At 41.7% G+C, this 1,153,433-nt stretch overlaps 1 protein-coding gene, 1 long non-coding RNA gene and 1 pseudogene across 2 annotated transcripts; all 3 read right to left on the bottom strand.

The window, feature by feature from the left end:
* Window positions 1–51,445: 51,445 nt before the first annotated feature.
* On the bottom strand, window positions 51,446–51,588 carry LOC149445548 (U2 spliceosomal RNA; annotated as a pseudogene).
* A 25,621-nt stretch (window positions 51,589–77,209) lies between these two features.
* LOC149445547 (uncharacterized) lies at window positions 77,210–80,191 on the bottom strand. The gene is made up of 2 exons (XR_016306393.1): window positions 79,863–80,191; window positions 77,210–77,881 (listed from the first exon to the last, which is right to left on the bottom strand). It is a non-coding gene; the product is annotated as an uncharacterized LOC149445547 (long non-coding RNA).
* Window positions 80,192–297,929: 217,738 nt separating this feature from the next.
* Window positions 297,930–979,281, bottom strand: TMEM132C (transmembrane protein 132C). The gene is made up of 10 exons (XM_089653717.1): window positions 978,823–979,281; window positions 764,259–765,138; window positions 626,119–626,265; window positions 448,836–449,019; window positions 378,769–378,912; window positions 323,382–323,587; window positions 321,896–322,169; window positions 319,348–319,539; window positions 299,821–307,483; window positions 297,930–298,151 (listed from the first exon to the last, which is right to left on the bottom strand). The coding sequence occupies exons 1-9, from the start codon at window positions 978,911–978,913 to the stop codon at window positions 306,305–306,307; spliced, it is 3,297 nt and encodes a 1,098-aa protein (XP_089509843.1). The 5' UTR covers window positions 978,914–979,281; the 3' UTR covers window positions 297,930–298,151; window positions 299,821–306,304.
* Between the last annotated feature and the right edge of the window lie 174,152 nt (window positions 979,282–1,153,433).

The raw sequence follows: 1,153,433 nt of genomic DNA, 5'->3' as shown, positions 1-1,153,433 counted from the left end.
ATGTTTTGGATTCATGTGTTTTATTCTTTTGTCTCTGGCACATATTTCTGTTCTCAAAAAGGTTAACATAAATGAGGAGGGATACAATATGCAGGGCTAGCAAATGTGTACAAGGCATACTATACTTTCTTGCAAAACAGCTTATCTTTACTTGAATCCATTCAGGACATTTAAAATTAAATATAATCTGCACAGTTATTGCTGCACAAAAATTTAATTATCGGAAGAACATTTTTCCTATTGCCCCCCCAAATCCAACAGTAATCCTAGTTGTATTGTTCTCCTGGAGGGCCTGTGTGAACAGAGGTTTGTTTCAGAACTACTTTGTCTTCCCATACAGGTCTATGGGAATACAAAATCAACTTGAAGCAGGACAAATGCAAGTCAAAAGGAAATTAACTGCAGGTCATATGCACCTACTAATGAATCCTGAATGATCTCAGCATGTCAAATTTATGTCGAAAGTGAGCTCATTGACACAGCCCCAAGCTTGTCAATGACCCTACAGCAGCTCATAGATGATTCAATGTTCTTTCCTTCCACCGCTCCTATAGCGCCATTGTGTTCTGCAGGTGAAGGGGCGCCAGGAGCTATAGCCGCTGTAGACATGTAAAAAATCCAACAGGTTGGTTGTACACAAGTCAATCAATCAATGGGTCAACTTGGGTACAGTCAGCCTGCCCATAGATGGAATGAATCTCTGCCAGTCTCTGCTGAACAGGTCAAATTTTGATCCATGGCCAGCTTAACATGAAGGTTTTCTGGAAGTAAAAAGGGACAACGTAAGAAATGCACATACTCTCCTGATGGAAGCTAAACTGAGGCTATCATGCTAACCATTAAAGTGGTCTATTAAATAAACTAGGGATGCACCAAAATTTCAGTGGCTGATACGTCTTGGCCGAAAACACCCATCTTGGCCATAGGCTGATATGGAAAAAAAGTACCCATACAGGTGCCAAAAAAACCCCGCCCCTCGTCGCTGCCCACTCGCTGCCACTGCCACTACCACTGCTGCTCGGTAGTTCTCAGCCTTACCTGAGAAACCATTGAACTGGGCATAGAGATGAGTGAAAGAAAGATGGCCTCCACTCATCTCTATGCCCTTGGAGGACCAGAGTGATGTCACTTCCGGTTTCGGCAATTTGTTTTTTTAAAGCACTAGATCAATGCTTTTTTTTGATCCAATGCTTTACATTGCAGAGGAGAGATGTGGGGTCTTATTGACCCCATATCTCTCCATAAAGAGGACCTGTCACTAATTATTTGTATCACAAGGGATGCATGTGAAGTGGAAAATGGAACAGCCATTTTAGGTATAAATAAAATACATTGTTAATATGAAATACATTGGTAATGAAGCAGATGGCCTAACATCCTGTATTTCCTCTTTCTGTATGAGAAAACCAGTTCCACACCAATCTCACACCAATTGCCCTCCCCTTTAGTTGTAAGTTTGTTGTAACAGCCCTTGAAGATCTGTTAATCCAAAGAGCAACTGGAAGTAACAAGCATGTGGACAACTATTCGCATCTCAATGAGTTTCCCCAAAGACACAGATGGCTCTTCAAAGAAAGATCAGATAGCTAGGTACCACCCACTGTAGAGCATATAAATTGTATTAAAAGGTCCTAATGAGACAGAGCAGACATTTTTTTTAAACAATACTCTGTATTACTTGCTGCTCTCCTTGCATGCTTGTATAATAAATATCTTTTTTTAAAATTTGGCTTCAGCAGTCAAAGTTACTGAAACCCCTTATGCATTTCTTGTGATAAGAATAAAAGTAATTAGGGACAGTGCAAAAAAAACCAACAAAAAATCCATTAAATAAATAATAAAAAAAGTTTAAAGTGCCCCGTCCCCCTGTGCTCGCACGTAGTGGTGAACGCATACATAGGCCATGCCCACGTATGTAAATGGTGTTCAAATCACACACGTGAGGTATCGCCACGAATATCGGAGCAAGAGCAATAATTCTCGCACTAGACCAGCTCTGTAAGTTTACACTGCTAACCTGTAGAAATGTTTAAAGCATCACCCATGGAGATTTTTAAGTACTACAGTTTCATGCCATTCCACGAGCGTGCACAATTTTAAAGCGTGACATGTTGGATATCTATTTACTTGCCTTAACATCCTCTTTCATATTTTACAAAAAAATTGGGATATATATTTTTTTTTTGTTTTTTTTAATCAAAGTGTATTTTTTTCCAAAAAATATATATTCATTTTTAAAAACTGCGCATTTCGGTTTTCGGCCAAATGCATTTTGAATTTTCGTTTTCGGTTTCAGCAGCAGAATTGTAATTTCAGTGCACCACTAAAATAAACCATTAAAAGTGTTATGTTATGTCAGTTTTATAAGTGCAAAATAATACCTGTTGATCTTATCAACAATAGCATGAGCCTCTAAATTCCTGTGCCTCCAATGACTGTAATAAATTATTGTTCCAAGCTCCCTCTGTGAGCTATAAAACACCACCACTTGCTATGTTGCTCCTCCATAGATATCGGCGTACAGGGAGTAAGGATTGTTACCCTAGCAAGGGAATTGTGTCACTGGATCAGCAGGTGAAAATCACAAAAAAGGCAAAACTTAGCTAAAGGTAGTAAAGTATATTTGATTTTTGCTCTTGGATTTAGATATACACTTTGAGCTGCTTAATTACTTACAACATTTTTGTTTACTGCGAAGCCTACCTTAACAATGGATCGCCTTAACAATGTACTATAATTCTCTAGGAATTATAAGCAAACATCTGTTCTGGCCACCCAAAACATATATTTGTTGCATATATTATGAAAAAAAAATTCAGAGAAATATGAATTCCAGGTTCATGTCCCTTGTCTGTTTGCTGACAGTACAGATGTCACTTGCCTTTCTTGTAAGAGTTACCCGAACAGGATAGGTACTGGTTATTTATTTGTTTGTTGGGTTGTCACGTTGGAGCATGTATGGACTTTGGGCATATGGTTATAGTTAAACCTTCAAACCTAATTTATTTATGACTTTGTTTAATAATAAACAAAGTTGCTGATTAGCTGGGTGTATATATTATCATGGGACACATAATCTCCTGTATAAATTTGGTAATATGACTATAAATTGCTGTTGCAATATTCATGACCACTGTCCTCTAGTGAAGCCCACATTTCCAATGACAGTAAACTGTCACATATTATTTGCTAGGGTGACAGAGTTCAAATCTGTATTTCTCATATAAAAAAGAATAACCGCAAATTCCTACTGTATTAATATATGTTTTTTGTCAAAGTGGCATTAATAAAACTAACAAATGCAGACGTGCGGAAATTTAAGATTGGGGTGAGCCAGGCAGGCAGATGTAGAAGTCAGGGGTTAAGGAGAATCAGGCTTGTTCTGATCTGCCCATCATTTCCAGAGAGAATGTTTATCTAAAGGATGATCTGATTGCATAGAAATAAATATTAATGATTTACCGTGACATGTTACTATAACCTTAGCAGACTCCCTATTTAAACTAAAGCTGTCAGTTGCATTGCTTTATAATTCACTTCCACCTTCAGAAATAATTATTGGAGAAGAAGAGTGCATTATTCTAAGAAATGTGTTCCATAGTTGTAAAAAATATTTTAAGATTAGAACAGAGATATGCCAGAAACTGCACATTGCTTCAGCTGGTAGCACTCATATTGGCTTGTTAAAAAAAAAGTAGAAACCTGTAGTAACCAAATGGTTTAAGGCTCCATTCACATCTGAGCGTAGTGTTTTTCAGCGTTTTTGTCACGTTTTGTTGGGCATGTTTTTTGCAGGTTTTTGCATGTTTTCATACAGCGTTTTTAGGCATTTTTGAACTTTGGCATGTTTTTATTAGCCAATAGAGAAAAATATCATCTGTTACATCATTTGCTGCTAGGTTTTTGTTTTTTTTAGTTTTTCAATCAGCTTTAGTTTTTATTATTATTATTATTAATATTATTATTTTCTTATTACTTTGTTTTTTGTTAGGGTATGTTGTTAGTTAAGTTTAGGTTAGGGTTAGGATTGGGTTTGGGTTGGGATTAGTATTTTATTTGTTATTTTCTTATTATTTATTAATTATTTTATTTCTAGTATTTTACTTATAATTTTCTCATTATTTATTTATTGTTAGGGTAATAATAATAATGCTAATAATAATATTAATAAATAAATGTAAAATAAATACACAAATAAATAAAATAATCATAAATACATACTTGTAATAGTAAATTTGTATATTAATAATAAATAACCCATAACCTTAACCCAAAAGCCTAAAAAAGTAATAAAATAATAACAATAATTTATTATTGTTATTATTAATAATATTTTTCCGGGTGTTTATTTATAAATAATAATAATAATTTATTTCATTTTTTTAAGGTTAGGGGTTAATTATTATTTATTTATGATTTATGAATCATGATTTTTTATTTATATCTGTATTTATTATATTTATTTTACATTTATTTATTCATATACTAATACTATTTTTTCTTTAACATTTTTTAATTTGAGCAGAAAATCGCACAAAACACGCACAAATGCGTCAATTGCGCATTTCTATTCTTTTCTATGGGAATAAAAATATGCCAAAAACATGCACATCTGCCCTAATTGAGCTACAAAAGTAGCTCCAAAATGTTTTTGAGCTTCAGGCATTCTGCTTCAGGCGACTTGGAGTGGAGATGTAAACCATCCCCATAGAGTAATATTGATTTTTCCCCCCTGAGCATTTTGGAGCATCGAGCTTCACATTACAAAACGCTCAGGTGTGAATGCAGCCTTACCTTACTGAAGTTTCCTTAGTATAAGATACATTTGATTTGATAATTTTTGACTATTGTGCTTTTCTTATCAAATAAACCTAATTACCCAGTTACAAGCTGAGAAAAAGATTCATTTCATTAAGTTCACCTTTTCCCCCTCAACATGAAAAGACTTTAATCCTCAGAACCCCAAACCTAGAGCCAAGGTGAAAAAAAGTAAGATGTCAAGAAATGTGCTCTGATGGAAAAAAACAATTTTCTGATCCTCAAAGCCAATCTGATATTTCCCTAAGAAAACCCTACAATTTTATTTCTTATAAAGATAAGCAGCCATTTATATTGTGTGCTTTTAGAAACACATCCAGCAATATTTCAAACAATCTACTAAAATTACTAGAACCAATTCCTGTGGAAAGCTAGCTAACATATCCACAGCTTGTATGGTGAAAAACACCTTTTACAAAGTAAAACTCTTCTTTTCCAGAGGTCTTTGTGTCCTTTGTAGTGACCTTAAAGTGCACAACTTTCCATTGAGTTTACTATATGCCTTAATCAGATTATATAAATAGAAATGAGTATTAAGGTCATTAAAAAATATAAAGATAATGTTCATTGTATCTGCACTCAGTTTTGACTTGACCTGACTGAGGTTTGGAGTCTTTGGTGACCTGAAGTCTGAGTAAATTCCTCTTCATTGTCCAAGGCAGCAGGGTGAAGATGGACAACAGCATGCCATAAGAGGCTATTTGTATTTATTTGTTCTCTATTTCTTTGGACATTTTTGGATAAATTCCACAAAAGAATGTAGCAGCTACGGAAGGAAGCCACAGATCTTAGGTCATAGGAAAGTGTGTGGGCAGTATAGTGGCTGAACGATTAGCACTCTTGCCTTCTTACGATGGGATTCTGGTCTTGGTTCCCCATATTAGAAAGTATTTGTATAAATGTTACATATTTCCCTCATCATGCTGACTTCCCTTCACAATGGAAGATATCTAGTGGCACCATCATCACACACTTGGATCCTGGTACACCCATCTACAGTCCAATGAAGCCTTCACAAAAGACTGTGTGAAAAATAGCTCTACCTCCGCTGTGCAAACAAGGCCAAGTAACTCACCTTTGTATGAAAGCAACAGAGCTTGTGTACAGAAAAATAGTAGTAGGTGCTCTGGACCTAAAATATCAAATGTAAAATATGTAGATGTAATAGAGAGGAGTTTATTCTCCAAAGGCCTGGAGAGAGGTACAACTTTGTTTTAGAGATAAACATTTCATAAAGGGCAAATGGTTCACAAAGCAGTATAAGTTATTCCAAAAGCAAAAGTATCCCCCTTTCTGACTGGTCAAACCTAACTGAGGCATTGGACTAAAATTTTTAATAAGGAATGAGTCACTCCTAAGACTTTTTTAATTGAGCTTGTAATTTTTAGTTTTAGTTATTGATCTCTTTAATACGCTTTTTACAGTGCTAAGGTAATGCATATTAAATTAAATCTAGAGTTTCCCCAGGTGACTGAATACAAGACTACATAATGTACATAATAATAAAATGAATAAATAAATGTAAAATAAATACACAAATAACTAAAAATAATCATAAATAAATCCTTGAAATAGTAAATTAGTATATCAATATTAAATAACCCATAACCTTAACCCCAAAACCTAAAAAAGTTATAAAATAATAATAACAACAATATTTTATTATTATTATTATTATTATTATTATTATTAATATTGTTGCTATTATTATCAATACTATATTTTTTTGCTCGGGAGTTTAGTTATTATTATTATTAATAATAATAATAATAATAATAATAATAATTTATTTCTTTTTTTAAGTTTAGGGATTATTATTTATTTATGATTTATTAATCATGATTTTTTTTATTTATATGTGTATTTATTATATTTATTTTACCTTTATTTATTCATATGCTAATACTATTTTTTATTTAACATTTTTTTTATCTGAGCAGAAAATTGCAAAAAATGTGCGCAAACGCACAAAAACGTGTCAATTGCGCATTTCTATTCTTTTCTATGGGAATAAAAACACGCCAAAAACGTGCACATCTGCCCATCATGTGCAATATTTAATAGAGTTTTTTTAAAGAAAATACAAATCTGTGCAAAACCACTGTACCTTCCGCTTAAGCAAAATGTAGGAAATGGAGATCTGAATAATAGTCCACCTAGTTCCTAGACTTTGGATCTCATACTTCTCATGCTATGAAGTACAACTGCCGCAGGGGTTTTTTTTAATACCCTTAAAGACCATCCGCAATCGCCTTCCCCAATCCTACAGAATGGAGTTTTTTTTAAAAGTCTGCATATACATACTGTACTTTAGTTCCAGATCTTCCTGCTGGTCTGGTGATGACATGGGTCCGTCATCTTTTGCACTGGTGATGGGCAGTCCTTAGTGCAGTACTGAATTTTTAATAACAGGACAGCCATAGTGTTAGCGTATGGTAAGGTGCTGTAGGGAAAGTATAGGGAAATGTAATAAACTGCAAAAGGTAGTTTAGGGTCAGTTGGGAAAATATACATAAATTCTGATTGCTAGCTCTTTGGGCAATCAACCCCTTTCCTGTTTTTTTTTCTTAATATTAAGGGCTTTCTTGTGTATAGTTTTGTGGTTGATTGTGGTTGTGGTTGATTCAAGGCCAGCTGTTACTTTTAACTGCTGTCTTCTTTATAGAAAACTTATACCACTCATATTCGCTGCATTTACATACATTGGTGGTTGATTCAAGGCCAGCTGTTCCTTTTAACTGCTATCTTCTTTATAAAAAAAAACTTATATCACCCACATTCACTGCATATGAATATACTGGTTGGGCCTTATATCTATGATTAAAAGATTTGAAAATCTATGTATTAAGATAAAAAATGCTCCACTGTGTCCTGCCCCCCCCCCCATCCTTAAACACTTACCTAGTTTCTCTCACCGATCCAGAGCTGTCCCAGTTTCAGCACTGCTCCTCCACTTCCTGGTCTCACTAGAGATACAGGCAGCAGTGGGAGCCATAGGCTCCTTTTGCTGTTAGTCTCCCTCCTGTAAGGAGGGAGTATGTGGTCTACTGGCTTTGTATGTGTCTATGGATGCACATAGTCCTGCTCGAGAGCACGCCTGCACATGTGACCCCTTAGCATACGGCTTGCTGTGGGCAGGGCCGGTGCTAGACTATTTTGTGCCCTAGGCAAGACCAGCTACTTGCACGCCTGCACCCCCCCCCAAAAAAAAAAAGTTGTATTTCTAGTTCACCACTCCTAGCACACATCCTCTTTGCCCTCAAACTTTCCACCCTAGAATAAATACTCTCCCCCAAATCCCCCCTCCTAGCATAAATCCTCCCAATCTCACCTCCTAGCACAAATCCCCTCCTCCTAGCACAACCCCACAAAATCCCACCTCCTAGCACATATTCTCTCTAAATCGCTCCTCCTAGCACAAACCCCTTACAAATTACCCTTCCCAGAACAAATCCTTCCTCCCCCGTCCTAGCACAAATTCCCCCCAATCTTCTCTTCAATCACAAAATTTCACCAATCCCCTCTACTTGTATAAGTTCCCTCTCCTAGCACTACCCCCCATCCCCCCTCCTAGCACAAATCCCCCCCTCCCCCCCATCATCCTCCCTTCTAGCACAAATTCCCTAATCCCCTCTCCTAGCACAAATTCCCCCCCAATACCCCCTTGTAGTACAAATCCCACCCCAATCCCCCTCATAGTACTAATCCCCCCAATCTACCCCTCCCAGCACCAATCCTCTTCCTTCAATCCCACCACCTAGGAAAAATTCCCCCAAATCCCTCCTCTAGCTAAAACCCCTCCAAATTACCCTTCTAGGCATAAAATCCCCCCACCTTACACAAACCCCCACATTTTAGTACAAATTTCTCCCAACCCCTCCTTCCCCTCCTAGCTCATATCCTCCCATTCCTTCTCCTAGTACAAATTTCCCCCCGCCATCATCCCTTTTACAGCCTAAACCTCCCAGCTCTCTCCTGTCATTTCTCTTTTGCAGGCTGCTCATCCCTTGTCCCAGCCATGCGTGCGGGGATGAGGGAAAGTACTCAGCAGCCATGCAAAGTGTCCATGGAAAGACCAGCCTGGGGGGGCACAAATTAACTCCGGGGAGGGGGGCGTAGCACGCCCCAGCACCCATCTAGATCTAGGCAGTAGTGCTTCCTAGGTGGCTGCTTGTTTGCCTAGTGGTAGCATCGGCCTAGCTGAGGGGCCCCTGGAGGAAGGTGGAGTGGACAGCATTGCTGGGTCACTCCAGAAGAATAGGTTAGGGACCTCTCTGTGCAATACCATTGCACAGAGCAGTTGGGTATAACATATTTTTTATTTTAAGGCAAAACAATCCTTTATTATCAGTTTAAAACTCTCCCGTTGCTAGTCAATTTTATGCCTCTGTTTTCTCTGAAGTATCTTAAATGTTGTAGTAAAGTATCTACCTGTGCTTTTTGTCACTAGTAAATTTGGGCCTAGACTTGCCCATTAAAACTGTCCTGCTGTTCAGCCAATTCTGCCTCATTAAAATTTCCTGCTTCTGCCCAGTTTTACACTGCTATATAATTTGGCTAGTTTCGGTCTGCTGGTCAAAGCGGATCTGTTATTGTTTGATGACACGGGTCCATCATCTTTTGCGCTGGTGGTAGGCAGTACTTAGTACAGTACTGAATGTTCGATTACGTAATGACAGTACTGTGAGCCCATACCAGTATGATGACAGCTTTGACTCACAGGAAGTGGGCTGGATGACCCTGGAGGCAGGGGCGGACTGACCATTTGGAAACTTGGGCACTGCCCGAGGGCCCGGGGTCACTAGGGGGCCCCATGAGATGCCCCTGGTACCTTTTTCATAGGCTTTTTTGAGTTTGGGCAAGGACACAGGGGCCTCATGATTCCCTATTGCCCGGGGGCCCCATGAGTTGTCAGTCCACCCCTGCCTGGAGGAGCAACATTTTCTACAAGAGATGACTTTCTGTGGGGGACAGTGGCAGATAACAGGATATTTTATGATTACCTGGAATTCTGCTGTATTATACATTTTCAAAATGATAAATACTTATAAAGTATTTTTATATTAAATCAATAGTGTGTAAAACACTTAAAATAAAGAAGTGAATTGCTTCAGCATTTCTTTTCTGGAAAGAGCTAAAAGCTCAGTGTCATGTGTATTTTACGCCACCATTGACTTCCATATTAAATATTTCTCACTATAAAGCATTCTACTGCGTCTGTGGTGTCAGAACAATGTCTTTAGAAGCACGTAATAAACTTCCAAATAAAAATCATGGATTTTAATCAATTGCCTACAATATAAACAACCACAAGCACCTTTTCTAATAAAAGTAGTAAACAAACTTTAAGTTCTCGATAGAAGCTGAACTCTGCTCCTTCTAGCGTGAAGTGTTCATTACCAGAAAATAAACACTGAGCTCTTGCTAGTAAGAAATGATGATGATAATTTCAAAATCACATTTGCGGCAGTAAACAGTTCCTAGCTGCATAACTGTAGCTTAAAATGTGATCTTCCATCCCCAACTCCACTAAGCTTTCTAGTGCCAAGAATTTCTAAACACTTTAACTGTGCACACATTTTAAGAGAATGGAGGCTACTGCAGTTGTCCGAGTTATTTGACAATTTGTCACAAGCTAGTGTGACAGAGCCAGCACTACATTCACAGGCCATTAAATTTAAAGCAGAAACAATACAGCAGACCATATACATTCCTTTTTACCTGATGGCATAAAATATATATGGGTATTAATCAAGTCTTTAAGACCAATCCATCCAAAATATGATATTTTAGGTGGATAGGTGGAGGTGGGCTGGGCCTTTCCTTACAGTATATCTTGGATAGTACACCAATAAGCTCTCCCCAATTTACAGCTCTGTTCCTATTCACCTGCGAGTTTTGGGTGCTGTGATGCACTTTGCATTTTCCAAATCTTCCTGTTGCATTTCTCATAATATAAAATTATTAATTATCAAACAAATCTGTAAGGTACCCCCTCCAAAGTAGGGATCAGTGTTAATTTTGACGTCAAATTTTGATTTAGTTTTAGCCATAGATTTTTGACTAAAATGGTGTTTTAGTTATATTTTAGTCATCTGAATTGTTTTAGATATACTCGTATTTTAGTCGACTAAATTATCCAATACATTTTAGTCGACTAAAATCTAATAGATTAAATAAATTGTAATGCATTATTTAAGCATTTCTCTAGAATTTCCAAATTTATTATGTACTCCTGGAGTAAAAACATAGCAACATGTTAAGTTTTATGATATTAAGGTTTGAACATGCACTACAGACAGAGATTTAGCTGTTATAAATAAAACCAAGTTTCATAACCAAACAAAAATATTGCTTTTTGACAAACAGAAGTATAACTTTAAAATATAAAAAAAACACAAAACTGTAAATTCTGTTGGCTATAATGCCATTGCAGATTTTACCTGAACATATTACCAACATTAAATACTAAGAAAACATATAAGGAAAGCCTTGTTCTTATATTTTTTCCCTTTCAGCAGGTTAGTAGATGCCCTCTGCTTATTTTTATGTGGTAGTACAGTGTTAATTTTGACATATTTTGATCTAGTTTTAATCATAGTCTTTTGACTAAAATGCCATTTTAGTTTTAGTTGTGTTTTAGTCATCTGACTTTCTTTAGTTTTAGTTGGATTTTAGTTGACTGAAATAATTTTAATTTAGTTGATGAAAATATTTGGCAGGGATCAGGTTTGATGCTGCTATAGGTTCTTGGTGAATCCTGTGGATTTGAAATTCGTTGTCCTGGTGAAGTCTTCTGCAGATTCTTTGGAGAGATTTATTTTTTAAACTATGATGCCCTGTATGGCATTTGAATTATGGCTAGCAGGCTTGGAAGGGCCAATAAGGGGGTTTTGGATAAGCAAACTCTCTAACAATAAAAAGGAAGATGAACACAGGACATCCATGGTGTTAGTATAAAGAAAGCATAGGGAAATTTAAAAAATTGCAAAAGGGGAGTTTAGGGTCAGCTGGGAAACTGTACATAAATTCTGATTGCTAGCATTTTGGGCAATCAACATATTTGCTTTTGTACTTAACTACTTTCTTACCGAGCTATAGCTGAATGACGGCTACAGCACTGTCATCCAGTTCTGGGAGGGCGTCATATGACATCCTCCCAGAAAGCACCTACAATATGCTCCCGACAGGGTTCACCATCCCTGTCTGTGATCACTGTGTCCTTTGGATACAGCTGATAATATAACATGGTAAAAGCTGAAAATTGGCCTGAGCAGGAAGGGGGTAAAAATGCCCAGTAGGCAAGTGGTTAATTAATACATTTTTTTTTGTGTTTAATTCAATTTTGTTTTTGGATGTGGTTGATTCAAGGCCCTGTTGCAGAAAAAGAGGGAGAGAGAGACCCATATAGACATAGGTCTCAACCCTTGTTGATGGGTTTTACTGGTGCCACACCCCTTATTGAAAAGACACTGAAAAATAAGACCCTAACCAAAAATAAACTACTGGGGCTTTTTTAGGCACAATACCAACATAACTCCATACACAAATATAAAAAAGTATAGCTTTATTGGACATCACTAAAACCCCAACTGAAATAGAAAATTTGACCGTAGACATACTCAATAGATGAAAACATGCAACCATTGCATATTGTGACTATACAGAACATCAAGTTTGTTACAAAATGCTCCAAAATATTCCCATACATTATACAGTAGATGTGTATATAGCTTGTACGTAATTTCTTTGCAATTTTTCTCCCCATGCGTTTCACAGGACAAAAGCCTGCTTCTTTAGAGCTAGCGCAAAATTCTAAAATTACAAACAAAGTCATAATAAACAAAATTAAACGTATGAAAAACAAAAACATCAATCACCAAAATATTTACATCTACCAGAAGATGGCATCTAATTAATTATGGAATGACCAAAGAACCATGACCATTTGAATCCAAGAACACTCTTCCATCAAAATTGCAAAAGAAGTAAAGAGATATGGGCCAGGCGGGCAATTGGATTGAGCCCATTCTGTCTGAAAAAAAGAAAAAATGATATAAGTATCAATAAAGAAAAAATAAAAAATACTTGAAAACTACCCTGGTAGTTTCTTTTTGGTTAGGGTCATATTTTTCAGGAGATTCAAGACCAGCTGTTATGTTAATTGCTATCTTGTTTATAGAAAACTTATATCACTCACATTCACTGCATTCGCATACACTGGTTAGGCCTTATATCTATGATTAAATGATTCTAAAGTCTATGCAGTAAAATAAAAAATGCTCCGCTACCTGTCCTAGCCCCCCACCCCTAAAAACTTACTTGGCTCCTCTCACAGATCCAGCACTGTCCCAGTTACAGCACCTCTGCTCCACTTCCTGGTCTTATAGGAGAAACAGGCAGCAGCAGGAGCCATAGGTCTACTGGCACTGTGTGTATCTATGGATGCACACAGCCCTGCTCCAGAGTATTCCCATATGTGTGAGCCCTTAGCATACGGCTTGCTGAGGGACACCTTGAGGAAGGAGGAGTGTACAGCAGTGGGTGGGGGACTCTAGAAGAGGAGGTAAGGGATCACTCTGTGCAATACCATTGCACAGAGCAGTTGGGTATAACATTTTAATTAATTTAACGCAAGAAAATCCTTTAACATCCAATTTTACATCTCTGTCTTTTCTGCAGTATCTTAAATTTTCTAGTAAATTTTCTCCTTTCCACTCTGCAACTGACCAACTCTATTACAGAATCTCTCCCCTGTCCTACCCTGACCTGGCCACTTCTGTCTACAACAGTTCGCTTTTATCCACACTAGACTCACTTGCTCCTCTAACAACATGAAGCACCAGGCCCTGACCATTACAACCTTGGCAGACTGACGACACCAGAAATCTTAAACAACATAGTCGTGCTCTGGAGCGATTGTGACGTAAAACCAAATCTCACCAAGCATTCACCTTATATAAAATTGCTTTCTTAACATACAATTCCTTCCTCCATGCTGCCAAACAAGCCTACTTTATCACTCTCATCAACAGCTTGTCATCCAGTCCTCGTCGTCTCTTCAATACTTTTAACTCTCTACTTTCTTTACCTCCACCCAGTACCTCACTCACTGCTCACGAGATTACAAATCATTTCAAAAACAAGATTGATGCAATTTGTAGGGGCATCGCCACTGCACAGACATCCATTCCACTTAGCATACCTTATACTAAACCTCCCTCAACACTTTCCTCTTTTGACCTTTCTACTACCAAATAGGTCACTAACATTTACTACCTGCCCCCTGGATCCTGTCCCCTCACAACTACTACGGTCACCCTCTTCTTCCATCCTATGCTCCCTCACTCACATCTTCAATCTCTCCCTCTCTAACGGTGCCTTCCCCTCCCCTCTAAAGCATGCACACATCACTCCCATACTGAAAAAGCCCTCTCTGGATCCCAGCAACCTGAACAACTTAAGACCCATCTCCCTGCTGCCATTTACCTCTAAACTCCTAGAACGCTTAGTCTACAATCGCCTGAGCTCTTACCTCATTGACAACAACCTTCTTGACCCTTTACAGTCTGGCTTTCGCTCATTGCACTCCACTGAAACTGCCCTACTAAAACTCACTAATGATCTACTAACAGCTAAAACCAATGGCCACTACTCTGTACTCTTACTACTTGACCTCTCTGCGGCTTTTGATACTGTTGACAATCCCCTCCTCCTCAAAAAACTCCACTCTCTTGACCTCCGAGACTCTGCTCTCTCCTGGTTCTCCTCCTACCTATTGCAGCGCTCCTTCAGCGTTACCTATAACTCTGCCTCCTCCTCTCCACCTCCTCTTTCTGTAGGGATCCCTCAAGGTTCTGTCCTTGGACCCCTTCTCTTCTCCATCTACACCTCCTCCCTTGGTCACTTGATTAACTCCCATAGCTTTAAGTACCATCTCTATGCTGATGAAACACAAATCTATCTTTCTACTCCTCACCTCACCCCTTCAGTCTCCTCTCGCATTACTAACCTACTAAGCGACATATCGGCATGGATATCACTCCACTTCCTCAAACTCAATCTTTCCAAAACTGAGCTCTTAGTATTCCCCCCAGCCCGTACCCCCTCCCCTGACTTCTCCATCAAGATCAATAACATAATCATCAGTCCCTCCCCTCATGCAAGGGTACTAGGTGTAATCCTAGACTTCCATCTGTCCTTTCAGTCCCAAATCCAATTGCTGTCCAAATGTAGACTGACTCCACCTCTGCAACATCTCCAAGATACGGCCATTCTTAACCTCGGAAACTACTAAGCAACTTATCCACTCCCTTGTTATATCTCGCCTTGACTATTGTAATTCCCTCCTCATTGGCCTACCTCATCGCAGGCTATCCCCTCTTCAGTCTATCATGAATAATGCTGCTGACAGACTCATCCACCTTACTAACCATTCTGTATCAGCCACCCCTCTCTGCCAATCCCTCCACTGGCTTCCCATTGCCCAACGGATAAAATTCCAAACATTAACAATAACATATAAAGCCATTTATAACTCCAAATTACATCACTGATCTTGTCTCCAAATATCACCCAAACCGTACTCTCTGCTCCTCGCATGACCTCCTGCTCTCTAGCTCCCTTGTCTCCTCCTCCTATGCTCATCTCCAGGACTTCTCCAGAGCTTCCGCCATCCTCTGGAACTCTCTACCCCAATTTATCAGACTATTGCCTACTCTGCTCACTTTTAGGCGATCTCTGAAAACCTATCTCTTCAGGGAAGCCTATCCTGCCCTCAGCTAATAATGGAATCTTCTACTCTTCCTACCAGTCCATCATCCACAGTTACTACCTTTTGTACCACTAAACCCTCCATCCTAAATGTAGCTCCCACTGGGAAGCATACATGAAAATCTTACATCAGTGGTATCTAACACCTGTTAAACCTTTACTACACCCAACACTCGCCCAAGTGCTGGAGACAATGCGGAGAAATAGGAACGACTCTCCATGTACTTTGATCATGTAAATCTCTCACATCGTATTGGAATAGAGTATTCCAATTGATCTCCTCCATATCTGAAGTTCCAACGACTCCAAACCCAGCTTTAGCTCTCCTTCACATAGGAATACAAAATTTTCCCTCAGACTCTTGTACTATCATAATCCACGCACTAACAGTGGCAAAAAGCAATATTACTAAATTATGGAAATCTACCACATCCTCCTCGCTCTCAACCCTCATTGCTGAGCTTAATCTCCATTGTGAGATGGAAAAGAGAACAGCAATCCAAAATCTCTCATATCACAAATTCTGTTTTCAATGGTCTCGGTGGCTTCAAGACCCTAACTGCTCTGTTAAATGACAACTATAATAACATATCACCATAATATTGCCAACGCATCTGACTGGTGCTCTCCTCTCCCTCCCTTCTAGCTCCTCTCCCCTCTACGGTTTATCACATGTTCAACCATATAAAGTTCACAATGAGCTGAGCATACCTCTCAAGTATCCGTGGCTCTGCTACATCGTTCCCAGCTAAATAGTGGGAACCCGCTCCCTCTAATGTATGTTTATTTTCTTGATAATGCATTTTATTGTGAACATTTCTCGTTTCATATTTGTTTCACATGTTGTGATAACTTGTTTGTTGAAAATTTCTTTGATAAAAATTATTGGAATATAAACCCTCCATCCTAGATTGTAAGCTCCCTCTTGTATTGAACTGTATAGGAGCAAAAAAAACTTGGCTAAGGAGTATAGGAAAGGTGTCTGGAGAGCAAAGGAAATGTGGCTAGGGAGCAAAGGAAAGGTGGCTATGGAGTAAAGGAAAGAATTTAGATGACCGATCTACATAGAGCTGCATTGGCAAAGAAATGGGTAATTTTAAAACGTTCTGCCTGTCACTGGGACACCATACCAGTGCCTGTCATTTATTCAATCAAAACTGTGAAAACATTTTTTTCTAGAGTTTCAATTTAGCTAGGGAAGTAAAATATGTTTGAACTTTAAAGTTAGTGTCAATTTTTTTTTCTACTTTACGATGAAATTAGCCTTAATTTAACTGGTAAGGAAAGGCTGATGAGCACTGAGCACTTGTGTTTCCCCTTAGAATAAAAGCCTCTTCATTTTGGAAGAGTTGCATTAGTATGCTATGATTATAGTCAGCTTTATCCAGGGACTTATGCTTGGCTGATGAATATATGTAAGGATATGGTTTGTACTCCAAGCAGATGTTTCATTACTACTTTGAAAGTGTAATAGATGCCATACTTATTATGATAGATGGGAATGACAGTACAGTGCATCCTGTGCAGGTCTTGCCAAACTCTAGTTTCCACAGGCAAAAGTAACGGCAGGCTTCCTATACTCAGTAGGTTAGTCAGTGCAGTGTTAATACTCCTCATGTGTGCACTTATTACTTTATAAAATAAAAACTGAATGTAATTAAATGCTCCTGTCTTGGAGGAAAAAAAAACAGTTGAATGAAGGTCACGCATTTCTAATTTATCTGTGTCTGTCAAGTTTGAACAAAGCAGGTTAATCTATATAAAGCAATTTTTTTTTATAATCAAAGTGCATAGCAAAGCACATAGTAAAGTTTGAAGCAATTCTAGTTGTTTATTTAACGTGGAACTTCAGCCATACAAAAAAATATACAGTTGAAAAAATATGCTTACTGTTTTACCTGCCAAAATATTTTGTTACTTTGCTCAGCCAGTCTTCTCATTTGCACAGCTCTGCCATACTGCACAATTAGGATGATTACTGTATTACTTCCTGATTTCATTTTACCACTTTCCAGTTCGCCTCCCTAGTCACTGGACAGAGGCATACAACAAGTAATGACCAGAACTTCAAAGACCTTAATGTGTCTGACCAGCGAGGATCACACCTGCTTTGTAATTCATGGCCAGATGAAACCACACACCACCAAATTGGACATTTCACGCTGCTGTTTTGGAACCAACCTTCAAATTCAATAAATGTCCACAAAAAAGAAGCATTGCTTGCCATTGATGACTAATTCCTTTTCATATTTCTACCAACATTAATTGAACTGGTTGTGAGAGGCTTATGTGGCTTTTCTTTGTCTTTGCAATTGGACAAAGGCAGTGAAGCTGATCCATTGTCAGTAAATAGGTATTTTTGTGCAGTGGAAGATGCATGCAAATCGCAAGGCTAGCTGTACAGAATTACAAATAATAGAGTAGATATAATGACATTTAAATACATATTTATTAGTTTTCCTAGAGTTCTGCTTTAAGGTTTATATGTTTGTCTGTATTTACAAGTTAAAATTTACCTGTTTTGAATTGCAGTTTTTACCCTTGATTTGGCTACCCAGCACAGCATTATTTCAATGGTAATATAAAACATGCATTGGTCTCTGTTTCTTGTTTTCTGCCATTGTTAGTGGAAAAAAAAAGGGGTTGGCATTCAGTAACATAACTTTTTGTCTACTTCCCAATATATTATAGTATCAGTTGTGATATTAAAGTGTCATTAAACCTTAAACAAATTTAAATATGTTTACATGTAATATTGCATTACATACATATTGCCTAAAACATTATTACATTCATTTAATATAGAGTAATAAAAGCCTGTTTGATTCTGCCATTTAATTGCACTTCTCTTTTGTCTGTGTTCCCACTGTAGCATCAGATCCTAATGTTTGCTTGTTCTGGCTGTGTAAGTCAACTAAAACTCCACCTCCGCCATGTTATTCAACAAAAATAACAAACAAATCTTTTTAAAATAATGAAAAATAATTAAATCTAATAATGTTTGAGGTGCAATATCTGTTTTTCTGTTAGAAATTCTGTATATAGCCCTACAGAACAGACAGTGCACAGTCCACATGTGTTTTTATGTTTGCTTCACTGCAATCAGAAAACAGGAAACTTTAATTTAGAGAAAATACATTTAGTTTACAGTACCATAAATGCAGCTACAAACTTATAAACACTGTCATCTTTTGGTTGAATAATATAGCTCTACTAAATACCGATGTAGTTGTACAAAATACATAAACATTGTATTCCAACACCCCCACTCAACAACTACTCCTGACATTAGTCCCATTTTGGATCTCAATTCTATAATCTGTTTCTTGTATGCTGTTTTGTCAAAGCATCTGATTCACTTTTGTTTCTCATGGGTTTGAATTCTTTGCATCTCTTCCCATGGATCTGCCTCTGGTTTTAATGCTGCGTGAGCAACATAGGACAGACTTTTGGCTAGGATGCCTTTATTCCTTCTAGTGGATTTCCTGATTGAAGTCTCTTGTGGCCTGGCTTTTTCTTTTACAATATTTGGATTGTCTACATTAATTTCTATTTCTATGTCACTTTGTTGCTTATCTTCATGTGACACTGATATGGAATTTCCCTTTGAAGCGATTGTGTTAGTTCGTGAAATTTTGAACACACTGAAGTTTCATCGAAAAGTACACTTCTACTGATGGTTACCTTGTCTTTGTGTAGAATTCTGTATCCGTCTTGAGATTCGTTGTACCCTACAAGTACACCTTCCTTTGTGCAAGCATTCCATTTTGTACGTACGCACATAGGCTTTCCTTCCAAAGGTTTTTAGATCTTTTACATTCAGGGCTTTTCCATTCTACATTTCATATGGAGTATTCTCAGTTGATTTTCCTGGAGGTCGATTTTGGAGATAGCATATGGTCATAAATGCCTCCCCCAATTATGTGGTTGGCATATCTGCATCAAACAGCATCATGGATCTTCCACTCTCACACAGAGTACGGTTCATTTTTATGCAATCCTGTTTTGTTCTGGGTTGTATGGCACAGTAGTTTGAAATATTATGCCATGGTTTTTGAGAATTGTGTTATCACCTTTATATTCAGTTCCATTATAAATTAGCAATACACTGGGAATTTAGCAAACATTGGTGGCTTACTTGAGCCAATACTGTTCAAGTTTCTCTGATACTTCACTTTTGTTGTGTAACAGATATAGTGTAGTATACCTGGAGTAATCATCTATAAAAGTGAGAAGATACCCCTTCTTTCTTGGAGTCAATTTTTTCATTGAACCACAAAGATCTGAATGAATTAAGTTTTTAGCTTTGCTGTTACTCTGCTCTGGAAAGGTTTATCTTCATTCATTCACAGTCATTTTTCCTTTTATACATCTGGTGTGTTTCATTGTTTCATCACATGTACTAATTTATATTCCACTTGCATAGTCATTCTCAGTTAATTTCTTTATTATGTCAGGACTTCTGTGCCCAAGTCGTCTGTGCCATCTGTGATAGCAGTTTGAAGGTTTTTCCTCTTTGACAATAATAACCACCTCATTGCAGTTAAGCTCATACAGTGCACCTGTAATTTTAGTGTTTGCCAGTAAGATTTCACCTTTTGATGCTACAACTGTCATCTTGGAAGGTCACTTCTTTGCCTTGTTTTGTGAGCTAACAAAAAATTAGTTTCAAGAGCAGGGACGTACAGTACATTTTTAACAGGTATAGTTCTGGTGACACTTTGGATAATAGGACAGTAAAGAAAGCCATCTCTTATTCCTTCTGATTCCATTATTTGCCGCTGTGGTGATTTTTTCTGTTTTATTCTGGTCAAGGTGAACAAAGAAATTTCTATTTATTAGTTTATTTTGTTTTTGCATTCTAGCTTTCCAGATTCTGCAATCTGCTTTTAAATGGCCTTGCTTCTTGTTGCATTTTTCAGTTTTTATTCCCATTTTTCATCTTTAAATCAGACTCTGCTATTGATTCTCTCTGTCGTAAGCATATATTCATCCACAAGCATGCCCCTAAAATATTCCAATGTCAGTTCATCATCTGGACATGCACCAAATGCTTTGACAAGCATTACTTAACTTTCTGGTAAACCACTAAGCAATAGTGCTGCAACATGAAACATTTTTATTTCTTCTCCTATACCGTGTTTAACCTTTTCCAAAGTATACCTTATGTATTCCTGCATATCCTGGCCTTTCATCAGCGTGGTTTGGTATAGCTTTCTAATCAAATACAGTTTATTACTGAGATTAGTGAGATTAGCTCTTTCATGCACCTTTTGTAATTCTTTCCTTATTTCTTTAGCAGTTTCACACTTACATACAGTATCTGTATGATTTGATCATCTTTTATGCTAAGAGGGATGATGCTCTGAGCTTTCTAATCTTTCTCTATCCACTCTATCCACTCATCTGAAGGGTGTCCTTGCCTGACTGCATTTATACACTTCCATGTACTTTCTCTTATTAGCAACATTTTCATCTTGGATTTCCAAGACTGGTAGTTCTGGTTTGTCAGATTTGCAAATGAAAGCTTTGTTACATCTGTGTTACTGGCCATTTTCTTTTATTCTGTTGCAATTTTCTTTCTGTTGCTATATCTTGCACTTATTTGATGTAGCAGGCTATGACTGGGATTCCTATGCTTCTGGACTCCCAACTTGTTAGAAATTCCCTATATAGCCCTACAGAACAGACAATGCACAGTCCACATGTATTTTTCTGCTTGTTTCACTGCAACCAGGAAACTGGAAACTTTATTTTAGAGTAAAAAAACATTACTCTTAAGAACTTTCTTTTTTACTTGTCACGTGACTGCTACAGAGCTAATCAGTGCCGTGCTGGCCTGGGAAGCTAGTAGAGACTTCCTGTTTATAATGTGTGTACCATGAGTCATTGGAATACTTCATGCTCCTCTTCCTGATCTTTCCCTGTGGCCAGGAACATGCAGGGAAAGGTCACATAACTGTTGTAGAACTGATATGAAAAAGGTATTTATTTTTTCAAATATTATTTATTTTAGATTTATTTTTTCAATAGGAAGCAGAATAATTATGTAAATACATTTAGAACACTTATTAACAGATAATCAATGCAACCTTAGCAACCACCAATCAGGACAGTGCCACCAACAAAGCACTTTGAAAGGTATGCATTTAATTAACTAAAGAAACCCTTATTTGCCTTGTCAAAGCTGAGACACATTAAAAGTACTGCAATTGTAATTGTAAGAATACCCATTAACAATGCTCTTTTGTAGGTTCTAGGGATGGCATGGCAAGAAATCACAACACTTAAAGTTTTAAAATATTATATTATAAAAAGATTAAAAGTATCAACATACACATGTAGATCACAAAAATAATCATCATCATTCAAGAAGCACCGAGAGAAAATCTAACATGTATAAAGCCTTATATACATGTAATATCTTAATTATTATTAGTCATTAAATCCAGTACCTTGAATGGTCAATAATTACCTTCTCTATTTTGTGACTTGAGCCACATGCAAGTCACCTGGAGAACCGAGCTGTCAGGTTTCAGTGATAGTGAGCCTTTGTAGATCACTAACTCGGGATTCCCCCAGGCATGGAATCTAAGCCCCAGCCTATTTGTTCACTAAGGCCCCTGATGATGGGGATAAACTTTGCAGCAAGCTGGAACCAGGATGCAGCCTTCAGGTATGCCCAGCTAAAGATGCGGAGACCACTCACGTGTGCAGAGTACAAACGGCAGGAGACAGAAGGAAATCCAGGAAACAAGCCAAGGTCAGGGCAGCAGGTAAGCACAGATGGAAACCAAGGTTGGTACACAAGATGTCAGACACAGAATACATAAAACACTAGGTAAATAGGAGCTCAGAGAACTAGGAAGATGCTCAGGCAATACGGACTGCACTGAGCATGTCTTATGTAGGGAAGCAAACTGGAAGGCGGGCCATGATGTGATGAAAAGGAAAGGAAATATAAACTCACAGAAAAGCAGGCAAGACCCAAAGGTGAGCACAGAAGCCATACAACACATGTGAATGGAATCACAGCTCTAGGAGAACCACTGCAGCAGGAAGGTAAGAATTACATAGGCAGGAAAATGCATGCTAAATCGTGACAAGAGTTGACTTGCATATGGCTCCTGTAACTCTTCCCCTCTCTATCCTTTATGAATTTCCTCTATCCTTTATGAATCTTAGGGTTACCATACACATTAAAATTTGACCATATACTCAACATTAGATTTACCAAAACTATGTATTATGAGAACCTACCTAAGCTATCCAATAAATTTGTATTCAATCAGGCCTGTACACTACATACTTGAAGATTATGCTATTAGAGTTTAAAGTGTTTGGTGAGCTTACTTATGTATCCATGGTCTTTCCTAGAAATATATCTTTACTTGGCCTTTACCTATTGGCCAGCTCCAGGTACTAGAGCCCTCAAAGCTACTAGAGGTACTAGAAACTTTTGGTTCTACCATACAGCCATACTGCTCTGTGCACCTCAGATATTATAAGTTATTTTATTCTATTCATGGTCATATATTAATTTAATTTTCCCCTGAAGATAAAAAAAGGACATGAAAAGTCATGAAATAAGACCATTGATCAAGACCAAAAATCCCCATAGGAATATTTATTTTTATACAAGGACCTTTTCAAGGGTTGTTAGAGTTTCTGCTAGTTTTTCTGGTTTCCCCAGCCTGCTTCAACTTTTTCCATGAATTATTAGGCAGGACTGTCAGGGGCTTTCCAATCCATTTTCCAACAATGCATAATTTCTTGCTCTGTCATACACACTTTTTGAAACCTGGTTTTGGATTCCTATTGACTTGAACATTACTTCCCATTTGTTTAAAAAGAATCACAGACTGAACCACAACTGATCAAACTTTTCAGAGGTTTGACTACAACTCCATTCCCTTCTTTGCCTTTACATTTTTCTTTCTCATTTTTTTTGTTAGGAAAAGCAACAATTTGTTGTAGCCTGGGTTGCAGGCACAAGTGTTATTTTGAAAAATAGGGGAAATTTATAGAAACAACAAATGTGAGAATTTTTATTCCCCAATTTGTTATGCTTAAAATTTAGATCTGGATCTGGCAATGTACAACTGTAATGAGAGTCACTTTGGGTGGGGGGCCCATGGAACACAGCTCACTTTGGAGAGGTGGGGAGATCCCTGTCTCAGCTTTCCATATCCCTATTATGTGTAAGTCACCCTGTGCCTGTTAGGGGTGAAGGGTGATATGTCATAATATTGTGTAGACATGTATAGATGGGGTGGGGGTTGTTCATTGTTTAATGCCATGTGGTTGTATCCCATTGTTCTATTGTGTGTCTTGTTTGGGAGCAAACTATTATGGGATGTATGTGCTTGTGTATTGGCTTGGTGGGGGGTGTCTGCTGATGTGTCTCTTGTTGCTAGATGTGGTTTGCCCCCCTCCTGGCCGTCATTATGCAGGGAGGGGGATTGTTCCCTTGAATGTATATATCTTGTATCTGTGTTAAAATAAAGTAGTCTATTTCCTGATTTATTTCAAGACTGGTCTCGTCTAGTCTCGTATGGTCAGCGGTGGTGTCCGTGGAGGGTGTTCGGACGGGGAAGCGGTATTATAACGAAAGTCCCCAAGTACAGTCGGGGTCCGGTTCCGCTACAACAATCTTAAGAGGTTCTTTTTATCAGATCAAAGAAAAGCATGTTACTGTAGCTCTATCTTATGCTGGCCATACACATTACAATCTGATTGGACAATCTCTGTCCAGTTTCCTTTAAGTCTACCAAAACTATATTATATGGGGCTTACCAGTCCACTCAGTTTGTTTTCAATTATGCAGGCCTTTTTACTATATAGTTGTTGGTAAAACTAAAGGAGATAGTACAATTAGATTCTAATTAGAGATGAGCGAATTATTCAAAAATTTGGTTCGGCTGATTCGCCGAATTCGCCGAATAAATTCGCTTCGAGCCGAATATATTCGCTGCGAATTTAACTTATAAAAAGGGTGTTTCTAGGCTTCAGAGAGCCTTTATATTAGTGCAGAACTTTGTACCTTTAATTTAAATGCCCTTGGAGTCTGCTGGGGAAGAGAAATAATACTGTCAGTCAGTATGACATGCAGATGAGTGCCGTCGATCTTAGAATCACCGCACACTTCACTCATTTGGGCAGTCACGGGGCCAAAACCAGAGTGTGGAGCCACAGTGTGGCGGTGGAGGCAGCAGCAATGGGAGGCCATACAGCACCCTATCACAAAATGGAACCCACCAGCAGTGTGAGGAGACCTGAAAGTGGCACATGGCAGAGTGTGGCGATGGAGACAGCAGCAATGGGAGGCCGTACAGGGACCCATGACACACTCTGGACCTGGCAGCAGCATGAGGAGGTGGTACAGGGGCCCATGACAGATTATGGGCCTGGCAGCAGCATGAGGAGTCGGTACGGGGGCCCATGGCAGATTACGGGCCTGGCAGCAGCATGAGGAGGCGGTACAGGGGCCCATGGCAGAGTGGCGGAGCGTAAGCAGCTAAAATTGAAGGCCATACAGAGGCCTATGTTAAAAAGTCCCCCCAGCAGCAGCGTGGAGAGACGACTATCAAGAGTCCAATGGCAGAGTGGCGGAGCAGAAGCAGCTTCAATTGAAGGCCATACACAGGCCTAGGTTTAAAAGTCCCTCACAGTTAATTCCAATAACGAACTCTACTCCTCCGTGCAATCTACTTACGAGACCCTGGGCAGGTCTGGGTCCAATTTGTGGTAGAGACTGGTTTTGTTCAGCCATAGTTGAGCGAGTAATAACAGGTCTGTGCTGCCCTTTGGTGTCTGGCTTAATGCGCACAACACTGAACGTCCCAGCGTTTGTCAACGATTTGCCGTTAAGTGATGCAAACCCGCTGAACCACGTTCACGAGGAGCCGGTACAGGGGGCCATGAATCAGTATGGACCTGGCAGCAGCGTGAGCAGACGACAGAGGCAAATGGCGCAGGGTGGCGGTGTAGGCAGCATTATTCTGAAGCCATACACAGGCCTAGGTTAAAAAGCGGAAGCCGTCAGCAGCGTGAGCAGACGACAGAGACACATGGCGCAGGGTGGCGGTGGATGCAGCAGTATTCGGAAGCCAAACACAGGCCTCGGTTAAAAAGCGGAAGCCGTCAGCAGCGTGAGCAGACGACAGAGGCACATGGCACAGGGTGGCGGTGGAGGCAGCAGCAATGGAAGGCCATACAGCACCCTATCACAAAATGGAACCCACCAACAGTGTAAGGAGACCTGAAAGTGGCACATGGCAGAGTCTGGCGATGAAGTCAGCAGCAATAGGAGGCCGTACAGGGACCCATGACACACTCTGGACCTGGCAGCAGCAAGAGGAGGCGGTACAGGGGCCCATGGCAGAGTGGCGAAGCGTAAGCAGCTTAAATTGAAGGCCATACAGAGGCCTATGTTAAAAAGTCCCCCCAGCAGCAGTGTGGGGAGACGACTATCAAGAGTCCAATGGCTGAGTGGCGATCCGGGAAGTCAGCGTTGTGATTGCAGATGCAATGCAGCGATTCTATGAGGTGATGCCGTGGGTGCGAAGAAGATCATATACCGTCGTACTTCCATCCATAAGACGGAACAACCTGCGAACCGGGAGCTTTATTGCCCTGACCCGCTGAGCAGCTTCTGGGATACCCAAGAGGCCCATGGCAGAGTGGCGGAGCGTAAGCAGCTTCAATTAAAGGCCATACAGAGGCCTATGTTAAAAAGTCCCCCCAGCAGCAGCGTGGGGAGACGACTATCAAGAGTCCAATGGCAGAGTGGCGGAGCGGAAGCAGCTTCAATTGAAGGCCATACACAGGCCTAGGTTAAAAAGTCCCCCCAGCAGCAGTGTGGGGAGACGACTATCAAGAGTCCAATGGCTGAGTGGCGATCCGGGAAGTCAGCGCTGTGATTGCAGATGCAATGCAGAGATTCTATGAGGTGATGCCGTGGGTGCGAAGAAGATCATATACCGTCGTACTTCCATCCATAAGACGGAACAACCTGCGAACCGGGAGCTTTATTGCCCTGACCCGCTGAGCAGCTTCTGGGATACCCAAGAGGCCCATGGCAGAGTGGCGGAGCGTAAGCAGCTTCAATTAAAGGCCATACAGAGGCCTATGTTAAAAAGTCCCCCCAGCAGCAGCGTGGGGAGACGACTATCAAGAGTCCAATGGCAGAGTGGCGGAGCGGAAGCAGCTTCAATTGAAGGCCATACACAGGCCTAGGTTAAAAAGTCCCCCCAGCAGCAGTGTGGGGAGACGACTATCAAGAGTCCAATGGCTGAGTGGCGATCCGGGAAGTCAGCGTTGTGATTGCAGATGCAATGCAGAAATTTTATGAGGTAATGCCGTGGGTGCGAAGAAGATCATATACCGTCGTACTTCCATCCATAAGACGGAACAACCTGCGAACCGGGAGCTTTATTGCCCTGACCCGCTGAGCAGCTTCTGGGATACCCAAGAGTTTGGCTTCTGTGGGGAATATGGTTGAAAACTGAAACTTAAAGGCATGTTGACGGAAGGGCACCAGTGTCAGTGCTCCGGAGGGAATATAGCTTCAAAGCTGACACTTAAAGGTATATCGACGGTCAGAGACCACAGGAAGTGGAGCTTGCGTCTTAAATCGACTAAATGTGGCAGACGTGAAACGTCTACGGACCGTATATGAAACGGGTTGTTCCTCTTTCTGGAATAAGTGTTGGAAATGGCCACTCTTTTTGGTGTGGCGTTTTGTCTATTTAATTCCGATAACGGACTCTACTCCTCCGTGCAATCTAGTTACGAGACCCTGGGCAGGTCTGGGTCCAATTTGTGGTAGAGACTGGTTTTGTTCAGCCATGCTTGAGCGAGTAATAACAGGTCTGTGCTGCCCTTTGGTGTCTGGCTTAATGCGCACAACACTGAACGTCCCAGCATTTGTCAACGATTTGCCGTTAAGTGATGCAAACCCGCTGAACCACGTTCATGAGGAGCCGGTACAGGGGGCCATGAATCAGTATGGACCTGGCAGCAGTGTGAGGAGACCCGAAAGTGGCACATGGCGCAGGGTGGCGGTGGAGGCAGCAGTATTCGGAAGACATACACAGGACTAGTTTAAAAAGCGGAAGCCGTCAGCAGCGTGAGCAGACGACAGAGGCACATGGCGCAGGGTGGCGGTGGAGGCAGCAGTGTTCGGAAGCCATACACAGGCCTAGGTTAAAAAGCGGAAGCCGTCAGCAGCGTGAGCAGACGACAGAGGCACATGGCGCAGGGTGGCGGTGGAGGCAGCAGTATTCGGAAGCCATACACAGGCCTAGGTTTAAAACTGGAACCCAGCAGCATGAGCAGACGACAAAGACGCACATGGCAGAGGATGGATCTGGCAGCAGTATGAGAAGGCGGTACAGGGGCCTGTGGCACAGTGTGGTGATGGGGGCTACAGCAACTGGATGCCAGAAAGTGGCCGATAGGGCTATATACTGCATGGAATTATAAAGTTGTAAAGACAGCGGCCTATAAGGCTATACACACTATAACAATCATGACTTGATTGGCCATTGGCCTATAAGGCTATACACAGCATGAATATCATGACTTATTCTGAGAGTGGTTTGGAAGGCTATATACAAAAAGTAATTCATGAGCTGTCCGGACAGCGGACAATAAGTACATATATACAAATCAATTCATCAGCTGTCCAGCCAGCGGCCTCAAAGGCGACACATATAGAAAGCAATTCATCAGCTGTTCAGACAGCGGTCTCTAAGGCGACAGATATACAAAGCAATTCCCGAGGTGTTCAGGGAGTGGCCTGAACGGCTAGGTTATTACTAAATATATTTTTGTGGCCAAACATCGGCCTATAAATAGATGTCTACACAGTGACAAAAAATTATGACGCCAGACAGCGGCCCCTAAGGCGACAGATATACAAAGCAATTCCCGCGAGCGCACAGGGCCCACAGTGTCTGAGGATGGACGTTGGTGCAGAAAGGCAGAGACCAACTGACTACATAGGTGGTTTTTATAGTACTTTATTTTGGCCTCCCTCTCAGCAGGTGTGAAAAAGGCCACCATTTTTGAACGGTAGCGAGGGTCCAACAAGGTGGACAGCCAAAAGTCATCCCTCTGTCTGATGGTTATTGTTCGGCTGTCGCTACGCAAGCAACCGAGCATGCTATGGGCCATTTGTGCCAAGGAATGCGAGGGACTCCCTGCCTCCATCTCCACAGCATACTGCCACGGTGCGTCTGGGTCCTCTGTCTCCTCCTCCTCCTCTACCAGATGCTCCTGCTCCTCCACTCCTGTCCGCTGAGTGGAAAAACCACCCATTTCACTCAATAATTCCTGAGCACCAATGTCCTCCTCTACCTCCTCCTCTTCTTCCTGTCCTGCCCCCACAGGTGTCATGTGGCGTTGAGATCTGTGCGCCACGTCTACCGCAACCTGACCAGCCATTGTTAACAGCATTTGTTCCAGGACGTGCAACAGAGGAATGACGTCGTTCATCCCATAGTCCTGCCGACTCACGAATAGCGTGGCCTCCTCAAAGGGCCTGAGCAAGCGGCAGGTGTCACGCATGAGCTGCCAATGGCTGACATCTAAGTTACACAGGGGAGTACCTTTATCCGCTTGTAACATCAGGAAATCGGTGATGGCCTTTCGCTGTTCGTAAAGGCGGTCTAACATATGTAGGGTTGAATTCCACCTTGTTGCAACGTCGCAGATCAGGCGATGCTGTGGAATTCCGTTCTGCCGCTGCAGCTCAAGGAGGGTGTGCTTTGCGGTGTAGGAATGGCTGAAATGCATGCAAAGTTTACGTGACATTTTAAGGATGTCTTGCAGTGGGATGGTGGATTTTAGGAACCGCTTGACAACCAGACTGAACACGTGAGCCATGCATGGCGCATGGCACAACCTTCCTTGACGCAGAGCAGACATCATGTTCTTTCCGTTGTCGGTCAACATGGTTCCGATTTTCAGTTTGCGCGGAGACAGCCATCTGTCGATTTCTCTGTTCATTACACTCAGAAGTTCCTCCCCTGTGTGACTACGTTCGCCAAGGCATACCAGGTGCAGCACAGCGTGACACCGTTGCGCCCTGCACATGTGATATGCCGGTCGGGTAATGGGACTTGGCACGGGGGTGGCGGCTGAGGACACGGCGGAAGAAGAGGTGGTAGAGGCGGACATCTTTGCTGGACCAAGGACGTGCAAACGTGGAGGCAAAAGCGGCGTGACCTGTCCAAGTTGCTGGTGCGGCTGTGCCGGCACCACGTTCACCCAGTGGGCCGTAAATGACATGTACTGTCCCTGACCGTAGTTACAGCTCCACACGTCGGCGCTGCCGTGCACTTTGGCAGAGACCGACATGCTCAAAGACTGGCCCACCATCTCTTCTACATGTGAATGCAGGGCTGGCACTGCCTTTTTGGCGAAGAAATGCCGGCTTGGCACTCTCCACCGCGGCTCGGCACAAGCCATCATTTCTCGGAAAGGTGCTGAGTCCACCACTTGGAAAGGGAGGGACTGCAGCACCAGCAACTTGGACAGGAGGACGTTCAGCTTCTGCACCGTCGGGTGCGTGCTCGCAAACTGTTGTCTCTTGGAAACGGATTCCAAGAAAGACTGCTGACGGAATCCGTGAAGAGGAGTAGCAGGAGAAGGAGCATCTGAACGAGCGGAAGATGCCAACGAGCGACAACTCCCCTCAGCAGAGGTGTTGGAGCCTTGACTGGCTGATAGAGGGCGATTGACGTCGGGTGACGGAGCAAGTAACGGAGCGGGTGATGGAGCGGGGGCTGGGGCAGGCAGAACCGCCGTATCTTTATCACGGTTTTCCCAGGCCACCGAATGGCGACGCTGCATATGCTGACGCAACGCTGTAGTCCCAACATTGGCCCCCTGGCCACGCTTGACTTTCTGGCCACATAGTCGACATACGGCTACGTTTACTTCCTCGGGCGGCTTGACGAAAAATTGCCACACCGCCGAGTAGGAAACTTTGCCCCCGCTACTCCTCACTGGCTGACTGCTACTTCCTCCGTGCACACCGGCACCACTACTGGCCGTGCTGGTAGGCTGCAGTGGAGCTGGTGCTCTACTCCGTGGCCGTTTGGCTCCACTGACACTGCTGCGACCCTGCTGCCTCCTGGGCAACCCACCGACTGTTTTGCTCGCTGGCAAGCTGGCACCCTCTTCTCCTGATGATGCGGAAGCAATAGCCTGATGACGACGAGGCTGCCAAGTGCGATCAGCCTCATCATCATCAATTAGGGTCTCCGCGTCACTACTAGCTCCCTCGGCTGCGTGTGGGTCAGGAGACAGACCTGTCTCTAGACCGGCTACCGAGCCACTCTCCTCGCCAGTACTTCTTCGCCTGGCTGCTGAAGAGGCGGATGTCTCCCCCCGTTCCTGACCGCCCTCTGTTAGCTCTTCCTCACTGTACAATGGGGCTGAGCCCACAGCATGCGATACTTCGCTTGGTGAGGGAACACCAAAGGACAGGAGCAGGTCGAGGACACGTGATTTCAGTGGGCTTGCTCCCGGGCCATGCCAACTAACGATTGTGTCTGACGTACCCACCGACCGTTGGCTGTAGGTGTCAGAGGTGACCTGGGAAGAGGAAGATGACCGAGTCAACCAATCGATGGCGGCAGGGTTGTCGGTGGAGACACGACCGCTGGATGACACCGGGAGCACTGGCCTCTGGCTGCGACTAGTGCTGCCTCGACCCCTTCCTCTGCTGCCACGTCTGCTCGCTCCTGAAACATTGCCTTCTCTGCCACTCCTCTGCGTGTTGTCTGACATACTCTTTAATTCAATAAGCACACCAAAAATAAAAACGGATTTAACTCTTTGAACGTACAATAGTGGTTGTGAAGCAGAAAGTTAGTTTATGTACACAATCGGTCAATTGCAGCTTGCCGTTGGCTGGAAACTGTACGTTTAGGTCACTGGAATGCACTAATCACCCAAAAAATATTACCGCCAGCCGGCGTGTAAATGGATTTAACTCTTTGAACGTACAATAGTGGTTGTGAAGCAGAAAGTCAGTTTATTTAGCACAATCGGTCAATTGCAGCTTGCCGTTGGCTGTAAACTGTACGTTTATGTCACTGGAATGCACTAATCACCCAAAAAATATTACCGCCACCCGGCGTGTAAATGGATCTAACTCTTTGAACGTACAATAGTGGTTGTGAAGCAGAAAGTCAGTTTATTTAGCACAATCGGTCAATTGCAGCTTGCCGTTGGCTGGAAACTGTATGTTTATGTCACTGGAATGCACTAATCACCCAAAAAATATTACCGCCACCCGGCGTGTATATGGATTTAACTCTTTGAACGTACAATAGTGGTTGTGAAGCAGAAAGTCAGTTTATTGTACACAATCGGTCAATTGCAGCTTGCCGTTGGCTGGAAACTGTACGTTTATGTCACTGGAATGCACTAATCACCCAAAAAATATTACCGCCAGCCGGCGTGTATATGGATTTAACTCTTTGAACGTACAATAGTGGTTGTGAAGCAGAAAGTCAGTTTATTTAGCACAATCGGTCAATTGCAGCTTGCCGTTGGCTGTAAACTGTACGTTTATGTCACTGGAATGCACTAATCACCCAAAAAATATTACCGCCACCCGGCGTGTAAATGGATCTAACTCTTTGAACGTACAATAGTGGTTGTGAAGCAGAAAGTCAGTTTATTTAGCACTATCGGTCAATTGCAGCTTGCCGTTGGCTGGAAACTGTACGTTTATGTCACTGGAATACACTAATCACCCAAAAAATATTACCGCCACCAGGCATGTATATGGATTTAACTCTTTGAACGTACAATAGTGGTTGTGAAGCAGAAAGTTAGTTTATTGTACACAATCGGTCAATTGCAGCTTGCCGTTGGCTGGAAACTGTACGTTTAGGTCACTGGAATGCACTAATCACCCAAAAAATATTACCGCCAGCCGGCGTGTAAATGGATTTAACTCTTTGAACGTACAATAGTGGTTGTGAAGCAGAAAGTCAGTTTATTTAGCACAATCGGTCAATTGCAGCTTGCCGTTGGCTGTAAACTGTACGTTTATGTCACTGGAATGCACTAATCACCCAAAAAATATTACCGCCACCCGGCGTGTAAATGGATCTAACTCTTTGAACGTACAATAGTGGTTGTGAAGCAGAAAGTCAGTTTATTTAGCACAATCGGTCAATTGCAGCTTGCCGTTGGCTGGAAACTGTACGTTTCTGTCACTGGAATGCACCAATCACCCAAAAAATATTACCGCCAGCCGGCGTGTAAATGGATTTAACTCTTTGAACGTACAATAGTGGTTGTGAAGCAGAAAGTCAGTTTATTTAGCACAATCGGTCAATTGCAGCTTGCCGTTGGCTGGAAACTGTACGTTTATGTCACTGGAATGCACTAATCACCCAAAAAATATTACCGCCAGCCGGCGTGTAAATGGATTTAACTCTTTGAACGTACAATAGTGGTTGTGAAGCAGAAAGTCAGTTTATTTAGCACAATCGGTCAATTGCAGCTTGCCGTTGGCTGTAAACTGTACGTTTATGTCACTGGAATGCACTAATCACCCAAAAAATATTACCGCCACCCGGCGTGTATATGGATTTAACTCTTTGAACGTACAATAGTGGTTGTGAAGCAGAAAGTCAGTTTATTTAGCACAATCGGTCAATTGCAGCTTGCCGTTGGCTGGAAACTGTACGTTTAGGTCACTGGAATGCACTAATCACCCAAAAAATATTACCGCCACCCGGCGTGTAAATGGATCTAACTCTTTGAACGTACAATAGTGGTTGTGAAGCAGAAAGTCAGTTTATTTAGCACAATCGGTCAATTGCAGCTTGCCGTTGGCTGGAAACTGTACGTTTATGTCACTGGAATGCACTAATCACCCAAAATATATTACCGCCACCCGGCGTGTATATGGATTTAACTCTTTGAACGTACAATAGTGGTTGTGAAGCAGAAAGTCAGTTTATTTAGCACAATCGGTCAATTGCAGCTTGCCGTTGGCTGTAAACTGTACGTTTATGTCACTGGAATGCACTAATCACCAAAAAATATTACCGCCACCCGGCGTGTAAATGGATCTAACTCTTTGAACGTACAATAGTGGTTGTGAAGCAGAAAGTCAGTTTATTTAGCACAACCGGTCAATTGCAGCTTGCCGTTGGCTGGAAACTGTACGTTTATGTCACTGGAATGCACTAATCACCCAAAAAATATTACCGCCACCTGGCGTGTAAATGGATCTAACTCTTTGAACGTACAATAGTGGTTGTGAAGCAGAAAGTCAGTTTATTTAGCACAATCGGTCAATTGCAGCTTGCCGTTGGCTGGAAACTGTACGTTTATGTCACTGGAATGCACTAATCACCCAAAAAATAATACCGCCACCCGGCGTGTATATGGATTTAACTCTTTGAACGTACAATAGTGGTTGTGAAGCAGAAAGTCAGTTTATTTAGCACAATCGGTCAATTGCAGCTTGCCGTTGGCTGGAAACTGTACGTTTAGGTCACTGGAATGCACTAATCACCCAAAAAATATTACCGCCTCCCGGCGTGTAAATGGATCTAACTCTTTGAACGTACAATAGTGGTTGTGAAGCAGAAAGTCAGTTTATTTAGCACAATCGGTCAATTGCAGCTTGCCGTTGGCTGTAAACTGTACGTTTATGTCACTGGAATGCACTAATCACCCAAAAAATATTACCGCCACCCGGCGTGTAAATGGATTTAACTCTTTGAACGTACAATAGTGGTTGTGAAGCAGAAAGTCAGTTTATTTAGCACAATCGGTCAATTGCAGCTTGCCGTTGGCTGGAAACTGTACGTTTATGTCACTGGAATGCACTAATCACCCAAAAAATATTACCGCCACCCGGCGTGTAAATGGATCTAACTCTTTGAACGTACAATAGTGGTTGTGAAGCAGAAAGTCAGTTTATTTAGCACAATCGGTCAATTGCAGCTTGCCGTTGGCTGTAAACTGTACGTTTATGTCACTGGAATGCACTAATCACCCAAAAAATATTACCGCCACCCGGCGTGTATATGGATTTAACTCTTTGAACGTACAATAGTGGTTGTGAAGCAGAAAGTCAGTTTATTTAGCACAATCGGTCAATTGCAGCTTGCCGTTGGCTGGAAACTGTACGTTTATGTCACTGGAATGCACTAATCACCCAAAAAATATTACCGCCACCCGGCGTGTAAATGGATCTAACTCTTTGAACGTACAATAGTGGTTGTGAAGCAGAAAGTCAGTTTATTTAGCACAATCGGTCAATTGCAGCTTGCCATTGGCTGGAAACTGTACGTTTATGTCACTGGAATGCACTAATCACCCAAAAAATATTACCGCCAGCCGGCGTGTAAATGGATTTAACTCTTTGAACGTACAATAGTGGTTGTGAAGCAGAAAGTCAGTTTATTTAGCACAATCGGTCAATTGCAGCTTGCCGTTGGCTGGAAACTGTACGTTTATGTCACTGGAATGCACTAATCACCCAAAAAATATTACCGCCACCCGGCGTGTAAATGGATCTAACTCTTTGAACGTACAATAGTGGTTGTGAAGCAGAAAGTCAGTTTATTTAGCACAATCGGTCAATTGCAGCTTGCCGTTGGCTGTAAACTGTACGTTTATGTCACTGGAATGCACTAATCACCCAAAAAATATTACCGCCACCCGGCGTGTATATGGATTTAACTCTTTGAACGTACAATAGTGGTTGTGAAGCAGAAAGTCAGTTTATTTAGCACAATCGGTCAATTGCAGCTTGCCGTTGGCTGGAAACTGTACGTTTCTGTCACTGGAATGCACTAATCACCCAAAAAATATTACCGCCAGCCGGCGTGTAAATGGATTTAACTCTTTGAACGTACAATAGTGGTTGTGAAGCAGAAAGTCAGTTTATTGTACACAATCGGTCAATTGCAGCTTGCCGTTGGCTGTAAACTGTACGTTTGTGTCACTGGAATGCACTAATCACCCAAAAAATATTAACGCCAGCCGGCGTGTAAATGGATTTAACTCTTTAAACGTACAATAGTGGCTGTGAAGCAGAAAGTCAGTTTATTTTGCACAATCGGCAAACTGCAGCACCAACTGTGCACGACAGCCACCAAAAAAAAAAAGGGTGTATGTCACTTTAAATTTTCGATTCTTTGATAGCTGTGGCCCTAAGTAATGATTCTGTGTCCCTGAGTAACGATTCTGTGTCCCTGAGTAACGATTCTGTGTCCCTGAGTAACGATTCTGTTTCCCTGAGTAACGATTCTGTGTCCCTGAGTAACGATTCTGTGGCCCTAAAGTCTCTGTGGCCCTAACTCTGTCCCTTAATACAGACAGGTCTGTCTCTCTTGAATGACCGGAGGCTAATGGAGAAATCTAAGATGGCCGCGATTTATAGTGCTGGCTGGCTGCTGATTGGCTAATGCGATCACATGTCATGAATGCATTATGGGTCAGCACGCCTTGTCTGCGCGCCTTCCCAGAGATCCCCGCCCCATCTTCTCTGTCCATTTTCTCCGTGGCCACACATGTCGCCGCCATTTTTGGGAAAATTCGATTCGTGCATCCGAAGTTTGCTAATCTTCGGATTCGTCGCGAATAGAATTTTCGAATTTTCGAATTTTCGTCATGTTCGATTCGCTCATCTCTAATTCTAATGTGCATGGCCAGCTGTATACAGTAGATGCTAATGTTAGAAATCTGATTTCTTTTTATGAGGAGGTGAGCAAAACCTTGGACAGAGGGGTGGCGGTGGACGTGGTATACTTAGATTTTGCAAAAGGGTTTGACACAGTTCCCCACACACGGCTAATGTGTAAGATAAAGTCTATGGGCTTGGAAAAATCAGTTTGTAACTGGATAGAAAACTGGCTAAATGATCGTATTCAGAGAGTAGTGGTTCATGATTCATACTCTGAATGGTCTAGGGTTGTCAGTGGTGTACCCCAAGATTCAGTGTTACTTACTTTTTAATATATTTCTAAACGATATAGGGTCTGGGATTAAAAATACCATTTCAGTCTTTACAGATGACACCAAGCTGTGCTGTGGAATAACGTCCTTACAGAGTGTCTTCAACTAACAAGCTGACCTCAATGCACTGTTTAACCACTTGACCTCCAGAGGATTTACCCCCCCTTAATGACCAGGCCTCTTTTTGCTACTCGACGCTGCACTAATTCAACTGATAATTGCGCGGTCATGCAATGCTGCACCCAAACAAAATTTATGTCCTTTTTTTCACACAAATATAGCTTTCTTTTTGTGGTATTTGATCACCTGTGCGCTTTTTATTTTTCACGCTATAAACAAAAAAAGGCCAAAAATTTTGAAGAAAAACAATATTTTTTTACTTTTAGCTATAAAAAATATATAGTAAACTCAAAGTTGGTTATAAATTTAGGCCAAAATGTATTCTGCTACATGTTTTTGGTAAAAAAATCCCAATAAGTGTATATTGATTGCTTTGTGTGAAAGTTATAGCGTCTACAAACTATGGTATAGATACTGCAATTTACGTCATTTTTTTGCTATACAGCGCTGTGCTAGTTCAATGGACAATTGCGCGGTCATGCAATACGGTACATAAATTAAATTTACATCCTTTTTTTTCCCACAAATTGAGCTTTCTTTCGGTGGTATTTGATTGCCTGTGCCGTTTTTATTTTTTGCACTATAAAAAAAAAGGCTGACAATTTTGAGGAAAAAAAACAATATTTTGGACTTTTTGCTATAAAACATGTCCAGTAAAAAAAAAATTAAAAATCAAATTTAGTCATAAATTTCTGCCAAAATGCATTCTGCGACATGTCTTTGCTAAAAAAAAAACCCAATACGTGTAAATTAATTGGTTTACGTGAAAGTTATAGCGTTTACAAATGGCGGGAAAGATACTGGGATTTTTAGTTTTTTTTTATACTAATAATGGCGGCGATCAGCGACTTATGGTGGGGATCAGTGACTTATGGCGGCGATCAGCGACTTATGGCGGGACTGCGGCGGACATTCTGACATTGAGGGGTACTGACTTGGGGTCACTGACATCCCCAGTGACACCAATACAGTGATCAGTGCAAAACAAAAAAAACACTGACACTGTACTAATGGCACTTGGGAGGAAGGGGTTACGTTTATTTTTCAGGGAAAGGGTTAACTGTGTGAGGGGAGTGTTCTACTAGGGGGCGGGGGTGTGTACTGCAGGGAACACCGCTGATCGGGAGAGAGAAACTCTTCTGTCCCGATCAGCGTGTCCTGGAGCTGTCAGGGAACTGACAGAAAGCACAGCTACTGCAGCTGTGCTCTCTGTCAGCGATTTCCGCCGATCGCTGGGACATAGCCGGTAACGACCGGCTGTGACCCTGCGACTGACATCCGCGGCTGTGATCGGCGGGAGAGGTAGGGCGGTGGCGCGCTTCGCGCGTGCACCCTACCTGTTTACAAAACACACATTTTAAAACGTGCTTTTGCCCAGCCGTGCCGCCCTGCCACCGTATTTATACAGTGGCTGGGCGGCATGTGGTTAATCGGGTAACTATGTGGCAAATGAGGTTTAACCCCTTGGCGCCGACGCCTCCCGGGCCTTTAAGGGTTTCAGAAGCCGGGAGGTGGGGCAGGGTTTAGGGTCATGTGACCGCAGTGACACACCGTTAAGGTGGTCACATGATTAGGAAAGGTCCCGATTGAAAGAGGAGATCAGGAACTTTCCGTGAGTACCGGACATGTGTGCTGAGAGTGCGCAGGGCGCGCGCTCTCAGCACATATTTTTTTTTAATAGAACGCAAATGTGCGGCAGCTCGGCGTCTAGGCTCAGACGCCGGAAGGCCGCACATTTGCCTTATGCCGGCGCCAAGAGGTTAATGTTGATAAATGTAAATTTATACACTTGGGAGCTAAGAATATGCATGCATCATACATACTAGAGGGGTACAACTGGGGGAATCAATGGTGGAGAAGGATCTGGGAGATCACAAGCTTAATAATGTCATGCAATGCCAAGCTGCGGTTTCTAAAGCAAGCAAAATCCTCTCTTGTATTAAAAGAGGTATAGACTCCAAAGAGAGAGATATCATTTTACTGCTGTACAAATCATTAGTAAGACCTCATCTGGAATATGCAGTTCAGTTTTGGGCACCAATTCACAAAAAGAACATTGGGGAACTGTAGAAAGTACAGAGAAGAGCAACCAAACTGATAAGAGGCATGGAGGAGCTCAGCTATGAGGAAAGATTAGAGGAACTGAATTCATTCTCTCTTGAGAAGAGGAGATTAAGGGGGGATATGATCAACATGTATACATACATCAGTGGTTCATATAGTGAACTCTGTGTAGAGTTATTCACCCTGAGGTCATCACAAAGGACAAGGGGGCACTCTTTTCGTCTGGAAGAAAAGAAATGTAATCTCCAAATACGGAAAGGTTTCTTCACAGTAAGAGCTGTGAAAATGTGGAATAGACTCCCTCAAGAGTTGGTTCTGGCCAGCTCAGTGGATTGCTTTAAAAAAGGCCTGGATTCTTTCCTAGATACACAGAATATAACTGGATACCAACATTTATAGGTAAAGTTGATCCAGTGAATATCTTGCCTCTTGGGGGATCAGGAAGGAAATTTTTCCTCTGCAGGAGCAAATTGGATCATGCTTTGCTGGGTTTTTTGCCTTCCTCTGGATCAACTGTGGGCATAGGAGTATAACTTTTTTAAATGTTTAATGTCTTTTTTCAGCCAGACTAACTATGTAACTATGTAAGTATAACATGTTTGTTATTTTTTAAAGCCTGCCTTTAATATCACTTTAACAGAAACTGCTCTGGAAACACAAATGACATATGCCAGTTTATATTTCTTAAAACACTACTTTGTGGAAAAACTTGCCATAGCCATAGTTATTAAAACATTATCCGATTGCTCTCGTGGGATCAGGAAAGAATTTTTTCCCCTGCAGGAGAAAATTGGATCGTGCTTTGCTGTGGGTATAGGATTATAACTTTTTTTTTGGGGTAAACTTTATGGACTTTTGTCTTTTTTCAGCCAGACTAAGTATGTAAGTATGTAGAATAGAAGAGTTAAATCACCATGGATGCAAGGGTTGCTAGGGGTCCAGGGTATTGTATTGTATGTTGAGGAGGGTGGAGTGCAACTGCGGCCAATCTAAGATTACAGAGGCAGCTGCAGGGCACCAAACACAGCACTGAAGGGACCCTGCCGAAGCAAGGACTACTTTATATCTCCTTATTCCTCAATCACTAGACATAACGAATTTAACCCTTGCAGTGCTGTGCACCCCATTGCAATGGTGGCTTTTAGATGTTCCTGAAGTTAGACTATAAATAACAGGAAATAAAACAACATCATAGCAAACAGCAACCAATAAGTGTTCCTCTTGCATCCTGTAATACCATCAGTGGTGTATTTAGGTTTTGTGCTGCCCTAGGCAACGCGAAAATCATCTGCCCCCATGCCCACGGACACAAACCAACACCACTCACCTTATCCCTCCCTGGAGAGAGCCTGTCATTGACCAACAGCACCCCTGCCCCCCACCTGGTAGAGCCTTCCACTGACCCCCCCCCCTCCCCCGGCGATAGAGAGAAAGACACTCATCTTCACAGCTCTGAATATCCCCGGGAATGAGAGTCAGGCTCTACATACACCATCAAGCAACCCACAGCCTCTCTCGGATCCCACCTGGGTCCCATGGTGCACTTATCCCTGCTTCCATCCCTTCTTCTGGGGGGAGGTGCTGCCCCTGAAAAATGCTGCTCTAGGCAAGTGGCTTGTTTGCCTTGTGGTAAATATGTCCCTGAATACTATTACTGTTTGCTGCAGTATTAACCAGTAGCAGGATATTGTGTTATTTCAAATGTGATTTGGTGACATTGCTGCTGTGTTCAGTTGTATCAATTAGTAAGACATCAATATACTGTTTCATCTGTGATTGTGTGAAATTATTACTGTGTGCAGGTATGTTAAATAATAATAAAATAAAAATGCGCTTTTTTCATCTGTGATCCTGTGACATCACTGCTGTACATAACTTGTATCAGGATAAAGCCCAATCTAAATCTCACTCCTTTTTATCATTTTAAAGTACTTTACTATCCACTGTCATAATTTGTGACTAAGTTTTGTTAGGAAATGCCTTAAAATATATATTATTAATCTTTTAAAATGTGTCTTTTATGTCATTCTCACCTTTACTCTACACAAGCATTGCTGAGTGACAAGCACACCTCTTAGCAAAAATTTCTCCATACTGCTTTGTGTTGGAGGGTTCATCAGATCAATTCCATTACTAAGGCTAGGTTCACATACAGTATGTGTGGGTGGTGCGGCTGCAGATCTGCATGAAAATCAGTGCAGCCATACCACCCGCATAGAGGAATGCGGATTTGCTGGCGGATGCCATTAGTTCACTGGAAAATGCAACAGTGGTGGGAACTGAGGTTCCCGTGCGGGCTGCGTTTTCAGAAGAAGTGCAGGGACTTCTTCCCTGTGTGTCACGGGGCTCCATTCAAATGAATGGGCTCTTGTGCCCATGCAAAACGCAGCTCGCACTGCTGCATATATGTGAACCAGGGGTCAGAGCTGATTACTGAGTGCACTAGATCTAAAACTGGGCACACACAGGTTTTTTATATAGCCAGTGATTGAATGAAAAAAAAAAATAACATGACATATTTCCGCATCAGCACAAGCAATGTGTTCATCTATGGTGCGCTGACTTCAATAATGTTTACATGTTTATTACTTAGGAACAGGTTAACATCAGTTGTGATCCAATGAGATTACTATTATGTGCAGGTAATGTACAGAATACTCTTTAGTAACAGGCTAACTGGCGCTATAATATCTGTGATGTTGAACAATCACAACTGTGTGAAGGTATAATTATTCATAACTGGTTAAGTGTCCTTTATAATCTGTAATACTGTGTCATCACTACTGTGTGAAGGTAAAATTAATCAATAACAGATTACTGTTCTTCATGATCTGTGATAATCTGCTATCACTACTCTGTGTAGTTAAATTAAAAAGGAACAAGTAACAGGTGCTATATCAGTTGTAATACTGTGACATCACTAATATGTAAAGGTGCTTTATTTAGTAGCAGGTTAACACTTGCTATTTTTACTACTATCCCTTTTTTTTATAACACTGCGATGGGTTTTAACCACAATAATATCACTCAGCTGCTTCTTCACGTGTTCCATTCAATTCACACATTTGAGTTGCTTAGCAGCTTATGATGCATAAAAACTCTCATTCTGCTTCAATCTCCCACCTCTATGACTAAGCCCTGGAGGGGCGAAATGCATCAGTGGAGAAATGGTGTGGTGAGGAAATGTAGGCTGAGGCTGCTTCTTACCTCTACCCTGCATGAGCTGGTCCAGAAAGCAGTGTCCTTTCTTTTCATGCATGTGTTACTACCTGGAGGAGTGTACTGATACACCAGCACCCCGTTCTCCATGGATCTAGGGAAGGCTCCTTTGCAGCTTCAAGCAGTGCACCAAGCTCTTTAACCAGGTCATTGCACCACTGCTATTGTGTAAATCAATTAATTACAGATTACACATGTACTATATCATACATGATACTGTGACATCACTAGTGTGTGCACCCTCACATTGCCTCCTCACCAACTTGAAAAAGCCTCTGAAAAGAGTTCTAAACACAGATTGCCTTTCAAAGGTGCAGCAGTTTAGTTTAAGTCTACATATAGCCTAACAGGTTAGCATATACTATATGTATCCCATAAGAGTCGCTTGCACACCGGAGACAGTAAATAGTTCTTGAGCTTGTTTTTTTGGGTTTTATTAAGGGGTATTAAACTTGGATAGGGTTGAGGAATGCCCAAGGAAACAGAAACTCCTTAGCAACTATGTACAAGTCCACAGACAAACATTTTCTTCTTGGAGAGCTCTTCAGCCCTCATGGTTTATCACCTCTGACCCCAGATGAAATCTCCTCTTCACCCAGCTGCCTGAGGGAATCCCTGGGCAAAGGGACCCAGAAACTGCCAATTTTAAGACAAAAGTCCCAGATAGGGACTAGTCAGGTTTCCATCCAGAATACCCTCTCCCCTTATCTGGCCCACGGTGTGTGGAATTACTCACTCAGTCTTCTCCTGCAGGCTTGTGGGTTGGTGGCTGACTCTATGCCTTATGCTGGGCTGGCTCCTTCCCTGCTTTGCAGACTGTCTTCTCTTAGGGGATGGTTGAGGCTGAGAGATCCTCCCTTCCACCTCCTGCCTGCAGGTATGCCCCCTCCTGGACCCCCCTGGGGCCAAACTCCAGCCTTCACTCCATCTTCCACCTGACACTACTCCCCTGTTGACCAGGCTCTCTCATATTTAACCACTTGCCTACTGGTCACTTATACCCCCTTTGTGCCCAGGCCAATTTTCAGCTTTCAGAGCTGTCACACTTTGAATGACAATTGCGCGTTCATGCAACATTGTACCCATATGAAATGTTTATCTTTTTATGTACACAAATAGAGCTTTCTTTTGGTGGTATTTAATCACCACTGGGTGTTTTATTTTTTGCACTATAAACAAAAAAACAAGCAAACAATTAAAAAAATTTTTTTTCTTTGTTTCTATTATAAAGGTTTGCAAACAGGTACTTGTTCTCCTTCACTGATGTGCGTTGATGAGGCTGCATTGATAGGCAGCACTGATGGGCATTGATGAGGTGGCACGGATAGGCAGCACTTATAGGTGGCACTGATGAAACGGCACTGATGCTGCTGCACTGATAGGTGGCACTGATGGGCACTGATAGGCAGCACTGATGGGCACTGATGGGTGGCACTGACTGACAGCACTGCTGGGCACTGACTGGCGGCACTGCTGGGCAGCACTGCTGGGCACAGGTGGGTGGTACTGCTGGGCACAGGTGGGTGGCACTGCTAGGCACAAGTGGGTGGCACTGATGGGCACAGGTGGGTGGCACAGGTGGGTGGCACAGCTGGGCACAGGTGGGTGGCACTGCAGGGCACAGATGGGTGGCACTGCAGGGCACAGATGGGTGGCACGGCTGGGCGGCACTGATGGGCACTGATCATCAGTGCCCTGATGATCATTGCCGATCTGTTCTATGACAATTGCCGGTTAGCAGCAGTACTTTCCTTTCGCTGTGACAGCGTGAGGAAAGTGCAGCCGATAATGAACAACTGTATTTACCCGGTGAGCTGCTGTGTCATTGGACATAGCTGATCACGTGTTAAAAGGCTGCTGCGATTGGCCTTTTATCACATCACGTGATAAACTGTGGCCGTAGGACACAGCGATCACAGAGATTGCCAGGTGCGCTGCCCGGGGGCGCACGGGAGGGTGCGTTCTGGGAGGACAACATATGACGCTCTCCCAGAACTGGGTAACCACTCTGTAGCCGTCATTCATCTTAAGCACAGTTACCAAGTGGTTAAAGGCTGTCATGGCCCCATGCCAATACTTCTGCTTGGGGATTGGCCAAAATCCCTTAAGTATGCAGATCAGCCCCTCCTTACTCCCGCCCACTGCCTTCTAGAAACATCTAAAGCTTCTAGAGTAAGGGGAGATATCATGGAACTGACCTCAGCCCTGACCTAAAGTGAGTGAACCTGGCTGACTCATCCCATGCTAACTCATACCAGGCTGCTATCCAGCCTCTAAAAAAAAACAATCACCCCCTAGCTAACTAGATGGGTGCTACATGTATATTTGTGACTTCACTTGTGTGTGCAGGTACATTATATTGCCAAAAGTATTGGGATGCCTGCCTTTACAAGCACATGAACTTTAATGGCATCTCAGTCTTAGTCTATAGGGTTCAATATTGAGTTGGCTCACCCTTTGGGGAGGCTGTCCACAAGGTTTAGGGATGTGTCTATGGGATGTTTGACCATTCTTCCAGTAGCGCATTTGTGAGGTCAGGCACTAATGCAGTTTCCACACTAATTCATCCCAAAGGTGTTCTATCGGGTTGATGTCAGGACTCTCTGCAGGCCAGTCAAGTTCCTCCACCCCAGACTCGCTGATCCATATCTTTATGGACCTTGCTTTGTGCACTGGTGCGCAGTCATGTTGGAACAGGAAAGGGCCATCCCCAAACTGTTCCCACAAAGTTGGGAGCATGAAATTGTCCAAAATGTCTTGGTATACTGATGCCTTAAGAGTTTCCTTCACTGGAACTAAGGAAAAACAACCCCACACCATAATCCCACCTCCACCAAACTTTACGCTTGGCACAATGCATTCAGGCAAGTACCATTGTCCTGGCAACTGCCAAACCCAGACACATCCATCAGATTGCCAGACACAGAAGCATGATTTGTGACTCCAGAGAACATGTCTCCACTGCTCTAGAGTCCAGTGGCGGCGTGCTTTAAACCACTGAATCCGACGCTTTGCATTGCACATGGTGATCTATGGCTTGAATACAGCTGCTCGGTCATAAAAACCCATTCCATGAGGCTCTTTATGCACTGTTGTTGTGCTAGTCTGAAGGCCACATGAAGTTTGGAGGTCTTTAGCTATTGACTCTGCAGACAATTGGCGACTTTTGCGCACTGTGCGCTTCAGCATGTGTTGACCCCACTCTGTCATTTTACGTGGCCTACCACTTCGTGGCTGAGTTGCTGTTGTTCCCAGCTGCTTCCACTCTATTATATTACCACTAGCAAGGAAATTTCATGTTTGGACTTATTGCACAGGTGGCAACCTATCACAGTACCACACTTGCATTCGTGGCCATCTTGATTAAGGGAAACCGGCAGTGAAGCCTTGCGGCTTCACGTCTGGTTTCCCACTGCGCATGCGTGAAACGTGCTGCGCTTTGTGAATGGGCTGCAGTCCACTGGGATCTTGAAAGTGTCCCAGAGAGCTGAGGTTGGTACTGCACTTCTGACTCAGTTCGCCATTGCAAACCCAACCGGAAGTGGGAGTGGGTACCTATGCTCCCCCCCCCGAAAAGGTGCCAAATGTGGCAACAGAGATGGGGAGGAGAAGGCAGAAAAGTGGCTCTTCCACTTTTAGGTGGAACTCCACTTTGACACAGGAGCAAAAGTCCCTGTATTAAGTAGAAGCAATAGTTTCCCAGTTCTGCCATGTGCCAGCACAGAGAACAAGAGAGAGTTGTAGCTGCATCTTCCTGCTGTACCTGCTCTCCACTCAGATCAGAGCAGGAGAGAGGAGGGTTGTTGATAACCATGCAGGCTCTGCTCATGTAGTGTAATCACTGCGCAAGCAGAGTAGAATGGCAGCTGTCTACATATATAAATTTCTATACAGAAAACTGCCCTATTTCCTCTGTTAATTAGGTGCAGACCTGCACTAGTTTCTATTTCACTGATGCAGGCGGTGCAGACGGACCTGAAACAGATCTATCAGCTCTGTTAATGTGGTGCTTTTGACAGTTTCTTGTGCCTGAGAATTAATTGATAAATGAATAGAAAACATGTATTACAACATTACAATTTTTCAATTATATAATGAACAGAAATGAGCTATCCAGCTGAAATTGAATGAATGTTTGTCCCAAAAGGCTTATTTACAAAGCAGTATAAGATAATATAAAACATTTGCAGACACCTCCAATGACCTGTGCGCTTTTTTGAAGTCTGAGAATAGTTGATATAAAAAAGTTTGTAGAATCACGGTTTGTTGCTGTTTATAATCATCTTCAGAGAAAAACTCCTACAGGTATATTCAAATTATACACCATCTGTTGCTTAGCTATCTGTCATTTTTTTCTCTAGTGAACATATTTTCTGGATGTTGCCAATCATTTTCCATGATATCTAATCATCACATCTACTCGCCTAATTAAAGAAAATTGAAAAAGTGAACTTTGATGAGTTTACACCATAAGTTATATCCAATGCCAAGCACAATCTCTGTACACAGTCATTTACACAGGAACAGACTCCCATTACGATGATGTAAAGTACACATAGATGACAACCATTTAACCTGTGTGACCGTGTTACAGGAAGTGAATTAAATTCGCTATCAGAAGCAGCTAAAGGCCATCAGTAAATCAGAGTGTGCATGCACTGCTTTACAGTGGATGTTCTGAAAAGTGAAGTGCACCCCAAACAATTTCACAGCAGAGCAGCTAATGTTGATGAACCATTAGTATAGGCTGAGGAAGTATTATTATATCTGTATTTACTTGTGATTTTACACTAGAAAATTTAAGATGCTTCATAGACTTTATTTGACATGCACTAACAGGTCCTATTTTAGGTAGTGGTACAATGACCACAACCTGCTTTCTTAAATCTGAACAGACACAGCCAGGGGCGGACTGACAACTCATTTTTTTTTTTAAGTCCGCAAACGTGCAACTATAACGAAAAACCCGTAAGTGTTCACAAAAAAAGTGCAAGTGCAAAACACCACACGAAAAAGTGCACTTAGGGGTGTGCTTTGTCCTACCCCCGAAGGGGTTGGACCACTACCCTGATCCCCCGGGGCACGAAGCTCCTGACAGGGACAAGGTTCCCATTTGGTCCTCCTGGCCAAAAGGCCTGGTGGACCACCGTTCCTTGTGTCCAGCCGGAACCGGACACCCAGTACTTGGTCAGGGGGCTCTCCCGAAGAGAAAACCCCCTAGGGACAGGGGAGGAAGGAACCAAAAGGCCACACATCCTCCCCCTAGACTTCAGGGCAGGCCACCCTCCATCCTGTGAGAAAAAACACACACATAAGTAAAGAAAAAAGTGACAATATGTGGGAGTGTATAAATTAAATAAATAGAAAATAAAAAAGTGGTCGTGCCAAATTGTCAGGGCAGGGCTGTGGAATGGAAAGGTAGACCTAGTGGCAGGGTAATGCACTGGCTGACGACAACCACCACCAACAGACCGAAGTCTCTCAGGGCGCGGAGTCTAAGTCCCAGGCTAGTGCAAATCACAGGCTTATATGTACTCAGCCACACCCCTCTGGGGGATGGACCTCAGAGACCTGAAGGCATAAAAGATTCCCACCATGCTCAGCAGAAATCCAAGATGGATGCCAGCACATGGAGTAACATAACCTCTGGGAAAAGGTAGGACCTTGACAGTACCTCCTCCTCAAGGGCCCCTCCCCCTCCGCGGCTCAACAAAAGGTTTCTGAGGAAAGCGGGTATGAAAAGCGCGGAGGAGGGCAAGAGCATGGACATCCGCGGAAGGAACCCAGGAACGCTCCTCGGGACCATAACCGCGCCAATGAACCAGGAACTGTAATCGGCCGTGCACCAATCGAGAGTCCAGGATCCGGCTCACCTCATACTCCTCATGACCGTCAAACCGAATGGGACGGGACCGAGGCAGAGAGGTAGTAAAGCGATTGCAGATCAGAGGTTTCAACAGTGATACATAAAAGATATTGGAGATCCGCATCCCAGGCGGAAGGGCAAGGGCATAGGCCACCGGATTCACCTTGCAGAGAATGCGAAAAGGACCGACAAAACGGGGAGCTAGCTTGGGTGTGGGCACCCAAAGATTGAGGTTACGAGTAGACAACCACACCCGATCGCCGACCTGGTATGAAGGAGCGGGCAACCATCTGCGATCAGCCTGGAACTTCTGACGCTGAGCCGAGTCCCTCAAGGCCCTCTGGATCCGCCCCCATGAAGAACGCAGGGCAGCAAGATGGTTCTCCACAGCCGGAATGTCCTGTGGTGAGAACATCTCAGGTAATACCGCGGGTTGGTACCCATAGTTGGCCATGAAGGGAGACATCCCGGAGGAGGAGTTGACCGCCGAGTTCCTGGCAAACTCTGCCCAAGGCAGGAGATCGGCCGAATCGTCCTGATGGTCCGAGATATAACATCGAAGGAATTGTTCTAAGGCCTGATTGGAACGCTCCGCAGCCCCATTGGACTGCGGGTGGTAGACTGAAGAAAAGGAGAGACTAATACCCAACTGGGAGCAGAAGGCGCGCCAGAATCTGGACACGAAGTGACTCCCGCGGTCCGAGACAATCACCTTGGGCAACCCATGCAGGCGAAAAATCTCCCTGGAAAAGACCGTGGCCAGTTCTTGCGCTGTTGGTAATTTCCTGAGTGGAATACAATGGCACATTTTGGAAAAACGATCGACGACCATGAGAATGACAGTATGACCCCGAGACACAGGGAGGACTACAATAAAGTCCATGCCCAGGTGTGACCAAGGACGCTCCCCATTGGGAATGGGTTGCAGAAGACCCATTGGAAGATGCCGTGGAGATTTATTCTGGGCACAGATCGAACATGCCGCTACATAAGAGGCGATGTTGGCACGGAGAGTTGGCCACCAGAACAACCGAGAGACAACCCAAGACAACTGGTTCCTCCCCAGATGCCCGGCAGTTTTGGAGTTATGGTAGGTACGCAGCAGACGGGTGCGCAACCCCTCGGGTACAAAACATCTACCCTCCGGTCTCTCGGGAGGAGCGTCAGTTTGAGCCGCCAAAATCTGCTCCCCAAGGGGAGAAGTCAGACTGGTGCGAATGGCAGCCAGGATCTGATCCGGAGGTATGACCGAGGTTGGCTCAGAGTCCTCCCTGGACAACTCAGAGTATTGCCGCGATAATGCATCAGCCCTGACATTCTTGGAACCAGGCAAATAGGAGACCACATAGTTGAACCGCGACAATAACAAGGCCCATCTGGCCTGACGAGGTGTCAATCTCTTGGCCTCCGAAAGATAAGTCAGGTTCTTATGATCGGTAAGAATGAGGACCGGAACCGCGGAGCCCTCGAGCAGGTGCCTCCATTCCTTGAGAGCCAGAATGATTGCCAACAACTCCCTATCTCCAATCTGGTAGTTGCACTCTGCAGAGGAAAGCTTCCTGGAGTAGAACCCACAGGGAAGTAGGGGTCCATCGGGCGACCGACGTTGAGACAGGAGAGCGCCTACTCCCGTCTCGGATGCATCAACCTCAAGGACGAAGAGCAATCCAGGATTGGGATGAGACAGTATCGGAGCCGAAGTGAAGGTGGATTTCAGAGCCTCGAACGCTACGATGGCCTCGGATGGCCACTCGTGAGGATTACTGCCCTTCTTGGTTAGGTCTGAGAGAGGCTTTGCCAGCGTGGAGAAGTTCCTGATGAACTTCCGATAGTAGTTGGCGAAACCCAAAAAGCGCTGAATGGGCCGAAGACCATTGGGACGAGGCCACTGCAGAACCGCCGCAACCTTCTGAGGGTCCATGGAGAATCCCTCTGCAGAAATGATATAGCCCAAAAAGGCAACTTGGGATCGATGGAATTCGCACTTCTCAAGTTTACAAAAAAGTTTGTTCTCACATAATCGTTGCAGCACCCGTTTGACATCCTGGATATGGGACTCCATAGAGGCAGAGTAAACCAGGATGTCATCCAAGTAAACTACCACGCACTGCTGCAACAAGTCACGAAGGACATCATTTATAAATTACTGAAAAACTGCGGGCGTGTTACACAACCCGAAGGGCATCACCAGGTATTCGTAGTGACCGGTTCTGGTGTTAAACGCGGTCTTCCACTCATCCCCCTGTTTGATCCGTACGAGGTTGTACGCCGCCCTAAGGTCAAGTTTGGTAAAGACTGTTGCCCCCTTAAGGCGGTCGAACAACTCAGTAATCAAGGGAATCGGGTGGGAATTCTTAGTGGTGATTCGATTGAGACCCCTATAATCGATGCAAGGCCTCAATTCACCACCCTTCTTCTTTACACAGAAAAAGCCCGCTCCTGCTGGGGAAGTAGACTTATGAATGTGCCCCTGGGAAAGCACATCCGCAACGTACTCCTCCATGGCCTTATTCTCCGCAACCGAGAGAGGATACACCCTGCCACGCGGAGGAGTGGCACCGGGTTGCAAGGATATGGCGCAGTCATAAGGACGATGAGCAGGTAAGGTACCAGCGCGTACCTTATCAAACACGTCCTGGTACTCCCCATAATCGGTGGGCAATGCAGAGTCTGAGGAGGCATACAACACCTTAACCGGCCCACGGATGCACCCGGCCCCACACTGTGGAGACCACGAGAGAATCTCGGCCGTTCGCCAATTAAACGTTGGATTGTGCGTCTGGAGCCAGGGATACCCCAAAACCACCAAATAGTGCGGAGAAGAAATCACCTGGAAACAGGCCAACTCCCTGTGAACAGCCCCAATCGCTACTTCAACTGGCATGGTCTCGTGGGTAACCTGCGATGGTTGCAGGGGCCTGCCATCTATCGCCTCGAGAACCAATGGGCTAACTCGAGCCTGCAGGGGAATGGAGTGCTGGGCAGCAAACGAGCTGTCCATAAACAACCCGCCGGCCCCCGAATCCACCACCAACAGACCGAAGTCTCTCAGGGCGCGGAGTCTAAGTCCCAGGCTAGTGCAGATCACAGGCTTATATGTACTCAGCCACGCCCCTCTGGGGGATAGACCTCAGAGACCTGAAGGCATAAAAGATTCCCACCATGCTCAGCAGAAATCCAAGATGGATGCCAGCACATGGAGTAACATAACCTCTGGGAAAAGGTAGGACCTTGACACAAATTGTGCACAGACCAGGCCCTGAGGCCTGTAGCAAAAATTGCCCTGATCCTAGCCATAAGGCCTGGTCCTAAGGGCGCTGTGCAGAAAAAGTGGTAAATCAGTAACCATGTGCCACCTTCACACTGTGGGGTCCCACACCCAGGTGTTACTAGTGGCACCCCTGAGGCGACTACTCAGGGGGCACTGGTTTGCGGACTCTCTGCCTTCCCGACCCCTGGCCAGACAAGGTAGATCCGTTCAAATCAGGAGGTACTCGGTCCTTCCGGTCTCCTCGGGGGAATTACTCCCAGGTCCCAGCTACGTGTGGGCATCCCGGTTTCTGTCCCCCCCGGTACTAGCCTTCCAGACCCCCATCATACCAGCAGGGGTACTGTACAACAGCCATCCCCGCAAAGCTAGAATGGCTGGGAGCACCCCCACTGGACACTGATAAGAACAGATACTACACTTGATCTTAGCCAAAAGGCCGAGAAGCAACAAGTTCAAACCAAACCCAAGCTCATCCTTAAAGTGTTTTCTAAAGGCTTATATTTTGTAAAGAAAGAATAACAAACCTGTCTATACTTACCTGCTGTGTGCAGTGGTTTTACACAGAGCAGTCTGGATCCTTCTCTTCTCGGGGCCCCCGCAGGCTGTCCTGTCTCCTCCTGTCGGGTGCCCCCGCAGCAAGCAGCTTTCTATGGGGCACCCTCTGATCCGTGTGTCCATTCCTTCTCTCTTCTCATTGGCTCACTGGCTGTGATTGACAGCAGTAGGAGCCAATAGCGCCCGCTTCTGTCTCAGCCAATGAGAAGAGGGAGTCCCGGGATAGCAGAGACTCCAGTACACATTGCTGGATCGAAAGGGGGCTCCGGTGAGTATTAGGAGGGGGCTGGGGTTGATGCTGCATACAGAAGGTTTTTTTAACTTCATGCACAGAATGCAAGAAGGTAAAAACCTTGAGCCTTTAGAACCACTTTAAAAGATAATCACCTTATGGGTAAAAAATAATAATGCACATATTTTTGCAGGAAAATAAATGTGCATGTATTATTTTTTCCATAAGGAGCCTGGAAAGCATTGCACCCATGATCAGTGAGCAGACTCCTGCAGACAAGCCCTGCAGCTTTCAGCCTGTACCTTCATACAGGCTGACTGTTTACATCTGCAGAATTGTGAATGGACTATCAGGCCACTCATCAGCAACCCTGCAGTCCATTCAGAACTACAAGCCAAGGGATGAAAAAAAAAAAAAAGAGGTTAGAGATAAGATACAGCAAAAGCGAGGGGGGGGGGATACTACACTCACACAGAGGGAGTCAAGCTTGAGCTAATAGTCATAAAACTGTTGGATAATGAGTGAGGAATCCCATGTCCAAATTCAGGCCGTTATCTCTTGTGTCAAATAGAATTATCAGTCTTAGTTCAAAAGTTTTTCTTTCCTGAATGGATTTGAAATTTCCTTTAAGAACTAAAATATTGAGGTCTCCCATTGTGTGGCCTGGTTGTGCAAAATGGTGTATTACAGGTGTGCAGAGGTCATCTTCTTTATGTTCCTTGATGGTATGTCTGTGCAAATTCATCCTTGTTTGCAACTTCTGTCCTGTTTCGCCAACATAAGATCCTTTGTTACATTTTCTGCACTGGATAAGGTACACAACATTACTGGAGGTGCAGCTGTATGATCCGGAAATATTGAAGATCCCTTTTGAGTGTCTGACACTTTTTGATGGATTGATTTGGTTGCACAGTTTGCAGCGTTTTCTATTGCAGGGTTTGCTTCCATTATTTGTGACATCTTGATCAGAGGGAAGTTTCCTACTGATTAGTTTATTTCTGAGGTTGGGGGGTTGTCTGAAGGCCAGTATTGGGGGTTGCTGGAATATTTCTTTCAGAGTTCCATCCTCTGTTATGATGGGTTGTAAATCTTTGATTATTTTTCTTATCCCTTCTAGTGCTGGGTTGTATGTGGTTACTAGAGGTACACGGTTGTTTGTTTTTTTCTCTTTGTACTGAAGTAGATTTTCTCTTCGTGTTCTCAAGGCTGTGTTTATGCTGTTGTTGATAGTTTTGTCCTTGTAACCTTTCTTATGGAAGGCGTCTGCTAGTGTCCCGAGATGTTTATCTTTGTCTCTTGGGTCAGAACATACTCGGTGGTATCTAATGGCCTGACTGTGTATGATGGCACGTTTCGTGTGTTGGGGGTGGAAGCTGGAACTGTGGAGGTAGTTGCATCTGTCAGAGGGTTTCCTGTATATTGAGGTGTGAAGCGTATCATCCCTGATGTATACTGTGGTGTCTAGGAAGTTGGCGTGTGTGTTTGAGTATTCCATTTTTAGTTTGATTGATGGATGAAAAGTGTTGATCAATGAGTAAAATTGTTTTAGGTTTTCTTCACCTTCTGTCCATATGATGAAAATATCATCAATATAGCGATAGTATCTGTATGGTTTTTGTTCCATGCTGTTCAGGAATTTTTCCTCCAGGTCAGCCATAAATAAATTGGCATATTGGGGTGCCATTTTACTTCCCATCGCAGTACCCATACATTGAAGATAGATGTCTTTATTGAAAGTAAAGTAGTTGTGTGTAAGTATGAATTCAATGAGCTGTGTAACATCCTCAGCAGTGTATTTGTGGTTTGGTGAGGATGATAAGGATCTGTGACATGCAGCTTATCCATCCTTGTAAGGGATATTACTATACAGGGATGCTACATCCATAGTCACTAGAAGTGTATTAGATGTAATTGCTGTATGTTGTTGATCTTGTTCAGAAAGTCAGTTGTGTCTTGCAGGAAACTAGTAGCATTCATGACTAATGGTTTTAAAATTTCTTCACAGTCTTCAAATAGTGATGGCTAGTGCTGGGAGAAGATACATGCTCACTGTCACTGATGAAGGGGGGGGGGAGGCTGCAGCTGCTGGAACATGTTACATGTTCCGCCCTACATATGGGTGGAACATGTAACTATTACAAAAGGTGAGTTCATACTTTAATCACAGACCTCACACTACATACAAATCAGTCTAGAATAAAGTGATAACCAAACTAGTTTTAGCCCCTATTCATATACTATATAACAACATTTTATTAATGAGCATCATGATTGCAATACTGTAGATCCTTCTCTTCTTCTTTTTATTGGGTTTCCACATGACATTACTGCAAAAGAGCTAAAGAGATACACATATCCTGTCTAATTATCTAAATATCCCGATCCCTGACTTTATCTAATGCAAAAATGGGAAGAGCAAAACAGCCTCATACTGTTAAAATGCTTAAAGCTAGCTGACTAAACATTCAGAGTAGTAACTATATAAATGCTGTCCACAGATACAGAAATAGCTGTGGGCAAATCTTCTCACCTCAACTCTCTCAGTAAAAGTACATATATAAACATCAGAAGATTGAGGTCATTACATCTATGGGTACTTAATTATTGCAAAAGTATCAACTGCATTACAAGCCATGAAGACCAAAATCCTTACATCTAGGTGACTACAATTTCTAAGAAGCAATTCTCTACATAGATAAAGAAATAGTTGGGGATAGATCTTCTCACCTCAAATCTATCTGTGGAAGTATATACATAAACATCAGATGATTGTGGTCATTGCATCTATGGGTACTTTGATCATGCAAAAATGTGAAGAACAATACAGCCCATAGGGAAAAAAATATTTACAGCTGGCTAACTACGTGGGATCCTACATAGTCGAAACAGGGCATAAATTACAAACAATAATGAATTTACACAGACACACCATTTAAGTGGTTGTCATGTTTCACATGACTGTCATATGCCTTTACGTGTTCTTTGTATTTTGTCTCTGCTCCTCCCCTTCCTCTGGTTTAGTTCATGCTGTATAGATAGCCCACCCTTTTCCCAGTAAGACATTTCAGTTTCAAGCCTCATGTCATGAAGCAGATCACATTATGATCTGTTGACCTATCCGATGTTCATTGTTGTAAGATTCTCTAAGTTTATGGAATAAACTTCACAAGATCTACAAGGTGTCATCTGATTAAGTCACTGCCTGTGTTATTTAACTAAGATTGGAGTTATCGATATCTCATCATAACTGTAAGTTACAGAGATCACACTTTCAATGCTTAGATTGGAGAGACAGAATAGTGGTTGTAAACCCTTAGGCCCCATTTCACACGGGTGTTCTGTTTTTTTCATCAGTTCAGTCACGTTTTTTGCAAGAAAAAAATGGATCAGTTCACATCAGTTTTTCATCAGTTTTTCACCAGTTTACATCTGTTTTTCATTAGTTTACATCTGTTTTCCATCAGTTTTTTCATCCATTTACATCTGTTTTTCATCTGTTTACATGCGTTTTTATCTGTTTTTTTGTCAGTTTTTACCCATTTACATACGTTTTGCATCTGTTTTCATTTGTTTTTGTCCATTTACATCTGCTTTTTGGCCATTCTGTTTTTTAACAGATGAAAAAGAGGGTTTTCTTCTGTTCAAAAGAACGGGTCTGAAAGGGAACTACTCAGTTCCCACTATAGAGAAATGTGCTTTGTTCATATTTAATGTTAGAGGTTTACAACCACTTTGACCTCCCTAGCGGTATGATTATTTCAGATTTTTGGTGCTGAAAGCGGACCATTATTTTGCATGGAAATATGTAGTTTTTTTATTGTAGGCTGTAATTTTTAGGAATAACTCACTGAAATCTGTCTGAACAAGAGTCTATTAAACATCCCGGGTATGATAAAATTTGAAACACGAAATCATAAATTATAATTTAATAAATAATCATAAAAAATAATAATATAATAGTAATACATTTAATTCAATAATATAATCAAACCAAAAACACTGACATTTGAAATAGAGCGCCAAGTTCACACATTGCTGAGCAAAGTCGCAAAATCGTTTTCAGTGTCTGATGACGAATTTCCCCACGAATCATTATCACTTAATTCTGCAAGTGGTTCTGATTTACTATCGCTGTTCTCTAGCCGGTCTAAACCCGCTTTTGACCTAAAGGGACACTTTTTGGACGCCATGGACTTTTCTCAGTTTCCAGGCAGAAAGAACAGACAAAATGCAGGCAGGGCACAGGACAAAGCACTCGGGACAAAATGTATGTGAAATGGGTTGAAACAGCAATGTTTTACTATGTAAAATTTGTTTGGAAAAAAATGAAATTTTTTAAAATTTTCAAATTTCCCGCCGCCGGCGCCCGTACGTCCCGACGTCACGGGGACCGGAACACAGAAGCCAGATGCCGGCATCGGCCGGAGGAGATGGCCGGGGATGCTGCAGGGGACACATTGCGGGAGCGAAGGACAAGGTAAGCTCTGCAGGGAATCCCTATGCAGCGCCGCATGGTAAGCCCGAGTGTAGCTCGGGGTTACCACTTTTGGTACTGACATTTTACCCCGAGCTACACTCGGGAATATCGCCAGGGAGGTTAAAGAGTATAAGGAAGGTGATTTCTACACACCTGTAGGAGATCATTTCTTAAAACCAGACCACACTATGGAGGACAAGAATGTTTTAGGTCTTAAAGGGAACTTCAAAATTACTCAGGAAAGGAAAATGTTTGAACTAAGAATGATAATTCTTCCATTTAAAAAAGCGGATGTTAACCACTTGCCCTCCTGAGGATTTACCCCTCTTCCTGACCAGGCCATTTTTTGCGTTACAGTTCTGCGTTGTGATAATTGCGTGGTCATGCAATGTTGCACCCAAATTAAATTTACATCCTTTTTTCTCCATGAATTGAGCTTTCTTTTGGTGTTATTTGATCGCCTGTACATTTTTTATTTTTTGCACTATAAAAAAGAAAAAGACATTTTTGAGAAAAAAACAATATTTTTGACTTTTTGCTATTAAACATGTCCAGTAAAAAAATGTAAAAAATCAAATTTCATCATAAATTTGGGCCAAAATGTATTCTGCAACATGTCTTTGCTAAAAAAAATCCCAAAACGTGTAAATTAATTGGTTTACATGAAAGTTATAGCGTTTACAAATGGCGATATATATATATATATATATATACTGGAATTTGTTTTACTAATAATGGCGTGAACAGCGACTTATAGTGCGACTGCTGCAAGCATTCTGACACTGAGGGGAACTGACTTGGTGTCACTTACATCCCCAGTGACACCAATACAGTGATCAGTGCTAAAAAAAAAAGCACTGACACTGTACTAATGGCACTGGGCAGGAAGGGGTTAAAATGAGGCCCTACCAAAGGGTTAACTGTGTGCTGGGAGTGTTTTACTGGTGGGCAGTGTGTTGGGGCTTTACCATAAGCACACTGCTCTGGATGGCTGTGCTGTGCACAGCCATCCAGAGCAGTGTGGCTGAGCAGACAGGGAGGAGGACTGTTAGTAAACAAAGTAGCCCTCCTTCCCGTTGGAGATCCTCGGTAATTTCCGGGCACCGGCGGGTAATCACTGGCCGGGACCTGGTGTCTGACAGCCACAGCCACGAATGGCACGGGTAGAGCGCGCACACCCCCTACCCGGAAATGCAAAATCACGTGTATATATGTGATTTTGCGCACCCCTGCCACCCTGTAGCAGTATATCTGCTATAGGGTGGTGGGGATGTGGTTAACGGATGTGGACATTAACAGATGTAAACAGATGATCATCTCCCCTCCTAGCCCATATCCATCTCTCTACCTTATCTATCCAAATTTAATTACCTTTGCTGTGTATGATTGTGCACTTTTTTTCCCCTTAGAGATTGTCTTTTCATTATGCTAAAACATTGTGTGTTAGTACTGCTTGGACCTTGAAGAATAGGTTACACCTGAAATTTTGGATATTAGTGCAGATAAACAAATCTCCATGGACAGCATTCAATTGTTTTTATTTTTAGCTAGCAAACTAAAATTTCTTAATGTTAACTATAGAAATGCTCTACACATATCTCAACTCTATCAGTGAAATCACAAAATAAATATCAGATGTTAAATCCATGTGTACTTTGCAACACCTTTCGATTTCATTCAGATGAAAATTATATCCATGGACAGGTTAGCGCCACAGTGAAAGTGATCATTTTCTCCTGAAAAAGGTGTTGAGATCCCATATGCAGTGCTTGACCTAAACATGCTCACATCTATAACTCTAACATGCACAGAGGAACAGCATTTTGCTAAAAGCATATGAGTAAAATTACTAATTTATATCTTTTGTAATAGTATCAGTACCTTGGACTTATTTTCTAAGGGTGCAGCACAGTACCATCAGCTTGGAATGGAGAGGAGGCTGAATGAGGTAGACCTAGAGATTCAGAGTCAACAATGATTCAGTCCTCATGCACACTGGACGTTTTGATAACGCTGGTAACGTTAGCTGTGTAAAGTCACTTTCAGCTTTTTTTAGCGGTTTTGAATTAGCATTTTGCCGCATTTGTGTTTTTAGCATTTTTTAGCTTTTTTTGGTCAAAAAACAACCAAAAGTGCCGGTTTGCAGCATTTTACCGCATTTTTCACAGTTTTTCAGCTAAAAAATGCCTCTAGAAACCCACTAGTTCTGGGGGGTTTTTCCCAGCCAAAAAACATCCCAGCCAGAAAATGTTGAATGTGTGCATGGACACAGAGGATAACATGCTGGGGGGTTTACCGGCTGTAGAAAAAAACATCAAAAAACATCAAAAGCCAAAAACAGCAGCTGTAAAAATGTCAAGTGTGCAGGAGGACTTAGTCCTCCAGCACACTGGACGTTTTGATAACACTGATAACATTAGCTGTGTAAAGTTGCGTTAAAAACGTGAGTTTTTCAGCTTTTTTTAGCGTTTTTGCATTAGCGTTTAGCAGCGTTTTGCCGAGTTTAGTGGCGTTTTTCTTAGCATTTTTTTACCACAAAAAATTTTGGGGGGGTAAAAAAAGTCCAAAAACCCTGGTTTGCGGCGTTTTACCGCGTATTGACGCGTTTTCCAGCGTTAGAGCATTTTTACAGCTACAAAACTCCTCTAGAAACCCACTAGTGGGTTTTTTTTTCCAGCCAAAAAATGTTGATTACAGTCTTTGTGTGCATGGACACATAGGATAACATGCTGGGGGGTTTACTAGCTGTAGAAAAAAATGGTAAAAACTAAAAACAGCAGCTGTAAAAACGTCCAGTGTGCATGAGAACTTAGTCCTTATGTACACTGGACGTTTTGATAACGCTGCTAACGTTAGCTGTGTAAAGTCACGTTAAAAACATGAGTTTTTCAGCTTTTTTTAGCGTTTTTACATTAGCGTTCAGCGGCATTTTCCCACTTTTCCATGTTTGCAGTTTTTAGAATTTCTTAGCGTTTTTTTTTTTACCAAAAATAAAAAATTTTGGGGGGTAAAAAAAGTCCAAAAACGCCGGTTTGCAGCACTTTACTGCATTTTGCCGTGTTTTTCAGCGTTAGAGCGTTTTTACAGCTAAAAAAAACTCCTCTAGAGACCCACTATTGGGGTTTTTTTCCAGCCAAAAAACGTTGATTACAGTCTATGTGTGCATGGACACATAGGATAACATGCTGGGGGGTTTACTGGCTGTAGAAAAAAAGTCAAAAGCCAAAAACAGCCACTGTAAAAATGTCCAGTGTGCACGAGGACTTAAAGTTGATCTGGGTCTATTTGTGAAAAACCTAATCATTTCGTAGTAAGACATTTAACTCCTTGGAGGGGCGGACTGACCATTGGGGCACTCGGGCACTGCCCGAGAGCCCGGGGTCAGTAGGGGGCCCCATGAGATGCCCCTGGCACATTTTATAGGCTTTTTCATAGCCTTTTTTGGGTGTGGTTTGAGTGTGGACACAGGGGCCCCATGATCTTTTATTGCTCGGGGGCCCCATGAGTTGTCAGTCCACCCCTGACTCCTTGTCAGCATATTTCCAACTGAGGCACTTGTCAACTGAGGGTTAAACCTCTTGCTAACAAGCGACTAAAATCACACATGCAGCTGGGCTTCAAACTTGCTATCACTCAGCAAAAATGTTAAGTGCTGTAATAAAGCTAATCAGGAATGAGAAAGGCTCAAGCACAGGTAATTATCCAATGAACCTAAATCAATTGCTGCTTCAGATCAATAGGGTAACAACCTTTCAAGACCTAAGCAGACTCCTCTTGTCCTTCACAGATCATTGCTTTATATTCACATATCACAGCAGAGCTATTTAGTGTGCATCAATTTCACTACTGATGTGACTACAATGAGCACGATTTAATCAGACCTGTCTCCGTACACTGGGGAATTTCATTTCATTCTCAGTTCTCACCAAAAGCTCAGCTGATCAATATGGAAAAAGAGCAGAGGGTCCGGGTGGACTACCTATTTTTTTTCTTGAAGTCCTGCAGTGGAAAATAGATTTCAAGTTAGAAAATTAAATAAACTATGTGCATCCAACAACACTGAGTCCCTTGTGCCAAATGCTTAGGATTGAATTGTTAGTTACAATTGGGTTTGAATACAAGCAGCAGGTGTCTGCCTTTGGGACATTATGTTCACTTGTAGAGCAGGTGCGGTGCATGTCATAGTAGGTCATTAAACCTATCTATACTTAAAGGCCTTGATCATGCTACATCTCACTGAACAAGTGCTAGATTTTGGCCAGGAGCTAAAAGAGCAGCAGATGATCACTTGTCTGTGTATTATAGCATAGAAATTGCTTGTTCATTGTAAGAAAAGAAAACTGTATGCCAAAATCTCATTCCCATATTCCATTCGGTACTTCACAATAAACAGCTAAGGAACATACCCAAATGAAGAGCAGTCACACAGTACATAAACCTATTATGCGACAGGATAGTTAACTTACTGGGAGAGGGCAATACGAAGATAGGCTGTACATGGAAAGAAAGTCAAAATAAGCAAATGTACAGTAAACTATATTTACTCCAGATATTTGGTACAAACATGTTTTTTTATGCATTCTATTATTTAAAGCTTATAAAATTGTACGATGCAAGGAAGACATATATACGCATATTAAATAAGAACAATTACATATGAGTAAATAAATAAGAAAACAAAATTCACAGTATTAATAATGAATTGAAATGGTACAAATATTTTTACTGATATACATCATAAATATTTTATCTATCTATTCTGTTATACAAGGGTTGCCATTGAAGACTTCACTCTGAAAATACTAGTAGCGTGGTTATGTTGACCCTCTAACCAATAACCGTTACTTACAATAACTATAACTAGAGGGTAATGCTGACCCCCTGGCTTCATTCTTATAGGAGACTGACCAGGAACAAGTAAGCATATCAGGAACGTCACAGTCCTGGTTCAGTGACAAGTATTAAAGCTATTGAATCTGAATATCAGCCAAGCATGTACGAATATCAGCCAGCCAACTAAAATCTTCAGACAGCAAGGTCATCAGTGTTTTTCACATTACAGGTCTCCTTTGAACCTTTCTTGAATTATGCTGATATTTTTTCTATAAGTGCATAGCTGTTATTCTGACATTTGGTACAACCAGTACTTAGTGCAATAATCTCCCTTCCACAGTTGGTGGTGCCAATTGGGAGTGTAGATTAATTAAAAAAACCCTTGATGTGTGTTTCACATCCTTACCGCTCTAACACTAAAGAACCCCTTACATATTGTAAGATTAAACCAATTCTCATCCAACTTCATTGTGTGACCCTGTTTTTTTTGTAGGAGACATTGGGATAAATAGATTCCTCCAAATGCTAGAGTCACCATTTAAAGATTTGTATATTGTTGTGATCATATCCCCTCTTAATTATCTCTTCTCCAGGGAAAATAAGTTTAATGTTTGTAGTCCTTCCTGATAACTCCTCCTGCAGGCCCCTTATTAGCTTTATTGTCCTTCTCTAGACTATCTCTAGTTCAAGCACATTCTTCCTGAGGATTGGTGACCAGAACTGGACAGCATACTCAAGATGTGGCCGAACCAGATGACCAACTACTTGATGAAAAAGCATGAGTGGCTGCTACAGTAAAACCACCTGAGAAAAAAGGCCTTTTTTACATCTGAAATGAATAGGATTGGGCTACTGCTGATGTAAATCAGGCCAATTGTAAAAGAAAGATCAATTCCACATCTAAATATGTGTTGCCAGTGTATGCTGTTGCTCAGACTGTCCATGAAAATCATACTGTTATGTAACAGCACATACAGCTTTAATGAATCTCTTTAAAGTAATTCTAAAGGTTAATTTTTTTAAATAATAAAGATGTTATACTCATCTGCTCTGTGCAATGGTTTTGCACAGAGCATCCCTGATCCTCCTCTTCTCACGTTCCCCACCGGAGCTCCTGGCCCCTCCCCCTGCCGAGTGCCCCTAATAGCAAGCCTCTTGCTATAGGGGTACTTGAGCAGGCTCCCTCCTGAGCATGGACATTGTCAATTCACAAACACAGCTTGGTTTGCACCCGCCCCCTGTTCTCTCCTCATTGGCTCACTGGCTGTGATTGACAGTAGCAGCAGGAGGCAATGGCTTCCACTACTGTATGAGCCAATGAGAAGAGAGAGTCCTGGGACAGCTGAAGCTGCCGTACACATCGCTAGATTGAGATGGGGCCCAGGTAAGTATAAGGGGGACTGGGGGGGAGCTGCACCCAGAAGGTTTTTTTACCTTCATGCATACAATGCATGAAGGTAAAAAAAAACTTCTGCCTTCAGAACCACTTTAAAGCTGTATACGGTGTTGCAAAACAGTATTGTTTTTGAAAGATTTCTGTATTTGCAAGGTTGCCTGCTAAGATACATGATATTGTTTTTTGTATTTGTACAGTGCCCAGCTTTCCACACCTTTTTGTGTGAGTAGTCTGCCTCATATTTGAATTTAAAAATTGATGTGCCACCTATAGACTTCAATAGGATTTGTTGCCAATTTAGAAGTCACAGAATTTCAAACAGTATTTCTAGAATCCATGGCAAATCAACTGCCCAACTTTATTTGTAAACTGAACATTTTATGGATATAATTCATAGAGTTAAAATAACTTGTCTACTTTAGTGAATTAGGTTATGTCACTGTTATATCACCATACCACATTGTACTGCAACAGCTTTATCATGCCATTACAGCAAATTATGGTCACAAAAACATATCACTCTATAATAGCAAATTATATTAAGCAGCAAATGTACACCAGTCTCTGCAATATAATGAACCATGTAAGTCTAGTCATTACATGGATGGTTATTGTAACTACCCTTGTTACATTGGTGGTCAGTGTAAATAAATGTGTTATATTGTTAGTGAATGTGAATTGGCCTGTTACATTGGTGGTCAGCATTTGCTACTCTGCTTTATAGATGGTCAGTGTAAATTCCCCTTTTACTTTGTGATTAGTGTAAATGCCTCTGTGTAAATTTCCCTTATTATATGGTTGTCAGGGTAAATTAATTTATGTTGTTGGGTGAAACATTTCAATTTAATGTTGTCGGTTGGTAAAAGGCCCTCTGTTATTGGTGGTCAGTGGTTATTTACCTGAAATACCCACATACTGTTTTCCACACCATCTGTGCCATAATTATGAAATTACAGTTCCAAACCACCTACAGAACCACAAATGGTAACCTAGTTTCATTTGGCCACTAAGGCTCTGGGGCCCATTAGATGCAGGGAAAGCCCCTACCTGTAATAGAGTCCAGGACCTTAGAGGTCCCTTTATGCCTGCATGGGATGCATGGGCTGCACTGCTGATATGTGCGCCACTGTGTATATCAGAAAATAAGGACTTAAGCTTTATATTTAATCCAGCTTTATATAAGACATATGGATATATGACTAAATAAAAGGGTATATGATTATCTCTACTGATTTGTGTTCTGCCTTTACTGTCAAACACCCACATTCACAAGTCCTTCCCCTTCAGGGTTCAATTAATGCAGAACTAAATCTTCCTATCCTTTTTCGCCAAGGAAGCTGCCATCTTAGCCTCACCTCTGTTTGATCTGCGACTGCCATGGTGCTGCACATGAGATCAGTTATGGCACCAGACATTTGATGGTTTGACAGTTTAGTTTTTTTTTGCCTGCTAGTGTCATATCAAAAATTAAGAGTTTACTTAACCCTTCACGCCTAAGGGTAAAACAAATCTTAAAGACTAAGTAAAATTTTACAACTTTGACATGTGTTAGTAAAACCGTACATATCATCACAAGTACTCTGTACATCCAGGTGAATTATACCTTTTTTTTTTTCAGGACAAATTGGGCTTTGATTTGGTGGTAAATGGTAATGGATATCTCCTAATTTTTTTTTATTATCAATGGAAAACTGGCCCAAAATGTTTTTAAAAAATCAATTGTTAATTTAGCTGTGTGTTTCTTGTTACTATCATAACCTACCACCAAAGAACAACCCAAAATACATTTTCCAGCTCTTGATGATTGCAGCGATATCATATATGTGTATGTTATTTGTTGTTTGTACCTGTACTACAGCCCAGAAACAATAGTGCGCATTTTGTGGTCTGTTTTTTTTTTACCTAAAACACACTGACACTAACTGGCACGGATACCAATATAAAAAAAAAAATCCTGACCTTTTAACCTGACCTGTGGCATTGACCTTTGACCCAAACACTAACCCTGTCACTGAACTAGACCAGACTTTGATCTAGGTATTTTTTCTTTATTTTTTTTATATTTCTTTCTTTCTTTTTTCCACAAACAGTTGTTTTTTTTTCTTTGCAAAGAGAGAGAGAGATACAATGTATTTCTCTCCTCCATTCAGAGAGAAAAAACCAGAGGCTATCACAGCGATCATGTGAACTGGAATCAGGAGTCCCGGGTCCCGAATGTTAGAATGGGACCCGGGGCTCTCGATGACACCCCAGTCTTTGTGCGGCTCGCTCCCAGCACAAAGACAGGTACGCAAATATGCGGCCCCACGGAAAATAGCCCAGTTCTGTGAGGCCGCATAGTTATGTGAGTTACGTAGGCATCAAGGGGTTAAGTTATGAAAATTCTCATGCGACAGAATACAACTGCGGAAGTGATGTAATGCATTGTATTGCAATGCATTCTTTCGTTTTTGAGCATGCATGGTTTTGGTCTCTCGATTTTTTTTGGACGAATGCTGTACTGATTAAACAAAAATCATTTGCTCTGTTATCGTACAAGTAACATTTTTGTGCTTGTCCTTTTGGATATTGACACATGAACTGTCGTGATTGTCTGTCAAAAGATGTGTATTAACAATCAGATTATCATAAAATCCCTCCGAAAGCGATTTTTTTCATCTGATATGTCTCAATGTGTTTACGTGGCATTACCCTACTATTAGTACCCCTGAATTCAGTGACATCTTGTGACAAGTGGAGAACATAAGGCACACATAAGAATTTTGTTTATATCCATTTAAATGCATATGCCTCCATTGTGAGGACTCTCAAGATTTATAGAGTTAGGACCACAGATACTCAGGGTGCCGTGATGTGGCTCTGTGGCTTACGTATGTATTTGCAAATGTGTGCTAACTAAAGCCCTGATTTTAAACGCATGTTCTTAGATAGGTTAATTTGGTTTTTGATAGTTGGCTAACTGGCTGGCAGTTTGAACTGGCTTTCTTATCCCCCTCTTTTGATAAGTTATACTTATCCATGTTCCTTGCCGACAATAGCCATTATTAGACTGGGGTAGGCTGGCAAGTTGAACTGGATAGTCCTATTTTTTACTTTGTGACGCCTTCCGTTTTCACTGTTTAAAAAGCCAGTTATAGACCTGGGTAGGTGACAAGTTTTTTCTTTGCATGTTAATTTTAGAGGTTCAGTGGGTGCATTGGACACCCTGGCTGCCATTGTGCTACATGCTGGGTGTCAGGTGCGCTCCCATGACCTTAATGAGGGGTGGGCTCCCTCAGGTTCACCTGCCCTTGTTTCTATCCATTTAAATGCATGTGCCTCCATTGTCAGGACTCTCAAGATTTATAGAGTTAGGACCACAGATACTCAGGGTGCCGTGATGTGGCTCTGTGGCTTACGTATGTATTTGCAAATGTGTGCTAACTAAACCCCTGTTTTTAAACGCATGTTCTTAGATAGGTTAATTTGGTTTTTGATAGTTGGCTAACTGGCTGGCAGTTTGAACTGGCTTTCTTATCCCCCTCTTTTGATGAGTTATACTTATCCATGTTCTTTGCCAACAATAGCCATTATTAGACTGGGGTAGGCTGGCAAGTTGAACTGGATAGTTCTATTTTTTACTTTGTGATGCCTTCCATGTTCACTGTTTAAAAAGCCAGTTATAGACCTGGGTAGGTGACCAGTTTTTCTTTTTGTCTTTTTTCTTTACACATAAGTATTTTACTAGTGTGGTCCCACCAGTGTGATCCTTGTCCCCATCATAGCTTGTAATTTAAATTTAGTCCAAAAAAAGACCAATACATTTAGTTGATTGATTTTATTACATCAATAATCACATAGCACATGCAACTAATGTAAGCACCCACATTTTTATTGATATCAGCATTCTGAAATATTTCAACTGCTCTTTTAGCTGCTTGCCCGAAGTTCAATTTTAAAGTGGTCCCTACAATGTCTATACATCTTCTAGATCCCAATCACCTATTATAAAGTACTCTGGTACTTTTCTACATTTTTAATTTTTGTGAAGTAACAGAGTAAAGTTGGAAGAAGGAAATCATTTTATACTGATCTCTGTAAAAGGTCTGCCTATTGTTATTTTTTTCAATGATCATTTACTTGTCAAAACAAGGTAGAATTTTATATTTTGCACCCCCCCCCCAAAAAAAAAAAAATCACCTACCATACATTACGATTGTATCTTCTTAAATTCTCAACACATATTATTATTGACACATATCCCTTCAATTTGTTGTTTATTCTGTATCCACTATAACAAAATGCCAGATGTATGAGAGGAAACATTGATGCAGTCAATCAGCACAGCCAGAAAGCAAGGCTGAACTGTTCTGTCTGCGGAGAATGAAATAACTGCTTATTTGCTGCACAAGGAGTTGATTTGCTTAGATAATGATATTTATATGACATTATGACATCCATAGAAGATGATACATGGTGTCATTAACTTGGCCCATTCTAGAAATAAATATCTACATAAATTAACTGCTAAATCAAAATGGAGTGAGCTGGAAGTAAATGGGGTTTCCATTGAAAAATGAAACTTTGCTGTCTGCTATTTTCAAGCATGTGGGCTGGAGTGGAATGAACATGTGGGTAGGCATTTTCTCATATGGACAAAGCAGATAAAAACTGTTTTTTAATTATGCAACCAAAACAGTATTTATTTCAGAAGAGTTTAATATTCTTTAAACCCTTAGCTCATGTTGTGAGTTTCAAATGAACTGTGCTGTGTCTAACAGCTATCTTTTTGTAAACCACTTAGTTGTTTGTCCACCTCAATTTCTATGCCTTTGCATATTTATAGCCATTTTAAGGGGTATTAAACCCCAAACCAAAAATGTAATATGTTGCAGCTTATATCATGCAAATAGCAACTAAGAAACCATACTTTATATCAAAAGATACATCACATATTGTGCTTTAATGACTCAATAGAAAAAGCAATGATACAAGGAATATTTCTTTGCAAATAAATAAACAAATTAAGACTGAGCACAGCATGTCCTCATGAACACAGCAGTGCTGCCACCTCAATACCCCTCCACTGGAGAGACCCCTGCCGGCCACACTGACACCTCAGCCTCTGCAAACAAGTGTTGGTGTGGCCAGCAAGGGTTGCTTTGGTGGTGGGGTATTGAGGCAGCAGCAAGAGGACATGCTGTGCTCAGTCCTCTGAGCCTGTCCCAAGTTCCAGTTCCCCTCTATCCGCAGGGATGACTGTCCTCTCCTGTCCTACCATCAAAAGAAAGCCTAACTGTGAAAAAGTTATATAAATTTTGTTTGGGTATTGCATTGCATGACTGCGCAATTATCAGTGAAAGTAGCACAGTGCTAAATAGCAAAAAATGGCCCGGTTATGAAAAACCTTCTGGAGCTAAAGTGGATAAGCAATTACAACAACAATTTTGTTTTTTTTGGGATAAAGGTTTTACATAAATACATAAAAGCTGATCATTGTAAGCTCTCCTGTTGGTGGTAAATGGAATTGGCAAGCTGCAAAATAATAAATATTAGCTTTGGGGTTTAATACAACTTTAAAGAATATGTAAACCCAATATTTCATAGTCCTGATATGTGTTTGCTGTACCATATAATTGTATGAAAACGTATCCTGTTCTCTTTGTATTGCTTCCTATGTGTGAAATCCTTGGTGTTCCTGCCAGTCCCTCTGCTTTCCTATTAAAATCTGATCACACTAAGCAGGAGAGCACAGCATGGTCAGTCCTATAGCTGTTCCGGGAACTCAGTCTGCTCTCCTCCAATGATCAGGCTTGTCCTGACAAGCCCCTCGCCTGCACAGCTTTTCATTTGGAAGATCAGTGTCCTGCTGTTTCTCCTCCCCTAGCTCGTATGCAGTTGAGAACAGAATGAATGTGATCAGTTTTAAAAGAGGGAAAAAATAATTTGTAATGTTTTTATGATATCTGTACACAGATGTTTTGCCTTTCATTTATATTTTAAACTAAGTGGGTTGTTTTACAAGGTGAGGGTTTACAATCACTTTAGGGCATAAAACAACAAATAAAGGAGCGCTCCCAACCCTGTGGAAGTCAATAGCGTCACAAGCCCATGAATAGTTAAAATCGAAATTCACTTTAATGTTGGGTTAAAAAGCATGACATGTAGGAGTGCCCAGATTAATACATCACCAAGCTAGTGGAGAGGAGAAACACATATTCCCAGAAGCTGAGGATGACACATAGTCTTGGACCCAACAGTAGGTTGCTCAACCCAGGAGCCTCAGGGCAGTAAGAATCAGATCTGTGGAAGGGGCAAGTACCTGAAACATGTTATCATGATGACCGGCTTCTCTCATTTGGTTTGACATGGTTTGAGCACTCCCCTAGGCTTCCAGTTTGCCCTCACTAGCCCTTGTTCAGGCGGTCTCTCACCAGGTGTATAACATAACGTGCCATCTCAGTGATCCCAGCGGCTGCCATCTACATACCCTTCCCACTGTCCTGAGGTTCCTGGTCTCAGCAACCTACTGTTGGGTCCAGGAGCTGAGGTGTCATCCTTCAGCTTCTGGGAATATGTGTTTCTCCTCTCCACTGGCTTGGTGATGTATCAATCTGGGCACTCCTACATGTCATGCTTTTTAACCCAACATTTAATGTTTTAACTCAACATTAAAGTAAATTTTCAATTTTAACTATTCCTGGGCTGACTCTATTGACTTCCACAGGGTTGGGAGCGCTCCTTTTTTTGTTGTTTTGTGCTCATGTCTCATTGCTGGTCAGATGAGTTGTTGGAGCTGCCCATACTGTGGATATCTACTTATCCCCTGGCACCTTGTTATTTGCACCTTTCTTTATCACTTTAGAGCCCGTTCTCACTGATGCACTTTTGCGATGCTGGAACACACCTCTTCAGGGGGACAAAAGCACATCAAAAATGATTTGCCTTTAAACTCTGAGACTTCACATTGCTGCGTTGCATTTGCGATGTGGTTTGAAAAGTCCTTCATGCCTTTTAAAAGCACACCAAAGAGGCACTTTCCATTGAAGTCAATAAGAACCGCAACACAAATGCACCAAAAATGCACCCAGACCTAAATTTTTCTTATTTTCTTCTTCATTATGACTTTTCGTGTGTTACACACCACTGTCTACCTACTACGAACAATCTTTCTCTTGTCAAGATTGTAAAAAACTCCATGGAATTCAACTAATAACAGTTACTAATTTGCTAACATATTATATTGCTTATACTCTGTGATAAGACGCATATTCTCCTTACGTATGTATATTTCACACTGCAGATGTATACCTCACTATGTCACTTTACTACTACTATGTAAATGCTTGCAGTGCAGATATGATTGTTTTCTGACCTTTATTGTACTGCCGAATTCCTTGACCAGCAAATAAAGAATTTACAAAAAAATGCACCCAGGGTATGTATGTTTTTAGGTGCGGTTATGCTGGTTGTTAAGGAGCAGCGTAAACAGTGCCCCCCGCACAGCCTCCTTTCCCCTTGGTGCTTTCTAGTAGCTCAGTCCAGTCTTCCCCTGCTTCTCTTCAGCTTCTCTCCAGCCTTCCCCCACCTCCTTCCATCAGATTCTCCCCGATGTACTGCCCGCTGTCTCTCCACCTCCTCCCCCCTCCAGTGGTAGCATTGTTCCTGAGCTGGAACATGCTGACCACGGGAGAGGCATTATCACTGGTTGTTAAGCATGCCAACTGGTTCTGGGTCCTTAACAACCACCCGCCGGCATGTTTAACAACCAATGAATAGCTGGTTATTAAGAAGCTGGCCCAGATGAACAACCAGCTATTCACAGCTTTAGATGCTGCATGTAAAGCATTTAAAACGTGCTATGCATTTTATAAGTGCTGCAATGTAAAAATACATGTGCTGCAGTGTGAAAGGGACATTAAGTTTATTGTTCCACTTGTTTCCATTGGAGATCATTTTTACAATTTAGGCATTGACTTTTAGAATTTCACCAAGGATATTATGAATAAGCAGTAAGGCCAGGTTCATATCTATATGTGTCTGGTTTTGGTGTGTCTGATTTTTTAGCACATTTTTAATGGTTGTTGTAGTGCATTTACATGCATTTTCAATATTCTGTTGGGTATCACAGCACATGATGATGCCCAAAAAACTGACCTCATTTTTCAAACTGCACAGCACTGCACCACATAGATTTGAACAGCCTCACTATATATCATTGCTTCTTGTGACACATCTGTTGCTTTACTTTACAACACATGCATTACATTGCAAAGATGTGAGTCGGGCCTTAAATCGTATTTATGGTCAAAATGTGCAATCATATATTCATTTACACATTAAATATGTTATTTTAGTCTATTCATATTAATCTGAATGATCCTGCAGTCTGAAGACATACTTTTTAAAGAATTTTGTGCCATGTATTCACTATGTCCTGTGAGTAGGCACTGCTGTGTCACCCAATTCACAGAGCCTGCCTTCTGAACTACAGAGGTGCTGAGAGGAGGAGTTTCAGGAGGCAGAGTCAGTACAGGAATCGCTGCTTGCAGGAAGCAAGGTACCATGGGATATGTAGTCCTTACAAATGGAAAGTAAACAGCAGAGGAGAAACTGCTTTGGAAAGAGATGGCCAGAAGACAGGCAGAACTCATAACATGAATGGATATTTTTCAAGTAAGTTTATATTGGATTGTCAAATATAACTATTGTTTGTATTGTTATTACAATGCTGATGTTATAAAATTCAAGTTTATGCTGTGATTATAAAGCACCATTAAAGTATCTAAAACCAAGTATAAAAATGTATCCAACATTTAAACTTGCCACACTTCAGGGAATAGGCACATGGTGCCACATCCAATGAACCAAAACAATACACAGTGAAGGAAATTACCTCCAAAACTAACAGACTTTAAAGGTACTTTACTTAAATCACAATACACTAAATAAAAGCAAAATATTTTTTATATTCCACTAAAAAGTGGTGAACCTATACATAGCCACCAAATTTAAACATTTGAACATGTAATTACATAACAGTTGCATAAAATCACATATAGGTGCATTAACATTACTATGTCCTGCTGGAAGGTACCGACGCATTTTGCAGTTCACATCTGCTTAATCTGTCAAAATTATATTCTAAATATTTTAGATGGTCCTGTGACAACCCTGATGAAGCAGATGTGAACTGCAAAATGCGTCGGTACCTTCCAGCAGGACATAGTAATGTTAATGCACCTATATGTGATTTTATGCAACTGATATGTAATTACATGTTCAAATGTTTAAATTTGGTGACTGGTACTGGTTCACCACTTTTTAATGGAATATAGAAACATAGACTATAGAGTATAGATCTATTCTTGTCCCAAACATGTTTGAAGTTATTTACTGTTGACTGGCTCACTACCTCTGCTGGAACTTTATTCCAAGTGTCAACTACTCTTTCAGTAAAATAATACTTTCTGAGATTAGTTTAGAATTTTCCTCCAGTTAGTTTAAGGTCATGTCCCCGTGTGCTTGATTTTGGTTTCATGTTGAAAATACTGCCCTCCTGAATCTTATTCACCCCCTTGATGTATCTAAAGGTTTCAGTCATGTCTCCCCTTTACCTTCTTTCCTCCAGACTGTACATGTTATGTTCCTAAAGTTGCTCTTGATATGTTTTATCCCTCAGACCTTTTACAATTTTTGTAATCAGTCTCTGGACTTGCACTATCTTATCAATATCATTTTGTACGTCAGGTCTCCAGAACTGGACACAGTATTCTGAATGAGGTCTAACTAAAGATCTGTATGGAGGACTCAGGACGTCCTTCCTCCTGCTGGTGACCCCTCTAGTGATGCATCTTAGAATTCTATTCTCTTTCCCCACTGCCTGGTCACACTGCTCATTTTGCAATCATTTGAAATAAGTACCCCCAAATACTTTTCCTCTGAAGTGCTGGCCAACACTGTACCCCCAATTTTGTATTCTCTCAAGGGATTTTTTTCCCTGGGTTTAGAAACATTGAACTGCAATTTCCACTTTTTTGACCAATCTTTCAGCAATGCCAAATCATGTCCATGTTACAGACACCTCCAGGGATATCAACCCTATTGCACACCTTTGTGTTATCAGCAAAAAGACATACCTTACACAACAAACCTTTAGGTATATCACTTACATACAGATTAAATAAAACAGGACCTAATACAGACCCTTGTGGTACACCACTAGTGACTGGTATAATATAATAAATATTTTGCTTTCCTTTAGTGTATTGTGATTTAAGTACAGTGCCTTTAAAGACCCTTAGTTTTGGAGGTAATTTCCTTCACCGTGTATTGTTCAAGTATAAAAATGTATTATGTTGCAGCGTATCAGTCCTTAGTTGTGGTGGCTGCATGTGTCCTTTCAGGCTTTTTTCCTTTATTTTTTAACTGGTGATGTTGCCAGTAATACACTGCCTGCCCTGGGGTAGCAGTGCTTACTAATTGTACTGTATCTATAGATAAGCAGCATTATTGCTCAAGGACAATAAGGGTAATGCACACTGGGGTTAAAAAATAATAATAATGGGTAACATGTTACAAAAGGTGAACTTATCCTAAAATATGCCTCTAAACAACCTAGTGTGCATGGACACATAGGATAACATTGAGCTGCTTCTACAGGAAAAATGCTATAATCCTCTAGGAGCAGCTTTTTTTTTTTAAGTCAGTGTGCATGGACCCTAAGTGTGTGAGAACAAGAGAATATCTTCCTCCTTCCTCAAATCTATAACATTGAGTGAAGGAGTATTGCTGTCTGCAAATGGTGAAGGAAATTATCAACACTAAAATGTGAAAGAATGAAAAAAGATTGCAATTTGTATGATACACAGTGCTTTAGCAAACTAAATGAAAAAAAGGAAGGAATCAACTAACTGAGATCCATGAATTTTGAGAGAATGTAATGGAGAAGTTGCGACAGGTAAGTGGGTGGTAATGGAAGCATTTTGAAATGGAAAATGCTTATACTATCTACAGCATTCCTCCCAATACAGATTTCTGTTGCACTTACCTTGCCCAGATACTGCAGGTTTCAGCTACAATAGATGTTTAAATTTTACACAAGCATGTGATATTACAGCCTAATACAGACTTTCAATAATCTACTACAGCATGAAAAACCTCACTGTAACAACCTGCACATTAATTGCCTATTTTAATATAAGCAGGCCATGACATGGCATAATGCTTTCCAAAGCATTTGCATTCCTGATTCAGTATATACATATAAAATCACATTTTTCATTTTCTATTTTGTTTATTGAAAATGTTCTATACAGAGATAAAACTAAGAAGGTACATCTGGAATCAGTCATACATACTCCATAGAGCGAACAAAGCCATGGGGAAGATTTACTAAACTTGGAGGGTGCAAAATCCGATGCAGTTCTGAATATAGAAAACAATCAACTTCTAACATCAGCTGGCAATGAAACCAAGAAACCGATTGGTTTCCATGCAGAACTGCACCAGATTTCTCCAGGTTTATTAAAAACCACCCCCCCCCCCCCCCATGTCTTGCACTGTTGATAGCTAAGAAGCCTATAACAGCTGTATGTAAATTGGTAATATTGGCATTGTAAAATTATGTTTATATCTGTGCTTTACACCAGAAGTTATGAGTGCATGGATGGCCACAAGGGCAAAAAAGAATTGTGTTAATGACTCTGCACTACTTATAAGCTCTTTGGGTTTTGTTTTGGTTTTTTTTTGTGCTGAAAGTGAGGATGTATAAATAGGGCAGTATGTATTTCTGGATTAATGTGGTACATAATTTCAACACCATGGACAGCACAGATCATCAATTTATATTAGGTGCCCATGTCTTTTTCTATGGAAATCTAAGGCCAATCTATCCATCCACACATCTATCTATCTATCTATCTATCTATCTATCTATCTATCTATCTATCTATCTATCTATATATCCCTATGTCTGTAGCAGAATGTCTGCCTATTTGTCTCTCAGTATTCTTACATTTCCCAGGAGAAAGCATGATATCAATGACTATTACTCACATCTAAAGTGATAAAATAAAACATTTGAATAATAAATAAGGCACTGCAGTGCTTGGATTTTATTGCAACAATATGTATTACTGTGTAGCACTGCTAGACATTAAAAACCATTAATCAGCCACCGAGAATAAGAACAGTATTCTAGGGGCAAACAGGCTCTTCCCTGCTGATAATTCTCATTCTTGGCAATAAGTTTTGACAGAAAAACAAACTTAGCTTTTCGCTTCTTATTAAAAACGGTCCTTACAAGTCAGCTGTCTCCATACATCATGGAGATCTTATATTTTGTGTACAATGTGTATAACCTTAGCATCAAATAATAAGCGCAATTACAGGATTACATCATCACATAATAAAAACAACTTTATGAGAAACGTTAGTGTAAATATTGTAGACTTGAAAGCTTTAAAGGGGGGCAGAGAATGATCTGACCTTAAAGAGTAAGTGCACTTATGGACCAAGTGGCACTCTTGTATAATGGAGGAACCAGCTCTAAAAACCTGACAGGTTCTCCCCAATAGAGAGATTTCTCTTTACTTCCTGTTCCATTAATAATAAAGGAAATGGGCCAAATTCTTCAAGTTGGGAACATAGCAAAACAATTCTACTACTTCTTCAATCTGTCCAAAAAAAAAAAATAGTTTTGGTTGGAGTTACCCTCTTACATAAAACACATGTACATAATATAGTTTTCAATCTGCAGTTTTTGTGTCTTCTTGTAGCTACACAAGTGCATGTCATGAAGGCAAATTCCATTTGTCCCTGTAGCAGAGACTAGAAATGAAAAGTCCACTATAATGTACAATGGACACCTGCATGGACTGAACTGATGTTACATCTTGGGGAAAAGAGCTTTACTAATCATGCGCTGATAGCATACATCCTCTAGATATAGGCTAGTGGTTAGAGACTTTTAGAAACCAGTTGTTTTACTCAACTGGCCATGAAAAACATTAGGAGACAAAGAAAAATAAGAAAGATGACTATTATTACCTATAAGTGTATTCTAGTCCAATGTGAACATTAAGTCTTGAACCACATAGGGGGAGATTTACTAGAAACTGGAGAGTGGGAAATTTGGTGCAACTCTGCATAGAAACCAATCAGTTTCCAGGTTTTATGCCAAAGCCTAATTGAACAAGCTGAAGTTAGAAGCTGATTGGTTCTGAGTGTGGCAATTTTAGTAAATCTACTGCATAGAGTACATGAATCATAGCCTAATTCCCCACTTACATCTGGACTTCATTCTTCCATCTAACAATACCTATGGTGTAACTATTATGCCCTCTCCTTTTTGTCAGTAATCTGTTGATATGGAAACTCTTTTGGCAACCTACGAGGGATATTCAAGTCAAATGGGGATTTTTGAGTTTATATAGTAAAAGAGCAAATTTCAAGGAGTGGAAACTGCATTTATTTTCAACATACTCCCCTGCTACACATATACACTTATCCCAGCATTTAACTAATGCCTGGAAAGCTTTGGCATAAAGAGATTTGTCAGTACACCTGAACCATCCTAGGGCAGCCTACCTCACTTTGTCCTCAGTGCTGAAATGCTGACCTCCAAGGAACTCTTTTGGTGGCCAAAAGAGGTGGAAATCACTTGGAGTGAGGTCTGAGCTGTGAGGGGGATGTGGCAATACCTCCCAGCAGAGTTGCTGTAATGTGCACGTAGTGCAGTGAGCAGTATGAGCTTGTAGGTTGTCCTGGAGAAACAGGACGCCCTTAGTGATCAAACAGGATATTTTTTCTGCAGATGTGTATGCACATAATTTTTAATACAACAGTAATATTCACTGTTGATAGTGGCACCACAGGGTAGAAAATCCACATGAATAACACCACATTTGTCCCAGAAAACACTTGCCATCACTTTACCTACAGATGCAATTGTTCAAATTTATTTTGGTGGCGGTGAGTCCACATGTTCCCACTACTTTGATGGTCGTTTTGATTTGCCCATGTTCCATCACATGTATCACCACATGATGTTCTATGCATGCACTAACACTGTTGTCTGCCATCTTAATTAATAGCATCTGGACTGGCCCACAACATGTGTGCTACCTATAAGAAATAGGACACACTTGCCACTTACTACTGCATTTGGTACCACCATGCTGGCATCCCTTTTTATACCTGTAAAATTAAAAGTCCCAGTTTGACTTGAATGCCCCTCATATTTGTAATGTCTATGAACTATTCTTTAACATGTCTACTGTGGCCTTCTAAACTCCAATGTATGAATGTCATTACTAAGACTTCACTTGCATCAAAGCGGCTTTTGAAGTTTAAATCAGATTAGTAGTATGTAAAAGGGAGAGAGAGAGTATAACAGAACACACTTCAGGAACAGATTGATCTAACTCACATGTGAGCAGCTCTCTGAAATCTGACAGTAGAGCTGGCTGTGTAGTACTCTAATCAATAGATAACCACACTTTTAATGCAGATCCAATAGTTGTCTCTTGTATCTGCAAGCTTTTAAACCTAAGTTCAAAGTACTTTGGGAATAATGCAATTCAGACAACTAGATGTGTGATGCAAAATTCGACCTCTTTATTATTGATCAAGCTTTAAGTAATAAATGATAACACTGAATATTTCAGGAGGTTTTCATGAAGCACCAATTGGAATACAGAGAAAAGATTTCTGTAAACCACTCTATGTCGTGTCATAACAAAAATTCAACAGGGTAGTAACTTCTGCAATTTCTCAAAACAATAAATATATTGCCTGGATAACAGCATTCAAATCCTGCAGGAACATCTTGTGTGTAAAATAAACCAGTTAATAAGCACAAAGAAAAAGTTAGTTAACTATTAACCCTTTCACATCCTCCCGTTTGTCACAAAGTGACAACTGACATATTCACACTTCATACTGTTTATCAATATTGATTTACTGAACGTGCCATTGTCACCAAATTGGGAATACACTTTACAATTATTTGCCTCAAACTTCCTAGGACAGGTATCCATCCAAATAATCAGTCCCACCAATTACCGATAAGATCCTGTTTAATTCCTGAGGCCTACTCCTGTAAAGCCTTTGTGTGATTGTATAAAGGTGGCATGATCACTTAAATTAAAACAGCACATTCCTTCAAAATGGTCACAACCATAATTATTTTTAAGCAGTAAATAGTTTATAATCACTCAATTCTGAAGCACAGATTTACGGGTTCCTTGGAGGTCGAGCAACAATTCCTGCAAAGCAATAGAAGTATGATTAAGACTTTTTGCCATACTACATGCTAGAGCATTAACAGTTCTTGCATTATATAATACCAATGCTAACACACAAACAATACAGGTGAAACTCAAAAAATTAGAATATCTTGCAAAAGTTCATTTATTTCAGTAATACAACTTAAAAGGTGAAACTAATATATGAGATAGACTCATTACATGCAAAGCAAGATAGGTCAAGCCGTGATTTGTCATAATTGAGATGATTATGGCTTACAGCTCATGAAAACCCCAAATCCACAATCTCAGAAAATTTGAATATTACATGCAATCAATAAAACAAGGATTGCACATAGAACAATATTGGACCTCTGAAAAGTATAAGCATGTGTATGTACTCAGTACTTGGTTTGGGCCCCTTTTGCAGCAATTACTGCCTCAATGCGGCGTGGCATGGAAGCTATCAGCCAGTGGCACTGCTGAGGTGTTATGGAAGACCAGGATGCTTCAATAGCGGCCTTCAGCTCTTCTGCATTGTTCGGTCTCATGTCTCTCATCTTTCTCTTGGCAATGCCCCATAGATTGTCTATGGGGTTCAGGTCAGGCGAGTTTGCTGGCCAATCAAGCACAGTAATCCCATGGTCATTGAACCTGGTGTTGGTGCTTTTGGCAGTGTGGGCAGGTGCCAAGTCCTGCTGGAAAATGAAGTCAGCATCCCCATAAAGCTCGTCTGCAGAAGGAAGCATGAAGTGCTCCAAAATTTCCTGGTAGACGACTGAGTTGACCCTGGACGTAATGAAGTACAGTGGACCAACACCAGCAGATGACATGGCTCCCCAAATCAACACAGACTGTGGAAACTTCACACTGGACTTCAAGCATCTTGCAGTGTGTGCCTCTCCATTCTTCCTCCATACTCTGGGTCCTTGGTTTCCAAATGAGATGCAAAAGTTGCTCTCATCAGAAAAGAGGACTTTGGACCACTGAGCAACAGACCAGGTCTGTTTTCCTTTAGTCCAGGTAAGACACTTCTGACGTTGTTTGTTGTTCAGGAGCGGCTTGACAAGAGGAATACGACATTTGAAGCCCATGTCCAGGATCCGTCTGTGTGTGGTGGCTCTTGATGCACTGACTCCAGCCTCAGTCCACTCCTTGTGAAAGTCTCCAACACTTTTGAATGGCCTTTTCCTGACAATCCTCTCCAGGCTGCGGTCATCCCTGCTGTTTGTGCACCTTTTTCTTCCACACTTTTCCCTTCCACATAACTTTCTATTAATGTGCTTTGATACAGCACTTTGGGAACATCCAACTTCTTTTGCAATTACCTTTTGAGGCTTTTCCTCCTTATGGAGGGTGTCAATGATGGTTTTCTGCACAACTGTCAGGTCAGCAGTCTTTCCCATGATTGTGATTCCTACTGAACCAGACTGAGAGATCATTTAAAGGCTCAGGAACCCTTTGCAGGTGTTATGGCTTAATTAGCTGATTAGAGTGGGACACTTTGAGCCTAGAATATTGCACCTTTTCACAATATTCTAATTTTCTGAGATTGTGGATTTGGGGTTTTCATGAACTGTAAGCCATAATCATCACAATTATGACAAATCACGGCTTGAACTATCTTGCTTTGCATGTAATGAGTCTATCTCATATATTAGTTTCACCTTTTAAGTTGCATTACTGAAATAAATGAACTTTTGCATGATATTTTAATTTTTCGAGTTTCACCTGTAGATACAGCTAAGCTAGTGTAAACTGTGTAATATCTGATATACAATCTCGGTGTTCCTTCTTGATCTTATATCCTTCTCCGTAGCTTAAGGATGCTCAGGTTCAAAGTACAAGGCCCTGCAGTAACATTGCCTGGAATATGTGATATTTCCACAAGAAAACAACCATCCTAAAGGTATTTTGAAATGCTTAATGTGACTGGGCTGTGATAAAACATGATTACAGGTCATTGGGTTATGTACTGAAATACATGTTCTATTAGACTTACATAAAATCCTGTCATGAAGAGATAGGGTTGTTTGATGTGGGCCTTATGTAAATCTTAGATACCAATGCCAGGGAATCTCTTCAGAATCGCATGTCATATTGTAACATACACATCCTCTTGGGTGACATTCAACGTTTTTATACTAGTCATATTTTCCCAGTGTTTAAATGAATCTGGACAGTACTGAAAATATTCATACATCGGTCAGAACTGCTGTACATGTCACGGCTGTTATCACTGTGGGCTCTCAATAAGGTGGGTCCAGGACCTTGTGCTTATTCAGGGCTTTAACAGCCATGTGGTCTCCAGGCTTGAAAGGACTTGTTTGTTCCTGTGAGGGAAGCGGAAAAGAAAGAGATACATCACCATAGATGTCATTCAAAAGCCTTATAAGATTTCTCACATATGTTTATTGGATCAGCTTTAAATCTCCAGCTTTAAATCTCCAGATTTAAACACCCAGTCCATGGGGTAAGAAATGGTTTGCCCATTAAAATTTAAAAAGGTGACAATTTAGTTGTTTTGTTTGGTGTCATCCTGATTTCAGCCAACACTGCTGGCAGGTTAGTCTCCCACTTTCCTCAACTTACCCTTACTTGTCCTGTTCATCCTCTCTACCATTCCTGATCTCTGTGGGTGATAAGAGATGTGAAATTTCCACTAAATAACTATTAATTTGGCTACCTGTTAAGTCACTTTGGATGTGAAAGCTGGGCCTTTGTCTGAATCAACCACCAGAGGGCATCTCATCTTGGAATGATTTCCTTGCACTAAATTTTGGCCACAGTGGAGGCATCCTCTTTGTTAGTGATAAAAACCTCCGGCCATTTTGAAAATGTATCCACTATAACCAGCAGATACTTGCCTCTCTTGTTGTTAGGCATGAGTGAAAAGTCCATCTGTAACTCCTCAAAAGGAACCTGTGGTGGAGGAAAATGGCCATGTTGATCATACTGTTGTCCTGCATTATTGTTCCTTAAACAAATAACACACCTTCTTAACTGATCTTGCACCTGTTGTGACAAATTCTGTATATAAAAACTCTTATAAAGTCATCTGCCATCCTCTGTGCCCTATGCCATGAAACTGTACAATAAGCACTGGCGCACTGTGTTGAGGTATCCCTATAATCCCCTCTTTGGACATTAGACCATTCTGGTCCAGTGTTAAACCTTTGTATTTCCAATATTGAATATCCTCTTTAGTGGCTGTGTACTGTAATTTTTTGAGCAACTGTTGTTCCGGGAGCATGGGCGGCTCTAACATAGTTGAAACAAGACTGGCAGACACCTGTAAAGGCAACTTCTTTGGCTATATGGTCAGCCAATGAATAACCCAGAGTTATGGGGGTCATGTGAAGATGTGTGGGCTTTACATTTGATGACAGAAACAGTAAGGGGTTTGTGTATAGCTTCCAGAGGATCATTCACTAAAGATGCATGAGAGATATCTTTCCCATCTGCTGTAACAAATCCCCTGCACTGCCAAATTTTGCCAAAACCATACAGTACACCAAATGCATACTTGGAATCTGTGTAAATGTTAACATCTTTTCCTTCAAATAATTCACAGGCATGGGTCAGAGCTATGAGCTCTGTAGCCTGCGCTGAGGGATAAGGGAGGGGCTTCTCTTACCATACCTTATCTGGGATTTGGACAACATCATAACCTGACAAATAGGTGTTGTCATTAGGTCTTGTACATGAACCATCTAAAAATTATCATCACTGCCTTCTACTGGCTCTTGAAATACAGTATGTCAGCTCTGGGGGTAGTGTCTTCATGTATGACTGAGACACAATCATGTTCCTCGGGAGGAATGTTAGATTCTGACTTCAAACCGAGCATACCGTTTAAAACAGCAATTGGTCCTGAACTTGGAAAAGAGTATTTAATAGATAATATACTGCTTATATAATGACACTTTATAATTTTCCCAATAAATCTCTGCCTAACAAATTCACTGGACAATTTGGAATGACCTTTAAAGAAATATTTACAATGTGACCTCGTCCATAGGGATATATATATATATGTGTGTGTTATACATCTAATTTACCCTAATTGATGGAATGTCAGTGAAGTTTTATCTAGACGTTCTAAAGTTACACTCAGACTCTGAGAGAAGTAGACTGGAGGTTTTGATCAATACATCTGTTGTTGTAAATTATCTTTGTGGGACTACAAGAGAATACCAACCCACTTTTAGGAGATGGTGGGGGCTGGATTGCTCTTTTAAGAGCAGAACAAAGACTTTTTAGGGACTCTTTTTCAGAAGCCTAGAGGACATACACACACACACAGCTTTACACCACACACAATTACATATTATTATATACATAAAATTTTTATCTCAAGAACATAACTATATTTTTGGACATTATCTAAATATTCTGTATTCCAATATTTTATTTCTAATTTTATGCAATATCATTATTATTAAATCATCTTTTTGAGTTTATGCAAGAGTTGAAAGGACTTCCTATCTGAACATTTCTCATCAATACAAGTTAACAAAATATCGAGACAATACGATATTTTACAGCCTTGCTTACTACCTTTTTACTTTTTTCCTTATTGGTCCTGGGCGTCAGAGCAGCCAAAGTTTTCTGCATCTGGTCTAATGTCTTTCCCAATATAACTTTCATTTCTTTCCACTCTTTATTTATTTAATGCATTGATAAACTTGAACTTGACACTTCTTCCGAATAATCCCCCCATCACCAGCAATCAATGCCGAATGGCCTCCTTCATCAGTGAGAGATGGTGGGGGCTCTTGGGCTGGGGCAAAGTGTAATGAATGTCTTCTCCAATTATGTGAAAACAAATAATCTTTATCCTTAGGGAGCAGAGGATACACAGTATAATTAGGAAGTGCAGTGGCAGGCGTTAAATAAGTGTCAAAAAAAGGATTATTACTCTGTTTAGCTACTGGGGCAGAAGGGATTGCTGTTGGGCGCTTATATCCTGGGGCATACTTCAACCAAGTTTCAACCCCTCTCATATATTTCATATCCAACTCAGGATCTGGACCAAAATAGGGAAAGACAGTTTTGTCCCATAGCCCCTTTATCATATCCATATGAAAATCATCATTGTTCCCATCTCTGGGACAAGGACTGGCACTAACCATGGTCGAACTCCACCCCGCCAGGTTGTCCACCCACGGGACATCATAATAATAATAATCCCAAGGTGACACTCTAGCAACATACTCTGTCTCATTAACTGGTGGTTGGGGTTTTTCTAGAGATGATCCATTTTCCTTAGTTAATTTTTTTAACAATTTTCTTTCTCTTAACACTTTATGCAGTGGCTTAGGAGGATCTGGGTACTTCCCCTTACCTTGGGAGTTACCCATCATCACTGCAAAACAAAGAAGCAATGTTATGTGAGCTGGCCTATGTGTTTCTTTCCCGGTGATTACTCTTTGTGCAGGGTGAAGCTGTACTGAACTCACGTAGAGCTCCAACAAAATTCTTCTCAACTGCACAAGCACTTCAAGGCTTAAAATCACCTGGACAGATACACACCTATTTTGACTCCTTCAGATTGCCACCATGCTTTCACCTGTCCCAGGTCAACGGAGAAATCTCCTTGCTGAGTAGATAGTGCGTCTTGCAGTCCTACAGATACTTATAATACATCTACTTAACAGTTTCTCTAGTTGCAAGCGTATATAAGCCACCTAGAAGTGTGATTCAAAATTTGACTTCTTTATTACTGATCAAGCTTTAAGTAATAAATGATAACACCACATATTTCCATGAAGCACCAATCAGAACACAGAGAAAAGATTTCAGTAAACCACTCTATGGCGCGTCATAACAAAAATGCAACAGGGTAGTAACTTCTGCAATTTCTCAAAACAAGAAATATGTGCCTGTATAACAGCATTCAAATCCCACAGGAACATCTTGTATGTAAAATAAACCAGTTAGTAAGCACAAAGCAAAAGTTAGTTAACTATTAACCCTTTCACCTTCCTTCCACAGCCTTCATTCTACTGTCTTCTATTTTTATCCTGTTGTACTGCCTAAGAATTAAGTCCCAGACGATACCATAGGGAGCTCTTAGTAGATAGTAGAGGGACTCTGCCTAAAAGCTATGTCCCATTAACAGTAATTTCACCTGTTTAAACTACCAGACACTGATTACGAAGAGGCTTATTTATAAAATGGATACCATCATCTGCTTGCACTTACCTATGCACAACGTACCCAAACTTTATGAGCCATTAATAAAATGCAGACTGTGGTGTGATGCTCTCTCTGTTTATTGCAGCAGAGAGATCTCTGTGATTGAAGGAGATATAGTTGTTTAACTTTTACAGGTCATGTGCTCTCCTCCCAGTTTTATTATAGCAGACTTCTATTCATTTTTTTTTAATTATATCTTTTATTAAGTTTTTCATGAAAAAAACACATCAGTGTACCGTTTTCATCCAAAATAGACTTCTATTCATTTAACACAGGTACGCAGGATTCAGAATCCCAAAGCTTGCAGAGCACTAGACACATTAATAAAGCACTTTGGGTTGCTTTATAAATGTTGTGTTTTTCCTTATTTTCTTTAAGCAGTCTAATGGCTGCAGCATGTCCATGCCCTTTTTGTCCGTTTTAAATTCACTTCCTAGCTGGGCTGGACCAGTGAGATGTTGCTGTAACAGTGCAGAAGGCAAGGAATTCTACTCAGCTTTTTCTTATTGACAACAAGTTTTTGTGGTTTACCCCAGATTTCTTCAGCCAAGATGACATAGTAAAGCACCTGAAGAGACCCTATTTCATCGCACTAACAAACACAATGAGCCAGACACTCCTCACCTTCTGGATTGGTACAAATTCTACAGTTGCCAATCCTGTTTGTATTCCCTGATACCTTGCCTGTGCTGAGACCAAGACCTATGATCAATGATAAGCATATTTTTACTGATTTTATTTGAGTTGCTATTTTTATTTTTTTAATAAATACATAATATCTACCATACTGCACTGTGACTGTGTTTTATCTGCCATTACAGAGATCTTTTCAGTCTCCTGAAGATACTACATAAAAGTGTTCTGAATTCCTCAAAACATGTCCTCACAAGCTATAAGGATCTGTTTATGAACCATACATCACAGACTTCTCTGGCCTTTTTAGACTTTTCTCTGAATTCCTACAGTATATGCAGTTATGGGCTAAGAGCTCAAGTTTTCCCTTTGCACCATATCACTAACTATACATTGCGTAGTGATTGTACAGGTGGTTGGTAATGATTATGTAAAATGTGAACCCTTATTAGGAATGGTCAAGCTTGATATTATTATTTGGGTAGTTGAATGAAGGGGCAGGGGCACCACGTGGGGTATGAAGAAAGATCTAAAGAGGAGGATGCTGTAGAAAGTCGAGAGAGTGAAAAGAGAGTGAAGGACGCATAAGATAAAAAAATGGGGGTGAGGTATGGGGTCCTCTTCCAACCTACTTTGCCTGGGTGGATATGCTAGTAAACTGTAGTACAATAGCTTAATATATGAAATCAAAACTGACAGGATAGGTATAATTAGTCCAGGGTTGTCAGGTGTCTAAAAATAGTATGCAAAAGGATATCAGTAACTTTCTCATTGAGGAATATATCACTCAGTCTAGTTTTTACCATGATAAAGCAAAGTGAATGGTTCTTCCATTGTTTAGCAATTGTTTTGCATTGACATGATCACTGATGTAGCTTGGCTTGTAGATGGAATGAGCAATAGTTCTCTCATTTCTCCTGTGCTCATGCTAGTGGCAGTTTCTATAGCAGCACAGCAAAATGTAAATATATCTTGAGGAGTTGTTGCAATACAAACACATCCATAGTGTAGTGCAGACCTGGGACTAGTCTGGCTGTTTGATTCCAGGTTCCATTCCCTGATAGGCACATGGCAGCAAGGTATTTCTCAATCACTCAAGTCAGAGAACAGGCTTAGCATGTCTTTTTTGTGGTTTTATTTTTGATTATGGTGATACTCCAATGAACTTCAAACTGCTAGTAGAGGACATTAACGCTGAACTAACACTTCAGAGGGAAGGCACCCCCTTTGTGAAGTGTAGACAAACTGGTACTAAACAGGAACTCCTCAACAGGAATAGAGCCTGAATGTACCGGTAATAAAGTAAATCTTCAGGGTGAAGACACCCCCTTTGTGAAGTGTAGACAAAGTGGTGCTAAAGAGGGACTCCTCAACAGAATTACAGTCCTGAGTGCACTGGTTATAAGGTATATCTCTCATAAGAGGCCAAAGAAAGTCTCTAAGTCCAGAAGGCTAGTACTCATTGTGTCCTGAATATTGTATAAATGCCTGCAGTATCAGTCAGTTTCTGTCACATAAACATAATAATGATGCAGCGCTAATATAGACTAAAATAAACAATCATGGGTGATATAAAGTGTATAAAGCAGTATAAATATGCAAGGTCTAAGGATCAGAGCTATCGGTGATCACACAAGAGTGACCCCAATCCACATGGGGATATAATAAATCGTGACCCCCAAGTGCCCTATTGGGGCACAATATTAACAAACACGGATGTGAATCCCTGCTGAGGGATCAAAATAACACACCATGTGAAACACACATTACATATACATAATACAGTGACTAAAAAGTCCATATATCGGTGTAGTGATTTTCCTGTTTATGCAGGATGTGGATCTCAACACACCCTCAATGTGATCCCCAAAGGAATGGCTGCAATGGCCTCTCACCTCTACTTGATGACCCTGCAGGGCCACAAAGCAAAAAACCTCCTCTGGATCATTTTTTCATCAGCCAGTTTCTGTACTCCAACTGTCTATGTCCTGGATCCTTAGGAAGCTTTTTTTGCAAATGCTTCAGGAGAAGAGAACAGAGGTTCCTCAGCCAAAAAGTAGCCCCAATGAAAGATTCTTGCAGCTGCAGGTGGATTTCCTAGGGGTGCCATGGCCCTTAGTCTTTATCTTACTCTCCCAGGCACAAGAGACTCTGTTCTCAGTTTTAGCCTGTTTATATCCCCCTTAGCTGCCTGATGGTCACTCACCATATTAACCAGGGATTGATGAAGCATTAATATGCAGGCTGGAGTCTTAGCTCTCCCACCCATTATGCCCCAGGTCATATAGGGGGAAGTAAGGGGAATCTATACCAGGAGAGCCCAGGGCAGATGTAACTACACAATGCTTGCTCTCCCTAGCTACAGGAAGGCCAAAAACTAAGCTTTAACGAACTAGTAGCCTAATGGGGCACTGCAATAGTAAGAAAAAAAAAGTTGAAGCATTTCCCTGGAGCACTGTGAGTTTAGTATGCATTCACAGTCATGGTAATTCAGAATAAAACTGCACAGTGCATTATACTTGAATTGCAATATGGTGCATTGCTGTGGCGTTCATTCTGAATTTCACTCCAATCCATTTTTACATTAGTAGGCAATGCACATGCTGTGCAGCACACCACAACACACATGGTGTCTCAAAATAACACATAGTGTAAATTACCCATAGAGTTCAAAGCCAAAATCACATGGGTCCTTTAGCAGTCTTCTTCATCTTTTGTTACAGAATCATGACCTGTAGGTGGCTCTACTTACCCATGACAGATAACCTCAGATTAATAACTTTACCTATATTATATATAACCTGACCAATAACCCCATCATTAGCTAGCAAGGGAAATTTACACAGAAGCACTGCATGCTTAGCTAGATAAAATTTAAATTCTCTGGTAAGTCAATTAAATGTTAAATTGAAAGATTTATTCAATAGAATATTATGATTTAAGCATGTTTACCAACTTTGGCTGCCAAAACTCTGTTAAACCACTAGGATACTTGTACACATTGCAAAGGTAACCATTGTACTGTATATAAATAATCAAACCTGCAGCAAATTTATATTTATAATTTATCAAGTAAGTATCTAGTAAATAAAGGTAAACATAAGCATAGCATGTAGAAAATAAAGAAGAACTGGATGTGACAAAGGATATGTAGCCCTGGAGGAAAATACATTTTCCATTTCATTAATCGGTAGGGGGAAGATATTATTTCAGGGATGTGGTCCGCCATTGATCTGAAGGAAGCAAGACTGTCTAATAAAAATCATTAACTCCTGTGGACATAACACTGTTATACATTCTGCTATCAATCCAAGTTAAGAGCTGACAACAATTCTGTGTATTGAACTTGTGTTCACACAATTCATGTAATGGTGCCAAGGTCAGTGTTGAAGCATATAGTGATGTGTGAATAATTGCTGTATTCATTAACTATTCCATGTTAACCCTCTGTTATAGGATACCTGAGAGTTAGAGCACCATGCTGGCTCAGCCTGGGAATATCAACTCATGTTAAATGCATTTTTCTCCTAACTCACTTTCTAGTATATGGTTCAGACATGTAATAAGCCCTCCAGGTATTAACAGGAATATATGACTGTGTTGCACTGTATTTGACTTTAGCTCTTGAATTAATACGCATTTAAGAGGAATGTCACCTTCATTCACTCAATCATCAATATACTGAATACAACAGTTTTTTTTACATGTATCACAGATTGTAGAAAAGCACATTTGACAAGCTGCTGTCAGTAAAAATAAGTATAACACTTGCTTGTCTTTATAACAAATTGGTAATATAACACACTTATGACACTTTCCACTGGTTATATCTATAGTTTTTTTTCCTTAAAACATTTATTAATAACAAATTGTATCGGTAACATTTGTAATCCAGAATTATATAAATTAAATCACAACAGCAAAAAAATAAATTTAGAAAAGAAAACATGAATATTGGTATACAACATAGTACAATCAAATATGACCTATAGCTTTTACAATAGAGAATAAACGTGCAAGCTCTGTGCTGCAACAAAGTACATAAATCTGAGAAGTGGGTCTGTCACGCTACTAGTATAGGTACAAAGTGCATCCAATTATTCAGCTCTTTTATTAACTTACTTTGCTGAACATAGAAATATAATAGAGCTTTAGGAAGATAGAGAAGAAAGAGAGAAGAAAAACGGAGGGAGGAAAGGGAGAAAGAGGGTGTGTGTCAGTCCAACTCTCTCATTTGCAAAAGTGCCAATGTGAGCGCCAATGGGTTGGTATGCACATTCTAGCCACATTCGCCATGTGCATAGCAAGGGATTTGAAATATTCCCTTCGAGGAAGTGTGGAATGATGTAATAGATATTGAGACGGGGGGAAATCCATGGGCAACGTTGTAATCTGACAGATTATTTTATGGACCGGTGACCAAAAAGGTGTCAAAAGGTCACAACTCCACCAGATGTGAAGCATGGATCCTTCCTTTCTGCCACACTTCCAACAGAGGTTACATAGATACCGAGGGGTAATATTTATGCAGGACCATCTTGTCCTGACTTTATAGGCGTTTTCCTGAACCGCTACATTAAGTGAGCCTTTGTGCAGAGACTCATTAAGCTTTTCCCAGTTGTCATCTGGGAATGAGAGTTGGAGTTCTTTTTCCAAAGCCCATCTCGCTCTATCCGGTACAGCTGGAGAGTTTGTTAGCAGTATAGAATATATTGCAGAAATCAAATAACGTTGGGGGTGCTTTTGAGTACACAGGGATTCAAAGGCCGTTAGGAACCTAGCACACGGTTGGATTTATTTTGTAGGTTGTTAAAAATATTTGATATTGATATTTTTGTCTGTAGGTCCAGGATGAAAAAGCCTTCATTGAGGAGATTGATTCAAGGTATACAAGTGTGACAAATTTATCCCGAAGGAAGAAATGACTGCTCAAAACTTCTTTGTGGGGCCACTCTAGTTTCAGAAACGAGTCTGATAGCCCTGGAAGAAAATCTTTATTACTGTGGAGAGATATTAAGGGGCCAGTGCTGGAGGAAATAAGTGGAGCCTTACATGCCTCCTGAAAACTTTTGAGTGGGGGACTTATGAGAGGATGAGTTAGCATATTTTTCGGCCAATGTTGGGGAGGAGTCCAGGAGGAGTCACAAAGATTGTTGGTTCAAGTCCCTTTCCAGATCTACCCATGCTTTTCCTGTAGCATGGATACATCTGTCTACAGTATGAACTAGCTGGCAGGCTAAATAATATTTATGGAGATCCAGGAGGTCGATTCTACCTTGCAGTTTTGGGAGGGTAAGTCGGGAGTATTTAATGCAAGGTGCCAAGTTTTTCCAAATAAACTGGGAGCAGGAATTCTTATATATTTTAAAAAATACTTTTGGGAGAAGAATGAGAATAGTTTGCATTAAGTACAGCAATCTTGGAAGTATGTTAATTTTAATTAGCGCAAATCTTCCAAACCATGAGATATTGAGATTAGCCCACCGTTTGAGGTCTTCTTGAATTGTATTAAGAAGTAGTTTAAAATTTCTATCATATAGTTCAGAAAAAGAGGCTGGGATATGAATACCTAACAGCATGTTAACAGTAACATACCTAACAGTAACAGCATGGCGTTGCCAAGGAAATAGGAAGTATTCCTTACATTGGGTCACAACAGACTGCGGCAGAGAGATGTTGAGAGCATGAGATTTATGATAATTAATCTTAAGACTGGGGAGAGTATTAAAATGTTCCAATTCTCGGAGCAAAACAGGCAAAGAGATCTGGAGTGATTGCAAGAACAACATGAGATCATCAGCAAATTCAGCCACCTTGTATTCCCTACCTGCTACAGAAAGGCCCTTTTTATCTGGATGCGATCGAATTCTATTCAAAAAGGGCTCTAGTGTTAAAATAAAGATTAGGGGGAGAGAAGGCAACCTTGTCGGGTGCCATTGGTTATAAAGAAGGTCTCTGATATGTGACCATTGGCTTGGACATGAAAAGTCGGGTTGGAGTACAATACCAAAATATTGGCCAGCATCCTGGGGAGTAGACGAATTGCTTGGAGAACTTCCTGCATGCATGTCCATGCTACCCTATCAAAGGCCTTTTCGGCATCAAGGGACAGAAAAAAACCCTGGGTCTTACTAGATGTAAGCCAATGATGGAGGTTGAGCACTTTAATAGTGTTATCACGAGCCTCTCTTCCTGGAACAAAGCCCACTTGGTCTAGTCCCACCAGAGAGGGTAACAATGGAAGTAGTCTGTTTGCTAACATTTTTGCGTACAACTTTATATCTACATTAGGAGTGATATTGCTCTATAACTTTCAACCTTTCCTTCCTAAGGATTACAGTAATATATGTGCCTCAAAAAAGCTTTTGGGGAGAGAGTGAGAGTCTGGTAGAGAGTTAAACAGCTCCAGTAATTGAGGTGCTAGTTCCTCTTGGAAACATTTATAATACTGTAGTGACAGGCCATCTGGACCTGGGCTCTTCCCCAGTTTCATCTATTTCAAGGTATTTATGAATTCTTTCATGGAGAGGTTATGTTCAAGATCTTGAGCTACCTGTCGGGAGATAGCTTTTGGGCCATATTTAGCCAGAAACTGTCTGATCTTTTGGGTATGGGAAATGGAAGCAATATCTGTTTCCGAGCATAAATTGTAAAGACTCTTATAGTAGCATTCAAATTGGTGTACTATCTCTTTGCTTCTAGAGAGGAGCTTATCATTTTGCCCATGAAAGTGATGGATTTGGAGCTATGATCTTATCATCTGTACAGCCCTAGCCAACTGTTTCCCACTTTTGTTTCCAAACTCACAAAACACTCTCTGCCCCAATACATAGCGACGTCTTGTTTGTATGCCCAGCTCCTCTAAAAGGAGACATCATAGATGAGAAAGCTCCAGCAAGGTCTGCCTTGTGTAAGACAGTTTATGGAAATTTTTCAGTAAGAGCCTTGATTTTAGTTTGGCGGATTTTTTTTAGCTTGGGCCGACAGAGCCAATAGTTCACCTTGAATCATGCATTCTCCCGGATATCATCCATAGTGATATCCAGGAGATGTCAAAGGAGTCATTTTCCTCAAAAAAACACCTGTAGCCTAGAAGACAGATTAAGAACAGTTTCAGGATCCTTCAAGAGCGATACATCTAGTCTCCATATTTTGGTCTGCTTAACAAGATCAGAAAAAGACAGGGACATTGAGATAGGATGGTGCTCCGAGTGGAACATCGGCTCTATCGTAGCATATGTTAATAATGGAAGGTAAAAAAAAAGAGACTTGGCATTCGTTTGGACTGTACATTCACTAAAGTATTTGGTTTATACGTGTAGGTGCCCTTGAGAAAAATCAATACACCTTTAGTTTTAGCCTGGGGGGTGGTAGCGTGACACACTCGTGGGTAATATTTACTGGATAATTTGGGAATAGAGTCTGTTCTAAAATGGGATTCTTGAAGAAACAAGAATTGAGCTTTATGTTTAGAGAGAGTCAAGGATTTGGGATCTCTTTTCTGGCAAGTTGAGACCTTTGACATTAAGCGATAGCAATTTCAAAGTTAAGGGATGACTTCAGTTTTCTGAGTCAGTCATGATGTCAGAACCAATACCTGTGCGCTCAAAGAGAATCCCAAGAATCGTACTCTTGAGTTAGCAAGGAAATATACTTTTGCTGCACGGAGAGCTGGAGTCTGTGGGAGAGGAGGAGAGAGAGAGAGAGAAAAAAAAACAAAAAGGGGGTGGGTAGGGCAGGGGGGCAGGTAAAAAGCAAGCAGAGAGGGGTTTACTAAGAGAAGATATTATACCGGAGATGGAAATAGAAATACTATTTCCCCTGGAGCTAAGAAAAAAGAGTTCTGGACAGTCAGCAATCACCACAAGAGTTTGCTGTAGGGGGATTAGGGAAAGACTACGTCAAACAAGAGGCTGCACAGGTGGGGGATATGGATTGTAGTAGTGCGAGAGCTTATACAATGTTGTATTCTAGCGGAGTTCCTAGCAAACATATCAAGTTCTGTATTCTGAAACAATCTTTTCAATTAAACATACAACTTAAATGTTCTCATAAGATCTCATAATGTTCTCATGTGATAACAGTTTGATTGTGTGTTATAAGTCTAAATGCAGCTGGCGTTAGCCCTCTTGCAGTATGTAGGAGTGACCTACAACCAGATGTGCTCCATGGGAGCCTGAATAGGGCACCGCTGGGCAAGATCAAGCCCCTCATCATCCTTCTATTCCTGAGTATGTCAAGCATGAGGGTATATGTACAAGATATCTCTTCTGTTCGTAGGGTATCATGAGAAATAACAGACAGGTACAGATCACTTCCTTATGTAGCTGTAGGTATTTCAGTAGAAATATTAAATTAACAATACAACTGTCAGTACTCTTAGCAGGTAACAGGGTTTCTGCAGAACTTTGCATGTTAAGTGTGTTACCTGGAAATAACCGCTTATAACTCTTCAGAGAGAGTAAGGCGTGCAGACAGGATCCCAGTAAAAAGAAAGTCATAATTCCACAGTAAGTGGGATCATGAAAAAATGCCCCCAGATCTCCATAAAGCAAGGAAGGGGAGAGAGGGGATGGAGGAAGGAGGGGAGTGATGGAGGGAGGGAGGGAGGAAGGAAGGAAGAAAGGGGAGGAAGGAAAGGAAGGAAAGGGAGGGGATGGAGGGGAGGGATGGAGGGAGGAAGGACGGGAAGGAAGAAAGGTGTCACGATATAAGGTCAGGTTCAGAGACCAGTTGCTACAGCAGTTGTAAGGCTTACCTGAAACCAGCAGGATTGGTACACCAGCGGCCCACCCTGGGAATGACGCAGGCTCACCTGAGGTGCGGGGTCTAAGCATCCACCAGTCTTCCCCAGAGCTCCTAATGGTGGAGATGGATTTGGCTGCGTGTGAATGCCAGGTCGCAGATCTCAGGATCACCCCACCAGGGAATGAGTAGGCTGGAAACCAAAAAGCGGATCAAACAGTTCAGGGATCAAACAGAAGCGGAGTCAGTCGCAAGCCAAGGGTCGGTCACCAATGGTAGTAGATAGGATGAGGCAGAATCATAGTCAGTAGCAAGCCAAAGGTCGGTAACGTAGATGAAGACAGCAGCAGGAACAGTAAGCGGGATATTGGCTGGTAAGGCACAATAATCTGGCAACCAGGAAGTGCAGAGACATGGCTTTTATAGGAAGTTCATGGGAGGACCAAGGAGTTTAAGGTTCAAGACAAAACAGGGCAAAGGCAGGATCATCCAAAGAATTGTCAAGGGAGCTGTCCAGCATTCCAGGTGGCTCAGTGAGAAGAAACACTGTCTCTCACCGCAGAAGGCCCAGGTTTGATTCCAGGCTCTGACAAAAGGAGAGGAAGGAAAGGATGGAAGAAGGAAGGGAGGAGATAGAGGGAAGGAAGGAAGGAAATAAGGGGAGGGATGGAAGGAAGGAAGGAGGGAAACGTATGTGGGGACTATAATCTCTGAGCAAGTGCTCATTGTTCCTTAATCTAGGAGCCTATTTGCAGCCACCATTTGCACAGTATGCAGTAGCGGTTGGAAGAAAAGAAGCAAAGAAAAAAAGGGGGGGAGAAAGGGGTAAGGGGGAAAAAGGAGGGGAGGAGGAATTGAAAAAACATAGGTGGGTAAGGGGAGGGGAAAAAAAGGGAGGGGGGGATTAAAGAAAACTGTTAAAGGCTACAAGAAAGAGTCTGTGGCAGTCAGACAACCTGATTAAACATGTATTTATTGATCAGCATATAGTCACTGGTGTATGACTGGGTAAATCACTTAGCTGTGTAAGATCAGGCAGGGGATCAGCAAAGTCAGTCTTTCTGGCAGACAGGGGAAAATCCTGGGCTGCATCTGTCCGTCTCTCTGCGAGCAGGACGGGGGGCTGGTCTGGTAGGATCTAGGTGACGATGAGTGTGTGATCTTTGTGCTTTAGGTGAGGAATTACTAGAGACTGTCTTCCATGGTTCCGAGGGGAAGTAGAATGCATACCATTCCAGAAGTTCCATCAGAGGGCCATCAAGTTCATTGTAAAATGCAAGATCTTCAGGGGTGCAGAGAAGAGCAGTACGCCCCCTGGAGGTTGCAGTCAGGCAAAATGGAAATTTCCATCTGTATGTGATGCCTCTTATCCTAAGAATATCCAGCAGAGGGCTCTATGATTTTGCAGTGAGAGCTGGGATAGAGCTCGAAAAAGCTTTATCTCAGAGTCCTTGTATGTAATGTGGTTTCTTTCCCTTGCTTTTCACATGATTTCCTCTTTGAGTGGGAAGTTGACTAAGCAGCATATAATATCCCTCGGGTGTTCTGAGTCTCGGGGTCGGGGTCTCAGGGCTCTGCAAGCCATTTCTAGTTCTATAGGGGTATCTGGTGGTCGATCCATTAAATAATTAAAAATTGTACACAGTGTAGGCTGCAAGGCCTCCAATTCCACTGCCTCTGGTATCCCCTGTATTCTAATGTTATGGTGTCTGAATCTGTTGTCCAGATCTTCAATGTGTCTATGCTTGTCCAGGAGGGGGAGTAGCTAGGCATCATAGGTATGCTGAACTTGTCTGATAGCATCTGCATGAAGATGGGAGGCCCGTTCAATTTCATAAAGCCTGGATGCCATAGTTTGTATGTCTGCCCTCAGGTCACTGACTGCTGTTGTGACCATGTTCTTGATGTCAGAGGCCACTTTTTTGAGGTCAGTGAGGTTTACACACTTGAAGGAGCGTGGGTTGCATGGGATGTTCGCCAGTAGTTGCAGGCAAGTCTGAGCAGCTACTCGGGGAGCAGGAGGTTCTGGGAGGCCACATGGCCATCTGAGGCCTGTGTGCGGAAGAGCTCCGGGATATGTCTGGAATGTTGCGTACCTGGGTCATTTGGTGTCTGGGAGGTTGAAGCACTCCGCCTGATCTTTCCCATGGTCAGTCAGTATGCAGAGCTCTCTGGAAAGCAGTTATTGTTCCCCTGTTGTGCAGGAGCTCCAGAGCTATGCGGCCATCTTGGACAGTGGTCAAGTCTTTACCTATTTTTTTACCTTCTTACTTCTCACTGAGCACATCATACACTACACTGTCTCTTCAAGAGCAGAAATGAACGGCATCCTCCGAACTCATCTCTAGAAAAACTTCTACTTTACACCAATAAGTACTCTTATATGTATTGTAAAGGACACCAGGGTTGGATCCTGCCTGAATGGAAGGTACGTGTCTCCACTGCTTGTGTTTTGGTCTTGTTAAAGGGATGATATGAACACATTTTTGAGTACTCAGGGGTTCTCATCTATGCAAGGTGAGGGGTTCTTGGGTAGTCCAGTTGGAGAGGAGAGGACTGACTTACAGTGTGCTCAAATTTGGTAAATTCTCATTTTGCACCTGGAATTCAGAGGCTTAGAGAGACTTTGGGTGGGAAAGAACCTCCAATCCGAATTACAGGGACTTTGGTCCCAAAAGTGTTATTCTGCCTTCAGGGGAGGCCTGAAAAAGAGCAGGAATGAGTCAGCACCTGCTTAGGTGGTGGGATGGGAGGGGCAGGTCACAGCTGTGAGAAAGTGAGAATTGTCTGGTGACTGAGACAGTGTTTGCTGAGCTCCTGCAGCCTTTGTGACCTGTGGCAGATGAGAACCCTGGTGTGGAATGAGTATACTACTGGTGAGCTATTGTGTTGTATAAAGTATTTGATCCCTTTTAAAATATAGACGCCACATTGGCCTTATACTTATATGCCTCTGGAACAACTGTGGGTATAGAATTGTGTATATGGAATGTTTCTATTTCTGTGTGTGGTTTTTCTTTTTCTCTGTGGGTTGAACTAGACGTACTTGTGTCTTTTTACAAAAACTGTGTAAGTATATGTAAATATGTAATTAGTAATCTACAGTATATCCAAAGTGTACAAGAACAGAACTGTACATTAAAGACAAGACACATACCGAGGACTAAATATTAGAAAAATAGAAATAAAGTGTGTATATTAGCAAATTAATCAATATAAATTACAATGCCAAAAAAAAACTACAGCTGCTTTTTACTAGATGCGCAGGGATGTCATTAATTCTTAATGGCCCCTCCACACATCTGAAAACACAGTGCGGTTTTGGGTGTGGGAAATCACATGGTGCAAAGCACTATGCGATTTACATGCAGCTGAAATTTTAAAAAGGTGCAGGGACCTTTTCTTGTATATCGCAAGTCACACCAACTGCATATGTGTGAACCCAACCTTAGACCTCAGTTGCTATTCTGATCTATCTCCCTGGGCTTGTTTTAGTTTGTACTGTTGCCAATGGCTGGCAATATCCTCAATAATGACACATCGCAAATGGAGAACCAGCAAATTTTGTCCCAAGTTCACTGACTGATTGTTAGTGTATTCATGATCTTGTAGACAGTAATGCATTAATTTTAGGGTCCAGTGTTCACTAAATAAAAACACAAAATGTTATCTTGAGCAGGGGTGTATCATGAAATCAGTGGGCCCATGTGCAAGATCAAAAGTGGGCCCAGGCACTGATAAAGAAAAAATGCAGAAACATGGGTGTGGTTTGAATTACGCTTATGTGGCTGTGGCTTAAAATAGGTGTGGTTAAATAGTGTCTGAGATTACTTACATAGTGCAGAATGTGGTAATGTTAAATAGGAAATGTACAGTGTGGAATGTATGGCGGTGGGTAGTATGTACAGGGAAAGGAGTGTGGAGTGTATGGCGGTAGGTAATGGCAGGGCAATGGATGGTGTCAGTAGTTCTTTATTTTTATTATTATTAATTTGTTTTATTTTATTTTTTTTTTACAATTTTATGATTTTTTTTTCAATTTAATATTTTATTATTTTTTATAATTTTAAAAATTTTTTAAATTTTTTTGAAGTGCATGTCAGAATTTGTATTTATTTTTATTATTTATTTATTTTTATTATTTTTTACTATTTATTTTTGGATCATTTTTTTCACAATGATTTTTTGGGGACAGTGAACAGTGTCAGTATTGAAAGAACATGGAGCACTAGTATATATTAGGCTGTCATTAGATTGAGATGAATAAACAGAACCTGTACCCCCTTATATCATGTGTCCCTATCACAGTCCCACTTATATCAGATGTCCCCACATGTGACAAACTACTACCATAGGCTAAAGACACTTAAACAAACTTCTTTGGCTGCACTCATGAGTGCTTTTGCTGGAGGACAAAATGGGAAAGAGTTGGAGAGAAGGAAGAGAGATTTGTGGGAAGGAAGGGAGGGGGGGAGGAAGGAAGGAAGGGAGGGAGGGAAAGAATGGAGGAAGGGAGGCAAGGGAGGAAGGGAAGGAAGGAAGGAGATGGAAGAAGGAAGGGAAGGAAGAAAGGGGATGAAGGAAATAAGTTAGGTAGGGAGGGAATGGAGGAAGGAAGGAAGGAAGGAAGAGAGGGAAGGAAGGGGATGGTGGAAGAAAGGGGATGGAGGAAGGAAGGGAAGGAAGAAAGGGGATGGAGGAAGGAAAGAAGAAAGGGAGGGAGGGAATGGAAGGAAAGAAGGAAGGAAAGAAGGGAGGAAAGGGTGGGAGAAAGAAGGGAGGGAATGGATAGAAGAAAGGAAGGAAGGAATGAAGGAAGGGGAGGGAAAGAAGGCAGGAAGGAGGGAGGGGAGGGGAGGGGATGGAGGAAGGAGGGGAGGGATGGAGAGAGGGAGGAAGGAAGGAAAGGATGGAAGGATGATAGAAGGAAGGAAAGGATGGAAGAAGGAAGGGAGGGGAAGGAAAGGATGGAAGAAAGAAAGGATGGAAGAAAGGAAAGGAGGGGAAGGAAAGGATGGAAGAAGGAAGGGAGGGGAAGGAAAGGATGGAAGAAGGATGGAAGAAGAAAAGAAGGGAGGGGAAGGAAAGGATGGAAGAAGGATGGAAGGGAGGGGAAGGAAAGGATGGAAGAAGGATGGAAGGCAGGGGAAGGAAAGGATGGAAGAAAGGAAAGGAGGGGAAGGAAAGGATGGAAGAAGGAAGGGAGGGGAAAGAAAGGATGGAAGAAGAAAAGAAGGGAGGGGAAGGAAAGGATGGAAGAAGGATGGAAGGGAGGGGAAGGAAAGGATGGAAGAAAGATGGAAGAAGAAAAGAAGGGAGGGGAAGGAAAGGATGGAAGAAGGATGGAAGAAGAAAGGAAGGGAGGGGAAGGAAAGGATGGAAGAAGAAAGGAAGCGAGGGGAAGGAAAAGAAGGGAGGGGAAGGAAAGGAAGGGAGGGGAAGGAAGGGGATGGAGGATGGAAGGAAGAAAAGGGAGGGAAGGAATGGATGAAGGAAGGAAAGAAAGGGAGGGATCGAATGGCTGTAGGAAAGAATAAAGGAAGGGGAAGGAGGGAGGGAGGGAGGAAGGAGGGAAGGAAGGAAGGAAGGAATGGTAAGGAAGGAGTGGAGGGAAGGACCCATGTGGATGGCTACAGGTGAGAAGGAGGTAAAGAAGGAAGGTAGGAGTGGAAAGAAGGAAGGGGATGTAGGAAGGAAGGAAGGGGATGGAGGAAGGGAATGGATGAAGTAAGGAAAGAAGGAAGGAAAGGGAGGGAGGGAATGGATGTAGGAAGGAAGGAAGGAAGAAAGAAAAGGGTAGGAGGGAGGAAGGAAGGAACGAGGGAAAGTGAGGGAAGGAAGGAATTAAAAGGAGGGAAGGACTCGTGGATAGTTCATGGTGAGAAGGAGGGAAGAAAGAAGGGGAAGGAAGGAAGGGAAGGAAAGGAGGGTAGGGAGAAAAGATGGAAGGAAAGAAGGAAGGAAGGAAGGAAGGAAAGGAAGGAGGGGAGGGAGGGAATGGATGGAGGAGGGATGGGAGGAATGAAGGAAGGGGAAGGAGAGGGGAAGGAAGGAAGAAAGGAATGGAAAGGAAGGAGAGGAGGGAAAGACCCATTTGGATGGCTACCGGCAAGAAGGAGGTAAGGAAAGAAGGAAGGTAGGAGTGGAAGGAAGGAAGGGGATGTAGGAAGGAAGGAAGGAAGGGGATGTAGGAAGGAAGAAAGGGGATGGAGGAAGGGAAAGGAGGAAGGAAGGAAGGAAGGAAGTGGAAGGAGGGAGGAAGGAAGGACTGAGGGAAAGTGAGGGACAGAAGGAATTAAAAGGAGGGAAGGACTTATGGATGGTCCATGGTGAGAAGGAGGGAAGAAAGAAGAGGAAGGAAGGAAGGAAGGAAGGAGGGGGAGAGAGGGAAGGAAGGAAGGAAAGGAGGGGAGGGGAGGGAGAAAAGATGGAAGGGAATGGATGGAGAAAGGATGGAAGGAATGAAGTAAGAAAAGAAGGCAAGGAGTGGAGAGGAGAGAGGAAAGGAAGGAAGGAAGGAAGGAAGGAAGGAAGGAAGGAAGGAGGAAATGGATGGAGTAAGAAAGGAAGGAAAGGGAGGGAGGGGATGGAGGAAGGATGGGAAGGAAACGAGGGGATGGAGGAAGGAAGGAAATGCAAAGAAAGGAAGAAAAAAGGAAAAGGAAGGAAGGGAGGAAGGAAAAATAAAAGGGAGGAAGAAAGGGGTGAGAGAGAAGGAAGGAAAGGGATGGAGGAAGGAAAGGATGGAGGGGAGGGAGGGAATGGATTGAGGAAGGATGGAAGGAATGAAGCAAGGGAAGGAAGGCAAGGAGTGGAGAGGAGGGAGGAAAGAAGGAAAGGAAGGAAGGAAGGAAGTAAGGAAAGAAGGAAAGAAAGAGAGGGAATGGATGGAGGAAAAAAGTAAGGCCGGGGAGGGAGGGGATGGAGGAAGGAAAGGAAAGGAGAAGATGGAGAAAGGAAAGGAGAGGATAGAGAAAGGAAAGGAGAGGATAGAGAAAGAAAAGGAGGGGATGGAGAAAGGAAAGGAGAGGATGAGGGAAGGAAGGAAGGAAAGATAGGAAGGAAAGAAAGAAAAAAGAAAGGTAGAAAGGGGAGGGCGGGGGTGGATGGAAGAAGGAAGGGAAGGGAGGGAAGGCAGGAAGGAAGGAAGGGGATAGAGCAAGGAAAAAAAAAAAGGGAGGGAGGGAATGGATGGAGGAAGGAAGGAATGAAGGGGAGGGAGGGAGGAAGGAAGGAATGAAGGGGAGGGAGGGAGGAAGGAAGGAATGAAGGGGAAGGAAGGAATGAAGGGGAGGGAGGGAGGAAGGAAGGAATGAAGGGGAGGAAGGAAGGAAGGAATGAAGGGGAGGGGAGGAAGAAAGGAGGGGAAAAGGGAGAAGGACTCACATCGATGGTTCGCGGCAAGAGGGAGGGAAGGAGGGGAAGGAAGGGGAGGGAGGGAAGGAAGGGGAGGGAGGGAAGGAAGGAAAGGAGTCAATGGAGGGAGGAAGGAAGGAAAGGAGGAGAAGTAGGAAAGAAGGAAGGGAGTGGATGGAGGAAGGAAAGGAAGGAAGGGAAGGAAGGAAATAATGATGGAAGAAAAGGGAGTAGGGGAATGGATGGAGGAAGAAAGGAAAGAGAGGGAGTGGATGGAGGAAGAATGGAAGGAAGGAATTAAAAAAATGCCGGAGGAAAGGAAGGAAGGAAGGAAGGAAGGAAGGAAGGAAGGAAGGAAGAAAGGAAGGTAAAAAGAGGAGGGAAGGAAAAAGGCCAGAAGAAAAGGGAGGGAGGGAATGGATGGAGAAAAGAAGGAAAGGAGGGAAGGGATGGAAGAAAGGGGATGAAGGGAAAGGATGGAAGAAGGAAGGAATAAAGGATGAGAGGAAGAAAAGGAAGGAAGGGGATGGAGGAAGGAAGGAAGGGGTTGGAGGGAGGAAGGAAGAAAGAATAGGGAGGGAGGGAATGAATGGAGCAAGGAAGAAAGGAAGGTAGGAAGAAAGGAAATGGATACAGGAAGGAAAGAATGAAAGAAGGGGAGGGAGGGAGGAAGGAATGGAGGAAGTGGAGGTTAGGAAGGAAGGAACGGAAAGGAAAGAAAGGAAAGGAAAGGAGGGAAGGATTCAAGTGGATGGTTTTTAGCAAGAGGGAGGGAAAGAAGGAAAGAGGGGAAGGAAGGACAGGAAGTGAAGGAAAGAAAGGAGAGAATGGAGGAAGGAAGGAAGGAAGAAAAAAAGGAAAGAAAAAAGGAAGAAAAAAAGGGAGGGAATGGAGGAAGGAAGCGGAGGGAGGGAGGGATGGAAGGAAAGGAGGGGATGGAGGATGGAAGGAAGGGAAGGAAGAGGAAAGTAAGGAAGGGAAGGAAGAGGAAAGTAAGGAAGGGGAGGGGGGGAAGGAAGGAAGGAAGGAAGGAAGGAAGGAAGGAAGGAAAAAATGTCCGAAGAAAAGAGAGGGAGGGAATTGATGGAGGAAGGAAGGGAGGAAAGAAGGAAAGGAAGGAAGGAAGGAAGGAAAGGGAGAAAGGGAATGGATGGAGGAAGGAAGGAACAAACAAATGAACAAGCGAAGGATGCAAGGAAGGGAAAGGAAGGAAAGAAGGAAGGAAAGGAATGAAGGAAGAAAAAAAGGAAAGAAGGGAAGGAAGAAAGGGGAGCGAAGTTAGGAAGGAAGGAAGGAACGTAAAAGGAGGGATGGAGGAATGAAGGGAAGGAAGAAAGGGGATGAAGGGAGGGAGAGAATAGAAAGGAAGGAAAGGAGGGAAAGTCTCATGTGGATAGTTCCCAGCTTACTAGGACTTTCAGGAGCATCTCACAGCTGCCAGCTGCTCTGTACCCAATTGCCCACCCACACATCTTCTTCTCAGAAGCTGCACGGACTGGAATGTAGGTGGGGAGTGTGGGCAGGGGCATGAGACGGTAGAGCAGATCTGAGCTCTCCTCTTCCTCTGCCACTGTTGTGGAGGATCAGGGGAGGGGCTGAACACTGTCAGAAAAGACAGGGCATCAGAGTCCTGTGGCGGGGGGCCTGAGAAGCACACTTTTCTTTTTCTGCCCCACAACTCAAGTAGCAAAGAAATACTTGTGGGTATGGGGGAGCATGTGGCACATTTATGGCACAGTGCAGGCACTTGTTGACTGACCCAATGCTGCCACATGAGGACAGGGGTAGAGTTCACTCTTTTGTACAAATTATTACTAGAGAGGGTTGGAGCTTACACAGGGTTTATTTTCTTGCTCCCCATGGTTGAAAGTAGCAAAGGAGAAGTGAAGGAATGTGTTAAGCCAGCTTTTTCAACCAGGGTGCCTTCTGGGTTCTTCAGGGGTGCCTTTTCAAAATTACCCAAAATTGCTTAAAATTACCCCAAAATTCTCATCAAGCCTGCCTTTTTATTACCAAAAATCATAAGTTTTTTTTGTGCAGCAATACAACCTTTGGCACCGTGCGGGTCAGCTGCTGGCATCCTAACAACCAATGATGCCATTCTTAAGGAGGATTTTGGGCGCTTGCACAGCATCCTTCTCTGTTTCTCCCCTGCCCCCCTCTAGATTAATACTGGGGTCACTATAGCCGAGTGATGAGGAGAAACTGATCGAGAATAGAAATGCTGGAATAAATAAGTACCAATGTGCAAAGGTGTATTGGTTTTGTAAAAATAAATTGCCTTTAATGTTGGGTGTCCTACGTGCCTGAATGCATCTATGCAAAACTATTCATTTAGTGTTTTTACATTTTAAAAAGAGGTGAAAAAAAGTTAAAAAACATTGTTAACATTGTTATACAATATGCTCCCGAAGGAGGAGGCATTAAAGTGAATCAGTTAATTTTTCCTTCATGGGCAAAGTGCAGTATTTCTTTAAATATCTAAAAGTGAAGATTTTTTATTATGTAGCCCCAGTGGCTCCTCCATTTGGGCAATTTTCTTTGGATTTTGAGCTCCCAGACAGAGGAGATATTCTCAGGAAGTCTTTTGGAATCAAACCAACCCTGTTGCAGAAGTAATCGCTAGGCTTCCCTCTGGCATACGTGCTGTTTAACTTGTTAGCATCTGCTTTTGCTACACAGCAGCAGAGTTTTCTCCACTTTACATTGCTCATCAGTTTTCTATGTCAAACAGATTTTATTTATTTCCTCAGTGATGGTTCTGACAGCAGTCAACAGTGAGGAAAGCTGACAATCACTGAAGTCATAAAATAAGTCTGTCTGGCACTAAAAATAGATGAGCACTATAAAGTGGAGAAAGCAAATCTCCTGCAGTACAGCATTAGCAGATGCTAAAGAGTTAGACAGAATTCATGCTCGAGGGACATCTGCATAGCGAAGCTGCCTGTGTACGTCATCACTGCTGTATGAGGGTGCAATCTCTTAAGGACATCCAAAGATGCCATCACCAGAAAAAGAAAAAATGTGTTCCTGTAGAGGGGAGAAAAAAAGCACAGAGTAATCATGTTAAGGAAATTTCTAAATGTCCTTTTTTTTTTTTAAACCAAATCCATTTGTCTGTCCTTCCTAACTTCTGTACTTCTGTTTTTGTCTGATGTACAGAAGTTATTGTTATTATTAGTATTGTTATACAGAATGTAAATAGCACCAACAGTTTGTGCAATGCTTTACAATATACAGGGAGACAGTACAGTTACAATACAATAAAATACACTTGTTAAGGCAATTTCTAAATGTCCTTTTTTAAACCAAATTCATTTGTCCATCCTTCCCCCCAACTTGTAATTCTGTTTTTGCCTGATGTATAGAAATTAGTTATTTTTATTATTATACCGAATTTACATAGCATCAACAGTTAAAGCAGTGCTTTACAATATACAGGGAGACAGTAACATACAATAAAATACAGGAGGGTTATTAAAATGTTATTTATTTACCAAAATATTATGCCTACACTAAACCTTTCATCCAACCTCTAAATTATTCCACTTGTTACAGAATTTCCTTTGTGTATTACCGTATTTTTCTCTCCGTAAGACGCACTTTTTTCCCCCTAAAAAATGGGGGAAAATGTCTGTACGTCTTATGGAGTTAATATGGAGCGGCCAGCCCAGTATTCCTACAGCCGCTGTGTTAAAATCCGGGCCCACCGCTCGGCTCTGTGCAGCAGAACCTGCAGACCTCCAGCGGTCCTACCTGTTCCTTGGTCCAGCGGTGCCCTCACTGTCTTCTCTCCCGGGCGCTGGCATCTTTAGAGTGGGCACCTGGCTGTGACAGCTTGTGGCGTGAGAGGCGCCCTGTAGTCTTCTGGGACCTGCTATGTGTCCCAGAAGACTACGGGGAGGGAGGGGGAAGGACAACTCCGCGGAAGTGGGTGCGGGTACCTGTCAAATTCGGGAACCTGCCGCCTCCTCCCCAAAGGTCCGCAGTCTCTGGTCATCTCTACTATGTCTGCAGTCTCTGGTCATTTCCTCTAGTATGTCCGCAGTCTCTGGTCATTTCCTCTAGTATGTCCGCAGTCTCTGGTCATCTCCTGTACTGTGTCCGCAGTCTTTGGGTATCTCCTGTACTATGTCCACAGTCTCTGGTCATCTCCTGTACTATGTATGCAGTCTCTGGTCATCTCTACTATGTCCGCAGTCTCTAGTCATCTTTACTATGTCCGCAGTCTCTGGTCATCCCCTGGACTATGTCCGCAGTCTCTGGTCATCTCCTGCACCGTGTCCACAGTCTTTGGTCATCTCCTGTACTATGTCCACAGTCTCTGGTCATCTCCTGTACTATGTATGCAGTCTCTGGTCATCTCGTGTACTATTTCCGCAGTCTCTGGTCATCTACTGTACTATGTCTGCAGTCTCTGGTCATCTCGTGTACTATTTCCACAGTCTTTGGTCATCTGCTGTACTATGTCTGTAATCTCTGGTCATCTCCTGTACTATGTCCGCAGTCTCTGGTCATCTCCTGTACTATGTCTGCAGTCTCTGGTAATCTCCTGTACTATGTCCTCATTCTCTGGTCATCTCCTGTACTATGTCCGCAGTCTCTGGTGATCTCCTGTAGTATGTCTGCAGTCTCTGGTCATCTCCTGTACTGTGCCTGCAGTCTCTGGTCATCTCCTGTACTGTGCCTGCAGTCTCTGGTCATCTCCTGTACTGTGCCTGCAGTCTCTGGTCATCTCCTGTACTATGTCCGCAGTCTCTGGTCATCTCCTGTACTGTGTCCGCAGTCTCTGCTCATCTCCTGTACTGTGTCCACAGTCTCTTCTCATCTCCTGTACTATGTCTGTAGTCTCTGGTCATCTCCTGTACTGTGTCCACAGTCTCTGGTCATCTCCTGTACTATTTCCTCAGTCTCTGGTCATCTCCTGTACTATTTCCTCAGTCTCTGGTCATCTCCTGTACTATTTCCGCAGTCTCTGGTCATCTCCTGTACTATGTCCGCAGTCTCTAGTCATCTCCTGTACTATGTCCGCAGTCTCTGGTCATCTCCTGTACTATGTCCGCAGTCTCTGGTCATCTCCTGTAGTATGTCCGCAGTCTCTGGTCATCTCCTGCACTGTGTCCGCAGTCTCTGGTCATCTCCTGTACTATGTCCGCAGTCTCTGGTCATCTCCTGTACTATGTCCGCAGTCTCTGGTCATCTCCTGTACTATGTCCGCAGCCTCTGGTCATCTCCTGTACTATGTCCGCAGTCTCTGGTCATCTCCTGTACTATGTCCACAGTCTCTGGTCATCTCATGTACTATGTCCGCAGTCTCTGGTCATCTGTAGTATGCCTGCAGTCTCTGGTCGTCTCCTGTACTATGTCCGCAGTCTCTGGTCATCTCCTGTACTACATCTGCAGTCCATTGGTTCAGAATATTTTTTTTCTTGTTTTCCTCCTCTACAACCTAGGTGCGTCTTATGGAGCGAAAAATACGGTAATTCATTACTGCCAAGAAACAGAGAATGTGGAAGTGGTATGTCCTGAGGGTGTGAAAAACATATGTGCCAACATATTTTGTGCTAAACACTCTTTCTTTATCATCTCAGAAAGGTAGGAGGCATACTAGGGGTTTTATTTATTTTGGCACCATGCTTAACGTGGTATCAAACCCTCAATTTTTTAGCACTTTCAGCAGCTGATGTAATCACTTACTGACTATGCAGCTTCTTTATCTTTTAATCATTGCCAATGTTACTGTTTAAGCTGGTAACATCACTACTGCTCCATGTTTCTTGTTTCCAGGATGGCTCCTTGCTCTTGCAGCATCCTTTGGAGCCACACGTTCATGCTGGGACTAGAGTTGTGTCTTCCAATGCTATGTGTACCAATAGAAACACACAGTCTCTTAGCCTAGGATGACAAAGCACTCCCTACTCCACTGTCCTCCGTAGCTAATAGACTGGCTGTCCACTGGTAACTCTTTTCATTAAAGACTGGAAGTTCAAAGAAGCAGCACTAAGAGAACAAAAGCCAGCAGCACTGAAAGTTGTAAACTGCAAGTATGGCAAGAGGGAATTTTAAAAAAATAGTTACTAGGTATTTTTTTTGTGCGAAATGTGTTAAGCTAAAAAAAAACTTTGAGAGTGTAATATTATTTAAAGCATATCTTTAGCTAATAGAGAATGCTAGAACATCTGTCATTTTTTATTGCTTTCTGTTTCCCTCACTTTCTGTCTGGTAAAACCTCCTAGAAACAGAGGGAAGGCAAAGCCCCAGATAGCTGTAAACCCTGACAGGGGTTATAGCCTTTCATTATTCTACCCAAAATTTAGAAAAACTGTTTTGGGCATAGATGAAATTTAACTCATCAATTTCTATACTAGTTTTTTATGGTCAATTACTTGAATCACTTGCAGCCCACCCACAGTACATGTACTGTGGGCGGACGGCACAGACAGGCTGGGTGACGTACTGATACGTTGTCTAGCACATGCGCACAAGCGCGCCCCCTGGGACGCATAGCAGCGTTTGGTACCCAGCCGTTGTGAGGGGTATCATGTGATTGCTATGATCAATGACATTTATGTATGCAAACTCTCATGAGCAGGTTTCCATTCATGACAGCTTGATTACTGTTGTGATGTTGTGATTGGCCCATAGCTATCACATTGTACCTGGCTACCTGTACCATGGGATTAACTGTAGCCAATCACAGCACATCAACAGTAACTAAGCTAACTAACCCATTCATGACAGCTAAAACTATTGCTTATATCAGTGAACTTCACTGTTATGAGCAATAACCGTGTAAAATAAATCACTGATCACCCCCCAGAGTAGTACAGAATCACTATAGTGACAATGAACTTCTCTGATTAAAGTATGTAAAAAAATAGTAAAAAAAGAAAAAAATGTGAAATAAATACAATTTATTACATTTCTTTATTTTCTAAAAAAATGTGACAAAAAAATTACAACTTCAAAAATCTCACTATGCATTTTACTAAATACCTTAGACTGTTTATTTTGAAAACGTGGTCACATAGGGGGTATCTGTGTTGTTCTGGCATTTTAGGGCCTCAAGAATTGAGATAGGAAGCCAGTACATCAGGATTCATCAATTTTCAAATATATATACCATAGTTTGCAAACTCTACTGTATAACTTTCACTCAGACTAAATAATATACACTGGTTTGGATTATTTTTACCAAAGAAATGAAGCAGAATACATTTTGGCCTAAATTTATGAAAAAAGATTATTTATTTGAAAAAATTTATAACAGAAACGAAAAGAATATAACAGAAAAGAAAAATTAAAAAAAAAAAAACTTTCTGTATTTTTTTCTTTATATAGCAAAAATTAAAAAACCCTTGTGGTGATTAACTATCACCAAAAGAAAGCTCTATTTGTGTGGAAAAAGGATATACATTTCATTTGAGTACAGTGTTGCATGACCCAGCAATCGCCAGTTAAACTAGCCCAGTGCTGAATAACAAAAAATGCCTTGGGGGTAAAAACTTCCGGAGGTCACGTAGTTAATAAAGTCCATTCTCATCTTTTTCTGCAGTTATATGAATTTATGACATTAGGAAAGACACATAAATTGCCATGCTGCTAGAAAGAATACTATTTTCCCCAAGTGAACCATGATGATACATTATTGACTACAGATCATTGTGACAAAACAAGGTGGGGCATAGAAGCCAAAAAATTAATTTTGGTTGTTTCTTTTTTATCCATCTTAGCATTTTCTATGTAATTTTGATCATGGTGCAAGCAGGGGCGGACTGACAACTCGTGGGGCCCCCGGGCAATAGGGGATCATGGGGCCCCTGTATCCTTGCCCAAACTCAAAAAAGCCTATGAAAAAGGTACCAGGGGCATCTCATGGGGCCCCCTACTGACCCTAGGCCCTCGGGCAGTGCCCGAGTTTCCAAATGGTCAGTCCGCCCCTGGGTGCAAGTGTTTCATGTAAAAGGCAGGGCCATTACCTGTGGAGTTTATTGGAAGTGCAGGTGAGGACATACTGTATAGAAAAAAGGATAGAATGCCAAAATGTTTTTTTATGTCTGCTCAGCAATGGCTTACTTCATGTTTTTTTTAACTGGGAATGCCTGGGGTGTTAAGAGATGGAGAGAAGAGATTATGGCCACAATGTGAGCAGTGGCACATATTCACAGTGTGATTGTCACATGAGGACATTCGGGAACACAAGGGGAGGGTGGTAGTGTGACTATGTCTTGCTCTTGGCTGCTTAATGTACATAAGCAAAAGAAAGTTCACACTGTGTGCTTGCTGTAGACTTGAGAACACTGCATTTCAAGAGTTGGCTATTTCCTGTAATGCTGAATAATTACCTCCCTGAAGTGATTCTATTAATATAATCTACATGAGCAGATTCCTCTCTGGTGGCAAAATGAATCATGTTGGACTTGTCATGAATTTGGCTTTTAAAATGTAATGCTAAATTAACCTGTTCATGGCATGAAATATAAGAAAGCCTTGGTAAGTGTGCCAGCACATGCTCTACCGTATATGTTGTTTTGATGTAAGTAGCTGATTTTGTTAAAAATAAGAACTATATTGAATGCACTAGCAGAAAGCAATACCTTTATATATTTAATAATAATATGCTATAATATTACAACTCATAGCAAGTCCCATGCTTGTTTTCCCTGGCCTGTTTTACAAGAATATGCTCAAGGTAAATACGAAACTGATTGCTATAGATTAATCCTGATGATAAATTCATCATCATATTCTTTGCTCACACTGTATATTTCATCTCTAGAAATGTGCTTGCATTTGGTCATATTTATGCTATTGGTATATATTCAGTTTTGACTGCAGATTGTTGCTGTTCGTTTGGAATACACTGGAAGAGCCATACTTCCCCAGCCAGCTGTTAAGTAGCATACACTTTACATTAAATTCAGGTTGAAGCCTTTAACCACTTGTCATCCACAATAGAGCTGAATGACAGCTACAGCTCAGTCGTCCAGTTCTGGGAGGGCATCTATTGACGTCCTCCCAGAACCGGGCCCCCGGTTTAACCACTTGCCATCCTGAAAATTTATCCCCCCCTTAATGACCAGGCCTCTTTTTGCTATTTGGCGCTGCACTAATTAAACTGATAATTGCATGGTCATGCAATGCTGCACCCAAATTAAATTTATGTCCTTTTTTCACACAAATAGAGCTTTCTTTCGGTGATATTTGATCACCTGTGCACTTTTTATTTTTCATGCTATAAACAAAAAAAGACCAAAAATTTTGAAGAAAAACAATATTTTTTACTTTTGGCTATAAAAAATATATAATAAACTCAAGGTTAGTCATACATTTAGGCCAAAAATGTATTCTGCTACATGTTTTTGGTTAAAAAAAATTCCGATAAGTGTATATTGATTGCTTTGTGTGAAAGTTATAGCATCTACAAACTATGGTATAGATCAGGGGTCAAGCAGGGGGCCAGTTCACTGTCCCTCAGGCTGTTGGAGGGCCGGACTATAGTTTAAAAACAAAAACTATGAACAAATTCCTATGCACACTGCACATATCTTATTTTGAAGTGAAAAAACAAAACGGGAACAAATACAATATTTAAAATGAAGAACAAGTAAAGTTTAATCAACAAACTTACTAGTATTTCAATGGGAACTATGGGCCTGTGGACCGCTGCGGGTGTCTTTAAAAAATTAATGACACCCGCAGTTTTGTTCACATGTCAGTGTCTTCCCCATGTCACTGACCCCCACACATGTCACTGTCTTCAGCACATGTCACTGGCCCCCCACATGTCACTGTCTTCAGCACATGTCACTGGCCCCCCACATGTCACTGTCCTCCGAATGTCACAGCCCCCCCATGTCACTGATCCCCACACATGTCACTGTCCTCAGCACATGTCACTGGCCCCCCACATGTCACAGTCCTCCGCATGTCACAGCCCCCCCATGTCACTGACCCCCACACGTCACTGTCCTCAGCAGATGTCACTGGCCCCCCCACATGTCACTGTCCTCCGCATGTCACAGCCTCCCATGTCACTGACCCCCACACATGTCACTGTCCTCAGCACATATCACTGGCCCCCCACTTGTCACTGTCCTCCGCATGTCACAGCCCCCCCATGTCACTGTCCTCAGCACGTCACTAGCCCCCCACATGTCAGTGTCTTCCCCATGTTACGGCCCCCCCATGTCACTGACCCCCCCCACATGTCAGTATCTTCCCCATGTCACACCCCCCCCATGTAACTGTCCTCTCTCCAATCCATGATGCTCCCCAATACGCATCTTTGATCCATCTTGCTGGAGCATCGGTGGCTAGTGATCTGCGGGATGAGCGGCATGTGTAAGTGTAATTAGCGGTGCAGCATTAAAGGGGTTAACTGTGACAGCTCTGTGCTATCGTTGTTGATCGGCGATTGGCTACTTCTGCCGAAAAACATGACATGCGCAGATGTGTCAGGGAAACACATCGTCATAGGGGAACTCATCTTGCCGCTACACCGCCGTGAAAGTGAAAGTACGCAGGGGGATGCCGCCGTGGATCACAAATAGTACAAAACACCCGGCGGGCCAGATAGATGTCCTCGGCAGGCCGCATGTGGCCCACGGGCCATAGTTTGAGGACCCCTGGTATAGATAATGGAATTTACACAGCTTTTACTTTCTGACTGCCCATCACATTTCTAGAGGTGCTAAAATACCAGGATAGTTGAAACACTCCCAAATGACCCCCTTTCAGAAAGTAGACACCCTAAGCTATCTGCTGAGAGGCATATTGAATCCATGGAAGATTAATTTTTTTCCACATGTTTTTGTGGAACAAAACAACACACAAGCCATGGGTGTATGTGGAATTACACCCCAAAATACATTCTGATACTTTTACAGAATATGGGGATACCACATGTGTGGTAAATTTAATTCTTCTATTGACTCAATATTTAAAATTTAATTCTTCTATTGACTCAACATGCCTCTCAGCAAATAGTTTGGGGTATCTACTTTCCAAAAAAGGGGCATTTGGGGGGGGGCATTTTATGCCTAGCATTAGAACTTTATGCCACACATCATTCTCTCTTCTAACCACCTGAAGATCAAGCCTTTTCTGACACTTTTTGTTCACATGAAAAAAAATCTGTATTTTTTGCTAGGAAATTACTTTGAACCCCCAAACAATATATTTTTTTTAAAGCAGACACCCTAGTGAATAAAATTGTGGGTGCTTCAATTTTTTATGTCACATAGTACTCACGCAGCAATTTTTCAAATGCAAGTTTTTTGAAAAAAATACACTTTTTTTACTTTTAATGCACAAAAACACAATATGTTGACCAATTATTTGGAAAAATATAAAAGATAATGGTATGCCGAGTAAAAAGATACCAAACATGACATGCTTTAAAACTGTGCATGCCCCGTGCAATGGTGACAAACTGCATAATTTTTTAATATCCATAGGCAACGCTTTAAAAGCCTTTCCAAGCTACCATTTTAGATTTATAGAGAAGGTCAAGTATTTTGATTTGTTTAAAATTATTTTTACACTGTCCCCTTTAACGTCAATGGGCATTGTCATATATTCTTTTTTGAGAAATCTGCGGTCTATCAGGCATATTGCCTCTACCCTTACATTATCTAATTTCACCATTATCTAATTTCACCAAGATCGGTGTGATCAAATGCTTTCCCAGTTTGCAAATGGCGCTATCTATATCCTGCAAAACTATAGACTATATAGTCTATATAGACTATAGAGATGATTGGCACCATTCCGGTCTCCAATCAGCTCTATGGTCAGCTGGCAGAAACACCAGCTGCATTCTCAGGTTCCCCCAATGGCACGGGACTGCCTGAGAATTCCGTGGAAGGCAATGGGGGGGGGGGGGGGGGGCATCGTGCTTGTAAAAGCAACCTTGCAGCTAATTAGCCACTGGGATTGTTTTTACAAGAAAGCTGATCGCCGGGTGAAACAAATGATACCAAGATGATGCCTGCAGCTGTAGGCATCATCCTGGTATAACCATTCAAAGTCCAGTGATGTACCAGTACATCGCTGGTCCTTGTTGGGTATATATACTATGTTCTTTTGGTTTTTTTGTATGCAGCCTGTGGATTGAATGAAAAAAAAGAAGAAATCTCTGCCATAAAAAGTGTGTGGTATTCCCACGTTTAGGATATATCGCCCTGCATCCACTCCCTTCTAATGGTGGGCACACTCTTCAACGCAGATTTTTTTACTGGGGAGTATAGACATCTGCAAATTTTTGGTGAAGGTGATTTACGAGGGGCTGAATTTTGTGGAGCCGGTCAAATTCAGGGTCACCTCGAGGACAACAGAGTGTATTATCATTGAAATGCATAAAACACATTATACTCTCATATCAATGCCTGGCCACGGCAGCAGAGAACACGGCATATGATGAATCGGGTCTGTGGACCAATACAACCGCAATTGATTTTTTTTAGTTTTCTAGTAATGCCTTTGTTGAGGGTTAGGCCCAAAAAACTTTAAATTTGGAAACCGTAATTGGTTTCCATGTGAATGGTCTGGCAAGGTTTGAATTTGGGTTGGCGGTGATAAATTATTGTGCATATAAATTGATTTGATCCACAATCAATGCATAGAGGATGTTCCATGAAAAACAACTAAAAAAAAATCAAGGGGAGTATTTAAATTAAGTAGTGAATGGGTGCTGCAGAACTGGTGGGCTGCCAATCAGGATTTGCAAGCACATCCGGAAGGATACTAGGGGCTCTACGGGCCTTTGTGCAAATTCTTGGTGGTTGCAGGACAATACTTGTGCTCGCCACTGCACCAGCTTGTACTGCACTTATGGGAGTCATCATGCCACCAAGTGATACTGCAGTGCTTGTATGTGAAAGACCAGGATGTACTAGGCCGCTGGTGCTCGCCAGTTCACCAAAAGATAGAGCGGCACTAGTACTGGCACTCTGCTGCATATGAAAGTGATCAAAATTTACCGGCAAGTGCTAGCAGAGATCCTGCCTGATTCTGCGAGCACGGAGGTTTTGTGTGCAATGTATCAAGTGACAGTGACCTACTGACACTGCACTTGCTGGGGGGAGGGGGGGTGAGCTTAGGGGCTAAACGCAGGTGCTGACACGTGTCGGGGCCGATCCCGCTAACGCTGTGTTTTTGGTGACACTATACTAATATGTGTATGCCCAAACTGACAGGGAGGAGGGCTGTTGGCAAACAATGCAGCCCTCCTCCCTGTTGTCGCCTGTAATAACCGGGCGCTGGTGAGTAATCACCGGCTCCCGCCTGGACACCCGGGGCCACGATCGGGGGGTGAGTGTAGGGCATGGAAATGCAGAATCAGGTATATATACATGATCCTGAGCACAGGGGTTGCCCTATAGCAGTAAATGTACTGTGGGCGGTCCTTAAGTGGTTAATCACTTAGGCTGTATTTTTGTATTGAGAGATTTAAAGGGATAGCACACCACATCGTTGGTATGTAGTTCACTGAGCTTCCTGTCATTGTGTAACTGCTTGCCCGTATTGGAGGTATGACCAGACAGCTACAGAGACCGTGTAGGACAGCAGGACTGTGGCATTACACCCTTTGATCTGCTGATTGTGGGTGCAATGCTTTACAGACGCTTAACAAAAAAATAATAAATGCATATATTTTTTACCTACAAAAAAATGTGCATTTATAATGCACAGCACAGCCATCCAGAGCAGTGTGATTACAGTGAAGCACACAGACACCGCCCCCTAGTAAAACACTCAGTGCACACAGTTATCCCTTTGATTAACCCTCATGTTAACCCCTTCCTGCCCAGTGCCATAAGGACAGTGCCAGTGCTTTTTTTTGCACTGACCACTGTATTGGTGTCACTGGGGATGTCATTGACACCAAGTCAGTTCCCTCCAGTGTTAGAATGTCCACCGCAGATCCGCAGTCCTGCTATAAGTCGCTGATCGCTGCCATTACTAGTTAAAAAAAAAAAAAAAATTCCAGTATATATACCGCCATTTGTAAACACTATAACCTTCATGTAAACCATTTAATTTACACGTATTAGGATTTTTTTTTAGCAAAGACATGTAGCAGAATACATTTTGGTGTAAATGTATGCCAAAATTTGATTTTTTAAACATTTTTTTACAGGACATGTTTTATAGCGCAAAAAATAAAAAAAAGCACAGGAAATCAAATACCACATAAAGAAAGCTCAATTCATGGGGAAAAAAGGATGTAAATGTCATTTGCGTACAGCATTGCATGACTGCGCAATTGCCAGTTAAAGTAATGCAGCGCCGTAACGCAAACAATGGCCTGGTCAGGAAGGGGGGTAAATCCCCAGGAGGACAAGTGGTTAAAATTATGTAGAGTTTTTCATTTTAATATTACAGACTGTTATGTATTGGTCAGTGACCTAAAATCACAGTTAAACCATTTTAACTGTAAGTTTTTAAAGGATAAGTTCACCTTTCTACAAACAATTATAAATGCACATTTTCTTGCAGGTAAAAAAATGTGCATTTATTATTTTTTGTAGTAGGAGCCTGTAAAGCATTGCACCAGTGATCAGCAGATCGCTGATACCATGCAGGTCTCCTGCAGACTGTCAGTGTATCTGCTTGGTTGTACATTCCGTACTGGCAAGCTGATACTTCTGACAGGAGGACTCAATGAATCACCACAGAGCTCACAACGCCATGGTAGTTCATTGAGAACTACAACCTGACAGCCACTAAGGATATTGAGACTTGTAATCTATTTATTCACAGAACACCGTGAATGAATGACACAGCCATGTGGACGGAGACCCAGATGGCTGTGCCATTTTTAAAAAGTGATAGCTAGCACGGGGAACTTTTACCTAGAAAAATACACTCACCAGCCACTTAATAAGGTACACCTGTTCAATTGCTTGGTAACACGAATTGCTAATCAGCCAATCACATGGCAGCACCTCAATGCTCTTGGGCATCTAGACGTGGGGAAGACAACTTGCTAAAGTTCAAATTGAGCATCAGAATGGGGAACAAAGTGGATTTAAGGGAATTTGAACGTGGCCTGGTTGTTGGTACCAGATGGGCTGATCTGAGTATTTCAAAAACTGCTGATCTGCTGGGATTTTCATGCACAACCATCTCTAGGGTTTACAGAGGATGGTTCAAAAAAGAGAAAATATCTAGTGAGCGGCAGTTTTGTGGATGAAATTGCCTTGTTGATGGCAGAGGAAAATGGGCAGACTGGTTCAAGATAATAGAAAGGCAACAGTAACTCAAATAACCACTCGTTACAACCAAGGTATGCAGAATACCATCTCTGAATGCACAACATGTTTAACCTTGAAGCAGATGGGCTAGAGCAGTAGAAGACCACACCGGGTGCTACTCCTAACAGCTAAGAACAGAAAACGGAAGCTACAATTTGCATAGGCTCACCAAAGACAATAAAAGATTGGAAAAATGTTACCTAGTCTGATGTGTCTCAATTTCAACTGCGACATTCAGATGGTAGGGTCAGAATTTGGGGTAAACAAAATGAAAGCATGGATCCATCCTATCTTGTATCAATGGTTCAGGGTGGTGGTGTAATGGTGTGGGGGATAATTTCTTGTCTCACTTTAGGCCCCTTAGTACCAATTGAGCATTGTTTAAACACCACGGCCTACCTGAGTATTGTTGCTGACGATGTCCATCCCATTATGACTACAGTGTACCCATCTTCTGATGGCTACTTCCATGATAATGCTCCATGTCACAAAGCTCAAATCATCTCAAACTGGTTTCTTGAACATGACAAAGCGTTCACTGTACTCCAATGGCCTCCACAGTCACCAGATCTCAATCTAATAGAGATGTGATGGAAGGGGAGATTTGCATCATGGATGTGCAGCTGATAAATCTGCAGCAACTGCATGATGCTTGCCCACACTCAAAAAAAGCCTATAAAGGTACCAGGGGCATTTCATGGGGCCCCCTACTGACCCCGGGCCCTTGGGCAGTGCCCAAGTATTTGAATGGTCAGTCCGCCCATTTCCAACACCTTGTTGAATCTATGCCAAAAAGAATTAAGGCAGTTCTGAAGGAAAAAGGGGGTCCAACCAGATATTAGCAAGGTGTACCTAATAAAGTAACCAGTGAGTGTAAATATGTATTTTGGGCAATAATAAACAATGCATATGTATTATTCTGTATAGATTCTGCACTAGATTTATAATTATCTCACCCCCTTTCCCCCGAGGGTTTTGTTTTAATATACCTAGCACTGTGAAAAGTTATCACAAAATATTCCTGTGTATAAAGCTGTGTTACAAAGATTTTAAGATGCAGTAACAGCAAATGTTCTGAAGATGGAGAAGTAGTTCCAGTTAAGAGAGAAATCCCGTGAAGCTTGCTTGCAGTCCTTTAAAACACTGAACCTTATCCAAAAGCCTTATGTACAAATACTGCATAGAAAATGTCTGTCCATGCTTGTTCTGTATACACACAATTCAAACCTATACTTTTGTAAAATTTATCATCAGATAGTTAATGCTTAGCAAAGATTTCATACCTAATGCCTGGGATGTTTATGGGGTTTGACTGTATATGTGCATATTCCCCTATGCCAAGCATTGCGGGATAGTTTGCCTTTTTTTTTTTACATAAGATAGCAATGATAACAACAGTACACCACCAAAGATCATATTGAAAGCAGTAAAAAAAAACACAAACACAAAACAAAACAATAAAACAGCAAAACACATAAACAGAAGGAGATTGCTGTGTTAACAAATAGAAAGGTAAAGAATTATGTGATAGTTTATTATAAGATTATAATTTAGATGTAAGAGCGCCTTTAAAAAAAAGTCTCTTAGTACTAAATAAGTTAACAGTGTTTAAGAGACACACACACACCAATTCCATACATTTAATTTTTCTCATTTCTCTTAAATCTTTCACATACAAAGACTAATGCATTCTGCGCTGTCTGATGTTGAAAAGGGCATATTTGGAGGAAAGGTGCGATAGATTTTTTGTCTTCACTGATAAGACATCTATTTCAGACAGCATTGTCTCAGTGTACTTTCCTCTTACTCATTAGATATTTTTCACCATTGACTTTCCTGCTGTGAAGGACAATATCCTTCCGATTATCCATTTCCTATAGCTCTGCGTTCTGTCCTACATTTCAAGAGACACTTTATTTTGGCTAAAACTCTATTAAAGCTACTGTTTCTAATGTGTGTGAACAGGGAAGACAGATTGCGCTTACTAATTGTATTAATACTGAGAACTGAAAGTCATGAGTTCAGACTTTTAAAACTGACCTCATGGGATACTGCCTGGTACATACAGTATACTGTCAGAAAACTCCAGTTAGGCTCCAGTGCAACCTGGGAGTGTTTACAGGTCACACTACTTCACACAATGCAATGTGGTGCTACTGCCCGTCAAAGGGTTGCCTTCATGACTATGAAGAATCCACTAAAGGTTTCACTGAAAACCTGTAAGCTTACTTTGTAGCCTAAGCATGAGATTAAATTTTATGTTACCCCAACATTTCATATTCCTGATATGTGTCTGTTGTATTTAAAAGTATCCTGTACTTTTTGCATTGCTTCCCTTGTGTGAAATATCTGGTGAGCCTGCCAATCCCACTGCTGACCACACCAGGGTATGGAAGCACATCCATCCCTGTATGGTCACTTCTCTTCTTTGTATTCTACTTGGGAGTACAGCCTGCCTGTCCTCTAATGGTCAAACATGTGTCAACACGCCCCCAGCACAGCTAATCACTGGGAAGATCAATGTATTGCTGTTTCTCTGCCTCCTGCTGACACGCTCCTCCATGTAGTCTCCATCTTCACCTGTCTAAGCCTCTTATGCAGCTGAGAACAGGTAATGTGATTTTATATATATATATATATATATATATATATATATATATACACACAAACATACACACTGCTCAAAAAAATTAAAGGAACACTTTGGAAACATCAGATCTCGATGGGGAAAAATATCTTGCTGGATATCTATACTGATATGGACTGGGTAATATGTTAGGAACGTAAGGATGTCCCATTGTTTGATGGAAATGAAAATGATCAATCTACAGAGGACTGAATTCAAAGACACCCCAAAAATCAAAGTGAAAAAATGATGCTAGTCCATTTTGCTGAAATTTCATTGCAGAAACTCAAAATGGTACTCAGTAGTTCGTATGGCCCCCACATGCTTGTATGCATGCCTGACAATGTTAGGGCATGCTCCTAATGAGACAACAGATGGTATCCTGGAGTATTTCCTCCCAGATCTGGACCAGGGCATTACTGAGCTCCTGGACAGTCTGAGGTGCAACCTGGTAGCATTGGGTGGACCAATATATGATATCCCAGAGGTGTTCTATGGGATTTAGGTCAGGCAAACGTGGGGGTCATTCAATGGTATCAATTCCTTCATCCTCCAGGAACTGCCTGCATACTCTCACTACATGAGGCCAGGAATTGTCGTGCACCAGGAGGAACCCAGGACCCACTGCACCAGCGTAGGGTCTGACAATGGGTCCAAGGATTTCATCCTGATACCTAATGGCAGTCAGGGTATCATTGTCTAGCCTGGAGAGATATGTGCGTCCCTCCATGGATATGCCTCCCAAGACCATCACTGACTTCCCACCAAAACGGTCATGCTGATTGATGTTACCGGCAGCATAATGTTCTCCACGGCTTCTCCAGACCCTTTCACTTCTGTCACATGTGCTCCAGGTGAACCTGCTCTCATTTGTGAAAAGAACAGGGCGCCAGTGGCAGACCTGCAAAATTATGGTGTTCAATCGCAAATGCCAATCTAGCACTACGGTGCCGAGCAGTAAGTACAGGGCCCACTAGAGAACGTCGAGCCCTCAGACAACCCTCATGAAGTCTGTTTCTGATTGTTTGGTCATGGACATTCACACCAGTGGCCTTCTGGAAGTCATTTTGTAGGGCTCTGGCTGTGCTCATCCTGTTCCCCCTGGCACAGCAGAGCAGATACCAGCCCTGCTGATAGGGTAAGGACTTTCTACAGCCCTGTCTAGCTCTCCTAGAATAACTGCCTGTCTCCTGGAATCTCCTCCATGATCTTGAGACTTTGCCGGGAGACACAGCAAACCTTCTGGCAATGGCACATATTGATGTGTCATCCTGGAGGAGTTGGACTGCCTGTGCAACCTCTGTAGGGTCCAGGTATCGCCTCATGCTACCAGCACTGACCTTAGCCAAATGCAAAACGAGTTAAAAACAGTCAGAAAAGATGCGTATGTGTTTTTGGGGTTGTCTCATTGTTACCCATCTAATGCACCTGTTGTTCATTTCATTAACACCAAAGCAGCTGAAACTGATTGGCAACCCCCTCTGCTACTTAACTGACCAGATCAATATCCCAGGAGTTTAGTGGACTTGATGCTATACTCTGATTAAAAAGTGTTCCTTTAATTGTTATAAACAGACACACACACACAAACATTTTGCCATGCATTTCAATTTTATACTGAATGAGGTGGATTTAGTGAAAGACAAATAGACTGTGTATTTTGGAAGTGCAGTTTTACCCTGCAAGTTCAGTTACACTTGTTTTCCCCAGAACTTAATGAATGTAGTAAAACTCTGCTGATTTCTATCGTCCAATCATGTGCAAGCAAAATTGCTGTTTTTTCTGTCTGGAGCTCCATTGGAGATATTTTTATTCACTTACTGTACAATGTTGTCATCAAAACAGGAAATAAGGGAACATGTTCAACAAGGACACAAATAAAAATAAAAATATTTTTCATTAGTAGAGTAGATAAAAGCTGACCTCCTGTCAATTCTTTTTTTTTATTTGTGTAAATTCTTTTTTTTTATCATTTAGAAGGTTACATTGCAGATATGGTGCACATAGAATGCATCAACTGCATAAGTCTAGATGAGAAAATACACATACTATAGATAAACATTGAATCAATTCTCAATATTTTCAGAAAGTCATATAATGCAAAGAAAATAATTTAATTCTCCAATATCCACAGGAACCTTCCAAACAAATTTTATAATATATGCATGTCCCCATCAGAAGACAAATGGGGGCACAGAAAAGGAAGCAAAGCTCAAAAAATAATAGATTAGAAAGAGAAGAAAATAAAAAGAGACACAAACAACAGGATGGGGAATGGGTGGGGTTCATTAGGTCTTTAAATTTCCTGTCAGCTTTTTTTTTGTTGTTGATCATGTCCCTAATTGTCCTTCACTTTCCTTCTAGTTGGGGTTAACATTATTGATGAAATATCAGGCAGCAAAAAAAAAGTGACGGGATTAAACTTCAAGTGATTGTAATGCCTAATATTTCTTTAATTAAAATAACAAACATCTTATACAGTACATACCTGTACTATGCAATGCTTTTTCACAGGGTAACCCCAAACCTCCTCTTTTGGGGTCCTTCATCGGCTCTTCAGGTTCCTCCTCTTCTCTTCAAACTGTTCACCATGGGGGCACATGTGCGGACTTGCTCCAATCCAATGCTGCCTTTGTCCATTGCCACAGACAGTGTGGCTTGACCCCACCCCCCCACTTCCTCCTTATAACATTTGACTGACAGCTGCAGGAACCATTGGCGCCTGCTGTTGCCCGAGTCCCTGAGAGAAGAGGAAGAAAGGGGAGAGAAGACCAGGTACAGGCAGGGCAAAACGCTTGATCTCTGACAGGCTCAGGTAAGTGTTTAGAGAGGGAAGGAGGTGAAAGAGATAGTGGGGTGTTAAGGTAAAAAACACTCAGCCTTTACAACTATTTTAAGCTCTACATAAGGTTTGTCCTTGGGTAACAATTTAAAGAACTTGATCTGTGAACTTTAGAAATAGCAACAGATCAGTCATGTTTTCAAAAAGTCCATTTCATTATCTTGAATCTGAAAACAACATGTCTAGAAAAGCGATAGTAAAGTTTTAAAAAAGAACAAAAAATAGAAGGCCCCTGGAAAGTTAATGCCATACTAGCACATTATGACAGACTTACCTTTTAAATGGAGCTCTCCAGTAGCGTGCTGTCACCATTGCAGGTGCTTCCATCTTCGCCCATTCTTCCATCTGGGTCTCCGCTCTCCAGCCATTTGAATGGTTGGACAGTGAAGCTGTCACTCCCACGTATGTAAGTCACAATTGCGGCATGGTGCTCTGCACTGACAGTACACTTAGTTCTCCCTGTATGCAGAGCACACTGCACATGCACCAGTGATGTCAGTGGCTGCTGCCGCTGTGAGTATCTCCCAAATGGTGCAAGTTTAGGAGGTATTCATTGTATCTACAGGTAAGCCTTATCATAGGTGTACCTGTAGGTACAAGTGACAAATCAGAGTTTACTACAACTTTAAGATGAAGCCATGCCCACTTCTTTCCATCAGATTTGTGAAGTATGCATATTTTAAAATTAAGCATAAGTCAGTATACAGTTCCTTACTGTAATATCAGGCCTTTGTAACAATTGTTCGTGTCCACTTTTGCAAATTATCCTGGACAGCAAATATATTTGCCTTCTTGAGTCAAATATTAAAAGAAAGTGAGAGCAATTTCCCCAAGTAAATAAAAACTTGGTATTAGTCTTCAGTAATAAAGACATTTGTTTCTAATTTGCATATTCCACTAAGCTATAATTAATGGCACATATTAAGAGAGTTACAGTGCAAGCTGGCAGCAAGATTGCATAGGCTGCTATATATCATTGTCAATAAATATCATGCCACTGTTTGCAATTACTTATAAATAGCAATGGTTTGACATTTAATATGTTATTACATCTCAATAACTGTGAGCAGAACACATTTGTACTAAATAACATCCATATTACTCAATATCTCAATATTTTTTTAATAGTATTTTTTTCTACTGAATATCTAGGAATAATCAAGATTTGAGTAGAGGGTAGGAGGGGACTCATCTGACAAGTACCTAGCAATGTCTTTGCTATGCAATGGGGTTGATTTACAAAAACTGGAGATTGCAGCTGTGCATGGTAGCCAATCAGCTTCTAACTTGTTCAATTAAAATGACACTAAAGCTTTGTTTTGTTGTTTTTATGTCTATATTTACCTGCTCTGTGCATGGTTTTGCACAGAGCAGCCCTGATCCTGTTCTTTTTGGGACCCTGGCGGTGCTCCTCCCCCTCAAGCAGTGCCCCCAGGGAAAGCTGCTTGCCCTGGGAGCACCGCTGTATGCTTGTCCTCGAGCCGCTGCTCTATGCATCTATAAGTCACTTAGAGCTGTGGTTTGGCCCCACTTCCCCCCACTATCTCCTCATTAGTTCCATTAGTTCCCATGCCAAAGGGCTCCCGCTGCTGTCTCAACCAATGAGAAAGAAGAGTCCCCAGACAGCAGAGGCTGTTAAGAACGTCGCTGGATCGGAGGAGGCTCAGGTAAGGATTGAGGTAGGCTGGGGGGGAGGGGGAGGTGCTGCACACAGAAGGTTTTTTACCTTAATGCATGAAGATAAGAAACCTTGAGCCTTTACAACCACTTTAAGCTTTGCCAAAAAAAACCTGGAAGCTGATTCAGCTGTTCACTTAGCAAAGGGAATATTGACTTTGCAAAGTGGATGTTTTCTTAACTTTGTAACTACAGCAAAGTTGTGTTTACCTTGAATAAAACCAATCATTTGCAAGGAAAAATATAAATTTTTTTCGTGCACACAATTAGATGAGCTAAATGAGCATTTACTTTGTAAAGTTGACATGTTTTTTTTCTTCCAATCAAACTCAAAAGGAATCTGATATTCTTGTGCACTTCTGCCCAATCACCTGTGGCCAAGTCATTCCTCATCCCGCTGCTGCATATATACAAAGGCAAGAGGAAGCCCATTACATCATTGGTCTAATATGGCCACATAGCCTTAGTGGATCAATGCCATTGACCTAATACAACCATATGACTATATTAGATCAATGATGTCATGAGTATTATGCCCTTTGTATAGGCACAGCTGTTGGGTGGGGAATTCCCTGCCGCAGTTAATTGAGAAGCAGTGGGTGAGAGTTATAGCTTCCTTTTGGATTCCTCCCAAACCCAAGTTCAGCCAAAACCCTAGTTCATCTCTATTCCTTTAATAAACCAATCCCAGTCTCATCTGGCCTGGTTGTAGCCTAAACTATAGATCAACACTTCTATTGTAGGTAAGACTGAACAATTTAATAGTATTGGAAGTATACAAATCCAAGGGCTGATAATTGTGATGATTATGGATTACAGCTCATGAAAACCCCAAATCCACAATCTCTGAAAATTAGAATATTACATGCAATCAAGAAAACAAGGGTTGTACATAGAACAATATCGGACCTCTGAAAAGTATAAGTATGCATATGTACTCAGTACTTGGTTTGGTCCCCTTTTGCAGCAATTACTGCCTCGATACGGCGTGGCATGGAAGCTATCAGCCTGTGGCACTGCTGAGGTGTTATGAAAGACCAGGATGCTTCAATCGCGGCCTTAAGCTCTTCTGCATTGTTCAGTCTCATGTCTCTCATCTTTCTCTTGGCAATGCCCCATAGATTCTCTATGGGGTTCAGGTCAGGCGAGTTTGCTGGCCAATCAAGCACAGTAATCCCACAATCATTGAACCAGGTGTTGGTGCTTTTGGCAGTGTGGGCAGGTGCCAAGTCCTGCTGGAAAATGAAGTCGGCATTCCCATAAAGCTCGTGTGCGGAAGGAAGCATAAAGTGCTCCAAAATCTCCTGGTAGACGGCTGCGTTGACCCTGGACTTAATGAAGCACAGTGGACCGACATCAGCAGATGACATGGCTCCCCAAATCAACACAGACTGTGGAAACTTCACACTGGACTTCAAGCATCTTGCAGTGTGTGCTTCTCCATTCTTCCTCTGTACTCTGGGTCCTTGGTTTCCAAATGAGATGCAAAAGTTACTCTCATCAGAAAAGAGGACTTTGGACCACTAAGCAACAGACCAGGTCTGTTTTTCTTTAGCCCAGGTAAGACGCTTCTGACGTTGTTTGTTGTTCAGGAGCAGCTTGACAAGAGGAATATGACATTTGAAGCCCATGTCCAGGATCTGTCTGTGTGTGGTGGCCCTTGATGCACTGACTCTAGCCTCAGTCCACTCCTTGTGAAAGTCCTCAACACTTTCGAATGGCCTTTTCCTGACAATCCTCTCCAGGCTGCAGTTATCCCTGCTGCTTGTGCACCTTTTTCTTCCACACTTTTCCCTCCCACATAACTTTCTATTAATGTGCTTTGATACAGCACTTTGGGAACATCCAACTTCTTTTGCAATTACCTTTTGAGGCTTTCTTTCCTTATGGAGGGTGTCAATGATGGTTTTCTGCACAACTGTCAGATCAGCAGTCTTTCCCATGATTGTGATTCCTACTGAACCAGACTGAGAGACCATTTAAAGGCTCAGGAACCCTTTGCAGGTGTTATGGCTTAATTAGCTGATTAGAGTGGGACACTTTGAGCCTAGAATATTGCACCTTTTCACAATATTCTAATTTTTTGAGATTGTGGATTTGGGGTTTTCATGAGCTGTAAGCCATAATCATCACAATTATGACAAATCACGGCTTGAAGTATCTTGCTTTGTATGTAATGAGTCTATCTCATATATTAGTTTCACCTTTTAAGTTGCATTACTGCAATAAATTAACTTTTGCACGATATTCTAATTTTTTGAGTTTCACTTGTATAACTAAATATCCTAAATATCCCTTTTGGGGGGACTGGCCTCTTAAGTTGTCCATTATTTGGAATATTATATCTACTAATTTTACAGACAATATATTTTATTATACAATCTAAGCCTTCTCTACTCCAAGAATATCTAGCATCTATTTGAAAATTATATTAATGCAGCTAATTATTAATATAAATATACAGAGGTGAGTTTAAACTGTGGAACACACCAATAAATTATAGACAATAAATTCTTATCTTATGACTCATTCACATTATGAGAAACTTTATTGGGCATTATTATTGCTTTCTTTTGTATTATCCTATGCTATAGGAGAGATTTGGAGATATGAAAGGATATGAGTAAAATATGGCATGGTTGAAAATAACAATATTACAGCGTTCAGTAGTTCTGCAATAATAAATCTATCAGCTGGCATTTGAAGCAGGGTTAACTCATTTCTAGATTAATAAAAAATATCATTCTGTGGTGCTTTAAATTCACTCTTACGGACAGGGAATAAAATATTGTACACAGGATGATCTGTAGGGGCTTCTGACAGGTCATGATAGATAGACTGTGCAGTCCACTGGAAGGTTGGCTTGTAAAGGAAGGGAAATACTACCACTAATTGTGGATTACTAAATTATTTAACATTTGTGTAAACAAGGTGTCATGGTTCACATGGGCTGTAGCCAGCATGATCTCTATGTATAGCACTCTTTTTATAGTCACCATTTTACAAAATAGATTCTTAGCTTGAGAAACTGTTTCAGGAAACCTATCCTGAGAAAAATCATGAAGGATGACATTGCTGACTTCTCATTCTGGAAATGCTACTTGCCTGGCTGTCATGTGACCTCTGGCTTTAATACTTCAATAAGTCACTCACCCAACAAGCAAGTGGGGTTATTTACTAAAGAGTGCAAAATCTGGTGCGTAGAAACCAGTCAGCTTCCAGGTTTTATTGCCAAAGTTTAACTGCACAAGCTGAAGTTAGAAGCTGATTGGTTCCCATGTACAGCTGCACCAGATTCTGAGTGCACCAGTTTTAGTAAATCACTCCCAGGGAGTCCTGGCTGTACCCTTACTTTTTTCTAGGACAGCAAAGGCAGCCTCTTTGTTTCACTCAGAAAAAAAGTTTAATTTCAGGATAATGTGGGAAACCTACCCATTTACCACACCACTCACACCCCTTCCCCCCAATCAATCTCAACAGTAGCACCAAATACTGGCAGCCTTGAAGATTCTTTTCTGAGGCCTGGCTCCAGCTAAAGGAGTACTGTTTTGTTGCAAATAATCCAAGTTATTATCAATATGAAGATAGCCCTAGAAGGATCAGTGAAGGCTGAGATGGTGGAATTCCCTACTGAAATTTTTGTTTCATTTTGGATGCATTCCTTCATTGAATAATTCTGTTTCAACATATTCATTATTTTAAAACAATTCATTTTGCAGATTTAGTTTCGTATATTCGTTGGCCCGGGTCGATTTGAAAAATTTTGCAGTTTTTCTAGAAGATTGTTATATATTTGATATATTATCAGATTGGATAGATTCGAATCAGGATTCAATATTTTTGAATGTTAGTCCAACCCACCAAGAGAAATGGCATGAGCTGATTGGACAATATCGACTTATATCATGTGCATCCGAATTACCAAATGAAACAAAATTTGGATCCATTCATAATCCAAATCAGAATTATTAAACAAATTAAAAAATTTAATTCATTTCTTTATGACCACAAACTACTATTGCATCATGTGACATCATCCAAATGAAACAAAAGCATTAATCAATTTTGTTGTAATTTTTTTGAATTAGTTTACATTTGTTAGATTGGTACACATCCAAATCTCTGAAAATGAAATTTTCATCTAAAAAAGGAATCGTAATGAAACAAAACACTGTCTACTGTTGACCTTAGAAAACGTCTTTAACTCCATGCCAAACTTAATCCGTAAAATACCATTCTCAGCAATGGCACTCAGCCCTGGTTCACACTGTGTGGGCTGGTGGTGGGTGTGGGAATCACATCTGTTTCCGCACCCAGAACCACCCATAGTCAAATCTGCGCTGCTCTTAGAGACGCATGGGTCTGCCACGCATCTCAGCCAGAGGCATGTTTGCGGGTGTGGCAACTGCAGGGAAATCGCATGGTCAAAAAGAACAAGAGATTTCCTTTTGGCCAAGGTGCATGCACATTTTTATGTGGAAAACACAGGCACAGCAGCCCATTCAAATGAATAGGCTGCCTAGCCTGCGCAAACATGAACCTCATGGCCCGAACCAAGATTTAAGGTGGGAATACACGATTAGAAAATCGACTGATCGGTCATGCGACAACCGAGAGGCTTTCATTCATTGGTTGAAATCATGGGTCACATTAACCAATCTAAAAAAATCATTCATCAGGCAATACGTAGTGTTGACATCTTCCGTACAAGTGGAAGTGATGCAGTGTGCATGTGACCTTGTAGCCACGCCCTTCTGGCCAGAACGAGCGATATACACAACAATTAATAGCAATGAGTATAATATAGTTGATTACATTACGTATATACTTAAATAGTGATACATACAAAAATAATATGCATAATTCTGGTTTCATTATCTCATTAGGCCAATCTACTTTTAACATTTGGATTTTTTGTTCGTGTTTACGAAGATTCCTTGGACATAAACATCTGGGTCATCTTCTGTTTCCGCTCATGCGTGATAGCGCTTGATAGATTTTTTCCGTACGACTGTCATACCACAGCATAGAAAAATTTTCACTGTTGTTCAACCGGATTTTTTAGTTCACAATATCGTTATCAGTTAAAACATCCTGCTCATCATCGAAGAGAAAATCGTTCAATCAGTGGTTCCGCAAAATTTTTTCGGATGATTTTCTTATCGTGTGTACGGGGCATTAGGGAGAGTTTATCTATTTTAAAGATTAGTCATTGACAGAGCTGATTTCGGGCTAACAAACTTGCTAGCTCCAGCCGTCAGTGTGCCTTGCTTTGCCTAAAATAAGTATAAGTAACATAACTAAATTCAATTTTTAAAATATTTTTGTAGGTATTTGTCAGCTTACTATAAACATATAGGCAGGGAATTTACTAAAACAGTGTACCAAATCAAAGCCCTTTACATCCTTAAAAAGGATGCTGCTAAATTTGGTCTAGGCTTGTAGGCAGACATGAAAGAGTTAACATTTGAAAAAATCAGGATTATGATGTCAGTAGGCAATGTGGTCAAATTTACATATTCTCTACAATTATTAAGAAAAACATTTTGATTAAAATAAAACACAAACAGCCTTTAAATTGTTGATCATTGCACAGCGTATTTAATAATCAGTGCATCCAGTCCATTCTAAATGAACACTAACCTTAATGATATGCAGAGTTGTAATCATTACAAAATTTTATGGGAATGTTTTGATAAAAGGAAATGAATGTAACTGCAATTTTTGAGGCCAGGAATGATTTTTTTTTTTCAAATTAGGAGGCAAAATTAAAAGTAATTGCCCAGAGGGAGGGTTTGTTTTGCTTTCCTCTGACCCAAAATTGTTGGAGTTTGCAAGAGGATTCATTTGATGGATGTGTGTCTTTTCTCAGCCTAATTAACTATGTAACTCTGCAATGCAATATCAGCCTGCTAACATTGTGCCAAGTGGTGTTATCGCTGCACAAGGTGGGGTTTCTTTTTGTTTCTGTCTTTTGCAGTTAGCGTTCATGTCTTATTATGCAAAAGCTAATCATACTAGACTTACTGCTGTGGATAATGACATCTGTTGGTTAGCACTTAGCAAATATGTGTGTTTAATAAAGACAGTTAAAAATACACGCATGTAGGCCTTGTTTACACGAGCGTACTTAAGCATACACACGTGTGAGGGCCGTGTTTTGCCTACACAGAATGCACAGGTGTTTTGAATGTAGGCAGGTGCCTACTTTAAAATGTGTTTTGTTGCTGATTTGTATTTTTGTGTTGTGTATTTAAATTCTGGGGGTTAACAATGTTTGTGATGTGCATGTGCCACTTCCCCTGATGGAGGGCATGCTGTATATACCAGAAAAGTTACTATCGGGTGCACAGTCCAGGCATGAGAATGGTTGTGAGATGACCTATCTAGAGATGTGATCTGCATTGTCAGTGACCCACCCTTCAACAGGACCTGAGCCCAGGTTCCACATTTATGGGCTGTCAATGGGAGAGAGACTTTGCTTAAAACAAGGTAAAGAGCAGCAACATAAGACGGGGTGGAGAGTAGCCAGTAGCAGCACAGCTAATTATACTGTACAGTAAGGGCAGACCCTATTTTGCTTGAACATGCTATGCTGTTTATTGTAAAATTGTCTCAACGTGTAAAGAAGTCTACTCAGTAAGTCCCTGTTCACATTAGAATTCAGTACGGGAAACCCAAATTCCCAGTGCATTTCCTGCACCACATTCAAAATACATTGTTGTCACATTGGGTGCCAATGTTAAGTTAATGACACCCCAATTACAGGTCACAAACACAGTGTGTTAGCCTCCACCAGATTGCATGGTACAGAAGTACCGTGTGATCTGGTTACAATGCATTTTTTAAAGTAGTACATGCACTACTGTTGGTGCAGTCCAGTGTGATTCAGCCCATTCATTCTGAATGGGCTCAAATCGCACCAAACTGACCTGCATGTGAATCGCACAGGAACACGCAGTGCGTTCTTGTGAGACTCCTGGTGTGAACCGGCCCTGAACACAGTTCTTATGTCAAAAAGAGTTGCCTGGTCTATATTACTTTGAAGGGGCTTAAGTTTATTACTAATGGGTATATTAAAAAAAACTAAGATTTAAGCTAGGTACACACCGTCTGAACATGCTGAACTGGCCAGCATTCAGACCATATGTAAAACTGCCTTCTGACAGAAGCTGGCCTAAGGACCAGCTTTTGTCAAAGGGACATTCTGGAAAACCAGCATATGATCAGCGCTCCCAGCCAATAGCTAACTAAAGGAAAGTCTATCCTGCCCCCACCAAAAAATGGAAAATGTACATTCTTCATCAGCCCATCCCTCATAGTTACTTTCTTTTTATGTATGAATTGCCCCCTCTAGGTTGTAAACTTTCATAAGCAGGGCCCTCCTAACCCTCTTGTATTGAATTGTATTGTACCAGTACTGTCTCCCTTTATTCTGTAAAGCACTGTGCAAACTGATGGTGCTATATGCATCCTGTATACTGTACATTAAAATAAAAATATTAATCATAGCTGAATATTTAAGAAGTGTGCACATGTGACACAGCACATTAGATACAAAGTCCTATGTTAATCACAATTCATCAGATACAAAGTCATATGTTAATCACAATTCATCAGATACAAAGTCACACGTCACATGTTGTTAGCTACAATATCCTCTGTGCATAGATAAAAGGTACAAAAACTCATCCAACTCATCAGAGGTAAGGAGACAGAGACTGAAAGATAGATACAGATAGATAAATAGACACAAGAGGATAAAAAGCATGAGTATGAACATCAGAAATTAGCAACTAAATGTGATGACCAGGTAAAAAAATATGGACCCTTTAGTTAAAGTATATCTAAAACATTTTTTTTTCCTTTAGCAAGAAATGGCAATAGTTAAACCCTCTGTAAAGCATTTTGCCATCTATATCCCATTTGAGAGATAACTTTTCACTTCCTGTCTTGTAGACAGAGTAGTAAATGATAGAAAATCTCTCAAGGTAAATCCCATCTTATAGAGTAAATGCCAGAACAAGTGTCCCTCTTGGATGATTTTCTTTTTATTCCTGGTCTTGTGGCAACAAAAAAGAATTTTGGATTATCCCTCATTTTTAGGCCTTTGACACTGGTCAACAGGACAAACAGGGAGGGGGAATCTCCTTAGCGAGCACATGGACTTTAATGTGAATGTGTTTTTCTGATATGCTGTAGTGCAAGGATTTCTACAGTAGGCTGTACTCAGGAGCTTACTATTTTTCATCATCTGCTAGGCTGTTTCCAGTGATCCAGAGTAGGGTGACCAGTTTCCAGGGACAGTCCCTGGTTTTAAGAGGCTATACCTGGAAAAAATATCCTTGATTTCCTCATCAGTTAAAAGAATACAGTTGTGTCCAAAATTATTCAACCCCCACTGAAATTGAGTGTTTTGGCCAGTTTGACATTGCTTTTGATCATTCAGTCATCTTGCTTACATTTACATTAAAGAGGCACTTGTAGGTCAGACAAATATAACATAACAGTTATAATGAAATAACCACAAATGTCTTTTCTGTGCTCACAGCATTATCAGTTTTATTCAACCCCCAAGTGACATTCAATCTTAGTACTTAGTACAGCATCCTTTTACAGTTATAACAGCTTTTAAACGTGAAGCATAGCTTGACACAAGTGTCTTGCAGCGATCTACGGGTATCTTCGCCCATTCTTCATGGGCAAAGGCCTCCAGTTCAGTCACATTCTTAGGCTTGCGCACTGCAACTGCTTTCTTTAAGTCCCACCAGAGGTTCTCAATCGGATTTAAGTCTGGTGACTGCGATGGCCACTCCAAAATGTTCCAGCCTTTCCTCTGCAACCATGCTCTAGTGGACTTGGAGGTATGCTTGGGATCATTGTCCTGTTGAAAGGTCCAACGTCTCCCAAGCCTCAGGTGTGTGACGGACTGCATCACGTTTCCATCCAATATCTCCTGGTACTGAAGAGAATTCATGGTACCTTGCACACGCTGAAGCTTCCCTGTACCTGCAGAAGCAAAAAAGCCCCAAAGCATGATTGACCCTCCACCATGCTTCACAGTAGGCAAGGTGTTCTTTTCATCATAGGCCTTGTTCTTCCTCCTCCAAACATAGCGTTGATCCATGGGCCCAAACAGTTCTAATTTTGTTTCATCAGTCCACAGAACACTATCCCACAACTTTTGTGGTTTGTCCACATGGCTTTTGGCATACTGCAGTCGACTCTTCTTATTCTTTGGAGACAGCAAGGGGGTACGCCTGGGAGTTCTGGCACGGAGGCCTTCATTACGCAGTGTGCGTCTTATTGTCTGGGCTGAAACTTCTGTACCCACATCTGACAAATCTTTTCTCAGTTCCTCAGCAGTCACACGGGGACTTCTCTCCACTCTACGCTTCAGGTAGCGCACAGCAGTCGAAGTCAGCATCTTCTTTCTGCCACGACCAGGTAGCGTTTCAACAGTGCCCTTTGCCTTGAATTTGCGAATGATGCTTCCTAAGGTGTCTCTTGGTATGTTTAACATCTTTGCAATCTTCTTATAGCCATTGCCCTTCCTGTGAAGAGAAATCACCTCTTCTCTTGTCTTCCTGGACCATTCTCTTGCCTTCACCATGTTTGTAACCACACCAGTAAATGTCTAGAAGGAGCTGAGTATCACAGTCATTTTAAAGCTGCCTAATTGGTGCTTATTATGCTTGATTGCTGCTCGGTGACATCCACAGGTGTTTTCAATACCTGATGGAAAGCACCTGTATGAACCTCTGTTCTTCAGAGTGGTAGTCTTTAAGGGGTTGAATAATTGTGGCAATGAAGAAACCACATAAGAACCATTTACTACTGTATTACATAAACAATTGATGTCATTTTAGTTGCATTTGGGTAGTTACAACGTCCTTGTAGGATTTGATTCTGAATACAATTCCAAATGTACACTATAGTCCCTAAACCCCTTTACAGCATTGGGGGTTGAATAATTTTGGACACAACTGTATGTATTCAATTTCTTTCCAGCTATAATAATGGCATCCTTGGCCCTGGTGACTGCATGGTAATCCATCTTCGCAACATTTCTGTGATTGGCCCTTAACAGGAGGAAGAAGAGGAGGGTTGTGTCTGCTCTGGGCTGTTTCCAGGGTTGTTGACGATGTCACATGGTGATATTACGTGGTCTTAGCATAACAAAATGTAGGCTAATGCACATCCATATCACAACTTCAGTGCATAAAGGGTTAATTACATGAATATGGGTGTTGGTTACCTCAAGAAAGACATAGGAATAATACTTTATAAATAAATAATAGTCAGCACTCCAAACAGCTAACATTTTGATTGTCATATATTATTGAGAGAAAGCATTATATAGAGACATAGCAATACAATAGAGTACATGCACAAGATCTCCCCACAGTTCCTCTTCCTAGATAAAGACAAACTCCCAGCTATAAACATCATATACAATTCCATTAGAATAGGGAGAAGATCAATGCTAAAAGTACAGCAGTTAAAAAACATCAATACACATACCAGAAAAAAACCTTCAGCTGAAATGCGGACATTCAGGATCAGGCAGAGGTGGGAATCCCAAGTAAGATCCACTTGAGAAAGGGGTTTTTACTTTGAAACCTCTTTTTTTTCTAGTTTTAACTTCTCAAGTTGCACTTAAGGGGTTTTTACTCTGAAATGTTGTGATTTTATCTAATTTTAACTTCTCAAGTTGCACTTGAGAAAGGGGTTTTTACTCTGAAATGTGATTCCCACCTCTACCTGATCCTGAGTTTCTGCATGAGGGTGGTCAGTAGGGTGTTCCCAGATTTCAGTTTGAAAATACGGTCACCATTATCCAGGGGGCTTAGTCAGACAAGCAGCACAGCACGGTCTGACCCTGTATGTTTTGTATTTCTGTTTTCTGAATATGAGGTTCTGGGCTGGAGTTTTTGCCCTCCAGAGCCACTATGTGCTGTTTGACCTAAGATATGCTGGAGGACAAGGATAAGGACAATAGAACCACACTAGATCTGATGAAAACACAGGAATCTCTGTTGTACTGAATGCTACTTCCACCTGATGTGTGCATGGGAAGTGTGATCTCCTTCATCCAAAAACCTTCAGCCTAAGAAGTTGTTGCTATCATTTTGGTATTCCACCAACCCCTGTTACAGGTTTTTGTTCAATAAATCTTTAAAGTAGGCATTTTTATAATTTTGTATAGAGTAAATAAGGTTTATAACCGCTGTCAATTTTTTTTTTTTTTGCCATCTGTGACCCATTTGGGAGATTTTGCTTCCCCTCCTGTCCCATTGCCAAAACAGGAAATGAGAGGAAATTCTTACAAAGTGAGGGAATACCTCACTGTCACTAGAATGAACCCCCCCATTGAAGATTTCCCCTCTATTCCAATTTTGGTGACAACCCAAAATCTAAATTTGAGATATTGTTTTACTTTCACTCTAGGTGAAAATAGTAAACATGACAAAAGAGAGGGTGAACCTCCCTAATGGGGGCACAAACAGCAATGAAAACCTGACATAGGGTTCTAATTCCTGCCCACTCTATTTAAAACTGAAAAAAAGTTTTGCCTTTAGTTATACTTTAAATACTTTCATGAACTGTATTGCATTTTCTGTTCAAATCCTTGTGAGTGAGTACAATGCCTGTGAACAAGGTTATTTTTAATTGGGGGTCCCACTTGCATTACAATCCAGGACAGTAGTAACAGGCATGGCATAAGTGCACTCTAGAGAGAGATCTGACCACAGAAGATGCAGAGACACAAACAGAAATGTGTGCTATTGCACACAGGAGTCAATACTCTTTGGTGTAACATTTAAAGCCTTTTCTGACATAGGATGCTTAGAAAATATACTTATAGTAATAACATAATGAAATCTTTGAGAGTAAGCAATTATTATAGTCATTTGTGCATTTGTGCTTTTATTTCTGCATTCACGTGCAATATAAACATTTTTATGGGCATGGAAATTACATTCAGTTGGGTAAATCTAGCCAAATGATAGCTACAGAATATACTGCATCAGTACAGTATTACATATTGGGATGCCAACAGCATAAACACCCACACATTATCATTACAACATGGACTTTCCAGGCAGCTACTTCGAGTCTCACAATACCTTACAATAAACTCCGTTTTGCCTTGTAACTTGCAGTTTTGATGTGTGTGCATCCTACTGCATTGTGAAGTTACTGTACCTATATTAAAGTGCCTCTTGAAATATTCAGCAGAATAATATTTAATAGACACCTGAAGCAGATACTGTATTAATATTTATTGAAACTTGCATTATCACTTCATTTTTGCTGTCTAAATTTAATAAACAGAATTTTTTCAAAGCCCACCACTACTATGGATAAATTATTTTTCGCATTATTGGCAATTCAGTTTTGAAAACTAAGATGTGTGTAGGTTTCCAACACTCCTTTTCCCTAAGACTGCAGTAAGTGTGTGGAGAGACCCAAACCCCTGTGCAGCCCTCTGGGTTTTCTGTGTCACCCTTTTTTTTTGGGGGGGAGCATAAATGTTCCTCCCCAAACAGGATGTTGTGCTAAACCTAAGTAGGAGAATCAGAACCTTTGCTAAGTGGGGAAGTGGGTTCGATAATAAAATTGGCAGTGCCTTCACCCAGGATATGGCCTCAGTAATCTAATCAAAGTAATTGATTATAACATTAACCAGAAGTATATAGATGCACACTAGGTATAATACAAGTTTTTTTTAGAACAAAATATTAAAAATAATACATCCAATGTACAAACAGGTATTAACAGCAATGGGCTCAACAAGAGTTCAGGTGGAACTGTGCACATATACCCAGGTATATATAGATATTATTAAAGATACCTCGAAATGCACATTGCAGCAAAGTTCAATTGCAGGGGCCTCTGAGAATGATTGCAATACAGCATTATGGTGCCAGAGACCTGTAGACAAGATCAGCAGTGATGGGAAGATCCTCCAACTGTTGTCCAACCAGCCTGGAACATATCTTCTCAGCAGCAGACACTGTGGTGTGTCACTGGAATTCAGAGTCGACTATCTACTCTGTGTCTTTGTTCCTAGTATTTTCTAACAAGTCATGCACCTTGACGTTGAACTACCAGAAGTGGTCTTGAGATACCTAATCTGCCTCTAGCTTATGCTGATTATTGAGCCCTAAGCTAAAACTAGCTATAGAGTTCCAGAACAGAAGGGATAGGGTTACCTAAATTAACAAGATCTACATATAAAATCTATTGCAATAAACAGGTTCACCTACTAATATACTGGTAGGTGACTCCTACACAAATACACACGCACACAAACAGAAGCTAAGCACAACAATAGTAAACTATTAAACATAGGACCTAACCTATTAACCGCTTCCGCTCTGCCCTAAAGCAGAAATACTGCTACAGGGCGGCACGGGTGCGCAAAATCAAGTATACATGCATGATTCGCGCTCCCGTGGTTTTTGCAGGCTGCGCACCCCCGCCGACCTGCTGGTGCCATGATTTGATCCCCAAGGGATCAATCATCCGATTTAGGCCAGTGATGGGCGGCCTAAGTCAGATGATCAATCCCTGTCCTATCAGGGATCCTTCTGTACCTGTGTGTAGTTACAGAGGTACAGAAAATGATGACAACTTCTCTCTCTGGGCACATTCCGTCCCAGAGAGAGAAGAATCAAGACATACTGTATATGAGTAAAACAGCACACTTTTCACAGTTAGAACACTTTAGGACACATTTAACCCCTTTGATCGCCCCCCCCCCCCCAGTTAACCCCTTCACTGCCCTGTCACCAGTGTCATTAGTACAGTGTACAGATTTTTTGCTGATCACTGTATTAGTGTCGCAGGCGACTTCAGGCAGCGTCAGCGCCCCTCCCAGATAGCGTCAGATTGCCCATCAGTACACCAGTAATCACATTTAACCCCTTGATTGCCAGGAACACGTTCACATACACAATAAACCTCCATTGCTAGAATAGAGTCTGAACGGATCAATATCTTTGATTATATCAGCACTATACCAGTGTTCACATTAGTATAGTGTCCCCAAAAATTCAGCATTAGTGGGATCAGCCCCAGCACTTGCAAGGACCTGCTTTTAGCCCCTATGCTTACCCCCCCTCTCCCCCAGCAAGTGCAGTGTCAGTAGATCACTGTCACTTGATACATTGCACACAAAACTGAGTGTTTGCAGATTCAGGCCTGATCTCTGTTAGCACTACAAAAAATTGTTTTTGTAGTGGTTCAAGCAGTCCATGACAGCCAGGTGCTCTTTTTCCCATGAGTCACACTAGATACCTATAAATATAGTGGCCAAAATGTCATTGAAAAGGTACTCTAGTGAAGAGGCCTACAGGATTCTGAGTATGTCAGGTGAGAGTGAAGGGGAAGACTCCCTGACAGAATCAGCCTCAGAATATGAACCTGTAACAGCAGCGGCACCCTGAGAGATAGCTCAGACGATGGAGAAGAGGTCCCTGCTAAGATTGGGTGTACCCGACCTCATTCCCAGGTTGCTGAGATGTTACAATTGCATGATGACTCTCATATGCAGCAGAGTGTCAGTACTAGTACCGCTCTACTTTTTGGTGAACTGGCGAGCACCATCAGTGTCAGGGCTCCAGGTATGACCAGAGGTGTGTGGACTGACACAGGGAAATGCAGGCTTCAGGAGTGATGTATAAGAATATAATTTATTAGGAACTACACAAGTATACAACGCACAGTACAAACAAAACCAAACCTCCAACTAATGTCAGTATGTTCAGGAACACAGACAGGCGTAGTCAGGCTGGAGAGGTAGAGTGGTCAGGCAGGCCAGGTCAGGAACAATTAGGCAGACAAAGTACAAACAGAGCAGGCAGGAGAAAGGTCAGGAATAGCCAAGGTCAGTGCAGGCGGAGTTCGATCAGTGTCAGAGTCAAGCAGGGGAAACAGGCAGGCAGACAACAGGACCAGGTACAGGGGCTCATGGGAAACAAACACCAAGGCACTGACTGCAGGTCTGGCCATTGCTTAAATACACCTCCTGCAATCAGCCTCAGGTGATGGCTTGATTGCAGGAGTGAGATTCTGGCTGCTGAGAGCAACAGCTGGCCAGCACTGGTACTGCAGCCCACAAGGCAGGTGAGCCCCAGCACCACCTGTGCTGATCCCATTCCTGACAATCAGCCTAGTACATCCTGGTCTTTCACATACCAGCACTGCAGTATCACTTGATGATGTGGCAAGTCCCATAAGTGCAGTACAGACTGGTGTGGTGGCGAGCACAACTAGTATCTCGCAGCCACCAAGAATTTGCACACAGGCCCATAGAACCCCTAGTATCCTTCCAGATGAGCTTGCAAATTCCGATTGACAGCCCACAAATTCTGCAGCACCCAAACTTCCCCCATTCACTGCCCAAGCTGGAATTCAGGTGGAAACAGCAAACTTAAATACTCCCCTTGATTTTTTGGAGTTGTTTTTCATGGAAGATCTGTATGCATTGATTGTGGTTCAAAGCAATTTATATGCACAACAGTTTATCGCTACCAACCAAAATTCAAACTTTGCCAGACCATTCGCATGGAAACCCATTATGGTTTCTGAACTTAAAGTTTTTTGTGCCTAACCCTCAACATAGGCATTACTAAAAAAATGAATTGCGGTTGTATTGGTCCAGAGACCAGAATCATCATATGCCCGTGTTTTCTGCTGCCATGCTCAGGCATAGATATGAGAGCATAATGTATTTTATGCATTTCAATGACAACACACGCTGTTGTCCTCAGGGTGATTCTGAATTTGACCGGCTCCACAAAATTCGGCCCCTCGTAAATCACCTTAACCAAAAATTTGCAGATGTCTATACTCCCCAGCAAAACATCTGCGTTGTTAATGAGGAGTCCCTCATTAATTTTTAATTTTTATTGCATTCAAACATTTGCAAGCGTGCCAGATTTGGGGGTCAACATGTATAAGACCTGTGAGAGGGCAACAGGATATACATATAAGTTTCGGATTTACAAGGAAAAAGATAGTCACGTGGAGCCCCCGGATGCCCAAACTACATGGGGAGCAGTGGCAAGATAGTTTGGGACTTGGTGTCATCTTTTTTCCATATGGGGTACCACTTATACGTGGACAATTTTCATTCAAGCATGCCACAATTTAGACATTTGTACAATCTTGGAATTGGAGCATCTTACCCATCTTAGAAAGGGGGAAAAAGCCTGCTTGAGAAATGAGGAATTGCTCGCAGTGAAGTGGAAGGACAAACAAGATGTTTTCGTTCTGTCTTCATTCACGCAGACACGACCATCCAAATTTCCACGGCAGCTGGTGTTGTTGAGAAGTCCCTCTGTGTCCACAACTATAAACCTAACATGGGAGGGGTGGACTTCAAGATGATGAAGCCATACTTAGTTTCCCAAAAAGCCAGATGCTGGTACAAAAAAGTGTCTGTTTATTTATTTCAATTGGCTCTATATAATGCTGCAACTGGATGAAGTGAATCCTTCCTAAAATTCCAGGAAGAGATCATCACAGCCCGTTTGTATCCAGAGGGTGCTGTGGCCCAAACCCCCAACCCAGATGCAGTTAGGTGGCTGCATGAGGGGCATTTTCCCAATGCCATTACTGGTACCTCAACCCAAAGGACACCTCAATAAAGATGTTGCGTCTGTAGCAGACATGGACTTAGGCCTGACACCTGCTTTTTTTGTCCCTCCTGTCCTGCCCAACCTGGTCTCTGCCTCAAGGACTGCTTCCATCGCTACCACAGCTAGTGGAGTATATGGTACAGCACGGCACAGTTAAGGCACATATTTACACAGGGTCTCGAAAGATGCTAGGTAGTCAGGAAACTTCCTATCACAATTTGAGAGACCCTACAATCTGTTTTAAAAAGTAAAAAAAAAAGTAAAAAATACACAAAAAATAAAAAGTTCAAATCCCCCAAAAATTAAAAATTTTAAAAACTAAAAATAGTTATAGTTTTTTTTTTGTTGTCATCATTGTTGTTACTGTTCTACTGTTCTAATTTTACTGTTTTATTGGTACTGTTTTATTGTTAACCCTTGCTGTTTTCTTTGCAGAAATGCCATTCAGCTACAGCACTGACCTGTTGATTCTGACAGCAACAGGAAGTTGTTCTCAGAATATACATAAGTCAGTGTGGGCAGTGCTGTTGGATGAGATTTTTCATCCGCTGTTAAAAAAAGAGCATATATGCCGAAGCATGGGGGCCTGGGGTGGCCAGTGGGTGGATGGCCCCAATTCTTCGGCATATATATTTTATAATATTTTTGGCATATTTCATGTGTGCCCACCATTAGAAGTGGGTGGATGCAGAGTGGTATATTCTAATGGTGGGCATACCACACACTTTTTCTGGCAGAGATAATTCAATAAAAAAAGTTGTTTTATTGAGTTACTGTTTTATTGTTAATCATTGCTGTTTTCTTTGCAAGAATGCCATTCATCTGCAGCACCGACTTGTTTATTCTGAGAGCAACAGGGACTTGCTCTCAGAATATGCATAAATAGGTGTGTGCAGTGCTGTTGGATGAGATTTTTCATCCGCAGTTAAACAAAGAGCATACAGTTGCAAGAAAAAGTATGTGAACCCCTTGGGATTACGTGGAGTTTTGCATCAATTGGACATAAAATGTGCTCTGAACGTCATCTAAGTCACAACAATAGAAGAACACAGTCTGCTGAACATAATACTACACAAACATTAGATGTTGCCATGGTTTATTTGCACATAACATGTAACCATTCACAGTGCAGGGAGGAAAAAGTATGTGAACCTTTGGACTTAATAACTGGTTGACCCTCCTTTGGCAGCAATAACCTCAACCAAACGTTTCCTGTAGTTGCAGATCAGACCTGCACAACGATCTGGAGTAATTTTGGACCACTCCTCTTCACAAAACTGTTTCAGTGTAGCAATATTCTTGAGATGTCTGGTGTGAATCGCTCTCTTAAGGTCATGCCACAGCATTTCAATCAGGTTGAGGTCAGGACTCTGACTGGGCCACTCCAGAAGGCGTATTCTGTGCTGTTGCAGCCATTGTTTTGTTGAATTACTTGTATGCTTTGGGTCATTGTCCTGTTGCATCACCCATCCTCTGCGGAGCTTCAGTTGGCGGACAGATGGTCGTACGTTTTCCTGAAAAATGTCTTGATAAACTCTGGAATTCATTTTCCCATCAATGACAACAATCCGTCCAGGCCCTGAGGCAGCAAAGCAGCCCCAAACCATGATTCTCCCTCCGCCATGTTTTACAGTGGGGATGAGGTTTTGATGTTGGTGTGCTGTGCCTTTTTTTCTCCACACATAGTGTTGTGTGTTCTTCCCAAACAACTCAATCTTGGTTTCATCTGTCCACAGTATATTTTGCCAGTAGTGCTGTGGAACATCCAGGTGCTCTTTTGAAAACTTCAAACATGCTGCAATATTCTTTTTGGACAGCAATGGCTTCCTCCGTGGTGTCCTCCCATGTACTCCATTCTTGTTTAATGCTTTCCTTATTGTAGATGTGTCAACAAAAATGTTAGCATGTGCCAGAGATTTCTGTAGGTCTTTAGCTGACACTCTGGGATTCTTCTTTACCTCATGCAGCATTCTGCGCTGTGCAACAATTCTTGATCGTAGGTCTTCTGAGAGCTCTTTTCTGCGAGGCGTGGTTCACATCAGACAGTGCTTCTTGAAACCAGTAAACCCAAAACAGGTGTGTGTTTTTTAAGGGCAGGACAGCTGTCAGCAACACATCCAATATCATCACACTGATTGGAGTTAAGGTTGGCTCACTCCTGGCTCCAATTAGCTCTGGGAGAAGTCATTAAGCTAGGACCTCACATACTTTTTCCTCCCTGCACTGTGAATGTTTACATGTTATGTTGTGCAATAAAACCATGGCAACATCTAATGTTTGTGTAGTATTATGTTCAGCAGACTGTGTTCTTCTATTGTTGTGACTTAGATGACATTCAGAGCACATTTTATGCCCAATTCATGCAAAACTCCACGTAATCCCAAGGGGTTCACATGCTTTTTCTTGCAACTGTATATGCCGAAGCACGGGGGCCTGGGGTGGTCAGTGGGTGTATGGCCCCTATGCTTCGGCATATATATTTTTTGCCATATTTCATGTGTGTCCACCATTAGAAGTGGATGGAGGCAGGGCGGTATATTCTAGTAGTGGGCATACCACACACTTTTTACGGCAGAGATTTCTTCTCTTTTTTTCATTCAGCCCACAGGCTGTATAAAAAAAAGAACATAGCATATACACCCAACAAGGACCAGCGACATACTGGTACATCACTGGACTTTGAGTGGTTATACCAGGATGATGCCTGCAGCTTCAGGCATCTCCTGGTATTATTTTTTACAGCCAGCGATCGTCTTTCATGTAAAAGCAATCCTATTGGCTAATTAGCTGCAGGATTGCTTTTACAAGCAACTGGAGACGATGACCCCCTCCTCTGCTGCTTTCCACGGCCTTCTCGGGCAGTCCCGTGCCATTGGGGGAACCTGAGAATGCAGCTGGTGTTTCTGCCAGCCGACCATGGAGCTGATTGGAGACCTGAATGGTGCCAATCATCTCAATAGTCTAAGAAATCGGAAGATAGTATTTCATAACTTCAGTTTCGCAGGATATAAACAGTGGCATTTGCAAATTGGGAAAGCATCTGATCACATCGATCTTGGTGAGATTAGATAATGTAAGGGCAGAGAAGATATCTAGTCTCAAAAAAGAATATATGACAATGCCCATTGAAGTTATAGAGGATATTTGCATTCCCTGTGATAGCATTAAAAGTGATAAAAAAAACAATTAAATAAAAAAATAATTAAAAAATCCCCCCCCCCAAAAAAAGCACCCTCACCCCCTTACTTTGAATTCAAAGTAATTTGCTAGCAAAAAATACAGTTTTTTTTTCATTTCAGTGAGTGATGTGTGGCATAATGCTGGGCATAAAATGCCCCCACCTCCCAAAATGACTCATTTTTGGAAAGTAGACACTCCAAACTATTTGCTGAGAGGCATGTTGAGTCAATAGAAGAATTAATTTTTTACTACAAATTTTTGGAAAATGACAAAAAAATATTTTTTTTTTTACACAAAATTGTCACTTAAATGATTTACTCCTCATACATGCCATGGGTATATGTTGAATTACTCCCCAAAATACATTATGTTACTTCTCCCGAGTTTGGCGATACCACATGTGAGAGACTTTTTGGCAGTCTAGCCAAGTACGGGACCCCAAAATCCAATAAGCACCCTCAGGCTTTTAAAGGGCTTTTATTTCCTCATTACACTTCCTGACTACCAATCACAGCTTCGGAGGCCCTGAAATGCCAGGATAGCACCAACCTCCCCAAATGACCCCTTTTTGGAAAGACACCCCAAGGAATTTGATAAAAAGCATGGTGAGTATTTTACAGATCTTGTTTGTTTCCACAAGTTTTTTGAAAATTAAGAAAGAAAACAAAAACAGATTATGTATTTATTTTGTTATGTTTCAAAACCTTGTGAGAAAAACTGAGATCTGCAAAATATTCACCATGCCTCTTTTTAATTTCCTTGGAGTTTTTACTTTACATAAAGGGGTCATTGGGGGGTTGGTGCTATCCTGGCAATTCAGGGCCTCTGAAACTGTGAGTGAGGTAGTGAGGAAGTCATGGTCATTGGATTTCAGGCTCCTATATGTGTCTAGGCTCCCAAAAAGTCTCACACATGTGGTATCCCCATACTCGGTAGAAGTAGCAGAATGTATTTTGGGGTGTAATTCCACATATACCCATGGCTTGTGTGAGCAATATATAAGTTAAATGACAACTTTGTGTAAAAAAAAATATTTTTTGTCATTTTCCAAAAACTTGTGGAAAAAATAAATCTTCCATGGACTCAATATGCCTCTCAGCAGATAGCTTAGGGTGTCTACTTTCTGAAAAAGGGTCATTTGGGGTTGTTTGTACTGTCCTTGTATTTTAGCGCCTCAAGAAATGTGATAGGCAGTCAGAAAGTAAAAGCTGTGTAAATTCCATTATCTATACCATAGTTTGTAGCTGCTATAACTTTCACACAAAGCAGTCAATATACACTTATTGGGATTTTTTTTTCACCAAAGACATGTAGCAGAATACATTTTGGCCTAAATTTATGACTAACTTTGAGATTACTATATATTTTATAGCCAAAAGTAAAAAATATAGCTTTTTTTTTAAAATTCAATCTTTTTTTGTTTATAGTGCGAAAAATAAAATCGCACAGGTGATCAAATACCACCAAAAGAAATCTCTATTAGTGTGAAAAAGGGAACATAAATTTCATTTATGTACTGCATTGCATGACCGTGCAATTGTCAGTTAAACTAGTGCAGCACTGTATAGCAAAAAATGGCGTAAATTTCAGTATTTATACCATAGTATGTAGACGCTATAACTTTCACACAATGCAATTAATATACACTTATTGGGATTTTTTACCAAAGACATGCAGCAGAATACATTTTGTCCTAAATTTATGACTAACTTTGAGTTTACTATATATTTTTTATAAGCGAAAGTAAAAAATATTGATTTTTGTTTCAAAATTTTCAGTCTTTTTTTGTTTATAGCGCAAAAAATTAAAAGCGCACAGCTGATCAAATACCACCAAAAGAAAGCTCTATTTATGTGAAAGAAAGGACATACATTTTGTTTGGGTACAGCTTTGCATGACCGCGCAATTGTCAGTTAAATTAGTGCAGTGCTGTATAGAAAAAATGGCGTAAATTCCAGTATCTATACCATAGTATGTAGATGCTATAACTTCACACAAAGCAATCAATATACACTTATTGGGATTTTTTTTTTTACCAAAAACATTTAGCAGAATACATTTTGGCCTAAATTTAAGACTAACTTTGAGATTACTATATATTTTTTATAGGCAAAAGTAAATAATATCATTTTTTTTTCAAAATGTTTGATCTTTTTTGTTTATAGTGCAAAAAGTAAAAAGCGCACAGGTGATCAAATACCACTGAAAGAAAGCTTTATTTGTGTGAAAAAAAGGACATAAATTTGGGTACAGCATTGCATGGCTGCGCAATTACCAGTTGAAATAGTGCAGCACCGAATAGCAAAAAAAGGCCTGGTCAGGAAGGGGGGTAAATCCTCAGGAGGGCAAGTGGTTAATCTATTCAGGTTAGCAGCAGCTCTTACATGAACAGGACACATGGGCCCTGATTCACTAAGATGTGAGTCTATCAGCAGAGTCTGACCATTCAGGCAGACTCCGGTCAATCAATCAGTCGTCTGACCAGCGTCTAGCAAGCTCATTAACGAGCGTCTACTGACTACTTTGCCATTAGTGAATGAGGTATCCCGTCTGGCACATCTTTAGGTGCAATACCGGATATATTTGCTAGATGGCGCATAAGCGCGGGCTTTATTAACATTGGCGTTTTCCTGATAGAAAATTCTAATACAGCTGTACTATTACATTCTGAAAATTCTCTTTTGCTATGTTTTTTTTTTTGCTGTTTCTCCAAAATGATCAGGAAAGTATTGCATTTACTAATGAATGTCATACATTCTATATTCAAATGTTAAACATTTTCACACTTATATCTCAAATAATTTATATACTTCTAATTTCCCAATATAGTTATATATCTTCATTCTCTTTAATCACATAACTATTCTATGTTAAAGACAAGTGCAGCGCTATAAATGCATGTGATCAATAATGAACGCATGTAAAAACCAAAAAGTGCAAAGAATTGCAATAATGATGTAAACTGGTAAATCGTGCTAAAATAAGTTCATAGAATCATTCCTGAATAATGGAATGTCCTTCGTGTGAGAGTACCAACTCAGAGAGTGCCTATGAATGGCACGTGTGGTCTCTCCGTGACGGACAGTAGTGCATGAACTCGTGAAAGGTAAACCACCCTTGGGACTGGTCTACACTCACCAGAAAAAAAGTATTAATGTGCATGGGTTATACACATCACACATCTGGGGGTGCAGCGGTATGCTGGCAGCTATGGGTTAGTCATCCAGCTCCATCCATCCATCCATCAGGGTGGGTGCCCAAATGGTCCTGGGGAGGAATTAGCTCAGCCACAGGAGCCAGAAAGGTGCTCAATAGTGTAGTACACTGTCACAGGGGTGGATGACCTTTCACGAGTTCATGCACTACTGTTCGTGGTTACATTTATCTTGTGTAATACCATTTTACTAGTCTATATCATTTGACCAGCGCTCGCTTTATCATTTTTAAACAATGTAACTATTCTACATTATAGCTCAAACTGTGTTTCCCACAGTGGTTTAGTGGTTAGAGCTCAGAACTTACAGCACTTGGGTCATGGGTTCTAATCCCAGTCTTGGTAACATCCCAAAAAAATGGAGATCAATTTTCTGGGTTGTGGCAGGAATATTGATCAATCAATTATGATTTTGCCTAGTGACTAGAAAGTGGATGAATGTTACTTGCGTACTGTTCTTCTGCCAATTAGGTCATGTGCAAGTTTCATGCCGTGTATATTTCATTGTAACTTTTTTCTCTTTTAAATCTGTCTCCTTATACAACTTGACCCCCTCCCCCACCCCATCATCACCTGTCCCATATGCAAATCTATGGATCACCGCCCCACTCTTTAACTATCTATTTACTGATCAAGTGAATGTGTCTCATTTTCTATCAGCTACAGCTCAGATCTCACATTATTATACAATTGCTGATTGTATCTCACCACTAGTCTGATTGAATTCACAATTCCTGGTCAGTCCTGTTCCCTGACCTCTAATAACCTTTAGGGCCAGTTCACACTACATGTGTTTCAGTTGCTTTTTCAGCATCACAAACGCACAGAAAGAAGGTTATATGGTTGTCAATGTCATAGTTCACATCAGCGCTGCATTGTTTCTGCACAGAACTGTACTGGAACACATTGAAACGTCCTTGAATGTACTAAAACGCACATGTCCCTAACTACATTGAATACAAAGAAAATAGAAAAAAATAAGTGGAAGGGATACAAAAATGCAATGTAAACATGTCCAAAACGCATCCAAAATGTACTGGAACACACTAAACATGCATGCCAAAAGGGCATGAAAAAACCCCATCAGGAACACATCTAGACTGTTTCTATAGTGTGAACCAGCCCTTAGGACTTGTTCACAACATTGGTGGTGCAGAAACGCATGCAAGAACACACATTTTCCAGCACAGCAAAGAAATGCAATGCCCTATGTAGATGTGCGCAGGTACCATGATGAAAACGTTGTTGCAACTACACACGTCTATTAAAAACAGCCCCATTCACAGCCACAAATACGCATGGCACCACACTACTGTGCGGTTAGGTGCGACACACTTGGAAAATAACATAAAAATAAGCCAACATGGCTAAAACATATCTTGAAAATATGGGGACTCTGATATCCGGCGACAGTCCGTTCACGAACGAGAAGCAATTCTGCACCCTAAAACCAACATAGAGGAAAGGGATGGTCAAATTGCTGTGCTGCTTCCAAACCACCTCTGGCATGCCAGGGTCATTATGCAGGTCCTCGATGCCAGTTCTTGCCTGCGGCCACAAAATATCCACTGGCCACAAGTGAAGGTGAGTGGAGGACGTGAAGGTGGATTTCTACCAGCTTCAACCGCAAGCAGTACCACTCCTGAAAAATGAGAGCAAATAATCATTGACACGTCATCATGACAGTCAATTCTCAGTGCAGGCTATCTAGAGTGTCTTTCCTTTTTAACCATTTCAAGAGTTCAAGGAAACATTCTTGGAGCATCTACTGTGTTTGGAAAGGCCAAAGGCCCCCCCCTCCCCCAGGCACACTAATGCTTATGCAGGCCATAGACGGGGAGAAAAACAGCCGATTTTTCTTTTAAAAAATGAAAAATCGGTTGTTCAAGCGGCCGACGTTACCAGCAATGGTAAAAAAAAAATCGGCCGATTTTCATCCCGTCTACAGCCGGCAAAAAGTGTCCCTGCAGAGAGCTCCGCTATTTCTTTGACAGTTCTTTGACATTTATAGCGGTTGCAACAATGTATTTGTATCCATTTCGGATACAGATGTTTTTATTCGGAAACAAATAGATACAATGTTGCAACCGCTGTAAATGTCAAGGAACTGTCAAAGAAATAGCGGAGCTCTCTGCAGGGACACTTTTTGCCATACTGGAATTCCTCTCATTTTTCATCCTTCTTCTTCCTCTTCTTCTTCCTCTTCTTCTTCATCATCATCCTCTTCTTCCTCTTCATCATCTTCTTCTTCTTCTTCATCATCATCATCCTCTTCTTCATCATCTTCGTCATCATCATCCTCTTCTTCTTTTTCTTCTTTTTGTCTTCCTCTTGCAGGTCACTGCTCATGTGCAGATTTTTTATCAGTAAAAAAATCGGCCGATTTGCCCATCATTGCCGCGAAAATCGGCCGATCGGCAAATTCGGCCGTTTTTTTCCAACTTTACCAAAAAAAAAAATCTGCCAAAATACCGAAAAACGGCCGAACAAATAGCCCACTAACGATCCGAAAATCGGCCGATTTTATTTTCGGCCGAAAAATCGGCCGATTTTCGACCCATCTATGGCCTGCATGAGATATGGTGTGGCCCTAGGGTCAATGTGTGTTTAGAATACTTCCAAAATGCACATACAAAAACACTACATCCAAATGCATGTTGCATTTCTATAGCATGTTAAACAGAAGAATAACGCACTTCCATAATGTTAACATGCGCAAGTAAAAATAGACAAAATCCACATCCTTTTATTCTGGCTTCACATACATGCATTGTGGTCTAACACCGCACTCCTGGGCAAATCACATGCAATTTGTGTGCGTTGCAATTAGAGACAAACATTTTGCACACCTCAAATTGCACCGCATCCGGGCCAAAAATGTGCAGGACCCTTTTTCAGGGTATGCACATGGGTGTGAATAGGCATGCCATCCAATTTGGCAAATCGCAATACGCTTTGTGTACCAATATTGGTGTGTTGGTAACTTCACCTAGAAAGCCGCAGCAGGTGGCATGAAGGGGTTGCGGTTGTGATGCGGTGCAGCGCTTGCACAGAAAACACTGCAAATTTCACATCGCATCTGTGTGACACCAGAATGTGCCAATATGTGGCTTGACAAAGCACAGTGGTCAGTGCAGATTATTTTCAATCCATGTTTTTTTACACTTTTCATTCACTGGTTTAACTCAGGTGATCATTAATCACAATTATCTCCGGAGATCACATGCAGCCCCTCAACCATCTACACATATCTCTGGAAATCTATACAGATCTCCTTGAAAAAATGTCTCCTCTCCTCTTCGGAAAACAATTGTCCTCCACCTCATAAACAGGGGGACAGAGAAGACTTCTCCTTGATAACTAAAATCAGATGAATTATCTGTGCTTAATAAACATACACCAATACTGCAAATGCATTGTACTGTCCAAGGCATTGCACACGAACGCATTGCACACTAGAAATGTCAAATGCGTTAGTGTGTACAGTGCATGAGTGTAAAATGCTTTAGTGCACACTGCAGTGTACAACGCATTGCACACTGTAATACTCTGTACAAAGTAATACCGTGTACACCCACACATTGTAGACTGTAATGCACTGTACTCTGTCATGCAGGATGGAGCAACGCATTGCACACTGTGATACCGTGTACACCCACACATTGTAGACTGTAATGCACTGTACACTGTCATGCAGGCTGGAGCTACGCATTGCACACTGTGATACGCTGTCCACTGTCATGCAGAATCCAGCAACGCATTGCACACTGTAATACCATGTACACCAACACATTGTAGAATGTAATGCATTATACGCAGTATACATGTCCAGATATTCAAAGATTAGCCATGAAGGCCTAGCTGGTTACCTATTTGGCGACCGCAGATAGCCGAATAACGCTACACTGCATCCAGGCAGCTCTGGGAGGGTGTCATATGACATCCTGGCAGAACGCGCTCTCCATGATTGCTGTGTCCTAAGGACACAGCTGATCACGTGATGTGGTAAAGACCAATCACAGCGGCTTTTTACCATGTGATCAGCCATGTCCAATGACACGCTGATCACCGGGAAATGCATTTGCAGGGTCTTGGCTGCACTTTCATCACGCTGTCAGAATGTGTGGAAAGTACTGCCGAGAACCAGCAGTTATCAAAGCAGGGGTCGGCCCCGATGATCAGTGCCCACCAGTGCCACCCAACAGTTCCGCCCACCTGTGGCCAGCAGTGCCGCCTCATCAACGCACATCAGTGTTGCTAAATTACCAGTTTACCAAATGTTATAATATAAACAGACTTTTATTCATTATGAGCTATTTTGTGGTTTATCGAGCAAAAAGTGAAACTCACAGCAGCAAGTCAATACCACCCAAAGAAAGCTCTATTTGTCTGAAAAAACTGATACAAATTTAAGATGGGTACAATGTGGCATGACCGCACAATTGTCATTCAAAGGGTAACAGTGCAGAAAGATGAAAATTGGCCAGGACAGGAAGGGGGTAGGAGTATCCAGTAGGCAAGTGGTTAATATAATTGACCCATCAATACCCAGGAGCTAATGTACAGATAAGTAGCATGTGCACCAAGTGAGATTCTGCTAGGCCCCACCCACAAAATTACAATTACTTGTCCCTCACATGTTATAAACATATTTGCAATGGCCACAGTTACTTTACATATAAGGATCATCTCCTCAGTTGAGAACTGTGCTCTCGCCATGTCCAAATGCCAATAAAGTTATCAAAATTTTCAACCAACACAAAACCTCCAACCACTTCTCATCCACTTACACTCCCAACAACCACTTCCGGGTGCGCGCGCACCAGATGACGGACTTCCAGGAGGATAGCTGCTCGTGCGCCATGGGGGACACCTGTTTGGCGTTTATTTGTGCACGATCGCGCATATCTATGCACGATCGCTCATTTCTATGCACGGCTATGATAGCTTTCGCGAATGTGTGTTTTAGTGATTTTTTTCTTTTTAAACCTTGGCTAATATATATTTGTTGCCAAAGGCCAAAAATCAACATACAGTGGGGACTATTTTATTACTGTAAATCAAATTGTAGAAAACCTGTAGCTGGCTGCACAGTGAATGTGACATATTCATTAGTACATAACAATATTGTGGTGCAAGCAGGTTTTTTATTTTTTTGTTTGGTTTTGAAAAAGCCAGTTTGCACCCACTTGCATATTCACGCTCTTACAAGCTACATTTGAGCAGATTATATAAGTATACAAAGTAACTATTAAGGTTGTTCATATATTGAACATAAAATAAACACAAAAACATCGGTGAAACATTTATTGATCAAATATATCTTCATTTATTTGGTCAGCAGGAACAAGTAGGTACAGTCAATATCTTGGTGAGTCACAAAAATAGGATTGATGTGGCAAAAATAAAACACTCCTGCTCATAAGAGCTTACAATCTAAAGATACTTCTAATGAACTGTGTGTGCTCAGGTTATAGCAGGAAACAAAGGGGAAGATGAATCAAGTAACATTTTCGTGCACATAAGGTTTACTTACACAATCATTTAGTATAAAGATCCATTCACAAAAAAAGTCTACACATCAAAATATAAAGAAAACAAGACATATGTGAAAAACCCCTCCCACCTCTACAAACACCCTACACATACATTTGTCAGCAGGTTTGTAAGAAAAAAGCATTTGAGTCTAAATAAGCAAGCAAAATTAAAACAAGAGCAGATTTTAAACAAAACGATTGACATGTGTGAGGCTTTCAATGCAAAGAGAAAAAACACAATCATTGTGCAATAACACACAAACACTTTACAAGGCCAAAAATATGCAAACATTTCCAGCCCACTTCCAAACACAGCCTGAGTGGTGTCTGGGGCAATTCAGCACAAAATCTCTTCCTCCCCCAAACCACTACAATCAAGGACTTAGTCACAAACCACCCGGCCTAGTAACAGGCCAAATCACTCCCTACTGCACGTCTTTATATAAACTAGGTTGTATTTGGAGCGTGCCAAACAAGGCCCCACACCCAATTAAGCCACACCCACCACTGACCTTAGTTTGGTCAGTGAAAGTGTTTTCACCTGATGAATCCGCGTCCTACCTGCATTAACCCTTGGTATACAGGCCCCACAAATCAGAAAGATATATACAGTGAAATGTACGTGTGCAGCATACAACAGAACATTGAGCAGGGATGTGAAAGGGAACCCCAATTGGAACCTTTATTGCTACTATGGTCACAATTCCCTCCAGATTCTCGCATGAGTTAAGACAGTCACATGACCACATCTTGTATGCAATACTGAAAATGACAAATCGATTTGACTAGTATGGTGAATTTCCCATCAATTGGTAAAACACTCCAGAAATCAAACATCACCAAACATTACACTCTGGGCAAAGCTGATTTACAAATCATGCAACTTACAGTAAAGTTGACCATTTCAATGCAATTTTCAAGACATCTGACACAGATCTCTATGCAAATTGCCACTAAAGTAGTACATGTACTACTATAGAAATCAGTGTTTGAAACGCACCCATGTGGTCACTCTAATAGCAGACAATAGGGTGCGACTTTGCAGACGATTTACAGCTTGCATGTTGTGCAAATCACATGCCAAGTCCCACTCAATGAGCACGCTATTGGAGCGTGCATATTGTTGTGGTTCAAACTTGGTAGGAGCCGCAAGTAATAATAGAGTAATGAATACACTACTTTTCATGCAATTTGCTGAGAGATCGATGTCGAATGTCTTGCAAATTGCACTTGAAATCACCATGTACCCCGACTTTGAAATCATGCAACTTCTATGCAAGTCACATGATGTGACTGTGGTGTCAATAACACCACTTAGAAATCTGCTTTAATGTGACCGGGTAGCCCCCAGTAACATTGTTTGCGATTGCCATGCAATTGGCATGACAGGCGACTTGCAAATCGTAGACCAAGTCGCACCCTATTGGCCACTGTAGGCTCTGTTCACATCCAATTGGATTGTGAACTCGTGCAACTTCACTGTAAGTTGGACAATTGCCGCATCGGATTAGATGTGACAGTGGTGTTGGCCCCCAGTAACATTGGGTGCAATTTGCCATGCAGAGAGCAAGCTGCTGGCCATGCCAATCACATGACAAGTCACATCCAGGGTGTGCAATTTCAGGTGCGATTTGTGCATTGACATCGTACCTGATATTGGATATAATTAGAGATGAGCGAATTTCTCAAAAATTCGATTCGGCTGATTCGGCGAATTCCAGTGTGAAATTCGATTCGATGCGAATTTCTTCGCTACGAAGATGACTTATAAAAAGGGTTTCTAGGCTTCAGAGAGCCTTTAAATTAGTGCAGAACACTGTACCTTTAATTTAAATGCCCTTGGAGATGAGGAAAGAGAAGGAGAAGGAGAAGGATGAGAAGAAGGAGAAGGAGAAGGATGAGAAGAAGGAGAAGGATGAGAAGGAGAAGGATGAGAAGAAGGAGAAGGAGAAGGAGAAGAAGGATGAGAAGAAGGAGAAGGAGAAGGATGAGAAGAAGGAGAAGGATGAGAAGAAAGAGAAGGATGAGAAGGAGAAGGATGAGAAGAAGGAGAAGGATGAGAAGAAGGAGAAGGAGAAGGATGAGAAGAAGGAGAAGGATGAGAAGAAGGATGAGAAGAAGGAGAAGGATGAGAAGAAGGAGAAGGATGAGAAGAAGGATGAGAAGAAGGATGAGAAGAAGGAGAAGGATGAGAAGAAGGAGAAGGATGAGAAGAAGGAGAAGGATGAGAAGAAGGAGAAGGAGAAGGATGAGAAGAAGGAGAAGGAGAAGGATGAGAAGAAGGAGAAGGATGAGAAGAAGGATGAGAAGAAGGAGAAGGATGAGAAGAAGGAGAAGGATGAGAAGAAGGAGAAGGATGAGAAGAAGGATGAGAAGAAGGAGAAGGATGAGAAGGAGAAGGATGAGAAGACGGAGAAGGAGAAGGAGAAGCAGAAGGAGAAGGATGAGAAGAAGGAAAAGGAGAAGGATGAGAAGATGGAGAAGGAGAAGGATGAGAAGATGGAGAAGGAGAAGGATGAGAAGAAGGAGAAGGAGAAGGATGAGAAGAAGGAGAAGGATGAGAAGAAGGATGAGAAGAAGGAGAAGGAGAAGGATGAGAAGAAGGAGAAGGAGAAGGATGAGAAGAAGGAGAAGGATGAGAAGAAGGAGAAGGAGAAGGATGAGAAGATGGAGAAGGAGAAGGATGAGAAGAAGGAGAAGGAGAAGGATGAGAAGAAGGAGAAGGAGAAGGATGAGAAGAAGGAGAAGGATGAGGAGAAGGATGAGAAGAAGGAGAAGGATGAGAAGAAGGAGAAGGATGAGAAGAAGGAGAAGGATGAGAAGAAGGAGAAGGAGAAGGATGAGAAGAAGGAGAAGGATGAGAAGAAGGAGAAGGATGAGAAGAAGGAGAAGGAGAAGCAGAAGGAGAAGGATGAGAAGAAGGAAAAGGAGAAGGATGAGAAGATGGAGAAGGAGAAGGATGAGAAGAAGGAGAAGGAGAAGGATGAGAAGAAGGAGAAGGAGAAGGATGAGAAGATGGAGAAGGAGAAGGATGAGAAGAAGGAGAAGGAGAAGGATGAGAAGAAGGAGAAGGAGAAGGATGAGAAGAAGGAGAAGGAGAAGGATGAGAAGAAGGAGAAGGAGAAGGATGAGAAGAAGGAGAAGGATGAGAAGAAGGAGAAGGAGAAGGATGAGAAGAAGGAGAAGGAGAAGGAGAAGGATGAGAAGAAGGAGAAGGATGAGAAGAAGAAGGATGAGAAGAAGGATGAGAAGAAGGATGAGAAGAAGGATGAGAAGAAGGATGAGAAGAAGGAGAAGGATGAGAAGAAGGACAGTTCTGTGACAGTTTCTGTCTATTTCTGACAGTTCTGGGACATTCACTCCATACAGCTGTTTCAACCGCTGTATGGAGGGAATGTCATGGAACTGTCAGAAATAGACTATTAATGACAGTTCTGGGACTGTCCTTCCATACAGCGGTTGAAACATTGTATGTATTTGTTTCCATAAATGGATCCATTTATGGAAACAAATACATACAATGTTTCAACCGCTGTATGGAAGGACAGTCCCAGAACTGTCATTAATAGTCTATTTCTGACAGTTCTATGACATTCCCTCCATACAGCGGTTGAAACAGCTGTATGGAGTGAATGTCCCACAACTGTCAGAAATAGACTATTTATGACAGTTCTGGGACTGTCCTTCCATACAGCGGTTGAAACATTGTATCTATTTTTTTCCATAAATGACATTCTGCAAATACACTTAGAGGAGCGCTGCAGATACACTTTTTGCCGGCTTGGAATTAATCTTATTTTCATCCTACTTCTTCTTCTTCATCCTCATCCTCATAAGAAGAAAAAGAAGTAGGATGAAAATAAGAATAATTCCAAGCCGGCAAAAAGTGTATCTGCAGCGCTCCTCTAAGTGTATCTGCAGAATGTCATTTATGGAAAAAAATAGATACAATGTTTCAACCGCTGTATGGAGTGAATGTCCCAGAACTGTCATAAATAGTCTATTTCTGACAGTTCTGGGACATTCACTCCATACAGCTGTTTCAACCGCTGTATGGAGGGAATGTCATAGAACTGTCAGAATAAGACTATTTATGACAGTTCTTGGACTGTCCTTCCATACAGCGGTTGAAACATTGTATGTATTTGTTTCCATAAATGGATCCATTTATGGAAACAAATACATACAATGTTTCAACCGCTGTATGGAAGGACAGTCCCAGAACTGTCATTAATAGTCTATTTCTGACAGTTCCATGACATTCCCTCCATACAGCGGTTGAAACAGCTGTATGGAGTGATTGTCCCAGAACTGTCAGAAATAGTCTATTTCTGACAGTTCTGGGACATTCACTCCATACAGCTGTTTCAACCGCTGTATGGAGGGAATGTCATGGAACTGTCAGAAATAGACTATTAATGACAGTTCTGGGACTGTCCTTCCATACAGCGGTTGAAACATTGTATGTATTTGTTTCCATAAATGGATCCATTTATGGAAACAAATACATACAATGTTTCAACCGCTGTATGGAAGGACAGTCCCAGAACTGTCATTAATAGTCTATTTCTGACAGTTCTATGACATTCCCTCCATACAGCGGTTGAAGCAGCTGTATGGAGTGAATGTCCCACAACTGTCAGAAATAGACTATTTATGACAGTTCTGGGACTGTCCTTCCATACAGCGGTTGAAACATTGTATCTATTTTTTTCCATAAATGACATTCTGCAAATACACTTAGAGGAGCGCTGCAGATACACTTTTTGCCGGCTTGGAATTAATCTTATTTTCATCCTACTTCTTCTTCTTCATCCTCATCCTCATAAGAAGAAAAAGAAGAAGTAGGATGAAAATAAGAATAATTCCAAGCCGGCAAAAAGTGTATCTGCAGCGCTCCTCTAAGTGTATCTGCAGAATGTCATTTATGGAAAAAAATAGATACAATGTTTCAACCGCTGTATGGAGTGAATGTCCCAGAACTGTCATAAATAGTCTATTTCTGACAGTTCTGGGACATTCACTCCATACAGCTGTTTCAACCGCTGTATGGAGGGAATGTCATAGAACTGTCAGAAATAGACTATTTATGACAGTTCTTGGACTGTCCTTCCATACAGCGGTTGAAACATTGTATGTATTTGTTTCCATAAATGGATCCATTTATGGAAACAAATACATACAATGTTTCAACCGCTGTATGGAAGGACAGTCCCAGAACTGTCATTAATAGTCTATTTCTGACAGTTCCATGACATTCCCTCCATACAGCGGTTGAAACAGCTGTATGGAGTGATTGTCCCAGAACTGTCAGAAATAGTCTATTTCTGACAGTTCTGGGACATTCACTCCATACAGCTGTTTCAACCGCTGTATGGAGGGAATGTCATGGAACTGTCAGAAATAGACTATTAATGACAGTTCTGGGACTGTCCTTCCATACAGCGGTTGAAACATTGTATGTATTTGTTTCCATAAATGGATCCATTTATGGAAACAAATACATACAATGTTTCAACCGCTGTATGGAAGGACAGTCCCAGAACTGTCATTAATAGTCTATTTCTGACAGTTCTATGACATTCCCTCCATACAGCGGTTGAAACAGCTGTATGGAGTGAATGTCCCAGAACTGTCAGAAATAGACTATTTATGACAGTTCTGGGACTGTCCTTCCATACAGCGGTTGAAACATTGTATCTATTTTTTTCCATAAATGACATTCTGCAAATACACTTAGAGGAGCGCTGCAGATACACTTTTTGCCGGCTTGGAATTAATCTTATTTTCATCCTACTTCTTCTTCTTCATCCTCATCCTCATAAGAAAAAATGAAAATTGGGCTTAAGCCCATAAATATGCGCCCACGCCCAATAGTGAATCAGGGCCATGGTCTCAGACCTTCTCTCTCCACTTCCTTCTGATGTTTTCAACCCAACAACCCAGAGACAGAAAGTGCATACATAATACTGTAACAGGAATAGGAAATGTTGGGTTTACATATTCTTCAAGTCCACCTTTCTTGCTGTTGTGACCATCACCACTCTCTGCTCAGTGGGTATGTATTTATATTATTTTTGTTGCCCGCATTTCTCTTAAAATGTAGCTGTTCTACTATGATCTAGATTCTGGCACATGCTCTATCAGCTCTTCCTGATGACTTTAGTTAAGATAACTAAACTCAAGAATAAACAAATAATATATTGCAACTCACCAGTTCTTAGATGTGGTTTTTTCAGGTTACATTTTTCAACAAGTATAGAAAATACAGTACATGTTGATCTTACCAGTAATGCAATGTTCTTGTCACTTCTTGTGAGCTGAAATGGAACATAAAGCATAAACAATGTTATTTATACTCTGTAAACTTCCTTTCTCCCAACCCCCTATGCAATAAAGATGTACACGGGCAGACATGTTTGAAATCCAGCCTTGGTGACAAGCATAGCTCCCTTCATGGAATGTATCACCATGTATTGCATGTACCTTTGTGTTGTTTAGTATCCATTAATCACTTGCCCTCCAGAAGATTTATCCCCCCTTAATGACAGGTCATTTCTTGCTATTCGGTACTGCGCTCTTTTAACTGGTAATTACTCGGTCATGCAATGCTCTACCCAAATGAGATTTATGTCCTTTTTTCACACAAATAGAGCTTTCTTTTGATAGTATTTGATCACCAATTTTTTTTTATTTTTTTGTGATATAAATGAAAAAAGACCAACAATTTTGAAAAAAAACTATATTTTTTACTTTGTTATAAAAAATATCCAATAAACTCAAAATTAGTGACACATTTAGGGCAAAATGTATTCTGCTACATGTCGTTGGTAAATAAAATCCCAATACATGTATATTAATTGGTTTGTGTGAAAGTTATAGCATCTACAAACTATGGTTTATATATACTGGAATTTACACAGCTTTTACTTTCTCACCTATCACATTTCTTGAGGTACTAAAATGCCAGGGCAGTACAAAAACCCCTCAAATGATATATTGCTCAATCATGCCATGGGTATATGTGGAATTACACCCCAAAACAGATTCTGCTACTTCTCCCGAGTATGGGGATACTTCATGTGAGAGACTTTTTGGCAGCCTAGCCACATACACACCCCGAAAATCCAATGACCACTTCCAGGCTTTCAAAGGGCACATTTCCTCATATCACTTCCCCACTACCTATCACAGTTCTAAAATGCCAAGATAGTACAAACACCCCCCCCAAAAGGACCCCTTTTTGGAAAGTAGACACCCCAAGGATAAGTTAAGAAACACAGTGGGTATTTTGTAGATAACTGAAAAAGATTAAGAGAAAAAAAAATATACAATTTCAAAATATTTCTACGTTTTCCAAAAACTTGTGGCAATAAATGAGATCTGCAGAATACTCACCATGCCTCTTAGCAAATACCTTGAAGTGTCCAAAGTTTCGAAAAAGGGGTCATTTGGGGGGTCCTTCTACTATCCTGGCATTTGAGGGCCAACATTAGACGCTTATGCCAGACATCATTCACCTTTCTAACCAAGCTTTTTCTGACACTTTTTGCTTACTTGAAAAAACAGTTTTTTGCTAGAAAATTATTTAGAACCCCCAAACATTATGTATATTTTAAATCAGAGACCCTGGAGAATAAAATGGTGGGTGTTGAAATTTTTTTATCTCAGACAGTGTTTGCGCAGCAATTTTTCAAAAGCAAATGTGTTGGAAGAAATACACTGTTTAAAATTTTAATGCACAAAAACACAATATATTGTGCAATTGTTTGATAAGGTATAAAAGATGATGTTGCGCCAAGTAAATGGATACCAAACATGACATGATTTAAAATTACTCATGTCCGTGCAATGATGACATCCATAGGTGATGCTTTACAAGCGTTTAATTCAGATTTACACAGGAAGTCTAGTACTAGAATTACTGCCCTTGATCTGATGTTCACAGTGATACCTCACATGCACAGTGCACTCTCTGTTTACATACCGCCATCGGACCGTTGCTTGCATTTGCCTTTGTGCTGGGATGGGAGTGGGGTAGAATTTTTACACTGTACCTTTCATTTTGTTTTCTGATCACTTTTACTGTTATCACAGGGAATGTAAGTATCAGCAAACACAAATGCTCCTGCGCTTGGGGATGGACTCGATGCTACAACCACATTAAGAATGTCCTGGAACATGCACACCTTGCTGCCCTCAAATGGACCGGGGGAATCCAAATATACTGAATGGGGAAAGAACAAAAAGAGGGCGCACAGGCCTAGTGCATTACCATAAAAAATGTTTAATAAAAAATAATAAAGTAGGTGTTGTACTCACAAACGACAATATAGTCAAGGCACATCATAAAAGAACAGCTGGATCAACACCGCGCTGAGTAACAGTCCGCAATAGGGAGTTTAGACATCCAAAAGGCTGACGCGTTTCGAGGACTTGCCTCTTCCTCAGAGCCAACTGACCAAATGTCTGCTCCCTCTTTTATATGCTCACTACTAGTTAAACCAAAGGTCACATGGGCCGTCCTGGACACTCCCCTGTGCAGGTGGAGGAGTCACAGGGGCAATCGACATAGTGTAAGTAAACACGAAAGGTCTATAAAAAAAAATATATATATAAATATGTGTATAAATAAAACCATTGAAACTAGTGACAATCATAAAATCATATGAACCATAAGAAGTGTGCACAGTGAAAAATGAATAAATAAATGGAAAGTTACACATATATAAAAAATAATAAAAAAATAATAAAAATCCTTCCCTGGTGATGCACTGCACTGCTCGCCTTTAAATAAATGGATGGATGGATGAGCAACGCTACGAAGCTGCCTAGTGCTCTGCTTGCCATAGACAACCATGGGACATGGATTTAATATAGAGAGTAGATCTGAAACCCAGCAGAGACACTTATTAATTCATAGAGATGCAGCCTACAGGGTGTGTGCTATCATTCTAGTATAGTCATATGATGAGACGTAGGCATGTGTGGCAATGTAGTGCACCATGGATGGATATGCATATGCAATACTATATACAAGAACAAAGGAGATAAATCACTAGTAAAACATAAATGTTGATATAAAACGTTACAAAAAACTTCTTAATATGGCTCACAAAGTTTAAATAAAATAAAATTAAATAACTATTGTTACAATATAGTATAATATCTGGTGAAATTGGTATAGTGTATGGTATATGTGTGTATGCATAGACATGGAAGCATAAGAAATATAAATATATAGGAAAAGAGAAAAAAAAAAAAATTATAATAAAAATAAAAAATAAAAAAATAAAATTAATAATTATATGTACATCTTTTGTACATATAATTATTAATTTAATTTTATTTATTTATTTTTTTATTATAATTTTTTTTTTCTCTTTTCCTATATATTTATATTTCTTATGCTTCCATGTCTATGCATACACACATATACCATACACTATACCAATTTCACCAGATATTATACTATATTGTAACAATAGTTATTTAATTTTATTTTATTTAAACTTTGTGAGCCATATTAAGAAGTTTTTTGTAACGTTTTATATCAACATTTATGTTTTACTAGTGATTTATCTCCTTTGTTCTTGTATATAGTATTGCATATGCATATCCATCCATGGTGCACTACATTGCCACACATGCCTACGTCTCATCATATGACTATACTAGAATGATAGCACACACCCTGTAGGCTGCATCTCTATGAATTAATAAGTGTCTCTGCTGGGTTTCAGATCTACTCTCTATATTAAATCCATGTCCCATGGTTGTCTATGGCAAGCAGAGCACTAGGAATGTAAGTATCCCCTGTAATAGCAATAGGCAATGACTGGTATTCTTTTCTGAGAAATCTGGGGTCTATTAGACTCTAGATCTCTCCTCTGCTCTTAAAGCATCTCATCACACAAAGGTCAGTGTGATCAGATGCTTTCCCAATTTTAAAATGGCGCTATTTATATCACCTGCTAATTAGTGGCTAGGATTGTTTTTACATAAAAGCCGACCGCCAACCGAAAAAACGGCAGTAATACAGTGATCAGTGAAAAATTCTATATACTGACACTGTAGTAATGGCACTGGCTGGGTTACCAAAGGGTTAATAGGGGCAATCAAAGAGTTAAATGCGCTAATCTAATGTGTGCGTGTAAAATGTAGTGCTTTTACTCAGTGCCGTGTTTGTTCTTCTCTCCCTGGAGAGAAGAACGAACACGGCACTGAGTATAAGCACTACATTTTACATGCATTAGATTGATTCATAAAAGCTTTGTTGTCATTGTGATCATGTGATTGCATAACGATCACGTGATCACCGGGTCCTGATTACCGGGATTCCCATTTTGCTCTGTCCGGTGGACACAGCAGACGTGGGGGGGGTAGAGTTACATGCCCACTCGGAAGTGCAGTGCCCCCCTCTGTTGGCAAAAGACCAGCGACGTACGGGTACATCGCTGGTCCTGTAGCTGCCTCCCGTCTGCAGTGCATTGTGGACGGGCAGCCCGCAAGTGGTTAAAAAATCATCTCACCAGTATTTTTTCTGCATTTCCATACATGCTTTTTACTATTTTTTAATCTGCATTTTTATATAGTACTATTGATATATTTGGGCACCTAAAATGCATACAGTAAAATGCAGTACACTGAAGCATTGATATATGAATGGGCCTGATGATTTCTATGACAATTCTTCCTCTGGAACATGAACTGATTGGAAATGCAGAGCCATAAGAAAAGCCTAAATCCTACTGGTTCACTTAACTCAATGAAGGTGTCTGATACTTCAATCAACCATTTTTACTCACTAAAAAAGAAAAACAGTCTGTTGCTTTTGTATACGGTTCCAATGCCAGTGTACTTTTCTTTAACCTTTTACCTCTTGCTGCCACACAATATTACTTTAAGGCTACTCTCCAGCCTGCCACCCAACCCACACATTCACCCTCTAATTTCTTGTATTGAACAACAACAACAACAACAACAACAACAACAAAAATCCTACCTAAATGCCCCTTTTACCCATCTAAATCCACAGTCAGGTGAAGTTCCAGGCCCAAGTTGTATCTCTTCTTCTGTGTTCAGGAAGTGGGATCCACATCACTGCCTGCATGACATGAACACCACTATTGGCTGCCCAACTGCAGAGTCCTCTGAGGATCCAGAAAATAAGTCTACAACGATGAAGTCATCACTAGGTGATTGGCGGGTAGCAGCCAATGTAGGCATATTTGCACTGCTAGATTACTGAATAGGTTTGCCTGGAGATTGGCTTTAATTGTAATCTGTTTATGCATAAAACTCTGTCTTCTATGTTTACCTTATTTTTGTTCATACGTTTTACTATACTGTAGTATGTACTTGTTTTTCATGTTATATATCTGTATTGTTGACCCTTTGTTGCAATATTTTTGAACAGTGTTTCAGGAGATGATAGCGCCATACAAATAATTTTTAAAGCTGTATTAAACCCAAAAGCAAAAATGTATTATATTACAGTTTACCAATTCTGAAGAAGATGGCTGAAGTTGTTTTTTTTAGGCTTTCTTTATTTTTATTTTTATCTGGTGATCCAGCCAGTAAGTCTGCTGTTTTTCATCAGAACAAGCTCTCCTGCAAATGTAGTTTAGACATACCACTGACAGGTGCTTACAATGATCAGCATTTACTGTATTTATTCATGTAAAATCTTTATCCCAAAAGAAAGAAAAAATGGTTGCTGTAACTGATTGTGTAACTGCAGTGTGAGCTGGGGTTTAGCTTTAATTTGTTATGTAATGAAAATAAAAATGTAACCTGTGCAAATTATGTGAAAGAAAAATTAACTAACCCAGCAAACACCAAAGAGGATATCCTCTCTAGAGAACAGATCAGATAATGTGTTTACTATTAAATATGTGCAAAAATGTAATCAAAATATGGATAATCTAAATATAATACATGACAAAATGCGTCGGATGGAGCCTTCCCTGTGATGTCATCACGTACTACCTTACTGGAAGCTGGGAACTTTGATGCCACTTGGTAGTTATGTTGAATTTTTTAAAGATTTGTATGCTTGTAAGTATGATTATTAGCTGTTAAATGATGTTTTAAACCATCTACACCATGAGAGGTGTATTTTCCATTCCTATGCAACTATATTTGGCGTTCATCTGAAAAGTGGTGTTTTGAACTACCAGTGGCTGGATTGATGTGGAGGTTTCTGATTCTGGCACAATAACCAAAGCACTCACTGACCACTCTGTACAAGGGGTCAGTTCATCTGGTAAGCCTGCATGTTGCTCATATAGTGATGTTGGGCGTCACTGGTAAAGTCGAGAAGATCATTGAGTTTGGATTGCACACCTTCAAGGGGACTGTTATATAATTTACTTTCTTGGACTCTTCATTTCTTGGTTTTACACTGGATTATTGGTTCTATGATAATATATTGTATTTTTGGTTTTGGGTTCGATACTGCTTTAAAGATGATAAATATTCTATAAATTAATCAGTGATGCACACATTTATATTCTACTTCTTATCCTCTAACCCGTTTCCTGTTTAAGTAGAAAAGTGATGCATATCTGATAGGCTGCTTTGAGCAACAAAGACATCTTCTGTTTCTTCCAGTTTTTATATATAACTAGTAAATGTGTGCCCACTGGTAAAGGAGTTCACTTAGGCTACTTGTTTTTTTGGCAGACGACATTTTAGTTAGGCACCTGGAGTCACAAATATATAAAAAGACTGCTAATCTGTAATGTAATTTGGACATTGTATGAATATAAAATGTGCATAATCACAACAACTTTATTAATGTTACTATCTTTCTTTTGAATATCTTTTAAAGTGATACCCATCATCTGTAGAACAAACCCGACATACAGATGTAGTTTAAAATGATATCCATACAGTTATACTGACAAACAAAGCCAATCTAAAAATGCAAATCATCATCCATGACCCAGTAAGAATATGTTAGGAATATTTCACAGTGTGCTAGTTTTCCCACTGAGACAACCATTTAGACGTCCTTTGATAGAAAAGGTTCTTGACAACAATTGCGGTCAGTGGGAGATAAATTACATTTCATGCAGATGTATTTGAATGGTTTTCTCTTAATGTTCCACTGGACTATTAAAACTGTGTGAATGCTACATTTCTATTTAGTTTATTTTGATACACTTTCATAAGCCAGGTTTTGGGAGGAAGTGTACCTCTATTAATATAGTCTTAACAGTTATGCGTGACAATTGACTATGCTGAGATATTTCACACAATTCTTTTGGTTTATTTAACATTTTATAAAGAAATTAAAGCAGAATTAAGGTTAGGTTAAGATACAAGAGAAAATTAGCGCTGTAGCTCATAATAAAACAATAGTTTAATACGGATTCTATATTTGTTAATGGAAATTTACATATTGAATAGGTAACATTATCATGACTAGTATAACGATTGCCTTGAGGTTTTGTGGGAGCAAAATTTAAAGTGAAACTTTCAGAAACTCTACCAGTCTGCAGATATAAATTTCCAGTACTCTATATCAAAATATACAGCAACAGTACTTTTTTCACTAACTATTGTACCTTTTATTACAACAAAGTGATAGTTGAGCTTCAATCAAGTGACTTTGGCTTGGCTGAAATGATGTCATTGTTCTTCAGAAGGCAATAGGAAGATTTCCTCCTTCTTGAAAGAAAGGCATCTCTGAGAGTAAATAAATATATGTGTTATTTTTGCACATTACTTTGAATGCATTTACTTACATTTTATTTCGAGATAAAACTCTTTTGGATAGAGTAGACAAAAGGTCAACTCCCTCTCGGGTTTTTTGGCCATTACAGAGATTTTCATTTGCTTACACACTACAGAAACTGAGAAAAAACTTTCCCCAAAGTGAGGTTACAGTGGTCACCAGGACAAATACAGTGACTCCCCAAAGCAGAGAGCAATAAAAACCTGTTAAAGAGAAAACCTAAATACCAGTTACCAGTAATATATAAACCAATAATATCCCTAACAGTGATGGAGTGCATCAACCTTTCTGCTCTTTCTGGCAAATATGAAGTCCCTGAGCTTGATAACTGGTGCCTTTGTTAGTTATCCCATTTTCTGCACTCCTTTCCTAAACCCCAACATTTTTTGAGAAAAATGCTACCCTTAGATGAGGTTGTTCAGGCCTCTGGGGCCTTTTAACGCTCCTTATCCTACTCCTATCAGTTAGGTATGGATGCACTTTCCCACACTGTCTGTTAGACACTTAAAGCGGAGCTCCACCAAAAAAGGGAAGCTCCGCTTGTCTGCACCCTCCACTGCCACATTTGACACATTTTGGGGGGGAGTAGGTACTTGGTTTTGGCAGTTTGTCCCCCTACTTTCCCCCACAGTCTTCTGGGACATGTCACAGATCCCAGAAGACTATGGGACCAATCACAAGACATAGCGCAACTCGCTCTTGCGCAGTAGGAAACCAGCTGTGAAGCCTCAAGGCTTCACTTCTGGCTTCCCATACTTGCAATGCCAGCGCCGGGACCCCTCAGGTTAGTGAAGAACTACCTCGGGTGATGATGGCGCTGGACCCCTGGACAGATAATTGTCCTTATATTAAAAGTCAACAGCTACAGTATTTATAAATGCTTACTTTTTAGTTTTTTGGGGGAACCTGGAATGCCTCTTTAATTTTCCTGATCAGGCATGTAGTCAAGCTAGTCCTTTGCATAGCAGCAACAATCTACAGGCCCTATCACTGGACAATCACAGGGTACAACTTACAGGGTACCATAAAGTGAAATTTTAGTCAGAAAGTTTTCTTACTAAATGTGAAATGGACCTACAGGTCATGTTCATGGAAGCTCAGATTGATAAAATATTATTCTTTGCCCACAGGGCCTCCATCTGTAATAAATATTAGGAAATCTCCTATAAGATAGTGATTGGATGGTGGAGAACACCATCAATCCTAGCCAAAGTCTTTCCACAGCACAATGCCACTGGTTGGCACTGTGGAACACACACAGGCACCTACATACGTGTTTTTTGGGACTGTCCTGTGTTCAAACCTTTCTGGCAGCAAGTGACAGAGATAATTAAGCAAATTACAGGCTTTTCCCTGTTAGATAAGCCTGTTGCTATTCTTTTTGACCTCAAGCCAATGTCATGTAACCAATATACAGTTGCAAGAAAAAATATGTGAACCCCTTGGGATTACGTGGAGTTTTGCATGAATTGGGCATAAAATGTGCTCTGAACGTCATCTACGTCACAACAATAGAAGAACACAGTCTGCTGAACATAATACCACACAAACATTAGATGTTGCCATGGTTTAATTACACATAACATGTAAACATTCACAGTGCAGGGAGGAAAAAGTATGTGAACCTTTGGACTTAATAACTGGTTGACCCTCCTTTGGCAGCAGTAACCTCAACCAAACGTTTCCTGTAGTTGCAGATCAGACCTGCACAACGATCTGGAGTAATTTTGGACCACTGCTTTTCACAAAACTGTTTCAGTGTAGCAAATTCTTGGGATGTCTGGTGTGAATCGCTCTCTTAAGGTCATGCCACAGCATTTCAATCGGGTTGAGGTCAGGACTCTGACTGTACCACTCCAGAAGGCATATTGTGTGCTGTTGCAGCCATTGTTTTGTTGAATTGTATGCTTTGGGTCATTGTCCTGTTGCATCACTCATCTTCTGCGGAGCTTCAGTTGGCGGACAGATGGTCGTACGTTTTCCTGCAAAATGTCTTGATAAACTCTGGAATTCATTTTCCCATCAATGACAACAATCCGTCCAGGCCCTGAGGCAGCCCCAAACCATGATGCTCCCTCCGCCATGTTTTACAGTGGGGATGAGGTTTTGATGTTGGTGTGCTGTGCCTTTTTTTTCTCCACACATAGTGTTGTGTGTTCTTCCCAAACAACTCAATCTTGGTTTCATCTGTCCACAGTATATTTTGCCAGTAGTGCTGTGGAACATCCAGGTGCTCTTTTGCAAACTTCAAACTTGCTGCAATATTCTTGTTGGACAGCAATGGCTTTCTCCGTGGTGTCCTTCCATGTACTCCATTCTTGTTTAATGTTTTCCTTATTGTAGATGTGTCAACAAAAATGTTAGCATGTGCCAGAGATTTCTGTAGGTCTTTAGCTGACACTCTGGGATACTTCTTTACCTCATGCAGCATTCTGCGCTGTGCTCTTGCAGTCATTTTTACAGGACAACCACACCTATTGAGAGTAGCAACAGTGCTAAACTTTCTCCGTTTGTAGACAGTCTGTCTTACCGTGGACACATGAACATCAAGGCTTTTGGAGATACTTTTGTAACCCTTTCCAGCTTCATGCAAGTCAACAGTTCTTGATCGTAGGTCTTCTGAGAGCTCTTTTCTGCGAGGCATGGTTCACATTAGACAGTGCTTCTTGAAACCAGTAAACCCAAAACAGGTGTGTGTTTTTTAAGGGCAGGACAGCTGTCAGCAACACATCCAATATCATCACACTGATTGGAGTCAAGGTTGGGTCACTCCTGGCTCCAATTAGCTCTGGGAGAAGTCATTAAGCTAGGGCCTCACATACTTTTTCCTCCCTGCACTGTGAATGTTTACATGTTATGTGCAATTAAATCAGGGCAACATCTAATGTTTGTGTAGTATTATGTTCAGCAGACTGTGTTCTTCTATTGTTGTGACTTAGATGACGTTCAGAGCACATTTTATGCTCAATTCATGCAAAACACTACGTAATCCCAAGGGGTTCACATACTTTTTCTTGCAACTGCATACTGCAAAGTAGCCATTACTAGACGCAAAGCATTCATAGGGGTAACTCCACTACACAGACAACTATTCCACTTAACATACCTTAAACTAAACCAACCTCAACACTTTCCTCTTTTGACCTTGCTACTACTGAAGAGATCACTAAAGCTTTCTCTGAAGCCCATGTCACCACCTGCCCCCTACTGCAGTCACTCTCTTCTATCCTATGCTCCCTCACTCACATCTTCAATCTCTTCCTCTCTACTGGTGCCTTCCCCTCCCTTTAAAGCATGCACAGATCAAGCCCTCGATGGACACCACCAGTCTCAACAACTTAAGTCCCATCTCCCTGCCCCCATTTACCTCTAAACTCTTAGAACGCTTAGTCTACAATTGTCTGAGCTCCTACCTCACTGACAACAACCTTCTTGACCCTTTACAGTGTGACTTTCGCTTACTACACTCCACTGAAACTGCCCTACTAAAACTCACTAATGATTTACTAACTGCTAAAACCAATGGACACTACTCCTACTACTTGACCTCTCTGCAGCTTTTGATACTTTTGACTTACCCTTGCAACTCAAAAAACTCCACTCTCTTGGCCTCTGAGACTCTGCTCTCTCCTGGTTCTCCTCCTACCTATCGCAGCACTCCTTCAGCGTTACCTATAACTCGGTCTCCTCCTCTCCACCTCCTCTTTCTGTAGGGGTCCCTCAAAATTCTGTCCTTGGACCCCTTCTCTTCTCCATCTACACCTCCTCCCTTGGTCACTTGATAAACTCCCATGGCTTTAGGTACCATCTCTATGCTGATGACACACAAATCTATCTTTCTACTCCTCACCTCACCTCTCCAGTCTCCTCTCGCATTACTAACCTACTAAGTGACATATCAGCATGGATGCCACTCCACTTCCTCAAACTAAATCTTTCTAAAACTGAGCTCTTACTGTTCCCTCCAGACCATGCCCCCTCCCCTGACTTCTCCATCAAGATCAATAATATAATAATCAGTCCCTCCCCTCATGACAGGGTACTAGGTATAATCCTGGACTCCCATCTGTCCTTTCAGACCCAAATCCAATCACTGTTCAAATCTTTTAGACTTCACCTCCATAACATTTCCTAGATACGCCCGTTTTTAACCACTGAAACCACTAAGCAACTTATTCACTCCCTTGTTATCTCTCGCTTTGTAACTCCCTCCTCATTGGCCTACCTAATCGCAGGCTATCCCCACTTCAGTCTACCATGCCAGACTCCTCCACCGTATCAACCATTCCATATCTGCTATCCCTCTATGACAATCCCTCCACTGGCTTCCCATTGCTCACAGAATAAAATTCAAAACATTAACAATAACATATAAAGCCATTTACAACTTTGCCCCAAATTACATCACCAATCTTGTCTCCAAATATCACCCAAACTGTCCTATCCACTTCTCCCTCGACCTCCTGCTGTCTAGCTCTCTTGTCTCCTCCTCTCATGCTCATCTCCAAGACTTCTCCAGAGCCTTCCACATCCTCTGGAACTCTCTACCCCAGTCTATTCATCTATCGCCTACTCTGCCCCCTTTTAGGCGATCTCTGAAAATCTCTTCAAGGAAGACTATCCTGCCTTCAGAATCTTCTATCTCTCCTATTAGTTCATCCCCCACATTTATTACCTTTTTTTACTACCAGCTTCTCCCTCTTAAATTGTGAGCTCCAAGGAGCAGGGCCCTCCTAACCCTCTTGTATTGAACTGTATCGTTGCTGTATTGTCTCCCTTTATATTGTAAAGTGCTGAGCAAACTGTTGGCGCTACATAAATCCTGTATAATAATAATAATTGCTAGACGCACCTTACTAAGCAAAACATATGAACAAACTACAATCTCCAAGGTTATAGGCATTGTCTACTTCCCTACAGCTGTAATAAACATCATGCTAAAACAACAAATTGCAATTTAACAATCAAAATCCTTGCACAAACATCAAAACTTGCAAAGAGTATATCCAGTTATTCACTGCATAATTTTTCCCCCACAATTATATTCATACTATTTGTACGCCAACCAAAAGCACACACATTGCACACTTTCCATAACACTTCAGAGCACAATGCTCAGTATTTCTGCATGCTGTAGGTAGCATATGCCAAGGTTTCTATGATATTGATCTGATTGAATAAATGCTCAAAATATCCCTCTGTAAACAGTTGTTCATGGTTCCTATGAGTATTGATTCCTAAAGGAATTCTTAATGATACATTGGGTCCCCTTTATTTGAATATTATGCTCATTGATACCTGTATCAATATATGGTACCATTTTCAATTCTTTTAGATTTATAGCTGTCCAACACACCATAGCAGAGTCCATACCACTATATCAGTATAGTTATATGTATGAATAGTACAGTAACAGAAGAAATGCTCATGAGTCCCCAGGGGCATGTAATATTGAAACTTACATGCATGTCCACTGATAGGATTGTAGCATTCCGACAAATGCATATGTGTCAGCAGAAGTCAATATCCATGTAAATGTATGGTTTCTGGAAAATGCAAGTGCTGGTACATATGAAGTATATTTCCAGGAATTGCATTCCATCCATGAGGCAGTCAATATCCTAATTAGCCTTGCGGATTGTGGTTTATACATAATTTGCAGCTGAATTCCTGCAGTTCAAGATTTTGCAACCCTTTTAAAGTGTGTGCAATTATTTAAGATGTTTGTGTATTTTTGTGCTACTAAAAATATTATAATTTTATATTATACTGGTAACTGGAATCATAAATCTATTTGGGTTTTTCTTTTTAACAGTTTTAATTTGTAGTGGATTCAGTTTTTCTTTTGTATAATGTCAAGAGGTAAAATGATTACTGTGTCCTTACATCTCTATCAATAGCAATAAAAAAACATTCTATACCTTACTTATTCTATCGAAAAATTGGGCGAGATTCACAGCATGTGCACTGCATTTAATGTGAGCTGACATGCTTTTTTTTTTACAAGTAAGTTGCTGGACCGTTTTTATTTTCAAAACAGAAGTCAAAACATTTGAGTTGTAGTGCATTGCAACATGTTGCAATGTGTTGTGATGCATTTAATTGCAGCTGTTTCTATCTGAACCCAGCACACACCAAGGCAGCACATTGGTGTGAACTAGGTCCATTGAAAACCACACATTTTCACACATCAGTGCATTTTGCCAGTGTTGAGCAATGCTGCCTGATAATCAGCAATGGAATACACATTATGTAACTGACCCTTTAATGTCTCTGTCATCAACTTAAAAAATGCAAGTATAAGCACAGAAAAGTCAAGCATTTTAAAAGTTGACATGCAAGTCAGCCTAAGGTGGACGTACTTTAGGTAAGCTCCACTCCTCCTGTGTACTAATCAGCCTTAATCAACAAACCGGACCACTGGTTCCGGTCCACCATGCTTCTCTTTTCTATTGCCAGCTTCCAGGGACTCAACGATAGCCTGTTTGCAGCCAAGATGGCACCAGCTGCTTCCAATCGCCCGCTCACAGGGCTGTCAGTGTCTGTACTCCAGGGTGATGATGAGAAAGACAATTGAACTAACTCTCTTTCACCACACAGGGAAGCACCAGACTACAAAAATGTGATCCAAAATAGACCAGATGCTCCACAAAGCAATACAGTCCACCTCTAAGCAGATCACAGAGCACCTCCTTAAGGAGATCCATGATCTTGGCCAGAGAACTGCTCAAGTTAGAATGGATGACTTCTGTCTCCTGCTTGACAATCATGAAAAGGAGCATTAAACTCTGTGGGTAGAGAATGATACTTTGCACTATAAACTGAAGATCTTGAAAATAGATTTTACAGGTCTAATTTGCGCTTTTGTGGCATCCATCATAGCCAAGCGAGGGGAAATGAAACCTTTCTTGTTGATTCTACAACGGCATCACATCTCATATAGATGGGGTTTCCATTCCATCTCATCTTCACCTATCACAACTGAACCTACATAAGCTTCACTGTTTATGAAGTACAACAACAACTGAATGAATGCCACTAGTCACAATCCCCTACTAAGTCACCACCACAAGCAAACAGCACTGGTAGTGGCTCCCCTAGGATGCCAGACTTCCCGACTATTACCCAGAATTCCCAGGTGGCAGACACTCCATTACGCACTCACCAAGATCAACAATTTATATCCCATTCTGACCCAACTAGCTGAGAACTACATGAGTATTGCTACCTCTCCTGCATACCTGTTTGATGCAGATAACTGTCTAGCTTTGTTTCTGAAACACAACATTTGAGACTCCCTATTATTTGCTGTTACTTTGAGGGACATTGTTTCTTTATCTCCAACTAGTCCATACCAGACATTCAAACCCACTTGTTCATCTTTCACATATGGTGCAACTGTAATGGTCCTTTTCCCACCTTCCTCCACCCTTTATATACCCCCTTCTGCCCTACCTAGCTCTTCCCTTACCTTCCCTCCTTCTAAGTGCCTCTTGGAGGATCCCTTTTGCAAACTGGGATTGTTAGGCACCTCTAGGGCTGAACTTTGTTCTCTTTTGTTAGATTTATGTTTTTTCAAGCTACTGGCTGTTTTTGCTGGTTCCCTTGGGTCTTTTCCCCAAGCGCTGGCTTCTACAACTTCCTGCCATCCATTATACAGTAATAAAGCTTTTTTTTTACTCCAACGTCTCTCTGTCTTCCTTAAACCTCTTCTCAATACCTCCAGTGTATCCCCAAAAAAGCTCATATAGTGCAGTATCTTCCAAACTGTAATACACTTTCCACTTATGTGCTCACATGCGTGCATACCAACATGCATGTGTAATCACCAGTGACCAGTAACTTTGTGATTCCCTTTGGTCTAATTCCTTACTAAACAGAAAAAATAATCACACCCATCAATCCAAATCTCTTCCTCCCATCAACCACCCTTCCTATTCAATCCTCTTCACACTCAGCGTCACATATAAAAAAGGAACAGTCAATAGTGCATTATATTAAAAACTCTAGTGTTATTCAAGTCTTTAATATATTGTGCTCACACTTTCTTGTGCTTGTAAAAGGTACCAAACATGTGACCCTCCACAGTGCTCAATCCCCCATACACCAAAACACCTTGCCTCCAACAATCCCTAAGACAGAGTTGGGTGATTTTGCTTGCACCAAGCTGCTCTGCATTCACTTGCTCCACCGGGATACAAAATCTTCAAATCTCCATAAGTAGATTGCAGGCAGGACATACAGTAGACCTACTGATTGGTGCATGGATCAGAAAATTTGGTAAGAACCTTTGAGATTGACTCCACCGGATTGTTTACCGATTGAAGAAACAGCTGCATATATTTAAACACTGGACTTTTTGAATTTACATATCGAAATTGACCATGGGGTGGTATTATGCAGTCTAGCAGCTGTTAAGGGACAATTGAGTGCTGGTTAAATACTTTAAATATCTTTTACAATCCATGGATCCACTGGGGCAGTTACATGTTAGGTGGTTCCATCTACATTGCTGTAGATCATCTCAGCTTATGGACTCTCTCCTTCACCATGCCTAACCTACGAGTGCTGTCCCTCAATGTTAAACTAAAACTACATGCAATTTTTTTTCCATTTTGGATAGCACAAGGGAGGGTTATAACTCCTGTTTTTGCCATATGTGCCCCAATGGGGAGAGTTACCTTCAATTCCTATATCATAGCCAAAACAGTGAGAGAAAATGAAGAAAATCCCCCCAGATCACCAGAACTAATGTCCCCATAGGAAGATCTTCCCTCTTTTACTTTTCTGGGGACAGCACAAAAATTGGGATTTTTAGCTACTTTCACTTTCAACAAGTGAAACAAGTCAAATAGAGAGGGTGAATCTCCATAATGTGGGCACAGACAGTAATAAAAATTACAAGGGTTCTAATCCCTCTCCACTCTGTCCAAAATTAAAAAAAAAAATGTTGCCTCTACTAATACTTTAAGGGACTAAATTCTCCTAATAAACAAATTGTAGTCTCTTGCCACTTACAGTCCATGAGGCATCTAAAATCCCTCTGTAAAAAATACAATGTTTGCAAACCCCAGCTCCCAGATATTTCAGTGCTTGCTACCCCCAAGCTTACCTTGCCAACACCCATAAAATACAAAGGGGTGTCCTAATTGCGTTTTATAGATCCTCCAAATTTACCTGTTTAAAAGAAATTAAGGACCCTGAAGGCCTTTATCTTCTCCTAATGGGGACGTTCCAAGATAAGGACGTGACCAAAGTAACATGCTACACCCCTAATACCAACTAACTCCTTTTTTTTTAGATGCCTACTGAAGACTATTGGTCAACACCAGGTTTGTACACTCATTTTCTGCAGAAACTCAAGCACAGTTTTCTTTCCCTTTTTAAATTGATCAGACACCAATGCTGCCCCCCCCCTGGGCAAGCTACCCCACTGAGCACTCTTCTTACACAGCATGCTTTAGTCATTTGCTCATAATTCCTTCTCTAGTATCAACCATATTTTCCTCTCACATGCAATGCTTGCCTCGGTGATAGAGATACATATTCAACCAATTACGTGGTCAGACGTCCTCTCTCAAAAAAGTACGTAAAGCTCAACTTCAACTCTTAGAATGTGATTAGCTGAAAAAAATTCAGGCTTTTCAGTCCAACCCCCCAGGACACAGAAATTAGCACTTGAAGAGGCAGTATGCTTCTTAAATGTACTCCTTGTAGATCAAGCAGAAAAATCTATTAGATGTATGAAGCACACATTCTACCTAAAGGCTAACAAACGAGACTCCCTACTACCGTTCACACTGCGGCATGCCAACCTATTTTATCAATACTGGCAAGCATGCATACACAAGCACCCAAAAGTGTTCAACTTTTCCAACAACACTTACCTCTCTATAATTCCACTAATATCCTCTCTACAAATTAAATTTTTTTACAGATATTCCTTCTTCACATGCCTGAAGACTTTCTATAGGCAATGGATTCTCCTTTTTTTGGACAACAAAATTATGTTAGCTATAAAAACCCTGAAAGTCAATAAAAGACCAGAACAGTAAAGGTGCTCAGCCTCCTATTATCAATGATTACTGGATCTTCTTGCTCCACTTTTACGAAACGCATTTTACAATCTCCACAACCAACACTCTTTTTGACCAGAATCTCTATTAGCCTTCATCTCTATAATCCCCAAACCCAACTTCAATAATACCAATTTCTCTAATTTTCAACCGATCTTCTTGCTAAACAACAATATTAAACTTCTCACTAAAATTCTGGCCACTAAGGTGAACCAAGCCACAGTAGGCCTCATCCATTGAGACTAAATCAGCTTTATGCCTATTAAACAAGCTACTGATAATGACCATAAACTTGCTTTCTTATTTGAGACCTCTAGGAGATGGAGAATACCACTCATGTTCATTTCACTTGACATATGAAAGGCCTTCAAAACTGTGACCTGGCCTTACCTACTTTTCTTTTATTTTAGACAAAGGCTTTGGTTCTACGTTCCTCCTAAGGATCCTGAATTTATATAATTCCTCCTCTGTGTTTGTGAAATACGTGGCTTTTAATCCTACTCTTTCCCTAATATGCAAAGGACTAGGCAGGGTTGTGCACTGTCCCCACTTCTGTTCTCTATAGCTATCAAACCCTACTGTAACTTATAAGGGAATCCCGAGATGTAACTGGATTAGGGATAGCTGACAACCACTATCAGCTGAGCTTCTTTGCAGACAATGTCATTTTGACAATATCCAACCCAGAAATCCAGCTGCTGTCCTCTGATTTTTCCACCTCTGCTTTACTTTTATTAGTTTGAAAATTTCAATTTCTTTAAGACTGTTAAGTCTATCTGATCAGGTTCTTCATGGGAGGAAGTAGCTACAAAGATTTCCCTAGACTTGGTACCATTTTAACACAGCTTTTCATTTCCCATTGAAATTTCATCAGCGTCCTTGGTAAGGGCTTAACATTTTATAATGGCTGCTCCATTTGGAAGCCAAAGTGCCTCAAGGACTTTCTTAATGAGCTCAACATGTTTTATAGGCTTACCTCTAAGCCTGCATTAGAATTTAGGGCCATCAACTCTGCCACTTGGGCTGACTGATTTCCAGGCAACTTGCCTTGAAACAGAATTTCACCTTAAGTAGCAACAGCATATCCTAAAACTCAATGTAATAGCAGGGCTCATTGATAAAAACAGTAAGATTAGCATCTTTGGTGTGGGAGTCTTTCACCCACTCTGCTTCCTTGTAATGACATCACATTTCCTCATTGCAATCATGACTTCCTATTTCCAAACTTCCATTTTGTTATTATTATTTATTTTTTAACAAAATAGTAGCTGATTGTAAGGTGCTACAGTACATCTTTTCAATGTGATATTTAGAGATGAGCGAATCGAAGTATCCGAAGTGGAATTCGAGTCGAATATCGGAAAAATTTCGATTCGTGCCGAATCCGAAAAATAGCCTAATTCGGACGCGCGAATCGAAATTTTTCAGAAAATGGCGGCTGACATGTGCGGCGACGGAGCGGGGATGTCTGGGAAGGCGCGCAGACAAGGCGCGCTGACCCATAATGCATTTCTCAACTACATGTGATCGCATCAGCCAATCAGCAGCCAGCCAGCCAGCACTGTGTAATGGTCGAGCTATAAAGAGCGGCCATTTTGGAATTCTTCATTTGCCTGCAGTTATTGAACAGAGGCAGACCGCTCTGTACTAGGGACAGGGACAGAGTTAGGGCCACAGAAACGATAATTGGGGACAGAGAAAAGTTACTTAGGGACAGAGAACCATTACTCAGGGACACAGACTTGTTAATGAGGGCCACAGAATCGTTATTTAGGGACAAAGAAACGCTAGTTAGGGCCACAGAATTCATAATCAGGACAGACAGAATTGTTACTCAGTGCCAGAGAATTGTTACTTAGGGCCACAGAAACATTATTAGGGCCACAGAATTGTTACTCAGGGACAGACAGAATTGTTACTGAGTGCCAGAGAATTGTTACTCAGGGACAGACAGAATTGTTACTGAGTGCCAGAGAATTGTTACTTAGGGCCACAGAAACTTTAATTAGGGCCACAGAATTTTTACTCAGGGACAGACAGAATTGTTACTGAATGCCAGAGAATTGTTACTCAGGGACAGACAGAATTGTTACTGAGTGTCAGAGAATTGTTACTTAGGGCCACAGAAACTTTACTTAGGGCCACAGAATTTTTACTCAGGGACAGACAGAATTGTTACTGAGTGCCAGAGAATTGTTACTCAGGGACAGACAGAATTGTTACTGAGTGCCAGAGAATTGTTACTTAGGGCCACAGAAACTTTAATTAGGGCCACAGAATTTTTACTCAGGGACAGACAGAATTGTTACTGAGTGCCAGAGAATTGTTACTCAGGGACAGACAGAATTGTTACTGAGTGCCAGAGAATTGTTACTTAGGGCCACAGAAACTTTACTTAGGGCCACAGAATTTTTACTCAGGGACAGACAGAATTGTTACTGAGTGCCAGAGAATTGTTACTCAGGGACAGACAGAATTGTTACTGAGTGCCAGAGAATTGTTACTTAGGGCCACAGAAACTTTACTTAGGGCCACAGAATTGTTACTCGCACAGACACAGAATTGTTACTCGCACAGACACAGAATTGTTACTGAAGGCCACAGAACTGTTACTTAGGGCCACAGAATTGTTACTCGCACAGACACAGAATTGTTACTCGCACAGACACAGAACTGTTACTGAGGGCCACAGAACTGTTACTTAGGGCCACAGAATTGTTACTCGCACAGACACAGAATTGTTACTCAGGGCCACAGAACTGTTACTTAGGGACAAAGAAACGCTAGTTAGGGCCACAGAATTCATACTCAGGGACAGACAGAATTGTTACGGAGTGCCAGAGAATTGTTACTCTGGGCCACAGAAACTTTACTTAGGGCCACAGAATTTTTACTCAGGGACAGACAGAATTGTTACTGAGTGCCAGAGAATTGTTACTCAGGGACAGACAGAATTGTTACGGAGTGCCAGAGAATTGTTACTCAGGGCCACAGAAACTTTACTTAGGGCCACAGAATTTTTACTCAGGGACAGACAGAATTGTTACTGAGTGCCAGAGAATTGTTACTCAGGGACAGACAGAATTGTTACGGAGTGCCAGAGAATTGTTACTTAGGGCCACAGAAACTTTACTTAGGGCCACAGAATTGTTACTCGCACAGACACAGAATTGTTACTCGCACAGACACAGAACTGTTACTGAGGGCCACAGAAACTTTACTTAGGGACAAAGAAACGCTAGTTAGGGCCACGGAATTCATACTCAGGGACAGACAGAATTGTTACGGAGTGCCAGAGAATTGTTACTCAGGGCCACAGAAACTTTACTTAGGGCCACAGAATTTTTACTCAGGGACAGACAGAATTGTTACTGAGTGCCAGAGAATTGTTACTCAGGGACAGACAGAATTGTTACGGAGTGTCAGAGAATTGTTACTCAGGGACAGACAGAATTGTTACTGAGTGCCAGAGAATTGTTACTTAGGGCCACAGAAACTTTAATTAGGGCCACAGAATTGTTACTCAGGGACAGACAGAATTGTTACTGAGTGCCAGAGAATTGTTACTCAGGGACAGACAGAATTGTTACTGAGTGCCAGAGAATTGTTACTTAGGGCCACAGAAACTTTACTTAGGGCCACAGAATTTTTACTCAGGGACAGACAGAATTGTTACTGAGTGCCAGAGAATTGTTACTCAGGGACAGACAGAATTGTTACTGAGTGCCAGAGAATTGTTACTCAGGGCCCCAGAAACTTTACTTAGGGCCACAGAATTTTTACTCAGGGACAGACAGAATTGTTACTGAGTGCCAGAGAATTGTTACTCAGGGACAGACAGAATTGTTACTGAGTGCCAGAGAATTGTTACTTAGGGCCACAGAAACTTTACTTAGGGCCACAGAATTGTTACTCGCACAGACACAGAATTGTTACTCGCACAGACACAGAATTGTTACTGAAGGCCACAGAACTGTTACTTAGGGCCACAGAATTGTTACTCGCACAGACACAGAATTGTTACTCGCACAGACACAGAACTGTTACTGAGGGCCACAGAACTGTTACTTAGGGCCACAGAATTGTTACTCGCACAGACACAGAATTGTTACTCAGGGCCACAGAACTGTTACTTAGGGACAAAGAAACGCTAGTTAGGGCCACAGAATTCATACTCAGGGACAGACAGAATTGTTACGGAGTGCCAGAGAATTGTTACTCTGGGCCACAGAAACTTTACTTAGGGTCACAGAATTTTTACTCAGGGACAGACAGAATTGTTACTGAGTGCCAGAGAATTGTTACTCAGGGACAGACAGAATTGTTACGGAGTGCCAGAGAATTGTTACTCAGGGCCACAGAAACTTTACTTAGGGCCACAGAATTTTTACTCAGGGACAGACAGAATTGTTACTGAGTGCCAGAGAATTGTTACTCAGGGACAGACAGAATTGTTACGGAGTGCCAGAGAATTGTTACTTAGGGCCACAGAAACTTTACTTAGGGCCACAGAATTGTTACTCGCACAGACACAGAATTGTTACTCGCACAGACACAGAATTGTTACTGAGGGCCACAGAACTGTTACTTGGGGCCACAGAAACGTTAATCAGGGACACAGAATTGTTACTGAGGGCCACAGAACTGTTACTTAGGGCCACAGAATTGTTACTCGCACAGACACAGAATTGTTACTCAGGGACACAGAATTGTTACTCAGGGACACAGAATTGTTACTCAGGGACACATAATCGTTTAATTAAAGAGTATGTCAGACAACATGCAGAGGAGTGGCAGAGGAGGCAATGTTTTAGGAGCGAGCAGACGTGGCACCAGAGGAAGGGGTCGAGGCAGCACTATTCGCAGCCAGAGGCCAGTGCTCCCGGTGTCATCCAGCGGTCGTGTCTCCACCGACAACCCTGCCGTCGTCGATTGGTTGGCTCGGTCGTCTTCCTCTTCCCAGGTCACCTCTGACACCTACAGCCAACGGTCGGTGGGTACGTCAGACACAACCGTTAGTTGGCATGGCCCGGGACCTAGCCCACTGAAATCACGTGTCCTCTACCTGCCCCTGTCCTTTGGTGTTCCCTCACCAAGCGAAGTATCGCATGCTGTGGGCTCAGCCCCACTGTACAGTGAGGAAGAGCTAACAGAGGGCGGTCAGGAACGGGGGGAGACATCCGCCTTTTCAGCAGCTAGGCGAAGAAGTAGTGGCGAGGAGAGTGGCCCGGTAGCCGGTCTAGAGACAGGTCTGTCTCCTGACCCAGACGCAGCCGAGGGGGCTAGTAGTGAGGCGGAGACCCTACTTGATGATGAGGAGGTTGATCGCACTTGGCAGCCTCGTCGTCATCAGGCAATTTCTTCCGCATCATCAGGAGAAGAGGGTGGCAGCTTGGCAGTGAGCGAAACAGTCGGTGGGTTGCCCAGGAGACAGCAGCAGGGTCGCAGCAGTGTCAGTGGAAGCAGTGTCAGTGGAGCCAAACGGCCACGGAGTAGAGCACCAGCTCCACTGCAGCCTACCACCACGGCCAGTAGTGGTGCCGGTGTGCACGGAGGAAGCAGCAGTCAGCCAGTGAGGAGTATCGGGGGCAAAGTTTCCTACTCGGCGGTGTGGCAATTTTTCGTCAAGCCGCCCGAGGAAGTAAACGTAGCCGTATGTCGACTATGTGGCCAGAAAGTCAAGCGTGGCCAGGGGGCCCATGTTGGGACTATTTGGGCCATGTTGGGACAATGGGAGACCTCCCATTGCTGCTGTCTCCATCGCCACACTCTGCCATGTGCCACTTTCAGGTCTCCTCACACACTGCTGGTGTGTTCAGTTTTTTGACATAGGGTGCTGGCAGATTACGGGCCTCCCATAGCTGCTGCCAGGCCCCTAATCTGCCATAGGCCCCTATATACCGCCTCCTCATGCTGCTGCCAGGTCCAGAGTCTGTCATGGGTCCCTGTACGGCCTCCCATTGCTGCTGTCTCCATCGCCACACTCTGCCATGTGCCACTTTCAGGTCTCCTCACACACTGCTGGTGTGTAGAATTTTTTGACATAGGGTGCTGGCAGATTACGGGCCTCCCATAGCTGCTGCCAGGCCCCTAATCTGCCATAGGCCCCTATATACCGCCTCCTCATGCTGCTGCCAGGTCCAGAGTCTGTCATGGGTCCCTGTACGGCCTCCCATTGCTGCTGTCTCCATCGCCACACTCTGCCATGTGCCACTTTCAGGTCTCCTCACACACTGCTGGTGTGTTCAGTTTTTTGACATAGGGTGCTGGCAGATTACGGGCCTCCCATAGCTGCTGCCAGGCCCCTAATCTGCCATAGGCCCCTATATACCGCCTCCTCATGCTGCTGCCAGGTCCAGAGTCTGTCATGGGTCCCTGTACGGCCTCCCATTGCTGCTGTCTCCATCGCCACACTCTGCCATGTGCCACTTTCAGGTCTCCTCACACACTGCTGGTGTGTAGAATTTTTTGACATAGGGTGCTGGCAGATTATGGGCCTCCCATAGCTGCTGCCAGGCCCCTAATCTGCCATAGGCCCCTATATACCGCCTCCTCATGCTGCTGCCAGGTCCAGAGTCTGTCATGGGTCCCTGTACGGCCTCCCATTGCTGCTGTCTCCATCGCCACACTCTGCCATGTGCCACTTTCAGGTCTCCTCACACACTGCTGGTGTGTAGAATTTTTTGACATAGGGTGTTGGCAGATTACGGGCCTCCCATTGCTGCTGCCAGGCCCCTAATCTGCCATGGGCCCCTATATACCGCCTCCTCATGCTGCTGCCAGGTCCAGAGTCTGTCATGGGTCCCTGTACGGCCTCCCATTGCTGCTGTCTCCATCGCCACACTCTGCCATGTGCCACTTTCAGGTCTCCTCACACTGCTGGTGTGTAGAATTTTTTGACATAGGGTGTTGGCAGATTACGGGCCTCCCATTGCTGCTGCCAGGCCCCTAATCTGCCATGGGCCCCTATATACCGCCTCCTCATGCTGCTGCCAGGTCCAGAGTCTGTCATGGGTCCCTGTACGGCCTCCCATTGCTGCTGTCTCCATCGCCACACTCTGCCATGTGCCACTTTCAGGTCTCCTCACACACTGCTGGTGTGTAGAATTTTTTGACATAGGGTGCTGGCAGATTACGGGCCTCCCATTGCTGCTGCCAGGCCCCTAATCTGCCATGGGCCCCTATATACCGCCTCCTCATGCTGCTGCCAGGTCCAGAGTCTGTCATGGGTCCCTGTACGGCCTCCCATTGCTGCTGTCTCCATCGCCACACTCTGCCATGTGCCACTTTCAGGTCTCCTCACACACTGCTGGTGTGTAGAATTTTTTGACATAGGGTGTTGGCAGATTACGGGCCTCCCATTGCTGCTGCCAGGCCCTAATCTGCCATGGGCCCCTATATACCGCCTCCTCATGCTGCTGCCAGGTCCAGAGTCTGTCATGGGTCCCTGTACGGCCTCCCATTGCTGCTGTCTCCATCGCCACACTCTGCCATGTGCCACTTTCAGGTCTCCTCACACACTGCTGGTGTGTAGAATTTTTTGACATAGGGTGCTGGCAGATTACGGGCCTCCCATTGCTGCTGCCAGGCCCCTAATCTGCCATGGGCCCCTATATACCGCCTCCTCATGCTGCTGCCAGGTCCAGAGTCTGTCATGGGTCCCTGTACGGCCTCCCATTGCTGCTGTCTCCATCGCCACACTCTGCCATGTGCCACTTTCAGGTCTCCTCACACACTGCTGGTGTGTTCAGTTTTTTGACATAGGGTGCTGGCAGATTACGGGCCTCCCATAGCTGCTGCCAGGCCCCTAATCTGCCATAGGCCCCTATATACCGCCTCCTCATGCTGCTGCCAGGTCCAGAGTCTGTCATGGGTCCCTGTACGGCCTCCCATTGCTGCTGTCTCCATCGCCACACTCTGCCATGTGCCACTTTCAGGTCTCCTCACACACTGCTGGTGTGTAGAATTTTTTGACATAGGGTGCTGGCAGATTACGGGCCTCCCATAGCTGCTGCCAGGCCCCTAATCTGCCATGGGCCCCTATATACCGCCTCCTCATGCTGCTGCCAGGTCCAGAGTCTGTCATGGGTCCCTGTACGGCCTCCCATTGCTGCTGTCTCCATCGCCACACTCTGTCATGTGCCACTTTCAGGTCTCCTCACACTGCTGGTGTGTAGAATTTTTTGACATAGGGTGTTGGCAGATTACGGGCCTCCCATTGCTGCTGCCAGGCCCCTAATCTGCCATGGGCCCCTATATACCGCCTCCTCATGCTGCTGCCAGGTCCGGAGTCTGTCATGGGTCCCTGTACGGCCTCCCATTGCTGCTGTCTCCATCGCCACACTCTGCCATGTGCCACTTTCAGGTCTCCTCACACACTGCTGGTGTGTAGAATTTTTTGACATAGGGTGCTGGCAGATTACGGGCCTCCCATAGCTGCTGCCAGGCCCCTAATCTGCCATAGGCCCCTATATACCGCCTCCTCATGCTGCTGCCAGGTCCAGAGTCTGTCATGGGTCCCTGTACGGCCTCCCATTGCTGCTGTCTCCATCGCCACACTCTGCCATGTGCCACTTTCAGGTCTCCTCACACACTGCTGGTGTGTTCAGTTTTTTGACATAGGGTGCTGGCAGATTACGGGCCTCCCATAGCTGCTGCCAGGCCCCTAATCTGCCATAGGCCCCTATATACCGCCTCCTCATGCTGCTGCCAGGTCCAGAGTCTGTCATGGGTCCCTGTACGGCCTCCCATTGCTGCTGTCTCCATCGCCACACTCTGCCATGTGCCACTTTCAGGTCTCCTCACACACTGCTGGTGTGTTCAGTTTTTTGACATAGGGTGCTGGCAGATTACGGGCCTCCCATAGCTGCTGCCAGGCCCCTAATCTGCCATAGGCCCCTATATACCGCCTCCTCATGCTGCTGCCAGGTCCAGAGTCTGTCATGGGTCCCTGTACGGCCTCCCATTGCTGCTGTCTCCATCGCCACACTCTGCCATGTGCCACTTTCAGGTCTCCTCACACACTGCTGGTGTGTAGAATTTTTTGACATAGGGTGCTGGCAGATTATGGGCCTCCCATAGCTGCTGCCAGGCCCCTAATCTGCCATAGGCCCCTATATACCGCCTCCTCATGCTGCTGCCAGGTCCAGAGTCTGTCATGGGTCCCTGTACGGCCTCCCATTGCTGCTGTCTCCATCGCCACACTCTGCCATGTGCCACTTTCAGGTCTCCTCACACACTGCTGGTGTGTAGAATTTTTTGACATAGGGTGTTGGCAGATTACGGGCCTCCCATTGCTGCTGCCAGGCCCCTAATCTGCCATGGGCCCCTATATACCGCCTCCTCATGCTGCTGCCAGGTCCAGAGTCTGTCATGGGTCCCTGTACGGCCTCCCATTGCTGCTGTCTCCATCGCCACACTCTGCCATGTGCCACTTTCAGGTCTCCTCACACACTGCTGGTGTGTAGAATTTTTTGACATAGGGTGCTGGCAGATTACGGGCCTCCCATAGCTGCTGCCAGGCCCCTAATCTGCCATAGGCCCCTATATACCGCCTCCTCATGCTGCTGCCAGGTCCAGAGTCTGTCATGGGTCCCTGTACGGCCTCCCATTGCTGCTGTCTCCATCGCCACACTCTGCCATGTGCCACTTTCAGGTCTCCTCACACTGCTGGTGTGTAGAATTTTTTGACATAGGGTGTTGGCAGATTACGGGCCTCCCATTGCTGCTGCCAGGCCCCTAATCTGCCATGGGCCCCTATATACCGCCTCCTCATGCTGCTGCCAGGTCCAGAGTCTGTCATGGGTCCCTGTACGGCCTCCCATTGCTGCTGTCTCCATCGCCACACTCTGCCATGTGCCACTTTCAGGTCTCCTCACACACTGCTGGTGTGTAGAATTTTTTGACATAGGGTGCTGGCAGATTACGGGCCTCCCATTGCTGCTGCCAGGCCCCTAATCTGCCATGGGCCCCTATATACCGCCTCCTCATGCTGCTGCCAGGTCCAGAGTCTGTCATGGGTCCCTGTACGGCCTCCCATTGCTGCTGTCTCCATCGCCACACTCTGCCATGTGCCACTTTCAGGTCTCCTCACACACTGCTGGTGTGTAGAATTTTTTGACATAGGGTGTTGGCAGATTACGGGCCTCCCATTGTTGCTGCCAGGCCCCTAATCTGCCATGGGCCCCTATATACCGCCTCCTCATGCTGCTGCCAGGTCCAGAGTCTGTCATGGGTCCCTGTACGGCCTCCCATTGCTGCTGTCTCCATCGCCACACTCTGCCATGTGCCACTTTCAGGTCTCCTCACACACTGCTGGTGTGTAGAATTTTTTGACATAGGGTGCTGGCAGATTACGGGCCTCCCATTGCTGCTGCCAGGCCCCTAATCTGCCATGGGCCCCTATATACCGCCTCCTCATGCTGCTGCCAGGTCCAGAGTCTGTCATGGGTCCCTGTACGGCCTCCCATTGCTGCTGTCTCCATCGCCACACTCTGCCATGTGCCACTTTCAGGTCTCCTCACACACTGCTGGTGTGTTCAGTTTTTTGACATAGGGTGCTGGCAGATTACGGGCCTCCCATAGCTGCTGCCAGGCCCCTAATCTGCCATAGGCCCCTATATACCGCCTCCTCATGCTGCTGCCAGGTCCAGAGTCTGTCATGGGTCCCTGTACGGCCTCCCATTGCTGCTGTCTCCATCGCCACACTCTGCCATGTGCCACTTTCAGGTCTCCTCACACACTGCTGGTGTGTAGAATTTTTTGACATAGGGTGCTGGCAGATTATGGGCCTCCCATAGCTGCTGCCAGGCCCCTAATCTGCCATAGGCCCCTATATACCGCCTCCTCATGCTGCTGCCAGGTCCAGAGTCTGTCATGGGTCCCTGTACGGCCTCCCATTGCTGCTGTCTCCATCGCCACACTCTGCCATGTGCCACTTTCAGGTCTCCTCACACACTGCTGGTGTGTTCAGTTTTTTGACATAGGGTGCTGGCAGATTACGGGCCTCCCATAGCTGCTGCCAGGCCCCTAATCTGCCATAGGCCCCTATATACCGCCTCCTCATGCTGCTGCCAGGTCCAGAGTCTGTCATGGGTCCCTGTACGGCCTCCCATTGCTGCTGTCTCCATCGCCACACTCTGCCATGTGCCACTTTCAGGTCTCCTCACACACTGCTGGTGTGTAGAATTTTTTGACATAGGGTGTTGGCAGATTACGGGCCTCCCATTGCTGCTGCCAGGCCCCTAATCTGCCATGGGCCCCTATATACCGCCTCCTCATGCTGCTGCCAGGTCCAGAGTCTGTCATGGGTCCCTGTACGGCCTCCCATTGCTGCTGTCTCCATCGCCACACTCTGCCATGTGCCACTTTCAGGTCTCCTCACACACTGCTGGTGTGTAGAATTTTTTGACATAGGGTGCTGGCAGATTACGGGCCTCCCATAGCTGCTGCCAGGCCCCTAATCTGCCATAGGCCCCTATATACCGCCTCCTCATGCTGCTGCCAGGTCCAGAGTCTGTCATGGGTCCCTGTACGGCCTCCCATTGCTGCTGTCTCCATCGCCACACTCTGCCATGTGCCACTTTCAGGTCTCCTCACACTGCTGGTGTGTAGAATTTTTTGACATAGGGTGTTGGCAGATTACGGGCCTCCCATTGCTGCTGCCAGGCCCCTAATCTGCCATGGGCCCCTATATACCGCCTCCTCATGCTGCTGCCAGGTCCAGAGTCTGTCATGGGTCCCTGTACGGCCTCCCATTGCTGCTGTCTCCATCGCCACACTCTGCCATGTGCCACTTTCAGGTCTCCTCACACACTGCTGGTGTGTAGAATTTTTTGACATAGGGTGCTGGCAGATTACGGGCCTCCCATTGCTGCTGCCAGGCCCCTAATCTGCCATGGGCCCCTATATACCGCCTCCTCATGCTGCTGCCAGGTCCAGAGTCTGTCATGGGTCCCTGTACGGCCTCCCATTGCTGCTGTCTCCATCGCCACACTCTGCCATGTGCCACTTTCAGGTCTCCTCACACTGCTGGTGTGTAGAATTTTTTGACATAGGGTGCTGGCAGATTACGGGCCTCCCATTGCTGCTGCCAGGCCCCTAATCTGCCATGGGCCCCTATACCGCCTCCTCATGCTGCTGCCAAGTCCAGAGTGTGTCATGGGTCCCTGTACGGCCTCCCATTGCTGCTGTCTCCATAGCCACACTCTGCCATGTGCCACTTTCAGGTCTCCTCACACTGCTGGTGTGTTGAATTTTTTGACATAGGGTGCTGGCAGATTACGGGCCTCCCATTGCTGCTGCCAGGCACGTAATCTGCCATGGGCCCCCGTACCGACTCCTCATGCTGTGACGTTGCAACAAGGTGGAATTCAACCCTACATATGTTAGACCGCCTTTACGAACAGCGAAAGGCCATCACCGATTTCCTGATGTTAAAAGCGGATAAAGGTACTCCCTGTGTAACTTAGATGTCAGCCATTGGCAGCTCATGCGTGACACCTGCGCTTGCTCAGGCCCTTTGAGGAGGCCACGCTATTCGTGAGCCGGCAGGACTATGGGATGAACGACGTCATTCCTCTGTTGCACGTCCTGGAACAAATGCTGTTAACAATGGCTGGTCAGGGTGCGGTAGACGTGGCGCACAGATCTCAACGCCACATGACCCCTGTGGGGGCAGGACAGGAAGAAGAGGAGGAGGTAGAGGAGGACATTGGTGCTCAGGAATTATTGAGTGAAATGGGTGGTTTTTCCACTCAGCGGACAGGAGTGGAGGAGCAGGAGCATCTGGTAGAGGAGGAGGAGGAGGAGGAGACAGAGGACCCAGACGCACCGTGGCAGTATGCTGTGGAGATGGAGGCAGGGAGTCCCTCGCATTCCTTGGCACAAATGGCCCATAGCATGCTCGGTTGCTTGCGTAGCGACAGCCGAATAATAACCATCAGACAGAGGGATGACTTTTGGCTGTCCACCTTGTTGGACCCTCGCTACTGTTCAAAAATGGTGGCCTTTTTCACACCTGCTGAGAGGGAGGCCAAAATAACGTACTATAAAAACCACCTATGTAGTCAGCTGGTCTCTGCCTGTCTGCGCCAACGTCCATCCTCAGACACTGTGGGCCCTGTGCGCTCGCGTTCCGCTGCCATGGCAGCAGGGGAGGGGTGGGGTGGTAGGAGCAGTGGCAGCTCCACCAGCAGCGGCTGCCTCAGTCTGCAGTCGATGATGAGTAGCTTTCTTCACCAGCGCAGTGAGGAAACTACTAACCAGCCGCAGCAGCAGCAGCAGCATCAGGTGGACCTGGAGCAGGACCTCAAACAACAGGCTTAGGCCTACTTGGACAGCACCCTGCCAACCGAGGTAGACAATCCCCTTGACTACTGGGCAACGAAACTTGACCTTTGGCCCCAACTAGCTGAATTTGCCCTTGAAAGGCTGTCATGCCCGGCCAGTAGCGTGGCATCGGAGCGCGTGTTTAGTGCGGCAGGAGGTATTGCAACTCCGCGGAGGACACGACTGTCCACCCAAAGTGTGGAGAGACTGACGTTTGTGAAAATGAATCAGGCGTGGATTAGTCTGGATTTCAAACCACCAGTTCCTGACACAACTGACTAAATCCGCCATGAATCATGCCCCAAACATGTGCCACTTTCAGGTCTCCTCACACTGCTGGTGTGTTCCATTTTTTGTCATAGGGTGCTGGCAGATTACGGGCCTCCCATAGCTGCTGCCAGGCCCCTAATCTGCCATGGGCCCCTATACCGCCTCCTCATGCTGCTGCCAAGTCCAGAGTCTCTCATGGGTCCCTGTACGGCCTCCCATTGCTGCTGTCTCCATCGCCACACTCTGCCATGTGCCACTTTCAGGTATCCTCACACTGCTGGTGTATTCCATTTTTTGTCATAGGGTGCTGGCAGATTACGGGCCTCCCATAGCTGCTGCCAGGCCCCTAATCTGCCATGGGCCCCTATACCGCCTCCTCATGCTGCTGCCAGGTCCAGAGTCTCTCATGGGTCCCTGTACGGCCTCCCATTGCTGCTGTCTCCATCGCCACACTCTGCCATGTGCCACTTTCAGGTCTCCTCACACTGCTGGTGGGTTCCATTTTTTGTCATAGGGTGCTGGCAGATTACGGGCCTCCCATAGCTGCTGCCAGGCCCCTAATCTGCCATGGGCCCCTGTTGTCGCTTGTTGGCATATTCCGCTCGTTCAGATGCTCCTTCTCCTGCTACTCCTCTTCACGGATTCCGTCAGCAGTCTTTCTTGGAATCCGTTTCCAAGAGACAACAGTTTGCGAGCACGCACCAGACGGTGCAGAAACTGAACGTCCTCCTGTCCAAGTTGCTGCTGCCAGGCTCGTAATCTGTCATGCGCCCCTGTACCGCCTCCTCATGCTGCTGCCAGGTCCAGAGTGTGTCATGGGCCCCCGTACCGACTCCAAATGCTGCTGCCAGGCCCGTAATCTGTCATGGACCCCTGTACCGCCTCCCCATGCTGCTGCCAGGTCCAGATTGTGTCATGGGTCCCTGTACGGCCTCCCATTGCTGCTGCCAGGCCTGTAATCTGCCATGGGCCCCCGTACCGACTCCTCATGCTGCTGCCAGGCCCGTAATCTGCCATGGGCCCCTGTACCGCCTCCTCATGCTGCTGCCAGGTCCAGAGTGTGTCATGGGTCCCTGTACGGCCTCCCATTGCTGCTGTCTCTATCGCCACACTCTGCCATGTGCCACTTTCAGGTCTCCTCACACTGCTGGTGGTTTCCATTTTTGTCATAGGGTGCTGTATGGCCTCCCATTGCTGCTGCCTCCACCGCCACACTGTGGCTCCACACTCTGGTTTTGGCCCCGTGACTGCCCAAATGAGTGAAGTGTGCGGTGATTCTAAGATCGACGGCACTCATCTGCATGTCATACTGCCTGACAGTATTATTTCTCTTCCCCAGCAGACTCCAAGGGCATTTAAATTAAAGGTACAGTGTTCAGCACTAATATTAAGTCTCTCTGAAGCCTAGAAACACCCTTTTTTAAGTTAAATTCACAGCGAATATATTCGACTCGAATCGAAATTTTTCTACGAATTCGCCGAATCAGTCGAATCGAATTTTTGAATACTTCGCTCATCTCTAGTGATATTCTCAAGTGCTAGGAGTACCAATTTCTATTTGGTCAGCCTTGCTGCCAAAATGTATTAGACAGCATGTACTTCATGGGGAACAAAAATAACAAAGTGATTTCCCAATATATTACCCACTGTTTTTTATTAGCAATTTAACAGATGCTTCTACTGCCCTTAGGCAGATAACCGTGGCAACATGCCTTAATATACAAAAGCTCTTCAACCATTTTCATTAAATCCGCTCTCAGATGAGGGAAAATATTTAGAAATTCCTGCACCTCTGAGAAAGTCCAGGGAACATGGTGCATCACTCTCCCTGTATTTCTCTGTGTTGTTAGGTATTTCTTGGTCTCTTACCAGACAGTAATGTATATCTTTCTGTACATGTGAGTAATCCCAGTCCATTAGGGGTTTGGGAACTTGCAGAGTCCCACTTCCTTCAGGGGGTATAGTAGAAGGCTTTGAGGGGCTTCTGGGATCAGATTTACATCTGACGCCACTTCCAGTTCTAGACTCTGCAGTCTGGATACATTCACCCAGATTTTATTGCTGTTGTGCTAAATTGATCTCAGCAGTTATTTTTTTTTTTGGGGGGGGGGGGAATAGTGGCGCAGGAATGGAATTGTGTTTACATTTCAAAAGCCAGTTCACACCACTATTGGTTGCCTCCTGCTCTACTTTGTGCCATTCCTGTCCAACCTCCAGATAAGGTACAGACCTGCAGATACATTTTCCAACATACTTTCCTTTAAGGAGTTTCTATATGTCTACTTTTTACATGTTTCTTTTTAATTTCCTTTTCCTAAAAGCCAGTCCTTTTCACAATTCCATATGGGTCTGCCAACACCAGAGTGCCACCAGCAGACACAGCACAAGTTTAGGTATATGAGGGAGTCATTGTTTTACTGCAAGCAACTTAAGAAGCCAACTTTAAGGTAAAGGTTGCTTTTTACACCTTTTGTATCTAATTCTAGAGCATCAGGAGGAATAATTTCAGCTTCAAAGAGTGACCAGAGTGATCTAAGAGTATTGCAACCAAGAAATTTGTCAGTGTCATAAGGCTCAACTAAACATGGGTAAAACACCGAAGAAAGAGCATCATAGCTCAACTTCAGTAAAGGATGAGAAGAGGTCCAATCAATCTTGTCATAAATCTTTATCTCAATCTCAAAGAAAAATCTGAGCAGAATTCGCTACAGACCAGTGGGTGCTTTCATCAAGCAGTTTTATCAAGATAATATATAATAGAGTTCAACTGCCTTCCTCCACTATTACCTTGATGATCTACTGATGTGCCAAATTTGGAATGAAAGCCATTGCAGAGATGACGTTATAAAATATCTAACCTCCTTCAGATGGTCAATCAAAAAAAAAATGCTGCTTCAACCAAAACAATCAATTCAATACCTGGGTCTGATCAGCACAGTGCCTCTATCCCAATACAAAGGGAGTCTTATTCAAGTGAACAGTGTGTTGATCTGTTCATTTCTGTTGGCTTGCCATTGTCTACATCTTCTGGGTCTTTTATCAGCTTCTATCCCAACAGTACCTAGGACCATTGGCACAGGAGAAAACTCCAACTGACTTATTCCAAACAATTGAATCAGAAAGATATGGTTCTGTCCATTTGGATCTCCCAAAAAATCAAAGACAGTCTTATCTGGTGGACGATCGCTGACAATCTATCTTGTAGCAGGTCCCTTAAGCCTGGAGACCGGATCACTGTTACTTCAGCTGCCAGTCTCCAAGACATGAAGCACATGGTCATAGGAGAGAGGTGCAGGAGAGATGGCTAGCTTCAAGGTACAAGTTGTCAAACATTCTAGAACTTAGTGCAGCTTTTTTGAGATTGAAAAGTAATGCTGATGGTCGACAATTCTACCGTAGTCTCATATGTGTTGTAAATGTTAATAAACGACTAATAACTAACATAATTATTAGTATTGTTGGTATTGTGGAAACAGAAGTATGCAGACAGTTGCAGAACACAAACTCCTCCAATCCAAATTAATTTCCAATAGCAAAGGTTCTGTTTTAGAAAGCATAGCGTTTATTAGAACACAATGGTAGATGAGTGTCATTCAAAATACACAGTCCTCTTCTGTCATATCCTTGACAGCATATGGACACTCCACCCTTCCAGCATATATGCCCACTCTATATGAGCAGATAGGTGGCTTTCATGTATGCAAAAACATATACTAAATCCTACAGGTGAAACTAGAAAAATTAGAATATCGTGCAAAAGTTCATTTAATTCAGCAACTTAAAATGTGAAACTAATATATAGGTGTCACGGGTTCACCCACACGCCATGCCCACAGCGACTAGCTAACCGAGGTGTGCACGTGTGGCCATGACTTGGGGTAAGAGGGAATAAGGGGGACTTAACTTTGAATGTAAAAAACCGTATATAACACCAGCCGTGATATACTTTCACAGCCCGCACTACCTCTTGGCCACCACCGGAGGGAGACTCCACTCCAATCCAGATGGCTGACCACTCACTGGCAGATAAAAATCTTACATACAATCTGGTGCACTAATTAGAGTTGCGGAGCAGCTTAGCAATCACAGACCCTTCTAGGATTCCTCCAGCTATCCTACAGCTGAGTGTCGTTAGAAGGAAGTGGGCATGGTGCTGCACAGACAGTGTGTGCTGTGTGCTGTGTGAGGTCCTGCTAGGCCTCAGTCTGAGCCAGGGACTAAATTTCTGGCACTACCCAGGAGAGGATGGCGGAGCCTGGCCATGATCCAGGAGGAGGAGGAGGGACCCCTAGGGCTCCTAGTACCGGTCCTGACATGCCAGCTATTGAGGACCTGGGAAAAGGCCCTAAAGGAGGGGAATCGTATGCGGCTTATCGGGGCCGTGTGGCCGCCCATGTGGCAAGGATCAGGAAGGAGGAAGACAAGCTGGTCAGAATAAAAAATGACCTCCGGAAGTTCAAGTCATCATATGATCGTGTTTGGAGCACAAAGCGGCAGGCTATGAAGCCTGAGCTTGAGCGTATAGAGCAGGCAGTGTGCCAGCAATGTGATCTAGTGGAGACCCTGAAAGCATCCAGCAGGTTCATGCGGGAGAAATACATGAACGAGGAGTGTTTCAGGCAGGCCCCGTGAGGGGCCAGATCGGAGAGGCGGTGTCATCCGGGGGCCCGCCAGGTGAGGTTGGAGAAAGCAGCAAAGTTACTTCTCAGCGTGCTGGAGAATGTTTGATAACGGAGGGTGAGTCGGAACCCATCCCCCCTCAGCAACAGCGGCTAGATTGGGGATCCCAGGTGGAGCAGGAGGAGGAGGTTGGTGCCATGGAATTTGTGACTGCATTAGAGTCCCCCCTGCACAGACGGCAGTTCGCGTTTTCATCTGATGACACTGGTGATGAGGCAGACAAGTGCCCGAGGCCACTTAAGCTAAAAAAAGACTGAGAAAACGTTTTTTGTAAAGCGGGAAAAACTTCCCAGCAAGCTGGAAAACAGTTGCAAATCGCAGGAGGGGAAGGCGGTGCAGCCGCAATTGAAAGCCTCTCCGGCTACAGGGACTGTAAGTGATGTGTCGGACACTTGTTTGGTTGTGTGACAAATCTGCAGCAAATGCAAATATTGATAATATGGGTGCTTAATGTGAGGCCAAATTGGTTGGTGCAGTGTCTGCTGTGACCAGTATAGCCCCATCCCCAGCTGCAGGCCCAGTCTAAGCCCCAGCTGCAGGCCCAGTCTCAGCCCCAGCTGCAGGCCCAGTCTCAGCCCAGCTGCAGGCCCCATCCCAGCCCCAGCTGCAGGCCCCGTCTCAGCCCCAACTCCAGGCCCAGTCTCAGCCCCGGTTGCCAAGGGAGCCCTGAGCTATTCAGCGGCTTTCAAAAATAGACAGGGGGTAGCAAGACCACCAGAGGGTCAGGCAGGGGGATCACCACCAGCCATCAAAAGAAGAAACGTTGTCCAGCTAAAATGGGAAGGAGGAATCCCCCCCAAATAGAAGGGAGGTTGTTGACAGAATTCTTGATATGGGCTTCAAAGCAGTAGACATATTTGCTTTTATAGCCCCGGTGGGGACCGGGGAATATGACGTATCATTTGTGAAGCCGGAGTGCCTAGACTTGTTCTGGCAAAAATATGAAAAAGAGTGGAAGGGGACCCCCAGATGGGAGGGCCTGACCCCAAAAGTTGTTTCTAGGCAGCCCCTTGTCAAAAACGTTACAATCCTGGTCAGGAATGAGTTGATCCCCTCGGCAGACATTATAGTATGGCTAAATCGGTTTGGGGAAGTGTTAGCCCCCCTTAGAAAAATCTTGGACGATCGTGGGATCTGGACTAGGGGATGGTCGGCAACCATAAGGCTGCAGGTGGAGAATAACATGAGAATAACATGGTGAAGCATCTCCCATCTTCGACTTTCCTTGGGAAGGATAGACTAATAGCCTTTTATGCCGGGCAGCCGAAAGTCTGCCACCGATGTGGCAACAAGGGCCACTTTGCCTCAAGTTGTGAGGTCCTGAAATGCTCGTTATGCCATGGTATTGGTCACGTAGCTCGTGACTGTAATCAGATTCGGTGTAACCTCTGTCAGATTTTGGGGCATTTCTACAACCAGTGCCCTGAGGCATTGCATAATCTATCAGGTATTGCTGAGGAGTTGGCGAGGATGGATGCAGAGGAAGTGGGTGCGGGCCCAGCTCCAGATGCCCTGGTGCCAGGTGCACCATGTGTAACCCCTAGTGTGCCTGTAACCCCCCCTGTTGTGGTGTCTTCCCCCGTCTCTGTGTCCTCCCAGGTGTTGTCTGCCCCTCCTCGTGTGCCCCCCTGTTAGTTCCAAGTTGGGTGAGGCGGCTAAGGGGGCAGGGGTGTGTAAGCTATTTGTAGTCCCCCCACCAGTTTTGCTCCCACAGCGTCGCAGAGGTCGGACAGGGGGCTCAGCAGCATCTAAGGGTCAGGTGAAAGCTGGGCAGGAGAGCTTAGTCCCTGGGAAGGATGGAACAGCTAAAGAGAATAAGGAGGGTGTGTGGTCTTTTGTGGGGAAGGGAGGTAGAAATAGGGCAGTGCTGTCCCCTTCTTCTTCAGTTTCCTCACTAGAGGTTGAGGTTATATCTCTTGAGAATGAGTTTGGGGTTCTTTCAGGGGAAGAGGGAGACACTGGAGAGTCTCTTTCCCCCATGGAGGAGGAAGAGGCTGGAGGGTCCCTTAAAAGGACTAGACCCCCAGCTAAAGCTGAGAAAACCAAAGATAAGAAACGCTCATCTCAACTACCTTAATGGCAGTTCCCGCTCCGATAAAGGTGGCAACCATTAATGTTGCCAGCATAAAGTCTGTAAGTGCAAGAAGTACGGCCTTATTTTTGCTCAGCAGTATTGGAGCTGACATTTTATTTTTGCAAGAGACCAGGCTTACCAGCCTAGCTGATGTCCATCTAGCAAAAAGGGAGTGGAGGTGTGGTCCTTCCTTTTGGTCTCTTGCGGCTGAGCCTTACTGCGGAGTTGCAGTACTTTTTTCCGGCATGGTAACGTGTCGGCGGGTCATTGAGGTAGAGATTGGAAGGTGTATGGTCTTAGACGTCCTTGTGAAGGGGCAAGAGCTAAGGCTCATTAACATCTACGGTCGCCAGTCTACGTGGGTTAGGAAAAGCCTCTTTACAAGGATTAAGCCTTTCCTTTTTACGTCCAGGCAAGTTGTCTTTGGAGGAGACTTTAATACTGTCACTAGGCTTAAGGACAGGAAGGGCTCCAATGACAGGCTGGAGTATGACAGCGTTTTTTTAAATACGATAGTTAGGGAAGCAGGTCTGGAGGATGCCTTAATTAAGCGCAGCCCGGACAGCACGGGATTCACTTTTAGGCGAGGTAGATGTGAGAGTAGAATAGATAGGTTTTTTTAAAGGGGGACTCCGCTTTCTCGGCACCTGAATGTCAGGCAGTGGAGTTTTCCGACCACCTTTTGTTAACTGTGATTTTGAATGCCTCAGATACACCGCTGAAGGGAAGGGGTGTCTGGAGGATGAATTCGGCTCTGCTGGAGGATGAAGAGGTGAGACGATCCTTTGAGGAGTTTCTTCAGGCTCAGGAGACCATCCTGGATTTCTGCGGCAGTAAGTCGGAATGGTGGGAGCTTACCAAAGTATGGATTGGCAGGTTTTTCAAGGCCCTAGGTAAGAGGAAACAACTTGAGAAATACATTGCCTATCAGCAGTTACGGAGAAAGCTTGACCGCCTTGTCTCAGAGGGTGGAGATTCTGGGGCAATCTCAGAGGTTAAGCTTCTCTTTAAGATTATCAGTATGATCGGCATGCCTCTTTGGTTCTGGAGAGGGACTACGGGAAGTACCATTCACCCGACCCTTACCAGAATTGTAAACGGAGCATAGCAATTAAGACGATCAGCGGCCTGAGGGATAGTACAGGATCCCTGACGAAATCCAGGTCAGGGATCTTGGAGGTCTCAAGGGCATTTTTTGAGGATCTTTTGAAAGAGAAGCACCTTGACCGGGCAGGGATGTCAAGCTTCCTGGACTCTACACCAGGTTTGGAGAATAACACCCCGCCCACAAGTTTGACAAGTGAGATCACAGCTGAAGAGGTTGCCAAAGCGATAGACAGTCTGGCCATTAAAAAGACACCAGGGCCAGATGGGTTGACAGCGGAGTTTTTTAAGACTTTCAAATCTAGCTTGGCACCTCACCTAGTGGAGGTGTTTAACTGCTGTCTGGATGAGGGTTTGCTTCCTCCCTCCATGAGGACGTCAGCTGTGATCTTGCTGTCAAAAGGTAAGGACCCTACGTTGATTGAGAATTGGCGCCCCATTAGCCTGCTCAATGTCAATAGAAAGATCCTGGCCAAGATTCTTTTCTGGCGCTTGTTGTCAGTGGCAGACGGTGTACTTTTGCAGCAGCAGCACTGCTCGGTCCAGGGCAGGAGCACCTTTTCAGCGGTGTTAGCTGTCCGGGAGGCTCTGGAGCGGTGCAGGGCTGATGGCTGTGGGAAGTACTTGCTGGCGTTGGATCAAGCTAAGGCTTTTGATCTGGTCGACCACAAGTACCTCTGGCATCTCCTTGACAGGTATGGCCTGGAGGGGAGGTTCATTGGATGGCTTCAGGCTTTGTACAGAGGGGATGAGAGCTTCATGTTGATCAATGGTTGGATTGGGCGGCCCTTTGGGGTCAGCTCGGGGATGCGCCAGGGGTGTCCGCTGAGCCCTCTGCTCTATGCCTTTGCCATCGACCCCTTCATTAGAAGGCTAGATGGCGGGGTGTTGGGCGGGGTGCCGGTGGGCACTACTGGTGAGCCACCTTTGAGGGTCGTGGCTTATGCCGATGACGTATCTGTATTCATCTCTGGGACCGATGAGGCGCAGGAGGTGGTATCGGTGATGGAGCAGTATGCGGAGGCATCAGGCTCCAAGATTAATCATGACAAGTGTGAAGTTTTCTGGATGGGCAGGGAAGGTGAAGGCTTCGAGCTTCTGGATGCCTTCCCTGAGCCCCGACAGAAGGTAAAAGTGCTAGGCATCGAATTTGGCCCTGACAACTACAGCAAAACAAATTGGGAGTCCAGGTTGTCAGATGCTGATGTTAAAGTGAGCTGCTGGAAGGGGTGGCGGCTGTCCCTAAGGGAAAGGGTCGACCTAATCAAGACTTACTTGGTCCCTGTTTTCTTATATGTCAGTTTCATTTGTCTCTTGCCAGAGTCTCTCTACACAAGGGTTTACAGCTGCTTCTTCCATCTATTATGGGGGAACAGACTGAACCTTGTGAAGCGGGATGTGACTTATCAATCCAGGCGGGAGGGTGGCCTAGGTATGGTCAACCCAGTTGTTTTCTTCTCTCTGATGTTTATTAAACATAATCTTGGTAGCATGTTAAAAGAGAGACCGCCTGCATGGGTAGGCCTTTTCCAAATCTGGTTTAAGCCTTTTCTGAACTGTATGGAGAGAGGCCAGTGAGAAGCTTGAGAGTCAGGCATGGTAAGCTCCCGGCTTATGTCGCTCCATGCTTGAAGATACTGAGGCGGTGGTGTGTGACTGCGGAAGAGGTCAGATCGCTCCCTGGGAGACTCCTGAGGGAGAGGGTCGTGGCCTCTGCGTTTCATGCACCATTGGCCTTGAAGGATTGCCCAGGCCATATTTTGCGGGAGGGGCTACGTTTGTTAAATATGGAAAGGATTCCCTTGAAGTTTAGGGACCAGGCCTGGCTTGCGTTCCATGGCAAGCTCTATGTGAGGGGAAACCTGAAGTACCGTTCTCTGGATAACCGTGGTTGTCCGAGGAAGGAGTGTGGGGGCGAGGTGGAATCTATGGACCACTTCTTGCTTCAGTGTCCCTTCAACATAGAGGTGTATAAAGAGGTGGGGAGGGCTCTAGACATCCTCTTCCTGCACTGCATGTCTTATGCAGAGTGGGTATATGGGTCATTGGAAAGTCATACTGGTTTTGATTTGAGCACTCTTTTTCTAGTTTGTCTAGTGACCCGTTACTGCACATGGAATGCACGGTGTCAGGTTTCCATTCGGCAGAAGGTCCTTCCTGTTCAGGTGGTGGTGTGTGACATCCTTGGTGAGGTTGGGAAAATTCGGGGTCTAGAGAAAGACAGGTTGCGGCGAAAGGCCTGGATAGAGGCATGGAGGAACATCAGGCCTGTAGCTGCGATCTGTTGATCTCTTGGTGAGGTTGCTTTCCTGTTTTTCCTCTTCATTCACTCCCCTAGATTTTGGTATGAAGTCTTTTTGAAGAAAGGCTATGTGCACCTGAAAGTCTAGGTTCCTTAGCTTTGGTTGAGTAGATAAGTCATGTTTTTTAAAGCCATAAAGGCTGCTGTCATTCAGTGGAGGTTGCTTACCCTGCAAGGGGTAAATTTAATGCTTGATAAGTAGGCCATAAAGGTCTTGGTGATGTTTTTTACTTTTTTTTCTGCTTCTTACCTGCCCAGTTAGTAAAGCCATAAAGGCTGTTGTTATTCAGTGGAAAGTATATATCTGATTGAGGGAGATGTATCCTGTTCTTGTTTTTGTTTATGTTTCCAGATTATTGAATACTGTATGTATTTATTTTTTTGTATTTTTGTATAAAATGTAAGCTGGTTGCAAGATTTTATTTCAATAAAATATTTCCTGCTATCCTACAGCTGAGTGTCGTTAGAAGGAAGTGGGCATGGCTGCTGCACAGACAGTGTGTGGTGTGTGCTGTGTGAGGTCCTGCTAGGCCTCAATCTGAGCCAGGGACTAAATTTCTGGCACTACCCAGGAGAGGATGGCGGAGCCTGGCCATGATCCAGGAGGAAGAAGGACCCCTGGGGCTCCTAGTACTGGTCCTGACATGCCAGCTATTGAGGACCTGGGAAAAGGCCCTAAAGGAGGGAAATCGTATGCGGCTTATCGGGGTCGTGTGGCCGCCCATGTGGCAAGGATCGGGAAGGAGGAAGACAAGCTGGTCAGAATGAGAAATGATCTACGGCAGGCTATGAAGCCTGAACTTGAGCGTATGGAGCAGACAGTGCGCCAGCAATGTGATCTAGTGGAGACCCTGAAAGCATCCCATCCCATCCCATCCCCAGCTGCAGGCCCAGTCTCAGCCCCAGCTGCAGGCCCGGTCTCAGCCCCAGCTGCAGGCCCGGTCTCAGCCCCAGCTGCAGGCCCGGTCTCAGCCCCAGCTGCAGGCCCGGTCTCAGCCCCAGCTCCAGGCCCAGTCTCAGCCCCAGCTCCAGGCCCAGTCTCAGCCCCAGCTCCAGGCCCAGTCTCAGCCCCAGCTCCAGGCCCAGTCTCAGCCCCAGCTCCAGGCCCAGTCTCAGCCCCTGCTCCAGGCCCAGTCTCAGCCCCTGCTCCAGGCCCAGTCTCAGGCCCAGCTGCAGGCCCAGTCTCAGGCCCAGCTGCAGGCCCAGTCTCAGGCCCAGCTGCAGGCCCAGTCTCAGGCCCAGCTGCAGGCCCAGTCTCAGCCCCAGCTGCAGGCCCCGTCTCAGCCCCAACTCCAGGTCCAGTCTCAGCCCCAGCTCCAGGCCCAGTCTCAGCCCCAGCTCCAGGCCCACTCTCAGCCCCAGCTCCAGGCCCAGTCTCAGCCCCAGCTCCAGGCCCAGTCTCAGCCCCAGCTCCAGGCCCAGTCTCAGCCCCAGCTCCAGGCCCAGTCTCAGCCCCAGCTCCAGGCCCAGTCTCAGCCCCAGCTCCAGGCCCAGTCTCAGCCCCTGCTCCAGGCCCAGTCTCAGCCCCTGCTCCAGGCCCAGTCTCAGCCCCTGCTCCAGGCCCAGTCTCAGGCCCAGCTGCAGGCCCACTCTCAGGCCCAGCTGCAGGCCCAGTCTCAGCCCCAGCTGCAGGCCCAGTCTCAGCCCCAGCTGCAGGCCCAGTCTCAGCCCCAGCTGCAGGCCCAGTCTCAGCCCCAGCTGCAGGCCCAGTCTCAGCCCCAGCTGCAGGCCCAGTCTCAGCCCCAGCTGCAGGCCCAGTCTCAGCCCCAGCTACAGGCCCCGTCTCAGCCCCAACTCCAGGCCCAGTCTCAGCCCCAGCTGCAGGCCCAGTCTCAGCCCCAACTCCAGGTCCAGTCTCAGCCCCAACTCCAGGCCCAGTCTCAGCCCCAGCCCCAGCTCCAGGCCCAGTCTCAGCCCCAGCCCCAGCTCCAGGCCCAGTCTCAGCCCCAGCTCCAGGCCCAGTCTCTGCCCCAGCTCCAGGCCCAGTCTCAGCCCCAGCTCCAGGCCCAGTCTCAGCCCCAGCTCCAGGCCCAGTCTCAGCCCCAGCTCCAGGCCCAGTCTCAGCCCCAGCTACAGGCCCAGTCTCAGCTCTGGTTGCCAAGGGAGCCCTGAGCTATTCAGCGGCTTTAAAAAATAGACAGGGTGTAGCAAGACCACCAGAGGGTCAGGCAGGGGGATCACCACCATCAAAAGAAGAAATGTTGTCCAGCTAAAATGGGAAGGAGGAATCCCCCCCCCAAATAGAAGGGAGGTTGTTGACAGAATTCTTGATATGGGCTTCAAGGCAGTAGACATATTTGCTTTTATAGCCCCGGTGGGGACCGGGGAATATGACGTATCATTTGTGAAGCCGGAGTGCCTAGACTTGTTCTGGCAAAAATATGAAAACGAGTGGAAGGGGACCCCCAGATGGGAGGGCCTGACCCCAAAAGTTGTTTCTAGGCAGCCCCTTGTCAAAAACGTTACAATCCTGGTCAGGAATGAGTTGATCCCCTCGGCAGACATTATAGTATGGCTAAATCGGTTTGGGGAAGTGTTAGCCCCCCTTAGAAAAATCTTGGACGATCGTGGGATCTGGACTGGGGGATGGTCGGCAACCATAAGGCTGCAGGTGGAGAATAACATGGTGAAGCATCTCCCATCTTTGACCTTCCTTGGGAAGGATAGACTAATAGTCTTTTATGCCGGGCAGCCGAAAGTCTGCCTCCGGTGTGGCAACAAGGGGCACTTCGCCTCAAGTTGTGAGGTCCTGAAATGCTCATTATGCCAGGGTATTGGTCACGTAGCTCGTGACTGTAATCAAATTTGGTGTAACCTCTGTCAGGTTTTGGGGCATTCCTACAACCAGTGCCCTGAGGCACTACATACTCTATCCGGTATTGCTGAGGAGTTGGCCAGGATGGATGCAGAGGAGGCGGGTGCGGGCCCAGCTCCTGATGGGGCAACTGCTCCAGATGCCCTGGTGCTAGGTGCACCATGTGTAACCCCTAGTGTGCCTGTAACCCCCCCTGTTGTGGTGTCTTCCTCCGTCTCTGTGTCCTCCCAGGTGTTGTCTGCCCCTTCTTGTGTGCCCCACTGTTAGTTCCAAGTTGGGTGAGGAGGCTAAAGGGGCAGGGGTGTGTAAACTATTTGTGGTACCCCCGCCAGTTTTGCTCCCGCAGCGTCGCAGAGGTCGGACAGGGGGCTCAGCGGCATCTAAGTGTCAGGTGAAGGCTGGGCAGGAGAGCTTAGTCCCTGGGAAGGATGGAACAGCTAAAGAGAATAAGGACGGTGTGTGGTCTTTGGTGGGGAAGGGAGGTAGAAATAGGGCAGCGCTGTCCCCTTCTTCTTCAGTTTCCTCACTAGAGGTTGAGGTTATATCTCTTGAGAATGAGTTTGGGGTTCTTTCAGGGGAAGAGGGAGACACTGGAGAGTCTCTTTCCCCCATGGAGGAGGAAGAGGCTGGAGGGTCCCTTAAAAGGACTAGACCCCCAGCTAAAGCTGAGAAAACCAAAGTTAAGAAACACTCATCTCAACTACCTTAATGGCAGTTCCCGCTCCGATAAAGGTGGCAACCATTAATGTAGCCAGCATAAAGTCTGTAAGTGCAAGAAGTACGGCCTTATTTTTGCTCAGTAGTATTGGAGCTGACATTTTATTTTTGCAAGAGACCAGGCTTACCAGCCTAGCTGATGTCCATCTAGCAAAAAGGGAGTGGAGGTGTGGTCCTTCTTTTTGGTCTCTTGCGGCTGAGCCTTACTGCGGAGTTGCAGTACTTTTTTCCGGCATGGTAACGTGTCAGCGGGTCATTGAGGTAGAGATTGGAAGGTGTATGGTCTTGGATGTCCTTGTGAAGGGGCAAGAGCTAAGGCTCATTAACATCTACGGTCCCCAGTCTACGTGGGTTAGGAAATGCCTCTTTACAAGAATTAAGCCTTTCCTTTTTACGTCCAGGCAAGTTGTCTTTGGAGGAGACTTTAATACTGTCACTAGACTTAAGGACAGGAAGGGCTCCAATGACAGGCTGGAGTATGACAACGTTTTTTTAAATGCGATAGTTAGGGAAGCAGGTCTGGAGGATGCCTTAATTAAGTGCAGCCCGGACAGCACGGGATTCACTTTTAGGCGAGGTAGAAGTGAGAGTAGAATAGATACGTAAATGGTCTCTCAGTCTGGTTCAGTAGGAATCACAATCATGGCAAAGACTGCTGACCTGACAGTTGTGCAGAAAACCATCATTGACACCCTCCATAATGTGGGAAAGCCTCAAAAGGTAATTGCAAAAGAAGTTGGATGTTCCCAAAGTGCTGTATCAAAGCACATTAATAGAAAGTTATGTGGAAGGGAAAAGGGTGGAAGAAAAAGGTGCACAAGCAGCAGGGATGACCGCATCCTGGAGAGGATTGTCAGGAAAAGGCCATTCAAAGTGTTGGGGACTTTCACAAGGAGTGGACTGAGGCTGAAGTCAGTGCATCAAGAGCCACCACACACAGACGGATCCTGGACATGGGCTTCAAATGTCGTATTCCTCTTGTCAAGCTGCTTCAGAACAACAAATGTCAGAAGCGTCTTACCTGGGCTAAAGAAAAACAGACCTGGTCTGTTGCTCAGTGGTCCAAAGTCCTCTTTTCTGATGAGAGCAACTTTTGCATCTTATTTGGAAACCAAGGACCCAGAGTATGGAGGAAGAATGGAGAGGCACACACTGCAAGATGCTTGAAGTCCAGTGTGAAGTTCCCACAGTCTGTGTTGATTTGGGGAGCCATGTCATCTGCTAGTGTTGGTCCACTGTGCTTCATTAAGTCCAGGGTCAATGCTGCCGTCCACCAGGAGATTTTGGAGCACTTCATGCTTCCTTCAGCAGACGAGCTTTATGGGGATGCTGACTTCATTTTCCAGCAGGAATTGCACCTGCCCACACTGCCAAAAGCACCAAAACCTGGTTCAATGACCGGGGGATTACTGTGCCTGATTGGCCAGCAAACTCGCCTGACCTGAACCCCATAGAGAATCTATGGGGCATTGCCAAGAGAAAGATGAGAGACATGAGGCCAAACAATGCAGAAGAGCTGAAGGCCGCTATTGAAGCATCCTGGTCTTCCATAACACCTCAGCAGTGCCACAGGCTGATAGCTTCCATGCCACGCCGCATTGAGTCAGTAATTGCTGCAAAAGAGGCCCAAACCAAGTACTGAGTACATATGCATGCTTATACTTTTCAGAGGTCCGATATTGTTCTATGTATAATCCTTGTTTTATTGATTGCACGTAATATTCTAATTTTCTGAGATTGTGGATTTGGGGTTTTCATGAGCTGTAAGCCATAATCATCACAATTATGACAAATCACGGCTTGAACTATCTTGCTTTGCATGTAATGAGTCTATCTCATATATTAGTTTCACCTTTTAAGTTGCATTACTGAAATAAATTAACTTTTGCACGATATTCTAATTTTTTGAGTTTCACCTGTAGATCATTTCTTGCATAATACCCTTCCATCTTTCCTTGATATACAGTTTCTTTCCTTATTTACTAAGATGTAAAGGCAGCTGATTGGTTGATCAAATACGTTTGATCTTGTTTGTTAAACAAGAGTGAAAAGAGCATACCTGTAGTTTCTGAAAATAATAATTAAGGCCAACTGTAGCATTTATAACTCGTTTCCTAGGGCAGTAAACAATTGCCCATTTGACCAATTAAGATAAGGTTATGTGAAAAACAAAAATTAATTTTGAAAGACAACACAATGTCCAGAGAATGCAAATCCTTGTAATGAATCCTAATGCTGCATAACCTTCTATTTTTGCCACCAAGAACCTGTTTATTGCAATAGACTTTATATGCAGCGCCTGTTATTCTAATTAACCCTGTTCCTTCTGGTCTGGGATTCTATAGATAGTTTTTGTTCAAAGCTCAGTAACCAGGCATAGGCTAGAGCCAGGTTAGGCATCCAATGGCTGATTAGACTCATTAGGTAGTTAGTGGTCCTTTTTCATGGCAGATTAAATGTAACTAGGGACTAAGACGCAGTGTAGATAGAATGACTCTGAATCCTAATGTCACACCACTATTTCTGCTGGTGAGAAGCTGCATTCCAGGCTGGTGGGACAACGATTCGAGTATCTCCTCATTATTGCTGATCTCATCTTCAGGTCTTTGGCATCAAAATAGATGCCACATTGCTATAATCCTCAAGGATTCCTGCAAATGGACTTTGCTGCTTTATTCAGCTGGAGGTATCTTTATTAACAACTAGTTCCAAGGGTATTTACGGCACTCTAGGTTTGAAGTAAATGCTGGTTACGTCAAGCCGTAACCGGAAGTGTACATATCGCCATTTTGGATAGGGGGTCCAATGCAGTTTCGTTCACAAAATTACTATACAAAGAGATATTGATCCTGTAGTGTCCCAGAAGGACACAAATAAATGTAAGTGGGAGATTTTAAGAGTTTTAATAAAGTTTACAATGATTTGATATACTTTACCATCTGGAGCATTTTTTCCATTTTCACTGGTGCGTTTTGGAGTTTGGAGGAGCAGGAAGGAGTTGGATATATATACCAGCAAACCAGCCTGGGTTTAAGGGAAAGGCACGCTTTTGACCTGGCGGTTCGGGTCAACGTCCAAGTGGTGCATTTTGGAGTTTGGAGGTGCAGGAGGAGTTGGAGATTGATACACCAGTATACCCACCCAGGTGAAAGGGAAAGGCGTGGTTTGACCTGACGTTTCGGGTCAAACCCCAAGGTGAGCGCATAGGTGTGTTAGAGGTGGATCTAACACTAGGGGTCACACGATATCACTGGATAAATATATACAGAGAAGAAATTGCACAATAGCACTTGGAGCACGGAGTCTTAAAGGGACGGTTCATTAAGATTTATATTGGGACACTATTATTAGATAAACGCACAGTGGATAGAATGCAGATAACGCATGGTATTATGAGGAATATGAGGAAGTGTGCGTTATTGTGTTGTATTTAAAGCAGAACGTTTTGAGCACAAAATATGCATTTATATGGTATTTAATTATTGTCACAGAGCAAGATTTATGCATATTTAATATTTATTTATTTTATAATATTTTGCTGCATTTTATGTATATTAGTATTTGTATGTGGGAACACTGTATATGTTAGCTGCAATATTTTATTACTATTTTATTTATTATACGTATTTGGATAGGCATATTGCGCTGTAAGTTTTCACATTATATATACTGTACTTGTGGTTAAGGGTATATGCTGGCTTCTTCTCCTAATTACTTTGATTAAATTACTGGGTAATTTTCTAGGAAGGGAATCCCCTCTGCTCACAGAGGCCCTGTCCTAGGTGGGGGCACTGCCAATTTTATTATCAAACCTACTCTTCCACTTAGTGAAGGTTCTGGTTCTCTTATTTACCTACAGGTTTTGCTCAATATCCTGTTTGGGGAGGGCCATTTCCCATAACCCCCTAAAAGAGGGCTACAATATTTGTTTATTTTTCTTTATTGTTTTCTTCTTGAATTCTTCAGTCAATCTCACTGTCTTCTAATGTGCACACAGAAGCAGCATATCCAGATTGGTGCAACCTCAGTAAAACCATGGAAGCCATTCCTAAATCCCACCCTTTGGAGATTGCCTGTAATATTGCTATAGGCACTGGATCCTACATGGGGTGTTAACCTTGGCACTTGGTGCAACATGCTGAGTTAGCAACAAAGTACTATACATGTCCAGGACCAGGGTCCATCAATATGGCACACAGTCCCTGAACACCCCTTAGGGGGTATTCCCACTGTGATGGGAAAAGCCTGGACTTTATATACAGTCCAGCATAATGAACAGGTAAGGCAGAGTCACCCTCTTTATTTGCCCGCTACTATGTAAATGAGGCTATGTTTGGAATGTATCCAGTTCACATGTCAACTTTTCAAACTTGGCACTAAAATTCAACCACTCAGAGCTGAATCTCTGGTGGGGGACTAGGTGCTACATCACACCACTGCTCACACACTTTAACGCCACTGGCTACGAGAGCCCTTATAAGATACTCAAGTGCTTCCCCCTACCCTTCATTGCAGCATGGTTAACACGTACTCTGACAGGATATGCTTACCCTACCTCCCACAGTCTACTCCGTAAGTATCCCACAGGCAAATACCCTCACTTGTAGCTATGGAGGAGACCAGACAAAAGGCCCTCACAACACTCAATCTTAAAGTGATGATGCATCATTTGCATCAGAAAAGGATCCAGTTTTAATACCAGTCTCAGCATCCGCTTCGAGCTCTATTTCAGGCACAGGACAAAGGACCTACCTAACACCTGGTCACAATTTCTCTGACAGATTAGGGTTTTAATACAGCCATCTTTGTCCAGAGCTCAAAAACGCACTCCTGCTGCCGTTTGTCAACAGAAATTGGACTCTGATTATTTGGTCCTAGAGAACGCTGAGTCAGAGGGAAATGAACAGGACATTGAGGCAGTGTTACAAGAAGCTGCAGGAGATTTCTCTCCCCCATATTGTGAATATATTGAAGAGGGAGCTGCACGCAATATACTTTTGAATGCTAAAAATCTCATTGCCACTGTCTACAAAAACCTACAAAAGTTTGACTCTCATCTGTCATCTGACATAAAGACCTACAAAGATTTTAAAAGTATTCCCTGTTCATGAAAAAATAGAATGTGCAGTCTATGATGATTGAATCACTTCTGAAGGGTTTTTAAACCCTCAAAAGTCTTAGCTAAACTCTATCCAGTGGAAAAAGAGTTTGTAAAAAAGTAGTCTATTCTAGTGGTAGACCCTGACATCTCTGTCCTAAGAAAACATCTCATTGTACATATTGTAGAAGTTCCTTCTTTTAAAGATTCTGCTGACAGCATATTTGAGATGCTCTATTTTATCTGGCAGGCCCAGCCCTGCAATCACTTCTTGCTGCTATTTCTGTTTGTCAAACTGCAGCTAACTGGGCTAGGACCATAAATAACAACCATGATCCTGTTTTTCAGGACTATGTGGTTGCAGAGCAATTACAACAACTACCTTCCATTTTTCTTTTCTGTGTAGATGTCCTGAAGCATGTCATGAGACAAATATCCAAAATGTCTCTAATTTCAATTCGTATGTTCAGAATCCTTGGGCTGAAGGCCTGAACAGCAGAGCTGCCTGCAAAAGATACCTTACATGTTTGCTCTTTCAAGAAAGATGACTGTTTGGTGAGGCACTTGGCCTTTTTATAAAAGGCCACAGATAGGAACGTTTTGCTTCCTCATAAAAAGGTAACAAAACCTCCTTCTTCAAGAGCTCCTAGGTCCTCTAAACACAGAACACCTCCATGCTCTACCTAGGCTTCAACTTAAAAAAAAATACGTTCAGCACTTCGTTTTGGTACAAGGCCTAGCCAATAAAGGTAATCAAGCTCCCTTAGCAATGACAGGGCTCCCTAACTCCTAAGAGTGGACTTCTGCTACAGTTTGCTTCCCTCGGGGTGACAGAAATCCCAGACCTCTGGGTTCTGTCAGTGGTTTAAAAGGGGTAAAAGATTGCTCAAGGACACTCAGATTTTCAAAAGGCCCCAAGCCACCTCTTTTCACAGGAAGTGGTTGTACCAGTATCACCACAGGACAAATTCAAAGGGTTCTACTCAAAACTATTCATGGTGCCAAAACCAAACTGAGGTATCTATCTTATCCTGGACTTAAAAACCTTCAACAAATTTCTTCACATTCTAAAATGTTGTTTGGAATCTGCAGGGCCAGTAATTTCCTTTCTGAGACAAAGGGAACACATAGCATCCATGGACATCCAAGATGCTTACCTGCTTATTCCCATTTACCCATCACATCAGCAATTCTACTCTTTGCAGTGACAGATGACCACTTCCAGTTTGTCATGCTGCTTTTCGGCCTCTCTTCTGCTCCCAGAGTGTTCACAAAGATTTTAGCCCTTTCAGAACTCAGGGCATCCAGGTAACAGACTATTTATGGCCTTCTCCCTTACAACTCTCAGCCAGTGTCCGAAACACAATTCAGCTGATTCAGGCCTTTGGATGGGTGATCAACTTAAAAATCTTCTCTGAGGCCTTCTCTACACATAGAATATTTGGGTTTGATCCTGGACATATCCCAGGCAAAAGTCTTTTTTCCAGAAAAGAAAGTTATCTCTCTAAGAGCTAATGTTCGATAGCTGAGATCCAAAGGAAATCACACACTGTGCATTGCCATGAGAGTTCTAGTCCTAATGGTGGCCACTTTAAGGCAGTACATTTTGCTTAATTCCAATCCAGAATTCTTCAGCTGAACATTCTATCAGCATGAAAAAAGCAAGCTCTCTCCATAGATCTTCCTATGCTTCTATCCTCACAAACAAGGAAGCCCTTGTTCTGGTGGATCTCCACTTCAACAGTGCGAAAATACTTTCTTTCCTACAACTACAAGTTTCTTGCAACAGACAGAAGTCTGTCAGGCTGGAGAGCAGTCTTCCAACATATTACAATTCATGGAGCACAGTTAAGAGAGGTGGCCAAACATCTTATCAACATCTTAGAGCACAGAGCTGTCAGGCTGTCATTCCAGCACTGGACTCTCTTATTCAGGTACAGTTAGCCGCAGCAGAAGTATGTATCAATCATCAAGGGACATGGAGAGCCTGGCTGCCATGAGGGAGACAAGCCAGGATCTATCATGGACAGAAACTCATTGACCAGTGGTTTTTGCGGTCCACATCCCAGGTGTGGACAACTGGCAGATGGATTATCTCAGCCACCATGACGTGGATCAGAGGGAATGATCTCTTCATCCATATGTGTTCACTTTTATGTACTATACATAGGGGATCCTGGATATGCACATCCTGGCCTCCACATACAATGAACTTCCAGAACTAGGGATCCTTTAGTTCTGGCCTCAGATGCTTTATTTATCCCCTGTCTCAGTTCAGGCTAGTTTATGCCTTCCCTTCACTGGGTATTTTACCTTGCACAAAATAGAGCAATAGAGGAAAACAGAGATTCTTTTAGCACCAAACGATCTCAGAAGAACCTGATGCACATGTAGCTACCCTCCTAGATATGTGCTGGTTTTAGATAGATAGATTTAGTGTCTGTTTTGATAGGTAAACATAGTTACCACACTGTAGTCAGTGCGGCTGTGATTGTATGTTAGGTAAAAGCATAATTATACAGAGGTCCCCCTGCGCTCCACGGAATCCTTAACCCAAGCCAGCTGCTGTCACCTTTTACCATAGGATATGTGCAAATAACAAAAAATATTGTGATGAAGCGCTCAGCTTATATTGTGTATAAAAACAATTCATTAAATCCCCTCTAAACTATTAATAAATACCGTGATTACAACAATAAATTAGTGCTCAAATAAATATAAATCATACAAAAACACTAATGATCTATTACATGAATTGTGCCAGATCACACTCCTATAGGGCCACCTAGTGGCTAACTAAAACAAGTGAAATATAAATTAAAGTGATACCACTTGTTTTGTGCAAAGTGACAGGTGTATAAAATAAATAAATAAAAAACAGTCCAAATTACATGTAATACCAAACTGTGCAAATAATAAGTGTTCAATACACAGTGATTCACAACTTCATTCCATGCTTCAAACGTGCTCCTAGTGACACTCTGATGTGACTCCCCTGGATTAGCCAAAATGCCTCCTCACCTTCCAGATTCGACCCTTGCGGGTCACAAAGCCTTATGTATAAAGGATGTTATGTTATGTTATTCCACTGACTCCACCGACTTAACTAAGGTCCCCCTCCGGGTAATGAGTTCCTCTCAGTCAACTCTCCTCGCAATATGGACTCATATATACAGGGCATATATGTTGAGAAAAGAACAGACCTCCATAGTGCAACACTGTTTTAATGCACTTAAAAGCTCCAAAAAATTAACACTCACATGTTTTCCAAGTCACCAACACAGTTTCCCATGTGATATGGGTGTACTAAGGATAGGTGTACCAAAATGGCGTCCAAACCCGGAACCGGAAGTACGTCACTGCTAAACCGGAAATGCATCGACGCGTTGCGCCACGATCATGTGGCTTCTTCAGGATGGCGCATTGGGTGACAGGACTTCCTTTTTATACTATCAATTTAGTCCTCAAAGGGTGTGTATTATCCTCCATCTTTTTGAAGCCCAGTATACATGCAGCAGCCATATAAAGACTCCGCTTCCCCTGGTAACCTATTAGATCTACTATTACACTCCTAAACCGACTGTGTTCACTTACTAATTATAAAAATATACTTTATTAAATAAATTAAAAAATATATATAAATATATTCTATTCAATTAAAATTACCAATTAATAATAGAACTATATTAAAAAATATATATATAAAATACATATATATATGTATATAACAACCCCCCCCCCTCGGTGGATCTTAATAAAGATTCCCACAAAATTGCAGAATCGTGGACTTCAAATAGGCATTAATAAGTTAGCCAAAAGGAAAGATGCAGTAAGACGGGCAGACAAGGGAGGAGGTATCGTTGTACTCTCTAAGGGTTATTATTGTAAGGAATTACAAGCGCAGTTGGATGATGAGAGTACATATCAAAAACTAAAAAGACCCCACAAGGATATATAAGAAGGAATTGGAACAATTAATTAAAATAGGAGAAATTAAGAAAATATCAAATAGTAAAGAGAGTAAATATTTGGTACCGGAATTGTGCCGTATACCTGTGATTTATACAAATCCGAAGATGCATAAAGATCCTGTCAATCCTCCAGGGAGGCCGATCGTTAACGGGAGTCAATCGGTATTGGCCAGGTTAGGCCAATACATAGTGTGTGGGACCGCCGAGCGGCACCACTAGCACTCCACCGGTCAGGCGTGCCCAGAGCGCGGAGTCTAAGCCCCAGGGTACTTGTTCACCAGGGCCCCTGATGGTGGGGATGGACTTGTAGTACCCCGGGACCAGGTCGCCACTACTGAGCACACCTGTCAGTGGTAGGGGTGTTCGCCAGGGGCTCCAACCAGGGAGAGCCAGATGTGAGGAGGTCGGGTGACCCCGATGGGATGGATGGATGGCTGAGCAAGTGCGAAGTCAGACAGGCCGAGTTGGTAACGTAGAGGACGGTAAGGTACAAGGGAGCAGGCAGAGAATCGTCGGGTCACACGCCAGGTCAGCAACAGTAGGTCAGATCTAATGAGGGGCATCCAGGGAGAGAGGTCAGGCAAAGCAAGGGTCTGGGCAGGAGAAATCAGCAGGTCAAGAACAATCCGGGTCAAATAACTTACAAGGCACAGGTTCAGAATCACAGGAAGCAGGTAAGACCAGAAGGCAACGAAATGACAGCTCAGGGACATTTAAATATCCCGCCCTGCGCTGCCATTGGTGCCCAGCGGGCAGCCGCGGCTTCTACTGCGCATGCGCGAACTCGAACGCCGCGGCCGGCCCGGACCTAGTGCCCGTGTCCCTGCACAGGGCGGAGCAGTGCGCCTGCGCCGGGACCATCGCGGCAGGGATCGAGGGGATCCCTGACACATAGATATCTTTTTACAACCGTTGTTCCAGAATACAGTATCTTATCTGAGAGATACCAAACATTTAATTCAAATGATGGAAGAAGAAAAAGGGAGTAGTAATATAATTTTTGCTAGTGCTGATGCATCTTCGTTATATACGATCATCAACCATGAAGATGCAATAGAAGCCACTGGTTGGGGTCTTAGAGAACTCAGTAATTTAACTTGGACACAGTGAAGGTTTGTTAGTCAATGTCTTGATTTCTGTTTGAGCCATAACTATTTTTGGCATAATAATGTATTTTATAGGCAAATCAAAGGTGTGGCCATGGGAGCTCGCTTTGCTCCCAGTGTAGCGAATTTGTTTATGGCTCACTGGGAGCAGGAATCAGTATCAAAAGATAGACCTGTGGAATTGGCCATGTATAAAAGATTTATAGATGATGTATTCATCATATGGAAAGGGGATGAATTAAAATAAATTAATTTTTTGAATCAACTAAATGTTAATAATAAAAACATCAAGTTTACATGGAAATTTAGGAAACAATCCATTCAATTTTTAGATTTGGATATTCAAGTACAAGGGGCAACCATTAGTACTAAAACACACTTTAAAGATGTGGAAAGAAATGGGTACATCCCGGTGGAGAGTTGTCATTTTCCACCGTGGTTGTATAACATCCCCAAGGGTCAATTAATCAGGTTGAGAAGGAATTGTACATCCAAAGAGGATTATGATATCCAGGCCTCAGTTTTGGAAGAAAGATTTTTATCTAAAGGGTATCTGGCACCAGATCTTGAGAAAAATAAATTAGAGGTGGCGAATTTGGACAGAGATACACTCCTTGTAAATAAAGTTAAGAATGGAGAAAAGGACATGGTTGATCAGTTAGCGGTCATTTTAGATTTTAATTTGCAATATAAAATGATACAAAATATTTTTAAGGAACATTGGCCGATATAAAGATGGATCCCATATTAGGCAATATATTACCAGAGCAGCCTAAATTTATATACAGAAGAGCTCCCACTCTGAGAAGTAAAGTAATGAGGAATGTGTTAGATCCACCTAAGGATAATAGGAAGAATACCCTGTTTGATTTTACAGGTTTTTTTCCTTGTAAAAAATCTTGTGTTTGTAAAGTTACGAAAGGACAGAATCAAAAAAGGAATGCATTTACTTCCAGGAGTAATGGAAAATCATTTGATATTAAAGACTTAATTACTTGCAAAACTGAAGGGGTTGTCTATATTTTAGAATGCAGTTGCGGCCTGCAATATGTGGGGCGTACTAAAAGACCCTTGTGGGTTAGATTAAGGGAACATCTTAAAAATATCCAAAAAAGAAACCAGAAACACAGTGTATCCAAACATTTTGCCAGTCATCATGGAAAAGATCGCTCGGGATTGAAATTCTGGGGGATAGAACGGTATAGGAAACACTGGAGAGGTAGTCATAAGGTGAGAACAATAAGTCAGGCTGAGTCGAAATGGATTTTCCTTATGCAAACGCTGACCCCTAGAGGTCTAAACATAGAGTTTGACCTCAACTGCTTTATTAATGATTTTTAGTACTGCTTGGTTATTTTATTTATTTTATTAATTAATTTCATTTTTTAATAGTTAAAATTTTTTAATAGTTTAAGTTTTGTAATCATTTTTTTTATAATAAATTATTGTATATTTATGAATTTTATCTACTTAAACATGTGGTATGGGTGATACATAGGATATATTAAAATAGAATTATTATATAATATATAAAACGTTTTACATATTTCTTCATTATTCTTAACTTTGATCTTAATTTTGATCATATCTGCGATTTTAATATGTATATGGTGTAGTGGTCCATCCACCGGGGGGGGGGGGGGGGGATTGTTATATACATATATATATGTATTTTATATATTTATATTTTTTAATATAGTTCTATGTTAATTGGTAATTTTAAGCGAATAGAATATATTTATATATATTTTTTAATTTATTTAATAAAGTATATTTTTTTAATTAGGAAGTGAACACAGTCAGTTTAGGAGTGTAATAGTAGATCTAATAGGTTACCAGGGGAAGCGGAGTCTTTATATGGCTGCTGCATGTATACTGGGCTTCAAAAAGATGGAGGATAATACACGCCCCTTGAGGACTAAATTGATAGTATAAAAGGAAGTCCTGTCACCCAATGCGCCATCTTGAAGAAGCCACGTGATCGTGGCGCAACGCGTCAACGTATTTCCGGTTTAGCAGTGACGTACTTCCGGTTCCGGGTTTGAACGCTATTTTGGTACACCTATCCTTAGTACACCCATATCACATGGGAAACTGTGTTGGTGAATTGGAAAACATGTGAGTGTTAATTTTTTGGAGCTTTTAAGTGCAGTAAAACAGTGTTGCACTATGGAGGTCTGTTCTTTTCTCAACATATATGCCCTGTATATATGAGTCCATATTGCGAGGAGAGTTGACTGAGAGGAACTCATTACCCGGAGGGGGACCTTAGTTAAGTCGGTGGAGTCAGTGGAATAACATAACCAGGCTGAGATCCTTTATACATAAGGCTTTGTGACCCGCAAGGGTCGAATCTGGAAGGTGAGGAGGCATTTTGGCTAATCCAGGGGAGTCACATAAAAGCATAATTAGCTCACTGTACTCAATGAAGCTGTATTCTGCTAGTCAGGTCTGCTCAGTGTGTTCAGCTGCTGCTAGTCTGATAGCTTCCTCTGCATCAGAAAGCTTGAGACGTTTCTGGATGATAGGCAGATGGCAGCATGGATATTGATACAGCCCTGACCTATCCCAGAGAGGCAGGCTCTGATGTCATTCTGAGAAACTGTAAATGTTCAGCGAGCAGAATGAGCTCTGGGTCTTTTCCTGTAGAGAATTATTCCATCCTGGAGGGGGCATGCTGCCCTTCCAGGCAAGGCTAATATGTCTGCTGTTGTGAGGCTTCAGGTGGACAACCTGAGGGCCTGAATGCTGAGACCTGGGTACTGCTAAGAGCTGGCTGAGGGGGCTATCTACTGAAGATCTGGTCTGGTATCATGGACGAAAGCAACCAGCTGTCCTTGCGCTTTGTGTGTAGACAGACACTTCTGAAGGATTTTAGAGAGTTTGTGCTGCTAATATTCTCCTCTGGTGCTAGAGAGTCAGCTCTGGGTCTAGTTTAAGGGGACACCCCTTCTTGTGGGAACCCAAAATTCAAAGTTATCGGCAAATAAAATAAATGGTATTAACTGTGGGGATGAGTTGTTCGAGAAAGTAAAATTAAATTTTTAGCCATGCCTAATTTTGGTTGCAGCTTGCTCTATGTGTCACATGTTTTCTCCACTCCAGGTTGTCCCTCTTACTCAGCTTCTAATGTTGGAAGGTATATATCATAATGTGGAAAACCACAATGAGATATATAAAAATACACTCATTTTAGGCTATTTAGTGGCTAGTATTCCCTTCGCAGAGGCATAGCTGGGGAGGGGGCAGGGGGGTACATATGTACCCGGGAGCCAAGGTACAGGGGTGCCAAAATGAGACACAACCAGGGGCATATTTGCCATGAGGCAAACAAGGCATTTGCCTAGGGCGGCACTTTTTAGGGGGGCGGCGCGGTGCCGCTGCCCCCCCTTCCAATGGAAGGGACACTTAGTACAGGGGCGGGCAGCGGGCTGCAGTGTCTTACCTGGCTCCGTGTTCCAGTCCCACGATGATCCAGTCCAGGAGGCGCTGCTGGAGGAGGGGTAGAGAGGTCCACAGGTCCAGTGTCTTTTTTTCCCTGGATGCGATGTGTGGGCGGGATGACATGCCGCCCCTGTCATCTGGCCACACCCTCGGGATCACTGGACAGGCTATGGCAGCTTGTACCTCCCTCTGCAAGCGCCGCCTCCTCACCGGTGATTGGGCACCAGAACTGTATCTCAGGAAAGGCACACAGGCGGCCAATCACCTGCGAGGAAGCGGAGCTTGGAGAGGAGGAGCCGAGCGGCAGCACGAAGATTGAGTGAGGGAGCGGCCGGAGCAAGTGAAGAAGACAGCTGACCGGTAAGTGTGCCGTGCAGATGGTGCTGCTGCAACCAGGTATGCTGGCTGTGGATAGGAGAGGGAAGGAGCCTAGGCTGGAGAAGGGGTTAGCAAGGTAAGTGTCATTGGTGTCAGTGGGAGGAATAGTACCCCATCATTGGTGTCACTGATGTGATTAAACGGAGAGAGGGGGGCTGGGGCGCCAATTTTATAGATCGTCCCCGGGCGCAAAATATTCTAGCTACGCCTCTGTCCCCTGGCAATGGTACTAGGGTATCTTGAAAGAGAGGGTCATTTTTTTAGTTGACAGGAGTGTACAGTATGTCAGCTGTGCTAAGAACTTTACATGTTATTAAGGTAGTGAGCATCTTTTTACTGACCCTAATATCTTACACAGAGTGCCAACTTGCAGTCTGACATCTTTCTTGAATAGCATCAAGCAAATCATAAGCTACAGAGAGAAAAAAAGATTAATTTTCAACATTTGCACACAAAATTCAAGGACTACATGCGTTAACAAACCTCAAAAGAATTATAATTGCACGCTTCAATGTCTGGAAATTAAAAATTAAATTTCAATGGCTTGTGGGCAAAATATCCTTTCTTGTGTGTGATTCAGAATTAAATGGGTTTAAACACAGAACGATGGATGCAACTGGTCTAGTTTCAAACTTGCAAAATAATATACTCTAAAACAGGAAATAATACCTTCTGGGAAGGTGGACATTTCATTTTAATAATTTAAAATCATGAGATGCTCTAACCTTATCAATGCTTTACAGTTTTCCACCAGATTACCATACAGTACACTTAATTTGCAGAAATGATTGTGTCTCTGTAGATCCCCTTAGCTGGAATTTCCGTGTAACAAAGTGTGGTAAAATAGACAAAACTTGTAAACAATGCCATGGCTGTCTCTAAGAGGCTTGCATACAATATTAAACACATGGCAAACAGAGAGCGATAAAATGGAACCTTGAAGGATTTCACTGAGAGCAGAAGTGTCGATCAGCAGGTTTATTAAAAACACACTGGGGAGAGGGTACAACAGGCTGGTCTTCCTCTGCCAAAAAGACAAACAAAGGCTTCTTTTATATGTATCACATAATAATGAACTTTTAATTAAACTATTAAAATTCTATACAAAACACTACATGAATCACATCAGGATTTTACTACAAAATAAATCTGGTTAAATGTGACATTGACGTAGCATCTTTTTTACATGGTTTTCTATCTAAAAAGAGAAAAACATTTAAATTTAAGTGATACCCTTTATGGGCTAACTTAAGTAATTACAGATATAAGCATTTTAGATGCCTTAAATCCCTCTTTCAGGCTTTATAGATTTTTGGAATAGTTTCTTAAGGGGATCATAATTATGTGAATGCATTTTTACAGCAACACAGTTGAGTACTGTTCATGACACCTTTTTTTATGTACACTAACATTTACATTTTTAGGACAAGATTTTGGGCCTACCCTCTTTTTCCAAGGGCCAAGCGGTGCTGATATTTACAGTGTATGCAGAATTACAAGAAGGAGCAATAAAACATAAATATTTTAAGACATACAGCTGTTTTTTTTCTTGATACACGTGGAGTGGTAAGGTTGCTGTAAAGCAGGCATGTCCAAAGTCCGGCCCGCGGGCCATTTACGGCCCGGGGGTCGGTTTAATACGGCCCTCCAACAGCCCTCCCTGCTCTGTGTAATGTGGCCCTCCCATGGCCCTCCCTTCTATGGCAGACAGTCTTCTGCTTGAGAGCAGAGGGCAGTGCACATGCCTGACTGCGGCGCGTTCTCCCTGGTCTGTGTAAATGCGGCTGTCGAACGGCCCTCCCTTCTGTGGCAGACAGTCTTCTGCTTGAGAGCAGTGCGCATGCGTGACTGCGCCGCGCTGGGAGCGACAGAGGGCGGTGACATCAGGGCCGGGCTTCCAGCGTGAAGTGTGTTTCTCTTCCCCTCCCGTCTGCCGAGCAGAGACTTCAGCTCCAGCTACCTTTTTCACCCTTCACATTAGTGCAGGTATGTTTTTTTTAAATTTATTTTCAATACATTGTGAAAACTCAGCTGTCAGTTGATCTTAATGTTATGAAATGAAAAGTATGTCGTTTGCAATTAACTTGGCATAAAATAATTTATTTGCATTTAATTGTAATGGTTCAAAGAATGTTCGGAAAAATGTTCGGCCCTCCACCATGTTCACTTCATCCAATCTGGCCCTCTTTGAAAAAAGTTTGGACACCCCTGCTGTAAAGGGTTTAGCAATAGAGATTCAGATCAATTTAGATGTGTCATTGCAGTAATTGACACAAAAATAAAATGTCCAGGCACCACCTCAAGTGAAAGTCCTTTTGAATGGTCCATAAACCAGAGAAGCAATTAAATAAAACCATTAATGAAACACAACACTTGATACACTTGAATAGTAATGATTATTTTACATATATCTACAGTAATTAGAGCTTATGAGTGTGACTGGGTTAATTGACATGGATAAGAGGTTTATTTACTAAAACTGTGGTGTCTGAACAGATCCTATTGTATCTTATGTGCTGGCTATAGATGAGAGAGTATTTTATGTGCCTTGGATGAAAGTTTTCATGCCTGGGGAATGTGTGTGTGTGTGTGGGGGGGGGGGGGGGGGGTAGCTATGTGGTGTGTATTGTACAGGAAGTTTGTTTCTGTTTGAGTGGTTTCATTTAATTTTTTTCTGGGGTGAAAGTTGTTGTAGTTCTTGTGAGATTGTGAAAGATCCTTCACACTTGCAACCCAGATAATCAAAATATCATCAATGAAGCAGGTGTAGGCCACCCCTATCTACTAAGTAGAGGTCTTGGCCAAAGAAAAACAATAGCAGGATAAATGTAGCCAAGTAACTAGTACAGCAGGTTGGTCCACGTCTGGAGGACAGACTGCAATATCCATGGTGGCTTGGATGGTTCTTTCAGGTATAGGGCCTGAAAGGGTTAATAGTTAACTAACTTTTGCTTTGTGCCCACTAACTGGTTTATTTTACATACAAGATGTTCCCTTGGGATTGAAATGCTGTTATCTATGCACACAGTTCTTTTGTGAGAAATTGCAGAAGTTACTACTCTGTTGCATTTTTGTTATGGATAGCCATAGAGTAGTTTCTGAAATCTTTTTTCTGTATGCAGATTGGTGCTTTATGGAAGCCACCTGAAATATGCAGTGTTATCATTTATTACTTTAGGCCTGATCAATAATCAAGAAGTTGAATTCTGCATCACACATCTAGGTATTTGTGTTACATTGTTCCCAAAGCACTTGGAACTGTATGTTTGTTGTATGGAAGAGAGGGCCCTAAATTGATATTCCTAACAGAACTGGTGTCAGTGGGATAGGAGTGGCCATTGGAGGTAAGTGAGCATTTTTTGTCTTACTTTGCCCTGATTGCCCCCTATCTCGACCAAGCCTCTGTGCTGCGGTAGCACAAGCAATTGTCTGCTGGAGCTTTGGGAGCTCATGGGGTTAAAGAAAACCTAGGTTGATTTAAGAAAGTTTTGTATGTCCTCCATACAATCATACAGAATAGTGTGCTTATGTACACTTGCAACTAGAGAAACTGTTAAGTAGATGTGTTATAAGTCTCTGTAGGACTGTGAGACGCATAATCTACTCAACGAGGAGATTTCTCCATTGACTTGGGATAGGTGAAAGAAGGAGTCAGAATAGGGGTGTATCTGTCCAGGTGATTTTAAGCCTTGAAGCGCTTGTGCAGTTGAGAAGAATTTTTTTCGAAGCTCTACGTGCTCTATGTGAGTTCAGTACAGCTTCACCCTGCACCCGGGAGAGAAATACATAGGCCAGCTAGCATAACATTGCTTCTTTGCTTTGCAGTGACGATGGGAAACTCCCAAGGTAAGGGGAAGTATCCAGACCCTCCTGAAGTATTAAGAGAAAGAAAGTTGTTAAAAAAATTAAAAGGAAGATGGATCAGCTCTAGAATAATCCCAAATACCAGCTAATGAGACACGTAGAAACTATGTTGCCCAAGTGTCCCCTTGGGATGATTATTATGTTGTCCCATGGGTGGACAGCCTGGCGGGATGGAGTTCAACCATGGGTAGTGCCAGTCCTTTTCCTAGAGATGAGACAATGATTATTTTCACATGGATATGATAAAGGGGCTTTATTTAGGGGACAAAACTGCCTTTCCATATTTTGGTCCATATCCTGAGTGGGATATGAAATATATGAGAGAGGGTGCATTGAATTGGTTGAAGTATGCCCAAGGATATAAGTGCCCAATACCAATCCCTGCGCTTTCTGATTATATTCAGATGTATCCTCAGCTCCCTGAGGATGAGGATTATTTGTTGTCACATAATCGGAGGAAACATGCATTGCACTGTGCCCCAGCTCAAGAGCCCCCTGCCATCTTCCACTGCTAAAGGAAGCCGTTTGGCAGTGATCGGTGGTGATGTGGAGGATTCTTCGGAAGAAGAGCCAGGTTCAAGTTTATCAATACGAGAAATAAATAAAAAGTGGAAAGAAACTAAAGTTATGTTGGAAAAGACATTCGACCAGATGCAGCAAACTGTGGCTGCTCTGTCACCCAGGACCAAGAAGAAAAAAGGTTAAAAAAAGGCAAGGTAAGAAAAAAGGCAATGAAATCAGGCATATAGACATCAATGGTAAGAGCAAATAGTACAGGAGAGGGACGCAGCAAGTGAAGAGTCAGAAGACTCAACAGGAGATGTAGAGGTGAGTCAGCAGGAGCAGGATAAATCAGAAGAATTTGGTAACTATCATTTGAGGTCCAGAAAAGACACAGGAGATGACGAGGGAGCCACCCAAGCTTACCCCTACATCATTGTGGGAAGTGATGTGGTGATAAAGCCAATGAAAATGACTGAAGTTAATGGCGTTATAAAGGGTTGTCCTGATCCTTGGAAAAACCCCATTGCTGCTATTAACTACGAGTGGAGAACTGTCATGTAACATTAACAGATGTGGAAGGAGTTAACTGAAGAAATCCGAAGGTTTTGGAAAGATAAACAGTCACTAGCTACAGCAGTTGCTTGTAAACAGGGCAGCAAGGAATCAACTATGGAGTTCCTAAAAAGATTTAAGAAGTTCTGGAAAGAAAATGCAGGATTAGATTTGACAATGAGGAAATTAGGAATTATATGAATACTGGCAGATATGCAGGGGTTGAAACTGGAAATTTCGCTACTGATCAAACAGTTAGTGTTCGAGTGGACAAAACATGGATGCTAGAACATTTGAAGCCAGAATAATGGATAAAGATTCAGCAGGCTGTTTTGATTTTCCTAAAGCAAGTACAAAGGTTCATTTCCAAGGATTACAGTATTGTGATCCTAGACATGCCAGACCAAGAGATCAGATGGCACAGTTTAGGAGCAACACCAGGGGGAGGGTTAGAGGGGAAGAGTTTGAGTTTTTAATCCCAGGAATGACTGCTGTTTTTCCTGCAGCCAGTCTGGACATTGGAGAAATCAGTGCCCAAATGTGACACCACAGAAACAGAATATATCAAGTGTGTCTTCACAAGCTCTTTCACCACAAGCACCTCTCTTCATTCCTACTGCACAGCCTGCCATGAAATATCCCCTCCAATGCAAAAATCAACAACAATATGGCTGCCCGGAAGGTGTTCCCCTCATTCTCCCCCAGCTCTCTTCTGAATACGCTGAACAACCCTCTATATCTCTTTTAGAAGGTGTGATGTTATCTTTCTTAACTGATATGGGAGCTACCCATACATGTTTAAGGTCAGTGTGTTACAAGGGTGCTGTAATGGAGTGTGAACCTTCTATGGCAGGGGTGTCCAAACTTTTTTCAAAGAGGGCCAGATTGGATGAAGTGAACATGGTGGAGGGCCGAACATTTTTCCGAACATTCTTTGAACCATTACAATTAAATGCAAATAAATTATTTTATGCCAAGTTAATTGCAAACGACATACTTTTCATTTCATAACATTAAGATCAACTGACAGCTGAGTTTTCACAATGTATTGAAAATAAATTTAAAAAAAACTTACCTGCACTAATGTGAAGGGTGAAAAAGGTAGCCGGAGCTGAAGTCTCTGCTCGGCAGCCGGGAGGGGAAGAGAAACACACTTCACGTTGGAAGCCCGGCCCTGACGTCACCGCCCTCTGTCGCTCCCAGCGCAGCGCAGTCACGCATGCGCACTGCTCTCAAGCAGAAGACTGTCTGCCACAGAAGGGAGGGCCGTGCGACAGCCGCATTTACACAGACCAGGGAGAACGCGCCGCAGTCAGGCATGTGCACTGCCCTCTGCTCTCAAGCAGAAGACTGTCTGCCATAGAAGGGAGGGCCGTGGGAGGGCCACATTACACAGAGCAGGGAGGGCTGTTGGAGGGCCGTATTAAACCAACCCCCGGGCCGTAAATGGCCCGCGGGTCGGACTTTGGACATGCCTGTTCTATGGGAATAACCGGGGTAATAACCAAAACTTGGGAAACTCCACCGTTAGAGGTGAGCAATCCCTATGGGCGAGGTCACATTCGATCCCTATGGGCAAGGAAATCATTCTTTTAAGGTCATTCCGAATTGTCCGGTAAATTTGTTAGGCAGAGATTTATTGGGAAAGTTAGAAAGTGTCATTACAGTAAGCCCTGAAGGAGGTGTTCACATGGAATCCCCATATTGCTTTGTTGCTAGAGAGGCATTGGAGGAGGTAGATCCCAAAGTGTAGGCAAGGAATAAGTTGGATGTAGGAGTTATATACCTTCTACACCATATAAAGCCACACTGAAGAGTAACACACACCTAGTTTTCCAGAAGCAATACCCTTTGCTCAAGGAAATGTTGCAAGGTATCCAACCCATGATCGAAATATTTTTAAAAGAGGGAATTTTGACCCCTGTGATATCACCTTTTAATACCCCAGTTAATCCTGTTAAAAAGCCCAATGGTTCATACAGATTTGTTCATGATTTGAGGGCAGTTTATGCTCTTGTGGTACCAAGTGGCCCCAATTGTCCCAGATGTATCTTCATTGGTGACCTCTATTCCCTGCACAACGCAATATTACACCGTTCTTGATTTAAGTAATGCATTTTATTCTATCCCAGTTGACACAACTACTATTGGCCTTTACCATTGGTGTTCGCCAAGTAACCTGGCATCGTATGTCTATGGGCTATGTAGATTCTTCGGCGGTATATTCAATGGAACTCCATGAGTCCCTAAGGGGTTGGATTCCTCATCATGGTTCAGTGCTCCTATGGTATGTTGATGATATCTTGGTTTGTAGTCCAAGCAGAGAGGCATGTAAGCCGGATAGTTTGTCTCTGTTAGCTTATTTGGATGATGAAGGACTCAAGGTGGCGAGGCATAAAATTCAATATTGCAAAGAGTCTGTTGAATATCTGGGTTTCACTCTAACAAAAATGTATGCGCACTGTGAGCAAGTCAGGGATCCAAGCCATTCTGGGTCTGCCCCACCCAGTGACTAAGAAAGACATGCTCTCCTTTCTTGGTATGGTAAATTACTGCAGGCAATGTATACCTGACTGTTTACACTATGACAACATACTGAGGCAAAGTACTAGAGGTCGAGGCACCTGACCAAATAAAGTGGACCCAAGATTTAAAAGATGCCTACAAAACCTTGATGTCCTCTTTAGTTTCCTCTCCTGCATTGGGCTTGCCTTCTTACAAAGTTCTTTTTCCTGTGTATGCTAGAAACAATTGTAAAACCATGGCGGTGGTAGTCGCCCAGGAACATGGGGGGCCACGCGCCCAGTAGCCTATTTTTCCAGAGTAGTCCCTGTGCTGGTGCAAGGCATGCCGGAGTGTCTGAGTGCTTTGGTGGGGTGTGCAACGGGAGTGGAGGCATCCATGGCTATTACATTGGTATATAACACAGTGTTACATACCACACATCGTGTATTACAAATTCTGAAGAATCGTACTACACAACACATGGCAGCTCAGAGAACCAGTGGATATGAGGTTATTCTCACTTCTACTGTTAATTTATCTATTAAATACTCTTCTCCAAGTTCAGGACCTATTGCTGTTTTAAACGGCATGCTCGGTTTGAAGTCAGAATCTGACATTCCTCCCAAGGAACATGTGTTTCAATTATACATGAAGACACTACTCCCAGATATGACATGTTGCAAGAGCCAATAGAAGGGAGTGTTGATATTTTTGTAGATGGTTCATGCACAAGACCTAGTGACAATGTCTACTTGTCGGGTTATGCAGTTGTTCAACTCCCAGATAGGGTATGGGAAGCAAAGCCCCTCCATTATCTCTCAGCACAGGCTGCAGAACTTAAAGCCCTGATCTGAGCTTATTTATTATTTGAAGGAAAAGATGTTAACATTTACACAGATTCCAAGTATGCATTTGGTGTAGTACATGATTTTGGCAAGATTTGGCAGCGAAGGGGATTTGTTACAGCATATGGTAAAGGTATATCTCATGAATCTTTAGTGAATGATCTTTAAGAAGCCATACATAAACCCTGTAGTATTGCTGTTATCAAATGTAAAGCCCACACATCTTCACATGACCCCATATCTCTGGGTAATGCATTGGCTGACCGTATGGCCAAGGAAGCTGCCTCGCAGCCTTCAGAAGAGTCTGCCAGTCTTGTTTTTACTATGTTAGAGCCGCCCATGCTCCCAGAATAAAAATTGCTCAAGGAATTACAGTACACAGCCACAAAAGAGGATATTGAATACTGCAAATATAAAGGTTTGACATTGGACCAGAACGGTCTAATGTCCAAAGAGGGGATCGCTGGGATACCTCAGCACAGTGCACCGGTGCTTATAGTACAGTTTCATGGCATAGAGCACAGAGAATTGCAGATGACTTTGGAGGAAATGAAAAAGCGTTTTTGTATTCAGAATTTGTCACAATGGGTGCAAGATCAGCTAGAAAGGTGTGTTATTTGTTTGAGAAACAATAATACAGGACAACAGTATGGTCAACATGACCATCTTCCTCCAGCACAGGGTCCTTTTGAGGAATTACAGATTGATTTTACACACATGCCTCACAACAAGAGAGGCAAGTATCTGCTGGTTATAGTGGATAAATGCTCAAAATGGCCGGAGGTTTGTATCATTAACAAAGTGGATGCCTCCACTGTGGCCAAAATTTTGTGCAAGGAAATCATTCCAAGATAGGGATGCTCTCTTGTGATTGATTCAGACAAGGGCCCAGCTTTCACATCCAAAGTGACTCAACAGGTAGCCAAATTAATGGTTATTCAGTGGAAATTTCACATCCCTTATCACACACAGAGTTCAGTAATGGTAGAGAGGATGAACAGGATAATTAACTACTTGCCAACCGCAGATAGCCGAATGACGGCTACACTGAGGCCGGCTAGTTCTGGGAGGGCGTCATATGACGTCCACCCAGAACGCGCTCTCCTGCGCGCCCCCGGGGGCACGCACCCAGCGATCTCCGTGATCGCTGTGTCCTATGGACACAGCTGATCACGTGATGTGGTAAAAGGCCAATCACAGCGGCCTTTTACCACGTGATCAGCCATGTCCAATGACACGCTGATCTCCAGGAAATGCAATTGCTGGTTCTCGGCTGCACTTTCCTCAGTTGTCAGAGCAGGGATCGGCACTGATCATCAGGGCACTGATGATTAGTGTCCTGATGATTGGTGTCCAGCAGCGCCACCCACCAGTTCTGCCCACCTGTGCCCAGCAGTGCCGCCCACTAGCTCCGCCCACCTATTGCTAGCAGTGCACCCACCTGTGCCCAGCAGTGCCCACCAGTGCCACACAGCAGTGCCACCTACCTGTGCCCAGAAGTGCCACCTACCTGTGCCCAGCAGTGCCACCCACCTGCGCCCACCCACCTGTGCCCACCAGTGCCACCCACCTGTGCCCACCAGTGCCACCCACCAGTACCCATCAATGCAGCCCAGCAGTGCTGCCACCAGTCAGTGCCCAGTGGTTGTGCCAGTCAGTGCCCAGCAGTGATGCCAGTCAGTGCCACCTATCAGTGCTGTCTATCAGTACCCATCATCAGTGCCGCCTATCAGTGCCGCCTATCCGTGACACCTCATTAGTGCTGCCTATCAGTGCCGCCTATCCGTGACACCCCAATAGTGCTGCCTATCAGTGCCGTCTATCAGTGCTGCCTATCAGTGCCCATCAGTGCCGATTATCAGTGACCATCAGTGCTGCCTCATCAATGCACATCAGGGAAGGAGAAAAATGACCTGTTTGAAAAATTTTATAATAGAAACAAAGAAACTTTTTTTTTTTTTTACATTTTTTGCACACTTTTTGTCTATAGCGCAAAAAGTAAAGCGCCCAGCGGTGATTAAATACCACCAAGAGAAAGCTCTATTTGTGAGAAAAAAAATGATAAAAATTTCATATGGTTATAATCTTGCATGACCGCACAATTGTCAATCAAAGTGCGACAGCGCTGAAAGCTGAAAATTGGCCTGGTAAAGAAGGGGGTATAAGTGCCCGGTAGGAAAGTAGTTAAGGAGAAGTTGAGGAAAGCTACTGGAGGTACATTTGTTAAGTAGGAGACTTGTCTGCCCACAGTGTTGGCTGATATCAGGATGACACCAAACAAAACAACTAAATTGTCACCTTTTGAAATTTTAATGGACAGACCATTTCCTATCCCGGCCTAGGAAGTTTGAGGAAAATAATGGGTGGTTTGATAATAGCATGTTGGGGCCTAATTGGAGTGTGCTGTTGTATCCAGTGTGTTCACAATTTGGTGGCAATGGCATGTTCAGTAAAACAATACTGAAAGGTAAAAAATGTGAATACAATAGATGTCACTTTGTGACAAAAGGGAGGTTGTGAAAGGGTTAATAGTTAACTAACTTTTGCTTTGTGCCTGTTTTATTTTTACATACAAGATGTTCACTTGGGATTGAAATGCTGTTTTCTATGCACACACTTCTTTCGTGAGAAATCACAGAAGTTACTACTCTGTTGCATTTGTGTTATGCCTAGCCATAGAGTAGTTTACTGAAATCTTTTTTCTGTATTCTGATTGGTGCTTTATGGAAACCGCCTGAAAAATGCAGTGTTATCATTTATTACTTAAGGCCTGATCAAAAATAAAGAAGTTGAATTCTGCATCACACATCTAGGTATTTGTGTCGCATTGTTCCCAATTTACCTTGAACTGTATGTTTGTTGTATGGAGGAGAGGGCTCTAAATTGATATTCCTAACAGGGCCAATGGCAGTGAGCTTGTTTAGGAGAACAGTTGTGTCTTGACTGTAGCTGAGTGTTTCACAGATCTGAGGTTTTAAAGTAATTTTCCACCCAGCCCAAGATATATTCAACGAGCATACCAATAGCTGGGATTACAGGTCTGCCCGGGCTCCCTTCTTTATGGATTTTGGGACATATAAAACAGTCTCCTTAGTGTCAATTTACGATCTCTAATTCCTGAAGGTAGGCTTTTTACCATGTTTTCGGAGTTCTCTTGTAGGAATCTGTAGGATCCTCTTCTAATTTGGTGCAGTGTGTAAATAGCTGATTATGTGTTTCTGGTAGGTAGTCCCTGGTGTTCATTATGACTATTGCACCCACTTTGTTCTACGGAACACAGTAGGAGCAGAATCAAATGCAACAGGAGGACACAGTGAGAGGAGCACAGGTAAATTCCTCACACACAAAGTGCAGGAGTCTCAAGGCTCAATATAATATGGAATTTGCATTATACAGTTTTCACAGCTACCCTTGTGGTATTTTCCAGGACCATCGTCACATGGCAAAAAACATAAGAATTACCTGTAATTTTCATTATCATAGTTACATAGTTAGTCTGGCTGAAAAAAGACAAAAGTCCATCCAGTTCAACCATTAAAAAAAAAAAGTTATAATCCTATACCCACAGTTGATCCAGAGGAAGGCAAAAAAACCCCAGCAAAGCATGATTCAATTTGCTCCTGCAGGGGAAAAAAAATCCTTTCTGATCCCCCAAGAGGCAATCGGATATTCCCTGGATCAACTTTATCTATAAATGTTAGTATCCAGTTATATTCTGTGTATCTAAGAAAGAATCCAGGCCTTTTTTAAAGCAATCCACTGAGCTGGTCAGAACCGACTCTTGAGGGAGTCTATTCCACATTTTCACAGTTCTCACTGAGAAGAAACCTTTCCGTGTTTGGACATTAAATTTCTTTTCCTCCAGATGTAAAGAGTGCGCCCTTGTCCTCTGTGATGACCTCAGGGTGAATAGCTCTACACCGAGTTCATTATATGAACCACTGATGTATTTATACATGTTGATCATATCCTCCTTAAGCTCCTCTTTTAAAAAAATTCAGTTCCTCTAATCTTTCCTCATAGCTGAGCTCCACCATGCCTCTTATCAGTTTGGCTGTCCTCCTCTGTACTTTCTCCAGTTCCCCAACGTGCTTTTTGTGAATTGGTGCCCAAAACTGAACTGCATATTCCAGATGAGGTGATACTAATGATTTGTACAGGGGTAAAATTATATCTTTCTCTGGAGTCTATACCTCTTTTAATACAAGAGAGGATTTTTCTCGCTTTAGAAACCGCAGCTTGGCATTGCATGCCATTATTAAGCTTGTGATCTACCAGAACTCCCAGATCCTTCTCCACTTTTGATTTCCCCAATTGTACCCCCCTAGTATGTATGATGCATGCATATTCTTAGCCCCCAAGTGCATAACCTTACATTTATCAACATTAAACCTCATTTGCCACATAGTTGCCCAATTAAGCAGTGCATTGAGGTTGACTTGTAAGATGAAGACATCCTGTAAGGACATTATTCCACTGCACAGCTTGGTGTCATCTGCAAAGACTGACATTGTATTTTTAATCCCAGACCCTATATCGTTTATAAGTATATTAAAAAGTAAGGGTCCCAACACTGAACCCTGGGGTACACCACTGACAACCCTAGACCATTCAGAGTATGAATCATTAACCACTACTCTTTGAATACGATCTTTTAGCCGGTTTTCTATCCATTTACATACAGGTTTTTCCAAGCCCATAGACTTTACCTTACACATTAGCCATGTGTGGGGAACTGTGTCAAATGCTTTTGCAAAATCCAAGTATACCACGTCCACCACCACCCCTCTGTCCAAGGTTTTGCTCACCACCTCATAAAAAGAAATCAGATTTGTTTGATAACTTCTGTCTTTCATGAATCCATGCTATCTGTTGCTTAAAATATTTTTTACCAGCAAGAACTCATCTATGTGGTCTTTTATTAAACTCTCCAGTATCTTTCCAACTATAGAAGTTAAACTAACAGATCTATAATTACTTGGTAAAGATTTTGACCCCTTTTTAAACATTGGCACCACATTGGCCCTACGACAATCCAGTGGTACTATGCCAGTCATTAAAGAGTCCCTAAAAATTAGAAGCAATGGCTTTGAAATGATAGATCTTAATTCTTTAAGGACCCATGAGTGTATGCCATCCAGTCCAGGTGCTTTATTCACCTAAATACTGTCTAAAAATTTCTGGATCATATCAATTGTGAGCCAATGTGGATCATCTGGAGCTGTGTCAATACCATGCTCATTATGGAGAAGAGCTCCCCCATGCTCTTTTGTATACACAGAGTTGAAGAAGGTATTAAATAAATTTGCCTTCTCTTTGTCCCCAGTCACCCACTCTAGACTATTTTGTAAAGGGCCTACATGCTCGGACCTAACCTTTTTACCATTAATATATTTGAAGAACTTTTTGGGGTTGGTCGTGCTATCTTTTGCAATCTGTCATTCGTTTTCAATTTTTGCAGCCTTTATTTCCTTTTTGCATATTCTGTTATATTCTTTGTAATGTTTAAACGATGATAGCGTTCCTTCATTTTTATATTTAATAAAGCTCTTTTCTTATTATCTATAGCTTTTTTAACTATGGCCGTAAGCCACATAGGTTTGATTTTTAGCCTTTTAAACTTGTTGCCTATGGGAATATATTTTGCAGTGTGTTCACATACAGTCTTTTTGAAGAACTCCCATTTCTGTGTTTGTGTTCATTGATGCCAATATTCCCTCCCAGTCTAAGTCTTGGAGAGCAGATCTCAGCCTTGGTAAATTAGCTCTCTTAAAATTGAGCGTTTTTATTTTTATCGTATGTGCTTGCTGTTTACAGCTAACAATAAATTAAATCATGTTATGGTCACTATGAAAAATGATATGCTATCTATAATATATATAAATCCTCACTCACAAAATTATAAAATTAAAGTTAAAATAATACAAAATGAATGTCCAAATATAAATAAATACAAAAATAAAATAATGCCCTTCAAAAAGTATATGAATAGTCACTCAGTGAAAAATTCCAAAAAAATCCTCGTGTTGAAGCCTTCCAAATGGCTCCCTTGGCCAAAGAAAACCTCAAAAGAAAATAAAATTCACATAGTGCATTATCCCTGATAAACCATAAATTACACACACTGAATAAGCAAATGTGGTCTGTAAAAACCGCAAAAAACACGTGATCACTAATAGTGACAAAGTGAATTGATGTGTCAAAACGTGACAGTGAATCAATCAAGTGCAAAAAAAAACACAACCAACAGCAAGTGTAAATAACTGTGCCCACTTCTATTGTGTACGGAGTGAATACCCTTACCAAATGAAATAAACAACACGCCTGATAACCATCAGGACAAGATAATTCCACAGAATATGCTCCACCGAGGAGATCCTTTCAGGATATCATCACAGCCTCATGGATACATTCCTGATGCCATCTGGGTACAGCAACCTGCATATTCCTTTATCCTTCTAACATCAATCTCCAAGTTCCACCGATGCCCACCATATATGAAACAAAGTATAGTGTAAACCCATAATACACCAATAGAATATACTTTATTCTTATGCTTACACTTTACTCCATCTTTAAAAACGCCAAATTGTAATGACCAGACCTCTAGGAATGTCCTGGTATCCTCCATATGTATTTCAGAGAGGAACTGCCAGTATCCAAGATGGCCACTCAGTCACTTCCGGTTCCGTTGTGCGTCTGACGTTTTAGGATGAAAGTGTTTACTTATGCTATAGGGTATATTTTTGGACATAGATTTATTTAGGGGATACCGTATATTTAGATATTTATCTTATGGTCACTGCTACCCAGATGTTCTTTTATATGGACATTCATAATAAGCTCTGCATGGTTTGAGATTACCAGGTCCAGCAGAGCATCATTCCTAGTTGGGGCCTCTATGAACTGTACCATAAAATTGTCCTGTAGTAGGTTTAAACATTTTTGCCCTTTAACTGTTCCTGCAGTACCGTTACTCCAGTCAATTTCCGGGTAGTTAAAATCCCCCATTATTATCACTTTCCCAGCCCTTTCGATCTGTGCAAGGAGTGGAGTCTCCGCCTCCTCATTAACACTGGGAGGCCTATAACAAACTGCAATGATTACCTTTGTAGTACGCACCCCCATGTGCAGTTCTACCCATAATGCTTCAGCCTCATCACACTCTCCATCAACTAGTCCTCTTTCACACTTGCTCTGAGATCACTTCGCGCATAGAGTCAGACACCACTACCTTTCCTATTAGTTAAAATCCCCCATTATTATCACTGTCCCAGCCCTTATAGCTCTTTCCATCTGTGCAAGGAGCTGAGTCTCCACCTCCTCATTAACACTGGGAGGCCTATACCAAACTCTGATTACCTTTGTAGTACGCAACCCCATGTGCAGCCATACATCAGCCTCATCACACTCTCCATCAACTAGGTCCTCTTTCACACTCGCTTTGAGATCACTTCTCACATAGAGACACACACCACCACCTTTCCTATTTTCCCTGTCTCTCTGAAAGAGAACATAGCCAGGAATATGAATGGCCCAGTCATGTGAAGAATGAAGCCAAGATTCAGCAATACCAATTAAATTATAGTTCTCTTCATGCACCAAAGCTTCCGACTCACCTATTTTGCTTGGCAGACTTCTGTCATTGGTGAACAAACACTTTAATTAATTGACACCTTGTTCACATGTATTTTGCATATTTTTTATTTTCATACAAATGGTACCAATTCCACTGGTTGTTTGTAACATGGGAACCTTCTTATCATCTGCCATAGCCCTCCCCCATCTTTCCCCATTCCACCCACCAATAAGTACTGACCTCTGTCTGATCTAACTACCCTGTTATATTCTAATTCTTCCTCCCCCTCGATCCTAGTTTAAATACTCCTCCAGCCTTCCCATAAACCTCTCCCCCAGCACAACAGACCCCCTTCAATTTAGGTGCAAACCATCTCTAGCATATAGGTTGCATCCCAATGAAAAGTCAGCCCAATGCTCTAGAAACCCAAATCCTTCCCTCTTACACCAGGTCTTTAGCCATGCGTGGAGTTCTCTAATCTCCCCCTGTCTTTCCTGAGTTGTGCATGGCACAGGTAATATCTCTGAGAATATCACCCACATGGAAGAAAATTATATTTGAAATATATTTAAAAAATATTCTTCCCAAATATATAGACATATATTTGAAACACTACAATTTTGGCCATATTCAATATATTTCAAAATATATTTCAATATATACTGTATGTTAAAATGCGTTTTTATTACAAAATATATGAAAAATATTTTTAAAAATACATTTTCAAATATACTGTATGTCTTTAAAAATACAAATCTACATTTTTGAAATGCATTTACAAATATATTTAAAAATATATGCTAAAATTACTTTTTTATATGTTAAAAAAAATTCCAAGTGGAAAATTTGGGGATCTCTTGAAACCTAGCTAATCTCAGGTAAACCAAGAATGTTTGCTGCCACAACTGCCAGAAGAATTGTTTGGGATACAAAGAAAAACCCACAGGTAACCTCAGGCGAAATACAGGCTGCTCTGCAAAATGATGGTTTCAAGGCGCACAATACAATGATACTTGGAAAAAAAAAATTAGCTGCATGGTCAAGTTGCCAGAAAGAAGCTGCATATGTGGGAAATTAACCTTTAATTGCCATTTTAACCTGTGTGTGTCACCTTGTGTGTCTGTACCAAGGCTAAAGATTCCAGGGTATGTAAACATTTGATCAGGGCCATTCAGGTGATTTCTGTTATCATTATGATTTAAATAGGAGCCAAACAACTATGGGATAATAAATACCCCCCCTTGGAAGGGGGGACTGTACTGAGGGTTTGATGGGGTAGAAGTATTGTCAGGAGGGGGGTCACTTTTGGTTATATTCTTTTCAGTGGCCTGTGCATTACCCATTCCTGCGTCCTTTTCTCTGTGCGTTATGCACTCCTGAGAGTGTAGGTACAGGTACTATGGCATATACTGTATGTGCTGAATATACAGTGAAAAGACTTTAGTTTTATTTAAACTTGTCCCTTTACACCCCTCCCATTGTTAGCACAATTTGGCTAATCCACAGTTCAGCACAGGGAATTCAGTATTGTGTGGTGTGTGTGAGTGTGTGTTAGAGAAGAATGTTGAAAAATAATCAGCCCAGGGTGTCAGATATGTCATTGTTCTCAGGGTACAGTTACATAATTGCTTGTGGGATTACTGTGCAATAGGGTATTTAAAGTCCCTTCTCTGTGTGGTGTGGGATGCCTTATGCAGTAGATTAGAAATACTGATGTTGGGGAGAGTGGAGGATCTGTCAGACAGGCTGTATGGGGCCCCACAGTTTATAATAGCAACCATGAGAATACGAGTCCCTTTTCGTGTCTCAGTTGCTATTTCCACCAACCTGAGGAGTCTGTAAAATTATTTATCCATACCATACCAGACTTGCAGCATGATGAAGATTTGAGTAATGTGCAAGCCAAACTCTACTGACATGAAGGAAGATAGTGAGATGACCATAGAGGAAAAGGATAGCTCAGCCATGCTAGCAACAAAGCAAAGCAGACACAGAGCAGCAACAGTTAAACTGGCCATAGATGGTATATTTTTTTTAAAAAAAACCCTTCTTCACATTCAAGGCAGATGGGAGAATTACTCCTGATATGCTACTGGGTTCTGATAGCGGGGAGAGTTGCCCACTGTCACAACACGATGGTCAGTGTTGCTGGCGATGATGAACTGATTGTTCAAAAAAAACCTGACAGGGTAGTTGTACAGAAGTCAATCGATAGGTAGACTTCTGTAAAACTAGGGTGTCTATACATGAATCAAAATTTGTTGAGAGAAGCTGGTGCTCAGTGTGATGTAGTCTTCAATAAGCAGACTACTCTACCTCATGGTGGAGGATAAATGAGATGGCAGACCAATGGGTGACATGGATGGGAGAGCAGGAAAGCTCAGAAGAAGAAGCTGAAGAACATTAAGGTAGAACCCAAATCCACGCATAAAAGTGGCCACCCGCCCAAGTCTATAACTGGCTTATGAAGCAAGGACACATAAACAGGCATCACATAGTGAATAAGGGGGAGAGAACAATGTTCTTCGACAACTTGCCAGCCAGCTTGCTAACAACCGAATTAACCTAACAGTATGCGTTTCTAACAGGGGTTTAGTTAGCACACATTTGCAAATACATACGTAAGCCACAGAGCCACGAGCTCTGTGGCTTACGTATGTATTTGCAAATGTGTGCTAACTAAACCCCTGTTATAAACGCATACTGTTAGACAGGTTAATTCGGTTGTTAGCAAGCTGGCTGGCAAGTTGTCGAAGAACATTGTTCTCTCCCCCTTATTCACTATGTGATGCCTGTTTATGTGTCCTTGCTTCATAAGCCAGTTATAGACTTGGGCGGGTGGTCACTTTTATGCATGTTTGAGTTTTTGGTACGTGGGTGCACTAGGACCCTGGTTGCCATTGTGCTACATGCTGGGGTCCAGTGCACTCCTTTGCCTTTAAGAGGGGTGGGCTCCCTCAGGTCCACCTGCCCTTGATCTATCCATTAAATGCACATGCCTCTACTATGGGGACTCACAAATTGTAGAGTTAGGACCACAGATTATCAGGGTGCCGTGTCATGGCTCTGTGTCTTACGTATGTATTTGCAAATGTGTGCTAACTAAACCCCTGTTATAAACGCATACTGTTAGACAGGTTGATTTGGTTGTTAGCAAGCTGGCTGGCAAGTTGTCCAAGAACATTGTTCTCTCCCCCTTATTCACTAGAACCCAAATCCAGCCTCCTCTTCATTGTGGCCCTTTTTTACTGTGTTTCTGCTAACAACATTGTGATCTGCATTGTTTGCCAGTGCATGAGTTGCAGAAAGCCTAACACCTGCTTGGGTACTACCAGAATAACATAATCTTTTTCCTTTTTGTTGTAGGTGATACAGCAAACATGACATTTACAAAATAAAAAAGTATTGCTGGAACATGCCATTTATTGTCAGCTTCTGTCTTATTAAAAAAAACACAAAAAAACACAAAAACCCCTTAAAAGGTCCCCCCCAAATTAAACAGTTTTTTTCCTTTAAATGTCAGTGCTGCTGCAGCATTTTATGTACTTCACAGAGATGGGATTAGGGCCCCCCAGTGATGGTATTTATGAGTTGGACATTATTAATTTTCCACTTTAATTATATATATATATATATATATATATATATATATATATATATAAAACATATTTTAATTTGACAGATTCAGCTCCAATTGATTTCAGTGGGGCTTGGGTTCAAGTTCGGCATCTGAACATAGGTCAGATTGTCTCATCACAATCCATGAACTTTATGATGCTCCATAACACTATGCACAGCTTTACCATATTCTCCAAACCTGAAATTTAAAGGAATTCTGCGCGAATCAAACCTGGGCAGATTCACTTAGCACTAATATTAAATATGCTATAATTAATATTTACTTAGTATATTAAACGGGTTATTGTTAGCATGTTGTGTGTCTGTTGCTGAAAGTAACGAAGAATATATTAACACCTAAAACTCATAAATCAATATTCACAAAACAACAATACACCTACAGTACACCCAAACAGACAAGAGGATAGGAGTACAACGTGTTCACAGATGCTACTGAGCATTAAACTGCCTTGTTTCTCTTGTATCTTTTTTCTTACGTGTTTTATCTAGTCACAATTATTTAGGCCAGTTGTTCTCAAACTGTGAGGGTAATCTTATTCTTAAGACTTGCTGTTCAAGGTGGTGAGATCTAAAAAAAATACTCCATTTGTAATATATTTTAAAAGTAATAAGAGAGACTCTTTGCACATTAAATCTGTATTGGTTAAGATTGGTCCTGGCTTCCTCTTCTATTAATTTTGATCTGGATGATTTTTTGGGGTGGAATAATGTCATCACTTCTGCATTGGTAGTCTGTGAATGCTTTGAAAGCATACCTCCAAGGGCTACTTGTGAAACAAATTTCGGTTGTCAAAGCAAACATGAAGAAATAGGAGAGGAATCTGATGACACAAGTGAATACAGCATAATAGGAATGTATTAATAATCCCTCTACTATTTCTTTGAAGAAATGGAAAGCAGAACATGATCTAGTAAAATGTAAATTGAAGAATGAACACAGGTGTTTATTTCAAAGCAGCATTACTTTGAGGAGTGACATATAGTAGGTCTATAGCATGGGGTCAGCAGGCATCTGCATACAATGCAATAGAAAATTAAACAGACATAGTAGTCTCTTCTACTCCTCATATAGTAAATACATTTTGCCAATTTTATTTCAAATTATATGCCATCAAAAGGGCATATTCAGATGTACACTTTTAAATTACAAAAATTCTCCTTTTACTTTGGAAGAGCTGAGAAGGATGTTGGAAATGCTTCCTAAAAATGACACTACAGGGGATGGTATTGCACAGCACAGGCATACAAGACTTATAACCAAATTCTCTTGCCATCACTTTTGGATATTATTAATGCATCTTTTGAGCTCAGTTACCAACCTCTATGCATGAAGTCATATTGCTGCCTATATTAAAAGCAGGTAAGGATGTGATGCATCCAGATTCGTACCTACAGATATCCCTGCTTACAGCAGATTTTAAATTATTAGCTATAATGCTAACTATTCACTTGGTTGTAGTAATATATAACATTATAAATCCTGACCAGACATGCTTCATACATAATAAATCTACCACCCTTCATATTTAAAGCACCTTTTTACTAATTGTACTAATACCTTTCAATAATATGGGAATTGAAGCCCCTTTATCTTTAGATGCAACTGAAGCCTTTAATAGTATTAAATGATCAGATTTGTGGGTAGTAATACAAAAATACGTATTTAGGCTCGACATTTATAAAATGGGTTCAAACTTAATATCAGAATGCTTGTATTAGATTTAGAATAAATGACAGTCTCTTTAATTTAAACTACATCTTAAACTACATGACGCTTATCAAAGGTGCCCCATCCCTATTATTATTTGCGATAGCTATCGGATTGTTGGTGATGGCACACCTTGGATATTATTGGCTTTAAATGAGGTCCTATAGAATAAAAATTAACATTACATGGGGAGGACGTTCTATTATTTTTAGGTGCTAAAAAATGTTTTTTGTTTATTACAGGTATTTACGCAGCAAAAAAAATATTTACACAGGGCTTTAAATTTAATAAATACATATCACTCTCTGCCCTCAAGGGGCTTACAATCTAAGGTCCCTACCTCACAAACTAGAACAAATTTAGAACATGAGGCATTTAACATGTCTTTGGAGTGTGGTCAGAAACCTGCACAAGCACAGGGAGAACATGCAAACTCCATGCAGGTAATATCCTAGTTGGGATTCACCACGAGGACCACTATGCCATTGTACTGCCTACTGTGTTTTACAACATTATTATTATTGTCGTTATACAGGATTTATATAGCACCAACAGTTTGCTCAGCACTTTACAATATAACAGGAGACAATACAGCAACAATACAGTTCAATACAAGAGGGATAGGAGGGCCCTGCTCCCTGCTTACAATCTAGGAGAATAGCTATGGCTATAACTTCTATCTTGTGTCATTTTGTAGGATTATTAATTAACCTCCATGGCGGTATTCCCGAGTGTAGCTCGGAGTAAAGTTTCAGCACCACAAGCGGTAACTCCTAGCTACACTCGGGAATGCCATGCAGCGCTGCTCCGGGATCTCTTCTTAACTTACCTTGTCCTGCTCTCCCGCGATGTCCCCCCTGCAGTGTCCCGGGCCATTTCCTCCGGCCAATGCCGGCATCCGTCTTCTGGGTTCCATTCCCTGCGACGTCGGGACGTACGGGGATGGAACAGTGGGAAATTTAAAAATGTGAAAAAGTGACATTCACTAAATACACTAAAATCACATAGTAAAACATTACTGTATCAAAGCATTTCACATACATTTTGTCCCGAGTGCTTTGTCCTGTGCCCTGCCTGCATTTTTACTGTTCTTTCTGCCTTGAAACTGAGAAATGTCCATGGCGTCCAAAAAGCGTCCCTTTAGGTCAAAAGCGGTTTTAGACCAGCTAGAGAACAGCGATAGTAAATTAGAACTACTTGCAGAATTGAGTGATAATGATTTGTGGGGAAATTCATCATCAGACACTGAAAACAATTTTGCGACTCTGCTCAGTGATGTGCGAACATGGCGCGATATTTCAAATTTCAGTGTTTTTGGTTTGATTGTAATATTGAATTAAATTTATTATTATTATTTTTTATGATTATTTATTAAATTATAATTTATGATTTTGTGTTTCAAATTTTAACATACCCGGGATGTTTATTAGACTCTTGTTCGGACAGATTTCAGTGAGTTGTTCCTAAAAATGACAGGCCTACAATAAAAAAAAATACATATTTCCATGCAAAAAAATGTACCGCTTTGAGCACAGAAATACTGACATAATCAGACCACTAGGGAGGTTAGTAAGTTGTGGAGTAGTAAGAGGTGGAGTAAGTTGGTATTGTTACCTATAGATATAAATATGCAGTGCTAAAAGACAATGTATAATCACAAATTAGCGTAGTGATAAAATGCATTATAAAGCAAAGTTTCAATGGCATTCAAAGACGCTAAAGAGCATATAGAACAGTCTCATGTGCAAATCCTGGAAGGTGCATAAAGTGACAATTGTGATAAAATCAATAAAACCAAATGGTGTAAACATCCGTGACTCCTGTGGCTGTGAAAAATGGATATATATTGCACTAACCAGATAGCGCAATCACTTGCGCATTGGAGTATATAAGACCTACTCCTAGGTGCTCAAGATCTGGAACACTGCAAACGGATGAAGTCATCAGGGCAGTAGCAACCACCAGGTGTCATACATCCAGGACAGGTTACCAGTCTCCAGCTGTGCAGGTCTCAGCCACCAGGGGGATCATACACATATGCATATGTCAGGTCAGGAATCACCTTCAAAAAGGAGGGCAATTCTTAGATGTCATGGCTGCATTAGTTTCCTTTTTTTAGACTTTCTTTCAGAAATTTTCATCTCACAGGTGAGCACAGACAAGCCACACATGTGAAAGGGATCAGCACTGCAGCAAGGAGGTGATCTGGACAGTCCCTGTAATCTGATGCATTCTGCTGGAGAATTCATGCTGCGAAAAACAAGAGATTTGCTGGCTGGATTACCAGATGAAAATTTATGAAAGAAAGTCTAAAAAAGGAAACTAATGCAGCCATGACAGCTAAGTCCTGTCCTGGATGTATGACACCTGGTGGTTGCTGCTGCCCTGATGACTTCATCCGTTTGCAGTGTTCCAGATCTTGAGCACCTAGGAATAGGTCTTATATACTCCAATACGCAAGTGATTGCGCTATCTGGTTAGTGCAATATATATCCATTTTTCACAGGAGTCACGGATGTTTACACCATTTGGTCTTATTGAATTTATCACAATTGTCACTTTATGCACCTTCCAGGATTTGCACATGAGACTGTTCTATATGCTCTTTAGCGTCTTTGAACGCCATTGAAACTTTGCTTTATACACTCATTTTATCATTACGCTAATTTGTGATTATACATTGTATTTTAGCGCTGCATATTTATATCTATATATATCACATTTAGAGGTTTTAGAGGTTTTCCTTTTTATGCTGGCAGCTATTTAAACATTATTATTCACCCAGCGCTCGTTCATTTTCACTTTGGTATTGTTACCTATTGATAACCTAAATTCCCTTCTACCCAGCTTGGCCACATGTATTAAGATGTTTCCTCTTTTTTTAATATTAATGAGTGATCATTTCTACAAATTCCACAAATACCTCATAATTTTCTTGCGAAGATCATAAAGAAAACTTTTAGAATAATTAATAGTAGCTGTAGCCAGATCTAGGCTGGGACATTCTGCAATTCAGAGTCATCTGTTGCATAGACTGAGATCCTCTTTTTCCCCCTCTAGTGTTCAGCGCAGAGTAATCACAGAATTTCCTGCTAGCAGAGTGAGAAGTGTGTCTAAGAAGCAGAGGATCTTGGGACCTGTAATCCCATTGCCTAGAGAGACTGTATTCTTCAGCATTGTCTGAACTACATCTTCCAGAGGAAAGGAAAACCGAAGGTCATCCTTGGGAGGCAGATATATTCCTCTGCAGCAGCTGCGCTGGGGCTCTTGGTGTGGGGACTTGGAGGCTGACAGAGGGGGGGGGGGGGTGTTTCTTTCCCCTTCTGGACCAGGCCGCAGCTCCACAGCACAGTTAACCTGCTCAGCAGTCCAGCATCACCCAGCACCAGGGGGCAACCCTCAGTGCTCCAGGGACCGCAGTATCATCCAGAAGTGATGTCGGCCGCTGCTGGGCACTTTGCAGGCATCACTACCCAGGGTAGCGTATGTACTCTCCAGCGCCTCAGGATATGCACAGCCAAAAGGGAAGCCAAGGGTACCAGGACAGCGACAACCAAAAGGAAATGTTCCAGGGGTGCAGCCCTCCTCAGACGGGGAAATCAGCCACTGGATAGAGAGAAAAACAGGTGGCGCACACACCTAGTGCATTATCCAAGGTTTATTGTAGGAATTAAATCATAAAAACATACTCACAGACGAAGCATGTATCTAAAAAGCATAGAAAAATGACAATGGCCACAACGGCAGGCAAGGTGTTCTCACTGTCAGTGCGGTCAAATGGCTGACGCGTTTCGGGGACGAATCCCTTTCCTCAGAGCTGATGACCAACCTCTGATGCTGATGCACGATGAATGGAAAGTAAAGTGAGAGCCCTGCTGTTGATGCATCAACAGCAGGGCTCTCACTTTACTTTCCATTCATCGTGCATCAGCATCAGAGGTTGGTCATCAGCTCTGAGGAAAGGGATTCGTCCCCGAAACGCGTCAGCCATTTGACCGCACTGACAGTGAGAACACCTTGCCTGCCGTTGTGGCCATTGTCATTTTTCTATGCTTTTTAGATACATGCTTCATCTGTGAGTATGTTTTTATGATTTAATTCCTACAATAAACCTTGGATAATGCACTAGGTGTGTGCGCCACCTGTTTTTCTCTCTATCACTACCCAGGGTCTTGACTGGTTGTCAGGAGGCAATTCAGTACCATTCTACTCTGCCAGAAGCCTGACCCTCCACAGTGGAGTTGTGTCATCTCCCAGGGACCTGGTGAGTGGGTGCAAGCCCAACATTGTCCCTAACACAATATAGACACTGCATGCAGACACTGTTACCCCCTCTTTATCTACTTACAGGCTTCTGTTGGTTACCCTTTGCTATCCTATTCATTCTGCTAGTTGCCATTGCACAGTAATACTTTTGGGCCCCACAATAAGATTGCTGAAGGCCAAGGGCACACTTACCACAAGGACTCCTCCAATCAAAGAAGTAGGTCTACAGAATCTTCCACTGACTGTCCCTTTTTTTTAGTTGATGTAGCAATTGCTTACCTTAAGGGGGGCTTCTTGCCAAGGTTTCATAAATTGTGCTATATTGCTTTCTTTTCCCTTGCCAGCAGGACTTAGAGGGAGCTGACTGACTAAAAATCTCTTCCCCCTCTTGCTCCTGGAATCATAGGTTTATCTAAGATCTATTGGTCCTGCATTTAAGTCCATTGTCACGGCCATTCTGCTGTATATTTTTGTGACTTTGATTATATACTTTGCAAGTTGGTATATTCCCACAGCTAACATCTTTTATCTCCTGCTGACTTAATAATTTCTAGTAACGTATTATCTTGTAAAACTATTTCTTTGACAGTCTCTTGCACTTGGGTTTGCAGTATTCTTATTTAACCAGGTGTGTTGGGGGGGGGGGTCTGAGACTGTTCTTGGAGTTCAGGTGCAGAACAGAGAACCCAAAATCATCAGCAGCTCCTTCTGGGGTGAAGCTACATATCTTTAGAGGTATTATATGGAGGTAAAAAAAAACCCAGACTGAGTATGGACATTTTACAGAATCCAGGTGTTGAGAGTGGTAAAGCTACCCCTAAACCATAGATCTGTTATATATTTGCACAGATGCAGCATTTTGTCTGGATATTCCAAAATGTGGTGCTGCAAGATCACAAATTTTGGAATGATATTCTGTATGGTTTTATTTGATCAGCAGGATGGGATAGAATAAAATTTGTAATCTTTTAAATATGTAATGCTGGGTTTAGTTTGGTATCTTTTTTTTATATGGATTTGTATATTGGATTCATGGAACATATATTTTGTATTGAGGTGTTTTTTTAAGGAATAAATAAAATACAGATTAGAAAATCATGTATAACAGATCCCAGATGTTGAATTAGTCCTAATTTTTAATGATGGTGTATAACATACAATTGTTGAGGTTGATGTGTAATTAATAACTAGCATAAAGGCTGCTATATAGGTGAGTATAACTACTGAGAGTGCAGGGGGGTAGAGGCCCCCAGACATGCAAGGCTAGATGGGACCATGGGCATAAAAGACACAAATTGGGAACCTGCTCATCCACAGGACCGACATATTCAGATTAGAAAGGCATCATGAGTGGTAAGGGAATATCTATTTGGCAGTGCCTGCTTTATTATCACTGATCAAGTTATATTAGGCTATAAAGTTTCTTTAGAAATATAATGATAGTGATAATGTAAACATCCCATTTATACGTAGACTCATATACATATACTTAGTCTATATCTAAAATACAAGACAGCAACTGCTGTTATCACTCATGTACCACATAGACTGTTGACTGACTCTAAATGGTCACAAGTGGCTTGATGGCATAGCCCATGACTTGACAGTTTATCCATGAGAAGAATGGAAGATTTACAGTTGACATTCATCCTAAAGGATATACATGACAATAACTACAGTAACTTTACCCCCCCCCCCCCAAGAATTTCACTTATTATTATTTAGTATTAATATTAATATATTAATGATGGACTGTTAACATTAGGCAAAAGTCCATCAGGTAAAAAGCCAGTCACTAAATATTTAGTGAGCTAATTCTGATGGACTATAAAGTAAAACAAATTATGCAGCAGCCAGAAGGCAATAACTAATCATGCAGTTGTTTTGACCTTCTAACAAGAATTAGAGCTTCAACTATAGCACTATCCTAGTTTGTTTCTGCCTAATTTGTCTGTATGTAAAATAGTACCTTTTGGATTGCATTTGTATTAATTTTATTTAACATTTAACTATTGTATCTAAACTGATATTTGGCATGTGCTACATGTTATATTGCAAGTTGTAGGTCAGTTTGAAAGTCCTGTGCATTGGTGTGTACTGCATATTCAATCAGTGGACAATGTCAGGTAAATACCAACAAAAGCTGGCAAATCAGAAAATGCATTGCACAAAAATTGGTGGTGGAAAAATATTTACTAAAAGCCCTATGGTTCCAAGTTGGAGTGTAATACAAGCTGCTGAAAGCTAATATTTGAAACCATGGAAAGGGAGACTAACACTATTTACACTAGTACCTTGGGATCAACATGAATTTCTAGGATTGCTGTACATAATATTTATCTTCATAGAAGTGTTTTCCAATAGCATTCTGGTGGTGTCATAAAGCTACCCCCCAAGAACACTATACAACTGGCCACATAAAAGAAAAAAATAATCAGGAGGCACAGGTCAGGAAGCTTGAAATGCAATGTGCCACCCACTTTTCCTAATTCAAATAAAACCCACCTGCATCAAATAGGTCTCTCTTTTTATGTCAAATCTGAGCTGCATGGATAGCACAGCATCATATTTGCAGGATCACTCCTGCAAGCAGGTTTTTTTTGTCTGGAGCGCAGCGGTACTCAGTACTGCCACCTCCAGCTCCAGCCCTGTATTACCCACTGACTACTGTCTCTTGTAAACACAGAAGCTGCTTCCTATGCTGGATTCCGAGTTAATAGGTGACAGTGCCTCCTCAGTGCAGGAGGAATGGCTGTACTCGGCAGGACTGCATAACTAGCTAGGTGGGGTTGGGTGGGAGGATAGTGAGCTCTATATATTGGGGGAGAGAGAGGAGGGGGGAGCTCTGTACTGGGGGGAGTGGGAGGAGGGGGAGTTTTGTACTAGGGGGAGTGGGAGGAGGGGGAGCTTTGAGCTCTGTGTACTGAGAAGAGAAAGTAGGGGGCAACTCTGTACTGGAGGAAAGAGGGGGTGCTCTGTGTACTGGGGAGGGAGAGGAAGGAGGGAGATACCTGTCTTGGGGGGGAAAGGAGGGCTCTGTTTACTAGAGGGAGAAAGAGGAGAGGGGGCCCTGTGTGCTGGGGGGAGAGGGAGGAGAGGGAGCTTTGTGAACTGAGGGAGAAGGAGGAGAAGGGGCTCTGTGTGCTGGGGGAGAGGGGGAAGGTAGGAGCTCTGGGAAATTAGGGAGATGGAGAAGCTCTGGGTGCTGGGGGGGGGAGGGAGAATGGGTTAGCTCTGGGAACAGGGGAGAGGGACGAGGGGGGCTCTGTGTACTAGAGGAAGAGGAAAAAGAGGGAAGCTTTGTGTACTAGGGGGGGAAAAGCAGGAGGGGGTCTCCTCAACCTGTTTTCAATCCTTGATAAGCCTGGAAATAACTTAGATCATCAAATAAACATGATCAAGACTAAAGTTCCTAAAGTACATCTACACCTAATCAATAAAAGCTCATATAAGCTTTAATGTCAATGTATCTTAAGGTAAATTTTCATTATTTTTAAATCATTCATTAAAATGAATGGGAACACTGCCATGATGGTCCTTGTTTAGGCACTTCTTCTTGTAGGGTGATAACACTCTGTCCCTATCTCTCAAATGTGCTTCTTCCCCTACAGTTTTCTCCTCTTCTATTATCCTCACCTCTATCCTTTTTTTTTTTCTTTCTTACTTTCCTTTTTTTCCTGAGGGTACATAGTTAATTTACCTAACTTGTTGAAAGTCTTGCTAATTGTATTTATATCCCCTTAATTACCTGGTCTCAGTGCAGAGGACATCATTTGGGCTGTCTCATACCTTGTCTTGTAGCTTTAAAGTGATTGTAAACCTTCACCTTGTAAAACAACTATTTCAGTTTAAAATGAAAGGCAAAACATTTGTGTATAGATATAAAAACCATTATAAATACTTTGTTTTCCCTTTTTACCAGTGATCACATCCCCTCTGTTCTCAGCTGCATAAGAGGTGGGGGAGGAGAAACAGCAGTTCACTAAACTTCCCAGTGAAAGGCTGTGAGGAGTTGACATGTCAGGACATGTCTGATCATTGGAGGGGAACAGACTGAGTTGCCAGAGCTAGAGAACTGACCATGCTGTGCTCTCATGCCTAGTGTGGTCTGTTTTTAATAGGAAAGCACCAGGGATTTCACACAAAGAAAGTAATACAAAGAGAACAGGATACTTTTTCATACAAGTACATGGTACAGCAGGCACATATCAGGAATATGAAATGTTAGGTTTACACATTCCTTAAGTGATTTACACTTTTAATGTTATACATCACCATTTTTAGATGCCTCTACTTTTTGAGAATTTTGTATCATTATGCTTCTTAAATTGTGCGCAATTTTGTAATATTCGATGTTATGTGGTATGCTTATTTAAAAATATATTTAACAAGAAAACTTTATTAACCACTTGCCGCCCTGCCACTGTACATATACGGCAGCAGGGCGGCACTCGCAGGCAAAACCACGTTTTAAAACGTGTGTTTTGTAAACAAATAGGGGGGCGCGCGCGAGGCGCGCCGCCGCCCTATCTGTCCCGCGGATTACCGCCGCAGATGTCAGTCGCCGGGTCACAGCCGCTCCTTAGCGGCTATGTCCCGGCGATCGGCGGCAAACAGTGACAGAGAGCACAGCTGCAGTAGCTGTGCTGTCTGTCACTTCCCTGTCAGCTTGAGGATGAGCTGATCAAGAAAGAACAGTTTCTCTTTCTCAATCAGCCTTGTCCCACCCAGTACACCCCCCCGCCCCCTAGTAAAACACTCCCCTCACTCCTATAACCCTTCCCTGCAAAATAAAGTTCACCCCTTCCTCCCCATTGCCATTAGTACAGTGTCAGTTTTTTTTTTTTTTGCACTGATCACTGTATTAGTGTTTTTGGGGATGTCAGTGACCCCAAGTCAGTACCCCCCAATGTCAGAATGTCCGCCACAGTCCCGCCATAAGTCGCTGGTCGCTGCCATAAGTCCCTGATCGCCGCCATAATTCGCTGATCGTCGCCATTATTAGTATAAAAAAAAACCTAAAAATCCCAGTATCTTTCCCGCCATTTGTAAACGCTATAACTTTCACGTAAACCAATTAATTTACACGTATTGGGTTTTTTTTTAGCAAAGACATGTCGCAGAATGCATTTTGGCAGAAATTTAGGACTAAATTTGATTTTTGCATTTTTTTTTTACTGGACATGTTTTATAGCAAAAAGTCCAAAATATTATTTTTTTTTCCTCAAAATTGTCAGCCTTTTTTTTTTATAGCGCAAAAAATAAAAACCGCACAGGCGATCAAATACCACCAAAAGAAAGCTCAATTTGTGGGGAAAAACGGGATGTAAATTTCATTTATGTACCATATGGCATGACCACGCAATTGTCCGTTAAACTAGCGTAGCGCTGTATAGCAGAAAAAAGGCGTAAATTGCAGTATTTATACCATAGTTTGTAGACGCTATAACTGTCACACAAAGCAATCAATATACACTTATTGGGATTTTTTTTACCAAAAACATGGAGCAGAATACATTTTGGCCGAAATTTATAACCAACTTTGAGTTTACTATATATTTTTTATAGCTGAAAATAAAAAATATTGTTTTTCTTCAAAATTTTTGGCCTTTTTTTGTTTATAGCGTGAAAAATAAAAAGCACACAGGTGATCAAATTACACCAAAAGAAAGCTCTATTTGTGTGAAAAAAAGGACATAAATTTCGTTTGGGTGCAGCATTGCATGACCGCGCAATTATCAGTTGAATTAGTGCAGCGCCGAGTAGCAAAAAGAGGCCTGAGCATTAAGGGGGGTAAATCCTCAGGAGCTCAAGTGGTTAAACCCACAGTGGGCAACCCAACCATTTTCATATACAGACACCTCAATAAGGGAAAAAGCATCTGTCTGCAACATGGTTTTACCACTTGTGGGCGAAAGACACAAAGTATGTATAACTCTAGCCTAAACAATTTATTTTTTAGGTTTTTAAAAGAGTGGCGAAGGGTTAGAGCCTTTATAAAATAGAGGAGAAATATTCTAATTGGGGGTAAACACAATAATAAAAAGTTGACAGATATCAACCAGAGCAGTAAGTGAGGGGAAGGCAGACATTAATAATAGATTGTACAATATGTACATTTCCCCTCATTTACTGGCCAGGTGATGGGTTTTAGACAAAACAGGAAGTGTATATCTGCAGTGTACATTTGGACATGCTACCTCTGGGACCCACTATTTGAAATTCGAGATTCTGATCTGTGCAGAAGAGCCAGTTTAACAGCTTGCTACAATGATCATTAATAGTCATGCTAGACATTCTATACCAAACATTTATTTCTGATAGTAAAAGAAGTTTGGTTCAGGAAAGCTCTGGGCTGTGGAAATATATATGTGAAAGAACCCTCTGCTTAACTATTTCCCCAACCTCTGCTCCGGGTGGGATTGTGTTACAGCTGGCAAAAAACAGTGCTATATTAGAATGTGCACCACTAAAAACATTATTCGTTAATCAATAGTATACGTGATAACAGTGTGCTCAAACCAAAACTAAAAGTGACAGTGATTCGACAAAGTGAAGTCCTCAAAGAATCAAAATACTTCATACAATGTGTGCTGTATTCCACACAGTGTTTCTTCCACCTCAGTACACCATGGCCCTTGAATAAAAGAAAAGGCTCTCATTTCCAAGAGAGCCATGAAACGCATCAAACAGGTAAGTATGATCTTATCCAGAACTCCACCAAGCCTCCTTATGCCATGAACACTCCTAGGTAGGTAAGCACAACAGGTGAACAGGTAAGCATGGCTCTTCAATTTCTCTCCTCACTGCTCTAGTTGTTGTACCATTTAGCCTTTTATTCCATTTGGCTGGGACAGTATTAGATGTACATATTGGACTGGTATTCCTGAGTGGAGGTGCTCCCTTATTCAGATCTCAGTCAGAATGGAAACCTCAATCAATGATACAGGGTGGTCCCCACCCTTCCCATTCAGGCCAATGATCACAGTGACTGGAAGAGGGAAAGTCTTCAAATATGAACTTCCTTTCCAGCACTAAGTTGCCATGTGACTGAATATCAAAAACCACAAATGAAGCTGATGCTGAAGAATGTGAAAACCCTTACCAATATTCCATGTGTTATAGGAACTATTCACAATGCCCACCAATCAGTCCAACACCATAGGAGGAGCCTCTGCACGCCTTGACGTTACGCCACCGGATCAGGAGGTCCGGTGACCATCATTTATATTCACTGGTCAGTGTATTTAAAGAGCTCATTTACACCATACCTGTATAGGTACTCTAACCCTGTACGTTTACTGTTTTATCTTAATGATATATACTCAATAAATACTTTTTATAATACTACACTATGAGCGTTCTCATCTCTACTACCTGGCACTGAGCCTCCACATCTCAGCCCAGCATTCTAGGAGTCCACCCACGCAGGACAATTTGGGAAATTGGTCCAGATCTACTTCTCTGGCAGCCGTCACCCCATCCAGAGGGCACCTTTATCATCAGGCTATACCTTCATGGGACCTTTGGCTTCATGGAATTTCTGTGTGCACATTAAATTGCACTTCCGGTGAGTGGGCAATTTTTCTACACCTTCACGTTAGGATGCTGGAATATACCCATTTGGATTGAAGTCATTTATACTCCATCACTGGAATATACCTTTTTGGACTGATATTATATTACCTTGGACTGTTTAACATCCAGTTTATGGGATTTTTCCATTTCTGTCATATTTTGCCATACTTTAGACAGTGTGTTTTATTTGTATAGCGCTGCACACCCTATTTTCATGTCATATTCTTAGAAAGGCTTTGTGGTTCCTTTTTGTGCATCAGCAGCTTTTTATTGGTGCGCTCGCTAACTCACACATTTATAGTCCAACACCATGGCACACTTTCCTTAAATTATTGTAGTTACTTTAGCCTATAGAAATCTGTCCCTACTATGAAAGGGCTAATTGGCTATGTTTGACTCCAAGGCAGGGGCGGACTGAACATTTGGAAACTCGGGCACTGCCCGAGGGCCCGGGGTCAGTAGGGGGCCCCATGAGATGCCCCTGGTACTTTTTTCATAGGCTTTTTTGAGTTTGAGCAAGGACACAGGGGCCCCATGATCCCCTATTGCCCGGGGGCCCCATGAGTTGTCAGTCTGCCCCTGCCCCAAGGCCAGTCATTCCCCCTTCCTACATGTTTTACCATACTGACATTTGTTTTCCTGATAGTGAGCAGTTTTATACAAATAACCCAATTGTGTAGTGTGAACAGATTATATATAGCACAGACACCACCTAAATATTTTAGTTATAATTTTAGTTACATATAGTGCATTTTTTTCAACTTGCATATAGCTCTTTCAAACGTAGTAGCTCTCAATAGTGCCTAAATAATGCTTTCAGTGAAATAGGGATTTAGAAACAATACCTGTAGAACTGGGCTTTCACAAGAAATAGGCCTTTAAATGTAGACTCAGAAGATACAAATTGACCATCTGTTATTGTTAGCAGTTGCCTACGGTTAATCTGACAGCCATTTTCAAAATATAAAGGCAAAATAACTGTTGTCTCATAGTGCTCCCTGTTAACAATTAAAGACCTATAGACTCAGCTTTCCTTACAGTCTTGGTAAACTTGTAAATTAAAAAATAGAAATTATCAACCATAAGTGGAAAGTACTCTTCAGTTGCTCCCTGGAAGCAGCTGGAGAAAATCTACAGCCTTAACTTTTGTAGGCATATTGTTGAACATAGTTACAATGTACAGTATGCACCATATTTGTTCAATATATGGGCAGGCTTTGCCTCTTGTTCAGTAGAACCACACAGCCATTGTGCTTTACTAATCTGATTTCACAGCAGTCATTCTGGAAGTTGTCAGTGGATTTCCCAATACAGCTAGAGAGAGATACAGAGCAAATCCACAATTTAGAAAGTTTGGTGCTTCCCTGTCAGCTACTCCATGCATAATAAAATGACCTCATGGATTATTGGGTCTGCAGACTGAACTAGTGGCTTGTACGGACCCATTTTCCCATACAGCTGCTTTTCTGCTCATCCTTCAACCAGCCTGCCTAATTAAAATACCATGAAACCTCCCAAACATTAACCCTTTAAAATGCCATGAAAACTAATTTTGCTGATATGTCTCTCGTTATCCATAAATATATACATAAAGAAAATATTCTCTATTATATAATTGAATCATTATTATAACAAATATTATAATATGCATATTCTCCAAAAAGTGCCAATGTCCTCCTTATATAGAACCTGCTTTAGGAAACTTTAGTAGAAATACTGCATGAACCATGGGAAATTGCCAATTTCAATTAGTTTCTCTGTTTGTTTGCATCCCTGAGGAAGCTTAATATTTATGATTCGCTGCTCTTTGACATTTTTCCTTTTTCACTCTCATATTTGGAAGAAACATACTGTCCATCAAAACAGACAAAATAAACAAGCTGATGCTTTATTAATACAAATTAATACGATGTATTTTTTGAGCATTATACACACAGAGAGTCTGAACCATCACACAGGATGTTTTGCCCACTATTACAGAAGGCACTGTTTTGGGCCTTTTTTATAAAGCTTAATTTAAGATATGTTTTATACATTTTTTTTAATAGACAGACATATGGTCCTGGTACTCTATAATCAATTGTTTTTAAGTACCTAATAAGCTGCAGAAAAAAATAAACAATATGGTATCTTTTTTGCTTTTTACTCAATTTTTCAATAATATCCTCCCCAAAGTATGATTGGATAAAGATCTGCAGAGTTTAGTAGTAGTTGGGATGCTGGGAGATACTAAAAGCATCTCTAAGGCTGCATTACCATCTGTGCAACACAACATGATGTTTTTTTTGGTGTGTTTGTCGCAGAACTGCATAGGGCAGCCCACTCACGAGGGAATGCTACCTGCATTTGAGGTGCCATTATGAAACAATGGTACTGTAAGCATGAGGCACATGTTGCCACATTTGTAGGGCATTTCCAGAAATGCTTAAGTGTGAATGCACTTCGACATCCCACCACAAGTCAAACTTTTTTTCATTTTGGATTGGGTAAGGAAGGGTCAAAACTTTGGTCAAGTTTTTATTGGTAACATTCAAAATCCTGTCCCCACAGTCAGTATAGAAGGGTGAGCAGCCAATCATTGCAATGTATAGATCCAAATTCATGAAATGGTCAGCAATCCATAAACATAATGGAGGAGATTTACTAAAACTAGAGAATGCAAAATCTGGTGCAGCTTTGCATGGTAGCCAATCAGCTTCTAACTTCAGCTTGTTCAATTAATCTTTCACAAAAAAGTGGAAGCTGATTGGTTTCAGTGCAGAGCTTCACCAGATTTTGCACTCTCCAGTTTTAGTAAATCAATCCCAATGTATTAAAACTAGTGGAAAACACTGGAAAGCCTTCAATTGTTTTTGTGCTGTGCTGTGCATTGCTGGCTTTGTGCTTCTGCACTTTATGAGCCTGTTCATAGCAGAACACAGTGTGGGAAACCTATGTTCCATGAAGTTCAAAATGCACTGGATGTCAATGCATTCCTAAAGGCACTCAAATGCAGATTGCAAGAGCAGTGCATTTGCCTGCACCTGCTTCCACAGTACTAGGCAATCCAGTTGCAATGCACTTCTAAAAGTAGTGCATTTACCACTTTTGGTGCAAACCAGTGAGATTTCAGTCTATTTAAATGAATTGGATGAAAATCGCACCACACTGAATAACACAGAAATCACACAGAAACATGGACAATGTTCCTGTGCAATTCTGGTGTGAATAGGCCCTTAAGGAGAAATTAGTTACCTACAGGCATACCTACCTTTAATATACAGTTGCAAGAAAAAGTATGTGAACCCCTTGGGATTACATGGAGTTTTGCATGAATTGGGCATAAAATGTGCTCTGAACGTCATCTAAGTCACAACAATAGAAGAACACAGTCTGCTGAACATAATACTACACAAACATTAGATGTTGCCATGGTTTAATTGCACATAACATGTAAACATTCACAGTACAGGGAGGAAAAAGTATGTGAGGCCCTAGCTTAATGACTTCTCCCAGAGCTAATTGGAGCCAGGAGTGCGCCAACCTTGACTCCAATCAGTGTGATGATATTGGATGTGTTGCTGACAGCTGTCCTGCCCTTAAAAAACACACACATGTTTTGGGTTTACTGGTTTCAAGAAGCACTGTCTGATGTGAACCATGCCTCGCAGAAAAGAGCTCTCAGAAGTCCTACAATCAAGAATTGTTGACTTGCATGAAGCTGGAAAGGGTTACAAAAGTATCTCCAAAAGCCTTGATGTTCATGTGTCCACGGTAAGACAGACTGTCTACAAATGGAGAAAGTTTAGCACTGTTGCTACTCTCCCTAGACGTGGTCATCCTGTAAAAATGACTGCAAGAGCACACCGCAGAATGCTGCATGAGGTAAAGAAGAATCCCAGAGTGTCAGCTAAAGACCTACAGAAATCTCTGGCACATGCTAACATTTTTGTTGACACATCTACAATAAGGAAAACATTAAACAAGAATGGAGTACATGGGAGGACACCACGGAGGAAGCCATTGCTGTCCAAAAAGAATATTGCAGCACGTTTGAAGTTTGCAGAAGAGCACCTGGATGTTCCACAGCACTACTGGCAAAATATACTGTGGACAGATGAAACCAAGATTGAGTTGTTTGGGAAGAACACACAACACTATGTGTGGAGAAAAAAGGCACAGCACACCAACATCAAAACCTCATCCCCACTGTAAAACATGGCGGAGGGAGCATCATGGTTTGGGGCTGCTTTGCTGCTTCAGGGCCTGGACGGATTGTTGTCATTGATGGGAAAATGAATTCCAGAGTTTATCAAGACATTTTGCAGGAAAACGTACGACCATCTGTCTGCCAACTGAAGCTCTGCAGAGGATGGGTGATGCACCAGGACAATGACCCAAAGCATACAAGTAATTCAACAAAACAATGGCTGCAACAGCACAGAATACGCCTTCTGGAGTGGCCCAGTGAGAGTCCTGACCTCAACCCGATTGAAATGCTGTGACATGACCTTAAGAAAGCGATTCACACCAGACATCCCAAGAATATTGCTACACTGAAACAGTTTTATGAAGAGGAGGGGTCCAAAATGACTCCGGATCGTTGTGCAGGTCTGATCTGCAACTACAGGAAACGTTTGGTTGAGGTTATTGCTGCCAAAGGAGGGTCAACCAGTTATTAAGTCCAAAGGTTCACATACTTTTTCCTCCCTGCACTGTGAATGTTTACATGTTATGTGCAATTAAACCATGGCAACATCTAATGTTTGTGTAGTATTATGTTCAGCAGACTGTGTTCTTCTATTGTTGTGACTTAGATGTCGTTCAGAGCACATTTTATGCCCAATTCATGCAAAACTCCATGTATTCCCAAGGGGTTCACATACTTTTTCTTGCAACTGTACTAATTGCTTTGTATGATGTAGGATGGGAGCTGATGATTTTCAAGTGTGTATCAGCAATCAATAAATCACTTTTTCAAGCAAGGCACACCAGTCCCAGGAAAGACGCTTTTTTACGTTGGAGCATCATTACGTCACTTCCGGGTCTGGGAATAGCTAAGTGAAAGCGAGGCTTGAAGTTCAAAGCGGCCATCTTTAAAAACATATATGCCTGAAACACTGGTGCTGGTTTACATGCACCTGTACAAGTGAGTGGAATATTTTTGTCTATGTGATTTTGAGTACTACACTTAGATAAGCTTATCACTTGTCTGATTCATTCATTGGCAGGCAACATTCCCATGGGAGGAATATCTAAAACCAACTTAAAGTATATTACGGGAAAACCTATTGGAATTTCTTATATCTGGCTATAATTCATGGAGATTTAGAGGGAGAAAAATGGAGAATCCAACAAGAAAGGGTGGTTCCCTACATAACCAAAGGCGCATTTGACCACCATAACTGGGGTCAAAGGATCTGGTTAGTGAGTCATCTACACTTCACGGTTATGAACACGCGGTGAAGATCAGTCACATTTATTTTTTTATATTTTTTATATATTTTTTTACATTTTTTTTCACATTTTTTTTATTTTTTTTTTACCGTTTGGAGTTTTCTATTACTCTATTTTTGGGACAGTTACAAGAGTTGTCATTATATTCATGTTCTTTTATTATTTACTTCACATGTTCACTATTGTTTAAATTGCTATACAGAGGGGTTACAATATTTTTTTGGTCTAAGCACACATAACCACCCACAGCCACATCACACTGAATGCACCCAATCTTGTTTGATCTCAAAAGCTATGCAGGGTCAGACCTGGTTAGTATCAGGATGGGAGACCGCCTGGGAATACCAGGTGCTGTAGGCTAAAATTTGTTGCATGGACCAAAATTGAGATAACCCTCAGGTGGAACTAATCTTGTACTTGCACCATATGAAGTTTATTGTTTGGGCAAATGTAGCGCCTATCTATTTATATTTTATTTCCAGGAAAGAGCTCTGTTAGATTAGAGTTAAAGACCACACTACACAGAAGCACTTTGACTTGACAGTGTGGCTTCTACATAGATGTGTAAATATATGCAACTAATACGTGTAGCACTACCCCCTTAGGGGTTGCTGTTGATTTGGGTCCCCCTATAGTCCTGCACAGCCAGGCAATCACCATTCTCCACACGAGCTTGCGTTCAAAGTCAGAAATCAGTCCTTGAGCTTTTCTTTTGTGGTTTATTTAGGGGATTTAGAACTTTTCAGATATTTATTTGTAAAAAAATTTGAAAACCATTTATCATTTTCCTTCCACTTGACAAATATGTGCCACTTTGTGTTGGTCTATCACATAAAATCCCAATAAAAACATTTACATTTTTTGTTGTAACATGACAAAATGTGAAACATTTCAAGGGGTATGAATACTTTTTCAAAGCACTGTATATGGGTTGGATTGAAAGGTAATAAAACTATGTTGCAGGAGGGACTCAGAAAAAAAAAAACTGTTGTGTTAAAGGATAAGTTCACCTTTGTGAACATATAACATGTTACACCCATATTTAAGGTGCAACATGTAACAAGTTCAGCATATGCCTCCTCTCCTCCCGATCCCCCCTCCCTGTAACAGTGGGCTGTGGATCTTCTCCCTGTATCTGTCACAAGTCAAAAAGGGCACAGCTGTGCAGGGCTCTGCCCATATGGCTGTGTCATTCATTCACAGAGTTCTGATGGCTAGTAATTCTCAATTAACTACCAGGGTAATGATCAACGCTCCAAGTAGTTCATTGATCTTCTTGTCATTCATTAACTGCCTTCCCATATCGGAAGTACGGGCAGACAGCTACATAGAGGGACTTCAGAAGCCTGACATTGCACCCACAATCTGCTGATTGTAGTTGCAATGCTTTACAGGCTCCTAAAGAAATGATAATAATTAGAGATGAGCGAAGTATTCAAAAATTCGATTCGGCTGATTCGGCGAATTCGAGGAATAAATTCGATTCGATGCGAATATATTCGCTGCGATTTTAACTTATAAAAGGGTGTTTTTAGGCTTCAGAGAGCCTTTATATTAGTGCAGAACACTGTACCTTTAATTTAAATGGAGTCTGCTGGGGAAGAGAAATAATACTGTCAGTCAGTATGACATGCAGATGAGTGCCGTCGATCTTAGAATCACCGCACACTTCACTCATTTGGGCAGTCACGGGGCCAAAACCAGAGTGTGGAGCCACAGTGTGGTGGTGGAGGCAGCAGCAATGGGAGGCCATACAGCACCCTAAGACAAAAATGGAACCCACCAGCAGTGTGAGGAGACCTGAAAGTGGCACATGGCAGAGTGTGGCGATGGAGACAGCAGCAATGGGAGGCCGTACAGGGACCCATGACACACTCTGGACCTGGCAGCAGCATTAGGAGGCGGTACAGGGGCCCATGGCAGATTACGGGCCTGGCAGCAGCAATGGGAGGCCCGTAATCTGCCAGCACCCTATGACAAAATGGAACCCACCAGTAGTGTGAGGAGACCTGAAAGTGGCACATGTTTGGGGCATGATTCATGGCGGATTTAGTCAGTTGTGTCAGGAACTGGTGGTTTGAAATCCAGACTAATCCACGCCTGATTCATTTTCACAAACGTGAGTCTCTCCACACTTTGGGTGGACAGTCGTGTCTTCCGCGGAGTTCCAATACCTCCTGCCGCACTAAACACGCGCTCCGATGCCACGCTACTGGCCGGGCATGACAGCCTTTCAAGGGCAAATTCAGCTAGTTGGGGCCAAAGGTCAAGTTTCGTTGCCCAGTAGCCAAGGGGATTGTCTACCTCGGTTGGCAGGGTGCTGTCCAAGTAGGCCCAAGCCTGTTGTTTGAGGTCCTGCTCCAGGTCCACCTGATGCTGCTGCTGCTGCGGCTGGTTAGTAGTTTCCTCACTGCGCTGGTGAAGAAAGCTACTCATCATCGACTGCAGACTGAGGCAGCCGCTGCTGGTGGAGCTGCCACTGCTCCTACCACCCCACCCCTCCCCTGCTGCCATGGCAGCGGAACACGAGCGCACAGGGCCCACAGTGTCTGAGGATGGACGTTGGCACAGAAAGGCAGAGACCAGCTGACTATATAGGTGGTTTTTATAGTACTTTTTTTTGGCCTCCCTCTCAGCAGGTGTGAAAAAGGCCACCATTTTTGAACGGTAGTGAGGGTCCAACAAGGTGAACAGCCAAAAGTCATCCCTCTGTCTGATGGTTATTATTCGGCTGTCGCTACGCAAGCAACCGAGCATGCTATGGGCCATTTGTGCCAAGGAATGCGAGGGACTCCCTGCCTCCATCTCCACAGCATACTGCCACGGTGCGTCTGGGTCCTCTGTCTCCTCCTCCTCCTCCTCTACCAGATGCTCCTGCTCCTCCACTCCTGTCCGCTGAGTGGAAAAACCACCCATTTCACTCAATAATTCCTGAGCACCAATGTCCTCCTCTACCTCCTCTTCTTCTTCCTGTCCTGCCCCCACAGGGGTCATGTGGCGTTGAGATCTGTGCGCCACGTCTACCGCACCCTGACCAGCCATTGTTAACAGCATTTGTTCCAGGACGTGCAACAGAGGAATGACGTCGTTCATCCCATAGTCCTGCCGACTCACGAATAGCGTGGCCTCCTCAAAGGGCCTGAGCAAGCGGCAGGTGTCACGCATGAGCTGCCAATGGCTGACATCTAAGTTACACAGGGAGTACCTTTATCCGCTTGTAACATCAGGAAATCTGTGATGGCCTTCGCTGTTCGTAAAGGCGGTCTAACATATATAGGGTTGAATTCCACCTTGTTGCAACGCCACAGCATGAGGAGTCGGTACGGGGGCCCATGGCAGATTACGGGCCTGGCAGCAGCAATGGGAGGCCCGTAATCTGCCAGCACCCTATGACAAAAAATGGAACCCACCAGCAGTGTGAGGAGACCTGAAAGTGGCACATGGCAGAGTGCGGCGATGGAGACAGCAGCAATGGGAGGCCGTACAGGGACCCATGAGACACTGTGGACCTGGCAGCAGCATGAGGAGGCGGTACAGGGGCCCATGGCAGATTACGGGCCTATCAGCAGCAATGGGAGGCCCGTAATCTGCCAGCACCCTATGACAAAAAATGTAACACACCAGCAGTGTGAGGAGACCTGAAAGTGGCACATGGCAGAGTGTGGCGATGGAGACAGCAGCAATGGGAGGCCGTACAGGGACCCATGAGACACTGTGGACCTGGCAGCAGCATGAGGAGGCGGTACAGGGGCCCATGGCAGATTACGGGCCTGGCAGCAGCAATGGGAGGCCCGTAATCTGCCAGCACCCTATGACAAAAAATGGAACACACCAGCAGTGTGAGGAGACCTGAAAGTGGCACATGGCAGAGTGTGGCGATGGAGACAGCAGCAATGGGAGGCCGTACAGGGACCCATGAGACACTGTGGACCTGGCAGCAGCATGAGGAGGCGGTACAGGGGCCCATGGCAGATTACGGGCCTGGCAGCAGCAATGGGAGGCCCGTAATCTGCCAGCACCCTATGACAAAAAATGTAACACACCAGCAGTGTGAGGAGACCTGAAAGTGGCACATGGCAGAGTGTGGCGATGGAGACAGCAGCAATGGGAGGCCGTACAGGGACCCATGAGAGACTCTGGACCTGGCAGCAGCATGAGGAGGCGGTACAGGGGCCCATGGCAGATTACGGGCCTGGCAGCAGCAATGAGAGGCCCGTAATCTGCCAGCACCCTATGACAAAAAATGGAACACACCAGCAGTGTGAGGAGACCTGAAAGTGGCACATGGCAGAGTGTGGCGATGGAGACAGCAGCAATGGGAGGCCGTACAGGGACCCATGAGACACTGTGGACCTGGCAGCAGCATGAGGAGGCGGTATATAGGGGCCCATGGCAGATTACAGGCCTCGCAGCAGCAATGAGAGGCCCGTAATCTGCCAGCACCCTATGACAAAAAATGGAACACACCAGCAGTGTGAGGAGACCTGAAAGTGGCACATGGCAGAGTGTGGCGATGGAGACAGCAGCAATGGGAGGCCGTACAGGGACCCATGAGAGACTCTGGACCTGGCAGCAGCATGAGGAGGCGGTACAGGGGTCCATGGCAGATTACGGGCCTGGCAGCAGCAATGAGAGGCCCGTAATCTGCCAGAACCCTATGACAAAAAATGGAACACACCAGCAGTGTGAGGAGACCTGAAAGTGGCACATGGCAGAGTGTGGCGATGGAGACAGCAGCAATGGGAGGCCGTACAGGGACCCATGAGAGACTCTGGACCTGGCAGCAGCATGAGGAGGCGGTACAGGGGTCCATGGCAGATTACGGGCCTGGCAGCAGCAATGAGAGGCCCGTAATCTGCCAGAACCCTATGACAAAAAATGGAACACACCAGCAGTGTGAGGAGACCTGAAAGTGGCACATGGCAGAGTGTGGCGATGGAGACAGCAGCAATGGGAGGCCGTACAGGGACCCATGAGAGACTCTGGACCTGGCAGCAGCATGAGGAGGCGGTACGGGGGCCCATGGCAGATTACGGGCCTGGCAGCAGCAATGGGAGGCCCGTAATCTGCCAGCTCCCTATGACAAAAAATGGAACACACCAGCAGTGTGAGGAGACCTGAAAGTGGCACATGTTTGGGGCATGATTCATGGCAGATTTAGTCAGTTGTGTCAGGAACTGGTGGTTTGAAATCCAGACTAATCCACGCCTGATTCATTTTCACAAACGTGAGTCTCTCCACACTTTGGGTGGACAGTCGTGTCCTCCGCGGAGTTACAATACCTCCTGCCGCACTAAACACGCGCTCCGATGCCACGCTACTAGCCGGGCATGACAGCCTTTCAAGGGCAAATTCAGCTAGTTGGGGCCAAAGGTCAAGTTTCGTTGCCCAGTAGTCAAGGGGATTGTCTACCTCGGTTGGCAGGGTGCTGTCCAAGTAGGCCCAAGCCTGTTGTTTGAGGTCCTGCTCCAGGTCCACCTGATGCTGCTGCTGCTGCGGCTGGTTAGTAGTTTCCTCACTGCGCTGGTGAAGAAAGCTACTCATCATCGACTGCAGACTGAGGCAGCCGCTGCTGGTGGAGCTGCCACTGCTCCTACCACCCCACCCCCCCCCTGCTGCCATGGCAGCGTAACGCGAGCGCACAGGGCCCACAGTGTCTGAGGATGGACATTGGCGCAGAAAGGCAGAGACCAACTGACTACAAAGGTGGTTTTTATAGTACGTTATTTTGGCCTCCCTCTCAGCAGGTGTGAAAAAGGCCACCATTTTTGAACGGTAGCGAGGGTCCAACAAGGTGGACAGCCAAAAGTCATCCCTCTGTCTGATGGTTATTATTCGGCTGTCGCTACGCAAGCAACCGAGCATGCTATGGGCCATTTGTGCCAAGGAATGCGAGGGACTCCCTGCCTCCATCTCCACAGCATACTGCCACGGTGCGTCTGGGTCCTCTGTCTCCTCCTCCTCCTCCTCTACCAGATGCTCCTGCTCCTCCACTCCTGTCCGCTGAGTGGAAAAACCACCCATTTCACTCAATAATTCCTGAGCACCAATGTCCTCCTCTACCTCCTCCTCTTCTTCCTGTCCTGCCCCCACAGGGGTCATGTGGCGTTGAGATCTGTGCGCCACGTCTACCGCACCCTGACCAGCCATTGTTAACAGCATTTGTTCCAGGACGTGCAACAGAGGAATGACGTCGTTCATCCCATAGTCCTGCCGACTCACGAATAGCGTGGCCTCCTCAAAGGGCCTGAGCAAGCGGCAGGTATCACGCATGAGCTGCCAATGGCTGACATCGAAGTTACACAGGGGAGTACCTTTATCCGCTTGTAACATCAGGAAATCGGTGATGGCCTTTCGCTGTTCGTAAAGGCGGTTTAACATGTGTAGGGTTGAATTCCACCTTGTTGCAACGTCGCAGATCAGGCGATGCTGTGGAATTCCGTTCTGCCGCTGCAGCTCAAGGAGGGTGTGCTTTGCGGTGTAGGAATGGCTGAAATGCATGCAAAGTTTACGTGACATTTTAAGGATGTCTTGCAGTGGGATGGTGGATTTTAGGAACCGCTTGACAACCAGATTGAACACGTGAGCCATGCATGGCGCATGGCACAACCTTCCTTGACGCAGAGCAGACACCATGTTCTTTCCGTTGTCGGTCAACATGGTTCCGATTTTCAGTTTGCGCGGAGACAGCCATCTGTTGATTTCTCTGTTCATTACACTCAGAAGTTCCTCCCCTGTGTGACTACGTTTGCCAAGGCATACCAGGTGCAGCACAGCGTGACACCGTTGCGCCCTGCACATGTGATATGCCGGTCGGGTAATGGGACTTGGCACGGGGGTGGCGGCTGAGGACACGGCGGAAGAAGAGGTGGTAGAGGCGGACATCTTTTGTGGACCAAGGACGTGCAAACGTGGAGGCAAAAGCGGCGTGACCTGTCCAAGTTGCTGGTGCTGCTGTGCCGGCACCACGTTCACCCAGTGGGCCGTAAATGACATGTACTGTCCCTGACCGTAGTTACAGCTCCACACGTCGGCACTGCCGTGCACTTTGGCAGAGGCCGACATGCTCAAAGACTGGCCCACCATCTCTTCTACATGTGAATGCAGGGCTGGCACTGCCTTTTTGGCGAAGAAATGACGGTTTGGCACTCTCCACCGCGGCGCGGCACAAGCAATCATTTCTCTGAAAGGTGCTGAGTCCACCACTTGGAAAGGGAGGGACTGCAGCACCAGCAACTTGGACAGGAGGACGTTCAGCTTTTGCACCGTCGGGTGCGTGCTCGCAAACTGTTGTCTCTTGGAAACGGATTCCAAGAAAGACTGCTGACGGAATCCGTGAAAAGGAGTAGCAGGAGAAGGAGCATCTGAACGAGCGGAAGATGCCAACGAGCGACAACTCCCCTCAGCAGAGGTGTTGGAGCCTTGACTGGCTGATAGAGGGCGATTGACGTCGGGTGACGGAGCAAGTAACGGAGCGGGTGATGGAGCGGGGGCTGGGGCGGGCAGAACCGCCGTATCTTTATCACGGTTTTCCCAGGCCACCAAATGGCGACGCTGCATATGCTGCCGCAACGTGTAGTCCCAACATGGGCCCCCTGGCCACGCTTGACTTTCTGACCACATAGTCGACATACGGCTACGTTTACTTCCTCGGGCGGCTTGACGAAAAATTGCCACACCGCCGAGTAGGAAACTTTGCCCCCGATACTCCTCACTGGCTGACTGCTACTTCCTCCGTGCACACCGGCACCACTACTGGCCGTGGTGGTAGGCTGCAGTGGAGCTGGTGCTCTACTCCGTGGCCGTTTGCCTCCACTGACACTGCTGCGACCCTGCTGCCTCCTGGGCAACCCACCGACTGTTTTGCTCGCTGCCAAGCTGCCACCCTCTTCTCCTGATGATGCGGAAGCAATAGCCTGATGACGACGAGGCTGCCAAGTGCGATCAGCCTCATCATCATCAATTAGGGTCTCCGCCTCACTACTAGCCCCCTCGGCTGCGTGTGGGTCAGGAGACAGACCTGTCTCTAGACCGGCTACCGAGCCACTCTCCTCGCCAGTACTTCTTCGCCTGGCTGCTGAAGAGGCGGATGTCTCCCCCCGTTCCTGACCGCCCTCTGTTAGCTCTTCCTCACTGTACAGTGGGGCTGAGCCCACAGCATGCGATACTTCGCTTGGTGAGGGAACACCAAAGGACAGGGGCAGGTAGAGGACACGTGATTTCAGTGGGCTTGCTCCCGGGCCATGCCAACTAATGGTTGTGTCTGACGTACCCACCGACCGTTGGCTGTAGGTGTCAGAGGTGACCTGGGAAGAGGAAGACGACCGAGCCAACCAATCGATGACGGCAGGGTTGTCGGTGGAGACACGACCGCTGGATGACACCGGGAGCAATGACCTCTGGCTGCGACTAGTGTTGCCTCGACCCCTTCCTCTGCTGCCACGTCTGCTCGCTCCTAAAACATTGCCTCCTCTGCCACTCCTCTGCATGTTGTCTGACATACTCTTTAATTCAACGATTCTGTGTCCCTGAGTAACAATTCTGTGTCCCTGAGTAACAATTCTGTGTCCCTGAGTAACAATTCTGTGTCTGTCCCTGAGTAACAATTCTGTGTCCCTGAGTAACAATTCTGTGTCCCTGAGTAACAATTCTGTGTCCCTCAGTAACAATTCTGTGTCCCTCAGTAACAATTCTGTGTCTGTCCATGAGTAACAATTCTGTGTCCCTCAGTAACAATTCTGTGTCCCTCAGTAACAATTCTGTGTCTGTCCCTGAGTAACAATTCTGTGTCCCTCAGTAACAATTCTGTGTCCCTCAGTAACAATTCTGTGTCTGTCCCTGAGTAACAATTCTGTGTCCCTCAGTAACAATTCTGTGTCCCTGAGTAACAATTCTGTGTCTGTCCCTGAGTAACAATTCTGTGTCCCTGAGTAACAATTCTGTGTCCCTGAGTAACAATTCTGTGTCCCTCAGTAACAATTCTGTGCCTGTCCCTGAGTAACAATTCTGTGTCCCTGAGTAACAATTCTGTGTCCCTCAGTAACAATTCTGTGTCCCTCAGTAACAATTCTGTGTCTGTCCCTGAGTAACAATTCTGTGTCCCTCAGTAACAATTCAGTGTCCCTCAGTAACAATTCTGTGTCCCTCAGTAACAATTCTGTGTCTGTCCCTGAGTAACAATTCTGTGTCTGTCCCTGAGTAACAATTCTGTGTCCCTGAGTAACAATTCTGTGTCCCTCAGTAACAATTCTGTGTCCCTCAGTAACAATTCTGTGTCTGTCCCTGAGTAACAATTCTGTGTCTGTCCCTGAGTAACAATTCAGTGTCTGTCCCTGAGTAACAATTCTGTGTCTGTCCCTGAGTAACAATTCTGTGTCTGTCCCTGAGTAACAATTCTGTGTCTGTCCCTGAGTAACAATTCTGTGTCCCTCGGTAACAATTCTGTGTCCCTAAGTAACAATTCTGTGTCTGTCCCTGAGTAACAATTCTGTGTCCCTAAGTAACGTTTCTGTGGCCCTAAGTAACGGTTCTGTGTCCCTAATTAACGATTCTGTGAACCTAAGTAACGTTTCTGTGGCCCTAAGTAACGTTTCTGTGGCCCTAAGTAACGATTCTGTGGCCCTAAGTAACGTTTCTGTGGCCCTAAGTAACGTTTCTGTGGCCCTAAGTAACGATTCTGTGGCCCTAAGTAACGATTCTGTGGCCTTAAGTAACGTTTCTGTGGCCCTAAGTAACGTTTCTGTGGCCCTAAGTAACGTTTCTGTGGCCCTAAGTAACGATTCTGTGGCCCTAAGTAACGTTTCTGTGGCCCTAAGTAACGTTTCTGTGTCCCTAAGTAACGTTTCTGTGGCCCTAAGTAACGATTCTGTGGCCCTAAGTAACGTTTCTGTGGCCCTAAGTAACGTTTCTGTGGCCCTAAGTAACGATTCTGTGGCCCTAAGTAACGTTTCTGTGGCCCTAAGTAACGTTTCTGTGGCCCTAAGTAACGATTCTGTGGCCCTAAGTAACGTTTCTGTGGCCCTAAGTAACGTTTCTGTGGCCCTAAGTAATGTTTCTCTGGCCCTAAGTAACGTTTCTGTGTCCCTAACTCTCTCCCTCAATACAGCCAGGTCTGCCTCTCTTGAATGACTGGAGGCAAATGGAGAATTCTAAAATGGCCGCCATTTATAGCTCGACCATTACACAGTGCTGGCTGGCTGGCTGCTGATTGGCTAATGCGATCACATGTCATGAATGAATGCATTATGGGTCATGTCGCCGCCATTTTAGGAAAAATTTCGATTCGCGCATCCGAAGTCTGCTAATTTTCGGATTCGTCGCAAAAATTTTCCTAATATTTGAAACGAATTCCACTTCGCTGAGTTCGATTCGCTCATCTCTAATAATAATAATTGCACATTTTTTTACCTGCAAAAAATGTGCAGGTTTTTTTATAAGGTGAACTTATCCTTTAAGGATATTGGCAAACCTCACCCTATATGTTATTTTTTATTTTGTTCATAGTTCCAATTTAAAAGTGAAAAAATTGCATGCCATACAGTTTAATCTGCTCATAAGGTACTGTGTTTAGCTATGTTATGAATGGTATGTATCCATAGCTACCTGTGAATACAGAATAATATGTATAGGTTTAGCAGTACATAATAGTAAAAGTGCTGTATGGCAAGGTTGACACATTGTAAGGTAACATGTAATATGGATAGAGATAATAGGATTTGCTGGAGCATAATGACTGCTGTCAGTGTCCTATGTGTTTTCATGTAATATGCACTTTTTTAGACCGCCTATGTGTCAATCCATTACCTGAAAGAAAGGCAGGAATAAACTAGCAGCAGCAAACCATGTGAATGATTCTGAGAGTTTGTAATGAATAATAAACTATATATAATAACAGACTTGTGCCAGCTTTTAAGAAAGCATGCCTAGAGGCAGAATGAGTGAAATAGAGTTGTGCAACACGGGCCATTCTACCCATCCTGTTTAAAGAATAATTCAGCCAGGCACTGAAAAAGTCAATGTTGGCAGAAAATCACACAAAGTAATTCCACTTACCTTTTTCTTTACTGCAGGGAGATCATCTCTCAGTCTTGGTCTCATGCTGTGCTGTCACTTCAACAAAAACTATCCAGAAAGATATCTAAAGAGGATCTGCATGGCTAATTAACAAGCAAAGTGGCACTTGAGGAGCACAGCTGCATGCAATTCACTTGGAGAGCCATTGGACCCCTGAAACTCTGCTCTCTGTAAAGCTCACCATACACATTACAATCTGACCATATGATTGCCTTTAGACCTACCAATGACTTTGGCGTAACAGCCTGACTAGAGGCAAATTGAATGGATTGCTTAGCAAGGTCCTCATATTATACACATTTGGTAAAAAAATGTACAGTCAGATTGTAATAAGTATGGTGAGCTTGAAGCAGCTACTAACCAAGCTACTATGTTTTGTGGACTATGATCTTTCCTTCCCACCTCTTACACCTCACCTGGAAAATTCATTATAAGGCTGCCTTTTCTTATGTGTTACTTTTTTTTAACCACTAGACTGGTGGAGGGTAAATTGAGCTTTTACAAACCTTTTAAATAGATTGGCCAAAAGAGAGGTGCAGGAGGTAGGTGTAGGGTGAGTCAGTGTCTAAGTGAGCTTTTCCAGCACAAAGTGTCACAAGTTTTAGCACCTGGGGTGTTTTAGAAGGAAGTATGGTGACGAGTAGAGATGAGCGAAGTATTCAAAAATTCGATTCGACTGATTCGGCGAATTCGTGGAAAAATTTCGATTCGAGTCGAATATATTCGCTGTGAATTTAACTTAAAAAAGGGTGTTTCTAGGCTTCAGAGAAACTTAATATTAGTGCTGAACACTGTACCTTTAATTTAAATGCCCTTGGAGTCTGCTGGGGAAGAGAAATAATACTGTCAGTCAGTATGACATGCAGATGAGTGCCGTCGATCTTAGAATCACCGCACACTTCACTCATTTGGGCAGTCACGGGGCCAAAACCAGAGTGTGGAGCCACAGTGTGGCGGTGGAGGCAGCAGCAATGGGAGGCCATACAGCACCCTATGACAAAAATGGAAACCACCAGCAGTGTGAGGAGACCTGAAAGTGGCACATGGCAGAGTGTGGCGATAGAGACAGCAGCAATGGGAGGCCGTACAGGGACCCATGACACACTCTGGACCTGGCAGCAGCATGAGGAGGCGGTACAGGGGCCCATGGCAGATTACGGGCCTGGCAGCAGCATGAGGAGTCGGTACGGGGGCCCATGGCAGATTACGGGCCTGGCAGCAGCAATGGGAGGCCGTACAGGGACCCATGACACACTCTGGACCTGGCAGCAGCATGGGGAGGCGGTACAGGGGCCCATGACAGATTACGGGCCTGGCAGCAGCATGAGGAGTCGGTACGGGGGCCCATGACACACTCTGGACCTGGCAGCAGCATGAGGAGGCGGTACAGGGGCGCATGACAGATTACGAGCCTGGCAGCAGCAACTTGGACAGGAGGACGTTCAGCTTCTGCACCGTCTGGTGCGTGCTCGCAAACTGTTGTCTCTTGGAAACGGATTCCAAGAAAGACTGCTGACGGAATCCGTGAAGAGGAGTAGCAGGAGAAGGAGCATCTGAACGAGCGGAATATGCCAACAAGCGACAACAGGGGCCCATGACAGATTACGGGCCTGGCAGCAGCATGAGGAGTCAGTACGGGGGCCCATGGCAGATTAGGGGCCTGGCAGCAGCTATGGGAGGCCCGTAATCTGCCAGCACCCTATGACAAAAAATGGAACCCACCAGCAGTGTGAGGAGACCTGAAAGTGGCACATGGCAGAGTGTGGCGATGGAGACAGCAGCAATGGGAGGCCGTACAGGGACCCATGAGAGACTCTGGACCTGGCAGCAGCATGAGGAGGCGGTATAGGGGCCCATGGCAGATTAGGGGCCTGGCAGCAGCTATGGGAGGCCCGTAATCTGCCAGCACCCTATGACAAAAAATGGAATACACCAGCAGTGTGAGGAGACCTGAAAGTGGCACATGGCAGAGTGTGGCGATGGAGACAGCAGCAATGGGAGGCCGTACAGGGACCCATGAGAGACTCTGGACCTGGCAGCAGCATGAGGAGGCGGTATATAGGGGCCTATGGCAGATTAGGGGCCTGGCAGCAGCTATAGGAGGCCCGTAATCTGCCAGCACCCTATGTCAAAAAATTCTACACACCAGCAGTGTGAGGAGACCTGAAAGTGGCACATGGCAGAGTGTGGCGATGGAGACAGCAGCAATGGGAGGCCGTACAGGGACCCATGACAGACTCTGGACCTGGCAGCAGCATGAGGAGGCGGTATATAGGGGCCTATGGCAGATTAGGGGCCTGGCAGCAGCTATAGGAGGCCCGTAATCTGCCAGCACCCTATGTCAAAAAATTCTACACACCAGCAGTGTGAGGAGACCTGAAAGTGGCACATGGCAGAGTGTGGCGATGGAGACAGCAGCAATGGGAGGCCGTACAGGGACCCATGAGAGACTCTGGACCTGGCAGCAGCATGAGGAGGCGGTATATAGGGGCCTATGGCAGATTAGGGGCCAGGCAGCAGCTATAGGAGGCCCGTAATCTGCCAGCACCCTATGTCAAAAAATTCTACACACCAGCAGTGTGAGGAGACCTGAAAGTGGCACATGGCAGAGTGTGGCGATGGAGACAGCAGCAATGGGAGGCCGTACAGGGACCCATGAGAGACTCTGGACCTGGCAGCAGCATGAGGAGGCGGTATATAGGGGCCTATGGCAGATTAGGGGCCTGGCAGCAGCTATAGGAGGCCCGTAATCTGCCAGCACCCTATGTCAAAAAATTCTACACACCAGCAGTGTGAGGAGACCTGAAAGTGGCACATGGCAGAGTGTGGCGATGGAGACAGCAGCAATGGGAGGCCGTACAGGGACCCATGACAGACTCTGGACCTGGCAGCAGCATGAGGAGGCGGTATATAGGGGCCTATGGCAGATTAGGGGCCTGGCAGCAGCTATAGGAGGCCCGTAATCTGCCAGCACCCTATGTCAAAAAATTCTACACACCAGCAGTGTGAGGAGACCTGAAAGTGGCACATGGCAGAGTGTGGCGATGGAGACAGCAGCAATGGGAGGCCGTACAGGGACCCATGAGAGACTCTGGACCTGGCAGCAGCATGAGGAGGCGGTATATAGGGGCCTATGGCAGATTAGGGGCCTGGCAGCAGCTATAGGAGGCCCATAATCTGCCAGCACCCTATGTCAAAAAATTCAACACACCGGCAGTGTGAGGAGACCTGAAAGTGGCACATGGCATGAGACACTGTGGACCTGGCAGCAGCATGAGGAGGCGGTATATAGGGGCCCATGGCAGATTAGGGGCCTGGCAGCATCTATGGGAGGCCCGTAATCTGCCAGCACCCTATGTCAAAAAATTCAACACACCAGCAGTGTGTGAGGAGACCTGAAAGTGGCACATGGCAGAGTGTGGCGATGGAGACAGCAGCAATGGGAGGCCGTACAGGGACCCATGAGAGACTCTGGACCTGGCAGCAGCATGAGGAGGCGGTATAGGGGCCCATGGCAGATTAGGGGCCTGGCAGCAGCTATAGGAGGCCCGTAATCTGCCAGCACCCTATGTCAAAAAATTCTACACACCAGCAGTGTGAGGAGACCTGAAAGTGGCACATGGCAGAGTGTGGCGATGGAGACAGCAGCAATGGGAGGCCGTACAGGGACCCATGAGAGACTCTGGACCTGGCAGCAGCATGAGGAGGCGGTATATAGGGGCCTATGGCAGATTAGGGGCCTGGCAGCAGCTATAGGAGGCCCGTAATCTGCCAGCACCCTATGTCAAAAAATTCTACACACCAGCAGTGTGAGGAGACCTGAAAGTGGCACATGGCAGAGTGTGGCGATGGAGACAGCAGCAATGGGAGGCCGTACAGGGACCCATGACAGACTCTGGACCTGGCAGCAGCATGAGGAGGCGGTATATAGGGGCCTATGGCAGATTAGGGGCCTGGCAGCAGCTATAGGAGGCCCGTAATCTGCCAGCACCCTATGTCAAAAAATTCTACACACCAGCAGTGTGAGGAGACCTGAAAGTGGCACATGGCAGAGTGTGGCGATGGAGACAGCAGCAATGGGAGGCCGTACAGGGACCCATGAGAGACTCTGGACCTGGCAGCAGCATGAGGAGGCGGTATATAGGGGCCTATGGCAGATTAGGGGCCTGGCAGCAGCTATAGGAGGCCCGTAATCTGCCAGCACCCTATGTCAAAAAATTCTACACACCAGCAGTGTGAGGAGACCTGAAAGTGGCACATGGCAGAGTGTGGCGATGGAGACAGCAGCAATGGGAGGCCGTACAGGGACCCATGAGAGACTCTGGACCTGGCAGCAGCATGAGGAGGCGGTATATAGGGGCCTATGGCAGATTAGGGGCCAGGCAGCAGCTATAGGAGGCCCGTAATCTGCCAGCACCCTATGTCAAAAAATTCTACACACCAGCAGTGTGAGGAGACCTGAAAGTGGCACATGGCAGAGTGTGGCGATGGAGACAGCAGCAATGGGAGGCCGTACAGGGACCCATGAGAGACTCTGGACCTGGCAGCAGCATGAGGAGGCGGTATATAGGGGCCTATGGCAGATTAGGGGCCTGGCAGCAGCTATAGGAGGCCCGTAATCTGCCAGCACCCTATGTCAAAAAATTCTACACACCAGCAGTGTGAGGAGACCTGAAAGTGGCACATGGCAGAGTGTGGCGATGGAGACAGCAGCAATGGGAGGCCGTACAGGGACCCATGACAGACTCTGGACCTGGCAGCAGCATGAGGAGGCGGTATATAGGGGCCTATGGCAGATTAGGGGCCTGGCAGCAGCTATAGGAGGCCCGTAATCTGCCAGCACCCTATGTCAAAAAATTCTACACACCAGCAGTGTGAGGAGACCTGAAAGTGGCACATGGCAGAGTGTGGCGATGGAGACAGCAGCAATGGGAGGCCGTACAGGGACCCATGAGAGACTCTGGACCTGGCAGCAGCATGAGGAGGCGGTATATAGGGGCCTATGGCAGATTAGGGGCCTGGCAGCAGCTATAGGAGGCCCATAATCTGCCAGCACCCTATGTCAAAAAATTCAACACACCGGCAGTGTGAGGAGACCTGAAAGTGGCACATGGCATGAGACACTGTGGACCTGGCAGCAGCATGAGGAGGCGGTATATAGGGGCCCATGGCAGATTAGGGGCCTGGCAGCATCTATGGGAGGCCCGTAATCTGCCAGCACCCTATGTCAAAAAATTCAACACACCAGCAGTGTGTGAGGAGACCTGAAAGTGGCACATGGCAGAGTGTGGCGATGGAGACAGCAGCAATGGGAGGCCGTACAGGGACCCATGAGAGACTCTGGACCTGGCAGCAGCATGAGGAGGCGGTATAGGGGCCCATGGCAGATTAGGGGCCTGGCAGCAGCTATAGGAGGCCCGTAATCTGCCAGCACCCTATGTCAAAAAATTCTACACACCAGCAGTGTGAGGAGACCTGAAAGTGGCACATGGCAGAGTGTGGCGATGGAGACAGCAGCAATGGGAGGCCGTACAGGGACCCATGAGAGACTCTGGACCTGGCAGCAGCATGAGGAGGCGGTATATAGGGGCCTATGGCAGATTAGGGGCCTGGCAGCAGCTATAGGAGGCCCGTAATCTGCCAGCACCCTATGTCAAAAAATTCTACACACCAGCAGTGTGAGGAGACCTGAAAGTGGCACATGGCAGAGTGTGGCGATGGAGACAGCAGCAATGGGAGGCCGTACAGGGACCCATGAGAGACTCGGGACCTGGCAGCAGCATGAGGAGGCGGTATATAGGGGCCTATGGCAGATTAGGGGCCTGGCAGCAGCTATAGGAGGCCCGTAATCTGCCAGCACCCTATGTCAAAAAATTCTACACACCAGCAGTGTGAGGAGACCTGAAAGTGGCACATGGCAGAGTGTGGCGATGGAGACAGCAGCAATGGGAGGCCGTACAGGGACCCATGAGAGACTCTGGACCTGGCAGCAGCATGAGGAGGCGGTATATAGGGGCCTATGGCAGATTAGGGGCCTGGCAGCAGCTATAGGAGGCCCGTAATCTGCCAGCACCCTATGTCAAAAAATTCTACACACCAGCAGTGTGAGGAGACCTGAAAGTGGCACATGGCAGAGTGTGGCGATGGAGACAGCAGCAATGGGAGGCCGTACAGGGACCCATGAGAGACTCTGGACCTGGCAGCAGCATGAGGAGGCGGTATATAGGGGCCTATGGCAGATTAGGGGCCTGGCAGCAGCTATAGGAGGCCCGTAATCTGCCAGCACCCTATGTCAAAAAATTCTACACACCAGCAGTGTGAGGAGACCTGAAAGTGGCACATGGCAGAGTGTGGCGATGGAGACAGCAGCAATGGGAGGCCGTACAGGGACCCATGAGAGACTCTGGACCTGGCAGCAGCATGAGGAGGCGGTATATAGGGGCCCATGGCAGATTAGGGGCCTGGCAGCAGCTATAGGAGGCCCGTAATCTGCCAGCACCCTATGTCAAAAAATTCTACACACCAGCAGTGTGAGGATACCTGAAAGTGGCACATGGCAGAGTGTGGCGATGGAGACAGCAGCAATGGGAGGCCGTACAGGGACCCATGAGAGACTCTGGACCTGGCAGCAGCATGAGGAGGCGGTATATAGGGGCCTATGGCAGATTAGGGGCCTGGCAGCAGCTATAGGAGGCCCGTAATCTGCCAGCACCCTATGTCAAAAAATTCTACACACCAGCAGTGTGAGGAGACCTGAAAGTGGCACATGGCAGAGTGTGGCGATGGAGACAGCAGCAATGGGAGGCCGTACAGGGACCCATGAGAGACTCTGGACCTGGCAGCAGCATGAGGAGGCGGTATATAGGGGCCTATGGCAGATTAGGGGCCTGGCAGCAGCTATAGGAGGCCCGTAATCTGCCAGCACCCTATGTCAAAAAATTCTACACACCAGCAGTGTGAGGAGACCTGAAAGTGGCACATGGCAGAGTGTGGCGATGGAGACAGCAGCAATGGGAGGCCGTACAGGGACCCATGAGAGACTCTGGACCTGGCAGCAGCATGAGGAGGCGGTATATAGGGGCCTATGGCAGATTAGGGGCCTGGCAGCAGCTATAGGAGGCCCGTAATCTGCCAGCACCCTATGTCAAAAAATTCTACACACCAGCAGTGTGAGGAGACCTGAAAGTGGCACATGGCAGAGTGTGGCGATGGAGACAGCAGCAATGGGAGGCCGTACAGGGACCCATGACAGACTCTGGACCTGGCAGCAGCATGAGGAGGCGGTATATAGGGGCCTATGGCAGATTAGGGGCCTGGCAGCAGCTATAGGAGGCCCGTAATCTGCCAGCACCCTATGTCAAAAAATTCTACACACCAGCAGTGTGAGGAGACCTGAAAGTGGAACATGGCAGAGTGTGGCGATGGAGACAGCAGCAATGGGAGGCCGTACAGGGACCCATGAGAGACTCTGGACCTGGCAGCAGCATGAGGAGGCGGTATATAGGGGCCTATGGCAGATTAGGGGCCTGGCAGCAGCTATAGGAGGCCCGTAATCTGCCAGCACCCTATGTCAAAAAATTCAACACACCAGCAGTGTGAGGAGACCTGAAAGTGGCACATGGCATGAGACACTGTGGACCTGGCAGCAGCATGAGGAGGCGGTAAATAGGGGCCCATGGCAGATTAGGGGCCTGGCAGCATCTATGGGAGGCCCGTAATCTGCCAGCACCCTATGTCAAAAAATTCTACACACCAGCAGTGTGAGGAGACCTGAAAGTGGCACATGGCAGAGTGTGGCGATGGAGACAGCAGCAATGGGAGGCCGTACAGGGACCCATGAGAGACTCTGGACCTGGCAGCAGCATGAGGAGGCGGTATATAGGGGCCCATGGCAGATTAGGGGCCTGGCAGCAGCTATAGGAGGCCCGTAATCTGCCAGCACCCTATGTCAAAAAATTCTACACACCAGCAGTGTGAGGAGACCTGAAAGTGGCACATGGCAGAGTGTGGCGATGGAGACAGCAGCAATGGGAGGCCGTACAGGGACCCATGACAGACTCTGGACCTGGCAGCAGCATGAGGAGGCGGTATATAGGGGCCTATGGCAGATTAGGGGCCTGGCAGCAGCTATAGGAGGCCCGTAATCTGCCAGCACCCTATGTCAAAAAATTCTACACACCAGCAGTGTGAGGAGACCTGAAAGTGGCACATGGCAGAGTGTGGCGATGGAGACAGCAGCAATGGGAGGCCGTACAGGGACCCATGAGAGACTCTGGACCTGGCAGCAGCATGAGGAGGCGGTATATAGGGGCCTATGGCAGATTAGGGGCCTGGCAGCAGCTATAGGAGGCCCGTAATCTGCCAGCACCCTATGTCAAAAAATTCTACACACCAGCAGTGTGAGGAGACCTGAAAGTGGCACATGGCAGAGTGTGGCGATGGAGACAGCAGCAATGGTAGGCCTTACAGGGACCCATGAGAGACTCTGGACCTGGCAGCAGCATGAGGAGGCGGTATATAGGGGCCTATGGCAGATTAGGGGCCTGGCAGCAGCTATAGGAGGCCCGTAATCTGCCAGCACCCTATGTCAAAAAATTCTACACACCAGCAGTGTGAGGAGACCTGAAAGTGGCACATGGCAGAGTGTGGCGATGGAGACAGCAGCAATGGGAGGCCGTACAGGGACCCATGAGAGACTCTGGACCTGGCAGCAGCATGAGGAGGCGGTATATAGGGGCCCATGGCAGATTAGGGGCCTGGCAGCAGCTATAGGAGGCCCGTAATCTGCCAGCACCCTATGTCAAAAAATTCTACACACCAGCAGTGTGAGGAGACCTGAAAGTGGCACATGGCAGAGTGTGGCGATGGAGACAGCAGCAATGGGAGGCCGTACAGGGACCCATGAGAGACTCTGGACCTGGCAGCAGCATGAGGAGGCGGTATATAGGGGCCTATGGCAGATTAGGGGCCTGGCAGCAGCTATAGGAGGCCCGTAATCTGCCAGCACCCTATGTCAAAAAATTCTACACACCAGCAGTGTGAGGAGACCTGAAAGTGGCACATGGCAGAGTGTGGCGATGGAGACAGCAGCAATGGGAGGCCGTACAGGGACCCATGAGAGACTCTGGACCTGGCAGCAGCATGAGGAGGCGGTATATAGGGGCCTATGGCAGATTAGGGGCCTGGCAGCAGCTATAGGAGGCCCGTAATCTGCCAGCACCCTATGTCAAAAAATTCTACACACCAGCAGTGTGAGGAGACCTGAAAGTGGCACATGGCAGAGTGTGGCGATGGAGACAGCAGCAATGGGAGGCCGTACAGGGACCCATGAGAGACTCTGGACCTGGCAGCAGCATGAGGAGGCGGTATATAGGGGCCTATGGCAGATTAGGGGCCTGGCAGCAGCTATAGGAGGCCCGTAATCTGCCAGCACCCTATGTCAAAAAATTCTACACACCAGCAGTGTGAGGAGACCTGAAAGTGGCACATGGCAGAGTGTGGCGATGGAGACAGCAGCAATGGGAGGCCGTACAGGGACCCATGACAGACTCTGGACCTGGCAGCAGCATGAGGAGGCGGTATATAGGGGCCTATGGCAGATTAGGGGCCTGGCAGCAGCTATAGGAGGCCCGTAATCTGCCAGCACCCTATGTCAAAAAATTCTACACACCAGCAGTGTGAGGAGACCTGAAAGTGGCACATGGCAGAGTGTGGCGATGGAGACAGCAGCAATGGGAGGCCGTACAGGGACCCATGAGAGACTCTGGACCTGGCAGCAGCATGAGGAGGCGGTATATAGGGGCCTATGGCAGATTAGGGGCCTGGCAGCAGCTATAGGAGGCCCGTAATCTGCCAGCACCCTATGTCAAAAAATTCAACACACCAGCAGTGTGAGGAGACCTGAAAGTGGCACATGGCATGAGACACTGTGGACCTGGCAGCAGCATGAGGAGGCGGTATATAGGGGCCCATGGCAGATTAGGGGCCTGGCAGCATCTATGGGAGGCCCGTAATCTGCCAGCACCCTATGTCAAAAAATTCAACACACCAGCAGTGTGTGAGGAGACCTGAAAGTGGCACATGGCAGAGTGTGGCGATGGAGACAGCAGCAATGGGAGGCCGTACAGGGACCCATGAGAGACTCTGGACCTGGCAGCAGCATGAGGAGGCGGTATAGGGGCCCATGGCAGATTAGGGGCCTGGCAGCAGCTATAGGAGGCCCGTAATCTGCCAGCACCCTATGTCAAAAAATTGAACACACCAGCAGTGTGAGGAGACCTGAAAGTGGCACATGGCAGAGTGTGGCGATGGAGACAGCAGCAATGGGAGGCCGTACAGGGACCCATGACAGACTCTGGACCTGGCAGCAGCATGAGGAGGCGGTATATAGGGGCCCATGGCAGATTAGGGGCCTGGCAGCATCTATGGGAGGCCCGTAATCTGCCAGCACCCTATGTCAAAAAATTCAACACACCAGCAGTGTGTGAGGAGACCTGAAAGTGGCACATGGCAGAGTGTGGCGATGGAGACAGCAGCAATGGGAGGCCGTACAGGGACCCATGAGAGACTCTGGACCTGGCAGCAGCATGAGGAGGCGGTATATAGGGGCCCATGGCAGATTAGGGGCCTGGCAGCATCTATGGGAGGCCCGTAATCTGCCAGCACCCTATGTCAAAAAATTCAACACACCAGCAGTGTGTGAGGAGACCTGAAAGTGGCACATGGCAGAGTGTGGCGATGGAGACGGCAGCAATGGGAGACCGTACAGGGACCCATGAGAGACTCTGGACCTGGCAGCAGCATGAGGAGGCGGTATATAGGGGCCCATGGCAGATTAGGGGCCTGGCAGCATCTATGGGAGGCCCGTAATCTGCCAGCACTCTATGTCAAAAAATTCAACACACCAGCAGTGTGTGAGGAGACCTGAAAGTGGCACATGGCAGAGTGTGGCGATGGAGACAGCAGCAATGGGAGGCCGTACAGGGACCCATGAGAGACTCTGGACCTGGCAGCAGCATGAGGAGGCGGTATAGGGGCCCATGGCAGATTAGGGACCTGGCAGCAGCTATAGGAGGCCCGTAATCTGCCAGCACCCTATGTCAAAAAATTGAACACACCAGCAGTGTGAGGAGACCTGAAAGTGGCACATGGCAGAGTGTGGCGATGAAGACAGCAGCAATGGGAGGCCGTACAGGGACCCATGAGAGACTCTGGACCTGGCAGCAGCATGAGGAGGCGGTATATAGGGGCCTATGGCAGATTAGGGGCCTGGCAGCAGCTATGGGAGGCCCGTAATCTGCCAGCACCCTATGTCAAAAAATTCTACACACCAGCAGTGTGTGAGGAGACCTGAAAGTGGCACATGGCAGAGTGTGGCGATGGAGACAGCAGCAATGGGAGGCCGTACAGGGACCCATGAGAGACTCTGGACTTGGCAGCAGCATGAGGTGGCGGTATAGGGGCCCATGGCAGATTAGGGGCCTGGCAGCAGCTATGGGAGGCCCGTAATCTGCCAGCACCCTATGTCAAAAAATTCTACACACCAGCAGTGTGTGAGGAGACCTGAAAGTGGCACATGGCAGAGTGTGGCGATGGAGACAGCAGCAATGGGAGGCCGTACAGGGACCCATGAGAGACTCTGGACTTGGCAGCAGCATGAGGAGGTGGTATATAGGGGCCTATGGCAGATTAGGGGCCTGGCAGCAGCTATAGGAGGCCCGTAATCTGCCAGCACCCTATGTCAAAAAATTCTACACACCAGCAGTGTGTGAGGAGACCTGAAAGTGGCACATGGCAGAGTGTGGCGATGGAGACAGCAGCAATGGGAGGCCGCACAGGGACCCATGAGAGACTCTGGACTTGGCAGCAGCATGAGGAGGCGGTATAGGGGCCCATGGCAGATTAGGGGCCTGGCAGCAGCAATGGGAGGCCCGTAATCTGCCAGCACCCTATGTCAAAAAATTCTGCACACCAGCAGTGTGTGAGGAGACCTGAAAGTGGCACATGGCAGAGTGTGGCGATGGAGACAGCAGCAATGGGAGGCCGTACAGGGACCCATGAGAGACTCTGGACTTGGCAGCAGTATGAGGAGGCGGTATATAGGGGCCCATGGCAGATTAGGGGCCTGGCAGCAGCTATGGGAGGCCCGTAATCTGCCAGCACCCTATGTCAAAAAATTCTACACACCAGCAGTGTGTGAGGAGACCTGAAAGTGGCACATGGCAGAGTGTGGCGATGGAGACAGCAGCAATGGGAGGCCGTACAGGGACCCATGAGAGACTCTGGACTTGGCAGCAGCATGAGGAGGCGGTATATAGGGGCCCATGGCAGATTAGGGGCCTGGCAGCAGCTATAGGAGGCCCGTAATCTGCCAGCACCCTATGTCAAAGAATTCAACACACCAGCAGTGTGTGAGGAGACCTCAAAGTGGCACATGTTTGAGGCATGATTCATGGCGGATTTAGTCAGTTGTGTCAGGAACTGGTGGTTTGAAATCCAGACTAATCCACGCCTGATTCATTTTCACAAACTTGAGTCTCTCCACACTTTGGGTGGACAGTCGTGTCCTCCGCGGAGTTACAATACCTCCTGCCGCACTAAACACGCGCTCCGATGCCACGCTACTGGCCGGGCATGACAGCCTTTCAAGGGCAAATTCAGCTAGTTGGGGCCAAAGGTCAAGTTTCGTTGACCAGTAGTCAAGGGGATTGTCTACCTCGGTTGGCAGGGTGCTGTCCAAGTAGGCCCAAGCCTGTTGTTTGAGGTCCTGCTCCAGGTCCACCTGATGCTGCTGCTGCTGCTGCTGCGGCTGGTTAGTAGTTTCCTCACTGCGCTGGTGAAGAAAGCTACTCATCATCGACTGCAGACTGAGGCAGCCGCTGCTGGTGGAGCTGCCACTGCTCCTACCACCCCACCCCTCCCCTGCTGCCATGGCAGCGGAACGCGAGCGCACAGGGCCCACAGTGTCTGAGGATGGACGTTGGCGCACAAAGGCAGAGACCAACTGACTACATAGGTGGTTTTTATAGTACGTTATTTTGGCCTCCCTCTCAGCAGGTGTGAAAAAGGCCACCATTTTTGAACGGTAGCGAGGGTCCAACAAGGTGGACAGCCAAAAGTCATCCCTCTGTCTGATGGTTATTATTCGGCTGTCGCTACGCAAGCAACCGAGCATGCTATGGGCCATTTGTGCCAAGGAATGCGAGGGACTCCCTGCCTCCATCTCCACAGCATACTGCCACGGTGCGTCTGGGTCCTCTGTCTCCTCCTCCTCCTCCTCTACCAGATGCTCCTGCTCCTCCACTCCTGTCCGCTGAGTGGAAAAACCACCCATTTCACTCAATAATTCCTGAGCACAAATGTCCTCCTCTACCTCCTCCTCTTCTTCCTGTCCTGCCCCCACAGGGGTCATGTGGCGTTGAGATCTGTGTGCCACGTCTACCGCACCCTGACCAGCCATTGTTAACAGCATTTGTTCAAGGACGTGCAACAGAGGAATGACGTCGTTCATCCCATAGTCCTGCCGACTCACGAATAGCGTGGCCTCCTCAAAGGGCCTGAGCAAGCGGCAGGTGTCACGCATGAGCTGCCAATGGCTGACATCGAAGTTACACAGGGGAGTACCTTTATCCGCTTGTAACATCAGGAAATCGGTGATGGCCTTTCGCTGCTCGTAAAGGCGGTCTAACATGTGTAGGGTTGAATTCCACCTTGTTGCAACGTCGCAGATCAGGCGATGATGTGGAATTCCGTTCTGCCGCTGCAGCTCAAGGAGGGTGTGCTTTGCGGTGTAGGAATGGCTGAAATGCATGCAAAGTTTACGTGACATTTTAAGGATGTCTTGCAGTGGGATGGTGGATTTTAGGAACCGCTTGACAACCAGATTGAACACGTGAGCCATGCATGGCGCATGGCACAACCTTCCTTGACGCAGAGCAGACACCATGTTCTTTCCGTTGTCGGTCAACATGGTTCCGATTTTCAGTTTGCGCGGAGACAGCCATCTGTCGATTTCTCTGTTCATTACACTCAGAAGTTCCTCCCCTGTGTGACTACATTCGCCAAGGCATACCAGGTGCAGAACAGCGTGACACCGTTGCGCCCTGCACATGTGATATGCCGGTCGGGTAATGGGACTTGGCACGGGGGTGGCGGCTGAGGACACGGCGGAAGAAGAGGTGGTAGAGGCGGACATCTTTGCCGGACCAAGGACGTGCAAACGTGGAGGCAAAAGCGGCGTGACCTGTCCAAGATGATGGTGCGGCTGTGACGGCACCACGTTCACCCAGTGGGCCGTAAATGACATGTACTGTCCCTGACCGTAGTTACAGCTCCACACGTCGGCGCTGCCGTGCACTTTGGCAGAGACCGACATGCTCAAAGACTGGCCCACCATGTCTTCTACATGTGAATGCAGGGCTGGCACTGCCTTTTTGGCGAAGAAATGACGGCTTGGCACTCTCCACCGCGGCGCGGCACAAGCCATCATTTCTCTGAAAGGTGCTGAGTCCACCACTTGGAAAGGGAGGGACTGCAGCACCAGCAACTTGGACAGGAGGACGTTCAGCTTTTGCACCGTCGGGTGCGTGCTCGCAAACTGTTGTCTCTTGGAAACGGATTCCAAGAAAGACTGCTGACGGAATCCGTGAAGAGGAGTAGCAGGAGAAGGAGCATCTGAACGAGCGGAAGATGCCAACGAGCGACAACTCCCCTCAGCAGAGGTGTTGGAGCCTTGACTGGCTGATGGAGGGCGATTGACGTCGGGTGACGGAGCAAGTAACGGAGCGGGTGATGGAGCGGGGGCTGGGGCGGGCAGAACCGCCGTATCTTTATCACGGTTTTCCCAGGCCACCAAATGGCGACGCTGCATATGCTGCCGCAACGCTGTAGTCCCAACATGGGCCCCCTGGCCACGCTTGACTTTCTGGCCACATAGTCGACATACGGCTACGTTTACTTCCTCGGGCGGCTTGACAAAAAATTGCCACACCGCCGAGTAGGAAACTTTGCCCCCGATACTCCTCACTGGCTGACTGCTGCTTCCTCCGTGCACACCGGCACCACTACTGGCCGTGGTGGTAGGCTGCAGTGGAGCTGGTGCTCTACTCCGTGGCCGTTTGGCTCCACTGACACTGCTTCCACTGACACTGCTGCGACCCTGCTGCTGTCTCCTGGGCAACCCACCGACTGTTTCGCTCACTGCCAAGCTGCCACCCTCTTCTCCTGATGATGCGGAAGAAATTGCCTGATGACGACGAGGCTGCCAAGTGCGATCAACCTCCTCATCATCAAGTAGGGTCTCCGCCTCACTACTAGCCCCCTCGGCTGCGTCTGGGTCAGGAGACAGACCTGTCTCTAGACCGGCTACCGGGCCACTCTCCTCGCCACTACTTCTTCGCCTGGCTGCTGAAAAGGCGGATGTCTCCCCCCGTTCCTGACCGCCCTCTGTTAGCTCTTCCTCACTGTACAGTGGGGCTGAGCCCACAGCATGCGATACTTCGCTTGGTGAGGGAACACCAAAGGACAGGGGCAGGTAGAGGACACGTGATTTCAGTGGGCTTGGTCCCGGGCCATGCCAACTAACGGTTGTGTCTGACGTACCCACCGACCGTTGGCTGTAGGTGTCAGAGGTGACCTGGGAAGAGGAAGACGACCGAGCCAACCAATCGATGACTGCAGGGTTGTCGGTGGAGACACGACCGCTGGATGACACCGGGAGCACTGGCCTCTGGCTGCGAATAGTGCTGCCTCGACCCCTTCCTCTGCTGCCACGTCTGCTCGCTCCTAAAACATTGCCTCCTCTGCCACTCCTCTGCATGTTGTCTGACATACTCTTTAATTAAACGATTATGTGTCCCTGAGTAACAATTCTGTGTCCCTGAGTAACAATTCTGTGTCTGTGCGAGTAACAATTCTGTGGCCCTAAGTAACAGTTCTGTGGCCCTCAGTAACAATTCTGTGTCCCTGATTAACGTTTCTGTGGCCCCAAGTAACAGTTCTGTGGCCCTCAGTAACAATTCTGTGTCTGTGCGAGTAACAATTCTGTGTCTGTGCGAGTAACAATTCTGTGGCCCTCAGTAACAATTCTGTGTCCCTGATTAATGTTTCTGTGGCCCCAAGTAACAGTTCTGTGGCCCTCAGTAACAATTCTGTGTCTGTGCGAGTAACAATTCTGTGTCTGTGCGAGTAACAATTCTGTGGCCCTAAGTAACAGTTCTGTGGCCCACAGTAACAATTCTGTGTCCCTGATTAACGTTTCTGTGGCCCCAAGTAACAGTTCTGTGGCCCTCAGTAACAATTCTGTGTCTGTGCGAGTAACAATTCTGTGTCTGTGCGAGTAACAATTCTGTGGCCCTAAGTAACAGTTCTGTGGCCCTCAGTAACAATTCTGTGTCCCTGATTAACGTTTCTGTGGCCCCAAGTAACAGTTCTGTGGCCCTCAGTAACAATTCTGTGTCTGTGCGAGTAACAATTCTGTGTCTGTGCGAGTAACAATTCTGTGGCCCTAACTAACAGTTCTGTGGCCCATAAGTAACAGTTCTGTGTCCCTGAGTAACAATTCAGTGTCTGTGCGAGTAAGAATTCTGTGTCTGTGCGAGCAACAATTCTGTGGCCCTAAGTAACAGTTCTGTGGCCCTCAGTAACAGTTCTGTGTCCCTGAGTAACAATTCTGTGTCTGTGCGAGTAACAATTCTGTGTCTGTGCGAGTAACAATTCTGTGTCTGTGCGAGTAACAATTCTGTGGCCCTAAGTAACGGTTCTGTGGCCCTCAGTAACAGTTCTGTGTCCCTGTGTAACAATTCTGTGTCTGTGCGAGTAACAATTCTGTGGCCCTAAGTAACAGTTCTGTGGCCCTCAGTAACAATTCTGTGTCTGTGCGAGTAACAATTCTGTGTCTGTGCGAGTAACAATTCTGTGGCCCTAAGTAACAGTTCTGTGGCCTCAGTAACAATTCTGTGTCCCTGATTAACGTTTCTGTGGCCCCAAGTAACAGTTCTGTGGCCCTCAGTAACAATTCTGTGTCTGTGCGAGTAACAATTCTGTGTCTGTGCGAGTAACAATTCTGTGGCCCTAACAGTTCTGTGGCCCTCAGTAACAATTCTGTGTCCCTGATTAACGTTTCTGTGGCCCCAAGTAACAGTTCTGTGGCCCTCAGTAACAATTCTGTGTCTGTGCGAGTAACAATTCTGTGTCTGTGCGAGTAACAATTCTGTGGCCCTAACTAACAGTTCTGTGGCCCTAAGTAACAGTTCTGTGTCCCTGAGTAACAATTCTGTGTCTGTGCGAGTAAGAATTCTGTGTCTGTGCGAGCAACAATTCTGTGGCCCTAAGTAACAGTTCTGTGGCCCTCAGTAACAGTTCTGTGTCCCTGTGTAACAATTCTGTGTCTGTGCGAGTAACAATTCTGTGGCCCTAAGTAACAGTTCTGTGGCCCTCAGTAACAATTCTGTGTCCCTGATTAACGTTTCTGTGGCCCCAAGTAACAGTTCTGTGGCCCTCAGTAACAATTCTGTGTCTGTGCGAGTAACAATTCTGTGTCTGTGCGAGTAACAATTCTGTGGCCCTAACTAACAGTTCTGTGGCCCTCAGTAACAATTCTGTGTCTGTGCGAGTAACAATTCTGTGTCTGTGCGAGTAACAATTCTGTGGCCCTAAGTAACGGTTCTGTGGCCCTCAGTAACAGTTCTGTGTCCCTGTGTAACAATTCTGTGTCTGTGCGAGTAACAATTCTGTGGCCCTAAGTAACAGTTCTGTGGCCCTCAGTAACAATTCTGTGTCTGTGCGAGTAACAATTCTGTGTCTGTGCGAGTAACAATTCTGTGGCCCTAAGTAACAGTTCTGTGGCCCTCAGTAACAATTCTGTGTCTGTCCCTGAGTAACAATTCTGTGGCCCTAACTAAAGTTTCTGTGGCCCTAAGTAACAATTCTCTGGCACTCAGTAACAATTCTGTCTGTCCCTGAGTAACAATTCTGTGGCCCTAATAACGTTTCTGTGGCCCTAAGTAACAATTATCTGGCACTCAGTAACAATTCTGTCTGTCCCTGAGTAACAATTCTGTGGCCCTAATAACGTTTCTGTGGCCCTAAGTAACAATTCTCTGGCACTCAGTAACAATTCTGTCTGTCCCTGAGTATGAATTCTGTGTCCCTAACTAGCGTTTCTTTGTCCCTAAGTAACGATTCTGTGGCCCTAATTAACAATTCTGTGTCCCTGAGTAATAGTTCTCTGTCCCTAAGTATCGTTTCTCTGTCCCCAAGTATCGTTTCTGTGGCCCTAACTCTGTCCCTGTCCCTAATACAGAGCGGTCTGCCTCTGTTCAATGACTGCAGGCAAATGAAGAATTCCAAAATGGCCGCTATTTATAGCTCGACCATTACACAGTGCTAGCTGGCTGGCTGCTGATTGGCTGATGCGATCACATGTCGTTGAGGAATGCATTATGGGTCAGCGCGCCTTGTCTGCGCGCCTTCCCAGACATCCCCGCTCCGTCGCCGCACATGTCAGCCGCCATTTTCTGAAAAATTTCGATTCGCGCGTCCGAATTAGGCTATTTTTCGGATTCGGCGCGAAACAAAATTTTTCCGATATTCGACTCGAATTCCACTTCGGCTACTTCGAATCGCTCATCTCTAGTGACGAGCTGTTACCTGGAGGCAGGGCTGGGGCAAGAAGGGGGCAGAAGTGACAGCTGACCTGGGCGGCAGAGTATTCATGTGTGGGGAGGGGGGTGGTGCATGGTGAGCTGCTCCTTACTAATCACATGCAGAAAAAATCATCCATATAATACTTTGATTGTGAGTAGATGTGCTACAGCCCACAACACAGATCACTATCTCTGCCTGGCAGTCTTCAGAGCTTGCCCCAGGTCGACATAAAGAGTTCAGACCCTTGTTTTCTTAACCATTTTTCTGTCAAGGCACTCTTTAACATTCTGCACAATATCAAGGCACTCCTTTCTAAAGTGTAAAAACTAAACAAATAGCTTTAAATAACATAGCCACATTCACACACACAGGACACCCAACATAGAGGCCATTTATTCTTATAAAACCAATACACCATGACACTCTGATACTGACTAGTATTTCAGCTTTTGCTCTTCTCCCTCAGTCTATCTTCCTTACTCAGCTACCGTGACCCCAGTGCTAATGGAGAGAGATGGGGTGGGGGGTGGGGGGACAAGGATGCAGGTCCCCGACATCCTCCTTATTACCCAACTACATCATTGAATGTTAGGATGCCAGTGATTGGCCAGCATAGTTTCCAGGGTAGTAATGCTGCACAATAAAAACCTGTGGCTTTGGGCAAAGGAAGGCTGGCTTGTTAACAATTTTGGGGCATTTTTTAGACATTTTGCCAAGGCACGCCTAAGGAACTCAGGAGGCACCCCAGGGTGTCACGGCACCCTGAATGAAAAAGGCTGGTTTAAACTAAATGAATGGAGCAGACAGCTGTGGTATATGAATGGAGCTGTGTTATGAAAAGGGGGTAGAACAATTCTGTGTCTGTGCGAGTAACAATTCTGTGGCCCTAACTAACAGTTCTGTGGCCCTAAGTAACAGTTCTGTGTCCCTGAGTAACAATTCTGTGTCTGTGCGAGTAAGAATTCTGTGTCTGTGCGAGCAACAATTCTGTGGCCCTAAGTAACAGTTCTGTGGCCCTCAGTAACAGTTCTGTGTCCCTGTGTAACAATTCTGTGTCTGTGCGAGTAACAATTCTGTGGCCCTAAGTAACAGTTCTGTGGCCCTCAGTAACAATTCTGTGTCCCTGATTAACGTTTCTGTGGCCCCAAGTAACAGTTCTGTGGCCCTCAGTAACAATTCTGTGTCTGTGCGAGTAACAATTCTGTGTCTGTGCGAGTAACAATTCTGTGGCCCTAACTAACAGTTCTGTGGCCCTCAGTAACAATTCTGTGTCTGTGCGAGTAACAATTCTGTGTCTGTGCGAGTAACAATTCTGTGGCCCTAAGTAACGGTTCTGTGGCCCTCAGTAACAGTTCTGTGTCCCTGTGTAACAATTCTGTGTCTGTGCGAGTAACAATTCTGTGGCCCTAAGTAACAGTTCTGTGGCCCTCAGTAACAATTCTGTGTCTGTGCGAGTAACAATTCTGTGTCTGTGCGAGTAACAATTCTGTGGCCCTAAGTAACAGTTCTGTGGCCCTCAGTAACAATTCTGTGTCTGTCCCTGAGTAACAATTCTGTGGCCCTAACTAAAGTTTCTGTGGCCCTAAGTAACAATTCTCTGGCACTCAGTAACAATTCTGTCTGTCCCTGAGTAACAATTCTGTGGCCCTAATAACGTTTCTGTGGCCCTAAGTAACAATTATCTGGCACTCAGTAACAATTCTGTCTGTCCCTGAGTAACAATTCTGTGGCCCTAATAACGTTTCTGTGGCCCTAAGTAACAATTCTCTGGCACTCAGTAACAATTCTGTCTGTCCCTGAGTATGAATTCTGTGTCCCTAACTAGCGTTTCTTTGTCCCTAAGTAACGATTCTGTGGCCCTAATTAACAATTCTGTGTCCCTGAGTAATAGTTCTCTGTCCCTAAGTATCGTTTCTCTGTCCCCAAGTATCGTTTCTGTGGCCCTAACTCTGTCCCTGTCCCTAATACAGAGCGGTCTGCCTCTGTTCAATGACTGCAGGCAAATGAAGAATTCCAAAATGGCCGCTATTTATAGCTCGACCATTACACAGTGCTAGCTGGCTGGCTGCTGATTGGCTGATGCGATCACATGTCGTTGAGGAATGCATTATGGGTCAGCGCGCCTTGTCTGCGCGCCTTCCCAGACATCCCCGCTCCGTCGCCGCACATGTCAGCCGCCATTTTCTGAAAAATTTCGATTCGCGCGTCCGAATTAGGCTATTTTTCGGATTCGGCGCGAAACAAAATTTTTCCGATATTCGACTCGAATTCCACTTCGGCTACTTCGAATCGCTCATCTCTAGTGACGAGCTGTTACCTGGAGGCAGGGCTGGGGCAAGAAGGGGGCAGAAGTGACAGCTGACCTGGGCGGCAGAGTATTCATGTGTGGGGAGGGGGGTGGTGCATGGTGAGCTGCTCCTTACTAATCACATGCAGAAAAAATCATCCATATAATACTTTGATTGTGAGTAGATGTGCTACAGCCCACAACACAGATCACTATCTCTGCCTGGCAGTCTTCAGAGCTTGCCCCAGGTCGACATAAAGAGTTCAGACCCTTGTTTTCTTAACCATTTTTCTGTCAAGGCACTCTTTAACATTCTGCACAATATCAAGGCACTCCTTTCTAAAGTGTAAAAACTAAACAAATAGCTTTAAATAACATAGCCACATTCACACACACAGGACACCCAACATAGAGGCCATTTATTCTTATAAAACCAATACACCATGACACTCTGATACTGACTAGTATTTCAGCTTTTGCTCTTCTCCCTCAGTCTATCTTCCTTACTCAGCTACCGTGACCCCAGTGCTAATGGAGAGAGATGGGGTGGGGGGTGGGGGGACAAGGATGCAGGTCCCCGACATCCTCCTTATTACCCAACTACATCATTGAATGTTAGGATGCCAGTGATTGGCCAGCATAGTTTCCAGGGTAGTAATGCTGCACAATAAAAACCTGTGGCTTTGGGCAAAGGAAGGCTGGCTTGTTAACAATTTTGGGGCATTTTTTAGACATTTTGCCAAGGCACGCCTAAGGAACTCAGGAGGCACCCCAGGGTGTCACGGCACCCTGAATGAAAAAGGCTGGTTTAAACTAAATGAATGGAGCAGACAGCTGTGGTATATGAATGGAGCTGTGTTATGAAAAGGGGGTAGAATAAATCATAGAGGTTTGCTGTGCACTAGGGTGTGTACAGTATATACTCCTGAACCAGGCACTTTTTTCTTTGAGCTGTTCATTTTTACTTCTGATCACTGCACTCTGTATGTTACAAACTCCTGACCACTGCACTCTGTACATAACATACTCCTGACCACTGCACATTACATATTCCAAGCTTTTGAACTCTACATGTGGGTATGACAACTTGCATGCACATCGGGGGGTGGCGACTGTGGGGCGCAGTTTGGTATGTTGGCCCTGGGCACTGGTTAACCTTGTCCCAGCACTGCCTGGAAGTGCCTGTGATGAAATGTGAGTACAATGTTACCCTCTAATTTGCTTGCACAGGTCTGTTAAGAAAAGCAAAAAGTCACAACCAAGGTCTGGATTACATGTTTTATTCCAAGAATTCAAGATTACAGACTGTACCTTTCCGGTATTTATATTTATCCATTAGTTTCATCTTGGCCAAATAGAAGTCCATAGATTATGTAAGGCTTTCATATTGTGGACCCCATCCATTTACATAGATGTCTTTATATCGATATATATCTTAGGGTTATGCAAAACATGTTGACTTGCTGCTGCTCCAACATAACTGTGCATTAACTGTGATACATTTGTTACAAATATTGACATCTGCTTGCACCAGATATGAGGACAAATGAGGGACAGGTGACTAGGAACACAAGTATGTCAAAGTAGACCCCCCACCCAAGATTTCTATATCCTGTAGTCATCTATGTGCACGATTTTTCTCCTCTACCACTCTATTGCCTTTTAGTGAATATACTCGTGGTGGGACGTTGGTAAAATCTGCTGGGTTCTCTTTGGAAAATCTAATTCTATACAGTGATCTAGCAGCAGTACTACTTTTTCTTTGGGCCTTCTATCATGTTCCAGAGCCATTGTACCTTCCATAATTACCATAAAGCTTTTTGTCTGTATGGGCAAATAAAGGTGCATTCCATTTGCATTTGAGAATAGTTTGGGATGCTGCCTCAGAGTTCATTGATTTAACTGACCTGCAGTTGACTGCCTTCAAAGCTGCATCGGCTTGCTTCAAGCTGCTTTTGTATTCCCATTGACTTATATGGGGAGAGAGGCAGTTCTAGCTAAAACAAAAGCCCATCGACACAGACACTTACAGTTATGGTTTGAGACCTTCTCTCTGTGGCCATGGCTGTGATTTTCAATTTCAGCCTCATCATACCTAACACCCTCCAGGCAAAACTGCACTGGACAATTTCATATGAAAGGCTATTACTCAGGGAGTCACACAATAAGAAAATCAAAAAATAAATGACGTCTTTACTGAGACCCTTTGCATAATCTATCTCCTGCCTTTCTCCTTCATCAGTGCGTAAACTGTTGGCCCCATATAATAATGTCAAATAGTTTATTGATGAACACAACACACAGCTCTAATCTTTTAATGCAAATATTTATTTTTTATTAAAGTGTACATATAGCCAAAACATTTTGGTTTAGTTTTGGATCGAGGGCCAGTTCACACTACATACGTTTCAGTTGCTTTTTTTCTGCACATAAAGTAGGTTATATGGTTGTCAATGTCATAGTTCACATCAGTGCTTGCAGTTGTAGTTTGTTCCTGTTGCAGAAAAAAAGGCTGCATTTTTCCTGCACAGAACTGGTAGATCATAAGCTAAACCTCTTCAAGCTGGCCGAACGCAAATGTGAGGCCTCCTGGCATCTGGGCCTAGATGCCGAGGGGCAGCAAATTTGCGTTCTATTAAAAAAAGACATATGTGCTGAGAGCGCGCACCCTGGGCGCTCCCAGCACACATGTCCGGTACTCACGGAAAGGTCTCCCCTTTCGATCGGGACCTTTCCTGATCATGTGATGGTGTGTAACGGCGGTCACATGACCCTAAACCCCGCCCCGCCTCCTGGTTTCTGAAACGCTTAAAGGGCCGGGAGGTGCCGGCGCAAAGGGGTTAATAATGGCACGCAATGCCAAGCTGCGGTTTCTAACGCGAGCAAACCCCTCTCTTGTATTAAAAGAGGTTTAGACTCCAGAGAGAGAGATATCATATTACCCCTGTACAAATCATTAGTAGAACCTCATCTGGAATATGCAGTTCAGTTTTGGGCACCAATTCACAAAAAAAACACTGGGGAACTGGAGAAAGTAGAGAGAAGACCAACTAAACTGATAAGAGGCATGGAGGAGCTCAGCTATGAGGAAAGATTAGAGGAACTGAATTTATTCTCTCTTGAGAAGAGGAGATTAAGGGGGGATATGATCAACATGTATAAATACATCAGTGGTTCATATAATGAACTCGGTGTAGAGCTATTCACCCTGAGGTCATCACAGAGGACAAGGCGGCACTCTTTACGTCTGGAGGAAAAGAAATTTAATCTCCAAACACAGAAAGGTTTCCTCACAGTGAGAGCTGTGAAAATGTGGAATAGACTCCCTCTAGAGTTGGTTCTGGCCAGCTCAGTGGATTGCTTTAAAAAGGCCTGGATTCTTTCCTAGATACACAGAACTGGATACTAACATTTATAGGTAAAGTTGATCCAGGATATATCCGATTGCCTCTCAGGGGATCAGGAAGGAATTTTTTCCCCTGAAGGAGCAAATTGGATCATGCTTTGCTGGGTTTTTTGCCTTCCTCTGGATCAACTGTGGGTATAGGATTATAACTTTTTTTTTTATGGTTGAACTGGATGGACTTTTGTCTTTTTTCAGCCAGACATGTAACTGTGCTGGAATGTGGTTAAATGCACTGGAATGCACATGTCCCTATTTAAATTAACCACTTGACCTCCAGAGGATTTACCCCCCTTAATGACCAGGCCTCTTTTTGCTACTCGGCGCTGCACTAATTCAACTGATAATTGCGCGGTCATGCAATGCTGCACCCAAACGAAATTTACGTCCTTTTTTTCACACAAATAGAGCTTTCTTTCGGTGGTATTTGATCATCTGTGCGCTTTTTATTTTTCACGCTATAAACAAAAAAAGGCCAAAAAGTTTGAAGAAAAACAATATTTTTTACTTTCAGCTATAAAAAATATATAGTAAACTCAAAGTTGGTTATAAATTTAGGCCAAAATGTATTCTGCTACATGTTTTTGGTAAAATAAATCCCAATAAGTGTATATTGATTGCTTTGTGTGACAGTTATAGCATCTACAATCTATGGTATAGATACTGCAATTTACGCCATTTTTTTGCTATACAGCGCTGCGCTAGTTTAACGGACATTTGCCCGGTCATGCAATATGGTACATAAATGAAATTGACATCCTTTTTTTCCCACAAATTGAGCTTTCTTTCAGTGATATTTGATCGCCTGTGCGGTTTTTGCTATAAAACATGTCCAGTAAAAAAAAATTTTAAAATCAAATTTAGTCCTAAATTTCTGCCAAAATGCATTCTGCGACATGTCTTTGCTAAAAAAAAACCCCAATACGTGTAAATTAATTGGTTTACGTGAAAGTTATAGCATTTACAAATGGCGGGAAAGACACTGGAATTTTTAGTTTTTTTTTATACTAATAATGGCAGCGATCAGCGACTTATGGCGGCGATCAGTGACTTATGGCGGCGATCAGTGACTTATGGCGGCGATCAGTGATTTATGGCGGGACTGCGGGACTTCGGGACTGCGGCGGACATTCTGACATTGGGGGGTACTGACTTGGGGTCACTGACATCCCCAGTGACACCAATACAGTGATCAGTGCAAAAAAAAAAACACTGACACTGTACTAATGGCACTGGGGAGGAAGGGGTTAAGTTTATTTTTCAGGGAAAGGGTTAGCTGTGTGAGGGGAGTGTTTTACTAGGGGCGGGGGTGTGTACTGCAGGGAACACCGCTGATCAGGAGAGAGAAACTCTTCTGTCCCGATCAGCGTGTCCTGTAGCTGTCAGGGAACTGACAGAAAGCACAGCTACTGCAGCTGTGCTCTCTGTCAGCGATTGCCGCCGATCGCCGGGACATAGCTGGTAACGACCGGCTGTGACCCGGCGACTGACATCCATGGCTGTGATCGGCAGGACAGGTAGGGCGGCGGCGCGCCTCACGCGCGCCCCCTACCTGTTTACAAAACGCACGTTTTAAAACGTGCTTTTGCCCAGCCGTGCCGCCCTGCCGCCATATTTATACAGTGGCTGGGCGGCATGTGGTTAAAGAAAAAGAGAGGGGACAAAAATTACTGGAATGCATAAATAACGCACTGGAACGCATAAAAAATGCACCGTAACGCATCAAAAAGGCCTCACAAACGTGCATACGGAAATGCATCTGGAAGACATCTGGACTGCGTTTCTATAGTGTGAACTGGCCCTGAGTACGGAAGGTTAAAACTCCTGGTGCATAAAAGAGTCAAGTTACACTTTTCTAACAGTGCTTGCTGCTGTCTGCTCTTTAGACTGCTTCCAATACCACCTTTATGCCGATAACACCCAAATCTATTTCTTTACTCCTTACCTCACCCCTTTAATCTCCTCTTGCATTACTAACTTACTAACTAACATATCAGCATGGGTGTCACACCACTTCCTTAAACTAAATCTGTCTAAAACCGAGCTGATAATATCACCCCCCCCCACACACACACACTTGTACCCCCCTCCATGACTTTTCCATCAAGATCAATAATGCAACTATCAGTCCCACACCCCTCATGCCAGGGTACATTACTAGATGTAATCCGAGACTCTGAGCTATCCTTTCAGACCCAAATCCAATTGCTGTCAAAAACGTGTAGACTTCACCTCCTTAACATCTCTAAAATTCGCCCATTTTTAACTAATGAAATCACCAACCTACTCATTCACTCTCTTGTTATCTATTGCAACTCCCTTCTCGCAGGCTTAGCTCTCCGTAGGCTATCCCCTCTTCAGTCTATCATGAATGCTGCTGCCAGACTCAACTGCCTTACCAACCACTCAGTGTCTGCCACCCCTCTCTGCCAGTCTCTCCACTGGCTTCCGATTGCACAGCGAATTGCATTCAAAATACTAATAATAACATACAAAGCTATTCACAACTTTGCCCCATGCTGCATCACCAATCTTGTCTCCAAACCCACCTCATCTTATCACCAAAACCTTCCTCTCCGCTCCTTTTAAGACCTCCTGCTCTCAAGCTCCCTTGTCTCCTCCTCCTATGCTCATCTCCAGGACTTCTCCAGAGCCTCTCCCATCCTCTGCAACTCTTTATCTCAGACTGTCCGACTATCACCTACTCTGGATGCCTTTAGGCAATCCCTGAAACCGCATTACTTCAGGGAAACCTATCACACCTCCAACTAACAGAACATTTATCACTTCAATCAGCACATCCCCCCACAGTTATAACCTTTTGTACCACTTGCCCCACCCTATTAGATTGTAAGCTCTTTTGAGCAGGGTCCTCTTAACCCTCTTGAATTTAATTGTATTGTAACTGTATTTTCTCCCTTTATAATGTAAAGTGCTGCACAAACTGTTGGCGCTATAAAAATCATGTATAATAATAATAATAATAAAGGAAAATATCTGTTACGCCTACGCTAAACGCTCTTCTTCTACCTCCCCCCATAAATTTAGCATAGTACTTTCCACTCCTGCCAGTTCCTCTAACTAGAAACTTATTTGATTTTTCTTTTCATTTGAACTTGTATTACATTTTATTCATGCATAACTGAAGGATGATCTATATATTATATTGGTCATTAATGTAAACCCTACCAAATCACCCAGTAAGATTGCTCTAGTGTTAAAGTGATAACAGACCCCTAGATAAGCCCACTGAAATGACTAGCCTTGGGTGACAAAGCCAATCCTCGTACATAAGCTGTACCTGTTTTTCTGTAGCCCTCTCTTCTCTCCAGCCATTCAAAGTACACAGATTAAAGGCTGCTTCTCAGCTTTCAGGAGGCAGGGATCTGATGTCACACACAGCACATAGCACTGAGCTGATTGTAATCTAAAACTTGAGTGGGGGGGGGGGACGAATCCCCCAATAGGAGAACATGTACATCTGAGGTTGTCAATCACCTACTGTATGTTGGGGGTGGGGCCATCCCTCAGGATTGCCTTGTGTTAGATAAAACTGTCAAAAATGACTCATGAAATACAGAGGATGGAGAGAGCAGACAGGAACCAGACTAAGTGCAATAGATTGAGGCAAGTACACACTAAAGAAGAATATGCTTTGTTTGTTTTTTTTTTCATTTTAGGAGTTTACAACCACTTTACAGCATATCTAAAGCCAAAACACTTTACCTAATTTTGCTTAATTTGTATAGAGTAGAGAATGACTCAAACTCTTGTCCCTTTTTTTTGCCATCTGTGTCCCTTTGGAGAGATTTTCCTTCACTTTCTATCTGGAGATGCAACAGGAAGTCTGGGAAAGTATCTACAGAGTGAAATCCCCTTCTTAGACAGTGGTCACTAGAACAGGTGTTCCCATTGGACGAGTTACTTGTTACTTGTTTTGGTGACAATATATTACAATTATACAATTATATTTGCCATCAGTTTTTGTCTCAGTAACAATGTTCGCCAGGACAAATACAGAGGATGAATCTACCTAGTCAGGTCACAAACAGCAATAAAAACTTGACAGCTGTTCTAACTCTTGTCCTGCTCTTTCCAAACCTAAAAATGTTTTAAATAGATGTACACTTTAGGAAAAAATAAAACATCACATGTACTGTTTTAATTTTAACTGGTGTATGTATTCAAATTTGTCTTGTTATTTACCTCTAGTAATCCTCTGCACAGCTACACACAGACTGGGAGAGGGAGGCCCAGCATTGAGTCAGTTAGGCTCTTCTGTAGTGAACATGTGCTTACAGGGAGAACATTGGCAAGTGGAGAGAATTGAGTGAGCAGATGGATGACCTTATATCTTCTCTGTTGCTCCTTTATTGATTAGTCAGTAGGCTGGGAGGGGGTTGGTGACTAGGCTGTACTGCTGCTGCTACAAGAGAGCTTGAAGAGGTGTTTGTGCTTTCTGGCAGGATCTCTTGGATCAGATTGGCCCCTCAAAACTTCAAACCCCAAAAGAATTCTGAAAATTTACCTGGAATTCAGTTTTAACAAGCACAAAGAGGATGCTGTAAGAATAATGTAGGTTAGACAGAGATCATTTTTTTAAATGGTTTCATTTAAATTTATTTAATTTCTGTGACTTAGTACTGAAGGTATTTTCAAACTAGCTAGGCAAATACATGTTCATTAAAAGCACCCAACCACGTTACCGGAATTAAAAAAGAAATTCCTCCTTACCTGACGAGATGTTTAAAGCAAGTACAAGTGCAATAGAACTGTTTAAAATATATATTAAAAATAAAAAGATTATTGTTACAAGCTGGTTAGCAAACATTCTGAATAATTAAGTCTACTTGTGTAATATTCCCATAAAACTGCAGCAGAACGGTATTTCAGTATATTTTGGGCTTATGTGATGTTTTTTTAATAAGGCGATAAATCATCTGCAAAGTGCAGTAATTCATAGCTACCAAATTGCTATGGGTTACTAGCAGACTTTCATTGCTCTATGCACTGCTTTATTAAATAAGCAAGTAGGTTTTTAGTATATATATATATATATATATATATATATATATATACACAGTGCTCAGTAAGTTAATGGAACACTTTGAAAACACATCAGATCTCAAGAGGGAAAAATATCATGCTGGATATCTATACTGATATGGACTGGGTAATATGTTAGGAACATAAGAATGCCCCATCATTTGATGGAAATGAAAATTATCAACCTACAGAGGACTGAATTCAAAGACACCCTTAAAATCAAAGTGAAAAAATTATGCAGCAGGCTAGTCCATTTTGCTGAAATTTTATTGCAGCAACTCAAAATGGTACTCAGTAATTTGTATGGCCCCCACGTGCTTGTATGCATGCCTGACAATGTCAGGGCATGCTCCTAATGGGACAACGTATGTGGTATTTCCTTCCAGATCTGGACCAGGGCATTACTGAGCTCTTGGACAGACTGAGGTGCAACCTAGCGGCGTCGGATGGACTGAAACATGATATCCCAGAGGTGTTCTATTGGATTTAGGTCAGGCGAGTGTGGGTGCCATTCAATGGTATCAATTCCTTCATCCTCCAGGACCTGCCTGCATACTCTCACCACATGAGGCCAGGCATTGTCGTGCACCAGGAGGAACCCAGAACCCACTGCACCAGTGAAGGATCTGGCAATGGGTCCAATGATTTCATCCCGATACCTAATGGCAGTCAGGGTGCCATTGTCTAGCCTGTAGAGGTCTGTGTGTTCCTCCATGGATATACCTCTCCAGACCATCACTGACCCACCAACAAGATGGTCATGCTGAATGATGTTACAGGCAGCATAACATTCTCCATGGCTTCTCCAGACCCTTTCACATGTCTGTCACATGTGCTCAGAGTGAACCTGCATTCATCTGTGAAAAGCACAGGGCCCAGTGGCAGCCCTGCAAATTCTGGTGTTCAATGGCACATGCCAATCGAGCTCTATGGTGCTGGGCAGTGAGCACAAGCCCCACCAGAGGACGTTGGGCCCTCAGACCACCCTCATGAACTCTGTTTCTGATTGTTTGGTCAGAGACATTCACACCAGTGGCATGCTGAAGGTCATTTTGTAGGGCTTTGGTAGTGCTCATCCTGTTACTCCTTGCACAAAGGAGAAGATACCAGTCCTGCTCATGGGTTAAGGACCTCCTACGGCCCTGTCCAGCTCTCCTAGAGTAACTGCCTGTCTCCTGGAATCTCGTCCATGCCCTTGAGACTGTGCTGGGAGACACAGCAAACCTTCTGGCAATGGCAAGTATTGATGTGCCATCCTGGAGAAGTTGGACTGCCTGTGCAACCTCTGTAGGGTCCAGGTATAGCTTCATGCTACCAGTAGTGACACTTACCCTAGCCAAATGCAAAACTAATGAAAAACAATCAGAAAAGATGAAAACAAATATCAGTGGCCTTCACCTGTAAAACCATTCCTGTTTAGGGGGTCATCTCATTGTTGCCCATCTAGTGCACCTGTGGTTAATTTCATTAACACCAAAGCAGGTGAAATTGATTAACAACCCCCTCTTACTCCTTATCCTCTTACCCCCCCCCCCCCCTCCTGCTTAACTGACCAGATCAATATCCCAGTAGTTTAATTGACTTGATGCTATACTCTGACTAGAAAGTATTCCTATTTCTTTGAGCAGTGTATATATATATTTGCAGAGTCAAAGCTTCATAGAAAAGTAACAAAATAATTGGTGGTAAATATTATTATCCAGGTTTTTTTACGGAATGTATCTCAGGCACATGGAAATGCTGTATGCTTTGTTTAATTTGTGCACACTTGCACAATAAGCAGTGGAACAATTAGGTTCTCTAATGATAATTTTCCATGGAATGTAGCTCTCAATTCAAGCATGCTTTCATATGAAATAACTTATGATGTAAATTTAATAAGGTTGATAGATGAGGAATTTATATTGGTTGAATGATTTCCTTGCTTCACACATATGCAGCTTAAACAACACCGTGTCTCATCAATCAGCACAAGTTGTAAGATTGCATTGATTCTGACATTGCCATACATTAACTCCTTCATCAGCTACCAACAGGTTGCAAACACCGATGTCTTGATTTGTGTTGATCACACAGGGTACACGCTTATAAAACCACAATAACAGCCATGGAGGAAACCAGGCAACCTTTAATGACGTGACAAGTTGTATAATATAGATTTATTTATATATAAATAAATATTACATTCTTTCAGTCTACAATGCATTTTATTCATGACATGTTATTGTTTCTATTTGTGTTAGGTGGCTCTGTGACTTAACCTAAATGAGTATTTAACTACTGTATATTGGCTTTACTTATTAACAGTTTAGCAAACCAGTGATGGACAGCTTGGTGTACAAACTAATCCGAAATCCTCCTGCGCTATACAAATGGAACTACTAAACCTCTTCTCTAGCTGCCAGCACTCAAAACTGATACCAAAAGCAGTGTGAATAAATTGTAAAAAAGTAGTGCAGCGCTCAAAACAACTACAACTCAAGAATAATACAAATGACAAAAAAATCAACAGTGATATATATTAGTGCCAACCCTTAAAAAATAAAAAATTAAGTGCCAAACCATGACCATAAACATAATGTGCATACATTTAATAAATATTGCTTCAAAAAAATTGTCCAATAAGGAAAAAAACTTTAGCAGTGCTCACAAAGTGCCACACAAATAAAACCACATATGTGTATAAATAAAGAACAATGTCCTTTCGGTGAAAAGAAAAATATATATATTCATGCGACGTGCAGCTGTGATAATGAATAAAACCGTGACTGTGCCAAACTCCTTCCGTAAATGGCTAAATTGCCCCCTCACCTCCTCCTACTGACCCCGAAGGGCCAACAGGCTTGCAGGATCACCTGGATCCTTATTTTGTCAAGGCCAGCAGCTTCCTTCCTTCCCTGGATCTCCTCAGCAGGGTTCCAAAGAGCCCCTATTCAGTCAGGGCAGTCCTGAAGAGTAATAGCTCACCAATCCAGTGAGCCAAAGAAATACTCTCTAAGTGTAGTATTAAATCCACTTGTTTTATTTTCAAAGAGTAAAAAAGGATAACACTCACATTGCAGACAATCTTCCCTCCTCACTGATGTGTGGGTGTACTGCATGCGAATGGGACCTCTTGGGTGTAGCAAGATGGCGTCTCACGCCGGAAATGCGTCACCACGCACCGGAACTACGGACTCGCGTACCTACGCGTTACGTCACCGTCTGCTCGTGACTTCATCTGACCCAGATGAAGTCACGAGCAGACGGTGACGTAACGCGTAGGTACGCGAGTCCGTAGTTCCGGTGCGTGGTGACGCATTTCCGGCGTGAGACGCCATCTTGCTACACCCAAGAGGTCCCATTCGCATGCAGTACACCCACACATCAGTGAGGAGGGAAGATTGTCTGCAATGTGAGTGTTATCCTTTTTTACTCTTTGAAAATAAAACAAGTGGATTTAATACTACACTTAGAGAGTATTTCTTTGGCTCACTGGATTGGTGAGCTATTACTCTTCAGGACTGCCCTGACTGAATAGGGGCTCTTTGGAACCCTGCTGAGGAGATCCAGGGAAGGAAGGAAGCTGCTGGCCTTGACAAAATAAGGATCCAGGTGATCCTGCAAGCCTGTTGGCCCTTCGGGGTCAGTAGGAGGAGGTGAGGGGGCAATTTAGCCATTTACGGAAGGAGTTTGGCACAGTCACGGTTTTATTCATTATCACAGCTGCACGTCGCATGAATATATATATTTTTCTTTTCACCGAAAGGACATTGTTCTTTATTTATACACATATGTGGTTTTATTTGTGTGGCACTTTGTGAGCACTGCTAAAGTTTTTTTCCTTATTGGACAATTTTTTTGAAGCAATATTTATTAAATGTATGCACATTATGTTTATGGTCATGGTTTGGCACTTAATTTTTTATCTTTTAAGGGTTGGCACTAATATATATCACTGTTGATTTTTTTGTCATTTGTATTATTCTTGAGTTGTAGTTGTTTTGAGCGCTGCACTACTTTGGTGTACAAACTGCCTTTCCTTCCTTGGTGTGGGAATCAGGATAAAACCCAGGTCATTCAGGATTTGGGATATGGTACTCATTTCTGCCAGTTATAAAATATGGTCAGAGATGCACCATTTTAAATTCAGAAGTGTGCAAGCAAGGATGATTTGGGTGTAATTAGCTCACTTTTCCAAACTCAACAAATCAGCTTTCAACAGTTATAAGTTTTGTAAAGTTATTTTTTTTTGTTTTTGACAGAAAAGGTGATGGTTAAGGGACCCCTAGGAGAATTTTTGAGCCTGCCTCCAGTTGGGGAGAGAACCGTTCACTTTCTGTCCCAGAGACACATCAGGAAGTGTGTGGAAATATCTTCAAAGTAATCAGAATTCTCCTCTTAAGCCTTGTACACACGATCAGAAAATCGTACAACAAATATGGCTTTTGAAGCGATTGTATGATAATCTAATCATTAGTACACAGCTTTCGTCTGAAATTATTTGAAGGGAGAAGCAGGAAAATTTTTCGTGTACGATGCCAGTTCGTACGATTTTCGTTTAATCAGAACAATTTTCGTCCAAAAATACAATACAAATACATTACATCTCTTCCAGATTTTCTTTCTATCATACATGAATTTTTGTAACTTTAGTAACCACTTCATGTTCGATATGAGACTAGATTGCAAAAAAACAATGGACAATCATTTGTCAAATATTCTCATCAGGGCTTTAGACGGCTGTTATAGAACAATGGAAGTTTTACCCTCACCTCTTGTTTTTGTGACAACTTCAACATTTTAAATCTCTAGCCATTTTCTTTCTGGGTGACAAAGGTCACCATAAAAAAAGAGAGGATGAATATCCATCAGACAGCAATTAAAACATTTACGAGCTGTAGCTTTTTTGCTGATATGGGACTTGAGTAAATCCTACTTCAGAATCTACTTGGTGTGCTGCTTTTCATTTCATCATAACAATCAAAACTTCTCAGGGATTCTAATCCTGCCCTATTCCACCAAACATACAAAAAGTTAAAGACATTTTGGCTATATATACAATTTAAGTGCTTTAAGTGGCCCAAAGATAAAAATAGTCTGAATAGCTGCATTGTGTAAGTCATTGCCTTTTGCACAATGCTATTACATAACATATTTTATGCTGTAGAGTAGGCTTTTTCTATAATTTACCACTCAATGAGGTTGATTTATTAAAGGAGTAGAGAATTTTCACTTTGCAAAGTCAATGTTCACTTCAGTCTTCCAATTATGATACTGTTGCCAGCCATCCATATTTTCATGTACATTATGTGAAAATGCAGACAAAAACACTTGTCCATATAGTCTGTTTCTGAGATTTATCTACTTGTAAAAAAGTCTGGGATACCAGATTTGGAGCTTACTGGGCATGCATAGACTTATTTTTTACACCATAAATGTCCGTCTTCTGCTTATTCTCTTTCTACCCCACTCACAGGACAATAATCTGTTGTGCTGCCCTGAGGCGAGAATGTGTCATACGTATTACTTACTCTTTCCAGTTTTTCTGTACTTTCACCCAGCATCTGTCTTTCACTGTCCTTTTTCAAAGCTGTCTTTCCCTCAGTAATAGCGTGTGCTCTTGTAGTTTACTTATCCCTGCCTCAGTTTCATTCCTTACCCTGCCTGTTCCAGTGCTCTCTCTCTGTATGTTAGAAAGCTCCCTGCTGTGCTCATCAGTGATAATGTTATACAAAAGTCTGAAAATGTTATAATGAATTGGAGAAAAAAGAATAAAACATCCTTTTATTTACTATATATAGAACATTTTGGGTGTGAGCTTCCTGCATAGAGTAGAAATTTCCATATTCCTTGTTTAAAATAAAATGTAGAATCTTTAATAATGATAGCTTGAAATTAGAATTTCAGTGTATGTTTTCCAACAAAAGTTGTTCTATAATGTATTATAATGAATGCATGAGAATAGTTCTCTCACACTGGAGATAGTGGGTTATATAATATTTATCATGCAGTTTATTGTTAGGTAGTAATCATACCTTGGAACAAAGAAAGCTATACAAAACACTTTTTCAGCTGATGCTTATAGGAAAGCTATAATGGTGGGTCAATTTTATTGTAGTTTTTCTTAAATATTATAAGTTTAGAAATCCATTTTTATATTTTTTTTTTGCTGTATAAAACAATCTTTGTTCCACAAATAAAAATGTAGAATGTGACAAAGGACTCCCTGAGTACCATTTATTAGTTAACGATATCACACAGTAGACACTGATAGCTGTAAAGATCTGTCTGATACTGAGCCATCAAATAGGAAATCACTACCCTGAGGATTCACTGCGATTGATTTACTAAAGTATTATAAGCTGTTCACTTACCAAAGTGAATGATCACAGAGTTTAGTAAATCAATCATGTCCAAGCAAAAATCCAGTTTTTTTTTTCATTTTCCTCACATGATTGGGTATTCAAAGTGAACACAGGTTTTCTTGATTTGCAAACATACACTTTGCAAATTGAACTATGCTTTGCTCCGTAAGCAGCCTCTATTTCTTTAACAAATTTACCTCTCTGAATTATTTAAGAAAAAAGAAAAACAGAATGCTTTTTTTAATACAGGATACAATGATAAATGTCAAAAGTGTACTGAAGCTCTAGTGACTGGCAACATGTAAAATATCAATTTGAAATATTTAATATTGCAAGTTTAAATCTATATATTATATATACATACATATACTTTATAGTGTACTTTATAGTGTGCTAAGAAACCCTGTAGAGAGCAGAGAGACAGACACCCAGTGATGATTAGTACTAAATGGAGATACATACTGTGGATTAAAGAAAAGTAAGCCAGCCAGCAAATTTCATGTAAAACTTCCAGACAGAAAACTCTCTGGTGTGTCTACGGAATTCTGATAGTAGACTTTTTTTTGTTTCTAGTAAAATAGTGATCGTATATAAAATGGAGAAAATTACATTAATTTACAAAAAGGTCTAATATTCTGTCAGGGAAGAGAGCAGCATTGGTCATTGAAGTGGACTAAAGGAAAGGAATGATGCTGGTAGTTGTTAGTACTAAATACTAGTGTAGTGCCCTCCAGTGTAGCTACTTTGTTGAGTGTAGTTAGAGGCTTGCTAAAAGCCTGGGTGTGAGTCAGAGAGTTACTTCAGGACAGGCAGGAGGGCTCTACAGGTTACTCCTCTGGTGCCTCCCCCTGTTCTAGAAGCATGGAGAAGCTTCTAGAAGTCAGTAGGCGGAGGTGAGAAGGGGCCGATCTGCATATTTATGGGAGTCTGACCAATCCCAGGCAGTGTGGAAGACTGGCACATAAATATGAAAGAGCTTGGTCAACAGACTGGCCCATAAATATGAAAGAGCTTGGTCAACAGGGGACCTGGGAGGGGGCCCCAGAGAGGGGGGCCCCCAGAGAAGGAGGATCCTGCCTCCAGGCTGGAGGTAGGAGGAAATCTGAAAGAGGGTACTTTACTGCAGTCCACTGGGGAAGGACAGCCTACATATCCTGGAAAAAAACAGTCCAGTGGAAGGCTTTAGAGCAGTTCTATCCACAGCTGCAGGGCAAGGACAGTGTGCACACCTCTACACTCCCAGGGCCTATAGGGCCAAAGTCTGCTAGATGCAAGTTCTTGGCAAGTCTTCAGGGGGACAGTCTAATGCTTACCCAAACCCTTGTCCTGGGATCAGATACCATAGCCAAGTGAGCTGGTATTTTATTTACAAAGAGGACTCAGAGCATTTTGCTGAAAATCCACTCTGGGGACACCGTATTCCTAAGACGGGATTACTTTGCTAAAACTGTTGTGGTTCCAGCTGGAACACAGTCAGATATCTTTTTAAAGGCTTCAATCAAGTTAGGCATCCCATAACCACTTTACCCTATTCAAGCTGAATTCCCTAATAAATCCACAAAACAAGCCCATGGACTGTTTCTTGTGTCTGGATACCAGTTGGAAAATGCATGATGCCTGGCTATGCAGAAAATAAGGGGGACCCAAAGCCATCAGCTCCCAAGTGGGTAGCACTACACTAATAATTGCCTCAAAACATCAGCAGCGTTACTACTGCTGCTATTGTATAAACTGAAATTATAATAATTACACAGTAAACTTGATAATGTGTCTGTTAGAAGAGTTGAATGTCTGTAATCTTTGTCCTGATGCCTGTAAAAACAGAAAACATGAAGTTGGCCTGAAAGAACTATAGTCACACACTTTTATTTTATAATATCAGAAATGTAATAGCAATACAAATATTAGTTATTTTTGACAAATCCATTATAAGCTTACTTGAAAAATCTCCTTGCATATTGTGAGTGCTGCCTGTCTGCTGACCATCTCCACAATTTCCTGGATTCCCTGCAAGCTTTGTGAATTCTCCTCTGCCCATTCCTTTGTTTTTTTTTTTTTCAATTTCTAAGGACTACATATCCCATGTTACCTTGCTGCCTGCAAGGAATGATTTTTGTACTGATTCTGCTGCCTGAAACACATCTCCTCAGCACTTCTGAAGGGGGGCTTTTTGAAATGTGTGACACAGCAGTGCCTACACACAGGGCATAGTGAATACAATTTATAGAATTCAAGAAAGTAAATGTGTGGGATTTATCAAAAAAGTACCTCTTCAAACTTGAAGATATTTCAGATTATTAGAACTAGACTAGACATACTTGTGGTGCAATGTGGTAATGAATATAGAATTTTAGATTTTGGCCATAGATACACTTTAAATCATGTGCAAGCTAACATCATTTTGTTTCCTTACAAATAACTGGGTGGTTAAATAGAACAAAGATTCACCATATTCACAAAGCTTATGTAAACATTCAGTTTGCTAAGTGAACATTCTCCTCCCTTTTAGAAAATGAACTCCACTTTCTTTTAATATCTTGCAGATAAGAAAACGTGACTATTTTGCTCTTTGGAAATTAAGGATCCAAGTGTGTCTTACCAAACTCAAGTGTCTTGATTCCCACCAGGTGCCTATGCCTTCTATGAACAATAAAATGTTTGAACAGGGAGAGCACAAACTGTTATGTCATATCCTGAGTTTGCAGCTTGTGCTGTGGTGGTGTAACATTGTTATTCTGCCAAGATATGAAAGCAATATAGCATCTCCATTTTAAATCGCAGAATGAGTAATAGATATATTTGGGGATCATTTTAATTTACAAGTAAAGTCGCTGATCAGGTTTAGCTCTTCATAAATGTTTATTTTATCCCTGAAAGCATTCTCAAACACATGAGTTTAAAGATACATTGACATTGTAGCACCAGTAGGCCAAAATTGTTGACTCAGATAGCTGCCATGTCTTTCTTGAGTTTAGATACTCTGCCACTTAATGTAAAAGTGTTCAGTGAGATACCATCTCTGTTAGGCATCATTCATATCTGTGGACATGCTGTAGGCCATTGCTTTTTAAAACATGTGTAACATACAGAAACACATTGAAATAATCTACCATTGTTCTCACTACCCTAAACTGGGCTGGAGTCTCATCAGTTACTAAAGGTACTACAAGGCATCACTGCTCCCTACCCCACCTATTAAATGTATGCATTAACTCATTATATTCACATTAACAGCATCCACTAAAAAAAAAAAATTAATAATAATGTTCTTGTACCATTAGGTCTCAGATTGTGCATTGCTGGTAGGTCAGAGGATCATACAGGAAAATATGGTATTAGCCTGCAAATTGTTCAAATACTGCTTTGTTCAATTTTTTAAAAATGCACAGCAACCCAAAGCAGCCAATCAGATTTTACTCAACAAATGTCCAATCATTGACTGCATTTCAATTGCTTGTTATCAGTTACAAGGTCATACTGTACTATGTTTTTTTGCATTATGCAAGTAAATTCTGTATTAGCTGACTCCACTTGGATGTTATACTGAGACCTTGTAAGTGAAATATTAATGCTTAATGGGGAAGACATGGATAAATACTTTAAACGAGCAGTATATATGGACCATCATAAACAACCTTCCATGTAGGCCCTTGCAAAAATTTGGATAACACAAAAAACTTTTACTTACATAGCCTCCCTCCCCCATTTATTGTACATATTTACAGAAATGGGGCAAAGAATGCTTTCTAGGTTTGTGAAAATATTGTTTTACATATTGTCCTTTAGTTACATTTCTTAGAAATATAAAATATTTTTTTTCACAGTTTTTGTATTTTTTTTTATAAACTGTTTTTGGTACCTCCACTGTATGCATTATTTTTTTTTTACTTTATTATCTTATGAATTTCATATGAACATTCATATGCTGACTCATTCCTTTCCAGTCTTTACATCCATCTGATTTTCATTAACTTAGTATTTTTGCTCTGTCTTAGAAAACTATGCACATTTTGGCATCTATGTGTTAGAGAACACATGGAGTTGGTTGAACCCAGCAGTCCTTCTTAATCACAATAAATCAATAAAAAAAAACTTGAAGGCATTGATATTTGCAGAATATCTTCCCAACTGGCTATTTATATTTTATCTTTAAACTTCTGCATATAGTTTCTGAGTTCCTTGGATTCCCCCAAGTCCATATCTTGGCACACCCATTTAATATCATCTTCGTTGGCTGTCAATAATGACTTGACTGTTGGACAACTGTCATCAGCTGGGATTGTGGTGAAGGTAGTAAATTTTACTCGCTTTCTCTTTGAAGTTGGAGAATGCAAGGGATCATTTTTCTTGTTTTTAACAGTTTTTTCTGTTTCTTCTCCTGATCGATGTGGATGGCTCTGCACATTCTTTTGCGTATTACCATTGAAAAGATGATGACTCTCTTCCAAGGTAATCCCTCGGTCTATAATGGTTGTGTGCTCATCTTGCTGTGGGGATACATCTGGTGTGCTTTCTAGTAACTCTGTTTCATTACCCAGCCAAACCCAGTCATGAGAATGAGTCAAGTTTGCTTGTCCTTCCACGGGAATTTGCTTGTGACGATATTTCAGGGCAAATGTGGCACAGTTAATTAGGAAGACTAGGATTGCAAGACAGAAAACCCCAAGTAATGCATACATTCCAATCTCCAGATCACTCAGGCCTCTGTGTGCTTGCATGAGGTCATTGTCTTCTGCCTCTCCATTGATTTTCGGCAAGTCTACTTGGGCAGGAAAATTGGTAAAATCTATTGGGATGTTTTGCAGAGGGCTATCTTCAGAAAATCTGTTCCCATACATCCTATTGTTTAACACTGATCTAGCAGTAGTACTTCCTTTTCGTATGGCACTTTTATCACGTTCTAGAACAGAGCCATCATACCGCCCATCACTACCATAACGGTCTTGGTCTGTAATCTTCTGTCTGCGGTCACTAGTGTGATTTTCAATTTCCTCATCATCATACTCACTCCCACCAGGAGACATTGCATCATTTTGCCCAAACTTGACCTTGATATATCCATTTCCTACTGCAAGAACACTTTTTCTCTTAGATTTTTGGCAAGATTCAGAAATCATGAAGTCTACCTTTACAAGAGCCCCTTGTCCTTCCCCTTCTGCTATCACTATGGGCAATTTGAATAAATTACTTTGTTGAGTAGAGACAATGGATTCATCAAGGGATGTAGCAAATATGGAAAAGTCTTTGGAATCGTAGATATCAAGTGGTGTAACAACTCCATCACTGAACTGTATCCAAACACTGACCACTGCTTCCTAAAAGAGAAAGAATACATATCCTAAGCAAGTACAAAAATAGAAACACATAAAACAATTGATAACATTTAACTCTGCCTCATATTTATTAAATTACTGAATATGTGTAAATATTCCAGCATTCAATCAGCTCTAGACCCGAGCTTTATTTATGTATTTTCCTTTATTTTAAACGATCAAAGGTGCCCCCTACTAAAAATGCTAACACCCACAGGTACAGCAGTACAAATATAAACACTTATAATCCTGAAAAAGAAGGTCTTATATATGCCCTTGCATGGTTTTTAAATAACACTAGAGATGTACAATTTTCTGAAAAATTGTAAAGTCACGGGAAACAAATGTTTTTTCCTGTTTTTTTTCCTGGAAAAAATGGAAATTTTGGAAAACTGAAAGAAAAGGCGTGGAGAAGTTTTACAAATTGATAGTCATTTTGTTATATTGGAAGGTGAAATGCAGTGTACTGTATATACAGTAAAATAATTATGCTTGAAATAAAAGTACAGCTTATTCAGTAAATAAACTAAACTTGCTTTTTAAGATTGTATTTTTTATTACAAATGGAATAACAAGAACTGTATATGTTAAGGACATTTCAACTACAAATGATAACAGGTAACCACACCATTTCCCCTCATAATATGTGAAAGTTTCCTGCCAATATGCATTTTCAGTCATTGACAATGCTGTTCCAGAAGCATACACTGATCTTGCAAGAGCGTGCTCAGTGTTCTTCTGATTTCCAGATATCATTTTATCTATAAATTAAGATATTGTGTATTATTGGGAGGCTGTGGTTTGCAACACTTTCTTACTTGAAGATGTTGCTGGTGGAGAAACAGCAGAGTGTTTCTGGAATGAGAACTTTTTAAGGAAAAGCTACTCGCACTTTCATTATGGTCCTCATCATTTTATTCCATAAAGTATTTTTAATGTCTTTAGGGCACCTCTGGCATGCAAGGATACGTTTTGTCATCTTTGTAGCATTTGAAAAATAATATTTCTTCTCACAATATTTGCAAATTGCAGCTCTCAGCAGAAATTGCGCTACAAAGATGTTTGCCTCACCATATTACTGAAAGGAGAAAAAGACAAACCAATTTATTGAGCAGACTATAGCTAAACATTATGTTGTGATGGTGGAGAACATTAATAGGAATCATTTAAAGGTTAAAAAAGATAAACTAATTTGTCAGACAACTTTACCCTCTTACCTGTCAATTAGGGCCAGTCATCTATTGTATCTTGACAGTCATCTAACTTTAGGAGGTACAAGATGGAGCCCAAAAGCAAACTAAACTGGAGTCTTTCCCTTGCAGTGCCCCCTAGTACTAGAAATGCATATGAACTGCATTGAGAAGTACACTATTACTTGAGGATTTGCTTGTCTTCAACTGAGAGAACTTGAAATAATTTAAGATTTTACATGAAGTCTCAGAATTCGTTCATTAGGTCTCCTTGTTATATAGTTTGAATACCATGTCATAAATATATTACTTATCATTCTAGAAGAACATATTCCACACTTCTTATTTTCCAGTTATCTAAAAAAAAAAAAACGCAGAAAAAAAAATTTCCCCCCAATTTTTCCATTTTTTCTGTGCCTTCCCATTTCTAGTCAACACTATGGTGCGCCAGGATCTTCCACATCTCTGTGTCTGGGGAAAGTAATGCTACATTGGAATAGGGGGCACAGATGAAAGGTCTATGGATTCTTGGCAAGTACTGTATACACAAATGTGTAATTACAGAACACTGTATAAAGGAAGATGGATTCACTGTAAGATGAAGTTGCATGGTATCAGAGCACACAGTTGCATTACTGTGTTAAAGACAGCCATCTATTTCAGTGATAGCCTTAACCTTTATGGAATATTAGCATCTCTTCTAATCAGTTATTAGAAAACAATTATATGTAAATAATATTCAAATTGAATAAGCAATCTTTGTTTTATGACTATCTACTTCGGCTGTTTAATCAATTTATTCAATACAGTTGATATTTAATAAAATAAATACAATACTGAAGATTGTACAATGAAATAATGCTAACTTAAAGGGATAGCTCACATTTTCACAAAACTTGAAAATGTAAACAAACTCCTACCGCACACCCTTGGTACCCACTTCACTTACTTCCTTGGATGATTATGTTTCACTGGCCATGCTACCTGATGTAGCAGTCCAGGCATTTGAAAACAGCACCCATCTTTCCTCCGGGATAAAATCCTGGAACAAAGAAAGCTCAGAGAGATTCTCATTGGTTAGAGAATTATGATAGTACAGAGCCTCTGGGTTTTGTACTGCATTTTTCATATGCTCAGCCAGTTACACCAAAAGGCATGGGTGACAGAAGAAAATCATCCAAAAAGGTATGTGTGTGCAGAGGTTGTTGTGAGTTAGTTCTGCTTTTCATGTTTTGTGAAGGGGTGTACTGTTCTTTCAACTACTACTGTCACCCCTTTACATCACAGTAACACATATATACGGTATCCAGGAGAAAGGCTTTAAAACCTAGATGCTGCCTATATGTACATGTTCCTAAGTTTGTGCTGGGAGCGCAGTTGAGCATGTACTCTCAGCACAGAGGCCAGGCTCTCCCTGAGAGAAGTCCTAGTCCCCGATTACCGGATTGCTGTGATAGCCTTTAATTGGCCATTACAGTGATCATTACAGTGATCATTACAGTGATCAATAGCCTTTGATTGGCCATTACAGTGATCAGTAATATTGGCCATTTCAGTGATCATTTCAGTGATGAGTACACATAAATCATATGCTATTGATAGCTGTACTTTATGAATTTACTCGTTTATGGAAATCTCCAATGCAAATTGTATTTTAATGAATTTTAAATTTCTGCTGCCATGTAAAAGTGATCAGTAATAAATAATAATTTTGGTAAAATAATTGACTGCACAATTTATCAGCTAATTCAAGCTTGCTAAAGTAATCAATGATGAATACTGAAAAATATTGATAAATCCATACTAAATGTACACATTACCTTTTAAATAATAAATTCTGAAACATAAGATGTGAATTGAGGTATAAATTACAAATGTTAATTTGTGTATTTAAAGTCCAATTGAAGTCTCATTAAAAATTATATAAATACATTTATATAACCTGTTCCAGCCCGGCCAATAGCAGAATGATGTCCGAGCGGGACTCTCGACGATCCGGGGGGGGGGGCATCATATGATGTCTTTCCCTGATCGTTCCTTGCCATCTTGATAACAGCTCTGTGTACTGGCCGATTGCCAGTATCATGTGATCTGCTGTGACCAATCACAGCAGGTCACATGACAATTGTAAACAATGAATGGCTTCCTTTCATGCCATCCATTGTATACAATTGTGTCATTAACTGTGATTGGTCACAGTGATGTACAGACTGGGCCAATCACAGCCCATCTGTGTCATGTGATTAGTTGTAGCCAATCACAGCTAATCACAAAAAAACTGAATTAATCAAATTCATTCAGCTAAATGCTTGCTTATAGCAAATAAATTCTTTGTTATAAGCAACTTAATGGATAAAAAAAAAATACTGATCACTTCCCCAAAGTAGTACAGTGTTACTATGGTAACATTATACTACTCTATTATGAAAAAAAAAAAGTAATAAAAATTTTAAATAAATAAACTAATAGAAAAAAAAATTTTTTCCGTACTGTCACCACTCTACTACTCTCGTCACAGTGTATTATGAAAAAAAAGTAATACAAATTTTAAATAAATAAAATAATTGAAAAAAAAATTTTTTTTTTGTACTGTCACCAGTCAGTGTCCCTGATCACCACCACACCAGTTGTATGATGACACTGTACTGCACTGGTGACAGTATGTTTAAAAAAAAAGTGATTTTTTTTTTCAATTTCTTCATTTTCCAAACAATTATGATAAAAAAAATTACGACTTCAAAAAACTCGCCATGCCTCTTACTAAATACCTCAGACTGTCTACTTTGCAAAAAAGGGTCATTTGGGGGGATATCTGTACTGTTCTGACATTTTGGGGCTTCAAGAAATTAGATTGGCCGTCAGTACTTCAGGACTGATCGGTTTTCTGATATATACCATAGTTTGTGAACTCTATAACTTTCCTACAGTGTAAATAATAAATACTGATTTGGGTTATTTTCACCAAAGAAATGTAGCAGAATACATATTGGCCTAAATATATGAAGAACAATTATTTATTTTCAAAATTGTATAACAGAAACAAAGACAGGACAGGAAGGGGGTAAAAGTACCCGGTATTGAAGTTGTTAAAGTCTTGCCATTGGTTTGTTTACTAAAGCAGGTTAAACTTCCCTAAATCAGCCTGTCCTCTACAATTTGTCTGCAGATTGAGGCCACTGCACAGAGTGGGAGCAGAGGTCTCTCTGCAGTAGTCCAACACACTCCCCACTAAGACGGAGCTAAACAACCAGCATTGCTTATGCTCCCCGCTGATTGGAATGCTGTAGCTCTGTCTCATCAGGGGGGTGTGAGCCTGTTGACACATGAAGCATAGCAGTCCTCAACTCAAGATCACTTCTAGGGGACAGGCTGATTTAGGAGAGCCGGAGCTGATTCAGTAAGCAAACCAACAGTAGGACTTACCATTTTGCTGCACCTGAAAAGTGTTTATATCATTTTTATTGAGACTTCATTTGGGTTAAAAGTGTGTGTTAAGGGTATATCTACTTTAAATGTTTAGCTTTGGATCGGTTGGGAATGGGTTAGACCTTCTGTTAAGTTTTGTTGCCGTCAGTGTCCCTGCTAGGGCAAGCCACCCCTTTATTTGTCAAGGTGACAGGATGTGAAGGGAAATAAAACATTTTGGAGTTGTCACCAGAGCAAGCGGTGAGGGTAAATCAATGGCAACAAATGTTCTGCTGAGAAGGATGGATTGATATGGAGAGTCACTTAAGGCAGATGCTGCCCTGCATACACTCAGAAACTATCTTGGACTATCAAACTGTCAAAAAACACCCAAACAAACAATATTGGGGTTGCTCTCAAGAACAGCCAATCTAGATTCACCTATTATTTTACAGAAAAATCATCATGGTCACTATGGGCAACTCATGTTTTGTGCTAGTTTCTTTTTTTTGCAAAGAGAGATATTTATAAAGCTGTGAATGTGACATTCACCAAACATTCACTGCAGGGCAAGTGAATCAACCACTGTCATTCAAAACACTTACATCAGGAAGATTCACCTGCTGTGAATATTTTGTAAAAGTCACATATACAGCAAAGTCCCAATGTTTGATGAAAGTCACATATCCCAGTGGGTTGAATGCATCTCAGTCTTACAATACTGCTCACAGTCTTTAACAACAGTAGAAGCACTTCTGATTCTCATTTATCATCATGTTCGGTACATTGATTTTCAGTGTTTCACTACAATAGCTGCCACTATTTATTATCATGTTGTTTTCTCTCATTTACCAGAGGACTCTATAAAGCACTAGTGAAATCAGACAATTTTGCTTTGTTTAACTTCATTGAAATGCTGCTTTTCTTTAATTATGCCTTCTAGGGCTAGTTCTAAAATGGAGAATTCAAAGCTATCACCATTAATTTTTGGAGAAAAATCTAGCCCAGTAAATTAAAGAAATGTTTTTGGTTGAAGTTGATAGACATTAGACTCTTTTTAACCCATGTGACTGAGTAACTTTGGTTTTTAAGCAAAGCAGATGGAAAGTGAAAGAATAATTGCAACCATTTTTAGTAAATTTCCCACCAAAGAATTCACCACACCAAAAATTTAGAGCTTTATGACCCAAGTACTTGCTCAGCAGATTGCACTGCCTTTTCTTTAGTTGATCTGTTTTTGTGGTTCAGTTTTTTAATTCAAGCTTTACTTAAATTATTGAGTTGTTTTTACGTTATTAGATTGGCAATGGATTATTACTAGTTCAACTTCTCTTTTTGCTTCAGTCAAGTTTATTCCTTGAATATGCCTTAAATGTCTACATATTACAGAAAATTATAAATGTTTTGATTAATTCAGCAATACATATTAAATGGGAAATAATACAGATTTTCAAAATATTTGTTCCAAAAAGAGTGCTACCATTAACTGCAAGCATTACGTCAAAAACAATGGATTTGGAATGGCACTATTTAGCCACCATAAGTGGAACAATGTATTAAAGTGGAAATATAAGCAAAAAAAAAAATTATTTCTTTCCTTTTGGAAAAAGCAGACCAATGTATATTCCACTTTCAGCATAACAGTTTGTCACAACACCTGTAACCGTTACTTTTGCTGAACAGCTTCGCTTTCATGTAAAGGATAAGAAAAATGTAAAGACTTGTAAAACAAAGCATTCAAATTCATATACATAAACTAAATACTACAAACATTGGTGTTAACCCCATGCATTTACCAGAATACAGTAAAGTGGGTCTTTAAAGTGCAAGTTCATCCTTGCAATTCAAAAATGTAAACATCCAATGCATCACATGTACTGACACATACAATTTGTATATATGCCTAAAGAGGTTCTTAAAGTAAGCAGCTACAAATACTGTAGCTGCTGACTTTTAATAAAGAGACACTTACTAGCCTACGGATCCAGCACTGGCCTCAGATCCCCGTCGCCGCCATTTTTACTGTGGGAAGCTGGCTGCGATTCCTTGCAGTTTCACAGCCGGTTCTCCGCTGTGCATGCACGAGCTGCACTGTGCTTTGTGAATGGTCCTGCATCCTCCTGGGACCTGTGACATGTCCCAGGAGGTTGTGGGCAGGGAACAGTGGAGCACTTCCATTGGGATTGTCTAGGCAAAATAGATACCCGCTCCCTACAAAAAAAACACCTGCCAAAAGTGGAAGAGGAGGGGGAGAATCAGCAGAACTTCCCTTTTTAGGTGAATTTCTGCTTTAACCTTCCTGGTGGTATTCCCGAGTCTAGCTCGGGGTAAAGTTTCAGTACCAAAAGCGGTAACCCCGAGCTACACTCGGGCTTACCATGCGGCGTTGCACAGGGATTCCCTACAGCGCTTACCTTGTCCTTCGCTCCCGCAATGCGTCCCCTGCAGCGTCCCCGGCCATCTCCTCCGGCCGATGCCGGCAGTTGGCTTCTGTGTTCTGGTCCCTGCGAGCGTCGGGACGTATGGGGGCCGGAACGGCGGCAAATTTAAAAGTTTTTAGAAACTGTCATTCTCTTAGAAATGAATTTGACATAGTAAAACATTATTGTATCAAACCATTTCACATACATTTTGTCCCTAGTGCTTTGTCCTGTGCCCTGCCTGCATTTTGACTTTCTGCCTGGAAACTTAGAAAAGTCCATGGTCTCCAAAAAGCATCCCTTTTGGTCAAAAGCGGTTTTAGACTGGCTAGAGAACGGCGATAGTAAATCAGAACCATTTGCAGAATTGAGTGATAATGATTCGTGGGGAAATTCGTCATCAGACGCTGAAAACGATTTTGCGACTTTGCTCAGCGAACTTGGCGCTATATTTCAAATGTCAGTGTTTTTGGTTTGATTATATTATTGAATTAAATGTATTATTATTATATTATTATTTTTATGATTATTTATTAAATTATAATTTATGATTTTGTGTTTCAAGTTTTATCATACCCGGAATGTTTACTAGACTCTTGTTCAGACAGATTTCAGTGAGTTATTCCTAAAAATTACAGGCCTACAATAAAAAAAAATACATATTTCCATGCAAAAAAGTACCGCTTTCAGCACAGAAATATGGACATAATCATACCGCTAGGGAGGTTAATCCCCTTGTAGCATATTTTAAATAATTTATGCACTGCCACTTACAAATTTCCTTGATAATCTTATCTGATAGGTAAGAATAGTGCCCTTATCCTTACTAAGCCCTTTCACCAGAATTTTTATAATATAACATAATTACCCGAAATGCAGCTTCCCAGAGATCCTCCAGTCCATGCCTGGGCAAAATTACACTCACATCAAAAGAAGGCTTATCAACAGGTTTACAATCTGTGTACTGGATTTCCATTGTACTGATTGGGCTACAGTGCAGGGCTGGGGAGATTTTAAACAAGGTAGCCAGTGGCTTATTGGTTACCAGTTCTGCCTCAGTTTGAATCACTGTGGAGTCCTCAGTTTAATTCCTGGCCAGGACACTGTTTGAATTGTGTTTGCATGTCCTCCCTGTGTTTTCATGGGTTTCTTCCAGAGACTCAAATCTCCTCCTACACTCCAAAGAAATGCTAGTAGGTTATTTGGATCCTGTCTAAATTGGCCCTAGTATGTATGTGAGATAGGGATCTTAGAGTGTAAGCTCCTTGAGACTGAATGCACAGTATGTGAAGCATTCTGTAAATTGTCAGCACCATTCAAATACCTGTAAAATGTCAACATATGCTGTGTGGTCAAGGGTCACATAGAAATGAATGTTGGACTGCATTTCTACTATGCTATATTTAAAGTCTAGGGGAGGGGACCTTAAGATTCATGCATTAAAACTGAACTTTAAGAGAAACAAAAAAATCTCAGAATGCACTGCTTCTTAACTGAGAAATGAACTGTCCCATGAACTGTTAGTTATAAGTACATATGCTCACCAACAAAGTTTAAAAAAACAGAAGTGTAAAAAAGGATACACAAAAAAAAACTGTTAAGAAAAGAAGACAGATTACATCACAGAGAAAACAAACGAATAGAAGTAAACCTGAATATTACAATCAATTATACCTTTATACAAAAGGGAAGTACTGAGGCTCTTTGGATTAATTTAGTAGGTAAATAGGTTGATTACATTGTAAGGGAGTTTTCACTAAAGCTTAGAGAATGTGGTGTAAATTCACTTTGTAAAGAATACCGAATCACATGCATGGAAAAAAAAACCCCTGTATTTTTGTTTGCTCATGTCTGGATGATGGAAGTCATCAAAGCTTTACCCCATTCAGTAAGCTATGGGAAAGTTCCCTTGTAAAGTGAAAATGTTCTTGCAAAGTGAACAACCTAATTGCCTTTAGTAAATCATCCCCTCTGTGTTTTAGTTGACTTTTAAATGACCGAAAGCAGTAAAATATGCTATTCTGAGGATGCTATTAAGGAAACGATGGTAGTTAAAAGCAAGCTAATCTCCAAATCTGATGATTTTTTTTACATTCACCTAATTACATTCCATGAGTTACAATTGCCTAGATTTCAACCCTGTGTGATATTCCACAGATCACCCAGGTCAGAATGCAGATAGATGAATATAAAAATATGCAAGTCATTGGTTCTCCTATATTCGGGCATCAATAGAAAAAGTCAGAACTCAACTTTAGATTTTAAATTTCAGATGGAGGTAGCAAGCTCATTCATGAATTAGTTTTTAACAAGTGTTGTGGAGAAAAAGTCAATGTCTGATCACCGTGTTAGGAAAAACCTCCGCTTCAATGTAACATTTTGTATTGACTTGACAAGCAGTAAGCAGGTGCTTAATAAAGGTAACTGCCAGCAATGAAGGCCGACAATGCTATTTCCAATCAGGTAAAATGAGATGTAGCTGCTTAGTAATTAACAAACACAATCTGTCAGTCCTGCCACTAAGTGATCAGGATGAGGGCAGGCATCTCTTTCATTCCCCTTCAGATAAGCAGCTTCCAATCCATCTTGATCTGTTGATAGTAATTGGAGAACCTTGTCAGGAATAGGACTGGATTTATTGATGTGGTTCATAGGATTTGCAGAAACAGCTTTCTGAAGGACACTACACTAAATCATGGCAACTTTTTTATTTAAGTTTAAGGCCTTTCTATTGGGAATACGAGACACTTCAAGTGATTCCCAAGACATTCTTGTTATAGAAATTGTAAATGTAAAATGCCTGCTTACAGTTAATTTCCACATCGAATCATCTGTGCTTGTGAACAGTAAAATGACATTAAATTTATCAGTTACATCCTTCCTTAAGAAATTGTGCTCAATAATGGTGCTTAGAAATAATTATAGGTCATAATGTAAGATATGTCTGATAAAGGTAAAAATGTTCTTCTTCATAGTGTCCACTCAGTTTGTGTCACTTTTTTCAAGCAAACCAATCAAGCTATTTGATTGCTAAGAGCAATACAAAAGTGTGTCTTAAAATAACTCTATTGCCACCTAGACGATAAAAAAATGCTGCATGAAATAGAAGACTTTTAATGCTTATCTGTCCCGCTGCCTGTACAATTGATCTTCGTATTCTTCAAGTCAGTGTTTCTCAACCTTGTTTCAGTCAAGGCACCCTGTATAATTATGGACAGTCTTGAGGCACCCTTTAAAATTATGGACAGTCCTGAGGCACCCCATTCTAAAATGTGAAAAACTATTCTAATAGTTTTATATAACGCAGCAACATCCACACATGTAGGACACCCAACATTAGAGGCAATTTATTCTTCCAAAGCAAATACACTTTTTTACACTCATACTGACTAGTATTCCAGTGTTTCTTTTCTCCCTGTTTTTATCTATCACTGAGCTAATGTGACCCCAGCACTGATGAAGAGGGGCAGGGGAGGGTCAAACTAGGGTGCTGTGCAGGCAGCTGACATCCTCCTTATAAACTGATGATGTCATTGGTTGTCAGGACCCCGGCGGCTAGAAGGTTGTAAAGGGGTACAACGAAAACCCGTGGCTTTGTGTAACTAAAAGGCAGGCTTGTTCCACCCGCTGGCTTGTATGCAAGTTTTGGGCAATTTTTAGACATTTTGATAAGGCACCCCTGATGAAATCTCAAGGCACCCCAGGGTGCCTGGGCACCCTGGTTGAGAAAGGCTGCTTTAAGCCATAAACATGCTGATGTAACTGCTGTGTCTTGTAGTGGCATAGTAGTTAGTAGACAGCACCGAAAAGTGCAGAGAATTGCAGAGGAGAACCTGGCATCTGAAAGATTCTTCAGCAGCAGCATCTTTTCAAGACAGAGAAGGTCATTGACATGGGTACTTAAAGTGGAACTAAAGTACTCTTTAAGAAACAGTGAGCAGGCGAGCTTTTATTGCAGAAAATAAATACAATGTCTCTTCTGCGATAAATGCCTCTGCCTGCCTGCCTGCTCGCTGTCTTCTCTGGCATTGTAAATTGAACTGTGCATAGGTGGCTCAGCTTACCGTGTATGGTTGCCACCTGATCCATTTAAAACCGAACACATTAAGTGCACAGGTTCTGTGGCTGATTAAGGTGGTAACTAAACTCACTGAGTACCTTTTCTGCGATTAATTAGCCACAGAACCCATGTAATTAATATATGTTCAGTTTTAAAGGGATGAGGTGATAACCCTATTACTATGCTGGTCACTGGGTGTTGGCATGACTGGCTCCTGCACATGCTTGCATGTCATCCCGTGCCAGCCAATGAAGACCAGCACTCAGAAGAAGGTGCTGGCATCGGTGAAGGACCATTGGATAAGTGAGTATTTAACTTTTAGTTCCACTTTAACACTGTTGTTTCCTATACTACTAATGTTTTACTTTATTAAATTCTAAACTGTGCAAAAGAAAAGACATAGTTGTCTTATCCAAGAGGAATACTCTAAAATGTGACAGCATAGGTTAAAGAATACCATGATGCCCTATCTACCATCAGCCTTCCTACTGGACAGTGAAAACATTTAATGCCTCTTCTCATTCTACTCTTTTCTCCTATCAGCTTTCTTTGTCAGAACATTTGCATGCTCCCCATTCCTGTCTTTCCCAAGTTTCAGTACTTCTGTACAGGGGATTGCAACAGGCTGATACCAAGTCAAATTCAGGTACTTAAGCTAGTTTTAAAATGATTTACTAATTTTTATTGGTATATTGGTAATATCAACGTAAAGGCTTTTTCACAATCTTAATAAGACTGCGTTTCTGTTAACCTTCTTTGCCTAAATATGACATTCCTGAATAATGACTCTACCTGTCTGGGAGTGTGCAGCAGTTCCTGGGCCATGGAGGTGGCTACAACAGCCTTGTTATTTGCTGTGCTGGGCTGAAGGTAGAGTGACAGTCCAGAGACAAGTTGCACTCCGATGTCTGTTATTGTCACTTTGTCATCCAGCACTGTCACCGTCTTTTCTGCTAGGATGGAATCGGAGAGAGGGGACATCACCTACAATGCACAAAGAGACTGATTTAATAATAAGCAGGATTATCCATTATTTATAGATTCCTTCCCACTGAGCTAAAATAAACAGAAATCAGTATTTTCTTTGGCACTGTCTTATTATACAGTAATAAAAAATAGCAAATAATTTACATATAGCTCCATTTTCTCTATTTTCAAGAAATTTCTGAAAATATTTACTGTGGACATTTTCAAGTGATATGAATTTCTAATCAACAGAACCTAACAGTGATTCCCTTAGATGAAAAAAAAATTATAAATTACTTGGTGCTGTTCAGCTAATATTGTCTTTATTTAATTTTGGCTGTTTTCTCACCTTATAACCTCTATAAGCTACTGGAAAGTTATCTATAACATTAGTGTGGCACCCAGATCTGTTATTTACTGGCTGATTAGCTATCCCCCACTTTTTTATATGGAAATGCTTTGTTATTAATGAAACGTAATAGGGATACAATAGTTATCTTGTGCTAGTGTTGTTTTCCTCTGTAAAAGCAGTGGGGTTTGCCCTCTAGAGGATTTACCCCCTTCCTAACCAGGCCATTTTTTGCGCTACGGCGCTAAGTTACTTTATCTGACAATTGTGCGGTCATGCAATGCTGCAACCAAATGAAATTTGCATTCTTTTTTCCCCACAAATAGAGCTTTCTTTTGATGGTAATATATTGCCTGTGCATTTTTTATTTTTTTCACTATAAACAAAAAGACCAATAATTTTGAGACAATAACAATATTTTTTTACTTTTTGCTATTAAACATGTCCAGTAGAAAATGTAAAAAATCAAATTTTGTCATAAATTTAGGCCAAAATGTATTCTACTACATGTTTTTGCTAAAAAAAAATCCCAATACATGTAAATTCATTGGTTTACGTGAAAGTTATAGAGTTTACAAATGGTGGTATATATACTGGGATTTTATTTTACTTTTGCTAGTAATGGCCACGATTAGCGACTTATAGCAGGACCGCAGGACTGTGGAGAGTATTCTGACACTGGGGGGAACTGACTTGGTGTCACTGAAATCCCCAGTGACACCAATACAATGATCAGTGTTCATAAAAAGCATTGACACTCTACTATTGGCACTGGGCAGGAATGGGTTAACATGTTGGGCGATCAAAGGGTTAACTATGTCCTGTGTGCTGTTTTACTAGGGACTGTGTCTGTGTGCTTCACTGTAAGCACACTGCTTTGCATGGCTGTGCTGTGCACAGCCATGAAAAGCAGTGTGCATAAGTTGACAGGGGAGAGAATTGTTAAAACAAACAGTTCTCCCCCCCCATTGGAGATGCTTGGCAATCACTGGGCGCCAGTGAGTAATCACCGGCCAGGATCCGGTGATTGACAGCTGTGGCCGAGAATGGTGGTGCAGGTAGGGTGCTCTCCCTACCCGGAAATGCAAAATCACGTATATATACACACATCATTTTGTGCACCCATGCCGCCTTGTAGCAGTACTTCTGCTATAGGGAAGACGGGAAGCGGTTAAAGCTGGTTCGCTCTGTATCCAGTACAGCTGTACATGGTAGACAATCAGCTTCTAACATCAGCTTGTTCAATTAAGCTTTAGCAATAAAACCTGGAAGCTGATTGGTTTCTATGTAGAAGAGCACGAGATGCTGAGTGAACCAGCTTTACCATAGGTTCGCATCTGTGCAGATGGTGCTGCTGCGGATCCGCATGAAAATCCATGCAGCCACACCACCCGGACACAGAAATGTGGACCCACGGGCGGGTGCCTTTAGTTCTAATGGCATGCCGCCCGCACTGGAAAATGAAACTGTACTGGAAACCAAGGTTCCCATGCAGGCTGCGTCTTCCAAAGAAGTGCAAGGACTTCTTTCCTGCATGTCACGGGCACAGGAGTCCATTCAAATGAATGGACTCTCGTGTCCATGCAAAACGAGGCCCGCACGGCCGCATATATGTGAACCAAGGGTTAGTAAATAAACCCCAGTGTTCCTAAACTTTATATAGTTGGACAGATTGGGCAGGCCTTATTACCTGTTCCAATGGCTTAGACTGCTGGAGTTGGAAATGCAAGCTACTGAAAGGATTATAGTTGAGCAACAAAATATTGTTACTATAGTTTAGGATGTCTGTGAGTCACATGAGCATGCATTCTTGAAGAGTACAATCATGCAAATTAGTTATCCTGGGTTATTATATTTCTGGAACAGAAATATTTTCTTCTATCTATAACTTTGCCTTATGCACAAATGTGCACTCACTTTTTATTTTGTTATTGTTCCTTACATCTTTTATTGCTTATATACAGTACATGAAGTTCCATTATTCTATATTTGTGGTGTGCTTCTTAATAAAAACACCTTGCATACCTGTATTGTGGTCATTCCAACCTCCCGCCCAATTAGCAGTCTTCCGTCTTGTAGTTTTGCAATATGAGGCTCCTCCAGTTTTATAAAATCTGTCACCAAATCTGTCACATCAAACTGCCAATCAGAACTCAACAGAAAAACAAGCTGTCCAAGAGGGCCAGGGTCTTCAGCTACAAACTGAGTTAGAACCCGAACCATTGCATGTTGGTACTGAAGTGAACAACCTCTTCCTCTGCGCTCATCTTCATCGTCATCATCGCTGTCTCTTGTGGGCCTGCCGGATTATATTTTGATTATTACAATTATGCATTGTCATACTGACCAACAAAGAGAAAAACGATATGTAAATAAACCTAGGACAGTACCTTTAGGTTTGACACATGTAGAAAATCTGTCTTCAAATATTTCTAAACAAATACACTCAATCTTTAGATCATGTCAAATGTATATTCTGCACAGTTTACATTGCTTTGATATTCTATTGGCTCCTAATAAATTATTTATTGGTGTGCTCTGCATATTTATGGGCTTGTGTAGACAGGCAAATGCAGTATACTTTCAGGAACATGCAGCTTGCATTTGAGTTCCAGTACATTTAAGCTGAGTAAATTATGAGTTGCATTTCATATTTTTCTGAGCTGCTTTTGCAATCTTCTTAACTAGTATAGAAAAAAAAAGTTCTAAATCAAATAAATGTCCATGTAAAAAGGTCCTACCAACACTTAAAAGTTAAAGTGGTTGTAAACCTCAGAAATAAAATATGAACAAAGCTTACTGTATTTCTCTATAGTGTGTATTTGTATCAATTAGGAGCACCAAGTGTCATTTCTGTCTGCTGCTTTGTTCCTCTGCTATCAGCATGAATCACTTCTGGCAGGTTTTTCCTGGCAGAAGGGAAAAAAGGTGACAGGGGAGGGACCTCCAGCAGATTGATAGCCTCAGCTCTTTTCCTGTGAGCTGTGTGGAGGGGGGTGTTCCTTGCTTCCAATCAGCTCTGCAGAGTGTAACTTTAGCTCTCCACCCCCTTAAACTCTCAGAAAACTGTATATATTCTGGACTTTGAAGGGATGTAAACAAGAGAAGACTGCAGATAGACAGGTACAACTTATGTAGGAGGATTTGTTTCATCTCTGTGTATCACCTGAGGCCAATCACTTCAATGAGGGTTTACAACCACTTTAAAAGGTTGTAGTGAGATCTACAAAGAAAACATTAAATACCAGAATACCATTGCAATTTATATGCGCTGGTTATTTTTCATTATAGATTTATGGATGAAGTAATTTTGTTTTCAAATAAATGAGAATAAATTGTGAACAAGGATAAATATCTTTTTTGCTATATAGTCATATAAATAGTCATCTCTTCCATGTCTGCCTATCCCCAGTAAAGATTACATAACCAAGTATGACATAAAATACTGTGTATTTACTGTGTATGTTTGGTGTGATTGATACAAGATGCTCAAGAACAGAGACAGACCCACCTCCTGTTGAAAATAATGGGCACTCTCCATCCTTTAATCTGGCTGAGTTCAGTGTCAGAGATATCTATCTGTAGAGGCAATCGTGGAACCCAGATGGTAATCTGCAGAGATGCACTCAGATATTGGTATGTGAAGTTCACCATCACTCCGACCTTGCCCTTCATTTCCTTCCCATTGACAAAAACGTAGTCACATCTTTCTGAAACCTGAACAACAAAGCAATATTCAGATGGGTTGACAATAATAAGTGTTGCTTTCTTTATTTATAGCACGTATCTATTGTTCATACAGTATTTATGTATAAAACAAGTCTGTGTGGTATTATCATAGAAGTATAGAGCATGTACATCAAACTTGGTATGCAGTAGATTGCCCTAAATAATGTCTGATTTCTTAAAGCGTGAAGTGAGATGAAGCAAACCTATTCACTTCAAACATCCAATCCTATTAAGGGGATATAAAGGCCTTTTCAACTCAGGCCCAGAATGTTTCTATGCAATGATTTTCTCATAGATGAATGTTTTTATACATTATCCCACTTGTAACAAGATTGTGCATATATAAACACTTTACCTAATGTTCTTCCATTATCCCACTGAAAGAACACAATGGGGGAGATTTACTAAAATTGGGGCACACCCATAGAAACAAAGGAACAGCACTTGGTACACTCAGTCGTATTTGAATAATGACAGTGTGTACTCTCCAGCGCTGCAGGAATCAACTATGAATAACGTTTCGGGAATACAGCCCTCCTCAGACAGGGAAATCAACAACTGGAAAAAGAGCAAACAAGTGGAGCAAACATCTAGTGGATTATCCAATGTTTATTAGAAAGTCAAAAAGACAAAAACATACTCACAGATATAGCATGTGTGTAAAGCTTGAGATATGGAAATCGAGATGGCCACAACAGAGGGCAGGGTGTTCTGACTGTTAGTGTGGTCCCCCTCTGACGCGTTTCGGGGACGAGTCCCTTTCCTCAGAGCTATGTTTTTGTCTTTTTGACTTTCTAATAAAACTTGGATAGTGCACTAGGTGTTTGCGCCACCTGTTTGCTCTTTTTTTATATTTGGATATTGGTTTGTTTGCAGAAATGTCAACTTTAAAATGGTATTAAACCCAAAAACAAACATTTCTCATATTGCAACATACCAATTTTTAGATGTGAAGTCTACATTGGATTTCATACTTAGGATTTCTTTCTTTTATTTTCATCTGGTGATCTAGCCAGTAAGTATGTTGTTTTTCAACAGAACAGGCTATCCTGCAGATCAGTTAAAATAAATGATTAAAAAATGATTTACCACTGACAGGGGTGCTCACAATGATCAGCTTTTTTTGTAAAACCTTTATCCCAGAAGGAAAGAAACAGTTGGCTGTAACTGCTTATAAAGTATTAGCTGGAGTTTGGCCTCAATTTGTAAGTTTATTTAAATCTGCTAGTGCATCCAACACCACCCCCTCCCCAAGAGTGGCAATGCTGCTGTCCAAAGGTGTCATCAGGTGAATGGAGAAGGAAAAACAACCTACGAAAGGAAAACTGATGCATCAACTAAATCTAATAGTCAGTAAGCTGCATTATATTACATCATTGGTTTGGGGTTTAATACCACTTTAATATGTTCCTGCTATGAATGGGTGTGGAATGATTCGGTGTGGTGCTTAAAGCTCTATTTGTGTGAAAAAAAGGATGTAAATTTAATTTATGTACAGCATTGCATGTCCGCGCAATTGTCCGTTAAACTAGTGCAGCGCTGTATAGCAAAAAAATGGCATAAATTCCATTATCTATACCATAGATTGTAGACGCTATAACTTTCACACAAAGCAATCAATATACTCTTATTGGGATTTTTTTTACCAAGAACATGTAGCAGAATACATTTTGGCCTAAATTTATGACAAAATTTTAGTTTTTTTTATATTTTTTATGACAGAAATGAGAAAAGTTTTTTGTCAAAATTTTCAGTCTTTTTTTGTTTATAACGCCAAAAATAAAAAATGCACAGGTGACTAAATACCACCAAAAGAAAGCTCTATTTGTGTGAAAAAAAGAACATAAATTTCATTTATGTACCATATTGCACAACAGCATCATTGTCAGTTAAACTAGTGCAGCGCTGTATAGCACAAAATGGCATAAATTGCAGTATCTATACCATAGTTTGTAGACTCTATAACTTTCACACAAAATTTATAACTAATTTATGACTAATTTGAGTTTACTATATATTTAAAAAAAAAAAAACAAATATTGTTTTTCTTCAAAATTTTCGGTCTGTTTATAATACGAAAAAAAAAAGCGTACAGGTGATCAAATACCACTAAAAGGAAGCTCTATTTGTGTGAGAAAAAGGACATAAATTTTGTATTGGGTACACCATTGCATGACCGCGCAATTATCAGTTGAAATAGTGCAGCGCCGAATACCAAAAAGAGGTCTGGTCATTAAGGGGGGTAAATCCTCAGGATGGCAAGTGGTTAATTAACAAAATTTGTCTATAATTTGCTACATCACTTCAGGATAAGCATGATGAACACCCTATTGGAGTCAGTACTTATAGGTCCTTCCTTCGGGATAGCATTAAATACCGCGTTATATGTCACGTTATGTGTCTCTAATTCATATCAAGTTTGTATTGGCGTAAACCTTGGGTCTTCACAGGCTTTTTTGGCAGTTTATATTCACCTGTATTCTAGCAGATATAAAATAAAAAACAACAAGGTGATAATGCAATTCTCTGGAAGACAGCAACATGATAGAAAGTGCAACATTTTAATGAAAGTCTCTTTAACAAAGGAGCTACCAGCAGAAATGCAATTGCACAGCTTTGTGTGTCAGCAGCCTGATCCCGAGGTGTGACTAGAAGCTTGCACATTATTTATGGGGCTCCTGGTATGTTATGCAAACATAGACACTTCCAGCATTTCTCTGCTGAATTTCTAATGAGATGTACTTTGCAGAAGAGCAGGGAAGCAGCACTAGATATGGAAAGCCAATCAGCACAACTTTGTGACAAGATCTTCATCTGAAGAACAAAACATTGTGCTGTGATATGAAAGCTGGTCTTTTGTTATGTTATTACTGTATATTGACACTAAAAATACATAGCCCTTTTTTTTCCTCTTTATCCAGGGAATATGTCTCAATTCAAGGCAGTATGTCATTTATCACAGTGTATATGCAAGACAGGTTTATCTTTAGAAAGCACAGTGGTGTAACCTTTGGCCCGTACTAGAGAACATAATGGCGCATGGAGTGTTGCTAAGTATGCACATTGCTTAATGTGTCACACAGTTTCACTTACAAGATGAGTTGTTAGCTGAGACTTCAAATTTATTATCCTATAAAATATCCTATTCAAAGCACAGGTATTAAAAAATACTTGACAAAAGCTAGGTGGCACATGTGTCTCAGTTCTTTGTTTCAGCTGAATTTATGTGTAAAGAACTCCCTTAAAACTAATCTCAAGTTTAAAAAGGAAACACTTTCCCTACCCACTCCAACTGCCCCTAGATAATCCCTTTTTTTAAATATATCTAAAAGCCATAATTACTTACCCAGTAATTACACATTTCTGAGCTTCCAGAGGTAATGTGTCAGGCTGGGTCCCAATTCTTCCTTCTTCTGGTTTGTGTGGTGGAAGGGTGCTTCTTACAGTGTCCATACCACTTCCCTTAAAGTAGTTTGCAAACCTCTGGCATGAAAAATGAACAAAGCATAGCCTTCTATTGTGTGTACTTCCATGAATCCAAAGCACAGAGTGTGATTTCTGTCTGCTGCATTGTTTCTCTGCTATCTGCATATACCGTATATATATATATATATTTATTTCAGGTACAATTTACGCAGCACTTAACATATATATATTGTACATTCACATCAGTCCCTAACCCTCAAGGGGCATACAATCTAAGGTCCCTAACTAACATTCATGCATACACATAATATGGACAATTTAGACAGGAGCCAACTCACCTACCAGCATGTCTTTGGAGTGTTGAAGGAAACCGGAGCACCTGGAGGAAACCCACACAGGCAGGTGATGCCGTGGTTGGGATTCGAACCAATGACCCTAGTACTGCCAGGCGGAAGTGCTAACCAATTAGCCACTGTGCTGCCCCTATATATATATATATTATACATAATATTGCCAAAAGTATTGGGACGCCTGCTTTTACACAGACATGAACTTTAATGGCATCCCAGTATGACTATGGGAATGTTTGACCATTCTTCTAGAAGCGCATTTGTGAGGTTAGGCACTGATGTCGGACAAGAAGGCCTGGCTCGCAGTCTCCACTCTAATTCATCCAAAAGGTGTTCTGTCATGTTGAGGTCAGGTCTCTGTGCAGGCCAGTCAAGTTCCTCCAACCCATACTTGCTCATCCATGTCTTTATGGACCTTGCTTTGTGCACTGGTGCGCAGTCATTTTGGAACAGGAAGGGGTCATCCCCAAACTCTTCGCACAAAGTTGAGAGCAGGAAATTGTCCAAAATGTCTTGGTATGCTGACGCTTTAAAAGTTCCCCCTCCACCAAACTTTACACTTGGCACGATGCGGTCAGGCAAGTACTGTTCTCCTGGCAACCGCCAAACCCAGACACGTCCATTGGATTGCTAGAAAGAGAAGCGTGATTTGTCACTCCAGAGAACACATCTCTGCTGCTCTATAGTCCAGTGGCGGCCTGCTTTACACCACTGCATCCGATGCTTTGAATTGCACTTGGTGATGTAAGGCTTGTATGCAGCTGCTTGGCCATGAAAACCCATTCCATGAAGCTCTCTACTCACTGTTGTTGTGCTAATCTAAAGACCACATGAAGTTTGGAGGTCTTTAGCTATTGACACTGCAGACAGTTGGCAATTTCTGCGCACTGTGCACTTCAGCATGCGCTGACCCCGCTCTGTCATTTTATGTGGCCTACCACTTCATGGCTGAGTTGCTGTTTTTCCCAGTTGCTTCCACTTTGTTATAATACCACTAACAGTTTACAGTGGAATATTTAGTAGCAAGGAAATTTCACTGATGGACTTATTGCAACTTATCACAGTACCATGCTCAAATTTACTGAGCTCCTGAGAGCGACCCATTCTTTCACAAATATTTGTAGAAGCAGTCTGCATGCCTAGGTGCTTGATCTTATACACCTGTGGCCATGGAGGTGTTTGTAACACCTGAAGCCAATGATATGCAGAGGTGTCCCAATACTTTTGGCAATACTATATAGTATATATGCGGTATATATATATATATATATATATATATATATATATATATATATATGTATAGGAAGAAACTCACAGGACTTTTCAGGTGACACTAAACTCTGGCTTTAAAAAAACATGCTATTCATGTATGTATTTTTAACTCAAAAAAGTAGCTTACATTGCTTTCAAAACTTTTTTTTTTTGCTGCTGTGATCTAACTTTCTGTTAGAGGGTGACTATGTTCATTGTTCATGGTCCCACTGTATGTAGGAATGTAGCCACCCCCTCTTACTCAATCCTTTTGGAATATTTTTTAATAGAATAAGAATATTGTTTTGTGTCACTTTAAGGCTTCATGCATACCTGAGTTTTTTCAGGTGTTTAAATTTTTTTTTTCTCTGCCTCAAAATCCCCTCCATGTTACCCTATGTGTTAATGCACACTATAGTTTACATGAGTTTACAGGCAGTGGCATTTTAAGGCAAACACATCACTTTGCATTCACTTTGAAAAACAGCAAAATCGCCTAAACATGGCTAAATGCATCTAAACGCATGTAAACATATCTAAATGTTTATTAATGTCAGACAGTTTTACACTTTAGCACTTCTATTTCATTTCAATTGCCAGAATAAATTATTATTCTGGTCAATGAAATGAATAAATGTGCAAACACTTGACAAACCTAAAACACACCTAAACATGTTTTTTTTTAAAACACGGCTTAGGAGTGCTTTTGCAGTTGCTTTTCTCCTGCATGGAGAAAAGAGTTTAGAAGAGCCCCAGTGTGCACAAACCTAATTATCTTAGTGAATGAAGTGAAACAAAGTGACTTTGCAATAAATATCCAATCATGTGTAAGGAAAATGAAAGAAAAAACAGGACTTTTCTTTGCCCGATTGGAAGACTGAAGGCAGCACAACTTCACCTTTATCAGTTTTTTCTCTTTGCAAGGGGAATTTTAACTTAGCTTAGTGAATGAAGTGAAGTTGTGTTAACTTTCAACAATCAGTTAAAGGATAGATTCACCTTTAGTAACATGTTAGCAGCACTACCATATTTATGGTATAACATGTTACTATGCAGCAGCACCCTTCACTCTTTGACCCAGCCCCACCTCATGACAGCTGGCAGAGGTTCCTCTCCCCTGCAACAGCTGACATATTTTAAAATCGTCTCTGTTAATGAAAGCCATCTGCCACAGCAGCAGATGGCTTGTTGTTCTCAATGGACTGGTAGCATGCTAATCAGTGCTCTCATAGCCCAGTCACTTTTCCTATAGCTCTAAAATTAACAGCCTGTACAGAGGTACAGGCACAGAGCTGTAGGAAAAGAATGCAGGAGCCTGACATTGCACCCACAATCCATTGATCACATGTGCAATGCTCTGCAGGGTGCAGAATTTTAACTTATTTTTACCTCATTCGCTACAATAGGTGAAAATATACTTTGAAAAGTGAAAATTCACCATGAAAGTGAACATGCTCTGCTTCTTTAGTAAATCAGGGTCAATGTATCTCTTAAAGTTTGGGGTGGTTGCCATTTATTTGTACAGTCGGTGAATTGGTGTGGGTATGCACTGGATACCTTCAGCTGCCACAGTGCTCTTGCTGGGTGTACAGTGTTTCCCTGTACAGTTGCAAGAAAAAGTATGTGAACCTCTTGGGATTACGTGGAGTTTTGCATGAATTGGGCATAAAATGTGCCCTGAACGTCATCTAAGTCACAACAATAGAAGAACACAGTCTGCTGAACATAATACTACACAAACATTAGATGTTGCCATGGTTTAATTGCACATAACATGTAAACATTCACAGTGCAGGGAGGAAAAAGTATGTGAACCTTTGGACTTAATAACTGGTTGACCCTCCTTTGGCAGCAATAACCTCAACCAAACGTTTCCTGTAGTTGCAGATCAGACCTGCACAACGATCTGGAGTAATTTTGGACCACTCCTCTTCACAAAACTGTTTCAGTGTAGCAATATTCTTGGGATGTCTAGTGTGAATCGCTTTTTTAAGGTCATGCCACAGCATTTCAATTAGGTTGAGGTCAGGACTCTGACTGGGCCACTCCAAAAGGCGTATTCTGTGCTATTGCAGCCATTGTTTTGTTGAATTACTTGTATGCTTTGGGTCATTGTCCTGTTGCATCACCCATCCTCTGCGGTGCTTCAGTTGGCGGACAGATGGTCGTACGTTTTCCTGCAAAATGTCTTGATAAACTCTGGAATTCATTTTCCCATCAATGACAACAATCCGTCCAGGCCCTGAGGCAGCAAAGCAGCCCCAAACCATGATGCTCCCTCCGCCATGTTTTACAGTGGGGATGAGGTTTTGATGTTGGTGTGCTGTTCATTTTTTTCTCCACACAGTGTTGTGTGTTCTTCCCAAACAACTCAATCTTGGTTTCATCTGTCCACAGTATATTTTGCCAGTAGTGCTGTGGAACATCCAGGTGCTCTTTTTCAAACTTCAAATGTGCTGCAATATTCTTTTTGGACAGCAATGGCTTCCTCCGTGGTGTCCTCCCATGTACTCCATTCTTGTTTAATGTTTTCCTTATTGTAGATGTGTCAACAAAAATGTTAGCATGTGCCAGAGATTTCTGTAGGTCTTTAGCTGACACTCTGGGATTCTTCTTTACCTCATTCAGCATTCTGCGCTGTGCTCTTGCAGTCATTTTTACAGGACGACCACGCCTAGGGAGAGTAGCAACAGTGCTAAACTTTCTCCATTTGTAGACAGTCTGTCTTACCGTGAACACATGAACATCAAGGCTTTTGGAGATACTTTTGTAACCCTTTCCAGCTTCATGCAAGTCAACAATTCTTGATCGTAGGTCTTCTGAGAGCTCTTTTCTGTGAGGCATTTATTGAATCAACCAGTTATTAAGTCCAAAGGTTCACATAATTTTTCCTCCCTGCACTGTGAATGTTTACATGTTATGTGCAATTAAACCATGGCAACATCTAATGTTTGTGTAGTATTATGTTCAGCAGACTGTGTTCTTCTATTGTTGTGACTTAGATGACGTTCAGAGCACATTTTATGCCCAATTCATGCAAAACTCCACGTAATCCCAAGGGGTTCACATACTTTTTCTTGCAACTGTACCTTTAAGGAAGGATGGGCTCCCTACAGGCACACCTGCCCTTAATATCTCCATTACTCTATATGTGCTACAACTTGGGAGAGTTAGGACTGCAGTACACTGGAGTGTCGTGACATGGCCTCTGCAGCTTATGCATATATTTGCAAATGTGTGCAAACGAAACCCCTTGTGTTTAACTGTTAGAAAATGTCAATTGAGATTATTGCAGGCTGGCTGGTAAGTAAGCTGGGAATTTTTGTTTGTTTTTTGACATGTGTTGCCCTTCCATGTGCTCCGTGCGGCAAAGGCTATTTATAGGTTGGAGTGATTGCTATTTGTTTGTACAGTTGATGAATTGGTGGATGCACTGGATACCTTAAGTTATCATTGTGCTCTTGCTGGGTGTCCAGTGCATCCCTATACCTTTAAGAAGGAGTGGGCTTGCTCCAGGCATACCTGCTCTTAACCTATCCTTTACTATATATGTGCTCCAGCTTGGGAGACTCTCAAAATTATAGAGTTAGAACTGCAGTACACTGGGGTGCTATGATGTGGCCACTGCAGCTTACGCATATATATTATTTGCAGATGTGAACAAATGAAACCCCTTGTTTTTAAAGTGAACTGTTAGACTGGGTCAATTCAGTTTGTTGCAGGCTGACTGGTAAGTGAGCTGGGAATTCTTGTTCCTTTTTTGTCAGTGTGTCTTGCATTTAAACTAATAATACAACTATACATTTAATATGTATTTAAAATGGCAGCATGGATGGGACTAATATCGTTTGTGTCAATCAGCTTTTGTTTCCTGTAAATTAGTTTTCCCAGCCATGCATTTCTATTGGAATGCAAAATCTGCCTAAAGCAGGTCAAATGAATTTAAATAGGAGTTGAAGTTCAAATGCACCTTTCAATGAATTCTGAATTATTTCAAACTGATGCCATCAACACAAATCCAAAGTCTATCAACACAGGCCCTTCTGCAGCTGCAAAAGTTTTATGAAAAACACAGGAAAATTCATAAAGAGTGTCTGTCTAACACACTCTTTAAAATTCCGACATGCCTTCACATGATAAATGTTAGTGCGGACAACTGTTTTTTTTCTCTTGTACATAGGTGCATGAATCTGGGACATGCACTGAGTATGGAGGTGCCCATATGGACATTCTGTACTCAGTGCAACTGTGCTTCCTCCCCACCACTGCACCTGTCAGATGGTGCAGCAGTGGTAAGTTTTTTAACTGAGGTTGGAGCCTGATGGGGATTCAAAGACACAGACTGCTATTGGCTATAGCATCTGCCCAGTGCCTGCTGTCAATTACAAGGTGAAAACAGACCTGACTATTGTCTCAGCTTCCCCTTTAGGCTCTGCCCATGGCAGGCTCACTGGTTGCTAGAAGGCTGTTATTTGTGAAGCCAACAGTGTCCTTCACAATGAGTGACAGGGAGAAGGTAGAAGTGGCAAATTTGCTGTTCCTCTACACTGTATACAGGAACAGGCATCCTTCCTGTCTCTGTACACCAAGTTAAAGTAGGTCTTAATTACCTCTAGTTTATTTATCTTTGACCTGCAGGTAATTATACTTGAAGCTGGTGCATTAACAGCACCACTTTGTAAACGTAACACTATTAATAACTACCTGAACCTGTTGCACATGTTGGTAAAGTTACCAAATCGAGCAGTAGGGATTTTTGAATCTGGAGAAGGCCATTTTAAAAGGCCATAAAACCAGAAAACTCAAGTGATGAGAGATTTTGTCAATAATGTCTCAAGAATAACCGTAGATGTTGAATTATTTGTTTTACTGGATAATTGAAGCACAAACAGTACAAGCTGCAATCTTCCAGTTTTGTTTCCTAAGTTTCAGTAAGTAATAGACCCTTACTCTGACTCTACCCAATGCTTGCTGCTCGTATGTGCTTGTAATATAGTGCAACAACCCCTTGTCAACATATACAGTAGCACATGAAATTGGAAGAAGAAAGACATACTGTGAACTATTAGTGAAACTAGCAGCTAGAAAGTGCACTGTTTCTAGCATGGATAATTATAATGTCAAGATGCTAAGTGAGTGCAAAGCTGCCTTAAGTGTATTCTGTGAAATGACAACCATAAGCATCACTGTGAAATCTGTTCTCTTGAAATACATTTTTACAAGAGTTGTGTATGATGATACCATCATATTTCTAACTGGCAGCAAGAAATTAGGAAAGCACATAGGAGGATGGAAGGGCGTGAAAAGCAGCATTAGGAAGCCTATCAAACATCCCCATGAAATGAAACCAATGTATGCAATGTGACATAATGTGACATGCAACCTGCAAATTGTTTTTAGATACCTGTATATGTTCAGTCAAAGTAGAATATGGATTTACATGGATTGCTGAGCTCCTCTGTATGCAAAAATTAGATTGATAAATGTTTTAACAAATGTAATGCGTAGGGCTTTTTTTGCTTTGGGGGTGGGAGGGTGGAAGGTAATCACAGATACATTAATTCTGAATGGGAAAAAGATAGCTTGGTATGGAATGGGTTTTAAACTTGGTGACACAACAGAGAGTAATGAGGAAAAACGTTTTTTGAGGCAGTTATTGGAAATTTAAGAAATCTGTTAAAATTGTATGGCCTTCCCATCATAAGAGGGTTTATAATCTTGGTTGCATTAATATTGTTTTGGTATTTTTTAAGATGACTAAGGTGGTGACTGTTTGCTCTAGGAATGTGAGGGGCTGGGGAATCCGGTAAAGAAAATAGCCATATTTACAACGGCCTCCACTCTCAAAGCTCTGTCTGCAGGAAACACATCTCATTAAAGAGAAAATGACTAGACTGGAGCATAAGGGGTTTCTCTGTCAGTATTATTCAATATAAACCTCTTATTCAAAAGGACTGAGTATATTAATTCATTGGTCAGTGCTTTTTTCCTGCAGACAGACAAGAATTGATTGTCAAGGTCGGTATATATTTATGTATTGTTTATTAGCAGGTATTTCATGTATATTAGTAAATGTTTATATCCCTCCCCCTTTTAGGATGGGCAGGCCATATATTAGAGCTGTGCAAGCCTTATATACCTCACTATATAGGGTATTTGTCAAGGCGGATCTGAAGGATATTTGGTGGATATGCATCTAGCAAACCAGTTCTTTTCATGTTAATTGGGCATCTACTCTACTACACTTTCCAGAATAGATTTAGCTCTTGGGAATTAAAGTCTTCTACCACTGGTCACAGATATAAGATATATAGCTAGAGGGTTGTTGGATCATTCCCCCCTGGTCCTGTCAATGGGTTTAAGGGTGCGTCAACAGTTAAGAGAATGGCAGGTGAACCCCTTTTTGATTACACCTAAGGAATATATGATAGATACTCTGGGGGAGTTTCAAGAGTATAATAGAACCTCCGTACCTCAGGCAATGGCATGGGACTCTTTGAACGCTTTTCTTAGGGGGGTTTTAATTCAGCAGATTTCTAAGATAAAAAAAGCCACAAAGGGTTAGAAATTGTCAGTTATGAAAGAGATGTCTGAGGTAGAAAAAATACATATAGAAGATCCATCCCCATATAATCTATATAAGCGGTCTTAGATGCAGCAGATGTATCATACAGTATTCTTAACAAATTCTGAGAATAAAAGGTTCTCTATGAGACAGTGATACTACGAGAAGGGAAAAGGTACTGGACATATGCTGGCCCTTTTGGAAAGGCCTCATAATGCCACTACTACTATATCATTTATGGAGACTGAATCTGGAAGGGTTAACACATGTCCTGTGGACATAGTGGACAGTTTCAAAAACTACAATTCAGATTTATACAGCTCTAAAACCCACACTTGGAAAGGTAGATGGGAGGCTTTTTCCAATGTCTTGAGATTCCAATTCTTTCAGATGATGATAGAGGCATGTTGGAGGCTTCCATTACTATTCAGGAACTTTAATGTTCAGTGTCAACTTCTACTAAACATAAAGCACAAGGACCAGATGGGCTTCTAACTGAAATGTATAGGCAATACGGACAAATATTACTCCCAGAGCTTTTGCGAGTGTCAAACTGGGCAATTGATAAGGAAGAACTACTGCCACCCATGAATGAAGCTATGATTATAATGATACATAAAAAAAGAAAAGGTCCCCTTAAGCCCTCGTTGTACAGACCAATTTATTTGCTCTGTATGAATGTTAAACTGTTGGCAAGTGTGCTGGCCCCCAGGTTGAGTAAGGTCATACACACTTTAGTCCACCCATAAAAATCTCAATTTGTTCTGGGAAGGTCAACAGCTTTGAATATTAAGTGGGTATTCCTAAATTTACAAATTACAATGGATATGAAGGGATCAAGAGCCATTCTCTCCCTTGATGTGTCCAAAGCATTTGACAGCGTAGTGTGGTATTACGTGTCACTATCTAAAATTGGCCCCTTATTTATGAAGTGGGTGAGACTGCTGTATACTGCCCCAAGGCGAGGTTGAAGATCAATGATGGTTTATTTGAGTATTTTTCTTTGACCCCGGGAAAAAGGCAGGGGTGTCCTTTATCACCCCTGCTTATTGCCCTGTTCATGGAACCACTAGCGATAGCAATTAGAGCAGCAAGAAATATAAGGGGATTTCAGCGAGGGGCTAGTGAGGAAAAAATTGCACTATATACAGATGATATCCTCTTGTTCCCTGGGGACTCAAGCCAATCGTTGACTACAGTAATGGATACTATAAAGAGTTTTGGCTCTTTTTCTGGTCTATCTATTAATTTGGAAAAATCTACCTTACTCCCGTTAGATCCATTAAAAGAAGCATTGCCCAATAGTACTAGGCACTTAGAGGTGGTGGAAAGGTTTAAGTACTTGGGAATAAACATAACATCAAACCCTAAACTATATATTTGGAATAATTTAATACCTTTATTGGCTGTATTTAGAGAAAAATTTAAGGCATAGTTTTGCCTTCCCTTGTCAGTGGTGGGTCATTGTAGTTTAATTTAGATGGTGCGGATGCCCCAACTCCTGTATGCTTTGCATAATTCATCAGTATGGATTGCTGGAGTTTGGTTTAGGAAGATAAATACTTTATTTATACATCTGGTGTGGAGGCAGGGGTTGGCCAGGATGTGTCTCCAAGTTTTGCAGCTGCTGAAAGACAGGGGTGGTTTAGCTACACCACATCCTTGAAGATTTTTTTTTGGTGGCTCAGCTGCAGCACTTATGGGGCTGTGCATTGGGGAAGTGCACCACTTGTTATAGTCCACATGCATTACTGGCCTGCATGCTGCACACTACACTAGTTGAAGCATTGGAGGAAGGGTCCTTGAAGACTGAGATACAGTGCCCTATAATTCAGCTGTTAATGAAGTTGTGACGGACAATACATTCCCTGTTTGGTTATATAGGTGGTTCACAGAAAATGCCCCTATATAGAATAATAAAAACGCACCAGAGCTTGAGGTGCTAGAGAATTTTAACAATTGAAAGCAGAAGGGAGTGTTGAGACTCTCATAATTATACTCTTATAGGACACTGAAAACTTTTCAGGAGCTGAGAGAGGACTTTTGGCTTTCAAATAAGTGCATTTACCAATATTTACAGATAAGGCATGCACTGACAGCTTATTTTAAAACAATAGAGTTGGAATGGAGCAATGTGCCCCTTCTAAAATCTCTGGAAATTGGAAAAGGAACTGGACTTCCCATGTAGGGCAAGGTGGGCAGAAGATGTGGGGGGAGCTGACTGATGAACACGGAATTGTATATTAAAATCAGTAGATCTAATATCTTTGTCCCCATCACAAAAATTATTGCAGATCTTTATAATTCATAGGGCATATTGTACACCACGAAAATTGTTTTTATTTGGGAGACGAACAGACACATCATGTTCCAGATGTGGAGATCCATCTGGAAGTCTCATCCGTCTGTTTTGGAGATGCCCCAAATTACAGTACATAGATATAGGGAGGAGGTAGTAAATGCAATAATAGCATTTAAAGTAACTCTACTTGTGGAACCTATGTGTTAGGATATATGGATTATTAAGATGCCCCTTCTGCAACACAGATGGCAGTGTTGCGGTGTCTTTACCAGGCTAGAAAACTGATTGCCCAGAAATGGATAACTTCCTCTCCACCTTCTCACGCAGACTGGTCATGAGTGGTTAATAACTTGTTAATAAGAGAAAAACTTGCCTATGTGAGAAGGGGGTGTATCGGCAAATTTGAAAAGGTGTTGACATTGTGGGTGGGGGGCCCTGGTTTGGTACCTAGATTTGGGAATATTGGTTAATGTTTTTTTATTTTTGTTTTTTTCTCTCTTATAGAGAATTGCATTGTATTTTGCTATTTTTTTGTCTGATTGCTTGGGGTGGGTTTTTTTTTTTGGGGGGGGGGGTATGATAAAACAATGTATATAATATCATGTATAGTATGTTATGGAAAAGAAAGGGAGTTTGACAAAAATGATTTGATTAAAAAAATGTTTGCTGCTGCTAGAAAATTTATAAAGGTATTATTAAAAAAAAAAGGAAAAATACATAACTATTATCTGTAAGGTATCCCTAAATGACAATTTACCAATCCTGCTGGGAGGCTGCCTAACTTCACGGATAAATGAAAGTTTCCCAGAATTTCAGATGTGATGCATGGAACAGGGTAAACTTGTTTTCAGCCTGTCCTCAAACGTTGATCGTATCTAATTTCTATTACCTAGAACATATCGAGTCTGCTGGCAAAACTTCTCTTGGATTAACCTATTATTCTTTAAACTCTGCAGAAAATTAACCCAGATGTTCTGCAGGCTAAGCCATTGCTCTTCACTGACATAGCAAAGTGCTCAACAACAAATAAGGGCAAATTGAAAGATGTATACAAGTCTGTCAACTACTCAGTAATGGAAAACATGAATGCCCTATTACCATTCCCGCATTATGTTGTATGTCAATTTTACATGACATACACAAATTGAAAACAAATGAAACATTACCTTTTCTTTTTTGTAAAGCAGTGCAGTGCATTGTAATGCTGGTGCGTTGCCTTAAGCTGGCCAGACACCCCATAGATTTTCGGACAGATGTTTCTAAAAATATTTGTATGAACATTCGAAGAAAACTTCCATCAGTACTACTGATTACTTGAGGAATCTTGTACTTCAGAAAACATTTGCTTTTAACTTTTGATTTTGGAGTGAATGGTCTTTCCCAGAAAAAAAAACATATTCAATATTAGAAATTCATTCATTTAGGAAAAATTTGTTCCTTCTAATTTATTTGTCACTGTGGTTGAAAATGACTGTCAATTTGACCCTGCTAACAATTAGAGAATTGAACCAATGCTCTCAAAACAAAAATTTTCAAATGAAATTCTACTAGTGTATGGCCAGCTTTAATGTATCGGGATCATTAACAATCTTACTGCAAAGCAGAAGCGTGATCCAGCCTTAAGTTTCATTGCACTCATTACAGTTTGACTGTGCAATCACCTTACAACTATGTAGTACAAGGACCTGCCTAACTGGAGACAAGTTGTTTGTGTAGTTAAGGTAGGTCTTCATAAGATATGGTTCTGGTACATTTAAAGGTCATCAGATTGTAACACCAAATAGTGCAATGCTCCACTAGAGATCCATTGTAATATCCATGAACTCCCAGTTACAGGTGCAAATCCATAAAATCTGTTATCTCCAAACATTCAAGAAATTAGAAAAATGGAGGAAGTCACACACTATGATTAAAGCCACTGGTAAAAGTTTAGAAATGTATTGTTTTATCCAGTGCTATGCAAGTTCACCTGTACCGCCATCCTCTAATTTGTTCATTCTGCAAAGAGATTATTCATAGAAACATGATAGAGGATGGAAGGACGTGTGAACTTATATAGCATTTTTTTAAATTCTTTATTTATGGTCTTCAAGTTACACAAGATAAATCAATTCACACTTATCATCCAAAAGTGTCATGGTCTTTGGGATTAGTGCACATAATTTGACATCCTCAATATATAATAAATGAACAGTAGCTCACTCTGAGGTGTGTCAATTATATGTAGAACCAGAAGTCCATGGTATAGGAAAAACAACCAAAAAAAAAAGTGATCTTTGATTTGCTGAGGCACTAATTTCTTCCATAAGCTTGGTTTCAATAATCTTAGCGAACCACAGGCTAAATGGTCGAGCAACATTTTCTTTCCAAGTAAGGAGATGTAACTCTTTGAAGCATTAGGTACATACCATTAACAAAAATAACCAATTAATATAATCAGTATTGCAATAAAAAGTCCCACACCATGCAGTGTGCAAACAAAATCTTTTGGTGCTTAATAAATATCTTCATACAAATCCTCTTAGTGCTCCACCACCGTGTGCCAATATGAATGTACCCACCAACCATCCATGACCCCTTAATTAAAAGAAGGTCAAGTTCTCTTGTTTCACATGGGCTTTATATCTCAGTGGGTTTCTTCTCTATAGTCTCCCCATATTATTTCAATGTATCCATATTCGACAACCCCAAATCATCATAAGCCAAGAGAGGTAGATCTCATAGTGTAGTATTTTTATTAAGATCAGACAATATAAAAAAACAAGGGTGTACTCACATATTATGGTGGCCAGTACCTCGGCACTAATACACTCAGCTATGCTCTGCCACTGCCGTTCCATTCCTTAGAGCCGGCATGTGTCCAATCCCCGGAATCGGAAGTAACATCAAATTTGCAGACGGGCAAAGAGAAGGTGCTCAGTTTAATCTATAGCATTAGGTAAATGCAGCAACACAGAACGTAATAGCATCACCATGCATTTGGATGCCTGCTAATTTCAAGATCAATGTTTAACTTCCAGAAGTCTTTAAGAATTACTTAAGACCAGAAGACATGACCCTTCCTCCTCCTGGCATCTCCAGCATAGTGGGGAATTCTACAGGAATACTTTATGGAGAACCTTTAAGACCCTATACAACCTAAATAAAATTTGTTTACCTGTCTCTTGGGTTTTGCAAGAGATGGATGCTTTATGGTTTATTTGTATGATGTCTCTTTTTTGGTCAGAAAAGATAGTACCTGGGTCACGTTCCCAGTTAGCAAGGTACTGTGGGGGCAAGAGATTGGGAGGGTGAGCTAAGATATGGTAAGACTATGAGAGGCCATGAGGAACCGTTTCTGTCTATAGACAAAGTTTTTCAAACTCTGTGGGAGAGGGTAAGTATAACACTTTTCCCCAGTTGGTCACAAAGTGAGGTAGCTGCATTGCTTTCCATGTAGGAAGAGGGGGTTCAAACATAGCTTGAATTTCTGATTCAATGTCCCTTCCTGTGGAAGTGTAAAACTTGGAACCACTGCTCTTGAAGGGTAGCAAGAAATGACTACTGAATTCTGTATCGATGTTAATGTGGCTCTAATAGTCAAATGAGTGAAAAGATCACAGAGCATTATAGTGAAGCCATGGTAGACTTCCCAACAGGCACTTTGAAAAAGCTTGTTCGCATTGTGCTCATCATTTTCTACATTCCAGAGTACACCAATTTAAAATTTGGACCATATGTGTTACTCTGTGGTATTTGTGCACGTCCAGAATCCAAAGCCACCAAGAAATTTCAAACTAGTCAGCAGTTGCTGATTAAGCCTGGAGGAAAATCTACTAAACTCACATTTCAGCTGTCTGAGAAAAGACCCTGGGATACCTACTGGAAGGGTCTGGAATAAATATAAAAATCTGGGGAGCATGTTCATCTTAAGTGCACTACTGCATCCAAACCAAGACACTAAAATTTCTGACTTGGGCCATGAATAGAGGGAAATTGGTGGCAAAAATATCCTCGATGGCTGGTGTATGGAAGATCTCCAAATATCTGAGGTGTTTCGGAGTTCATTCAAATGGAAAGTGTTTGTAAGGATCAACTGAGGTAGGTTCACGTTCATTGCTTACGATTTTTGTAGGTTTACCTTGAAGTGGAGAGTGCATATTATGTCTGAAATTTAGTCAATAGGTTTGGCAAGGAAGTCACACATTGAAGGAAGAAAATAATAAATCATCAGTGTACCCTGCCACCTTATTTATTACAGGTACTATATACTATATAGCACCATCAATTTATGCAGCACTTTACATATTTATTACACAGTCACATCAGTCCCTGCCCTCAAGAAGCATAAAATCTAAGGTCCCTAACTCACAGTCATAGATACACATACTAGGGTCAGTTTAGACAGGATCCATGTAACCTACCAACATGTCTTTAGAGTGTGGGGGGAAACCAGAGTAACCTGAGGAAACCGACACAGGCACAGGGAGAACATGCAAACTCCAAGCAGGTAGTATCATAGTTGGTATTCAAACCAACTACCCTAGTGCTGCTAGGCAGAAGTGCTAACCTACAACCTATAGCACAGTGGGATTGTAGGGATTGCAAAGATTTCCTGGATGTTGGAGCTATTCCAGATTTGAGTTAGCAAGGGTTCTACTGGATGTTGGGGCTATTCCAGATTTGAGTTAGCAAGGGTTCTAATGCCAATATGAAGCTAAAGTAAATAATTGGCATCCCTGCCTAGTACCATTGTTAGGTTTGAAGGGGTTAGACATTAATTTTAATTGTTGCCATTCTACAGGAACATATCGCTGTTGTCCACTTCAGACAATTCTCCCCCAGGTCCAGGAATTTGAGGACTGTCCAAATAAAGACCCAAACCAGACCCCAATGCCCTCCTGCTGTTGGTAGAAAGAAGCATGAGTGATAGTTTCTTAGTATTTGTCCAGTGGATAGCATTGATAGTCCTAGTGGTATTTTCTTTTGCTTCTCTTTGTGGCACAAAGCCAACCTAGTCTTGATATGTACATTTTTGAATCAGGGGTAGCAATCTGATAGCTAAGATTTAAGTAAAGAATTTTAAATTGACATTCAACAAACAGTTTTGTAGTTATTACACTAAATTGGTCCTTCTCCTCCTTAGGAATTACAGTGATTATGGCTTATAGGGTATCTGCTGGGAACAACCCTCCCCCCCAAGAATAGAGTTAAAGCTCGCTGTAAAAGGCAGGGCCAAAAACTCCAAAAACCATTTGTAATATGTCAGGGAGAACCCATCATCAGGCTGGGGCTTAGTGTCCTTAAGGGCCTGCATTCATTCCTTAATGGTAATCGGTTCCCCAAGGGAAAACTCTCCTCCCCCCGACATTCATGACAGACCCGATTCAGCCAGGAGCTGGGCAATTCTATCTTGGTGCTCCTGAGAGCCATGAGAGGAGATTAAGGAAAATTAATTGTACAGCTCTCTGTAATGGGCATGAAAACACTCTGCATAGTAGCTCCCCTCAGCCAGACTACAGACTCAAAAGCTACAATTTTGCCCTCAGTGCATTAAGTGCATTTGCTAAGAGCCTCACTTAGAGCTGGCACAGTATGCTCACTCCCTTGGATTTCATATCTGGGTATGTGCTGTGATAGGCAATCAGATACCTAGAGTTGTCCAGCTTGGAGTAATTGTTTCCCTTAAAGCGTGTCTCCTGTAAGTATCCTATTTGATATTGCCCTCTCCAGAGATCCCCCCAAAACTCTAGATCTCTTTTCCAGGACATTCAGGCCTCTCACATTCCATGAAATCAGTCTAGCCGGAGGTCAAGACACCAGTTTACTGGCAGATGACCCTGAAGGTACAGTTTTGTACTGAGCACGTCATCTGCAAACTGAACACAAGATCAACAAGTGACTGAGGGGGAAAGGGTCATGACAGAAAAAAATCCTAAAGAGGGGAAACAAAAGCTGGGTCACCTTTGCACCTTTTCAAGAGTTCTGAACCCCATAGGGACTATGTAGGGGTAAAGAAAGTCTAGAACAAAAGAGCCTGTGGAGTTGAGTATGTAACACTAAGTATTATGAATACAACAAAGAACATTGAAAAACACCATATACAGTGGATATAAAATAGTCTGCACACCCCTGTTAAAATGTCAGGTTTCTGTGGTGTAAAAAAATGAGACAAAGATAAATAATTTCAGAACTTTTTCCACCTTTAATTAACCTATAAAATATACAACTCATCTGAACAACAAACTGAAATCTTTTAGGTGGAGGGAAGTAAAAATAAAAAACTAAAATAATATGGTTGCATAAGTGTGCTCACCCTTAAAATAATACTTTGTTAAAGCACCTTTTGATTTGATTCCAGCACTCAGTCTTTTTGGGTATGAGTCTATCAGCATGGCACATCTTGACTTGGCAATATTTGCCTACACTTCCTTGAAAAACACTCCAAATCTGTCCGATTGTGAGGGCATCTCCTGTGCACATCCCTCTTCAGATCACCCCACAGATTTTCGATCGGATTCTGGTCTGGGCTCTGGCTGGGCCATTCCAAAACTTTTATCTTCTTCTGGTACAGCCCTTCCTTTGTTGATTTAAATGTATGCTTTAGGTCGATGTCATGCTGAAAGATGAAGTTCCTCTTCATGCTCAGCTTTCTAGCAGAAGCCTGACGGTTTTGTGCCAGTATTGACTGGTATTTGGAACTGTTCATAATTCCCTCTACCTTGACTAAGGCCCCAGTTCCAGCTGAAGAAAAACAGATCCCAAAGCATGATGCTGCCACCACCATGCTTCACTGTGGGTATGGTGTTCTTTTGGTGATGTGCAGTGTTGTTTTTGCGTCAAACATATCTTTTGGAATTATGGCCAGAAATTCATCCTTGGTTTCATCAGACCATAACACATTTTCCCACATGCTTTTGGGAGACTTCAGATGTGTTTTTGTAAAATTTTGCCAGGCTTAGATGGTTTTTTTTGTAAAAAAAAGGCTTCCATCTTGCAACTCTACCCTATAGCCCAGACATACGAAGAATATGGGAGATTTTTGTCACACAGCCAGTACTTGCCAGATCTTCCTGCTGCTCCTTTAATATTTTTGTTGGCCTCTTGGCAGCCTCCCAGACAAGTTTTCTTCTCGTCTTTTCATCAATTTTGGAGGGACGTCCAGTTTTTGGTAATATCACTATTGAGCCACATTTTCTCCACTGTGCTCCATGGTATATCTAATGCCTTGGAAATTATTTTGTACTATTCTCCTGACTGATACCTTTCAACAATGAGATCCCTCTGATGCTCTGCAAGTTCTCTGCGGACCATGGATTTTGCTGTAGGATGCGACTAAGAAAATGTCAGGAAAGACCTACTAGAACAGCTGAACTTTATTTAGGTTTAATAAGAGGCACTTTAAATGATGGCAGGTGTGTACTGACTCTTATTTATCATGATTTTGAATGTGATTGATTAATTCTGAACACAGCTACATCCACCGTTGTAAGAGGGAGCATGAAATTGTCCGCAATGTCTTGGTATGCTGATGCCTTAAGAGTTCCCTTCACTGGAACTAAGGGGGTAAGCCCAACCCCTGAAAAACAACCCCACACCATAATGCCCCCTCCATCAAACGTAACATTTGGCACAATGCAGTCAGGCAAGTACCGTTCTCCTGGCAACTGCCAAACCCAGACACGTCCATTGGATTGCCAGACAGAGAAGCTTGATTCGTCACTCCATAGAACACATCTCCACTGATCTAGAATCCAGTGGTGGTGTGCTTTACACCACTGCATCTGACACTTTGCATTGCACTTGATGATGCAAGGGTTGGATGCAGCTACTTGGCCATAGAAATCTATTCAATTAAGCTCTCTACGCACTGTTGTTGTGCTAATTTAAAGGCCATACACAGTTTGGAGGTCTTTAGGTATTGACTCTGCGGACAGTTGGTGACTTCTGTGCACTTCAGCATGCACTGACCTCGCTCTATCATTTTACGTGGCCTACCACTTCGTGGCTGAGTTACTGTTGTTCCCAGTTGCTTCCACTTTGTTATAATACCCCAACAGTAACCATGGAAAACTTAGTAGCAAGGAAATTTTACGGATGGACTTATTGCACAGGTGGCAGTCTATCACGGTACCATATTTGAATTCACTGAGCTCCTGAGAGTGAGAGACCTATTCTTTCACAAATGTTTGCAGAACAAATCTGCATGCCTAGGTGCTTGATTTTATACATCTGTGACCATGGAGGTGATTGGAACATCTGAATCCAATGATTTGGAGGGGTGTCCCAATACTATTGGCAATATAGTGCACAATTATTGCTCACCATAAATTAGGATATTTTAATGTATTAAAATGCGTTAATGCGGAACAAGTTAAAGCAGAACTAAATTTAAGGAAAGAAATATGTCTAGTGGCTTGCAGACTTTCTTTGTCTCTTTTGCCATAAAAACTTCTTTACCTGTCTAATAACAAAGTTTTTATCTGTGTACACTGCCCATGGCACATGAAAGACGTCATCTGTAAGATGTGATAATGGAGCCAGACACTTGAACAATGTAAATCCAGAATGCATGTGCAGGAGTTACATCAACAGCAGTTATCCATCTTTTGTGTAAGGCAACAAGCCCCAAAAATGAATATTGCTCTGCAGAGGTTCCCGTATGCAAGTGAATGATTCAGAAAATCTTTTACATCAAGGACTGAAGTTTATTGATCATGAAATACATATAAATGTGTTTTGTGGTGCTAACATATACTGCAAAAATATACAGTATGAAAAAAAATAACAATATAAAAAAAATTGTAACACAACAATATAGCTATAGCATTTAAATGATATGCATGAGTATCATAATATATTATACGAAAACAGATGCACAAATGGCAAATGCTCAAGAGAACCATTGCATCTTTACCCCTTTAATATTATATATATACATATATATATATATATATATATATATATATAATGTCTACATCATTCTGTTACAACTGTTACCTGTTACTACTACAACTATTTTTACCCAAACAAATTGTAATTAGTATCATTAGTACGTTGTACTACTACTTTTCCTAGTACTATTACTATTATTTTGTACTGTTTTATAACCATGAACTCATGATAACATAGCCAGAAAATGGGATAGATGAATTGATCTTTTTCACACTGAACCAACATATTTTCACCTTGTAATAAATGATGCTGCACAAGTGGAGCTTAGACGTTGTACAGTGAAAATGGTATTATCTCATTGAACAGAAGTGTGTGAGCACAACCTGCCTTATTGAATCCCAGAGTGTGGTCATTCAAAGAGGGAGGAAGTCATAGAAAAGTAAAGATTATTTGTTTCAAATATCCTTCATGTATTTTTCAGACCCAGCAAGCAGGATCAGTATTTTATGCAAGCATGAACACAAATTGCCGTAGATTAGCTTTCTCTTCTCTCCCGCCTGCTTCTTGGAATCGATTGTCCATTAATGTATTTCTCTGTGTTTTTTATGAAGCCCTAAATCTGTTTTATATAGGCTTCTAGAAGGAGGGACAATACCATAAAACAAATGAATTGGCATATTTCAGAACTCTTGTACAACTTTTTTTTTTTCATTTCTGCGTGTGCTTTTTATTAAATGTTAAAGAACACAAGATTAAACCAATATTTTCAGAGAAAGACAAAGCATTTAAAATTCATTCTTAAAGAAAATTTAACAAGAATAAACAAAATGAGCAATAATGTAATGATATGCTGACAGTCTACCAGTAAGAAGCATGGCAAGTCACCTGGGAAATGGTCTTGAATAAAACAGCAATGTGTATACAAGGTCACCTGAGACAAGTCTCTTTTGTTACAATATAGATACTGCACATACTGTTTTATTAGCTTTAACTCAGATGTAGGTAATATAAATGTAGGTCATATATGATTTAATTTAAATTGTGATTGAGAACAAAATTCCATGAGTTGGATTCCAAAGGAGTTTCTTTTTTTGTTGCACAGAAAACCTTGAATTACTTGTATTCCTCTCAAACATTTCAGTATGACTTTTGTGGCACCAATAGCTTGGCATTTAATATGTTGGCATCAACATTAATATATATTTTTTATATTACATCAGGGATTTGTTTTGGTGCATACAATCTGCTACAAGTGGCAGTGCCAAATACATAAGGAAAATTAAAATTCTCACTTGTTCAGTTTATTGGTACAGAAATGTAATGTGCCATATTGTTTTAAGCTGATGCTCACAATGCCAAAGGCAGTTTGCAAGACATTTTAAGAAGCCAAACAACAACATTCTGCTTGAGAATACTGGAAACTATAATCAATTTGTTTGTTTTAAACATGTAATACAGACATGTCCAGAGACAAGATGTGAATGGATGTAAGTGGATGTAAAGTGGATGAAAAGCCAAGCTATAACTATTTTTAGAAATGTTCCCTTCCCCTCCTCCTACCTACCCTGTGTACCTATTTTTAATCCGTTCCAGTCCAGTCACATGATCCTGCAGCTCCAGCTCCTCTGTGTAAGGGAGCACTAAACAACAGCTGTGAATTCCAGGAGCCTTAATGTTACCCATAGGCTGCCATGGCCCAGCCATTGTCTGTGCTCCCTCCTATTCCCCACAGCAACCATACACTGACACAGGGGAGCTGAAGCTGTAAAATCAGTGACCAGACCAAAAAAAATTAAAAATAGGTATGTATACAGATTTCTTTATACAGGGTAGTCAGAAAAGATAGGTGTGTGTGTGTGCGTGTGTGTGTGTGGGGGGGTTGGGCTGCATTTTAAAGAATAGTTATAGCTTGGCTTTTCTTCCACTTTAATGTTAACTATTAATGAAATGTATTTCAATCTCCTCTCTATTGCTGTCCTCCCACAATAACCCATTTCTATCATCAGACATTTTGAAAAGACTGAGGACATATTATCAGTTTAGGGTGCCAAGGACTGCCCCCTTAAGTACTCACCCCAAGGACTCAGCCCGTCCCCACATGCCAGGGTGCAGGTATAATCCTGGACTCTGAAATATCCTTTCAGCCCCACATCCAATCACTGTCCAAAGCTTGGTGCATCAACCTTGACAACATCTCCAAGATACGCCCCTTCCTAACCAATGACACTACAAAGCTTTTAACTCACTCCCTGTTCATCTCCCGCCTTGCCTGCTGCAACTCCCTCCTCACTGGCTTGCCTTTGCATAGGCTAGACCCCCTCCAGTCCATCATGAATGCTGCTGCCAGACTCGTCCACCTTACCAACCGTTCAGTGTCTGCTACCCCTCTCTGCCAGTCCTTCCACTGGCTCTCACTCACCCAATTAATAAAATTCAAGATACTTACAACAACTTATAAACCATCCACAACTCTGCCCCTAGTTACATCACTAGCCTGGTCTCAAAATACCAATCAAATCGTTCTCTTCATTCCTCCCAAGACTTCCTGCTTTCTAGCTCCCTTGTCACCTCCTCCCATGCTCGGAGTGGACTATCTCCAAAAGACATGCTGGTAGGTTCATTGGCTCCTGTCTAAATTGTCCCTAGTATGTGTATGTATGAATGTGAGTTAGGGACCTTAGATTGTACCCCCCTTGAGGGTTAGGGACTGATGTGAATGTACAATATATGTGTGAAGCGCTTCGTAAATTGACGGCGTTATATAAGTACCTGTAATAAATAATAAATAAATTAATCTCCATATCTGTCCACTTTTAGATGATCCCTGAAAACTCATCTCTTCAGAGAGGCCTATCCTGCCCCCACCTAACAACTGTGCATGTATTTTGTCCATCAGCCCATCCCCCACAGTTATTACCTTTTTTATCTCCCAACCCTCTATCTTAGATTGTAAGCTCTTACAAGCAGGACCCTCTGTATCCTCCTGTATTAATTTGTATTCTAATTGTACTGTCTGCCCTTATGCTGTAAAGCGCTGCGTAAACTGTTGGTGCTATATAAATCCTGTATTATAATAATAATAAGGGTGCTCTGCACAGGCAAAGTGATAATGTAGAGAACAATGCAGAAGTCATCACGTCAGTGCCTCTCTGCCTCCTTAAAGCTTATTTCCACTTCTATATTTCTAACCTTTTAGATGTTTCTCAGGAGGAGATGTCATGGCTGACTGCAAGGTTTTTTAAACAATGTCAGAGTGATTTCGTCCTAAGTCTGTCTTTATAAACATACAATGCAAAACGCCCAGCTTTTACATGTTTAACCCTTTGTTAGGACAGACATTGTTAAAATCTAGCCACAATTGGTAATGAAGATCTGCCTGCACAGTACAGACAGGGTTAATTATGCCAAACACAGCTGTCCAGCCCCTCATAAACAAGGCAAATTATCTAGGATTTTTTACTTGCTGGAGGGTCCAGAATGCTGCATCAAAAACAATAAGCTATAATTTTATTTTTCTTAAGCTATGGTATATGAATGGGGAAGTGTAACAAATATAAAGTAGGTGTTCTCCCAACTTGGCTGCAAAACTGGAAATACACTTTAAAGCGGAGCTCCACCCAAAATGGGGAAGTTCCACTTTAAGGACTGCTCCCCCACTCCCCATTAAGGATTGGCACCTTTGGGGGGCAGGGGGGGGGGGCGGTTACCCAAATTTGACAGGTACCCGCTCCCACTTCCAGTCCGATCGCCTGGGCGATTGGAAACGGAAGGTGTCATCCCTCCCTCCCTGTAGTCTTTTGGGACACATGACAGGTCCCAGAAGACTACAGGACCATTCATGAAGAGCAGCGCTACTCGCGCATGCGCAGTGTGTACCTACGTGTAAAGCCGCAAGCTGTCACAGCCGAGTGCCCACACTAAAGATGCCGGCCTCCTGGAATACAAGACAACCTGTGAAACGCACTGGGGGGGAAACACCACGGGAACAAGGGACATGTAAGTGGCTTTTTTTTTAAAAGTCAGCAGCTTTAGTTTTTGTAGCTGCTGACTTTTATTTTTTGACAGGGTGAGTGGAACTCTGCTTTAAGGACCACCTAGCAGTGAGAGAGGAGATGACTGAAGAGAAAGAGGACCTCATACATGACAAAGAGGCCAGATAGCACATTACTGATGAAGAATAAAGCCAGCTTTATTGGACAGAAACAGATTCTTATATCAAGTATTATGCTATCTTTCATGATCTAAACAGAATTGAAAAGACAGATTGGGATTCAGATGTACAGTATGTTACAGGAAGAGCCACGAGAATAGAGAGACTCTGCTGCTGTGGAAGGCTGAAACAATTTTCTGTATTACACAACTTCCTCAAAGCTAAAGTTAGGTAAGGCGTTTTTTTTTTTTTTTTTTGCAAAATTACATTAGTCTAGCTTGGACGTATATAATTATACATGTGCCATACTTGCCAAGCTCTCCCTGTGTTCAATATGTAGCAGGGTAGCCACACATTGGGAAACCCAGAAGCTTACAATGATTGCTGTAGTAGAGGAGACTACTACAGTAATTTACAGTTTCTACAGGTATTGTGCATACTTACATTGGTCCAAGCTGGACTAATGTAACTATGCAAAAAAAACATAAGAAGCACCAAAATATTTTGAAAGCTAAACTCCAGGATTAAAAAAAATACCCTTACAGTTTGAAAGACCATTGGAACAATGTAGTAAAAGCTTGCTGGAGCAAGGAGTAGGGTAAGTATTGCAGTTTATTCCGCTATCCTCTATGGTCAATATGTAAAATCATATATTCATTTTTTCATTGTATTTTAATTATTTCTAGTCTACTCCTATTAATAAGAGTGATCTTGAATTTTAAAAACTTACTTTTTGAAGAATCCCACACATTTATTGCTTTGAATTCTGTGACACATATGCACTATTTCCTCTGAATATGCACTGCTTGTGTCACACATTTTACTAAGCCTGCCTTCTGAACTACTAAGGTGCTCAGAGGAGGAGTTTAACGGCTTTCCAACTGCACTATAGCCAAAAGACGGGGTCCATGAACGTCCTCCCACAATGCGCCCCCCCTGCGCACCCCCAGCACTGTCGGTGATCACTGTGTCCTACGGACACAACCGATCACATTACAAGGTAAAAGGCCAATCACAGTGGCTTTTAACACGTGATCAGCTGTGTCCAATGACACAGCAGATCACAAAGTAAATACAGTTGCCAGTTACAGCATGAGGAAAGTACTGCCGATAACCGGCAAATGTGACAGAGGAGATCTGCACTGATAATCAGGGTACTGATTATCAGTGCCCTGATTAGCAGTGCCTCCCGGCAGTGTCCAGCAATACCGCCCAGTAGTGCCACCCAGCAGTGTCCAGCAGTGCCACCCATCAGTGTCCAGCAGTGTCTTCCATCAGTGCCCAGTAGTGCCGCCAGTCAGTACCCAGCAGTGCCACCTGTCAGTGCCCAGTAGTGCCACCCATCAGTGCTGTCTGTCAGTGCCTCCAGTCAATGCCATCTGTCAGTGCTACCAGTCCATGCCTTCAGTCAGTGCTGCCCATCAGTGCCCTTCATTACTGCATATCAGTGCATCATCAATGCCTCCTCATCAGTGTCCACCAGTGCCCCTTCATCAGCGCTGCCTCATCAGTGCCACCTCATCAGTGCAGTCTATCAGTGACCATCAGTGCTACCTATCAGTGCCACTTCATCAGTGCTGCCTATCAGTGCCCATCAGTGCAGCCTATCAGTGCAGCCTCATCAACGCACATCAGTGAAGGAGAAAAATTACCTGTTTGCAAAATTTTATAATAGAAACAAAGAAAATCTTTTTTTTCACATTATTTGCTACTTTTTTGTTTATCTTGCAAAAAATAAAAACCCTAGTGGTGATTAAATTCCACCAAATGAAAGCTCTATTTGTGTGAAAAACATGCCAGAAATTTCATACGGGTACAATGTTGCATGACCGCGCAATTGTCATTCAAATTGCAACAGCACTGAAAGCTGAAAATTGGCCTGGAAGAGGGGTGCCTGGTAGGCAAGTGGTGAAGAAGTCAGAGTCAGTAGAGGAATCAATGCTTTCAGGCAACAAGGTACCATGGGATATGTAGTCCTTAGAGATTAATAATAGACCACACTAATGAGCAGAGGAGAAACCACAAAGTATACAGAGAATCCAAAAAGTTCTGGAAATCCTCTGAGCTATGGGACCTCCTTGCAAGGCAGGGGCAAGGCCAGACCCTAGTTTACAGACATGTGAAATTTTATCTGGTTGCCAACTGCTAGATACATAAGTACTTTTCTTCTTCTCTCCTCCATTCCTCTGTTTCTTATTTTTCCTCTTTTTTGTCTCCCCCCCCCCCCTTTTTTTCTCCCTTCCTCCCTTGCAGCATTAGTTTAGGATTTCAGGACTGATTTTATGGTTCATACCCACTGTTGCACTTTTGTATTCCTACCCTATTGGTGTCCATGTTGAGTAGTTCTCCTGGTGCTGTTGAATATAGCAGCTGCCAATATACTGCTCATCTCTGGGTACATTCGAGTATAATCTCCTTGGTCCCAGCATTATATATCTTATGTTCTGTGTGGGGGCCAAAGTATCTTGTGTGCCCTTGCTTTTGTGGTGCAAAAATGTATTTTCTTGCTTGCCATTTGTTGTAGTTTTATATGTTTTTGCTATTCTGTAAGGTACATTTGCATTTTTTTTTGTACCCTACAATCCTATTTTGTATTTGAAAACTTTAATGAAGTAAAACTGAACACAAAAAGTTGTGCGAAGAGATGGCCAGAGGTAGGCAAAAATCATGACATAAAGAGAGATTTATATGGTAAAAGTATACTGAATTGCCAAAAATAACAATTGTTTGTATTGCTATTGCAATGATGATGTTATAGTCATATATCATATACTCTGGTGCCCAGAGTGGGGCTTTAATTTAATTTTAAGAGGAAATTATTTTATTGTATTTTAGGTGTGTTGTCAGTTTATATGAAGTAGAAGTCATGGAAGCTGTTAATGTCACAGATATTTTATATTTGCTTACAGCGAGTGTAAGTTGTGCTTTAGATTTAATTGGTGGTGTTCTAAATGTAAAGTTTGCAATCTGGATTCTGCCTTTCAGCCACTACACAGTTACTGAGCTTTAAGTCATACAGTTTTGACCATCTAAGAAGTTATATGAGTTTTCAGCAGAAGGTTTGTTAAAGCCAGCTCTTTTTCCACTTTTTCCTTAATATTCTGGAAGGATAAGAGTCATTGAAGAGCTGTTGAGTCCTTTAGTGCACACAAGGGAAACATTTGAGGTGCTTAGGCTATTGTATGGTGTCTGCCAACCTCTGCTATTCTCATCAGCAGTTGTATGCGCTGGACAATTATATCCAGACACTCCAAAGGAAGACAGAAGCCAGAACACAGTGATATCACTTTCATTGCTACAACTAATAGTCATACAAACCTTCATGAGTCCATCTATTTTATGGCTATTGCTCAGCTTAGAGGAGTTTGTATAATATAAAATGTTATTTTATAATCTTTAGACTGCTCGTTCAGCACAGCCTTCCCAGCATTATGACTGTTATAGATCAAGCCTTTTAGAAGTGAATCAACACATGAGAAAAATACAGTAATTAGAGAAAAGGGTGTCTGTTCTTTGAAGTGCCAGTTCAAGAGAAACATTTCATTGCACTGAATTGGTGTGGAATTAAGAGAACATATAGTAGCTGCTAGCAGCAGAACATAAGAACCTCGGTTTACGATTAAACTAAGTTATCAAGTCAGTATGTGATTTAATCATATTTAGTGGCAGTTCACAGCTGCAGTTGTTTGGAACACATTTACAAGAGACATACCTTGTGACTAGCTGGCCCAGGGGTGTACTGTAGTGTCTCTTACATTAGAAGGCTTCTATGCGTTGGCAGGGTTTCAATGCCCCAATTCACAGCAGAAATCACTATAGGCTTTCGGTACGACAGAAGTTAAGTTTGGAGGTCTGTGATCCCTTAAAGCTGAACTCCAGCCAGACAGCTAAATACACCATTGATTGACATTCATAGATGTGATTTTTTTTTTTCCTGCCAAAGCATTTGTATTTTTATCCACCCAGGGATTTACAGAGTACAAAGAAACAACAGAGCCATCTTGGTGACCTACCTTTTCTCTGTTACAGTTTAGCACCACAGTTAGGACATCTCCCAGACAAAAGCAAGGAGCAGAAACAACTGGTTGAAGTTATCTTTCTGCTCTCTCCTCCTGTTAGTATTTCATTATCAGCACAAAAGAGTGCAAGGGTACCTGATTGATTCAAAGTACTTTTTCTCTCCTTTCCCAGCCCAAGTGCTTGCTTACAGGGATTGCAATGGCTGAAATCAATCAAATTTAGGTATTTATAATAACTGCATGAAAATAATTTTAAAGTATTATTTTTTACATTCTTAGTTTTTAAAATATATTTCTTTTACTCTATTTTATGTTGCGATACCCAATGTGTTGTGCAATCGTTGCATGTGGAGTGATGAGGTGCTTTTAAAAAGGTTTTTCTAATTTACATTTTATATTTTTCTTTTTACAGTTTTTATGTTTCTGGGCTTCTATTAGACTCCTAAAGTATCTGCCTTCCCAACCAGACAAGTATAGGACTGCGCTGTTTATCTGGCATTCTAGCCTGGATTTTGACAGCTCTGAAACTGGAAATACTCAGAGCTGACCTCTTTTGTAGTCACAGTCATCACAGCTTCCCCTACCCATTATCCTTACTTGATTTGTTGTGTAGAGAGCCCAGGAACCACCAAGGAGGAATGCCAGCAGGGGTGAGTCATGTAAAACAGTTGCCCAGATCACTTTAACATGAAAGCTAGGAGGTGGCTACACAAAAGAAAAACAATTTCACAGTGACTACTACATCCATGAAGTTGTTTACCATCTTCAGAATTTGTACATACCTGACATGTCCAAAGAGCTGAATAGGCTAAATTATTTTCTCCTTTGTTTTCTGTCTTAGGGTAATTCCATTGCTCTGCTGAGTCCCATGGAGATTCCCTTGTATGCAGTGTCCTGGCTGGGAGTATAGCTGTACATACACACATTGGGTTCATTTATTAAAACTGGAGAGTGCAAAATCTAGTGCAGCTGTGCATGGTAGCCAATCCGCTTCAAACTTCTGCTTGTTCTGCTCTGGCTCTAAAACCTGGAAGCTGTTTTTTTATGAAGAACTGCACCAGATATTGCACACTCCAGTTTTAGTAAATCAACCCCTATTGCCTGTGCGCACACAAACAGCCCTGAAGTTTAGACCTAGCCATGTAAACTCCACCCCTGCTCCTCCTTCCATGTAATAGAATGACTGTGGCTCCTGAGGCTGGGTGGATGAGGAAAAGGCATGACTCTAGGGTTGATTAGATATATAGTTCCAGAGAGGGTGAGCATATGACCTGCTCAGCCAGAAGTTCAGGGAAGCATTGCTGAGGGCTATCCTGAGCCAGCAGTGGTGACAGCTTCTATGTGCAAGTGCTTTCTTGCATAGGTAAACAAAAAGATTTGAGAAACTACCAGAAAAAGACTATTTGTGGATTCAACCGGAGTGGGGAATTTGTAAATACTCAAGGATAATGATTCAAACAAAGGAGAAGGTGACCAATGGTGCACGAAAACGTCTTTAATAACACAGACAAAATTAAAAGTATAAAAAGATCGTACCACACTCCACAGGTCCCACGTATGTAAATCCCTATAGGGGGAAACCCATTGATTATGAGGTAATAGTTTGGATGACTCACTTGTAAGCTATAACATATTCTATGCAGGAAAAAATGCACTTATAAACAGATGACTCCTACACCCAGACTTGACCAGCCAAGAGCGCCAGGATAAACCCAGCACCAGACCAATCATACATATGTGTAAATTAGTGTATTACAGTGAAGAATGCAGACAATGGTAACAAAACATCCCTCATACACTAAACTACGCCCTGGGGGCTGATACCTTTACATAAAGGGAAAACATGGTAAACCAAGAAATCGCCCCCCCCGCACTGGAAAGCATAAAGGTCATGATAGCATCCTGTCCTGAAGGAGTGACCACATGTAGTCCAGAGGAGGATGTGAATAATAATGTATAAAGGCACATGACCCCCTCAGGTGCTAAGCTGTGAGGCACCATCCAGGGGAGATATTAGTAGGCCACTGTAACCTCCCTCATACATGATCAGGTCAAGGACTCAGCTGAGAAATGTTGTGTATTAACGAATGTTCCTGAAGATAGGTGTGCTCTGAAGGTTTTGTTTTCATTTCGCAATCAGTGGGACACCTGCTGACAGCTGATGAGTTATCTGTTGTTAAGAACACCATGTCTGGCTTCCTTAAAAACCAGCTACCATGCGATAAATTACCACATGAAAATATGTGGTAATTACCACAATACAGATATTTTACTGCAAGATTTATTTACCGCAAAATTCTTAGTCAATTGCACATTTGCAAAAACTTTACCGCATGTGTTATTTTAATGCATTTTTTCAGTCATTATTTAACTCTTTGTGAATTGACTCCAAGGGCACTAACCTACTGTCTGTGTCAGGAATGGACTGGCCAGCAATAGTGGGACTCAGCTGCCTTATGAGCTGCAGTACCAGGGCTGGCCAGCGGGTGCTCCCAGCAATCAGAGACTCAACCTTGCAGCCAGTCAAACACCTGGAACTAATTATACTGGTGTATTTAAGGGACATTCAGACCTGCAGACTCTGCCTTGGTGTTGTGTTTCTCTTGGGCCCTGCATCCCGTTCCTGCTCCCTGTTCCTGTCTGATTCTCTGCTGACCCTGCTCTGATCCCTGGCTTGTCTGACCATTCTCCTCTGCCTGACCCTCTGTACCACGCTGCCCGCTACCTGCTGAACCTGGCCTGTGACCCCGACCATTCTCCGCTTGCTCCCCCTGTACCTACCCGACTGATATTGACCCGGCCTGCCTGACGACGCTTGCATTGTATGTACTGTTATCTGTGGGTGGTTGGTTGGTTTGTTTGCACTGTGTTATGTTTTAGTATTGCACTGTGTTTATGTTTGTATTGTTAGTGTTAATAAATTACATTGTTTATCACATATCTGAAGTCTGCGTTTCCCTGCGTCAGTCACACACCTCTGGTCATACCAGGGAGCCCTGACATTACACCAAGGCCAATCCTGACCAGAAGTGGCTGCACAGGGAAGCCATTTTGGTTTGTTGATGGGAAGGATGGATCTTGATGAGGTTGTGTATTTATATCTGCTAGTGTTTGATGACAGGGAGTATGCTTATCAAACTCTGAAGGAGTATACCCGGGATGAACTGCTAGAATGTATACGGCTCGCTCATGTTCTAGTAGATCAGGGCACAGAGTTCTCTGAGGTGCAGCCTTTGATTGAGGTTTGTGCTGAGTTGGTTTCATCTGGTACCCCCGAATGCAGGGATGAATTTTTGCCACCATTTAGTGCAGACCAGGTAGAGTCCCTGGTGTGGTTATTAGAGGATGATGTGGGTTACTTTCTGGAGCGTTATTCCACATGTTCACCACAGACACTAAGAGATTGTATAAACGCAGTGCAATCTTTGGTCAGACAGGCTTTGTGTAAGCTCAGCTTTGTTCAACCCATACTGCAGACATGGACAGATTTGTTGCACCCAGCCTCAGTCAGCTTACAAAAACCCAGTCCTGCTTCTAATCTATTTCCTCAAAACTCTATTCCTGCATTCCCAACAGCTCCTCCTGCCCTGCTATCTACCGCATGTCAGTACCCTGTTCCCACTCGCTGCACCTATCCTGCCTTTAACCCTGTAAAAAAGCCCTCTGTAGCAACTGCTCCCTCTCCTGTTCCATCCTCCAGTTCTTCTCTGTCTCCAGCTGCTCCATTCGTTTGCAGACCTGCGTTTACTTGCAGTGTTCCAGCAGTTAAAACCAGAAAAAAGCGAAAATTCTTTCCAACCAATACCATCCTGCCAGTATCCAAACCGGTGAACCTGCCTTCCGTGGTTCAGCCTGAAGCCTCTACTCAGCCTGATGCCTGTACTCAGCCTGATGCCTCTACTCGGCCTGAAGCCTCTACTCAGCCTGATGCCTCTATTCAGCCTGAAGCCTCAACTCAGCCTGAAGCCTCTACTCAGCCGGACGCCGGCATTCAGCCTGATGCCTCTACCCAGCATGATGAACTGATCCAGCCAGACGATCCAATGCCTGGTGACCCGGTGCCCACTGCCTTGCCAGATGACGCGGTGCCCGCTGGCAAGCCAAATGACCTGATGCCTGGTGACCCAGTGCCCGCTGTCATACCTGGTGACCCGATGCCCGCTGTCGAGCCAGACAATCCGGTACCTGATGACCCGGTGCCCACTGTTGTGCCTGTTGACTCGGAGCCCACTGCCTTGCCAGATGACGCGGTGCCCGCTGTCGAGCCAAATGACCTGATGCCTGGTGACCCGATGCCCGCTGTCCAGTCAGACGATCCAATGTCTGACCCAGTGCCCGCGGTCATACCAGTTGACTCGGAGCCCACTGCCTTGCCAGATGACGCGGTGCCCGCTATCGAGCCAAATGACCTGATGCCTGGTGACCCAGTGCCCGCTGTCATACCTAGTGACCCGATGCCCGCTGTCGAGCCAGACAATCCGGTACCTGATGACCCGGTGCCCACTGTCGTGCCTGTTGACTCGGAGCCCACTGCCTTGCCAGATGACGCGGTGCCCGCTGTCGAGCCAAATGACCTGATGCCTGGTGACCCGATGCCCGCTGTCCAGCCAGACGATTCAATGTCTGCACCAGTGCCCGCGGTCATGCCAGTTGACTCGGAGCCCACTGCCTTGCCAGATGACGCGGTGCTCGCTGTCGAGCCAAATGACTTGATGCCTGGTGACCCGATGCCCGCTGTCCAGTCAGACGATCCAATGTCTGACCCAGTGCCCGCGGTCATACCAGTTGACTCGGAGCCCACTGCCTTGCCAGATGACGCGGTGCCCGCTGTCGAGCCAAATGACCTGATGCCTGGTGACCCGATGCCCGCTGTCCAGCCAGACGACCCAATGTCTGACCCAGTGCCAGCGGTCATGCCAGTTGACTCGGAGCCCACTGTCGTGCCTGGTGACTCGGTGCCCGCCGCTTCGCCTGGGGGCCCGAGACCTGTCGCTCCGCCTGGGGGTCCGGCGCCCGCCGCTCCACCTGGGGGTCCGGCGCCCGCCGCCCCGCCTGGGGGCCTGAGACCTGTCGCTCCGCCTGACGGCCCGAGACCTGTCGCTCCACCTGGGGGTCCGGCGCCCGCAGCTCCGCCTGAGGGCCCGAGACCTGTCGCTCCGCCTGGGGGTCCGGCGCCCGCCACTCCGCCTGAGGGCCCGAGACCTGTCGCTCCGCCTGGGGGTCCGGCGCCCGCCGCTCCGCCTGAGGGCCCGAGACCTGTCGCTCCGCCTGGGGGTCCGGCGCCCGCCGCTCCGCCTGAGGGCCCGAGACCTGTCGCTCCGCCTGGGGGTCCGGCGCCCGCCGCTCCGCCTGGGGGCCCGATGCCTGTCGCCCCGCCTGGGGGCCCGATGCCTGTCGCCCCGCCTGGGGGCCCGATGCCTGTCGCCCCTCCTGGGGGCCCGGCACCCGCCGCCCCGCCTGGGGGCCCGATGCCTGTCGCTCCGCCTGGGGGCCCGATGCCTGTCACCCCTCCTGGGGGCCCGGCGCCCGCCGCTCTGCCTGGGGGCCCGATGCCTGTCGCCCCGCCTGGGGGCCCGATGCCTGTCGCCCCGCCTGGTGGCCCGATGCCTGTCGCCCCGCCTGGGGGCCCGACGCCTGTTGCCCGCCTGGGGGCCCGATGCCTGTCACCCCGCCTGGGGGCCTGATGCCTGTCGCCCCTCCTGGGGGCCCGGCGCCCGCCGCTCCGCCTGGGGGCCCGGCGCCCGCTGCCCCGCCTGGGGACCCGATGCCTGTCGCCCCGCCCGGGGGCCCGGTGCCTGTTGCCCCGCCCGGGGGCCCGGTGCCTGCTGCTCCACCCGGGGGCCCGGTGCCTGCTGCTCCGCCCGGGGGCCCGCTGCCTGCTGCTCCGCCTGGTGGCCCGCTGCCTGCTGCTCCGCCTGGTGGCCCGGTGCCTGCTGCTCCGCCTGGGGGCCCGGTGCCTGCTGCTCCGCCTGGTGGCCCGCTGCCTGCTGCTTCGCCTGGTAATCCGATGTGCCTCTGCCCGGAGTCCGGCCCGGAGTCCGGCCCGATGTGCCTCTGCCCGGTGTGCCTCTGCCCGGTGTGCCTCTGCCCGATGTGCCTCTGCCCGGAGTCCAGCCTGATGTGCCTCTGCCCGGAATCCAGCCCGATGTGCCTCTGCCCGGAGTCCAGCCCGATGTGCCTCTGCCCGGAGTCCAGCCCGATGTGCCTCTGCCCGGTGTGCCGCTGCCCGGAGTGCCTCTGCCCGGAGTCCAGCCCGATGTGCCTCTGCCCGGAGTCCAGCCCGATGTGCCTCTGCCCGGAGTCCAGCCCGATGTGCCTCTGCCCGGAGTCCAGCCCGATGTGCCTCTGCCCGGAGTCCAGCCCGATGTGCCTCTGCCCGGAGTCCTGCCCGATGTGCCTCTGCCCGGTGTGCCGCTGCCCGGAGTCCTGGTGGCCCGGTGCCTGCTGCTCCGCCTGGGGGCCCGGTGCCTGCTGCTCCGCCTGGTGGCCCGCTGCCTGCTGCTCCGCCTGGTGGCCCGCTGCCTGCTGCTTCGCCTGGTAATCCGATGTGCCTCTGCCCGGAGTCCGGCCCGATGTGCCTCTGCCCGGTGTGCCTCTGCCCGGTGTGCCTCTGCCCGATGTGCCTCTGCCCGGAGTCCAGCCCGATGTGCCTCTGCCCGGAATCCAGCCCGATGTGCCTCTGCCCGGAGTCCTGCCCGATGTGCCTCTGCCCGGAGTCCAGCCCGATGTGCCTCTGCCCGGTGTGCCGCTGCCCGGAGTGCCTCTGCCCGGAGTCCAGCCCGATGTGCCTCTGCCCGGAGTCCAGCCCGATGTGCCTCTGCCCGGAGTCCTGCCCGATGTGCCTCTGCCCGGTGTGCCGCTGCCCGGAGTCCTGCCCGGTGTGCCAGTCTTTGATATCCCGCCAGTTACCAGACCCGTGCGGTGGAACATTTTGCCCAGCTAGGACTGTTTGGAGCGTCCTGAGGCCGCTCCTTGGGGGGGGGTACTGTCAGGAATGGACTGGCCAGCAATAGTGGGACTCAGCTGCCTTATGAGCTGCAGTACCAGGGCTGGCCAGCGGGTGCTCCCAGCAATCAGAGACTCAACCTTGCAGCCAGTCAAACACCTGGAACTAATTGTACTGGTGTATTTAAGGGACATTCAGACCTGCAGACTCTGCCTTGGTGTTGTGTTTCTCTTGGGCCCTGTATCCTGTTCCTGCTCTCTGTTCCTGTCTGATTCTCTGCTGACCCTGCTCTGATCCCTGGCTTGTCTGACCATTCTCCTCTGCCTGACCCTCTGTACCACGCTGCCCGCTACCTGCTGAACCTGGCCTGTGACCCCGACCATTCTCCGCTTGCTCCCCCTGTACCTACCTGCCCGACTGATATTGACCCGGCCTGCCTGACGACGCTTGCATTGTATGTACTGTTATCTGTGGGTGGTGGGTTTGTTTGCACTGTGTTATGTTTTAGTATTGCACTGCGTTTATGTTTGTATGGTTAGTGTTAATAAATTACATTGTTTATAACATATCTGAAGTCTGCGTTTCCCTGCGTCAGTCACACACCTCTGGTCATACCCGGGAGCCCTGACAGTCTGCTTTTCAGTGAGGAAAGTTCACAAAAGTACCTTGTCTGGCAAATTTCATCCACCTGATAGATGTGACACCCATGCAAGTTTGTGGCCTATTCCAGTGCTCTGGCACTAAAAATATTTGTGGGTACTGTCTCTCACTCTAATGTTTATTAAAATAAAACTTACCTTAGTACACTGTTTCCTAACCAGGCTGTCTACATGCTCTTCAGCCTCTGTACAAAAAGTGTGGCTATTGTCTCTGAATTAATATTCTCTACTTTTTATTTCAGGATAAAAGCTACCTTGTCTCTTCCTCTTACACTGCGGCCTAATGAAGCAGCTTGCTATACAGTTTGGCAACTATATAATACTTGTGACTATTGTCTCTGAAATAATTCACTCTCATTTTATTTCAGGATAAAACCCTTGGCTCGCTCTACCTCTCAAAGTATGTAAGGTTCTTACATACTATCCTGTAACTGTACAATATTTGTGGCTACTGTATCTGAAATAATACACACTATGTTTTTTTTTTTCAAATTTAAATCTGCTCATCCCTCTCTCTTTCATTGTTGTCTAATCAAGCTGCTGACATACTATCCAGCCACTGCACAATAGACTCTAATGTTTATTTCAGTAAAGAAACTGCCTTTTCTCTACCTCTTACATTGTAGCCCAATCAGGATGCCTACATATGGTTCAGTAACTATAAAATATTTGTGGCTTTTGTCTGCATTCTAATTTTTGATTAAGGATAAAATATGCCTCTTCTATCCCTCTAACATTGTGGCCTAATCAAGCTGCCTACATACCCTCCAGCAACTGTGCAATATTTGCAGCTACTGTTTCTCAAATAATATACTCTAATTGTGATTATTGTTACTACTCATATATTATTAAACAAGCTCACAAACTATACTATGTTTTGCCACAGGCAATTGGTATGAAGTTTAGCTATATTTATAGTTAGTCAAATACGTAAATTCAGGCATGTTACCTTTTGGAAAATCTAAGGTGTCATAGCCAAAACAAACTAAAATGCATTATTGCAAGTTGTACTGAATTAAATTGGGGTGCTGCTGTATTCCAGCCAAGAAATAGTATAAAATTTAAAATACTAATTACACGTCCAAATTATGTCAAAATATAGTGTTGCTGACACTGTCTATGAAACTTTTACTGTTCCATAACATCACATACAGCGTATAGGCATTCCCCAAGCATGTGCTGCAATTATAAGGATTGCTGTTTTTCCCCATGTTGCCCCTTGCACCCTCTTGAACCCCCTTCTATAGACTTCAAAGGGGATCGGTTTTAAATTTGCCATTTTCGGACTTCACAATGAGTTTGACACATTATCTCATCCCTTACCTTCAATATGTAAGACCAGATGTGGAAATGTATTTCCTTCAAAATGCCACAACTTATTTGATACACTAACGATTTTGTCTTTGTTAGCACAAGTAAGGACTTTTAGCATCATGGAAGTAACAGCCTTGTTATACATGCTTACATTTGACATCACTATAATTCATTTTGTAATTACTTGACAACTTGTTTTGACTTAAAGTATAATACAGACCATAAAATGAACACATTGACTAGAATAGGAAAAGTGTATAGCAAGAAAAATTCTCATTCAATCACATAAATGCTTAGATGGCATATGGCTCGTCAATATATTGGTTAGCTGGTTAAGCAAGTACATGGTTAAACACGTCTACTTAATGCTTGGTGTAATAATAGAAAAGTTATACCATTTGACAATAGTGTTTGTTTTATGCTGTGCTTTGAAAATGAAAAGGAGCATGCTTCACTTTTGCTATTTAAATTTTATAAATTTGCTTTAACAGCATAAAATGTGATATGTAATCTACTGTAACTAACAAGATGTTAACTTTGAGGGTACAACCTATTCTGTGACAGGCTGTCAGTTTCCTTGTGTCACCAATCAAGTATGGTAGCACGTATTCTGAAACTTTCAAAGCATTATCCATCATTGTCATTCACAGCTCACCATGCATCATTTGTCAAAGCCATTTACATCACTAACAGGTGAACAGGGGACTAGGAATTGGTCACTTTTTAAAATGGACATCAATAAAAGGGATGCATAGTTACTATACATAATTTTATGTGCTTCAGCAGAAAAAGTGCATATATTGTATATATGAACATGATCATGCATACAGTATATGCACTTTTTCTTTTGAAGCATTTCTTTTGTGCATTAAAATGCTTTTCTGATTGCCATGGGCATAATATTTAATTTGCCTTAATGGTATTAAATTATTTGGTGCAGTGGTGAAAAAGGTCTATGGTCATTGTCTGTGACCATTATGTGGACAATAAATGTATTGTATTCCATCCTCATACAATATAATTGTAAAATGTATTAGGCAGGATTCTTACCACCACATTCAGATGACAATAAAAGCTAACATAGTGTATGTCCTTCCAGATAAAATGCACATTTTCTGGCATTTTTAAGGTGCATCTCTCCAAGAAATCATCAGTACACATATACACACAGTCTAATTTTTATTGAAACTAAGACCACTAAGCATGGTGGCTATATTTAAAGGAGACACAGAAAACAAAAAATAACTCCACTATGATAAAAGACATACACAGTGTATATGTAACCCCTTTAAACAAATCCTTTAGGAACCCATCCACAGCATGATATAATCTGATTCATTCAGACAAGGGGTCAACTATAATTGTGTCCCTAAAAACTCAAATAGTAACTATGGTAATAAGTGTTACTAAACCCACAACAGTAAAAGCAGCCTGTATATGCAGTAAAGCATATGCTTGTTATACTCACTGTGGAACCTAAGGGGTTAATCCTCTGCATTGTGTAAAGAGGCCATTTGATCCTGATTGCTCTGTTCCTCTCCTTGTTTAAGTGACCATCTCTTATCTCCTGATAAAACAGAGTGAACCATAGGCATCTTGCACATGCTCAGTTTGGTGTGTATTGCAAGAGAGTTGTTTTTTCTTGGGAAAGTGCATGTGATCAGAACAGGGTCAATCAGCACTGGTCAGACAGAGCTCAGGGGTTTTGTATCCTCCTAGAGCAGAAAATAAACTCCTCCTACAAGCTTTAGCTCTAACTGCTGGTGAGAAAAGGGATTTAGCAGTTTATATTTACTAAAATAATTTCATTCCCATGTTCTGTGTACTACGTGAATGCCTGGTCCTGGGTTTAGTAACACTTTAAGCAATCTTTTAGATCAAGCTGTGTTCTAGTGTACAGAATGCATGCACCAAAAAACAAGTGGAAGTTAAGCATGTTTCATAACAGTCCTTGATGTCTTCTCTAAGCCAAACTATTGAGCAAATCTTATCACTTAAAGTGACCCTGTAGCCAAGTCTAAATAAAATTTATCTTCAGTTGCCTGATGATTTTTCTGAAACCTACACTTCCAGAAGTGTCCATCCCCTGTGTCCTGTAGTAATCCAGAGGTTGGGAGAAGGAACCAGTAAGCACAGGACACACAAGAGATCTACACCCCAGTACTCTTTCACCACAATAAACCTAATACCTAAAGTAAACCTTTACCATTTAAAGTGGATGTAAACCCTTACATATACCCAGTGAAGTGACTAGCCTCAAATGATACACAGAGATTAAATAAATCCTCCTACATAAGTTGTACCTGTTTATCTACAGTTGTCTGTCCTCTACATGCATTCAAAGTGCAGAATGTACACAGGATCTCTCAGCTCTAAAAAGCAGGGGCGGGAGTCTGAAGTTATATCAGCGAGGAGAGCTCTGAGAGCTGATTGGAGGGAAGGGGCACACCCCCTTCCCACAGCTAACAGGAACAGAGCTCAGGCTCTCAATGGCCATCATTGCCGCAAAAATCGGCCGATCGGCAAAATCGGCTAATTTTTTTCCAACTTTACCGATCAAAAAAATCTGACAAAATCCAGAAAAACGGCCAACCAATTAACCCATTAACAGTGTGAAAATCGGCCAATTTTTTTTTTTTCGGCCGATAAATCAGCTGATATTAGACCCATCTATGGCCTGCATAAAACCTTTAGATTTCACTTGTACTTCAATGCCCAACTACACCTAACCCTTAAATTCATTGCTGAACGTTTTAATCTCAAGTTAATTATTACATTAGCATGAAATATTACATGTGCAGCAAAAAGGGTTAATGTCTTATGGTTTTTACGTTTGTAATTGATTATTTTCATAAAAACTCCCTGTACTAGTCTGGAGGCTACAAAGAAGAACTGCTGCTCTCACGCTCTTTGTTGATTGCAGAGCTATAGGCCTGACTAAGCAGGTGATGTATCACACCGCTGCAGTGAGACCACTGCTTACATACAGAAAGAAGCAGTTTTCCTCTGAAGTTTCCTGCCTAAGAGAGAGGATTTTTTACATGTGACGGTGATAAATTAAATGTTCAGTAAGCAGACACTTGCAAAATACAGAGCTTTAAGTGCAGAAAAGCAGTGACAGGTAAAAAGAAAAAAGGCTGCTGCAATCTTTCACAAATTAATCCAATTTTATCATATAACAATAAAACTGTAAAAAAAAGTTAATGAAGTGCTGTGGTCATTTGTGTGAGGGTATTAGCCCACACAGACTGATACAGTGTAAATACATGGGTCTGATACTAGTAGGGCTTCATGAGTAATTTAAACAATGTAGTTCATCACTTGCAGAATTTACCTGCCAGGAAGGTGAAGCTGTAAACCCTCTCCAGTTAGTTATCCAGAGGGTTCTCTTTGAAACCGTCAGGAATTCTTGGATTCATAGCAGGAAGCCATCTATAATGCAATATGGAGGCACCGTTCGTTCAGGGTCAGTGAGGTTGTGAATGTCCTAAGGAAACCGTGCATGTGAAATGTGTTCACAAAGATCTCCGGCTGTCACCCTGGACATGTTCCATGGAGAAAGATGCTCCCCTTCCTTAGCAGTATGAGTGCAGGAGAGCTTTTCTACCTTCTATAAAGGATCCTGTTAACCCCTCCATACTGTATTCCTCAATTTCTTTTGCCTGCCTATATTTTGGACATCAGTGTAATGTACAAAACGAAAATTCAGTGAAATTTAACACCATTCTTAATAATTTTATATATTGCCACTGATGTAAGATAGTGTAGAATTCAGCTTTTGGTGGATACTTGTGAATAGTTAAAATAAGGAACCTTATCTCAATATATAGGCCCTATAACCCCCTGCTAAAAGAACTATTGCCTTTGGCCCATGACATTAAAGTACTCACCAAATAATAGCTATGATGATACAAATAAGCCTAGCCTTATTTTTATGGGAGCAGGTTCATTAGAACTCAGAGCTGTGGAGCCAATCGCTCCAGAAGAGTCAACCCTGCTCATTTCTGAATTCTAATCTAAATGTTCAATGGATCCAAACACCACCTACCCCATTAGAAGCCCTTTTTCTTCAAGATATTTCCACCTACTCATGTAAAATCTGTCATTTATTCAATCTTACAATCTCAGTCGTACACTTCTTTCTCATTATATACAGTTACCTGGGAACAAGAGCTTGGTATTAACAGTACCCCAGAAGAATGGAATACATGCTTCATTAGCCAACAAAGCACAAGAGCAGAATTTTAGGTTGATTACTAAATATAAATATCCAGGCATAAATGTCCAGAAACTATGAATCTTATCTATCCCACCTGTTGTTGTCACCATAGAGTCAAGGGGACTATGATACATATTTGGTGGGAATGTCCTCCTATTAAAAATGTTTGGGCTAGGATCGCTAATTTGTATTACAGGTTTATGGGGACCAAAGTTGATAATATGCCTAAAGTAGTATTACTCTCTGTTATTCCGGGCCCTATTAAATCGGTTAAAAAAAGATGTCTTTAGACATTTCCTTTCAGCAGCAAGAGCTATAATTCCTCGACATTGGAAGTCTACTGTGATACCATCAATGGCAGAATGGGTGGTAGAATTAGATGCCATTTGGGATCTTGAATGTCTGCTGACACAGGAAAATGATAAAATAGAACAGTTTTTAAATACATGGACCCCATGGTTCTCTTTTTGTTTCTCTCCAGAATTCAGGACCTGGGTTACTGAATGAAAAAAATAATTGTATGGCTCCATGATGGAGACAATTCTTTTTCTTTTTTTTCTCTTTTTGTATAGATGTTCTGTCTGTTCCTTTTTTTATAGTTTATTCTGATAAACATAATTTGTCTAGAAGCCTAGAACACTCAGTTTAATTTTCCTTTTTCCGGTTTGATATATGAGATAGTTACTTTTTCTTTTCATCGGTAGATATCTTCATCTTGTCGTACGGAATGTCTTTTTTAAATTTAGTTTAAATCATAATTTAAAGAAAAATGGCATAGTGAGTGAACATCAAGTATAATATAAATTGCTCACATTTTTCTTTGTTTATGGACAATATATGATTTATCAGTTTGTTTTTGGCAGAATATCTTTCTTGTTCTTTGTTTTCTTCAATAAAATATATGGAATATATTGGGGTAGCTTGCCCCAAAGATAAAAAGATATACAATATGTGTGTATATATATAATTTAGACAATGCGGGCATACTGTAGCCCAAGTTAGAGTCATGGTAATAGGTCACATGCCACGGCTGAGGAGAGGTGGAAATAGAGAGTTAAAGAGAGTTAAAACTGAAACAGAAGAAATTGAGGTGAATTTCACAACTAGATACTAGTTATTCTAAGGGATTGAATAAAGATTATTATTTGCATTTGTTTTTGTAAGTGTTTTTGTAAGATGTTATATTTTTTTCTTACAGGTATCTATATGAAGTAACCAGAGACTCTGATATATTATGTATCTTCTGAATATTACCTGTCATGTTTGAATACATTGCATCCTAATTGAAATGATTCAGGTGTTGCTAATTTCCGGTCTTCAAGAGATTTGTTATATAATGATTGTGTTTGAATTTCTTTTCCATGCTTGTCATACCTGATGAGGGATCTTGACGGATCCAAAACTGTTGTATTTTGATGAGTTTCTAACTTTCTTAACCACTTCCCGACCGCCCATTGCATATAAACGGCCGGACGGTGGCACTGCAGGGTCGGGTGGCTGTTTATAAACGGCCTCCCAGCACCCTGCTTGTGCGCGCTCCCTGGGAGCACGCAGCACCACGATCCGGTGCCCGCTGTGTCCTCCGGACCCAGTGAAACACCGATCATCGGACGGGACCTCTGTACGAGGTCCCGATCATGTGATCATTGATTGGCCAATCAGTGATCACATGCAAAGTAGTAAGCAAGATGTCACTTGTGACATCATTGCTTACTACGTGTGAAATCTGTGAATGATCACAGAGGTCACATGGTACAAGGCTAATCACAACAGCCTTGTACCATGTGACAAGCTGTGACCAATCACAGCTCACTCAGTACTTCTCAATGAGTGCAAGAATGCAGACAGAGAGAAAAGAGAAATGATTGCTTTTACATCCTATATGGGTGTAAAAGCAATCAGTGTAAAAAAAAAAAATCTTCATCACCCCCCACAAGTAGTACAGTGTCACCATGGTGACACTGTACTGCTAGGGTGACAGTATGTAAAAAAAAAAAATAAAAAAAAAAAAATAATAATATAAAAAAAAAATAAAAAATGTAAAACAAAATGTTTAAAAATTATACTTTTTGGTTATAAACTAATTTGGATTTTTTTTTTTTTACTAAAAAGATAACGGAATACATTTTGGCTAAGATTTATGATGAAATATTATTTATTTGCAAAATTTTATAAAAAAACACTTTTTTTCAAAATTTTTTGACATTTCATTTACATAGCAAAAAAAATACAAATCCCAGTGGTGAATAAATACCACCAAAATAAAGCTTTATCTGTCTCAAAAAAATGGTAAAAAATTCATTTGGGTACAGTGTTGTATGACCACGCAATTGTCATTCAAAGTGTGATAGCGCTAAAAGCTGAAAATTGCCCTAGTCAGGAAGGGGGTAAAAGTGTCCGGTCTGGAAGTGGTTAATAAATCTACAAGGTGCTGCAGATTGGACTTTTTTTGTGCTTTCTATTTATTGGAGTTTGGGTGTTCTCCATTGTCTGCTTTGCACCTGAAGGATCAAGTTTTATACCAGGTGTGTGTTGTCCTGATCTAAACAATACAATTTTTCCTGAAAATTTCCATAAAATGGTTTAAAAATGTTTCAAAATACAGATTACGGAAACGAAAAAAAAAAAAAAGACAAAACTAAAAAGATAAATCACATTAGAGGTCAATTGACCTCTGCATTGCATCTCCTTGGGATTATCAAATATGTAGTAAAAATCTATTTGAATTCAGCATGGGTGATGGTTTCATATGGTCTTCACCCCTAGAGGTCTTTGGTGATTTTTTTGGATAGCCCAAAAATTCTTTCCTAATAAACTCCTCCTATGGACTTGACTATAGTGATCATTTAAAGGACATTTTTACTTGTCTTTATCTTTTGTCTCATTAGTACTGGTAAAAGAAAAAAACCTTGGAGTTAGTATATGGCTTCACTTCCCTGAAAGGGAAATCTTGCTAAGTGATTAATTACTGTACATTGGACCCATATATTTACAATGTATTGCTTAACGCTTGTGAGGTAATATCCTTACAGAGACAAGCACAGCACAGCACCTCAATAACGTTTTTGCTATTTTTGTATGATAGAAAAGTGATAAATTAAAGATATAGCAACAGGAAAACCTTTGACATTTACCTTTTTTCTGCACATTTAACATATCTGGCTAATAAAATTAGAACTGTCAACTGGGCATTCATCTGATCTTAACACTTAACCTGATTTTAACACTTACCTCTCACCTCAAACATATCACTAAACCTAAGCCATAGACTTAACTCTAATTATTTTTTACCTTAATACATTCTCTGCATGGCCGCTATCTGTCCTATCTCCACCCAAAAACTACTGAATGAATTAGTTTCATTCAGTAAAAATGCTTGCTTATACCAATGAAATTCATTAGTAAAAGTAATCATAATGTGTAAAAAAAAAAACAGAAATCCTGATCACTTGCCCAGAGTAGTACAATGTTACTATAGTATTTTAAAATATTTTATTTATTTTTATATCATTCAAATTTTTAAAATGTTTTTTTCTTTTAACCTTTTGCTATCACAAGGAGGCTAACAAGCCCCCTATGGGATAGCATTTGTGTAGGTGATAGGTCCTCTTTATAGAAACATTGGGGTTTATTTACTAAAGCTGGAGAGTCCAAAATCAGACTCCCTTCTGCATAGAAACCAATCAGCTTCTAACCTCAGCTTGTTCAATGAAGCTTTGGCAATGAAACCTGGAAGCTGATTGGTTTCTATGCAGAAGGGAGTCTGATTTTGGACTCTCCAGCTTTAGTAAATAAACCCCCTTGTGTCTCCCTGCCCTTCACTGCAGCTAATCCAGCATGGATTGTACTTGATTAGCTGCATTCTTGGCTACAGTAGCTGAAGAATGACAGCTATGAACCCAGAAGTGACATAATACACTTTGTGTCTGGGTCCATTAGTTGCAGGGGGGGGATCAGGGAACAGATCTTCCCTAAACACCTCCTGATCTCACTGTGGGAGCAATTGTTTTTGGTCCCAGGTTCCATGGAGCAACAGAAGAGCTTGATTTAACCTTTATATATTGAACTTGCACCATTCATAAATGTACAATGGTAGACAAAGCATTAATGGCTCATGTTGATAGGTGCTGTTTTTTTCTCATTGGAATGCACATGAGGTTCAGCTGAACAAAATTCTATTGACTTTAATGGAGCAATACCCACCATAATTCAGAGGCTGTGTGTAACCTACTTTGTTTTGTGCTGTATTTCTTTGGACACATGGGGGTTTATTTACTAAAGCTGGACAGTCCAAAATCAGACTCACTTCTGCATAGAAACCAATCAGCTTCCAGGTTTTATTGCCAAAGCTTCATTGAACAAGCTGAGGTTAGAAGCTGATTGGTTTCTATGCAGAAGGGAGTCTGATTTTGGACTCTCCAGCTTTAGTAAATAAACCCCATGATGTCCTGGTAAGGTGTGTTTATATTGTAGGCAAAGCAGGTCAAATGCAGCTTTTTTGTCAAAATCTGAGTTTTCTTGTCAGCTGCATGCATTTCAATGGAAAATGCAGCTTCTGACAAGAACGCCCACTGACATGAGCCCTAAGGCTAGTGGTCTAGAGGTCAAAGCAATATGACACAAGAACATAAAACTCTAAGCAGGAGGTAATGGTACGTTTTTACATGGCAGCAGTTGGTAGAGCAATCTGTTTATGAGCAGTTATTTTGTCTGTAATGGTTGTTTACACCATCTATTCTGTGCATTGCATACATGGAAAGCATTACATTTATAGAAAAGAAAAATGTGGGGATAGCCTAAATATCTATTTATTAATGAAATAAATATTGTAAAGCACTGCACTCACATTTTAGGCTCGAGACACACATTTATGAAGAGATTAAGCTGTATATAAAGAGCAGTATTTATCTTTTTCATCTGTTCCCAGTCACGCAAGATGAAACAGAGATTGATTTAAAAAGAATCTGCCTTGGGATTTTTTTAGCACCATTAAATGTATGGTTGTGTCATCTAGCCCAGTGGAATAGCAGATATTATTTTATAGCAAAAAAGAGTGTTTCTTTAAAGTACAATTTGACATGACATGACATGACTTCTGTAAATCCCAGAGGTCAGATTTTGATGAGCACAATGTTCAATATCCTCTAGGTAGGCAGGATATCAAATATTTTTCAACAAACAATGTCAAGCCAAGACACACATATATATCATTATGCTTAACTAAATAGTGGGGGCATTCACACATATTTAAATTAGAATTTACAAATATTTTCTTCTTTATAAAAAAAAACCAAGCATGAAGATGTACACTTCTAAGGCAGTTCTAACGTGTCACTGTCTCATCACTAGCTCCGGTACCTAGGACAATGCCTTATCCCTTATGTCACAGATGTTAAGCTACAGTATACATAGCTGAAACAGGACAGGAATGAAGATCATCATGCTCTGCTCTCCCAGTGCTGTAAATCCTTAGCAGCAATGGCAGTCTATTTATATATTCTTGTCCTTTTGGAGGCTATTAATCAATCCTATTTTTCAGAAGCTCCTAGATTGACTACTATGCCAACTGTCAAAGTGTTCTCAGCTTTATGTTGTCTTGCAGGCCCAATGAAAATGGTAAATACATGCTAATTTAGCTGAAATGTATTTGCAAAAAAATGTAAAAAGTTGTAATTAATTTTAAATGATCTATCTATCTATCTATCTATCTATCTATCTATCGATCTTGCTATCTTTCTATCACAGTGCGTAAATACAAAATTTTTCTTGTGATGTGCTGTATAGTAATGAACTAGAAATACACTAAACACTAATTGTTCTCTCTCTTGCTTCACTTATCCTTGTTGACTAACCTTCACTGGGTCATTTGTTTTTCTACAAGTGATATTATATTTGAAACACCCTATTTTAATCATACAATTGGAAGACTGGAGCTGCATCAAATGCATTGAGTTTATTACAAACAACCTTTGTGGCCTGTGAGGAGAATGCACTGGGCAGCGTTCATATATTTATCATGCAGACTCTTAGTACTGTACTTTTGAAATAACTTTTTCGCAGATGTAAAGGTTGGTTTATTTATTGACGGTTTTGTCTACCTTCCCCCATGATTATGAGTTATAGGCTATTGCAATTTCTTTGCCTAGTACTTTACCATATATATATATATATATATTTATATATAGACAGTTGTGTTCAAAATAATAGCAGTGTGTTGAAAAAAGTGAATAAAGCTCAAAATCCTTCTAATAGCCTTTATTTCCATACACACAAATGCATTGGGAACATTACACATTCTATTCTAAATCAAGACATGAAGAAAAATATATCAAATTTGTTTTGTTCCTCTAAAAAAATTTAAGAAAAGTGAATATTAGACTGTTCAAAAAAAAAGCAGTGTTTGTATTCTTCTTTACAAACGCAAACATTCACTATATAAATTGAAAAATGTTGGAAGATTTTGCTTTCCTTTGAATCGCTTAATTAATATTTAGTTGTATAAGCACTGTTTCTGAGAACTGCTGTACATCTGTGTTGCATGGAGTCAACAAACTTCTGGCACCTGTGAACAGGTATTCCAGCCCAGGATGATTGGACTACATTCCACAGTTCTTCTCTATTTCTTGGTTTTGCCTCAGAAACGACATTTTTGATGTCACCCCACAAGTTTTCTATTGGATTAAGATCCGGGGATTGGGCTGACCACTCCATAACGTCAATCTTGTTGGTCTGGAACCAAGATGTTGCACGTTTACTGGTGTGTTTGGGGTCGTTGTCTTGTTGGAACACCCATTTCAAGGGCATTTCCTCTTCAGCATAAGGCAGCATGACCTCTTCAAGTATTCTGATGTATTCAAAATGATCCATGATCCCTCGTATGCCATTAATAGGCCCACCACCGTAGTATGAGAAACATCCCCATATCATGATGCTTGCGCAACCATGCTTCACTTTCTTCACAGTGTACTGTGGCTTGAATTCAGTGTTTGGGGGTCATCTGACAAACTGTCTCCGGCCACTAGACCCAAAAAGAACAAACTTACTTTCATCAGTCCACAAAATGTTGTGCCATTTCTCTTTAGGCCAGTCAATGTGCTCTTTGGCAAATTGTAACCTCTTCAGAACATGTCTTTTTTTCAACAGTGGGACTTTGCGGGGGCTTCTTGCAGTTAGCTTGGCTTCACATAGGCGTCTTCTAATTGTAACAGTACTGACAGGGAACTTTAGACCTTCTTTGATCTTCTTGGAGCTGATTGTTGGCTGAGTCCTTGCCATTTTGGCTATTCTTCTATCCATTCGAATGGTAGTGTTTCGCTTTCTTCCACGTCTTTCAGGTTTTGGTTGCCATTCAAAGCATTTGCGATCATTTTAGCTGAGCAGCCTGTCATTTTCTGCACTTCTTTATATGTTTTCCCCTCTCCAATCAACTTTTTAATCAAGGTACGCTGTTCTTCTGAACAATGTCTGGACGACCCATTTTCCTCAGAATTTCAGAGAGAAATGCACTGTAACCAGCATGTACAACATTTGCTGCCTTCCTTCTTTAAATAAGGGCAATAATTGCCACCTGTTTTTCAAACAATGAATGACCTCACTAATAGAACTCCACACTGCTATTATTTTGAACATGCCTCTTTCAATTAGTGATGCAATTACACAGAATCAGCAGCATGCATGTCATGACTGTTGGGTCTGTTGGATTTCTATTACTCTACTACACCTGCTAGTAAATTATTTGCCATGTAGAAATATCATTTCTACCAAAAACAGTGATTTATCAGGTTAGTGATGTCTGACTGCTATTATTTTGAACACAACTGTATATATATATATATATATATATATATATACAGTTGCAAGAAAAAGTATGTGAACCCCTTGGGATTACGTGGAGTTTTGCATGAATTGGGCATACAATGTGCTCTGAACATCATCTAAGTCACAACAATAGAAGAACACAGTCTGCTGAACATAATACTACACAAACATTAGATGTTGCCATGGTTTATTTGCACATAACCTGTAAACATTCACAGTGCAGGGAGGAAAAAGTATGTGAGGCCCTAGCTTAATGGCTTCTCCCAGAGCTAATTGGAGCCAGGAGTGAGCCAACCTTGACTCCAATCAGTGTGATGATATTGGATGTGTTGCTGACAGCTGTCCTGCCCTTAAAAAACACACACCTGTTTTGGGTTTACTGGTTTCAAGAAGCACTGTCTGATGTGAACCATGCCTCGCAGAAAAGAGCTTTTAGAAGACCTACGATCAAGAATTGTTGACTTGCATGAAGCTGGAAAGGGTTACAAAAGTATCTCCAAAAGCCTTGATGTTCATGTGTCCACAGTAAGACAGACTGTCTACAAATGGAGAAAGTTTAGCACTGTTGCTACTCTCCCTAGGCGTGGTCGTCCTGTAAAAATGACTGCAAGAGCACAGCGCAGAATGCTGCATGAGGTAAAGAAGAATCCCAGAGTGTCAGCTAAAGACCTACAGAAATCTCTGGCACATGCTAACATTTTTGTTGACACATCTACAATAAGGAAAACATGAAACAAGAACGGAGTACATGGGAGGACACCACGGAGGAAGCTATTGCTGTCCAAAAAGAATATTGCAGCACGTTTGAAGTTTGCAAAAGAGCACCTGGATGTTCCACAGCACTACTGGCAAAATGTATTGTGGACAGATGAAACCAAGATTGAGTTGTTTGGGAAGAACACACAACACTATGTGTGGAGAAAAAAAGGCACAGCACACCAACATCAAAACCTCATCCCCACTGTAAAACATGGCGGAGGGAACATCATGGTTTGGGGCTGCTTTGCTGCCTCAGGGTCTGGACGGATTGTTGTCATTGATGGGAAAATGAATTCCAGAGTTTATCAAGACATTTTGCAGGAAAACGTACGACTATCTGTCCGCCAACTGAAGCTCCGCAGAGGATGGGTGATACAACAGGACAATGACCCAAAGCATACAAGTAATTCAACAACACAATGGCTGCAACAGCACAGAATATGCCTTCTGGAGTGGCCCAGTCAGAGTCCTGACCTCAACCCGATTGAAATGCTGTGGCATGATCTTATGAGAGCGATTCACACCAGACATCCCAAGAATATTGCTACACTGAAACAGTTTTGTGAAGAGGAGTGGTCCAAAATTACTCCAGATCGTTGTGCAGGTCTGATCTGCAACTACAGGAAACATTTGGTTGAGGTTATTGCTGCCAAAGGAGGGTCAACCAGTTATTAAGTCCAAAGGTTCACATAATTTTTCCTCCCTGCACTGTGAATGTTTACATGTTATGTGCAATTAAACCATGGTAACATCTAATGTTTGTGTAGTATTATGTTCAGCAGACTGTGTTCTTCTCTTGTCGTGACTTAGATGACGTTCAGAGCACATTTTATGCCCAATTCATGCAAAACTCCACGTAATCCCAAGGGGTTCACATACTTTTTCTTGCAACTGTATATATATATATATTGTGGCAGTGTGGTGTCCTGCCACGGTCAAAATCAAGCTGAAAACCCTGGATTCTCAACCAGGCAGGTTGAGGGGCTCCAGAGAGTTGATGTATTGCAGAGGAAACTGGCTTTTCAGTTTCCTCATTTATTCATTAAGTCTGTTTTGGGATCTGGAGCCTGAAGATTTCAAAGAGAACTGGGAGGAATGAAATCTCCAATCCTGGGACCAGGTTTTGGGAATGGCCAGGACACTGATTGCACAGGTGTGTGCAGGCCTTTTTATAGAGGCCTAACCATGGTTCTGGGCTCCACCCCGGCAGACAGGAGTCAGAAGGGTTCCACCCTGGCAGACGGGAGGTCTCTGCCTTGGAGTTGGGTGGAAGCCAGACTAGCTGTGTGCTAGTGGCCAGCTGTGTGCGAGAGCCATATTTTGGGAAGAGTCTGCAGGAGACAGACATAAAACTGCGTACAAGCCAGGAGGCTGAATACTGTTTAATTTGCTTGATGGTAGATACCCCTGCGTGGGAAGCATTTTTGTTTATGGAACTTTTTTCTTTTAAATAAAATTGGGCAAAAAGGCCCTTAAAGAAGCAAGCTGCTGTGTGCTTTAACAAGAAAAGCTCTACCATTGTGAAGCGAGTTCCCACAATATATATATATATATATATATATATATATATATATTCTTGTTTTTTTCTACCAAAGAGCAATGAAGTGCTATGTATTAGTTTTCTTCAGTTTTAGCAATCTAATAAAATCAAAAGATGCCAAAGACACAAAGTAAACTGTGGTGTAGAAGCCTCAAGCTTGACTTAGACATTTAATGGTGGCTGGACATGCAGGCATGATCCAAATGCTCAGTGGCATATATATTGGCAAACAAATAGAGCTGACTGAAGAAAGGGGAAGATATCAGGAAGTGGCACCAACTTATCATTGGGGAAAGAATAGCAAACATGTAAGGTTTTCTAAGTGAAAGATTATCTATTGACTATGGGCAATACACAGAACATTGTTTACCTGCTTAACTGCTAGATTTAGTTTTAAATTGATTAGATATCTGATATGATCATCTTATGCAGTATAGAAAGAAACTTCATCGGTTTCAGTCCAATTACTTTTACATTTTCAATTTTCTAGGAACAAGTAAACCAAAGTCAAAAGATTATTTCAGAATTGATTGAATGCTCCACATAATCAACTTGAAAAAAATAAAACATTTCAAAGCCTTCTGAAAACTTTTATCTTCAATTTGATTTGTCAAAATCCATCAAAAGCTATTTAATTGGTAGTTGATATATATTTGGTTAAGTTGATCAAAATATTGAAACAATTGTTCATCAAACTATTTGATGAGCATATTAGTTTTGTACACAATCATCAGATTGCAGTATCTGTTGAGACTGCATAGACATTGAGTTTCTTGAGTGGTCAGAATTATGGAGGTAAAAAAGAAGAAGGAAGGTAGGGGCAGAGAGACATGGAACTGCTCCAGAACACTGTAAAAATTCCTGTAGAAGGAAAAGCAATTTGAAAAATGTTTCTGAAGAGAAAGTACCAACAGGAATTTTCATGACTGACAATTTACATACATTTCCATTGTCAATGACAAGACAGAACTACTTACTTTAACAACATCTTCATCAGAAGACTTGCATTCCACCAGTTCAGATATGTCCATTACAGATCCATCTTCTTCAACTGAAACAACTTTAACTGGTACAGCCACTGTTTTTCCCGTTAGAATAGCAGTATTTAAAATCTCTGTGTCCTGGACAGAAAAAGAAAGACAAAAATGTATTTGTGAAACCATGAGCATTTTTCCATAAATATTTTCAAATTGTTTTAGGACTTTAGAAGTAGTTTTTTGTTCTGATCCATTATTTTGTAACACAACAAAATAAATTTAACATCCACTGTGGAATTAAGGCAGAATTCCAAGTTCTGCCTCTACTAAAGAAATGTCTTTATTGCACAAGCAGTGTATGGTTAACCTCCGAATAGCAGAGAAAAACACTGGGATGTATAACCATGAGTACAATAAACCATTCTTCATCCAGTATGTGAGGGGTTGACCCCAATAAGCTTCCTTTCACAACATGCAGCTCCTTCAGAGAAACTGAAAAAATCTCTGAATCGAGAATTAAAAACACACATAGCGGATGGTGCCAGCAAAGTTCAGCATTAAAACATTGATTGTATAATAAAAACAAATTGGTAGCACACCTGAAGAAGATTTGTGAAAGCGTGTACAGCGTAAGAAATCAGGACATCTAAGGAACACTGTAGCAGGGGCATCCAGTTAAGGAAATGTGCCGCACTGCCGCCGGCCACGTAGTCAAAGGAAGCTCAATGCACTTCTCATTTGGGAGTCCTCCCAACCAGAAGTGCAAGACAATACTGCACTTAGATGGCGTCCTCCATTGTGTGTGTTTTTATATTTGCCTCCATTAGACGTTATTCCTCCTCCAGGTTGAGTGATGCCCATCTTTATTCAACCTACTTTCTGTGAGCCTGGTTGGTCATAGAGAACCCCCTGGGGTTACATCATCATGCTGACCTGCGCTCAAAGTATTGCAGTAGAGAACAGGACTCAACATCATTACATGAGTGAGATTCTGAGAGGTCAAAATGCAAGGTCTACTTAGTATTTGGACCCCTGCCTCCTATGTAAAAACACTAAAAAGTATACAGAGAAATGTTAAAAAAAATATTTATCTTCCATCCCAGCTTCAACCCATATAGGTGAGGGTGATGTCATGGATCTTCAGTCAAGATTCTGGGAATTCTCAGGATCCCCTTTATGGTATTCTATGCTTTATCAGTGAAGGAGAACATGTTCTAACAGAAATATGGAGGATGCCACTGATTTGGAATAAGTATGCAGATCAGAAATTCAGGCTTTGCTCTGATGCCACTTGTTGAAGGCTAGTTCCAAGTGTGTATCTCTGGTGTTGCCAGAAACCATAGCAGCACAAAATGCAATTGATGCATGCAGTAAGGAGTGACTCAGAGTACATCATCCAAGTTATAAAAAAAAATGTGATTGCTTGCTATGGTTCACTGCACATTCAACATTTTGTGTTACTGTATTAAGTAAGCCTTTAAGTGTCAATTTGTCAGCATTCTAGAATTGTAGCTGTTCATTTATAGTTATAGATCTTTTAATTCCAGGGGGTTTCTCAAAAAGATCAGTTTTCTAGTTACTCGTCACCAGAAGAAAGCCAACAATAAGTGCGCACTTAGGCCACTGATGAGTGCTTTCACTTGGGTTTCTGTGTACATTGAAAGCAGAAAGGTCAAAACCTCCCTGAAGCTGTTAAAACAATTGAAAAAAACCCACATATTGTATAGCACTAATAATGGCCAACAAGCCTGAGACACCTACATGTTGTATGAATAAATGGCATATTTGTGCTATACACCAGCAGTTCTGGATGCACAATTGGCCACTGAGGCATAAAAGAATGATTTTCATTGCTCCATACACTGTCCATAAATGAGAAATAAACCCTTTGTTATTTTTGTATTTGTGATGGAAGTTATGATGCATAAATAGCTCTTGTTTTTAATAAGGCAAAGCTGTGCTTTACAGTATTCTAGCAGAAGGCTTTTTGATTTGATTCCTTTTGCCCCCCTCATCAAAACGCGACTGGTTATCCTGTCTAATATTACTGCAAACACAGCATGACTGACACACAGCAGTTTTATTATGCTAGAAAAAAAAGATATAATGTCTTAATACATAAACAGCACAAGTCAACTTGTAGTTCCTTGTTTATAATACATTGACCATACGTTGATTAATTCACAAGTTTTTTTTTACCCTATTGTTTTTTTATTTAATAAATCATCCATTGTGAAAGCAAATGATTTCATCTAATGCCTTCTGTAATTAATAAAAGGTTAGGCTGAGAATACCAATTAACACCAAAGGGTTAATGAAACAGATTGTTAACGAGCACTTAATATATGCATGCCTCCTACTCTTTCTGCTTTCCAAATCTACAAAAGAGATTTGTCCCACTTTCCTGCCAGCTCATAAAACTAATACGGTGTATAAGTGACATTATTATAAACAAAACCAGGATGCTCTTTACATGGGAGCTTATGTTACTCCAAGGAATAAGCCAATTAATTCTTAGCACTGGTATGCAGACAATTGCCATTCAGTGGTAGGCTGCAAAGCATTCAAGTGGGACTAATTTAGGTACTAATTTAACATTAACTTGGGCAGAATGAGAAAGAGAAGTGACAGCTACAAAACACAATCCGCCACAGTTTATGGCCTTAGGAATAATTTGGTTACAAAGTTACAAATCTCTTGGTAGAATGAAATTGTAGCAAATCCATCACATTTACCATTAAGGGTCTTTTTTCCTGTTATCTGTTTGTTATAAAAGGTAATTAGCATTTATTTCCATGATTGGTGCAATAAGCACTATATTTCCTTGCAAATTAAATCAAAATAATAAATCTATTTGTTAAGATATTGGGGGGGAAAATCCCATTAACTGACTTTTGCAACTACCCCCATTATTCCCTCATAATCCTGTTTATTTATTTATTATTATAAATAAAATAATCCTTTTTCTTCTATCAGCATGTTATTTGGGTGACAACGTTCACTTATCCAATCCAGAGGGGTGGATTTAATGTGGAAAACAGACTGTGCACTTTACAAGTGCAGTTGCTCCAGAGCTTAGTAAATGAGGTAAAGCTTCACTTTGTAAAAATACCCAATCACATGCCAAAAAAAACCCAGCATTTTTGCCTGCACGTGATTGGATGATGGAAACAACTGAGCTTTACCACATTTACTAAGATCTAGAGCAACTGCACTTGCAGAGTACATAGTTTATTTGCCTTTAGTAAATCCACCCCAATATTTATATTTAATGGCATGAGATATATGACAAAAAACAGGGCTGCCTATGATCAATGAAGCAGTAGAAAAGAAGACACAGAAGGTGACCCAGACAATATACATTTGGAATACATCACTTTGTGATCCAGCAAATAAAACACTAAAGGAAAATAGGCTGTTTAGCAAGAGATCTTTTAATGAGATTTTGCAAAATATATCCAATGACTTTAAAAGAAAATAAAAACTGTAATTTTGCATGCACATGATTGGATGAAGAAAGTTGATTGAGCTTCACCTGATACACTAAGGGAGAATACACTTGCAAAGTGAAATTCCCAGGCCTACAGGGATCTCCTGGGGCCTGCAGCCTTTCCTCTACATCTCATTCCATTCACCCAAGTAGTGTTAAACATTCTTAACTTGTTCATCTTAAAAATGCAGCTAGGGCCTGCATCCCACAAAAGTGAAAAAATACTAACCAATCCTCTATAAACCAATAGATATCTGTGGTTAATGAGAATCACCAGATAAAAAATCCCACACCGTCACTGAAATGCAAAGATGAAAGGTTCCATTTTACATGGTTTTATTTCATATTCACACCAGAATATTATTTTTAATATTATTATATTTTTTTATTTTTCATTTATGTTCTAAATAGTGTGACATTATGAAAGGAGATAACAATGAGTGGAGGTGCATGATTTCTTTTACATATGAGAAAGTAGGGCTAATCAAGTTTTTGCTTCTACCTGGTGCGTGTTCTGATCTCCCTTTTTGCTCACCCTCAGCTTTAATTAGGCCATATGTGGAATAAAAGGGAAGATCTGGGACAGATATGGGGCTCTAGCTTGGGACAAAGGGAAAAGCCTGTGGGAACTGAAAAACATTTATTCTGTTTGTAAAGTTTGCTGGACTATGGGGTTTGTTTGGGGCTGCCAGGTGATGCTTACTACCCATTAAAGTGGTATCTCTGCGTATCTAAGTGCCTGGTTGGCATTATTTTTAGTTTGTACTCTTTTATTTTACCTATGCTACCTTTTATCTAAAATGTGGCAATTTTTACACTTACTTGCTACCTGAAGGCTCTTGTGTGCATCCCTATGGAGTCTGAAAGTGCCATTTCTCCTGAAAAGGTGATCTATAATTGAGCAATCCTTTGCCATAGGTACAATTTTATTTTATCTTTCTCTTTCTTTCCTTTCTCCCTCCCTGTTTTTCTTTCACTTGTTTCACTCTTTTCCTCCCGCCAACAAGATGAACATGAGAGACATTTACCTCTCCCACAACTCTAGAGTACTCCACTCCACACACTGTCACTCCACCAGTTACATAACCTATGTGCATTCTTCTAACCCTGGGAATTTCTTGTTATCTGAAGGTTCTTTGTATCTACAGTGTATATCAATGCTTAAAACATCTCTGACACGTCCTGATTATGCGTGGATGTTTTGGGTGTATATGCGTTGTACTTGTTTTTTAAAACTTTTCTTGGTATTTAATATACCAAGCTGTGTATGGAGTGAAAATACAAAAAGGATGAACAGGTTGGTGTGTAATACTAGAGAGTTGTTTTTATTCTTGGAAGAGTGCATGTGATCAGCACAGGCCCAATCAGCGCTTTCCTGGCAGAGGGTCAGGGTCCTGCAGCCTCATAGGACAATCAGGGGAAAATGAAAACTCCTCCTACAAGCTTTAACCAGTGCTCAGCTGGACACTGATAGAAGTCACAAGACTACTCTAACTGCTGATGAGAAAAGATATTTAGCAGTTTATATTTACTAAAATAATTCCATTTCCATGCTCTGTATACTGTGTATAATGTGTAAGACCAAATATAGCGAATGCAGGGTCCTAGGTTTAGATCATAAGGCAGCAAATAAGAATTTATTGTTATTATCTCTCTCTGATATACAGTATATATACAGTCAGGTCCATAAATATTGGGACATCGACACAATTCTAACATTTGTGGCTCTATACACCACCACAATGGATTTGAAATGAAACAAACAAGATGTGCTTTAACTGCAGACTGTCAGCTTTAATTTGAGGATATCTACATCCAGATCAGGTGAACGGTGTAGGAATTACAACAGTTTGCATATGTGCCTCCCACTTGTTAAGGGACCAAAAGTAATGGGACAATTGGCTTCTCAGCTGTTCCATGGCCAGGTGTGTGTTATTCCCTCATTATCCCAATTACAATGAGCAGATAAAAGGTCCAGAGTTCATTTCAAGTGTGCTATTTGCATTTGGAATCTGTTGCTGTCAACTCTCAAGATGAGATCCAAAGAGCTGTCACTATCAGTGAAGCAAGCCATCATTAGGCTGAAAAAACAAAACAAACCCATCAGAGAGATAGCAAAAACATTAGGCGTGGCCAAAACAACTGTTTGGAACATTCTTAAAAAGAAAGAACGCACTGGTGAGCTCAGCAACACCAAAAGACCCGGAAGACCACAGAAAACAACTGTGGTGGATGACCGTAGAATTCTTTCCCTGGTGAAGAAAACACCCTTCACAACAGTTGGCCAGATCAAGAACACTCTCCAGGAGGTAGGTGTATGTGTGTCAAAGTCAACAATCAAGAGAAGACTTCACCAGAGTGAATACAGAGGGTTCACCACAAGATGTAAACCATTGGTGAGCCTCAAAAACAGGAAGGCCAGATTAGAGTTTGCCAAACGACATCTAAAAAAGCCTTCACAGTTCTGGAACAACATCCTATGGACAGATGAGACCAAGATCAACTTGTACCAGAGTGATGGGAAGAGAAGAGTATGGAGAAGGAAAGGAACTGCTCATGATCCTAAGCATACCACCTCATCAGTGAAGCATGGTGGTGGTAGTGTCATGGCGTGGGCATGTATGGCTGCCAATGGAACTGCTTCTCTTGTATTTATTGATGATGTGACTGCTGACAAAAGTAGCAGGATGAATTCTGAAGTGTTTCGGGCAATATTATCTGCTCATATTCAGCCAAATGCTTCAGAACTCATTGGACGCCGCTTCACAGTGCAGATGGACAATGACCCAAAGCGTACTGCAAAAGCAACCAAAGAGTTTTTTAAGGGAAAGAAGTGGAATGTTATGCAATGGCCAAGTCAATCACCTGACCTGAATCCTATTGAGCATGCATTTCACTTGCTGAAGACAAAACTGAAGGGAAAATGCCCCAAGAACAAGCAGGAACTGAGGCCTGACAGAGCATCACACAGAGGCCTGACAGAGCAGTAGAGGCCTGACAGAGCATCACCAGGGATGAAACCCAGCATCTGGTGATGTCTATGCGTTCCAGACTTCAGGCTGTAATTGACTGCAAAGGATTTGCAACCAAGTATTAAAAAGTGAAAGTTTGATTTATGATTATTATTTTGTCCCATTACTTTTGGTCCCTTAACAAGTGGGAGGCACATATGCAAACTGTTGTAATTCCTACACCGTTCACCTGATTTGGATGTAAATACCCTCAAATTAAAGCTGACAGTCTGCAATTAAAGCACATCTTGTTCGTTTAATTTCAAATCCATTGTGGTGGTGTATAGAGCCAAAAATGTTAGAATTGTGTCAATGTCCCAATATTTATGGACCTGACTGTATATATATATATATATATATATATATATATATATATATTATCCCAAGCAATGCGTTATTTAGACATGTATATTGTACACATTTTAAACTGTTACATAAAGCTTCATTTACAGGTAAATGCCCATTGAGCTATTTAAGAAATGCCTTGATGGATAAACATACTGGAATAAGAGAAGAAGATTCAAAAGAATCGTGATGAGTAAAATCAACAGAGTTAGAGGTAGTGAGGTGGGTGGTATGACAAAGGGCTCAATATCAGTGGGCTGTGTAACACAAGGATGATTCAGAGCAGTGGGTTTCGGTACAGAGAAAGTTTGGGTGTTGCGGTGGGTGATGAAAGAGAAGATTCAGATGCAACAGGATAGGCAAAACAAAAGAAGAATCAGGCTCAGTGGGGTGCATGATACAATACAAAATGTAGAAGTAGAGGATTTATTGGCACAAGTCACAACTAAAGGGTAGATAGGTTACCAATAAGAATGGGTATCAGCAGGTTGTGATGCACATTAGGATTTGAAAGGGAAAAAGTAGTCAAAAGAGGAGTTTATGAGATAGCATGACAAAGAGCCGCATAAGAACCTGCAAGACAGACAATGAAAATAAATCTATATTCGCTTTCAGTATATCTGGCAACCAGTTGACTGTCCAGTGAATGGGGAATGTTGCTATCAATATTATAACACCCATTATTTTTCACATTGCTTCAGTCTTAGGGAGTCAGCACCTTGGACAGCTCTTACACAAAACTCTTCCTTTCTATATGAAACCCTTTTGAGCAAATTGCTCTAAGGGGAAATATAAGTAAATCTTAGCATTTGCTTTTCTTTCTCAATCATATATAAAACACTGTAGAAATAAATAGTGAAGTCTTTAATTTAGGGATTGGCTGGTTTAATTTTTAATGAGTCTGAGCAAAGCAGCAGGAAAGTGAAAATGTGCCCAGGTTCTGTTTACTTTGTATAATTTATAATTCCATTCAATTAAATTGAAAGAAAGCAAACCAGCCATTTATATTGTTCATATTAGACAACCTAGCCTATTTATAAACTTAGTTTATTTACATTTTATAATTAGAAGCCAATTCCATTCAGCATATGAAACAGAGTAATCTTGACACTTATTTCTATAGAAATTTCCATTTATTAAATCAAGCGGCAAGCTATTGTGTTTTTTTTTCCAGAGAAGGTTAACATTACATTGTAAACAAAAGAAGAAAAGAAAGAAAGTGCCAGTATCTAAGCGTAGACTTTACTAATAATATATTAAGACATTCATATATATGCACTCACTGTGGTCAATAAACGCAAAGCATATCTGATGGTATGCAATAAGTTAATCCTTCCCTACGATCTGCTAGAGGCTTGACAAAGGGGTGTGGTTACCCCAAAACACACTGCCATGTCCCCCTAACCCATATGTTGTGTGTGATATTATCGTATTACACAAAACTCCCTGTATTGCTTTTCATGTTCCAGCCCAGAGAGACTGAACGGCTGCCTTCCATCCACCCAGCTGCTTCCTTGCCTAACTTTGTTTGGCCTGGCCACATCCCTGCAGATCTCTGCAAACCAGTCTCCACACACCTTTATCAGATTGTAGGGAAGGATTAATTTGATGCATACCATCTCATGTGCTTTGCATTTAGTGACCACAATGAGTGCATATATATATGAGTGTCTTATCATATTGTTAATAAATTCTACTCTTAGATGCTGACACCATCTCTGCTTTCCTTCTTTTGTTTACATTATAGTATGATTACCCATGTTCCTACCCCACTGCTGCAGCTGCCTTAACTCTTTTTTTGTCTTAACCACACTGGACTTTCCAAGGATTTATAATTGTCAACATTAGGGCTCATTCTGATGTTATACTCATTTTGCTCCATCTTTGCTATATGGTTTTAACATTACATTATGTTGCTTTATGTTACCTGTAAAAGAAACCTATTATCAAAAAGACCAAGTGGTCCAATAAGACATACCTTTTTTTTAATGTTGTTGTTCACAGAGGTGAACTGACAGGTCTGATAACACTGCTTATACCAGCTGATATAATAAAAGTAATGTTTTTTGTTACAAACTTGTCAGTTACCAGATTAATGTTACATTATAAAAAAAAAATATTTGTAGTGTCTGGGTACAGATTACTAATATACAGGATACTCCATCTTCTCTGCATCAGAAATATAAACAAAAGATTCTTATACTGATGTTTTACTACATTGTGCCATTCTGCTTTTCAACTCTGTGATCATACTTAAAGATAATAGGTTCATTTTAAATGAAGCTATTAGAAGGAACTTTACCCTACCTAGGTGTTTATTGTAAGAGTGAAGGTTTGCTATAAGAAAAAGTGAAATGGAGAAGCATATCAGGCCAGAAGGTACAGTTTATGGTCATTTTACAGGCTTGTGGAGGGAAGTGTGAGCTAGCTTCCAAGCTATAGACTTGAGTGATAATATAGGTTATAGTCATGAGATACTGTATTTGTAATGATATGACAAACACAAATTCAGTTAAAAGCAACAGAAATGTGTTTTCCTGCTGGGACAGCGAGACCTTCTCTCTGTGATAGGGGAAGGAATATTTTTCAGTAATAAATGTCTCCAAGCTGAAAGCAAGTTGAGCTAAAGATTGTAACTATATGACCCCTGTAAGGATTCCACTGAGGCTGCTTTATGTAAAGGACATCTGTACTGCCATTACTAACCTCCTTCTCTGAAAACATTGGTTGACTGGCTGTCATGATGATCTGGTATCACTGACCCAGAACCAGCATGTAGATCAGTCTGATATTACTTGCTGCATACTTTTTCCAGCTCAGACTTAGATAGTACTAAAGCCAAAGACAGTCAGAATACTATCCTTTTCAATCTTCTGTACTCCAGAACTTAATATCTAACCAACTGACCTCACAAATCCCTTATCCTGCCTTCTGGTCTCATAATTCACCTATAAAACCTTTTGTCTTCATGCATCACCTATCCAGTCTTATATCCCCATAAATCACCTATCCGGCCTCCTGGTCTCATGAAACAGCTATCCAGCCTTCTGGTCTTGTGAAACAGCTATCCAACCTTCTGATCTCATGAATCACCTATCCAGCCTTCTGCTCTCAAGAATCACCTATCTAGCCCTTTAGACTCACAGATCACCTATTCAGCCTTCTGGCCTCATAAATCCCCACCAGCCTACTGACACCATGAATCCCTTATCCAGCCCATTGTCCTAATGAATCACCTATTCAGCCTCCTGGCCTCACAAATCACCAATTCAGCCTTTTCTCCTCATGATTCACCTACCCACCCTTTTGTCCTCATACATTATATAAACAGTGTCCATCCAGCCCTCTAGTCTCATGAATCACCTATCCTCTCATACAGTATGTCCTCACAAATCACCTATCTGCTCTTGTGTCCTTATGAATCACATATCCACTCTTGTGTATTGATGAACTATGTATCCAGCCTTCTCTCTTCGTGAATCACCTATCCACCTTCTGTCCTCATGAATCCCCTATACAGCCTTCTAGTCTCATGAATCACCTATCCACTCATACAGTATGTCCTCATGAATCACCTATCTTCTCTTATGTCCTCATGAATCACTTATCCACTCTTATGCATTGATGAACCATGCATTCAGCCTTTTTTCCTCATGAATCACCTATCCGCCTTTCTGTCTTCATGAATCTGCTATCTGGCTTTCTGGTTTAACGAATCACCTATTCTCCTATACGTCCTCATGAATCACCTATCCACCCTTATGTCCTTATAAATCGCCTAACCAGCTTTGTGTGCTAATAAATCAGCCATCCGGCCTTTTCTCCTTGTAAATCACCTAGATTAGGACTGAACAAGGGTGCATTTCCTTCCGCATAAACAGACTACCTGGATAAAATGTAACTTTTATTAGATCATATAAAAGGCATGCATTTTAACCATAAATGTGAATTCCTATTGGCTGAGGTTAAGTAGAAAATATTGCACTCATATTGCATGCTTAGAGAGCAACATATATCTATGTGGATTTTGTCTTATACAATTAAATGTACAACTTAAAGTCTATGCTGTATGTAGCAGCCAATTAGCAACTGGTTATGAGGAGTATATGATCCTCATCCTCATGCTCTACATTTCACATGATGGTATACTAGCCTCTGTCTCACTAATGAAAATAAAGGTGAGATCCATCTATCTATGATTTGTAATGCAGGTACACTCATCCATGTGGATACAACACACCACTAATTGATGAGCCCCATATTCCACATATGCACAAAAATATCTCTCTAGATATGAGCACATCTGCATCCCAATAATCGTGGGTAATCCTTACCCCCAAAAAAGACAAAGTTAGGATTAGAAGAAAAATACGCATGTGATCCAAAAAGAAAAAATGCTCCCAAATCAAACAAAAACTATTTTATTTCTTCACCTCTGACGAAGCTCCATTTTTAAGGAGTGAAACATTTTGTTTTATTTGATTTGGGAGCACATTCTCTGTTTGGATCTCATGTGTTTTTTTTTCTCACCCTAATGTTATCTTTTTTGGGGGGTGAGGATTACCCAACGATATTGGGATGCAGATGTGATCATATCTAGAGAGGTATGTTTGTGGATATGTGGAATATGGGGCTCGTCCATTAGTGGTGTGTTATATCCACATGGATGAGTGTACCCGCATTACATATCATAGAAAGTTGGATCTCACCTTTATTTTCATTAGAGAGACAGCCTATATTTGGAGTGAGAGAGGCTAGTACACCATCTTGAGACATGTAGGGTATGAGGATGGAGATCATATCCTCCTCATAACCAGTTACTAATTGGTTGCTTCATACAGTATGGACTTTATGTTGTACATTTAACTGTATAAGACAATATCCACATAGATATATGTTGCTCTCTAGGTACGCAATATGAGCGCAATATCTTCTACTTAACCTCACCCTATAGGAATTCACATATATTTTTAAAATATATACCTTTTATATGATTTAATAAACGTTAAAATGCATCCTGGTGGCCTGTCCCGGTGCACAGGGAAACACACCCTTTTTCAGCTCTAATCTATAATTGCCAGATAGGATTGGATTGTTAGTTTATTATAGGCTGTGTTTAATTTTATAAATCACCTATCAAACTTTGTGTCTTCATGACCGCAAATCTTGAAGGAGAATTCCAGCAAAAAAAAAATGATACAAATGAATTGTTTCTGAAAAGATAAAACAACAAAACCAGTTTTTTCTGCAAAACTCAACTGCAATTCAGTTTTTTTTCTGGTGCTGGATCATTCTAATGGCTAGTAACATTCAACCAACTTCCTCTGAGCCCAGCTTGTCCTGGATTCACCCCAGCCTGTTACTGAACAGGGAAAGGAGAAGCAACACAGTAATGGTTTCTGCATGCATCTTGTCAGCATATGTACTGATTGACTCCTTGTACTGCTACTTTCTCTGCACTCTAGCTCTACTCTATAGGGACTGCAAGAGGCTAATACCAGGTCAAATTCAGGTACTAACACTGCTAGAGTTCAGCTTTAAATACATTGTTCTGTCCTCTGTTGGTTACTGATCAAACAAGGTAAGAAAAAAACATATCAAGAATTATCTCTGTAATCTAATGACCATTACAGTTGTCCATATATGTTGCTGTTGTGATCACTTTAAATACATTGTTCTGTCCTCTGTTGGTTACTGATCAAACAAGGTAAGAAAAAAACATATCAAGAATTATCTCTGTAATCTAATGACCATTACAGTTGTCCATATATGTTGCTGTTGTGATCACGGACTTCTACTTGCCCCATATCATTCCAATGTTTGAGTTCAGGACAGAAATTGTTACTTATCTAGCCATACATGTGTTTACTGAGCCCTGACAAAAATCCAGCAGTTTGAAAGCTGGTCTAAGGGGAAAAATCTGCTGTCTGTTAATCAGCTTCACCTTAAAATAATGATTTGTACTACACCACATTGAATTAGAATGTGGGGCTTTTGATGACCCTTTTTAATGGAAGCATCGTCACAATTGTATTAAGCATGTAGAAACATAAAGCATGTTTTATTTTTGTGAATAACGAACAATATTCTAATAATAGTAATGTATACTCTGAAGTAATAAATAAGGGAAATAAGATACAAGATTAAATGTTGCTTCTAAAGGTCACAATGCACAATGCTACTGCTGTGCTTCAGAATCTTCTCCAGAACGTTACAAAGACCATATTTTATCAGTGTCCAGTACATTATGTTGGTGCCTTTTTCTTGACCTAACTTCATTAGGAACAGCGCATACTCCGACTGGCCTATTTAGTGGATGTTCATCTGAATTATTACTTTTTTATTTATAGTTAGTGTAAGGACAGCCAAATAAAATAGGCTTGAAATCAGGAAATGTTGTGGCCTAAAGCTGTCTGCAATTTCAGAAGCCTGGCTCATGACATGGCATCTTTGAAGTACACACGGTTAATAGAAATGCATAGAAAAATTTATTCAAACTAACCAGTGCTTTGATGTACGGTATTAGAATTGCCTGTATTACTAAAATTCAATTACCTTATCAGTTAATATTAAAACTCTTGCTTCTGCCAAGAGAGAAAATATCAAAAGGAAAAAAATTATATATTTCTCAAGTCTTTTTTTCATAATTTAGAAAAAAAAATGTGGCGGGCTGAACAATGGGTAGAAAACAGTCTCGCTTTATTCTAAACTTGTACCATATTGCTTGTTGATCTTGCAAAGTGTGGACAAAGACAAAGTTTCTTGAAAGTCTTTAAGATTTTACAGATGGCTAACAAGGTAAATGTGAAAGGTTAGAAAAAATATATTCATCCTGAAGTCTAAATAAAAGCTTAATCCATATTTAATATTATACATTATAGGTGTGTCAGTACAAAAGGTGTGCAAAATATTGCAAAAAAAGTATGACTAGAAAAGATTCTCCCTGCCAGCACACTGCAGAGAAAAGGGGGCCTTGGTCTCACATGCATGTATTTTAGTAATTTTAAATAAATGCAAAGTTCTCACTCTAGGCAACATATAAAATAAGTTAACAAGCCACTAATTCTTTTAGAAACAAACACTGCACATATTCTGTCCATTTTAAGTAAATCATTGCCATAATCCAGATAACACCTCATAAGGTGAATGAGATTGCCTTCCTGAGGCATATACTGTGTAATTCCCTTCCAATTTCTTTCCTTCGTGCTGGTGGGTTGGGAATAATCCTCTTGCATCACAAGCAAGGGGTGAAACACATAGCTACTAAACAGATAAACTGTGCCTATGTCTGTATGCATGTTTTCAATTTTTGGTGCAGAGTAAGTTTAAAGCAATTCTGTTACTACTCTGATACAATTTTTATGATGAAAAGAAGAGCTGCCTGTGGATCAATCAAACTGTGGTTACTTCTGCTGATCTTATATCACTACCTTTTGCTAAGGTGATGTAGGTACTTGAGGAGGAAACATACATCACGGTTGGAGGTGTCAGCATCTGACACTCCTGGAAGTGTCAGATACAGAGGATCCTTTAGCCATCTCTCTTGCAATCTATGCAGCAGAGTGCAGCAACACAGGTAGCATGCCAGTTTACATTGCAGGAAGCTCTTCTTTTCATCTTATTATAAAATTTTACAGTCACTTCATGTTACAAATAACAGCATTGATACAAAGGTAAGAAAAGCTTTATGATGACTATTGTAATCATTATGACCAAATTGTAATATTCTAAAAATTCTTTTAAATTATTTGACTTGTAAAGGCAACTTTTGTAAGTGTGGTGTACCGGTTTCATCAATAAAACGTGGACCCATAAAGATGCTGGCACTTACATATGGTAATCACCCCAGAAGCCCCAAAATTAGGGGTCTAATATCCATATTCATCTTTTTGCAAAATCAAACCTTAGTCCTGCCCCTTCCACCTTTCAGTAAGACTGCCCCTAACATTGAAGGGTCATTAAGGAGGTGTTGGGGAGAATAATCCAATGACTCTCACAATTTGTTTGTTAGAGTTTTGAGGGTATACAGGATTTACTAATTCAGGACCTCAAAATGTCAATTTTCTATTTTGTTTGTTAGCTCAAAAAAAACCCAAAATAATTAATATTCATCAACAGGATGACTACAAAAAATAATATAATAATAATAATACTACATAAGGAGAAACATCTGCTGTCTCATCTTCCACATCAATGTTTGGCATCGAGGACAGTAAAAAGGAGGTAAAGAACACCTTTTCAGAAGAAAGTGATTCTCACTATTCCCCCAAGGGCAAGGGGGTCACAAGCGTTCATTTAAAAGAAAAGAATAACAGGGGTGTGAAAATGTTTTTAAAAATCTACTTGCCCAGGGACTAAATTGGGGTCCCAATCTACTTGTCCCTCATGACAGTCTACTTGTCCAGATAAAAAAAATAAATTATAACCAAAACGTATTTAAATCTTTCGGTGCTTTTAGGAATGTCTGGGACTTTTAAAATCAAAAGCAGCTTTATGGTGACTTAAACATTTAATATTTTTAACATTGCACTGTTTCTCCTCCTCCCCTCCCTGCCTCTCTTCAGCACCGCACCCAGGAACTAGCAGGGAGGAGAGAGACCTTGCAGTGTAATGAGCACCAATTGGGTGCTCGTCCTGAAAGGGAAATGTCGGGTTAACTCCATATCCCTTTCGCTTCCAGAGCCGTTTTTGCATTATTTGCTTACGTTTAAAAATCATTTTAGGTCTAAAAATTATTGAAGATTATATTTTCTGAAAGCAGAGACCCTAGAGCATAAAATAGTGGTAGTTCCAATTTTTTATGTTGCATGATATTACCGATATTACCGCAAAATTTCAGTAAAAGATACACTTAAGTTAATTTTAGGGCACAAAAAAGCAATAAATGACCCTATTTTTTGAAAAATATAAAAGATAAGGTTGCACCAAGTAACTAGATATTCAGCATGTCAAACCTTAAATTTGCATGCACTCGTGAATTGGCGACGAACTTTAGTACCCTATATTTTCTATAGGCGACACTTTTAAAACCTCTGATAGGTCATCAGTATAGTGTTATGGAGAATATCTCATGTTAGAATTGTTGCTCTCATTCTGGCATGCGCAATGATGAGTAACATGTGTAGCGCAATCGATGTTTTCATGCATATGCGCCCCAGTGTGTGCTTTTATGTTTGTATGTGCGTATATGTACATATAGGGAACAAAAAGTCCCTTACCTGATGATTTTTGATGACAGATTCTCTTTATTGAGACATCCAAGGTCTAAAAGAACCTGGATGTTTCTCCTGTGTTCCACTGAATGTAATGCAAAAAAGATCACACTGCATTACATTCTTTCCCAGCCTCGATGGCCGGGAATCTGTAAACGGGGACCCAGAAGTGACATCATAACGTCACTTCTGGGTCAGAACAAGAAGGGGAGGGAAGCTGAAGCTTCTGCTCTCCTCTCTCATCTCTACCTGACGGCGCAAGCTGATCTGGTCCTGGGCTCGCAGATGGGCAAGCGAAGCCTGGGAGACATACCGTGTGGGGGGAGTTACATGCGAGGGGGATTGGTGGAAGCTTGCACTGTAGGCTGTGTGAAAGCAATCGGGTATCAGAGCAGCCACCTGAATGCTTTCACCTGACAGGTGAGCCCTGCTGCTTGCCCACAGCAGGGCTAAAGGTTAAACAAAACTACCTACCCGGCGCTCAGAACTACATGTCTTGGGCCTCGGGCGATATAAATTCAACATCCCTGGAATAAGAGGGGGAAAGAAATATCAGAGCTCTAATAACACAAGAAAATCTTTTACCAATATTGTTCCAAATTTTTCTAACCGCACCTTAACGATTGAAGAATAAGCTGTCCTTTCAAAGGGAATAAATTTAACAATCTTTGATATATTTTCCACTTATTGCTGTCAATAATTTTGCTTGTTGATTGAAGAAACATTTTCTGCGCACTGAAGTTTTGAACTCTTCACAAGAATTTCCACAAGTTGTTAATCACCATCAGAATGATTTAGACTTTCAAGATGCTTGTTACATGATATGAGCTCTCTTGATGCCCGTGGTTTTTCAGGTATTTTAATATCGAATAAAATAAAAACTTCAGACCATGTTCACATTTCTTCAACTCAATGATTAGATTTTTATCTGATCCAATCTAGAGGTAAAAATGTTGATTTAATCCAAAAGTTAGTTGAACAAGACTTTGTTTCCCTAGCATGCGAACTAGAATGCTCTCCCAGGTCTTCTAGATCCAATTTAAATTTAACCAAAAAGAGTTACAAGTTCTTTAATCCCTAAAAAAAGAATCCACAAATTATGATTAAAGAAATAGACAAGAGAAGTGCTGTTGTCATGTTCAACACCTCAGATTATCATGAGGAGGCACTCCGACAATTGTCTGACTCACAAGTATATAAATCCTTGACAACAGACCCCATTATGATATATAAAGATCAGCTTGAAAACATCATGGAAGATGCTGTGAGTTTCAAAGTTCTGAAAATAGATGAAGCTAAAAAGTTAGTTTCCTCAGCTCCAGGCATTCCAATTGTCCACCATTTACCAAAGGTTCACAATCCAGGAATCTCTTTAAAAGGAAGACCCATTGTAGCTAGCATCAGTTCTTTGGGAAGCCTTTGGGCAACCTAATTGTCCAATTGCTTCAACCCTTGGTCACACAATTACCATCCTACGTTCAGGACACCAAGCATGTCATTCAAATGCTGGATGAACGATTTGAAGTGGTTAACTTGTGATGTATAGTCATTGTACTCCTGCACTCCACATTCTTTAGGCTTTCAAGCCTTGCAACAACACATGGAATTGTACATGGAATATGATCCAGAGATGAAATGATTTATTTTAGAAGGTGTCTCATTTCTACTAGGACATTAGCATTTTCTATTTGATCAGAAATTCTATCTTCAAAAACAAGGAACGTCCATGGGAACTAGGTTTGCACCGACATATGCTAATCTTTACATGACTAGCTGGGAAGAAATAGTTTCTTTATAGCACACAGAACCCTTACATACATCTTACATAGATGATCTGATCTTCAGTGTGGACAAAAAGTCACATATTTGAACACCAATACGGTAAACATGGCAGTCACCGGCGAGGAACAGTTAAATTCAATCAACTATCTGGATATCAACTTGAAAGGCTCATCTCAACAACATTGTATTACAATAACAGCTTTTAGAAAGCCAACTTCAAAAAATTCCATACTTCACGCCTCTAGCTGTGACCCTCGACATTCCAAAAGGTCAGTTCACCTGTCTAAAAAGAAACTGTTCTTCCATTAAAGATTTTGAAAATGAAGCGAAAATTATGTAAATTTTTTTCTTGGAACGTGGTTATAATAAATCAGTTCCAGAATATTAAATGGATCATCTCCCAATACCTACCAATATTATACAGTGACCTTGAATATAAATCCATTTTATTCAAATGAGTAACATTTTTGGGAAAAAAGGCAAGAACAATTGGAAATATAGTCTCTCTTTTTTTCTTCAACAATCACAATCTACTTGGCTACATACGACTGGCTTCTTATTAAATGCAACACACTGTTCTAGTTGTCGCTTTATTGGGGATTCATATATACAGTATTCACATCTTGTACAAATGGTAATGAGTATAACATCAAACAACTCATCAATTGTCAAGCTCAATTTGTGATATATATAATTCCTTGTGCAAGTGCAAGATCCAATATGTTTGTCATACCACAAGACGCATTTGCAACAGGATGCATGCCCATATATCAAATATACAATCAAATAAAGACACTAATATTGACAAGCACTTCAGATTACAACACAATTCAGATTTCACCTCTCTCAAAATACAAATTATAGAATGAGTTGATACTCCCATCACAGGAGATCGTCTTTCTCTTTCAACAGTATTCTGATTATTCAAATTGGAGACCTGTATTCCGAAGGGACTTAATTTCGAGTGGGATCTCACACACTTTGCATGTTCCCCTCCTATTGTCCAAGATGATGTCCTTGATTAGGACAACAGAGATTTGGTTTTATTCAATATTGATTTTTTTTATCATATTTTATTCACATTTATTCACATTTCAGTCATATAATCACCCATTTTGTTTATTTCTAGCATAGCATAATTAATTTCATTTCTCACATTTTATTTATCATTATAATTGCTTTCCATACTCTTTATTATACTTTTTATACATTTTTCATTCAATTCTTTATTCTTATTTTTATCATGCCTTCATAATTATTTTATTTTTTTATCCTTTCACATATATAATTTATACTGATAGATATCATTTGCACACCACACTTTTTTCATCAATTCATCACCCATTTCAATTTGGTATCACTCTCTTTTTTTTTTTTTTTAATTAATCACACACACACACACACCTGTCAAACATCACCAATCACAGCTGATGATGCAGATTATACTAGCTGCTCTTTCTGTCTTCCCCAACTCTGTGACCAAGCCCCAGTGGGCGGATTGAAACACTGAGGTCAACACTACTATTCACATCAGGATGCTGCCTCCCATCATCTGCATACCAGCAGGGTTATTCTCAGGTCTTCAGCTTCGAGCGGCGCTGCAAGCCTTATCAGTCATAATAATAATACTAATACATTGCATGTCAGTGAACAAGGTCTAATCCTCAGGTGTAAACAAACTAATGATGTAATATAATAAATTGATATTATTTATTTTTCTATCATAATGAACATAGCAGTAACTGTTGCAATCTAAATGATATTAGTCTGTGGCAAAAAACATTTAAAGGAGAGGGAGAAATTAAATTTTTTGAGTAAATTAAGTAACTAGAAAATGCATTAATAATAGTTAAGATAAATAAAAATAAATACAATATCCATAGAAAGAAGACACTGTTTTCTAAATGAAAAAAAAAAAAACGTGTTCATGGCCATGGTGAGAAACTTTCTATTTTTATGTCTTTTCCCTGTGAATTCCTATACATCAGCAGTGCAAGGCCCTCTAGCCTAAGCATTGTTCCTTTTAGAAACAAGAAATATTAAAAAGAATAAAATAAGAACGGTATTGCTCTTTTTATTACTATTTCCAGGGTGATTCTGTTGTGACTCCTCAGGCATACAGAAAGATGATATGCCACAACTGCAGCGAAGCTCCTATGTATAGCAGGAAAGTGAGCACATCATTAGTAGCTCTAAAACCGCTTATTTTGATAAATAAGGTGTTATCACATGTCATCAATCCAAGTCAGGAACATTTTTTCACCATTGTCATGCCTATATATTAAAGATTACGGCATAGTGTTCTCAGAGGAATATTCTCAGACAATACTTGTCAGAATCTGGGCTAAGGCTCCGAGTGTTCTGGGTAGCTGAAACAGCAGGTGAATTTGTGATTATTAACACACCTGATTAAGTAGAGAAGTATAGAAGTAGTATAGAAGTGGAAGCATAGTCAGAGATCAAGCCAATATCAGTATCCAAGGCTATCAGGTTTGAAATGGAGACCCATAAAGGGTGGTCAGTGAATCATTAGCCAAGGCTCCATAATAGTAAATAAGAACACAGTGTGGGAGTATCAAGAGCAAGGTACTGGCATAAGCCCTTTTGGTAAAATGGAAGTGCAAAGGCAGGGCGTAAAGTGGTTCTAAAGCCTAACCCACATGGAAGAAAAATATATTTGAAATATATTTTAAAAATATTCTTCCCAAATATATTGACTAGAGATGAGCGAATCGAACCAGGCGAAGTGGAATTCGTTTTGAATTTCAGGAAAAATTCGATTCGCGGCGAATCCGAATATTAGCATACTTCGGGTGCGCGAATCGGATTTTTCCCGATCAGCCGGCAAAAGTGTCCCTGCAGAGAGCTCCGCTATTTCTGACAGTTCTCTGACAGTTCCTTCACATGTACAGCGGTTGAAACATTGTATCTATTTGTTTCCATTTAGGATACAGATGTTTTTATTCGGAAATAGATACAATGTTTCAACCGCTGTAAATGTGAAGGAACTGTCAGAGAACTGTCAGAAATAGCGGAGCTCTCTGCAGATACACTTTTTGCTATACTGGAATACTTCTTCTTTTCATTCTTCTTTTCATTCTTCTCATTCTTCTTTTCATTCTTCTTCTCATTCTTCTTTTCATTATTCTTCTTCTTTTCATTCTTCTTTTCATTCTTCTCATTCTTCTTTTCTTCTTCGTGAAAAGAAGAATGAGAAGAAGAATGAAAAGAAGAATGAGAAGAATGAAAAGAAGAATGAAAAGAAGAAGAAGAATGAAAAGAAGAATGAGAAGAAGAATGAAAAGAAGAATGAGAAGAAGAATGAGAAGGATGAAAAGAAGAATGAGAAGAATGAAAAGAAGAATGAAAAGAAGAAGAAGAAGAATGAAAAGAAGAAGAAGAATGAAAAGAAGAATGAAAAGAAGAAGAAGAAGAATCTTTTCATTCTTCTCATTCTTCTTTTCATTCTTCTTCTTCTTTTCATTCTTCTTCTTCTTTTCATTCTTCTTTTCATTCTTCTTCTTCTTCTTTTCATTCTTCTTCTTCTTTTCATTCTTCTTTTCATTCTTCTTCTTCTTATTTTCATTCTTCTTTTCATTCTTCTTCTTCTTCTTTTCATTCTTCTTTTAATTCTTCTCATTCTTCTTTTCATTCTTCTCATTCTTCTTTTCATTCTTCTTTTCATTCTTCTTCTCATTCTTCTTCTCATTCTTCTTCTTCTTCTTTTCATTCTTCTTTTCATTCTTCTCATTCTTCTTTTCTTCTTCATGAAAAGAAGAATGAGAAGAAGAATGAAAAGAAGAATGAAAAGAAGAAGAAGAATGAAAAGAAGAATGAGAAGAAGAATGAAAAGAAGAATGAAAAGAAGAATGAGAAGAATGAAAAGAAGAATGAAAAGAAGAAGAAGAATGAAAAGAAGAATGAGAAGAAGAATGAAAAGAAGAATGAGAAGAAGAATGAGAAGAATGAAAAGAAGAATGAGAAGAATGAAAAGAAGAATGAAAAGAAGAAGAAGAAGAATGAAAAGAAGAAGAAGAATGAAAAGAAGAATGAAAAGAAGAAGAAGAAGAATCTTTTCATTCTTCTCATTCTTCTTTTCATTCTTCTTTTCATTCTTCTTCTTTTCATTCTTCTTCTTCTTTTCATTCTTCTTTTCATTCTTCTTCTTTTTCTTTTCATTCTTCTTCTTCTTTTCATTCTTCTTTTCAATCTTCTTCTTCCTCTTTTCATTCTTCTCATTCTTCTTTTCATTCTTCTTCTTCTTCTTTTCATTCTTCTTCTTCTTTTCATTCTTCTTCTTCTTTTCATTCTACTTTTCAATCTTCTTCTTCTTCTTTTCATTCTTCTTCTTCTTTTCATTCTTCTTTTCATTCTTCTTCTTCTTCTTTTCATTCTTCTTTTCATTCTTCTTTTCATTCTTCTTCTTCTTTTCATTCTTCTTTTCCTTCTTCTTTTCATTCTTCTCATTCTTCTTTTCATTCTTCTTTTCATTCTTCTTCTCATTCTTCTTTTCATTCTTCTTCTTCTTCTTTTCATTCTTCTTTTCATTCTTCTTTTCTTCTTCATGAAAAGAAGAATGAGAAGAAGAATGAAAAGAAGAATGAAAAGAAGAATGAGAAGAATGAAAAGAAGAATGAAAAGAAGAAGAAGAATGAAAAGAAGAATGAGAAGAAAAATGAAAAGAAGAATGAGAAGAAGAATGAGAAGAATGAAAAGAAGAATGAGAAGAATGAAAAGAAGAATGGAAAGAAGAAGAATGAAAAGAAGAAGAAGAAGAATGAAAAGAAGAATGAAAAGAAGAAGAATGAAAAGAAGAATGAGAAGAAGAATGAAAAGAAGAATGAAAAGAAGAATGAGAAGAATGAAAAGAAGAATGAAAAGAAGAAGAAGAATGAAAAGAAGAATGAGAAGAAGAATGAGAAGAATGAAAAGAAGAATGAGAAGAATGGAAAGAAGAATGAAAAGAAGAAGAAGAAGAATGAAAAGAAGAAGAAGAATGAAAAGAAGAATGAAAAGAAGAAGAAGAAGAATCTTTTCATTCTTCTCATTCTTCTTTTCATTCTTCTTCTTCTTCTTCTTTTCATTCTTCTTCTTCTTTTCATTCTTCTTCTTCTTCTTTTCATTCTTCTTCTTCTTCTGAGGATGAGGATGAAGAAGAAGAAGAAGAAGTAGGATGAAAATAAGAAGAATTCCAAGCCGGCAAAAAGTGTATCTGCAGAGCTCCGCTAAGTGTATCTGCAGAGCTCCGCTATTTCTGACAGTTCTCTGACATTCACTCCATACAGCGGTTGAAACATTGTATCTATTTGTTTCCATTTATTCTTCTTCTTCTTTTCATTCTTCTTTTCAATCTTCTTCTTCTTTTCATTCTTCTTTTCATTCTTCCTCTTCTTCTTTTCATTCTTCTTCTTCTTCTTTTCATTCTTCTTCTTCTTTTCATTCTTCTTTTCATTCTTCTTCTTTTTCTTTTCATTCTTCTTCTTCTTTTCATTCTTCTTCTTCTTTTCATTCTTCTTTTCATTCTTCTTCTTCTTTTCATTCTTCTTTTCCTTCTTCTTTTCATTCTTCTCATTCTTCTTTTCATTCTTCTTTTCATTCTTCTTTTCATTCTTCTTCTTCTTCTTTTCATGCTTCTTTTCATTCTTCTTTTCTTCTTCATGAAAAGAAGAATGAGAAGAAGAATGAAAAGAAGAATGAAAAGAAGAATGAAAAGAAGAATGAAAAGAAGAAGAAGAATGAAAAGAAGAATGAGAAGAATGAAAAGAAGAATGAGAAGAATGAAAAGAAGAAGAATGAAAAGAAGAAGAATGAAAAGAAGAATGAAAAGAAGAAGAATGAAAAGAAGAATGAGAAGAAGAATGAAAAGAAGAATGAAAAGAAGAATGAGAAGAATGAAAAGAAGAATGAAAAGAAGAAGAAGAATGAAAAGAAGAATGAGAAGAAGAATGAGAAGAATGAAAAGAAGAATGAGAAGAATGGAAAGAAGAATGAAAAGAAGAAGAAGAATGAAAAGAAGAATGAAAAGAAGAAGAAGAAGAATCTTTTCATTCTTCTCATTCTTCTTTTCATTCTTCTTCTTCTTCTTTTCATTCTTCTTCTTCTTCTTTTCATTCTTCTTCTTCTTCTGAGGATGAGGATGAGGATGAAGAAGAAGAAGAAGAAGTAGGATGAAAATAAGAAGAATTCCAAGCCGGCAAAAAGTGTATCTGCAGAGCTCCGCTAAGTGTATCTGCAGAGCTCCGCTATTTCTGACAGTTCTCTGACATTCACTCCATACAGCGGTTGAAACATTGTATCTATTTGTTTCCATTTATGGAAACAAATAGATACAATGTTTCAACCGCTGTATGGAGTGAATGTCAGAGAACTGTCAGAAATAGCGGAGCTCTGCAGATACACTTAGCGGAGCTCTGCAGATACACTTTTTGCCGGCTTGGAATTCTTCTTATTTTCATCCTACTTCTTCTTCATCCTCATCCTCATCCTCAGAAGAAGAAGAAGAGGATGAGGATGAGGATGAAGAAGAAGAAGAAGTAGGATGAAAATAAGAAGAATTCCAAGCCGGCAAAAAGTGTATCTGCAGAGCTCCGCTAAGTGTATCTGCAGAGCTCCGCTAAGAAATAGCGGAGCTCTGCAGATACACTTTTTGCCGGCTTGGAATTCTCCTTCTTCTCATCCTTCTTCTTCTTCTCATCCTTCTTCTTCTTCTCATCCTTCTCCTTCTTCTCATCCTTCTTCTTCTTCTCATCCTTCTTCTCATCCTTCTTCTTCTTCTCATCCTTCTTCTTCTTCTCATCCTTCTCCTTCTTCTCATCCTTCTTCTTCTTCTCATCCTTCTTCTTCTTCTCATCCTTCTTCTTCTTCTCATCCTTCTCCTTCTTCTCATCCTTCTTCTTCTTCTCATCCTTCTTCTTCTCATCCTTCTCCTTCTTCTCATCCTTCTTCTCATCCTTCTCCTTCTTCTCATCCTTCTCCTTCTTCTCATCCTTCTCCTTCTTCTCATCCTTCTCCTTCTTCTCATCCTTCTCCTTCTCCTTCTTCTCATCCTTCTCCTTCTTCTCATCCTTCTCCTTCTCCTTCTTCTCATCCTTCTCCTTCTTCTCATCCTTCTCCTTCTTCTCATCCTTCTCCTTCTTCTCATCCTTCTCCTTCTTCTCATCCTTCTCCTTCTCCTTCTTCTCATCCTTCTCCTTCTCCTTCTTCTCATCCTTCTCCTTCTCCTTCCTCATCTCCAAGGGAATTTAAATTAAAGGTACAGTGTTCTACACTAATATAAAGGCTCTCTGAAGCCTAGAAACCCTTTTTATAAGTTAAATTCGCAGCGAATAAATTCGCATCGAATCGAATTTCTTCCTCAAATTCGGCGAATCAGCCGAATCAAATTTTTGAATAATTCGCTCATCTCTAATATTGACATATATTTGAAATGCTAAAAATCTGAAGAATATATTTAAAAATATATATATTTTTAAAAATATTTTCTTTTTAAATATTAATTTAGTCATTTTAACATATATTTTTACATATATTTGTAAATGCATTCCAAAAATGCAGATTTGTATTTTTAAAGACATACAGTATATTTGAAATGTATTTGTAAAAATATTTTTCATATATTTTGTAATAAAAATGCATTTCAACATGCAGTATATGTGTATATATATATATTTATTGAAATATACTTTGAAATATATTGAATATGGACAAAATTGTAGCATTTCAAATATATGTCAATATATTTGGGAAGAATATTTTTAAAAATTATTTCAAATATATTTTTCTTCCATATGGGAAACATTTTTTAACTTAATCCATTCCTTGCATTAAGGGAAAACATGTTTAGGCATCAGCATCCACCCTCATCCCCCCTTTTAGTTACCTGAGTCCTCATTCGATCCAGCGCTGTGCATGTCTGCAGCTCTTCTCCCCCCTCACTTCCATGTCTCGCTGGCTTTGCTGGGGCACCAGGAGGCATTGCCTCCCAGCTCTGCCACTCAGAGCCAATGACAAGGGATCAGGGGGCGGGGCCAAGTCCCAGTGTATGTATCAATGGATACAGCAGCGGATCTCGGGAAAAAGCATGCACGAGTGCCCCCAGTGCTTCCTGTGGGGGCACTGGACAGAGAGGAGAGGCCAAGAGCACCAGAGGACCTGAGAAGAGGAGGTTTGTGGAAACTCTGTACAATTCCACTGCAAAGAACAGGTAAGTATAGACATGTTTGTTATGTTTTTGAAAAAAAAAATTACCTTTACAATCGCTTTAAACTGTAAGTTCAAGGGAAGAGAAATTAGTTCAGAGTTCAGCAAAGAATGTGGGGCTGAAAAAATATTGACGAGATTAAAGAGATCAGACAGGGAGCTATTCAAAGCTTTAGGAGGTTCAGTAGAAAAAGCCACTGCCAGACACAACATATCATGGGTTTAGGTCTGGATCCTAACAAAACTTTTTTCTCCAGCAAGAAATATGTACTTGTGTATTCTAATAAGAAACTCAGCTTAGATTAATTTATCCAATAGACAATGATTGTCTATCAAACAATGGAAAAGTTCACAGATTGATCCAGACTGCAAAACTTGCTTCCTCTCTTTTGAAAAAATCAGTTGACAGGCTGGGTTTTTATAGCAGAAGAGACCCTAGAGGTCTCTTCTGTCATAAATGTCCCCCCAGCCTGTCAGAGGGTACTGCGGTCTGAGCCATGCATGCACAGCTCAGTCCGCATTTACAGCTTGCTCTGTGTGCTACGGCGAAGTGACTCCTGTGTGCATGCCAAAGATTCAGAACCCAGAAGATAGACCAGGTTAAGATGGAAGCGCCAGGGACCAGGGGGAGCCATGACAGCCCAAGGCTGGAGGTCTCCTTTGCAATGCATATTAGTACATTATGTTTTAAACCTGCAGGGGCACTTTTTTATTTTCTTAAAGAGACTATACTGATGCTTTAAAAAAGACATTCAGCACAGGAGCTGATCCACACACATCTATGAAAAAGCTATCTCAGTTACTCCTGCTCAGCTAACAGGAGTGCTACTGTGCATGAAAGACAGAGATTATGCAACCTAACTACTTTTACAAGCCACAAAGACAAAAACTACAACAGTTATGCCAAAAAGCAATCCATCTTCTATCTGGAAGACAGGATTAGCTCCAACTAGAAGTAGTGTTGGAGCCTACATCAAGTTTTATAAAATTGGCCCTCTGCGAGGATCATGTCTCAGGAAAAAGAGACACAACTTGAGACATGGCCAAATCAAAACTATTTCCACTAGCAGATTAGGGAGGTGTATATATGAATAATTATTTCCAATCTGAACAGATTTACTAAATAAATTTACTAGAGATTGTAAAAAAATACTTCAAGCTCTTGATGCGGCCTTGGTGGGTATACTGTACCTTTGAAGGGGTCTTCGGGGACTTTGTTCCATAGGGATGGACCGTGCTAACTACTTACCTTGCACAAAATGCACAAAGCAGAATGGGGTTAGGGTGCAGTTCTAAAAATTATGCAGAGGTTACACTGATCTTGATGCAGAGCTTCTACTGCTGTATTTAAAGACATTGATATATTGATTGAAGAGCTGATTGAAGATCCAAGGTAAAATATTAAACTAGGTAACGAAGAGTGATTTTTTTCCATTGGAGAGAATAGGTCCAACACTGAGGACTCATGGAGATGGATAGGGTTAATGTGGGGACACCCAGAGGGTGTATCCTCAAAAGCTTTGCCATTGTCTAGAAACTGGAAGGTACCAGTCTTTAGGGTACAAATCTTGTGAGCTGCTATATAAACTATAACCCAACTATAAACCAAAAGCAATCTTTTAATACTATTGATATGAAAAAATACACATATTCTCCAAAATACCTCAACCAGTTGCCAGGTACCTAATATGATTCCCACACTACTAGTTGCAAACAATCATATGAACAAGTGCAGTGCTAGGTTTAAACAATATAGTGTATCACTAAATAAAAATTATATATAAGCATACTCCATGTGACAAAACGTATAGCAAAAATCATAAATAATCATAAGTAATCCAAAGTCTTTCACATTTGGTAATATAGTGTCCATTGTCTTTCAATATAAAATGTCCTTTGTCTTTAAATATAAGCCACCTTCAATGCCCAATTTGACAATCAAATGTGTTGCATGCATAAAACCACCACCACCAGATGTACCCTCACCTTCTTTTTTTGACTTCACAATATAGTTCGGTCAAAATGCACCTTTTTTCCCTTAATTGGACCAAGATAACTTCCTGGGTACAGCCAATGTAAATCTCCACAGTTATATTATCAACTGCCCCTTTACCTTCGCTCCATAACCTTTTTGTTAGGACCTGACCCTATACATTTTTGGTGGGTGTGCCAACATGCTTCTGGGTTTGGTCTGAACCAAACCTGTGCTCACTCCTAAACTTGAGTATCTCAGATGGCTTCAGGCAGGTTCAGATGCCACTCTTGCCTAAACCAGAAATCTGCACACATGGGGCCAGGTCCTAACAAAAAGGCTTTGGAGCAGAGGTAAAGGAATAGATGACAATACAACTGTGGAGATTTTCATTGTCTATACCCAGTAACTTATCTTGGTCCATCTAAGGGACCAAAGTAAAATGTAAAAAAAATTTTTTTTTCCAGAATTTGTGGTCTTTTTCATTTACATAATAAAAAAATTAAAAACCCAGTGATGATCAAATACCACCAAAATAAATCTCTATTTGTGTTAAAATTTATATATATTTCAGTTGGGTACAGTGCTGCATGACCGCGTAATTGCCAGTTAAAGTAGTGCAGTGCCGAACAGCAAAAAATGCCCTGGTCATGAAGGGGGTAAACTCTTCCAAAGGTCAAGTGGTTAAACATACAGTCAGGTCCATAAGTATTAGGACATTGACACAATTCTAACATTTTTGGCTCTATACACCACCACAATGGATTTGAAATGAAACGAACAAGATGTGCTTTAACTGCAGACTGTCAGCTTTAATTTGAGGGTATTTACATCCAAATCAGGTGAACAGTGTAGGAATTACAACAGTTTGCATATGTGCCTCCCACTTGCTAAGGGACCAAAAGTAATGGGACAATTGGCTTCTCAGCTGTTCAATGGCCAGGTGTGTGTTATTCCCTCATTATCCCAATTACAATGAGCAGATAAAAGGTCCAGAGTTCATTTCAAGTGTGCTATTTGCATTTGGAATCTGTTGCTGTCAACTCTCAAGATGAGATCCAAAGAGCTGTCACTATCAGTGAAGCAAGCCATCATTAGGCTGAAAAAACAAAACAAACCCATCAGAGAGATAGCAAAAACATTAGGCGTGGCCAAAACAACTGTTTGGAACATTTTCAAAAAGAAGGAACGCACCGGTGAGCTCAGCAACACCAAAAGACCCGGAAGACCACGGAAAACAACTGTGGTGGATGACCAAAGAATTCTTTCCCTGGTGAAGAAAACACCCTTCACAACAGTTGACCAGATCAAGAACACTCTCCAGGAGGTAGGTGTATGTGTATCAAAGTCAACAATCAAGAGAAGACTTCACCAGAGTGAATACAGAGGGTTCACCACACGATGTAAACCATTGGTGAGCCTCAAAAACAGGAAGGCCAGATTAGAGTTTGCCAAACGACATCTAAAAAAGCCTTCACAGTTCTGGAACAACATCCTATGGACAGATGAAACCAAGATCAACTTGTACCAGAGTGATGGGAAGAGAAGAGAATGGAGAAGGAAAGGAACTGCTCATGATCCTAAGCATACCACCACATCAGTGAAGCATGGTGGTGGTAGTGTCATGGCGTGGGCATGTATGGCTGCCAATGGAACTGGTTCTCTTGTATTTATTGATGATGTGACTGCTGACAAAAGCAGCAGGATGAATTCTGAAGTGTTTCGGGCAATATTATCTGCTCATATTCAGCCAAATGCTTCAGAACTCATTGGACGCCGCTTCACAGTGCAGATGGACAATGACCCAAAGCATACTGCAAAAGCAACCAAAGAGTTTTTTAAGGGAAAGAAGTGGAATGTTATGCAATGGCCAAGTCAATCACCTGACCTGAATCCGATTAAGCATGCATTTCACTTGCTGAAGACAACACTGAAGGGAAAATGCCCCAAGAACAAGCAGGAATTGAAGACAGTTGCAGTAGAGGCCTGGCAGAGCATCACCAGGGATGAAACCCAGCGTCTGGTGATGTCTATGCGTTCCAGACTTCAGGCTGTAATTGACTGCAAAGGATTTGCAACCAAGTATTAAAAAGTGAAAGTTTGATTTATGATTATTATTCTGTCCCATTACTTTTGGTCCCTTAACAAGTGGGAGGCACATATGCAAACTGTTGTAATTCCTACACCGTTCACCTGATTTGGATGTAAATACCCTCAAATTAAAGCTGACAGTCTGCAGTTAAAGCACATCTTGTTCATTTCATTTCAAATCCATTGTGGTGGTGTATACAGCCAAAAATGTTAGAATTGTGTTGATGTCCCAATATTTATGGACCTGACTGTATATGTTGCATATGTTTATATGTTATATATTTACCATGTCCTTTCTAAAGTGTTTTCCTTTTACCCTGATTGAAAATTGTTATATGCAAAAGATCCTTCAGACTTCGTGGTGACATACAACAATACAGTCTTCACAGAAATATAAAAAAGCTGGTGCCAGAATATAAAAAAGAGCACTTTTTTGAGGGTTAGCTTGCTGGACATATGTCTTTTTAATACATACTGTATAACTAACAAATATTTGTAGGAGCAGGAGCTCTGCCAACAAACATTACAAAATGCTGTAAGAATATGCGGTATCTGGACCTTCTATAAAGCAGTAGTAGGAAGTGCCTCCTTTTTCACTTACTATACCTGTGCTTTCTGAATAGGTCCACTGTCATGCCCTGCACAGAATTTCTATCTACCCTTCTGCCAAATGTTGCCTGGGGAGATATTTTGCTATGGGGCTTAGAGAATGGCAAACATATTTTTTGTTATCTCATCCAAATTCTGTTTATATCTGAGCTGGTTTTACGGAAGGGACCAGTATGAATAGATAAATTATCATAATAATAGAATGCAGATAAAAGACAACAAGACATAATGTATCAGTTATTTTTAATCACTGATATGCATGGTACATACCCAAACACATGTAGATGTACATGAAGAATCATTTTGTCCTTTCTTATCCTTTTTCTTTTAATACTTTTTTTTTCTTTCCCTTTCTTTGGGTAGAATAGACATTACCTGGATTTGGCGAGTGTTTCTGGAACAGTCATATTTCCCCTCTAGAATCAGTTCAGAGCCAAGTAAGAACAGAGGGCTCAATTTCAGGCTTCCTTCCTGCTATTCACTTGTTATTAAGCCTGTGTAGCATTAAACACTATCCCGAAGCATTGCTGGGGAATATGTAGTGCAGACAAAATGAAATGATTTCATAATTCATATTTACTCCCAGCTAACTACCGTAGCACAGCCTGAATTAATTATCTGCATTTGAAAGTGCAAACAAGCTAAATGCGATGACAAGGAAGGAAAAGCTGTATAATCTTTGAAGGATTGCGGCATAAATAAAAATTAGCCTCAAGACAATGTTAATTACACTTCTTCCATTGCAAGTAAGGTAATTGAAGTGTTCATTTTACAGCAAATAGCTTCGCTGTTCCAAAAGGAAAATGTTAAGTTTAATGTACTAATTAAAGGTATGGGGTGATAATAATGTGTGTGACAGATACAAAATAAATGATGCTATGAGTATATTTGTTTAGGTAATAGATAAGCAAGCATGTGGAAGAATCAGACATAGCTACACTCTATATAATCAGGGTGATGTGTTCAGGGAAGCTGAGAGATTTAATGGTGGCCAAACCAATGTGCCAGGTGATTTTGCTAATGTTCATTCATTAGATGCTGGTGAGATGTTAATACCAATATGAGCACTAGGTCAAATGGTTTGCAAAGCTGGGCCACTTTCCAGAAGATGAAATTGCCCTTGAAATTTCAAAAATAGCTGTTAAAAACACTTCAACTCTAGCATCGTCACAACCTGTATAAATATGAGCCCCACTTTGATGAGACAAAACTGAGTTTTTATTCACACAAACTCCATGATCACAGAATTAGCCAGTAAGCTGAAAAGCCCATTCATATAACAATATCAGGGATACGAACTCTTAAATACTCTTAAATAGGAATATAGAATTGGAAGTAGACTTTAAATTAATGCTTTGCTTTATAATATTTTTGTACATTGATATCTGATTTTTCTGTTCTTTTTTGTCACATCATCATAAAGTCAATCATAGCTAGACCAGTAGCATGCTTATTGGTTAAAACCCTGGAGTGAAGCTCAAAGCGCAGTATTCATAGCAATCAAATATATCCCTTTGAATAAAAAGTGATAATTAGTTATACACAATTGAGGTGGCAGTAAAATTGCAGGCCCCCGACATATATGGAGATTGGCAAGGGAACTGGAGCATGTTCCCGGGGTGCCAAGGCCTAGATACAAAACACTTCCCAGTGCATACTATTATATCATTTGGCTATGCTTCTTGTGGGTGATCTAAAATGACCTGCATTTCTATGACAGTGGATCCACTGTTTTTATCTTTTTCTGTTCTCACTAAATGTAATTATTTCAGCTCATCTAGCATCATGTACAGCTTAATCCCAAAATGTCATCTCTTACCAAATGTTCATTAAATATACAGAAATCTTTTGTTCCTTTGAAGCTCAGACCTTGGTGATTTACTTATCTATGTTGTATGTTCACCTACATGACTGCAGAAGGATATCTTGATTAGCCTCCAACACAAGATTTAAAAAGATTATAAACAGGGTTGCTAATGGTTTTTTTAAGATATACTGTATATGCAACATAGATCAGCTTGATGTTAATAATGTTATCAGCATGTGTTAATGTTTTAAATAATGTGTTTTGCACCCTAATTTGCAGTTCTCATTTACTGCTCCTTCTCACACTGTAAAGTTGGCCAATTCACTGAAAATAATTTACCCGCTGTGTAGCTGATATCTTATCCCAACAGTTGTTAAGCAGGGCGATTGAAAGAGGCTGAATCAAATGCAAAGCTCCCATTAATGATTAATCAATAAATCTCCATACCTGATACAAAAGAAACTATTTTAAGGTAAACAATGCAATATTAAATCAAGTATGTGCTTTCTCAAATAGGTTGGAGTTTAAGTGATTGTAAACCCTCAACTTGTAAAACAGCACATTCGGTTTAAAATAGAAATGAAAGGCAAAACATTTGGGTATAGATACAGGGTGCAGCAACATAACTTCCTTTTTTCAAAACGCAATAAAACCCATTTTATGAATCAGAATTGTTTTTATTGTCTTTAATAATGTAGGTACATATCTAAAGTTCTGTTTTACACAGTTTTGAAAATCATATCAGGTAGGTGACGCCCCCCATTGTTCATACACTGAATAAGTGAATTCAGACCGGTATGTGAACATGTTGGAGGAATTTGTTTTTCCACGACTTGATGAATTGGACTTAGGGGACATTTGGTTCCAACAGGATGGAGCAACGGCTCACACTTCAAGAGCATCAATGGCTGTTTTAAGAGAACACTTCCCGGAGCGCCTCATCTCAATAAGGGGCGATTTGGAGTGGCCAGCCTGCTCCCCCGATTTGGCCCCTTTCGACTTTTTTTTGTGGGGTTTTTTGAAATCCCGCGTTTATGTAAACCGTGCAAGGACCCTACAAGACCTGAAGGCCAACATCCGCGCTGAAATTGCCAACATACCCGCTGCTATGCTGGTAAGGGTCATGAAAAATGCCAGAAATCGGCTTATTCAGTGTATGGACAATGGGGGGCGTCACCTACCTGATATGATTTTCAAAACTGTGTAAAACAGAACTTTAGATATGTATCTACATTATTAAAGACAATAAAAACAATTCTGATTCATAAAATGGGTTTTATTTGAAAAAAGGAGGTTATGTTGCTGCACCCTGTATAAAAAACATTATCATTCCTTTTTCCTCTTTTTTATAAGTGATCACATATTCTCTGTTCTCAGCTGCATAAGCGATAGGGGAGGCGAAATAGCAGCACACTGAACTTCCCAGTTAAAGGCTGTGCATTGTGTGTGTGTGTGTATGTGCAGGGGGAAGGGGGGGTGTCAGGACAAGTCTGATCATTGGAGAAGAGCAGGCTAGAGAATTTACCACGGTGTGTTCTCCTGTTTTTAATAGGAAAACAGAGGGACTGGCAGGAACACCAGGGATTTTACACAAAGGAAGCAATACAAAGAGAACAGGATACTCTTTCATACAAGCACATAGTATGGCAGGCACATATTGCAGAAATAGTCTAGGGATTTTGACACTGTACAGCAGTGTCCATGTCCTGCTGGTAGTTCCGCAAGATCAATAGCAACGAAGCAGGCTGGTAGTAGGGTGCCAAGAGCTGGAACACTTTTTTTGTCAGATGGACTGATCTTTTTTGCATATTTCCAGACAGATATAATTTGGGAAAGTGACAACAGTACAGGAGCAAGGGCTAACATAAGTAAAACCACTGAACACCAGTGGAGGGGGTGTTTAACTTATTGTCTACCAGTGCCATTTATAAACATTGGTTGTAGACAGCTACACAATACCTGCTGCTATAGCAGCTAATGTCCTTTCACTGATCTCCCCTCTGGCAAATGAACACAGAAGCAAAAATGTATTACGTCACATCTGGGTTCAACTGTCACTTTCCCCTGCTGCTGTGGCCAGGTGAGGAAGCAGGAAAGACATGTTAGACCCAAGCCTCTCCCATGTGCACAGTTTGAAGGCATGGCATGTTGGGTATCTATTTAGTTGTCACAGCTAAATTTTTTTTTTTTCAGAAAATTGAGTAATATATTGTGTGCAATAGAATTAACTTTACTGTAATTTTATTAAATATTTGCATTTGATAAAAAAAATGTTTGCTAGTATCATTTTATATAAAAATAATTGCAACTACCACCATTTTGTTCTACAGGTTTTTACATTACTGAAAATGTATACTGTTTGGGGGATTTAACTAGTCTTCAAACCTAAAACGTTCATATTAATATTTGTACAAAAACAGAAAAATGGTCCTGGTAGATAAGTGGTTAATTATACTGCCACTGATTACCAATGTAAGGACAGTAAAGTGGCTCTAAAGGCTCAAGGATTTTTACCTTCATGTATCTATGCATGAAGGTAAAATACCTTCTGTGTGCAGCAGCCCCCCCAATCCTTACCTGAGCCCCCTCCAATCCAGCAATGTTCTTGACAGCATCTGCTGTCTGGGGACTCTTCCTCCTCAGTGGCTGAGACAGCAATGGGAGCCCATTGTCTTCCGCTGTTGTCAATCACAGCCACTGAGCCAATGAGGAGAGAGCGGGAGGCAGGGCTGAGCCGTGGCTCTGAGTGTCCTATGGACGCATAGCGCAGCAGCTCAGGGATGTGCACACAGAGATGCTCCCAGGGCGAGCAGCTTTCCCTGGGGGCACTGCTCGAGGGAGATGAGACAGGGGGGACCCGAAAAGAAGATGATCGGGGTTGCAAAATCACTGCACAGAGCAAGTAAGTATAGACATGTTTGTTATTTTAGAAAAACAAAACAAGCTTTAGTGTCACATTAATGGTACTGTTACTGATCACCAATGCAGGAAGAGTTAATAGTACTGCCACTGACTACCAATGCAGGAAGAGTTAATAGTACTGCCACTGCCATTTCTTGAAATCCCTTGATAGTGCCCCCCGATCAATAAGCTCTTTAACAACATGGTAAAAGATGTGTGTCAATAAACCTAAAGATTCACATATTTTGTCAAATTATATCAATATCTCTTATTGATATACACACCTGAGATACTGCCCTTCTGGGATGAGTGGGAAAGATAATTGGAACAAGAAGTCCCACTCAGTAATAAGTTAACAACCTTTACTCTCACTCACTCTGCATATATTAGTACAAAAATGCAAGAACTTGGTTATACATTTATTTCTAGATGGTACTGAACCCCACTTAAATTAGCACATACGACTAAGAGGGGCTTTCCCCAAATTGCTCGGGAGACTACACCAAAGTGGGAACATTTATGCATCTATGGAGGCACTGCCCAAAAATACAAACATTCTGGGAAGATATTTTAATATAGATAATAGAATATTATCTCTCTCAGTCAGTAAAGAGCCTCTTCAAATTTTATTCCATAATACAGAAATTCCAGTTAAAAGGTATAGAATCAGTGTTCTACCTTTTTTGTTAAATGCAGCCAAAAGTCTTATACCACGTTATTGGAGGAGTGATAAATGCCCCACATTGCTAGATTGGAGATCAGAAATAGATAGGATTATGAAGGCAGAATGTTGGGTTCATAAATGTGAGGGGAGTTGTGATAAAGTCTATAAGACATGGGCTACGTGGATCCAGCACTATTCACAGATGTAATTCAGAGAGAATGTATAAGGTTGCTGAACTTTGCTAATGCTGGCCTATACTGCACCAAGGAAGTAGTTGTTCCTATGGGTTGAAACTGTTATCCTGTATATCCTCACAACTGATAGATAGTGATAGTGCAAATGATTTAAAATGTAGGTATTAATTTGAATGTATAGTTGTACTTATTGTTCCCCGTCCCCATCTCGCCCCTCCCCCCTTTTCTTCCTTCTTCTTTTCTTTTCCAATTTTCTTTTTCTCTTTTTTTCATATATATACAGTATATATATTTACAGTTGTGTTCAAAATAATAGCAGTCAGACATCACTAACCTGTTCAATCACTGTTTTTGGTAGAAGTGATATTTCTACATGGCAAATAATTTACTAGCAGGTGTAGTAGAGTAAAAGAAATCCAACAGACCCAACAGTCATGACATGCATGCCACTGATTCTGTGTAATTGAATCACTAATTGAAAGGGGCATGTTCAAAATAATAGCAGTGTGGAGTTCTATTAGTGAGGTCATTCATTCTTTGAAAAACAGGTGGCAATTATCGCCCTTATTTAAGGAAGGAAGGCAGCAAATGTTGTACATGCTGGTTACAGTGCATTTCTCTCTGAAATTCTGAGGAAAATGGGTCGTTCCAGACATTGTTCAGAAGAACAGCGTACCTTGATTAAAAAGTTGATTGGAGAGGGGAAAACATATAAAGAAGTGCAGAAAATGATAGGCTGCTCAGCTAAAATGATCACAAATGCTTTAAAATGGCAACCAAAACCTGCAAGACGTGGAAGAAAGTGAAAAACTACCATTCGAATGGATAGAAGAATAGCCAAAATGACAAGGACTCAGCCAACAATCAGCTCCAGGAAGATCAAAGAAGGTCTAAAGTTACCTGTGAGTACTGTTACAATTAGAAGACGCCTATGTGTTGAACTTTGTTTTTTTATTTTTTTCCAAAAAAAGTTTTATTGAAATATGAAAGGCATAACAAGTCATATACAGATATGGATCTCAGTCCGCGCATGTACCTCTTACATGTTCTCCCGTAACGCAGACGGGACCAAGACATTTAATTAAATTGTAGATCATCCTGAAACAAAGTCCTACAATAAAGCAGATGCATAATATATAATAAAGTAGAAATAATGATAACAGTATGTGATTTAGAGAAGTATGATGCACACTAGTCCACTGTGTAGGGAGATCTCAGATAACAGGACTGTGAAGTGTAAGACAAAAGTGTCATCTCAAGGCATATACGTCCTATGTATCCGTATCTGAAAAATATAGGTTAGTTTTTTAGATAACCGTCACACCTGTACATGTATGAATACTCTGTTCCTTATGAAATATATGATTAATTAGAGTATGAAAAAGGTGTGAGAGAGAGAAAGAAAAGAGCGCGTAAATGGAAGAGGAATATGAAAAGTAATATCATAATGGGGTGGGGTGGAGCACAAAAGACAAATATATAGGGAAGAGGGGGAGGAAAAAAAAAAAGGGGGGGGGAAGGATGGGGTTTATAATTAAATAAGTGCAACCAAACCAGTCACATCAATAAGCAACGGCCAAACTGACACAGATTCTATCTTTAATTTAGGATACAGTTCGGTTAGACTCCATCTATGGAGCTATTCCTGAGGTGAAAGCTTTAAAGGCTTTCTGTGTCTCCAAATTTCTTCTTGTTCATTCCTTCATTAAACAACGATAAGTATTAGTAGTTTGGAAGTGAGTCCAACAAGTCCAAGTCTTCCTGAATCTCTCGGGGTGTTCCTTTGCCACTGAAATCAGCTCCTCCATTTCCGCGATCCTGATGATCCTAAGAAGCCACTCTCGCATGGTGGGAACATAGTCTGATCGCCAATGAACAGGAATACACTGCATTGCCGTGTTTATCATATGTAAGGCAAGCGACTTACGATAAGTCCTCACAGGAAGTGAGGAGTGATGGTGTAAAAATTGTGCTGGGGTAAAGTCTAGGGCAGTGGTTCTCAACCTTTCTAATGCCGCGACCCCTTAATACAGTTCCTCATGTTGTGGTGACCCCCAACCATAAAATTATTTTCGTTGCTACTTCATAACTGTAATTTTGCAGTGGGAGGAGTAGTGCCACGTCATTGGTGTCAGTGGGAGGAATAGTGTCCCATCACTGATGTCAATAGGAGGAATAGTGCCCCATCATTGGTATCAGTGGGAGGAATAGTGCCACGTCATTGGTGTCAGTGGGAGGAATAGTGTCCCATCACTGATGTCAATGGGAGGAATAGTGCCTCATCATTGGTATCAGTGGTAGGAATAGTGCCCCATCATTGGTGTCAGTAGTAGGAATAGTGCCCCATCATTGGTGTCAGTGGGAGAAATAGTGCCCCATCATAGGTGTCAGTGGGGGGAATAGTGCCCAATCATTGGTGTCAGTGGGGGGAATAGTGCCCCATCATTGGTGTCAGTGGGGGGAATAGTGCCCCATCATTGGTGTCAGTGGGAGGAATAGTGCCCCATCACTGGTGTCAGTGGGAGGAAAAGTGTCCCATCACTGGTGTCAGTGGGAGGAATAGTGCCCCAACACTGGTGTCAGTGGGAGGAATAGTGCCCCATCATTGGTGTCAGTGGGAGGAATAGTGCCCCATCATTGGTATCAGTGGGAGGAATAGTGCCCCCATCATTGGTGTCAGTGGGAGGAATAGTGCCCCATCATTGGTATCAGGGGGAGCAATAGTGCCCCATCATTGGTATCAGGGGGAGGAATAGTGTCCCAACATTGGTGTCAGTGGGAGGAATAGTGCCCCATCGTTGGTGTCAGTGGGAAGTATAGTGCCCCATCATTGGTGTCAGTGGGAGGAATAGTGCCCCATCGTTGGTATCAGTGGGAGGAATAGTGCCCCATCGTTGGTGTCAGTGGGAGGAATAGTGCCCCATCGTTGGTGTCAGTGGGAGGAATAGTGCCCCATCGTTGGTGTCAGGGGGAGGAATAGTGTCCCATCGTTGGTGTCAGTGGGAGGAATAGTGCCCCATCGTTGGTATCAGTGGGAGGAATAGTGCCCCATCGTTGGTGTCAGTGGGAGGAATAGTGCCCCATCGTTGGTGTCAGTGGGGGGAGGAATAGTGCCCCATCATTGGTGTCAGTGGGGGGAATAGTGCCCCATCATTGGTGTCAGTGGGGGGAATAGTGCCCCATCATTGGTGTCAGTGGGGGGAATAGTGCCCCATCATTGGTGTCAGTGGGAGGAATAGTGCCCCATCACTGGTGTCAGTGGGAAGTATAGTGCCCCATCGTTGGTGTCAGTGGGAGGAATAGTGCCCCATCGTTGGTGTCAGTGGGAGGAATAGTGCCCCATCGTTGGTGTCAGTGGGAGGAATAGTGCCCCATCGTTGGTGTCAGTGGGAGGAATAGTGCCCCATCGTTGGTGTCAGTGGGAGGAATAGTGCCCCATCGTTGGTGTCAGTGGGAGGAATAGTGCCCCATCGTTGGTGTCAGTGGGAGCAATAGTGCCCCAACATTGGTGTCATTATTTTCGTTGCTACTTCATAACTGTAATTTTGCAGTGGGAGGAGTAGTGCCATGTCATTGGTGTCAGTGGGAGGAATAGTGTCCCATCACTGATGTCAATGGGAGGAATAGTGCCCCATCATTGGTGTCAGTGGGAGGAATAGTGCCCCATCATTGGTGTCAGTGGTAGGAATAGTGCCCCATCATTGGTGTCAGTGGGAGGAATAGTGCCCCATCATTGGTGTCAGTGGGAGGAATAGTGCCCCATCATTGGTGTCAGTGGGAGGAATAGTGCCCCATCATTGGTGTCAGTGGGAGGAATAGTGCCCCATCATTGGTGTCAGTGGGAGGAATAGTGCCCCATCATAGGTGTCAGTGGGAGGAATAGTGCCCCATCATTGGTGTCAGTGGGAGGAATAGTGCCCCATCATAGGTGTCAGTGGGGGGAATAGTGCCCCATCATTGGTGTCAGTGGGGGGAATAGTGCCCCATCATTGGTGTCAGTGGGGGGAATAGTGCCCCATCACTGGTGTCAGTGGGAGGAAAAGTGTCCCATCACTGGTGTCAGTGGGAGGAATAGTGCCCCAACACTGGTGTCAGTGGGAGGAATAGTGCCCCATCATTGGTGTCAGTGGGAGGAATAGTGCCCCATCATTGGTATCAGTGGGAGGAATAGTGCCCCCATCATTGGTGTCAGTGGGAGGAATAGTGCCCCATCATTGGTATCAGGGGGAGCAATAGTGCCCCATCATTGGTATCAGGGGGAGCAATAGTGCCCCAACATTGGTGTCAGTGGGAGGAAAAGTGTCCCATCACTGGTGTCAGTGGGAGGAATAGTGCCCCAACACTGGTGTCAGTGGGAGGAATAGTGCCCCATCATTGGTGTCAGTGGGAGGAATAGTGCCCCATCATTGGTATCAGTGGGAGGAATAGTGCCCCCATCATTGGTGTCAGTGGGAGGAATAGTGCCCCATCATTGGTATCAGGGGGAGCAATAGTGCCCCATCATTGGTATCAGGGGGAGCAATAGTGCCCCAACATTGGTGTCAGTGGGAGGAATAGTGCCCCATCGTTGGTGTCAGTGGGAAGTATAGTGCCCCATCATTGGTGTTAGTGGGAGGAATAGTGCCCCATCGTTGGTATCAGTGGGAGGAATAGTGCCCCATCGTTGGTGTCAGTAGGAGGAATAGTGCCCCATCGTTGGTGTCAGTGGGAGGAATAGTGCCCCATCGTTGGTATCAGTGGGAGGAATAGTGCCCCATCATTGGTGTCAGTGGGAGGAATAGTGCCCCATCGTTGGTGTCAGTGGGGGGAGGAATAGTGCCCCATCATTGGTGTCAGTGGGGGGAATAGTGCCCCATCATTGGTGTCAGTGGGGGGAATAGTGCCCCATCATTGGTGTCAGTGGGGGGAATAGTGCCCCATCATTGGTGTCAGTGGGGGGAATAGTGCCCCACCATTGGTGTCAGTGGGAGGAATAGTGCCCCATCACTGGTGTCAGTGGGAGGAATAGTGTCCCATCACTGATGTCAGTGGGAGGAAAAGTGTCCCATCACTGGTGTCAGTGGGAGGAATAGTGCCCCAACACTGGTGTCAGTGGGAGGAATAGTGCCCCATCATTGGTATCAGTGGGAGGAATAGTGCCCCATCATTGGTGTCAGTGGGAGGAATAGTGCCCCCATCATTGGTATCAGTGGGAGGAATAGTGCCCCATCATTGGTATCAGTGGGAGGAATAGTGCCCCATCATTGGTGTCAGTGGGAGGAATAGTGCCCCCATCATTGGTATCAGGGGGAGGAATAGTGCCCCCATCATTGGTGTCAGTGGGAGGAATAGTGCCCCATCATTGGTATCAGGGGGAGCAATAGTGCCCCAACATTGGTGTCAGTGGGAGGAATAGTGCCCCATCGTTGGTATCAGTGGGAAGTATAGTGCCCCATCATTGGTGTCAGTGGGAGGAATAGTGCCCCATCGTTGGTGTCAGTGGGAGGAATAGTGCCCCATCGTTGGTGTCAGTGGGAGGAATAGTGCCCCATCGTTGGTGTCAGTGGGAGGAATACTGCCCCATCGTTGGTATCAGGGGGAGCAATAGTGCCCCAACATTGGTGTCAGTGGGAGGAATAGTGCCCCATCGTTGGTATCAGTGGGAGGAATAGTGCCCCATCGTTGGTGTCAAAGGGGGAGGAATAGTTCCCCATCGTTGGTGTCAGTGGGGGGAGGAATAGTGCCCCATCGTTGGTGTTGGTGGGGGGAGGAATAGTGCCCCATCATTGGTATTAGTGACACCAATGATTGGGCACTATTCCTCCCACTGACACCAATGATACTTACCTTGCTGACCCCTGCTCCAGCCTGGGCTCGCTCCCTCCCTCTCCCATGGTACAGACACTTACCGGTCAGATGTCTTCCTTCTCCGGCCGCTCTCCTCCTCTTCACTCGCTCGATCTTCGCGGTGCCGCTCGGCTCCTCCTTTCCAAGCTCCACCTCCTCGCCAGTGATTGGCCGCCTGTGTGCCTCTCCTGAGCTACAGTTCCGGCGGCCAATCACCGACGAGGATTGATCCCGTAGGTGTGTCCGGATGACAGGGACTGCATGTCATCCCGCCCACACCTGGAGACGGACAGAGGAGCGGTGTCTCGGTTCCTAAGGCCATCGGAAATATGTGTTTTCCGATGGTCTTAGGCGACCCCTGGGAAAGTGTCGTTCGACCCCCAAAGGGGTCGCGACCCCCAGGTTGAGAACCGCTGGTCTAGGGTGTATGTAGTTACTTGTGTGATTATGTCCAGAACTTTTCTCCAGAAGGGCTGTAGCAGCGGACATTCCCACCATATATGTAGAAGTGTACCTGTTGTCCGGTAACATCTCCAGCATAAATCCAGAACGTTAGGATCAAATTTATGAATCACAGACGGAACTCTGTACCATCTGGAAAATAATTTATAGTTGCTTTCTTGTGTAGAGACACATATGGAACCTTTATGCACGTGATCATAAATGTGGTCCCAGTCCTCTGGTGACATTGGAAGTTGTAGATCACGCATCCAGGCCTCACAGGTCTTCCGAGATTGAGATATATTGGCACTTTCAAGATAGGAATAAAGCTTGGATATCACATGCCTCTGGGGGAGGTCTGTAAAGCAGAGTTTCTCAAATGGAGTAAGTGGCCTTGAATAATCCTTTAGATGTGGGGAGTTTTGTAAAAAGTGGTGGATTTGTCTATACATCCAAGGCGTTAGTGTAAGGGATGGCCACGCCTTTGTAATGTAGAAGACGCCTATGTGAAGCCAAGCTATCTGCAAGAAGCCCCCGCAAAGTCCCACTGTTGAAAAAAAGACATGTGCTGAAGAGGTTACAATTTGCCAAAGAGCACATTGACTGGCCTAAAGAGAAATGTCGCAACATTTTGTGGACTGATGAAAGCAAGATTGTTCTTTTTGGGTCTATTGGCTGGAGACAGTTTGTCAGAAGACCCCCAAACACTGAATTCAAGCCACAGTACACTGTGAAGACAGTGAAGCATGGTTGCGCAAGCATCATGATATGGGGATGTTTCTCATACTACGGTGTTGGGCCTATTTATCGCATACCAGGGATCATGGATCAGTTTGAATACATCAGAATACTTGAAGAGGTCATGCTGCCTTATGCTGAAGAGGAAATGCCCTTGAAATGGGCGTTCCAACAAGACAACGACCCCAAACACACCAGTAAACGTGCAACTTCTTAGTTCCAGACCAACAAGATTGACGTTATGGAGTGGCCAGCCCAATCCCCGGATCTTAATCCAATAGAAAACTTGTGGGGTGACATAAAAAAAATGCCGTTTCTGAGGCAAAACCAAGAAATAGAGAAGAACTGTGGAATGTAGTCCAATCATCCTGGGCTGGAATACCTGTTCACACGTGCCAGAAGTTGGTTGACTCCATGCAACACAGATGTACAGCAGTTCTCAGAAACAGTGGCTATACAACTAAATATTAATTAAGTGATTCAAAGGAAAGCAAAATCTTCAAACATTTTTCAGTTTATATAGTGAATGTTTGAGTTTGTAAAGAAGAATACAAACACTGCTATTTTTTTGAACAGTCTAATATTCACTTTTTTCAATTTTTTTAGAGGAACAACACAAATTTGATATATTTTTCTTCATGTTTTGATTTGGAATAGAATGTGTAATGTTCCCAATGCATTTGTGTGTATGAAAATAAAAGCTATTAGAAGGATTTTGAGCTTTATTCACTTTTTTCAACACACTGCTATTATTTTGAACACAACTGTATATATATGTGATATATTGAATATTCGCACATTTATACTGTAAACTTATACTGCATAATTAATAAAAATATATAAAAATAGTACTGCCACTAACCCCCAATGCAGGGAAAGTTAATAGTGCTGTCACTGACTACCATTTAAAGGAGGTGGTTAATATTACTGCTACTGACAACCAAAAGAGAGGACCATTTTTGCTCGCAATGACCACCAATGAAAGTGGGGGTTATTCTTTCTCCCATGAACAACAGTACTGAGGGTTATTATTACATCCACTTACAACAATGCTAGAGGCTTTTATTGTGTCCTCTGACACTATCCATTGACACAAAGGCTGTGGGTTTTTATTGTGTCCACTGAAGTCAGTGCTGGGGGTTATTATTCTATCCACTGACACCAAGGCTGTGGGTTATTATTGTGTCCACTTATGTTAATGCTGGGGTTATTATTACTGATACTGGGTGCAAGGGGTTTTTATTGCAGTCACTAATACCAGTGATGGAGCCTATTTTACTTCCACTTTGTATTATTTTGTCTAGTAAAGCAAGGGGGTAAAGGTGCCACCTACTTTAATTTATGCCCATTTTTGCCTATGCTCACAGGTTCAGAGAAGAGCAACAGGTTTGTTTTATTCCCCCCACACCGGAAGTATTTAAATTAACTTTACTCCTTTGCCTCACTGTTCAGTGCTAGAAGGCAAAGGAAATACCCAATAAGATCATGTGACTCACTGGGCCAATCAGCACTTTTGCGCAGTCTTTAGCCCTGTGTCAACTACCACTCTTCCAAACTCCAAGTTACACAGGCCTTTTCTTTGCAGAACTTAGAGGTGGGGGTTAGTATAGTGAGTATATGCTGCTTGGGAAGGATCATTTAAAATGATTTTTATGTTTTTTCCCTGCATGGGTAAAGCACAGGTTTTCTTCACCATGCAATTACATGAAAAATAAACCTTTGTAGTAGAAGGCATCTTTCATCTACCTTGTGCTGAAAAAGTTTTACAAATCTAAATGACAATTGTAGTATACATTTTGAGAAATGAACTTACTTTGGTTTTCCTGCCAGTTTTGCTCATCCAGTTGTTAAGACGTGGTTGCTTTAAATGCTTAATATTAGGATGGATTTTACAGCCGTGTAATCTGTTACTGATGTCAGGAAGTAGACATTTTTAAGAATGATTTTAGGTGAAAACTTTATTGAGTGAAATAAATATTATATTTTATTATTTAAAGTTGTGACATTTCATTTACGAAAAAGAATGTCCTGCCTTGAAGTGGCATACCTGACCAGTAATGGATTTTAATGAGTCTCATTTTACAGTCACATTTCCATATCTCCTTTATTACTGGCAGCATTAAAAGTCAGGAGAATCCGACACATCCTGTTGTATTATTTTCAAAGGTTAAAGATATCAAAAGAAGTGTGGAAAAATTATCACATCCAGTGAAACAGGATATTGCTACAAGTTCTTCTGGATGAAAAAATGAAAGTGTGCCATGCAGATTAATATTTCCTTATTTTACTGGCGTTATCTATATGGTAATAGAAGTTAAATATTTTCAAATAGTTGTTCTTTACACTACCCAATTGCTCCTATCACCACCCTACTGTATAAGGAGTCTCTGATGGCTTACTACCCTGGATAAGTACACTAAATGCTTCACCATTCAGTACAATACTGCTACCTAGTGACCACTAGGAAAATAACACATGCATTTTGGTGCATGATACACCTGCATGGGTGTATGATTTGTGTCTGTACAATTTGTTCTATTAAAGTGTTTGAATATATTCGTGAAACAATACTTTGCTTGCTTGCAGTAAGCAGAAACTTTGCTATAAACCATCTATTATCTTCCCAATAATATCATTAGCTTTCTTTGCTACATCAGAGAGGAGTACATGCATTGTAAAGTGCTGAGCAGACTGTTGGCGCTATATAAATCCTGTATAATAATAATAATAATAATAATGTATCACCCACTACACACACCTAGCCAGTACACATAGCCAGTGTCCATTGATCTGGAAAGGCAGTGCCTTGGAATAATATTGCATGTTTAAAAATTTCCCGGAGCAGGAAATATACTAGAGATGAGTAGCCAAAATACAATATTAACCAATCTACAAGTCTAAAAGCATAGGCAGAAATACCATGTAAACCACTGGATGAGAGCCAAGTACCACTGATTACCAGTATTAAGAACTATAAAGCTACTGCACTATTTACATGTTGAATCAAATCATTATTATTTGTTTGCAAATTCTTTATTTAAAGTGGTTGTAAAGGCTCCAGGGTTTTTATCTTCTTGCATGCTATGTATGAAGGTACAAAATCTTATGTATGCAGCAGCTCCCCTAGACCCATTTAATACTTACCTGATCCCCATCTCGGTCCAGCGATGTGCATGAGGTCTCTCCCTCCTTGTTGGCTGAGACAGCAGTGGGAGCCAATGGCTCCCACTACTGTCATTCACAGCCAGTGAGCCAAAGAGGAGAGAGAAGGGGCATGTTGCTCTATGTGTGAATGGACAGTCAGAGAAGTGACTCAAGAGCAAGCCTGGTCGGATGCCCCCATAGCAAGCTTCTTGCTGTAGGAGCCCTCCACAAAAGGGAGGGCCCAACAGCACCAGCGATGGACCTGAGAAGAGGAGGACCAGGGCTGCTCTGTGCAAAATCACTGGACAGTAATGGTGGACCTGAGAAAAGGAGGATCAGGGCTGCTCAATGCAAAACCACTGGGCAGAGCAGGAAAGTATGACATTTTTGTTATTTAAAAAAAACAGCCTTTAATATCACTTTAAGTATAGTATACAAAGAAAAGAAGCATTAGAAAACATACAAACACTTGCACCACCACCACATGTAGAAGACATCAATTCCATAAAGGCAATGAGGCTGAATACAGTAGACTGCTGCAGGGACAGACAAGTAGAGAAGTTGAATAAAAAATGGAGACACACTCAGCTGCTAGAGCTAGAAAATAGTAATCATATTGTTTAGTATACAAAGAACTCTATAATTAAGTGCCTCCAGCACACGGCCATAACTGTGATATGGGCAGGATACTACATTTTCAGTTTTATGGAATATAGCAGAAGTAGACTTAGAGGCAGTAGACAGGGTTGTGGTGGTTGGGGGTAGCAGGAAGGTGGGGGTGGGGGGTTTATAATGGGGTTGGGACATGGGGTAAGGGGGGAAGCCATGTTAGCACAATTGGATGGAAATGGCAAAGCAGATTTTTTTTTTTCATTGTCTGCTACGGTGGGGATCGACAAGAGTCTTGCCCTCATCTGAGTAAACACAAATACTCCAATGAAGCTAAGTTTTGGAGTACCGTTCTCATTTGTTTTTAGCAGAAAGTACTAGGTCTTCTATCTGATTGAAATCATTATTATTTATCATCAAGCTAAACACAATTCAATTCTCCATGGTTTCTTTCAGCAGCATCGGGTATACCTGAATTAAATTAAAATGTTGCATGCCCTGGATCTGTCTGGATTTGTCTTGTCCAACAAAAATATTCTTACAGATTTTCACAAAAAAAAGACTTTTATATCTAACATGTTCTGTTTTCTTACTTATGGGTGTCACTTTTGACAAGCGTGTGGCAAGCTAATGCTGTCAAAAAAGATTTTGTTTTTATGTAGAAAAGAAAGCTTTGCTGCCTCCAGTTTTGAAAGCGTGTTGTTCTAGGTTTAAAGCAGACAAAATAGTTTTAAAAATAAACGCATAAACTTTAAATAATTGCCTAATTTTACTTGGAGCTTTTTATGTAACCAGCTTGTTATGATTCAGGACCACAGAAACTTCAGTAAAACAAAGCTAAGAAATTCCAAATGAACTTTAGCCCATCAGAGTCCCACCTGACATCATTGTCCCCCTTACATGAGGGTTCTCCATTTGTATCCCCCTTGGATGAGAGTCACCGTCAGCGTCCACCATTACTTCACACACTTTTAGCATGACTGGGAGCCTGGACAGCCTGGGAGAGTGTCAGTAGCAGCAAAGGTGAATCAGGTCTGGATAGAGCAAGTGCAGTTCTCCTGTAAATGCTTGGTCCTTGCAACTGACAGTACAATGACAGCATAGCTGGGGGAACTGGAGGAGTGGGCAGATGTTGGGGAAAAACAGAGACCCTAGACTTTATTATTATTATTATTATACAGGATTTATATAGCGCCAACAGTTTGCTCGCGCTTTACAATATAACGGGAGACAATACAGCAACATTGCAGTTCAATATAAGAGGGTTAGGAGGGCCCTGCCCCTTGGAGCTTACAATCTAAGAGGGAGGGGCTGGTGGTACAAAAGGTAGTAACTGTAGGGGATAGACTGGTAGGAGGAGTAGAAGATTCCATTATTAGCTGAGGGCAGGATAGGCTTCCCTGAAGAGATAGGTTTTCAGAGATCGCCTAAAAGTGAGCAGAGTAGGCGATAGTCTGATAAATTGGGGTACAGAGTTCCAGAGGATGGAGGAAGCTATGGAGAAATCCTGGAGATGAGCATGGGAGGAGGAGACAAGGGAGCTAGAGAGCAGGAGGTTGTGTGAGGAGCGGAGAGTACGGTTTGGGTGATATTTGTAAACAAGATTGGTGATGTAATTTGGGGCAGAGTTATAAATGGCTTTATATGTTATTGTCAATGTTTTGAATTTTATCCATTGGGCAATGGGAAGCCAGTGGAGGGATTGGCAGAGAGGGATGGCAGATACGGAACAGTTAGTAAGGTGGATAGGTCTGGCAGCAGCATTCATGATAGACGGAAGAGGGGATAGCCTGTGATTAGGTAGGCCAATGAGGAGGGAGTTACAATAGTCAAGGTGAGAGATAACAAGGGAGTGAATAAGTTGCTTAGTAGTTTCCAAGGTTAGGAATGGGCGTATCTTGGAGATGTTGCAGAGGTGAAGTCTACAAGATTTGGACAGTGATTGGATTTGGGGCTGAAAGGACAGATGGGAGTCTAGGATTGCACCTAGCACCCTGGCATGAGGGGAGGGACTGATGGTTGTGTTATTGACTTACCTGAATACCTGTGTGAGAGGCCACTGAGACTGGATAAAACTGCCTGCCATATTTGGCCCACAGCCCTTAGCTTGGTGTTCATTGGTACAGGGTGTGGAAGAGGTAGAACCTCTGTCAGGTTTATATTGCTGTCTGTGTTCTTACAGAAATTTCTGATCTGTTCCAGTTGGCATCTGTCACTAAACATAGGAGAGAGAGTGTAAACTCTCCCAATGATGTAACAGACAGTGAAAAAACCTGACACAGGTCCAAATCTATTCCCAGTTTACTAACAATTATTCAATTTTTTTTTAGTTGTACACTTTCCTCTTACTTTTTGTCCAGATACAACAAAACATGAAGTGAGGAGAAATCTACCCTACAGGCACAATGATAAAAACCTGACAGAGATTCTAACCTTTCCCCCCACAATCCAAAATCTCTTTCTTCTTTTGCAAATACAAAGTGGTTTAATTCTAGACTAATAAATTTAAATATATACAGTGTGTTTAAAAAAGAATGACCCGATTTCAAATAATTATATTAAATAATGAAAATGTGTTACAGTTACATAACACATTACAAACTATTAAGTGGGCCCTCAAGTTTCACTCACCATGTTATAAATGCTCTATATGCCCTCCAACTGCTGCATGGATAACATCAAGATGATAGTCGAATTCCTTCCCAACACATCTGAACGTTTCTTCTTCTACAGAAGTTACTGCAGTTGTGCTTCTGTTTTTGAGCCCATCCATGTCAGCAAGTAATGGTGGAACATAAACATGTTGTTGTACATATCCCCACAAGAAAAAGTCACAGGGTGTAATGTCTGGAGATTTTGGGGGCCAAGAGTGTAGTGCCAAGTCTTGGGGTCCCATGCGACATATCCACCGTTGAGGCAATGTTTCATTTAGAAACTGAAAAACTTGGTTGTGCCAATGTGGCGGTGCTCCATCTTGCTGAAAAATGAAATCCTCAAAGTCTTCATTGAGATGTGGGAAAACCAGTCCTTCAGCATTTCAATACAGGAATGTCCTATAACATTGTTTCCCTCAAAAAAGAAGGCGATAAATCTTTGTAAATGAAACCTCAAAAAAATGCATACATTTTTGGTAAAGCTCACTCATGTTGTACAAGTTATCGTGGTTTCTCAAGTCCCCATATACCAACATTGTGGTGCGAAACTTTACCGCTTAGATGAAACGTTGCTTCATCACTAAAATCTGTCATCCGCCATTTCATTTAAGAGCATGTAACAGAAATCTAAAAGTTTTCTTCTGTCTCTTACAGGAAAGGTTTGCGCCAGTTGCAGTCGGTATTGCCTCAGAAGCAAACGTCATCTTAGCACATGCCAAACAGTCGTATGAGGGATCACAAGTACTCAGCTAGCACAGCAAGCAGACTTGTGCAGGTTTCAATGAAAAGCCTCTTGAATTTGTTGCACATTTTCCTCTAAAGTGCATAGTCACTCTGGATTCTTTCCCTTACATAAACATCCTGATTCTTCAAATTATTTATACCAAGGACACGTTTTTGTCACTGCTGGATCAATCCCAAAACGCTGTCGAAAAGCACACTGCACTGTTATTACAAACTCACTCTTGCTGAATTGGAGAACACAAAACACCCTCTGTTGCATAGATGCCATCTTGTAAACGAATGAGGTTAGCTGTGTGGGTGCTAGTAATGATATTTAGCGATTTGAAATTGTAGGCCACGCCCATTCAAGTTGTGCAGGTTTCATTCACTGGTGCTGCGTGGTTGCATAGATTAAAGGTTTTAAAATTGGGTTGTTCTTTTTGAAACACACTGTACAATGATAATAATGCTATAACGTACCATAGTTCTCTGATCTCATCACAATGCTGGTTATCTTTCAGTACACTAATAATGAGCAAAGTAAACAAGGTTCAGCCTGAAAAGCATTGCATCTATGATCAGTGGATCAGGGCTGCAATGCCAGACTCCTGAAGGCGAGCCCTGCAGCTTTCAGCTACTGCCTTCATACAGGTGGATTGTTTACAAGCTGCAGAGCTTCTGAATGAACTACGAGGCTGCTCATCAGTGACTTTGAAGTCCATTCAGAAATACAAGCAGTCAGCTGCAATGGCTGATGGTAGTTGTAGTTCGTGCATTTACAGGAAACGGATGTGAAAGAATGACGCGGCTGTATGGATTGAGCCCAATTCAAATAGTGACATCAGGCGTAGGGAAAATATCCCCTGCTCACTGTTACATGGAGGGGGGAGAGGCTGGAGCTGCTGGAACATGTTACATATTCCACCCTAAATATGTGTGGAACATGTGTGGAACATGGAACATGCCTAGGCGATCGGAGCAGAAGTGGGAGCGGGTACCTGTCAAATTAGGGTACCCACTCCCCCCGGCCCCCCAAAGGTGCCAATCCTTAATGGAGAGCGGGGGACCAGTCTTTAAAGTGGAACTACCCCTCTGCTTTAATATTGGCATTCAACTGAGCAAAGTTTAGAAAACACTGTTTTGTAGAATGCCAACATTAATTGTAAAGATCAATGCATTTTAGTTTTTTTTTTTTGTGAGCTCAGATTATTTTGTAAGTGATTAAGGAAAGCTTCATCTTTTGTCTTCCTAGCAGTAAAGGCGTTATAATAATTAAGAAGTTATCATACACTTTGAAAGCTTTTGGACAAAAATGACAGATTTCAGTTTTAGTGCAGAAATGAGTATCTCATTTAGCTTTTATCGTCTATCCCTGCTATTAGCCAGAGTGGCACATTATCTTGTCAGTTCCTGTTATTGTAGACAACTCTCTTACACACTGTTACTCTCACAGCACTCACAGTTTACTTTACTATGCAGCGTATGCGGAAGCTTCTGGAACATCCTTTTTACACTAGCCTTACTTAAGTCCATTTGATTATTATTTTGATGAATAATGTGCACCTGCCAAGGTCTCTGAAGACAGCCTGTCTGATAAGATGTTTTTCTTAAATGTACTCTAAAATAAGCATTGACAGTGATAGGCATGCCATATGAGTCTTAATTTAATTTACCGCCTACAGCAAAACTACTTTATATAATATATACAAAATTGTTTAGCCGCATATTATATATTTCATAAAATATCCAAAACTTGATGTATACATAAGTCTATTTTCGCCGCCTTTGCTTTTTTTTTTTTTACATAAAACAATTTTACTACTTGCATGACACACCACCACAATGCATATGCCATGTCTCATGGCACACTGCATTGTAAAAAAATGGTCATGCATGTTTTTCTATCCATTGCAATACATTGGCAGCCCATTTCTAATCAACTGGCTGCCTTAAAGCAACACAAGTTAATGAATGGCATAACAAATGTTAACGCGTGTGCATTAACACACTGCAATAGAATGTTTTGGGGTTGTGGGCCCTATGAATGCCTGTACCTGCTCTAAATGTTTTCTATTATGCTGGAAAATTGATCTGGACACTACCTAAATGCCAAACACAAGTTAGTGTACTTAATCAGTTTTACAATATAAGTACTCATTTCTTGTTCAGGTATGAAGGGCCTGGGTGGGCAGGCTTTAAACTTCTGAGACTACTCAGGCCCCGTTCTCACTTCACTTAGCAGGAACTAGTGTTCCTGCTTACAATTTTGTGTGTGTGATTTTCATGCGATTGCGCGAGTCATGCATAGGACAGCCCATTCACATGAATGCACATTTGTCCTGGCAAAGAATCTCATGGACAATGTTTTGAAATTGAGCCAGGCACATTTATGCACATGTGTTTTGCCACACAACAATTAGGGCAATATTGCACCACATTTGGGGTGCTTTTTGGCATGAATGTCTCCCAAATGCTCATTTCATCTTTTGATAAGATTTGGAATCGTTGCGATTCTTAACCACCTAAGTGTAAACGGGGCCTCAGAGTTCACTGGCCTTTCTATTCCTATTGAGTTTTATGGGGCAAGGAGCAGTTCAAACATGAACAAAAGCCCACTGAGACAGGCCCTAAACTGTCATCCCAACATTTATATCCAGTTTTAGGCTTACAAGGTTCATAAGCTCTGGTTCTATAATTTTCTCACAAGTGAACAATAAATCCGCACATGAGGTCTTCCTCAGCATCATTTTAGCTTGATTTCTATATTTGACAATGACTACTTCTATTCTCATCATCATGAATACAGGCTTCCCAGCGACTCCCTGCTGTTCAATACATAATGCACCAGGGGACCCTGGACAGATAAAATATTATGTCATTAATGATCTTGCAACTATTGCCTTTATCTGAGCTCAGTAAAGCCACCGTGCCACAAGTCATGTGTTCATAAACCCCTGAGAACTTCTCACTGTTGCTGTTGATAAAGGGATTAAATAAGTAAATACTCCTATCTGCAGGAACCTTCGGGTTTGCTGAGAGTATGCTATAATTTAAAGTTAAGCTAAATAGGTTGTTTTATTAAAAAAAGTGTTTTAGGATAGGAAGAAGCAAAGCCAAACAAATACAAATATGAAATATATTTTAGTTTAAAAATATATATACAGAAGTAATGCAACCTATGAATTTTCCTGCAGTGTGAGTTATTATGTGGACATTTCTGGAGTGAAGGTGACTGTGTCCTCTGAGTCAGCTTTTTAAAGGAAAAGAAAATCACTGGAGTTCTGGGCACAGCACACTTATTGAACCTTGCGTTACCAGACCAAAGACAGACCTGTGATAGAGTTGGGATATCAAGCAATTAGTTTGTAGCTGTGGGATGCTAAAAATACTGAAGATCTATCAATTCCACTTAGGAATGTCCTAAATATTGGGGATGGAAGATTACAGAATGGTGATATAATAACCTGGTCTTCATCACAAGACCCCTTCATCAACGGGCTGATTTATAACTAGAGAACAATAACACAAAGTTAAGAGTTGTCACCATTAACATCCAATCAGGTTTTTCAGTACGCTTCATGGAAAAATGAAATAACAAATCTGATTGGTCACTAGATGCAGCATGTCCACCTTTGTGCCTATTTTCTTTTCTCTGTTTCAATGAGTCAGTCTCATTAAAACACACAAAGATAATCATACTTTCAATGACTTTGGATATTGACAAACGATATACTTCTTTGATCATCTAGGCTGTGTTAGTAGTCAGAGAAAGCAGAAAAAAAGTTTCCATTGAAAGATTTCAGTGTTTTGTCTTGAAGGTGATTTTTTTTTCCTTCTAAAACTTCTAAGATCTTATGGGTAAAAACCTACACACTCGCATAAGAATGCTAAGAGATAAAGCAGAAACAGACAGGGGAGTATTTACCACAAGGCAAGCTAGGCATTTGCCTAGGGCAGCATTTTTAGGGGAGCAGCACTGCCCCCTGCAAGAAGGGATATATGCAGCATAGGGAACAGGTGGGATCTGAGAGAAGCTGTGGGCTGCTTGATGGTGTATGCAGAGCCTGACTGTCATTCCCAGGGATGTCCAGAGCTGTAAAGGTGAGTGTCTTTCTCTCTGTCGCTGGGGGTTTGGGTGTTAGTGGAAGGCTCTCTCGGGTGGGGGAGATGATAGAGCAGGGGTGTTGTTGGTCACTGTCAGGCTCTCTCTGCGGGGGGGGGGTCTGATGTTGGTAGGTGTCAGGCTCTCTACTCCGTGGGGGCTTCCGATTTTTGTGTTGCTTAGGGCAACACAAAACCTAAATACACCACTGGAAACAGATAAACCATTAATCCAGCCAAACCATAAATCCAGCCAAGGAGATGAAAACAAATACAGCATAAAATTAAAAAGTAACTTTTGTTGCAATGTTACTTTTAAACAAAAGCTCTCCACCATAGGGACAGTGAAAGGAGAAGCAGCACAGTGATGAGCTAACCTCTCTGTCAATTTGCCCTTTCCTCCTATCAGCATACTTCCTGTCAGCACATGAACTGATTGGCTCCCTCTGCTTCTTCTTCTCACACTCCAGTCATGATACCAGGTCAAATTCAGGTACATACACTGTGTGCATGAAAAAAAAACACACATTTAAAGTAGAAGTAGGGCCAAAGCTCTTTTGACCCTACTTCTGTTAAACCCCACTGTCAGCTGACATTACTCAGTTGGTCCAGACTCTAATACCTGGATCCACCCTGATGCCAGGACCAGCAGCTGGCTCAACCTTTCAACGCACCGCTGAGAGCCTGAGACAGCTGCTCCTACATCCTCCACAGCTGGTTCTCTGGTGATTGCTGGAGGGGCAGAGAAGAGAACCGGCAAATGACAGTCACCACCTCTCCGCTTAGTGAAGACCGAGAACTGAGCGATCAGTGGTCTTTGATCGCTTAGTTCTTGATCTTAGAGGCAACGAGTGAAAAGATGTAGCATTGGACCAATGATGCATTCACCTAGGTGAGTATGATTAATCATTATGATCAAGAGCCCTGGAGGTGTGAAACATATCAGTAGGCTTTCTTGGGTTTTTTTGTGATGTGGTCTAACATTATAATGCTTTTAACAGTTTGAATAAAGAAGATGCTTTTTATATGACATTGTGTGCTGTCATCTGACTTTCTCTCTTTCTGTAGGTGAGTATGATTGTTATTTTGAAATCCCACACTTCTCTTTTGATAGTATATTAATGATAATGGAGATACTTTTATTTAGGTTTATTATATCTGCCTAGAGTCCAACTTTAATATTTTACTAAGAGTTATATGTTTCTTTTGTAGGCTTTGAAAGTATATATAAACTCTAACAATGAACGTCTTTCATTTGCTCCTTTTTGGTCTGTTAATATATCAATAAATGTGTTTTGTTACATCTGTTAATAAGTGCAAAATAAACTTGTTAATCCTGTCCTATGCATGCTGCAGTGTTAACTCAAACAACATTATTGATTATTACTAAGATTACAAAACACCTTCCCTAATGTTATGGAGAAGAGAGGTGAAGAGAGGAAGGTGTGCTGTAGTCCTAAAAATCTTCCTTTCCCACTGTTACAATGCTGCTCCTCCATAAAACCAGTACAGTGAGTGAGTGTATGTAATTTGCAGGATCACCAGGTGGAAATAAAGGAATAAAATGTATGAATAAAGAAAACTAATCTAGCCACCATATCTATAATGCAATATATTAAACTTTTGTTTTTGGGTTTAAATATTCTTTAATTAGCACTCTAATCAGTTTTTGCCAGAGAGTGTAGCAGGTGGAAGGCAAAAGCAGAATATGACTGAATTAAAACCAGTCAGTTTTAGAAAGTTTAAGCATGAGCCAGATTTTAGGTTAAAAGGCTCCAATTTTGCATTATTATTGTAATATTAAGAGATAGGTTCCGTAGGTTCTTTGTCTCAGTTGTTGTCATGTCTACCATAGTGTGACTATATTTAAATACTGTTTTTTCATTTTCTGGTTATAAAACAAAAGTTGAGATCCCATAAATAATTGCTAAAACTGAAGCAAAAAAATCTAGCTCTAAAATCTTTGTGACTAAGGAGCACTGATACAGCAAATGCACTTTCCTATTCATTTGTTTTAGGGCTTCTTTATATATTGAATTGTGGCATCCTTCACCAAGTTAACAGGCATGCACATATATTTAAGAGGCTATAGTACAGACAATGTACAGTTGGGATTACATCTTCTGTGTAGTACAGCACTGTGTCCAATAAAATTGTGCCACTCTGCTGTTATTGGGTGGGATTATATTTTCAGCACCTTTGGACCCAACCAAAAACTGAATATTATCTTCATTGGAAAACATAACCTACACATGACCAGTTAGCACATAAAAAGACCTAGGAATCAAATTATTGCACTCTTGGCTCTGTATCTAAAGACACATTGGGGCTGATTTACTAAAAGTGGAGAGTGCAAAATCTGGAGCAGCTCTGCATAGAAACCAATCAGCTTCCAGGTTTCTTGTCAAAGCTTAATTGACCAAGCTGACATTAGAAGCTGATTGGCTACCATGCACAGCCGAACCAGATTTTGCACTCTCCAGTTTAGTAAATTAACCCCATTATATGCACCAAATACTTTTATAAGACAAAACATTTTCTTGTAAATGTAGCAGCAAGAGTCAACAGTGTTCTGCGAATTGCCTGTTCAGAGATCCAAGCTGGGGGGGACCCAGAAGCTCTTCCCACTACAGGCTGCCTGCAGAAAGCTACAGGAGGGTTGGCTATAAAGCAGCAATGACTGGTCTTTATTACAGGATGCTCCTAGGCAAAGGCAAAATTTGACTTGTAAGGAAGGATGAATTCACTTCAGTGTAAGGGAACCAGTGCAGGCTTATGCTCATATGCATACTTTTGTGCATAGGAAGCATGTGCACGCTAGTGTGCGTGGGCACACAAAAATTTGCATGCACACTTTGCACTAGTATTGGCGCCCAGTCGCTTATATAAACTGAAGCACTGTAGAAGGAAGGTTGTTGAGTGGTCATCAGCCTGTTCCTGTTTATGTGAAACCTGGTCTACTGATTTTGCCCTACTGTGCATGATCTGGATTACCTCCCAACCTACAGTAATTCTGAACATTTGCCACTTCATTGTGACCTCAGTCTGCCTTCTGGACTATACTTACTGCATTCTGCCTTATACTTTGTCTGCCCAGCTGTTGCTGACTTTGTCCTGTTTCCCTGACTCTGTCTAGCTTCCTGATTTGGTACTATGCCGCTCGGCTGTTCCTAACCTTGGTTTGTGCCCCAACGCTGCCTCTACCTCCTGATCTTTTACTCCACTCTTGACTATGACTGCCCTGGGCAAGGGCATTAACATAATTCTTGTATCTGCACTGGCACCATGATGTTCCTGTGCTTGGTTTCTGCTCTGTGATCCTCAGTTCTCCACTTTATGCATCTGGCAGAGACACACATCTGGTACATCCTGAAACTTCACCACATATGCTATTCTTTGTCCTCTTACTCTCTGTCACTACCTTCAGGTGTGTTGGGCAGGAGGTGTACAAGAAGTCCTCTTATCTACTCAGTCTCTACCAGGTACATCATATTGACCTTTGATCACTATACAGATGGAGAAGAAAAACACAAAGGACAGCAGTAATACAGCAAGAATACACATGCCACTTGTATTTAGACAATATTTGTTTATCCCAGAGTTCAACTTTAAGGCATTCTGTGTTTGTAAAAAACAATACAATAGACATAATCAGATATGAGTGATGATCATATTACATAATCTAAGATGATGGACATGAATTGATATATGAACACTCAATATGTCAGATTGCCAACATCTCTTATTCTAATACAACATAGACAAATAGGTTTTCAATGGGACTTTAGAGGCAATACACAATCCAAACACAAAATTATCTTAAAACATAATGTAATGCATAGTTTATTTGCATCACAAAATAAAAACAATCATAAAATACATTTAGGCTGGCCTGTTTAAATATGTACAGTACTACAATACAGGATACCCCATTGTCGATGGTCGCATACTTATATACATTCTCTATGGTGCTTAACTTGCCTGCACCGTTGCCAAAGCAATAAAGGTTCGATGCGTTTCAGAAAAGTTCTTCCTCAGAGGTACCTTTTTGTGACTCTCCGCAGTACATGAGGAAACATTGGGTGCCCACTGATAACATCAGGTGGTGGCCTAAGTAAATGCATTGCATTAGCCTTGGTGTACTCTGGCTTGGTTCATGGTCAGAGAATGGCAGTTCAGCAACTGTTATTTGGTTTTGTTTTTAATTCATGGTTGTTTTTTCTTTCTTTTTGTACAATTTGAAAAAAATGGCATAACCCTACTTATCCCTGATGAAGGATTTTTCCTAAGCATGTCAGCTCTGCCATGGTTTGGCAATGGTGCAGACAAAATAAGCATGATGGAGAATGTACAGTATGTTAGTATCCAACCGTGGACAATGGGCTATCCTGTAACTATTGTCATATTGTACATATGTAAACAAGCCAACCTAAATGTATTTTATGTTTGTTTTTAATATGTGATGCAAATAAAGTTGGTACTACATTTTCTTTTAGATACATGTGTTTGAATTGTATATTGCATCTAAAGCTCCATGGGAAAGCTATTTGTCTAAGTTGACAAGAATCGATGATTCCACTTCATGTGAGCAAAAATGGCAAGTTACACATTTTCTCCACGTTTGTAGCAGTGATGTAGCTTTTTTTGCCCCAGTTGTGACACAGAAGGGTAAAACAATAAAATGAGTTAGTTTCACATCACAATGCAATTCTTTCCAATGTTTATAACTTGTGCCTGGAAAGGCATATGCCAGCAGTAGAGCTGGCATAAAATGGCATAATGCACGTCTCAGGTTCTTCCTGCCCCCCCCCCCCCCGTCTCTGTCCCCCCACTCTTTTTCGAAGTGCACTGTATACGTCTCTTTTCTCCCGTTTGCCTGAGGATCGCAGTCATCTACAGACCCCCGGGCCCAGTTTCATGCTTTCTTGATGACTTTTCAGCATGGCTACCGTACTTTCTCTCCTCTGAGGTGCCTGTCATCATCCTCTGCGACTTTAACATCCCAGTCAATGCTCACACCCCTGCCACCTCTCAACTACTCAACCTAACTTCCTCTTTTAACCTAACACAATAGTCACAATCCACCACCTACTGCAATGGCAACAGCCTTGACCTTGTATTCACCCACCTATGCATTCCCTGTAACCTCTCTAACACCCCTTTTCCTCTCTCTGACCACAACTTTATCAGCTTCACACTCTCCCTGCCTCCTACCCCCCATGCTTCCTACCAGCAAATCGTCACCTGTAGAAACCTCCATCTCCTCAGCCCTGACCTTCTTCACTCTGCTACTGTGCCCCTCTATGATGAAATTGCACCCCTGTCCTGCCCAGAGCTGGCCACATCTGCCTACAACAACTATCTATCATCCTCCCTGGATGCTCTTGCTCCTCTTTCTACACGCAGAACCCGGCCTCGCCTGTCTCAACCCTGGCAAAGAGATGACACCAGAAGTCTCAAGAGATGCAGCCACACTCTTGAGCGAGCATGGCGTAAAACTAAATCCCTTAAAGACTTTACCCTCTACAAGTTCGCTCTTCTTAAATACAACTCCAGCCTCCACGCTGCTAAGCAAACCTACTATAACACTCTCATCAAGACCCTCTCATCCAATCCTCGTCAACTCTTCTCTACCCTTAATTCCTTACTCCACCCCTCACTGCCACCACCCACCAATTTACTTACTGCACAGGAGATTGCCAGTCACTTCAAGAAGAAGATCGACACAATTCGTGATGAGATCTTCAGTGTCAAGCTTCCTCCTCTAACCAACAAACCAGGCTGAACACCAAACTCTACTCTCTCCTCCTTCAACCCTGTTACCTCCAAGGAAATTACCGATCTCCTTTCCAAGGCCCACTTCACCACCTGTCCCCTGGATCCTGTCCCCTCATGACTGTTGCAGCCTCCTTCCTGCTCTATCCTAAACTCTCTATCCCCCATCTTCAACCTCTCACTCTCCAAGGGCACCTTTCCCTCCCCACTCAAATATGCACTGGTTACCCCCATTCTCAAAAAACCCTCGCTGGACCCCACCTGTTTGAATAACTTAAGACCCATCTCCCTGCTCCCGTTTGCCTCCAAGCTTCTTGAGCACCTTGTTCACTAGCGTATGAACTGCTACCTCACCAACAACAACCATCTTGATCCCCAACAGTCTGGCTTCCGCCCACAACATTCCACAGAAACTGCCCTACTAAAACTCACTAATGACCTACTAACTGCTAAAACCAATGGCCATTACTCCATACTCATACTCCTTGACCTTTCCGCTGCCTTTGACACAGTCGACCACACGCTCCTCCTCAGTAAACTCCACTCCATCGGCCTCCGAGACTCTGCTCTCTCCTGGTTCTCCTCCTACCTTTCTCAGCGCACTTTCAGTGTCACATACAACTCCTCCTCTTCCGCTCCTCTTCCCCTTTCTGTTGGGGTACCCCAAAGTTCTATTCTTGGGCCCCTCCTTTTCTCTCTCTATACCTCCTCCCTGGGCCAACTGATAACCTCCCATGTCTTCCAATGTCACCTCTATGCTGATGACACCCAGATCTATCTCTCCACTCCCCAGCTCACCCCCTCAATCTCCTCACTGTACTGTCTCCCTTATATTGTAAAGCGCTGCGCAAACTGTTGGCGCTATATAAATCCTGTATAATAATAATAAGATGTGTCTGTGCATGCAGAGCACTTTGCAGTGAACGTTTGGGTAAAAAAGCTACAGTATATATTTTCATATGTTTCTCACACACAAGGCAAACAATTTGGTATTTTGATACGAAGCAGGCTGAGAGTGTACATACTTCCTAACCTGTAGGAATAGAGAAAGGGGCAATACAGAAAAAAAACACAAAAGATTCCCACTAAAAACAATAGACATCTAGTTCTTCAGACATATTTAATGCTTTACAATGGCAAGGAAAAATAAAAAAAAAGAATAAAATAAATCAAAATATTAAAAAAAATCCTTTAACTCCCCCCCATCTCACCACTAACAATAAAAAAATACAAAGGTAGTCAAAAAAGCTCCTGCCCATGTCAGAGTTACTCTTGTTGAATGTAGTGATGTCTACTTTTTGTAATTTCTAGATGCAGAATAAAACAATCCCCTAGAGATTCACTATAGCACTCAAATGTCTTGTATTGTGAGAAACTGTCAAGCTCTGAATGGTTAATTGTTTTATTCAGTCATAGAAAACAAGGTCTTGGATCAAGGATGGCTCCAGACATGTACTTTGATTTTAGGTTGGAATTCATCCAGTTACATCCTTTAAAGTGTAGGCCAAATAAACATGTCCAGATGTTTCCACAATCCTCAGATGAGACCAGTGGGTCACCTTACTCCACAAAAATGGTGAAATTAGGAAAATATAAAGCAGAGGTTGTCAGCATATGTTGTTGTCAAAGTGAATGCTCCTTTAAATAGAGTAATTATTTGCTGAACGTGTATGTACAACATGACAATATGTTACACAGCGTAACAGAACCTGCCTCCACTCTACCACAGAGCATTTACCATATGGTAGGAGTAAACATGCTCTTAATGAAGCCACTGAAGATTTAGCAATGAATCCATCTTAACAAGAGTGTGATTAAACAAGGGAGATATGCACTGGGGATCGCAGACTGCAATGCTGTACGTTAAGCACAAAGCATGAGAGAGAAAAACTACTAAAGTCAACCTAGAAAAGGTCATGCAATGAATCTCATATTAAAAGAGACACTTACTATGGTCAATTACTCCGAATAGCAAACACCACATGGGCATCTTACTAAATGATTTACAAAGATAATTAATATGTATCTTGTTCAAAGTTCACATTAAAAAAAACATAGGTACAGTGTTTTGTAATCCCAAATTATTATCCTGTATACATTGCTAAAATGCTATACAACATTCATGTAAATGTTTTAGAATGCAAACCTAAAATGCATAGGAAACTATCAGAATTCCAATTTCATTTAATAAAATATTGCTAAACGGTTAATTAGTTAACATATACATGAAGCAGACAAGGACAACTGACTTCTCAATATTACAGACTGGAACTGGAATTGCAAGAAACATGTATATAGTTTAAATTACATATACGTATTACTAGTATTATGCAGGTAACAAGTGTGGGTTGTGATAAGAGGAAACTATATTCTCTGGTTTCTTAAAAGGTAGCAAAGTGGGGCTCTGACCCGCAATAATGGTCAGATATCACCAGGAACTGCAAGTCTGTCCTACTGATTGTCTTGGGGTCTGCATGATCTATAGCAGTGGTGGTCAATTTAGAAAAAAATAAATAAATAAATAAAAAAAAAAAATATATATATATATATATATATATAAAAAGGGCCTCCCCTGTGGCCCCTGACACCACCATACATAATATTCTGTATATTTAGACATACTACAGCAAATGGTAAGAGTCTATGGACATGCTACAGATGTGGTGGCATCTTACATGACTGTTAGAGGTCAATCCTCTATACAGTTCAATGCTTTCACTTCCACCATGGACCAATGGGGTCCAGATGCTGCAAAATAAGTAGCAAAGGGCCTAATGTGACTCTTAAGTCACAGATTAGGCACCAGGGTTCTATGGCAGAATATGGGTGATGCCCAAGTCCATAACAGAAATGCAATGTTCCCAAACCTCTGGGAAACAAGAAAACATTTTTTTTTAAGACCAGTGTAGTCTATTCACACACCTAATGGCATAATTGAGCTGATTCAAATATCTACTATGTAATTATCTTAGGCATTCAGTAGATTTTATCTGTTCTATAAATGGAATTTGTAAAGAAAGGAATTACTTTTATTGCTTTTTCACAATTTACCAGCAATTATAAAATATGAATAACGTATAAACAAAATATATACTAAAAACAATATACACTAAGCCAGCTTTTGCTTATTATTAAAAGGAATCCTGTCTCCTCAATGAAAGAAAAGTGCTGAAGTGTCCCATTTCTTTTCAACCCAAATACTTGAAGCTGGAGCAGAATGTTGTCAAGCAAAATGGTTTTTTGCCTCATAAAATAAGAATGGAACATGTGGGATTAATGAAAGGACCTTAATACGATTTTATCCTGTTAGATTACTTTCAAAGACTCTAAATACCATAAACCATATAACTCCCCAAATCATCCTTTAAAGATGAATCTGCAACCAACTGTAATGTACTAGCAAATAATTGATTCTCTTGTATTTTGTTATGTGCAGCAAAGAATAGCTTGAGGGATGTCATAGCACAACTAATGGATACAAATGGACTGAATTTAGTAGGAGTGGAAGGTACTGGATACATGAAAGCAATGTCAAATACAGCAGGACATCAGCGTGCGTCTTAAGAGGGTCTCTGAATCCTAATTCACTGGTAGAAGGGTTGAAAATGAGGTTTTGAGGAACTTCACATTGGAAAATGTATCAAATTACTTTCAGGAAATGCTGACTCTTTGAGGATTATAGAATAATAAGTATACAATTTGTTCCTTGCTGTACAGAATCAACCTACAGCAGAGTTCTAAAACTTTTTTTCTCATATACCTTACCTGAGGGAGAGAAGCACATATGGAACGTGTATAATATACTAATAAAGACACAGACATTATCCACTTGGCTACAGATAAATATTCTGGAAAGTGTCACATCATGAGTGTGGATAATGATATTATCTTGACAACTGTATGTGAGATAGCCATTCAGAAATAAATGTTATTACAATAAATGAGTAATATATGCCATTTTATTTCTGTACTACTGAGACAGTTATTATTATTATTATTAGTTATCCTTGAATTGTAACAGTACCTAAAAGTGTTTCTATATGTTAATTAAAACATCGTCTTTGTTTGTCAGCTATCTGTAACAGCCTTGAAATACTCGTTGAGAGAAATAAATATTTAAAGGATAAGTTTAAATTTTGAACAAAGATAATAAATACACATTTTTTTGCAGGTAAATAAAAATGTGCATTTAATATTTTAGGTTGCAGGAGCCTTTAAACCATTGCACCAGCAACCAGCAGATCTTTGGTGCCATGCAGGTCTCCTGCAGACCTGTCAATATATCTTCTTGCCTGTGCGGGATGTATGGGCAAGCAGATACACTGACAGGAAGAATCAATGAACTACCACGGTGCTGTGGAGAACTCTGTAAATGAATGACGCAGCTGTGTGGGCAGAACCCTGCACAGCCACGCTCTATTAATAACACTGTTCAACAAATTTTTATTTTTTGCCAGTTTTGGAAACAAAAGGATCCATTTCTTAATGAATTTCACATTCTGAGTTCAAATATAACAATGAAATTTGTCAATTGGCTCTAGTTTTTCTGTAAACGGAAAGTTTTCTACTATAGGCGTAATGACTACATAATGCACAATAATTATATAGATAGATGTCTTTCCACAAATATAAAGCAAGTGATATTGACTACATAACAAAGCCTAAATGGCATAGTATATTGCATAGGATTACCAAGAAAAATTATAGCCATAAGCTAAGTTGAATCATTTTAATACTTAGGATTCTCACTAGTTTTGTCTTCAGTTTGTGTCGGTTTTGCTTCTCTTGGCTTTTCTCTTGTATTCGAGGAAAGGGCTATCTCTTACAACTGCACGTGACTACACGCTTCAGGTTCTTCCTCACTTGACTCAACCACGAAGGATTCTGGTGCTTTAGGAATTGGTAGCCCCTCTCCATGAGGAACTGGACGTATTGCCGATGGAATATTTGGATAGTGCACAGATAACTTTTTCTTCTTATTTAGCCCTTTTACAATTGGAGGCACCATACAAAAGTAACAATTACTAACATGATCTGTTGGCTCTCTCCAAATCATTGGCACAGCGAAAGGCATAGATGCCTTTTTTCCATTCAACCATTGCTCCAGTGCCGTCCCACAAGAATTGTAGCATATATGTGGTGCCCAGCTCTTGTCCTGGTCTCCTATCTTGCAGCCAAAATACAAGTTGTAGGCTTTCTTAATCATTCCTGTTATCCTCCTTTTTTGTGAGATAAAAGTTATTTCACCGCAGATATAGCAGAAATTATCTGCTTTATTCACACAAGTTCGAGGCATTACTGAGTAGCCTATATAAGCAGAAAACGAAATGTAAAGACGCTGTCGAACTACAATCAGCTACAGATACTGCAGCTTTTATGCAGTGAAGTGATGCAATTAAAGGCTAATATTGCATCATCTCAGTATACATGCAATTTTCTATTGGTCACCAGTATCAATTGCGCAATATGCAGCTGAAGTTGCATCATAATTTTGAATGGCTTACGTCATTAGATGGGTGAATATATCATGGAAACTAGAGCCAATCAACATTTTTTAGGGTCATTTTCGTTTTCAGCACCCCAAAATTATGTAAGATTAGCTAATTTTATGCCCAAAACTTTTTACCTGTTGAACAGTGTAATTGACAGGTACTATGGGGAACTTTTCCCCCATGCTGCTGTCACAGTGCCACAGGGAGGGGGGAGGGGGGAGGGGGGATCAGGTGGCGGCTGCAGCATTGGGAACATGTTCCATGTTCTACTCTAAAAATCGGTAGAACATGTAACATGTTCCCAAAGGTGAACTTATCCTTTAACCAAGGCCATGTCAATGGGCTCTTTCAGATTTTAGTTAAACTCCTAGTATATGTAAACACCTAGGAGAAGGATGTATGCTTACTGCAACAGGTTCTCCTACTGCCATGGGAGAGTGACAAATACAGTATATGAAGGAGCTTTGGGTGAAAGGATATTATCAGTAATGGAAGGCCATGACAAATTAACAGAACATTTGTTGGCTTGAATTACAAAAATCCTAAATTTAGACTCTTTTGAATTATGAAACTTAAGCCGAAGTTCATTCAACATTTTACACAAATCCCCCATGCAATTTCAGATCCACTGAATAGTACATAAAGAGCTCCTCCTCAGAGAAGGAGAGAGTACACTGCACAGGCGGAAGTGGCCACTAGGGGACACACGCTTGTAGCTTCCAGCACATCCTTCAAATGACAGGATGAAGGAGGATCAAGGAGCCATCACTTTCTGCAGATAGTCCTCCATAACTGCATATGTAACAGAAAGTAGAAGCAGCTTTAAAAAAAAAATAAGGAAAAAACTCTTAACTACGGACTGCCTTACTGCAGTCTTTCTTGTTTTGGATGAAACAGAGGAAGGTTAGGACCTTTATCAGGTTTTTACCACTATATGCCTTTCCAACCTTATGCTGGTGTCACAGGGACAGAAAGTGAAATTTCACCAGAGACACAGACAATGAAAAAAGCCCAGGGGTTACAATTTCGAGACCAGACCTACTATGACATGTATACAGTAAACATTACTGTATACATGTCGACACTATAATGGAGTACAGGGGTGCTGGGATATACATTACTGTATACATGTCATATCACTATAATGGAGTACAGGGGAGCTGGGATATACATTACTGTATACACGTCATATCACTATATTGGAGTACAGGGGAGCTGGGATATACATTACTGTACACACGTCATATCACTATAATGGAGTACAGGGGAGCTGGGATATACATTACTGTATACACGTCATATCACTATAATGGAGTACAGGGGAGCTGGGATATACATTACTGTATACATGTCATATCACTATAATGGAGTACAGGGGAGCTGGGATATACATTACTGTATACATGTCATATCACTATAATGGAGTACAGGGGAGCTGGGATATACATTACTGTATACACGTCATATCACTATAATGGAGTACAGGGGAGCTGGGATATACATTACTGTATACACGTCATATCACTATAATGGAGTTCAGGGGAGCTGGGATATACATACTGTATACATGTCATATCACTATAATGGAGTACAGGGGAGCTGGGATATACATTACTGTATACACGTCATATCACTATAGTGGAGTACAGGGGAGCTGGGATATACATTACTGTATACACGTCATATCACTATAATGGAGTACAGGGGAGCTGGGATATACATTACTGTATACACGTCATATCACTATAATGGAGTACAGGGGTGCTGGGATATACATTACTGTATACACGTCATATCACTATAATGGAGTACAGGGGACCTGGGATATACATTACTGTATACACGTCATATCACTATAATGGAGTACAGGGGAGCTGGGATATACATTACTGTATACACGTCATATCACTATAATGGAATACAGGGGAGCTGGGGTATACATTACTGTATACACGTCATATCACTATAATGGAGTACAGAGGAGCTGGGATATACATTACTGTATACACATCATATCACTATAATGGAGTACAGGGGAGCTGGGATATACATTACTGTGTACATGTCATCACTATAATGGAGTACAGGGGAGCTGGGATATACATTACTGTATACACGTCATATCACTATAATGGAGTACAGGGGAGCTGGGATATACATTACTGTATACACGTCATATCACTATAATGGAGTACAGGGGTGCTGGGATATACATTACTGTATACACGTCATATCACTATAATGGAGTACAGGGGAGCTGGGATATACATTACTGTATACACGTCATATCACTATAATGGAGTACAGGGGAGCTGGGGTATACATTACTGTATACACGTCATATCACTATAATGGAATACAGGGGAGCTGGGGTATACATTACTGTATACACGTCATATCACTATAATGGAGTACAGGGGTGCTGGGATATACATTACTGTACACATGTCATATCACTATAATGGAGTACAGAGGAGCTGGGATATACATTACTGTATACATGTCATATCACTATAATGGAGTACAGGGGAGCTGGGATATACATTACTGTATACACATCATATCACTATAATGGAGTACAGGGGAGCTGGGATATACATTACTGTGTACATGTCATCACTATAATGGAGTACAGGGGACCTGGGATATACATTACTGTATACACGTCATATCACTATAATGGAGTACAGGGGAGCTGGGATATACATTACTGTATACATGTCATATCACTATAATGGAGTACAGGGGAGCTGGGATATACATTACTGTATACATGTCATATCACTATAATGGAGTACAGGGGAGCTGGGATATACATTACTGTATACATGTCATATCACTATAATGGAATACAGGGGAGCTGGGATATACAGTACATTACTGAGTAATGAATATTCCAGCTCCCCTGTACTCCGTTATAGTGATATGACATGTTGTATACAGTACTTACTCCTAGTCCATCCGAGTCCCCCCCCGCAGTGGAGAGGGTGTCTCCTCTCAGCGGAGCCGAAGAAGCCGGAAACCGGAAGTTGTAAACCGGAACTCGGCTTCACAATGAGGCTTGGAGCGCAGGGGCAGTCGCTCCATGCTTCATCTGTGCTCGCTGCTCACCGCTCACCACAGAGGAATTTCTCCTTGCATTTGGCGAGTGGGCAAGCGGCTTTTTAAAGCCCTGTTCTAACCTTTTCATCCGTTATTTAAAATGGAAGCATTTAGAGCTGGAGTTGGTTTTAAGCAATAAAGGTAAAATCCTTTATTATTTTACAGTTTCAAAGTTTTGTTTAACGTGATGTCAAACTCAGATGAAACAAAGGTCCCAGTTAAGAGACCTAAATATTCAAGGAGATGCATTATTTCTGCTGAGGGCCATACCTACTTTATTAAAAAAAAAAAAAGAAAAGATTATGGCCCTTCAGAGCTTATAGTGGTTCTAAAGTCACAATTTTTTTTACATTAATGCATTACCCACATAAGGGTACAAAATCCTTTCACTAGCTGTTTGCTTCCCCGCTCCCTAAATATTTACCCAAGTCAAGTATTGATCCAGAGCTGTGCCTGTCTGCAGGCCTCACAGGGAAGACTGATAGAAGTGGGATCCATTGACTCTTGCTGCTGTCAATCTAATCCAGTGAGGAAGAGGCAGGGGGTGGGACCCACACCTATGGACACACAGCTGGCTTGGGAGTGATTCTGTATATCTGCTTCCATAGCAATCGGCTTGCTATGTGGGCAGATACAGAAGAGAGGGAACCAAGAGTACCAGTGGAGGACCCCAGAAGAGAAGGTTCAGGGACGCTCTATGCAATACCACTGCACAGAGCAGGGAAGCAGAAACCTTTTTTTTATTTCAGGTAAAAACATTACTATAATGTTAGAATCACTTTAACATTATAGTAAAATTACATCTTACAATATTTAATCCCAGAGAAGGATCATAAAACATTTCTTGAAATATTTAGTTGCAAAACTAAGTAGGAGAGTGTAAATCATGAACTCGAGAATTGCTGGGGGTGCATTCCTTTATTTTAATCCCTAAACCACTGAGAGAGGCAGAGAATGAGACAGAGCTGCATAAAACACATAAAACACCAGTTTGACATGACTGGTGATTAGCTTTCTACATCATACCCAGTTTTATAAAAATAAATACAAAAATGAAATAATGAAATCAATGTGGTTTTGGGTGATCATTGAGTATGTATTGTCATTTCTGCTCCAGCTTATGATATGTGCTATTCTAATTACAAAAACATTCCACCCAGAAATTACTAAGAAAATACTCCTTACCATAGAGAGGGGGACAATTCCCAGAATATCCTTCTGACTAATGAAGACCTCAGACAGAACCAGATCAGTTGTGAGTTTTCCAGGATATTCTAGCTGCCAGGAGATGGGCTGAGTACCGGAAAGGCTGCTGAAACTGGTGATCTCAAAGTTCATCTGTACGACCTCTGTAAACAGACTGTTACTCCTTCAAAAAAGCAAGAAAGACTTTATTAGCTGTGATGTCGGTCATTGTAAAAAGGAATGAAGACTTAAGTATCTTTTTATAAAGTTATTAAAGTCAGAATGATGGCATATCATTAAATGTTAACACACAAAACAAGTCAAAACCTAATGAGGGAAATTCATAAAGCATGTCTTTGACACTCCTTAGAATTCTAATCTGCACAACAAATGTTGGTGCGGCTAACACATTAATATACTTCTTGGAAGCAGGTACATGACTTTGGGACAAGCACCACATGCAGAGGTGCACTGAGGCTGACTGTTCACACAGACACTCTGTCCCCAGTACAGCAGCTGAGGATTTTTAAAACATGGTGGGCAAACCCCGATGGTAATTCAGAGGCACTAGTTACTGTCAGTTCTGCTCCTTCGTGATTGGCAGTGGACAACCTGACTATAGAATCCACAAAATGACTGCTGTCAATCACAAGGAGAGAGTGAGAACTGGTGGGGAACTAGTGCCTCAGGTTCCCCATCAAACCTCATACACTGTAAGTGTCACTGGTCACCAAGAAGCTACAGACTGTGAAGCTAACGGTGTCCCTAACAACCAGTGATAGGTGGGTAAGGGAGGGGTAGTGACAGCAAAGATGTTGCCTGCTTCACAGCGTACAGAGGCAGGCACTAGAGATGAGCTCCCAAATGTGGAACATTTAGGACTTTAGGAGTGGACCAACGCAACAGCTTCTAGCTGTCAATGGTTGCTAAGGTAGCAGAGGGTGCTTGCGCTTGCCGCGTCCTTACAAACCACTGACATCACCCGGCCCATTCGCTTACATGGTTGGGAATACCTACCATGAAAGCAAATGGGTGGGGATTGGTGAGGGTAACATCATTGCCTATATATCTCCACAATGATGTGTCCACTATTCTCGTTCCTTCCCTTAAATAGCTAATGGAAGCTCAGAGAGTGGAGCATCGGGATACGTCATAATTTTTTTCTTTTTTTGGCGAGTTGGTGGGCATCAGGTTTCATAACTGATTTGTGAGGAACATTTTGGGGATTTTAGTTTTTTTTTAAGGAATTGTCAAATGTTTGGGTGTCTTTATTCTAGATGCCTAGTATGGGTAAAAGAGGGAGGGGGTGCCACTACCTGCTCGGATTAAGGGACTGGTTCCCCAGTTAGAGGCTTCCTTCTAAACGCCATACCAGGCTCAGAAGGTGCACCTACCTCATTCATGCTTCACAGTTAATTTCATTCTTTCTGTATGTGCTACAGCAAACATGACTTTCACAAAGAAAAAAAAACAGCATACAGACCCCTCCAAAGTTCCGCAAAATACATAGCAGACCCTTTGAAGGGATCTATGTGTTCTTTAGAAGCTGACAATGAAATATAATTTGCCAGGAAGTTTAAACCATTTTTTCCTTTGTAATTATCAGTGTTGCAGCAGCAATATTTGTACATCACAGAGACGTGCCCCTCTACAGGCAGGATCATCAATGCTCCTGGCCAAATGTAATTTACCCTTTTTTTGGATTGGTACATGTTTCCCACAGTAGTGATGTCCACCACCCCCACCCTTCATCCCCCCATGGTATTTTTGTCATCCCTTGTCTATTAGCCCTGAAAATAAGCATTTTGCATTTGACAGATTCTGCTCCCATGGGGTAAGAGTTCAGAATCTGAATTTCTTTGAACTTTGACAAACCCTGCCTAAACCAATCCTAGGGCAACTCGACTCTCTGTCGGAGCACATTGCCTGTTTCCAAACATCAACTAACAGTAGGTATTAATTGCCTTCAGTTTCATTATTTATGAATTGGAGGGCAATTATTTTTTATTTTGGTGCAGTAAAAGTGGCGTCACTAAGAATATCTAAATTTTCCATGCTGAACTCAGTGCTGAATTACCAAATAGACAAAGTAGGCACCAGCCTATGGCCCCATGCCATTGAAGGTCCCTGCGACAATTGATTAAAATAATATTGATTTGATCTTAAAAGAAAATTACAGTGAAACTTTCTTAAATTGCTTACAAAAGATAGAAAAAATTAATCAACTCAAAGAAACTAAAACTTCACATTAAAGACGGTATAGAAAAAATACTGTATTAATGTAATGCACCCAAAAACAACTAAAGCAGAGTTCTGGTTAAAGTAAAAAAAAACCTAAAATTCAGCAGCTACAAAACTGTATCTGCTGACTTTTAAAAAATGGGCACTTACCTGTCCCTCAATCCCACGGTGTCCCCCCTTCAGCCCGTTTCCCTGGCCGCCTTGTGTTCCTGGCGCTGGCATCTTCCGTGTGGGCACCTAGCTGTGACACCCTGTGGCTTCACAGCTGGGTGCTCACTGCCCATGAGTGAGTAGTGCTGCACTTTGTGAATGGTCGCGTAGTCTTCTGGGACTTGTCACGTGTCCCAGAAGACTACAGAGAGGAAGGACAACTTCCACTTCCAATCGCCTAGGCGATATCAGTGGAAGTGGGAGCGGGTACCTGTCAATTTCAGATACCCGCTCCCCAAAGGTGCCAATCCTTAGCGGAGAGTGGGGACCAGTCCTTATAGAAGAACGTCCTCTTTTGGGTGGAGCTCCAATTTGAAGTGCATAAACTATAGACATCAGGTTCACATTATAGTTTGTCTCTTAAATGTTCATCTTCTTTCAGCTGTCAGTTTGTAGAAAGAATTTGGTGCAACCTGCATGTGTAATGTACAGTAGTGATGGTGATCTCCATCTAGCGGCCGACACACAAACTACTTAGTTTAATGTTATCCCACTAGAACGAACGCATGAGACACCTCTAGAAATATGTGGGGAGGAATCGGGCAAAGTTTACACTGCCTAGGGACTTCCACAGAGTTTAATCTGGAATTGGCTGTACTAGTGCATTCTATGGTTTACAACAATTTCCTTCATAAATCCCCAATGCTCCTGTCGAAAAGATCACATTAACCGAAGATTTACCCAATACATTTATTTGCATGCACCTTTATATTCTCTCTGCAGCACTGAGGGATATAATTATAAAATATCTGCATAGCCATTTGCACAGGCAATCTACATTTGTTCTGTGTGAACAGGGCAAAAACAAATGTTCTTTAGGCTATTTTCTCTTCTAAATGATCTTTCCTTATGGACAGTAGTAAAACACCACAGTATGGCCACTATATGAAGCTGAGGAGCATAGAAAATAAACACTTCTTTTTAACAACAGATGCAATTGTAATAATGCTAGAGAACTCTATAGGGAATTAGCAAATAAATGTAACCAATGGCTATTTTTTACATTCCTTCTAGCACTCTCTAGAATTGTTACACTGTGGGGTTGATATACTAAAACTTGGAGAGTGCAAAGTCTGGTACAGGCATGCATAGAAACCAGCTTCCAGTTTTGTTTTTTTTGTCAAAGCTTAAGTGAACAAGCTAAACATATAAGCTGATTGGCTACCATGCAAAGTTGCACCAGATTTTTTACTCTCCAGTTTTGGTAAATCAACCCCACAATCTCTTTTAACAAAGACCCATGTATTTTGTATGCTCCTTAGCTTCATCTAGTGGCAATAATGTGTTATTTTACTACTGCTCATAATAAAAAGACATTCATTTAGAAGACAAAATAGCTTAGAGAATATTGGTTTTTGCCTAATTCGCACAGAACAAATGTACATACAGATTTTCTGAATGAATGGCAACAATATTTTTTCTTTATAAATACACACTTAGATGTCTAGTTTTAAAACAAACTGGTAAATCACCAGATTCTGAGTGCATTGGTTTTAGTAAATCTACCCCAAAGGCTAACATAGAGCAGATTTTTTAAGCCCAGTGTGTATGAGGCCAAACTTATATCACCGACTTTGTCTTTCATCAGTTTTGAGAAGTGAGAACAAAACAGAATACAATAATACTTAATATTTCTAATGGTTTTCTGGTTGTGGATTTTATGCTGAAAACTGGATTCAACATATTATAATTATGGCTAGCTATTTCGCTTCTCATTAATAGCTTTGTGGGAATTTTTCATTCTATAAGCACTGGGAACATAAATACAAATCAATAGAACACAGCTGTTTAGCTAATTCCACAACAGCTCAGCACTAGGGATTCCACCAATACATCTTTAGAAACAAACAAGACTTTAAAGAGAAATATGCATCTTTTAAAACCTTGAATCAACATTTTCATATCAAAGGTACAATGAAAACCATCAAATGTAACATCAACCAACAAATGAACAAACAAGGAATTGTAGAAGGAAATAATAGGTACAGCAACCATGGCATTTTCTGAAACTCGTGTATGCTTTGCACTCGTGATGCCCAATTTCTTTTGCAGAAACTGTTTTGTTAATGTTGATGCATTTGGATATACAGTACTATCAACCACTGGAAACTATATTGCAATGTATGGCACAACCATGCAGTGTGTTGTAGATTGGACTTGGTTATGTAATGCAGCATTTCCCAACCAGGGTTCTGCGTAGAGTCCTCAGGGGTGCCGCAGCAAAAATTGTCTGTACACTCTAATTCGAGTGTGTTCTGTGCTAACTTCTGTATACAGACAGGAGGGAGAGAGCACAGCCTGTACCTCCTCCCAGCTCTCTCTGCTGCTATCTGTACTACTGCCGGAAACCCAAAAAGCTGTGCCTGCAGCCCACCCCCGTCCTGCCAACTGATGACCTCACTAGTTGCGAAGGACATGTCAGGCAGTCCATGCAGCTTTCTGGGTTGCCGACATGAGTACAGCAGCAGAAAGAGCCAAGAGGAGGTGTGGGCTGTGCTGTCTCCCTGCTGTCTGTACACAGGAGTTAACACAGGATCACTTTGATCGGATTGTACAGGGGTTGATAACCCAACCCCTATCTCTTCACCACTTTGCTCCTGCCCCGGCAGCAGAAATTATGAGTATGGGGTGGTAAACAAACCCTGTACAGTCTGATCTAAGTCACCCTGTGTACCGACAGGAGGGAAAAGAGCTGAAGGGAGAAGGGGGGGCACAGTCCACACCTTCTTCTGGCTCTCTCCACCTTTCTACTGCTTTTGTGGTGGGGAGGTTTGTGTTAAGAGAGGGGAATTAGGCTAGAAGGGGGATTTGGGAGGGGAGATTTGTGCTAGAAGAGGAGATTTGGGGGAGGGGAGTTGTGCTGTGGGGGATTTGTGGTAGGAAGGGGAATTTTTGGGGTGGGGGGTTTTGAGTTTGGAGGGAGGAAGATTTGTGCTGAGAGGGGGAATTTGGCCAGTGATATTTGTAGTAGGAAAGGAGATTTGGAAACGGGGAGATTTCTAATGAAAGGGGGGATTTGTGATGGGAAGAGGGGAATTTTGGGGGGGGGGTTGCGCTAGCGGGGTAGATTTCTGGGGAGAGGATTTAGAACCTACAGACCACTGAACTCTGCCTCACAAACTTCATTTTAGGGCTTGTTCGTAATAAGGCCACTGAACATCTATGTGTTGCATTTTACAAGTAAAACTACTTTGGATTAAACTGTCATGTCTTATTGGAGAGTTGAACTGTCTGTGGAGAAATGCTGATTCAACAGGCAATCATACTGGCCACACGGACTGGAGTCTATGGGAGAGATGCCAATGTATAATGCAGTCCTTGAAAACAGAACAGCATGTGTATTCCAATAAATATAAGGGGTTGTTTTATCACGTTCAATGTTCATTTTAATACCATTCACACACCTTTCCTTGCCTCTCAGTAATGTTCACATTATTTTATCATTGTCCGCAGGTAGGGCCCTATTTAGTCAATATGTGGCCCTGGGCACATCTGAAAACTGATGCCTTTTTGTGAACTCTTTGTATCATGTGACCACTCAAGAGTGAGCTCCCCTGCCCCCTCTTCCCCTTATAGTTTTCTTGTTGAATGTACCAAAAACAAAGGAGATCACAAAATAAAGATAAAGCTAACAAAAGTAGTTCATTCTGAAACCACAACTCTAACCCACCTGTTCTAGGCAAAGATACATTAAAGCAGTATTAAAAACAAAACCAAAAAATGTATATATTACAGCTTACTATTACTTAGATGTGGTAGCAGCATTTGTGTATTTTTAGGTTTTTCCCCTCTGTTTTCACCTGGTGATCTGACCAGTAACACACCGCCTGTATTAGAGTGCAGAAGTACTGCTACAGGAGAGCAGAGCTGCAAAAAAATCACGTATATATACACGTGCATAAAATTAGTGAAGCGCTATATCAACCTAAATCCTAATCATAAATAAATTCATGCCTTTTGTGCCACATGTCAGCATAATAGTGCTCAGTGGTAAATGACCCATAAACAGGAATGTATCCTTATTGTGAAACTATTACACAAAAATAGGGTGAATGTATTACCAGTGATATAAAATATCATGTGCATAAACAATATATTCACACCTAATAACCATTCAATATATTAACATATAAATGTGAATCAAAAAATGCAAAAAAAACATCCGTGAATGATCAAAATGTAAATTCCACGCAAGTGAAACTGTTAAAAGGTGATCTTCACTCTGGTGAATAAATCCTCAAATGGCAGCAATGCCTGCTCACCTCCACACAATGACCCACACAGGGCCAAAAGGCTAATAATCTCCTCTGTATCAGATCCTCATAAATATGCTCCTCATTCAGGGACCACAGGATAAATGGAGACTCCTCCCCAGCGTACCTAATCCGCTCCACCTCCACTCAATGGCATATAAGTGAGACACAAAAAGATCCTTCCATAGTGCAATATTGTTTATTGAAAATAGATAGAGTAAAATTGCACTCACATGTATTCCCCAACACATCAGCCTGTCACCACCTCCCATGGGTGTACTGCATGGTATCTGGGGAAACCAATATGGCCACTGCGTCCGGACATGCGTCACCTCGTGACCGGAAATGGCGTACCGACGCGTTGCATCACGTGCGTCGTGACTTCATCAGGGTTAACGTGTATATATACGTGATTTGCATTTCCAGGTAGGGGGCACATGCTCTGCCTTACCCGCTCTGCTAATGGCGGCTAGAGATGTCAATCACCAGGTCCCGGCCAGCGATTCCCGCCCGGAACTCGGTGATTGTCGGGGAAAGCTGACAGGGGACAGACTTTTCTGTGACCAACACAGGTTTCTCTCCTGTCAGCATGGACATGCTGTTTTGTATCTCTCTGCACAGCAGAAAGATACAAAACAGCATATCTCTCTAGTAAAACACAAACAGCACATAGTTAACCCTTTGATCGCCCCATGTGCTAACTCCTTCCTCAGTGTCGTTAGTACAGTGTCAGTGCTTTTTATTAGCACCAATCACTGTATTAGTGTCACTGGGGATGCCAGTGGCAGTTAGTTCCCACCCAGTGTCAGAATGCCCACCCAGTCCTACTATAAGTCGCTGATTGCCACCATTACTAGTATAAAAAAAAAAAAAATTCCAATATATATACCACCATTTGTATACACTATAACTTTCACATAAACCAATTTACATGTATTGGGATTTTTTCTTAGCAAAGAGAACTCTTAGCAAAGAGAATGTAGCAGAACTCAATTGGGACCAAATTTATGAAGAAATTAGATTTTTTTAATTTTTTATTGGATATGTTTTATAGCAAAAAGTCAAATACTGTATATATATATATTTTTTAAAATTGTCAGTCTTTTTTTGTTTATAGCACAAAAAATAAAAAATGCAGAGGCCATCAAATGCCACTAAAAAAAATATCTCTATTTGGAGGAAAAAAAATGACATACGTTTCATTTATGTACAACATTGCAAGACTGCACAATTGTCAGTTAAAGTGAAGCAGCGCCGTATCACAAAAATGGCATGGTCAGGAAGGGGGGGGGGGGGTAAATCGTCTGGAGGGCAAGTGGTTAAGATATACTAACAAATTGAAGCCAAATTCCAGCTAAAACTTTATATGCAGTAACAGCAAACAGTTTTGTTCCTTTGGTGCTAAAGATTGCACATCGATAAGTAAAAGTTTATCATTGTAAGAACTCCTGTCAGAGCTAAATGGTTTGTCTAAACCCTCTAACCGCTACATCGGTAGGGCAGCTTGTTTTTTTGAAAAGCAACAGACCTACTGTCCAGATCAACAGGTGAAAATAAAAGAAACAACCCAGACTTTCTTTGGAGGCTTTGCAGCTTTCTGTACACCGGGGGGGGGGGGGAAGTCTGGTGTTGCCTAATTTGCATCTCTGTTTTTATGCCACCCATTTGGTTTATATCCATTGGTGGCTTTTCCCCCAACAGAGCAAAGCAGCCAAGGCAGCCGAAGCGGCAGTGGTCTCCTCCTTTGAGGCTTAGGGTAATCTTATTTACAGATGAACACTTAACACTACCACAGGGACGGTAACTCTAAAGGACTCTCTGCGGATTTACAACCACTGCTTAAATATTTTAGATGAAGCCAAGCACCTCTGTTACCCAAACCAGCCATTATGGTTTATCCTCATTTGCCACACTTCTACGACCTACCAGATAGTCTGCATTGGGCTAGGTACGGTTTAACCTATCTTCATCAATTATATCAAGGGGTGTATTTAAAACTTTTATACACTTGCAGAGAGCTACATTACCCCCTGAGGAGGCACTTCAGGTACTTACAATTATGTCAAGTGGCAGAGGCACAGCTGGGACTCCAGGAGGCGCATTTAAGTAATTGTAAACTGGAGAGTGCACTTCTTTCATCTAATCACACACAACTTATTTCTACTTATTAATCCTTACTACTGGACAGACCTTCCGCCCAGCTAACTAAAGTACAAGAAAGGTGGCTGGTTGATATCCCAGACCTCTCTCCAGATGATTGGAAGGAGGTGTATGCCTCATATCACGATACTGTAATCTCTGCTAGGGACAAGCTCATACAATTATGATACTTACACAGAGTGTATTATACACCTATGCATTTATTTCTTATTCACAAATGCGCCACCTCCACATGTCATAAATGTGAGTCAGAACAAGGGGACAATTGCGCGTTCATGCAATACTGCACCCAAATGAAATTTACATCCCTTTTTTTCCCACTGTGGTATTTGATCGCCTGTGTTTTTTTTTTTTTTGCACTATGAAAAAAAGAGACCGACAATTTTGAGAAAAAAACAATATTTTTGACTTTTTGCTATTAAACATGTCCAGTAAAAAATGTTTAAAAATCTAATTTCGTCATAAATGTACAACAAAATGTATTCTGCTACATGTCTTTGCTAAAAAAAATCCCAATACATTTAAATTAATTGGTTTACATGAACGTTATAGCGTTTACAAATGGCGGTATAGATACTGAGATATTTTTTTTTATTTTTACTAGTAATGGCGGCATTCAACGACTTATAGCAGGATTGCGGTGGGCATTCTGACACTGGGGGGAACTGAGTTGTTGTCACTGACATCCCCAGTTACACCAATACAGTGATCAGTGCAAAAAAAAAGCTCTGACACTGTACTAATGGCACTGGGCAGGAAGGGGTTAACATGAGGTGTGATCAAAGGGTTAACTTTGTGCTGGGAGTGTTTTACTAGGGGGGTGGTGTCAGTGTGATTCATTGTAATCACACTACTCTGGATGGCTGTGCTGTGCATGTCTTTGCTTTGGATCCAAAGCAGTGTGCCTGAGCTGACAGGGAGGAGAACTTTTAGTAAATAAAAACAGTTCTCCTCCCCATCAGAGATCCTCGGAAATCACCGGGTGCCAGTGAGTAATCACCAGCCGGGACTCAGTGATTGACAGTGGCGTCTGCGAATGGCGGCGTGGGTAGGGCGTACGCACCCCCTACCCGGAAATGCAAAATCACATATATATGTGATTTTGGGCACTCTTGCCACCCTGTAGCAATATTTCTGCTATAGGGTGGACAGGAAGCAGTTAATCAGAATCACCCACTTTACTAACTAACTTATGAGGCAAGAGGATGTCCAAGGATGTTTACTAGATGCTGGGGTCCCTAGCTGGACACACAAGACACCAGTGGCTCTATACTACATTTGGTCTCTGACCCCATACCTTAGTTACCCTCTGTTTTAAGTCAAACCCACCCCTCTGTTCTTGATACTACTCATATTTGGGCTGGAAGTCAGAGTGTCATTTTGACTTTTGGGTCAACTACTAACACTGTGCCCTTCTTCTTTTTCCTTTAGTAACTTTTTATGATGCTGGGCACCTGGGTGGAAACACTCAGTCTAATAACATACATGTGTGCAGTTGTCTTATGTCCAATTGCTTACTCTGGCTTTCTTTTTTGTTACTTGTTTAATGTAAGTTTTTCTGATTGTGCATATTCATGGATGTACCTATTTGTTGCTCCGTATGTGGTGAATTTACAGGCTTGGATACACCAGAGCTGTGAAATTGTGTACACTATTTGCTACATAGTACTTTGCCACTATATTGGCTTGACAAGTATAATCTGTACGTGCAAATGTTTTCAATAAAAGAAAGAAAGCCTAAAAAAGAAAAGTAATGCAGATATCACATCTACGAATTGGTAAGCTCCATTGTATTAATTGTTTGCTTTTGTTTTAACTTTAATGTTTAGCTACTAAAGGAGTAAAAGGGTAATTTAGACCCAAAAAACAATTTTGGTCCCTGGGTGTACCTGGTAGTCCTACTCCCCCACCAAATATCCAGAGTTCTGTAAAATTACTGAAAAAATGATACTGAAACTATCCTGTAACAAAACAAAGCCTGAGAGCATTGCAGACTTTATTTATAAATACATTGCAACAATAATATTTTTGCAACATATTGACACTTGTCCTTTTAGGCGCAGAAAAATAAAGGTATTTCCTTTACCCTGGGTTCATACACAGGGGTGTATTTACCACAAGGCAAACAAGGCATTTTCCTAGGGCGGCATTTTTCAGGGGGGCAACACTGCCCCCCTGGAAGAAGGGATGGAAGGAGGGACACATGCAGCATAGGGACCAGGTGAGATCTGAGAGAGGCTGCGGGTTGCTTGACTCTCGTTCCTGGGGATGTCCACAGCTGTGAAGGTGAGTGTCTTTCTCTCTCTTCCTGGAAGGGGGCAGAGGTGTTGTTGGTCAGGCTCTCTCCATGGGGGAAGAGGGGGTGGCATTGGTTGCTGTCAGGCTCTCTCCTGGGGGGGGGGGTGACTTTTGTGTTGCCTAGGGCAGCACAAAACCTAAATACACCACTGTTCACACGTATGGGTGCTGAAATTGCATTGCAATTTATGCATGAATACTTTTCTGGGTGAATAGCATTGCAGTTTGAGTGCAATTTCACCAGAGGTGCGATTTTGCCTTCTGCATTCCCATTGACTTCAGTGCAAAATTGCCTTTCATTGACTGCAGTGCAAAATCACCTTCTATTGACTACAATGCAAAGTCGCATTTCACTGACTTCCATGCAAAATAGCCTTTCATTGACTTCAAGGCAAAAATCACCTTCCATTGACTTTAATGCAAAAACGCCTTCTATTGACTTCAATACTAAAATGCCTTCCATTGACTTCAATGCAAAAATGCCTTCTATTGACTTCAATACAAAAACGCCTGTTAATTGCAATTCTGTGTGAACAATGATCTCCATATGCCACTATACTCTATTACTTGGGAGTCTGGAACGTACCGATCCAGACTCACATAGGACCCTTTTTGAAATCACACTCGAAGAGCAAAGCCTGTGGATCGCATCAGTGTGAACCAGCTTAATAGGAACACATAATATCTAGCCTGTTATTCAAATCTGTGCATTTGAAAACGCATCCAAAATAGCACAGTTATGAACCAGGGAAAGTTCACAAATAAAAAAAAACAAATATATTTTTATTTTTTAAAATAAAAACTTACAAAATAATCCCTTTATCAACCCTTAGTTTTCCCCAACAAGCCCTGCTGAATTCATCCCTCTACTTATCCATTATTTTTCTGCAGATGATCATTTAACTTTTAAACGCTTTTGTATGTTTTTTTTTCCTTTGATTCCGTAGTGACACTTAAAAATAAATAAATAAATAACTACACACAAATTTAAACAAGCAAGCAAAGAAACACCTTTATTCATCTGAAAATAATTTTGCTATGTTTTGTACCAGAAACTTACTTTTAGTGTCATTAAAATGGGAACAATTATAGAAAATACTTTTTTTTAAAATGAACACATTCAAACTAGAAAAAAGTTAATTTTTTTTATTTTGTTATGTTTTGTTGATCTTAGATTGGATACATAACAAAATATTCTTTTGTAAAACAATATTGCTAAAACGCGTTATTTGTCCTAAAGAAAGCGATATACGCATTATTTTAACATTAAAAGCAATGAAAAAATAAACAATTTAATATGTTAAAACTGATCTGGTCAAAGAAGTGTATACATACATGAGTGGGGGTTTTAAAAAATAGGATTTTACCTTGTGAGTGATTAGATAACTGAAGAAAGGCAGCTTCAGTGGGCTAAGTGAACATTTGGGGGGATTTACTAAAACTGGTACACACAGAATCTGGGGCAGCAGTGTATGGTCAGCTTCCACGTTTTATTGTCAAAGCTTAATTGAACAAGCTGAAGTTAGCAGCTAATTGGTTACTATGTACAACACCAGATTCTGTGTATTACAATTATACTGAAGAGACGGAGAAGGATGGAGAAGACACTTCTGTCTACAGAGAGAAGATGCTGTAGGATCATATGTCTTGGAGTGTGGGGGAAACCAAAGTACCTGGAGGAAACCCGCACAGGCACAGGGAAAACATGCAAACTCTAGGTAGGTACTGCCGAGGTTGGGATTCAAACCAACAATCCTAATACTGTCAGGCAGAAGTGCCAACCATTTAGCCACTGTGCCCCCCCCCCTTTTTGGAACACCTCAGCAAATATCAATGTTACTGTATGGAAAAGACAATTAAAAAAAGTTTCTGCTGGAGTTCTAAAACACTACTTACTCCCTTAAGAAATATGTTCACAGGAATTGCCAAATAAAAAAAAAAGGAAAACTGCAAATTCAGACAAAACAAGTTCTTCAAAGCAGTATTAAACTCAAAACAAAAAAGACAATATTTTTAATCTTACCAATCATTAAATGTGTTGGCTGCATTCGTTTTCTTTTTTTAAGGCGTTTTTCCCTTTCTTTTAGCCTGGTGTTCTGGCCAGTAACACACATTCTGTATAAGAGTATAAGAGTGCCCCCACATCAGATGCAGGAGCACAGGGGCACCTTTATACAGCAGCATTGTCAATATGGGGGGGGGGTGCTAAATGCACTAGCAGATTTAGATACACTAAATCAAACTGAAGCTCAACTCTAGCTAATACTTTATAAGCAGTTATAGAAACAGTTTTTTTTTCTATTCGGGATAAAGGTTTTACAGGTATTTTACAATACATATACAGTATTTATAGATAAATGAAAGCTGACCATTGTAAGCACCCCTATCAGTGTTAAAAGGTTTGTTTCATCCCTGTAACTGCTACATCGGCAGGAGAGCTTGTTCTTTTGAAAAATAACAGACTTACTGGGCAAATCACCAGGTGAAAATAGAAGAAAGAAAACCTAAAATAGAAAACGAATACAGCCATCGCATCTAAGAACTGTTAAGCTGCACTACAATAAATGTTTGCTTTAGGGTTTAATATCACTTAAAATTACTGAAAAATTGTACTAGTATACATTTGTACAGATCCACAAACTAATGCCTGTTTTCATCCAGGCATATTGTTGCTACAAGAGATGTGTCAGTTGTAGCTGTAGTCATGATGAACAGTCTAAGAGTATCTTTTTTCAGCCATTTATCATGGACTGACACTCCTTATGAAAAAAATGTTTGTCTGTGTTGGCTCATACTTAAAGAGACAGACTGATATGTTGCATGTTAGATTTGAGACACAATACTGTATTGTCAAATGTAGTGGGACACTCCTCCAAATCATTGGATTCAGTTCCAATCACATCCATGGCACAGGTGTATAAAATCAAGCACCTAGGCATGCAGACTGCTTCTACAAACATTTGTGAAAGAATAGTTCGCTCTCAGGAGCTCAGTGAATTCAAGCATGGAACTGTGATACTATATATAACAAATAAAGAACCCTGCGCCACAAATTACACAACAATGCACATACAATGTACAAAAATGTCACAAAATAAATGACTAAGCTGCACCCCAAAGTGATACTAAACCACCATAAACCTATATAACCTCTGTAGGGGGCACTATATATAACCTATATAAAAGGTGCTATGTACAAAAAAATAATAGATATACAATATTATAGATAAGTGTCCTTATGTCAAAAAAGTGCTAAGTGCAATTAAATAAATACATATCCACAAAATTATTGTCCATAATTCATCATCATAAAACAATCTGTGAAAATATTGTGATCCGAAATATTGCTAGCTGCAAATTCTCCTTCTCTTTGCAGTGTCTGTATATCACCCAGTGGAATATTAGTGCTAAATAACTCACCAGCCAGACCTGACCTCTTTAGTTAAAAAGAAGGTCAACTGCGCTTGTTGGTATCTTTGTTGGATAAGGGAGATGCTTTTCTCAAGGTGAATGCTGCACTCTCCTTATATACTTCCGCATTATACACATCGGAACCCAAAAGTAGAAATCACATATATTGTAATACGTTTATTAAAATGTACAAATAAAACATAAGTAAAAAGGCTCACATTATTTTGTGCCTATACATTAGCAGCAGGTATACCAGCGAACAGATAAAAGACTGGCACCGCCGTATAATGGGTTCGGTGTGCGTTCCAGCACTAAGAAATTAAGGAAGTGTCGTGACCGGAAGTCAACGACCGAAAGTCCTGCCTCTAACATGTTTTCATCACTCTGACGTCATCAGGAAGCAGTCTGCTTCCTGATGACGTCAGGAAGCAGTCTGCTTCCTGATGACGTCAGGAAGCAGTTTGCTTCCTGACGTCTGACGTCATCAGGAAGCAGTCTGCTTCCTGATAACGTCAGAGTGACGAATATGCTTTAGACTTCCGGTTGTTGACTACCAGTCACGACACTTCCTTACTGCTGGAATGCACACCAAACCCGGTATACAGCGGTGCCAGTCTTTTATCTGTTTGCTGGTATATCTGGTGCCGATGTATTGGCACAATATTCCACTTTCAGCACTAATATTCCACTGGGTGGCATACAGACACGGTGCGGTGAAGGATAATTTGCACCTAGCAATATTGCGGATCACAATATTTCCACAGACTGTTTTATGCTGATGAATTATGGACAATAATTTTGTGGATATATATTTATTTATTTGCACTTTTTTGATATAAGGACACTTATCTATAATATTGTATATCTATCATTTTTTTTTTACGTAGCACCTTTTAAATAGGTTATATATAGTGCCCCCTACAGGAAACGTTTGACCTCTGTAATTGCAAACAAAGGCTTCTGTACCAAATATTAACACTGATTTTCTCAGGTGTTCAAATACTTATGTTCAGCAATGCAAGACAAATAAATTCTTTAAAAATCATACAATGTGATTTCCTGAATTTTTTTTTTAATTCTGTCTCTCAGAGGGGAAATGCACCTACAATGTGAATTTCAGACCACTCCATGATTTCTAAGTGGGAGAACTTGCAAAATCGCAGGGTGTTCAAATAATTCTGTTCCTCACTGTATATGTGGTACCGTGATAGGTTGCCACCTGTGCAAGAACGGTACTTGCCTAACTGAAATGTGTCAAGTGTAAAGTTTGGTGGGGGGGGGGGATTATGGTGAGGGGTTGTTTTTCAGGAGTTGGGCTTGGCTCTTTAGTTCCAGTGAAGGGAACTCTTAAGGCGTCAGCATACCAAGAAATTTTGGACATTTCATGCTCCCAACTTTGTGGTAACAGTCTGGGAATCGTCCATTCCTGTTCCAACATGACTGCACACCAGAGCACAATACAAGATCCATAAAGACATGGATGAGGGAGTTTGGGGTGGAGGAACTTGACTGACCTGCGCAGAGTCCTGACCTTATCCTTATAGAACACCTTTGGGATGAATTAGTGCGGAGACTGCGAGCGAGGCCTTGTTCAACATCAATGTCTGACCTCACAAATGTGGTCCTGGAAGAATGGTCAAACATTCCCATAGACACACTCCTAAACCTTGTGGACAGCCTTCCCAGAAGAGTTGAAGCTGTTATAGCTGCAAAGGTGGGCCAACTCAATATTGAACCCTATAAACTAAGACTAGGATGCCATTAAAGTTCAAGTGTGTGTTAAGGCAGGCGTCCCAATACTTTTGGCAATATATTGTATATGTTCTATACATTATTTTATACAAACACATATTTACAAAACAAAAATCAGCAAAACTGTGACATATAATGATAAAAACTGTTCTGATTTCTCCTTACTCTTATGATTAACTTCAAAGATTTTTCCACCTAGCTGCATAAATCTCTTGGTTCCCATTAACCGAGAACTATGTAAGGCATGCTTTGACAATCATTTCCCTAATTCAGGTGACAGAACAGTTTGCCTGCTTAACGTGCATGTGATTTCCGTGATTTTCTGAAACATCCACACACAAAACAGCAAAGGAGGAAAAGACGTCTGTCAGTTTCAGCAGTTTGTTTTTTTAATTATTTTCAAGATACAACAGATCTATAAACAAGAAAAATTTTGACCTGGGTGAACACCTGCTTAGATTTCTGCATCTCCATCATAGGCCATGGCCAGGGCTGCCAGGGGTGGCATAAAAAAACATGGACTGGCCAAATAATTATTGTTGCCTTATTGTAACCCTGATTTACTAAAGGAGTTTCACCTCATTTACTAATATAAGTGAAAATTCACTTTGCAAAGTATAAATTAAGTTTGAAAGAGAACATGTTCTACTTCTTAAAGTATAACTAATGGCAAAACTTTTTAGTTTTGGATAGAGTGGAGATGGATTAGTACACCTGGCTGTCTGTGCCCCAGTTAAGGAGATTCATACTCTATTTGTCCTGTTGATCACTGAAAGTGAAAGTAAAAGAAAACACCAATTTTTGTGTTGTCTCCTGAAAAGTAATAAAGGGGAGATCTTCCAACGGGGACACTAATTCCGGTGATCTGGGAGTCTCCAAGAAATTCCATTAATTTGCAGGAATTTCCCCTCACTTCCTCTTTGGTTATGGGTCAGGAAGTGAAGGAAAATCTCCACCATGAGTCACAGATGACGAAAAAAACTCTTACACTTGGTGGAATAGTTTACTGTGCACTGCTCTGGCTCCACACACATTTTACTGAACTGCTAGCAGAAAATGTTGACAGTGTGTCTATTCTTTTAGTAATCAGTTGTAAGTGTAGTGACAAACGTTTGACTTTTTTGTATCTTATGATCTGTTTGCCCCCAGGCTCAGCATGCCTTTTCTGCTTATGACATCTCATTTTGTTGTATGACACTAAGGCTACCCAGCCAAATGAGGAAGGAAAGGAACTCAATAGAAAGTTGGCCTAAAGCTGGCTGTACTCTAGTAGATTTTTGAACAGACATTCGTATGAACATTTGTACAAATTTTTTTATAACAATTCTCAGTACATTTGATGACTTGATGAATATCATTTGAATGTACTTCAATATTCCTTTGCTTTTAACATTCCATATAGGAATAAATGGACAATAAAGAATGAAAACCACGCTGTTAAAAATGTGTTCTTTCAAGAAAAATTCTCCATCCTGCTCCTTTGAGTTTTCTCACCACTGCAGACAAAAAATGAACATCAATTTGACCCAACTAAATGTTTAAAAAAACAAATGAATGTTCTTAAAATAAACAATTTTGAAGGAAATTCTACTAGTGTGTGGCCCGCAATATACTGCGGACGGGCAGCAACTACCGGTAAAGCAACGTTTGGGCAGGGGCAGACTGACTATTCGGGCATTGCCCAAGGGTCTGGGGTCAGTAGGGGGCCCGTTGAGAGGCGCACTGGGCACAATTCACTAAGCAGTATCTTACCGCATGTGAGTATGCGGTAGGATACCACGTAGAATTAAAAAAAAGTTTGAATTCACAAAAAAATGCTACTAAAATACAGCATGAGTTATCTTATCAAGTCATGGGGTATTTTAGTAATGAAAACCATGTGTTAATGTTTCCAGTGTCAGCGGGGTTCCCCACTGACAGCTAATGTAAAAGAAAGAATTTCCAGCAATTAAAAAAATAATAAAAAAACGGTGTGGGGTCCCCCCTCCATCCATACCAAGCCCTTCGAGTCTGGTATGGATTTTGAGGGGAACACCCATGCCATAATTTAAAACAAAATGGTGTGGGGGTCCACCCAAAGTCCATATCAAACCCTTTTCCAAGCATGCAGCCCGGCAGGTCAGGAAAGGGGAGAGGGATGAGTGAGCGACCCCCCTTTTTAACCATACCAGGCCACATTTCCTCAACGTCGGGGAGTGCTTTGGGGTGGGGAGCTCCCCCCAAAGCACCTTGTTCCCATGTTGATGAGGACAAGGGCCTCTTCCGCACAACCCTGGCCGGTGGTTGTTGGGTTCTGTGGGTGGGGGCTTATATGAATCTGGAAGCCCCCTTTAGCAAGGGGCCCCCAGATCCCGCCCCCCCATGTGAATTAGTATGGGATACATGGTACCGCTACCCATTCACAAAAAAAAAGTGTAGTGTGAAAAAAGACAGAGGGGGGGGGGCAGGAACCCCCCAAAGCACCTTCCCATGTTGAGGGCATGTGGCCTGGTATGGTTCAGGAGGGGGGGGCGCTCGTTTGTCCCCCCTCCATCCTGACCTTCCTGGCTGCATGCTTGGATAAGGGTCTGGTATGGTTCTTGGGGGGGACCCCACTCCGTTTTTTTTTCATTTTGGTGTGGGGGTTCCCCTCAAAACCTATACCAAACCCAAAGGGCATGGTATGAATGGAGGGAGGACCCCACAACATTGTTTTATTATTTTTAAAATAATTTTTAATGCCCTTTATATGCAGCTGAGCTGCAATATGTAGGTGGAATACTGTGTGGGTGTGGCTTGAGTGTAGGCGGAGACACAGGGGACCCCATTATCTCTATTGCCTGGGGGCCCCATGAGTTGTCTGTCTGCCCCTGCTGACGAGTACGTTGCTCTGGCTGTACTAATACAGGTGGAAGCTGCGCACCTGAGTAGGCGCACAGAGCTTCCCACCGCTGAACAGGACCCAGTGATCATAAGATCGCTATGCGATCACATGATCACAGTGTTAGCAAAGCTGTTATGAATCAGTCTGATTCATAACAGCTCTGCTTCTCTTCCTGGTGAGCTGTGATTGGCCCACAGCTCTCACACAATACATGGGGCCAATCATAGCACCCTGTACCATGTGACCAGCTCTAGCCAATCACAGATCACTATTATATTGAACTGTCAAGAACTTAACTCATTCATGAGAGTTCAAAGCAAGCTTTGCTTTGCAAGAGAAATAAAGAGTATTGCTCTGCAATGGTACTATGGTAATATTGCACTACTCTGATAAATGTTTTTTTTTTAATGTATAAAAAGTATATATAAAAATAAAAAATACTGTATTGAGATTTTTTTACTCTTTTTTTAAGGCTTTTTTTTTAAAACTACTTGCCGACGGCCTTCCCACATTCTGTGGACGAGCAGCGGCTCTGGGCACAGCAATGTAACCTTACGTTGCTTTTTATTTCGGATTGTGAATGCGCTTGTGCCCTCGCTGTCCCATATGCCATTCAGGGAGAGAAGAGAGAATACCACAATATGAATAAAAGCACTACATTTTATACGCACACATTAGATTAGCACCTTTAACACTATGATTTCCCTTATTAACCCTTTGATCACCCCGTCACCCAGCCAGTGCCATTAGTACAGTGTCAGTATATAGAATGTTTCACTGATCACTGTATTACTGCCACTAGTGACATCAGATAACGTCAAGGTCTGTAAGCTCCCCCCCCAGCCAGAGTCAACTAGTGTTAGATTGCCCGCACACTATCGCACTCAAGTATAGGTCACTGATCACCGCCATTACTAGTATAGTATTTGTACGGATCAATATATTGATTACGAAAAGAACAATACTAGTGCTTCCTTTGTATAGTGTCCCCAAAAACGCAGTGTTAGCAGGATCAGCCCCATTCACTGCCAGCACTAGCATTTAGCCACTCAGCTGCTTTTCACAGAGGAGTTGGCAATTCACATGGAAACCTATCATGGCTTCTGAATTTAAAAACTTTTTGGGCCTAACCCTCAACATGGGCATTATAAAAAAGAATGAATTGCAGTCATATTGGTCCACACACCCAATTCATCTTATGCCCATGTTCTCTGCTGTTACATATATGCCCAACATTGACCAGCAACATACTGGTACATTGCTGGACTTTGAGTGGTTACACTGGGATGATGCCTGCAGCTACTGGCATCAGCTTGGTATTGTTTTTTTCAACTGGTGGTCAGCTTTCATGTAAAAGTAATCCTAGTGGATAATTAGCTTCTGGATTGTTTTTACAAGCAGCGGGTAGGGACACCCCCCCACCACCACCTTCCATGGCTTTCATGGGCTCTCCCGTCCCACAGGGTAGTCCGAGAATGCAGTTCCACTGGCTTACCATAGAGCTGATCAGAGACTGGAATGGCTCCAATCATCCATCTCTATGGTCTAAGAAACCGGAAGCTATGAGCATTTAACCATTTCTGTTTCTCCGGATATTAACAGTGCCATTTTTAAACTGGAAGAGCATCTGATCACACTGATCTTGGTGTAAGCAAATGCTTTAAGGGCAGAGGAGAGATATAGAGTCTAAAAGACCCCAGATTTCTCAGAAAAGAGTACCTGTCACTGCCAATTGCTATCACAATATATTTACAGTCTCTGTGATAACAATAGATATGATAAAAAAAGTAAAAAAGAAAGGGACAGTGTAAAAAAAAAAAAATCAAAATTAAACATTAAAAAAAAAAATCACCCCCGTCCCGCCCCGCCCTCCTTCCCGTGCTCATGTGCAAAGCGGCAGTCGGTATGTAAACAGAGATTGCACCATGCATGTGAGGTATCACCGCAAACGTTAGATGGAGAGCAGTAATTCTAGTACTAGACCTTCTGTGTAAATATAAAGTGGTGACTTGGAAAGGCTTTTAAAGTGTGGCCTATTGATAATAAAATTTACGTAGTTTGTTTCCATTGCATGGGCATGTTTGGTATCTATTTATTCGGCATAGCACCACCTTTTATACTTTATCAAAAAATTTGCAATATACTCTGTTTTTGTGCATTAAGATTCAAAAAGTGTATTTATTCCAACAAATTAGTATTTGAAAAATCGTCACGCAAATACTGTGTGACATAAAAAATTGCAACACCCAACATTGTATTTTTTAGGACCATTGCTTTCACTAAATATATGTTTGGAGGTTCAATGTTGTTTTCTAGGTAAACAAAAAGTGGCTTGTTCTTCAAGTGGTTATAAGAGTGGGTGATGTCTGGCATAAGCTTCTAATGTTGGCCCTAAAATTCCCCCCCCCCCATGACCCCTTTATGGAAAGTAGACACTCCAAGATATTTGCTAAGTGGCATGGTGAGGTTTTGCAGATCTCATTTGTTGCCACAAGTTTTTGAAAAATTAAGAAAGAAAACAGAAATTTATTTTTTCTTTTCTATTTTTTTCTTTTTCAAAACCCTGTGTCAAAAATGATATCTGACAAATACTCACCATGCCTCTTATCAAATTCCTTGGATTATCTACTTTCCAAAAAGGGGTCATTTTGGGGGTGTTTGTACTATCCTGGCATTTTAGGGGCTCCGAAACTGTGATAGGTAGGAAGTGGAAGGGAGGGAAGAAGTGATATGAGGAAATATGCCCTTTGAAAGCCTTAAAGTGGTCATTGGATTTTGGGGGCGTGTATGTGAATAGGCTGCCAAAAAATCTCTCATATGTGGTATCCCCATGCTCGGCAGAAGTAGTAGAATGTGTTTTGGGGTGTTATTCTACATATAGCTATGGCATACGTGAGCAATATATAATTTAAGCCACAACTTTATGTAAAAACAATTGTAATTTTTCAAACTTTTGTGGCAAAAAATAAAATCTTCCATGGACTCAACATGCCTCCCAGCAAATTCCTTGGGATGTCTACTTTCCAAAAGGGGTTCATTTGGGGGGTCTTTGTACTGCCCTGGTGTTTTAGCACCTCAAGAAATGTGATAGGCAGTCAGAAAGTAAAAACTGCATAAATTCCAGTATATATATCATAGTTTGTAGACGCTATAACTATTACATAAACCAATTAATATACATGTATTGGGATTTTTTTTTACTAAAGACATGCAGCAGAAAACATTTTGATGGAAATGTATGACTAACTTTGAGTTTATTGGATAATTTTTGTAACCAAAAGTAGAAAATATCTTTTTTTTCACACTTTTCAGTCTTTTTTCGTTCATATCACAAAAAATAAAAAAACCCAGTGGTGATCAAATACCAACAAAAGAAAGTTCCATTTGTGTGAAAAAAGGACATAAATCTTGTTTGGGTACAGTGTTGCATGACCCTGCAATTACCAGTTGAAATAGCGCAGTGCTCAATAGCAAAAAAATGGCCTGGTTAAAGTGATTGTAAAGATTTAAACAGTTTTTTCCTTTTTAAATTAAAACAATAAACATGTTATACTTACATCCTTTGTGCAATGGTTTTAATCATCATCAAGGCCTTGATCATAATCTTCTGGGGTCCCTGGCCAGTGCTCCTGGCTTCTTTCCCCTGCCAAGTGCCTACCATAGCAAGCAACTTCCTTTGGGGGCACTTGTACATGCTCGGTCCCAAGCCAGGCTGTTTTGCTTCTATTCAGACACACAGCTCAGCTTGGCCCCACCTCCCATCCTCTACTCCCAGGTTTTGACATACTATGAATGCAGATACTGGAGAACTAAACTTTCATTTTTCCCAGACAGAAATACACATTGTAGATATATGTTTGGCTCATCTAGAAATATTCAGACTTATCCACAATCCTCTGTGTACTGTACACATTTTTCCGCTCAAATCTATTAATTAAAGCATATAATCGCTCACTGCAGCCTGCAGACAAGTGATCTAGTCAACATTCCGAAGACTTAGAAAACAAAATAATCAGTTCTAAATTGTAATCATATGCAGTCTCAGTTTAATTACAGAAAAACTTAATTAAACTAAAATGCTTTTCACCTTAGATAATCCCAAACTGTGAAAACATGAAACATTTCAAATATTTACAAAAAAAAAAAACAATTTTAATTTACAACAAACTGTATGCAGTAATTTTATTTCTGCTAAGACACCTTAGCAAATACCATTCCTGTGATATGAAAACAATATCAAACTGTTTGTTATGCACTTGGTACACTTGTACAGCGGCTGTGAACTTCAGCGCATTACAAAAACAGAATCATAATGGATCAAAAGTCATGGAGGAGATTCAAGTTATGAGGTTTTCACTCAAGTCTTGGCCTCTGTTCTTTGAAGGACATAAAAAAGTGTCACTATCAGCTGGGCTATCCAGTTCTTAAAGTGCATGTAAATCCTAACAAGTGTTTATTATATGTTTAATAAGTGCAAAAAAAATAAAAATAGCCCGTCGATCCTGCCCAAAGTCCAGTGACCTCATAGTTTCCCTTCTTAAAAATTTAATAGAAGCATAATTGCTTCTTCTGCACTGAAATCTTAAGCATTGTAATCTTCCCATTTCTCCTCTGTAGATCACAAACACATCTCCCCCTTTATGATAGAGATAAGGAGATCGGGAGGTGTTCTGTAATCCAAATCAGGATCAAGCAGCCTAGGGTGACAACACTGCTCATCACACATACAATACAGTGAGTGTTGTCACCCTAGAACAGGGAATGTGTACTGGCAGGTAAAAAAAGAAGGAAAAAAAGTCTTGATAAAAAGAAAACTAATGGAGCCACCACATCTAAGGGCCAGTAAGCTGCAATATATACAGTGGGGCAAAAAAGTATTTAGTCAGTCACCAATTGTGCAAGTTCTCCCACTTAAAAAGATGAGAGAGGCCTGTAATTGGCATCATAGGTAGACCTCAACTATGAGAGACAAAATGAGAAAAAAAATCCAGACAATCACATTGGCTGATTTGGAAAGAATTTATTTGCAAATTATGGTGGAAAATAAGTATTTGGTCACCTACAAACAAGCAAGATTTCTGGCTTTCACACACCTGTACCTTCTTCTTTAAGAGGCTCCTCTGTCCTGCACTCATTACCTGTATCAATGGCACCTGTTTGAACTTGTTATCAGTATAAAAGACACCTGTCCACAACCTCAAACAGTCACACTCCAAATTCCACTATGGTGAAGTCCAAAGAGCTGTTGAAGGACACCAGAAACAAAATTGTAGACCTGCACCAGGCTGGGAAGACTGAATCTGCAATAGGCAAGCAGCTTGGTGTGAGCAAATCAACTGTGGGAGCAATAATTAGAAAATGGAAGACATACAAGACCACTGATAATCTCCCTCGATCTGGGGCTCCACGCAAGATCTCACCCCGTGGGGTCAAAATGATCACTAGAACGGTGAGCAAAAATCCCAGGACCACACGGGGGGACCTAGTGAATGACCTGCAGAAAGCTGGGACCAACGTTACAAAGGCTACCATCAGTAACACACTACGCCGCCGGAGACTCAGATCATGCGGTGCCAGACGCGTCCGGGCCCGTCTGAAGTTTGCTAGAGAGCATTTGGTTGATCCAGAAGAGGATTGGGAGAATGTCATATGGTCAGATGAAACCAAAATAGAACTGTTTGGTAGAAACACAACTCGTCGTGTTTGGAGGAGAGAGAATGCTGAGTTGCATCCAAAGAACACCATACTTACTGTGAAGCATGGGGGTGGCAACATCATGCTTTGGGGCTGTTTCTCCGCAAAGGGACCAGGACGACTGATCCATGTACAGGACAGAATGAATGGGGCCATGTATCGTGAGATTTTGAGTGCAAACCTCCTTCCATCAGCAAGGGCATTGAAGATGAAACGTGGCTGGGTCTTCCAACATAACAATGATCCCAAACATACCGCCCGGGCAATGAATGAGTGGCTTCGTAAGAAGCATTTCAAGGTCCTGGAGTGGCCTAGCCAGTCTCCAGATCTCAACCCCATAGAAAACCTTTGGAGAGAGTTGAAAGTCCATGTTGCCCAGCGACAGCCCCAAAACATCACTGCTCTAGAGGAGATTTGCATGGAGGAATGGGCCAACATACCAGCAACAGTGTGTGCCAACCTTGTGAAGACTTACAGGAAACGTTTGACCTCTGTCATTGCCAACAAAGGATATATAACAAAGTATTGAGATGAAATTTTGATATTGACCAACAACTTATTTTCCACCATAATTGCAAATAAATTCTTTCCAAATCAGCCAATGTGATTGTCTGGATTTTTTTTCTCATTTTGTCTCTCATAGTTGAGGTCTACCTATGATGCCAATTACAGGCCTCTCTCATCTTTTTAAGTGGGAGAACTTGCACAATTGGTGGCTGACTAAATACTTTTTTGCCCCACTGTATAAACATTTGAGGTTTTTTTCGCTTATATATGAATGGGGGGGAATTATTAAAGAGAGGCGCAAGCACAAGCTTGCAGCATTCTTCTATACATAAAACGTGGAGCAACTGCTGCTCCTAATTAACAAAAGCAGTTCAAGCCTCTTTCTTAATTGGGAGTGATCATTTCTCTATTCTGCTGTGTCCTTGACAGGTAGTACAGAGAACAGAGAGCTGAATCTGTAAGCTCTGATCTCTCTTCCATCCTCAACCCCTGCTCAGTTCACAGTGGGAAGCAGGAGGAGGGCAATTAACCCAGCAGGTTCTGCTCACGTAGTGTGATCACCGCACATGCAGAGAGTGAGAGAGCGTGCGATAGATCAAACCAGCAGGAAAGCTGTGGCAGTTTTCTATATAAAAACCTGTTTTTCCCTCCTCTGTTAATTAAGGATAGATCTGCACTAGTCTCTATTTTACTCTGAAATAGAAAGTTGCATGGGTGGTGCAGACAGACCAGAAACAAGTTTATTTGCTTAGTTACTACTACTCCTGACAGCTTCCTGTGCCATTATAATGCCCCAGAAAGTTAATTCCCTGCAAAGTGTATGTATGGCCGTTTTTTGCTGGATAGTGTAGGGAAGGATTAGAACTCCTGCCAGTGTTTTCTATTGCTGCTTGTGCCCCAGTGGGCAGAGTAACGATTTATATTTGAAGTTAAACTAAAGGTGAAACATTTTTTTGGTTTTGGACAGAGTGGAGAGGGATTAGAACACCTGCCACCTGCTATCTGTGTCCCCATTAGGGAGATTCATCCTCTCTATCAGGAGCGCACTGACCATTTGGTAACTCGGGCAGTGCCCGAGGGCCTGGGGTCAGTAGGGTCCCATGAAAGGCTCCACACATTTCACACAGTGGCAGTATCTTTACGTCTGTCTGAATAATATGTCCGCCTGAAACCAGGACACATTATTGAAACAGGAATGTGGCTCAGAGCTGGGAGTTCGAGATGGGAGTAGTTAAGGAGCCGGGACTGTCAGTGATGGTTAGGAGAGATGGGGAGGAGACGGCAGCAGCAGAAGCCCCCGATCCAGGAAGTAGCTCATATTAGGTGAATAGACACTGACTCCTTCACCACTGAGTCTCTCCCTCTCTCTCACCCTCTCCCTCTCTCAAGCTCCCTCTCTCTCAAGGTCCCTCTCTCTCACCCTCCCTCTCACCCTCTATGCCCCCCTCTCTCACTCTCTCTCTCCCCCTCTCTCTTCCTCTCTCTCTCCCTCTCACCCTACCTCTTCTTCTCTCTTACCTTCCCTCTCTCTCACCCTCTCTCTCACACCCTCTCTCTCTCTCCCACCCTCCCTCTCTCTCCTCTTTCTCTCCCCCTCTCTCTCCCCCCTCTCTCCCTCTCTCACCCTCTGTCTCTCTCACCCCCTCTCTCTTTCACCCTCTCCCTCTCTCTCCATCTCACCCTCTCTCTCACCCTTCTCACCTTCCTCTCCCCCCACCTTCTCTCCCCTTCCAACATCTCTCTACTACATTTCCATTTCGCTCTCCCTCCCCTCACTACCCCCTCCTCCCCTCTTAGTTTCTAACAGGAGTTTCTGTCATATTTTTCCATGGTCTGTCAGGAAAAAAAAAAGGATTGTGGGGGCTGGCACCCCTGTCAGGAAAGAGGCTGAGTGGGAGCTGAACAGCCGCACAAGGCATTAACCTCTCAGTCATTAGGCATCTTAACTGCACAATGTAACCAGCAGGCGTTGCCTACAGCCCCCAAAAATCACATCCATTTTTGTGCACGGTGCACTTCTTTCTGTGCTGTTAGGCCCAAATTATGATCTTTCACACAGGCCCACTGCTTTCATAAATTGCCCTTGGTTGCATCATAAAGATGACTGCCATGCCACAACCATCTTTAAACCTGGAAGTGCATAGTGGCTTCTACAGAAAGAATCTAGGAACCTCCTTACAGGCTATGGTGTGGTAGATATTTAAATACCCCTTATGCAGCTGAGCTGCAATATGTAGGTGGGGGATATTTAATATATACGGGGCCCCATTATCTCCTATTGCCCAGGGGCCCAATGAGTTGTTAGTCAGCTCCTGCTCTCTATTTGTCCTGTTTACCATTATCACTGAAAATTAAAGTAAAAGAAAATCCCATGTGTTGGGTTGTCCCCAGAAAAGACACAGAGGAATGAGGACACTCACCAAAGAATTCCCTTAATTTGCAGATATTTCCTCTCACTTCCTGTTTTGGCTATATGACAGGAAGTGAAGGGAAATCTCCCCAATGGGACACATAGGACAAAAAATAAACTAACAGAGGTCATTCCCCTCGTTTACACTATCCAAAATGAAAACAAATTGCCTATAATTCTACTTAAAGACAGAAAGTGATGGGAAATCCAATGTTTTTGACTGAACAAGAAGTAAGGGGAAATATTTCAATTTGGACACCTGTTTGGCCCAAAACTGTCTTACAATGTTATTCCCCTCAGTCTGTAGACCTGGATAGAAAGTGAAGGAAAATCTCCCCACATGAACAGAAATGGAAAAAATAAACTGATATGGGTTTTAACCCTTTCCTACTCCACTGAAAACAAAAATGTTCTGGTTGTATTTACACTGTAAGAGCAGAATAACACCATCACATCTGTACCCATAGGAGCTCTAGTGTACCTGTCATAGCATACAGACACATATATGAAAGCCAGTTTGGGTAAAAGCCAGTTGACCTGCTGATATGTTTTTTGCACTGGGTGGTATGCTTGGTGAAAAGAGAAGCAGAAATTACAAACTACATGCAGGCTGTGTTCTTCATGGGATTCAGGATGTCAGCAGTACAACAAAGGAATGCTAAGTAAACATGAGTTTAATAGTTCTCTCTTAATAATTGTCAGTATAATGTAGATAAACAAAAAGGATGTACTGTAATATAAAAATCTAAAGCACATGGCAAAAAACAAATTGATACACTGTCAAAGTGGGAGTTGTACCATAATGTATACCTCTCAATGGTCTCAAATTTCCAAGTATTGTCCCATGAATCCCAGAATTATCCTACTCTGCTTCACTTAAAGTGGACCTTCTACACCCCCCCCCCCTCCTAATACACCACCCATACCTTTGGGAAACAGGCTGGATCAACTCCTGGACACTGCTTTGTATGGCTCCACATAGCAGAGCCATACAAAGCAGTGTGCTTACAGTGAAACACACACACAGCCCACACAGTAAAAAAGCACACAGCACACAGTTAACCTTTTGATAGCCCCACATATTAACCCCTTTCTGCCCAGTGCCATTAGTACAGTGTTAGTGCTGTTTGTTAGCACTGATCACTGAATTGGTGTCACTGGGGATGTCATTGACACCAATCAGTTCCCCCGCCAGTGTCAGAATGCCTGCCGCAGTCCCGCTATAAGTCGCTGATTGCCGCCATTACTAGTAAAAAAAAAATTCCAGTATATATACCACAATTTGTAGACGCTATAGCTTTCACGTAAACCAATTAAGTTACACGTATTGGGATTTTTTTTAGCAAAGACATGTAGCAGAATACATTTTGGCCTAAATTTATGACGAAATTTGATTTTTAACATTTTTTTTACTGGATATGTTTAACAGCAAAAAGTAAAAAATATAGGTTTTTTTTTCCAAAATTGTCGGTCTTTTTTTGTTTATAGCGCAAAAAATAAAAAATGCACCGGTGATCAAATACCACCAAAAGAAAGCTCTATATGTGGGGAAAAGAATAATGAAATTTCATTTGGGTGCAGCATTGCATGATCGCGCAATTGTCAGTTAAAATAACGCAGCACAGTATCGCAAACAATTACCTGAACAAAAAGGGGTGTAAATCCTTTGGAGAGCAAGTGGTTAACCTACAAGAATGTCTTTGGAGTTAAAGTTCCAAAGATGGGAGGCAAGCTTAATTATAAAAAGTGAATCATTCATGGAGTTGATTTTTTCCAGTGACATTACTTATTATTAATTCATGCTACATTATTGCTGTTTTTCCAGAAAAAAACAAGACAATGAAAATAAAATGCAGGCAAAGGTAAGGACATGTAATACCAATCCCTGAAATAAAACTTAGACTTATATACTAGTCCTTTCATGTCTTAATGATGAAATAGCATCACCTGACTTTCAACCGTCTTCAAAAGCCTCTCCTGTGCTTGCTGGCCAGAAATGATTCCCGAAACCTCTCTACAACCAATTGGTAATAACTCCATCAATCAGGAATCAATGAAGTTATATGGAGCTTTTTACTAGAGCACAGCGATTCCGGCATAGTATATATTCTTCCCGAACAACTCAAAGACAGTATGATGAGTAAAAAGGCTCTTACATTAGTCTACTGCTTAGCAGTTTTTTTGTTACTTTATCCACAAAGAGAACCAGATACTGCATGTCTTGTCAGAAGAATAGGACATCTACCTGTGAGCCCCAAGGCCGGAGATGTAACAAGCTCATCAGATTATCTAGATGTCTCTGCTCCCTATCATCCCTACACAATGGTCTCTCCTGGATGTTTTTATGCTTTATATACAGTATACCCATTCTTTTTCTTCCTTTAGCTATTACAATAGACAGAGACAACCACAGGACAAGAAAATGATGCAGGGAAAAGGTGCTGAATTAAGAGGACCTGGAGCTTGTAAAATATAAGGTGGACCAGCTAAAGGAAAGCAGTATAATTGCTAGCCAGAAATTAGAATCAGGGTGTTTCCATCACAATATCCTTGCTACCCCTTGCCCAGTCAGTAAGGCAATCAACGTGTCCACTTTTCCTTTGCAGAATACTGTTCAAGCATAACAGAAATCTGACTGTATTGTCATCTAAAGACAGAAACGTTTTTTAGTGAAACTCTGCTTTCCTACCACATTTTATAATAAAATCTGTAAATAGTACATATTAGCTCTTTTGCCCCATTAACCACTTGCCTACTGAGCACATTTACCTCCTTCGTGCCCAGGCCAGTTTTTAGCTTTCAGTGCTGTCACACTTTGAATGACAATTGTGCGGTCATGCAACATTATAGCCATATTACATTTTTATAATTTTTTTTTCACACAAATATAGCTTTATTTTGGTGGTATTTAATCTCTGCTGGGTGTTTTATCTTTTGCACTATAAACAAAAAAAGAGCAAAAAATTTGAAAAAAAAAGTTTTTCTATGTTTCTATTATAAAATTTTGCAAACAGGTAATGTTTCTCCTTCACTGATGTGCATTGATGAGGCTGCACTGATACTCAGCACTGATGGGCACTGATGAGGTGGCATGGATAGGCAGCACTGATGGGCACTGATAGACTGCACTGATGAGGTGACACTGGTGGGCATTGACAAGGAGGCACTGATGATGCAGCAAAGATGGGCACTGATACGCGGCAGTGATAGGTGGCACTGATGGGCAAAACTGATGGGTGGTGCTGACTGGCAGTACTAACTGACAACACTGACTGGTGGCACTGAATGATGGCACTGACTGGCGCCACTGCTAGGCACTGATGGGCGGCACTGATGGGCACTGCTGGGCGCAACTGCTGGGTGGCACTGCTGGGCAGAACTGATGAGTGGCACTGCTGGGCACTGATAGGTGGCACTGCTGGGCATTGCTGGGAGGCACTTCTGGGCACTGGTGAGTGGCACTGCTGGGAATTGGTGGGTAGCACTGCTGGGCACTGGTGGGTAGCACTGCTGGGCGGCACTGCATGATCAATGCCGATCTGCCCTGTGACAGCATGAGGAAAATGCAGCCGATAACCAGCAACTGTATGTACTCCGTGATCTGCTGTGTACATAGGACACAACAATCACAGAGATTGGTGGTTGTGCGCCGCTGGGGGTGGGGGGGCGCGTTCTGGGAGGATGTCATATGTCATATGATGTCAGAACTAGACAACCGCGCTGTAGACGTCATTCGGCTACAGCGCAGTTGGCAAGTGGTTAAACTGGTACATTCTTTAAAAGTATCTGTTGGACTTGTGATTCAGTGCAATGTTTGGGGACCATTAGCATACATTACTCATGTTTAACCACTTGCCCTCCTGAGGATTTACCCCCCTTCCTGATCAGGCCATTTTTTGCATTACGGCGCTGTGTTATTTTAACTGACAATTGCGTGGTCAAGCAACACTGCACCCAAATTAAATGTACGTCTTTTTTTCCCCAGGAATGGAGCTTTCTTTCTGTGGTATTTGATCGCCTGTGCATTTTTTTTATTTTTTGCGTTATAAAAAAAAAACACCAACAATTGTTAGAAAAAAAACAATATTTTTGACTTTTAGTTATTAATCATGCCCAGTAAAAATATTTAAAAAATAAAATTTCGTCATAAATTTAGGCCAAAATGTATTCCGCTACATGTCTTTGCTAAAATAAATCCCAATACATGCAAACGAATTGGTTTACGTGAAAGTTATAGCATTTACAAATGGAGGTATAGATACTGTAATTTTTTTTTTTACTAATAATGGCGGCGATCAGTGACTTATAGTAGGACTGTGGGACTGCGGCAGGCATTCTGACACTGGGGGGAACTGACTTAGTGTCACTGACATCCCCAGTGACACCAATACAGTGATCAGTGCTAAAAAAAGCACTGACACTGTACTAATAGTACTGGGCAGGAAGTGATTAACATGAGGGGCAATCAAAGGGTTAACTGTGTGCTGGGAGTGTTTTACTGGGGGGTGGTGTGTTGGTCTTTACTGTAAGGACACTGCTCTGGATGGCTGTTCTGTGCACAGCCATCCAGAGCAGTGCGCCTGAGCTGACAGGGAGGAGGACTGTTAGTAAACAAAGCAGCCCTCCTCCCCATCAGAGATCCTTGGTAATCACCGGGCGCCGGCGGGTAATCACTGGTGATTGACAGCCACGGCCACAAATGATGGCACGGGTAGGGCACGAGTGCTCCCTACCCAGAGATTCTAAATCAGGTATATATATATGTGATTTTGCACACCTCTGTCGCCCTGTAGCAGTATATCTGCTATAGATCCACAGGGAAGCGTTAAAGTGTATGTATGACCAAAACATTCCTTTTGTTTTGAATAGAGTAATAACAATTAGATCCCCTATTGAGATTCTATTGTTCTTCATGTTCCTGCTGAGGAAATTCATCCTCTCTATTTGCCCTGGTGACCACTGTCCCTGAGACAGAAACTTGGAGCAAATACCACATTTTTGAGTTGTCATCTGAATAAGAAGTGAGAGGAAGCTTCTCAATGACAACTGTCCAGAAGGGAAATTCCACTTGCTTTATACAGATTTTCCCTTTATTTCTGTTGCATCCTTAGGATATGAAGTGAAGGGAAATTTACCCAATGGGACACAGAACTAACATGGGTTTTAAAGGACAACTAAAGGCTGGCTGATGTTAGGGAGATTCACCCTCTCCATTTGTCCTGCTTACCATTATAATTGAAAGTGAAAGTAAAAGAAAATCCAAAATTTTGTGTTGTCCCCAGAAAAGTAATAGAGGGGAATCTTCCAATGGGGATACTAGTTCTGGTGACCTGGGGGTCCCCAAGAAATTCCCTTAATTTGACGGCATTTCCTCTCACTTTCTGTTTGGCTCTGGGATAAGAAGTGAATGTAAATCTCCCCAATGGGACACAGATGGCAAAAATAAACCTTACAGGGGTTATAACACTCCCTTGCTCTATTAAAAAAGAAAAAAAAAAGTTTTGCCCATAGTTCTACTTTAACTCTATCCTGCCATATCTAAAACTGGAAAGAAAAAGTTTTGGCTATACATACACTTTAACAAAAATTGTTAGCATTTTGCTAGTTGCCATAAGAAATTACACTATTTCTCCGATAATGTCAAATCTAGATAGAAAAGCACAATAACCTTATCATTGTCTTTAGACAAAAGTAATGCCTAGTACACATGATGAGACTATCAGGCACGTGATTTTCTTTTTTTTTGCATGCTAGTCTCATATCGAAAAAACTAATAGGCTAATAAAGTTACGAAAATTCTCATAAGACAGAATACAACTTTGGAAGTGATGTAATGTATTGTGATGTATTCTTTCATTTCCAAGCATGCGTTGTCTTGGTCACTTTTTTTTTCATACAAATACCTTACCAATTACACAAAAATCGTTCGTTCTGTTATCGTACAAGAAAAATATTCATGCTTGTCCCTTCAGATATTTTGCATGAACTGTCACGATCGGCTCTCGAAAGCTGTGTACTAACGATCAGATTATCAGACAATGAGCACAATTCACTAAGCAGTATCTTAACCATCCAAGTATGCGGTAGGATACTGCACAGCATTTAAAACAAAAATGTTTGAATTCAGTAAAGAACGCTACTAAAATATCGCATGTGTTATTTTATCAAGTCATTCGGTATTTTAGTAGTGAAAACCATACGTTAATGTTTCAGCTGTCAGCGGGGTTCTCCACTGACAGCTGAATGTAAAAGAAAAAATTGCCGGCAATTAAAAAATAATTAAAAAAATGGCGAGGAGTCCCCCCTCCATCCATACCAAGCCCTTTGGGTCTGGTATGGATTGAGGGGAACCCCCACACCAACATTTAAAAAAAATGGTGTGGGGGTCCCCCCTAAAACCAATACCAGACCCTTTTCCGAACATGCAGCCTGGCAAGTCAGGAAATGTGGGGATGAGCAGCCCCCCCGAACCATACCAGACCACATGCCCTCAACATGGAGGGGGTGCTTTGGGGCAGGTGGGCTCCCCCTCAAAACACCTTGCCCCCATGTTGATGGGGACAAGGGCTTCTTCCCTACAACCCTGGTCGGTAGTTGTGGGGGTATGTGGGTGGGGGGCTTTTTGGAATCTGGAAGCCATCGTTAACAAGGGGGCCCCCAGATCCCACCCCCCATGTGAATGAGTATGGGGTACATGGTACAACAAAAAAACACTGTAGTGTAAAAAAAAGACAGAAGACAGACCTTTATTAAAAAAAGAAAAATAAATGAATGTCCCCCGAAGTAGATCCAATGCCAATCACGATGCCGCCACCGACGCCCCGAAAAAAGGCTCCGGTCCCAACGCTGGCTCCCACTGTCTGACTGCTCTGCTGGCTTGACAGTTCTTAAATATGTAAGGAGCGGGAACACCCAGTGACATCACCCATGTGACTCCGCCCCAAGGCATGCTGGGTCAATGATGTCACATGGGGGCGGGGTCACATGCGCCCCCCCTACTTGTTGAGGGCATGTGGCCTGGTATGATCTTTTTTCCCCCCCTTTCCTGACCTGCCGGGCTGTATGCTCAGATAAAAGTCTGGTATGGATTTTGGGGGGGACCCCACACCATTTCTTAAACAATTTTGGCATGGGGGTTCCCTTCAATCCATACCAGACCCGATGGATGGAGGGGTTGACCCCACATCATTTTTTAAATGATTTTTTAATTGCTGCCAACTTTTTTTTACATGCAGCTGTCAGTGGGGAACCTCGCAGACAGCTGATGACTCATAGGTTGTTAGGGACTCAGCAGCAACCCATTCCTTAACAACCCATGACAGTACTGACAGATGACAGTACATACCACAAGCCTGGACTACTACTTAATTACTGCATGCATTTCATTGTTTATTCCCTTTTGTGAAATGACTTGAAGGTCTTTTTATGCAGTATTTACTGAGTGTTTTTGCTATTTTCAGTAAATACCACATGCTAGCATTAGTGAATTGACATTTTCAGTATCGCATGCAATATGTGGTCATGTGACTGACTTAACTCGTGCGATAAGCTTTAGTGAATTGTGCCAGATAGCTCTGAATGCATTTTTCCATCCAATTTTCTCTTGTGTACCAGGCATTACGAAAAAGTGCAGACTGACTTCATTTGTGAATTAAGTTCAAAGCAGATTTTTTTTTTCATCCTCCTGTAATCCCCTACATTCCAGCATTTAGACTCTAAGTCAGCAAGTTTGAGTTGGATAACACGGGGCTATGTACCTAATATTGAAAAGTTCATACAGGAGGGTACAGACAGTTAAAATGATATTAAAGTTTCTTTTTCTTTTAATATCGACCAAGTCATAATGGCTTTGTACAGAGCAGCCCCAATCCTCTACCGGGGCACCTGCCAGTACTCCTGGCTTCTTCCCCTTCTTAGTTCTCTGCATAGCAGAGCCATAAAAAGCATTGTGCTTACAGTGTAAAACACAGCACACAGTGAAACAGCATAGAGCACACAGTTAACCCTTTGATTGCACCAGATCTTAACCCCTTCATACCCAGTGTCGTTAGTACAATGTCAGAGCTTTTTATTAGCACTGATCACTCTATTGGTGTCACTGAGGATGTCAGTGACAGTTAGTCAGTTCCCCCCAGTGTCAGAATGCCCACCGCAGTCCTGTTATAAGTCGCTGATCGCCGTCATTACTAGTATAAAAAAATAATTGCAGTATATATAGATGCTATAACTTTCATGTAAACCAATTAATTTACACGTATTGAGATTTTTTTTTTGCAAAGACATGTAGCAGAATACATTTTGGCCTAAATTTATGACAAATTTAGATTTTTAAAAATTTTTTACTGGATATATTTTATAGCAAAAAGTCAAAAATATTGTTTTTTCTCAAAATTGTTTTTTATAGTACAAAAAATGAAAAACACAGAGGAGTTCAAATACCACTGAAAGAAAGCTCTATTTGTGGGAAAAAAGGAGATACGTTTGATTTGGGTGCAGCGTTGCATGACTGCGCAATTGTCAGTTACAGTAACGCAGCGCCGTATTGCAAAAAATGGCCATGTCAGGAAGGCGGATAAATCCTTTGGAGGGCAAGTGGTTAATCATGAGTAATGTATGCTAATGGTCCCCAAACATTGCACGGAATCACTAGATAAACATGTAGAATGACAAATACTTTCACTGAAAAAAAAAATCTCACTTTTGTCATTTGTGACATTTGACAATCTCAAAAAAAACTTGCTTAATATTTCCTCATAGTTGGAAAAGATTATATTTTACCATTATTCATTATTTGCTATTTCCTTGATACAACATGAACAAATATAATTTGTAAAGGATTAGAATTTCTCTTACTGTGATGTCAGTCCAAGTTTCTGGTTTGCTATAAATAAAAGGTTTAACACCCCAACAGTCCCCTTGTTCTGTGTATCTGGATGGTTAAGCGAACACGCCAAATGTTTTGAAGTCCATAAAACTTAAGTTCGAGATGTTATACACCAACCTTTAAAAGAAAATAAATTGTACTGTTCTGAAGCCGTGAAACAGGTTGGATTGAGGCAGAAGTTAATACAAATCACTCCAAATTCTATAATCTTCTTGCGGACATCAGACGATTGATGTTACCCTTGGCATCTGAGCTGCTAGCAATGTGCTTTTTGGCTTTCAAAACGCTGCCGTTTCCTTGATTCACAGTCTCTGGAAAAGCAGATATTTTCTCAGCCTGCCATAAACAGCTTGATGCATGCATTCTGCTTATGATTGAATGCTTATTTTTCTACAGGTGTTAAATATGGAAAGGGATCACTGTGTTATGTTAGCCCTGTTGTGCAAACACATGTAAGAAAGATCTGTACTTAAGAGTGGAAACATCTTTTACAAAGTACAAGATGCTTTATGGAAGGGAATGTTAATTCAGCAATATAACAACATGCACAGTATACTAAGTAGAGCTAATCAGTGTCTTCATGTATCATTAGCCAATAAGCCCCAATAGACTCTTATAGCAAGCAGTAAAAATCTAAAAAATGCAGTAACTTTAGAAATCCAATAAGTACATATATACCATGGAAAGCCGCAAACAATCTTGCGCTGTCACTGAATGCATTGTGATGATAGCTGTAAGCAAAGTGTCAGATTTAAATGACCATATCTTATGGTGGGATCAGCAAGAGACAGCCACTGCTACTAGAATCAAAGTACTTGGGGGCCCAGCTCTGATCCTGCTACAAAACGATTTGTTTCTTTTCTTATTGTTACTACAATGAAAGCTTCAAGTGTTACTAAACTCACATCAGTAAAATCAGCCTGTATATGCAGTAAAGCATGCTTGTTATACTCACTGTGGAACCTAAGGGGATATACCTCTGTATTGTGTAAAAACACTGTTTGATCCTGTCTTCTCTGATCCTCCCCTTCTTCCAGTGTCCCCCTCTTATCTCCTGATAAGACACATCATGTGGAGTCACTCTGCACATGCTCAGTTTGGTGTGTATTGCTAGAGAGGTTTTTTTTTTCTTGGGAGAGGGCATGTGATCAGCACAGGACCAATCAGCAGTGTCCAGACAAAGGTCAGGAGTCCTGCATCCTCCTAGAGCAAAATAAAAACTCATCCTACAAGCTTTAACCAGTGCTCGGCTGGACTCTGATAGAAGTCACAAGACTGCTATATACTGCTGATGAGAAAAGGTATTTAGCAGTTTATATTTCCTAAAATAATTGCACTTCAATGTTCTGTGTACTGTGGGAGACCAGATATAATGAATGTAATAATCTATAATGACTACTGCAACTCCCTCCTCACCAGCCTACCTCATCACAAACTATCCCCGATTCAGCCTATCCCGATTGCCCAACACATTAATTAAAACTACTAACATTGACATGCAAAGCCATTCATAACACTGCCCCACCTTCATAACACTCCTACCTTCTAGCTCCCTGGTCTCCTCCTCCCATGCCCGACTGCAGGACTTCTCCAGGACTTCCCCCATCCTCTGGAACTCACTACCCCAATCCATCAGACTGTCACCTACCCTCCTCACCTTTAGGCCCACCCTGAAAACCCACCTCTTCAGGGAAGCCTGCCCCGCCCTCAGCTAATTGCTGATCTCCCCCACTCTTCCTACCACTCCATCCCCCACAGCCACTTCCTCCTGTACCACTATCCCCTCCCTCCTAGATTGTAAGCTCGAAAGAGCAGGGCCCTCGAACCCCTCGTGTATTGTTTTGTTACTGTATTGTCTCATGTACTGTCCCCCACTATATTGTACAGCACTGAGCAAACTTTTTGGCGCTATATAAATACTGTATAATAATAATAATAATGTAGAATACTGGGTTTAGTAACACTTTCATGCTTATGCATCAGTTAGAACAAGCCTCACAAGTCCTCAAGTTTGTAATAATATGTAAAGCTTGTGTGAATACTAGTCATTATTAATATTAAGAAATATGATGGGGCTGATGTTGTTACTTTTTACATTACCTATCAATTCCCACAGTCTTTGTACCTGTAGAGACATTTACCTTTCTAGAGCACAATAGGTTCTTCTGGTTTGTTATAGCATATCATTGGTCTCGTTGGTGTGTTTTTTTTATCAGCCTACTGTTTTTGTTTCTTATTTTTAAAACCTAACCTATTTGCAAAAATGACCATCAAGATCTACAGAATTCTTCAAATATAACTATATACACAGTCTGCTTTTTCTTTTTACACACAGAGGGTGATTATGAATAGTGTATTTTGTAAATGGTCTGGAGTTGTAAGTGGGGACAAACGCAATACCGTGTACTCTGTGAGTTCTGAGGTCGATCTCGAATGGTCCCCTTTATACATATCTCTGGCGATAAATGTGAGTTGTATATTCATGATATCATGTAATAAGAAGTAGTGAAATGCAAGCTGTGTTAGTACTTTGTTGTCTATTTTTCTTACATGATAGATACCTCTTTATATCAATATAAAAATATTGATATTTACATTAGGAGGTTGATGGTTGCCTTTTCGGTGTCCTAGCAGCTATTGGTTAGGTAGCGCTCGCTGAAATGCCTTGTTTATAGGTACCTCTTTATTAACTCCTGATGAAGGTTATATTACATCTAATCGAAACGCGTCTGGGACAGATTGAACTATAACAATGTACCTTTTAAGTGCCTATGCTGTTTATTGTTATTTATATTTGATTATATATCAAAATAGTCTAAAGGTACAGATTGTAAGCATTTTTGGCCAGAGAGACAAAATTTATTTTATGTCTTTTAGGATGTATTTTGTACTAATGAATGTATTTTTGTTATTAATTTATGGTTTTATGACTGTATTAAAGTCCCATTTAAGACGATTTTTTTTAATACAATTTAGGTAGGAAGCTACCCTTGTATTACCCACACACCTCCATTACTGTTTACTAAAGCTGGTTCACTCAGAATCTGGTGCACCTGTGCAATGTTAGCCAATCAGCTTCTAACCTCAGCTTGTTCAATTAACACCTTCTTGCTCGGCCTATAGCAGATTGACAGCTGGGCGAGACACTCCACTTCTGAGTGGGCATCATATGATGTCCTGTCGGAAGGTGTCGCTCATGATGACAGATCACTACACTGGCCCATTGCCAATGTCATTTGACCGCTGTGACCAATCACAGCAGATCACATGACAATTGTATACAATTGATGGTTTCCTTTCATGCCATCCATTGTATACAATTATTTTGTTAGCTGTGATTGGTCAAAGCAGTCACATGGTACAGACAGTGCTAATCACAGCCCATCTGTATCATGTGATGAGCTTTGCCCAATCACAGCTAATCACAACAAAAGACTGAATGAATCAGTTTCATTCAGAAACAATGGTTGCTAATATCAATGAAATACATCAGTATTAGCAATCATGTGAAAAAAAAAAGAAAAAAAAATCTTGCCCAGAGTAGTTAAATGTTACTATGGTAACAATGTATTGCTCTGGTCACAGTGCGTTGAAAAAAAAATAGTAAAAAAAAGAAAAAATTTGAAATTATTATTTTTATTTTTTTTAAATACTGTCACCAGTCAGTGTCCGTGATCACCACCATACCAATTATATAATAACACTGTACTGGAATGGTGACAATATATTAAAAAAAATTGTGATTTTTTTTTTTTTAATTTGTTCATTTTCCAAAAAATTGGAACAACAAATTACAACTTACCTTGGACTGTCTATTTTCTAAAAATGGGTATTTGTACTATCCTGGCCTTTTGGGGCATCAAGAAATTTGATTGGCCGTCGACACATTGATTGATCGATTGTCAGATATATATACAATGGTTTGTGGACTTTCCTACAGACTAAATAATATAGACTAATTTGGGGTATTTTCACCAAAGAAATGTAGCAGAATACATTTTGACTAAAATTTATGAAGAAAGATTATTTATTTATCATTATTATCAGAAACAAAGAAAAGCACGTTTTTTTTTTTCAAAGGGTTTGGGTGTTTTTTTTTATTTAGCAAAAACTAAACTCAGTGGTGATTAAATACCACCAAAAGCAAGCGCTATTTGTGTGAAAAAAGTGATAAAAAATGTTTATGGGTAAAGTGTTGCATGACCGCACAATTGTCATTCAAAGTACGACAACACTGAAAGCTGAAAATTGGCCTGGGCAGAAAGGGGTAAAAGTGCCCGCTATTGAAGTAGTTAAGCTTTAGCAATAAAACCTGTAAGCTGACTGGTTTCTTTGCACTACTGCACAAGATTCTGAGTGAACCAGCTTTTAAATAAACCCCACAGGCTGGACAAGATGAACTGGTGTTTTATTCAACCTTACCAACCATGTAGCTATATGTATAAAAAATTCTTCCTACAGAGTTCTAGCACAGAACATTTCTATGCCCTAAAAACATATATCCAAATAGTCCAATAATAACATTTACAGTGGAAAAGTATAGTTTGTTGAGGGAAAGAAATTTGCTACTTTTTTAAAATTCTCTTTTTTTGGGTTATTGCTCTGGGAGCATAGGGAACATAGGGAGCTAATGTCCTAATCAATTCTTTAAAGTCGATGTTATGGTCAAGTGGCCAAGACTCAGGAAGGGCTAGCATTAGTTAGTCACATTCAGTTGGACTTATCCAGTTATTTTGAAGGGCTTTTACCACAAATGAGCATCAGGAATGGGGATCAGTAAAGTGAGAACCGTTCAGTTTGCAGGAGGTTTGATGAACCCAGCAAGAAGTCTGTGAACCATGAATATATTGTGAACCCTATATATTTTGTTCTGGTCTTCCCTAAGATTTATTTTCAAACTATTGTTATAAAAGCTAGGGGAGGCTTTGCACTATCATGGGAGACATGTACAATGCAAACAAATTATTTAAAAAACTACCGTGGGAAGAGGGTCTTTTATTGAGGCTTAAAAAGCAACATTGGAAATTTACAAATTCTTTAAATAACATGCTTAGATGATGCTTCAAAGCTGCACCTATTACAGAACAGTAGTTCTGTAACCCTTTAAATTAACATAAAAAAACTACCCCCCGCAAGCAAAATGACAGGTCCGTGGTGATGGTAAACCCCCCCTTGCAATGTACCTGTCCCCATGTTAAGGGGACAAAGGCCTTAATTCCACATTTGATGTTCCAAGGGAATTTGAGGGTTTGTGTGGGGAGACTTATCAGAATCTGAAAGCCCCTTTATAATAAGAGGGCACCCAGATATCCAGACCACCTTTGTGGGAAAGAAAACAGGGTACATTATTAGAAACCATTCAAAATAAAAAAAAAAAAAACAACACTTTAGACAAAACCAAAAACAAGTCAAAACAGAAAAAACAAAAACACGAAAAAAATAAATAAATCCATAAAGCAAAAAAGAGCAATGCCCCTTAATGTAAATCCAATGCAAGTCATGTCATACAGTGGTGGAAATATTCATCAATTATAATGGCTCACTGACCACCAACAGTGTTGCTCCACTGCTACAATGACCCACCATCCAATGACGTCACTCCACTGCACTGCTGCAAAATGAGAGATCTCTGGTGGGCTTGTTTCTAAGCAAACGGGCTGGGGATGCTGAGGGAAAGCATTGACCAAATTTGGACTTGACCCTCAATAGTCAATGACATCACACAAAATCCCCAGCTGGTTTTGTTCACAATACTAAGCTGGCGGGGGATCTCTCATTAAGCAGTAGTAGTACTATTGCCCCTAAATGACATATAACTGGCCTTTTTTTTTCCAAACAACAGCCAGGGATCCACACCAACTGGTGAGTTCAACTCACACCATAAGCTTGTCAGAAACATATCCTAGCATTTATACCTACATAGGCAAATCAGTCACTTTAACCCAACAGCATGGTGTCATAAAATTTGTCAAGCCACAAGTTAATTTCCTAGTTAGACAAGATGAGTAGGGAAAAAATGTCAGTGGCCTCCACCTGTAAAATCATTCCTGTTTTGGGGGTCATCTCACTGTTGCCCACCTAGTGCACCTGTTGTTAATTTCATTAACACCAAAGCACCTGAAACTGATTAACAACTCCCTCTGCTACTTAATTGACCAGATCAGTATACCAGGAGTTTAATTGACTTGATGCTATACTCTGATTAAAAAGTATTCCTTTAATTTTTTTTAGCAGTGTATAATAAAATGGATCCCACAAGTACCATTATGAGTAGTCAATACAGTTTAGAAATGGGAATCAGCTGATAATAATTAGAATGATGATGCAGATAAGGAGGGGAATAGGTTTGCCGTAAATAATGATGTCTTGCTAATGGTCTGCTTATCATCACTCCCAGCTGAATATGATGGAGACACAATCTATACCTGACCATTTTAGTTATATCACACTTAAAAATAAAGAAAAAATAAAACATCGAAAGACAGTTAAAGTGGAGTTCCACTCAAAAGCGGAAGCTCCGCTTATTTGCCTCCTCCCTCCCTCCACTGCAGAGAAGTGAGCCGAAAGTTTGGCCCCCTCCTCCTTCCCGCAGTCTCCTAGGACCTTTCACAGGTCCCAGAAGACTGCTGGACCAATCAGGAGGCGCAGCACAACTCGCACATGCACAGTGGGCACCAGGCTGTGAAGCCGCAAGCTGTCGCAGCCTGGTGCCCACAGTGGAGATGCCGGCGCCATGGAGGAGAGTAGAGGAGAAGGGACAGTGTGTGTGAGTACATCGCTGGATCTTGAGACAGTTAAGTGGGTGTTTATTAAAAGTCAGCAGCTACAGTTTTTGTAGCTGCTGACTTTTAATAAACACAAAAACGACTGGAACTCTGCTTTAACTAGATAAAAAAGGTGATCTGCTGCTATGTGGATTTAGAATTATTTGCTAATCTCCGTATATGACAAACCTCCTGCGATACACAGGTAAGTGGGTAATGAAAGGAAATATATTGCTGGGAGTGAGAGAAACACAGGGACAGCTATAGATAACAGTAAAGGCAGAATGAGAAACACCAGACTGAGACACTAGATATATGATACCTCCAAGCCAAGGGTCTCCAAACTTCCTCAACAAAGGGCCAGTATACTGTCTTTCAGATTTTAGGGGGGGGGGCAGACATTGGTGTCAGTGTAAGTAAAAGTGCCCAATTGTTGGTGTCAGTGGGAGGAATGGTGCCCCATTGTTGGTGTCAGTGGGAGGAATAGTGTGTCATATCAGTAAGAGGAACAGTGCCCCAAAGGCCAGATAAAGGCAAGCAAAGGTCAAATACGGCCCCTGGGCCACAGTTTGGAGACCACTGCTCTAAGCCAACAGACAAACAGGTCAAGGTAGAGAATAATATTCATAATAATTAAAAACATCTAATAAAAATAACCTTAAAAATAAAGTCTACACAATAAAAAATCCACCCAGTGCTGTGGTAGTGTAACAATTACAGCCCATATAGTATATAATTTCCAAAAGAATTTATGACTGCAAACTTCTTCAATTAAACTTTGAATTGCTTCACACCGATTGTCCAGTGCCACCACTCCCTTTAATTTTTAAACATTTTTTTTTATATTATTATTTATTTATTTATTTATTTTTTTTACATACTGTCACCCTAGCAGTACAGTGTCACCATGGTGACACTGTACTACTTTTGGGGGGTGATGAAGATTTTTTTTTTTTACACTCATTGCTTTTACACCCATATAGGATGTAAAAGCAATCATTTCTCTTTCTCTGTCTGCATTCTTGCAGCCATTGAGAACTACTGAGTGAGCTGTGATTGGTCACAGCTTGTCACATGGTACAAGGCTGTTGTGAATAGCCTTGTACCATGTGACCTCTGTGATCATTCACAGATTTCACACGTAGTAAGCAATGATGTCACAAGTGACATCTTGCTTACTACTTTGCATGTGATCACTGATTGGCCAATCAGTGATCACATGATCGGGACCTCGTACAGAGGTCCCGTCCGATGATCAGTGTTTCACTGTGACCGGAGGACACAGCGGGCACCGGATCGCGGTGCTGCGCGCTCCCGGGGAGCGCGCACAAGCAGGGTACGAGGAGGCCGTTTATAAATGGCCACCCGACCCTGCAGTGCCACCGTCAGGCCGTTTATATACAACAGCCGGTTGGGAAGTGGTTAATTGATAAAAAGGCTGGGGCACTATTCCTCCCATTAATACTAATGATGGGGCACTATTTCTCCTATTGATACCAATGATGGGGCACTATTACTCCCCCTAATACCAATGATGGGGCATTGTTTACTCCCACTGACACCAGAACATTTTCTTCTCATTTTCTTCTCCCACTGGTCACAGTCCGGCCCCCCTAAAGTATGAAGGACAGTAAACCTGCCCTTTGTTTAGAAACTTTGGAGACCCCTGGCTTAGATGATGCTTCGGAACTGCACATGTTACAGAACAGTAGGACTTACGGAACAGTAGGAGTTAACCCTTTAAAGTAACATAAAAAAACTACCTCCACAAAATGACAGATCTGTGGCTGATGGTAACCCCCCTTAAAATGTGCCTGTCCGCATGTTAAGGGGACAAAGGCCTTGATCTAACATTTGATGCCCCAAGGGGATGTGAGGGTTTGTGGCGGGAGACTTATCATAATCTTAAAGTCCTTTTATTATAAGAGGGCACCCAGATATCCAGGCCACCCTTACGGGAAAGAAAACGGTACGTTGTGTGAGAGGCACTGGAGGCACTTACATATCACAAACATAGTTAAATAGAACCCAAGCATTCTAGCTGTATACACACCACACATATGTTGCAGACTTTATAGCTACAATATACTTTTAAATATGCTGCAAGCAAGACACACACAGTATGAACATCAGCACATTTAGTTTTAAAGTGTATGTCCAGTCACAACTTGTTTAGTTTTAGATAGAGCAGTAGGATTAGAACCCCTGTCAGGTTTTAACTTCTATCTATTGCTCCATTAACTCCATGGCACCAGATGGCACAGGTGGGCCTCAACGCTGAGCAGCCGCATATACAGTATGTGGCCCTGAAGAAACCACTTACCATACTGATTGCGCGCTTCCTGTATTTTCCCAGCATGGTAGCCGGTGGTGATCAGTAAGCTCCCAAAGCCTTCGGGAGCTTTCCAATCATGTGACTGCTGTGACAGTCAATTACAAAGACCACATGATCTGAATGTCTGCCTCCACCTCCTAGCATCTAGAAGCTCTCAAAGGGCCAGGAGGTGTTAAATGGTTAACGAGATTTGCCCTCACTTCTTTTCCTAATGACAATGTTTTACAAAATAGAAAGGGGGAGATTTACTAAAACTGGTGCACTCAGAATGGTGTAGACCGGAACCAGAACCAGTTCCTGGCTTGGCAGCTGAAAGGTGCATGGCAGAGGTTGGCAGTGCTTTTATGAACATAAGCTTGAGCAGTTGCAACAAGGAAAGGTGGAGTGGGGGACTGAAGGAGACTTAAGAGAAGCTGTTGAGAGTGTTTCAAGCACACAGAGAAAAACTATGTAGTCCATTGAGGGACAAAAGGCTTGATTTGACCAAACATTAAGTTGCGAGGTCATGTACAGTATTTGAGGTGAGCAGACATCTGGTGGTGGTGTTTTCAGCACAAAGTTTTTAAAAAGGATGGTGCCACAAGAGGTGTTCTATACCAACTGAAGCTAAACAGACTTTTTCAAGAAATTTTCTGATTTTTTTTAATTTATATGTGATGGTTTAGTTTTTTGTTCATGACACTGTTATTGATATTTAATTTATACTAAGTTCTGCACTAATTTGTTTCTTAACATTTTCTATGCTGAATTGTATTGCATATACAGTAGGTACTTAGCTGCTGGTAAAAGGGAGATAACACTATTTATAGTTTTTCCATAGACACTCTGGATTTCATATTTTATTTTATATTTATTTTTTATTTGGAAATTGACACTATTTTGGTTTTTAGCAGCTCGCAAGGTCTATTTTGTTTTTCTGATTGGTTTCTATGCAGAGCTGTACCAGATTTTGCACGCTCCAATATTAGTAAACAACCTAACATAGTGTTTTTTCTTTAGAAGACTAGGGCAACAACCTCGGTCAACTTATTTGTTTGTGTCCCTGTTGCAGATTTTCCTTCATTTCAGTTCTGTTCAAACCATTTTTCAGTGGGACAGTAAGTGACATGACAGATGTTTTAAACCTTCCCCCTCCTCCAAAAACTAAAAAAAAAAAGTTTGGGCTAGATATACACTTTAAAAACGGACATTTCTTTATTCTAGCACTTTATCTGAGCCTACCTTAGAAAAGAATGTCATTAAAATCGTCAAAGACTACTGAGCAATAGATATGTAACCTCTGCACTCTGTATGTTCTGTAATATGTTGTACATGCCTGGATGCTGCATTCTCAGAATACAGAGTACAGAAGTCAGGAATACTTTACTGAGGTTGATTTACTAAAACTAGACTTGACTTTGTCAAAGCTTAATTAAAGAAGCTGAAGTTAGGACCTGATTGGCTACCATACACAGCTTCACCAGATTTTGCACTCTCTGGTTTTAGTAAATCAACCCCACTGTCACCTTGTGGGTGAGAGCTTCTGCAAAGGGCCATTTACCTAACTCTTTGAATAGTCATACACACATAGATATTTTTCATTTCATTCAGCCTGTGAGCAGAATGAAAACACTATTACAGGTTCCTACAGCCATGCTATACAACTTGGATAGATAAATCTCCTTCGGCGGCTCTTGTATTCTGACAGAAGCAGGAGTTGCTGTCAGAATATCCAAACAGGAGCTGCATCTGATTGGAAAGATAAGTAAGAGCAAGAAAAAGGAAAAAAAAGAAAGAAAAAAGAAGGGTAGAAGAGAGAAGGGATAATCAGTGTATATTGAGTTTCTTTGATTTTTCTATTAAAGGATGTCGGGTGGGGGGGATGCCATCAGGGCCAGCAATGAAGTAAAGTTTGTCTGGTTCATCAGGAATACATGTAATGTATGCCCAGGTTTACACTCACTGTGCCATGAATCTCTTGCTGTTCCTCACCTGTCTGCTGCCATCTGCAGTATGCAGCACTTCTGGGTATAAATAAGCATGTGACCTCCTTTCCTGTAACAGAGCTCAGATCCGGCAGCAAATCGCTAAGCATTTTCACATGAGCAGGGGACTAACACACTTCTCCCCAGGTCGCTGTAACCAGTCATTTCATCTCCAGCTGTGGATATGTTACCCTTGTCACCCAAAGCAAAAATCTTTCTCAGTAACACCCTCCCTCAAGCACCCCACCCTTCCACACACAAGCAACCCCCCCATCACCACTCACCTCTGTACCCCTCATCTACAACTTACTTCTGCACCCCTTGCCCAATTAACCCTTTGCCCAGTGACTTACCTTTGTAACCCCTCATCTACCTCTGTACCCTTTTATTCATTGTTCACCACAGATCTCCTTGCCTACTGCTTACCTTAGCATCCCCTTTTTCACCACTGATAACTTCTGCACCTCTCATCCACCACTACTTACTTCTGCCCCCACATCACTCTTCTATTAAAGCTCACATCTCCACCTCTTCCAATGCCTTCGACCACTGCAGCCCCATCCACCACCTTCCACCTCTGCACTCCCTTCCAGCTCTGCCCCATACTCCACTTCTGCACCCCCCCCCTCTATCATTACATGCCAGCCACACCCATGAACAAGACAATAATGAGAAGGTGGTGGGATGGACAGTGGACTAGAGACAGAGACTTAACAGTTATAGGAAAATGCAAATACATCTATAAAGAAAATAGCACAGAGATCAACCAAACAGAACACCTTTGGAATGAATCAGAACGGACACTGTGAGCCAGATCTTCTCATCTGGCATCAATGCCTGACCTTATAAATGCGCTTCTGGAAGAATGGTCAAACATTCCCATAAACATACTCCTAAACCTTGTGGACAGCCTTCCCAGAAGAGTTGAAGCTGTTATAGCTGCAAAAGTGGGCCAACTCAATATTGAACCCTATGAACTAAGACTGGGATGCCATTAAAGTTCATGTGCATGTAAAGGCAGATGTCCCAATACTTTTGGCAATATATATATATATATATATATATATATATATATATATATATATATATATATATGAGACAAACTGGATGGACCACATATTCTTTCTGCCATCACTCTTTTATGTTTCTATGGGTCAAGCCAAGTCCTTGAATTAAATGTGTGTTTCTACCCGAAGCCTAGAAAATAAACTGAGATAAACACTGTTTTCATATACTTTTTGGACAATTACAGTGAAATATGTTACCCAAGTGTTAATTTCTCTGTGTAAAGATTGTTACAAGCTCAGTAACAGCTAATGTAATCATTTTAATAGCTATGGCTGGGATTTTATATAGTCAGAATTGTCTGGAGAGCTGAGAAACTGTGGCTAGGGAATTTGTTTGTCCCCTGTGAGCTCTCCATGAAACTAAGCAAAAAGTGAGTAATGAAATCATGAACATTGCACTTGCTAAGCCAAGATAAAAAGAAATGGATACAAGGTTTCAGTAGGAAATAGAAGCAAATTTTTATAATGAAAGAAAACTGGAGCAGTGGAAGAATGTAGAGTGGCATTTTTTACTTCTTGAAAATGCTTGTTGTATGGAGCTACTACAATATTTGAATCACTAATCCATTACAAGTATTGCAGTCAAACATTCCTGATCTGCTTGATTGTTCTGAGACAGTGTCAAGTACCTATTGATGGCAGCTGTATGGGTCCACAGGATTCCTCAGGGCGTGGAGTCTAAGCCCCAGTCTGCTTGTTCACCAGAGCCCCTGATGGTGGGGATGGACTTGGAGAAGGCTGAGACCAGGTCGCGGCCCCTGGGTATGCCCAGCTGTAGTAGAGGGAACCACCAGTGGCACGTAGCTGGATAAGAGCCTGATGTGAGGAGGCTGAGCAGGCCTCGACGGTAACGGATGGATCCCTGCAGGATGGATGGACGGAACACACTGTGAACCGTAGCAGGGTCAGACAGGCCGGGTCGGTAACGGTGGAGGCAGAACGGGACAGAGCAGCAGGCAGAGAATAGTCGGGTCACAGGCCAGGTTCAGCAGCAGGAGGTCAGACAATCGGGACAGGCAGAAGAGTGGTCAAACGAGCCAGGGGTCAGGGCAGAAGACGGTCAGCAGTACTCAGGATCAGGCAGAATTCGGCAACAACAAGATACTTTTACAGGAACAGGATAAACAGGAAACAAGACCATACGGCAACTTGAGCATTGCAAGAACCGGTTTAAATAGTGCGCCCTGCACTGTCATTGGTGCCAGGCGTGCATCCGCGTGCGCGAGTGCGCATGCACGGCCGCAGCTGTTGCCATGGGCGCCTCGGAATTCCGCACATGCGCAGACCCGTGCGCCGCGGAGAAACTCGAGATTCCTGACAGACAGCAACTTAGAACATATTAAAGCTGATGAATCAGCAGGCAGCCTCTTCCCAGATAAAGTTCAACAATAGCTAATTATATATTTCTCCTAGCAAACGTCTTCATTTACAACCCGATTTAAATATACCTCATAAAGCTGGGCCTAGACTTTAAGATTTCTCTTGTTCAAGCCAATGGCGTGGATGAATGTATTCTGACAACCATCACCTGTGGCTTTCAGACTACCTGAACAGGGCCTACATTTGGCTGGATGAAGACACTGTTCGGCTGAGAATTTTTTCACCCAAGTCTGTGTCCCAGTAGTTTTGAAAAATCCTCCCATGAAACAAATTTTGGTTTATTCAACATGAATTGGACGAAATTCCATCCACGTGTGACCAGGTTAAGTTCTTCCTAACTGCGCTATAGCCAAAAGATGGCAACAGCGTGGTCGTCCAGTTCTGGGAGGGAGTCCATGGATGTCCTCCAAGAACTGTGCCCCCTGGGGCACGCATCCAGTGCGCTCTGTGATCACTGTGTCCTTCAGACACATCTGATTACAGATCACGGTAAAGCACCAATTAGAGCAGCCCTTTACTATGTGATCAGCTGTGTCCAATCACAGCTGATCACATGTAAACACAACATGATGAATGGAGAGCCGGCAACCAGCAATTCTGACAGTGCACAATTACACTGATAACACTGTTCAACAGGTAAAAAGTTTTGGGCATAAAATTAGCTAATCTTACATAATTTTGGGGTGCTGAAAACGAAAATGACCCTAAAAAATGTTGATTGGCTCTAGTTTCCATGATATATTCACCCATCTAATGACGTAAGCCATTCAAAATTATGATGCAACTTCAGCTGCATATTGCGCAATTGATACTGGTGACCAATAGAAAATTGCATGTATACTGAGATGATGCAATATTAGCCTTTAATTGCATCACTTCACTGCATAAAAGCTGCAGTATCTGTAGCTGATTGGAGTTCGTCTTTACATTTCGTTTTCTGCTTATATAGGCTACTCAGTAATGCCTCGAACTTGTGTGAATAAAGCAGATAATTTCTGCTATATCTGCGGTGAAATAACTTTTATCTCACAAAAAAGGAGGATAACAGGAATGATTAAGAAAGCCTACAACTTGTATTTTGGCTGCAAGATAGGAGACCAGGACAAGAGCTGGGCACCACATATATGCTGCAATTCTTGTGGGACGGCACTGGAGCAATGGTTGAATGGAAAAAAGGCATCTATGCCTTTCGCTGTGCCAATGATTTGGAGAGAGCCAACAGATCATGTTAGTAATTGTTACTTTTGTATGGTGCCTCCAATTGTAAAAGGGCTAAATAAGAAGAAAAAGTTATCTGTGCACTATCCAAATATTCCATCGGCAATACGTCCAGTTCCTCATGGAGAGGGGCTACCAATTCCTAAAGCACCAGAATCCTTCGTGGTTGAGTCAAGTGAGGAAGAACCTGAAGCGTGTAGTCACGTGCAGTTGTAAGAGATAGCCCTTTCCTCGAATACAAGAGAAAAGCCAAGAGAAGCAAAACCGACACAAACTGAAGACAAAACTAGTGAGAATCCTAAGTATTAAAATGATTCAACTTAGCTTATGGCTATAATTTTTCTTGGTAATCCTATGCAATATATTATGCCATTTAGGCTTTGTTATGTAGTCAATATCACTTGCTTTATATTTGTGGAAAGACATCTATCTATATAATTATTGTGCATTATGTAGTCATTACGCCTATAGTAGAAAACTTTCCGTTTACAGAAAAACTAGAGCCAATTGACAAATTTCATTGTTATATTTGAACTCAGAATGTGAAATTCATTAAGAAATGGATCCTTTTGTTTCCAAAACTGGCAAAAAATAAAAATTTGTTGAACAGTGTAATCAGGGCGCTGATCATCAGTCCCTTGATCATCGGTGCAGCCCCATCAGTGCCAATAAGTGCCCATCAGTGCCACCTATCAGTGCCCATCAGTGCCGCCTCATCAGTGCCCATCCATGCCACCTCATCAGTGCTGCCTCATCAATGCCCATCAGTGCTGCCTCATCAGTGCTCATCAGTGTCGCTTCATCAGTGCATGTCAGGCTACCTCATAGTGCCCATCAGTGCAGCCTATCAGTGCCCATCAGTGCAGCCTCATCAGCGCATATCAGTGTAGAAAAATAACTTTTTTTTCAATTGTTTAGCAAAAAATTAAAAACCCAGCAGTGATTAATATACCACCAAAAGAAAGCTCTGCCTTTCTTTTCATATGGGTACAGTGTGGTTGTTACATGACCACCCAATTGTCATTCAAAGTGCGACAGCACTGAAAGCTGAAAATTGGGCTGGGCAGGGAGGGGGTGACACTGCCAAGTATGGAAGTGGTTAATTTCAAGCTGTGAGATCCCATCACTCTTAATTCAATACTTGTTCAACAAATCTGAAAAGGATTAGATGGTAGGCAAAATGTGTTGGCAATGTTTGAAGGTTAACTGGTCGAAGATGGAAAATTTGGCCGGTTCAGCAGGGATCAGACAAATTTCAATCCATCTATGCCCATTCCCATTCAAGAAAAGTCAATCTAATGACTGACTCCTCTCGAACGGGACTGCTGCTAAATTTTCCTTTGATCAGCAAATGCAGCCAATTGGTTGCAGCACTGATCAGTGTATTCTGACAGTGAAGCAGTCTCCGCTGTCAGAATACAATAGTGCAACTGGGAGGATTCCTGCATATCTGTATGTGTGGTCAATCAGCTCAGTTTTTTTGATCAGCCAATTGCTGATCACAAAAACAAAAAAACAAGGTATGGCCAGCTTAAGCTACTAAATGATTTACGTTGCTGATGGTATGATATGACCAGGGGCAGACTGACCATTTGGAAACTCGGGGCACTGCCCGAGGGCCCGGGGTCAGTAGGGGGACCCATGAGATGCCCATGGTACCTTTTTCATAGGCTTTTTTGAGTTTGGGTAAGGACACAGGGGCCCCATGATCCCCTATTGCCCGGGGGCACCATGAGTTGTCAGTCCGCCCCTGGATATGACCCTCTATCATCAGATGAGTTATGAGTATGTTTCATGCTGCAAATTGTCCCCACCCCTAATAAACTCTACAGTTTTTGTACTTTAGATTTGTATGGGTAGAGAAACATTTCTAATGCTAGCAAAAGCCATTGACACTTGTCCTAATTGATGCTACTGATAAAAGAGACACTTATTTAAAAAAAATATAAAATGGTATATTTTGTTAAACAATTAGATTATGTTGCATTAAAAAACATTGTAAATAAAAACTCTCCACGTTTCTTGCCACTTATAAATCTAGCACATAACATATATCTATTTCTATGGAGTATTGATATGCTATAAGTCTTGATTTCCATATGTGCAAGTTAGGCAAAATTGCATTGCTGCTATCACTTTTTTATGGCTGTCCAATAATATTGATGGTAGTTTCTCATTAATGCAAATATAATTACGTTTTGCAATTACTTGAGACAGTAAAAAGAGCATTATTTTTCCAATTATGATGTTATATACATGTGGCAATATAAACGGATAGACCTAGCTTGTTTAAATGATGTATGAGTCCACCTAAACATTTAAACAGAGTGAATGTACTGGTTTTATTCATACGTATAATTCATCAACTCTTGCATGTGTCCATCAGTAATGTCTCTTTTGTAGCTGTTAAAGTACATTAATAATGCAAGAGGCATTGCAGACTGAAGAAGTCAATATTATTAGCATACTTTTCTAGGGTATATTAAAATTTTATCAGTAAATGCTAAGAGTTGTGACTATTGATAAGCAAATCTGTGCAGATTTGTTCTGACGTCAATTTGTTAAATCTGATCCTATGATCTATTTCACAAGACAGATTACAAGTATTAAAGTGAACAAGCCCTCTTCTACATCCTATGATGGTCCAATCTAGAACAGGGTACCCCAGCTCACATTTGTCCCCTGGCTTCCAAAATAACATTTTACAAACATCATGCAGTTTATATAGTTAGCAGATTAGTACAACCCCTTTTAAAAATGTTGACTAGAAAGACCTTTTTTGAATCCTAAATCAGGGTAATCAATTCCTTCATCACAAGTAGCAGTCCTGTGTGATTCTCCCCACCCTTTAAAAAAAAAAATTTCTTAATGGAACTTGAGATGTAATAATTTAACTGATGTACCTCCTGACAACAAACCTGGAGCTGCAGCCCCACCATTCTTATATGACACCCGAGAGCTATTGCATTTAAAATACTGGCTATCACTCCTTTGATAAATGTAAATATTTATCATAGTTTTGAGAATAAATGCTGCATATTCACCTAGCTCCTAAAGCAGTAGTATAGTCCCCCCCAAAAAAGAAAAAAATTGTGCCCTCAGCCAGTTTAGGTAATAACATGCACATTGTGGCAGTCTTATGGTGTTAGCGCTTGCATCTTCACCCGGTCTTCCTTCAGGGTTTGCATTCTCTAGCCGTTTGAATGGCCAGGCCGCGATGATGTCACACTCATACATGTGCATGGGAGTCACAGTTGCGCCACAGTGCTCTCAATGGATGACATACTCTAGTGTGCCATCCATTCAGAGCACAGTGTGCATGTGCAGGTGACTAGTAATGTGCAATTAGTTTCATTATGAATCAAAATTCTGATGAAATTTGCGTTATTCAGAGATTCGGATGTATTTGAATCTCCAAATCACAATAGCACTGAATTTTAACTAATACAAAATAAATTATAATGAAAACAACAAATTCATTCATATTCATTTATTTAATTCGGATGACATGATGCAATAGTTTGGGCCTTTTAATAATGTTTAAAGCATCCGAAATAACATAATGAGAACGAATGATCCAAACTGATTTAGATCCATTTGTTTTTATTCTAGTGAGCATAGAGTGAATATTTGAATGATATTATTTTTGTATTGGGGTTAAACTTGAGATACATTTGTTTAATTTGTATGTGCATGGTCCAACAAACAATGTCAGTTGGGAATTGGGGAATAAATTCAACTCAATAACTTAATGAATTAACATATTATTTTATTACGTTAAAATGAATATAGCCAATCTGAATTAACAAAAGAATAACAGAACTTTTGAAAATACGAAATTGATTTGGAATAACAAATTCATACTCTCCCCAAATAACGAATTGTTCAGAAAATGAATCATTATAACATAATGATAATGAAGAATCTAAACAATTTACTTAACAAATAAAAGTGAAACGAAACAAATTTTTCCATAGTGCACATTTCAACAAGTGATGTCACTAGCCTCTACAGATGTGAATACCTCATAAATGGTACACGTTTAGAAGATATTCACTGTACCTGTCAGGGCTCCGGGTATGACCAGAGGTATGTGAACTGACGCAGGGAAACGCAGGCTTCAGATATGTTATAAACAATATAATTTATTAATACTAACAATACAAAACGCAGTGCAATACTAAAACATAAACAAAGTGCAAACGAACCAAACCAAGCCACCCACAGATAACAATACATACAATGCAAGCGTAGTCAGGCAGGCCGGGTCAATAACAATCGGGCAGGTAGGAACAGGAGGAGCAGGCAGAGAGTAGTCAGGTCACGAGCCGGGTACAGCAACTAACGGGCAGGTAGGTACAGGGGGTCAGGCAGAGAATGGTCGGGGTCACAAGCCAGGGATCAAACAGGAGAAGTCAGCAGAGGTCAGGATCAGGCAGGGTCGGCAACGAGTCAGTCAGGCAGGAACAGGAACAGGAATGCAGGTAACAAGATACAGGGGCCCATAGAAAAACACACACCAAGGCCCAGACTGCAGGTCTGGCCATCCCTTAAATACACCTCCGTAATCAGCTTCAGGTGTTTGGCTGACTGCAGGGTTGAGTCTCTGATTGCTGAGAGCACACGCTGGCCAGCCCTGGTACTGCAGCCCACAAGGCAGGTGAGTCCCACCATTACTGGCAAGTCCATTCCTGACAGTACCTATAGATACTTACAGGTAAGTCTTATTATATAAATCATAAAGTGGAGTTTACTATCGCTTTAATAATTTAAACAAAAAATGTTAACTAACCCAGAATTGCATCCTCACCATTTAGTCTCAAATCGGCATTAACAGCTGTTCAATAATGGGTCACTACATGCTAAATTAATTTTGCTGACATTTCTAAACAGCTGACTATACACAGGTAGATCTCTCACAAGAAGGTAAAGTTTTAGTCCTACCTATAGTGTTTATTTTAGAACTTCACCATTCATCCTACAACTTAACAAAATGTCATCCCATGTGCCTCACCCTTTAGCCTACATCTGAGACAACTTCATCCCATGTCCCATACCATTCCTACCAATTCCAAATCAACCTCATTGTATGTAACATCTACTGTATCCTTTTAATATGTCTTAATATTTGCACCCCTCTTTTGACAAAATGTTATCATTCCTTAGATAAATTATTCTCTATCACTGGACAAAATAGTATTGCTTATTAAATCAATATCCTCATTGCACAAAATGGTTGAACATTGTCCTGTAGGCAGGGCTGGATTTATAGTCCCTGCCCCTCTAGAACAACTGTCCTACCCCAGTCAGCTAAGCTGGCTATAGTATCGTGCTAAAAAGATCATACATAGCTATACACTGGCACTGGCTGAAATAGAACATATTACTAAAAATAACAGGGAAAACTATTGCTCTGTTATAAGTTCAAAGGTTGCCAATCCAGTGTGAGTAAAGCAGTCATTGCAATACACCACCAACAACAACATACAAACTGTGTTGAGGCAACAATGAAAACCTATCCAGATTCAATTGGCAGGCTACACAGTGGGACCATTTATTATGCATGGGAATGTGTTACTGACTAGCCCTGCCTCTATGGGCTATAGTTTACATCCTTACATACCCAGGTATTTGTAACAATGCCTGAATCTACCAAACCACTAATGGAAGACAGGCAGAATATGACCAGCATGGTATTAAAGATTCTTGAATTTATCAAAAATTCATCTATTTAAAATAAAATTGTGTCAATCAGGAATGATTTTCCAGTACACATCAAATTTTCTATCAGTACCTTTTATTCTGAGAATACAATCTTGGACATTTCTGTATAAGTAATGTAGCTCCTGCAGAAGGTTGATTTTTACTGTGCATACAGATTGGTGAAATGTTATTATTACTTATTCCATATAAGGCACCATGTACTCTAGATTTTATGGCCCTTTAAAGACTGTGATGATCATTTTTACACACAGTATTACATGTAATAAAAACAAGACAACCCTTGAAATATATAACAAGAAATATAAAAATATTTAAAGACAAAGAAAAATCAATTCCTATTTTCCCTAAAATGCATTTACAGTCATATAACTATACAACTAATTATGCAAAGTTGTTGCAAGCTCACAAAAAGCTATTTGCACAATGCATAAATCTTCCATATGACTGGTGCTGACATGTAATGGCTGATGAAATGATGATGAGCAAAAGCTAGAATTACTTGCTGGAACTATCTTATCAACATTACACAAAGGAATGAATGAGAGAATGAGGAGTGACTGTAAGTCTCTAAGTCTAACATTTCACTCTCAGGAGGCAAGCAAGAAAAAGAGCTGCTTTTGCTGTCTCTTTAGATAACCCACAGTGCTCCTGTAATACTTTGTCTTTGTATTTTGGCTTTGTACAGTACGTCCATAGCATAAAACAAAAAAACTTCTGCTCATTTGAGCCACTAACTGGTTCCCCAAAACAAACAGGCAGCCCTTGAACCCTTTAAGAGTTCTGTCTGCGGTCAGTCTTTCCACCCAGCAGAAGACTAATGTAGCAGAAAGAGCAACAGAAAGAGAGCCCTGACTATCAGTCATCTCACATTTATAAAGTATCTGGATAGGTGGGAATAATAATGAAGTCTGGCTACCAGGTAAGATGTGGCCCAGGTAATGAGGGCTTTATCCCACCCAAAGATCTACAATGCTGTTGGGCTCCAGAACAAAACCTATTAGGATTCTGAGAAAACAAAAAGCCATAGAGTCTGGAGTCCTCACCATGTAGGTGACACAAACATTGCCTACAATCCTTATATATACTTTTTAATCAGAGTATAGCATCAAGTCAACTAAATGTGGTCAGTTAAGTAGCAGAGGGGGTTGCTAATCAGTTTCATTTGCTTTGGTGGTAATGAAATTAACAACAGATGGGCAACAATGAGACAATCCCCAAAACAGGAATGGTTTTACAGGTAGAGACACTGACATTTTTTTCCTTACTCATCGTTTCTGACTGTTTTTCACTAGTTTTGCATTTGGCTAGGGTCAGTGTCACTACTGGTAGCATGAGGCGATACCTGGACCCTACAGAGGTTGCACAGGCAGTTCAACTCCTCCAGGATGGCACATCAATACATGCTATTGCCAGAAGGTTTGCTGTGTCTCCCAGTCTCAAGAGCATGGAAGAGATTCCAGGGGACAAGCAGTTACTCTAGGAGAGCTGGAATTTGCCTTGGAGAACATTATGCTACCTGTAGCATCGTGCAGCATAACCATTTTAGTGGTGGGTCAGTGATGGTCTGGGGAGGCATATCCATGGAGGGACGCACAGACCTCTACAGGCTAGACAATGGCACCCTGACTGCCATTAGGTATCAGGATGAAATCCTTGGACCCATTGTCAGACCCTATGCTGGTGCAGTGGGTCCTGGGTTCCCCCTGGTCCACGATAATGCCCGGCCTCATGTGGCGAGAGTATGCAGGCAGTTTGTGGAGGATGAAGGAATTGATACCACTGAATAACCCCCACGGTCGCCTGACCTAAATCCAGTGGAACACCTCTGGGATATCATGTTTCGGTCCATCCGACGCTGCCAGGTTGCATCTCAGACTGTCCAGGAGCTCAGTGATGCATTGGTCCAGATCTGAAAGGAAATGCCCCAGAACACCACCGTTGTCTCATTAGGAGCATGCCCCAACGTTCTTAGGCATGCATACAAGCACATGGGGGCCATACAAATTACTGGGTACCATTCTGAGTTGCTGCAATGAAGTTTCAGCAAAATGGACTAGCCTGCTTCATAATTTTTTTCACTTTGATTTTCAGGGTGTCTTTGAATTCAGTCCTCTGTAGGTTGATAATTTTCATTTCCATCAAACGATGGGGCATCCTTACATTCCTAACACATTACCCAGTCCATATCTGTATAGATATGCAGCAGCATGACATTTTTCCCCATTGAGATCTGATGTGTTTTTGTGTTTTCAAAGTGTTCCTTTAATTTTTTTGAGCAGTGTAGATATATATATATATATATATACATATATATATATATTTTTTTTTTTCTTTGGGGGAGGGGGGGACAAAGAATGTAAAAATAAAACAGATTTAAACATCAGCTTAAAAAGCAAATTAAAACAAAACCAGGATTATTTATTTTGATGGAGGTTTTTGGGGCAAGAATTAAAGACTTTTTTTCTTTTTAATCGACACATGGGACAGTACTCACATGAGAGGTGCCCCTTGTGTTGGTGCCAGCTGTATTAGCTGAAATCTGAAAACCTCTGTCCCTTCCATACACCTGCAGTGCTGGAAAATTGCAGCTGTGGGGATTTGGGGGTGCAGATGACTTTGGATTTTAACTATGATGGCTGGCACCAGCACAAGGGACACTTGTCATTAAATGTAAGTACTGTGCCTTGTGTTGAAAAAAAAAAAAAATCAGGCTTTAATTCTACCTCAAAAACCTCCTTGAATGAATTATTCCTTGTTTTATTTTTATTTGTTTTTATTTTTATTTCAATACTATTATTATTATTAATATCTTTATTATTATCATATTCTTTGTTTAGAAAAAAAATATATATTGGTGAGACACTGGCTCAGAAATGTTGACAATGTTTATGTGCCACTGAGGTATTTCTCTTAAACATGGTGTGGGGTTCCAGGGCCTATGGCTGATATAGAGCATTCTAGGATTGGAGGATAAATGGAGCACTCAATGAATGGAGAATGGACAACTGAATGAATGACCTGCCTCCTTCATTCACAGAGTGCTTTTTGTTCATAGAAGCTAAAGTACAGCTTCTATGAATGGGGAGGGAAAGGACGGGCATAATCGGCAAGTTTAACAAGTGCCTGTGACAGATCCAACGCTTGTATTAAGCATCACAGCACCTGAAGATTATGGCTGTGAAGTTTTGGGGGCTTCCCTTTTTTATTTCTACCTAAACTAACCCTAATAATTAAGGTCTGTTATTTGCTTCTTTTTGGTCTATGAATTATTCAACTAACTAGGAAAGGGAAGGGAAGAAGGGAAGGTGTTTTGTATTCCTGTCTTAGTGTGACAATGCTGCTCCTCCATAAAGTACTGTGAGTTATGGTTCTCCCCCTAGGCCAGGAAGGGTGTTACTGGCAGAATAACCAGGTAAAAATGAAAAAGGAAAAACTAATGAAGCCACCACATCTAGGAACAGGTAGTAATATAAATAAAAATATATGATTATTTTAAATAAAAGATTAGTGCCCATAACTGTCCTTGAAGCTAACATCTTAAATTCTTGTCTGTAAAGGATGGTAAGAAAATATTTTGATGCTCAACTCCACGTCTCCTCCCCACCCCCAAACACACACACAACCTCTAACATATTATTGCCATTGAAAAAATTCCACTTTGCTCGTCTAAATTTGTAGTAACACAATGTTCCAGTCCCAAATCTTCTTTCTTCTGTTTATAAGAGGCAGAGTCCTTCTTCGGATATCCATTTCACTTCCTATTGGCTGTCCTCTCAGGATCCAGAAGAGGAATATCAACGGTGATGCCATTACAGGCATATCTGCAGCACTAGATTACCATCCCCTTTGATTGGACATATCAATAACGAGACCGTGATGGTGGACTTTGGTGACTATAGCATGCTCCAGAGGTTGGATGAGAGGGGGTTCATTATTGCCCAGATATGGGCTTTAACATTTTTTAAATTTTGCCTTGTAGTGGATGAATGACAGCAAAATTAGTACATACAATATGACATTTTTGGTTGAGATATACAGACTGGTGGATTCTGAGAAGCATTTTAAATTGTCGACTTAGAAAGTTAGGGAAATGTAATTTTCTTAAGGATCACCTCCCACCAGGTTCATTATCATTATCCTACTATATAATGCCTTAAAATACCTTCATATTCATTCTACAACCAGAGGATATTTTCTGCAGGGCTCCAGATAAATACATGCTCCATGCAGGCATTCAACATAATGTCATATAAATAGTTTAAACAGAGAAAGCCCGCACTGTTAGATCTGTTTTGATGTAAAATAAAGTGGATGAAACCTTTTTAACAATACTCACAGCTTCTACTAAAACCCAACAAAAGGGGCCAAAGGTCTTGTCATGTCATCTATTTTCTTCTTGCCAGTGGGAGCTTGCTTGACATGCTATCAGCCCTAACATGCTCTCTTACACTATCAAACATATTGATCTTGTCTGGGCAACTTATGCAGCAAAGAACAGACAGATTCATCTACAGGGAATCACTTACAATAGACTTATATTTACACATTGGGACTCATATTCAAATGCTACACAGTACTTGTCTACCTTGTGACAGATGTGAACAGAATATATTGCATGTGTCAGACTTCTCTTTACCTGAATATCGTTCAGTTATTATGAATATTAAAGGACCTCTATTGCAAAAAAAAAATATATTGCTTTCTAGAAACTGTATGCAGTTGATATTTGTAATGATGCTATTTGTTATAATAATAACCTTTTTATTTGGCATGCTTCGTTTATCTACCTCTAAAAATTGGCATGTAGACCAAACATTCCAGCAATAGTGACAATGGATGGGGTAAACAAAATATTTCCAGAGGTGGTTATAATTGTTACATTTCATTTTAATTGTTACATTGCTTTTATTTACATTGTTAAAGTAGATGCAAACTGAATGCCACCTGCTTTGCTAAAACACTGTATTGGAATCAGTTGCATAAAACATTTTTTTGTCTTCCTTTGTTGCATCTCAGTGCTGCTGTTCCCCTGAAGTCTTTTGCAGCCACTTTCCATATACATCCATTTTCTCTATTGACTGGCATTTCTTAGGGTGGGTTTCCTGATGGCGACACCAGTGGATCATGCATGTGTAAATAATGTTGAAATGGCCACATGTGGTCTTCATTAGAAGCCTGTGTGACAGGCTGGCAAAAAAGAAGCACAATTGGGAGACAGAGAGAAACTGTTGTCATCCCATACAAGAAGTATGAACATACCTCTGAACATTGACCTTCACAGAAGAATCACAAGATATTATTTTAATGAAAGTTGCAGATTTAAAAATATTGAAAATGACTTATAAACTTACATTAACATGTTACATTAAACTTTAGTAAATGGTTTCACGTATACTTTGAGTCATCTTAGTCTCTTGCTGCCCACATAACACCCACATACTGCACATATGCATCCATGGATAGCTGAGGTTTCTCTGCTGAGAGTGCACTCCTAGCACAGTGACCAAGCTGTCAGAGACAGCTTCTGGTCTCTAGTAATGATCAAGAGCGTGCAGGACCAGCCCTCGAGAATGGTCCTGCCACAGTGGTCACATGACTGGACAGTCCTTCCCACCCCTGGATGTAAAGACCCAGTTAAAGGGATGCTGAGGCTGTACAGGAAGGAGGTTAAAAAAAAGTACAGCAGCTACTCACACTGTCACTTTTACTGGACAACTTGGTTTGCATGTAACTCTGAAGAAAAATAAAAGTACCGTAGTTAACAGAACACATTCAAGGAAATTCAAAACAGCCCTAATGACACTTTTCTAATGATGGTTACCATAAGAACCTGCGCATAAGTCAGGAAAGCATTTGTGTAAGATTTGAGCATTACCAACACGTGCATCAAATTCAGGTAGTTCTTACTACCTCCACTTTAAGAAACTGTTGCTGTAGCAATGACAGATTCCTAAAGAATTACCATCAGTTCTCAGTTGACCAAACTGGCATTAATTAAGACCAGCTCTCTTGTGGCATAAAGAGGTACGCCAGTATTCAGAGTGGGTCATACCTGTGCTGTGAATATGTAATGTATGCAACAGCTTTGCACACAGGACTGAATCCTCTGCCTTGTTTAGCTCTCTGCTGGGAGATTCCCTGGCCTAAAGCTAAATGTACACAAAAGGGCCGGGAATTCAACTGATTTTATTACACAAATATGGATAATGTCAATATTTGGGAAATTATTATTCACGGAGTTCAAGGAGCCTGATAGGGAATTGAGAGACAAGTTCCCCATCAGGTCCATTTAACTTCCGATTGACGGTGCACAGAAGTGCCCTGTGCGCTGTCAAGTCAAAAGTAAAAGGAACCTGTTTGGGAACTAGTCTCACAGTTCCCCATCAGGCTCCGCCCTGACCCTGTATAAAAGTCCTTGGACAGGCGACTGTCACTGTGAAAGGTGTAGTGGCTGGGGAGGGAGGGTGAAAGTAACTGCATTGAGGAAGGAATGTCTGCTGTGTACACTCTTTCCTCAATGCAGAGAGGGACACATTCATGTACCGGTCTGTGACCGCTACATAAATTGTAGAGAAATCTCTCAAATGCACACATTTCTATAGTGGCTATTAGGGAACTGGAAATGTACAAAGTGAAGGATATGTCACAACACACCAAGGATCTATAAAAAGGGTCCAAAATTTATTTTGTAATCACATCACAGCTAAAAGTAGCAATGTTTTGTAGCCTTACAGGACCCCTTCATCAGGCATGATGAAGCGGTGCTGCATGGCTCTGAATCATTGCTACTTTTAGCTGTGATATAATCATGAAATAACATGTTGGACCCTTTATGGAGATCCTTGGTGTGCTGGTGACATATCCTTCACTAAGTACATAGATTGACCGGAATCACCCACGCTTTCAATGCTGTGCCCCGAATTCTAAAGTGTGTCTAAGACACCCCTTATGAATTTCCCTGAAATGTCTTTTGCTATAGTTTTTCTTTACCTTGCTATAGTTATCCTATGGAACCAGCAAACACAAATGCTCCTGCACTTGGGGATGGACTCGATGCAGGCTACAACCAAATTAAGAATGTCCTGGAACATGCACACCTTGCTGCCCTCAAAGACCGGGGAAATCCAAATATACTGAATGAGGAAAGAACAAACAGAGGGCATACAGGCCTAGTGCATTACCATAAAAAATGTTTAATAAGAAATAAATTAGGTGTTGTACTCACAAACGACAATAAAGTCCAGGCACGTCATAAAGAACAGCTGGGTAAACACCGCGCTGAGTAAAAGTCCGCAATAGGGAGTGTAGACATCCAACAGGCTGATGCGTTTTGAGGACTTGCCTCTTCTTCAGAGCCTCAAAACGCGTCAGCCTATTGGATGTCTACACTCCCTATTGCGGACTGTTACTCAGCGCGGTGTTGACCCAGCTGTTCTTTTATGATGTGCCTTGACTTTATTGTCGTTTGTGAGTACAACACCTACTTTATTTCTTATTAAACATTTTTTATGGTAATGCACTAGGCCTGTGCGCCCTCTGTTTGTTCTTTACTCATATAGTTATCCTATACCTGACTTCACTTTGTGGCTAATTAGATAATGAGATATTAAAACAGAATAACAAACATTCATTCCATTGTACTGACACATTTGAGACATTTTCCCAGTTGTATAACACTTTGTGAAATATTGCATATGTCAGAGTGTTTTCCCAGTGAGGGTTGGCAGATATATCACTGCCTGATATTCTCGAAGTGGGAACTGCCCATCTCTAAGTGGCCTTAGTCCAGCTTCCTCTGGAAGCCATTACCATAACCTAGTTTTTCTATCTCTGGCAGAAAGGCGTGCTATTTGATGTTCCTAAACAGTGCCGTCTTGTACAGCATATGTCATCTTGGACACAGTGCTGCAGATCTAATCCTAGACAAATAGATAAATTGGTGGGCAAATCAACAAACCCATTTTGTGCATTCGTAAGTGACTATTTACAGGCGCTTACTAAATTAATCTTCTGTAAACAATAACTGATGCTTTTAGTCCAGGCTTTTTATTTCTCCTACAAAACATTTTATACTTATCAACGGAGAAGCTGGTGCTTAAACTACTCTTGACAGATAGTATTTCACTTCACTGTGTATCATCTCACACTATTTACCTAATAAAAACACCCCGACCTCCCAAAGTTAAATTGATCTGAGCTCTGTCTTGAAACATTTCTGTTAATGTTACACTTCATAAACATGAAAAAATAATTTGAATTCCATTACCTTTGAAAAGACTTTTTTTTTAAAAAAAAAACAATTTTATTCATTTAGGATGGGTTTGAAAATAAACGTTTTGCAATCATTTCAAAAACCCAGCACTTGCCACTGATGAAATGAACCATCACATCTCATGCAACAAAATGTTTATTTTTTCACAGATCAGTTTATTATCTACATATGGCATGAAGCTGCTCAATCATTGTCAGACTCATGTGCATGGACCAATAGCAGAAAATATAAGAAAGGACTTTCTGTAGAGAATTAAATTACATCTAAAGCCAAAACTTTTCTTTAGTTGTTGGATAATATATGGCAGGGTTAAAACCTATGCCACATATGTTTTATTCAACTGTGTAAGCACAACAAGAAGCTAAAGGAAATTCCCTTTTTAATTGTTAAAACTGCAACGTTATACAAATTTACACAACTACAAATGTGGGATTTTCCTTCACTTCCAGTCTTGATGACGATGATTACTAGGACAAACAGAATAGGATTATTCTCCCCAGCAAGAACACAGACAGCAATAAAATGGCATATGCAGAGCAGAATTCCCCATTAGACACAGCAGGCCCTAGTCAGCAAAGAGATGATTTTACAAGCAAACAACATTTCACATTAAAAACAGAGGGTTGCACACATTTGCAAATATATGTGAAAGCTGCAGTGCACATGTCAAGGCTCCTCTGTATACTGGGGTCTTAAAACTATAGTTTTGAGAGTCTCCAAGTTGGAGCATATATAGCAGTGGATACATTAAGGGCAGGTTTGCCTAGGGGGAGCCCACTCCTCCTTAAAAACACAGAGACACATTGGAAGCCTAGGATTAGCACAATGGCACCTGGAGGCATTCAATGTGTCCCTGCCATCACTTTGTATAAGGAGGTGACTTTACTCAGTAGAATTATTGACCTCCCACCTTTTTCCCGACATACTGTAGAACTACAGTCATCTAATCTCAAACATATTTACACATTTTTATAATATTCTAAGGCAGGTTAGGACTCCTAAAGCAAGAACCTGAGGTGATTCTAGAGTTGAGGCAAAGGTTTGATGCCTACTGGCTTTAAAAAGCTAAATTTGGCCCTGACCTTATGTATTGCAAATGGTAGAAGCGGGATGGGGGCAGAGGGGTAGCCCAAACCAAATGTGGAAACCATAATAGGGCCAAACATATAGTTGAAAACACAGCTGAGGTCAGGACAGGCAGAGTACCAGTGAGGACCACCAACACCACTAACCTAAGTCAATCCAAAATGGAAAAATAAGTCACACCTACAAGATAACAAATTTAAGGATGGATAGCGGGGGGGGGGGATATTTGAATTTGGGGTAGGCTGGGGGGGGAGTGACTCATTTTTACTTATGGGGGAGTTGGGGCTGGGAAAGGAATTACTGGAGGTCTGGATTTTTGCTTAGGGTGGGCGACGTTGGGGGAAGATTTGTGCAAGAGGGACATTTTTTGGAGGTGGATTTTTTGCTTGTGTGATTTTTGTGAGGTGGGAGGAAGGGGGAGAGTTTTGCTTTGGGGAAGAGGCAAAAGGAGGAATTTTTATTGGGAAATCTTCATACTGGAGCTTAAACTTTTGGCCTGGGGGGATTTTTGCCTCTGGGGTGGCTGAAGAAGTAGGGGGGACTCTCGAACACTGTATTCAGTAAGCAGGGCTATATGTTACATACAGTTGTGTTCAAAATAATAGCAGTGTGTTGAAAAAAGTGAATAAAGCTCAAAATCCTTCTAATAGCTTTTATTTCCATACACACAAATGCATTGGGAACACTACACATTCTATTCCAAATCAAAACATGAAGAAAAATATATCAAATTTGTGTTGTTCCTCTAAAAAAATTGAAGAAAAGTGAATATTAGACTGTTCAAAAAAATAGCAGAGTTTGTATTCTTCTTTACAAACTCAAACATTCACTATATAAACTGAAAAATGTTTGAAGATTTTTCTTTCCTTTGAATCACTTCATGAATATTTAGTTGTATAACCTCTGTTTCTGAGAACTGCTGTACATCTGTGTTGCATGGAGTCAACCAACTTCTGGCACCTGTGAACAGGTATTCCAGCCCAGGATGATTGGATTAAAATTCCACAGTTCTTCTCTATTTCTTGGTTTTGCCTCAGAAACTGCATTTTTGATGTCACCGAACAAGTTTTCTATTGGATTAAGATCCGGGGATTGGGCTGACCACTCCATAACGTCAATCTTGTTGGTCTGGAACCAAGATGTTGCACGTTTACTGGTGTATTTGGGGTCGTTGTCTTGTTGGAACACCCATTTCAAGGGCATTTCCTCTTCAGCATAAGGCTGCATGACCTCTTCAAGTATTCTGATGTATTCAAACTGATCCATGATCCCTGGTATGCGATAAATAGGCCCAAAAACGTAGTATGAGAAACATCCCCATATCATGATGCTTGCGTAACCATGCTTCACTGTCTTCACAGTGTACTGTGGCTTGAATTCAGTGTTTGGGGGTCGTCTGACAAACTGTCTTCGGCCACTAGACCCAAAAAGAACAATCTTACTTTCATCAGTCCACAAAATGTTGCACCATTTCTCTTTAGGTCAGTCAATGTGCTCTTTGGAAAATTGTAACCTCTTCAGCACATGTCTTTTTTTCAACAGTGGGACTTTGCAGGGACTTCTTGCAGATAGCTTGGCTTCACATAGGCATCGTCTAATTGTAACAGTACTCACAGGTAACCTTAGACCTTCTTTGATCTGCCTGGAGCTGATTGTTGGCTGAGTCCTTGCCATTTTGGCTATTCTTCTATCCATTCGAATGGTAGTTTTTCGCTTTCTTCCTCGTCTTTCAGGTTTTGGTTGCCATTTTAAAGCATTTGCAATCATTTTAGCTGAGCAGCCTATCATTTTCTGCACTTCTTTATATGTACGCTGTTCTTCTGAACAATGTCTGGAACGACCCATTTTCCTCAGAATTTCAGAGAGAAATGCACTGTAACCAGCATGTACAACATTTGCTGCCTTCCTTCCTTAAATAAGGGCAATAATTGCCACCTGTTTTTCAAAGAATGAATGACCTCACTAATAGAACTCCACACTGCTATTATTTTGAACATGCCCCTTTCAATTAGTGATTCAATAACACAGAATCAGCAGCATGCATGTCATGACTGTTGGGTCTGTTGGATTTCTATTACTCTACTACACCTGCTAGTAAATTATTTGCCATGTAGAAATATCATTTCTACCAAAAAGAGTGATTGATCAGGTTAGTGATGTCTGACTGCTATTATTTTGAACACAACTGTACACCTGAGCACAGCCCTCTGAACTGTGTGTTAAATTTAAATTCCATGTATGGATTTTATAGCACAGTTACTTTTGTTCACCTTGTACCAGTATAAGTATGTATGTATCATACCTGTGGATTCCCTGTGGAAGCTGGAAATCACTGTACTAGTTGCAGCAACTACAGTGATCACCACTGTTTTCCTGGTCCTTTGCCGATTGACTGCCCTGCTGCACATTACCACAGGGGGTCATCTGCTCTATATGGTTGTCATTCACAGAGTGCTTCACATTTTTCTCACTGAATGCAAGGCATTTACTAATTGGATGAGGTGAAGAAATGGGGTGGTGTCATCCTGATCTCCACTTTTTCCATCCAGAGAATGCCTTACATTCACTGAGAAAAAGGCAAGATGTTCTGTGAATGGCACCGATGCCAAGCAAGTGACTACCTGTGATCATTATGCAGCAGGGCAGCTGTTCGGCATGGGATCCGGAAGACAGCAGTGATCACTGTAGCAGTAGCAGATAATACTACAGTGAATTACAGTTTCCACAAAGATCTCACAGGTATGGCATCTGCATGGTTACACTGTTCCAAGTTGGACCAATGTAACTATGCTATAAAATCCATACCTAGAATTCAGCTTTAAAGAGACCCTTTGTCACAATACCTTTTATTTCAACAAAAATCTTTCCATGTGCGTTTATATGCGTATGCAAAGTATGCATATTCCATTTACCTGTAAAAGCCTTGATAATGCTGCTAGGCACCACTATCTTTAATGTGATATCAACAGCCCCAGTAGACAGAGCTGCCACTCAAGTGCTATTCTATAGTATTCCCCTCTTGTCTCTCTCCTCGCTGCTACAAAAAAGGTCAAGTAGGAAGATGAAGAGAGGGGAGGAGATGATGGGCCTGCACAGAGACTAATTAGACACTCCCAGAAGAGAAGAGGGCTATGATGTGCTAGGAGGGAGGTAGCTGTGCTAGGAAATTCATTCTTCCATATTTCCCTACCAAGTTCAAAGGCACATTGGAAATCAATACATTATCTTTCATGGAAAAGGCAAACACTGTGTGTAATCATTTCAAATGACTGTATTTCCTTCTACCTGCATTTTTTAAAGTTGCCAACAGGGTCCCTTTAAGTACCATTAAGTATTCCTAAGTTCTGACCATTGCATTGTGGGAGCACCTGTGGTCTGGAGTATATAATGTGTGGTATACAGTGCAGCAGTTAGGAATACGTAATTGAATTACAAAATTACCCGCACTAAGCCAATATTTTTTTACCAGTGTAAATACTTCTACAAAAGAAAAAAAGAAAAACAAACAAATATATATACATATATATATATATATATATATGCGTGTGTGTGGTTACAAATAGTGATATAAATCCACAAAAAAATACTTAAAATTAGAACAAGGCTGCTGCTAAGACAAGGTTATACTCTGCAAATGAACAAATACAATCTCAAACCTCTATGTATCAGTGCAAATAAATATTCACATACATATTAAATGTTCATGTGCCATAAATATTAAAGTGCAGTCTATAGTGAAGAGAGTGCAATAATCTTCCAAACGGTTAGTTTAGAAATCACAGTGCCGTGCTCCACTCCTGTGTTCTACACTCACCAGCATCTGTGAACTCTTACATATAATGTTAAGTCATGTATGCAACTGCAGACCAGATATAAATTGATAGGACCAAATTTGCAATTCTGATGCTTTCATGTCTACCCTCCAGCATCCTTTCTGATTAAAACAGAGGAAACATCATCATCAAGAAGAAGACAAGATTGTCTGACACAAGCCTAGAGAAACTAACATTTATTAAAACAAATGTAGGACTGGATAAGTCAGCTGTCACCTATTATCATCACAACTGCCAGTGCTAATGCCAACCTGTATATATACTGTAGTTGTAAATAGGAATTTTTTTTTATACTATATTTACACAATTATGAGCAGTTTGACACAGATATCAGTAAAACTTCATACTTGTGAACTCTTTCAACCTCCCTGTTGCTTCCTTTCTATCTACCCTCATATCTGTTGCTTGTTAAAATATTGTACAGTTGATTTTTTTTGCTGCGGTGCCATGTGTGATGTGCGGGGTAGGGGTTCAATTCAGACAGTGCATGGCTGACATTGCATTTCTTGGTATTTTGGTGGCACCTTAGGGTCCACATAATGCTTATGGGTAAAGCGGTGCCATGTGGGACCTGTAGGGCAAGGGTTCAACTCAGGCACTGCACATCTGACATTGTGCCAATTGGTATTTCCGTGGCACCTTAGGGTACACATAATGCTTATGGGTAAAGCGTGCCATGTGGGACCTGTAGGGCAAGGGTTCAACTCAGGCACTGCACATCTGACATTGTGCCAATTGGTATTTCCGTGGCACCATAGGGTCCACATCAGGTGCCGACTGACAATCCAGGGGGCCCCCGGGCAATGGGGGATCATTGGGCCCCTGTGTCCTTGCCCAAACTCAAAAAAGCCTATGAAAAAGGTACCAGGGGCATCTCATGGATCCCCCTACTGACCACGGGCCCTTGGGCAGTGCCCGAGTTTCCAAATGGTCAGTCCGCCCCTGTTCCACATAATGCTTATGAGGTAAAAAGCTGTCATGTGAGACCTGTGAGGCACTGATTCAACTCAGACACTGCATGTCTGGTATTGCATTGCTGGGTATTTCGGTGTCACCTTAGGGTCCACATAATGCTTATGGGATAAAGAGGGGTAAACTTTGCTTCGCACAGTACAGCAGGCATCATTCTGCTGGTTGAATGTAACTTATTGTGCGACTGGACTGTGTTGCAGAACAAGGAAGAATGTACCCCAATAAAATATTTGTTATTTACATTTATATAAAGTAAATTTTTTCAACAACAAAACAAAATAAATAAAATATACACATACAGCATTCATTAACTTTAAATCCACTGACATCTGCCCCGAACCCAAACTATTTTTTACATTTTATTGGTGGATCTACCCTTTAACTGCTTATAATATATTTCTGCTATAATGCAACAATGCAAAGGTGGTATTTACTTTTGTAAAGTAACAGTTTAACATGCATATTGCGAGGAACATATTATGAGATGATAAAAATGTAATCCAAGAATAACCTAATAAGATCCACTATATGTAATGTGCCAATTAGTAGTAATTTGCATAATCACAGGCAAGTTTCTAATAGCACTTTCATTGCTTGTAAAATGTGTCTTTATCACTCCATTATTTGAGGTAACAGTAATTAGCACAGAGCTAGTGTCAAAGCGCTGTTCCTGAACAGCCTCATAATAGCTTCGTACATCTCCCTGTAACTTCAGCTCTGCTTGATAAATGACAAAAAAATCTATCCCTGAAATAAAAATCATAGTATTACCAGTCTCAGCTGGAACATATAGCTTATATAAAACATGGGTAAGAAAGGTCGATCACAATACTAAAATTGAAAAATTAAGCAGTTTAGGGCCGCTGGGATAAAACGAATTCCAAGATCCATTTTTATTATAGAATACAATGACCACTGGCCTGTGATTAGATCAATATATATAAAAAACAAAAACAGTGTAACGTCTGATGTTGGATGAGGCACTGAACGAGAAATTTGTGGATTGCCCTAGGGCGACAGTGAAACAAGTTCCAAATCTCATGGATCAAATGGTCTTCAGCCAGTTCCAGAATAAATGACATAAAGATGTACTAAAACATGTTCTAGAGTGTCAACTTATGTTAGGTGCATGTAAGGTTTCATAAAAATTAAAGCTGGAATGTAAATGCCAGAAATGTTATTTTCTCTAAAAAAGCTTGTCATTTTTTTGGTAAGTCAGTAGTTTTAAAGCATATTATTTGCAGAATGGATCTTAAGAGACAATTTTACAATTGTAACCCTTTACCAAAATTTTTTCGAATTTATAGAACTAATCTTCACTTTTACTGTATGAAAACTGAGCAATGATCTGACTAAAGGAGTCTTGAATAATCATTTCTTGTGATAAAAAATAATAAAAGTACACCCACAGATTCAAACTAGACTATGTGAATCAACTTAGTGCTGATCAGCAGGAGCAAATGTGTGGAGTTCAATTATGATTGATAATGGGTAACAATCCAAAAAATTTACAGCTGCAAAAAATATATTTGTATACCATAGATATCTCTTTTTGCTGAATAGGTATAAAAACAATTAAGCCCCCCCCTTGACTTCACCCCCCCAAAGCACTGCTCCCCTTTACATCTACCCTCACAGCACTAGCCCACCTTTATATCCCCCCATGGCACTTGCTCCCTTCTTATCATCCCCCCCAGCACTGCTCTCCTTTACACCCCCCCACAGCACTTTCCTCTTTTTACATTTTCCCGCAACACTTGCCCCCCTCCATATTACCCCCCCACAGCCTTGCTCCACTTTTCCTTCCCCCCACAGCACTGCTCCCCTTTCACATCACCCCCACCCCCCAATATTGTTCTCTGCTCCTCTGCAAATCACCCCCACACAGAAAGCATGCCCTCTTCACATCTCCCCCCTGTCCCCCCACCTTCACATCCATGTACATTTGCCAAAATTCACTCTCCTACCTTACACAAAGCAGAGGGCAGGAGCCAGGATAGCATTGAACGGAGAGCGATAGGCGCAACCACACTGAATCGAGCTGCCAGTAATAACTTTTCACATTAACAAGCTGGTGATTGGTTGGTAGAACTCCTCAGTGTCCTAGCAACCAATCACCTGCTAGATGATCTGGAAAGCTAACTTGTGCAACTCCTGCTCCTACCCTTCATCCAGTGCAGCTGTGCCTCTTGCTCCCTGTTCATTGCTATCCTGCCTCCTGCTCTCTGCACTGCCTTAACGTGTTACTAAACCCAGGACCGTGCATTCACTATATTTGGTCTCCCACAGTACACATGGAAATGCAATTATTTTAGTAAATATAAACTGCTAAATACCTTTTCTCATCAGTCTTGTGACTTCTACCAGTGTCCTGCAAAGCACTGGTTAAAGCTTGTAGGAGGAGTTTTCATTCTCCCCTGATTGTCCTATGAGGCTGCATAAACCCTGACTCTCTGTCTGGACAGCGTTGATTGGTCTTGTGCTGATCACATGCACTCTCCCAAGAAAAAAAAAACTCTCTAGCAATACACACAAAACTGAGCATGTGCAACATGCCCCGAAGGCTCTGTTCTATCAGCAAATGGACTGGAGAAGAAGGGGAGGATCAGAGAAGACAGGATCAAATATCCTTTTTACACAATGCGGAGGATTATACTCACAGTGAGTATAATAAGCATGCTGTACTGCATGTATAGATTGATTTTACTGTTGTGGGGTTAATAACACTTAAAAAATGACAATGGTGGAGGCCAAGGGAAAGAAGCAGCTCCGAAACGGTGTGATCACGGGTCCAAATGAGACAGTGGCTTGGTCCGGATCCGGACCACAGTCTGCCATTTAGTGATGCCTGGTTAAATGATGGATGGTACTATTATAAATTTAGAGATGTGTACCATGATTAAAAAAACTGTATCACAAACACCCTATCTTAGTTTTCCATAAAGCAAGGAAGGGTTAGAAACCCTCTCATATTTTCATGGTTATCTATCTCCCCACTAGGGAGGTTCACTTTCTCTAATTTCCTTGGTATAGGAATATCTAAACTTTTTAGTTGTCTCTAGAACAAAAATTGAGGAAAAATCTTTCAATGGGTATCCTTCCAATGTGTCCTTCACATTGAAAAAATTTCCTCTCACTTTCTGTTGTGCCTACAGAACAGGAAGCTAAAAGTAATTTACCCAATGTGACAAAAGACAAAAACAACATATCCTACTCTATATATAAATGAACATTTTGCCTTTTGGGCGATTTGGCATGACTGTATGTGTTCCAGTGTGGAATGTATGCAGGACAATATAAACCTTGAGTACAGGTACAAAGTCTTCACTTAATGACCAAATTCTATTCCAAGTCAGTTGTTTGGCAAATTGGTCAGTAAGTGAGGAACTGTATACAGTACACATACCGACCGAGAGCTGGTCATAAGTCTGAGAGATGGTCGTTAATCAAGGAACTGACCTGGTTTTATGTCTGAGAGATGGTCGTTAATCAAAGAACTGAGCTGGTTGTAATTCTGGGAGATGGTCGTTAAGCGAGAAACTGTGTACACAAACCATTGGAAAGCATGTCCTAAATCTGAGAACTGGTCATTGAGCAAGGAATTGTATCCAATGGAGAGCAGGTCATAAGTCTGAGTGGTTGCTAAACAGGTAGGTTGTTAAGTGAGGAGTATCTGTATAACATTAATAACCAATATAATACTGTATATCAAAGAGCCTTCAGTTATGGATTAATTCAACAGTAAGATTGTAAGTTCAGCTGAAAGATTAAAAAGGCTTTCAGTTAAAGTGACCACTTTGTAAGATAATGTACAGGAATGGAAAGTACTAAGGTGAGTTTATGGGGACAACAAAAGAAGAAAATTTGGATGAATGTCCCCAATACAACAAAGCTATTGTCTTGGCCTCCAAATTCTCCAGATCTTGATCCAATCGAGCACCTGTGGGATGTGCTGAAAAAACAAGTGGGTTCCATGGAAGCCCCACTTCACAGCTTACAGGACATAAAGCATATACTACTGATGGCTTAATACCACAGCATACCCTCAGAGGTCTGGTGGCATCCATGCCTTGATGGGTCAGGGTTGTTTTGGCAGCAAAAGAGCTGTTTTGGTGGTAAAAAGGGGGACGTACTCAATATTAGGTGAGTGGTCATAAAGTTATAGCTGATCAGTGTATATGCACTTCACCTGCATATTTAATGGTTTGTTTATAGAGGGCCTGTAAACTTGCTTGGTATACCTTAAAAGTCAGGATACCAGTTTAACTGGTTCCCTGCCGCCCTATAGCAGAACTACTGCTACAGGGCGGTAGAGCTGCGCAAAATCACTTATATATACATGATTTTGCATTTCAGGGTATGGAGCGCTGATCACCGCCATTACTAGTATAAAAAAAAATAAAAAATTAAATTCCAGTATATATACCGCCATTTGTAGATGCTTTAACTTTCAGAAACCAATTAGTTTACATGTATTGGTATTTTCTTTTAGCAAAGACATGTAGCAGAATATATTTTGGCCTAAATTTATGACAAAATTTAATTTTTTTTAATTTTTTTTACTGGATATGTTTATAGCAAAAAGTAAAAAATATTGTTTTTTTTTCAAAATTGTTGGTCTTTTTTTGTTTATAGTGCAAAAAATAAAAAACGCAGTGGTGATCAAATACCAAAAGAAAGCTCTATATGTGGGGAAAAAAAGGACATGAATTTCATTTGGATACAGCATTGCATGACCGCGCAATTGTCAGTTAAAGTAATAGAATGCTTGGTCAGGAAATGAAGGAAAATCCTCTGGAGGGCAAGTGGTTAAAGGTAAACCAACCCAACAGTTATATGTGCTTTGTTCAGATGCTGAAGGGTAGTTTTGAGTTGTTGTTTTTTTCATTACCTCTCCACCTGATTCAGTTATTTCAAATAGGTCTCACTGTTTTTGGTGGGGAGAAAGGGGTGAGGCTTACTGGCTTAGGGCAGAGCTGGGAACTACAGCAGAGAGATCCACCCTTTGAACCCCTTTAAGAACGTAGATGTCAGTGGGCAATTTGGTGCAAAATGTCTATTACTTATTGTTATTACATATGTTATTATGTATGTTCCTAGTATTTTCCATCACATCTAATAAATGTTTTGGAATAGATAATTATACTCTGCTAAAATTAGCCCTCTTATCAAACCGTCTTTTGCCACAACTAAAATTAGCATTTAGTTTAATCCCATATAACTTTATTCCTATTGAAAAATAGACCACGTCCATGTATCACAGACAAATTTCCTCAAACAAGTTATTCAAATATCTCAAAACACTGAACATCTGGGGAAATAACTCAGACTAAAGTGATGAATTTCCATTATCTTTCTTTGGCAAAGATTTATTTCACATGTCTCCTTTCTCTAATACAAGATATAATGCTGCTATGACAGCTTCACTCTCTCTCCAAGATGTATCTATTGCAACTTCATCTTTTTTCAGCATTCAACAGTATGCTCACAAAAGAGCTAAAGGGATTCGTCAAATCAAAGGTATTAATGGGCTGACTCCTGGGCTGGGGATATCTGGTGGGACTACCAATTTAATGCACACACTTCACAAGCAGACTGAACACTGAACTCAAAGTTGGAAATGAACAGGATCCAGGGAGGAATCAACTTAATAGCAGAAATTCCATCATAAGCTGAAACTCTGCTGAGTCCCTGTGGTGGAGAGAATGGTGGGGTGGACTGAGAGTAGATATAGATATTATACTTAAAGGATGTCATCCAGTACAATGGACTTTTCAAATGTCAGAGGTTTAGCACAGGCTGAACATATCTTAGGGTTTCCTACTGCAGAAACAAAGTGACAGCGGCTACCTTTTAGCATACAGCTGTATGAAAGGTACACGAAAGCCTGATTCTTCCACTAGGGACATTTGCACATGAAATAGACTGGTCTGGTGAAACATTTAAAGTGTTTGTAAAGTCAGTTTTTTTTCTTTTAAAATAACAAACATGTTATACTTACCTGCTCTGCACAATAGCAGTGCATAAAGGGGCCCCAGTCCTCATGTTCTCAGGAACCCAGCCAGTGGGAGCCATCAGTCAAATCCTGTGACAAGGGAGCAGGTGAGGTGCGGGACTCACCCTTGCTGTTTGTGTCTATAGATACAGGTAGCGCATCTTGGGAGCAGGGGTGGACTGACAACTCATGGGGCCCCCGGGCAATAGGGGATCATGGGGCCCCTGTGTCCTTGCCCACACTCAAACCACACTCAAAAAAGCCTATGAAAAGGTACCGGGGGCATCTCATGGGGCCCCCTACTGACCCCGGGCCTTTGGGCAGTTCCCAAATGGTCAGTCAGCCCCTGCTTGGGAGCGAGTCTACAGGTGTATCACCATAGGAAATGACACTGCTGCTGTCAGTAAAGCCTGTGAGGGGGGGGGGGGGAAGAAGAGGAGAGAGCCACTGAAGACAGGCACAGCGCTGGCTCAAGATCTGGCTCAAGTAAGTACAGTATTGGGGGGGGGGGGGGTTGAGGGGGCGATACACATACTGAAACATTTTTTCACCTTAATTCAGGGAATTAATTAAGGTGAAAAAATGTTTAGGCTTTACAACCACTTGAAATCATTATTTCCAGTATAATCAATCCATCTGAGATACAGGAATAGAGTCAGAGGCGGACTGACCATTTGGAAACTCGGGCACTGCCCTAGGGCCCGGGGTCAGTAGGGGGCCCCATGAGATGCCCCTGGTACCTTTTTCATAGGCTTTTTTGAGTTTGGGCAAGGACACAGGGGCCCCATGATCCCCTATTGCCCAGGGGCCCCATGAGTTGTCAGTCCGCCCCTGAGTAGAGTACACGCATTGTGCACAATTACCTTACAGAAGCATGGGTGAAGGTGAAATGAACAAACACTGCTGCCGTTGTGTACATACATATTTAGAAACTGTGCATAGAAACAAGGGTTTGGAAACATTAGCACGCTTTCCATGTTGTGAAATGTTTAATAGCATTAAGCTAAACACATTTTTAAAGTGGATCTAAACTCTCTCAATCAACATTAACTATTTTTAATCATTATGCTGCTAGTAAATAGGAAGGTATGCTATATTTACTTGTTTCAATTTTTTTACATTTCGTTATTTAATTTCTGGTTTCTGGCCTAGACCAAAATAATAACATACATCCCAGGAGTCTTTTTTATTTTTCGCACCATCCTGCCTGCATGCCTGAGCTAAGGGCAGATGGGATTCCAGGAAGTAAATACTATATGAATCATCTGCTCTTACTCAAGATGGCCCTGGCTAAAATTGCTAGCAAGGTCTTTTTCAAAGTGATTGTTCAATAGAACACAGCATGGAGAAAGTAATGGATGGGTGAGTTTGCTAGGAATATCAAAAATGAATTGAATAGTGTTTTCAGTTTGTTACAGTTTTGTTCTGCTTTAAAGAATATATAATAATCAAAACCTATAGAACCCCTTTAAAAGCATATTCCAAATTTTACTTTATGTTCTGTAATTCCCCTTCTTTAGACTCTAAAATAAATTTACTGTGACATTTTGGATATTCACAATGATCCCACTACGTTTTCCCATATGGTGCATCCTGGTCCCAAGCCACCTCTGTATTTTTATTTTTAGCACATTGTGTGTTGCTTCAGTAATGGCCAAATACATTACAGAGAAATCAAATTGTTCATGCACGATCACTGAATGATTTGTTTTCTTTTCGGAACACTGTATGAACAAATCACACAAGCTTGTGTGCTATGGCAGTGTGCAGACACCCCTGGCTAGTAGTAATTAGCTGGGAAAATCCAATCTGGCCTGGTATCAATTCTTGGCCATGGGGTGTCTGCTCTGTGTCACCAGAAACATTGTAACTGTAACCTGACTGACTGTAACTGATGATCATCTGCCCGTGGGTGCTTCATCTGTCAGGTGTATGTTCAGTGCCCATGATAAAACCATACAATACCAGAGAAAAGAAAGAGAAGAAAATGTGCTCACGTGGTTTTTATTCACATTGTACACATCTCCCAAATGATGTTTAGCATGATCAATTTATTTCTAAATAGAAACTTGCCAAAACAAAAGTGGAATTAGATTTTAATAGCTTCAAGGTTATAACTTGAAAGGCTACTAAAATGGAAAGGATTTCAACTACTGATGAGAAAATGCTTCACTGTAATCAAATGACCCCAAAATGCCTACAGTATTATTACTGCTATGCTAAGCCATAATATAAATACGTGTAACCAGAGCGTACAAATTCCTGTACTATATTAACTAATCAGTGGCATACAAAGCAAACGGGCAGAAATCATATCACTTTCCCCCACATAAACATACACATACACACATGCCTACTATTAAAAAAAAAAAGTTATATTCCTATACCCACAGTTGATCCAGAGGAAGGCAAAAAAAAACCAACAAAGCATGATCCAATATGCTCCTGCAGGGGAAAAATTCCTTTCTGATCCCTCGAGATTTTTCCTGTATCAACTTTACCTATAAATGTTAGTATCCAGTTATATTCTGTGTATCTAAGAAAGAATGTAGGCCTTTTTAAAAGCAATCCACTGAGCTGGCCAGAACCAACTCTTGCGGTACAGAACTGTTAGTGGCACAACCAAAATTCTGAAGCAGCTGTGACAATACCTGGGAAATGATGGCAATACATGATCAACTGTGATAATGTGTCAAAAACATGGCAATATAGGCCCAACTGTGAGAGTTTATGGGGAGTGGAGCAGTACATGGACAGCTGTGGAAAACAGTGGAAATACAGAGGCAGTTGAGACAATGCATAGGAAATTGGGGCAATTAATGAACTCAAATTCTTCCCCTCACCCTTCGCAACCTAGATAGACGACCTACAGCCAGAAAAATGCTGCTATAGATGCTATAGTGAAATACAGTGTTCATGTATTTTTTGTGCAACAACTACATCAGTACTCGGTAGAGATATATTCTTCATCCAGTAGATGGCAGTGTTTATAAGTTTGTAGCTGCATTTACCATAAACTCTGTCTTTTCTCTAAAATAAAGTTTCCTGTTTCCTGGTTGCAGTGAAGCAAGCAGAAAAGCACATGTGAACTGGGCACTGTCTGTTCTGTAGGGCCATATACAGAATTTCTAACAGCAGCTCATTTCAATAATCACAGTGTGGAGCGGTACAGGGGCCCAATTTATACTTGAAAATCCAAGTTTCCAACTTGGGGGCCCTTCACACAGGAGTAACACTTTCTAATTTCTCACAGTAACAGCCATGTGCATAAGGAACATCAAAGAGAGTGGAATGGTGTAGGGGCCTCAAGCAAGAGGTATCAAGCAATCGTGTTTTGGCTTCAAAGTTCTTTTGTAAGGTATGGACAGAACGCAGAGATATCTGCATACACAGGTGTTATATCTGTCTTTGTAACCAGTCAAGGAAGGGTGGAGATTGAGCATTTGTGTCTAAATAACTCAAGAGATGGTAAATCTTAGAAAAAACAGACAAAACAAGGATAGCCAACTTATTTTTTTAAATCAAAAGATGAAAAGCAAACATTGATATGTTCCAGGAACTATGAAATTCCTACAAATCGCTAAAGGGTTACTGGATAATGCTTTGCAGCTTATACATTATGCAAATATCTGATAATGTACTAATACCACAGCTATACTTGATAATGCATTTGCTGAGCCATTGGGTCTGAATGTATTGCAGCTAATTTTCACCCTTACTATGCAGGCTGAGAGTGGTTTAACCTTGTGACTTGATTGCAACCTTTAAATAACCCCTGTTTGTGCTTACAGATAAAACGTTCCTCATCTAGTGATGCTGGTCATCAGTTTGGAGAGTTGAAGCTCAGGTGCTGCCGTCCGCCTGTCAGGCCACAGCAGACTGATGTGTCCTCAATATCTCAAGAAGACAAATGCTAGAGACGTGAAGAAAATGATAAGCGGTTTCAAGGAAGAGAGAGCCTGACAAGGCAACGCACTTTCAGAAAGCCCTGGCCAAAGCTAAAAACATATGGATGATATTATCACTGCATGCACAAAATGTTCAAAGGTGGACAAAAAGACTATAGCAAGAGATGCAGATATTTAAAATTAAATGTGTTTTTTATTAACATATTTATCAACACAGAAAAATGCAATCATGGGGTACAGTTATGAACAATTTGGTTCTAAACCCAGCATATCATATTACCCCTGTACAAATCATTAGTAAAACCTCATCTGGAATATGCAGTTCAGTTTTGGGCAGCAATTCACAAAAAGAACATTGGAGAACTGGAGAAAGTACAGAGAAGGGCAACCAAACTGATAAGAGGCATGGAGGAGATGAGCTATGAGGAAATATTAGAGGAACTGAGTTTATTCTCTCTTGAGAAGAGGAGATTAAGGGGGAATATGATCATCATGTATAAATACATCAGTGGTTCATATAGTGAACTCGGCGTAGAGCTATTCACCCTAAGGTCATCACAGAGGACAAGGGGGCACTCTTTACATCTGGAGGAAAAGAAATGTAATCTCTAATCATGGAAAGGTTTCTTCACAGTGAGAGCTGTGTAAATGTGAAATAGACTCCCTTAAGAGTTGGTTCTGGCCAGCTCAGTGGATTGCTTTATAAAAGACCTGGATTCTTTTTTGGATACACAGAATATAATTGAATACTAACATTTATAGGTATAGATGATCCAGGGAATATCCGATTGCCTCTTGGGGGATCAGGAAGGGATTTTTTCCACTGCAGGAGCAAATTGGATCATGCTTTGCTGGGTTATTTTGCCTTCCTCTGGATCAACTGTGGGTGTAGGATTATAATTTTTTTTTTTTATGGTTGGACTGGATGGACTTTTGTCTTTTTTTCCGTCAGACTAACTATGTAGCTATGTAACCTGCAGTAAGCAGGTAACATACATACCTAGAACAAATCTTTAAGAAGATTGGAAAGGAAATATCACATTTCACTGCATCCCCCTTATCTGACTTTTTATTTTCCTGGCCACATTAGACAAATTTCTTTCTCTTCATATTTGTGTAGTAGGTGACCATGAAATGAAGGTAATATTCATATTTGCTCTCTTTTGTCTTTTTCCAGTTACAGTTCCTGACTGAAGTCTAAATTAGGGGAAAAGAGATGGAGTATTTCCAGTTTACAGCTCTGCCTTCTGTACCAGTAAAAGTGCCCATACACTGGGATAACGGTCATTGACTTTTCATTTGAATAATACAACCAGTTGGCTGCAAAGCAATCACATTCACAGTTCTTTATCACCGATTGTGTTCACACACAGCAAGATATTAATGAACAATTTCCCTTAATCATTCCCTGCATGTGTATTACAAAGTCAGTAGATGCATACATACACTATTCTACTCTGATAGTTAATAAACAAACACTAACGAGTAGCTCACAAATTCATCACAGAGTTTTATTCATCCCTTCCAACTGAGTTTCTAAATGGTCAAATTGCCCATACCAAAAGATAAAAGGTATCTGAAAGGTCTATCTGATGCTATCAGGGAGCATGAAAAAAGTATAAATACACTATTTTGCCAAAAGTGTTGAGACGCCTGCCTTCCAGAAGCACATTTGTGAGATCAGGCACTGGTGTCATATGAGAAGGCCTGGCTCACAGTCTCCGCTCTAATTCACCCCAAAGGTGTTTTATCGGGTTGAGATCAGGACTCTATGAAGACCAGTCAAGTTTCTCCATCACAAACTTGCTCATTCATGTCTTTATGGACCTTGCTTTGTGCACTGATGCGCAGTCATGTTGGAACAGGAAGGGGCCATGACCAAACTGTTTCCACAAAGTTGGGAGCATGAAATTGTCCAAAATGTCTTGGTATGCTGATGGCTTAAGAGTTCCCTTCACTGGAACTAAGGGGCCAAGCCTAAGCTCTGAAAAACAAACCCACACCATAATCCCCACTCCACCAAACTTTACACATGGCACAATGCAGTCAAGCAAGTACCGTTCTCCTGGCAACCACCAAACCCAAACATGTCCATCAGATTGCTAGACAGAGAAACATGATTTGTCACTCCAAAGAACACATCTCCACTGCTCTAGAGTCCAGTGGCGGCATGCTTTAACCACTGCATCCAACTCTTTGCATTGCACTTGGAGATGTAAGGGTTGGATGCAGCTGTTCGGCCATGGAAACCCATTCCATGAAGCTCTCCATGCACTCTTGTGCTAATCTGAAGGACACATGAGGTTTTGAGGTCTTTAGCTATTGACTCTGCAGACAGTTGGCAACTTCTGTGCACTGTGCTCTTCAGCATGCAGACAGTTGGTGACGTCAGTGCACTATGCTCTTCAGCATGTGCTGCCCTCACTCTGTTATTTTACGTGGCCTACCACTTCGTGGCTGAGTTGCTGTTGTTCCCAGTTGCTTTCACTTTGCTATAATACCACTAACAGTTGACTGTGGAATATTTAGTAGCAAGGAAATTTCATGGATGGACCTATTGCACAGGTGGCAACCTATCACGGTACCACGTCTTAATTCACTGAGCTCCTGAGAGTGATCCATTCTTTCACAAATGTTTGCAGAAGCAGTCTGCATGCTTAGGTGTTTGATGTTATACACCTGTGACCATGGAGGTGATTGGAACACCTGAATCCAATGATTTGAAGGGGTGTCCAAATACTTTTGACAATATAGTGTATATATATACTGTCTAATGGTTGTGACGGTGGTAAAATTACATCAGCATGTTTGTCACAATAACATAACTGTGTCCATTCTAGTGTTGCATTATAAAGGAAGTACAATTTATTCTTTTAGAAGTAGAGGTTGACATTATGTTCCATGCTGATTTTCATCTTGAAATCTAAGCACAAGTACTTTCTAATCTTCTTGTTCCTCTACTGCAACCAGTAAAAAAAACTAACTGGGGTAGGATTAAAAATGCATGAAGAGCAAGTTATTACCTATAAAAATCACTAATGACATAATCAAAGACTTGTACAGAGCCTGTAAATAGTCCTGTGTCAAGGGTTAGGATCTCCCTTTGTGGAACATCTTGGGAGAATACATCTTCCATGATTGTATTTCCCTGTACATTAGCTATCTAGAGATAGCAAGTGGATCTCAGCAGCAGGTTGGATAAGATATGGGCAGTACACTGTGGTAGGAGAGTCTCATTAGGCGAACACCCTGTGCAAGGAGAAGGAGGACCAGTGACAGGTCATCATCGCCTGAGAAAGTTTGAAATGCCTGAAAAGTTTGAAACAAGATTCATGGCCATTGCTGAAAATAAGAGAACCATGAGATGAAATCAGGACACATGTCCTATGTAACCTGGTGAAAATTGTTTAGTGTAGAGAGCTTATTTGAGTATTTACCTCCTATGCATTGGGACCCTCTGCACCATACAGTAGACTAATCACTAATGATCCTACAGTGATACCAGTACCAGAAACCAACAATCTGATGTTTTTTCGAACATAAGAATTTTATAACAGCTGTCTTATATATATAGTAAACTACGATTTAGTGAAAAAATGTTCTGTATATTTCTTCCAGCACCATCTTATTTAGAGAATGTTAGTTGTGTAGATGATCAACAATGTCAACTTCATGATACCCAGCTAATACAAGAAGTGGTAGAGCAGTGATTATATGCAGTGGAGGAAAGCGGGTTATTGGTTTGTAGAAGAAAAATGCTGACAGTATTGCCATATAAAATCCTGATTTTCCTTTGAGCCCCACGGACAGGAATATCATGTAAGAATTGAGGTCGAGTTCACTGCGATATAAAGCAGCTAAAAAATATACGGTAAGTAGAGGAACAATAAACAGAAAAATAATGTCTGATTCTGACATTTTAAATCGCTGATATATTAAATTGTATAAATCTCTGTTTTATAAGCTTCTTGTAGTTTCTGACGGTCCAACTTTTTTTTCTGTTAACATTATTTGTTACTTTGTAGCTCAACCAGCCATGTCCTGGTTTACAGAGTCTATGGACATGCTTCTTGTTTATTTCTCTTGTGCAACCATTTCAGAAAACAGATTTTGTTTATAGAAATTTGAATACAGGAAGGTGGTATGTGTCATTCATATAACCAAACTGATTCAATATCATTCTAACCTAGACTAATAATGAAAGAAGCCATTTTATTTAAGAACTGACTCCTACACTGAGCAGGATTCACCTACCCTACAAACCGACAAATTGTAATGCATTTTTCACTAAGACCAACATACACTATTAGAGTAAAACATTTCAAGAAAATGCAGGGCCTAAGGTGATTTACTGAATTGTCAATTTTTGCTGCTAGAAAAATATGTCTATTTAGCATGGAGGCTCAGTGGTTAGCATTCTTCCTTGCAACACTAGGATCCCCACTGCAAATTCCAATCACAACACTATCTGCATTTATTTATTTATTTCAGGTACTTATATAGCGCTATCAATTTACGCAGCACTTTACATATATATTGTACATTCACAGCAGTCCCTAACCCTCAAGGAGCGTACAATCTAAGGTCCCTAACTCACATTCATACATACACATACTAGGGCCAATTTAGACAGGATCCAATTAACCTACCAGCATGTCTTTGGAGTGTGGGAGGAAACCAGAGTACCTGGAGGAAACCCACACAGGCACAGGGAGAACATGAAAACTCCAGGCAGGTGGTGCCGTGGCTGGGATTCGAACCAGCGACCTTAGTATTGCCAGGCGGAAGTGCTAACCATTTAGCCACTGATGGTGTTTTCATGTTCTCTGTATGCTTGCATGGGTTTCCTCCAGCTACACTGGTTTCCTCCCACACGCCAAATGGAATAATAGGATAGAAGGAACGTCCGATGTCCAAAAGAATGCACGTTTGATGGTAAATTAAGGCATTTATTGAGAATAACGACAAGTACATCAAACCAACGCGTTTCGGGAGAAAAGACTCTCCCTTCTTCAGAGCTGTTGCTGCACGCTATTAAATAGGAAAGATTCCCATGCTGGTTATATATTTTCCAGGTCTCAGAGGAAAAACAGAAAGTGACTGCTGTCATTCCAGGGGAGGGGTCACACTCCAAAGACATACTGATAGGTTATTTGGCTTCTGTCTAAATTGGTCCTAGTATGCATGTGAGGTGACGACCATAGGTTGTATGCTCCTTGAGGGCAGGGACAAATGTGAATATACAATATGTAAAGTACTGCATACAAATGTTAGTGCTATATAATAGCATGTAACCAGGGGCAGACTGACAACTCATGGGGCCCCCAGGCAATAGGGGATCATGGGGTCCCTGTGTCCTTGCCCAAACTCAAAAAAGCCTATGAAAAAGGTACCAGGGGCATCTCATGGGGCCCCCTACTGACCCCGGGCCCTCAGGCAGTGCCCGAGTTTCCAAATGGTCAGTCCGCCCCTGCATGTAACAATAAAAAAAAAAGCACACAAAAACAAATAGACCATTGGGTGACATTATGCAACCCTGGGGAGGTCCACTCACCATACAATATTTACCATTTGTATTTGTGGGTTTTGCCGGACAATAGCAAGACAAACTAGCTTTGTAGCTTCACAGTTTGGTAAATGCTTAAAAAGTTTTCCTGAGCATCCAGGAAAGGAAAACTTTTGAACTAAGAATTATATTTCTATTTGATACAAAAGATAACAGCCTTAATTTGGGCATGGGATTCCTCACTCATTATCCAACAGTTTTCTGTGACTGTACCTGTCGTCCCATCCCCCCAGTCTTTGCTTTTGCTCTGTCTTATCTGTAGTCTCATCCTGGTTTTATAACCATTGCTGCATACATTTGTTTGTGTGTGTTTTTTTTCAGTTTTTTTTTTTTATCACTCAGAGATAATTTCTTTTAACATTCTGCTTAAACTTTGTGAAGTAGTGCTGCTTGGACCTTAAAGAAGGGGACATACCCCGAAAGCTTGTCCTGAAAACTGTATGTTAGTGCAAATAAAAAAAGTATCATGGACAGTACTCAATTGTTTCTGTCACAAATGCACGAATACGGCTACAATCACCTCTGCGCAGTAAGCGAAAGCATTCAGAATTCTAATGCTATCTGGGAAACTCTGCAATTTTGCTGAAATTAGAAAGTTAATTTAGTTTAAATTAAAGTGTAATTACAACTTTAGTTAGTATTAAGGTGGTTCTAAATGCTGAAGCTTTTTCTACGTTCATGCATCCTATGCATGAAGGTAAAAACCTTCAGTGTGCAGCTTCACCCCCTCAGCATCCCCCCCCCCAAAGGCCTCATGCACACAGGGCAATTTTACAGCCACTTTAAGAGGCATCAAGAGTTTTTGTAGGGTTTCCAAACAGCCCTCCATGTCATCCTATGTGTCCATGCACACATAGACTTTTAGAAGGGTTTAATGGCAGGGTTGCTTACAAGCAGGAAAAAACCCCAGCGCCAGTGCATCCAGGAGCAGTAGCGTTTTGGCAGAAAAAATGCTTGACGTATGCAAATGTGTGTAAACGTGTCTAATCGTGCCTAAACGTGGGTTAACGCTAGATGCGTTTAGCGCTTGAGCATTAATTCATTTCAATGGCCAAAATAAATTATTATTCTGGCCAATGAAATTAATTAATGTCCAAGCGCTTGATGCCTGTAAACCCACCTAAATGCTTGTAAAAGCATTAGACACTTTCACAAGCGTCAGGTTTATTTTCTGCCAAAACGCTGCTGTCAAGAGGAGCATTTTTAAACATCCTGTGTGCATGAGGCCTAATACTTACCTGAGCCTGATCATGATCCAGTGCTGTGCACTAGAGAAGCGGCTCTCCTGAGTCTCTCCCTCATCATTGGCTGGGACACAGCAGTGGGCGCCATTGGCTCCCACTGCTGTCAATCACAGCCACTGAGGAGGGAGTGTGGGGCGGGGCCAAGGCTTGGGAGCTCTGTTTAGGTAGATAAGCTTTAGTTGTATTTTGATAGGTAAATTTAACTGACACACTATAATCAGTGGGGTAAAATCATTGCTAGATAAAAGCATAACTTGCACAATGTAATCAGTGTTGCTGTGTTCTGCTAGTCAGGTCTGCTCAGTGTGTTCAGCTGCTGTCAGAATGATAGCTCCCTCTGTCTCCAGAAAGCTTGAGAAATTTCTGGATGATGTGTGTGATGTTATGCAGATGGTAGCATGAATATTGATACATCTTCATCCTGTCCCAGAGAGAGAGGCTCTGAAGGCATGCTGGGTAACTGTATATATTCAGTGAGCACACTGAGTTCCCGGTCTTTCCTATATAGGATTGTTCTAGCCTGGAAATGGCATGCTGCCCTTTCAGGCAATGTTGCTGGATCTACTGTTGTAGACTGAAAGCTGAGACCTGGGCTCTGCTAAAGCTGACTGAGGGGCTGTCTACTGAAGATCTGGTCTAGTGTCACAGATCAAGGCAACCAGCTGCTCTAGGGCCTTTTGAGTATAGATGCTTCTAAAATATCTTAAGAGACTGTGTGCTATTTTAACCCCTCTGAGAACAGCACAGTGGTAACATCACTAAATCGCACTCCATATCTCCTAAGACTAGCAGTCAAAGGCAGTAGGTTTATAACATTTTATTGACTCTGCTCATAAATTCATAATATAAGAAGTGGAGTTAGAAATGATATATTTCTAGACTGATGCATAGAAAGAAATAGCCAGAGCCTATATCACATGGAACTTGATTACTCCCCTCCTAGTCAAACCATCCTCTGCTATCTTCGCTTAATCCCAGGAGATTTCCTCTCAGTTCCTATCGTGTCTCCAGAAAAGGAAGTGATGGGAAGTGTTCCCAAAGGGACAAATAAAAAAGGCAACAGGGGTTTTAGTAATTGATTACTAAAGGCCACAACTTAAAAGAAGTTTTGTTTTTAGATAAACTTTTTAATTTAGCAAGATAGATGAGTTGTGTGGAACATATTATGGTATTCCCTTGTCTATAGGGACAGAAACTAAAGAAGAAATCTGTTGTAGCCCTCTTCTCACAACTCAACAAGAAATCTATACGCAAACAAGTCAGCTGCAGTTCTCTGAAAACTGCAAAAGTAAATCTACTCCAGCATTATCGTCAGCAGATGTCTGCTGGCTTATCTCCACTGACATAATTACTAATCAAGATCTACCAAAATAAAATGGAAAAAATCCTAAACACACTGTTTGATGTGTTCGTTAAACACACTTTTACAAAATTAAAGTCTTGCTGCAACTGCCAAATGATGTGTACTTTCTAAAGTTTAGCATAGTGTACTAAGGTAATGTTAAGGATTGCCAAACACTGCTATACACTAATAGCTTTTCTTAAGCCCTGAGAGAGGAATATGGAAACAAACCTGCCCTTTTTAAAGGGCACCCTTTAGAAAACCACCACCATCTGCAAAACCGCTTCAGCATACTGCTAATCTTCGAATTAAGTATCAGCTGTATCAGGTTAAAGCACAACTCCAGTCAAAACTCTATAATTCATAGGTAATAGTTAAGTTTTTGTTATTCCAGTGTCTTCAATGGGAAGATTTACTATTAATTCCTGTCCTAATGATGCCACAAGGATGAGGGTGTTCTGAGACTGGGAGGCACAGGGAGCAGTAGAAACCTGACAGCTGTTCTAACCCTTTCTTGTTTTAATAAACTACTTTTGTTACTGTCATGGAAAAGGCAAAGGATGATGCTATGAACCAATACAAGATAATACTGCAGATATGGAGCAGCATACAGAAGGCACTATGGTAAATTGGTAAAGTGAAAGATGGGTGGATATCACAGTAGAGAAAGGCTGATGCAATGTTGTGAAATGGGGAACAGACAAGCTTGGTGAGAATAGCTATACAGCAATGCAACCTGTTATATATTAGACTGTATATTATAACTCAACATTTTCCCTGAAGCCAGTATTACTCTGTAATACAGCTTTAGGGGAGAGCTGTGATGAGAATACAAGCAGCTAGAGAGAAAGGCTGGTGGATTGGTACCACGATGAAGGTACAGGCTGGAACAATTACAGGAACATGCAATGGCATATTCTGCTGATAGGCACATGTGGAAGCATAGAGATGAAAGAATTTATATATATATATATATATATATATATATATATATACCCCATTTCGCTTGCAAATGGTAAAAATGCAAACTAATTTAGCATTACAAAAAAAAAAAATAACATTTGATAGTTGCTCTACTAAAATTAAGTAATATAGAAACTGCTTTCATTTTTATGACTCATTCATTTGAAATGCATCATAATAAAGGTTACTATTTATTTTTGTAGAGATGTGTTTAGAACCCCCGGGGTTTTGTATCACACTGTTTTCGCACACATAATTAATCTGACACTTCATACTGGCCTACACAGTATCATTTAGTGAACAGGTGCCGGAATTTACCATTCTCTCAATGGAGGGGGTGAGAGACATATTAAGGCTAGTAGGGAATAGCTTGTCAAGTGACAAGTGCCTTCATAACAAGATGCAGTTCTCAAACATAGATACATGAAGGAGTCTGTAGGACAGGATCCTGGTAGAGATGGTGGGAAAGAGACAAATGGCTTTTTACAAATTGCACTTCTTTGTCAGTGAAAAATGAGTCTGACCGTAGGCATTTGGGTCAAACACATGAATGGGTTAAAAAACTGACTTCCATGAATTTCAGAGACATGTAGGAGTTTTAAGACAATGTAAGGCTTAGGGGACGGGGAAGGAGGTAGGTTGACAAGGGAAGAAGATGACAGATTCTATTTCCAATTCCTCGTAGAGTCTAACCCTTTCCTATTGAAGTTTACAAGGGCTTGTTAGAATTGTAGTGCGTGCCGAGTGCTATTCTCTGTAAGGCATGGAATTAAACAGTGATGGATGGGATAGTTCTCCTATTTATTTGGCAGAGTTTCATAATGTGGCAGTGAGGAAATATTGAGGTCTGGCTAAAACAAGGAAGGTGTAATGAGCATTGTCCAGGAAGAACGAATGCCATGTCACAAACTTTAAGAAAAGGCATCATTTTATTAAATTACACAAGTGATGGATGAGCTGTATCATTGTTGACAGATATGTCAGCAATTCCTCAACATAGAATAAATAATGTGCTTTATGGGATCTAGTCTTGGGTTTTGAACAACAAAATTTGAACAATGATTGTAATGTATTTTTGGACAAAGACTGAGTTGGAAGTGTTATCTGTAAAGACAAAAAATCCCTTATCATACACAATTTAGATGTGCTTTCTTGAATGATATAACAAACATTTTTTAGGTTGATCTAAAGATATATCATCTATGTATTACATTTTAAGTTAATTAACGTTCATCTAGCAATGAAAGTGTATTGGTAATTCTGTGTAATATGTTAAAAACATTGACAGTTCTTCAAGTTGAAATGATCCCTTCTTTTCCTCCTGTAATTGCTTTTTATTTTAATATAAGTAAAATGCAGTTAGTCATTCCTCCTCATATTCATTTTGCTGTTGTTTTATCAGCAGCCCTTGAGGGGAAGAACTGATTACCACACTATACTTGAGTGGCTCCATGTAAGATATAACACTGGGCAACACCTTCTACCTAGCGCCTTGGTACTGGAGCTGTCAAGGTAATACTCATGCTTTAAATTTCTGTCTGTTACCCCTTTGGGTAGATTTTTCCCCCACTTCCTGTCAATATGATATCTGAAGCATGTTCAGCTTTCACTGTATAAGGAAAGCATGGACTGCAAAGAAAACCTTTTCATAAGGGCTACCCCTTATTCTATGTCCTAAAAACTGTGTCCCCTTTGGAAATATTTCCCTAACAGGAACTGAAGATATGTCTCCCCAATAAGAACACACTTGGCATTCAAAATCTGAAAGGGCCTCTAACCCTTCCCTGCTCTATCCAAAATAAAAAAAAATGTTTTGGCTGAAGTTTGATTTTAAGTATAATTGTAACAGGACAGCAACAGTCATATTTCAGGTGACTCTCTCACACAGACTCAGAGTTATGATAATTAAAGGCTGTTGCATAAATCCAATTATGACTGGTCCTCTTTAATCAGGGATTATGTAACTGTACTAATTTTATTCCATGACCTTAATGACCAAGTTCAGGATATTAATAACCCCCCTTCCACCCCTCTCTCTAACTGCTGGTATGAAAAAAAATTAAATATCCATTTAACTTACCTGAACCATTGTCACATGATGATCTAACTCTCTTCTTTTTATTTCCTGGGGTCCTTCTTCAGGTGCCGACATCAATGCCTGCTTGATGTGGACACCTCCTACTGGTGAAGATGCCTTCCAGTGGACAGGTCACCTGCCATAAGCTCCAGGGACATATGTAAATGCACAAAATATAAAGTACCTAATAATGTTTATAGGAAAGAATGTTGTAGAATATTGATGTCCTGGGGGTTATCTAACTGCCTTTTGGGTTCAATAGGATTTTTCTCCCTGTGAGAGCTAAGTGGACCATGCTTATACTGGACTGTACTTATTTACATTGAAATCAAGTGTTTTGGGCTATGAGTTTTTTTTTAAAATTGAACTGGATAAACAGGGTTTCTTTCAGCCTACGTAACTATAGCCATGGCCAAAAATATTGACACCCCTGCTTTTCTGTCAGATAATGCACCACTTCACCCAGAAAATTGTTGCAATTACAAATGTTTAGGCATTATCATGTTTATGTCGCTGGTTTGTATTGGTATGACACAAAAAAGTGGAGAAACAAAAAGCCAAATCTGACACATTGCACGCAAAACCCTACAAATGGACTGGACAAAATTATTGATACCCTCAATTTAATATTTGGTAGCACACCCCCTGTAACCATCAATGAGTTTCTTACACCTCTCTACTGGAATTTTGGACCACTCTTCTTTCGCCAGCTACTCCAAGTCTCTCATATTGAAAGGGTTCCTCTTCCCAACTGCTGTTTTGAGATCTCTCCATAGGTGCTCTATGGGATTGAGATCTGGACTCATTGCTGGCCAGTTCAGTACTCTCCAGCATCTGAAACCATTTCTGGGTGCTTTTTGACGCGTGCTTTGGGTCATTGTCCTGCTGTAAGACCCATGACCTCTGATGAAGACCCAACATTCTATTATTGGGCCCTACATTGCACCCCAGAATTTTTTGGTAGTTTTCAGATTTCATAATGCCATGCACACAGTCAAGACATCTACTGCCTGAAGCAGCAAAGCAACCCCAAAACATCAGTGAACCTCCACCATGTTTGACTGTAGGGATTGTATATTTTTCTTTAAAGTTCTTGTTGCTTTTTCTACAAACAGTAGAATTAAGGGCTTTACTAAAAAGCTGTAATTTTGTTTCCTCTGTCACAGCACATTCTCCCAGAAGGATTCTGGCTTCCTCAGTGAGCTGACACAGTCGTACCCTGTGCCTAAAGGTCAGCTTGAATTTGTCTAGAAGTTGATCAAGGTTCTTTAGCCTGCCATTCGAACAATCTTTTGTTGCAATCATTGATCACCCTCTTTCTATCTTATTGTGGCACAAAAAGGTGGAAGATATAAATAATCTGGAAGACCTGGTGATCTCTGTTTAAAATCGGTGAGAGTGATACTCTAAAACATGGAAACATTGGAACATATTTGTATATTCTGATTAAAGCAAGGCCCTACTGGAGGCGCATTCTGAGGTCTGAACTTTTCTCGTCCATTCTCTGTTGCGTGGCTACCACCAGCACTACATCCCCCTGACCTTCTTTCCCTTCTCACCCCTAGCTCTTTCTTTTAAAAGGTAGAAATGTGTATCCCAAATGCTTCTTCACAATTTCATCCCTGTGCATCAGGTAGTATGCAAGGTGGCCCTCTGGCTTCTAAAAAGATTGATCTCTGAGACTTAGGGGTGCCACCTCCTGCTGTTTTCGCCATGATCTTTTCTACCAGTTTCTTGTATCAAGGCCGATTTTCTCCTACCCATGTCTCCTTGGGCATTATTATGTTGCCTATGATTTATGTGGGGATTTCTGTAATTCTATATTTTGATACCTATATCTGTACATTCAGTTTGGATTCGGCTTGTTGGATACTTCATTACTAAATAAAGAATTTGAAAAAAAAAAAACATGCATTTGAGAGATGAAACTATCAAGAAAAAAGTCCCTTTAGCATTTAACATTTTTGCACATGTACCTAGAAGAGGTAAAACTATACCTATACTTTTCATATATCATATATAATCATGAAGAGCTCCATCAGATTGTAATTATCTGGGCATTGTAGATATAAATAGTGCTTGGTTAAGTTTATCTTCAAAATATGGTACCACTTGTCTTCCCAGTACATCGGGTGGCTGAGTGATGACCTCTTTAGAGCCTCAGCTAATCAAATTGTATTACAGCAGGATGTAGCTGTCAAGTTGTCATGGCTGGCCAACAGCAAATGCCCTTTTTACCCTTTATTAGAAATGTCAACTCTAAGTTTAGGTGAATAATAAAGCTGCCTTTTACAAACATTGCCTACCTAGTATGTGTGTTCAATTTGGAACAAGCTAATCATTTGCTGTACAATAATGTTGGGTATCAAATGAAAACTTCTTTAATAACTTCTTAAATAATTTACACTCAATGTTCAAATTATAGAAATGATTTCAGCACATTTTAGTTTAGGCTAGAACATTTTCCACTCATATGAAATTATTTTATAAAATGAAAGAGTCATTTATGGGCCCTCCAGCAAGGAGGAGGTTAAAGGGTCAAAAATTAGAAAAAGTGAATTTCCATTTGAACTAATCCTGAATTGCTGAAACATGATCTAAAGAGGCAGAGCAACAGAATTTAATCCGAGAAATGTGATTTTGCTTTGGAGATGATACACTGAATACACAAGTTTCAGCTTATTTACCAAATGCATATTCAGCAATGAACATCCAAAGAAATCAGGTTTTTCTTGCCCTCCACTGCTTCTCTGTCCCCTTCTTGGGATTTTTTCCTTAAACTAATCCAGACATTTTAGTTGTTGCAGCTAATGTAGGTTTGGACTCACCTCAATAATTCTCACTGCCCCGGGGAAGCTGAAATAGCAAGATAGCCTGCCTGGTAAATTAATCCATAAAATTCATATTATATAAACGGGTCACTGATTCCCCTGTTAGGAGGGAAACCAGGACGATATATGCAAGAACAAGTTGTGTGATGAACAGCTTTCTTATATTGGATGAGTAATCTCCCACTGATTTTCTCTGTTCTAATTTGCAGTCCATGTCTCACCGATTTTTACAATCTGCATCCTCATCGATTTCAGCAGAGTGTCAAAAACACCATTCTTCTTATTTCTCACTGAATTCTGCTCCTGGAAACCACGTCTTACTGCACAGAGGCACCAATTTAAACTGTCATTGACATGTGCCTTAAAGGCAGACACTGTACTTTTCATATCTAGTTGACACGGTAAACTTTGGACACATTTGCACAGGTCAACTGGCAGCAAGCTAACTAATTGCATAGTGTTAATATGGGTCACTGGCTTTAGAAGAAATCCTAATCTCTGCTCAGTAAACTACTTATACACATATTAAAAGTGGGACATAATCAAAAATAAAAAAATACTACTGTATGTTAAAATGGATCTCCAGGAAAGTAAAACCCACACCCTCTAGCTGTACATGTTTAAAAATGTATAATTTGTTTAATTAGTATAACTACCCTTAAAGTTCACCAGTGGTATAGTGTTTATTCACAGTTCAATTAGCATGATTGCAGAAAAATAGCCTAAGTATAACATAACTGCCAATTTAAATAGTGGTGTTATCCAACAAGTTATGCAGGGTTCACAGGAGCATATATATATTTCAATTGCACATTTAGTCTTTGGTGTTCTGCTTTAATAACTATTTTATTATAACTATTTTATTAACTACTTGACCTCCAGAAGATTTTCCCTCCTTTATGACCAGGTCATTTTTTGCTATACAGCGCTGCACTACTTTAACTTTAATTGCACGGTCATGCAACACTATACACAAATTACATTTCTATCATTTTTTCACACAAATAGAGCTTTCTTTTGGTGGTACTTGATCACCACTGTTTTTTTTAATATTTTTTGCGCTATAAATGAAAAAAGACCAAAATTTTGAGAAGAAAACTGTATTTTTTATTTTTTGCTATAAAACATATCCAATTAAAATGTAAAAAATGTTTTTTTCTAAATTTAGGTCAACGTATTCTGCTACATATCTTTGGTAAAATAAAAAAACACAATAAATGTATATTAATTGATTTGTGTGAAAGTTATAGCATCTACAAATGACGGTATATACTGTATACTGGATTTTTTTTTTACACTAGTAATGGTGCCAATCAGCATCTTATAGTGGAACTGTGAATACGTGTATAGTGTGTAAACTATTTATAATTTAACAGCGGGCATTCTGACACTGGCTAGCTGACACTAACTATGTGTAATGTGTGCACCATGTGCTGTTTTACTAAGGGATGTGACCGTTTTTGTCTTTCTGCTTTTCAGGGAGACAAATAAATGGCACATCTTTACTGTCAGTAGGGGAATTATTGTCCGGGACCCACTGCTCTGTGTGCAATGGAGCAAGTGACATCGCAGGTAGGCGCATGCACGTGCGTCCCCTTCCTGGAAAAGCAGAATCACGTAGATATATACATGATTCTGTGCAGCCAGTCCACACTGTAGCAGTAAAGCTACAGTGTTTGGTTGGCAAGTGGTTAAAGCAGAACAGAAAACAGAATTCCAGCCTAACTAATTAAAATGTGCCCTCCCACCGCCTGCAACCTATGCTGCCTTACCTGTATTAAAAAGATGTATATACATAGGTGAGTGGTGGCTGCAGGGGAAAGCAGAGAGCGCTCCACAACAGCTGGGAGTTCTTGGAGCCTTGACATCATTCATAGGCTCCAATGTCCCAGCCCTTGTCTGCGCATTCTTTTTTACACAGGTTGGGCAGCATAGGTAGCAGGAAGGGGGAGGGAACATTTTTAAGACTAGTTAGTTTTAGATTGGAATTCTACTTTAATTCCTAAAAGGGAGTTATTTCCATTTTAACACCCTCTTCCTCCCCAAAAAGAATGGCTGAAACGTTTTACATTTTTTTTCTATCTGATCTAGACCTAAGCAAAAATGTAGTGTATCTGGTCCTGCCCCCCACTCCCCCTCGATTCCCCCTCCTTGTGATAGTGGGCGGGAGATTTTCTTCCCGCACCTGCTGTCACATTTTGAGAACAGTGCGGCTGTGTGGGGCTCACACAACCACAGCATTCATTCACAGCGGTCTGATGGCAGATGCAGCTTCTCCACACATCACATCTCCAAGGAGGCTTCAGCATACAGAGTGACAAGTGGGTGGGCTGGCAGGTGGGTCAAGGGGGAGGGTCCAATGTGTAATTGGCACTGGCTGGCTGCACCGTGAGAGGTAGCCAGCTAATGAGGGTCAGTAAGGTGGTGTGTGACCAACTGTATGGCACCCAAACAGTGGATCACAGATGGACAATGCTGCATTCCTTGTGTGAATATCTTTTGCAGATAAAACAGCACTACAGGTATGAAGGAAAAACATGGTTGGCGTGGAGGTGAGGGGAGATGAGTACCACTTTAAAAAGTAATATATAATGGAGAAATACTATGTACTATGTATCTAAAAAAAAGGATGGCCAACAGGTTTTTGTACACTGAACTCATACAGTATTTACCAGCACAAGTATTGTAATTTTATTATTTCTTCTTTAATTTACCAAAGCCAATAAAATGTTCATAAAATATTCCTATGACATGGTGAAAGACAAAGAAAACAGACAGAGAAATAATAACACGTGGATCGTTTGCACCCAAAGTACTCAGAGGGCAAAAACCTTACAGAACAACGAAAAACTAGCAATAGATTGTTTTGGTGAAAGATCCCTATATTTGCTAGAGTGCAGACCCTTAGAGCCATGGCCTATCAGCTACCCGAGACAATTCCCCTGGACCAGTCTTCTTTAAAGTGGAACTTCAGGCAACACTTTTTTTTAGTAGAGTAAGGACGTTTTAAAATTTCCATCAGGTTCTGTGTCTGTGCTCCCACTAGAAAATGGAGAAAAGACAGGAAGTAATAGGAAATCTTCTCTTTGACAGAACAGATGTCCCTAATCAAAGATAATAATAATCTACTTTTCTCCTGTTGTCTTGACTGTCTTGTAGTGGAATATCTTTGTTACAGGATGTCTCTAATTTACAAGCAGACCTGAATACACTATTTGATTGGGCAGCTATTTGACAAATGAGGTGTATTATCTATAAATGTAAAGTTTTGCACTTGAGGGCTTTAAACATACCTGCTTTGTACATCAGAGAGGGAGTACAAGCCAAGATACAGTTACAAATGCAAGCAAAATACTTTCTTGCACTAAAAAGAGGACAACAGTTCACTAAAAGGATATCGGGGAACTGGGTAATATGCAGAGAACAGCAAACAAACTGATAATAGAAATGGAGGAGCTCAGCTACGAGAAAAGATTAGCTGAATTTAATTTATTCTCTCTTGGAAAGAGGCAATTAAGATGTGATATGATCATTAAATATAAATACATGAGTGTTCTATTTAGAGAACTTGGTTAAGGATAAGTTCAGTCTGCAGTCTCCACTCAATCGCAGAGGCAATGCAGTAGAAGGAAGTTGTGCGGAATTTGGTTCCTCAATAATTTCTTCAGTCACAGGGAGACAGCTATCTGATTGGATGCTGATGCCCCTTGTGACTTTGGCAGCTATCTTGGGTGAGGACAGATACTATTTAAGGCCCTGGCTTTGATGAGCATTGTGTAAGCGGTTAGGATAGAGACAGGTTCCCTGTCTATCAGGGACAGTACATAGTGGCAGACAGAGGTTCTAGAGGAGTAGGGAAAATGCAGGCATTATGCTATCTCCTCTTTGGAAGTCTCCTGTTTGGGTATGTACCGACCAGCCCACATTCCGCTTCTCGTGGCAGAGGCTGCCGGCATATTCAAGTTTTCAGACAGCTATTTCACCACTGTTACAGATTGTAAGTATCTCTGGACAAGCCTGCCTTCCTGCCAAGCCTGTTTGTACTGTGCTGAACGTTTCTCCAATATATCACCTCAGCTTATCTTGAACTTTGTGTGTTTACTGCCCACCACACCACACTGCACCTTCCCACACTCCTTTCAGGGCATGTTACACATTACAACTCTAGTTCAGGTGTAACATGTAACACGCTCCAGATCTGCCCCCTCTGGCACTCTTGATCCCCCTTCCTGTGACAGTGGGTGGGGGATCTTCTTCCCGCTGTCACATTTTGAAAGTGGTTCGGCTTTGCAGGGCTCCACCCACACAGCCACATCATTCATTCACAGCAATCTGATGGCTGTTGACTTGTAGTTCCCAATGAACTGTGATGGCACTGATGAGCAGTCTTGTAGTTCATGCACAAGCCTTGCAGCTTGCAAACTGTCATCCCATATTGGAGGTACAGGCTGAAACTTGCAGGGCTTGTATGCAGGAGCGTGACATTGCACCCTTGATCCACTGATCACAGGTGCAATGCTTTGCAGACTCCTGAGGGAATATAATAATAAATGCTATTTTTATCCTTCAAAAACATGTGCATTTATTAATTTTTCCCAAAAAGGGAACTCAACTTTTAAGGTCTTTACAAAGACCTTACGTCTGGAGGAAAAGATGTTTAACCTCCACATACAGCAAGGCTTCTTCATAGTAAAAGCTCTGAAAATGGGGAATAGGCTCCCTCAAAAACTAGCTTTGGCCAGCTCAGTAGATTGTTTAAAAAAAGAGCTAAATGCGCAAAATATAACCAGTTATTAACATTTATAGATAATAACACCAGGGATTGTTAATGCCAGGAAAATCGAATTGCCCCGTGGAGATCAGAAAGATATCTCCCCCTTCCCCCAATGGAGCAAAGAGGACCATGTTTTATACGTTCTTTTTTACCTTCCTTTGCATCAACTGTGGGTGTGGGTTTCTGAATGTGGAGGTTTTTTATTTGTGCATTTTTTTCCTATTGACTGAACTAAATGTTTTTTTTTATGCTGACTAACTATGTAATTGCAGTTTCAAATTTCTCTTTAATTTTTGTCCCACTGATAAAGTACACCCAGTAGTGGGTAAGGGTAAATTTACTCTGTTGCTTGAGTTTACTTTTAATTCCTGGAAATATAGTACACAAAATTATCCTATGAATGGCCAGAAGCCCTAAGGACGTAACCATAATGTGTTCTAAATGTCTGTGCTCCATGACTTTGCTTCAGAAAGGCAGAAGGATGCAAAATGTTAGGACGTCAAATGGCACCTTGGTGCCCTGCAAGTCCCATACACTATCCTGATTGAGACAGTGATTAATGGGAGAGTTTTTTCTTTTTTACTTTGCCTTGACTATGCCATCCAGGGTGGTAATGTGAACTGCATCTGTTGCAAAATTTAATATTTTCACAGCAACTGTATTATTTGTACAGAAAGCAGGAAACACAGCAGTCTAGTTAAAGTGTATGCATAGCCATAATTGTTTTTAGTTTTGGGAAGACTTTAAGCTTTAACATAGGGAGGGCATAAATCCTCTGTTAGGTAATCAAAACATTTGTTTTAATTGGATGTTTTACCCTGACTTCCTATTCTTGTGAGAACTCTAAAATTTTGGATTTCCCATCTCTTTCTGTTTCAGTGACAATGGTCATCAGGACAAATAAAGGACTGAATCTTCCCAACTGGGACCCAGGTTGCAATAAATTCTTGACAATTGGTCTAACCACTTACCACAAAGTTTTGTCTTTACATACACTTTAGGCTTGTTTATTTCACTTATTATATTGTTTCTCTTCTCATTTACCCCCTCAATGCCCTTGAGACTTAATTATCAGTCCTACTGAGATGTGTCACACAGAATGCCAAGCTTTTCTTTACCCCTAAGGAATATTTGGTATGTAAAAGTTTATTTGGTTCTGGGTGATCAAAGTCATGGTTGACATTTTAGTTACTATAGTTTTTATCTGATTCTGATGTTCAAAGCTCTTTTTGCTTTATTATATGACTGCTCCACTTGTACTTTAGTAATACTTTTATATTTTGTTGTTCCTATTACAAAGCTAAGAAAACTCACAAAACACATAATTACTGAATGCCATGCAGATAACATGTCTGTTTAGATGCTTTTTAACCACTTCACACAAAAGTTTCCTAATAAATGATAACTGGGAAAGTGTTAATTACCATATTGAATGTTAGGGGTTTGGATGGTGCCACTAAAAACTATCCCACATCCAGCCATCTGCCTACAAAATACACAACTTAAAGTTGAATTCCAGGTATACATTTTTTGCATAGTTACATTGGTCCAGCTTAAACCAATGCAATGTTTCATACCTGTGGGATCCTTGTGGAAGCTGGAAATCACTGTAGTAATCACTGCTGCAACAGTGATTGTCACGGTCTTTATAGTTAAGTGCTGAGTAACTGTCCTACTGCACAGTGAACACAGGGAGATCTGTGCTTGGTGCGGGCCATAGATGGTTCAAAACTCAGATGGTTCAGCAGGGGCCAGCCAAGATTTGAACAATCTATGGGCAGGCTGATTGTACCTAAGTGGATCCATTAATCGACTTGGGTACAACCAACATGTCAGATTTTTACATGAAGCTATTGCCATTGGCTATAGCTGCTAGCAGTAATCACTGTGTTCTCCCTTCAAGGATGGCTTCCCATGTCTTTCTCCCCCCCCCCCGTCTGACGAGAGAACACAATAACACTGCAGGAGGGCTTCCCCCATGAACACTAACTGTGTTCATGGGGGAATTGAAAAATTGTATTGCACAGGTTGCAGGAAAACAAATCGCATCATCTATGGCCTGCCTTATTCCCATAATGCCTTGTATTTTTGGTCACCTACCCACCTCTCCACCTTATCTGATGAGGGAACACCTTGCATTCATTGAGCAAGCAACCCTCTGTGGTAACTGTGCAGTAGGGCAGCCCAACAGGCTAAGGGCAATCACTGTAGTGGTAGTGACTACTACAGTGATTTCCAATTCCCCAATGATCCCATATGTATAAGCTCATTCCTACTGTAGCTCATAGTTAAATGTGAGTAAACTCTTCTACAAGGATACTTCATTCTTCTTCATGCACGCACTGATAGATACATTGCACAGCTGCTTATAAACAAAACAATGTATTGTGACAAACGTTTACACAGTATTTTATCACACCAATCAAAAGAGAAATAAACAAAGTGATAAAATTTCCTATGTTAACCACTTGCCGCCTGGCCGCTGTATATAAACGGCCGGACAGTGGCAGTCCAGGGGTGGGTTGCATAAACGGCACCCGCCATTTTGGACTGTGCGCGCTTCCAGGGAGCGCGCAGCACCGCAATCTGGTGCCCACTGTGTCCTCTGGAACACCGATCGTCGTACGGGACCTCTGTGCGAAGTCCAGATTATGTGATCACATGCAGAGTAGTAAGCAAGATGTCACTTCCTGATATCATTGCTTACTACGTGTGAAATCTGTGAATGATCACAGAGGTCACATGGTACAAGGCTATTCACAACAGCCTTTTACCATGTGACAAGCTGTGACCAATCACAGCTCACACAGTATTTCTCAATGGCTGCAAGAATGCAGCCAGAGAGAATGAGAAATTATTGCTTTTGCAGCCTTTATGGGTGTAAAAGCAATCAGTGTAAAAAAGAAAAAAATCTTCATCACCCCCCACAAGTAGTACAGTGTCACCATGGTGACACTGTACTACTAGGGTGACAGTACGTAAAAAAAACCCCATAAACAATAATCAAAGCAAATTTAATAAAAATGTAAAAAAAAATAAAAAATTATAATTTTTGGTTATACACTAATTTGGGTTATTTTTTTTTTTATTAAAAAAATAACTGAATAAATTTTAGCCAAGATTTATGATGAAATATTATTTATTTGCAAAATTGTATAAGAAAAACACTTTTTTTCAACACTTTTGGACTTTTTCATTTATATAGCAAAAAAAAAAAAATCCCAGTGGTGAATAAATACCACCAAAATAAATCTTTATCTGTCTCAAAAAAATGCTAAAAAATTCATATGGGTACAGTCTTGCATGACCGCGCAATTGTCATTCAAAGTGTGATAGCGCTGAAAGCTGAAAATTGGCCTGGACAGGAAGGGGGTGAAAGTGTCCGGACTTGAAGTGGTTAAGCCACTGTTGCCAACCATTTTTGTTGTCAACTTCAACAATGTATTTGGTATGGTTGTTGATAAGTGACATGGTGTCAGTCACTTCTTTTCCCTGGACATAACAGCCTTTGACAAATACATTATTGAAATGTGTCTAAAAGACATCCAGAATGTGCATTAACCATAAGGCTTGCAATATTCATGCTCTTCCTATACACATCTAACACTATCCAGAAAATAACTAATTTGATAGCAGGCAGTATGTAGAATAATCAGTACACAATGTACTGGCATGGACTATGGAAATCCCACATTAGGCCACCATCTCCCAGGGGGTAATAACCCAACTACTGAGCATGTTTATCACATAGAAGCTAACCTTATAAAATGCAACAATGGCTTTAATATGTTAGCACAATGATCATACAAGTGATTGAATGAAAGAATTTGGATTTCATGCTGCCACTGTTTAGTTGTCAGGGAGAGATTAATGGAACACATGGGGGGCCGTGTTGTCTCCTGCAGGTAGAGGAGGAATAATAACTGCTTATGGCAATAACAACCTTGATTCTGTCTGATTTGCTGAAACAAAAGTGCTAATGCAACCTCAATGCAAAAATAAAAAGGCCAAAGATAAACTTAGAAACACTCATCAATAAAACAAAATAATGCTACTCTGTTCCTGGACAACCGCTGATGAAAAAGACAAGGTCTCTTAACTGCAAAGTCTGACCTTGTTTGACAAGAGAAAATGGACAGCATTAGAGACACATGAGAAAAACAAATGGACCAATTCTATCCTGCTCAAAGGTTTCAAGATTCATTGCTGTGCAATGCTTACTAAAGACCAAGGATGTTATAACAATTTTAGATTGGTATTATGTGTGAGACAAATGAAAGGACTGTCAATAGAGCATGTCTACTAGATTGAAAATTTCCAGTCAGGAAAAGATATATGCAAGGATATTTTATAAATGTATGTTATTTCCTCCAAAAAGGATGATCGTTTACTATAATAATATGCATAGGCATATTACACACAGACCACAAAATTCTAAGGGGGTCTCATGTTTTGTAATCTCATACACACAAGCAAAAAAATGCTGTTTTTCAAGACCTTTTTAATTTTTTTATGCCTTTGAACCCAGCTGTATTTCAGCCAATTTGTCATTGCACTAGAGAAATGCACAATGGAAATGTTTTTTTTTTCATTTTGTTTCGACTTCATCATTAATTAAATCATTTTGTTTTGTCATAATCGTTATGTTAGAATGATTTGTTTTCAGAATGATTCAGTATTCCAGGAGAGTATATATTTGTTGTTCCAAATTGGTTTGTATTTTCGTAAGTTCTTTTATTCTTTTGCTGTTTCGGAAGATTGGCTACATTTGTTTTATTAAATATGTATTAATTCATTATGTTATTAAGCTGAATTAATTTACCCATTCCCAACTATCTTTGTATGTTGGGCTGTGCACATACAAATTAAACAAATGGTCTCTTAAGTTCAACCCCAAAACAAAAAAGAATCTTACTAGAATGAAAACGAAAGGATCAAAATCAATTCAGATCATTCATTAGATCGTTAGGACGTTATTTTGGATGCTTCAAACATTAGCAAAAGGCCCAAACTGTCGCATCATGTCATTCAAATGAAACAAATGAATACAAAAGAATTTGTTTTCTTCATTATAATTTATTTCGGATTAGGTGAAATTTGTTACAATTGTGATTCAGAGATAGGGATACATCAGAATCTCGGAATCATGGACATTTTGTCCGAATTTTGATTCGCAAATGCTTCAAACATTAGCAAAAGGCCCAAACTGTTGCATCATGTCATTCAAATTAAACAAATGAATACAAAAGAATTTGTTGTTTTCATTATAATTTATTTCAGATTAGGTGAAATTTGTTACAATTGTGATTCAGAGATTGGGATACATCAGAATCTCAGAATCATGGACATTTCGTCCGAATTTTGATTTGCAAATAATCGAATCGCACATGTCTACCTTGCACATTGCTGCATTTAGATACACATGCATGAGTATGTAAATTTATTCCAGTGGCTAGAATAAATTAATATTTTGGCCAGTAGAATGAGTTTACGCTCATACGCCTTTTAATGCCATTGTCAGGAATGGACTTGCCAATGGTGGTGGGACTCACCTGCCTTGTGGGCTGCAGTACCAAGGCTGGACAGCGGGTGCTCTCAGCAGACAGAATCTCACTCCTGCAATCAGGCCATTACCTGAAGCTGATTGCAGGAGGTGTATTTAAGCAGAACCAGGCCTGTGATCAGTGCCTTGGTGTATGTTTCCCATGAGCCCCCTGTACTGTGTATCCTGTGTTCCTGTTCTGCTAACTATCTGATTTGTTGCCGACCCTGCCTGATCCTGACCTCTGCTGACTTCTCCTGCTTGATCCCTGGCTTTCCTGACCATCCTTCTGCCAGATCCTCTGTACCGCGCTGCCCGTGAGTTACTGAACCCAGCTTGTGACCCTGACTATTCTCTGCCCGCTCCTCCGGTACCTCGTTGCTCGCACGTTGCTGACCTGGCCTGCCTGACTACGCCTTACGCTACCCAGACGATCCATCCATCCCGCATGGATCTGTCCTTGTTACCAGGTCTGCCAGCCTCTTCATGTTAGGCTTTCCCCTGGTACATACCCTCGGCGGACCCCTCTACCACAGTTGGGTGCACTCAGGGGCCGCGACCTGGTCTCAGTCCTGCTCCAAGTCCATCCCCACCATCAGGGGCTCTGATGAAAAGGAAGACCGGGGCTTAGACTCCGCGCCCTGGGGAATCCCGTTCTGTGGGTACTAGAGATCCCGCCATGCGGTGCCTGACAGTACCTAACTGCCTGCCTGACCATTCCACCTCTCCAGCCCTGACTACGCCTGTGTTCCCACACATTTCTGGTCATACCCGGATCCTTAACAGCCATACACCTGTAAACATGCGTAAACACATGGAATTATAAACCAAAATAGTAATTTTCTATTCTTGATTTTTTTGGCCAGCTCCTGACAGGAAGATCCAAAAGATCCAGTGCAGATAAAAGTATTTTAATACACCCATGTGCATGAAGCCTAATTATTCAAATGATACAGAATAATAATTGTATTCATGACATGCCTATAGAGGCTCCCTAACTACATAAAAGTAATTTTATATAAATACATTTTTCAAATGCTATTTCTTAATCAATAAATCACTATGTGACCTGCCAAAGTTTTGTCCTCTGTGCTTCTGGGGCCCCTAACAGTTGTATTGTTTGTTATGCTTGTAGTTAGGTTCTTGCATGTAATGTGCTATAAACATAGATAAGACATTACGACTGATATATGTATAGTGAGAATTTCCTCATTCTAGATTGATCCAACTAACTTAGATAGCACTAAAACAACCCACACAAAGACTTCACCAATTGAGTTTTTTGTATCATATACAGTTGTGTCCAAAATTATTCAACCCCCAATGCTGTAAAGGGGTTTAGGGACTATAGTGTACATTTGGAATTGTATTCAGAATCAAATCCTACAAGGACGTTGTAACTACCCAAATGCAACTAAAATGACATCAATTGTTTATGTAATACAGTAGTAAATGGTTCTTATGTGGTTTCTTCATTGCCACAATTATTCAACCCCTTAAAGACTACCACTCTGAAGAACAGAGGTTCATACAGGTGCTTTCCATCAGGTATTGAAAACACCTGTGGATGTCACCGAGCAGCAATCAAGCATAATAAGCACCAATTAGGCAGCTTTAAAATGACTGTGATACTCAGCTCCTTCTAGACATTTACTGGTGTGGTTACAAACATGGTGAAGGCAAGAGAATGGTCCAGGAAGACAAGAGAAGAGGTGATTTCTCTTCACAGGAAGGGCAATGGCTATAAGAAGATTGCAAAGATGTTAAACATACCAAGAGACACCTTAGGAAGCATCATTCGCAAATTCAAGGCAAAGGGCACTGTTGAAACGCTACCTGGTCGTGGCAGAAAGAAGATGCTGACTTCGACTGCTGTGCGCTACCTGAAGCGTAGAGTGGAGAGAAGTCCCCGTGTGACTGCTGAGGAACTGAGAAAAGATTTGTCAGATGTGGGTACAGAAGTTTCAGCCCAGACAATAAGACGCACACTGCGTAATGAAGGCCTCCGTGCCAGAACTCCCAGGCGTACCCCCTTGCTGTCTCCAAAGAATAAGAAGAGTCGACTGCAGTATGCCAAAAGCCATGTGGACAAACCACAAAAGTTGTGGGATAGTGTTCTGTGGACTGATGAAACAAAATTAGAACTGTTTGGGCCCATGGATCAACGCTATGTTTGGAGGAGGAAGAACAAGGCCTATGATGAAAAGAACACCTTGCCTACTGTGAAGCATGGTGGAGGGTCAATCATGCTTTGGGGCTGTTTTGCTTCTGCAGGTACAGGGAAGCTTCAGCGTGTGCAAGGTACCATGAATTCTCTTCAGTACCAGGAGATATTGGATGGAAACGTGATGCAGTCCGTCACACACCTGAGGCTTGGGAGACGTTGGACCTTTCAACAGGACAATGATCCCAAGCATACCTCCAAGTCCACTAGAGCATGGTTGCAGAGGAAAGGCTGGAACATTTTGGAGTGGCCATCGCAGTCACCAGACTTAAATCCGATTGAGAACCTCTGGTGGGACTTAAAGAAAGCAGTTGCAGTGCGCAAGCCTAAGAATGTGACTGAACTGGAGGCCTTTGCCCATGAAGAATGGGCGAAGATACCCGTAGATCGCTGCAAGACACTTGTGTCAAGCTATGCTTCACGTTTAAAAGCTGTTATAACTGTAAAAGGATGCTGTACTAAGTACTAAGATTGAATGTCACTTGGGGGTTGAATAAAACTGATAATGCTGTGAGCACAGAAAAGACATTTGTGGTTATTTCATTATAACTGTTATGTTATATTTGTCTGACCTACAAGTGCCTCTTTAATGTAAATGTAAGCAAGATGACTGAATGATCAAAAGCAATGTCAAACTGGCCAAAACACTCAATTTCAGTGGGGGTTGAATAATTTTGGACACAACTGTACAGATTTGAAAGCAGTTCCATACCAGAAATTTGTGAGGCCTGTCTTACTGCTTAAGTTTACAATGCAAATTTTGATGTCTGAGATGAGGACAAATAAATTGATTTGCCCAAGGACACAAGTAGCTGACACAAGGATTCAGATCAGGAGTTAAAATAAATCTTTCAGTCAGTGTCTTTAACCAGTGAGCTATCTATTCTGCAATTCATCTATATGTTCAGTATTGGCAGGTGCTCAGTAACATCAACATATATAATATGAGCGGAATGCAAAGCTACCATTTTAATAAAAATAAACCGCTTTCTCATATCGATGTTGGGACTAAACAAAGATATGTCATGGTTAAATAGATTTAGTTATTGAATAGATGTGAACAAAAAGCAGACTAGGTATGCCATGAAGGATAATCCCACTCATGAGGTCATAATGTGTGCAGTGGACAGTGCCTCCTTCAGTGGTCACAATCACAACTTCCTATTGTGATCCCTGACATTGTAATTGGTTGCAGCTGTTATATGCAGGTAACAGACTTTCCCTGCTCCAGAATCTTGCAGAATGGAACTTTTACAAATAAGTCAATCATCCAGGCCTCAATTTATGCTGGTACAGTACTGCTTACCAGTACCTCACAGAACTGATCCTCTACTGGGTGTCACCTCAGTAGGAGCTACTAAATGTCCTATTGGTTGATAAGCAACAGTGCTGGGACATGCTCATCCATCACCCAGGGCAAAGATGCCAGACTACCCAGCCGTGTAGCTGAAAAAAACACCCCCATCCCTACAGTAAATCATTGCACCCAAGACAGTCATCCCTCCAGCCCACCCCTTGTCTCAGACCTGCTAAGCAGCTCCTACACTTTGTCTGCTATTCATTCAGTCCAGTTGACCAGGAAAGAGTTCTTTCATTGCCTGGTGCTGAACTGTTGCAATTACCTGCCCTTTAGTGTCCCTGGCAAAGCCTATTGTACATGTTGATGAGGACAAGGGCCTCTTACCCACAGATCAAGTGGTTGTGATGGTCAGTGGGCATCTGGAAGACCCCTTTAAAAATAAGGGGGCCCTCAGATACTGTTCACCCCCATGCCAATAATAAGTACCCCTATGTATTCACCAAAATAATGTAAATAATAAAGACATTCACTTTTTGACATGAAATAAAAAAAAAACCCTTCCTCCCACTCAAAATGTTCCAAGATCACATCACAACAATGCAAATACTCATCAATCAGGATGAACAACGCCCACTGACTCGTAGAAAAGAAAAACCTGCAGACCAGCTGACATGATCCAATCTCCCAGTTAACCTTATTTAGTCAATTATGCCATGGGTGGACTCCTCGCCATTTTTAAAAAACTTTTTTTGTGGGGTCCATCTTAAACTCAATTTATTGCCTCCTGACTGCCTGTTTTAATCCTGTAAATGCTGCACCACCATGCTGTGACTTTGTTTATTACACGTGGATGCAAGGCACAGCTGCACTTGCTTAAATGGGTCACCAGTGTCTGGCTGCCTTTGCTGCTTAAGCGGGGGAGGATAATGAAGGTTCAACTGCTTATTTTTTTGGGTTGACATGCATTTTAGCTTAGACAAGATGTTGCCACACAAACACTGGAGCTGTTACAGTCTGAAAAAGAATATACTACATTTGCTATGAAGCAGTGCACAGAAAAAGGTAGACAAGAGTGCACCGACTGATATTTGGCAATACTGGTATTTGCCAGGGTGCTTGGCATGGCTGAAACTATTGCATGATAATATAAGTATGTAAGGGATGCATACCTTCAACAAGCCTGATTGTAATACAAAAAACATCACTATTAGTGCCAAAACATTCTGTAGTTGACTCTAAAAATGTTATTAACCTTTCAGTGGAGGTAGATTTACCGGTAACACATGGCCATGTTTGCTCTACCCGTCTAACAATAACCAGCCACTTATAACGGTGACTTTTGCTTATTTGCGTAGTCCAGTAAACAGCTGTAACTCGGGACATGTGCTACTAGCTGCATTTTCTGCTATTTACATTTTTACATTACAGTTATATGACTTCTGTATAAATGCTGTGACTGGATGATTGTGGAGGGCTGGCATTGCCATGCTTCTCATTCTGACACACAGAAGATTTGCTCTCAGCCTCTCCAGACACAGAGAAGTGCACAATCTCTTTTCATTGTATGCAGAGCATTGTAAGTGCCCTATTTTTGTCTGGCTGATGTATACCCATTCAGTGCAGCGTCAATGACCGGTGACATGGAATCTCCCAGCTGCTCGGTGCCCCAGTGCTGAACTCATCTGTTCATGGCTCCAGCAGATGTTCCTGCTTTTAGGAGAGGAAAATTTGTTTACGCACCATTTTCTTCATTAGATGATCTTATGAATGTGTATGAGAGACAGGTATTAACCCATTGCTTTCACGGAAGACTGCAGTAAATTATATTCTAAACAAGGCCCTTCGGCAAAACAAAGCTACTCATAAACTACTCTTTACGGAGTGCTGGCCACCTGCAGGTTATAGTATTTTCATTTTTTTATGTGTGCAGATTCTCAAGAAATCAAAATAAAGCCATCTCATGTGGTTGTTCACCCAAAAGAATACATATCCATAACTTTATCTGTATAATGCACTCTGGGACAGATGACCTTTCCTCACAGCAGGTGGTACCAAGGATGCAGACCTGTTACACACTATAATGACTGCCAAATATTCAAACTGGAAGCCAAATGGCGGTATAATACATACAGCAGTTTTTTTTCTAATGAGGCATATAAATAATAATAAATGGGTACATTAGTATTGCTTCTCCTTTCATCTAAACCTATGATTGTGGCTATAGGAACAGACCAACAGCTCAGAGGAACTGACTGGAGTATCTTTCCCCTTTGATAAGTATGAATTGGCAGCACCTACCTGTATAACCCTATACCTACCCCATTCACTGAAATAAACAAAAGTTTGGCTGCACGCTGTACTGAAAGGGAATGTTTAGGGTTGTAGTACGTAATTATTTATCATCTTAAAGAATAAAGTATACTTATGAAAAAACATTTTTTTTCTTTCTTTCGCCAGGTAAATATGACTTAGTAATGCATATCATTTTTTTATGTTTACCAAATGCAGCTATCAAAAGGTGCTCTAGAGTCAACTGAAGATTGTCTTTAGTTCTTTGGGTATCATAGATTGAGAGAGTCAGGAAGTAGAAAGGCACATGTCCTCCTTCCCTCTGTTTCACACAACACTGTGTAGAGTGCCAATCAAGTGTCTCAAATGGATACTCTGCTGTTGATTCCAGAATGCTCTGCAAACATAGTGTCATGGCAGCACCCTGTATTAACTATTTGTTTTTTAAAGTGTAAGCTAACCATAAAATGAGTATTTGAATTACCGTATATACTCGAGTATAAGCCGACCCGAATATAAGCCGAGGTACCTAATTTTACCACAAAAAACTGGGAAAAACTATTGACTCGAGTATAAGCCGAGGGTGGGAAATGAGGCACCTACTAGTCAATGTAAAAAATTGGTGTCAGTGCTAGGAATAGTGCCCCATCATTGGTATCACTGGGAGGAATAGTGCCCCATCGTTGGTGTCAGTGGGAGGAATAATGCCCCATCATTAGTATCAGTGGGAGGAATAGTGCCCCATCATTGGTGTCAGTGGGAGGAATAGTGACCCATCATTGGTGTCAGTGGGAGGAATTGTGCCCCATCATTGGTGTCAGTGGGAGGAATAGTGCCCCATCATTGGTGTCAGTGGGAGGAATAGTGCCCCATCATTAGTATCAGTGGGAGGAATAGTGCCCCATCATTGGTGTCAGTGGGAGGAATAGTGCCCCATCATTGGTGTCAGTGGGAGGAATAGTGCCCCATCATTGGTGTCAGTGGGAGGAATAGTGCCCCATCATTGGTATCACTGGGAGGAATAGAGCCCCATCGTTGGTGTCAGTGGGAGGAATAATGCCCCATCATTAGTATCAGTGGGAGTAATAGTGCCCCATCATTGGTGTCAGTGGGAGGAATAGTGCCCCATCGTTGGTGTCAGTGGGAGGAATAATGCCCCATCATTAGTATCAGTGACACCAATGATGCAGCACTATTCCTCCCACTGACACCAATGACACTTGCTGACCCCTGTTGCAGTATGGTGCTTCTGCAGCCAGCATATGTGGTTGCAGCAGCACCTCTGCACTGCACACTTACCGGCTTTTCCCTCACTCGATTTTCGCGGGTCCGCTCGGCTCCGCCTCCTCGCCCGTGATTGGCCGCCTGTGTACCTTTCCTGAGCTACAGTTCTGGCGGCCAGTCACCGGTGAGGAGGCGGAGCCGAGCGGCAGGAGTGAGGGAGTGGCCGGAGTGACGGAAGGAGCAGCGCTTCCTGGATGGATCATCGGGAGCCAGGTAAGAGACAGCAGCCCTCTGCCCACCCCTGTACGCGCCCCCCTTGACGGAGCCTCGCGCCCCCCTGGGGGGCGCGCCCAACTATCTGCAGATGTTGACTCGAGTATAAGACGAGGGGGCCGTTTTTCAGCACAAAAAATGTGCTGAAAAACTCGGCTTATACTCGAGTATATACGGTAAGTGTTTCTTTAGCAATAAATTAGTGTGTATAATGTGCGTCATTTTCCACTAAGCACTCATTTAGTAGTAAATACTTGGTGGTCCTGCCAGTCCTCCTCTTTTCCTATTGCAAAGAGATCACACCAAGCATGGTGATCAGAGCTACAGGATGCCATGTAGACACATGGTATGCCTATAGTCCTCTAGTTAGCTTTGCTGCCATGAGCCCTGGGCAGCCCTGCTTTACAGGGTTGGCAGCTACTTTTTTCTTTCTTCTGCCCGTCATCCCTGTTGCAGACACAATCTCTGCTTGATTGACAGTGGCTTTCCCCACTGTCCTACATGCCATTCTGCTGTCCATCATCCTTGCTGCAGTTATGCCCCTGGACATTCTCTTCCTACCTGATTGACAGCAGACTTTCGCCACTGTTCTAAGGTCATTTAGTTGCCTGTCCCTGTGTTGCAGACAAACCTCCCACACTCAGAAAAAATAAAAGGAGGAAGGCATTGCAGTCACATGGCTGCAAAATAAATAAAACAAAATACAGTATATTTGATTTGTTTTTAACAAAATACATTGTATTACAGCCATAGAATGTTATTTCTAATAGGACATTGTCCTTTGCTTTCACCGACTTTGCTAATATGTTAATAAAGATTTTTAAACAAGAAGGAAAAAATACAATTTTACAAAACTAAATATAAAAAAGTGTAAATTCAGCTGACCAAAAATGATTATAGTTTCATTTAAGGATTGTCAACCATTAGGTGTTTTGAGAGCAGATGGATTCTGTCTGTATGTCTGTGGGTGATCTCAAAGGGATAAAATTAAGCAGAAATCTATATGTGACTCTAGTCTCCCTATACCTGTATTAGAAAAGTGGTGGTTTTAATGGTTAATAAAAGGTTTTACAAAAAGTATTTCATTATTGTATTCTGTTTTCTCCTCATGCAGCCTATATTCTACGGATGCACCATCTTCTATGTGGATTCCAAGTTTATTCCATAGGTTTTTTTCAAGGAAGCCTGTACTTATATCAAACCTTGTCCTTGTTAAAGCTAGATTGTTTGTTTTGGATTTGATTGAAGGGGTGAAAGATAAGAAACCTGAGAGAAAATAAAAAAATGGAGTTGTCATAACAAAAGTACTAGAGGGAAAATCCTTTAATGCCTTTTTTTCCCAGAGACAACTGTGTAACATTTTCACCACTTTGAAATACTGTATTTTCTCTCACTGTGGTGTCTATAAAATACTGTGTACTTTAAGTGGTTTATTGATAATCTACTTGTTCAGAAAATTCCGATAACCCTGCTAATATGTCAAAAATTTCAATTTTATTGACTGGTGCAACAGTTTTACAACACTCCACTCACTAAGATATTATACTCTTTTGTTTGAAATGGAAGATCCAAATTTACTCAATTTATTTGACACCAATGGTTTTAGGATTGCACATTAACATTCACTGATCATCAATAATTCTTATAAACAGTTAGAATTGCATTAACCCTTTGAGGACCAAGGGACGTATTTGTCCCATGTTTTTAATTGCCTGTATCATCTGATTAAGAACTTAAAATACTTTTTTTTTTTTTGGTTTAAGTTAAAATATTAGTTCTTATCAACAAATGGATCTAGCTTTTTGCCAATTATTTCATGAAATGGCTTAGTTACAGCAACTGAAGTATACGAACTTTAAAAACAAAACAATGATTCTTTTGGCTTTCAGTAATCTTATGGTCCTCAAAGGGTGGTTGTAAAGGCTCCAGGTTTTTTACTTTCTTGCATTTCTATGTCCCCCCCAAACCACCTAATATTTACCTTAGCCCACATAACATCGAGACAAGAATGAGAGCCCCGGTTCTCTGGAGGCTCTCCCTCCGCATTGGCTGAGAAAACAGAGGGAGCCATTGGCTGAGAAAGCAGCGGGAGCCATTGGCTGAGACAGCACAGGGAGCCATTGGCTCCCGCTGCTGTTAATCACAGTCAGTGAGTCAATGAGAAGGGTAGCAGCTCAGGAGCAAGCCTGCTTAGGTGCCTCACAAGCATGCTGCTTGCTCTGGCGACACTTGACAGGAAGGAATTGCCAAGAGTGGTAGCGGGGGACCTGAGATGAGGTGGTTGTGGGCTGCTCTGTGCAAAACCATTACACAAACAGGTGAGTATAACATGTTTGTTATTTTTTTTTAAAGCATGTCTTTAATATCACTTTAACAGAAACTGCTCTGGAAACACAAATGAAATATTCCAGTTTATATTTCTTAAAACACTACTTAGTGGGAAAACTTGCCCAAAAGCCATAGTTATGAAAACATTATCTAGAGTTTCATCCTTTTATCATATTGACTTTTCAAATTTGAAAGCATATGTAAACCCAAGATCCCCTTCCCTCCCTTCCCTGCTCCCCCCTCCGCTCTCTTCTTCCCTTTTCTCTCCCTTTCCCTCCCCTCCCCTCCCCTTTCCTAACTCCCCCCCCCATTTTTACAATTCCCACCCCTTTTTTCCTTTTTTTATTGTTTTGAGGAACCAGCTGGCAGCTGGTTCCCCAACACATAAACGAAGTTGGTGGAGCAGAACAGGGTGCATGACTGGGGTTATCAGTGCAACAGAACAGGAAAACATTGGATCTGTTGAGCTTGTAAGCAAATTATTGATGCATAAAAAGATCAATGAAGGTAAGTTGAGAAAAGGCTATTCTCTTTGAGAGGGTGAGGTTGCTCTTTAAAGTGACAGTAAATGATATCCTTACTCTCCAGTAACAATTCATATACATCCACTACTCAATAGCCTTGTTATCTATTTTTCATTAAATAATTTCCTAATGTGTTTTTCTGCCTGCTTGTAAAATCCTGATCTTCTTCTTTTAGCAATCACCTCTGTTTGTTTGAAACGAGCAGTGCATTTAAGTTGCAGTCATGTCACTGCTCAATGAGCACTACAAATCCCATAGTTCTCATCTCCCATCGCATCGCTAACTCCAGAGTGAGCAAAAGTTTGCCATGTTCCTACATGCAATGAGCTTTGGCACCATGGAGAAGGAAATATATAAATAAATAAATCTGAAATAGGCTGCAAGTAATAGAAGATGTTTTTAAATTTAAGAATACACACTAATAAATACTTAAGTAGATTATTTTCTTAAACCAGAGTTTAGTGTCACTTTAATTACTATGTAAATGTATGTATTACAAATTTTCAGCTAGTTACCCAGAATATTAAGGTTATTCTGCTTGTGTTGATGAAGAGAGACCTAATCTTTTTGTGTTGGCAGTATTCTAATAAAAATGTGTCTGCTTGACACCACTCAGGAAACTCTGCAGCGTACTTTCAGTTGCATTCCACTGGAATTTGAGATCAGTTTTAGATCGGTTCGATGTGTCATCTGTCCCCCGGCGGCTCTGAGGGTGAGAACTCTGCGATCACATGACCGCTAATCGATGAGCTCCCCTTCCGCTCTGATAAGAGAGCGGGACTGTCAGTCACCACTGTCTGCTCAGCCCCCCAGAGCTCACTGGAGCACGGGGCTGTGGAGGGGAAGGAAGCGGCTGGCTCAGGCTCTCATCGCTTTGCTGAGAGGCTAAGCTGGGTGCCACTCCAGACTCTGGGGTGGATACCGACTGTGAAGTCGGCATGTTTCCCCAGCCTGGACTGGCTGAGTGATGTCAGCTGACAGTGGACTACAGTCTGCTGTCAGCTGAGAATGGGTCACAGGAGTGTAGAAAGAACTGCACTCCTGTGATCCACATGAGAAGTACTACCAAAAGAGCTTTGGCTGTACTTCTCCTTTAAAGTCGCCACCTTTTCTAGAAAAAACTGCTGGCCTTTCCCAATAATAACATTGGAAATAAGTTCCCTTTTGTTGACCAGAATTTAACCCCCTTCTAAGCTGCAACAACCTGCTTTGAACTGCCTTTGAATTCTTTTTAGCTGGTATGGGTGAGAGAAGCAGTTGTCATGCAAACTAAAGTTTCTTTCTAGAGTTAGAGGGAGCCCTGGAAATCGAGAGTCTTCGGTTAATAGAGGAGTGCCTCTCACCACTGCCAAATTCTCCTTCTAAGAAAGGCTGTACTGCTAAACGGAAGCAATACTATATAAATCATGCCATCCGCAACTCCAAAGGCCAAAGGGAAGATTCTATGCCGCCTAGAAAACAGAACTATTTATCCATAGAGTCTGCCTGATCCAGCCATCTGAAGATTCCAGAGAAAGGAGTTCCTGTATGCAGGCATCTGCACCCATCCATCCCTTAAAGGGACCTCTGGTCAGCTGGATCCTTGTGCTTCCCTGTGTGCTCCAGACATCACCACTCACCTAGAGGGAGGATTATCTCTGTCCCAGACCAGATCCATATCCTTAAAGGAGACCTCTACTGGTTCATATAATGTGTATTTACATTACGCATCTGGTGAGTGCGTAATTTTACCACACTATTCGGAGCACCACGACTGAATTTTACTGAGATTCTGCACCTTTATATCTGCACAGACTGTCACCTTTATTATATAAAATCTTGGTCATTTATTCATCTATTTATTCTATTAATAATTTGATTATTATCGCTCATTGTTTTTTTATTAGACAAATGATCATTATAATTTCAAGTTATTTAGCGCTGCACTTATCTATTTTAAGCTTTGACAAGGTTGTATATTGGTTGCCTTGAGTGTTTTAGCTGCTTACTAGAGAGCGCTCACTTTTTTACTATATCTTAATGCGAACTACACCGTGTTCCAAATTATTATGCAAATTCTATTTAAGTGTCACAAAGATTAAATATTTTGTTTTTCAATTTAACTCATGGATGGCACTGTGTCTCAGGGCTCTTTTGATCACTGAAAACAATCTCGGACACCTGTGATAATTAGATTGGCCGGTGAGCCCAATTTAAGGAAAAACTACTAAAGGACGCTGTCCCACATTATTAAGCAGAGCACCATTTTCAAGCAATATGAGGAAGAAAAAGGATCTCTCTGCTGCCGAAAAGAGTGAAATAGTTCAATGCCTTGGACGAGGTACGAAAGCATTTGATATTTCACGAAAACGTAAGCGTGATCATCGCACTATTAAAAGATTTGTGGCTGATTCAGAGCACAGACGGGTTGGTGCAGATAAAGGCACATTGAGGAAGATTTCTGCCAGATCCATGCATTGGATCAAGAGAGCAGCTGCTAAAATACCATTGCATAGCAGCAAACAGATATTTGAAGCTGCTGGTGCCTCTGGAGTCCCACGGACATCAAGGTGTAGAGTCCTCCAGAGTCTTGCAACTGTGCATAAACCTTCTATTCGGCCACCAATAACCAATGCTCACAAGCAGAAATGGCTCCATTGGGCAGAAAAATACATGAAGACTAATTTTCAAACAGTCCTGTTCACTGATGAGTGCCATGCAACCCTGGATGGTCCAGATGGATGGAGTAGTGGATGGTTGATGGACGGCCACCCTGTTCCAACAAGGCTGCAACGTCAGCAAGGCAGTGGTGGAGTCATGTTTTGGGCCGGAATCATGGGAACAGAGCTGGTCAGCCCCTTTAGGGGCCCCGAAGGTGTAAAGATGACCTCTGCAAAGTATGTGGAGTTTATGACTGACCACTTTCTTCCCTGGTAAAGAAGGAAGAACTATGCTTTCTGTAATAAAATCATCTTCATGCATGACAATGCACCATCTCATGCTACAAAGAATACCTCTGCTTCAATGGCTGTTATGGGGATAAAAGAGAGAAAGTCATGGGGTGGCCTCCATCCTCCCCTGACCTCAATCCTATTGAGAACCTTTGGAGCATCCTCAAGCAAAAGATCTATGAGGGTGGGAGGCAGTTTACATCCAAACAGCAGCTCTGGGAGGCTATTCTGACATCTTGCAAACAAATTCAAGCAGAAACTGTCCAAAAACTCACAAGTTCAATGGATGCAAGACTTGTGAAGCTGCTATCAAATAAGGGGTCCTATGTTACAATGTAACGTGACCTGTTAAAATGTTTAAAAAGTTAAAATGTTGTTAAAAGTTTGATTGAAATAGCTTTTGATTTCAGTAAATATGCTGCAAACACAACAAATGACAATTTTCAGTTCTTTATAACCTATAAAGTGTTTTGAAACTTACTGTGCGTAATAATTTGGAACAGTGCATTGTAAGTTTTTTATGTTTGAAAAAAATACTGTTATCATTAGGAGGTTTGTTCAATAAAATTTGAATTGTACTCTTAATAGTTGATAACATGAGAATTATGCTGACTGTTATTTACATCAATTATTTAGGTAAATGAGAAAAATATAATTTGCATAATAATTTGGAACTCGGTGTAAAGCCCATTGACACAGGCTGTTAAAGTGCTAGCAAACTCCTTTGTGTCATTTTTACCTACAGGTAAGCTTATAATAAAACTTACTTGTAACAGCGAGCAGCAACCAGTGAAGTCATCAGTGTATATACTCTGAAGTGCAGTATACCTGTGCTGTTCCTTCAGAACTCTGTGCCGTGCCTGGGGCTCCCATGCTCATTTGTGGGAGTGACATTATATCACAGCTCAACCAATCAAACGGCCAGAGCCTGCAAACCCAGAAGAAGACTGGATGAAGATGAAATCCATCTCAGTGGTGACAGGGAGCCGCTGGGGGGATCATTTTTTTTTTTTTTAACTTTACTACCGCTTTAAGTTCACATAACATCAGAGGTGAGCAAATTCTCATTCTGACTGCCTCTAATTACTTTTTAATTCCACTCTTTCAAAGAGGGGCTGATAAGCCCTATTTATGGTTAATACAACTTATTGAACAATCTTGCCTGATAAGTGAAGAACCATATGAACAGTTTGGCTTTAAGCCTCGTACACACAATGACAATATCGGATGACTGATTGTCTGTTTTTTTTTTGCATGCCACTCTTGTATCGAAAATGAAGAGGTTACCAAAGTTACAAAAATTCGTACATGACAGAATACAACTTAGGAAGTGAATTGTATTGTATTGTAATGTATTCTTTTGTTTCCAATCATGCATAGTCTACAGATAAATACTGTGCTGATTAAACGAAAATCGTTAATTCTGATATGTAATGTGAAAAACATTTTTATGCTTGTCCCTTTGGATAATTTCGCCTGAACTGTCATGATCAGGTCTGTACTAATGATCAGATTATCGGACGACCGCTCCAAAAGTGATATTTTGCATTCGATTTTCATTTTCTCATTGTACGTACATGTGATTCTGCAATAAGATCTGCAGGCAGTGGCGTACCATCCATGGGTGCACATGGGCTCCGAGGGTTGGGGGGGCCCACTGTGCTGTGCTCCTCCCCCCCTTCCTTCTTTCCTTCCTCCATCCATTCCCTCTCTTCCTTTCCTTCCTTCCTTCCTCAATCTATTCCCTTCCTTCCTTTTTTCTTTCCCTTCTTCCTTTCTCCATCCCCCTGCCTTCCTTCCTTCCTTCCTTCATTCCTCCCTTCCCTGCTTTTCACCTCCCCTCCTTTCCCTCCTTCCTTCCCTCCTTCCCCTTCCTTCTTCTATCCATTCCCTCCCTTTCCTTCCTTCCTCCCTCCTTCCATCCATTCCCACCCTCCCTCCCTTTTCTTCCTTCCTTCCTTCCTTCCTTCCTTCCTTCCTTCCGTGCTTCCCTTCCTTCCTTCCTTCCTCCATCCACTCCTTCCCTCTCTTTTCTTCCTTCCTTCCTTCATCTATTCCCTCCCCTCTTTCTTTCTTTCTTTCTTTCTTTCCTTCCTCTATCCATTCCCTCCATCCCTCCCTTCCTTCCTTTTTTCTTCCTTCCTTCCTTCCTCCATCCATTTCTTCCCTTCCTTCCTTCCCTCCCCTTCTTTAACTCCTTCCTCCCCCGCTCCGCTTCATTCCTCCCTCCCTTTCCTTCCTTCCTTCCTTCCTTCCTTCCTTCCTTCCTTCCTCCCTCCCTCCCCTCCTTCCTTTCTTCCCTCCCCTTCTTTCCCCCCTTCCTTCCTCCATCCATTCTCTTCCTTACTTCCATCCTTCTTTCCTTACTTCCTTTTTTCCTCCATCCATTCCCACCCTCCCTTTTCTTTCTTCCTTCCTTCCTCCCCTCCTTCCATTCTTCTCCCTCTCTCCTTCTTTCCTTCATTGCTTTCCTTCCTTTCCCACCCTCCCTCCCTCCCTTTTCTTCTTTCCTTCATTGCTTCCCTTCCTTCCTCCATCCCCTTTCTTCCTTCCTTTATCCCCTTCCTTCCTCCATCATTTTCCTTCCCTTCCTCCTTTGCCTCCCTTCCTCCATCCATTCTCTTCCTTCCTTCCTTCATCCCCTTTCTTCCTTCCCTTCCTTTCTCCACCCCCTTTCTTCTTTCCCTTCCTTCCTTCTTCCATCCATTCTCTTTCTTTTCTCCCTTCCCTTCCTTCCTCCATGCATTCCATCCCTCTTTCCTTTCCTTTCCTCCTCCATCCACTCCTTCCCTCCCTTTTCTTCCTTCCTTCCTTTCTTCTTTTCTCCATCCATTCCCTCCCCTCCTTTCTTTCTTTTCTTCCTTCCTTCTTTCCTCCATCAATTCCCTCCCCTCCCTTCCTTCCTTCTTCCCTCCCTTCTTCCATCCATTCCCTTCCCTCCCTCCCTTCCTGCCTTCCTTCATCCAATCCCTCCCTCCCTTTTTTCCCTTATTTTCTTTACTTCACTTCTTCCTTCCTCCATCTATTCCTTCCCTTCCTTTTTTCCCTTCCTTCCTTCTTTCCTCCCTCCCTCCCCCTTTTTTCCTTCATTCCTCCCTCCCTCCCCTTCTTCCTTCCTTCGATTCTTTCCTTCCTCCATCCCCTCCCTTCCTTCTTTCCTCCCTCCCTCCCTCCCCTCCTTCCTTCCTTCCTCCATTCCCTCTCTCCCTTCCTTTTTTCTTATTTCTTTCCTTTTTTCTTCCTTCCTTCCTTCCTTCCTTCCTTCCTTCTTTCCTCCATTCCCTCTCTCCCTTTCCATCCTTCTTTCCCCCAAATCTCTCTTTCTTCCTCCTCTCCTCCCCTTTCCTATTTTGTTCTCTGGCAATAGCATTCATGAGTGCAGCCAAAGAAGTTTACTTTTCGGGCATGAGCCTATGGTACTAGTTGATCACATGTGGGGACATCTGATGTAAGGAGGACTCTGATAGGGACACATGATATAAGGGGGTACAGGTTCTGTTTATTCATCCCAAACTAATGACAACCTAATATATACTATCGCTCCCAGTTCACTCCCTACTGACACTGACCACCCAAAAGTATTTTGAAAAAATTATAAAAAAAAAACATTAAATTGTAAAAATAAATAATAATAATAAAAATAATAATAAAAATAATAGAGAACTACTGACACCATCCACTGCCCTACTGACAACATCCTGCACATACTACCCACCACCATACACTCTGCACTCCTCTCCCAGTACATACTATCCACTGTCATACACTCCACACTGTACATTCCCTATTTAACATTACCATATTCTGCACTATGTAGGTAATCTCAGACACTATTTAACCACATCCCTTTTAATCCATGTGCAAGTTTTATCACAATTTAAACCACACGCACGATTTACACGGTATTTTTTCTTTATCATTGCCTAGGGCCCAATTTTGATCTTGCACACGGGCACACTGATTTCATGATACGCCCCTGACTGCAGGGAATGACTTGAAATGCACTTTGCATTAGGACACATGCTGGTGAATGCACTGCATTTCCAGTTTTATATTTTCCTAAAAGCAAACCTTCACTCCAAAGTGAAAATATTGCTCATCCCCTTCCTCCCTTTCACCTCTAGCCTCCTACTTCCTGAATTCTCACCTAGGTAAGGATTACATCAACTCTGTGCCCCACACTCCCCATCTGAAGCCTTCTAGGATGTGTCACAAGTCTCAGGAGACTGCAAAACTATTCTTATAGCCCTGCTATGCTGCATGCATACACAGTGGGGAGGTGGCTGTTAGACTTTAGGAAGTCACAGCTGGCTCCCATATCCAAGATGGTGACACCGAAGAGCTAAAGCCTGGAAAGGAATCGGCTGGTAAGTGTCTGTTTCTAAAAACGTCAGCAGGTGCATTACTTGTAGCTGCTGACTTTTAAAGAAAAAATGTGAAGTTCCTCTTTAAATGCAATAAATTTCAATATATTAGTCTGTGCAGGATAAAGGTAACATGTGAGGACAGAGATACAGAATTGGCCATTTCTCACTTTTTTTTTTGAAAGATGAAGGCAACCAGATCTTGACTTCATCTACCAAGTGAGTCAATGAACTCGAACATGCATACAGGACTGGAAAACAGACTTTTCAGAGTTCACTAGCTCCATATTTATTCACAGAGCAGAGGAGACACATTTATACTTGGTCCACACTATGAGGTTTTTTTTCGTTCAGCCAGGAGCTTGTGAGGAGTTCTCTGTGCTAACTATGCGATGTTAGTACAGAAATATCCCTGTGAGCTATTGTGTTCTGACAGGGGGACCACTACTGGCTGTAAGCGCTGATCTGATGCCAATTGGCAGATGTTTTCCCATCATGCCAGGTCTACAAAAACCAGACATTTGGCGGGTAAACACAGGCCGAATATCATCCGTTTTCTGTTGGACCAGCCAATGTTCTACCTGTGTGTACCAGGCTTAAGGCAGGTTAAAGCCCTGGGCAAGGTATAGGTTTTGTGTACCTTATCATTTACATTTACACTGATAAGGTTTGCAAGATGCAAAAAGAAGCAATGTCTATAATTGCATAGCCCCTCCCCATTAGACACCAACGGCTGGCAAGTGTATCCACCCTTGGGAAGCAACAAGAACGTGCACAGTTTTGACCAATTGCTCTAATACATTGGTTTACTGCAGGAGCATGAATTTATGGCTGGACCCAATGGACATCCATCAAGCCCTAGACTAAAGCCTAGGCATATAAAGTAAATTTATCCATGTTGTCTAACCTTTCTGATCTAAAGCAACCTACCCTCCCTTTTCCCAGATGTATGCTTACCCTTCATCCAATTACTTCCCCAGTCTTTACATCCCTCAGACAAATATTCTTTCCACCACAGAAGTTTTATAATTGACTGCAATAGTGCATTCATAAAGAGTATTTTAAATTCACGATGTGAAGATTGTGCAGGTAACTATGCATCTGGGGCTGGGCAGGATGGGTTACTTTATGTTGGGGGGTTGGGGGAAAGGTTAGGTAACAAGGATGTGAATTTATTTAAAAAGTATGATATAGTATACAATATCTAGATTTTGACAAGCATTCATTAAAATAGTTTAGGTCTCCACTCTCCTCTGTGTTCTTTATCTTCTATCAGAGGTTGCAAGAGACATAATGTACAGTGATTTATACATTTCTAGGTGTTATCTTCCCTAATATTACTATTGATGTAAAAATCTGGCTATTGATGTAAAAATCTGGCTCCGATACATCTCTAGAGTCAGCACATTAAGCCACAATGCTATGATATACCTGGGCCATTGAGCAGTGCAGGCAGGAGCTGTCTGATCTACAACAACAAAAGTCAAAGAAATATTATCTCAGGTACATGCTGTAATGAAATAATATGCAGCAAGCCTGAGCCACCTTGTGTTTGTAGATGGGAGGGCAGCTAATTAGAAAATGATGTGCCACAAAACCATTTCATGAGAGATCACACAACACTTTAGTCATTTAAATCTATCACAATGCAAGATCAATAGCTAGAGAACAAAGTGGGCACACTTCTTTACTCCAGCATGCCCTGTCATGACCTAAAGGCCAGCACAATCATACTGGAGGTGTTTTGTGTAACAGGAAATACATGAAATCACTAAACACACATACTGCCTAATGATCTGGGCCATTGAGTCATGTCGGTTTATACATATTGCTATCCATCATCCTTTCACATGTAACAGCAATGCAGCCCTTGAATGTCGTAGAAACAAATCCCATGCTCTGAGATAGGTCATGCTAGGCAAATTACATTATAATATTAAGCCACTGTTGCATTCTTATGACTGAGTGCTAACCCCCCCCCCCCATTACCATCCAAAATCTTCTGTGGTGGTCAATTGTACCAAGTGGGTTCAGGGAAGACTTTGAAAACATGTCCAAACTCTTGCACATGACTATTCTGAACATTCTGGATTTAGATTCCTGTGATTTACTCCCAAACAAGGGTGGACTGACAACTCATGGGGCTCCCGGGCAATAGGGGATCATGGGGCCCCTTTGTCCTTGCCCACACTCAAAGCTCACCCAAAAAAGCCTATAAAAAGTACCAGGGGCATTTCATGGGCCCCCTACTGACCCCGGGCCCTTGGGCAGTGCCCGAGTGCTCGAATAGTCAGTCCGCACCTGCCCCAAAACTCTTCCGTGATCAGTGGTTTGTTTTCATGTCCATTAAGAACATTTCTGTACTTGAAATTTAAGAAGATGGCACCCTTCTTAAATATTTTAGCAATAATGTTAAATTAGTAGGCTGATTGGATGATTTAGGACTGTACATTCACCTTGCTAATGCCAAAAACTTCTCCCACACCATTGCACCACCACCACCAGCCTGAACCGTTGATACAAGGCAGGATGGATCCCTGCTTTCATATTATTTACGTCAATTTCTGACCCTACCATCTGAATGTCACAGCTGAACCAGTCTGCCTATTCTCCTCTGACATCAACAAGTCTTTTTCGTCCACACAACTGCCGCTCACTGGATATTTTCTCTTTTTCGGACCATTCTCTCTAAACCCTAGAGATGGTTGTGCATGAAAATCCCAATAGATCAGCAGCTTTTGAAATACTCAGACCAACCCGTCTGGCACCAACAATCATACCACGTTCAAAGTCACTTAAATCCCCTTTCTTCCTCATTCTGATGCCCAGTTTGAAATTCAGCAAGTCATCTTCACCACGTCTAGATGCCTAAATGCACTGAGTTGCTGCCATGTGATTGGCTCATTAGCAGTTGAAAAGGTGTACCTAATAAAGTGGCCAGTGAGTGTGTATTGCTTGCTTTTGCTATATGAAAAATATGCAAATATGCAATATGCAAACATTTGCAATACGGGGAAATTATATATTTTTGTAAAAGTGTTTAAATATGTATGTTTATGTGAACAGCCTCTTATAAATATCTTCATCAGTGTGGGGGTTTTTTCTGCGGAGTTACTAAAAGTGAAGTTGTCCTGCAAGGCTTAAATTCAAGAGCTTCTCTTTGTTATGTGACCTGTTTAGAAAATGTGTTCATGTATAAAATCCTTCTAAAGCATAAGTGAGCAATTTATAAGGATTTTTGTTTTAATCTTGAAAAAAAGAAAGGTCTACTGCCCTGTCGGATGGATGTAATGTATAGGTGCACACTGCATACAGACAGAGTCCCTATAGCACAGTGCAGGAAGGCTGTGAACCATCCTATGGGAAAGTATCTCAAATGTCCGGTTTGTTCATCAACACAGCAGTGTTCTCATTGCTGGTGTTAAGGATGTGGTTTATCTCAATGAGAAGCACAAACAGACACTTGTACTCACCAGGGCCTCCAATTTATACCAGGATCATTATTTTATATCCAGGGTCACAGATCTCCTTCATGCTAATGAAGGTTGCTGGCTCAGCAGTGAAGAACAGCATGTCCTGTAGCTGGATTTATCTTTGTACGCATATGAGAATGTTTGCATGTCACTCACTTAGCATATACATATGCATTTATATTGTTGATCAGTATCTCAGAGTAAAATAAGAATCTTCTCACATCAGCTGATTCTAATCAATAGTAGCGCAAACCACCAAGGTATGTGTTTTTCTGCAAGTACAAAGTGCTAATACCTTATATACATCTCTTTACACATTATGTAGTTCCATTTACATTAGTATTGCAATGTACTGTGCATTAAGTAATGAAACATAAAATGCTTTGCAGCAGGCATCGTGAAATACCTGCTCTCAGCTTGTAAGTGCTTCCAGGCTAACACTCAGGCAATAAGCAATAGATTACAGCGATAAGCTTCAGGTTCAACTTGAATGTGAGTTTGACCCGAATACCCAGCCTGTTTGTGGTTCAGTGAATCATCAAACAAACCCATGGGAATCCCCAGCTGCTGTTTGAAAATAAATTGGCCAGGGATCTGTCATTACCACCACTAAATGACATATCCATGGGTTGCTTCTGTTTTTAAACACAGCAGCTGGGAATCCTAGGTGATGTCATTGATCAAATATGGTCATAACCATATATGGTCAATGACAGCACCCAGCATTCACGGCTGATTTGTTTATAAACAGCAATCAGCCAGAGATTTATTGTTCTGTGGTTGGTAGTATAGCGGGTAAAGATTGTTGGGCAGTGGATCCTCCATGCAGCAGGGTGACATTGTCAGGCTGTTGTGATTTGTGCTGAATTGACACCACTGGACAATGTAATTTAGAGTGGTTCTAAACCCTTACATATACCCAAAATATATATAAATCTGCGCTAAAACTAAGATAAAAATGAGAGTGCAAATATATAGCAGCTGGACACTACACCACGGTACCAGGCAATATAACAGTATACATATAAAGTGCAGCGCTTAACAGAAAACAAGTGGTGAGACAAAATTATAATAATTATAATAATAAATCATTAAAGGAAATGTCCATCTAGAGTTGTCAAAAATAAAGGAAAGTTCCCAAAAGCCATGATGAACAGGAAAATCCAAGGATAGCTGATGTGTCACCAACCACTCACATAAAAGGCTTACCAGAGAGATATGACCCACTGTTAAGAGTGGTCAATCATGCTTTGCTGTATGATAACCCAGAAAACTGAAAAGCCAAACATTCCTCTGAATCCCCAAGGGAGAAACGCCAAAGAACCTCCAAGCAATAATCCTAAATAGGGTAGCTAAACCACTCTGGATGAGACCCAAATAGGTATTAGGAGACATGCAAGAGAAGAATGCTCCACATAGTGTAAAACCAATAAAACAACGTTTATTTGAAAAATGATTACACTCACATGAAGGTGAAGATAAATAAGCATGTAAAAGCAAAAAATCCAATTCTTCCAACATCCAAAATGGCCACCGGCATATTACGCATGCGTAATACAGTAGTAACTGGACAGAAGTTCAAATTTTCCCATTATACTGAAAAAAGTGCTTAGTAATAGTCTGTGTTCTCACAAGAGAAATTTCCTATCACGTCTTGTCCAAACAAGAGGAGAGAGGAAATTTTCCCAATGGAAACACACACCACACCATTCCTATCTCTCCTTTTTATCTGTCCAAAACTTGAACTGGGATTTAATAAAGTCCATTAGTAAGCAAGCATTCCATTTAAAATTTCTAAGCTAAGCTGGAAAAGGAGCACTTATTACTAATTAAAGTGTTACTAAACCCTGCATTCACTATATCTGGTCTCCCACAGCATACACAACATGGAAATGCAATTATTTTAGTAAATATAAACTGATAAATACCTTTTCTCATCAGCAGTGTATAGCAGTCTTGTGACTTATATCAGTGCCCCGCTGAGCACTGGTTAAAGCTTGTAGGAGGGGTTTTTATTGTACTCTGACTATCCTATGAGGCTGAATAACCCTTGACCCTCAGTCTAGCCAGTGCTGATTGGCCCCGTGCGGATCACATGAACCCTCCAAAAAAAAAAACAAAACTCTCTAGCAATGCGCATTATACTGAGCATGTGCAGAGTGCATGACTCCTAGAGCTCTGTACTATCAGCAAATGGATTAGGGACAGTAGAAGAAGGGGAGGATCAGAAAAGACAGGATCAAACATCCTTTTTACACATTAAGAAGGATTAACCCTTTAGGTTCCACAGGGAGTATAACAAGCATGCTTTACTGCATATACAGACTGATTTTACTGTTGTGGGATTAGTAACACTTTACGTTGAAAGGGAGCGCATTACAGAAAAATATGTACAGTGACATATAAAGTAAAATCAATAATAAAAAGGGCATCTCATTGTCATTTTGTGCATGTGAGCATTTTTTTGAAGCATAAGCAGATCTAATACTCTCAAAAGAGCATTAAATCTAATGGTTTTCACACATGAAATCATGAAATAGCCTTCCCGCCAGGACAACCAACTATCTAGTATATGTATTATGTATGTCCCTTCTCTGCTTTTCTCCAGTTTTCTTCCACATTCAAACACACATTGGTAGGTTATTTATCTTCCAACCTATTTGATCCTACTTTATATGTCTTTATGGCAGTAACAGACATATTAGATTGCAGGATCCATTTTATGCAGGAACATATGGTCCAATATTCTCTAAGAAATATGCTGATGCTGCACACAATGAATTAAAAAAGTGATTATATTAATAAAAAGTGATTGTGCCGACAAGCGTGGTCAATACTAGGAAGCTAGGATAATATAAATACAAATATGATTAAATTGTGAAGATAATGTTTAATATGTCAGCTTGCTAACTGGATCTAGAGGTATACTCAGCAAAAAGATATTCTTTTTCAAAACCTTATTTTATGGAGAACAATCAAATATTTAAATGTCTTAGCATATTATTTGAATCATCCATGTAGTGCATTGCTCTATAAGGAAATCAACATAGTAGAAAATGCAGCAATGTACTGCAAAGTTTCTTGTGTGTCCAATAGTAATTGTTTAAACAAATGTGCATGTTTTATACTTGTTACAATTAGCTGATCTTCCAAAATGGGATATTTTGCACAAATATATAATAATATTGCAGTTAAAAGTTATATGCCTGACCTGTGCATGTTTACATTAAGGCTCAGTTCACACTAGCTTTGTAAGCATGTGTTTTGCAGGAGTTTGAGGGGCGTTTTTAATGCTCCTCAAACACCTATGAAAATTATACACATGGCAGCAGTGCTGTTCACACTGAAGCGTTAGCGTCACGTCGTGGCAAAATTGAAGCCTCATATCGAGTCAGGAGGAGTTGAAGCCTTTCAATGCCCCCATTTAAGTCTATGGTGACGCTCCTCAAATGCCTGGCAGGAATTTGCAGGGCCTTTGCGAGGCGTTTGCGGGGCATTAATACCATTACCTTCATTCTAAGCATTTTTGGTGCGGTTTTAACACTTGGAAAACACCTATGAAATGCCTCAAAACCACGCATAGGGCATTTGGGGAGCATTTGGGGAGATTTAAAAATGCTCCCCAAATGCCTTTCTAACGTCTGTCAAATGCTATAGGGGCATCAAGTCAAGTGTGAACAAACCCTAAATCAAGCCTATTCTGAAATTACTATAGTACTCCTCTCAGCCTGGTTCCACTGTATACCAAGAGATTCTCACACACATAGATTTACTAAAACTGGAGTGTGCAAAATCTGGTGCTGCTCTGCATAGAAACCAGTCAGCTTCTGGCCTCATACACACCATACGTACAGAAAAACTGATTGCAACTGACATGCAGATTTCACTTGCAGAGACATCAGTTTTCATGCGTGCTTCAATGAGTTTTAGACATGTTGCAGATTCCTGAGCAGAAAAAATCTGCATGTGATATTCGTGTTGTGGTGTGACCAGGGCACAATTGATTTTGCTGTGCCTCTGCAGAATGCATGCAGAAAAAACTAACGTCTTTGCACCATGGTGTGCATGAGCCCTCCAGGTTTTGTTGTCAAAACTTAACTGAGCAATCTGAAGTTATAATCTGATTGCTATCATACACTGCTGCACCAGATTCCGAGTGCTCCAGTTTAAGTAAATCTCCGCCATAGTAAGGCCTGACTGTCAAAATGACTTCTGAGCCACTTCTGAGGACTCCTGAGTCATAGTAGGGCTGAGGTTCACAAATCACACTTGGCCAGGAAAGCATAAAGGGGCTCCTGATACACAGGGATGGATCATTCATTATGGTTTTCTCATAGAAACGCATTACACAAAATTAAAAAAAAAAACATTTGTAAACTGCATTACCATGCTTCTAAATAGAAACAAAATACTATTTTAGAGTAGTGAATTCTTTGAACAGCAAAGTGCAGAGATAGTAAGCCAGTCAGCAGTAGGGGCATTTTAACATGACTGGGATTAACATGGATAAAACCCAAATAAATAAATAAATAAAATAACAGCTGGGTTTATGGACCAATTTGCCTTGTTCAGCTGTCAGATTTCTATGTTTCTATGATATAGTCTAAATATTATATACATTTATATAATAACATGGTAGTTTTGCAACATGATTTCATCATACTCTGCTTACTCTGTAAAATGTATTATTTGCAAAAAGCACATGTAGGACTGTACTAAATACGCAGACAATGTAGACAGTTTCATGAGATACTTACACAAAAGTAATTTAAATGAGCAGAAAGACTTTGAACAAAAAGAAAGGTTTACACTTAAGAGTTGAATGCCATGAGAAAAAAACACTGATATGCATAGTGTAATGTTGTATATGACTAGACTATAATAAGCAGTTCTAATGAGCTAGATCAGAGCTGAAGAGTTATAAAGAATGGCTACAAGGTTACTGCAAGCACTTGATTACTACTGTACATTCCCTGGGCACATCCAAAGTAAGAGCACTAGCTTGTTACAGTTAAAGACGAGGCTCTGGATGTAACATCATTTGGAGATGATAACAAAGCCAGCTAGACGGGTGATTAATTATGTCTTCATCCTCATAACATAGCATCCACTGCATAAGCACAATTTTGTGATCTGCTGCCCTTCAAGTAAGCATTACTGAACGTCAAAGATTCGTAGGTTGCTTGAGTGTTGACATTATAGGGATGGTGACAGATGGGTTCCCATATCTGGGTTTGGCAATTTATCCCCACAGCTTCTATACTTAAAGATGCCCAAAGGCTTGCATCTCTAGACCATCTGTCTAGCAGGGCACTGCAAAGCCCTTTTCCTAATTCACAGAAATATCAGCTTCACTTTCCAAATGAATGAGAAAGAGAAAAATATTTTAAAACGAAGCCTGGCCTTTTTCATGCGGCATCATACAAGACATCAGCCATCAGACAAACACACAGAAGTTGTTGGTACACATTTGCTCCTTCATCCATGTAACGCGTTGCTTTGTGGACAGCTGCCCTTGGAACAGCCAGTGGATGCTCAGTTAATGAACCCTAGCTCTGTATATTTCTAACCATTCTATGTCCTAAATAGATCATAATCTCATTCCACTGTGAACCTTGTCTGAGCAGAGAAAAATAGTACAGACACACGCATCAAAGGAGTGTTCAGTCAAAAATAAATTTCAATTTATTATGAATGTAACAGAAGAGATATATTTGTGTTTTGGTTTACTGCTTCATTTTTTAGGAGTGCACTAAGAAATAAGGGTTCATTTATTAAAATGTAAAAAAGGGACACGTATAATTTGAAAACATGGTATAACACATATATTTTATGTAATATATATATATATATAAAAAAAAATTTTCTCTCTTGGATGAAAGAAGACAAATGAAGAATTTGGTTAAGATCAGGTATTCCAGTCTGACTGAGATAGACCCTCCATGAGCTGGACCCAAATTTTCATAAGCATGGACAAATAAATCAATAAATTAAATTCTAATGAGAAACACATTCACATTTTTTAATAGAAAGCACATGTGCATTGATTTGAGGTACACATTTGCCATAGCTAAAAATTAGAACTCAAGATGCATATTGTCATTTTGCATGGAAGTCTTAGGAGTTTTTCATTCTGACATTGCTGTATGGCACCATTCTACCCAAGGTCTGTTTGCAAATCATCTCATCTGATGACCCTGTCTCCCACATAGAGAAATTCTATGTAAAACACCACTGCTAACCTTCTCACAGCCAACAATCAGATCCAGACCAATCTTGGAAGCTGAAGGTGCAAGAGAAGCTGCTTATGGTGTATGCACAATATCCTAACTTCCTCCACCCCACTCCCTCCCCATCTAGACACTTTAGTTTTCAAGGAAGTATAAATCATCATTGTAAGCACATTTAGTGTCTGTGTTTCTCACACAAAAATAATAAGAAATCATTGTAGGGTTACTTATCTTGTAGCAGCATTTATTTCAATTATACAGCCACAGACACAATAAATTCCAATTTTTTTAAATTCCTCTGCAAAAGTAAGCATTTACTGTAACAATAACACAGGTCCACTTGGCCAAAAGAAAAATGTACTTTTTAGTAGACTACTCCCTTCAAATTGCCTGGACATTTTCTGGCATATTTATAAAATCCATATTTTTAAAAAATTAGTTTTTTTCATAAAATCCATATTTCTATATTGCATTAGCTGTAGGATAGGTTCTGAAACCAAATCAAGCTGGGGATATCCTGGGTAACCGTTTTCCATATCCTGAACATTCATCCTGTATCTTATAAATGTATGACTGCGGGTTGTTAGGTAGCAAAATAAATCTATGTTTGAACCATCTTAAATGGATATTTCTCTGCAAGGCCATTTTGTTTGACACTGGCAAAGAGGAGAGATGATTAATAGTTTCATTTTATAGGTGGTGACTCAGACACAGGAACAGTATTCTTAAAGCTAATTGTGGGTAGCACACTTAAAAACCTAAATCGGTCATTTGGTATGAAACATTTAAAGCTTTTATGAAACACTGTTAACATACAAAATTCATATAAAAGTCTTTAAGCTATATATTGGCATATGACCTTCGTCAGCCTATTAGAGAGGGAGTCTGGAAGCTCTAGGAACAAAAAAAAAGTGAGTGTAGGAGGCCATTCATTCTCATACCTCTAATAACTTTATGCTGTATTGTGCTTTAAAACGTATCTGAGCTTTATAGAAGCCCTCTGTTTGCTGCCTCCAAACCACAACTCTTCCACTAGTCACCTACAAGTACCTATGTAGTTGTACACGTGCAGTGCTGGCATCATTAGGCTGCAGTGGGGCTTTAAGCTTGCCATGTATTACAATCTGATTGTGCATTTTCTATATGTATATATATATATATATATATATATATATATATATATATATATATGTACACAGCCAGATACTCCTCTGCTACTTAGTTATTGGTAGATCTAAAGTACATTGCACAATTAGAGTGCAAAGTGTAGATTCAATTTTAGATTCCAAATTTCTAGGGCAGGTTTAATTCTAATTCATGGCTATAGGCAGGGCTTTTTTCTCATAGAATAGGTGCAGGAACTCCCCCCTTCTAAATCACTTCTTGTATCTTTCCCCCTACCCACCTCCGGGCACAGTCCCTTGGTTTCACCCCTATCCACCTCCCAGTACTGCTCCTTTTAGAGAATACACAGCCAAGTATTATTATTATTATTATTACTACGAGTTTATATAGCGCCAAAGGGTTTGCTCAGCGCTGTACAATAGGGGGGACAATACATGGCACAGTACAACAATAACAAACAACGTACGAGGGGTAAGAGGGCCCTACTCTTACGAGCTTACAATCTAGGAGGGAGGGGGTAAAGGTACAGTAGGAAGTGGCTGAGGGGGATGAAGTGGTGGGAGGAATGAGGGAGGATGGCCGTTAGGTGAGGGTGGGGTAGGCTTCCCTGAAGAGATGGGTTTTGAGGGAGCGCCTGAATGTGAATAGGGAAGGCGACAGTCTGATGGATTGGGGCAGTGAGTTCCAGAGGATGGGGGAGGACCTGGAGAAGTCCTGCAGTCGTGCATGGGAGGAGGAGACCAGGGAGCAGGATAGAAGGAGGTCCTGTGAGGAGCGAAGGGTACGGGTAGGGTGGTACTTGGTGATCAGGTTGGTGAGGTAGTCAGGGGCAGTGTTGTGAACGGCTTTGTAGGTCAGGGTTAGGAGTTTAAATTTGATGCGTTGGGCAATCGGGAGCCAGTGGAGGGAGAGGCACAGGGGGGTGGCAGAGGTGGAGCGGGTGGTGAGGTGGATGAGTCTGGCAGCTGAGTTCAGGATGGTCTGGAGCGGGGAGAGCCTGCACTTGGGTAGGCCAGTGAGGAGGGAGTTGCAGTAGTCAAGGCGTGAGATGATGAGGGAGTGTACTAGAAGTTTGGTGGTGTCTGGGGTGAGGAAGGAGCGTATCTTGGCAATGTTGCGAAGATGGAGCCTGCATGTGTTTGTGAGTGATTTGACATGCGGTTGGAGGGAGAGGTTCGCGTCAAGAATGAAGCCAAGGACTTTGGCTTGCGGGGCGGGAGTGATAGTGGAGTTGTTGGCGATGATGGATAGGATGGGGGGGGGTGTTGGCAGGGGGAAAGATGAGGAGCTCGGTTTTGGAGAGGTTGAGCTTGAGGAAATGTAGCGACATCCAGTCTGAGATGTCATTTAGGAGGTGAGTGATGCGGGCGGAGATAGTGGGGGTGAGGTGAGGGGTGGAGAGGTAGATTTGGGTGTCGTCAGCATAGAGGTGATAGTTGAAGCCGTGAGATTGTATGAGTTTGCCCAGGGAGGAGGTGTAGATGGAGAAGAGAAGGGGTCCAAGGACAGAGCCTTGGGGGACCCCAACAGAGAGGGCAAGGGAGGGGGAGGTGGCACCATTGTAGGTGACACTGAAGGAGCGTCGAGATAGGTAGGATGAGAACCAAGAGAGAGCAGTATCTCCGATGCCAAGGGAGAGTAGTTTATTAAGGAGGAGGGGGTGGTCAACTGTGTCGAAGGCCGCAGAGAGGTCCAGGAGAAGGAGGACAGAGTAGTCGCCCTTGGCTTTGGCGTTGAGTAGGTCGTTAGTGATTTTGAGGAGGGCAGTTTCAGTGGAGTGTAGGGGACGGAAGCCAGACTGTAGAGGGTCAAGGAGGTTATTGTCTGTAAGGTGGGCGCTTAGGCGATCGTAGACTATGCGTTCAAGGAGCTTGGAGGTGAGTGGCAGCAGGGAGATGGGTCTGAGGTTGTTGGGGTCCACGGGATCCAGGGAGGGCTTTTTGAGGATGGGGGTGATATGCGCGTGCTTTAGGGGGGAGGGGAATACGCCAGTAGAGAGGGAGAGATTGAAGATGTGGGTGAGGGAGCGGATGAGGGAAGAGGGGGGTGACCGGAGGAGTTGAGAGGGGATAGGGTCCAGGGGGCAGGTAGTGAGGCGGGCTTTTGAGAGGACTTTGGCGACTTCCTCAAGTATCATTTTGTGGTGCTAAGCAATTTGTATGGAATTTGTTAATGATAAGAAAAGCAGTAAAATAGACCCCCTGCAGCCAGCAGCAATAGACCCCCAAGCAACAAAATACCACCCCAGCAACAATAGACCCCCAGCACCAACAACAGATCTCCCAGCAGATAGCATCAATAGACTCTCCAGCAGCCAGAAACAATAGACCCCTCCCTCAACAGTAGATCCCTTCCAGTAACAAGAGATCAACCCAACAGCAACAACAGATCTCCCCGGCAACAATAGACCAGCATGCAAAAATAGATACCCTTCAGTGACAATAGATCCCCAAGCTGTCAGCATCACTAGACATTCCAGCACACCCCAGCACCCCTTGCCATTACATACTTTCAGTACTGTAGGTGCTGGAACTGCATTTGCCCGCATTCCCGCTGAAAAAAAGCCCTGGCTATAGGAAAATAGCAACAGATCTGCTTATGAACGATTTTATACCCAAAGTTCATGACATGATATGTTCTCACACAGTGACCAATCAAATACAATTTAGTACAGAGAATCTTACAGGCTGTTATGCAATACATGTGTTCCCCTAGATACTAATGTAAAGTCCACTTCATTTAAAGTGTATGCTTAGCCTCATTTCCTGTCCCATAGCCAAAACAGAAAAAAATTCATGCAAATTAAGGGAATTTCTTGACACCAAGATTACCAGAATTAGTGTCCTCAATGGGAGATTCCCCTCTATCACTTTTCTGGGGACAACCCATAATTTGTGAGTTTCTTTTCTTCTCACTTTCAATGTTAAACAGGTCAAATAGAGAGGGTGAATCTCCATTTTTTTAAAGTTCCCTGGGCTTTTTTTTTTTGCTGTAATTTTATTTATTTTTATTTATTTCAGGTACTTATATAGCACCGTCAATTTGCACAGCACTTTACATATATATTGTACATTCACATCAGTGCCTAACCCTCAAGGGGCATACAATCTGAGGTCCCTAACTCACATCCATATACAAGGGCCAATTTTAGACAGGATCCAATTAATCTATCAGCATGTCTTTGGAGTGTGGGAGAAAAACGGAGCACCCAGAGGAAACCCACGCAGGCACAGGGAGAACATGCAAACTTCAGGCAGGAGGTGCCCTGGCTGGGATTCGAACCAACAACCCTAGTACTGCCAGGTGGAAGTGCTAACCATTTAGCCACTGTGCTGCCCTGTAATGCATTCCAGTGTGTTTTTAATCCATTTAGATGTGCCCCTGTGCGTTTTTGGATGCGCTTTGCCATGATCCAGGGCAGTTCCATGCAGAAAAAAATGCTGCATGCTCTACTTTTGTTAACTGTACTGGAATGCCCTGCAATGGTGTAAACTTTGCCATTGGAATCCATGTAACCTAATGTCCATCTGTTTGTAATGCAGGAAAAAAAGCACTGGACTGCATGTGGTGTAAACTGACCATTAAAGGCCTTTCAGTTCTTTTAATTTATTTTTGTTGTTGTTTGTTTCCTGTTAGAAAGGTTTCCATTCACTTCCTGCCCCTAGAGGCAACAGGAAGTGAGTGGATATCTGTACAAAGTGAGAGTAATTAGCCTTTCAGAGAGTTGGATTTTCCATCATTTTCTGCCTCAGTGACAATGGTCACCAGGATAAACAGAGAGGGCGAATTTACCCAGAGGGAAAACTGAAAGCAACAAAAACATGACAGGGGTTCTAATCCTTAGTTGCCCTATCTCAAACATACATAGAGAATGTTGTGATCCTGATGAGAGAACCTAGTTCAGTATAAAAGTCACCTGGTGTTTGGTTTAACCACATGCTTACTGCATTATAGCTGAATGATGGCTACAGCGCGGTTGTCCAGTTCTGGGAAGGTGTCATATGACGCCTTCCCAGAACACGCCCTCCTGTGCACCCCCAGCGGTACGCACCCGGCGATCTCCATGATCGCTGTGTCCTAAGGACATAGCTGATCACATGATGAGGTAAAAGGCCAATCACAGCAACCTTTTACATGTGATCAGCTGTGTCCAGAAGATGTACAGTTGCCAATAATCTGCAACTGTTCTTATTATGTGATCTTCTGTGTCCAATGACACAGAAGATCACAGAATAAGTACAGTTGCCGATTATCGGCAGCACTTTCCTCACGCTGTGACGACGTGAGGAAAGTACTGCCGATAACCAGCAGCTATCATCAAGCAGATCGGAACTGATGATCAGTGCCCTGCAGTGCTGCCCAGCAGTGCCACCCACCAGTGCCCAGCAGTACCACCCACCAGTGCCTAGCAGTGTCACCCACAAGTGCCCATCTGCACCCAGCAGTGCCACCCACCCAGGGGCGGACTGACCATTTGGAAACTCGGGCACTGCCCGAGGGTTCAGGGTCAGTACGGGGCCCCATGAGATGCCCCTGCTACCTTTTTCATAGACTTTTTTGAGTTTGGGAAAGGACACAGGGGCCCCATGATCCCCTATTGCCCGAGGGCCCCATGAGTTGTCAGTCCGCCCCTGCACCCACCAGTGCCCATCTGTGCCCAGCAGTGCCATCCATCAGTGCCCCCCATTAGTGCCAATCATCAGTGCGGTCCAGCAGTTCTGCCCATCAGTGTCGCCAGTCAGTGCTGTCAATCAGTGCCATCAGTCAGCACCGCCCATCAGTGTCGCCCATCAGTGTCACCTATCAGTGCTCATCAGTGCCGCCTATCAATGCCCATCAGTTCCGCCTATCAGTGTCCATCATTGCTGCATATCCGTGCAGCATCATCAGTGCCTCCTCATCAATGTCCACCAGTGCCGCCTCATCAGTGCTGCCTATCCATGCCACCTCATCAGTGCCCATCAGTGCTGCCTATCAGTGAAGCTTCATCAACGTAAATCAGTGAAGGAGAAAAATTACCTGTTTGCAAGATTTTATAATAGAAACAAAGAAAAACTTTTTTTTTAATTGTTTGCTCTTTTTTTGTTTATAGTGCAAAAAATAAAACACCCAGTGGCGATAAAATACCACCAAAAGAAATCTCTATGTGTGTGAAAAAAAATAATAAAAATTTCATATGGGTACAGCATTGCATGACTGCGCAATTTTCATTCAATGTGCGACAAAGCTGAAAGCTGAAAATTGGCCTGGGCACGAAGGGGGTAAAAATGTCCCATAGGCCAGTGGTTAAACATGCAAACAGGTCTGGAGAAATTTAGAAAGAAATTAGAAATAAATGTGACTGGGTGTTAGAAATAACCACACTTTCTGGTGCAGGTCACTTAAGCTGGCCATTTATTATGCATATTTCAGCCAGGTCCTGATGAACTGGAAGGAATTCGCTTTAATGGGTGGTTCTAATGCTACCCTCCCATCCTTCAATTGAAAAAGTCAAGGAGTCAAAAAGAAAATTGTATCCAATTAGATACAGCGCATGTTCAGGTAAATTGCTGGTGCTGGCTGTCAGAATACAATAGCCTCAGCAGGAGTCCATTTGAGCTGTATAGCTGAATGGAGGAATGTCAGATTATTAGCTGAATGAAAAACCTGTCAGAGTATGGCCAGCTTTATCTGACTGACCTTATATAGGAACCCATAAAATATGAATGTCCAAAGCAGCTAAGAACCTCTAACATCAGTGATCACTCTCTAAGTCCGGGAATGCATACATATCCTTGGGATTTAGTGTTGAGCCCATTCACTCACATATGGTAGTGATGTACAGTAATTGTCACTGAAGGCATGTTATACAGCCACCAGTGCTAAACAGTGTTTATATTTTCATGACTTGCAAGTTTTCAGCCCATCCATCTGTCACTGTCAAAACATAATGCAAAGTACCTATTGCATTGTATACTGTATTTAAACCAAACTACATGCAAATAGATAAATGCATGTTTAAAATACATAAACTGCATTCACAGTCATGTGAAAAAGTAAGCACATCCTATGGAAATTGTTGACTTTTTGAACAGCCAAACATGAGATCTTCTTTCAAAGGTGATATTCTTGAACAATTGACACATAAAATTGACAAGGTATATTCATTTTCATGTCCTAAATTAACAAAAATTCACATTCGATATTCTTGAACAAATGACTCTTAAAATTGACATGGTGGATTAATTTCAAGATCAAGATTCAAGATTTAAGATCTGTATTAACAAAAATGCAGACTTGTCATATGGAAAAAATGAGTACACCCCTACATTTACCACCACTTCAAATCCTTAAAACTAGAATCCAGATTAAGTGGCAATTATTCAAAATCCCGTAGGGAGTGTGCCAGTGGAACTTGTCTTATTTAAGCCTCAGACATGTAGGGTCTAGTGTTCTCTTTGGTATTAACTTTCTATTAACATGCGTGGTGTCACCATATTAAGGTCAATAGAACTCTTCAAGGCCTTCAGAAAGAAAGGTGTGGAAGCCTCTGAGGATTGAATAATATTGATTTGAAAAGGGCTTTAAAAAGATTGCAAAATTGTTTGAAATCAATCACTGTACTGTAAGGAAAGAAACCTACAAGTGGCATAGAATTCAACTTACTGCTAATTTGTTCAAAACTGGCTAGCCCAACAAATTCAATTCAAGAGCTGACCATTTGTTGCTAAACGAAGTCTCTAAGAACCCCAAAGTCCCATTGAGGATGTAAAGGTAACTCCTGTTACAGTTGGAGTCAAAGTGCATACATCAATAATCAGAAAGAGATTTCAGTAATTCAATTTGTATTAGAGGTTTGGTAATAAAAAGCCTTTTCTGTCTAAAAAGAACATTAAAGCAAAATTACATGTTGACATAGAACATGTACAATAGGCAAGACCAGTCTTCTGGAACCACAACAGTATTTTAGAAGAACCTCTAACACCTTTGAAACATGGTTTGCTGCATCAGATCCTCAGCTGCAACATATATCGGCTATGCATTCTACATCAAATCCAAGTGTGCTTCATGAAAGTGTGAGGCCAAAAATGACTAGAAATGCCAAGAAATTGTTAAAAAAGCAGAAATAAAGGGTTATGGACCACCCTAGTCATATCCCTGATTTGATTCCAGTTGAATTACTGTAGGGGGATTTTGAAATGGGCAGTTCAATCAAGAAAACCAACAAACACCTTGCAACTGAAGGAATTTTGCATGAAGAAGTGTTAAAAAATGTTGCTGATGTCTAAGAATAGTGGATAGCTACAGCATACAGAATGTCTACAAAAAAAGCATGTCTTCTACAGAGGTACAATACCAGGTTTTGATGCCAAAAAACCATTATGGTTTGATATTTTTGTTAAGTAAATAATTGAAAAGGCAAATTGTACTTTTGTTCTTATTCAAGTATATCACCTTTACCTCCAGGCACTGTTTGAATGAATACTGTATCTAATGATTGCCTGTTCAAATATGTTAAAAAAACAAACAATTTTCAATGTAGTGGCAGGCTTGGATGACCCCTTATATCTAAGTACAGTAATATCTCTGGTTGCTTAATTACGCCTCTTAAAACCACATCCTTATTTTGGCCTGCCAATATTTTGCTATGTGCATTGCACTTCTCTTCCTGCCTTGGTGCTTTGCCATGGAAAAGGTATTGGTAAGAGAAAAAAACTGCATGTCTAGAAGCACTGTCAGACAGGAACCAGGAACTATTTATTGAGGACATAAAATTTAAATGCAAACCAGTTTCTTTATGTTTTTTTCCAGGTAACTGACCAAGGAATGGATGCATGAGAATACACCACTACACCAGACACTAGGGTAGTAGCTTTGTGTATGCTTCCATGCTTCAATGCTACTTCTAAAACTTTTTATTTGTAATCAGATAATATTTTATTGCAAAAAACAGCAGATATATCACAGCAAGATACAGACTCCAAAGAAGGTACTTAGTACTGGTATAGATCAACAATGGAGACACATACGGTACAGTTGGTATGGGACAATGTCATATTAGTGGAGGCATACAAAAGACCTTACTTGGAATACAAAATAGACCAATAATGAAATAACCAATAAAATTTCACAGTAGCAGAAAAAACAAAAGAAAAATAATATATATACCATCTAATGTAATAAAAAGAAGAGCGTCTTCAAATAAGTCAGCCACAACAAATCACAAACCCCCATACAGGGACTTAACCCTGGAGAAGTCTATCCATCACCAATTGATGTGGTGCTAGACCTGGTATGGCCAGCCAAGGTTGCCACATAGAGTAAAGTTTACGGGGAACATTTATATGTTGGTATGTTAATTTTTCACATATGAGCGTATTGTTCACCTGTTCCACCCTTTGTTTCTTGTTTGGCACATGATGAGTAATCCAATAGCAGGCAATCAATTTATGAGTGGTGTAGAGTCAGTGTAGGACCACTACATAGACATGTGGGGTAAAATATTTTTCCTCCAATGCACCCAGCAAACGATAGGATCCTTGAAAACTGGAACTTGTGATATCGTATCTAGGACATCTGTCCAATAACAGAACAGCTTGGGGCATCTCATATCATATGGAGGAGGTCCTCATGATACCATTCACATTTTGGACACTGAGGGGTGGCCCTATTCCCCCACTGATGTAACTGGACTAGTGTTCTATATGCCCTATGCAGCAGAAATCGGTGGGAAAGTTTTTGGGATGCTGAAACTTAGACTTATGCATGAGGTCAAACAAAGCTCCCAGGTATCCCCATCAATAGTGCCCAGGTACTTCTCCCAACTCCATCTGCAAGGCGGCACAGAAGCATTCTGAGAGGAATTAAGAAGAATCAAGTAAATTTTACCTTGTTTATCTGTGTCCATCAGGCCATCCTGCACTATGCTGTGGTCAGTTAAAAGGAACCTGGAGAATAAAGACTGTGAATGGAAAGCATTTCCCAGTCGGAAATATCTATAATACTGACCCTTAGGAAGGGCAAACTCCTCCTGTAAGTCTGAAAAGGATCTGAGCACAGGGCTATCATATAGCAGAGTCATATACCAAACCCCTGCCTTCTCCCAGTTCTGAATACCTTTGAATTTGAACAACTCCCTATAATTGGAATTATGCCACACCTTGAAAACCTTGAATTCCTAAGGTAGTTTTAACATAAGTTCACAATGTTCTCAATAAGACAATTGTTGGATTGGCGGGTTCCAAATGAGTGAGCCCTGCCTCCAGATGAGTAAGTGCAGGGCAACTAGAATCCAGGGTAGAAGGGTCCAGTTAGAATTTAAGGGGACTACATGTCCCCAACCCCCCAACTGCTGTATTTGGGAGGTAATATAATATGACCTAGAATGAGGGACATTTAAACCCCCCTGTTCCTTTCAAAGTAGCAAGGTAAATAATCTGATTCTGGCCATTTTTGTACACCAGATTAGGTCTCTAAACTGGGAATCTATGCAAAGGAACCACCTTTGAGGTATCCAAATTGGGGAGTTATTATATATGTACAAGAGCTGAGGAGCCCACACCATTTGTATAAGACTGACCCGCCCAACCACTTATAATGGAAGTTTGCACCAAGCTGCTCATTTCACATGAAATTTACGCAGCAACAGGAGCACATTTAGTTCTATGTATTGGGTGGGATCCGGGATAACCTGAATGCCTAAGTAGTGGAGTAGTGGAAACAGATGACTATCTGTACTGAACGAGCACAGTCAAGAAAGGGAGAAAACAAGGCATCTAACGGCATGAGGACCAACTTATCCCAAGTATTGAAGAACCCAAACAAGACACCAAAGTCGCCAATAAGGGCCATAACCATTCACAGGATCCCTTGAGTATCCCCCAGATGCAATAGGATGTCATCAGCATATAGCGATATTACATCAGTTCTTGGACCTCTGAGAAACCCAATTATCAGCTGACGCTTGGATGTGTGCAGCCAGGGGATCCAGAGCAGCTAAAACTAAACTACTCACAATATCATGGAAGGTTCACTGAGAGACTCTGAAGGTACCCATTAGATACCAGATAAACTGGTCTACCAAAGCTTATGGCTGGATTTCTGCTAGGCTAGCACAAGCCATGGCTTAGAGGGACACACAGCAACCCACACATTATATTGCTAAATATCAATTAATTACAATTTCTAGACTGGCACCCTACCTTTGCAGTGCAGTTATTGTTGTCTATACACAGTTTTAGTGCATTTATGTTACTGGAATAGCGTACTGCTCTGTGTCTCCCACTCTGTGTCTCTACACCTAGAACAGAATAGTGGAGTAAGAGGCACTACACTACTATGTGCCTTTCTGTTTACAGCCTTGGTGTGCCTTCTGTGAAGTAAGAATCCAGCCTTTTTATTCTATGAAACATTAGCCCAAAAAGCACATTGAAATTGGGCTGTAATTAAATGGCCATCATTAAAGGTAAGCACATTGGTTCAGGGTGAACACATTTGCTCATGTTCGAATAAATGAAAGGCTAGAACAAAGTAGTTGCTCTTCCTCCTTGAAGTGTACTGATAAAAAGGTCAATAAAGTCTTTCTTCATGGACTCTTTAAAGTTTCCAAAAGAAACACAAAATAGTTGGTGGATTTAACCCCACTAAAGATGTCACAGAACTGGTGTAGATGGATGGTTGGAAAGTGCATGTGCTTTAAATGACATTTCACAAATTTGTCAATTGCTAGTCAATAAAGGGCATAATTATAAAGTAGCGAATAGGGATTTATCCAAACATTCACATACACCTAGAATATTTACCTGCCATTAGTGTTTGGTGAAATCACGTTCAGTGCTTTGAAAGGCTAAATTTACATGGGTATGCCCCAAAGTATGCAGCTAATATAGATAAGCAGATCCATATTTTATTAGCTTACAATTTACCCAGTATGGAAGTAGCATGCATACTTTTAGTTAGTAGTAGTATTCCTATACTACATTATTATTTTCCTGTTTGCTCAGTGAATGGGTCAAAATAGGGTCCTACCTACTGTTTTATGTATGTATTTATTCTATAAGGTTTTTTGTGAATGCTTCAGTTTTTGTTAGAACTATTACCTTACTCTGGTACAGAAGGCACCAGCAAAGTTTAGAGACTAACAAACCAGAATGATGAAGAAGCTATAGGATTTGGCAATGGCAATTTGTGGACAGCATATCATATTTTAGAGAACAAATGTTCATCTTCTATACTAAAATAATTCATGAATAACACCGTTTTATCGATATGGATTGACCACACTATTCAGGATGTTTTTGTCTGGAAAAAATGAACCGCTATGCTTATAAAATAAGCTATTAGATCTGTTAAAAAAAGAGTCCCTGATAACATTAAGTCTGTATTAGCTTAATGGACCATGTTATCCGGGTTTGCCAAAATTGAGCTTGCTTTCACACAGCCACTACGCTAGGAAATTAAAAAAGAAAAAAAGAAAAAAACTTGATTATACTTAATTATACTTTTAGACTTGTAGTCTACCGCATTGTTTTTGGAAACTGGTACAGACAGAATTTTTCCTAAAAACACATCTGATAGAGCTTTCATTTATTGTTCTCAGTGTGTACAGGATGTTAGGATGTGCAGGATGCTATGTCTCATCATTGCTACCAGCTTCAGCATTGCTCCCTTAAATTTCTGGTTTCACAGGAGAAACTGGAACAGCAGAGCCATAAGTTCTTGCTGTCATCACTCAAGATGGAATTTGGTACTGGATTTCTGGTGCGCTTTGTGTCTACACACATTTTGACATAGGATCCAATGGGAATCTTCAAGCACAGGTGCCTCCTTACCATCAGACCTTCCACAGGAGTCACCAAAAGGAGATGAGGAGTCCACCGAACCGTTGGGAACTACTAGAAGAGGATATAAGAGATGTTTCTGTGCAATATTCCATGGAGCAGATCAGGGAGGAGCTTCAGAGCAGAAAACACATAGATCACCTTAAAATTATCCAACAAATTCACCAGAGCATCTAGTGCTATGGCCATAGGGTCCTCAAACTTTGAGACAAACCTGCCCAGTTTGTTTCTGAACCTGGAAGCAAGGAAATCTATGTCCAGCATTCCCCACTTGCAACAGATGTACTAAAACACTGATTGATGTAGGCCACTGCTGTGTCCAATGGTTGAGGGGTCCAGGGATGGAGGGACAACTTAATTGTTCAGAACACCAAGATGTTGACCAGGAGTTGAGGTTCCACCACTAACCAAGTCCCTTGCAACATGACAAAACTATTTCCAGCCAGTCAGGTTGGCATCCATAAACAGCATCCTTCAGACTAGTAGGAGGAAGAATTTCCCAAGTCAGGATTTATAAACCACCAAGCTAGGGATAGTCTGGTGTTGTCTGTCAGATGCATGTGATTGTCCAGAGATTGTGCCTGCTTGTTCCACATAGCCATAATGTTGATTTGTAACCATCTGGAGTGATATTGAGGCAAAGGTTGACTGTCTCGAAGAAGGCCACAGCAGACCCAATACTCTCATGTAAAAACAGAGAGCAGGACAGCTCCCAGACTTCAGAGAGCAAACCGGGGAAATAGGGTCACAAATTTCTCCTGCAGAAAGAGAATCCTGGATTGAGAAGCATCCAGGATACCTTGATACCCCAATTGATGGTTTGGTTCTAAAGCTGACTTCTGTGGGTTCAGGATCCAGATGACTATGCATCCCAGAAAGGGAGTGCCTTCTGAGTGTAGCAAGGCTAGAACAGGAGCCAGCTTCTTGGTGGAAAAACTGAGGTGCTGTGGACAACCCACAGGAAAGGCAACAAACTTTTACTATTGCATGCTCACAGCAAAATGCAGAAAGCACTGGAAAGATAGGGACAAAAAGACAGGAACTTTGATGTCCACTGAGGCCAAAAAGTCTCCTGGAAGGAGGAAGAAAATAACTGATCAGGTATATTCCATATAGAATTTTTTTACATGAAGAAAAGTGTTGAGCATTTTCAGGTCCAAAATGGGCTAAATGCCCCCTTTCAGGGGAACAATGACTCCTTGGGAGAAAATGGGTCAAATGCTCCTTCCAGGGGAATAATGACTCCTTGGGAGAGATGTTGTGCTAGGACATTTTGGAGGTTTGCTATTCACTGAAGGGACATTGGCAGATGAGACACCATGAAGCCAGAGTTCTAAATTCTAGATTGTAGCCCCTGGGCACCACATCCCTCACTCATGCGTCTGATGCGCTTTCAGTTCAGGCAGTTGCAATGACTAAAAGACATCCCTCCACTACTTTGATATAATTAAGCCTACTTTGATATAATTAACCTCTCCAGGCACTAGATCATCCGAAAATATGTTAGATTCCTTGTTATCTTGTATGTGTAAAAGCAGCTGCAGACAAATCAGAGAAAGACTCTAGAGCAGAAGGCATAAAATACGCTTGTGGCCCCAGCATGCTGAGTAAGCAAACATGGTATCGGTCTGTTGCATAAAGAAGCCAATAAAGCCTCTGAAGAACATGAGATCTCAAGCTGTAAAGGGTTTTGGGCTGTAGGAGTCAAGTACAAAAGGACTAATGCTGCAAGCCACTCCCAAGTTCTTAATAGATTGAGAGCACAGTACACACTGTTGCAGCACCTGCCCTATAAAATACTTATGACACTGCGATGTTGGCATACACTTAGGAATGTCAAGAGCAAAAGTACCACAGTGGCAGTCTGGGGAATATCCTTCAACTGAAAGTGAAATTTCAGACAATATTCGCACTTCTGGTAAGCATACTCCAGGGACTGGTTTACAGCGGAGGATGTTTCACAGCCCTGGACCTGTAAGGCACTATGTACCTAACTTACGCAAATCAATAGGTGCCTTGAAAGTGTCAAAAGCAGAATCCAGTGCCTTAAGATCACATTAAAAGGTGAGTCCACATCTTCCCCCTGGCAGAGCCCAGTTAAAGGCACAAAGGCAGGGCCAAGGAACAAAGGATCCAGAAAGCTGCAAAGTGAGCTATTTTGGCTCTGTAGAGAGTGAAAAAACTTTGTTAAATAGAAAAATGTCAAATAAAAATGTGTTTGTTCTTCTTTGAGAGGAAAAGACATACATTCTCCTACAATTCTAGCTTACAACCAAAGCATGATTAGAATGAGAGAGTTTATATTGCCTAGTCAACATGTTTCGTTGCCAGTGTCCAATTATCCTGAAACTAGCAGCATGTTCCATCACCCCAGAATTTCTTCTGACCCTGTGTTTCTTAATGAAAAATTGAGAAATGGGGGTTTCTGAAGTAACCGGTACAGGAAGGAACACACCGCACTAAACACATTTTCTTTGCGTTTGTTTTTTGCCCCTTCTACTGTGAACACCAGCACTGGCTGTTGTTTATAACATCCTCTGCCTGCAGATCAGTCTGCTGAGGAATACTTTTGAGTCCATTTAACATTCTGTCAACATTCAGGGGGATTGTGTGGCCCCCGACACACATTGGCTATCTTTTGCCCTGCTTGTTGTAACAATAAAGGCTTTGGACACCCCAGGTTTTTTAAGGTGCTCTCTTTGACACTTGGATTTCTCAACTGGGGTAAATTACTCCTCCTGGTGGGGTCTCCTTCTTTGTGTTTGTTTTTGTTTGTGAACCAACAGAGGAGTTTTTTTTTAATCAGTTTCTGTCATCACAGAAAGTGAGGAAAAATCCCACCAACAAGGAAACAAGTATCTAAGCCTTGCTTGTTCTATCCAAAATTAAATAAAACAATTTTGGCTGTAGTAATGCTTTAGACAACAATATCAGGCAACAAGTGAAAGCATTCTGTGGGCTATTTATGTTATCCAATAAGCATAGAAACTGTATTTAAAGTGGTCTTGAACTTGAAAATGAAAAAAAGTGCTGATAGGCAGTGTTTTTAACACAGAAGAGACCCTAGTGGACTCCTCTATCAAAAATGCTTCCCCCATCTTTCAGCAGTAGTAGACACTAAGCTGCTCATGGGCAGCTCAGCATACATTATGGCATCCAATCTATGTTGTGGTGATGTGACTCCCTTGTGCAGGTGCATTATTGACGTCTTCATATCCTAGCTATTGAGCAAGAGCGCAGCCCTGCAGGGCACATTATGATAGATAAGTCTATAAGAAAAAAAAAGAAGTTTAATTGCACTTTATGTTGGAAAGTTCCCTCCATTTACCTTAATGTGAATTCTGTATAATCCCCTGCAGAATAAAGCACATAGCTCCATAAATGTCAGTAGAAGTATCTTTCCTAAGAATTATGCTGTGTAACTTCTAGTTTTCTTGCTTCCAGCATTTTCAGTCACTTTTAAACTACCATGGCAGGTTGATTGATAACTTTGTGAAATATAGCATTGCATTTTTTTGTACATCCGTTATTCTGTGCATGAAAGGCAGTTCCAGTATGACCAGCAGATGTGTTCCAGAATCATCAGATCAAAGACAAAACAAACTGGGGTAGAGCTACTAATCAGGTGGGATATGCTCCCTGTATGTATCTTAATGTTACACTTTTAACTTTAACTGGCATTTACCATTATAGTTCATGTCCTTCATCTGTACATACTGTACATATGACTGATGGACACTTTCTAATGTGAGCCAGAGAGTCTGTGTGCAAGTCATTTTTATCTACCGCTCTCCTAGAACATATAAGCATGGTACTGGTACAAGAAGATGTAGACAGTATTGTACTGATCTGTGCTTGTGTCAGACATGTAATTATGAAAGATGCCTTGGCTCACTCTCCATCATGACATGAAACAAAATACATCCCAGTGGGAGACATGCCCAAAACAAATGTAATTAGACTTAACTAATTACTGGAAACCTTGTTATTTGTTAAACTGTACAGTATGTTTGTGATCAAGCAAGATTGACTGTAGGCTGAGGATGCTGCATTTAGACAATCTTAACTGGAATAATCTGTCCGTAATTTACAAAATGAAACAACAAGAAATACAATACCGACCTAGCTTAATAAAAATAAGAGAAGCATTTACATAGGCTAATGCCATCAATGGTAATTAGGACATTAGCTTCAATTTGCATAATCAGTGCTTACCATTTTTCATAGGTTAATTAGACATTATGTAAATGAAACAGTGATTGTAGTGTGTTCTATCTGCTGCTAAAAATTGGGGGAACGTTACATCTTGTTCCCTGGGGGTTGAGCTTTCAATATGAAAATGCATTTTGAAGTACTTTAATGCCTTTGTTGTTCACATATGCATAAAATAAAGAACTGATGTTTCCACTTTAAGCATTTAAGAATTTTTAAATGTATTATAGCCATGTATGTTATAAAACATGTATTGACTACTTAAAAGACACACTGTTGGAAAAACCAAGAGAGTAGTTAAATAGGGAAAGCATAGTATATGTCCATAAAAGTCTTTAATTGTCTTAGCGCCAGCAGATAAAAGCAGTGTCTCCACCAGATTATGGCCATTTGATATTTAGGATATTGTTTTATCTTTCTGAAGTATTTTTAAATCATAAATTATGTTAGTCTTCACTGAATTAAAGGTATCCTGTTACATCCTGTAAAACTGTATTTAGCTTGTAATAAAAACCTGATACTAATAAAAAACATGAAAGTATAAAATATGTCTCTGCTCCAGGTCCCTAAGTTAATTTTATATTTAATATAGGCCCTCCAGGACACCAATTGCAATTGGCTGGATTGGAAAAAACAGATCATACAGACTTCAGAACAATCTGCCCAGGTTACACTTTTTTCTACTTTGAAAAGTTACCTGTATTGCAAGACCATTGCTGTCCTCTCCTTTTGAAATTACAAACTGCTTGGTTGTCATGTTGATACACTGGCTTCACTTCTTTCGAGGTTAATGATGGAGTTGACAGCTAAGGAGTTCTATCTTGTTTTTCAATAGCTCAGAAAGCATTTAAGGCAGAGGCAGACAGATAGTAGGCATTTTGATAATGAGGTCAGCAATGACAGCCTACATATTTCTCTAAACACAGGTTGTCTTTAGGTCCCCTTCACACCTTTCTGCTTTGGCATGTTGTCCTGTGATGTATATTATTGTGAATTGTGTGTAGGCAGCCCATTAAATTGAATGGGTCATCAATAAACTAGGATAGACAGAAAAACACACCTGCAGCTTTTCCCAATTGTTACCATAATACATAGGTTTAAAGAGGCATGGCATTCAAAGCCCTCAAACCTGAAATGAAAAATAATAAATGTGCATCAAATGGGAAGTGAAGCCCAAATGTGAACAAGCTTAACCACTTCAATACCAGCATGTCCCCTTCCTGTCCAGGCTATTTTTCAGGTTTCAGTGCTGCAGTAGTTTGACTGACCATTACTCGGTTACAGATAGAACTTTGTGTTGATGGTATTTAATCATTTAGAAATAAAGAAACATACTGACATTGATGTGGTTAAGGTGTGCCTATCCTTTTATTCTTTCACGTTGTACTGATATTAGTGGATAAAAGTTTTTCAGAGGATGATATTGCACTGAAATTTATTGTGTGCATCAGCTACATGTCATCAATTAACCGAAAACACTGTACAAGTACCCAAAGCAATCCCAAAACTATTGGGGGTCACTGGCATTTAAAACCCCATCCCTCACCCTTATTGCTTTTTCAATAGCTCTTTAACTCCCACAAAACAAACCCACAACACGGTGGTCAGTTGCAATTTAAACCCTTGCCTTACATGCAGCATATTCTCTGGCTGCAGCCTCTCTCTTCTCCTGGTTGCTTTCACTTATCTTCCTTCTTTTCTCTTACTCCATTGTGAAATAAAGGCTTTCAAATGTAAAACGTAGTACTGGCTATCACAAAGCACAGAGTCAGTCTGATTGGCTCTGTGCCTTTAGCCTATAATCTCTGCTCTCCAATGACAATAGGATCATAGACATTATGCATGTGCTAGGCAGTAAAAAAAGGACATTTTATAATGTCCATTTGGAATAATCACTTCCCCTATCATCCATTTAGTAAAATTATATTTATGGAGATGGTTAAGCAATGATATTAAAATCTAACACTGATAAGGAACACATCTGTGTTGTGATTCCCTTTAAACTCTCAACCTAAAACAACTTGACAAATAGACGTCACAGTAAATAATGCAAAAAGCAGTAAAATAAAAATGCAATCATGTGTGTTACTTCAATGCATTGATGTTAACAGGCCCTTAAAGTGGAACTGCACTGCATCTGAGCATTAAAAACCAAAAATGCTATTTAATTAATTGTTAATATTCAGAGCAAAATCCCTCATCCATCCATGTCTAAATGCTTTATTTTGTTGAGAAATCATTTTGAAAAATGTACCTTGCCATTTCTGGAAGTGGCAATCTTGAGTAAGGGTATATGATTCATTTAGCATTTACTTCCTAGAATCCATCTGCCCCTAGCTCAGTAACTGGCTGAGCTAAGAACTCTCCCTTCCCTCCTGAAGACTCCTGGGATATATGACACCATTTGCATAGGCACAGAAACTAGGAAGTAACTGAAGAAATGTAAAAAAAAGTTTAAAACAAGTAAATATGATATACTTTCCTATCCATTTACTAATGCTATCAGCATAAGGATTAAAAATAGTCCATGTTGATTGAGAGAGTGAAGTTCCACTTTGAGTTTGACTCATGTGCCAAGCCATTACTTTTGGCCCATGTACACGTTTGAAAATTATGGTTTGTAAACATTCCCAACTTATTCCCATTTAAGTCCTGTATTCAGAAGATCCTGGTCACTGGAAATGATTGGCATTACTAAAAGAAGTAATATCAGAGGTAGACTTGGTGTGTTGTAGTAATTATATGTGATGGCGATGATTGGAAGTAAACAGATTAGTGTCTGAGAACACCCAATCAGCAATAAATTGAAGGCCTAAATTCTTGGCTTGTGCAATATCTTCCTCATTTCTGATGGGATGCCTGCACATACTGTACACGACCCTGTATTTAATAATTATCATGCAAAAATGTGTACTAATTTTATCTGTGTTTATTTCTAGCTGCTGCAAACCCGTTATGCTTTAGTTCAAGCTGAATGTTACTCATTTACAATGCAAGACTTAGTATCTGCTGTTATCTAAAAGATGTTCTGTCATCAGCATGTAGCACCCATATTTTGCTCCTTCCAGCTTGACCCGTTTTTTGGGGTTTTTTTTGTCAGTATGTGACACTTCTTTTATTTGTGCAAACAGTTCATTTTATGATATTTTGCAGAGAAACAGACACTAAAAACTTAGATTTGATCTGTTTCTTGCCAGTCACTGATCTTTTATATTTGTATTTTCTCCTTCATTCGCGGAGACTGTTGAAGCATTTTTTCTGTTGCTCCTAATCAAAGTTAGCTTGTTTTCACTGCTGTTGCTATAGACACAGTTTATGCGTTAAGACTGTTTTACCAAAAAAATAATAATAAAGAAGAGATGGCATAAATAACTATGGTACCCTGCACCTTGGGATAAAATGAGCATGTGAGTGCATGCACACGTAGTAAACATGATCCCTCAACCTATCTAGCATATTGTACATGTTCATTGCATACACTGAAGTTCACGGTTGCTGTATTGAACTTCCCCTCTGTTCTGATGCGGAGCACTAAGGTAATGGCGTGGCAACAGTTTACCTGATAACCACAAAATCCCCTAACGAAAAATGTTGCACCACCACATGTTATAACACTTGTATTAAGACAAGATGTCTATTGCTAAGTATAAAAATCTAATGCATATGATTGTGATATCTGAAACAGCAAGTAACATCTCCGATGAGTAGACTACTTTTGGTGAAATGGCAGTGGCCACAATGCATGTGGAGTTCTTAGCGGAGTTGTTCCTATGAACTTGGCATTTGACTCTTCATACTTGGATTGAGTTGGGGGAGGGGGCACCACCTCTTTTTTGCTATACAGGTTGAGTACACTTTTGGCTGCAATAGGACAGGATCAGTTCATTAGAAATTTACGGTTTTTGTATTCATGCAGCACTAAAGTTGCCAAGTTCATAGGAAGAACTCCACTAAGAACTCCATATGTATTGTGGCCACTGCCATTTTGCCAAAAGTAATCTACTCATCGGAGATGTTACTTGCTGTTTTAGCTATCACAATCATATGCATTAGATTTTTATACTTAGCAATAGACATCTTGTCTTATTACAAGTGTTATAACTTGTGGCAGTGCAGCATTTTTCATTAGGGGACTTTGCTGTTATATCACATAGTGGAGTAAATTCACTAGGAGATAAATACTGCATTAAATTTTCAGCCTCAGGGATATACCCATACATAGCTTTTTTGAAGGGTTTATACAAGGATGATGCCAGCTACAGGCATCACCATGGTATCTTTTTTTTTTGGGTGTTGGGCTTTAATGTAAAAGTGACCCTAGCAGCTAATTAGATGCGAGACCGCTTTTACAGGCGACGGAAGCAGGTCCCCCCTGCCTTCCCAGACTCTCCCATCCCACTTTGGAGCCCAAGACTGAAGCCAGAAGTTCCACTGGCTGATCATAGAGATGACTGAAGACCGGAATGTCCCCAGTCATGGCCTAAGAAACCAGAAGAGAAGAGTATTTTGTCACTTCCAGTTTCGGTCTAACGTAAACAGATCGTTACCATCCTGTAAAAGCATCAGATCAAACCAGTCTGGGTTTGATCTGATGCTTTGAAGGGCAGAGGAGAGATATGGGGATTAATAGACCCCAGATCTCTCCCTAAAGAGGACCTATCATGCTGTTCATATCTTTGTGATAGCCATAAAAGTGATAAAAAGGACAGTGTAAAAATAAAAAAAAATTACATAAAATAAACACCTAAAAAACTAAAGCACCTCATACCCCCGTGCTCACACGCAAAGGTGAATGCATACATAGTTTGCACATGCATATGTAAACCGTGTTAACACCACACATCTGATGTATTGCTGTGAACTTTAAAATGAAAGCAATGATTCTAACACCAGACCTCCTCCTCCTGTGTAACTATAAACTGGTGACCTGCAAAGGCTTTTAAAGCATCGCCTATGAGGATTTTTAAGTACCGTAGTTTATCGCAATTTCACTAGCAATCACAATTTTAAAGCATTGCATGTTAGGTATCTATTTTCTCAGCATAACATCATCTTTACAATTTTAGCAAACAATTGGGTATTATATTGTGCTTGTGTGCATTAAAAGTTATTAAAGTGTATTTTTTCCAAAATAACTGCATTTGAAAAACCACTGCGCAAATACAGTGAGACATAAAAAACTGCAACATCCACCATATTATTCTCTAGGGCCTCTGCTTTAAAAATATATAATTTTTGGGGGTTTTAAATCATTTTCTATTTTTTTTCATTTTCTGATTTTTCCAAGCAGGAGAGGAATGTCAGAATTGGCCTGGGGTTGAGGTGGTTAAATTAACTAAGGCGGTAATTATATCAAAAGTAGTCAATTCACTAAAAATATATACACAGATAATTGGGTGATTTAATCATGTATACAGTACCCTTAAAGTGGTTGTAAAGGCAGAAGGTTTTTTACCTTCATGGATTCTATGCAAAAAGGTAAAAAACCTTCTTCCTGCAGCTTCCCCTCCCTCCCCTCCCCAGGGCCCCCTTTATACTTACTTGAGCCTAATTTCGATCCAGCAATGTGCTGAAGATCAGAGCTCTCTCGGCCCTCTCCCTTCTCACATCCAGTGAGGAGGGTTATAGACACACAGAGGTGGCTCGAGATCGAGCATGCACGCAGTGGTTTCCTATAGTGGAACACCAAAAAGAGGAGGAGCCAAGCGCACCGACGGGGGCCCAAAAAGAGGAGGAATAGGGCTGCTTTGTGCAAAACCATAACACAGAGCAGGTGAGTATGACATGTTTGTTATTTTTTTATGAAAAAAAGAGTCTTCACTTTAAGTGGGCAAGACATGGGTGGTGTTCTGTTCTGTATTTTTGTGACCCAGGCCATAACAGCAAAAAGGACTTCTTGTGGTTTCCAGGGTAGCTGTTATGCTGTATATGGTTTATTTGGGTTTTGGATATACAGGTTTTCTGTTCTGAAATAGTATTAAACCAAACATGTAATATATTTCATCTTAACAATCCCCAAATCTGCAATAGTTTCTTTTATTTTTTTTTTTTCCACTTGGTGGTCTGGCCAGTAAACACAATTCTGTCTTAAGGTGGTTAAGATAGAAATTCTATTCTGTTGGGGAGCAATGGAGTCACTCTTGGATGGCAGCATTGTCTGGAGAGGTTAGTGTTTGATGGACTAGAACAGGGGTGTCAAACTCAATTTCATTGAGGGCCACATCAGCATTATGGTTGCCCTCAAAGGGCCAGTTGCATCTGTAAGTCCAGAGCTCCCCACCCTCCCTTAAATCAGATGCCAAGAGTCCCCCACCATCAGAAGTCAAGAGTCCCTCACTCTTACATCACAATACACCTCCCTTACCTTGTGCTGCTGCTGAGAAGAGGCTGGAGTCAGAGCTGGGAAGCAGAAAGTGCAGGGTCTAAAAGAGGAGGCTGGAGTCAGCTGCCGGAGACTGCTGAATGCTGCGACCAGGGAAGGCAGAGACAAGGGGGTTATGTGGTTGCAGAGAGAGGCACAGGATCTGCAGGAGGAGTTATGTCCTCTCTGTCACCGACTGCAGAAACCAGGGGAGGCAGAGATAAGGAAGTGCTGTGGCTGCACAGAGGCACAGGATCTGAAGGAGGAATTATTTCCTCCTCTCTGTTGTTGACTGCTGAGACCAGGGGAGGGGGAGACAAGGGGGTGCTGTGTCTGCACAAAGAAGTGCAGGATCTTGTGGAAGATTTCTATCCTCCTTTCTCCCACCGACTGCTGAGACAGGGTGGGGGTGGAAACACAGTGGGGGGTGCTGCAGTTGCAGGAGAAGTGCAAGGACCACATGAAATGGCCGGGTGGGCTAGATTTGGCCCACAAGCCTTGTGTTTGACCCATGTGGACTAGAAGATTTAGATGAACTTACATAAGTGACTAACAAAATAAAGGATATGTTCACGTTTAGTAACATGTTACACGTAACACCCATATTCAGGGAGAAACATGTAACATGTTACTAATGCAGTAGCCCCTCTACCCAACCCCCCCGACCGTGACAGCAGGCCGGGAATCCTCTCTCCACACAGCTGTTACAATTTAATAACAACACTGTTTTGCGGGGCTTCACCCACATTATTTATTCACAGAATTCTGTGAATGAATAAACTACAAGTCCTGTCTCCCATCACATGAACTGTGAGGGCTCTGGTGAGTGGGCTCATATTTCATTGATTCCTCTAGCTCTTCAGTAACTGTCTGCCTGTATGGGAGGTAGGGACAGCTGTGCTCAGTTTGTGCAGGAGCCTGACATTGCACCCACAATATACTGATCGCGGGTACAATGCTTTGCAGGATCCATTATAAAAATAAATTATTTATTTTACAAAATGTGAACTTATCCAATAAAGCCTAACCCCAGCTAACACTTACATGGTTAGTTACAGGAACAATTTTTCATTTTCTGTTTGGGATAAAGATTTTAACTACATACATAAAAGCTGACCATATATAAACAAATAAAAGCTGACTTTCTAAATGCGCCAAAACTTCTGACAGGTGTCTGGTGGCAAAAAATAGTAAATAACTGGCAAAAGGATCGTTGGCCCCTATATACATGTAGATATATCTTTCCAGTTATCTCAAGTGTTTGTGAGCTGCAGGATATCTTATGTCTGCTTCTTTCTTCTTAGTACCTCATTAAAGCGGTCTGTATGTAGACATCTCCATTATTACAATTAGAGATGAGCGAAGTATTCAAAAATTCGATTCGACTGATTCGGCGAATTCGTGGAAAAATTTTGATTCGAGTCGAATATATTCGCTGCGAATTTAACTTATAAAAGGGTGTTTCTAGGCTTCAGAGAGCCTTTATATTAGTGCAGAACACTGTACCTATAATTTAAATGCCCTTGGAGTCTGCTGGGGAAGAGAAATAATACTGACAGTCAGTATGACATGCAGATGAGTGCCGTCGATCTTAGAATCACCGCACACTTCACTCATTTGGGCAGTCACGGGGCCAAAACCAGAGTGTGGAGCCACAGTGTGGCGGTGGAGGCAGCAGCAATGGGAGGCCATACAGCACCCTATGACAAAAATGGAAACCACCAGCAGTGTGAGGAGACCTGAAAGTGGCACATGGCAGAGTGTGGCGATGGAGACAGCAGCAATGGGAGGCCGTACAGGGACCCATGACACAGTCTGGACCTGGCAGCAGTATGAGGAGGCGGTACAGGGGCCCATGACAGATTATGGGCCTGGCAGCAGCATGAGGAGTCGGTACGGGGGCCCATGGCAGATTAGGGGCCTGGCAGCAGCTATGGGAGGCCCGTAATCTGCCAGCACCCTATGACAAAAACTGGAACACACCAGCAGTGTGAGGAGACCTGAAAGTGGCACATGGCAGAGTGTGGCGATGGAGACAGCAGCAATGGGAGGCCGTACAGGGACCCATGAGAGACTCTGGACCTGGCAGCAGCATGAGGAGGCAGTACAAGGGCCCATGGCAGATTAGGGGCCTGGCAGCAGCAATGGGAGGCCCGTAATCTGCCAGCACCCTATGACAAAAAATGGAACACACCAGCAGTGTGAGGAGACCTGAAAGTGACAGTCGTGTCCTCCGCGGAGTTACAATACCTCCTGCCGCACTAAACACGCGCTCCGATGCCACGCTACTGGCCGGGCATGACAGCCTTTCAAGGGCAAATTCAGCTAGTTGGGGCCAAAGGTCAAGTTTCGTTGCCCAGTAGTCATGGGGATTGTCTACCTCGGTTGGCAGGGTGCTGTCCAAGTAGGCCCAAGCCTGTTGTTTGAGGTCCTGCTCCAGGTCCACCTGATGCTGCTGCTGCTGCGGCTGGTTAGTAGTTTCCTCACTGCGCTGGTGAAGAAAGCTACTCATCATCGACTGCAGACTGAGGCAGCCGCTGCTGGTGGAGCTACCACTGCTCCTACCACCCCACCCCTCCCCTGCTGCCATGGCAGCGGAACGCGAGCGCACAGGGCCCACAGTGTCTGAGGATGGACGTTGGCGCACAAAGGCAGAGACCAACTGACTACATAGGTGGTTTTTATAGTACGTTATTTTGGCCTCCCTCTCAGCAGGTGTGAAAAAGCAGCATGAGGAGGCGGTATAGGGGCCCATGGCAGATTAGGGGCCTGGCAGCAGCTATGGGAGGCCCGTAATCTGCCAGCACCCTATGTCAAAAAATTGAACACACCAGCAGTGTGTGAGGAGACCTGAAAGTGGCACATGGCAGAGTGTGGCGATGGAGACAGCAGCAATGGGAGGCCGTACAGGGACCCATGAGAGACTCTGGACTTCGCAGCAGCATGAGGAGGCGGTATAGGGGCCCATGGCAGATTAGGGGCCTGGCAGCAGCTATGGGAGGCCCGTAATCTGCCAGCACCCTATGTCAAAAAATTTAACACACCAGCAGTGTGAGGAGACCTGAAAGTGGCACATGGCATGAGACACTGTGGACCTGGCAGCAGCATGAGGAGGCGGTACAGGGGCCCATGGCAGATTAGGGGCCTGGCAGCAGCTATGGGAGGCCCGTAATCTGCCAGCACCCTATGTCAAAAAATTGAACACACCAGCAGTGTGAGGAGACCTGAAAGTGGCACATGGAAGAGTGTGGCGATGGAGACAGCAGCAATGGGAGGCCGTACAGGGACCCATGACAGACTCTGGACTTGGCAGCAGCATGAGGAGGCGGTATAGGGGCCCATGGCAGATTATGGTCCTGGCAGCAGCTATGGGAGGCCCGTAATCTGCCAGCACCCTATGTCAAAAAATTGAACACACCAGCAGTGTGTGAGGAGAGCTGAAAGTGGCACATGGCAGAGTGTGGCGATGGAGACAGCAGCAATGGGAGGCCGTACAGGGACCCATGACAGACTCTGGACTTGGCAGCAGCATGAGGAGGCGGTATAGGGGCCCATGGCAGATTAGGGGCCTGGCAGCAGCTATGGGAGGCCCGTAATCTGCCAGCACCCTATGTCAAAAAATTGAACACACCAGCAGTGTGAGGAGACCTGAAAGTGGCACATGGCATGAGACACTGTGGACCTGGCAGCAGTATGAGGAGGCGGTACAGGGGCCCATGGCAGATTAGGGGCCTGGCAGCAGCTATGGGAGGCCCGTAATCTGCCAGCACCCTATGTCAAAAAATTGAACACACCAGCAGTGTGAGGAGACCTGAAAGTGGCACATGGAAGAGTGTGGCGATGGAGACAGCAGCAATGGGAGGCCGTACAGGGACCCATGACAGACTCTGGACTTGGCAGCAGCATGAGGAGGCGGTATAGGGGCCCATGGCAGATTATGGTCCTGGCAGCAGCTATGGGAGGCCCGTAATCTGCCAGCACCCTATGTCAAAAAATTGAACACACCAGCAGTGTGTGAGGAGACCTGAAAGTGGCACATGGCAGAGTGTGGCGATGGAGACAGCAGCAATGGGAGGCCGTACAGGGACCCATGAGAGACTCTGGACTTTGCAGCAGCATGAGGAGGCGGTATAGGGGCCCATGGCAGATTAGGGGCCTGGCAGCAGCTATGGGAGGCCCGTAATCTGCCAGCACCCTATGACAAAAAATGGAACACACCAGCAGTGTGAGGAGACCTGAAAGTGGCACATGTTTGGGGCATGATTCATGGCGGATTTAGTCAGTTGTGTCAGGAACTGGTGGTTTGAAATCCAGACTAATCCACGCCTGATTCATTTTCACAAACGTGAGTCTCTCCACACTTTGGGTGGACAGTCGTGTCCTCCGCGGAGTTACAATACCTCCTGCCGCACTAAACACGCGCTCCGATGCCACGCTACTGGCCGGGCATGACAGCCTTTCAAGGGCAAATACAACTAGTTGGGGCCAAAGGTCAAGTTTCGTTGCCCAGTAGTCAAGGGGATTGTCTACCTCGGTTGGCAGGGTGCTGTCCAAGTACGCCTAAGCCTGTTGTTTGAGGTCCTGCTCCAGGTCCACCTGATGCTGCTGCTGCTGCGGCTGGTTAGTAGTTTCCTCACTGCGCTGGTGAAGAAAGCTACTCATCATCGACTGCAGACTGAGGCAGCTGCTGCTGGTGGAGCTGCCACTGCTCCTACCACCCCACCCCTCCCCTGCTGCCATGGCAGCGGAACGCGAGCGCACAGGGCCCACAGTGTCTGAGGATGGACGTTGGCGCAGAAAGGCAGAGACCAGCTGACTACATAGGTGGTTTTTATAGTACGTTATTTTGGCCTCCCTCTCAGCAGGTGTGAAAAAGGCCACCATTTTTGAACGGTAGCGAGGGTCCAACAAGGTGGACAGCCAAAAGTCATCCCTCTGTCTGATGGTTATTATTCGGCTGTCGGTACGCAAGCAAGCGAGCATGCTATGGGCCATTTGTGCCAAGGAATGCGAGGGACTCCCTGCCTCCATCTCCACAGCATACTGCCACGGTGCATCTGGGTCCTCTGTCTCTTCCTCCTCCTCCTCTACCAGATGCTCCTGCTCCTCCACTCCTGTCCGCTGAGTGGAAAAACCACCCATTTCACTCAATAATTCCTGAGCACCAATGTCCTCCTCTACCTCCTCCTCTTCTTCCTGTCCTGCCCCCACAGGGGTCATGTGGCGTTGAGATCTGTGCGCCACGTCTACCGCACCCTGACCAGCCATTGTTAACAGCATTTGTTCCAGGACGTGCAACAGAGGAATGACGTCGTTCATCCCATAGTCCTGCCGACTCACGAATAGCGTGGCCTCCTCAAAGGGCCTGAGCAAGCGCAGGTGTCACGCATGAGCTGCCAATGGCTGACATCTAAGTTACACAGGGAGTACCTTTATCCGCTTTTAACATCAGGAAATCTGTGATGGCCTTTTGCTGTTCGTAAAGGCGGTCTAACATATGTAGGGTTGAATTCCACCTTGTTGCAACGTCACAGCATGAGGAGTCGGTACGGGGGCCCATGGCAGATTACGGGCCTGGCAGCAGCAATGGGAGGCCCGTAATCTGCCAGCACCCTATGACAAAAAATGTAACACACCAGCAGTGTGAGGAGATCTGAAAGTGGCACATGGCAGAGTGTGGCGATGGAGACAGCAGCAATGGGAGGCTGTACAGGGACCCATGAGAGACTCTGGACCTGGCAGCAGCATGAAGAGGCGGTACAGGGGCCCATGGCAGATTACGGGCCTGGCAGCAGCAATGGGAGGCCCGTAATCTGCCAGCACCCTATGACAAAAAATTGAACACACCAGCAGTGTGTGAGGAGACCTGAAAGTGGCACATGGCAGAGTGTGGCGATGGAGACAGCAGCAATGGGAGGCCGTACAGGGACCCATGACAGACTCTGGACTTGGCAGCAGCATGAGGAGGCGGTATAGGGGCCCATGGCAGATTAGGGGCCTGGCAGCAGCTATGGGAGGCCCGTAATCTGCCAGCACCCTATGTCAAAAAATTGAACACACCAGCAGTGTGAGGAGAGCTGAAAGTGGCACATGGAAGAGTGTGGCGATGGAGACAGCAGCAATGGGAGGCCGTACAGGGACCCATGACAGACTCTGGACTTGGCAGCAGCATGAGGAGGCGGTATAGGGGCCCATGGCAGATTAGGGGCCTGGCAGCAGCTATGGGAGGCCCGTAATCTGCCAGCACCCTATGTCAAAAAATTTAACACACCAGCAGTGTGAGGAGACCTGAAAGTGGCACATGGCATGAGACACTGTGGACCTGGCAGCAGCATGAGGAGGCGGTACAGGGGCCCATGGCAGATTAGGGGCCTGGCAGCAGCTATGGGAGGCCCGTAATCTGCCAGCACCCTATGTCAAAAAATTGAACACACCAGCAGTGTGAGGAGACCTGAAAGTGGCACATGGAAGAGTGTGGCGATGGAGACAGCAGCAATGGGAGGCCGTACAGGGACCCATGACAGACTCTGGACTTGGCAGCAGCATGAGGAGGCGGTATAGGGGCCCATGGCAGATTATGGTCCTGGCAGCAGCTATGGGAGGCCCGTAATCTGCCAGCACCCTATGTCAAAAAATTGAACACACCAGCAGTGTGTGAGGAGAGCTGAAAGTGGCACATGGCAGAGTGTGGCGATGGAGACAGCAGCAATGGGAGGCCGTACAGGGACCCATGACAGACTCTGGACTTGGCAGCAGCATGAGGAGGCGGTATAGGGGCCCATGGCAGATTAGGGGCCTGGCAGCAGCTATGGGAGGCCCGTAATCTGCCAGCACCCTATGTCAAAAAATTGAACACACCAGCAGTGTGAGGAGACCTGAAAGTGGCACATGGCATGAGACACTGTGGACCTGGCAGCAGTATGAGGAGGCGGTACAGGGGCCCATGGCAGATTAGGGGCCTGGCAGCAGCTATGGGAGGCCCGTAATCTGCCAGCACCCTATGTCAAAAAATTGAACACACAGCAGTGTGAGGAGACCTGAAAGTGGCACATGGAAGAGTGTGGCGATGGAGACAGCAGCAATGGGAGGCCGTACAGGGACCCATGACAGACTCTGGACTTGGCAGCAGCATGAGGAGGCGGTATAGGGGCCCATGGCAGATTATGGTCCTGGCAGCAGCTATGGGAGGCCCGTAATCTGCCAGCACCCTATGTCAAAAAATTGAACACACCAGCAGTGTGTGAGGAGACCTGAAAGTGGCACATGGCAGAGTGTGGCGATGGAGACAGCAGCAATGGGAGGCCGTACAGGGACCCATGAGAGACTCTGGACTTCGCAGCAGCATGAGGAGGCGGTATAGGGGCCCATGGCAGATTAGGGGCCTGGCAGCAGCTATGGGAGGCCCGTAATCTGCCAGCACCCTATGACAAAAAATGGAACACACCAGCAGTGTGAGGAGACCTGAAAGTGGCACATGTTTGGGGCATGATTCATGGCGGATTTAGTCAGTTGTGTCAGGAACTGGTGGTTTGAAATCCAGACTAATCCACGCCTGATTCATTTTCACAAACGTGAGTCTCTCCACACTTTGGGTGGACAGTCGTGTCCTCCGCGGAGTTACAATACCTCCTGCCGCACTAAACACGCGCTCCGATGCCACGCTACTGGCCGGGCATGACAGCCTTTCAAGGGCAAATACAACTAGTTGGGGCCAAAGGTCAAGTTTCGTTGCCCAGTAGTCAAGGGGATTGTCTACCTCGGTTGGCAGGGTGCTGTCCAAGTACGCCTAAGCCTGTTGTTTGAGGTCCTGCTCCAGGTCCACCTGATGCTGCTGCTGCTGCGGCTGGTTAGTAGTTTCCTCACTGCGCTGGTGAAGAAAGCTACTCATCATCGACTGCAGACTGAGGCAGCTGCTGCTGGTGGAGCTGCCACTGCTCCTACCACCCCACCCCTCCCCTGCTGCCATGGCAGCGGAACGCGAGCGCACAGGGCCCACAGTGTCTGAGGATGGACGTTGGCGCAGAAAGGCAGAGACCAGCTGACTACATAGGTGGTTTTTATAGTACGTTATTTTGGCCTCCCTCTCAGCAGGTGTGAAAAAGGCCACCATTTTTGAACGGTAGCGAGGGTCCAACAAGGTGGACAGCCAAAAGTCATCCCTCTGTCTGATGGTTATTATTCGGCTGTCGGTACGCAAGCAAGCGAGCATGCTATGGGCCATTTGTGCCAAGGAATGCGAGGGACTCCCTGCCTCCATCTCCACAGCATACTGCCACGGTGCATCTGGGTCCTCTGTCTCTTCCTCCTCCTCCTCTACCAGATGCTCCTGCTCCTCCACTCCTGTCCGCTGAGTGGAAAAACCACCCATTTCACTCAATAATTCCTGAGCACCAATGTCCTCCTCTACATCCTCCTCTTCTTCCTGTCCTGCCCCCACAGGGGTCATGTGGCGTTGAGATCTGTGCGCCACGTCTACCGCACCCTGACCAGCCATTGTTAACAGCATTTGTTCCAGGACGTGCAACAGAGGAATGACGTCGTTCATCCCATAGTCCTGCCGACTCACGAATAGCGTGGCCTCCTCAAAGGGCCTGAGCAAGCGCAGGTGTCACGCATGAGCTGCCAATGGCTGACATCTAAGTTACACAGGGAGTACCTTTATCCGCTTTTAACATCAGGAAATCTGTGATGGCCTTTTGCTGTTCGTAAAGGCGGTCTAACATATGTAGGGTTGAATTCCACCTTGTTGCAACGTCACAGCATGAGGAGTCGGTACGGGGGCCCATGGCAGATTACGGGCCTGGCAGCAGCAATGGGAGGCCCGTAATCTGCCAGCACCCTATGACAAAAAATGTAACACACCAGCAGTGTGAGGAGATCTGAAAGTGGCACATGGCAGAGTGTGGCGATGGAGACAGCAGCAATGGGAGGCCGTACAGGGACCCATGAGAGACTCTGGACCTGGCAGCAGCATGAAGAGGCGGTACAGGGGCCCATGGCAGATTACGGGCCTGGCAGCAGCAATGGGAGGCCCGTAATCTGCCAGCACCCTATGACAAAAAATTGAACACACCAGCAGTGTGTGAGGAGACCTGAAAGTGGCACATGGCAGAGTGTGGCGATGGAGACAGCAGCAATGGGAGGCCGTACAGGGACCCATGACAGACTCTGGACTTGGCAGCAGCATGAGGAGGCGGTATAGGGGCCCATGGCAGATTAGGGGCCTGGCAGCAGCTATGGGAGGCCCGTAATCTGCCAGCACCCTATGTCAAAAAATTGAACACACCAGCAGTGTGAGGAGAGCTGAAAGTGGCACATGGAAGAGTGTGGCGATGGAGACAGCAGCAATGGGAGGCCGTACAGGGACCCATGACAGACTCTGGACTTGGCAGCAGCATGAGGAGGCGGTATAGGGGCCCATGGCAGATTAGGGGCCTGGCAGCAGCTATGGGAGGCCCGTAATCTGCCAGCACCCTATGTCAAAAAATTGAACACACCAGCAGTGTGAGGAGACCTGAAAGTGGCACATGGCATGAGACACTGTGGACCTGGCAGCAGCATGAGGAGGCGGTACAGGGGCCCATGGCAGATTAGGGGCCTGGCAGCAGCTATGGGAGGCCCGTAATCTGCCAGCACCCTATGTCAAAAAATTGAACACACCAGCAGTGTGAGGAGACCTGAAAGTGGCACATGGAAGAGTGTGGCGATGGAGACAGCAGCAATGGGAGGCCGTACAGGGACCCATGACAGACTCTGGACTTGGCAGCAGCATGAGGAGGCGGTATAGGGGCCCATGGCAGATTATGGTCCTGGCAGCAGCTATGGGAGGCCCGTAATCTGCCAGCACCCTATGTCAAAAAATTGAACACACCAGCAGTGTGTGAGGAGAGCTGAAAGTGGCACATGGCAGAGTGTGGCGATGGAGACAGCAGCAATGGGAGGCCGTACAGGGACCCATGACAGACTCTGGACTTGGCAGCAGCATGAGGAGGCGGTATAGGGGCCCATGGCAGATTAGGGGCCTGGCAGCAGCTATGGGAGGCCCGTAATCTGCCAGCACCCTATGTCAAAAAATTTAACACACCAGCAGTGTGAGGAGACCTGAAAGTGGCACATGGCATGAGACACTGTGGACCTGGCAGCAGCATGAGGAGGCGGTACAGGGGCCCATGGCAGATTAGGGGCCTGGCAGCAGCTATGGGAGGCCCGTAATCTGCCAGCACCCTATGTCAAAAAATTGAACACACCAGCAGTGTGAGGAGACCTGAAAGTGGCACATGGAAGAGTGTGGCGATGGAGACAGCAGCAATGGGAGGCCGTACAGGGACCCATGAGAGACTCTGGACTTCGCAGCAGCATGAGGAGGCGGTATAGGGGCCCATGGCAGATTAGGGGCCTGGCAGCAGCTATGGGAGGCCCGTAATCTGCCAGCACCCTATGACAAAAAATGGAACACACCAGCAGTGTGAGGAGACCTGAAAGTGGCACATGTTTGGGGCATGATTCATGGCGGATTTAGTCAGTTGTGTCAGGAACTGGTGGTTTGAAATCCAGACTAATCCACGCCTGATTCATTTTCACAAACGTGAGTCTCTCCACACTTTGGGTGGACAGTCGTGTCCTCCGCGGAGTTACAATACCTCCTGCCGCACTAAACACGCGCTCCAATGCCACGCTACTGGCCGGGCATGACAGCCTTTCAAGGGCAAATTCAGCTAGTTGGGGCCAAAGGTCAAGTTTCGTTGCCCAGTAGTCATGGGGATTGTCTACCTCGGTTGGCAGGGTGCTGTCCAAGTAGGCCCAAGCCTGTTGTTTGAGGTCCTGCTCCAGGTCCACCTGATGCTGCTGCGGCTGGTTAGTAGTTTCCTCACTGCGCTGGTGAAGAAAGCTACTCATCATCGACTGCAGACTGAGGCAGCCGCTGCTGGTGGAGCTACCACTGCTCCTACCACCCCACCCCTCCCCTGCTGCCATGGCAGCGGAACGCGAGCGCACAGGGCCCACAGTGTCTGAGGATGGACGTTGGCGCACAAAGGCAGAGACCAACTGACTACATAGGTGGTTTTTATAGTACGTTATTTTGGCCTCCCTCTCAGCAGGTGTGAAAAAGGCCACCATTTTTGAACGGTAGCGAGGGTCCACCAAGGTGGACAGCCAAAAGTCATCCCTCTGTCTGATGGTTATTATTCGGCTGTCGCTACGCAAGCAACCGAGCATGCTATGGGCCATTTGTGCCAAGGAATGCGAGGGACTCCCTGCCTCCATCTCCACAGCATACTGCCACGGTGCGTCTGGGTCCTCTGTCTCCTCCTCCTCCTCCTCTACCAGATGCTCCTGCTCCTCCACTCCTGTCCGCTGAGTGGAAAAACCACCCATTTCACTCAATAATTCCTGAGCACAAATGTCCTCCTCTACCTCCTCCTCTTCTTCCTGTCCTGCCCCCACAGGGGTCATGTGGCGTTGAGATCTGTGCGCCACGTCTACCGCACCCTGACCAGCCATTGTTAACAGCATTTGTTCCAGGACGTGCAACAAAGGAATGACGTCGTTCATCCCATAGTCCTGCCGACTCACGAATAGCGTGGCCTCCTCAAAGGGCCTGAGCAAGCGGCAGGTGTCACGCATGAGCTGCCAATGGCTGACATCGAAGTTACACAGGGGAGTACCTTTATCCGCTTGTAACATCAGGAAATCGGTGATGGCCTTTCGCTGTTCGTAAAGGCGGTCTAACATGTGTAGGGTTGAATTCCACCTTGTTGCAACGTCGCAGATCAGGCGATGCTGTGGAATTCCGTTCTGCCGCTGCAGCTCAAGGAGGGTGTGCTTTGCGGTGTAGGAATGGCTGAAATGCATGCAAAGTTTACGTGACATTTTAAGGATGTCTTGCAGTGGGATGGTGGATTTTAGGAACCACTTGACAACCAGATTGAACACATGAGCCATGCATGGCGCATGGCACAACCTTCCTTGACGCAGAGCAGACACCATGTTCTTTCCGTTGCCGGTCAACATGGTTCCGATTTTCAGTTTGCGCGGAGACAGCCATCTGTCGATTTCTCTGTTCATTACACTGAGAAGTTCCTCCCCTGTGTGACTACGTTCGCCAAGGCATACCAGGTGCAGCACAGCGTGACACCGTTGCGCCCTGCACATGTGATATGCCGGTCGGGTAATGGGACTTGGCACGGGGGTGGCGGCTGAGGACACGAAGGAAGAAGAGGTGGTAGAGGCGGACATCTTTTGTGGACCAAGGACGTGCAAACGTGGAGGCAAAAGCGGCGTGACCTGTCCAAGTTGCTGGTGCGGCTGTGACGGCACCACGTTCACCCAGTGGGCCGTAAATGACATGTACTGTCCCTGACTGTAGTTACAGCTCCACACGTCGGCGCTGCCGTGCACTTTGGCAGAGACCGACATGCTCAAAGACTGGCCCACCATCTCTTCTACATGTGAATGCAGGGCTGGCACTGCCTTTTTGGCGAAGAAATGACGGCTTGGCACTCTCCACCGCGGCGCGGCACAAGCCATCATTTCTCGGAAAGGTGCTGAGTCCACCACTTGGAAAGGGAGGGACTGCAGCACCAGCAACTTGGACAGGAGGACGCTCAGCTTTTGCACCGTCGGGTGCGTGCTCGCAAACTGTTGTCTCTTGGAAACGGATTCCAAGAAAGACTGCTGACGGAATCCGTGAAGAGGAGTAGCAGGAGAAGGAGCATCTGAACGAGCGAAAGATGCCAACGAGCGACAACTCCCCTCAGCAGAGGTGTTGGAGCCTTGACTGGCTGATAGAGGGCGATTGACGTCGGGTGACGGAGCAAGTAACGGAGCGGGTGATGGAGCGGGGGCTGGGGCGGGCAGAACCGCCGTATCTTTATCACGGTTTTCCCAGGCCACCAAATGGCGACGCTGCATATGCTGCCGCAACGCTGTAGTCCCAACATGGGCCCCCTGGCCACGCTTGACTTTCTGGCCACATAGTCGACATACGGCTACGTTTACTTCCTCGGGCAGCTTGACAAAAAATTGCCACACCGCCGAGTAGGAAACTTTGCCCCCGATACTCCTCACTGGCTGACTGCTGCTTCCTCCGTGCACACCGGCACCACTACTGGCCGTGGTGGTAGGCTGCAGTGGAGCTGGTGCTGTACTCCGTGGCCGTTTGCCTCCACTGACACTGCTGCGACCCTGCTGCCTCCTGGGCAACCCACCGACTGTTTTGCTCGCTGCCAAGCTGGCACCCTCTTCTCCTGATGATGCGGAAGCAATAGCCTGATGACGACGAGGCTGCCAAGTGCGATCAGCCTCATCATCATCAATTAGGGTCTCCGCCTCACTACTAGCCCCCTTGGCTGCGTGTGGGTCAGGAGACAGACCTGTCTCTAGACCGGCTACCGAGCCACTCTCCTCGCCACTACTTCTTCGCCTGGCTGCTGAAGAGGCGGATGTCTCCCCCCGTTCCTGACCGCCCTCTGTTAGCTCTTCCTCACTGTACAGTGGGGCTGAGCCCACAGCATGCGATACTTCGCTTGGTGAGGGAACACCAAAGGACAGGGGCAGGTAGAGGACACGTGATTTCAGTGGGCTTGCGCCCGGGCCATGCCAACTAACGGTTGTGTCTGACGTACCCACCGACCGTTGGCTGTAGGTGTCAGAGGTGACCTGGGAAGAGGAAGACGACCGAGCCAACCAATCGATGACGGCAGGGTTGTCGGTGGAGACACGACCGCTGGATGACACCGGGAGCACTGGCCTCTGGCTGCGAATAGTGCTGCCTCGACCCCTTCCTCTGCTGCCACGTCTGCTCACTCCTAAAACATTGCCTCCTCTGCCACTCCTCTGCATGTTGTCTGACATACTCTTTAATTAAACGATTCTGTGTCCCTGAGTAACAATTCTGTGTCTGTCCCTGAGTAACAATTCTGTGTCCCTGAGTAACATTTCTGTGGCCCTAAGTAACAGTTCTGTGGCCCTCAGTAACAATTCTGTGTCCCTCAGTAACAATTCTGTGTCCCTCAGTAACAATTCTGTGTCTGTCCCTGAGTAACAATTCTGTGTCTGTCCCTGAGTAACAATTCTGTGTCCCTGAGTAACGTTTCTCTGGCCCTAAGTAACAGTTCTGTGGCCCTCAGTAACAATTCTGTGTCCCTCAGTAACAATTCTGTGTCTGTCCCTGAGTAACAATTCTGTGTCCCTGAGTAACAATTCTGTGTCCCTGAGTAACAATTCCGTGTCCCTGAGTAACAATTCTGTGTCCCTGAGTAACAATTCTGTGTCTGTCCCTGAGTAACAATTCTGTGTCCCTAAGTAACGTTTCTGTGGCCCTAAGTAACGGTTCTGTGGCCCTCAGTAACAAATCTGTGTCCCTCAGTAACAATTCTGTGTCTGTCCCTGAGTAACAATTCTGTGTCCCTAAGTAACGTTTCTGTGGCCCTAAGTAACGTTTCTGTGGCCCTAAGTAACGATTCTGTGGCCCTAAGTAACGTTTCTGTAGCCCTAAGTAACGTTTCTGTGGCCCCAAGTAACGTTTCTGTGGCCCTAAGTAACAGTTCTGTGGCCCTCAGTAACAGTTCTGTGGCCCTCAGTAACAATTCTGTGTCCCTCAGTAACAATTCTGTATCTGTCCCTAAGTAACAATTCTGTGTCCCTAAGTAACGTTTCTGTGTCCCTAAGTAACATTTCTGTGGCCCTAAGTAACGTTTCTGTGGCCCTAAGTAACGTTTCTGTGGCCCTAAGTAACAGTTCTGTTGCCCTCAGTAACAGTTCTGTGGCCCTCAGTAACAATTCTGTGTCCCTCAGTAACAATTCTGTGTCTGTCCCTGAGTAACAATTCTGTGTCCCTAAGTAACGTTTCTGTGTCCCTAAGTAACGTTTCTGTGGCCCTAAGTAACGATTCTGTGGCCCTAAGTAACGATTCTGTGGCCCTAAGTAACGTTTCTGTAGCCCTAAGTAACGTTTCTGTGGCCCTAAGTAACGTTTCTGTGGCCCTAAGTAACAGTTCTGTGGCCCTCAGTAACAGTTCTGTGGCCCTCAGTAACAATTCTGTGTCCCTAAGTAACAATTCTGTGTCTGTCCCTGAGTAACAATTCTGTGTCCCTAAGTAACGTTTCTGTGGCCCTAAGTAACGGTTCTGTGGCCCTCAGTAACAATTCTGTGTCCCTCAGTAACAATTCTGTGTCTGTCCCTAAGTAACAATTCTGTGGCCCTAAGTAACAATTCTGTGGCCCTAAGTAACGTTTCTGTGTCCCTCAGTAACAATTCTGTATCCCTCAGTAACAATTCTGTGTCTGTCCCTGAGTAACAATTCTGTGTCCCTAAGTAACAATTCTGTGGCCCTAAGTAAAGTTTCTGTGGCCCTAAGTAACAGTTCTGTGGCCCTCAGTAACAGTTCTGTGGCCCTCAGTAACAATTCTGTGTCCCTCAGTAACAATTCTGTGTCTGTCCCTGAGTAACAATTCTGTGTCCCTAAGTAACGTTTCTGTGGCCCTAAGTAACGGTTCTGTGGCCCTCAGTAACAATTCTGTGTCCCTCAGTAACAATTCTGTGTCTGTCCCTAAGTAACAATTCTGTGGCCCTAAGTAACGTTTCTGTGGCCCTAAGTAACGTTTCTGTGTCCCTCAGTAACAATTCTGTATCCCTCAGTAACAATTCTGTGTCTGTCCCTGAGTAACAATTCTGTGTCCCTAAGTAACAATTCTGTGGCCCTAAGTAAAGTTTCTGTGGCCCTAAGTAACGTTTCTGTGGCCCTAAGTAACGATTCTGTGGCCCTAAGTAACGTTTCTGTGGCCCTAAGTAACGTTTCTGTGGCACTCAGTAACAAATCTGTGTCCCTCAGTAACAATTCTGTGTCTGTTCCTAAGTAACAATTCTGTGGCCCTAAGTAACGTTTCTGTGGCCCTAAGTAACGGTTCTGTGTCCCTCAGTAACAATTCTGTATCCCTCAATAACAATTCTGTGTCTTTCCCTAAGTAACAATTCTGTGGCCCTAAGTAACGTTTCTGTGGCCCTAAGTAACGGTTCTGTGGCCCTCAGTAACAATTCTGTGTCCCTCAATAACAATTCTGTGTCTGTCCCTAAGTAACAATTCTGTGGCTCTAAGTAACGTTTCTGTGGCCCTAAGTAACGTTTCTGTGGCCCTAAGTAACGATTCTGTTGCCCTCAGTAACAATTCTGTATCCCTCAGTAACAATTCTGTGTCTGTCCCTGAGTAACAATTCTGTGTCCCTAAGTAACGTTTCTGTGGCCCTAACTAACGATTCTGTGGCCCTAAGTAACGTTTCTGTGGCCCTAAGTAACGTTTCTGTGGCCCCAAGTAACGATTCTGTGGCCCTCAGTAACAAATCTGTGTCCCTCAGTAACAATTCTGTGTCTGTCCCTAAGTAACAATTCTGTGGCCCTAAGTAACGATTCTGTGGCCCTCAGTAACAAATCTGTGTCCCTCAGTAACAATTCTGTGTCTGTCCCTAAGTAACAATTCTGTGGCCCTAAGTAACGTTTCTGTGGCCCTAAGTAACGGTTCTGTGGCCCTCAGTAACAATTCTGTGTCCCTCAATAACAATTCTGTGTCTGTCCCTAAGTAACAATTCTGTGGCCCTAAGTAACGTTTCTGTGGCCCTAAGTAACGATTCTGTGGCCCTCAGTAACAAATCTGTGTCCCTCAGTAACAATTCTGTGTCTGTCCCTAAGTAACAATTCTGTGGCCCTAAGTAACGATTCTGTGGCCCTCAGTAACAAATCTGTGTCCCTCAGTAACAATTCTGTGTCTGTCCCTAAGTAACAATTCTGTGGCCCTAAGTAACGTTTCTGTGGCCCTAAGTAACGATTCTGTGGCCCTCAGTAACAATTCTTTATCCCTCAGTAACAATTCTGTCTGTCCCTGAGTAACAATTCTGTGTCCCTAAGTAACGTTTCTGTGGCCCTAACTAACGATTCTGTGGCCCTAAGTAACGTTTCTGTGGCCCTATGTAACGTTTCTATGGCCCTAAGTAACGATTCTGTGGCCCTAACTAACGTTTCTGTGTCCCTAAGTAACGTTTCTCTGTCCCTAACTCTCTCCCTGAATACAGCCAGGTCTGCCTCTGTTGAATGACTGGAGGCAAATGGAGAATTCTAAAATGGCCGCCATTTATAGCTCGACCATTACACTGTGCTGGCTGGCTGCTGATTGGCTAATGCGATCACATGTCATGAATGAATGCATTATGGATCAGCGCGCCTTGTCTGCGCGCCTTCCCAGACATCCCCGCTCCGTCGCCGCACATGTTGCCGCCATTTTAGGAAAAATTTCGATTCGCGCATCCGAAGTCTGCTTATTTTCGGATTCGCTCATCTCTAATTACAATCCTCTTTATGAAGATGGAAAATTGCTCCACAATGATTTTCAATTCAGGAGAAGTCACCAGGTCTCTCTTCGTCTCTTAATACCTTCATTAAAGAAGGCTGTATGGAGACATCTTACACATTTGTATGACAACTTTGGTCTTTCATTAATATATGCTGACTATTACTTATAATATTATTTTCTAGCAGAAACTCTTTTGTGTTTTTTTTTTAAATCAAAATCTTAATTATCTTCCTGACTGTGGAAGTTAAACTAACCAGTCTGCAGTTACTTTGTGTTCAGATTGTTTTTCAGAAGTGTTTGACAGGCAGTAAGGAGGCAATGTTACTTACTCTCTGCCTTTTTTAACCCCCTAAAATCCACACTACTGTGTTGCAACCGTGTGTATTGCACACAGTTGTAGGGCTGTTGCAAAGCAGCCCCAAACACTTGAATGAGTGAATTTGTTAAGATGATCTTTTGCTGTAGGCAGGCAGAAACATTTCCGTACTCTTTCCCAGTGATCACTCTGCAATGCTGCATGTGTATTGAAAAAGTTTCCTGGGTTTGTATCAAAGTGTGTAACCGTGCATTGCATTACCACAGTATGACAATGTAAAAGGTACCTTCATGATTAAATTAGGTGCTAGCACATCTGAACAAAGATTGTGCAAACCAAACCTTGGCATAAACTTTGAGGATAACTGTACAGCCAGCTCAGAAGAGAGGTAGGACTACAACTCCCTACGGTGGCTGAAAGAAAGAACACCACCAAACTATAGGGAGGGGGACAGAGGTGCTTGTGTCCAGAGTCCACGGCTGCTATCTGAATCCATGCTGCTCAGGAGAGGACAGATGGCTACTGCGACTGGGTGCTGGCTGAAGGGGTAAGAATTCAGAGACCGTCTATTGTGGTGAGAGACCTCTAAGCCTTGGAGTTTTCTTGTTTTTGAGACTATGCTGCATTTGCATGGAAGATGCTAGTTTTGCATGAAAAACTGATTGCATGTAAGCACCCCATTAGTGTGAAACAGTTTACCTCAATCCACTAACTTTCACTTTTGCTAGCCAGCCTGGTCTGTTGAAAAAAGTTGAAAAGTTGAAAGTTGAAAGAGTTGACAAATAAAAGCAAAATAAAAATAAAAGTAGGTAAGAAAGATAAGTTACGGAGGGCGGGGGGACAGGGGAAGCGCCAAGAATTCAGCTACTACTAAATATAAGTCCAATGAGGTGCATGTAACCTTATAGACTTATTTCTTTAATTAACAGTTTACATTTTTTTCTGAGTTCCAGGAGCATAACTATTGCTATACATCAAGCACTCTGATGCTAGACTCTCTGGTCTCAGCTTCAGGAGGCTGCAGAGTTGAATGTAGTTGCTAAGCCTGCCCCTCTTCTCCATTTGCCCAAACACAAAGCGCTTTGTATTAACTCCTTCCCGCCCGGCCTACTGTACAATGACGGCCGAGTGGGAACCCTATTATCCTGGGAGGACATCATATGACCGTGTTCTGGCACGATCTGTCACCAGCTGTGTCCCGTGGATCATTACTGTCATTACCGCTGCCAGTGTCATGTGATCACTATGACCAATTACAGCAGATCACATGACAGTTGTAAACAATGAATGTCTTCCTTACATGCCATTCACAGCTTACAACGGTGCTGTAAGCTGTGATTGGTCACAGTGATCACATGTACAGACTGGGCCAATCACAACCCATCTGTAGCATGTGATCAGCTATGGCCAATCACAGCCGATCAAACAAAAATCACTGAATGAATCAGTTTTATTCAGTAAAACTGCTTGCTAATACCAATGTAGTTTGTTGGTATGAGCAATCATAATGTGTAAAAAAAATCCTGATCACTTTCCCAGAGTAGTACAATGTTGCTATGGTATCATTTTATTGCTCTGGTCACAGGAGTAGAAAAAAAATAGTAAATTTTTTTTAAAAAGTAATAAAAAATGAAAAAAAAAATTTAAATGAAAAACTTTTTATAAAAATTATTTTTTTTTGTTTTTACATGCTGTGGCCAGTCAGTGTCTCTGATCACTGCCACACCAGTTATATAATGACTCTGTACTGCATTGGTGACAGTATGTAAACAAAAAAAATGTGAAAATGTTTTTTTCATTTCTTCATTGTCCACAAAATTATGACAAAAAATTACAACTTAAAAAAACTCCCCATGCCTCTTACTAAACACCTCAGACTATCTACTTTCTGAAAAGCGGTTATTTTGGGGGTATTTGTACTGTCCTGGTGTTTTTGGGTCTCAAGAAATGAGATCAGTTATCAGTACATCAGGATTTATCAATTATTAGATGTATACCATAGTTTGTGAACTTTCCTTTCAACTAAATAAACACTGGTTTGGGTTATTTTCATCAAAGACATGTAGTAGAATACATTTTTGTGTAGAAAGATTATTTATTTGCAAAATGTTATAACAGAAACAAGGAAAAACGAATTTATTTTCAAAATTTTCAGTCTTTAGCACAAAAAAAAAAATCAGTGGTGATTAAATACCAGCAAAAGATATCTCTATTTGTGTGAAAAAAATTATAAAAATTTCATATGGGTGCATGACCCCGCAATTGTCGTTTAAATTGCAACAGCGCTGAAAGGTGAAAATTGGAAAAGTGGTTGAGGTAACTTATTCATTCATCGTATTAAGGGAACTCATTCACAGAATACAAAGGCTTCTGTGAATGGGCAGCAGAGGGCAGGGGTGGGCAGAAATGCTGTGAAGGAGCAGATGTAAATTAAAACGATAAGTCCATAAGGTTGCATGCAACTCATTGGACCTAACACATAGTATGCAACACATTTGACATAGTGGCTGAATTCCTGAAGTTTAGCTAGACAGACTACATCATCTATAGTATGCCATTTTTGATTTTGCAAACATCCATTTGGTAATTGTTTTTATATATGATTGGGCATTATAAAGTGAATACAGCTTCAACTTAGTCACTTAACAATATTAACATGCACTTTGCAAAGTGAATATTCACCTTAACAGTCTCTACTCTTTTTGTAAACCACATCAATGTGTCTTTTATCACTCTGCAGGTGGAGTTGGTAATAATCATATCTCCTCATGCAGGGGATGGAGGCCACAGCAATATTAATGGTGTGGAAATGAAAAGTCTGAATTTGCAGGATTCACTTCAGGCAGACTGAAAGTAAGGAATATGGCTGTAGAACAGGGTAAGTAATAAAAGCATTAACACTAGGTTGGTTCACAGTTTCGTCTTATAAATAGAAATTTATCAAAAAAATAAAGTTAGGCTTTAAAACACACTGAATACAATAAAATAGACTGTTGAAGGGTGTTAGGGATGACATCTGCCTCCCCTCCCCATCCACATTCCAAAACTGGCATTTGTTGTTAGAAGCCATTATAATGGATACAGTGGACGCAGTTTATTGTGATACCATGAAACATACAAAAAATAAATACAGTATATTGAATGGAATGATCCTGGCTCCATATCAACCAGATGGCATACAAAGAAAGACGCAGATGCAGAGGGAAAGGATAATAAAGTTACTATTGTGAAAATATGTGGTCAGGAGCAGCAAAAGCCAATTCATTTTATGGTTGATGCTGGAAATGAATGTACTGTAGCCTGTAAGCAGATGGAGGCACCATTAACAAAAGTGCTTTTATGATTTCCCTCTATAGCTTTAACAGTTATTGATACAACTCAAGCTGATGCACGATAGAATGGCACCCTACCTGTTACGAGGGCTTGGTCCTATTCTTTGACAGGCCACAGTTGAAGTGGAATGTTTTCCTCCATTTCCCAGTTCTTGCTTAACGTCCCACTGCCGAGCATCACTGATCTTCACGTTCAGAATGTTGACACCTTTCTTCACCTTGGTCCTGTGGTGACAGATACAACATCACATTGATGTATTCTTTTACATCAATATAGTGAGAAGAGTTCCATCTCTTTTTCAGTTTAATTCTTACTTGCCAAAGCCATTATGAAATATGGACACATTTACTGAAGACCAGTATATCTTCACAAAAGAAAATTATTGTAGCCATTAAATCATCCCATCCCAATATTGTCAGAAACATCTAAATACAGATTAATAGTAAATTAACTTTGAATTAGTTGTAAAAGTGGTACACATTTTGTACAAATTTTATTAAATGTACATCATATTCTTATTGGCTACCATTAGCTTGTATATGCGTTAACCCTTTTCATATCTAAATAATGATTTCAATATAGAATATCTTCCCTATATAGATCAACTGGAATTGTTATAGTAATTATAGTTCATATACTGTAGATGTATTTATAAATTAAAGAAATATGCTAATCATTTGAAATGTTTCCAGCTATAACACTTTATGATAAACATCCCCTAAATCCTATGTATAGTTGAAATTTGATAGTGGGAGTATTGAAGAAGGCAGAGAACTTCAATAGCTCTATCCATTGTGTAAATCGCCCAGTAATATGTTGGTGTTGAATAAATAAAGGGCATTAATAAAAAAATGACTGAGTGACAAAAGGATTGATTTACTAAAAGCAAATAGGCTATTCACTTTAAAAGGATATTTTCAATGAATAACGTCAAGCTCTTCTGACTTCCATCATCCAATCTTGCAAAAAATCAAGCAAAAATATTGTGTTTCTTTATTTTATTTTATTTTCCTTGCACTTGATTGCCTTTAGTAAATCAACCCCCCTCCAAACAATCCAGTTTCTGCAAGCATTATATGCACAACAGACTTGACAGCATCATGTTTCAGACAATGGGGGTGGGGGGATAGTGGGAAATAAGAAGGCATGTAAAATCTAGGCATGTCTAGAAAAAGGTTCAGAAATCACAATCATCATGTTAAAGTAAATGTGTCACTACTGATAGATTTGTAAACTGAGGACAAATATTAAAAGTAGGCACCAAGTAGTATCAGCATGTATTTTAGCATCCCTTGTGGAGGCCCTGGGAGCTCTAAAACCTCAATATCAGCTTTTCAGCCTGGAAAATCCAAGTTCAAAATCAAGTCAGTGCCCACCATCTGTAATGTGCCCCTTTACTGGCTGGAGACATCCTGTGCTGAATTAGGTATCGGACAACAGGTAAAGCCAACCATAGACGTTCAAATCTCGGCCAGTTCCGCAGGGACCAGCTGAGATTCGAACTATGTATGGGCAGGCTGAATGTACAGAAATTGATTAATCAATCAACTTGGGTACAACCAGCCTGTCCGATTTTACCTGCAATTATTGCTAGTGGCTATTATAGCCACTAGCAGTAATCACTGTGTTCTCCCTGTGTTTGCTCAGAGGGAGGGATTCCCTCATCAACACTGACCTGTGGCTGCAGGAAAGAAAATTGCTCCATCTATGGCTGCCTTAAGAGCTTCAAAGCTGGAGCTGAAAGCTGCAATTAGGATATAAAGAACCCTACGTTTCAGTGATTCTGGGGTGCTGTCAACTTTACATTTTTGCTGTCAGGTTATAAAGCTATCTGTTTCACGTTAAATTTGTTAAATATCATGAGGGGTATGCATAGCCAATAAGTGCTTGTTAGTTAAATATAAGTGTTTCGAAATTCTACTTTTTTATTAGGAAACTCAAACCAGTATGAATAGTTAATTTTTGGGAGAGCCCCATCAGGCCTCTGGGCTTTTGGAGCCTTCTTATAGTAAAAGTAATTTGTGTCTCCATTTCCTCTTACAAGGACACAGAGGATATATGACCTTTCCACATAAAGTCTCAGTAATCCCAAATCTTTATTTGGTGTCATCACGTGTAAAATTATTGTCTCTCCCTGTCTCTGTAACTTTTTCATCATTCCTGTTTTCAATGCTAGTAAATACCTGGTTGATCCTGTCATTTTAATAGACCTCCATATTCTGAATGGCAACACAATAGCAGCCAATCATGTGTATCCACTGTTGCCACTCGCAACAGTCATGCTCTTTTAAAATCCCTGTAAAGAACACATTCACCTCCTCCTTTCTGCTCTGGAAGCAACCTCTCATGACTCTTTTGTTAGCAAGGAGGCAGCTCAAGCAGGTTGTTTGACATATTCTCCCTCTACCCTGCTCTCCACCCCACATAACAATCACCATTGGATTGTTTAGAGACTCCAGCAGGCATGATTGACAGACCCTCTCTTCTCAGCTGCTAGTTTCCTCCCTACCATGGGAAAAAATTAAACTTCCGGCAGGAATGTTTTCAGGCTGCATCAGAGGTTCAGTGATTGCATCTCCCATGAATTTCACAGCGTGGCATGGAGCAACCACTTAAATGTCACATGGCCATGCGTGAATAATTGGAAAAAGGTATATGGACTTAATTTTTTATCTTATTCTATTCTTTTCTATAAATCAGCCTAAATAGGAATCATCATCTTATTTTGCTTGTATATCTTACTGTATTTATTGAAATATGTTTACATTTCAAATTCGAATTAATTTTTCAAATTCATATAATTGTTTCATAATAATTTATTTTGGATTTGTTGACATTTGTTATTATTGTCATTCAGAAATTTGCATACAACCAAATCTCCGAATAACTAAAATTTTGTCTGAATTTCGATTCATAAATAAACAAATTGCACATGTCTAGAAATAATGACATAAGTTAAATAGAACTGAGAATTCTAACCAATGAAATACTTGAGAGATATGAGCATGCAATTTTTCATGGTCACAATCGCACAAAATTAAAATGTCAGTTTTTGGTTTGAGATGACATTTATTGATATTTAAAGCATAAATTTGTGCTAAACAAAACAGCGAATTACAAATTGAACATTGTTATAGTAGTTTATTAGTTTGGCTAATTTTCCTCATCTCAGGACATGTTCAGCTCATGTTGCACGTACCAGGCTGGGATAGAAGACTGAAAACAAAATATTAATATTTGATAAAGATGAGCCTCGTGTACATTAAACTCAATGTTCTGGGAAGTACAGAGAATATTTTAGTGTAAACACTGATTTCCGCCTTGCTCTTGTCTGACCACATAAATATTAACTATTTGCTCTAAGCATACTGAAAAATTTGAGGTGGCCCTTGGTAAGCAGCTGAATATGTAAAACAATGCAAATTCTAAGCATTTACATGGATGCACTCAGAACAGAACAAGGGCTAAAATGCTTGACCTTCTCTCCTCTGTGAAGCGCACATCTCTATAAATAATATAATGAAAAAGAAAGAATAAATTAAGCTAAATTAACCCATCCAGTGTTCTAAGAGTTTTTTCAAAACCTGAAATTTTTTTTTAGAGAATTCACAAAATGTATTATTTTGGAACACTGATAAATTACTCATTCTACTACTGTTTGTACCGTATGCTTTAAACACTAAACATACATTTCATATACGTTATATAATGCACCAGCAGGCCTTTCCACGGAGGCATTTAATAGCATAGAAACAAATAAACTATGGCAGTAATTATATTTGAATGCGATATACTTACTGTGATCTAGAGTCTTCTTGATAGTGCACTAACCTCTGCTTTGGCAATGGTTTTGCCATAGCTCTCTGTCAGATGTTTGCTATAATTTTCTAATCTGTTTTTGAAAAATTACAACTAAAGCCTGCAGCCTTCTAAGGACATCTGCAAACATTACTGTAATTCTGCCCAAAATCAACATTTAGCCACGTGAACTCCACATAAATCTATACTGCTACCTAAAGCAAAATTGCTGCTGCAGGTCCCACAGCAGCACTTACTATCCCCAAAAAAATACTGTGACTCACATGTGACTCTGTCCCTCCCATGGGACAGTGTTTGTATTGGTGTTTGGCTTGTTCAGGCAGATTGCGGTCATTTCCACATATGTGCTTGAGCTTCATATTGAAAAGACTGCCCTCCTGAACCTTATTCATACTCTTAATGTATTTAAAGTGGTTCTAAAGGCTTGTTTTTTTTTTAAATGACAAATATGTCATATTTACCTGCTCTGTGCAATGGTTTTGCACAACGCAGCCTGGATCCTCCTCCTCTTGAGTACCCCACCGATGCTTCTGGCCCCTCCCCCTTGCCACGTGCTCTCAGAGCGAGCCGCTTGCTTTGGGGTCACTCATGCATGCAAGATCCTGATCCATCTCTGTATGTCTATGTGACACACAGAGCATGGCTCAGTCCCACCCCCTGCTCCTTGCTGACTGGCTGTAATTGACTGCAGTGGGAGCCAATGAGGAGAGAGATCTAGGAGAGCCACTGCTCTCGTGCACATCTTGGAATGGAGATCAGGCTTGGGTAAGTATTGGGGGGGGAGATTAAGTGGAGAGCTGCACCCTGAAGTTGCCTTTAGAACCTTCCACCTTTAAAACCACTTTAAAGGTTTCAATCATGCCCCAACCCACCTTCCCTCTCTTTCTCAAAACTCTACATATTAGGTCCCAGCAGTTTCTCCTGATATGTTTTATCCCTCAGATTTTCACCATTTGTGTTGCCTGTCTCTGGACTTCTGTCAATATCTTGTTGTAGGTGAGGTCAAGACACAGTATTATAAACGAGGTCTAACTAAATATCTATATAGGGAAATCAGGACCTCCTTCCTGCTGCTGGTGATCCCTCTACTGATGCACCAAAAAATTATTTTCACTTTCCCCAATGCCAGGCTACATTATTTGCCCATTCTGCTATCACCTGAAATAAGCATCCCCAAATATTTTTCTCTCTGTAGTTCTGACCAACACTGTAGTCCAAATAGTGTATTATGTTAGATGTTTTTCCTCCTAGATGCATTATTTTACATTTAGAAATTCTGAACTGCAGTTGCACTGTTTGTACAATCTTACATGCACCTTCAGGGATATCAATTCTATTGCACACCTTTGTGTCATTAGCAAAAAGACACATCTTGTGAAATGAATGATCAGTTATATTACTTACAAACAGATTATACAGATTAAGAGCCTTGTGTAGCCTAGTACAGAGCATAGTGGTACACCACTGGCTCTGCTCCAAATAAACCCCATTTACAACCACACTTTAGTATCTCTCCTTTAACCAACTGCATATCCATTGAGCCACCCAAGGGTTAAGTTCTACCTTTTTAAAATGTTTTTATGAGATCATAAGGTGGAGCTGTATCAGATGCTTTGCTATAATCAAGAGGACTATGTCCACTGCACCACTCTGGTCCAAAACATTGGTGATATGGTCAAACAATTCAATCAGATTTGACTGACATGAACTTCCCTCGGTAAAGTTTCATTGGCCCAGTAAGTTGTGTGCTATTAAATGATCATTAAACCTTACTTTTGTTTTATACTACTAGAGATGGTAATCTCACTGGCATGTGGTTGCCAGCTTCTTCCTTACAACCCTTTATGGGGGTAGGTAAAATATTAGTAGCCTGTCCATCATGGGGAACATCTCCCCTTAGAAGAGATTGATTAAAAATATTGGTAAATGGTCCAACGATTATAGCTTGCGCGGTTTCTTTAAAACCTAATTCTAATATGTTAGCTTACATCGCAATGCTATCCTTTTAAGGAGTTTAGAGGGAACGTAGAGTTATGATTAGTGTCAGTAAAAAGGGTGTTTACATTAGGGCTAGGTTAAAGGTTGCATTAAGGAGGAAGGATAGAGTTAAAGAGGAACTGTCCTCTGGAAGCAGAGCCCCCAAAAAAGCAAAGCAGAGGGCAAATAACTAGACACCAGTATTTACTGTAGGCTCCCTCCAACTGGTCATTTCCACATTATTGACTAACTATGCCTTGTTCCACACAGTGTCTCTGTGTGGAAGCAGCTATCTTGGTAGAGGAACAGGGATTTGCTTCCTCATGTCAGAGCTTCTCCCCTGATGACAGGTGCGATAATGATTGGGGTGGTAATATCCAAGAGGCAGTAGGAGTGGAGGAGGAAGCACAGATCCACATGAAGGAGAAGTAGGAGAATCCTTGCACTGCAGGTCCTTAGTGCATTTTTCTCTCCAGCAAGCCCTTAGAACAATGAAACATAGTTGCACTATTGCCAAACCTTGATGACTTGGTTATTTATTTTTCTGATTTGGGGTCCATAAAGCCTTAGGTTGGGCAATCAGACCAAATATGATACACAGTGGTCTTCTCTTTCATCCACATTTAAAGTATTTGTCTAGGATTTTATAAACCATCCTATGTAGTTAGGCGTTTATAGCTCTGTTCATGAACTATAGCTAAGGTGAGCTTTACATATGTATAAAGGAATTGAGCACATCAAAGTCAGTGAAGGTACATAGTAGTTCTATTTCCCACTCAACTAAATAGTAGGGTTTAAAAGGAAATTGGCTAACAAGTATCAAACCATATAGGAGTGATAATGTATGAGTAGACTTAAACATTTTATCTGAATTGATTTTGTTTACTAGGATTTATCCTTGAAAAATAAAACAGTATTTTTGAAGCATGGTATACAGAATGCTATGACAATGATTGAGTCTATTGTAGTTTGTACTATTTTGTGATCATAATATGGGAGAATTCAGTACATTCAATACACCAATACATTAATCCAGAATAAATTTTAGAATATATATTTTATTCTTGCAGCGTGTTTAATTATAGAACCACTTAAAAACAAAAGCAATATTATTGTATACAGATGAGTGATTCATACCACTTACTAGGTAGTTGCCTGCACACCTCACTCCATTAGCTGATGTAGAAAATATACTTGTCCATTTTGAGGGAGAAAATGGTTACTTAAGATTTGATCCCATCAGACGCCTCATTGATAAGTGTTTTTTCTGTATTATTTCAATCTTTTCAAGTATTCCTGTGCTTGGAGTTCTATAAAACAATTGCTCTATTAACTCATAACAGACTTTGAGTAAGATCTCATGTTATGTGTCTATAGCCATAGAAGCGCATGAATTGACCATGATCTTACATCAGCAAGGCTACAATTTTCCTATAATGGCAAAGGGAAATGAACAAAAATATTTGGGGGGGGGCACAGAATCTGGTGCTGCTGTGCATAGAAACCAATCAGTGTCTAGATTTTATTGTCAAAGCTTATTTCAACAAGCTGAAGTTAAAAGCATATCCTATTGCATTCCTTGTAGTGTTGGAATGCCAACAATGAACCCTTTGCCTTATATTTTTTAAATGCCATTTTTTTCTCTTTAATATTTATTTTTACAATACAGTTTAGCCACCCTGGCTTAACCTTCGCTCTTTTATATTTATTGCCCATTGGAATACACTTGATGATACCTTTATTTAATATGTTAATAAAGTACTCCCATTTTTTCTCAGTGTTCAATGTTTCTAGGATTTGATCCCATTTTGAGCATAGTTTAGAAAAGGTGGCTCTTATGAAATGTAATATTCTTGCACTAACCATGTGCCTCCTTATCCTGTGATTTACGCTTATTATCCTCTGATAATTGGTTCCCAAGCTGTCCCCTATTTCCACATCTGCCACCAGATCCATGCTATCTGTAATCAATAGATCTAGTAATGCATTATTTCTAGTTGGGGCATTTACCAATTGGCACATGAAGTTGTCCTGTAAGACATTTAAGAAATGACGAACCTTAGATGAGTGAGCTGTTCCTTCAGTCCAGTCAATGTCTGGTTAGTTAAAGTTCCCCATTATGATGACATTGTCCTGCCTCACTGTTGTTTCTAACTGTAATAGGAGATCCAACTCCTCCTCATCCTTCAAGTTAAGGGGCCTGTAGCATATTTCCACTATTATTTTCCCACCAGTTTCTTCTTTTTGAAGTTCCACCCACAGGGACTCCACTTCCTCCCTTTGCCCAATAGCAATGTCATCCCACATTAATAATTCCTTCTGAAAATACTAGCTTCCCAGCAGTCATGTTGCTGCATTGGCTTCAATGATTCCTGAGTAGCTGATCTGGAACACTCATTAAACACATGCATGTTTGGAGTCTACGACCTAAAAGTATCGAGGCAAGGCACAATAAATTTTAGAAACAGGCCAGCAACGACAGTCCCTGTACTTCTCCTATGGTTAATATAAAGATATGTTAGCAGCCTTGCTAGTATTGATATATATTATAATAGAAATACTAAAATCCATAACTTCCCTGGGGAAAGTGCTGCTCTGGACTTCCTCTCATGGCATGGCAGTCATGTGACTGAAAGCCTTTACATTTGGCCAAGCATTCTCTGCCACTACAGTGATCACTGCTGCCTTCCAGGTACCATGCCAAGCATCTGCTCTGCTACACCTTACTTGTGAACATGGGCACCATCCAAAGAAAACCTTCTGCCCATGCCAAACAACCAACCACCTGGGGTTACTACGTAGCAAGGAAGCAGCTTGCCATGGAACCTAGAAGATAGCAGTGATTGCTGTAGTAGTGGGGTTTACTACAGTGATTGTCAACTTTCACAGGGATCCCAGAGGTATGGAATATGCATTCTTACAATGGTCCACGTTGGACCAATGTAACTACACAAGAAAATCTATACCTCGAATGTACCTTTAAGAGAAAGAACAGCCAATCTGAGCTGAATCCTACCTTTTAGCAGAGCTCACATGACCAATTACATAAAATTTTGCTTGAAACAGGAGAGAACCAACAGCAGCATTTTCTTCAGGAAACAAAAGTATTTTTGCCCTATTACTTTTTCATAATTTTGTTGGATTAGCAACATAACTTTAAAGTAGAACTATAGGCAAAACGTTTTCTTTCATTTTGAATAGAGCAAGGAAGGGTTATAACCTCTGTCATATTTTTTTCACCATCTGTGTCCCATTGGGGAGATTTCCCTTTGCTTTCTATCTATTACGTACCTGGTGACAGAGGCCAATGGAGAGAGGGCTTCCCTTGCGGCTACGTTCCAGACTCCCCTGAAGGTGGGACAGCAGGAGCCAGGCCCAGAGTAGCACAGGTCGCCTGTGGGAGTGCTTGTTTGGTGGTCCACCCAGGAGCACAGCTGATGCGCTGAGATGGGGTCTGCAGGCAGGGGGCGCCTGTGCGAGGTATGCAGGTCTTCAAGAGAACAGAGGATCACAGGATAACCAGTTTGGGCCAAGGTCGGATGCCGGGTGGGGATCGGAGAAGACGTAGTCAAAAGGGACAGCCGAGGTCATAAACAGAGGGAAGGAGATCTGTTAGACAAGCCGGGGTCAGGTCGGGGTTAAACTGAGCAGACAGGTCCAGGAGCAAACCAAGTCGTTAACAGGAAATCACAAGTCAGGATAACAAGGGAACGAAGGTACTAGGGAGCAAGAGATCAACCGGCAGCTGAGAGTAGTGCAGGGCTTCCTTATAGATACCGTTTGGCTCCAAATTTGAGCCGATGTGAACTTCTGCGGCCATGCAAGGTACTGGCAGGGGTGCCAGGTCTCCAAACACCTCTGCCGAGGAAAGAGCCCTGACACTGTCCCATAGCTAAACAGGAAGTGAGATGAAATCCCTGCAAATAAAGGGAATTCCTTGGGGACCCCCAGGTCACTAGAACCCCATTAAAAAATTTCCCCACTAATACTTTTCTGGGGAAACCCAAAATTTTATATTTTCTTTTACTTTCACTTCAATGATAATGGTAAACAGGACAAATAGAACGGGTGATTCTACCTTACAGGGGCACAGACAGCAATCAAAACTGACAGGTGTTCTAATCCCTCTCCATTCTGTCCAAATCTAAGAAAAAGTTGTATCTTTAGATATACTTTATGTAAATTTTTATTAACTTGTCTTTTTTTTAAGAAGCCTCAACTTGTTAAAAAAATTGTTGCGCTAAAAATTGCCTAAAGAAAAATCGCCTGTGTTAGTTAAAGCAACTGTTCAACTTCAACTTTTTAACTTGTCCTAGAAACCTGAAAGGGATGAAAGAAATAAAAGGAAGAAGCTTGTTAGCTGCTGTGAGCTACACAGATGTTTTTCTTTTAGTCACTTTTATACATGAGGCTCATAGTGAACTAAGTATTGTACTGATGTTATTCTTGAAAATCAGATAATATGTAATTATTGCGCACACAGTGAAACGCTGTATGGAAAACAAAATGCTTACTTTTAGGAGGCGCTGAAGTTGTGCCATTCAAGACACGAATTGCTTTACTTTGCAGAAGTCTTAAACTGGAAGAATAGCTCCATTTGTGTCACAGCTGGCACTTTCCATCTGCTCCTCTACAGACTGTTTCTATTTCATCTCAGATTTATACACTGGGCCTGCATGGTTAGATCTGAAACTGCTTTAAACAAAAGTGCTATCATGCCACAAGCATTGGTTTTATTCTCACTGAATGCTTTAAAGTCATAGGTTTGATAATATTGGCTTGATGGTTACACTCCGAAACTTCTGCAATGTTGAATCACAAGTGTTGCTTTAGTAATACTAGGGTGGATGATATTTTATGTTGTAATAAAATTATGTTCAATGAACAGTGGTAGTCTGGCACTCGCAAGACTTTTTTTAAACCTTAACAGGAACATACCAGGATCTGAGTGAAATATTTGTTAGACAATCTTCTCTGTGCCAGTAATAGAGGGTACACAGATTCCCACGTGTACAGAAAGCAGAACTTCAGTTTAGTTAAACCTCCTGTAGGCCCTGCTGAATGGTGCTCACAGATAATGATGGGCAGAACACCTCCGCGAACTTCGAACCAGGACAATTCAATAAGCGGTATCTTACCACATCTGAGTATGTGATAAGATACGGCACAGCTACTAAATTACCGCATGAGTTATATTATTAAGTCAAGTGGTATTTTAGCAATGAAAACATTCTTTAATGTTTCAGCTGTCAGCAGGGTTCCCCGCTGACAGCTGAATGTAAAAAGAATTGCTAGCAATTTAAAAAAAAAAAAAGTGGGGTTCCATCCCCATCCATACCAAGCCCTTGGGGTTTGGTGTGGATTTTGAGGGGAACCCCAATGCAAAAATTAAAAAAAATCCATACCAGACCCTTATCCATGCATGCACCTGGCAGGTCAGAAAAGGGGGGGATAAGCAAGTGCCCCCCTCCTGAACCATACCAGGCCACATGCCCTCAACATGGGGGGTGCTTTGGGGCAGGGGGGCTTCCCTCCAAAGCACTTTGTCCTCATGTTGATAGGGACAAGGGCCTCTTGCCCACAACCATGGCTGGTGGTTGTGGGGGTCTACAGGTGGGGGTTATTAGAATCTGGCAGCCCCCTTTAACAAGGAGACCCCCATGTGAATGCATATGGGGTAAATGGTACTGCTACTAATTCACAAAAAACAAGTGTAGTGTAAAAAATGACAGAAGATAGTCTTTGACAAGTCTTTTATTAAAAATAAAAAAGTCCCCCTAAGTAGATCCAATGTCAATCACGATGCTCGACACCACCGCCAACCTGAAAAAATAAGAAAAAAGTGCCGGCCTGACAGTTCTTAAATATCTAAGGGGCAGGGCTACCCGGTGATGTTAACCAGGTGACACTACCCCTTGTGACGTCATCATGCGCTGTGATTGGCAAAAGCATTCCACCTGACCAGGTGCATTGCTTTGGCCAATCACAATGCACTGTCAGAGCATTGTTGGAAAAACATATTAAGTGAATGATGATTAAATGCATTCAGTGATGCAAAGAAAAAAGAAGGAGTTGATGACTCTGGACAAAGAGAAAAAAGTATGGAGGACACAACAGTGGTTTGCAATGACTCAGGAAAAGTTGCACTGATAACGTCCTCTTGAAATACCAGTCCAATACTTTTGTGAGTAAGAGATAATATTAATATAGCAGGGTGTTACATCAAAGTCTCAATGTTTTTTGTTTCAATATTTGTGCTTTGGAAAATTCAGCAAATGCCACTGCTTAATTTCATTTTGCCTAAAATATATGATAAATTCAGTGACAGTGTACATACCACCTCTAATTATCTCTCAGTAATGTATGTGATCTTTTTCCTTTACCTGCTTTTAATGGATTAAGAGCTAATTAGCTTGCAATGCTGAATGATAATTACAGCAGGCATACCACTCCGCTACCTTTGATCAGACCCCTTGTATTAAAATGCTCAGTAAAGGTCACCAAATTCAAACTTGACAATAAACTGATAAACATAATTGTAAGATTCTACAGATGACTGGAGCATAATTGCTGTAGGACCATATTAGGAAAAAAAGGGAAAATTCTGTAAAAAAGAGTGAAGAGTCTAGGCTATGGCAGCATTTAGTGATAATTGTGCATTTTACACTGTGTTTGGATTTGCATTCTGGCTGATGGTACCTATGAGCTGTAGCTGAATCCTGTGACTTATAAAAATATTAAAATATGGATTACTGTTCTTCTAAGTGAAATACTGTCCTCATGTTAACTTGTACTTTACCATCTAGCAAGCTGGAGTGAGTGGTGGGCCCACCATAGGTCTAGTTTGACCGTGACCATAACAATTCTAGAAGGAGTAATTAATTCCGTTTTTGAGCTTCGACATACCATGTTGGTATTTTTAGCTATTAACAACACTATCAAGAGAAATTATTTGAAAGAGGCAGTGACATACATTTTCAAGAGTTTACAGGTTAGACTTCTGCCTTTCTAATAATTCTAGAAGCATGTTTTAATTAGATATGTTTGCAGCTACAGGCACAGAGATCATATTTACTTTTTTTTGGAACTTTTTCAGATAATTAATAGATTGGATGGCTCGCCAAATGTTCTGGACTTTCACCCATTATGAAATGCTGATGTGACAAGGCAGTCACTGGAACAGTAATAAAAGCACGAATAAATATTCAAAATATGCCTATTTTCATATTTGTTTATTTCCTATAGTCAAAAACAGTGTCAATAATTAATGATGATTCTAATGTAAGTATAGTTTAGTATGCAAACAAAAAAACCTGTGCTTATACACCGCTTTCTCATACCCACAAGTAGTTCTTATCATGCTGACCTGCTATTAAATAATACATTATTTACAAAGATCATCTTGGGAAATTATATTTTTTAAAAAGTACATTTTAAATGCAGGCATAAGCCATCCATGGTTTCACCATACTCCTGGCATAAACTATTCTTTTTTTTTTGTTCTAAGTGTTTACATTGGTTTTCACTGCCCTATTATTCAACTCAAAAAAAAGACGTCACCTTTTTTTTTCTAATTTCCCCTTCATTATCATCCTTTTCCGGTAACATTATAACATGTTCTTTATCTTCTGTACTTTATATGGAAAAGGTGACTCTGTTTTATTCTGGAGGAGATATAGAAAATACATTGACTTGGGTTCTATTCTATAAAATCCATGTAAAATTAAACTGACTCAGGTGCTGTGTGTTGATATCTTTGGATGAGGCAGCTGGAATCTGCTGCAAGCAAGTGGGTGATCGGGAGACAAGCCAACAGTGTATGAGAAGCAGAAGAGGTCTTTCTGCATAACTTTCAGTTCCCTCATTGTGTATTTGGCAAATTAACGTATTCCTCTCCCACTGTTTTCTGTTTTTAATAGTCTGCTCTGTAGTCATCATCAACAAGTGAAAATCTTGGCAGGCTATAAACATGTGTCGTTAGTTGTAAGTCACATGCAATTTCCATCAAGTGGAAATTAAAAAAAATCAATTATAGCTCTTCATTGGATAAAATGGTATGTAAAACAGAACCAATTTGGTAGTTAACCAAGTACTAACAAAGGGGCGTTTTTATACTCGTTAAATGTGTAATTAGTAAGGATAAACATGAAAGCAAAAGCAAAAAAGTACGCGAGTCTTAGAAGTGCAGCACCGAAAAGATGCTTTTTGTAAAACAAAAGAAAAATAAAACAACACAATTACAAGTTAAGGAATATGTCAACCCAATGTATCATATTCCTGACAGACGCCTGCTGTACCATGTATTGGTATGAAAAAGTGTCCTATCCTTTTTTTATTGCTTCAGCCGTGTAAAATCCCTTGTGATCCTGCCAGTCCCTCTGCTTTCCTATTGAAAACTTACCACACTGGCTGTGCTGACAACTCATCCTGCTCTCCTCAAATGATCGGACTAGTGCTGACATGCCCCCCACCCCACCCATGTACAGCCATTCACTGGGAAGCTGCTGTTTCTCCTGCCCCTGCTCTCTGAGCAACGTAACAGAGGGTATGTAATCTCTTATAAAAAAAGGGGGGGGGGGGAAGGTATTTATATGCACAAACAAATGTGTTGCCTTTCATTTCTTTTTTAACTGAATGGGTTGTTTTACAAGGTGAGGAATTACATATACTTTAAACAATTCTAAACGCTAATATTTTTAGGGTGGGGAAATTAACAAACATGTCTATACTTACACATGTCTATACTTACCTGCTTTGTGCAGTGGTTTTGCACTCCTCTTCTCGGGTCCTGCGCAGGCTCTACTCGCCCCTAACTTCTGTTGGGTGCCCCCACAGCAAGCAACTTGCTAGGGGGGCACCTGCTGCTCCATGTGTCCATTCATACATGGAGCCATGGCTTGGCCCCACCCCTTCTCTCCCCTTATTGGCTGACTGGCTGTCATTGACAGCAGCAGGAGCCAATGGCTCCTGATTGCTGTCTCAGCCAATGAGGAGGCAGAGACCCGGGACAGCCAAGGTAAGTATTGAGGGGGCTGGGGGAACTGCTGCACACAGAAGGTTTTTATTACCTTCATGGCCTATACAAACACTTTAAGTCAGTATCAGTTTGTTTTTTTATTGATAGTACCTGCTATTGAAGATCATGTTTTGTAATGTTATATGTAATATACACTCACTGGCCACTTTATTAGGTACCAAATGCAGTGTCTCCTGCGCTCCGGGACCCAGGTGGGTGGTGAGTAGATGGAATCAAACTCCAAAAAGGAAGGGACCACCGGAATAGACAAGGTCGTGCAGCTCCACACCAAGGCTGGGGAAGCCCAAACAAAACTGTGAAGAAGAACAACAAAAGAAAAGCGCACCAACCTTGCGCATTACCTCAGTAACCAAAATTTATTAAATAAAAGAATGGTACTCACAAACAGCGAAATAAAAACAAGCATGTAAGTCCTCAGAGGGACTTTAGAGGCAAGATGCCAATGCGAATCCCATCATGGAGGAAGCCACTCAGTACAGCTGACACGTTTCGAAGGACAAGCCTTCTTCCTCAGGGGGCCGCGACCTGGTTCCTGGCTGCGTCAAGTCCATCCCCAGCATCAGGGGCCCTGGTGAAGGGCAGCCTGGGACTTAGACTCCGCGCCCTGAGGGTGGTGGTTGTCGTCAGCCAGTGCGTTACATTGTTTAGGCCTGCCTGTCCATTCCTCAGCTCCTGCCCTGACAGTTCAATACAGTTTTCCCTTTATTTTACCATACCATTTGATTATCAATTTCTTATGTACTGACATAAAGCTAGCTTAGAATGGAAAGGAGAACCACTCTGAAGGATAAAAGAAGCTGGTTGAGTCATGGCTGTGTAGTTGTTCTTTTTGCTGGTCAACTTCTGGCTACTAGTCCTAGATGTCCCTAGTTTACTTGTCCTTAATGTCTTTTCTGCAGTTCATTAGTTTCTCTAGATTGCAACTATTATAACAAAGCCCCCAACATTACATATCTTTCAGATATGATCAGTTCACTCAAAGCTACAATATAATAATATATAATAAAGGTTTGCTTTTGATTTTAATATCACTTTAACTTTATGTCAGAGTGGTACCTCAATTATAGGAAAAGTTAGAAAAAGATTCCCATTCTCAGGTACACTAATATATTCAGAAATTTTTCAGAGGTGTCTTCAGCACATGTTAAAAAATTGGATGTATATACAGACATATCTGCATTTATGTGTGAAGCTGTATATTACAGTCACAATCAGACAATCAGAACTACATTCATGAGGTAGTTGCAGAATCATTTTTTAGTGATGCACTGCAGCCAAATATGATGGTCAGATACCCCCCCACACACACACACAATTTAGGGGTAGATTTACTAATGGAAAACAGACTATGCACTTTGGAAGTGCAGTTGTACTCATTTGTACTCATTTCCTACCGAGCTTAGTGAATGTGTAAAGCCTCACTTTGTACAAAATACCCAATCAGGTGAAAGGAAAATAAAAAGCAACAGCATTTTTGCTTACACATGATTGGATGATGGAACTCAGCAGAGCTTCACTAAGCTCGGGGGGATGACTGCAACTGCATTTGCAAAGTGCACAGTCTATTTGCCTTTAGTAATTCAACCCTAAATGTTTTTAGTCTATATGGGCATAATGACATTCTTAACTTGAAAATGATATTGAGATAAATGCTACAAATTTGTTCACTTCAGTCTCCGAGAACACTAAATAATACAGTTCCTTTTGAGGAAGCATTGCACTTTAGTTTAATTTAAAAAAAGGCAGGAATTGAACATTGTGAGAGCTGCCCAGTCTCTTTATTTCTCTGAGTGCTTCTTTACATTGTTCACCGTATTCCCACTTGACCTTTCCGCAGCAATCAATTCAGTAGGTGTTGCACAGTTGCTTTGTTAGGGACAAGTCGACTATAACAATTAGTCCATCGTTAAAAGGATCTGAGCTGCGTAAACCTTTGGGCAGTTGTGTTTCTTACACTGCGTGATTTTTATAACACTTCTGTGGACCATTGTTTCAGTAACATATGCACAATATTGTGTAGATTCTGTACGTTTTTATTTTAAGTATTTTATAATACTTTTTAGGTTTCTGTAAAATTCTGCATTATTTGTCCTTGTCACAGTTAAAGCGTTACTAAACCCAGGACCCTGCATTCACTATATCTGTATCTGGTCTCCCACAGTACGCAGAACATGGAAGTGCAATTATTTTTGTAAATAAAAATTGCTAAATAACCTTTTCTCATCAGCAGTTAGAGCAGTCTTGTGACTTCTATCAGTGTCCAGCGGAGCACTGGTTAAAGCCTGTAGGAGGAGTTTTCTTTCTGCTCTAGGAGGATGCAGGACCCCTGACCTCTGTCTGGACAGTGCTGGTTGGCCCTATGCTAATCACATGCACTCTCCCAAGAAAAAAAAAGTCTCTAGCAATACACACCAAACAGAGCATGTGCAGAGTGTATTGTATACACAATATAACTTATCAGGAGATAAGAGGTAGACACTGGAAGAAGGGGAGGATCAGAGAAATCAGGATCAAACAGCCTTTTTTACACAATACAGAGGATTAACCCTTTAGGTTGCACAGTGAGTATAACAAGCATGCTTTGCTGCATATACAGAATGATTTTACTGTTGTGGGTATAGTAACACATTAAAGTGGTTGTAAACCCTTACATATACACAGTAAAGTGACTGACCTCAGGTGATATACAGAGATTAAACAAATCCCCCTACCAGGGGCAGACTGACAACTCATGGGGCCCCCGGGCAATAGGGGATCATGGGGCCCCTGTGTCCTTGCCCAAACTCAAAAAAGCCTATAAAAAAGGTACCGGGGGCATCTCATGGGGCCCACCACTGACCCCGGGCCCTTGGACAGTGCCCGAGTTTCCAAATGGTCAGTCCGCCCCTGCCCCCTACATAAGTTGTATCTGTCTATCTGAAATCTTATCTACATCAACTCAAAATCCACAATTTATAAAGCTTGTCTGAGCTGTCAGAAAATAAGTTTGGGGATCTGAAATTACACACTGCAGAGCTCATTGAGGAGAACTCTGAGAGCTGAGTGGAAGGAAGCAACACAACCCTCTTCACACAGTACACAGGAATAGAGCTGAGGCTGTCAATCACAGACTGTGCTGGAGCTCCCTCCCCTGTCAACATTTTATCTCTTGATGCCAGGAAAACTTGACTCATGCAGATAGCAGAGGATTGCGGCAGAGAACAGAAATTACACTTAATGCTCTGGATTGAGACATGTACACACTATAGAGGGATATGCTCTGCTCATATTTCATGTCTGAGGTTTACAACCACTTAACCAGACAGTATTATTTATGTAGAGTGGCTGTCAGGAGCCGTCGCGGCGTGTGGCTCGGCGCAGGCGCAGTGTTCCGATTCGCACTGGCGTGTGGGCACTAGGTCCTGGGCGGCCACGACGACAGCGGAACTCGCACATGCGCACTCGGGATCGCATGCACGCGCCTGGCACTGATGACAGTGCAGGGCGCGCTGTTTAAATCCGCTCTGCATTGACACTGGTTGCCGTATGGTCATATCTGCTTGTTCCTGCTCCTATTACCAGTTACTTGATTGTTGCCGACCCTGCTTGATCCTGACCATGCTGTCTTCTCCTGCCCTGACCCTGGCCTGTTTGACCTCTCTTTGGATACCCCCATTGGATTTGACCTCCTGTTACTGACCCGGCGAGTGACCTGACTATTTTGTGCCTGCTGCCTTGTACCGCGCTGTCCCCACGGTTACCGACCCGGCCTGTCTAGCCACGCTTCTGCTCAGCCATCCATTCCTCCGTCCTGCACGGACCCATCCGCCTCTTCACGTCAGGCTCTTCTCCAGAATATACCTCTGGCAGATCCCTCTACCACGGGTGGGTGTACTCAGGGGCCGCAACCTGGTCTCTGTCTGCTCCAAGTGCATCCCCACCATCAGGGGCCCTGGTGAACAAGCAGACTGGGACTTAGACTCCGCGCTCTGGGGAATCCTATTCCGTGGGTTGCTAGAGGTACCGCCAGGCGGTGCATTACAGTGGCTTATAGAACATGAGCCATAGCTCTCTGCCATCTTTTAGGTGTCAATGCCATGCTAACTACAAATTTTATATTTCTTGTATTGTAGTTTTTTTTGTAATTTCTATACCATTTTACCAATATGATTTTTTTTTGTTGCCTTTGTTATATTGTATGAACTATAGTGTTACAAGCATCATCCAGGTCACAACTAGGGATAAGCTTCGGGTCAAACATGAGCTTCACCCTAAAGTTGTCTACCTTTTGTGAAAATGGGGAAATAATGCGGTCATTATAGTAACTATTTACTGACAATTCCCATTCATGAGCCTCTGACTGAAAGTCAGGTAGCTTAGAAGGCCTTACACATTTTGTTCTCAACTATTGCATAAGTGTGCCCCTATCTCCCACCAAATACTTTATCTAATCTAAGTCATTAACAACCTCCCACCCCCATTCTGACACTATTCTATTTACCCTGTAAAAGAAAAGATAGCTGATGCTGGGACCCAATCATGTGACTGGACCAGTATGGCTTCAGAATAGGTATGTATATACGTCTTTTCTTTTACAGGGTAGATAGAATCGTCTTACAATAGGGTGGGAGTAGATTTAGGCTTAGTTAGAATTTGACTGGAATTCCACCTTACCTCCAGGATAATATTTAACAGACTGGTGGGATGAGGGCAATACTCTTCAATGTGTTTTAAAAATTACAATGTTTCCTTCCTCAGAAGATGCACCGAGTGTGTCTGAAAAAGTTATATCAATACCCATTTGCTAAAATATTACAAGAAAATATGAGAGCTGGTTTGCCCTCCAATTCAGGGCCAGATTACAATTTGTACCAACACATGCAGTGCCCATATCACCTACCATATGCCTTTTTCACAATGTCACTAATACACATAATTTCGGGATAACATTGAAAAGACTAGTGGGAAGTAGGAAATGCTCTGCTGAATCCATTTTACAAACTATGTTTGCTTTTTTTGAGTGCATTTGAAAAATGTACAGTATGTCAATAGCACAATTAATTAGTAATTATGATGCTATGGTACATAGTTCATAGCTGTACAATTGATTGTTACTAATTGATTGTGGTATTTGCATCACTTTTCAGTTAGACTTAACACATTTTCAGAGAAAACAAACAATGTAGTCACATAGGTTAAATAAGGCATATGGTGGGTGATAGAGGCACTCTTATGCATTGCATGGGTTGAGTACAAATTGTGTGATCTGAACTGGAGAACATACCAAATCTCATATTATCTTGTCATATTTAAACAATGGATCATATTTAGCTTACTTTTTAATATGGCTTTGTACCAATAAAATTAATAGTTTTACAAAATGTACGTTGTCATCACTGCATCACCTAAAAAGCCCCTCTAAAAGATTACTATGTGTTGTTGCTCCTAAATTACTACGAATGTGGTGCATATAAAGTGATCGACTGGTCATAATTTCTATTTCTTCTTTGCATGATAAAACCTGCCTTGTCACTCTTTCTCCCTCTCTTGAATTGTGCCCTAATAAATCTGCTTACATACTGTGTACGTAGTGCAAAATATTTACAACTGTTGTTTGTGAAATAACACACTCTAATTTTATTATTAATTTTTTTATCCCTAAAACCCTTTGATCCCCAGAGCATTTGTTTCCCTCAGTTCCGTACATCATATCTTTTAATATTTGTAGTCTACCCTAACATATTATACATCAATTCTTTGGGGGCAGATATTTTAACTTTAATTTGGTATCAGATTTAGATATATACATTTATTTTGTCTATTTTGGGAATAAATAGTAAAAATTTGAAAACAATTTAATTTTTCCAGTAATTTTAACCAGTACAATGTTTATGTAATTTGCATCCTTTAATTGCGTGCTTTAGTCTAGGTTCACACCTATGCGTTTTCCATTGCGTTTTGCAGAAATGCACAGCAGTCCATTTAACATGATTTCCTATGGGACAGGTTCCCATCTCCGCATTTTCACCCGGTGCGTTTTTTGGAAATGGACTTTCTAAAATGCAAAACGTTGCGTTTTTGGTTCTATAGACTTCATTAGTGTCCATTTTATATCAGTGAAAGACAATCATACAGCCCAGGAAATATTCTAATAACATTCTTTTTTTGCACCATTTTGAACAGAACAAATGTATATACTCTTTCACTGGATGATTTGCTATGTGAAAATATTTATAAATACACCCCAAAATGTGTTACAGCCTGGATCCTCAGGTGAAAATAAAAGGAAAAAAAGTCTTAAAAAAGAAAACAAATGCAGCCACCATATTTAAGATATGGTAAGCTGCAATATACAGTATAACATTTTGTTTTTTGGGTTTAATACTAATGTTTTATGGCATTATTTCTGTGCATTTGGGAACTACTTCTGGCTTTGCTAGTACTGTGGTCAGAAACGGTGCCTCGTTTGATGACCAATCAAACTCAAAGAAGTGATTTCCAAATTAATTTGATTGATAAGTGACATTAAAGTGCAGGAGTGCTGGAGGTTGAGCTGGTAATTTTCATGTTTTTAAGTATGGTCTTTGGGAGTTGGTCTTGAGTTCACAAATTAGGCTCCATTCACACTAGGGCGTTTTTCAACTCAACACCTGATGCTTAGAAACGCTCAATAAGCAAAATCCAATTAATTTCTATGGCCCTTCACATATGAGCGTTTCGTCACCTATATCAAAACGGCCGGTCGCTCAAAAAAGTACTTGCGGTACTTCTCAGGCAGATCTGGATGTTTTGTGCCCATAGACTTGATTGAAAAATGCCTGAACAGTGGGAATGAGTGTTTCTTCAAGAGTTTTTTTCAAGTGTTTTTTCGGGTGTTTTTAGCTCAGACAGCAGCTATTTCTATTTCTTTTGGCCACAGCAAAAATGCCTAAATGAAAAATGCCTAAAAAAATGCCTATAATATTTACAAATCTGCTCAAAAAACACTCAAATATGCTTGAAAAAAACGCCTGCTCAGTGTGAATGGAGTCTTAATGTTATGTAATGGATTATTGGGTAATGACCTAAATGATTTTGTACCCACTGAGCTGGCTACATGTGACTAGTGACTAGTATGGACTCTCAACGCACTTACTTCAAAAGGCACTATCAAGGACCTTCTTTAGGCTGCATTTGCATGGGTGTTTAGCCATGGTGTGAATCCCAGTGACAGGAATCTATTTATTCCTGATGTTGGGTTTGATAGATTCAAGCAGCAATGACAGGTAGCTGCAGCTATTTATGGCTGTGCACACAGTTCGAATGACTAGATTCCTGCTGTTGGGATTCCCACTGTGGCTAAATGCCCAATACAGTGTCATAAACTGTTAGTATTTATGTTAAGGTGGTTTAATGTCAGGTAGCTAAAAGAGGAATGTAGTTTTTCATTTCCAACTTTAAATGTGTTTCATGTGATGTTTTTTCAGTGAAATCTTTTAATTGTAATGTACAGGTGAAACTCGAAAAATTAGAATATTGTACAAAAGTTCATTTATTTCAGTAATGCAACATAAAAGGTGAAGCTAATATATGAGATAGACTCATTACATGCAAAGCAAGATAGTTCAAGATAGTTCAAGCTGTGATTTGTCATAATTGTGATGATTATGGCTTACAGCTCATGAAAACCCCAAATCCACAATCTCAGAAAATTAGAATATTACATGCAATCAATAAAACAAGGATTGTACATAGACCTCTGAAAAGTATAAGCATGCATATGTACTCAGTACTTGGTTTGGCCCCTTTTGCAGCAATTACTGCCTGAATGCAGCGTGACATGGAAGCTATCAGCCTGTGGCACTGCTGAGATGTTATGGAAGATCAGGATGCTTCAATAGCGGCCTTCAGCTCTTCTGCATTGTTTGGTCTCATGTCTCTCATCTTTCTCTTGGCAATGCTCTATAGATTCTCTATGGGGTTCAGGTCAGGTGAGTTTGCTGGCCAATCAAGCACAGTAATCCCACAGTCATTAAACCAGGTTTTGGTGCTTTTGGCAGTGTGAGCAGGTGCCAAGTCCTGCTGGAAAATGAAGTCAGCATCCCCATAAAGCTTGTCTGCGGAAGGAAGCATGAAGTGCTCCAAAATCTCCTGGTAGACGGCTGCATTAACCCTGGACTTAATGAAGCACAGTGGACCAACACCAGCAGATGACATGGCTCCCCAAATCAACACAGACTGTGGAAACTTCACACTGGACTTCAAGCACCTTGCAGTGTGTGCCTCTCCATTCTTCCTCCATACTCTGGGTCCTTGGTTTCCAAATGAGATGCAAAAGTTGCTCTCATCAGAAAAGAGGACTTTGGATCACTGAGCAACAGACCAGGTCTGTTTTTCTTTAGCCCAGGTAAGACGCTTCTGCTGTTGTTTGTTGTTCAGGATCGGCTTGACAAGAGGAATTTGAAGACATTTGAAGCTCATGTCCAGGATCCGTCTGTGTGTGGTGGCTCTTGATGCACTGACTCCAGCCTCATTCCACTCCTTGTGAAAGTCCCCAACACTTTTGAATGGCCTTTTCCTGACAATCCTCTCCAGGCTGTGGTCATCCCTGCTGCTTGTGCACCTTTTTCTTATACACTTTTTCCTTCCACATAACGTTCTATTAATGTGCTTTGATACAGCACTTTGGGAAACATCCAACTTCTTTTTCAATTACCTTTTGAGGCTTTCCCTCCTTATGGAGGGTGTCAATGATGGTTTTCTGCACAACTGTCAGGTCAGCAGTCTTTCCCATGATTGTGATTCCTACTGAACCAGACTGAGAGACCATTTAAAGGCTCAGGAACCCTTTGCAGGTGTTATGGCTTAATTAGCTGATTAGAGTGGGACACTTTGAGCCTAGAATATTGCACCTTTTCACTATATTCTAATTTTCTGAGATTGTGGATTTGGGGTTTTCATGAGCTGTAAGCCATGATCATCACACTTATGACGAATCACGGCTTGAACTATCTTGCTTTGCATGTAATGAGTCTATCTCATATATTAGTTTCACCTTTTAAGTTGCATTACTGAAATATATGAACGTTTGCACGATATTCTAATTTTTTGAGTTTCACCTGTATAGTCATAGGTGAGATCTAGATCCAGTTTTATCAATGAGCTGCCTTCCTGTATATATTAACCATTAATGTATTTGTTGACAGGGAACGAGAAATCAACAAATTGAATGTTGGTGCAATACATAGTTACGTAGTTAGTCTGGCTGAAAAAAGACAAAAATCCATCCAGTTCAACCAAAAAAAAAAAAAGTTATAATCCTATATCCACATATCCAGAGGAAGGTAAAAAACACAGCAAAGGATGAGCCAATTTGCTCCAGCAGGGGAAAAAATAATTTCCTGATTCCCCGAGAGGCAATTAGATATTCTCTGGATCAACTTTACCTATAAATGTTAGTATCCAGTTATATTCTGTGTATCTAAGAAAGAATCCAGGCCTTTTTTAAAGCAATCCACTGATCTGGCCAGAACCAACTCTCCAGAGAGTCTATTCCACATTTTCAGAGCTCTTACTGTGAAGAAACCTTTCCGTATTTGGAGATTAAATATCCTTTCCTCCAGACGTAAAGAGTGCCCCCTTGTCCTCTGTGATCACCTCAGGGTGAATAACACTACACTGAGCTCACTATATGAACCACTGATGTATTTATACATGTTGACCATATTCCCCCTTAATCTCCTCTTCTCAAGAGAGAATAAATTCAGTTCCTCTAATCTTTCATCATAGCTGAGAATACAGTAAAGGACACTGCATTTCTAGAAATAACTGTCATCATTCTTGTTTGTAATATAAATTGGGACCAATGTGTACATATTGTTCACTATAAGGTCACCAATATTATTGTTTTTTGAGAACAGAGTTCAATTTTCCTTCTTATGCCTGAAAACAGTAAATGCAGCTAAACCATTTCACTCTATGCATCTCTAGAAGCTATATGGAAATAAACCAACATCAATGATGCAGAAAAAAATGAAAGTTCCATGGGTATAGACTGTTCCCTCCACTTCTACAAATATGTGCATGGTAATAAAGCATGGCTTCCTCTAAGAGCTGGTAAACAAACCTTTCCAAAAGATATATATAGTCACTAATATTTTCATTCCATGCTTCAATTCTGGAAATGTTTGTGGTAGCCATGTACTTGAATGGACCATGTAAATGGGGATTACACAGACCAAATACTTGTGTCTTTAGTTAAGACTTTCCTTTAATCAAAAGCATTGTTTGTGGAAGCACTGAAGGAAAACGTTCCTGAATTACCACAATGGTAACAAGCATTCAAGATCACTTAATTACAAAGTAAACCTTAGCTCACGTAAATAAAAACTTTACTTTTAATTTAAGTTCCAAGCTTTATCATGCAGGATAACACCACTAGAAGAAAAGGTTGGATATGGATATATTACAGTAATTTGTTGTTGTCACTTTAAGTCTGTCACACGTGCACCAAGGCACCATGACTGTACAGCTGGTTTACACATTGCAAAATTTGTTTTTACATTTTAGATTTGGGCTACCCTTGCTAAGTTGTCCAAGTCTGGAATTGTTTAGGTAAATCTCTAGTAAAACTGAGTAGAACCTTGAAGGATGTCAGGTCAAAGGACACTTTTCTGTGTCTGAGCATTTCATAGAATTATTCATTTTGCTTGAGGTGATTGTAGCCGTATTAGTGCACTTGCGACAGAAACAATTGAGTACTGCCCGTGATACTTTTTTTATTTGCACTAACAAACACTCCCCGAAAGCTTGTCCTTAAAATTGTTTGTTAGTGCAAATAAAAAAAGTATCACGGACAGTACTCAGTTATTTCTATAGAATTATTCAAAAAGGCATGAGATTGTATATTGTGCCATTAATCAGGGCTACCTGGACCAATTGTATACTTTTTGCACACAATTTTGTGTTTAACCACTTCCTGTCTGGACACTTTTACCCCCTTCCTGTCCAGAGCAATTTTCAGCTTTCAGCGCTATCACATTTTGAATGACAATTGCGCGGTCATGCAATACTGTACCCATATGAATTTTTTACCATTTTTTTTAGACAGATAAAGCTTTATTTTGGTGGTATTTATTCACCGCTGGGATTTTTATTTTTTTTACTATGTAAATGAAAAAGTCCAGAAATTTTGAAAAAAAGTGTTTTTTTTAATAAAATTTTGAAAATAAATAATATTTCATCATAAATCTTGGCCAAAATTTATTCCGTTTTTTTTTAGTAAAAAAAAAAATCCAAATTAGTTTATAACCAAAAATTAGAATTTTTAAACATTTTTTTTTACATTTTTATTTTATTCTTTTATATTATTATTATTATTTTTTTTTTTTTACATACTGTCACCCTAGCAGTACAGTGTCACCATGGTGACACTGTACTACTTGTGGGGGGTGATGAAAAAATTTTTTTTTTTTTTTTACACTGATTGCTTTTACACCCATATAGGATGTAAAAGCAATCATTTCTCTTTCTCTCTGTCTGCATTCTTGCAGTCATTGAGAAGTACTGAGTGAGCTGTGATTGGTCACAGCTTGTCACATGGTACAAGGCTGTTGTGAATAGCCTTGTACCATGTGACCTCTGTGATCATTCACAGATTTCACACGTAGTAAGCAATGATGTCACAAGTGACATCTTGCTTGCTACTTTGCATGTGATCACTGATTCGCCAATCAGTGATCACATGATCGGGACCTCGTACAGAGGTCCCGTCCAACGATCGGTGTTTCACTGTGTCCGGAGGACGCAGCGGGCACCGGATTGCGGTGCTGCGCGCTCCCAGGGAGCGCGCACAACTAGAAAAGGCGGGTGCCGTTTATGAACGGCAACCCCCCCCTGGACTGCCACCGCCCTGCCGTTTATCAACAGCAGGTGGACGGCAAGTGGTTAAAATGGAACTTTATTCAGAAAAGTAAGCCCTGCTAGATCACTTCATGCTGGCCCCTTTTGCAGGTATGGCTATGTCAATCATTAAAAATAAGTGCCTATAGTGTTTAAAATCCAGTAATACACTGTCTCACCCTGCTCTGCACATGCTCAGCTGCTCCCTATTTTTAGGCACTATGCCAAATTTATAGAGGTCAATCTGCTGACAGCCTAAAGATTTACTGCTGCTCAGGGGCTCTGGGCTTCAGTAAAATGGCAGCTTCCAGCAAGAAGAAACGGGAACAAGGCTGGAGGCAGATTACAGCACACACTAATTTTGGTAGCATAATTAATAAACTGGAATGTACTGTATGTTCCTTGCTAAAGAACATTCTTTATTTATCAAGTTATCACGGGTGAAGTTCTGCTTTAATCTATCTCTTTCATTTAGAAAAAAAAGATCAGCCCCAACTTTTTTTAAAAAGACAAAACACACACCCACACCCACACACACACACACCTACACACACACAGAAAGATGGGGGCCATAGGTTTCTGCTGCAAAAAGTAAATTGGAAACCTGGCTGAGCTGAACACCAGATCCTGCTTCAATATCTATGCCCTCCATTTAGCGGAAGAGAAAAAGGTCAAGTCTATTGTCTTATGACATCAGAAAAATACATATTATAGTAAATACTCAAAGGAAACTGTGCAGGTGAAAGTCTAAACTCTCTTTTAACCCCTCTTTATGTACCCCCAAAAACCTTTACCAAAGTACCTTAGGTGTACCTAGTACATTCTATAATTGGACCCTGCTTATTCTACTATATACGCAGAAATGCGGGGACTGGGACTGTTTCCAGGAGCCATTCCATTGTTTCAGTTAAAGAAGAACTATAGGCTAAACTTTTTTTCTGTTTTGAACATATTCAGGGAGGGTTATAACCCCTGTCAATTTTTTTTGCTGTCTGTGTCCCATTGCACAGAATTCCCTTCAATTCCTGTCCCATAGCCAAACAGAAAGTGAGGAACTTCCTGAAAATTGAGTTCCTTAGGGACCCCCAGGTAACCAGAACAATGTCCCCATGGCAAGATTTCCCTTCTATTACTTTTATAGGGGCAACCCAAAATTTGAGATTTTCTTTTACTTTCATTTTCAATGATAATGGCAAACCGAACAAATACAGATGTCAAATCTCCTTAATGGGGGCACAGACAGCACTAAAAACTGACAGGTGTTTTAATCCTTCTCCACTCTATCCAAAACTAGAAAAAAAAGTTGTGCTTTTAGTTATACTTTAAAATGAACACCTGGTTAATATATGAACTATTAACTATAGAAACTGAACAAAAAGAATCTCTCAGAATCCCATAGACCTGCCAGTCTAACTATGAGATTCATTCAGGCTGGAGACAGTAGCTCCAATGCAAAGACCAAGGGCGCCTTTGTTACCATGTCTTTAAGTCAGCACAGGGTCACTTCAATACAATACAATCCCTGCTAAAAGAAGAGGCAATATGTTTAACTTTTAAGTAGCTGCTGTGCTGAAATGCCACAGCTTCGCTTTTCCCTGGCCAGGAACAGATATTCCAAACATGCAGAGTTTTTTTTACTAAACCTTCTTCTTTATTCAAAAGATTTATCCATTCAAGTTTGCAAAAACTTCTTTTGACAAAGAGTCTACACAGACAGACCAAGTGTACTGCTAATAATAACTTGAACTGCTTTCAAAAGAGAGAATTCAGAATTTAGACTTGCATCTTATCAACACTATGTATGGAAATTGCTTTACAAATTTACAAATGTTTGGTTTGCTGTCCAAGAAAATATATATATATTATTATTATTATACAGTATTTATATAGCGCCAACAGTTTGCTCGGCGCTGTACATTATATGGGAGACAGTACACGAGACAGCACAGTAACAATGCAATACAATACACGAGGGGTTCGAGGACCCTGCTCCTTGGAGCTTACAATCTACAATCTCGTCATATATATATATATATATATATATATATATATATATATATATATATATAAATCAAACTGGGTAAAACAATACAGAAAGTAAGTAAAGCAGCAGGCAGGAAGACAGTGTAAAGGAGCTGTAAAGGAAGACTTGCTGTCAGAAAGGAACAAAAGAAAAGATCCGTGATATATAGTATATATAGTGGGACTGATGTATTTCCAGACTAGGAATAACTCACAGTGGTGTATTTAATCTGTCTAGATTTACAACCTGTTAACATTGTGCCTGGAGCATAGATAAACATTACACACTCATAATAGTCACAAAATCTGTCACCTGGGTGCTATTTAGCTTGGATCAGCGGGTTAGTACTGATCGAAGAATAATAGTATGTGAGTTGCTAAGAGTCTTTCCAAGCCTCTCCATGGAGCATACTCCTCCAGCTCTAATAGAAAACACAAGTTGACACCGAGCCAATGAGCATCTGAAGGTAAGCCAGGAGTTCTGCAATATAATGGAATGCCTTTAAGTGCTATAAGCTCTGAAATGCTTTATATCTAACTCTCTACAGAAAACAGGAAAGACATGAAGCTGTGCTCTATCCCAAACATTAGAGCAAGACTCTGAATAATAAAATGAAATTATTAGAGGTCATGTGTTGGACAGTTGTGTAGAATGATAGCATACTTTTTAGAAACACAGAATAGCTAAACTCTGATGAACAAATAAATTCTACACTCACCAGACACTTTATTAGGTACACCTTGCTAGTGCCAAGAAAATATCTCCCACACCATTACACCACCACCACCAGCCTGAATCATTGATACAAGGCAGTATGGATCCATGCTTTCATTTTGCTTAGGCCAAATTCTGACCCTACCATCTGAATGATGCAGCAACCGGTCAGCCTATTCTCCTCAGACCTCTGACATAGACAAGGCATTTTCGTCCACACAACTGCCATTCACAGGATATTTTCTCTTTTTCGGACCATTCTCTGTAAACCCTAGAGATGGTTGTGCGTGAAAATCCCAGTAGATCGGCAGTTTTTTATATGCTCAGACCAGCGCATCTGGCACCAACAACCTCGCCACATTCAAAGTCACTTAAATCCACTTTCTTCCCCATTGTGATGCTCGGTTTGAACTTCAGCAAGTTGTCTTCACCACGTCTACATGCTTAAATGAATTGAGTCTCTGCCATGTGATTGGCTGATTAGCAATTACCAAGCAATTGAACAGGTGTATCTAATAAAGGTGTCCGTTTATGAACCAGCAGTAATAGATTGCTGCTCAGTTCTCCAGAATTCTCTGAGAACACAGTTCTCCTGCGAATGCCTTTTATGAAGCTGTGTAGATCAGTTCTCCAAACGAAGGGAGAACGGTCTACAAACGCTGGAAAATGGCTGCGTTTACTATAATCTCGCGAGATTACAGTAAAAGATCAGTTTACTAAGCAGAGGTAAATTATCGCTGCTTAGTTTGCGGTTCCTCCGATTCTCCAGCTCTGGGCTGGAGAATCTGGAGGGAGAACACAGATCGCCAGTGAAGGGCTGACATGATCTCCGCTGATCTCCTGAGTGTCATAAACTGTGAATGACCAGAGAGTAGCTGTGATCCTCTGAATCTCAGCTATTCTCTGTGTCATAAACGGACACCAAAGTCGCCGGTGAGTGCAGGTGCCCTCCAAAGACAGTTATAGTTAAATACTCCGTTAGTTTTGGGGTGTAAAGCAGAGTTTTGCGATGCCAGTTTTATGACGGATGACTAGCCCCCCAAAGCTGCCCATTTCGCTGGTCTTGCAAATTACCCCTTTTTTGGAAAGTAGACAGTCTGAGATTTCTAGTTTTTTGAAGTTGTAGTTTGGAAAATTAATTAATTTTTTCACATTTTTTTAAAAACCGTCACCAGCGCAGTACAGCATCATGATATGGTGTGGTGGGGATCAGGAACACTGTCTGGTGACAGCATGTTAAAAAAAAAAACGAAATAAATTTAAATGAGTTTAAATGAATTCTTATTCAATATTTTAAATATTTTTTTTTTACATTATCTTTTTTTGTTAATTTATTAAAAAAATACTTTCATCAGAGTAGTTATTTTAATGTTACTGTAGTAACACTGTACTACTCTGGGGGGTGAACTTTTTTTTTTTTTAATTTGATTGCTGGTACAATGAAGATCATTGTTCCAGCAATGCTTTGAACTGTCATGAATGGGTTAAATTTATGACAGCTGTGAATACTAGTGATCTGTGGTTGGCTACAACTAATCACATGGTACAGGGTGCTGTGATTGGCCCATGTACCATGTGATAGCTGTGGACCAATCACAGCTCACTGGTAAAGGAAGCAAAGCTGTTATGAATCATATTGACTGTGCTCCGTGCACTCCCCTGAGTCTGTACAGGCAAAATGATGTACAGGTACGTCACTTTGCTTGTACGTTCTGTCTGCCCACAGTAAATGTACTGTGGGCAATCAGCAAGTGGTTAATCAATATGCCATGGAGTTGGATAGTGGTAGGAGGTAGGGGTGGGTGAGGAGGAGGATATTTACCTAGACATGGGCTTACAATTTCCATATAACATTTACAGATATTGTGGATCAGTTGTCATAATATTTTAAAGTATAACTGCCTAACCCAGAAATGAAGATTTGTAATGTTTCCACAGTAAACACACATTGCAGCAGATTCACGCTGAGCATAAAATCTGTGTATTCTTAAAGCCTATAACAATCAACTATAGCATGCCAGGTCATTTGAACACAGATAAAAGATCAAAAATGTGGCAATAATGAAGCTTTTCATGAAACAGAAATATTCAAATGTGACTGAAGGTTGTATACCGCTTTGAAACACTATTCTGACAGCACATTATGTACTGAAGTACAATGATGCTATATACACCAGTGCCCATGGCATTTATGCTGTGTATTCTGCTTCCAGAAATATTTAACCCACAAATACATAACACATTGTACAGTTACAGCCAAGTACATTGCTTTGTCTTTGCCAAATACATTATTCACACAAATAAGAAGCACATTGTGCAAGCTTGTTCTGCTAATCATTGGCAAAAATGCTGGGATTCATACATACAGAGTGCTGATAGAGTGTGCTGTTTTTCTGCAACCTTCAGATTGCAGCTACCATTTTTCTAGTGTAGATTAGAAAATGAAAGCTAATGTCTGATTCATCGCTACAGTTGTAAATTCTACTTTACTTCATTTTTTGTATATAAGCCCTGATGCTGCCATAAAGATTGCCTACCACTGCCATATACTAGTGCCATATATAATTTATTAACCAGGTTGTAGGATATTGTTTTATAATGCATCTTAATATTGAGGTATCAAGTCCTTATACTCTTATAAGTGTATTCAGTGTTTCATTATAGTCACTCTGTATTGATCCAAAGTCAGATACCTACATCAACATAGACTTCTTTCGTTTGTCTCTATGACAAATGTCAGCCTTGCCATAATAGGTTTTATTAGTTACAAGTCAATCTGTGCAGATGTGTTCTACTGGTGAGCCACTGAATACATTCCTGTCTTTTGTTTTGTGAATAAGACTTCCACCCACAATCACCAACATTGGCTAATAGGAGATTATGTTGTGGCTGAATCATGCCATCATAATAATCGCAGACTTAATAGAACACCTAGTCTTTGTTTGCCATCCTTCTTTTATGTTCCTATGAAATTGTACAGTTGTGACCAAAATTATTCAACCCCCAATGCTGTAAAGGGGTTTAGGGACTATAGTGTACATTTGGAATTGTATTCAGAATCAAATCCTACAAGGACGTTGTAACTACCCAAATGCAACTAAAATGACATCAATTGTTTATGTAATACAGTAGTAAATGGTTCTTATGTGGTTTCTTCATTGCCACAATTATTCAACCCCTTAAAGACTACCACTCTGAAGAACAGAGGTTCATACAGGTGCTTTCCATCAGGTATTGAAAACACCTGTGGATGTCACCGAGCAGCAATCAAGCATAATAAGCACCAATTAGGCAGCTTTAAAATGACTGTGATACTCAGCTCCTTCTAGACATTTACTGGTGTGGTTACAAACATGGTGAAGGCAAGAGAATGGTCCAGGAAGACAAGAGAAGAGGTGATTTCTCTTCACAGGAAGGGCAATGGCTATAAGAAGATTGCAAAGATGTTAAACATACCAAGAGACACCTTAGGAAGCATCATTCGCAAATTCAAGGCAAAGGGCACTGTTGAAACGCTACCTGGTCGTGGCAGAAAGAAGATGCTGACTTCGACTGCTGTGCGCTACCTGAAGCGTAGAGTGGAGAGAAGTCCCCGTGTGACTGCTGAGGAACTGAGAAAAGATTTGTCAGATGTGGGTACAGAAGTTTCAGCCCAGACAATAAGACGCACACTGCGTAATGAAGGCCTCCGTGCCAGAACTCCCAGGCGTACCCCCTTGCTGTCTCCAAAGAATAAGAAGAGTCGACTGCAGTATGCCAAAAGCCATGTGGACAAACCACAAAAGTTGTGGGATAGTGTTCTGTGGACTGATGAAACAAAATTAGAACTGTTTGGGCCCATGGATCAACGCTATGTTTGGAGGAGGAAGAACAAGGCCTATGATGAAAAGAACACCTTGCCTACTGTGAAGCATGGTGGAGGGTCAATCATGCTTTGGGGCTGTTTTGCTTCTGCAGGTACAGGGAAGCTTCAGCGTGTGCAAGGTACCATGAATTCTCTTCAGTACCAGGAGATATTGGATGGAAACGTGATGCAGTCCGTCACACACCTGAGGCTTGGGAGACGTTGGACCTTTCAACAGGACAATGATCCCAAGCATACCTCCAAGTCCACTAGAGCATGGTTGCAGAGGAAAGGCTGGAACATTTTGGAGTGGCCATCGCAGTCACCAGACTTAAATCCGATTGAGAACCTCTGGTGGGACTTAAAGAAAGCAGTTGCAGTGCGCAAGCCTAAGAATGTGACTGAACTGGAGGCCTTTGCCCATGAAGAATGGGCGAAGATACCCGTAGATCGCTGCAAGACACTTGTGTCAAGCTATGCTTCACGTTTAAAAGCTGTTATAACTGTAAAAGGATGCTGTACTAAGTACTAAGATTGAATGTCACTTGGGGGTTGAATAAAACTGATAATGCTGTGAGCACAGAAAAGACATTTGTGGTTATTTCATTATAACTGTTATGTTATATTTGTCTGACCTACAAGTGCCTCTTTAATGTAAATGTAAGCAAGATGACTGAATGATCAAAAGCAATGTCAAACTGGCCAAAACACTCAATTTCAGTGGGGGTTGAATAATTTTGGTCACAACTGTATATGATGATGTCAGCAGTGAACACGGAGAATCACTTCCTGAGAGTTCTTTGTACTTTTTAAAGCTTTTGCCTGGCAAAGATCTGTGAACTTCGCAGCTACTAAAATCTGGATTCTACGGATGAAGGAAGCCTGAGTTCTCTTTTCTTTCAAGCCAAATGAGAAGAAGACACAGAATAGGATGTAGAAAAAAGAAAATACTGTTCTAGATCTGTTTCATTTAGACACACGGAATCTGATAAGTCCAAAAGCTTGCATCTTTAATTTACTTTTTCCAAAAAAAGGTATTACTAAAACTCATAGTTACATAGTTTCATATGTGCCTGTACAAAACTAAAAAGCCTCATGCACTACACTCGGAGTTTTTACAGCTGCTGTTTTTGGCTTCTGGCTAGTGGGTTTTAAGAGGAGCTTTTTCTTAGCTGTAAATACACTCTAATGCTGGTAAAGGTGGTAAAATGCAGCAAATTGGTGTTTTTTTACCCATATTTTTTTTTGTGTAAAAAAATTAAAAAGCGGCTAAACGTGGCAAAATATGGCTAAATGCTAAAGCAAAAATGCTAAAAAAGCAGAAACCCTCACATTTTTAACACGACTTTATACAGCTAATGTTACTGGCATTTTTAAAATGCACAGTGCGCATGAAGCCAAAGACATGTTCACAAATACTAGAAGTTTGGTGAAAAAAATGGAAAAGCTGGAACTCCTGATTTATCTGGAGGATTTTGACCTTGTGGGAGTATCAGAAACCTGGCTTGCCACTGTCTAGAGGTATTTCCAGTATAGAATGGAAAGGGCAGGTAGAACAGGGGGAGGGGTGTGCATATATGTTAAGAGTTCTAAGTTCCGTTAGTGAACACGAGGGATGGCATTGCTAATGGGGTAAGGGAGGAGGTGGCTGGAGCTTCAATGTGAAAAAAGAAGTGGGAAATGAATAGAGGGTATATGCTACAGGCTCCCTAACCCAAAGGATAAGGAGGAGGCGACTTTCCCTTCACAGTTAGAAATGGCGGTAAGTCAGGAATGTTACAGCATGCATATAACACAGAGCTGATTGCAGATGTAGAAATAAGGGATAACTTGAGAAGCAGTGATCACAGTAAATCATAGGAAAAGGAGACATTATGGTAGGACAAGAAACTTAAAATAAATAAAGGTATTGGCCAGTGTATTCCAATGGGCAACAAATATAAAATCACCAATGGTAAACTTGGGTGGCTACATTCAAGCATATAAAGGCATAACAAAGCAAAACAACTGTCCTTTAAAATAGGCTTAGGGGTCTCTATCAGCATTGCAACAATACAAAGAATGCAATAAGAAATGTAAGCATGGTCAAGGCAGTAAAAATAGTCCACAAGAGACACATAGCAGAGGAAATTTTTACTAAGAAAAGGGAGGGGTAAAATAAACAAGAATGTACTGTTAGTAACACAACATAGAATGTACATGGAATATTATCCTTGTGGTAAAAGAAGCTAGTATTCAAAAAATACTTGAAAAATCTAATGTGATTACATCACTTGGACTTAGCCAGGTTATTGCTAGACCATTATTCCTAATCATTAAGGACAGCTTCTTGACCAGAATGGTATCAGCTGATTGGCGAAAATATGATGTGGTACCAATATTCAAAAAAGGGCCAGTTTGCATACCTGAAAACGATAGGCCAGTCAGTCTAACATCAACGATATGTAAACTATTGGAGGGGATGATAAGGGCCTATATTCAAGAATGTGCTGTTGAAAATGGTATCATTAGTAGTAACTAGCATGGATTTATGAAGGATCATTCTTGCCAAACCACCCTTTTAACATGCTATGAGGAAGTGAGCTGTAATCTGAGTAGAGGAAGGCCAGTGAATGTGGTGTATCTGCATTTTGCCAAAGCATTTGATACAGTACCCCATAAACGCTTGGTTTACAAATTGAGATCCATTGGCATTAAGCATATATTCAGAAAGAGTAGGATGCCCCAAGGCTCTATCCTGCAATCAACTTCATAAATATAGAGGTTATTAAAAAATAGTTCATAGTCTTTTCTGATGATACAAAGATAATCAGGGTAATAACCTCACAACAGGATATATAAACTTAGCAGAACAACCTCAATAAAATAATGGGGTGGGCAACTACATGGCACCTCTGGGGGAATCAAAGATGGAAATGGATATGGGGGTCTTAGTAGATCACAAGCTCAGCAATAGCACGCAAAGCCAAGTTGCAGCAAGCAAGGCAAGCAGACTATTAGCATGCAAAAGAGTATCTACTCAATAGATAAGACTAGCATTTTCCCACTTTACAAAACTTTGATTCATCCACATCTTGAATATGACATCCAGTTCTGGTCACCAGTCCTCAGGAAAGATGTGTTGGAACTGGACAGAGTTTAAAGAAGGGCAACAAAGCTAATAAGGAGACTGGAGAGCCTCAGTTATGAGAAAGGACTACAAACATTAAACTTATTCTCCCTGGAGAAGAGACACTTAAGAGGAGATATGATCAAAATATACAAATATCTAAATGGTTATTCTAGCATAGGAAGAAAATTATTGCTTAACAAGTGTTGGAAGGCAAAATTGTTTTTCAGAAATTTATGAATTTTTACTGTCTGGTTATCAAAGGGCCATGTGGCTTGCATCTTGGTACACCAAGTGAATCAATTGACACAGCAGGGTGTTTGTAAAAAGGGGTTGCAAATGGAAATTCATCCCCCGAAGGATGTTCTCGCATAGGCCTCCCAATGTGATGTGTGGGGGTCCGAGAAGCATCAGTCCAGACCTCCTAGTGATGGGAAAATCAAAATGACTGATTTCCTGACTTGTAACAACATCAAAGGGGACCAGATGTGGGCTGTGATGCTGACCTGGGTCAAGAAACTTCATGGCAACATAGCAGTGCCCCCTGGTGGAGACAATGACATACTTTCTGGAGGATTCAGGGTAACACATTACTTCCTAGTAATTAGAAATGACAGCCGCTTATAATTTACAGATGGTAGCTTATTGGACAGAGGACTATATAGGCCAGGCTGAGTGCGTTTAATGGGTGTTGCTTGTGAGTGTATAAAATGCAAGGACCAGCCATGGCCTCTTCACCTTTCTATCCAGAGACCAGCCAGATACTGAACTTTGAGGATGAACTTAAGTAATATATCATCTTTGCTTTTCTATTTTTATATACTCTATACTATTTGTTTAGATCTCCCTGTTAGTTTTTTACTTTCTTTGTAAATAGATAAGAACTTGCTTCTGTGATTATTATGTTTATTATGTGTGAGATCCAATCCCAGAGGATGCCATTTTTGGGGAAACGTGTTGGGCGGAGTCTTTCTGTGACGTCACCACGCACAAGCATATTTCCAATATAAGTAGGGGGAAATCCAAAAACCTACCCCCAATTTATTTCAACAAGAAACATGGACACTCAATGAAGATGAACAAGAAGCAGCTTAACCTTAACTGAATAGAGGGTTCTTAACTGTTAGAGCTGTAAAGCTGTGAAACTCCCTTTCACAATTGGTGGTGTCAGCGCGGAGTGTTAATAATATTAATGAACACAATTTATAGAAATATGGGAAATGGTTAAGACATAAATACCCACATACACCCACATAGGTTGAACTGGATAGACTGGTGTCTTTATTCAACCTTACGAACTATGTAACTATATGTAACCAATAGTTTAGGAAAAGAGTATGTAACTATGTAACAAGAGGAAACTGATGAGTCCAAAAACTAGAATCTTTATTAATTTAGGTTGCCAAAAAAAGGTGATACTGAAACTCCAAACTGTCTGAATTAATTGATGGCTAACTTGGTACAAGTCTCTACTACGTTTAGACTAATACATTTAAATAGCATTATTTTTTTTTTACTTTATGTGCGGCCAGTAAATGGGTAAGGGGTCAGGACCTAGTTCCTAGATAACTGGGGAGAAGGTCACATGTTACTGGAATTGAATGGGAGTGGGAGAGAAGCTGATATGATGCATGCCCTGTGCTGACATCTCTTCACACTTGTGCATTTTGCATGCAGAATTCTATTTTTTCTAATTGACCCTGTACACACTCAGTCACCCTACGATCTATGCCCATCCCTAAAAAAAAAAAAAATAGTACATGAGCTTTTTTTATTTTTATTTTTTTTATTTAATTTAGTCAGGTATTTTTGCCCAATAGACTTAAAAAAATATTTTTGCAACTGAAAAATTCATCTCCTTCTCTAGAACTGCTCTTTTTCCCTTGCCCAGCCCAGGAAAAATGCCTGAAGCTTGATATAGGTGCAAAAACATCTGCAGAATTGCCTGGAAAAAAAGTTTCAAAATCACTGGAAATACACTGTGAATGTATGCTAATGTGTGCCTTTTTTGGAGGATGCCTCTGAAAGCACCCCGAAAAGTTGAAAAATATATGAACTGGAATCAGCTTGGCGGGCCATGAGGATACCAGCTTGTATTTCTGCTTGCTGATGCCTGCTAAAAAAAAAAAGTTCATGCATTTATAATGTTTGAAACTTTTACCTCTTTAATAAACCATGCAACACTTTTTCCCACGATATCACTACTTGATGAATGAAGCCAAGAGTTTCAGCAATGGTTTAAGCTGCTCAATGTTGCCTCACAGGATCTTTACATCTTACTTTTTTATCATTAGTACCAATCACCTGAGGTTTTACATACGAAGACAGATCGGCATCAGATTATTCATATATCTTTGCTGTAGTACATCCCTATTTGTTGAAATTCAATGTGATTTAAATACATGGACATATTTAAATACAGAAACATAATTATTCTTACAAAAACAAAAAATTTAGTTTTGTGAGCATTGCTATTCAAAAATTACTCTGAATACTGAGTGAATTTTTCATGTATGAGCAGGCATAACCACTGCACGCTCAAAAGTTAGGAGCCATGTGCTAATAAGCTGCCCTCTTATTCAGCCCTATGGACTGAATAAGAGGACAATGTACATCATAGCGGGATGAGGGTCATGGATAATCACTTCTGAGCATATCGCATCTACGTGTTCCCTCCAAAAAAAATTAATGTAGGCACCTGCTGTTTATGCCTTTTCTTAGCGTGTATGATTTATGCATATGACACATGAATTGAAAAACGTGAAAATAAGCGCAGTAAAAAAAAGGCAGCGTTTCTGATGCCCTTCCAACTCTATATACATCCACATACCCTGCATATAGTTTCATATAGTGTTGCCCAAACTTTACATGCAACTTGCAGGTAGCACTAGTTTTTGACGTACACTAGTTCTGCTATGAGAATATTGCAAATGCAGGTAAGTAGACATGGACACTGAAATCTGTGTTATTTCTGGAACCCATATGTAAGAGCCCTAAAGTGTTACTATTCTGTTAAGACCACTTTAACACCCTGGGTTGCTTTATTAAATAAGACTGTAAATATTGGTCTAGCTAAAAAAAAAATCTGAGCAGCAATATGATTTCAAAAGACCTCATATTTCAATTGTTTCACAGGATGAAAGATACACTAACCCAGGATTCCATTTTTATTACAGTATCAGTAGACACAAAAGAAGAATTTCTTCCATAGTGAGGGAATAGTATGAGAAGGAAGTCTCATACCTACAGCCAACACAGGAGAAATCAATATTCTCACTGCTGCATATCTAACAGTGGGATACCATTCTTCAAAATAATATTATATTCCCACTGGCAGAATGCTCTTATCCTCTTTGTTTATTAAATCCAAAGCCTCTAAAATGCCAGAGCTTGAATGCTGATAAGCAGCTGAAATTGAAAACAGCAAAAAACACATTTGTTTTAAATGTCTTTAAGTAAGTTTTCAGTTACAAGTCACTGTCTAGTTTGGAGTCAGGTGGAGGAATGGATGTATAAAATGATGAATATGTACTGTAGATCAGGCTGTGTATTGAAAAGGTACTCTAAATTAAATCAGTGTTTGCTGTGGAATAAAAAAAGAACATGAATAAAGGAGAAATGAAAATTAAACTTCAGCCTTGGGGGGGGGGGGGGTAGAATGTGGAGACAGTTAGGATCCTTTGGACCAAAGGAGAAGTGGAACAGAGGTTATAGATCTTTCTTAAGGCAACAGATACAATTGAAAATTAGCAAATCCATCACCTCAGTGTAAGGGCTCAATTAGCTGGTTGTTTCTACAATGTGAGGATGGTGCAGAGTTCACCTGAAGGAAGATGCAGAAGAGGTAGAAGTGTATGCAAGCCAAAACTCAGATGGGAGCAAATGAGGGTGGAACACTATTGTTGTTAAGTGATATATATTCAAATTAATTCCCACCTTTACCACTGCTAGGTTTTTTATGCCTGTGTGTCCGTTTATTTATTGTGGTAGCAGAGTAGTAGAAAGCTAGAAATTATGTAAATTTTTTAATTACTCTCCCAGGGACTTCGTGGTCACCTGCGCAAGAATAAAGGAGAAATCTCTCAAAATGGAGCCTCAGACAGCAATAAAATTCTAATGCAGGGATTAACATTTCATTACTCTAAAACTCAAAAAAAATTAGTTGGATATAATACAACTTTATTGCGAACCGGTGCCCAGATCATACACATTTAAATGTACATGTTCTAAAGCAGTAAAGCAAAATAAAAGCACTTTAAAACAAGCTCAGCATTCACCACTGTATCTATAAGCACTGTGAAGAAATTAAATTTCATGATTCACAACACGGGCACTGTGTTTTTCTATGACAGCAAACTATCAGCTCTCTAATGTAAATACACAGCAGGTGTTTCTGAACTGTTAGAAACCAACCGAAAACAGATTTTGGAATCTTTGTTGTTATCTTTAATATGTATGAATGACCTCACATTAGAAGCAACCAGAGAGGCCAGGGATGGCCTATTTTAAAGTTTTAACTTTTACTGTTGGTTAAGAATTTGTCAGTAGTTTAAAGAGGATCTTCACTCTGTAAAAAAAAAAAGAATAAAAGTCATCAGCTACAAATACTGTAACTGCTGAATTTTAATAAACAGCAATGTCCTCACCTGACCCAGCTCTTCTCCGGTCTTCGGGTCCAGGCACCGGCATCTTAACTGTGGGCAGCCAGCCATGACTGGTGGTAGCTTCACAGCTGGCTGCCCACTGTTCTGCACTCGTGAATGGTCCTGCATTCTCCTGGCACCTGCGATGTGTCCCAAGAGGCTGTAGGGGGGTCAACTTCTGCTTCAGTCACCTAGGCAGTTGGAATCAGGTACCCACTCCCCCCCTAAAAAAAGACATTCCAAATATGGGGGGGGAGGGGGGAGAAAAAACGTAACTTTCCCTTTTGGGAGAAGTTCCACTGTAATGTCCATAATCTGGACATAGTTACTCTTTATAATTGTAGTTTTAGTTCATTTACTATGCAAATGTCTTTCTTGATATATGTCATTATTTGATGTATTCACTCACATTAAAATGTTGATCATAGAAATACTGTTGTTGCCACTGGTGTGCATGTGCACCTCATGCATTTTTTTTTTAAAGAACATCTGTTTTCATAGAATCCTATCACTGGAAATTGTCATTTCAGTTTTAAAAGAACACTGGTGGCTTGAATTACCTCCACCTCTCTAATATCGCTCTGAGTCTCTAGATTGGGTAATGTCAACCCCCTACCTCCCACATCCTCAGTTTGATCTCAGCCCAAAGGAAGTAATTATTTTCTTGTAGATGGCCTTCCAGGTTATTTCTTTTACATAGTAAGTGGAGTGTGACATGATCATATAGATTCCAGTGGTTGCAGCAGCTGAGGAATTCTGGTGGGCTATAAAATGCCAATAAGGATACTCAGCTTGCCAGCAACATGCTGTGCATCTGGCATATACTCAGCTGTGCACCCCATTGCCAAAATCTAACTGTTCCATTTTATATTTTGTTTATCTATTACAATTCTATGTGTGTCAGATACACATGTGGGATTATTTATAGTCAGTGCAATGTGTGTTTTATTGTAGTCAAATGAAAAGCAAATGTGTTCTCTGTTTGCTGCCATTTACTTTTGCGCACAGCCATCTGAACCTAGCAGATTCTTATTTGAAAGAATCAATATAATATTGAAATAGTTCACATATGTTGTCAACTAAATGTACACAATGTCAATGTGTTAATAAAAATTTTTTATATAGTTTGTACATTGGGGCTATTTTATTTGTTAATTATACAGAAATTATAGTGAGCTGATATTTTACTCTATTGCAGTTATTACCTTTAAAATGTATCTGCAGTCAACTCCAGGGACAATGTTGTTCCAGGCTTGTAATGTCCCTAGTGCCTTTCTGCATCTCTTCTTCCTAATATTGGGGAGCGGGGTTACAGGACACTGTGCAGACACACAGCATGCCTGTTTTGGGTAGTTTGTTCAACTATCATGCCCCCTGATCAATCACAGCCTGGCTCTGGCACACACCCCCTCCCATTCATAGCCTGCTTCTTGAACACATCCACTGCTCAAGTACAGCCTGCCTCTTGCATCAGGCAGAACAGGCTATGGAATACAGTCACACTATGGGGGAGATTTACTAAAACCAGAGAGCGCAAAATCTGGTGCAGCACTGCATAGAAACCAATCAGCTTCCAGGTTTTACTGTCAAACCTTAACTGGACAAGCTGAAGTGAGCAGCTGGTTTTGCACGCTCCAGTTTTAGTAAATCTCCCCCTGTGTATCTGCACAGTGTCCTGTAACCCTACTCTCCACTATCAGGAAGAGGAGATTCATGGCCACACAACAGAGCTTTTTATCCTTGTAAAAAAGACAAGATTGACCCCTTTCACACAGGCATTCTGTTTATCTGTTTTTCATCCATTCGTACAAGGATGAAAAATGGACATCAATGCATGTCTATTTTATATCCACATCCGCTACATTCTGTTTTTTTAATCGGATTACTGCATAGCTCTATTTTTGTTCCATTAAAAAAAAAGACCTAAAACGGATGTTAAAGGACCAACGGTCCGTTTTTGCATTAGTTAAGAGCCGGCACAGGCTGGCATCCTAACAACCAGTGACCTCTCTGCTGTCAGTGGGAAATTCCCTGCAATGTGTACAACAGGAGAGGGGCAGTGTTTACAGAGTGTGGGGAGTGTGTACACAGAGGATCTGTCACTTGCCGGCAGGGGGGAGTGCATACACTCCAGGTCTGTCACTTGCTGGGTAGAGAGGAGTGTGTACACAGAGGATCTGTCACTTGCTGGCAGGGAGGAGTGTGTACACAGAGGATCTGTCACTTGCCGGCAGGGAGGAGTGTGTACACAGAGGATCTGTCACTTGCCGGCAGGGAGGAGTGTGTACACAGAGGATCTGTCACTTGCTGGGCAGGGAGGAGTGTGTACACAGAGGATCTGTCACTTGCCGGCAGGGGGGAGTGCATACACTCCAGGTCTGTCACTTGCTGGGCAGGGAGGAGTGTGTACACAGAGGATCTGTCACTTGCTGGGCAGGGAGGAGTGTGTACACAGAGGATCTGTCACTTGCTGGCAGGGAGGAGTGTGTACACAGAGGATCTGTCACTTGCTGGGCAGGGAGGAGTGTGTACACAGAGGATCTGTCACTTGCAGGCAGGGAGGAGTGTGTACACAGAGGATCTGTCACTTGCAGGCAGGGAGGAGTGTGTACACAGAGGATCTGTCACTTGCCGGCAGAGGGGAGTGCATACACTCCAGGTCTGTCACTTGCTGGGCAGGGAGGAGTGTGTACACAGAGGATCTGTCACTTGCCGGCAGGGAGGAGTGTGTACACAGAGGATCTGTCACTTGCCGGCAGGGAGGAGTGTGTACACAGAGGATCTGGCATTGTTATAACTGCATTGTTATAACTATATTAGAACGTGTCTATGACATTATATATTTACAGCTTCTTCCCTGCCTGTCTGAAATGAATAAACTCCCGCCCATGCACAGGGGTGATGTCACCTCAGCCCAGCCAATGAAAGCGGCCTAAGAACAGTACATGGAAGAAGACTGGCTGAAGATATCAGTGGCAGATAGGGGAGCTCCAGGGCACCACAGCACTGGAGTTCAGGTGAGTATAGTTCCACTTTAAGTAAACAAACTCTACTCCTTAACCACAAGCCTACAGGGCACTTTTACCCCCTTCCCCCCAGGCCAATTTCCAGCTTTCAGCGATGTCACACTTTGAATGACAATTGCGCGATCATGCAACACTGTACCCATATGAAATTTTTATCATTTTTTTGTGAAAGATAGAGCTTTATTATGGTGGTATTTAATCACCTCGGGGTTTTTTATTTTTTCTTAAACAAACCAAAACCGCTGAAAATTTTGGAAAAAAAAGTTTTTTCTTAGTTTTTGTTGTAAAATTTTGTAAAAAAGTGATTTTTCTCCTTCACTGATGTGCGCTAATGAGGCTTCAGTGTTGGGCACTGATAGGCTGCACTGATGGACACTGATAGGTGGCACTGATGGGCACTGATGAGGAGGCACTGGTAAGTGGCACTGATGGGCATTGACAGGCATCACTGATGGGCACTGAAAGGCAGCACTGATATATGGCACTGATAGGCAGCACTGACTGGCACTGTTAGGTGGCACTGACTGGCACTGTTAGGCGGCATTGACTGACACTAATAGGAGGCACCGATGGGCACTGATAGGCGGCACTAATGCACACTGATAGGCGGCACTGATTGACATCACTGATAGGTGTCACTGATTGTCATTGATAGGTGGCACTGACAGGCACTGATGGGTGACACTGAAAGGCAGCTCAGATGGACGCTGATATGTGGAATTGATGGGCACTGGTAGGCACTGATATATGGCATTGATGTGGCACTGGAATGTGGCACTGTTCAGCACTGGCATCTGGCACTTATGGACACTGGCAGGTGGCACTTCTGGGGCCACACTGATCATCAGTGCCCTGATGATCAATGTACATGTCCCCTCTCCCCTCGAGCTGTCAGCGTGACAGCTAGTGAGGAGAGATATGCCGATAACCGGCATTTCCCTGTTTACATGTGATCAGCTGTGATTGGACACAGCTGATCACATGACCGAGCCGACATCTTCGGCACTTTCCATAGACTGGTGATCCGCTATTTCCGAGGGACACAGCGCACCGCCGATTGCCGCTCTGCGCGCTCCCTGAACCACGCATGCGCGGTGACAATGGGAGGACGTCATATGACGTCCTCCCAGAATGAAAGAACCACCTTGCGCCCGTCATTGGACTATATGGTAGGCGGGAGGTGGTTAAAAATCAACCTCACTATCTAAATATCACATGAATCAAACTCTAACTGTTAGCACCTAGACTGAGTACAGAGAATCTTTCTAGCAGAATGTACACTACATGTTTCATCCACTGATATCATTCTTATAAGAATGTCTAGGTTTGCATCGTGCTTTTTTTCTATCAGAGCCTAAAAAATTTCAGAACATTCGTTGTCTGAAGTTGTTCAGAAAAAAATGATAAATCTACTCTCTCTATGCTGTCTGGACATTTGATATAGAAGACAGTATGAATCATTTGATTCCTTTCATGATAACATTCCTAAGAAATGCTGTTTAGTGTAATCTAGGGAAGGTTTGGTTTCAATTTCTCCTTGCTACTTCAATACCATAAAAGTGATCATATTTTAAAAGCATTTTTGGAGCATTAGGTGAATTAGCTGCCAAGTTCCTATGCACAGAACAAACAGGTCCCATAATTTTACTCCTGTGATTTTCCTTTTAAATAACAGAATAGTAAATTTTTTTGTATCAGCAAAATTGTCTAAAGAAGAAAAGGTGAACAGTTTAAAGAAGAAAATACTAATTTTAAAAACATACTTAATTTAAGAATAGTGTGATGGGGTACCACATATTACTAGGTAGCTGTGGATGGCGTGGTGATTAACAGCACTGTTGACTTGTTGGGACACCATCTTGGATTCAATGGAAAACTGCAACTGTGTCCCATTTTTTATGGGTTTCTTCTTGAGGTCTGTGTTCCTACAGTGTATAAAAAATCTTAACAATGAACTTCTCTTATTTGCTACCTATTCATCCATTAAATATACCATTGAAAGTGTTTTGTTATATCTGTCAAATGGTCAGAAATTCAGTCTTGTCCACACTTACTGTTTTATCCCAAGGAATTTGTCTTGGACTACAAAATAATTAGTGTCTATGTTGTGGAGACTGAAGATCGGAAGTATTTAAGTACTTGAGCAAATTACAACTTAACAGGTCTATCAGGGCGTAGCTTACAAAACTGCTTTTTGTTGTCAGTTCAGAATAGGACTGAGGAGCTAAATGCATCTCTGTCAGATCAACAGGTATATTTCTATATCTATAGGGTATTCAAAATGATAAAAAATAATAGAAATATACATGTATTCAGGGGCGGACTGACCATTTGGAAACTCGGGCACTGCCCGAGGGCTCGGGGTCAGTAGGGGGTCCCATGAGATGCCCCTGGTACCTTTTTCATAGGCATTTTTGAGTTTGGGCAAGGACATAGGGGCCCCATGATCCCCTATTGCCCAGGGGCCCCATGAGTTGTCAGTCCGCCCCTGCATGTATTGCAGAGATGCACTGCATATTTTTATTTTCAGCTTGTCCTGACATACCTTTAACCCCTTGTCTTGTTTGCAATTATTGTTGTGGTATTCAAGGTGATAAAGCAGAGCTGTCCAACCTGCGGGAGAGCAGAGCTGCCACATGCAACCCAAGACAGCTATCATAAACTTACTTAAAAATGTTGATTTTTTTTCATATTTTTTGTAAAAAGCAATTACACTTAGCAAACACATGTGACCAAAGAAAAAAATTGACAGTGTCTCTACTAGACTAGTTTTATCTTCCCAAAGAAAAATATCCCACTCTTCCCAAACACGCCTTATTTGTTTTTGGCATCACCTATATTTGTGAGCAAATATTTTCAAGGATGAAGCTAGTTTTATGTTGCTCTCTTTTACTTTTAAAATAAAAAAATTGCAAAAAAAGTTGCATTACTTCAATAGGTATATTATCTATATCAGTGATTGTTAACTTGTGCTCTGCCTGACATTTTCTGCTCATCAGCTATCCTTATTGTTAGTATATTTTATGTGTGGCCCAAAACACTTTATCTTCTTCGATTTTTATGTATGGCCCAGGAAAGTCAAAAGGTTAGAAACCCTGGGTTAAAGCAAGCACTGGTACTGATTTTTAGAGCCAGCAAGGGCTTTCAGGTAAAAGTGATCCAGACAACTCTATAGCTTACCAATCACTTTTACAGAGCTCTAAGGATGCTGTGGGTGGTGTGGTTCTCAGACTCTTTTGTTCCTCTTGGGAGCTGGGAACTGCATTAGGTGGCTGCATCACTGATAGAAGGAGCTTATTCGGGGCATCCATTCCCTGATCCCCCTATAACTAATGAACCCAAAAGCTTGTTAGCCCCCTGTAATAGCCATACAGTTAAATAAGGAAAACATAAAAATTAAAGTGTTTTAAAATAAACTATACCAAAATAAATAAAAATTAAAAAAAATAAAAGCACACCCATCGCCTTGTACATACCCCAATGCAAACACACAGCGCGGGACTGTGTAAACATTGATTGTGCCTTATGTGAGGAATCACCATGACTATCAGAGCGAGAGCAATAATTCTAGGGCTATAATTCTTGGTAAACACTAAATGATAACCTATAAAGGTTTTTAAAGTGTTGCCTAGGAAGAATTCTGGGTGCCATAATATTTTTCAATTTCATCCTTTATATTTTACATAAAAAGGGTATTATAATGTGATTGGTTGCACTAAAATAAATTTTTCCCCTAAAATTATGCATTTGCTAGATGCACAAATATCATGTGACAATGCAATGTTGCTATTTTTCCTCCAGGGACTCTGCTTTCAGAAAATACATTGTTTATAATTGATTGGGGTTTAAAAAAAAACATGTCACCTTCACTATCACAAGTCCAAGTAGTGAATGTAAAAAAAAAATCTTTCTTTTCTGTCACTGCTGGCTGCAGCTCCACCGCTCCTGAAGCCTTGAAAAGGTGTTGCCTTGGGGGGGGGGGGAGCTACAGCCAGCACTGAGCTCCACTTCTCTCCATTCTGCAGCTTATCTTTCCTAATCTAGTCTCTTTAGTTTACACGGAGTTTATAGCTGCAGCCTGCTATTTAGGGCAAGTGAGAGTATCAGCTTGTGTTGCGAATTATTGCAGCAATATTAAGAGCTGTTTTAGAAAGACTGAGATTTAGAAAGTGGTGTGACATCCATGTCACTATATTTATCAGTAAATGAGTGAAGCACAAGAAGGAGAGATCTGTGGAGTAGAGAGACAAATTTGTGTGTCATCACTGTAGAGATGGTATTGTGGCTGCTGCCAGAAGAAGAAGGGTACCAGGTTTGGGGGTGAAGGTTAGATAGCAGAGGGCCAGGATTTTGTGAGCTATCCTAAAGCAGAGCTCCACTCAAAAAGGGGAAGTTCCGCTTTAAGGCCTTGTCCCCTGCTCTCCATTAAGGATTGGCACCTTTAGGGAGTGGGGGGGGGGGAGTACTCGAATTCGACAGGTACCCACTTCCACTTCCACTGTAATCACCAATGCAATCGTAAGTGGAAGTTGTCCTCCCACCCTCCATCCCCATAGTCTTCTGAGACACGTGACAGGTCACGTGGGCACCTGGCTGTGTAGCCTCAAGCTGTAACAGCCGGGTGCCCATACTGAAGATGCCGACGCTGGGGATACAGGACGCCCGGTGAACATGGCTGGTGTGAGGGCACCGATAGATCAAGGGACAGGTAAGTATCTGCTTTTTAAAAGTCAGCAGCTGCAGTTTTTTGTAGCTGCTGACTTCTATTTTTTTAAATTTTGACTGGACAACCATTTTAAGAAGTGAGGAAAAGCAGAAGGGTGAGGGAAATAAGATGAGACTGAGAGTTACATAAGCGCACATACCCCAGTGTTCCGGTGACTATTTTAGAATGTTAGTTGAGAATTAACAGGAGGTGATAAGTGCAGTAATAGGGAGAGGGTAGGCGTGAAGGTGATATACATAAGCCCTGGGGTGGGGGAGAAGGGGTACAGGAATGTGAGTTTAAGGAGAAAGAACACTATTGTTTAAAGAAGAGGTATGGTTAAAGGGTGGGGGTGGCAGTATTTAGACTGGGAGAAGGGGAGCTAGATGAGGAAAATACAGGTTAATCTGCAGTTTACATGGAACACTGTTTGTAGATATTCTTTTAGTGCCTTCATCAAAATGCCCAGTTTAAGTGCAAGACACATAGGGGTTTATTTACTAAAGCTGGAGAGTCCAAAATCAGACTCCCTTCTGCATAGAAACCAATCAGCTTCCAGGTTTCATTGCCAAAGCTTCATTGAACAAGCTGAGGTTAGAAGCTGATTGGTTTCTATGCAGAAGGGAGTCTGATTTTGGACTCTCCAGCTTTAGTAAATAAACCCCATAGTGTTTAAAAAACACTTTACCGCATATTGACATTGCAGGAATACAAAATCCCCCTGAAACAGTGCCTCTTCCCAAAGGCTGCTCAATATTTATAGGAATAAGATGGGGTGTATTAGTCCATTATTCAACTAGGAACTAATAAAGACAGATGGGTGAAAGAGCAATCTCCCTGTATTCTTCTACAGCTATATGGGAAGGGCAAGAAATGAACAGGGTACCTGCACCTCAAAGGACCACTTTAAAACATAGGCAACTTAAGGTAGAGTTAATTCTAATACACACCTATCAGTTTTATAAAACAAGACTTTTTAATATATATTCAGAAAAAATGTCACCATTAATATTTTGTAGAGGTAATTGCTCTTTCAAATGTAATGATACCTAGTGCACAGCTCTTCACCATTAGCCACCACTTTTTAGAAAAATGTATGTGCTTGCACCGTACTTGGTCCAGACAGATCATTTCCACACTGAATGAGATCTTTGTAAATGGTAGACATCAGTTTAAAACACAAGCTAGATAAGTGGGAATCTACCTTTAACATCTTCAATTGATCTATTTAGGACTAACATCTTTTTCAACAACATTTTAAGGGAAAATAGTCACAAGTAGCAAATCATTCTCTCCTTCCTCTCTCTCTATTTCGCTTTCTCTATCTCTTCCTTTCTGCAATATCAGGTAAGGATCTGACACCACTTTTATCAGAAGCACAACCATCAACCAATCTATGAGCTCAGAAAGTGAATAATATGGTATTTTGTTGCAGCTCTTCAAACGTGCACTGCAAAGGAGGGAAGAGTTGAACACCAGAGTACTGCACATCTGCAGCTTCTGGCTCCATGTTGCTTTTCCACATGGTGCTGACTTCCTTGACACTAGGTTTCTTGTTACATCACCAACACCCCATCAACCTGACGCAGCAGCACATTACAACCAAATGTTAGAAAAGCCTCCTTTAGCCTTCACAAACAAAATATAAAAGGAACATTGCAAGTACAAAAGTAACATTTCTGTTATGGCATGAGGGACAAAATATTTAAGGAAAACAAGCCTATAGAAAAAGAAAACACTAAAGTGTGAACATTAACTGCCTTGTGTAAAACTTAAGCCTTGACAATAGTCCTTGTATCATCCCAATATATCCGTACCTGGGAGTCACAGATGATGGATGGTCAGGGGTAAGTCAAGAAAGAATTCAGTCAGTTAGATACAGTGCCAAGGGGTACAACAGAAGAGCACATAGGTTCAAGCCAAAGGTCAACCCGACTAGGCAAGCCCAGGAAAGGAATGGAGAATAAGAATAGCAGGGGCATCAGGCAAGAGATCAGGAAAACCGAGATGAAAATGCTCCCTCTACACCAAACTTTACTATGCAATGAACAAACAGAATCAAGAGTCTGCTGCTTTTTTAAAGATTGAACTGACCAATGGCTTGAAAGTGATGATCAGCCTCATTGACTAATAGGGAGGTGAGGGAAACAGAGAAGTGTAAAGTCAAGCTCAAATTTTACAGCAAAAGTCAAGCTGTTTGTATAATTTCAGCAGTATGTATCTCTGAATCTAAGGGTTATTTCGATACACCATTTTTGCTAAAAGTCTATACTTATACTTTTTTATGTGAGCAGTCTAAATTACCTAGGTATATGACTGGTTTACTTTAAGTGGGGTCCACATGCTTCAGACTAAGAGTATGCAAAAATACATGATCTTCTACAAAGAGCTTCTGTTTTGCTTTTGCCTTGAGGTGCTAATTGTTAAATAAACTGGTCATTTTCGTTCAATATTTATAGGACTACAAGGGACTCCACAGTAAATACAAGAATACAAATGTGGTTTGAAGAAAACAGGAATGCTGCTTTATTATTAGTGTAAAATGAGCACATTGATGTGAAATAAGGGGAGGGCCAGTAATGCTGGGGCCTCTAACTTCATGGGCTGTGTACCCCTATCCTGAACCCTAACAAAATACTGTAACATCATGCTGAAACAATTTTTTCTATAGCCAAGTTTTTGATGTGCCACATAACAGTTTGTGAGCTTTCTTTGTTCAAGGTGATTACCAGGTGTTGCCAGATGTGATCCTTACTCCAGATTTATGGTGTCCTCCTGCCACATAATGCTCCCTTGGAAAAATGGAACCACTAAACAGCAACAATATTTTTGCAATTGGTTGCATTGCCTAACACAGTTTTTCTGAACCTTTTTTAGTCAAACCACTCTTTAAAATTCTGTACAGCCTTGAGGCACCCTTTAAAATTATGCCCAATCTTGAGGCACCCTTTAAAATTTTGCACAATCTTAAAGGAACTCATTACAAAATGAAAAAAAAACTAAACTAATAGCTTTACAGAATGCAGCTACTGTACATCTGCACATGTGGGACACACAATGTTGGAGGTGATTTATTCTTCCAAAGCTAATACACCTTTGCACACTGGTACTGACTAGTATTCCATTGCTTCTCTTCTCATTCAGTTTCTCCCTCATTCAGCTAATGTGACCCTAGTGCTGCTCGAGAGGGACAGGGGAGGGGAAAGCAAGGATGCTGTGCTGGTGCCCGATGTCCTTCTTATAAACTGATGACATCATTGGTTGTTAGGACGCCAGCCGCTAAAAAGTTGTAATGGTGCACAAGGAAAACCTGTGGCTTTGTGTAATTAAAAGACAGGCTTGATCCACCTGCTGGCTTGTATACAGTTTTTGGGCAATTTTTAGGCGTTTTACCACGACTGAAGAAACCTGAAGGCACCCAAAGGTGCCTGAGCGCCCTGGCTGAAAAAGTCAGACCTAAAACATCACATAATATACAGCAAACTTAGATAATATGATAGTTAAAGGAAGGTTTAATGTAAGTATTTTGACGAAACATAATGTAAGGTACATGGTACAAAAGGAGATCTCATTACATACATGATGAAGTGCACTTTTTTATCGTTGACCATATTTTCTCATTCAGTATTTATTTGTAAAGATGGGCTCCAGGGCATGTAATCACGTCCGCTTGGCTTTATAGACTTTGAAATTCTCTTTAATTGCTAAAGCAATAATTATTGCTTAGAACATCTGAAAGGTCACAACAACATTAGCCACAAAATCATTGGTAGGTATGAAAGCAACATGTGTCAATAATAAAAGTTGCTAATTTGTAAGATGTTTGTGAATTGTTCAGCAACAATGACATAAACTGATGTTATGTGCAAAATGTGACCAAATTTAGCTTCCTTTCTTTCGTTATTTTTTTTTTTTCAGGAAATGTACTTGTTAGGTTCAACAGGCTAAAATATTTCCCCCTTTGAAGTCAGAAAAATAATCAATTTGGGATAACACATTCTCATTCTCAGCATAGACCAGGCACAAAATATGCCTTCAGCAAATTAACTTATCATTCCCTATGATACTGAAGTGAATAAACAAATATCTGCTTCCCTGCTAGAAAAAAGGTGATTGAACATGAATAATATTATTCTAGAATGAACAGTCTACAAAATAGATGAATATTGAATTTGTGAAATAAGTAAAAAATAGTGTGTGTGTGTTTAAAATGGCATGGGTGTTCATTTGCTGTACTTCTGTGTTTTTCCTTTTTTACTACTTTATAAGTATTCTTAATATTAAGTATTCAGAATAAAGAATGAACATAGGACTTGTATAAAAATAATAATATGAGTACTCTGTCTTTTGTCCTATATGCGGTCCCTGTTTTGTAAAAAAAAATATTTGGGTACTGATATAGACAATTGGAAACATATTTTAAAATGAAACCATTTACAATTTTGTGTGGATGTGTGCTTTTGTATTTGCTTTAGAAATAGAGATGTTTATAGAACCTTTGCGAATACAAATAAAAAATAAGAAAAACAGTTTTAAAAAATGATATGTATTTACAGTATTTATGATATGCATATACCTTTTTAGAAAATCCTCTGCACGGACCTCCTAAAAAAAATAAAAATCATTTACATAGAAACACAGAAGTAAGACAGCAGGAAAAGACCTAGTGGTCTATCAAGTCTGACCCCTTTTTAACCTTTTTATCTGAGTATGGATTTATGCTGTCCCCAAGCATGTTTTAATAACTTATGGTTGACTAAAGATGTGTATGCACCATTTTTTCATTCAACCAGTGGATTAGACCTGGCTTCTGTTGAACAGGCAGCGGTATACACAGGGCAAAATTTTTCTGGCTCCTGCTTAACCGGTTGACTTTTGGTCCGCCTATACCCAGCTTAATTCACTAAATGTGCTGGAAGTCTTTTCCCAACATCAACTATTCTTTCTGTAAAATAATACTTTCAAATGTTAGTTTTGAGTGTCATATTCTTAAATCCCCTATTTTTTTACATTTAGAAATGTTGAACTACGGTTTCTACTGCTTTGAGCAATCATCCAGCAATGCCAAATTGTGTTCCATGTTACTAACACCTCCAGGAAAATAATCCCTATTGCACAGCTTTATGTCAACAGCAAAAAAACACACCAAACCTTTTGTTATATCATTTACAAAGAGATTAAACAGTCTTAGCACAGAGCCTTGCGGTCCACCACTGAGGACTGACCTTTGTTACAAATGCAATTTACAACCACACTCTGATATCTATCCTTTATCTGTGTATCCACTAAACCACCCCAGGGTTAAGCCGGCCATAGACAATGCTATTTTCTTTTTTTGCAACCAGAGGTTTCAGGAAAGAAAATCGCTTGATTCCCCCATCAGTACAGTCAGTGCTGATGGTGGAATCCCTCTCATGGAGCCATTGTGTTCTTCTGGCAGGGGGAGCCATCCTCACCAGGAGAACACAGTGATTACTGCTAGTGGCTGTAATAACCACTTGCAATAATCACTTGTAAGACCCAACAGGCTGGTTGTACCCAAGGTACATTCAGCTTGCCCATAAATGGTTCAAATCCCATCCGATCCCTCCTGACCCAACTGAGATTAGAACATTATATGGCCGGCTTTAGGTGCTAGCTTGTACAAGTTCTTTTATGAGATCATTATGTGGAGCTGTTTTAAATGTTTTTTTTTTTTCAAACACGAAAAGTTATGTATGTTCACAGCACCACCCTGGTCCAAAACATTTGTCACATAGCCTAAAAATTCAGCCTGACATGATCAGCCCTCAGTAAAGCCATACTGCTTTGGGTCCAGTAAACTGAGATTTTAAATGAGTGTGAATCCGTCTATTTGGGAGTGCTTTAATTAATTCTACTATGACAGATGTTGAACTCAGTGGCTTGTAACTGCCATCTTCTTATGGATAGCTAGACCCTTCTTGTGGACTGTATATGATATTAGCTTCCCATCAGTCATGGGGAACTTCTTTTTGAGAGAAGCTGATTGATTAAAAGATGTTAACAGTCTAACAACTATACCTCAAAGTTCTCTTGGAACTCTGGGACGAAGACCATCAGAACATGGTGATTTGGTGCTATGCTTAGCTTAATGCATTTATGACACATTCATTACATTTTTATTCTAAAGAAATATTAAATGAATATTTAAAGCCCATATCATTATTTTTATAAAAAAAGTTTCACTGCAACATGCATGTATGATTTGGAAATGCACAACCCTCTCGCTAAACTGTAAGACTTATATTGTTTCCATTTAAGTAACTGAGAACTGAGGAGCAGAATCCTTTTTTGAGCCTAGCATGGTCTACCCATAGACAATAAATTGTCACCTAATTTGATCACGAATGGCCAAATTGGGAATGATTTAATCTCTATATGCATATTTACTGATAAAGGCCTCATGTACACTGCAACTCTTCTCAATGCCTTTCTCCTGGCAGGAGAAAGCAGCGTAACAACACACCTAAAGCCCCATTTTTCATATGTGTTTTGGTGTATATACTGTAGATGAGTTTAGATGCATCAAGAGTTTTGACGTTCATTCATTTAATTTGCCAGAAATTTAATTTATTCTGGCCATTGAAATGAAAGAATGCTCAAGTGCTAAACACACCTAACATTTTTAGCAGGTTTACGCTTATAGATTTCCTTACTATTTCAGCAAAATGCTCCTCTTCTGATTATGCTGGTCCTGGGTTTATTATTGAATGTAAAGGCCTGCAAATGCCTATGTATGTATGGACACACAGGGGTTGATTTACTAAAACTGGAAAGTGGAAACTCTGGTGCAGCTCTGCATAGAAACCAGGGGCAGCTTCCATTTTTTGTCAAAGCTTAATTGAACAAGCTGAAGTTAGAAGCTGATTGACTACCATGCACAGCTGCACCAGATTTTGCACTCTCCAGTTTTAGTATATCAACCCCATAGGCTTGCACAGATGGGCATTTAGAGTCAGAAAAAAAGTCAAATACCCTTTGCCCATCAAATGCCTTACAACACTGGGCAATTAGCTAAATATATTTTAAATAGACGTAGCACCCTCCTAGGTAGCTAGGGGGAGCTAGTGAATTATTTTTTAGTTAGAGGCTGAGTAGCAGTCTGGTGGAATAGGCGGCGGGGGGGGGGGGGGTCAAATTTTAGTCAGAGAGACTCTGCAGGCCAGCTCTCTGGAACTTCCCCCTGATCTAGAGATTTGGAGAATGTCTCTATAGTCTCTAGAATTCAGTGGGCAAGAGTGAGGAGTGGCTGGTCTGCACACTCAAGGGATCCTGGCCAATCTTCAAGCAAGAGGCTTGGCATGGGGTCAGCCCTTAAGAGTTACCAATCATGTTCAACAGCAGGAGAATTTGGGTGGAAGATGGATTGAGCAGGATGGAATGTGGAGCCTGAGAGGGGGTCCAGGAGAGGGGCCTACCTACAGGCGGAGGAGCTGGAAGGGAGGATCTCTCATCCTCACCATCCCCAGAGAGAAGAGAGTCTGGGAAGCAGGGAAGGAGCCAGCCCAGCGTAAAGCCTGAAATCAGCCACCAACCCATAAACTTGCAGGAGAGACTGAGTAAGTAACTCCACACCCCCTGGGCCAGATAAGGGGAAAGAGCATTCGGGTGAAATCTGACTAGTCCCCATCTGGGACTGATTTCATTTAAGGTGGCAGATTCTGGGACCCCTTTGCCAGGGATTCACTCAAACAGTTGGGTGTAGAGGAGATTTCATCTGGGGTCTGAGGAAGTACACAAGGAGAGGCTGGCTAGCTCTCCAAGAAGAGAAGAGAAAACCCTTTCTGACTAATTGTACATAGTTCATGCCCTAATAAAATCAAAACATAGGTTCAAGGACTGTTAACTGTCTCCTGTGTGTAAGGTCTGAAGGAAATGCGTGTTGCCTGACTATAGGGGGGGAACCCAAATCTCTAGTGACTCCTAATGGTGTAGTGCTATATACATATAAATAAATATGAGTTATTTCACCTGTCAAAGGATTTTTGGATTTCTTTTTATACATTGTTTTTAATCAGGTTGCCTCTTTCAGACAGCAGACTTAATAATGAAAGTGTGCAAGCACACTCATAAGCTATAAGACTGCTAACTCTGCTCTCTCCTTCTGTCAACATGTCCCCTGTCAGCATAATTGCTGTGGAGACAGGGAAAATCACTAACTAGACTATGCTATCTGACAGGGGACCCTAAAGAACATGACCAGTCGAACAGAATTATTCATATTTTTGGTAGATAAGACATTTCAGATTCATGTATTCATCTGTTTACTGGAGTTTATTTTTTAGTGCGTTTTATAAGTGGGTTTATAATCAGTTTGAATATTTCTGTACACTGCCACAGCAATGCTTAAACATACATCTAATATTTAGTATAGTTATTTAAGTTTTTAGGCATAAAGGTAGGTAAACTGCTTAATAATTTGTCATATAATTTTTAACCGCATACTGTAAGTGTTAGACATCCTTTTATATTATGTCTTTAGCCTCTTATAGATTTTCTTATTTTGTCTGCAAAAAATGCAAATTTTTAAGGGAGAGACTGATTGAGGGCATTACAATAACAGAATGAATGATTTTCTAGCAACAATTTCCTTCTGTTACCTGCAGACCATGTAACATTATTCGGCTCCCCCTTCTTCCCCATCTGGTATCACACAGCTTCCGCTGGTAACTCAATGCTCATATGCTTAACAATTACTGAAATATACAGAACCTCAGGTAGAGCCCAACCTCTCACACCTGGACCCAGATCCAACCATCCAAGTGAGATGAATTGGGCTGTAATAGGCAACAACAGAACAAGTGTGCAGACATCCACGATTTTACAATAAAGGATTATGGAGTTTATAATTCATAAATCATAGAAAATAGGATTACAGCTAGAATTTTGCCTTAACCCCAATTCCAATGTTTGCCTAAAGCCTTTTTATGTCAGAATGTTTTTATTGGTATTATACTTTCATTGCAATACCCATTTGTTGATTAGTTATGGTTATACACAAATAATTCACAAATGCTTTCTTTTATATTGCAGAACGATCAAATTCACTATAAAAGGGACTGCAGCTCTGTGCATTTATATAGGTTAATAACTGCCAGAACAGATGATTGTTATCCATGGTGTTTCTATCCTAACTTCATTGAAAATGTGTAAATCTTTGAAGATCCAATACCGTGCCCAACATGTATTTTACCCATCTGCAAAGTGATACTTATGCAGAATGAGTTGGCTGTTAAGCAGCTGTGAGGACTGCAGGGTGACCGGGCTGTGTGAAGTAAATTATGCCACATACAATAGACTGAGCATATCACCAGCGGCAAAATCCATTCCGGTTGCTTGTTATTAGTGTGCAAGGTAATCATGGGACAATAATCCCACCAGTTCTGACACTGTTTGAAGGTACCACCACAAACAGCAGAGACAGGAAACAAAGTTTGAGAAAGATCTAGCGTACTTGTGTACTAGGACTAATTGGCACTTTAGTAGGAGCCCTGCAGCAACACAGATGTTAAACCATATCATTCAGAAAGCCATGAAAATGGATCAGGTAAAAGTATTATGGGTCCAGCAATTATTAAATTAAAGATGCCATTTTTAGATAAACATCATTAAAATTCGCTTTGGTTTTCTTTCTTTCCATCTCAAAGAGTGAATGGAAACCTTTTTGTTTCATTTTGACGCTGAGACCTGTCTCAAAGCATTATCAGATGTGTCATTTGTGGGTGATAGAACCATTCAGCTTAAGCTGACCAGATTTGTCATTCAAACCAAGAGATGTGGCATCTCCTGTAATCATAAAAGACAGCTCTGTGCTCCCATTATTATAAATAACATGGATTCTCAAAATGAAAGTCAAAATTGGTAGATAACATTTACCTTTTCTGTACCGCTGGAAAACCTTATCATTTGCAGATTGGCATGATGACATAGACAGCATTTTAAAAATAGGTACCGTAATGAAGGTTCATATAAGGAATGCACCTGTATTTTTAGATTTCATGCCCTTTATGTTTTAAGGAACACATGCTTGTTATTACTTGGTGATTTTACATCAAACGAGCAATGAGGCAGCTACTAACTTTATGACATAAGCTGTAACCACATAGCGTATACTGGTCTTATGACACTAGACAGGTTCAAATAAAAAAATTATTATTATCTAAATACACGCTTATCAGCAAAACTCAGGAAGTCATGAGCTGTTAGTATGGAGGTTTATGTGTGTGTATCAGTTGTGTAAACTGCAGGTACCGTATGTACTATGGAATCTCACTCTATAGTATGGCTCAGAGGGCTGGCTGTGCAAAGGAGCTGAGTTAATCGCTAGATACTATATTTTGTATTCAGGGGCGTCCCTAGGGTTGGTGTCACCTGGTGCAATACACCCCCTCCGATGATCACCAAAGAATGGATTGGATCTGCGGATTGAGCATAATGGATAGGACTCCGATCCATTATACTCCCCAATCCGCAGATCCGATCCATCCTGCGGGGATCGTCAGCATGCAACCTATACGGGGTGACACCAGACCCGCTCCACGAAAAGGTAAGTTGTAAAGAAAGCCGACGATCCCCGCAGGATGGATCAGGGACGGCTTGCTTTACAACTTACCTTTTTGTGGAGCGGGTCCGATGTCACCCCGTGCGGTAGGTGTCACCTGATGCGGTGTGCACCCCCAGCACCTGCCTCGGGACACCACTGTTTGTATTTCAATACTCAATGACCTCCAAAAATTATAATAATAAAGTTTACAGGAAGGCATTTTTGCCACCTGCTTTTGTAAGAATTTCTTCCTGCTCCCACAGCTTGTGTTGCAGAGTTTGTCAACAAATTAACACACTGCCTATGTCCATTTCTCTTACTGATGACTCGTTTGTCTAGCACAGTGGCCTCCAATCTGTGGCCTGCAAGCCAGATACAAACGGAAAGAAAGGCAAGCATAATATTTGGCACACTCCGAGACAGAGTAAGGAGGTAGATGTGGCATACAATAGCATGTATAAGCATATAATTAATGGTGATGGAATTAGGGAAACTAAATCATGAACAATATACTGTAACTAGAAAAGCTACAATTTCTGGGGAAATTGTGTGAAGCGTTCTTACTTCCACCAGTAGTCTACAACTGGAGTGGGCGGAGTAGCTTTTGTCACTCTGCTGCCTGCTCACACACCAGGGTTCCTATGGCAACTCACTCTACAGCAAGGGCAGAGAAGAGCGGTTAAAAACAAACTGCTCCAACTTGCACACTTCACTGGCAGTTGCCATCTTCAAATGGTTGTAATTTAAAAATTGTAAATCCTACACTGAAGAGCTTTATGTTGTGAGAATCACAAGACGCAGACCTACATTTTGATGCATAGTATGTCTCTGAAATATTAAAAATGAAGGCACAGTTGCAGTTTAGAAATTGCCCTTCAAATTTGAGGTGGCTAGAATGGAGTTTCAATGAATGTCAATGGGAGGCGTGAGTTGCAAACAAATGGTCATATTGTGAAAACTATCAGGACTATGGCTTAGCCGTGGGCATTTTTAGTGGCAGCAGGGATATCTGAATGTTTGATATAAGATTTGTGTAGGTGGGCTTGAAAATAATGGAGTGATGGCAATTTAGAAATCATGTCTTGATTTTTCAGCTCCCACTCTAGCTTTTGTCAGCTCCCACTCTAGTTTTGAACATTCCGCCATTCATTCCTATGGGACCAATTTCACCACAAAAACGCCGATATTTTGTGAACCATTCGGCGAAACGTTCCACAAAGTAATAGCACACCAATCGGGAACAATCCGCACGTTTCGGTATATTACTGTCTATGTAGTGTAAAAACTGTGGGAGGAGTTAGGGTGGTAAATTTGGCTATAATAATAAGAATATATATGTGAGATAACAGTAAGTGGTCTTGACATGCAAGAACACTTAATAAATATACAAATAAAATGACCTTAGAAAGAGACACATTATTCCAATGCTGTGCAAATATTGCTTTTAAGTATTCAATTATCTGTTGTTTTATATATATTTTCAATATTTCTTGCACTCTGTATAATGCTATGAGCCCTTATTGTAGTTTTGATATGTATTAGTTCTCACAAATGGACATAGTGCTAAAGGTAATTTCCATGTTTTAACACTTGCGATATACATCTTTTCTCTTACATAGTTTTATTACATTTTATCACGTGTTTTATCCCTTAATTGTCCACTCCTGTGCTTAACGATAGCTCTCTTGCCGTGGGTTGTTTACTTCTCAAGCTGTGTCTGCCTGTAGGAGGAGTCCCCTTACTCCTCCCCTTGCTGAGTGTATAAATTCCCTACATCAAGATGGCGTCCTTATGGCCTGACGAGGGAGCATGCATGCTCCGAACACGTACCAACCCCTGCTATCACGTGACCGGAAGTGGCGTCTCAACTGAGGAAATCCTGGAACTTGGAGGACGTGCTGGAAGCCACCAGCACCATCGCCAGATGCCGGTGACTACCATCCAACCAGAGGCTTCACACTCCTTCACTACAGCAGATGCTTATTAATTCACAAGCGGAAACCTACTTTTGCTTTGTGAGTGACCTGTATTACTACACTTTTTATTCATTAAATAGCTTTTATATTGCACTTAGAGAGTGCCGCCTCTTTCTTCCTTAGGACAGATACAAATCTTTGCTTGACTTTATCTGGCCTTTGAAGAACTAGCCTTTCACTGATATTCCTCCCACTGTCCCCAACAGTGGGATAATTCCTCCCATTAACACCAATGATGGGGCACTATTCCACCTCCCATCAATATCAATGATGGATCACTCTTCCTCCCAGTAATATCAATGATGGGGTACCATTCCTCCTTCTACTGACCACATGCACTATGTATTTTCACTATGTGTATTTTTTACTCCCATCACGAAGCCTAAGGCATAATTTACTTCCACTGATGCTGGGACATTTTGTAATTCCACAGGCCACAATCCAGCCCTCCTAAAGTCTTCAAAACAGTAAACTGACCCTTTGCTTAGAAAGTTTGGACACCGGGAGGTAGAAGAGAAAATGTTTCCTGATATTTAGATGCAGAGTTTCTAAATCACTCAACACATATCACCGTAAGGCAGCTCGTGTGTTATATCAATTATTATATTCAATACATATATCTATATCAAGAATATTTTCTTTACACTGGCAATTTAATAAAAGATTCTTGATATAGATATTTGAGATATATATGTCGTATATAAGGCACAATCCTGGATGAGGAGCTACCTTATGAGAAATATATTTGTAGTCATTCAGAAATTGGTGTATATACCCACCCAGGATTATAAGTTATATTCATTTTCTTAGGATTCCAGGCAGCATCCCCAACATTTAAAGAGACCATTCCTTATGTAGCAAGAAACACCTCCTTTATTTACTTATAAAAAAACTGGAAGACTGATGAGTCCTGCACATAAACACTACTTAAAGTAAGTCCTGTATATTTGGTGATTTATTAATATTTCACTTATAAAAGTTTTAAAGTGTTTTTAAAGAGGTATATATATATATATATATTTACCTAAAATAATAAACATGTTATACCTACCTGTTCTGTGCAATTGTACTGCACAGAGTGGTCCCTTAGTTCCTCTTATGGGGTCCCCCACCAGCAGTTTCTACTTCTCTCTTCCTGCATGTGCCCCCATATCAAGCTGAATGTTATGGGGGCACATGGGCAGGCGCTCGTAAATCAGGCTGTGTGCGTTCTTAAACACAGTGTGGCTTGGCCCCACCTCCCACTCTCTGCTCACAGAATTTGACTGACAGCATCAGGGACCAATGGCTCCTGTTGCTGCCTCTGTGTCCTGTGAGAGCAGAGAGAGAGGAAAGAGACGCTGGATCGAGTAAAAACGCAAGTATTTAGGAAGGTGGGGACCATACTACTGGAACACTTTTACTTTAATGCAAGAAATGCATTAAGATAAAAATGTTTTTTCCTTAGAACCACTTTAACCAAAAAGGTTGAATTAATTTTAAAATGTTTAGCTCATTGAATTAATCTAACTGTTAAAATAAATTCATACTACATATCAAATGTTAAAGCACACGTAATAGCTCCTGTGTAGCAGTTTAAATAAAACCAAAGTTTAGTTACCATGTGATGCACAATAGATAACATTTTGCAAACAAAAACTTTCCTTTACCCTACCTTAATTTGTTTCTCACACCTTCTACTGCAGCTTAGTAGGAAGGTTTGGGCAGAAGAATCAGTGCATACCAGGTAGGCAGGCACAGCCCACATGAGGGTAACAATGCTGCTCGGCATTTAAGAGCAGTGCAGCAGCATTGCCGCCCCATCATAAGAATATCACACGTTGCAGAGGAACTAAGGGAAAACTGCACACACAGATGTGCTTATAATTAAGAGCTTCAACACATTTTTATTATTATACAGGATTTATATAGCGCCAACAGTTTGCTCAGCGCTTTACAATATAAAGGGAGATAATACAGCAACAATACAGTTCAATACAAGAGGGTTAGGAGAGCCCTGCTCCTTGGAGCTTACAATCTAAGAGTTATTTTTATTAGTTCTGCTTTGTTTTTGTATTACAATCACTGTCACCTGGTCAGGTAGTGAACTGATCTTTCCAAGGGTACAGATAATAAATCGTCCCCAACAGTATCCAAAACCTAAAGGATACTGTTGCTGAAGTAAGGATATCAAGATCTGATCACAAGCCTGTCACAATATTGTATGCTGTACACTTTGTAAACACTATTACTTATCTCAGAGGTACAAAATGCCATTTTATCACTTTAAAACATTAAAAATCCTAACTAGCCATGGCTCTGGGTCAGGTTTGTCTGATGCAAAGGTGCAGGTGTGTACTAATGGCAATGGACAGACTCAATTAGGTAATTATATCAGCACTTTTATTATGTGCTTTAGTTAGCCAAAAGCAAAGAGAAGAGGTGGGGGGGGAGGGGGAAGCATTATTGTAAAGTAGATTTTAGGTCCACTTTAGTATTGAGGTCATAAATAAGCCAAAAGCAATGTCAAAGAATTAAAGAATTCAAACTGTTTTTATTTACCATATAACTTTGCTGAAAATTGTGCCATGCAACTTTGATTATACATAGTTTCAAAGAATGGAAAAATATTTTCTTCTTGTTTAGAAACCTCTGAAAAATGAGTTTTTAATAATACAACACAACATTAGAGTTCAGATGGCAGAGACATTGGTGGCAGGCTGCCAGCCACTTACTGGAGGCAAATATTTCGGCTCATTTCTCTATATTGTTTTATGTTAAAGAATATTGCATGACTGCATTAAATACAAAGTGAACGTAGCCGGTTCTATTAAACCAGCAGGTGCTATAAATCCATTATGAAAGACAATCGGCCATTCATTCATAGTAAATTCTATTGGGCTATTAGATGAAAACTGAAAAAAAAATATTACAAAGCGAAAAAGATAAATAGCTATAGAGATTTGAATGTGCAAGGCAATAGTACAGCTGCCTGCTGGTCCTAGCATGTGTAAAGGAATTATTAACTATTATAATTAAACATAAACAGTACTTTTAAAAACAATCAACTTTATTCCATGAACCAATAAAATCAAGAGGGTATATAAACCCCTATGTTGTAAAAACACATATCACAAATTTCATCAAAAATATTGCAGAACAACATCCCCAATCATTGCATTCCTAAATAGTTCTATACTGTAAGCATCACACGCTTCAAAAATGATGCCAAGTAAATGGTAAAAGGTTTTTAACCACAATACAATATCTTGCTTTGTGGATCCTTTATCAGAAAACTTTGCACAGAGCCGTCTGAAAGGAGGATAAAGAACCACTGATCTAACTTGTGTGTACAAATTTTGGCTTGAGCTACTGGGAGCTGTAAACAACAGGTTTCTTCCAACAAGATAAGGAAACCTTGGAAAACATATGAAAAGAATCCCACAGCTCAATTTGTTGGCTGCATATAAAAAATATTCCTGTCCATACTGTGGTTTTTAACCACAATACAATATCTTGCTTTGTGGATCCTTTATCAGAAAACTTTGCGCAGAGCCGTCTGAAAGGAGGATAAAGAACCACTGATCTAACTTGTGTGTACAAATTTTGGCTTGAGCTACTGGGAGCTGCAAACAACAGGTTTCTTCCAACAAGATAAGGAAACCTTGGAAAACATATGAAAAGAATCCCACAGCTCAATTTGTTGGCTGCATATAAAAAATATTCCTGTCCATACTGTGAAAGGGATACATGCCAATCCACCACACATACCCAATTCAGTGAACAATTCTCCACTGCTTCTGACTCAGGATTTAGGAAAACAGAAATGCCCCACTATCGCATATGCTAAACAAAAAGGGAAACTGCAATTTCTGTTTCATTTTCTGCAGCAGTGCATGCGGGGGAAGTCTGGTATGTCGTATGGCCTTTCCCATTCAGCACCTTTGTATTTAACTTGTCAGATTTTAGTCATCCAGATCTATACACCCTCATGGCACCTTCCTACAGACTGGATGTGAAAGAAAAGGACCCTTTTATATCTAACAAAAATGCTGGAAGCAGCTGGTAATGTTGCAATCACGTTGCAGAACTCAGACAGGGAAAACTGCTTAAAGAATATGTAAAGCTAAATTTTCAAATTCCTGATACGTGCCTCCTGTACCATGTACTTGTATAAAAAAGTATCCTGTTCTCTTTGAATTGCTTCCTTTGTGTGGAATCCCTGGTGTTCCTGCCACCCCCCCTGCTTTCCTATTAAAAACTGACTACACCAGGCAGGAGAGCACAGCGTGGTCAGCCCTCTATCTGTGCTGGCAATTCAACCTCCTCTCCTACAATGATCAGACTTCTGCTGACACGCCCCCCCCTGCACAGCCATTCACTGGGAAGATCACTGTAGTGCTGTTTCTCCTCTGTTAGCAGATGAGAACAGAGGGTATGTAATCACATATAAAAAAGAGAAAAAGGTATTTATGTTTTTTATATCTATACATAAATGTTTTGCCTTTCATTTCATTTTTAAATCGAATAGGTAGATTTACAAGGTGAGGGTTTACAATTACTTTAAATTCAATGACATTCTTAAGGGCTAGTTCACACCAGCCCTATTGGGCAGCATTGCCAAGTTTAGTCCCTATGCAAAGACAAGGAAACAAATCAGTTCTTTGTACAGAACCTGTTAACATCAACAAGCTGAGTGGCTGTATTGTGATAAAATTATGCAGGCTTACATTTTATCGCAACGCAATGCATTGCAATGCGCAGCAACTCAGTACACTGCACTGCTACACATAGAGTTGAATGAATTTTATATTTTAAAAAATGATGTGTTATAACAACACAATACAACGCGCATGCACAGCACACTCCAGAGCACATTATCACACACACCTGATGGTATGAACAGGCCTTTAATGAGTTCTGGCTATCACAATGTTTTATTTACATGTCACTAACATCTTACACTAAAGAATTATTGATGATACACAAAGATCCCTAGAGATCCATTTCCAAAGAATTTCTTTAAAAAGCAATTTTGTTGTATTCTTATATTGACTCAGGAAAGAATATGTCAATCCACTGTATAATCTATGGCAACACAATTAACATTTTCCACAGCAGAGCTTGGTAAAAGGACATGCTGCTCATATTTTGCTGAAGTGTGGAAGTAAAATGTTACAGTAGTTAAGTATGAGGCAAACGTCATTGGAGAAATTTCCATCACACAGTCTTAGCCTACATGTACTTGTTTTCATTTATGCTGTGGGCCGATAAGGAAGCATGCAGAGAAAAAAATGATGTGCGCAGCATATTAACCCATAAAATCCAATCAGTAATCAGAATGCAGTAAGCCAAAATCTGGCCAGTGTTGCCAATATTATGGGTAATGAACAAGAAGATATTACAAACATATACCACTAGGGATGAGTGAACTGAGCAAAGCTGGATTTGCAAGACATTCAATGGACCCAGCAGTAACATACCTGTGCACTAATGCCATTGACAGAGAAACAAATGCTTCACAGCTAGCCGCCAAATATCTTGCTGATGTCAGGACCAGGATGGAGGAGGGAGGGCTGTCTAAAGACTAAATGGTAGAAAAAGTCTCTGACACTCCTGGAAGTGTCAGAGCTTGATGAAAACTTCAGTTCTGTTAGTAATAAAAGGCATACTAAATTGCGAAAGCAAGGGCAGCATCAATGCTGATTTCTAACATTTCTATTTATTTGAGCAGCTTGGAAAGTGTTGAGGGTATCAGTGTGATGGAATATCTTTAGCAAAAATAAGCATGACTTTATATTAAATAACTTTAAAGTTTCAAAAACAGTTTGACCGAAAAAAAAGGGAACATTGCTCCAGTTGAGAACTGTTTAAAGAAGAGAGGATTCCTGCAATTTGCTTTTAGAGATATGCATGAGAAAAGCTTTTAGAGGTGCAGGAGCCAAACAATGGAAGCAATAAAATGGAAGTTTATAACTGCTGGCTACACGTTCTTAACAGATCAAAGGCAATATTGATATTTGTGTGCTGGAGATTTTACTATAGCTCTAAAAATGGATGGATGGAGAAATGAAACTACAAAACATATTGAAATGTTGGTATGCATTGCTCCAAACCATAACTTCTATGAGTAGATATCATCTGAAAGAGAAGCCTATGTACTGTAGATATGATATAGCCAGGAGATAATCTTACTTTGGATGGAGTGAGGAATGTGTTAAATCTCTTTATTATTGGCGAGCTTTCCCCTCACTACCTGTTTCAGTGACAACCATACAATGTTGAATTTCCCATAATAACAAATAAGGGCAAATAAGGATGGTAAAGCTTCCCTGGAGGAGACAAAGGCAGCAATACCTATTAGAGATACTGGGGTTGATTTACTAAAACTGGAGGGTGCAAAATCTGGCGCAGCTGTGCATTGTAGCCAATCTGCTTTTAACTTCAACTTGTTCAATTTGGCATTGACAGTAATACCTGGGAGGTGATTGGTTTCTATGCAGAGCTGCACCAGATTTTGCACTCTTTAGTTATAGTAAGCCACCCCACTATGTTTAAAAAATCACTATATGCAAACTACCGGTATATGCAAAATGACCAAGATCACCCCTACTAATCGTAACTAATCTCATAGCTGACCATGTCATTGTAACCTATAGGTGCAAATTGATAGCAAATGCTGGTTGCCATCATCAGGGATTACAATCAGTACTAAGGATGCTTGTCAACACTAAATATAAGTCATTGCAGTAGATCAATGGAGCAAGAGCTTCTTTTGGGCGACAAGCTTTGCACAATGTGGTTTGCTGCAATTGCCATGTGGTCAATCACGGGAAAACCGCACCACGTTTTAGCTACCAAAAAAAATTAGTGGTGCACAAACATGTTTATTGTGTGTGTTTTGACAGTGATTCCAGTAGCATATCAGATTTACAGGATTTCCCTCCAGCAAAGCAAGTAATAAGTAGTCTTTACTGCAGTCAGTATCCTGCCACGCTACAAAACAAAATGTAAATTGAATCACCACATCACAGTCAAAACACAGTCACCACATCACAGTGAAAAGGTCAAGATATGACTGTGTCCTGATAGAAGTTAGGGGGACAATCCAAAACTGTTCCAGGGTCTAAAAAGTCTACCCTTCATCAGGATTTGAATGAATACAATGTGAATTGAATGAAGTGAACTGGACCTTTAATAGCATTTTTTTCCATTTTAATTATAAGCACAGGTCTTGTTGCTGCAGCCTCAAGAAGGGGGATTTTTGGACCCCCAAAACATGTAGGATACTTTTTAGACTGTCCCCCTGACCTTTATTGGAATAAAGTCTTATCTGGGCCTTTTAGGTGTGATGCTCCAATTTACATTTTTGTTACATTAACCTACAAGCCAAGAAGACCATGGAGATGCTCTGGGGTGAAAAGCTGCCTGCCCAGGAACCAGACTACTTACATAAACATCCATACTTTGGTATAATACTAATACCAGAAAGAAAACTGCTGTCTTAAGTGAGTCTGGGCTTCTTGTATGTTGCTGACTGCACCTTTAAGTAAGACAGTGCTACCACCTAAATAAGGCTGCACTCATTTATTTGTTACTATATATACAGTATGTTCCAGATACCATGGCTTTAAACATATTTGCCAAATTCCTCTATAAAACAAAATTATTTTCAGTATTAATCATAAAATTTAATGTGTAATAAAGAGCACACATTGGTGGTCAGTGTAATGCTACTTCATACTGGTGGTTGGCGAAAATGTTTCCTCTTACATTGATGGTTAGTATAAAACTGCCCCCTTACAATGATGACCAGTTAAAAAGAGACCTCCTGGCATTGGTGGTCAGTAGAAAAGTGCTACTTACATTGCTGACAATTTGAAAAGAGTTTCCTTACACTGGTAGTTTATAAAATGTTCCCTTACATTGCTGTCAGAAAGTCAGTCATCCCTTAAACTGGGGTGGCTCAGTGGAAGAGAATCTGTCCTATGTTGGTGGTCAGGGGATATTGACCCCTTTAATTTGGTGGTTATTGTATTTCTTCCCTTACACTGATGATCAGTGGAAAGAATGCTTTATTACATTAGGGGTCAGTGGGAAGAATGACCTTTATATTGATAATCATTAGGAAGAATGGTTCTTTACAGGCAGCAAAAATGATCATTGATATAATTGGTTACTTACAGTATCTTAGATATGGAAGGAAAGGCTAGATTGGTCTTAGTCTGGCTCTGGTGATTATGTTGGTCCCATGCTGGCTCTAATGACATCACCACTGGAACTATGTAAGTGGAAGATCAATTTGCCATAGCTCAAGGAAACTCTAGTAACCTGTCCAACTTGGACTAATGTAAGTATGCATATTCCATACCTGGCCAATCCTTGTGAAAGTGGAGAATCACTATAGTATTCACTTCTACTGCAGTGATCCTTGCTGTCTTCTGGATCCTAGGCCCTGCTGCATAGTGACCACAAAGGGTCGGTCGCTTGGCATAGGTGCTATTCATAGAATCTTTCTCTGACTGGATGAGGTGGAGAGAAGTGATAGTGATATCACAATCTCCACTTTGTCTAGTCACAGAACTCCTTGCATTCATTGAGATTCTCAGAATGGAACCTGTGTCTAGCTGTGACTACTACTGTGATTCTCCACTTCCACAGCAGTAGTGCAGGTATGAAATTTGTTTACTTATAGCGATCCAAATTGGACCAATGTAACTGTGCGAAAAAACCCTACATGAAATGTAGCTGTAAGGCTTTCACTTATCTGAAGTCCAATGCGCTTTCTCCATGATATCAGAGAGGCAGCATGTACTTTACTGAAGGGCTGAACTGACAGATTTTACATTGTGTCAAAATTCTCATAACAAAATGTATAACAAAAAAGAACTTTAGATTCTTTGAGACTGTTTCAGGAACAAATGTTTTTTCATTTGTCTGGCCACAGTTATTAGTACTATTTCATTAAACTTCTTTCTTTCCCCCCGGACTGTCCTTTTAACAACCCCAGGCAATAAGTAGATACCATATTAATTATGACAAGATAGTCATAATGAGAGAGAAATGACTGCAGCCAAGTTTTTATTTGACACTTCCTGTGTAAAATGCTATAAGATGTCATAATGTATGTGGAATAAGGTCAGGTTCTTTGGTTAAAGGTCAATGCATGCAAAACTGAATATTTATCTTTGCAAAATATCTACATAAATCATTGCTTTGGGCTAAGTTAGGAATAGCTTGTTTTAAGCTGGGGTATTGTCCATGACATATAGTATATCATATGACTGACTTTGTTTGCATGGCCGAAGCTCTTTTCACTTTACTTCTCCTATGCATCACAGGAGTGCAATCAGCTCTGCATTCCTGTGGCCCATATTCTGACAACATTGGGCTAAAGCCCACTGTCAGCTGAGGCCACTCAGCTAGCCCAGGCTCTACAAGGATCCTGAAAATAATGTTGGGAGCCATCCAGATGCCTGACCGGCTGCTGGCTCAGACTGTCAGCATGCAGCTGCCAGTCCCTCCCACCCCCCGAACAGCCCGGCGCTGGAGGGGCAGGGCAGAGATCGGTGACTGATAATCACCACTCTCTGCTCAAAGCTGATCCGAGAACTGAGCAGTCAATGGTCTTTGATCGCTTAGTTCTCAGTCTTAGAGCCAGCAGGGGGCAGCTACAGCATTGGATAGATGTTGCAGCCATCTAGATGAGTAGGCATGTTTGTTTGTTTGTTTTTTTAATTCCTATACTTCTCTTTTAAAGCTGAATGCCAGGGACAAAAATGTTATAAAACTATATCTCTAACAAGCCACAAAGGATATAATTCCATTGTGTGTTTACAGAAAGCCTTTGCATACCCAATTATTTATTTGCAAAAACTCTAGTGACTGTGTTCTGTGTACTGTGGGAGACCAGATAGAGTGAATGCAGGGTCCTGGGTTTAGTAACACTTCAACATATTGTTTTCCATCTGATATCTATTACAAATACTGCATCTTCGTATGGGCATAATTATGAATGCCTGTGATTCCCCCTTTTATGTTCCTCTCTAATTAGACCCCCCCCCCACTCAACAGTGATTTAAAGTGATTGTAAACCCTTGCATATACTCAGTGAAGTGACTGGCCTCAGGTGATACACAAAGATGAAAAAAATCCTCCCTCATAAGTTGTACCTGTTTATATGCAATTTACTCTTCTCTGCATCTGCTCAAAGTGCTGAATTTTAAAGCTTGTCTGAGAGGTCAGAAAAAGGGACAGAGAGCTGAAATAACACACTGCAAAGCTCAGTGAGGAGAGTTGATTGGAGGGAAGGGACACCCCCCCCCCCTTTACACAGTTCGCAGAAACAGAGCTGAGGCTGTCAATCAGCTGGAGGTCCCTCCCCTGTCACTATTTTTCCTTTGGTGTTAGGAAACCTTGTCAGAAGTGATCAATGCCAATAGCAGAGGAACAAACCAGCAGACAGAAATGACACTTGTGCTCTGGATTGAGAAAAGCACACATCCTTTAGAGGGATATGCTTTGTTCATATTTCATGTCTGAGGTTTATAACCACTTTAACCATTTGCTGTCCGCCCTATAACAGATTTACTTCTACAGAGCAGATGTTCTGTGCAAAATCACATATATCAACGTGATTTCACACTTCCAGCACTGGGGGGCGTGCGCTTGCCGCCAGAGCGCTGCTTTTGCTGTGATTGAACACACCAAAAGTCGATCAACAGGTGCTGACCAATGGATGAGCATTGGCGCTTGTTGATTGCAGAGGAGACTGACAGAACACAGCTCAGCCTATGTAACCAAGGGAGAGCTGTGTTATTTCAATGGCGAGCTTCTAAATTTTATTCACAGAATAAAACCTAGCAGATTGCCTAGTAAAAACAGTACACACAAAAACACTGCCTAGGCATATAATTAACCCTTTGACCACCCTAGATGTTTAACCCCTTCCCAGCCAGTGTCATTAATACAGTGACAGTGTATATTTTTAGCACAGAACACTGTATTAGTATCACTGGTTCCCAAAAAGTGTCAGACTGTACGCTGCAATATCTCAGTACAGCTGATCGCCGCCATTACTAGTATAAAAAATAAATCCAGTATATATACCGCCATTTTTAGGCGCTATAACTTTTGCGCAAACCAATCAATATACGCTTATTGGGTTTTTCTTTACCAAAAATATGTAGCAGAATACATTTTGGGCTAAATTTATGAAGAAATTAGATTTTTAAAATATTTTTATTGGATATGTTTTATAGCAGAAAGGAAGAATATTGTTTGTTTGTTTTTTGTAGGTGTTTTTTCATTTATAGCGCAAAAATAAAATGCATAGGTGATCAAATACCACTAAAAGAAATCTTTTTTTGTGAGGAAACAATGGCACAAAATTCATATATGTACAGCAGTGTATGACAGTTAAAGTAACGCAGAGCCGTATAGCAAAAAAATGGCCTGATCATGAAGGGGGGCAAATCTTTTAGAGGTCAAGTGGTTAAGCCATCAGCATAATAACAGATAAATTACAATCTAGAAGAAATAGGAAAACGACACCTTTTCCTTATCGCTGTGCAGCGCTCAAATAAAATATCTTTTATATAACTGTTGTATCACAATTAGAGATGAGCATTCGATTCGGCTGATTTGGCGAATTCGCGGAATAAATTCGATTCGAGTCGAATATATTCGCTGCGAATTTAACTTATAAAAAGGGTGTTTCTAGGCTTCAGAGAGCCTTTATATTAGTGCAGAACACTGTACCTTTAATTTAAATGCCCTTGGAGTCTGCTGGGGAAGAGAAATAATACTGTCAGTCAGTATGACATGCAGATGAGTGCCGTCGATCTTAGAATCACCGCACACTTCACTCATTTGGGCAGTCACGGGGCCAAAACCAGAGGGTGGAGCCACAGTGTGGCGGTGGAGGCAGCAGCAATGGGAGGCCATACAGCACCCTATGACAAAATGGAACCCACCAGCAGTGTGAGGAGACCTGAAAGTGGCACATGGCAGAGTGTGGCGATGGAGACAGCAGCAATGGGAGGCCGTACAGGAACCCATGACACACTCTGGACCTGGCAGCAGCATGCGGAGGCGGTACAGGGGCCCATGACAGATTACGGGCCTGGCAGCAGCATGAGGAGTCGGTACGGGGGCCCATGGCAGATTACGGGCCTGGCAGCAGCAATGGGAGGCCATACTGCACCCTATGACAAAATGGAACCCACCAGCAGTGTGAGGAGACCTGAAAGTGGCACATGGCAGAGTGTGGCGATGGAGACAGCAGCAATGGTAGGCCCGTACAGGGACCCATGACACACTCTGGACCTGGCAGCAGCATGAGGAGGCGGTACAGGGGCCCATGACAGATTACGGGCCTGGCAGCAGCATGAGGAGTCGGTACGGGGGCCCATGGCAGATTACGGGCCTGGCAGCAGCAATGGGAGGCCCGTAATCTGCCAGCACCCTATGACAAAATGGAACCCACCAGCAGTGTGAGGAGACCTGAAAGTGGCACATGGCAGAGTGTGGCGATGGAGACAGCAGCAATGGGAGGCCGTACAGGGACCCATGACACACTCTGGACCTGGCAGCAGCAAGAGGAGGCGGTACAGGGGCCCATGACAGATTACGGGCCTGGCAGCAGCATGAGGAGTCGGTACGGGGGCCCATGGCAGATTACGGGCCTGGCAGCAGCAATGGGAGGCCATACAGCACCCTATGACAAAATGGAACCCACCAGCAGTGTGAGGAGACCTGAAAGTGGCACATGGCAGAGTGTGGCGATGGAGACAGCAGCAATGGTAGGCCCGTACAGGGACCCATGACACACTCTGGACCTGGCAGCAGCATGAGGAGGCGGTACAGGGGCCCATGACAGATTACGGGCCTGGCAGCAGCATGAGGAGTCGGTACGGGGGCCCATGGCAGATTACGGGCCTGGCAGCAGCAATGGGAGGCCCGTAATCTGCCAGCACCCTATGACAAAATGGAACCCACCAGCAGTGTGAGGAGACCTGAAAGTGGCACATGGCAGAGTGTGGCGATGGAGACAGCAGCAATGGGAGGCCGTACAGGGACCCATGACACACTCTGGACCTGGCAGCAGCAAGAGGAGGCGGTACAGGGGCCCATGACAGATTACGGGCCTGGCAGCAGCATGAGGAGTCGGTACGGGGGCCCATGGCAGATTATGGGCCTGGCAGCAGCAATGGGAGGCCCGTAATCTGCCAGCACCCTATGACAAAATGGAACCCACCAGCAGTGTGAGGAGACCTGAAAGTGGCACATGGCAGAGTGTGGCGATGGAGACAGCAGCAATGGGAGGCCGTACAGGGACCCATGACACACTCTGGACCTGGCAGCAGCATGAGGAGGCGGTACAGGGGCCCATGACAGATTACGGGCCTGGCAGCAGCATGAGGAGTTGGTACGGGGGCCCATGGCAGATTACGGGCCTGGCAGCAGCAATGGGAGGCCGTACAGGGACCCATGACACACTCTGGACCTGGCAGCAGCATGAGGAGGCGGTACAGGGGCCCATGACAGATTACGTGCCTGGCAGCAGCATGAGGAGTCGGTACGGGGGCCCATGGCAGATTACGGGCCTGGCAGCAGCAATGGGAGGCCGTACAGGGACCCATGACACACTCTGGACCTGGCAGCAGCATGAGGAGGCGGTACAGGGGCCCATGACAGATTACGGGCCTGGCAGCAGCATGAGGAGTCGGTAATCTGCCAGCACCCTATGACAAAATGGAACCCACCAGCAGTGTGAGGAGACCTGAAAGTGGCACATGGCAGAGTGTGGCGATGGAGACAGCAGCAATGGGAGGCCGTACAGGGACCCATGACACACTCTGGACCTGGCAGCAGCAAGAGGAGGCGGTACAGGGGCCCATGGCAGAGTGGCGAAGCGTAAGCAGCTTAAATTGAAGGCCATACAGAGGCCTATGTTAAAAATAATAACATGTTTGGGGCATGATTCATGGCGGATTTAGTCAGTTGTGTCAGGAACTGGTGGTTTGAAATCCAGACTAATCCACGCCTGATTCATTTTCACAAACGTGAGTCTCTCCACACTTTGGGTGGACAGTCGTGTCCTCCGCGGAGTTACAATACCTCCTGCCGCACTAAACACGCGCTCCGATGCCACGCTACTGGCCGGGCATGACAGCCTTTCAAGGGCAAATTCAGCTAGTTGGGGCCAAAGGTCAAGTTTCGTTGCCCAGTAGTCAAGGGGATTGTCTACCTCGGTTGGCAGGGTGCTGTCCAAGTAGGCCCAAGCCTGTTGTTTGAGGTCCTGCTCCAGGTCCACCTGATGCTGCTGCTGCTGCGGCTGGTTAGTAGTTTCCTCACTGCGCTGGTGAAGAAAGCTACTCATCATCGACTGCAGACTGAGGCAGCCGCTGCTGGTGGAGCTGCCACTGCTCCTACCACCCCACCCCACCCCTCCCCTGCTGCCTGAGGATGGACGTTGGCGCAGAAAGGCAGAGACCAACTGACTACATAGGTGGTTTTTATAGTACGTTATTTTGGCCTCCCTCTCAGCAGGTGTGAAAAAGGCCACCATTTTTGAACGGTAGCGAGGGTCCAACAAGGTGGACAGCCAAAAGTCATCCCTCTGTCTGATGGTTATTATTCGGCTGTCGCTACGCAAGCAACCGAGCATGCTATGGGCCATTTGTGCCAAGGAATGCGAGGGACTCCCTGCCTCCATCTCCACAGCATACTGCCACGGTGCGTCTGGGTCCTCTGTCTCCTCCTCCTCCTCTACCAGATGCTCCTGCTCCTCCACTCCTGTCCGCTGAGTGGAAAAACCACCCATTTCACTCAATAATTCCTGAGAACCAATGTCCTCCTCTACCTCCTCCTCTTCTTCCTGTCCTGCCCCCACAGGGGTCATGTGGCGTTGAGATCTGTGCGCCACGTCTACCGCACCCTGACCAGCCATTGTTAACAGCATTTGTTCCAGGACGTGCAACAGAGGAATGACGTCGTTCATCCCATAGTCCTGCCGACTCACGAATAGCGTGGCCTCCTCAAAGGGCCTGAGCAAGCGGCAGGTGTCACGCATGAGCTGCCAATGGCTGACATCTAAGTTACACAGGGGAGTACCTTTATCCGCTTGTAACATCAGGAAATCGGTGATGGCCTTTCGCTGTTCGTAAAGGCGGTCTAACATATGTAGGGTTGAATTCCACCTTGTTGCAACGTCGCAGATCAGGCGATGCTGTGGAATTCCGTTCTGCCGCTGCAGCTCAAGGAGGGTGTGCTTTGCGGTGTAGGAATGGCTGAAATGCATGCAAAGTTTACGTGACATTTTAAGGATGTCTTGCAGTGGGATGGTGGATTTTAGGAACCGCTTGACAACCAGATTGAACACATGAGCCATGCATGGCGCATGGCACAACCTTCCTTGACGCAGAGCAGACACCATGTTCTTTCCGTTGTCGGTCAACATGGTTCCGATTTTCAGTTTGCGAGGAGACAGCCATCTGTCGATTTCTCTGTTCATTACACTCAGAAGTTCCTCCCCTGTGTGACTACATTCGCCAAGGCATACCAGGTGCAGCACAGCGTGACACCGTTGCGCCCTGCACATGTGATATGCCGGTCGGGTAATGGGACTTGGCACGGGGGTGGCGGCTGAGGACACGGCGGAAGAAGAGGCGGTAGAGGCGGACATCTTTGCTGGACCAAGGACGTGCAAACGTGGAGGCAAAAGCGGCGTGACCTGTCCAAGTTGCTGGTGCGGCTGTGCCGGCACCACGTTCACCCAGTGGGCCGTAAATGACATGTACTGTCCCTGACCGTAGTTACAGCTCCACACGTCGGCGCTGCCGTGCACTTTGGCAGAGACCGACATGCTCAAAGACTGGCCCACCATCTCTTCTACATGTGAATGCAGGGCTGGCACTGCCTTTTTGGCAAAGAAATGCCGGCTTGGCACTCTCCACCGCGGCTCGGCACAAGCCCTCATTTCTCGGAAAGGTGCTGAGTCCACCACTTGGAAAGGGAGGGACTGCAGCACCAGCAACTTGGACAAGAGGACGTTCAGCTTCTGCACCGTCGGGTGCGTGCTCGCAAACTGTTGTCTCTTGGAAACGGATTCCAAGAAAGACTGCTGACGGAATCCGTGAAGAGGAGTAGCAGGAGAAGGAGCATCTGAACGAGCGAAAGATGCCAACGAGCGACAACTCCCCTCAGCAGAGGTGTTGGAGCCTTGACTGGCTGATAGAGGGCGATTGACGTCGGGTGACGGAGCAAGTAACGGAGCGGGTGATGGAGCGGGGCTGGGGCAGGCAGAACCGCCGTATCTTTATCACGGTTTTCCCAGGCCACCGAATGGCGACGCTGCATATGCTGACGCAACGCTGTAGTCCCAACATGGGCCCCCTGGCCACGCTTGACTTTCTGGCCACATAGTCGACATACGGCTACGTTTACTTCCTCGGGCGGCTTGACGAAAAATTGCCACACCGCCGAGTAGGAAACTTTGCCCCCGCTACTCCTCACTGGCTGACTGCTACTTCCTTCGTGCACACCGGCACCACTACTGGCCGTGGTGGTAGGCTGCAGTGGAGCTGGTGCTCTACTCCGTGGCCGTTTGGCTCCACTGACACTGCTGTGACCCTGCTGCCTCCTGGGCAACCCACCGACTGTTTTGCTCGCTGCCAAGCTGGCACCCTCTTCTCCTGATGATGCGGAAGCAATAGCCTGATGACGACGAGGCTGCCATGTGCGATCAGCCTCATCATCATCAATTAGGGTCTCCGCCTCACTACTAGCCCCCTCGGCTGCGTGTGGGTCAGGAGACAGACCTGTCTCTAGACCGGCTACCGAGCCACTCTCCTCGCCAGTACTTCTTCGCCTGGCTGCTGAAGAGGCGGATGTCTCCCCCCGTTCCTGACCGCCCTCTGTTAGTTCTTCCTCACTGTACAGTGGGGCTGAGCCCACAGCATGCGATACTTCGCTTGGTGAGGGAACACCAAAGGACAGGGGCAGGTAGAGGACACGTGATTTCAGTGGGCTTGCTCCCGGGCCATGCCAACTAACGGTTGTGTCTGACGTACCCACCGACCGTTGGCTGTAGGTGTCAGAGGTGACCTGGGAAGAAGAAGACGACCGAGCCAACCAATCGATGACGGCAGGGTTGTCGGTGGAGACACGACCGCTGGATGACACCGGGAGCACTGGTCTCTGGCTGCGACTAGTGCTGCCTCGACCCCTTCCTCTGCTGCCACATCTGCTCGCTCCTGAAACATTGCCTCCTCTGCCACTCCTCTGCGTGTTGTCTGACATACTCTTTAATTCAACGATTCTGTGTCCCTGAGTAACGATTCTGTGTCCCTGAGTAACAATTCTGTGTCCCTGAGTAACAATTCTGTGTCCCTCAGTAACGATTCTGTGTCCCTCAGTAACGATTCTGTGTCCCTCAGTAACAATTCTGTGTCCCTGAGTAACAATTCTGTGTCCCTGAGTAACGATTCTGTGTCCCTCAGTAACGATTCTGTGTCCCTGAGTAACAATTCTGTGTCCCTGAGTAACGATTCTGTGTCCCTCAGTAACGATTCTGTGTCCCTCAGTAACGATTCTGTGTCCCTGAGTAACGATTCTGTGTCCCTGAGTAACGATTCTGTGTCCCTGAGTAACGATTCTGTGTCCCTGAGTAACAATTCTGTGTCCCTGAGTAACGATTCTGTGTCCCTGAGTAACGATTCTGTGTCCCTCAGTAACGATTCTGTGTCCCTGAGTAACGATTCTGTGTCCCTCAGTAACGATTCTGTGTCCCTCAGTAACGATTCTGTGTCCCTGAGTAACGATTCTGTGTCCCTGAGTAACGATTCTGTGTCCCTGAGTAACGATTCTGTGTCCCTGAGTAACGATTCTGTGTCCCTCAGTAACGATTCTGTGTCCCTGAGTAACGATTCTGTGTCCCTCAGTAACGATTCTGTGTCCCTGAGTAACGATTCTGTGTCCCTGAGTAACGATTCTGTGTCCCTGAGTAACGATTCTGTGTCCCTGAGTAACGATTCTGTGTCCCTCAGTAACGATTCTGTGTCCCTCAGTAACGATTCTGTGTCCCTGAGTAACAATTCTGTGTCCCTGAGTAACAATTCTGTGTCCCTGAGTAACGATTCTGTGTCCCTCAGTAACGATTCTGTGTCCCTGAGTAACGATTCTGTGTCCCTGAGTAACGATTCTGTGTCCCTCAGTAACGATTCTGTGTCCCTCAGTAACGATTCTGTGTCCCTCAGTAACGATTCTGTGTCCCTGAGTAACGATTCTGTGTCCCTGAGTAACGATTCTGTGTCCCTGAGTAACGATTCTGTGTCCCTCAGTAACGATTCTGTGTCCCTGAGTAACGATTCTGTGTCCCTGAGTAACGATTCTGTGTCCCTCAGTAACGATTCTGTGTCCCTCAGTAACAATTCTGTGTCCCTGAGTAACGATTCTGTGTCCCTCAGTAACGATTCTGTGTCCCTGAGTAACAATTCTGTGTCCCTCAGTAACAATTCTGTGTCCCTGAGTAACGATTCTGTGTCCCTCAGTAACGATTCTGTGTCCCTCAGTAACGATTCTGTGTCCCTGAGTAACAATTCTGTGTCCCTGAGTAACAATTCTGTGTCCCTGAGTAACAATTCTGTGTCCCTGTGTAACGATTCTGTGTCCCTCAGTAACGATTCTGTGTCCCTCAGTAACGATTCTGTGTCCCTCAGTAACGATTCTGTGTCCCTGAGTAACAATTCTGTGTCTGTCCCTGAGTAACAATTCTGTGTCCCTGAGTAACAATTCTGTGTCCCTCAGTAACGATTCTGTGTCCCTCAGTAACGATTCTGTGTCCCTGAGTAACAATTCTGTGTCCCTGAGTAACAATTCTGTGTCCCTGAGTAACGATTCTGTGTCCCTCAGTAACGATTGTGTCCCTCAGTAACGATTCTGTGTCCCTGAGTAACAATTCTGTGTCCCTGAGTAACGATTCTGTGTCCCTGAGTAACGATTCTGTGTCCCTCAGTAACAATTCTGTGTCCCTGAGTAACAATTCTGTGTCCCTGAGTAACAATTCTGTGTCCCTGAGTAACGATTCTGTGTCCCTCAGTAACAATTCTGTGTCCCTGAGTAACAATTCTGTGTCCCTGAGTAACAATTCTGTGTCTGTCCCCGAGTAACAATTCTGTGTCCCTGAGTAACAATTCTGTGTCCCTGAGTAACGATTCTGTGTCCCTCAGTAACAATTCTGTGTCCCTGAGTAACAATTCTGTGTCCCTGAGTAACAATTCTGTGTCTGTCCCTGAGTAACAATTCTGTGTCCCTGAGTAACAATTCTGTGTCCCTGAGTAACGATTCTGTGTCCCTGAGTAACAATTCTGTGTCCCTGAGTAACGATTCTGTGTCCCTCAGTAACAATTCTGTGTCCCTGAGTAACAATTCTGTGTCTGTCCCTGAGTAACAATTCTGTGTCCCTGAGTAACAATTCTGTGTCCCTGAGTAACGATTCTGTGTCCCTAAGTAACGATTCTGTGTCCCTAAGTAACGATTCTGTGGCCCTAAAGTCTCTGTGGCCCTAACTCTGTCCCTAATACACAGAGGTCTGTCTCTCTTGAATGACCGGAGGCTAATGGAGAATTCTAAGATGGCCGCGATTTATAGCTCCACCATTACACAGTGCTGGCTGGCTGGCTGCTGATTGGCTAATGCGATCACATGTCATGAATGAATGCATTATGGGTCAGCGCGCCTTGTCTGCGCGCCTTCCCAGAGATCCCCGTTCCGTCGCCACACATGTCGCCGCCATTTTTGGGAAAATTCGATTCGTGCATCCGAAGTTTGCTAATTTTCGGATTCGGCGCGAATCGAATATTTCCTAATCTTCAAAACGAATTCCACTTCATCATGTTCGATTCGCTCATCTCTAATCACAATGTAAACTCATCTGCATAAAAATGTAAATATACATACACCTGTGCCAAACATAAATAATAAAGTGTTCTTTACACAAAGGTATTCATATAGTGTCCAAAAAAATATCCATACATGATCTTCCAATATAGAGATCTACATATCAATAATCACAGTGTCCACTCTTAATTCCTTTCCACATTATTACTTCCAGTGTAATGCCACTTGCTTCTGTAAATGGGGGAGAGTCTGATCAGTCACAGGATCCTCTCCCTCATTAACAGATTATTTTCTTCAATGGATGATAGGACAGGGGAAGCCAGGTCCCTATCAGTGCATCTTTAGTGCAGCTCAGCTCAGGGCGTTGAAGCTGTAAACTGCCGCAGCGTCTGAGGTCCAGCGTCAGGAAGTGGACCGGCATCTCTGCAGTGAAGATTACTATGGAATCCAGCAGCCTGCATATTATAGATCATCCTTCAATACAGGTAAATCACGTGACTAAAGTACAGAAAAAAAAAGTTAGCTAAAGTTCAGCTTCTCACCAAAGTAAAAAGAAATATTTTACTTCAACAGCTACATCATTCCTCTTATTTGGTATAATACCACATATAGTGTAAAGTTAGCATTGCCCTTAAAGAAATGTTTCTCTGTAAGAATAATATCATGAGACTAATTCCCTAACAATTGGACAACTGTCTCCTTCAGTAACACCAAATAGTTATTTGTGATGTAACTGTTAACTGTCTGTGCACTGTATGGTTGGTCTTTCAACATTTTGGCAGATATTTTACACATTAAAAACAGGCAAATGCATGGCAGATGTTAACCTGGAAAACACGCAGAGGGCCTGATATTTTATGCATGTTTTGCCAAAGTTGTTGCTAAACTTCAGGACTCTGGAAACGTGGAATACAAAGCTGGAAGAACCGATGGTGTTTATAAGCCAATAAACCATAACAGCAGATATAACATCTGTAACAAATGTACCTGTCCCTAGTCATGTGGACTGTGCAGGAGGCCTGGCACCAAACACTGGGGAAACTGGACATTTTACTTTATCACAGTTTAAACATTATATGAAGGCTACTGAACTAGAAAACAATGACTCAACGGTAAGACTGGCTATATAACACTTATTAATGGCAAGAGACTAATCATATTCACTATCTTTCACTCTTTAATGATAAAAGTGGAAGGCAAGTCAAAACCTAACTAAGCCTACATCTACTACCACCCTCATTCCAAACCCTTTTCTATCTACCCTGTAAAAGGAAAGATACATAAACGTGCCTATTCTGAAGCTGCTCCAGTCTGGTAACAAGATCAAGTCCCACTGCCAGCTTCAGTGTAGAGGAGAGGAAATGACAATGGATGAAAAGACTGTGCAAAGACGTAACCCATAGGATTACTATGGGGCATCCATTGTCAGTTGTCCCTCCTCTACACTGAAGCCTGTGCTGGGACCCAATCGTGTGACATGACCGGAATGACTTCAGCATAGGTAAAAATATAGACTTCTTTCCTTTTACACAGTAGATAGAATAGGATTAGAATAGGGGTGGGAGTAGATTTAAGCTATGTAAGGCCTTGACTTGCATTCCACTTTAAGATGCATGATGTACAAAAAGTCTAAGACTTATAAGTAAATGTTTCATTCTATAGATCACGGTTTGTCGAAGTGTCTGTTGGTTGCAACATACAAATTTGGTACATGGCAACTTTTTAGAGACAAAATGGTCCTGAATGACAATGCCTGAAAGCATGGTGTATAATACGTTATTGTAAGGAAGAGAATGCTAAGAGTTCCGGAACTAAACTTTCAAAGAGCTATAGCTGTGTAGAAGCCAAGGGCACACAAAACTGCCATACAAATAATGCAGGGATGAGCCTGTACACTCTAAATACCATCTAAAAACACAAGCAAACAATAAAAGCAGACATCAACAAAAGCTAAAACTATTAGATGTAGACATTGTTGAGCAAGCCACTCCTGGAGCAGAAGAGTATGTTCCTGCCTATGGGAAAATACACAGTAAGTGCAAAAAGCAAAATCATTTTGCTAGAGACTGTAAGTGAAAAACAAAGAAATTGTTCAGAGATAGAAGGCAGCTACTCAAACAAATCAGTACTTACAGTTATGTATAAAATAGGCTCATTTAGTGTCCAGGATCACAGTTGTTTGTATCACTAGAGCTAAAGACTACCAGATAAACCAAAAATACACTGACAGCTATGCCAGCTATGGAGGGGGGGGATCAGTTATCTGCAACTTTATGATATACAAAGACTATTGCAATACTACTAAAGAATAAACCTAACATAATAGAAGAGCAACAATATGGTATATCTAAAAGCAGACATTTTTTTGTTTGTTTCAGACAGAAAGGTAAAATGTTAAAACATTGGAGTGGTTTATGTCCCCACTGGGAATATTCACTTTCCTGTGTATCTTGGTGACAACTATTATCAGGACAGACCATGGAGAAGCCATCCAAATCCAATTGTCACTGGAACAGGTGAGAGGTGCAGTTCACACTAACAGGACCCCTCTATTATATAAAGAGATCACAACAATCCAAGAATTACAGTGCTTAACAGGAGAAAATCACTTGTGCCGGTCTGTGAGCATGTTAGTACATGTACACCTACAGGGAACCCAGACATACCGTGGAAAATTTGAACAAGCAACTGAGCTGATAAGAGTCACTATAATTTCACTGAAGGGTAACCTTTACTGTAATTCAAATGGTTCCTCTACCTTTTCAAAACAAATTAAGTGACATGCAGTGTGAGGTATCCTGCATACAAATAAGGAACTCATTGTCATTATGGCAGTTATCAGCATCCACCCTCAAAGACAGCCAAGTGTACCACTGAAAACTCTATATCTGGGTGTGCTGCTACTAAAGCAGAGATGATGATGCTTGATACACTCCAAAAGCAATATCTCACTAATATTAACCACTGCAGCTCTTACCCATGTATTGGACCAGACTATGGACCCAACTGCATATTTTACATTTCTGCTTTGGGCCTGTTTATATGTCAATTCATTATTTTAATCATATTGTCTTGCAAAAATGTTTTTTTTTGCAATCCATAGAAAAAAACACAGCTTTTTTCTACTCTGGTCAATAAAAGTGGTCAAATAAAATACGTTTTAAAATAAAAGTTGAAATATTAATGGCTAAAATAGAAAATAAAACTACATTTTAAAAATTGGAAAAATATTAGCTAAAGGGAGAAGGGGATGAAGAAGCTAATTAAGGCTAATTAGGGTAAACTTGTCAAGGTCCTACCTTTCCTCAGAGCTTGTGCATCTCCATGTGCTGGCATCCATCTTAGGTTTCTGCAAAGCATGGTGGGAAACTTTATGGCTTCAGGCTTCTGCGGCTCCTCCTCAGAAGGGTGTGGTTGATCACATTTAAGCCTGTTGTCTGCAAGTGCTCTCTGCATTCGTGTCCTGTATGTTCCCTTGTCGCAAGCTCTTGTGCTGTTCTCATTGCTCTCCTGGTAACCGACTCGGCTTGGACAAGACTATTCACTGCTTTAACCCTTTACCTGACCTCCCGTTGCTGAACCCGGCCTGTGACCTGAGTATTCTTTGCCTACCGTCTAGTACTGTCTGCTCCGTTGTTATTGACCCGGCCTGTCTGACTATGCTACACGTGTTCCCATCTAGCTCCCACCAGCTGTACTCCATTGGCGGCAGTCGTTACCACAGCTGGGGTTACTCGGGGGCCGCGACCTGGTCTCAGGCTGCGTCAAGTCCATCCCTACCATCAGGGGCTCTGGTGAAGGGTAGCCTGGGGGTTAGACTCCGCGCCCTGAGGGACTCTGGTCTGAGGGTAGTGGCTGTCGTCAGTCGCTGCGTGACCTTACCATAGGCCTGCCTGCCCATTCCATCGTTCCTGCCCTGACAAAACTAAAGATGGTCATAGATAGATCATATCTCGTCCGGTTCACCAGGGGCTGGCCAAGATCCAATCCATGTATGGGCAGGCTGACTGTACTTAAGTCAATCCATAGAATGAGTTGGGTACACCTAGCATGCTAGATTTTCAGCATGTGATTATTGCCAGCGGCTATAGCCACTAGCAATAATCATTTTGTTCTCCTGGCAGGGACGACTCCCTGCCAAGAGAAAAAAAATCACATCATCTATGGCCTGACTAAGGATCAACTGCTATGTTGCTTTAACTGACATCATATGTAGGTCAAAGTTCAAGCATTTGATAGGCAGATGACTCAAAGAGAGTACATAAAAGTAACAATATTATTTGTATCTCTGAATCCTGTGTTTTTATAAACACTGTGCTAGAAGATCTAGTTTTGACAGCAGCAGCTGTAATGGCTATTGTATTTATACAGCAACTCCCACCTATCATTTTTACAAGTGGGAATTGCCAGCAAATGTGGAAGTGCAGAACCAGCTACTCGTTATCCTGTGTACTTTGTTGCAGTTTTTGGGGTGTGTGTAGCATGCCAAATATCCATATCCATAACCTATTGAATTATTACTGCCACGCAATACAACAATGGCTACAAAAACGTGACAGGAGAAGACAAATTGCCAATTGATCACAACAGTTACAATTGACCTATACTAGCATAACTTGCAAAGAGCTCACTGACTAGCCATGGTCTTATTGTACTGTATATCACCTGTAGTAAGCTAAAACTACTTGATTCAATGACTATAATATTTAGTTACTTTGTAATTAATATTATTCCTACTATTTAGATTTTATATAGTGCCAACAGTTTATGCTTTACAAAAAAAATGGGAGGATTAGTTGATGAGGAAAGTAAAATTCCAACTGTTATGTAGAGGTGGGATAGGTTCCCTGAAGAGATGAGTTTTCAAGGATTGTCTGAAAGAGGACAGAGTGGATGACAACTAAGTGTATTAGGATATGTAGTTCCAGAGGGAGAAAAAGGCTCTGAAGAAGTCCTGGAGATGGTCGTGGGGGGAGGAGACATGGGGGATACAGGGAAAGAGGTCTTGGGAAGAGTGAAGAGGTCAGTTTGGGTGATATTGTGAGATGAGGCTGGTGATGTAGGCCAGGAAAAGGCTCTGAAGAAGTCCTGGAGATGGCCATGCTTAAAGTACAGTATCACATGACGTTTAATGAAGTTCTAACTGTGAACAGTACCACTTTAGTCTTCTGACATCATAAACTTGAGGATGATAGTGCTGAGCACTACAGGAGTGACTTTACTAAAGTTAAAAAAAAAGCAACCCTCCACATGTTGAGTTGGCAAAAAATATTTTGCTTGCCATAACATTGTTTACCATAGATACTCAAATGCATTTGTATTCTTGAGCGAATTAGTTAACTTAAACCTGGATTCATATTGAATTCTTGTTCATTGCATGAAATCCAGTGAATATCCTATTTTTATTTAGTTGCAGAGGGCACAGTGGAACAAACTAGTAAGAGGTCCAATGAACCCCTTTACTATTTTTATATGTGCTCTAGATTATTCTGCATATCCACACGATGAAGTGAATTTCAGATCCAGTTTTACAAAACCGTTGTAACCTATTATTAGAAGGGGAAGAAGGTATGTGTACCTCTAGTACAGTCCAAGAATAATGTAGTATATTCTATCCTTATATAGTAAGTCAAGAAAAAGATCAAAGGATCTGGAATATGAATGGTTAATTTTATAAATCAATTCACAGGTAAAAATGTGCTTGCATAAACTGTTCTTTCTTAAAAGGTTTTTTTTGAAGAGGAACCATTGGAAGTACAAGCAGTTCATTTAAGGAAGCATGTTAAATACAAAGATGCACTTGATTAACAAGTACACCCCTTCTAAGTTAAACAGATTGTGCTAATGAATCACATTTTGGTAGTTTGTTGTCAGAGTGGGTCTAAGATACTTGACAATCAGAAGAAAAATGGAATCCCAATGATAACGAGCTCCTTGCATTAATAATGAGGATATGGTTGTACTGTATACTGTTGTATATTTTAATTTAGAAAACAAAATTTATATATATATATATATATATATATATATATATATATATATATATATATATATATATTAATACGTAAAAAAATACATATGATGTAAAAAGTGTACACACCCCTGTTAAAATGTCAGCTTTCTGTGCTGTAAAAAAATTAGACAAAGATAAATCATTTCAGAGCTTTCGCACCTTTAATGTGACCTATAAACTGTACAACTCAAGTGAAAAATAAAATGAAATCTTTTAGGGGGGGGAGTAAACATAAAAACTGAAATAATGTGGTTGCATAAGTGTGCACACCCTCTTATAACTGGGGCTGTAGCTGTGTTCAGAATTAAGCAATCACATTCAAAATGTTAAATAGGTGTTAATACACACCTGCCATCATTTAAAGTGCCTCTGATTAACCCCAAATAAAGCTCAGCTTTTCCAGTAGGTCTTTCTTGACATTTTCTTAGTCACACCCTACAGCAAAAGCTATGGTCTGCAGACAGCTTCTAAAGCATAAGAGGGATCTCATGGTTGAAAGGTATCAGTCAGGAGAAAGGTACAAAAGAATTTCCAAGGCATTAGATATACCATGGAACACAGTGAAGACAGTCATAATCAAGCGAAGAAAATATGGCGCAACAGTGACGTTACCAAGAACTGGACGTCCCTCCAAAATTGATGAAAATAGAAGAAAACTGGTCTGGGAGGCTGCCAAAGGGTCTACAGCAAAATTAAAGGAGCTGCAGGAATATCTGACAAGTACTGGCTGTGTGGTACATGTGGCAACAATCTCCCATATTCTTCATATGTCTGGGCTATGAGGTAGAGTGGCAAGATGGAAGCCTTTTCTTACAAAGAAAAACATCCAAGCCCGGCTAAAATTTGCAAAAACACATCTGAAGTGTCCCAAAAGCATGTGGGAAAAAGTGTTGTGATCTGATGAAACCAAGGTTGAACTTTTTGGCCATATTTCCAAAAGATATGTTTGGCACAAAAACAATGCTGAACATCACCAAAAGAACACTATACCCACAGTGAAGCATGGTGGTGGCAGCATCATGCTTTGGGGCTGCTTTTCTTCAGCTAGAACTGGGGCCTTAGTCAAGGTGGAGGGAATTATGAACAGTTCAAAATACCAGTCAATATTGGCACAAAACCTTCAGGTTTCTGCTAGAAAGCTAAACATGAACAGGAACTTTCAGCATGGCAACGACCCAAAACATACATCCAAATCAACAAAGGAATGGCTTCACCAGAAGAATAATGTTTTGGAATGGCCCAGCCAGAGCCCAGACCTGAATTTGATCGAAAATCTGTCGGGTGATCTGAAGAGGGCTGTGCCCAGGAGATGCCCTCACAACTGACAGATTTGGAGTGTTTTTGCAAGGAAGAGTAGGCAAATAATGGCAAATCAAGATGTGCCATGCTGATAGACTCATACCCAAAAAGACTGAGTGCTGTAATAAAATCATAAGGTGCTTAAACAAACTATTAGTTTAAGTGTGTGCACACTTATACAACCATATTATTTTAGTTTTTGATTTCTACTTCCTTCCACCTAAAATATTTCAGTTTGTTTTTCAACTGAGTTGTACAGTTTATAGGTTACATTAAAGGTGGAAAAAGTTCTGAAATTATTTATCTTTGTCTAATTTTTTATATCACAGAAACTTGACATTTTAACAGGGGTGTGTATATTGTTTATATCCACTATATATATATATATATATATATCTATATATATATATATATATATATACACTATATTGACAAAACTATTGGGACGCCTGCCTTTACACGAACGTGATCTTTAATGGCATCCCAGTCTTAGTCCGTAGGGTTCAATATTGAGTTGGCCCACCCTTTGCAGCTATAACAGCTTCATCTCTTCCGGGAAGGCTGTCCACAAGGTTTAGGAGTGTGTTTATGGGAATGTTTGACCATTCTTCCAGAAGCTCATTTGTGAGGTCAGGCACTGATATCAGACAAGAAGGCCTGGCTCTCAGTCTCCGCTCTAATTCATCCCAAAGGTGTTGAGTTCAAGACTGTGCAGGCCAGTCAAGTTTCTCCACCCCAAACGTACTACTTATCCATACCTTTATGGACCTTGTTTTGTGCACTGGTGCGCAGTCATGATGGAACAGGAAAGAGCCATCCCCAAACTGTTGCTACAAACTTGGGAGTATGAAATTTGTCCAAAATGTCTTGGCATGCTGATGCCTTAAGGAAGCCCAATCCCTGAAAACCAACCGCACACCATAATCCCTCCTCCACCAAACTTTACAGTTGGCACAATACAGTCAGGCAAGTGCCGTTCTCCTGGCAACTGTGAAACCCAGACACATCTATTAGACTGTTAGACAGAGATGCGTGATTTATCACTCCAGAGAACACGTTTTCACTGCTCTAGAGTCCAGTGGTGGCATGCGTTACACCAGGGCATCCAACGCTTTGCATTGCACTTGGAGATGGAAGGCTTGGATGCAGCTGCTCAGCCATGGAAACCAATTCCATGAAGCTCTCTACACACTGCTGTGCTAATTAGAAGGCCACATGAAGTTTGGAAGTTTTTATCTATTGACTCTGCAGACAGTAGGCAACTTCTACGCACTGTGCGCTTCAGAATGCATTGACCCCGCTCTGTCATTTTTTGTGGCCTACCACTTCGTAGCTGAGTTTCTGTTTTTCCCAGTTGCTTCCACTTTGTTATAATACCACTAACAGTTGAGCGTGGAATATTTAGTAGCAAGGAAATTTCATGGATGGACCTATTGCACAGGTGGCAACCTAACATGGTATCACAATGGAATTAACTGAGCTCCTAGACCCATTCTTTCACAAATGTTTGCAGAAGCAGTCTGCATGCCTAGGTGCTTGATTTTATACACCTGTGGCCATGAAGGTAATATAGTGTGTATATATATATATATACACACTAGGAAGGAAGGCAGAAAATGTTGTACATGCTGGTTACAGTGCATTTCTCTCTGAAATTCTGAGGAAAATGGGTCGTTCCAGACATTGTTCAGAAGAACAGCGTACCTTGATTAAAAAGTTGATTAGAGAGGGGAAAACATATAAAGAAGTGCAGAAAATGATAGGCTGCTCAGCTAAAATGATCGCAAATGCTTTAAAATGGCAACCAAAACCTGAAAGACGTGGAAGAAAGTGAAAAACTACCATTCCAATGGATAGAAGAATAGCCAAAATGGCAAGGACTCAGCCAACAATCAGCTCCAGGAAGATCAAAGAAGGTCTAAAGTTACCTGTGAGTACTGTTACAATTAGAAGACACCTATGTGAAGCCAAGCTATCTGCAAGAAGCCCCTGCAAAGTCCCACTGTTGAAAAAAAGACGTGCTGAAGAGGTTACAATTTGCCAAAGAGCACATTGACTGGCCTAAAGAGAAATGGCGCAACATTTTGTGGACTGATGAAAGTAAGATTGTTCTTTTTGGGTCTAGTGGCCGGAGACAGTTTGTCAGATGACCCCCAAACACTGAATTCAAGCCACAGTACACTGTGAAGACAGCGAAGCATGGTTGCGCAAGCATCATGATATGGGGATGTTTCTCATACTACGGTGTTGGGCCTATTTATGGCATACCAGGGATCATGGATCAGTATGAATACATCAGAATACTTGAAGAGGTCATGCTGCCTTATGCTGAAGAGGAAATGCCCTTGAAATGGGTGTTCCAACAAGACAACGACCCCAAACACACCAGTAAACGTGCAACATCTTTGTTCCAGACCAACAAGATTGACGTTATGGAGTGGCCAACCCAATCCCCGGATCTTAATCCAATAGAAAACTTGTGAGGTGACATCAAAAATGCAGTTTCTGAGGCAAAACCAAGAAAGAGAGAAGAACTGTGGAATGTAGTCCAATCATCCTGGGCTGGAATACCTGTTCACAGGTGCCATAAGTTGGTTGACTCCATGCAACACAGATGTACAGCAGTTCTCAGAAACAGTGCTTATACAACTAAATATTTATTAAGTGATTCAAAGGAAAGCAAAATCTTCAAACATTTTTCAGTTTATATAGTGAATGTTTGAGTTTGTAAAGAAGAATACAAACACTGCTATTTTTTTGAACAGTCTAACATTCACTTTTCTTAAATTGTTTTTAGAGGAACAACACAAATTTGATATATTTTTCTTCATGTTTTGATTTGGAATAGAATGTGTAGTGTTCCCAATGCATTTCTGTGTATGGAAATAAAAGCTATTAGAAGGATTTTGAGCTTTATTCACTTTTTTCAACACACTGCTGATTTTGAATGTTTGCCCACTCACAAAGAAATGATCAGTCTAAAAATCGAATGGTGGGTGTATTGTAACACTTAGAGACAGTATAGCAACAAAAAATTCGAAAGAAATGCATGTCTAACAAATTATGCACTGATTTGCATGTTCATGAGGGAAATAAGTATTTGATCCCCTTCACAAAACATGACTTAGTACTTGGTGGCAAATCTCTTGTTGGCAATCACAGAGGTCAGACGTTACCTGTAGTTGGCGACCAGGTTTGCACACATCTCAGGAGGGATTTTGGCCCACTCCTCTTCGTAGATCTTCTCCAAGTCATTAAGGTTTGGTGGCTGATGTTTGGCAACTCAAACTTTAAGCTCCCTCCACAAATGTTCAATAGGATTAAGGTCTGGAGACTGGCTTGGCCACTCCAGGACCTTAATGTGCTTCTTCTTGAGCCACTCCTTTGTTGCCTTGGCCGTTTGTTTTGGGTAATTGTCATGCTGGAACACCCATCTACGACCCAATGCCCGGGTTGAGGGAAGAAGGTTCTCACCCAAGATTTGACTGTACATTGCCCCGTCCATCGTCCCTTTGATGCGGTGCAGTTGTCTTGTCCCCTTATCAGAAAAACACTCCCAAAGCAGAATGTTTCCACCACTATGTTTGACAGTTGGGCTGGTGTTCTTGGGGTCATAGGCAGCATTCCTCCTCCTCCAAACACAGCGAGTTGAGTTGATGCCAAAGAGCTCGATTTTGGTCTCATCTGACCACAACACTTTCAACCAGTCCTCCTCTGCATCATTCAGATTTCAGTGGCAAACTTCAGACGGGCCTGGACATGTGCTTTCTTGAGCAGAGGGACCTTGCGGCCACTGCAGGATTTCTATCCTTGTCGGCGTAGTGTGTTACCAATTGTTTTCTTGGTACTGTGGTCCCAGCTGCCTGGAGATCATTGACAAGATCCTCACGTGTAGTTCTGGGATGATTCCTCACTGTTCTCATGATCACTGACACTCCACAAGGTGAGATTTTGCATGGTGCACTACACCTAGGGAGACTGACAGTTGTTTTGGGTTTCTTCTATTTGTGAATGATTGCACCAACTGGTGTCACCTTCTCACCAAGCTGCTTGGCGATAGTTTGGTAGCCCAGTCCAGCCTTGTGTAGGTCTACAATCTTGTCCCTGACATCCTTGGACAGCTCTTTGGTCTTTGCCATGGTGGAGAGTTTGGAATCTGATTGTTTGATTGCTCCTGTGGACAGATGTCTTTTATACAGGTAACAAAATGAAATTAGCAGCACTCCCTTTAAGAGACTGCTTCTAATCTCAGCTTGTTACCTGTATGAAAGACACCTGGTAGCCAGAAATCATGCTGAATGATAGGGGATCAATACTTATTGCCCTCATGAACATGCAAATCAGTGCATAATTTGTTAGACATGCAATTCTTTTGAATTTGTTGTTGCTATTCTGCCTCTCAGTGTTACGACACAGCTACCATTCAATTTTCAGACTGATCATTTCTTTGTGAGTGGGCAAACATTCAAAATCAGCAGGGGATCAAATACTTATTTCCTTCACTGTGTATATATATATATATATATATATATATACAGTTGCAAGAAAAAGTATGTGAACCCCTTGGGATTACGTGGAGTTTTGCATGAATTGGGCATAAAATGTGCTCTGAACGTCATCTAAGTCACAACAATAGAAGAACACAGTCTGCTGAACATAATACTACACAAACATTAGATGTTGCCATGGTTTATTTGCACATAACATGTAAACATTCACAGTGCAGGGAGGAAAAAGTATGTGAGGCCCTAGCTTAATGACTTCTCCCAGAGCTAATTGGAGCCAGGAGTGAGCCAACCTTGACTCCAATCAGTGTGATGATATTGGATGTGTTGCTGAAAGCTGTCCTGCCCTTAAAAAACACACACCTGTTTTGGGTTTACTGGTTTCAAGAAGCACTGTCTGATGTGAACCATGCCTCGCAGAAAAGAGCTCTCAGAAGACCTACGGTCAAGAATTGTTGACTTGCATGAAGCTGGAAAGGGTTACAAAAGTATCTCCAAAAGCCTTGATGTTCATGTGTCCATGGTAAGACAGACTGTCTACAAATGGAGAAAGTTTAACACTGTTGCTACTCTCCCTAGGCGTGGTCGTCCTGTAAAAAGCACTGCAAGAGCACAGCGTAGAATGCTGCATGAGGTAAAGAAGAATCCCAGAGTGTCAGCTAAAGACCTACAGAAATCTCTGGCACATGCTAACATTTTTGTTGACACATCTACAATAAGGAAAACATTAAACAAGAATGGAGTACATGGGAGGACACCACGGAGGAAGCCATTGCTGTCCAAAAAGAATATTGCAGCACGTTTGAAGTTTGCAAAAGAGCACCTGGATGTTCCACAGCACTACTGGCAAAATATACTGTGGACAGATGAAACCAAGATTGAGTTGTTTGGGAAGAACACACAACACTATGTGTGGAGAAAAAAAGGCACAGCACACCAACATCAAAACCTCATTCCCACTGTAAAACATGGCGGAGGGAGCATCATGGTTTGGGGCTGCTTTGCTGCCTCAGGGCCTGGACGGATTGTTGTCATTGATGGGAAAATGAATTCCAGAGTTTATCAAGACATTTTGCAGGAAAACGTACGACCATCTGTCCGCCAACTAAAGCTCCGCAGGGGATGGGTGATGCAACAGGACAATGACCCAAAGCATACAAGTAATTCAACAAAACAATTGCTGCAACAGCACAAAATACGCCTTCTGGAGTGGCCCAGTCAGAGTCCTGACCTCAACCCGATTGAAATGCTTTGGCATGACATTAAGAAAGCGATTCACACCAGACATCCCAAGAATATTGCTACACTGAAACAGTTTTGTGAAGAGGAGTGGTCCAAAATTACTCCAGATCGTTGTGCAGGTCTGATCTGCAACTACAGGAAACATTTGGTTGAGGTTATTGCTGCCAAAGGAGGGTCAACCAGTTATTAAGTCCAAAGGTTCACATACTTTTTCCTCCCTGCACTGTGAATGTTTACATGTTATGTGCAATTAAACCATGGCAACATCTAATGTTTGTGTAGTATTATGTTCAGCAGACTGTGTTCTTCTATTGTTGTGACTTAATGACGTTCAGAGCACATTTTATGCCCATTTCATGCAAAACTCCACGTAATCCCAAGGGGTTCACATACGTTTTCTTGCAACTGTATATACAATATTAGTTCTTTTGGCCTATGGGACACTTTCTTACAGAAATTGGAAACAAACACAGAAAAGAAACCAGGCACATTAGCTTTCCTTTTTTAGGAAGAATCCAGTCACAAACAGAAAATAGCATCTTTGAATGTCTCCCATATGTTATTACCAGGTTTTAGCCAAAATGCCTACTAGAAGGAACAGACATATAGTTATAGTAACTAATCTTCGACAAAGTTTGTATTTATTTGGTCAAAGTATTTTATCCCCTCTTTACGCGGCACAGGTGTGAGCTATTGCTTTCCAGTACTATTATTTGTTCTCAAGAAATATATCCATCAGACACTGAGTTTCCGAGCCAGACTACTTAGAGCTTCTTTGCTCACCACTAACTCTGTGCTTGGAACCCTCTTCTGGTGTTCTTCTGAACCATTCCTTTTCATGCTCCACATTGAATGGTGAAAGAAGGCAGTTCACCAGCAGATCTCCTTACATACTGTATACATCTGCATAAAAGGTATTAGGAATGTCATATACAAGATAACAAATAATTTTTTATACCTGTGGATTTGACAGATTAACATGTTACTTGGGTATCATTTGGGAAGTATCAAAATTGATCTCAGATGAGCAAACTAATCTTCACGGGTTATGGTTAGCAAAAGATCAGGTCACTTTTCTCAAAGTGCATGCTAGTTTATGAGTAACTCATGGCACTGATATTTATATCATTTTGCTGCCATGTGTGTGTGTTTCTTTTGTAGGTTTGCTGGCTACTTCTACCAGTAAGCAGGACTGAAATGGCTGGGATGGGTCAGGACAAGGGGTGGACTGGAGGGGTAGTTGCCTCAGGTGAAGACTAGCAATCGAGCAAAGAACAGACGTACGGTGGATCACCCATTCTAAGGCACGTATTAACAGTGTGTGGGGGGTGCAATTCCTGATCCTTGCCCTGGGTGCTTGATGACCCTGTCTCAGTACTGTGGGTGGGCATTCCCTTCATAGAAAAATATCAGTAAGAAGTTGTGCACCAAGCATATATTCTAAACCTTATACATACATGGTCTATTCTCAAAGCTCCAAGCCTCTGTGTAAAAAAAAAGAACATTTTTGTAACCCTCTATTCCTTCTTGATGTGCAATACTTACACACACATATTTTATCCCCATTCTCACATTTGTTTTATGTGCTGATGACAGCAGGACTAATAAAAAAAACTAAAGAGATACATACATTTTAAATACATGTATCTTTACAATATATATCAACATTTATTAATGAAACAAAATAATTTAATGCACTATTGATTTTTTTCTATACTACTTTGCATTTTTTATATCCTGTTTTTCAACCGTGCATTTTAAATACTAATACAATTCTGCACATTTAAATGTTATGTGTCTTTAAGACTAATTATACTAAAGCAGGATTTAGCCAAAATCTACAACATGAATAAATATACTTTAGAAATACTGTACATGTTTACATACCAAAATACATAGGTAAAAAAGGAGTGTGTTGCTGCAGTTGTATAGTAGTGACAGCAAGGTTTGCTGCAGTGCTTTCAACATTTTGAAGTTAGTATTATGCTGTTAGTGGTGCTTTTTCTTCTGGTTTTCTCAGCCATATTTCACCTGCACAGACCAGGCAAAATCAATTACTTTCTATGGGGTTTGTGAGAAGCCATTACTTTCAAAGGGCCATTTGCTTTCAATGGAACATTTAGAATCAATGTCACCTTAAATTATGCAGCATTTATGCCATTTTATTTTTATTGTACCACTACAGATAACTCATGATATACATCAATCTGAGTTTTACCCCTTTTCTTTTTTCTCCTTTTATTCCTGTGATTTTTTTCTATTTTGCCAAAATGGCCTCTATCAAACTGCAAATTGATTGAATCATCCAGATATCTACATATTATAGAACTATTCTTACACATTACAATTTAGTGAAGAGTTTTATATTCATCTTAGGTTCAAACATGCATGTACTCTTGAAGAACTTTTAGCAAAAAAAAATATGTTGAAGCCCCATTGAACTTTGAGTTTAAATCAGTTAAATATTATACAGGATTTATATAGCACCAACAGTTTGTGCAGGAAATTGCAAAATAAAGGAACACAGTACAGTTGCAATACAATTCAAGATAGAGGGTTAGAAGGACCCTCCTCTAAAGTGAAGGGGAAGTGATACAAAGGGTAGTAGCTGTGTGGAGATGATTTGATGGTGAAAATAAAATTAAGTTCCTAGTTAGAGGCAGGATAGGCTTAACTGAAGAGAAAATTGCTCAAAGATCACCTAAAAGCAGACAGAGTAGGAGATAGCCATGCAGGTTTGGGTTCAGGGGCTCCAGAGAATGGTAGAGTCTCTGGAGAAGTCCTGAAAGTGACCAGTTTTTAGGGGTAACTTACTCCTGTCTGTTTTTAGGTGATCCTTGCAAATCTGATCACTTCCAGGACTACTCCAGAGCCACTACCATCCCCTGGAACCCCATACACCCCAAACTGCATGGCTATCTCCTACTCGCTCTGATTTTAGGTGATCTCTGAAAAATTGTTTCTTCAGTCAAGCCTGTCCCGCCTCTAACAACTGCTTTCTTCTTTCTCCATCAACTCATCCCAGCATAGCTACTAACTTTTGTATAACCTCCATTTCTCTTTAGAGGAGGGCTCTCCAGAGCCTCTACCATCCTTTCTAACTCCCTCAATGGTGATGAAGGAGTTAGAGAGGAGGAGGAGGTTTTTGGAGAAGCAAAGTGGACAATTTAGATATTCTGAGCTGAGGTTGGTGATGTAGCGGCAGGCAGAATTGTGGATGGCTTTGTAAATTGTTATTAATTTCTCATCAAAACAAAAGATGTTCTTTGGTCTTAGACTTAGGAATACAAAAACACACTTATTGCAATATTGCAATGCCTGCCATATATGTGGACAACTGTTGGTATCCTGTATCCGATATTACCCTTACTCTCTCTATAACCTCTTTAGTGGCGGCAAATTATAAACCCCTTATTGCAAAATTCCAGCAGCAATTGTTTAATTTTTTTGCAGTGGGAACTATCATGGGCAGGAAGATTAGCAGCATATAAAATGATGGTTTTACCACAGATTTTATACGTCTTTCACACGTTGTCTATTCCATTACTGTTCGAGTACATATCCTCCCTCTAGACTCTCTTTTGAAAATACATCTGGCTTTCCAAGCACCCCCAGTGCTCCATTTCAGATACAATAAAGCACAAGAGAATAGGGGGCTTTAGGATGGTTGATTTAAAAGATTATTATTTGGTGATACAACTGACCCATATTACACATTGGTTCCAACCCTCAGACAACATCCTATGAACACCTATCCTATGTGCAGTGGAATAACGTCCTTACAGGATGTCTTCAACTTACAAGCCGACCTCAATGCACTGTTTAATTGGACAACCATGTGGCAAATGAGGTTTAATGTTGATAAATGTAAAGTTATGCACTTGGGGGCTAAGAATATACATGCATCATACATACTAGGGGGAGTACAATTGGGGGAATCAATGGTGGAGAAGGATCTGGGAGTTCTGGTAGATCACAAGCTTAATAATGGCATGCAATGCCAAGCTGCAGTTTCTAAAGCGAGCAAAATCCTCTCTTGTATTAAAAGATGTATAGACTCCAGAGAGAGAGATATCATATTATCCCTGTACAAATCATTAGTTATACCTCATCTGGCATATGCAGTTCAGTTTTGGGCACCAATTCACAAAAAGAACATTGGGGAACTTGAGGAAGTACAGAGAAGGGCAACCAAAGTGATACAAGGCATGGAGGAGATCAGCTATGAGGAAAGATTAGAGGAACTGAATTTATTCTCTTTTGAGAAGAGGGGATTAAGAGGGGATATGATCAACATGTATAAATACATCAGTGGTTCATCTCCAAACACTGAAAGGTTTCTTCACAGTGAAAGCTGTGAAAATGTGGAATAGACTCCCTCAAGAGTTGGTTCTGGCCAGCTCAGAGGATTGCTTCAAAAAAGGTCTGGATTCTTTCTTAGATACACAGAATATAACTGGATACTAACATTTATAGGTAAAGTTGATCCAGGAAATATCCGATTGCCTCTTTGGGGGATCACAAAGGAATTTTTTTCCCCAGCAGGAGCAAATTGGATCATGCTTTGCTGGGGTTTTTTTTTGCCTTCCTCTGGATCAACTGTGGGTATTGGATTATAACTTTTTTTTTATGGTTGAACTGGGTGGACTTTTGCCTTTTTTCAGCCAGACTAACTATGTAACTAAGAAACTATATATAGAATCCGCACTGGTAAAGGTACAGCATGTCATATCCTTCTTTTAGTGGATCTCTGGAAACTGTTACAGATAGGCAGCTTACCAGTGACTGTTCGGTCCTCATTGCTTGCATGGAGAGCCTTGTTTAGTCAATCAGGCAAGCCCCTTAATGCCCACCATATACACATGCCAATGGTGGCGTTGGAAAGACATACACCTTACCTATCTATTAAAGCAGTAGTAAACTCTTTGAAAACAAAAAAAAAAGGTTTCCCCTGCAAGGCAAAGGCATAATGTGCTAGTATGCATCACATGCTAGCACATTATGAAGGACTTATCTTACAACGAAGCTCTCCAGTGTCCAGTGTCACTGCTGCCAGGGCTTCCATGTTCACATGGTCTTTCTTCCATGTTTGTGGGCTCTGGCCACTTGAACAGCTGAGCCATGATGACGTCACCCTCGGCCGCGGCACACAGCTCTGAAGGTACGGCATAGGTGTGCAACTTCACCTGCTGTTGCTCGATAGAAAAATCTCCTAAATGGTGCACATTTAGGAGATATTTATTTTACACACAGGTAAGCTTTATTATAATCTTTCCTGTAGGTAAAAATAAACATGGAGAGCTTACAACCATTGTAAGAAATAAATGGATCAAAGCATACAATCGGTAGATGTCATAATAGATGACACTGTACTCAAGCACTTCCATGAATTAACCAGAGTATATGGTATCCTTGCCATGGAATTCTAAACTTATGTGCGTATTACCCAATTCTTACGTTATAATCCTTTACCAACCCCATGTCTCTCTACTGTGATATGGAGTCAATATAATTCCCCATCACCTTCTACGAAAGGTATTTCCCTTTTATACAACAATCTCCATAATAAGTTTGCCCTCCTATTGAAATGGGAGGAGGACCTTCAAATTTCTTATACCACAGCGCGGTGGCTACATGCCTTTCAGTACACCTATGGTGTCTCCCATTGCATCAACCACTGGGAGCTTTCACAAAAAATGATTGCCTGCTGGTATCTCACTCCCTTCAGTCTGTGAAATGTCTACCCTTCTAAATCCCCACTGTGTTGGCACAACTGTAGGCAAACAGGCAATCTTTATCATATTCTCTGGTCATGTAAAAGTCTTACTAGTTTTTGGACCCAAGTATTCCATCTTATATCCTCATTATCTGTACACTGTAAAGGGTGAGAGGACTGATTTTTAAAGACCCCTTAATAACATTGGCAGTTAATTCCTTTACTAATTGATTGAAGTTAGTCTTTACAGATCTTTACAGATAAAACCCCACAAACTGTAAAGGTTTGGGAAGGAATAGATAAAATAGTGGGCTGACTCAGGGCAAGTTCTCTTTACTTGATGCAGAAAATATAAATCTAAATAAAGAGAAAAGTGCAAACATCCACTGTTAAAAGAAAAAGAGCAAAAGAAAGAAAAAAAGATACATGACCCCACTTTTATTTCCAGTGACAAATAACCTTAAATCGCAATCCATATTCTTTGGTGTAAAGTATATTAAAATAGGATTGCTCTCTCAAGCTAAAAACTGCTGTGAGACAACAATGTATGGGGCACAAGAGCACAGCACAGTTTAAGACATAAAAGTTTTACAGTTATGTTTGAAAGGCCTCATGCTAAGCTTCTCCTTTTAGCACCCTTTTTAAATTCCAAACTCATTAATGCTATGAAATACAATTTTTTAAACTCTTCCATTTTATGCATATGCTTTGTTGTGATGATGGAATGCTAAATGACAAAACAGGATGAAATAAAGGTCTTCAGATGTGTTTTTGACCACTGAACACAGTTATTTTTTTTCCTTCTAAAGTAAAGGGGTTTTTCTTTCATTCCCTGTAAAAAAAAATATTACATCCACTTTGCAAATCACTTGGATCACTTTGATCATTAATTTAATATTATTATACAGGATTTATATAATAATAAATTAATTATCAAAGTGATCTTTATATTTGCAAAGTGGATGTAATATTTTTTTTACAGGGAATGAAAGAAAACCCCCTTTACTGTTAAAGTATATGTCAACCCTCACCTTGTATAACAACCCATACAGTTTAAAATAGAAATAAGAGGCAAAACATTTGTGTATTCATATAGAAATATTCTAAATACATTTTTTCCCATTTCCGAAGTGATTGCATACCCTCTGTTCTCAGCTGCATAGAGAAGTGAGGGAGGAGAAACAACAGGACACTGGTCTTCCCAGTAAATGGCTGTGCAGAAGCGGGTAAATGAAGAAGACTAATAATTGGAGGAGAGCAGCACAGCTAGAGACCTGACCATGCTGTGCTCTCCTACCAAGTGTGGTCAGTTTTTAATAGGAAAGCAGAGGGACTGGTAGGAACATCAGTGATTTCACACAAAGGAATCAATACAAAGAGAACAGCAATCTTTTTTATACAAGTATATGGTACATCAGGCAGAGATGAGGAATATGAACTATTGGGTTTACATATTCTTTAAGTATCAGCAAAAGTGTGCCCATTCTATAACAGCAAAGGTTGGCAACATAACAAACAGTAAAAAACAATTGTCTTAGCAGGCAATATTGGCAAGAGAAGCCGGAGTGCATATGGTATAACCGGGGAAGTATGTGCAGGAGAAAAGTGAAGGTGTGACAGGAAGCAGTATGTTTAGGTGAAGAGTGCCGAAGGTACGACTGGGAGTGCTCAGGATGTGGGAGATGGGGCACGGCTTTGCTGTTAGGGGATGTTTAAAAAGTAGATCAGCAGTGGAGTGGGGATTCCCACTGAACCACAGTCTAGGGAAATGAGACAGATTTGGTGTGGTGCACTAAATATTTTCTCCGAAGCCCGCCTCACCACCTGCCCCCTGGACCCTGTCCACTCACAACTCCTGCGGTCCCCCTCCTCTTTCATCCTATGCTCCCTCACTCACATCTTCAATCTTTCCCTCTCAACTGGTACCTTCCCCTCCCCTCTAAAGCACGCGCACATAACTCCCATACTTAAGAAACCCTCCCTGGACCCCTCCAGCCTGAACAACCTAAGACCCATCTCCCTACTGCCATTTACCTCTAAACTCCTAGAACGCTTAGTCTACAATTGCCTGAGCTCCCATCTCACCGACAACTGCCTTCTCGATCCTTTACAGTCCAGCTTCCGCCCCCTACACTCCACCGAAACTGCCCTACTCAAACTCACCAATGACCTACTAACCGCCAAAACCAATGGCCACTATACTATACTCCTACTACTTGACCTTTCCTAGACCCATCTCCCTGCTGCCATTTACATCCAAACTCCTAGAGCACTTAGTCTATAATCGCCTGAGTTCCCACCTCACCGACAACCACCTCCTTGATCCCCTACAGTCTGGCTTCCATCCCCTTCACTCCACCGAAACTGGCCTACTCAAACTCACCAATGACCTGCTAACCGCCAAAGCTAATGGCCACTATTCAGTGCTCCTACTCCTCGACCTCTCTGTGGCTTTCAACACGGTTGACCACCCCCTCCTCCTCAAAAAACTGCACTCTCTTGGCCTCAGAGACTCAGCTCTCTCCTGGTTCTCCTCCTATCTATCGCAGCTCTCCTTCAGTGTTACCTATAACGCTGCCACCTCCCCTTCACTCCCACTCTCTGTCGGGGTCCCTCAAGACTCTGTCCTCAGACCCCTCCACTTCTCCATCTACACCTCCTCCCTTGGCCAATTGATAAACTTCCACGACTTCAACTACCATCTCTATGCCGACGACACACAAATCTATCTCTCTACCCCTCACCTCACCCCCTCAGTCTCCAATTGCATCACCAGCCTACTAAGTGACATATCGGACTGGATGTCACTCCACTTCCTCAAACTCAACCTTTCCAAAACTGAGCTTCTAGTATTCCCCCCATGCCATGCCCATCCCTGACTTCTCCATCAAGATCAACAACACTACCATCAGTCCCACCCCTCATGCCAGGGTACTAGGTGTAATCCTAAACTCCAATCTGTCCTTTCAGCCCCAGGTCCAATCACTGACAAACTCATGTAGACTTCAACTCCGCAACATCTCCAAGATACGACTGTTCCTAACCTCAGAAACCACTAAGCAACTCATTCACTCCCTTATTATATCACGCCTTGACTACTATAACTCCCTCCTCACTGGCCCACCTCATCGCAGGCTATCCCCACTCCAGTCCATCATGAATGCTGCTGCCAGATTCATTCACCTTACTAACCGCTCTGTATCTGCCACCCCTCTCTGCGGATCTTTGGGTATAGTTTCCTTTGTGACTACAGATATGTGATGGATTATTTGATCCCATAAAATTAAGATGTTAGGGCAGGGCTCAAAATTTCAAGTCCTGAGCTACTAGCGAGGAGTTACTCGCCACCAGTTGCCCCACCCTACCCTTACCCTGCCCCGCCCCTAAACACACCCTCATAAATGATCTCATGAAATGACACTGTTAATTGTTACCCACATTACATCAGGGTCCCAAGAGTCCCCCCACATTACATCCGGGCCTCCAATGTTCCCCCAAACACTCCATCATACTTAGACCATGCACAGCCATAACCCCCCATAATCTTTCACTCACCAAACCATAACTCTACCAAACATATCCTAACTTCTATCGAACCCAGCAGTACCTCAAATTCCCCATACTCTCTACCACCCATAACAACCACATAATCCTGAACCTGTCCATACCACCCATACATGTATGCTTACACACACATACAGACACATATACACACACACATGTACAGACACATGTACACACACAGACACGTGTACACAGACACAGAAAAATGTACACACAAGCACAGAGACACATGAACACACACACAGACACATGTACACACACATGTACATACTCACAGACACATGCACAGACACAGATACATGTACATACACACAGACACATGTACATGTACACACACAGGTATAGAGAGATAAAGTGAGCGCTAGAAAAAAGCCGCTGTACACCAAAAGTCACCAATGAACCTCCAATAATAAATAAAACACAAAAGGTGCAGCGCTTAAATTCAAATGGTGTCAAAACTGAATAGATGTATAAAGATAGAATAAATGCTGATAATTAAATAGACAGTACTAATAGGCATAAATAAGTGACTGGTAAATGCCGTAATATAGTGCCAAAGTCTATATAGAAGTAGTGGTCCTTCGAGTGTCTTCTGGTGATAAAATATTCGAATTATACACTCACCAGATGCATAATTCCAATATGCATTAGGAAGACAAATCTCATCTCAAGGTCTAAAATGGAATCCTCTTAGGGACTTGTCTAGCATCTCTGGGCTTCCCTCTGGACACCTCTGTCCATCTGGGGTTCCCCTTGGATCATCCGATAAGGCACCTCTCAGTTCCCTTCCCTGGTGGCTCTGTGGGTGGTGGACTCAACACGAGTCCCAAGAAAGGATGCCAAGATAGTGTAGTACAGTTTAAAAGGTTGATTTATTGATCCAAAAAGTGAGACATGATAAAAACAAAAACAAAACAACTGACCATGAGATGTGTAAAAGATTGCCGCCGGCCCGCATGGGACTCGGCAGCGTGACGTCTGGACTTCGCAGCTCTTAAACTGACGCGTTTTGTGCTAAATGCACGTAGTCATAGGGAGTGTGCTCTACATACAAACAGACACATGCACAGACATATGTACATACACACGCACAGACACATGTACATACACAAGCACAGACACATGTACATACACACAGACACACACAGATACATGTACATACACACGGACACATGTACATACACAGACATGTGTACATATACACACACACAAAGATACATGTACATACACACACGTACACAGCCTTATAAAAAGTTGCAGTACTTTGTTACCTTCACTCACAGAGCCGGGTACTGCCCTCTAGGGGGAGGCAGAGAGCACAGCACGCACTACCCCTTCCTTTGCTTTCACTTTGCTCAAATATTGAGCAGTCTGATGACTCACACTCGCCCCACCTTATTTCCACTCGCCAGTGCAAGCAGGCGAGTGGAAATTTTGAGGCCTGTGTTATGGCATGACCAAAAATCAGTGTAGGAGAGAAGGTAAATCACAGAGAGGACAGTGGAAAGTTTGAGGGTTATCCTTGTCTAAAATAAATGGGGCTTAGTGGATAAACTTAAAATGGGATTCTCACCAACATTTGTGTACAGTCAATCTCTGGATTTTAAGGTATCCTGTGAGGATTTTGTCCACAAGAGAATTATCTGAGAAGTTCTTGGTCCAGGGGAGCATACTGGTGTGGGAGAGAAGATTGAAAAAGTAGGAGTGAAGCAGCTGGTATATATCTGATATTGAATAAGTGTGATTGTGTAAGAGGTGGTCTATCAGTGAAAGCTAGTTTCAGGGATCCTGTCGCTGTGCAGCGTTGCAACGCCAACGGATCCCCTCAAGTCACGGCGGTGCGAGTGCGCAGGCGTGGAAGCATGGAAAACTCGCTCATGCGCAGTAAGCACACACACCACGTCTGGCGGGCTATTTAAACCTGCTTCATAGTAAAATCACTGCCTTCTGGTCTAATACATTCCTGCATACATTCCTGATCCTGATACCTGTATTCTGCATTACCCGACTAAGAAAGAACTCCGCCTGCACTGACCCCGGCTATCCCTGACCATTCTCTTGTCTGCTCCTCTTGTACTTATCTGCCCGCTTGTTACCGACTCGGCCTGCCTGACTCTGCTGTATTATTTTGTCTGCACCTGCACCTGACCTGCATCCTGTCAGCTACCATATCCACCTACCGCTGCACCCACGGCTCTGCATCTGGCCTACATCTGGATCACCGCCATACCTGTCAGCCACCGCATCCACGCACTGGTGCTCAGGCCCAAGACCCGCACCCTGACTGCCGCCACACCTGCTTGCTGCTGCACCTACATTCCTGCACCCGCACCTGGCTTGTGTCTGGCTCCCCAGCTACCTGCTGACAGCTGCAAGATCTACACGGCACTCCTGCCCCTCCTGGCTCTGCGCCCTTGTTCCCACTTTCAGGGGCTCCGAGCGGGAATTGTAAGAGGATGTCCCCTCTCCACTTCAGGCTCCCCAACCAGGTACGTGACAGCTAGAAAGTTTTGTTTCTGTTTGAACAGAAGGATCTAACATCTGTCCATGACTTGATTATACTGTAGTAGAAAAGGAGGTGTCCTGGTATATTGTAATCTGAAAAAAAATCCTGAAAAGAATTTGATTTGTTGGGCTTTTATCACTGTCTATGCCCCACATTAGAGAGAGCCATCCTCTGTTTGTCCTGTTTACCGAAAGTGAAAGAAACTCCCAAATTCTGGATTGCCTTTAGAAGAATAGGGAAGAAATCTCATAGGAGCATTAGTTTTGGTGACAACCCTCATTTTGGAGGGATTTCCACTCACTTTTTGTTTTTGTTATAAGACAGGAGGAGAAGGGTGTGTAAATCTTCCCATTAGGACACAGATGGCACAAAAAAATCTGACAGATTATAACCCTCCTTTACCCTATACAAAATAAAAAAAAAAGCTTTACCTTTAGTTCTACTTTAACATTGTGTGGGCTGGAGAAAGAAAAGAGGGGAAAGAGCAATGTGTGTGTGCTGAAGCTGGGATCTCACCTGAGGTAACAACTATGATCCATCTACAGAATATTTGGAAAATTAGGATCCGGAAGTACTTTGAGACTGTCTGTCTAATTTGGAAAGAAACCTTTGGACTAGCAGTCCTGCTGCATGATATCTATTAGTTAAAATCACTAAGAAAATCAAGCTAATTCAAAGCTTTCCAGGCTAAATATTTGAAAAGCACAGTCAGTGTCTACCATCACACAGATCAGAAGTTAAGTTTACCTGAGCTCAAAAAGTGAGAATTTGTTATGGTATAGAGAATATCAGGAAATGCTAATGTGCCAGAAAGTACCCTTAAAAATAAACTTTTTTTCCAAACTGAAAAATTGCAGTTTCGTTATTGTGCCTAGGCACCCTTGTACCTTTAGCTTCATAGTTGTCCACAGAGTGGGATCATCTAAGGCACTGTTGCCTCTGACTACTGTCCACCTTAGGACATGGAATTCTGATTTCTGCCTCATCCTTTCTGTGGATCTGAACTTTCGGTACCTCTCCTGCTGCTTCGTCATCAACACCCCATCAGTCATCAGATCACTAGTCATCTGAGTGCATCTCTAACATGAGGAAGCAAAGCCCTACTTCTCTGCCAACATTGCCCCCTCTACACATAGACACAATGTAAAACAAGGCATGAAGAGTCAGTAATGGCTAAAGACCAGCTGAAGAGATCCTACAGGCAATATACTGTAGGTGTCCTTTGCTCTATTCTTGCCTTTTTGGGAGCAGCTTTCATGGCCAGGTCCTCTTAAGAACAATAACATAGGTACATTCTATGACTAAGATCTTAATATGCCTAATTCATAAATTAAGGATTGCTGGGATGTGCAGTGGATCGACAGGTAGATAACACTCATTATCATTTGTTTGAAAGTCCTTGTCAAGGTCCTACCTTTTCCCAGAGGTTATGTTACTCCATGTGCTGGCATCCATCTTGGATTTCTGCTGAGCATGATGGGAATCTTTTATGCCTTCAGGTCTCTGAGGTCCATCCCCCAGAGGGGTGTGGCTGAGTACATATAAGCCTGGGATCTGCACATGCTCTTTGCACTTGTGTCTTGTGTCTTTGTCTTGCTATACGCTCGTGACTCTTCTGGTATTCTGACTCGGCTTGTGACTAAGACCATTCTCTGTGTTTCCCTTCGATCTGACCTTCCGTTGCTGAACCCGGCCCGTGACCTGTGATTCTCTGTCTACTGTTCTGTACTGTTTTGTCCCGTTGTTGTTGACCCGGCTTGCCTGACTACGCTATTGTCATTCTCACCAGCTACACGCCATTACCGCCACCGGGGTGTCTCGGGGGCCGCGACCTGGTTCCTGGCCGCATCAAGTCCATCCCCACCATCAGGGGCCCCGGTGAAGGGCAGCCTGGGACTTAGACTCCGCGCCCTGAGGGACTTCGGTCTGTTGGTGGTGGTTGTCGTCAGCCAGTGTGTTACCCTGCCACTAGGCCTACCTGTCCGTTCCACAGCCCTGCCCTGACAGTCCTTGAATGAATTTCTGGATTGACCTACAACAGGTGCCTTAAAGCCTAACCCCAGACTTGGATTCTCCCTCGCTCCTCATATTTTACTCTCTTCTTGGGTACAAAAGTAGGCAAATCCTAATAACGAAAATACATGGTACCTCGTAATACAATAAAAGACAGAGAGTAAAGCCTTAATGTCCTGTGATCACAAGAAATGTATTGAATGATGCAGAGTGGAACAGACGTGGATGTGGACACTGAATCCCTTAAGTCTTCAGGGGACAGCACTGGAGATACTGTAAGTAGGATATGACTAGAGATGAGCGAATCGAAGTATCCGAAGTGGAATTCGAGTCGAATATCGGAAAAATTTCGATTCGTGCCGAATCCGAAAAACAGCCTAATTCGGACGCGCGAATCGAAATTTTTCAGAAAATGGCGGCTGACATGTGCGGCGACGGAGCGGGGATGTCGGGGAAGGCGCGCAGACAAGGCGCGCTGCCCCATAATGCATTCCTCAACGACATGTGATCGCATCAGCCAATCAGCAGCCAGCCAGCCAGCACTGTGTAATGGTCGAGGTATATATAGCGGCCATTTTGGAAATCTTCATTTGCCTGCAGTCATTGAACAGAGGCAGACCGCTCTGTACTAGGGACAGGGACAGAGTTAGGGCCACAGAAACGAGAATTGGGGACAGAGAGAAGTTACTTAGGGACAGAGAACCATTACTCAGGGACACAGACTTGTTAATGAGGGCCACAGAATCGTTATTTAGGGACAAAGAAACGCTAGTTAGGGCCACAGAATTCATACTCAGGGACAGACAGAATTGTTACTCAGTGCCAGAGAATTGTTACTTAGGGCCACAGAAACGTTATTAGGGCCACAGAATTTTTACTCAGGGACAGACAGAATTGTTACTGAGTGCCAGAGAATTGTTACTCAGGGACAGACAGAATTGTTACTGAGTGCCAGAGAATTCTTACTCAGGGCCACAGAATTCATTCTCAGGGACAGACAGAATTGTTACTCAGGGACAGACAGAATTGTTACTGAGTGCCAGAGAATTGTTACTCAGGGACAGACAGAATTGTTACTGAGTGCCAGAGAATTGTTACTCAGGGACAGACAGAATTGTTACTGAGTGCCAGAGAATTGTTACTCAGGGACAGACAGAATTGTTACTGAGTGCCAGAGAATTGTTACTCAGGGACAGACAGAATTGTTACTGAGTGCCAGAGAATTGTTACTCAGGGACAGACAGAATTGTTACTGAGTGCCAGAGAATTGTTACTCAGGGACAGACAGAATTGTTACTGAGTGCCAGAGAATTGTTACTCGCACAGACACAAAATTGTTACTTGCACAGACACAGAATTGTTACTCGCGCAGACACAGAATTGTTACTCAGGGCCACAGAATTCATACTCAGGGACAGACAGAATTGTTACTGAGTGCCAGAGAATTCTTACTCAGGGACAGACAGAATTGTTACTGAGTGCCAGAGAATTGTTACTCAGGGACAGACAGAATTGTTACTGAGTGCCAGAGAATTGTTACTCGCACAGACACAAAATTGTTACTTGCACAGACACAGAATTGTTACTCGCACAGACACAGAATTGTTACTCAGGGCCACAGAATTCATACTCAGGGACAGACAGAATTGTTACTGAGCGCCAGAGAATTGTTACTCAGGGACAGACAGAATTGTTACTGAGTGCCAGAGAATTGTTACTCAGGGACAGACAGAATTGTTACTGAGTGCCAGAGAATTGTTACTCAGGGACAGACAGAATTGTTACTGAGTGCCAGAGAATTGTTACTCGCACAGACACAAAATTGTTACTTGCACAGACACAGAATTGTTACTCGCACAGACACAGAATTGTTACTCAGGGCCACAGAATTCATACTCAGGGACAGACAGAATTGTTACTGAGTGCCAGAGAATTGTTACTCAGGGACAGACAGAATTGTTACTGAGTGCCAGAGAATTGTTACTCGCACAGACACAAAATTGTTACTTGCACAGACACAGAATTGTTACTCGCACAGACACAGAATTGTTACTCAGGGCCACAGAATTCATACTCAGGGACAGACAGAATTGTTACTGAGTGCCAGAGAATTGTTACTCAGGGACAGACAGAATTGTTACTGAGTGCCAGAGAATTCTTACTCAGGGACAGACAGAATTGTTACTGAGTGCCAGAGAATTGTTACTCTCACAGACACAAAATTGTTACTTGCACAGACACAGAATTGTTACTCGCACAGAGACAGAATTGTTACTCAGGGCCACAGAATTCATACTCAGGGACAGACAGAATTGTTACTGAGTGCCAGAGAATTGTTACTCAGGGACAGACAGAATTGTTACTGAGTGCCAGAGAATTGTTACTCTCACAGACACAAAATTGTTACTTGCACAGACACAGAATTGTTACTTGCACAGACACACAATTGTTACTCAGGGCCACAGAATTCATACTCAGGGACAGACAGAATTGTTACTGAGTGCCAGAGAATTCTTACTCAGGGCCACAGAATTCATACTCAGGGACAGACAGAATTGTTACTCAGGGACAGACAGAATTGTTACTGAGTGCCAGAGAATTGTTACTCAGGGACAGACAGAATTGTTACTGAGTGCCAGAGAATTCTTACTCAGGGACAGACAGAATTGTTACTGAGTGCCAGAGAATTGTTACTCTCACAGACACAAAATTGTTACTTGCACAGACACAGAATTGTTACTCGCACAGAGACAGAATTGTTACTCAGGGCCACAGAATTCATACTCAGGGACAGACAGAATTGTTACTGAGTGCCAGAGAATTGTTACTCAGGGACAGACAGAATTGTTACTGAGTGCCAGAGAATTGTTACTCTCACAGACACAAAATTGTTACTTGCACAGACACAGAATTGTTACTTGCACAGACACACAATTGTTACTCAGGGCCACAGAATTCATACTCAGGGACAGACAGAATTGTTACTGAGTGCCAGAGAATTCTTACTCAGGGCCACAGAATTCATACTCAGGGACAGACAGAATTGTTACTCAGGGACAGACAGAATTGTTACTGAGTGCCAGAGAATTGTTACTCAGGGACAGACAGAATTGTTACTGAGTGCCAGAGAATTCTTACTCAGGGACAGACAGAATTGTTACTGAGTGCCAGAGAATTGTTACTCTCACAGACACAAAATTGTTACTTGCACAGACACAGAATTGTTACTCGCACAGAGACAGAATTGTTACTCAGGGCCACAGAATTCATACTCAGGGACAGACAGAATTGTTACTGAGTGCCAGAGAATTGTTACTCAGGGACAGACAGAATTGTTACTGAGTGCCAGAGAATTGTTACTCTCACAGACACAAAATTGTTACTTGCACAGACACAGAATTGTTACTTGCACAGACACACAATTGTTACTCAGGGCCACAGAATTCATACTCAGGGACAGACAGAATTGTTACTGAGTGCCAGAGAATTCTTACTCAGGGCCACAGAATTCATACTCAGGGACAGACAGAATTGTTACTCAGGGACAGACAGAATTGTTACTGAGTGCCAGAGAATTGTTACTCAGGGACAGACAGAATTGTTACTGAGTGCCAGAGAATTGTTACTCTCACAGACACAAAATTGTTACTTGCACAGACACAGAATTGTTACTTGCACAGACACACAATTGTTACTCAGGGCCACAGAATTCATACTCAGGGACAGACAGAATTGTTACTGAGTGCCAGAGAATTGTTACTCAGGGACAGACAGAATTGTTACTGAGTGCCAGAGAATTGTTACTCTCACAGACACAAAATTGTTACTTGCACAGACACAGAATTGTTACTCGCACAGAGACAGAATTGTTACTCAGGGCCACAGAATTCATACTCAGGGACAGACAGAATTGTTACTGAGTGCCAGAGAATTGTTACTCGCACAGACACAAAATTGTTACTTGCACAGACACAGAATTGTTACTCGCGCAGACACAGAATTGTTACTCAGGGCCACAGAATTCATACTCAGGGACAGACAGAATTGTTACTGAGTGCCAGAGAATTGTTACTCAGGGACAGACAGAATTGTTACTGAGTGCCAGAGAATTGTTACTCAGGGACAGACAGAATTGTTACTGAGTGCCAGAGAATTGTTACTCAGGGACAGACAGAATTGTTACTGAGTGCCAGAGAATTGTTACTCAGGGACAGACAGAATTGTTACTGAGTGCCAGAGAATTGTTACTCAGGGACAGACAGAATTGTTACTGAGTGCCAGAGAATTGTTACTCAGGGACAGACAGAATTGTTACTGAGTGCCAGAGAATTGTTACTCGCACAGACACAAAATTGTTACTTGCACAGACACAGAATTGTTACTCGCACAGACACAGAATTGTTACTCGCACAGACACAGAATTGTTACTCAGGGCCACAGAATTCATACTCAGGGACAGACAGAATTGTTACTGAGTGCCAGAGAATTGTTACTCAGGGACACCTAATCGTTGAATTAAATAGTATGTCAGACAACATGCAGAGGAGTGGCAGAGGAGGCAATGTTTTAGGAGCGAGCAGACGTGGCAGCAGAGGAAGGGGTCGAGGCAGCAGTATTCGCAGCCAGAGGCCAGTGCTCCCGGTGTCATCCAGCGGTCGTGTCTCCACCGACAACCCTGCCGTCATTGATTGGTTGGCTCGGTCGTCTTCCTCTTCCCAGGTCACCTCTGACACCTACAGCCAACGGTCGGTGGGTACGTCAGACACAACCGTTAGTTGGCATGGCCCGGGACCAAGCCCACTGAAATCACGTGTCCTCTACCTGCCCCTGTCCTTTGCTGTTCCCTCACCAAGCGAAGTATCGCATGCTGTGGGCTCAGCCCCACTGTACAGTGAGGAAGAGCTAACAGAGGGCGGTCAGGAACGGGGGGAGACATCGGCCTTTTCAGCAGCCAAGCGAACAAGTACTGGCGAGGAGAGTGGCTCGGTAGCCGGTCTAGAGACAGGTCTGTCTCCTGACCCAGACGCAGCCGAGGGGGCTAGTAGTGAGGCGGAGACCCTACTTGATGATGAGGAGGTTGATCGCACTTGGCAGCCTCGTCGTCATCAGGCAATTTCTTCCGCATCATCAGGAGAAGAGGGTGGCAGCTTGGCAGCGAGCAAAACAGTCGGTGGGTTGCCCAGGAGACAGCAGCAGGGTCGCATCAGTGTCAGTGGAGCCAAACGTCCACGGAGTAGAGCACCAGCTCCACTGCAGCCTACCACCACGGCCAGTAGTGGTGCCGGTGCGCACGGAGGAAGTAGCAGTCAGCCAGTGAAGAGTAGCGGGGGCAAAGTTTCCTACTCGGTGGTGTGGCAATTTTTCCTCAAGCCGCCCGAGGAAGTAAACGTAGCCGTATGTCGACTATGTGGCCAGAAATGCAAGCGTGGCCAGGGGGCCCATGTTGGGACTACAGCGTTGCGTCAGCATATGCAGCGTCACCATTCGGTGGCCTGGGAAAACCGTGATAAACATACGGCGGTTCTGCCTGCCCCAGCCCCCGCTCCATCACCCGCTCCGTTACTTGCTCCGTCACCCGACGTCGTCAATCGCCCTCTATCAGCCAGTCAAGGCTCCAACACCTCTGCTGAGGGGAGTTGTCGCTCATTGGCATCTTCCGCTCGTTCAGATGCTCCTTCTCCTGCTACTCCTCTTCTCGGATTCCGTCAACAGTCTTTCTTGGAATCCGTATCCAAGAGACAACAGTTTGCGAGCACGCACCCGACGGTGCAAAAGCTGAACGTCCTCCTGTCCAAGTTGCTGGTGCTGCAGTCCCTCCCTTTCCAACTGGTGGACTCAGCACCTTTCCGAGAAATGATGGCTTGTGCCGCGCCGCGGTGGAGAGTGCCAAGCCGTCATTTCTTTGCCCAAAAGGCAGTGCCAGCCCTGCATTCACATGTAGAAGAGATGGTGGGCCAGTCTTTGAGCATGTCGGTCTCTGCCAAAGTGCACGGCAGCGCCGACGTGTGGAGCTGTAACTACGGTCAGGGACAGTACATGTCATTTACGGCCCACTAGGTGAACGTGGTGCCGGCACAGCCGCACCAGCAACTTGGACAGGTCACGACGCTTTTGCCTCCACGTTTGCACGTCCTTGGTCCAGCAAGCATGTCCGCCTCTACCACCTCTTTTTCCGCCGTGTCCTCAGCCGCCACCCCCGTGCCAAGTCCCATTACCCGACCGGCATATCACATGTGCAGGGCGCAACGGTGTCACGCTGTGCTGCACCTGGTATGCCTTGGCGAACGTAGTCACACAGGGGAGGAACTGCTGAGTGTAATGAACAGAGAAATCGACAGATGGCTGTCTCCGCGCAAACTAAAAATCGGAACCATGTTGACTGACAACGGAAAGAACATGGTGTCTGCTCTGCGTCAAGGAAGGTTGTGCCATGCGCCATGCATGGCTCACGTGTTCAATCTGGTTGTCAAGCGGTTCCTAAAATCCACCATCCCACTGCAAGACATCCTTAAAATGTCACGTAAACTGTGCATGCATTTCAGCCATTCCTACACCGCAAAGAACACCCTCATTGAGCTGCAGCGGCAGAACGGAATTCCACAGCATCGCCTGATCTGCGACGTTGCAACAAGGTGGAATTCAACCCTACACATGTTAGACCGCCTTTACGAGCAGCGAAAGGCCATCACCGATTTCCTGATGTTACAAGCGGATAAAGGTACTCCCCTGTGTAACTTAGATGTCAGCCATTGGCAGCTCATGCGTGACACCTGCCGCTTGCTCAGGCCCTTTGAGGAGGCCACGCTATTCGTGAGTCGGCAGGACTATGGGATGAACGACGTCATTCCTCTGTTGCACGTCCTGGAACAAATGCTGTTAACAATGGCTGGTCAGGGTGCGGTAGACGTGGCGCACAGATCTCAACGCCACATGACCCCTGTGGGGGCAGGACAGGAAGAAGAGGAGGAGGTAGAGGAGGACATTTGTGCTCAGGAATTATTGAGTGAAATGGGTGGTTTTTCCACTCAGCGGACAGGAGTGGAGGAGCAGGAGCATCTGGTAGAGGAGGAGGAGGAGGAGACAGAGGACCCAGACGCACCGTGGCAGTATGCTGTGGAGATGGAGGCAGGGAGTCCCTCGCATTCCTTGGCACAAATGGCCCATAGCATGCTCGGTTGCTTGCGTAGCGACAGCCGAATAATAACCATCAGACAGAGGGATGACTTTTGGCTGTCCACCTTGTTGGACCCTCGCTACCGGTCCAAAATGGTGGCCTTTTTCACACCTGCTGAGAGGGAGGCCAAAATTACGTACTATAAAAACCACCTATGTAGTCAGTTGGTCTCTGCCTTTGTGCGCCATCGTCCATCCTCAGACACTGTGGGCCCTGTGCGCTCGCGTTCCGCTGGCATGGCAGCAGGGGAGGGGTGGGGTGGTAGGAGCAGTGGCAGCTCCACCAGCAGCGGCTGCCTCAGTCTGCAGTCGATGATGAGTAGCTTTCTTCACCAGCGCAGTGAGGAAACTACTAACCAGCCGCAGCAGCAGCAGCAGCATCAGGTGGACCTGGAGCAGGAGCTCAAACAACAGGCTTGGGCCTACTTGGACAGCACCCTGCCAACCGAGGTAGACAATCCCCTTGACTACTGGGCAACGAAACTTGACCTTTGGCCCCAACTAGCTGAATTTGCCCTTGAAAGGCTGTCATGCCCGGCCAGTAGCGTGGCATCGGAGCGCGTGTTTAGTGCGGCAGGAGGTATTGTAACTCCGCGGAGGACACGACTGTCCACCCAAAGTGTGGAGAGACTCACGTTTGTGAAAATGAATCAGGCGTGGATTAGTCTGGATTTCAAACCACCAGTTCCTGACACAACTGACTAAATCCGCCATGAATCATGCCTCAAACATGTGCCACTTTCAGGTCTCCTCACACTGCTGGTGTGTTGAATTTTTTGACATAGGGTGCTGGCAGATTACGGGCCTCCTATAGCTGCTGCCAGGCCCCTAATCTGCCATAGGCCCCTATATACCACCTCCTCCTGCTGCTGCCAGGTCCAGAGTCTCTCATGGGTCCCTGTACGGCCTCCCATTGCTGCTGTCTCCATCGCCACACTCTGCTGCCATGTGCCACTTTCAGGTCTCTTCACACTGCTGGTGTGTTAAATTTTTTGACATAGGGTGCAGGCAGATTACGGGCCTCACATAGCTGCTGCCAGGCCCCTAATCTGCCATGGGCCCCTATATACCACCTCCTCCTGCTGCTGCCAGGTCCAGAGTCTCTCATGGGTCCCTGTACGGCCTCCCATTGCTGCTGTCTCCATCGCCACACTCTGCTGCCATGTGCCACTTTCAGGTCTCTTCACACTGCTGGTGTGTTAAATTTTTTGACATAGGGTGCAGGCAGATTACGGGCCTCACATAGCTGCTGCCAGGCCCCTAATCTGCCATGGGCCCCTATATACCGCCTCCTCATGCTGCTGCCAAGTCCAGAGTCTGTCATGGTCCCTGTACGGCCTCCCATTGCTGCTGTCTCCATCGCCACACTCTGCTGCCATGTGCCACTTTCAGGTCTCTTCACACTGCTGGTGTGTTAAATTTTTTGACATAGGGTGCAGGCAGATTACGGGCCTCACATAGCTGCTGCCAGGCCCCTAATCTGCCATGGGCCCCTATATACCGCCTCCTCATGCTGCTGCCAAGTCCAGAGTCTGTCATGGTCCCTGTACGGCCTCCCATTGCTGCTGTCTCCATCGCCACACTCTGCTGCCATGTGCCACTTTCAGGTCTCTTCACACTGCTGGTGTGTTAAATTTTTTGACATAGGGTGCAGGCAGATTACGGGCCTCACATAGCTGCTGCCAGGCCCCTAATCTGCCATGGGCCCCTATATACCGCCTCCTCATGCTGCTGCCAAGTCCAGAGTCTGTCATGGTCCCTGTACGGCCTCCCATTGCTGCTGTCTCCATCGCCACACTCTGCTGCCATGTGCCACTTTCAGGTCTCTTCACACTGCTGGTGTGTTTAATTTTTTGACATAGGGTGCAGGCAGATTACGGGCCTCACATAGCTGCTGCCAGGCCCCTAATCTGCCATGGGCCCCTATATACCGCCTCCTCATGCTGCTGCCAAGTCTAGAGTCTCTCATGGGTCCCTGTACGGCCTCCCATTGCTGCTGTCTCCATCGCCACACTCTGCTGCCATGTGCCACTTTCAGGTCTCTTCACACTGCTGGTGTGTTTAATTTTTTGACATAGGGTGCAGGCAGATTACGGGCCTCACATAGCTGCTGCCAGGCCCCTAATCTGCCATGGGCCCCTATATACCGCCTCCTCATGCTGCTGCCAAGTCTAGAGTCTCTCATGGGTCCCTGTACGGCCTCCCATTGCTGCTGTCTCCATCGCCACACTCTGCTGCCATGCGCCACTTTCAGGTCTCTTCACACTGCTGGTGTGTTAAATTTTTTGACATAGGGTGCAGGCAGATTACGGGCCTCACATAGCTGCTGCCAGGCCCCTAATCTGCCATGGGCCCCTATATACCGCCTCCTCATGCTGCTGCCAAGTCCAGAGTCTGTCATGGTCCCTGTACGGCCTCCCATTGCTGCTGTCTCCATCGCCACACTCTGCTGCCATGTGCCACTTTCAGGTCTCTTCACACTGCTGGTGTGTTAAATTTTTTGACATAGGGTGCAGGCAGATTACGGGCCTCCCATAGCTGCTGCCAGGCCCCTAATCTGCCATGGGCCCCTATATACCGCCTCCTCATGCTGCTGCCAAGTCCAGAGTCTGTCATGGTCCCTGTACGGCCTCCCATTGCTGCTGTCTCCATCGCCACACTCTGCTGCCATGTGCCACTTTCAGGTCTCTTCACACTGCTGGTGTGTTAAATTTTTTGACATAGGGTGCAGGCAGATTACGGGCCTCACATAGCTGCTGCCAGGCCCCTAATCTGCCATGGGCCCCTATATACCGCCTCCTCATGCTGCTGCCAAGTCCAGAGTCTGTCATGGTCCCTGTACGGCCTCCCATTGCTGCTGTCTCCATCGCCACACTCTGCTGCCATGTGCCACTTTCAGGTCTCTTCACACTGCTGGTGTGTTTAATTTTTTGACATAGGGTGCAGGCAGATTACGGGCCTCACATAGCTGCTGCCAGGCCCCTAATCTGCCATGGGCCCCTATATACCGCCTCCTCATGCTGCTGCCAAGTCTAGAGTCTCTCATGGGTCCCTGTACGGCCTCCCATTGCTGCTGTCTCCATCGCCACACTCTGCTGCCATGTGCCACTTTCAGGTCTCTTCACACTGCTGGTGTGTTTAATTTTTTGACATAGGGTGCAGGCAGATTACGGGCCTCACATAGCTGCTGCCAGGCCCCTAATCTGCCATGGGCCCCTATATACCGCCTCCTCATGCTGCTGCCAAGTCTAGAGTCTCTCATGGGTCCCTGTACGGCCTCCCATTGCTGCTGTCTCCATCGCCACACTCTGCTGCCATGTGCCACTTTCAGGTCTCTTCACACTGCTGGTGTGTTTAATTTTTTGACATAGGGTGCAGGCAGATTACGGGCCTCACATAGCTGCTGCCAGGCCCCTAATCTGCCATAGGCCCCTATATACCGCCTCCTCATGCTGCTGCCAGGTCCAGAGTCTCTCATGGGTCCCTGTACGGCCTCCCATTGCTGCTTTCTCCATCGCCACACTCTGCCATGTGCCACTTTCAGGTCTCCTCACACACTGCTGGTGTGTTGAATTTTTTGACATAGGGTGCTGGCAGATTACGGGCCTCCCATAGCTGCTGCCAGGCCCCTAATCTGCCATGGGCCCCTATATACCGCCTCCTCATGCTGCTGCCAAGTCCAGAGTCTGTCATGGTCCCTGTACGGCCTCCCATTGCTGCTGTCTCCATCGCCACACTCTGCTGCCATGTGCCACTTTCAGGTCTCTTCACACTGCTGGTGTGTTTAATTTTTTGACATAGGGTGCAGGCAGATTACGGGCCTCACATAGCTGCTGCCAGGCCCCTAATCTGCCATGGGCCCCTATATACCGCCTCCTCATGCTGCTGCCAAGTCTAGAGTCTCTCATGGGTCCCTGTACGGCCTCCCATTGCTGCTGTCTCCATCGCCACACTCTGCTGCCATGTGCCACTTTCAGGTCTCTTCACACTGCTGGTGTGTTTAATTTTTTGACATAGGGTGCAGGCAGATTACGGGCCTCACATAGCTGCTGCCAGGCCCCTAATCTGCCATGGGCCCCTATATACCGCCTCCTCATGCTGCTGCCAAGTCTAGAGTCTCTCATGGGTCCCTGTACGGCCTCCCATTGCTGCTGTCTCCATCGCCACACTCTGCTGCCATGTGCCACTTTCAGGTCTCTTCACACTGCTGGTGTGTTTAATTTTTTGACATAGGGTGCAGGCAGATTACGGGCCTCACATAGCTGCTGCCAGGCCCCTAATCTGCCATGGGCCCCTATATACCGCCTCCTCATGCTGCTGCCAAGTCTAGAGTCTCTCATGGGTCCCTGTACGGCCTCCCATTGCTGCTGTCTCCATCGCCACACTCTGCTGCCATGTGCCACTTTCAGGTCTCTTCACACTGCTGGTGTGTTAAATTTTTTGACATAGGGTGCAGGCAGATTACGGGCCTCACATAGCTGCTGCCAGGCCCCTAATCTGCCATGGGCCCCTATATACCGCCTCCTCATGCTGCTGCCAAGTCCAGAGTCTGTCATGGTCCCTGTACGGCCTCCCATTGCTGCTGTCTCCATCGCCACACTCTGCTGCCATGTGCCACTTTCAGGTCTCTTCACACTGCTGGTGTGTTAAATTTTTTGACATAGGGTGCAGGCAGATTACGGGCCTCCCATAGCTGCTGCCAGGCCCCTAATCTGCCATGGGCCCCTATATACCGCCTCCTCATGCTGCTGCCAAGTCCAGAGTCTGTCATGGTCCCTGTACGGCCTCCCATTGCTGCTGTCTCCATCGCCACACTCTGCTGCCATGTGCCACTTTCAGGTCTCTTCACACTGCTGGTGTGTTAAATTTTTTGACATAGGGTGCAGGCAGATTACGGGCCTCACATAGCTGCTGCCAGGCCCCTAATCTGCCATGGGCCCCTATATACCGCCTCCTCATGCTGCTGCCAAGTCCAGAGTCTGTCATGGTCCCTGTACGGCCTCCCATTGCTGCTGTCTCCATCGCCACACTCTGCTGCCATGTGCCACTTTCAGGTCTCTTCACACTGCTGGTGTGTTTAATTTTTTGACATAGGGTGCAGGCAGATTACGGGCCTCACATAGCTGCTGCCAGGCCCCTAATCTGCCATGGGCCCCTATATACCGCCTCCTCATGCTGCTGCCAAGTCTAGAGTCTCTCATGGGTCCCTGTACGGCCTCCCATTGCTGCTGTCTCCATCGCCACACTCTGCTGCCATGTGCCACTTTCAGGTCTCTTCACACTGCTGGTGTGTTTAATTTTTTGACATAGGGTGCAGGCAGATTACGGGCCTCACATAGCTGCTGCCAGGCCCCTAATCTGCCATGGGCCCCTATATACCGCCTCCTCATGCTGCTGCCAAGTCTAGAGTCTCTCATGGGTCCCTGTACGGCCTCCCATTGCTGCTGTCTCCATCGCCACACTCTGCTGCCATGTGCCACTTTCAGGTCTCTTCACACTGCTGGTGTGTTAAATTTTTTGACATAGGGTGCAGGCAGATTACGGGCCTCACATAGCTGCTGCCAGGCCCCTAATCTGCCATGGGCCCCTATATACCGCCTCCTCATGCTGCTGCCAAGTCCAGAGTCTGTCATGGTCCCTGTACGGCCTCCCATTGCTGCTGTCTCCATCGCCACACTCTGCTGCCATGTGCCACTTTCAGGTCTCTTCACACTGCTGGTGTGTTAAATTTTTTGACATAGGGTGCAGGCAGATTACGGGCCTCACATAGCTGCTGCCAGGCCCCTAATCTGCCATGGGCCCCTATATACCGCCTCCTCATGCTGCTGCCAAGTCCAGAGTCTGTCATGGTCCCTGTACGGCCTCCCATTGCTGCTGTCTCCATCGCCACACTCTGCTGCCATGTGCCACTTTCAGGTCTCTTCACACTGCTGGTGTGTTAAATTTTTTGACATAGGGTGCAGGCAGATTACGGGCCTCCCATAGCTGCTGCCAGGCCCCTAATCTGCCATGGGCCCCTATATACCGCCTCCTCATGCTGCTGCCAAGTCCAGAGTCTGTCATGGGTCCCTGTACGGCCTCCCATTGCTGCTGTCTCCATCGCCACACTCTGCCATGTGCCACTTTCAGGTCTCCTCACACTGCTGGTGTGTTGAATTTTTTGACATAGGGTGCTGGCAGATTACGGGCCTCCTATAGCTGCTGCCAGGCCCCTAATCTGCCATGGGCCCCTATATACCGCCTCCTCATGCTGCTGCCAAGTTCAGAGTCTGTCATGGGTCCCTGTACGGCCTCCCATTGCTGCTGTCTCCATCGCCACACTCTGCCATGTGCCACTTTCAGGTCTCCTCACACTGCTGGTGTGTTGAATTTTTTGACATAGGGTGCTGGCAGATTACGGGCCTCCTATAGCTGCTGCCAGGCCCCTAATCTGCCATAAGCCCCTATATACCGCCTCCTCATGCTGCTGCCAAGTCCAGAGTCTGTCATGGGTCCCTGTACGGCCTCCCATTGCTGCTGTCTCCATCGCCACACTCTGCCATGTGCCACTTTCAGGTCTCCTCACACACTGCTGGTGTGTTGAATTTTTTGACATAGGGTGCTGGCAGATTACGGGCCTCCTATAGCTGCTGCCAGGCCCCTAATCTGCCGTAGGCCCCTATATACCGCCTCCTCATGCTGCTGCCAGGTCCAGAGTCTCTCATGGGTCCCTGTACGGCCTCCCATTGCTGCTGTCTCCATCGCCACACTCTGCCATGTGCCACTTTCAGGTCTCCTCACACTGCTGGTGTGTTCCATTTTTTGTCATAGGGTGCTGGCAGATTATGGGCCTCCCATAACTGCTGCCAGGCCCCTAATCTGCCATGGGCCCCTATACCGACTCCTCATGCTGTGACGTTGCAACAAGGTGGAATTCAACCCTACATATGTTAGACCGCCTTTACGAACAGCAAAAGGCCATCACAGATTTCCTGATGTTAAAAGCAGATAAAGGTACTCCCTGTGTAACTTAGATGTCAGCCATTGGCAGCTCATGCGTGACACCTGCGCTTGCTCAGGCCCTTTGAGGAGGCCACGCTATTCGTGAGTCGGCAGGACTATGGGATGAACGACGTCATTCCTCTGTTGCACGTCCTGGAACAAATGCTGTTAACAATGGCTGGTCAGGGTGCGGTAGACGTGGCGCACAGATCTCAACGCCACATGGCCCCTGTGGGGGCAGGACTGGAAGAAGAGGAGGAGGTAGAGGAGGACATTGGTGCTCAGGAATTATTGAGTGAAATGGGTGGTTTTTCCACTCAGCGGACAGGAGTGGAGGAGCAGGAGCATCTGGTAGAGGAGGAGGAAGAGGAGACAGAGGACCTAGACGCACCGTGGCAGTATGCTGTGGAGATGGAGGCAGGGAGTCCCTCGCATTCCTTGGCACAAATGGCCCATAGCATGCTCGGTTGCTTGCGTAGCGACAGCCGAATAATAACCATCAGACAGAGGGATGACTTTTGGCTGTCCACCTTGTTGGACCCTCGCTACCGTTCAAAAATGGTGGCCTTTTTCACACCTGCTGAGAGGGAGGCCAAAATAACGTACTATAAAAAACACCTATGTAGTCAGCTGGTCTCTGCCTGTCTGCGCCAACGTCCATCCTCAGACACTGTGGGCCCTGTGCGCTCGTGTTCCGCTGCCATGGCAGCAGGGGAGGGGTGGGGTGGTAGGAGCAGTGGCAGCTCCACCAGCAGCGGCTGCCTCAGTCTGCAGTCGATGATGAGTAGCTTTCTTCACCAGCGCAGTGAGGAAACTACTAACCAGCCGCAGCAGCAGCAGCAGCATCAGGTGGACCTGGAGCAGGACCTCAAACAACAGGCTTAGGCCTACTTGGACAGCACCCTGCCAACCGAGGTAGACAATCCCCTTGACTACTGGGCAACGAAACTTGACCTTTGGCCCCAACTAGCTGAATTTGCCCTTGAAAGGCTGTCATGCCCGGCCAGTAGCGTGGCATCGGAGCGCGTGTTTAGTGCGGCAGGAGGTATTGCAACTCCGCGGAGGACACGACTGTCCACCCAAAGTGTGGAGAGACTCACGTTTGTGAAAATGAATCAGGCGTGGATTAGTCTGGATTTCAAACCACCAGTTCCTGACACAACTGACTAAATCCGCCATGAATCATGCCCCAAACATGTGCCACTTTCAGGTCTCCTCACACTGCTGGTGTGTTCCATTTTTTGTCATAGGGTGCTGGCAGATTACGGGCCTCCCATAGCTGCTGCCAGGCCCCTAATCTGCCATGGGCCCCTATACCGCCTCCTCATGCTGCTGCCAAGTCCAGAGTCTCTCATGGGTCCCTGTACGGCCTCCCATTGCTGCTGCCTCCATCGCCACACTCTGCCATGTGCCACTTTCAGGTCTCCTCACACTGCTGGTGTGTTCCATTTTTTGTCATAGGGTGCTGGCAGATTACGGGCCTCCCATAGCTGCTGCCAGGCCCCTAATCTGCCATGGGCCCCTATACCGCCTCCTCATGCTGCTGCCAGGTCCAGAGTCTCTCATGGGTCCCTGTACGGCCTCCCATTGCTGCTGTCTCCATCGCCACACTCTGCCATGTGCCACTTTCAGGTCTCCTCACACTGCTGGTGGGTTCCATTTTTTGTCATAGGGTGCTGGCAGATTACGGGCCTCCCATAGCTGCTGCCAGGCCCGTAATCTGCCATGGGCCCCCGTACCGACTCCTCATGCTGCTGCCAGGCCCGTAATCTGTCATGGGCCACTGTTGTCGCTTGTTGGCATATTCCGCTCGTTCAGATGCTCCTTCTCCTGCTACTCCTCTTCACGGATTCCGTCAGCAGTCTTTCTTGGAATCCGTTTCCAAGAGACAACAGTTTGCGAGCACGCACCCGACGGTGCAGAAGCTGAACGTCCTCCTGTCCAAGTTGCTGCTGCCAGGCTCGTAATCTGTCATGCGCCCCTGTACCGCCTCCTCATGCTGCTGCCAGGTCCAGAGTGTGTCATGGGCCCCCGTACCGACTCCTCATGCTGCTGCCAGGCCCGTAATCTGTCATGGGCCCCTGTACCGCCTCCCCATGCTGCTGCCAGGTCCAGAGTGTGTCATGGGTCCCTGTACGGCCTCCCATTGCTGCTGCCAGGCCCGTAATCTGCCATGGGCCCCTGTACCGACTCCTCATGCTGCTGCCAGGCCCGTAATCTGTCATGGGCCCCTGTACCGCCTCCTCATGCTGCTGCCAGGTCCAGAGTGTGTCATGGGTCCCTGTACGGCCTCCCATTGCTGCTGTCTCTATCGCCACACTCTGCCATGTGCCACTTTCAGGTCTCCTCACACTGCTGGTGGTTTCCATTTTTGTCATAGGGTGCTGTATGGCCTCCCATTGCTGCTGCCTCCACCGCCACACTGTGGCTCCACACTCTGGTTTTGGCCCCGTGACTGCCCAAATGAGTGAAGTGTGCGGTGATTCTAAGATCGACGGCACTCATCTGCATGTCATACTGACTGACAGTATTATTTCTCTTCCCCAGCAGACTCCAAGGGCATTTAAATTAAAGGTACAGTGTTCTGCACTAATATTAAGTCTCTCTGAAGCCTAGAAACACCCTTTTTTAAGTTAAATTCACAGCGAATTTATTCGACTCGAATCGAATATTGTCCACGAATTCGCCGAATCAGTCGAATCGAATTTTTCATTTCTTCGCTCATCTCTAGATATGACGGCTGGAGCTGCTTTTTTACTTTTAAGTGATGCTGGGGACTCACATTTTTTTATTCTCCTAAACATTATTCCACACAAGCATTGATCATTTCTGCATAGTCTTCTATAGGTCCAGCAGTTTCTGAAAAATTGCAGTTCTTGACAATAGAATGAGAAGGATCTTGTACAAATAAATATACATATCTCGGAGATGATTCATGAATTACTGATAGATAGTTCTACTATTAATTTGCTATTAACAAGTTATTTATTAACATACTCTCTAGTTACAATTTGAATGTATGCATTAAGACACAGCCCATCCGATGAGTGTCTGTACTAGCTAAGTCTCCATAATCACTGCAGTCATGTATGTTACATTATTATTATACAGGATTTATTTAGCGCCAACAGTTTGCTCAGCGCTTTACAATATAACGGGAGAAAATACAGCAACAATACAGTTCAATACAAGAGGGATAGGAGGGCCCTGCTCCTTGGAGCTTACAATCTAGGAGTTACATGTTTCCAGCACTACCTTTTCTTTAAGCACACACACACTGGGATTTCCTGACTTTAACTATTTGAAATTATTCCCGGACAGCATTTTCAACTGACTAGAGTTTACTTGCTATTTTGAGTTGTTGTCTAATTAATTTTTTTATACAAATAATGATGATTTTAATGCTGCCATATATTGTGATACTACGTTGGAACCATAGCACTGTTTTATATGTTAGCAATCCAAACAATTAGCTTGGGGGATGCTCTAAGAAGTACAATTTAGTTTACTTTTATTTTTATTTTTTCTTGAAAAATAGACCATCCAGCAAATCCATTCTTGCATGGAATTAAATAGAAAATGTTTATATACACAATTTGAATAGCACATTTGACTTTTTTTGGAAACATTTTGCAAATATTTTTTCCTTCTTTAAAATATAAAGCTCAAAACAAACAAATAGAGCCTTGAAAAGCTAATCTGACTGTGCTCTTTCTCCATACACTGAATGTGCTGAAAGCTCATGGGTTGCTAGGTTGCAAAATTTCAATATAATGATGAATTTATACTGTAATTTACATATTAAAAAGCAAGCCATCAAGCACAAGGTGTGAGGTGAAAATTACCATATAAATATGTAAGGTTTATTAAGTAAAATAATCTACGCCTTTCTCTGAGATATAATGGACTTCTATCTATATGTTTCACTCTGCTTTTGGGTCTACAATCCTCCACTTCTCTCTCTCTGCCTGTGAAAACTGGTATATTGAATAGAACAACTAAATAGTCAAAAGATGAAGATAATTATGCAAAACTCTGTAAGGTGATATTATAAAGCTAAAGAGGTTGTAAACCAAAAAAAAAAAAAGAAGCGTATGGAATCCTTAATATTTTTCTAATGTACCTGTGCCCATTATTTTTTTCAGTAAAGTTTACTTTTTGAGAAATTATCCATTGATCCTGACAGTCCTTCCTAGGACAGACTTCTTAGTTCTTGGTGGTAAAGATCTTCAGGCTCATTCAACCTCTTTATTGCTGACACCACACTATATCACAGTGCCCAAGCTTCCAGTCTTCTTACAGATCAGCCACATCTACAAGTGGATTACTATGGGCTTGATTCTCTTAGTTGCCCGTAGTGCAGATCTTATGTTTTGATTGACAGCGGCTCCTCCATGGAGTCTCACTGTCATAATACAGCATGCCAGAGCAGAAGAGTCAGCAGTGTAAACAACTTGAGAAGGAGGGAAATAACCCAATGTCAACAGTGCACACAATGCGCCAAGCCTTGTTCCTGCCCACCTACCAGGGCTGTGCAGACCAAGGGAAAGGAAAACAGTCAAGTAACATGCTAACTAGAATAAAACTAGAATTAAAAAAAAGTATTTCTGGAGTTTTTTCTCAAAAGTGCAGTCTACATGAAGAAGGAAGCAATCATTCTAAAGTAATATTTATAACAGCCATTTCAATAATTGAATATTTCTCCCTTTTTCAGGGCCTGTGTCTGAACCTGCAGCCTCTGCTGTTTGGTGATGTCTCTTCTTGCTGGCCACCTGGAATGCTGGACAGCTCTCTGGGCAATTTCTTGAATGATAATGCCTTAAACCTTGTTTCTCCTGAAATTTTCTCATCAACTTCCTGATTTAAGCCATGTCTCTACACTTCCTATTTGCCAGATTATTGTGCTCTCTTCAGCCAGTATCTCGCTCTTGTCACTTCTGCTATCTTCACTACCACTTGTTACTGAGCTTTGGCTTGTTCCTGGGCTATGCTTCTGCTCAATCCCAACCTGCAGCTACTTGTTACTGAACTTTTCCCTGTTACCGACTTCGCTTCTGCTTAATCCCTACATGCTATATCCGCTACTGGACCCCAGATTGCTCTCCTCCTGATGGGGCAATCCTGAGAGCCGCAGTCAGGTATAATATGCAGCAAAACACATATCCACCATCAGGAGATGGTGGAGAATACTAGTTAGTGCTAGACATCCTTATTTATGTTCTAGTGGCAACTCAAATAATTCCCTAATTTCAGTACTGGTGACAGTGGGCACCAGGACAAATATTAAGGGTGAATCTGATATGCAGAAAGCAATAACAACTGGACAAAAGTCTTCAATACATCCCTACTTCAGTATTTCCTATAACGCTGATATATTGCCTTTACTAATAAGCAAGGATACCATTGAGCCTATTCCCAGCCATATACTCCCCTTTTCTTCCACTCTATTCCCCCTCTTTTTTTACTTCTCATTATCTTCATCTTACTTTCCCCACATTTTTCCTTCATTCTCTTTCACCCCTTCTTTACTCAAGATGATGGAGACAGTAGGCATATCACCCCTAGCATTTATAGTGAACACACAACACTATTTTTTCTATACAACCAACTTTAAGTTATTTTATAAAGGCTAACAATTGTTACTTATGCTGTATTTGTCTGTAATGCACTTTTGTTGCAACACCAAAAAGGGAAGTGACAGCCTTTTGACCCAACACATCATCTGAACTGGTATTTAATGTGTATACTTTTTATGTGTAATTATGTTCAAATATCCAATAAATCTTTTTTTTTAAATGGACAGACATTCTAACCCTTCCCTAGTCTACTGCAAGCTAAAAATAATAATAATTTACATACACCTTAACTATTTGCAAGCTGTGTATGCATATGTGTACAGTTGTGGCCAAAATTATTCAACCCCCAATGCTGTAAAGGGGTTTAGGGACTATAGTGTACATTTGGAATTGTATTCAGAATCAAATCCTACAAGGACGTTGTAACTACCCAAATGCAACTAAAATGACATCAATTGTTTATGTAATACAGTAGTAAATGGTTCTTATGTGGTTTCTTCATTGCCACAATTATTCAACCCCTTAAAGACTACCACTCTGAAGAACAGAGGTTCATACAGGTGCTTTCCATCAGGTATTGAAAACACCTGTGGATGTCACCGAGCAGCAATCAAGCATAATAAGCACCAATTAGGCAGCTTTAAAATGACTGTGATACTCAGCTCCTTCTAGACATTTACTGGTGTGGTTACAAACATGGTGAAGGCAAGAGAATGGTCCAGGAAGACAAGAGAAGAGGTGATTTCTCTTCACAGGAAGGGCAATGGCTATAAGAAGATTGCAAAGATGTTAAACATACCAAGAGACACCTTAGGAAGCATCATTCGCAAATTCAAGGCAAAGGGCACTGTTGAAACGCTACCTGGTCGTGGCAGAAAGAAGATGCTGACTTCGACTGCTGTGCGCTACCTGAAGCGTAGAGTGGAGAGAAGTCCCCGTGTGACTGCTGAGGAACTGAGAAAAGATTTGTCAGATGTGGGTACAGAAGTTTCAGCCCAGACAATAAGACGCACACTGCGTAATGAAGGCCTCCGTGCCAGAACTCCCAGGCGTACCCCCTTGCTGTCTCCAAAGAATAAGAAGAGTCGACTGCAGTATGCCAAAAGCCATGTGGACAAACCACAAAAGTTGTGGGATAGTGTTCTGTGGACTGATGAAACAAAATTAGAACTGTTTGGGCCCATGGATCAACGCTATGTTTGGAGGAGGAAGAACAAGGCCTATGATGAAAAGAACACCTTGCCTACTGTGAAGCATGGTGGAGGGTCAATCATGCTTTGGGGCTGTTTTGCTTCTGCAGGTACAGGGAAGCTTCAGCGTGTGCAAGGTACCATGAATTCTCTTCAGTACCAGGAGATATTGGATGGAAACGTGATGCAGTCCGTCACACACCTGAGGCTTGGGAGACGTTGGACCTTTCAACAGGACAATGATCCCAAGCATACCTCCAAGTCCACTAGAGCATGGTTGCAGAGGAAAGGCTGGAACATTTTGGAGTGGCCATCGCAGTCACCAGACTTAAATCCGATTGAGAACCTCTGGTGGGACTTAAAGAAAGCAGTTGCAGTGCGCAAGCCTAAGAATGTGACTGAACTGGAGGCCTTTGCCCATGAAGAATGGGCGAAGATACCCGTAGATCGCTGCAAGACACTTGTGTCAAGCTATGCTTCACGTTTAAAAGCTGTTATAACTGTAAAAGGATGCTGTACTAAGTACTAAGATTGAATGTCACTTGGGGGTTGAATAAAACTGATAATGCTGTGAGCACAGAAAAGACATTTGTGGTTATTTCATTATAACTGTTATGTTATATTTGTCTGACCTACAAGTGCCTCTTTAATGTAAATGTAAGCAAGATGACTGAATGATCAAAAGCAATGTCAAACTGGCCAAAACACTCAATTTCAGTGGGGGTTGAATAATTTTGGCCACAACTGTATATGTTTATATGCTCAATATTAACTAACAGAAAAATAATAAAAGGAGTTGGGTGCAAAAATTCCATCTCCCAATGCTACAAGAAACCAATAATGGCTTAGTCTTAGAACATACTGTACCCTACAAGAGATTTACAACCAAAGAGGTAAAAAATGCAAAGTAAAAAAAAAATGTTTGTGAATTAAAGAATTTTTTTTTTATGTATAAAGACCCACAGCATTGTAAATTGATCATTGATATCACCCACATAAACATAGCTCAAATCATTGATGGCTCTTTAGTGTAAACATTGACATGAAAAGCATATCTGTTGTAATTCAGACAATTTAATCCTTTTGCTAGTCTAATATAGTTATTGTCAGTGTGTGTGTGCGTGCAATTTTTATTTGTGTGCAAACTCCATAAAAATGATAGCTTGAAGTTTGACCATCAGACCAAAATACACAGGATTTTGCAGCATCAACCCACGTAGATGAAGTGCCCCTCAAAAGGGAACAAACCCCCTTCATATATACTGTATATTTTTGTATCACTTTTGTATACTTTTCTATCTTATGTTCAAGATACATTTGATCAATAAAGGAGAGGAGACTACGAGGTCTAGTTATAAATGTTTTCACACAATATTCACACAATTTTCACCCAGGATTAATACTTTTAAAAAAAAATAATTCAACAGAAAAAATGTAAACCCTGGGTAAAATCTGTGTGACGCGTGTGTGAAAAAATTTATAAATAGATATGTCTGCGTGATGCTGATTGACAGCTGCCTGAATGGGAAAGGAAAAGGCACAGTGTTTAGCAGCTAAGTTTTTGAGAAGGGACAAGTAAATGTCTAAAACCCAATTGTTGTTAGGTCTTTCTGTTCTACTAAAATGATGAGTATTGGTTCAAGCACCCTATTCACAAACCCATCACTAACACTTTTGCTGAGCAGCGTAGGCTGCATGTAAATACTGAGAAATAAAATTAAGGCATCTGGAAAATATAATTTTGGCATTCCTCCTTAAAACTAGCAATGTACTTCCTTGTATATAGATGTGCCTAGGCACACCTGTGTCTCCAGCTCTATAGCTGTAAAAATACAGTGTCAAATCTCAGACATTGCTGCCACTGACTGCTAGTCTTAGCAGATTTTTGAGTGAAATTTGGTAAATTTACTTCTCACTGTTCTCTTACCTGGAAACTCTGACAAGAGGAAGTAAAGCCCTGCCTCTACCAAGAGAGCAGCCCTAATGTAAAAATACCCAAGCAACACTGCTGACCATTCCTCTGCCCCCCACCTGCCTTTTTTAGCACAGTTTCCAGAGTTCAGTTTTTCTTAAACTACACAAAGTTATTAGAATACATTATTTTTCAAAGAGTTATCCTTTAACCTGTTACTACTCACATTCTATAGCAAAACATCTGCTGAGGGATGCAATATAAACCGTATCCCTTTAACTGCTAGCAGACAACAATCAGAGTTGTTCTCAAACATGTGATCACTTTGTCAGCTATGACATAGTGACCACATGCAAGCTAAATCCTTAATTTATTAAATAGGTGACAGTGTGCCTCTGTTTAACACTGTAATTGTCTGATGCAGTTATAACATTAAAATATTAAACAAATTACTATTTTATATATCTATCTATCTATATATATATATATATATATATATATATATATATATAGTGTATCGTGTACAATGTATCATGTAACATTCACATATATAATGTTTTGTAAATTTCCCCAATAATAATCTGCTAAACCAGTACTGCCCATGTATGCAAGGTCTAATGATCATTACAGTAGTAATACAGCTGGTGGTGTGACCTAGCATAAAACATATCGCTATAACATGCTTGCCAACGGTGAGTCATTACATTACTAAGGCTAGGGTCATTGGAGCAGGAGAAAAGCCTCAATTTCTGTATTTGTTCATGAACTGCACACAAGGATAATAATATGTGAAACTCTGTGGTGTTTGTATTGTTCAGCACTAGGAGAAGAGCACAAAGAGAAGACTGTTGTCACTAAGCAAATACATTTTTTCAAAAAGCTGTCCCCGTAAACCTATTATGACAGTTACAGTTTTAGGTCATGTTCCCACTTCATTCATGACCTGTACTCAAACATATAAGATGTTATAAATATAAGTGTTTTTATCATGGATGAACTGTGTGAATGTTTTACATCTCTAAGGTCTCATTTGCTCCAAATCATTGCCCATTAGTTTAATTCTCAGTGCGCTGAGTTATAAACACTTTAACTGCAGTAATCCTCTGGGACATGTCTTGCAGAAGAGAAGGAGAAATCTTTTAACTAATGCAGCTCCCTCTAGATTTATACTCTGCAGTAGATACACCCTATTTACATTTCTCAGAACTTACAAGTTGTGTGATGAAATCTCATTAAGACTTTAAGACGTTAACAAGATATTCTTTTGCAGCAAAAAAAGTCAAATTACTACCACCTAATTAAATGGGGTAGCTGGCACTGATCCGAGCACAAGCATTATAATTAAAATATGCTGTACAATTGTGTTTTTCCATTTCTTTTAAATATATAGTATTTTAGCTGGGCGAACAAGAAAATTAATGAACTTTTTCTCAATGTCAGAATTGCTGGCAGAAATTGCAGATGTATTATATATTTATAAAGGTAACATATTTTTCAATTCAAATACAGTCACAAGTTATCCTTCTTTGTGGCTAAAAATGTATCTTTTTTGGCCAGTATAGCATGTAAAGTGCCAATGTAAAAAAGCTATGCAAGCATATGTAAAAAAGAAAGCAAAACAGTAGGATGGCTGAAAAAGTGGGGAAAAAATTATTCCTCCTTATGAGTACTTTCCAACTTCTACTCAATAAAGAAAGGGCAGCACATCAGGGATGAAATATTGAAAATATATCTAGGGTGTTATTTATAAAGCAGGAGCATATGCAGGAGCATTAATCTTCTGGAAATCCTCCAGAACAACACTATTCTAAAGTTGATCTCTATGCTAATACACTCCTCCCCTCAAAACAAACACTGCCTAATCAGTCCAAATACCCACCTGAATCCATATTCACATGAAACACTGGGCATAGAGCCTTTTATTTTCTGAACTACTGTGTTATCCATCTGCCTGGACTCTTCTCATTGACTCTCCATCAACATCATTTTTAAGGGTCCTGAAGACCCCAGCTGCAGCAAGATTATCTCATGCCGAGGGGCAGCAACAAGACCACTTGACAGTAGGCTCAATCTGCAGTGATGGAGCAATGGTCACCACTTCTGGAAAGGGTTCCACAGAAGGCCAGGTGGTGACAGATTCACGTAAATGCAATATGTAGTTGGAAGAGTTTTTAAAAAGTTTTTTAATGTTGTAAATAGGTTGGAGAGAAAGAGGGAGGATTAATTTGTTCAGAGATAGGCTTTAACTTATAGGCAGGAGAATATCTTACCAGTAAATGTTTGGTAAATGTACATGGCAGTGATTGTGTGACCATGAATATCTATCGCAACTAGTGATTTTGTGAACGTGTCTATATATTCGTTGGGAAGATTTCCATTGGAATTAAAGGATTTGTGAGGTCAGAGCAAGTGAACAAAATCATGCAAAGTACAACAAATGAGAGTAGGGGAGCTAAGTTTATTGATAATGCAAGCAGTGGTCGGGGGAAAAGCATCAAACCAATTGTTGAAAAGGGGAAACTATCATATAATGCATTTATCTTCCCTTTAAAACAGGCTCTATTATGAAAAAAGCAGAACAAAATTGTAAAATCTACCTAATAAAGAGATGTTGACAGTATACTTCGGTGAAATCAAAAAGCGGTAAAACATGGTGGTGAAACTTTAACAGCTTTTTTGAATTGGTATAAGAAAAAGTCATAAAAAATCTTCTAGAGAAGAATAGCCAAACACTACCCATATCTTATCAGTAAAAATCTAACAACAGACATAAAATATGAATCAACATTAAAGAAGACCTGTACTAAGGAAGATACAATTAAAAAAGCAAGCTATAAGCAAAGGGTTAGTCACCAGTATTGCCCCTTGGCTCCCTTCATCTGATTTTTCCCCCTTAGCACTAATTCATCATGCTTTGTTTAACACTGTGGATCTGTGTATAAATGGCAATCTTGGTAGAGGAGCGGGGATCTACTTCTTGATGCCAGCGCTGCCCAATGATGACTAGTGATCTGATACTTTGTGGGATAATGAAGATGAAGCAGCAGGACATCAGAAGAGGTGGAGAAAACCTATATCCTCAGAAAGAATAAAGCAGAAGCAACAAAATACTTGCACTGCAAGTGCTCAGAAGGGATGAGCCTCAGGACCAGGTCAAACATGAGTTTGACCTAAACCCAGCCTGTTCACAGTTCAATGAACCACTAAACTTGTCTTATTTGGGCAGTGTGTAAACAAACCAGCCAGGAGATCCTGGGTGATGTCATCGACCAAATATGGTGGCAATTATTTTTGTTTAGCATGGTGTCACCCATAAACCCCTAGCTGGATTGTTTACAAGCACTCCAGGGACAATGTTCAGATCCACAACATGAGGCTCTCTCTTGTTCTTCTTTGGCATTATTATCCTCTCTTCATGACAGCCCTCTGGGCAGCCTACAATGTGCTGACCACCTTGCAGGCCAAGACAGAGTGCTTGCTAAAACACATTCTTTCCCAGTACAGTTGTTTCCCAGCTTTAGGTCCAGGAAGCTTCAACATTCTCCTCATGCACACTCAGCTCTCTCATACACTGGCCAAGTAACTCCTTCAAACAAAGTCTCCAAAGTGACTAGTGAATGTTATAATACAATTAGCAGAGGTGTTGTGTGACTTCTGGCATAACTCAGCCAGTGTTTACAGTAGACAGGTAGCATTTTTCAATGGCCCTTCGTTGCCATGGTAGTTAATTGATAACTAGAACCTAACAGTCACTAAGGCTTGCAGTTCATTCATTCATGGAAGTCCGTGAATGAATGATGCAGCCATGTGGGTGGAGCCCCGCATGGCCACGCTGTTTTCAAATTTGACAGATAGTACGGGGAGACTTCTCTGTCAGAGGGAGGGGGGAGTGGCTGCGGTTATGGAAACATGTTACATGTTCCACCCTAAAAACAGGTGGAACATGTCGCATGTTCCCTAAGGTGAACTTATCCTTTAAGGCTGGCAAAAAGGACAGGCACTTCTTGTCATCATAGAATTCACCTCACCCAGGAACCCCTGGTTGGTTTGTTTACCAGCCTGTCATTTAGCTGGCACTGTACATGGTCTTTGCCCCCTGGGGAACAGAACACATTAATAAAAATCAAAGTGAGACCTTGTCAGGTTTTTACTGTTATCTTGGGCTTCATTATTAGTATTTACTTTTACTTTATGTGCTGCTGACAAGATTGTACCACAAAGTGAGAGTAAATCCTTCTAATAGAGCCGTGGATACCAGTAAAACTTGACAAATCTTTCACCTATATCCAAAGATGAAAAATAAAATGTTTTGGGATTAACATATACTTTAAGCAACCAGAGAATGTAAAACAACTCATATCAAAGGGCATTTGTTATTGTTTTCAGTGGGAACCCTCATTATTCAGTACCAAGAATAGAGTAGAAGCATTTTCTCTTTCTAAAGGCAGCACCAATCACTGTCTGCATCTAAGCAACTGCAACTAAATATGTCACACACATATAAGTCAATTGAAACAGTGGGGTTGATTTACTAAAGGCAAATAAGCTGTTCACTTTGGAAGGGAAGTTGTTACAACTAAATTTTCCCCAGAGTTTAGTGAATTTGATGACTGTTCACTTTGCAAAAAAAAAGTCAAAGAATCATGTCAAGGAATATAAAAAACAGCACGTTTTCTTGAACATGATTGGATTATGGAAATCGGTAGAGCTTTATGTTATTCAATAACCTCTGGGGAAAATATCCTTGCAAACTGCAACTTCCCTTGAAAAATGAATAACCTAATTTGTCTTTAGTAATCAACCCCAGTGAATATTGATGACTGTCCTTCCTCTTTCTAAACTACTTATAGGTGTCAATAGTGGATGCAGGCAAATACACCAAATGATGCTTAATGTACCCAAAGCAAAGTAGGAACAAACAACAAAATATACTGGTCGCCTGGTATAGCATATCTGCGGCATTGCAATAATCAAAAACACCCTAAGTCATTATAAAAAAGGTTTGTTCAGATAACGGTGCTTCAATCATTTTGTGACCTTATCATAAATGCTTGAATTGGAAATGTTAATGCAGCGTACACGCGGGAGTCTTTTTTTAAATTTTTAATTCAATCCAGAGGTCTGAACGAAAAAACCTGAGTAGTCACCATACTTATGCAGGCCATAGACGGGTCATTTATCGGCTGAATTTTCGTCCGCATGAAAAATTAGCAGATATTTACGCTGTTAGTGGTGCCAGCTAGTCGGCCGTTTTTCGTGGATCTTTACATTTATTTTTATTGGTCCTGCTGGAAAATCCACGAAAAACGGCCATTTTTCGAGGACATTGGTGGCATCATCGGCAACGAGGCCGACCGATTTTTTCCTTTATCGGCCGAAAATTCAGCCGATAAACGGCCAGTCTATGGCCTGCCAAAGTAAGTGATGTTAGTGTGGCAATCTCCCCTGCTGAGCTATTGTGTTCTGACAGGGGTACTGCCCCATGCCAGAACACACTGATCAGAGCTCACAGCCATAGAATGGTATATATTCTGCTTTGCTACCTCTGAACGGGTTTGGTCAATGACCACCAGAAGGGTGATCTTCATAAGATACTTCAGTTCTGCAGACTCTTTATTGCTTCTCAGCCTGTTCATTATCTTTTATTTGCTAAACAACTTCACCACACTTGTGAAAACCATTGTGATAACATACCTATGCACTCATCCACACAACCATCATCTAACATACTAGGCATTTCTGATTTTTGCAGACATGTTCAAATTCAATACAAAGATCAATATCAGGTAATTACATAACTGATTTTAAAAATCATAATATGGTTTGTGAATGAATGCTTAAGTAAACTAAAGGGTATTTCCCTATGCTTGTCAGGATCTTTTAATTGAAATCTTGCCTTGCAAATTGAAAACCTTTGATGTTCCTTTCCTGTGTATCTTCTTGCAATTTGTGGCTAGCATGGGGGACAACAAAACAAGGTTTGGATTTACTCTTTTTTAATGCAAACCTTTGTCTGAGATAGTATCAGAGCATTTTAGTAATCTACCCTTCCAGTGTTGTACTAATGTCTACCTCTGCTTTGCCTTTTAATTGCTTGTTTGACCTTCATTGCATTATTAAGTAATTCAAGGAAATAAGGAAAGCAAGGGAATTATTGTTTCTCATAATTATCTGATTTTTGCCAATGCAAACAATTTTATCATGTTCTTACAAATGCATAGTTTCAAACCAACACAAAAAGTACTGTCTAGGGACATTTCTCTGTTAAACTAGTTTAACAGAGAATTAAGTATAGCATTGTCTCACAATCCTTGGTATATCAAACACATTGCTGAGGTATGTACAGAATTTAGTAGTTAATAAATTAATTATCTGGTAATTGGAAACAGTATTTATCAATCTATACCTGACAAATAACTGGAATTTATAGTCAAATTGCTTTGAACACAGACAATTCTGAATTAATTTTTAGAGACATCTTCCAGTAGGACTTTCGTTTAGGGGCAAATGGCAACAGAGTGAATAGATTTCCAATAAAAAAGATGTTTAAACCACCTTCATCCAAGTGTATAAATACATGCACTCCACATAAAGGGCTTATGCTCAAACTGTGACAAAACCAATGTACTTAGCATTTATTTATGAATGCAATTATGTATGCCACCAAATAAACAACTATATCTGCCATAAAATCAATTAATTATTAAAAAAAAATTAGTATTAGTTATCTGTGTGTTTTGAAAAAGTCAAATTCTGTTATCATTGTAAATGCATGTAATTCCGCTATTAGGAATTTTAATAAATGCTTTTAAATCAGAAAATGCAATATGATGATGGAAGAAAAGCTGAATTCTACAGAGCCCTGATTCAAAATATTGTCCAAAACCTCATGAAATTTTATTAATAATAATAGCTAGCAAATAACATTTCTCTTACATTAGGCTACTCTGGAAGGTTACTCTAGCTAACAATGATCATTCCATATGGTCTAATTAGAGAGAAGCAAGTATTATACATTTATGAATGTTTTCTACTTTTCTATTTTCATGAACAGCAGAAAAACCTCCCGAAGCAAGCCTTGTACTCATACCTTCACACTGCCTCTGTATGAGCAAAAAAAAAATAGATGATCTTTAACTGAATAAACAGATTTTCATGATTTCTGAATCTGATTGCTACCACCATTCATTCTCTTTACAGAAGTTAGCAGAATATTCTACCACTGCAACAAAACATTGTGAGCCAATATAGGAGGATATTGATGGTATCACTAGTTGCATGGCACTTTATAAGCATTTCCACCAAACAGATTTATGTTTTATATGTTAATATAGAATATAGATACTATACCTTAGTGTAAACTGATCCAGTGTTGAATTGTTAGCAACTGTGACATATACATGTAAGGTTTCCCCTTGTTTTGTAGGCTTTGATGGTAGCCAGAGAGCAACATTGCTGTCCAACCTAAGCTCTGTAAGCTGAGAATTTTCTGGGTTACGATATATTGTTATAGTGGCAATCCTCTGGAGGTGTGAAACGGAATCTTCCCCTTGGTCTCTACCAGGGCGGATGGAATTTCCCTTCCTTGCTTCCTCAGCTGTGCATTCTGCTTCTTCTGAATGTATGCTATAGTAAAGTTCCACTGGAATACCATCAGACTGCTCTTGGTTTCTCTTACGACCCGTAACAACAGGGGGTGAGGTAAACCAGGAGGGCTGGAATTCAAGTTCTGCTACACATAATCCCAGAATTCCTTGCAACCTGCAGCTCCCCTTTGCCTCTCTGGTTTCTCGAAAGGCAAACAACTTTAGACATGGAAGCCTTTCTGTATCACTATAATCATCCCAGTCTCTGCCAGCAATATAGAACAGAACCTGGACTTTTGGTTTGTTGGGATATACTTTATCGTTGATTAGATAAGTTTTCAGTTTCCAGTTAAAAGTGAACTTGTCGGATGCAAATACCCGAGAGGACAACAGAAGTTCTTCTGAAATGTCCCGCTCTGCAAAGAAAGGTCCATAGCTAGCATTCAATATTGGAGTTCTTCGTGATTTATGAATGAAGAAAGACTCTACCCTTGATTGCAAGCTAGAATTCCTCATAAAATCCTGGTTGTTCTCTTTCATGAGAAAAGCAGTTTCTGCTGTAGTTATTCGATAGTTTACAGGTAGATATGTTGATGGTGCCGAAAACCTCTGGAAGTTTTCAAGGGCCCCTCTAGACTGTGTAACTATGAAAAACAGAAAAAAATTAAAACAAAAAGGAAAATAACTTAAACAAAAGCAGCAGAACATGCATAAAAAAATAAAAGGCATTACATTTATAATATGATATTGCACAGGTATATCCTTGTGGAGCATTTTATCATAGACATAAATAAATACGCATTTTAGCAGAGCCTCAGTCTCCTGTCATATCAGTTGACCAGTACTCTGATGAACCAAAAAATCTGCCATGGATATTACTTTTAACATAAGGTGCTTTGACTGAGGATGTCTAACTACTAGGTTTTGAATGTATATTTTTGACCCAATACAAACAAAATCTTTACTGCCAATCTATTACCAGATTCTTTGAAATAAAAGTTTTGAAAATAAACATGTCAATTTGCAATTATGTTTCAAAAGTGAGCTGGTGTGTATAACGTGATGGCGCTGCTCCAAGCTGGAGCTCAATAATCACCTCACCGGTATGAAAGGGAGAGGTGTCCTCAAATGTCTCCAGTCATGTGGGAGCAATTTGAGAAAGGACACCACTCTAACCACTTGTGGAGTCCTATGTGAAGATGGCCTCAGCCGTCGCTCTGCCCATGCCCTCTGACGCATTTTGACCCGGCCAGCGGGGCTTGGTCACAGAGGAGGTTTCAAAAATGATTATCTTAGCCATTACTAATACTAAATGTTGTTGTTTTACAACTTTACAACTGTATTTTATACAGATTGTAAAGGAGTTCATGTCTATAGACATTGGTGCTGAAACCCATCAAAATAAATAGCCATTAAGGATCAGCAGATTTTTATTGGGGGGGAACTGCAGATCATTTGTTGACTAGTAGTTTCTAGGGTTGAGCTGTGGGTTAAGCTCAACCACGACCGGGAAAATGTCAACTGAATGCAGCCATCCTGACCTCTGAACTGTGGTCAGGTGGTTAACAGGTTGGAAGGTTTCTTATTTTCTAGCTCCCTCCCTATAAAAGACAGGGTTTTCAGCAGCATTTTCTCAGTATGTGTTGAGGAGACCTGCAGTAAATAGGATCACAGAGTGTGTGCAGCGAGAGATAGCTGTTGCTATACTATAAAATCTGTATTTACATTCAGTCATATACAAAGTCAGAAGGTGTTGGAAACTTGGAGTAGATACAGAGTGATCACATAGTGTTTGCATGGAAAGATAGTTGCTACTATACTATACAGCGCTGCTGAACAGTGCAATAATTATAGTCAGTCATATACAGAGTCAGTGTGCATTGGAGAGACCTGGAGCAAAAAACCTTAAAAAGTGTTTGCAGAGAGAAATACAGTAGTTGCTACTATACTCTGGCTGCTGAACTCTAGCTGCTATTTACCCAGTTCTGTATTATACAGACATTACCATTACCATCATTACTAAATTGCAGTGTAGTGGGCTACCCAGTATGTTTGTTGGCTACATTTTTTTTAATTCTTAACTTACTTTAGTTAGGGTAACAAATAGGTGGATTGGTGATTGGTGTTTATCATTTATTTATTTTGAGGGCGTTATATTTTATTCTAATATATTGTTAGAGTTTCTTTAAATTTTCGGGTTAGCAGCATGATCCTGTTTCTGACACAATCAAATTGTTTGCAGCACATCATTGCTTTCATGTGCGGTATATTTTATTGTACCAAATCACCACTTTGTTGTGTGCACCAATACACCACATCTTCAATCCCCATATTGCCAATGCTAAAAAGGTTAGGCAATTCTCTGTATTCATGCTGTCTGCTGGCCTAAAGCAAGTGGGGTCAAGCAGGTTCTGCACCTGTAAATGTGATGTGAGGACCAAATGTACTATCGGGTGTCAGGGTTAGGCTACTGGCTGAGCTTGTTTTCCAATTTTTATTTCATACAACATCTTGCCTAGTTCTCACTTTGAAACTGAAGCACACAAAAACACCTACATAATGTTCAGTCTGTACAATTTTAGTGCATATTGTCTGTGAAGTAACACATACTAATTTTGACTTCTAGAACAAAACCTGCCTGGTGTTTCCTTCTGAAACTACAAAAGCTTCTTACATAATGTGCATGGAGACTATACAATATTTGTGGATTCTTTGTTTATTAAATAGTACACTCTAATTTTGATTTCTTGACTAAAAGCTGCCTGGTGCCTCCCTTTGAAACTGTGACCTATTAAATCTGCTAAAATAGGGGCCTATTTATAAAAACTCCATTGTGCAAATGTCTGAAGTATTCACACAACCATCACAAATAATTCTTGTAATTTGTGCAATATGTACAGTTGTGCTCAAAAGTTTGTAAACCCTTGCAGAAATTGTGACATTTTGGCATTGATATTGAAAATATGACTGATCATGCCAAAAATGTTCTTTTATTGAAGGATGATGATCATATGAAGCCAAATATTATCAAATAGTTGTTTGGCTCCTTTTTTAAATCATAATGATAACAGAAATCACACAAATGGCCATGGTCAAAAGTTTACATACCCTGGAATGTTTGGCCTTGGTACAGACACACAAGGTGACACACTCGGGTTAAAATGCCAATCAGAGGTTAATGTCCCACATCTGTGGCTTTTTAAATTGCAATTAGTGTCAGTGTATAAATAGTCAATGAGTTTGTTAGCTCTTACATGGAAGTACTGACTAGACTAGATACTGAGCCATGGGGATCAGAAAAGAACTGTCAAAAGTCCTGCGTAACAAGGTAATGGAACTTTATAAAGATGGAAAAGGACATAAAAAGATGTCCAAAGCCTTGAATATGCCAGTCATTACTTCCACTAAGAAGTAGAAAATTCAGGGACCTCTTGATACCAAGCCAAGTACAGGTAGAACAAGAAAGATTTCAGCCACAACTGCCAGATGAATTGTGTGGTTGTTTTGTAGGAGCACAGTATGATGACACTTGAAAAAAATGAGCTGTATGGTCAAGGTGCCAGAAAAAAGCCTTTACTGCATCAATGACACAAAAAGGCCTGGTTAGGCATGTCAAGGTGTTGTCAGGCATATTGTAACTGGGCTTTTTTGTGGCATTGGTGCAGTAAAAGCTTCTTTCTGGCACCTCGACCAAACAGCTCATTTTTGTTCAAGTATCACCGTATTGTACTCCTTTAAAACAACCACACTATCTTTCTCCAGAGCAGCCTGTATTTCTTTTGAGGTTGCCTGTGGGTTTTTCTTTGAATCCCAGACAATTCTTCTGTCAGTAATGGCTGCAATCTTTCTTGGTCTGCCTGACCTTGGCTTAGTATCAAGAGATCCCCAAACTTTCCACTTCTTAATAGGTGATTTATCAGTACTGATTGGCATATTCAAGGCTTTGGACATCTTTTTATGTCCTTTTCCATCTTTATAAAGTTCCATTACCTTGTTACGCAGGACTTTTGACAGTTTTTTTCTGATCCCCACGGCTCAGTATCTAGCCCAGTCAGTGCTTCCATGTAAGAGCTAACGAACTCATTGACTATTTATACACTGGCACTAATTGCAATTTAAAAAGCCACAGATGTGGGACATTAACCTCTAATTTGCATTTTAACCCATGTGTGTCACCTTGTGTCTAATTTTGATGAAAAAAAAAAAACCTGCCTGATGTCTCCCTCAGAAAACAAGGGCTACAAAAGCTGCTTGTATAGTATGCATTGAGTCTGTACACTTTTTGTGACTTTTCCTTGAAAAAATACAATCTAATTTTGATTTTTTTTGCTCAAAAGCTACCGGGTGTCTCCCTCTAAAACTTTGGCTTGCTAAAACTGCTTACATAACGATTATTGAGTTAGTGCAATTTTTATGGCTTTCTACTGTGAAATAGTACATTTTAATTTTAACTTATTGATTAAAACTGGTGTCCCCCTTTGAGACTGCAGTCTAGTTCAAATCTGCCTGGTCTTTCTCTCTGAAATTGTGGACTAATAAATAGCTTACATAGATGCTTAGTGTCTGTAAAATGCATCTGCTTTTTTATGTGAAATAATACACTCTAAGTTTGATCTTTTGATTAAAACCTGCCTTTTCTTTCCTTCTAAAATTGTTTCCTACTAAAGCCACTAACATATTGATTATTGAGTCTGTGCAATTTTTGTTGCTTTCTACTGTGAAATAGTACACTCTAATTTTGATTTGTTGATAAAAAAAACTTTTTGTGTGTCCTTTGAAACTGTGGTATAGTAAAAAGGCTGAATTGTGTGTATAGATAAAATCGAATGTAAGCTCCAAGAAAAACAGTCTGACAGTAGTCCACAATCATTTAATATCAGTATTGTTTCACAAGTGACAACATAGAAAAACCACTGAGTTTTGGAGGCCAAAGACGTCACCATTTTTAGAGCTACAAAACAGACATAAACATATATAAATTCCTATATTGGTTTATTTAAAGCTGCAGAGCATCAATATGTATATATATCTATATATATATATATATATATATATATATACACACACTGTGTGTGTGTATATACAGTATATATATATATATATATATATACAGTATATACAAACATTTAAAATATAAATATCATCACAACATTCATAAGCACTGATTTAAACTCAAGCATAAATATAAGAATTATAAAATAATCCATTAAAAGAGAAGTTTTGGTTTCTGGGGAAAAAATTTACACTCACTGTAGGTAAATGCAGCATCGATCTGATGCTGCATCTGGCCCCTGCCACTTCTAAGACTGAGAACTGAGTGATCGAAGACCATTGACAGCTCAGTTCTCAGACTTCAATGAGCTGACAGTCACCGGCTCTCTGCTCTGCCCCTCCAGGGTTCACTGGAGCACCGAGCTGCAGAAGGGACAGGAGCGGCTGGCTCAGGCACTCAGGAGCTTGCTCAAAGGCTGATCTGGCTGCTGGTTCAGGCATCTTGGTGGTTCTTGACTGTAAAGTCAGGCTCTTTCCAGAGCCTGGACCAGCTGAGTGATGTTTGCCATCAGTGGGCTTTAGCCTGCTGTTGGCTGAAAACTGACCTACAGGAGAAGTATAGTCAAAATAGCTTTGGCCGTGCTTCTCTTTTAAAATGAAAAAATGAAGGGGATAGTGATTATTAGTGTGCATGGAGTCTATACAATATTTCTGGCTTTTGTCACAAAATAATACACTTTAGTTTTTAGTTTCTGATAAAAACTGCCCAGTCTATGCCTCTGAAATTGCATCTTGGTAAATAGGCTGACATAGTGTGCATGGAGTCTGTATAATATTTCTTTCATCTGTTTCCAAATGTATATACTCCAGGTTTTAATTTTGGCTATAACCTGACCAGTTTCTGCCTCTGGAGTTGTTTCCTAGTAAATGGCTGATATAGTGTGCATGCAGTGCAATATTTCTGTTTTTTATCTCAGAAATAATACACTCTAGTTTTTGTTTCATGATAAAATCTGCTATGTCACTGCCTCTAAAATTGCTGCTAAAGTTAAAAACCTTATATAGTGTGCATAAGTCAGCACCATAATTTATTTCAAGATAAAAGCAGCCTTACCTCTGGAATGTGGGGCTGTGCCTTTAAAGTGTTTTTGGGACCTTTGCTTTGACATTTTATTAAAAGTTTAAGAAACACAGTCTGGTATTGCATAGACATTAGATCATGCATATATGCTATCTTATTAAACTGTTTTCCCACTGATCAATTAGTATAAAGTTGAGGGTTTTAACCCCTTAGTGACTGAGGGTAAAACAACATGTTCATTGTTTTGCAACTTCGACATGTGTTAGTAAAACCGTACATATCATCATACTTTGTGCATTCAGGGGGACTATAGCTTGCTTTTTTTTTCAGGACAAACTGGACTTTCTTTGGCTATATGTTTTCTGCTACTACCATAAGCTGCCACCAAAAAACAACCCAAAATAAATTCTTCTGCTCCTGATGATCGCAATGATACCACATACTGTATGTGTATGTTAGTTTTTGTGTGTACACGTAGTACAGCCCAGAATCAATAGTCAGCATTTTGGAGGGGTTTTATCCTATCTAAAACACACTGACACTACCTAACACTGATACTAATTTAAAAAATGTTGTCCAAAATATACTGACCATGACCTTTGGTTCTTACTTGACCCAAACACTAACCCTGTCACTAACCTAGATTAAATCTTGATTTAACTATGTCTTCTTTATTTCTTTATTTATTTTTGCTTATTTACATCTTCCTCCCAGCAAGGAGAGAGAGATACAATTTATCTCTTCCTCCATTCGAAAAGAAAGAAAACACATGGGATGGCTGCACAGTCACTGATCAGTATTTTAAAGGTATCTCAGAAGCATGCAATAGAAGCAAATTGAGTTTTTCATGTCACCCTTCAAGTCGTATAAAAGGAGGACCCCTTCTGGATGTCTGGAATTTTTTTGCATTGGTACATGTTCCCCATAGCAGTGCCCAGCTTTCCATGCATTTGTTTGATCATACCGCGCCTATTAGACTTGAAAATGGCCAGAATTGTTTTTCAAGATTCACTTCCCTCTCCCATATATCGTTTAACAGGGTTTAAAGTTTACAATATTCGGAGTTTATGATGAGTTTGAGAACCTAACCCATTTGCGTATCCTATGTAGTGTCAAACAATCTTTTCAGTGCTGGAGTCCTCATTTTTCACCCTACAATCCATGCACTGTGTGTATGCATCTACAAGGGAAATTCATAGTAAGCCACTTTGTGAGTTAGTTATTCAATTGTTCAATATCTTCTGATCACTCTGGAAAAGTGTCAGTGCTATATAAATTGAATAAATTGAAATAAACCTATTCTTGTTACTAGTTAATCATGTTGTTAGTGTGAAATATCAAGAACAAACTCCAAAAATAGTTGATATAAAAAGATGAGTATGAGTAATACCAGAAATTTAACTAACATCAACCCTATCAATAATAAAATTGCTATTTCAGAATAAAAAGTACTGAAGGTTATATTGGTGCTCTATAAATGTACAATATATGACACCCACATTTACTGATTGGGGTTGATTTACCAAAATGAAAATAGGCTGTTTACTTTGCAAGGGAATTTTTACTTAGCTTAGTGAATGTGGTGAAAATGTACTTTACAAAGAATCAAGTGCAAGGTAAATATAAAAACACAGTATTTCTGTTTGAACATGATTGGGTGATAGAAGTCAATGAAGCTTTACCTCATTCAAGAAGCTAGGGGAAAATTTCCTGGTGAAGTGATGAATCTTTTTGCTATCAGTAAATCACCCCATTTTATCTTGGATCGCTTATAGAAATAGTACAGATAAGTAAGCTTAAGACTAGCATTTATATATCTTTTACACATAAAAATATCACACCTTTTACAGTATATAAATAAATATATACATTTATGTGCATTAGTTATATAAATCTCTGAAATGTGTGTAATTTATTGACTGCATTACCTGGCTGATTCTTTCTCAAACTAAAGGTGTAATGTTTCCTAGGCATAAATCTATGCCATCATATTTCATAACCTGCACAGCATTTACAAGTTTATTTATAGACATTGGTGGGATGTTATTGTGTTTGGCAGTGGCATTCATTAGTAATGTATCAGGCACCATTTACTAGATGGGCCTCGTCTCCTCCCACTTGCTTTCTACATTCCCATCTCTCTCTCTCTCTCTATTATGTCTGTGTTCGGCAATTCCCTCCAGAGTAATTAATTACTATGAACCACATGATACTTTCCTGGGACTGAATGCCTGATCAGCAAGGCCCCATGCTGTTCTGCTAAGCAGACAAGCTGCTCGCATTTCTCCGTAAGCTTGGAACCCTAATTGATTTCTTGTGGATAGTTGTTTCTACCCTGCAGAAATTTTTAGAAGTTAGACCAAAATAAATAAATATCCTTTGACCTTGATAGCAGTGGGAATTAACACCAGAACTACCAGTGAAAGGTCTCTTACTGTTAAAAGACCGCTGAAAGAGGGCATGATGCTTAGAGTGTTTTATAGATGACATCGAGACATCACATATATAGTCTGTAGCAGCAAACTACAGCGAACAAACCACAACACAAACAAGACTTCTGCCCTCCAATTAACTCAGCCAAATGATTTTTGCGCTCCCTCTGTAATCTCTTATCTCAAAACAACCACTCCCGCCTTACAAAGGAAATACTGAATATAACTAGAAGGAATTGTTAGGCTGTGAAGTAAAAAGATAGAGCTGATTAGGAGCAATGTGAAAGTGTAAGAGTAAGATATGGTTAACACTTTCCCAACCAAGGATTAAAAGCCAATAGAAGGAAGAATACAGCTTACATGGCCCAATTGAAGAGTCAGATTTTTCCCAATAAAGCTGGCGCAGTCATGCACCAACATCCCTTATATTACTTCAAACAAGAAATAATTATTGGTGGAACTTTTAGGGTGACAATCTCAATGCATAACACAAACAATTATATAAAATCTTTAGAACTTTTATTTTAGTTTTTTAAAAAGCAGATCTCTTGATCCATAAAATACACTGTTTATAAGCTTCCATAAGGCTGTCGGTAATATCATACAAGGTCCACAAAACAAGAATATTACAAACTATACAATTATAACTTCACAATTTGCACTTGTCACCCTTCAGCATTTTTATATTTATTATTAGCAGAGACTTTTGTTTAAGCACTTCCTGACCACCCTATAGTAGATAGGCATATATATACAAGTGATTTTGCACTTCCGGGTAGGGGGCCCACCCTAGATGCGCGCCCTACCTGTGTCGCCATTCGTGGACGTGGTTGTCAATCACGGGGTCCCGGCTGATGATTACTCGCTGGCACCAGGTGATTCACAAGCATCTTCGATGGGAAGGAAAACTGTATGTAAACCATACAGTTCTCTTCCCTGTCAGCTCATGCACACTGCTTTGGATGGCTGTGCAAAGCACAGCCATCCAAAGCAGTGTGCTTACAGTGAAGCACACAGACACAGCACAGAGTAAAACAGCACACAGCACATAGTTAACCCTTTGATCCCCCCACATGTTAACCCCTTCCTGCCCAGTGCCACTAGTACAGCGTCAGTGCTTTTTTTTTAGCACTGATCACTGTATTGGTATCACTGGGGATGTAAGTGACACCAAGTCAGTTCCCCCCTGTGTCAGAATGCCCGCCGCAGTCCCGCTATAAATCGGCACTACTAGTAAAATTTAAAAATAAAAAAAATCCCAGTATATATTCCTCCATTTGTAAATGCTATAACTTTCACGTAAACCAATTAATTTACACGTATTGGGATTTTTTTTTAGCAAAGACATGCAGCAGAATAAATTTTGGTCTAAATTTATGATGAAATTTGATTTTTTAAATTTCTTTACTGGACATGTTTAATAGCAAAAATTCAAAAATAATGTTTTTTTCTCAAAATTGTCAGTCTTTTTTTTTATAGTGCAAAATATTGCACAGGCAATTAAATACCATAGAAAGAAAGCTCAATTCGTGGGAAAAAAAGGACGTAAATTTAATTTGGGTGCAGCGTTGCATGACTGCGCAATTGTCAGTTAAAGTAACACAGAGCTGTAATGCAAAAAATGGCCTGGTCAGGAAGGGGGGTAAAACCTCAGGAGGGCAAGTGGTTAAAAGACTTTGGTTGTTGTACATGCTGATCAAATGGTGGGATCCTGGCAAATACACAATGTGATTTGTGGGTCAATAAGCCCCTTTCACCAGGTTATGAGAAAAATGACATACTGTTGCAGATGGGCTGAGTAATTGTACCGAGTACATGGGGACTTCCACCTCACCAAAGGAAGTCCAGCCAAAGGGAAGCAGAGGAGAGCCAGCCAAATCCCCCATACAGCTGTCTCATACAGGTCCAAGAATCAAGATCATAAAGGATGTATACCCTTATACTACCATTAAGAATGAGTTAGGTATGTATCCCCAAAGACTCTCAAAATCTTAATCTGAGGTACTACAATTACACTTATAAAATCCTATACAGGCGTACCTCGGTTAACGTAATTTTCAGTTTACGAATGAAAATCCATTGAAAATAATGCCTCGGGTTTACAAATTTGTTTTGCAATACGAAGTAAGCTTCCCCAGGATGCATTGCACCTGGGAGGTTTATAGCACTGGCCCCGTGCCTTTAAAGTGCAATTTATAAAGAGTTTTGAACAGATAAGACTTTTTTTTGACTTGTATCTGACCTCTGAAATGGATTAATTGGTTTTCAATGCATTTCCGAATTTTTTTTTAATCATGTCCCTGTACAGTATTTATGCCTTTAAAGTGCACTTAATAAAGAGTTTTAAACAGATAAGACTTTTTTTTTACTTTTTTATGACCACCAGAATGGATTAATTGGTTTTCAATGAATTTACAAATTAATTTTTAATCATGCCCCTCTACAGTGTTTATGCCTTTAAAGTGCACTTTATAAAGAGTTTTGAACAGATAAGACTTTTTTTTACTTTTTTCTGACCTCCGGAACGGATTAATTGGTTTTCAAGGCATTTACAAATTAATTTTTAATCATGTCCCTGTACAGTGCTTTTGACTTGTATCTGACCTCTGAAATGGATTAATTGGTTTTCAATGCATTTCCGAATTTTTTTTTAATCATGTCCCTGTACAGTATTTATGCCTTTAAAGTGCACTTAATAAAGAGTTTTAAACAGATAAGACTTTTTTTTTACTTTTTTATGACCACCAGAATGGATTAATTGGTTTTCAATGAATTTACAAATTAATTTTTAATCATGCCCCTCTACAGTGTTTATGCCTTTAAAGTGCACTTTATAAAGAGTTTTGAACAGATAAGACTTTTTTTTACTTTTTTCTGACCTCCGGAACGGATTAATTGGTTTTCAAGGCATTTACAAATTAATTTTTAATCATGTCCCTGTACAGTGCTTTTGACTTGTATCTGACCTCTGAAATGGATTAATTGGTTTTCAATGCATTTCCGAATTTTTTTTTAATCATGTCCCTGTACAGTATTTATGCCTTTAAAGTGCACTTAATAAAGAGTTTTAAACAGATAAGACTTTTTTTTTACTTTTTTATGACCACCAGAATGGATTAATTGGTTTTCAATGAATTTACAAATTAATTTTTAATCATGCCCCTCTACAGTGTTTATGCCTTTAAAGTGCACTTTATAAAGAGTTTTGAACAGATAAGACTTTTTTTTACTTTTTTCTGACCTCCGGAACGGATTAATTGGTTTTCAAGGCATTTACAAATTAATTTTTAATCATGTCCCTGTACAGTGCTTATGCCTTTAAAGTGCACTTTATAAAGAGTTTTGAACAGATAAGACTTTTTTTTACTTTTTTCTGACCTCCGAAATGGGTTAATTGGTTTTCAATGCATTTATGAATACATTTTTAATCATGTCCCTGTACAGTATTTATGCCTTTAAAGTGCACTGTATAAAGAGTTTTGAACAGATAAAAGGTTTTTTTAAAACTTTTTTCTGACCTCTGGAACCGATTAATTGGTTTTCAATGCATTCCTATGGGAAACCACGTTTGGTTTACAAATTTTTCGCAATACGAAACGTCCCGGAAAATGCATTAAATTCGTAAACCGAGGTATGCCTGTATATGAAACTGTCTTGTATGCCCCCTCCTCAGTGTAGTACTTACCCCAAAAGATAAAAAGGAGCAAGGGAAGAGGAAGGCCTGTGCCTTCTCTTTCTACCATCCAAGGGACATGCTGGACAAAATGCTGAAGCAGACTATGAAGTTTTAAATATGTTGGTCATAGAATTCATGTTTGTGTATCTTGTATGATATTACCAACAGCCCTTATAGAGTGTTTTTATGGATCAAGAGATCAGCTTTTTCAATAACTAAAATAAAAGTTTTAAAGGATTTATATAATTTTGTTATGAATTTAGATTGGCACCTTGAAAGTCCCACCAATATTTCTGCATTATCTATTGTTTGAAGTTCAGGCACTGGTTGATGCAACGCGGCAGATCTATTGATTATAAAATGCTAGCGTTGTACCATGGCTTAGAGAAATTGTTCTGTTACACTGCAAACGTTTTGCAACCAATGCGCATTCACCATTCCGTTTCTTCCAAACTTCATTATCACCGAGTTGGTCACCTGGCAGGCATCTGCATGAAAGTGTGAAGGCAGATCTCTTATTACCATTTTTTTTCTGGGGAGATCCAGCAATCTATAGAAAGCTGTGTGGCAGCCATTAAACACATATTTATCAGTATATTCAACACTTCTCTAAACATTTTTTACTCATTATATTGTTCTCTGTCTTGTTTCCAATTTATCGTTTCTCTCAATCATTTGTTGACCTTAAAGATTTGTATACCAGCTTCTCAAAAGCAAAGGTCTGTGAAGGTCATAGGATTCATTCACCTTATCAATACTGACAGGCAGGACACGTCTGATAGACTCATCTTCACCAGACTGACATGTCAGTGCAGTGAAATGTATAACTAGCTAGGTTGTGGAATCAAATGTCATTCCAGGATAACACGACAAGAGGATCTTGGCTATTAATTATATAAAGTAATACTGATTAATGTATACACCACAGAGGGTAAGGAAGTTATAGACTATTTGAAATATAGTCATAGATTCAGGGAATACGCAGTGCTGGCAATAAAAGGGCAACTCTGTTTAATTTGTAGCATGGTACTTGGTATTTTGAATCAAGGTCATACTCAATGTTGTTAGTTAGCTAAATGGAGTAGCCATGTGAAAACTGAAAAAATGTGTTTTCTTTAGTTTCGATTCATTATTTGACTAATTTAATTTTGTTCGATTAGTTAAATTTGTTTAATTCATTTTTCGGAATTCGTTTCTTTTATTCGAATTTGACCGAATTCGAAATTTCAAAAGGATTTGAAAATAATTCACAAATAATTCCAACAGATTCCAAAACAATTCTAACGGATTTGAAAATATTTCTACATTTACAATCCATAATCCACAATCCATATGTGTTTTTGATTGTATATGGGCTATAAGAAGAGTTGCATGACCATACTGGAAATTTCTATTTTAGCAAACTTTTCACAGTGCCTTTGTTGATCACTGCTCATGTTACCATAGCGCAACTCACAATTTTTTCTAAAGTATTTTAGTCTTTTCTAATCTATTCTATTCTTTTCTATTATTTTGTATTTTTCTATTTTAATGTCTTCTGTTCAAATTCAAATACATTATATTCAAAATTCAAATTTCAGAAGGCAGTTATAGTCTTTCTATTTTATTCTATTCTATTGTTTTTTCTATGCTCTTCTATTCTTTGATTCTTTATTCTAATTGTTTTTATTCTATTCTAATTGATTCTGTTTTATTCCTTTATTTTCTGTTCGATTTTGCTCTGTTTTGCTCTATTATTTTGTATTCTATTATTTTATATTCTATTCTAATTGTTTTTATTCTGTTATTTGATTTTCTATTCTAATCTTTTCTATTCTATTCTAATGGATTCTATTCTTTTCTATTACTTTTTTTTCCCTTTCTATTTTGTTCTGTTTTACTCTATTTTTTTCTACTGTATTCTGTTCTATTCTTTTATTTTCTATTCTGTTATTTTTTCCTCTATTTTCTATTATATTCTTTTATTTTCTATGTTATTCTATTCTTTTCTATTTGTTTATTTTCTGTTCTATTTTATTCTATTCTTGTTTTCAAATTCAAATTTGTTTTCAAATTTAAATTTGTTTTCGAATACGTTTTCAAATTGGAACCAATTTGAATTTCAGCCAAAATTCATCTAGTTATTTCAGATTTGTTTAACTTCATTACTATTGTAATTTGGATACATCCTAATCTCAGAATAATGGAAAATTCGTCCAAATTTCAATTTGGGACGAAACAAACTGCACATGTCTAAAATGGATATTGCTTAGTGATTATAATAAAATTTTGTTGTCTCTTGTAGTGCTTGATATAACCAGGTTTCACTATTGATATGGAAATCCAGAGCTTCACATATTGTATACTATCAATGATAATAAAACACTTCAAACAAAGCAACTAGTAAAAACACAATTAAAAATATACTAGCTTAACCTGTTGCCACCCATGTGACGCACTGACAAGTTTAACAGCCCACTGAGTGCTCCCAGCACTGTCACTGTGCCTTCAAAAACAGGTCCTGGTTTCTAATAATGATCAGAAGCCAGCAGGACCGGTTCCTGATCATGTGACCACTGTGACAGACCATCATTATAATCACATAATCGGGCAGTCTTTTCTGCCCTGTTAAATGGATACCAGGGTTGGGTGGGAAGGCAATAAACACCAATAAATAAATACAGGATAAAACTACATAATTGTCCACAAACAGCTACTGTCAGGAAAATAACAGGTGTTCAGACCTAGTACTTTTCAGCTTATAGTATAACTAAAGGCAACACTTTTTCGGTTTTGAACAGAGTGGAGATGGATTAGAACACCTGTCAGGTTTTTATTGCTGTCTGTGTCCTCACTAGTGAGATTCACCCTATTTGTCCTGTTTACCATTATCAGTGAAAGTGAAAGTAAAAGAAAATCCCACATTTGGAAAATCTTCCAATGGACACTGATTCTGCTGCCCTGGTGGTCCCAGGGGATTCCTTTAATTTATAAGGATTTCCTTTCACTTCCTGTTTTGGCTATGGGACAGGAAGTGAAGGTACATCTCCCCATTTGGGACACAGATAGCAAAAAAAAAACGACAAGGGTTATAACCCTCCCTTACTCTATTCAAAATGAAAAAAAGTTTTGCCAATAGATCTACTTTAAAGAGTAAGTGTGAAATCCGCATCTCACCTAAAGCTAACTTCCCCTAAAGTATCACCTAACACCTAATCATTCCTATTGGCAACACATAAAACCCAGCTCCAGCCAAACAGGTTTTTTTGTAGTGTTGGGTAAGCTAAAGATTGATTAGAACCTCGTTCAGCTTTTTATTGCTGTCTGTGACCACATTGAGAGGTTTTTCTCTCATCTCATGACTGGGTGTCAGAGGAACATCCTTCTAATGAGGACACCATTCAACGCAATTTTTTTAGTAAAATGTAAAAAGGAAAAAAACATTTGTCAGGATGTTTTTGCTGTCAGGTTCCCCCTGCCCCTGTGAAAACCAGTGCTCCTAGGTTTTTTCCTGATGTCACAGGGACAAAGGTGAAGGAAAAAACTCACAATTGGCTCCCCAGCAGCTATAAAAACCTGGTACGAGGTTCTAATTAATCTCAATTTGATTCTAAGCTAAAACAAAAGTTTTAGCTGGCTTTACCCCTCAACCCCTAAAACCTAACGTCAATTCTACTGCATTTTCACCCTTTCCTGCTCTGGAAGACTCTGCAGGTCCCCTGTCAACATCATGCAGCCCTCAAGAACCAGGGGCAAAAAATAGACTGCTTCACAAAACAGCTGTATTTCCTTCAGGATTAAGGGTCCAAAACACAACTGTCTGAGTCTTTATCCATCACCAATTTTCAAAACACGTAAGACATTCAGATACATGGTATTTGTTTGCCGTAATGAATTCTGCCCCAACCCAATTTATGTATTTAAGCAGACACAATTGTATTTTTACAATTAATGTTTGCGATATGGTAAGCATAATATATTCATTTAGTGTGACAATTATAAAATACCCCATTCACTAACTGAAAGGTTAGTAGAAGATACATTAGCCATAAATCTGCATGCATTGCAGTTTATCATGCAAATTAATTTAGGTTTTCTTTTGTACTGCAGAAACCAAAGTACAGACATGTTTTTACATAGTCTACTGACACTGACAGTTATCTTAATTAGGACATGATGAAAAGCTAGATCAACAGCATAGTGCACTGTAATCCAAGAATTTTGTACAGTAATACCTTGAGGCAACTGTAGCTGTATTAGTGCACTTGCACCAAAACAACTAAATATTGTACTGTCAGTGATACTATATTTAATCACACAAACATTTAAAGGGTTAGTTCACTTTACCAAAAAACTGCCTCTGCAGACAAGTAGCATCTGTAGATAAAAAAAAACTGTACGGGGGCGTGGTTGCCTCTCAAGGAAGATGGAAGCACTTTAGACCAGCTCTGGCTCTCTCTGGGGAAACCCACGGTAATCTCTGCTCCTCAGCACCATGGGCAAGGTCGGCAGATTCCCACCACCCTCCAGAACACACATTCCCAGCTCAGGTGGAATCTGCCAGAGATTTTCTGCACGCAACTTCCAGCCCAACTTGCTAAGTCCCCGCTCAGGTACAACGGCAGCCTCCTGCTCTCCACAGGGCTTTCAGGCTCCTGACTGCCAGGCAACAGGGGATGCGGCACTTCACTCCCTGGTCCAACAGATCCCAAAAATCTCCGATCTGGAATGTTAAATCTGTACTGTTGGCCACCATCTCAGACCTAAAAGAAGACCTTCACTCTGTGGCTGCTCCTCTGGAGGCTGAGCAGGAGGCTCACCATGCTGCATCAGTGGTTAAACTGAAGCAAGTCACCAGCCACCATAACACCAAGTTAACCACCTCATATCAGGTTTGGCTGTTCTCTCCATTCCCCCACCCACCCATTAATTCTTTTCTTTTTTTATTATCTTTTACTCCCTTCCAGAAGTTGAAAGTTGCTTTAAAAAAACCTAAACATTCATGGGGTCCATACAGTAGTTTGGATGTGAGAAACTATGCTCTACAGATGTGCAGTGATCATCTTCCTTATGTTTTTGTATAGTGCAGGGGTGTCAAACTCCATTTCATCACAGGCTGTATCAGCATTATGGTTGCCCTCAAAGGGCCGGTTGTATCTATTAGACTAGATGTCCAGACCTCCCCACCCCCATTAGATCAGATGTCAAGAATCCCACACCCTCCCTAACATCACCATGCACCCCTTTTGGGAGCAGAGCTGGAAAGCAAAAAGTGCAGGGTCTGAAGGAGGACACAAGAAAGAGTGGAGACATTTACCAGAGTCTGCTGAATGCCGAGACCAGGGGAGGTGAGGTGAGATGAGGGGGTGCTGCAGCTGCACTGAGAGGTGAAAGATTTGGCAGAGGAGTTCTCCTCTCTGCTGCCGACTGCTGAGACAAGGTGGGGGTGGAGACAAGGGGGTATCTGCAGGAGAGGTACAAGGCCACGTGAAATGGCCTGGAGGGCAGAATTCGGCCCGCGGGCCTTGTGTTTGACACCTGTGTCACACATGTCTGTGTGAGTTTATTCTTTTTTGTATTTTATGTCCTGTTTCATCAATATACTGTAAGAATCATTGGTTGCATATTTTGCATTGAATGAGGTACACAGCGATACTAGAGGTACAGCTGTACGATCCTGTACTACTGAAGGTCCTCTATGCATATGTGATATTTTTCAATGGATTGGTTTGCCTGCGTAATTGCCACATTTGTCATTGCAAGATTTGGTTCCGTTATTTGCATCTAATCAAACTGAAGTTTCATGCTGATTAATGTCCACACAAATTTTGTAAGGACAGTCCACTGTTACCATCAGAAAACCCACCCATCACTGTACAGCATGCACACAGGAAAAGGATGCAGGAAGAAGCTGCAAAATCGAGTAACAAAAAATTATTTAAAAAATTGAAAAAAATATTATTTTTTAAAAGTGGCAACTATTTATGATACAAAGGGTAAATTTCATTTGTCTGGGTTTACATGCACTTTTAGTCAAACCTAATGGAAAAATCAATTAAAAACAGGTGTAGTAGGTATTATTTTGACATATGCTGACATTTGTAAACTATTACTGTAGTATACTGTATACTATCATTGACAGGAAAAGAAGAATTAAAAATTAAAAAAGGAAAATATATGTAAACGGTGCACAACACTCAGCAGATTGAGACAATAAGGGCCAGTTCTCACCAGAACGCAGTGCGGAAAACCTTGTTTAAAACACACAGTTGAGATTTGCAGTGGGAGTCAATATTAAATTAATGACACCCCAAATGCAGATAGCACATGCAGTCAGGGGCGGACTGACAATTCATGGGGCCCCCGGGCAATAGGGGATCATGGGGCCCCTGTGTCCTTGCCCAAACTCAAAAAAGCCTATGAAAAAGGTACCAGGGGCATCTCATGGGGCCCCCTACTGACCCCGGGCCCTCGGGCAGTGCCCAAGTTTCCAAATGGTCAGTCCGCCCCTGCATGCATTGAATTTGATTAGAAGTACCATGTGATCCAGTTGCAGCGAGTTTCAAAAAAGTAGTGCTACTTTTGGTGCGGTGAGATTTGGACCCATTCAGAATGAATAGGCTAAAACTGCAACGTACAGAACTGCATGTAAATCGCACAGGAATATGCAGAGTGAATGGGCCCTAAAGGTAATCGGCCAATCAGAACCTTTTAAAGGGATGCTGGGGAGGATGGGAAAGGGAGGATACTCACCTTCCCAATGTTCCCTCGCCAGCGTCGGCATCTTTTCCTGTGTGTATGGTTTTGGCCATCTTCATTGGCCAGTGTGGGATGATGTCACTCATGCGCAGCTCAGTTTACAGTCTGGGGATCATTGTGAGCAGGCAGATCAGTATGTTTTATTGAAGAGGAGACATTGCTCACAGTGTATCATAGTGGAACTTTAGCTGGTTCACACTATTGCAGTGCAAGAAACGGCATATGCGATTATTTGCAGTGCAATTTGAGCCATTCATTTAGTATGTCTCAAACTACACCACAAAACACACTGCACCTGAAGGAAAGCAGCGTGCACCTCTTTTTTTTCACACTATAATCCGATTGCATGAGTCTGTACTTAACATAGCATGGACACCCGCAGCGATTTTCATGAACAGAATGCGATTGTGATGCAGTACGGGAAACACACAGAATTTGCTGTGAATCCTGCACCGCATCAGTGTGAATAGGCACTAAAGAGAGGTGGTGTTCTTTACAGACAAATAACACTAATGCCCCATACACACAATAAGAAAATCGTACAAAAAATTTCACGGAACCACTGATCTAACAATTTTCTCTTTGTTGATGAGCAGGATGTTTTAACCGATAACGATATTGTGAACGAACAAATCCGGTTAAACAACAATGAGAAACTTTGTTGTTTCGCATACGAAAGACCAATTTTCTATGCAGTGGTATGATGGTCATACGAAAAAAATCTATCAAGCACTATCACGCATGAGCGGAAACAGAAGATGACCCAGATGTTTATGTCCAAGGAATCTTCATAAACACGAACCAAAAATCCAAATGTTAAAAGTAGATTGGCCTAATGAGAGAATGAAACCAGAATTCTGCATATTATATTTGTATGTATCACTATTTATGATTATAGTTAATGTAATAAACTATATTATACTCATTGCTGTTAATTGTTGTGTATATATCGCTCATTCTGGCAAGAAGGGCGTGGCTACAAGGTCACATGCACACTGCATCACTTCCACTTGTACGGAAGACATCAACACTATAGATTGCCCAACAAACGATTTTTTTAGATCGGTTAATGTCGGCCACGATTTCGACCAACGAACAAACACCTCTCAGTCGTCGGATGACCGATCGGTCAATTTTCTAATCGTGTATTCCCACCTTTAAGGGCATAATAATAAAGTATTGAATGTGTTTTTCATTAAACATTCAGTGCAGATGAACTACACACGGTAACTGACCATGCATCAGGAAGATACACCTGTAGTTAACCAGTTGCCGCCCTGCCACTGTAGAAATACGCCCTGCCACTGTAGAAATACGGCGGCAGGGCGACACTGGCAGGCAAAACCACGTTTTAAAACGTGTGTTTTGTAAACAGATAGGGGGCGCGTGCGAGGCACGCCGCCGCCCTATCTGTCACACCGATCACCGCCAGTCCTTAGCGGCCTTAGCGGCTGTTTCCCGGCAATCGGCGGTAAACAGTGAAAGAGAGCACAGCTGCAGTAGCTGTGCTGTCTGTCACTTCCTTGTCAGCTCGAGGACGAGCTGATCGAGACAGAAAAGTTTCTCGCTCTCGATCAGCGGTGTCCCGTGCAGTACACACCCCCGCCCCCTAGTAAAACACTCCCCCTCACTCAGATAACCCTTCCCTGCAAAATAAAGTTAACCCCTTCCTCCCCAGTGCCATTAGTACAGTGTCAGTGTTTTTCTTTTTGCACTGATCACTGTATTAGTGTTTTTGGGGATGTCAGTGACCCCAAGTCAGTACCCCCCAATGTCAGAATGTCCGCCGCAGTCCCGCCATAAGTCGCTGGTCGCTGCCATAAGTCACTGATTGCTGCCATAATGCACTGATTGCCGCCATTATTAGTATAAAAAAAACCTAAAAATCCCAGTATCTTTCCCGCCATTTGTAAACGCTATAACTTTCACGTAAACCAATTAATTTACACATATTGTTTTTTTTTTTTAGCAAAGACATGTCGCAGAATGCATTTTGGCAGAACTTTTATGACTAAATTTGATTTGTTCATTTTTTTTTTACTGGACATGTTTTATAGCAAAAAGTCCAAAATATTGTTTTTTTTTCCTCAAAATTGTCAGCCTTTTTTTTATAGCGCAAAAAATAAAAATCGCACAGGCGATCAAATACCACCAAAAGAAAGCTCAATTTGTGGGGAAAAAAGGATGTAAATGTCATTTATGTACCGTCTTGCATGACCGCGCAATTGTCCGTTAAACTAGCGCAGCGCTGTATAGCAGATAAATGGCGTAAGTTGCAATATTTATACCATAGTTTGTAGACGCTATAACTTCCACACAAAGCAATCAATATACACCCATTGGGATTTTTTTTACCAAAAACATGTAGCAGAATAAATTTTGTCCTAAATTTATAACCAACTTTGAGTTTACTATATATTTTTTATAGCTGAAAGTAAAAAAGTTTGTTTTTCTTCAAAATTTTTGGCCTTTTTTTGTTTATAGCGCGAAAAATAAAAAGCGCACAGATGATCAAATACCACCGAAAGAAAGCTCTATTTGTGTGAAAAAAAGGACGTAAATTTTGTTTGGGTGCAGCATTGCATGACCGCGCAATTATCAGTTGAATTAGTGCTGCGCCGAGTAGCAAAAAGAGGCCTGGTCATTAAGGGGGGTAAATCCTCTGGAGCTCAAGTGGTTAATGTTAGGAGAATGATTTCTTTATGATTATATAAAATATGCCCCTAAAGGTTCATTTTATTTGAATCTTGTTTGTATGTGGAGCTTTTAGCTGTAGTTTTAAACATGCTGAAAATGTAAAGATGTGAAGAATAAAATGACTTCTGTGACCTAATGATTGTACCATATTCTACACAAAAATGAAACCTGCTTAAAGATGGCATACACTTTTTTCCTGTTAATATTATTATTACAGTAATCTCTAAGACAGACGTTGGGAAGCCAGTATCATAAAAAGAGTTGGATAAAGGACTCAGTACCATGTGATGAAAGGTAGTTTTATAAAGAATGAGTTATGAGTCTAATCATCTAATCTTGATCGTTCTAGCACAAAATGTGTGGAAACCTCAATAACCTTATCCATCTTTTCCAAGCATGGGAGAATGACCCTCACAGTTAAACTTTGACACATCAGGTGTTCAGCCTGTTTCAGACAATTACACAGGTGCACAGAAGACTGATTCATTTACAGGATAACGGGGAAGTGTGAAATGGCATTTGTTCCAGGGTCGCTCAAATATGCTGTCAGCATGTGTTCCACACACTGAAAACATTCACATACCTCATGTGTGTTGCAGCAGCAAATGTATTATTTTGAATGCCTTAGGCTGTTTGTAATAATAACAATCTGATATGGTGTGCATAATTCTTTCTACGGACATAACTCAGCAAATGAAAGATGTCAGCCATCAATGGGAAGTACAGTATGTAAACACTACAATGTTATTTAGGCAGGTTCCCCACAATTTTTGTCTGTAGCTATATACTATAATATATAATATAGTAATCCAACAAGTCCTAGCATAGAAAACTGCAAAGGTAAGCCTCCTGCCAAATATAATATGTGTAACCTTTTCCTGCTTCCCCCTCCAGACAAAGTTTAACCAATTCAATACCGGGCATTATACCCCCTTCCTGCCCAGGCCATTTTTCAGGTTTCAGTGATCTCACACTTTGAATGACAATTGCGTGGTCATACAACATTGTCCCCAAACTAAAATTTTATCATTTTCCTCACACAACTAGAACTTTCTTTTGGTGGTATTTAATCATCGCCAGGGTTTTTATTTTTTGCTAAATTAACAAAAAAAGACTGAAAAGTTTGAAAAAAAAAAACACATTTTTCTTTGTTTCTGTTATAAAAGTTTGCAAATAAATAATTGTTCTTCATAAATTTAGGCCAAGATGTATTCTGCTACATGTCTTTGGTGAAAATAACCCAAATTAGGATGTATTTTTTAGTTTGTAGGAAAGTTATAGAGTTCACAAACTATGGTATAGATCTGAATATTGATCAATCCTGAAGTACTGACGTCTAATCTAATTTCTTGAGGTCCAAGAATGTCAGAACAGTACAGATATCCCCAAATGACCCCTTTTTGCAAAATAGACAGTCCGACATACTTCATAAGAGGCATGATGAGTTTTTTGAAGTTGTATTTTTTTTGTCATATTTGTTCGGAAAATGAAAAAAATGAAAAAAATTATTTTCACTATTTTGTTTTTACATACTGTCACCAGTGCAGTACAGCGTCATCATATAACTGGCATGGCAGTGATCAGGGACACTGACTGGTGACAGTGTGAAAAAATATATATATATATTTTTTTTTTTTTTTTAATTTATTTTATTATTTTACATTTTTTATTACATTTTTTTTCTTTTTTTTTAAGATTTGTTTTCATATTTCACTATGTCCAAAGTAGTACAATGTTACCATAGTAACATTGTACTACTTTGGGGAAGTGATCAGTATTTTTTTTTTTTTACACAATTTGCTTATAGCAAAGAATTACTTTTGCTATAAGCAAGCATTTACCTGAATGACATTGATTCATTCAGGGGGTTTTTTTTTGTGCTTAGCTGTGGTTTGGCCACAGCTAATCACATGACATGTGCATGTGCTTAGCTGTGACCATTCACAGCTAGACACTAGTATACAATGGATGGCATGAATGAAGCCATCCATTGTATACAACTGTCATGTGACCTGCTGTGATTGGTCACAGCAGGTCACATGGTACCGGCAACAGGGCCGATACTCCGATCTGTCATCGGCCGTGTCCGAGGTACACGGCCGGTGACAGATCGCCCCGCCGTGCGGCTCTGCAAGCGCGCGAACTGCACATGTGCGGGAGTACGCCATATGGCGGCCTCCTGGAAAGCTAGTGCATTTTTCCGGATGCCATACGGCTATTGGCCAGGGCGTCAAATGGCTAATATAATGTTCTCCGTCATAATTTCTCATGCCAGGAGGACATTAACTAAAGTCTTTTTTTGTAGCTCACCCCAGAGATTGTTCCAATCTCTAGAGAAGGGCTTCACAAAGACTTAGAGTCTTGACCAGTAACCACTTTTAGTGGTTACCAATCAAGGGATTGGCATCATAGCCCCTGCGACTTTCACTGCTATGGTTGTGTTACAATGGGGCAGGGAAAGAATTAAAACAGACACCTGCATTACTGGTTGCAAGGTTGTTCTCCTTTAAAGCAGAATTCTGGTCTCCAAAAAAAAAATAATTAAAAGTCAGCAGCTATAAATACTGTAGCTTCTAACTTTTACTATAAGGCAGTGTTTCTCAACTCCAGTCCTCATGGACCCCCAACAGGTCATGTTTTCAGGATTTCCATTATTTTGCACAGGTGATTTGATCAGTTTCACTGCCTTAGTAATTACCACAGCTGTTTCATCTGAGGGAAATCCTGAAAACATGACCTGTTGGGGGTCCATGAGGACTGGAGTTGAGAAACACTGCTATAAGGACACTTACATGTCCAGGTGTCTGATGATGTCTACACCCAAGTCGATTTCCTTAATTGGCTTCGGGTGCAGGTGCCAGCATCTTAACTAAGGAAAACCAGCAGTGAAGCCTTTGGGCTTCACAGCCAGTTTCCTACTGCACATGTGTGAAGTGCTTTGCTTTGGCATTGGTCCTGCAGTCTTCTGGGTCCTGTGATGTGTCCTAGAAGGTTGCAGGGTGAAGGAGGAGTCGCTGGAAATCATCGTGGCGAACTCAGACAGAAGTAGGAATGGGTACCTGTAAAACCCAGGTACCCGCTCCACCACAAAAAGTGCCAAATGTGGCAGCGGAGGGGGGAGAATGCCAACAAGTGGAACTTCCCCTTTTGGGTGTAGTTCTGCTTTATTTTGCAGTGTGTCATTTCAATGTATGAGTGATATGGAAGGTTGCACAGCACCCTAATCTCTTATACGTGCTGGTGGAATAAGTGCTCTCCACTTGCATTTCTTTGGGTTCTCAGGCTCACCTGGCTTTTAATTGAGCCTGGGTCCCTTGTAAACTTTTAGGATGGCTGAACAGATACAGGAGATCAAAGAGTGTTATCTGATTATCTGTTCTGAGATTAAACCCAAAAGTGCTCTACTCTGAACACTTCCAGATTTAGGGCTTTCAAAATCTATTTTGCATGTGCTACAAGAACAGGAAGCATCGGGATCTAACAAACCCCTGATAGCTCCATAAAAAGGACCTCTCGCTATTAGCACAAAGTTATTTAGTTTATTTTATGTTTGATATTAGGGAACTGGTTAAAAAAAAGAAAAAATGTGTCTAAAAATTAGACACCATTGCGCATGTCAAAAAGCCTATCTAGAAATCTATAATACGCACACGTGTTAATCATTCATCCAAGACCTATACACATTTGGTGTCCCTGTACTCAGGATACATAGGATAAAGTAATTCAGTGACAGTATTTTGAATGGTATTATTTATACATTGTACATTCAATCAAACTAAATCTGCATATTATTTGAATTTGTTTAATTTCTCTGTTTGCTACTATACATATATTTAATATAATTTTAAATGATCGTGAAAATCATTATACTATGCAAAGGGGTTAAAAGTTATTGTTAAAGTGTATCCATGGTCAAACTCTAAAATCATGTTTTCATTTCCACATTGTATTTAAATTATTTCTGGCCTATTTCTATCACTCTACACAATCCTGACATTTATAATCTTACTTTGTGAAGATCCAAATACCTGCTGTGTCACACTTTTCACAGAGCCTGCCTTCTGAACTATAGAGGTGCTGAGAGGAGGAGTTTGAGGTGGCAGATTCAGTGTAGGAATCACTTCTTGCAGATAGCAAGGTACCATGGGATATGTAGTCCTTAAAAAATTGAAAGTAAACAGCAGAGGAGAAGCTACAAAGCATTCAGGAAATCCAGGACTTATGGAATGAGATGGACAGTAGACAGACAGAACTATTTACAGTGGATATAAAAAGTCTGCACACCCCTGTCAAAATGTTAGGTTTCTGTGATGTAAAAAATGAGACAAAGATAAATCATTTCAGAACTTTTTCCACCTTTAATGTGACCTATAAACTTTACAACTCAATTGAAAAACAAACTGAAATATTTTAGTGGAGGAATTAAACATAAAAAACTAAAATAATGTGGTTGTATAAGTGTGCACACCCTCTTATAACTGGTGGTGTAGCTGAGTTCAGAATTAAGCAATCACATTCAAAATCATGTTAAATAGGAGTCAGTACACACCTGCCATCATTTAAAGTGCCTCTGATTAACCCCAAATAAAGTTCAGCTGTTCTAGTAGGTCTTTCCTGACATTTTCTAAGTCACATCCTACAGCAAAAGCCATGGTCCACAGAGAGCTTCCAAAGCATCAGAGGGATCTCATTGTTAAAAGGTGTCAGGCAGGAAAAGGGTACAAAATAATTTCCAAGGCATTAGATATATCATGGAACACAGTGAAGATAGTCATCATCAAGTGGAGAACATATGGCGCAACAGTGACATTACCAAGAACTGGACGTCCCTCCAAAATTGATGAAAAGACGAGAAGAAAACTGGTCCGGGAGACTGCCAAGAGGCCTACAGCAACATTAAAGGAGCTGCAGGAATATCTGGCAAGTACTGGCTGTGTGGTACATGTGACAACAATCTCCCGTATTCTTCATATGTCTGGGCTATGGAGTAGAGTGGCAAGATGGAAGCCTTTTCTTACAAAGAAAAACATCCAAGCCCGGCTAAATTTTTCAAAAACACATCTGAAGCCTCCCAAAAGCATGTGGGAAAATGTGTTATGGTCTGACAAGATTGAACATTTTGGCCATGATTCCAAAAGACATGTTTGGCACAAAAACAACACTGCACATCACCAAAAGAACACCATGCCCACAGTGAAGCATGGCGGTGGCAGCATCATGCTTTGGAGCTGTTTTTCTTCAGCTGGAACTGGGGCCTTAGTCAAGGTTTAGGGAATTTCCGAACAGTTCCAAATACCAGTCAATATTGGCACAAAACCTTCAGGCTTCTGCTAGAAAGCTGAACATGAAGCGGAACTTCATCTTTCAGCATGACAACGACCCAAAACATACATCCAAATCAACAAAGGAATGGCTTCACCAGAAGGAGGTTAAAGTTTTGGAATCTCCCAGCCAGAGCCTAGAGCTGAATCCAATGGAAAATCTGTGGGGTGATCTGAAGAGGGCTGTGAACAGGAGATTTCTGACAGATGTTTTGTGCACTGCCAAAAATGCAACATGCACCTTATCTGATGTGTTAGGCAGTCTATTCAAATGAATAGGATATCCTAATGCAACTCAGGATAATACACAACATAATGTGCAGTAATTTGTGTGCATGAAACACACCTCAAGGATGTAAATGGGTCCTGAAAGTACATATCAGTCTAAATTTTTCATTTTTAAATGTTCGATAGCGCAGAAAAGGTTACAACTCCGGAACAGTTGTCCGCCCTGAAAGAGTTACTCTTATCTTCTGTCCCAGTGACAGCTATAAAGATTTTCAGTCACTTTTTCTCCCAAGTGACAGTGGTCACAGGACAAAAAGAGAGGGTAAATCTCTGCAGAGTTGACACTGATAGCAGTAAAAACTGAAAGGAGGTTTTAACCCTTACCTGCTCCATCTGACACAATAGATAAATGATTGAAAAACTACATCCACATATACTCAAATGAAGACATGTATATACATTGGAGCCTTCTAGACTTCAAAAAAGTGGTATTTCTACACACAGCAAAGTACAGGTGTAGTACTATATGAAATACAGGAAAGATTCCCCCACCTCCTCTTACCATTTATACATAAAATAAGACCTCATACGCATTGCTGTCCTGCTTTACACTGCCTGGCTCTTCAGTGTGCTGGTTAGTATTAAGATGATTATAAAACTCTCAAATGAAAAATGAACAAAGCATATCCTTCTATAGTGTTTACTTGCCTTGATCCATAGCACCTACTGGGATTTCTCTTGGCTCTGTCATTCTTCTGCTATCTGCATGAGTCACTGGTGTCTATGCTGATACCATACAATCCCAGAAGATGCCCCCCAGAGTACACAGCAGATGATGCTGTGCATGTTTCTCTATGAGATTGTGTAGAGGAGGGGGTGTCTATTCCCTCCACTCAGGTTCCAGATTACGCTCAGCTCCCTGCTCTTTGCTGTGCAGTGTGTGCAGATCCATGCCTCTTGCCTTCTGAAGCTAAGACATGCTGTGTTAAGTGTGTGTATTAGGAAGCTGTAGAAGAGAAAGGGCTACAGATACACAGGTACAACATATGTAGGAGGATTTGTTTCATCTCTGTGTATCACATGAGGTCAGACACTACAGTAGGTATATGTAAGGGTTTACAACCACTTTAACATTTCATTTTTTCCTGGGACTTGTGCTCCAATAAACAATTCCAACTCACCTTGACTATTCATCTTTCTAGTATATGTAGCCATGCCTACACAGTTCAGCACATGTGCAGTAAGAAAATCAAATGTATACACGGCCACAGCCAAGAACCAGGCAGTGTAAAGCAGGACTACGTTATATCTCAGGTCCACTTTTTAATATATTACAGACAATGGGAGTGGGGGAACCTGTAGATGGGTTGTACATACTAAAGTGCCCCTGTCCTTAAATGCAGAAATGAAATATAAATGAATATTAATAGTAGGCATTTTTTTTCTAATTCCAACATTTTAAGAGGAAACCTTGGTAACAGTCTCTGCATACCACTTACATGCAGGTATTTGCTATAGAGAACTAAGAGTATATATACAAGTATCAGCAGGTGGTGAAGAACAAACAGAATTGTGAAGGCTCTACTTGCATCACTCAGTTTTACACACATGGGAATCGAGAGTAAGGTTGAAACAGATTTGAAATATTTACGCATCCTTACTTTTAGAAATTAGCAGTAAAGCTTCTAAAAGATAAATACGATAGGACTTTATATACATACATTTTTAAAGCATGGTTGCCAAAAATAGAATACGGTTACAGCTGTGATAAATGGGGAGTTTGGAATGCCAGTTTTTTTTCTTGAACAAAACATTCCCTGACCATCCATGTAAATCACGCAACAACTCTGGTCTTTGTTGTGTTTTTGGCAGAGTTCATGATCTCTTATGTGATCTCAAAGGTGCCATTGAAAGCAGCTCAGAACATTAAACCACATCCGTTATTCCCCTGTAATATGACCAGCAATTCAGACATGCACCTGTGCAGTGGCCACATAATGTGTGGTCTGGACCAGAAGAATCTCCCTAGGGAAGGAAAGAATTCAAATATCCAGTGCTGGCTTTATTGTTCCTACAGTATCAGTGAAACCATGTTATTCAGTGGAACTGTTTTTACATTCTGTGACCATCAGTCACATAAAAAGAAAAAGAAACATTGAAACTATATAGCATGTGCACTATACTGTATGTATCATAAACAATTTATGAAGACTGTGCAAAATACTAACAGAAAAGATAATGTAATGAGGCAGTCTTTTTATGAACTTTTTTTTTTCTTGTTTGTATTCTTAGACTGGGCGGCCATTGTAGCTTGTTAAAATTAACAAACACAATTTATTTTGCAGGATGATAATAATAATACATCCAAACCTGCTCTGATCTGCCTGGTCATCATTGTGCTATAGTGTATATTCCGAATCAATATAAATTATTTTTTGCTAAGGAATCAGAAGGGTGTTGAGTTCTGTGATCTTGTTTGGATTGCCACAGAAGTCCTCTAGAGGGTCTTCGCAATTCCATATTTGCCAACTGTAGTGCTGTTTTTTTTTCCTGCAAACATTAAGGTTAATCTGGCCATAGACGGTTCAAATCTTACCTGGTTCAGCGGGGTCCAGCCGAGATTCGAACCATGTATGGACAGGCTGAATGTACTCAAGTTGATTGATTGATCAACTTGGGTACAACCAGCCTGTTGGATTTTAATGTACATGCAATTATTGCAAGCAGCTATTTTAGTTGCTAGCAGTAATCACTGTGTTTTCTCGGCGGGGACAGCTGCTCCGACGGCGGTTGCAGGAAAGAGAATCGCTCCATCTATGCCTGGACTAGTTCTCTGTTGTTTGGTGTCTCGATGCTTGTAGGATTCAGTGAATTCTCTTACATTGCCAGCCTAGCTCTGTTTATATAATTAATTGGACTCAGTGTAAGCAAAACAAGAAGCAGATGGGGTAACTGTGTACTGTAAGATCTAGTACTCTAGCTTATATGTAGCAGCAGGAAAGTTGGGCTTTAATGCCCAGCCACCGCACCAACAGCTCTCAATCACAGCTTCTGATTGGGAGACAGCAGTGACCTCTGTAAAAGCCAAACATAGCATTCACATGATAGCGAAGCAATACCATTTGAAGTGGTTAACATGAGTCATGCGATGTGAAGGGATAAAGGGTTATTAGAGTTTTGGGGGACTTTTAAAGAGGATTTTATAGGGATTTCTACTCTAATGGAAATGCAATTGAGGTCCCTATATAAGTACCATTATACAAGAATAGTTTAAAAATGTCCATGATACAGAGGAAACCTGTCACCTGTTGACATTTCCATCTGAAAATACTGGTTGTCTAGGTGCAATGCTGATCAATTTGTTTCAATACTTTAAAGTGACACTAAACTTAACATATATTTTTCTAAAATATCAAGTATACCATGGATTTGTTTTTTATTAAAAAATAATCTCTTACCATTGTTTTCAGGTTTCTTTTTTGTCCTGTGCATGATCCCTATCCTTCGCTGATGCACCTCTTAGCTACAAGTATAGAGGGAGCAGTGCCATCATGTCTGGTCATATGCCTTGCTCCATGTATACTACAATTCTCATAGAGTTGAATGTGTCTGCATGTAGATGTGAAGCCTATTTTGGGGGTGAGCACATATGCATGGAAAACAAACGAAGCCACCCTAGAACAGGAAGTCTGAGAACAGCAGAAAGAAGCTTGTATTTGAGAGATGAAACAACAGATATATAGATGTCACATTCTACTTATATTTAAACATATTGCTTTATTTTATTTTATAAAAAATGTAAGTTTAACGTCAGTTTAAGCCCTGACAGAGAACAAATATGTACATATGGACTTCTGACCATTTTCTGACTTTCTTCATATTCATATCTGTTCTAGATCAGTGTCATAACAAATATGGAAGCCATCGGTTCACCAAAACAGCCAGACAAATAGCATCATTTTCTGAAAGAGGTCAGCAGAGACTCTTCCTGTATAACTGAAAAACGGATGTATTCAAATAACAAAACAGAATACAACACTGAGTGAGATTGGCTAGAGCACTTGCGGTACCAGCCTTTATTCAACTTGCAAAGGGGAGGGTTAGTAATAAGTGAATATTAATATATTGCACATTTTAAATATTATTATTACTGTTGTTAATAATAATAATAATAATAATAAAAAAATATTAATAATAATACATATATTATTATTGTATCTACCCCTGTGAATATTTGGTATGCAAAATGTTTTTATTGTTTTTAGTAGCATTAATATTAGTACACCTTTCATGTAAGTACAATTCTTGATTCTTGCATCACTCTTATTAAAGTACAAAAGTATCCTGAATTGCTGGGTTTAAGCTCCAGCAGAGTCAGGGCAAAAGAAACCATTCCTTATGTAATTCCATGATTTTTTTCACCTTGGAATAAGACTTAGACATACTAAAACACTGTGCCAGACATAGAAAACACAACGTGTTTCATCTGATTTTTTTTGTCTCCAACTGGGTTTACAGCAGTAGGAGGATTTCAAACCTAATATTTGATCAAAATGAAAACCAGGTTTTCTTTACACCTCCAAACAAGCAAGACTCTCCAAATGATGGCCTTCCCAGCAAGGGCTCATTCACACAATGCATTTTGGCAACATCACTTTAAGTAGCAATTCTGCTCAATATTGTGTTGGTCCTTCATTAGGAAAAGCTTTTCAAAACATTAATGTATTAGCTGTCTAATAAGCTATACACGTGTTTACAAGATGAAAACAATTTGTTTGACCTAAAAAATAATAGTCATATTAAATCAGAATTAGTAGACTAGCTGTTAACTTGTATGTACTAATGCACTTAAAACAAGCTCTAATTCAGTACTTCTCATTACCCTTTCTTATGCAGAGAGTAGTAGGATTAATCATATATTTTCATGAGATCTATGGTCACAGCACACATTTTCATTTGCTAACATCAGCATTGTAAAAACAATACACAAAATTGTTATTTTTGACAGTCCAATATACCTTACTCCAAAAATCTACTTAATGTTATGAGTTCTGCCTGTCTTCTGGCCATCTCTTTCCACAACATCCTGGATTCTCTGCATGCTTTACAGCTTTTCCTCTGCTGTTTAATTTGTAAGGACTACATATCCCATTGCTGCCTACCAGAAGTGATTCCTGTATTGCCTCTGCCTCCTGAAACTCCTCCTCTCAGCACCTCTGTAGTTCAGAATGCAGGCTCTCTGAAATGTGTGACACAGCAGTGCCTACTCACAGGACATAGTGAATGTGCCACAGTAAATTTTTGGACATAAAGTAAGTTTACAAAATTAAAAATCATTGTGATTAATAGGATTCGGCTAAAAGTAATTGAAATACAATGTGTAAATGAAAAAAAGATTTTACATTTTGACCATAGATCGCTTTAAAACGGTCAGATCAATTTACATTGAGATTATTTTATGAATTTTAAATTGGACATTTACATTTGTGCTCCATTAACAATAATTCAGAAAATTGTAACTAAGAGAAAAATAGCATATTGCTAATTAGAAATGTATTCTTAAATTAGGCACACTACATACTTGGCAGTGTATCAGTAATGCTACAACATATTGGAAGGGAGCGATTAGAACAGCAAATTTTAAGGATCAACCCAGAAAAGTCCAATTCATAGTCAGTCAAACTAATATGTATAGTATGTAGTTTATTATTATTAATATTTATTTATTACAAATATTTGTAGATTGACTCTTGTCCCCCCAGGATTTAAGTTTCTTTTTTTAACATTTTTTAAAGCCAGGCATTGTGTCACCCCTACAGTTATTCAATTTAAAGTGCAACTATGCCCTCCTATCCTTTACAGATAATGAAGCTACTATCTTAGCCTCTTTTTGACCTGTAGTTGCCATGGTACTGAACATGTGATCAGTTAGGACAAAGTCATTTGACACAGCCATTTCATGACTTGACAGTTCAGTTGGGAGTACAAACAACTCTGACTGTTACCAGTCATTGCATACCTTGACTGTAACTGTTCTGGGAAACAGTTAAATCGGGAAAAGGCACATCAGGGAGGAAATATTATGAAGCTGGTTTTGTATAGATTGAGTTTGAGGAAATTGTGTGATATTCATGTCACTTTGCAAGGGAATTTTCACTTTGCTAATAGGTATTTTTCCATACCTTAGTGAATGTGGTGAAAATTCACTTTGCAAAAAATTATGCAGAAGGAAAGAAAAATGTGATTTTGTTTGCATATGATTGGATGATGGCAGTCAGCAAAGATGGGCCTTTTTTTTACTAGGCTAAGAAAAATTCACTTGCAAAGTGAATATTTTCTTGGAAAGTGAACAGCCTATTTTCCATTAGTAAATCAACCCTATTTTGAGCCCAGTGAAATAATTAAAACACTGCACATTCCTCCTCCTGTCAACCCTTCACTTTCTGTCCCCACCCACCATGAATTTGTCTTTAACACTCATTAATACCTCACCCAAATATTCCCCAGTTAGTTGCTTGGTTTTCAAGCAGACCCTTAACCTACCCTTAGAATTTCTGCTGTCCCATATAAATAGAAAAGTTGGTTTCCACCAAATTCTCTACTATGCATGATGACAACTCTGGCTGGGGGCAGTAGTGTGGAACAATATTTGTTAGAAATGTTTTCTATTGCAGTTCTGGCTGTTTGAAGACAACTGTATTATTTTTATGGTTTGGTGGAACTTTAAAACCCAACTCCAGGTTTCTGGTTACTTTAAAAAGTTTATCTGGACCAAGCTTGTCCAAATGAACTATTTGCTTCACTAACAAATGTGCCTTCTAAGAGCGCTGCATAAACCGAGAGAGCTGAGATAGAACAGAAAGTCCCCATGTCTCTACCGGAAAACAGTGCTGTATACTGTATGTAGTTGATGCTACATAGTTTATGGAGCGCTCACAGCAGGCACATCTGTTAGTTAGCCTTGGTCCAAACATATGATTTAAAGACACAAGAAATCTAGAGTTAGGTTTTAAGTAAAGAACTTGAAAAAAATGTCCACATTGGAATATGAAAGGGCTAAAATTGTTCCTCAATGTGTATGATAAAAACCAATGTTAAATCAGTGGAATGTGAGATTTAGATCCATCCTTAGATGATGGTGCCTTGGCTGGTATTCACAGTCGAAGAAACCAGTATATAGTATTCTTGTGCAGATGAGATGTTTACCATAATTGGCACATACATATAATGTTCATGGATATAAGGTTCTGACAAACTGTATAATTAGCACAGAAAACTGTAAAGAAACCTCTGCGTGTGAACTGTTTTTATAGAACACAAAAAAATATTTTCTACTTTATCTTTCCTGCCTTTGTAGTGTTCTGTGTAATATGTTACTGAAAAACATATTCGAATTGCGGAAGTCCTGGTATAGATGCTGTTTGTATTTTCTAAGTGCTGCCTGTAATATAATTCCAAATTACAGCTAGGAACATAACAGTGAACTGGTACATTTTAAACATCAGAAGAACAACTGAGGAACACTAATTCCATATTGGAGTTACTACTAAAGCTTTTCTGATCAAAGCCAAACACTGGCACAGTAATCTTGTGGGAAGAAAATCTCTCATCACTTCACATACAGTCTATTCTTCAGTACTGCAATGGAGCATTTGAGCCTTGCTGGACCATGCTGGATAAAAAGCTCAGTCAGTGTTTCTATCGGCTCCACTTGGAAACCTATGACAGGATCCTGTGAAATGTGTGGTCTTCTAAGATAACGGCAAGGCAGGCATAAGTACCTCTTTTAACAAAGGCTATGTCTGCAGAAGTGCACTTTCCCCACATTGTGCTTTTAATAGAACATATATTAATCATGAACAAATATGCTAGAAATATAATTGGGCAATCAGGCCCACATTTAAAGTCTACAGGCACAGAAGACCTGGCAACGTTTACCAAATCTGACACCTTATATCCTGTCAAGTAACACATGCCCCACCCAAAGCCATGCCCCTGCTGTGTTGACTGATGTAGAGTGACAAACCTTTACTGAAATCAATGTACATTAAAAAGAACATGAACTAAAGTGCAAAAACCTTTTTCAAACTCTACATTTACAATAAGAGAATTACGTCACACAAAAAAACATTTTCTTTAGAACATAAATAAAAGAGAGAGCAATTAGTGAAAGTGTTTTCCCCTAAATTTTCAAAGTAAAGGATTAGCAGAGCTATTGGTATTAAGATAATAAATTGGTTCTAAAGGCAGACTTTTTTTTACCTTAATTCATTTTATGCATTAAGGTAAAAATCCTTCTCCATGCAGCCGTCCCTAAATATTTATCTGAGCCAGATCTCAGTCCAGCGATGTGCATGAGAACAGAAACTCTATTGGATCTCTCTCTCCTCACTGGACAGAGGCAGCAAAGGTTATTGGCTCCTGATGCTATCAGTCACAGCCAGTGAGCAAAGGGAGGAGCCGAGTCAAAGTACACACAGAGCCAGCTCGGGAATGATCATGCACTAGTGCCCCGGATTGCTATGGATACACTTGGTGGGGGGGAGGGGCCCAAAGCACCAGCAGGGACCTAATAAGAGGAGAATTGGGGCTGCAATGTGCAAAATTATTGCACAGAGCAGGTAAGTATGACATGTTATTTAAAATAAAATCTAAGTTTAAACACTTTAATTCCACAGGCAACTCAGCAAAACAGCAAGAATTCATTTTGGGGAATGTAGTCCTTAGAAACTGAAAATAAACAGCAGAAGCGAAGCTGCAGTGTATGTATAGAAGTGTATGACTAGCCTAAACTTTTTTTGTTGGATGGAGTAGGTGGATTGGATAGAGAGCAGGGAATCCAGGAATTTGTGGAACCAGCAGACATATAAAATTCACAACAGGAAACAACTTTTTTTCAAGTAAGCTTGAATTGTCAAATATAACTATTGTTTGTATTGCTATTACAATGTTAATGTAAAAAAATTAACGTACATTTAGTGATAATGGACCTCATTTAGGCAATGTTAGTTGGTTCATATAGAGGTTATAATATATAAAGATGTCACAACCATTTAGCACCTCATTTGTTTTTCATATATGTAAGCTATTGGAATGAGCTCAAGATTGTGTTCTGACTGAACTTTGGCTGTCTGGGCATTTGTCTAAATGGCAGATTTCTTGATGGGTTTGGCTGAACATTATTTAGTATATAGTATTTCTACCATGGCTATATATGACAGCTTCATTCCTGTCAATGGTGAATGAATGGCATCCTTAGCAACCAGTAACCATAATTTACTGACAGGAAATCACTGTCTCTGTAAACAAAGGGGCAGGGATATTGCTGACGTTATTGACCAAATACAGCCACAAGGCCATATTTGCACAATAATAGCAATCAAATATGGCTAAGCTCAGTAGTTGTACACCAACCTGCTGGAGAAACATGACACCATTGATTATTTATAATCATAAACATGTTGTCACCTGAATCCCCTGATGGTGTGTTTACAAATAGTAGCTGACTGGGGATCTGTCATTTTGTCACGGTAGTGCTACCACACCAAAAATGACAGATACCTGGCTGGCAGTGGTGTAGTGTGAGAGGGCAAGATCTTTGAGCAGCAGGTTGTCAAGTTAAGGGGGGACATTTTCGGGCAGTGGGTTGCCATGATGGCATGTTATCTTGGTTGATGTTGAAGTTACATAGCTGGATGACATGCCAGTGCTGGATTTACTTTGGGGACATTGTTTATATTGTTTACTCCATACTAAATCCTCTAGCAGGGGCCAGATATCTAGGGCTCCCTTATTGTAAAGTGACCTTCATATTCCAATAGGCTTCACCCCTTGAAAACCCTCACACCCCTTACGGGGACCAGTTATGGGGATAAAGTGCTGGTCTCCTCAGTATGGTGGCAAGGTCCTTGCAAGGGGATGAAGGCTTTGCCCCCCCCCCTCACTTGCACAATGCTCTCCCATGTTGAAAGGCATTGGATTGTGCATACTCATTGCCCCACTGTTTTTGCATTGTGTGTTGACAGTCCACTTTGCTTGAGGTGATTGTAGCTGAATTGGTGCACATGCGACAGAAACAATTGAGGACTGTCCGTGATACTTTTTTTATTTGTTCTAGCATTCAAATTTTCAAGACATGGTATGTCACCTTCTTCAAGGTCCAAGCAGTACTGAGTTGTTTATGACAGTATATTTAAAATTAGTAGGTTACCTTCATGCATGAAAAACAAACAAGTTTATTTATGTGAATGGGCCCAAAAAAGCGGAACTTGGTTTTATTTACAACTACAGAGCATTCTGTTGTTCAACGAAAGACCCAGCATGGGGTGACCCAACTTAGAGTCTACTTATAAATGCAGATGCTTTTATGTCTTGAATATCATTCTGACACTTTTAAGATTACTTCTGCTTTTAAATTTTTTCATCAAATATTCAGTATTTTTTTATGCTAAATTCTCATGCATCCATGTAAACTAATATAAAACACTTCTAATGTACCAACAATACTAAAGTGCCAACCTCTTGTGTATTCCTGAAGGTACTCATGTGTCCCTGTGAAACCTCCTTAAATTCTTCTGCTAGCTCTAATCCCCACTTCTCTTATTCAGCTGTCAAGCGTCAGAACTTTGGTCAAACCATTAAAGCACGTATGTGACGTAAGCTGTCTATATCAGACTAAGGCCGGCCAGATGGCTAGACGAATGAGCGAATATCTTTCCTGCAAGAAATTTGCTTGATTCCTCCATCAACACGGACAGTAATTCCGGATTCCTTCCATGGAGCCATTGTGTTCTTCTGGCGGGGGGGGGGGTTGTTTTTCGGGTGTAGCCCTCCCCGCCAGGAGAAGACACTGATTACTGCTAGTGGCTATAACAGCCGCTAGCAATAATCGCATGTAAAATCCAGCAGGCTGGCCATACCCAAGTTGATTGATTGATCAACTTAGGTGCATTCATCCTTCCCATACATGGATTGAGTCTTGGCTTTTTCCTGCTGAACAGTTTATTCTACTATTCAACCAGGTCTATGGCCTGGTTAAGCTCTCTGTTTCCCTGTGGAACATTTTCGAAAAACGTTTTCTCATTCTGCCAGTACACCCTTGAGTCTGCTGTAGCTGCTTAGATATTAGCACAGATGGATCAGTAAATTGCATGCCCAGCTTCACCTACAGCATGCCCAGCTTCACCCACAGCACTGTCTAGCAAGATTCATAAAAATACAGCTTCCCAACTGCAATTACCATTGAAAAGATGGAAATTGCATGCATTAGGAGTGATGGGGCTTTAGTTTAATTGGGCAAAACCAAATACCCAATGTTTGGCCTGGGTCTAAGGGAATGATAGGGCACTCCACAGGGATAAGGGGATCAATGTGAAAACTAATACATACCTGCAGAAACCACAAGGCACTCTTTTTAATCTGAGAAATGTTTAGAGCCTAATGTTCACTTTAAAAAATAATACAACTGCTATGAATGGATTTGCAACACTAAAACAGGTATTTCTGCAGTTTAATATAATAAACACAAAATCAAGTTCAAACAACCTACTATTTTGCATATTTTTATCCTGGCTGAAGTTGTCCTTGAGTCCTTCTCTCCAATTCAACTGAATGGATAATAATCGCTGATACATTTACGCTTTCATTAATGTGATTAAATGGTGGCACTGAGTTTTTAGTTACTTGGAACACATCTAGTGAATTACTTGGATTTACAAAATATTTTACGTGCATTTTTTTTATTGTTTGTCCAAATGAGCTGGCCAATTTCTAAAATCTCTACTTTAATATTTTTTCAAAAGAACTATTTATTTGCTTGGAACAAAGATTTCCCTGTAACAAAAGGTTCAAAGAAAAAAATAACGGTTACTGTCAAAACTTTCATTTAAATCCATTTTATATTATCTGCTCCTAGCTGGTTTCTCACACTGTTTGAATGGCTGGAGACAACTTATTAAAGCACTTCAAGCCCTTCCACTATGGTAACCTAAGGATTAAGATGGTATGGCAAAGAAAACACTGTATTGCTCAGGAATTTGCCCCACATTTTTTCCCTGACAAAATTAAAAGATCATTTACTGTAAGGAAAACCAAAAGTCCAAATGTGAAGCTTTGTGTATACAACAGATGACTGCTGTATGTAACCAAAATTGAACATCTCAGTAGCACCATAATGATAATCTAATATTAATGATCCTAAGAGAAAGAGCTTCTAATAACATTTACAATACGTCTACATAAAAATTCACTTAATTTATATTGAGGGGAAATGTTTCTCTGCATGTAGGAAACAAAAACATATAGATAATAATGACTTATAATATTTTTATTAAATAACAAACTGAATGCTGCATGGGTATGATGGAATACTTCTACCTTGCCCTCACCCCATTGGACGATTCAACAATCACTGTACCTCTATGATATATGTTTGTAAATATCTAACTGGAGGGGTGCACTAGGGCAGTATATTCACTTGCTTACCTGTCGCAGTACATTTACTGTGGCAGGTCAGCTCGTAGAGGCACAATAACGTACCTGTGCATTGCAGCTTTCTTCTGGGTCTGCTTGCGCATGCGAGCGTGGACCCAGAAGACTGTGACATTATTTTCTGCCTCACAAGCTGATCAGTGGCCGCAGTTTATAACCGGGACCTGCTGATTAGCTCAGGGAAAGACAGGAGAGAGCTCTGTGTTCTCTTCAGACAGCAGCGATGTGCCAGTTGTTTTTTCCCTGCAAAGTAAAAACCAGCACATTGCTTAGTAAAACAGCACACTGTACAAACACTAAATATTGTTAACCACACATTTAACCCTTTGATCACCTTAGATGTTAACTCCTTTCCAGCCAATGTCATTAGTACAGTGACAGTGTATTATTATTATTAGCACTGACCACTGTATTAGTGTCACTGGAGATGTCTGTGGCAGTTAGTCAGTTCTCCACAGTGTCCAATAGTGTAAGAGTGCCTGCCACACTATCGCAGTCCCACTATAAGTTGCTGATCACTAATATTACTAGTATAAAAAAATAATAATAACATTTATATCTATAACTAACTTTGTAGACGCTATAGCTTTCATGAAAACCAATCAATATACACTTAGCAGGATTTTTTGTTTTACCAAAGACATGTAACAGAAAACATTTGGCTAACATTTATGAAGAAATTTGATGTTTTAATTTTTTTTATTGGATATGTTTTATAGCAGAGTAGTAAATAGGAGTCAAAGAAAATATTGGGGTTTTTTCAAAATTTTGGGTATTTTTTCATTTATATCGCAAAAAATAAAAAACCCAATGGTGATCACATACCATCAAAAGAAAGCTCTATTTGTGTGAAAAAAAATTATACACATTTTGTTTCAGTACAAACTGCGCAATTACCAGTTAAAGTCGTGCAGTGTCAAACAGCAAAAAATAAGCTGGATATGAAGGGGGTAAAATCTTCTGGAGCTCAAGTGGATATATGTTGAAGATACTAATTAAGGGCTAAATAGTCAGCTGCATTAAGTGTAATTATGTATATTTACATATTTTCAGGAATTTTTCAACATGATAATTAAAATATATTATTTTAGAAACGTGACCTACTGTGACCAATCTGGTCAGATGATTTTTTGTATAAAGAAATACTCAAAATCTTCTGAATTATTGGGTAGCTATTGTAAGATTGGTAAAAATAAATTAACAATCACAAATGTGTGATTAGTAAATTGGACTCATATAATTCAATGTTGGATCAGTATATTGAAAAATCATAGCATCTTGCAAATGTGTGATTGTGCTTATAGTGCTTCTATCTTATTATTATCTTCTTATCAACTTTAAATATAACATATTTTTGAAAAAAAATATCCTTTACAACCGCTTTGACTTTTGCAAGTGAAGTTGTGTGATTCCATCATTTTGATTCCTCTGTAATTCAGCTTTTTTGATGTTGCATGATTCTATACTCCAGTATGACTGCGTGTAGTTATTAGTGCTTCTAAGGAAAAGCTCTGCTAAAAGTCTCATGTAGTCAGCATAGAGACAATGCAAGATATCAGTAGGATGGTACCCTATAGGGATGAATATTTCCATGAAGATTATTTGGGTTGATTCACAAAAAGAGTACCAAAATGTAGGCAGCTCAAGAGGCATGATTTCTGAGGAGGAAGGAGACGAGAAGTGGGATTTAAGGTGAAAAGGCAAGTTAAGTAGCACCTAAGTGGTATATCTCCAAACTATGTGTGGTCATAAAGTGTTGGCGGCTACCCCTGCACATGGGTGTTTAGCAGTGGTCAATGAATTTGGAGCAAAGCATTATTTGGATTTTATATCACATAATTTGAACTTGTGCTTACTTTGAATATCTAATCATGTGCTAGCAAAAATCCTCTTTTCATTTTAAATGAACACTCCTTGTCCACCTGCACAATCTATACTTCTCTTGTTTAACCCTGCTACTATAGAGGAAGTTGGTAAACTTTTTTCTAAAGCCCACCTAACCACCTGCCCCCTGGACCCTGTTCCCTCACAAATACTATGGTCACCCTTTGGCTCTATCCTTCACTCTTTAACTCATATCTTCAATCTCTCCCTTTCTACTGGCATCTTCCCCAACTCTCTAAAACATGCACTAGTCACCTCCATACTTAAAAAGGCCTCACTGGACCCCACCAATCTTAGCAATCTAAGACCCAACTCCTTACTCCCTTTTGCCTCCAAACTCCTTGAACATCTCGTCTGCAACCGGTTGAGCTGCCACCTTAGTGAGAATAAGCTTCTCAATCCCCTTCAGTCTGGATTTCAACCACAACACTCCACAGAAACTGTTCTCCTAAAACTCACCAATGACTTTCTAACTGCTAAAACTAATGGTTACTATTCCATACTCTTACTCTTGGACCTCTCCACAGTTAACCACCCCTTCCTCCTCAAAAAACTCTATTTACTTGGTCTTGGTGACTGTACTCTCCCTTGGTTCGAATCTTACCTATCTTACTGCACCTTCAGTGTCACTTTCAACTCTACCTCCTCCTCTCCTACTCCTCTCCAGGGTCCCCCAAGGTTCTGTCCTTGGACGTCTCCTATTCTCAATTTACACCTCTTCCTTGGGTCAGCTGATAGCTTCCCATGGTTTCCAATACAATTTCTATGCTAATGACACACAAATCTATCTCTCTACTCCTCAACTCACCCCATCAATTTCCTAATGTATCACCGATTTACTAACAGACATTACAGACTGGATGTTACACCATTTCCTAAAACTCAATCTATCCAAAACTAAGCTCATAATATTTCCTCCTCCGTGTGCCTCTTCCCCTGATTTCTCAGTCAGGATCAATAGCACCACTATCAACCCATCCCCGCATGCCAGAGTGCTAGGGGTAAACCTGGATTCTGAACTATCCTTTCAGGCCCACATCCAATCCCTGTCCAAATCATGCCACCTTAACCTCCGCAACATGTCCAGAATACACCTCTTTTTAACCAATGATACCACAAAGCTCCTAATTCACTCCCTGGTTATCTCTCGCCTCAACTACTGCAACTCCCTCATCATTGGCTTACCTTTACATAGGCTATCCCCCCTCCAACCCATCATGAATACTGCGGCAAAGCTCATCCACCTTACCAATCGTTCAGTGTCTGCCAATCCCTCCACTGGCTTCCACTCACCCAACGAATAAAATTCAAAATACTAACAACAACTTACAAAAACTTTGCCCCAGCTACATCACTAACCTGGTCTCAAAATATCTACCAAACCGCTCTCTTCAATCCTCCCAGGACCATCTGCTCTCTAGTTCCTGTGTCACCTCCTCCCATGCCCACCTCCAGGACTTCTCCCGAGCTTCTCCCACCCTATGGAACTCCCTACCCCAATCTGTCCGACTATCTCCTAATCTATCCACCTTTAGATGATCCCTGAAACCGTTCTCTTTGAAGAAACCTATCCTGCTTCTACCTAGTGAACCACCATTTATTTCCTCCATCGGCTCATCCCCACCACAGCTATTACCTTTTGTATCACTCAACCCTTCCTCCTAGATTGTAAGCTCTAACAAGCAGGGCCCTCTGTTTCCTCTTGTACCAAATTGTATTGTAACTGTAATGTCTACCTTCATTTTGTAAAGCTCTGTGCAAACTATTAGCACTAAATAAATCCTGTATAATAATAATAATAATTTTAAAAGACCTGAATCTACATGATAGACTTTTTCATACATGAAACATTAACAAAGCACAAGTTTTTGGACCCAAGTTCATAGCCTTACTCAAAAATTCACCGATCATATTATCCCTTGAGAGCCAGGTTTTTCTTCTTCTCCATCATAATGACTTTTCAATCAAATCTTATAAATATTTGGTTATCATCCACTTGGTTGCTGCAGCTCACTCCTATATACCGGCCTTGTGGAAATCTTCTTCACCACCCACAATTTGGGAATGGATCCTCCACATTGAAGACATAAGATTAATGGAAGATCTGACTAGCTCTCTTACAGGGACTTTAATGATTTCATAAAAATGTGGTCTCCTTGGATGGACTTTTCCATCTCTACTGATTACAAACAAATTATGCTTGATAGACCCTTACAATTCTTGGCAAATCCTTAGATAGATACCTTTGTCTATACTGTTACCTCATCGACTACCCATGAGTTTTTAAAGATTTTTGATATTAGTCTTACTTTTCATAAGTATCCCTCCCGCCTGACGTAACTCCCTTCCCTATTTCCTTCCTTTATCCCCTTGCCTCCTCCTCCCTCCCCCCTTTATATATATATATATATATATATATATATACACATAAATATATATATACACACACAGTATGTGTGTGTCTTTTTACATTTTCATGACAATATGATTAATGCTTCAATTTGCTTCCACTTATTATATAACAATTACTCTTTATTATTTCATATTTAACCACTTGCCCTCCTGAGGATTTGCCCCCCTTCCTGGCCAGGCCATTTTTTGTGTTACGGTGCTGCATTTCTTTAAATGACAATTTTGCGGTCATGCAACGCTGCACCCAAATGAAATTTACGTCCTTTTTTTCCCCATGTATTGAGCTTTCTTTCTGTGGTATTTGATCGCCTGTGTGTTTACAAATGGCGGTATATATACTGGAATTAATTTTTAAAATTTTACTAGTAATGGCAGCGATCAGCGACTTATAGCGGGGCTGCAGGACTGCAGCGAGCATTCTGACACGGGGGGAACTGACTTGGTGTCACTGATATCCCCAGTGACACCAATATAGTGATCAGTGCAAAAAAAAACCACTGACACTGTACTGGCACTGGGCAGGACTGTACTGGCACTGGGCAGGAAGGGGTTAACATGAGGAGCGATCAAAAGGTAACTGTGTCATGGGTGTGTTTTACTATGGGGCCCTGTGTTTTTGCTTCATTGTAAGCACACTGCTCTGTATGGCTGTGCTGTGCACAGCCATGCAAAGCAGTGTGCACGAGCTGACAGGGAGAACTGTTTTGTTTACAAACATTTCTTCTCCCCGTTGAAGATCCTCAGCAATCACCAGGCACCAGCGAGTAATCACCGGCCTGGACCTGGTGATTGACAACAGTGGCCGCGAATTGCGGCGTGGGTAGGGCGAGCGCTCGCCTCGCGTTTGCCCCCTACCCGGAAATGCAAAATCACATACATATACTGTACGTGATTTTGTGCACCAGTGCTATCCTATAGCAGTATTTCTGTTATAGGGCGGACAGGAAGCGGTTAAACACATTGTGTTTTATATATGTGTTTACTATGCTGTGCTCAATGTTTTTTCCTTCCCACACATCCTTTATTTATGACAACTAATATGAAATCTATTCTTAAAAGTAGGAATGTATGATATACACATTGGGGTTGATTTACTAAAGGCAAATAGACTGTGTACTTTGCAAAGTGCAGTTGCACACTGTGAGTGCAGTTGTTCCAGAGCTTATTAAATGAGGTAAAGCTTCACTTTGCAAATACCCAATCACATGCAAGAAAAATAAAAACGAGTCGTTTTTGCTTGCACATGATTGGCTGATGATAGTCAGCAGAGCTTCTGCTCATTTACCAAACTCTGGAGCAACTGCGAAGTGCACAATCTATTTGCCTTTAGTAAATCAACCCCATTGTGTTGATATTAGTTTGACTATATTATGCTTATTATTTTCTCATCCTATACAGTTTTCCCTTGTTATGATTTCTCTAAAAACTACTCATATATAAAGAATGTATTCAAAAAAAAACAAAGCACATCCCACTATAGTGTGTATTCACCTGAATCCAAAGCACTAAGTGTGGCTCCTCTTTGATCTCTCCTCTTTCTGATATCTGCATGACTCACTTCTGACATTTTTCCCAACACAACAACCTAGAGGGCCGGCCCCTCTCCAGCACACATCAGGTGACTTGTAGCTTTAGCTCTGTGTATTTTTCTATGATCCTGTAAGCCTATGAAGGGGGGGATGTATCTCTTTCTTCCAATCAGCTGTCGGATATCAGGGAACTCTGTGCTCTATGCTCTACACCAGTGTTTCTCAACCTTTTTTCAGTCAAGGCACCCTTTAAAATTATGGACAGTCCCGAGGTACCCTTTAGAATTATGGACAGTCTTGAAGCACCCCATTCTAAAATGTGAAAAACTATTCTAATAGTTTTATATAACGCAGCAACATCCACACATGTAGGACACCCAACGTTAAAGGTGATTTATTCTTCCAAAGCAAATACACTTTTGGACACTGGTACTGAGTAGTATTCCAGTGTTTCTTTTCTCCATCACTGAGCTAATGTGACCCCAGCACTGATGGAGAGGGGCAGGGGAGGGTCAAACAAGGATGCTGTGCAGGCAGCTGACATCCTCCTTATCAACTGATGATGTCATTGGTTGTCAGGATGCCGGCAGCTAGAAGGTTGTAATGGTGCACGACGAAAACCTGTGGTTTAGTGTAACTAAAAGGCAGGCTTGTTCCACCTGCTGACTTGTATACAAGCTTTGGGCAATTTGTAGACATTTTGCCAAGGCACCCCTAAAGAAACCTCAAGGCACCCCAGGGTGCCAGGGAACCCTGGTTGAGAAAGGCTGCTCTACAATATGTGTGACTTCAATTCCCTGCTCACTGCTGCTAGAGTTGGGGAAAAATCCTTTATCTGTGTGTTTTTTTAAGAGGCAGTACAGAAGAAATGACCGCAGATAAACAGATACAATGTATGTAGGAGGATTTTTTTCAGCTCTGTGCATCATCTGAGGCTAGGCATATATATGGGTATATGTAAGGGTTTGCAATTACTTTAAAATTCACCCTCTTTACTAACATCCAGTCTGCAAATTGAACATACACTTTGGTTAGTGAACACCTTTTACTGCTTTAGGGCCCATTCCAGTAGTGTAAGTAGAACCTCCAGGGCCCCGGTGCAAGAAATCCTTGGCCGGGGCCCTTCCCTCCAAGCCCGGTGGCAGAACGCCAGGGCCTGGTCTTTAGTGTAACCTTTGTGACCCTGGTAGTTCCAGCACTGGTGTCAGTAGTTTTTTATTTTTGTTATTTTATATTTTTTTTACAATTTTAAATTTTTCTTTTAACAATATTTTGTAAACTATTTCTTACAATTTTTTTAGAAGCCCTGTTGGGGGTCTTTGGTGAGATATCAAGGGTCTAAACAGACCTCTGATGTTCCACCTTTGAGACAGGGAAAGGTGATTGAGGACACAGCCCTCGATCTCCTTTTCTGTAGCCTCAGCTGCAGAGAATGAATAGATAGGAATAGCTCTGTAGAGAGCCTTCCCTCCATTCACAAACTGAAACATAGTAAACACAGCAGAAAAAAGCTGGATAGCAGAAGCATTGGAGATGGCTGCATATACAATAGAGGAACCAATCTCTCCATGCCAGCTTTTCCTCCTCTCCCTACCATAGGCATTCAGATCAGTTCCTCTATATGCAGCCACCACCGCCGCTCCTCCTATCCAGGTGTACAGAGGGGCCCCCTGCAGCATGGGCCCAGGTCGCAATTGCAACCTCTCTAGGTACGCCCCTGGCGTGTGCCATAACCGGAAATATAATAATGCACAATACAAAAATTAATAAGTGTGTAATATATGCACCACATCAGATCACTTTGGTCTTACTGGTCCCATGGTAAAACAACCCAGTAAGCTGAAGACAAGCAACCAGGATACAACCTCAAAAAGACTATGGTAAAGAATTTGCCAGAGTGATACAGAAAGCATGGTAGCATGTGGCTTTAATTCATAGTATAATTAAAAAGTACTTAAATCTGGGCTAAGAAAACTATATTGGGGCAGGAAAAGTGTTACCGGTACTTAAAAAACAGGTACTCTTTAAGATAATGAAATATTATTTAAAATATAATAGGGTTGACTAAAGCAAGCGTTGCCTACAAATCCTTTAGTTATTCTTTAGATTAAACAGACTAATTCTAAAGCAGCTTAATAGAATGAATATAATGCATTTCCTTGTCCTATTATTTTCTTTTCAATAGAATGTCCACAGAATGCCACCTGTAATTCATAAACGAAATAATAGCACTTTTTGATTACTACATCTATAAAGTGACACCAGTGTGTAAGTGCGACAATTCTTTAAAGAATTCCCCTTTCTGTTCTTCTGAACAAACATTGACCTTGGCCTCGTAGTTCAATTTTTTTCCCCGTTGCCCAACTTGAAGAAAATCAAGACTTTGAAATCAACGTCTTCAGGAGCTCTGTCTGCCTATTGCAAAGCACTGACCCATATACCCTCCGCAAATGCTTTGACAAGTTGGAGCATAGGCACAGCGGGGGACAGAGAACCATTAAAAGCTAAAGTTGTGAAACTCTTTAAAAGGAGCCCAATTCCTGCATAGAGTAATTAATTCTTTGACTGCCACACCAGGGCTGCAGTGAATGAAAACATGCTTCCTAAAGCAACAGTTATGCTAATGGTGAGAAGCTGAGTGAACAAAGAATGCATGTGCAGTTGTAATGGTTTTCCATTTTGTATAATGCTGTGTATGCATTAATGTATGATGCTATTTATTTAATATGAAGAAAGCCTACCTCATGGAAGGTTCTTTACGAAAGAGTGTGCTTGTTCCTGATTTGCAAATAAGAGTTTATCACATGGCATTATGGGAACTCTTCATTCTTTCTAACATGGTTTGCTCCATGTCTCTGCAAAACCTACAAGCCTGACATTTCCAACTTAAAGCAGCATTAAACCGAAAAGCCCACATGTATTATATTGCAGCTTACCAATTCTTTGATATAGTGATTGCATTAGTTTTCTATTTTAAGCGTTTTTTCCTTTATTTTCACCTGGTGATCTGGCCATTAAGTCTGTTATTTTTCAGAAGAACAAGCTCTTCTGCAGATGTAGTAGTTAGAGGGATGAGACAAACCATTTACCATTCACAGGGGTGCATTGGTTTTGGGTTTAATACTGATTTAATAGCTGGATAAAAAAATGGTTCTTTCGATAACTTTGTAGACTAATTACTAGTAAACATCATTTGATGGGAGCAGGACATTACAAAATACCTAAACCCTTGCACGGAAAAACAGTTAAAAAAATGCCATACTCAAAGTAGTATTAAAGGCGATTAAAAAAAAATAACAAACATGTCATACTTACCTGCTCTGTGCAGTGGTTTTGCACAGAGCAGCCCTGACCCTCCTTTTCTTGGGTCACCCACCGGAGATTCTGGACCCTCCCTTCCACCGAGAATAAGTAGCTTGTTATGGGGATACCCAAGCAGGCTCGCTCCTGAGCCGCAGCTCTGCATATCCATTCACACACAGAGCCACGGCTTGGCCCCACCACCTCTCTCCCCTCATTGGCTCATTGGTCTCAGCCAATAAGGAGGAAGAGTTCCCAGAGATCCGAGGATCTTGTGCACATCACTGGATCGCGATGGGGCTCAACTGAGTACTGGGGTGCTGCTGCACACAGAAGGTGTTTTGCCTTTATACATAGAATGCATGATGATAAAAAACCTTGAGCCTTTACAACCGCTTTAATACATAGAAAATGAACAAACACGTATTATGAACAAAGTGACAAATTTCTAAAGTCATTTGGAGGATAAAAAAAAAAGTTCAAACTGTAACATATTCTAGTATTTACCAAATTTTAACAGAATCTTAAAGAGTAACTGTGAAAAATCCCTTGGTGATCTACGTACAATGCAAGGATTTTAACAAACTGTGTTGCAGAGTCCTACCTGTATCTGCTCTTTGTTAGATCATGCCTTGTGCAGGACTAATTCTGAAAGTGAGTGACCTTTCCATTATTGATCAAATGATGCATTTGCAGGGCTCTAATGAGAGTGGCAGGGTCTGCATCACTTTAGAAGTGATTAACCCTTAAGAGCATCTCACTAAAACAGAATTTTTTGTTGTAGGGGTTGCCTAAAATCTGCCTTGCATCTTCTGGGAAATCAGTGTGCTAATCAAACAAGGAGGAAATTACATTTCTGGGGCTGTTCTGTGCAACAACTGTGTGCAGATTGCCTTCAGGTTCCCATATTCTAATGAATTTACAAAACATTACAGCACTGCATATTAAAATGGAAATGTCATTTTTAATAATTATAAATTACTATATGGCCTGTGTTGCAATTGTGTATGCTATATATTTTGTTTATTTATGATACTTTGCGATATATATATATTTTTTCGGACTAATGTGTCTATAAATGCATCTTTGCTGCCACAAGTTCCGAAGGGGGCAGGTATGTGAGCCACTCGAAGACTGAGGAAAATAGGCTTACAAAGGAACAGAGAAGGAGATGGTGAGGATGAGGACAATGGGTTGGAGAAAAAAAGACATAGAATCAAGAAAGTAGTGTATGAGAATGACATACGTAGGACAAAAAATATGATGCAAAATGGTGAAGTATGAGGATGATGAAGATGAGTAGATGACTAGTAGCAAACATGACAGTCAACAAATGACAAAGGGGCCAGTCACAGAGCAGAAATATGACAAGGGCTTAAACAGGGGTGAGCAGTAGAACTGGGTAACAAGAGGAAAAGGAAGGACCTAAAGAATGATAATGGGAACATGAGGATCCAGTACATGTTCTGCAGAATGAAGGAACTGGAAATAAGCATGTCAATAATTAGAATGGCAATAAATACATACTCCCGCGCTACTAAAATCCAACTAAATAAGCTGCCCAAAAGGACTGTTTTTATATCCCTAGAGATATAAAATAAAGTTGAAAAGGATATAATAATGCGGCACTTATGTGCTATAAGCGCCATAAGCGCCACACCATTATATATTTTCAGTTATTGGAATGGGCCAAGAATTTACAGACCACAAAACAACTTGGGAATAATGGGCAAAGTACAGGGGTTAGACAAAAAAATGGAAGCACTGCATGTTTTGCAGGTGAGAAAGAAACAACATGCTTCACGTTGAAAGCGGAAGTGATGTAACATTCTTTTGCTTCCGCTGTCTGATGAGACACCTAGCTAACAGGTAGGAAGCCTCATTTTCACTATTCACTGTGTTTGCTGCTAGTAATATGTCAGAGCTTACTGAGCTTCAAAGAGGGCAAATTGTTAGTGCCCTCTTAGCTGATACCTCTGTGACTGAAGCTGCAAATTTATTTTCTGTGTCACGAGGTACAGTATCAATGGTTATGATGGCGAGAAGCATAAGCACAGTAGACATGGTCAAATGACCAAAAGAGACAAAAGGACATTGTGCAGAACTGTGACCTGGATTAAAAAGCAACTGCTGCAAAAGTGACTGCAGAGCTCAATCTCAGTCTTTATGGGACTGAGACTGAGCTCTGCAGTCACTTTTTACCAGCTAAGCGGATACCAACAATTGAAGCTCTACAAAGCTCAGTAAACTCTAATGTGATTCCGTATTACTAGCAGCGCATGCAGTGAATGACAAAAGTAAGGCTTCACACCAGTTAGCTAGGTGTCTCATCACACAGTGGAAACAAAAGAATGTTACATCACTTTCGCTTTCAACGAAAAACATGGTGTCACTTTCACACCTGCAAATCATGTAGTGTTTCCATATTTTTGTCTAGCCCCTGTAAATGCATAAGTTGACAGCAGACATAGAAGATAAGAGCAGAGAGTCCTAAGGATATAGTAGGCTGATGGAGAACAAGTGCAGAAGACATGTGGCTTCCAAAGATAGTAGGCTAGAAGAGACAGGGGAAGAGATGAAAATGGGGACTAATGAGAATAGCAATACCAAAGCAGAGGGGAAAGAGAGAGCATCCAACTGAAGAGCTAAGAAAGGATTGCAAAGTTTGGAGGACAAACAATATTTTGAATAATGCCTATCATATTTGGAGCCTTAAAATCCAGATCTGCATCCTGTAAGAATTGGTATATGTGATATTGAACTAAAATCCCTCTTTATGGGAAAATAATTTAGGATACAAAATTAGTTATTGCATTTTGTTCTTATACCACATAATAATAGGGATGGAGTAGGGATAAGATAGCAAAGGATAAGATAGGATTTAAAGCATAACATGGCACCACCATGTTAGCTGGAAGATACTCGTTATACTAAAAAAGGTGGACAATTTCACATTCTAACTGTTCACTGCTTTTCTTAGCTCAATCAGCTTGTTATATTTCTCTATGTGTATGCACAGATGAACATCTTTTGCTTCAGTCTTTGATCCATTTCTAATCCATTCTTTTCTTTATAAAGACTGTAAGGAAATTGAAGCACAGTGCAGCATTTAGCATTCTGTCCACATGAATCTGCCTTTTCAAATCTGTGTAGTGACCAGTGAAAAGGCTTCCAGAATAATGAAAGGACTGGAAATGGAGTGAAGACCAAGTAAAATTGCAAGGGTTGTTTAAGAGCAGGATTAAAGTTAAATAAAATTAAAGTAGGGTAAAAACACAATAAAATAGTATGCACTTTCAGTCTTTATCCCTACTTTTATGACTGAATAAAAGGCCTGTGTTCACATATTCTACAAACTGCACGTTTCTATATTTTCTTCCCCAAAAATACATTGCTGAAAGTTTATATAAGGTCTCAGACCTGGGCAAAGATGTGCAGTATGTGTGTCCCTCAGATTCTTAGAGTCCTCCAGTCACAAAAGCTTCCCCATGGAGTCAGCAAAAAGACTGTGAGATTCATTACAAAGTCAGACACAGCATTCTGCCCCTTCAAGAGTTTAAAGACTACTGAATCAGAACATGGTTCACTAACCCAGAACCAGACCCTTGTCCCCTTACTCTCTAAAAATTAGACATGGTTAAGTCTTCTCTTATTTTCCCATGAATAAATAAAACCTGAAAAAAGAGATATCATTTAGAATAGGGGCTGAGAGTGTCCAGAAGCATAACATCACAACTAAGAAGTAGCAAGTAGTGTAACAAATATGATAACCTGTGGTGGTCTTTAATATCATTTTATTAATATAGTAAACCAGTGCATTCTTTATTCAACATTCTTTAATATGTATATTAAATTTAAAAAATTATATATCTCTTATTTGCAGTTATTGAGTTTATAAAAGAGCAGTTCCGTCGATACATCTGAATGCCAGCTGGGTTACCTAAGTATGTTAGATTTAAGACCGAGATATTGTGAGTTGTTAGGTACAGTATTTTATAAAATACAAATGAATGGGACTGATTTGCTGAAAAAAGTTTAACCACTTGCCCTCCTGAGGATTTACCCCCCTTCCTGACCAGGCCATTTTTTTCGTTATGGTGCTGCGTTACTTTAACTGACAATTGCACGCTCATGCAGCGCTGCACCCAAATTAAATTTACATCATTTTTCCCCATGAAGTGAGCTTTCTTTTGGTGGTATTTGATCACCTGTGCGTTTCTAATTTTTGGCGCTTTAAAAAAAACAAACAACAATTTTGAGAAAAAAACAATATTTTTGACTTTTTGCTATTAAACATGTCCAGTAAAAAAATTTTAAAAATCTAATTTCGTCATACATTTAGGCCAAAATGTATTCTGCTACATGTCTTTGCTAAAAGAAATCCCAATACGTGTAAATTAAATGGTTTACGTGAAAGTTATAGTGTTTACAAATGGCGGTATATACAGTATACTGGGATTTTTTTGTTGTTGTTGTTGTTTTACTAGTAATGGTGGCGAGCAGCGACTTATAGTGGGACTGCGACGGGCATTCTGAAACTGGGGGGAACTGACTTGGTGTCACTGACACCCCCATCACCACTACAGTGATCAGTGCTAAAAAAAAAAGCACTGACACTGTACTAATGGCACTGGGCAGAAAGGGGTTAACATGAGGGATGATCAAAGAGTTAACTGTGTGCTGAGTGTGTCTTACTATGGGGTGGTGTCTGTGTGCTTCACTGTAAGCACACTGCTTTGGATGGCTGTGCTGTGCACAGCCATCCAAAGCAGAGTGCCCGAGCTGACAGGGAGGAGAACTGTTAGTAAACAAAACAGTTCTCCTCCCCACTGGAGATCCTCGGCAATCACCAGGTGCTGGCGAGTAATCACCGGTTGGGGCTCAGTGATTGACAGCCGCAGCAGCGAAATACAAGATCCCATATATATATATATATATACGTGATTTTGCGCACCCGTGCCGCCCTGTAGCAGTATTTCTGCTATAGGGTGGTCGGGAAGCGGTTAAGGGGTTCTATAGTCACTTTCATTTTAAGACATCACCATTGTAATAACAATGCTAACAACAATTATATTTGATAATCCAATATAAAGCTTACTTGGAGAAATTTACTATTTTATTTTGTGAGTTCTGTCTGTCTGCTGGCCATCTCTTTTCACAACTTCCTGGATTCCCTACATGCTTTCCAAGTTCTCCTCTGATGCTTACTTTCAAAGGACTACGTATCCCGTGGTACCTTGCTGCCTGCAAGCAGTGATTCCTGTACTGTCTCCGCCTCCTGAAACTCCTCCTCTCAGCACCTCTGTAATTCATACACAGCAGTGCCCACCCACAGGGCATAGTAGATAGGTGTCACAGAATTCAAGGGAGTAAATGTGTGGGGATCTTCACAAAGTAAGTTTACAAACTTCAGGATCGTTCAGATTAATCGGAGTAGTCTAGAAATAATTTAAATACTATGTGGAAGTGAATATATGATTTCACATTTTGCTATACTTTAAGAATCTTCAATCTTAATAAGACTCAATTATCAATTGATCTAAAAAGCAATTCCTGTCTGTTTATTTTATTTGCACAATTCGGTATTCATAGTGAACACAGCTGCTACCTGGTTGAAGATTCTCAACCTTCTTAATACATCTACCTCAATATGTATATATTGTAATAATTCATATGATGTTCAAGAACTATAGCCCAGAGAAATTGTGCTCACTTCAATGTCCAATACAGTAAGACAAAATAGAAAAGTAATCCTGTAACCTGATTTTCTTTTTGAGGGATAAGGAGGTTCCTATCTATATCTGTATCCTGAATCTATAGTATATCATTTCAACATAATAGAAATGTGTTTCATAATATAAGTGAGAATGTACTATACAGAGATGATGTTTTTGGAACTTCCTTTGCAAATATGTTTGACTGTTTGCAGTATTTCAGTCTTTCAACCAAAGTTTTGTTAATCTTCTTAGTTAATTTCACTTTCTACAATATTCTCCAAGATTTAATCTGATCAGAAACTAAAGAAAAGCAGAATTAGATATTAAAGTGTTACTAAACCCACAACAGTAAAATCAGTCTGTATATGCAGTAAATCATGCATTTTATACTCGTTATGGAACCTAAGGGCTTAATCATATGCATTGTGTAAAAAGGCTGTTTGATCCTGTCTTCTCTGATCCTCCCCTTTCTCTAATGTCTCCAATCTATTTGCTGATAGAACAGAGCCTTGGGGGCAAGCTGCATATGCTCAGTTTGGTGTGTATTGCTAGAGAGGTTTTTGTTTTCTTGGGAAAGTGCATGTGATAAGCACAGAACCAATCAGCGCTATCCAGGCAGAGGGTCAAGAGAGGATGAAAACATCTCCTAGAAGCTTTAACCAGTGCTCTGCTGGACAAAAATAGAAGCCACAAGACCGCTCTAACTGCTGGGAAGAAAAGGGATTTAGCAGTTTATATTTACTAAAATAATTGCACTTCCATGTTCTGTGTACTGTGGGAGACCAGATATAGTGAATGCAGGGTCCTGGGTTTAGTAACACTTTAGCTATTTGTACAAAATAATAATTGCTGACTTTGGTTTGTAATGGACTCTAAGGATGTCTTGCTGAACCTATTGGTACTACCAACTGTGTCATGGACCTGAAATAAATGTGTAGCAAATGAAGTTGAAAAAAGCCTAGTGCATGGCATGCTTGCATTAGATCAGTTACTTTGTAGACTGTAAGAACTGAAAGCAGCATGACGGCCTTGAACCAGGTAATGATGCTGGGATCCTAAGGAGAGCCTTGGACTCTTCACCTTTAATTGCAGGACACCATTCGAAGCCTATTTTTATCCTGGCTGATTTATTTAAATCGCAAGGGACTATTTTTTAAAAGAATCTGTGGCACTCAATTTTAGTTTCCTTAAAAAATCACCACCAGTTGTGTGGTCTGCCGATCCATACCAATCTATTGAGAATTAACAATTTGTGGCCAATTTAAACAATCAGTCCTAATTTTGGACATTTGAGTGCTGAATGACCCATACATATCTTATATCTATAAAAGGCCTCCAGCAGCAATTTCCTGCAATGATCTTTCCACTGGTGACCCTGAGAGATATGTTAGTGAATTAATCTGCCTACAGCCATCAACAACTGAAATATTCTGAGGTTATAGCCTTGGGTTCAGAAAGGCTCGGCAGGCACCATTGTGCTACTCGTTGGAAACTCATTTGTTTTTCATGTAAGCTATGAAAGCTAAAGGACCCTGAAATGTGAACATTTATATATATATATATATATATATATATATATATATATATTTTTTTTTTTTTTTTTTTTTTTGATTGTACAAAATGCATCCTATTGACTGTTGTTAGACTGTATGGGTTTCTAAAACACTGTCTATAGATATGTATGTTGTGAGTACATCAGTATGCCCCAAATGAACCCATATTTAAAAGGAAGGAAGGAATATACTGTATATAATTAATAATGTATTATCTAACATCCATAAAGCATGTAAAGCAATGTACGTTATTTAAGCTTGCTGGTCCAATTGCTTTTAATACATGGATCCAGTGTGCTTCCTTACGCAACAAGAGGCATCTCAGTCTCTATCCTTATGTAGTTTGTGAACTTGTTTAACACACCTGTCCCCTGAGTTCATGTACAAGTCGATGTATTTTAATTATGTGCAATGCAACAGGATTGTTAACAGCTGGTTAACAACCACTGAAAGTCATTGCAGCAAACACCTTGCTTTGGGTCTTGAACTGTATGGAGTGCACAGCTCTTCTCTACTAAAAAAAACGATTTAAAAAATTAGGTCACATTTCAGGAACTGGAAGCAGCTGAAGTGACCCAATAACTGGATGCTGTCAACCTCTGGAAACAGAAAGTGAGATCCCCCTCAATTTCTATTGTAATGACACCCTATCAAAGCCTGATACACAAGGTGTTTGGGAAAATCTCTACAGTGAGACAGACACAGAAAGCAATATTGTCCAACAAAACAGGTTTTTTAGTTTTTTTAGTTTCCATTACAGAGATTACTGTAATTTTTCCCCCAGTAAGCACACATTATAAATCTGGAGGCACAGGATAGCAATAAAAAAAAAAATATTTTTCAAGCCTAAAAATATTTCCAATAACTTGTTGACCTGAACTGTAAGAATTAAAATTTGGATTTGCATTAGGAAACAAAACATATTCTGTACTATTTGACTATCAGCCCCAAACATGGTCCAACTAGCTTAGTGTTTGAAGTACATGGGCCACATCATTATAGCTAAAGGATCTTCAGGTGATCAGTCCCACTGTTACCCTGATTCTAGTACAGTTAAAAGTTAGCTCCAAGATAATTTTTTAAGTATGGAAGGTAAAAACTGTGTAGGGGGAACTCTACATTTTTATAAATGACTTGCACCAATTTGTGCCCAGTAGCACAACCATATTTTCAACCCTTTTGGAATCCTGTAAACTTTAACTGCCAGTTATACTGTTGTCTATGAATAGTCTGGCCTTAACAATTGGAAAAATATAAACACTCTCCGGCCACTCTATTAGGTACACCTTGCTAGTGCCAAGAAAATATCCTGCATACCATTACACCACCACCACCAGCCTGAAATGTTGATGCAAGGCAGGATGGATCCATGCTTTATTGTTTTTTATGTCAAATTCTAACCCCACTATCTGAATGTCGCAGCAACCAGTGTACCCATTCTCCTCTAATCTCTGACATCAACAAGGCATTTTAGTCTACATAACTGCTGCTCACTGGATATTTTCTCTTTTCTGACCATTCTCTGTAAACCCTAGAGATGGTTGTGCATGAAAATCCCAATAAACCAGCAGTTTTTGAAATACTCAGACCAGCCTGTCTGGAATCAACAACCATGCCACATTCAAGTCACTTAAATCCCCTTTCTTCCCCATTCTGATGCTCAGTTTGAACTTCAGCAAGTCATCTTCACCACATCTACATTATAAAATGAACTAAGTTGCTGCCATGTGATTGGCTGATTAGCAACTTGTGTTACCAAGCAATTGGACAGGTGTACCTAATAAAGTGGCCGGAGAGTGTATACTACAGCATCCTTGTGTGTTGGGATAACGTTTTACAAGTCTAAGATTAATAATAATAATAATAATAATAATAACAGCTTGGTTAGGATTTGTACTGCTTTAAAAGAGTATCAGTCACAATTAGGCATATGTAAGAAATTGAACAGCTGTATGATAGCCTATGCATGTACATAACAATATAAAATGGTAGAGCAGAATGACAATCTTACTGATAGACAGCACGTGCACCTACAGGTGCCTATAAACACTTGTCGCTGCCTCCAATACCGTGCTGTTACAGATATGTCCTGGACCATTTAGACAGGCAAAACACCAACTAGCTTGCCACTATCTATTGCTACTATGGCCATCTCAATGACCAACAGAAATGAACAAGTGGAAGTAAGGGGGGGGGGTAAGCTTTTGAACTTCTATCAGAATTCTATCAAAAACAGCTGTAGATGCAGCCTGGAAATAAATTACATAGTATTACATAGTTACATAGTTAGTCTGGCTGAAAAAAGACAAAAGTCCATCCAGTTCAACCATTAAATTAAAAAAAAAAGGCAAAAAAACCCAGCAAAGCATGATCTAATTTGCTCCTGCAGGGAAAAAAATTCCTTCCTGATCCCCCGATATTCCCTGGATCAACTTTACCTATAAATGTTATATCCAGTTATGGCCTGTGTATCTAAGAAAGAATCCAGGCCTTTTTTAAAGCAAATGTTTTTTATTTCCTCATATGTCAGCTAAATATACCAAAAAGCATGTTGAACTGCTTTCCTGGCATAAATCCACTGAGCTTCTAACTTCCTGTGCACTCTGCCTCTGCTCCCCACCATCCTTTAACATAGCCTTAGTAAATGTTTTTTTTATGTTCAGGTGTGGTCATGTGATTGATAAGCAGTGGCTCCCCTGTTTCAAGTAGCGCTCAACGACTCTAAATTTTCGAAGCCCTGACATTGCCCCATGACATCACCCACCACCTTCCATTGCCCATCTGTAGTAACCTTTACTTCTACTTTAGTGAGAAGAGGTGAAAGTATTTTGTAGTTCAAAGAAAAGTAGAATGACAACAGTGCTCCCCTGTACAGTGAGTGAGTGTTGTCAACCTTGGACATGAAGTGAGTAACTGGCAGGATGACCAGGTGGAAATGGAAAGCAAAAAGGAAAAAAGCTTGAATAAAAGTAGCCTCTGTTTTTGAATTCTTAAAGTAACCAATGAGGGAAGAAAATTGAACAAATGCTAGCCAGTCTCCCCTTTTACATTTTTCAACCCCATGTCTCTTGATTCAATGTTCAGTACAACTCTGCCATGATATGATGCATCATTGCTAGAAAATGCTGTTCATGACCATTAGTCACCAACTAACAAAAAAAAAACAGGCAAATATAAAATAACAAATATATAATACTATAAATCCAGCACTGTTTTTTTAAAATCGCTTTGCGGCAGTGAAAAGAAGTGGTCTACAGCCACTCCTTTGTGACCTTCCTGGTTAAAGTAATTTTCTGCTTGGCCTCTTTTGATGGCTGAGTTCACCCTGATACTATCATAGTTTAATTTCACAATGTAAGGAACAACATCAACACTGCAACTAAACAAGTGACAAAGCTTTTACAAATAAATGCCCTGTGCACTTCTATACCAGCCTCTCCAAAGTTAGCCTTGCACTCTCGTAGGCTGATTGAATAAGATTTTACAAGTAGCAAAAAGCTGAATACAAAGTAAAGTATGCACTGCCGCCAATCAAAATCTACCATGTATGTATAGGCAAATGTTTTTTGTTCTGGATAGAGTGTTGAGAGGTTACAATCACTATTGGGTTTTTATTGTTGTCTACATTTCTGCTGAGGAGATTCATCTACTCTATTTTTCCTGGTGACTATTGTCACTGAAACAGAAGGTGATGGTAAAATACGAAACTTAGGAGATGTCACTAAGAATGAGATTTTGGTTCCGTCTGAATGCAAGTTCAAACTGAACTTTGCTGGACTTTTTTGCTCATTTGGTAGGAGCTGAACATCAAATATAGTAGCATTTTTTTTCTTGTGCTACTATATATGACAGCTTTATGTGAATGATTGTTGCAGAAACAGTGGGTGCTAGTACCTGCCATGTCCTTAACAACCAGTGGCATCACCTGACCCCTTTTGTTTTGCTTTCTGGGAATCTCCAGCCAATAAACAAAGAGAGGCAGCGTTAGATATCACTGACCAAACATGGCTCTATATGGGCAATGACATTGATCCATTGATCAAATATTCCATAGTAGTCAACAACAATAGTCGGGAGACCCCCCCCCCTTTATTTATTTACTTTTAGTGGCGAGGACAGAGAAATGTACTTCAGTGGCAAATGAGCAAGAGATGTGGATCATGTCATTTGGTTGGTTCATGAAGACTGATGGAGATCTACTTTGCTGGATGAGTTTATGGATCCAATAGATTTACTTCACGGGATGTCAAAAACTGTGTGTTTATTTGCTTTCACTTTTTTGTGTGAATGAGTAGGGGCACTATATACCCCTTTTTCACCCACATGGGGGGCAGTATTTGTGTATTGTTAAAAGAGGCTTACAGCTTCTGATAACTCACCCACCTACTGACCTCCACAACCACCAGACCACTGTTGTGGCGAGAGGCCCTTGTCTTTATTAACCCCTTAGTGACTATGGGTAAAACAAATCTTAATGCCTGAGCAAAAATTTTCAACTATGACATGATAGTAAAACCGTACATTTAATTGCAACTACTTTGTGCAGTCAGGTGGATTATACCTTGTTTTTTTTATCGGAACAAACTGGGCATTCTTTTTGTGGTATATGGTAACAGATATTTCCTGATTTTATTTTTCTATTATCAAAGGAAAACTTGCCCAAAACAGTGGAAAAAACATTTTGTTTTAAATGTAGCTGTATATTTATTGCTACTACCATAACTTACCACTAAAGAACAACCCAAGATAAATTCTCCTGTTCTTGACAATCACAGTGATACCACATAAGTGTATGTCATTTGTTGTTTGTACCCGTAGTAAGACTCAGAAACAATGGGGCGTATTTTGAATTTTTTTTATCCTACCTAAGACATACTGACACAAACTGCCACTGATAATATTTTAAAAAAGGTTAAAAAAAAAAAATCCTGCCCAAAATTTACTGACCCTGAACTTTGGTCCTGCCCTTTGACCCTAACACTAACCCTGGCACTGACCTAGGTCTAACCTTGATCTGAGTATTTTTTATTTATTTTTTTCTTCAATTTCTTTTAATCTTTTATTATCTTTTTTTACATACGTTTGTTTACTTTTTCTTTGCAATGACAGAGAGATACAATGTATCTTTCTCCCATTCAGGGAGAAAAAAACAACAAGAGCAGGCAGCACAGTGACTGATCATTTTGATAGCCAGTCAGAGGCTATCACAGTGATCAGGCGGCCCAGAATCGGGAGTCTGGGGTCCCGATTGTTGCTTATTAGCCTAGAAAATGACCATTACTGTTTTTTAACATTCAGTTTCCATTGACTTTAATGGGTTTTGGATCAGTGTCTGACCTTTAGTAAAGTTCACCTAACCCAGGTACATTCAGCTTATCCCAAGTCGTCACAAAAAATGTGGTGAGAGTAAATCTTCCAGTGGAAACACTATTTCAATGTTAATTGTCTATGGCTAAGTTTTCACTTGTGATAGGATAAAGGAGGGGGGTGGGTGGTAAAAACAGGCAGTTGAGTTGAGTTTTTATTAACCCCTATCCACCCCCCTAAGCTGCAAGGACAGCCGCATGAGGTTGTATACTTGCCACAGCCACAATGCTTTGCGTCGCAGCATGGAAAGAATGATACCCCTTGTCACATTCACCAGACACTACTGCCCTCTCAAAGCAACCTATTCAAATGAATGGGGCCATGCAGCAGCCACGTGTAATGCAAGTAGCTTCTCACCACCTGTCAAAGCCTTCTAAAAAGCGATTCACCGCATATTAGTTTTCAGAGGGTAATGCATGTGGAATGAGCCCTAGGAGGAGACTTCTCATTTGTAGAGATTTCTTCTCACTTCCTCTTTCTGCCAAAAAAAAAATACATATTGCATTTGCACTTAAATTACAAAAACATGAAATGGCTTTTAGCAGAATTGTGCAGAAGCTCTTTCCGGAGTTCATTTTCCTCTCTTCATTTATTCTCTTTGCATCACACAACAGATGAACTCACAAAAGGGCGAGAATGAATTTAATATCATTGTCTGAATGGCTGTGAGAGATGTTTAAGAACATGGGATATGGGTTCCATTCTTAGATCTTCCTAAACAAAAAAAGGCTTTGTCCTAATTCTTTATCCCACCATGGTGAGCTGTTTAGCTTCGGGAATCAGTAGAAGGACTCTGAAAGGGGTTTAATTCACAAATGAGTCCTGCTTAGGCGGCAGAATGGAGGTATCTGCATTTTATGCAGGGAGGATTCCATAGCAAGCTGCCTTCTATATTATGTTAATAGATTTACTGCAATTATATGTAATAGAATTATATAAATGGCAGCTTTCAAGTGAATTTAACTAACATAGCGACATTAGATTGGGAACTTCTATGGGAGCAGACACCCATGTGAAAGATTCTGTGTAATATGTAAAGAGCTGCATAATATGCCAATGATATATGGGAGAAATACACACACACACACACACACAAATGCATTAATGTATATTAATTATATATTAAGCAGGGTGTACATGGACCAAAAATCAGCAGGTACCAGGCAAATTTCAGTCTGTGTGTACCGCTGTCTGTTCAACAGAAGTCAGTCATTGGACCGGCACCTGTCAAACGGTCATGCTAGAAAACCATCATGACTTTGGCTGCAAGTGCTGATTTGTGTATTCGGGAAGGGGGGTCCCCACTCTGAGAATACAATAGTGCCACAGGGGAAGATTCCTGCATCACACATCATTTGTTTACAGTAGATGCAGGAAACTGTCCATTTTTTTTTCATTGGACCTGCTGGTTGAAAAAAAAAAACTAAACATGTATACCCTCTCAGTTCAGTTAAAGCTTTAACTCTATGTAAATAAATAGTGGTGAAATGCTTACTCTAACACAAATGTACAAACAAAATCCACCAAAATAAACAGTTGAAGCTCCACAAATCAATTAGAATCCATACTGAGTAACAAGGACTGCTTAAAGCGATACAACTAAGTACCATAAACGACACATACATAAACCCAATAAAATAAGTGAAATAAAAACGTATTGTACAATGATTATTATAAAATTCACAAACTTTAGTGTATAGGTAAAGTCCCCTCCAGTGTCCACCTTCTCCACTTAAAGTGACACTAATGATTAAGTTTTTTTCTTAAAATAACAACCATGTCTATACTTACCTGCTATGTGCAGTGGTTTTGCCCAGAGCAGCCCTGATCCTCTTCTTTATGGGTCCTCCCCCTTGAGCAGTGCCCCCAGGGAAAGCCATTCACCCTGGGGGCACAGCTGCATGCTCATCCCCAAGCCATAAGCCATAAGATACATACTACCGCAGCTCTGACCACATTGGCTCATTTGCCGTGATTGACAGCAGCGGGAGCCAATGGGCTCCCACTTCTGTCTCAGCCAAAGAGGGGGAAGAGTCCCCAGACAGCAGAGGCTGTTGTGAACATCACTGGATTAGAGGGGGCTCAGGTAAGGATTGTTTGGTAGGGGGGGCTGGGGGAAAGCTACTTCACACAGAAGGTTTTTTACATGAAGGTAAAAAACCTTGAGCCTATAAAACCACTTTAATAATAAATCAAATGTACAATAATAATCCAATAATACGTTCATAAACTCTAAAAGAGAGTTAGAGTCCACTCCAGTGTTCACCTTCTCTTCTAATAAGGTGCAATGACGTAAACAATATTCAAACTTCTATCATGATTCCTCATGTGCTCCAGCTCCATGCAAAGTGCGCGTTCACCTTATCAAATAACCTATTTTCTCAAACAGGTCATTAATCGCTTATGGGCTCCCAGCCCTACTGAGATTCCACAGATAATATGAGACATAGAGAAAAAAAAATGCCACAAACTAAATAGAACAAAAGCTGCACTCCTAACCAAAAAAAGGTAAAAATGTGAATTAATCAAAGAGTGCGCTAAATATAAGTAAATACAAAAATTATTAGTTTAAAATAATGATGTCCGTGATAGAAAAAATTTTATATAAAAGTCCATCCACCATAACAAAGTAATTAAACAGTTCTGAAATCTTGTATAAATCAAACACCGTGCAAAAAAAATCCACCACCGAATGAAATGGGTACACTCACCAGAGCTCCATGCTGACCAGATTATAAGTCAGCAAAGATAGCGTTTGCTCTGGGAGCGATGATCAGCAGAAGTGATCCAAACTGGGAGCGATATACTGCAAGCAGCCAGTCAGCACAATATGGAATAGCCTTAACAGCAGGTAGTCATCACGTCTCCATACCATAGATCATGTTCGGGGAATCAAAAAAGGAAATCATGGTGCAGTACGTTTAAAACCAAAATGCTTTATTAAAACGTCAGAAATGCACTCACAAACAGGGTGTCTAGCTGACACCAGGGGCATCCTGCGAGGATGTCGGATGACGAAACTAGTAGGGCGGGGCTTCTTTTGGATGTGACGTCTGGACGCTCCTCGTAGACTGTCGGCTGTGATATCGCCGTGAGCGAGGCTCGTCCCTGTTTTCTTGAGGCTGTCATTGCTGGTGTCGGCTAGACACCCTGTTTGTGAGTGCATTTCTGATGTTTTAATAAAACATTTTGGTTTTAAACGTACTGCACCATGATTTCCTTTTTTGATTCCCCGAACATGATCTATGGTATGGAGACGTGATGACTACCTGCTGTTAAGGCTATTCCATATTGTGCTGACTGGCTACTTGCAGTATATTGCTCCCAGTTTGGATTACTTCTGCTGATCATCGCTCCCAGAGCAAACGCTATCTTTGCTGACTTATAATCTGGTCAGCATGGAGCTCTGGTGAGTGTACCCATTTCATTCGGTGGTGGATTTTTTTTGCACGGTGTTTGATTTCTACAAGATTTGAGAACTGTTTAATTACTTTGTTATGGTGGATGGACTTTTATATAAAAATTTTTCTATCACGGACATCATTATTTTAAACTAATAAGTTTTGTATTTACTTATATTTAGCGCACTCTTTGATTTATTCACATACTGAGATTCCACGTCCAATGCTCCAAGCTTTAACTCTCCTTCAATATCTCCTGCCTCTCTTATGGCCCAAACTAGCACTAATGCAAATGAAAGACAGCTCTCCATGGTGTAGTACCACTTTAGACTGGACATTTATTAAAAGTAATATACTCATATAATATAAAAAACCACTCAAACTTGAGTGTACATGCATGTAGATGCAATCAAAGCTGTTCAGATGGTTTCTCACCGGTACTTCCGGTTTTGTCCAAAAATCCCGGAAGTGATGTCACCCAGCTCCTTCTATAAGCAATTGATGAGAATATAGGTCATCTGATAAGGTGAGCGCGCATTTGCATGGAGGTGGAGCACATAAAAACTCACATTAGACGTTTGAATAATATTTATGTCCTTGCACCTATAATTATTAGTTGAGATTATTATTTTACTAAAACTGGAGTGCAAAATCTGGTGCAGCTGTGCATGGTAGCCAATTAGCTTCTAACTTCAGCTTGTTCAGTTAAGCTTTGACAATAAAACCTGGAAGCTGATTGGTTACTATGCAGAGCTGCACCAGATTTTGCAGATTTTAGTAAGTCGGCCCCTAAGTATCTTTAGAAGGGGATTAACAATGGCAACTCTGCCGCGTCCTTCAGGAAAGGTTTGCTTTAAGATAAATTCAGACACTTAAACCAGTTACATTTAAATATATGTAATGATTTTTTAATTAATATATAGCTGTGTTAATTGGAATTTTTATATCTGCCTGCAGTTCAGCTTTAAGTAAATTCTATGAGCACATGGGAAGCATCCAAATTACTTTTATTTCCTGAGGTGAAAAGCTAGAGTTTACTTTAATTTAAAAAAAAAAGATCTTTGCATGTGATTTCAAGGTGATTTTTACCACGGTAAATCTCTGTTAGTAAATTTGCCGAATATTAGAAGCCGCTTTTTAGCTCCCTTTTCATATCTGTACCAATAAAACTGGCTGTCACATTTCCCTTTGAATTCACTTTGCACCTAAATTCCAATCAATTCCTGTAACACTGCTAAAAGGATCCCACTGTCTTTGCAGATATTTTACTGCATGTACCAATGACCTCTCAAGATTCTCTTCTGAAGATGCTGAAGGTGGTATCCTCTTTGCTCTAATACAGTACTGGCATTTTTATCTTAGGGTGTAACAGCATTGCAAAGTAGAACCATCTCTATATTTCATGGAAATACAAAAAGCGTTCTTTTAGATGGGTGATTTATATGTATATGTATATATGCCAGGACAACCGATTTGCACAGCTGCCTGCTCAGGAGGGTAGGAAATTCTTTTAATGTAAAATGATTCAAGTGGTATTAATCCCAAAAGTAAATATTTATTATATTGCAGTTTACCAATTCTTAAATGTGATATATTAGTTTGCTTTTTTAGGCTTTATTTCTTCTCTTTTAATCTGGAGATCCAGCCAGCAAGCCTGTAATTTTTCAAAAGCACAAGCTCTCCAACAGAATGTATCAGGTTACATGGATGAGACAAACCATTTAACACTGGCAGGGGTGAATAAAATTATCAGTTTTTATTTATTCATGTAAAACCTTTATCCCAAAAAAGAAAAAAAATGTTTGCTATAACTGATTATAAAATGTGAGCTGGAGTTTGGCTTAAATTTGGTTAGTGTAATTAAATCTGCTAATACAATTAATACTACCCTCTCCCACGACTGAAAATGCTGCTGTCTGCTGTGCCCCCTGTGCTCATTCATCCAGAGTTGTGTCTCACTAATACTGGAGGTGTGTTACTGGCCAGGTCACCAGGTGAATACAGAGGAAAAAAGCCAAAGAAAAGAAACCTGATGCAGCCATCACATCTAATGATTGGTAAGCTGCAGTATGTTATATTTTTAGTTTTAGGTTTAATACCGATTTCCATTATAAGTATTGTCGAATTTATTTTCAGATTCTGAATAAAACAATACATTTGTTACAAATCTAGAATGTGATTACAAAGAAGCAGCATACTACTTGTGTCACAATTCAGTATAGCTAACCAGGTACTTCCCCAGCCCCATCACTCTAGAAGCCATGCATCTAAATTCAGTCTTAACAAAGCTTCATCATTTTGCTATCTGCCTATATTAGTGTCTGCTGTGGCAACCAAAATCTGCAATACTGAGACATACTAACTACTGCACCTCTGCAAGTGACACTTTAACCAGTTGCCCCCCGCCCTATAGCAGAAATAGGGTGGCAGGGCTGTGCATACTCATGTATATATGCATGATTTCACATGTACAGGAAGGGGGCGTGCGCCCTACTTGCGCCGCCATTGGCGACTAAGGATGCCAATCACCAGGTCCCAGCCAGAGGTTCTCTGCCGGCACCCGGTGATTGCCGAGTAACACTGACAGGGGAGAGACCTGTGTGTAAACAACATAGGTCTCTCTCCTACCAGCAAAAACATGCTGCTGTGTATTTCTCTGCGCAGCAAAGAAATACACAGCAGCATGTTTCCCAAGTAAAAAATACACAGCACATTATGTAAAACATAGTACAGCACACAGTTAACCCTATGATCACCCCAGATGTTAAACCCTTCCTGGGATGTATGTGGCAGTTAGTCAGTTTCCACCCAGTGTCAGAATGTCTGCCGCAATCCCGCTATAATTCGTTGATCACCGCCATTACTAGTATAAAAAAAACTCCAGTATATATACCGCCATTTGTAGATGCTATAACTTTCAAGTAAATCAATTAATTTACAGGTATTGGGATTTTCTTTTAGCAAAGACATGTAGCAGAATACATTTTGGCCTAAATTTATGAAGAAATTTGATTTTTTTAAACATTGTTACTGGATATGCTTTATAGCAAGAAGTGAAAAATATATATTTTTTCAAAATTGCCGGTCTTTTTTTGTTTATAGCACAAAAAAAAACAGCATAGGCGATCAAATACCATTGAAAGAAAACTCTATGTTTGTGGGGAAAAAAAGGATACACATTTCATTTGGCTGCAGCGTTGCATGACCACGCAATTGTCAGTTAAAGTAACATAAAGCCTGGTCAGGAAGGGGGGTAAATCTTCTGGAGGGCAAGTGGTTAAAGATAGACCAACCCAAAAGTTATATGTGCTTTGTTCAGATGCTGAAGGGTAGTTTTGAGTTGTTTTTTTTTTTCATTAACTTTCCACCTGTTTCAGTTATTTCAAATAGGTCTCACTGTTTTTGGTGGGGAGAAAGGGGTGAGGCTTACTGGCTTAGGGCAGAGAACTGGGAGCTACAGCAAAGAAAACCATCCTTTGAACCCCTATAAGAATGTAGATGTCAGTGAGCAATTTGGTGCAAAATGTCTATTACTTATTGTTATTACATGTTATTATGTCTATTTGGGGGAAAAAAAGGATATACATTTCATTTGGGTGAAGGATTGCATGGCCGTGCAATTGTCAGTTAAAGTAACGCAGCGCCGTTTTGCAAAAAATGGCCTGGTCAGGGAGTAAATCCTCTGGAGGGCAAGTGGTTAAAGTGTATGTAAAGCAAAAAAAATGGTATTTCATTAAAAAAATTTTTTAATGGACTAATAAAAATTCTTTAATTTTAAAGAGGAAGTAAACTTAAAAAAACAAAAATGCTGACAGGCCAGGAGAAGATGGAAGCACCTGTAACAGTTAAGAGCTCTGATGGGGATCGCTTGGCATTTCAGTCTGCCATAATCTGCTAATATGATGTACATACTAGTACATTATGGCATAATGCTCCCAGGGGCATTTTTTTTTTTATGTATGCGAAGGTTTAATTCCAAAATCATATGTATTCCGTATTTTGCAATTTATTCTGCAGCCACATGAACATAAAGGAACGGGGAAAGCTGCTTTTAATCAAGCAAAGCAAGGCTGTCCAACTTCTGGACTACAAGCATGCCACACGTTGGCACAGCATGTTGTAGCTCCAAAGAGAATGCTGAAGGAGGTAAACCGACAGATCTGTTTCTGTGCTTGGCATGATCAGAAGGGAACTGGCAGGATCACCAGGTATTTGCTAATAAATGACAGTGTAACAAAAAGAAAAAACTTTTACATAATTCTTTTTTTCCTAAAAATGCATTACATTAAAGCAGACCTTCACCGACAAAAATCACCTTCTCTCCTCTGACTCCTTCCCTTCCATCTTGGGCAATTAGATTTTTTTTAACAATAAAAATAAATTTTTATAGTTTTTACTTCTGCCATTGTCACCTAGACAAGAATGGCAAATGGCATGTGATTAGACATGTGCAGAACGAAAACATTTGCTTTGTTTCAGATTCCTTTAGTTACTCATTTTGCTTTGTTGCATTCGTAACATTCTATTATTTTCTATTACTTTATATTCTTTTCTTTTATATTCTATTATATTTGTATTCTTTTTGAAATTCGAATTTCTAAAGACAGCTACATTCTTTCTATTTTATTCCATTCTATTTTCATTAAAATTTGAATTTTGACATTTGAATTTCGGAAAATGGCTATATTATATTCTATTCTATTTTTTTCTATTCTATTATTTTATTTTCTATTCTGTTATTTTATTTTCTGTTCTTTTTTATTCTATTCTATTCCTTTTGAAAATCGAATTTTGGAAGATGGCTATATTCTAATACTAATACACACAGTCTTTGAAGGAAATCAGCAATAATCAGCAATATGTTTACAGTTTGAATTTGTTTTTGAATTCGATTTTAAATTCATTTCAAATTCAATTCAAATTTCGGATGAAATTTTGTTTTGTAATTTCAGATTTGTTTAAATTTGTTACCATTGTAATTCAGATACATTTGAATCTCTGAATAATGAAAGTTTTCTCTGAATTTTAAATTCTGAGCAAAACGAGCCATGTCTGCGTGTGATATCTCTGCATATATTGCACATGCAAAGACAGTCTGCAGGACCTAGCAGAGACCCACAGCATTTCTGCACGTGCACAAAATTGTGCTAAATATCTAGTACATGCACAGACATGCAGAGTGTCTGTTAGGTCCAATACAGGGTCGGACTGACAATTCATGGGGCCCTCGGGCAATAGGGGATCATGGGGCCCCTGTGTCCTTGCCCAAACTAAAAAAAGCCTATGAAAAAGGTACCAGGGGCATCTCATGGGGCCCCCTACTGACCCCGGGCCCTCGTGCCCGAGTTTCCAAATGGTCAGTCCGCCCCTGGTCCAATAGACTGGCATAGAGCCATGGCTTATCTGCGCATGTGTGGGGGATTTAGCATGATTTCACACATGTGCAGAAACACCATGGGTTTCTGCCAAGTCATATAGAGACTACACGCACAGGATATCAATACCAGATGACAGCAAAGCCCAGAAGAACTTTGAGCTGGAAAAAAAACAATGCTGGACTCCATAGACTTGTAAGTATCTACTTTTTTAAATTTGTATAAATGAACAATTACCAATGAATAACAATATAAAAATATCTGGCAAGAATCACATTTTAATAAAGTACATGTAATTTCAATCAATTAAATTTTATGGAAGCTTTAACATGTTAATGTAATTTTAAAAGTACTATGTGAAATTTAGTTTTTGCTACAATAATTGCTCAAGCTGTAAGCACAGTGTTTGTGAACATCAAAAATATATATAAAATAGTGTCACATTGTGCATATAAATCAGATAATCATATGTAATATATAGCACTAAAATAACACAAATGTGCATATAAATCCAAATGCAATATTAACAAATAGAACAGCAAAACACAAATAAACAAAGTCTGGAAATAATAGTCCCAGTGGATAGAGCCCAATGGAAAGTGTGATATCCGAATCTTACATATAAAAACAACCCCAAGGGTGTATGCTCACCTCAAAGATGAGCCTTAACATTATGGCAACAAAAGAATTATAACACCTAAGATTTAGATCAATGGCTGTGGGTGGATGGCTCAGTGGATTAGACCAGCCTTTTTCAACTAGGGTGTCCAGGCACCCTGGGGTGCCTTCAGGTATCTTCAGGGTCACCTTGACAAAATGCCTAAAAATTGCCCAAAAAGTTTATACAAGCATGCCTTTTAGTTACACAAAGCCACAGGTTTTCATTTTGCACCATTACAACTTTCTAGCCCTCGAAACAAAAAACAATGACTTCATTAGCTGCTTAAAAGGACATCAGGCACCTGCTCAGCATCCTTGTTTGCCCCTCCTCTACTCCTCTCCATCAGCACTAGGGACACATTAGCTGTGTGAGGGAGAAAAACTGAGGGAGAAGAGAAACAATGGAATAGTAGTCAGTGCCAGTGTGCAAAGATATTTGATTTGGAAGAATAAATCACCTCTGACATTGGGTGTCCCACATGTGCAGATGTTGTTGCATTCTGTAAAACTATTAGTTTAGTTTTTTACATTTTGTAATGGGTGCCTCAAGATTGTGCTGAATATTAAAGGGTGCCTAAAGATTGTGCAAGATTTTAAAGGATGCCTTGAAATTGTGCAGAAGTTTTAAGGGTGCCCTAAGATTGTGCAAAATTTTGAAGGGTGCCTTGACATTGTGCAGAATTTTTAAGGGTGCCTCAAGTTTGTACAGAATCTTAAAGGGTGCCTTGAGATTCTGCAGCATTTTAAAGCATGCCTCGAGATTGTACAGGATTTTAAAGGGTGCCTCAAGATTGTGCAGAATTTTAAAGGGTGCCTCAAGATTGTGCAGAATTTTAAAGGGTGCCTTGACTAAAAAAAGGTTGAGAAACACTGGTATAGACAATCAGCATGACACCATTCAAAGCTCTTCTCAAGAAAGGAAAAACAAAACTCTTACAGTGTAGACCATAATAATACATTTACACGCACATGAATATACAAAATCGCAGGCTCATCAAAGGTACCAAGCCACCACCTCCCATCAAGTATCAGTCTGACATGTAACCAAGCCGTACCAGGGGAAAAAAACCAGCAGAAGCCAACAAATGCATCAAGTCTCAAGCAGTCTCTCCATAGTCCATGTAGCTCTGCCCTAGTCGTCCATGTTTTTTGTTATTGAATACGTTATATTTGCTTAAAACCCATCTCAGGTTTTCCCTCAATCATCCTGGTCCACCTTCCTCTGCAATTTTAGTTGGAGTTGTCTTATGTTTGGTCACATGACATTCTGGCATTCTTCCTCTAGTGTTCCAGCTAGAGGGGTGAGTGATCTTAAATGCTACAGAAAATGGCACTTACTGTACACCATTCTCCTGTGAGCCCAGGCTGGTTTGAGGACCCACACCTAGGGGGAGTGTTCATGACAGCCTGGGCTCCAAGAAATGGTTAAAATGACACTGGCTGTCATTCAACCCAAAAGAACACCTGGCAGAAAGATATGTTTGCTTTGTCTACAGAAGATAGCACAGGACAGAAGATGTGTATTGCAGTGAAACCTTAATTTTAGATTCATTGGACAATGGAGTTTAAAATTTTTCCTGAAGCTAATTTAATTAAAAATTGAGGAATATATTTTAAGAAATAACTGCAAAAAATTGATTTATACTAGAAGAACTTGCGCCGTATATCTAATGGTATGCAGCTACGGCATTTAGTTAGGGCTCTCTGCACTGGAAAATACTAAGACAGAGAGAAGAAAATACAGTATGTTGTAAAATTACTGGAAGAAGAATTTTTCTGTTTGCATTATAAGGCTGTTATTTTTAATTAAAGGTGTTCTATCAGTCATTTCCACACACAGCGTTATGGTAGACCTCTGAAACACTATACCTCAGATTTTATCTGATTAGAGGCACATTGTCATTTCGAAATGCAGGGCATATAGGTACCTGTAAAGAAAGATTATTGAGCAGCTTTGTTTACCGTTTTCAGATAACTACTAGAGAAAGTCCATTTTACAGCAGCTCAGGAAATCTGATCTTTCTGCACCGTTACATTTCATAAGAAATATGCATGACAAATTCTGCAACTGGCTTGAAAGTCTAGATCTATATTTTACATAAACGAGCGGCTGGGGTTTCCATGACAGTTCTAATTCCATCAGGTCAATTATTTTCAATTTGCAAGGTTTACAGTAAATTTAAACTTAAACTAAAAAAAATGATTACACCATTTATTGGAAATCATTGCACACTGTTTTTAATAAGGTCCAACTTCCTTTTGCTTTGTGAGAAATTTCCATTACAAGTTTCACTTCACAATGCTATTTAGTACAGAACACGAGAAATGCATTTCATAATTACATGCCTTTCACATTAAATCCTACAAGCTATATTTGTGCCTTTGAAAAATAGATTGCAGGTGTTGCTTTATTTTATAAGGGTATTATGAAGAAAAAAATAGTAAATTATATGATTTTCTGTTTGTGGCTTTTGAGCATATCCTACTTTTTTATGTTCTAGATGGAATGAAATTATTTTTAAAGTGGCAAGGCTGACCTCCGAGTATGTGCTTTCCATGATTACGGTGCAGCAGTGGTTTGGGCTTTGTGTGCTAGATCACTTTGACTGACAACATTTTTTGTTTACCTCAATTTTCTGCAGGATAAAAGCCATCTTCACTCCAACTGGCTGATTTAAGTACAGTACCTTTTCAGTAGAAGAAAGCACAAAGGGAAGCCATGGAGCTTAGTATCTGTCACAAGGTACTTAGAAAGTTCCACAACTCAATTTTGAATTGACAGCCAACATATGCAATTCTGCTGGAAACAGAAAATGGCAGTATCCCCTCGAAAGACTTAGCAATGTAAACCTAATCCAGCTATAGATATATGACCACCTCTGCACATTCCTTAAAGCTAAACCTGGCTAGCTATATATATTTTTTTTAGCAGCAGCAGAGGAGTGTTGCACCATGTTTGCCATCAGTCAGTGAAGTGTGGGGTTTACGTCATACCCATTATTTGCCTAAATATATATTACCTAAATGAAACCCATAATTTTAATTATTGCAATGCAATCAGGCTGCATAAATAGTAAAAGATGTGTCACTGTTTTTGAATTTTTTAATGTATTAGTATTCTGAAGTTTTTACTAAAATTCCCTGGGCTGACAGCTCGCTCTATATCCAGACTTCTGCTTAAAGCTTAATTTCACTGTATATGAGCACCACAAACCAAAAACGCTATTTAATTAATTGTTACCGTTCATCGCAAACTCACCCATACATCCATGTCTTCATGCTTTATTTTCTTGAGAAATTACTTTGAAAAATACCCCCTAGCATTTCTAGCCATGGCCATCTTGAGTAAGGGCAGATGAGTCACGTGGCATTTACTTTGTGGAACCCATCTGCCCTTAGTTCAGGCATGCAGGCAGGAGGGTGTGCTTAGCTGAGAAAACTCCCCCTCCCCCCTGAAGACTCCTGGGATGTATGACATTTTGGCCTAGGCCAGAAACCACGAAGCAAATGAAGAAATGTAAAAAAAAAAAAGTTTAAAACAAGTAAATATATAATATAACTTCCTTCCTATTTACTAAGGCTAGCAGCATAAGGATTCAAAATAATGTTGATTGAGACTGTAAATTCCTCTTTAAAGTGATACAAAACACACAGGAGTTGATTTACTAAAACTGGAGAGTGCAAAATCAGGTGCAGCTGTGCACAGACACCAATCAGCTTACAAATTTTATTGTTGAAGCTTAACCTCCTTAGTGGTATTCCCGAGTGTAGCTCGGGGTAAAATTTGAGTACCAAGAGCGGTAACCCAGAGCTACACTCGGGCTTACCATGCGGCGTTGCTCAGGGGGTTCCTGCAGCACTTACCTTGTCCTTCGCTCCCGCGATGCGTCCCCTGCAGCATCCCTGGCCATCTCCTCCAGCCGATGCCGGCATCCGGCTTCTGTGTTCCACTCCCTGTGACGTCAGGATGTACGGGCGCAGGAACCGGCGGGAAATTTGAAATTTTTAAAAAATTTAATTTTTGCTGTCATTGCTTTTTCAATGCATTTCACATACATTTTGTCCCTACTGCTTTGTCCTGTGCCCTGCCTGCATTTTGAATGTTCTTTCTGCCTGCAAACTTAGAAAAGTCCATGGCGTCCAAAAAGCGTCCCTTTACGTCAAAAGCGGTTTTAGAACAGCGATAGTAAATCAGAACCACTTGCAGAATTGAGTGATAATGATTCGTGGGGAAATTCCTCATCAGACACTGAAAACGATTTTGCGACTTTGCTCAGCGATGTGCGAATTTGCCTCTGTATTTCAAATTTCAGTGTTTTTGGTTTGACTATATTATTGAATTAAATTTATTATTATTATATTATTATTATTTATGATTATTTATTAAATTATAATTTATGATTTTGTGTTTCAAGTTTTATCATATCCGGAATGTTTACTAGACTCTTGTTCGGACAGATTTCAGTGAGTTATTCCTAAAAATTACAGCCTACAATAAAAAACTACATATTTCCATGCAAAAAAATGGTACCGCTTTCAGCACAAAAAATCGGAAAGAATCATACCGCCGAGGAGGTTAATCGAACAAGCTAAAGTTAGAAGCTGATTGGCTGCCATGCATAGCTACACCAGATTTTGCACTCTCCAGTTTTAGTAAATCAACCCCGCACTGTTTAATTTACATTATCCCTTCTCTTTCTGTATGTGGATGATGACACTGTAATTATTTTAATTAAAAAAAATGTCTAAGTACCTTTTTCCTAATCGATATACAGCTGTTACATGACCCAGCTCTTTCCCAGCCTGTCTGCAGGGAAACATAAGCAGGAGGAGCTCCTAGTCCTCTGCTGTTGGTCACATGTTCAAAATAAAAAAATTCAGCCTTTGACATACAGAGTAAAAATAAATAATTAATAACAATAATCAAATCTTTTTTAGATTTTGGCAATAACATTGTGTGGGTGGATTTCTGCCAACCACAGGAAGCATCATGCTCTTCCAGCCTGGGTCTTAGAATTAGAGGGAGGTGAAGCCTCCACAGCAGAGCAATACAAAGCAGCTTGTCTACATAGTAAACACACACAGCACACTGTTAACCCTTAACCTGTTAACCTCAGTTAGTCAGTTCCTACCCAGTGTCAGAATACCCGCCATAGTTCCGCAGTCCCACAATAAGTTGCTGATCGCCGCCATTACTAGTAAAAATAAATAAGTAAAAATTCCAGTATATATACCTCTCTAACGTTCATGTAAACCAATTAATTTACCTGCATTGGGATTTTTCTTAGCATAGACGTAACAGAATACATTTTGGCCTACATTTATGAAGAAGTTTTATTTTGAAAGTTTTTTACTGGATATGTTTTAAAGCAAAAAGTCAAAAATATTGTTTTTTTTTTAAATTGTCACTTTTTTTGTTTATAGCGCAAAGAAAAAAATGCACAGGTTATTATATATATCACCGAAAAAAAGCTCTACTTATAGGGAAAAAAGGACATAAATTTAATTAATGTACAACATTGCATTACTGTGCAATTGTCAGTTATAGTAATGCACCGCTGTATCACAAAAAGTGGCCTGGTCAGGAAGGGGGGGGGTAAATCCTCTGCAGGGCAAGTGGTAAAGAACAACTTAATCAAAACATTTGAGGGCTACTTCTTTTACAACAACTGTTGAACAACAAACACTCTGATCAGTGTCATGTAAGATACAGAGCAGCATAAAGATTGCAGCAGTCAAGGTTATGTAACATAATGCCCCTAACATTACTAGTCTGTGGGAGAGAAAGAAGATGCTCCACTGTTGGTGGTTAGTAGAAGAAAAGATGCCCAACATCATTGGTCAGTGGCAGAAAAATATCTGGTTTTATCGGTCAGTGGGAGAATAATGCCTAGCGCTTTTGTTCAGTGAGAGAAAAATTACTGGTGTCATTGGTCAGTGGGAGAAAAAAATGCCTGTGTCCTATCATGTTTTCAATTCAGGCTTTTGTGTTGCCAAATCTATTTGTAATGCTTTTTATAACACTAATGTGTAGTAACATTTTAGTTATAGGTGTGTTTTTTGAAAGCTAGGCCACCCCATTGATATGTTAATGAACTCATGGGACTGGTTTATGAGCTCAGCTCAGGAAGCTCACTTCAAGAAATGACATAGCAGGAGGATGGAGAGGGAAATAGGACTCTGACCAATCCATGTGCTAACGAACAAAGGACACAGTAGTTTTGAGACTTTAGAGTTATGCTTGACTCTGAGAAGCAAGAAACCATGAGAAGATTCCATCACCAGGAAGCCCATGTCAAGTAGCTGATTAGTATACGTATGCCTATATATATAGTGGGGGGCAGCGCTAAAATCACAATAAAAAAATAAATGAATCAAGTGGATCAATAAAGTGCATCACATAGGTGCACTAAAAGTGCAAGTATAAAATAAACAGCAAATCAGCAGGTAGTAATAAAGCAAAAATGTCCGTGGTACAAAGTGATATTTAGTGCACTAAACGTGCAAATAAAAATAATCAGCAGATAGTAATATGATAATAATGTCCGTGGTTACACGTGATAATTAGTGAAACATTAAAAATAGGTAAGTCAATGTGTCCATAAAAAACTAGATAAGCATCCGTAGGATCATAAAGTGCAGCAACATAAGGTGCAAGATGTGAATGTGGTATTAATCACACAAGGGAATCCACCACCTCTGTCAGATGTATACTAACCAGAAGGTTACTGGTAATAGGCATACAGTGAGGAACAGAAGTATTTGAACACCCTGCGATTTTGCAAGTTCTCCCACTTGTATGATTTTTAAAGAATTTATTTGTCTTGCACTGCTGAACATAAGTATTTGAACACCTGAGAAAATCAGTGTTAATATTTGGTACAGAAGCCTTTGTTTGCAATTACAAAGGTCAAACATTTCCTGTAGTTCTTGACCAGGTTTGCACACACTGCAACAGGGATTTTGGCCCACTCCTCCACACAGATCTCCTCTAGATCTGTCAGGTTTTGGGGCTGACACTGAGCAACACGGAGTTTCAGCTCCCTCCAAAGATGTTCTATTGGATTTACGTCTGGAGGCTGGCTAGGCCACTCCAGAACCTTGATATGCTTCTTATGGAGCCACTCCTTGGTTATCCTGGATGTGTGCTTCAGGTCGTTGTCATGTTGGAAGACCCAGCCACGACCCATCTTCAATGCTGTGACTGAGGGAAGGAGGTTGTTGCTCAAAATCTCACAGTAAATGGCCCCATTCATCCTCTCCTTAATACAGTGCAGTCGTCCTGTCCCCTTCGCAGAAAAGCACCCCCAAAGCATGATGTTACCACCCCCATGCTTCACAGTAGGGATGGTGTTCTTAGGATGCTACTCATCCTTCTTTTTCCTCCAAACACGACGAGTGAAGTTTAGACCAAAAAGTTCTACTTTGGTCTCATCTGACCACATGACTTTCTCCCATGCCTCCTCTGGATCATCCAGATGGTCATTGGCAAACTTCAGACGGGCCTGGACATGTGATGACTTGAGCAGGGGAACCTTCCGTGCAATGCATGATTTGAAACCATGACGGTGTAGTGTTCTACCAACAGTGACCTTTGAAACTGTGGTCCCAATTCTCTTCATGTCATTGACCAGCTCCTCCCTTGTAGTTCTGGGCTGATTCCTCACCTTTCTTATCATCAGTGATACCCCACGAGGTGAGATTTTGCATGGAGCCCCAGTCCGAGGGAGACTGACAGTCGTCTTTAGCCTCTTCCATTTTCTAACAATTGCTCCAACAGTTGATCTATATTCACCAAGCTGCTTGGCAATTGCCCCGTAGCCCTTTCCAGCCTTGTGGAGGTCCACAATTTTGTCTCTGGTGTCTTTTGACAGCTCTTTGGTCTTGCCCATGGTAGTAGCTGGCATCTGACTGACTGTGGGGTAGACAGGTGTCTTTAAAGAGCTCAGACAGGTGCTACTAAGTTAGATTAATGAGTAGAGTAGAGGTGGACTTTTTAAAGGCACAGTAACAGGTCTTTGAGAGCAAGAATTCTTGCTGTTTCTTAGGTGTTCAAATACTTATGTTCAGCAGTGCAAAACAAATAAATTCTTTAAAAATCATACAATGTGATTTCCTGATTTTTTTTTTAAATTCTGTCTCTCAGAGTGGGAATGCACCTACAATGTGAATTTCAGACCCCTCCATGATTTCTAAGTGGGAGAACTTGCAAAATCACAGGGTGTTCAAATACTTCTGTTCCTCACTGTATATGCATATCAAATCTGGAGACTTGGAGGCAGCCAGAGGGTTAAAACAAACTGCTCTGTCACAGGCAAAGTTTGCAGATGAGCCCTTGTCCTAGGGGAAACAGATTCCGGCTGTCAGTCTTCCCCCCGGTGGATGGTGTTCCCGCTACCGTCTCCCTGTGTGTTTCCTGGTGTCCCAATCAGTCACAGGGCCTCAGAAGGTTACAAATAAGTGCCGGCCATACATTTGCTTATCACATACAATGTATAAGCTGATTTTCTATAAAGGATAGTTAGCGTGTACATGTTGTTAGCATATTTTGTAATGCTTTGTATGCTATGAATTCTGTATCCTGCAGTTATATGTGCAGCTTTTCTGTCCAGTAAAGCACAATAATATACTACAGATTTTTAATTGCTTCCTTGGCTTATACCACAAAGCAAGCTTAATAGACACCAATCAAAACAGCTTCCCATGACCAACACAGGAACTGGGGATAGATTTCCTTACTGTTCTGTATTGGTGAACTGCTGGCCAGAAATCTGATATTGGTATCGGGTCCTAGTTGGACCCCAGAAGGTGATACACAGAGATGAAACAAATCCTTCTACATACATTGTACCTGATTATCTTCTGACCTCTGACCTCTACAGCCCTTCAAGCCCAAAATGTATACCGCTTGTCTGAGCTGTCAAAAAATGGGATGGGGAGCAGAAGCTGCACTTGGCAGATTGCAGTATGAATAGCTCTGAAAGCTGATTGGAGAGATGAGACGCATTCCCCTCTCCACACAGCTCACAGAAACAGAGCTGAGGCTGTCAATATCATGGAGGTCCATCACCTGTCATTATTTTTCTCTAAGGTGTCAGGAAAACTTATCAAAAGTGATTCATGCTGATAGCAAAGAAACAAAGCAGCAGACAGAAATTACACTTAGTGCACTTAATAGAGACAAGTACACACTATAGAGGGATATGCTTTATTCATATTTCATTTCATGACTAAGCCCCATGGACAGGGTGAAACATGTCAGGGGTGTGACCTGTACGCAGTCAAGGCTGAGGCTGCTTCCACTCTTCACATGAGGGTTTTGCGTGATGTGCGGTTCCTGGGACTTTTTTCCTTTCTAATTGTGCAGCTCTTTCCCTGTCTCCACTCCCAGTGGTTGTCCGCATATGAGGACCTATTAGAGGCTGAAGCAGCAAGCTTAATTTCTTTGTATGGGGTCACAGTAAGGTTTACAACCACTTTAAGTATTTCATTAAAATTGTGTTAGCAGGTAGGATTTTTTTGCAGAATAGACTCTGATGCTATTAAAATCTTCTGCATTTCCAGCTAACAATCTTCTTTTGCGTGTACACTGAGCTATGCATGTGCATACCTTGGGTGGCAGTATAATTTAACTCTTGTGCACAGGTGATTGAGTTACAGCATTCTGGGACAGCCAGTCAATATGACCAAAGAGACTAAATCTGGAAGAAGACCAGGCAAAGATGTCAATGGTGTCAAGAAGGGAGATTGTAGCTTTATACTGCAATTGTTGGAGCAGAGCACTTTCGCAGGTAAGTGTGCCATGATGTGCAATTATGCTGAGTATGCCTGAATTTAGTTCCACTTTAAAACTGGCCACCTAGTTTACAGAGTTGTTGGCAAATCTAAATGAGATTGCACAATCTGTAATGCATTTGGCCAGCTTAACTGTAAAGCTGTTTTTTTTACAGTTAAGTTCTTAAAAAAACCTCTTGTCCTGTGCATCCAATGTAGATCTGCCTGAAATGTTCCAACCCTAATGTGAACATATTTTTAGCATTAACAATACCATAAATACTGCATATGGGGAAAAGAATGAAAATAGAAAAAACCCATAGAAGTCATTGAATGAGAACAAGTACACTTTATAACAAGAAAAAGGTTACAGAGCATAAGATTTGCACTGCAAACCTTGAAAATGTTGTTCTTGTTAACATTAGATGTAAGACACCCCCTGGGATTTCTTAATAGCCTTTGGATCTCAGCTCAGCACGATTTAAGACTTGTGCGGTATTCTTTTTGCACAAATGTCAACTTTGTCGTATCTACAGCATAAAGCAGCAATGGTACAGTTTGTGACTGCTATTGGGACAAAGCCTGAGCACGTGTCTCTATATTGAGAAACATCCATCACTGCTCTCATCATTTTTAACTACATTCTGTCATGGACGCCAAAAAGATAAGGCATAAAATGCCCCATAGCTAAACTGTGCTCCTGAACAAAGCCCTCTTATGTAGAAGGACATGATCCTTGAGCAGCTCATAAAAATGGCATTAACATCTGATAAGTTTAGGATCCATTAAAATGGAATTGTTCTTAATGTCTCTAGGGGCTGCTGAAGATACAGTGCATGAAACAGCTATTCAAGTTGACATCAAAAGCAGCTAAAATTATCTAGAAAAACTTGGAAAAGTTTCTAAATAATATCAGTCTTAAACAAATACAATTCATTGGAATAATAAAAGCAAATCAATTCTAAAGTTCAAGTCAACAAATAAAGTGCATTCATGGTCTGCAAAGGGATCTCCTAGGATAAATGCAACTGTGTTAAAGTCTGATAGTCCGTCCAACAAACCTTAGAGTTAAGCAGAGACAACTGCCCCCCTTTCCCCCCAATCCCCAATCAAGGTCCACCCTGGTACTCAAATATTAACCAGACTTCCATGTTAAGCCCTCCGAGCTGAGAAAAATGCCCTATAACTAACCTCCTCCTGCACCTCACTTTTGGCATGTTAGGTTGCCTATCATAGTAACCAATAGGTTGGTGAAAATGGAAAAAGAGGGAAGAAACCTTTTCCACCTATGGATGAACAATGGTTGGATCGCAGAGCTGACATACAGTTGATAGAGAGCCGACAGCCAATGTCACAGAACAATCGGAGCAACATTTCAAAATTTTGATCCCCTGGTTCAATTATAGAAATTTCTAACACTCATTAGTAGAAAAGTTTGGAAAGTTTTGTTGTTGCTACATCTCACTTTATATTGAATTTTGTAAACTCCAATACAGTCAGACTTAGCAAGCTTAACATAAGAAATCTTCATGAGACTGAACTCAGCTGTCATAGTGAAGAAGGTTTAGAACCTCCATCAGATTTTATTGTTTCTTTCTTGTACTTGCAATGGCAGCATGTCAAAGTAGCCTCCACTCTGTAGGTGTAATATTTTGCTCCTAATTAGAAAGGTTGACATGCAGACTTTCTTGTTGCACAGTATTCTTATTGTATGCATAAACTATCTGGTTCATGTATTTAGAATAATCATAACATTTTTAAAATGCAATGCCCACTTCTACTGTATATATACCCGGAACCATACCAAGATCTGTAGTCCTATCTTGTTTCTGTCTTCCTGGTTAGGGATGAGCTTGCTTGTTAGGGCGTTCATCTGAGCACACAGATTCAATTATAGAAATTTCTAACACTCATTAGTAGAAAAGTTTGGAAAGTTTTGTTGTTGCTACATCTCACTTTATATTGAATTTTCTCCAATACAACTCCAATACAGTCAGACAAAGTAACTCCAATACAGTCAGACTTAGCAAGCTTAACATAAGAAATCTTCATGAGACTGAACTCAGCTGTCATAGTGAAGAAGGTTTAGAACCTCCATCAGATTTTATTGTTGTCTGTGTTCCTCGGTCAAGAGATTGTCTGTTCAGAGATGGATGATAACTAGAGATGAGCGAATTATTCAAAAATTCGATTCGGCTGATTCGCCGAATTCGCGGAATAAATTCGATTCGAGGCGAATATATTCGCTGCGAATTTAACTTATAAAAAGGGTGTTTCTAGGCTTCAGAGAGCCTTTATATTAGTGCAGAACACTGTACTTTTAATTTAAATGCCCTTGGAGTCTGCTGGGGAAGAGAACTAATACTGTCAGTCAGTATGACATGCAGATGAGTGCCGTCGATCTTAGAATCACCGCACACTTCACTCATTTGGGCAGTCACGGGGCCAAAACCAGAGTGTGGAGCCACAGTGTGGCGGTGGAGGCAGCAGCAATGGGAGGCCATACAGCACCCTATGACAAAATGGAACCCACCAGCAGTGTGAGGAGACCTGAAAGTGGCACATGGCAGAGTGTGGCGATGGAGACAGCAGCAATGGGAGGCCGTACAGGGACCCATGACACACTCTGGACCTGGCAGCAGCATGAGGAGGCGGTACAGGGGCCCATGACAGATTACGGGCCTGGCAGCAGCAGTGGGCGGGCGGTGGATGTAGCAGTATTCGGAAGCCAAACACAGGCCTCGGTTAAAAAGCGGAAGCCGTCAGCAGCGTGAGCAGACGACAGAGGCACATGGCGCAGGGTGGCGGTGGAGGCAGCAGTATTCGGAAGCCATACACAGTCCTAGGTTAAAAAGCGGAAGCCGCCAGCAGCGTGAGCAGACGACAGAGACACATGGCGCAGGGTGGCGGTGGATGCAGCAGTATTCGGAAGCCATACACAGGCCTAGGTTAAAAAGCGGAAGCCGTCAGCAGCGTGAGCAGACGACAGAGACACATGGCGCAGGGTGGCGGTGGAGGCAGCAGTATTCGGAAGCCATACACAGGCCTAGGTTAAAAAGCGGAAGCCGTCAGCAGCATGAGCAGACGACAGAGGCACATGGCGCAGGGTGGCGGTGGAGGCAGCAGCAATGGAAGGCCATACAGCACCCTATCACAAAATGGAACCCACCAACAGTGTAAGGAGACCTGAAAGTGGCACATGGCAGAGTGTGGCGATGGAGACAGCAGCAATGGGAGGCCGTACAGGGACCCATGACACACTCTGGACCTGGCAACAGCAAGAGGAGGCGGTACAGGGGCCCATGGCAGAGTGGCAAAGCGTAAGCAGCTTAAATTGAAGGCCATACAGAGGCCTATGTTAAAAATAATAACATGTTTGGGGCATGATTCATGGCGGATTTAGTCAGTTGTGTCAGGAACTGGTGGTTTGAAATCCAGACTAATCCACGCCTGATTCATTTTCACAAACGTGAGTCTCTCCACACTTTGGGTGCACAGTCGTGTCCTCCGCGGAGTTACAATACCTCCTGCCGCACTAAACACGCGCTCCGATGCCACGCTACTGGCTGGGCATGACAGCCTTTCAAGGGCAAATTCAGCTAGTTGGGGCCAAAGGTCAAGTTTTGTTGCCCAGTAGTCAAGGGGATTGTCTACCTCGGTTGGCAGGGTGCTGTCCAAGTAGGCCCGAGCCTGTTGTTTGAGGTCCTGCTCCAGGTCCACCTGATGCTGCTGCTGCGGCTGGTTAGTAGTTTCCTCACTGCGCTGGTGAAGAAAGCTACTCATCATCGACTGCAGACTGAGGCAGCCGCTGCTGGTGGAGCTGCCACTGCTCCTACCACCCCACCCCTCCCCTGCTGCCATGGCAGCGGAACGCGAGCGCACAGGGCCCACTGTGTCTGAGGATGGACGTTGGCGCACAAAGGCAGAGACCAACTGACTACATAGGTGGTTTTTATAGTACTTTATTTTGGCCTCCCTCTCAGCAGGTGTGAAAAAGGCCACCATTTTTGAACGGTAGCGAGGGTCCAACAAGGTGGACAGCCAAAAGTCATCCCTCTGTCTGATGGTTATTATTCGGCTGTCGCTACGCAAGCAACCGAGCATGCTATGGGCCATTTGTGCCAAGGAATGCGAGGGACTCCCTGCCTCCATCTCCACAGCATACTGCCACGGTGCGTCTGGGTCCTCTGTCTCCTCCTCCTCCTCCTCTACCAGATGCTCCTGCTCCTCCACTCCTGTCCGCTGAGTGGAAAAACCACCCATTTCACTCAATAATTCCTGAGCACCAATGTCCTCCTCTGCCTCCTCCTCTTCTTCTTGTCCTGCCCCCACAGGGGTCATGTGGCGTTGAGATCTGTGCGCCACGTCTACCGCACCCTGACCAGCCATTGTTAACAGCATTTGTTCCAGGACGTGCAACAGAGGAATGACGTCGTTCATCCCATAGTCCTGCCGACTCACGAATAGCGTGGCCTCCTCAAAGGGCCTGAGCAAGCGGCAGGTGTCACGCATGAGCTGCCAATGGCTGACATCTAAGTTACACAGGGGAGTACCTTTATCCGCTTGTAACATCAGGAAATCGGTGATGGCCTTTCGCTGTTCGTAAAGGCGGTCTAACATATGTAGGGTTGAATTCCACCTTGTTGCAACGTCGCAGATCAGGCGATGCTGTGGAATTCCGTTCTGCCGCTGCAGCTCAAGGAGGGTGTGCTTTGCGGTGTAGGAATGGCTGAAATGCATGCCATGTTTACGTGACATTTTAAGGATGTCTTGCAGTAGGATGGTGGATTTTAGGAACCGCTTGACAACCAGATTGAACACGTGAGCCATGCATGGCGCATGGCAGAACCTTCCTTGACGCAGAGCAGACACCATGTTCTTTCCGTTGTCGGTCAACATGATTCCGATTTTCAGTTTGCGCGGAGACAGCCATCTGTCGATTTCTCTGTTCATTACACTCAGAAGTTCCTCCCCTGTGTGACTACGTTCGCCAAGGCATACCAGGTGCAGCACAGCGTGACACCGTTGCGCCCTGCACATGTGATATGCCGGTCGGGTAATGGGACTTGGCACGGGGGTGGCGGCTGAGGACACGGCGGAAGAAGAGGTGGTAGAGGCGGACATCTTTGCTGGACCAAGGACGTGCAAACGTGGAGGCAAAAGCGGCGTGACCTGTCCAAGTTGCTGGTGCGGCTGTGCCGGCACCACGTTCACCCAGTGGGCCGTAAATGACATGTACTGTCCCTAACCGTAGTTACAGCTCCACACGTCGGCGCTGCCGTGCACTTTGGCAGAGACCGACATGCTCAAAGACTGGCCCACCATCTCTTCTACATGTGAATGCAGGGCTGGCACTGCCTTCTTGGCGAAGAATTGCCGGCTTGGCACTCTCCACCGCGGCTCGGCACAAGCCATCATTTCTTGGAAAGGTGCTGAGTCCACCACTTGGAAAGGGAGGGACTACAGCACCAGCAACTTGGACAGGAGGACGTTCAGCTTCTGCACCGTCGGGTGCGTGCTCGCAAACTGTTGTCTCTTGGAAACGGATTCCAAGAAAGACTGCTGACGGAATCCGTGAAGAGGAGTAGCACGAGAAGGAGCATCTGAACGAGCGGAAGATGCCAACGAGCGACAACTCCCCTCAGCAGAGGTGTTGGAGCCTTGACTGGCTGATAGAGGGCGATTGACGTCGGGTGACGGAGCAAGTAACGGAGCGGGTGATGGAGCGGGGGCTGGGGCAGGCACATGGCAGAATGTGGCGATGGAGACAGCAGCAATGGGAGGCCGTACAGGGACCCATGACAGATTACGGGCCTGGCAGCAGCATGAGGAGGCGGTACAGTGGCCCATGACAGATTACGGGCCTGGCAGCAGCAATGGGAGGCCCGTAATCTGCCAGCACCCTATGACAAAATGGAACCCACCAGCAGTGTGAGGAGACCTGAAAGTGGCACATGGCAGAGTGTGGCGATGGAGACATGGGCCCCCTGGCCACGCTTGACTTTCTGGCCACATAGTCGACATACGGCTACGTTTACTTCCTCGGGCGGCTTGACGAAAAATTGCCACACCGCCGAGTAGGAAACTTTGCCCCCGCTACTCCTCACTGGCTGACTGCTACTTCCTCCGTGCACACCGGCACCACTACTGGCTGTGGTGGTAGGCTGCAGTGGAGCTGGTGCTCTACTCCGTGGCCGTTTGCCTCCACTGACACTGCTGCGACCCTGCTGCCTCCTGGGCAACCCACCGACTGTTTTGCTCGCTGGCAAGCTGGCACCCTCTTCTCCTGATGATGTGGAAGCAATAGCCTGATGACGACGAGGCTGCCAAGTGCGATCAGCCTCATCATCATCAATTAGGGTCTCCGCCTCACTACTAGCCCCCTCGGCTGCGTGTGGGTCAGGAGACAGACCTGTCTCTAGACCGGCTACCGAGCCACTCTCCTCGCCAGTACTTCTTCGCCTGGCTGCTGAAGAGGCGGATGTCTCCCCCCGTTCCTGACCGCCCTCTGTTAGCTCTTCCTCACTGTACAGTGGGGCTGAGCCCACAGCATGCGATACTTCGCTTGGTGAGGGAACACCAAAGGACAGGGGCAGGTAGAGGACACGTGATTTCAGTGGGCTTGCTCCCGGGCCATGCCAACTAACGGTTGTGTCTGACGTACCCACTGACCGTTGGCTGTAGGTGTCAGAGGTGACCTGGGAAGAGGAAGACGACCGAGTCAACCAATCGATGACGGCAGGGTTGTGGTGGAGACACGACCGCTGGATGACACCGGGAGCACTGGCCTCTGGCTGCGACTAGTGCTGCCTCGACCCCTTCCTCTGCTGCCACGTCTGCTCGCTCCAGAAACATTGCCTCCTCTGCCACTCCTCTGCGTGTTGTCTGACATACTCTTTAATTCAATAGTGGTTGTGAAGCAGAAAGTAACAATTCTGTGTCCCTGAGTAACAATTCTGTGTCCCCGAGCAACGATTCTGTGTTCCTGAGTAACAATTCTGTGTCCCCGAGTAACGATTATGTGTCCCTGAGTAACGATTCAGTGTCCCTGAGTAACCATTCTGTGTCCCAGAGTAACCATTCTGTGTCCCTCAGTAACAATTCTGTGTCCCTGAGTAACGATTCTGTGTCCCTGAGTAACGATTCTGTGTCCCTGAGTAACAATTCTGTGTCCCTGAGTAACGATTCTGTGTCCCTCAGTAATGATTCTGTGTCCCTGAGTAACGATTCTGTGTCCCTGAGTAACAATTCTGTGTCCCTGAGTAACGATTCTGTGTCCCTGAGTAACGATTCTGTGTCCCTGAGTAACGATTCTGTGTCCCTCAGTAACAATTCTGTGTCCCTGAGTAACGATTCTGTGTCCCTGAGTAACGATTCTGTGTCCCTCAGTAACAATTCTGTGTCCCTCAGTAACAATTCTGTGTCCCTGAGTAACGATTCTGTGTCCCTGAGTAACGATTCTGTGTCCCTCAGTAACGATTCTGTGTCCCTGAGTAACAATTCTGTGTCCCTGAGTAACAATTCTGGTTCCTTCAGTAACGATTCTGTGTCCCTGAGTAATGATTCTGTGTCCCTGAGTAACGATTCTGTGTCCCTGAGTAATGATTCTGTGTCCCTGAGTAACAATTCTGTGTCCCTGAGTAACGATTCTGTGTCCCTGAGTAACAATTCTGTGTCCCTCAGTAACGATTCTGTGTCCCTCAGTAACAATTCTGTGTCCTTGAGTAACAATTATGTGTCCTGTTTCCCTGAGTAACAATTCTGTGTCCCTGAGTATTAATTCTGTGTCCCTGAGTAACGATTCTGTGTCCCTGAGAAACGATTCTGTGTCCCTCAGTAACGATTCTGTGTCCCTGAGTAACGATTCTGTGTCCCTGAGTAACAATTCTGTGTCCCTGAGTAACAATTCTGTGTCCCTGAGTAACGATTCTGTGTCCCTCAGTAACAATTCTGTGTCCCTGAGTAACAATTCTGTGTCCCTGAGTAACAATTCTGTGTCCCTGAGTAACAATTCTGTGACCCTGAGTAACGATTCTGTGTCCCTGAGTAACAATTCTGTGTCTGTCCCTGAGTAACGATTCTGTGTCCCTGAGTAACAATTCTGTGTCCCTGAGTAACGATTCTGTGTCCCTGAGTAACGATTCTGTGTCCCTGAGTAACAATTCTGTGTCCCTGAGTAACGATTCTGTGTCCCTGAGTAACAATTCTGTGTCCCTGAGTAACGATTCTGTGTCCCTCAGTAACGATTCTGTGTCCCTCAGTAACAATTCTGTGTCCCTGAGTAACAATTCTGTGTCCTGTGTCCCTGAGTAACAATTCTGTGTCCCTGAGTAATAATTCTGTGTCCCTCAGTAACGATTCTGTGTCCCTGAGTAACGATTCTGTGTCCCTGAGTAACAATTCTGTGTCCCTGAGTAACGATTCTGTGTCCCTGAGTAACGATTCTGTGTCCCTCAGTAACAATTCTGTGTCCCTGAGTAACGATTCTGTGTCCCTGAGTAACAATTCTGTGTCCCTGAGTAACGATTCTGTGTCCCTGAGTAACAATTCTGTGTCCCTGAGTAACGATTCTGTGTCCCTGAGTAACAATTCTGTGTCCCTGAGTAACAATTCTGTGTCTGTCCCTGAGTAACGATTCTGTGTCCCTGAGTAACAATTCTGTGTCCCTGAGTAACGATTCTGTGTCCCTGAGTAACGATTCTGTGTCCCTGAGTAACGATTCTGTGGCCCTAAAGTCTCTGTGCCCTAACTCTGTCCCTAATACAGACAGGTCTGTCTCTCTTGAATGACCGGAGGCTAATGGAGAATTCTAAGATGGCCGCGATTTATAGCTCCACCATTACACAGTGCTGGCTGGCTGGCTGCTGATTGGCTAATGCGATCACATGTCATGAATGAATGCATTATGGGTCAGCGCGCCTTGTCTGCGCGCCTTCCCAGAGATCCCCGCTCCGTCGCCACACATGTCGCCGCCATTTTTGGGAAAATTCGATTCGTGCATCCGAAGTTTGCTAATTTTCGGATTCAGCGCGAATCAAATTTTTCCTAATCTTCTAAACGAATTCCACTTCGCCATGTTCGATTCGCTCATCTCTAATGATAACCCTTCCCTCCTAATTGAAAAAAAAAAAAAGCTTTGGCTGGTGATGAGCTTTTACAGCAGTGTCTGCAATAAAAACATCTGGTATAAAATAGTACATGAAGATAGAAGAAGCAGATTATATACAAATAAATATATACAGTTGTGTTCAAAATAATAGCAGTGTGTTGAAAAAAGTGAATAAAGCTCAAAATCCTTCCCAATGCATTTGTGTGTATGGAAATAAAAGCTATTAGAACACTACACATTCTATTCCAAATCAAAACAGAAAGAAAAATATATCAAATTTGTGTTGTTCCTCTAAAATAATTGAAGAAAAGTGAATATTAGACTGTTCAAAAAAATAGCTGTGTTTCTTCTTTACAAACTCAAACTTTCACTATATAAACTGAAAAATGTTTGAATATTTTGCTTTCCTTTGAATCACTTAATTAATATTTAGTTGTATAAGCACTGTTTCTGAGAACTGCTGTACATCTGTGTTGCATGGAGTCAACCAACTTCTGGCACCTGTGAACAGGTATTCCAGCCCAGGATGATTGGACTACATTCCACAGTTCTTCTCTATTTCTTGGTTTTGCCTCAGAAACTGCATTTTTGATGTCACCCCACAAGTTTTCTATTGGATTAAGATCCGGGGATTGGGCTGGCCACTCCATAAGGTCAATCTTGTTGGTCTGGAACCAAGATGTTGCACGTTTACTGGTGTGTTTGGGGTCGTTGTCTCGTTGGAACATCCATTTCAAGGGCATTTTCTCTTCAGCATAAGGCAGCATGACCTCTTCTAGTATTCTGATGTATTCAAACTGATCTATGATCCCTGGTATGCCATAAATAGGCCCAACACTGTAGTATGAGAAACATCCCCATATCATGATGCTTGCGTAACCATGCTTCACTGTCTTCACAGTGTACTATGGCTTGAATTCAGTGTTTGGCGGTCATCTGACAAACTGTCTCCGGCCACTAGACCCAAAAAGAACAATCTTACTTTCATCAGTCCACAAAATGTTGCGCCATTTCTCTTTAGGCCAGTCAATGTGCTCTTTGGCAAATTGTAACCTCTTCCACACATCTTTTTTTCAACAGTGGGGACTTTGCAGGGGCTTCTTGCAGATAGCTTGGCTTCACATAGGCGTCTTCTAATTGTAACAGTACTCACAGGTAACTTTAGACCTTCTTTGATCTTCCTGGAGCTGATTGTTGGCTGAGTTCTTGCCATTTTGGCTATTCTTCTATCCATTCGAATGTAAAAGTTGAAAGAAATTTGTTTAGTGTACAGCCAGCTTTAGAATGATAGTTTTGATTTCTTTGTTTAGTGAAACAAACTATGTGGACTGTGTATTCACATAATATTGCCACTAATGTCGACAAATCTCAACCTAACCTTTAGACCTGTCGCAGTCCCTATCAGGACAATGCAAAAACAAGTATGAATACTGTTACCTGGCAAGGAGGAAAACAATGAATTAAATTCACTTGTGTAACTGTATCTGCAATTGTCATCTATAAATTTAGATGGACTTTTTATTAAGTTTTGTGCTTCAAGAAATACCATGGGCCTTCTGGAGAACAGGCAGGTTTATTGCGAAAAACTTCTTTTTTTTTCCTGCTTCAATTTCTTTCTTGTACTTGCAATGGCAGCATGTCAAAGTAGCCTCCACTCTGTAGGTGTAATATTTTGCTCCTAATTAGAAAGGTTGACATGCAGACTTTCTTGTTGCACAGTATTCTTATTGTATGCATAAACTATCTGGTTCATGTATTTAGAATAATCATAACATTTTTAAAATGCAATGCCCACTTCTACTGTATATATACCCGGAACCATACCAAGATCTGTAGTCCTATCTTGTTTCTGTCTTCCTGGTTAGGGATGAGCTTGCTTGTTAGGGCGTTCATCTGAGCACACATACGTTCACTCGTTTGGTGGGAGCCGAACATCAAGTATAGTAGTGGTATTTCTACTATGGCCATGGCCATATCTCGTCAGTGAGTGGAGAGGAGTGCTAGGGGTGCAGACCGGCTTTCAGGATTGGCAGGATTTTTTCTTTAGGTACCCAGCGGATGTCATTCATCATGATTGCTAAGGATCTGTCTCACTGGATGTGATTGATGATGGCTTTACAATGGAGTTTTTAAAAATTATTTCAACTAATGGACTTGTCTTATGTATGTGTTTGTTTACTATTGTCATTTTGTTCTTTAATGAGTAGGGTACTTTTTCATACAGGACTTCCAGATTCCAATAAGCACCCCCCCCCCCCGCGCACCCTACAACCACTGAACCAGGGTTGTGTGAAATAGGCTTGTGTTCTCATCAACATGTGGCCACGCCAACATTGAGGAAATGTGGCCTGGTATGGTTTAGTAGGTGTGGCAGTGCAGAACCCCACTTCCGGGTGCTTGTTCAGATTAGGATCTGGTATGCATTTTGGCGTATAAGAAATAGTGCATTTCAATATTTCACTTCAAGCGATATTAAAATCAAGGCTTCCTGCAAAACAGTAATATTTATTTATTTATTTAGCATTGGTGCATGTTCCCCAGGGCAGTGCCCAGATTCCCATGCAATTGTTTTGCAAATCCCTTGTCTATTATCCATGAAAATGGGGATAACTGATTTTAAAGATTTGGCTCCCATTGACTTCAATTGGGTTTGGATTCAGCTTCTGATTTTGTGACATGTGTGCTGAACATCTGTTCGACCCATGCTTAGTACTGATGCAAAAGGGTGAGGGAGCATTCTAATTCCAAGACATGTATTGTGTTACTGGCAGAATAACCAGCTGAAAATTATTATTATTATTATACAGTATTTATATAGCGCTAAAAGGTTTGCTCAGCGCTGTACATTACAGTGGGGGACAGAACATGAGACAATACAGTAACAAAACAAGACACGAGGGGGTCAAGGGCCCTGCTCTTTCGAGCTTACAATCTAGGAGATAAAGCAAAAAAGCTTTAAAAAAAGAAAACAAATGCAGCCACCACATCTGAAGATATGTAAGCTGAAATTTTGCTTTTTGTTTTAGATAAGCTTCAAAAAACGACTCCACTGTGGACTGCCTTTTACATTAAGCTAATGTTCAGGTCAAACAGATAATGTTAGGCATTGTCTTGTTTTCTTGTTGCCAGCAAACATTTAAAGCCTGATAGCAATGACCTGTGTGCCTAACTGGAAATGTCATCTTATTATGCATAATTACTGGTAATTATGCTAAATAATATAATGGTTATTGTGTTAGTGCATTAGGAAGGCTGCTCAAGGTCAACTCATAAGATCAGCACAGAGTCAAGCATGTCACAATGGTGCTGAAGAGCAGACGTTGAGAGATTCTCTGTCCTTTTATTGCAATCATTAGAGATGAGCGAATCGAACTTGGCGAAGTGGAATTCGTTTCGAAGATTAGGAAAAATTCGATTCGAAATCGAATTTTCGATTCGAAATTTCGAAAATTCGAAAGCCGAATCCGAAAATTAGCAGACTTCGGATGCGCGAATCAAAATTTTCCAAAAATGGCGGCGACATGTGTGGCGACGGAGCGGGGATCTCTGGGAAGGCGCGCAGACAAGGCGCGCTGACCCATAATGCATTCATTCATGACATGTGATCGCATTAGCCAATCAGCAGCCAGCCAGCCAGCACTGTGTAATGGTCGAGCTATAAATTGCGGCCATCTTAGAATTCTCCATTAGCTTCCGGTCATTCAAGAGAGACAGACCTCTTTGTATTAGGGACAGAGTTAGGGCCAAAGAGACTTTAGGGCCACAGAATCGTTACTTAGGGACACAGAATTGTTACTCAGGGACACAGAATTGTTACTCAGGGAAAGAGAACTGTTACTCAGGGACACAGAATTGTTACTCAGGGACAGACACAGAATTGTTACTGAGGGACACAGAATTGTTACTGAGGGACACAGAATTGTTACTCAGGGACACAGAATTGTTACTCAGGGACACAGAACTGTTACTCAGGGACACAGAACTGTTACTCAGGGACACAGAACTGTTACTCAGGGACAGACACAGAATTGTTACTGAGGGACACAGAATTGTTACTGAGGGACACAGAATTGTTACTGAGGGACACAGAATTGTTACTCAGGGACAGACACAGAATTGTTACTGAGGGACACAGAATTGTTACTGAGGGACACAGAATTGTTACTGAGGGACACAGAATTGTTACTCAGGGACACAGAATTGTTACTCAGGGACACAGAACTGTTACTCAGGGACACAGAATTGTTACTCAGGGACACAGAACTGTTACTCAGGGACACAGAATTGTTACTCAGGGACAGACACAGAATTGTTACTGAGGGACACGGAATTGTTACTGAGGGACACAGAATTGTTACTGAGGGACACAGAATTGTTACTCAGGGACAGACACAGAATTGTTACTGAGGGACACAGAATTGTTACTCAGGGACACAGAATTGTTACTCAGGGACACAGAACTGTTACTCAGGGACACAGAATTGTTACTCAGGGACACAGAACTGTTACTCAGGGACACAGAATTGTTACTGAGGGACACAGAATTGTTACTGAGGGACACAGAATTGTTACTGAGGGACACAGAATTGTTACTCAGGGACAGACACAGAATTGTTACTGAGGGACAAAGAATTGTTACTGAGGGACACAGAATTGTTACTGAGGGACACAGAATTGTTACTCAGGGACAGACACAGAATTGTTACTGAGGGACACAGAATTGTTACTGAGGGACACAGAATTGTTACTCAGGGACACAGAATTGTTACTCAGGGACACAGAACTGTTACTCAGGGACAGACACAGAATTGTTACTGAGGGACACAGAATTGTTACTGAGGGACACAGAATTGTTACTCAGGGACAGACACAGAATTGTTACTGAGGGACACAGAATTGTTACTGAGGGACACAGAATTGTTACTCAGGGACACAGAATTGTTACTCAGGGACACAGAACTGTTACTCAGGGACACAGAATTGTTACTCAGGGACAGACACAGAATTGTTACTGAGGGACACAGAATTGTTACTGAGGGACACAGAATTGTTACTCAGGGACAGACACAGAATTGTTACTGAGGGACACAGAATTGTTACTGAGGGACACAGAATTGTTACTCAGGGACACAGAACTGTTACTCAGGGACACAGAATTGTTACTCAGGGACACAGAACTGTTACTCAGGGACACAGAATTGTTACTCAGGGACAGACACAGAATTGTTACTGAGGGACACAGAATTGTTACTGAGGGACACAGAATTGTTACTCAGGGACAGACACAGAATTGTTACTGAGGGACACAGAATTGTTACTGAGGGACACAGAATTGTTACTGAGGGACACAGAATTGTTACTCAGGGACACAGAATTGTTACTCAGGGACACAGAACTGTTACTCAGGGACACAGAATTGTTACTCAGGGACACAGAACTGTTACTCAGGGACACAGAATTGTTACTCAGGGACAGACACAGAATTGTTACTGAGGGACACAGAATTGTTACTGAGGGACACAGAATTGTTACTGAGGGACACAGAATTGTTACTCAGGGACAGACACAGAATTGTTACTGAGGGACACAGAATTGTTACTGAGGGACACAGAATTGTTACTCAGGGACACATAACTGTTACTCAGGGACACAGAATTGTTACTCAGGGACACAGAACTGTTACTCAGGGACACAGAATTGTTACTCAGGGACAGACACAGAATTGTTACTGAGGGACACAGAATTGTTACTGAGGGACACAGAATTGTTACTCAGGGACAGACACAGAATTGTTACTGAGGGACACAGAATTGTTACTGAGGGACACAGAATTGTTACTCAGGGACACAGAATTGTTACTCAGGGACACAGAACTGTTACTCAGGGACACAGAATTGTTACTCAGGGACAGACACAGAATTGTTACTCAGGGACACAGAATTGTTACTGAGGGACACAGAATTGTTACTGAGGGACACAGAATTGTTACTGAGGGACACAGAATTGTTACTCAGGGACAGACACAGAATTGTTACTGAGGGACACAGAATTGTTACTGAGGGACACAGAATTGTTACTCAGGGACACAGAACTGTTACTCAGGGACACAGAATTGTTACTCAGGGACACAGAACTGTTACTCAGGGACACAGAATTGTTACTCAGGGACAGACACAGAATTGTTACTGAGGGACACATAATTGTTACTGAGGGACACAGAATTGTTACTCAGGGACAGACACAGAATTGTTACTGAGGGACACAGAATTGTTACTGAGGGACACAGAATTGTTACTGAGGGACACAGAATTGTTACTCAGGGACACAGAATTGTTACTCAGGGACACAGAACTGTTACTCAGGGACACAGAATTGTTACTCAGGGACAGACACAGAATTGTTACTGAGGGACACAGAATTGTTACTGAGGGACACAGAATTGTTACTGAGGGACACAGAATTGTTACTCAGGGACAGACACAGAATTGTTACTGAGGGACACAGAATTGTTACTGAGGGACACAGAATTGTTACTCAGGGACACAGAACTGTTACTCAGGGACACAGAATTGTTACTCAGGGACACAGAACTGTTACTCAGGGACACAGAATTGTTACTCAGGGACAGACACAGAATTGTTACTGAGGGACACAGAATTGTTACTGAGGGACACAGAATTGTTACTGAGGGACAGACACAGAATTGTTACTGAGGGACACAGAATTGTTACTGAGGGACACAGAATTGTTACTCAGGGACAGACACAGAATTGTTACTGAGGGACACAGAATTGTTACTGAGGGACACAGAATTGTTACTCAGGGACACAGAATTGTTACTCAGGGACACAGAACTGTTACTCAGGGACACAGAATCGTTACTCAGGGACACAGAATCGTTGAATTAAAGAGTATGTCAGACAACACGCAGAGGAGTGGCAGAGGAGGCAATGTTTCAGGAGCGAGCAGACGTGGCAGCAGAGGAAGGGGTCGAGGCAGCACTAGTCGCAGCCAGAGGCCAGTGCTCCCGGTGTCATCCAGCGGTCGTGTCTCCACCGACAACCCTGCCGTCATCGATTGGTTGGCTCGGTCGTCTTCCTCTTCCCAGGTCACCTCTGACACCTACAGCCAACGGTCGGTGGGTACGTCAGACACAACCGTTAGTTGGCATGGCCCGGGAGCAAGCCCACTGAAATCACGTGTCCTCTACCTGCCCCTGTCCTTTGGTGTTCCCTCACCAAGCGAAGTATCGCATGCTGTGGGCTCAGCCCCACTGTACAGTGAGGAAGAGCTAACAGAGGGCGGTCAGGAACGGGGGGAGACATCCGCCTCTTCAGCAGCCAGGCGAAGAAGTACTGGCGAGGAGAGTGGCTCGGTAGCCGGTCTAGAGACAGGTCTGTCTCCTGACCCACACGCAGCCGAGGGGGCTAGTAGTGAGGCGGAGACCCTAATTGATGATGATGAGGCTGATCGCACTTGGCAGCCTCGTCGTCATCAGGCTATTGCTTCCACATCATCAGGAGAAGAGGGTGCCAGCTTGGCAGCGAGCAAAACAGTCGGTGGGTTGCCCAGGAAGCAGCAGGGTCGCAGCAGTGTCAGTGGAGGCAAACGGCCACGGAGTAGAGCACCAGCTCCACTGCAGCCTACCACCACGGCCAGTAGTGGTGCCGGTGTGCACGGAGGAAGTAGCAGTCAGCCAGTGAGGAGTAGCGGGGGCAAAGTTTCCTACTCGGCGGTGTGGCAATTTTTCGTCAAGCCGCCCGAGGAAGTAAACGTAGCCGTATGTCGACTATGTGGCCAGAAAGTCAAGCGTGGCCAGGGGGCCCATGTCTCCATCGCCACACTCTGCCATGTGCCACTTTCAGGTCTCCTCACACTGCTGGTGGGTTCCATTTTGTCATAGGGTGCTGGCAGATTACGGGCCTCCCATTGCTGCTGCCAGGCCCGTAATCTGTCATGGGCCACTGTACCGCCTCCTCATGCTGCTGCCAGGCCCGTAATCTGTCATGGGTCCCTGTACGGCCTCCCATTGCTGCTGTCTCCATCGCCACATTCTGCCATGTGCCACTTTCAGGTCTCCTCACACTGCTGGTGGGTTCCATTTTGTCATAGGGTGCTGGCAGATTACGGGCCTCCCATTGCTGCTGCCAGGCCCGTAATCTGCCATGGGCCCCTGTACCGCCTCCTCATGCTGCTGCCAGGTCCAGAGTGTGTCATGGGTCCCTGTACGGCCTCCCATTGCTGCTGTCTCCATCGCCACACTCTGCCATGTGCCACTTTCAGGTCTCCTCACACTGCTGGTGGGTTCCATTTTGTCATAGGGTGCTGGCAGATTACGGGCCTCCCATTGCTGCTGCCAGGCCCGTAATCTGTCATGGGCCCCTGTACCGCCTCCTCATGCTGCTGCCAGGCCCGTAATCTGCCATGGGCCCCTGTACCGCCTCCTCATGCTGCTGCCAGGCCCGTAATCTGTCATGGGTCCCTGTACGGCCTCCCATTGCTGCTGTCTCCATCGCCACACTCTGCCATGTGCCACTTTCAGGTCTCCTCACACTGCTGGTGGGTTCCATTTTGTCATAGGGTGCTGGCAGATTACGGGCCTCCCATTGCTGCTGCCAGGCCCGTAATCTGTCATGGGCCCCTGTACCGCCTCCTCATGCTGCTGCCAGGCCCGTAATCTGTCATGGGTCCCTGTACGGCCTCCCATTGCTGCTGTCTCCATCGCCACACTCTGCCATGTGCCACTTTCAGGTCTCCTCACACTGCTGGTGGGTTCCATTTTGCATAGGGTGCTGGCAGATTACGGGCCTCCCATTGCTGCTGCCAGGCCCGTAATCTGTCATGGGCCCCTGTACCGCCTCCTCATGCTGCTGCCAGGCCCGTAATCTGGCATGGGTCCCTGTACGGCCTCCCATTGCTGCTGTCTCCATTGCCACACTCTGCCATGTGCCACTTTCAGGTCTCCTGACACTGCTGGTGGGTTCCATTTTGTCATAGGGTGCTGGCAGATTACGGGCCTCCCATTGCTGCTGCCAGGCCCGTAATCTGCCATGGGCCCCTGTACCGCCTCCTCATGCTGCTGCCAGGTCCAGAGTGTCTCATGGGTCCCTGTACGGCCTCCCATTGCTGCTGTCTCCATCGCCACACTCTGCCATGTGCCACTTTCAGGTCTCCTCACACTGCTGGTGGGTTCCATTTTGTCATAGGGTGCTGGCAGATTACGGGCCTCCCATTGCTGCTGCCAGGCCCGTAATCTGCCATGGGCCCCCGTACCGCCTCCTCATGCTGCTGCCAGGTCCAGAGTGTCTCATGGGTCCCTGTACGGCCTCCCATTGCTGCTGTCTCCATCGCCACACTCTGCCATGTGCCACTTTCAGGTCTCTTCACACTGCTGGTGGGTTCCATTTTGTCATAGGGTGCTGGCAGATTACGGGCTTCCCATTGCTGCTGCCAGGCCCGTAATCTGCCATGGGCCCCCGTACCGACTCCTCATGCTGTTGCCAGGTCCAGAGTGTGTCATGGGTCCCTGTACGGCCTCCCATTGCTGCTGTCTCCATCGCCACGCTCTGCCATGTGCCACTTTCAGGTCTCCTCACACTGCTGGTGGGTTCCATTTTGTCATAGGGTGCTGGCAGATTACGGGCCTCCCATTGCTGCTGCCAGGCCCGTAATCTGCCATGGGCCCCCGTACCGCCTCCTCATGCTGCTGCCAGGTCCAGAGTGTCTCATGGGTCCCTGTACGGCCTCACATTGCTGCTGTCTCCATCGCCACACTCTGCCATGTGCCACTTTCAGGTCTCCTCACATTGCTGGTGGGTTCCATTTTGTCATAGGGTGCTGGCAGATTACGGGCCTCCCATTGCTGCTGACAGGCCCGTAATCTGCCATGGGCCCCCGTACCGACTCCTCATGCTGCTGCCAGGCCCGTAATCTGTCATGGGCCCCTGTACCGCCTCCTCATGCTGCTGCCAGGTCCAGAGTGTCTCATGGGTCCCTGTACGGCCTCCCATTGCTGCTGTCTCCATCGCCACACTCTGCCATGTGCCACTTTCAGGTCTCCTCACACTGCTGGTGGGTTCCATTTTGTCATAGGGTGCTGGCAGATTACGGGCCTCCCATTGCTGCTGCCAGGCCCGTAATCTGCCATGGGCCCCCGTACCGACTCCTCATGCTGCTGCCAGGCCCGTAATCTGTCATGGGCCCCCGTACCGCCTCCTCATGCTGCTGCCAGGTCCAGAGTGTGTCATGGGTCCCTGTACGGCCTCCCATTGCTGCTGTCTCCATCGCCACACTCTGCCATGTGCCACTTTCAGGTCTCCTCACACTGCTGGCGGGTTCCATTTTGTCATAGGGTGCTGGCAGATTACGGGCCTCCCATTGCTGCTGCCAGGCCCGTAATCTGCCATGGGCCCCTGTACCGACTCCTCATGCTGCTGCCAGGTCCGTAATCTGTCATGGGCCCCTGTACCGCCTCCTCATGCTGCTGCCAGGTCCAGAGTGTCTCATGGGTCCCTGTACGGCCTCCCATTGCTGCTGTCTCCATCGCCACACTCTGCCATGTGCCACTTTCAGGTCTCCTCACACTGCTGGTGGGTTCCATTTTGTCATAGGGTGCTGGCAGATTACGGGCCTCCCTTTGCTGCTGCCAGGCCCGTAATCTGCCATGTGCCCCCGTACCGACTCCTCATGCTGCTGCCAGGCCCGTAATCTGTCATGGGGCCCTGTACCGCCTCCTCATGCTGCTGCCAGGTCTAGAGTGTCTCATGGGTCCCTGTACGGCCTCCCATTGCTGCTGTCTCCATCGCCACACTCTGCCATGTGCCACTTTCAGGTCTCCTCACACTGCTGGTGGGTTCCATTTTGTCATAGGGTGCTGTATGGCCTCCCATTGCTGCTGCCTCCACCGCCACACTGTGGCTCCACACTCTGGTTTTGGCCCCGTGACTGCCCAAATGAGTGAAGTGTGCGGTGATTCTAAGATCGACGGCACTCATCTGCATGTCATACTGACTGACAGTATTATTTCTCTTCCCCAGCAGACTCCAAGGGCATTTAAATTAAAGGTACAGTGTTCTGCACTAATTTAAAGGCTCTCTGAAGCCTAGAAACACCCTTTTTATAAGTTAAATTCGCAGCGAATATATTCGCCTCGAATCGAATTTATTCCTCGAATTCGCCAAATCAGCCGAATCGAATTTTTGAATACTTCGCTCATCTCTAGCAATCATATTGTGTGTGCAGGGTGCTGACAAAACAAAGAAAAATTATTTTCTTGAGCTCCTTTAACCACTTCAAGTCCGGACACTTTCACCCCCTTCCAGTCCAGGCCAATTTTCAGCTTTCAGCACTATCACACTTTGAGTGATGATTGCTCAGTCATGCAATACTGTACCCATATGAAATTTGTATCATTTTTTTTAGACAGACAGAGCTTTCTTTTGGTTGTATTTGATCACCACTGTTTTTCTTTTATTTTGTGCTATATAAATGAAAATATACCAAAAATTTTGAAAAAAATGTTTGCTTAGTTTTTGTTATAAGATATTGCAAATAAATCATTTTTCTTCAAAACTTTAGGATAAAATGTATTCCGCAACATTTCTGGTGTGGGTAAAAATAACCAAAAACAGTTTGTATTATTTAGTCTGTGTGAAAGCTATAAAATCTACAAACTATGGAGTATACAGTATATATGAAAATGCAACAGCTTAGACCCTAAAATGCCGCTAGTGTGACGTATGGCAGTGATCAGGACACTGGTATGGGGTATGGCAGTGATCAGGATGTTAGCATGAGGTATAGCAGTGATCAGGACGCTGGTATGGGTTATGGTGGTGATCAGAATGCTGGTATGGGGTATGGAGGTAATCAGAACACTGGTATGGAGTATGGCGGTGGTCAGGATGTTGGTATGGGGCATGGCAGTGATCAGGATACTGGTATGGCGTATAGGTTGATCTGGATGCTGATATGGGGTATGGCGGTGATTAGGGCACTGGTATAGGGAATGGTAGTTATCAGGATGCTGGTATGGGGTATGGCGGCGATCAACGTATTGGTATGGGTTATGGCGGTGATCAAGATGCTCGTATAGTATATGGTGATGATCTAGACACTGGTATGGTGTATGGTCATGTTATTGTGAGCACTAGGACAGGTGACAGGGGCTATTATTCACTATGATAGGCAGTGATCAGGGACACTGGGGCAGTAATCAGGGACACTGGGGTGGCTACTTTCCTTTTCAGTGTTTACTATGTGATTGCTGTGATTAGTCAAAGCAATCACACAGGAAAACACCATGTGATTGCCCGGACACAACAATAATGTGATCGGCTGTGTCTGGGCGACATACCGATTGCTGGGCTCCCGGGTGTGCACTCTGTGGGCCATGCAGGAGCCGCCGATGCGGGCTGATGTACAGGTACAATAGCCCGCATCGGCAAAGCTTCTTGTTCGCTGTCTATAGGCAACAGGCTGATGGGAAGCGATTAAAATTAACTGGTAGCAGTGATTTTGACAAGTAATAGGGTGGATGCCTGACTATGGACCCAGGAGACAGAGAGATGAGAATGTGTTGTGCAGCACGCATGCCTTCTAGTCACAATGTTGCCTGAAAGAAGTTCTTATTTAAAGTAAATTGTGAACAGGTATCTTAAGGTCACCTAAAAATATTTCAGTGTATGTATAGCATTTTGAGAATCAAACATATTTGAAAGTCTAAACAGTAACTCTTGTTCAGAAAAAAAACATTCCCCTCTGGGTGATCTATACACACTGCAAGGATTTTAACAAACTTTGCTGCAGATTCCACCCTTTTGTTATTCTGAAGAAATAGCTGTTTGTTTGTCTGAGTCCATGCAGAAAATGAATCTAATGGGAGTGGATGTATAATTATCAGTCAGCTGCTGCACTTGCACTTGGGTCCTAATGAGGAAAGTGGCATGGTCTGCAGCAGTTAGACGTGATTTTCCTTTGGGAGTATCTCGCCAAAAAAATTACATTTTTGTTGCAGGGATTGGCCAAAATCTGACTTGTATCTTACTGCAGACCTCTGGGAAAATCAGCAAGCCAGTCACACAAGCAGGAAATGACATTTCTGAGAGTTTTTCTATACACCATGTCTGTGGTCTATAGAATGTATGAAGGGAAAAAACCTTGAGCCTTTACAACCACATTAAACCAATACCAACTTTCTTTACAGGATATGTTCTTGTTTGTTATGTTAATCATTCTAGTTAAAGAAGATCTTCAGAAATTAACAACAGGTGCACTAGATGGGCAATAATGAGATGCCCCCCAAAACAGGAATGGTTTTACAGGTGGAGGCCACTGAGATTTTTTTCCCTTCTCATCTTTCCTGACTGTTTTTCACTAGTTTTGATAGTGGCTAGGGTCAGTGTCACTACTGGTAGCATGAGGCGATACCTGGACCCTACAGAATTTGCACAGGCAGTTCAACTCCTCCAGGATGGCACATCATTACGTACCATTGCCAGAAGGTTTGCTGTGTCTCCCATCACAGTCTCAAGAGCATGGAGAAGATGCCAGGAGACAGGCAGCTACTCTAGAAGAGCTGGACAGGGCCATAGAAGGTCCTTAACCCATCAGCAGGACCAGTATCTGCTCCTTTGTGCAAGGAGGAATAGGGTGAGCATTGCCAGAGCCCTACAAAATGACCTCCAACAGGCCACTGGTGTGAATGCCTCTGACCAAACAATCAGAAACAGACTTCATGAGGGTGGCAGACTTCACTGCCCAACACCATAGAGCATAATTGGCATTTGCCATTGGACACCAGAAATGGCAGGTCCGCAACTGCTACCCTGTGCTTTTCACAGATGAGAGCAGGTTCACCCTGAACACATGTGACAGATGTGAAAGGGTCTGGAGAAGCCGTGGAGAATGTTATGCTGCCTGTAACATCGTTCAGCATGACCATTTTGGTGGTGGGTTAGTAATGGTCTGGGGAGGCATATCCATGGAGGGATGCACAGACCTCTACAGGCTAGACAATGGCACTCTGACTGCCATTAGGTATCGGGATGAAATCCTTGGACCCATGGTCAGACCCTACACTCACTGGTCCAGTGGGCCCTGGGTTCCTCCTGGAGGATGAAGGAATTGATACCATTGAATGGCCCCCTATGCTCGCCTGACCTAAATCCAAAAGAACACCCCTGGGATATCACGTTTTGGTCCATGTGATGCCGCCAGGTTGCACCTCAGACTGTCCAGGAGCTTAATGATGCCCTTAAAATATCCCAGGGCACCATCCATCATCTCATTAGGAGCATGCCCCTATGTTGTAAGGCATGCATACAAGTAAGTGGGGGCCATACAAACTATTGAGTACCATTCTGAGTTGCTGCAATGAAATTTCAGCAAAATGGACTAGCCTGCTGCATAATTTTTTCACTTTGATTTTTGGTGTCTTTGAAATCAGTCCTCTCTCTGTAGATTGATAATTTTCATTTCCATCAAACGATGGGGCATCCTTATGTTGCTAACACATTACCCAGTCCATATCAGTATAGATATTCAGCATGATATTTTTCCCCATTGAGATCTGATATACTTTCAAAGTGTTCTTATAATTTTTTTGATCAGTGTAGCACCGTCAATTTACGCAGCACTTTACAGATAAATTTATATATATATATATATTGTACATTCACATCAGTCTCTAACTCTCAGCAAGCATATAATCTAAGGTGATTACCTCACATTCAGAAACACACGTACTAGGGCCAATTTAGACAGGAGCCAGCTGACCTACCAGCATGTCTTTGGAGTGCAGGAGGAAATTAGAGTACCTGGAGAACATGCAAACTCCAGGCAGATGAGGTCATGTTTGAGATTCGAACCAATGACCCTAGTGCTGCCAGGTGGAAGTGCTAACCACTTAGCTACTGTGCTGCTAAATTCTGTGAATTTACACTATATTTATGGCCCCTATGAATAAAGAGAGATGCCTGTGCTCTTAACAAAGGAGTACAACAGCACAGACACCTGAGTAAAATAACCATAGTACAGAAATGTTATAATGACAACTGTAACATAAACATGTTAATTCTTAGGTTTTGATGGTGATCTACACCAAATTGCATTCCATCTCAGCTCAATGTATAACAAAATTCATCATTATAGTGGACTGCGTTGATTAAGCCCTTTACAGTTAGCTTTAAACAAACAATTATCAGGGAAATGCCTTATAGGTGAGAGAGTGTGGGTGGTCCCCCATGTAATTATAAGTTCATAGGACAGTTGCAAGGAATTTGTTATTTAATCGCAGTGTTCTCATGACTTCTGAATTTGACTGTAGATGAAATATATTCAAAGGATGCATTCTGAAGTTAGAGCAATTAAAAGAGAAAATATTACATATGTGCACAATGTTTCATTATTAGAATAAATGACATGTGCTGTGCTTATCTACTTCAGGAGACTGGTCTTGCTTCCAGCAAGGCATTGGGTTTTTTTGGCCATCAGTGTGTTTATGACTATACCACATGTGCGTTTTATGTGCGTTGTAGGTGTAGTGTGTTAAAAAATAAGTCCTGAATGCTGCATCTTTGATCAAGGCACACATTCTATAGAGTTCAATGGTAGCACACCTAAAACACATGTAAAATGTGTCTGCACCAAACCGTAATGCACCAAAAAACACACCACTCAGATGTGAACCAGACCTAAATGTCACAATTCTTTTTAGCTGTTTTCTTGTGTTTCAGAGGCTACAAGGGTATTTTCTTCCAATATATAGAGTATTATTGGCTATTATGAAAATCTATAAACAGTGCCATGCAAGGCAATGTGCTATAACTAAAATAATCATATAAAGTGTACAAAAAACAACAATGTTGTATACCATATACAGTGCATACAATCATGTTTTGTGCAAACTCAAAAGTACCATATATAGTGCATACAATAGCGTTTGTGCAAACTCAGCAATACCCAAATGAAAATGGAAATAAATACTTAAGTCCTTATAAGCAATATTATGTGAAGCAGTATGTTTTTGTATGGTGATCCTCCTATACAGCAGTAAACAATTGTGTAGCTTTTGCCGTACTAATAATCACCCATGTGTGTACTTCCTCCACCGACATACATATATACTCTCACCTCATTTATATGACCTGTCTATTTAGGTCAAATAGTGCTTTTCCCTTTAACCAGGATAGGTATAACCTCTTGCACTCTCCAGCCTCCAATCTCCGATGTAGTTCAATCCAGATCCATCCTCCTACTCCTTACATGATATATCCTCCAAATTTAGAAAATAATACGCCATCATAGTGTACCAAATGTATCCACCAATATTTATTAAAAAGTACGTATTGCACTCACATAAATCAGTGTCCATCTGGAGCACTACAGTAAAACAGCCTTTGTTCCCTTAAGATACTGAGTTCCCTGGTCACTCACAAGATGGTGGCTTGCAAACTTCCGGGTGTGCAGCTTAACGTCATCGGCTGTCAGGGCTCCGGGTATGACCAGAGGTATGTGAACTGACGCAGGGAAACGCAGGCTTCAGATATGTTATAAACAATATAATTTATTAATACTAACAATACAAAACGCAGTGCAATACTAAAACATAAGCAAAGTGCAAACGAACCAAACCAAACCACCCACAGATAACAATACATACAATGCAAGCGTAGTCAGGCAGGCCAGGTCAATAACGTAGTCAGGCAGGTAGGAACAAGAGGAGCAGGCAGAGAGTAGTCAGGTCACGAGCTGGGTACAGCAACTAACGTGCAGGTAGGTACAGGGGGTCAGGCAGAGAATGGCCGGGGTCACAAGCCAGGGATCAAACAGGAGAAGTTAGCAGAGGTCAGGATCAGGCAGGGTCGGCAACGAGTCAGTCAGGCAGGAACAGGAACAGGAATGCAGGTAACAAGATACAGGGGCCCATAGAAAAACACACACCAAGACCCAGACTGCAGGTCTGGCCATCCCTTAAATACACCTCCGTAATCAGCTTCAGGTGTTTAAATAAAGCATAAAGGATAGTGAGCGCTCTTATAGATACAGCAGCTAGAACACTTCAGGCAACCACAATGCCTCCAAAATATCAATATAACCATAAAACATCAGAGTGCAGCGCTTATAAAAATAAGTAAATATGTGATTAGCAATAGCGGAGAGTCAATGAGGCATCCACAGTGTTTCACTGGAATGCGAACTTCCACGGCCTTTACTCCTTAAAATAACAGGTGCGCACTCACCAGAAAACGCATGGATGCGCATGTATGATCAAGCCTCCCAGGTGATAGGTACATCAAAAATAATATTAAAACATAATACTCATGAAAAAAATGTGCCCCACGCTTTACTAATAAGAGAACACACTAAACATTCGACCAAGTATGGAATATAAAAATAAACACTAAACAACTGGACAAAACACATCAGGTAAAAATTGGGCCAAATATCATAGAGGGGTAGAAGAGAACACAAAAAGAAATCCCATCAGCTGTTGGCAATAAAGCAGTTAACATCTACCTCAATATTGTGGCCTAAAGGGTGTAAGGTATGGAGCTCAAACACCCATTTTTTTTACCTCTTTTTATCCCTTTGTCTGCCTTCATTTATTATGTGTTTTGGGGCATTTATATATGTGTCTGTTTTTATTTATCATGTTTCTTGGGACATTTATATATTTAGATTGCTAACCTTGATGTGGTCTGGCATTTTAAGATCAGATATGCCATCCGTTGCGAATATTCACTTTTTTTATTCCTCTGTTTCTATTGAATTCTTTTATGATTCATTATGACCTTGTGACATGTATATCATTCTTACTTTTCATCTTGCCGTGGTCCGTTACTGTAAACATATGCCATTCACTGAGGGGATTTTCATACCCCATATATTTACATGTGCACGGTTATTGATATTGTACTTTGCACTGTCACTTTATTTGGGAGTAAAGTACTTATAGTGACTCCCTGGGGTCTGCGGCATAGTAGGTAATTATTACCAAAGGGCTGTGATGTGAGACGTCTCTCTGTCTCTTCCCTGCTATGTTATTAGATCGCGGATCCACGGCAAAATGGCGCTGCTGTGCTCGCGCATGCGCAGTACCTGTTTTCTTCAGGAAGATGGCCGCGATCAACTGCGCATGTGCCTTGTTTCCTATATCCATTATTGACGTCGGTCACGCTTCTGTACAGCCTCCCCTCTGATGATGTGCCTGTAGCACGAAAGGCCTAAGGAGGAGCTGTGCAGAGCGTGACGTCATTTCACCGCCGGAGCCACGAGGAGGCCCGGCGGCCATCTTTACTGGGGGTCAGTACTGCCGTTTTTCCTTACATGAAAATGATTATGCATACTGCCCTGCTGTGTGTTTTTTATCAATAAAATTTTTGGAAAGTACTACACTATCTTTGGCATCTGTTTCTGGGGCTCCTATGTGGAGCTATCATTCCCACAGAGACAGCACTTTGCCACCCTGAGAGGAGTTTTGTGTGGAGCACCTGGCTGACCTTAAAGGGACCCCTGGACCTGTATAAAGAGTCTGTGATGACCCACCATGAGGGGGATGCCTGCTGCCTAATCCTTTGATGTACCTATCACCTGGGAGGCTTGATCATACATGCGCATAACCCATGCGTTTCTGGTGAGTGCGCACTTCTGTTATTTTAAGGAGTAAAGGCCGTGGAAGTTCGCATTACTCCAGTGAAACACTGTGGATGCCTCATTGACTCTCCGCTATTGCTAATCACATATTTACTTATTTTTATAAGCGCTGCACTCTGATGTTTTATGGTTATATTGATATTTTGGAGGCATTGTGGTTGCCTGAAGTGTTCTAGCTGCTGTATCTATAAGAGCGCTCACTATCCTTTATGCTTTATTTGTCCATTTATACCATTAGTAGTTTGTAGCTGCTCTGAGTCTAATTTTGTTTACTATCCGTCTGCAATATGGGGGATATTTTTGACCTTAAGTCCTCAAGAAGTGCCATTTCTGAGGATTTCTTTACACTAGATAATGATGATAACGATGATCTAAAGGGACTTTTTGTACATTTAAAAAATTTAACCACTGCTGAAATTAAAACTCTCTGGGATGTCTCATTCCTGGAGAAGTATATAAAAGAACAAATGGTCTCCAGATCACTTCGGTGGGATATACGCCCGGATTCGGAAGATCCGGGTAGTCACCTTGAGTGGTACCAATTTTTTAACAACACTGGAATTGATCTGTTGAAGTTTCTCATTGTACGTAAAAAGAAAAAATTAGCACACTTGGACAAGGAAATTAATTTAGTACGAGAGAAACTAACCCCCTTCAGAGACAATGATAAATATAAACTTGAATCTGATAAACTAAAAGTTCATATGGAAGGGGTGGAAAAAGAACAAAAAATTAAAAAGAGGAAGAAATATAATAGGGACTATAAGGATTACTCTGATAAAATGGTCTTTGACTGGCAGAAACAGAGTGACCCTGTTAATACATTGGTCCCTAATTTTGCACCCCCTGTAACAGGACCAAATACTAATAAAAACCAAAGTAGACCAACTATGAGAGACTATAACTACCAGCACTATGATTTATCTACCTCTAATAGGTTTGAACCTTTGCAGAACATTCATGATGACAACATTGGATCACGCGATTTTCGTTGGTATCCAAATTCTACTAATGCCTCACCTAGAAATTATCATCCTTACCCCTATAATGAACGGGATAGGCCGTATGGGAACAATTACCCTTCTAGCTCTCACAATTATGACCAATACCAGTCTCAACAGTATAAGGGGCAACATAAGAAACAATATTCATCTCCTAGGAACAATAAAGGGGCAAAAAATTATAACAAAGGTGCTCACCAACAATCTAATAAGGATGAGTATCGGCCGAGGCCAACAAATTACAATAAGAATAATAACAAATCTTATAACAATTACTATAGGGTACCTCCCAATCCGGATTATTACTATAACCAGCAACCAAATCCAGATTATTGCCAACAAACAATGAATCATCCCAGACAGCCTTTTTTAGGGGTGAGCACAACACGGAAAAGAAGAGACACCGGAGGGGAAAGAGAGGAGGAAAGAGAACAAATGGACACCCCCAAGAAAAGGAGGGTGTAAAAGCACAAGGGATTTTTAATCTTAGTGGAACTAGCCTTACAGAGAAAGAGCTTCTTTTGTTAGATAAAGGATTGAAATATGCCCCGTCTAAAAATCTGAACAAATTTGAAACGTATATAGATATACACAAATTTGCACGGCAATTATCCCTCAAAAGGTACTTTGCGAATAATCCTAACACTAAAAATGCTTCCATTGATAGATATACTCATTCCAACTTGCATAATGCGTCCACCTATAACCCCCCTCTGCAAACTCACACATATGTGAATTTATTTAGAGATAAGGTCCTGAAGGAGTTAAAGGAAGTACCGTTTAAGAGACCCTTTGACAGATCGGGTGATGTAAAAGCTATCAAACTGCTACTGGAAAGGAAAAACTTGGTAATAAGACCGGCTGATAAGGGTGGCGGTGTGGTAGTTCTCAATAAAGAGGACTACATTAATGAGGTGAACAATATTTTAAATGACAAAACTACCTATGTCCGTTTACTTAAGGATCCCAAGGTAGAATATAAACGTTCTCTTAAGAGTATCATTAATAAAGGGTATGAAGAAGGAATTTTAAATAAAAAAGAAAAAGCCTTCTTATGCCCAACAGCACCAAGATTACCAGTCCTGTATATATTACCGAAGGTCCATAAAGACCCTATCAAACTGCTAGGGAGGCCAATAATAAGTGGTATTGGCTCATTGTGCTCTAGGATTGGTGAATATGTGGACTTTTTTCTCCAACCACTCGTTTTACAAACCGCAGCTTATCTAAAAGACACCAAACAGGTCCTTAATGAGATCAGCAATTTAGTTACTTCTCCGGAAACAATTTTAGTTACGGCTGATGTTGCTTCCTTGTATTCCAACATTAATCATAGTGATGGGATGGAAGCAGCTGACTTCTTTTTGACGCATTATAGCTCCCTACACGCTACCCAGAAGGATTTTATTTTAGATCTTTTGGAATTCGCGATGTTTAGGAACTACTTCTGGTTCAATAAAGAATACTATTTGCAGATTAGAGGCGTAGCGATGGGGGCAATTTTAAAATGTGACAATTTCTCTTGAAATTACTCTTTAAAAAAGCCTCAAAACATTTTTCTTGTTTACAAACTTTGTTATTGCAACAACTATGCACCCATTACTGCTGCTCATGTGGTTCGTGATAAATATTCTGTTAAAGTAAGTGTATACCAATGATTTGAACAGTCATAAGTTGTAGAGCAACAGGGAAATCTTGGAACTTGTCCAGTAAATGAATTTTATAGTTTCCAACTTTAATTCCTCATCCATAACGTCTCTTTAATGCAGTTTTCCTGTGGATATATATGTACTGTCAGTGTATCACAAGTGCTGCCCTTTGGGGGAGGAAAGTAAATTGGTTTGGTAAGCCCTTAGGTTACTCATCCCCTATTCTGTAGACTTTCTAAGGATAAAGGTGAAGTTGAAAATACATAAGAAAATATTTTCTGCCACTCGCTGCCAAAAGCTACAAACAGTCTTTAAAGGATAAGTGCACTTTACAAGGAAAATGCAATTATCCTTTTTACCCCCTTCCCCTGACCTAACCTAGTCCCCCGCTCCACAGATGTATACTTACCTCATTCTGATGGCCATGGTTCAGCTGTTTGTTTACACCCAGTGGTGAAAGTCTTCACTATCCTGACTGTGCCCACACATTAGGGCCCCATAGACTTCTATGGGGCTGTGTCCTAAGGCCTGAGACAGTCCTACAGAAGTCTATGGAGCTCTGATGTGCAGTCATGGCAAGGGTAGTGAAGACTTGTGATGCTGGATGTGAAAAAAACAATGGAACCTTAGCTGTCAGGGTGGGTTCAATTAGGTCATATGAAGGGGACAAGAAGGATACGTGCTCTTTAAAGTGGATTTATCCTTTAACTGTGTGAGGCTTGTTTCTCCATGACAAAATAACAATTACTGTACTATAATATGACATGGTTTAATACTTCTATTTTTGCATCTGCAATTATTACTGAAAACTAGTGTGAGTCTTGAGCAGGTCTTAATTTGCCATGCTAACAGTTTGTTACACAGCATGTCATGCTATTCATATTTTAACAATGCCATCACAATGAATCTACTCCATGCAATTCATGATCTAATTAACATCCATAGTTGCTGGATTTCCAGAGGACAATGGTCTTTCATAGCTAAGACTTAGAGTGATTCTAAAGGCTTACTTCTTTTTTGTAAAAAAAATAACAAACATGTTATACTTACCTGCTGTGTGCAGTGGTTTTGCACAGAACAGCCCACATCCTCCTCTTCTCAGGTCCCCTGACGATGCTCCTGGCCCATCCCTCCTGTAGCATACCCCCACAGCAAGCAGCTTGCTATGGGGGCAACTGAACATGTGCACTCCCCAACCACAGCTCTGTGTGTCCATTCACACACAAAGCCACAGCTCAGCCCCAGCCCCCTCTATCTTCTCATTGGATCACTGACTGTGATTGACAGCAGCAGGAATCAATGGGTTCCATTGCTGTCTCAGCCAATGAGGAGAGGGAGTCCCAGGATTGCTGAGACTCCAGTGCACATCGCTGGATCGAAAGGGGGCTTTGGTGAGTATTAGGGGGGCTTGGGGAGATGCTGCACAGAGGTTTTTTACCTTCATGCATAGAATGCATGAAGGTAAAAAACCTTGAGCCTTTGCAACCACTTTAAGCATAAAGACCAATTACAGGAGGTAAATAAATAGATTTTGACTTACCAGCAAAATCCATTTCCTTGAGTACAGTATAGTATAGAGACTTCCTAAAATCATTATGTGTTATATGCACCTATCTCCAGGTGACTGGACATCCCTTAAAGTATAAACCCTCCCATTCTCAGCCACTGAATTTTGTATCAAGAAATAGGGAGATCATAAGAGTAGAATGAAGGGTCCTGTGTCCTTTAGTGTAAAAGAAAAGTGAAAAAATACGATTTTCCTGATCATACAGTACACAGGACACAGGCTTCTTCATTATCACTGGGATGGCCAAAAGTAGTATAACTGAGGGGTGGGCAACACAACCAGGTCAAGCAGGGATCAACAGATTAGAGAGAGCAGAATATGCCTGGACATCCACCAGGTAGAACCTAAAGGACAGGTTCATTTTTAGTAGCATGTTATATGTTACACCCATATTTATGGTGTAACAAGTAACATGCTCCTATTAACCCACTGCCAGAGCCCCTTCCTTTTGACAGTGAGCGGGGGTTCATCTCCCTGTACGCACTGTAAAATTTTGAAAATGGAGCAGCTGTGTGGAGCTCTGCCCACACAGCGGCTTCATTCCTTCAAGGTATTCTGTAAATGAATGAACTACAAGTCCCGTTTGCCACCGCAGAAAACTTGTAGTTTCAATGGATCATTCTTTGCATGCTGGAGCAATGCTATGCAGTTGCATGTACAAAAGAAAAAAAAAAAACATTTTTTCCTTAAAAAAATATGTGCATTGATTATTATATCACAAATGTGAACCTATGTGAACCTAGCCTTTAAACAGAACAGAAGCCTGGGTGGCAGCCTTTCAAATCTGAGAAACAATTGCCTGATGCTGAAAAGTCCTTAAAGCACTAACAGATCTAGTAGAGTGGACTTTAAGGAAGAGTGTAAGGCTATCCTTCAGACTACAGGCCTTAGGATACCTTGTCTAATCCACTTAGCAATGATGGAGCAAGAGGCAGGGAGACCCTTGCATGAACTTTTAAGAAGCCAAAAGAGAAAGAGAAAGGTCAGGCAAGAGAATATAGCTGATAGACTTAAAGGAAGGGTTCTGAAGAGCTGAAAGAACCAGAGTAAGACTCCAGGGGGATACATGTGAACAAACAGGTGTGTACCACACCCTGACCAAAATAGTTTAGAGAGCTTGAGTTATGGATACCAAGTACTCCTGTGCCAATTAACCTGGATGCCCCTCTTCTAGTAAGTAAGCAGGGGAAAATCTGGAGGGGTAGAAAAGTATGGATGAGATTGAATTTATCCAACCACATCACCAGAGATTCTGCTGCTAGATACAAGAGTCCTTGGACCTGGCTACAAACCTGTCTGCTTTATTTTTGAATTTGGATGCCAGGAGGTCCACATCTTGCATTCCCCACTTGTGGAAAAGGGTTTGAAAGACTTCTGGATGGAGATTCCCTTGGATCCTCAGGCTGACAACTGTGAAAGCTTGCCTGCCAAATTTCCAAAAGAGGATCGAGTCAGCTTCCATTACAGCGGTGTGACTTCTGCTGCCTCCTTGATGCACCAGCAAAGTGTTCAGGACTTCTCCCCAGCAAGCTTCCAATGAACTAGCATCCACCATAAAAACCTCAAGAAAGTCCCTGGTGGATGAAACATGTCAAGGAGTGGCGTAAACGGTGTGTGCAAGCTGTCAGAGAAGCTGAGTTTGAAGGAAAATCCTATCTCCTAGATTGTGAGTTCGAAAGAGCAGGGCCCTCGAACCCCTCGTGTATTGTACTGTTACTGTTTTGTCTCATGTTCTGTCTCCCTTGCTATTGTACAGCGCTGTGCAAACCCTTTGGCGCTATATAAATACTGTATAATAATAATAATCTGTAAATACCACTTTGATCTATGTATTGGCATTGAATGCAGTGGGAGCAGTGGAGATCCAGCGACTTTTGAGATATGCTATTTACCCTTCAAAATGTGCGAGTGGCTTTTTGTTTTAATAAATATAATTGTGTGTATGGTATTACACTATTGGATGTTCTTTCTTTACATACCTAAATTTGGTGCTTTGAATAGAGCTTATCATCGGATTGGAGGGAGCTGGAAAAAATTAATTGATAACCACCTTGATAGAAATTTGAGCTCTATGATCTAAATATAGAGAGGCTATGTGATTTAGTAAGTTTTCCCGCTGAAAGGAGTGGGTCACAGAACACCTTTTTAAGCACAGATGTGAGTAAAGATTGGATGTTAATTTATTCAATGAAGTGGACTTATTTTATAAACTTTATTCTACGTTTGAGAATACTTGACATTTTATGTTGAATATTTGAATACTCACTGTATGACCATATATGATTTTGTTTGATGAGTTTGGTGTGCTTAGTTGTATTTATAGCGCTGCACAGTGGTGATTAGTTGTATTTATAAAGCTGCAGAATGGTGATTGATATTGGTATTCATCATATAGTGAAATTTTGAGTGTGGTAATACTGCAGCTACAATTTGGATTTATGTAATAATTTAACATTTTGGGTTTGTGCAATTTTTTGTTTGGTCCATATTTTAATATTTAAAAAGTGGAGTAGGGATATATTATATATCGTCATGAAAAGTGTGTGCAAGTGTGGAGGAAAAGGCTTCCCTAACTCCAGCGCCAGACTGGAAAATAAAAAAAAAACAAGGAAAGTCTGGCCTTGAGGTCGAAGTACTGAGTCCATTTGTCCCACTGGGCCAGAATGTTGGACTGCAACAGTCTGGAGTGAAGCTGGGCAAATGGCAGCACTTTAAAGGAGGCTACCAACAGATATAAAATCTTCATGCACACACAAACCAAATTCTTCCTCTGGACTCAAAAGGCCTTGGATTGAGAAGGAAGTGACAGAACTCTGTCCCAAAGCAGAAAGGTTCTGAACAGATTTATGTCCAGCATCAGACTCAGGTACTCCAGTCTATGAGATGGGTCCAGCAGCAACTTCTGTGCAGATGCTCTGCAGTAACTGTACCATCCCTGTAGCACTGCTACAGGGACAGAAAGGTCTGATCCACCCACAATGTGCATCCTCCAAGGAGCAATTACCTTGGTGAAAACCCAGGGGGCCAGTGAATAGCTCAAAGGGAAGGGCAAAAACTGCTAAAGCTGTGGGCCTACTGTAAAACACAGATAGCACTGATGTGGTGCAAACATGGGCATGTGCAGAAAGGCATACCAAATGTCTACTGAGGCCAGAAAATCCAAAAAAGAATGAAGAAAGCAATGAGTGACCTGAATGAAGAAGGCAATGAGTTACCTGGCTTTTTCTGTGTGATACCAGAGGAACAAGTTGTGAGTCTTCAAATCTACAATGGGCTAAACCTTTCTATTCAGTTTTGGAACCATAAAGAGGTTGGAGTATAAACCTTGCAAGCGTTTTCCTGGAGCTACAGGGGTAATGACCCTTTGGCTCAAAAGCTATTGGACACCCAAAGGCATATCCATGAATAATTAAGGAAGTAAGTTGGAGAACATGATGAAGTTTGTAGCCCCTGGAAACAGCACTCTGAGACCAGAAGGCTGAGAAGAGAGAAGACCAACAGATATCCTGCCACGTTGAGAAGTGGGGGTGCTTCATCACTGTGCAGAGGCCTTGACTTGAGTCTTGACCCATTTGGAAAGTCATGTCTTCTTGAGAAAGTATGTATATGTCTTAGACCTAGCATTGGAAGACTGGAAGGGATTAAAGGAACCCTTCCTAACCTTTTTTTTCCATAAAGGAGGGGAGGGGAGTACTCTTACCACCCATGATTTCCTAGATATACTTATTCAAGAAGGGAGGACCAAACAGACATTTGCCTTCAAATGGTAAATGCTTAATGCATATTTTGCAGGGGAGTTCAGCTGACCAGCATTTAGACCAGAGAATCCTGTGCATGTGAACTTCTAGATATTTGGTGAAGTGTGTTTGCCAAACCATTTATGCAGCATAGCATAGTCCCAAGTATGGGAAAAGGCAAAAGTTCCAGTTGGAGAGAAGGATGCGTAAGGATGGACCCATATACTTAATCTAGACAGCAATTGTCTGACAGACTGCCATAGACTTACTGCAGGTTTTATGGCAGTGCCCACCAGTGCAAACATAGCCTTCATAAGAGCCTCTATCGTCTTGTCCAGTGGATCTTTAAACATGGAATTGTCATCCATGGGGGTTGTGAGTGCTGACATTGTGGCAGGAAATTACTCTCTGGACAGACAAGATGTGGCACATGTAGATGAAGAGTGGGCTGAATGACCAGAGGGGGCAGAGAGTCAGACTGGGGGCAACTATCAGAGGGATGGGTACCAGGACCTTAAACTGAAGTACTATAACCTCCAATATAGCTAAAGCATGAGCCTGATCTTTTGAGCCCATCTGACCTCCTGTGTTTCTGTTTATGGTCCACTGTATGTGTGAATAAAATGTCTCCAGTGGGGTACTCACAGCCTCTGCAGTGGTGGTGCGGGAGAGGGAAATGCCTTGGTGCAAACACCAATAGGCTGTCATAGCCAAGGATCAGTAAGAGGATCAGTGAGCAGCAGGGCAAACATGAGCAGAAACATCTGTCAAAGCGAGTGCATATATAGTACAAGCTTTTTATCTATGCAGGTGCAGTACAGTGCCACAAGCAAGGAGTGACACCAACAACACCACACGTTCCCCCCAGAGGGACACTCTCTAATCCTGGCCATCCTGGACTGTAAAACCACATCACCAAACTGCACACTTGGACTGAATGTTAAAGGGCTTCAGCCCTCTCCACTCACCACATCAGTAGCAGGAAGGCAGGGAATTAACCCCTTTCTGTCTTCACCCCTTCCATAGTGAGCAATCCCGTGCAAGAGTCTTCAGAGACCCTGGACTTGTAAAGCATCTTCCAACAGGCAGGGTCTGGGTATGGTCTCCCAAGGCTCTGCTGAGGAGTCCATGGTTCCAAAGGCTACATAAAAAGCTGCAGTAGCTATGGTGCAGTCAGGTGATGAAATAATCATTTTGGAAGAAATCACCCAGACTGAGAGACAGGAAGCCCAGCAGGAACCTAGCTTCTCTCAGTAGAGAGAAGAGGTCCACCACCTAGGACACCAGCAAAAATCTGAGGGAATGGGATGAGATATATGGGGGGATGTCCTGGCAGTCTTTCTTTTTACTAGTTGCCAATCACCTCATGGCAGCTGCATATATCCCATTTGTAATGATTTAAAGAAGTTTGTGTCCTGTACTGTGCGATCAGGAGGCTAATGCCAAAAAGAAAGAAACATTTTTATATTGTGATGCAAACAACCTCTGACTTTCCTGCTGTTCCATCTAAACATTTTGTTGTAATGATCTAACATTAGCATAATGACCCATGTTGGTTAGATGAAAGAGAGGATTTTAACTGATATGTAAATTAGTTGACCTGGTCCATCATGTGAGTTGTAATAGTTGTTATAGGTCATTTCTTGAAAGCGATATTGTTCAGATTGTAACATTGTGTTATGTCATATAGAACATTGCCTCCATTTACTTACTAAAGAAATGGATATACTGTATATCAACTAAACAAACAAAATTAAGTGCACGGCTCACTAGTGTTGGAAACCTAATATATACTCAATAAACAATCACTGTAGTGAAAAATACACATCAGTGCCATCATCTCACAATAATATGTCAAAATCATACAACACTGCCCCTTTTTAAATTGGGACCCAAAAGTATGCAATGTGCTTTTCAGTACTCAATCTTGATATACTGTTCCACATGGATCCTTTATGGAATATATTGGCATACACCACCACTTTGTTTTCCTTTCCTAATGCGATAATAAGATGGACTCTCACCTTGCACAGTGGGACCTGGTTACTATAGGAAAAGGGCCCCCGGATACCTCCTCCTACTACGTGAATGAGTAAGGGTTACATAGTATCCCTACTCACTCACAACATAAAAAATCAACAGTAAATAAACACACACAATTTTAGACAAGTCTTTTCATAAAAAAAAAACAACAAATGTATCATGGTTTAAATCCACGATCAATTGCCAACATTGGCAAGCATATTGTTTGAAGCCATAACATTAGGTGTATGAAAGGCTGAGGGTGAGAAATCGTCCTCCTCTGGGACCGGCAGAGAGGAGTGGCAGACATGGAACGGTTGGTAAGGTAGATGAGCCTGGCAGCAGCATTCATAATGGACTGGAGGGGGGATAGCCTATGTAAAGGTAAGCCAATGAGGAGGGAGTTACAGTAGTCAAGACGATAGATAAGCTGAGAGAATTAGGAGCTTTGTGGTGTCATTGGTCAGGAAGGGGCATATTTTGGAGATGTTGCAGCGGTTGAGATGGCAAGCGTTGGATAGTGATTAGATGTGGGGCCGAAAGGAGAGTTCAGAGTCCAGGATTACACCTAGCACCCTGGCATGCAGGGACGGTTTGATAGTTGTGACATTGATCTTAACAGAGAAGTCAGGGGAAGGGGCACATGGGGAAAGAAATATTAAAAGCTACTTTTTGGATAGATTGAGTTTGAGAAAGCGGTGTGACATCCAGAGTAATATGTCAGTCAGTAAGTTAATGATCCATGAGGAGATTGATGTTGTGAACTGAAGGGTAGAGAGACAGATTTGGGTGTCGTCAGCATAGATATGATATTGAAAGCCATGAAAGTGCACCAAACGTGTAGGATATAATAGAAGCCTAAAGCCAAGCACAGCAAACCCCACAGGAAATCTGCAGGTACACTGCACTGCAATCGCGGTGTGTATAAACTACAGCACATCAGTCTGAAAGCAGCCCTATCCTATTATGCCCAGTGTATTGCTTCACACTTACCTGAAGATCTCTTCTTTCCCGCTGCTGGCACCATTCTGATGTCTGCTAGCCGGGATAAGAGGTGGGGTGCAGTTGGTATCACTCCGTATTGGGACAGGATCCAGCACTACAGAGGAGGCATCGGCTTATGTGGCTCTTGCTCCCTAGTACAGCTCCAACTTTACAAGTAGTCCCTCTGCATTGCACTCTGATGCTCTTGAATGGTGGGTCAGCAAGCCCAGACTGCGATCTACCAGTCACCTGGCTAAGGTCTACTAGTAGATAATGATCTACAGGTTGCTTTTCCCTGTTTTAGAGAGTTGGGGAAGATGCCAGAAGAGAGGGAGAGAATGAAGATGTGAGTTAGAGAGTGTAGCATAGAAGCAGAGGGTGATCACAGTATTTGAGAGGGAATAGGGTCCAGGGGACAGGTGGTTAGGTAGGTGTTAGAAAAAGTTTAGCAACCTCATTTATAGTAGCAGGGATGAATAAGAGAAGTGTTAAATGTACCTGTGGACATAGGGTGTTAAGTGGGAGGGATATCTGTAGAGTGGAGATTCACCACAATTTCTATCATTCTTATTTTTTAAGTGATTGCTGATCTCCTGGGCAGTGAATGAGTTTGTGGGTGGAGGACAATGTAGAGAGTTAAAGGAAGAGAAAAGTTGACAGGGACTGGATGATGTTATTAGGAATGATAAAATAGGTCTGCTTGGCAGTGTGGAGGCAAGAATTGTATTTTTGGAGGGCAGTTTTATATTGGTTAAAGTCTTTGTGAGACTCAGTCTTACGCCACAGACGTTCAACAGAGCGGCTGTGTTTTTTGAGACTTCTAGTGTTGTCTGTTTACCAAGGTTGCAGGGGTCAGGGCCTGATTCTGTGTGTAGTGAGAGAGATGAGCTCATCCAGGGCGGAGGACAGGGATCTATTGTAAGCAGAATTACCTAGATTGGTACAGGGCAGGAGTGAGATTTGTCATAGAGGTGGTCAGTAGTAGAGTAGAGAAGAGAAGGGTTAAAGTGGTGAAGGTCTCTATGGGTAATTGTTAGGAGGGAGAGGTGGTGGAAGACAGGGAGAGAGCGAAACTATTAAAATGGTGATCAGAGAGAGTAAAATAATTGTTAGAGAGGATGGATGGAGTGCAAAGGAAGGAGTAGAAGCATGTACCCATTGCTACCTGTCAAAGGAGGAGGTTAGACTAAGAAGTTTAAAAGTAACAGCAGTATTAGTATTAGTATTAACAGGGATGTTGAAGTCACTGAGAATAATCATAGGAATTTCAGAAGAAAGTAGGGTAGCCAGGCAGAGAAGTCATCAAGAAACGTTGATACTGGTCCTGGGGGCCGGTAGATCACAGCAGTTCTTAAAGAAACTGGAGAAAATAGACGTATACAGTGAGATTCAAACGATGAGAGAGACAGAGAGGGAAGGAAGTGAAGAACCTGAAAGTTGATCTGTGAGGATAAGAGGATTCTCATTCCACTACCCTTATGTCCACTAGGCCTGGGGAGGGAGTCCAGCGAAGGCCACCATGGAAGAGGGAAGCAAGGGAAGCAGTGTTGGATTCATGAAGCCAGGTTTCGGTGACAGCAAGTAGATTAAAGGAGTTACTGACAAAGTGGTCATGAACAGAGGTGAGTTTGTTGCAGACAGAGCGGGCATTTCAGAGGGCATGAGAGAAGGGTAGGCTGGTTTTGGGAAGAAGAGGAAAGGAAACTAAATTATGTGGATTACAGCTGCTGCCAGAGGGTACAGGGTATAGGGTGATGGGCATGTTGGTTACAGTTAAATAAAGGAGGCCCCGGGTTTGGGGATATGTCTCCAGAGGTTAAGAGAAGCAGAAGGGAGAGTAAGGTAATATGAGAGTACAATTTATATGATGGGGCATTCCTCAGCATCCTGGGAGTTTTATTAGCATGTGAGATTAGAATCAGGAAGAGATGATAAGTGCAGTGATAAGGGGAGGGCAGAAGTGAGGGTGATATATAGAGATTGTGGGGTGAAGAAAAGGGGTCAAGGAGACAGAGTTTAGGGAGAGAGGTAGAGTGCGCATGTTAGAGAGGAAGGAGAGCTGAATGGGGAAAAAAGGTCACCTGCATTCTGGTGTTTTGCAAAGTAGCTTGCAAGATTTTAGCTTCATGCAATCACTGAAGTGCAAGAGCACTTATTATTACTACTACTACCACTATTATTATTACTACTACTACTACTACTACTTTACTAAACTATCTCTGGGCAGCTATTGTGGCTCTCTTATTCTACTAATGTCACAAGGGGCATATTCTTAAGACTGGCCATAGATTTCATAGGGTGCTAGCAAACGTGTGCAATATCCGACTATTCTCAGACTGAAATGACGAAAGGGAGCGGTACAAAGTTGCAAGCTTGCTACTGCCAAGCTAAATTCACTGATTATTATTATTATTATATTATTATACAGTATTTATATAGCGCTAAAAGGTTTGTACATTATAGTGGGGGACAGAACATGAGACAATACAGTAACAAAACTAAATACGAGGGGGTCAAGGGCCGTGCTCTTTCGAGCTTACAATCTATGATTATTTTATATCAAACCTTTGCTAGTTCCTCTTTAATAATATATTCCCTTTGAAATGTCCTGGCTTGTAGCACATTTCTTTTTACATAGTCCAACAATCAGGAACACAGAACATTTGGAAATTATAAAAAAGGGAACAAACTTCAGTATACCATTTACAAAAGAAAATAGTTTGCATTGAAATTAGAACTTAAATTGATGACTGGCACACAAATGGCCTATTCTTGCACGTGTTGTCCCTTATGTGGTCTGACCACAGATATGTCCATGTAACAAGAATTGAAACTGAAGCGCCAAACAAGCTGCTGATAAGGCCTGTGCTTGTAATTCACACTGGAAAAAATACCACTGTAGGTCCAGTTCACTTCTGGTTTGTTCACACTGTAGCCAGTCAAGCCCTGATGAAGGGGGAGCTTGGACCCTGGAACATGATGGTTCCATTTTAGATTGTACCCCTGACTTTTAATGAAATAAAGTTGTATCTGGACCCCTTAGCAGTGGTGTGGTGCTTAAATTTAAATTCTAGTTACATTACACTAGAAGCTGCCTGCCCAGGAACCAAATCATTTATACCTACAGCAATACCTTAAGATAAAGATACCAGTAAAGATAACCCTACAGGTCCAGCACTATCTTCCACTTTCATCCACAGATATGTCCATAACATTCTTGTAGCCACTGCTTTTTTTTTTTACACGCTTTTGAGCATATCAATTAAAACATACAACTAGTCAGAATTCATTTTTCATTGCTCAGGCTTACGTAAAGAAACAGAATTCTATTATTTCTCATATATATATATATATATATATATATTTATTTTTTTTTTTTCATTTTTACTTATCCAGCATTTTGTAACTTGAATGTCTGCTCTGTAGATCCGTACTAGTCTTACTGAGTTTTAAGGAGTACACAATTATAAATTATAAATGGATTTTTACTTATATTGTACAGTGCTGAGCAAACTGTTGGCGCTATATAAATCCTGTATTATAATAATAATAATAATAATACTGGATGCTATAAGTGACAGACTGCCTTTCCACTGTGGTGGTTTTCTTAAATGAGCTATAAAAGGTGCTGGTTAACTATTTCACTATTTTGCACTCCGCTGGTTTTGAGGATTCAGACTTTTGATAACTAATAACTAATGCCCATAAGTCAGTGGCCATTGATACTTTCACTTCCCACCCCATGTCCCATTCTTATAGTGGTTCCATTATACTTGCGAAAAGATAAGTTTAGCTTACCGGAGTATTATATGACTGCACACAATATTATGAGATTATATTGGGGGCCTCGATAGGGCAGAGAGCAGTGAATCAGGCTGAAGGCAATGACATATAAGGAAAGTGACACCTTGCCGGGAACCAGCTGGCAACAGAAGAATCAGGCTCCTTATATTAGCCTGGCAGTAATCTCAGCGATAACTTGCAAAGGCTAAACTGTAACATAAGATGTAATTAAGTTTCTACCCACGTGTCTGACATGTCATGTCATTACTGGGAATTACAAAAAGATGCTTAATTCCTTCTTTCTGTATCAGATCAAGAGTACAAAAGAGAATCCTAATCCTGCTATGGAACATTGCAATTACAGACAGGTGGATATCCCTTTTCATTATCTTGAAATTATCTTTGCTAGAACTATTTGTGAACAATCATACCCTGCATTCCTGTGAGATGCTGTGCGCCTCTGTAAGTCAAAGTTTATGCTGCCTAATGACGAATAAGTAATTACAATGTACAACAAATAATTCATTACAAGAGATTTCAGACAGGGCTGATTTGTAGCCAGGGAAATATAGACCTATTGCCATGTATTTAACGTGACAATCATAGCAAACAGATAGTACTGGACTTTCTTAAATCATTAGTGTTAAGTTGTTTTCCAATCATTCAGTCATCCACCAATGACAACTGAATCCTTCACATAATACATAAGAAGTCATCAAGTATAAAGGGCATCTATCATGAGAAAAATATGGGGACTGGTTTCACAGACTTCCTACTAAAAATGCTAGTTATCTGGCTAGATCATGCTGTACATGAAAACACAGAAAAGCCAGAATTCCATGTTTGCATGTGACTGGATGATGAAAGTCAGCAGAGCATTATCTCATTCATTTGCTCTGGGGCAAATTTCCTTGCAAAGTTCAACTTCCTTGCAAAGTGAACAGCCTATTTGCCTTACGTATCAACCACAGTGACTCTGAAAGTATTGGAACAAAAGGTGTCAGTGTGGCAGTCAACCAACTAGCATTTTCAACAAAACTTCCAGGTTTTATTGCTACCTGTGCCCCCTTAGCGGCATTTTACCTTGCCTCTACATAGTCCTGATGACCACATAGGAAATGTGCTAAATACCAATTAAAACGAAATAGAGTACTGACCTCTTTTTTAAAAAAACGCTGTAGTCTCTGTTCTCGATGGAGAATTAGTGCCTCTTTCTGTCCCACCCAATATACAGTAGATGCCATTTTATACAGTGCAAGGAATCAGTGCAGGATCTGTTTCAAAATAGTCTCTGGAACTCAAGTTGTTAACGCCTAAGTTTAGTTTAAAAAAGGGACATTACTTATTTAATATAGTATTAATCTGTTTTGTCTCCTGTGCTGTTGTCTCCTGCATTCCTAGAACTCTTCCTCCTCCTCCTTTCTCCTCTGATGCCCCAATCTTCCACTGCAGCAGCGGCTAATAGAGCTGAGGGAGCTATGACAGCACTCATCAAGCATGCCTACCTATGCCTGCCCTTTGCAGCCAGCTCCTCCAATTATAAATGCTGTACTGTCTAGGAATGTAGAGGAGCAGACCATTCACTCATCTGCTCTTCCTCCATTCATAGATTGCTTTCCATTCATATAAGTGATAGTACCAGCTCTATAAATGGTGGATGTGGGCAGAAAGGGCAGACATGGTTAGGCAGTCTTGATAAGTGCCTTTTACATCTCCCTCAGTTCTCTTAACCCCTACAACACCAGAAGTTATCTCTGCAGTGGTAGAAGCATCAGAGAAAGAAAATTTCAAGGAATGCAGGAGTCAGCAGCAAAAGGACAAATCAGAATAATATAAGTAGTGTCCCTTAACTTTTTGTTATTTTTTTTGTTAACTAAACTTCCGCTTTAAAGAAAAGGTGGAACTACAGTGAAATGGGAAACAAACTGATTGGTAAAACCAGACTATTTTTTGTATAGCAGGGAAGTATTGGAACCCCAATTACGTTTTAGAATTCCCCTTACTTTCTGACTTGGTGACACTGATCGTCAGGACAAACAGAGTGGTGAATCTCAGGGATAGTGCATGTCCATGGTCCCCTTGCTCTCAGCGTGTCCTGTGGAAAAGGAAGAAAGGAGAGTGGGGCTGCAGATGGACATAGTGCTGGAAAGAGAGAGGAATCGGGTAAGTATTGGGGGGGGGGGGGCATACAGGTGTTGGAAGTTTTTTTACCTTAAAGAGGAAATCCACCCGAAAGAGGAAGTTCCGTTTGTCTGCCCCCCCCCCCCTCCACTGCCACATGTGGCACTTTTTGGGGAGGTGCGAGTACCTGGTTATGACAGGTACCCGCTCCACTTCCGGGTCAGATCACTACAGAGATCTGAGCTGGAAGTTTGGCCCCCCTCCTAACCCCCGCAGCCTGCGAATCATTCACAAAGTGCAGATCGCTTTGTGCATGCAAAGTAGAAAACTGGCTGTGAAGCTGCAAGGATTCACTTCCGGTTTCCCTTGTTGAAACTGGCACCAGCACCTGAATCCAACTGAAGAATCTGCTCAGGTGATGACACAGCTGGACCCTCGGGACAGCTAAGTGCCCTTATAATAAAAGTCAGCAGCTAGAGTATTTGTAGCTCCTGATTTTAAATTTTTTAGGGGGAGTCCGGAGCTCCACTTGGTTCTAAAATCCTAAGTTTTTTTTTTACTTTAATGTATTCTATGCTTAAAGGTTAAAAAACCTCTGTGTGCAGCCCCCCCCTCCCCCCCAAGAACCCACTAATATTTACCTGAGCCACATCTTGAGCCATTGATGTGCATGAGAGCAGAGGCTCCCTGGGCTCTCTCTCTCCTCATTGGCTCACACAACCGCAGGAGCCATTAGTTCCTGCTGCTGTCAATCACAGCAAGTAAGCCAATTAGGAGAGAGCGAGGGGTGGGGCCGAGCCATGCAAATAGGCACACAGAGCACGGCGCAGGAGTGAGCCTGCTCGAGTGCCCCATAGCAAGAGACATGCTATTGGGGGCACTTGGTAGGGGAGAGGAGCCAGGATTGCCAGCGGGGAACCAAAAAGAAGTGAATCGGGGCTGCTCTGTGCAAAATCATTATGCAGAGCAGGTAAATATAAGTTTGCTACTAAACAAAAAATCTGTACAATTAATTTATAAAAGTGGAAATACCAAGCAAGAAGACCTTGTGGAGCTCTAGTAAATATAGACCACTTACCTCAATATGGTCAAGGTCAGAGGTGCACTTGTGGTAGGTTTACTGTTCGTAGTACACAAAAATAGAACTCCTGTATGTAATGACAGTCCTGCCTTCCATTGCGGTTTGTTGCTAAATCATGATGGACATGAGAACAGCAGTATTGGTCTGTCTCCAATTAGGCACATGGTTTCTAGCTAGAGTAGGTGTATGTGTAGAGCCCATACCAAGCCCCTGGGCCTCACTATGGATTTGTAAATGTATGGCAGTAGTTCTTACACTGAGAACATACCACCTGTGATAAATAATGCACTGGTGAATCTTGTTTCATGGATCCAGACATATAAGTGTCTTCCGAATTTACAGTTGTTAAAATTTGTTGGAATACCTATACAGCAACACTGAAAAATAATGCCATAGTATTGCTTTCTTGAGCTGTGCTATATAATCTACATCACATAATGCCTGTTTGTTTATTCAGGAGCTGAACACAGAACACTGTTATTACTATTAAACTTCACTGTGTTCCTGATCATTTGGCAATACACTAATTTACAACTTGCTATAAATCTCACTTGCTATTAAATATTAATGTTATGCCTTCTGTGTTCCTGCAGAAAATGACAACTGCAAATCATCTTAAACTCACGTAATACGCTATAAAGGCAATATTAACTTTGTTTTCATGTAGAACGTTTCATTCCGTGAGACCACACAAGTGCTTTATGAAAGCCAATGACTCATCTATTTTTTTCATTTTTAACACGTTATAGATTGAACATATTTTGATTACATTTTGCAGGGCAAAAAAGATGGCATAGTTACTTGTATTGACCTAGGTGTTTCTGTACAAAATGGTTAATTGAGACTCTACAACAGAATCCATTTTTTCAAATTGAAAGTGAATGGCATGTATTGATTAGTAATCTGAGTGGGAGAGAGAAGTGTAAGCACTGCTCAGATTTTTTTTTAGTTATAAGGGCTCATGCACACTGGGCTTAAAAAATACAGCTTTTCAGGTGTATGACTGTATGACTTTTTTTGTTGTTTTTAGGCGCACCTCTATTTAAGCCTATGTGTCTATCCACACATAGGTGTTTACAATCCTATTAAAAGAGGAGAGTTTGCAGGCTTAAAGCAGAACTCCACCTAAAAGGGGAAGTTCCGCTTTAAGGACTGCTCCCCTGATCTCCATTAAGGATTGGCACCTTTGGGGGGCGGGTGGAGCAGGTAACCGAATTTGACAGGTACCCGCTCCCACCACCGGTCCGATCGCCTAGGCCAGTGGTCGGCAAGCCGCGGCTCGCGAGCCACATGCGGCTCTTTACACACTTCAATGTGGCTCTTCTGTGTGCCGGGCGCCCACTCCCCTCCCTCCTCTCGGGCGGCCGCCCCAAAAGTCAGGACTCTGCAGCTAGCCCAGCAATGGGCAAACTACGGCCCGGCGGACCTTTTAATCCGACCCGCGGAGCGTGGCAAACATTGGCTGTCAGGATGTAGGCGGGGTAGCGTGACAAACTCCTCTCACAGTCCGCCCTGAAGACCGGAACGGCGCGGGAACACGGCGAGAGGAACGCGCGGAGCAAAGGTAAGTGAATTGACACAATATGGGGAATGAATTACTATAGGGGGGATGAATTACTATATGGGGGATGAATTACTATATGGGGAATGAATTACTATAGGGGGGATGAATTACTATATGGGGGATGAATTACTATGGGGGATGAATTACTATATGGGGGATGAATTACTATGGGGGAAGAATTACTATGGGGGAAGAATTACTATATGGGGGATGAATTACTATGGGGGATGAATTACTATATGGGGGATTAATTACTATGGGGGATGAATTACTATGTGGGGGATGAATTACTATGGGGGATGAATTACTATATGGGGGATGAATTACTATGGGGGATGAATTACTATATGGGGGATGAATTACTATAGGGGGGATGAATTACTATGGGGGATGAATTACTATATGGGGGATGAATTACTATATGGGGGATGAATTACTATAGGGGGGATGAATTACTATATGGGGGATTAATTACTATGGGGGATGAATTACTATATGGGGGATGAATTACTATGGGGGATGAATTACTATATGGGGGATGAATTACTATGGGGGATGAATTACTATATGGGGGATGAATTACTATATGGGGGATGAATTACTATGGGGGATGAATTACTATATGGGGGATGAATTACTATGGGGGATGAATTACTATGGGGGATGAATTACTATATGGGGGATGAATTACTATATGGGGGATGAATTACTTTATGGGGGATGAATTACTATGGGGGATGAATTACTATATGGGGGATGAATTACTATGGGGGATGAATTACTATATGGGGGATGTATTTTCAGTTTTAAAAATGTGGCTCTCAAAATAAATTTCAATCGTGGTTTTGGCGAGATTTGGCTCAGTTGAAAAAAAAGGTTGCCCACCACTGGCCTAGGCGATCAGAAGTGAAAGGTGTCCTCCCTCCCTCCCTGTAGTCTTTTGGGACATGAGACAGGTCCCAGAAGACTACAGGACCATTCATGAAGCACAGCACTACTCGCGCATGCGCAGTGGTACCCAGCTGTGAAGCTGCCAGCAGTCACAGCCGGGTGCCCACACTGAAGATGCCAGCCTGCAGGAATACAGGGCGGCCGCAGGGGGGACACTGCGGGACCAAGGGAGAGGTAAGTGGCTGTTTTTTAAGTCAGCAGCTATAGTTTTTGTAGCTGCTGACTTTTATTTTTTGACAGGGTGAGTGGAACTCCACTTTAACAAGAAAAAATCACCATAATTTTCAGGAAAGGAGCTTTTGGGCAGAAAAAACACTTGATGAGCCTAAACACATGTAAACATGTCTAAACACACCTGGAGCTTGAGTGTTCAATCATTCCAATGGCCAGAGTAAGTTATTATTTTGTCCAATGGAATCCATTAACGCTCAAATGCTTGACACACCTAAAAGTGCCTAAACACAACTTTAGACATTTTTTAAGCACCTTTTCTCCCACCAGGAGAAAAGGGGAGATGAGCAAATGTTCAGTGTGCATGAGGCTTAAAAAGTATCAATGGATTTTGCACGGGTGATTTTAAAAGCATACCTTGCACTAAAAAGAAAGGCTTGGTTTTACATAAGGCTTCCCTCCGTAACAGGGGTGGACTGACCATTTGGAAGCTCGGGCACTACCCGAGGGCCCGGGGTCAGTAGGGGGCCCCATGAGATGCCCCTGGTACCTTTTTCATAGGCTTTTTTGAGTTTGAGCAAGGACACAGGTGCCCCATGATCCCCTATTGCTGGGGGCCCCATGAGTTGTCAGTCCGCCCCTGCTCCGTAATCTATTCCACCCTGCTTCCACACTTAAGAAGGTAAAGTCACAATCCTTAAAGTGAGACCCTGTAAATGTTGGATATCCAAAATCTTGGGAAATTACACTAAACAACGATGTCTAATCCATCTTTTTTTTTTTGCAACATTTGGTATCTTCAGCATTCCCAGGATTTTGCAGAAAATATCACCTTTGCCTAGGTGTCAGGTGTAAGGTAAGTATATTTTCTGGGTAGAGAGTCCTGATGTAATGAATGGACCACTGAAACCATGTACATCCATTACTTATAGCCCTTATAGCCTGGTTATTTATAATAAATTCCATCACACTAAAAAATCCTGGGTGTGTGGTTAGGAGTCCCTAAACTATTTTCTCTTGTTTATAAGTGCTTATGAGCATTAGACACAGCTAATGCATTTCAAGAGAAAGGTCTCCTTCTTCTATACGGGTGACGTGTAAAGAACAGCAAAATGTTATGTAAAATCTAGTCAAATCTGGTCAGAAGAAAACTTATATATCATGGTTCATATGATCATATGTTCTGTTATTCCATATAATCATGTTGTATTTTTTTTATTATCTAGCACATGTTAGTAAAATCAAGATCTAAAAATATAGTACATATATTATTAAGAAACAGTTCATATAAGAAAAAAATACAAAGTAGTCCATACAAAAATCATAAAAAAATGAAAATGACCCTTGAGTATATGTCTACTTTAAAAAAAAGTATGCATTTAAAAAAGGTTCCAGTTACGTAAAAGAGCAATTTTTGTTACAAAATTGTGTAGAAGGTTTAAAATCTTTACAAAAAGATAGCTGACATTTTATTTATATAAGTTAAACTATAGTAATCACAGCTTAATGTTCTGTATTATTGATGAGCCGAATGTACCTTGGTTCAAGGGCTTTGGAAAACTTTACCGAAGTCTAGATCCTGAATCCAAACCCAACTGATGTCACAGTGGGAGCTGAATCAGAAATCAGCAATGGCCATTTAATGTGCTAACAGGCAGGGGATTATTATACAAATGACATGGGGGCTGGGCACTGCCTTAGGGAACATGTGCTAAAGTAAAAAAAAAAAAAAAATCTGCTTGGCAGCAAGGGGAAATTTTAACCACTTCAAGTCTGGACACTTTTTCCCCCTTCCTGTCCAGGCCAATTTTCAGCTTTCAGTGCTATCACACTTTGAATGACAATTGCGCGGTCATGCAACACTGTACCCATATGAATTTTTTAGCTTTTTTTTAGACAGATAAAGCTTTATTTTGGTGGTATTTATTCACCACTGGGATTTTTATTTTTTTTGCTATGTAAATGAAAAAGTCCAAAAATATTGAAAAAAAGTGTTTTTCTTATAAAATTTTGCAAATAAATAATATTTCATCATAAATCTTGGGCAAAACTTATTAAGTTATCTTTTTAGTAAAAATAAAATAACCCACATTAGTTTATAGCCAAAAATTCTAATTTTTAAACTTTTTTTTTACATTTTTATTTTTTTTTTATATTATTATTTATGGCTTTTTTTTACATGCTGTCACCCTAGCAGTACAGTGTCACCATGGGGACACTGTACTACTTGTGGGGGGTGATGATTTTTTTTTTTTTACACTGATTGCTTTTACACCTATATAGGCTGTAAAAGCAATCATTTCTCCTTCTCTCTGGCTGCATTCTTGTGAATAGCCTTGTGCCGTGTGACCTCTGTGATTATTCACAGATTTCACAAGTAGTAAGCAATTATGTCAGAAGTGACATCTTGCTTACTACTCTGCATGTGATCACTGATTGGCCAATCAGGTATCACATGATTTGGACCTCGCAGAGAGGTCCTGTACAACAATCGGTGTTCCACTGTGTCCAGAGGACACAGCGGGCACCGAATTGCGGTGCTGCGCGCTCCCAGGGAGCGCGCACAAGCTGGGGGCGAGGAGGCCATTTATAAACGGCCACCTGACCCTGCACTGCCACCATCCGGCTGTTTATATACAACGGCTGGACGGGAGGTGGTTAATAAAGTTAAAGTGAAATATATAATTAAAGTGAAACATCAAAAACACCCTTAACCTGCCTGTGAAGGGGCATATCTGTGTGATGTAAACAACCTACTACAGCAAAATTGAAAAATGTAAAAAAGTATGTTAAAATTGCCACTTAATTGACAGTACCTGGATGCTATACCAGACCCTTACAACAACAACATGGACACCTCTTCAAATTCTTGCAAGATCCTTGGGACCTAGTATGAATTTTAAGGGGGAACCCTAAGCAAAAAAGAGAACAAAGTGTTGGGTCCTCTCCAAAATCTGTAACAGTCTCTTATTTAACTATGCATCCTAGCAGGCCAGGAAAAGGGTGATGAGCGTGCGTCTCCATATAAAGCTGCATGATGTCGACAAGGGAAGACTGCCTTGCCTAGGAAAGCATGCTGTCAAAGCATGTGTAGATGAGAACAAGTGCCTCTTCCCCACAACCCTGGTTCGGTGATTGTGGGGCTTTGCGGTCAAGGGGGCTTATTGGGATCTGGAACATCCCTTTGTTTTTACTTGGAATTAGGGGACACCACATTTTTTTAAATATTCTCCTTGCTCCTTTGTTTACATTCACCTGTCGGTAGTGAATCCATGTCAGACAGGTGAATGGGCATGTGTTGCTGGTTGTTATGACATCTGTGGACACTGAGCCTGGGTTCACACTTCTGCGGTGCACTCAGGGGCGGACTGAGAACTCATGGGGTCCCCGGGCAATAGGGGATCATGGGGCCCTTGTGTCCTTGTCCAAACTCAAAAAAGCCTATGAAAAAGGTACCAGGGGCATGTCATGGGGCCCCCTACTGACCCCGTTTCCAAATGGTCAGTCCGCCCCTGGGTGCACCACATCGCATGTGATTCGCACAGGAACCGCACCGCATTCTGTGTGTTGCAATTTGAGCCATACATTTTGTATAACTTAGATGGCATCCGCACCAAAATAGTGCAGGACCCTTTATTTTTGTCTGCACTAGAATCGGATGGCATATATATTTACACCTCGCACCGCCTTTTGCAAACTGATTTCTGGGTGTTGTTAACATACACACCCGTAGCGGTTCACATGAACGGGATGTGATTATGATGTGGTGTGGAATTCGTATCAGTATCGTATCTGCATCAGTGTAAACCCAGGCTGAATCCCTAACAAACAGCCTGAGCAGGAAGTTGTCACATTGAGCAGCTGAATGGTTCACTTCCCACTGCAGCAGGAGGTGCAGTTCAGCCAAACACCTATTTAGTTTCACTGTTTGCTAATCCTCAAACCTGAAAAAGGAAAATGTATCCCTATTCTGTATTTTCATACAATATAGACATCCAGAAAGTAAGATCTGCCTTTCTGCAGTACATTTCTATTGGATTACTGTACAGAAATTGATCTCTTAAGGGAATATATTTGTGCAGTAACAGCTACATATCTTCTGCAGTGATAAGCTGCTCAAAATGTTTCCTAAAATGTCAGCTGTTATATATATTAACCACCTCAATACTGGACACTTTCGCCCCCTTCCTGCCCAGGCCAATTTTCAGCTTTCAGTGCTCTCACACTTTGAATGACAATTGCACGGTCATACAATACTTTACCCAAATTAAATTTTTATAATTTTCTTGAGACAAATATAGCTTTCTTTTGGTGGTATTAAATCAACACTGTTATTTTTTATGTGATATAAGCGAAAAAATACCAAACATTTTGAAAAAAAAATTTTCTGCTACATTTCTTTGGTAAAAATAATCAGTGTATTTTATTTAGTGTGTGTGAAAGTTAGAGTCTACAAATTATGGTATATATATTGTACTGACTGCCTATCTCATTTCATGAGGTCCTAGGACAGTACAAATATGCCCCAAATGACTCCTTTTTGGAAGTCAGACAGTCCAAGCTATTTAGTAAGAGGCATTGTGAGTTTTTTGAAGTTGGAATTTTTGGCACAATTTTGTGTAAAATTAAGATATTAAATAAAATGTGTTATTTCTCCCACACAGCATAGGCATACTTATAATTACACCTCAAAACACATTCTGCTGTTTCCTGAATATGGGGATACTACATGTGTGAGACTTTTTTACAGCCTAAATGCATAGAGGGTTTCAATCAACATCCAAGGAGCACATTAAGCTTTCAAGGACCATAAATTACATATCTAATTCAATCACATTTTTGAAGGCCTTGGAGCACCAGGACAGTGGAAACACCCAAAAAATTAGCCCATTTTGAAAAGCAAACATTCCAAGATATTTTCTGAAAGGCATAGCGAGTCATTTTTTGCTGTGGAAAATGCAGTAAAGAAATTGTGTTACAAATATCGTATTAATTGACAACTTTAGAAAAAAAATTTCAAAGCATAGGCATGCTTAGAATTACACCCCCAAAACACATTCTGCTACTCCTCCTGAGTATGGCAATACACCATGTATGAGGCTTTTTCACAGCCTAGACACATAGAGGAGCCCAAAATCCAAAGAGCACTTTCAGGTGTTCTAGGGGGATAAATTACACCTAATCTAATTTTCTGACTACCTATTACATTTTTGGAGGCCCTGGTGCACCAAGACAGCAGAAATGCCCACAAAATTACTACATATTGGTAAGTAAACACCCCAAGGTATTTTTAGGAGGCATGGTGAGTCTTTTGAAGCCTTCACTTTTTGACACGTTTGGAAAATATAGAAAGAAAATTAAAATTATTTTTTTTGTACAAAGTTGTCAATTTATTAAGATATTTCTCACACACAGCATGGGTATACTTAAATGTACACCCCAAAACACATTCTGCTACTCCTTCTGCGCATGGCAATTCCACGTGTGGGACTTTTTCACTGTCTGGGCTGATTATATACCCGACGTTGTATCTTGTGTATCACCCAAATTAACCAATTGTATAAAAACCAATGTACTGTAATGGTCGTCTCTATATGAGTTGTCAGGGAAAATAACTTAGTGTACCGTCGCAGGGATGGCTGGGATTGCTGTCTCACAAGTCAGTCGGACATACAGGTGGGTCAGTTCTGACCACAGGTAGAGACATGGTCAGCAAACAGGCAAAGGATGGATAAAATGACAGAGCAGGGTCAGCGCATGCTAAAGTGCACAGTGCGCAGACATCACCAACTGTCTGCAGAGTCAATAGCTAAAGACCTCCAAACTTGGTGTGACCTGCAGATTAGCACAATAGTGCATAGAGAGCTTCAGGGAATGGGTTTCCATGGCCAAGCAGCTGCATCCCAGCCTTACATCACCAAGTGCAATACAAAGTGTCAGATGCAGTGGTGTAAAGCATGCTGCCACTGGACTCTAGAGCAGTGGAGACATATTCTTTGGAATTACAAATGATTCTTCTCTGTCTGGCAATCGGATGGATGTGTCTGGGTTTGGCGTTTACCAGGAGAATGATATTTGCCTGAATGAATTGTACCAAGTATAAAATTTGGTGGAGGGGGGATTATGGTGTGGGGTTGTTTTTCAGTGATTGGGCTTGGCCCCTTAGTTTCAGTGAAGGGAACTCTTAAGGCATCAGCATGCCAAGACATTTTAGACAATTTTATGCTCCCAACTTTGTGGGAACAGTTTGCGGATGGCCCCTTCCTGCTCCAACATGACTGAGCACCAGTACACAAAGTAAGGTCCATAAAGACATAGATGAGCGAGTTTGGGGTGGAGGAACTTGACTGGTTTGCACAGAGTCCTGACCTCAACTCAACAGAACACCTTTGGTATGAATTAGAGCGGAGACTGCATGCCAGGCCTTCTCATTTGACATCAGTGTCTGATCTCACAAATGCGCTTCTGGAAGAATGGTCAAACGATCCCATAGACACATTCCTAAACCTTGTAGACAACCTTCCCAGAAGAGTGTAAGCTGTTATAGCTGCAAAGGGGTTTGGCCAACTCAATATTGGACCCTTTTAACTAAGACCAGGATGCCATTAAAGTTCATGTGCATGTAAAGGCCATAGCAATATAGTAAATATATATATATATATCTCCTCTCATCAGAGCAGTGCAGTGTTACCATGGTATTTGCATTATGACTGTTTATACAGCCATGATGGCTGCATAACCAATCATTTCTAATAGTACTTGGCTGCATTGCTATAGCCATTGAGAACATTGTGATCAGCTGTGACTGGCTACAGCTGTCACATTGTACAGGTAGGTGGTGCCTACGCATACTGTTAGACAGGTTAATTCGGTTGTTAGCCAGCTGGCTGGCAAGTTGTCCAAGAACATTGTTCTCTCCCTCTTTTTTCACTATGTGATGCCTGTTTATGTGTCCTTGCTTCATAAGCCAGTTATAGACTTGGGCGGGTGGCCACTTTTATGCATGTTTGATTTTTTGGTACGTGGGTGCACTAGGAACCTGGTTGCCATTGTGCTACATGCTGGGGTCCAGTGCGCTCCTTTGCCTTTAAGAGGGGTGGCTCCCTCAGGTCCACCTGCCCTTGATCTATCCATTAAATGCATGTGCCTCTACTATGGGGACTCACAAATTTTAGAATTAGGACCACAGATGATCAGGGTGCCGTGTCGTGGCTCTGTGGCTTACGTATGTATTTGCAAATGTGTGCTAACTAAACCCCTGTTATAAACGCATACTGTTAGACAGGTTAATTCGGTTGTTAGCAAGCTGGCTGGCAAGTTGTCCAAGAACATTGTTCTCTCCCTCTTTTTTCACTATGTGATGCCTGTTTATGTGTCCTTGCTTCATAAGCCAGTTATAGACTTGGGCGGGTGGCCACTTTTATGCATGTTTGATTTTTTGGTACGTGGGTGCACTAGGACCCTGGTTGCCATTGTGCTACATGCTGGGGTCCAGTGCGCTCCTTTGCCTTTAAAAGGGGTGGCTCCCTCAGGTCCACCTGCCCTTGATCTATCCATTAAATGCATGTGCCTCTACTATGGGGACTCACAAATTTTAGAGTTAGGACCACAGATGATCAGGGTGCCGTGTCATGGCTCTGTGGCTTACGTATGTATTTGCAAATGTGTGCTAACTAAACCCCTGTTATAAACGCATACTGTTAGACAGGTTAATTCGGTTGTTAGCAAGCTGGCTGGCAAGTTGTCCAAGAACATTGTTCTCTCCCTCTTTTTTCACCCTGTACCATGTGTTCCCTGTGACCAATTACAGAGCTCACAGTAAATCTAAATGGCTGCATCAATGGCAGCCATATTTGCTACTGGACATCTTTGAAACATAGTACCAAGATGGGGCCTGCCACTCGGTATTGTGTGCAGCAGATACAGTGGTGTACATATGCGAGTCCCCAGGGGACACACAGGAGGCACAGTGCTAAGGGATGTACGGGTACGTTCACTCAGAACGGCGCTTGTCGCAACTGGCTGTTTGTGTACATTGGCCGGGTGTAAAAACAATTAAAGAGTATGTAAACCCAACATTTCAGGAAAAAAGTTTCCTATTCTTTTTGTATTGATGCCTTGATACTGTGGTGTGTTCTAGCTGTGCTGAGAACTCAGCGTGCTTTCCTCCAATGATCAGACCTGTGCTAAACCACACTCCCTAACCCCCCCCATACAGCCATTTACTGGGAAGTATCCTGCTGTTTCTCCTCCCTCAGCTCTTATGCAGTGAAGAACAGAAGAATCACTTATACAATCACAAATTATAAAATCACTGATGATCACTTATGAAAATGGGAAAAAGTGTTTGTTTTGTATACCTGTACATTCTTCTCTATACATTTCTATCTATACATATCTACTGTATATATTTATATCCATGTTTTGCCTTTAATTTTTTTTTTTAAACTTAATGGGTTGTTTTAAAAGGTGAGGGTTTACAAATACTTTATCCAATGTATGGTCTCTTGCAGTCTCACTATTCCTGTAAAGGTAGTGTTATGTATAGAACTCAAGATAACAAATCAAAACATAAGAGATAGGCCTATTGACTAAGGTCGATGAGCATCTACTCACTTCAAGCGGGTTTTGCTTTACTAACAAGTCTATAGGAATACAAACCTCACTTGAAGCAGGTCAGCAAGTCATTAACTGCAGGTCAAACACACTTGTCAATAATATCTGAATGATCCCAGAAGTATTTCTGATGCCATTGACACAAGCCCAATGCCCAAAAAGAACATCTGTTCCTCCATCTCCTCTGTGACGAATGAGGCTGGAACTGAAAATGATTTTGTCACTTCCGGTTTCAGAGCTGTGTTTACCTGGCCAATACAGCCAGAGAAGCACCTGATCAAATCAACCTGTGTTTGATCAGATGCTTTGAAGAGTAAAAGAGACATCAGCAATCTGATGAAATCCCTGATTTTCCAATAAAAAAAACTTTCATCACCCAAGCTATCACAATGGGCTTGGTCACCCCTTATAATAGCAGTACAATTAAATAGAAAAGTGTAAAAAATGTAGATAATATTTAAAAAAAAATTTAAAAAAAATGTTAAAGCACTTCAACTCCCCCCCTCCCCACACACAGCTTGCTTGCACTGAAATGCAAATGTGCACACATGAGTAAATGGTGATTAAACCACATATAAGAGGTTTGGCTGTAAATGTGAGTGAGAACAATAAACGAGTGAGAACAATAATTATAGGGCCATATCTCTCATTTAACTCTAAACTGATATCCTGTAAAGGTTTTTAAAGAATCGCCTGTGAACAATTTCAGGTACCATAGTTTGTTGCCATTTCACAAGCATGCACAGTTTTAAATCTTGACATATTTAGTATCTACAGTATTTACTCAATGCAACATAATATTTTAACTTTTACCAAAACAATGAATAATACGTATATTGTGCACTAAAATGCATTTAAGTGTTTTTTTCCAGAAAATTAGCATTTGTAAATATCGTGTGACATAAACATTTGCAAAAAGCCACCATTTTATTCTCCAGGGCCTCTGCTTTCAGAAAATATATAATGTTTAGGGGTTCTAAGTAATTTTCTAGCAAAAAATGCTGATTTGATCATTTATATGAAAATTTTCAAAATTGCACTGGTAGGCAAGCGGTTAAGAAAGAATGTGGTGAAGGCTCATGGACAAGAATTTAACAAAAGTCATGGGTGAGGAAATAACTAAAGTCATAGCAGAGTACAATACTGTGAGTATTGGGGAGGTTGGGGGGGGGGGGCCGCCGCGCACAGAAGGTTTTTAACAAAATCACACACACACACACACGTGTGTGATTTTGTATTTCCGGGAAGGGGAACGCACATGAGCAGCAGCAGCTGTTAATCACCGGGTCCTGGCCAGTAATTACTTATCAGCGCCTGGTGATTTCTAACGATCATCGACGGGAAGGAGGACAGTTTTGTTTACTAACAGTTCTCCTCCCTTGTAGCTCAGGCTCACTGCGTTGGATGGCTGTGCACAGCACAGCCATCCAGAGCAGTGTGATTACATTGAAACACACACACGGTCCCCTAGTAAAAACACTCCCTGCACACAGTTAACCCTTTGATCACCCCTCATGTTAACCCCTTCCTGTATTGGTGTCACTGCGGATGTTAGTGACACCAAGTCAGTTCCCCCTAGTATCAGAATGTCCACCGCAGTCCCGCAATTACTAGTAAAAATTCCAGTATATATACTGCCATTTGTAAACACTATAACTTTCACGTAAACAAATTCATTTACATGTACATGGATTTTTTTTTAGCAAAGACATGTCGCAGAATACATTTTGGCCTAAATTTATGATGAAATTTGATTTTTAAATTTTTTTTTACTGAACATGTTTAATAGCAAAAAGTCAAAAATATGTTTTTTTTTTTCTCTCAAAATTGTTGTTCATTTTTTTTATAGCACAGGTGAACAAACACAACTGAAAGAAAGCTTAATTTGTGGGAAAAAAGGACGTAAATTTCATTTGGGTGCAGCGTTGCATGACCGTGCAATTGTCAGTCAAAGTAATGTAGCGCCGTAATGCAAAAAATGGCTTGGTCAGGAAGGGGGGCAAATCCTCAGGAGGGCCAGTGGTTAAGCTGCCTTTTGTTCATAGCACACAGCTACATTGTTTAAAAGGAAAAAACTAAGTACAAGAACAGTATGCGCCTAAACCATCCCAGATTATATTACTCACATTTAATGAACTCCCTATCCTTATAAATAAAATAAAAGTTGGGCATACACAAGTTATCCCTATTATCTCTGATTAAAACTTGATTGAAACTGTTCTGCCAGAGCAAGCTACGAACCAATTTCAGTCAAAGAGGGTCTATTACCATTTGATGTAAATGCATGTGTTGCTGCTAAACACACTTGAAAAAAAACTTTTTTAAAACTGAAATTAAAAACAAGCTAATTGTAAAAGAAAAAAAAAAGTTTCATGGCCAGATGTATTGTTGCTCAGACTGTGTGTGAACATTGAATTGTTCCATAACACAATGGCTTTAAGGCATTCCTTCAGGCATGTTTAAAGAATTTGTGTATTTTCAATGTTGCCTTTGAAGCTGCATTAAAAGAGCCTCACTTTGCTGTAAGATATAAATATATTTTTTGCATTGGTACTTCTCCATGGCAGTGCCCAGATTTCCATGCTTTTTTTTCTATAATAGTGTACTATTAGTTCTAAAAATGTCCAGAATGTAACAACAAGATTTCACTTCTAAGTTCAGGCTTGCCAAATTTGAACTAAATTTGCCGAAGCCTTGGCGAATCGAACCTGAGCAGATTTGCCCATCACTACTTAATAGCTATGCAACATTCACTTTACAGTGTTCTTCTGGCATGCTGTATTGTTTGAATGGTAAAGTTAAATTGCGGGAGCCTTTCAAGTACTAGCAATTTCCGTAAGACCTTCAGCTGCCAGTTTATGAGTTTTTAGTTTCTAATGGAAACTTAAATGGATAATCGAAAACATAAAATAGCCACCTCTGTAAAATCATATCATTAGTTTTATGCAGCTTTGTCACAGCCATACACCCTTTCCTACTGCAGGGACAGAGCAACTGATCTGGGCGAGGCCTACAGATAACTGTTTCCATACTAATAATGTCCAGAGAGACTGCATAGATGTAATTCATTGCACAGCAGTATCTTTTTTTCTGGCTGGGAGAGGACAAGAAAAGAATATCAAAATATCAAAGGCAATGTCTGTTTATAGATATAAAGTTATATAAAGGTAAATGCATATAAAGTTATATGTGATAAAGTTATATGCAATATACTTCAGCCAAAAATGCTAAGAACAAGATGTAAAATTGCAGTAACCCATAGTATTCAAGACTTTCACCAATGTTTAAAGCGGAAGTCCAGCCCCCCCCCCCCCCAAAAAAAAAGTACTTTTCAGTTGCCTACCCCTACCCCCTTGAATTTTGTAAATGAACAAAAAAAACAATTTAGATCTTTTTCTGCATTTTTCTAGCCAATCTGGTTCTTTCTTCTTGTATAATGATGTACAAGCACCGCTCAGTCCTGAAGTAATGCGAGCGCAGATTGCATGATGACGTGTCCCCCAGCAGGCGTGTAATGACAGACTGGGTTTACAGGAAATGGGCAGAATGCCATGAATGCTGTTCTGCCTAAATAGGACTGGTAGTGATTTTTTTCATTCTAGGGACAGAATTCTTTAAAAAAGTGGAGTAAATATACTTCAAGGTGCCTGCTAGTTTCTAGACATTTGCAATTAATATAAAGCATAGCTTGTGAATTATTAAATGGCTTTCAACTGTAGAACTGTCAGGACTGCAGAAACCTACATTAGATCCATCAAAACAGGAAATATGCTTTAAGTTTCCCCCAATAATTAACCCTAAACCTATCCCTAAGCACTTACGGCGGTATTAAACCCAAAAACAAAAATGTAATGCATCACAATTTACCAATCAGATTAGATGAGGTGGCTGCATTAGTTTTCTTTTTTTTTTAGACTTTTTTCTTCTCTGTTTTTACCTGGTGATCTAGCCAGTAACACTGCCTGTATTAGAGTGCCCTCACTTTGGATGAAGGAGCACAGGAGCAGCATTGCCGGAGTGGGGAAATTGGAGTGTTATATGTAGAAGCAGATTTAGATACACTTTCACATTGAAGCCAAACTCCAGCTAACACTTTTAAAGCGGTAAATGGAATATTCACAAGGCATTCACTGCATGTGAATCAGTTGCTATAATTTAAAGCAGTAATAAACCCAAAATAAGAAATGTAACATATTGCAGCTTACCAATCCTTAAATGTGGTGGCTGCATTAGGTTTCTTTTAGGCTTTTTTCCCTCTGTTATCACCTAGTGATCTGGCCAGTAACACACTTCCTGTATTAGAGTGTCTGCACTCTGGATGAAGGAGCACAGGGGGAATGGAATTTTAAATGTACTAGCTGATTTAGATATCCTAACACATTGAAGCCAAACTCTATCTAACACTTTATAAGCAATTACAGCAAACAGTTTTGTTCCTTTTGGGATAAAGGTTTAAAGGTTTTACATCAATAAAAAAAACTGACCAATGTAAGCACCCCTGTCATTGGTAAGTAGTTTGTCTCAACCCCCTAATTGCTACATCTTCAGGACAGCTTGTTCTATTGAAAAACAACAGATATACTAAGGAGAAAGAAAGAAAGAAAGAAAGAAAGAAAGAAAGAAAAAGAAAGAACAGATGCTCCCTTTTATATTAATATATATATAAATATATTAATGGGAACCTGTTGCTTTGCCATGAATGGGCTAAGCCTGAGTTCCCTTTAAGCTGTTTTTACTTGAAAAGTGGCAGTAAAAATATTAAATTGCATTTGCAAAATACTAATTAAGACATATTTCTGTGTTTGTAATTCCTAATAGAAACAGTAATTGTTTTGCTCAATTATAATTAGAATGTTTGAAAATGTATAGGTTAATAATCTATTTTATATCCTTCATTGTAATTATTTATTTAAAAAAATGGCATAATGTGCAGAGGACACTGGACTTTCTAAATGAGATATTTCCCATATTCCCATATCCCATATTCTGCCTTCAGCATAGTCCATGCTTATAACCTACGGGCTACAAGTGGTGAATATGAATTTTTGTATGCAGAATTTTCTATTTACCTGATTGAAAAAAAACATACAAAATATAATACTGTATTTATTAGTGAACTTAGTAGTGAAAATATGAAAATCTAACACTTTACACTTATTTATTTTCTGATGTCATATGTATTATTTATTACAGGTACTTATATAGCAGATATACAGGTGAAACTCTAAAACTTAGAATATCGTGCAAAAGTTCATTTATTTCAGTAATGGAGCTTAAAAGGTGAAACTAATATATGAGATAGACTCATTACATGCAAAGCAAGATAGTTCAAGCCGTGATTTGTCATAATTGTGATGATTATGGCTTACAGCTCATGAAAACCCCAAATCCACAATCTCAGAAAATTAGAATATTGTGAAAAGGTGTAATATTCTAGGCTCAAAGTGTCCCACTCTAATCAGCTAATTAAGCCATAACACCTGCAAAGCGTTCCTGAGCCTTTACATGGTCTCTCAGTCTGGTTCAGTAGGAATCACAATCATGGGAAAGACTGCTGACCTGACAGTTGTGCAGAAAACCATCATTGACACCCTCCATAAGGAGGGAAAGCCTCAAAAGGTAATTGCAAAAGAAGTCTGATGTTCCCAAAGTGCTGTATCAAAGCACATTAATAGAAAGTTGTGTGGAAGGGAAAAGTGTCGAAGAAAAAAAGGTGCACAAGCGGCAGGGATGACCGCAGCCTGGAGAGGATTGTCAGGAAAAGGCCATTCAAAAGTGTTGGGGACTTTCACAAGGAGTGGACTGAGGCTGGAGTCAGTGCATCAAGAGCCACCACACACAGACAGATCCTGGACATGGGCTTCAAATGTCGTATTCCTCTTGTCGAGCCGCTCCTGAGCAACAAACAACGTCAGAAGCGTCTTACCTGGGCTAAAGAAAAACAGACCTGGTCTGTTGCTCAGTGGTCCAAAGTCCTCTTTTCTGATAAGAACAACTTTTGCATCTCATTTGGAAACCAAGGACCCAGAGTATGGAGGAAGAATGGAGAGGCACACACTGCAAGATGCTTGAAGTCCAGTGTGAAGTTTCCACAGTCTGTGTTGATTTGGGGAGCCATGTCATCTGCTGGTGTTGGTCCACTGTGCTTCATTAAGTCCAGGGTCAACGCAGCCGTCTACCAGTAGATTTTGGAGCACTTCATGCTTCCTTCCGCAGACGAGCTTTATGGGGATGCTGACTTCATTTTCCAGCAGGACTTGGCACCTGCCCACACTGCCAAAAGCACCAAAACCTGGTTCAATGACCGTGGGATTACTGTGCTTGATTGGCCAGCAAACTCGCCTGACCTGAACCCCATAGAGAATTTATGGGGCATTGCCAAGAGAAAGATGAGAGACATGAGACCGAATAATGCAGAAGAGCTGAAGGCCGCTATTGAAGCATCCTGGTCTTCCATAACACCTCAGCAGTGCCACAGGCTGATAGCTTCCATGCCAATCCGCATTGAGGCAGTAATTGCTGCAAAAGGGGCCCAGACCAAGTACTGAGTACATATGCATGCTTATACTTTTCAGAGGTCCAATATTGTTCTATGTACAATCCTTGTTTTATTGATTGCATGTAATATTCTAATTTTCTGAGATTGTGGATTTGGGGTTTTCATGAGCTGTAAGCCATAATCATCACAATTATGACAAATCACGGCTTGACCTATCTTGCTTTGCATGTAATAAGTCTATCTCATATATTATTTTCACCTTTTAAGTTGCATTACTGAAATAAATGAACTTTTGCACGATATTCTAATTTTTGGAGTTTCAGCTATATAATTTATATTATTTACACAGCACTTTACATATATATATTGAGCATTCACATCAGTCCCTGCCCTCAAACAACTTACAATCTAAGGTCCCTAACTCACATTCACACATATATTAGGAGACCATTAACCTGCCAGCATGTGTTTTTATTAAAGAAATATTCTTTCTTTGAGTTAGATAAAATAAGAGAATCAGTAGACCAAACTTCTCTTAGGTGATCTGTGTGCAGAATATAAAAATTAAGCAGCATCACAATAGTAACTCTTTTTTTTTATTTCAGGTAAACTAGATAATATCTATCTATCTATCTATCTATCTATCTATCTATCTATCTATCTATCTATCTATCTATCTTTGTTTAGCGCAATTCTCATCATGTATCCCACAACCCTAATATTTTATGTTTAAAACCATGAAGAAAAAGAAAACCTTACTGGCTGCATTTATCAATATTATGTGTTCAATGCCACAATGAGAATCAATGTCAACTTTGTTAGAGTAAGTCAATAAAAGTTACTGATTTGTTGATGAAGAAATCACTTTAGCAGAGGTGGTGAAATGGAACATTTACATAATTAGGGGCTAATCAAGTAATATGCTTCTGCTTTGTCTTTTTTCACCCATGTCACTGTTGATATTCCACAGAGGCATAAGATCATTTGAAATGGAAATGCCAGGTCAAGCTTCTTGTAAATCTACAGGGTTTCTGTAACAGCAAATGATTTGATTTAAGCAAATTCTATAAAGACTTTGAATACACGAGTTCAGAAAATGTGGACAACCTTGCTTTCCATGAGAGAACTTACTCTCAAATGGTGGGGGCTCTGGACTCTTTCCAATTAAAAAAAAGACATCCAAAATCTGAGAATGTGCTTGCTATTAGAGACATACCAGAAAAGAAGGAACTATTGTCCTTAAATATCTGACCCATGACCATATTTGAATAGATATTATAATGATGGATCAGTGATCTGTAACAGAAGGTTAAATGCACCTTTTTGGTCCAAAAGTGAACACAGATTAATAGAATGATTGAAAACATCCCTGTTCAACTATGGCATATTAAATGAATCAAGTAGTACCAGCTGCAGAAATTATACTCTGAACTGGGTCATAATGAATACAGCTATGGAAGGACCTGAAGTGTCTTACTGCCTAGAGAGGTCTGCACGCCTTCCCCTTTGGAAGTCCACATTTGTAACCTAAAGCTACTAAAAACTGCTACAAGGATGTCAGTGATGTGCTTAGGTCTCAAGTATCACAGTGACCATTATGACACCAAGCCAGCTTGAGCTAATGCATAGCAGTGCTTATATGTAAACTTTAAAAATAGCATATAAAAATATATATATAAAGCCACAATCATAAACTATCCATTCACCGAATACTGAGAATATTTTCTAATATGTAAAATATAGTTTGTGGCTAAAGATAATAACATGCTTTTAAGAATAGAATTGATATGTGATTGCAAAATGGAAACATTTTTACTTATATTTACAGTATGTTAATCAGTTATTGTGACAAATACAGTTGTCAAATACAGTACTGATAAATAATATTTTTCTCCTTTCTTGAAGACTCTTAAAAGTGGTTCTAAAGGCTTTTTTTTTTACCTTCATGCATTGCATGCATGAAGGTAAAAAACCTTCTGTGTGCAGCAGACCCCACCAGCCTCCCCTCCCCAATACTCACCTGAGCTCCATCGTGATTCAGCAATCTGAACAAGAGGCTTGACTTTCCAGGGACACTTGCTCCTTGTTGGCTGAGACAGCAGCAGGGTCCATTGGCTCCCACTGCTGTCACTCACAGCCAGTGAGCCAATGAGGGGAGAGGTGGGGCGGGGCCGAGCCACAGCTCTTTGTGTGAATGGACACGCAGAGCAGTGGCTCAGGTGCGAACCTGCTTGGGTAACCCCATAGCAAGTTGTGTGCTGGAGTATGTGGCAGGAAGGAGGGGTCAGGAGTGCTGGTGGGGGACCTGGGAAGAGGATTGAGTGCTAAACCACTGCACAGAGCAGGTATGTATGACATTTGTTATTATTTATTTTTTTTAAACTTGCCTTTAATATCACTTTAAGAATTGGTCCTCTAGGTTCTAGCAACCTGTCCTATTAGTACCAACCCAAATTTATTTCAAACATCTAGCTGCATCATTCTAAACTCAATTCATGATAGGGCTGGGAAAAGGGAGATGTGTGTGTAGAATACAACATGTTTTATTTAATATTTTCTTTTAACAGATAAGGTGTACGTGCAGCGAATATGTGAAAAACGCATGTTGCTTTTGTGGTGCCATTCATTGTTAGTGGCACTCCAAATTTGGCAAACAGAAGCATGTTTTCATCACAACACATAACAAATAAATCAAAACATGTGGTAAAAATATGCATGAAGCTCAAGGACCAAAAAGGTATATGAGCTTCTTTGGCACATTGTTATGCATAGGGTAGCCCATTGAAATGAATAGGTTGCCCTATGCGTGTTCCGCAAAAAATCACACAAAAAAAGCATGTGAATGAGATGCTAGGTTTGCACCAAACCTCACTGTAAGTGAGGATGCCAAAGAACTGCCCATAAACTAGAAGATTTTAGGGAAGAGGAAAGCATCATCTGCTGGGAGGATAAAGAATAACGTAAGTAAAACATATTTTCCGTGTTCCCCTAGATAACAATGAACATTTAACCTTTGCAGAGCAGCAAGAGTTACATTTACACAGACTTCAACCTTAATGAATAAGTTCACCTTTGGAATATCTTACATGTTCCACTTGTATTTAGGGTGGAACATGTAACATGTTACAGCTCCTGCCCCCTCTCCACCCTCCCTGTGACAGAAGGCGGGGGTTCTTCTCCCTGAACCCGCTGTCACTTTTTTAAAAACAGGATGACTGTGCGGCTCTCTGCCTAGATTCCTGTGAATGAATAAACTACAAGTACCAGCTGCCACCACGACAGACAGACTTGGAGTTTCAATGGAATGCGGGGCACTGATGAGCGATCTCATAGTCCACTGACACGTCCTCAGGCTTTCAAGCACAAAGCTCGTGCAGAGGTATGGGCTGCAAGCCAGAGGACATGTCTGCAGGAGCCCACATCACATTCGTGATCTACTGATAATGGAGGCAATGCTTTCCAGGCTCCTGCAGGAAAAAATAGTAAATTTTTTTATCTGCAAAAATGTGTGCATTTAATTTTTTCTGTAAAGGTGAACTTAGCCTTTAGAGCTGAAGCTAAGCTGATGCTAAACTGCAGTCAACTTTGAAACACCCCTTTCTGGTAGTTCCCCCGTATAGTAAGAATCTAATGCTCATTTTGTCTAGGGAGATTAAAATAGAGGAAAACTTTCCTTATTCCTGGTTCCTCCAGCAGTTAGCATGTTCCTCCTTACATACTATGTGATGAAGGCAGCCTGAGGGACCAATACGATAGATAATTCTGCCTTTTTCATACCTCCTAGACTAACCAAGCACCAGAGGCTTACTATTGGTGTTCAGCTACCAAGGCTTGATTTTTTTAGTTGACTTGAGTTCAAATTGAATTCTTTTTATTGAAAATAAGTGATTTACCAATAAAACAGAAGTAAATGATCTAACAGAAAACTGTGCACCAGCAGAATGTACCTTTACCAACAATTGTTATATTATTTTGCATATGGTGGAAAGCTTTTTTTTGTGTGTGTCTTTTTCATATGGTGTTGTGCATGGGGACTCTGCTTGCTTTCACAGATTCCTGATTGAGCGTGCTTTCATGCACAGCACTGTCCACTCTCCAATACATGCAGTGTGGATACATTCCGGAAAACACAGTACAGTGGGGATAAATGATGCCAGGGAAAGGAGGAAGAGGCAAGGAGGAAGAAAAGAAACTTTCTTCTACAGGTTGACAATGGGCTGTTCCTTTTAATACCACTGGAAGAACGGACTTACGTAGGAAGCAGAGATACTTGTTAGCATGCCCTACCTGTAGTTTGCCTAAGAAGCAAGCATTTTGGTGGCCATGAAGCCATGGAGCTTGCAGCGTAGCCACCGATGACAAAAAGTGAAAATGAGCTGAAATACTTTTTTTTTTTTTGGATTCCCCCTACAGTATCAGATGAATCACTTACACCAAACAACCACTTTCATGGTCAACTGCGAAATACAGTATATAAATTTCTGCTGAGGGTTTAGATACAGTATTAGCAGAATTCAGGCCAACACATTGACAGATTGGAAACGGCTTAGATATTTGTTAACATTTTATTGCTGCTTGAGTGCTCGCTTACAGGAATTGTCTCCTTCTGTCCCATAAACAGGGTATGAAATGTCACAAAAGTGAAGGAGACTTTTGACAAATATCACTGGAAGAGGTGAACTCTTTGGGAGATTTTTTTTTTTATCTGTAGTACCTACTTTGGTAACAATTTTTAGAGGTTGGGTTATTCTTCACTTTCTGCCATCAGCGTGGCAGTAAAACCCTGACAGAAATCCTGATTCCCTAATATATCCAAAACTTAAACAAAATAGGTTCCTTTTTAAAACAATAGTTTAGCACTGACTGGGCACATCATGGATTGGCCTGGGACAGAAGTACAATTTAACCCAGCTACACAATGCAGAGCCAGACCTTTTTAATATCTTATTTTATTATTTCTATTAAACTTTTATGGAATCCTTTAGCAGTATATCATTTAAGATATACCTAGAAAATAATCAAACTAAATAAACAAATCCAGACATTCAAAAACAAATTAATCTGTCTTTATTTTCATTATACGGCTGAGAGATGGCTGAAGCCGCAATGTGTCTTTGACCTCTTTATGATCAAGGGTTGATTGACTTTCAGACAGTATGCAAAGAAATCTATAATGTGTAAAACATATCCTTGACATGTGGTGCACTGCAAGATATTAATCATTCATTAACCACACAGGCCAAACGATCTCTAATTGGAATATATTCCCTGCACGTAGAACTTGTCAGAGGATTTTCTTGACTGATGTTAGCTACAACTTTTAACTTTTAGCTTGCATTTAATAGAAATTTGGAGGTTAAAGGGGAATATTTCATAGCAGTTGTTAGGATTATTCTCATACATTGTATATTGGCAATTCAAAGGAGTTTACATTTAGCACTAAGCCTGCAGCATGAAAGGGAAAGTGCAATCTAATAAGAGCTCATTCACACGGGCATCTAAAATGCCACATTTAGATGCACATATGCAACTAAATGCAGCATGATAGGAATCAATGGAGCCACACACAGCTGCATCTATGTGTGCTGCATTTATCGTGGTACCAAAAGAAAAGTAGGACTGTAGATTATATGCATGCAGGGGTGGACTGACCATTTGGAAACTCGGGCACTGCCCGAGGGCCCGGGGTCAGTAGGGGGTCCCGTGAGATGCCCCTGGTACTTTTTTCATAGGCTTTTTTGAGTTTGGGCAAGGACACAGGGGTCCCATGATCCCCTATTGCCCGGAGGCCCCATGAGTTGTCAGTCCGCCCCTGTATGCATGTATGCATGAAAATAAAGTTACACACAAAAAAACCATTTACAATATGCATATAAATGCTGCAGGCATCTAAACGTGAATATCTGAGGCGCATATTTTATGAACTATCTTCTGCTAGCTCTGCTAACAAGAATATATGTTCTGTGTAGTATACACACATATGCCTGCATGAATGAATCTATAAGTGTCATTATACCCACACTCATCATTTCCTGCATAGGATAAAATAATATAGCATTATAAACAACCCATTGAAAAAACGTATTTCCAAATACCTTGGTTTCATCTCTATATATGCTGGTCACGTGATGTTTTTTCACTTGCTCTGTTTGGTGGGCTGAGCAAGCAGGAAACATCTGAAGCATCCTGTAGACATCACTACAAGAATTTTTCTGTTTTGTCCCCCTGCCCGTCCATCGGTAATAGGCCCTATTGCAGCCTCGTGGTTTTATTGAGTTACATGTGGCGGAGCAGAGAGGGAGCTGAAGTTGTTAAATAAAATGGGAGCTGCCCCATAATTGACAAAAGAGTCACATGCGGGGGGCTTCAAGAAGTGAAATGCAGAAGTCAGTTGATTTCCAATGGGCAGCAGGTGAAGCAAGTGCATTAAAAGTGGCAATGCAGCAGCCAGAAAATCAGCATTGCCACTGACAGTGGGAAAGTGCATGGAAATGGCAGGATCAAGCAGACAATTACAGTAAACTAACGTATGCATAAAAGAAAGCTTCTAAAGGATGTACTTTTAAAGACATAATGGGTAATACTCTGTTTTCTTTGTTTCTATATATTGTTTGCATTCTAAGATTCATATGCAGCAGACAGATTTGACAAAATATCTATTCGTCAGATAACAAGTGTGTAAGTTAATGTGTATCTAAATCCAAAACCTTTTTAGTTTCTGATAGTTCGGGGCTAAAACCTTTGGTTTCTTTTGCTGTTTGTGTTCCTGACAGGGATATTCACTCTGTACACGTGGTAGATTTACCACGGAGAGTGCAAAATCTGGTGCAGCTGTGCAAAGAAACCAATCAGCTTCCAGGTTTTTTTTGTCAAAGCTTAATTGAACAAGCTGGTTAGAAGCTTACTGGCTACCATGCATGGCTTCACCAGATTATGCATTCCCCAGCTTTAGTAAAGCAACCCAAGTGTTCTCTTGAGCATTGTTACAGGAACAGAAAGTGATATAAGGCTAGATTCACATCTGTGTGGGTGGTGCTGCTGCGGATCCATACGAAAATGCGTGCAGCTGCACCACCCGCAGAGAGGACTGTGGACCCACGGGCAGGTGCTATTAGTTCTAATGGCACGCCACCCGCACTGGAAAACGCAACCGTACTGGGAACTGAGGTTCCCGTGCGGGCTGCGTTTTCCAAAGAAGTGCAGGGACTTCTTCACTGCGTGTCACGGGGCACAGGAGTCCATTCACATGAATGGACTCTCGTGCCCGCACAAAACGGTGCTCGCGCTGCCGCATATATGTGAACCAGGAGTTAGAGCCAATATTTTCAGTAGTCCCCCAAAAAAATAAAAGGTAACATTATTTAGTTTCCCAGTGACAACTGTGACGGTCACGGCGTCAGACCCTAGCCCTTCTCACCAACTCGTGCCCGAAGGACTAGCCAATCTAAAACTGCGCTGCCACGTGCGTAACAATGCCACGCTCAGCTACACCCTGCACAAAGATTTTCCAGCTAATGAACCACAATCTGTGCCAGCAGCCTGAGAGTGATTGTTACTGGGTCAGGTTAATTACACAATTAACTCTTCACACTGCCACCACCGCCGTTTTGTAGAGGAAAGGTGGAAACTTGCCAATATTAGCAATAACACTATGATGTTTGATTAATCGTCTGTATACCACTGTCACCACAGGCAGAGGTATATAGAGGTTTAAAAACACACAGTAGCGCTCTTCAGAGACAGGGATTCTTAGTTTGCATTAACCTCCCTGGCGGTATGATTATTTCAGATTTTTGGTGCTGAAAGCGGTACCATTTTTTTGCATGGAAATATGTATTTTTTTAATTGTAGGCCTGTAATTTTTAGGTAAAACTCACTGAAATCTGTCCGAACAAGAGTCTAGTAAACATCCCGGGTATGATAAAATTTGAAACACAAAATCATAAATTATAATTTAATAAATAATCATAAAAATAATATAAAAATAATAAAAAATTTAATTCAATAATATAATCAAACCAAAAACACTGAAATTTGAAATATAGCGCCAAGTTCGCACATTGCTGAGCTCAGTCGCAAAATCGTTTTCAGTGTCTGATGATGAATTTCCCCCACGAATCATTATCACTCAATTCTGCAAGTAGTTCTGATTTACTATCGCTGTTCTCTAGCTGATCTAAACCGCTTTTGACCTAAAGGGACACTTTTTGGATGCCATGGACATTTCTCAGTTTCCAGGCAGAAAGAACAGACAAAATGCAGGCAGGGCGCCGGACAAAGCACTCGGGATAAAATGTATGTAAAATTGGTTGAGACAGCAATGTTTTACTATGTAAAATGTAAAAAAAAAAAAAATGAAATTTTTAAAAATTTTTAAATTTCCCGCCGCCGGCGGCGGCAGCGCCCGTACGTCCCGACGTGACAGGGACAGGACACAGAAGCCGGATGCTGGCATCGGCCGGAGGAGATGGCCGGGGACGCTGCAGGGGAAACATCGCGGGAGCGTAGGGTAAGGTAGGTGAAGAACAAATGCCGGAGCAGTGCCGCATGGTATTCCCGAGTGTAGCTCGGGGTTACCGCTTTTGGTACTGAAATGTTACCCCAAGCTACACTCGGGAATACCGCTAAGGAGGTTAAAGAGCTTTAGAAACAGTTCAACAATTTTTTAGAAAATAAGATTTATTACTAAAAAGGTCAAAATGGTGCAATAAAAGTATTTACAGAAAAAGATGTAGTCAATATATATATATATAAATACAGAGAGCAAAAACACAGCAAAGAGATAACAGAAAGAAGTTTAGAGAGGTAGAGTACTTGCCAAAGTCCTGGGTTAAGCAGATCAAGTTTCAGAGCAAAAGGGTACCATCTCCCAAGTTGGTTCCGATGTTAAAAGGGAGAATTCTTCAACTTCAACTTACTTCTCCAAACCTGACAGCCTTTTTCTAGGAACTCAGCAGGGTGTCTCCTTACAGCACAGAACCAATCGCCTCATTTGGGGAGGGGTGTTTTAGGCGGGGGACTCAGGCTAGAACCAAAATCCCTCTCAAGTTATACCAGGGTCAATAACCTTCCCTAGGTACATGTAATAGCCTAGCCGCTAGTAGATTAATATGCAGAACGCCCAGACATCAGATATGGCATAGTTCACTATTCCAGCTAGAACTATATGGCTTTCGGCTCTCCTGTATACGTAATCCAGGGATGTAAGATATCAGACGACTAGCATTAAGTTGAGCTATCCGAAAATGTGCTTTATTTTTATGTAATTATTTCCTACCTTAAAATATAAAATTATAGGGAAAGGTGGGTTTTAAATGTGAGGCCTGTTTTATGGCTACCTAGGAATCCGTTTGAAGCCCAGTGAAGGACTGGTATATGGCTTTGCGATTATCTCAGATTGAGAAGCTAACAGACACCCGGGCACCAGTTAATTTGGGATTTATAACCATGAAGCTGTCCCAATGTGCCTGATTGCCTGTGCACTTCTGAACCCAGCACACAGGGACCTTGTGTCACTCAACAGAGAAGGAGGGGGGGAGCCGATTTTGGATTCGAAATTATACAAGATGGAGGGCCTTTGGCAAAATGGAGGTTTGCATCCATCTCTGTACGTACAATTGCTACAACAGTCTAAGGAAGGATTTCTCTTGCTTTAAAAAGATTTTCTGCTTCCTGTTGTATCTAAAGGACAGGAAACGAAGGAATATTTCCCTAATGAGACACAGATATAAAAAAAATACCTGACAGGCGGTTTAATCCTTACTATTGCTATGCAGTATAAACAAAATATTTTAGCTATAGCTACACTTTAAGGCTCAAACAAATCAAACTGTGCAAATTTCCAGTTCTTCTAGTATACAAAGCTGCAAATACTTAACAGGATATCCTTTCTTCTCATATACAATAATAAATAAAAATATTGCGCTTTGTATAACAAACTCTAAAAAAATTAAACAAACATATTCATTGTGAGACCACAATAAACAGTGACATGTATAGTCCATGCAAAAGACAATAAATTCCGTGTGAATTTAAGGCTCCACAATCAATTAATGAAGCTAATCTCCAGTTCCATAAATGTGATGTTATTACTGTGAATCCTGTTGCATCCAATTAATCGCCAAAAAGTGCACCACCACCATGTGAATAAATGGAGGTTACCAAATGCAGAGACCCCTTAACTATAGGGGGTCTTTACCAGCATTGTGTTGTAAAATATCATCCAGATTTCCATGACATATCAGAATCAAAGATCTCACAAATCTCGCAAATCAGAATATAAACTCCACAGGCATCAGTGAGTCTTCCCTATTGTGATACCAAAATAGTGTCATGGAAAGCATCTCTCTCATAGTGTAATATGTTTGATAAGCCTTTATTTGCGCAAATAAAAATCCTACTTACGAGCTTAGGAATAATAAAAAGCATAAAAAAAAACATCCAAAGATGGCCAACAGCGTGATGACATCAGAAGCATGCTCCGTCTGACGTGTTTCGTTATCAAAAGACGTCTTCTGGAGCACTTTAAGGCTACATGTACACTATAAATGACAGACATTAATTCTACTGGCAGCAGAAAAAAAGTGGGTAAACACGGTACTGCGTTTACCCACGTTTAGTGCTTGCACGGTTATTAATTTAATTGGTCACAATACTTGCCATAGAATGAATAAATGCCCAAGCGCTAACCGCGGCTAGTGCTTAGGCGTGTTTACAAACATTTTGCTGCGTTTGGCATTTTTTGGCCAAAACGTTCCTCTCCTGAACACGATTCTTCTGTGTTCAGGAGAGGGATGTTTCACTGCCCCTAAACTCTGCTACTACTAAACTCTGATATAAGCCTATGTGTACATGGACACATAGGCTTTCACTGAGTTGAGTTCAGGGGTTTTGGCAAAAACGCCCAAAGCTTCTAAACTCACATTTAGGAGCAGCAGTATGCATGAGGCCTTAATACAGTATGTATATTCAAATATATAAACACATCTATAAATGCAGCTATACTAACCATATCATACCTTCTGGAAACCTTTGAAGAAGAAGTAAAATCATTTTTATTTATTGGTTACCCAATCAGAATGTTTTACTTCTTACATTTACCAATCGTTCATTGAGTCTTACATTTAACTTTCGTGCTATGCAGCCAACACTCGATATATCTATATCCTTCACTAAATTTCAGTCCTGATCTGGGTAACAGTATCTATATTCTGCTGAGGTGCGATGAATTTCTAGTACCATCACGGTTTAGGCTAGAGTATGGACTGGAGGTAGAACCTACCAGTGACATCAGCAATTCTCCACCTCTCATTTTTTCCATAGATCCTGACTGACCTCATTGTACATTGCTGCAACTTGTCTTTTGTGTGCCATGTGGCTACACCCCACTACCACGTACAGCCTCTGCAGCAATCATTCCTCTTAGGCAGCATCTATTGACATAGGAACCTGACCAACAGAATCATCTTGATTATCAGAATCATGATGTTAGAAGATGATTTTATGGTACTTGCATGTACTGTGTGTTTTCCTAGTTTCTGCACTAATTTAAGTTAAGATATATAAAGATTTCAAATGATTACATGAATGGTATTCAGTAAAGGTCTGCAGTCTATGCTCTCACCATATAAAATGTTGCTATATGTCCCTATTGGTCACATCTGTACCTTTTAATATTAACTTACACGGGTTACTAGTCTCTACTGCAAACAAGGAAATATATGGCAAATAAATTACATTTTTCCCATGCAGTGGAAGTCATTAAAAAATTATTATGACTTGCAAAACAATTTATAAGTTTAATTAAAATGATCAAAACCATACCCATTCCAGATCGTGACTGCACATTTCAATATTTGCAATGTTAAAGTTCCATTCTGTTCAAAAGCTGAAAATTAAACCTTAAGTTGCACAGAGGGAGAACAGTCTACCTGGTACTTAGGCTGTCATTAGAAATATGTAGGCTAGTGCTAACCTTTTCTCGTAAAACTTCTTTTGCTAACATATCCTTGTACACACTTTCATGATAATAATAATTTTATATATATATATATATATATATATATATATATATATCAAATGTATTGAAAAGTTTTTTTACAAAATCTATTGGGTTGCTATAGCAGTTATACTTCCTGGCATCAATGAAGTTGTAAAGTGTAAATAGTTATCCAGGAGGTGGCATACACTTTCCTATTTGTCACCCAGCAGATTAAAAACAATGTGGGACAATAGTTCACCTAGTTGAGAAAAGCAGGAATGGATTTAGAGAGCGGGCGAGAGCAGGGATCGATCCAGTAAATAGAGGAGAGTAGGTATAGATCCAGTGAGTGGATGAAGAAGAAACAATGGGGAGGGGCAAGAATGTGAGCCAAAGAGAGCAGTAGAGAGGTGTATGGGTATTCCCCAGTGACACGTAAAAAGAAAAGCGGGAATATATTCAGCTTCTTCCATTATGTGTAGGATCAGGAGTATGACTATAGAAAAATATTAGTTGGCTTTCACCATTGTTTATTGTTGCAGTAATGCAACAGATCAGGTTATCTACCTACAAAGTACAGCTGGTAGGGTATTTTATTTTTAAAAATGATAAATTGTTCACAAAGTTATGCATTTTTAGGCAAAAAATCTCATAAATGCTAATGTGTTCAAGTTTAGATCAGAAGAACCTCACAGCCAGTAAAAGGGCCAAAAGTAGTAAAGATCAACTTTATATATAGTGCATCCAACATGACACATTCTTTGAGCAGACACTACCTGCAGAGTATTCCCTGTAAAAAAGTAGGGCTTTCTATGTGTAAGAATACTTGGAATGCAAAAATAGCCTTTCTGTGACCTAAACAAAGAAAATCTAGAGACCTAAATATACATTTAATGTAAAGATCATTTTCTCTTTTTACCGAATTGTTAAAATATATCATTGTGAACACACATTTTGTACCTATCCAGAAGAGAGAATATCCATATGGGGTTAACTGCATTACCTTTCCTTAGACAATTTGCTTTTTTTTTGCTTGTGCTATAAAAAAATAATGCAGAGGAGGAACCCAATTTCTGTTGAAAGCATCACCCCTAGCCAGGTTCACATAAATGCACATAAAGGCCTTAGCCTTTGTAAATGCAGTTGCTGTAATGTTCAAATAACATTCAGGACAATGTAAGAGTCTGAATGTGAAGGCTGTGGAGTGTTTTTCAAGCTCCCAAGTTCCCTGGAACACTAGACTGTGCTCATTGGCGAACAGCTCAGGCAGATTGATTTTCCATGGTGTCGGCATAGATCTGTGCAAACGTTAGATGTGATAACCATCAGTGTGGGACCAGTGCAGTGTCTTCTTCCTACATAAAAATAGGTATATCTACAGCTCACAGTACATACTACTAGAGTGATGAGTAAGTTGTAGATATAATAACAAAGAATAAAAACTAAGAATGACATTTACTGTGAAAGCTTTGTTTTTGTGGCTGTACGGATACTTAATTCATGATCCAACTGGAAGAAGGTAATTTGGGAGGTAGAAACTGACGTCATCAGTTTACCATCTTAACTTCTGTTCATTACAATGCTCACCATTTAACAACAGCCTCAAACCAAAATGGAGTGTCTGAATATATCACAGTTTAAGTGGATCTTTTTTTTAATACTCCCTGTTTTATAAGAAAAACATTTTCAATAATATGAAATGAAATAAAACAAATAATACCAACTGGCAGAAAAGAGACTGTAAATTTTGGTGGTCAGTAGAAACGTATTGCCTGAAATTGGTGGTCAGAGCAATAACCCCTTACTTTGGTAGCCAACAGAGAAGTATCCACCTACATTTGTTGTCAATAAGACTGGCTGTGTGCGTTGGTGCCAGAATTATGCAGGCACCATCAACAGGTAATGCTTAAATATGTCCTGTCATAGCCTTTAGCAACCTCTCACTGAACCCTGGTGGAGAAAGGCTATATCTTAAAATAAAAGTACATCTAAAGCTTGTTTGTTCATACTTCTCTTCTGGGTCACAGGAGTGCACTTACTTCTGCTCTCCTGCTACCCAGATAGTGGACTAAAGTCCATGGTCAGCTGACAACACAGAGTCGCTCCAGGCTCTGGAAGGATCCCGAACATATTATTGGGATCCACCCAGTTGCCTGACTGACTGCTGGCTTGGGCTGAAGCCATTTGCACCTGCCCCCTCACCAGTTTGGCACTCTAGTGAGTGCTGGAGGGACAGAGTGGAGAGCGTTGACTGACAGTCACTGTTCTTCACTCCAAGAAAACAGAGAACTGAGCGATTAGCGGTCATGCGATCGCTCAGCTAACCGTCTTAGAGCCAGTATAGGACAACTGCATTCCCACAGGGGGGAATATAGATGTTTGTTCTTTTAAATACCCCAAACTTCTCTTTTAATTGAGGGAAAAATAGAACATCCATAGGAAATATATTAATGCCATAAGATAGTGTTCTGAACATCAGTGCAATGCAAGAGTGTCAACCACCGTGCTGCCTTTATATAAAATAGATTTCCTCAAATAATTTTTCAACCTACTTTTTTTTACCAATCCTTTTAAAAAGAGCTGATGTTATTTGTCTTAATTGTCTAGCAAACTTTTAGGTTGTTCATGTTTAGGTTGTTAACAAAGAAATGCTAGTGACCAGGGGCGGACTGACAACTAATGGGGCCCCCGGGCAATAGGGGATCATGGGGCCCCTGTGTCCTTGACCAAACTCAAAAAAGCCTATGAAAAAGGTACCAGGGGCATCTCATGGGGCCCCCTACTGACCCCGGGCCCTTTCCAAATGGTCAGTCCGCCCCTGCTAGTGACCCAAAACAAATGGGCAAGTACATTTTTCCCAATATACAAAGTTTATCTACACATTATTTAGCATTCTAAAAGAATGGACAACCAATTTTAGCATTTATGGAGACATTAAGTTGGATCAAAATCTGATGACTAAGATACACTTCAATTACAGGGTCAATGTTTATAAAGAAATACTTTCACGGTCGGTGCTACTTAATCCTCCTACTCTTTTTGGTACCTTTAGCATAAACTATGGAATAAGTAATATATATGCACACACATCACCTTTTCTACCCTTACTTGGAAATTTACTGTGGATTGTATATTGCCTAAATAAAACGAAATAATCGCAAAAACATTTAATTTTTAACAATATAATAGCTTAATTACCTACAGTAAATTTATCATAAATACTTCTGCATATATAAAGCTCAATTGAAAAATTTAAATTCCAAAAGTAAATATGCAGTCAGATAGACACTGTACTAGCAACCTCTATTTACATTGTTCCATTTCCCCTTTTCTGTTACAGCAGTTCTGCAGGGTGTCCAAGTATGACTGTGAATTCTGAATTCAGTAGGCACCAGAGTTAGCAATCTCCAAGGAACATGCAAAATAGAAAAATATAGCCTCTGAGTTAGACTGTAGAAAGATTTATTAGTAAAGGCAGGGTTAAAATCCACTCACATTCCATAAGGATAAAAGCAGGCACATCACTAGTTCATAGTCCATGTGAACAAGGGTCAGGAGCTCCCGCTGTAGACACCGCGGCCATTACTCTGATGGGTCCAAGGTAGGCTGGATTTTGCAGAAGACCAGATCAAGGGCTGGAGCACTAGGTGGAATGCAGAGTGGAGCACAATGACTTCTGTGACATTTACTAATAAATCTGTCTGCAGTCTACACTCAGAGGCACCTCTACATTTCTTTCTATTTTGCATGTTCCTTGGAGATTGCTTCCTCTATCTGTGGAAGACTTGCCATGATGTGCTGACTTTCTCTGTTCTCCAACAACCCCATAATTGGATGGACTGGTTACTGCGCCATCACACCCTATAAGGGATCATTCATCCAATACCAACCTCTGTATGTATATCTAATTTCTGAACCAGAAATAGACCTAGCGCTCTCAGAAATCAGCAACAATCAGTAACAATCCTTGCTAGTCAGACCCACCCCACCCCTTTGTCTTTTCAAAACAAGTCTGTATGAGGTCACTTATACTGAGGGGTGTGTCTGTTACTCAGCTCTACTAGAATAGAAGACTGCAGTGTGGGAGCGGGAGGCAAATTTGCCAAGCAAAAATCGATCACAAATAATAACATATGGGTGTACAGGGTATAAAGATATATAATGGTGTGAGACTACAATTGAGTTTTAACACTTTTCTAAATTGGTCTAATTTTGTGTACAATCAATCAATATCTCATTGATCATTTTTATTTATTTATTTAAATCAAATACAAATTTCTAAATGCCCATACATACTTCCATGCTGTTGATTCCAAAATCCTGCTTTGATAAAACTGTGAAAGGAGAACAGTGGTACTGTTAGATCAGTGCCTCCAGTTTGCATGTTTTTTTATATTTCTAGTGCCTGCTATATTTTGAATGTAATAAGTTATTGCAAATGGCAGTCCTGTAGATACCTATTGATGTGACCAATTCATTTTTTAGAATCCCAGGAATTAGAAATAGTAAAAGCTCATGGCTTAGAAGCATTGAAAAAACAGTATGTCTTTGCTTTGGTTTGGCAGAGCGATATCATGGCAGAAAACAGCATGGAGGTAATTATAATTAATACATTCAACTTACCTCCCACTGCCCTCTCCTGCATGGGGCTTCCCATTAAAGAGACTCATTGTCCAATATGAAGAAATATATAACAAATATACATAAAAAAATATATGTATATATATATATACACTGTATACATATATATATATACACACATATATATATATACACACACACACGTGTATATATATATATATATATATATCTATGTATATATATATATATATATATACACACATATACACACAGTATATGTCAAGTGTACCCAATACTACTAATGTGAATATCTAGGTACAGTGATGCTATAACACACTAAAGAAAATGGATCCACTAAAGTGCATTATCATTTGGTAAAAACTCATCCAGGGTCTGGCAGTGCACCAGCTTCAGGTATTCCCCGTGGGATTGTGGATCCCTTTTCTTTTCTTGTGAGAGAAAATACGGTAATTGCTGGATGGAGGTAATGCTGATGACAAGACTAAAGCTATGGAAATTATGCATTTAAAATAAAGCGCATTGTACTGATCATGAGAATGAGAGGCAATTAAACTTAGTGAGTGAGTGTCCTGTGGGAAGCTGGTGTCACTGAAGCATGTCGTGTGTTGTGGAGGTTTACAATAATTAAGAAGATTATATTATGAAGAATATTTAATTTGGACACTTTATTAAGAGAATCACGAGTGGACACTGGGCGTTTTTATTTTTTACATTTCTGCTTATATGATGTTTTTGGACTGCTTTTTGGATAAATAATTTAGAGTATTATAGCACCACTGTACCTAGATATTTGCATTAGTAAGTAGTATTCGGTACACTTGATGTAAAAATTGCTTTTTTTAGGGTGACAGCAATAATTTGTTGAATTTTTTTGCACAATAATTTTGTTTGGTGTGATATACAGTATATAGTTAATTAGTTTTGGAAAAAAGGGCATGGTTTTACATTTTTTCTTTCTTTTTTTTTTGCAGTCACATAGGGGTTGATTTACTAAAACTGGAGAGTGCAACATCTCGCAGCTCTGCAGAGAAACCAATCAGCTTCCATGTTTTTTTTGTCAAAGCTTAATTAACAAGCTGAAGCTGAAACTGATACTGATTGGCTACCATGTACAGCTGCACCAGATTTTGCACCCTCCAACTTTAATACACTGCTCAAAAAAATTGAAAGAACGCTTTTTAACCACTTGTCTACTGGGCACTCATACCCCCTTCCTGCCCAGGCCAATTTTCAGCTTTCAGCGCTGTCACACTTTGAATGACAATTGCGCGGTCATTCAACGCTGTACTCATATGAAATTTGTATAATTTTTTTTCACACAAATAGAGTTTTCTTTTGGTGGTATTTAATCACCGCTGGGTGTTTTATTTTTTGCACTATAAACAAAAAAAGTCAAAAAATTTGAAAAAAGATAGGCAGCACTGATGAGGTGGCACGGATAGGCAGAACTGATGGGCACTGATAGGTGGCACTGATGAGCTGGCACTGATGAGGCGGCACTGATAGGCAGCACTGATGGGTGGTACTGACTGGCAGCACTGCTGGGCACTGATGGGGGCACTGCTGGGAACTGGTGGGTGGCACTACTAGGCACTGCTGGGCACAGGTCGGTGGCACTGCTGGGCACAGGTGGGCGGCACTGCTCAGCATTGTGGGTGGCACTGCTGGGCACAGGTGGGTGGCACTGCTGGGCACTGATCACCAGGGCACTGATCAGTGCCCTGATGATCGGTGCCGATCCGTCCTCTAACAATTGCTGGCTATCAGCAGTACTTTCTTCACACTGTGACAGCATGAGGAAAATGCAGCCAATAACCGGCAACTGCATTTACCGGTGATCTGCTGTGTCATTGGCCTTTTGCCACATCACGTGATGCCCTCCCAGAACTGTAGCTGTCATTCCGCTATAGCGTGGTTGGCATGTGGTTAATCAGAGTATATAGCATCAAGCCAATTACAATCCTGGGATATTGATCTGGTCAATTAAGTAGCAGAGGGGGTTGTTAGACAGTTTCAGATGCTTTGGTGTTAATGAAATTAACAACAGGTGCACTAGATGGGCAACAATAAGATGACCCCAAAACAAGAATGGTTTTACAGCTGAAGGCCAATGACATTTTTTTCCCTACTCATCTTTTCTGACTGTTTTTCACTAGTTTTGCATTTGGCTAGGGTCAGTGTCACTACTGGTAGCATGAGGCGATACCTGGACCCTACAGAGGTTACACAGTCAGCAACTCATCCAGGATGGAACATCAATATGTGCAATTGCCAGAAGGTTTGCTGTGTCTCCCAGCACAGTCTCAAGAGCATGGAGGCGATTCCAGAGGAAAGGCAGTTACTCTATGAGAGCTGGACAGGGCCGCAGAAGGTCCTTAACCCATTTGCAGGACCAGTATTTGCTCCTTTGTGCAAGGAGGAACAGGGTGAGCACTGCCAGAGCCCTACAAAATGACCTCCAGCAAGCCACTGGTGTGAATGTCTCTGACCAAACAATCAGAAACAGACTTCGCAAGGGTAGCCTGAGGGCTCACTGCCCAGCACCATAGAGTTCAATTGGCATTTGCCATTGAACACCAGAATTGTCAGGTCTTCCACTGGTGCCCTATGCTTTTCACAGATGAGAGCAGGTTCACCCTGAACACGTGACAGTTGTGAAAGAGTCTGGAGAAGCCGGGGAGAACGTTATGCTGCCTGTAACATCGTTCAGCATGACCGTTTTGGTGGTGGGTCAGTGATGGTCTGGAGAGGCATATCCATGGAAGGACACACAGACCTCTACAGGCTAGACAATGGCACCCTGACTGCCATTAGGTATCGGGAGGAAATCCTTGGACATATTGTCAGACCCTATGCTGGTGCAGTGGGTCCTGGGTTCCGCCTGGTGCACAACAATGCCCAGCCTCATGTGGCGAGAGTATGCAGGCAGTTCCTGGAGGATGAAGGAATTGATACCATAGAATGGTCCCCACACTCGCCTGACCTAATTCCAATAGAACAACCCTTGGATATCATGTTTCGGTCCATCTGATGCCGCCAGGTTGCACCTCAGACTGTCCAGGAGTTCAGAGATGCCCTGGTCCAGATCTGGGAGGAAGTACCCAGGGCACCATCCATCGCCTCATTAAGAGCATGCCCCGACATTGTCAGATATGCATACAAGCACGCGGGGGCTATACAAACTACTGAGTACCATTTTGAGTTGCTGCAATGAAATTTCAGCAAAATGGAAAAGCCTGCTGCATCATTTTTTCACTTTGATTTTCAGGGTGTCTTTGAATTCAGTCCTCTGTAGGTTGATAAGTTTCATTTCTATCAAACGATGGGGCATCCTTATGTTCCTAAAACATTACCCAGTCCATATCAGTATGGATATCCAGCATGATATTTTTCCCCATTGAGATTTGGTGTGTTTTCAAAGTGTTCCTTACATTTTTTTGAACACTATCAACCCCATAGAGAAGATTTTTCTTTGCTTCTTGCTCTGGGCTTGTGCTTTAGTGAATTGACTTTACATAGTTACATAGTTAATCTGGCTGAAAAAAGACAAAGGTGAATTCACTTCAACCATTAAAAAAAAAAGTCATAATCCTACACCCACAGTTGATCCAGAGGAAGGCAAAAAAAACAGCAAAGCTTGATCCAATTTGCTCCTGCAGGGGAAAAAAATCCTTCCTGATCGCCCGAGAGGCAATCGGAAGTTCCCTGCATCAACTTTACCTATAAATGTTAGTATCCAGTTATTTTCTGTGTATCCCAGAAAGAATCCAGGCCTTTTTTAAAGCAATCCATTGAGCTTGGCAGAACCAACTCTTGAAGGAGTATATTCCACATTTTCACAGCTCCTACTGTGAAGAAACCTTTCTGTGTTTGGAGATTAAATTTCTTTTCCTCCAGACGTGCACCCTTGTCCTCTGTGATGACCTCAGGGTGAATAACTCTACACCGAATTCACTATATGAATCACTGATGTATTTATACATGTTGATCATATCCCCCCTTAATCTCCTCTTCTCAAGAGAGAATAAATTCAGTTCCTCTAATCTTTCCTCATAGCTGAGCTCCTCCATGCCTCTTATCAGTTTGGTTGCCCTTCTCTGTACTTTCTCCAGTTCCCCAATATTCTTTTTGTGAGTTGGTGCCCAAAATTGAACTGCATATTCCAGATGAGGTCTTACTAATGATTTGTACAGGGGTACTATGACATCTCTCTCTCTGGAGTCTATACCTCTCTTAATACAAGAGAGGATTTTGCTCGCTTTAGAAACCGCAACTTGGCATTGCATGCCATTATTAAGCTTGTGATATACCAGATCCTTCTCCACCATTGATTCCCCCAATTGTACCCCCCTCTAGTATGTATGATGCATGCATATTCTTAGCCCCCAAGTGCATAACCTTACATTTATCAACATTAAACCTCATTTGCCACATAGTTGCCCAATTAAACAGTGCATTGAGGTCGGCTTGTAAGTTGGAGACATCCATTAAGGACGTTATTCCACTGCACAGCTTGGTGTCATCTGCAAAGACTGAAATGGTATTTTTAATCCCAGACCCTATATTGTTTATAAATATATTAAAAAGTAAGGGTTCCAACACTGAACCTTGGGGTACACCACTAACAACCCTTGACTATTCAGAGTATGAATCAACCACTACTCTCTGAATATGATCTTTTAGCCAGTTTTCTATCCATTTACATATGGAATTTTCCAAGCCTGCAGACTTTACCTTACACATAAGTTTTTGTAAAATCCAAGTATACCACATCCACCGCCACCCCTCTGTCCAAGGTATTGCTCACCTCCTCATAAAATGAAATCAGATATTTGACAACTTCTGTCTTTCATGAATCCATGCTGTCTGTTGCTTAAAATATTTCTTTCCAGCAAGAACTCATCTATGTGGTCTTTTATTAAACTCTCCAGTATCTTCCCAACTATAGAAGTTAAACTTCTATAATGGCTTGGTAAAGATTTTGACCCCTTTTTAAATATTGGCACCACATTGGCCTTATGCCAATCCAGTGGTACTATGCCAGTCATTAAAGAGTCCTTAAAAAATTAGACACAATGGCTTTGAAATGACAGAGCTCAATACTTTAAGGGCCCGTGTATGTATGCCATCCAGTCCAGGTGCTTTATTCACCCTTATTCTGTCTAAATATTTCTGGATCATATCAATTGTGAGCCAATTTGGATCATCTAGAGCTGTGTCAATACCATGCCCATTATGGACCAGAGCTCCCCCATGCTCCTTTGTATACACACAGCTGAAGAAGGTATTTAATAAATTTGCCTTCTCTTTGTCCCCAGTCACCCACTCTAGATTATTTTGTAAAGGGCCTGCATGCTCGGATCGGACCTTTTTACTATTAATATATTTGAAGAATTTTTGGGGGTTGGTCCTGCTATCTTTTGCAATCTGTTGTTCATTTTCAATTTTTGCGGCCTTTATTTCCTTTTTGCATATTCTGTTATATTCTTTGTAATGTTTAAATGATGATAGCGTTCCTTCATTTTTACATTTAATAAAAGCTCTTTTATTATTATCTATAGGCTTTATAGTGACGTTAATGAAAAAAATAGTAACACGAAACACAATACTACATCATTTCTAAAACTTGGAAGAGTTTTACTACTGTATTAAACATACCCATTAGACAAAAAAATAGTCTAATAAAGCAGAACATGGTGTTTTTGTAGGCTAATAGGTAATGACCCTTCAGTATTGCAAGGTACATTTTTCAACTACTGTCATCTATTCCCTAGGGATTTTGGATGGTTCTTATTTTGTTAAAGAAAATGTCGGTCTGTAGCCTTCATTCACCTTTTAAGAAACAAAAGGTTACAATTTAAATAAAAGTGAGAAATTTGTGAAATTAAATATAATGAATAATCTGCATATATCTAATTTGTATTTCTGTTGCTTTTTCACTAACCTTTTTCATGTAATTTTGTTTGAAAACATTGAATGTACATTTGTACTAATTAATTTGTTCCTTAAGGTCATAGCTCAGAATAAAGCCTCATGATGCATACAGGGAGACCAGTTTACCTAATTAGCTCTTTTAATTTTCACTCAGTCCCTTTAGTTGGTAATATGGTGACCCTGGAACATCCTGCTGGTGATGTTGGAGCACACACTTTGCTGCCTCTCACATACAAAAAACCTAGTGTTATAAAAAGAAGCCAAGCACTGTATAGAATTTCACAGTCACCAATCAGATTCAATCCTGCTTTGGCATATAATACATGATTCGGGAAACAGCACAGATTCCAAAAGTACAATCCTACCGCCCTCCTACTGAACCTGATAGAAGGTATGTCTGGCTGCAGTGGTTTCCTAAAATCTCAGATTAAGGTAAACTGTGTTAACTTTCTGATTTATATAGAGCTGTAGTGTTATCTGGCTAAAATTTGTAGACTACTTATCAATTTCCCTTTCACAAAAACGCAGAAGCTAGCATTTAAAAAAATGATTTTGAATGGTATTAAAGATTAAAAGGGTATTCCTTTATAAATTATATTAACCCCCCCCCCCAATTGATTAGGGCTAAGTGTCCATTTTTATGAAAATCTTTAGAAATAGGATGTCAGTATTTATTTCTATAAACAGTAGTAGTTGGCTATGTGCTTCAATGTATCAATTTCTAGAGCAATAGAAAATGCATGTTTTGTTTTTTTATTCTTACTTAATTTTTTTTTTTTTTTTTTTTACATAAACCTGTCAAAAGGCTTGACAGTTCAAGGTGCGCAAATGTAGAGTAAAAGTGCATGCCAAAACAATCAATTCGTCTAGACATATATTTAATTGTAACTGTATAAAGCAAGAATGGCAACCATTCAGATTAATATAAAACTAGCAAAAAGGAAAAGCGCGCATGGGCAGAGCATTATACAAAGTGATACAAAATTTCCCCGACACCCTTTTTAGCTAGAAAAAAAATGGTTTCAACATCTCAGTTTAAAAACTGTTGCACACACTTGCACATGGGCAAATCTGTAAAGTGTGGTTCCAATAGGGGTTATTTACTAAAATTGGAGAGTGCAAAATCTTCTGCAGGTCTGCATAGAAATCAATCAGCTTCCAGGATTTATTGTCAAAGCTTAATTGAACAAGCCGAAGTTAGAAGCTAATTGGCTACCATGTACAGCTGCACCAGATTCTGAGTCCTCCAGTTTTAGTAAATTTACCCCATAGTTCCCAACTACAGGATATACTATACATAGTAATACATAAACTTTCTGAAGGCAGCCTTTTCCTCAAAATTACAGCAACAAACCAGAAGCCCAACATCACCCAACAAAGAAAGCCTGGCAGCCTCTGAGATTGAAACATGCAAAAAGGAAACACGCAAAAAGGAATGATGTGCAAAAGCAGGGCAAAATACAAAGCAATGCAAAAATTCTTCCACACATTTTCCAGCTAGTCAGCTAAAAACACAATTAATTAATTTTTTTCTTATGCTGACTAGTTTAGTGTTTCTGACTAACTTAATGACCAACTAAAACTACAAATTCTGTGCATAGGAAATAAATTAACAACCAAGTAAAGCAGCTAACGCATACATTTGTGATACAAAATTTAAAAAAATAATATAACCAAGCGTGTAGCGCTAAAAAAAATTGTCACAAATACAAACAATAAGTCATCATTATCCACTTCTCATATAATCCAATCCTCATTACAGACTGCAAAAATGCAAAAAATGCAAATATCAAAGAGTCATTAATGTAAAACTGTGCAACCACACAAAATGTGATTGCAGATATACAATATAATTAAAAATCAATAAGAAATAAAGTGCAAATTGTAAACCAATAAAATGAAAAATGCAAATGCACAATTACAAAAATGTTATATGTGAATTAAGTAATCATAAAAAGAGTCCAAAAAAAGAAGTGAAATCTAAGGTGCAAATCTTGACTAAAAAGTATCCAGGTAACCTCGGTATCGCAACACCAGCCTCTTACCATAATCAATTGACCATTGCATCTAAAATGGTCAAATAACGCTTTACTTTTTAGCCACTCCAAACAAATATGCCGATTCAGTATCTTTCTTAGATACGCAGAATATAACTGGATACTAACATTTATAGGTAAAGTTGATCCAGGGAATATCCAATTGCCTCTTGGGAGATCAGGAAGGAATTTTTTCCCCTGCAGGAGCAAATTGGATCATGCTTTGCTGGTTTTTTTTGCCTTCCTCGGGATCAACTGTGGGTATAGGATTATAACTTTTTTTTTTTTTGTGGTTGAACTGGATGGACTTTTGTCTTTTTTCAGCCAGACTAACTACAGAACTATTTGAACCCATCCAGACATGCAGAAATGTAATACCAAACTTCTTACCAAAAGGTATTGACCATTAACAGAGAAATGGTCTAATAGCCCATTGCATAGGATGTCCTCAGTGGCAGGCAAGTAGCGATGTCCATTATCAGTGGCGAGTATTAGCAGAAAGACAAAATAAAAAATAAAAAGTGGACAGCCGTGGTGTAGTATTTTAAAACCTAAATCTTCTTTAGTACAAATGTGCACTTAAGTTAAAAGATGTTAAAATGCCATGTAAGTCCATCCAGGCAGACATCGGCCAATCAATGGTAACCATGCATGATAACGTCATGTCTTAAGCCACCCCCAACGCGTTTCATCAGAGTTGACGTTATCAAGGGAACCAGCAAGGTTATATTACCTTAAAGGCCAACTCCACTTTGGCAACTGACAAGCAAAGATCACATATTTTTACCCGTTTATGTATCAAATATTGATACAGCTCTTAAGCACTGGCCATTTACTGATCATCGGCAATCATTTCTTGTCATGCTGGGCAAACAGCCAGGATTGAGGACGTTTCTATGTTAAGAGGGAGAAGTGATGAGGTAAACATGGGGTAAGGGAAGACCTAGTTTATGTTTATGTGATTTTTTTTCAGTTTAAGATAAAGAAAGGTTTAAAAATAACTCTTGTCAGTTTATTTTTTGGTGCTTGTGTCCCATTAGTGGGATTTCCCTTCACTTCCTATCCCACAGATGTAAAAGGAAGTGAGAGACAATCTCTACAAAGTAAGGAAGATTCTACTCCTAGACAATTGCCACTGGGACAGCTGTCGCCATTGGATGATTTATTATACCCTCATGTGGCAACAAGTTTTGGATGTTCCGTCACTGTCTGTATCATTGACCATAGTCGCTAGGATAAATGGAGAAGATAAACATTGCCAGTGGGGACACATGTCTACCCATTCAACAAAAAAGGCCTTGGTTATACATACATTTCTAGGTAGCACAAAAACCATTAACACCATATCTTAAATATCTGCTGTTCCATAACTTGAAAACAAAAATCCATAAAGTGACCCATGAAGCCCGTGAAAAATGGGCTACATGCCTATATTTACTGGATACTAGCTACATCATTGATCCTAAGGTAATATTTCATTAGCTGTTTGATGCACAGATTCATTGTTGGGCAGCAGGAGAACAGCTTAGCATTAGGCACACACATAAAACATTGAAAAGAAAGTAAAAAATATGTAGATTTATATTGTCTGACCCATTTCTTTACCTACATCAAATCAGATACCATATACAGTCTCATTTTAAAGAAAGTAACAAACAGTTAACATTTAATACAATAGATTGAAGTCCTGGCCTTTGACATCTGATGGCAAGGGGTTAATTAGATTAGAGTACACTGACAGCTGTATTGATAGGATGCCAATTTCTACTACGGTTGATCCTGCCACACACTTTATAAATGGCACTAACGATAATAAACCCAATGCATTTCCACATGTCCTGTTCACACCTTGTTCTGTTATGTGCTGACATGTAAGTGATGACCTATTTTCTGCTCAGTAGTGAATTCCTTCCAATTATTTCCAGTGTTATGTTACTGGCAATGAAAATAGATGCTGTCGGAAACACAACGTCTTTTACAGCAGGTCTCCATGGAACTTTGTACAAGGTCCCAATTACAAAGTATTTCAGTCTTAGAATGTAACATGTACATATATGTTAGAATCATTTTATGTAGACTTGTATAATGTGACTTTATGAAGAACAAATTGACAGACAGAAACATGTATATTTATAATTTAATTAGGAATGGGATATACCAGGATAGATGTATATAAAATGTGTGCTCTGGAGAGAGCACCTTTTTAAAAAGTATGCAGTGGCAGCACCCATATTATTACCCTAACAAATCATTTTTACTTCTACACTTATTACTGAGATTGGCTAAAAGGGAATGCATAGCAGTATTCTATATATTTTTCTTTCTTTGTTATTATCAGTATATAAAAAAATAAAAATTACCGTTTTGTTAGTCCAATAAATATTAAAAACTGCATAAAAATATTCTGAAGCCTTAATGTTAACATGGAGGTGCAGCTTTAGACTTCTTTTTACATTTTTCCCTGTCTAATTTGCTTTGATTTGTTTTATGGGTTTTTTTGCTTGAAAAAGCCTTAAAGTGTTACTAACCCCAGGACACCTGCATTCACTATATCTGGTCTCCCACAGTACACAGAGCATGGAAGTGCAATTATTTTAGTGAATATAAACTGCTAAATACCTTTTCTCATCAGCAGTTAGGGCAGTCTTGTGACTTCTATCAGTGTACAGCCGAGCACTGGTTAAAGCTTGTAGGAGTTTTCAGAATCCCTGACCTCCTTCTGGACAATGCTGATTGCATGTACTCTCCCAAGAAAAAAAAAAAACCTCTCTACCAATACACACCAAACTGAGCATGTGCAGAATGGCTCCACACAATATGTCTTATCAGGCAATAAGAGGGGGACATTGGAAGAAGGGGAGGATCAGAGAAATCAGCGTCAAACAGCCTTTTTACACAATGCAGAGTATTAACCCCCTAGGTTCCACAGTGAGTATAACAAGCATGCTTTACTGCATATACCAGACTGATTTTTCTGCTGTGGGTTTAGTAACACTTTAAGTGTACAGATATCAATAGCTCAAGCTGAAACATACACACCCTGTGAATAAGACATAGCAGAAACAAGCTTCTGATGAGTGTGCGTTTATGCACCTACTGCTGTACTGTCTTTTTAGATGAACCATAGTGCTCTTGGAATCCTTTGTCATACAGTAATGTTTATTTACAAAATCTGAATCATATACCCGTAAAATTGTGTTAGAAAAAAAAAATAGCATTTATATCTAGTTATATTTGATCAATATAATTTCAATTGTTAATGTATAATTTCAATTGTTTGATGGGTTTTAGTCCCTAAGGTGGATTTACTAAAGGCAAATAGAATGTGCAGTTGCACTAATTTTCCCCAGAGCTTAGTAACTGTGGTAAAGCTCAGCTGATTTCCATCATCAAATCATGTCCATGCAAAAATGCTGTTTTTTTATTTACCTTTAACCTAACTGGGTATTCTTTACAAAGTGAAGCTTCACCACAATAACCAAACTCTGGAGAAAATGAGTGCAACTGCACTTGCAAAGTGCACGGTCTATTTGTCTTTTGCAAATCCACCACTTTATATACATATTTTGTATTTATTACATTTTAGAACACTAGGAGTGATGGGCTATACACTTAGAGCTTAGAATAAATTCACCTGGCAATGAAGTTGAAACATTGGTTTCAATACTTTCTTAAACAATGACCTGGAACAAGTATTACTGTAGATCTGGATTTTAATTCTAAGGATACCTTTCTGAACTCAGAAGTGTTCAGAGCTGATACAAATAAAGTTATGAGAGAAATAAAGGAAATTCCAGACCCACCAAATAAAAGTTTCCCAAACAGAACAAACAGTGTGGGTGAATCTCCCTAAAAGTTATACTTAAAAACTAAATAAAATCATGGTTGCCATGAAATTGCCTACATGTTGCCTCTGCAGCAGCAATAGTAATTACAGAGGTATCAGTAAAAGTAACTATGCCCACTATACTATACCTGTTGGAAAACTATACTGTCATCCTAGGACAGGACTGCACAGCATCTTCCGTTCTGCATAACATAGTGGGAGGTGTTCTGTAGCCTACAGAAACATCTGGGGACAATATAATTTACAATAGCAATACTTTATGAATCTTCCCAGGCAATAATGTTAGTTTAGCACACAAAATAATGACTTTGCAATGTAAAAGTGTAATTAAGCTAGTAAAATAAGTGAAACTACCCTATATTGCCAAAAGTATTGGGACACCCCTCCAAATCATTGGATTCAGGTGTTCCAATCTCCTCCATGGCCACAGGTGTTTAAAATCAAGCAACTAGGCATGCAGACTGCTTCTACAAACATTTGTGAAAGAATGGGTCACTCTCAGGAGCTCAGCGTGGTACCATGACAGGTTGCTACCTATGTAATAAGTACATCCACAAAATTTCCTTGCTACTAAATATTCCATGGTCAACTGTTAGTAGTATTATAACAAAGTGGAAGCAACTGGGAACAACAGCAACTCAGCCACGAAGTAGTAGGCTCACAGTGTGCAGAAGTCACCAACTGTCTGCAGAGTCAATAGCTAAAGACCTCCAAACTTCATGTGGCCTTCAGATTAGCACAACAACAGTGCATGGAGAGATTCATGGAATAGTTTTCCATGGCTGAGCAGCTGCACCAAGCCTTGGTGCAGTGGAGACCTGTTCTCTGAAGTGACAAATCTCACTTCTCTGTCTGGCAATCTGATGGACGTGTCTGCATTTGGCGGTGGCCAGGAGAGCGGTACTTGCCTGACTGTATTGTGCCAATGTAAAGTTTGGTGCAGGGGGGATTATGGTGTGGGGTTGTTTATCAGGGAATGGGCTTGGCTCCTTAATTCCACTGAAGTAAACTCTTAAGGCATCAGCATACCAAGACATTTTGGACACTTTCATGCTCATGTTTGTGGGAATAATTTGGGGATGGCCTCTTCCTGTTCCAACATGACTGCGCACCAGTGCACAAAGAAAGAGCCATAAACACATGGATGGCCAAGTTTGGGGTGGAGGAACTTGACTGGCCTGCACAGAATCTTGACCTCAACCCAATAGAACACCTTTGGGATGAGTTAGAACGGAGACTACGAGCCAGGTCTTCTCACCCGACATCAGTGCCTTCTGGAAGAATGGTCAAACATTCCCATAGACACACTCCTGAACCTAGTGGACAGCCTTCCCAGAACAGTTGAAGCTGTTATAGCTGCAAAGGGTGGGCCAACTCAATATTGAACCCTATGAACTAAGACTGGGATGCCAATAAAGTTCATGTGTATGTAAAGGCAGACGTCTTAATACTTTTGGCAATATAATGTATGTTAACTTTGAGAACCCATTTCAAAGAATAAAAGGCATGATTTTTGCAAGTGATTGTTTGGGAACAAAAAACACAGCAAACTTTATTTACTAACCAATTTTTCTAAGTGAAAAGTCTCTATTCCTTTATTAAATCAAGCCCAATGGATGGTAATCATGCATTTTTGGAGAGGTACTGTATGCCTGTTACAAAACAAATCCCTGTTTATTGTATGACTGCTCTGTGATTAAAAAAAGCTAAGCTGGTACCATGAAAAAAGTTTTTCAAAGGTTGGTTTGAGAGGTTAAAAGTGCAAAAACATAAATCTGAGTTATAATAATTAAAGTGAAAGAAAATAACTACACTTTAACACATTTAAATTGGTTCATTGATAAATAATGTAGCTAACAAGATTATGTGCTCCGAACTGCTTAGAATCTGCACTAATATCTATACTTGTGAAAAGCAAATTGCTGTGACATTTCAGTTTTCTCTTAAAAAAATGGCGTTACTTCTAAATGTAAGAACCATTAACTTAAAATCTAGTCTTTATACATTTGTATAGCGGTGCTTTGAATATATATTCCTAAAATTTGAACTCCAGGCAAAAAATTGGATTGTTACATTAATCATAATATTAATTTCTTGGAGTTCAGTGGGTTCAGAGATAAATGGGTCATACTGCCAAATACAGGAGGATATAGACAATGGTAAACAAAAAAAAACAATAGCCTAGTATAACCAATCTTACTCTCAGCACACCTCAGCTTTGTAGAAATCTGGGCTGTTTATGACATACTCCTAACCACTGCTTTTTGTACTCTGGGCTGTATATGACATACTCTTGACCACTGCACTCTGTACACTGGGCTGTATATGGCAAGCGTCTGATCACAGCATTCTATGTATATTATATACTCCTGACCATTACACTCTTTATAATGTACAACAGTTGCTGGTTGCTAAGTACTCACTATGTTATTGAGGTTCTTCCTAAAGGTAGATCGACTGTGTGCAGAAAAGCATACTGCATGTCATGGAAGAGTTTATTTTTTTACTAATGACTGTGCTGAGGTTTGCACATGCCTGTCAGACTCTTTTTTTGTGGCATAGCAAGCATATTTTGTGGGTACATGGACTTTGGCATATGTTACTGTGGAACAGTGAGTGAGCTCACATTTTTAGTCCCACCCACTGTTAAATCAATTTTGTCACACCCATAATTGCCACTGCAATTGTGCAAAACGTAATTATTCTCAGGGTGACCCCCTGAGCTAAGAAAAAAAAATCAGGCCTGGCAAATGGGACTGCCTCAAACAGACTACCATCATGCTCAGGACTGTCATGTAGAAATGGGAAGGGGGCTGAGAGTAGAACTGTAGTTGTACCCTTCCTGTACCTTGGCATCTGAGATGCTGTCAGTCCAGGTGTTCACAAAGTCCAACAGATGTCCTGCTACTTTGGATATTTTATTAAATTCTATATACATTACAAAAAAAAGGATATAGTTAATCTCTTACTAAAACCTAACACATACAAACAAAACCCTCAAGTAGATTGTTAAATTTGACAGAGGTTAAGTAACCTAAAGATGAATATTGGGAAAGTCTTGGGTTACCCGTGCTTGGGTTAAAGTAAATGAGGTTATTTGTGAATTGAGAACACAAATTTGGGTCAGCCTTCCTAATAAGAGACTCCTGAAAAGTGTATAGGGCTGAAAAATGCTCTTGAGGTGTAAATAGTTTATTAAGCTCATTGGGAGTCTTCCAGATCACATAAAGGACATCTGGGACAAGCGGGTTCATCAGAAAGGTCTTAGTTGTCTTGGGGTATCTAAGGGATTCTAGAGAGGTAGCAGCACTTCGAGTAGTTGCAGAATGATCACCCAGTTTCAAAGTGGTATGCAACACATTATTAAGAACCAAAATGATTTCTCTAAGACTGGGAGAAATGGTAGCATGTAGACAGGTTGATGTATGTTCTAGTTAGGTGTTGCCCAGGACAGGAGGGTAGGGATTAATGCTTTTTCCTGGTTCTTTAGTTTTTGGCTGGTTCTCTCTAAGTTCAACCCACTGAGCCTGTGATTTAAAAAAGGGTTAGTGATTTAGGAGAGAGATTCCCCAAGAAGAGCTGAAAGCCCAGAGCACCAGACCTGGTTGGAAAATTGGGAAGCCGCGAGATGTACAAGAGTGCCGCCTGCTGTTGACGTAGAAGGTCCTCTTTACCTGGGGTTCGCCCCCAAAGACACCAGCTGCAGGGATTGCCACTGATGGACCTTTTAGCACATGGACTCTACCTTATACAGGTATGCAGGGGCAGCTCATAGTCTGGTTAGGATTGGGGACTAGGGACTTAAAGATAATGAAAGTTTGCTTGAAGTTGGACTGTTCTGTCTGTTTGGGACTTTTTTTTTCTCAAGCATACTTTTACTTGGTAAAGCATTGAAACTTTACCTTTGCCTGGTCTGAAGTTACTCAAAGGGGTGTAATGTGAGTAACAGGTACAACTTTGCATTTACTCTACAGCTTGGGTCACAAGCACATGGGGTATGACGATTCAGCAAGTTAAGAGTCATTCTAGTGCAAGTTATACACGTGGTTTCCATGAGCAATGAATGTACATTCAGCAAGCATAGCAAAAATTTCATGTGACCTCCATTTACTATGTGCCCCTTACTTATTCATGCGCGGAAGGGGGTGCAGATATCATATTGAGGCTATTTAGCCTTGTGCAGCTAAGGAGGGAGAAGGGCACACACTCACTGCCCCTCCCGTCCTGTTTAATTAGGCTGTCTGCTTGGTTAAGGGTCTAGTATGAATCCAGAGGGGAGCCCCATGTTGCTTTCCTGTTGCTTTTTTCTTTAACTGTTATGGATTATTATGCTGAACCATAACAAACAATGAGTGTGCAACCACCTGGGTCCTAGCGACTGATGACATCATCATGATGTGGGTAGTCAGCCATCACAGCATGCTAGGAGACAGGTCGAAATGTGAACACCAAAAGTTGGTATGAATTCTGCACAAACATGAACCCCATCCTTACTCTTTAACTATGCTCTCTAGACAACACTTACAGTCTGTTGCCTAAATAAAATGTTAATAATTAAATGACTTTCAATACAGTCTTTGAGATTGCAAGATTGCAAGCTTTTGCATGATGATTCACATTGCACAAACATATTCAGCTGGTCTCACCATTAGGAAACATGTCCTGTGAAATACCATGCAACCATCACTGCAGTGCATATAGACAGGAAGTGGCTGCAGAGAAGCTGCAGTAGACCAGCAGCACTAAGGTGTAACAATAGATAATAAAGGCCACCGCAACCCCCCAACAAAAAAGACAATTGTTAAAATACACAGCATTTAGCTAACTACATGTCATGCACAGATACTGATACCTACAGGTCCTACACGTATCTAGTCCTAATGTCTCCCTTTGCAATATGCAACTTCTCTCTATGTTTTACCTACAACACATCAAGCACACAGCATGGATGTTGTGTGTCCACTCTATTCTTTAGTCCTGGTTATCCATTCTTATAATTTTAACTCTTGTCACAGGTACAAAGGCTATGTAGCACATCATGGTCTGCTCCAAAGTTCGCCTGCCTGCATAACTGGTCAAATGTTTAAATGCATGGTTGAAGTGAATCCAATCCTCATCCCTAGCCATGACATACAGTAAGTGTGAAAAAAAATCCAAGGTTTGTTGTTGCTAGTACAGTGCCCTATAATCTAGGTTTTTAGAGATATATGGACAAAGCTGAATCTGGTGTTAACTTGTAGTCCCACTTCTTAGACAGATACATACCCTGAAGTTAGCTCAATTACTGAACGCTTAAAACATATCCAAAGCTGTTTTTGCTAGGCTATTTTATCATATATGTCCCCTTGGAGAGATTCCATTTCACATTTTATTCTGTAGACACAACAAGAATTAGGGAAAACTTTCCAAAATTTATTTAAAAATGTCCCCCTTTAAGTCAGTCTTTGGAAGAACAGGTGCCTCCATAGGAAGATTTCCCATTACTTCTTGTTCTAGGGCTCTACTAATAACTCAGAATTTAAGATCTTTTTCCCAGGCCTGGTACAGTGGTCACCAGGACAAATAGAGAGTGAATCTCTATGACAGGGATAAAGATAAAAAAAAACACTTGACAAATGTTCTAAAACATTCCCAGTTTAATCAGAACTAAAACCAAAAGATTTTGATTCACTATATCTATGCAAAAAAATAAATAAATATAAAAATAGAAGGAAAAACATGCCAATGCCACTATAACAGTGTTCAGGATTCCCATTGCCATGCAGCAAATACTGAACATTTTATATCCCCCTCTACTAGGCAATGCTTCATCTTCTAGATAGGATAATCAGCACAAATTTTGGAGAGCCTAGAGCAACTGTTATGGCCGGTCTATAGTAGTCTTAGTAACTACTAGTACCTTATGTTGTCTAAATGTTCCTAAAAGGTTATCTTTCAACTTTTCTTTTTCCCTATCATACGTTAATAAGGGCTTCTAAATGGAAAAAAATCCATTAGAGCAAAACAGATACAAGAAGTGATGAACTTTTGTGGCCTGGAATGACCCAATAGTGCATACAACATTTGGGCAGGGGCAAGGTGAAGCCATACCTATCTTAATCCAGCATTTGGACCCACTCAAAAGTCAATAAAACTGTCTGTTAAGCACTACTTTTAGTTCCCTTACGTATGAGCCCTAACTCTTGCAGCCACCTTAACAACTCCCACTTACATTGTTACATGTTTAAGGTATTTTTTCTGTATGGTAGCTATAATCACTGTCTAGGTAAACTTCTGCAGTGTAGCAGCTATGCAACTAAAAGTGTAAAGCAACTCTTAACTGATTTCCATTGACAGATTATAACCCTTGTCTAGGGACGATGACTGATCATGGTTATTGGATTACCTTATTATAATGTATTAATGTTAGTGCAATGAAACAAAAAAGTCAAATAGTTGTTATTCCAGAGAGAAAACCAATAGCTTGCAAAGCCCTACTGGCAATCCTAAATTATTTAGAAGCACTGCAAAGTCATACATCCAATAATCTATCCAGGAATTTAGATAAATCTAGCCCGAAAGAGAACCCCCTCTGAGTTAACAAAGCACTATTACATAGAAGAACTATTTGTGCCGGTGGTGGGAGGTCTGTCACATTCTGCACGAGTTCTCCATGCTGTGTTGATCAATGGAAATTAACACAGCCCAAGAAGTCAATATCATATTATCTTCAACACAGTGGTTATTTATTCTGCGTGTTAAATTTGTATAATGTGAACGTGATTCCAAAACAAATATTGCAGTGGAGACTGGTTGTTGTGAATGCGGATAAGACTCGAGTTTCATATAAGGTTCTTTTAGTAAATTTTTGCTTGTGCAAAACCTTTGTATTTTGATAAATGCATTACAATGCTGCATCAAAAACCAATTGAAAAAAACGTGCATTGGTTTTCATCAATATTTAATTTTTATCCCTCAGAAAACTAATCCTATAGTAATGGAAAAAAGGACATTAGAGAACCATTTTCTCAATATATATCCTTTTCAATGTGAAAATGCAGCTTGAGTAGGACCATTATGACCCTTTACACATGGTGGGAGACAGAGAAGTAGCACCAAAATGCATGCAGAAAATGTGTATGTACTTTTTATTTTCTTTCACTTTCTGTCTCATAGCACTTATGGTTATATCCAGTATTAGCACTGCTTATAGAAATGTCTAGCTTCTCACTTGAGTATGGAAAATACAGCCTGCTACTATTTTGATTGAGTCAAGTACAGGTTTAGACTGTGAAACTTCAGTTTATAAAACAAATGTTTTGAAATATGAAATTTTGGTGTTAATTTGTAACATTATAATTATGTAAAATGGTAGGTAAGGAAGGATTAGTAGCCTACGTAAAAGGGCATATTCTTTAGGAGTGCTAAGGCAACGGAATGTAAAATGAGGTCCTGACTTGTGTGTTAATGTGTGATAATTCTAAACATTTTACATACTTTTTGTTCCAGTTTCACCAAATGCACAGGTGTAGCGAGAGTAGATAAATAATTAGTAGTTACGGTTTTACAGAATTGGCGCATTGCCATACCAATGATGAAAGGGGAGGCTGGTTCTTTTCCAGCTTTGAATAGAAGCTGCCTACTGTTTTGGCATAAATAGTTGTTATTAGTAACCAGTTGCTGTCCTTTAACACATTGGAAACACAAATGTTTCTATTGACTTGGGGCACATTTGCTCCCCATGGCTAGTGTACACCTCTATTTACATAACATGCAGTACAGCACAGTGCAGCACAATGCAGTTCCTAAATTTAATTTATAAAGATAATTCCTAAAGTATAACTAAAGGCAAATGACATTTCTATTTTGGAGTAGAGAGGGATTAGAATTCCTGTCAGATTTTTCCTGCTGGAAATTCACTCTATTTGTCCTGTTTACAGTTATCATAGAAAGTAAGGGTGGAAGAAAATCCCAAATTTTGGGTTGATTCTCTTTCAATGGGGGCACTACTGTAGTTCTGCTACCCCTGGTGGCAACCGGGGATCAGCTTGCTTTGGAGGGATTTCCATTCATGTTTTAGCTATGGGGCAGGGAGTGAAGAAAAATCTCCCCAAAGGGACACAGATGCTAAAAATAAAACTAACAGCTGTTATAGCCCTTCCTTACTCTATCCAAAATGAAAAAAAGTTTTGCCTGTAGGTGAATTTTAAGTGATGTGCCCAGCTATGCTTTAATGTTTCACCCAGGATCCTAATGCAGTCCCTGATGTACAAAAAAGGTGAATCTCTCTGACAATACTATGCGGCAATGGTTATAGGACGCAGGAAGTAAAAAGGGAATTCTCCTACCTGGCCTGCTCTCTGTTGTGATCTCGTCAAGTCTTCCTACAATATTGTCTGGGTACACTGCTGGTCACAATTTTCTGCTGTGTTTAGTAAATCAGTTGCAAGGATCATTTATGCAGATTACTCAGGACTCTCAGGCTGATGGGTATTTTTGTAATACTTGAAAACTACTGAAAATTGCCCATTTTTGCAGCCACACCACTTTAATTTTAGCTATTAACCTCCCTGGTGGTATTCCCGAGTGTAGCTCGGGGTAAAGTTTCAGTACCACAAGCGGTAACCCCGAGCTACACTCGGAAATACCATGCGGCGCTGCTCTGCGATCCCTCGATCACTTACCTTGTCCTGCGCTCCCGCGATGTACCTCCTGCAGTATTCCCAGCAATGTAATCCGGCGGATGCCGGCATCTGTCTTCTGGGTTCCGTCCCCTGCGAGCGTCGGGACGTACGGGGGACAGAACGGCGGGAAATTTGAAAATGACAAAAAGTGACATTCACTAAAATCTCATAGTAAAACATTACTGTATCAAACCATTTCACATACATTTTGTCCCGAGTGCTTTGTCCTGCGCCCTGCCTGCATTTTTACTGTTCTTATTGCCTGGAAACTGAGAAACGTCCATGGCGTCCAAAAAGCGCCCCTTTAGGTCAAAAGCGGTTTTAGAACAGCGATAGTAAATCAGAACCAATTGCAGAATTGAGTGATAATGATTTGTGGGGAAATTCGTCATCAGACACTGAAAACGATTTTGCGACTTTGCTCAGTGATGTGCGAACTTGGCGCTATATTTCAAATTTCAGTGTTTTTGGTTTCATTATATTATTGAATTAAATTTATTATTATATTTTATGATTATTTATTAAATTATAATTTATGATTTCGTGTTTCAAGTTTTATCCTACCCAGGATGTTTACTAGACTCTTGTTCGGACAGATTTCAGTGAGTTATTCCTAAAAATGACAGGCCTACAATATAAAACACCAAATTTCCATGCAAAATAATGGTACCGCTTTCAGCACCAAAAATCTGAAATAATCATACCGCCAGGGAGGTTAAAGCATTAAACAGTATTCTGCATAATTACTTTGGAATAAAAATGTGTACAAATTCATTATATTAAACAAAAACTCAGTTTTTTTTATTCTTCTGCCTGCCATTCAGATTTTTTGGGTTAATGGATTTTCAAATAAGAATTTCCATACCTGTACATCAAACTGCTGGTTAATATGGTTAAATGCCAACCAATCAAAACAGCAGAGTGCACAATACCAGCATGATTTGTTTTCATTTAGGGTTTAAAATAAAATGGAACATTCCTCTTCTACTTATATACTAGTGATTATACATAAAGAAAAACTTAAGCAGTTTATTTTCCGAACAGATGATCATGCAGAAAACAGAATAAACCTAAACAACTGGAAACAATTCAATTATGCATTTTCGGACCAGTTCAGGTGTGAAATCTCTGTTAAGCATTGTCTCCAGCTTTCATGGAAGGATTATATTATGATAAACACAGTGCTGCAGCTTCTTGCCTTCAGTACCGTGATCATCTTAATAAATATTACAGATTCCCTAATGTGAGAGAGAAAATATCTGATTTTAATGTTGGCTATTTGTGGAATTATCCTTTGTCCAGTACATCTGATAACTGGTAAGGACCTCGGAGCAAACAAATGTATGACCCTGTATCTATTAAAGTATTTACGTTTTTTTTCTATGGACTTCCAGATGACTAATTAAATCTTACCCATATGTAAACAGTAAAAACACCTTTCGATTGACTTACCACTGTCATATGCATATGTCATATGTGAAGTTATTGCCAATACAGATGGGGTTTATTTACTAAAGCTGGAGAGTGCAAAATCAAGCTCACTTCTGAATAGAAACCAATCAGCCAACCAATCCAGGTTTTATTGCCAAAGCTTAACCACTTACCCTCCAGAGGATTTACCCTCCTTCCTTACCAGGCCATTTTTTGTGATACAGAGCTGTGTTACTTTAACTGATAATTGTGTGGTCATGCAATGCTGCACCCAAATTAAATTCATGTCCTTTTTTCCCTCACAAATAGAGCTTTCGTTCTGTGGTATTTGATCACCTGTTCTTTTTCTATTGTTTGCGCTATAAACTAAAAAATGCAATTTCAAAAACAAAACAATGATTTTTGGCTTTTTGCTATAAAACATATCCAGTAAAAAAAATTTAAAAATCTAATTTCTTCCTAATTTCAGCCAAAATGTATTTTGTTACATGTCTTTGCTAAAAAAAAATCCCAATACATATAAAATAATTTGATTATGTGAAAGTTATAGCATCTACAAATGGCGGCATATATACTGGAATTTTTATTTATTTTTTTTCTACTAGTAATGGCAGCGATCAGCGACTTATAGCGGGACTGCGGCAGGCATTCTGATACTGGGTGGGAAATGACTAACTGCCACTGACATCCCAATGACACTGATACAGTGATCAGTGCTAATAAAAAGCACTGACACTGTATTAATGACACTGGGCAGAAAGGGGTTAACATCTGGGGCGATCAAAGGGTTAACAGTGTGCTGTGTGTGTTTTACATCATGTGCTGTGTTTGTTTTACTAAGGAAACATGCTGCTGTGTATTTCTCTGCTGTGCAGAGAAATACACAGCAGCATGTCCTTGCTGACAGGAGAGAAACCTGTGTTGTTTACACACAGGTCTTTCCCCTGTCAGCTCTGCCGACCATCACTAAGTCCCGACCGAGAATCACCATCCGGGACCTGGCGACTGACATGTCCAGCAGCCAACAGCAGGACGGGTTAGGCGGCAAGTGCGACCCCTTCCCGAAAATGCAAATCATGTATATTTACGTGACTTTGCGAAGCACTGCCGCCCTTTAGCAGTAGTTCTGCTATAGGGTGGCGAAAAAGTGGTTAATTGAACAAGCAGAGGTTATAAGCTGATTGGTTTCTATGCAGAAGTGAGCCTGATTTTGCACTTTCCAGCTTTAGTAAATAAACGCCATTGTGCTTGAACTGGAACTTAGGACCCGCTTTTTTTTCTACATCTTCTGATACATGTTTATTTACAACCTCTGCACTGTGGTCTTTGAGGACCAGTATCTTTTAAAATCCTCCATAAAATACAAACATAGTAAACAGATGCCCCTGATCTTCTGTCATAGCCTCTTGCATGGTGATTTCATGTCTTTTAGACAGTGGCAGAAATGTGTTTTCTCTCAAACAGTGAAAGTAATAAAGTCTCTCTTGGACAGTGGAAGTAATGTCTTCTCTCTTGAAGAGTGAAAGTAATGCCCTAGCTCATGGATAGTGGCAGTAATGTCTCTTGGAAAGTGGAAGTAATGTAATTTATCTGGAACATAATGTCCTTTCTCGGAAAGTGAAAATAATTCTCTCTTGAAGAGTGGAAGTAATGCCCTTCCTTTTAGACACTGGAGGTAATGTTGATTCCCTTTGGAAGTATACCAATATACTGTACTTTCTCTCAACAATGGAATTATTGTCTTTTCTCTCAAAGTGTGGAAGTAATGTTTTTCCTCTTGGAGTATGGAACTAATGTCCACTCTCTTGGACAGTGGAAGTAATGTCCTCACTTTTGGACTGTGGAAGTGATGTTTTCACTCTTTGACAGTGGAAGAAATTACCTGTTTTCAACAATGAAAGTAATTTTTTCTTTCTTGGACAGTGGAAGTAAATTCCTCTCTGGGAGAGTGGGAGTAATGTCTCATCTATTGGGGAGTGCAGGTAATCCCTCTCTCTTGGAAAGTGGAAATAATGTATTTTCTTTTGGATAGTGCAATGAATGTCCTCTCTCTTGGAAAGTGGAAGAAATGCCCTTTCTCTTGGACAGTGACTGTAATGTATTTTCTAATAGACAGAGGAAGTAATACTCTCCCTCTTGAAGAGTGAAAATTATGTTCTCTCACTTGAACAGTGGAAGTAATATCCTCTTTCTTGGAAAGTGGAAGTAATGTCCTCTCTATTTGAAAATGGAAGTAATGTTCTCTCGGAGAGTTCTTTCTCTTCAACAGCGGAAGTAATGTACTTTCTCTTGTACAATAGAAGTAATGTCTTTTCTCTTGAAGAGTGGAAATAATGTCCCCTCTCTTGGAAAGTTGAAATAATGTCCACTATCTTGGATAGTGGAAGTAATATTCTGTCTCTTGGACAGTGAAAATAATGTATTCTCTCTTTGATGATGAAAGAAATTACCTCTCTTGGAGAGTGAACACAATGCTCTCTCTCTTTGAAAGTGAAAGTAATATAAAAGTCTTCAGGGGAAGAAATGTCATCTATCTTGGGGAGTGGAAGTATTGCCCTCTCTTTTCTATAAAAAAAGAAATTTCCTACACATTTTTTCTCTTGGACAGTAAAAGTAAAATAATTTCTGGTGGACAATGGGAGTAAAATCCCTTCTCTTAGAAAATTAAAGCATTGCCCTCTAAGAGAGTGGAAATAATTTATTTTCTCTTACGTTGAAGTCTATCCCATCATCCTAACAATCTAGGCATAGACTTTTAGAATGTGGGAAGAAGCCCACACAAAAATAAGGAGAACATAAAATACAAATATCAACCAAAGAGGACCCTTCGGGTCTGGTATGGATTATGGGTGGGACCTCACACCAAGAATAAAAAAATAGCATAAGGGCCCCCTCCAAAATTAATACCAGAACCTTTTTCGAGCATGTAGTCCAATAAGCCAATAAAGGAAGGATGAGCATGCGCCCCCGAACAATACCAGGACCCATACCCTTAACATGGGGGGTGCTTTGCTGGGGAGGCCCTCAGATCCCCCCCCCATGTGAATGAGTATGGGGTATTTATATTTACCAATCAAAGACCAGGGATGTGGGGAAGAGGCCTTTTTCATCATCAACATAGGAACAAGGTGCTTTGTCAGCCCCCTCCCCCCCCCAGCAAAGCACACACCACCATGTTGAGGGCACGTAGCCTGGTATGCTTCAGGTTTTGATTTTTTGCATGAGGTGCCCCTCAAAATCCACACCAGACCTGAAGAGCCTGGTATGTATTGACATGGTTGTTAGAATGCTGGCAGATGCTAGCCTCTTAACAATTAGGAGCCCTGAGCTGAACTGTCATATATAGCAGTGGTAGTAATACCACTGCTAAATGCTTCACTTTCAGCTGGTCTGGTCTGTGTTAAAATATGGTGCAAAAACACATGTTGAATACCACAAAATAAAAAGAAATTATCTCATCAGGTATTTATTGTGCCTTTTTTTGTGAATTGCATGTTCCTGAATTAAATACCATGAGTTATTTTAATGCAGTATTTAACTCTTAGTAAACTGAGCCATGTTTCTAACAGCTTGAGCACCTGCTGCCGATTGTTAGTATTGGAAGACCGGCAGGCTGTCAAGTTCCTGCTGCCAAAGAAAATAGGGGAAGATGAACATGGAGCTTGCTGGAAAGATAATGGATTACACGGTATAGTCTCCCTGGCAATGCCGCACCAAAGGTAGGTCCTGTGTACTGCAAGAAAACCCCAACTTGAGATTAATATTGTCCCCAGACATAGCACTCAGTTAGATCTCTTGCCGAAAATACAGTCAAGTCTTTGAAATTTTATTGCAAACAGTAAAAGCAGGAGGGTAAAATTTGCAAATTGTAGCATCTCTATCTCAAGCTGACAGACAATGAATGGAACTCAAACTCTATGTCTCTCAGCTTACTGAAGTAGATGCAACAATCAGAGGTTCTTGTGTTTTCTCCACATCAAGTGGAAGACTGCATCATCAAACCAGTGGAAGTTTTCTTGTAACTCCAGTGTACCCTGCTCAGTATGGGTTTGGTCTTCTTTAGATGAAATAACATAACGTGGCCCCAGAGGATAAAAGCCATTGGGCCTGGGATCCAAACCAGCACCTCAGACTCAAGCAACCACTTATAGGCAAAGATCCTTTAACGTCCTCAGCATATTTGTTAAAGCCAGGTCAAACACACTGATGATAAGCTCATCAGGGATTGGATAGCCAACAAAACATGCAGTGCCAGCCCATGCTGTCTCTCTAAATCCTTGATCACTCAACAGAGTCTGGCAGATGATGCATTGATTTATAATGATTTATACTATTAAATATTCAGATAGGATTGTTACACAGATCTCTTTTTAGAATCCAGTGTGAACTGCCTATTGATAGAGATAAGTATTTATTCTGTAAATTCTCACTTAAACTTGCTCTGCCCACCTCTCCAGCAATCCTGCTTTCTTCAGTTATTCACTGGGATAAGGGCAATGAGTGACATAATCCATTACTTTTTACAAAACAATCACTGTAGTATGGTGACCAGTTTCATGGGCAGAGCAAATACAGAGATTGGTGTACAAGAACAAGAGACAGAAAGGAAGTATCCTTTTACTTTTCTTCCTATCTCCCTTGTTTGATTACAGGATCTAGGACAAATGATTTGTAATGATTTGTAATGACTAGAACCACATCCAGCAATCAATCATTTATTTTCGAGCTAGGCTAGTGAATTGAGCTTATGAGGGTAGGATATCAATTTAAGAACATATGCTAACAAATAACTAGTGTATATTCACTATACTCAATACTGTTCTAATATTGACAGCATTTTATTTAAACTAGAAGTAAAGGAAAAACTTTTGTTTATTTTTGTTGCCATCTGTGTCCCATTAGGGAGAGCTCCCTTGAATTCCTGTCCCATAGACACAAAAGAAAGCAAGAAGAAATCCCTTCAAAGCAAAGGAAATACCCGGTTGTCTCCAGAACTAGTTTTGGAAGATTTCCCCTCTATTTCTTTTTGGTGACAAACCAACATTTTGGATTTTCTTTCATGCTCAGTGATAATGGTAAACAGGGAAAAGAGAGATTGTGAATTTTCCAAACAAGGGCACATATAGCAAAAAAAAGAAAAACAACAAAAGTAGTTCTATTCCCTCTCCACTCTATCATAAAAAAGTTTTGCCTTTAGTTATACTTTAAATCTCATGCCCCATTCTCTTTATAGTCATGTCATATGTTATTATTTTAAATTGATTTTTGCTTGACAATGCATTAAAAACACCTTTACCTCCTAGTGAAAATGTATTTTCTTCTCTCTTTTTCCAGTACTCTTTGCTGGCAAAGATGAATAAGGGTCACACTCCTCATCCCTCCTTATACACACCTGTATTGCAGAGAAATAGGAGTTTGTCTGACCAAGTCAATTAGATCATCGAGTGCAGCTGGTTAATGGACTACACAGTTATATTTAGACACATTGCACTAATGTTATACCAGAAAGGTGACAGTTACACAAAAAAAAGTTGTTATTACAATGTCTGTCCGACTGAATATCAATGTCAGGAGTGTGTAACGCACTTGTTTCAAAATCTAAATCCTATTCAATCAGTGCAACACACCCTAAAACAATACAATCATGCTCTAAACCAGTGTTTCTCAACCTTTTCTCAGTCAAGGCACCTTTTAAAATTATGGACAGCCTTGAGGCACCCCATTCTAAAATGTGGTGCCTCAAAAATGTCCATAATATTAAAAGGGCACTCCATTCTAAAATGTGAAAAAATATTCTAATAGTTTTATATAATGCAGCAACATCCACACATGTAGGACACCCAGCATTAGAGGTGATTTATTATTCCAAAGCAAATACACTTTTGCACACTGATACTGACTAGTATTCTAGTGTTTTTCTTCTCCCTCAGTTTTTCTCCATCATTGAGCTAATGCTAGTCAAACTAGGATGTTGTGCAGGCAGCTGAGATCCTCCTTATCATCTGATGATGTCATTGGTTGTCAGGACTCTGGCAGCTAGAAGGTCGTAATGGTGAACAATGACAACCTGTGACTTTGTGTAACTTAAAGGCAGGCTTGTTCCACCCACTGGCATGGATCCACTTTTTGCGCAATTTTTTAGACATTTTGCCAAGGCACCCCTGAAGGAATCTCAAGGCACCCTGGTTGAGAAAGATTGCTCTAAAAAGTTGCTGCTAAAACACTGTTAGTGACTTCACAACACCTGTACCAAAATGAATAACAATATAGCGTAGCGCAAAATTAAGGAAAAAACAATCTAAATCTATTAGGAAAGGAGATAAAACCTTTTTTGGGTACATTAGTGATAGAAATAAAAAATATGATGGGATCACTAAAATGAAAACTGGGCATAACACTTATGTTGAGGGAGACCTGGATGTAGCAAACCACTTAAAAAATTACTTTTGTTCAGTCTCAATTAATGAATTAAACAAAAAATAATAAGTTGGGAAATCATATTGGTTCTAGGAATGATGAATCATTTTTAGGATTTCCGGAGACAGAGGTAGCTGGCTCGGTTAAAGATTAATAAAGCAATGGGCCCTGATGGTATTCATCCCAGAGCAAAGAGAACTTTCAGGTATATTTCTTGGACCATTAACTGATCTTTTTATTCAATCACTTCAAACAGGAGAAGTTCCCCATGACTGGCGGACAGCTAATACTGTACCTATCCACAAGAAGGGCAGCAAGGTGGAAGCTGGTAATTACAGGCCAGTGAGTTTAACATCGGTTGTAGTCAAGTTAATGGAATCACTTCTGAAAAGAATTATCATTGCTCACTTAAAAACAAACAACTTTCTGGATCTAAAGCAGCATGGCTTTACCGAGGGCAGATCATGTCAGACTAATCTGATCGGATTTGTTTACTATATTACCAATGTTTTGGACCAGGGTGGTGCTGTGGACATAGCATATCTTGATTTCAGCAAGGCATTTGATACAGTTCTACATAATGATCTAATACAAAAGTTGTACATGCTAGGACCTAGCCCTTCGGTGGTTCAGCGGATATGCAGCTGGCTAAAGGATAGATACCAGAGTGTAGTTGTAAATGGGGTTCACTCGGAAAAGAGACCAGTCACTAGTGGTGTACCACAATGCTCTGTATTAGGTCCTGTTCTATATAAAATATATGTAAGTGATATAACTAAAGGGCAGACTCGATGGACCACTCGGCCTTTTTCTGCCATCACTTTTCTATAATTAAAGTTCCATTAAAAAAAGGCTCTTATAACACCACTGTGCAATGTGTATAAAATAAATCTTCCCTCTTCTTCAGTGCCAACCGTTTCGCCACCATTAGATGAAAAACCTGCTCACCTCACTTTATGACCTCATCAATAAGTCATTATGCTCTCAACATGTGGACACATTTATAATGTATATATATAGTGCAGCGCTATGATACTATTATAAAATATATGTGAATAAAAGTTCATATAGTCCTTTACACAATAAAAGTGATCATGAACAAAAAACATGTGAAGGTTTCTTCATCATCTAGATGGCTGGAATCAAATAGAAGAAATGCGCACTCACCGACCGCGCATTTCAAATGCGCATGTGTACAATATTATCCATATGATCGGTCAGATATGCAGATCGGTAAGGCACATTGGTCATCCCCTTCAAGTAACGACATCAGCCTTGGGTGCAGCGATATACCTCCAGGTCCAGAGAGCCCTCTTGTCCCAAATGATAAGGTAGATAGAGATCCCTCTTCTGGTTATAGGTACCCCAAGAATTGGTTGCTGCAAAATCTGGAACCCTCCAACAAGAGGGTCAAGAAAGGGAATGCCAATAGTGTAGTATGTTCAAACTTTTATTGGGTCATTAAAATACTAGCCAGGGTCACATGCATATAACAAATACCGTCAGTGATCAGACAGACTGGTAAGTGAGCAATGAATAATACATGTACTAACCCGGCAAAAGATAAAGGTAGAAGACCACCGGACCTCCTCGTGGTCCCAGTGGTCAGGAAGTCACACTCGCTACTGGCTCCTCCTAAAGGAGTGTGACTTCCTGACCACTGGGACCACGAGGAGGTCCGGTGGTCTTCTACCTTTATCTTTTGCCGGGTTAGTACATGTATTATTCATTGCTCACTTACCAGTCTGTCTGATCACTGACGGTATTTGTTATATGCATGTGACCCTGGCTAGTATTTTAATGACCCAATAAAAGTTTGAACATACTACACTATTGGCATTCCCTTTCTTGACCCTCTTGTTGGAGGGTTCCAGATTTTGCAGCAACCAATTCTTGGGGTACCTATAACCAGAAGAGGGATCTCTATCTACCTTATCATTTGGGACAAGAGGGCTCTCTGGACCTGGAGGTATATCGCTGCACCCAAGGCTGATGTTGTTACTTGAAGGGGATGACCAATGTGCCTTACCGATCTGCATATCTGACCGATCATATGGATAATATTGTACACATGCGCATTTGAAATGCGCGGTCGGTGAGTGCGCATTTCTTCTATTTGATTCCAGCCATCTAGATGATGAAGAAACCTTCACATGTTTTTTGTTCATGATCACTTTTATTGTGTAAAGGACTATATGAACTTTTATTCACATATATTTTATAATAGTATCATAGCGCTGCACTATATATATACATTATTCTTGTTACAAGGTCCAGTGATTCCTTAGAGTGTTTCAGCGGCTGATTTTAGAGCGCTCGCTTCATCTTTATCACATCATGTGGACACATTTGTATACACCCTCTGTGGTGTTCCTTCAGCTCCTCTCCCGGTACCGCCACATATAGTATGTATTATGGAAAACAGAATAGTGGAACCATAGTGCTCTCCATTTATAAAACAATTTATTAGCACCCAGATTAAAAAGTGTTGGTAATTGGAGTAATATATATATTTTTTATATAATTTTTTAAATATTTTTAATATATTTATTTAATTTTTTATCATTTTTAGTGTCACCAGCTTTGAGGGATCAGGTTTTCCCACTTCCATGTGTATACAAGTGTGTCCATATGTTTAGCTTATAATGACCTATTGATGAGGTCTTTCACCAAATGGTGGTGGCACGGTGGACACTGAAGAAGAGAGAAGAATTATTTTATACACATTGCAACCAACAAAAAAAAAATCTAAATAAGTAAAATTGTATACATTCTATACAACGCTCTAGAAATATCAAAGTAGAAATAAGTAGAAATATCAAAGCAAAATAATCAAATTTTATTTAGAATATATTTTTCTAAATATTATTGCAAACCTTATCACAACTGAACACGTAGCAAAACGTTAATAAGTAATTTTATTTATTTTTTTTATTATTGAAATGCACCAATTTTGTCCCCTCTAGTTATACAAACAAGCTGATCAGAGGAAGGAAAATATCTAAATCAGCAGAGAAGGCTTGACTAAGTGACAGCAGCAGACAGATTTAAACCAGAGGACAGACACAGCACCAATCCAAGAGGCTTCACTTGTCCAATTAAGAGCTTCCTTCAAGATGGAAGTGAAAAAGAGCCTTCGAATTTCTAAACACACTTGAATATTAGCTGGAGTAGGGCAGTGCATGTCAATAAATCCTGGTACTGGGCCTAGACAAATGAATAAGAAACTGATGAAAACATCCCAGAAGCAATCCTTCCAACTAGAGGTACAATTGCTACAAGAAGAATTATTTTTAGATACATGCAAGGAAGGAATGTTGGTTATGCATCACTTCATGATTTGCGATCTCTCTCAAGGAAAATTAGGCAGAAGACTGCAGAATTTTTCTAATATTAAAATGAGATTTAGATGGGCCCACTCAGCTATGGTGCCTCTGCAGACTCTCCCCAAACATAGCACGCATTATTACATCATTGGGCTTATTGAGAATTGTGGTGCAGAGCAGTGATGATATGCTAAGTACAGTAACTCAAAGCAAGCAGTGACAGATAATATAATGCAATAACAGTAGCCCAAGGCTTGCAAGAAGGCCCAGATTCATTAAAATTGATAGTACAAATATGCAATTCAAAATCAAGGAAATTAAGGGGGGCTAAGGGGCACAGAGTATTCAAAAGGACTTCAAAAGCTATTGTTAACATTATTCTTACCTTTTTTGTATTATAGCTAGGAGTATATATTTTTATACATGTATTTTTTCATTAATGCATATCCTTATGAATGTTTCCCCAGGTGATCAGGCATAGCAAATTCAAGTGCACACAAAAAAAAATGTTAATTCTCCTAGAAACCAATCGGGTTTGAATTCACAGATTCGAGGTCCTTGAGATTGGTCTCTGTGTTACTGAAAGAAGGATGTGTATAGGGCGCATCAGTGGAGGATGCGGTGGGTGAAGAATTGTCAGCCAGTGATGGTGATGAACTGGAACAGAGGCACTGGGCAGCACTTCTGAGAGTGAAGCAAACTCTGTATGTGAAGGAAGATGAGACAGGAAGACGCTTCTAAGTGCAGTATATCCAAATTCACTTTAATGAGAACAGTTATAAACACTTACAGGATTGCAGTAAAAACAGGCTCTGAATAATCCATCATGATGCGGGCTCTGTTGCCTATATGATAACCCGCTGTGCCGACCAGCAGCTGCAGGGGGAGCTTGGGAGGGATGTTAAAGATGGCCGCTGCTTTTCCGGGACCGCTGGAGCGCACACTGTCCAGAGGAACGTGGACCGGAAGTGATGTGGTCGTGGAGCGGTGATGCGTTTCGGAGCATGTGCAGAGTTCCTTCTTCAAGACCCTGCAAGGTCTGTAAGTGCTATCAAAAGCATAGCTTGTAATGCTATTCAAAGCACCTAGTGTGATTTCTGTTTGAAGGCAGGTGCAGTCTGTTTAGTCCATTGTAAATAGTGCTTAAACAAGTGCTACCAAAGCCTGGAGAGGAAGTCAGGAGAAACCTGGTTTCTTTAAGGTTTCCTGGGTCATGGTGCAGCATGCCGGCTGGCTACACTGCATCCATGTGACCCCTGGTGGCCTTCTTTGGTCAGCAGGGTCTTTATACGGTAAGTCCCTGCCCCCGGGTTTTGGCGTGCATCTTTGAAGTGGGCAGAGTAGGGAGAGAGACCCCGTCTGACAAGGAAAGTGACTAGTGGCATGTAAAGGTTCCTGATGAGGAGGAACAGGAAAGGGATCTGCTATCTTCAAGTAAGCCACCCATTCTGGGACCAGACCGGCCAGGCTCTCTCAGACATACACTGTCGGTGCATCCATCCCCGCAACATCTCTGCCTTTGACTGAACAGTGAATGTTTTTCCTAAGCTGTGTTCTCCTGCTGGGGTGTTTGTATTTGACATTCTCTTCAATACAAGTTCCACGTTTTACTGCAACCGGACTCTGTGTCTTTACTGTCGCCTCACCTCCCCACATTTCTCTTGTCTCATTCCTCTGCTATCTGCATAACTTCTGGCAGTCTATGCCAACACCAGACAATCCCAGGAGATGACCCCGTCCTCCTCCAGCATACAGCAGGTGATTGACCGCCTCAGCTGTACATGTTTGTGTAGAGGGGGGTGTATCCTTTCACTGCACTCAGGTTTCAGATTACACCCAGCCCAAGTATATGCTGTGCAGTGTGTTACATCAGAATCCTGCTCCCTGCCTTCTGAAGCCGAGGAATGCTGTCTACATTCTGTAATTTGAATGGTTGTAGAGGGGAGAGGTCTGCAGATAAACAAGTACAATTTATATAGAAGGATTTGTGTAATCTCTGTTTACTACCTGAGGCTAGTCAGTTCACTGAGCATATGTAAGGGTTTACAACCATTTTAACATGCATTACATTGTGGGGTAATGCTTCCTGTGTTAAAGTGGCCTGTTCACCACTGTACACCAAAAATTACTCCTGTTGCAAATTCGCTAGCACAAAGCACTACAGCGCATAATAGTGTGTTGCTGCACATTGCAGAACATTGCTACACAGGTGCATTGGAGTGCTTTTCACAATGAATGACACCCAAGCGCATCAACGCACAAAATATTCACTACACATTGTGTTAATGTGCATGTGAATTGCAGATACAGACAGTCTACATCCAGTGCCGTTTACTCGCATGAAATCGCTGCATAGAAATTACATGTGAGTGGCTGCACTTAGCTACAGGAGCTGGCAGCCTCTCATTGCTTTCAATGAGGCTGCCTCCCACAGCTAATCGCTGGGACGCAATGTTGATTTTGTTCACTGTAGGGCAGAAACACAGGTGTGAATGTACTTTTATGCGTATGCATCAGACTTACTACTTATAGAAATGTTACTGACATTCTAGTGTCTACTTCCAGCAGTAGTAAATACATGTAATATTCATGTATATAATAATGTCTAATTAGGGACAAGAGAAACTGAGAATTTTCAATTACCCAAAAGTTTGGAGCAAGTCAGAAGCTTACAGAAAATGTTTCTATTTTACCTAAATGCATAGGAGTTAAAAGGGGATTTGTTTTGTAAGGATGCAATGGGCTTTACCTGGCCCCCACCAATTAACCACTTCCTGTCCGGACACATTTACCCCCTTCCTGTCCAGGGCAATTTTCAGCTTTCAGCGCTATCACACTTTGAATGACAATTGCGCGGTCATGCAGCACTGTACCCATATGAATTTTTTACCATTTTTTTGAGACAGATAAAGCTTTATTTTGGTGGTATTTATTCACCGTTGGGATTTTTATTTTTTTTGCTATATAAATGAAAAAGTCCAAAAATTTTGAAAAAAGTGTTTTTCTTATAAAATTTTGCAATAAATAATATTTCATCATAAATCTTGGCCAAAATTTATTCCGTTATCTTTTTAGTAAAAAAAAAAAATACGCCAAATTAGTTTATAACCAAAAATTATAATTTTTAAACATTTTTTTTTACATTTCTATTTTATTTTTTTATATTATTATTATTATTTTTTTTTTTTTTTTTACATACCATCACCCTAGCAGTACAGTGTCACCATGGTGACACTGTACTACTTGTGGGGGGTGATGAAGATTTTTTTTTTTTCCTTACAGTGATTGCTTTTACACCCATATAGGATGTAAAAGCAATCATTTCTCTTTCTCTCTGTCTGCATTCTTGCAGCCATTGAGAAATACCATGTGAGCTGTGATTGGTCAGAGCTTGTCACATGGTACAAGGCTGTTGTGAATAGCCTTGTACCATGTGACCTCTGTGATCATTCACAGATTTCACACGTAGTAAGCAATGATGTCACAAGTGACATCTTGCTTACTACTTTGCATGTGGCCAATCAGTGATCACATGATCGGGACCTCATACAGAGGTCCCGTCCGACGATCAGTGTTTCACTGTGCCAGGAGGACACAGCGGGCACCGAATCGTGGTGCTGCGCGCTCACAGCGAGCGCGCACAACTAGAAATAGCGGGTGCCATTTATGAACGGCAACCCGCCCCTGGAGAGCCACCATCCTGCCGTTTAAAAACAGCAGGCGGACGGCAAGTGGTTAAGGTAGCTCCTTTCAACTATTTTAAACCTATTCTTGTGCCAAAAGCAGACCTTCATCAGCAAAACCAGACAGCAAACAAAGTTAAAGTGTTACTAAACCCAGGACCCTGCATTCACTAGTAAATATAAACTGCTACCTTTTCTCATAAGCAGCAGTGACTTCTATCAGTGTCCAGCAGAGCACTTGTTACAGCTTGTAGAAGGAGTTTTCATTCTCCTGTAGGAGGATGCAGGACCCCTGACCTCTGTCTGCCCATTGCTGATTGGCCCTGTGCTGATCACATGCACTCTTGCAAGAAAAAAAAAAACTCTCTAGCAATACACACCAAACTGAGCAGTCACAGCTTGCCTCCAAGCCTCTGTTCTATCTGAAGATATTTAGGAGACACTGGAAGAAGGGGAGAATCAAAGAAGACAGGATCAAACATCCTTTTTTTTAAACAATGTAGAGGATTAACCCCTTAGGTTCCACAGTAAATATAACAAGCATGCTTTAATGCATGTACAGACTGATTTTATTGTTGTGGGTTTAGTAACACTTTAAATAAACATTGAAAGCATTAGAACACAAATAATGACTAAATACACAAAAAAAGGGGGAAATGCAAAGAAAGCTAAATTTAATAAAACTAAACTACCCTAATTACATGCCTAAAAAAAACACACTACTTTTCACTCACGTTTTGCCTAAGCAGCCCATTTAACAGAACTGAGAGTTCCCGCTTCAGTGAAATTTCACTAGCATCAAAATCAGAAATTTTGTGGCAAATTCAGGCATAGTAGATTAATTGAAAGCTGAAAGAATCAGCAAATTTCACTAATGCATAGTTAAACAGGCAATCACAATAGATGCAAGAACAATTCCATCTTCCAGTCAGAAGATGTCAAATCAACAAAAAAGGAGCCTTTTTCTTATTTAAAAGTGAAATTAAATATACAGTACATTTTTCAGGATTATTGACGTTGCTAAAATGGTGCAACCAATCTTATACTTCCTTTCTGTAATTGGTTCAACTACCTGATGTGATCTGAATGCACATTTCCACTGCTTTTTTCCACCACCTTAATGGCCAAGTCTATAGGTGACAGTAAAAAGCTAACATGGAGTTATATTACAAGGATTGCTGGTTTGGAAGAGTAAAATATAAAAATCAGAACTTACCTTTTCAGGGGAAAATGCTATCCAAGGCTTCCTCACTTGGAATAGCCTAAATTTAGAATTTTCATTTTCCAGTAATATTGGTTACAATTGTGACCCTTTTTAGCAACATGCATTGGAGCCAATGAAAGAAGGTAAAACAAATGTGGTTTTTGTGGGTGTAATGGGCTTTAAATGTCTCCTAAGGGTTACAAAGGCTCCTTTATTTATTTATTACAGGTACTTATATAGGGCTGTCAATATATGCAGAGCATTACACACAGTGTACATGTACATCATTCCCTAACCCTCAAGCAGCATACAATCTAAGGTCCCTAACTTACATTCATACATACTAGGGACAATTTAGACAGGAGCCAATTAACCTACCAGCATTTCTGTGGACTGTTGGAGGAAGCCAGATTACCCAGAGGAAACCCACGCAGGCACAGGGAGAACATGCAAACTCCAGGCAGGTAGTGCTGTTGTTGGGATTCCAACTGATGACCCCAGGCGGAATTGCTAACCACTTAGCCCCTGTTCTGCTCCTTTTATTCTTTCGACCGTTCTAGACCTGTTCTTATCCTAAAAATGGTCCCTTATTAGACTCATTCTTTTTCAAAGAATGAAAAGAAAAGGCAGGCAGCAAATCAAAATTAAAAAAATAAAAAATGAAAAAAGAAAGTACGCAAACATCAATGAAATACAAATTTCTATTACTTACACAAACTGTTAACATATATGGTAATATTTGTGTATATGTACAATTTATGGATTCACACTGAGCCCCCGAAAATTGTTACTGGATGCTTACAGTTGCTTTCAACACTACCTTCATCCTCAGAAAGTGACATTTTCTGTGAGGCCTATAAATGCTAAATGTGTAAGGGAGCAACCCAAGAGTCCATCTCAAAAGCTGACAAAAGTTGCTATCAGATCTCTAATGGGGCATACATCAGTACATTATATGCCCCAAAGTCTAAGTTGACAAGTCATTTGTTTAATCCAATGAATTTCCTTTTCTGAAATGATTTGCTATTTATGATCATGCCTTAAAAGGCACTAAATCAAAAGTGCATCTCATTTGAAATGCCTACCCAAGTCAAGGGTGGCCATGGAACCATTGTAATGTAGATGATCCTTTATTTTTAAGTAATGCTTCTCCTGTGTGTTTGTGAATTTGTGTATCGCTGGGCAAGGATTAAAAAAAATCTGACCAAAAAGGTATTTCAGTCTAAGTAATAGGTATAGTATTGTGGAAGGAACAACCCACTAGTGGCTTATATCTATTGCAGACTCTAAAGAGGTGAACCACTTGCTAAAAAATTCTTGACTTCCCATCTACCTGCAGGTCGCCATGGTTAGACACAGCATCCTTGTAGTCTCTCGATTTTCAGTGAAGCTCCTACACCAGTGGAAAATGGGCAAATCCAACCAAAATCAAATGCTGCTGGTAATCCAGGAACCAGCAATGACATCACTGACACTTCTAATGTACCCAACACCTTGGCCATGTACAGGACAGAGACACAAGAGACATGGTGGCATGGCTGCTGACACCTCAGGCATGGTCACATTGGGTGAATTTCAACTTGCACACATAGTGGTCGATTTACAAAAAGCAAAAAGGCCCTTTAGTGAATGATGTGAAGATCTGCTGACATTCATCCAATCATTTGCCAGCAAAATCATTATAAGAATTACTAAAGTGTTACTAAACCCAGGACCCTGCATTCCCTATATCTGGTTTCCAACAGTACACAGGCAATGGAAGTGCAATTATTTTAGTAAATATAAACTGCTAAATACCTTTTCTCATCAGCAGTTAGAGCAGTCTAGTGACTTCAGCAGAGCATTGGTTAAAGCTTGTAGGAGGAGTTTTCTTTCTGCTCTAGGAGGATGCAAAACCCCTGATCCTCTGTCTGGACAGTGCTGATTGGCCCTGTGCTGATGACATGCACTCTCCCAAGAAAAAAAAAAAACCTCTCTAGCAATGTACACTGAACTGAGCATGTGCATGTGGCTATGGGTTCAGTCTGTCTTATCAGGAGATAAGACGTGGACATTTGAACAAGAGGAGGAGCAGAGAAGTCCACACAATGTGGACGATTAAGGTTTCACAATGAGTATAACACACATGCTTTACTGCATATACAGACTGATTTTACTGTTGTGGGTTTAGTAACACTTTAATTATGCTAAAATACAGTAAGTGTGCCTATAGACTATAAATATACAAGATGTACTATATGGGATGTGTATACTTCTAAGCAGATCCTAGAAGTAACATGCAGTTGGCTACCACATGCCAACCACAGTGGACATGAAATTATTAAATGAATCAGACCCTAATGTATCTCAGACAGTACTGTATGTAGTGCATTAAAGTGGTTGTAAATCTCTGAAATGAAAAATTAACAAAGCATATCTTTCTATAGTGTGTGCTTGCCTCTATCTAAAGCAGCAAGTATGATTTCTGTATCCTCTCTTATTCCTCTGCTATGGGCATGAGTCACTCCTGACAGTCTATGTCAACACCAGACAATCCTGGAAGATGCCCAACCCTTCTCCAGCACATAGGAGGTGGTTGACAGTGCGGTGTATATTTATTACAGGTACTTGTATAGCACCATGAATGTATGAAGTGCTTTACATATACAGTTGCAAGAAAAAGTATGTGAACCTCTTGGGATTACGTGGAGTTTTGCATGAATTGGGCATAAAATGTGCTCTGAACGTCATCTAAGTCACAACAATAGAAGAACACAGTCTGCTGAACATAATACTACACAAACATTAGATGTTGCCATGGTTTAATTGCACATAACATGTAAACATTCACAGTGCAGGGAGGAAAAAGTATGTGAACCTTTGGACTTAATAACTGGTTGACCCTCCTTTGGCAGCAATAACCTCAACCAAACGTTTCCTGTAGTTGCAGATCAGACCTGCACAACGAGCTGGAGTAATTTTGGACCACTCCTCTTCACAAAATTGTTTCAGTGTAGCAATATTCTTGGGATGTCTGGTGTGAATCGCTCTCTTAAGGTCATGCCACAGCATTTCAATCATGTTGAGGTCAGGACTCTGACTGGGCCACTCCATAAGGCGTATTCTGTGCTGTTGCAGCCATTGTTTTTTTGAATTACTTGTCTGCTTTGGGTCATTGTCCTGTTGCATCACCCATCCTCTGCGGAGCTTCAGTTGGCGGACAGATGGTCGTACGTTTTCCTGCAAAATGTCTTGATAAACTCTGGAATTCATTTTCCCATCAATGACAACAATCCGTCCAGGCCCTGAGGCAGCAAAGCAGCCCTAAACCATGATGCTCCCTCCGCCATGTTTTACAGTGAGGATGAGGTTTTGATGTTGGTGTGCTGTGCCTTTTTTTCTCCACACATAGTGTTCTGTGTTCTTCCCAAACAACTCAATCTTGGTTTCATCTGTCCACAGTATATTTTGCCAGTAGTACTGTGGAACATCCAGGTGCTCTTTTGCAAACTCCAAACGTGCTGCAATATTCTTTTTGGACAGCAATGGCTTCCTCCGTGGTGTCCTCCCATGTACTCCATTCTTGTTTAATGTTTTCCTTATTGTAGATGTGTCAACAAAAATGTTAGCATGTGCCAGAGATTTCTGTAGGTCTTTAGCTGACACTCTGGGATTCTTCTTTACCTCATGCAGCATTCTGCACTGTGCTCTTGCAGTCATTTTTACAGGACGACCACGCCTAGGGAGAGTAGAAACAGTGCTAAACTTTCTCCATTTGTAGACAGTCTGTCTTACCGTGGACACATGAACATCAAGGCTTTTGGAGATACTTTTGTAACCCCTTCCAGCTTCATGCAAGTCAACAATTCTTGATCGTAGGTCTTCTGAAAGCTCTTTTCTGCGAGGCATGGTTCACATCAGAGAGTGCTTCTTGAAACCAGTAAACCCAAAACAGGTGTGTGTTTTTTAAGGGCAGGACAGCTGTCAGCAACACATCCAATATCATCACACTGATTGGAGTCAAGGTTGGCTCACTCCTGGCTCCAATTAGCTCTGGGAGAAGTCATTAAGCTAGGGCCTCACATACTTTTTCCTCCCTGCACTGTGAATGTTTACATGTTATGTGCAATTAAACCATGGCAACATCTAATGTTTGTGTAGTATTATGTTCAGCAGACTGTGTTCATCTATTGTTGTGACTTAGATGACATTCAGAGAACATTTTATGCCCAATTCATGCAAAACTCCACGTAATCCCAAGGGGTTCACATACTTTTTCTTGCAACTGTATATTGTACATTCACATCAGTCCCTAACCCTCAAGGGGTGTACAATCTAAAGTCCCTAACTTACATTCATACACACACATACTAGGGACAATTTACTCAGGAGCCAATTAACCTACCAGCATGTCTTTGGACTGTGGAAGGTAATCGGTGTACATGGAGGAAACCCACACAGGCACAGGGAAAACATACAAACTCCATGCAGGTAGCGCCTAGAATTACCCTCTCTCCCTTCAAGGGCCTGTTTACACCGCAAAAACGCACTCCAGATGCATTCTAGATATGTTTTTGCTTACAGTTCATACCACACTCCGTTCTGGTGCAGTTTAGATGCAGTTTGCTATGTTCTAGTTCAATTCTGTGCAGAAAAAATCCAGCATGTTCTACTTTTTTTTCTTGACTTCACTGGTGTGAACTAGGGCCAATGGAATATATGGAAAGCACTGTGCATGCATTTTTTTAAAAAACACACTGGACTGCATCTGGTGTGAACTACCCCTAAGGGCCAGTTCACACTACACGCGTTTCAGTTGCTTTTTTTCGTGCATCCAAAACCCACAGAAAGTAGGTTATATGGTTGTCAATGTCATAGTTCATATCAGTGCTTGCAGTTCCAGTGCATTCCAGATGCAGAAAAAAAAGTAGAACAGGCTGCATTTTTCCTGCACAGAACTATACTGAAACGCGGTAAAACGCATCGCATCAAAAATGCACGAGAACATACCAAAACGCACTGGAACGCACATGTCCCTATTTGAATTGAAGAAAAGAGAGAGGAAAAAATGAACCAGAAAGCATCAAAGACGCATCAGAATGTTTAAAAAACGTGCATGTGGAAACAAATCCGAAACGCGTTTCTATGGTGTGAACCGGCCCTAAAACCACATCCAGTATTAATTACACAGGTTCTGTAGCTGATTCGGTGGTAATTAAACTCAATTTGTGCCTTACCTGCCTTAAATTAGCCTCAGAACCTGTGTAATTAATGGGTTCAGTTTTAGAGCTGACTCACATATATGCGGTGCGGACTGAAGCTCAGGTTTCACAGCTAACTGATACAGTAGCTGTTCGCAGGTTCACATCAGGTTCAGGACATGATTAGCTCAACATCTTATCCTATTCACAAAAGTCAGGTTTAGAAACGATTCCCGTAGAACTCTGTAGCCTGTAATCTGTATCTACAACGGACCGCATTGCTCAGAAATCGGACATGACTCATTTTAAAATCGCACTGAATCAGCACCGCCAGTGGCCCGGACATATGTGAACAAGCACTATAGGAAACAATGGTATTTCACGACATGCGGATTGGATGTGGTTCAAACCGCATCCAAATTGGAAATATGTGAACAAGCACTTAAAAGGATGAGGTGGCAACCCTAGCAGTGCCTAGGGTTGCCACCTCAAACCTTTAAGTCCTCCTGTACACTTGACATTTTTACAGCGGCTGTTTTTGGCTTTAGATGTTTTTTTCTACAGCTAGTAAACCCCCCAGGACTATTGAGTTTTTTAGCTGTAAAAACGCTCTAAAGCTAAAAAATGCAGTGAAACGCCACAAACCGTAATACATTTTTTTGGTGATAAAAAGCTAAAAACCGCAAATGCGGAAAATGCCACTAAACGTGGAAAAACGCTAATGCAAAAACGCTAAAAAAAGCTGAAAAACTCACGTTTTTAACGTTACCAGCGTTATCAAAACATCCAGTGTGTATGAGGACTAAAACTGAACACATATTAATGATATAGGTTCTGAGGCTAATTTAATGCAGATAAGGCACTGAGTGAGTGTAATTACCACCTCACTCAGCCACAGAACATGTGTCATTCATATGTGTTCGTGTTTAAAGGGATGAGGTGGCAACCTTGGTAATGCTGTGGTTGGGATTCAAACCGATGACACTAGTGCTGCCAGGCGTAAGTGCTAACCACTTAGCATACTAGCAAATTATGACTTATCCACCTCCCGTTGTATATAAATGGCCGGATGGTGGCAGTGCCGGGGCTCCCTGCTTGTGCACACTCCCTGGGAGTGCGCAGCACCGCGATCAGGTGCCCGCTGTGTCCCCCGGACACAGTGGAAACTCAATCGTCGAATGGGACCTCTGTGCAAGGTCCCGATCATGTGATCACTGATTGGCCAATCAGTGATCACATGCAGAGTAGTAAGCAAGATGTCACTTCTGACATTGCTTACTACGTGTGAAATCTGTGAATGATCACAGAGGTCACATGGTACAAGGCCATTCACAACAGCCTTGTACCATGTGACAAGCTGTGATCAATCACAGCTCACACAGTAGTTGTCAATGGCTGCAAGAATGCAGCCAGAGAGAAGGAGAAATTATTGCTTTTACAGTCTTTATGGGTGTAAAAGCAATCAGTCACCATGATGACACTGTACTGCTAGGGTGACAGTATGTAAAAAAAAACAAAAACATAAATAATAATATAAAAATAAAAATGTAAAAAAAATGTTTAAAAATTATAATTTTTGGATATTAACTAATTTGGGTTATTTTGTTTTTAATAAAAAGATAACGGAATAAATTTTAGCCAAGATTTATGATGAAATATTATTTATTTGCAAAATTTTATAAGAAAAACACTTTTTTTCAAAATTTTTTGACTTTTTAATTTACATAGCAAAAAAAAATAAAAATCCCAGTGGTGAATAAATACCGCCAAAATAAAGCTTTATCTGTCTCAAAAAAATTCATATGGGTACAGTGTTGCATGACCGCGCAATTGTCATTCAAAGTGTGATAGCGCTGAAAGCTGAACATTGGCCTGGACAGGAAGGGGGTAAAAGTGTCCAGACTTGAAGTGGTTAAACCGCCCCAGGGCTCAATTTTTTTTTCTACTATCACTTTCTGCCAACAAGATCCTGTGTATAAACATTAATAAATGTGTCCGTCTGTGTATAAGAGGCCTAATCCAGTCTGCTAAGAATCATACAAGTCATTAATCATAATTGGATGGATTCCAAAACTGAACAATTCTCCGAAGGTCATACAGGTCTACATGTAGATATTCAGGCCAATCAAAAATAGCTTAACACCCCAGGCGCACTGGGGGCAACTTGGCATGCGATTTACCAAGTCGCACACTATTGTCCGCAATTACAGCGGTAAAAAAGTGTTTCCGACTTGGTCTGAGCCGCACCGACTTCTAAAGTAGTACATGCACTACTTTTCGTGCGATTTGCAGACATCTGTGTCAGATGTCTTGCAAATTGCACCTAAAATCGGCATGTCCCCCGACTTTGAAATCACAGTGAAGTTGCATGATTTCGAAGTCGCGCGATTTCAAAGTCAGGCTTGATGTGACCGGGGTGTAACTGTTGGTTCTCCGGACTTGATTATTCCTTATATAAAACAGTGAGAAAAAAAAAATAAATAAGGCAGGCAAGTATGTTTGTGTGTGTTGACAGTGTGCAACTCACGCACTTCTAATTAAGTGAAAGCCGTCTTTTCTGGAGGTTGGAATCAGTTCTCTGCTTGTGAGAACCACATCCTTCTAAATGCTTTAATCCTCCGGTTCACCAGGCAAAGCCCAGAGAGAGCTTGTGAGCTGGACGAGGGGGGGCCAGGATCACTCAATTAAAGCTCTCCTGGAACTCAAGCACGCTGACATTGTAATAAGTTTGTACGGCCTTTCAGAACAGCCCATGAACTATAAAATCAAGCCGCCTGTAGACAGTGTTCCTTGCTCTCTGCAGGAAATTAATATCGTCCCCTTTTATCTCAATGAGCCATAATCAGGAACTCTCAGCAGCTGTGGTTGGTGTTGGTGGATTGTGGCACAATCGCTGCCCTCTAAGCAGCAAACTGAGCTAAAGCTGATCTTAATTCTTGAAGAGTGAGATGCTCTCACAATGCTGAATTGTTTCTCAGGGAAACCTATTGAAATATTAAGGGGTCCTGGAAGCGAAACCTTACATACCTTTCTTGGCTTAATCTCTTCTTTGCTTTGAAGATCAAGCACATTCTTGGTTCCCATAAGCCAAGCCGGTATCTTATATCCAATAACTGTTGCTGTTTGGCTTTGTGAAAACATGCATTGCATTGTACAACCTATTATGTAGGAGGTGGAGAACACTACTGCTGTATTCTTCATGCCTAATGAAAGTATTAAAGTCATATTAAACAGAAAACTAAAAATGGAATATATTGCAGCTTACCAGTCATTAGATGTGGTGGCTGCATTAGTTTTCCTTTCTTTGGCTTTTCCCCCTCTGTTTTGTCCTGTGATCTAGCCCAGCCTTTCTCAACCAGGGTGCCCAGGCACCCCGGGGTACCTTGAGGTTTCTTCAGGGGTGCCTTGGCAAAATATCTAAAAATTGCCCAAAACTTGTATACAAGCCAGTGGGTGGGACAAGCTGGCCTGTTAGTTACACAAAGCCACAGGTTTTCATTGTGCACCATTACAACATTCTAGCAGCCGGCGTCCTGACAACCAATGACATCATCAGGTGATAAGGAGGATTTCAGCTGCCTGCACAGCATCCTAGTTTGACCCTCCCCTGCCCCTCTCCATCAGTGCTGGGGTCACATTAGCTCAGTGATGGAGAAAAACTGAAGGAGGAGAGAAACACTGGAGTACTAGTCAGTACCAGTGTGCAAAAGTATATTTGCTTTGAATAAATCACATCTAACGTTGGGTGTTCTACATGTGTGGATGTTGCTGCATTATATAAAACTATTAGAATAGGTTTTTGCATTGTAGAATAGGGTGCCCTTTTAAAATTAAGGACAGTCTTGAGGCACCCCAATTTAGAATGGGATGCCTCAAGACTGTCCATCATTTTAAAGGGTGCCTCAAGGCTGTCCATCATTTTAAAGGGTGCCTTGACTGAAAAAAGGTTGCGAAACACTGATCAAGCCAGTAGCACACCTCCTGTATTAGTAAGACACCACTCTGGATGAATGGGCACAGGAGGCACAGCAGACAGCAGCACTGTCAGTCTGGGAGGGGGTTGTTAAATGTACTAGCAGACTTAAATACACTAACTATTTGAAACCAAACTCCAGCTCACGCTTTGTAATCAGTTGCAGCAACCTGTTTTTTTTTGGGATAAACGTTTTTCATGAATAAAGCTGATGATTTTAACCACCGCCATTGTTAGGGTCCTTTCACACAGAGGGGACCCGTTTAGTGGATCTGCTTGTTCAGCTGGGGATCTCTCCACTGATCCCTGCTGAGCAAGCGGATGACTGCTCTTTGTCTGCTACGCTACTGCAGATCAGACACAGAGCTGCTCGTTCTCCTCAATGGACAGTCGGATGAAAACGGACCGCCTGTCCGTTTTCATCCAACCTGATCCAACGGACAGAAGGGGAATTGGATCCCCATGTGTCCCTTTTTGGCGGATCGGATGTTGGCAGGTGATCAGAACGTCCATGTGAAAGAGCCCTTAAAGTGTTACTAAACCCCGGATCCACCATTCACTATATCTGGTCTCCTACGGTACACAGAACATGGAAATGTAATTATTTTAGTAAATATAAACCGCTAAATACCTTTTCTCATCAGCAGTATATAGCAGCCTTGTGAATTCTATCAGTGTCCAGCTGAGCACTGGTTAATCTTATAGGAGGAGTTTTTATTCTGCTCTGACTGTCCTGTGAGGCTGCATAAACCCTGACCCTCTGTCTGAACAGCGCTGATTGGCTCTGTGCTGATCACATGCACTCTCCCAAAGAAAAAATAAACTCTCTAGCCATACACACTAAACTGAGCATGTGCAGAGTGTCTCTTAGAACTCTGTACTATCAGCAAATGGATTGGGGTCAGTAGAAGAAGGGGAGAATCAGAGTAGACAGGATCAAACAGCCTTTTTTTGCACAATGTGGAGGATTAACCCCTTAGGTTCCACATTAAGTATAACAAGCAGGATTTACTACATATACAGACTGATTTTACTGTTGTGGGTTTAGTAACACTTTAAATGGTTTGTCTCATCCATGTAAACTGATGCATTCTGCTGGAGAGCTTGTGCTTTTGAAAAACAACAGACTTGCTGGCTGGATCACCAGATGAAAACAAAAGAAAGAAAACCTAAAAAAGAAAATGAATGCAGCCATCACCTTTATGAATTGGTAAGCTGTAATATAATACTTGTTCTCTTTTGGGTTTATTACTGCTTTAAAGTGATATTGAAAACTCTGATTTAATCGCTTACTGAGAATACAGCTTTTTTATCTTTTATTCCTTACATTTGTTTCAGTTTAAGCTGGTGCTATACCCCATGTTTCCTGTTGCAGGGTGGCTCCTTTCTCTGGCAGCATCCTATGGAGACGCTTTTAAATGTATGGACTAGAGTCGTGCCTCTCTATACTGTGCATCAATAGAAACACACAGCCCCATATGCTACGATGGCAAGGCACTCCTCTGCTCCTCCCTCCTCCCCTTCCCTTACAGACTAGCTGGAGACTGTCCACTGTTAACTGTTCTGTGCAGATAAGTTCAGGGAAGCAAACCTAAGAAAGCAGGAGCCAGCAGCATTAAAAGTTGTAAACTGCAAGTACTTGGGTAAGAGTTTACTGGCGTTTAATTTAGAGTGCTCAGTGTGTAAATTCATATTACACTGAGGGGAGATTTACTAAAACTGGTGCACACACAATCTGGTGCATAGTAACCAATCAGCTTCCAGGTTTTATTGTCAAAACGTAATTAAACAAGCTGAAGTTAGAAGCTGATTGGTTGCTATGCACAGCTGCACCAGATTCTGTGTGCACCAGTTTTAGTTACCCCAACCCCCCTTCCTGATTAGGCCATTTTTTGCGATATGGAGCTGAGTTACTTTAACTGACAATTGCGTGGTCATGCAACGATGCACCCAGATTAAATGTATGTCCCTTTTCCCACAAATGGAGCTTTCTTTCGGTGGTATTTGATCGACTGTGCGTTTTTATTTTTTGCACTATAAACAAAAAAAGACCAACAATTTTGAAAAAAAAAAATATATATTTTTAACTTTTTGCTATAAAATATATCCAGTAAAAAAATAAAAAAAAATCAAATTTCATCATAAATTTAGGCCAAAATGTATTCTGCTACATGTCTTTGCTAAAAAAAATCCCAATACGTGTAAATTAATTGGTTTATGTGAACATTATAACATCTAATAATCGCAGTACATATACTGCAATTTTTTTTTCTAGTAATGGGGGTGATCAGCGACTTGGTGGCGTGGGTACCCGGAATTGCAAAATCACGTATATATACGTGATTTTGCGCAGCCCTGTAGCAGTAGTTCTCTGTAAAGTAAAAAAAACCTTCTGTGCATCAGGATTACCCCCACTCCTCCTTTACCTATTTGAGCTCAATCTCAAAACCACGCAGTACACAAAAGCAGCAGCTCTCTCCTCTGTCTCCCTCCACACTAGGCAGATTAATAGCAGTGGCACAGGCATCAAGGCTTAGAAGCGAGGCCGCTCGATTACCCCCCCTTAGCAAGTGACTTGCTCGGTGGGTTACTTGGAAGGGGGGAGGAGCCAGGAGCACCAGCGGGGGACCTGAGAAGAGCAGGATTAGGACTGCTCTGCGCAAAACCACTGCACAGAGAAGGTAAGTATAACATATTTGTTATTAAAACAATATCATAACATAATATCACTTAATTGGCTCTATAATCTATTTTTCATGAACGCTTTTACTGCCTCCTTGTAACATCCTCCATGAGCTTCCAGACCTCTCCTTTTCCCTCCACACTTCTGTTTGTTTGGAATGAGCAATGCATATTAGTTGCAGTCACATAGCCTGCTCTGTGCACATTGCACACATCATAGTCCATCTTGTGAGTGAAAAAGAGAGGCTACTGTACATACAGTGGGACCATGAAGGATAAATGTAGTCACCCTCTAACAGGAATTCAGATCACAGCAGCAAAAAAAAGGAGTGGGGAGATTTGGAGGAGGCTGAGAGTATTAGAAGGGACTGTTCTGAGTTGAGAATACATATCTGAATAGAATTTGTTTTTTTCAACAGACTTTTGCGATACTATAAAGTGGTATTAAACAATATGTTAACCCAACATTTCATATTCCTGATATGTGCCTGCCATACCATGTATTTGTATGAAAAAATATCCCGTTCTCTTTGTATTGCTTCCTTTATGTGAAATCCCTGGTGTTCTTACCAGTCCCTCTGCTTTCCTATTAAGAACTGACAACACTAAGCAGGGGAGAACACCATGGCCAGTCCCCGTCCCCCCCCCCTAGCTCCCCTTTTACTTACCATGAGCCCAGCACTGTGCACGAAAGCAGCTGCTCTCCCGGGTCTCTGCCTCCTTATTGGCTCAGACACAGCAGTGGGAGCCATTGACTCCCACTGCTGTCAATCACAGCCAGAAGGAGGGAGTGTGGGCCCGAGCCCTGTTCTGTGTGTCTTATGGACACACAGAGTGGAGCTTAGGAGCGAGCATGCATGAGCGCCCCTAGAGAAAGAGGCTTGCTCTGAATCACTCAGCAGGAGGGAAGAGCCAGGAGTGCTGGCAGGGGACCCGTTGAAGCAGAGGAGTGGGGCTGCTCTGTAGAAAACCACTGACATGCCTATTATTTCAAAAAATAAAAATATCTTTATTATCACATTAAATACAGTTACAAATTGAAGCCAAATCCCAGCTCACACTGTACTGACACAAACAGTTACAACAACAGTTGTTTCCTTTTGGGATAAAGGTTTTACATGAACAAATAAAAGCACATCAATGTAAGCACCCCTGTCAGTGATAAATGATTTGTCTCAACATGCTAACTGATACATTTGTAGGAGAGCTTGTTCTGTTGAAATACATCAAAACATCAGACATGCTGGCTGGATCATCAGATGAAAATAAAGGAAAGAAAGCCCAAAAATGAAAACTAATGTAGCCATCACATCTAAGAACTGGTATGCTGCAATATAATAAATGTTTGCTTTTGGGTTCAATACCACACACACAAACACACACACACACACAAACAATTGTACATAGTAAAGAAGCGTACAAGTAATGAACTGTGATTACCCCAATCCAAAATCAGATTTTTAGTAAAATTCTAACCATTTCTAGCACTCCAAGTAAACAGTGAGGCTCTCAGGTTCCATGCACTATTATGTAGTTGTCTACCACAGGGAAAATGCAACAATCACAGGAACTCAACTGAAATGAACTGACCCTGCTCACATCTTTGGGCTGTAGTGCAGTACATCCCAGAAAACATGGCCTGCACTATGGGGCAGTTTGAAACCCCATAAAATATAATGTAATGTAGTGTGTGTTATCATTTTTACATGGACCAAATCATATGACCTACAGACAGACTTTTTTCTTCCATTTTTTACAGGTCAGTAGATAGACAATACATGTTAAAATGCAAGAAAACATGAATTCATGTTACAGTTTTATGAACCAATATACTGTATGTTACTCTGTAAATCAGCCCATTTTTTCCTGTCATTTCTTTTTCCTATCATCCGTCTATAGCAGCTTAGTCTGATTTATGGCTGTATGTGGCCAAGCAATATAAGGGGCACAGCTTTATCATTTCAATGAATTGTGAATCACGTATAGCTGTAGTTTTGTGCAGCTTTGCCTAGCACCCAGTGATCCTGGAATAAGGAAATTTCCAATAATGCTTATGAACCTCAGCCCTTTTAAATAGCATGCTTTACAAGAGAAGCGCTGGCACATTTATAAGTGCTTCTCAGGATGGAATATTCAACGATAACATTCGCCGTGATGCTGATGTGGGTCGTTTCATCTCTCTCAGCTACACAACCTAAGCAGAATAAAGTGCAATCGTGTATGTCATGTTTCTCAAATTAACAGATGGGTATAACATTAACTGGACAATCTAGGCTAACACTCATTACCACCAAAATATAAGCCATCCAGAAAACTCAGAACCACGATTCACTTTTTCTCTTGTCTATGTTTAAAGTATTTTGTTTAATCTTAGCAATACGTCTGGATCTTGCGTCTAGGGGCAGTAAACTTCTATAGCTCACAGATTGTTTTTTTTTTTTTTTATAGTAGAGTCCACATTTATGTGAAAACCTAAAAAGGAGTCTTTAAAATCATGAGCAATAAATCAAACTGCAGAGTAATAATGTGTAACAAGGGATCTTTACTATTCTCCCAAAGGAGAAAATGTTCATGAATAGTACACCCCCCACCTGCAGTTTGGTGCACAGGTACGCTGGGCACATGCCAAAGGCAGTGGCATTCACATTGCTTTGTTAAGCTTTAGGATAGCCAGACAGACAGACGGACAGATGAATGAATAAATAGATAGATAGATAGATAGATAGATAGATAGATAGATAGATAGATAGATAGATAGATAGACTTAATGCCTGCTTTAGGTACAGGATAGCTAGATAGATGATAGATAGATAGATAGATAGATAGATAGATAGATAGATAGATAGATAGATAGATAGATAGATAGATAGATAGATAGATAGATAGATAGAATCAGAAGTTAATATATAGGTGCATAGATAATAAACAGACAGACTCAATGGCTACTTCATTAGGTGCACCTGCCCAATAACACAAGATAGAGCACAAATAGGCAATCAGATACAGGATGGATGGATAGATAAGATAGATAGATAGATAGATAGATAGATAGATAGATAGATAGATAGATAGATTCAGAAGTTAATATATGGGTATATAGATAAACAGACAGACATGCCTACTTCATACTTCAATAACACAAGACAAATACCCAATCGGGTACAGTATAGATAGACAAGAAAGATGATAGATAGATAGATAGATAGATAGATAGATAGATAGATAGATAGATAGATAGATAGACTCAATGCCTACTTCATTAGGTGCACCTGCCCAATAACACAAGACAGAGAGAACACAAATAGCCAATCAGATGATAGATAGATAGATAGATAGATAGATAGATAGATAGATAGATAGATAGATAGTTAGATAGATAGATTCAGAAGTTAATATATCGGATACACCTGTTTGTAAACATAAATAACCAATGTGATAAAGGATAGATAGATAGATAGATAGATAGATAGATAGATAGATAGATAGATAGATAGATAGATGGATGGATGGATGGATGGATGGATGGATGGATGGATAGATAGATAGATAGATAGATAGATAGATAGATAGATAGATAGATAGATAGATAGATAGATAGATAGATAGATAGATTCAGAAGTTAATATATCGGATACACCTGTTAGATAGATAGATAGATAGATAGATAGATAGATAGATAGATAGATAGATAGATAGATAGATAGATGGATGGATGGATGGATGGATGGATGGATAGATAGATAGATAGATAGATGATAGATAGATAGATAGATAGATAGATAGATAGATAGAATCAGAAGTCAATATATCAGATATAATTATTTGTAACATACATAAACAACTAATGTGATAAAGGATAGATAGATAGATATATAGATAGATAGATAGATAGATAGATAGATAGATGGATGGATAGATAGATAAAAAGTCCATAAGGGCATTTATAGAACTAGTGAAGGCTGAAAACTTCCACCATACTTTCTCTGCTGCCCAAGCTGTACTTTAGGGATAATTAGTTTACAATTATTAAGGCTGCTATAACTTAAAGACCAATTTGCATCTATGTGTTGTAGAAACGCGCACATTATCGCTTGGCATGTTATCTGCGTTGGCGCATTGAGCCGCCATTCATTTTGAATAGCACCGCAACATGCAAAGCACTATAGTGAGTTGTGGCACAAATATTGTGGCATGTCTGATGAACTTGACATTTTTGTGTATTGGAAGCCCATTGATTTCAATGGACTGCTTCAACGCAGCGCACTTCGACGCATGACATATATGTGTGTTAACACATGTGCATGAAGGTGCTGCACAAATGGTTCCTAAAAATCATTCTGTCTCTTAGTTCCTGTCCAGACATACAGTAATTGGCTTTATATTAATCTTTATTGATGCATGAAATGCCACTATAAGTAGAAAGAATTCAGCCTTGGTTCTTCTGCTGATTACTTATAAAGGTTTAACCACATGCACACACAAAAAAGGCAAGAAAATCCCTTCTCCAGGTACCCAGGACATAAACTTGTAGAAGGGTGTCTTGAAGTGCCATGGGAAAAAAGGCTGGCAGGGGATTTAAACATGCTGAACAATAAGCAGCCTCTTATCTGTAATCCCCTGAGGTCATAGGAAGCCACCAAAGCTTGCCAACAGGAGAACAGGGAACATATCTGGCAGGATATATACTGCTAAGAACAAGAAGAAAAAAAAAAAGCTCCAATTGTCAACCATCATGTGATGGGCGCACCAAAGCCCCCTGCTATCCCAGGCATGAAAACTGTCACTTGTTTTCATCCTTCATCTTCAGGGAGCATTTCTGTCACTCAGATGAGAGCAGCTCTGACATCCTTAATGCATAAAAAGCAGAGATCTGTAAAGTCAAACTGATTCTGTCTGATACTTGAATCCAAGCCTTGATGATGATCAAGAGAGGGTTTTAAATGCAGGAACGTGGAACAATTTTCAACAGTTACTTACAAAACTTGCAAAGCATGTCAGTGAAGGGGTTAAGTTAAAGTAACAGTGTGCCTAGGCTGGGTAGTATTAAGAAGATCAGATCCTGGAAGGACAGGCTTTACAGTAATACACTGAGATCAACACCACCTATCAATGACATGTAATACAATTAAGAGGAATCAGGCTTAAGAGCCATTTAGCAAGTAGTGATTGGATGCCTTCATCCCTCTCCAGTTCTCCAGGTCCTATCCTGAATAAAGGGGACCATCCATCACTTACCTCTGCAGAACAGCATAGCAAGTAGGAGGCTGACCAGGGTGGCCAGGCTCCAGGTCCACAATCCTGAGCTGCCCATAGCTGCACCCAGCATGCCCGATCGTCACATGGAAGGCTCCCTAGGCACTGAGCATAGGAGGTGCCCAATGCTTCAACTTCCCAGGTATGACAGCTTCACCAGGGACCTCTCCTACTGTCCATCCTGTCCTGGATGCTGCTGAGCACAGCGACTTCCCAGCATCGGATGGAGGCTCCCCACATCACTGGCAGAGGACTTGGAGAAGATGTGGGATCAGGTAGTCCACAGCTCAGAACTTTCTCTCTTCCCCATCACCATGGACTCCCCCTGGTAGAGTGATGGCAGCGCTCAGCTGCACAGGGATGGATCCAGCAGGCTGGGCAAGTTGTTGTGCTCAGATGCTGGTGGCCCCCGCTGGCTGCACATCCCTCCCCTGTCTGGTCCTCCGCTCTCCTTCCCAAACCCACCAACTCTCCCCATGTCATAGTAAAAAGAAGACGAGGTGGGGCTTGCCCGAATGACACGCCGGAGAGCCAATCACACGCCGGATCGGCGGGGTGGGCGTGCTCTCGTGGCATACTTGTGGATGTGTTCATTCAAACAGCTCAATGAGCACAGCTTAGTTGGAGTAACCCTTTCATCCCTCATCCTTAGGTGCAGGGGAATGATGTGTTAGGAGATCCCCTCTGGAGGAAAGGAGAAGGGGATCTTTCTCTGCTGTCACACATGTGAACATGGGCGCTGCTTATCTGTAAAAATGGCAGGAAAGAAAGAAAAAGAAAGGAAGGAAGGAAGGAAGGAAAGGAAGGGAAGGGAAGGGAAGGAAAGGGAAGGAAAAGGAAAGGAAAGGAAAGGAAAGGAAAGGAAAGGAAAGGAAAGGAAAGAAGGAAGGAAGGAAAGAAAGAAAGAAAGACAGACAAAAAAAAAACAGTTCAAAGGAAAAATTAAAAAAAAAAAAATAAAGAAAATACTAAAGAAAGAAAAAAGAAAAGAAAAAAGAGAATGATAGATAAATAAGGAAAGAAAAATAAATAAAGAGAGAAACATACTTGAAAAAAGAATAAAAGAAAATTAATGAAAAGAAATATAAAGACACAATAAAAAAACAACAACAAATGAAAGAAAGAAAAATAAAAAACGAAAGAAATATAAATGCTGAATTGTGTTGTGACTGCACTTTCTTTAAAGTGATGCACAAGCTATTGACGCTATATTTATTTTTATCTATTTATTACAGGTACTTATATAGTGTCATCAATTTGCACAGCACTTTACATATATATATATATATATATATATATATATATATATATATATATATTACATTCACATCAGTTATATATAAAAATAACTACTAGGAAATATAAATAAAGACACAAAAGTAAATAAAAATAAAGAAAGAAAAAAAAGAAATACAAATGTTGAATCATATTATAACTGCACTGACTGTAAAGTGCTTCACAAACTGTTAGTGCTATATAAATTAGTAATAATAAAAAGAAGAAGAAGAAAAAAAATGAATAAAAAGAAAGAAAAATAACAAAAAATACAAAGATAGAAAAAGAAAACATAGTTACTTTAATCTGAAATACATTTTTCCCCTGGAATATTTTCAAAATAATTCATTTTGTATCAAAATAGTAGGCGAGTCTGTTTTCATTTCAAGGCATTATTCACCTAAACAGGGCTTGACGGATGCTCTGTTCTCCTAAGAGTATCAGCAAAGAATTAGAGTGGCCATAACAGCAAAATGATGGGACAATTGTGAGCATCACTGGTGATAGCAGGGCTGTGTAGAGGTGCAGTAATGAGTGCTTTCTATTGTCTGCAAATCTCTCTGTGACTGATAGCCAACTGTTGGAAGAGAAAAGGAGACAAAGCTTTAAAGTAAACCTGTACTTAGAGAAGTATGGGGGCTGCCATGGCTGATTTTCTTTTGAAGTATAACTGAAGGTAACACTTTGTTTTTATATTTTGTTTTGGATGGAGTGGAATTAGAACACCTATTAGGTTTTCATTGCTACCTCTGCCCCCCACCCCTCCACCCCCTTTAGGGAGATTCATCTTCTCTATTTGTCCTGTTTACCATTATCATTGAAAATGAAAATAAAAGAAAACCCCAAATGTTGGCTTCACCCCAGAATAGTAATAGAGGGGAAATGGAGACAGTAGCTCTGGTGACCCAGGTGACAACTAGAGATTCCCTCACTTTAGAGGGATTTCCTCTCATTTTATATTTTGGCTATGGGACAGGAAGTGAAGAGAAATCTGCCCAATGGGACACAAACGGGGAGAAAAAAACCTGACAGGGGTTATAACCCTCCCTTACTCCATCCAAAATAGAAAAAGGTTTTGCTTCTAGGTCTACTTTAAGCCCTGGTTTACACTTCTGAGACTTCTCATGTGACATGTGATACAGAAAGGTGCATATTAAGTCAAAACACATTTGTTTCAATGGGTGCCGTCTTAATTGCTGCGTCTCGAGTCGCAGTGACAAAGAAAATGTACTTTTCTGCATCTTCCTTGTGATATGAGTGCCATAGACAGCAATGCTAACATCACAAAAGTCGCACGGAAGTCGTTTCTTTGTCTAATTAAAGAGTAAGTTCAATAATATGTGTTATGCTGTATTGTTATTATTGGCCAAAGCCAAAGTCATATGAAAGTTGCATTGAAGTTGCATTGCAACTGAAATGAAGTGGCAAGCACGTCGCAAAGCAAAGTTGCACTGGAAGTCGCAAGACTATGTGGTCGCAGAAGTGTAAAAGGAGCCTAAGCACAGTGGTTGATGGCAAACAGGTAATTCTGCCGCTAGCGGCAAATCTCCAGCAGCTAAAACGGCTGCTTGCGTGTCCCTACGGAATTGCACCCTTTGTAGCCACATGCAGCAGAATCGAACCCAGTTGAATGCTAGAAATGGGATCAACAACTAGCTGTCTTAGTTACAGAGGGAGCGATTCTATAAGGACAAAACAGGTAGCCTCTTAGTGATCCTGCTGATGATGATTTTGATGAATTGTTAGTGGCAGGTTCGCTAGCAGCAGAGCCACCTATATGCCATCAGTCTTAGTAATTAGCACTTCTGCCTTGCAGCACTGGACTCCCCAGTTCAAATCCCATCCAGGACACTAATTGCATAGAGTTTTTCTTCCCAGTACTCTGGTTTCCTTCCACACTCCATAGACATTCTGGTAGTGTCTAAATTGACCCCAGTAGTGATGGGCTGAACACCCCCGTTCGGTTTGTGATCGAACATTCGAACCTAACGAAAGTTCAACCGTGAGCTTTAATCAGAGGGAACAATTCACTAAGCGGTATGATACTGCACAGCTACTAAAAACATTCTTTAAAGTGGTTCTAAAGGCTCAAGGTTTTTTCATAGAATACATGAAGGTAAAAAACCTGTGTGCAGCATCACCCCCAGCCCCCCCCCCCATACTCACCTAAGCCCCCTCTCAATCTAGCGATGTGCACTGGAGTCTTGGCTATCTCGGGACTCCCTCTTCTCATTGGCTGAGACAGAAGTGGGAGCCATTGGCTCTCACTGCTGTCAATCAAAGACAGTGAGCGAATGAGAAGAGAGAAGGGGTGGGGCCATGTGTGAATGGACAAATGGAGTATCAGGTGCTCCCATAGCTTTCTGTCGGGTCACCTGACAGGAGGGAGGGCCAAGGAGAGCTTGCTTGGGACCTGAGAAGAAGAGGATCCAGGCTGCTTTGTGCAAAACCACTGCACACAGCAGGTAAATATAGACATGTTTGTTATTTTTTCTTTAAAAAAATAATAAGCCTTTAGAATCACTTTAATATTTCAGCTGTCGGCAAGGTTCCCCACTGACAGCAGAATGTAAGAAGAATCGCCAGAATTGCTCGGCAATTAAAAAAAATTACAAGAAGAAAATATAAAAAAAAAAGTGTGGGGATCACCCCCAAAATCCATACCAAACCCTTATCCGAGCATGCAGGCCGGCATTTAAAGGAAGAGGGGGAATGAGCGAGTGCTCATACCAGGCCACGTGCCCTCAACATTGGGGAAGAGTGCTTTGATGCAGGGGGGCTCCCGAAGTGAATGAGTATGCGGTACATGTAGTGTAAAAAATTACAGTAGACAGTCTTAACAAATCCTTTATTAACCATTTCCATACAGGCCACTTTTACCCCCTTCCTGCCCAGGCCATTTTTCAGGTTTCAGCGCTCTCACACTTTGAATGACAATTGCGCGGTCATACAACATTGTACCCAAACTAAAATTTTAGCATTTTCTTCACACAACTAGAGCTTTCTTTTGGTGGTATTTAATCAACTCTGGGTTTTTATTTTTTGCTAAATTAACAAAAAAAGCCTGACAATTTTGAAAAAAAAAACACGTTTTTCTTTGTTTCTGTTATAAAAGTTTGCAAATAAATAATTGTTCTTCATAAATTACTTTGCTATAAGCAAGCATTTACCTGAATGACATCGATTCATTCAGGGCTTTTTTTTTGTGCTTAGCTGTGATTTGGCCACAGCTAATCACATGACACAGCTGGGCATGTGATCGCTGTGACCATTCACAGCTAGGCACACTAGCATACAATGGATGGCATAAATGAAGCCATGCATTGTATACAACTGTCATGTGACCTGCTGTGATTGGTCACAGCAGGTCACATGGTACCGGCAACGGGGCCGGTACTCAGATCTGTCATTGGCCGTGTCCGAGGTACGCGGCTGATGACAGATCGCGCTGCTGCGCGGCTCTGCAGGCGTGCAAACTGCACATGCCCGGGAGGACGCCATATGGCGTCCACCCGGAACGCTGATGAATTTTGCTGGCTGCAATCTGGCCATAGGCCGGGCAGGTAAAGGTTAAAAGTGAAAATAAAAAAATGTCCCCCGAAGCAGATCCAACGTCAACCACAATGCTCGCTGCCACTGCTGATCCAAAGAAAGAAAAAAAACGCTCCACTCGATGCTGGCTCCCGCAGTCTGACATCTGCACCGGGATGACAGTTCTTAAATATTGTGATGATGTCATATGCGCTGTGAATGGCCAGAGCATTGACCCTGACCTCTGGTCAGGTGCATTGCTTTGGCCAATCACAATGCACTGTCAGTGCAATGTGGGGCGCGGCGGGTGTGCAGCCCGATGAACGTCTTTACCGTACGTGTGTTCAGAGCTCTGAAGAAGGGAGTACATCTCACGTAACGCGTTAGCACACCCTGCTGTCAGATTACCGTTTATTCGGACTGTCATACTGGTTTTCAGCTTGTATTATGAGTCTTGGTTTGTAAATATACATTTTTGTCATTTTAAATAAATTCCTTTTTATCAGGGTAATGCACGAGGAGAGGGCACCCCTTCTTTGCTTGCATCCAATACCGTCAAGATTCCCCGATCTTTAGAGGGCCGCACCCCGGCAAGTGACTGTTACTGTGGTCCTGGGAAGCTTACGGACTTGAGCACTTGTGTATGGTTTTTCTTTCTCTTGTTGGGTGTGCATGTGATATAGGGACCTCAGATGGAAAGCTCCTTGATGACAGGGACTGATGTGAATGCACACAATGTTAAGTTCTGTGTAATTTGTCAGCACCATATAAATATCTGGAATAATAAGGAGAATCCTGGTCTGGTTTCAGTACATTATGAGTTGCTGGTAAATAAAAGCATCCAAATTAGAAAGTCAAACTGAAATCAGAACCCCTGATCTAATTGTTCCAGCTCAGTGACTCAGAAAGCATTAAAGCCAGGCAGCTAGCATTTTTTAGAGAGTTCAGAAACGGCAAGCCTCCATGTTCTGCTAGTGCAGGTTTCCTTTAACAGAGTGTGCGCCATTAGCATTTGGTATCTGAATTGGGAAGATGATCGCAGCAGGTCCCATAGGCTCACAGAACTCATTTAAGCACAGGCGGATGTTCCAGTGCCTGTTGTTCTCAGTGAGACATTTACTAAATATATTCATCCTGATATGTATTAATATTCCATAATCACATTGTACTACCATTATTAGGCTTCCTCTAGACAGGGATATACTTTTTTAGCATTACAATAAGCCCATACCTGCTAGTTAGGCAGAAATGCTTTACAGCATATTGTAACCTGCATCAGCTTTTCTAGGGGAATCTTATATATTGTAAACCATGCTTATATAATTTGGCATTCAGAAGGTTGTCTTTGTTATCATAGTAAAAGAAAATCTGTCAGAAAAGCAGAACACCTATCTCACAAGCCGGTATTGAAAGCAGCCTACCCCAGCTCACAGACAGCAGCACTTAGTTCCTAGGCAGGGACTTCACTAAGGGCTTGTTCACACTGTTCAGGTTACAATACACTTTGCAACGTCAGCAAAATGCTGTTCAATGCAGAGAGTAATGCTTTCCAATGGAGCATGTTCTCCACATATACACTGTGAGGTTTATTTACTAAAGCTAGAGAGTGCTAAATCAGGTGCACGTATGCATAGAAACCAATCAGCTTCCAGGTTTTCTTTTTTAATTATCTTTATTCGGATTTTCAATTTTTCTTTTCACAAAAATAAAATAGAAAGATGATATACAAAATCTGATTCAAAGGAACCAGGCAGGAGACAAAAGCAACAAATGAAAGAACAAATCAACAGAATAACTAAATGGAATGTACACTTCAAGACAAATAAGCAGAGGAAAGCTTGTCATTTACAAGTGAGACACGTCATTTTCATACATATACAGAGGAAAACTGAATTCAGAACTGGAGACCTCAACTCCGTTCCAAAGTGGCATATATAAGGGTCATAGTGACAGAAAGGAAACTTCACATGGTCAAGAATACATCTACTGTACATCAAACAGATTCCCAAAGAGCAGAACAGAGATACTTAATGAAAATCCATGAGGGATAGGGCCTTGGACTAACGACTCTTACTCCGTTTGCCCTACAGGTGTAAGAGAAAGTCCTCCAGGGTGGGGGGGAATCATTTCCCATAATAGGTGTGGGGTCAGAGACCTTCAAGTGACCTAGGGTATTAGCCAGGTTGGATTTAGCATACCAGGCGGTGTATTGAAATGTAACCTAAGTTGATTTATTTCCCGTTGGGAAAATGTATGTTCGATAAAAGTCCTCCAACGTGTGAAAAAACCTTTGGTGGGGCCAAAATTTTGGACCAGGGTATTCAATTTTTTCAGGTATAAAAGTGATTTCAGATCTTCCTTAACAGAGGACAAGGTAGGGCTATAAGGGGATATCCAGGTCCTCCGTAACACTCTCCAAGCAGACAGAAGACACAAATGAACCCAGTGGGGTAAAGGTTTGGGTCGGTCCGTGCTATGTGGGGCGATAGGTACGAGTGTCGGGGCGCTAAAGAGACATAGTAGCGGGTCATGCGGGACATGTATATGAGTGATGCCATAAATATAGTTGACAATAGTGATCCAGTAGGTTTGAATAGGTGAACAAAGCCAGAATCTGTGGAAAAGGGTGGGCCTATGGGCTCCACACCAAGAACACTGCTAGAGTCAGGGATGAGCCATTCATCAGTGCTGGAATGAAAACCTTGCGAATATGTTTCAATTGTGTTTCCCTCCATTCTTCATTAATAATGATCTTACGGATCAAGTTATAACCCCCCAAAAGCATGGAGAGGTCATCCAGCTCTGGGATGTCCTTGGACCAGCCTTGGAATAATGAGTCACATAGCGAGGGCGAGTGGCAATCTAAAAGCTGTGAATATAGAGAAGATATAGAATAGTGATTGCGTTTGAGTGCACTGTCTATCAGCGGGCGGGCGAGCGGGATCCGTCCTGCCTCCCTGCATTTGTGACAGGTGAAAATTGGCAAATTGCATGTAGTAAAATAGGTGATGTGGGGGAAGGTGGAACCGTTGGGATATTTCCGTAAAAGGGCGAACATTACAGGATCTAGAATTCCAGAGGGAGGTAACAACATGCAGCCCCTTAGTCGCCCATGTGGCGAATGCCTCGTGGGCATACCAGGAGGAAACTGAGGATTACCAAGGATTGGGAGATGGTTAGAGATAGTAGAGGAGATGCCCATCAGCTTGCAGGTTTCATGCCACGCTATTACCGTATCACAAACGAGAGAATTATGTTTCAGTCTGGGGGATAGCATTTTAAAAGGAGTATGCAAGACTGCCGATAAATTAAGGGGGTAAACCAAGGCTGACTCAGGCATGTAATTGGAATACATAGATTTATGGGACATTCAGTCTAGTTCCTGAAGAAGGCAGGCCAGATTATATAAGCGGATATTGGGGAGGTCTATTCCGCCATCACACTTCAGCAGATAAAGCTTGCGGAGTGCAATCCTGGATCGTTTAGAGCGCCACAAAAAAGTTTGTAATGATTTATGCAGGGATTGAATATCTTTATGCTTAAGCAATAAAGGCAAGGTTTGCAGAGGGTATAAAAGTCTGGCAAATTATACTATTTTAAAGAATTGACATCTGCCGAAAAGCGATAGGGGAAGGGTAGATCATTTATCCAATTCTCAATTAATCTTCTCAAAAATGGGGAGAAAATTGAGCCGATAAAGAGATGACGGATCCTTCCCTATCCAGATACCCAAATAGATGATATGAAGGGATGCTATTTTGGTGAAGTTTATGCATAGGCCAGAACAGAGCTGGAAGGTGGTGAATAGATCCTGAATAACAGGAAGATCAGTGGACACCACAGAGGAAAAGATGAGAATGTCATCCGCAAATAAAGCAGCTTTCATGGCTGCACTGCCAACTGTAATTCCGGAAAGAAAGGGGTGAGAATTGTGCAGTCTGGAAAGAGGTTCAATAGCCAGGTTGAACAGGAGAGGGGAGAGGGGGCAGCCCTGGCGCATTCCCTTTTTTAGATGAATAGGTTCTTATACTGTACTCTGAGTGATTAACCTAGCCGTAGGACAGGAATACATGGAGAGAAATAAATGCGTGATTGGGCCTTGAAAACCGAATTTCCTCAAGACTAAGAAGAGCCACTGAAGATTAATATTATCGAAAGCTTTTTCAAAAGACAAAATGGCCATGTTTTTATCGGAGTGAAGCTTAGACTGTTCCAGCACCATAATGACTTTGCGGATATGTAGAACTGCTGATTTACCTTTGACAAACCCTGCCTGAGCAGGGTGCAGGAATCCAGGGAGTATATTTGCCAGAAATGATGCAACTATTTTAGACAAGATCTTAACATCCACATTAATGAGCGTGATAGGGCGGTATGAGCCGGGAAGAGTGGGGTCTTTGCCCTTTTTGGCCAGTAACTTTATAAACGCTGTGGAGCCCGTAGGGAGGTAAATGCCACCCTGCCATATATTGTCATATATTGTTGTATACTTGCAACAGGGTATGGCGAACATATTCACTGGATAATTTGTAAAATTCAGATGAAAAGCCATCTGGGCCAGGGGCCTTACAGTTAGATAGGTTAGTAATGGAGCTCTTCCGAAGAGATAGGTCTGTTCAGCGCATCTAATTGAGATTGGGAAAGACGTGGTAAGTGAAGAGATTGCATGAGTGATTACGCTTTTCCCATATCATCCTGTTCTTCAGAGTACAGCTGTTGGTAGAAATTCGTAATAGAGAGGATATTTTGCACAATGAGGTCGTCAGATTTCCATGAGGGTCCTTAAGTGCCATAATATGGGTAGGAGCATAGGGGCCCCGACACAGGTTGACCAAAAGTTTTCCGGCCTTGTTGCCATATTTATGGAATTGCAGGGAGCGATTAGACGTTTTAATTCATTCCCTTTGTTCAACCCATAACTCAAAATTTCTCTTAGCTTCCTTCCATTTCTGTTTCATTATCGTGGATCTATTCTGGCCAAGTTCTAATTGGGCTTTCCAAAGGGTTGCGCTAACCAGGCAGAACTGTAGTGCCTCTTATACTGGAAAACATAAGATATAATTTTACCCCGCAGGCCGTTTCGCAAAATAAAATGGGGTCAGTAGCATGTTATGCGTTGGTGAGGGCATAGTCATTCCAACCATTGAGTAACATATAGAGAAAGTCCTCATTATCCGCGAGGTAGGAAGGGAACCTCCAAGGGGGTCGATTACTGATAGGTTGGAGATCGGCAAGGGTTACCATAACTGGGCTGTGGTCCGAGATGGCTATTTCCAAGATCTCTGAGTATCTCACCATAGGTAAAAGCAGAATGCATAGTCAATATTGGACATGGTGTGACGTGTGGAGGCGAGAAGTAGGTGAATTCCCTATCAGTCGGGTGAGAAGGGCACCATACGTCTGCCATGTGCAGATGGGATACAGTGTCCATTAAGTGCGAGGAGGTGTGAGTGCAACTGGATATCACTTTGGATCCTGAGGGTTGTGAAGTTCTGTCTTCAATAGGATGCATTAAACTATTAAAATCCCCTCCCATCAAATGGAGGTGTTCAGGGGAGCGTAAGGCCCATAGAGTAAGATCCTGGAAAAATGGAATACCTATAGAGTTACCAGCATAGATATTAGTAATTGCTATGTCTTTAGATGCTATAGATAAATGTGCAGTGAGTTTACGCCCCTCTTGATCTCTATCTATTGAGCGAACGGTAAAGGACAAATGTTTATGGAAGAGGATGACCACTCCCGCCCTACGACTCGTGGCCATTGAACCAATAACATCCCCTACCCAGAGTTCCTTAAGATGGTGAAGGTCATATTCTAAAGGGTGTGTCTCTTGTAGAAGGGCAATGTCTGCTTTCTAGCGTTTTAAGTGACGTCAAATTTTCATCCATTTGCCCAGAGAGCATAGGTTGCAGCAGATGACCCGCATGACTCCGTAAGGATCAAGTGTGCGATGTATCAAAGCAGTGCTCTCCGGCAAAAGGATGAAAGACAAAAAGGGATTATCTTACCTAAAAAAAAAAACACTAAGGGTCACAGGCCTGGTCCCTGCCTCTGAGTGTATAACAGAAATAGTACAATAACCATCTGTTAATTAGAGACAGTATCACAATGGGTTAATGAATATATGAACAGAGACAAAGAAAATCGAGATGAAAAACAAAAACCTAGGAAACCCAGAAATGTCTAAGGACTTCACTTTTTTCCATGTGAGGCACACTCCACAATCAGAATGTCCAGCTTCCAAACCCTGCGTGATAAAAGGACTCACAATAGTGAGCCGAATAGAGTGCCAAAGGAGATGCCAAGTGGGATGTAAGAGGAGCGCTCCGCTTTAGGATATAGAAGCTGGTCACCCCGAGCGAAAGCTGGGAGAGTGGTTTCGGGGAGGACAGTAACTCAATTTAAAGCCAATGTGACAGGATATGGAAACAGATCGGGCCACATTGGAAACTGAATAGGGTGCTCAGGCCCAAAACATACATGAAAACCAGAGGAAGATACCCTCACTGAGAAACGCATGCAAAAGGACGTGTATATTAAAAAAAAGGAAAGAGGAGAACAACAACAACGAAATGTACTTTAGGCACAGTAGTGGCTGGAGGATAACAAACCCAGCCCTGAGAAAATCCTAGCTTAAAAAAATAAAAATAAAAAAATAAAATAGATACAAAAAAGATCTGCTCCCCATTTACCCCCAGGTACCAGCAAACATGTCATATATTGTAGGTGGCATTTACATTTGCTGTATGATGTACATGTACAAGTGTGCACGATACCATTCAGAATTTTTGCATTTCTGGACCCATAAATCCGGCCATACATAGATCAAAATCCTGCAAAATTTCCATCCAGGGGCAGCACAGTGGCTAAATGGTTAGCACTTCTGCCTGGCAGTACTAACGTCGTTGGTTCGAATCTCAACCACGGCACCACCTGCCTAGAGTTTGCATGTTCACCCTGTGCCTGCGTGGGTTTCCTCCGGGTACTCCGGGTTTCCTCCCACACTCCAAAGACATGCTGGTAGGTGAATTGTGTCCTGTCTAAATTGTCCCTAGTATGTGTATGTATGAATGTGAGTTAGGGACCTTAGATTGTATGCCCCTTGAGGGCAGGGACTGATGTGAATGCACAATATATATGTAAAGTGCTGCGTAAACTGACGCTATACAAGTACCTGAATACATAAATAAATGTATGGCCGGGGAGATTTTACAGAAGTTGATCCACCAATTGACTTCTGTATAAATGCCCTGTCAGATTTTCCCTGCTCGATCAGCGCTGTGTATTCTGACAGTGGAGAAGTCTTCCTTCTGTCAGGATATACTAGTTCAGCAGAACTATTCCCCCATCCACATCAAGTGTGTGGATGGAGAAATCGAGTCAGTGTTTTTGTTGAACCTGCTGGTTGAACAAAAAAACGGACTAATTTATGGCCAGCTTAAGAATGTCATTGTCATATTTTTTCAATCCACACAAACTTGACTTGATCATCTAAAGCTGGCCATATATGAGTAAATTCAGCCTTTTCAGCAGGGACCAGCCCAATTTCAATCTATGTATGAGCAGGGAAGTTGTATAGAAGTCTATCTACCGACCGATTTCTGTACTCTGCTGGATTTTCCCTCTTTGATCAGAGCCACTGCCTATAGCCGGCAGTGCTGATCAGTGTTTTCTGATGGCAGGGAAGTCTCCCTGCTGTCAGAAATCAATAGCTCAGTGACAGGGATTCCCCCTGCACATCAAGTGTGTGGATAGGAGAATCGAGTCAATTATTTTTGTTCAATATGCTGGTCGAATGAAATAAAAACTGACTCATCTATAGCCAAATTAGCTGTCAGATTTACACATTTCTATTACTGTGTGCAGTACAATGCAACATCAAGAACACAAAAAAGTTCCTCTAAATTTGTAGCGAACTTTGACTTTGACATATACAGTATCATACATTTTAAATGTCATCACAGTCACGCTTATGTGGTATTCTTGTAATTGGAAGAGTTTGCTGATTATATATTAAGTAAATGTAATTGTGCTGCCCAATTATAACTGTACTAATTATGCAAACGTTGTGATGGGAATCATTACAGTAAAATACATTCTTTCCTAATCCTTCCCTCTTTCCTCCTAATTAAAACCTACCAAACAAAAATATAATATGTTAGGATTGACCACAATTGCAAAAATGACACATCTCTGAAATGCAAAAAACATTCTGGGCCCATTGGAGTAGAGTGAGCAAAAGGGGTGTAGGCAGGGCTCTAGGGGCTCAACTAGTTAAAGAAAATTATTTTTTTTCGAGTAGCTGGAGAAGAACGCATGATAATTAGTGGGAGCCATCAAATCCATAGACTGTGATTTTTAATCAAAAGTTCATTGTAGAGAGTAAACCAAAGAAATAAATAGTCTGTGGGGGCTTTTTAAGCACATCCTTCAGCTCTCACAAAGCATTACACCGGTGTTATAATTAACTCTAAGAAGTTTATTTACAAGGTGTTAACATATTCACTACTACAGCACAAAGAATAGCTAACAGGACTTTCAAAACATAAACAAAAGAAAGATAGGGGATGTGCTAATAGGATGTTACAATGTTTTTTCGCTGTGAAAAGAAAATGTGTTCTGTTGCTTCTTTTATTCAGGAAACAAAATATGAGTAAAGCGGCTACTGGCACAGCTTTGATTTTCTGGTATTTTATTAGCTGCAGCAAAACAATTTGGCAGACCTTAGGACAGTACAAATAGGGCCTTATTTACTAAGATTAGAGGCTTGCTGCCAGGCAGTGCTAGTGACATCTCACTCGGCTCCAACAACAATACTGTGAGTGCTGGCACACAGGCTTTTTGAACATGAATATTGGCACAGATTCCAAATATTGTCTATATAGATGAATTTAAGTGTATCTAAACTCAAGAACAAAAATCTAAGCTATTGGTGCTGTAGCACCCCTCTGACACCCCAAAGGCAGGATGGCACCTCCAGAGGCAGAGGTTGGCTAGCATTTCATGTCCAGGCTAGTCCATGGCTAAAATGGAGGACCAAGAAAGGGGATTGGGCACCAGGCACTTTTGTCTTTTCAAAGTTTTATTGCAAAATGGATAAGGAGGTGAGAGTTAATGGTCCCAGATACTGTAGCAGATCACTTACAGACACTCCAGATTCATATCAATGTCCAGCTTTACAGTGTCAGGACCTTTACGCTGACCCATCAACACTGTATGCACATTCCCAATTTTCAGTGTTTCCCCCCAGTGAGTCACCAGGCCCTTCTAAGGGATCTGCCTCTCCAGCGAGGAGCCTCACCTGGGTCTTCTCCTTGGCACAACTTCTTCAAGACCAGACAGGACAGCTTCAGGGCCACATGTTAGGCCCCAAAACATACTATTTGGCCTAACAGCAGAGCTCCATCCAGCAGGGCCTCCCTCAGACCTCAACCCAGGAGAAGAGAGAAATAAACATGGCCCGTGCCAAATAGTTATACCCTCCTCCAGCATGTACCTGTGGCATAAACCTCCTACTGATTTGGCTGAAGAAAAAATAAATATTCATAACCTAATTTTGTTTATGAAATCTCATGCTATGGCCAGTGATATCAGTGGCAACAGTGGGAAATCCCAAACCAACGTAGCTTAGGAAAAAAACAGTTAAAAAAAACTATGCAATCAGTCTGAGCTAACTACAGCCCAACCCAAAATTAACATGACACTAAAGCTTTGATTTTTTTTTTCTAAAATAACAAACATGTCTATAATTACCTGCTGTATGCAGTGATTTTACACAGAGCAGCCCCGATAATTTTCTTTTTGGGTCCCCTCCAGCGCTCCTGGCTCCTCCGAAAGCAACGTCCATGCGGAAAGCCTCTGGCCCTGGGGGCACCTTTGTGTGCCCATCCCTGAGCTGCTGCTCTATTTGTCGATAAGACACATAAGACCCGTGACCCCCCCCCTCATTGGCTCACTGGCTGTGATTGACAGCAGTGAGAGCAAATGGACTCCCGTTGCTGTCTTGACCAAAGAGGAGGAAGAGTCCCCAGACAGCAGCGGGTGTCGCAAACATTGCTGGATTGAAGGGGGCTCAGGTAAGGATTGAGGGGGGCACTGCACACAGAAGGTTTTTTACCTTCATGCATAGAATGCATGAAGGTAAAAAACCTTGAGGCTTTAGAACCACTTTAAATTGAAATAGCAGCCCCTGTTTAGGACAAGGGGGTACACAGCTACCAATTCTTAGATCTGGTGTCTGCATTTGTTTTCTTTTTATCAGGGTTTTTGCATATATTTTCACCTGGCCTTCCTGTCAGGATAACACTTCCTGTCCTTTTGTTTTAAAACTAAATGCCTGGGAAAGCATTATACATTATACACACCTGATCCTTGCACTCTCTGCGATACTCATCTGTGACCCCTGTATTCTGTGTATTATGCACTCATGACCCACATTCTGCAATATCCTCTCCTGAGCGCTTAACTCCATTCATTCTGCACCCTTGACCCCTTCACTCTTTTCTTTTCACAGTTCTGAGCCCTGCACTCTCTGTGTTATGTACTTCTGCCCTCTTCACTCTGAGTGATTTGCATTCCTGAGCTATGCACTCTCTGCATTCCTGAGCTCTGTGCGTTTTTGTGGTACACACTCCTGACCCCAGTACACTGACCCCAGTATATACACTCCTGACCCCAGTACACTGTGTGTTACGCACTCATGGACCCTGAACAATAGTCAGAATGTTGTATATTTCATACATCTGACCACTGCGCTCACAACCCCTGCACTGCATTCACTATGTTGTACATTATGCTCCTGTACTGTGTACGCTATATTGTATGTTATTCTCCTGATATCTGCGTTGCTTTCTCTATGTTGTACATAAGGATGAGCAATAGGGGATCAACTGACAACTCATGGGGCCCCGGGCAATAGGGGATCATGGGGCCTCTGTGTCCTTGCTCAAACTCAAAAAAGCCTATGAAAAAGGTACCAGGGGCATCTCATGGGGCCCCCTACTGTCCCCGGGCCCTCGGGCAGTGCCCGAGTTTCAAAATAGTCAGTCCGCCCCTGAGGATGAGCCAACAGTTTGGTGAAAACCTGGATTCAGGCTCAACTGTGGCTGTTCCAGAGTTCAGATGAATGCTTGAACTTTAGCCAATTTGGCATCTTTTTTGGCAGAAGCAGTGCATCATATATAGAAGCAATTTTTGTGACACTTCTATATATGACAGCCTCCTACTCTCACTGGTTCCTAAGTAAGCAAGCGCTACTGATACCATGAGGAATCCCCACTCCTTTTAAGTAAAATGATGTTACCATTATCCCTGCCCCTTCTCATATATAGCTGATGGCAGCTTGGGGAGCTACCAGTTGGCTAATGTTATCCTCTAGATCATTTATATTCACTGGGTCCTTGGGTTTTTTTACTGGCAAGTCGGCATGTGGGGGACATTGTAATTGATAGATTTACAACATTTTTTAGGGATTTTAATTTTTTTAATAAAGGACTCCTAGGGGATCTCAAATATTTTTTCTCTGTGATATACCCCCTTAAAATCCACACCAGACTCAAAGGGTCTGGTATTTTTGGGGGGGCACTTTATGTTTTTTTTTAGTTCTTGCTGCAAGATGTGCTAAAATAGGCATTTTACATTTAATTTTACAAATTTGACTCCCTTTGATTTCAGTGAGATCTAGGTTCAGCAGCCACAATTTGCAGCACCCTGCCCAAACCCAGGGCAGTGCAGCTCATCACTAGTTGTACTATGTATATTATAGTCCTGAATTCTGCACTGTATAAGCTATGCTGTTCATTAAACTCCTGACCCCTGCACTCTACGCTGTATATGCTATGTTGTGCATTATACTCATAAACCCTGAACTGTACATGCTAGGTTGTACATTTTACTCCTAAATGCTGCACTATATACACTATCTTGTACATTAATTTAAGCATGGCGATAGAGTCTAGTTTTATTACACAGGATTTTTGCCAAATGTGTTTGCAGTATGATTGGTGTTTATCACTTTGTTTTCTGCAAGAGCTGTTGAGTTGCTGCACTTAAGTTATCAGTTCACTGAATTTCTGGCAGAAAATTTATGGAATAGACATAACAAATCCATTAAATTTACATTTTAACCGACCAAAAGGAAGTGAATAAGTTCATTGTTAGAGTTCACACACTTTAGGGACAGTTCACACTAGCCAAATGGGCAGTGTGCTGTTTCAGTGCATTGCACTGTTTGTACTTTCTGTGTATTGTGTTTTTTTACTTTTTTGCGAGTGTGCAAACGCATACTCCATATTGCAGTGTGTTGCACTGCAGTTTCATCTGATGCGTTGTAGAAAATACAGCTTGTTTGCAATTTTTGCACTGCACTGCACATCACAGAAGTGTAGTGATATGAACAGGGCACAAAACAGCTCGATACACATGAGGGCACCCTTAAAGTATATGAGAAACCGTACCTTGTAAACTAACTTTTTCAGTTTCAAATAAAAATGCAAAGCAAAATGTTTGTGTTTGTATATGAAAGAAACATTATGAATACTTATTTTTCTTTTTTTGTAAGTGATCACATAAATCTATGTTCTCAGCTGCATAAGAGGAGAGAGGGGAGACGTGGGGGTGGAGAACACGGGGGGGGGGGTCAGCAGGAGGCAAAGAAACAGCAGGACATTGATCTTCCCAGTGAAGAGCTGTGAAGGGGGATGTCAGCACAAGTCTGACCATTGGAAGACAGGCCAGAAAACTGACCATGCTAGGGTGGTTGTCCTTCCATGCCTAGGATGGTCAGTTTAAAATAAGAAAGCAGGGGGACTGGCAGGACCACCAGGTATTTCACGTAAAGGAAGAAATGCAAGAGAACAAGATGCTTTTTCATACAAGTACATGATATTTTATTTTACTATTATTATATAGGATTTATATAGTGCCAACAGTTTGTGCACTGCTTTACAACATGAGGGCAGACAGTACAGTTACAATGCAGTTCAATACAGGAGGAATCGGAGGGCCCTGCTCATTAGAGCTTACAATCTAAAAGGGGAAGGTCGAGTGATACAAATTGTATAAACTGTGGGGGATGAGCTGATGGACAAAATTAAAGGACAGTTGTTAGGTGGAGGCAGGATAGGCTTCTCTGAAGAGAAACCTTTTCAGGGATCAATTTAAAGTGAACAGAGTAAGAGATAGCTGGGCAGATTGAGGTAGGGAATTCCATAGGATGGGAAAGGCTAGGGAGAAGTCCTGGAAGTGAGCATGTGAAGATGTGACAAGGGAACTAGAGAGCAGGAGGTCTTGAGAGGAACAAAGAGAACGATTTGGTTGGTATTTTGAGACTAGGTTAGTGATGTAGCTGGGGGCCAAGTTGTGGATGGCTTTTTAAGTTATTGTTAGTATTTTGAATTTAATTAATTGGGTGAGTGGCAGCCAATAGAGGAATTTGTAAAGAGGGGTGGCAGACACTGAATGGTTAGTAAGGTGGATGAGCCTGGCATCAGCACTCATGATGAATTGAAGGGGGGATAGCCTATACTAAGGTAGACCAATGAGGAGGGAGTTTCAGTAGTCCAGGCGAGAGATAACCAGGACGTGAATTAGGAGCTTTGTGGTGTCATTGGTTTTAGAGAGTTGGGGAAGATGAGGGAGAGTTTGAAGATGTGATTTAAAGAGTGTAAGATAGAGCCAGAGGGTTGAGTGTACTTGTGGACATGGGATATTAAGTGGGGAGATATCTGTAGAGTGGAAATTTCATCACAAATTGTATGAATCTTATTTTTGAAGAGATTGGTGATCTCCTGGGCAGTGAGTGAGTTAGTGAGTAGAGGCAGTGGAGGACAATGTAGAGAGTTAACGTTAGAGAAAAGTTGACGGGGACTGGATAAGAAGGTGTTAATGGGAGTGATAAAATAGGTCTGCTTGGCAGTGTGGCAGCATGGAGGCAAGAATTGTATTTTTGGAGGGCAGATTTGTATTGGCTGAAATCTTTGTGAGACTTAGTTTTACTCCACAGACGCTCAAGGGCGAGGCTACGTTTTTTGAGATTTCTGTTGTCATCTGTTTGCCAGGGTTGTAGGGTTCAGGGCCTGATTCTGTGTGTAGTGAGAGGTGCGAGGTCATTTAGGGCAGAGGACAGGGAATGATTGTAGACAGAAGTGACTAGATTGGGGCAGGAGAGATTTTGTCATAGAGGTGGTCAGTAGCAGAATAGAGAAGAGAAGGGTTAAAGTGGCAAAGGTCTCTAAGGGCAATTGATAGGCGGTTGGAGGAAGAGATGGTGGAAGATAGAGAGAAACGAAACTAATAAGGTGGTGATCAGAGAGAGGAAAAGGATTGTTGGAGAGGTTGCCTGGAGTGCAAAGATAGAAGAATAAAGTCAAGGGTGTTTCCATCAGAGGTGAGTAGGAACATGTACCTATGGCTTCAGGTCAAATTAGAAGGTTATACTAAAAAGATTCAAAGTAGTCAGAGTGTTAGTATTAACAGGGATGTTAAAGTCACCAGGAATGATTGTTTGAATTTCAGAAAGTAGGGTAGCCTGACAGAGAAGTCATCAAGGAAAGATGATACTGGTTCAGGGGGGCGGTAGATCACAGCAATTCTTAAAGAAATTGGAGAAAATGGACTTATACAGTGAGCTTCCAATGATGACAGGGACAGAGAGGGAAGAGAGTGAAAAACTTGAAAGGTGCTCTGTGGAGAAAAAAAATTGTAAATAACTCCAAAATCTTAATTCACTAAGTTAAATGATACAGGGTTTTTGAACTGTGCATACACGTTCTTGCCCTTCTATTTGTGAACAATCATGTGGGCAGGTGCTTCCAAAAACGTTGTTGTGTTATGTGTTTTTTGTTATGTAATGACTGTTGTACTGTTTAGTTATGTTGCCTTGCTGAGCTGGTGCCTCCTGAGAATCAGGGGTTGACACTATCGGTCAGGTTTTCCTGAGCTTTTTGGTGCTACTGCTCTTTGCTGGGGCAAATAGTTAAAAGAGGGAACCATCTCTAGTTGGGGTCGGTCCACAGCAGGAGCTGTGTTGAACATGTACTTGCCACCTTGCTGCTAGATCATCCCTTGGCTTGAACCCAGTTTGAGTTCCAGGACTCATGGACTAATGCAATTGTTTTATGGACTCTAAAGACTTTCTATTCTTTAAAAAGTATGAATACCTCAATGGGCAGGGGAACCAGGGGGCACAAAGAAAGCACTTGTATTAGGAATCGATATCTGTGAACAAGCAAATGTTCATTTGAAGAACAACTTTTAGTAAAAGTACTTTGTTGTTACAAATCCTTGCCTGCTCTGAAGTTACTCAAGAACTTACACTAAAGGGGTGCATGCATGGCGTATCATACATATGGTTCACACCAGGGGACAAGACAATATGGAAGAAGATGCAGTACCAAACTCTGATTAATGGTCAAACGAACCAGGCTCTATTGTCATTACTAAGGACTACAGTACTAATGTCTATCTGTGTAAAGCAGCCAGCCATTTAGGAAGCTGAGGTGACTTGGCATAGGTGATGGAGGGCCCCAGTAGTGATGACCTTGTGTGCATAGGCTCCTTCCTTATCAAATAGAACCCCAGTCTGGTACAGGGTAACCTAGGGATCCAGCCTATATGTCACAGAAGACAGAGTGTGGTCCCAAGGGAGAATAAGTATGGGTTATGTACAAGCTTCCTGGGAGTCAACAGTTAAACGTATGGATCTATGTCACTGGGATGAGGTTACAGGTAACTGGGCTGGTGGAGTTTGATGCACATTATGCGGCACCAGCTCAGAAATGTTACACGGAAGGAGAGAAATGTACAGAGGAATATTATCCATGTCAGGGATCCCCTCGATCCCCGCCGCGTTGGTCCCGGCGCAGGCGCAGTATGCCGCCCGGCGCAGGGACTCGAGCACTGGTTCCGGGCCGGCCGCGGCGTTCGAGTTCGCGCATGCGCAGTAGAAGCCGCGGCCGCCCGCTGGGCACCAATGGCAGCGCAGGGCGGGATATTTAAACGACCCTGAGCTGTCATTCAGTGCCTTCTGGTCTTTCCTGCATTCTGAATCCTGTGAACCTGTACCCTGTAAGTTATTGACCCGGATTGAACCTGACCTTGCTGTTTTCGCCTGTTCTGACCCTTGCTTTGCCTGACCTCTCTCCTGAATGCCCCCTATTGGATTTGACCTGCTGTTGCTGACCTGGCGTGTGACCCGACCATTCTATGCCCGCTGCCTTGTACCTTGCCGCCCTCTCTGTTACCGACCCGGCCCGTCTGACCCTGCTCATCCATCCATCCATCCCGTGCAGTGGGGTCTTCTGACCTCCTCACATCAGACTCTTCCCCGTGGGAGCCCCTTGCGCATACTACTACCACTGACGGACGCACCCGGTAGTCACGACCTGGTCTCAGGGAGCTCCAAGTCCATCCCCACCATCAGGGGCCCTGGTGAACAAGCACCCTGGGACTTAGACTCCGTGCGCTGGGGACGCCTATTCAGTGGAGTGCTAGTAGTACCGCCGGGCGGTCCCTTACAGTACCAGAAGGCCATGACTGAGTCTAGAGGAGGTCCCTCGCCGCTGGAGGAGATCTGCAGGCACCTATCCAATTTGACACAGGCCGTATCGGCCCTGCAGGATAGATGTCAGCAGATTGAAACTCAATTCCAGGCCTGCACTATATCCGTTCCTGCCCCACAGGCCGCGGTCCCCACACCTCCAGCAGCCCCTGTGCTGGTGTCTGGGGCACTCGCACCACTCCCGGCGGCCGACCCCCGAGTACCCTTACCAGAACGTTTCCACGGGGACCGCACACGGTTCAGAGCATTCCGCGAGTCCTGCCTCCTCTATTTTGAGCTACAACCCCGAACCTTCATGACTGAATCCGTGAAGGTGGGGTTCGTCATATCCCTCCTGCAGGGTGAACCCCAAGACTGGGCCCATCGATTACGGGGAAAAAATGACCCTCACCTTGGTTCGGTTGACAGTTTTTTTGATGCTATGGCCATCCTTTATGATGACCCGCAGCGGGCAGCTTCTGCTGAAGCTACTCTGTACACACTCCGGCAAGGCCGCCGAGCGGCGGAGGAGTACGCATCTGAATTTAGGCGGTGGATGGGGGATACTCGCTGGAACGAGTTCGCACTCCTGCATCAGTTCCGTGTTGGCCTATCAGACGGCCTGAAAGACGAGCTCGCCCGGGTGGAGGTACCTGAGACTTTAGAGGACCTAATAGCACTGACCATTAAAATTGACCGTAGACTGCGGGAACGCAGGTTTGAGAGGTCCGGCCAGGGTCATGGAAATCCCTGGGGATCATTTCAGGGTCCCAGTCAAACACCTAGGCCAGTCATCCAAAACCGGCCACCTGGAGACAACCCCGAACCCATGCAGCTCGGCCTGGCACGGCCTAAACTATCCCCAGAGGAACATCTGCGCAGACGATCCCAGAACCTGTGCCTCTATTGTGGAGAAGCTGGTCATATGGCGCGTTCCTGCCCGCAGAAACTGAGTAAGTGCACCTCTTCTTCCTTATCCCTTGGCAATGTTGGTCCATCCCAATACTTAGTGGTGCCCCTTTCCTTTCAGCTTCCAGAAAGGACCGTGGAAGTATCGGCCATAATTGACTCTGGGGCATGCAGCTGCTTCGTGGATATTAATTTTGCTCACCAGCAGGGTATTCCCCTTCAATTGAAACAAAAGGGGTTCAATATTTATTTGGCCGACGGTTCCCGAATAAAATCGGGGGTAGTGAACCAGGAAACCCCCTCCATCACCACTGTCATTGCCGGCCAGCACCAGGAACTCCTCCGCCTGGATGCTATAGCTTCACCCCTCTTCCCAGTCATTCTGGGGCTCCCATGGTTACGGGCCCATAACCCCCAGATTGACTGGGAAACCGGAGTAATCACGTTCCCTTCCCCATACTGTCGGATATACTGCCGCACTTCGGGCCCGGGGACCCCCCAAATCCTCCTGTGCTCTGAGGTGGAAGCTGAATTAAAACAAGTAATCCCTGCGGCCTACCATGGGTTTCTAGATGTGTTCAGCAAACGGGGAGCTGATACTCTACCCCCCCACCGCCCTTATGACTGCCCCATTGACCTGTTACCCGGCTCAGAAATTCCTTTTGGGCGAATCTTCCCCCTTTCAGAGCCCGAATTGGGGGCCCTAAAGGAATATATCGAGGACAGCCTCCAGAAGGGGTTCATCCGCCACTCCACTTCACCGGCGGGGGCGGGAATCTTCTTTGTTGAAAAGAAGGACAAAACCTTAAGGCCATGTATCGATTACAGGGAATTGAACAGGGTCACGATAAAAAACCGTTACCCACTACCGTTAGTACCTGAACTGTTCCAAAGTTTAAAGTCAGCAGTAGTTTTTACCAAGCTGGATCTGAGGGGGGCGTACAACTTGATTCGCATAAGGGAGGGGGACGAGTGGAAGACGGCCTTCCGCACCCGCTTCGGTCATTTTGAATATCTGGTCATGCCGTTCGGGTTGTGTAATGCTCCGGCCACGTTTCAACATTTTGTAAATGATATTTTTAGAGATTTTCTGGATGTCTTTGTGATCGTTTATTTAGACGACATTCTGATTTTTTCCCCGTCTCTGGGGGAACACAGAATACATGTAGCAAAAGTATTGGGGCGGCTGCGGCAGCATGGGTTGTACGCCAAGGCAGAAAAATGTTGTTTTGAACAATCCAGCATTGCCTTCTTGGGCCTGATTATCTCCACCGCGGGGGTCGCGATGGATCCCCAGAAGGTCGCTGCAATACTGGATTGGCCTGAACCCACAGACAGGAAAGGCGTCCAGCGATTCATCGGCTTTGCAAATTTTTACCGGAAGTTCATCAAGAACTTCTCGGGTCTGGTCTCCCCCATTACTCAGCTAACCAAGCTGGGGACCCGATTCAGATGGACACCAGAAGCGCAGGAAGCTTTCGATGCCTTAAAGAAGCTGTTCACTTCGGCACCCATTTTGGGTCACCCAGACGCCGCTCTGCCCTACATCTTGGAGGTAGATGCATCGGAGAATGCGGTAGGCTCCATCCTCTCCCAACGAAAAGGCACCAAGGAACTGCTCCACCCGGTAGCGTTCTTCTCACGGAAACTGACCCCAGCGGAGAGGAACTATGATATCGGTGACCGTGAGCTACTAGCGATCAAAACGGCGTTAGAGGAATGGAGGTACCTGCTGGAAGGTGCGGTGCACCCCATCTTAATATTTACTGACCATAAGAACTTAGAGTATCTGAGAACTGCCAAGCGTCTACGCCCGCGACAGGCGAGATGGGCACTATTCTTTTCAAGATTCAACTTCCATATTACGTACCGGCCGGGATCAAAGAACACCAAGCCGGATGCGTTATCACGGATGTACGAAGACGCCAAGGAGACCCCAGTACCTGACACCATCCTATCCTCGGGTAACTTCTTGGTCCTTCAGTCGGACCTTCGTTCCAGGCTAATGGAGGCATCCACAAACTTCTCTACCCCAGGCGGAGGGCCACTCCAGAACAAGGGGGGACTCCTATGGAGGGAAGATCGAATTGTGGTGCCGGAAGAAGCTCGAACCCTGGTCTTGGGGCATTGCCACGACCACCCAATGGCGGGGCACTTTGGCCCAGAAAAGACCCTGGAACTTCTCCGACGCTCATTCTGGTGGCCAGACATGGCTAAAGATTGTAAGGGCTATGTCAGGTCCTGTGTCACCTGCCAGAAGAACAAGCCCTCAAGAAACAAGGTTTGGGGTCTGCTGCGACCCTTACCTATTCCTGAACGGCCTTGGCAAAAGATCTCACTAGACTTTATAGTCGAGCTTCCGCCATCCCGAGACCACACGGCAATCCTGGTAGTCGTGGACCGCTTGTCCAAGATGGCCCACTTCATCCCGTTGAAGAAGACCCCCTCGGCGGCCGAGACCGCGCGAGTCTTCATTCGTGAGGTAGTCAGGTTGCATGGGGTCCCCGAAGACATTGTCTCGGACCGAGGGGTCCAGTTCACGTCCAGATTCTGGAGAGCACTGTGCAAAGCCCTGGACATCAAATTATCTCTCTCTTCTGCGTTCCACCCTCAAACTAACGGTCAAACCGAAAGGACCAATCAGACCTTAGAGCAATATTTGAGATGCTATACCTCATTTACTCAAGATGACTGGCTGCCACTTCTTCCTTTAGCGGAATTTGCGTATAACAACGCCCGCCACTCAGCAACAGGGCAGTCCCCGTTCTTCGCCAACTATGGCTTTCACCCAGTCTTCCTCCCGGATTTGGTGTCGGAATGCCCAGTACCAGCAACACAGGATGTGGTAACGTTCTTCGCTGCGAACAATGAGAAGCTTCAAGTGGCCATCAGTCGGGCCCAGGAAGACTACAGGAAAGCATTCAACAGGAAACGGAGAGGAGATCTGGTATTGCGGCCTGGGGAGAAGGTTTGGCTGGCGACGTCCAATCTAAAGATGCTTTGCCCATCGAAGAAATTGGGACCCAAATTTATAGGCCCCTTCTGCATTAAACGGATGGTTAACGAAGTAGCCTATGAACTCGCCCTCCCTGACACGCTCAAGATCCACCCGGTCTTTCATGTGTCCCTTCTGAAGCCTGTGGTCCCAGATGCCTTCCCTGACCGGGAATCTAGACCCCCGGAAGCGGTAACGGTCGAAGGAGAAGAAGAATTTGAGGTTGAAACAATCCTGAAGTGTCGAAGGAGGGGAGGCCAGACCCAATTCCTTATCAAATGGAAGGGCTATGGTCCTGAGGACAATTCTTGGGAACCAGCCCATAATGTCCATGCACCCAGACTTGTCCGGAGGTTCTTTCGCGATCACCCGTGGTGGAGAGATCGGATGGGCATCCGGAGGTTGCCCGTAGGGGGGGGGCAATGTCAGGGATCCCCTCGATCCCCGCCGCGTTGGTCCCGGCGCAGGCGCAGTATGCCGCCCGGCGCAGGGACTCGAGCACTGGTTCCGGGCCGGCCGCGGCGTTCGAGTTCGCGCATGCGCAGTAGAAGCCGCGGCCGCCCGCTGGGCACCAATGGCAGCGCAGGGCGGGATATTTAAACGACCCTGAGCTGTCATTCAGTGCCTTCTGGTCTTTCCTGCATTCTGAATCCTGTGAACCTGTACCCTGTAAGTTATTGACCCGGATAGAACCTGACCTTGCTGTTTTCGCCTGTTCTGACCCTTGCTTTGCCTGACCTCTCTCCTGAATGCCCCCTATTGGATTTGACCTGCTGTTGCTGACCTGGCGTGTGACCCGACCATTCTATGCCCGCTGCCTTGTACCTTGCCGCCCTCTCTGTTACCGACCCGGCCCGTCTGACCCTGCTCATCCATCCATCCATCCCGTGCAGTGGGGTCTTCTGACCTCCTCACATCAGACTCTTCCCCGTGGGAGCCCCTTGCGCATACTACTACCACTGACGGACGCACCCGGTAGTCACGACCTGGTCTCAGGGAGCTCCAAGTCCATCCCCACCATCAGGGGCCCTGGTGAACAAGCACCCTGGGACTTAGACTCCGTGCGCTGGGGACGCCTATTCAGTGGAGTGCTAGTAGTACCGCCGGGCGGTCCCTTACAATCCATAGTGTACAGTGTATAATGATTAAGAACTGTGCCACGGAACCTAAAGAGTTAAACTACTGTCTGTGTGGAGAAGTGCTTCACATTACAGAGAGCAGCGCTTTAACAACAGTGATGTGCTTGGGTATGCCTCTGTTAGCCTCTAGGGGCATGAGTGCATGCTCTTCCCTGACATCACCTTGGCACTGCCCTCAATCGCATTCATAAATATTGACTTCAATGCTAATTTACTACCTAAGTGCCATTATTAAACACAGGTAAGTGGAGATAAACTAAATTTATTATTTGAAATAATGGTTTAGTGGATTGGTTTGGTCGAAATATAATATTGGCAATTAAGCCAATTTGCACTTTACCCCACCGGACCACTTACCAGCTCAACCACCAGCTGATCACTCCGATTGGCCTCCAACATACACACATGGGAAGCACACACTCCCCAGTGACATTACTGATCTAATAAGGAACTACCATACTTCCTAATAATATATAGCACTCCGTATATTATTTGTTTATTGATGATATCCTAAGGGGTGGGGTTCTCATCTCCATAACCTTCAGTGCTAAAATCATTATCAACTTTGGATCCTGCCTCCTGAGCACAGTTTTTCCAGGGTGAAGGAGCCTATGTTCTACATAAAAAAATAAGAAAAATGTTTTAATATCCTGCATACAATGCATATGGGACTGCTAAAAGAACATTTAGTAAATTCGACCTATAGCTTTATTTTATGATCTAAAGATCAATTTGAGATATGTTTCTGAAATAGCATAGTTTAGATTAAGCTAAAAGTGATAGATCAGTTTTACATGGAGGCTAAGTGATAGATTCCCCCAGGTGTATCTCAGTATACCTTGGATGCTCAAGTTGCTAGCTATGCTGTGGTTTGTGGAGTTTTACTCTTCAAAAGATAAATCTTTCAGGGTACTAATTGGGCACAATCAACATTTCTGGTTGTAAGAAAGCAAATCTCCACTTTTTGAGCTAAAGTGTTACTAAAATAAAAAAAAATGTAATTAAAATATAAATCATGTTATACTCACCTGCTCTGTGCAATGGTATTGCATAGAGGGGCCCGATCCTCCTCTTCTCGGGTCCCCTGCCAGTGATCTTGGCTCCATTGGAAAGCCATTTGCTATGGGGGCTCACAGTGTCTGCACGCTCCCGAGCTGTGTGTCTATGGAGCAGTGCTCCATGGACCTACACAGCTGGACTTAGCCCTACCCCCCACTTCCTCCTCACTGCATTTGATTGACAGCAGCAGGAGCCAATGGGAGAGAGGGGAGAAAAGAAGAGGAAGAGAAGGGTGAAAAGGTGTAGCCGTGCACAGTGCTGGATCTATTCTCCCCTCTCTTTCCCTTCACACAGGTAAGCGGGACAAAGAAAAAGAAAACTTTTTTTTACCTTAATGCAAAGAATGCATTAAAGTAAAAAATATTTTTAGCTACAGTATCACTTTAAAGTCCATTTTAAAAGATTTCACGTGCTTCAGTTTTGTTCTGTTTTAGGGCTCTATTCTGGGTACTGAATTCCTGTATGTGTTTCTGAACATCAGCTCATATATGTTTTAAGTGTAGCTCACTGGACCTATATGCATGCATTTTCTATGTAGTGATTCAACAGTGGGGTGAATATCTTTGTTGCATTATGTTTGAAGTTAAATAGCATGCTTGGTTATCTGTACCTGTTGTATGATTGCATGTATATGCCTTATACAAACTTAAAGTGGAGCTCCACCCAAAAGGGGAAGTTCCGCTTTAAGCCTTTGTCCCCCGCTCCCCATTAAGGGTTGGCACCTTTGGGGAGCGGGTACCTGAATTTGACAGGTACTCGCTCCCACTTCCACTGCGATCATCTAGGCGATTGGAAGTGGAAGTTGTCCTCCCCTCCCTCCCTGTAGTCTTCTGGGACACGTGACAGGTCCCAGAAGACTACGGGCCATTCACAAAGCGCAGCGCTTCTCGCGCAGGCGCAGTGGGCACACGGTTGTGAAGCCGCAAGCTGTCACAGCCGGGTGCTCACACTGAAGATGCGCCAGGGAGAAAAGACAGAAACCAGCGGTGGTGAGGACACTGCTTGACCGAGGGACAGGTAAGTGGCTGTATTTTAAAAGCCAGCAGCTACAGTTTTTGTAGCTGCTGACTTTTATTTTTTTTTTTTCAGGTGGAACTCCGCTTTAAGTAAAGCGGTTTGACAATGTGGTGTGCTTACTCTATATACTAAAAACACTTGTTCACACTTGTGGTCGGTGGCAGTCAAAATAGGTGGCTGAACTGTGGTTTTACCACCCCCTCCCAACTGTCCCCTTCCCCAATCTAACACTGTATCTGTAGTGGGTTGTACACATGTTGTGTCTGTGATGCTTTGCTTGCTATTCAACAAGATTTGCTTTTCAGAGGGACGGCAAGGGCTGTCATCAGTGCAAATGGTATTTATTTTTCTATAAAGGTTAAATCTGCTTTCTGAAAGTTTTTAGAACTTCAAAGCACATGGAAATATGGATGGATTCACCAAGAGTTGAAATGTGTGCTCTGGTTAGTGATGTTCACAACACATAAAGAAGGATAGTGTGACAGACAGGCTTTAGTTTTGCAGGCTCAAAATTCAACAGAGCATTCCAGTTAAACAAGGAAAAAAATCTCAGATATACATATATATTTTTATAGCGCAATTATTATTTTGTCTTTTATTTATTTCTCGCTTAATGAAAATGAGTATTTATTCCCTGTAAACAGAGCATTTGCACAATAAATCAGCTGGTAATTCTCAGTTTCTCTAGCTGATTTAATTAAAAGTACAATTGAAGAGTTACATTGTAAAGAAAAAGTAAAAAAAGGGTGCTACACCCCCCCCCTCAAAAAAGTGACTCGATGAATTTTGATCATGGTACTAGAACTGGGTAGCTTTACACTTAACCCCTTTTTAGGATTGAAAAGATTGAAAAGTTTATTGTACTTTGTATACAATCAAGCTGGCAACAAATATAGCACAATTCAGTGATTTCTAACTAGCTTTCAATTGCTTTAGACCAATTTTAATAGAATTGTTTTCTAGCAAGCATCTTTTTGGTTGATTCTTTCTGTGGTCAGTATTGCAGCAGACACAGAGCAGTAATTATTGCATAGCCAATGCAGGCAATGTTTGTTTGTGTGAAATTTCTGGGCTACTACATTGTTTGTGTAGGGATTGTCTGCCCTCTGCTGTCTGTATTTGTAAATAGCTGTGCTACTTATCATCAATTAATTATGCATAGCACTCCCTGTCTCTGGGTTGTTGAGTTAGAAACCCTAGAGGAAGGAAGTGGAGAGAGAGAGGAGATGAGACCACTTGTTCTTATGCAAGAACTGTTGCTAAATCAGGCCTGAGCAGGGATTATTAGGCACGTATTCCTATGTTAATAGTTATTATTGTTATCTATGATTTTTGGTTGTATCTATCTATCTATATATATATATATATATATATTATCTACTCCTGACCCCAGTACACTGACCCTAGTATATACACTCCTGACCCCAGTACACTGTGTGTTACGCACTCCTGGACCCTGAACAATAGTCAGAATGTTGTATATTTCATACATCTGACCACAACCCCTGCACTTCATTCACTATGTTGTACATTATGCTCCTGTACTGTGAACGCTATATTGTATGTTATTCTCCTGATATCTGCGTTGCTTTCTCTATGTTGTACATAAGGATGAGCAGGGGTGGACTGACAACTCATGGGGCCCCTGGGCAATAGAAGATCATGGGGCCCCTGTGTCCTTGCCCAAACTCAAAAAAGCCTATGAAAAAGGTACCAGGGGCATCTCATGGGGCCCCTTCTGACCCCGGGCCCTCGGGCAGTGCCCGAGTTTCTAAATGGTCAGTCCGCCCCTGCATGCACTACTATACCAAATAACTAAGTTTGTGATACAGTGTGTGTGTGTAGTGGCCACCTTGCTGTATGTCAGTAGGTGAACCTATTTTTTGCAATAGAGTTTATATGCAGCTTCTATTAATTTAGTTGACCCTACTGTAGCAATCATGCACACAGAGATGGATGTGAACCTCCATTTTGGCAAGGATCTCCATCTTGTATAATTATCTCTCTCTCCCTCTGTCCTTATCCCCCTCCCTCTCTGTTGAGTGACATGTTGTCAGTGTGTGTTTGCAGAGATCACAGGCAACAAGCTCAGTGGGACGGCGTCCTGGCTATAAAACTTCACTAGCTAGGTGCCCCTCTGTCTAAGAAACTCTTGTTTGAAAGGGATCATAAAAGCATAAACCAAGTCCGTCACTGAGTTCAAAGACATTCCAGAGGAGTCATAAACTAGACACCACATTCAACATCCATTTTCCCCTATGATTTCATATCTTGGAATATGGGAGACTTACATAAAAAACAGGCATATATTCAGATTGGTCACTTTGATACAAGATTACATCCCCTAGCTGAGATCAACAGGAGAGCAGAAAATAATATCTCCTTAACCATCCCAGCAGGTATGTCATATTTCATATGTAGACATTCAGCAGATGATTCTTTGTATTAATCAACCCGTGGGTGGAATGTTACATGTATCTAGTAAAAGTTATGGGCCATAATATAAGCTAGGAGGGATTTTTGTTCTAGCTTGGGTCTCCTCCCCAACACCCCTCTCCAAATGAGGCAATTGGTTCTCTGCTGTAAGGAAACACCCTGCTGAGATCCTAGAAAAGGCTGTTATGCTTGGAGTTGAGCTGTGTGTGAGAGTTGAAGAGTCTCCCTTTAACATCGAAACTAACAGTGGGAGATCAAAGCATCCTTTTGGCTCTGAAACTTGGAAGCTGCTTAACCTAGGACATGTGGCAAGTACTTTAACTTCTCTCTGTTATCTCTTTGCTGTGCTATTGTTCTCTGTGTATTTATATATATATATTGGCTACATCTTTTTCTGTAAATATTTTTATTGCACCCTTTTGACCTTTTAGTAATAAATCTTACTTTCTGAAAGTGTTGAACTGTTTCTAACGCCTTTAATGCAAACTACGAATTCTTGCCTCTAAAGAGCGCTACTGTGTTTTTTAAACTTCGGTATATCTCTGCCTGCGGTGACAGTCGTATACCGACGATTATTCAAACATCATAGTGTATTGTTAATATTGCCAAGTTTCCTCTTTCTCTGTACAAAAAGGAGGTGGTGGCAGTGTGAAGGGTTAATTGCGTAATTAACCTGACCCAGTAACAATCGCTTCCAGGCTCAGACTGTAGTCCATTAGCTGGAAAATCTGTGTGCAGGGTGCAGCTGGGCGTGGCATTGTTAGGCACGTGATATCACGGTTTTAGATTGGCTAGTCCTTCGGTCACGAGTTTGGTGAGAAGGGCTGGGGTCTGACGCCACAATCATCACACCTACCTGTTTTGGTTTGGGATTCTATAGCTAATGTTATCTCAGGGCTTCATAACAAGCACAGGTAGGAGCCAGGTTAGACATCCAACAACCACTTGGTAGTGGGAAGTCTGGGTGTATGACAAATTATAAGCTACTAGGGACTAAGACATAGAGTAGATAAATTGACTTTGATTTCCAGAGCCACACCTCGGTTTCTGCTGGTGAAAATCTGTGTTCCAGACTGGTTGGATAATGACTGGAGGGTTTCCTTATCAACACTGATTCTGTCTTCAGCTCTTCAACACCAAGACAGATGTCACATTACGATCATCCTCAAGAGCCCCTGTAACTGAACTTTGCAGCAACATTCATCTGCAGGTACAGTATCTCTATTAATAACTATATATGCCGAGGTATGTGTGCACAATTGCACGAGGACTCTTGATAGGTCCTGTTTTGATATTATATGTTTGTATATTGGATGTACTGTATGTAGTGTTTATTAACTATTAACCTTTAATTATATAAGGTGGGTATCTATATAATTATGGTTAATGTTATAGGTTGGCTACAGTGGTTCCTCTTCTTTCAATTACTTTGATTACATTACCTATTAGCTTCCCAGAAAGGGAATCTCTTCTGCACACAGAGGCCCTGTCCTGGGTGGAGGTACTGCCAACCTTATCTAACCCACTCTGTGTAGCGATAGTTCTCTTATTTACCTACAGGTTTAGCACAATATCCTGTTTGGGGAGGGCCATTTATGACAACTCCCCCAAAAGAGGGCTACACTTGAAAAATGCAGTCTGGCTGGGCCCTCATCATTGCGGTCCCCCTGCACACAATGTAGGAGCCTCTTTTGCCTCTTTTTGTTGGTGCAGACTTATTAACAATTCATCCACCATGGGTTCATTACATCTTCAACTGAACTGCTAAAAAAGTAGAAATATATGGCTAACTTGTGAGCATAGATTACCCCTTTGCCATCTCTAGCAATGGAGTAAAGGCCAATTACATGAATACAGTTAACACATACTCAGGAGTGAAATTAACCTCATCCCTGCCAGTAGAAAAAGTGGTACCCAAAACACAACAAATTCCGCTTCTTAACAGTGCAGGCCCAGTTAGAAAACATATTATCCTTACTCCCTGGTGGCTGCATTGACAAGCATATTAAAAATACACTTTGCTTGATCTCAATGCATGGTAAACATTAGAAAATTTTGATGAGCTAATTGATAACAATGCCTACAATAAAATAAAACCAACATCAGTTATATAATTCTTGCCATCTTTTATCTCATACAATCTGGCTTATTTTATCTCTTTATGCATTTAATAAATCCCACAGTAAGTAACCATCCCATTTAAATCTTCACCATGACCTTAGAGAGACTCTGTCACTTTGGCCATTCAAATTCATGTGAAGCCCACTCCCCCATCCACTTTGCTATGCTCTCCTGATGGTACATTGCTTCATCATAGCAGCTGCAAAATGCCCAGAGCGAGCATGGATATAGGGGAACATGTGACCTCCTCTAATGACATGGTACTCAGGTTTGAGAAGCCTGAGTATTGTTCATGTTAAAGTGGTTCTAAAGTCAAAACATGTTTACCTTAATGCATTCCCTACATAAAAGTAAAAACATCACACTAATTGTTCCCCCACCCCCTTCCTTAACCACTTGCTAACTGTGCTATAGACGAATGACGACTACAGCATGGTTGTCCAGTTCTGGGAGGGCGTCATATGACATCCTCCCAGAATGTGCTGTCCTGCGCGCCCCCCAGCGGCGTGCACCCGGCGATCTCCGTGATCGCTGTGTCATACGGACACAGCTGATCATGTGATGAGGTAAAAGGCCAATCACAACGGCCTTTTACCATGTGATCAGCTGCATCCAATGACACAGCAGATCACAGAGTAAATACTGGTACTGATGAAAAAAAGCAAAAACAGGGCACGCTCTCTTCGTGCATTACCGTGGTGAAACACGATGTGATGGGAGTGACTTTTGGGTGTGGGGGGACCGCTGTATTATCTTCCCAAATCATTATGTTTAAGTGACCCTGTGCCTGTTAGGGTACAGGGTGTACACGTGAATGTCCCAGTCCTGTGTATAGTGTGTGTTCCTTTGTTCTTGGCCACATGGTTGCCCATTGTCTACTGCCATGTGGCTATTCCTTTGTTCTATTGTGTTTTGCTGGCCAGCAAACTATTATGGGATGTACTGTTTGTGTATTGGTGTGGGGGTTGGTCAATGTCCTTTGCCGCATGGCTGCATCCCATTGTTCTGTGTCTTGGTGGGATGGGGAGGGGTGATGATGTATTTCCTGCAGCCTCCCACTGATGGGGCGGGCTGATGATGTATTTCCTGTTCCTGGTAGTGTTTCCCTGCCCTCTGTATATATCCTGTGTTTTGTCTTAAAATAAATGAAGTTGGCTTCCTGTTTTAGGAAGAGCTGGGTGCTGTCTATTTCCTAAGGGATTTCAAGGGTGTGGTCCATGGATGGCGTTCGGACAGGGGAAGCTGCGGTATAACAGAATATACCCAAGAATGGTCGGGGTCCGGTTCCGTTACACACGAGTTTATTAAAATGCATAAAAGTGCATACTCACAAACCAAAGGAGATGAAAACAAAGAGTCAGTGGTGACAGTCCCAAATGACTGGAGACCCTTGATGAGGTAAGCTGATGCGTTTCAGGAGGCGTACTCCCTTCTTCAGAGCTGTCAGTCAGTGTGCCAGTCAGTGCTGTCAGTCATCGCCGCTTGTCATTGCCCATCAGTGCAACCTATCAGTGCCCATTAGTGCCGCCTATCAGCGCTCATCAGTGCCGCCTATCAGTGACCATCATTGATGCATACCAGTGCAGCATCATCAGAGCCTCCTTATCAATGCTCACCAGTGCCACCTCATAAGTGCCACCTCATCAGTGCAGCCTATCATTGCCCATCAGTGCTGCTTATCCATGCCACTTCATCAGTGCCCATCAGTGCTGCCTATCAGTGCCCATCAGTGCTGCCTATCAGTGCAGCCTCATCAACACACATCAGTGAAGGAGAAAAATTACCTGTTTGCAAAATTTTATAATAGAAACAAAGAAAAACTTTTTTTTCCAAATTTTTTGCTTCTTTTTTGTTTATAGTGCAAAAAATTAAAAACCCAGAGGTGATTAAATACCACCAAAAGAAATCTCTATTTGTGGGAAAAAAAATGTCATATAGGTACAGTGTTGCATGACCGTGCAATTTTCATTTAAAGTACGACAGTGCTGAAAGCTGAAAATTGGCCTGGGCAGGAAGGGGGTATAAGTACCCAGTAGGCAAGTGGTTAAACACTTACCTGGTTCCTACACAGATTCAGCACTCTCCTGGCAACAGCACTACTTCTCCCATTTCTTGGTCTCACAGGAGACACCGAGAGCAGCGGGAGCCATAGCTCCTAAGCTCCCGCTGGTGTCAGTCAAATCCTGTAAGGTGGTTGGGGGTTATCTATGAACTCGCCCAGCTTGGAAGCGTGTCTACAAGGGTGCCCACTCAGCTTGCTAAGGGGGCACCTGCAGGAAGTAGGAGCGGACAGCACTGGTGGGGATGACCAAAGCAAAGACAATATCTTTGCATAGAGCAGGAAAGTATAAGATGTTTGTAAACCAAAAAAAGTCTCACTTTAAGGAAACAAATTAACGATTAACCCTGTGTAAGCTCTGACACCATCCGCCATGGAGATTATACCGAGTTAGAATTTTAGGGCAACAGAGCATATGATGCATAGGGATAGTGAGCATAAATATGTTACAGCTTGTCCCTTTGCCCTGAATGAGTCTCTTTAATGTACTGGAATGATATTAACATTTTATATGTGCATTTATATAAAAGCACATTAGGTTTTTCCACAATTCGGAACAAACTTAGAATGCAAACCCTAAATGTTGCATTATACACCACAGCTGAAAGTATAGAATGAGAGATGACAGTTTTTTGATGGATAGTATTCTACGTTCCCAGGAAAGCACTATCCAGATTCATAACAATCAGAGCTTCATAATTATATTGTCTGCACTGCAATTTAAGATTGTTCTAATTTATCAGCAGTTGCTACCTCAGAAAGTGACATTAAATACTGTGGTTACCACATTCCAACTAGACATATATGTCACCTAAAATAGGCAATACTTGAAGGGTCAGTTTATAACTGTTATTGTTTCTTTTAACTGCTGGATATTATTGGAGCAATGATTTTAACTGCTTCCCTGTTAGCAGTCTTCACAACTACACTTGAAAATATGACAGTATATTTTAAAGCGTAAGGGCACTTTTATTGAAACTTATCCCTTTCTGCCCCACCTCTGATCCTTCAGTGCATTCAGCAGAGATTATCTCACTCCACTTCTGCTGCCCTGCCATCTGTACTTTGCAACTAGCTTGATGTATCCACACATGCAAGCTTGCATTCAATTCAATTTAACTGCTTGCCTACTGGGCACTTTCACCTGCTGCCACACTTTGAATAACTATTGCGTGGTCATGCAATACTGTACCCATATTACATTTTTATCATTTTTTTTTAGACATATAGAGCTTTCTTTTGGTGGTATTTACTTACCACTGTTTGTTTTTTTATTTGCTAAACAAATGAAAAAATACCAAAAAGTCTGAAGAAATGTTTTTTCTTAGTTTCTGTTATAAAATGTTGCAAACAGGTGATTTTTCTCCTTCACTGATGCTCTGATGAGGCTGCACTGATGTGCACTGATAGGTCGCACTGAAGGTCACTGATAGAGGGCACTGACTGTCGACACTGATGGGCACCGATTGGCAGCACTACTAGACACTGACTGGCGGCACTGATGGACAATGACTGGCGACACTGATGGACAATGACTGGCGACACTGATGGACACTGATGGACACTGACTGGTAGCACTGATGGACACTTCTGAGACTGCACTGATGGACACTGTTGGGGCTGCACTGATGGACACCAGTCGGGCCTCACTGATGTTCTCTTGGGGCTGCACTAATGTCCCCTTGGGGCTGCACTAATGCCCCCTTGGGGCTGCACTAATGTCCCCTTGGGGCTGCACTGATCTCCTCTGATGTGTGAATACGCTTGCCGATTACCGGTTCTCTTCTCTCCTCATGCTGTGACAGCATAAGGAAAGTGCAGCTGATAAACGGCAACTATATTTCCATTGTGATCAGCTATGTCATTGGACACAGCTGATCACATGGTGAAAGGGCACTGTGATTGATCCTTTAACATATCATGTGATCAGCTGTGTCCAAAGGACACAGCAATCACAGAGCTCGCCAGGTACATGCATCAGGGGTACGCGGGAGGCGCGGTTCTGGAGGACTTCATATAACACCCTCCCAGAACTAGACGACCGTGCTGTAGTCATCATTCGGCTATAGCTCGGTTATCAAGTGGTTAAAGTCTCCTGAATACACCCTATTGTCTGCAGCCACTGATCTAGAGGCTTTTATTAAGAAAAAAAAATATCTTTACAACTGCTTTAATATATACTATTACTATGATAAAGTACCAAGAGTTTTCCTCAAACCAATGCAAACCATTAGCACAAATTGTACACAAGAAAAAAACAAAACATTTCTCCGAAAAGGATCTTCACATAGACATACTTCAGACAGGTTTCAGTTAAAGTGGTAGTAAAGTCTCTTTCTTTATTTTAAAAAATGGTCCCCCATGCAGGCTTAGGTCATAATGTACTAATATGCACTGCGTACTAGTACATCATGGCAGACATACCTACAGATAGAGCCTTCCAACGCTGCGCTGACGTGGCTCTCCCTGGTCTCCATCGGCTTCTATCTTCCTTCCAGGTTCCCGATCTTCAACCACTTAAATGGCCTTACCATGGGTGATGTCACTCCCGCGCATGTGCAACGGAGTCACATCGCAGTGGCATGAAGAGTGGGCCGTAAATATGGTCTGAGCTGCACATGTGTGGCTCCAATCACATTACCCGCTGACTAACATAAGGGGACATTAATGACAGAAGAGACTGCTAGAGTCTCTCCTGTTATAAAAACCCTGACTGTCAGCGGATTTTCCATTTCAAGACTTTACTACCACTCTGACTGGAGCTGAATAAAACAATTCTCTGAATCTCCATTACACACTGGGGAAAATGGTACACTGACTTTGGAGGCCATGACAAACCTGATAACATTTTGTTTAGAGACAATTTAAGGATATTCATGTGTTTTGTTTTTTTTTTGCTTTTTATTTACCTGTACAAGACTTGGGGTTAGTCAGATCTAACCTTTATAAAAGGGGATAATAGTAGATTTGGAAAAAAGTCAGCCATAAAACATAAATGAGGTATCAAACAAAATGATAATCTCTTATATAGGTGAATTTAAAAATAACACTAGCAGGAAAATGGTAACATTTTAAAATGACTTTTTAACAAAGGCAGTTTGCTAAAACTATTATTAAGCTGGTTTATGAGGTATACTGTATTTAGAAAGCAGTCAATGTGATATTCTGCTAAAAAATTCTGATACATGTTTTAAATTCCAGTAGTTGATTCACTAGCAATGGATGTTAGCTGAATATCACATTTATACTGCTTTAAAAATATGCTCCTAGTGTTTTCACCTATTGTATTTTTTTCTCATTAAAGTGGAAGGGGGTAATCATTTTTCACCTGCAATTCACACAACTTTCAACCATTGTTCAGCCAATTTTTCAAATGGTGAAAGTTGTGTAAATCTTGGGTGAAAACATTGATGAACAATATATAGCTAAACCTGTTCAGACAAGAATGTACCTTTGCAGAGACTTCCACTCATTTCCTATTGTGTCTATTGGGAAGAAAATTAGGAGAAGTCTCCCCATTGGAATGGTAAAAAATAAGCACAAAAGTTTAAACCCTTTCTTTATCTATCCAAAACTAAAAAAAAGGGTTTGACTATAAAAACACTTTAAGTTCCCACAATTGCATGAATGACATCTGAAATTCCGTCTTAAGCCTAGTACACACGATCAGAAAATCATACGAAAAATACTGCTTCAGAAGCGATCATACAATAATCTTGTTAGTACACAGCTTTTGTCTGAAACTTGTCGAGGGACAAGCTTGAAAACGTTTCTCAAACAATACCAGATCATACAATTTTCCTTTAATAAGTACAGTTTTTATCCAAAAATACAATACAAATATAATACATCATATCACTATCAAATTTTTATTCTGTCATACAAGAATTTTTGTAACTTTAGTAACCTCTTCACTTTTGATATGAGACTAGCATGAAAAGAAAAAACAGACAATCATCCATCCAATATTCTCATCATGTGTAGCGGGACTTAGGATCTCATTGACAATAGCTGCCTGGATGATTAAAGGGTACAGAGAAGGCAGGGACTAATGTGAATGGTGCCCTGGTGTCTGTCTATTTCTCAAGTTTATAGAAACTCTGACAGTGGCATAAATCAAGCCTTTAAATACTTTGTAGGTGTGGCACAATAACAATATCCTGGAGGCATCAACCCATGTGAAACATATAAATCAAAGAAAAACCCACGTGGGACTTTATTTATGCCAACTGGGAAATTCCATGTGAATAAGTGAAACCAAAGCATATAAAAAAATATATATAATTTATTTGAACAAAGTCAATAAAACAGTGAATCATAGGCAAAACAGGCACACTTTATGAATTACCGGTAAAAATGATCTAAAAAATGATACAAAGTATTTTCTGTTCTTTTTATTTTCTTTTTTCTTTTATATATATATATATATATATATATATATATAGTTGCAAGAAAAAGTATGTGAACCCCTTGGGATTACGTGGAGTTTTGCATGAATTGGGCATAAAATGTGTACTGAACGTGCTCCAAAATTTCTCCAGATCGTTGTGCAGGTCTGATCTGCAACTACAGGAAACGTTTGGTTGAGGTTATTGCTGCCAAAGGAGGGTCAACCAGTTATTAAGTCCAAAGGTTCACATACTTTTTCCTCCCTGCACTGTGAATGTTTACATGTTATGTGCAATTAAATCATGGCAACATCTAATGTTTGTGTAGTATTATGTTCAGCAGACTGTGTTCTTCTATTGTTGTGACTTACATGACGTTCAGAGCACATTTTATGCCCAATTCATGCAAAACTCCACGTAATCCCAAGGGGTTCACATACTTTTTTTTGCAACTGTGTATATGTATATATATATATATATATATATATATATATATATATATATATGCATTAGATGCATGGGTGCTCGGCAGACTGGTACTGCTTTTATTCAATTCTTCTGTTCTTCACTTTTGTATATCATGTGGTCTATACATACTGGTATACTTTTTTGCATTATTGGACGACTAGTTTGAACACCACCAGGTTCAGCCTTCACTTGCTATGTATGCCTAATATGTATTTGTTCCACAAATTATCAATTCATAATGTTATTATTTTACTATGGCATCCTATTTGTATATCCCGTGGCAGTGCTGCCCTCCTGTATACTCATGTACCTTCATCATCATACCACTTTTCTAAAAACTTAATAAAATTGTATTTGCCTTTACAAAAATAATACAATATAATTCCAAATGTGCATGCAAAAAATAACATATAAAACTAATAGATACAAAAATACTTAAATTAAAATAATAATAAACCTATTTCACACACTGGAGAGAGAATAAAACACACACGTTACTTTTAAAAAAGTGGAATGTATGTGAAAGTTTTGAGTTTCACATACATACCACCTTTTTTGAGGGTAAGTTTATTTGTTTTGTTTTTTTTCTCCTAAATGTGTGGGATAGGTTTATTGTTATTATTAAATTGATTAAGTATTTGCTTAATATGTCACTGTATGCACATTTGGAATTATATTGTATCATTTTTATTTTAGAGTACATACATGTGTGATGATCGAGTCTGATGAATTAGTGTCCTTCGTACTGAAGAAGTGCCAGTGTCTGCAAAACGAATAGACCAATATTAAATCATTCTAGGATTCAATCTACTGCATCTGCCTTAATTTTGAGTTCACTGTTTTAATTCATAGATTGTGACTGTTTTGCCTATGAGTTACAATTTTTATTGATTATGTGTTAAATAAAAGAAATACACGTTTTTATATGCCCTAATTTCACTTATGCATATGGAATCTCCCAGTTGTTATAAATAAAGTCCCACACAAACACGGGGTTTTTTTTGATTGACATACTTCAAGTGCAGTAGAGTGTGAGAGATATTTAGGTAACTAAGAGCGCTCAAGTAAATGTCAAGAGTAAGGTTATCACATAATAAAGTACTCTGTCAGGCTTAGAAAGGGTTAAATCTTCTATTTCATCCACTATAAAACATACGGAACAACCATAACAGAGGCAAAGACTGACTAAATATTGTACAGGGAAAGACCATTAAAACTGCTAAATGATTTTTCTTTTTACTAGAACTTGTCTTGAAAGCAGACATGTAAAAATGTTTCTATGAAAAAGCTGGCACATATGCAACCACATTGTCTCTTTAAAAATAAGCAGTCATTCAATATTCTCTAAAGGTAGATTAACAAAATCTGAAATGGCAATGATTTACATTCCTTAGTTAGAGATACTGCTGAAATGAATCCCTATCTCTGATCAGTTACAAAGTATGTTAATTTGATTGCTCTCCTGTACAGTGGCACATGGTTTTCTGCAATTAAATTAGATAATAAGCAGTCATTTAAATAGTATTCAGAAGAAAAGGATGGCATGTATCTCTAATGCAGCTACCTACTGAGGTGCTGCTTTTTATTATATTCAAACTGTTTAACCATTTTGCTGCTTTGGAAGAGTTTATGTGTGATATATTTTAAAGACTGGGGACTAAATTATATAGATAAGCTACAAAAAAGTGACCTATAATCTATTTCAAATTTACAATAGTGATTGGTACTGCTGAACCTAATGGAATCCAATGGAACAAGTGACACCTATAGTGTGGGGCTGTGAATAACCAGGCATGGTTGAAGCAATGGTAAATCTCACATTCTACAAAATATATATGGCTAAATGTCAAATTATAGATGGTGCTCTTTTAACATAAAATGAATTACATTTTATCTGGATTGCCACAGTCAGCAGGTTTTAAAGAAACAGAAGGCAGGAGGGGTACCTGCTGGATCTAAAGCCCTAGAAAGGGAAGCATAATTATTACCTGATATACTGTATGTTTTATGGTTAGCTTTGTTTCATTTATTTTCCTTTACTATTATAATAAGGCTTACCTATAGGTACGGTAAATATCTCCTAAATGTGCACCTTTTTAGGAGATAATTATTCTGGCGGCAGCTGGTGATGTCACCGGTGCATGCACTGTAAAGGAACAGCATACCCATTCCGATCCTTCAGAGGCCTGTGCCATAAGGAGTGACTCCTGTGCACATGAGGGTGAGTGACATCATCGTGGCATGGCCATTCCTACCACTGAAGCCCGTGAACCTGGAAGGAAGACCGAGTGAAGATGGAGGCGCCTACAGTGGTTATGGAGGGCTCCAATTTCAGGTATGTCTGTCATAATGTGCTAGTATGCAGTGAAAACTAGCACATTATGACTTAAACTGCCCAGAGTCTAATTTTTTTTTTTTGCTGCGGTTTACTATTATTATTATTATTATACAGTATTTATAAAGCGCCGATAGTTCGCTCAGCGCTGTACATTACAAAGGGGGACAGAACATGTGACAGAACAATAACAATACAATGCAAAACATGAGGGGATTGAGGGCCCTGCTCTTTCGAGCTTACAATCTAGGAGGGAGGGGATAGTGGTACAGGAGGAGATAGCTGTGGGGGATGGAGTGGTAGGAAGAGTGGAGGAGGTCGGCAAGTTAGCAGGGGGTGGGGTAGGCTTCCCTGAAGAGATGGGTTTTCAGGGTGCACCTAAAGGAGAGGAGAGTAGGTGATAATCTAATGGGTTGGGGTAGGGAGTTCCAGAGGATGGGTGACACCCTGGAGAAGTCCTGGAGGCGGGCATGGGAGGAGGAGACCAGGGAACTAGAGAGAAGGAGGCCTTGTGAGGAGCGGAGTGTGCGTGCTGGGTGGTACTTGGATATTAGGTCAGTGATGTAGTTCGGGGCAGTGTGCTGGACGGCTTTGTACGTCAGTGTTAGGATTTTGAATTTGATCCGTTGCGCAATCGGAAGCCAGTGGAGGGATTGGCAGAGGGGGGTGGCGGAGATGGAGCGGTTGGAAAGGTGAATTAGTCTGGCTGCCGTATTCAGGATCGACTGAAGCGGGGATACCCAGCGGCGAGGCAGGCCAGTAAGGAGGAAGTTGCAGTAATCGAGTCGTGATATGATGAGGGAGTGGATGAGCTGTTACTGCTTTAACTTAAAACTTTCCCGAATGTGTTTGTCCAAAGAAGTGCATATGTTTTAACTTTTCTGCAAAGCTACACAAATGTTAAAGGAATCTTTAAATGGTCTCCAATATATGAGGGATAAGTGAAAAGCTTACCTTTCCATGGTAACATGTCTAATAGTACACAGTTTTCATAAGTAGCAATTGTGCTGTGAACACAGTAATATCTATTGTACATCCCTGCCTGAAAGATGAGAAAAAGCTATTTCATTTAGGTATGAACTATATAATGTTATCAGAATAAATCATGTAAGTCTTACTGAAGGCTGAAGTGAAACTGTATGTAGGCCACCAAGGACAAAGCAACAGGTTTGCTTAAAGTGGTTGTAAACTCTTACATATACCGAGTGAAATGACTGGCTTCAGGTGATACACAGAGATTAAACAAATGCATCTTCCCACATAGGTTGTACCTGTTTATCTGCATTCTTTACATCAACTGTTTTTCAACCATGGTGCCTTCCGGTTTCTGCAGGGGTGCCTTGGCCAAATGTCTAAAAATTGCCCCAAAATTGTATATAAGTCAGCGGTTGGTTCAAGTTTGCCTTTTAATTACACAAAACCACAGGTTTTCAGTGTGCAGCAGTACAACCTTCTAGCTGCCGGTGTCCTAACAACCAATGACATCATCGGTTGATAAGGAAGACGTGGGGCGCCTGCATAGCATCCTTGTTTGCCCCTCTCTGTCAATACTGGGGTCACATTAGCAGAGAGAGGGAGAGAAGCTGAGGTAGAGGAGAAACATTGGAATACTTGTCAATACCAGTGTGCAAAGGCATGTTTACTTTGGAAGAATAAATCACCTCCAACATTGGGTGCCCTATGCATGTGTGGATGTTATGTGTTATGTAAAACTATTATTTTTTTTTTATATTTTAGCATGGGTGCCTTGTGAATGTGTATAATTTTAAAGGGTGCCACAACTAAAATAAGGATTGAGAAAAACTGCTTTACATCGCTTTCAAAGTCCAGAATATATAAAGCTTTTCTGAGCTTCCAGAGAGTTGAAATTACACACTGCAGAGCTCAGTGAGGAGAACTCTGAGAGCTAATTGGAGGGAAGAGACACACCCCCTTCACACAGCACACAGGAAAAGATGAGACTGTCAACCCGCTGGAGGTCCCTCCCCATCATCTTTATTCTCTTGGTGTCAGGAAAACTTGTCAGAAGAGAATCATGCAGATAGCAAAGGAATGAGGCAACAGATTAAAATGACACTTAGTGCTCTTGATTGAGACAACTGCACATTATAGAAGGATATGCTTTGTTCATATTTCATGCCTGAAGTTTACAACCACTTTAACTTCCCATGTCCCCAGTAGCACATACTCACCTTCACTTCACTTTATTGCAGCTCTATTTAGCTGCTAGAAGCAAAAGGAGGCAGCCCCATGTCAGATTAAAAAAAAAAATAGTTTAGCTTGGTAATAAAGATCATGTTCTCTGATTGAAGATTGCTTATGTCCCAGTGAGATGAAAGGATGTCTGTTCCTGCTGGGTTAAGATTTTTCTACAGAAGATAAGAAAGAGCTGAAATCTCTGATGATAGTAAGAGTATGCCACATATCCAAAGAAGCCTGTGAGAGATGTGATGAACTTTGCTGTGGCATGAAAACTGCACAAGACTTTTATGCCTTGTGATTTGAAGGATGATCTGTAAAGTGTGACATTGCATTGTTTTAATAATGAAAGAGAAAAAATGGTGTCAAAGAATTTCTTTCAGTAAGCCACAACTACAGTCCTGCATGGGCAAAACACAGGTCTACTTTAAAATACATTTCTTTATATGTGGAATTCAACTGAAACATGTATAGAGAATATGTGTACTCTTCAAATAAAAGCTTATAAGAAATAAAAAAGAGCTTCATTAACTTCACTTGACCTGTGAATTCTACTAGACTTTACTCTGTAGACTTTGCTTGTTGTAAGTGCAGCCGTAGAGAAGTGCAGCAGGACAAGAGGGCATAGTTTGTACAGCAGTAGTTTGAAAACAGTCAACTATCTTTGGTTAGTACTTGGGTTTGAATTAAAGTAAATTTTCTAAATGTCTGGTTTGTTTTAGTTCAGTGCAGTACTTTTTTGGCAATTGTTTTTCGTGGTGCTTTTTGGAAGCTGGGATACTGTCCTATGTGTATGCAGATTGAGATCAGGAGACTGTCTAAGCCAATTTGTTCTGTTGAGCTGCCTTGCAAAAAGCCACCTCTTCCTCAAAGACTACACAGGAGAAGGGTAGTGTGGACAACTTTTGGGTCACAAAGAGTGAGACCTGTGGACCATAAACATGAGGTTTTTGGTGTGACACTGCATAACTCCTATAGTGTTCTTTCTAAGCTAGACGCAGATACAAAGGTTGCAAATGTAGCTGCTTGTGAGCATAGGAACGAGGACTCTGAGAAAAAAATTGCTTTGTGAAAAGTAACTGTTTTATCTGAGGTTCCATTTCAGGCAAGTTTTTTGGATAAGGCTCCTAAAAAGAGAAGTGATCTTCTTGTTGGTGATTCAGTAAGAGGTGTTTCTTTAGGAAATCATGTGAAAGTGTCAAAGGAAGTTAGATGTTTATCTAGTGCTACTGGTAGGGAAAATAAAAAGCGTATTTTAAAAATAGTAAAAAAAAGTCAAAAAAGCTAGTGAAGAGTGCAATGTTGATGTTGTTGTGCACCTTGGCACAAATGATTTGTCCCAGAAGGATGTGTGTTCTGTACAGAAGGATTTTCAGTTTTTGGACAGGATCTTCAACAGTTAGGGTGTACTGTTACAACAAGAGAAAGTACTTCATATAGCAGACTTCAAGTTTGGTTAAAGGATTGGTGCAAAGTTGAAGGTTTTGGTTATGTTAGTCATGATGCTATCAGGTTGTTTGACATTGAGCTGTACAAAAGAGATGGTCTGCATCCCTCACACAAGGGTGCTGAGCTTCTTAGTATGGAATTTAGGAGGTTTTTGGACATGCATTTAAACTGAGAAATGGGGCAGAGATGTAATTTTTGATGAGTGTTTCTCTCCCCAGCAGGTTGACACAAATGTGAGAGTTTGTGTTGCTAAGGACTTAGCTGATGGCGTCACTTCAGTTAGTTTCTGGTGGTAAAAATAAAAGCAGTGTTTGCCATCTCAGGAGCACTAATGTTCATAGTTTAGGCAACAAGCTTAGTGAGCTGACCGCTTTTATGTGTAGGGACAGCTTGGACCTTGTTGCAATTACAGAGACATGGTTCAAGGATTCAGATGACTGGGAAATAACTATACCAGGGTATTCACTATACAGGAAAGACAGAGTAGGGAAGTAGAGTTGTCATATATGTAAAAAATAGCATAAGGCTAACATTAATTCAAAAAACAACTGAGATACTCAAAACCCTCTGGGTCTGCCTTCCAACCAGAGAGGGATATTCCTTTAGAATTGGTATAATATAAAGACCCCCAGGACAGACTGAATATTATGATAACTTGTTGATTGATGGGATAACTCAAATGGCAATGAAGGGGAAGGTATTGATTATGGGTGACTTCAACATGCCTGACATTAACTGGAATTCTCAAACTGCTACTTTAAGCAGGAGTAGGGATGTAATGGAAGCACTTTCTATAAAACAGTTATTAAAAAGTCCAACCCAAGGCAATCATATTCTAGACCTGGTACTGACAAATGGGGATCGATTGTCTAATGTTGAGGTGGGAGAAAATTTGGGTTCTAGTGATCACCAATGTCTTTGGTTTGATATTAAAATAAGAACTAAAAAATCATATACAAAAACAAAAGTTTTAGATTTCAAAAAGATGAATTTTGCTGAAATGGGTGAATTTGTAAAAAATGAGTTGAAAGGTTGGAGTAAAACGACAGGAGTAAGTAATCAGTGGGCACTGTTAAAGTCTACCATCCTGGAGGCAACTAGATTATATGTCAGGCAGGTTAGTAAGGATAAATGGAAGAAAAAAAAAATATGGTACACTAAAGAGATAAGAAGGATAGTAAAGGGAAAAAAATCAGCGTATAGGAGATCCAAGGAAACAGGAGGTGTAGCTTACAGAAAAGAGTATAAGAATAGACAAAAGGAGGAGAAACACGTTATCAGTGCTGCCAAAGCAGAGAAAGAGGAGAAAATTGCTAAATCTTATAAGAAAGGAGATAAAACCTTTTTTAGGTACATTAGTGATAGAAAGAAAAAATACGATGGGATCACTAAAATGAAAACTGGGCACAACACTTATGTTGAGGGAAACTTGGATGTAGCATACCACTTAAACAATTACTTTTTTCAGTCTTCCCAGAAATAAATTATACAACAATAATAAGTTGGGAAATCATATTGGTTCTAGTAATGATGAATCATTTTTAGGATTTCCGGAGACAGAGGTAGCAGAGGAACTGGCTCGGTTAAAGATTAATAAAGCAATGGGCCCTGATGGTATTCATCACAGAGTTCAAAGAAAACTTTGAGGTATAGTTGTTGGACCATTAACTGATCTTTTTAATCAATATCTTCTAACAGAAGAAGTTCTCCACGACTGGTGGACAGTTAACATTGTACCTATCCACAAATAGGGCAGCAAAGTAGATGCTGGGAATTACAGGTCAGTGAATTTAACATTGGTTGTAGTCAGGTTAATGGAATCAGTTCTGAAAAGAAGGATCGTTGATCACTTAAAAATACACAACTTGCTGGATCTAAAGCAGCATGGCTTTACTGATGGCAGATCATGTTGGACTAACCTGTTCAGATTTTTTTACTATATTACCAATGTTTTGAACCAGGATGGTGCTGTGGACATATCATATCTTGATTTCAGCAAGGCATTTGATATAGTTCCACATAATGATCTAACACAAAATTTGTACATGCTAGGACTTAGCCCTTGGGTGGTTCAGTGGATATGGAGCTGGCTAAAGAATAGATACCAGAGTGTGGTTGTAAATGGGGTTCACTCGGAACAGCATACCACAAGGCTCTGTACTACTGTAGGCCCTGTTCTATTTAATCTATATGTAAGTGATATAACTAAAGGTTTGTTGGGTAAGGTATGTCATTTTGCTGATGACATAAAGGTGTACAATAGGTTTGATATCCCTGGGGGTGTCTGTAACATGGAACATGATTTGGCATTGCTGGGCATTGCTGGTCAAAAAAGTGGAAATTGCAGTTCAATGTTTCTAAATATAAAATAGTGCACCTGGGAAAAAGAATCCCTTCAGAGAGTACAACATTGGGGGTACAGTGTTGTCCAGCACTTCAGAGGAAAAGAACTTGGGGGTACTTATTTCAGATTATTACAAAATGAGCAAACAGTGTGGAGAGGCCATGGGGAAAGCGAATAGAATTCTAGGTTGCATCACTAGAGGGGTCACCAGCAGGAGGAAGGAGCTCCTGATTCCCCTATATAGATCTTTAGTTAGACCTCATTTAGAATACTGTGTCCAGTTCTGGAGACCTCACTTACAAAAAGATATTGATAAGATAGAATGAGTTTAGAGATGGGTAACAAAAGTGGTGAAAGGTCTGGGGGATAAAACATATCAAGAGCGACTTCAGGAACTTAACGTACAGTCTGCATGAAAGAAGGTAAAGGGGAGACATGATTGAAACCTTTAAATACATCCAGGGGGTGAATAAGGTTCAGGAGGGCAGTATTTTCAACACAAAACCAAAATCAAGAACACAGGGACATGACCTTAAACTAACGGAGGAAAGTTCAAAACTAATCTCAGAAAGTATTATTTTACTGACAGAGTAGTTGATGTTTGGAATAAACGTCCAGCAGAGGTAGTGAGCCAGTCAACAGTATATAGCTTCAAACATAAACATAAACATGTTTGGGACAAGCATAGATCTATACTCAGACAAAAAAAGTTAACAAAAAAAAATAAAAAACAAAAAAAAACAAAAGAATGAAACAAAAAACAAACAACCCCCCCCCCCCCCAAAAAAAACCCAAAACCAAAACCAAAAAACAGGCAGACTCAATGGACTACATGGTCCTTTTCTGCTGTCATTTTTCTATGTTTATGTTTCTATATTTGTGTTCCGTAGAAGAATGCACCTCAGTATTGTACAAGGGCTAACCATGGGAGTTCAGTTAGATTGTTTAATGCAACATGGTAACTCCAACCTCCTTGGACATGTCAGGTCCATAAAGTATAGACAGCCTCCAGTATTATCTTCGGTGCATATTTACCTCTTCACGCCGGCCGCACGCAAATGTGTGGCCTCCTGGCGCCTCGGCCTAGATGCCGAGCGGCCGCACATTTGCGCTCTATTAAAAAAGGACATATGGGCCAAGAGCGCGGGAAGGGTTCTCTTTTGATCGGGACCCTTCCCGATTACATGACCCTAAACCCCGCCCCACCTCCCGGCTTCTGAAACTCTTAAAGGGCACAGAGGCGCCTGCGTGAAGGGGTTAAACACATAATGCCCTTGCCATCATTAACATGCCAGATATGGCCAAAGAGAATAATACATTACTTTTTCAAAAATAAATGTACACTTTAGTTTCAACAGAAGCCCTGAAAATGCATTAAAAGTAGTTGTCATCTTCAACAGCCCCACTGTAAATCAGAGTGGACACCAATACCGTTGAATATTACAGTTACATGATATCAGTTTTCATTATCATTAAAACCTGGGAGATTCAGGAATAGAAGAACCCATTTTGTTACTTAATATACAGGTCCCAAAGAGATGTGTGCTACAGAAGTTCTCAAATTTGCTGGTGCAAAAAGGTTATTTCTTGAGTGGAGTTCTTTATCAAAATATAGCATTGCACTGTTCCCAAGAAAATGTAGGATTTAAAGCCCATTCCATGCATTTCCTTTTTGAGAGCATGCCTCAGTTGCATTGCCAAAGGTCATAAAAAATGAGAAACAGCTTTGGAGATACATATTGGGAAGGACATTTCACAAAAATTTACATTTCACAGCAATTGGGCCTTTTAGCCAGCATAGAGAACTTACCTGAAAATGTCTTATATTTTAACAAAAAGACATGTCTCAGCGGCAAACATTGTTCATATTTCTTGTATACAAGCTTTTTCAGGCATATCTTTTGGACCAGGTGTTATGGATCTACCTATAAGTGCAGTTTGTGATACAGGAGGTTCTTTTCCTTTAAGAGATCACTATTGTAAGTAAACTCTTTATGCTGGACAGTGGTGAGAAATGTTAGCTTGCTGATTGAAATAAATGTGATGCTATATAGAAAGCTAAAAAAAAGTTTTCAATTCATGAATGAAAGTGATAGTTTCTAGGGTTATTAACATGGCTGGGGAATTAGATTATATCAACATCTTCATTTTCTTAATGGAGTTATCTGAGAACAGTTCAATAGCCTCTGACAATTATATATGGTATACACATTAACATAAACAGTTCAGTCTTACTCTGTGAACAAATAGGCCTTCCATTTAGAGACCTTGTATTAATAAACATTAAAAAAGTTATTATTTATTATCTGTGCACACTTTTAAATACAAGGCTTAATTCTCTCACTGCAACAGTTACAAATGCATTGCATTATTTTTATGTATAACATCTTCCATTAGTTACCCTGGTGGTTTTTTTCCATGCCTTTAATCCAATGAAAAAATGCATTGTGTTGAAGAGAAGTATGTGTGATAATGAGCAATGGTTTTCATTACAGACATTCTGCAGTAAGAGACGCACACTCTTTTCAAGAAAAGTCTTAAATAAAAAGCCTTAAATCCCACAGGACCACTCTTTCTGTCTCTGGGTTTCAGTTTTAACATATTTTTTCCATCAAAAGAATGTATCAGAAGTATAGTATTTGGAAAGGAATCCTGCAGCCTCACACCAGATGTTCATGGTACATGCTGAAGTCATGTTCATGATTGTTAGATCTAATGCCTGCCAAAGGGATTTTAATTAAACATTATTAACCCATTCACTACCGAAAAGGCATGATTAGTAATGTCATAAAAGCAGTCTCCAAGGGCAGACATAGCTGAAGCCCATAAATATCAGCTTAACCATGTAAGAGATTTCCACAGCTTGTACTTACCATAATAGTCCCATGAGCCCAGTGCCCTTTGCACCAAAGTTAGGGAGGAGAGTTGAGTCGAGTGAGTTCAATGAAATTGATTACACTGCCTTTTGCTGAAATTAGTCTCTACTTTCTCCCCGTGGCACTGCTTATGTGAAATATATATTGAAAAAAGGACAAACCTTTAAGAACATGCTTCCATGTGGTTTTACAAGCACATGGACACCTCCCCAAGCAGTAACTATGTACTCTATCCCTGATTTCACTGGCAGCCTACCTTATTTGTTTCTAGTGTCCCAGGGTGTGGACGGGTCTTCACCATCCTCACATGCAATAAAGGACTGCAGGTCCTGAATTGTATGTGATAATGCCAGAGAAGCAGCAAAGATGAAATGTAACAAATGACTGCTTATTTCTATCTCTCCAGACAAAACAAGTGTGTCAGGGCCTGGACTTGAACCTGGGACTTCTACTGTGTCAGGCAGTAACTCTACTCACTGAGCTACCTGGGATGCTGGACAACACTTTGCCTCATCTATTGGATAATCCTGCCTTGTGCCTTGTTTGCTCTTGAACCTTGAACTCCTTGCTCCTCCCATGAACTTCCTATATAAGCCATGTCCTTGGACTTCCTCCTTGCCAGATTATTGTGCCTTTCCAGCCAATATCCTGCTACTGTTCCTGCTGCAATACACAGCCAACAAATGGTCAATAAACATGAGACATCATGTTTGATAAACTTTCTATGTTCCAGCCATTAAGTGGTCATTTTTGATCAAAAGAGCAGGCTCTGACTAGTTGAACAAAGCTTCACCAACTCTCAGGAGCAATTTAAAGCCTTTCCTTCTTTCCTTTTGCTGAAATGTCCCAAGGGAAAGAGGACTAGAGGTGGAAAAATTGGAGTAGGAATGAGTCATATTAGCAATGCTTGGCACCTATTACCTCCATGTGGAAGAACCTCTACGTTTTCTTTTAGGCTTGTGTGTCATTTTTTGGGTGGCCCTTATTTGTGCAAGGGCAGGTAGCCTACAGCCATAGTTTTTCTCCTGCAGCTATAACTTCAGTGCCCTGACTATAATGCTGAGTGCCTGGGAGGAGAAAGACTATGCAAGCTGAACAGAGGCACTGCCAACTAGCCTAAAAAACAGAAATTGCCTCTGTAAATTATCCACTCTGGCACAGCTTGGGCCAAGAAAATTCCACTATGGTGTGGAGTAGGGGGAGTAGTACAAAGAGATTGGGCAAAGTAGAGCTCAGACCACTGCACCTAGGGGTGCATAAAGTATTAGTATTGCTTTGAAGTTCCAGATGGAAGATGATCCACACTACATCTAGAAATGCACTGTCCAACCACTGTACAATATGTGTGGCTGATGTCTTTAAAATAATATACTCTAATTTCTCAAGAAATGTAATGTTTATCTCAAGATAAAATCTATCTTTTCTGTACTGTAATTGTAACTGTAAACATTCCTATAGTTATTTGTTCTGTAATGGTTGCTACTTACACGGTTCAATTCAGGCCTATTACTGCTGGATAAAAATTCCAGTATTCCAGCCAAAACTAGCTAAAATGCCTTTTTTTTAAGCTGAAAGTGAGGTGCAAAATGTAAAAGTTACTAAATTATTTGCACACCCTAAAAAGGTGATGCCAGAATATGGTGTGCTCTTCCATAACACTGTATGCGGCTTAAAGTAATCTCCCAAGCATGTAAATGGGTTGGGGGTATTCCTCATGTTGCCCTCAAAGTCACATTAAAAGTCAGCATTGGCAGTGCCTAGCTCTTAATTACCACTTTTTTTTAACAATAACTTGCTTATTAACCTTGAAAATTGCCAGAATTTAGTGTTGAGATTCACCTAGCATAGACTTCAGTGAGCTTCACTACTAAGCTTTCACTTTGTGTATTTAAAGCAGAATTTGACAAACCTCTCGTGAACCTCTAGCCTGGGCAGTTTTGCTGATCCCTAATAAATACAAAATATTTCCTATGCTGCACATATACTATGCCAACTTCCTCATCACAGGATGCAGAATTGGAAATCAACATAATATACCCAAAATCATAGGCATGCCCTTAGATATTTTATATAAACAAATACTATTAAACACTAACACTAGATATAAATACTGTATACAGTATAGGAAGCTATAGGAGCAGGATGCACTCAACGATGAACGAGGAGTGTTATTTGTGGTTGTCTGTTTTTAGCCCCATGACCAAGCATTTTTCTTTTGATTTAAATTAATAAAATTATTTTGTAATTAACGTATCACATTGGCATGGGTGGAGTCGGCATATTTATAATTTTATCAATATGTTTTAGTATACAGACTTGGGGTATTTGGTCCTAGCCTGGTTTTTATTTGCCTTTTTGGTTCATTAAATATTTATACTATCTGTCAAAATCTGAACCAAATATGCAATGTTGGCCACCACTGGAAGCTTGCCACACTTACCATTTGTGTGATATTATAGTCTATTTCAGTGAAATTGGATATTAATTGGTCAGTTATGTAATACTTTACAATATGTACAATGCTTACATGAAATGATGGTGGGAGTTCTTGATCATCTGGAATATGAGAGCTTCGACTGATTAGCACTTCTTGAAAAAGCTAGTTGTCTGGTTGTTATGCAGACCTTCTGGCTTTAGTGTGGCTGGGGTCACTGTTGTGGGACGTGCATTCAGATCAGAGAAGTCACAGTAAAGTCAGAAGACCTTACAGTATATGCATACTTGTTCCAGATCAGTGACTTGGTGCATTAAAGAAAGATGGTCTGCATGACATACAGGCGACTGGCATTGTCATAAGGGTTATTTCAAACATTTCCTAGGCCAACTCAACAGTTGGTACATAATCCATTTGCACATAAATCCAACTGGCAAACCAGTGAATCAGAGTGTTTTCTTATTTGTCTAAATACATTTATACATACTTTTGCAATCCAAAGGCAATCATGCAGTTTAGTAATCATAATTAGCTACAGTAGATCCTGAATTGCTTGGTTCTCTGAACATCAGACAGGTATACATGGAAATACAATATTTAGACAAAGACAAAAAACATACACAGATATTGTGGTTTGCCTAAATATCTTTTCATGTTTATCACATGTTTGTGCAATGTTTAGCATCCCAGAAAATACAGTACATGTGTAATGCAAAATTTACTATTGCCCCTTTGCAGGAAAGATAATAAGCCCTTTTCCTTGCATGTCACACTCTCTAACATGGCTGTGTGTTTTGCCTGACACCATGAATTGTTGGATATATCTCATGCATGTTGAACAGATGGTTAGGCTGCCTGTATACAGTAGAAAACACTCAATAATAATGATCATTTATGATGCTTCATCATTAGGGTCAATGTGGTCATGCAGTTAGTTTTCGATGAATGCATCATTAAGTTTGCCTTTATAGAAAGCAACGACTGATGGCCTTCTCAAAATGCCAGCATTCTGGAAAATGTGTGTATGCCATAAATTGACTGGAACTGCTGCTATGAGTCTGTCCTATATAGAGATGGGAGGGCCTGGAAAAAAAACAAAAAAATTGGGGAGAAAAGGGTTTTTTTCTTTTTTTCAAAGCCATTTTTGTTTTTTCCAGAAAAATTGAAAAAAAAAAGTATGGAATATGTACTTTTACAATGATAAATAATATATCTATGACATGGTACTCAAATTAAATAACATAAATATCTTAATGAAAGATTTCTGAGACTTTATGTAAAGTTTTAAAATATTGCAACTTCTCTTAACTGAAGACAAGTAAATCCTGGAATACAATAAAAGTAACACTGTACTTCTCAATGCAGTTCTGCCACTAGGGGGCACAACAAGGGAAATGCTTCAGTTTAGTTTGCTTTTGGGCTCCATCTTGTACCTCCTACAGTTGGGTGACTGTTGGGATACAGTAGATCGGAGGTCAGCAACCAGTAGATCTCGGCCAGGTGACTGGTAGATCATGGTCAGGGCTTGCTGACCTGCCATCCCAGAGCATCAAACAGAGTGCAATGCAGAGGGACTGCCTGTAAAGTTGGATCTGCGGTACGAAGCATAAATCTCCTCTGTAGTGTTGGCTTCTAATCCCTGTCATGGTTGGTGGGTGTAGCACCTGCCAAGCATGACCCATTCAAGTGAATGAGACTGTTCTGCAAGTGCCTTTCAACCTTGTGCAGTGCAGAAAACAAAGGGTTAAAAAGGCAATGGCGTGTTGCTTTCTTAGCACCTACTTTAACCACTCGGACCCCGCAGAAACATTCAGTTGTGGGGCACTTTCAGAGTGGCCCCATTTACTTGAATTGGTCTCAATTGACAGGCAGCAGCACCAACCAAAATCAACAGGGAGTGGTTATCCTGATGAAGTCACGTCTGACACGTGACTCAATGCGTCGATACGCTATGTGGTGACGTCATTACGCCAGCGGCCATCTTGGTGCACCCACTATACAGGTGGATACGCCCAGAATGTGAGGTGGAAATGTCTTACTAATTTTGTGGCAATGTGAGTGTATCTACTGGCAATTTTTGGTCTGATAATCTTTAGTAAAACAGTATTGCACTATGGAAGTATCTTTCTTCTTTTATGGGCATGTTTGCACTGAGAGCTGAGCAGAGTTTCTGTGAGTGGGCTGGAGGTATTTAAAGTCACCTGCCTAAATCCATCCAGGAAGGGGATTATATACTTGGCACATTGGAACCGTGGGTATAAGGAGATCAAGCTATAAGGAGATCTATACCATAGGATCCGGGTGTGATCCAAAAAGCGTGATGGCCCATTGGGTCACGTATTTGAGGTGAGCAGGCATTTCAGCCATTTTTGGGATTCCTTGGAGTGTACACCTTACGGCACCAGTTCCTTGATAAGAATGGAGCACTGTCTGTTTAGTGTGGAGGATTCCCACAGCACTTATATTTAGACTTAAAAAAGGACTTTTTGTTGTTTTGTATGAAAAGTGTTTCACTAATTGTTTCACTGCATATCTGATGTTGGTTCACCACACATAAGATTGTTTTTGTGTTTTTGTCACTGTGTGTATAGTGTATACACTTATTTATTTTTTTAACACTGGTCACTTTATCTATGAATTTTTCCCATTTGTAGGGATTCACCTAGTTTACATTAATGGTGTGTATTATCCCGATTTTTGGGTTTGGGTTTGTTGTTTCACAGCAATTAGGGTCTGTTAATATGACCCATTTGTTAGTCATTCACTTAATTGCACTGTAAGGATTTATTTGCACCGTAATTTAAGTTTTTTGGGATTCATATGTTGGGATTTATTTATTTATTGTATTTAGTGCACTTTCTATTTATTCATGTTTATTTAGTGCTGCACCATATGCAGCATGTGTACACCTTTGGCTGCTGCCTCAGCAGCTAAAGGGGTTAGGGATGGGGTGTTAAAACCGTGACTAAACTGCATGGTTTTACCACCCCACAACTTTACATGTGAATGAGCCCTAAGAGTGCCGCCGCTGGATGCAACTAAGGGCTCATTCACAAGTGCAGCAGGCACTGTTGCTCCTTTGCAAAGCGATCCAAGTGTGTTTGACAGATGGAGAGGAGGCGATATGTTACCTCCTCACCACTTGATTTAAACCCAGGATTGCCATGCAATGCACGCAATTGAGACACGGTAGTAGGGCAATTAGAGGTTTAAATCAGGTGCGACACTGGCTGACACTGTGCCCGGTGATCTTTGACTTTTCTATTGTTGTTCAGGTAGATCTCAACCTCTTTAAGGTTGCCAACCACTGCAGTAGATGATATTTTCTGTCCTATCAGGCCTTAATTGACAGTTAAGAGGGTAAATTTGTCTGACAAATTAGTTTATTTTCAAACCTTTAAATGATAGCTATTAATGTTCTCCACCATCATAGTGTAATGTTTCCCTATAGTCTGGTCAGTAAATTGTTTTTTATTTTCTTCTTCTCAGTAAAATGGTGAGACCAACATCAAGAGCTTGGAAAATATTCTTTTCTACATGCTACAATGATGACAAAGCACATCCTGGCATGCTAGAGGAGCCCTAAAGACATAAAAAAATGCTGAATTTCAATGTTGAGGACCATAACGAAAGTGTGAGTAACTTTTCCCTCCAGAGTTCTCATTCTAGAAACACTTTCTACTGCTTCTGGATCATCAAAAAGTGTTTCTTCACCAGTCGCATCTTCAAGTACGGAAGTGTGACAAACCATGGCCTCACAAAAATACACAGTCCCTTCAGGTATAGATAAAATGACCCTTGAAAATCAGGAGAAAATTCATCAAGCTCTTGCAAGAGGAACATATGCTTCTGGATCAGCATTGTCAATAACTGGAAATGCATATGCTTTTATGCAGCATGCTTTTAAATTATCATGAGGGAATGGGGGGGGGGGTGGTTTCCTGTTCTCACGTATAGTTGAAATGTTCTTAACCTCCTGGCGCCGGCCGAATGCAAATGTGTGGCCTCCCGGCGTCTGGGCCTAGACGCCGAGCAGCCGCACATTTGCGTTCTATTAAAAAAAGAAATATGTACTGAGAGAGCGCGCCCTGTGCGCTCCCAGCACACATGTACTCGGAAAGGTCCTGATCGAAATAGGATCATGTGACCGCCGTGACGTCATGTGACGGCGGTCACATGACTCTAAACCCCACCCCACCTCCCGGCTTCTGAAACCCTTAAAGGGCCGGGAGGTGCAGGCACCAAAGGGTTAACATATAATATAAGCATTGTTCACACCATACGTCCAAAAAAACTGATGGAAAAAAACCACAGATTTCACTTGCACCAGTTTACATCAGTTTTCATGCTTGTTTCAGTGAGTTTTATACACATTGCAGATTCCTGCACAGAAAAAAATCTGCACATGATACTAGTGGTGTGAACAGGGCACATTTATTTATTTAATTCAGGTACTTATATAGCGCTGTCAATTTATGCAGTGCTTTACATCAGGGCTTGATAAAGCCGCTTGCCCGCTCGCCAAATGCGAGGAGAAATTATTCTGTGGCGAGCAGCGAGCACAGATGAAGCATGATTACTGTATACATGTCATATCACTATAATGGAGTACAGGGGAGCTGGGGTATACATTACTGTGTACATGTCATATCACTATAATGGAGTACAGGGGAGCTGGGGTATACATTACTGTATACATGTCATATCACTATAATGGAGTACAGGGGAGCTGGGATATACATTACTGTATACATGTCATATCACTATAATGGAGTACAGGGGAGCTGGGATATACATACTGTATACATGCCATATCACTATAAAGGACTACAGGGGAGCTGGGATATACATTACTGTATACATGCCATATCACTATAATGGAGTACAGGGGAGCTGGGATATACATTACTGTATACATGTCATATCACTATAATGGAGTACAGGGGAGCTGGGGTATACATTACTGTATACATGTCATATCACTATAATGGAGTACAGGGGAGCTGGGATATACATACTGTATACATGTCATATCCCTATAATGGAGTACAGGGGAGCTGGGATATACATTACTGTATACATGCCATATCACTATAATGGAGCACAGGGGAGCTGGGGTATACATTACGGTATACATGTCATATCACTATAATGGAGTACAGGGGAGCTGGGATATACATTACTGTATACATGCCATATCACTATAATGGAGCACAGGGGAGCTGGGGTATACATTACTGTATACATGTCATATCACTATAATGGAGTACAGGGGAGCTGGGGTATACATTACTGTATACATGTCATATCACTATAATGGAGTACAGGGGAGCTGGGATATACATTACTGTATACATGTCATATCACTATAATGGAGTACAGGGGAGCTGGGGTATACATTACTGTATACACGTCACATCACTATAATGGAGTACAGTGGAGCTGGGGTATACATTACTGTGTACATGTCACATCACTATAATGGAGTACAGGGGAGCTGGGATATACATTACTGTATACACGTCATATCACTATAATGGAGTACAGGGGTGCTGGGATATACATTACTGTATACACGTCATATCACTATAATGGAGCACAGGGGAGCTGGGGTATACATTACTGTATACACGTCATATCACTATAATGGAGTACAGGGGAGCCGGGATATACATTACTGTATACACGTCATATCACTATAATGGAGTACAGGGGAGCCGGGGTATACATTACTGTATACATGTCATATCACTATAATGGAGTACAGGGGAGCTGGGGTATACATTACTGTATACATGTCATATCACTATAATGGAGTACAGGGGAGCTGGGATATACATTACTGTGTACAGTTTTATATTTTGGATTCTTTATTCTAAAGAAAAATGTAATTTCATAAGCTTTAAGGGGGTGGGCTGGGGGTGGGGTTTGGGGCGGACCAGGGTTGGGGTTGGGGGCGGACCTGGGCAAGGTTGGGTGAGGCAACTGGTGGAGAGTAAGTTTTGTGACCGGCTAGTAGGTCTGGACTCAAAATTTTAACCCCTGCTTTACATATATATATATATATATATATATATATATATATATATTGTTCATTCACATCAGTCTCTAACCCTCAAGAGGTGTACTATCTAAGGTCCATAACTTACAGTCATACATACATTTACTAGGGTCAATCTAGACAGGATCCAATTGACCTACCAGCATGTCTTTGGAGTGTTGATGGAAACTGGAGTACCCGGAGGAAACCCACACAAGCACAGGGAGAACATGTAAACTCCAGGCAGGTGGTGCTCTGTCGGGATTTGAACCAACAACCCTAGTACTGTCAGGTGGAAGTGCTAACCAGTAAGCCACTGTGTTGCCCTATATTATTATTATTGTTATTATTATTAATAACAAGTGCTTTCCCTCTGCCCTTGCAGAATGCGTCCAGAAAAACTAATGTCTCTACACATGGTGTAAATGAGGCTATTCCATTTGTAATAAAAATTTAGATTTTAAAATGCAAGTTTTGTTTATTTACTGGATAAGCTCTACTTATTTAACATTCCGCGTATTAAACAAAATGACTTTCAATTTGTAAAACTTCTCCACACAATTTTTTAATATTTCAGACAATTTCCATTTTTTCCCAGAAAAAACAGGGATTTGTTTTTCCTATGGCTTCAAAATTTCCAGAAATTTGACATCTCTAGTCCTACATGGTGTTATCATTTACAATATCTTGTATGCCAATTCAACAGCAGATGGTCATTATTTGCAAATTTGTGAATGTACGTTGCATGGACAAGTTCATACAAAAGTTACTGCGGCCAATGTGAATATTGTACTGTAGTTAATTAATGATAACACTTTTATTGCCAGTGATGATCAAATGTGCTTCTGTTTGATTTGTGGGTCCTTCATCAAACTCCTCCTAAATTCTTGAAAATGCAAACTTTAAATAAATCTTAAGTGCCAATGGAGAGTTACTCTTGAAAATTCATCTTGACCATTTTTCAAGGCTAAGGGTTCATTCAGACGGTTGTCAAGACCTGTTCACCATGCTGAGCTGCTTTTTGCCGTGTGTGCAATCGCCTTGAAGCTGCATATAGGCTACCCATAAGAGTGGATGGAGATGCAGTGGCTGTACATGTGGGCAGGAGTGGGTGCACAGATTTGAACGCACAGTGTCTGTGTTTAGACTTTGAAATGTGACTTTGTCAGAATAGCTGCATTGTCTGCTTCCACTTCTATGGGCTGCGTGCACGCAGCTCCAAGGTGGATGCAGCACATGCAGCACTTGTGGCTCAGCATGGAGGACAGGTCTAATCACCTTTCTGAATGAGCCCTAATAGACAAGACTAGAGATGAGCGAATTATTCAAAAATTCGGTTCGGCTGATTCGCCGAATTCGCCGAATAAATTCGCTTCGAGCCAAATATATTCGCTGCGAATTTAACTTATAAAAAGGGTGTTTCTAGGCTTCAGAGAGCCTTTATATTAGTGCAGAACACTGTACCTTTAATTTAAATGCCCTTGGAGTCTGCTGGGGAAGAGAAATAATACTGTTAGTCAGTATGACATGCAGATGAGTGCCGTCGATCTTAGAATCACCGCACACTTCACTCATTTGGGCAGTCACGGGGCCAAAACCAGAGTGTGGAGCCACAGTGTGGCAGTGGAGGCAGCAGCAATGGGAGGCCATACAGCACCCTATGACAAAATGGAACCCACCAGCAGTGTGAGGAGACCTGAAAGTGGCACATGGTAGAGTGTGGCGATGGAGACAGCAGCAATGGGAGGCCGTACAGGGACCCATGACACACTCTGGACCTGGCAGCAGCATGAGGAGGCGGTACAGGGGCCCATGACAGATTACGGGCCTGGCAGCAGCATGAGGAGTCGGTACGGGGGCCCATGGCAGATTACGGGCCTGGCAGCAGCATGAGGAGGCGGTACAGGGGCCCATGGCAGAGTGGCGGAGCGTAAGCAGCTAAAATTGAAGGCCATACAGAGGCCTATGTTAAAAAGTCCCCCCAGCAGCAGCGTGGGGAGACGACTATCAAGAGTCCAATGGCAGAGTGGCGGAGCAGAAGCAGCTTCAATTGAAGGCCATACACAGGCCTAGGTTTAAAAGTCCCTCACAGTTAATTCCAATAACGAACTCTACTCCTCCGTGCAATCTACTTACGAGACCCTGGGCAGGTCTGGGTCCAATTTGTGGTAGAGACTGGTTTTGTTCAGCCATGCTTGAGCGAGTAATAACAGGTCTGTGCTGCCCTTTGGTGTCTGGCTTAATGCGCACAACACTGAACGTCCCAGCGTTTGTCAACGATTTGCCGTTAAGTGATGCAAACCCGCTGAACCACGTTCATGAGGAGCCGGTACAGGGGGCCATGAATCAGTATGGACCTGGCAGCAGCGTGAGCAGACGACAGAGGCACATGGCGCAGGGTGGCGGTGTAGGCAGCATTATTCTGAAGCCATACACAGGCCTAGGTTAAAAAGCGGAAGCCGTTAGCAGCGTGAGCAGACGACAGAGGCACATGGCGCAGGGTGGCGGTGGATGCAGCAGTATTCGGAAGCCAAACACAGGCCTCGGTTAAAAAGCGGAAGCCGTCAGCAGCGTGAGCAGACGACAGAGGCACATGGCGCAGGGTGGCGGTGGAGGCAGCAGCAATGGAAGGCCATACAGCACCCTATCACAAAATGGAACCCACCAACAGTGTAAGGAGACCTGAAAGTGGCACATGGCAGAGTCTGGCGATGAAGTCAGCAGCAATGGGAGGCCATACAGGGACCCATGACACACTCTGGACCTGGCAGCAGCAAGAGGAGACGGTACAGGGGCCCATGGCAGAGTGGCGAAGCGTAAGCAGCTTAAATTGAAGGCCATACAGAGGCCTATGTTAAAAAGTCCCCCCAGCAGCAGCGTGGGGAGACGACTAATCAAGAGTCCAATGGCAGAGTGGCGGAGCAGAAGCAGCTTCAATTGAAGGCCATACACAGGCCTAGGTTAAAAAGTCCCCCCAGCAGCAGTGTGGGGAGACGACTATCAAGAGTCCAATGGCTGAGTGGCGATCCGGGAAGTCAGCGTTGTGATTGCAGATGCAATGCAGAGATTCTATGAGGTGATGCCGTGGGTGCGAAGAAGATCATATACCGTCGTACTTCCATCCATAAGACGGAACAACCTGCGAACCGGGAGCTTTATTGCCCTGACCCGCTGAGCAGCTTCTGGGATACCCAAGAGGCCCATGGCAGAGTGGCGGAGCGTAAGCAGCTTCAATTAAAGGCCATACAGAGGCCTATGTTAAAAAGTTTCCCCAGCAGCAGCGTGGGGAGACGACTTTCAAGAGTCCAATGGCAGAGTGGCGGAGCGGAAGCAGCTTCAATTGAAGGCCATACACAGGCCTAGGTTAAAAAGTCCCCCCAGCAGCAGTGTGGGGAGACGACTATCAAGAGTCCAATGGCTGAGTGGCGATCCGGGAAGTCAGCGTTGTGATTGCAGATGCAATGCAGAGATTCTATGAGGTGATGCCGTGGGTGCGAAGAAGATCATATACCGTCGTACTTCCATCCATAAGACGGAACAACCTGCGAACCGGGAGCTTTATTGCCCTGACCCGCTGAGCAGCTTCTGGGATACCCAAGAGTTTGGCTTCTGTGGGGAATATGGTTGAAAACTGAAACTTAAAGGCATGTTGACAGAAGGGCACCAGTGTCAGTGCTCCGGAGGGAATATAGCTTCAAAGCTGACACTTAAAGGTATATCGATGGTCAGAGACCACAGGAAGTGGAGCTTGCGTCTTAAATCGACTGAATGTGGCAGACGTGAAACGTCTACGGGCCGTATATGAAACGGGTTGTTCCTCTTTCTGGAATAAGTGTTGGAAATGGCCACTCTTTTTGGTGTGGCGTTTTGTCTATTTAATTCCGATAACGGACTCTACTCCGTGCAATCTAGTTACGAGACCCTGGGCAGGTCTGGGTCCAATTTGTGGTAGAGACTGGTTTTGTTCAGCCATGCTTGAGCGAGTAATAACAGGTCTGTGCTGCCCTTTGGTGTCTGGCTTAATGCGCACAACACTGAACGTCCCAGCATTTGTCAATGATTTGCCGTTAAGTGATGCAAACCCGCTGAACCACGTTCATGAGGAGCCGGTACAGGGGGCCATGAATCAGTATGGACCTGGCAGCAGTGTGAGGAGACCCGAAAGTGGCACATGGCGCAGGGTGGCGGTGGAGGCAGCAGTATTCGGAAGACATACTTGACATTTTAAGGATGTCTTGCAGTGGGATGGTGGATTTTAGGAACCGCTTGACAACCAGATTGAACACGTGAGCCATGCATGGCGCATGGCACAACCTTCCTTGACGCAGAGCAGACACCATGTTCTTTCCGTTGTCGGTCAACATGGTTCGGATTTTCAGTTTGCCCGGAGACAGCCATCTGTCGATTTCTCTGTTCATTACACTTAGAAGTTCCTCCCCTGTGTGACTACGTTCGCCAAGGCATACCAGGTGCAGCACAGCGTGACACCGTTGCGCCCTGCACATGTGATATGCCGGTCGGGTAATGGGACTTGGCACGGGGGTGGCAGCTGAGGACATGGCGGAAGAAGAGGTGGTAGAGGCGGACATCTTTGCTGGACCAAGGACGTGCAAACGTGGAGGCAAAAGCGGCGTGACCTGTCCAAGTTGCTGGTGCGGCTGTGCCGGCACCACGTTCACCCAGTGGGCCGTAAATGACATGTACTGTCCCTGACCATAGTTACAGCTCCACACGTCGGCGCTGCCGTGCACTTTGGCAGAGACCGACATGCTCAAAGACTGGCCCACCATCTCTTCTACATGTGAATGCAGGGCTGGCACTGCCTTTTTGGCGAAGAAATGCCGGCTTGGCACTCTCCACCGCGGCTCGGCACAAGCCATCATTTCTCGGAAAGGTGCTGAGTCCACCACTTGGAAAGGGAGGGACTGCAGCACCAGCAACTTGGACAGGAGGACGTTCAGCTTCTGCACCGTCGGGTGCGTGCTCGCAAACTGTTGTCTCTTGGAAACGGATTCCAAGAAAGACTGCTGACGGAATCCGTGAAGAGGAGTAGCAGGAGAAGGAGCATCTGAACGAGCGGAAGATGCCAACGAGCGACAACTCCCCTCAGCAGAGGTGTTGGAACCTTGACTGGCTGATAGAGGGCGATTGACGTCGGGTGACGGAGCAAGTAACGGAGCGGGTGATGGAGCGGGGGCTGGGGCAGGCAGAACCGCCGTATCTTTATCACGGTTTTCCCAGGCCACCGAATGGTGACGCTGCATATGCTGACGCAACGCTGTAGTCCCAACATTGGCCCCCTGGCCACGCTTTGACTTTCTGGCCACATAGTCGACATACGGCTACATTTACTTCCTCGGGCGGCTTGACGAAAAATTGCCACACCGCCGAGTAGGAAACTTTGCCCCCGCTACTCCTCACTGGCTGACTGCTACTTCCTCCGTGCACACCGGCACCACTACTGGCCGTGGTGGTAGGATGCAGTGGAGCCGGTGCTCTACTCCGTGGCCGTTTGGCTCCACTGACACTGCTGCGACCCTGCTGCCTCCTGGGCAACCCACCGACTGTTTTGCTCGCTGGCAAGCTGGCACCCTCTTCTCCTGATGATGCGGAAGCAATAGCCTGATGACGACGAGGCTGCCAAGTGCGATCAGCCTCATCATCATCAATTAGGGTCTCCGCGTCACTACTAGCCCCCTCGCCTGCGTGTGGGTCAGGAGACAGACCTGTCTCTAGACCGCCTACCGAGCCACTCTCCTCGCCAGTACTTCTTCGCCTGGCTGCTGAAGAGGCGGATGTCTCCCCCCGTTCCTGACCGCCCTCTGTTAGCTCTTCCTCACTGTACAGTGGGGCTGAGCCCACAGCATGCGATACTTCGCTTGGTGAGGGAACACCAAAGGACAGGGGCAGGTCGAGGACACGTGATTTCAGTGGGCTTGCTCCCGGGCCATGCCAACTAACGGTTGTGTCTGACGTACCCACCGACCGTTGGCTGTAGGTGTCAGAGGTGACCTGGGAAGAGGAAGACGACTGAGTCAACCAATCGATGACGGCAGGGTTGTCGGTGGAGACACGACCGCTGGATGACACCGGGAGCACTGGCCTCTGGCTGCGACTAGTGCTGCCTCGACCCCTTCCTCTGCTGCCACGTCTGCTCGCTCCTGAAACATTGCCTCCTCTGCCACTCCTCTGCGTGTTGTCTGACATACTCTTTAATTCAATAAGCACCCCAAAAATAAAAAAGGATTTAACTCTTTGAACGTACAATAGTGGTTGTGAAGCAGAAAGTCAGTTTATTGTACACAATCGGTCAATTGCAGCTTGCCGTTGGCTGGAAACTGTACGTTTATGTCACTGGAATGCACTAATCACCCAAAAAATATTACCGCCAGCCGGCGTGTAAATGGATCTAACTCTTTGAACGTACAATAGTGGTTGTGAAGCAGAAAGTCAGTTTATTGTACACAATCGGTCAATTGCAGCTTGCCGTTGGCTGGAAACTGTACGTTTGTGTCACTGGAATGCACTAATCACCCAAAAAATATTACCGCCAGCCGGCGTGTAAATGGATTTAACTCTTTGAACGTACAATAGTGGTTGTGAAGCAGAAATTCAGTTTATTTAGCACAATCGGTCAATTGCAGCTTGCCGTTGGCTGGAAACTGTACGTTTCTGTCACTGGAATGCACTAATCACCCAAAAAATATTACCGCCACCCGGCGTGTATATGGATTTAACTCTTTGAACGTACAATAGTGGTTGTGAAGCAGAAAGTCAGTTTATTTAGCACAATCGGTCAATTGCAGCTTGCCGTTGGCTGGAAACTGTACGTTTATGTCACTGGAATGCACTAATCACCCAAAAAATATTACCGCCAGCCGGCGTGTAAATGGATTTAACTCTTTGAACGTACAATAGTGGTTGTGAAGCAGAAAGTCAGTTTATTTTGCACAATTGGCAAACTGCAGCACCAACTGTGCACGACAGCCACCAAAAAAAAAAAGGGTGTATGTCACTTTAAATTTTCGATTCTTTGATAGCTGTGTCCCTGAGTAACGATTCTGTGTCCCTGAGTAACGATTCTGTGTCCCTGAGTAACGATTCTGTGTCCCTGAGTAACGATTCTGTGGCCCTAAAGTCTCTGTGGCCCTAACTCTGTCCCTTAATACACACAGGTCTGTCTCTCTTGAATGACCGGAGGCTAATGGAGAATTCTAAGATGGCCGCGATTTATAGTGCTGGCTGGCTGCTGATTGGCTAATGCGATCACATGTCATGAATGCATTATGGGTCAGCGCGCCTTGTCTGCGCGCCTTCCCAGAGATCCCCGCCCCATCTTCTCTGTCCATTTTCTCCGTCGCCACACATGTCGCCGACATTTTTGGGAAAATTCGATTCGTGCACCCGAAGTTTGCTAATCTTCGGATTCGTCGCGAATAGAATTTTTCCAAATCTTCGGAACGAATTCCACTTCGTCATGTTCGATTCGCTCATCTCTAGACAAGACCTTGTCAAACAAAGGGCATTGTGGATTGGGCCTTCCATGTGGGACATGTACCAATGCAAAAGTCAGTTTTAGGTATTGGCATTCAGCAGGGGTGGGGCCCTTCATTTTAGGTGACTTGAAGGCCACATGGGAAGAGCACCGTTAGGCTATATACATTGTTACAGTTTGATTCTCCTGGACAGTGTCAGCAACAGCATATTTTGCCATTTCATTAATTGCAATACATTGTTTGAAATACTATTCCTCAGTTTACATATAGTAGCCTCACTGCAATCTGATTCATTTCAAATGTTTTTGCTATGAGACTTACTTTTTTCATCAAATAGTAATAGCCCAGACTTGAGTACTGGAAGTAGCAGTACAGACCTACAAGCTATATGAAGGTTTACACTTTTAATTTCTTAATTTTTTAAAACCTAAGCGCAACCACCAATCAAAGAATAACTAATAATATCTCTTTATATTAAATAATAAACTAAAAGCCAAATTATGTGACAGTCTTAGTACACACTCATGTGTTCCCACAAGTATAATCAACAAATAAACATCAAAACTGTGCTGCACAGTACTCGGCAATAATACAACATGCACAAATAGTTGAAATTAACACAAACTATTCCCATGTGTCTGTACATATACTATAGGTTTAATCTCAAAATATAAGTGCTCAAACAGCTTCCTGCAATATGAAAAGATGTATCAAAAGAGCCCTTAAATTAAAAAAAAAGTCCAATATGTTCTTATAATCACTTTCCACTCAATCCAAATTATACAAATGTTCCAGAACAAGATGACAAGGACTCTTCATGCGATAATTCTCCAGTTCTTCCAAACTTGTGACTTGGTACTGCACGGCACTGTTTTGAGGTTTATATATTGTTTTTTTCAGTTTACATTTGCCTTTACCTTTCAAGAGGTATTTTTCATCCTATGCAATGAGCAAAATTTCAGGTGTTAGATGAATAGCCAAAGTTTGGTCCAAATCTACGTTCATTCATACTGGTAAGCTTAATGACCAAAAAGAAATGGCCTAGCTGGGGCAAAGCTACAGGATGAATATATCATACCATTATATTCTTTTTGCTCTTCTTGCCAGCAGAAGCTCGTCTACTCCCTGCTGTGAGAGACTCTGTGCAGTTGGTAGCACCATGATCAGGTTTAACAAAGTAGTCCTGAAAATCATATATTTCATAGGGCTAGTGGCCTCCATATGACCTAAACCTGCATTCTTCTGAAGTGGAGACAGATATGATATTGTTGAGCCACAAGGCCCCTTTGTGTGAATTGCTGGGCCATGCAGAAAATTCTGCCACAGATTCTCCCACCGCCAAGGCAGACACTATCCCCCTGCTCTTTCTAAGGCAGTCCTTATACACTCTTCATTTGGTAAAGGTAACTTCACCCAGGGACCATTTTTGGCCAACATGAATAGCCTGCAGGAGACCATTGGTGTCTGCTTTCTCTTAAATAGAATCTGGAGTGTTTATAGCAGTGGGATTTTGCAGTCTGGAATAGGATCTGGTGCTTCTTGCAGCAAATGTCTGTTTGTATGGCATTCTGGGTTCAGTAGCTAAGACAGCCCTGCTAGCTCCTGAACACGCTACTACTGTACCCCATGGTAACAATAAATGGCCATTAATGTGGAATTTGCCTCTACAAGCATGCTGGTGGACAAATCTTAGCTATACAATTCTCTCCACTGTTTTGCTTGCCCCACCTCCAGGCCAATTTGTTGTTATCACCTGTTTCCAAGATAGATCCCAGACAGTGTTTGCCCATACCCACTGGAACAATGACTGCCCAAATCCAAGATGACCATAATGTGAGATCTACCCACTTCACATGCACAGAAAGATGCATTATTCCCTGGAATATATACACTCTTTTTTCCTTATACAAAGGCAGCTGGAATGCACACAGTGAGACACAGAGAAGACATAGCACACAACTTCTGAATTAATTGACAGACAAACTTCAAACAGTGAGAAAACCTTGTTGTTTTAGAAATACCAAGCCACAGCTCCATTAATTTGCTAACTTCTTGAAAGGCAGGCTGGAAAAACTCCAGACAAGGAGAGCACTTCAGTGAAAGATAGCCTGAGCTGCAATACTGTATGTGAGACTGAAGCCCACAGTTTTTCACCCCAAAAGATCTACAGAAGAAGTTCTCTGCCTTACTGGGGCCTTTAGTATCCAAGGTCAGAGATTGTGCTACAGGAGAAGCTGAACCTTCATGGGAAAACATCAAGAGTGGTAAGGGATTTTCCACTTTACGTTGATTGTGAGTTCTGCAAAAACAAAAAGGAAATGGGCTCTTATGTAGGCAATGCTTTATAGCTTTGCTCTGGTCCTGTGGGCAATACTAGGCAGGGCTATGACCATATGTATGCAGCTTTGTTGGTTTCAGTAAATATCCTGGTAGGGGTTTAACCCTTCCTTACTCTTTTCAAAGTATACAAAAAATATGTTGGCTCGGCTAATAATTTTTGTTGTATTGCATATTATGAAAATAGTCAATCTTTAAGGAAGATGTGGATATTCAGTGGCAAATGACAAAATCTTCCAGATGCCAGCTAGATCACAGACTGCTTCAATCTTTTGTTTTCTGCTTTGGAGGTTTTGAGACTGTATACACATCATTTAAAACCCTTGCTATAAAGTATTATAAGTAAGGAAAAGAAAATGTTTAACTACTATGTTTCATGAGCAAGATGTAAAGTTGTGAATGCATTTGGGATATTCGCAAAATGTTTATAAATGATTCACAATATCGTCAAATTGTTCCCATGGAGGACTGATATATTAGTTTATCTCCCATATTCATTTAACGCCAGCATATTACACAGCTCGTTACAGACTACATCTATCTATTCTCATCAATCCATCTGAACGAAAAATGTCTACGGAGAATGATTTTCCAACATGCCATTTCAAATTATGTTTGCCATTTTGAGGCCAATTTAGGTTTCTCATATCAAAGTAGATGCAAATGCTAACTGAATTACATAGATTCCCAAAGTATTATGTATCAAAAACAATAAAGTACTGTTATCACCTTTTTTTCATTTTTTGTTGCATTTCAGTGCTTTTCAATTCCTGCAGCTGCTTTGCAGCCACTTTCAGTCTTCTTACATGCACTCCAGCAATGACTGCATGGCATGTCTCAGGGTGGGTTTCCTGATGGCGACAACTGTGAATCATGCCTGCGTAATGTGTGTTTAACCACTTGAGCTCCTGAGGATTTACCCCCCTTAATGACCAGGCCTTTTTTTGCTGTTTGGCGCTGCACTAATTCAAATGATAAATGCTGTACCCAAACAAAATTTACGTCCTTTTTTTCACACAAATAGAGCTTTCTTTTGATGGTATTTTATCATCTGTGCGCTTTTTATTTTTTGCGCTATAAACAAAAAAAACACAAAAATTTTGAAAAAAAACAATATTTTCTACTTTCAGCTATAAAAAATATATCGTAAACTCAAAGTTAGTCATAAATTTAAGCCAACATGTATTCTGCTACATGTTTTTGGTAAAAAAAATCCCATGCATTAGCGGGCAAACTGGCGCTATATGGGAGGGGCGCTAACACTATCGGAAGTCACCAGTGACCCTAATACAGTGATCAGTAAAAATCTGTTCACTGTAATCAATGACACTGGTGACAGGGCAGTGAAGGGGTTAACTGGGGGGGCGATCAAGGGGTTAAATGGGATTACTGGTGTACTGGCTGGCAAACTGGCGCTATCTGGGAGGGGCGCTAACACTATTGGAAGTTGCCAGCGACACTGATACAGTGATCAGTAAAAATATGTTCACTGATCAATGACACTGGTGACAGGGCAGTGAAGGGGTTAACTCGGGGGGGGGCGATCAAGGGGTTAGACGGGATTACTGGTGTATTAGCAGGAAATCTGCCGCTATCTGGGAGGGGCGCTAACACTATCGGAAGTCGCCAGCGACACTGATACAGTGATCAGAAAAATCGGTTCACTGATCAGTGACACTGGTGACAGGGCAGTGAAGGGGTTAACTGGGGGGGCGATCAAGGGGTTAAACGGGATTACTGGTGTACTGGTGGGCAATCTGGCGCTATCTGGGAGGGGCGCTAACACTATCGGAAGTTGCCAGCGACACTGATACAGTGATCAGAAAAATCGGTTCACTGATCAGTGACACTGGTGACAGGGCAGTGAAGGGGTTAACTGGGGGGGGGCGATCAAGGGGTTAAACGGGATTACTGGTGTACTGGCGGGCAATCTGGAGCTATCTGGGAGGGGCTCTAACACTATCGGAAGTCGCCAGCGACACTGATACAGTGATCAGTAAAAATCGGTTCACTGATCAGTGACACTGGTGACAGGGCAGTGAAGGGGTTAACTGGGGGGGGGGCGATCAGGGGGTTAAATGTGTCCTAGGTTTTTTCTAACTGTGGGTATGTGCTGTTTTACTCACTGTTAGTATGTCTTCTTCTCTGCCTGGACACATTCCGTTCCAGAATGACATCATATCCTGTCCTGTGTAAATGTCAACACAGGACAGCATAGGACAGGGACCGATCATCTGATTTCAGCCAGAAATCACTGACTGAAATCTAATGATTGATCCCTCCAGGATCGAATGGTGTCACCCGTGGGTCGGCGGGAGTGCGCGCGCGCGCCACCTGCCGGCGAAAACGTCGGGAGCGCGGAACCCGTTTTAAAACGTGGTTTTGCGCCTCAGTGCCGCCCTGCACACATATATATATACAGTGGCAGGGTAGCAAGAGGTTAAACAGCAACTTGGAAGCTGTATGGCAAGGTGACAACATAGAAGAACAATTGGGAAACAAAGCATTTTCCCTATAACTAGAAGTGAAGAACCTGCATGGCCAGATGACTAGTTGAAGCTGTAGTAAACCGCAGGGAAAAAAAATCCCCTGCAAGGTAATGTCATAATGTGCTCGTATACACCACACACCAGCACATTATGTAAGACTTACCTGAAAACAAAGCCCTCCAGCAGCACGATATCACCGCTGCAGAGGCTTCCATCTTCACTGGATCTTCTTTCCTGGTTCTGACTGGCTGGGCCACGATGTCGTCACTCCCGCGCCATGGCACAGTACTCTGAAAAAAGAACATGGGTATGTCATTCCTTCAGAGCACATGCGCTAGCTCTAAAAAAGAGCAAATACCTGCTAAATGGTGCACATTTAGGAGATATTCATTTTACCTACAGTTAAGATGTATTATAAGCTTGCCTGTATGTAAAAGTACAAAAAAAATAGTTTACTACCACTTTAATATGTTATTGAAAGCTTCACATGTAAAACTTACTCTAAGGTTTTATTCACACTATAGTGTTTTGTTAATAAATGCAAAATTATGTGATATTCCACACGTTTGTGAGACGCTCAAAAAAAGTGTCATGCTTGTTGTACCATTCATTATTAAAGGCACCACAAATGAGGCAAACAGATGTGAGCTTTTTTGCTTGAAATAAAACATGAAACAAAAACACCATACCATGTTAAAGGTGTGAAGCTTGACACTTAAAAAAAGGTGCTTAAGCTACTTTACTACATTTGGTGTGCGTACAGCAGCCCAGTGAAATGAATATGCTGCTATTTGCATACTGTGTTTAAAAGTTATATGAGATTTTCAAGTGAATCAAAAGGTTGCATTAAAAAAAAAAATAAACATGTTATACTTACTTGCTCTTTGCAAAGGTTCCTCTTCCTTTTGGGTCTACTGTGGTCTTATGCGGTCAGGTGCATTGCTTTGGCCAATCACAATGCACTGTCAGGGTGCAGTGCATTGTGGGGGGCGGTTGGCAAACAGCCCGCCAAACACCATTACCATTTGTGTGTTCAGCGAACACATGAACAGCCAATATTCAAGTCAAACTTACCTTTGACTCAAACATAAAGCCTATCATTAGTGATCATATGAAGCCATTTATAATCACATAGTTGTTTGGCTCCTTTATAAATCATAATGATAAATTGCCCAAATAGCCATGATCAAAAGATGATATACCCTGGAATTTTTGGCCTTGGTACAGACACACAAGGTGATAAAATGGCAAATAAAAGTTAATTTCCCACATCTGTGGCTTTTTAAATTGCAATTAGTGTTAAAGTACAATTAGTGTAGAAATAGCCAATGAGTTTGTAAGCTCTCCCGTGGATGCACTGAGCAGGCTAGATACTGAACCATGGGGATCAGAAAACTGTCAAAAGAGCTGCATAGCAAGTTAACGGACCTTTATAAAAATGGAAAAAGGATGTAAAAATATATCCAAAGCCTTGAATATGCCAGTCAGTACTGTTCAATCACTTATTAAGGAGTGAAAAATTCAGGGATATCTTGATACCAAACCAAGGTCAGGTAGACCAAGAATGATTGCAGCCACAACTGCCAGAAGTATTGTTCAGGATACAAAGACAAACTCACAGGTAACTTCAGGAGAAATACAGGCTACTCTGGAAAAAGGCGGTGGTTGTTTTGAAGGAGCACAATATGACAATACAAAAATTACTATGTAGTCGAGTTGCCAGAAAAAAAGCCTTTACCGTGCCAAAGCCACAAAAAGCCAGTTACGATTGTGACGGTCATGGCGTCAGACCCCCAGCCCTTCTCACAGACTTGTGACCGAAGGACTAGCCAATCTAAAACTGCGCTGCCACAGGCGTAACAATGCCACGCTGAGCTGCACCCCGCACAAGGATTTTCCAGCTCACTGGACCACAATCTAAATGCCGTAGCCTGAGAGCGATTGTTACTGGGTCAGGTTAATTATGCAATTAACCCTTCACACTGCCACCACCGCCTTTTTGTGTACAGAGAAGGAGGAAACTCACCAATCTTAGCAGTAACACTATGATGTTTGAAAAAGCGTCTGTATACACACTGTCACTGCAGGCAGATGTATGCAGAAGTTTAAAAACACACAGTAGTGCTCTTCAGAGACAGGGATTCTTAGTTTGCATTAAAGAGTTTTAGAAACAGTTCAACACTTTTCAGGTAATAGGATTTATTACTAAAAAGGTCAAAATGGTGCAATAAAAATATTTACAGAAAAAGATGTAGCCAATATATATATAAGCAGATCAAGTGTTCTGAACAAAAGGGTACCATTCCTGATGTTAAAAAGGGATAATTCTTCATCTTACCTCTCTTAGGCCTGACAGCCTGTTTTCTAGTCCCCCAGCAGGGGGTGTCTACTGAAGCCAAGGGCCAATCGCCTCATTTGGGGAGGGGGTTTAGGCAGAGACGCCGGGAGTGACCCAAATCCCTCCCAGTTTATATCATGGTCAATAACCTTCCACAGGTGCATGCATAGCCACTGGCAGGATAATATGCAGAATGATATTCTGAACGTCCAGACACCAGGTATGACATATCTGGCTGTGACGGTTAAAGAGATATCGCTTTCTGCTCCTGGGTAGACGTAATCTAGGGGTATAAGGTATCAGGTGACTTGTATTAAAATGACCTCTCTGAATATATGCTTTGCATTATTGTATGTATTTCTTACGAGAAATTATGAAAGTGTATAAAAAAGTGGTCTCCAAATGAGATATATGTTTTACTGCTATCCCGGAATGCTTTTAATGTCCAGTGACTGACGGGTTTATAGCTTTACGATTAGCTTCAGAGCATTCAGAGCAAGAGTGGGACAGACACCCTGGCATCAGCTAATTGGGTTTACAACCATCAAGGGTATCCAGCTGCGCCCTGTGGACTCCTGAACTCAGCACACACAGACCACATGTCACTCAACAGAAAGGGAGGGGGGCTGATTTTGGAGTGAAAATGACACAAGATGGAGGATCTTTAGCAACATGGACGTCCACATCCATATTTGTGCGCACGATTGCTACAACAATATGCCAGATAACACCTTGACACGCCCACCAAGCTTTTTTGTGGCATTGTCACAGTAAAGGCTTCTTTATGGCAACTTGACCATGCATCTCATTTTTGTTCAAGTATCATCATATTGTACTCCTTCAAAACAACCATACCCTCTTTTTCCAGTGCAGTAAGGCCAAACATTCCAGGGTATGTAAAAGTTTGACCAGGGCCATTTGGGCAATTTCTGTTATTATGATTTTAAAAAAGAGCCAAACGACTATGTGATAATAAATGGCTTCACATGAACACTATCCTTAAATAAAAGACAGTTTTTTGGCATGATCAGTCATATTTTCAACATGCCCATTTCACGATTTCTGCCAGGGTATGCAAACTTTTGAGCACAACTGTGTGTGTGTGTATATATATATATATATATATACATATATACACACAGTGCTCAGCATAAATGAGCCCACCCCAACAGATTTGGCAGAAAATCTTTACTTTCTTTTCAGAATCAACATTTTCTATTGGACACTATACTACAAAAGGCTCCCACAAATGGGGGCCATTGTTTGCAAACAAGATTTGTTAATTTGCACACACAATAAGGTTTTTTCCTAACCAATTCATTCAAGACTATAATTGCAAAAATGAATATACCCAAATGAAAGTCTTAGGAGCAAAGCTACATTTTAGATATCAAAATCATAATTAATTCGACTACAGATGAGTCTAATTATTCATTAAATCAATATATATAAAAATAAACGTAGGGGTAAATGATATACATACAGTATATTGGTTTTATACACATATACTGTGCTCAGCATAAATGAGTACACCCCAACAGATTTGTCAGAAAACTTTTACTTTCCTTTCAGAATCAACATTTTCTATGGGACACTATACTACAAAATAGTCCCACAAATGCGGGCCATTGATTGCAAACAAGGTTTGTTAATTTGCATACACAATAAAGTTTTCCTAAGAAATTCATGCAAGATCATGTTGCAACAAAGAATACTCCAATTAAAGTCTTAGGATCAAAGCTAAATTTTAGACAACAAAATCCTAATTAAAAAAGATTCATCTACAGGTGACTCTAATTATTCATTAAACAGGAGTCCATCAGACAGTTGATTATAAAAGGGCATTACTTAACAAAGAAAACCCCTTCCCATTTCATGCTGTCAGCAATGGCACCACATGGAAGAGAAATGTTACAAGGCCTGAGACAGAAAATAATTTCTCTACACAAGAAAGGTGAAGGCTACAAGAAGATCAGCAAAGCTTTACTTATCAGTCAGAATACTGTAGCAAAAGTGATACAAAAATTTAACAAAGATGGAAGTGAAACCATTTCACAGAGAAGTCCAAGCCATCCACGGAAATTAACACCTCAACAGGAGCATCTTCTGATGAGAAGAATTGAAGAAAAATCGCCATGCAAGTTCACTGCAGTTAAAGAAGTAGAAAGCCAAACTGGGGTGATTGTTTCAAAATGCATGTTGCCTACAGTGAAACATGGTGGTGGCAGTGTCCTTCTGTGGGGCTGCATGAGTGCTACTGGTGTCGGGGAGCTGCATTTCATTGATGGTATCATGAATTCATAGATGAACTTCTCTATGTTGAAAGAGAAGATGCTACCATCACTCCGTGCCCTTGGTCGTCATGCTCTTTTCCAACATGACAATGATCCAAAACACACATCTAAAGCCACTGTTGCATTTCTGAAGAGCAGGGTGAAAGTGATTCAGTGGCCAAGTATGTCTCCTGATCTGAACGCAATAGAATACTTATGGGGAATTCTGAAGAGACAAGTTGAGCATCACTCTCCATCCAGCATCCAGGCTCTAATAGAGGTCCTTCATGAAGAATGGAAAAAGATAGATGTTGCAATATGTCACCAACTTGTTCATTCCGTGCTTAGAAGATTTGGTGCTGTCCTTACAAATCACGGAGGTCATACAAAATACTAGATGTACTAGTGTTTGTTGTGGGGTGTACTCATTTGTGCATCAACTAATTTGACTAAAACTAACAAGTTATATTATCAACCTTACATGAAATGAGCTAAGCAATAATTCTATAACACTCAGTTTTGTCATAATTTTGGAGATTGTTCTTGTGTTCATTGAGATATTGATTTAAATATTACTTTTCAAAAGGGGTGTACTAATTTATGCTGAGCACTGTGTATATATATATATATATATATATATATACAGTCATGGCCGAAATTGTTGGCACCCTTGATATTTTTCCTGAAAATCAAGTATTTCACACAAAAAAGGTATTGCATTAACACATGTTTTGCTATACACATGTTTATTCCCTTTGTATGTATTGGAACAAATATAAAACAGAGGCAGAAAAGCAAATATGACATAATGTCACACAAAACCCCAAAAATGGGCTGGACAAAAGTATTGGCACCCTTAACTTAATATTTGGTTGCACACCCTTTGGAAAACATAACTGAAATCAGTCGCTTCCTATAACCATCAATAAGCTTCTGACACCTCTCACCCGGAATTTTGGACCACTCTTCCTTTGCAAACAGCTCCAGGTCTCTCTTATTGGAAGGACACCTTTTCCCAACAGCAATTTTAAGATCTCTCCACAGGTGTTCAATGGGATTTAGATCTGGGCTCATTGCTGGCCACTTCAGAACTCTCCAGCGCTTCTTTGCCATCCATTTCTGAGTGCTTTTTGACGTATGTTTGGGGTCATTGTCCTGCTGGAAGACCCAGGATCTTGGACGCAAACCCAGCTTTCTGACACTGGGCCCTACAGTGCGACCCAAAATCCTTTGGTAATCCTCAGATTTCATGATGCCTTGCACACAGTCAAGGCACCCAGTGCCAGAGGCAGCAAAACAACCCCAAAACATCATTGAACCTCCACCATATTTTACCGTAGGTACTGTGTTTTGTTCTTTGTAGGCCTCATTCCGTTTTCGGTAAACAGTAGAATGATGTGCTTTACCGAAAAGCTCTATCTTGGTCTCATCTGTCCACAAGACGTTTTCCCAGAAGGCTTTTGGCTTACTCAAGTACATTTTGGCAAACTGTAGTCTTGCTTTTTTATGTCTCTGTGTCAGCAGTGGGGTCCTCCTGGGTCTCCTGCCATAGCGTTTCATTTCATTTAAATGTCGACGGATAGTTCGCGCTGACACTGATGCTCCCTGAGCCTGCAGGACAGCTTGAATGTCTTTGGAACATGTTTGGGGCTGCTTATCCACCATCCGGACTATTCTGCGTTGCAATCTTTCATCAATTTTCCTCATCCGTCCACGACCAGGGAGATTAGCTACAGTGCCATGGGTTGCAAACTTCTTGATAATGTTGCGCACTGTGGACAAAGGCAAATCTAGTTCTCTGGAGATGGACTTGTAACCTTGAGATTGTTGATATTTTGCCACAATTTTGGTTCTCAGGTCCTCAGACAGTTCTCGTCTCCTCTTTCTGTTGTCCATGCTTAGTGTGGCACAGACAGACACACAATGCAAAGGTTAAGTGAACGTCTCTCCTTTTTATCTGCTTTCAGGTGTGATTTCTATATTGCCCACACCTGTTACTTGCCCCAGGTGAGTTTACAGGAGCATCACATGCTTGTAACATTCTTATTTATCCGCAGTTGTGAAAGGGTGCCAATACTTTTGTCCAGCCCATTTTTGGAGGTTTGTGTGACATTATGTCGAATTTGCTTTCTTTCCTCCCTTTTTTTGTTTTGTCCCAATACACACAAAGGGAATAAACATGTGTATAGCAAAACATGTGTTAATGCAATACGTTTCGTGAGAAATACATGATTTCCTGGAGAAATATCAAGGGTGCCAACAATTTCGGCCATGACTGTATATATATATATATATACACACACTATATTGCCAAACCTATTGAGACACCCCTCCAAATCATTGGATTCAGATGTTCCAATCACCTCCATGACCACAGGTATATAAAATTAAGTACCTGGGCATACAGACTGCTGCTACAAACATTTTTGAAAAAATGGATCACTCTCAGGAGCTCAGTGAATTCAAGCGTCGTACCATGATAGGTTGCCACCTGTGCAATAAGTCCATTTATGAAATTTCCTTGCTACTAAATATTCCACAGTCAACTGTTAGTGGTATTATAACAAAGTGGAAGCAACTGGGAACAACAGCAACTCAACCACAAAGTGGTAAGCCAGTGGTAGGGATTGGGCTTGGCCCATTAGTTCCAGTGAAAGGAATTCGAAAGGCATCAGCATACCAAGACATTTTGGACAATTTCATGCTCCCAACTTTGTGGGAACAGTTTGGGGGTGGCCCCTTCCTGTTCCAACATGACCGTACACCAGTACACAAAGCAAGGTCCATAAAGACATGGGTGATATATACCTCCATTGTGTGCTGCATCCCTGAAATTATGTTCCCTTTGTTTAGGAACCTAACTTCAGTGCTAAGCCCTCCATACCCCCCCATACCCCCAGATACCAAACCCTTTATTCAGTAAGTGTCCCCAGTGACTATAGGTAAAAAATAGTCTTGCCCACGTCCCCACTGAGACTTTACTGAATACTCCGGCAAGGGCAAAATGCACTCAGCTAAAAATGAGCTCTTTCCCAAAATTGTTACTCTTGTAATGTTGCTATTTAACTATGAAAAAAAAACAGACTTATTTTCCATATTGCTTTACTTACCTTCCTGCAAAACAAAGTATTCTAGGTATCAAGTAAGATAAAAAGAATTGTGAGCAAAAGTACAAACTGCATGATATGTTGTCATTTTTAGCATTGTTTCAGTGGTATTTGACATACTCCTTGATCACTGTTACATTTCAGTAAAAACCCATAGCACCTTGGATCCATCTGAAGGGATTCACGCTAGAGTGCTGCCTGGAGCAATACTGGAAACTGTCTACTGTAAATCTAGAAAATGATAGAATAGCAAATGATTCAATTGATACAGTGATCTAAGCATTAAGCTATGCTTAAGGAGCAAACACTAAATCAAATGCTTTTTATAGATTGATCTGATCAAGATGACGTTAACTGTGGTTATTAAAAACCTGAGCTTTGAGAATTCATGTTACCAGAGATATATTTCTGTGATGCTATATCTATTGTGCCCATTATATGTCAAAGTTAAAATATTTCTCTCCACAAGACATGTATATTAAACAAGTAATATTAACCTTTGTCACTCAAGTTGTTTAATGGAATAATTTGCCTACTGAAACTTTACTACAAATTACTTTAAGATAATGTATTTCTATAAAATTTCCTTCAATAACAGGATTACTGCAATTTTGAACAAATTCTTCCCAAATGGCTTTTTGATCTTTGCTTCTGCTTATGACAGTATAAAATAATGGAAACAATGAAGAACTCAAGTATGTACTGTACTATGCTGGCATAGAAAAATGAAGAAAGATTTTCAAATACATGTTCTACAAATGAATTACATATAGTTGCGCAGTTGCATTGCTAGGATGAAAAATGACACATGTCTATCTGTCTCAAAAGGTCTTTATTTATACAGGTCATTTTAAAGCTAGTAGTAGCTAGACACATTCAGTTGGGTTTCTTAGGCAGAAAAATGTATTCTCATTGATTGTGCCTAACTACTAACTCATAATGCCTTCTCAAACTCCAAAAAAATCCAATAACTCCTTGGAATAATATTTTACATTTTTATTTTTCATACATTTAGTAACAATCAGTAACTCCTTGCAAATGAAGCTGGCATCAGAATAAGTCTGAACATCCACCTGGTAAACTTGCAAATATGGAGACACAGAGAACTAAGTGGCAGCCTCGTAATTTTGTAAAACAGATGCCTGGTGCTGAAAAGATGCATTTACGAAGCAGGTAGAGAATGTCTTAAAGTGTTACTAAACCCAGGACCCTGCATTCACTATATCTGGTCTCCCATAGTACACAGAACATGGAAATGCAATTTTTTTAGTACATATAAACTGCTAATTCCCTTTTCTCATCAGCAGTTAGTGCAGTCTTGTGACTTCTATCAGTGTCCAGCAGAGCACTGGTTAAAGCTTGTGGGAGGAGTTTTCACTCTCCCCTATGAGGATGCAGGACCTGACCTGACCTTCTGTCTGGACAATTCTGATTGGCCATCTGTTGATCACATGCGCTCTCACAAGAAAAAAAAATACTCTCTAGCAATTCACATCAAACTGAGCATGTATAGAGTGACTCCAAACCTCTGTTCTATCAGGATTAATTTAGGGGACAATGGAAGAAGGGGAGGATCAGAGAAGACAGGATCAAACATCCTTTTTTACACAGCGTGGAGGATTAACCCCTTAGGTTCCACCGTGAGTATAACAAGCATGCTTTACTACATATACAGACTGATTTTACTGTTGTGGGTTTAGTAACACTTGAGGGTGGACTCTTTACCCACAATGCATAGGTTTGAACACTGACTTGCCTAATCCACTTGACTCCATAAGAAGCAGGAAACCCCCTGTGATAATAATAGTCAATCCATTTACTAAAAGGAATTTGTTCTGTGGGGTAAACACTCACAGCATAAACCAAGTCCAAACAGTGGAGAGAAAACTCCTTCGGACATTTCATAGCAGGGCAGACAAAAGGAAGGGCAATATCCTGGGTTAGGTTGGAAAAAAGAGACTACCTAGGCAAAAGTAAGGCTTGGGGCCTTGAAACAACCTTATTCCCAAGCAACCTTAAGGATGGTTGTTTACATAAAAGAGCTACTAGCTCTGATACCTTCTTAGCAGAGGTAAATATGACATAGAAAACAACATTGTGCATAAGGTCAGCTAAAGGAATATACCTGATAGGTCTGCAAGAGGACAGTGGTTGTTGGAAAGGATAGCCACAGCTAAGATTTGCACCTTGAGGGTGCTCAAGGCTAAATTCAGATCAAAACCAAACTAGAGAAAGGTTTCTATGTTCACACCAAGCAAAAAAAGCTCACCAGTTGCTTTGGTAGACTTTGTGAAAAATCAACTTTGTAGCATTGAGAAACATAGGAAAAACTTAGGATCCCTAGACCTAGTGACAAATTTGTCTAGTTTAGGGTAAAACATGGACATTAGAAGGTCCATGTCCAGTGTCTTGAAACACCTTAGAGTGAAGGAACTACTGTCCCTAGTCTAGCCATCTTAGGCTGAAGAAGTTCGCCTGACAACATTCCACTGTGTACAGCAGTCAAGGCCAGATAATACACAATCCAGCATCATGTCCATTTCTCTTGGGCTTCACAACTTCTAGTATCCCCTAGATGTAGATGAAGAGTCTAGTGCTGAGGGGACAGGCAAAAGTCCTTGAGTTTTGTAATGTTGGTGGAAAGTTTGGTTTTCTAATCCAACCAGGTTTCCTGAATCATTGATGTCTTGAGGAATTCTCTTCTTAGCTTGTCCCACAGACTGGCATCCATTATGGGCACCTTCCAGGCCATTGGAAGAAATGATTGCCCCAATCCACCATGCCAAGTATAGTCTGGCTATGGCAAAAATGCATGGGTGGTCCAGAACCTATATCTGTTTGTCCTGCATGGCCCAAATGCTGAGTAGCAGCAGCCCAAAGAGAAATTGGGCATTAGGCACAGCCATGAACGAAAAGGCAGAAAGTAATCTTCACATGATTCTGTGCAACAGTATGTGAGGGAGATCTAACCATCAAAGGGTACTTGCAGAACTTTTGCAGGGTGGGAGGTGTGTATTGCCATCTGTGATAGTAGAGTCGTGTATAGTACAAAGATAACTTCCATTCCTGACAAAGTCAACTTAGGCCCATGTATTGACAGTAAACAAGTTAATTTTTTTACCATTAAAGTATACTTACTGATCCACTGTGGAGCTAAGTCCATTGCTAAGTCACCCTGAACTATGTAGCTTACAAATGAGACAGTACCAACAAAGGACAATCATGGACCCACTGCAAAGTAGGAGGGGTAAAGGCTGTCTGGGACTATATCACTATAGGCAACTATACAAATAGAATACAAGGGAGACATTGCCAGCATGAAGGTGAATGCTGATCTGTAACACGGATAATATATGTCCACTGGATTAAAACAGCATACATTACCTCTTCTCCTCTCTCACCATGTGTTAGGATGGAGAGCAGAGGAAGGGGCTGGTAAACATGTCATTTATTGGCCCCTTCCTTTTCTGAATGAGCAGAGTCAGTTATCAGTACTGATTTCTAACGCTGTCAATTCATAACTAGTGATGGGCCAAACTTCCCCGTTGTTCGGTTTGTGGTCGAACATTCAAACCTAACAAAAGTTTGAACATAACCTTCAAACAGAAGGGAGAATTCACTAACCGGTATCTTACCGTATCTGAGTATGCAGTAAGATACTGAGTTATATTAATAAGTCATGTGGTATTTTAGTAGTGACAACATTCTTTAATGTTTCAGCCATCAGCAGGGTTCCCCGCTGACAGCTGAATCTAAAAAGAAGTGCCAACATTGCTTTTTAAAAAAAACCACGTGGGCCCCCCCTCCCCATTCATACCAAGTTAGCCAAGGTCTGGTATGGATTTTGAGGGGAACTCGAATGCCAAAATGTTTGAAACAATGGCGTGGGGTCCCTCCCAAAATCCATATTAGACCCTTATCTGAGCATGCAGATCAGGAAAAAGGGGGGGGTGAGCAAGTGCCCTCCCTCCTGGACCATACCAGGCCACATGCCCTCAACATGGGGGGGTGTTTTGGGGTGTTTTTGCCCTCCAAAGAAACTTGTCTCCATGTTGATGGGGACAAGGGCCTCTTTCTTACAACTGTGGCCGGCGGTTGTGGGGATCTGCGGGTGGGGGGGCTTATTGGAAAAAATGACAGAAGACAGTCTATGACAAGTCCTTTATTAAAAACAAAAATAAAAAAATGTCCCTCGAAGTAGATCCAATGTCAATCACAGTACGTTCGCCATACGTTCGACTTGAACAGCAAGCCCAACACTATTCATAACTGAAGCATTGTAAACTGTGTTTAGACCCCAGATATCTCACCAAAGTCCCCAACATGCTGATAAAAAATGATAACAAAAAATTGCAATAAATAAATAAAAAAATGTAATTGTAAATAATAAAACCTAAAATAAAAAAACGCTGACGCCATCTACTCCCCCCCCCCCCCCGATGGACTGTGAGAAAAAAAATGTAATTTAAAAAATAATAATAAAAAATAAAAGTAAATAAAATTGTAAAAAATTATAAAAAATAAAATAATAAAAACAAAAAAAAACTAATGACACCATCCACTGCCTCCCTCCCTCAAAGCATTGTGGGAAAAAAAATCAAATGTAAAAAAATAATAAAAAAATAAACTACTAAGAAATAATACAAAATATAATACAAAATAATATAATACAAATATAAAACTACTGACACCATCCACTACCCTACTGATGCTGTCCACTGCCCTCCCCCCCCCCATTGTGAAATAATAATAAAAAAAATACATTGTAAAAAATAATTAAAAATTAAATGTTTTTAAATTATTAAAAAAAAAAAATTCTGACACTGTTCATTGTTCTACTGACACCATCCACTGTCCTACTGACACCATCCACTGTTCCCCAAAAAGCATTTAAAAAGAACGAAAAATATAATAAAATATTACATTGTAAAAAATATTGTAATTGCCATAAAATAAAGAACTGACATTGTCCCCTGCTTAACTGGCACCATCCTGCACATAGTACCCACTGCCTTACATTCTTCACTCCTCTCCCTGTGCATACTACCCACTGCTGTACACTCCACACTCCTCTCCTGCACATACTACCCCACCTCCATACACTCTGTACCCCTCTCCCTGCACATACTACCCCACCTCCATACACTCTGTACCCCTCTCCCTGCACATACTACCCCACCTCCATACACTCTGTACCCCTCTCCCTGCACATACTACCCCACCTCCATACACTCCGCACTCCTCTCCTGCACATACTACCCCACCTCCATACACTCTGTACCCCTCTCCCTGCACATACTACCCCACCTCCATACACTCCGCACTCCTCTCCTGCACATACTACCCCACCTCCATACACTCTGTACCCCTCTCCCTGCACATACTACCCCACCTCCATACACTCTGTACCCCTCTCCCTGCACATACTACCCCACCTCCATACACTCCGCACTCCTCTCCTGCACATACTATCCCACCTCCATACACTCCACACTCCTCTCCTGCTTCGCATGCCACATTTTTTTTATTATCAGTGCTTAGGGCCCACTTTTGATCTTGCACATGGGCCCACTAATTTCATGATATGTTTCTGCTCAGCAGCGGGAGGACTACTACAAATAGATGTTGCAGTAATTAAAGCTCCAATGAAAATAAAAAAAAAATAAAAGTCGTCAGCTACAAAAACAACAATATTGTGATATTTCAGATTTGTCATGTGGTGGACTACATATTAGTGTGTAAATACATTATCCTTGTGTTTGGTTTATCACTCATCTGCATCTCTTAACCTCTCTGTGTGCTAACCTTTGATGGCAATTGTGCAATACTGTTCTCTTATTTCTGACAGGCCAATAGCCTTTATTTAAATCTGGATCTGAGATATTCTCACTTTCTCCAAACTCATAGAGCATATACAGTGAGTGTTCTCCCAATATATACACTCCATTAGAATTTTTGATCGCCTTTGAAAATTGCTTTTGTTATTTACTATGGGTCCTAATTTTGCTCCAGATGACTGCCAGTTAATTCAAACAAATGACAGTTTTCTTCATATTTCAAACCAATATTACACAGCTTTCACCATTTTAAATATTTAAAGTGCTTCACATAATCCAACCCTATATGCTTCTCCACTTTCTGGCTTCATTAGGTGTAGTGTGCATTTTGCAGACATAAACAGACAAATATAGTATGTTGTCTCCTGAAGGCTACGTACTATTTATACCCTCTCCATTAGATGGATGCATGTCACTCTGATGATGTCATCATGCAATGTGCGTCACCATGCATGCGGTGTCACGGAGTGCTCATCATTATACATGTGATGTCATCACATCCTGCATGAGTTGCTTTTGGCGCTATGTATTTGGTGCAGTTCTTCTTCTTGTATACTTCTTACTTAAGACTCCTCTCTAGATCCACCCACCGTTTATTTTACGGCAGAGATTTTCTTATTTGCATTCTAACATTACTGTTGGAGGGATTTGTATGGCTCTATATACGTATATCTACATTTCCTTACTCTATTATTTAAGCATTTATCTAAAGGATTTTCATACTTATTAAAATGCCACACGTATAAATATTCTTAAGGCACTTAACATTATTTGCAAGTATTGAGGATGCATATATGCAAACTGTATATATTCAGGGGATCAATATTGCTTTTATATGAACCCTATAACACACTATTCCATTATATGCATTGATCTCATTTTGCCTATTGTGATAGTGTCCTACTTCTTAACCACTTGCCTACTTTTACCCCCTCATGCCCAGGCCAATTTTCAGCTTTCAGCGCTGTTGCACTTTGAATGACAATTGCACAGTCATGCAACACTGTACCCATATGAAATGTTTATAATTTTGTAACACAAATAGAGATTTCTTTTGGTGGTATTTATTCGCCACTGGGTTTTTTTTCTTTTTGCATTATAAACAAAAAAAGCAAACAATTTGAAAAAAAAAGTTTTTCTTTGTTTCTATTATAAAATTTAGCAAACAGTTAATTTTTGTAATTCACTGATGTGCTTTGATGAGGCTGCACTGATAGGCAGCACTGATGGGCACTGATAGGCTGCACTGATACTCAGGAATGATGGTCACTGATAGGTGGCACTGATGGGCACTGATAGGCAGCACTGATAGGTGGAAATGATGGGCGACATTGACGGGCGTCACTGACTGGCGTCACTAACTGACGGCACTGCTGGGTGACACTGATGGATGGCACTGATGGGCACTGATAGGTGCAACTGCTGGGCAGCACTGATGGGTGGTACTGATGGGGGGAACCGATGGGTGGCGCTGCTGGGCATGCTGTGCCCTGATGATCAGTGCTGATATACTGTGTGACAGCTGACAGTTATCTGCAGTACTTTCCTCATGCTGTGACAGCGTGAGGAAAGTGCAGCCGACAACTGGCAACTCTATTTACGTCGTTAGCTGCTGTGTCATTGGACACCACTGATCACGTGGTAAAAGGCCGCTGTGATTGGCCTTTTACCTAATCACGTGATCAGCAATCATGGAGATTGCTGGGTGCACATCGCTGGGGGCGTGAGGGAGAGCGTGTTCTGGGAGGATGTCATATGACACCCTCTCAGAACTGGACAACCATGCTGTAGCCATCATTCGGCTATAGCGCGGTTAGCAAGTGGTTAAAGGGCATTGTAGGTTCAGTTAAATAAAGGTGCAAAAAGTGAAGCTTTCATTGAGTCTGTTACAGGCTCTTGAATGGAGTCTCACTGGCCACTGTGGGACAGGCAGAGCCACAAATGTCTGTACTGTGTGGGAGAATAAGATACGGCTGTGGGGGGTACTAGAAAGGGAAAGGCTGCTGACAGGTTTTTTTTGCAGAGGTAAGCAGATGACAGCAGTGGAGGGGTATGCAAAGGTGAGGGCTGAGAGGATCTGAGGAAGATGTAGATGAGAGCTGCAAAGGTATGAAGCTACAGTGTTGGGGGGGGGGGAGGTTGTATAGATAATCTGAGGAAGAAGGGTGTAGAGGTGAGCTATGGATTGCTGTTAGCTATGGTGTGGGCTGCAGAGGTGAGCTGTCGATGGGGGGGGGAAATGTACTGGAGTGCACTTTGATCAGAGGGTGTAGAGGTGAGTTGTAGAAGGCAGTAAGTGTGCAAAGGCGAGCTGCAGTCAGGGGGTGCAGAGGTGAGCTGTGGGAGGGGGAAAGTGTGTGTGTAGGGGAGCTGAGGTTGGGGAGTGCAGAGGTGAGCTGCAGACAGGGGGTGCAGAAGCAAGCTTTGGGCAGGGGGTGTAAAGTGAATTGTGGACAGAGGTGCAGAGGTGAGTTGCAAACAGAGGGCGCAAAGATGGTTTTGGAGGGGGAATGCAGAGGTGAGCTGCATACAGTTGTGGATGGGGGTGCAGAGGCCAACCGTGAACAGAGGTGCAGAGGTGAGCTGTGAATAGCGGTGTAGAAATAAGTTGTGGATGGAAGGTGTACAAGTGAGCTTTGTACAAGACTTCAGAGATGAGATTTTAACCAAGGCACAGAGGTGAGCTTTGTATGGGAGTTTAGGGGTGACTTGTGGCCAGTGGGGTGCAGAGGTAAAATGTGGACAGGAAGTGCAGAGGTGTGCTTTGGACAGAGGTGCTGAGATAAGCTTTGGATGGAGATGCAGAGGTGAGCCTTGGACAGGGGAAGAGGTAAGTTGTGGTCAGTGGGGTGTCGAGGTAAGCTGCAGACTGGTGGTGCAGAGGCGAGCTGTAGATGGGAGGTACAAAAGTCAACTATGGACAGGAGGTGCAGAGGTGAGCTTTGGACAGGGACACAGAGGTGAGCTTTAGACAGGGGTGCAGAGATAAGTTTTGGACAGGGGAAGAGGTGAGTTGTGAACAGTGGGGTACAGAGGTGAGCTGCAGACTGGTGGTGCAGATGTGAGTTGTGAACGGGAGGTGCATAAGTGAATAATAGGTGTTGCTCTTTTAGGGGAAAAAAGTTTTCACTGGGGAATGTTTTGGTGGAGAGGGGCAGCACAGTTTACAGAGTTCAGTGGTCAAGAATGTAATGCAGCAGTTATGACTTTATAGCGTGCACATTACTATTGCCCCACTCCTTTTGGGGTGAGTTCCTGCACCTATTTACTGACAAAAATGCCTTTGTCTTTTTGTATAATTTCAGACAGGGACATTTTCCTGGATATGCTACTCCCTTGGAGCTGTTGTAGAATAATTGAATTTCTATTTTCCGACCATCTTAAAGTGGCATTAAACCCCAAACCAAAAATGTAATATATTGCAGCTTACCATTCTTTAGATGTGGTGGCTGCAGTAATTTTTTTTTTTTTTAGGCTTAATAAAAGAAAGACTAAAAATGAGAACTAATGCAGCCATCACGTCTAAAAATTTGTAAGCTGCAATATAATTAACATTTGCTTTTAATACCACTTTAAGGGTTATCAAACTCATTTACTGCTGGTATAGACTGTAGATATGAGCGCACCAAGCCCTTCAGCCTTTTAGGTAACCAGGGATTACTATTTTTCTATTTTTCCTCCTTCACGTTAAAATGGCTGGAGACTAGAACACCCTTAATGTCTTAGCACATCAATATATTCTGTGGCTTCCAATAAAACAGGCCAGTATTTTTTAAAGATATTGAAGATTTTTGCAGATTGTCTTGAGTATGTTCCAATTACTCTGACCATATCATCTTCTAACCTATTCAGATTCTGACTCATCTGCTCAAATTCTTAAGCTGTTGAGCAATTTTGTTTTGAACTGATGCATCGGTTTCCCTTTAAGTGAATTTGGGGGGTCATTCTCTCAATGGAGTCAAATATTTGTCAATGTTGGTCTCCTATAGATAGTCATGCAGATCTTTCTTTCATATATGCTGATTGCCTAAGAAATAAGATTGCCTATTCTAAGAAATAATAGAATCTTGACATATCTCACCTGTAAAGAACATTGCCTTGGCAAGTTGAATCACAAATTCTTTAAATTTCTCTTGAAAGTCATTCCATGACTTTCAACATTGTATATAATCTATGAACCTGACCAATTAAATATGTGGAATGTGTATGCCTGAAATCTTTCTGTAAACATCATTGTATCTTCCCACCAACTTAAAAAAGAAATTTGCAAAGGTGGGTGCACTTCTCATTGCAGTGCCATGTTTTTGTTGCTGATTAAACATCATACCATTAAATAGGAAGTCATTATGTTACAGTATAAACAATATGACCTCTATCACAAATCCTGTGTGTTAAATAAAACGCATTCCCCTAATTTTCAAATGGTGTTCACAGGCTTTCACATGTAAATGATCTATAGTATATTACTGTATTGTGTCTCTACATCTAGACTCACTAAGAAATTTCCCCTTATATTGTCAGGTCGTGTCGAATATTACCAAAATCATGAGTGTCAGCTCTGTATGATTGTAGAAAGTGTATAAAGATACCCGGGTCAGATCAACATATACAGTATACCTAAATCTTCATCTTTCACTCAGGTTTTGAATCCTGGAGACGAGTAGATGTCCTTGTTGATCACTTATGTTTTTATGTATCTTTGGCAACAAACGAAATGTTGCCAATGTTGGATTCTTCCATAACAGAAAGTTAAATTTTTCTTCTGAAATCACTTTCGATTCCAATCCCATGTCCATTGTTTTCTGGACAGTCTTCAGGTATTCTTCAGTAGGATTCTTTTAATAATGCCTAGTGGTTTTAGTATTTGTAGTGGTATTAACCACTTGAGCTCCTGAGGATTTACCCCCCTTAATGACCAGGCCTCTTTTTGCTACTCAGCGCTGCACTAATTCAACTGATAATTGCGCTGTCATGCAATGCTGCACCCAAACAAAATTTACGTCCTTTTTTCACACAAATAGAGCTTTCTTTCGGTGTAATTTGATCACCTGTGCGCTTTTTATTTTTCACGCTATAAACAAAAAAAGGCCAAAAATTTTGAAGAAAAACAATATTTTTTACTTTCAGCTATAAAAAATATATAGTAAACTCAAAGTTGGTTATAAATTTAGGCCAAAATGTATTCTGCTACATGTTTTTGGTAAAAAAAATCCCAATAAGTGTATATTGATTGCTTTGTAGGGAAGTTATAGCGTCTACAATCTATGGTATAAATACTGCAATTTACGTCATTTTTCTGCTATACAGGGCTGCGCTAGTTTAACGGACAATTGCGCGGTCATGCAATACGGTACATAAATGAAATTTACATCCTTTTTTTCCCCACAAATTGAGCTTTCTTTCGGTGGTATTTGATCGCCTGTGCAGTTTTTATTTTTTGCGCTATAAAAAAAAGGCTAACAATTTTGAGGAAAAAAAAACAATATTTTGGACTTTTTTGCTATAAAACATGTCCAGTAAAAAAAAACTGCAAAAATCAAATTTAGTCATAAATTTCTGCCAAAATGCATTCTGCGACATGTCTTTGCTAAAAAAAATCCCAATACGTGTAAATTAATTGGTTTACTTGAAAGTTATAGCGTTTACAAATGGCGGGAAAGATACTGGAATTTTTAATTTTTATTTATACTAATAATGGCGCCGATCAGCGACTTTTGGCAGCAATCAGCGACATATGGCGGCAACCAGCAACTTATGGCAGGACTGCGGGACTGCGGTGGACATTTTGACACTGGGGGGGGAACTGACTTGGGGTCACTGACATCCCCAGTGACACCAATACAGTGATCAGTGAAAAAAAACACTGAAACTGTACTAATGTCACTGGGGAGGAAGGGGTTAACATTTTTAGAATTTGCTGTGTAAGTGGAGTGTTTTACTAGGGGGCGGGGGTGTGTACTGGATGGGGGGAGGGAGGGGGGAGCTGATCGAGGGAGAGAAACTCTGCAGCTTCTCACAAGCTGTCAGAGAACTGACACAGAACAGGGCTGTGTGTAAACAATGCAGCCCTGCTCTGTGTCAGCGATCACCGTCAATCGCGGGAAAACGGCCGGTAAAAACCGGCCGTGACCCGTCGGCTGACACCCGCTGCTGACACCCGCGGGACAGGTAGGGCGGGCGCCCTGTTTTGAAGGCAGCCTACCTGTTTTTAAGGCAGCCGTTTTAAAACGTGCTTTTGCCTACGAGTGCCGCCCTGCCACCGTTTATATGCGGTGGCTGGGCGGCAAGTGGTTAAACTCAAAAGCAAACATTTATTATATTGCAGCTTACCAATTCTTTGATGTGATGGCTGCTTTGAATTCCTTTTTTACGCTTTCTTTCTATTATTTCCACCTGGTGATCTGACCAGTATGTCTGCTGTTTTTCAACAGAACAAACTCCCTGCAAATGTATCAGTAAAAAATGTTGAGACAAACCATTTACCACTGACAGGGTTGCTTGCAATGATCATCTTTTATTTATTAATGTATTACCTTTATCCCCAAAGAAAGAAAACGGTTGCTGTAACTGCTTATGTAACTGCAGTGGGAGCTGGAGTTTGGCTTCCATTTCTTAGTGTATTTAAATCTGCTAGTGCATCTTACACACTCACCCTTCCAAGACTGACAATGCTGCTGCCTAAATGTGCCCCCTGTGCTCCTTCATGCAGAATGGGTGCACTACAATACAGGAGATGTGTTACTGGCCAGTTCATCAGGTGAAAACAATGGGAAAAATGTAACCTCTTGGCGCTGGCCGCACACAAATGTGCGGCCTCCCAGCGTCTGGGCCTTGATGCCGAGCGTCCGCACATTTGCATACAATTAATAAAAATATATCTGCTGAGAGCGTGCGCCCTGCGTGCTCCCAGCACACATGTCCGGTACACACGAAAAGGTCCTGATCTCCTTTCGATCGGGACCTTTCCCGATCATGTGACCGCCGTGACAGTGAATCATGGCGGTCACATGACCCTAAAACCCAGCCCCGCCTCCTGGCTTCTGAAACCCTTAAAGGGCCAGGAGGCGCCGGCGCCAAGGGGTTAAAAAAAGAAAACAAATGCAGCCACCACATCTAATGATTGGTAAGGTGCAATATATTTAATTTTTCAGTTTGGGTTTAATGCTGCCTTGGGTGCTGGTTTTAAATCATTATTATCACATTTCCTCCCTTATCATCTTGTGTCAGTAATATTTTGTAGTGCCCTTACTGTTTGTATCTCCTTATATGTCAAATTATGTCTCAATTTCACTATATTCTGAATTTTATACAGTGATGTATTCTGTAAAAGGGGTGGTACTGGCAGGTGGGTGATGGGTGGAACCAAGAGACGGTGCTCAGAGGTGGGTAGGGGCTTAGGCAAAGGGAGACACTTGGAAAGGGGGAGTACCTGTATGGCACACTATGTCATGTGATAGCTGTGGTCTAATCACATCACAATAATAATCACAGCTGTTATAAATGTAACCCATTCAGTTCAAAACATTGCTGTTACAGTGATAATCACTGTCACAGCAATTTAAAAAAATCCTTATAGTACAGTGTCACTGAACTACTCTGCTAAAAGTATACAAAAAAAATAGTAAAAAGAAAAAAAAGAGTTAAAAGAAGTTTAAAAAAAAGTTTTAAAAATTGGATATAAAAATGATTTATTTATTTTTTTTACATTCTGTCACCAGTCAGTTTCCCTGATCCCACCACACCAGTCATATGATGACACGGTACTGCACAGTTGATGTCACGTGAAAAAAAAGTTGTGAAAAAAACACATTTTATAAGATTTCATAATTTTCAAAAAAAATTTTGACAAAAAATTACAACTTCAAAAAACTCAACATGCTTCTTTCTAAATACCTTGGACTGTCTACTTCCCAAAAAGTAGTAATTTGGGCAGTATTTGAACTGTCCTGGCATTTTAAGGGCCTCAAGAAATGAGATAGGCCATCAGTAATTAAAGAATAAGTTCACCTTTTGGGAACATGTTACATGTTCCACCAGTTTCTGGGTTGGAACATGTAACATAGCCCCGATGCTGCATCCATTGCCAGATTCCCCCCCCCTTCCTGTGACAGCAGTGTGGGGAGAAGTGTTCCCTGTACTAACTGTCACTTTTAAAAAACAGAGCGGGGCTCTGTCCACAGGGCCGCATCATTCATTCACAGAATACTGTGAATGAATGAACTACAAGTCCCGAAAGCCTTATCGGCCGTTAGCTTGCAGTTCCTATTGAACTGCCACAGTGCTGTGGAGTGCCATGGTAGTTCATTCCTGTCAGTATATCTGCTTTCCCAAACATCATGTACTGGCAAGCAGATATACTGACAGGTCTGCAGAAAACCTTCAAGGCACCAGCAATCTGCTGATCACTGGTGCAATGCTTTACAGGCTCCTGCAACAAAAAATAACAAATGTAAATTTTTTTACCTGCAAAAAAAAAAAGTGCGTTTATGATTTTTTTGTCAAAAGGTGAACTTATCCTTTAAGGATTGATCAATTTTCAAATATATATATATATATATATATATATATACCATAGTTTTTTGACGCTATAACTCTCAAACCAATTAGTAACTAATTGGGATTTTTTCTTTACTAAAGACGTAGCAGAATACATTTTGGCTTCAATTTATAAATACATTTGATTTTATTGGATATGTTTTCGAACAGAAAGCAGAAAATATATATATATATTTTTTTAATTTTCAGCCTTTTTTCATTTATAGCAAGAAATAAAAAAACACAGTGGTGATCAAATACCACCAAAAAGAAAGCTTTATATGTGTGATATGCTGTAAATGTCATTTGTGTACAGTGTTGCATGACTGTTCAATTGCCAGTTAAAGTTGCACACCCTGTAAGTAGATACCAATGGGATCCCCACTATATTATGTCTGACCTGTGGAGAAGACATACAGTATAATAATCTAGGCTATTACAATTCATGAGTTGTATGAATACTGGACACATTTGAATGAATATATTCAGAAGTAAAAGGGTATTTTTTATTTCAGCTATTCTCCTGGTTTTAATTCTAATTCTCTAATCACTGGTAATTCAATGGACCTCAATATTTAGATGCTGCACAGGTTATGAATGTCTGCCGGGCAATGCAAATCTCAAGTTATGCTTTGCAAAATAATCAATGACGTGAATTTGCCAAAGGTTGCCTGTATGTATTCTATCTTTGAAATTCTAGGTATCTTTTTAACAAAATTATTATTATTATTATTACCAAGAGCAGAATATTGTGTATCTTATGGAGAGGAGTCATAATATAGAATCTGAGCAGCCAAGAGTAAATTAGGCAGTGAAAAGCAGACACAACTGAATGCCTATTGTTCAAGCACTAGTTTTATATTACAGTTCTAAGGGAACTAAGGAAAACAACACAATTCTGCAGAACTAAAGGGGTTAACTAGTTAAGATGAGCATCATTATTAGAGAAAAATTATTCTGATGAACTTTCTGCATACATGAACTTTCTGCATACATGAGGGCAGAATAAAAAAAATGCAGTGGAGCTAAATAAACACATCTAGTAAGGGAAATAATATAATTATATTTTCAACCGATTACCCAATTTGAATGAAAGTTGTTGCAAAACTTAGATAAAATATACTGTGATAGGAAAACGTTTTGCTCTACAACAAGCATTTAAAATGGAAACAGTGCCCCCAAGTGCTTAAAAAGAATACTTATCATTCAAGTCAGCCGCTATCTTTTACAGAGCAAATGCCATCTTTTTTAAAAAAAAAAAATTAAAGAAAATCTTCATTAGAGCAACATAGAAGTGGCCATTGCTAACAGCTTCTGAAATTGCATTCTGCCTAACTGTGATGCTTATACTTCAGCTTTAATATGTTAAATTTCACAGATAGCACTCATGCACACTGGGGCATTCCTCTTTCCTCCCACCGAACTAATTTGATGCCCAGTAACCTCTGGTGATGTGTACAGATGTCCATATACAGGAAGGGATGTAGGCGGCTGTACACCGATATGTGCCACTGGTGCTGTGTACAGATGTCCATATACAGGAATGGATGTAGGCGGCTGTACACCGATATGTGCCACTGGTGCTGTGTACAGATGTCCATATACAGGAATGGATGTAGGCGGCTGTACACAGATATGTGCCACTGGTGCTGTGTACAGATGTCCATATACAGGAAGGGATGTAGGCGGCTGTACACCGATATGTGCCACTGGTGCTGTGTACAGATGTCCATATACAGGAATGGATGTCGGCGGCTGTACACCGATATGTGCCACTGGTGCTGTGTACAGATGTCCACATACAGGAAGGGATGTAGGCGGCTGTACACAGATATGTGCCACTGGTGCTGTGTACAGATGTCCATATACAGGAATGGATGTCGGCGGCTGTACACCGATATGTGCCACTGGTGCTGTGTACAGATGTCCACATACAGGAAGGGATGTAGGCGGCTGTACACAGATATGTGCCACTGGTGCTGTGTACATATGTCCATATACAGGAATGGATGTCGGAGGCTGTACACAGATATGTGCCACTGGTGCTGTGTACACATGTCCATATACAGAAATAGATGTAGGCGGCTGTACACAGATATGTGCCACTGGTGCTGTGTACAGATGTCCATATACAGGAATAGATGTAGGCGGCTGTACACAGATATGTGCCACTGGTGCTGTGTACAGATGTCCATATACAGCAATAGATGTAGGTGGCTGTACACAGATATGTGCCACTGGTGCTGTGTACAGATGATGAACCAAATGCAATTTCTCCTGCGCTCCGGGACTCAGGCCGGTGGTGAGTAGATGAAATCAAACTCCAAAAAAGCAACCACCGGAGTATACAAGGTCGTGCAGCTCCAAACCAAGGCTGGGGAAGCCCGAACAAAACTGTGACGCGAAACAACAAGAAGCGCACCAACCTTGTGCATTACCTCAGTAACCAAAATTCATTTTGGATCCCGAGGACAGCATGTCGGTGGCCGGACTGAAGAAACAATTCCACAAAGCCAGCCAGGAGAGGTACTAATTCCAATACTAGTGAGAGAGTTCCACCATTACTGCTGAGGAGGACCCCAGTACTTTGGAGGAGTAAAGCAGCATTTCTAGCTCAGTGGTCCCAAGGGTCCTGGGCAGGAAGGTGAGGAGGCACCCCTGTCACTGTGGATTGGCACTCAGTTTGGAGTACGTGCATGAAGAGTGTTTATGTGTTTCACCTAATAGGACACTCATTTATTATATACAACACGGAAAGTGACCACAGTTATATGCCCCACGTAAGGGGCACAACTTATTTGCATAGCGTATATTGCATGTATATATGTGCGTATATGCATTTGTAATATTGCACTATTATTAGATTTGTGTCTAAATATATGTATTTATAGCGCTGCACTACCAATAGATTTTTATTCAGATTGTGTTTTGTGCCTTGGATGTGGCATTCTAAGTGCTGGCTGCTTAGTGATAGATTATATAATAGCGCAGGAGGTATTATATATTTGTTAGTTAGGAGTAAGGGCTGAGCCCGGAGCTGAACTTTAAGTGTAAGCTGAAGAAGCCAGTACTTAAAGCAAAGCTCCACCCAAAAGGGGAAGTTCAGCTTTAAGGCTTTGTCCCCCGCTCCCCATTAAGGATTGGCACCTTTGGGGAGCGTGTCAGGGGAGCTGGTAACCCAAATTTGACAAGTACCCACTCCCACTTCTGGTGCAATCACCCTAGGCAATCGGAAGTGGAAATTGCCCTCCTCCCTCCCCGTAGTCTTGTGGGACACTTGACAGGTCCCAGAACACTACGGGACCATTCACAAAGCGCAACGCTACTTTTGTGTACTGGAAGCACTAGTGAAATTCCTTAGGGGACACAGAAAGAAATATAAAACCTGTGCAGTGGGCACCTGGCTGTGAAGCCGCAAGCTGTCACAGCCGAGTGCCCACACTGAAGATGCCGGCGCCGGTGAAACCAGCAGTGGTGAGGACACCGCTGGACCAAGGGACAGGTAAGTGTCTGTATTTTAAAAGTCAGCAGCTTCAGTTCTTGTAGCTGCTGACTTTTAATTTTTTATATTCAGCTGGAACTCCGCTTTAAAGTGTATGTAAAGTGAAAGCCTTTTGTTTTGTTTTAGAGCAGGACCTCTGTCAGGTTTTATATTTATTTCTGTGTCCCCTAAGGAATTTCACCAGTGCTTCTAGTACACAAAAGAAAAACAATATTTTTCTGTTGTTAAAGGAGAAGTACAGACAAAGCTCTTTTGTATAGCCAAAGCTGTTTTACCTGTACTTTTCCTGTGGACCCAGTTTCAGTTGACAGCAGACTGAAGTCACTCAGCCAGTTCAGGTTGGTGAAAGATCCCAACCTTAAAGCAGGAATCCACCCCAGAGTCTGGAGCGGCACCTGGCTCCGCCTCTCAGTGCCGTCTATCAGTGCTCCCTCAACAGCCCAGCACTCTAGTAAGCACTGGGGTGCAAAGTGGCTGTGAGAACTCAAGGCTCAGCAATCATGTGATTGTTGAGTTCACACCCTTAGAGCTGGCAGGGGACAGGGTCCGATTCTGCATCCACCTTGGTAAGTTTAAATAGGGGGAAAACAAAATCCCTACTTTTATTTTAAAGGAATAGGAGGTGAGAGAAAATATTTTTTACATCTTTGAGGAGAGCTCCTCTTACTTTCTGCTATGTGTCTGGGAAAGTAAAGGCAAACCAGTAGCTATGAAAGAGGTGCATTAAGCACAGCGCATATATGACAGGGTGGGAGAGGAACCAGGCAGTATGGGGTTAACTGGTTTAAAAGCATAAAGAGTAAAGTATGGTACTTACTAGATTGGCTGAGAAAATGGGATTATGTGAAGAAGTATAGCAAAATGGTCTGCAGGGAGGAGTGGGAAGGATCCAGTTGGAGATCAGAAGTCATTGGATGAATGTCCCTGTCTCCCGCCCTAATTATTTTGGGTTAATGATGGTTGGATTTAGCTATTAGCCGGACGTTTTGGTGGTTTTTGGTCCTTGAAGGTGGTTTAAATCTGATGTTTTGGGAAAACAGTGGGGACCCATCTGTGGTATGGTATCTAGTTGGTCCAGTCAACTAATAGTGACCAGGTAGTTGTAGGCTGGTAAGAGGCAGAGGTCGGTTGGGATAGTCGTCAAGGTGTTTTTTTGTGGCAGGGGACATACCTTAGCTAACTGGTGCCACAGACAGAAGGTTTAGTTATATGATCCCTTCAAGGACTTGCAACCTAATTTGAGCTGTAATGGTATGTTTTATGTTTTTATTTTGTTTGTTGTTTATAATAAAAGGCTTTAAGTCATTTAACTCCATTTTTTGGGAAGCGTGTTTCTTTAGGGTTAGAGGAAGGTGGATTTGGGGGAAAGTGGGCTAGAGGTTGTAGGTACTAGATAACCTCTGATCTACCCTGGACAAGGGAAATTTCCTTGATGGGACACAGACAGCAAAAAAACAAAACAAAAACCTGTAGCTTTTTCTTACTGTTCTTTTAGTCTAGGCTTCACATAAAACTCTGCCACCATGTTTCCCTGTTTTGTGAATGCTAAATGCCATGGTTCCTTCACACACCTTTTATCTCAGATCCCGAATAACAATGGCCAGTGTGGTCCAGAACAGGGGCGGACTGACCATTTGGAAACTCGGGCACTGCCCGAGGGCCCGGGGTCAGTAGGGGGCCCCATGAGATGCCCCTGGTACCTTTTTTCATAGGCTTTTTTGAGTGTGGGCAAGGACACAGGGGCCCCATGATACCCTATTGCCTAGGGGCCCCATGAGTTGTCAGTCCGCCCCTGGTCCAGAACACAAAGAAACACAAATTATTATGTCATCTTAGCTCTGGATTTTTTCTCCTTCCTCTGGATCAACTGTGGGTATAGGATTATAACTTTTTTTTTTTCAATGATTGAACTGAATGGACTTTTGTCTTTTCTTCAGCCAGACTAACTATGTAACTATGAACAGTGTAAGCAAAACTAAATGTTGTTGCATGTAAACACATTTTACCATAACCTGTTTTGCCTGTAGTTCTCTATACAGAAAAACTGTGCTGAGAGATTATAAAAGCTGCTACTGCTGTCTTTTTTCTGAAAATACTAGTTGCCTGGCTGACATGCATGAACTCTATTTTCAGTTTATTCTGAGTCACTGATCCAGAATAAGCATGCAACAAGCCAAGTCAAAAATCCTTATTGTAATTATTGCATTATGCATGTTTGTTCATCGTCAATGTCTTTTAAGGTATTGAAGTCCACATTCCGCATTAATGTTAAAGTACAGTAATCTCAAAGTAGCAAAATATTTTATATATTTTTATTGCTAGAGCTGGTTTTACAGTTGCTATATAGTATGTAAAATAATCATATAAAAAGAACTAAGAACCTATAATTAAGGTAGAACTTTCCTTTAAAAAAGCATAGAAGGTAGAGGTGAAACCATACATCTATATGTTAGTTAAGTGTGAAATGGAAAGTGAATAGATTGAAGTACTTGTGCCTTTACAGTACTGCAGCTAATAATATTAGTAATTATCATCATTCTTATCATTCAGTTTAGAAATTTCAAACATCTACTACTGCATTCCCTACTAAGCTAACAATTATCCCATATCTTGTCAGAGTACACATGTGGCATGTATTTACCATTGCACACTCCAGTTACGAAGACAAACATTTACAAACTGTTATTTTTACTTGCTTTAATTTTTTATGGCATGCATGTCTAAATCCTAGAAGTCATATTTTGGAAGAAAAAAAAATTATAATAAAAACTCCAAACTGGGAAATCACTTTATTTTCCTGAAATTATTCTGGCTGTTGTTATTCAGAGAAGGTTGAATTGAGGTTTCCAAAGCTGACATTTAAAGACCAATTCCGGACACAGTGACTTTTAACCATATTGTAAAACTGAACAAAAGCTCAGTCTGTGAGGATGTCACTGCTATACTTTGTAAATGGCTAAGTGCTGAAAATATTGTCTGTAACAGACACTGGGATTAATTAACTAAAACTGGAGTGCAAAATCAGGTTCTGCTGTGCATAGTAGCCAATCAGCTTCTACCTTCAGCTTGTTTAACCACTGACCCTCCAGAGGTTTTACCCCCTTCCTGACCAGGCCATTTTTTGCGTTACAGCGCTGCGTTACTTTAACTGACAATTGCGCGGTCATGCAACGCTGCACTCAAATTACATTTACGTCCTTTTTCCCCCACAAATTGAGATTTCTTTCGGTGGTATTTGATCGCTTGTGTGTTTTTTATTTTTATATAAAGACACAGACCAACAATCTTGAAAAAAAGCCCAATATTTTTTACTTTTTTCTATTAAACATGTCCAGTAAAAAAAATTTAAAATATCTAATTTCGTCATAAATTTAGGCCAAAATGTATTTGGCTGCATGTCTTTGCTAAAAAAAATTCCAATATCAGTAAATTAATTGGTTTATGTGAAAGTTCTAGCGTTTACAAATAGAGGTGTATATATACTGAGATTTTTATAAAAAAAGTTTTTACTAGTAATGGCGGCGATCAGCGGGACTGCGTTGGGCACTGAGGGGAAGTGACTTGGTGTCACTGACATCCCCACTGACACCAATACAGTGATCAGTGCTAATAAAAGGCACTGACACTGTACTAATGGCACTGGGCAGGAAGGGGCTAACATCTGGGGCGATGAAGGGGTTAATTGCATGCTTCACTGTAAGCACACTGCTTTGCATGGCTGTGCACAGTCATCCAAAGCAGTGTGCACAAGCTGACAGGGAGGAGAACTGTTTTGTTTACAGACAGTTCTCCCCCCATCCCAGTCGGAGATCCTTGGCAATCACCGGGCACCAGCGAGTGACCACCAGCCGGGACCCGGTGATTGACAGCCGCAGGCATGAAAGGCGGTGCGGGTAGGGTGTGCTTGCGCCTTGTGTGCACCTGCTGCCCGGAAATGCTAAATCACGTATATATACATGATTTTGCGTACCCATGCCGCCCTGCAGCAGTATATCTGCTATAGGGTGGACTGGAAGCGGTTAATTCAGCTTTGACATAAACAACTGGAAGCTGATTGGTTTCTATGCAGAGTTGCACCAGATTTTGCACTCCAGTTTTAGTAAATCAACCCCCCTGTTCTAATGTGGCTGGAAGCTTGAAGTGCAGCTGCCACAGTATGTTCGCAGTGGGCTTATACATACTTTACCTAGTCCCTCTGTGATGCACCATTTAAAGCAATGGTCCTGAAACACCAGGTTGTGAGTTTGTATCTTGGGTGCTGTATGCTGTTGTGCATATAATGTGGATTCTAACGTGCTTGGGATTAAAATAAATCTATACTTAGACTAAAACCATAACATGTGTATGTGTAAAAAGTGGCAGACCCAATGGACCACTTGATGTTTTGCTGTTGTCAGTCTTCTAGGTTTCTGCCTATTTTATTAAAACATGTATTACTGTTTAAATTGAAGTTTTACTAAAAACCAGCTTTAGGCTGCTTTCATACTGAGGAGTTTTTGAAGCACTTTTGCGTTAAAAAAAAGCACCTGAAAAGCTCAAGAAAAATGCTTTACTATGTATGTCTATGTATGTTTTCACACTGGGTGTTGCACTTCTGTTGCGGTAAAAAAACTCCTGCTTGCAGCATCATTGGAGAATGTTTGTTCAGTTAACCTCCCTGGCGGTATGATTATTTCAGATTTTTGGTGCTGAAAGCGGTACCATTTTTTTGCATGGAAATATGTATTTTTTTTATTGTAGGCTGTAATTTTTAGGAAAAACTCAGTGAAATCTGTCCGAACAAGAGTCTAGTAAGCATCCCGGGTATGATAAAATTTGAAACACAAAATCATAAATTATAATTTAATAAATAATCATAAAAATAATATAAAAATAATAAAAAATTTAATTCAATAATATAATCAAACCAAAAACACTGAAATGTGAAATAGAGCGCCAAGTTCGCACATTGCTGAGCTCAGTCGCAAAATCGTTTTCAGTGTCTGATGACAAATTTCCCCCACGAATCATTATCACTCAATTCTGCAAGTGGTTCTGATTTACTATCGCTGTTCTCTAGCTGATCTAAACCGCTTTTGACCTAAAGGGACACTTTTTGGACGCCGTGGACATTTCTCAGTTTCCAGGCAGAAAGAACAGACAAAATGCAGGCAGGGCGCAGGACAAAGCACTAGGGACAATATGTATGTGAAATTGGTTGAGACAGCAATGTTTTACTATGTAAAATGTAAAAAAAAAAAAATGACATTTTTTAAAATTTTTAAATTTCCCGCCGCCGGCGGCGGCGCCCGTACGTCCCGACGTCACAGGGACAGGACACAGAAGCCGGATGCCGGCATCGGCCGAAGGAGATGGCCGGGGACGCTGCAGGGGACACATCGTGGGAGCGCAGGGTAAGGTAAGTGAAGAACACTTGCCGGAGCAGTGCCGCATGGTATTCCCGAGTGTAGCTCGGGGTTACCGCTTTTGGTACTGAAATGTTACCCCGAGCTACACTCGGGAATACCGCCAGGGAGGTTAAAAAAATGCCCCAAAAACTCCTCTTCCCATTGAAATCAATTGAAAACGCCTGAAATATGCCTGAAAAACGCCTCAAAAATGCCTCTGAGAAGTGTTTTTGGTGCAGTTTTTAAGTCACGTGTCCTTTAAAAAATGAAAGCGTGGCAAAAGTGCAGTAAAAACACCTATGCATTTTTGCTGTGTTTTTGCTACAGATCAGTGTGAAAGTAGCCTTAAAGTAAAAGATTTGTTGTCTTATGTGGAATATTGGAAATTTTGTCCCTAAGCAGTATCCTGAAAAAAATGCATTTTGTCTACAATTCCTCCTGAAAATTAGCAGTCCACTGGTATGTAAGGGAACCTAGGTATTCCAGTGCCAAAACCTTAACCACGTCCCATCCGGCCGTATATAAACTGCGGTCCCTGGGAGCACGCAGCGCTGCAATACAGTGCCCACTGTGTCCTCCGGACACAGTGGAACACCGATCATCGTAGGGGACCTCTGTGCGAGGTCCCAATCATGTGATCACTTATTGGCTATTAAGTGATCACATGCAGAGTAGTAAGCAAGATGTCACTTCTGACATCACTGCTTACTACATGTGAAATCTGTGTATGATCACAGAGGTCACATGGTACAAGGCTATTCACAACAGCCTTGTACCATGTTACAAGCTGTGACCAATCACAGCTCACACAGTAGTTCTCAATGGCTGCAAGAATGCAGACAGAGAGAAGGAGAAAGGATTGCTTTTACAGCCTTTATGGGTGTAAAAGCAATCAGTGTGAAAAAAAAAAAAAATCTTCATCACCCCCCACAAGTAGTACAGTGTCACCATGGTGACACTGTACTGCTAGGGTGACAGTATGTAAAAAAAAAAAAACACACAAATAATATAAAAAAATATAAAAATGTAAAAAAAAAATGTTTAAAAATTATAATTTTTGGTTATAAGCTAATTTGGGTTATTTTTTTTGGCCAAGATTTATGATGATATATTATTTATCTGCAAAATTTTATAAGAAAAACACTTTTTTAAAAAATTTGTGGACTTTTTCATTTACATAGCAAAAAAAAATAAAAATCCCAGTGGTGAAGAAATACCACCAAAATAAAGCTTTATCTGTCTCAAAAAAATGCTAAAATATTCATATGGGTACAGTGTTGCATGACCGTGCAATTGTCATTCAAAGTGTGATAGCACTGAAAGCTGAAAATTGGCCTGGACAGGAAGGGGGTGAAAGTGTCCAGACAGGAAGTGGTTAATAGCTGTAGATGTGAAGTGTGAGGCCTAAGGCCCTGCTGCCTCTGGCTGCTATTCTCAAGAGATTTGGAGTGAAATCTGGTGATGTGACTACTGTTCTGATCACTGTTCTCCTTGTTGGAAGCTCTGAAATAAAGTAGCAAAGCCCTGCCTCTATCAATATGACTGACTCCATATAGGAACATTGAGCAGAACAGGTCATTGTAACACGGAAATATCATATACAGGGAGATCATGGGCAAAGCCTCCAGAGTTCAGTTCCTCTTTATTTACATACTAGTAGGGATGAGAGAATTTGAGAGACTTTGTTACCTCAATATTTTGGTGAATTTCAGTATTTTGGTGAATTTGGGGTATTTCAATGAAGTTTGGCAATTTTGACAAAATGCATTAGTAAAAGATAAAGTTGAAATAACAGTGGGTTTAGGTGGTGCATAATGATAATGGGATTTAAATGGATTCAGAGGATGGAAGCTCCTTTCAATTGTTCCAATGGCAAACAAGTTTCCCATATTAACCTTATTTACTTTTTCATACAAAGGAAGAAAAACAGACAGCAAAAACAAAAGGAAAAAAAAATTAAAGTCACAATAGGTAAATAACAAAAAAACCCAAAATGTAATCATTTTAAATACATTTAATCTATAAAGCTTAATGAGTAAAATTTTGAGTTTTCACTGACAGTGAAAATTTGCTGACCATGAAATTGTTAATTTGTGTCTAAATCAATTCTGTCACAATCATTAAAATTAAACTTTATATTTCACTACAGTGGCATCACTATGGGGGTGCGGACCGCACCCAGGTGACACCCACCAGAGGGATGACACCGGTCCTGCCATTTATGAGTAATTTATGAGCCACCGCTGTAATTCTCTCAAAGAGCCATCTGTGGGAGGTAGGACAGTTCTGGATAGAAGGCTGGGCTGCCCAATTTAACAGCAGGTGATTGGTTGTTAGGATGCAGGGTGGTCCTAGCAACCAATTACCAGCTTGCAGCTCCCATCCTCTGTCCAGACCCGCTGTGTCTCCAGCCCTCCGCACTGTCTGTGTAAAGTAAGATGGGAGGAGGGGTGATGAGGGGACAATGTGGGGGGGAGCTAAAGAAAGTAATGGGGCGATGTGGGAGGAGAGCTGCAGACAGTAATGGAGTGCTGTGGGAGGGGAGCTGAGGACAGTAATAGGATGCTGTGGGGGGGGGGGGGTGGTAGCTGAAGACAGTAATGGGGGGACTGAGGACAGTAATTGGGGGACTGAGGACAGTAATTGGGGGACTGAGGACAGTAATGGGGACCTGAGGATAGTAATCGGGGGGACTGTAATGGGGGAACTAGGGACAGTAATTGGGGGACTGGGGACAGTAATGGGGGCCTGAGGACAGTAACGGGGGCCTGAGGAGCATAATTGGGTGGACTGAGGACAGTAATGAGGGCCTGTGGATAGTAATTGAGGGGGGACTGAGAACAGTAATGAGGGGGACTGAGGACAGTAATTGGGGGCCTGAGGACAGTAATGGGGGTATGAAGGCAGTAATTTGGGTGGTCTGAAGACAGTAATAGGGTCAGTGAAGACATTAATGGGGGGTGAGAACATTAATGAGGGGACTGAGTACAATTTTGGGGGGACTGAAGACAGTAATGGGGTCGCTGAGGCATTATTGAGGGGACTGAGGACATTAATTGGGTCACTAAGGACATTAATGGGGGGGAGCTGCACTGATGCGCTAGCCTGCTCTGTGCCCTATGCACGGAACACAAGATCGCCGCCACCAACATGCGACAATCTCACGATCGTGACGTCTATTATGTCACGATCACGGCGTCAGATCCCAGACCTTCTCACCAAAACTCGTGACCCAGGGGCTAGCCGACCTAAAACCGTGATGTGACGTGCATAACAATGCCACACCCAGCTGCACCCTGCACAACGATTTTCCAGCTAATGGATACAGATCGACGTGCCAGCAGCCTGGATCAATTGTTACTGGGTCAGGGTAATTAGGCAATTAACCATTCACACTACCACCACCTCCTTTTTATTCAGAGAAAGAGAAAACTCGACGTTCAGCTATAACACTATAATGGTTGATATAATCGACTGCATAACCCGGTCATAATACAGGCCTGTTATACAGAGGGTTAAAACAAACAGTAGTGTCTCTTCAAAGGCAGGGATTCGTAAATTGCAACTAAGAGCTATAGAAACAGTTCAACACTTTCAGAGGTTTATTACTAAAATGTAAATGTAAGATGTAACTAAGATATATATATATATATATATATATATATATATATATACATATACAGAAAACAGCACAGCACAGCAAAGAGATAACAGGGAAAAGTGCCTCCTATGATTCATTGCACTTCATTTATTCATAGCACAGCAGTACCCCCTATGAGCATTTTGACAACACACACACATTTTTACCATAAGTACACTCACAACTACATACATACAATGTTGTACAGCTTCACACTCACATACACATACATTCACTCACATACATACAGTACACACTCAACTAAATACAAACATACACATACACAAATGCAAACACGCATCACTTACCTTCCTCTATTGATTCCCTCTGCTAGCATGGCTAGCTGTCCCTCCAGCCTATTCAGTTCCTTGTCTATGCTCCTGCTCATGGGAAAGCATGAAGGTGATGATCCTGAGTAGGAGTGACATGATGGACAGCATCCTGTTTTGGGTTGCCCTCCTTTTGCGTGCATAGAACTGTGACTGCCCAGAAGCAGCATGTTAGGCAGCAATAGTAGCAATGAGATAGATGGCAGCTCCATTGGCACTTGGGGCACTAAGCAAAAGATGAGGGGCATGTGCACTGGTGACCAATTCCACCAATTGCCATGATAGCATGGCCTGCCTGCCACATGGCCTCTATCAACAGGTAGATCATGAGGAACCTGTTGCCAACTCCCAATCTGTCTATAGGTACCTTTGTCTAATGGTGAAATTAGAACATTATATACATTTTAAAACATTCTCACTTCTCATTCATCCCTAAATTGTATTTCTTGTTTTACAGTACATGTAAAAAGATACTCATACAACAACAGGAAAAAATGCGCAAAGCATGTCTCCAACCTGTTAATCTCCTTCAGTCTTCAGATGGCAACTGACGCAGGTCTGAAAAAACTTCCATTTTGCACAGTACATGACTGCAGTTTTTTCACTTTCATCAATGACCTTTGTAAATATGTAAGGACACTTGAATTATATGGTAACTATAAGCTTGAGCAGTTGATGATGCAGTTAGGTCATTGAAGTTGGCTGTGTACCAAGCTATCATGCTGGTTATTCAGGAGATTGCTTATTTCATGTTCACAGTCTTATGAGCATATACCACTTACAGGTCTACACAGTAAACCTTACAGAAAAACAGTTGAGGCAAAAAAACGTGTTATATGGAACAAACACAGCTGGAAAATGATTTAACCAGACTGAATCAAACTGACATTAAAAAAATGTGTGCTGGCTTTCATAATGAGAGGGAAAAGAATACAAGAAATGTGTTTTAAATGTAAAGGTAAAACAGCAATGAAAGCACTGCAAGAACTATTAGGAAATCCAGAAAGCACATTGAGCATTCTGAGCACAGGCCGCGGCCTTCTGCATAACCTCAAGGCTTTGTTCCACATATTTAACTTTTATAAGCACTTGTCATAAATAACAAGGCTAAAAAATTACCAAAGTGCTGTGGAGGTAGATCTTAAATGCCGCAAGGTGAACATTTCAAACACGTGAAGTCATTGGATTTGGAATAAGGGACGATAGTTTATTACACAAGTGAACAAAAGATAGATTGAGTATTGTAAATATTAAGCAGCCAAAAAAGAAAATGTCTGGTGTTTAAAGACACTTTAATGAAAACAGATCCTCTGAGTTGGAGATAAGATTTTTGGTGGATTAGCTGAGGACATCTTTTAGAAACAAGAGTTCCCTTAGCAACTTGACTACATAGTTAACCCTTTCTTGAAATGCAATTAAGGGACTTAAGGACTTTAATATTTTTACTGTTCTTCATCTCTTTAAAGTTCTATTTAGTTGACCTAGCCTATAAGTAAGCTTGTGTTGTTCCTATGCAAAACAATGCAATAGGTTCATCTGGCTGCCATCCTCCCCAGGTTCATATAATGACTCCCTAATCGCTCTGTTCAGCCTTTAGGAACAAAGAAAGGATGTGAAGTTAACACAGGGATAATGTCAGCATACTGCTTTGGAAAAATGGACTAAGCATTCACACAATCCTGCATGCAACCATAGGCCTAGAATCAAGCTCATGTGCATGTGTACAGGCACATTGCACGACCAGCATGCACATGGATGCACATGCCCAATTCTTGATTTGGCACCAGAAGGCCTATATAAAGAACATGGGCAGGAAATTGCAGGAAGAACTACAGCTACATACCCTGAAACCTGTGTACCTAATCCAGTTCCTGACCCAGTTTGTCTTCTGATCGTGGCTTGTTTCTGTGTGCCAGTTTCTGACCCAGCTTGTCTCTTGACCACAGCTTGTTCCTGCCCACCTATTACTGACTTGGCCTGTTTCCTGACAAACAGTTCTGCCTGCTTTTTTGCCACCTGTTTGGTCTGTCTGCAGATAGCTGCTGACACCAGTCTTGATAGGCTCTGGTTATACTCCTGAGTGGTCTACTGTTCCTTAGGACAAGTTCAAGGCCCCATCTCCATGCAATCTATCTGGGTCTGCTTTACCAATCTGAGAGTATCAGCATTCATTGAAACTCTGTGTCCTCATGTTACCAGTTAACAGTCCAGCGACATGCATACTAGAAGTACAAGTGAGGCCTTCTCATCACTTTGGTCTCATCACTTTGGGACCCACCTGGCAAAGCACCTTATCTCCCTGTTGATGAGGACAAGGGCCTCTTCTTCTCAAGCCATCATCAGCTATATAAGGGAAAGGGTGGGAATAGTGGTGACATCATCACCCAGATATGGCCATGTATCCATAACCCTTCTAATCCCCACCATTTTCTTATGTGGCTGAGGATTCCAGGCCATGTAAGTGAATGGGCTGGGTCAGTGGTTGATAAGGATGTGATGCAAGGACCTGCTGCTTCCTTAGCAATCATTGCTAAAGGACAACCAATGCTAAATGGTAAGTCACAATGCATGGGTAACACAACATGTCCTCTTGTCCTAATTGGCCAGAATTAACATAGTCCAGATTTGCTGAGAAAATTAACATAATCCAGAGTTGCTACGAAGAGTAAAACAAATTGCTCCAGTTTATCTTTGTTTATATTATCATGTTTTGATACAAAGTTCTTTTTCCAGAGATCAGATTTCATGCACACATAAATACTGGTTAGACACCTATACCATTGTAATATAGATAATTTGAATCTAGTTCTAAATTACCTAATTCCTCAAGTTCCTCCCATGCTGTTTGGTAAGTCTGAATGCATTATAACATTTTTAAAAATACAGCAGTTTCTGCATAAGCACACATTAAAAGAGTGAAACATTTTCAAGGTAATGTTTTACAGTAACTTCTTTTGGACACATTACTGCACATTCAGCCCATGTGATCACATCTAACTGAAATGACCTAGGGTCCATATTAAATATAATACGCATGTTAAGTTTGAGTCTAGGTTGCATATCAGTTGAATTTCATAATAGTAAAAATGATTGTATTATTAATAACTTTAATGTTTGAAATGAATTTTTAAACAGAAAAAAAATGAAGAGTCACATTATATTAATTTTGTAAAGCACTTCAAAAACTGTTGGCACTATATAAATCCTGTATTATAATAATAATAATATTCATTGTAGTAAAATTTGCATAAAATTTTAGCCAAGAATTATCCATTTGCTATTGCGCTCAACTAGGTGAAGCATGACAAAACAAATTAACCAGCACAATGCAGTTCAAAACTGATGCCTATATATTGGCTTGTGCCTTTACAAATTCCAGAGCTGAAATTGGGCGATTTATATACAGCCTTGTGCTGTGTCTTGACGGAAAAGCCATTTATTGCACAGAAAGCTGTGTTTACAGTCAGGCAGCACACCTTTTGAAAAGATCAAAACCAACACATATAAATTTTTAGGATGACTGATCCTCTGTGGCCAAAGTGCTGTGTGAACTGTCAGAAAAATGTGTATTTTTTTGGATTCTGCACTCAATGAGAATCAAAACCTCTCAAGGGGATTATAAAAAGAGCAGCACAGAAAACAGCAGGGAAATAGAAGCATATGCAGACAACGTAGCAGGCATTTAACAATTGTATAAACCAGTCCTGCCTTCAAAAACTGCAGCATATTTTTATTGATGCATATGGTATTTGTGAAAACATTTGAGAGGATACTGATTATGGTCTTGATTACTGTGCTGTTTTGAGAAGATTGTATTATCATATTCTTGGAAAGTAGAACATTTTTTCCCCACAGTTCTTTCCAAACTAAAAAACCTTCAGAATAATTGATTGTTTTCAGCTGGATTTCACTATCAAAATTCATTATTTCAACTTAACCACTTAATAAGTGTGCAAAACCAATATATACAATCCAAAAACTTAGTGGAAGATCATATATATATATATATATATATATATACAGCATAGACGAGTACACCCCTTTTGAAAAGTAAGATTTTAATCCACTTCTCTATGAACACAAGAACAATCTCCAAAATTTTGAGGAACCTGAGTTTTATAGAATGATTGTTTAGCTCATTACATGAAAGTAAGGTTAATAATATACTGTAACTTAGATTATGAAATCTTCAGTTTTACTCAAATTAGTTGATGCAAAAATGAATACACCCCACAACAAAAACTACTGCATCTAGCATTTTGTGTGACCTTCATGATTTGTCAGGACAGCACCAAGTCTTCTAGGCATGGGATGAACAAGTTGGAGACTTATTGCAACATCTATCTTTTTCCATTCTTCAAGAACAACCTCTTTTAGAGCCTGGATGCTTGATGGAGAATGATGCTCAACTTGTCTCTTCAAATTCCCCATAGGTGTTCCATTGGGTTCAGATCAGGAAACATATTTGGTCACTGAATCCCTATCACCCGGTTCTTCTTCAGAAATGCAACAGTGGCCTTAGATGTGTGTTTTGGATCATTGCCATGTTGGAAAAGTGCACGACGACCAAGGGCACAGAGTGATGGTAGCTTCTTCTCTTTCTATATATAGCAGTACATCTGTGACTTCATGATATCATCAATGAAATGCAGCTCCCCGACACCAGCAGCACTCATGCAGCCCCACAGAAGGACACTTCCACCACCATGTTTCACTGTAAGCACCATGCATTTTTCTTTGTACTTCTAGCCTTTGTGATGCCATACAGTTTTGAAGCCATCCGTTCCAAAAACATTTATCTTGGTCTCATCACTCCAGAGTACAGAGTCCTAGTAGTCCTCTTCTTTTGCAGCATGGGCCCTGGCAAATTCTAGGTGGGTTTTCTTCTGCATGGGCTTTAGGAGAAGCTTACTTTGTGGATGACACCCATGCATGCCATTCCTCTATGGGAAACAATCACCCCAGTTTAGCTTTCTACTTCTTTAGCTAACTGCAATGAACTTGCATGGCGATTTTCAACCTTTTTCATCAGAAGACGCTCCTGTTGAGGTGTCAACTTCCATGGACGGCCTGGACATCTCTGTGAGATGGTTGCAGTTACATCTTTGTTAAATTTTTGTATCACTTTTGTTACAGTATTTTGACTGAAAAGTAAAGCTTTGTTGATCATCTTGTAACCTTCACCTTTGTTGTCTAACCACTTGTCTACTGGGCACTTTCACCACCTTCCTGCCCAGGCCAATTTTCAGCTTTCAGCGCTGTCGCACTTTGAATGACAATTGCGCGGTCATGCAAAACTGTACCCATATGAAATTTATATAATTTTTTTTAGACAGATAGAGATTTTTTTTTGGTGGTATTTAATCACCACTGGATTTTTATTTTTTGCTAAACAAACCAAAAACACCTTAATTTTTTATTTTTTTTAAAAAAAGGTTTTTTCTTAGTTTCTGTTATACAATTTTATAAATGAGTAATTTTTCAACTTCACTGATGTGTGCTAATGAGGTTGCAGTGATGGGCACTGATAGGCTGCACTGATGGGCACTGATAGGTTGCACTGATGGGCACTGATGAGGAGGCACTGGTAGGTGGTACTGATGGGCATTGACAGGCATCACTGGTGGGCATTGACAGACATCACTGATGGGCACTAAAAGGCAGTACTCATATATGGCACTAATAGGCAGCACTGTCTAGCACTGATAGGCGGCACTGACTGGCACTGTTAGGTGGCGCTAACTGGAACTGTTAGGTGGCACTGACGGGCACTGATAGGCAGCACTGCCTGGCACTGATAGGTGGCAATGATTGGCAGCACTCATAGGTGGCACTGACTGGCACTGATAGGTGGCACTGAAAGGCAGCTCAGATGGGCACTGATATGTGGCATTGATGTTCACTGATGGGCACTGACAGATGGCATTGATGGACACTGACAGGTTGCACTGATGGGGCTATACTGATCATCGGGGCACTGATCATCAGTGACCTGATCATCAGTGTAGATGTTCCCTCTGAGGAATGCTGATTACCGGTTCTCCTCTCCTCACGAGCTGTCAGGGTGACCGCTCGTGAGGAGAGGAATGCTGATAACTGGCATTTCCTTATTTACATGCATTCAGCTGTGATTGGACACAGCTGGTCACATGACAGAGCCTAAGTCATCAGCTCTTTCTGCTGATTGGTGATCCGCTATGTCCCAGAATGAGAGAACCACCGCCCATCCATCATTTCCTTATATGGTGGGCAGGAGGCGGTTAAAGAAATTATTTTCTTTCTCAGGCCTTGTGATATTTCTCTTCCATATGGTGTCATTGCTGACAGCATGAATTGGAAGGAGTTTTATTTGTTAGGTAACGCCCTTTTATAATCAGCTGTCTGCTAGACACCTGTTTAATGAATAATCAGAGTCACCTGTGGTTGAATTCTTGTTAATTAGGATTTTGTTGTCTAAAATTTAGCTTTGATTCTAAGACTTTCATTGGAGTATTCTTTTTTGCAACATGGTCTTGCATGAATTTCTTAGGAAAACTTTTTTGTGTGTGCAAATTAACCTCCCTAGCAGTATGATTATATCAGTATTTCTGTGCTCAAAGCGGTACATTTTTTGCATGGAAATATGTTGTTTTTTTTATTGTAGGCCTGTAATTTTTAGGAATAACTCACTGAAATCTGTCCAACGAGGAATAAACGAGTAGTAAACATCCCGGGTATGTTAAAATTTGAAACACGAAATCATAAATTTTTATTTAATAAATAATCATAAAAAATAATAATGTAATAATAATAATAAATGTAATTCAATAATATAATCAAACCAAAAACACTGAAATTTGAAATAAAGCACCAAGTTTGCACATCACTGATCTTAGTCGCAAAATCGTTTTCAGTGTCTGATGACGAATTTCCCCACGAATCAGCACTCAATTCTGTAAGTAGTTCTAATTTATTATCGCTGTTCTCTAGCTGGTCTAAAACCGCTTTTGACCTAAAGGGACGCTTTTTGAAAGCCGTGGACATATCTCAGTTTCCAGGCAGAAAGAACAGTAAAAATGCAGGCAGGGCACAGGACAAAGCACTAGGGATAAAATGTATGTAAATACTTTGATACAGTAATGTTTTACTATGTGATTTTAGTGTATAGAGTGAATGTTACTTTTCGACATTTTTAAATTTCCCGCCGGTTCCATCTCCCGTACGTCCCGACGCTCGCAGGGAACGGAACCCAAAGACGGATGCCGGCATCGGCAGGAGGAGATGGCCGGGATGCTGCAGGGGGGACGTCGCTGGAGCAAAGGACAAGGTAAGTGCAGAAGGGATCCCAGAGCAATGCTACAGGGTATTGCCGAGTGTAGCTCGGGCTTACTGCTTTTGGTGCTGAAACTTTACCCCGAGCTACACTCAGGAATACCGCCAGGGAGGTTAACAAACCTTGTTTGCAATCAATGGCCCACATTTGTGGGATTATTTTGTAGTATAGCGTCTCACAGAAAATGTTGATTCTGAAAGGAAAGTAAAAGTTTTCTGACAAATCTGTTGGGGTGTACTCATTTATGCTGAGCACTGTATATGTGTATAAAACTAATATACTGTATGTATATGATTTACCCCTAAGTTTTTTTATATATATATTGGTTTTGGAAACCTTTTAAGTACCGTATTTTCCGGCGTATAAGACGACTGGGCGTATAAGACGACCCCCTACTTTTCCTGTTAAAATATAGGGTTTGAGCTATACTCGCCATATAAGACTACCCCTCTTCCAACGCACACCAAATAAAAATGAAAAAACATCAGATTTGATTTCAATATGGTATGGTATTTCAGTATGGTATTCCAATGATGGGGTGCTAATCCTCCCACTGACACCAATGATGGGACACTATTCCTCCCACTGATACCAATGATGGGGTGCTACTCCTCCCACTGACACCAATGATGGGGCACTATTCCTCCCACTGATACCAATGATGGGACACTATTCCTCCCACTGACACCAATGATGGTGCCCCATCATTAGTGTGAGTGTGTGAGGAATAGTGCCCCATCGTTAGTCAGTGGGAGGAATAGTGCCCCATCATTAGTCAGTGGGAGGAATAGCACCCCATCATTGGTGTCAGTGGGAGGAATAGCACCCCATCATTGGTGTCAGTGGGAGAAATAGCGCCCCATCATTGGTGTCAGTGGGAGGAATAGCGCCCCATCATTGGTATCAGTGGCAGGAATTGCGCCCCATGATTGGTGTCAGTGGGAGGAATAGCGCCCCATCATTGATATCAGTGGCAGGAATTGCGCCCCATGATTGGTGTCAGTGGGAGGAATAGCGCCCCATCATTGGTATCAGTGGCAGGAATTGCGCCCCATGATTGGTGTCAGTGGGAGGAATAGCGCCCCATCATTGATATCAGTGGCAGGAATTGCGCCCCATCATTGGTGTCAGTGGGAGGAATTGCGCCCCATCGTTGGTGTCAGTGGGAGGAATTGCGCCCCATCGTTGGTGTCAGTGGGAGGAAATGCGCCCCATCGTTGGTGTCAGTGGGGAGAATAGTGCCCCATCGTTGGTGTCAGTGGGGAGAATAGTGCCCCATCGTTGGTGTCAGTGGGAGGAATAGTGCCCCATCGTTGGTGTCAGTGGGAGGAATAGTGCCCCATCGTTGGTATCAGTGGGGAGAATAGTGCCCCATCATTGGTGTCAGTGGGGAGGAGGAATAGTGCCCCATCATTGGTATCAGTGGGGAGAACAGTGCCTCATCGTTGGTGTCAGTGGGGGAGGAACAGTGCCTCATCATTGGTGTCAGTGGGGGAGGAATAGTGCCTCATCGTTGGTGTCAGTTGGGAGAACAGTGCCTCATCGTTGGTGTCAGTGGGGGAGAGGAGCGGCTGCTCCTTCTTCCAGTGCGGCCGCTCGATTTTCGCGGGGCCGCTCGGCTCTGCCTCCTCGCCGGTAATTGGTCGCCTATGTGCCTTTCCAGTGCTGGCGCCCAATCACCGGTGAGGAGGCGGAGCCGAGCGGCCGCGTGACCATCGAGCGGCCGAACTGAAAGAAGGAGCAGCCGCCGCTTCCTGGACCGGATCGTCGTGGGCCAGGTAAGGTACAGCAGCCCCTCTGTCCACCCCTGTACTTAGTGTCCGTTGGAGGAGGAGGGGGGGACGCGCCGCCCCTCGAAAAAGTGCCACCCTGACACCGGCTCGCACCGGCGTATAAGACGACCCCTGACTTTTCAGAAGATTTTCAAGGGTTGAAAAGTCGTCTTATACGCCGGAAAATATGGTAGGTTTTTTTTAGATTTTCCTTGTGTCTGCACTATTTAAGTGCAGCATCACCCTTTTGTACTAAGCGCACATTTTTTGAGTTTAGTTAATACAACTTGCCAGTAAGCTTTGAAGCCCAACTTTGGGCTATGATAAGACAGCCCTGAGTGTCAGATAGAAGAATACTGCAATCTGATGCTCTGGGTTGGTAGGTCAGCAAGCCTAGATCATAATCAACTGGTTCCCGACTTCAAGCATGCGCTTCCCTGGTTTGAGGTTGAGGCCACATCAGAGGGCTTCACAGGCCACATGTGGCCTGCTAGTCAGGTGTTGAGCATCCCCGGTCTTGCAAAAATATACTTGCAGTGCTCAGAGTATCTAATAAAATAAACTGAAAAAAAATATGAGCTCCCCAGATACATTAGAATCTAATTGTCTATGATGCATAGATCGAATAGTGCAAAAATGAAAATATCCTACAATCAGAATGTAAAACAGGCCTAATTCAGTTTTCAAAACAGTTTAATTCTTTGAAATAAGGTACTGTAAATCTAGGCATATGCTGTATGTCATAATTTGATTGTATAATCTCTGCACAACCTCTAGAATTATCAGAGGTAGGCTATGCTAAGTTCTATTGTAACATAGGTGTCAAAGGAAAGAACCAAAGCATGTGCAAGTAACTTTCACAAATGTTGAATGCTGAAACGACTGACAGAAGCTATAGTACTGGAAGGTGAGCATGGGCAGTTGGAGAAGTAAGTATATCACCAGGGACCTTTCAGTGCCACAAAAAGGAGAGGGTCTGCTGGGGTAGAAGGAAAAACTGCTTTTTTGCTCCCCCTAGTCAAAAAAGGAGCATTTAACCCTTGCAGTGTGAAAAAAGCCGCACCACTGCATGGAAACATTTTCATAATACCCCGACTTCAACTTCAAATATAGCATATTAGTACTGAACCACCTGTTGAAGGGCTCTTCATATTCTGTCATTCTTTGTTAGATTTGTTCATGCAAAATAAACAAAGGAAAAAAATGCATTTGGTGTTTTACATTTTTTAAATTTGACCAGAAAGGCAAATTTTTAGCCTAGAGAATACTGACTTTCTACATTTCTTCTGCCAGCCATTATTTCCATTTTCACAGCATTACATAATGATTCTGAAGTGTTACTCAATAACCCTTTTATTTTATTGCAACCACCCTACAAACAATAAAAGACGGAAATACAAGGTAGCAAGTAAATATATGATTTAATGTGGAGCAGACCTTCAAATAGTATCTGTATACCAAGCAAATGTGCCAAGTAAATGAGGATCAATTATACACAAGTGACAAGCAACACCTTTTGGCCTTTTCTACTACTAATAGGAAATACTTGACATTCCACATGAATCAATCTACAGTGTTAGAGAAAATTCATCTTGTGATGGTTGCTTGGCCTTGGCCCCTTCCTGCTTCATGAAATTGAAAGTTTATGAGGTTCAGTTCACAGCCTTAGGGAAAAGACAGCATGTTTCTTTTTATGAAGCACAATTGTAATAAGATTTTTTTCCTCCATCAATCTTGTGTGTGATCAACGTCATCACGGTATGTAGAAAACAAAAATATCAAAAATATCTAGGGACAAGTGTGTTGTCCGAACTCAATGGACTAAGAGATTAAACAGACCACAAGAGACAGTTACCAAGATACCCATTTTCTGGTAAGTTAGTTTAGGTTGAGAAGGAAAACTAAAGGTAAGACAGAAAAGTAAGCCTGTAGTATTTTAAAAAATATACTGTAGGTGTTGTTCTGAAATATAAAGACACTCTATGAATAACAAAATAAATGGTTGGAGTTTCTCTTAATGTGAATTTTTATATCATTTCCAGAAATGAACCATGAATATTTTTATGTATTCCAATGAAGATTTAGACAACTGAACCCAATAGAATGCATTACAAGTCAAGAAAATACACTAAAGTCATAATTATAGATCTCCAGCTTGGTTTTTCAAAACATAATGTGAGTGTCAAAACCAAATCTCTGGCATTAAAAAAATGAGTATAATTCTTAAAAGGAAGCCTATCTTCAGGAATACATATCAACTGCCACTACTGACATTTTTCTGAAAATGCTGGTTGCTTGGTTGTCATCTTGGCTATTAAAGTTTATTTCATGCTTGAGTCGATAACCCAGAAGAACTCAGGAACACCGGATGATCATCAGGAAAGTCTGACAACTAGTGTGTCTAGATCAGTACGGAGTACCGACCTACAGAACTGCTTCCAACTGGCCAGGTCGTTGTACTGATGTGGCATTACTCCTTTTGCTATAAGCTCATGGTCACTTCAGTGATCATGAACCTATAGAAAAAATGTTCAGCAGACTCTGCTGAACAAATCAATAGCTGTGTCCACTAATAATTGCTTTAGTGTATTTTTAGCAAAAATATTGTTTTAATAAACATTTGCACAAATATCACGGAGCCTAAAAAATCAGTAGCACCTTCTTTTTATTCTACTAATCCTATGCTTTCAGAAAAAGTATGGTTTGGCAGGGATCCCCCCAGCCCCCCTCTTATTGTTACCAAAGCCTGATCCGATCCAGCAATGTACACAAGAGCAGTGCCTCTCGCTGTCTCCTTCCTCACTGGGCAAATTGATAGCAGTGGGAGTCATTGGCTCCTGCTGCTGTCAATCAAATACTGTGGTAAGGGATCAGGGGATGAGGCCAAGCTACCCAGTCTTTGTCAATAGACTCAGACAGGGCGGCTTGGGAACGAGCCCCCATGGGTGCTGTCATGGAAAGTGGCTTTCCATGGGGTCGCTTGCCAAAGAGGAGGAGCCTGAAGTGCTGGTGGGGGACCACAGAAGAGAAGGTTGTTCTGTGCAAAGCCATTGCACAGAGTAGGTAAGTATACCATGTTTGTTATTTAAATTTAAAAAAACCCTGAAGGTTTAATGTTACTTTACAGGAGAAGTACAGCCAAAGCTCTTTTGGCTGTACTTCTCCTGTGGATCACTGGAGTGCAGTTTGTTCTGCATTCCTTGAGGTGATTGTAGCCGTATTAGTGCATTTGCTACAGAAACAATTGAGTACTGTCCGTGATACTTTTTTTATTTGCACTAACATACAATTTTGAGGACAAGCTTTCGGGGAGTGTCCCCTTCTTCAAGGTCCAAGCAGTAATATACAAATCACAAAGTTTTAGCAGAATGTTAGAAGAGATGAAAAAAAAAAGAGGCTAGAGATAAGACACAGCAAAAGCAAAGGGGGGGGGGGGACAACACTCATATCACAGAGGGAGTCAAGCTTGAGTTGATAGTCATAGAACTGTTGGATAATGATTGAGGAATCCCATGTCCAAATTCAGGCCGTTATCTCTTGTGTCAAATAGAATTATCATTCTTAGTTCAAAAGTTATCCCCGAAAGCTTGTCCTCAAAATTGTATGTTAGTGCAAATAAAAAAAAGTATCATGGACAGTACTCAATTGTTTCTGTCGCAAATGCACTAATACAAACAAGGCTACAATCACCACAAGCAAAATGGAAGATACTGCATATGGCCGCATAAAGAAGCAGTTAACCAACCTAATCACAAAGGAAACACAGATCAACAGTGATATTTTCTTTCTCTCAAGATGCAAAAAGAGGAATCTTATACCACAAGGCCTCCGGATTACAAATCCTTGCGTAAATACAATCAACTCTCCTTATGCAGAAGGACTTTGCAGACGCACCAGCAAGAGATTAAGGAATAACCTCATCCACAAACTGTATGGAAAAAGGGTAACTATCAGGATACAAAAGCAGTCTTTGTTTGAAACCCTGACATCACTGGACCCTACCAACATTAACCAAATCAAGAATGAATTGGAAACTTTACAAAGACAAACACAAAAACTTGCCATGAATGGGAAACAAAAAAAACTTCAGAAGCTACATCAAGAGCAGACCTTTTGGATACAACCTAAATATAAAAGCAACCCAACATCTATACCTCCTACTATCAGTGACCTGGAATCTAATCCGGAATCCCAAGGTATCCCTTGTGTAAATGCTGACCTCACTGAAAATGTGGATATAACAGAGGAACTTGGAATCATCAACTTGTCAAATCATAAACTTTCTGAACCAGAATTAACCATCCTCTCCAAAGGCCTTACATTCTGCCCAACCACCAAATTGGATCATTTACAATTATTGTCAGATATGGAGGATTTCTTCAGGAGACTAAGGCTCAAAGAATATTTCCACAATAATGAAAGTAATCCTAGGACAATGGAGTGCTACACAAAGAAAAAGAACAGCTGCTTCACACATCCACAAGGATGCAACCCCAAACTGGACACCTATATTGATAGCTTCAGATTGCGAGCTACATCCCTGATATCCACCCAGCAAAAGAAAATTCTGTACAATCTTTCACCACTAGAGCGAAGGGCTATACACGATTTGCACAATAATCAGGCCATCACCATAAAACCAGCGGATAAAGGGGGAGCAGTTGTTGTGATGGATACAAACAAACACATACAAGAAGGCCAGAGGCAGCTGGAAATGCCATCTACTATAAGAAACTGGATTATGATCCGACCCAGGACTTTACAAAGCAATTAAAAGGTCTCATTAAAACACTTCCAGCCCACCTACATTCAGAACTTATAAATGCGATTCCGGATCATCCAGAAATCAGGGACTTCTACATGCTGCCCAAAATCCACAAGCCAGGAAATCCAGGCAGACCCATCATAACAGGTATGAATACACTCACTGAACAAATCTCAGGCTTTTATATAAATAAACAGCGCAACATAGACCTCAATTCAAACCACAATAAATCACACAATATGAGTGTCCATTTTTAAATCATAAGTGTATATATCAAAAAATCTTCAGAAAAAACAGACAATTAAAGTCCCTTGTGAAGATAGCTGAAGATTCCAAAAGATGTGTATAGCCTTCCACCTTTCACCCATGTACACCAACATCAAATACACTCACCAGATTTTGGTGAGTAAGAAGCCTTTAAGGATTTTAAGGGAATCCTATACCCCCTTTTCATCAGCTTACTGATAGCCTCCCCTCCAAGTTTAGATCTTCTTTCAGGTCCTCACCGTATCCTCCTAGTTGGCTCCACCATACCGCCAAAGAGAAAGCTTATATAGTGTAATATTGCCACAATAATATTGTACCAAAAAACAAATCCAGGCCACTCACATTTCAATAGCTTATAACAGGCACGTTTATTAAGCCCATGACAGCATTAAGATACCAGCCAGCATGATTCAGGAGACCCACATCAATGCAGCCAGATGGAGCAGAGAGACAGCAAAATCCAGCCTAGATCCCAAAAAATGGCCGCTGGAACGCACCGCACAAGGTGCGCTCCACTCACCGGAAGTGACGTCAGACGTATGGCAAAACGACCTGAATTACGTCAACGCATTTTGCCCCTCCCACCGGTGGGAACGCTTATGATTTAATAATGGACACTCATATTGTGTGATTTATTGTGGTTTGAATTGAGGTCTATGTTGCGCTGTTTATTTATATAATTTACTGTTTGTGTTTTTACACATTTTTTGCACAGCAGCAATTTAGAAGGGTGATTTATTGTTTTTGATTGGCACAGGAATATTTTAGTTTTTTTGAAATCTCAGGCTTTGTAGAAAATATTTTAAAACCGTTAGTTAAGAATACTGCTAGTTTCCTGCAAGACACCACTGACTTTCTGAACAAGATCAGCAACAGACAGCAATTACCATCTAATACACTTCTAGTGACTATGGGTGTAGTATCCCTGTATAGTAATATCCCTCACAAGGATGGATTAGCTGCATGTCACAGATCCTTATCATCCTCACCAAACCACAAATACACTGCTGAGGATGTTACACAGCTCTTTGAATTCATACTTACATCTATCTTCAATGTATGGGTACTGCAATGGGAAGTAAAATGGCACCCCAATATCACAATTTATTTATGGCTGACCTGGAGGAAAAATTCCTGAACAGCATGGAACAAAAATCATGCAGATACTATCGATATATTGATGATATTTTCATCATATGGACAGAAGGTGAAGAAAACCTAAAACAATTTTACTCATTGAGCACTTTTCATCCATCAATCAAACTAAAAATGGAATACTCAAACACACATGTCAACTTCCTAGACGCCACAGTATACATCAGGGATGATACGCTTCACACCTCAATATACAGGAAACCCTCTGACAGATGCAACTACCTCCACAGTTCTAGCTTCCACCCCCAACACATGAAACGTGCCATCATACACAGTCAGGCCATTAGATACCACCGAATATGTTCTGACCCAAGAGACAGAGATAAACATCTCGGGACACTAGCAGACGCCTTCCATAAGAAAGGTTACAAAGACAAAACTATCAACACCAGCATAAACACAGCCTTGAGAACCCGAAGAGAAAATCTACTTCAGTACAAAGAGAAAAAAAACAAACAACCGTGTACCTCTAGTAACCACATATAACCCAGCACTAGAAGGAATAAGAAAAATAATCAAAGATTTATAACCCATCATAACAGAGGATGGAACTCTGAAAGAAATATTCCAGCAACCCCCAATACTGGCCTTCAGACAACCCCCCAACTTCAGAAATAAACTAATAATAAACTTCAGAAATAAACTAATAGGAAACTTCCTTCTGATTATGAGGTCAAAAATAATGGAAGCAAAACCCTGCAATAAAAACCGCTGCAAACTGTGCAACCAAATCAATCCATCAAAAAGTGTCAGACACTCAAAAGGGATCTTCAATATTTCCGGATCATACAGCTGCACCTCCAGTAATGTTGTGTACCTTATCCAGTGCAGAAAATGCAGCAAAGGATCTTACGTTGGCGAAACAGGACAGAAGTTGCAAACAAGGATGAATTTGCACAGACATACATTCAAGGAACATAAAGAAGATGACTTCTGCACACCTGTGGAACACCATTTCGCACAACCAGACCACACAATGGGAGACCTCAATATTTTAGTTCTTAAAGGAAATTTAAAATCCATTCAGGAAAGAAAAACTTTTGAACTAAGAATGATTATTCTATTTGACACAAGAGATAACGGCCTGAATTTGGACATGGGATTCCTTAATCATTATCCAACAGTTCTATGACTATCAGCTCAAGCTTGACTCCCTCTGTGATGTGAGTGTTGTCTTCCCCCCCCCCTTTGCTTTTGCTGTGTCTTATCTCTAGCCTCTTTTTTTTTTTTTTCATCTCTTCTAACATTCTGCTAAAACTTTGTGATTTGTATAGTACTGCTTGGACCTTGAAGAAGAGAACATACCCCGAAAGCTTGTCCTCAAAATTGTATGTTAGTGCAAATATAAAAAGTATCATGGACAGTACTCAATTGTTTCTGCATTCCTGTAACCCATTTTCAGCCAACTGTAACCCGTTTTCAGCTGTCGGTGAATGTCACTCAGCCAGTTCAGGATGGGGAAAGATTCTAACTTCAAAGTTGGGATCCAGACCAGAGTCTGGAGTGGCACCTGGCTCACATTCTCAGAAAAACACTTAGAGCCTGAGCCAGCCACTCCCTCCCCCTCCATAGCTCAGAGCTCCAGTGAGCGTTGGGGTGGCAGAGCAGGCAGTGGTGACTGACAGTCTTCACTCTTTGCTCAGAGCAGCTGTGAGAACTCAGCGATCAGCAGTCAAGTCATCGCTGAGTTCTCACCCTTAGAGCCGGACCGATGTTGCATCCACCAAGGTATGTATAACTGGAAGAACAAAAAAAAGTCCACACTTCTCTCTTAAAGAATAGAGAATGTTCATTTAGCAAAAAAGCTGAAGACACAGTATGTTAACATTGTATACTCTATGATGTGTAAGGGAATTAAAAACATTTATTTGTGTTTGCAAGTGATTGGATGAATAAATTGAACCCAGCTTCACGTTATTTACTGTACTAACTAAGGGAAGAGTTTTTGTTCCTTAATACAGCAACCCTATTGTCTTTTAATAGTTGTTTAATCTCAGCAGCATTATTCATACTATGATTTGTAGATGTTCTGTAAGCCACCAATATTTATTATTATGCCCCTGCTATATTACAAGATTGAATACTTTTATCACCTGTCTATCTGATTTGAAACAAGAGAAACACAGTGCCTTGTAAAATAGAAAGTTTAAGCATCTCCCCTATTTTATTTTATGAAATGACACATTGGTAACTGAATATGAGAGATTATCTTTATGCACCATTAAACAAAATTCTAGTTATGCTTTATGTTCTGTTGAATAAAATATCACAAATTATTAAATAAAGTAACCCCAATAACTAAATATCCACTTCATAAGAGATGGATTTATTATTCTATTCCCTGAATAAAAAGCACGTAAATGATATGTCATATTTATTATTCCAAAACAATACATTGTATTTCCTTTTTAAATAGACACATTTTAACCATATTTTGCATGTTATAAGAGAAGCATAAGATTCATACTACATAAAATGCACATATTTTTCATTTTGTGCTAATACACTTGTTTTAAAGGGACTTACATTTTAAGTTTTATAGCTCTTAGCGAACTTTACTTTCATGCAAAGTACACAATCTACAAAGTGGAGAGACAAGCCGGAAACCATCACTTAAATATTTCCTAGCAAGAAAAGAAAGGTCATTCAGTTATCAGACAAATAGACAGACTGCTTATTAACTGGTTCACTGGTCAAAGAGACCCTGTTACCACAGTACACATTGTAGGCTGAACATACACCATGAAATTAGGCATGCAACAATTACTGTAGCCCCTTGTTTGGCTTTAATCTGTTTTTGACATTCAGTAAGCTTCTTTTTAAATTTGAGCCACCTCCAATACTTTCCGGAGTGTTGGAGACTTCCCCTTCTCAAAAAGCTTGCAGCTTAATCCCACTACCCTGAAATCAGCAGGGCTCCAGAAGATAAATGTGAAGCTTTGCTTGAGACTCTACTGAGGACTATGCTCAAGGTTTCATGTACTCCCACCAACATCAGCCCTGGATAATGGGATTATGACTTATTATGACAGATTTATTTGTATAAGAATCTCAAGGCAAACAGCTAAATACACTTGAAATGGGAATTATTTATTTTTTCCACAACATGTGTAATTGAAGTAGGACTACAGGCAAAACTTTTTTCTAATTTTGGATAGAGTAAAGGAGAGTTATAACCCTTGTCAGTTTATTTTTTCACCATCTGTGTTCTATTGGGGACCTTTACCTCCATTCTTGTCCCATAGCCAAAACAGGAAGTGATAAATCCCCATAAGTTAAGGGAATTCCTTGGGGACCCCCATGGCACTAGAACTAGTATCCCCATTGAAAGATTTACCCTGTATTACTTTTCTTGAGACAATCCATATTTTGGGATTTTCTTTACTTTCACTTTCAATAATAATGGTAAACACGGCAACACCTGCCTGGAGTTTGCATGTTCTCCCTGTGCCTGCGTGGGTTTCCTGCGGGTACTCCGGTTTCCTCCCACACTCCAAAGATATGCTGGTAGGTGAATTGGCTCCTGTCTAAAATGTCCCTAGTATGTGTATGTATGAATGTGAGTTAGGGACTTTAGATTGTACGCTCCTTAAGGGTTAGGGACTGATGTGAATGTACAATATATGAATGTAAAGCGCTTCATAAATTGACGGCGCTATATAAGTACCTGAAATAAATAAATTACCGGACAAATGTTATAATCCACTCTGTTCAAAACTAAAAGAAAAAGTTTTTCCTTTAGTTATATTTTAGGTTCAGCCAGTGATGTCATCTGGGCACTTTTGCCAGATGGCACAGCCAAATTTTACCGGCTGTTTGAAACATTCCATTTTTAACTAAATTTATCCTGAAAGCTCATCATTTCTGACTCAATTCCACATTGTCCAATATCTAAATAGATCGGCAGTATCACAAATGACTGACAGTTTAGCAAAAAGGTGTGCTCCATCTGTGCTATTAGCCTTCCTAGTAGTTGAAGTGGGTAAAAAAGCAGACAGTATAGATTCTGGCTGACCATACTGAAGATATTTCTTGCATCCAAAATCTGAAGTCATGCACATTCTTTGCAAGACAAACGTGTTTAATCTTTTCAGGGAGGATGAGTTGTCAGAACTAAGCTTATGTGATCACTAATCCTGTCACTTGGGGAATGGAGAGAAAAGTGAATTAGAAGATTTCATAAAGTCATTTCCTTGGTGATTAGCTATGATGATGTTGACACTAATGTAGTTTTGCTCATTTCACTAAGCAAGCATGCAGTGTGCACCGAGGAGAACATTGATCAAACAAAGAAAGTACATATTCTATTAATGTTTTTTTTTCAGAGCTGACTTTGAATTTCTGCCATCTGCTGTTCTTTATTGCACAAGGGCTAATTCCAAGCTACTTATCCTTCAATATAAAGCAGAAAGAAAAATACTGGATTCAGACTGATCTTTAAAGCCTGGCTTGAATGTGGGAAACAGAATATAAGGTGTATTAGAAAGCTGCCAGGGAAAACAGACACAATTGCCAGTTTGGAACCTGGATACACTGCTGTTTATTGCATATTCACTGGTGTTGCTTTACTCAAGACAAATAGATTGGTCAAGGAAACTTACCCCAGAGCTTAGTGAATGAGCTGAAGCTCTGCTGACTTATTTAATCCAATCATGTGCAAGCAAAAATGCAGTTTTTTTTATTTTCCTTGCCTGTGATTGGATATTTTTTGCAAAGTGAAATTTCATCACACTAAACTCTGCATAGGATTCCCTTGCAAAGTGAACAGCCTATTTACCTTAAAAGAGAAGTAGGACTTTTTTCCCCATTATTTATAGTCACCTCCGATAGGTCGGTCAGATGCGATAGGTCGGTCAGATGCTGCATCTGTTCCCTGTCAGCTCTAAGGGTGAGAACTCAGTGATCACATGACCGCTGGTCGCTGAGTTCTCCTCTCCGCTCTGAGCAGAGAGCGGTGACTGTCAGTCACTGCTTTCTGTTCTGCCCCTCCAGCGCTCACTGGATCACTGGGCTGTGGAGGGGGAGGCAACGGCTGGCTCAGGCTCTTGGCTCTTCAATGACAGGCTTAACCAGGTGCTGCTCCAGACTCTGGGAAGGGTCCCGATCTTTCCCCAGCCTGGACCGGCTGAGTAATGTCAGCTGACAGTGGGCTTCAGCTTGCTGTCAGCTGAAACAGTTCACATGAGTGCAGAACGAACTGCACTCTTGTGATGCACAGAAGAAGTACAGCCAAAAGAGCTTTGGCTGTACTTCTCATTTAAAGTCGAACTATAGACAAAATATTTTTTTTTTCATTTTGGATAAAGTAAGAGATTGTTATAACCCCTGACAGTTTATGTTTTGCCATCTGTATCCTATTGGGAAGATTAACCTTCACTTTCTGTCCCATAGCCAAAACAGGAAGTGAGAGAAATCCCTGCAAATTAAGAGAATTCCTTGGGGACCCCCAGGTCACCAGAACAAGTGTCCCCATTGGAATATTTCCCCCCTAGTACTTTTCTGGGGACAACCCGAAAATTAGGGTTTCTTTTACTTTCACTTTCAATGATAGTGGTAAACAGGACAAATAGAGAGGCTGAATCTCCCTTATGGGGACACAGGCAGCAATAAAAACCTAAAAGGTGTTCATTTCCCTCTCCACTCTGTCCAAAATGAAAAAACGTTTTGCCTTTAGTTATATTTTAAGTAAATCAACCCCACTTGACTAACAACATTTGTTGCATTTATAATGTGAAGTGCTGTTGGCAAATGTTTTCCCCATAGATAGTGTCTACTGACAACACCACTCCCAAGCCATGTATACCTATTTATCCAAACTCCCTTGCCACCTTCGTGCTTTGTAGAGAACCTTGCTCCATTGTTCTAACTTCGTGGGGCTTCTACGCATGGGAGAGCAGTGACTATTTCTATGTGACAGTGCTCGGACCTGAGAGGACAGGCCAAAGCTTGGGCACCTAGGTCAGTCAGTAAAGTCATCTACCTAAGTAAACTTTGACACCATTTGACACTGTAGCTTACCCAGGGTAAATGGCTGCAGTGGTGAGGTGGTAAAGGAATATGGACTGGTGAATACACAAATGGGAGGGTCAAAGGGCACTTTCAAGTGAAAAGTGACCTTTGCAAGTGACATTGTATCTTTAAAGTACAGTAGCTGCTTTTTAGAACCAAATGTGAGGTTGCATTCTATAGTAATGAACCTGTATTTTTCAGACAGGTTCCATTTATGAAAGGATAATTGTTTATTGTAATTATCTGTATACATTTTTAAAAGATCAATGACTCTACAGTCAGCATTTTTAGTGGAATCTTAACATAGGAATAGTTTTAAATGTGCAAGAAAATTAGTGAAGGTATTTTCCCAGGAATCCCTGTGGCACCACTGGACTCAACGGTCACGTATTTGTCCTAAGGACCAATAAACCAGTTCTCAAAGTTGGAGAGGGTAGAAAATTTATTGTTAAAAGTTTTAATATTTTTCTTTTACAGTAAAAGAAAAAACATTACCACATATTCAGCAGTAGGGATAAGAGATAAACTATGCTGAATCTGGTTTGAAAGCAAAATTAGCAGGGTTTGCATTTGATGAAATCTATCCTCTAATCACATCTTGCTGTACTAGAACTCTAAATTAGAAAAAAGAGTATTTTAAGCCTTCCCACAGTACAGTGGAGACTTTACATAAAAATCTTAATTGTTCTTTGTCCTGGATATATATTAAGATAAGTCCAAGCAGTCCTTGTTGCTTCAGAACAATTTTTCTTCCAGGTTTGCATGACCAGTATCCCCCACACTCCCAGCGTTTAGCAAGATACCTTTGTCAAGCTGGCAAAGGCTTCTTCCTCTTTTCCATCTTTTCACCAATGAATTGCTTTGTTATCACAACAAGTGCAATTCACTGAGTAATTCTAATATAAAACTATTACATATATTTATTTTATCATGTCTTTATTTTACTTTCTCTGTGAATAAGACTTTGGTGTTGATTTACTAAAACTGGAGAGTAGTAAATCCAGTGCAGGTGTACATTCAAAAGTATTATAATTCTAAATCAGTTTTATCAATGGAGCATTGTTTGAATGGCTTGTAATTTACACACAGGGCCCCTGATTACATACAGAGAAAGGAGAATGATGGCATGTAATGAATGAATCTCATATACTCGTTTTATACTAGGCTTAATCAGTGAAAATCTCTGGTTGACAAAATAAAAATGTTCAATATGTTAAACAAAAACTAATTCTATTCTTTAAAAAGAAAAAAAACCTTTTTCTGCATATTTCAACTTATTTTACTACCGTATATACTCGAGTATAAGCCGACCAGAATATAAGCCAAGGTACCTAATTTTACCACAAAAAACTGGGAAAAACTATTGACTCGAGTATAAGCCGAGGGTGGGAACACCAGTGGGAAGAATCGTGCCTCATCATTGGTGTCAGTGGGAGGAATAGTGCCCCATCATTGGTGTCAGTGGGAGGAATAGTGTCCCAACATTGGTGTCAGTGGGAGGAATAGTGCCCCATCATTGATATCAGTGGGAGGAATAGTGCCCCATCATTGGTATCAGTGGGAGGAATAGTGCCCCATCATTGGTATCAGTGGGAGGAATAGTGCCCCATCATTGGTATCAGTGGGAGGAATAGTGCCCCATCATTGGTGTCAGTGGGAGGAATAGTGCCCCATCATTGGTATCAGTGGGAGGAATAGTGCCCCATCATTGGTGTCAGTGGGAGGAATAGTGCCCCATCATTGGTATCAGTGGGAGGAATAGTGCCCCATCATTGGTATCAGTGGGAGGAATAGTGCCCCATCATTGGTATCAGTGGGAGGAATAGTGCTCCATCATTGGTGTCAGTGGGAGGAATAGTGCCCCATCATTGGTGTCAGTGGGAGGAATAGCACCCCATCATTGGTGTCAGTGGGAGGAATAGCGCCCCATCATTGGTATCAGTGGCAGGAATAGTGCCCCATCATTAGTATCAGTGGGGGGAATAGCACCCCATTATTGGTGTCAGTGGAATAGTGCCCCATCTTTGGTGTCAGTGGGAGGAATAGTGTCCCAACATTGGTGTCAGTGGGAGGAATAGTACAAACAAGAGATCCCTGTGCTCAAATCCATACAGCTAGTGCATGCATTTATCCATCAGGTGCTAAAGGGGTGTAACCACATTAACTCTAGAAATTCTGAAGGACCCTCTGCACACTGGTATATACCCTTTCAAGCAAACTATGCAATAAATAGGGATATTTGGTTCACATATATTGCAATACATGCTTAAGCTGGCCAACTGCGTCAAAGTAATCCCTCTATGGCCAGTCCTACTCTGCCCTGCCTACGCAAGTGCTACTGTGGACACAATGCTAGCATAGGGGAAAAGACACAATGGGGAAAGCTACAAGGTTCAGGTCTGGCTACTGACCCAACAATACAACAAACAAGAGATCCCTGTGCTCAAATCCATACAGCTAGTGCATGCATTTATCCATCAGGTGCTAAAGGGGTGTAACCACATTAACTCTAGAAATTCTGAAGGATCCTCTGCAATAAATAGGGATATTTGGTTCACACATATTGCAATACATGCTTAAGCTGGCCAACTGCGTCAAAGTAATCCCTCTATGGCCAGTCCTACTCTACACCCCTTTAGCACCTGATGGATAAATGCATGCACTAGCTGTATGGATTTGAGCACAGGGATCTCTTGTTTGTTGTATTGTTGGGTCAGTAGCCAGACCTGAACCTTGTAGCTTTCCCCATTGTGTATTTTCCCCTATGCTAGCATTGTGTCCACAGTAGCATTTGCGTAGGCAGGGCAGAGTAGGACTGGCCATAGAAGGATTACTTTGACGCAGTTGGCCAGCTTAAGCATGTATTGCAATATGTGTGAACCAAATATCCCTATTTATTGCATAGTTTGCTTGAAAGGGTATATACCAGTGTGCAGAGGGTCCTTCAGAATTTCTAGTGGGAGGAATAGTATCCCATCATTGGTGTCAGTGGGGGGGTGGAGGAATAGTGCCCCATCGTTGGTGTCAGTGAGGGGGGGAAAAGTGCCCCATCGTTGGTGTCAGTGGGGGGGAGGAATAGTATCCCATGATTGGTGTCAGTGGGGGGTGGAATAGTGCCCCATCACTGGTGTCAGTGGGGGGGGGAGGAATAGTGCCCAATCGTTGGTGTCAGTGGGGGGGAGGAAAAGTGCCCCATCGTTGGTGTCAGTGGGAGGAATAATGCCCCAACATTGGTATCAGTGACACCAATGATGGGGCACTATTCCTCCCACTGACACTTGCTGACCCCTGTTCCAGTATGGTGCTGCTGCAGCCAGCATATGTGGTTGCAGCAGCACCTAAGCACGGCACACTTACCTGCATCTCCTTCACTCAATTTTTGTGGGGCCGCTCAGGCCCGCCTCCTCGCTGGTGATTGGCCGCCTGTGTGCCTTTCCTGAGCTACAGTTCTGGCGGCCAATCACCGGTGAGAAGGCGGAGCCGAGCAGCCGCGCGAACATCCAGTGGATGAACCGAATGAAGGAGCAGCCGCGCTTCCTGGACCGGATCGTCGTGGGACCGGAGCCAGGTAAGAGACAGCAGCCCCCTGCCCACCCCTGTACTTAGTTTCCCTTCTGTTGGAAGGGGGGGAGCCATCTGCAGACGTTGACTCGAGTATAAGCCGAGGGGGCCGTTTTTCAGCACAAAGAATGTGCTGAAAAACTCGGCTTATACTCGAGTATATACGGTATTTATTTATTTTTTTAGTCCAACTATCAGTTTGAAAGATTTAAGAGACAGTCTGGAAAAAGTCTTAAAAACCTTCGACCCTTGTTTTATTTTTGCTTTTCTCTAAACACAAAATAAATATAACAGAATACACCAAAAAATTATAGAAAAAAGTAAGAACATTGATGGAAAATTGTAAAAACCGTGTTTTCACATTTTTTTTCATGCGCTAAAAACCCCTCAAAACAATAAATAAATAAAAGCCCAAACAAATCCAAAAAGCATAAAATTAAAGATTCAGTTTACTTCTTGGGTACATTACTGGTATATCCTCAGAAACATTATATAACAGTAGAATAAATTAAAATGTACTGTGCCTTATAATGCTTCATTGCCAATTTACAAGCATGTACATGCATTAGCATGCTGTTTGTCACATAATGTGCATTTTCTTTAGACAGCCCATTGAAAATCCAAAGTCTGGTGCAGTTCAGCAGAGAAACCAATCAGCTTCCAGTTTTGTTTGACAAAGCTTAATTGAACAAGCTGAAGTTAGAAGCTGATTGGTTATTGGTTTTTATGCAAAGTTGCACTAGATTTTGCACTCTCTAGTTTTAGGAAATCAACCCCACTGCAACTTACTATGATGCATTGCAGCATGCTGTAATGCATATAAATTGTTTTAGTGCATTGAGGTGGCTTTCAAAATGAATAGCACAAATATGAATGAATAGAAAAAAGAGTGTATATTAATTGGTTTGTGTGAAAGTATAGCATCTACAAACTATGGTATAGATACTGGAATTTATGCAGCTTTTACTTTCTGACTACCTATCACATTTCTTGAGGTGCTAAATGCCAGGGCAGTACAAACAACCCCAAAATGACCCCTTTTCAGAAAGTAAACACCTTAAGCTATTTTCTGAGGGGTATGTTGAGTCCATGGAAGGTTTAATTTTTTTCCACAAGTTTTTGGAATATGACAATTTTGTCACTTAAATTATATATTGCTCATACATGCCGTGGGTATATGTGGACATACACCACAAATTACATTCTGCTACAATTTACCTGAGTATGGAGATACCACAAGTGTGATTTTTTTCTTTTTTTTTGTAATTTTCCAAAAACTTAATGGTAAAAATAAAATCTTCCATTAACTCAACATGCCTCTTAGCAAAGTTTGGGGTGTCTATTTTCCAAAAAGGAGTCATTTGGGGGGGTTGTATTATCATGGCATTTTATGCCCAACATTGGAAGTTTCTACCACACATCACCACTCTTCTGTAACACCCTGCTATAAAAGGAGGAATTGCTGACCACTGATGAGTCTGATGAGCTGCCCTGCGAGCAGGCAGACTGGAATGCTGCCGTCCCGAGTGATCTCTGAAGGAGAAACCACAAGAACATGGGGGCCCCATGATCAAGGCCATGAATAAGGTGAGAGAGTTTCATTCTCAAGCCATTTAAGTTGTAAATGACATTACTCAATTCAGCTACTTTCTATTCAGTTTGAGTGACGCTATTTTGCCAAGTTACACATGTTAAGGCCCAGTTCACCCAGCCTACTAGTTATTACACTCTCAGCATATCCAATCACAAGAGCCAACTGCAGTGTCTGTGCTCCGTAGGTCAAGCTGTATTATTGCTTCCATCACAATCGGCTCCCTTTTGCCAAGGAGCTCCTTCATTGCCACATTTGCTACTGTAGTCCAAAGAGGAACCAATCACTATGGAGGCATGTTTTGCCCATTCACTAATCTCTGCCTAATTCTACATCTTACCTTGCAGGTGTTAAAGGGTTACCACCCAAATTAAATACCACTTAAAGAGGCAGCTCCTTTTTCTTTGTGTTCACCCTCTATTAAGAAATGTATATCTTTGCCTCAAGGAAAATCTGAATCCTTATGTGCATCAACTAGGGCCCCATCGAGCACACAGAAGATCAGATACAGCAGCTTAAAGGGACAGTGGCCTACTTAAATTCAAGAGCTCTTATTCTCTTCTTTCCTCATAATTAAACCCAGTCATCAGCCCCTGAGAGCCCAAAGTGAGCTAGCCTCTTTGTATGGTAGTTTTTTTGGGGGAAACCTCTCAGGACTGGGAATGCTGCTTAAATTCTGAATTGCAGAATATCTAGAACTGATTTAGATTATGCTGTGTTGTGACCCTTACTTGAAGTTACAACCAAAATATCAGTTCACTCTAAACTGCGTGTGAGTCTATTTTATGGTTGCAGCCTGAGGGTTCTTCTGGCCAGAGGTTTTTCAGAGCGGGGTCCAGGAAGACAGAGAACCCCAAAAATGACCAGTGAATGGCTGTGTGTGTGTGTGTTGGGGGGGGGGGGGTGGGCTTGTCAGCACAAATCTTATCATTGGATTAGCTCCTAGGACAGCCAGAGAACTGACCATGGCGTGTTCTCTTGCTTAGTATGGTGATTTTTACTAGGTAAGGAAAGGGACTGGCAGGAACACCAGGGATTTCACACAAATGAGTCAATACAAAGAGAACAGGGTACTTTTTTCATACACATACATGGGACAGCATGTGCATATCAATAATATGAAATGTTGGGTTTACATATACTTTAAGCTTCCTGACTGCCTCCAAGAAGCTGGTGAACTGTTGCTTTTAAGACCAAAACTCAAAAGTATGCTCAGAAGGCAGTCTATGATAAGAAAAATGCCATCATGACCATTGAAACTCAGCAGCCTGCAGTGATATCTGCAGTTCTGGCCCATCCACTGGGATAGATGAAACCTGTGAGAGAGACCTGAGACTGTTATTACTGTAACCTATCATCTTTTAAACATAAATGTTGCTGTGCTGCCTCTACTGAAAAGATTTACCACCCTACTGACATATAAGGGCCCCACAGATGTGCATATACTTCAGTGCATTGAAGAATACGCACATCTGTGGGGCCCCTATATGTCAGTAGGGTGGTACATCTTTTCAGTAGAGGCAGCGCAGCAACATTTATGTTTGTACTCACACAATTGTTCACCATTACACATTTATGGTTTTGCTAGCCACAGCCAGTCTAATTAATTAGTCCTCTGCGCAGGCTACACTTATACCTATCATCTTTTAAGTAAATGTTATTTTCATTCTGTTATTTATGTTTATGTGTGTTTTTTTTACTAATTTTATGTTGAGAAACCTAAATCACAATATAATTAGTTTCTTTGGGTGCATTGCAAATAGATTTAAGATGAAAAGTGCCAGGGGATTGAACATCTCTTCAAGATCCTATCATTGAATTAAGAGTCTAAGCACCAAGAACTATAGCGATGTCAGAGGCAAGATCTTTATTTCTTGTCTTTGAGACATGATATGGAATGAAGATACATCCACTAGTAGGGACACAGACAGACATACAATATGAGACATTCTAATCCTTCCCTACTCTGCTAAAAAAAAGTGTTTTAATGGTGTCCTTGTTACTCTTAGTGGGTGAGATGTCTTCAGGAGAGAAAGAGAAATCTTCTCAACAGGGGTAATCATTATGCCTTGTTGGTTGGTTTTGTTGTTCGCGAGGAGGAAGGTTGCCAGCAGTATCTGACAGGGAATGATTCTGTGTCACCTTTTCCTGTCCCTGGCTCTTCTGTGTGAGAGATACAAAAATTGATTGGTGCACTTTGAGACCAAAACTTGGTCCATATTTGCGATGAGCAATGATCCAGACCTAAAACTGAAATGTTGATTTTGTTCCCATCAAAAAGTACATCCAAATAAATGCTGTCTGAAAATATGTAAACAGCACATTTAAAAAAGATTTTTATGTGTGTCCTCTTAAAGTTCTGAGCTCCAAGTAGTGTTTTCTAGCATTTTTAATGGATACTTTATTACTTCATTAGTAATTAGGAACCCCCATGCCAAGATTTTTTTAAAAATGGCGTGGGGGTCCCCCCAAAATTCATTCCGGACCCTTATCCAAGCATGCAGCCCGGCAGGTCAGGAAAGCTGGAAGACGAGCGATAGCCCCTCCAACCCAAACCAGGTCACATGCCCTCAACATGGGGGGGTGCTTTGAGGCGGGGGGGGCTCCTATCCCCAAAGCACTTTGTCCTCATGTTGATGGGGACAAGAGCCTCTTCCCCACAACCATGGCCGGTAGTTGTGGGGTTATGCAGGTGGGGGGCTTATCAGAATCTGGAAGCCCCCTTTAACAAGGGGGGTCCCATATCCTGACCACCCCATGTGAATGAGTATGGAGTACATGGTACCGCTACTCATTCACAAAAAAAAAGTATAGTGCAAAAAAATGACAGAAGACAGTCTTTGACAAGTCCTTTATGAAAACCAAAAATAAATCCAATAGATCCAATGTCAAGCACTATGCCCGCCACCACTGTCAACCTGAAAAAAGTAAAAAAAAAAAAAAATGCTCCGCTCTCTATGCTGGCTCCCTCCGTCTGACAGCTGCACCAGCCTGACAGTTCTTAAATAATGTGATGATGTCACAAGGGGCCCGCCCTCTTGTGACATCGTCATGCACTGTGATTGGCCAAAGCATTGCACCTGACCTCAGGTGCATTGCTTTGGCCAATCACAATGTACTGTCAGGGTGCAGTGCATCGTGGGACGCAACAGGTGAACACATGAATGGTCGATGTTCTATACGAACTTATGTTAGACTCGAACATCAAGCCCAACCCTAGTTGTAGCCTCAGCCATGATCCTGGTATAACCACTTCAATCTTACGATGTTTATAAATGCATAGATAAAAAATGCAGCGCTCATAAAAATGAAAAATGGTAATGATAAACACAGTCCAGTAAAAAACAGTGCTCCTTGTTTCCCAGTGTAAATGGTAAAATTTCGCACTAACCAGAACGCGCATAGGTAATGCGCATATGTGTATATATATCCTGAAGATCCTCTCTCCACTTAAGTCTGGTCAGGTATGTGGCTGGGAAGGATGGAGATCCTACGCCCTCATGAGGTGAGAAGTGATTCAGCAGGTCAGAGCAATAGCGATCGAAGTCGAGAGGGGAGAGGAAGACTGAGGCGGCGGACTACTTCCGCTTGGCTTTCCAAGGAGGACAGAAGACTCCGGCAGAAGAGCTCCTGTGTGCAGTCCTGAGAGGTGGACAGCTTCTCCCATCTTTGTAGCCCTGGGGATTCCTGTGCCAGTTCCTTTGGAGGCTGACTTTGATCGCTATTGCTCTGACCTGCTGAATCACTTCTCACCTCATGAGGGCGTAGGATCTCCATCCATCCTTTTTCATTTTTATGAGCGCTGCATTTTTTATCTATGCATTTTGGGACTTTTATGTGTTTTCCTATATGTTCAGCTGCTTTGTATTGTATATGAGCGCTTACTTTATTATTACTATTTCCATTGATGTTTATAAATGGCCTAAGGAATGGAAAGTGATTAAAAAGCCTTTAAAAGTCTATAACTTGTCAATCAGCAGATGGTCATGCTTAGCTGTGCCCACTGCTTTATGCATTGGCAGAACTGACTATGTGGTTGAAACTGTGAGCTGCAATGTCTAGAAGGGGAGCATGTGACACAAATGAAGCAGGATTTGGCTGACTCAAATGCGGCAAAAGAAGTTTACTTTTAATTTATGTGGTTCTGGATTTGAGACTTTGATTTGATTTGAGTTTAGACTTTATACAGGAGCTTTTAGATATCCTTTCAAAATATTGGGATTGATTCACCTAGCAAAGTGATTTTATTTTTGCAAAGTGAATTAGTAAAAAAGGTGAAACTGTGTTTTTTTTTTATTTCCTTTAAATATGATTGGGTAATCAAAATGAACACACATTCGTTATATACACTAACATTCACTTTGTTAACATAGATGTTTCAAGGTGAACATTCACGTTGTTATGTAAACAGTCTCTTTTTCTTTAGTAAATTAATACCAATATTTTTTATCTTATATTTTATACGATATAATGCATCTAATGGATTTCTTTGATTCAGGTAGCAGCTGTAACAATCATATATTTTACATATGTAACAGCTTCTTGACAGTTGTAATGTTTGTACCTCTGCACATTGTTTAAGAATCTGCTGCAATAAAGCAGAAGCCAAATATAACTACTGTCATGTTCTGATATATAGCTGCTTTTTAATTGCTTTACTTGGTAAGATTTTTATTTTTTAATAACCAGTTGTATTAAACTCAAACAGAGACTGTGCGCTATCTGCAGATTGTTTGTGCTCAGTGAAGCGAAGCTTGCTTTATTCTGTCAGCTTCATGTAAATGTTGGGGCTCTTTCCAAGGGCAACAGGGGGTACCAAAAATGGAACTTATAGTTTAAAAAATATGCAAATTGCTGTAGGGTTTCAGAGATTAACCACAGGTGACTGCTGGCAGTGCTACATATGTATCCCATCAAATTTCAGGAATATATGCCTGTGTATTTTTGAAAGCTAGTTTTTAGTTTAGGAATGCAGATGATGCCATCCAAAATAGTTATAGCAATATCTAAGAACAAGACTGCACGTTCACATTAATATATAGCAGAAATTCATATTTAGATTACAAAAGAGAGATTTTGTTTCATCCTGATTAAGACTAGGTTCATACCTATGTGTGTTGTGATTGATGCATTTTCCAACATGTTTTATGGTGCATTTTGCATTTTTGAACACACAATTTTAATGTGTCTTTTTTGTATTTTGCATTTTTATTGCCAATGGGAAAGTATTGAATGCAATTTTGATGTAACTTTGTTACGATTTTACACTCAAAGTTGTATCAAAGAAGTGCAGGAACCTTTTCAAAGTTGTGGCGACTTTAAGTCACATGAATTTGAGGGGTTCTTTTGCAATCAATGGGCTATGACTTGTCATGCGACTTTATGTGTCCAAAGTCACATGTTAGGGTTAGGTTTAAGGGATAGGGTTAGGGTTAAATGCTAGGGTTACAAAGCTAACCCTTAACATTAACCTCGAACCAGGGGCGGACTGACCATTTGGAAACTCGGGCACTGCCCGAGGGCCCGGGGTCAGTAGGGGGCCCCATGAGATGCCCCTGGTACCTTTTTGATAGGCTTTTTTGAGTTTGGGCAAGAACACAGGGGCCCCATGATCCCCTATTGCCCGGGGGTCCCATGAGTTGTCAGTCCGCCCCTGACCGGAACCCTAGCCCTTAAGCCTAACCCTAACATTTATGGCCAGTTCACACTACAAAAATGCACTCCGGATGCATTCTGGATACGTTTTTGCTTACAGTTCACACCACACGCAGTTCCAGTGCAGTTTTGATGCAGTTTGACATGTTTCAGTATGTTTCTGTGTAGCAGAAATGCAGCATGTTCTACTTTTATTTCTGCATAGGAAACTGACTAGAACTGAGTGCACTAGTGTGCACCAGGGTAATTGGAATACATGGAAAACACTGTTCATACATTTTTGATGCAGAAAAAAAGTGCACTGAACTGTATCTAGTATGAGCTAGCCCTTAATCCTAACCCTCAACCCTAACCCTAGCCCTTAACCCAAACCATGACCCTAACATTTCATCCTAACCCTTAACACTAACCCTAGCCCTTACCCCAAACCATAGGTGTGCACAGCCTATTGCATTAGTGTGGGCACCCAAAGCTCAAACTCACATGTGTGTGTGTGTGTCTCCATATACTCCCAGCACATTGATCTCCCTGCCAGCACAGTGAAAGAGAAGTGTGTAAGTGCTTCTCTTATGGCAGAGGCGTAAGAGGGAGATTTTTCCCATCTCCCCGCTGGCACACAGAGCAGGAGGATTAAGGTGTGCCCAGGCACATCCGGTACACCCTGTGTGCAGGCATATAACCCTAGCCTTTAACCCTTACCCTAACATTGAACTCTAACCGTAGCTCTTAACCCTTATCCTAGCCCTTAACCCTAACCCTAATGTGCGAAGTTGGACACAAAGGCGCATGACAAGTCACTGCCCATTGATGGCAATTGAATCCCTTCAATTCTATGCGACTTAAAGTCACTGCAACTTTGAAAATGTTCCTGCACTACTTTAATGCAACTTTAATGCGACTTGAGTGCCAGAGAGTATAAAGTAACATCAAAGTTGCATCAAAAGCATATGCAATACTTTTCTAATTGCCAAAAAAACCCCACAAAATGCATAAAAAATGCAACACTGTTCCATTGAAGTTAATAGCACCAAAAACATAATCTGCAGTGGCAAAAAAGTCCCTCACCCTTTCAAAAATGCAGGAGCTGAAAACACATAGATGTGAACATGTCCCATAGGAAACCATGTTAAATGGACTGTTGTGCTTTTCTGTAAAATGCACTAAAAAACGCATAGGTGTGACCCAGGCCTAAACTTAACTCAGGTAACTTTCATTAAACATAAGGGGTGACTAAAAAGCCTATATGCACACGTGTTGTTTAATCCAAAGCTTTAAACACTCCAGAAACAATACCTTAAAATAAATTGTTTTCAATTTAGGTGAATAAATCATCACAGGTTCAATGTTTATTGTACAACATTTTATTTTACTTCTAATTACACACATGTAAAAAGGCAACTACCATTCTAAAACACCCCTGATTCATTGAGCAAGTATCTTTGCTTCAATATACTAAATGCTTATAGTCCGATGCTTGTAGTTCCTCTTATCTAGATTTGCTTAGTTAGCTGTCTGCAGAGGCTGTACCCAACACCCTTACTCTATCCACTTTACACAGTGCAGATGGACAGATACCCAGCTGCAGCTATTGTACTTTAACAGTCAGCCCCACCAGTAGGTGCTGTCTGGCCAACAATTTTCTGCCCGGCTCCTTCGATTTTTCAATCAAGAGATACTGGGTCGGAGGGTGATTAGGTCTGGAGCTGAAGCCTGGTGCTGCTGATCTTCACAGGAGGTAGGATGGAGTACCATTGAGGTTGGTTGACTCTCCTGCAGAAGATTTAGAACAGGGTTAGTTTCCTTGGAGGCTGGTTGACTGTCCTGGAGAAAAAGGATGCAGTTGCTACTGGTGGAGTCAATAACAAAGAGGATGTGTACAGGATGCATAGAAAACACAGTGCTCGTTGCAGTGTTGGCCAGTGTTCGCAAGTCGGTAGTGTCTCAAAACTACGGGATGGATGGCTGAGTTGTCAACCCCAGCAGCTCCTGAAGTGGACCTGGGATGGATTCCTTCATGCAGCAAGAAATAGAAATGGAAACAGGGCACTGGGGTAATTGCAGGAAAAAACATCCTTATTGAAATGTAGCACACTTACTGTACATGTAAAACTCTCTTTAACCAGCCTGGTCAGCGTGAGGCAGAACAGCACAATATAAGTCATCCAACAAGTATCTGGACATCCAGCAGTAATAGGAGCAGAGCACCTAACAAGCCTGCTAGGCAGGAGGGAGCCATGGCACACAGACCCCCAGCTGTCAACCTGCTAGTATTATGTGGGGAGTAGGTGGGAGTGGATAGGGCACAACGTGTTTCAGGGGCGCCACCTAAACCTGTGTATGTGCGGGTAGGGTACAAAGCTGGCAGTGCTTGTTTGTTGTTTGGAAGTTTCCAAGGGCCACATATACAATGCGTGGTTCATCCTACCATCTGCAGGACAGAGAAGGAAGGATAATGTAATGAGCATGTGGAAAAGTAAGCTTTTTGTTACAAAATAGAGCAGAGGATGGTAATGTATTGAGGACATTGTAATGCATAGGGAAGTTTTTGGAACAATTCAGTAAAGGTGGAACAGCCCCTTAAAGTATACAAATACCTAAAACATTGCTTCATAGTTTTTAAAAGAGCAGGGAAAAGGTAGAACTCTTATGACATTTTTATTGCTATTTGTCCTGGTGACAATGGTCACCAATGGTTACAAAGTAATAACAATTCCGAAATATTAGAGTTGTCACCAGAACAAGAGGTATGAGTAAATCTTCCATTACAGACACTTATTCCAGTAACAGCTGTCTAAGAGATTAATTTTCTTTCACTTCTTGCAACCTTAGACTAAGCCTAGAATGCCACTCAAAGCCAGGGATTCTGTTCCCATGATCCACAGGAATAAACGAGTGCAGGTGTTTCAATGTCTCAATCCAGAGCAATATGCGTAGTGGATAGAGAAAATGCCACTCTCCCAAGCAGCCACCGTGAAATGCAAGTGAGGATTGGCTTCAGCCTACATGTCTCTGCCAAGTAACCACACTCCGACGCATTTCGCCCCATCCACCGGGGCTTAGCCATAGGGCCTCTCATTTCATGTTATGTCCTGAGAAAGTGACGGGAAAACTCCCAAAGATAACACAGGCCGCAAAACATTTTGATGGGATTGAGCCCTTTTCTGTTCCATCCAAAATTTGAAAGAAACATTTTGTACATACGTATGCATAAATATGAGCATAAATATGAGCAACATGACTAGAATAGTAAAATTGCATGCCAGATATAAATGAATGTGTTGTTCTATAGATGTTTCTTCTGTGTGGTTCCTGGGTTAAGACAGAGTTGTTCCCAATAGTCTGGTCAGAGTAGTTATAGAGTGCTTTATGAACATGTTCAGGCATCCATAGTTATATCATAATAGAAACAGTACATGGAACAACTTGTGCAGATTATACAGAGTATATTACGCAAAACAATTATATCTAGTGACACCAAGGGGTAGATTTACTAAAACTGGAGCACTCAGAATCTGGTGCAGCTGTGCATGGTAGACAACCAGCTTCTAACTTCAGCTTGTTCATTTAAGCTTTGGCAATAAAACCTGGAAGCCAATTGGTTTCTATGCAGAGTTGCATCAGATTTTGCACTCTCCACTTTTAGTAAATAACCCCCCCAAGTGTTGGTTGCCATACATAGGTATATATCTGTACTGATCTGTATAGAATATCCAAACACTATGAACCTGTTTTTCAAACAGTTACATCCACAACACAGTTACATGGAGGTATAATGCAAAAAGACATTTGCTGCTCACACAGGCCCAAAAGCCTTGTACATTTTCTGCAAATTGTGTTTCCAGAAAGAAAAAGTTAAACAGACATAAAGAGCTTTTCACACAGAATATGTTAGTGAATTCTGTATTTTGTCTGGAATTCTCTTTTAGATGCAAACAATAAAGTACTTTAACAGCAAATGGGTTAAAAAAGAAAAGATGGCATATAATTTAAAATTGTAGCTATGGGGTTACTTCTTCTCTGCAGCCCTGCTAGACTTGAAAGATAGGTAATCAATAGCAAATGATTCATTATCATCAGATGTTTTTCTAACACCCTATAAAGTATCGTATCTGGCAGAAACATGAACTGTTCTCTGTGTTTACTGAGGTCTTGTTTGCCTGGCAGCTTCTTTCAAAATGACTAAGACCTTGAAATGTGTGCGGTTGGATTTGTAGCAGAAACACTCTCCTGACTTCACCCATTAGCAGTGAAATATACCCTACAAGTAAATAAAAAAAAAGACCTACACAGAGAACAGGACTAGATCAGATTCTTCATAAACATCCATGAAAACTTTAGGCATACGGTTCAGTGTGAATACCATTGCTGTTTCAATTAGATTTTAGTCCAGGTGCCATTTGGGAGCTGCCTTCTCCATAGGGTTTTCATATCTCTGTCTCTCTTTCTCTCCCTTTCTCTTCTGCTCTTTTCCCCTTTCTCTCTCTTTTTCTTTTTATCTCTTTCTTTCTCTCTCTCTCTCGGATCCTTTTCTATGCAAAAACGCCAGCCATCCTCCCCTGTGCAAAAACGCATATGAGTCGCATTGCTATCAGAACACCTATCTCCAAATGTCACTCTACTCTATGGCTTACAATTTTGGAACACAACGCTCCAAACTGGAACAGGACCCTTTTTACATCCGCACTAAAAATGCCCTGCATGTGGAACGTGTCTGTGTGAACCACCTCCACAGGAACACAAGCTATCTGCCCTGTCATGTGATTCTGTGCCTTACAAAACGCATCCTGATTCTCATATGTGTGAACCAGGGCGTATGCAGACATTTTGCATGTATGAACAAAATTAGTTGGTTAAATGTCTTCAGATGCTAAACCTTGTCAATAAGCTATTTTTATAAATCCCTTTGATTAATTAATCTAGCTGTCTGCTTCTATGTAGTCAATCCTTTCAAAGCATTTTTGGCTAGTATGAAAATAGTTCAAAAGTTGTCAAAACATGCTCAGATAATTATGACAAGAAGTGGTTCAATGACTGATATAGAAATCCTAGGAATATTAATTATACCTTTCTAGCAACTGTTGACAGTTGAAGGAAAAGGGATGTTGATAAGCAGAACCAGAAAAGGTTTATTCATCCTGAGAGACTATGGCTAGTCTCTCAGTTCAGATAAAGCAATGTCGGAACGAGAATGTATTTTTCTTTTTTTTTCATTTTTATGCAGTAAAACAATGCCATGATCCCCACATTTCTTCAGGCAGGCCTAATGGTGGCCATATATGTGATTTGATAAATGATCAATTTATTTTCTGATCAATCTCTTTCTTTAGGAATACAGTAAGTCCTCTACTTACCAACATTTAAGTTGTGAAGTTTTGAAGATACGGAAAACCTCCAAGTTGTGAACTTTCAAAGATGCGAACATGCATTCACATGCCAAATCACGAAAGCAGCTCACGTGTCTGCCGGACATTGTCAGCTGCGTGCACCCTCTGCCACAAGCGTTTGTTCTGTTGTGTACTTTTCTGTATAGTACAATAGTATACAGTAGTACAGTGTTGATTTCAAGCCTAGGATGTCTGGAAGCAAGCATAAAAGCAGAGGTCTTGTCTGGTCACTCCATGCCAACCCTGTATGTCAGCTTTTGTACTGTACTACTATACCTTTCAGGGTACTGTAAGATTAAACATCCTTTCTTTACATTATTTCTTGTAGAAAAAACATATAAAACAGCGCAAACAGATATTAAATATATATATATACATATCAACTCCCAAAAACTCAATTAGTGCAGAAATGTTTTTTTTTTGTTGAGATAGTCCCACTCCAAATATGTTAGATAGGACAAAGTCCTTATTCCAAGACCCTTGATCAGTATTCACACCCGTTTGTGTGATTATCACACACTACACTCACCAGATATAGGTAAATGAAACGCCTTAAATTTTGGACTCAGGAATCCAAGATACCCCTCGGATCAGCCTCCAATCTCAAGGTTTAGGCAGACATCCTTTAAAGAAATTGGGATTTCTGCCTAAACCTTGAGATTGGAGGCTGATGGTGGTATCACTAAGGTGCAGTAGCATTTTACACATTGGGAAATATTTCACAATATTTTTTGGCGCTGGTGATTTTCTGTTTATTACATTATTTCTTGTGTTTGTTTTCCATGCATTATTTGTGTGAAAAGTATTATAAACCGTACTTTGCTGGACTTACAAAAGTCCAAACAAATTGGACTTACGAATGAACTCCCAGAACGGAACACGTTCGTAAGTAGGGGACTTACTGTAGTCAATATGGAGAAGTAGATATCAGTTGATGGTTAAGATGTGATAATAAGTTATCATTCGCAGCTTTGGTTCTACCATGTAATTTTATAATCGGATTGAAATACTATCAAATTCATCAAAGCATCACAGTGCTGACCATTGATGCAAAAGGATCAGTCATTTTCTCTAAATTGAGTATAAATCAATTGGAAGGGAAATTATAGCTATCCATTTGTTTTGATTAAAAAAAAAAATCCCTTTAACCCCTTCGTGCCTAAGTGTTAGTTCACACTAAATGCAGTTCAGTGGATTTTTTTCTGCATACAAAATGCATGCAGTGTTTTCCATGTATTCCAATGGTCCTAGTGCAGTTAGTTCCAGTCAGTTTCCGGAGCAGGAAAAAAAAGTAGAACATGCTACATTTTGTTTCACAAAACTATACTGGAACATGGCAAACTGCATCAAAACTGTATCAGAACTGCATGTAGTGTGAACTGTAAGCAAAAACTTATCCGGAATGCATCCTGAGTGTATTTTTGTAGTGTGAACTGGCCCGAAGGGTAAAACAAATCTTAATGCCTAAGCACAATTTTGCAACTTTGACATATGGTAGCAAAACTGTATATATCGTCACAACTAATTTGTGCATCCAGGTGGATTATACCATGTTTTTTTCAGGACAAATTGGGCTTTCATTTGGTGATAAATGGTAATGGATATCTCCTGATTTTCTTTTATTACCAAAGTAAAACTGGGCCAAAATAACAAAAAAAATTGTTTTTTATACTTAGCTGTATATTTCTTGCAACTACCATAACCTACCACCAAAGAACAACCAAAAAAAAAGTTGCTGATGATCACAGCGATACCACATGTGTGTACTTTAGTTGTTGTTTGTACCTGTAGTAAAGCCCAGAAAGAAGTGCGCAACATGTTTTTTTTTTTATTCCTGACACTAATACTAATTAAATTTTTTTTCAAAATCCTGACAAAAAAAACCTGACCCTGAGCCTTGTCCCTGACCTTGACCTTTGACCCTGACCTTGACCCAAACACTAACCCTGGCACAGACCTAGATCAAACCTTGATCTAGGTATTTTTGTATATTTTGATTTTATTATATTATATTTATTTATTCTATTTTTTACACATACTTGTTTTTTTTCTCTCTGAAAGGACAGAGAGAGATACAATATTTCTCTCTCCTCAATTCAGAGAGAGAAAACAAGGGGGGCAGACTTCACAGTGACACCCCAGTCTTTGTGCTGGGAGTGCACCATGCGGCGTGCTCCCAGCACAAAGACAGGTATGCAATTTAGCAGCCTCATGTAAAAAAGCCCAATTCTGTGAGGCCGCTAATTTGCGTATAGTTGGCATCAAGAGATTTAAAAAATTCTAGGTGCCTGGCAGTCATGCTCCATTTCTTGGTTGGAAATTAGTTGCTAGCGGTGTACAAAGGCTGTGTTCTTATATTACTTGGTGCATATTTGTTCCAGATCATTGATGCATAAAGTACAGAAGTTTTGCAGTTTTACTTTCATTTACAAGTCCAACTCCACATCCCCATCCCCACCATGTGACTGGGCAGTGAAAGGAGAAGCAACAGAAGGATGAGCTCATCTCGCTCACCAAATTGTAATGGCTAGACGAATGGGTGAGAGCATCTCCAAAACAACAGCTCTTGTGGGATGTTCCTGGTCTGCATTGGTCAAGACCTACCACAAGTGGTCCAAGGATGAAAAAAATGGTGAACCAATGACAAGGTCATGGGCAGCCAAGGCTCATTGATGCACGTGAGGAGCGAAGGCTGGCTCGTGTAGTCCGTTCCAATAGAAGAGATACTGTAGCTCAAATTGCTGAAAAAAAAGTCTGATTCATGGAGGCCCAACCTTACAACTTACAGGACCTAAAGGGTCTGCTACTAACAGCTTGGTGCCAGAAACCACAGCATACCTTCAGAGGTCTAGTGGAGTCCATGTCTCGATGGGTAAGTCTGTTTTGGTGGCAAAAGGGGGACCTACTCAATATTAGATGAGTGGTCATAATGTTATAGCTGATCCGTGTATACTGCACAGTATACTTCAAGGGCTAATACCAAATTAAATTCAAGTACTTACACTGCTTGCATTAAAAACAAAAAAACTTATCTTGGTATTAATCATTACTGAGTTGCATTACTATCTGTTTGGAGTTTTGCTTTAGCCCTTTCATTGCAACTGAATGCTAGCTGTCAGGTGGACGTGATCTGATGACTGTATAGTCACCTTATTGTTTCTACACACTTCCCAGTAGTATGCCCTCCCCCTTGCTTAGGCCCCACTATGTTTCTCTTCCAGTGATTACGTGATTATCAGTGGCTAAATGCACATGTATGTTACATATCGCTGCACATGCCGAAGTGAGAGAAATAGCTCTAGGCCCATTATCCACTGGTGGCTAATGACCAGTAGGGGAATTGAAAGCATCACCATTGGAAAATTTAACATTCCCAAGTTTGTTGCTGTTTCACAGGTGTTTGCAATTTTAAAGCAGTGTTAAACCCAAAATCAAACATTTTATATATTGCAGCTTACCAATCATTAGATGAAGTAGCTGCATTAGTTTTATTTTTTAAGACTTTGTCCCCCTCTGTTTTCATCTGGTGCTATGAACAGTAGCACACCTCCTGTATTAGAGTGCTTCCACTTTGGATGCAGGAGCACAGGGGCATCTTTGGACAGCAGCATTGTCAGTGTGGGGTGAGTAGAGTGTTAGATAGGTTAGTAGATTTAGATCACTAAACAAGTGAAGCCAAACTCCAGCTAACACATTTTAAGCAGTTACAACAACTTTATTTCTTAGAAGAATTGGTAAGCTGCAATATATAAAATTTAAACTTTTGGGTTTAATACCACTTTAAGGCTTGATGTGTTTGTTATCTAATTTCTCAGTGCAATCTAATCTTTTATATTTTACTATAAAAGTGGGAATTACAGTATATTGCATTTGTGTGCCCAAAAGTTAACTTTAGTGTATTTTTTACTGATATTTTGTGCTAATATTGTGCGACATAAAAATGTGCACTACCACTATTTTATTCTCTAGGGTTTCTGCTTTCAGAAAAAAAAATTTAGAGAGTTTTAAGAAATCTTTAGGTCTAAAATTATTTTTTCATCGTATGTGTAAAGAACACAGAAAAAGACTCTAACAGTGAAGGGGTTAAACTCAGTCCTGGCAGACTCGCCTTTTGCCTCTAGTTCTCTTGCGTCTAGGGGTGATCTACAAGTTAATAAAAAAATAAAGCTAAAAATAAAAAATACCAATACCTAAGGTGGAGTAGATTACAGTATGATAACATTATCGATATACACACACACCTTTTTTTATAAGTGATCACATAACCTTTGTTCTTAGCTTCATAAAGGGTTTTGAGAGGTGATGATGAAGACTGCAAGCAGTGTGTCAACAAAGCTATAGCAGTACACTGATCCTCCCTGTGATGAGTTGTGCAGGGGGCATGTTAGCACAAGCCTTGGCCATTGGAAGACAGGCAGGCTGTGCTCCCTGCAGGCAGGGGGGCTGGTAGGATCACCAGGGATTTCACACAAAGGAAGCAATACATAGAGAACAGGATACATATTAACCGCTTGATGACCACCCTATAGCAGAAATACTGCTACAGGGTGGCAGCGGTGCACAAAATCACGTATATATACGTGATTTTGCATTTCTGGGTAGGGAGAGCGCGTGTGCCACGAGCGTACCCTACTCGCACTGCAAATCACGGCCACGGCTGTCAATCACCGGGCCCCGGATGGTAATTACTTGCCAGCACCCTGTGCTTTCCGAGGATCTTCGACGGGGAGGAGGACTGTTATGTTTACTGACAGTCCTCCTCCCTGTCAGCTTGGGCACACTGCTATCAGTGACACCAAGTCAGTTCCCCCCAGTGTCAGAATGCCTGCCGCAGTCCCGCGATAAGTCGCTGATCACTGCCATTACTAGTAAAAATGAAGAAAAAAAAATCCCAGTTTATATACAGCCATTTGTAAATGATATAACTTTCACGCAAACCAATTAATTTATACATATTGGGATTTATTTTTTAGCAAAGACATGTAGCAGAATACATTTTGGAGTAAATTTATGCTGAATTTGATTTTTAAATTATTTTTACTGGACATGTTTAATAGCAAAAAGTCAAAATATTGCTTTTTTTTTTTGCAAAATTGTCCTTTTTTTATAGCACAAAAAATAAATAACGCATAGGCAATAAAATACCACCAAAAGAAAGCTCAATTTGTGGGAAAAAAAGCAGTAAATTTCATTTGGGTGCAGCATTGCATGAACACACAAATGTCACGCAGCGCTGTAACACAAGAAATGGCCTGGTCAGGAAGGGGGGTAAATCCTCAGGAGGGCAAGTGGTTAACACAAGTACATGGTAAAACAGGCACATATCCGGAATATTAAATGCTGGGGTAACAAATGCCTTAAATTTAGATGGTAATGGTATCTGGTTTGGAATTTAGCTGTGAGGTCACTTAAGTTTCCTGATTAAAAGTGGGGTCTCTCAGCCTGTAAAAAGATTGACTTCTGCTAGCCAAAAAGCTGAATCTGTCATAAGTTAAAGCGGAGTTCCAGCTGAAAAAAAAAATACAGCCACTTACCTGTCTTTCAGTCCAGTGATGTCCTCACCACCGCTGGTTTCACCGGCCGTCTTCTCTCCCCTATGCCGGCATCTTTAGTGTGGGCAACCAGGCTGTGACAACTTGCTGCGTCACAGCCGGGTGCCCACTGCAACTGTGCGTGAAGTGCTGCACTTTGTGAATGGCCCAGTAGTCTTCTGGGACCTGTCACTTGTCCCAGAAGATTATGGGGAGGAAGGACAATTTCTGCTTCCAATCACCTAGTGATTGCAGCAGACGTGGGAGCGGATACCTGTCAAATTTGGGTACCCGCTCCCCCCCTGCTGCCCAAAGGCGCCAATCCTTAATGGGGAGTGGGGGACAAAGCATTAAGGTGGAACTTCCCCTTTTGGGTGTAACTCCACTTTAAGTGTACTGTACCCCTGGAGGGAGCAGTTTATGTGATCTCTATTTTCTGAAGAATTAAAGTATAACTAAAAACAAAACTTTGTATTCAGTGTTGTATAGAGTGGAGAGGAATTAGAACACCTGTCAGGTTTTTATTGCTACCTCTGCCACCATTAGAGAGATTCACCTTCTCTATTTGTCCTGTTTACCATTATCATCAAAGTGAAATTAAAAGAAATTTTAGGTTGTTCACAGAACAGTAATAGAGGGCAATTCTTCCAATAGGGACACCAGTCCTGGTGACTTGGGGGCCACAAGAGATTCCCTTAATTTGCAGGGATTTCCTCTCACTTTCTTTTTGGCTATGGGGCAGGAAGCAAAAGTAAATCTCCCCAATAGGACAAAGAATCTATCCAAAATTTAAAAAAAAAGGTTTTTCCCATAGTTTTACTTTAAACATGAGTAAGCATGCAACCAATATTCTTTGAGTTTAGTGTTTTAACTCCTAGTGGCTGTAAACAAAGCAAGCTATACAAGCAAATGTACTGTGTAGACTGTTCTGGCCGCTTTCTTCTAACACCTCCTCACCCCTCTTGGTTCCACTCTTACCAGTCAACTACTCACTAGTTTTTCCAGCACATCCGACAGATGCTTGTTTGGATTGAGATCTGGAGAATTTTGAAGCCAAATCAACACTTCAAACCCCTTGTTGTATTCCTTCAAATCGTTCTTAAACCACTTTTACAGTGTGGCAGGGTGCATTGTTCTGCTCAAAGAAGCCACTGCCATCAGCCTTCACAGGTTTTGCTTTCTTCTCACACTGTATCCTGGTACAATCTCTTCCTCAGGTAAGTGATGTAGATGCACCCAGACATCCGCATAATATAAAACAAAGCATGATTTATCAAACCAGGTCACCTTCAATTGCTTCATGGTCCAATGAGCTCAGTGCTCATTTTAGGCACCTTTGACTGTGCACATGAATCCTGATCAGTTTGCGGCTATGCAGGCCCATACACAACTAACTACTATGCTCACTTTTTCTGCTGTCAACACATCAATTTCAGTAACAACATGTTTATTTGCTGCCCAATACATCCCACTGGATGGAGAGGACATTGTAACAAGCTAATCAGTGTTATTCACCTAACCTGTTAGTGGTCATAAAGTTATGGCTAATCAGTGCATACTGTATGTCCCCGTTTAGGAGCTCAGATAGCTACAAGTTAGGGACCACAGTTTGCAGAGGTTGCCTGAATGGCAATATGACTTAAGGCCTAGTTCACACCTATGCAGGTTATGGCTAAAACATTTTCCTGGTGCATTTTGCATTTTTTCACACGCCTTCTTGACACTTTTGTAATGCTTTTTTGATGCGTTTCCACTGTATTTCTATTGAAATCTATGGAACCAAAAACGAGGGAAAAAAAGTCCCTGACCCTTTCCAGAAAACACACTAGTGGAAAACACACAGATGTGAATGTGACCCATAGGAAACCATGGTAAATGGATTTTAATGCCATTCCTCAAAACTTAAAACATACTGAAAAAGGCATAGGTGTGAACCAAGCCTTCCATGTATTTGCAAATGTATGCAACATAAACCTAAATGTTAGAAAAGTTTGAGTATTATGTGTTCAATGGCAGGACTGAGTTCTGGGGAACTTGTATATTGTTTCGGTGTATTTCTTTTTGTGTGTGCATGTCATATTTGATAGCTATAACTTGATCTGAGAGGCTGCCATTTCTATTTTTTCTACAGCTTTGGGACACTTACTAATTATCATTATTATTATACAAGATTTATATAGCGCCAACAGTTTGGTCAGCACTTTACAATATAACGGGAGACAATACAGCAACAATACAGTAAATACAAGAGGGTTAGGAGGGCCCTGCTCCTTGGAGCTTACAATCTATGAAGGAGGGGCTGGTGGTACAAAAGGTAATAATTTTGGGAGATGAACTGATACTAAATGCCAGGTGCATGGGTGAAACTTAATACATTCAAATATCTTATGCAACTAGCCGCTCATGCAATCCAAACACTACACTGAAATAATTAGCCATTGCTCTAACATATTTCAGAATTCTAAGGTATTATCTTACAATGCTAGGATTTTGAAGTATTAACTCGCAAGAGCTCTTCCACACTTGAATGCGGCCAACTGGTTAGATTTCCAAACCTGCTGTGCTGCATCTACTGTAATTCTTATTGTGATTAATTGCCTGGCTGTGCCTACTCTTGTAATGTCTTATATTTACACAAAGGACATGTCAATATACTGGTAATTGGGCAGTACAGCAAGAAAAGCATTTCTTGTTACAGTAATTTGTCAATGTGCACGTTAAAGAATTTAGATACATTCAGTCTATTAGTAGCATCAGCATACTTCAACTGGTCATTGAAACTGAACAGTAGATTTCTTAGAAGTCATGCCTGGCAAGTTTACTTTCAGGATTTACTATTTGCTGAAGCAGGTGAGACATTTCAATTTCCACACACCAACCAGAGACCTGAAGATAAATTTCTAAGTGCTACCAAGTTGTTGCTAGTTCAGCAAAATTGTGGTTATTTTAGTTAATGGGTCAGCCCACCCAAAGTTGGTATTACAATTTTGAATGGATTGTTGATTTACCTAGCAATTTGGGACAATGCACCTGCTGTGGCAGCTTTTGCCACACCTCAATCTGTGGTGGACCACTTTTTAGAGGTGTTTGACCAGTGGTGACTGGTGGTCTTCATTGCCCAATTTAACCATGTAGGTGCTGCACCACTGCAAAGTATTAATGTGCATTGTAAAGCGGTGTGGCCATGACAGGTATACATTCCTGTCCAGCTGCCTTTAAAGCTTAAGGGGGTTGGTCCAAGGAAAAGTAAAAAACACCTTTGTTTACCACCATTCCCAACCTCAAGTGTAAATAAGCCCTTATAGTTGGATTTTTTTAACACAGAATGCAACAAGAATGAGACTTTGTGGAAAAAAGATGAAAACTATGAAATATTGTTGCTACAGCTCATGCACAGTAATAACAACTTGGGTAACTAACCCTTTAGGCAAAAGAGTACCCCATTCCAATCTGGAAAAGAAACAACAAAGCAACACTGAACATTTGGTTTTATAAATAACAAAATTTCAAAGTCATTATTTGTAGAATGAATCATAAATAAGTTCTCAGAACAAGGATTTGGTTGGTGGTTTTGTATAGCTATTTTATTAGTTATGTTAACACTGTATATTACATCTAAATTCTTTATATCTGCAATTGGACAAAAGGTGGAGCTTTAGGCTGATTTGCACATATTTACCAAGCTAACACTAATGTTAAATGACACTGCCTGTGATTCACGCTCTTCAAGAGCTACAGCTAATAAAAAAACCTTCTGCATCAAACACATTTCAGAGTGTATTAGATGCCCGACCCCCTCTTGACCTGGACACATTGCTCCTAGGCTAAAGACTAGTAAACATGATTAGAAAATCGTACCAAAAATACCGCTTTCAAACATCATACGATGATCTGATCATTAGAACACAGTTTTTGTCCACAATTATTCAAAGGGACAAGCACAAACATTTTTCTCGTACGATACCAGATTGTACAATTTTTGTTTAAACAATACAGTTTTCTTCTGAAAATACAATACAAATACATTACAATACATGTCATCACTTCCGAATTTTTATTCTGTCATACAAGAATTTTAGTAACTTTAGTAATCTTTTGATTATTGATGTGAGACTAGCACACAAAAAAAAAAAACGGACGAGCATTCATCTGATATTCTTATCATGTGTACGGGGCTTACTACTTATAATCTCTTTAATGTTTAACAGTTTAATACAAGGTCCAGTATTCCTGTTTTTGTACACTATGCCTGTGACATCATCAAGAAACATTAAAAGGCTAATAAATGTGTGACGGAGGGTAGACAGGACAGAACACACAAGGCGGATAGCAAACAGACAAAGCTTTATTGAGGCAAAATGACAGTCACTCAATAGGGGGGGATTGCAAGGGGGTGACCTCTCCGCTAGGGGAATAGTAAGGAGAGGGCAAAAAACACTTGTAGTCCAGCCCCAAGGGGCAAAGGTAAAGTCTCTGCGACAGATTGTAATCCAACAGGGGGGTAGGGGAACAGCTTAGGAACAGTTCAGGCAAAACAGGGGAAAGCATACAGGTGGTCTCTCCTTCTGGCTGGGGCTCTGGCCGGTTGACATGTGCGATCTCCCCCCTTTGGCTGGGGGTCTCAGACAGACTGGTGTGTGCAATCTCCCCCTTTTCGCTGGGGGTCTCAGGCAGGCGTTTGAGGTCTCCCCCCTCTGGCTGGGGGTCTCAGGAAGGCTGGCATGTACGATCTCCCCCCTCTGACTGGGGGTCTCAGGCAGGCTGGCATCTGCGGTCTCCCCCCTCTGGCTGGGGGTCTCAGGCAGACTGGCGTCTGCGGTCTCCCCCCTCTTTGGCTGGAGGTGTTAAGTGGGGTTAGCGTGTGCGGGGTCCCCCATATCCTTGGGGTCTTTAGCAGAGTTAGCCATAAGGGTCCCGCTGCTGCTGAGCTCCCTCGATGGCTGTGCAGCGGAGAAGAATGACTGGGGAGCTCTGCATCAGCCTTCTTAAGCTGATGCAGGACACTCTCCGGTTGTCCTGGCAACTGTGGGCGGGCTGGTGTGCCTCGTCACCCGGCAATGAGGCACGCCCCCTGGACACGGGTCATGCTCTTGTGAGCTCCTCGTGCCCATGCTGTGGATGCCGGGATCGTGCGGCGTCACCCTGACGCCGTGATCCGGAACATCTCTGCAGGAGGCTCGCACTTCTCTGCAGAGAGGTGTGAACCTCGCTATCTTGTCCCATCCGGCCTCACCGGATGGGGATAAGATAGTGGCAGAGGTGAGAGGGGCTGCGCCTCTCGTCCTGCGCGGCTCAGCCTCAAAGAGCCACGGCAGGACAAGAGTCAACGGGGAAGGGGGGGAAGGTCATCCTGACAGGGGGGAAGCAGCTGTAACAAAATGCATCATAAAGGCAAAAGAAAATTGTGCTCTGCCAAATAATGAGAATAATAATAGATGAGCTGCTGCTGTGTGTAAACATAAAAACAGACTAAAACAAATGAAAGTGTTGCGCTGCTAGCATAAACCAATACATGTATAAAAAGGTGCAGCGCTAAAAACACAAAGTAAATGTATCAAATGGAACAATAAAGTGCAACATATAGATATATAAAACTTGTGAATATATTATTGTTACTAGCGCTCGCCTGTATACTACATAAATCAATACATGTAAATATACGAACAAAAACATGATTGATAGTTCCAAAAGATGATAAAACATAAAAATAAATGCAATTCGTCAAAAAAATCCAAATAAGTGAAAAATCTTCCTGCTGGTGATTGCACCCAAAAACCCAGTTTGACGGTCGCGGCGTCAGACCCCCAACCCTTCTCACCAACATGTGACTGAAGGACTAGCCAATCTAAAACCGCGCTGTCACGTGCGTAACAATGCCACGCTCAGCTGCACCCCGCACAAAGATTTTCCAGCTCACTGGACCACAACCTATGTGCCGCAGCCTGAGAACGATTGCTACTGGGTCAGGTTAATTACACAATTAACCCTTCACACTGCCACCACCTTCTTTTTGTACAGAGAAAGAGAAAACTCACCAATCTTAGCAGTAACACTATGATGTTTGGAGTCTGGATACACACTGTCACCGCAGGCAGATGTATCCAGAGGTTTTAAAACACACAGTAGCGCTCTTCAGAGACAGGGATTTTTAGTTTGCATTAAAGAGCTTTAGAAACAGTTCAACACTTTTCAGATAATAGGATTTATTACTAAAAAGGTCAAAAGGGTGCAAAAAAAATATTTACTGACAAAGATGTAGCCAATATATATATATATAAATACAGAGAGCAATAACACAGCAGAGAGATAACAGAAGGAAGTTTAGAGAGGTAGAATACTTGCCAGAGTACTTGGTTTAAGCAGATTCAAGGGTCCTGAGCAAAAGGGTGCCTTTTCTCCCAAAGTTGGTTCCTGATGTTAAAAGGGAGATCTCTTCATCTTGCCTCTCTCAGGCCTGACAGCCTATTCTCTAGTCCACCAGCAGGGTGTCTCCTTAAAGCAGAGAACCAATCGCCTCATTTAGGGAGGGTGTTTAGGCGGGGAACTCAGGCTATGACCAAATCCCTCCCAAGTTATACCATGGTCACTAACCTTCCCTAGGTACATGTAGCAGCCTAGCCACTAGTAGATTAATATGCAGAATGATATCCTGAACGTCCAGACATCAAATATGCCATATCTTATTATTTCAGCTAGAACTATATGGCTTTCTACTCTCCTGCAGACTTTAACTAGGGCTGTAAGGTATCAGGTGACTTGTATTAAAGTGACCTCTCGAAACATATGCTTTGTTTCATTGTAAGTATTTCCTATCTTAAGATATGAAATTGTATGGAAAAGTGGTTTTAAATGGGATGTATCCAAAACCAACTGTCCACCTGTGAGCCAATACAGTGAATTCTCTGCAAACACAACCCAAAAATATTCGATAAACATATATTAAATCAAAAAAATTTTTTTAGGTTCGCAAACACTTCACACCAACTCATACAATAGTGTCAACCGATATATAGATAAATATCGTGCTGCGCTCCTCTATTATTATCATCAAAGACACATTGATTACGTTTAAAAAATAAACTAAAATAAAATCTAATATAAATAAAGTGAGAAAAAAACAAAATGTGAAAAAACAAATGTCCACTGTGCTTATACAATCCCTTTATACTATGGAAATAAATGTATCATTGTATATCCAGAGACTGATACATAAGAGTCCTCTTTCTTTTTGAGAAATCTGTGCTAGTTAGATGAATACACTCCAGGTTCCAAAAACTTTTGCAGCATAAATACAGCTCTATCATGCGCTCACCTCCGTCTCCAGCCTCAACAGGCTAAATCACGCAGTTTATCCTATAAAAGGATGAAGTATGCTTGGCTGCTTATCACCTTCAAACAATCTATCTTCTGTTTTTCTTTGCAATTATATATGTGGAGTTTGCTGGAGTAATACTGGAGGATTGTTCCCTTGGAGGGGAGAAGGAGGGAAGATTCATCCAACCATCCACACACCCATAGATCCATACAAGATAATGAGGAGAGGAGTGACACCAGGTTAACCAGGAAAACTGCGGTTTGGAGAGATTGTTTGAAGGTGATAAGCAGCCAAGCATACTTCATCCTTTTATAGGATAAACTGCGTGATTTAGCCTGTTGAGGCTGGAGACGGAGGTGAGCGCATGATCGAGCTGTATTTATGCTGCAAAAGTTTTTGGAACCTGGAGTGTATTCATCTAATTAGCACAGATTTCTCAAAAAGAAAGAGGACTCTTATGTATCAGTCTCTGGATATACAATGATACATTTATTTCCATAGTATAAAGGGATTGTATAAGCACAATGGACATTTGTTTTTTCACATTTTGTTTTTTTCTCACTTTATTTATATTAGATTTTATTTTAGTTTATTTTTTACACGTAATCAATGTGTCTTTGATGATAATAATAGAGGAGCGCAGCACGATATTTATCTATATATTTAAATGAGATGTATGTTTTACTGCTATCTAGGAATGTCTTTCATGTCCAGTGAAGGACGGGTTTATAGCTTTACGATCATCTCCAAGCAAGCGTCTCACAGACATACTGGGCCCAGGCTAATTGGGTTTATAACCATGAAGGATATCCAGCTGTGCCCTGTGCACTCCTGAACCCAGCACACAAGGACCATGTGTCACTCAACAGAGAGGGAGGGGGGGAGCTGATTTGGAGTGAGAAATGATACAAGATAGAGGGTCTTTACCAAAATGGATATTCGCATCCATATTTACACGTACAATTGCTACACCCAGTGCTGTAAATCTTCAATACATTTGAATCACCACAGTGAACATAGACTTCCAGGTGGACTCTCACTTTCTCGCATGGACCTGTATGTGGACACAGGTCAAACAAAGCATCTCCCCTATTAGTGGGGGTAACACATAACTTGCTCCTCTTTGCACTCTTCCCCTTATGAATCACCACTGGACCTTCACAAATGGCACCCGATTTCAGTACAGCCAACTCTGTGGATAAAGCTTGACAACCACAAAGTAGACCATAGTACAATAGACTTCTTTAACCACCTCCCATCCGGCAGTTGTATATAAATGGCTGGATGGTGGCAGTGCAGGGTAGGGTGGCCATTTCTAAATGGCCTCCCCACCCCCTGCTTGTGCGCGCTCCCTGAGAGCTCGCAGCACCGCGATCCAGTGCCCGCTGTGTCCTCCGGACACAGTGGAACACCGATCGTCGTACGGGACCTCTGTGCGAGGTCCCGGTCATGTGATCACTGATTGGCCAATCAGTGATTGCATGCAGAGTAGTAAGCAAGATGTCACTTCCTGACATCCTTGCTTACTATGTGTGAAATCTGTGAATGATCACAGAGGTCACATGGTACAAGGCTATTCACAACAGCCTTGTACCATGTGACAAGCTGTGACCAATCACAGCTCACACAGTAGTTCTTAATGGCTGCAAGATGGATGGATGCAGCCAGAGAGAAGGAGAAATGATTGCTTTTACAGACTTTATGGGAGTAAAAGCAATCAGTGTAAAAAAAAAAATCTTCATTACCCCCCACAAGTAGGACAGTGCCACCATGGTGACACTGTACTGCTAGGATGACAGTATGTTAAAAAAACATAACTAATAATATAAAAAAATAAAATAAAATGTAAAAAAATGTTTAAAAATGATACTTTTTGGTTATAAACTAATTTGTTTTTTTTTTGTTTTTTTACTTAAAAGATAACGGAATACATTTTGACCAAGATTTATGATGAAATATTATATATTTGCAAAATGTTATAGGAAAAACACTTTTTTAAAACATTTTTGTACATTTTCATTTACATAGCAAAAAAAATAAAAAGCCCGGTGGTAAATAAATACCACCAAAATAAAGCTTTATCTGTCTCAAACAAATGCTAAAAAAATTCATATGGGTACAGTGTTGCATGACCACGCAATTGTCATTCAAAGTGTGATAGCGCTGAAAGCTGAAAATTGGCCTGGACAGGAAGCGGGTAAAAGTGTCCGGACTTGAAGTGGTTAAAAGGCATATATCTATTAAAGCATAAAAACTCACATGATAATAGTGTTAAAAATGCATGAAACAGCGGTCAGAATCAAATAATGGAGAACAAGACCCTGCCTGTCGGAACGATGTAGGAGCGCTGACATCACCTGATTTCATATGTATTAATAAATATATACCTTTTAAAAAAGCCTACTACACTATGGTCTAAGTTTTTTTAGGTTCCTCTTAGCACTTTGATATCTTTTTCTGCAGTGAGTCAGCCAGCCTGGTTAAAACCTCTGTGTGTCTGTGTTCCACATGCTTGACCTGTAATACAACTTCTGCACTTACCTCTGGTTATCTATGCACTACAATTTTATCTGAAAATGTGGTACGTTTGTTGCCTATCAGCTAAATCACCGTCACAATTGAGGAACACCCAACAGGAAGCCTATCCCTATTAATGTTGACAGAAAGGGGGAGATGTAATACAACTGGTGCAATCAGACTCTGGTAGCCAATCAGCTTCTAATTTCAGCTTGATTATTTAAAGTATAACTAAAGGCAAAACTTTTTTTTTAGTTTTGGATAGAGTGCAGAGGAATTAGAACACCTGTCAGTTTTTATTGCTATCGGTTAAAGAGATTCACCCTCTCTATTTCTCCTGTTTATCATTATCATTGAAAGTGAAAATAAAAGAAAATCCCAAATTTTGGGTTGTACCCAGAAAAGTAATAGAGGGGAAATTTTCCAATGGGGACACTAGTTCTGGTGACCTGGGGCTCCCCAATAAATTTTCTTAATTTGCAGGGATTATCTCTCACTTCCTGTTTTGGCTATGGGACAGGAAGTGAAGGGCAATCTCAACAATGGGACACAGTTGACGAAAAGAAATTTGACAGGAGTTATAGCCCTCCCTTTGTTCTATCCAAAATAAAAAAAAAAGTTTTGCCTATAATTCAACTTTAAGCTTTGACAATAAAACCTGGAAGCTGATTGGTCTCTGTGCAGTGCTGCCCCAGATTTTGCACACTCCAGTTTTAGTAAACCCCCCCCTAAAGTGTCTGTTTCAATCTATGGATCTAAAAAACTGCAGCCAAACTTTATTGTTATTAATATTATTATTATTATTTTGTTATAGAATTAATCATTTAATTGAATTTAAATTACATGAAAGACAGAGTGTAGCAACATGTGCTCCAATTGCATATGTTGATTGACTGTATTATGCACAGTCACATAAGCAAAGGATAGCAATGACATCACTGCCCAAATATGGCCAGTGGCCATTGGCCATTTTTAGGCAGTGACATTGACCAAATATGGCCATATTTGTCATGTATGTCCCCACTGTCCCTGCCCATCATTTTTATAGCTGATGAAAGCTTGAGGAGCTGTCATCTGGTGAGGAGTACCATTGGGATCAGTTGTGTGCCCCGGGTCTGTCTGTTTTTTTCTAGTCAGAGGAAAGCTGGCATTATGATTGATGATGGATTAACAATGAGGGGCACAAGGTCCTTTGCTAGACCCTCAACATGGTGGGTATCTTGGCAAAACACCTTGTCCCCATGTTGTTGACAACACAATCTAGGTCTGGGGAGTCTGGGGTCTGCAAGCAGAGGGGTTTATCAAAATCTGGAAGCCACTTTTAACATTAAGGGGGCCCCCAGACACTATTCTCCCATGTGAATGATTAATTAATGATTACCCCTTATTATTCACAAACAAAGTAAACAGTAAGTAAACCCTAATAAAACATTTAAAAAGTCCAACCATGTAAATCCATCATCAAAAACATCCTCCAGCAATGTAGATCTACACTAATCACAATGAAAAACACCTGACAACTCGCACAAAAACCCCCGACAACCAACCAATAATGTCATGGATGGGGATTCCATTTTTCTTCTGTGTTTTGCATGAGGGGGTCCCTCCTAAAATTTGGAAGGTCCCCATGCTGTTTTTCTTTTTTTCCACAATTTCAGTAATACACATCAACTCCATGGAACCTTGACTTTGTTGGAGGCCTATTGGGTAAGCTCTGGAGGGTAAATTCCTGCATTGTAAGAAGGAATGACAGTAGCTTTCAACTTCAGTCCTCATACAGGGCCAGTAGAACTGGTCTCTGAACAGTTTAAAAAAAACCTTTCTGCTCCAAGGTGAACATGCTCATCGTGGAGGGTACAGTATGTTTCTCAGGGAGGAATAGCTGTGACTTGTCTTCAGGATCACCCATGTCTTCTTATGGGGCATCAGCATTTTTTTAGTTCTTCTAGCCATGGCGTCAGCATCTCTGTTTTTAACTCTTCATCGATACTTTAGGCTAAGTGAAGTCTGGACAGGTCTGCTAGTTCATGTCCCATGAAATCTAATTTGACAGTTGTGAGGATTAGGTGAGCAGATTGTTGTCTTAACTTCAAATGTAAGGAAAAAAAAAAAAAATTTTTGCCCACTTTTTTGCAGGTAAAAGGAGCCTGGAAAGCATTGAACTAGCGATCAGCAGATCACTAGTGCAATGCAGGATTTCTGCAGACTGTCAGTGGAAGCTGTCTGCCCATACATTGTACGGTACGGACAGGCAGATTTACACTGACAGGGAGAATCAATGAACTACCACACCGCTCAACAGCCCCATGGAATTTAATTGAGAACTACAAGACGACAGCCTCAAAGGTTGTAGATACTTGTAGTTTCCCATTGACAGAACGCATGGCCACATTTAAAAAAACATTGTGACAGTTAGAGGGGGAAGAAAATCTCCTGCTAGCTGTCACAATGGGAGATCGGGGGGGGGGGGGGGTGCGGCGATCAGTGCTACAGTAACAGATTACATATTACACCCTGAGTATGGGTGTAACATGTAAGGTGGATGAAAGGACGAGTGGATGAAAGGTGAACTTATCCTTTAACTCTGTTAAAGTTAGCTTGCCTGCCACTGCCCATTTCAGAGCCAAGAACTCCAACTTATGAGTGGGATAATTCTTCTGGGATGTGGTCTGGCATCCATTTGCAGTCTGTAGGGCTGAATGGAGTCAATATAGCCTTTGACAGGCATGTGAGTCAGGCTCCCCTTTATCTGTTAGAAGGCATGTTTACCTTGGTCAGACCACTCTTCCTGAATTTATTTCCAAAACTTTCTAGTCTTTTAAGGCTCGTTCACACTTGACTGTTTTACCAATGCTTGCCATTGGCGGTTGCTAGGCATTTGCCGAGCGTTAAAAACGTCCCACAAATGCCTATAATGAAGTTTAAATGGTGTTACCGCTCCACAAACGCCCTGCAACTGCATGGCAACTGCACCGCAAACGCCAGCCGGGCGTTTGCGGAGCGGCACCATAGACTAGAATAGGAGGCTTCAATGCCTCCTGACTTGACCAGAGGTGTCCGTTTTGCCACGACGCGACTCTAACGCTCCCGTTAGAACAGCACCATGTGCTGCAATGTGCAGAATTGTCCAAGGCGTTTGGGAAGCGGTAAAAACGCTTCCCAAACGCCTCTCTGCCGCCTGCACACAACGCTAGTGTGAACGTAGCCTAAAGCTTGGAAAGACAAGTCTGGTGGCTTTAAATCCTGGCTGTGTGCTTCAGGTCATTGTCATGTTGGAAGACCCAGCCACGACCCACCTTCAATGCTCTGACTGAGGGAAGGAGGTTGTTGCTCACAATCTCACAATAAATGGCCCCATTCATCCTCTCCTGAATACAGTGCAGTCGTCTTGTCCCCTTCACAGAAAAGCACCCCCAAAACATGATGTTACCACCCCCATGCTTCACAGTAGGGATGGTGTTCTTGGGATGCAACTCATCCTTCTTTTTCCTCCAAACATGACGAGCGAAGCTTAGACCAAAAAGTTCTACTTTGGTCTCATCTGACCACATGACTTTCTCTCATGCCTCCTCTGGATTATCCAGATGGTCATTGGCAAACTTCAGACGGGCCTGGACATATGATGACTTGAGCAGGGGAACCTTCCGTGCAATGCATGATTTGAAACCAGGATGGAGTAGTGTTCTACCGACAGTGATGTTTGAAACTGTGGTCCCAGCTCTCTTCATGTCATTGACCAGCTCCTCCCTTGTAGTTCTGGGCTGATTCCTCACCTTTCTTATCATCAGTGATACCCCACGAGGTGAGATTTTGCATGGAGCCCCAGTCCGAGGGAGACTGACAGTCGTCTTTAGCCTCTTCCATTTTCTAACAATTGCTCCAACAGTTGATCTATTTTCACCAAGCTGCTTGGCAATTGCCCCGTAGACCTTTCCAGCCTTGTGGAGGTCCACAATTTTGTCTCTGGTGTCTTTTGACAGCTCTTTGATCTTGCCCATGGTAGTAGTTGGCGTCTGACTGACTGTGGGGTGGACAGGTATCTTTAAAGAGCTCAGACAGGTGCTACTAAGTTAGATTGATGAGTGGAGTAGAGGTGGACTTTTTAAAGGCACAGTAACAGGTCTTTGAGAGCCAGAATTCTTTCTGTTTCTTAGGTGTTCAAATACTTGTGTTCAGCAGTGCAAGACAAATAAATTCTTTAAAAATCATACAATGTGATTTCCTGAATTTTTTATTAATTCTGTCTCTCAGAGTGGGAATGCATCTACAATGTGAATTTCAGACCCCTCCATGATTTCTAAGTGGGAGAACTTGCAGAATGGCAGGGTGTTCAAATACTTCTGTTCCTCACTGTATCTTACCGCATCTGAGTATGTAGTAAGATTCTGTTCAGCAACTAAAATACCGCATGAGTTATATTATTAAGTCTAGAGATGAGCGAATTATTCAAAAATTCGATTCGGCTGATTCGCCGAATTCGCGGAATAAATTTGATTTGAGGCGAATATATTCGCTGCGAATTTAACGTGTAAAAAGGGTGTTTCTAGGCTTCAGAGAGCCTTTATATTAGTGCAGAACACTGTACCTTTAATTCAAATGCCCTTGGAGTCTGCTGGGGAAGAGAAATAATACTGTCAGTCAGTATGACATGCAGATGAGTGCCGTCGATCTTAGAATCACCGCACACTTCACTCATTTGGGCAGTCACGGGGCCAAAACCAGAGTGTGGAGCCACAGTGTGGCGGTGGAGGCAGCAGCAATGGGAGGCCATACAGCACCCTATGACAAAATGGAACCCACCAGCAGTGTGAGGAGACCTGAAAGTGGCACATGGCAGAGTGTGGCGATGGAGACAGCAGCAATGGGAGGCCGTACAGGGACCCATGACACACTCTGGACCTGGCAGCAGCATGAGGAGGCGGTACAGGGGCCCATGACAGATTACGGGCCTGGCAGCAGCATGAGGAGTCGGTACGGGGGCCCATGGCAGATTACGGGCCTGGCAGCAGCAATGGGAGGCCATACAGCACCCTATGACAAAATGGAACCCACCAGCAGTGTGAGGAGACCTGAAAGTGGCACATGGCAGAGTGTGGCGATGGAGACAGCAGCAATGGGAGGCCGTACAGGGACCCATGACACACTCTGGACCTGGCAGCAGCATGAGGAGGTGGTACAGGGGCCCATGACAGATTACGAGCCTGGCAGCAGCATGAGGAGTCGGTACGGGGGCCCATGGCAGATTACGGGCCTGGCAGCAGCAATGGGAGGCCATACAGCACCCTATGACAAAATGGAACCCACCAGCAGTGTGAGGAGACCTGAAAGTGGCACATGGCAGAGTGTGGTGATGGAGACAGCAGCAATGGGAGGCCGTACAGGGACCCATGACACACTCTGGACCTGGCAGCAGCATGAGGAGGCGGTACAGGGGCCCATGACAGATTACGGGTCTGGCAGCAGCATGAGGAGTCGGTACGGGGGCCCATGGCAGATTACGGGCCTGGCAGCAGCAATGGGAGGCCATACAGCACCCTATGACAAAATGGAACCCACCAGCAGTGTGAGGAGACCTGAAAGTGGCACATGGCAGAGTGTGGCGATGGAGACAGCAGCAATGGGAGGCCGTACAGGGACCCATGACACACTCTGGACCTGGCAGCAGCATGAGGAGGCGGTACAGGGGCCCATGACAGATTACGGGCCTGGCAGCAGCATGAGGAGTCGGTACGGGGGCCCATGGCAGATTACGGGCCTGGCAGCAGCAATGGGAGGCCATACAGCACCCTATGACAAAATGGAACCCACCAGCAGTGTGAGGAGACCTGAAAGTGGCACATGGCAGAGTGTGGCGATGGAGACAGCAGCAATGGGAGGCCGTACAGGGACCCATGACACACTCTGGACCTGGCAGCAGCATGAGGAGGCGGTACAGGGGCCCATGACAGATTACGGGCCTGGCAGCAGCATGAGGAGTCGGTACGGGGGCCCATGGCAGATTACGGGCCTGGCAGCAGCAATGGGAGGCCATACAGCACCCTATGACAAAATGGAACCCACCAGCAGTGTGAGGAGACCTGAAAGTGGCACATGGCAGAGTGTGGCGATGGAGACAGCAGCAATGGGAGGCCGTACAGGGACCCATGACACACTCTGGACCTGGCAGCAGCATGAGGAGGTGGTACAGGGGCCCATGACAGATTACGAGCCTGGCAGCAGCATGAGGAGTCGGTACGGGGGCCCATGGCAGATTACGGGCCTGGCAGCAGCAATGGGAGGCCATACAGCACCCTATGACAAAATGGAACCCACCAGCAGTGTGAGGAGACCTGAAAGTGGCACATGGCAGAGTGTGGTGATGGAGACAGCAGCAATAGGAGGCCGTACAGGGACCCATGACACACTCTGGACCTGGCAGCAGCATGAGGAGGCGGTACAGGGGCCCATGACAGATTACAGGCCTGGCAGCAGCATGAGGAGTCGGTACGGGGGCCCATGGCAGATTACGGGCCTGGCAGCAGCAATGGGAGGCCATACAGCACCCTATGACAAAATGGAACCCACCAGCAGTGTGAGGAGACCTGAAAGTGGCACATGGCAGAGTGTGGCGATGGAGACAGCAGCAATGGGAGGCCGTACAGGGACCCATGACACACTCTGGACCTGGCAGCAGCATGAGGAGGCGGTACAGGGGCCCATGACAGATTACGGGCCTGGCAGCAGCATGAGGAGTCGGTACGGGGGCCCATGGCAGATTACGGGCCTGGCAGCAGCAATGGGAGGCCATACAGCACCCTATGACAAAATGGAACCCACCAGCAGTGTGAGGAGACCTGAAAGTGGCACATGGCAGAGTGTGGCGATGGAGACAGCAGCAATGGGAGGCCGTACAGGGACCCATGACACACTCTGGACCTGGCAGCAGCATGAGGAGGCGGTACAGGGGCCATGACAGATTACGGGCCTGGCAGCAGCATGAGGAGTCGGTACGGGGGCCCATGGCAGATTACGGGCCTGGCAGCAGCATGAGGAGGCGGTACAGGGGCCCATGGCAGAGTGGCGGAGCGTAAGCAGCTAAAATTGAAGGCCATACAGAGGCCTATGTTAAAAAGTCCCCCCAGCAGCAGCGTGGGGAGACGACTAATAGTCGTCTCCCCACGCTGCTGCTGGGGGGACTTTTTAACATAGGCCTCTGTATGGCCTTCAATTTAAGCTGCTTACGCTTCGCCACTCTGCCATGGGCCCCTGTACCGCCTCCTCTTGCTGCTGCCAGGTCCAGAGTGTTTCATGGGTCCCTGTACGGCCTCCCATTGCTGCTGACTTCATCGCCAGACTCTGCCATGTGCCACTTTCAGGTCTCCTTACACTGTTGGTGGGTTCCATTTTGAGATAGGGTGCTGTATGGCCTTCCATTGCTGCTGCCTCCACCGCCACCCTGCGCCATGTGCCTCTGTCGTCTGCTCATGCTGCTGACGGCTTCCGCTTTTTAACCGAGGCCTGTGTTTGGCTTCCGAATACTGCTGCATCCACCGCCACCCTGCGCCATGTGTCTCTGTCGTCTGCTCACGCTGCTGACGGCATCCGCTTTTTAACCTAGGCCTGTGTATGGCTTCAGAATAATGCTGCCTACACCGCCACCCTGCGCCATGTGCCTCTGTCGTCTGCTCACGCTGCTGCCAGGTCCATACTGATTCATGGCCCCCTGTACCGGCTCCTCATGAACGTGGTTCAGCGGGTTTGCATCACTTAACGGCAAATCGTTGACAAACGCTGGGACGTTCAGTGTTGTGCGCATTAAGCCAGACACCAAAGGGCAGCACAGACCTGTTATTACTCGCTCAAGCATGGCTGAACAAAACCAGTCTCTACTACAAATTGGACCCAGACCTGCCCAGGGTCTCGTAAGTAGATTGCACGGAGGAGTAGAGTTCGTTATTGGAATTAACTGTGAGGGACTTTTAAACCTAGGCCTGTGTATGGCCTTCAATTGAAGCTGCTTCTGCTCCGCCACTCTGCCATTGGACTCTTGATAGTCGTCGACAGGGACCCATGACACACTCTGGACCTGGCAGCAGCAAGAGGAGGCGGTACAGGGGCCCATGGCAGAGTGGCGAAGCGTAAGCAGCTTAAATTGAAGGCCATACAGAGGCCTATGTTAAAAATAATAACATGTTTGGGGCATGATTCATGGCGGATTTAGTCAGTTGTGTCAGGAACTGGTGGTTTGAAATCCAGACTAATCCACGCCTGATTCATTTTCACAAACGTGAGTCTCTCCACACTTTGGGTGGACAGTCGTGTCCTCCGCGGAGTTACAATACCTCCTGCCGCACTAAACACGCGCTCCGATGCCACGCTACTGGCCGGGCATGACAGCCTTTCAAGGGCAAATTCAGCTAGTTGGGGCCAAAGGTCAAGTTTCGTTGCCCAGTAGTCAAGGGGATTGTCTACCTCGGTTGGCAGGGTGCTGTCCAAGTAGGCCCGAGCCTGTTGTTTGAGGTCCTGCTCCAGGTCCACCTGATGCTGCTGCTGCTGCGGCTGGTTAGTAGTTTCCTCACTGCGCTGGTGAAGAAAGCTACTCATCATCGACTGCAGACTGAGGCAGCCGCTGCTGGTGGAGCTGCCACTGCTCCTACCACCCCACCCCTCCCCTGCTGCCATGGCAGCGGAACGCGAGCGCACAGGGCCCACAGTGTCTGAGGATGGACGTTGGCGCAGAAAGGCAGAGACCAACTGACTACATAGGTGGTTTTTATAGTACGTTATTTTGGCCTCCCTCTCAGCAGGTGTGAAAAAGGCCACCATTTTTGAACGGTAGCGAGGGTCCAACAAGGTGGACAGCCAAAAGTCATCCCTCTGTCTGATGGTTATTATTCGGCTGTCGCTACGCAAGCAACCGAGCATGCTATGGGCCATTTGTGCCAAGGAATGCGAGGGACTCCCTGCCTCCATCTCCACAGCATACTGCCACGGTGCGTCTGGGTCCTCTGTGTCCTCCTCCTCCTCCTCTACCAGATGCTCCTGCTCCTCCACTCCTGTCCGCTGAGTGGAAAAACCACCCATTTCACTCAATAATTCCTGAGCACCAATGTCCTCCTCTACCTCCTCCTCTTCTTTCTGTCCTGCCCCCACAGGGGTCATGTGGCGTTGAGATCTGTGCGCCACGTCTACCGCACCCTGACCAGCCATTGTTAACAGCATTTGTTCCAGGACGTGCAACAGAGGAATGACGTCGTTCATCCCATAGTCCTGTCGACTCACGAATAGCGTGGCCTCCTCAAAGGGCCTGAGCAAGCGGCAGGTGTCACGCATGAGCTGCCAATGGCTGACATCGAAGTTACACAGGGGAGTACCTTTATCCGCTTGTAACATCAGGAAATCGGTGATGGCCTTTCGCTGTTCGTAAAGGCGGTCTAACATATGTAGGGTTGAATTCCACCTTGTTGCAACGTCGCAGATCAGGCGATGCTGTGGAATTCCGTTCTGCCGCTGCAGCTCAAGGAGGGTGTGCTTTGCGGTGTAGGAATGGCTGAAATGCATGCAAAGTTTACGTGACATTTTAAGGATGTCTTGCAGTGGGATGGTGGATTTTAGGAACTGCTTGACAACCAGATTGAACACGTGAGCCATGCATGGCGCATGGCACAACCTTCCTTGACGCAGAGCAGACACCATGTTCTTTCCGTTGTCGGTCAACATGGTTCCGATTTTCAGTTTGCGCGGAGACAGCCATCTGTCGATTTCTCTGTTCATTACACTGAGAAGTTCCTCCCCTGTGTGACTACGTTCGCCAAGGCATACCAGGTGCAGCACAGCGTGACACCGTTGCGCCCTGCACATGTGATATGCCGGTCGGGTAATGGGACTTGGCACGGGGGTGGCGGCTGAGGACACGGCGGAAGAAGAGGTGGTAGAGGCGGACATCTTTGCTGGACCAAGGACGTGCAAACGTGGAGGCAAAAGCGGCGTGACCTGTCCAAGTTGCTGGTGCGGCTGTGCCGGCACCACGTTCACCCAGTGGGCCGTAAATGACATGTACTGTCCCTGACCGTAGTTACAGCTCCACACGTCGGCGCTGCCGTACACTTTGGCAGAGACCGACATGCTCAAAGACTGGCCCACCATCTCTTCTACATGTGAATGCAGGGCTGGCACTTCCTTTTTGGCGAAGAAATGCCGGCTTGGCACTCTCCACCGCGGCTCGGCACAAGCCATCATTTCTCGGAAAGGTGCTGAGTCCACCACTTGGAAAGGGAGGGACTGCAGCACCAGCAACTTGGACAGGAGGACGTTCAGCTTCTGCACCGTCGGGTGCGTGCTCGCAAACTGTTGTCTCTTGGAAACGGATTCCAAGAAAGACTGCTGACGGAATCCGTGAAGAGGAGTAGCAGGAGAAGGAGCATCTGAACGAGCGGAAGATGCCAACGAGCGACAACTCCCCTCAGCAGAGGTGTTGGAGCCTTGACTGGCTGATAGAGGGCGATTGACGTCGCGTGACGGAGCAAGTAACGGAGCGGGTGATGGAGCGGGGGCTGGGGCAGGCAGAACCGCCGTATCTTTATCACGGTTTTCCCAGGCCACCGAATGGCGACGCTGCATATGCTGACGCAACGCTGTAGTCCTAACATGGGCCCCCTGGCCACGCTTGACTTTCTGGCCACATAGTCAACATACGGCTACGTTTACTTCCTCGGGCGGCTTGACGAAAAATTGCCACACCGCCGAGTAGGAAACTTTGCCCCCGCTACTCCTCACTGGCTGACTGCTACTTCCTCCGTGCACACCGGCACCACTACTGGCCGTGGTGGTAGGCTGCAGTGGAGCCGGTGCTCTACTCCGTGGCCGTTTGCCTCCACTGACACTGCTGCGACCCTGCTGCCTCCTGGGCAACCCACCGACTGTTTTGCTCGCTGGCAAGCTGGCACCCTCTTCTCCTGATGATGCGGAAGCAATAGCCTGATGACGACGAGGCTGCCAAGTGCGATCAGCCTCATCATCATCAATTAGGGTCTCCGCCTCACTACTAGCCCCCTCGGCTGCGTGTGGGTCAGGAGACAGACTCTCCTCGCCAGTACTTCTTCGCCTGGCTGCTGAAGAGGCGGATGTCTCCCCCCGTTCCTGACCGCCCTCTGTTAGCTCTTCCTCACTGTACAGTGGGGCTGAGCCCACAGCATGCGATATTTCGCTTGGTGAGGGAACACCAAAGGACAGGGGCAGGTAGAGGACACGTGATTTCAGTGGGCTTGCTCCCAGGCCATGCCAACTAACGGTTGTGTCTGACGTACCCACCGACCGTTGGCTGTAGGTGTCAGAGGTGACCTGGGAAGAGGAAGACGACCGAGTCAACCAATCGATGACGGCAGGGTTGTCGGTGGAGACACGACCGCTGGATGACACCGGGAGCACTGGCCTCTGGCTGCGACTAGTGCTGCCTCGACCCCTTCCTCTGCTGCCACGTCTGCTCGCTCCTGAAACATTGCCTCCTCTGCCACTCCTCTGCGTGTTGTCTGACATACTCTTTAATTCAATAGTGGTTGTGAAGCAGAAAGTAACGATTCTGTGTCCCTGAGTAACAATTCTGTGTCCCCGAGTAACGATTCTGTGTCCCTGAGTAACAATTCTGTGTCCCCGAGTAACGATTCTGTGTCCCTGAGTAACGATTCTGTGTCCCTGAGTAACGATTCTGTGTCCCTGAGTAACGATTCTGTGTCCCTCAGTAACGATTCTGTGTCCCTTAGTAACGATTCTGTGTCCCTGAGTAACGATTCTGTGTCCCTGAGTAACAATTCTGTGTCCCTGAGTAACGATTCTGTGTCCCTGAGTAACGATTCTGTGTCCCTGAGTAACAATTCTGTGTCCCTGAGTAACGATTCTGTGTCCCTGAGTAACGATTCTGTGTCCCTGAGTAACGATTCTGTGTCCCTGAGTAACGATTCTGTGTCCCTGAGTAACGATTCTGTGTCCCTGAGTAACGATTCTGTGTCCCTGAGTAACGATTCTGTGGCCCTAAAGTCTCTGTGGCCCTAACTCTGTCCCTAATACAGACAGGTCTGTCTCTCTTGAATGACCGGAGGCTAATGGAGAATTGTAAGATGGCCGCAATTTATAGCTCCACCATTACACAGTGCTGGCTGGCTGGCTGCTGATTGGCTAATGCGATCACATGTCATGAATGAATGCATTATGGGTCAGCGCGCCTTGTCTGCGCGCCTTCCCAGAGATCCCCGCTCCGTCGCCACACATGTCGCCGCCATTTTTGGGAAAATTCGATTCGTGCATCCGAAGTTTGCTAATTTTCGGATTCGGCGCGAATCGAATTTTTCCTGATCTTCGAAACGAATTCCACTTCGCCATGTTCGATTCGCTCATCTCTAATTAAGTCATGTGGTATTTCAGTAATGAAAGAAAAACCACGTGCGGTCCACCCTCCCATTCATACCAAGCCCTGTTATGCATTTTGAGGGGAACCCCCATGCCAAAATTATAAAGAAAATAGTGTGGGGTCCCCCCCCCAAATCCATACCAGACCCTTATCCAAGCATGCAGCCCAACAGGTCAGGAAAACGGGGGGACGAGCGAGCGCCCCTCCCCCTCCTGAACCATACCAGGCCACATGACCTCAACATGGGGGGTGCTTTGGGGCAGGGGGTTTCCTCCCAAAGCACCTCGTTGCTATATTGATGGGGACAAGGGCCTCTTCTCCACAACCCTGGCGAGTGGTTGAGGGTAGTGTATAAATTACAGGAGACAGTCTTTGACAAGTCCTTTAATAAAAACAAAAATAAAAAAAGTCCCCCTAAGTAGATCCAACGTCAATCACGATGGCCACCACCACCGCCGACCCGAAAAAAGAAAAAATACTGCTCTGCTTTTGACAGCTACGCCGCGACAACAGTTCTTAAATACTGTTATGATGTCACAAGGGGGTGGGGTTACCCCACCCTTGAGATATCATCGTACACTGTGATTGGCTAAAGCATTGCACCTGACCTGCTGTACACTAGCACTTCTTTGAGGCTCATATCTTCCACATCTTTCTCCATCAGTCACTGTCATCAGTCAATTTTTATACTAGACTTCATCTGTATCTGAAGTGTGGTCTCATCATTGAACACTTTGCTTTGAAATGTGCAGCCTCTCCAAAGCCTTAAAAATGTTTTCTCAGAATTTGCTCAAAGTTATCTGAGTTAATTTCTCTTGATGACGCCCTTCCTGAAACCAGGGCAGCTACAGCCTTCTGAACATCAGAGAAGGATTGTTGCATTCTTTCTTCAGCCTACTACATTCCTTGAGTCTCTACTACTTGCACCATTGTCTTATTCATCTTCAATTTAGCATGTGCTACTTAAGTCAGTAAATTTTGCATCTCAGAACCAGATTTCACCTGATGTTTGATCTCCCATGATGGTCCACAGCCTGACTTCACTGTCATCTTCCACAGAAAACATAATTCCCACCAGAGGAGAATATGGCATAATCTTTTCCTTGTTTTGGGTAAGTTTTGCTGTAGTGGTAAAGTCTTCATTCTTCCTCCTTCCTTATTTCTGTCACTAATTTTGGAAAATTGGGTGTGCCTCTAGGGCTCCCACTGCCTAAAGGGTCACCGTTCTGGACTGCATACATATACATATAATTTCTCATTTCATTCTCATTTCATGTTGTGCAGTATGTTGGTAGCTTACAAATTCAAGGTAATGAAACATGACATTTTACATATTAAATCTTGTACATTTTGCTGAGTCGTGGGAGGGTGGGGCCATGTGTGGGGCATAGGGCAAGAACTGTTGGAACAGAATTCGGACACTCAAAATAATCACAGCCAAAGAGTAAAGAAAAAATATACGTCTTGCAAACGCATTGAAGTGCAATACATGTTGTTAGATCATGTTGGCCCCGTTTTGAACTCAGCAGTGCTGATTAATCAGCAAGATATAATATTAATATTCAGCATAGCTTGAGAACAGCAGCTTAACTGTCACATCCTGGTCTCGTCTGGACATGCCATATACATCTTCCCACTATGCTTTTTTAACTCTAGTTGACCTTGCTTTTTATTATCTCTGTGACACAATAAATGAATGTGGAAGGATGATTTATATACCTCACAGAGCACAAGACAAGATGTCAGCAGTTCATGTTAAGTGATCACAGAGAGGTGTATAATTTATTTAAATTACATTATGTCAATTAATGAAAACTTTCAGTGATTCCTAGCTTTTGTGAGGAAATGAATAATATCTGCAGGAATTTTATGGTACTGCAGGAAAGACTTTGTAAGTATTACATAGTTCATTAGGGTGTATGGATTACTCCAGTGTAATGTGTATATAAATCTCCTTCTGTGTTGGTTAGCAGGCAGAGACTTCCAAAGATACAAAGAAACACTTAACTATATCTTATAAGTTTGCCTGTTATTTACTGTAATAGTCTCCAGATTTATTTCTTTTGCTAGCATTACTACATAAAAATGAAAAATATTTTATACATAGAAACACTTGTTAAACTTTAAAGTGGACCTTTCAGTAATTTTAGAGATCTACAGTAATAAATCTAGAAGATAAAGGGTGCAACAATCTGGTGCATTAAAAAATAAACAGTTTTATTAAAACAAGATTACAATTCAGTCACAAACACTTCTGAAATGGATGGCCTTTCAGAACATAAAGCAAAGAGATGACATCAGCCATCCCTCTTTGGCCCACAGCAGGGCTGCATATCTAAACTAAGAACTCTGTCCCGCATCACAGCTAATAGAGAGGCAGTGGCCCCATGGCCATCTTAATGCATGGGCACCCCTAGGCACTGCCCAGAGGCCCCAGGTGCATTTGGGCATCGTGACAATCTTGCAATACATCATACTTGACAACTGTCCCGT

Source organism: Staurois parvus, unplaced genomic scaffold, assembly GCF_062004578.1.
Source record: "Staurois parvus isolate SC_StPar_1 unplaced genomic scaffold, SC_StPar_1.0 ptg000719l, whole genome shotgun sequence".
In the NCBI taxonomy this organism is placed as follows: domain Eukaryota; kingdom Metazoa; phylum Chordata; class Amphibia; order Anura; family Ranidae; genus Staurois; species Staurois parvus.
Note: the sequence above shows the minus strand (reverse complement) of the source record. Positions and strands in the feature narration are given on the sequence as shown.

Excerpts from the sequence above, each read along its gene's own strand:
- TMEM132C (XM_089653717.1), bottom strand. The coding sequence starts at position 978,913 with ATGCTGGGTGCAGCTATGGGCAGCTCAGGATTGTGGACCTGGAGCCTG. Across the intron at positions 378,913-448,835 it reads GAATTGTCCCCCTCTCTATG|GACACAGAGATTTTAAATAC; the intron begins GTAAGGAGTATT and ends TTTTCTGTCCAG. Across the intron at positions 319,540-321,895 it reads TTGGAATGACCACAATACAG|GTGATGTCCCCTCTCTCCGA; the intron begins GTATGCAAGGTG and ends TGTGCATTGTAG.